The sequence below is a fragment of the Rhinolophus sinicus genome, linkage group LG09 (assembly GCF_036562045.2).
Source record: "Rhinolophus sinicus isolate RSC01 linkage group LG09, ASM3656204v1, whole genome shotgun sequence".
Taxonomy (NCBI): domain Eukaryota; kingdom Metazoa; phylum Chordata; class Mammalia; order Chiroptera; family Rhinolophidae; genus Rhinolophus; species Rhinolophus sinicus.
Window position 1 is genome coordinate 93039343 of NC_133758.1, and position 830235 is coordinate 93869577.

Sequence of the window (830235 nt, forward strand, 5' to 3'; positions counted from 1 at the left end):
TCCTTCTCCTTCCCCTTCCTCTTCCCCCTCCCTTGCCCCTCCTCCCCCTCCTCCCCTTCCTCCAATTCATTCATTCAACACACATTTAATGAAGGCCATCTTTGTGCCAGGTACTGGGAACCTAGCAGTGAATACAGTGGATGTTATGGAGTTTACAGAGGGAAGTTAAGCTATATTAGTAATTAATTTACGCTATAATATGAAGAACTTAGAGTGATTAAGCATGTTAACATTGTAGCAAGTAGAAAGGCCCTCTGCATTTAATCTCTTTGTCTGTGCTACTCAAAAGTATTTGTCCATGAAGCGGTCCATGAGTGTGTCTGAATGGAAATCAACACACTGCTACCTTCATTGAAAAAGTCTTAATGAGGAAAAAAAATAGCAGCTGCAGTTTAGTGCGCCTCATGATGTAGGTCATTTACATTCTGGCACAATGCAGTTTCCTGCATTGTGCAGTTTATCGCATTATGCAGTTTCTACCAAAGTCCTTACACTTCACAGACTAGTGAGAAGCAATTTGCAGATGGGTAGCCAGGCTTCTGACCTCAGTTTGGATTCCATTGCTCTATACTATTATATATTAGTGCCTTGTTGAGAGTTATCAAGCATAGATTCAGTTCACAAAGGCTATAATTTGGGTGCATGCATAGAAAAGTCTAAATCTTAGTATGAAGAATCCCCGTTCAGAGTAGACATGGGGGGGTATACTGCTTGTTTATGTCACACCTGCCACATGTGGTGGATAAAGTATATGATGCTACTACTATAATTTTTAGAGAACTGGTTTCAGGTTTTTTTTAAATTTATTTAATCTTATACATTTTTTCTTTCATCTATATCATCTCTTATTCTTTTTATCATTCTATTCTAAGATTTACATTGGTTAAATATTAATAGGAAATCAATTTTAATGCTGATTATTAAATATCATGAGAATGGTTAGGGAGAGAAATATCTAGGAAAATGCTATCCTTTGCCTGGGGCTGTGGAAATAATAATAAATTTTATCATTATTTTTGTTTTCTATAGGCATTTATTTTATGTCATTCTTTCATTTTTTCTTTCTAAAAGAAAAATATTTAATATTATTTATTGAGTGTTTCAATATTCTACTACACAAAGAAACAATTTTCAAATGATTTAAAGCAGACTGAATATAAAGGAAAGTTATATTAAATTAAAAAAAAAAATTTACCTTGTCAGTAAGTTATTAGAATTTTAGAGTCAGGACCTTAGGATTTATCTGGCTAACCCTCTCCGTTTATATACAGGAAAAATCAAAGGCCAGTGCAAATGGGCAAATAGTGGGGGAAATAACAGTGGGACACAAGTTCATAGTGTGTCCTTGCCACTTTATCATCTTGCTGTCTGTTTTGGATATATTTTTCTTAGTTGCCAAATTTACCTTTGATTCCAAAGTTACTATTTTATTCTCAAAATCTTATACCATTTTCTTACATCTCATTGGACTAGGCTAAGGTAACATAAGTTTTTTTCTACCACAAAAAACACGATGGAGCTATAGAAGCAAACATGGTCCATCATGGTCAAACATGTCCTGAGGCTGTTCTGTGCCCTGGAATCCATTATCTGGGTCACTAGTCTCAGGTGAATCACTGAGACAGTTGAACTGTGCTCTTGGTCAGTAGTGCCTGCATGTGTACAGGTTATTTTTCCTCTATACCTATTTTCTTGGATATGTAATCAAATTACTACAAAAGCAGAATATGAAAGTATTTAATTGATATTTCACCCAGTAGCTTATCAGCGAAATTGCTCGCAATCTTCACTTTGTTGCTCTAAGTTGAAATCTACCTCTTCCCTGTGGATACTGCTTACCTTGTCGTCTCAAGGAACACAGATTTGCTTCTTCACGCACTGCATATTCCTCTCCCAGAGAGGTAATAGACCCCCTTTCTTGTCCTTACTCTTTTAAAACATCTGATTTTACTTCCATGAATCCATGTCATGAAACTATCTAGTATTCCTCCTTAGTGCAGTTTGTAACCTGGATCTCTTATCACTTCCTTTTGTCCCTTGAGAATTCTAATAACTAGTTAGTAGTCACTCTCTCTGCCACTACTCCTACCATAATTCTAAAGAATTTCAATATCCATTAGATGATTCTTTCAATATCTTTACCAAAGGTTTTTTTGACCTCCTTCCATCCAATGCCTGTGGCCCCAGTTACTCTCAAGGTCACTCCCTAGAACTTGTTATTACCAAAAACTGATGTCCATCCAAATTTCATTTGCAAGCATCCTGTTCTTCCCAACAATCAATCACATCTTATCTTTCTAGTGCACTTGGTCTAAAATCTCATCTCCAACAATCTCTTTAACTCATGGGGTCTGTCATCCTTTTACCCACCACCTTTTATTATCCCTCACTCGTCCTCATATTTCTATTCTCCTTGTCATGCTTCAATTCCATGTTCAGTCATTACAACCACTCCCTGGTCTCTACCCTTTAGTTGTCCTGCCTTTCACTGACTTTGCTCTACTTTTTTTGGCAAGGCTTGTGTCATCCTGTTTACATCCAACTTGTCTCCCTTTCCACTCCTACCCAGAGAATGCCGCTAAACATGCTGGAGAAAAACACACTGCATCACTTTAAATATGACCACAAATGTCAAGTGAGTTTTTAATGATGCATGGAATTCATTGCATTTTCCCAATCCAGTCTCTGTCCCATTTTCCTTGATGACTATTTCAAACTGTCTTCTCCCCTCAAATCTTCAACATCTATTCCTTTATGTCATTCTCAGGCCATGACCCAGCATGTTATTTTTTGAGAATACTGAAGCAATCAAAGAGAATTTCAAAATGCCCTGGCAAATACATCTACCCACTTATACGCAGCTGTGCCTGTGAACTGTGTCTGTTGTTATAAATTATTTGTACTCAGCAATGGCCAACTCTTTCACTTGTGTGCCAGTTTCTAATTAACCACTCAAGCACACTGCTTCCATAAATTTCCCACTGCCACTTCATCATTGTTTCTTTCCTCTCTACTGAGTTCTTTTTTTCATAAACATAACATATTCTGTAGTATTTCCCACCTTACAATTCTCCTTGGATCCCTCTTTTTTCCCTAGTATCTACACCAAATATTTTCCATCACGTATTTTTTTTTTTATTTAAAAAAGACCAGGCTTTTATTATTTATTTATTTTTTCAATTACAGTTGACATTCAATATTATTTTATATAAGTTTCAGGTGTACAGTATAGTGATTAGACATTTATGTAATTTTCGAAGTGATCCCTCAATAAGTCTAGTACCCACCTGGCATTATACATAGTTATTAAAATATTATTGACTATATTTCCTATGCTATACTTTACATCCCTGTGACTGTTTTGTAACTACTAACTTGTACTTCTTAATCCCGTCACGTTTTTCACCCAGTCCCCAAACCATCAGTTTGTTCTCTGTATCTATGATTCTGTTTCTGTTTTGTTTATTTATTTATTTTGTTCTTTAGATTCCACATATAAGTGAGATCATATGATATTTGTGTTGTTCTGTCTGACTTAGTTCACTTAGCATAATACCCTCCATCACTTTAAAGAAAAAATTCTCAAAATCAGTGTCCTCACTAGCACTCTCTAATTTCTCTTCCTTTATTCTGCCTTGACCTCACCACATTCAGGTTTTCATGCTTTCCACTCCACTGAAATTACTCCTGTCAATGTCAACAATGATCTCTTTATTGCTCCTATTCTTAGTCAGCCTCTACTGACCTCTCAATAGCCTTTGACAGAGTTAATGGGTCTCTCATCCTTAAAACACTGCCTTCACTTGGCTCCCAGAATGCCTCACTATCATGGTTTTTCTCCTGAATAACAAGTTGCTCATCACCTCTACTTGCCTATCTCTAAAATTGGAGTGTTCCAGTGCTCAAACTTTAGAACTCTTCTATTTGTTTAACCCATACTTTTAAAAAATAAAATCTTTAAAGATTATTTGGATTGAGAAACTCTAAATGAACATCTTCAGTCCAAACCTGAATCCTAAACTCCCAGCTGGAATAAGTAACAGTCTACTTGAGATTTTCACCTGGACATCTGATGGTTTAGTGGGCATCTTAAAGTTAGCATATTACAAAATGAACTCCTGATGGTCTATGTTTCAAAGCTGTTTTCCTTGCAACCTTTTTCATCACTTAAAGGCAGTCCCATTCACCTAGTTGCTCATGCTAAAAATCTTTGAGTCATCTTTTTTCTCTAACACCCTAGTTCAATCTGTCAGTATATCCTTTTGACTGTACCTTCAAAATACAGAGGGTGCCAAAAAAAAGTATACACATTTTAAGAAAGGAAAAAACTGTATTAAAATTGTAATACTCAATGTATGCTGATAACAAAAGATGAATACAAGTCACATTTGACTTCTGCAATTACAAGAGATGCTCAAAGTGGTTACCATCAGAGTTCAGACACTTTTGATTATGGTGAACTACTGCTTGAGCAATTTTGAGTGAGGCCTCCAGGATCTTCCCTTGTGCACATCACACACACAGTACCATGCATCTCAAACTTATCACAAATGTGTGCAATTGTTAGATGTGTGGAGGTTCTGTTGCATACTCACACCTCCACCATTGTTATTGTACTTCCACAATGTTCTGGAATTTCAAATACCATTTCAGAAAGGTCTTGCACTCCTCCCACAACAATCTTGCTTGTGCCATTTTCTTTGACTGCCCTGCCTATTGCATGGTGACGCTAGCATTCATTTGATTAATGCCATCTTTGGAGCGCATGTCGTACTATACATTGCTACTGTAATTCAATTCAACTTCGAAAAGTAATACATAGATAACATCTCTTAAAATGTGTATATATATGTTTTGGCAGCTCGGTATATTCAGAATCTGGCCATTTCTCATCATCTCTTATTTATTTATTTATTTATTTATTTATTTATCACCACACTGGGTTAAGCCTCCATCATTATTCACTTGAATTAATGCTCAAACTTTCTCACCAATCACACAGCATCAGCCATGGGCCCATTTACTCTGTTATTATCACAACTGTTAGAGTGCTTCATATAATACGTAAATCCTGTCAGAGCAACCCTCTACTCATGATTCCTCAGTGGCGTCCCATCTCATTTGATGTACAAGCCAAGTTATTGGAAACGATCTAAACTCCTGTTAAAACTTATGGCTTCATCTGTTACGATCCCCCGTTTCTCACTTTGTTTCAGCCACTTTGAACTCCTTTCTCACTCCTAAACAAATCAGACATGCTCCCATCTGAGGGCCTTTGATCTGGCTATTTCCTCTGATGGAAACGCTCTTCCTTTGGAGACCCCTGCATCACTTTTTACCTTCACCAGATCTTTGCTCAAATGTTACCTTCTCCACAAAGATTTTGGCAACTCTATTTCATCTTCCGTGCACTCCCTATAATCCTTCCCTTCTTTGTTTTTCTTAATAGCAATATGTAATATGCTATGTATTTTATACAGTTTGTTTATGTTCTGCATTCATTCACTACTAAACTAAAAACCCCATGAAAGTAGGGGTTTTTCTTTGTTTGCAGCTATATTTCTGCATCTAGAATAGAGCCTGATGCAAAGTATACATATTAATGATATTCATATCAGTTATATTACCCAAAGTAATAATGAGCTAAATTAATGTTGTAAAATGTTATATTTCTTTTACTTTCATGATGATACATATGAAAAAGTATGTTTCTTTTATTCCTTTAGAGGTGTTTAACATTAGGTGGTTCATAGCACAGGGCACAGAGATGAATAAGAGTGGAAGATGCCGGTTCTACTCACACTGATAGATATGGCAGGCCAGCGTGAAAATGGTTAGGAGGGAAAACATGAGGACAACTACTCTAGGAAAGGAAGACCCTTTTTATGGTTTCAGACTCAAAGCTGAAATTGAATAAATTCATGTACCCACAGAGTGGGAAACATCAAAATATAGAAGACAATTTTATAAGCGACACATAGGTCTAGTAATTCAGACCAAGAAAAGTGAGAAGAGTCTCAACAACATTTATAAATAAAGGAGCATGAGCCAGCATTCACCTTTGAAAATAGGTGCCAAAGACTAGCAATCCTTGACCCAGGCATGGCCCTCCACTATTTTCAGCCATTATCATATGTGTTCCGTTATTTAACCCTCACAACACACAGAAAAAGGCAAATATTCACTTCAATTTTATAGAAATGAAGTTTAGAAGTCATGTACCATATCCAATGTCACATGGCTTCAAATGAGTATAGTATGTTTGCCCGGCTCTCAGTTCAAAACATTGTCCTGGCAATAAGCCAGAAACTCTGACTGGGCTGAAACTACCCAGGTAGGGGGCCTTTATCTATGTTACATGAAACTGCTGTGTGGACATTGGGATGGGACCTTCTGTTCCAAGTTGTCAAGGGTTCTTTAGTGTGGATAGATCCTTTCAATGAGTCAGGGCTCCACAAGTATTCAAGATGGGGTATGGCTGCTATATTAGTCATCTATTGTATATAACAATTTGTCCCAAAACTTAATGGCTTGAAACAAGAAGCATTTATCTTTCCATTTCGGTGTTTCATGGATTTGGGAGAAGCATAATTGGGAGATTCTGGCTTGGAGTCTTTCATGAGGTTACAGTCAAGATATCTGCAATCATCTGAAGGCTGGATTGGGCTGGAAGACCTCCTAATGTTGCTCTCCCATGTAGCTGGCAAGTTGTTGTTGACTCTTGGTCAGAAGCCTCATTTCCTTTCATACAAATTCTCCATAGGGCTGCTTGAGTATCCTTATGGAATAACTGCTGGCTCCCTTCCCTAAGTGAGTGATCCAAGAGAACAAGGTGGGATTCTCAACGTCTTTATTACCTATCATTAGATACCACATTCCATCATTTCTGCAGTATCCTGTTGATTAAGCAAGTCAGCCCTACTCAATATGAAAGGGCACAGCACAAAGATGTGAACACCAGTAGATGAGGATGGTCCTGGCCCATTTGGGAAGCTGGCTGCCACAGCTGCTCTTGACAGAACCAGGTCTCACATTTCTAGCAAGAGCATTATATTTTTGAGAGAATGAGTATGAATGTTGAGACCTGGATAAACGGACATCTCTAATGTAAAAATAATTATTTTATCACAGTTGTTTACGTTTAAAAAATAGTTTCCATTTTATACTTCCACGTCTGTATTCAAAATATACCTCAGCATTCAATTTTTCAGGAAGCTTGGCCAGATCAATCAGTGTAAGAGCAAAATAGTGAGAAGACGGAATCTCTGCACTGACATAATAATAAAACATCTATTACTGGCACTCTAAGAGTAGTAATGGTTGCATAATTCTCATTAATTTAACATTAAATATCCAGCAAGCATTACCTCATCATATAGGTCCTGTTGCTATAGCACTATCAGTTCAACTGTTTTCTAATCAATTTAAATGTATTTTTGAGCGGAAATAGTGGTAAAACCCAAGTAATCTGTAGATTTATAATGTAATTTTAAGGTTGGAAGAGAAAACATACATGATGCAATTGAATTTGATTGATCACACTGAATTTTATCACTCTCAGGGAGTTAGTATTAATTTTTACTTGTTAACAGATAAGAACATAATCTACATTTGTAAAACAATTTGCTCAAGATTGAACACAAAAAATGCAAAATAATCATAATTTTAAAGTATCATATAAAGTTGAAAATAACCTAGTCCAATATTTAGCGTAATAATGCCGTCTTCTACATGATTAACAGGTGATCATCTAGACCAGCAAATTTTTCTGTAAAAACCCCAATAGTAAATATTTTAGATCTGAGAGCCAGAGGCTCTTCCGCAACTACTCAAATTTTGCTCTGCTTGTGTGAAGACAGTCATAGGTGATACATAAGGGAATGAGCATGGCTGTGTTCTGATATATAACTTTATTTATGAAAACAGGCAGCTTCCTGCATTTGACTCACAAGCCATAGTTTTCCAACCTCTGATTTACCTTATGGGTCAAATGCTGGTAACCCAGGCCTACTATAAACAAAATAATAGTTTTTTTTATTTCTATTGAGTCCATGTTTTTTAGGATAAAATGCGTTAAACATTTTCTTGGAAATATAACCATTTTACACTTTGTTTCAAACTCAGTCAGCTTTCAAACAATTGTGTTTGTTATCCACATTGAAATGCTTTTGAGTCCAACGCATATTTGGCTCCAATGTCTTCTGTGTTTGGGAATCTCAGTATCTACCTCTCAAGGTAACACATTAACTGATTGACTGTACTGAAATGAGCTAATCACCACTTCCGCTGTACTCCCTTAGCATATTTTATTACTTTATAACATTTTATTTATTTTCATTTTATAGATATTGGTCTCTTAGAAGCTTCCAAGTATATAATACAGTTTTGTTGACTATAATCATCATTCTGTACATTAGATCCCCAGAACTTATCTTATAACAGGAAGTTTGTATCTTTTGACCAACAAGAGATAAAACTTCTTAAAATAGTCAGTGCCCTCTTTTAGGGTCCTTATCTATTTTTGACTGAAATTCAGCCTGAAAAATGAACAGTTTGTCAGATGCTACTAAGACTCATTTGGAATACTAATGAAGTAAGACTCCTTCATCTGTAACACATAACTGACAGAAGATTACTTTTCAGGATATGTAAAAATAATGTCTACAGATCCATAGGAAAGAATTAACCATCAGATTGACTACAAGAGTATAATGTCAAAGACTACAAAATCCACTAAAGAGGAAATCTGCATGGCCAGTAAATCTTCTTAGTGACCAGGAAAGCCCTGTAACCCTTATGTGGACACACAGTTATTTGCAGTAATTTTTCATGTTTATCTTATTTCTCATTCCTTAGGTATTTGTGTACAAGAATCTGATACTAAAATTTGTGTTGCTGAAACTCTTCTCCGTTGCTTCTGTACTGGTTATTCTGTTTTTTTAAGTGTATTTCTTTTTCTGTGAATTTTTACCCCACCATCAAATTTTATTGAAATCTCTTCTCTCATTCCACATACAGAGACAACGTCTCATTTCAATTTATTTCCTTTCTAAAACACTAATTTTCCCTAACAAAAGTTTGAAAGCATTAACAGTGCCCACATGACTTCCAATTTCTTATCACTAAAAAATATGTTTCATCTCTCTTCTAGAAACATTCCAGCCTTCAGGATTATACAAACTCAATAAATATTTCTTAAATTGAAATGAACTATGTACATTTTATTTTCACATGAAATCACAAAATGATGCAGTGATGAGGGGTTGATATAACTGCAGGGAGAGAGAACACTTTCCTATTAGCTATGTTACACTTGGCCTCTTGAGTACCCTTCACCATTGAGTGTGTTACAAGTTTCTCTAACTGATAGGAGAATTCTTCATCTCTACTATCACTTAGGAGTCATTCTTTTCACATAGGTTGTCCTTCTTCTCAAGGACTAGACCACTGATTTGCAAATGAATACTCATGATTCACAAAATCAATTCCTGACCAGCAATTTTTTAAATCAAGTGAAATACTAGCCTGGGTCCTGCCCCAAAGAAAAGTAGAAGTTGAGAGTAGAGTATATGTGCAAGTGGTTCATTTGTACTTTGGTTCTCAAAAAACAGTAGCCAAGGACTGAGAGTTGTAAAACAGAGAAGAAAGAACCAACCCACAGGTGTGTTATCCTGGTCATTACTGTGGGCATCAGGGGCTAGATGTCACTGATGCAACTCTGAAAAGTGACATGTCATGTGTCTCAGAAACGGAATGGAAGAAAGGATATTTCTTCCACTGGCCTCTGTCCCCTAACTGTCAAGTTTATTTCCAAAATATGGTAACTACCTCACATGTTTAGTTTTATGCTCTCAGAATGGTTGATGGTACAGGAGAAATACTTGATACAGCTGTGGAAAACATTATCATCTGAATATACAACACAGACTACAGTTACCATTTGGAGCATGGAAGTTGCCACAATACAAATGAAAACAAACAGAATAGGATGAGATGAGATGACATGCAATAGGATGTGTTAGAAAACACCAGAATATATCTCATGTAATAATGGCAAATGTTATTTCATGAAAATTATATATTTCATTTCTCTTCATGTGTATGTTACTGGATAATGAAGTAAATCCATATATCTTGGCTCCGGCCTGTGGTCAAATGTTTGAAAGCCACTCGTACATGCTTGCGTAATTTTGCACATGCTGCTCTACTTGCATTGTCCGCTTTAGAAGTCAGATTGTGTTATTTTTTTCTCAGGTCTTCTGAGATCCTTTTACATTGAACCATCATAATCTCTAATAAACAGAACCATATAAAGTAGTTCCTCAACATTGTTCATCTTTCTTCTATCATTTATAACTGAATATTTGTAGTTTGAATATCTTGAATCAGGTACAAATAGCATTTGGATTGGAGTGTGGTTTACCCAGGAAGTTAGGTAAAAGCTATATTCTACTTTGTTTATATCTGAGAAACAATGGCTACACCGTGAATACACTTATGAGAAAAATCAATTAAATAAAATGTGGGCAATGTATTGAATTAAAACAAAGAATTAAACTGGAGTCTGAAACCCATTTCTGTAAAATAAACCCCATTTTAGGGGCCGGCCTGGTGGCTCAGGTGGTTGGAGCTCCATGCTCCTAACTCTGAAGACTGCTGGTTGGATTCCCACATGGGCCAGTGGGCTCTCAACCACAAGGTTGCCGGTTCGACTCCTGCAAGGGATGGTAGGCTGTGCCCCCTGCAACTAACAACGGCAACTGGACCTGGAGCTAAGCTGCACCCTCCACAACTAAGACTTGAAAAGACAACAACTTGACTTGGAAAAAAGTCCTGGAAGTACACACTGTTACCCAATAAAGTTGTGTTCCCCTTCCCCAATAAAATCTTAAAAAAAAAAAAAAAAAAAATCCCATTTTAGGCACTCGCTTGATGCCCAAGATGAAAAGCAAACAAAATAATGTTTAGAGGCCTACATATCAGATGCAATTGTTTGGGGGAAAAAAACAAACAAAAAAAGACATTTAAAAGCATAGAAGTTGATCACATGCTCTTTAACCAGCAAAATTCTATAGTCAAAAGAAATAAAAGCCCAGAGAGATGGAAAAACCAACAACAAACAAACGTCTGAGTTTTGATTACTACATGATCTTCTCTGACTTTTCCTTCCATATAAGGATTTTGGTTACTGTTGGGGTATTTTCCAGAGGTCAAACGTTTGAGCCTGAAGAAAAAGCAAGAAGTTGGATCTTTCACCTATTAGGAGTACTCATATGTCATTCATGTTGAAAGAATACAGTAGGGCATGTGAATTGACAGATTTGGATAAATTATTCAAAACTCCCTCCATTTTTTGGTTGATAAGAAGCAAAGTCTTTTCAGACAGTGTTTGTGGCTTTCTTCAGGGAAATGCTCTAGAGGTCAGAGATGGACACACATCCTCCTGTGTATATTACAGGATGGACATTTCTATTTCTTGTTTAACATATTTGATATTATGGGTAATGCATTCACTGTCAAGCAGGCTAATAAAAGGTCATCTGTGATTTAAGATTTTTCAATCTATAAAGATACATATAAATATTTCAAGTATCACCTCATCTCTGTTAGGTTTAGAGCATTTGCTTTGCTTTGAAAATCTGATTAATAGTGATATCTATGTATGTAAACATTTAAACTACAATTTTAAGCACTAGAAGTCAAGTGTTAAAGTGATTGAATTTTCTGCTTTGAATTTCAATTCATGTGTCATCAGTGTGAGATTAGTAATACTTAGTAATACTTGGGCGTCACCAGATTTTAGAAACACAACTTTTTCACTTTCCATTTTCTATTAGCTTCAACAGAATGAATGCCACTAAAGAGTAGCAGCCACTTCTGTGAAAGGCATGTTTCTGTTCTTAAATAAAATAACTGACAGTATTACTCAGAGAAAGTTAACCAGTAGCATTCTGACTTTGTATGTATAGCTTCTTTACCTGGCATATCATTAGGCCACCTCACCTGGGAAAAGGGCCAGAAGTTTTAATAATGATAAAAATCTCTCTTCTGAGGGAGAAGGGGGGAGAGGAGGGTGGAAAAGAGGAGGGGAGAGGGAGAGAAAAAGAGGGAGAGAAGGGGAGAGAGAGAGAGAGAGAGAGAGAGAGAGAGAGAGAGAATTGAAGTGTTGTTTCTAAGTCAGTAACAGGAACTCCAAACCCGCAATTTTCAGGGGCTTTGTGGTGTTATTGCAGGCTTACAGGCGAATCATATATTAGAGAATGGCACAAATATATCCAATTCTATTTGGTATTTGGCCATTCATCTTAGTGAAATAGGCTGGACCTTGTGTGAGCGGAAAAAAAATTATTTTGCTAATTTAACTTAAGATTCAGGCTGAGTCAAACCAGTCTACCTTGTTCTTTTACCTGATACTATATCTAAAGATTTACTATACTTACATGTTGAAAAAGCATGGAAGATTTAGCTCTTAGAAAAATAATTCTAATCTCCTTCAAAAACTTGGGTGTGCAGCCTGCCATCTCACCTACCCTATGGCTCCAAACCTTTTCAAAGGCAGAAAAGCAGATCTATGCTTATCTTACTCTCCATTTGAGAGGGAACAGAGAGAAGACAGAAAATGCTGTCCAAATTCATAAAATAAATATAACAACAAACATTTTTTTTTGGATCTTGCTATGTATCAGGTACTGTCCTCAGCTTTTTACATTTAATATTTTATTTCTTATAATGTAAGAATATCATTATCCTCATTTTATAGATAAAAAACACACAAGAGGACCGTCCCGGTGGTTCAGGCGGTTGGAGCTCCGAGCTCCTAATGCCGAAGATTGCCAGTTCGATTCCCATATGGGCCAGTTGGCTCTCAACCACAAGGTTGCCGGTTCAATTCCTCGACTCCTGCAAGGGATGGTGGGATGCGCCCCCTGAACAGCTACTAGACTTGGAGCTGAGCTGCGTCCTCCACAACTAAAATTGAAAGGACACAACTTGACTTGGAAGAAGTCCTGGAAGTACACACTGTTCCCCAATAAGTTCTTGTTCCCCATCCCCACTAAAAACTCTTTAAAACAAACAAAGAAAAACAAACAAACAAGAGTTCTAAGAATTTAGAAGTCCAATGTCAAACAGCTAGGACTTAGAAGAGCTGGGGTTCAAAAGAAAAGGGGGAGGATGATAGACATTCAGTTGTGAGGTGATATCTCATTGTGGTTTTGATTTGCATTTCGCTAAGAGCTAGTGAAGTTGAGTATCTTTTCATATGTCTGTTGGCCATTTGTATGTCTTCTTGGGAGAAGTGTCTGTTCTGTTCCTCTGCCCGTTTTTAATTGGATTATTTTTTGTTGTTGTTTTGAGCTGTACCAGTTGTTTATATATTTTAGACATTAGCTCGCTATGGGAGGCTAAGATGTTTGTCACTATCTTCTCTCATTTGGATGTTGCCTCTTTGTCTTGTTGGTTTCTTTGGCTGTGCAGAACCTTTTAAGTTTGATATAGTCCCATTCATTTATCTTTGCTTTTGCTTCCCTTGCCTTTGTGTCAAATTCCTAAAATCCTCTCTGAACCCAAGTTCCATTAGTTTAGTACCTATGCTTTCTTCTATGCAGTTTATTGTTTCAGGTCTCGTATTTTCCCAACACCATTTATTGAAGAGGCTTTCTTTTCTCTATTGTATGCTTTTGACTCCTTTGTCAACAATTATCTGTCCATAAATATTTGGTTTTATTTCTGGGTCATCAATTCTATTCCATTGGTCTGTGTTTCTGTTTTTCTGCCAATACCACATTGTTTTGATTATTATCGCGTTGTAGTAAAAATTGAAGTCAGGGAGTGTAATACCTCCAGCCTTGTTCTTTTTTCTTAGGATTGCTTTGGCTATTTGGGGTCTTTGGTGAATTAACAAGTGTTGGAGAGGCTGCAGAGAAGAAGGAACACTCGTACACTGCAGGTGGGAATGTAAATTGGTATAGCCACAATGGAAAATAGAATGAAGGTTCCTCAAAAAAAATTAAGAATAGAATTACCATACAACTCAGCATTCCTTCTTCTGGGTACCTATTCCAGAAATCTGAAAACATTTATCTGTAAAGATATGTGTAACATGATGTTCATTGAAGCATTATTCAAGGTGATTAAGACATGGAAACAACCAAAGTGTCCTTTGATAGATTGAATAAAGAAGTTGTGGTATGTATACACAATGAAATACTACTCAGCCATAGAAAAGATGAAATACAGCCATTTGCGACAGTATGGGTCTTGAGAGGATCATGCTAAGTGAAATAAGTCAGACAGTCATGAACCATATGACTTCACTCATATGTGGGATATAAAACTGAAAGCAACGAAGGAGCAAGACAAAGAAAGAAAACCTCAGAGACACAGACAACAGTTTAGTGGTTACCAGAAGGTAAGGGGGGAGCAGGAGGGTGGTAGAAGAGGGAAAAGGGTGCCAAATATATGGTGATGGAAGGAGAACTGACTCTGGGTGGGGAACACACAATGTGACATATAGATGATGTTTCATACAAATGTACTCTTGAGGGCTGGCTCGGTGGCTCAGGCGGTTGGAGCTCCGTGCTCCTAACTCCAATGGCTGCCAGTTCAATTCCCACATGGGCCAGTGGGCTCTCAACCACAAGGTTGCCGGTTCGACTCCTTGACTCCCGCAAGGGATGGTGGGCTGTGCCCCCTGCAACTATCAACGGCAACTGGACCTGGAGCTGAGCTGTGCCCTCCACAACAACTTGACTTGGAAAAGTCCCGGAAGTACACATTGTTCCCCAATAAAGTCCTGTTCCCCTTCCCCAATAAAATCTTTTAAAAATAAATAAATAAATGTACACTTAAAACCTATATAATTCTACTAACCAATGACACCCCAACCAATTTAATTAAAAGAAAAATACGAGGATATACCAAAAAAATTAAATCCTTTACTCACCTCACTCTTCACACCTAAAGCCTTGCCCTCCAGCCACAAACGCCATCATGCAGACTATAAAGTCTTCCTCCTTAGGACATAGTGGGCAGTCAGAAAATTTGACCCACAGATGGCAAGTCTTTAAATGACATCATTTATATTTACCTTTTGGGGTCTATTATTATATTTTTTCCAATTACAGTCTCTCTAAATCTCTAAGGAGGGAAAGTCATAGGTTTCTTGAGAATGGAATCTGTTGCATTATGTGTAACTACTGAGGTTGTTTTATAGTTAACTTCTGTTTGATACCAATATAAAAACATCTATGTGTGCTCCCAGAATCACGCACACCTAATCATCTAAAGCATCTATTCAGAGCCTGTGCTATTGAGGGTTAGTGTCCTATGGGACTGTCTCACTTAGGATGCAGTTTTGAAGGGGAGAAATATTTTTACCAACCTCGTTTTTACATTTATTTCACTCTCCTGATGAACTTGCTTTCCCAAATATTCTCTAAGGACAGGAGAAATTAATAGTAATGAGCTCATTTGGAAAGAAATGGACTCGTGATCATTTTGGCTTCATTCACTCTGCAGCTCCTGCCTTTTTATTTTAAGGAATTTTGCTTAGGCAAGGTTGCTGATTACAGCAAGGTGGTGTTCACTAAAATAAACTTATTGAACTTTGGTGAGCCTTTGGGACAAAAAAGGAAAGACAATTGCCTATAAAATGTGGAATTGTTATCTTTTGGAGAAGGAGAACAGTAGGTGTATGCAGCCTCTAAGTGATAAACATGTACATTTCTAGCTTCATTTGTACACCTGCCAAGTCTCCCCAGCAGCTGTCTTCCTTACAGCCATCTGAGTGCTAACAGAACAAGTCCAAAATTTCCCAAACAACATGCATCATAACTAAAATTTAAAAAGCTTTTTATATCATCAGCTGGAAAGTTTCTGACAGTATGTATAGTAAATTTTAGGGTGTAAACTTTGTGGGGATTTTTATCCTTTTGTTTTACATAAACACTATGGTTTTACAAGATAGCACATTTAATAAATGAGAATGAAAATGGCAGTGTTTGTTTCATGTAATGAAGTATTTGTTATTGCTTAGGGTTGGATAGGAAGGCTGTGTTAATCTAACAATCTAAGGAAATGATCCTGTCTTATCACGGTTCCCATTTTTGATACACGTAGTTTTAAGAACCCGATTTACGATTTTCTTATTGGGAAAAGTTGGAGAACATGAAAGGGAGGAAATAGTCCCTGTTTCTTCTGGGGATTTTCCAAGGTGATGATCCTAGGCTCATGTCTGACCTGCTTAGGAGTTTGCTTATCCAATGTAAGCATTATAAGGTAGGATGGGGAAACACCCGTACGTGGGAAGCAATCCTCCTGGTCGGTAATCCTGGATGCTCTCCTATTAACTCTGTTGTTTTGTATATTTTGATTTACCTCTCAGTTTACCCATCTGAAATAGGGATAAGGTCCAGTGATCTACTGCATCTTTCAGTTATGAGAACTGTTAGATAATATTGTATGTCCAAAGTGCTACGCGTATTACCTGGCACATATTGCTAAAGGAAGGCAATTAATCATCTTACTCGTGTGAAAGCTGAAGAAAAATTTTCATGAACTGATTTTCAATATTTGAAAATTAGAACTCGTATGAATAGGGCTTACAAAAGGACTGAGAAAGTGGCCTGAAGGCTAAAGTGCATTCTGCAGTCATCTTTAAAAGGGACTTGTTAGGAGGTCAGGTCACGTCACACAGTGAGGTGTGATTCTTAGCATAGAAAGAATCTCTAGCCTCTCAAGAAGGAAATGGAAGGAACGGGGCAGATGGCTCTGTGTGTGTGTGTGTGTGTGTGTGTGTGTGTGTGTCTGTGTCTGTGTCTGTGTGTTTGAGGTGTTTGTATTTGGCATTTGACTGGGGGAAGGGAGTACAAAAGCATGTGAAGGTATAGCAGACAGAAACTGCAAAGACCTCAGTCCTACCTTATAATTTATAGTGTGGTAGAGTTGCGAACAACATTTAGGAAATGATTCTCAGTCTGTTGTTCACTGATGTTGGATGACATATTGGGATTACGCTGTATGTGAATTAAGCAAAACTTGTTTCCACCAGAAGAGAAGTAAAACAGTTATTTTTTTTATTTTTAAAGTTGCATGGTCTTTCAGATTTTGAAGTCATCTGATAGACTAGAAAACCAATGGGCTCAAAAGTCAGTTTTCTAGTCCATCAGGTGACTTCAAAATCCAAAAGATCATGCAGTTTGAATTGAGCTTCCCTTATATTGCTATGGAGTTTTAGTCAAGTCATCTGCTTTGAACTGAGGTCCACGCTTAGACAATAGGGGATTTTAATACCTCCTTTAGAGGATTCTTGTGAGAATCAAAGTGAATAATATATGACATATCTATGACAGTGCTTGTCTTATTACAGGTGTTAGAGAAATATTACGTTAGTCTCTCTCTGTTTAATTATGATGGAGTTATTAACTAGGGAGACGTAGTAGCTAAAATAGTTTATGGAAGTGAACAAGAAAAGGTGTTTCATGTAAAAGAGTATAATTGAATCAGATAATATTAGGAGACCATGAAAGTTCAATGAAGCTAATCACTTAATAACACTAATTAGAAAACAGTTTATTGAACTCTTACTGTGTGCCAGGCATTGTGTTAATTTCTCATACGCATCTTCATAGCCATTCCTGACAAAAGCCCTATAATATAAGTAATAACCTACATCTTATAAATGAGCAAACAGACATACAGACGTTAGTAGTGGTGCTATGTTCAGTAAGTCCTCAGTTAATGTCATCGATAGGTTCTTGGAAAAGATGACATGAAGCAAAAAGACAAATAATGAAACCAATTTTACCATAGGCTAACTGATGTATACAAAAGTTCCTACAGCATTATTTCTGGTCACAAAGACATCACCAAACTTATAAATGAAAACCACAGACACTTCTAATATTGAACTTGAATGTGAGCTATACATCTATTTAAGAAAGATGAATAAAAACAAGTCAGATAATTCTTTTCCAACCTGCTGATTGCAGTTCAGGGTCACCGGAAGCCAGAGCCTCTCCCAGCAGCTCTGTGCACCAGGCAAGACCCACCCTGGACAGGACACCCTTCCATCGCAGGATCACTCACACCCACACCCACACTCAGTCAGACTGGGACAAGGGAGACACGCCAGTTCACCTCACATGCACGTCTTTGGGATGTGAGAGGAAACCGGAGGCCCTGCAGAACACCCTCGCAGATATGGGATGGATATGCAAACTCCACACAGACAGTGGTCCTGAACCAGGATCATTTTTTTTTTTTCTCATCAATGTTAAAACAAAAGAAATGACATTGAATAGAATGACAATGTTATTTGAGGACCTGCTGCATTGCTTTCACTACATATAGAAGATAAAGAAAAAGCACGTACAATACTATGTACTTAAATAAGAAAACAAGTGCCAGCTCATTTTTAAAAACAAAAACCCTTAATTATTTTTTCTAATCTGACCTAAGACATAAGAGAAACAAGAATTTTCCAAATTTTGGGTTCAACTAAGTAAGACATTTAAATGTACTTTCAAGAAGTTATTCTTTTGAAGTACTGTTTATTTTTCATAATGACACCTTACCAGTGATGTCTTAAGCTTGTCTGTGGTATACAGTTTTCAAAGAGTTTTAGAATTTCACAAACTTATCTCATACGGGGCAGTAGTGGCCAGAACACATCACCAGAATCCTGGCATTTTAATTCCAAATCTGCTGCAATTTCCCTTTGTAAGTTTGGCAAATTAAACACTTTTTGAACCTCTCTTTTTGCTCGTTAAAATGAGAGAATATGGTCTGGATTTTCTGGTACATCTCTGCTCATTTTAAAACTGTTTCAAGGTCATGTAAGTAAAACCGACAACAAAAACAACAAAAAAAACATTTGACATAGCTCCTTTTTGGCGTAAGGAAATCACTACGATAAAGTGGCAAAATATTTCATAGTACTGTAACGAATCTGCCGTGTCATTCTCACAACGTGATGAAGTGAATATTTCAAATTTTTCACGAGACATTCTTATAAAAAATGTTCAGTTAAACTTGTAATTTTATTCTTTCAAGGGTTGCAGGTTGGTTATGCATATGTTGCCTCAAAATACATATAAATTTAAATTATCTTACATTTTAGGTAGATGCCACTGTGGAATGACAGATATCAATAAAACCATGTCCAAATAAATTTATATTGAATTTTCATATTCTGCTTTGTTTTGGTCATGTTAAATATAAATTTTCCTATATGGATTGCATATAGTAAGGAAATTATTTTGTCACTAGTCATAATACATATAAAATGTGTTCTATAATCCATTCATATTGGATATTTAATTTATTCTTATACCCCTTCCCAGAAGAAAGCTTACACTTGGCATTATAAGAAGGCTTTTGTTTCAAATTAGAGGACAAGTGGAATGGTTTCAGATTTTGGTTATATGAGGGAAACATTAGCAAATGAAATAAACGTGATTTGGAGCTTTCTAGCACTTAGTGGCATAATTCATTTTGAACTCTAAATTATTTATGGCATAAAAGGAGACACTTGGTAAATAACAGGAAAGGCATAGAAATCAAATGCAGATTGTGGTATTTGCTAACTCTAACACTTGGGTTACCAAAACCCACACCTGGTGATAATTTATTTATTCTGAATTAGTTCCCAAAGAATAGTTACATTTCTGGTGGAAAAAAAATAAATTAGGCCATTAGCAAATGGCTAAAAAAATTTCACAAGGAAAAAAATAATCCTTCTGATCTGATGTTAAGGCAAATTGTATAAAGCCAGCAAGAATCTGAAAATATTTTTCTTAGAACTGATGAATGTTTGATAAATAGCCAGTCTTATTTCAGTGTAAATTAATAGGACATGTATCTATGAAATGTAATATGTTACCACCAGGGCAGTAAATAAATAAATACTCACAGGAAAGTTGGAAATCTATGTGTCTGTAAAAATTGTTACATATGTAAGTAAATAAGTGTGTGTATATGTATAATTTCAGAAAGCTACTGACTCATAAATAAAAAAAATAATACAAAAAAGAAAACCAAACACTGTTTGTATAAACAACCATGAATTAGAGTTCACTTATTCCAAACCAACTGGACTTAAAGAAAAATTGAACTTTTGAATTATCTTATTTAATACATTTCAATCTCCTTTATGGCATGCAAATAGTTATCCTTATTTTTAAAGCTTTTTTTTTTTTTTTAAGTATTTCTCAAGAGTTTCTCTTTTCTTTATTTGAATTGGTTTCTACTCCTGGATTGCACGTCAGACACTATGGGCTTGAATCCCAAGGACCTGGTCGGTCTCCTTTTTCATGGAAGGAAATAGTCATACATGATGCTTTCTTCTATCAAATTCAGTAGTGAATTCTTTCATGGGCATTCGCTCCATTTGGTTTATTTGTTATATAATACACAGAGTTACTGTATAAAGCGGTAGAAGTCATAATGCTTTTTTCCTGAAATTTCCCTTAAAGTTTCATTATGCATACATTTAAAAAAACTCAGCGTTCATTATTTATACACCCTTTCAATATAAATACCATATTATTTGTTTCAATTTTAAAGTGGTAGAGTCCAAATACAGTAATAACTAGAGCACAAATGCAGTTTTTACTTTTTATTTATCATCACACACTTACTCTGTTCCTTCTTTTCCTTCTTCTTGTTATTTTCTTTTTGTCAGGATTTTGGAATTGAGTCAGACTGACTGGAAATCTAGGGAGCTTTCTGCTACCTTAGGCTGTTTCTCAAAAGAAACATTTTGCAAAAACTAGATCTCTAACTATAAAAGACCTGGTTATAAATATTCTTTGCAATCATGGATTGTATTATCAGTTTCTTGATCCCTGAGATAAGATCTTTTTCAGTGGAAAACATTAAGTGTTTCTGATAGAATGCAACCATTTATAGCATAAGCTTTGTTGAATTTTCAGTTTTGACCAAGGCCAGAGCGGTATACACATACTAGTACAAAAGATAATTAATCACACAGGATGTATGTACTGTATGCATGTATTCTCCAAGAAAAGTTGCAGTTTAGTAGACACATAAACTATGAAATGTGAAGGGAAGATGCTGAGAATGTTTGACAGACCCTCTTGTGACTTCCTCATGATTGATTTCCTGAGACTTTTGCTCTTCCTCACTGGTCACAGGTAATAAGAATGATACAACTGGCAGAAGTACGGGAGATTACACAGAAATCTCAACCCCTTAAAATTTAAAGGTGAAATACCAGAGTAGATCAAGATGTTTTCAAAAAGATCGGCTGGCAAGAAAAGGAAACCTGACTCCTAAAACAAAATATTTTTAAGAAAAGGTAGAGTCTAAACGCTAAAGATAAGATCTAATGAAGGAGAGTTGTTTTGAGCACAACTTTTGCCCATTTCAACAGAGCAAACACAGCATGGTGTTATATTTTGGTGAAAAATGGTCAAACACTGTAAGTGAAGAAAGAGACATGTAACTGTAGAAGCTATGCTTCGGGGGTGGTTACTCTCATAGCATTCTCAGGGATCTACATCAGCATAGCCATCACCACCAGCTTGTCGACAACTTTCAATGGTGTCACCTCACGGCTCTAAAAAACAATGGTACAATTGTATGTGTCAAGATTAATTTTGTCCTCTCTCTGTGCCTTCCCCACACGTGGCCCTTCTCCTCATAATACAGGGTCCTGGTGAGTGATACCTGCATCAGAAGATGATTATCAATTGGTTTCTATGCTAACAGGAAATGTGCAATTATGAGCAATCATTTGTAAAAATAAATATATGACTATATTTAAATCCTGAGTTGATGGAGAAGGTCAAAGATTAAACACATACCCATTTTGTTCTCTATGTGCCAGAATAAAATGCTGTTAATTCACTGCAGCACTAGCAATGATCCAGATGCCATCAGCAGAAGAGAAATACAGTAGGAGGTGAGTGACCATACTAAGCATAGGCAATGGTGTAACAGAAAGATATTTTTTTCCTGTCATTTCCATCCAAAACCAAAGGTTGAAGACAAACCTCATGGATGGCTTTTGACCTTAATTTAAAATCTAGGTTAAGTTGGTAGGGAAAAGCTAACAGTGAGTGAGTGTATTCAAAGTATCTATGAAGTATTTACTCTTAAAAGTGTTGAACTAAGAAGCTCTATATTATTGGTAAAAATTACTTCAAATCAGTTTTTAAATAAAGTGTTTTTCTTATTTAGAGAAGAAAAGTATGCTTTTCTCTATCTAGAATCAAATGATGTTACAAATTTAGTCTTATTTTTTCAGACCAGTATGGCTAGATAACACTATACCTGGCTACCTGGCTGTATAGTGTTCCTTAACAAAGCTTTCTAAACCAATAAATAAATAAATGAATAAATGAATAAATAAATAAATAAGTAAATAATATTTCAATAATTATTATAAGTATGTGCATGACTAGTTTCTTATTATTGCTTTTTTTTAGTTATTTCAATCATACTTTCAATTACCTGCACAGTTTAAGGTTTTGCATTTTATCCAAGACGTGTAGTCTGAAAAAGCTTGCCAACTCCTGCCAACCCCACTTCTCAATTTTCCCTATTATCATCGGGAATTACTTATTCAGGAGAAGCAGAGTAATATTAATATTTGCCTAATAAAACATAACTATGCAAATTGCCTCTAAAATTAAACAATGTTCTCTAAAACCAAATATTTTGGAAATAACTATTCTATCACACATATGCTTTTATTTTATTGGATAATTCAAATTAGACTATAATTCTTTTATTTTAAAAGTCTTAGGGCTTTTTTTTTTTGGCCAATTTTAGCTATTTATGGAGTAGGAGAATTCTGGAGTATGTGGGTGCTCTATTTCTAGTTAACTGTGAGAACATGGCCAAAGAACTGAAGTTAAGTGGGTATAATTAAAAAAAAAAAAGTATATATATACATATATATATATATATATATATGTGTTTAAATATATATTTAAAGTAATATAAAATATATATTTAAAATAAAAATATATATTTAATAAGGGGTTCCTATAGCTCTAAAATGGGCAAAGTGTTATTGAGATTAATTCAGAGAAATTAAAAAGGTGGGAAAATAAATTATACTTTTGTCCAGATAAAGATACCAGAGAATAAGTATCACATTCAGATATTTGAAATCCATGTCCCCAAGACATAGAAAAGGAATGCATATTTGAAAATTAAAATGAGATAATATCGAGGGTGCCCAAAAAATGTATACACATTTAAAGAGATGTTATCTATGTTCAAGCAGTAGTTCGCCATAATCAGAAGTGTCTGGATGCTGATGGTAAACACTTTGAGCACCTCTTGAAATTGCAGAAGTCAAATGTGACTTGTATTCATCTTTTGTAATTGGTGTATATTGAGTATTAAAATTAATACAGTGTTTTTCTTTCTTAAAATATGTAATCTTTCTTTGGCACACTCTCTGTGTGTGTGTGTGTGTATTAATTTGAAAAAGTCAAATTTAAAATAGCTCTAAAATTGAAAGGGAAATTCTAATAATTTAAAAATAACTACAAAATCAGAGGTTATTATGCTTTTCAAAAAACACCTGGACTAGAAACCAATCATAGATAGAGTTCTACGAAGGAATGTTGATTGCTATTATTTTCAATTTTCAAATGCCATTGTCCTTTCTCTAAAGTTGACAGGGCATTTTAGGTTAGGAGCACTTGTAAACTAGGAAAATAACTGAAATCAATATAAGATCAAAGCCCTAAAAGTTTTTCCTTGAATTTACAAATTTCACTGTTCTTAAGTGTTAATACTATGTGTTTGGGAGCAAATATAAAAGTTATTTGAAATCAGTGGATCATTTAGAAACCTTAATGTATACATTTATTAAGCAACAAAACATATTTACCTAAGGGTCATCACTGGTCTTTCAGCTACATGAATAAAAGGGAACCTCTACTTTGCCTATGTGTTGTCTTATATAAAAAAAAAAAAAATGAAAGAAAGAAAAATAAATATGAAATAACAACTGAACGAGAATTTTCCAATAATATTTTAAATTCCTTTCCATAATATAAACTTTAATGCAGCAAAAGTAATATAGGTATATATGACTCTTCTATTCTTCAATTAAGCTTATTTTGCCAAATTGTGTGTAATGTGGCATGTGTATATGTGTGAATAAAAGAATTAGACAAAAATTGTGTCTTTCTCCAAAAAGTGTCTAAAAGGTAGAATACACATATTGAGAATAAGAAAACAAACAAACAAAAAGACAAACATATCTATCACATAACAACTTTAAAATAAATGCCAGATATTTAGAGCTACATGTGTTAAGGTAATCTAAAATATTATAAGCCAAAATACAACTAATTTTTCACGGATGTGAAAATAGAGCTCAACACATATCTTTACCAGACAGCACAGAAAAAGTTAAAATCATGTATAAACATATTGGAAATATTATTTAGTCATCTGCAGATCTTTATAGATCCTAAGTGCTTTAACTCTCATTTTATCCATAGTTTCTTACGCCAATCCATTAAAAGTCACTTTTTGTTTAATGATTGGATGCAGCGAAACAAGCTTTGAATGAACAAGTTCTCTACTAAATTGTGAGCTATTAATTCATGTAGTTACTAAGATTGCAAGGGTATTAGAGAGTTAAGGAAATACAAGGGCATAGGCTTTGGGATTCCTTGGAGCTCTGAGTTTTTCTGGAAGTCTTCTAAGTGAGTATTATTCAATACCTTTATCTACTGATGTGGCGGTTAAGGTCCATGCATCACTACCACACATGTAACTCGATGTCGGCTGTGATAAGATATTGTTGATGCATTATTGCTATTATGCTTGTCCTTTCTTCCCTCACTCCAAATAGCTCATTTTAATGCAGGAGAGTAAAGACCTTATCATAAACATTTTGAAGCCGTTACCAATTATATGAAAAATTAATCATTCACCTTATTCAGTCTATAGTCATTTCCCAGTGTGTAGTAGTCATTTATTCATAATATATTTGGGTTTTAGAAAAAAAATTCTTACATCTTGTGGTAGGATCAATTTAATAGCAGAATCAATTGAAAGCAGATATATCAGTTAGGTTATTATTGAAAAAGTTTAAATGAGAGCTAAGGACCAAAAATTAGACAATAGCATGGAGTAGAAGTAGAAGACGAAAGAAAAGATATGAAATACATTGAATAGAAAAGACTTGGTGACTGATTAGCTGTGAAAGAGTGGGTCATGCTTCTATTACTACATGGAAAGCCAAGGACAGACAGGAGGGCAGTTTGTTATTTGAGACTGTGGATGGGTCAAGTTTCAGGAATGGTAAATCTGTGATGCCTGTGGAAGATCCAAGTAGAGATACCAGCAGTCAGTTAGACACAAGTCTGCAGCTTAGAAATGAGATCCAGGTTGTTGGTGAAGATTTGAGTGTAGGGCAGATCTTTTCCTCAAGTATCTTCCAACTTTCTGCTTGCATAAACCAGGGAGCTTGGGAGAATATTTTAAGATGACCTATTGCAAACCTGAAGTTGCACTTTAATATTGCTTCCATTTTAAACATGCATGTAGATTTGTGTTGGTTTTTGCATAAAATTTATTTACTTTTTCAAAATCCAAGAAGACACTCTGATGGATGGATACCAACCCTACTTCAAGAGACACACAGTGAGTAGTGAAATATTCAATTCTTAGTATTTAGCTGTGTGACCATGAGATTATTCTCAGCTCCAATACAGAATAGCATCATTATATAATGTAAAAATTTACCCATCATGTTGACTTTTTATCCCTTTCCTTTCACGATGTAGAAGTAAAAATCAGGAGTAAAAAAAGTCAATGAAATTTGATGAGGAAAATTGAATAAGTAGAGAGCAAAGAATGAAAACAAAAATCCCAAACCTAATACTATAATATGAAAGTAGTTACTTCTGCTATAAAAAGACTTTCCCATAAGCTTCCCAAGCATAAAACAAACTCACAGAAGTTTTAAATTGTAACTTTTACATATTGCCATTTTAAATGACTTACAGAGATTAATTGTTATGTCAGCTAGAATGTAACCCATGTGAGGACAATGGACTTTGTTTTATTGATGGACATTTTCTGAGCTCATAGGCATTCAAATAACATGTACTAAATTTGGTAGAAGTAGCTATAAGAGATAAGCAATATTTTTGTCTCATCAGTGTTTTGGTACATTCAATCTCAGTTGAAACATTTCACATTAACTATAATCCACTTTTTTTTTTCCAAGTTAAATTGTTGTCCTTTCAATCTTAGTTGTGGAGGGCGCAGCTCAGCTCCAGGTCCAGTTGCCATTGGTAGTTGCAGGGGGCACAGCCCACCATCCCTTGCTGGAGTTGAGGAATCAAACTGGCAACCTTGTGGTTGAGAGCCCACTGGCCCATGTGGGAATCGAACCGGCAGCCTTCGGAATTAGGAGCACGGAGCTTTAACCGCCTGAGCCACTGGGCCAGCCCTAATCCAGACTTTTTAGCAGAGGAATTTGAGGTAAAGAGTACTGAGTCTTATCATTATCAGATAGATAAATAGTTCTGACTACAGAACTGACATTTCACATAGAACAAAGTCCTTAAGTGAAAGATGATGAGAATTTAGAACCAGTGGGCTGAATGCAATATACAGAAGTGTTTTTGCTTGTTCGTTAGACACAACATTTTAAAGTTAAAAGACTTCATATAAAAATCTTAGTTTGCCACTTCTCTTGAAAAAGGGAAGAAATGACAATGTCAGTGTAACTTTCTCATTTTGCAACAATTTGTTTGCTAAGTGATCACAGACCCTTATAAACCAGGTGGTTGTGAGTTTGCTAATTGAACATAGTTCTCACCACTATCAAGTACTCCACTTATCAAGGTCTACCCAGTGGGCTTTGCCCCTTGTGTTACCCTTGTTCAAAACAAAACAAAGCAAAGCAAAGCAAAGCAAAACAAAACACCAAAAACTAATGTTAAAGAAAAAAAAAGTCAATGGCATCATAAGGAAGACTTTATTTAAGGAGGGACTATTGGCATAGATTATAGGGACCCCTGCAGTGGCATTTTGCAGTGGGGGAGAGAGATTTGAAAGGCTTACCTTCAAATATAGCATGGGCAAGTGGGAATTTATAGCTAAGGAGTAGGGTAGGGGTCAGTGGATGCAAAACTACTAAAAGGAAATATCACGGGCAAGGGAGGATTCTTGCTTACAGTAGGCCAGGGTAATCAGACATCATCTGGGAGACGGTGGGAGAAGGCTGATTAGATAACTAGTTATCAGATACGGAAAATGGGGGATTCTGGCTAAACTGACTTAGAACGATCCTTGCTAAAATTGAACAATGCAGAGATACACATGGAAGTCCAAACGTTGAGGCCTAGTTGAAAAAGACTTTGGAGGAGACTGAGTAGAGTTTAGTCAAGGAGAGAATCTGTGTCACCAAATTGTACCAAACAGACTACTGAATTGACTGATTAATTTCTCCCGTGTGTGCAGAAGACAAAAGAGTCTTTGGAAACTACATAAAACTCCGTTACAATCGGGAAAGCTCTGGAATATGAAAAGGACTCAAGTTAAAGACATGCTAAGTTTTCATCTGGCTGGCAACCTTCTTTTGACTCAGAAAATTCTGATCTATGCACAAGATAAGAGGCCCAGAAGGTCTTTTACACTATATAATATCTGCCAAGTACTTTAATTTTCCATTCCAAACACCTAGTAATTTAAACATAAACCAGTTTAAATTCATTAGCATTTGCCAAGCACACTCCTCTTCAAGAGCTTCAAACTGGGCTAGCAATGCAAATGGAAAAGCAGGGCTCTGACCCAGCAGGTAGGGGCGGCTTCATTAGCTGACTGGATTCAGCTATTTCTCCTGCTCAAGCTGAACTTGCGAAATGAATGTGCAGGAAAATGTGGGGCAGACATAACATAAATAATTTAACTTAAAAGGAGAACTCTAAACCTCTCATGTACGGTCACCTTTTATTATTTTTTTATCCCTAAAGACAAACGTAGAGTGTCTTAAGTGTCTCGAGAAGGGAGAATAAGCATTGTTATATTTCAAACTTCCAAATAACTAAAACCAGTATTAAATACATCATCTTAAAAAAAAATTACTGTGATCATTGTCTTCAGTGAAATAGGTCTTCTCACAAGATGCTTATATATATTTTTTTCATTTCGTCCTTCTTAAAGTGATATCAATCAAAAACTAATGAACTAGCACATAACATCCCTCTTCCCTTTTCTGCCTCCCTCCCCCCCTCATCAATTTTTCTACATTAGGGTCCAAGGTGAGAACATGTATACTGGATTCTAGCAATCCAAATGCATTTTAATGAGGATTAAGCAATTGAAATGCATTAAGGTTTAAACAAGAGAACTTTTACTCTATTTTAAAAGGCATCGATGTGTAGCCACAGCTCTCAATGTGGATATTCTATTTTCCTACCTCCCTGTAGTAGTTTCCTGTTGCTGCTCTGTAACAAATTACCACTCATTTAGTGGTTTAAAACAACAGAAATTTAGCTCACAGTGCCACAGGTCATAAGTCCAAAATAGGTCTCACTGGGCTAAGACCAAAATGTTGTATTTCTTCTAGAAGCTCTAGAGAGAATCCGTTTCCTTACCTTTTGCAGCATCGAGAGTCCCCTGCATTCTGTGGCTCGTTAGTCTCCTTTCCCCCATCTTCAAAGACCATAGTGTAGCATTTTCAAATCTCTTATTTACTTTGACTTCCTCTTTTGCCTCCCTCTTCTACTTTAAAGAATCCTTGAGATTACATGAGGCCCACCTGGAAAGTCCAGGCTACTCTAAGTTAAAGTCAGCTGGCTTCATCTCAGGGCTCTCTTTGTTGGTGGTAGTAAAATTTAAGTTGTACTTTGGAAAGTGTTCTGGCAACAACTAGTTTACTTGAAAATTCTTCTACACTAAACCAGCCTCTGGGTCTTACATTCTACAGGAATTCTTGGCACATGCACCTCAAGGAGCTACGTACAGAACATTCACTGCAGTATTGTTTTCAATTGTAAAAACCGGAAACCAATGTCCATTAGAAAATGAAAGAAGTGTGATATGTATTTGCAGTATTTGGCTATTAAAATGAATCAATACAAAGTATGTGTATTAACTTGACTACATCTCAGAAACCAATGATGAGTTAACATGACCAAATGATACGTGCTATGTGATAAAATTTGGTAGTTTTAGAACATGCAAAATAAAGACTGGTGTATATACATATACTAAAAGTGTTAACAGCACATATGAGAATGATAAACACCAAAATCTGGCCTATTTATCTCTGGAGACTTAGGAGGAAAATGGGATTAACATGTGCACAGGGGAGCCTTCAAGTGTGTCTGTAAAGTGTGTCATTAAAAAATATCAAATGTGAGAAAGATTTGGGTTTATTGAAGTTGAGGGATGGTCAGTCACACATTTATATGCTTGATATTTAATAATAAAAAACAATATTTAAAAAAAGAAAAACATCAACGGATTAGTATCATTAATTCTATCTGCAATCTTAATTCCCTCTTTCCATGTCACATAACATATTCACAGGTGCCAAAGATTAGCGTAGATAGATTTTGAGGGCTATTATTCTGCCTACCATCTTACCAGCATTCCTTAGAGAATAAGAAAACAGTTGTCCATGATTTCCACTCACACTGGACATGCAGACCTTGCCCTAGCCCAACAATAGCATTACATTTTAAATAACATCTCTGTGCCTCAATTTTGTAATGAGTGAATTGGGTGTGGTGTTCCTAATTATAGAACTCAGATGAGTGCATTTATGTGTGGAATTGTGTATCAAACAGAGAAGCACTATGGAAGCATTGGTTCCTACTTTTCTTAATAAAATTAACATTGTTAATGACTGATGGGTAAGGTTTTGCTGGGTTTTAACAAACGCATCCTCTTAGATGGAATGGTAACTCATAGGGAAAGTGAAAAGTAGGATATACAATATCCCCCTCATTCCATATACCCTATGGGCCTTTTCTATCTCCTGCAGCCTCCTTTCCATAGCTTGTTGCCTGTGGTTATACCACCTGTGCTTACACCACAGGCAATAAGCGATAGAATGCTTCCCATTATTGTCCACACTCCTGCTTTTCCAGCCTCTCCTTTCTCACACACAAAGATCCATGAAGTCCATAGATTCTGCAGTTTCTACCAGAGTCCTTGAGAGGGTGACTCTGGGGCAAGTCCTGGCCATCAGGGTGAGGTCTACAGCCCCTGCCCCCCAACACACACAGTGTAGTCTGGCCAGAAGCAAGGAGGGTAGGTATCAGTGTGTGAGAGCCATGGAGGTGCACAGGGCTGGTAAATACTAGCTTTACTCACAGTAGTCTTCCCCTAGGGCCTGCCAGACCTGGGTGGTATAGTAGAAACAAGGGGAGTTCTCTGGAGTCCCTGTGGCTGGTTGGCTGTGGGGGCGGGAGGGGGTGGGCTGTCAAAAGTAGTGCTTATTATGAGAGGCTTAGGATCTGACAACCATAAGTATCCATCAACTGTTACAGGTACTGAGGTTCTCTGAAGAGAGATGGGTCAGAGTGGATGCAAGAGGTAAGATGTGCATTGAGTGAAGAATTTGAGTGTCGGCGGTTAAATTTGGATAACATTGATTGGAGTTTGAGGTGTGGTAGGTGGGGTGGAAGGAGAAGCACAGAGAATATAATTAAGAAGTTAATGGAATTTCATGTGAAGTATTTATGACTTTGGACAGTGGCCAAGGATTCTGGTAATGTGTCTGTCTCATGATATTATATTACTTTGATCCTAAAGATGATATGGAGTTGTCCAACTGTTGGCTTCTCTTGGTGGTCTAATGACATTTGCCTGAATTTACAGTTTGTATGTTATTCTGGCACATGTGCAACAGTCCAGATAAGTTTGTGAGAGAATTAGGTTGGGAGAAGTGTAACACCTTATAAATACTGGACATACAGTGACAAGTTATGTTGAACCTGAAGTTAACAATTATTTTTCTAATAGACAAAGTAGCCATTTGTCAACCATTTTTGCAGAACAAAGTAAGGTCCTCTGTACCATGGAATTGTCTTGCCTTTATTAACATGTATGTGCCAGACACTGCTCTGAATTCTTTAATATATTAATTTAATTTTAAGTACATATTCTGCTTTTTCAGTTGAGAAAACTGAGGCTCAAAGATCTTGAATAATTTGGCCGAGATTTCACAGCAAGTAGGTGGCAAATCCAAGATTCGTACTGAGGTCTGGTCTTGGAGCCCTCATGCCTAAATATCTCAACATATTATCCTTTGCTGGGAAGTTGGAAATGCATTGGGAACTTAACACTGGGATGGTCTTCAATATTTTAACACTGTATTGAAGAGCATTTTGTGGGGCTGTGTAGTGTTTAATTTTTCTACCACTTTCAAATATTTGAAATGCAACAGGGACGTAGAAACATTTTTTCTGAATTCTGGGTATTGTTTGACAGTACAAGATTCTAATAATGGGGCTATAGTAGGAAGTCAAAATATACACATACACCCTGAGTAGTCTTCTTTTAGCACAAATATATTTTCTAATTTTCAATATTTTTTCAACAATATGCTATAAAGTGCCTAAAAACTTGAGTATTAACACAATATTAATCACCAATTTTTTTTTCTTTGTTTCCCCCCCCCCAACCCCCCTGAGATAAACTGAATTCAAGGAATGGATACTTGGTTAGAAAAACTAAGTAACAGAGATAGAGCCTTTTGTACCTGTTAGTGACTCTGCCTCCATGTGTAAGATGTTAGACTATTCTATTTTTCTACTAGGAATTTTTCCATTATTCTAGTAATTATTCTATATGAGTTTTAAACTTATTTTTTTATGTATTTTATTTTATTTTTTTTGTAAATTTAGCATTAACACACTTTACACTTAGCATTCTCTATTAGCTTTAGAGGGTCTGTAAAGTTACCTACATTATTACAATATTTTATAATCAAAACTCCCTATAAAAGGTGCGATGGCCAGACATTGCTTTGAGGCATTATATGTCAGAATACCTGAGAATCGTTTATTTTTTTTTCTCTCTTGCAGAATGCAAAATTAATTCTTACAGCCACTTAATCCTAATTTTGAGATTTGCCTTTATTCTCTTACTTTCTCATTATGTCCATTCTTTACTTTTTCCCCTGCCTCTCTCTCTCTCTCTCTCTCTCTCTCTCTCTTCTTCTTCTTCTCTTGCTCCTCTTTTCCTAATAATTTTAGAACAACCATCCAAATGCCTGATTTATAAATTCCCTAACCTTTTTGTGAAATGACGCAAAGAAGCATCCAGGACTTGATTTCCATCCCTTCTCTTATTCCGGAGTTCTTTTTTTCTACTTCTCTCTCCATGTAAAATTCTAGTTACCCTGAAAAGGCAGATTTATGTTCTCTAGAGGCATTTATGAATTTCTCCAACCAAATTATCTTTCCTCGTTTGAATATTTATCACATTTTGCTTACCTTGGTTCTTACCTTACTCCATCATGTAATATGGTCATTCATTTACTTAATTCCTCCAATAGACGAAAGACATTTAGAGAAATGTCATTTAAAACAATTCTGCAATTGCTGCAGCCCCTTTGTAAAATATCTTGTACCTAGTCAGTGCCCATGAGATATTTTTTGAAGTCTGTTACACAAAATAAAATTAGAAATCAGTTTCATCAAGAAAATTCAACATAAGTCTTCCAAGAACCCCTGGCCTAGTCATTTAGTCTTCACTATTTTATCTGGTTTACTGGTGTTCCTGGAATCTCCGAAATTTCTGGAATGATGTTCACAGCAGCAACTCGGGGCCAAATCACCGCACAATAGAATGGTCTGGTTCTTAAAAACACAGAATTCTGTCCCCAACTATTTAGAATCCTTCCTACCCGACAAAAGCCAGGGTTGCTGGCCTGGTACTCTTAGTGGATTTCACCATAGTAGATTGGCTGTCAACTGCTTGAAGAGTTCATTTATGAACAAAATCTGGCCAACACGGCAGTAAGGAATGACACTTATCTGAGTGATCAGCATTTTTATTTCAAAAAACACCCAAAAAACACAGAATACTGTATATAACACTTTCTGAGAAAACATGGTACTTTAAATGCATTCCATGGTTCTAAATGTAATAAGGATGTATAGAATCCTTCAAATGTGATTTTATCCAAACTTTAAATAGATGAAATTTAATTGGGAGATTTGAAGAGCGACTTCTTCCTTTCACAAAATAAAAACTCTTTTGCAGGTTTCTGTTTGTTTTACTTAATTAAATTTTACATCCTCAACATACATTATAAGGGCTTAATCATTTAATTTAAGATCTATGTACTATATTTGAATAATTATTTGGGGTTATATGTGCCATGAAAAGTACATTTTCTAGTTTGTAACTAATAAATAGCAAATTGACTTTGACAGAAAAATGAATGGAGCCATTTAAAAGTTTTGTCTCATTCAAGTAAAATACAGTCTGAGATTCAAAACAGATTCTTCCTTGAAAATTGCAATTGCTTCCCATCTCCCTAAAAAAGAAAAAAAAAGAACAAAATGCAGAAACGTATACATGACTCATTAATTCTCATTGGATTTAAAATTCTGCCTCTAGTAGACCACACTAAACATCTGAAACTTTTACTTTATTCTGGCTATAATTGCATAACCTGTTTAAAAATAAAAACTTGTTTTAAAATGTTACTTTTCCCTCTTCTTCTTCCATGCATTTTTTGAATCAAATACACATGGTATATAGATGTAAGTGGAAAAATACATCCTGTAAAATTTGTAGTTCTACATAGATACTTCCATTCCTATATATGGATATCCAGGTTTATTCTGGAATCTCTTTCTCTGTTTATCAACTAAGTGTATAAAAATGTTTAGCAAAGTACACATCTTCTTTTTCTTTTTCCTCCGACCCCTGTAAACTCAGTGTGAACTTTTACTTAAGAGCTTCAGCCACTTAAAACTTTATACCACTATGTCTAAAAGAGGTTGACTCAATTATTCAAATCGTCATCCACATACATGTAAGAAAAAAATTCTCTTGTAATGCTAACATTTTTTATTCAATATTTTAATATACCATAGAACTTTCAGCTTAGAAATTTTCTTAAAATAAATATTCTTTACTTGAAGCTGTCATAAAAATGGGAAGAATATCTTCTGTGATTTCAAAACCATCAAAGTCTGTTTTTATAAACTACTTTCCAAACCCCAGGAGAAGTGTACTTGAAGGGCAAGCACATCAGTATCTTTAGGAAATGAGTTGGGAAAAGTAAAATTTGATCCATATTTTAACATTTGTTATTGGTACCAATGACTCCAATTGACTGAAAATGTAACTACTTATATAATTATAGTTACATAGCTACATTGAAGTAAAGCTGCATCCTATTATTTCAATTATTGAAGTCTTATAGGCAAGTTGTTTAATTTGTCTCATCCCACCATCTATTCAACAGCTTTGCACTGTACAGATTGTCAAAAATGATTCACAAACTGTTGCTGCCTTCAAACTATATACCCTAAAAGGTAGCCAAGAACTAATTGTATGTTGTACCCAACATAAAATAATTTGTGGAATTCAGAATATGTTTTTGACACAAAGACTGCCTGCCCATTGTAGAAAATTTTATCAGTTTATGTGAGGATATTTATTACCTATAACCAAAGATACACACAAAAAAGCGTGTGTTATGTAACATTATATCAGTAATACATTTGTTACTGTTTTGAGATTTCTTTTGGCCTAGATTACAGTTCTGCCAAATACCATTTTTTAAATTATGCTAGGGCAAGTGACTGCTGTGGTACATTTGCAATTGTAATAATAATTTTCCTGGGAATGCTAGTCTTAATTTTATTCAAAAGCTTTTATTTTCAAAGCAATTAAACTTATTGTTGATTAATATTTACCATCCAATATTCCTGGAACACTAAAAGAATATGCTTTATACATAATCTTCCATTACAGCACATTGCTTGAGAGTAGCTATTTGATATAACAGCATTCAGTTGAGTTTTCAAACCAAAGAACAAAAATTATAGCAATTTTACTTGAAACCCATAAATCCATGCACAGGATTGTGTTCAACAGAATCACTAAATGCTATTTGTTATTCAAAGATGAATGAATCAATAAAAAAACAGAACTGATAAATCATTAGTACTTTAATGCAGAGTGAAGAGAGAAACTAATAAATCATACATTTCAAGCACTTGTTTTCCTTATGGCATGTTTGAAAACATAAAACATGCAATGATGAGATGCATATCAATATGAATGAACAATACCAAAACTGCTCAAAATAGCATTTCATTTTATATCATAAGTTAAATGAAACACTAAGAAAAGTACTATTCCATAATTTCTTTAAACAGAAAGTCCAACCATGCCATGAGCACTTTAAACAATGATCTAGGCCATTATTTCCAAATAAACATTTGAAATGTCAGAGATGGGAGTGAAGTAGGTGAGGGGGCTAATTGCATGCAAGCTTCGCTTCAATGAGCTCAATATTATTACAGGTCTCAATTCATATTGGAAAGGAACTGATACAGTCATTTTCTTTCTCAAGTGTACTTAACTTATCCGTTAAAAATTACAGATACTTATATTTATAAACGACCCCCTAAAAAGCAAGTAATCAGCTTTTTATATATTACCTCTGTTAGGTTAACAATATTGAGCTTTGAATGTGTTGTATGGCCTATTGTCTATGAAAAGTGAGAATTTTAATTATAATTAATGGGTAATTCACTCTCTTCCAGGGTTTTAGTAATCACAAAATTAATCATAAGAACCATACATTTTCTCCACAATTAATTATGCATTAAAACATTTCTCTCAAGTGTCTTTTTACTGAGTCTTTGGTGGGAAACACAGTTTATTAGGCACATAGTTTAAAATATCTATTTGGTTACTGGTGTGGTTATGAATATTCTTCTAGATTCACGTGCAGAAAGGAATAAGGCTTGTCATACGACCACACTTTACTGCCAAGTAGCATGTTTTCACTTATTTCTGGAATTAAAAACAAACTAAACAAAATAAAAACCACTTCCTATTTTTCAGCACACGAAAACGTTGTATCTGATATTTAAATTCCACTCAGAAGCATTAAGATGTCAAAGAAAAACTATTTAGATACAGCAAGGTATCATATACAACTATTTAATAAATTCTTTCAATTAAAAGCTTCTCCTTAAGTCATAGGTCAAAGACTATTGATACACTGATTCTAAGGGAAAAGCATAGCAATCTGCGATTATCATTGTAGCATTACTGATTAGTGCTTATCGATAATGGAATCACACTGAGAATCACATTTCCCAAGGCATTTCCTTTTTTATATTTCATAGGTTTTTCTCCCAGGTTAGGAAATGGAAATTGAGAGAGGAATGGGTGGGAGACATAAAAATCTATGGGGATGCATGCAACAAAAATAGGCAGTATCACTTCATGTAAACTTCTGCTTGCTTCATGCAAAGATGCCTATAAAAACTGAGACAATAAATTTTCTAATAGATGAATTTTACATGAACTCAGTAACAAAAACTGTTAAACCAATTCCATAATTTTGCATGAGCAGGAGACTTGAAATGATTCAAAGACTTCCAGCATAAGTGTTCCATGGCCCAATTATGCTAATTAGATCTCTAAGAAAGAAACTATGCAGGATTATTCCTTGCTTCTGTTTCTTGTTCTTTTGACGAGGGAGCAGAACAACCCAGTTTTTGGAGGAGGGCCCATCAGCATTGGAGCTTGGTTCTTGTGTGTGATTTTTATCTAGGAAAAAAATAAAGAGAATGAGAAAAATCTCCAGATACAATACCACTTTCTGAGAATCTCCGTTAGTTAATTAATATTCCATGAGAAACACCATAAGTATAAGATGTAGTTTCATAGTGTTTATTATTTCGAAAATATTTTTAAGAGAGATAAAGATATACATTTGATATCCCAAATGCTCAGGGTACTAACGAAACATAAAAATTAACTGAAATCACATTTTAATCATCATCTTACCTTAACCTCACTTGTAACAATACCCCCAAACTCCTTGTTTAGGTTACATGATTATCTGATGTAAAATATTGACCATTAGTTATGCATCATTTACTTAATGCAGGAAAGGATGCACTGTTATATATTCTGAATCCCAGTGATAGCCAAACATGAAGATGCACTTGGTATTAAGGCAAGCCTTATTTATCTTGCTAATCAGATTGTTTCTCTCTTTCAACACGAACTGCAAGGCTTAATTTCAAAACAACCATTAGGATTGAAAGTCACAAGTTAACGTGCATAAAAGGTCAGGAATGATGAACTAGATTTCTAATCTGTTAATTAATTGGTAATAGAATAGAATCAAATATTGAAAAGCCTGCTTAAAACACTTTGAGAGACTGTTCTAAAGCTACTCGTTTTGATTTCTTTGATATAAAACCACGAATCACCTTAAATGAGACAAGCTTAAAGTAGATTATGTCTGCAATTTTCTCTAATTCAAGTCTAAATTAGAGAAGACATTTTGTGAATATATGCTATGCTCAAAGCTAATTGAAAGCAATTATCAAAGTGGCATTTTGTCTGTGACTTTAAGATACATTGTAAGATAATAAATGATTCTCATTATGTAATAAAAAGGTCACATCTTGCCTTTGGGCTAGTGACGCTAAGAGTTTTTCAAAAGCAATCTGAGACATTTTCTTTAGAGAACTGTGACTAATACAAGAACCATCGCTTATTAAATATCAGTTGTCACCTGCACAGCACTGCATCAGAGATGAGTATGTCTTTCAAAAAGAAACACCATCTCATTAAAAGCTGAAAAAATATATCTCTTAAAGTGCATACGTGACATTTTCAAGTTAAAATGAATATCCTTCACTTGTCATTCACTAATAGAAGTGAAACAAAAAGAAAATATGTCACGTGGACAGGATCATTAAAATTGGTACTGGGGCTTTTGGGAAATAGAGATTTACTTCACAGTCTAGAAAGACAGAAGTATGTCAAAAACCTGGAAAAACGAACAACTTTGTTTAACTCTGTTGGAATCAGGTTATTCTGGGAAGATTCAGTGTTCTTCTCTTTACTGTAAAAATAAATTGCACCTGTAAAAGGCCACTAGGCTAAACCGGCCCCTAACTCTCTGGATATATTATTTTATTTTATTATTTTATTTTTATTATCTTATGAACTGGGAATTGATAGCCAGATTGTTAAGATTCTAAAATGTACATACACACACACACACACACACACACACGAAAAGATCTTTACCAGATTTTTCTCTCTTAATAATTCAGCGTTAGATTACACTGTACCACATGCTATTGATTTAAACTCCTCTGAATGCTAGCTTTGTACAGTATCTAATAAGGCATTCATTCACTTGTTCATTTCACAAAATTGACTGAGCTCCTACTATGCTTTAGACACTGTACTAGGACCTTAAAAAAAAAAGACAATGCACAGTCTCTGCCTTCAAGAAATTATAGTCAACTAGGAAAGAGAAATATAACAAGCACATATGATAAAGATATTGATGCTGAAATAGGCTAAACGAAAGGCACTACTTTTTAAGGTCGAACATGAAAATGAATCTCTTCACACAAAAATATCATTTTTAAATGAGTATCTGGGGAAGTAGTTATAACATATTACTTATATGATAACCTTAGATTCAAATAGAACACTAGCAGCTGAAGTTAAAAGGTATACATTTCTCATTTACAGTTGCTGGACTCAATCCTTTAGAGAGTACAAAAGTATTCGAACATGTTGGAAAATACAATCATTATTACCAAATTATTGGTGTTAAGACTTTGGAAGAAACATATCATTGTAGTCACTTATATAAGCTTAGCATCAATTTATGACAAAGCATACACAAAATACCACAAATTACTATGTATGAGATTTTGTTTGCTCTTTGTGTTTTTTAGGTAATTGAATTTTGGTCATGGCTATCTTTATATTGGCAATCCATTTGTTTTGTTTTGTTTTTTTGAAAGAAATAACATGTTGGTATGCCTTTGAAAAAATAGCACAGTATCTCCTTCTGTGCTGTTGACACAATGGGACACTTAATCCATGTTACTGAGTTCTAATTTTCAGTTTCTAAGCAGAACAACAGCCAGTCCTATTTTTAAAATTATCTATAACCTGTTCTCTTGGTTGTTTAATCAGTCCTATGGTTAAAGTACACAATTCTTTCTTTAACCTAACATTATTTCTGTAAAAACAAAAAATAAATCCACATATGTTTTGGTTTGTTGTTTATGGAAATGAGAAACAATTGGCTGTGTTTTCCTCTTAGGGGAGATAGCATGGAAGAAACAAGCCTTCATGAAACGTCTGTTAGGTGTCCAGGCTCTTTACATATGTTATTTCATTGTAAAATTACATGTTTTTTAATTTTATTTTTTATTTTTAAGCAGAAGCAAAAACTAGTCCATCAAGGAAGAGAATATTTCTAGTAATGCTGAATTGATGCTGTGGTATTCACAGAGTCCAGGTGTAGGCTTCAAAAAGCTGTAGAGCAAGTGTAACTTTAGATTCAGATTGTCCATGTCAGGGAAACCTGGTTAAGGGCCTGGAATAATGACTCATGTGCCTGTGTTGTAACAAGATTTGGTTCCTACTGTGTGCTGACCATTATACTGAGTGTTTTACACATGTTATTCAGATACTATCTGTTTCATCCATCTCTTTGAGTTGCCCTCAACAAAAGTCTACTCCCACACAATTATTATTATTAAAGAGTGTAGAATTGAAGTAAAATTTCATAAAAGGGATAGAAGACAGGGTTTATGTCTCACAGCAGACAGTAAACAGTGCCTATTCCCATTAGACATTGATATTGTCTCCAATGACCTTCTGTAGCCAAACTAAAATTGAGGGAAGAGGGGAGGGTCTTCCCTGACTTGTTCTCCAGGCAGGTTTAGCGCAACTCATTGGTATTTTCTTCCCTAGTTCCTTGTTTCCCAGCATGGAATATTCCCACCACCCTTTATTAAAGAGGGCAGTGTCTCTCTTTGTCAGGTTATCTGAACACCTTGCTCAACATCCATTCCCTAGAGGCCACCTCTACCCACTTAAGGGCTTATCAAAGCACTCTGATTAAGAAAAGATGATATAGGAACATTTGTGACAACATGGATGGATCTTGAGAGTATGATGCTAAGCGAAATAAGTCAGACAGAAAAAGCAGAGAACCATATGATGTCACTGATATGTGGTATATAAACCAAAAACAACAAAAGAACAAGACAAACAAATGAGAAACAAAAATTCATAGACACAGACAATAGTTTAGTGGTTACCAGAGGGTAAGAGGGGTGGGAGGTGGGAGATGAGGGTAAAGGGATTAAATATATGGTGATGGAAGGAGAACTGACTCTGGGTGGTGAACACACAATGGGATTTATAGATGATGTAATACAGAATTGTACACCTGAAATCTATGTAATTTTACTAACAATTGTCACCCCAATAAATTAAAAAAAAAAAAAAAGATTAAAACAGAGGTGGATCTATTCTCCCTTCAAGGAGTTCTCATACCTGCTTCCTAAAGGATAATTTTTTTCATAACTCTATTTTTATATTATCTAATTTTATCCTCTCAACAACCCTGGGAGGTAGGTTTCAACATCCTTAATTTACAATATAGGACAAAAGCTTAGAGAGGTTCTATAACCTGCATTACACGACTCAAGTTGGTAAGTGCAAGAACTGGGTTTGAGAGCTGACTCAAATCTCCCAAGCACTGCTTGTTAAATCCCACCTTTGTACCTTTGTGCCAGTTACTGCACTGGAGAACCTTCCCTCTATTTTCTGCCAATCAAACTTCGATCCCATCCAGTTCAAATCACACACTATTGTGACATTTCAAAGCACAAGATAAAAAGGAGATTCTAAAATGCCCTCTGAGAGGAACAACAGATCACTTACAGAAAAATAAAAATCAGCCTGGCACCAGGCTTCTCAAAAACATTAGTGCTAAACAACAAAGGAGAAACCCCGTCAAACTCCAGAGGAAAAGTTAATTTTACCCTAGAATTCTATATTTAGTCAATGTATCGATTAAATGCAAGGATACAATGAAGACATTTTCAGTCATAAAAGGATTTAGAGTTTACCTTTCATATGCCCTTTAAAAGATATTTGAGGGCAGCCAGATGGCTCAGTTGGTTAGAGCGCGAGCTCTGAACAACAGGGTTGCTGGTTCTATTCCCACATGGGCCAGTGAGCTGCACCCTCCACAACTAGACTGAAGACAACAAGCTGCCGCTGAGCTGCTGGAGGGGCGGCCAGATGGCTCAGCTGGTTAAAGTGCAAGCTCTCGACAACAAGGTTGCTGGTTCAATTCCTGCATGGGAACTGCAACTAAAGATTGAAAACGGCAACTGGACCTGGAGCTGAGCTGAGCCTTCCACGACTAGATTGAAGGACAACGACTTGGAGCTGATGGGTCCTGGAGAAACACACTGTTCCCCAATAAAAATTTAAAAATATATTAAAAAAATATTTGAGGGTGTTCTCTATCAAAACAAATGAGTGAGCTAAGGAAGAGATTCAAAATACACAAGATCATACTGCCAACGCCAAAGTGTGGTAGGGATGTGGAGCAACAGGAACTCTCCTACATTGCTGGTGGGAACGCAAAATAGTACAGTCACTTTGGAAAACAGTTTGGCAGTTTCTTACAAAAATCATACATACTCTTATCATATGATGATACTCCTCAGTATTTATCCAAAGTTGGAAACTTATGTTTGCACAAAAACCTGCACATGGATGTTTACAGCAGCTTTACTCATAATTGCCCAACCCTGTAGGCAACCAAGATGTCCTTCCGTAGGTGAATAGGTAAATCAGCTATGGTAGATGCAGGCAATGAAATATTATTTGGTGCTGAAAAGAAATGAGCTATTAAGCCATGAAAAGACATGGAAGAAACTTTAACACATACTAGTAAATGAAAAATCTGAAAAGGCTAAATACTGTATGATTTTAACATATTACATTCTGGAAAAGTAAAACTATGTAGACAGTAAGAAGATCAGTGGTTGCCAGAGGTTATAGAGAAAGGAAAGAATGAATAGATAGAGCACAGAGGATTTTTAGGGCAGTGGAAATATTCTGTATACTATTATACTGATGGATATGTCATTATAAATTTGTCCAAACCAAAGCCATAGAATATACAACACCAAGAGTGAACCATGATGTAAACTATGGACTCTGGATGATTATGATTGTATCAATGCACCACTCTGGTAGGGGATATTGATAATGGGGAGGCTCTGTATTTGTAGGGGTAAAGGATATGTGGGAAATCTCTGTACATCCCCTTCAATTTTACTGTGAACCTAATAGTGCTCTAAAAAATTGTCTATTAAAAAATAAAACAAACAGAGGATACAACTAGACCCAAAAAGATAGATTTGCAATAAACTTGCAGGGAAGGGCTTCTGCTATATAAAGGAGGGGAATGAGGATAACAGATAAATTGATATGGTGTAGCTTCAAAAAGTGAGTATTGTAAGTTTTCAAAGTGAAAAAAAATATCTAAAAGCTTTATAGGAGAGAAAATGTGGTTAGTGTCAGTGCTTGGCTCTTCAGTTGATTCATTTTCATAATCTCAATTATTATATATTTCATATTGATTTAAATAAAATTGTTATATCTTTTTTTTTTTAGAAGTAGAATTGGCATAATAGTTAAAAATCAGACTGCCTGTATCCACCACTTCCTATCTGGAGACTTTGAGCAAGTGACTATGATTCATTTCTCTCCTCAATTTTATAGAGATTTTCATATAGGTCTATTTCATTGGTTTCTTGTAAAGACTAACGAATCAACGTACACAAAATGCTTAGAATATTACCTGGTACATAGAAATCATTTAGTACATATTAACTATTAGTAAGAGAGTTATATGGAGTAAGGTAAGAGTGTTAAAAAACATGTTACTATACCATGAAGTAGAACACATCTAAAACAAATGGTTAAAAAAAAAAAAGAATAGCAAAGCATATGTCTACAAATAAGGAGTAAATGATTACCAGAAACAGCCAAATAATTAAAAAGTTGACCTGGTGACATAGAAATGATGGTACAGAGACTGGCCATTTTTCTTGCAAGTCTATACATTCTGTTTTATTTTTTTCCAATAAGCATATGTTATTATGGTATAAATGTTTAAAAATAAATAACAATTACAAAAATCCCTCTGCAGATAATTATCTTGCACTCTAGTGTTTTGGTTTTCCAAGTGTGGTCCACAGACTGGGAGCGCTGCATCACTGATAGAAATGCAGACTGCTGGGTTCTTCCCTAGACCTTCTGAACCAGATTGTACTTTATAACAAGAGCCTCAGATGATCAATACGTACATTTAAATTTGAGAACCCTGATCTATTCGCCATTTCACCTATCTTCCTAAGGCCTAAGGTCATAAGAATCTGTTGACTGACTGATTGACTGAATGAATGAATGACAGCACCTCCTTATGCTCACTCCGAAAACATATGGCTGAGAGCTAATATTAATGGAAACAATCTAATTTACTAAACTGTAATTAGCTTTAATGTTAATCTACAAGTTACCAGTTTACTTCAACTAAATGCTGGGGATTCCAAGTTGAATGTAATTTTTTTAAAAAAATGACTGAGTTACTAATAGTCTAATGATGATAACATACGCGGTAGTAGAATGTGATATGCATTGTGCCACAGAGATAGTCTTAGGCTCAATGGGAGCACAGAACAATGCCATTTAGATCATGTTGGATGAACAGGACATAATTGAACTTGAGTTTTAGCAATATTACTCTGGAAACATCGATTAGGAGTTGGATGCCTTAGGAGAGGCACGGAGATCAGATGGGAGGTTAATATAATAATCCAGAAAAGAAGCAAAATGGGCTTTAGTTATGGCAGTGGCAGATTAGAGAGATATCGCAGATTAGAAAGATATCACGGAGGTGCAATGTACAAGACATGGTACTATTTGATTTGCTGTGTGCAGTATTAGAAAAGGGAAAGATTCTAGTATGACTTCTATGCTTTTAGCTTTGCTTGTTATACATGTGGTGATAATTCTTATAGAAAGATGCATCTTTTTGGCAGGAGTAGGAACCAGGAAGTTGGTCAACTCAGTGTTAGGTGTGACATTCTGAGGAAGATGTTCAGCATCATTCAGATATGTAGTCTGGTGTTCAGAAGATAGAGTAAGTCTCAAGACAGATTTGGGTGTGATGAACTTATAATAAGATTCATCGAGAAGAGATTACTTAAGGACAGTGTGCCAAATCTGACTTGCAGAGGTTAGACTATGTGACTGGGGAACACTGACATTAAAGGGTGAAACAGAAGAATGATATTCTATGAAGGAATCTAAGTACAAGTAGCCAGAGAGGGAGGAGAAAAAACTAGGGAAAAAAAATCATCATATAAACATTTCTAATCAATCTTCAGTGTGGCCTATTCCTCTTCTAGTAATGCGAGTGAAACCATCAAATCGAAAGCATCTAGGCTAGGTATACCTCATTTTGTCACTACGGTTTGCATATAAGTGATGCAAGTTACTAAAATGCTTACACTAATTCTAAACCTAGAAATCATTACATTTGAGAATTATATATTGCAGGATGCTTAAATCACTGTTCATATTACTTACAGGTTGGCAAGCATTTTCTATAAAGGGTTAAATGGTAAATATTTAAGCTCTGTGAGCTATGGGGTCTCTGTAACTATTCAACTTTGCCATTGTGACACAAAAGTATCCATAGACTATATGTAAATAAATGGGTGTGGCTGTGTTCTAGTAAAACTTTATGCATGGAAACTAAAATTTGAATTTCATATAATTTTAACATTATGAAATTTTATTCTTATTTTGATTTTTTCAATCATTTAAAACTGTAAAAAAAAATCCTTTTAATTCTTTGGTCATACAAAAACAGGCACCTGTCCAGATTTGGCCCAAAGGGCATAACTTGCTGACTCCTGATGTAATTACAGTCAAGTACTGAAAATTACATCTATAATTATGAAGCACATGGTGGAAGAAAAAATTTTTTATTTAAAATTATGATTTAATGGGTCAATAGCTGAAAAATGGATGAAAGTGCAAATAATTTCACATGGCATATTTTTTGCTGTACTGAGTGCCACCATTCAGAATTCATTGTGTGAAAATCTGAAATAGGACAAATACGAGCTCTCCCAAATTTGATAATGTATCAACTGATAAAATTTGACTTAAATATATAATATCTTTATTGCTATGCACTAGGGTGGGCTTAATAATATTGTAGTTCTTAGAATGTACCTTGGCAGGTGGCATTTTCCTCTTGAAATATTCTCCCTGTATCTAGCCATTATTTTCTTTCCCTGCATCATCTCTTTAAAAGTTTATTATCACTGGATTTATTCAGCTACCTTAAAAATGAATGGGGTTTTCAGAGAAAAATAAATGCCATAAAATATCTGTGGGGAGAGCTTAATTTAGCAATTATCTGGAACATTAAAAGTTACCTAGCTTGATTCTAGAATAAGACTGCCTCCTTCCAATAATGGAAACCATTTTGAATTCATGCGTGTAGCTGAGCCATATGACAGTGGGAATAAAGAGCATGCTAAATTTTTCAGGTCTGTAACTGCCAAAAAGCAAAGCAATGAAACATAACAATTTTCTGAAATCTCTGTGCCAGCATCTCTATGATTCCAACCATTATTTTCTGGAATGAGAGTAATTTCAAGTTGAATGTTAAAGTGTTTGATTTAACATCAAATCCAGAGAAATCATTGAGAAGAATTTACAATAAATCTTTAAAAAATGGGTTTGAGAGGTTTACTTGCTGATGAAATTCATAGGAATTTTAAATATGTATGATAATGAGAATAGAGAAACTTTTTCCTAAAAGTGATGGGCTATTTGGCAACATTGCAGGGGAAATATTAGTACCTGGATTTGAAATCTTGTTGAAGATATAAATTTGGTTTTTCCTTCCAAAGTATTTTATTGTTGTAGATTGTTTGCCAGGGAAGGTCAACATTAAAAACAACAACAACACCTTGTTATAACTTCCATGTCTGTACACAGAAATTTAACGCACAACTTTAACCCAGTAATTGTTTTTCTTTTCCTAGGGCCTCTGCAGAGCTTTGGTTATATGAAAACAAAACAAAAGAAAACAAAATAATAATAATAAATCTCATCTTTGACTATAACCAGAGAATATTTACATTATTCTCTACTAGTGATTCTACTTTTCTTAAAAAATAGTACTTCATATATTTTTCTTTATATGACCTCTTCATATAGCACAGGGGTATTTCACATTTTGAGTCTCAGTCTCTATTTACTAAAGGAGGATAATAAGACACCTATTTTATAGGACCATTGAAAGTAACAAATGAGACTATGCATGTAACATATGTGCTTATTAATCTTACCTACTATTCTCAGTATAATTATGTTTAGTCTAGTAGGGAACACATTTTGCTAACCCACCTTCTATTTGAGACAACAAGGGTTTCAAGATTCCTTCAGTGACATTGAGAGGTGGCATATTATGGCTATCTGCCTTCTCTGAGATGGCCAGAAGTACCTGGTAGCATTCCAGCCACGTGCCAGTTTCCACTTCGACCCAAAGGAAAGACTAGAAAAAAAAAATCCATGTGGGACATTTACTAACCCACAGAAAGAATGGATTTTTAAACCAAGGGAGACCAATAAGCATATACTGACATATAATGAAAAGAAACTTCTTTAATGACCCGAATTCCTAGACTCAGTTATACCCTTGGCTATTTGGAGCATCATAGCACTGATCTTAAAGAATTTCTATCAATGTTAAACTATTTCAGGGTAATCTAGTAAACATTTTGAAATGCTACCCGTATAAAAAATCGCTATCCCATGGTATAATGATAAATGACATTCTTAAGAATGTGCCTAGGACATTGACTGGGGAGCATAATTTAGTTGAATTAAATTGTAAAGAGAAAATAATCTACAGATTTTCCAAATTCTCCTGTTTTAAGGAATTGTTCTACCATTTATTCAGTTGTTCAAGTCAGAAATCTGGTTCATCCTTGGCACCTTCTCCTTAGATCTCATAACCAATCTATTAATTTTATGCCTCAAATACTTTCTGTATCTCTTGATAATTTTTTGTACTTCTACTACCATCAGTCTAAGGCCAGAACAAATGCAGAAGTCTCGTAACTGGTTGCCTTCCCTTCCAAACCATTCCCCACCCAGAATGATCTTATTACCTGATCACAGCACTCTCCTGTTTCAAATCTGTTTAGTTCCTCATGCTTTTTAAACTAAAACTAAAAATCCTCCCTGTGGGCTTCAAGGCCCTGTATCTCTGATTCACACTAAATCTCCTCCCTTAACCCACGTCTGTCTTCCTTCTGTTCCACATCTATCATGTCATCTTTCAGATCCTTGTACACACCATGCTCCTTCCCACCCCATGCTGTTCCCTCTGCATAGGACACTCTTCCCTACCTAGTTATATGCTCCTATATAGGTTATGCCTAGTTATATGTTCCTCACCCTTTAGTTCTCAGGTCTATTTTGAGTTCTTTTGAAAATCTCAGACCTCCTTTGAGAAGGTCAGATTCTTCTATTATACCCTGTCATAGTACCACAGTACCACAGTATCGCAATACAATGGACCTGTTGCTCCAAGTCTTTATATCATTACTGGAATTTTGTATTTTTATGACTCTGACTAATGTATACATGCACTGCATTCAGAAATTAAGCCTCTTTTTATTCAATTTATTGGGGTGACATTGGTTAATAAAATTATGTAAGTTTTGAGTGTACAATTCCATAATACATCATCTATATAGCTCATCATGTGTTCACCACCCAAAGTGAAATCTCCTTCCGTCACCATATATTTGACCCCTTTTACCCTTTTCTACTGCCTGTCCCTGCCTTTCCCTCTGGTAACCACTAAATTATTGTCTGTGTCTATGCGTTTTTGCTTGCTTGTTTGTCTTGTTCATTTGTTGCTTTCAGTTTTATATCCCACATATCAGTGAAGTCATATGGTTCTTGACTTTTTCTGTATGACTTATTTCACTTGGCATGATAATCTCAAGATCTATTCATGTTGTTGCAAATGGGAGTATTTCACATTTTCTTAGGGCTAAATAGTATTCCATTGTATATATGTACCACATCTTTATCCCATCATCTATCGAAGGACACTTTGGTTGCTTCCATATCTTGGCCACTGTGAATAATGCTGCAATGAACATAAGGGTACATGTATCTTTATGGATAAATATTTTCAGATTTTTTTTGGGTAGATACCCAGAAGAGGGATTACTGAGCTGTATGGTAATCCTATTCTTAACTTTTTGAGGAACCTCCATACTTTTTTCCATAGTAGCTGTATCAATTTACATTCCCACCAGCAGTGTATGATTCTTTATATAGAAAACCCCAAAGACTACACCAAAAAAACTATTAGAAACAATAAACAAATAAAGTAATGATGTAGGATACAAAATCAATTTACAAAAATCCATTGTGTTCCTATATACTAAAAGTGAAATTTCAGAAAAAGAAATGAAACAATTGATTTTGCAATTGCAACAAAAAGAATAAAATACCAAGAGATAAACTTAACGAAGAATGTGAAAGACCTATACACTGAAAACTATAAGACATTATTAAAACAAATTGAGAACACAAAGAAATAGGAAGATATCCATGTTCATGTCTTGTTTTGTTTTGTTTTACCTCCATTATAACACTCTAGGACAAACTGTCAGTACCTTTATCAAGAAAGAATTCAATAAACATTTGTTGAAGGAATGAAGAAATGAATCATTGACATTCTTGACAGCTTGGATGAAATAGTTGTATTCTCTTATTAATTTTTATTTATTGATTTGAAAATCATGTTTAATAATAATTTATTCACCCCACAGAATCATCATGTGAATAAAACAATGTAATATGTCAACTTTTAAAATTTTCTTTGTCTCCTCAAATAAAACATGTGCAACCATGTTCTGACTATTTAAGAAAATAAAAAACAATAATGTATTAAATTCTATTCAGTGTGTTTTTATTAAGAATTTTTTAATTCAAGTTTTTATTTGCAATGTGTAACTCACCCCAGGAATACAACACTATGAAACACTGGATCCTGTTCTCTGTTATTGCATATAGCAACAATACAGCTTGTTGCTCTTTGAGGAAACTCTAAGAATGTGATAGCCATATTTTCTAATTTGAATACACAAAATCAGAGGAAATGAAGAGCTAGATATGTTATGACCACAGGCAAATGTGGGAGGAAAGTCAGGCTTAAGACTTTTGATTCTACAGTTTGTATCCTCAGAAGAAAGACCTATAACTGCTCTGAAAGGAAAGAAATCAAATATACAATTATTAGTCTGATGATGCTCATCAACTAGGAGACTACTTATTCTAGAAGAATATGTTCATTTATGAACTAGATGTAAATATAAAAAAAGAAATTGTCTTCTCGAAAGCTAATGACAAAATTCTGTTAAGTGCATACAATTTTACCACTTTTAGAATGTTTAACAGTCCTGGATTAGATCAATATAAATGCATAAAGTATTACATGCTTGGTAAATTTCTTATTTCAATTTTTGCCCTTTTGTGTTTTTGGACATTGTGTCCAATTTGGGTTAGAAATTTCTATCAAAAAATATGAAAATGAGAGACCCTATTATATTTAAGCATAAATGAAATGAACTTTTCTAAATTGAAACTGACTAGATTAATTCAGGTTTAAAAATGAAGAATAAAGGAACAATTTAGGTTGATTCCACAATATTAAAATAGTATGTATTAAAGAGAAGAACTGTAAAAAAAGGAGGCCTAATTATAAACATAATATGTTTGAAATAAATTTTTAAATATAATATGGTAAGAAAAATTTTAAAAAATATTTTTGTGCAAAATGCAATCAAATCTAATCAGTTTGGCATTAATTAAGCTCTAATAATGTAGTTCAGTATCTCTCCTAAGTAGTGTGATCCATTTCCCCTTCATCTAGGTCGATTTGTGCACATTATGGTGTCATCATAATTTTAAAACATACTGAGAAAATGACAGAGCTGCAAAATTAAAATAAATGATTAATGGTATTTTTTTTCATGTTTTGTACTAATAGGTATTACTGAGCCTTTAAATTAATAGAGCTGTCAAGCTCATGGGTATTACAGATCCAGCAATGAACCAAAATGGAAATTATATATTCCACAGACACCTAAAGATGACACTTTGGAATATTTTAAATTTTAATTAGTAGGTGCAATTGTTTGGTTCCCTGTAACCACAGCAAATTAATTGGAAATTAGTCACAACCAATCCTCTTTTTAACAATCTGAAATGAAGAGATTGGTGCTTTACAACTTAACATTCTTGTTTGGAGGCCAGAAAGCACACATGCAGTAAATTGCATTGTCAATTACAAAAACAACAACTGTTGTGAAATTAGGAAAAATTATGCACAGGTAAACAAAACTAATTAATGCATAAGTAACAGGGGAACACACAAAATAACACCCAACTAAACACTAAAGTGCCAGTCTTTGAAAGAAACTAAAGGCTTTAGAAATGCAAATTTATTCAAAAGCATTTACCAATGAAGTCTTAGGTAAAAGGATGCTTTTAGTTTATGTTTTATTTAAACCGTTTTTTGGAGTCTCACTACCACTCACACATTACAAAATATACCCATCAGAATAGCAGTTGGCTTATTCAAATGTATGTCAAGGTGGCAGAAGACTGTTAGTTAATTTCTATTCTTCAAAATATCAAGATTTAGAATCATTAAATAACAAATAGTGGTATTTCCTTTTTTAGGACTTATCTTTATTCTGTATTTAAATATTGGACAAAATACAATTTCTATGCACATCAGAAAAATATTATCTTTAACTACGTCTTAAGCATTTTCCAATTGAAAATGTATAGGTTATTCTTTTTCTTTCATCACAAAAATACAAATGTTCCCTCCTCGTTTTTTTATCCCCCTCTCCTAAAGTAAGCCATTAGAGCATCTTAAGATTCCCTGATAATGGTGTGTCTACAAAGTCAGCAAGTGTCAAGTTACAACAGCTGTGTAACTTTTAATGAGAAAATAATATTCTCATCAAACTTTCAAAACAACACTAATTTCCAGGATATCAATCTGGTGCATTTAATATTATTTCATGCTATTTAAAGTTAATATATTTAATGAAAGTGTCTTGAGAGATTCAAGAGTTCGGTAAACCTTAGATAACTTTCACAGCACTATTCTATTCTGGATGAGTTTTAATATAATTTTCTATTTAGATAATTAATAAAGATGTTAGATACTATGGTATAATGATGTCCTTTTCCAATATAAGCTTTTCTGTAAATGATCACGGGAAAACAATAAAAGTCATTACTACATTTTCTGTAGCATTTTGGCTAAATCTCAAAAAGATGTCAATTTTTGTCCCACCATAAAAAAAACATGGGTTTGGGCCGGCCCGTGGCTCAGACGGTTAGAGCTCCATGCTCCTAACTCTGAAGGCTGCCGGTTCAATTCCCACATGGGCCAGTGGGCTCTCAACCACAAGGTTACCAGTTCGATTCCTCGAGTCCCGCAAGGGATGGTGGGCAGCGCCCCCTGTAACTAAGATTGAACATGGCACCTTGAGCTGAGCTGCCGCTGAGCTCCCAGATGGCTCAGTTGGTTGGAGAGTGCCCTCTCAACCACAGGGTTGCCGGTTTTGACTCCTGCAAGGGATGGTGGGCTGTGCCCCCTGCAACTGGCTACGGCGACTGGACCTGGAGCTGAGTTGCATCCTCCACAACTAAGATTGAAAGGACAACAACTTGATTTGGAAAAAAGTCCTGGAAGTACACACTGTTCCCCAAATAAAGTCCTGTTCCCCTTCCCCAATAAAAAATAAAACAAAAACAATAACAAAAAAAAACATGGGTTTAACCTTTTTTTGTTGTACGATTAAGGATAACAGGGAAGTTAATCTAAAGAATGGAAAAAAGAGACAATTCAGGTGCATTAATAAATAGAACAATACTTAATATACACCATAAAACAACTGATATTTTCTTAGTGTTATTATAATGTGATGTATAGTAATTTTCACCAAACCTTTAAAACTCCTTTGTGACTTTTAGATAGCTAGTTTTAGGACTAAAGAAACAGTTTCACAAAGATTAAGTAATTCTCTGAAGTCCAGAGGTCACTGACATGAATATGAAGCCCTGGTCTCTGGCCTTTATTTCTGTTTTCTACCTATTGGGATATATTTATTTTGCACAGTACTTTTCCTTAGGAGTATTTTTCTCTCCCTCCTTATGAAAATACCATAAAACATTGTTTTCAAGGAGTGAAACACATTTTTAACCTCAGACTATATTGGATTTCTGCAAGAGTGCTAGAAAAGTTGACTATTTCAAGTTGTAGATGTCAGCTTGCTCAAAATAACATTTAAAATATTAAAACCTAGAATGGATTTTAAATAAAAAAGCTGATATACAGAAGTTTTAATAAAATGGTTGAGATTCTATAATAAAACAGTGGTAAGGCTGGATAATTTCTAATATATTATCAGTTCTTATGTCTGTGATCTGTTCATTTAGGTAGTAGGTCTAAGGAGACACACTTACCATAAAGATAAGCAAATTCTAGTTATTTTCCTACTTCTCAAATTCACCCCATTCTCCCCATAAATCTTTCCATGTGCTGTAGTAGGCTTTAGTAGTTTCTTCTCACGAAGCAGTTCTACCCACTATTTGCCTTTAAAAATATTTATTTTATCTTTAGCAATCAAGAGACATATAAGCACATAAACTGAAAACAAACAAACAAAAAGCAATCCATCTAATACCATTATATTTTCTAATGTTATGTAAAATGCTCATTTAAATGGTATTCCCAACTAGAAAGGATTTTCATGGTATTCAGCTTTATAAGTGGTTTGAAAGTTCCATTAAAAGAATCCCTGCTTATTTTTCTTCTCAGTTGTGTCTTATCCTATGCTGGGTGTGCTGTGGTTACAGCTGCTGGTTAGAGTGTCAAGGAGTCTCACTGGCCTGAGTGCCCCCTTTACACTTGTGCTTTTTTACTCAATACTATGCATTTCAGAAAACTTTATAGAGTCTTTGTATTTCTTTTTCTAAACTTTTTCATCCTTAGGCAAACAAACTGATGAAGTGAGGGCATGTTTGGATGTAGAAAAACAAGTTAGGAACAGTCTCAGTCGTATAACTCTTTGCTTCGTGACCTTGGACATTCACTTAACTTCACTTTCACAGTCTAAAAGCCTCCCATATGATCACAAAACTTATTTGCAAAGCCTTAAAATATGTTTACCGACAGACAAAGTAGTCTGAAAAACATAGACGTATGTGGTGATCTATACCATTACTGCTCTAGAGAAATAACTAAAACTTAACTTTATCCTTATAGGTGAGTAGAAGAGCTGTGTCTTTTTGGTCAATTATTTTCACTCAAATTGAAAAGGTAAATACTGACTCAAATGATTACATGCTGGACAAAAGAATGGAAAAAAATAATGAAGTTTTCTCAAAATGGAGAAGATTAAGGATTCAAGGGTTAAGGGCATTTCTTAGACTTATTTAGTACTTTTGTAAGGTATATGAAAATGGGGACTATATCATGGGATCTTAAAGTTGGAAGATAAGCAGTTCTGGCAAATAATATGCCAAACCGATGGAGACAATTCAGGCAGCTATCCAAACAGCCATACACGATAAAAACCTAAGGAAAGTGGTGGCATTTTCAGTTCTAGTTAAAAAGAAGTAAATATATTTTACTTCCCCACTGAAGGCGACTCCAAATCCTGCACAGAACACATGGAACAGCTATCTGAGGATGCTGGAAAGCAAATGATAGCAGGCGACTGGAGAACAAAACCAGAGTATGAAGTGCCACTGATCCAGTGATGAGTTTCTTGATTTTTCTTCCTCTCCCGCATTTCTGACTCTGGACTTAAAGACAGTCAAAAACCTCAAATTGTACACCAAGTAAAGATAGAGAGCACTAAGAAAAGCCCTGTCTTTCTGTTTCCAGGAGTATAAAATTAGGGCCCCACAGGTCAGAGAGAGTGGGGAAAATATCTTGTCCTATTTAAGCCCCGAATCTCTCCCATACTATTTCATAGCAGTGCTCGGTGTCTACAACCACAGTGAGAAAAGCCCTTCTCTGACTAGTGAAACCATGATCTTAAAAGCATGGGTTAATACCTGATTTTTGTTTCTCTCTCTATCCCCTTACTAGATGGTCCTGGAGTCAGATGCTATATCAGGAAGTACATGGCAGAGCAGGGAAATTAAGACCTTTGATTTCTAGCAGAAGAACAATATGAGGGCCCTGGGAGGAAAAAAAATTCAGAGAGTTCCTGGAGTAGATGGGGGCATAAGAAAACTATTCTTTAAAGTTGTATATGATCTCTTCATTACATCCCTGAGCTGTTTATGCATAGATTTGACCTTGAGAAGCATACTGACAATTTAGAGAACTGAGTTAGGGGTTAGCCCACCACCCAGGTTCCAGACAGTCCTATGGATCTTAAATTTAGGATAAATCAGAAGAAAATTGCAAAGATTTTGAAAATTGAACTGACATGGGAACCGCAACTCTCAGGAAGTAGACTAGAATTTGTGATCTGAGCCTAACTGGGTTACCTGCTAAAATAACAACAACAACAACAACAGCAACAACAAATCGACATTCTCCACAAGAATTGAATAACACCCAGAATTAACATGATATCTAAAATATTCAGGATACAAACTAAAATTTCTCAACAAATGGTGATCCAGGAAAGTCTCAAAAAGCTCCTAAGGAGAAAGATAGCCAGTGATGAAACCCTTGAAATAATACAAGTGCTGAAATTATCAGATAAGAACTTTACTATAACCATGTTCCAAGAAGTAATGGCAGACCTTCTTGAAATGAAAGGAAAGATAGAGACTATTGGCTGAGAAATAGAGGCTGTTTTTTTAAAAATGGAACCAACTGGAACTTTAACAACTGAAAAATACAATGACCGAAAAAAAATAATTGGATGGGTTCAAGAACAGAATGGAGATAAGAGGAAAAAGTCAGTGAACTTAAATATAGATGAAGATATTATCCAATATGAACAATAGAAAGAAGAAAAAGGAAAAAAGAACAAAAAACATAAAAACATTAACAGACTCAGAGATCAATGAGATAACACACAAAGAATCACTGGAATTACAGAAGGAAAGGAGAAAGAGTGTGGATCTTAAATAAATATTTGAAGACATAATGGCTAGAAATTTCACAGTTTGGCAAAAGACAAACCAACAGATTCATGAAGCTCAGAGAAACTAAAACAGAACAAGCTCAAAGAAATCCATGCCCAGACTCATCAAAATCAAATGACTGGAAATTAAAGACAAATAAAATAATCTTGAAAGCAGCCTGAGAAAAACGATTATTACACACTGTGGGGCAATGATTCAACTGACTATGGATTTCTCACCAGAAACCATATTATGTAAAAGACACTATGCGAGGTATGAAGTGGAATTAAGGATGGGTTTTAAAATGCTTACAATTATGTCAGAAGAGCCGGACGCATACATGTATAGCCAAAATACAGGACCATGCATTGGGATGCCATTAAGAAGATATCAACAGACAGTCACAGGAGTACAAAGGATCAGGCAAATATTTTAGACAGATGGGGAGTTAAAAAGGCTTCATGAGGAAATTGCTGCTAAGCTTGGCATTGAAGGAGGGATTTTATTTTATTTTTAGTGTACATGTATTTATATCCCATTGCCTTTCAGAAAGATTTTGATGTAACTTATAAAAATATATATATCCCAACAGGATATGATCATTAATTCAGGCAATCGAAGTAACAGGAAAAAAAAAAAAAAAAAAAAAAACTACAGGTAATACTAGATGAAAGAAATGAAAGCCATGGGTCCTAGAGAATTGCTGGAAGAAACTACAGATTTTCTGGTAGCCTTGGAGGCCAGAAGATGAGTCTATTTCTAAACAACAACATAGGGAATGGGAATTTTAGGCACAAAGTTAAGCAGCATGAGTAGAAAGCCTCTGGAAAGTGGTCACTATATACCATGGCAGGCTGATGTGAGCCTTGAGAGAGAGGATAATTTCATGTCATGACAAGGATTCTGGGCTTTATTCTGTGCGAAATGAGGAGACATGGAATTTTGAGATCAGGGAGTGCTGATCACAGTTCCGCTGTTCAGTAGTGATTCTGGCAGTAATGCTATGGGTGGTTGTGGGTATACTGGCATTCAATCGATAATGTATTAAAGGGAAAAAGATGTAAATAAGCTGAAAAAGTATTGAATTCTGTTATAAATTATAGAGTTGTGATTGACTGGTAATATTAGCGCTACATTAAGGCCCTGAGAAGTGACTAAGTGCGGCAGCATAGCATCATAGGTAAGAGGAAAGGCATTAGAGCCAGTTGCCTAGTCTACCTCTGACTGAGTGGCCCTGGGGAAGTTGCTTGACTTACCTGGTTTCAAATTTATCTATTTATTTTTTTAAATTTATGATGTGGAGACAATAATAACTTTACTGATCTCTTAGGGGTGTTGTGAGGATTAAATAAATAATGAATATGACTAAACAGAACAGAAACTAGTACATGGTAAACATGCAATAAATATTAGGCATCATTACCATGTCTTTGTTACATATATATATATATATATATATATATATATATATATTTAATTTTCTATCTTAATGACCTGAGATTAATTTGTTCTCAGCAAATTATTCAAGATTAACACTTTAAAATCATGATTATTTTCAAAACATACAACAACAAATGCATAAATACAAATTTTAATTGTGCTGGAAATATTCTCTTTGTGAAAACAAGTGTCAAAATGAAGATTAACTCCAGATAATGGCATTAGGACAATGGAGAAAAAAATCCAGTCTTCCTAAGAGATGGTGCAAGCAGAAGCTAGGCAAGTAGCCAGTGTCTGAGTCAAATAGATGATAGTGCCAAGGAAAGAAACTGACACTGAAGTCAGAAAATAACATATTATAGAATGGCCTACACCATGGAAATGGGTACAGCAGGAGGCAGGTCCTCTTATCGCTGAAATGACCAAGTATTTGCCCCAGGAATTCCAGGGACCAAGCCTAAGGCAACAAGACAACCAGACTTGGCAAGGATTAGGTCTGTACCAGGTCAGGCCTGAGTTGCATGTTGAAGGTATGTAACACTGGAAGCTAAGATTGGGTAAGTAGTTTCAGGGTCTTGACAGGTATTATACCAATAGAGGTATAAGAAAAGTAAAACCCATGTAAATGCTTTCCAGAAGTTGCCTTGACTTCAGCTCTAACTTTGATGAGTTTTTCTACTTTATCTGTAGTCATTTTACCATTTAGCTTATGATCTGTTCATGACTTCCTTCCCATTCTCTACCACATAAAAAAAAGTTTCAGGAATTCTCTCTGTCTTAATTGTAGACAAAACATCCAGAGTGATATTACATTATAACCTCTTTGGCATTACTTTTCATAAGACAATCACAAGTAATAACTAATATATGACTTCAAATTATTAACAGAATGCAGCCTATGTAATATGTAAAAGAAATACATAGTTGCTAAGGCAGAGGAAAGTGACCTAAATAAGTTTAATCCTACCATATCAGAAAACATAAAGATTAAATATTTTAAGGTTGAGAAAGAATTTCTTCTCTGATACATTCAAATTTCTTGCTTTGAGAATGTAACGAATAAAGATAACTCAAAATAACGTGTATGTGTATTTATGCATAAAAAATAGGTGAACGAATTGCTAGCCAACCTACATTATGTTCGGAAAAAGAATTAGTAGAAAACATTTCTTCAAGTTGTTTCATTACCTCAAAAACATTTAGGAAACTCACAAATTTAACATGCTTTTCAAATTGTAAGCCTAATGAGGTGTGAGGCAGAGTGCTATGCTCTGGGGATACAAAGATAACTAAAATCATGGTGTCAGACCTCAATGACTTTATGCCTACCAAGAAGCTAGCCAGATTAAGTTGATAACTTTCTTTTCTTGAAATTTATTTTTATTAAGTATAGTTGACATACAATATTATATTAGTTTCAGATGTACAACATAGTAATTTGACATTTATATGCCTTATGATGTAATCACCATGATAAGTATAGTGACTATCTGTCATCATACAAAGTTATTATATTATTGACTATATTCCCTGTACTGTAAATTATATCTTGTGACTTGTTTATTTTATAATGGGAAGTTTGTACCTCTTATTTCCCTTTACATTTTTCACTCATCCACCCACACCCCTCCCCTCTGGCAACTAGCAATTTCTTATCTGCATCTATGAGTCTGTTTCTGTTTTGTTTTTTACATTCCACATGTAAGTGAAATTGTATGGTATTTGTATTTCTCTGATTTATTTCACTTAGCATACTTTCTAGGTCCATCCATGCCATCACAAATACAAGATTTCATTATTATTTATTGATGAGCAATATTCTATTTTATGGCTGAATTATATATGTATACATTGCATCTTCTTTATCCATTCATCTATCAGTGAACATCTAGGTTGCTTCCATATATTGGCTATTGTAAATAATGCTGGAATGAACATAGAGGTGCATATATCTTTTTGAATTTGTTTTTGTTTTCTTCAGACAAATACTCAAAAGTGGAACTGAGCGTGTATAGTAGTTCTAGTTTTAGATTTTTGAGGAATCTCCATCCTGTTTTCCATAGTGGCTGCAAATTTACAATCCCACCAAGCATGCAGAAGGATTCCCTTTTCTCCACATCCTCGCCAAAACTTGGTATTTGTTGACTTTTTCATAATAGCTATTCTGACAGGTGTGAAATGATATCTCATTGTGGTTTTGATTTGTATTTTCCTTATGATTAGTGATGTTGAACATATTTTCAGAGGACTGTGGCTATATGTATTTCTTCTTTGAAGAAATATCTACTCAGGTCCTCTGCCCTTTTTTAATCAGATTTTTTTTGATGTTCAGTTTTATGAATTCTTTATATATTTTGGATATTATACCATTATTGGATATGTCATTTGAAAATATCTTCTCTCATTCAGTGGGTAGTCCTTTGTTTTGTTGAGGGTTTCCTTCACTGTGAAAAAACTGTTTAGTTTCATGTAGTCTCATTTATTTATTTTTGTTTTTGTTGCCCTTACCTGAGGAGATATATCCAAAAAATATACCTAAGATCAATGTCAAAGAGTTTACTGACTATGTTTTCTTCTAGGAGTTTTATGGTTTCAGGTCTCACATTTAAGTCTTTAATATATTTTGAGTTTATTTTTGTATATGATGTAATAAAGTGGTCCAGTTTCATTTTTTTATGTATCTGTCCAGCTTTCCAAACACTATTTATTAAAGAAACTGTCATTTACCTATTGTATATTCTTGACTCCTTTGTCATAGATTAATTGACCATATACGTGTAGGTTTATTTCTGGACTCTATTTTGTTTCATTGATAGATGTGTCATTTTTGTGCCTATACTATACTGTTTTGATTACTCTTGTGTTATACTAGAGTTTGAAATCAGGGAGCATGATGCCTCCAACTTTAATCTTTCTCAAGATTGCTTTGGCTATTCAGGGTCTTTTGTAGTTCCATATAAATTTTAGGATTATTTGTTCTAGCTCTGTGAAACATGCTATTGTTATTCTGATAGGAATTTCATTGAATCTGTAGATTGCTTTCTTTTCATTTTCATTTGCACCAAAATAATTTTTCCATCCCTTAACTTTCAGTCTGTGTGAGTCTTTTGATTTGAAGTGAGTCTCTTGCAGGCAGTACATAGATGGGTCTTACTTTTTTATCCATTCAGCCACCCTATCCTTTAGATTGGAGCATTTGGTACATTTACATTTAACATCATTATAGACAAGCATGTATTTATTGCCATTTTGTTAATTGTTTTTGGTTGTTTTTCTAGTTCTCTCTTTCTTCTTCTCTTGTTCTTTTTCCTTGTGGTTTGCTGTTTTTCTTTAATGTTATGTTTGGGTTCATTTCTCTTTACTTCTTGAGTATCTTTCCTAGGTTTTTGGTTTGTGGTTACCATGAGATTCACATATAATGATATATATGTATCTATATATACCTCTCTCTCTCTCTCTCTCTCTCTCTCTCTCTCTCTCTCTATATATATATATATATATATATATATATATATATATATTTACACACACACATATAGAGAGATAGATAGATAGATCTATATATCAGTCTATTTTAAGTTGATAGGTATTTAAGTGCAAATGCATTCTAAAAGTGCTACATTTTTACTGCCCTCCACGATTTATGTCTTTGATGTCATATTTTAGAACTTTTTGTTTTATGTATATAGTCGATTTTGCTACTTTTGTCTTTTAACCTTCATACGAACTTTTCAAGTGGCTGATTCACACTGCTTTTATTATATATTTGCTTTTACCAGTGAGATTTTTTTTTTCTTCCATATGTTTTCTTACTTATGGTTATGGCCTTTTCTTTTAGCTTAAAGAAAACTCTTTAACATATCTTTTAAAGCTGGTTTAGTGGTGATGAACTCTAGTGTTTGCTTCTCTATGCAATTATCATTCCTTCAATTGTGAGTAACTTTACTGAGTAGAGTGTTCTAGGTTTTAAGTTCTTTCCTTTCAGTGCTTTAAATATATCCTGCCACTCCCATATAGCCTGCAAAGTTTCTGCTGAGAAATCTGCTGATATACTTAAGGGTTTCCCTTGTATGTGACTATGTATTTTCCTTTTGATGCCTTCAAGATTCTCTTTATTTTTAACTTTTGTCATTTTAATTACAATGTGTCTTCGTGTGGATCTGTTTGTGTTCATCTTGTTTGGGAATCTCTGCTTTGTGGACCTGGATGTCTGTTTCCTTCCCCAGGTTAGGAAAGTTTTCAGCCATTATTTCTTCAAATAAGTTTTCTCCTCATTTCTCTTTCTTCTCCTTCTAGGAGCTATATAATGCAAATGTTAGGATGCTTGATGTTGTCCCAGCATCCCTTAAACTATCCTTTAACCCCCTCCCCCTTTTGCTGCTCTGATTGGGTGATTTCCACTATTCTGTTTTCCGGGTCACTATTCTGTTCTTCTGTATTACCTAATCTGTTATTGATTCCCTCTAGTGTCATTTTCAGTTCATTTATTGTATTCTTCAGCTCTGATAAGATCTTTCTTATGTTTTCTAACTCTGTTAAAATTCTCACTGTATTCTCTATTTTCTCCCAAGTTTGGTGAGCCTACTTATGACCATTACTTTGAATTCTTATGCAGGCAAATTATTTTCATAATACTTAGTTTCATTAGCTTTTTTTTTTTCTTTCTTTCTGTTTTTCTTTCATTTGGAACATATTTCTCTACCTCTTCATTTTGTTGGACTCTCTGTCAATTAGATGAAGCCGCTACCTCTCCCACTCTTGAAGGAATGGACTTGTGTTGGAAAAACTTCTGTATAGATGTGTGTTTTAGTGGCTTTGGCAAGCTGGCTAGAGCTGAAGTGGGCCCATGTGACTCTGGGCAGGACACCTTGACAGACTGGCTTGCCATGTCTGGAGTAAGTGCGGGGTAAGGTATCCAGGATCTCGCTATGGCAGCTTTGCAGGCTGGCTAGAGTGCCTGGATTGAACTCCCACCTGTGTTACCTAGGTGGAAGGGGAATATTAACAATGGTGCTACCTGGCACCTCTGATCCTGCAGAGTTCCAGCAGATCCTTGTGAGTTCCTGCAATGCCCCACCTGTTTGGCAGGTTACTTTTGGTTGGTAAATTGATTTTTTATGTCTAGTCTAGATGACATCTAAATTGTTGTTTTATCACTGTGCCCCAGGGCAGGTGAATCTGTGACAGGCCCAATGATATCCCACCCTACAGCAGGTTGCCTTTTCAGAGTAATGTTCCCTTGGTTACCACATTTCCTATCCTTCTCTGTGTGGTCCCTCTCTCGTTTGTTTTGCAGAAGTTGTTCAATCAGTGATTCTTCGGCAGGAATTGCTCTATCTGTAGGTATATAGTTTGTGTGTCTGTGGGAGGAGGTCGGTTCAGGGTCTTCCTCCACCACCATGTTGGACCCCAATAAGATGTTAATTTCAATGTAATATAATCACATAAAGCTATGAAGCACTGAGGCTGAACTTTTGGATTAGTTCAGGTCAGGGACAATATGGAGGAGTGGAGAAAATGGCAACATCCAGAAAAGGCTTTATGGAGAAGGGGCAGTATGAAATAAGTCTCAAAAGATGAGTTGTGTTACTCAACTAAAGAAAAAGAAAAGTTTATTTGGACAAGAGGGAAGTGTATGAGGAGATGAAAAATGAAGAAATGATATTGGTGAAACAGAAAACCTGATTCAAATCACATGAGGTGTGATAAAAAAATACAGTGAATGTTTAAATTAAAAAAAATACATATTACACTAAAAGACATTGCCATTAATCCCTCAAAATACTTTTCCTCACTTTGAACACACTTATCCCATCATTCTTGCCACTTTTTGAAGCAGTTCTGGAAGTCCTCTTTTGTGAGTGTCTTTAGTTGCACTATTGTGGCTACTTTGGTGTCCTGAATTGATTCAAAACATTTACCATTCATGGTCATTTTGACTTTGGGGAAGAGCCAAAAGTCACGTGGTGCCCTCAGATCCAGTGAATAAGATGGATGAGGACACACCATAATGTTTTTATTTGACAGAAATTGCCGTAGCAGAAGTGATGTGTGACAGAGAACATTGTCATGATGGAGGATGAAGTAAAGACACTCATGAAAGAGGACTTCCAGAACTCCTTCAGAAAGTGGTAAGAATAATGGGATAAGTATGTATAAAGTGAGTTGGAGTATTTTCAGGGGGATTAATGGCAATGCATCTTTTACTGTAATATATATTTTTAATTTAAACATTCACTGTATTGTTTAATCACACCTCATATTTTATCAGATAGAAAATAATTAAATCATTTTAAGTAGAAGAATGTTATGGTGCGATTAATGTTTTATAGTGATCATTATGGTAGAAAAGTGAAGGGTGGATTTAAATAGAAAATATGGTGATCGGGAAAGATTGCCTTTCTTATTGCTGGGAATGAGAGAGAAATAAAATGGCCAAATCTAAGACAGTGGTAGTAGGTATGGAAAGAAAGGAACATATTTCAGAAATATGTCATATCATTAGGCGGGCATGACAATTGAATTTGAGGGTATGAAGAAGTATAGGATGACTCTCAGATCTCTAGCTTAGAAAACACTGGATGCATAATGGTAACTAACTCAATATTGTAAAGGGAGGAGCAGAAGTTTTGGAATATAACAAGAAGTCAGTATTTGGTGGCTAGGAAGGAGAAGGAGGGAAGCAGATGATGAGTTCACATTGATTATATTGAATTTAAGGTTCAGTATGGTCACTCTTCGTTTAACAAAACTTTACTGGGCACCCATCACTTGTAATAATTAGGTGTGGGAGGGCTGTGTGTGCAGATACAAAATGAAATCTGACCTAGTCTATGATCTCCTGTATCTTACTGTTTTCACTCTCTGTCCTCCTGAAGTTGCTCTTTTTTTCTCCCTTTGATAGGAACATATTGAAAAGAGAGTCAGGATGTTTGACATCCTCAGGAGGAAGGATTGGGGAGAAAGAAGATAGAGAGAGGAAAGCAGGCTCTGGAGTCCAGCCTAAAGAAAGGCTTTTTGTGAACTATTTCAATATGAAGTTTTCTAGAATTATCTTTTTAGTTTGATATGCCTATTAAGATGGCTAATAGTTAAATAATCCATTATCTGTTAACTCAGTAACTATTACAAAACTGTAAACACAAGAGTACTTAATAAACATCTGTTAACTACTTTAGTGTGAGGTAATTTAAAGGGTCATAAAACTAACTGCAAAGTATATATTCGAAGAGTTAATTTTAAGCTCTTTGGTTTTTGCTTTTCCTTATATTTGAACTCAGGATTGGTCAAATTTGTAAATAAAGATTATCTTATTTTTTTATTGTGGTAAAATATATATATCAAAATTTACCATTTTAGTTATTTTTAAGGATGCAGTTCAACAGCATTAAGTACATTCACACTGTTGTGCAAACATCACTGCCATCTATTTCCAAAACTTATTATTGCTTTGATTTTTTAAAAGTACTAATTGATGTAAGAATCAAGACCCACTTATCACCTGCCTTTCCATTTTATGTATTCCACTTAAAGAAAAGCAGAACTTCTGCTGTGCTCTAAAATTATATCTAGAGCAATTCCTGCATAAATTGAAGATCAGCTTATGGATATTTAAATTCGGCAAAGAATTTTAACATTCTACCAATTCTTATGTTCTGTAAGAAAAACATTTTGTTATTCAATTGAAGCAAAGAGCACTTTTTAGTGAAACCATACCAATGCTATGAATTTAAGTGAAATTTAAAGTTCAGAACTCCATGTGGTTCTAGGAAAAGTAGAGAATGCCAAAATGTGAAATAACAATAATAAGCCATAACCTAGTACAGTTCTTGGCCCACTATAGACAGTAATAAATGTTTTAAATGAATAAGAGAGTTTACACAGAGAGCAAATTAAACATGAGTTATATAAAGTGTATTATTAATTTAACAATTGTATAGATCATGATATTTAATAGATGAAATAAACGTCCAATTACTAATCGAAACAAAACAATAAATGTATAATATCATTAGAAGTCCTGTGTGAAATAAGCTAAAATTACTCTAAAGCATTAGATTTTAATAGATGTATACTTTTAAATGCTGGAGAAAGGCAATAAGTGATTTACCAAAGGCCACACTCATCCTGCCACAAGTATGGCCAAGGGCCTTTTCAGGTTGAGATCTACAGTGGGGGATAGCCACGAAGAGTGCAAACAGTAGAGCTAAGACACCTACATTTCAGTTTCTACTCTGCCACTTATTATCTGTGTGGAATTAGGCAAGTTATTTAATCTTTACCTGCCTCAGTTTTATCCATATATGAAGGTCATTACAGGGTTTTTTGGTGAGAATTAAATGTCTCAATACAGGTCAAGTGTCTCAACTGTACATGGCACAGACTAAAAGCTTAATAAATGTTAGATATTATTATTGCCATTAATCCTTCCTGATTTAGCACAGAAACTAAATTCACCTTCTCCCTGAGAAGAATGCAAAAGAATATAAAGTACTAATGGAAGATATTTGGTTTCATTGTCTTTAATTTATTTTCTTGTGACCCAGGCTGATGAAAAGTGGTCTTTTATAAAAGACAAGAATAGTGCTACTATCACCGCCATCACAACCATCACAAACACCATCACCACCAGCACTGCAACTACCATAGCTCTCATCACTGATAGCACCTCCACTAGTTCATCATGACCACCATTATTGCCATCACCACCGCCATCACCACCATCACAACCATCATCACCATAAACACAGATTCACCACTATTTTCACCATCAGGATCATGACCACTGTTGTCCCCAGCACCATAATCTTAAATACCATCATCACCACCACCACTCACAACAACAACAACAAGAACAACAACACCTTTAACTTCCCTAAGAGTATAAATGTGAACCTCGAGGTGTCATTGGGAGAGTGAACAATAATAGACAAGATGCAATTGTATACATGCTGGTAAAGAGAGGAACAGGAAAAATTGTAAAGGGTATTTTGAAGCACATACAGAGATAACAAAAAGCATTAAGAAGTAGCCAGTCTAAAGTAATTTTTAGACCAGTTTGTTTTACATTATTATTATAGAATTAATGGATTTCACAAACTTGGGATTTGAGTAGCTAAAAGGACTATACCAGGAATAAACAAAAAGTCATACGTATATGCTATACACAAAGACTGAGCCAACAGCTTCGAAGTAAAATCACTGGAAAGGCATAATTAAAACTTTCCTCTTATATGCTAAGCTGTGCTGTTTGGAAGACATAGCTAAAGTTGTTTAAACTAGTGGTTAAGAGAATGGGCTTTAATCAAAGAGTCGTAGGTTTGAGTTCCATATCTGCTACATATATGATCTTGAGTAAATTATTTCACCTTCCAAAGCCTCAGCTTCCTCCATCTGAAAATTGGTGATAACCATTATTTAGAGTTTGTGAAAATATATAATAAATACTAATATCATGCAGCATGTCAATTATACCTCAATGAAAAAAATACATGTTACATCAGCACTTAGCACAATGATTGTACTTTAAAATTAAGACCTCCCCTGTCACTCCCTAACCAGTTTCCCGCCCAGTCTTAACTACACAGTAAATGGCACCATCAGTCACAAGTAAGAGCTAACATTGATTGTCTCTTTCTCTCTTCCCCTACCCTCCTTCCCAAGGGAACTCATTAGCAAATTCTTTTTGTTCCAGCTCCAGTATATAGCTCAGATCCATCCATTTCCCTGCCACTATCCTTCCCAAGCCCAACCTAGTCTGATAGATCCTGTCTCCCAGCTACCTGCTAGTCAGTATATCCATTTTCCATCTAGCAGCCAAGGTGAACTTTAAACGTGTAAATCAGATGATGCCTAGAGCCTTCCATAGCTTCCTGTTATACTTAGAATCAGATGCTAAGTCTCTACCATCATTTTACACACATGATCTGACTCCATTTTTTCTATTTTATCTCTTACCACGTTCCCCCTACCTACCTCTAGAAACTTCAGTCACACCCTCCTCCTTACTGTTTCTTTAACACACTGAGTTTTTGACTCTTCTTTCAAAGAGGCCTCCCAGATCCACTTATCTACAGTAATACTCTCCATATCCCACCCAGTGACTCTTCATTGTTTTGCCTTATTTTTTTATGATTCTTGTAACCTGTAGTTATATTTACTATTTATATATTTATTTAAACTCCTATTATCAAAACGTAAGTTGCTTGAAGATAGTTATGTTATTGACCATGGTGTATTTATTGCTGCTGTCTCAGTGTTCCATTATTGATCATGAGCTATATTAAGAAGTATATTTCTATTCACAGTGCCAAGAGCAGTGTCTAGCATGTTTTTGAAGTGTAATAAAATATTCACTATACAAATGGAAAAATAAATTTGGGGGGTATAAATGCCTGACTCAAATAATATCTCATTATGGAGAAAATAATTATAAGAGGAGTTTTTTCTATAGAGAACGAAGCCCTCAAATCCCCAAATGGAGGGAAAAGAACAGATGGGTAATAAATTCAGGGAGACTTGTATCTGAAGGTACCATAAATAATTTTCTCATAAGGTATTCTGAAATAAGTACAAGAAAGGTTAAGAGAAACTATCAATTTTGTTCAGTTCCAGAGTTTATAATCACTCTATAGTATTTAAAGGTTACACTTAGGCTAAAACAAACATTCCAAAGCTAAATCATTGCCAAGGGCATATAATGCCTAACTCCTGAATGCAATGGCTCTGCCACATAAATAACAAACAAACAAACATAATAATAGGTCCAAAGCTTAGATATTATGATTATTTAGTGATATGAGTATGTGATTAATTAGTTATAGGGAAGCAAATATATCTGATATCTGGGAAGCAAAAATGAAACTGACATAGCATTTCAAATCCTCTGTACTCACTGTGCATGGGGTCTGCATCCATGGTTCCCCATCAATCTGCATTGGCAGAGACTTGTTAGTCCTGGAAGAAAACATTTCATTTTAAATATAACACAACAGACTATATGTAAGATATAAGATAGGAACAGGAAATGCAAATATGGTAATAGCTGGGCTCTAAAGTTATCTTTTCTGAAAAGGACTTCAACTCTTAATTATTAATGAATAAATACCCTAAAAGGTACCTCAGTCACAGGAATGTTAAGAGCTTCCTGGTAGATGTAGTAATATAAACAAAAATTCTGATGCCAAATGAAAAATGTAGGGTTCATGTTTAATGATAAAAATCAATTTTCTTACAGCCAAAAGAGGCTGCTTGCTTTCATGTAAACCCACGTTGCAAATCACAAACCTGGAAAAATGGTGTTTGTTGTCTTAGACTTTCCAGTATGAATACTTTTATATAAATAAAAAGCAATTATATCTGTGCTATAATCCATGTTTGCACCTTAGGGGCAAATACACCTTTTCTTTTCTTTTTTTTTTTTTAAAGGTAAAATTATGGGAGAATGTTTCTTGACAAGGTTCAAATTTAATACATATAAATACTTAATTCACAGAAATTCATTATTTAATTTTTATAGAAACACTGATGCACTTCAGTCCATGAAAGAATTTAATAATGCTTCAACAGTGTTTTCATTGGGTAATTTGCCCAGCAGATACTCTGAGGCTTCAGTAAACTAAATTGAGTGTGAACCAGATGAGAGGGGATAAAATCTGTATGTTAGAATTGTATCATTTGTCTTAGTAAGAGAGAAGCTAATTTTTTTTTGGTTTTGAGAAGGAGATGCTTTTTATTAATGAGGTCAGAGAAACTAATACTAAAAGTAAACAAAGTCAGAAAAACAACAACAACAAAAACAGATCAAAACAAAATAAACAACTGTAGGACAGAATCCCTCCTGAATATAGACATAAACATCTATAACAGAATATAACAAATCAAATTCACTAGTGTATTCTTTAAATGCAGCACCACAGCCAAGTGGGGCTTATCCCAGAAATGCAAGGCTGGTTTGACATTAAAAAAAAATCAAACAACCATGTTGATAGTTCAAAGAACTGAAACCATATGATCCCAACAATAGATACAGAAAAAATATTTGGCAAAATCCAACAAAAATCCAGGCTCACTAGAAACTGAAGGGAACTTCCTCAACCTGATAATGGGACCTCTACAAAATCCTGCAGTGACCATAGTATTTAATGGTGGAAAACTAAATGTAGGTGGAAAACATGGAGGAGGTAGTGGGAGACATGGACATGAGGCTTTTCTGGGGAATGCCCTAGGTCTTGAAAGGCACTTGTCTTCCAGCAGAGAGTCATCCTCCCTGTGGCCATCCAAGGGCACATGAGAGACACCATAGAGCCTGTCCTTCTTTGCATGAGACACAGCCTAGAACTACTTATTCAGCAGGGGAAATGGTTCACCCAAATGAGTGTCTTGCCCTTAGGAAAAGGCCCACGTGCATCCAGCTGGCCCAGCAGAGGATTTTAAAACCCTTCAGCACAGCAGAGCCCTCACACTCGGTCTTCCCCTGAAACTCCTTGCTGGTTAAATGTACCCCACACATTAACCATTAGCTCCCACAGCCCTGCCATCTCATAGTGTGTGAGACGTCAAGGTGACAGACGTGGGTTAGAAAAGCAGTGGAGTGGGAGTTTGAACCACCCAGTTCTATCTAAGAGTATCACATGTTGGTAGGATGAATGTGGACAAATCATATGACCTTTCTTAGGCACAGTGTCTGTCTCTGTTTAAAACTAAAATAACTATTAATCCACAAAATGGTTGCGAGACTCACATGAAATGCCATATAGGCTATAGAATGCCTAATATAATTACTACTACGAACTATTTGCATCTCTTGGGATAGTATCCCCCCAAAGCTCACCAAGAGCAAGGAACATCAATGTATGTCTGTCTCCTCTCCTTGTTCATAGGTCCTCAAAGGACTAAACCTTCCTGGGAAAACCAAGTGGAAATAAATGTGCCCTGACTAAACGCTGAGGGAGGATCTTTGTGGACCGAATGTCTCAGAGACGGTGTTTTCTTGGTTTGTTGGCTGGGTACCCTGGGAGCTCTGGTGAGAAAGTGAGACCCAACTCCCTGGGGCCAAGCAGGATCAGGCTTGCCAGGGCCTGTGCCCAGCTCTCTGGTGGGGGCTGGAGGGCAGGCAGTAATGTTGTGGTCTCCGGCTTGGGCTTATGTGCAGTTGGAGAAAATCTAATTCTAATGAACCTGATAGGTAGTAGCTAACCAAAACTTTGTAAAATCTGCATTACTTTGAAAGGTATCAGTACTAATCATTGATAATTTGATGCACAGATAAGATAAATGGTATCATAGTCCTGCATTCTTTTAATTAGTTTGTAGTGATGCCATGTCAGCTCCCTTTGTCAATCATAGAGAAAGAGTTACCTGATGACCACAGAGGAGCATTGAGCTAGCCGCCTCCCAGCACTTTTCAGGCCTGTGTATATTTGCCCCATCTCCATGGCTCCTTCTAAGCCAACCACCTCCAGCAGCTGATCACTCAGATCTGAAAGAAAAAAGAAAGAAAGAAAGAAAGAAAGAAAGAAAGAAAGAAAGAAAGAAAGAAAGAAAGAAAGAAAGAAAGAAAGTGTTGTACGTTATAGTACATATGCACATGTGTACAATTTAATGTCTTTAGATATTATGGATGTGAAAAATAAAGGCTACTTCATAAAAGCTTCTATTTCTTGGATGCTGAAAGGAATGAAAAGATGGCCTACTTATGAAGCTCTCAGTTTAACTAAACCTTGAGGTGCTGTGGGAAAAGATTTGCTGTCAGCTTATTCTAAAACAAAAGATTCTGAGCCAAATAATGCCAAAAAATATACCAGTAGTTTTTAACATCAACAAACTTAATGTTATTCCACATGTATATATGGAACATTTATATATCCCACATCAGACATTTGGCAGCAAATAGACATTTCAGCACTATAAATAAAGTATGAGGATATGCTGTCAAACATGATTTTGTTACATTACTCGAATAAAAGACCTAAGAGATAATGAATTAAAGTTTCTCATTTTAGGGATATGAAGACAGAGTCTCTAAATCACTGAGTGGCTTATCCAGAGTAACTTCACGCCAAAATTCAAGAAGCAATATTAATTTCTTGAAATGTTTTTCTGATGATAAGGAATCTGCTATCAAAATACTATTTGGAATAGACTAGATAATTATCACAGTACAATCATTACTTATTTTCTTAACAAAGGACAGTAGAAAGAGGCTAATAGTAATAGGCAGTGCTCGTTGAGTATTTACTAAGTACCTGTCAGTGGACTAATCACTTCCTACCTATCATCTCATTCGCTCCCTTTAAAAACCATATTACGACAAATATGATGACTCCCATTTATAGACAGAAAAGCTGAAAATTAAAGAAGTTAATGAATTTATTTATATGTACATACTTAGGAAGTGACAGTGACAAAACTTAAACACAACGACTCTGATGCATAACCACAAACTATGCTATATTTGATACATCAGCCATATCAAAAAGAGAGACTTTGAAAAACAATAGAAACATTTCTTACAGAGAAGGAGTGGTTGCACTGTGTGAGCTTCAAGGTCCCTTCCCAACCTGAAGGTTTTCACTCAGCCAGAAAGCAAAGGTTGCACTCACATCGGTCAAATCCCATACAAACTAGGCCTGACACAGAGCCCATCCACTGACCTACTGAGCTCAGAGTGCCTGGACCCTTAATTTGAAGGCAAAACTCTCAGTGCACACATATGGTCCTTTCTATTTTAACGTTCTCATGAATTTTCAAATGTAAATAAGTAGTTTAATATTGTTTTAGTAGCAGAAAAACCTGGAGGTTGTGGCATAGAGTGGGAGGGTATGATGGTTAAACAAGGTAATCATGTAATTGCTGGTCATAGCTGAGGTTCTACTTGAAGAAAAACAAGCAAATATGTTTTGTATGGTTTCCATTTTGTACAGAAATCCTTCATTCTCAGCTAATAAATCCATTGTTGTCTGGAGTTCAGGGATGTAGATGATACATTTTCAGTGTAGTTCAAGTGTGCGGCAAATAGCACTTTGAAATCCCAAAGTTTGTTAGGCTCATGACCACTGGGAAATTTAAGATAAGCCCTTAGAAAGTCCTTTAATAGAAAGTGTGACCAAGTCTCTGTATTTTTTTAAGTGAACTGATAATATATATATATATATATATATATATATATATATATATATATATATATATATATTTAAACTTTAAGCTATAGTGGCAGCATAAAATTTTCCCAAGTAAACACAATCTTCTAGCGATAAAATCAAATGTTAACAAGTCGTAACAAGTTAGACCACTCACCTTGCTGTTCTAAAGCCTATTTAGACTTATTTCTCATGAAACTTATTCTGTGTTTCTAGTTTAAATTTATGTTGCCAAGAACAGATGGACAAGGAATGGAAACATATTCTTTCAGCTGTAGCTTGGCTCTATAGCCTGGGTGTTAATATACGCATTTCTTAGATATATGTCAACCAGAAAACTACACTGTGGCAAGCACTAAAATCCCAGATGTGTGTCTTGTGGTATTTATAAAACAACAACAAGGTTGAAGTTCATATTTAGTGTTATATATTGTGCACTTCCTGATTCTTAAATAGGTGAAATTTTATACCAATTTTTGTAATGATCCAGTTGATATGAACTGTTCTACAAGAAATTAAACACTTTCTCACCACAGAGTTAATCTGTGAGCCCTAACTTTTCAATGAATCACAGGGATTGTCTATACCCACATCATATTGCTAGTGTCTACCATCCTCCATCTATTTTTTTTTTCCTGCCTTTTTATTTATCTTTGTTTTTCTCCTGGCAAAAATGCCCTGCAACTCAATTCTACCATTAATAATCAGTAGTGAAAATATTTCTTATGCATTTAGAATACCCAGGCTTTCAAACTTTCATGTTGTTGCTAATCCAAAGAACTATATAGAAAGAGTGGAATATTTACTAACTCTGGTAAAGGTAAATAAATACCATATTCCTTCAAATTATGTGTTCAGAAAAAAAAGAAATAAAAAAGAAACTCTAAAGTTGTGCTATATTTTTTTGCTCCATAAAACTTGCACATTTTTGATATAACAGTCTGCAATATCTGTTTACAACTAATGCTTCTTTCATATTGTCTTTGAGATCAAGGTCCTGATTGATTTTAGACAAAGCTAGTTTCTATCTATAAAACTTTGAACTCTGTTTCTATATGTGGCATCACCTAAAAATATCAAAGACTTTCTCAAACTTCACATTCTAGCTAAAATTTATTTTAAGTGCAGGCCCCCTTGGGATGTCATAACCAACCAGATGAACCTACTTAATTGGTTTGCTACCCGGCTATTGATCTCATACTTAAGAGTAGGAGTAGCAAACTACAATCCATAGACTTAATCTGGGCCATCGCGTGTTTTTGTATGGCTTGTGAGATAAAAATGGTATTCACAAGCTTACAAAATGGAAAAATAAATAAAAAAAGAATAATATATCTTGACATTTTAAGGCTTATATAAAATTCAAATTTCAGTGTTCATCCATTTAGGTTTTGTCTATGTCTCCTTTCATATTACAATAGCAGAGTAGTGGAAACAGAGACCACGTGTCCCACCCACAAAGCCTAAAATATTGACTATCTGACCTTTAGAGAAAAAGTGTCAATCTCTCCTTAAGAGAAATATTAACTCTTTCAGGTCACTGTAGTTTTCACTTTAGCACTGCCACTGTAACTATTAAATGGCATCACGGTGGACTGAAAGACATAATGTCCGAGCACTCATTCCTCAGCATCTGTATCTCTGTGTAGAACAGCTGTCTCAACCATGGAGTCTCACCACACTGGTGTACTATGAGTTTTCTCACAATCAATTTGTTATTAATCACAAAATACCCAAGTTTCCAAATAACTTTATTACAAAAGAAGCTAGAGCAGTTTAATGTTCAACATTATACTAGGTCATTGCATCCCGTTTGCCTTTCTTGAGCGTGAGGAAAAGAAGTGGAGTCATAGATAGGAAGGCACAAGTTGCATCCGGACCTGGAGATCCAGGTGAGACTCAGTCCATCTGTGAAAGTCACCTGCCAACTATTGAGAAATCTCGACATCCTGATATTTGGAAGTGTTTGCCTATCCCAAGGAAGATGTTGCTTTTATTCAGGGGAAAAACTACATTTCTGAAAGAGATAATATGTCTTTCCAAATGGATCCATGGGGGTAACAAGGCAAGAGAATCCACCAAATTTAGTATTTTCATATTTAAAATAAAAAGTCTAGAAGAGGTGCTTTAGAAGGAAGAAACAATGAATTAACCCAAATCGGGTCATATTAGAGCAAGATTCTCAACACAAAATCAGTGATGCTGAATGCAGAAAAACACAACTTTATTTTCACTAACATGAAAGTGAAATTAAGCACTTTTTAAAAATATAAATTTAGGTGAGAAACCATAGTTGTGTAAAAATACCTGTGATTTGTCACTGACAAATATCACATATTTAACATTATATTGTTGCAGTGTTTCATAATGCTGTTTGTACTAATTATTACTTTTAAATCTTAATACTTATTGATCCTGTTACATTTTGAAGTGAATTTATTAATAAAGAAGGGCATATATTGCTAAATCAAAATTTTAACAGTATTTCAATATAATTTGTTTCCATTGTTAGCCTATCAATATTTTTTTATGAATTTTGAAACATTGCTCTGAGAGGAGTCTGAAGATGTCACCAGACTTGCAAAAATGACTATAGCACAAAAATGGTAAGAAACCCTACTTTAGAGTTTAATTTGCCTTTGATTTTGTAAATCATTTCCTGAAATTTGTTAGTGCTGCATTACTCTGTTACACAGGTAACCAGGGGCTATGAATGTAAAATCTGAAAGTAGGGGTAAAGTGCAGATTTGTGAGCACAGGAGCAGCACAGCTAATAAGTGGGTAATATTTATTCATAGCTTAGTTTCATCATTTTTGACAGTTATGCCCTGTTAATATGTCTCATTATGTAATTGTTTCAGACTGCCATATGTGAGGGAACAGAAGAGGATGCATTACAAACACAGACTGAATGTGGGTTGCAGCATTTCAATGTTTCATAGAATATAGTGTATACTGAAGTGAGAGGAAGGGGGCAGTGCAGGGTATACTCCTTTTGCATGGTGTCCAGAAACATGTTGCAACACTGTGGGAGGCCATATTCTGGGGTACACTTATTGACTCAGCATAGACATTTTGTAATCAGATCACCATAAATTGCTAATTATATCACCATCAGCTAAATCCTTATTTGGCCAGGGTGAGACCAGACTAGCTATGGAATAGAGTTGTACCTTCTGAGAGTGGGTATATTTTATGTCTACCTGTGATGGTTCATTTATCTAGGAACTATTGGAACCATACCTGAGGATCCAGAATAAACTTTTGAAAAACCAAGGTATGTATAAAATTCATCCACCAAAGTAAGTGCTTTGAGGATCCTTCCTTAACATGTCCATCTATTACCCCTTGATTCTTAACTTAGATGACTTCTCACAAGAATAAATAGCTGTTTTCCCAGACCTCCATAAATTAAAACAATGCAAATTAGAAAAGGGGGTGAATGGAGAGAGCTGAAGAAAAATTATTAATATGGACTCTGTGTTTCACAGTACAAGTCTACAAACATTAGAGCAGACTTTTAGCATCTCAGGGAACATAGTACCTAATTATAAATCTATAAAGAAAATGGGAAGGATATAAATATACGTATAAATATACATATAAATACACACACACACACACACACACACACTATATGTCTTCTATGGGCAGCTCTCTGTTCCGGGATTTACAGGTATTTTTCCATGCAAGACTCATAAAAATCATTTGAGGCTGTATCATCTCCTCATTTTATTGATGAAAAAACTATATTACTTGTCCAAGTTTTTTTATACAGTTGAAAAATCTGGTTTTCCAAGTAGGTATGCTTGACTCCAAATTCCATGCAACGGTATATATGGACAACAGTAAGACCTAATCAATTGAATGTTATTAGTAATGGAAGAAGACAGAAAAATCTACAAAGAAATATAGGTATATAAGACCTTGAAATGGTACCACTAGTAATCATACCACTAAATAGTTTCAGATGTTATCACCAAATGAAAATACAGTATAAAACTCTCATTTACAATTACTACTGAGGTCACAAATAAGTTAGACTCTGACGAATCTCTATAGGAAGGTTAAGAAATGCAAAATACTTTTTGGAATGGTTTCCATCCAAAATGGTTAAAATGTAAAAACTAAAAAGGTTAGAGTCTCATATGTAAATAGATTAACTAGAGTTATCTGGAAAATCTAGCAGTGTGAAATATCCCATTTCCTGTTGAAATTTAAAAAAAAAAGGGGGGGTTAAGGTATATATACAGAAACTATATATATATAAAATGTAATCACAAGCCTGCCTTTAAAAATGACTTTTAAAGAATGGATTTGATCATCTCCTTTAAAGCCATCTGTTTTTTGAAAACAAGCAGCTAAAGCTGACTAAAACTGTATTTTCATTCTAAAATTCTGAACTTCACTAAAAGAATTCAAAAAAAAGTAAAGACCAGAAATCACAGTGTGACATACTGTCAGCACTCTCCCTTATTGTGACCAAAGTGGTTCAGGGCCTTCAAATCACTTTGTTATTTGAAGGTGTATTTTAAAAGTGATCTTCATCTCAGGACATACAAGAAATCATGAGCGTTTCATTCACAAGGCCCATTGAGAACTAGCGTAAGGAATTCCCACAGCAATCTATTCCTGAAACTGACAATGTGTATTAAGTAGATGAAAGTAGAGAGCATACAAGCCCAAGCTAGCAGTGAATCTCAACATTGCTGCTTTTGGATTCTTAAGTCAGTTTGTTCTCATAAAGCTTTGTGGAGGGACTGAAGTCTGTGGCTCCTTTTCTGTGTGAATGAGCCATTAAATTGTGTAGGAACATTTTCACAGCACCATGCCTCTCCTGTCCTCTTCCATAAAGCAAGTTACTTCACTTGTCTCCTCACATCAATTCTATCACTAAACAAAGCAAGTGCTCATGAATGATGGCTGATGTCAGCAAATTTGGAATAGCTTCTAGAGGGGCATCCTGCACCCTAACACTGATGCTTGCTAAAGGGGTGAAGTTACCAAAGAGATCACCCACCCTTATTCTCCAAAAAATTAAAAAGTTCTGACAAGTAAAAAAAAAAGAAATTAAAATCCAGTTTATTAGCGGGGCAGTGTCGTATTACTTTACATATGGCTATATGGTTTTTACATTCAATTTCCAGAAGCACTGTGAAAATCAATTATTTTCTTGAAATATAATATAGAGTATAAAGGCATGTTTTATTGTCCCTTTATTTTAGTTTCAATGAAATATGAAAAATACTTGTGAAAAACAATAAAATTTAAAAAAACACCCACAAAAACCATGGTAATGCATTTAAACTCATTTATAAAGTTAATGCTGAAAATTAAAATAAGGACAACATAATGATGAAGGACAGTGATTTACACTAAAAATTATCCCTGTATAACCGATGTAGTTTTCATACCCAGTTTATCCTGGTAACACAAATATTGTACTCCTACCAAGAGACTAGAAGATTGTTACCCTGGGGTTATTGTGCTTTCACAGACCATTTGCATAAAAACCCTCCTGGTCAGAAGTCAATCTTACTCCCCTGGCAGTACGTCTTCAGAAAAGAGGTTACATGCCCAAATAGAATTAAATCCTGTAACCGTCATTAAGCACTTTTTTGATATCGGTAAAATATAGGATTATATCCTGAAATCTGGCTTCCTGCCAGAGAACCCTTGAAAACCTGCTGAGTTCAACGCGTTGTACAACAGGAATGCCAACGTTTCTGGTTAGAACCATGTGTGCATTTAAGTAGTTTTGCTGTAATGTCGGACCGAGGACCCCCAAGTCTATGGAGGCCAGGGTATGAGAACAGAACTGAGACAGGATCTGTCAGTGTCTCAAGCACTAAACAACACACTTTACATCATCATCGCCTCCCCCTTTAAAAATGAGTGTTTTTTGAATCATCAATGCTTTAGGAAAATAAAATTACTCAAGGCAAAGAAGACTCTGCCTATTTTGTTTTTTTCTTTTTCTTCTGCTTTTTATACATTGTAAACAGATGGCCCATCATACCTGATAGGCTACCTGCTAACAAGTTACTACAGCTTACAATATACCTGAATTCTTCTGTTTTGTATATATCCTCCCTTGTTTCTTTTTTCTGCAGTAACATAATTTTATGACTTTATGGCTACAGAAAAAGGATTATATTACATTTTGGATTACTAAATCGAATTAATGTTGACATAAGTGGTTTTATTTGGATGGGATTTTAAATTAATCCCATTTGTAAATATAAGAAATACAATATCCTTTGTCATGTCAATTACAAAGTTAGCAGAGAAATCCGTTCAACACATGCAATCACTTAGAAGACAGAACTTGCAACCTACTAAGTATAGGAGATTTTCAGGGTCTCTTCACTTCAGGACACTTATTAATCATGCAGTGACAAGTTTCCAAAGAGCTTGAATTTTTAAAAAAATAAAGAATAAGCCCTTGTATATAGACATATTGAGGGATTCAGATAAATACAAAAGATCTCTGTGAAAAGTTTTCCTTTACATTTTAAAAAGCATGTCATTTTAATCTCTATAAAAGAACTGCACTGATATTATTCCAGCTTTTAGAAAATACAGAAACATTCATAACTAACAGTAATGTGAAATGTAGAAATGGAACATTCAAAGTTCCATCATCCCTAACAACATTTGAGAACATAAGAGAAGTTTGAATGCAAACTTTCAGGTTTCCAACACTGAGAAACTAAGGACTTTATCGCCCCTTTCAAGAAGTTGCTTTGGGGGTGGGGGAAGACAAAACCTCTTTTATAATATAAATTTTACTAATATAACTCATTCTTCTCCTACCTCCACTTAGAAGAGATAAACTATTTTTAAAAATAGTTTAAAATACGTTCACATCGATACTCCTGGTACAAAGAAAAATTATTCTATTTAGTCGTATTCTTTTAAAACTTATTTGTTTAAAAGGGCTTCACTGTATTGGTCTTGTAGCCCTTCATACAACAGAACAAAAGCAGTTCTTTGAAAGAAGTCTAAACTTGGACAAACCGTAAAAAAAAAGCAAAGTTCCTCTCTGTTTTTATCAAATTTGATTGCTGCAGCTGTTCCCAGTTTCTGTATTTTAAAAATAGCCTTATTCAGTGCCTTGTTGGCTAAAGGCCAGAGTGCCATTAGAACATGCTGTACGGAAAACCTCTATTCAGTTACAGATACAGAAATATATTTAAGATCAGTGGGGGTCATCTGCAGCAAACACTTGTAAAGGAAAATAGAATTTTAATGTGTTTGGACTGATCGGCACTGTTACCAGATAGTTTAAAGCTCCTGAACAAAGCATTTCTATTATTATTTTTTTCCTCTTAGGTAAAAATGCAGACTGAATATCAATTTCATTGGAAAAATATTACTACAGAGGTCTATTTCTCCAATAGCAGTTGTATAACAGAGATAATGCATTTCAAAAAATACCTTCTAGTGGTTTGTTTGACACGTTCACAGGAACGTGAAAAGGGGGTATTATAGAACAAATGCTACAAATGAAATCACTTCTCTCTGATATAGGCCACCTAACTAAGGTTATCAGGTGTGAAATAGACCAATGTGCCCAAGGAAAATGAGGCGAAGGACTCATTTTGGTCCCTATATATCCTTTGAAATGTGCATCTCAGCTATACAACTGCTATTTGAGAAACACACTGATAAATTAATACCTTTGAGATTGAAGTGTGTGGGGATAGGTCAAAGAATTGAATTATTCTGTAGAGTCTTAGAGTTGTACCCCACATCTATTCAGTTCTTTCCTTTTTCCTCAACAAAGGATTAAAATGACTATTTGGAACTAAACAGATTTATAAAGAAATGCTAATTTGAGTTGCAAGTAAAAGAAAAAAAAATCTGTCCCGCATGGATTATTAATTAAAGAAAAAATAACAATTTTTGAAGCCAGAGAAATAGTAGTGAGAAAGAATCAGAAAGCAGGGATTTTGGGAGAACCTAGGTGAGAAGAGAAGATTACTTTACAGAAAGGTACACTGTTGTCAAGAAGTGAAGCATCTGAGATTTCACTGTTTTTGAAAGCCACCATGTTAGCCTTCCACAGTTTTGGGGAGGCTGGCAGAAGACGTGAATCTCTGGAGTCAGAGACCCAAGATTTTATTACCTGCAGCAATATGTCAGTCCACCAAACCTCAGTTTCTATAGAATGAAGCAAAGAGCATTTGCACCGTGGAATAAAAGGGAGATACAGCAACTAGGCCAGCACTCTGCAGGCTTCTTGGGGCAGCACTAGGCTTACTGTGAACCTGAAGACAGACCTATGACCCAGTATGGTCTTATTGCCACAAGGAATAAGGATGAAGAGACGATGCCCAGGTGTTCTACAGTAGGCACAAGGCATAGTAGAACCAGAAGTTCAGTGGGATTGAGTTGATAAATAGAACAAAACTGCACTATAACAGGGCTGGCGGCAGTCCATTGTAATGAAGCTATTTATTACGCTGTTAAATTAGTACAATTAATTTACTATTATTACTTAATGATTTCAGAAATAAAAGTAGTAGAGATGACAATATGTACAATTTCTTAGATTTCTGGAGAGCAGTATTACAAAACGAGATATTTGTTATTGACCCCATGCTGATTATTCTCTCAGAAATAATTTTTAAAAAAATGTCGAAACAAAAATTAAAGAAAAATATTAATATCAGATGTATCAGTTGTCAGGCTAGGTGCTGAGTATACAATGGTCAGGAACACATAAACAGTCACTTAATGTAAGCATTAAGAGAAAGGAGAAATTTACCTGTCACTGTAGGTTCAGAACTGGACTTAAATCTGGAACTCCTGAAGGGTGACTTGCTATCACACAGGAGAAGCCATTCTGGTTACTACATGGTTTGAGCCTGTGTATTCGGCTATTCCTGAAGCTGGTCATGGATCTTTCAAGCATATAAGCAATATATCCATTTTGTATCTTTTAAAATCATTTAAGATTTAAATATAGAAAATAAAAATGGTCTACTTTTGTTTAGCCAGTTGAATTGGGTTTCTTTCACTTGTGAGGAAATGACACCTGAGTGACACGACTTGCGGCTCTTACTACTGCCAGATTCATTGTCCTCATTATACTTTGGTGGTGTCATTCTCCTTCACTGACACTTTTAACTGATTTGTATTGCTTAATGAGTAAGAATCTTGACATTCAGCTATCTATAATCTTAATTCTATTTCCAGTATTACTCTATGTAAATTTTTACACTTTGTCTAAACTACTATTTTCTGTTCCCTAATTAGGCCTCATTGCCACTACTATGCTACCCAATAATTTGGAAGCTTTTTCCTCCTTTCCTATTTAAACTCTGTTAGTCCTTTCAGGCTTAGTTTAATAATATATTTTCTGCAATGCTTTCTTTTACGCACCAACCCACCACTAACTTTTATAAAAACACAGTATCTTTATGACTCTTTTGGCACTGAACCTACCCTGTGAGGCGACAATCACAGAATCAAAGATTCAGATAGGGTGGCCCCCAGAGTGCAAGACCCAGCAGTTAAAAAATGACACATAACACTTTGCATTTTGGTCATCTCATGGCCTAACGGAGCACATGAGAGCTCTTTGCTGTTGAGTATGATTATTATCAACATTTTAGTCCAACTCTGATTTGGCCCCTACACTACTGACAAAAGTAGTTCCGGATTTTACATACCTATTATGAAGTTCTAATTATCTCATTTTGTCCTATCTTGATTAGAAATTTGGCTAGAATTTTTATTTTCCTAGTTTAAATTTGATCTCTCTGTTTACCTTGCTATGTCATACTTATTGTTTCATAATACTACTTAACATTCATTTGTTCATTTACCCATTTATTTCATACAACAAAGTTACATTGAGCACAAAATAGATGCTCTGTAGACCAATTCAATTGTCCCTCAGTATCCACTGGGCACTGGTTCCAGGACCCCCTTGGATAACAAAATTTATGGATGCCCAAGTCCCTTATATAAAATGGCATAGTATTTGCATATAACCTGCACACATACCCTGTATACTTTAAATCACCTCTAGATTACTTAGAATACCTTATACAATATAAATGCTGTGTATATAGTTGCCATACTGTATTGCTTAGGGATCAATTTTCTGGTATTTTACTTTTTGAATATTTCTGATCCATGGTTGGTTGAATCCATGGATATGAAGCCCTCAGATATGGAGGGGTACAACTGTATATGCCAGGTACTGTGGAAGGTGACTGAGATGGATGTGAATGAAGTTACATTTCCTAACCTCAAAGAGGTTAGTATCCTTAAGAGAACTGACAGGTAAAAAAAAAAAAAAAAAGTAGTATAGTTTAATTAATGCGACAATAGATACACATACAAAGCTTATGTTGCCAAAAATGGAGAGTGTTTAACTCTGTGAATGGTGGCTGGGAGTGGGAAAAGTTGGGATGGGAGAAGTTTAGGGAAAGTCTTTCTGTAACTGATGATATTGAAGGTAAACTTCAGTTTTCTAATGTTGGGTTGAGTAAAGGTTTTCCAGGATAAGAAAAGCGTATGTAAATAGAATAATGTTTAAAATCACATGGCATGTTCAATGAATTAGTAAAACCTCGATTTTTCTGCATTATAAATAGCAAGGGCAAGAGTTGTGAGAAATGAGGTAACGAGACTCAGTCATAAAGGGTCCTATAAACCTTGCTTGGGAGTTTGGATTTCCCTGTAGTTGACTGGGAGCTCGTTAGAATTTCTAAGCTAAGTAGAGAAGTGATTAGATTACATTTTAGAAAGAACATTTTGGGAGTCATGTGGAAGATGGATTGTAAGGAAATGAGTTAAGAAGTAGGGTGATCAATTAGAGAAGCACAGAAATAATCCTAGTGAGAAATGACAAGGAGTTAAAGTAATGCTGTGCCCAGGTACTTGAAAGAAAGAACTGTTTAGGAGGTAGAACTGACAGTTATCATTACCTGGAAGGTGGGGTGTGTTAGAAGCATTGTGATGACCAGGGTCAGGCTTATGAGAAAAGCCAGTGGCAATGCCACCAACCCAGATAAGGAAAAGAAGAGGAAAAGCAAATGGGGAAGAGGACGTGAGAGAGTTTGGTTTAGGATATGCTGACAAGAACTCTGTGGGACATTCTCATAGAGTTCTCTGAAACTCCACCCAGAGGACAGCTTGGAGAAATCTATAGATACAAACACTATTTTCAAATTAACATAAATCTTTTAAGGGTGAGAAACATATACTGTTTTGCTTTGGAGTTTGTTGTTTTGTTTTTAGATTTCCCAAATGCACCACCTGGCACAGAACAGACAATCGATAAGCATATGTTGAATTAGTAATAGTGTACTGTATTAAGTACACTTGAAGCTTGCCTCACAGTCTTATGTAAGTGTCTCTGAAAGAAAGATAGACTCACCTTTGAATTTGTTTAACAATGAGTATTAGCTGGAAAAAACAAAATGGCTCGTGATTTGAGAGAAATTTTCTGGAAGAGACAAACATATTCCTTTTGATTAAACATAAACATTGATAGATGATCTTTTATGTAGTAATTATTTATTACATTTATTTGGCTTCTTTATTTAGTTTTCCATAGTTTCTTTCATGATTTAATATAACCATAGTACTTAGGAACTATGCTTAAGCCATTGCTAGATGGATTTTTTTTTTCTTCCTTGTTTAACTTGCAACCAAAAGCATTCTTTACTGATACAATTTTACAGGTGGGGAAAAGAAGTCAGAGCAGATAAATTATGTGCCCACAGTTATACAGGGAGTGTCTAGAGTTATGCTCATAATATCACAATTCTTCTTTGCACCTCAATGATACTGATGGAAAGATTATTTAGATAACTATTATTAATTAATATCTGATCAAGGTGAATTTCAAAGGCAAAGCTGTTGTTATCTAGTCATATTTTTGTTGGAAACTTCTTTGTCATTATTAATTCTTCTCAATCTCATCATGATTCAAGGATATTGATAACTTCCTTATTTTTACTGACTGCTCTAAAGATTGAAATCAATTTGCCATATTTGTTGATATCTTTTCAATAATATAAATAAGTATAACAATATAATAAAGTGCTATATAGCTGTCTACTAAAAGCTTTGTTTTCAAATATTTCCAAAACTAATTACAATCTCATAGAATTTTAAAATTTAAAAATTATTTTCTTTATTTCCCCCATCCGTCCAACCCTCTCGGTTTTTTCCTTTTTTTTTAAAGCCATTGTTTTTCAGTCTTGTTGTAGGGCGCTCCCTGGCCCATGCTGGTATTATGAGCCTTGCGCTCCACCCGGTTGAGGCAATCAGTCACTGGTCATTAGTTGGACGCTCACAGCTCTCGTGGACTGCCTGAGCCATCGGGCCGCCCCCCAAATTCTTTTTTTTTTTTTTAAATCAGAAATCGCCAGGTACTTATTTGTCATTATAGGATCCTAATCATATCATTACATTGTTAGTTGTTAGAAGTATTTTATAAATCTTAAATTCTATTAAATGATGATTTATTTTTTCTAGATAAGTCATCATGCAAGAGGCACTTACTTATTACACATGTTTTTCAGCATATGTTGCAAGTTTATTTTAATGCTGAAAAGGCACATTATGATCAAAGCAGAAATCTGCCCAATTTAAACTGTTCCAAGCTATTTTCATACATTCACTCATGTAATATTGTAAGATTTACATTAAAATGAAGGCTCCTCTACAATTAAGTGATTCAGTCAACATTAAAAAAAAGGTGCAAATGTGTGCAACATGAAAAAAAAAATCAACAGATGTGCGAATAATCTCTGATTGGGGGCCAGTCTCAAAAAGAACAGTAGAAAAAAAAAATCAACTTTTATTCTTTCTATGCTTTAAGGTTTTTCTGCACCCACGTTAAAGGACATACACAAAACAAACACAAGATTTTCACTTATGATGACAACTGGATTAGCCAATAATAAATTGGAGTAAGGAGCAAATAGTAACTACAAAATCAACAATAGTACTTAGAGATGGATATATATTTTGATTTTGCCTCATTCTTACACTTCTCTATTCTAACAATGAACACATTCCAAGGGCATCAAATTTTCACCCATATTCAGAGAAGGTTCATATGTACAAACCAGAATATTAAGCACTAAAGCATTTAAATAGAATTTAGCCAGCTAGTGTACAATCACAAAAAGAAAAGGTTGTGATCCTGGAGGTCGTCAAACCTGCAGGCCAGCGCATGCAGTTGTACAGGTTGTATACCACACATCTATGGTCATGATCACATCCTAGTGAAATGAATGGCATCGCCTCAAAGTTTACAGAGCACTTCCTGCACAATCATATACACTGAAGCCCTGGAAAATACCATTAGGCTGTGGGAAATGTGAAGAACTTTGCATAGATGGGATAAATGAAATCAAAGTACTTCATAAAGCATCATTTCTGTTTCCGTCAGGCATATCATGTGATTATGGGAAAATGTCCATTATTATCTACTTCAGTAGGTGTGGATCAAAGAAAAACTTGATGTGACAACTGACAATCTGAAATATTTAGACAATCTGAAGCCCATGAAAGACACGTGTCATTCCTATTCTCTCTTCCCTGAGGTCACTGCAGACATGTATCCCTGTCATTTTAACTGAGTTTCCCAGTGCCATCTATTTGAGAAAATATAAAACTGGAAATGACACTCACTGACAAGCACATTCCTAAATGGGAGGAAAATGAGCTGATGTGATTGTACTTAAAAGTATCCATTCATGTTTTTTCAACTAATTAACATTTATAGAAGTTATTGATAAACATTATATTAAACCACACACTTTTAAATGAAGAGGGTACTTTTGTTTACAAAATTCAACATGCTCTACTATTGTAGATGAAATTTTACTACATGGAAACTTGTATATCGAGGCTTAATATTAATATATACATCCATGTACAACTCTGACATGACCCAAAGCTTCAGTAGTTCTGATATATTGCAGCTCTTCTACACATTTCTACAAGTAGCCTTGGTGAGCTGAGCCTTCTAAATGTGTCTATGTATGTGTTTATCTATATAAATACGAGTGAGGAAATGATTAGCCTGAGGTCTCTGGTTAAGTCACTGATCATACTTCAATCCATTACATGAGACCGCCTCTCCACACACATTTTAAATTGGGAAATATAAAACTGCTGAGAAAACATAGGGTTTATGATTTGGTGAGAAGTTAATATGACCTAAATTGTCTCATAAAAGTCTTTGTTGGCTCTTTGCCCATGAGAATGAAAAAGTTCAGTTTAGTCAACTGGCTAAAAAGAAGTTCAGAGTGTTTTGGTACATTATGAAACAGATAAGACCCCTGTTGTAACAACAGAGCAGCAATTGTTTTCCGCAAAAAATAGAGGATATAAAAGCAGTGTCATGAGGATGGGAGAAAATGTAGGTTCAGGTGGATGAATTCAAGGAGAAAAAAAAAATGTTACTATGGATTGTTTCTGTTCTTTATCTCTGGTAGTTATTTTCATGCAATTCTTTGAAATAACAGCATGTGCTTTTATTTGGAGAAACTTTAGGCATTTGAATAAGCTTAGTGTGCATGCGTGTGTACATGTGCTCACACACATACACAACAGTTTGCGTTCAACAAAATTACCATAATTTTTATTTTCTGTTAATCAACTTAATTCTGCCTCCATGTTCCGATTACTCTACCCTATCAGTAAATTAGATCTATGTTGTTTTAAAGGCTAATTTCCTCTCTAAATATCATATAATAGCCAAGAAAATTTGAAAGCAGCCTCTCATTCGCAGTAATTGCCACTGTTTTCGTGTTATGTAAGCTGGCAGTCTGACGCCATGCACAGGTGGGACTGAGGAAACTTGCTGAGACTTGTCCTGGGGCTGCCTCTCAGCTCCTCCATCTCAGATGGAACATGCCTTCATAGCTCTTCCATTTGTGGATCTTACCACCTCATCAAGAACCTTCCAGGGAACCACTTGGTTCTACACTGTTCTTGGGAGCCACCCTCAGTAATCCTTTCCCCTATATGGCCCAGCAGAACCTCTTCTTTTTCTGTCTTTACTCCTACATGCTTTTCTTTCTTTGGAACAGTTCATATAATCACTGCAGAGAGCAAAAGTCACAGTTTTTTGTTCAGAAAGCTGAATCTGGTCCACAGAACTCTTTGACTCATACCATACTATGTCATAAAATTGTTGCTACCTATTTTTTAATGTCATTTTTTAAAATTACTTTATTGAGGCATAATTGACACACAAAGTCATATATATTTAATGTATAGAATTTGATGACTTTGGAGATAAGTATATAACTGTGGAACCATCACCACAATCTATGCCATAAACATATCCATTACCTCCAAAGTTTCCTCCCCTCTTTTTTGGTGATAAGAACACTTAGCATGAGATTCACTCTCTTAACAAAGTTTTCAGTAAATAATACAGTGTTATTAACTATGGCTCTATGCTATTCACTAGATCTCTAGTATTTATTTTTTAGGGCATAAATGAAAATTTATACCTTTTGACAAACACCTCCCTGTTTCCTTCTCCCCCATCACTGGTAACCACCATTCTATTCTTTGCTTCTATGAGTTTGACTATTTCAGATTCCTCATATACATGGGATCATATAGTATTTGTTTTTCTACATCTGGCTTAGTTCCCTTAGCATAAATTCCCTCCAAGTCCATCATGTTGTCACAAAGGGGCAGGATTTCCTTCTTTTTAAAGGCTGAATAATATCCCATTGTATGTGTACACCACATTTCTTTATCCATTCATCCATCAATGGATATTTAGGTTGCTTCCACGTCATGGGTATTGTAAATAATGCTGCGATGAACATGGGAATACAGATATCTCTTCAAGATCCTGATTTCAATTCCTTTGAACATATATCCAGAGGCGGGATTGTTGGATCATAGGGTGATTTCATTTTTAACTTTTTGAGGAACCTCTACAGTTTCCACTGTAGCTGCACCAATTTGTAATTCCACCAACAGTGCACGAAGGTTCCCTTTTCTCAACATCTTTGTTAACATTTACTTTTTTTTTTCAATAATAGCCAGGTATGAAGGTGTGAAGATGTGAAGTAATATTTTATTGGTTTTGATTTGCATTTCCTTGACGATTACAAATGTTTAGCACCTTTTTATACACCTATTTGTCATTGCTTGTCTTCTTTGGAGAACTGTTCATTCAAGTCCTTTGCTCATTTTTTAATCAGGTTATTTGTTTTTGGTTTGTCTTTGCTAATGATGTGTAGGAGATTCTTATACATTTTGTATATAAACTCTATTTTTAATTAAATTTATTGGGGTGACAATGGTTAGTAAAATTACAGCTTTCAAATGTACAATTCTATAATACATCATTTATATATCACATGGTGTACTCACCACCCAGAATCAGTTCTCTTTCCATCACCATATATTTGACTCCCTTTACCCTCTTCTATCATGGTCCCTCCCCATGTCCCCCCGGTAACCACTAAACTGTTTTCTGTGTCTATGAGTTTTTGTTTATTTATTTCTCATGTTCATTTGTTGCTTTCAGTTTTATATTCCACATATGAGTGAAGTCATATGGTTCTCAACATTTTCTGTCTGACTTATTCCGCTTAGCACAATAATCTCAAGATCTGTCCATGTTGTCACAAATGGCAGTATTTCATCTGTGCTTATGGAAGAATAGTATTCCATTGTGTATATATACCACATCACCTTTACCTAGTCATTCATCAAAGGACACTTTGGTAGTTTCCATGTCTTGGTCACCATAAATAAAGCTGCAGTGAACATTGGAGTACCTATATCTCTACAGATAAATGTTTTCAGATTTTTTTGGTAGATAACTAGGAGATGGATTGCTGGGTCATATGATCACATCACTAGATGCATAAATGCATTTGACAAGATACAACATCCATGTATGATTAAAACACTTAATAAAATGTGTATAGAAGGAAAATACCTTAACATAATAAAGGCCATATATGACAAACCTTCAGCTAGTATCATAATTAATGGTGAAAAACTGAAGCCCTTTGCTGTACGTTCAGGAACAAGACAGGGTTATCCCCTATCACCCCTGCTTTTCAACATAGTATTGGAAGTCCTAGCCAGAGCAATCAGCAAGAGAAAGAAATAAAAGGCATTTGAATTGGGAATGAAGAAGTTAAAGTGTTATTTTTTGCAGGTGACATAGTTCCTTACCCAGAAAACCCTACAAACTCCACCAAAAAGCTATTAGAAACAATAAACGAATACAGTAAAGTTGCCAGCTACAAAATCAATGTACAAAAATCCATTTCATTCCTATATACTAACAATGAAATTTCAGAAAAATAAATGGAAAAAAAAATCCTTTTGCAATTGCAACAAAAAGAATAAAATACCTGGGAATAAACTTAATAAAGGATGTGAAGGACCTATACACTGAAAACTTTAAGACAGTTTTAAAAGAAATTAGAGAAGACACAAGGAAATGGAAAAAACATTCCATGTTCATGGATTGGATATTAACTCTGTATCAGCTATGTAATTTACAAATATTTTCAACCATTCTGTTTAACATTAAAAAAAAAATAAGTACACTCCACATAAGCAGGTAACTCTAAGACTCTTGAAAGCCTGGAGGATCTGACAATATTGAGCCAACTTGCCCTCCTTGAAAATCTCATCTTTAGGAGAAATCATGCCCTTTCCAATTCAACCAAAGCCCTGCCTGCAGTGCTTCACTTCTAGCCCTACAAAGCATTTATGATTTTGTCTTTTGAGCTTAGAATAGTAACTGGAAAAACTCCAAGGGCCAGAATGTGGAAGAGCCTTACTACATCCATAAAACTGGGAATGGAAGAATACAGGCAGACAAATCAAATAATAATGCATGTATACATTATGTATACATATTATTTTAGATAGCGATGCAGACAGACAGATGGAGAAATAGATAAACGTAAGCAAGAAAAACTATCGACTTTGAATAAGATAATTTCTGATATATAGCACTAACCAGGTGATAATTTAGTTATGTACACATTAAAAACAAAAAACAAAAAAACCCACAAAAACAAAAAAACAATGGGTGTGCTAACTACAAGTTGTCAATTTCTTAATGAGTTGCATTACTGAGATGAATTAGAAAGACATACGACCTCACAGGGGTTCAAGTCTAATAAAGAGAGGAGGTGGTGTATGGAATCCACATAGACAAATAATTCATTAAAGCATCAATTGAAAAAAGTGATAAAGGTTATAATAGGGCTAAGTTCAAGGTACTAGATCATTTGTAGGAAGGGAAATTAACCAACCTTATGGGAAAATTTCTCAGAGGAAGTCATGTATCTGCAACAACCTAAGGAATATGAGTCTCAGTCAGGTGAATAGGTAATCAATGGTGGTTTTAGGCAGAGGAACAGAATATGCAAAGGCACAATGAAAGGTGAGATAAATCCTGATACTTAAAATGACTTAGAAATTGTTCAATATGACTGGAGCATGGAATTTCAATGGGTATAAGGAAAAGGCAGATTAGGCTCAAAAAAGTGACCAAGTGAATAGAGACGTAATTTTATAAACTACGTTAAAGAGTTTGGATTTATGTCAAAGGCTGTTGGGTCCCCATTGAATTATTTATTGTGGAGAACATAATCAGATTTTTGGTGATGAGAAATCACATGACTCTTATTAAATCCAGTTTCTTTATCTGTGAAGTATAATAATGTCATATATCCCCCTTGCCTCTTTGGATTATTGTGGCGATCAAATAATATAATATATGCTAAAGGTAAACACTAAGATTTACCTGAGTAAATCTTATATTGGAAAATTCATTTAATGTTTTAACTGTTTTGTAGATAAGTGAGAAGGATTTTTGATAGGTAAATACATTTTATTATGTAAGACAATAGTAGTAAAGAACAATATATGTTAGTTACTAGCAAATATTCAATCAAGAGAAAGACAGATATGATACAAAAAATAAGTATTAGGGTAAAAACTATGAGATTAGTGACTACAGGTGTTGAGAATAACTTTAGTTAACCTTTTCTCTTATTATATTGTTTCTCTTTTGGGGTGTTAAAGACATTTGTCAGGTTTCCTTGCTGTCTAGTACTATTTAAACAATCACCCTAAGCTTCAGGAAGATAAATTATGACTTGAGCAGAAAGCAAAAACCCACTCCCCCTGCCTCCTTTGGGGTCAGCATTCGATCTTTCAGTATATAATCCACCTGCGTGTGACCTATAACATGTGACACATCAGCATATGATTGATCAGAGGTGATCCATCTACACGGGATCTATCAGCATATGACCCAGCAGAGTGTGACCCACCAGCATGCGACTAGGCGTTATCAATCAGGTTTACCAATGTGAGACTTTAGTTTGGAAAGCAGTGGCTTGAAGAAGGAGGTGCCAGGCAGAAACAATTCTCACCAGAATGGCATGGATACATTCTGTTCCCTAAAGAAGCAGTGTCAGATGTGTCCAGCATCTCTAAGGTAAGGTGTTGTACTCGTGAACAGTGACAAAGTTGCTCATGATCAAGTCAGGTGACATACTTTACATGTGGTTCCTGGTTGTGTGGCTTTTCAGCCTGATTCTCTGTCCTCTGGAGAGACTCTGAGGCTACTGATATCATTAAATAAATTACTTTTTCTTAAACAAGGGAAACTGGATTTTGTTGTTTGAAACTAAAATTCCTGACTGATATATGTGTCAAAATAAAACTATGATGTTTATCCTGAGGTGGCAAACTTTATAGGGCCATTCCTTTAATGTACTTGGGAAGTAGGGCATGAAAACAGTGAGAGTGAGAGTGTAAATGAGGAGAAAGAAATGAATTCTGATACTATATCCTCAAAATAAAGTAGACTTTTTAAAATTAACAACTTCAAAACTGAAATATGAGTTAACACAATTTCTTATGTGATCCTTGAATACTTCTACAAAATTTTGTTGGTAACGCTTTATTCTATGATCTTGATAGTTTTATAGTTTTAAAAAGTTGTAAAGTTTTAAAGTTTTATAAATGCATACTTTATAATATTCTGGGTCCAGATGGTTGTTCCCTAAATAATTAAATGTGTGACCTTGAAAAAATATTTAATCTTTGCATTCAACTATCTCTTGTATACAAATGCCTACTGAGAGAATATATTCCATACCCTTAGCATAATGCTCGGTAAAGGACACTCAATAATTGCTGTCAATATCATAAAAAGTAAAACATTTTGTTGAACTAGAAAAGTATTCCAAGGATGGGAAATGGAACAGTGTGTACTGGTACTCTGGCTTCTTGGGCTGTCGTGGGAGTGCAGTATTAGAAGCCTCAAAGTTCTCAAAGAGAACAAAGACTAGTCTAGGATAAAGAAGTATATTCTATTTAATCCTCACGTTTGAAGCAGGAGGCAGGAAGGGTGAATGGGGGGTTCAAGTTCTACTTCAAACCATTTTACTGGAAGCCAGTGATGGCCAAACAGTTCCAACTTCTCTTTCTTTACACATACTCTCCTTCCCTCTTTCTTACAAGACATGGATTGATGTTTCTTTGTGCCTCTGTGTACACATATACCAGCATTTATACGTTGAACAAAAGAATTCAAAATGAAAATAATTGCATTAATTCTAAAATATTTGAGGAAACTGGCTTTTATTGATTCCTTTCTTCATTTTTCTGTGTTCTAGCTTTATGTCTTTAATTTTGGAATAGAGGAGTACATACTAGGTAGCCTCTGCAGCTAGCTTTATTCTCTAACTGTCCACTGAATACACTGCTAGTGTCTGTTCAATCCTATCCTAGTGTTCCAAGAGTTGTCAGAAATAAACAAAAGGACATTCATAGCCTCCTGGATATGGCTAGTTTTTACTTTTTTATTTATCCTTTTTGTGCCTTCATTCTTCCTTTTGGGTTTTCTTTTCATGCCATCCCTTAATTAGCTGGCTTCTTGGTGGCCTCTAATTCTACACAATGAATGACTCAATTACTGGAGTAATATTGATATAATGACGTATATCATTTCTTTTTCCTCTGTGGGATGCACGTATAAGTCTCAAACAATATAATTGTGGCTATATGCAGAGTGGGAAATAAGCAAGACATGAGTGTAAACCTGGGAAACTATTACTACTGATGAAAAAAAACAAAACCTAACAACTTTAAAACCATCACCACTCATCAATTTTTAAAATATTGCTCATGTTTAAACATTTATTTGTTTCAAATGAATAATGAAAGGCTGCTCTATCTCCCCCAAACCAAAATTAAGTAGCACTGAAATTCCTTTTCATAGAGAGCTATATTTCAAAATTAGGTATTTGGAAAGATACAGACAAAGCTTCCAACTATAAAAACAAGATCAAAACATTTGATGCCCTTTCCTCATTTCAGTAGGACAGCAGCTACACAAGGCTATTCTCTAGAGTAATGATCTTGCCTCCCTACAAAGGTTCTTTTTTTAAAAAATCCCATATTCAGGAGGTCACATCCAGTCTTCAGCTGCACAGAGCTCCACTCCTATTAATTTAAAATGGGGGCTTCAGAGGTTCACATTCAGGAAAATGTGCTCCTTTAGAGGTAAGCTCTACCAAAATCCCATTTGGAAAAAAAAAAAAAGAGGAGACTATTGAGAAAAACAATCTATAGAATCTATCTTCTTCACCAACAAAATATAAAGAAAAGCTTAGAATAGAACTTAATAAAATATCTTTTGCTTACCCTTATTTCAGCTTACCTTCATGTTTTAGTAACATTTTTTTTTTAAATCTAGTATTGTTATTTTTATCATCATCATCACGATTATCATCGTTTTGTTAAGCTATCCAGCAGAATCAAACGGTTATTCACCCTGTGGCTGACTCGTGTTTAGGAAAATGTTGAGCTTCCATCGAAAAGAATGAAAGACATCTGGTTAAAGATGCAGGTGCACTAATAAATAGGTGGTCTTTGGATTACAGTATTTATGTGTGCAAAGCTGAACAGAAACCTAAATGTTATACATACAAAGTGGTACAACAAGAACATCTGTGTTGGGGGGATTGAACTGGCATGGCTAACACCTCCAGTGCCAGGTGCAAAGGAAATTTCAATACAGCTTGAGTAATCTTGACTGCTAGCATCTGCCTGCATCAGATTATCCCCTATGTTCCTAGGCCGCCACTATCCATTAGAGTATTTATATGATACATCTGGTGGTGCAATGTCCAAGCGAGACATAGCAATGCCTCCATTACTGGGGGCTCATGCCTGTCTCTTACTCAATATGAAGGCACACAGGAATTCTTTTCAGGTTCAAGAGCAGCCAGCCAGTTCTATGAGACTGATTAGCAGATAGTTCTCCAGAATAATGGCCGCTATGTCCTTTCAGATTATTTAGATACATATCCATGTGCATAATCTGGAGAAGGTTAACACTTTAGTTTAAAATTCTGTCTCTAGATAGTATTGCCAGGAAAGGAACAGAGTGTTAAAGTGTTGTAAAAATCATAATAGAGTTTTAATGTGATATGGATCAATCAAAAGTCTCAATATGCATCTGATTTTGGAATCAGCCAGTGTGGCAGGATGACAATGGTGGAGATTCTCCACCCAATCGTCTCCATGATGTGAAGCTTCACATAATCAACAACTTGTTCAACACAATGACTATGTACCTCTCTTCAAATTTCCCTTACCCTCAAGAGATGGCAATGCCACCTGTTGCAGAGAAACTAGAAGTCTCCATATGGGTACCTCTTCAACTTTCCACAATCTTGGATTCTACACAAACTAGCACCCACCGTTTCCCCTTTGCTTCTGCTTCCTGTCAAAATAGACTTGTGGGCTCTTTATAAAGCAAGCCCATCTCCTTCTGCTTTATGTGTTCACATTTTCTGGATTTTCCATGTACTCTCCCTCTTTATTGGACCCTAACCATTCAAATCTTAACCTGTTCAGGATTCCCTCCATAAAAGAAAACCTCGATAGGTGCTCAGTTCACCTGCAATCATTATCTTCAAGATTGCTCTCCTTTTTCTCAATCAAACATCTTTACAAGTTGCTTACCTTGTTCCCCTCCTACTTACCTCTCAAACCACTCAAATCGGGCTTCTCTCCTTAACATTCAGAATTCATCATATTAATTTCATAAGTCCCTTCATGCAGCTAATATCAATGGACTTCATCATTCTAATAGATATTTCTGTATCAGTTGACATGTGTGAGCACTACTTCTACGTTCAGTCTCTTTCCTTAGCCTCTGCTTTGTGACACTCACTCATTTTTATTTTATTTTATTTTTTTTTTTGCTTTATCTCTGGCCACTTATTCCTAGTTTCCTTTACGCTCCCCTTTTCCTCCAACTAATAATTAAAGAACGGAATTCTGCAGAGTTTTGTCTTGGGTCCTCTTTTCCATTATACTCTTTCATTACCAACATGGCTTCAGTTACCACCCACAATTTTGCAGCTGACTTATAGAGTTTTAATCTGCAGTCTTCTAAAATTCAGGCCCTAACAACTGTTCATCCAACACCTGCATTTGAATGACTCACAAGTACTTCAAACCTAACTCTTCTGAAGTTAACTTATTCATACCCATTCCCCCAAATACCTACCCCTTTTCTAAAGTTCTCTATCCTTCCAAATTTCATTACTATCCACCCAATTAATTAAGCCTGATAACTTCAGTCATCTTTGACAGCTGTCTTTCCCATTTCCCAAATCTATCAATAACCAAGGCTTGCCAATTTACTTTTAGAGACTAAGTCATACATGAATATGAACTTTATAAAAGATGGCAAATGTGGTCTTTCACCATGGCTTTTAATCCTTGTCCATCTTTGTATTTCTCTATCCAAAAGTAAAATTAATTATGAATTTGGTGTGTATTTACCTAAAGCTTTTGTCTATTCTTATATGCACTAGTATATGTACCAGTTCAATTTCAAATATATGGATTAGTATGTATGTCAGTTTTTACCAAAAAAAGAAAAGAAAAGAAAGAAAGAAAGAAAGGAAAGAGAAAGAAAGAAAGAAAGAAAGAAAGAAAGAAAGAAAGAAAGAAAGAAAGAAAGAAAGAAAGAAAAGAAAGAAAGAAAAGGTAACATATTTTGCAATTAGGTTTATTCAGACAAAAAATATTCTGGAGAATTATTTTTGTATATAGTTGACACTTGAACGACATGGGTTTGAACTGCAAGGATCCACTTATGCACAGATTTTTTTTCAATAAATACCTGTACTGTTTTCCATCTGTGGTTGGGAGTCCACAAATGTGAACGGTTGACACCATTCATTGGTCTACACTATTTTATATAGGGGACTTGAGCATCCATGGAATTTGGTATCTGATGGGGGTCCCAGAAGCAATCTCCTGTGGATACCAACGGTAATTAAATTCGGGGTGAATCAAAAGTTATATGTGGATTTTTGATTGGGTGGGGTTGGCGCCACTAATCCCCATGTTGTACAAGGGTCAGGTGTATATAGATTAGTCTCATTTTATTAAATGCACAAAATACCACAGTATAAATATCCCAATGTAAGAGTGTTCTCTATTTAAAGCTAGGATTCTTTTTTCTATTACAATGTTGTAATGAGTATACAGCCACAGTTTGTAAATATTGCAGGTTCAGTTCCAGACTACCCAATAAAGCAAGTATTACAACGAAGTCAGTAGTGACATTTTTGTTGGTGGAGGGTCTTGTCTTCAATTTGTAAAAAAAATGCAACAACTGTGAAGTGCAATAAAGTGAAGTGCTCTAAAACAAGGTATGCCTGTACTCATCTCTTTATGTGTTTCTCAAGACTGAAAAATAGAGTTTTAGAAGATACTATGAGATTATACTCCCAAGTAGTATTGGAAGACCATTCTCCATGGATTTTTTCCCCTAATTTCTGTATATCTGACAAGTAAACTTTTGGCTATCTGTGTTCTGCCCTATCATTTCAATGATGCATAGTGAACAGTCTTGGAAGACAGTATGTCTCCCTCCAGAGCAAAAGGAAGACATACTTACTGTACAATATAATAACAATCCCCTAAACTCAGAGTTCTTCACCTACAATACAACACATTTCATGGACAGATGTTATCTGGCTCTCTTTGTGTTGTCCTGTGGGAATTAGGGCTTGGGGAACCAGTGTAAAAAGGCTGATTTTTTGGCTACTGTTACTATGTTGACTAATAAACTATACATCATCTCCAGTCAGGATTCTTATGTCTTCTGCCAGCATTCATGAAAGTATAGTGATAGCCATACAATTTAGAGTTTATATTCTTACCATAAGACTATGGAGAATATAACCTTCCCCACATTATAGCCAATGATTGGTAGTAACAACTTTTGTGTGTGCGAGTTTGTGCATGTGTGTGTGTTTATTTCTAATAAAATAGGAGAAAAATGATATCTAATTGTTTTAGTTTCATTTCCCTGGTTATCAGTATAGTGGTTGTACATGTTTCCCACTACCCCCAGCCTCTACTATTGGCTTCTTCTCAAGTACTCCTCATACTTTTTGTTTTGTTTTTGTTTTTGTTTTGTTCATCTCTGATACCACCATCCTAGTCCAACATAACTGTAATAGCGTCCTAACTGGTTGCCCCACATATACTCACTCTCTCAAATGCAGATCTGATCACATCACTTCCCTGTCTAAAAACACTTAATCTTTCTGATTATTCTTAGGATGAAACTCCAGATCCTTGACAGGGCTAACGTGGCCCCATGTTATCTTGTCCCTGCTCACCTCTCTAGCTCTGTCTGTTGCCATTCTTGCCTTAATTTTCTACAATAAACAGAGCTGTTCACTCTCTTGAATACATCATATACTTGTTTTGGGGATGTTCATCTATTTATGAAAGTGAATTCCATATACTATTTCAAATTCATGTTTTTAAAGAAGTTTATTATGATTTCATATTTTGGAAATAAATTTTGAAAAACTCATGCGTTTTGATTGTACATTGAAACACAAATAAAAGGAAAAGTATAGGATATATATATATATATATATATATATATATATATATACACACACACGGAAATATTACATGGCACTTATTTCTGGGTGGTGGGATACATACATATTCATCATTAGAGTTACTTTAATTATCCATATTATTCCTTTTTCTGTAACATTTTACTCCATTAGTTAGAAAATTCATTTCTAAAAAAGTTGCGTGTTTATCTCTATTCCGCTCTCTTCTTTCATATAATTATAACAAAACAAATAATAAAGTTTCAAATGTAGTGCCTGATTCTACTTACAGGAAGGTATCACAATTTTGGAAATACCAAGAGAAGATTAAGTGTATTAACTGCTTCTTTATCCTCACCTAAATGAACTTCAAATTAGTAAGAGCTAAGAAAATACAGCACTGAGTTGAGAGGACATTTTATTGACTCACAGGTTTTAGAGTCTGACTGTTTCACAGGTTTTACAGTACTGTCTTGGATTCCATTTACATCTCCATTCCTCTTGCAATCCTTCGCTCCTCTTTTCACTCAACATTTAATAAGCACTATCCGTATGCCAGGATACTGCTAAGGAAGTGGGGGAATGGAGGTCATCGGGGAATGGAGAAGTTTATCTCTAAAGTCCTATTCTCATCAAAAGCGCACATGGTAAGACCAAAACATGAAGGCAATGATTATGATTGAAGGTAGCATTTGAGTAGTGTCTTGAGGAAAACGTGAACATCTGCTTGGTGGCTGAGGGATGCAGTGAGAGGTTTTTTTTCATGCAGGCAAAATAAGAAGAATCTTGCAAGTTAAGGCAAACATAAACAATTCTATAAAAGAGGATGAGTAGCATAGGTATGCATGCGTGACAAATGGTTAATGATAAACCTGGGAGAAAATTAGTTTTGGGGACACATTCTTCTCAAGGGTAAAAAGGGGCAGTATACTAAAAGTACCTCACAAAGTACAGGATCCCATAGTAAGCATAAATATTAGTCACTTTCCTTCTTCCATCGTTTATATGCACAGTCCCTTTCTCTCAAATTTCATAACAGTCTATGCATGTAGTTCAGCCCATAATGACAATGGCAATAGTAATAATCACTAATACTTTGAGCGCTTAATAAGAGCAGTTAGTGTACAACTGTCTTATATGTTTTATTTCATTTAGTCCTCAAATAGTCCCATAAAATAGGTGCTAATTATCTCAGGAAACTGAGACACAGAGTTAGCTAACTGGGCTAATTAATTAGTGGTGAAGATAGGATTTGCAAGCAAACGTTATTATTTTGGATTTGAGCTTTTATCTAATGCAATTACTTCCAATGTTACTTCTCCATGTACTGAAATCATATGCATATGGAAAAAGAATGACTTAAAAGGCATACACTTCATTCACAAAAGTCAAACATTTTGAAACATATCTGTTATACAATGTTAAGCTTGTTTTCCTCTATATGTGTCCCAGTGTGTACAAGCCATAGCCTGTGTATCATTTCTTTAAGCAGATTCATTTGCAGATTCACTGACAAATAGTTACCGGGTCCTTAAAGTCAAGTCTTATGCTAGGGCTTTAAAGGGTTGAAAGCAAATGGATGCCATTCTTGCCTTCCTGAGTTTACTGTCTAATGAGTACAACAGAGTTAAAACAAAAACTAAGATCCATAATTGCACATTATAATACATACTATGAAGGAAATGGAAAATATGCCATGATAAAAAGAATAATAAGGGGACATAATTTTTATTTATGTTTTTTAGCTTTTTAACTTCTTAAGGCCATGCTAGCATATTGCTCTGTCATGAATAGTACATTTGGTTTTAAAATATTATTACAAACCCAAATTATAAATTAAAAACAAAAAAAAGGTATGGCCCATGATAGCAAGCTATGTTCCTCTCAAAGTACCTGATTCTCCACCATTTTCTCTTTTTCCCCCCCACTTCCTTTTTCCTCCCTTAATCTATTAAGGTCTATGTGGCAACAACTCCATTGATATGAACCCGTGGTCCTGACCCTATTTTTGTAAACAAGTCTCTTTGTAAATAAACCTTTCTCTATCCTAACTCGAATGTGTAATCTGTTTCTTATTAGGACTCTTACTTAAATGTTAAATTTCATTTGGCTTTGAAATAAACTGTTTTATTTGGTAAGGTAGATTCATATATATACATAGATATACCTACCAGACATAGCTCTGTGCTCATAAGACTGCAGTCTTCCAAAAAAAATTTGAATGAAAAGAATAATCATTTAAAAAAAGAGTTATAAATCTTGATAAATATTACCCTATGTGGCTTAACACTGAAAACATCTTGCAAAAGCACTCAATAGTTAAATAAAACTATCACTGTAATAAAAACAAATAATAAAAACCATAATGGTATTTGTTCAACTTCATAGGTGAATTTGTTGGTGGTCTAAGATGTCTGCCAACAAAAACTCTTTTTTGTGCTGGAAAGTGACCAAAGGCCAAATGTTAATGGGAATGAAGACCTGATCTGCTTTGGAAGAGGCTCTAGTCTATAATGAATAAAAGATGGCTTGAAGGAATATAAGGGAAATCTGATCATACTTTTGTCCATTTATGGACTTTCTAGACTAAAATATTATAATATTTGAGGAAAAAGCTAAACCACCATTCCTAGGGCAAACATTTGTTTTACAGCTTTATCAAAACATAATTCATGTGATATAATTCACCCAAAGTGTACAATTCAATGTTTTTCATAGATACATGCACCATCACCACAGTAAATCTTAGGACATTTTTTCATTCCCTCTAAAAGATATTCCATATCCTTTAGATAGTGCCCCCTTATTATTTCTCAAACCTCTAATCCCCCAGTCCTACCAACTCCTCAGCAACTACTAATCTACTTTCCATTCCTATAAATTTACCTATTCAAGATATTTCATATAAAAGTAATCATATAATATGTGACGTGCTTCTTTCACTTATTAAGAGTGTAATGCTTTTAACGTTTATGTATGTTGTAGGATGTTATCAATATTTCATTCCTTTTTATGGGTGAATATTCCACTGTATAAATATACTATATTTTGTTGGTCTATTCACCCATTTAGAAACATTTTGATTCACACCTTTTTGCTGAATAAATAATATTGCTATAAACATTAATGTACAAGTCTTTGTGTGGACATATACTTTCATTTCTCTTGGACATTTACCTACAAGTAGAATTGCTAGGTCATATTCAAACTATGTTTAACCACGTGAGGAACTGCCAGACTGTTTTCAAAAGTGGCAGCACCATTTTACAGTTCAACCAGAAAGGTATAGGTGTTATTATGATTTCTCCATATCCTCGTCAACACTTATTATTATCTGACTTTTTGAATCTAACTATCTTATTGGGTATTTTGGTACTATGCTGTTAGGTACATATATGTTTATAATACTTTATATCCTCCTGATCCTACTGATGGACCAACAATTTATCATTATAGGATGTCTCTCTTTGTCTCTAATAACATTATTTGTTTGAAAGTCTTTTTTTGTGTGTGTGTGTGATACTACTTCAGCCACTCCAGCTTTCTGTGATTGTGATTGCTGTTTGCATGATATATTAGGTTGGTGTAAAAGTAATTGTGGTCTTTGCAATTATTTTTAACCTTCTAAACCACAATTACTTTTGCACCAACCTAATATCTTTCCCTGTCTTTTACTTTCAATATAATTTTATTTTTGAATCTAAAGTATGTCTCCTGTAGAGAGCATATAATTGGATCTTATTTTGCTATTTGTTTTCTATTCTAAATATCTCTGCCTTTTGATTGGGTTGTTTCATGTATTTAGATTTAGAGCCATTTTTATACAGTAGGACTTATGTTGGCAATTTTACTTTTTGTTTTCTGTATGTGTCATATCTTTTCTGCCTATCTCTTTGCTGATTTTTTTGCAAGTGACTATTTTTTAATATAGCACTTTCAATACTTTAATGCTTTTTTTCAGTATATTTGTTGAGCAATGTCAACAAATTGCTCAAGGTCTATTATTTAAATCTTAATTTGTCAGAGTCAACTGAAAATTTAAACTAACTTAATTCCAGTGAGATATAGAATTGTTACTCCTATAACTCTATTCTCTTTTCTTTCTTATGTGATATTTTTTTATAATTACTGTATCTATAAATGTTAAAAATATTTTAACATTAGATTTATAATTATTATATTATATAGTTTCATGTCTTTCAAAGAAGCTGAAAGAAAAAAGAGAGGAAATAAATATAGCTTTTGCTGAGTAATCTTCTTAATTATAATTTCTGGATTTCTTCATTTTTTCCTGTGGATCTATTTGGAATCAATTCCTTAGCCAAAACAACTTTGATTTCACTCACCTCTTTTGAAATACCATTGCTAAATGTATCACATATCTATATGTTATAGGTCAAATACACCATATGCATAATATTTAATAGCTTTTTAAATCAGTAAAGTGAAGGGGAAGAAATATGCATTTATACTATATTTCATAGTTACATTATTATCTTTATCATTGCTTTTCATATTTTTGTATAGATTCAATTTACCATTTGGGGTCAATTGCTTTCAGCCTGAAGATTTTCCTTTAGCATTTTATGGAAACTGGTTTTGTTAGCAATGAATACCTTGTTTTTCTTGGGGGGGTGGGGTGGGGAGAAGGATGTTCATTTTGCCTTAATTTATACAACATAGAGTTGCTCAATATAGAATTTTTGGTTTACATTTTTTGAGCACTTTTAGTGTCTATCTCACTTCTTTCTGGCCTCCATTCTTTCTGATGGGGAGTCATCTGTTAATCTTACTGGAATTCCTTTGTAAATTAGAGTGTTTTTTTCTTCTTGCTTCCTGAAAGATTTTTCTTGTTGTCTTTGGCTTTCAACAATTTTACTGGATGTGTCTGATTGTGAATCTCTGTGTTATCCTACTTGGAGTTTTTTGAGCTTCCTGGATGTGCAGATTAATGTTTCCAATAAATTCAGGGAGTTTTTAGCCACTATTTTTTGAGTAGTTTTCCTGCTCCTTTATCTTTCTCCTCTCCTTCTGGCATTGCCATTAAGCACATGTTGGTGCACTTGATAATGTCTATATTTCTCTGCGTTGCAGTTTTGATTCTTTATTCCTCCTTATTTCTCTGATTGCATAATCTTTATCAATCTATTTTCAAATCACTAATTCAGTTCAAATATACCGAATTTCCCCCCTCAGTTATTGTACTTTTCTATCCCACAATTTGTTTTTTAAAACTAATTTTTTTGTTGATGTTGTTTCGCTATTGTCTAGATGATGTGATCATACATTCCTTTATTTCGTTAATCATGATTTCTTTACTTCTCTGAACATATTTACAATAGTTATTTTGAAGGTTTTGTCTGTTGAATGCCACATCTGGTTGCAATCACAGGCAGTTTTTGTTATCTATCTTTTTTCCCTTGTGTGCAGATCATGCTTTCTTGTTTCTGTGCAGTTCTCGTTTTTAAATTTTTATTCTTACGTTTTTATTGGAAGCTTGACACTTTCGATTATGGTTTAGCAATTCTGGGTACTACTTCCTCCTCTTGAGGCTTATTATTGGTATTTGCTTATTTATTAGGTTGGTGCAAAAGTAACTGTGGTTTAAAAGGTTAAAAATAATGGCAAAAACCGCAATTACTTTTTCACCAACCTAGTATTTGTTTAGCGATTGTCTCAGTAAAGTCTATTCCACTACTACTACTAATGCCCACTAGCACAAAGCCTCTGATGTTACTGCTCAGAGAACACAGTTAGATATGCCCACCGTCACTCTGGGATGACAATGATTTTTACAGGGTACTCGTTGTCTGTCTCCTTCCCTTACCACACCCAGGCCCACTACTTGCAGGCTTATGGTGCTCTTATTATCAACAGTGCTCTTGGGGATAGATTGCTTGACAGATTCATTCAACACTTTTTGGATCATTTGAAGGGGTAACTCCTGAAATCTGTGTTTGAAATTTGTTCTAACCCCAGGAGGGTACTTCCCTGCTACAACTATGCCTGGTCCTCTCCAGCAAAGCAGACAACTTGCAGTCGAGCCTAAGTCTCCAATAAATCTACCAATCTCTTCCCAATTGCCTTTTACCATAAAAACTATTTTTGAGAACACAATTCAGCTTGAACTTCTGTACATTCTATTGTACATGAAGTTAGTTCCTATGGGAAGAGATATGGAGCTCTTAATTTTACAGCCTGTTTTTATTTTGTTTTGCTTTGTTTTCCATTGCAAAATCTCCAAGGTACTGCTCTGGAGCTAGGTGTGAGGAAAATAATACACTTCTCTCTGAGTAAACCACCACTTTGGGAGCCGAGTGTTCAATTAATGGGGAGGGCAAAATAGTTGTAGCAGATTTTCTCAACTATTTCTTAATATATACATTATATGACTCATGTTTACCTACCTTAGAACCATTTCCAGAGATTTACAATTTTTTCAAACAATTTTTACCAGTTTTATTAGCAAGTAGGTCTGCAGAGCTCTGTGTAGTATCATGCTGAAAGTGACACTTCAACATTTTTTTCTTTCTTTAGCTGGGAGTTGGGGGCTAGATTTATATAATTCAGTCATACGTATTACTTAAAACTCTGTACTCTATTTTATAAGTACAGCTGCTATGAACAACAGTATGGAGGTTCCTCAAAAAATTAAGAATAAAATTACCATATGACCCAGCATTTCCTCTCCTGCGTATCTATCCAAAATATCTGAAAACATTTATTCATATAAAGATATATGTACCCCAATGTTCACTGCAGCATTATTTACAGTGACCAAGACATGGAAACAACCAGAGTCCTTCGATAGATGATTGGATAAAGATGTGGTATATATACACAATGGAATACTAGTTGGCCATAAGAAAAGATGAAATAGTGCCGTTTGTGACAACGTGGATGGATCTTGAGATTATTATGCCAAGCAAAATAAGTCAGATAGAAAAAGTCGAGAACCATGTGACTTCACTCATATGTGGGATATAAAACTGAAAGCAACAAAGGGACAAGACAAACAAAAAAACAAAAACTCATAGAGGCAAACAATTTAGTGGTTACCAGAGGGTAAGGGAGGACAGGGGTGGTAGAAGAGGGGAAGGGAGATCAACTATATAGTGATGGAAGGAGAACTGACTCTGGGTGGTGAACACACAATGCAATATACAGACGATGCATTATAGTATGTACACTTGAAACCTACATAATTTTACTAACCAATGTTACCCCAATAAACTTAATTAAAATAAGTGGATTAAAAAAGAGTACAATTTTTTGCTTTTCCTACACTACAAAGGACTAAATTTATTCTTTAAAGTCACCAAGGTTTACGCATATGCAATGTGCTTTTTTTATATAAATTTATTTATGTTCTATTTTAGCAGAAGAATTCAGGCCATTTAATCTTATGATTAGTTCCTTTAAAATGAATTAGAAAAATATTACTTTTCTTCATACTTAATATAATTTGTATTTATGTTTCCCACCCCATGAGTCATTGCTTTTATAGTTTCTAGACTAGTTACTAAATTTCAGTTTGAAATATCCAAAGGTCAAATTATTACTTGGCTATAGGGGTCCAAGGATTGAGAAAATGTCTAATCACATCATAAATAACCTTTCAGAATCCCGACACGGTATAATAGAAATGAAATACATAAAAATAAATCCACATGCACAGACAGAAACATATCAAAAATTATTACAAATGGCTGAATTTCAGAGAAAAATGCTATTATAAATATGTAACCCCTACTCATTTTTCCCAAATTCTTAGATTTAAAGCTCAATTTCTTCATTATTTCTGACCTGATATGAAACACCATCTGGCATGTGCATGTTAATAGGATTATATGTAAGCAAAATAGACATTTTCTCTCTTTCTAACTTTAAGACTTTTTAAAGGCGTATACATTATTTACATTTGTAATGTGAATTAAAACAAAACTGACAAAGAGAAAAGATTGTTTTTAGTATCTATTTTTTAAATTAAAGCAATTATACATTTAAGTACTTTAAATTTTAGCCTCATGACTATTCATTGAAGAAAGATTTTAAATTGAGATTTCATGGAGCAAATGATAAAGAAAATGCTTTTATAATTATGATATATACATATGTCAAACTGCATCACGTAGTTCACTAAATCTATATTGGACAAATTTTTCAGATAATTAGCAAATATTTATCAATATCCAGTATAAGTTGTTTTATTTATATTATATGAAATGAATTGTATGTGGAAATATAAAATGGTATTGGAATATATATATATATATATATATATATATATATATATATATATATGCACACACACATATATATTTTTGGATGACAACTTTCTGCTGTTTTTAACATTTACTTAGAATCATAAGCTTTAAAGAGAATAGCTAACAGGTCATGTGGTTAATTATTTTTTGTTTTTTATTTTAAAAATAAGAAAGCTGAGGCTTAAAATATTATTTATTATATATATGGGGCTATAACTATTTAGTGAGAAGTCCAGGCTCAGACTACAGATTGCCAAAATCTTGGTCCATTCTACTTTGGACCCTGCTGTACTTCTTTCATAATCCTGATGAATTTCTGTCCAGAGAAATCTCATTCTGGAGGGTCTGAGATCTATATAGTTACTCTAGCCTCATGCACACCGCACTGGACATTCAAACTAGATTCATACTTTGGGAAGTTCTCTTTACTTAATTTTTTACTTAAATAATCATAGTGGCTAAGTGTTTGAGTTTTAAAACATTTCACAAATGTGCAAGCTAGTAGAGAAATCTGTGAGAAAGTAGCCAAGTACATCTAGCCAAGCCCATCTAGCCAATACAAATAAAAAAAGTATAGACCATAATAAATGTAACCAAGAAGGATTCTCTAAGGTCAATTACCAGGAAATAAGATTCAACTAAATTTCTATTTCAAATATGGAATAACCAAGGCTCATTGGGTTCTAGCTTGATAAAACTACACAAGAAGGCAGAGCAAGTAGGAGGCATAGAGGAAAAAGAGAATCAGTGATCTTGTTTATTAGTCCAATCTTTATGCCAGATTATACAAAAAAAGAAAATTATGCAAATACTAAAAGCATGGAACAAAGGTATATAATTATATATACATTTCACATATACCTATGTTACATTTATCCATCATTTCATTAAAACAGAAAACAACAGGAAAAATAATAAGACACTGAAAACTTGACGTTCTGTTAAAGTTGGATCTACTCTCTTTCATCTCTTGCATACAAGATTGTATCTGTCTTCACAATTCTGGAGGATTATGTATGCCGGAAAATATGAAATAAAATGTTTTAGCAAAGGTCACTTGTTGTTGTTAGGTTGTGTCTGCCAAGAATATGATCAATTAAGCATTTATTAAGCCATTGTTTATGCTGAACTAGCTACTGTACAAGTGGTTTAACCACTTTTCTTTAGGCTCAGAGAACCATTTCAGCATCATAGAGAATTTCTGGCTTTGAGGACAAAGGTTGTTATGTCATTAGCTTCTGTGGCTCATTAATTCCAGTGAAGACAGGGTTCTTTGCAACTTATTTTTATTTTGTTGTCCAACTGATGCCTGTTTGCCTTGTAGACGGACCACAGGATAGAAACACCTGCAAATGGTGCTATTGATTATTTTTTTCTCAATTTGAAGGAAATAGAGGCTGACGACACAGAAGGACAAACACTTAGTTGTTGTTGGACATACTCTGGCACAGAGATCACTTCCCATTGCAATATGCTCTACATTAATGCAGAAAATACACTCACTGTTATTTTAATACTGTAACCGTCTGAAGTAGTCTGTCTGTTGTGGTAAAGAATTTCACCTCATTATTGCTTTTGTAAAAACAAAGACTCTAATCAGAAAAATCACCAATTTAGTATGAGTAGTCTGAAAACATCTAGGGTTATGTAGATAGCACATGTGTGTAGACACCACACACACACACACACACTCACACACACATACAGTGTAATACCACACTGTGTGTGTCATGATGATGACACACAGACACAGTTACACACAGAGCAAAGTGGCTTTGCCCAAAACAGTGCATATGAGCTAATGTGAAACTGGCACATGATTTTGCCCTTTCATCAGAAAAACCATAAGAAAAAAACATAGGTTTTCAGGGATAAGTAAGCACTAAACCTCTGTCGCTGTATGTAATATATTAAACATTTTCTTAAAAACTTATTTTGTGTTTCAAAAATCATTATTTCTGTAATGGACAAAGAGGACTAAAACTTAAGACTACCTGGAGTCAGTTTTTTAATCATTTGTTTGTTTTCTGTGTGTGTGTGTGTGTGTGTGTGTGTTTTAAAATATTTTCCTATGAATGATGACAATTGAAAAAAAAAACATTTAGAATTACTTATAGTAAATTTGATCAAGTATGTATATACATGTAAATCACATGGGGTCATGCTTCTCCTGTACTAAAACTGAACTTAAAATAAAGTTATAGAGCTTGGGGAATTTTGGTTTCATATGTAAGGAGTTTGGAAGTAGCAACCCTGTCCTCAAAAGTAGAAAGCTAAACAGACTGAAAGATAAACAACTCCTTTTGGATCCATAAGAAACAGGAGGACACAGGGCAAACTGTGGAAAGACAGATAGTTAAATACAGGGAGCCCAGGCTTACCAGGCAGAGACTCAGTTCACAAGCAAAAACTGCTGTGGGCACTAGTGCTTGAGCAGGAAAACCTAAACTGTAATTGATGAATTTCTGGAGGCTCAGTGTAGACAACTCTGATAGTCAAAAACTCCAGGGGGATCCAGTTATTGGGGGCTCCCACAATATTGTAAGATTTAACTCTAGGAGCTTGAGAAAATTTCCACAGTAAATTAGAGAGAAAAATCCCCTTAGTCTTCTTGCAAGGGTAAGGATAAAGGAACAATTTTTAAAATATGCCAGAGTACTCTGTTCTTTTAAGCAAGGCCTGTCTGTGGGGGAAACTAACCACAGCCTAACCTGTTGCAGTATTATCAGACTCTAAGGGAAGGGAAATAACCAACTCTAGTCCATTCTAACCATGCTGACCCACCTAAGGAGGGAGAAAAAAACCCTGAAAAATGCTTGTAAACTTCACAGACAAGAGGCATAAGATCACTAAAAGACTGAGACTCACTTATAGGACTATAGACCTAATTATAGGACTATACGCTCCCTTTACCTAACACCTCACCAACACATTACTAAAGGCCTATCTACAGTAATTACTTTTACTTGGTATATCATGTCCTGCTATCAAGAAAAAAAATGATAAGGCATAGAAAAAGGCTAAAAACAAAATTTTAAGAGACAGAGCAAGCATCAGAACCACATATGGCAGGGATGTTAGAATTATCAGACCAGGAATGTAAAACAACTATGCTTAATATGCTAGTGCTCTAATATAGACAATATATTGAGAATAGAGAATGCAAACAGAGAGATGGAAATCCTAATGAAGAACCAAAAAGAAATGTAAGAGATAAAAAACAAACAAACAAACAAAAAAAACACACTGTAACAAAAATGAAGAATGCCATTTATGGGTTTGTTAGTAAACAGGACATGGTTGAGAAAAGAATCTCTGAACAAAACTGAAAAACATGTAACAGATTATCCAAGGACTGTGGGAAAACAACAAAAGGTGTAACACATGTGTAATGGGACTATCAGAAGGAGAAAAATAGGAAAAAGGAACAGAAGAAATACTTGAAACAATAATGACTGAGAATTTTCCTAAATTAATGTCAGACACCATCCCACAGATCCAGGAAGCTCAGAGAACAGCAAGTAGAATAAATGCCACAAACAAACAAGCAAACAAAAACTATACCTAGGCATATCATTTTTTAAATTATAGAAAATCAAAGAGAAATAAAAAAAAAAATCCTAAAACAAGGCAGGTAAAGAGAACACGTCACCTATTGAGTAACAAATATTAAAAATTATATTCAATTTACCCTCGGAAACCACGCAACCAAAAGATAGTGGATGAAATATTTAAATTATTGACAGAAGAAAACCATTAACCTAGAATTTGTACCCTGCAAAATTAACATTAAAAAGTGAAGAGGAATCAAAGATTTACATAGACAAACAAAATTGAAGAAGTTTGTTGCCAATACACCTGCCTTGCAAGAGATATTAAAAGATGTTCCTTAGAGAGAAAGAAAATAATATAGATCAGAAACTCAGACATACAAAAAGAAAGATAATCAAGGAAGGAATAAGGAAGGTGAAAGAAAATTTTTAGTTTTCTTATTCTTAATTGATCTAACAGATAATAGTCTACTCAAAATAATAGCAACAATGTATTTGATTATGTATGCTTATGCATATATGATATATACATCCGTACACATGTATACATATCTCACACACACACACACACACACACACACACACACACAGTTACTCACACTACCTGTGAAGTGCTATGGTGTCATTTGAAGTGGACTTTTAGCGACCACTAAATATATTCAAAAAGAAATATAACTAATATGCTAAGAGAGAAAAGAAAATGGAGTAAGATAAAAGGCAAGAAAAAGGCAGGAAAAAAGAGTGGAACACAAAATTAGAAATGAAGAACAAGGGCGAAAAATAGAAAAGACTAATAAATATGGCAGATGTTAATCCAACTACGTCAATAATCACTTTAAATGTCAAGGATCTAATTAAAAGGCAGAGATTGTCAGAGTGGAACAAAAACCACGACCTAATTATATGTTGTCAACAAGAAACCCACTTTATGGAAATGTAATGGCTGTATGCGATGTCAGAGGGGTAGTAGATTGTGGGAGGGGGATTATCACTTTGTGAGGGGTATAAATGATAAATGTCTAACTATTGCATTGTTTTGTACACCTGAAACTAATAAAAAAGAAAAATAACATGAGTTCAACGCCCTCCACAAAAAAGTTATGAAAAATGTTATATTTTAAATGTATAAATGAGTAAATTCAAAAAATTTGAATAAGTTATTTTGAGTTTTAATTACACATAACATCATGGCCATAGCTTGATAATAGAAAGAGTCAAATAAATTTTGATATTTAATTGTTGAAGAGCGGTTAGAGATTTATGAAAGATTTTTAACCCAGAACTTTGGGAACAATAAGAAGTCAATACTTTTCTGATGATGGTAATAGGCAGGTTGACTATATAATTTATCATCAGCCAGCAAAATTTTGAAAATCTAACAGGTTTTAAAAATAAAATATTAGTATGAAATAAAAAAAAAGAAAAGAAGCTCACTTTAAATATAAAGACACATGTAGATTGAAAGTAAAGGAAGGAGAAGAAAATACCATGCAAACACTACTCAAAAAAATAAAAAATAAAAAGGTAAGAGTAGTTATATTGATATCATACAAAGCCAACTTCAAAAGCCTGATGCTATGCAACTTCAGGATATTATGAATCTACAGTGTTCAAGACAGTGTGATATTAGTAAAATAATAGACAAACAAAAAATATCAGTGGAACAGAATAGAGAGCCCAGAAACAGACCATCATAATTATAGTCACCTGACCATTGACAAAGGAGCAAAGGAAATACAATGGAGCAAAGATAGACTTTTGAGCAAATGGTGCTGACACAACTGTACATCCACATGTAACAAAAGAATGAATCTAGACAGAGACTTTGCACTCTTCAAAAAAATTAACTCATGGATCATGGACTTAAATGTGAAACACAAAACTATAAAACCCCTAGTAGACAACATAGGAAAAAATCTAGATGACCGTGGGAATGATGATGCCTTTTTAGACACAGCATCAAAGGCATGATCCATGGAAAAGAATAATTGATAGACTGGACTTCATTAAAAACTTTTGTTCTGCAAAAGAAAATATCAGAATTATGAGACAACCGCAGACTGAAAGAAAAAATTTGTAAAAGACACATCTGATAAAGGACTGTCACTCAAAATGTATGAATGACTCTTAGAAACTCAACAATAAGAAAATAAACAACCCCATTGAAAAATGGGCCAAAGACCTTCATAGACAGCTCACTAATAAAAGATATACAGATGACAAATAAGCCTATGAAAAGATATTTCATCACATGTCATCAGACAAATGCAAATTAAAACAACAATGAGATACCACTACAAACCTATTAAAATGGCCAATGTCCGGAACGCTGACAATACTAAAAGCAGATAAGGATGTAGAAAAACAAGGACTCACCTATATTGCTGGTGGGAATACAAAGTGGTACAGCTATGTTGGAACACAATTTGGCAATTTCTTGCAAAAATAAACATACTCTTGCCATATGTCCAGCAATCATGATCCTTGGTACTTATCCAAAGGAACTACAATCTTATGTCAACATAAAAACCTACACATGGATGTTTATAGCAGCTTTTTACATAATTGCCAAAACTTGGAAGCAACCAAGATATCTTTCAGGGAGTGAATGGATGAATAAACTGTGCTACATCCAGACAATAGAATACTATTCAGTGCTAAAAACAAGTGGAATATCAAGCTACAAAAAGACATGGAGGAATCTAAATGCATATTCCTAAGTAAAAGAAACTGATCTGCAAAGGCTATATACTATATGATTCCAACAGTATGACATTCGGAAAAGGCAAAACTATGGAGGCAGTAAAATGATCACTCGTTGCCAGGGGTTGGAGGGGATGGAAGGATAAGTAGGTAGAGCACAGGATATTTTATCATACTCTGTATGATACTAGAATGGTCCATACACGTCATTATACATTTGTCCAAACCCATAGAATATACAACACCAAGATGAAACCTAATGTAAACTATGGATTTTGAGTGATTTTGACGTATCAATGTAGGCTCATGGCTTGTATCAAATGTACCACTCTGGTAAGGGATATTGATAATGGGCGAGGTTCTAGAAGTGTGGAGGGCAGGAGGAGATATGAGAAATCTCTGTATTTCCCCTCAATTTTGTTGTAAACATAAAGCACATTAATAATGCAAAATAAATAAATAAATAGACTAGGAGCCAAAAAAAAAAAATTACTAGGACACAACAAATATTTAACATAGGATTACCTCAAAACAGGAGGATTAGATTGAAGTGGTGTAAACGATGCTTCCTCTTTAATCCTTCACTTGGTAAATTCACACAATTAAAACTTATTTCATATGACTTATTTTATTAGGAGATGTGACTTTCCATAACTTGGTGACTGTAATTTTTCTTGAAACAGTAATGTCAATATAATACTGCTTATGGTCTAGTCAGTGTAGTTTTGGGGGAAAAAAGTCATTTCACTGGGAAAAAAGAAATCTTGTCTAAAAAAATGGTATATATTTTCAAAAACTGTTATGGTGAAAAGTCATTACATGAGAATTATTATGTGAGGTAATCTGCAATGTCAAAAATCCTTCACAAATTAAGAAAAAAGAGTAGAAATTAATGATATCAAGATAAGATAGAGCAATAACTAAACTATTTTGAATGAAAAAAATGGTATAAGCAGTGAATTATTGTAACATTAACAACTTGGCCACATTTTATTACAGCAACATAGATATAAAAGTATTTTAAAATGTTAGACTTCAGATAACACTTGCTAGATCAGTAGATTACCCTTGCTAATCTTACCTCTTTTTATTCTCTTTGATGTTTACTTTCCTTATTTGAGTTACTATAAAAGAACAAACCTACTATATGCAGTGCAGCTTTCACACATGCTATTATATCTGTCTGGAAAATGACCCTCTCCTCATTTCCTGCTAAGTCCAAATACCTCAGCATAGTCTTTCTTCCCTTCTTATCAGATGAGACAGGTCCCTAACAGCTAGGTCTATTACAAATATCTTTATAGCAATTAAATGATTACTATGTAATTGTCTGTATCTTCATTATTATGCTGTAATCCTCCTGGAGGACAAGTGTGGAGTCTCTATTGTTCATTTTTAGTTGACAGATTGGATTACACAAGAATCTACTTTTTAATGACTATTCAGGTGATGCTATTTTTTTGATAATATTCTATAAAAGAAAACTGCATAATATTAAAGTGATATATTAGTAATTGAAGAACTGAGTATATCAGAAATTCATGAAAGAACTGGAAAAAAATAGTTGGGTATACTGGAAAATTAATTGAATTTTGTTATGTGTTTATGTTTGTGTGCATATTATTGCATTCTCTCTCTCTCTCTCTCTAATATATATATAGTCTATATACATATATATGATTATATATATATATATATATATATATACATATATATATATAGTCATTTTCTGCTATCAAGAAAAGAAAAGCATTGCTTAAAACTAATTTCTGTATTATATTCCCTCATAATGCCTGAAGGTTCACTATCATATGGTGATTCTGATTAAACACAATCATGTTTATAATTTTCAAAGAGAAAAAAGAAAAGGTCTAGTTGATGTCCAATTTTGTCATTTATAAGGGAAACACAGTGTTGGAGGCATATCAACAAAATTTTTCAAATATCCCAAGTTATCAAGACTTTGACTATGTTCAACTTTGCCTAAGCCCCATTCTATGGGTTTGAGAGAAGTTGTTGAGTTCTACTGAAATTTCCTATTAGGACTTCTGATAATTCCTAGGAATGAATTCATAGCATACAAATCTGCCAAGTGCTTCTCTCCTGTCGACCAGATTGTTCTACTGGTTCACTGCAGCTAGCTCAGGACCACGTCTTCTAATTGCTGTACTCCTTCTGCAACCTTTGCCTCTCCTTTAATTCTCCGCCCATATGTAACAAAATTAAATAAAGATTTAAGAGGATGGAATTAAATGAAAAAAAGTAATAGGCTAAAGTAGATATTGGATACCCCTCTAGAATCCATCAGTGTGGCCTTCCCAGGAACCTACTGCCTCTTGTTATCTCAGTCCTTCAATGCTTTGGCGTGTCAGGAGCCATATGACTTCTACAGACATACAACTGCTCAACATTTCTTCCCTTCAAAGTCCAGAGAAATTTTGAGAACGAGAAAACAAACGAACAAACAAACAACAATTTAATTCCCATCAGGAACCCAGGGTTGACTAATTTTTACTTGAACTTGGAATAATTGGCAGTGTGATCATGCATTTTCTTCGGGAGAAAATTCCCATCCCATCATATAGAGTGATGCAGACCCTGAAGACAAAGAAAAGGGATCTTTAAAGTAGACCAGTGCTTCTTCTCATAATCTGTGTGATTTAATCTTACCCTATCTGGCATGTAGCACACATCAACAGGACCGGCTCAAATTCCTAATTTGGAAAGCAAAAAACTAACTTCTTTAAGGGCATAGTCTTGCTAAGAAAGGAACCAAAATGCTAATTAGAAAACTTAATGTTTATTGTAGATTGTCTGATTAATTTATGAGTTCAAGGTTTGTCTCAAAGCCAGGAAAGGTACTTTTAAGACAAAAGTGACAACTCCCAGAATAACGGGGATGCCTGATTTAAGGACAGATTCCAGGTTCCACCTTATACGCAAAAATTCTTTACAAGCCGTGAAGTGTCCATTTCTAAGCTCCAACAATTTTGAGATGTAGACTACATCCAGAGCAACAACAGGAAGAATCTGCTGGCCACTTTAAAATAGCATTTTGTCCTTGCTACACAAAGACCACTCAAACTTATTATCCACGCTTGATATTTTCCCTTTATGGTTTCAAAAAGGAAGACTAATTTCTTGAGGTGTCTTGGCTAGAGTCGGAAGACAGAGAGAAACACATGAAGGCCTCAAGACAATGCAAGCCTATGTATAAAAAAAATAAATAAGTAAATAAAAAAAGCTTGCCTTGAGCTATGTACAGGCAAAGCAAAAAGAAAAGGGACATAGAAAGGAAGTAGTGGGGAAATGATTTTTCAGACAATTCTCCACCCTAGTCTGGCTAGCCAGTGACAATTGGGGCTATCTGAAGTGACTGTGTGAAGAGGAGCAGTCTGAAAGTCTCTTTCTTTTGCTTTGTACTTCATATCTTAGCCAAGGGAGGATGTTCACATTTGCTATTTTGTAAAGCAAAAATTCATGCCAATGCCCTCTCTTCTTAGCCCCATTAATTGAGTCCTAGAATTTTCTTTTTGATGTTCCTTTGAGCCCCAGGCCCTGGTCTTCAGTACTGAGTGGCAAACTTAGTGAGATAAATGCTGGTATTTGCTCCTTTTGTTTCCTTAGCAACTGTGAGAAGGTGTGATTAGAGAAAAACCCAACCCTATCAGAGGCCCGTACTGCTCAGTAATAACTCTTCTCTTAGAGGTACTGTGACTGAATCCCTGAGGTAATAAAGTAAGGATGCATTTATATCCATTGAAATGAATATTCTATGCACCTCTATAAATCACTTAAAGATGATGATCATTATGTAAGAATATTAAGTACAAGCTATATAGAGGTGAGGGAGGAGGTCAGGTAGTTCCAGAGGAAAAAAAAATCTATATAATTAAGAACTAAATGTCAAGACTTAGGAACCAGAGTATAGTGAGTGGGGGTACATCCAAAGATAGATGGAAAGAAGAGTGACTCTCCCACTCCTCTCCCTGACCTCCACACTCCTACCCCCTCAAAAGGGAAAGGAAACTAGAAATAAAGCTTTGTTTGTCACTCCCCGCATTACAATTTAACTCAGTTGAGCAAAGGACTAGCAAGGAAAATTTTGTAACTGCAAGTATTTTAGGTTCCACACAAGAAACGCAAAATGCCTGAAAAGCCCGGTATCTTCATGATACTCCTTGCCAGGCAACTAACAACTTTTGTTACCAAATTGCCTATGTAGCTGTCCTTCTATCTCTCCTGGGGGTGACACTGTCCAATGGAGAAAAAGTAGGGAACCTTTTGATACAATTTGAAATTCAACATTCTATTTAAATATTAAGGGAAAAAAGAGTCTCCATTTCCTCTCAGAAACACAGTTACACACATCCTGTCATTGCTAGTTGGTGAATGAAGGATACAATAACAAATAAAGATTTAAAAGAAAACTAAATTTCATATAGTAGTCTCCAAAAGTAAGTGTGGTTTCTGAAATTTACAAATACACGTATGTATTTTTACGGTTCTCAAACTTCTCGGCGCTATCTTAGGAATATTTTCCCAATGAAATATTCCTCTTCTTCTGGAAAACATGAACCACACAATGTTAAGTGAAATACTTATTACAAATATTTTTTTTCAGTGATATAAGTGCTCTAAATGCCAAATAAATTGCTAGGAATAAAGATAATAATTTTGAGAATGGTTTCATGTGAATGTTTATGCAAACATTGATTTAATCATCTGAATTCAAACAATAAAAATCAGTCCAAGATATACTCATTATATTATACCGTCCTATCCAGTTTTCATCGAACTTATGCCCTTGAAAAGTTACTTCCTATTGATATTTTTGCACTGGCAACAGTAAAATCCCAAGGGATTTAGAAAAGGTGATGAAGTGGGGTGTATTACAAATCTTATATCACTGCAGTATTCACTTTAAAGCAGAATAATCCTTTTCTGTTTCTGCCCCAACATTTCATAATTATGTCATTTTACAAGAATTGTGTAATTTACATAACCACCTAAATTGTCATAATTGCTAGAAAGTGCTGAAAAAGCATACGTTAAGCATTTCAGATTCATTTCTGCTCTCTGTTTTAAACTCATTTGAAATGCCTTTTGCATAAAAATTGTTTTGGTCAACAAAAAAGTAACTTGGATTTGATTTTGAAGGAACCCTCTCTTCTTCCACTCAAGCTGACTTCTCCTCTTTTCAGGAAGCCTCTCCCAGGTGAATGCTGAGGTTCTACCTCAGTACTGGAAGGCCATCAAGGTAAACTAGCCCCTTATTTTGATTTTTCAGAAGAGGAAACTGAGACTCTGACTTGATCTGTGTTACACAGGTCATCTCCACTGAGTCAAGTGTAGAACTCACTTGGTTGACTTACATATTTTGTTAATTGTCCCACACCTTTATCCACTGTATTTAGAAAGAGGAAAAAGGCAAGATAAAAGAATGGAATGGTCTCTCCAGTTTTCTCAGTATGCCATTTCCATTATAATTATCTTAACCATCTGTTTTGCTTGGAACAGGAAAAATAATTTGATATTAAGAAATGAAACTGTCATTCTGCACAACAGAGAAGGGCTTCAGAAACGGGACCCTATTTCAGGATACAGGAGTGGATATCAATTTTCTCAGGTTTCATCAGCATTATTCTTTGGGAAATTAGTGGCTCATGTAATTTTATAAATAAAATTTATAACTAAAAATCAATGAAGCATATTATATACGATAATTGCTAAGAGTGTAATCGGAAAACATGACGTAAAACGCAACTAAACATTTAAGCATATTTGAAAATGTCAACTAATTTTCTTTATCTAACACTGCTTCAAATTTTCTAAAAAGCTAATCTAACTTGCATACTTAAAAGATAATATATATATATATATATGTAGCTAACTTGGCTGTTATGTGATGCTATAAAATTTTGTGGCAATATAAGTGATATGTATAGATAGCAAATCACGTTTCTGGAGTGTTTACCTCTTGCATGTATACACATATATGGTCATAGACTGCATACAACACACATACGCACAATTTATGATACTACTAATTCAGACTGAGCTTTGAAATGAAGTAAATAAAAAATGAGCTTATTCACTTATTTGATGTTTTGTTAAAAATTACTGCAAAATATGCACTTAATTCTGATTTAAAGATAGAATTTAGTGATACACATATTTTGCAGTTAGTCTTTTAAAATTATAAATATTATTCGAAAGAACCAATAATACTTCATATTCATCATTTTAAATGAATTATAATTGTTTAACTTAAACCAAGCATCGTAATAACTAATTATCAACAGAAAAAGAAGCTTATCATTTCCCAAATAAGCAGGGAAGGCACAGCAATTTTCTTAAGGAAATGAAGAGTATTCAATTAAGGAAAAAAAAAAATAAATAAATGATGATTTCTGCCAAAAAACTGGGAAAATATTAGCAAAACTAAGAGGAAACAGAGACCCCTTCAATGATAACTTCTTCCAGAACTTAAAATTTGTAATAATCACATTGAAGAAGAAAAAAGGAAAAAAATGAGATATATTTTGATCAAAGAACAATTTTGGGCTTTCAATAAAAATCAAACTGAGAATCAAATTTTATAAAGCTGATATATGTAACATAGTCCAGTAAATTTAGTCAAATAATTTTATATATGATGGCAAATTTCATCTGAAAGGAACACAATAAAGTTCATAAAATTTTCTAAAACTCAAAGCAATGAAACTTTTCCCAACTATAAATTATATATGAGAAAGAAATTATTTAATGCCAAATTTATGTTTTCTGTGATAGTTACCAAAATGTTTATTAACAAATAACTCAACACACTTAAGGCAATTCAGCTCTTATACTAGCACTATTAATTGCATGATCAAATCTCCAAAAAATTAAAATTACATGGAAAAAAATTAGTGAAAATAAGCATGTAGAACACTAAAAATTTTCAAAATTTAATATTAAGCCTTTTTTTTCTTCTCCTGGCCTCTTTTCTTTTTATCCTTTCTTAAGTCTTAATGTACTATATTTACCTTCCTTTTTCTTAAAGTTTTTGCAGTGTGGTAGAAGACCAACAAATCTACAGTACTAAATCTAGCAATCAGTTTAGAATATAAGAAACGTATTTCTGAGATGTTTTCCGTTTATTCTCTTCTAGTAAATAAAGTTCATTTTAAAGCCACAGGTAACACCCTGTAGTCCATCATTACATTTGCCTAATACTTTTCTACAGTAATCACTCATAATAACCTGTTACTCTGTTAAATAAATATGTATATATATACACACACAGGGTTCCAAAACATGTATACACATTTTAAGAAAGGAAAAAACTGTATTAAACTTGTAATACAATGAATGACGCTAGCGTTCATTTGATTAACACCATCTTTGAGCGAATGTCATACTATACACATTGCTACCGTAATTCAATTCAACTTTGAAAAGTAATACATAGATAGCATCTCTTAAAATGTGTACATTATATGTATACACATATTTACTTATACAGTATATGCATATATATATTGCTTATGTATAAATATAAAAATAAAGTTGAAATTGACTCCACTGAAACAAACAACACAGATATGAATGATATGTTCAATTCATGCTTTCCTCGTCCCTCCCTCTTTCCTGTAGTCGTTTTTTGCTTTTTTTTTTTTTTTTCCCCAATTACTTTCTGGTTTATGTATTGCCTTCCTTGCCCCCTTCAAGTGACCAGTTGTGACAGTGATAATAAATGAGGCATTTATTCTTCACTGTAGTATGTTCAATCCATTAATGTGCCTGTGTAGCCACTAATGTGAGACTATATTGTCCCAGTAAATGCAAATAATATATACTTCATTTTTCCTAATATTTCACAATTATTCAAGATAATTTTAATTACATCTGAATTTTAATTCATAGAGCATTTATGCAATTTACCCAAGACATTTCAATAAGAATCAGAAATAGGTCTGATAACAACAAAATAGTTTCTGTGGAGAAATCAACAATGTAATTATCTGAGATATGGATCAAGCCATCAAAACGCATCATTAACTTGGCAACAAAGATTAGAAGTTATCATTTTAAGTTTATCTCTTTAACATAATATAAAGAACCAGTTACTTTTTTCCTTTCGTGTATATATTTTTCTTGATAATCTTTGTAGTGTTCCATGAATGTTACTCATTTAACATTAATTTTGACACAAAACATAATCAATAATTTTCTGGTACCCAGTAGAGTTTGTAATTATGAAAGGCACTTTTATTACTATACATGTCACTGAAATCTAACAAAGTCATTTTCATGTTAAAACATTTTGGATATATCTATTAAATTGGTCGGTAATTTTTCTATATCTCTCAGAGGTCGTTTGGTGAAAGAAAAAAGATTCTCTTAAACCTAAGAACTTCCTTTTATCCAAAATAAGAATCAGTGAAAACTGTTACTTTTGCCTTAGTTTCCAGGAATCCCAGGGTTAAATTTTGGGCTCAACTGTAATAACCTTTCTTGGAGTATATTTTCTGATTTAATAAGATTGAAACTCAACAATGTGCTTAACAAATAATCATTCTCAAAATAGTATCAGTCAAAGGGTTATAGTTTTTTCTTCTGTGGAGAGCAGAGAAGTAGAGGTGAAACTTCTAGGCAGGGAGGTTTCAGACAATATTCTTGATGTTGGAAGCCTGGGCAGTGGTGGTACCTCCAGCTTCCTAACCCAATTTCCCTGGATTAGGCTGGCAGACAGGAACATTCTTGGCATCATGGCTACTGGCCACAAAGTCCCAGTGAGTCACAAGACCTGTGCCAACCCTACTACCATTTAAACCAGATTAGACCACTGTTTCCACATGCGAAACTCAACTGAGACACACGAATGTGGGTGGTATATCCACACCCGTGTGTCTCCTAGACGGGTAGACGTACAGAAGTACCCAAAGTCACTTACTTACCTCCACAGCAATACAACCCTGAATTTTATGGAACTGGATTCATCACATTATCGTGCGAGTTTACAGAACTTATCCTTCTTCTCAACTCTACCATTTTAACTTTCATTTTGATCTCTTTACTCCTACTTTAAAGATTTTAAATTGTATTGCATCTGTACCTTTTATTATAAAGCTTGAAAATCTTACGTAAATAAGTAAGTATGGTCTAAATTCAGGTATGATAATTTTAACAACTCTTGAACTATTAAACTAGTCAAAGATATTATAGGAGATGAAAAGGAGGAAAATCTATGTTAAGTGCAGACAGGCATTCAATCAATTATAAATATAGTATCTATTATCACTCAGAATAAAATCAGAATTATACAGATTTATGAACAATTACATATCGACAAGGTGAATTTGGTTAACCAAGACAGGTAATTCCTAGTATGAACATATATCAAAGAAGCAGTTGGGTACTATTTGAAGAATATATTAGTTGATATACTACCTATTACACGTATGTACACATGGCTATTAATTTTCAGGTGCTTGTTGAAGTATCATAGGAACATAGCCTATGAAAGTTAGCATGCTTTAGCTAAAGTCTTAATTTTTCTTAATTTATTTCTTTCTTAACTTGTCAAAAGGAGATAGTGACATTCAGCAATGATTATATTACAGTGAAGAGGGATTTTGTATTGTCAGCAACAGAGCATCTTCCAAAGGAGATAGATGAATGCCCACTCCCAATGCCTAACTCCGTAACTGCTTTTGCTGTTTGTTTCCTCTCATTCATTTTGCATCCATGTTAGGCTTGCATCTGTTTATGTACTTGTCTATTATTCATCTACAGGATAACTGCTCAGCAGTCGTTACTTCCTTTCATATCTTTTCTGCATCTTTTTTCCCCCCATGGGTTGTTTTGGCAATAAAACCAAGAAAAGGGTACAAAGCTTATAAAAAAGTGCAGTTGGAACATCATGTTTTTATAGCTCTAGGAACATTATTGCTGATTTCAAAAAGTTTTAAAAAAATGTTAAAATGTATTCAGCAAAGTTTAAAGCTCATAGGTATGATAAACTTGAAAATTTGAGAAAATGGAATTTAAAAAGTGTTTTCTAAAACAGCTCACTACTGTTTGATCTTTACATGGCAGACTGCCTCGTGCAATTTTCTGTAGACTGTACATTTTTATACCAAAACTCAAGCAATGTAGTCACAGTAATTCCTTACATTTATATAGCACTTCATAATTATATTATGTGTTTACTCATTCATTATGTCCTATGATCTTTCTAGGCAGATAATTAGCACCATCATTTCAAGAATGAAAAAAAGGAGAGTTACTATGTTAAATGATGTGCTAAGGTCAAAAGGTCAATGAATCTGGGAACCTAGACTAGAATCTATATTTACCTGACATCCATCCAGCCTGATGTGGGCCAGAAGATGTAGGCCAAAGAGGTAAAATATAATTTGGGAATCTTAGATTATGTAAGCATAGCCCTGTATGTGATTTCAAATTATTTTTGTGTTTCTAAATCCAATAAAACTGTATTTGTAAATAAAGACCATAAGGACACACAATACAAAAATGTTGCTTTCTGTGTTAGAGGGTTCATGAATTCCCTGAAGTCCTTTCATTTACCCCAGAATAAAAACTTCAATTTTGTATGATTAATTTGGTTGCCTCAAACTACATTATTTCTTAACTATCTGATTCAACATACTAGGTTGGGCCCAAAATATAATTTTAAGGTTATTTTCAGCAAAAATATTGAAGGTACATAAAACCAATTCAAAGGATCAAAAGCAAGACATCCATATAAGCTTTATGGATTCAGAATATACTTGCACTTGTTTCTTTACAGAATCTTCATATACACATATTTACATGCGATGCTTTGTAGATTATTAGAAATAATTGCTATTTTCCTTATGTAGACACTTGTTAATTTGTTCCATGTCTTCACAACTATGAAGAACATGAAGTATTACAAGGCAACCACAATGTCATTCCTTCAAATGCAAGGCCCATTAATCATGAAAATATAAAATCTCTTAAAGTTTGACAAAGAATGAAACAAACAAAGAAACAATGAAAATCATGATAAAGTCCTTGTGCACTATTTAGGCTTGGTTGAGTTTAAAATGTAAAAAAGGGATGCAAACATGACATTTGGTTCTGTCTAGGATAGCAAATTTTATGTGAATGATGAAAAATATTCCATGGTTTTGAAAGCCTGAAGGACTTCTCAGATTTAAGCACTAATTCTTTCATTAAATGCCAAAGACTTCTGCTTGAGCCCATGAATTAGGTTATGACTTCCAAAATAATACTGAGTTGGGGTCATTGGTTAAGCTACCTGATTATTCTGAGTTGGAGATTAGTTGGTATAGGGGATTAATATGGGGGTGGCGTTTAAAGATAAATCTATAAAGATATTTGTATTTTATCATATTAGTATTTATAGATCCTCCAGGAAAACATTTTGGGTCTCAATGTTGACATGTAGATATAATTAAAAAATAACTTTATCCTGTTACCTTACCAGCCACATATATAAGTTTTGTTTAAAATAAAAATGGAACGGTCATAGCACAGGTACACATATGTCCTATATCTTTCCTCACCAATGATATATTGCCATTAACAAGAAAACACTTTTCTGCTAAAGAGATTTTATTATTATGTCTCCTTGTTAAATTATTTTAACATCCTATATCCTACAATAGTAAAAGAAAAATAAAGCAATCCTCTAAAACCTAGGTTCCATTGAAGAGAAATTGTATTTGGTAACAGTGTAATTGTATTTGGTAACAGTGTATATTGTGAAATATGGTAGAATTTTAACAAGCCATCTGTATTGTGCCCCAAAAAACAAAGTGGCAATGTTTGAATAATTGCTTAATTATTTTAAAAGTTACTATCTTTGGAGTGGTTAAGCTATCATTAAGTAATAAGTGGCAAAATTATTTTATTTTGTCCCGTGACATCCAGGATTCTCCTAAGAAACCTAGGAGATGCTTCCGTATCATTATAAGAGCTGTCACTGTATCAATAAACGACTCATAAAGAAAAATAAACTACTCCCTCTTTCAATCTCCTCAATCAGAAATGTCAGAAAGTGCCCCCTTACCTTTTGTTCCCTCCCCAAAGAAAGATCCTTGGTGAAAAGGCTTAAATCCTGCCATTTGGGTCTCCTATTTACTTATAGCAATCAAGAAAGTAAGACCATGTAGCTAGAAGAAGCATCCTTTCTGCTCTGACACCTTGTTCTTCACTGTTGTCTTTCAGTCACTGAATAAATAACTCTTAATAAGCTAAGTGACATACTCAGTAAATGGTTAGGGTTTAGCAGGATTAACAGAAGGTGCTGTTAAAAAAACACTCTTAATAAGCCACAGAGGTCACTGAAAATTTTTGTATGTGCACCTTGTTGAGTCTGCAGAATCTGTGAGTAAATCATTTCATAAATGTTTTTGAGGAGGTCTCTCTGTTTCTTCCAAGTAGTTGTGGTCATAGATGTGGCCTTTAATCCTTTGTCCTCCTTTTAGACTCTCAATCATAAATGCCTACTAGTGGTTAGAAATTCAAGCACCATCAGGAAATGGTCCCAAGTGACTTAACTGTTCTGATTTAGATTTAGTCTTTCAGAGCATTAATTAAATGCATGGAGTTTTCTTCTTCTAACCTAGCTTTACAGGCATCTAAGCAAATGTTCATTATTATTATCATTATTGTTAAAAATTATAATATTAATAACCACTATGCATGATGTACATCAGTATAAAACATAATTATATTATAAATACATAATTATAAAAACAAGATACATATTACATATAATATAAATATCAAAACAATCAGTAGCCTGATTTTCATTTAGTAGTTCAAACATACAATTTCTCCTACCTAATAATACCTTAGCATTTTCTTCCATGGTGATCCATAATTCTATAAATGTTATCAAAATTCTGAGTATCATGACCATGTGAAGAAGGGTCTTAAATAAATCTTAACATATTAAATATGTGAACGTTGTGTTCAAACCCAACTCATACAGCTTCTGAAAAATGACATAAGTAATATCCTATAGCACTTATACATGCCCTAAAACCGTCCTGATAAGCTGATTTTTTAGGCAACTTATACACATTTAACAAGAAATACTGCAAATTAAGTATTTTAAAAATTTAATTGAATTTGAAAATGTTTTATCTTAACTAGTTGGCTTTTCCCTGAAAGGAGGGAAGCAAAGTAAAATGAATGAGTAAAATTGATTTACCTGAACTCCAGGGGACGTATAAACACATCATGAAAACATTTATGTAGACATACGAACAGAAAGGAGGAGAACATTAGAGATACCATATGCAAAGTTCAGGGGAAAATATTCCGAACAAATAAGCAACTTTACAAACATTATAAAAGTACTGCAAATTAATGATTAAATAATAAAGTATAAAGAAAATTACTTGTAACAAATTACTTTTAGAAGCAATAGATAGAAAATAATTAATTGGGACAATAGGACCAATTGCATTAGGGTACTGACCTGCAGTAATTTCTATACTTCAACACATCTATATAACAAGGCAAATGTGAAATAAACAAACATTTTCTGGTCCATATTTATTAGGCACATGATGACGAATGAATGTGAAAACCTAAGCCAATTTCACTTGACGCTGCCTGTCCCTGACCTGCCTGCAGGCTGACATAATTTTCCTTCCCAGAAACCAGTCTCTGGTGGCTACCAGTCTTGATCTCATCCAGTGTAGGATGAGTTCTCTTTGAATTACTGGAGCAGGGCGTGTGCTAAGATGGATAAATCAGCCAAACAGAAAGGCCTAATAGGGCAAAGAAGCAGTCGGGCACACGTCCTCACATTGTCCTGAAAGTGACCTCAAGAGTGACTTTCCACGAGGTTAAGAGGTAATTCCGTCCCTACTGTGGCTTAGTTTATATCACTCACAGTAAAGGTCACAAATTGTGACAGTTTTCTGTGCTGGAGAATCCGATTACTGTTTGTCTGAGAGGGAGCAGAGAGCCGGGAGGCCCGCTTCTCTTAGGAATCTAGGTCAGGATTCATCCAAGAAATGCCACCCATGCCTTTCAAAGCAATATCTTACATTGTGGAAATGCTTTGAGCAAAACCTGACCGTTGTTCATAAATTATATTACAACCTGAAGGGAGAAAAAGTGATTCTGTCCTTTTTTTGACTCCAGCTTTTCATAAGGTAAGTCATAAAATTTAATTGGTGACCTCAGAGAAAGGTCATAGTTCTTAAATTCAACTATATCCTTCATAACTTCCAAGTCAATAATGATAACTGAAGATGATGTTAGTGCTTCTAAATTCAATAGAACTGTCAGCAGCAGTAAATATACAAGAATTACATCCAAATATATGGGAGCTTAAAAAAACAAAACAAAACAAAAAAACTCTATCAAGTGTTCTGAGTGTCCTGGAGATACTGCAAATAATTTGTACTTCATGCAAATAGGAAGCACATGCACATATCTTAGTAGAGGTGATAATATAAAGATTGGAGATTGGAAGAGGATATGATAGTGGAAAAGAATTACAGAAATAGAATAATCTTTTTTTTAAAGCAGTTTTACGAGTAGACATTTGATGTAAATAAATGAGAAAGTCCATAAGCAAATGCATTAAGCCTATTTTTTTTATGATTTACCTTTTCTTATACAAAAAGAAAGACAGGAAAAGAAAAAAAAATAAAATGGAAAAGGAAAGACTTAAGGGGAGATTTGCTTATTGCTCTGAGCTTGAATAAATAATGTTGCCTAAACTATGCCCAGTGCCTACTAAAGTGTGGGAAACAGAACTGACATTTAAGTTTTGTGCAAATATGACTTCCAAGTCTGGAAGCCTGTTGCTGGTGTGAATGGAAGTGAACTTCTAGTTCCTTCAAGGGCCAGGCAAATCAAAGAAGATGAATAAGTGATGAAAACTGGTGGTGAGAATTAGCAATACGGAGATATTTTTAAATTCCTAGAACCAGATGGACACTAATATATTAGCTTTTAATACAAGTAACTAACTCAAATATCCTGATTTTTTTTATCTTTAAAAGTCAAGGTCATATGCTGAAATCACCAACATTTCATCCACCTTCGAACAGGAATCACATTTTTAGACCCTGATCTGGCATTTCAGTTTCCAAAATAAATATATCAAGGAATGTCTTTTGAAGCATTAGTATATCAAAGCACACTGCTTTTCAAATACTTTATTCAGAGAAAAAATACTCAATTTGAATTATTTCCTTAGCATGTCTCATCTGATAAATAAAAACTTCCCCTCTTAATGTTACCATTCTTCTCCCGATGAAGCTGAGACTACAATCACTTTAGAATGTAGCCTTTTCCTCAAATTAGTCTACAATATTGTCAATTCTTCCTTCAAAATGACTCTCACCTTGTCCTTTTTTTATTTTTATAGACATATCCATAATTTGAAACTAACCTGGGATTCATGATAACTGATTTCTGTCCCATCTTTGCTGTTTGATATTGTTCAAATTTCCTATCTTTATTTATGAAATGAAAAAGACTGCTTAATCTAAATTTCTGTTATTGCTATTTCCCTCTAAGTGCATAAGGTACTATGAGAAACTGTGTGTGTGTGTGTGTGTGAGAGAGAGAGAAAGAGAGAGAGAGAGAGAGAGAGAGAGAGAGAGAGAGAGATATTGATATAATTTCCAGGTGCTCATCACCATATAAGAAGAGAATAAAGTGACTTCTGGGAAAATGAGAAAGATGGGGAACACATAAAAAGGAGGTAGAACATGACCCAGGCCTTGAGTAATGAGAAGAATGTTAAATAGTTAGAAAGGGGAGCAAAAATGAATTAATCTACCACCATAATTCTTGGTAACAATTTTCTCAAAATTAATTATTTTTATAATGTCTTCTAGCACAATTTCACTAAATACCAGCCATTTTTATTACTTCACAACTCTTATTGCTTTTACCAATTGTGTCTAATTTGTGGAGAGAGAGAGACATGTATGGAGTAGTTTTTGAATGGAAGGAGGAATGAGATTCATGGAGACGTCATAGAGGAGTCTCCCCAAATTTGAATCTAATTTAGTCTTCAGATTTATTTATACTGGGGAAACACAGTGACTCACTTATTCACTCACTCACTCATTCACTTACTCACTCACCATGATAAACTTTTGGAATCATAAAAGAAATGGCTATCTGCTGCAGTTAATACCCTACTAAAAAGTTTGCTAAAGCCCCAAACTCTAATTATGATTACTTACAGGTAAGGCTGGGTAACAAAGATAGGAAATGGACTGAAAGAAACATAGAAAATGTGACATGTTCAATTACATTATACTCTGTTGGGAAAAAGACCCCACAAATAAATAAAAGGGAGTTGGGTAGCCAGAAATGCACAGAAAAAGGGAAATCCTAGAAGTAGGTGCTGGTCAAAAGGTAAGGAGCCTGTCCAAGTGGCCTCTAAGTTCCAACATCGTGGTTTCCATGGTAATACACATTGTTTAATAGTAAAGAGTGCCTCAAGTTATATTAACTAAGGGACAACTTTACCAACAAAAATTATAATAATTTTACCCTCCATTTAACACGTCTTCATGGAGAGTATGTGCTAGCCAGAGCAAAGTGAAAACTGATTTATTTGACAGTTGTGTTTTGTAAATAAGAAGTGACATTGTAGTTATAAATTGGCTTTCTATAAAGAAAGTCTTCTTAAGTGACAATTCTTAGCTAGTTTGTCTGCAATGTTCATGAAGGCTTCAGTTAGTTCAGGCATCTGTATGTCATGCTACCTGAATGGTTTTTTGATTTTTTTTTACTAAATCAGTATATTATAAAATATTAAATCTAAATCTAATGCTAACATTTATTGGGTGCTGCTTATTTGTTAGATGCTGCTCTAAATGCTTCACATCTAATCTTGACAATAATTTTATGCTATGCATTTAAAAAATCAATCCCATTTTATAGATGAGGGAACTAAGGAACAGAAATATTAAGTACCGTACTTAATATCACACATTTGGTAAGTGGAGGGGCCAGAATTCAGAAGCAGATAATCTAGCTTCTGCTGCCACATTCTTAAAGAGTGTGCCAAACTGCCTGTTGGATTGTGTGAAAAATGCTACATCAATTTCCATGCTAAGAATGGCATATAATTCATTTAAACACTGTACAGCAAATTAAAATTGAAAAGAATATATCCAGTAGCTTTTGAAAAGCCAAGTTCTATGTGTTACTATTATTGGTATTATTATTATTATTATTATTTTGGCTAAGTAATTGGTAGTAACTTTAAGAAATGTGGCTCAGAGATCGGTCCCCTGAGTTTCTGTCATTTCCTCCTCTGAGTCTCCAGCAATCTGGCCCCAGGCTATCAGCACTGGATCCTCTAACATTTCCCTGAGGACCCTTATTACCACCTCCCCTCAATAACTGATTATTAACCACTGAAATAGCTACTGTTCCCTATTTCTCCATCCTTAATATTCTTATGTCTGAAGTCTCTGGCAACCAATTTGTTCCCCCTCTTCTGGGAATAGAGTTTTGAATACTGTGGCAAGGGTAAAATTTTTAAGCATCGTCAATAAAATATTTTTCAGCTTAGAGACGGAAATTTAAACGACTCTTCCCTCTGTTCTCTCACAAGTATGTATCCACTCTATGAATGCAATCTGACTCTACCATACTCATGACTCAAATTCTCTCACTCTCTACTGTTTGCCTTTCCTCCTTTCCCTTCCTCCCTCTCTTTCAAACTCCGTAAGAGAAAAGATCCACTTGGGTAAAGTAGTCACCTTCTGAAGTGGACACCTGTGTTAGACACTATTCTTGTGTTAGGCTGCTTCTGTGGCCCATCGGTCTCTCAAATACACAGTGTACAGAAATTTGCCTTTGGTTTAAGGACTAATGCTTGTCCCATATCAACTATGACCAATTTAACGGGATCACATGAAAAAAAAAAAAGGTGTTTTATATTCAGAAAACAAAATGTGACTGCTAAACTCATGAGGATTATGGATAAAAAGTTCTTGCGTCATTTATGGTCTATTCTGTATAACAAGTAAACACTTCCCTAACATTAAGCTGTTTAAACTCAATAACATGTGGGTTTCACTTTCATGTATGTAAACTCTTAAAGAAGGAGGAGGAGGAGGAGAAGAAGTGAGTGGGGGAAGGAGAAGGAGAAGAAAAAGAATATCACCAACTACATTTTATAGATATAAAATCTGAAATATAGAGGGGATGAGTAACTTTTCTGAGGAAATGAAAATAAGGGGCAGAACCAAAATTTGAATTGAAATCATGATTCCTGTCTTATTGTATTACGCTGAATCCCAAATAGATCCCAGGTTCTTTATAAGAGGTCTTTTCCACAGTCTTGTGCTTCTCTATATGCTTGCATGCTCTCTCTCTTTGTAGTTCCTACGCATATATTTCAATTATTATCACTGTAAGCTACTTCTCGATATTTTAAAACTTTTTTCTAAATGTCCCAAATTGTATCTTTTTCCCCCTGCTTTTCCTCCAGAGCAAACACAACACTATGTTATGAAATTTATCCTAAAAGTAAATAAGAAATCAAAAATAGAACCCAACTGAGTTTTTTCTTTTTCTCTTTTTTTTTTTTTTTGACCCTATCTCAAACCCTTCCCTCAAACGCCATGAAGAATTCTTACCACGGGTATTCAGAAATACTGATGATTTCCGTAGAATGAACAATGATACTTAGCACTGAGAAGTGTAAGCAATGGGGCTTTTGTCTTCTACTTGGCAGGGCAGCCAATAGAAGCTGGAGGAAGTTTCACATTCAATTCATTATATTAACTTAACATGAAAAATTCAGACTTTTTTTTCATGTAAAGAATGAGTTATAGCACGAAAGAGAGTTACAAAAGAAAAGACAGATGTAGAGGTCAATGTGATGAAGTCTAAGTGTAGTACAACCCTGTTAAATTAACCTTCTCTTAAAAACTGTTCCCCATTGCCTACCCAACAATTATTTGCAATCCACAAACCTGAAAATTCTTATTCAGGAATGTTTTTATTTTTGTTGCAACATTTGCATTAGACAGATGCAAATGTTGCAACAAAAATGAAAACATTCCCATATTAAGCCTTGGAAAAAATAAAATAATTTGGTTAGAGGCATTTTAATGATTACAATATTTTAATATTAATCACCCTCCTATTGCTATCACACATAATGCAATCAGCAGAGTCAATATGTGTATACTTCCATGATGATAAAGGCCAGGACGCAGAACTCAATTAAAGACATTTCACTCTACTCGAAACATCTCTTTTGGCCCCTAATTAAGTAGGAAGAAAGAAAAAATGTATAAAGACTTCGTGAAAGATTATCAGAGAACTCTAAACCAGGAAGCATACCTAGAGGTTACTTGGAGACCTGTGTGCCACAGCAAAGGTAAGAGTGAAAACCAAGGCTAACATAATGTCCTTGCCAAAGACTTTCACACACACCAAAGAATACTATGGGTACCTACTCCTAGATCCAGAACTTACCTTCTACTGAGTCCTTCACTGTAGTTTGCGAAAAAACCTTTCATCATTATTATACTCTCCTCCCAGGCTTTTCCCCCTTCTCTTCCTTTCATAGCTAAGCTTTTAGTACAGGTATTTGCACTTTCTTTTCCACACTTCCTCACCTGTCATTGACTCATTTGTAAAGTGCATTTAAGCTTCGTCCATGTGGTCTGACCCCACTGAACCCATGCCGACAAAGATCACCGAGTTCTTACCAAGTGTGAGACATATGCACATATATATTTCAGCTCTGCTTCTCTTGACCTTTTGGGTGTTTGTGGAACACCTCTATATTCCAGAAAGTCTCTTATTTCCATATTTTTATCATAATGTTCTCTCTGATTATCCTTATTCCTTACTGATCATTCTTTTTAAATTTTAGCAGAGTTTTGTCCATTTTATTAGATTTTTAAAGAACCAGTTTGTTTGATTTGATTAGCTATTGAATATTATCTACTAAATATTTTTTTTACCTTTACCTTTTATATTACTTCCTCCTTTTATGTTTTTTGCTTTCACTCCATGATTTTTCTATTTTCTAAGTTGATTGCTTAGCTCATTAATTTTCAATCTTTCTTCTTTCCTAGTACTTACATTATAGCTATATAATTTTACTATTAAACACAATTTGAGCTGACATTCCTAAAGTTAATCTATAGTATTTTATATTTAATTCCTTTGTAATATTTTCTTACTTACATTTTGCTGTTTTAAACTTTCCAAATGTATAGACATTTGAAGTACGATATTTTTTGTATTTTATAACAGCAATTTTCAGTGAGAGAATAAAATAATTTGCTTTATGTGTTTTAAAAGATTACTTAAGCTTTTGTGGTGATAGTGGATGGAATGTGGCTAGAGTGGATGTTAGAAAATAAGTTGGAGGTTATTGAAGTAGTTGTTTGGGAGAGAACAATGGTTTTATTAGGATATTCATAGCGAAGATAGAGATAGAGTGGACAGATAACAAACTATTCATTGAAGGTACAATGAACAAGGTAAGTAGTAGCGTCATGAACAACATTATGAAAAAAGTGAGTAAAGGATAAGCAAGGGCCAGGAGCAAGTAGTTTCTCCCTGATTTTTCAATATGTGTCCCTTCTAATTAAATAATGAGAATAACTGATGTTGGTGCTAGACTTTAAGTTATCTGAACCTGACTGCACTCATTATTTCCATTTTTAACAAAAACATAGATATGTTTTTTTTTAAATTCACTTAGTAAACAGACTTTAAATGACGCAAATACAAAATAATAGCGTTCTTCATTTGGAAGAGTCTCTGAGTTGGATAACAAAATGAACCAAAGGACTGTGATGAGTAAAAGTTGACATACATAACAGCAAAAAATGTTCTTTTAACTGTGAAAAGGCTTAATAATAAATCATTTTCAATATTTATTTATTTACTTATTTTTGCAATCCAATACGATTCTGTGATACCATTTACTCAATATATTGGATCGAACTGAATTTTTAATGGGCACACACAATAAGAAGACTGTGTGTTAGGGGTAGGAAGAATTGTGCTTGGGAAAGGTACTTTGAATAAGAACTAGGATACAGATTTTTTTTGGTGGTGCATTTAGATTTTTTTTTTAAACAGTCAAGAATCAATCAATAGTCTGAATTAAATACATTTTGGATTTGTTGCCTAGAGGAATAATGAAAGATACATTTTTCAAAGACTACGGACAAAATTTATAGACAGCTGAAATCAGAGTGAAATACAGGACGTTCTCTCCTACTTTGTCCTATAGCTTCCTTGCATAATCCAAGAACACTTAATCAGTTCAAATTTGCCTGAATAGAAGAGAACAAAAATTGCTGGAGGGTGAAAGGGATGGGAGGGAATAACCCAGAGATGGCAACTGCAGCTGTAGCTCTCCAATGGCAACAAGTGTTATGGAAATACCCATCAGCACAATCAAGTCTCTGCATAGCAAGAACGTGGTGTTCGGTGCAAAGAGGAACAGACTTTTCACAGTTGATTTAATTTGCCCATGTTGCAAAGTGGAGTAATGGCCATATAAAGGAATTTTAAAAAGAACCCATAGTTCTAGGATAAGTGTGTTGCTTTAATAGGGCCCACTCCTCTAAAAAAAAAATAATAATAATACAATTAGCCCCAGGAAAATCTACAGCTTTTGAATTATTATCAAAGGTATTTATTTTAAACCAAGAAAATTTTGATTCTTCAAGCCTGGTTTAAGTCATACTTTAATTTGTAATGTACATGTCTGATGTATTAATCTAGGAAATCTGTTCAACAAGTTTGAAGCAATTATCCTATAGCACAACTTGGTTTCTTTTTGTTTTGTTTTGTTTGTTTTTTAACTCTACACAATTCCCTGTTGAACATGGTTTTTAAAAAAAATCCCTTGAACACCTACCTCTTTTCTAACTGGTGTAGAGTACAGATTCACTAATATGAATTGACTGTCTCTGTTCTACCTAATGAAATTTTTTGCAGAAACACAAAGTTAAATACAAACTCCAAAAAAAAGGAAGTACAGCTATGTGCAGTAATCTTTGACATATAAAGGTCATTTTATATATTTATCAACAAGATATTTTTTTTAAATGCAATACTGGTAATGTAACAAGGTATGTTAAGTTAATTAACTTCAATGAGATTTTCTGCATTTGTTCAAAATGCAGTAAATGTTTATATAGTGAAGTGAATATATTTTGATTGTTCATTTTAATTGCACTTGTCTTACAATTATGGAGCGTGTGAGATTGCCAGTTGATAGCTATGGATTTCTCTTTTTGGTAAATAATAGGGATTTCTCACATAGTCATTGAAACATTAAAATTACAGAAATTTTTCACCACGTTTCCTATTTTTCTTTTCACCTTTTATCTAATGTTAAATGGTGTTTCTTAATTTTACAATCAACTTACTATATAAAGCAAACACATTTTAAATTGTGGAGCACTTTTATCTTCTCGATTTGCAATTATGTGTGTCCTGACTTTGAAAGTTTATTGCAGATTAAAAATAGATTAAAACACACGCACCCCCACCCGCAAACACACACACACCTTGAATTTGCTTAGGAAAGAAATCCATCAAAATAAATAATTCATGTAGGGATGGACTGAAATCTAGTCTTTTAGGAGGTGGCAACAGATGGTTTACATTTATAGAATGCACACTTGCTGACTTCCAAACAGAAATTAAAATTCATAAAGTATATCATTAGTACTCCTTATAAGCAGCATTATGTTTATAATATGAATCTGGATTTTCCCAGGTGAACAGTTTTCCATCATAATTTTACTAAAATAGAAAAGTGAAACAAATTGCTTTCCAGTTACAATTTTGTGTTAGCAAGCTTAAAATTAAACCCTGCTGGGGATCATCCAGCAACATAAATCAATGGTCTCAGAGCTAGATGAGGTTTTGTTTTCACAATATTCAAGATTTTATAAGAACCTTTAGACACTTATAATCATTAAAACAATGGGTATTATTGCAACTAATAAAATAAGATAGTCTCTCTAGCATTCATTTCTTATTACATCAGTTAGGTTAGGAACGTCCAACCAATATAATTAAGAGTAAGACTTCAGCTTAGTAAAGGTCAGGAAACTAGGGCCTGTTAGTTAATTTTAGCAACTCTTTGGCCTAAGTGTGGCCACTTAATACCATGGAATTACAGTAACATTTCATTTTCAGTGAACCTTGCTACTAACTAAAATGTTAACATTTAACTCAGGTAAGGTTATGATTAAAACTTGCTTTAAACCCACAAAAAGAGATAATTTATTGCTCATTAAGATTTAATCTACATAGTATAAAGGGTAATATTGTCAATTATGCATTCAATGCGATCAAAAATCAAGAAAATCATTAAAAAAAAAATTCTGGGACCTTATTCACTAAGTATAAATAATGGCTTACTTGATCAAATTAACTAAATAAATGGCAAAGCCTCTACAGAATGGCTGTATTTACATGCAGGCTATAAGAAAATTAACTAAATGAACTGACCAATTGCTAGATCATCTTAACTATGTTTTAACTGCTTTAAGTTATGCAGGCAATTGTTTTCATTTTCTTCTTCAACATGTTGGGTTGCCCAATGCCAAAATAATTTAGACAAATATTACAGCAGCAGCAAAAATTTGTCATTTCAGAAAAACAAACAAACAAAAAGTCAAATATAAATGTTTTGGCATCATAGAAATAAAACAACTGGCACTGAAGCTGGATTTGTTGCTTTTCAAGCAATACTTTTAATAATGTGTAGATAGTTCTCCCACATTTTTATGCAGAAATACCTCAGTGCTGTCATAAATCATTCCAGGGCAAACATAATATTCTCCCCTTGTAAACTTTACATATCATATACCCTATGGTGAAGGATGAGAGACAAATGTTTTGGAAACATCTATTCACAAACACCTACAGTTGAGTTGATATGTTTGCCTTTTCAGTGATTAACTTGATATGCTAAATTAAGGATAAAAATAAACATTATATTTAGATTCAATTAATCCATAATCAGTTTAATATGTGGTTAAACATGACCAAATATAAAATAAGATTGAGCAAGTTCCTCTTCCTTAACATGGGTTTAGGAAAAAACAAAACATATTTAATGCAACTATATTTTATTCTTAGAAATAAAGTATAGAATATAATTTTTGATGTTTTAAAAGGGATACAATGATCTGGTGGTATTTTTGAAATTTATGCCCCAGTATTCAATATTATTATATGCCAGTCTGGTTATTTTTCAACTAGACACATAGTATTCCAAAAGCTTACATTCTATATTCTTTTCTGAAAAGCAATTGTCATTAAATGTCCTTAGGAACACAAACTAGAAATAAATTCTTCCATATAAAGCTTCCTAATTAAACAACTAAAGAATAAACTGTGAGCATAAGATTATGCTTAGTGAAATATACTTTGTACATCATTGAAGACCTTGAATAAATCCTGGGTTGTGTGGTGAATAATTAATAATATGGATTTATCCTCTCTAGCCTTACATTAGGAGAAGGTATGGTGAGGACAGAGGGAGCCCTCTGGAGATTAAGAACTCCCCAGATAATAATACAGTAGTTAAATTTTCAGCCTAGCGAGGGAAACCCAATAGTACAATGGTGGTAAAAAATAATTTACATTTTTGAGCCATCTCTTTTACCTTGTAGCATGGATGGAATACACATATACTCAACTGTCCCTGGTAGAATGGCTTGAAATACTTCTGGGCTCACAGTCAGGGACCTGCCACCATTGTGGACATTGCAAAGGATAGTTTGACTGGATAAAGGTGAAACACCCAGATGGGGAGTGGATGTGGGATGACAGACCCAGAGTTTTGGTCAAAGGAGCTCCTGTCAGACAGACCGTGTTAAACTACAGCAGACTACAGCTTACAAGAACACCTGGGCTAGCTGCAATTATCTTGACAAAGGTTACTGCCCTGGGAACCAAGGGAGCCAGAGGACAGTTTATCCAACAAGTTGAATTTTCCCTTCCCATCATGAGATGACGTAGGCCATACCCCTCCCATCATACATCAAGATGACATTTTGGAAGAAATCTGAGGAGGGGGACAGGTGGCTAAGAACACTGAAGAGCGGGACGTTTTACCTTAGATTGACTGAGATTATGTAAAGAGATTCATTAACTATCAGAACAAGCCCATTTTAAAATAGGTAAGACTATACTTTGTTTTGCTTTCCTGCTATTCAGCAGATGGTGGTAAATTAGACTCAATTAATTATTGATAAATAAACTAAGTGTTTTCTACATATCTGAGTAAACTGTGAGTTTGCAACCCTACAAAAGCAGGTAGTATTACTATGATTATTTATGTTCTTTATTTTGTGATATCATATCCTACATCCAAGGGAAGGAGGGAACCATAAAATGTCCGACTTTTTAGTTTTCACACATTTTATCAGAAATCTCTCTGAAATAGCCATACCACGTTCTTTAGAGTTGACCTAGGTTTCTACATTAAATAAACCCAAAGATAAAAGGAAAAAACCTGCCTCTAGGGACCTCAGTGTCCTGATTGTGAGACACCTAGAAATGCTCTGGTTGTTTTCAAGGCAGGGGTCCTAAAGGAATAGTCCTAAATCTTGATCATAAATAAGTCTCTCACTCAGAGTATAGGCTCAAGTTTCATGAGTAGTAGAGACTGTCAATGAACTGAACCTAAATCTTAAGAAAGCCAAGGAGCTACTGTTTTTGTACTTTTTGGAACCCTGAGTCACGATATAAAAAATATGGTTATTCTTTTGAAGTGACCTTCAGAGAGGTCGTGTGGCGTGTCTGAGTCTCTGAGACTACATGGGAAGAGAGGGCAAGCTGCCCAAGTGTCCCAGCACAGACGCTGCCATGTGAGTGAGCCGTCTGGTACATGTCAGCCCATTGTGCTCTCTGATGGTCAGAGGCCTAGTGATATCAATAGGAGCAGAACAACTGCTAGGCTGAGCTCAGTGAATGCACATGATCATGAGGAAAAATGGTTGTCGCTGTTTAATGCCACTACAACTTGGAATGGGTTTTTACTCAGTAATAAGTAACTAAAACTGCAACTTTACCAGAAACAGGGTTTTCCTGTAACACAAACTGGAAATATGTGGCGTTGGCATTGTGACACAGACTAGGGAGAATCTGGAAGGACTCTGAGGAGACTGTTAGTGAAAATCAGAAAGGCTCCTTTTTCCAATTTTCCACCCCACACTCAGATTTATGCAACAGTCTCTTGATATTCCCATTTCCAATCCATTTATTCCAAGTCAGAGATGATTCTAAAACCAAATCTGATTTTGTGAGATTAAAACAAACAAAAAAACCCTTCAAAGACACTCCACTAATACTTTGTCTTCATTTTCATATTGAGGGCTTCATGATCTAGTTCATGCTTACCTCTCTGGTCCTAATAGTTAGCACATATGTTTTGGCTTTAGGAATGTTTCTCTCTGTTTGGAATGTTTTCTTTTCTCTTGTATTTTTTTTTTTTTTCTTAGCAGTGTCAGTTCCGATGTTATTCACCTTACTTATGAAATCTCCACACTCCTATGCTACCCTCCCCATACTGTGCTAATTGCTTCAACTAACACATTTTTTCTATTCTTCTGTCATTTTCATATTCCTTTCTCTCTTTTGTGCTTTCCACATCCTTTCTTAGCTAAGCTAATTCCCAAATGTCTTTCTCACATTTATTTTGGGAAATCTCTATCCCACTTTTCGAAGACTGAGTTAGATGCTGTGCCTCTGGATCCCATAGCATCTGATCCTTACCCTAGAAATTGTGTTTTTCAAACTGCAAGTTACCTGTGTGTTTATGTCTCTCTTTCCCCTTAGATTTTCAGTATACTCATATTGAAAGCAAGAGCTGTGTCTATGTTTCTCTATCCCTGGGGTTGAGAATAGTACCTGGCACACAGTAGGCTCTTTATAAATATATTCTGAATAAATAAATTAATGAAAAATGAATACATGATTGGGCTAGGTACTTTCCCCCAAAATATAATTTTCATTCTGGCAAAGTAAACATGCAAAAGACCATGTCCCAGTTGGTGGTATTTATGTGAGTTTTAATTTACTTGCTTTTAGTGTCAGGGGATTATATAGTGGAATGATGGTAAAAAGGGGGAGTTTAGGTTATTTTGAAGTACTCTCTTACCCTTGTCTTAGACTAAATAGGTAAACGCTATTGAGTACATGTTAGTACTACATAAAAGGCAACCTTTTCTATGGTCGCTTGTTCTCTGTGCTCATTCAATTGTTATTTTTACAAGGCAAATAGCTATCAGTGTATATAGAAGCCATCAGGCTCTTATAAATGGTTTTAAAATACTGTTTTTAGTTTGTATGCCTTCAAATTGCATCTAAATAACATAGTTATTTTTGACTGATTGATTCTAAGAATTTTGCTTTTACAGCCAAACTATGACATTTTGCATCATATATTTTTAGCATTTTTAAAGAATGAAACGCTTTTCTATTTTTTTAAATGATTTTTCATTTTGAGTTTCAGCCAAATATCTCAAAAATCCATAGCTCCTAGAACTCAGAGAAAATTAGCAAGGCCAAATAAAATATATGTGGCTTGCTGCTGCAGCTGTATGTTTTAAAGAAAGCTAATATATTGACTAATTCTTAGAAGAGCATCCATAAATTGCTGTCTTTGAAAAATGTTTGTAGCTATAAATGCTAGAGATGAAGTCATTTTGCTGCTACAGGTAAAGAGGCTTCTGTGTGTTTGACCTTTTAAGTATTTCTATTGAGATTCTAAATACAAATGTACCAAAATATATCCACCAGTATTTATCTAACAAGGCTCAAAATAAAACATTTCACTATATCAATTTATATCCTTATATTATTTTTATCCTCTGATTATTTTAATGGTGCAGTAGCCTTTTAATACACAAAGGAATATACCTTGGTTTAACTAAATGGACAATACTGTTCATTTTAATACTACCTCATAATTTAAAATGACCATTGTCTACTCAATTTACTTGATATAAATGATCATCACCAGCATTAAAATACATGAATACTTAAGCAAGATGATATGCTTCAGTATAACTGAAGTTTTTTGTTTTGTTTTTTAAATTTCCTGGTCATATTTACATTACCTTATTTATTTATTTAGCTAGTCAATTTTGTGTTTTCTTTAATTAAATTATTGTAACCCTTTTCAATTCAGATACTTTCTCAGACATATGTAAAAATACAGTTTTTACCAACTCATGATAGCATCTAATAAATTACTAATAACACATCTTTGTTGTTACAAATGTAAACATCTGTCTCATACTACAGACTATTCGATATAGTAAAATACTAATAATCACAGTAATAAGAATCATCAAAGTAATATCTAACTGCGACTGAGTACCTAATATTTGCTAAGTACTTTTATGAATTGTTTCATAGATGCCTCCCCACAACCTCATGAGAGAGATAAAAGGATTTGCTAATTCCTCTTTTCGTGAATGGCTATGATTTGTATTGAGAACCTACTGTGTACCAGGCACTGTGCTCAGAGCTGTACATGCACTAACTCATTCATTCTTCACAACTGCCCACACAGCAGCTGCTCTCATGATGCCCATTTTAGGGAGGAGGAAACAGGAACAGAGTGGAAGTGACCTGCCCAAGGCCTTGTAGCTATAACTGACATCGCCAACACTCACACTCTGGCAGGCTGTCTACAAGCTCCGTCTCTTCCTTACTAAGCAGCTGCTCAACACTAGCTATGTTTTCTTTGAGCCTTTTGTGTGCCAGGCACTGTGTCAAATGATCATCATGTGTTCATGATCCCTCCTTGAGGAGCCCCTTGTTGTCCTATTTTTCAGATGAGGAAAGTAAGGCAGAGGCCATCTGCTCAGGGTTCAAAACATGGTCTTGGCCGATTCCCATGCTTCCCATATTCTTTCCATTTGATTACACAGGAAAAGTAGGTATAGTTTTGAAAGGTGCACAGTGACTCTGAGGGAAAAGTATAGGCAGTGTGAGAAGACAATTAATCAGATCCCGAAATCCCATCAACATATGAGACACATAGGAGTTAAGAATGAGACGGCACACTCTCCATTTATCTCCCTGCACCTTTCAGGTTGCTGGTCCCAGAAACAGAGATAAAGAAGCTGCCATCCTCAGAAAGCAGTCCTAGAGGGTGAGTCAGTCTCGTGGCAAGCTTGACTTTTATGGCCTTGCCCAGGCTCGAAGACACAGGATCAGACTCTACCTCATGGGTCCCGATTCCATCTGTTTCTCAGATTTTGGAGTCATTGATTTAATATTACCTTATATTTTAAAGCCAACTTTATTTCAAATATAGATGATGAAGAAGTTTGCTTCCTTCTAGAGATATGTGTGTTACGTGAAACATATTTGTGTACACATGTGTGACTTTATGTCTTCCAGAGTGTGGAAGATTAAAGATGCCTCGCTGTTCCTATCAAGTCTTAGAAGGTTCAACGATTGTTTTAATCAATACACAATGGCAGAAGTGATACTGTGATAATTCCTGGGCCAGCCCGTAAGAGACGTAGCAGATTCCACCTCCTGTCTCTTCAGACTATAGGGAGAAAGAAGTGAATCCAGATTAACCCAGCCTTTCAGCCTTCCATGCTAAGGTGCTGAGCTAAACACCACTAAGTGACCCAGTCAGACCACATGGAGCAGAAATACTTACCAAATTACCGACCTATAGAACCAGGAGTTGTCATAATCAGTTGCTGTTTTAAGCCACTGAGGTTTGCATGGTTCGTTATACATCAGATAACAGAATATAGGGGACACGGTGTGATGCTCCTGGCTGACACTATTTTGTGATTTTCTTTTATCAAACTATGATCAACAGAACCATTCTAATGAGGCTACAATAGGACATATAGCTAAATATCAGAAAATGACTCACAGGTATATAGAAATATTGAAATCATTTGGCCTGTAATTCAGAGCTAAAGAAAAAAAAAATCAGGCTTGCCAGCCATGTATTACCTGATTTTTATAATTGTTTCGGAGGTAAGTCAGCTCTGTTAGCTTCTAGCCCACTGATCTAACCACTGAGTAGAACTATCTGACTTAGATTTTAAACATGTATCTTACATATTAAAATAACACACACACACACACACACACACACAATCTTGAATCACCAGATTATAAAGCACTTTACAAGTTATCTTATAAAGATTCTGTGAGATAAGCAGTGCCTTCACCCACCACCCATAGGCAGCTGCTTTGGGGTAGGAATTAATCTACAACAGCAATAAATAAATAAATAAATGGAATGAAAAACAACATACACATTTTAGTATTCCTATGTACGTATATAACCTGGTGAAGAAAATAGAAACACAAGCCCAGGAAGCACAGAGAGTCCCAAACAAGATGAACCCAAACAGGCCCACACCAAGACACATCATAACTAAAATAGCAAAGGTTAAAGACAAAGAAAGAATCCTAAAAGCAGCAAAAGAAAGCCAACTAGTTACTTACAAGTGAGCTCCTATAAGGCTAACAGATGATTTCTCAACAGAAATTTTGCAGGCCAGAAGGGAGTGGCAAGAAATATTAAAAGTGATGAAAAACAAGGGCCTATAATCAAGACTATTCTCTCCAGCAAGGCTATCATTTAAAATTGAAGAAGAGATAAAGAAATGCACAGATAAGAAAAAGATAAAGGAATTCATTACCACCAAGCCAATATTACAAAAAATGTTAAAAGGACTCCTTTAAGCAGAAGCATGAAGAAAACAAACAATTATCAAAATATGAATAATAAAATGGCAATGACTATGTACCTGTCAATAATCACTTTAAATCGAAATGGATTAAATATTCCAATCAAAAGACATAGTGAAGCTGAATGGATAAGAAAGAAAGACACATGCATATGCTGTCTACAAGAGACTCACCTAAAATTGAAAGACATACTTAGACTGAAAGTAAAATGATGGAAAAATATTTCATGCAAATGGAAATGAGGAAAAAGCTGGTGTACCAATACTTATATCAGAAAATAATAGACTTTAAAATGAAGATTTTATTGAGACAAAGAAGGACATAACATAATAAAGGGATTGATCAAACAAGAGGACATAACCCTAATAAACATCTACGCACCCAACATAGAAGCACCTAAATATATAAAACCAACATTGAATGACATAAAGGCAGATATCAACACCAACACAATCATAGTAGGGGACTTAAACACCACACTGACACCAATGGACAGATCTTCCAGACAGAAAATCAACAGACTAAATGACACACTAGATCAGGTGGCTTTAATTGATATTTTTAGAGCATTTCATCCCGAAGCAGCAGAATATACATTCTTTTCAAGTGCACATGGAACCTCTTCCAAGATAGACTACATGTTAGGCCACAAAACAAGTCTCAGAAAATTTAAGGAGATTGAAATCATGTCAAGTGTCTTCTCTGAACACAATGGCATAAAACTAGAAATCAATTACAAGAAAAAAAATGAAAACCACACAAACACATGGACACTAAATAACACACTACTAAATAATGAATGGATCAACAATGAGATCAAGGAATAAATCAAAAGCTACCTGAGATAAACAAAAATGAAAACACAATGGCCTAAAACGTATGGAACACAGCAAAAGCAGTCCTAAGAGGTATGCCTTCATAGCAATTTAGTCATACCTCCAGAAACAACAACAAGAACAACAACAAAAGTCTAACTATGCACCTAAGGGAACTGGAAAAAGAACAGCAAACAAAGCCCAAAGTGAGTACAGGGAAGGAAATAATAAAATTCAGAGCAAAAACAGAGGCTAAAAAAGCAATACAGAGCCAGCCCGGTGGCTCAGTCGGTTGGAGCTCCATGCTTCTAACTCCAAAGGCTGCTGGTTCAATTCCTACATGGGCCAGTAGGCTCTCAACCACAAGGTTGCCAGTTCAACTCCTTGAGTTCCGCAAGGGATGGTGCACTCCACCCCCTGCAACTAAGATTGAACACGGCATCTTCAGCTGAGCTGCCTCCTGGATGGCTCAGTTGGTTGGAGCACGGGCTCTCAACCACAAGGTTGCCAGTTCAATTCCTCAAGTTCTGAAAGGGATGTTGGGCAGTGCCCCTGCAACTAAAGATTGAACAAGGCACCTTGAGCTGAGCTGCCACTGAGCTCCCGGATGACTCAGTTGGTTGGAGCATGTCCTCTCAACCACAAAGCTGCCGGTTCGACTCCCGCAAGGGATGGTGGGCTGAGCCTCCTGCCACTAGCAATGGCAACTGGACCAGGAGCTGAGCTGCGCCCTCCACAACTAAGACTGAAGGGACAACAACTTGAAGCTGGACAGCACCCTCCACAACTAAGACTGAAAAGACAACAACTTGACTTGGAAAAAAGTCCTGGAAGTACACACTGTTCCCCAATAAAGTCCTGTTCCCATTCCCCAATAAAATCTAAAAAAAGAAAGAAAGAAAGAGAGAAAGAAAAAGCAATACAAATAATCAATGAAAGCAAGAAATGTTTTTTTGAAAAGAAAAAAAAAAGACAAACCTTTAACAAAACTTACCAAGAAAAAAAGAGAGGACCCAAATAAATAAAATCTGAAATGAAAGAGAAGTAACAAACGATACCACAGAAATACAAAAAAGTTTTAAGAAAATACTATGAGCAACTGTACACCAAACAAATTGGACAATCTGGAAGCAATGCATAAATTCCTAGAATCATAAATTTTACAAGACTGAATCAAGAAGCAAGAGAAAAACTGAACTGACTGATTACTACCAATGAAACTGAATCAGTAATCAACAAGCTCCCAAAACTCAGAAGCCCTGGACTAGATGGCTTCAAAGATGAATTTTACCAAACATTCGAAAGAGAAAGAAAGAAAAGAAAGAAAGAAAAGAAAAGAAAGAAAGAAAGAAAGAAAGAAAGAAAGAAAGAAAGAAAGAAAGAAAGAAAGAAATTTAACATCTATTCTTCTCAAACTATTTGAAAAAAATCAAGAGAAGAGAAGGCTCCCAAGCTCATTTTACAAGGGCACCATTACCCTGATTCCAAAACCAGACAGAGCTATTACAAACAAACAAACAAACAAAAAAACTATAGGCCGATATCCCTGATGAACATAGATGCAAAAACCGTTAACAAAATATTAACAAATTGAATCAGCAACACATTAAAAAGATCACACAAAATGATCAAGTGGGATTCATGACCAGAATGCAAGGTTGGGTCAATATCTGCCAGTCAATTAACAAAATGAAAAATCATAATCATATGGTTATGTCAATAGATGCAGAAAAAGCATCTGACAAAATCCATCATCCATTTATGATAAAAACTCTCAGCAAAGTGGAAATAGAGGGACAATATCTCAACATAATAAAGGCCATATATGACAAATCCACAACTAATATACTCAATGGGGAAAAGCTGAAAGCATTCTCCTTAAGATCAAGAACAAGACAAGAATGCCCACTTTCACCACTTTTATTCAATATAGTTCTGGAAGTCCAAACCAGAAAAATTGAACAAGAAAAATAAATAAAAGGAATCCAAATGGGAAAGGAAGAAATAAAACTGCCATTATTTGCAGATGACATTATACTATATATAGAACCCCAAAGATTCCACCAAACTATTAGAACTGACAACTGAATTTAGTAAAGTAACAGGATATAAAATTAATATTCAGAAATTAATTGCATTTTTATACACCTATAATGAACTATCAGAAAGAGAAATTAAGAAAACAATCCCACTTACAATTATATATGTATAATACTTAGGAATAAATTTAACCAAGGAAGTAAAAGACCTGTATTCAGAAAATTATAGGACGTTGAAGAGAGAAACTTAAGAAGATAAAAATACCATGTTTCCCCGAAAATAAGACCTAGTCTGACCATCAGCTCTAATGTGCCTTTTGGAGCAAAAATTAATAGAATACATGGTCTTATTTTAATATAATATAAGACTGGGTCTATAATATAACATAATTAATATAATATAATACTGGGTCTTATATTAATTTTTGCTCCAAAAGACACACTAGAACTGATGGTCCAGCTAGGTCTTATTTTCAGGGAAACACGGTAAATGGAAACATATACCATGCTCATGGATAGGAAAAATTAATATGGTTAAAATGCCCATACTACGCAAAGCAATCTATAGATTCAATGCAATACCTAGCAAAATACCAATGACATTTTTTTTCTTATAGAACTAGAACAAATAATACTAAAATTTATATGGACCCATAAAAGACTGTGAATAGCCATGGTAATACTGAGAAAGAGGAACAAAGCTGGAGGTATCAGGCTACCTGATATAAAATTATACTACAAGGCCATAGTAATAAAAACAGCATAGCATTGGCATAAAAACACATAGATCAATGGAACAGAATAAAGAGCCCAGAATTAAATCCATCCCTGGATGGTAATTTAATCTGTGACAAAGGAAGCAAGAATTTGCATTGGGGTAAATACAGTTTATTCAATAAATGGTGCTGGGAAAACTAGCCAGATACATGGAAAAAAGAAACTGGACCACCTTACACAATATAAAAGAATATACTAAAAATGGATTAAAGACTTAAATGTAAAACCTGAAACCATAAAATTCCTAGAAGAAAATATAGTAAGTAAACTCTCCGATATTACCCTTAGTAATATTTTTACTGATATGTCTCCTCAGGCAAGGGAAACAAAAGAAACAATAAACAAGTGGGACTACATTGAACTGAAAAGGTTTTACACAACAAAGGAAACTATCAACAACATGAAAAGATGTCCTACTGAATGGAAGAAGATATTTACCAATGATACATCTGCTAAGGGGTTAAGATACAACATTTATAAAAATCTCATACAACAACTAAACACTAAAAAAAAAAAAAAAAAATCCAATTAAAAAATAGTCAGAGGACCTGAACAGATATTTCTCCAAAGAAGACATTCAGATAGCCAATAGACATATGAAGAAATGCTCAATGTCACTAATCATCAGAGAAATGCAAATAAAACCCACAATGAGATACCACCTCACTCTTAACAAAATGGCTATCATCAATAAATCAACAAACAACAAGTGCCGGCAAGGATGGGAGAAAAAGAATCCTTACTATTAGCGGGACTGCAAATTGATGTAGCAACTGTGGAAAACAGTATGGTGGTTTGTCAAAAATTTAAAAAATAGAATTATCTTATGACCCAGCAATTCTGTTCCTGGGTATTTATCCAAAGAAATACAAAATATTAGTTAAAAAAATATGCAATCCTATGTTTACTGAAGCACTATTCACAATAGCCAAGATATAGAAACAACCGGAATGCCCATCGATAGATGATTGGATAAAGAAATTGTGGAGCCTTTTTACAATGGAGTATTACTCTGCCATAAAAAAGAATGTAATCTTACTATTTGCAACAGCATGGCTGGATCTAGAAGATATTATGCTAAGTGGATTAATGCAACTCCATATTCTGGCAATATGGGAGCAATCCAGGTCAAGGTGTTAGCTAGATTGGAAAAAAAACTGTGCAAGGCTGAAAACCACCAGCACTGAATTGCAGTTCATGGATTTAGAAACTTCCTATTTAGATGCAATCCATTTGTCTTCTCAGTTTTATTTGTTAGGGGAAATTTTGTTTTCACTCCTGAGAAATAGTGTAACATAATTTGAATCCAAAATAAATCTTAAAATCAGCTACACAGAGAAGACTTCATAACACCTCTTTAAATAGATGGCAAATATTTAATCATCTGAACTAAAAGTCCTATAACACTACATAAGATAGAGAATTAATAGGTAGGCATTGAGGAAAGGTGGAAATATATTGACCTTTCTGAACCAGGAGTCATGGATTTCTATGGTTTTCACCAAATTCATTATAAGGCCTCTATTGTTACAAGAGAAGGATTTTCCTCAATTTACCTCAAGAGAAAGGGGTTTTATTTTCCAGATGAATGCAGATAGTAGTGAAACAGAAAAGTAAAACTCAAAAATGATGCAGCTCCAGTTTCAGACTACATATTGTTTCTCTCTCATAGGCTGCATACTCCGTCTCTCATGTCATTTCCACTTTTTACTGTCTATGCTACATATCCCTCCTAACCAGGTTGCTGTGCATACTCCTAGTTTCTACTCTGTCACAACTTTTGCTGGCATTTGGCCCATTGGAGCCTCCCCCAGCCCTCTGCCTATCATGTCTTTCAGCTCTATATCATGTCTGGTCAGCCTGTATTCTGTCCCACGTAATTGGGGGAGGGGAGGCACACCCATCCTTTCAACCAATCAGCTCTGGTTGAGGCAAAGAGGCTGCAAAATACTTTCTCTTCAGTAAGGGCTGTGGGAAATTTGTTCCTCTCAGAAGGGGAGTACATGTCTTTAGTCGTTGTCCAAGTAGCCAAGTGTTAAATAAATAGATGATTAATTGAATTCAGTATTTCAGTTCTATCTTTTACTAACGTCCTACATGACCTGATGAAAATATGTTTATGGGTGTACATTTTCTTATCTGTCAAAGAGAAATTCATGTGTTTATTTACTAAATAATCATATTGAAGACTTATTTCTGTGAAGACATGTGCTAGAGTTTGTGGGGTTGTGAAAGATGCTTAAGCAGTTCCTTTACTTAAAAGCTTTTAGTGATTAATAGGAGGTATGAAGCATACAATAAGTAAAATATGAAGTAGAAAGCGATTTTTAAAAATAGAGTTCAAACATATAGCTATTGGGGTTCACATTAGGACTAGGTAAATCAGAGATAATATCTTCCTTAACTACCTTACAGAAGTAATAATGCATTAACTGATGTAATATGGTTACAAGCATTCAAGGAAAAGTTTGTAGGAACAAGTTATGAAAAGAATAAAGTCCTGCAGAAACAGGCTCTGTAATGAGAAAGCAATAATTTAGCAATTGATGACCAAATTTTTTAAAGCTGCCTGGAATTATTTAAAATATTTTTATTAGATGCTCAGACTTTTTCCCAAAAAGCCTGTGGCCAAATATAAATTCATTTTCTTTACTATTTTAATATATAACAAAATTTGATTCGAAGATCAATAATATGAGAAACAGATTATGCCATGGTCCCCGCTTTTTTGTTTGCTATTTTTTATGTTCTGGTGCAAGTCTTAGTATTCCTTGAAAACATAAAATCACTAAAGAATTTGAAGATCCTTGTAGCTCTGTGAGTCTACTGAATCTGGTCCAAGAAGTCAAACAGTTACCTGCCATTATAAAGGCTGCGGTGTATACATTTTAGCACCAAACCACAATTTAACAGGGCACAGGAGCCACAAAGCCTCCTATTCTGTTCCATTACTTATTTATCAGGGGCTAAAAGCAACCAAATTGAGGATCCCAGGCAGACAACGGTGGCCTTGAGGGGCAAGGGAAGCATCATTTAAAGGGAAAGCATTATCATTCTAAAATAATGGCAGAGCACATGACTTGAGTGCTTGGAAACAGAGCACCACAAAAAAGGTATTCTGGGCTTAAAGGACCCAAACATAAAAGCTTTTAGTTGGGACTTTTAAGGATAAAAGAAAACAGCTCCCAATAAATTGGTTTCACCAGTATCCTTTTGTGTATGTGCTGGTGCTGAGGGGGCTAGAAGCGGGGGTAGGGAAAAGGCAAATGACCAGCTTCCAAAAATCTATTATATTTCTTATTTAGAACAAAAATTGCTCATGAGAATAAAGAGAGCAGAAGAGATATTCCTGTGCATTTGACTATTTTCGTTTTTGAAAGATCATGCAGAGAACCATACTTGTTCAGTGTGTTAGCCAATATAGTTACATATCTTTTGTCCTCTGCTCTCCTGATACTCTGATTTAAAACAAGTAAATAAGCATACAGGACTATATGTGCATATCTGATTTCATTTAATCTGATTTGCAGGGCAGGAATGAGACTAAAAAAATAATTTGCTAATTAATTATGTCACTTATCTCTCATAAGGACATATGATGATAGTATGTTTTAGTTGGAGAATTAGATGACTTAGTGGTTATCGACTTAACGAAATACAAAAGTAACCTTTCAGTATCTCCATCAGGTTGCCACAGCATTTGTTGACAGATTTTCAGTACTATAGATTTTTAAGTGTGAAAAATTGTACTAAAATGCCAGGAATTATTATTACCGTATACATACATATAAACTTATAAATTGGAAGAATAATCTCATATGATAAAAAAGGAATGTGTTTTCTAAATCTGTTTAGATGACCATAAAGTATGAACAAATATTTAGATATTTAGATCAGAAAAGCCTATTTTTGAATCAGGATCATTTTTCTATTGAGATTCCTGTCTTTGAAGAAGCTATGCACATAATTACTTGACAATTGCATCATGCAATAGTTATCTTTATCTCCCATATCTTTAGCACCTCCTTAACTATGTGTAATGTCACTCTACTTTTGTTGTTTAAACCAGATGTCATTCATGACTGAAAACATTTTCTCTCTGACCCATTATTGTCCTTATATAAAAAAATAAATCCCATAAGAACCAGGAGATGTTTGTAGTGCACTCTGGAGTTTTACCTATTAACTTATCACACAGAAATGGCTATTGCCCTTGTATCTTTAAGTGAAAGATAGATTCTAACCTCAACGCCCTCCTGAATAATCAAAGATTTAAAAGGGAAAGAAGAATATAAAGTTTGTAGGTTATAGTATTGAGAATAAGAAACCTATTTTGGGGGGCAGACGGAATAGTTGAATAAAGGATGTTTCTGATAATAGTCAGGATATCTGGTATAGCAGAACCAGGAAATGACGGTAATGTAACCCAATATGTTTGTCTCCCTATGAGTTCTAAATTCACAAGAAGGATCACAATTTGCCTCAATAGGACATGTGATGATGTGTTTGACAATCTCATTTCAGATGTAACAATATATCAAGGACATGAAACTGAGTGCACATAGCTTATGGATTCAGGTTGATCGCTTTATACTCATAGCCATTATATTAATATTAGGCACTGTGGGCTCTCTGGTTTAGACTATTGTTGTAATGACAGCGCAGCAGGGGTGCTGAGTTTAGGGATGATTGACTGTTCTGGTTAGGATAATTTAATGGTGGATATTCATGTGATATTGTTCAGAGAACAGATTTTAATTGACTGACAACTCTACAATTGAATGCTGTGAGCATCTCCACTGGCTAAGCTTATTTCTCTTGTTTTGAAAAGGCATGTTCTAAAACTGTACAGACATGATATCACTCAGTTGTTACTAGTAAGTGGCTCTAATTTAATTTTCCTTCTTCCTTTCTCCTTTCCTTCCTTCATTTCTTCTTCCCTCCCTTCTTTCCTCGTCTGTTCACAATTGAGGTGAGCGTATGTTGTATCTAAAAATATATCTGCATATTAGTCATTTCTCATTTTACCCACCAATAATCAATATATGAGTATCTAGAATGAATTATTCTAACAGTTAACTCGAAGAATGATTTTCAGAGGGATCAAAATTCTTGGACACGTTTATATATCTCATTGTGTTATGGAAGAATGTCCTAGACTTGAGTTGCCATGTCCTTTTTTGATGGGCTTGAGAAATGTACTTTGGAGGGGGTGCTAGGGCTAATATCAGAATATGGTGACTTGTATGCTCAGCCCAGCATTTGAAGTAGAAGGTAATTGCCTCTGTAGACACTGACTGCCTGCTTGCTCCACAAAAGCTTCTCGACAATAAATGATCTTGCCTTCATATACCTAGCCAGAGTTTTAGTACTAAAATTTAAGTCACTTCCTACAAACAGTATTTAATGATTTCTAGTTGTCCAAAATTCTAATTTGAGAATATGGTACTAAAGATCCTTTTTGTCATGACTTTCTCCTACCACCTGCCTTTATATTGTCTTTATCATTTGACAATTTGTTCACTGACATCATACTTACGGTTTTTCACTCTATACTGTTTCTATGAATGTGTTACAAATGAAATGTCTTCTATTTTGAATGTCCTCCACTGGCCTAAATTCTTTTTCATTGTTTAAAATTCAGATTAAACACCACATCTGAAGAATCCTTTTATCACCTTTGGGCAGAAGTAATTTACACTTTTTGTGTTACCATTACTTTGAATATACTTAACTTTTGTGTTTATCTTCATTGCACTCTGGTTTTGCTTTGTTTCGTTCTGTTTGTAAATGTGTGCTTCTCCTAGAATCTTGAGGCAGATTCCATATCATATACATATGCCGACTCCTACCGCAGGTACGGACATAGGGTTGTCACTCAATAAAAAGTTTTTGCATGAAAACTTGTTTAACTAATATTTATGAACATTTTTTCCCCAACATAGAACACAAGGTTCTTGTTCACAATTCACTATGAACCTATTTCTTCAGCTAAACCAAGCTTATGTTTAAATCTTTCCACATTTTTTCCCCTCTCTTTGCTTTTCATTCAAGAGAGGAAAGCAACATTTAGCAAGCACTTAATTGCAGCACGTGTAGAATGAGTCAAATGGCATCCATGTGTGGAAATTTTAATAGTTTCAATTCACACAGGGTCTCTGCCTGCTGAAACGGCCATGCTTCCTAGGCCTTGGACATTTGACAAAAGACAAGAAACACCTAAAACAAATAATGTCTCTTAACAAAATCAACTAGTAATGCTTAAAAGGCCTTAACAAATCAAATTCACAATGTTGATGATGTCCTGTCAGTAACAGATTAGAAGAATCCCTTAAGTTTGGAAACACACCTCTAAAATGGGTCATAATAATGATGAGGATAACCAAATTTTAGGAAAATGAGAAATGTAAGTAACGAAATAAGTTGTCATTTAATCATGTCTTTTCCAGCACATGAATATTTATCTAATTTGTAATTCATAAAGAATCAGTTCTTTATGCTCTATAAATATATATGCAAAAGGTTCTGAAATCTCATTCACAATTTTAGTTACTAGCCTCATATGCTGTAGTGCTAGACCTATTAGTATACAGAAAATACTATTTTGTTCTTTTTAATATTCAAAAATTAGATGATGTAAAATTGATATTACTGTGATGTCCATAGTTGGCATTTTATTGTTTCTTAAGTTAGCATAGTTATATGTAATCTGCCCCTGCTAAGAACCACAGCCTCAATATTTAGTGAAACAAATTGTTTTGATCAATGATAATACACAGTTCCCCATTCCCTAAAAAAGGCAAGTAAACCAGTTATCATTCTTGCTGAATAGTAGAACTACACATTTTCTTACTTTCTTTCTACTATCCTCAAACAAGCATCTTTTAATAGGTAAATATTTCTTGACATTCTACTTATTGTTTTAGTTAGCTAATAAAGACATAATAAATGATAATAAATAAAAAGACATAATAAATTAACTAAAGACATATGTCTTTAATAAAGACATAAAACATGAGTTAGATCAATTACATTAGATCCATATAATCATATGATAGAATATTAAATACCATTAAAGTCATATATATATACATATATATGTATACATACATATATATATATGTGTATGTGTATATATATATATATATATATATATATATATATATATATATATATATTATGAGGTAAATACCCTTTAGAGTACACTCTAAGTGAAAGCTTTACTTTGCAATATTATATGCACAGCCCCATTCCAACTTCATGATATATATATATCATCTACATATTGAAAACTACACATTAAATTATTAGAGGAATTTTACCTAGATCACACTATGATGTGTTTTTTTTGTTTTGTTTTGGTGCTATTCAGTATTATAAAAATAATAACCATTAATAATTAGGGAATATTATATGCTGGCCACTTTGCTAAAATCTTTCCTATGGATTATATCAGTTAATACAACAACCAAATGGTATAGACACTATTATAATCTTTATTTTATTGATGAATGGAAATTTTTAATTAAAAAAAGCTTATTAGTTTGAGAAAAATAAGCAATGTTCTACTCTTAATCATTACTTAACCACACTTTCTCACTCTTCATCTGTAGAGACCATTTTTGCTTTACACTGAATGAAAAATAACTTGATTTAATCCTAGTTCGTAATTATATCTTTTATTTATTGGACCATATATGTACACCATGCCCTAACTGAGCCACGAAAATGTACTGCCATTGCATGGTAACTGCCATCAAAGTTGCTACGAAGTTGAACGAGACATGAAACTTAGCTAGCTTGTCCAGCTGCTACTCAATGATCGATTGCAACACAATTGCTGCTGCAATAGAGGGGCTACAGAGTGCTAATGGAGCAAAATTATGGGAGAGATGTAGACAGTAAACGTCTCATAGAGAAAATGCCCTTTCTACTGGGTGTTTAAGCTGCTTACTCTCTTCATCTTTCTTGAAGGCATGCCAAGTATAGTAAAGTAAATAAGAACAAAGAACTAAAATTAAATATACAGTGGTTTAGCAGACATTGGGGCAATGTTATTGTCAGACAAGTTTCACAGACCACTGTGCATGACCCATCAGTTGGGTTGAGCTCACTGGTGGTTGTATCAAACTGCATCTGATAATTCCCATAGTGTATTAGTTGGATATTCATATATACCAAAGGACATATATAAAATCTTCTTTTTTTTTTAATTTTTGAAATTAGTTATGATACATACTTTTGGAAGGTACATTTATTTTTGTGGGAAGATGTTATATAAATAATTTAGAAAAACAAAGAATACATTTATGAGTCAAATTCACATTTAGCATATTTGAGAAATCTTTGACCTAATGGCAGCCAGCATTACTGGAGTAGCTTCAAATACTTAAATATCACATCTTCTTTGAGTTTAAAATTTTTTTGAAAAGGAGACTTATCTTTGGAACTGACTTTTCTGTATTACTAGAAACCGTAAGCATTCAAAAGGCTATTGTAGGCTTTTGCTGTTGTTGTTTTTTTAAGTGCCTTTAGAAAGTGACAGCAATTAGATGCTGGAGACCTCCTTGCCTACTGATCCACAAATTTTCAATGTCAGAAATCACTTATAATTAGTACCAGTATACTGCCAAGCATTCTCTACAACCGCTGTGGGAAGCTCTTCATGAACTCTATCTTGTAAAACACACAACACCTGTGAGCCAGCTTTGCCCCGAGTTGTGTGGTATCACTTGCTATCTATCCAAAAAGGGTGCATCACTAAGCACTGAGGCATAATACTTTGGAAGGGCAGAGTACATGTAAGTAGGCAAATTTAAGGAACAATAAGGCTTCCCATGTTAGCATGGTGACAATATGAACCTCATGGCACCCAGACTTTGAAAAGTGAAAGAATAACAGGAAAATATTACTTGAGCACTAATGTCTTCCACTAAAGGATATGAGAGCAACCAAAATTTGGATTTGGATTTTAGTATCTCCTATGGTAACTACTGATCTTCAAAAAGGGGTAAGATGCCTAAATTGGGAATTGGGTAAATGTTCATATAATGGAAAAGGTTGCTTACAACTGACTTAGTCATTTAGATGTTTCATTACCCTACATGCTCATTTTTGCAGTCCTTTAAGTATGTTTTAAAACACTTTTTCCCCCCCAGATCTTTCTGGATAGGAAACATTCATAAGTTAACTGAACATTAAATGCCTGGATAATTTCTGAAATTCCAGACTGTGTTTCAATAACTGCAGTTATAAGTACATAAGCATATTATAACTGAACATTTTAGTTATTATTAGAATTATAAAATATGTGCCCAAAACATGAGACACTATTGGCAAAATGTTTCAATAGACAAAAAAGTCACCAACAACACAAAATTTTCATTACCTGCAACTGATATATCAGCCACTTAGAGACATGTTACTTTTCCCACTGGTCACATCTTCACATATATAGTGACATATACACATATGGACATTTACAAAACATGCTTATTTTTGGTGTGTGTGGGGGTGGGAGAAAAGTAGGACCATGTGATATCTACCATCTCTTTTAGCATTATAATTATGTGACTGTAATTTAAAATATACTATGGTGGCCCATTACAAAAACAGATTTGCTAACTTATTATGGTGGCATGTATTACGCAGAAACTACAGACTCTAAAATTCCAATATGGCATAGAATAAAAGTTAGGTTTTGAGTAGGTTGAATATATCGGACAAAATTAAAAAGGAAACTATAGGTTTTAAGACTATATTGGTTCCTCTACCATGTGTCATTTTAAGATGTTTTAATGGTTTCTTGTGTTCTACATTTTAGCATATCTCTTCTGTTAAGGTTAGGTTTAACTCAAAGAAGTAGGATTTGTGATGCCACTTTTTCTTATGTCCAGAATTTTTAAGGGAAACTTATAGGATCTTCTAAATGTCTGTCACTATGTTTGGCATTCAGTAGATGCACAATAAAGATTTGTTGACTTAATACTCATTTATTTAACTATTGTTTTGTACCTACCTCTACTGTATGATTCATGTGACTGGTAAAGAAACTGAGTCACTGTAAATACAGGGTGCATGTCCTTGGTTAACGTGGTATTAGAGCTTCGACAGGAATACATTGACAACTGCTAGACTGCAATTAAAGCTTTTAAGTGAAGGATTTTTCAAAAATTAGAAGGTGGAGTACTGAGACTGGAACAGAGAAAAGTGAGTGTAGAGATCTTTGAAGACATGATCTAGATATAGAACTTGGTGTTAAAATGTTGCTTAATATTTCATTAACATGCTTAGATCTAAGGCATCTTAATGATTTTAATTTAATAAGAGGGCATCTGGCCTCACAGAAGCTACTATGAAATATATCTGAAGGGTGAGGATCTCAGACATCATTTTATCCCATGGCATTGTGGCTTTGCCTCATTTCCACATGGATCTCATTGGGATACACTGGAGCATATGATGGAAAAGAAATGGAAGACAGCTGAGGCTATGACACTTTGGGAATAATAGGTTTCTTTGCAAGAAGTTTTCTTATGATTCTTGTGTTATTATGATCAGAAATAGAAGACATGGAACCAAGACGATCATGTTTGTTAGAGCCAAGAAGATCATGTTTGCAAGCATGTAAGAAATCGTATTTTGAATTTCCTGAACTGGTTGGGAAGAATTTGAGGGTGCCAGAATTCCTGTCATTTTGTAAGTGAGGCCTGTCTCTGAGTTTTTACTGTGATAGCCCTAGACTGCTATGGTCTGGGAGAGATAGATTATGATATATTTATTTTGTAGTAATTTTTAGTGCCATGCCTATGGTACATTTCATACACTGAGTTAATATACTGAATTCAAATTCCTAATTTGAAAAGTAAATGGCAGTAATTCTTAATTAGGCCTAACTACTAAAATATATCCTTGTAATGAAGGCAAAGATATATTTTAGTAGTTAGGCCTAATTGTTGCCATTTACTTCTGGCCAATTATATATTCTCAGGAATAAAATACCCCTTGCAACTTTTAGCCATGACTCACTCTTATTTTCTTCCTTGCAACTTTTTTTCCCTGCTTTCCTGTTTCCCTTTTAGCCATCTACCTTATTCACACCCTTTTTTTCTACTCCCTTTTGCTTTCATCAGTTTGTCCTTGTACAGTAGCCAAAGTCAGCTTTCGGTTGTTAGTCAGACTCCATGGGCAATTCCCTCAATGTTTTCATTGTTTACATGAGAGCATCCAAATGTATAGCAAATAGACCAGCTGGAAACCTCCCCACAGACGGACGTATCCAAACAGGAGGTTCCTTGATGTGCTGTGGTGGGTCAGTCTGGTTCTGCTACCAGAAAGAACAGCCCACACCCATATGCACTGTTGCTCCTGAATGCAAAGCTTGTGGTAGCATCCACATGGGCTGGGCCTCAGCCAAAACTTAGCCCTTAGTACATACAGTGATACAGAAGGATGTGACAACGGCAGCATTTTGGAATATTATTTGTAGCACACTGTTCTTTGGCATAGTTCTTCAGAATCTAAGAACAGATTTCTCCTAATTTTCCCAAGACACATTATTTATTATAGAATCAGGCTTTTAGATTTGAAGGCGATTGATTGATTTAATCAATCAATAGATTTGAAGGTGATTGATTGATTTAATATTAAACTCAATATTTATCGTAGATATTTTGGAATTTGTTTTGAAATGTTGCAACAGAGACTCATGCTTGAAAAAAAAACACACCTAATTTTTAGTATTTTTTTTCAGGGGAAAAGAGGAACACTAGTAATGATCCTTGACTCTACCTGGAGAAATGCAGTAAGTAGATACCAATAAAACAAAACTGTTTAAAAACGGAAGCAAATATATTTGAATAAACTTCACAAACATAGACAGTTTCTGAACAAAAATAACATGTCTGTATAAGTATGCATTTATATGATACCACACTAAAACCCTGCTTAAAAATTAAACACTGCCTGTCATTTATACACTGTATTTTGAAGATGATGGATAGTGGTGAATAACATGTTAAATCAGTAAATATTTTTGTTGTGATTTGAAACAGTAATCAGTTACAAATTTCTATCTAAGTTATGGCAATACGCTTAACAAAGAAGGATGATACCATTAAGAAATCACTGTCTTAGTTTTAGTTTTTAAAATTATCTTCTTCCTTTATCGCTGTACTTTAAAAATAAAATAAAGCAAAAAAAAAAAAAGATCAAATAAAATGAATGAAAGCCATTCTGTAAGGATAGTGTGGTGAGAGAAGCATATTTTTGGTGTCTTCTAAGCAAATGCCTTGATGAAAGCCAAGTGGGACTTTGCAAATCTGATATAATTATTATCAAGGAAAACACAGGAACATTCTTCTGCCCTTTATGTTTGTTATGCTAGGATGGTCAAACACATTAACTGACACTCAAAAATGTACAAAATCAAATGTTATATCCCAATCCAAAAATGTATGTAGAACTTTTATAAATTTGGCATATGTCACAACCAACATGGAATCACACACAGAGAAGGGAGGCCGAACCTGACGCCAAAACCCAACATGGGCTCTGGGTGAAAAGCTGTCGGCCTTCTTCCAAGCAGCCTCAGATTTTCAATGCATTGCATTCCAAGAAAGAGCTTTGGAACACAGGAGAGTGAAAATTATATCTCTTATCCCTCTCTGCGAAAGACATGCGCTTGAATTCCGGAGACTGACTGATTGACAGTTACTTAATCTTTTGCAATTTGAACATCTAGGATAAGGGTGACTTCTTGGACTTTACTTTTTGCCTCAAAAAACCTATAAACAGTGAGAGATATATGTTGTATCAGTCACGGACGGCTAGGTTATCCTGTTTCACAAAGAATGTAGCATCTTGTGGGCTTACAAACATAAAGTTTAAGTTTTCATTCATGCTACATGTCCAAAATGAGTTGTAAGTGGTTGCATATTTCCTTCAATCCATCTGAAACATTGCTAGTTGTGTCAGCGAGGTTGGGGTGGGGGGGAGGGACACCCCAACTACACACTGGCTCTTAAAGGTTCTTCCCAGAGGAGACGCCAACTACTTCTGCTCACATGCTATTGGGCAAAAAGACCCTCATGCCACACTGGAGGTTAACAGATTAAAGACAAAAGATAACCCTTTCTCCTATGAGGAGAAAGTGTTTGTGAACAACAGGACAGTTTACCACAGATAGTATCAGGAGCAAGGTAGAGTAATTGTCCTCTGCTACAAATAGACTAAAGTAGAAAATGCTAGACTAATAGGCACTTGAGTGGACTGTAACTTTATGGTCAACCAAAATGACCACAAATACCAGATCCATTTTGCCACTCCTAAAGTATTAGGTAGGAAGTGCCAAAATATCACCCCCATACACTTTAATTAAAAAAAAAGAAAATCACGCTATATAAACGTAGACAAATATTGTTCATTGTTAAGCATAGGGTATGAAATATTAAGCAACTTCCTAACTTGTAAACTGAACAAATTTTTTTACTACTGGCCCAGAGAGGACGGAAAAAAAATCATTTATGTCTCAAGGAGATACAAACAAGAAGTGAAATGGATCCTAAAATGTCTTCTCAGATTTTGGCCCTTTCCCTGATAATCTCAAAATTTTTTGGTCAGGAATCTGCAGTCCTTCTCAGAGTGAGTTCCCCAATCAATCTTATAAGAATTCTACAGTTTTAGAGACCTGAACACCCAGGCCTAATTGCTTTGATGGGGAAAAAATATTCATTGTAATCACGTTTATGGGACCCAGTAAAAGCCTCAAATAAAAAATATTCTCAGAATTTTTTTTATAGATTTTTACATAGTAAATATCAGGAATACATCCAGGTGAATTATTCAATGTAAGCAGAAAATTCTGCCATTACTAGTGAAAATCACATATGCATGCAACAAATGTCTTGTTGCCTTAAACATACCGCTTCTCTAAGCAGCAGACCATAATGTAATTTTGGACAACAAAGCAAACATTGGTATAGAGAGCCAAGAGCTAATCTCAGGATTCTCAGATACAGTAACTTCTGGAAATTGTTAGTAGCATCTACTATTTATCTCCTTTTCAATTTCTTGAAAAAAGAGGCACAATCTCTGAGGGACAAATGCTCACTTTTGAAGTTTGGATGCTATGTTTATCAATGTTATGGAAAGCAGTGGAAATTATGACAACTTATTTTGTTTGTGGAATGTCATTTTTGGTTTTAAAGGAACAATTGTTAATGTGTTTTGGGATGATATTAACTACAATGCTTAAATCAAGAGTCCCTCTCTGTGACAAGTACTCTTATTCACTGCATTTTCATCCATGGTGGATATAACAGGATTCATTTGTGCTGCCTTTTCTACCTCCTGCTGGGTCTTCTTGCCTAGCAAAATGTCACTACTGCACCCTCAGCACTGACTCAGAATGTGGAATGTGGTGGGCATGCCTTTTTCACAGTATTTTATGGACAATCAAACTGTGAAAAGTGTCACAGCAATACTCCCATTCTGTGTCAGCTGAACTCTGTTTGCTCATATTCAAATCTTAGATTGACTACCATTCAAACCTGGTTATGTTTTAAAAAATAATTTTCTTCATATTTTGATTAGAGATATTGCTATTTGTTGAATAGGCACATACTTAGTTTAATATGTACATTATGCTTAGTAAAGTACCAATTATTATATAGTTTAAAAATAAAATTTCTTTTATAAATTCTCTCACATAAAAATAAGAAAATTCCTCAGAAAACACGTCAAGAAAAACAGTTTACCTGAGTGTGCAGGTGCATGATAAAAATACCTCAGTGCCCAGCTTCTATTTGTATCTGCCAAGATGAAGGCAAACGGGTATAACTGTGTAATCTCCCCATGGTTTCTGTATTTCATTCCATCGTGGGTCACCCAATGTCTTCTTTCTTCCCAGCATAGGAAATAATATCTTATACCTGTAGCTGATTTATTCTCCATATGGTACACCATTTATTGTTAATATATGTTTTAATCACCATGTAAAATGTGCTCAATAAAAAAAAAAGAAAAAAGAAAAATAAAACTTGTAAAACAGAAAGAAAAAAAAGAAAACACAAAAATCATCTGTCACCCAAAATAGCTAGTGGTAACATATGGTTTGGCCTTCCGGTATTTTTTTCTATGTCTATTCCTCGTCTCTTCCTGGGCTCCCTTCCTTTTTCTATCTGCATACTTTTTCTAGGTGACATCCTCCAGGCATGCCTATAATCCATCCTCCACAGAGCAGACTGAGTTTACTTTTCAAACTCTCCAGTTTAAAACTATCCATGCCTTCCTACTGCACTTTGAATAAATTTCAAAGTCCTTATGCTGTTCTTGCTAAGTCTTTACAACTTGCCTCTCTGACTCTGTATAGTCAGGGTTTCCTACTCTCATCCCCTCTGTAGGTTTTCTGTTGCTGAAACAAATTAACACAACCTTAGTGACTTAAAACAACATAAATTTTTAATCGTTTCATTCTGGAGGGCAAAAGTCCAAAACAGGTCTCACTAAGCTCAAATCGAAGTGTTGGCTGGGTTCCTTTCTGGAGGCTCTAGGGGAGAATCCATTCCCTTGTCTTTTCCAGTTTCTAGACACCATCTGCATTGCTTGGCTCATGGCCCCCTTCAAAGCCAGCAATGTTGGGTTGAGTCTTTTTCAGGCTATCATCTCTCTGTTTTTTCCTTTTCTACCTCCCTCTTCTGATTACAGGGACCCTTGTGATTACATTGAGCCCCCCTAGATAACACAGGATAATTCCTTTAAAGTCAATTGATTAGCAACTTAAATTCTATTTGTAACCCTAATTTCCCCTTGCTATCTAAGAACGTATTCATAAATTCCAAAGATTAGGATGTAGACATCTTGGGTACAGGGGGCCTTGTTCTGTTTACCACACTCCCAAGCATTCCTTGGAAGGTTAAAAGTAGGTATCCACAACCTCCAACAGCACTTAGTACGCAGACCCTGTGCAGGCCCATCCATAACCAGCACGACATGAAGAGAGCCATACATGCCTAATGAATAAATTGAAAGGTTTCAAATGTTGGGATATTGCAAATGGAAAAGTATAAGAGGTGAGAAGGGCATCTGGATGGAATATAAGTTTATTCAGCCAAAGTGTATAAGGGATACTAAAAATATTTATTTCATTGTATTCACATCCATTTATGGAGCCTGTTTTTCTTTTATTTTTTTAAATATAATTTCTTCAGAAACAGGTAATACAAATTTACTGCAACTTGTGAAGTATTTTGATGGCTATTATTCAATCAGTCAAAAATTATTGAAAACCTATTATGGCATTATCTTGGGGATAGAGTATTGAATAGGAATCAAGTGACTTTCAAGTGAATCATCAGTTTGATGAGAGAATCAGACAGGTGATCACACAGTAAGAACTTTAGCAGAGGTTTCAGAGAATGGAGTTGCATAAACTCTAGACCAGAGACATTCCAGAAATCTTTCCAAATGAAGGTGACCAGCTGTTGGGGGAGGGCATCTGTCAATGGGTATCAAATTTCTTTCTGTATTGTCTTTTTCCTCCCAAGAGTTTCATGAGAGAAAAGAAATCTTATTTTTCTAGATCATCACTATTTCCTTAGCAGGCAGACTACTTTCTGGCACAGACTAGGTTCTATGTAAATATCTAATGAATATAAGAGTGGTTATATGCATATAAATTATGTTTCCATTAAAAAAATGGCATCACATTGAATGAACTATTTGGTAACATGCTTTACTTTTAGTTAGCAATATGTCACCATCATTGTCCGATCACACTGTGACTGAAATTCAATCCCAAATAAATGTTTCTTCAACCAGGCTTTTCTGTATTAGCTTCCTTTTTTATATAACTATGAATGATATTATTTCCTTTTACTTCTTAAAGGAGCTTCAGGAACTAAAAGTGTGTTTGATTATAATTTTTCAAAGCCTGAAACTTACATTTGTCCAACATGTGTCTGTTAAAAGGCCTTTGTGCTTTAGATCTTATCTCCATTTTCCTACCTAAGTTCAGGGCTATGAGACCAGCAATTTCACTTATTTATTTATTTTTTTTCCTGGACAAGGTTTTCTGGGATAGTTTACTTTCAATACTCTGTCAAACTTTAGAGCCAACTCTACCTTCCCAAGTAGAAAAGTATTCCAATCTTCAGTCATCTCTCTACCTTGTTTCAAGATCTTTATGTTACTTTCTATAATACTAACTAATCCTCATAACATTTCATATCTATCCAATTATAGTGGAGGAGTGGCGGTGGAAAGTGGGAAAGGTAGGTAATAGCAGATAGAAAAAAGTAAAAATACGTTCATAATAATTCCAGGCTGGCTACAACATACAGTTTACACGGAGAAAAGTAAATGAAAAAAAATGCCTATTTAGAAAAGTTTGTACAATATGTTGAATTATATTTCTATAACTAGTCATCTCACCAATATCACACTTTTCTAGAATAGTTTTTGATACATTTTGAAGACTCAATGTTAAAGGGGTGAATGGATAAATTATAGAATATATTAACAAGAGTTTTTTGGGAAAAGAGAGGTTTGTTATAATACAGAAAGCAAAATAAAGTTAGCAACACTACAGAAGTGCTCCATTTAGATCAACTACTACAATATATTACCCACATTTGAGCCTCATAGTTCTTTTTCTCTCCTCCCTTAGCTTCCCCTTCTCTCTCTCTCTCTCTCTCTCTCTCTCCACACACACACACACACACACACACACACACACCCATGGTGATAACATTTTATGAATAAAAAATTGAGTCACATGGTTTGAGTGAATGGATAGAAAAGCATTTGAGAGGGAGGGTTTTGGAAAAGAGGAAAATCGGCCTCAGACTACCAGCTCACTTGGGGGATGCTTTTACACCTACCACTTCCCTTATGCTTTGTTACACATCTCCTTGGGTTATGCCCTCCACTCCTCATCATTGAGTACTTTATATTGAACTACTGTCAATAATTTCTGTTACATTTGTGAAGATTATTGACCCAAAACAAAAACAAAACACTAAAAAAAGTTATAATCGTTAGAAAAACAGGAACAAAATATTTGAAAATGAAATAATTCCCTAAAATACAGGGTATATGGTCACCATATTCGTATAGCAACTACTTCTGAAAACACATAGAAGAATGTGTAATCACACTTCTATGATTGCTAAAAGAAAGCTACTATGAGTTATGAAATAGCTCTAGTGTAATTTCCAAAGTCCACCAACATGTTCAAATACTATGTGATATCAATATTTCCTAACCAAATTAGTTCAACAAATGTTTGTTTGTCTTTTAAGGAGGGCAAAGCTCCTAGTAGCCCATGCGGGGACTGAACGGTAACCTTGGTGTTACTAGCACCGCACTCTAACCAACTGAGCTAACTGGCCACCACCTTCAACAAATGTCTTCTTTTTCCTATTTTAGATGTCATCATTGTTTTAAATGTTGCCATATAATAGCACCTCATTCTTTCTATTTCACTTCTTTCTCCACTAAGTATCATTATGACATTTCTTAAATGGTCAATGATATGATTCATGGATTGGTGCATAAAATAATGCTGTTACAATCACCAATAAGAACTTACCCTACATTTGAAAGCCTTGTGTGAAAATGATCACTTATTTTTTTAAGATTTTATTGGGGCAGGGGAACAGGACTTTATTGGGGGAACAGTGTGTACTTCCAGGACTTTTTTTCCAAGTGAATTTGTTGTCCTTTCAATCTTAGTTGTGGAGGGTGCAATTCAGTTTCAATTTGTTGTCCTTTCAGTCTTAGTTGTGGAGGGCAGAACTCAGCTCCAGGTCCAGTTGCTGTTGCTAGTTGCAGGAGGCTCAGCCCACCATCCCTTGCGGGACTTGAGGAATCGAACTGGCAACCTTGTGGTTGAGAGGACATGCTCCAACCAACTGAGCCATCTGGGAGCTCAGCAGCAGCTCAGCTCAGGGTGTCGTGTTCAATCTTAGTTGCAGGGGGTGGGGCCCATCATCCTTTGCGGGACTCGAGGAATTGAACTGGCAACCTTGTGGTTGAGAGCCCACTGGCTCATGTGGGAATCGAACCGGCAGCCTTCGGAGTTAGGAGCACAGAGCTCTAACCACTTGAGCCACCGGGCCAGACCCTGATCACTTATTTTTATCAGTAATAATTGCAAACCTACTTAATAAAGTTTACTATTCTATAAATCTCTGAATACTTTCAAATATATAATAATCTCTTTATATTCCTTCTTATTTCGGATCTTGTTTCTTGACTTGCCATTCTTGATTTTAATTTTAAACAGATCAACTTTCTTAGAGCATCCAGAATCCAGTTTTAATAAATGCATCATTCATAAAAATGTATCCTCTATAGCTCTACTCATTTTTAGTTTCCTAGTTTTGAATAGTCTTATTTCTATGATCAAAAATGAACTTCGAGGTACCTCATTTCAACTATAGCAAATGGTTGTTGAATCCAGTGACTCACTCAGCAGACAAATGCATTCAATATCAGTTTATCAGTCAAAGATGGCATTTGCTTTGAGCCAGATGGATTTTCTTGAGGAAATCCTTTAACTAGATGCAGATTTGATTGGATTTTAACTTCCCTATAGTATTAGGCATCAAAACTTCATGTGGCGCACACCGTCTGCAATATATTTGTGTATGTTTGACATGATTTTAATAGGCAAGATTTTAAAAATAGAAGATTGTACTTTTTCTTTAGTTTACCTATTTATGGTATTTGACATCTTATTTGTTTTAATACATGCATCATCTTATACATATATTGCTCGAACTTCAAATCTGAGAATGTATTTTAAAATTGAATGTTACACAGTAACACCAAAGAACAAAATCACATTTGACTAGGGTACCTAGTAACAGCAGGATAGGAATAGTTGATCCTAGACATAATTTTCTCTCGGAACAAAACTCCCTAAACTCCTCTACTTCCTGTGTCCTACATATCCTAACAATTGGCAACTCCTAAGATTTCTATCAAAAGAAAAAGAAAATTATCTTTTCACAGCTATTGTACCCAAAGATATCTTCCTATATTGTGCAGACAATTAACAGTATCGATCTAATTTACATCCGGCTTTAACTCTTACCACTTAATTCCATTCTCCTCAAGATTAAATACAGGCATACACAAATTTATATACTTATACATACACACATACACATGCACGGATAGGTGTTTATTTGTGTGTGTCTGTACATATCCATCTATTTGAAGATTTAGAAAGCTGATAAGAGAGTAAAGAAACTGGGCCATCATCTGACTAAGGACAGAGTTCCCCAGGGAGGTGGACTACTTTTGCCCTGTGGGCTTTCATTCATTGGGTGACTGACTGAGAGAGTGAAGAGTGCTTCTGTCAGACTCATGGGATTGAAATCGAGGCCTCCAAAGTAGGTGACTTGGGAAACATCCCTTGCCTTGTGTTGGGACCCCAAATGGCAGTACCCTAGCAGTAAGAGCCGATCAGAATTAGGCAGACTCTCACCAGGACTCTAGTGCTGTTTTGATTCTTTCAGTCTCTACAATACTACATAGCAACAAATGAACAAACTAAAGCCAAAGACAACAAAATGAGCTATTTTCACAAACAATATAGTAAGTACAGGAATGCAGGAATGCGGACAGAAAATAAATACTAAATCACTGTTTATTTTAATACGCAAATTTAACTATAACATCTAAGGATTCATTCTTAAGTGTTAAAATTAGTTGGAAAATCAAGAAAGCATTTATAATCAAAGTTAGAATAATGGTTCCTATGATAGGGGGTAGAGGCTTGCAGGTGAAGAGAGGACATGAGGACATTTTCTGAGGTGCAGCCAGTGTTCTATTTGGGGTAATGTAAACATAGGTGATCACCACGAAATGTAATTTTTTTTCCAGACATTTGTGTACCTGTGAGCTATAGTCTGTTTTAAAACTATTATTTATTAAATCATGTTGCTCCTTTCTAAAAAGCATCCAATAACCTGCCATTGTCTCTCTCTTACGCTCATCTAGAAATAGGCTGCTTTCCTTCTGCTCATTTCAAACTAGGCACACAGAGTTCCTTGCTCTTGCTCAAATAGAAAAACAGAACAAAACAAAACAGAAAAAACATGTTCACGTCTGCATTTGAATTTATTTATCTTCCTGCAATATACTTTCAATGGCCTGCCACATAACTGTTTCTTTATTCTTCAGCTTCAAATTAATTGTAGCTTTCTCAGAGACAAATGCCGTAACCACTGATTCTAAACTGAAAGCCACCCAATGTCTACATCACCTTGTTTATATCCTTCATATTGGAAATCTTCACATGATGAAATTATACTTGTAAGTTTTTTTGTACATATGTACAAAATATGTGCATATAGATGTACATGTGCATGTATATACATGTATATGCACACATTTTGTACATATGTACAAAAAACTTACAAATTTATTCTGTACATATACACATAAATGTGTATATATTTATATGTATATATACACATATATGTATATATGTATATATATATTACTTAATTTCTTTGCTATAATGGAAGATCTATCATAGTAGGTACACTTTTGATCTTTCTTAGCACTGAATGAATCATCAACAAAGAAAAATTATTTCAGAAGAGACTTTGCAAATTCTAAAGATGATACACTGTGGATTGTATGAGAAGCCTAACATCTAATTATATAATTTGGTTATCATAACTCTGTTGTTAGTCAAGAAGGATGCTTATTTACTCCAAATATCTAGAATTAGATCAATTTTCATATATATGATATATCCAGTGCCAATTTTAAAAATGATTTTTTTTCCACAAACACCTGAGTAAAGTATTTCTTCCAGAAACATAATTAAACAAGGAAAGGAAATGCCTTATTTTAGGTTATAGTGGCAAAGTGTTTTTTTTTTTGTAAGTGACAAAGTTTATTTGTAATGTAATGTAATATAATGTACTATAATGGCAAACATTATTGTATTTCTTTTCTTTCTTTTTTGTTTTTTAGGAATCGCATATGTCCTTTAAGGACATTTGCTTTCGCTGTTATGACTATTTCCCCACTAAGTTTAGCTTTTTATTTTAGGGAGAATGTTTCCTATTAAAGCATATTTACCCTTCCACAATAATAAATGGGTATTAGACTTGACTTGGGAAACTGTTTTCTTCCTGATTATTGACCTTTTTTGACACTGTGCCTAGTTCCACTTCATTAAATAAAATAACTTACCTGACACATGTACTTCATGAACACTGGTTTACTTTTCCACTTAATATTTTCTTCCTTTGCTGTTTGATGTTTCTTTGCTCATACCAAACCTGACCTTGATTCGGCTGCACTGTGCTTGTGTCCAAGTTTAAATACATCCACTGAATCATGGTGGCACTCTCTATTAACTTACAAGCATCAAAGAAAGTCAGCCAAAACAGGGATAGAAATCCAAAGGTCAACTGCCACTTACACAGGAACACTGGCTCCAGGTAAACACTTAGTCATTTCTTTAGTTATAAAGAGTTATGGGGCCCAGAAGACTTCACAGGGCAGGTGGCTTGGTGGTTGCTGCAAAATTTTCATGCACCTTGGGAATGTAATCATATACACAAATAATTTAATGTTTTATTTGGATTGGAAAATGAGTTTCTTCACTCTTATTTTATTTTTTTATGTTACCTATCTTCTAGTCTACACAGATTCATGTTGAAGAACTAATATCCCACATGCACATACAACACTTCATATACACATGCACCTCAAGCAAAGAAGGAGGCTGCAGATTTTTTTTTTCAGAAATAACAAATCAATCTGTAATTATTCATGCTAACGGTAAAGTGTATGTATCTGCCTCAAATTAAAATGACTACCTTTCAGATGAATTCTTGTTTTATTTTTATTTTGTGAGACCTGCCTAGGCTGTCAGGGTTCTACATTTAGCATCATTAAACTCAGCTAATATAAGCAGCTTATTTTTATAGTGCAGTGTTTATAGATTTTTCTTTTATTGCACCATTAAGAGCATTTTGATTTCTGCAATATTGCCAGATTTTCTTATCATAATACACAACATTCCACAGTTCCACTTTGTGCATTCTTGAGAGCATTCACTTACGTCCATGTTTCTGCCTCAGAAGGCCAGGTGATGAGTTTCGGAAAAATAAATCGCTGGTTTAGTTTTGTTGTTGTTGTTGTTTTTGATTGTTTGTTTTTTTACACTAGAATTCCAAGCAGATTCTTTTCTCTTCAATTGCTAGCCAAAGCTCAGTTCACAGATATTCCCCTTGCAAGGGATCACTGGCAGTTTAATATCTAGTAGTGAGTTTACTGTTCGTAAATGTCATTTGATTTTTAATTTTTATACTGAGAAATAAAATGTCTATTTCAATATTCTGTGAATTTTAATGAACATTTGGTAGAATTGTTAATTTCTTTGATAAAATAGAAATTTGTCCATTTATGACACAGTAGGCCCATTTATTTATTTATTTATTAGTTTTTATATTAGATTTTATTAGATTTGGTTTTTATTGTAGAGCACACATATCAGGGCAAAGTGCTGCACACACACACACACACACACACACACACACACACACACACATAACTGCAAATCATTTTTGGGATAAAAGCTGTGAAAAAAATAAAACTGCCTATATAGTCCCAACTTGAGGGGCAAAGGAGTCCTGGTCCCTGAGAGGGGCTTCTGGTTGTGGGCTGCCCAGATTTCTGCAGCCTCAGGCCTGGGCCTCTGTAAGACAAGGTCCCCTTGGGGTGGTGGCAGCCTGGGGATTGGAAGTGCCTCTGCTCTCAGTAAGCCTGGGTCTTGGTTCTGGCTAGCAAGGCGACATTTCTAATAAATCTAGATCAGCAAAACCTTGCAGACTTTGAGGATGTGAACGGGTGGTAACTGCCAAAGATTTCACTTTTTTCTCCTTTCATTACTATTATTTAAAAGCCCCCTCCCCAGCTCCCACACCCCTGAGACAGAAGAGAAACACAGCCTGCGGGCCTGAGCTCTGGCCTTGGGTTTGCGCTGCAGGTAGACACAGGAGGCAGACCCCTATGGGGATGACATGGGGAGAAGGCCCAAATTGGCCAATGTAGGAGAAAGAAATGGGAAAGGAAAAACACCAAGAGACCAAAGGAAAAAATAAAAACTCAAAACAAAACAAAAACCCTACCACACACCACAATTTTCCATACCCCAAATGTTAGATTTGGAAGGACGCAAGTCCCTCTAGCTAGAAACAATTCTTAAAACTGCCTCAACATGGCAAGTCTAACGGCTCCATAGAATCACATGCATAGGCCTGAGAGGTGCAACCCAGCAAAGAGGCATGCTCTTGGCAAGAGAGGTCAGGACCAACTGCAGCCAGACCCTCCGCAGCCCCAGGCCTGTGAACAGAGGAGGCCACTAGGCGTGGAAGAAGCCCAGGGCTCAGCCCACAGCTCTGAGGTAAGGGGCTGCCACTGTTTAAGCCCCTGCCCAGTCATCCTGAATAAGTCTGCCACAGGAGGAAGAGGGTGTTTGGGTGAGTTTCCGGGGCCTGGAGAGCAAGTGAGAGGTGGGAGGACAGTAGAACTCCTGCAAAGCAGGCAAGAGCCAAGAGACCTCAACCCTGGGGGGAGTGGGGGGCAGGAGACAGAACTTCATTTACAACACTGAGAAGATTTACATTTAGAGCAAAACAAGAATTTTCTTAACCAAAACATTTTGTTGCTTTCAAATAAAACCAGCCTGACACAGCCCCACTTGTGAACGCCACCTCCCCCACCCCCCAGCCCCAATGCCTCTGCTGGCCACTCCAGCATTAGCTTTTGTCAGCCTTTCCACCCAGGAGGAAAACCACACAGTAGGCCTATTTAAAGCCTAATGATATCTAGTAATAGATTTATAGTATTGACATCAATTAGTTTTTATCACACAACTAATTCAATGGTAGAGGCGGCCTCTGGTTTTGAAGTTTACAATTTATGACTGCATTATTTCACTCCCTCAAAATACATATGTTGCTCATAAAAATACCACTGAAGAGTTACCTCATTTCTTTTTCTGTTAGCCATTATTATTTATTAGCTAACTTAATCTACTTAAGCTCTATGTTTCCTTTTCTTGCCCCATTTCTGATAATAGTGAGTAGAAGTCTAATTTCTGGTAGTTAGGCTTGACAATAAGGCAGGCATGATTAGAAAGAACTGATTTTAAAGAGAGCAACCTCTTTCATGTACATAGATATATGTTTGAAATTATTGTTCAAAAGCTAAAATTCAAAGTTTCCTGAAGATGTTTAATAGCAGCATCTATTTACAGGTCTAGCAGTTTGTGATCTATCAGATGTCACAATTGCCACTAGCTTCAGGGACGAGGTCTCCTTGGCAGTGGTCCAACATATTTCATCAGTATAATTGTAAGGCCTTGATTTGCCAATGATCCAATCATAGTAGTGTTCAATATTTCTCAAGGTTTCTCATCTTATAAGACAAACATTAGAAAGTAGAAGGTTCTACAGTAATTGCTATAACTTGACCAGTTCTTGACAGAGGAGATTGTCTGCCTGTTTGACTTCATTTTTTGAAATGGTCTATATTTAAATGTTTACCCAAATGATTAATGCTATTTTGCATAAACATAGCAGAGAAAAAAAAGCAGATGAACTTCCAAGGGTTAAAACATAGTGGATGAGATCTAGTTGACCTCGAGGACTTAATATTGAAGATTAGATTTGTGCATCTGGTTGGCCTGCAATGTAAGCGATATTTCTCTTATTTCTTAGAGCTGATCTTTCCAGGTAGGATTTTAAAATTCATTCTAAAGCAGTCAAACTTCTGGAAAAATTATTTACCTATTTGGAATCACTCAGTTTTATGTTAGCGTCATTGAGTCCGTGTGTGTGTGTGTGTGTGTGTGTGTGTGTGTGTGTGTGTTTAAATTGATATTGTCAGTAAAGCAAGGTGAAGAAGTTGAACAGACTGGAACCAGCAAAAGGTTTAATAAAGAATACAACTAAAGTAAAGTGAGCAAGAAGGGCATAAAACAGATATTAGGGGAAAAGCAGAAGAATAGGAATTAATGATTCTACATTTGATTTCTGAGAAGGAGCTGCTAATTAATGTTGTAAGAATTTGGCTGGGATTTTGAACACGGATTGGTTTTTACTGACCGATACTAATATCGAAAAAATAGACACAGGCAGGATATTAGCTATTATAGGTTTATGTCACGTACATGTTTGGGGTTTCATCAGGTGATGTGAGTCTTTCCTCAGCATTTTTGGATAGCTTGGTTGATAGAGTACAGCATGAAGCTAAATGTTCCCTGATCTGTTGGCTTCATGCTTCAGGACTAGGCCTATGTTTTTAAGAGTCATCACGTATATTGCAAACCACACTGTCTTTGGAGAGAAGTGAGTTGTTACCCTCACTTTACCATATGCCCTCTTTCTGAGTTTTAGCACTATTTCTAAAGCTGAGTCAGTTTCCTCAACGGTAAAATGTTGGTTTTTATGAATATTAGCCTTGATGTATCCCTGTGATGTGCACAGTTTTTCCTCATCCTCAGGTCTTTCCTGTGCTCTTCTATTTCTTTTTTCCCCCACAAATAATCATTTGGTTACTGCTCTGTGCCAGGAACCCAGCTCAACCTTTGGAATACAAGAGAAAACAAAATAGGTATGTTCCCGGCCCTCATGGTGTTTACAGTTCAGTAGGAGAGAAAGACCCAAAAGCCAAGTAATCAGGCCAATAATTAGTTAATTCCATTGTGATTTTTACACTGAGATGCCTTTGGCTATCCAAATCTGTCCAGTTACCCCACCAGAAACCTGGAGTAATGTGAACACGTCTCTCCCTCTTTGCATACATAAGTCATTCTCATTCTTCAAGTCTCAGCTTAATATCATGTGTTTTCTAACTTCTCTAATATCTTCAGAAAGATTTGGTGCTCTTAGTATGTATTTCTATATCACCAGTACTTCCTTCCCATAATGGCACTGCCCATACTTGATTAAATTTACTGGATTAATTTTCTTTTTCACTTTCTTTCTATTTAAATCTAGCACATTGCTTGGCACATAGTATCAGTACAATAGTATTAATGGGAAAAAATGGATAAATAATTGAGTAATATGCTTAATTCTATGTTTGGAGTATAGTAGGAATCCAATAAGTAATGACTATTATCACTATCTCAAACTCTCTCTCTCTCTCTCTCATTTCTAAAACAGGAGAATTTTAATGTAAAAAATGCTTATAGTCATTAAATATTTTCAGACTTCAATTAATTAAAGTCTTCCATAGAAAATGATATGGTGTTATAAGCTTTCATCCAAGACATTTAATTCTAGTTTTAACGTATTTCTAATGTATGACTGGGCATATTAATTGAATAGTCAAATAACAGTAAAGGTTAAAGACTAGAGGATATTCTAAATGAAAGATGAGCAGTTGGCTGCTATATATATGTGTAGAAAAGAACAGCTGGAACTTTCTTACGATTAAAGAAATATGCCCATATGTGTATAAATAAAATACAATTCTTTACCATATACAGTATTGAATGCCAACTTATAAATCATCTAATCTGTGGAGGAAAACTCAATATCAGTAGTTGATATGATAACAGTAATGTTAGCAGATTTAAAGCAAGTGATTTGCTTCACTTATACATTGCTAACTATATCTACTGTGTTTTTCCCTGAATATCAGATTGTATCATTGTCTTTGTTTTTCTTTTGAAATCATTCTCACAATTTTATATAAGATCGTATCTTTGTTCTAAGTCATTCAAATATTCCCATGTTGATGCGCTGAAATTAATTGAAAGTTTCCTTAACTTCAGCTTCTATGTATCAATACATTTATCTAATGATTCTACTAGCTTAGGGTTTTCGGGATAAATATCAGTAAGAATTTATTTTTCTAATAAAATAGTTTTGAAATGACACATTTTCCTAATTTGAAAAGTAATATAAACTAATTTTAGAAAAATTGGGGAAACAATGTAAAAAAGATTTATTTTATTTTTGAGATTATCACTTTTTATATATCTCATATACATGTATATACAAAAATGAAATAACAATGATACTATTTATGTACTTTTATACCACTTTCTTCATGTAATTTCACATCACAAACATTCTCAAATGTTATTAAAATTCTTCAGTCATCTTGCAGTATATAAATGCATCAAATGAACATGCACACTTAAAGCTTATAGTGTTATATGTCAATGATATCTCAATAAATAAATAAATACCATAAATGTAAACAATACTTCAACCAATAATTTTAATAACTATGCCATGATAAATTTAACCATTTACCTAAACTTGGACATTTACATAATTTATCTTTATGTAATGAATATATTTAGATATAAATCATTTCTATGCTCGTTAACTTATAATAGATTTCTTTAATAATAATTATTAAAGGATGTAAACTTTCTAATAGGCTATTTCTAATATTATCATACTATCTAATGGTATGAAACTATGTGCTCAAAAGGATAGCCAAACTGCAAATATAATTCCTCTTTTAATCACAAATATCTGTGCTAAATCGTATAGCCACTGAGAAAGTAATATTGAGGCATAATCATCTTGTTTAACATGTTGTATGACTAGGTGCGAATATGGAATTACTTATAAGACCACAAATGTTAAACAATAGTTAAAAAGCTATGAGGTATACCTAGAAACAAATGTGAAACTGAAAGTCTTAAAGTACAAATGTATGGGCTACGTTAGGGATGTGAGAGAGGGATCGGGCACTACTAACCCTGTGGGAAACTTCAGGGAAGAAAGCCCTTAGATACTGTTTTAGGGTAGAATAAGGTCTTATCTCTAAAATAAACTAAAAATATGGCACACATTTTTTTCTCAGTTCCGCAAGTAGGTCTCTAGCCATCTATGTACTTTGTTCTACCCTTTGAGATAAATAGTCTGAGATTCTTCAGCTTAAAATTTAATGACAATCTGATCAAGGCAGAGCACTCTCTCTCTTGTTCCCCATGTATCTTTAGGGGCTAGCACACAGTAGATCTTCAATACAGTTGCTGTTGTTGTTGTTGTTTTTTAATGGCTCTACCTGAAAGCAAGTACCACAATGATTAATCACCAATTCCAGGCAAAAAGTGAAAGCCAGAGGGCTTATATTGTAAGATTTAAGGAGATCTAATCTTCTGCTGCCAGAGAACCAGGACAGCACAGGATCAGGCCTGGCGCTTACTCACAAAAGCAGCAGACTTCAGAGAAGTCTGGTCTCCTAGTCCATGGTCAGAACCCTGAGAGTTGTGATTGAGCTATCTGGATATCAGGATAGAAGCGATTCAGAAATGAGATTTCCTAGATTCTCTCTGGGCCTGTAGAACTGGCCCAATCACTCTTTCCACAAGGTAGCACCCTTCACACCCCCACTTGAAGATCATGTAGAAACCTGAAAAGAGGTAGGTTTCTTATAAATAACATTTGCCCTTCCTCAGGATTTGCTGTCATCATTCCCCTTGACAGCCAAATATTAAGGGTCAAATACCAGCACATCCAGAACAGGGATGCTGTGGGACTACTAAGAGAGGAGAGGAGCTATCACAGAAGTTGCTGAAGGAGCTGGGAGTGCATGGAAGCATGGCTCCTGAGGGTCCATGATGATAGATAACAGAACGTACATTTAGATACAGTAGTTAGCTGATTTGGAAGCACTCTCCTGTGATATAGAATTTAAAATCCTGGTACATATTCTAAGGAGACGGTGTTAACACCTGCAAGGATGGTCCTTGAAAGCTTGGGAAAATATATGACCCATGTTAAGTGAAGTAGAAATTCCAGAACTGCCATGGAAGATGGAGGAAGAGATCAAATGACTCAGTATATTAGGCATGCTTGAGAAAAAATATATACATAGGCTAGAAACACCAGCAGCTAACTATAATCTACTGGATAGCCCACTGGACACTCCATCTATCAAACAATAAGGAACGTGCTCTGAAGAGGGACATCAGTATCATCAAGAATCTCAGTAATAGTTGACTTCTGTAGGCAGGATGGGAGATGACATTACAGAAGTGGGATTGCTGATAAAAATGATAATGATATAATCTCTAAATATTAGATATCAAGAGGTAGTACGTAGTAGCTGGAAGAAAGCTAGGTCTAATTATTTCAATAAGCAGGAAGATAGGAGAGACAAACATGGGGCATAACCTTAAGAAAAAAGAAAGAGTAAATAAATAGAATATGGAGTTCCTAAAACAAGATAAATGGGCACCCAGCCACCAAGGGTGTTGCACAATTCATACAACTAAATTAAATACAAAATGAATGATCAGGAGGCTAAGGGCAACTTTCCATCCTCTCCCTCTTACAAACCCCATTCTCCATCCAAATCACCATCTCTTACCCAGATTCTAGACCTGAGTTGATCTTCAGACTTCTGTTTGAAGACTATGTATTGAAGTACAGGGCAGATCTATTAAGATAATGCACTAAGCATCACTATGAGACTATCATGTACTAATTCCTCTAGTCCTTTTCTGAAGGGACTTAAGGCCATTTACTCAAGTGATTATGCATCAGGTAAAGAGGACTATCTAGAACTTTTGAAGTTTGTTGAATTCAGAGTCAAAACTAAAATTGACAGCCTGAGGCCCAAACTGATCCAACAGTTCCCCTAATAGAATGAAGTCATATGAGATCCAGATAATAAATAAAGTTTTGGCCTGCATCTGACCCATAGGAGTCCACAGATCTACCAAGTTGTCTTTTCCAAGACCTCCCAAGGTATTATCAGATTACACAACCTTGGTAATTGGCAGATCATCACACTGGTTTCTTGTCCTGTATGTAAGTGCTATCAATGACTACCACCCACAAAGACTTAAAGAATGCAGAGGAGGTCATTTCTGGCATATCCCCATTAATGACAGCAGTCTAGCACCTATAAAAAAGGGAAGGACCATGATATGCTTTACCAAACAGTAACCACAGATGTATTTGTTTTACCAGATGTGTTTTTTTGGGTTTTTTTTGGTTTTGTTTTGGAGCAGATCAACGTAGTCTTCAGTCTGAGGCATGCAGTCACTGAAATGGAGAATGGATTCATTTCTGTCACTTTCAGACAGAATCAAAATCAGTTTAAATCCATATGCAGTAAACATCAGCAAAACATAGAGTCTTAGTTTGGGGCTCTGTTAACTTCCTTAACCTCTTTCATAATATATTTGGAAGAACCGGCCAAGGCATAAGCTCAGAAATCCATTGTAAGATGAAAGGAGTGTACCTGGATCAGACATGAGTAGAACTATAAATAAAAATATATGAAGACACCATCATAGTGAGAAAATACCTCAATCTACAACTGACAGGAATACTAGACGAAAGTCATTATGATGAAAAAAGCTTTGATGAACAGAGTTACATGAAATATGTGCCAAAAGTTGATCATGTGCTGGGCCATAAAGCAAACCTTATAACATTTCAAAGAACTGAAATTATTCACTGTATATTCATGACAACAGCGATATTAAGCTAGAAATAAATAACAAACAGCAACAAATTCTCAAAACTATTGGAAATAAAGCAATGTGGCACTAAGTAATCCACGGGTCAAACAAGAAATAAAATTAGAATTAAATGACACAACAATAATAGAAAAATATATCAATTTATAGGATCCCACAAAAACCATGCTTAGACGCAATGCAGAGCCATCAATGCATGTATTTGAAAACAAGATTGGATACAGAAGATGTAGTACATATATACAAAGGAATATTACTCAGCCATAAGAAAAGATGAAATACTGCCATTTACGACAACATGGATGGATCTTGAGATTATCATGCTAAGGGAAATAAGTCAGACAGAAAAAGTAGAAAACCACATGATTTCACTCATGTGTGGGATATAAAACTGAAAGCAACAAACAAATAAAAACTCATAGACACAGACAACAGTTTAGTGGACACCAGAGGGTAAGAGGGGAGGCAGGGAAGTAGAAGAGAGTTAAGGGGGTCAAATATATAGTGACAGAAGGAGATTTGAATTTGGGTGGTGAACACACAATGCAATATATAGATGATGCATTATAGAATTGTACACTTGAAACCTCTATAATTTTATTAACCAACGTCACCCAATAAATTTAATTTAAAAAATTTAATAAAAAAGATAATATTGATATTAAAAGAAAATAAGAGTGTATCTGGAACAACTTTGTGGCAGCAGATTTGTAAGTGCAGATGGTATGGACACATTGCAAGCGGAAATAAAACCCAAAAGACTTCTCAAAACTTACACAAGAGGAAATGTGAAAAATGTATATAATATTATATGTATTTTTATGATATCTGAACTTTTCAAACCTTCTCATAAGGGTTTAAAGCCATGGGTACACATGTCTTCAGAGAATACAGTAAGATAGCAGACTCTCTAACTTGTATTGTGAGGCTGGCACAGTAACCATACTTAACCTTGTTAACTCAACCTAATCATGCCATTGTAAGAAAATAATTAGTGATGGTTCTCATGAAAATAGATGCAAAAATTATATTATTAATAAAAACATAAAAACCTATTATTAGTAAATTAAATCCTGTGCTGTCTAAATAAGATATCATGCCAAGTTAAATTTATTTAAGGAATACAAGGTTGCTTTAAAATTTGAAAATTAAGTAAGGTAATTCACTACATTCACACAAAGAAAAATAAAATTTGTATGATTTTCTCAATAGATACAGAAGAAGAATGTGATAATGTTCAATATCCATGTATAACAGAAACTTAGCAAACTTGAAATAAAAATGTACTCTTTAGTCTAAGATGTATCTATAAAAGTATACAGCAAACATCATATAAATGGTGAAATAATGAAATCCTCCCCAATATCAATGTCCACTATTACCACTTGGATTCAATGCTGTATAGGAAACCTTAACTAGGAAAATAAGAAAATGAAAATGAAAAAGTATAGGGTATTAAAAGAAGAAATAAAACTGTCATCACTCATGTGTGACATGATTACATATTTCTGAAATCTAACAAAATAAATAGATACATTATTAGAACTGATAAAAGGCTTTGGGAAGTTTGGTATTTTGTATAATAGCAAAGACAATTAGAAAGTAAATGTTAGAAAAGATACCATTTTGAACAGCATACCAAAACATCAATATCTAGGATTAACAGTACTACGTAGAAAATTATAAACCATTATTATAAGAAATTAAAGAAGACCCAAATCAATGAAAAGATCCACCACGTTCATGCATTGGAAGATATATATTGTAAAGATGTCAATTTTCCCCAAATTCACCTATGCGATTTCAATCAAGATCCCTGAAGTTGTTTTCTTGTAAGAGGGGAGGAATTAACAAGCTGATTCTAAAATGTGTAAGAAAAATGTGAAGGGTATGTTCTTCTTGAAGACTAAAACATTAATTAGGATGGTGAAGAACTGACATAAGGATTGAGAAATAGACCAGTGATACAGAACAGGTGTCAGCAAACTGCACCCTTGAGCCAAATCTGGCCCACTCACTGTTTTTGTCAGTAAAGTTTTATTGAAACACTGCCATTCCCATTCATTAGAAATTATCTCAGACTGCTTTCGTGCTGCTGTGACAGAGCCAAATAGGTGTGACAGAGCATACGACCCACAAAACCTAAAATATTTACTATGTGACACCAGAGAAAAGCTGCCTACTTTTTTTTGCATGGAATATGGAGTCCAGATATAAATCAACACATTAAAGGACACTTGAATTAAGATTATGTTAACACCAATGGGGAGAAGCCTTTTCAATAAATAGTGCTGTGTAAATTGAATAGTGATATGAAAAAAGAAATCATTCCTGATCTTGACCTTAAACCATACACAAAAATCAATACCATTTAAAAGTTAAAGTTAAACAAATGAATCTTCTCAAAAATAACATAGGGGATATGAAAAAGATTTCTAAAAAAACTAACCACAGATAAACATCAATAATCAAAAAGGAATACATTGACACACTGGACTTCAATAAAATTAAGATGTTCTGATTATCAAAAGACATCATTAATAAAGAGGCAAGCCACACAGTGGGAGCATATATTTGCCACCTATCTAAAAAAATACTCTAGTTCTTTCAGATACAGATAGATTAGATTAGATTGGATAGATTGATTGATCCAATAAAAATATACAAAGAGACTTTCAGAAAAGAAGATATCCAAATACCCTGGTCATACAAAATGGTGCTCCACAACATTAGTCGTCAGTAACATGTGTATTTAAAACAAAATAAATTAGAATGGCTAAATTAAAAAGACTCATATACCAAGTGTTGGTGAGGACATGGAGCAGCTGGAAGCCTCATTAGCTGATTGGAGTATAAATCAGTACAAACACTTTTAGCAGTACATAGTAAAGCTGAACAGACACATACCCTATGACCCAGCAATTTTCATTCCTCAGTCTAGACCCAGAAGAAAAACAACAACAATATACACACACACATATATATACATATATACACAAACATACATCAAAACACCTGAACAATAATGTTCATAGCTCCACACACACAAAAACAACAACAACAAAAAACCCCAAAACTATATACTAATATAATGTATAATATTGAGTAATGAAAATATGAAATTAAAGCTAGACATGAACGAATATATGCTATGTAATTCTACTTATATAAAATTTTAAATACAACAAAACTTATCCACATAATGGAAGTCAGGATATTGAGTAGGGTGTGTGTTTGGGGGGCTCCTGTGGGGTTGGTAAAGTTCTATTTCTTGATCTGAGAGAGTGGTTATATAGATGTGCTCACTCTGTCAAAATTCCTCAATTATACATCTAAGATGTGTGCACTTTTCTGTACAAATTCATTAAAGGGACCACATATAGTGGAACAGGGAGTAGGACATGGGAGGAGATGGCATGATATTTTTAGAAATATGGTCAGGGAAGTCTTCTCCCAGGAGAGCATATTTTAACAGTGACCTGAAAGAAGCAAGATAGAAGCCATGTGAAACTCTGAGAAGATGTGAGGTGAGAATATTCCAGGTAGAGGGAATATCAGTTCAAAAGCTCAGAGATGCTATTGTGCTTGGTATATTTGAGGAGAATCAAAAAGGTAAACTGGGCATGAGTGGAGTGAGTGAGAAGGAAAGTGGTCACAGATTCGATTGGCACATATTAAGCCATTCAATGCATGACTTATATGTACATTGACATTTTTGGACCTAATATGATTGCTCTTTGTTTGTTATTTTCCCGTTACATATACATAGCACATTAAAAACAGCCTTTAAAAACCCTATCTACTAGCCTTGGGGGGGGCGGGGGGAAGAAATAGATTAAAAATGAAGGTAATCAATTTGCTCAATTTAAGAGCTCAGTCCTGTTTCATTTAATCTTTAAAGTTTTGTCCATCCTACACAATATCTGATAAAGACAGAAACCATCAGTTAATCAAGAAAATAGTTTTAAAAAGTGTTAATAAAAGCGTAATCTGTTCATTCACTGATCATTTATGGAAAAAGAGTTATGTGCATATTTTATACATACATATGAAAGGCCTATATAGAGATAATGCTAGATTTAAGACATGATACCAGCAACGATGAAAACAGGACAATAGAAAATCATGCTTTAAAAGAACATATTACTCTTAAAAACCTAGTGAGTCCATCAAGAGCAGGCAATGAGATTTGAGACAATTGAAACTTATTCTCAGGTGGGAAAAGAATATGAACAATGATTACACTTCCTACACTTTATGAGAACCTAGATATCTCATACTCTGATAATTTCTCCTTTTTAATTTAAGCATAGTAGCATCAACATTACCAACAATAAAACAACGCATTGTAAGAACAATAAAATATAAAAATTCAACGTCTCGAATCCATGCAAAAGCTTCCCTGAGACTTGTGAATAACTGACATCCCTTCTGCCTAGAAAGAGTTGTTCAAAAGCAGGAGACACTTGTCTTCAAATAAAATCATACAACGCCTCCCACCTTCTCTTCCTTACTGAGTCTATGTTAAAGGGCTGTACATCTCGCTGACAGTTATTGCCACATCTACTGGCACACAGTCAGCACCAGTTTGAAAAGAGTTTTGCAGCCTGGCTAGGACCCATTACCTGTCCCTTGTCTTCTCTTATATGTGTTTTCATCCGAGCAGGCAGCACCTCGCAATGTCATTACTTGTCTGGCAGCTTATACTTTCCTGTACAACCTACTTTAGAAAGGGCTGTTATAAACATCTCTGTGAGTCACAAGTAATGTATTGTACCATCAAGAAAGAAACAGAAATTTAAGAGCAGTGGGTACAACCTGAATTGGTTGCTGAGGTGACTTGGTCTCTGCAGTAAAACAAATGGTGTGTGCAGTGGGGAGAGTGAAAGGTCATGGGCAATTTGCTTACATGGCTCCGAGGCAGTCAGTGCTGTTGCCACCACAATCTTACCATCTTTTAAAGAAAGTGAGAGATGGAAGGTGTGCAACCAAAGGGAGTACAGAGAGCAAATATTGTATTTTCCATGATTCACCAAAGGAAGAATAACAAATGAGTAGTGGAGATACCAAGAAACTAACTGGCATAAACAAAATATTTCAATCATTCCAACACCAAGAAAGAGTCAACTGTATTGTATTGTAATCAACTTTTATTGGTACATACATCCTAATGAAATTTGTCTCTTTTTTGGGAAGGAATGATAGATAACTTTTAATTGAAAGATAGATCAGAATGAATTCAAAACCTAATTCCTCATCAGGCCTCATTTAAAGATTTCAAGTCTTGAGAGCTCCACGACTTCATACATAATCTGAAATATGGATTCTGTTTTTATAATTCTCTGGTGTCTGGATTAATTCTTAGAAGGGCTCCTGGTTGCACAGCTGGAGAACGGCCTCTTAATTTTTGCCTCCTCTCTCACAAATGTGGGCCAAATTTGGAAGTATTTCACATATTCTAGATAGCCTTGTGCATAGTTTTAGGTTGATGGAATAATAATAAAACCATGTTACATTTCTATAGTTAATTACTATTTTTAATGTTTTGAGATGTACAAAATAACCTATGAGGTGAAAAAAAAAATCAGAAATGATTATTTCCATTTATATAGGTTAGGAAACAGACTTGGTCAACTTAATTGGTCTGAGGTCAGAGATTTCTTTTTAACATAGAATGTATTATAGTCATATACTTATAGTCTAGAAAACTAAAACTAAAGCCTATCTGTAAGAAATTCACTGGTCTTCAATGTCCATGTCAAAAATCTTTCCTCTCAGAGCTTGCTGACTTGACAAGAGTGACGAGGAAACAGCTTGGATTGAGATAAGAATTCTGTGTGAAATAAGAAATTGGTATCATACTAATTTCCTCATTTTTTTATTGCCCATGAAATAACTTCCTTTTATAATACAACTCATAGAAAGATGCAAAACCAAAAAAGATCAATACAGTATAGTCAACAATACTGCATTATAAACTTCAAAGTTATTAAGATACGAGACCTGAATTGTTCGCACAATTATGAAATTCTAATTATGTGAGGTAATAGAGGTGCTGGCTAACATGATTGTGGTAATCATATTGCAACATATAACGGTATCAAAGCAACACCTGTACACCTTAAACTTACACAATGTTATATAAGTGTATCTCAATTAAAATGCAAAATAAAATAAGTATCTCGCACACATAAAGTCAATACTGTATTGGGAAACATTTTTTCTACAGACCTTCCGAAGCTATTGTCTACTGAGTCATAAGTAGGTGTAAATGTGCTAAAATGGCCAGTCAAGAGAGTGAGTTGTTCAGCCACTGTGGCGGGCTCTCTCTATAGGAAGGGCCTTCTCATCTGGAGGAGGAAGAGTGATGAAATGTGAAGAATGCAATATTTTCAAAGGATGACATATAGAGGAAGAAAAGGAAAGGAAGTCAGAAAAGAAGAAATTCCCTTCTTTACCTATTTTCTTCCTCCTTCTCCCTTGGGATAATGCTTTGTAGTTAGTTTAGAGAACACTTTGTTCTCTCACACTCTCTTCTGCTATTAAAACAAAAGCTAAAGCCCCCTTCCTTCCTACTAAAGCAATGCTTTACTTTCCCTGGTTTTCTGATTGGGAATTCCAAAAGAATTTTTGTTCAAGTGATTTTTTTCTTCCATGCATCATTTAAATATCTGCATGGCCATTAACCTTTCTCCATGAATGAAGTCAGTATATATGCACACAGACACATAGACGCACACAGACACATAGCCACACACAGACAGACACACTCATGCACACCAACTGTCACTACATGATCAAAGTGTTTGAGTACTTAGTAGTAAATATCATGATTTGTTAAAGTCCACCAGAGGAATTTAAAATGTCAGATTTTTAAAAAGTTAGATCAACCTTAATGCCTAAATTAATGCATTTGTTTCACTTTGTTTGTTGGCACTATTTGGGATAACTGAATGGCTTCTTGACTACCAAAGGAAGCTGCATTTCAGCATCTACCGTAGACAGCACATTCAATTCCCTTCCTCAAGAATGAAAACACTGTTATAGTTCCTTGTAAATTGCTAACTTTTGTATGAACATTTGGATGAAAAGCAATGCTTGCAAAGCTAACATATAAAACATTCAGAAAACAAAGAGCAAAAATGAAAAACCAAAGAAAAAGCAATGGAAATCTAAAATAGTCTATTGTAAGACAATTGAGATAAAGACATTATAGAATCCTGTTCAAGAAATGGTTTTATTAATACAAAGGACAAAATATATTAATAAAGAATTTAAAAATAATTCCTAACTACAAAAATGTGCAAAACCTCAGATTCAACATCCCACTCAAAATAGCATGGTTAATATGCCAGTATATTTTAGTTGCATACTTTTAAAATAAGACATGCAGGTTAATTCATTTTATCTGCAAATCCTACACACATTTAAAATTCCTATTTAAATTTGATATAATTCCTTGTCTTTTAAAAATGAAATAGCATCTTTTGTAGTTTTATACTGGGTAAAAGATGCACTGACTTCTTGCTTCCCTCTAGGCTCACTAGATACCCTGGTACCTCGGTCTTAGTGAGCTGGCCAGGGTAATCTTAAGACTACACTATAAGGGCTCAGTGAAGAAAGTGCTCACCAAATATAAAAAGTGTGGCAAAATCATCAGTGATTAACATATTATTTCATTATTGCTCAATTACTTACAAGAGATTTAAGAGTTAAGGTATTCACTTACATGTGACTATGGATAGCTTATTTCACAGCATCAACATGTTCAAATATGAAGTGAAGGTCTCAGACCTATTTTCCGAAGACACATTTTTATGCACATGACTATTTAATTTTGAAAAGACATTTAATCACAAATCCCGTGAACCTTTCTTGCAGTAAATCTAAAAATGAGATGTCCTTGATGTTGGTTGATTTTCTATGTCTCATTATTCTTCTAAGAAGATACTTGGAAAATTTGAGTGCCATACTTAGTAAGAAAATATGCTTTATGTAGTTTTTTGGATGCAAATGTCCATGTTCTAAAGCGTCAGTAGGAAAAAAATCAGTATTCGAATGGCTTTAACTATCAGAAGATACATGAATTTAAATCATTGTGCATGAAAAGATTCTTAAATACTGCTATTCAATATTTTTGAAAATATTGTTACATTTGTGTTTCACACACAGAAATTAAGTTCTACAAATAGCAGCTGATTTTTTCATTAAATCAGAACCAAATTACTAATTTCAGTAATAATGGTTAGCTTTAACATGTTTTAAAAGGGTAGAAGGTACTTAATAGACCTGTCTTCAACACTGAAATGAACAACTGTTCAGGGAAATGAAATTGTTCGAAGATACATTTTCTTTCTGCCAATCTGTGAAATATAATATAATTATTCTCTTTTAATGAATCTCTCAATGAGGAACAATCTTTCAGAGCTTGAACAGGTAAAATATAATGATTATGGGAGCAGCTTTGTAAATAAAAGGATGGGATGAGATTGTTATTTTGTGCCATGTTATGAGATAATTAGAATAACAGTGTGACATTCATCAGGCATTTGCACTTTCTCAAAAAACTCCCTAGGGCTCATTTAAATTAGTCATGTTTATCCATGGAGATTTTTAGTCTTATTTCAAATGACTGTCACCTTGTAACAGTCAGGTCTCAATCTTTACCTTATTCTGATTAATAGCTGTACTTTACAGCAGCCAATAGACACTGCCTAAAATAGATACCAAAATCCTCCTGAGTTTACAAATCCGCAGTTTGTCAAAGAAAGAGCTAAACAGATGTTTTTATTATGCCAAGAAAATAATTATTCAGTGTGGAGAGCATGGTGATCTTTATAAATGTCTATCAATTTCCACAGAAACAGAGCTGGCTGGATACTGTCCAAGGAGCTACCATTTATATGTTAACTAGCTCTATGTAATAAAAGAGTATACTCATGAAAATTACATTCATGGCAATGGGATTCCGAGTGGTTAGTTGCCTTGGTTAACGCAAATTCATACTGCTCAAAACTAATTTAGTAGATGGTGGTATTTTAATAAAAAACAACAACAACAAAAAACAGCTCTCTGCTCTACTGGACCCACTGGCACCCTGTTAGTTAGACAAATGTGTACAAGGAGAACCAGGCACTAGATTACAGTGGTTTCATCATATCCATTAAGGTAATCAGAAAAACAAACACTTACAAATAAAGACAGGTAAAGTCTACTCTCTCATCTGGTATGGCTTCAAATCTCTAAATAAGATATCATTCCACAAAACGGTGCAATCGAAATTTAATTCTCAATGAGATTATAGTTTTGCTTGGTTACTATTTTCGATCTTGATGGAAAAGAAAACATAGTGTTTAATACCAAAAGAAGAAAAAAAAAAAAGAAACATGTCTTATGCTTAACAATTTGTGTATGTGATTTCATGTTTTTTTATAGTTCTTTATGTTTAGTGTTTTTAAAAAATCCTCCCTAATGTATTATAATATGTTCTGATTACAGGAAAAATTATTGTGAGTTCACTGGGATACATCTATTACATGAGATTTAAATCATTACCCTCAAATGGCAAGATTATTATAGGGTTTTATATTTAGCAAACGTCTATGAATAGTCTCATATTTGGAAACTTTATGTGACTACTATTTGAAGCATTCTTACAAGTATTATTTAATTAGTTGAAGCTTATATAACCAACCAATATTTACTTAACTTGAAAAATAATTTTTTTTATTTCCCCTACTGCATAAGTTTAACTTAAAATTGTAATGCAGTTTTTATAATGCAGCCTTAGCCTAAATTTGTAATAAGAACCTGCTATTATTTTCAACAAACTTCTGGATTGGATACTATGTCACAGAAACAATAAAGGTATCATTTTATCATTGATAGTAGATGTTAACATTATAGAGAAAATGACCCAATAAAGCACTTATACTTTTCACCTTTCTCTGAAGTTATAATTAAAATCAATAGCTAGAAATATAGAGGGTTTCAGCACAGCATTAGCATTTTGAAAATAAGAAGGTATTTTATGGATGTCAACTACAATTTTATATATATATATATATATATATATATATATATATATATATAAAAATAAATATATATATATATATATATATATATATAATATATATATTTAAAAGAAGAGGAGTATAGCATTAGGAATAGAGACAGTTGAAATGTAATGGCTGAGTGCGATGTCAGAGAGGTAGTGGATGGGGGAGGGGGCTTGTCACTGTGCTAGGGATATAAATGATAAATGTCTAACTATTACAGTGTTTTGTGCACCTGAAACTAATAAAAAAGTGTTATAAAACAAACAAACAAACAAACGAAAAAGAAGGTATTTTGCCAGCTGAGCCTTAACTTTAAAGCTCAAGTAAACAAATTCCCTTTCTTTTTCCCTTGCAGCTATTAAATTTATTCCCAAGTCACATATTTTTTTCAAAAAGTGACTGCTACTAAAAACTCATTTTTCTCAAATTTTCCCAGGTTCATCAGGTGAAAGCAAGTTGCTCCTTGTTCTAACATCCCTACCCACCTGTGCTTTGGATTGTCTCCATTTTTCTCATTTCAATTTGTTTTCAAGAATAAGCCCTTAATAGCAATGATCTCATTTATGTATCAGAAAATACCATTATTCTGTTTCAGTGATTTCTTCTCTTTTGTATTATATCCAAAATGATTATGTGGCCCTACGAATTTTACCAATCCTTTTAAAATAATTTCTAGAATTATACTGCATGTCAAATTTTCTTTGGAAAATTATAACGCATGTCAGATTTTGAAAATTTGAACATGGGGATAAAGGGCAGTAATGCCAGCCACAAAAAGGTATGTCATATAGCTCCAGAAGTGATACAGGAATATCCTGAAGATTATCACATATAGTTTCAATTGTTCCTAAAATATTAACTTATTCAATGCATGATTCCTGCTTTCCAAATTTCTAGGAGACTAGTAGTTTCGGTGAAGCTTCTATAGGGCCATGGCAAATAAATTTCATAAATGCTTCTTCATAATATATATGCTTTTATAGGCCAAAAATAAAGAGTGCAGAGTCTTATATTTTGAAATACATTTCTATTTTTATACACAAGATATATGTCTTATATGCTCTAATTTCTTTTCATTTCTATTTTATAAACTTTGGAAGCATGAGTTTTGTAAAAACAAAACAAATAAAGTCACCACATTAAGATATCCAGGTATAGGATGCAATCTTAAATTGCAAACAGAAATTTTTGTATTTAGATAGCTCTATTAAGTATGTCCTATTCTATGCATTATCCATTGCTGGAGAAATTCAAGGGAGGTAGTTTAAAAACACACAATTAGAAACTCATTTTGCAATATGTCCTTAAAGGTCACTAGGTAGCAAATGTGTGGACCTATATCTATTTTCAACCAATGAAATTATCATAGTATTAATATATGCATATATTTTTGTGAAATGCTACATCTCAAATACCTTGATTTTTTTCCAACAATTTTAATATCCAGGTATAATAATAATGCAGCATGAAATCCTTTTCTTGTTTCTAAATTTAATTGATTTAATCACCGAATCTAAATGCTTGGAAATTGTTCTGCTTGCCGGTGTTTGAATGCCAAACACATCATCTACAGTTCTAAAATGAATGTTGCAGTTATATTTAGACAACTTAAAACACTGCATTCTAAATTACCCTAAATAACCCATAGAAATATCTAGAAACAATGATAATAATGGATGACATATGTTCATTACCATCAAATTTCAGATAAGTATAACTTCTATGAGGTATAGAAAATATTACAGTCTTACTATTTAAATGCTCTTTGTGAAATTATCTAGTAGGCAATGCAATGCACAGCACACATGCATTAATCTCAACTCTTCCAGAACTCACTATTCCCAATTTAAAGATGAAGACATCAGAGCTAATAACCTTATTTATCTTCAGAGACAAAATAAATTCAAGTTTTGCCAAGGTTTCACAGACATCAACTCATTTATTTTCTTTGATCAATTTGGCTTGAATTGACTTTTTATCCCTGCTTCTTGAGAGTTTTCAAAAAACAATATTAATAAAGTCATTTGATATAGAGAGATTCCTTGACAGCCAATCAGATAAATAGTCTCTCATGTCTGGCTCCTAAAAAGAATCAGGGTTTTAGTCTTTCCTAGCAGAGTGCACAGACATAAAATAAGTAGGGTAGGTGCATGTGCAGTGTAAAGTACACAGGAAAAGCTTATTCTTGGGGACCTGGTACATAGTAAATTTTATGCAAGATGATGTATAATAAAAATATTGCTTACAGGAAGTGTTCAAAATTGGGTCTATGAAAATGATGTGAAGTGGTGAAAGCTGAAATATTAGCCTGGTGAAGTTGTCTATACCTTAGTTTTTCCTGTCCCATCATCATAATTTTTGCCATATGCATGTACCTCCTGTATTATTATTTAGTTTTGTGTTTTCTTTTGAACTCTAGTTTTACTTAAATTGATTTATTAAAAACAAAACAAAATTTAGATTACAATGATAAAATTAAAAAGCATCCCTTTAAAGAAAAAATTAACTGTAACTGCAAATATGAACACTATTAAATTTAAAAATATTCATCTGTATACTGCTTACACTATCTCAGCAGAGTACATGATTCACTTCGGGAAATTGTGTCCAAATAAAAGAATCAGCATTGGTAAACGGGGATGAAATCATCAAAAAATCCATGGATGACATCATAGGCTAGTTTTTAAAATACACTTTTGTATGACGGGTACCTGGCTAGCTATATCCATATGTGGGGTAGAGAGTCACCTAGTTATTGAGATTATAAGCAGGAGGCCCAGATGCTTCTGACAGTACCTCCCTTAACTTCTGACAAAAGTTTGAAACTCTATGGCTTGAATATAATTACTTTTGCTCAGTGGATTTCAAACTTTTTAAAGCAGTCAATTTTTTTTTTCAAATGAAGCAGTATTTTTTAAAACAGTAAATAAAGGAGAAAATAAGAATTTTATTTGTATAAACATATTTTAAAGCTTTAAATTGTTAACACTCTCCATACAATCAGTCTATGATAGTAATGGGTTATTTTGATGAAGACAGTTGCAGTGTCACAGGCATCCTATTTTTCATTGATTTCTTCATTTTGTTTTGTGTACCATTGGGAATATTCTGATCCAGACAAATAAGTAATTGTAAATGGTATGAACGTTTTATGGTCGTCTTGTACCATTTTGATTTCATTAATGGAAAGTGGAATAGTTGGACTTGTAACTTCAAAGTTAAAACCTTTAGGTTAACTATCGTGTTCCCCCCAAAATAAGACCTAGCCGGACCATCAGCTCTAATGTGTCTTTTGGAGCAAAAATTAATATAAGACCCAGTCTTATTTTAATATAAGACAGGTATAATATAATATAGTATAGTATAGTATAGTATAATATAATATAATATAATATAATATAATATAATAAATACTGGATATAATATAATACAATACAATACAGGGTCTTATATTAATTTCTGCTCCAAAAGACGCATTAGAGCTGATGGTCCGGCTAGATCTTATTTTCAGGGAAACACGGTAAAAACTGCTCACATTACTACTTGAGAGGCCCTCACTGGTTAAAAAATACTTCCCAAAGGAGTCTTTTTAATAGTTCTTCATTTTTTTCAATACAAATGTATGATACAATGTTACTTGCTGTCTAGTTCAGATGTTCATTTGAAGTTTCAATTAATCAAATTTCTCTTAATCTGAATACCTAGCTGAACCATTGTTTCAATTTCGTTGCTGGCTCTTTATCTGCATTTTGAGAAGGTTTATAATCCGTGATAAACATGCACTTGCTATATAAACTAGTACAGGCCTTTTATTTTTGGGAGCTCGTTTACTTATACAATTTCTTTATAAGCAAAACATTTTCTAAAAAGTGATTTCCATGTTGATTTAAAATATTAGTATTGTCATTTCCTTTTATTTCCACTGGTTATTATGCTATGTTTGTGTTTTGTGCCAAACAAAAGTACCTGAGTTTATGGGACTTTTAATTACATGTGATTCACATGTGCTGTGGTGGCAATGTACCCATTTGCACAATTATTTTCATTAAATATGCAAATATATATATATATATATATATATATATATATATATATATATATATATATATGACCATTGCACAGCAACATACTCCAGTTAATGTCACAGTTATTTATTTATTTATTTATTTGTATATAAATGTGGACATGTGTATATGTAAATCTATCTTTTAAATCTATCTCTCTATCGATCCATGGAGAAGGAAGAGGAGCAGGGGAAGAAGAGGAAGTTGCTGTTTTTTGTTTGTTTTTTGTTTTGGTCTGGTAACACAATGTGATGATTTGAGAATCGTTAATAGGAGAAAACGATTTTATAGAACACACTTTAACGTTTTTTTATTATAGTTTTTCTATATCGTTCCAAAATACAGCAATAATGAATTTGAACCAAGTTTTTTACAGAACCTCTGAAGAATTGCAGTTATAACTCATTCGAACAGTTTGAAAAATAATGGTTTAGCTGAAGGCCTTTATTTCTTTTAAAATGCAAATATCTCTACTTTTATCTGCAATCAGTCATTTATACATTAATGTGAATCAATTTATTAGACATCTTTCTGAGGCTTAGATTTAATTCAGAAGAGGGGGAAGCAAAGATGACCTCAGCAACTGAAAGAAAGGGGAGAGACTGACTATTAAAGCTAAGACCTATTTGGTCTACCTCACAATTTCCTAAAGACCACGTTGTCCATATACAATACACTCATTTGTTTTTCAAAAAGAAAAAAACAAAACACCAAAAGACAAACCCACTAAGAAAGTGTCTACTGAATTAGGTGAATGTGAGTGTGACTATGTTTCAGAATCACATCTAACTGTTTTAGACTATTTTGCTGGAACAATAAAGTAATTAAATTAATGACTTATAATTTTGGTCAACTCAAATTAAATCAACCATAAAATTTCCAACTAGTGAATTTATTAATTGGAGGTACTCTGACCTTATGCTGTGAGTATACTCAAATGTTGGGAGCAATTTTATTGTGCAAGAGTCCCAGATCATGTACAGCATAATACAAATGAGAAGAATGCTCCAAATCTAATTTTGTACCTTGTGTTGATACCTTTTTTATTTAAAAAAAAAGAAAGAAAAAGAAAAAAACAACAACCTGTAAACTTTTTAATTTAAATCCTACAACTAAATAAAATAATTTATCTTTATTACAAAACTTAAGTTATGTCTGTTTCCTCCATTCTTTCCCCCAGCCCCCATCAAAAGCTTTCTAAAGTTTATGGAAATAAGCATCCATTGCAGTATAGTAAAAATTTAGAATAAATTTCAAGTTTTTATGAAGGCATATCAGAAAAATTGTTAATTAATATTTTGAGAAAGTGCTTTCTGAAAAAGAAGAAAGTTACACTATTCAATTTTTCATTTCTTTACTTAAATATTTTCTAAGAGTGAAAGACATTAATTTGAATCTGGGTTAAAGAAAAGTGTTGGACTAGAATTATGTTTCCCATATTTCATTCTAAAGGCAATACTAGCGATCATTTTGTGTAAATTTGAAAATATAGATCTAAAATATTGATCAACCCGCACAGTAATATGATTGTTGTTTTTGTGTCAAAAAATTGAAACCAAAATCAAATGATAGAAATATTTACCATTTAGGATTGAGATACATGAAGATATTTTAAGTAGTAAATTTCACTTTTTACTATCATGTACGACATTCAATAATTAACCAAATAAATTTGAAATCAAAACTTAGAAGCATTTTGAGACACTTTTGGCTATTCTGTTGCAAAATATATCCAATTAGAAACATTTCCTTTATAAATTTAATTAAAAGGAAAAACTGATTATTATATAATAGTCTAATTTTTTATACTCAGCTGATAATGTCCCTTGTAGCAATGAAATTACACTTAACTTGAAATAAAACTAAATCCAAACTACAAACATAGTCGGGTGACAGAAGGAACACCAAGTAGAGCCAAATCAGTTAGAAAGACGCTTCTGCTATTGCTCACACAAGACCTTCAAAAACTCTAGCTTCTACCATTTTTCTCCATCCTTGTATTGAAAAATAAGTATTCCTAAGTCACAAGCCCTGTAGGTTCCCTACAGCAGAAAGCAAGAAGATAGAATGGGAAGAGAAACCATATCCTATAGTTATGAGCACTAACAGTCTATATGACAGCACTTCTGTATGAATTGTCTGTGCTTTATTCCAAATGTGTATTCCTGAAAAAAGCATACAAAGGGGAATAGTGAGGCCAATAAATGGCATGTCTGCTGTATCTCCATACAGGGTGTATACACACTTGTCCTGGTGGGCCGAAGCTATGAGTCTTAGAAACTTTAACAGCTCAGTGGGTGAACACAGGTGACAGTTGAGCATTGAGAATCAATTCAGATACATATGTGTAATATCTACATGCAAAAGAACAGGTTATATATTGGTATGTAATGACCAAACAGAAAAATAATCCTGGAAGTTCTTATATATACTATATATAAAACTTAAAAAAAATTATATGGACTATGTTACTATATAATAGATATGTACTCATTGCTTTCCTAGAGAGAACAGAGATTTTTAAGTTTGATCTTAGTATGGTCCTTGAACTAATTTTCATATTTAGACATTTTCATTAATTTTCTAGAAATCTACTAATGTTACATTTAAACATACACACAATATTCATGACAATGACTCCTATAAATAAATGATTACACCTAATTCCCCTCCTTTTCAAATTTACAGAGCACAAACCTACTCATTTTTTAATGTACTTCTCTTTCAACAAAACATTTCCTCCAATGTTTTCATACAATTAGATTCATTCTGAGTATAAAACATTTTAATTAGTTTTATGTAAACTTGCTTATATTAAATTGCATGACACTTTAGGATTTACCTCTATTAGAGTTACACATTTAAGGTCCATCAAAGCCTTCTATCATTGGCAAGTTGTAACAAGCGCTTCTTTGAAGAGGATACCTAATATTTTCTCCATCAATATTTGTCACCCTTATAGTCAGCAAATTCCATATAACAGAAGTCACTGCCTGCTACTGAAACTTAAATCAGATACTGGAAGACATCAAAACATAAAGCTATTTCCTACCACAATCAAGCCTGCCAACCATCCTTACATTTTATTTCTTTTAAAAATATATACATTCATTTATTTTATCGGGCTATAACACCTTCATATTTCATCTTTGATATGTTGAGCTCAGCCAATATGTTTTCTTAGATATGTGAATGCCATCAATGGTATTAGGTAGATTCGGGAAGGTAAATAAATATTATAGATAATATCATAAATTATTAGGGCATGATCAATTATCAGAATATTATCAATTTGATATCTTTGTTTTAGCAACAAGGATTAGTTGTCATGCCCCAATGTGAAATACATTACAATGGAGTTGAAAATTGTGATTCACAACTATTCTGTCCTATTTTGTTAGTTCTTTGACCTCTGTTTCCCAGGTTTCCTACTTGTTATTAAATTTCTGGAAAAATAGCAGCATACAACTCAAATTTGTTGTGGGATATTTGAACATTCCATTACATATGGTAGATAGAAAAATAGCTCAATGGACGATAGCCTCAATGTCATAGCTGACTGAGAAAAACCAAGAACAAACAAATCTCGCAACACAATCTTAGAAAAGCCTTAATTAGGCCCTTGTTACAGCAGCTCAAATATCCTGATAAAGATAATCACATTCCAGAATTTAATGTACAATACATACTATATTTTTATCCACAAAATATCCACATGTATTTATTTTCAGTGGGAAGATATATATCCAAAGAAGGAGAATAAAGGAGGAATAGCCAGTTTACACACATGATTTTAGATTGTATAATTTAATCACACATGCATATCTATTATGAAAAATACAACTGTATAAGTATATAGACTTATACAATGGAAAACTTTAATGTTAACATAGCCTTCAAAAGCAGATTAAGATCAATTTAACAAATAAATGTTAGAAAACCTACCTTGACTTGCAAACTTCAACTCTTTGGCATCTGTGAGTGTGGTCCTTTTGTCAGACACTTTTTTCTCTATCCGGCGATGGCTTCGTCGTTTCTTAGACTCTCCCCAAAGATTGGATCCTCCATGCATGCTTGGTATATTCAAAATAGCAATTCCTTCCAGAGAGATGTTTATTAAATCTATCTGTACTCCATCACACTGATCAGTAAAAACAACAACAACAAAAAGACAGAAACAGTAAGATATTTTATCTTTTTTTTTCTTGATTTCTTCTTTAGGCATTATATCTTTATCTCTTAATAAGAGCTTTTGAATACATAATCTTGTTATTTCTAAATAAATTTTTCAAGAACACTTAGTTACTTTAAAAGTCAATATGAAAGATAAAGCAGCCCCTAACATTAACTAGTTATCAAGCATAGGCATTAAAAATGATCAAATTAAATCATTAGTGTCTCTTTGTTCACAGAAAACCTTTGGGAGGGAGATATGTTAGTGTCTGAATATATAACCAGTTATAAATTTCCAATGTGTGTAAAAGATGTTGATTCTGGGAAGTTTGTTCAGATTTTAGGCATAACTTTTAATGATTGCATCCTATTTAGAACACACTGCAAGGCACTATTGGGGGAAAGTGAAAAAAACAGAATTCATAATTCATGGTCTCACTTTTTCGGGCAGAGAAAGAAGTAGCGTAGGGGACTCTTGAAAAAAAGAGAAACAACGTAGAAAACAGCAATTGCAAGAGCTCTGGAGTGGCTAAGGATGGTTTCTTGGCCTAGAATAATTTCCAACACAGTGTCAAAGGCAATGGGAGGCACAGTTGTCAAAATGAATATGGAGGACCAGGCAGGCTGAGTGAGGAAAATGCCAGGAGTAGCACTACACAGAGTCTCAGCCCATCATTACCTTATAGCTGCTGTGACGATAAATTGGGAAATAGAAACCATCAGGCAGGCAGATCTGTTTTGTTTTGTTTTGTTTGCCTGGTGACAAAGCACTGTCTTGATTTTGAAATATGTGGAACTTGCTAACAGACTATGCTTTGCAACATTCAGAATGGTCACTTTAAAAAAAAAAAAAAATGTTCTGTTCAGGGATCCCACTGATGGCCATATATGGAGAGTGACAAGGCCATACTGTTTTTTTTTTAACTATTTATGTATTCATTTGCTTTGAGTTTTCTAAATGGTAGTAATTTTAAGTCTATCCCAGATATTGTTCTCCCATGTTCAGTTTATAAGTCAGTACAAGAAGAGATGTAAATATACAACATTTTGTTTTACAAAGAACTTTGCTACGGATACGCATTTCATAACGTGAGGTATGTCTGCAGTGGGATTGTTTTATTTGCCATGTCTTGTTACAGAAAAAAAAAAAAAAGGTAATAACTTCATCATTCTTTCTCAAGGCAATCAGGATTTCTGAACCTAGAAGAGATAATGTTCCACCAAAATGATAAAAACAGAAAACATAAAAAATCTCTTTTTCCACATTTGCCTCATCACACTAAATCTAATACTGTAACTTGTTCACTAAAATATAAAAACTGTGAAATAAAGAAACACATCTTGAGCCTACTTGGCAGGGCTAGAAACCAATTCTAGAGAAGGTGCCAAGTTCTCATTCAATTTGTTTCAATGAGGGTGAAACCAAGGTCTGGGTAATGCCTTCCCCCCCCTTCTAAACAAGTGTTTTTGTTTTTGGTTTTTTTTCTTTCCTCCTTTTCGTGTATTAAATTAAGATGATTTCTTTTTACTAAAGAATTCTGCTCATGTGTATACTCACTTACCACTACATATTCTAGATAAACAGATATTAATTTCATAATTAAAAGTAATCTTGTGTAAATACCCTGCAGGCCTCAATGAATCAAACACATACTGTGTGTCAGGCCTCCCACTGTCTTCAAGTGGAATGTACTGGCTGGATAATTAGATAGTACATATTTTTTAACCTTATTTGCATGCATATTATATCTTTTGCACACTGACAAGCAGCAGTAACAACAAAAGTCAGATTACCACAGGGAATTCCCACAAAGAAGTCTTCATTCCTTATAATTTGCAGCCTAAATTAAAATAATTTGATCTTTGACAAGGATGAAATGTCAAGCAGAAGGGGGTCCTCTACAAGCCATGGCCTGTGGCTTCTGAAATCTGCCTAATTTATGTCAGTCACTTCTTAATACATATTTAAGTATTACACGAAAAATATGATAAATATGCAACCTGACACCTTTGGTATTTCCCTGCTGTTAATTTATAAAGGTCTGGTTTCCCCCAAACTGACTAAAATCATTTAAATAACAGAAGAATTGCGAAATAAGCTGGAGTTGGGGCCTGGCTTCCATTTTCACTCGATATTGAACACAGCAGGTAGTATACTAAGACAATTATTTGACGAGTCCTTAGAACCCCACTGTGACAAGTTACTTTCAGAATTAGGGAAGTATTCCTTTGTTCATCTTCAGAAAAGGAGAGCATGTTGCAAATAGGATTTTTTTTTTAAAATTGAACTAGGAAAGTTACATGTGACTATTGAGAAATATCATTGTATACTCTTATTCATGTTTTCACTCTTCAGAGTCTTGTCAGGTGTAGTTTTAAGGAAACAGAGTAAGTAGCTCTCTGAAAAAATGAAAAAAAAAAAAAATGGTCAAGGAGTGCCAACGAAGAAGGAATGAAGAACACGGAGGTTACTGTGAGAGCAGGACAGTTAATGTCCTTACATAAATTGCTATTTATTAATGATTTGTTTCCACTAGTTCTTGACCCCAGGCTACCTTCCTCTGTTTGCTTTAACATTATGTTCATTAGTCTGGAAAATTTCAGGGCTAGTTCTGATAGAGACCAGGAATTGTAGCACACCGGTTGAGTGCATAGAAATAAAAGCTGAGGTGAAGGCTATGAAATATAAACAAGTTATAACACTGTGTCAGATAATATTTTCATCCGCTTTGAAGATTTATGATTTTTAAAAAGGTAGCTACGGAGGAAGAGAATATAAAAGCTTAAAAGCTAACAGCCTCGGTTAGTCAATAAATCCTGAATATTTTTATTATGGAGAAAAAAGGTCGTTAACATATAGTACTACGGGAGCTATTTGCAGAGTGCAAAACTGTGATGCCATTGTCCATTCTTTCAGTTTTAAAATAGAAGGTTTCATTACAGACACAAATTTACCTAAAAGAAAAGATGTTTTAAAAAAATTTGCCAATGTATTTTAATCTTAGTTTACAAATATACCCTGAACGATACCATATGGATGTTAAGGTCAAGCTTTTATATGTAAATTTAGTGTTTCAGATTCATTTAACATGTCATTTGATATGAAAATTCAAACATGTGAAGAACCCTGGAGAGCTATAAATGCGGACAATAAATTTGATGAGATAAAATTAATGATAAACTAATTTTTTTTCATAGTGAGCCTAATTCTATGACAAGGTTAGATAAAAATTATTTTAAATTTTACTCCACGAAACAAAAAAAAAACATTGCTTTGTTCATTGTATAAAATAGAGTAAAATAGATTACTGTAAGCTTACTTTTAGGAGAGTTTCTGCAAACTCACACTAATTTATAAGACAAACTTATTTGTGTTTTTGCTGAAAACCACAGCAGCAAACCTAGAAATTAAAACAGACATATACAAATGGCTTAAAAGTATCTCTTCTGATATGTGATGTCTGAGGTACTCTATATTTTCCCAATGAATAAAATGCATTTTTCTGGAAATATGTTTCATAAGTTTTATCTATAAAACACAGTATGATGTTAGAGCTCAGAACAAGCCTTTTAGGTAATTTTAGTAATATTGCTCGTTCAAGATATCAAGCATTAGCCACAGTATCAGCAGAAAACCAGTTTAGTTTTATGTTTTTCATTTTTGGTAGATTCTGTGAAAGCTAGAAATTATTGCTGGAATATTAGCATTCTTACCAAAAATACTTTATTAAAAATAACTTCTGGTAAACACAGAACAGAATTTTCATCTTTTGGTCATTCACTCCCCTTTTACCTGTCACAGTTCTTCCTCACTCTCTCCACTATGAAAAACTATGATGTATTTACCTTGATGAAATTATAATGCTATGCTTCACCCTCAGCACATTTCTTATTCTTTTCTGGAATAAGGAGTTATTTTTTGTTTTGGACTTAATGAGTCCATAGGAAACTTTGGTTTCCTATGACTGTCTTTGTTGAGGTCCACATTGTACTCCTTCAACATTGCTTCTAGAATTTCATTACCAAAAAAAAAAAAAAAAAATCACCTGGGAATCTTTAGACGAGACAGTAGTTGTTTTAAGTATTCTTTTAAGTATTCTTATATATTAAATATCCTTATATCACATACACACACACACACACACACACACAGAGCAGGAAGAAACTTTTGGAAGTGATGGATGTTGATGGCATTAAGTTTGGTGGTAGTTTCACAATTATATACTTGTCTCCAAACTCATGAATGTGCATATATTAAATATGCACAGCTTTTTGTATGTCAGCCATGCCTCTATAAAGTGGGTAAAAAAAAAAAGAGAGAGAAAGAATGTCCTTTTACAAGTTTCATTTCCCATACCCCAAGATAGTGTTTCGATAAGGCTAGGGCTAGACAAAGGTCCTCTTGGTACATGTTGAAAGAGGATGGTTTTGATACAGGTGAGGCACAGACTAAATTGGGAAACTGCCTTATTGCCTTGAAGAGCTCTGGGCTTTCCAGTTACTGGGAGTAAAATCTTAACTTTTGAATCCTGTCAATTTATTTTGTGTCCTTGACACGCTTATTGCTGTTTTTTAATTCTTGAGATCACTTCAGGTTTTATAGAAGTACTTAATCATTAAGAAAAATCTCAGTATTTTGGGATGAAAATTCTTGGCCTTAAAACTTACCATCTTTCCCAGCCTCACTGACAACCACAAAACTGGAGAATGGGCTATTTTATTCTCCAAATGAATTTGCCTGGTACATGAAGCAAATAAAAAAATCTATGAGCTTCATAGTTTCAATGACAGATGTTGACCTGAGATTCTTAGGTGCATGCTCCAAATAGTTTAAAACAAACTTTGCTTTTAATATATTATGTTGTAATTATAAAACTTTATATTTTATGTTTTATTTTTTATCTTCTGTAACAATGTTAGAGGATAAATGAAACTCTGAAAATTAAAAATGTCAACTTTGTTTAGCTCTCTATTGCCATAAATATTACATATGTACTGCCATTACACACATGTATATGTGTACAACCTACAATTGACTTGTTCCCTTAGATTTAAACTTTTTGGAGCAACACAATTCTTATTTCTCTTAAATTATTCAAGAAAATGTTCATCTGCTCACCTTTGCAATGGAAATATAATAGAATCTCTTTAATGCATAGGATTTCGAAGAAGGCTAAATCAAATAATGTATGGACACTGCTTAGCACCAAGCATGAGGTATAATTAATAATAGATAAATCTTAACTATATCATTATCAACTATTGCCCCATGATATTCATATTATTCCAAACATTCAACCCCTTTTGGAAACAGCTTCCTATATGGAAGAAAAATGTGAAACAAAGGATCACACAGTAAAATGCTTTGTTTTGAAGGTGCTACTGATAAAACATATACCTATTACTTGAGGTACTCTTGTCTTGAAGTGATTTTATTTTCTGTTATATATTTTCAAACCATAGTTGGTATAATTTTAGGCCAAATAGGAAGCAACAGGAAACAAAATCAAATCTCCAAATTGCTGTTTTTGTTATATTTAATTATGAAGTAACCTTGAGGGTAGAAAGGCGCATTCTGCTAATATGATAGACTGGATTCATTAAAAAGTGAGTAGAGAAGCAGATTTTGTATTATCATCCATACACACAAACATACACACACACACACGCACCAAGTTTTAGAATTAAGATAAATACCTAAAATTAACAGTATTTCAAGATGTACAACAATAGAATGGGGAGTGTGCAGCCCTGGTTCTGATTTATAAATGCTATTGCTAAGCCAGTAAATGCAGAGCTGGCAAACCAGACTTGAAGGGCATGTAGAAACATGACCCTTAGAAGAATCACTTAGAGCTAGTTGTCCAGGTTTCTTGGAGAATACTCTAAATAACTTTCTGTGTATAAGGCTCTGTGGAACAAAATCACTAACTTCATCATTTATTAACTTTAAAATCAATGTTTCCCACATTTATTTTTATTCAAATGTCTTTCGCTATGTGATACAACATGTCCTTGAGTAGTTTTTACTTTGTGACACATATAACACTACACTACATAGATCAGTGTTTCCTTTTTAATGAACACTTTATTTTTTTAGAGCAGTTTCAGGTTCATAGCAACGTTGAGAGGAAGGTACAGAGATTTCTCACACGTACACCTCTGCCCCCACACATGCACAGACTCTCCCTTTATCAACATCCTCACCAGAGTGGTACATTTGTTACAACTGATGTCCTACATTGACACATCATTATCACCCAAAGTCCATAGTTTATATTAAGGTTCACTGTTGGTGTACATTCTATGGGTTTGAAAAATGTATAATGACACTTACTACCACCATCATATCATACAGTTGTTGTTTTTTTTCACTGCCTTAAAAATCACTTTTTACTGTTTCCACAGTTTCACCTTTTCCAGAATGTGATATGTTGGCATTATTCATTATGTAGTATGTTCAGATTGTCATCTTTCACTTAGGAAAAGCATCATGTTCCTCCATGCCTTTTCATGACTTGATAGCTCATTTCTTTTTAGCACTGAATAATATTTGTCTGGATGTACCACAGTTTATTTCCCCGTTCACCTACTAAAGGACCTCTTGTTTGCTTCCAAGTTTTGGCAATCATTAATTAAACTGTTAGAAATATCCATAGGCAGGTTTTTGCGTTGACATTAAGGTTTCAACACCTTTGGGTTTTCAAATCCAGGGAGCATGATTGATGGATTGTATGGTAAGAATATGTTTAGTTTTGTAAGAAACTGCCAAAGTGTCTTCCAAAGTGACTGTATCATTTTACATTCCCACCAGCAATGCCAGTTCCTATTGCTCCACATTCTCGCCTGCATTTGGTGCTGTCAGTATTCTAATACTGTAGGTGTGTAGTGGTATCTCACTATTGTTTTTAATTTGCATTTCCTTGATGACATATGATGTGGAGTAACATTTCATATGTTTATTTGTCCTCTGTGTATATATTTTTTGATAAGATGTCTGTTAAAGTCTTTGGTCCATTTTTCAATGAGATTATGTTCTTATTGTTGAATTTTAAGAGTTCGGTGTATATTTTGAATAACAGTCCTTTATCAGATGTGTCTTTTACAAGTATTTTCTCTCTATCTGTGGATTGTTTTCTCATGCTCTTGACATGGTCTTCCACAGAGTGAAGTCTTTAATTTCAATGAAATCCAGGTTATCAATTTGTTATTTCATGGATTGTTCCTTTGAATCATAGGTAAAAAGGCATTGCCACATCCAAAAGCATCTAGGTTTTCTCCTGTGTTATCTTCTAGACGTCTTACAATTTTGCATTTTACATTTAGGTCTATGATCCATTTTCATCAAGGGTGAAGGTCTATGTCTAGATGTTGTTTTTCTTTTTTGCCTGTAGATGTCCAGTTTTTCCAGAACCACTTGTAAAAAGACTGTCTTTACTCCATTACATTGCCTTTCCTCCTTTGTCAAAGATCAGTCAAATACAACTATTTTGGGATCTTTATTCTGTTCCATGATTTATTTGACCATTCCTTCACCAATATCGCACTGTTTTGAGTACTGTAGCTTTATATTATAGTAAGTCTTTAAGTCAGATCCTCCAGTTTTGTTCTCCTTCAACATTGTGTTTGTTACTCTGGATTTTTTAACTCTTCAAATAAACTTTGGAATCATTGCTGAAACTACAAAATAATGTTGAGATTTTGATTGGGATAGTATTGAATATATGGATTAATTCATGAAGAAATAACATCTTGACAATGAGTTTTCCTAACTATGAACTTGGACTATCTCTTCTTGATCCTTTTTTTTTCAATGTGTGTTCAGTGGTAGGATAAGGTAAACAGAGGTGCAAGAGGCTTCAGAGTATCCACCTTACGTTCAACCAGAAGACATACATATATATATATTTTTTTTTTCTTTTTTTTTTTTTTTTCATTTTGGCCTTATTCTACAAATTTTCTTTGAGAATTCTGAATGTAAGATATGCTCAAAATCCACTATATAAATAAATGTTAAAAAGATTTCTGAAAGTAAAGGGATATTGTAGATGTTTTTCATAAATATCTATGCACATATGCAACTATATAAATTATAACACCACACACACACACACACACACACACACACACACAGGAACAGGAATCCTTCATGAACAGTAATCACTGAAAATCCATGCGGACCCCAAATCCTTCATCTTTTGTGATTCTATTCCTTTTCAGGGTTATGATCTGCTTCAGTCATGAAAGGCTTTTTCCATTCCATGACCACCAATTTATACTTCTAATACTTTGATTTATCCACCAATCATAATGAAAAAAACAAAACACATTACATTCTGAGATAGTAGCACTTCTCCTGTTATTATCATTAACAGTAAATTAGAAACATACGATAATGAAGAAGCAAGCCAGGCCATTACGATTCTATGTGTTCCATAAATACTTTTGTTTATCAAACTTATTACCTGAATATGTGACACAAATGATTTAGGTCTCAGAAGACGCATTATGCATTTATTCAAAATGGAAAATGTTGAAGGTAATATTTCTCAATTCACATCAGTCATTAGGTTTTCTTGTTTTATAATTTGGGTCCTTCGGTTTATCTTTACCACTTATCAAAAAATAATGTTTCCGTTTTCTTTAACCCCTAATATCTCCCAATAAAACTAAGTTATTTTCTATTATAACTCATCTCCAAAACTTTTAATTCTATAGCGTCTGTATTTTTTCCCAGACCTATTTGCTTCAAATCTTTTGAAAATGTATTTTTCTTGCTATCTTTGCTCTCTATCTTGGCTTTTCCACGTCCTATAAAAATGTAATGGGGAAATGGCAACCTCGGGAAGTGAGAAAATCTAGTTAATGAATGGGAATGGAATGGAAAAGTATACTCTCTAACCTTTATTCATGAAAGTAAGTACAATTTTAGTGAACTGTGTTTTAAAGGTTATAAGATATTGAGACCTGAAAATACTAAGTTTTTTAAAAAAATGTATCTTGCAACTTTTCTCTTTCTGTTCAAGTACTTACTTTTATCTTACATTTTTCTATCCACACTATGCCCAGTAACTTTTCCATTGATTTCTAAAATTGTGTTTCACCTTTCATTCTTTTATACTATATTAAAATAACTCATACTCAAACTTAACTTTATACTAACATTTCAGATAGTGCTAGATTCCCAATGAGTGATAGAAATGAAATTTTAGAATCATGGGTAAAGATATGTGGATTTCTCAAAATATAACTCTTTCCATGTGCTACCATAAACATATTGATAATCAAAGATAATTTATTTTTCTTACTTCTATTTCTACAGATTCATGTAGTTTCTTGCAGGTGGCTGAGAAAGTTTCAGATGTGCCAAATTCAAAATACCAAAATTTGTTCTTCATTCTGAAAAGGAAAGAAAGAAGCAGCTTAGGAAATTATCAATAACAGGAAAAAAAAATTAATGGATTAGCCCTGTCTTGTGCTATAAGTCATAGAAAAGGTTTGAGGACATGTACCTTCCATAATGTAACAGATGTTCACATAATTTTCAAAGCTTAAATGTTGGTGTCAAATTGTATGATTGTCCCTGAGGGGATTACAGGAATGTATTGGTCTGACAGATTCAAGTATATCTTTGACTTTTCTATACATTGGTTGCTCAGATTTTAAAATATGATTGTAGTGCTTATTATTTTTAGCACATTCGTAGACAACTTCATTTTTGACCTGCTACTCTATAATCATAAAGAGAAAAAAAAACAAAAAAACTCTGGACTTTTTTGAGAAAATAAATAAATAAATAAATAAATAAAACTAAATATGCTAAAATTTTCTAGATGACTATGTATTCATTAGAAATTGGCATGATTGAATAGCATATTAAAAATAAATTTAAAAATGAGGTTATCCATAAAGATAAGATTTAGTAATTTGAGGATAAACATGGATTATTTCATTAAGACATTGTCCTATATTATATAAATACTGAAAAATTATGATACAGCATAGAAAAACTAAAGAATACTGTTTTATTAATATAACAAAAGTTGCAAAGAAAAAATAGTTTAAATCATTTAAGGATTTAATCTGGAAGTAAGATGTTCAAAATGTATTTTCTCTCATGACCCATTGACCATACATTTATTTCTTCATGAGTTAATTAAATTTATGATCATTTAATGTAATTTTACAAAAGTTGACTAGATTTTTATATTACCCAGTACTGAATTTAAAAATTTGTTCTATGAAAAAAGTGGTTTTTAATTATATATATTCAAATAAGGTATCATGCCTTCAACTAGAAGAAAATAGGTAAAAAGAGACACATGTATTCACAAACAAAGGTAAGACAGAAAGATATTTTTGTTATGCTCAAATATGCCTCTCATATCAAATTATTCTTTTTGACATAAATATTGCTATGTGCTTTTCACATTAGCATATAAAACATTTCAACCATTAAAAAGGCATTTGGCAAGGACCTCATTACTTAATTAAACTCTAGTTTAGGAAAATGATATGGAACCTAATACAGTGCTTATTATTATGCTGTACTGAATAGAGTTCTCTGATATGACATTACAAATTATAAAAGTAATCGCATCTATCTAGACATATCCAATAATATTTAGCCTCATACAAGGTTTTATTCAGTTAACAAACTTTTCATTAGATCTCCTTGTATTCATGCTAGTAATCTGAAGACCAACACAGGTTTCACAGAATTGTAGCACCATGAATCCTTATTCTTTTCTAGAGAATATTTTCTATGGGTTGTAGCCTATTTTCATATATCTGAGTACATAAAAATAGATGGTAGCAGTTAGAACAGGGGCAAACATTTAACACCTAGATCCATGGGCCTGAACCTCCATGCAAGTTTATGTTAAATATATGCAAATATCTATTTAATAGATGTACTTTTACAAATGTATACACTGGCTGAAGTTACGTGAAATGAAAAACATTTCCCTAATGATTCATCATTCTGATGAAAAATCTATCATTCAGTTTACTGAGGGGAAAATATTGCTCTGTTTGAGGTGGTCTCAAGACCACATTAGAATAATCAGTAGGTATTTCATGACAGTTTAGAATTATTTTCCACATTCAGCAAGTTTTCTGATAACATTTTTGTGTTGGCCTTTTATCCAGACCTTTCTGGATTCATTTATTCATCATTCATTCATTCAACAAATATTTGGAGAGAACATTTATTTCAATACACTAAAGATACAAATATGAATGTAATTATCTTTGTCTACATGGAGCTCAGGATGTTATAAGGCTATGGGCATATTCAATAATTAAAAAGTTAATCTCTAAATGAAATATGAGCAAAGTATTGTGAAAAAACGTTTTAATGAATCAGTTACTTTTACCTCGAGGAGTCCAGAGAGCTTTAGAAGAGAAGGTGACATTTTAATAGGTAAGTAGGGGAAGACAAATGGGAGGAAGTTGAGACAACTTCTGAGCGTTCTCAGGAGGGCAGTACAACTGAAGAGAATGCTGACTGCAAGCTAACAAGGGTTTGCTTCAGGACATGTATGTCAAGTTATGGGGTTTGAACTTGAAATGATTGATTAATAGGATACTGACAGAAGTTTGTTAGTAGTGGAATGACATGACTAGCTTAATTATATGGGCAAATAATGTGGAAATGCTGGTATTGGGACAGAAATGTGGCTATTGGAATACTACAAATGAAATATAATTAGAGGCCTAAAACAAGTGGCAAGGGAGATGGATAACAGAGGCTCAATTCAAAAAGACATAAATGAGGTAGAGTCAATAGGAACTGGTGATATTAGGTTATGGGAATTTCTGCCATAACTAGGTTATCTCTGGCAGCATACGTGGGAATACCAGAGCATTACTCCAGCAAAGGAAGGGCTTGTGAGCTTATATTTTGACACATTCTGAGATCTAATGTATATCATATTGCAGTTTGAAAATTTAATATATATGAGGCTTCTGATTTAATATAAATGATTACTCCCTATTTTTTTTTCATTCTGTCGATCAAAGTTCTTTATAGCTTAATTAAGATGATGAGGAGCTCGGATCAGCTAACCAAGATATACCTTAGCAAACAAAAGAAATAGAAATTCTGAGAATTTACATTCAGCCTTTATTCACCCTATTAGTTAGCATTACTGCTCATGTGCAAAAGCTGCTTTAAATTCTCCATTATTACAACCATTTTATGCTTCACTTAGATAAATATATGGAGGTCATAAAAAGCACATAGAATCAGATTCCACATGACAAATTAAAAGCTGTTAAATTTTATTTTTTTCAACCAAACTGGTCTTTAGGTTGTAGAAATGAAAAAAAAACCCAAAAAACAAAACACATTTAAACATATATGCTATATACTTTTATGGCTCACATTAGAAAATGACCCAAATAATTCAAACTCAAATTTGTCAGAGAAAACATATAAGGTAACTGGACATTTAGCCCAGTATGAAATGTTCACACCAAAGTCTTATTTATTGTATTCTTAGACAGGTTTTGTGATTGCAGGTATGATGACAACTGTCCGACCAAAAAAGTTATTTATAGCAGTATAATTTTAAGTCATTAACATATTAAACCCTATTTCAACTAATTTAATTGTAAGTTTACAGGTTTCAATTTAATATTTAAAGTGTTTGGCTACCAGATGTTCAGGTAAAAATGAATAAATTAGCTCATATTTATCAGGCATTTTCTTACTGACAGTAACTTTGCTTCTTTTACATATCCTCAGGGAACTATGACCTATCAGCGTTCTTGCTCAAGCAAAAAATAATTCTTGTCATTATGAAATTTACTTAATATGGAGTTCTCCAAGTTCTGAACTTTCAAATAGGTAATTTAATATCTAGCAATGTATTTTCTGTGGAATTTTTCTTCCTGGTTTACATGTTTTTTGCTTGTTTGTTTGTTTTGGCATTTGTGTGCTAAGTAATTTTAATGCAGCAAACATAAAACAAACAGAATGTGAAATGGTCGTGCAGTTCCCCCCCAAAATACCAAAGAACCTAATTAGGTATGAAGCTCATTTCTAACAAAGATACAATATACAGAGATGTGAAATTACCTCATTTATCTTACTGTAGAAAGCACATAGGTCATAAACACTCAAAGTTTTAATTCAGTGAAATTACTCTTAAATTAAAGGTCAACTTTCTCTCTCATAGGTGTCTTTCTTTTATTATTTTATGTACTTAGTGGTGATATAGGAGATACAGGAAGACCATTTAATATGTATAAAGCTAAATAATCTATTAGATACTTGAATTTGTTTTACAGAATACTTAACTAAACCATTTCAATGTCATATAAATAACATGATCATCAAATGAGAAAATGAAACTCTGTTTAATCTTTGTTTTTGAAATGAAAGCAAAAATATAATGTCCTAAGTAGCTTAGTTAAAACGGATTTAAAATTAATATTTTTCTTACTCATTAAAGATGTTTTGAAAATTTCATATTTTTCATTAGCTTTCTCTCACTTTTGCTGTGTTATGAAAGTATTTCAATAGTGATTTCAAATCTGGTTTAAACTTATTTTCTCATGGAGACAATGTTTCTAACAATTCAGTAACTTTATCTTAATAATAAAATTCAGTCTCACAATTTCACAGAATAGCCTTGAAACATAGACAGAATTTTGAACGTGGCTAACAATGTTGGTGATGAGAGATGCAATACTATTGACTTAGTGATAGGGTGAGTGTTAAAAGTGGTACATTTATGTCACAGAATCAATTCAGTTTTATTTGTTTGTCATTGCCAAGAGACATTACACCAAATGTTACTTATAGGGTTATTCATTTATTCCTAAACATAGTGAGGTATTACTCTTAAAAAATGTACCAGGCATCAAATGCAAGGACCCGGGTGAGACCCGATTTCACCAGTGGATGAGCAGTGTCTGAAAGCTGTAGTTCAAGGAAGAAGCTTTCATGGGGTAGCGGCATGTTGGCAGGGCAGCGGGTCCTTGTCAGTACAACAGCCAGAGGTTAGCATAGGGGTAAAGGTGGGGGACACCTGTAGTTTGCATTGTTTGTCACCTACTGAAGTCTCCTATAAACTAATGTCATCTGAATGGACTACAGTAATGTACATGTTTCAAGAACCAATCCATACCCAATTCAAATGAAATCAACAATTTAATTTTTTCTTTTGATTGGTAAATATAAATTCACCAATAAATGGTGATGAAAAAGATTGTTCAAAGTTTGAGATATTGGAATAAATGAGAACTTCTACTATAAATTATAAAAATTATAGTAGCAAGCATCTAAGTATGTAAAAAGTTATATATTGGCTTGTAGAAATCTGAAACTACAGTGTTATGGCAATTACCATCCATATGAACATTCTAGTGGCAGAAGTAACCCAAATTACATATCATTATATGTTATAAAAAGAACTACATTTTATTGAAACCTTCTAACCTATGTTTTTTGGGTTTTTTTAAATAGCAATTTACACTTCTCTCATAGCGAGAGAATAATGTTAATATTATTCCATAAGAAAGAAACATGGCTGTAATTACTACAGTGGGGATATTTTATATTCACACCAAAGAGAGCAAACATTTTTCATGTCTCCAAACAAGATATAATTTTTTTTAAATGACATAAAAATGCTTATATCTAATGCTCATTTGTAAGTCCCCAGGAGACAATGAAACAAGCCATGGAAACTTCAGACACAATCATATAATACTCCATCTTTTCAGAAAAAAAAGATGGATATTCTAAAAATACAATTTTTAACCTGAATTACTTTTACAAGAGTAAAGAAAGTTTCTCATATGTAAGTATATAAAAAGGCTGCTACCAAATTAAAATAGTTTAGTACATTTTTTCAATTCTCTTAAAAAATAATATGTGGTTATATGACTATTGTTTTGGCTATAAAAACTTTCTATCATAATACTAATCAATTATTCCTTTTCTAGATGTTCTTTTTCTCTGCTTGCTATGCACATTAGAAATAATTAGGAGAATTAGAATGGATAAGTGTAAAAGCAGTAGTAATGCCAATTGCAGTGTCCATATTAAAGAAATATATACACATAGTAAGCCACCAAAGAACGATAATAAATTAATAATTATATAAAGTGTAAAATTAAACCTAAAAAATATTTAAACAATGCCCAAACATGTTTAGAACTGGATCTTTCCATAATAATGCGATCTTTAGTATTAAAAGAAATATTTTGTAATCATAAAAGTTTCCCTAAGAAAATTGTTAGGGAAAATGAATGAAATGTGTGATAGCAACGATTGCTTTTGTTACTGAGCATGCTACTGTGATAGGCAAACCCAATGAGGCTTAGAAGTCACTCTCCCCATGGGAAGACTGGGAAGTAGCAAATATAACTGAAGAAATTCTAGCTTTCCCCCACCCCACCCCATACTCTTTTATTAAATGTAACAATGAATTTAGCAGCATGCACTGAAACATTTTTCTAAGCCATAAGGAAAATGTTATAAGTCATATGAGCCATCATAAGGTGGCACCTTTGTTCATATTGATATTTTAGAATATCTTTTATTCCCCTCCCTTGAAATTAGCTAACTGAAGATGATAATGTAATCTGGAGTTGACCAATGAGACCTGAGGGAAGTATAGTGTGGTCTTTTAGGAAATATTTTCAACTCTGATAAAGAGACACATGCAAAGTGAAAGCTCTGCCCCTACTTCCTGTTTTTGCATGTTGTCAAAAAAGTATATTATAATTGGAAATGGAATACCCATCTTACCACCATGAAGGGAAAGGCAAGGAGGCGGACCCAGATCCCTGACAGAGTTGAACTTCATAATCAGTCAACTCTGAAACAGTTTGTCTCTGGATTTCTAGTCAGGTGAGATTTATAAATACACTCTTAGTATTTATTTTGTATATTTTGTTACTGGCATCCAAAAATCACACTGACAAGCCCATTGTAGTTTAAAGAGAATTTTCACATATATTATAATCAATGAGATATTTAGAAAATTTAAACTAGGTGCTGTATTTGTCATATAATACTATTTTTCTAGACATGAAATTTGGTAGCAATTGAAATAAAGGAGTTAGGGTGCAGAATTTCTGTTCAGCACAATTCCCTGTGCTTATCTTTTGACTAGATGTGCATATATCACTAAATATGCTTTCCTCATTTGACTTGCTAGCCCTCTGAATTTTTAAAGAATTATTTCCACATTAACATACTTGAAATATTCTTGGAGGGGGGGACCTCATAAAATATCCCGTTTAGAAGTGTCCTCAATTTACATCTTATGCTTTTATCACAGTCAATCACATTTGTATAGACTAGTAAGCATCTATTAAAAGCAAGTTTATACTTCTCATCTTCTCTATCCTATATCCAATAGCTTAGAAATAGTCACCTGGTGACATCTGAATTAATGAAATACACCATGATATCAGATTTTCTGCAGAAATATTTAAGGTACCTTATTTCTTACTAATACAAATAGGAACAGGTAGCACCTAGCCAAAACTAATAGTGAAAATGCAGTTAAGGTTTGTATGTCTCAATATAAAAAGAAAACTCTAGCATATTTCAATGGTTTTGGTATTCTTAAATCGAAACTGTCCAGCACACAAAAACTGTCTTTAGTATGTTTAAAAATAAAGAGAAGGCACTACAAATTCGGGAATTAGCTTGTCTCCATACGTAACTCTGGACATCCAGGGAAGCTACCATGCTCTCCTCTCAGGTGGCACAGGAATTCATTTATTCAACATTCTGAATCTTGGGCACTGCCATCACATCAGTGCCCTGTCGAAGCCTCTACTTGCATAACACGTAATTTCTAGTCAAGAAAAATATATTAAACTATGAAACATTAATTGTGATAAGTGCTAGAAAGGAGCTTTACAGGATGGTGTAAGAGTATATACAATAAAAAGGAGGAGGAAGAAAAGGAGTAGGAAGATTTTCTTAAGGAAGGAAATTGGTCCAAAGACAAGGTAACGGTTTCTCAACCCATTCCCTTTCCTTTGCTTTAAGTCCATAGTTAACCAAGCAGCTGGGGAGTCAATTTGTCTTTCCATGGATTTTGATATCATGAAAATTATGTCTTGAATCCTGGAATTGTGTATTTTAATCCCTAGAAAGGAATTACCACCAACTTCCCCTGTATTTTAAGTGGTCTATAAATTGTGTTACCTGGTAAACTTGAGCAAGTGAAAAGGGACAGATCACTTTTGGGTGCCATGATACAACTGTGTTTTTGCATTTATCAAAATGAGGATATACTGGACTGTAACACAATCAAGATAGTGCCCACTAGGGGGCCTGCTGAAAGTCCAATTAGCCTTTACAGACAATAGCGACAACTAGCTGCATGACACAAATTTAATATGTAGAGCTAGACAGTGAGAGAATTGCTTGCTACATCCTCTCTCATTCTGCCATTACCCAGTTGACTTTCTTGGTTCTTTTCTTTCTTTCCTTCCTTCCTTCCTTCCTTCCTTCCTTCCTTCCTTCCTTCCTTCCTTCCTTCCTTCCTTCCTTCCTTTCCTCTCTCCTTCTTTCCCTCCCTCCTTCCCTTGCTCCCTCCCTCCCTGCCTTCCTTCCTTTGTGTCCTATTTATTTGCTTTTAATGAATGTACTAAGCCAATCAATTATTTAAGCCCCAAGTATAAGAATATAAAGATTCTTTAGTATTAATGCAGTATTAAACACATATTAAGGAGCACCAACTTAAGTTTCAGGGAAGTTAATTAAAAGGGAGGTTAATTAAAAGCAGTTGTTTCAGTAGACTTAATATCACAGACAGCTCTGGTTTTCTGTTCTGACTCACGGACAATTCTTCACAACTAGAAAAAAAATAAGTTTGGTAACTTGGTATATCTAATAACTATGAGAAGGGGGTCAAAGTTATAAACTAATTAACCCTGTTTAATGACATTTGCTTTGCATATTAAAATATGAATGATATCTGTAATCACTAGACAATGCAGTTTCAAAGTACAACACAAGGAGTTCAAAATGTTTAGAAAATATATTACACAAATATTTTGGAAAAATGTATTTCTTTCATCACTAAAGGCCAATTGACTTTTATATTACTGACCTCAGTATCACTGGATAATTTTAAATCAATAATTATGTATCATTAGAACATATTATACCTTGCTAAATTTTCATCTATTTCTCCTAACAACTTTAGATGTTATATTTTTTTAAAACTTGTAAAAATAAGGAAAAAAAATGACACCTCTCTAGTTCTTTCACACATTATTTCCCTTACCTATACTCTGTGATGACTACCACAGTTTCACAACTTAAAACATATATATCACGTTTCTAGTCTCTGAAAATTATCTAAATGTTTTACCTTTTGTTTTTCTTCACACATCAGCAGTTCTTTCCAATTCTGTAACAATAAGCACAACTTTGCATTGTGAAAATGTCGTTCACCTTAAAACTTCTCTCATACTAGACCTAAAAAAATAGGGTAATGCTCCTTTTTTTCCAATCTTATAGAGTGGTTGTATAAACACATTAATTATCTTGTATAAAAATGATAATGAAAGGTATCAGCTACTTGAGCGATATTGAAAATGTTGATATTTTTAATCAAATTGAAGAATTATATAGTCTAACACATGAATCAGTAAACCTATTATTATTTAGATTGCATTTTTTGACACTGATCTATATCTTGAGGGACTCAGATGACTCCCTGAAATATCATGATCTGTTTTTGTTTCCAGCCAAGATGCTATAACTTACATAAAATATTCAGGCTGACTTGTATATAAACTAATTGACAGATGTAAGCATTATCATTTGGGAATTAATCATTGTGCTGGTACACTCAAGTATATGTTGGATAATTCTATGATTAATGTGCAAACCCATTTCCCCTTTTTCTCTCTAGTATTATTACTGTTCTATTTTTAAAATATGCCTAGCCGATATACTATTTTCTCTTGTTTGAAATTATGTCCATGTAAGCAGATAATAAATGGAAATGAATTCTACTGGAAATTTTTTTTTATAAAACTATTTTCAATTTGCAATACTGTCAACAAATCACCAATCCAGTTTTTTTTTCTTCTATGTAAAAATAGTTAGCAACATGTTTCATTGGTTTCCAGAATTTAAATAGTAAGTCAGCCGTGTTTTTCAATTGAGACAAAACAGAGTGACACCTTGTCCACAAAGATAGTACTATAATCTGAACCTAGATAAAACATTGAAATCATCATAGCCTGAATATTATTGGATTTTTGTAGTCACTCATTTAGGTTAATAACTCAATTAAAGACGTTTCCTATTCTGAGCAGACTATAGAGATTGGAGAGACTATCTCATTTTCATTTTGTATCTATCAATATGAAAACAAAATCTCCTGGAGGCTTGTTCTTACTGAGTGATGAAATATTCATAAAATAATCATAAGATTGTTCCTTATATGTTTTTGTGTCACTTAATCTTGCCAGAATTCATTATTATGGATTCATGGAATCATATATGTGAGCAGGAACACTATTTTCCATTCAGCTATTTCTCTAAAAATTTAGAATGTAATCATTTGAGACAGATGAAAACAAAAAGCTACTTTCTTAGGAACGTAGGGAAGACCAAAGAAAGGGCTGTCTATTCTTTTTTGTTTATTCACTCAACAAACACTTATTGAACACCTATTATGTGTCAGGCTCTGTTCTAGCTACTGGGAATTCATCAATGATTAAGACATAAAGTTCCTGCTGTCATATTGCTCATGGACATGATTTGTCTAAATAATGTTTAGATTGCCTATTATCAGTTAGAATTAATGAACAACTCTCTTTCTCTTCTCATTTAAGAGCAGAGTGTATACAAAGTAAAAACACAAAGACAACAAAACAAAACATAGAACATTTAATTCAGCCAACTCCTTGATTAGTCTTTACAATTAAATTGGGATTTTATCCATAAGTAATTAAAGTATTATTGAATACAGTGGCAGATTGTCTAATGGGCCCAACTTCTTCCCAATCCTATATGCATGGCCCTATGCAGTGAGGCTAGATCACTTCTCCCTTCCAGAGGTAAATCCCTCTCTTTACCCTCTTACATCTGAACTAAGTCTCGGTGGCTTACTTGGACAAACAGCTCGTAGCAGACGTGTTGATGTGTACGTTTCAGAGTCTAGGCCTCGAGGGACTTGTAAATGCCACTTTCTCCCTTTTGCAACATTGTCCTGTACCTTCATGTTGTGAAGAAGCTCAAAATGGAAATGACATGAAGAGGAAGATCCGATATCCTATCTGAGCCCAGCCCCTAGCTCACCCACTTGCTTACTGCAGCTGAAGCCAATCCACAGAAATACGAAAAATAATAAACTGCTGCTGTTTTAAGCCACTATGTTTTGCTGCGAAGCACTATGTATAAATGGATAAAAGACACAAAAATTTATTTTACACATTATATTGTGCTAAGCAGAGCATATACAAAAGTTAGCAAAAAGCTCTGCCTATAATTTCTGTCCTACAATTTAGTAGGAAAGATAGTAATTCCTCAAACATTCACCCTAACATTGTGAAATTGCTATGGTAATATGTGAAAGAAGAAAAAGTAAAAATATTTCCTGAGAGGTTATAATTATTAGGAGGGAGGTACATTTCTGGCACAGATGACTAATCACAAAGGCCCGTGGCAGAAAGCAGACTCCCAGAACAACTGAGAGAAGGCCAAAGAGCCTAGAATAGAGTGTCAGCTCGTTGGAAGGTCGTGCTGTCAGGGTAGGGCGAGATACTCAGCTTCACAGCATATTTGTCTTATGATGAATACTATTAGTAACAGTACTTACATGGTATTTGTATTTCTTTGTGTATGTGTTATATCATTTTAATGTAATTATTTGCTGCATGAGCATTCAGGAAATGGCAGCAAAACATGTTCCTACTAGATCAGAAGAGCGGGGCTTGAATTTCATTGTTAAAGCTCCTTGCATATTCAAACCCTCGGAGTTGAAACTAAGTAACCTAAATAAATTTAATAATGGAAATGAATTAGAGAGAAAGGGCTCTGGTAATTGTGGTTGTATCTGTCTTTCAATTGAACTATTAGACTTTTACATAGAAGGAGTATGATAGGGCAATTGAATACACTAATAACTAGGCAAATCAACGAGTTACTGCTGTACAGGTTGACTCTGAACTATGTGGTCAACTTCATCAATCAGCATAATATAAAGAGTATGTAAAAATCTGAAAGGGTGGTGAAATTTCTCAAGCTCTTCTATTGTTCACATAAAAGTGCCAAGTAAAAAAAAAAAAAGTCAATTATTTCTAATCAGATAATACTAGTGAAATATTTCTGTTGGAAACTAAGTCTTGCTTTCCTCTCAGATCAAAATCATATATAAATATAGCAATTAATATCCTGGAGCTACCTTCCTTTGCCTACTAGACTGGGAAATAATATCATTTCCCAGAAGTACTGGCAAGTGACCAGGATGAGGAGGCATTTGGGGGGATTATTGTTTTAAACAATAACCCCTTAAAACAATGAAGCAAAAGGAAAAATGGAAAAAAAGTTATGAATTCTTTTTGTTACATTCAATTGTCACAATAGAGTAATTTTCTCTCGCCATAAATCTATCATCTTGCTAATACTTTGGTAAAATCATTTCATTGTAGCACATAATATATATTAATAAGCTACTAGAATTTTTCTAATAATCTACTTTCCTTTCCACTTTAGGTTTAACAATCATGTAATAATCACCGTTCTGCTTGTGAATGAATCATATGCAAAAGTAAGGAAATAGCTCAGAGGGAGATACAGCCCATAAGAGATTTAATCATAGGAAATGTCTGACGTTTTTAGTTCCAATAGCCATCTGCACTCCTGGTAAATCAGGTGCTGATGAAGCTCCAGCCCAGACTGCACAGGAACATAAATCTCAAGAACCGAAAGTCATGGAGCAACAGACTCAGAAAAACAGAACTTTTTTAAGGAAATGCACCAAGATTATCATATAGAAGGTCACCATCTGCAAATGTGTCACAAAAATGAATATATTTGGTCGTCCTAATACCACTTTATGACACTGGTTGTAAACATCAAATTATGTACCTTTCTTTTGAAACTTATTTAAAAATATTCTCATCATTTATCGTTTCCTCCAGGACGTGTCCAAGCTGCGGCCCACGGGCCAACTGCGGCCCGCGATCCATTGTTCATTGGCCCGCAGCAAATTCCAAAAATATATTTAGTTTACTTAAATAAATGAGATGTGGCAATATGTACTTCACCTCGAGTGAGTGGCCCAGCTGTTTGTATATTTTACCACATATGGCCCTTGGTGAAAACCGTTGAAAAATGTTTGGACACCCCTGTGACCTAGACAGTCAGTATCTTGAGGGTAGTGGCTCTCCATGCCAGTTTTATTTGTAACTCCTTCATAGTGCCTTCAACGTGTAAGTACTCAATAGTTGGAGAATAATTGATATAATAAAATTATAAATGGTGGAATCCCACTTTGTGAGCAGAAAAGTACTGCAGATTTTTCTTCATTTTTTTTCCAGTGGATGAGACAGCCAAGACTACATTGGGTAGAATTTGTGCCAGACATGGGATTAGATTCAAGTCATCTGAGAATCAATCAATGTATGTGTCTACGACTTTTTGTCTCTGCCATGATAATCTCTAACTTCTGCCTCACCATCATTATTGGGGTGATATCCATGTTATGAATCAGGACAGAAGAGAAGGACAAGGGACAACGCAGAACCTAAGTATAATTTAAATTCTGTGTCACAAAAAAAGAAAAGATTGAAGTCTGAGGACTTGACAAAATAGTGACCTTTTTCTATATGCTAATATAAAACATGGATCATATCGATCTCTGTAATTAAGAATGATTATATTCTTAACCATTTGCAAATAATACAAAAGCAAGGACCTGTAATCACAGGAAAAGATGAAGTGTAGGGTTTCTATTAATACTTGAGTCAACCTGAATTCCCCAGTCTCCCCAGGTCAATGTGGCTTCATCATTTTCCACTTATTACAATATACTCAAACGCAGAAATCCAACTGCAGTGCTAAGAAGGCTTTTCTCTCACCTTTGTAAAAATAAATCTAGAAAGCACTAAAAAGAAATCTAGATGCTAGAGCCAGTTAGTCTGTAAACAGATGTATGAATTATATGAGGTGGCTACTTAGAGCAGTCATTCTTAATTTACTGTGTGTGATGGATACTTTGAGATGTTGATGAGAGTCATGAATCTTCTTTCCTAAACATACACATGACCATATGTAAAGAATTATGCCTAAAATTTCAGGAGTTTTACAGTCTTCTTGAAATCTATTCATAGTGCCCAGAACTATGTAAATCCATGTTAAAAGTCCCTACTATGATTCCATTTGCAAACTGGATAATTAATAAAAATCCTAAGTGTTATGCATCATATATGACAGACCTTGAACATAAATTATGTTTGATTTCTTGTTCTGTTATTTGGGACCAGCATTTGTCATGTTAAATCACAAATATAATTTTCAAACTGTTTACATATATCCATGTGAAATTCACGTAAAAAAATGATAATTGCTTTCATTTAAAATTGAGAAGACAGACATATATTACCATTTAATTGATATTGAGGGCATGATATATAAAGATGTAGTCATGTGATGTTTATTGTAACAAGAATTCACAAAATTGAAGTTGATTACATTTTATAAGTGGATTTTAGTCCTCAGTTCATACTCCTTCCTCCAAAATTGCATTGCTATATTTACATTGCTCTATCCCAAATACATTGGAATTTGGCTTATTAGAACCTAATTTACTGTTAGGGAGAAGAGGATTTGTATACATATCCTACCATATATTATTTTCACCTTTACTATTTTTTTCCTCTAATTTATTCTCAACACATTGCAAAAAATTGACTAATCTTTGTTCATAATACAGATTATCGTACCTGAGGCCAGCTCCTACTCTACTCTCAATTCCACAAATAATATGAATGGAAAATAGATTTTATTACATCTAATATTGCATTATAATCAGGCATATTTAAAAAAATAATGAACTATTAAAGTTAGATGCTAATAAAAGCTAAATACAAAGTTTGAACTTAAAATTTTCTTCAAAGATTTCCTCTAGAAAAGAATATACTTTCATAATTATGTTAAAATAATAGAAATTATTTTAAAATGAATGTGAAGGAAATACAGTGGTGATATAGACTATAATGCAAGCATATCATAATTTGTGGCAACAGTTAGCAAATTATTTGAAAAAAATACATGACAATGCAATGCGTACATAAGTACCTGCATCTTGTGATTTGGCTTCTGCTTGTTTTGTGATATATTTACCATTATGAGAAATGTGTGTAATAAGGAAGAATTATGAAAATGAAAATATTGTAGAGCATTTTGTAGAGCATTGAGCACGTACCAAATATAAATTATGTTTATATTTATTAATCTATTACTTTACATAATCACATTATTTGAAGTGCTCACATACTTTCTGAGTAAACATAAATGGTGAATATTTTTTTAAAAATTATGACTCTAGAAGGATTTATTCAAGTACATCCTTTGAATCTTCCCATTTAACTTGTCCATATCTATTTCTACTACTTTAATCTAAGACGTTATCATCACTTTCCCTGAATATTGCATCAGCAAAATTAGATAAATATTTTCACTTTCTCTATTTTAGGAACAGGATGGGATAATGCCCTTTGGCTTCCTTATGGTGGTATGGGGCCATGTGGCTACTTCTGACCAATGAGATGTTAGCAACACAATGTGGGTTATTTAAAGACTGGAATATAATTGCCAAAGTGAGCTCCTCTGGAATTCTCTTTCCTTCTTGCATACTGAATGGCAAAGTTGAAGTATGCGGCTGTGCTAATCAACTTGGACACTTGACTTAATAAACAATCATCACTGCTCTTGCAAAAATCTTGAACCATGATGGAAAAGAATCTTTTGTAGTTTTCAGTCACCCTTGTTTTGGGGTTGTTTATTACTTTGCATAACACTTTGTATCATGTTCAAAACATACTCTAACATATCTTTTCAAATATTGGTGCTCCACTCCCAAACAATTCTCCAAAAAGAAGCCACATTTTTTTTTTTTTTTAAGATTTTTTTTTTTTTCCAAGTCAAGTTGTTGTCCTTTCAATCTCAGTTATGGAGGGTGCCATTTCAGCTTCAAGTTGTTGTCCTTTCAGTCTTAGTTGTGGAGGGCGCAGCTCAGCTCCAGGCCCAGTTGCCGTTGGTAGAACTGGCAACCTTGTGGTTGAGAGGACGCGCTCCAACCAACTGAGCCATCTGGGAGTTCAGCGGCAGCTCAGCTCAGCTCAGCGTGCGGTGTTCAATCTTAGCTGCAGGGGGCGCTGCCCACCATCCCTTGCGGGACTCAAGGAGTCTAACCTGGCAACCTTATGGTTGAGAGCCCACTGGCCCATGTGGGAATCGAACCGGCAGCCTTCTGAGTTAGGAGCATGGAACTCTAACCGCCTGAGCCACTGGGCCGGCCCAAGAAGCCACATTTTTGTACATTTGTTTCCATTTGTGAAATAGTAACTTTTTTTATTGAATTAAAATGATTGAAGTGATGTTATCATAAATTAATTTTTCAAATTTGTCTTTAGATTTATTCTAAATAGTTAATTAGTTCTTTGCTCAAAATAAAGTTTCAGTTCATTAAAATGCTAGTTTCATCAAAACTCCTAACCTAATTTAAAGCTGAAATTTCTTTCCTGCCCTAGCTAATGGCTGATGCATGAAGAAAGCCTATGATAAGGAAAGGGAAGGGTAGACAAATCTTCATTCATTTTTTACCCAAGATTTCTCTTCCTGTTCCATCTTACTATCCATGTTCTCTGACCTTTCTGATTTGGAGCCCGGGGTAGAAGAGGTACAGAGAGTAAAATAGTTCTTACTTGATTTGCATCACCGTAGAAAACTTCCAGTAGTACTTTCTAGTTTGGTCATATTTTAAAAACTTCTTTCATTCTTCAGAGATTCCTCCTTACACTTTATCCCCTCCTTTCCACGCTTTACCCTCAACATTGGAGATGTTCCAGCTACAGTCCTCTGACATGGTCAAGCACATTGCCACTCCACCTGGTCCATTTTGACCTCATCCGCGTACCGTGGATGGCTGCCAGTTTGACTTCCATTTCCTTCTGCTGTGTCCTCTGAATGATCTAAAACAATCTCAAAGCAGCTCATGTTCTCCAGTCCCACCCCCCCCCAGCCCCCGGGCAGTTCTCCTATATCCAGCCCTCTGGCTGCATGCTTTGCCATGGCAAACTCAGAGAATACAGTCCTTCCCAGATTGCAGTCCTCTGCTCTGCTGTCAAGGGCACTTCAGTCAACGTCCTGCCCTTTACCTTCCTCAGGTGGGACTCAGACACGATGTCCTACAGAGTAACGCACAGATATAAAGATCTGCTAGTGAGCTCCTTACAGCTCCTCTCCCAGCTGTGGGCTAGGTGGCTGAGTGTACTACTGGCAGGCATGAAGTGGACCTGACAACATAGCTCCTCAGAGAAATCCTCTTCTAAACCTTCCAATCTCCACCAGTTGGCGGTTTTATACCTGCGGTGCAGTAGAGTGCTTTCACAGTTGGCAAATTGTTTTTCTGCATTAGCACCTCTCTTTGCATTGTGCCTTGGCTGAAACTCCTGTTCTACCATGTTTCCCCGAAAATAAGACCTAGCTGGACCATCAGCTCTAATGAGTCTTTTGGAGCAAAAATTAATATAAGACCTGGTATTATATTATATTATAATTATATCATATTACATTATATTATACCCAGTCTTATATTATATTATATTATACCTGGTATATTATATTATATTATATTATATTATATTATATTATATTATATTATATTATATTAATGTTATATTTAGACCCAGTCTTATATTATATAAGACCCGGTATTATATTATATTATATTATATTATATTATATTATATTATATTATATTATTATATTATAGACCAGATCTTATATTATCTTAAAATAAGACAGGGTTGTATATTAACTTTTGCTCCAAAAGATGCATTAGAGCTGATGGTCTGGCTGGGTCTTATTTTCAGGGAAACACGGTAATAATCGGTTCCATTTATAAATCAAGTTTGCCAACCCCACCTGTCCCCATGCCCACCCACAGACATCCTATTTAAGATCCTTCAGTGCCTTGGTTTGAATTTAGGACACAATATAGTTAAACCTACAAAGTCCAGTATGATTTAGACCCTGCTTGTCTTAACCACTCTGTGATAATAAGAGCTAGTCACAGAGGTCTTCTTTAATTCTTATATGAAGCACTTTCTTATCTTAGAACAGATGTCTGAATTTCAGCATTACTGATATTTCAGGATCAGACAATTCTTTGTTGTGGGGACTGTCCTGTGCATTGTAGGATGGTTAGCAGCATCCCTGTCCTCTACTTACTATATGCCAGTAGCACTTCCCTATTGTGACAATCAAAAATGTTTCCAGATATTTCCAAATGTCCCCTGTGGAAGGGATACATTGTCTGCCTATTGCCTTAGAAACCTTAAATGTGATAGATACTTCCTCTGCCTAGAAAGTTTGTTTTCTCATTTTTCACCTAGAAAAATCTTACTCACCTTTAGCCCTGGATGACCAAAACTAAATAATCAGTTCTAGTTATAAAGTATCCCATATTTCCCTTTTCCTATGTGAGGAAACAGGTTTTTAAAATTTGCCTCCCCATGCTCTCCAAAGAGATACTTTTGGAGAATTGATACATAAAACACTCCACACACCAAGGCCAAAACAACAAAATGAAACCATTGGTAATGAAAGTGAAGGCTGAGGAAAATCCAAGACTTTGTTGGAAGAGACTTCCACGCAGTGTAATAGTTTTAATTTTTATCTAAATATGCAGCATGCTGAATCCAAAATCTTTACTGATGTTTCATTTGAAAGTGGAATAGATGAAACTGAATGAGTGATAATAAAAGCTAACATTTATTGGACATATATCGTGTTTCCCCAAAAATAAGGCCTACCTGGACAATCAGCTCTAATAAGTCTTTTAGAGCAAAAATTAATATAAAACCCAGTCTTATTTTACTATAAGATCGGGTATAAGATGATATGATATGATATCATATGATATGACATGATATGATATAATATAGTATAATATATTATATAATATAATACCAGGTCTTATTTTATTATAAGACCGGGTCTGTAATATAATATAATATAATATAATATAATATAATATAATATAATATAATACCGGGTCTTACATTAATTTTTGCTCCAACAGATGCATTAGAACTGCTGGTCCAGCTAGGTTTTATTTTCAGGGAAACACAGTATTATGTGCCTCACATAGATGACACATTCAATCCTCACAATGAATTCGCTACTGGTACTACCTTCATTAGGTAAGACAAAACACAAAACTGAGACACAGAAAGAATTATTAGTTCAAGGTCAGTTTGTTTCATTGCTGAGCTTGTGCTCAAACCAAGCACAGACCTGTATTCGCTCTTTATTACCTTCCATTCTTTCTGTCTGGAATTTTCTTCCCCCAAATAACCACATGTCTTTCAGGTCTCTATTCAAATGTCAGCTTCTACTGTCATTCCCTGCCTTGCTTTCTTCTGTAGAACTTCCTACCTTCTTAAGTACTGATGTCTCATTTGTCAATTGTCTCCCCCAAGAGACTAGCAGGTCCTCCAGGACAATGATTTTGTTTCATGGCTATATCCTCAATGCTTACAATACAATATGCCTCACATTTTGTAACTTCTCTGCAATTATTTGTTGAATAAAGGAACAAATACATTTCTAGCTTCAACACAAGGGGCTTAGTATTTGAACCGGACTGGACAGCACAGAGACCTGGGTTGAAATGTTGGCTCAAACTTGTTTCAAGAATGATTTCATGTCAGTTGTCTACAGATCGTGATGCTGCTGTACAAATGTTATACAGATGATCCAAGATATAAGAGGATAGAAGTGGCTCTCTCTTGCCTCTCTAGTTTCTGCCCAGAGAGCAAGGCCCTGAGGCAGAAAGCAAGAGGACACCCAGCTTGCACGAGTGGAAGGCTGCCAGCTTGAGGTGAGTCCAAGGTAATTGCGGCTGAAATCAGAGCGGGATGAGGCACCGACGTCGTCTGTTATAAGCCACCATTGTAAACTTACATTTCTCAAAACTCCCTTGAATTTCATAAGTAACCTAATCCATTATGCGATATTTTAAATATTATTTTCTATCCTTTTTGTCACAAAAATCATGAAAACAGATGCACACTCTCATCACAAAAATAACCTTATATCAGATGAAGGTTTTACCAGCCCTTCCAAAAATATTAACAAAATCACTAACTATGCTATTTTTCATTTTAAATTAAATCATACGAATAATTTTCCTCTCTCCCTAAACCCATTAAAAGTCCAGTACTTCATAGCAGAGATGACATTGAGTGATTCACAAATTAATGAAACCACTGTTACAATGCTCTAAACTTTAGGGAATAGTAGTATAAGAGTCTTACAAAATCTGCCCCCACTCCCTGCTCCTTCAGCAGTATGTGTCTTGCTTATTTAAATACTAAATCTACGTAAAGCCATGTTATGAACACTTTTGTGCTAAATAATTTTCTAAGGTAAGTAAGAAGTACTCAGATATTTCCATGCAGGCCGACTGGTGAAAGGTTGATCAAGCAATCAAACTGTAATCTTGTTCCTTGAAGCAGAAGTGAGCTTTTTATAATGACTGAACTTGGAAGCAAAATTTTGCAGGTGCTGTGAGAGTTTGGGTCCCCAAAGCCATGGGAAATTTCCTAAGAGACCCATGGCACTTTGTAACTTCAGCCAATATTTAGGAAATTTAAGTACATGATCTCTACATTTTGCAGGTTCAGGTAATGCTGTTACAGCACCCAGGTTACAGGATAAGGGGTGTAAACCACAAGAACCCTAAATTTGAGACAATTTTATGTCATGATATTCTGAGGTCTATCCCAATGGATTTTATCTTTTGACCCATTGTGCAGGACTGTTTCCTGATTAGGCTGTTTCAAAGCTACAAGAGACAAAAATAGGGCTGAACAGCCAGCCAGCCAAATGTACCTTTTATAAATCTATCTCTAAACTTGTAGAGAACTCTAACAATGGTTTCATTAATTTAGCAATCACTCAATGTCATACCTATTATAATGTACTAAGCTCTTAAGAGAGAAAGAAAAAAAGAAAATTGTTTTATTCCCATGATTTAATTTAAAATGAAAAATTGCATCGATGGTAGTCTTGTTAAACTTTTTTGATTTGCTTTATGATTTAAAGTATGGACTTTCTTTTCTCAAAGGCCATGCTTTTGTCTTCTGTTTTAAAACTCCTCAGTGAGCATTTTTATCTTTCTAGGACAGTTATGAAAGCACTTAAGTCATATTAATAAAAACTGGTAATATGTACTTAAAACTCAGTAACACATGCAGCCCCAAAAGATGCATATTAAAATAGTATAGAGCTAAAAATATATACCTAAGTCAGGACCCCAAGTTCTCTGTGACAACAATGAAGCACCCTGTCCCCTTAAATCATCATATACCTTGCATTGGCTGGGACCCTCTCCTGGATTTCTGGGACCTTCTGGGGATACTTACTAAATACAGTTCTCAGCTTTGGGGTAGGGGGTTAGGGGGTGGGGGAGGAGCAGTGTGCTCCACTTGGCTATAGGCAGAATTGTTCAGCCAGCGATTAGGATTTTCCCTCTGAAGTATCTTTGCAGACAGTACAGAAATGCCCTTTCCTCAGAGTGCTCCTTTGATGGTGGCCTAAAATCTCTGTCTTGCCAATTTATAAAGCGTTTTCCTAGACTGGGAATTTCAGGAGTCTGCCAGCCTTCTAAGTGCCCCTTATAATTCGGAGGTCAGATGAAGTATCTCAATCATGCCCAATCAGACATCCTTGAGACAGTTCAGACTTCACCCAGGATGGGCCAGCCAAAATTGTGTACATTGCATGGCTGCACAGGAGAAAGGCTTCTATTGAAAGCAGAACATAACGAAAGGCAAATGAATTTAACTCTAGGCTCATGAGGCCGTTTAACTACCTACTGATTTGGAAGCTGGCCTCTTTATGAACATTGATTCTCTTTGGAGATTCGGTCATTTTTAGGGTCAGAAATGACATTCTAACCCATTTGCCCATATAAACAGTAAAAAATACAGTAATGGTAATTTCTTTGTTTTGAATGTTCACTTCTTCATTTGGGAAATGGGCCATGATTATGTGTAAGATGTCAACTTTAGAGGGAACTGGGTAGAAGGTATATGTAGAAATTCTCTATACCATCTTTGCAACCTTTCCATAAATTTTAAATTATTCCAAAATAAAAATTTTATTTAAAAATTAGTTAGTAGTTGAGAGGAATCTCTAGTAATTCAAAAAGTCAAATACACCTGAGGGTATGATATAATCAGTCTTTATAAAGGACTGAAAATTATCTAATACCTATCCTAGATACACCGACTATTTTCATTAGTGACTAAACATCAAATGTCTTAACCTATGTTTTTTCTATGTAAAACACTCACAGATTTAGAAGAATGCTTGTTGTAGGATATAGACTGAAAACTAAGTAACACAAAGGACCAGAAAGATCCCCTATTTTAAATAAACTGTATACTGGAAAGCATTTACATACTTATTTTCTTCTGACCTCATTTTTACTAAGTGATTATGCAAATAGAATTAAGAAGGGGGAAAAAACAACAACAACACAATCTGCTTTTTCCTCTTGTCCATTATAAATATTTACACATTTCGGTGAAGTAGGAAAGTGGTTCTTAGCAAAACTGATTTGGAAGGATAGGAGGAAATTTTGATTAAAAATAAAGTAAGGCATAATGAGATTGGGGAACATGTCATCTGAGGAAAAAAAATATTATTATTTTTCTTAGTTTTTACCAACATCCTTTTTTGAGAGTACTGTACACAATTAAGCTACACAGACATTTTAAGACTTTTTCCCATTACACTAGATCTCTTCATTTTCTAAATTTGTTATTTGCAAGTGGAATTCATTTCTCTGGCTTCATTTTCTTATCTTATTATGCTGCATTCAGCAAGTGTTTGTTTTGAAACCCTCTTTAAATAAGAGCTCTTTTTTTTTCATCATCTGTAAGTCTTTAACTACGCACAAAATCATTTTTGTTGAATCAACTTTCCAGTTTACTCACCACTGCTACCATGATGACACTCATCATTACGTACCTCATAGAAATCATGGAGTTACGGTTTTTTCACCCCACTTTCTGTTTTTTGCCTGCACTTGAGAAATTTGATGATTTGGGGAAAACGAAACAAGTGTGGGTGGAGTCCTGATGGATGTCGTGTCAGGTTACTTGATGATTTCAGCTGGCTTTAAGCAATTACGTTTGATGTAATGATTCCTCTTCTAATCTCTGCCCAAATGGACTCACGCCCATTTCGAGAACCTGGACAGTCCTCTTTCCTGATGTTAGAATGTGCTGGTGTGCACCCTTAGGCTTAAGGGTTGGCCAAGGGGCTGTTATGTGCAGGAGATATGTGCAGACAGGGGTGTCCTGCAGGTGAAACTGAAGCTCCTCACAGTGCCAGCGCATGATGGAGCTGGGAGCGGGAAAAGAAAAGACCATTGCTGAGAGCTGGGGACAGAGGCTCATTCCCTCTGTGCTGTCATCTCAGGTGAGAAACTCCAGAGTTGGAACTTGGCTTTTTATGTTATTGTGCCCAGATTATCAGATAGAGCCTATGCTATTTAACATCAATAAGTAAGTAGGATAGATTTGTCTAAAACTTTAAATATTTAGATATATGGTATGTGGACCTCCATTTATACTTTTGCTCCAGGTCGTGATGACCTCAGGTGCAGCCCTGAGGGTAATAACTCCAGTGACTAGGATTTACTGAGGGGCTTCCATATGTCAGATACTATGTAAAAAGCTTTGCATGTACTATTTTGTTTAATTCAGATACCAACCCTTCAAGGTAGGAAACATTCATACACACATTTTAGATATGAAATTATGGAAATTACAGGGATAGTAAGTGATTTTAGTAATAGATTTTCTTTTCAGTTACACAGAATTTTCAGAAATGTTTCCTTCTTTGGCATTCAGAAAGTGGGCATGCTCCCCCATTTCTTTCTATTTTTAGCAATGGCCTAATCACAAACCTTTTCCTAAATTATATTGGTCTTAGGGGAATGGTGATGATGTTTGCCACAATTTCAGTTTCCATCTATGTTTAAAGTGGAATAGCATCCAAATTAAGCAACCCTTAGCTTTGGTTATTGATTCTACAAACTGTTTTCAATAATGCAATCTTTTCATTTTGTGAGTGTGATTTCTTTCTTCACCCTGTGGTAGGCTTTTCTCATGGTTCAAGTTCAGCTATCTTCTCCATATTTCTTATGAGAAAATTTGGTCTTGGGACTGCAGATAGTTTTCATCTCAGACTTTACCTCTGAAAGGCTGGCAGCAGCTGCCTCAATGGTTCTACTGAGAAAGAACATGGGGCTGTGTGTGGATGCAGCGAGAAAGCAGCACAGAAATGGTGAATGGGAGGATATTCCTTCTATGAATTTCCTATCCACAATTAATAGAGTTCTTGTACACAGATACAGAAAAGGTAGCATTTTTGTGCACCACAGTATTATTCAAGGAGGCATATACAAGTACAAAGGAAGATGCCTCTTTATTCACTCAAATATACTCTCCTTTTGCATCGCTCCTCACCCATTTCCAATGATCTTTTTTTTAGTATTTGCATACATGTGCATATACGCACTCACACACACACATACACATACATCCCAAAGTGTTTAAAACATAAAGTATAGGTGGCTTTATAGAAGGAAAAGACTTGATCCTACTCACAAGTGTAATTCCTATACATCCTCTGACAGGTATAACCAGTTAGGAAAACTAAGGGAGTATTAAAAGCCAGAGTAGCAACTCTTAGGAATTCAGCATTTCAGAGGACCCAATAGATGTCTTTTAAAAGAGTGTTCAAAATATGAAGGACCATAAAGCTTACAAGTTTTTATTGCCATGGTCTTTCCCCTGTAGCTACAGATCTAGAAGAAATAACAGAAGGTGCTGGGGGTTAAAATGAAGACTTGTCGGGGACAACGTCTCTGAGACTTTAAATAGCCAATGGTGGCGACTCTCAATGAGGTGGACTCTGTAGTAGCAACAGGGTCCAGTGGGCAGTGACAGTGGAATAGAGAGTGAGGAGGAGCCAAGAGGGGATCCTTTAAGAAACTGAATTTTTGAGGAATAGGTAAGAGATGGGATAATCTTACTTCTGTTCTGATCTCTAATTTGGTAATATTTTGATAGTTCTGAGCAAAACAGACTTCCTTCTCCTTTTCTTTTGGAGTAGAATGAAAAGAAAGATCTGTGGTAAAAAACAAGATTCAACAGTAACATTTTCCCCCCAGTAACAGTTTCTACTTATAATGGCTTGTCTCACTTTCAGAGAAGAACATCTGAAGAAAACACAGGGTCCCTACAGACCACTGCTTATCTCCTCATCTCTTGCCTTTTGGGACTGACACCTTGGTTCTTTGCTTGAGGTATACCAGTTCCTAAAGCTCTACTTATGAAGTCAGGGTTTCATAAGATCATCAAATGGGTATTATAATTATTTTCAAACCAACATAATCAATTATGATTATGTCTTACAGCACATAACATAAATTCCAAAACCACATTGGCTAAAAACAGAAGACAGGAGTTCATTCATTTTTCATTTAGAAGGCTATCAGGAGTTACGCCGTCCTACGTGTTGGCTTCTCCATGTCATCAAGAGACCCAGCTTCCTACCTTTCTGCTCTGCCATCCACAATGTGTGGTTCCTATATTCATGTTTAAAAATTGTTTCTGTTGCTCCAGCCCTCATATCCATGTACCAGGCCAGCGGAAAGAAGAAGCCAAGAGAGCAAAAGTAGGCTCCTTCCTGAGTCAACATTTTTAAGCATCCTTCTTGGATATCCCACACACCACTTTTGCATGTCTCATAGTCCATAATCACACGGCCACATGAAATTGGAGAAGAGGCTGGGAAGTGCAGTATTTTAGCCGAATGCATTAGCACCTGAATTAAAGTCGGCCTTCAAATTCTAAGGAAGATGGGGAGCAAGACTATGGAATGGTGTCATTTAACATAGACTGTCTATAGAGGACATGTTAACTGGTATTCACACTGGTGTTTTAATAATAAGCGTATCGTTTGTTTATAAAAACCAACATTGACTACACTTTGTGGCTGTCTTTGGCCATCATTAATCATGAACTGAGAAGCTTTTAAAGAGGAGGCAGGCATTGCCTAGCATTTCTGTAACAACCCACTTAGTCATTTCCACCTTAATTTCAAGCACAAGATACCAAAATGTAAACAAATCTATGAGGAATAGGCCAAGCTGATTAATTAATTTATGTAAACAAACTTTTAGATAAGATAATGCCAAGTTAGAATATTAGTGTGGTTTAAGAATTAGTTAAATGTATATTAAATACATGAAATATTTTCTTACAAAGCCTCTTTCTACATTGTAGACCTAAAATTATTACATAGCATTTAAGGCAAGGGCTGGCAAAAACAGGATGCTGGTCAAATTTGGCTTGCCATGTTTTTGTGTAAATAAAGTTTTATTGAAACAAGACACTCTCACATGTTTATATACCACCAGTGGCTACTTTCAAACTGTACTGGCAGAATCGAGTAGCTATGTGGCCCACAAAGCCTAAAATATTTACTGTCTGCATTCATGTAGAAAAAGCTTGCTGATTCTTGAAATAAGGTACAACAAAATACATACAAGACATATTGAGTTTCCTTCACAATTAGAAGTAAGAGTGCATAGAACTCTCCTGAAAAATTGCTTTTATAGTTATATTATTTAATTGTATAGTAGATTAATCAGTTTTTATCTCAAGTCTGACTCATTCCTAGAGAATGGCAAATTTCTTCCTCTTATAAATGAAACATTTACGTCAGTGGTTCTCAAGTGGGGGCAATTTTGCCTGTCAAGGGACATCTGGCAGTATCTGGAGACATTTTTAGTTGTCACAACTGGAGCAGGTGGCGGCAGCGGAGAGGCAGCTGCCACTGACATCTAGTGGGTAGAGGTCGGGGTGCTGCTACGCATCCTATAATGCACAGGACAGCTGCCTGTCACAAAGAACTGTCTCACCCAAAACGTCAGCACTGCTAAGCTTGAGAAAACCTGTGGCAAGTGAGAACCCCCTCAGGACTGAACAGGAGGTAGCCAATAACCAATCACTTTCCTCAAAAGGGAAATGTCTTACGGTAGTCTATCTTGGTGGTAGAAGCTTTGTCATATCTCCTCATCGTTTTTTCTATAAACAAAAATAACATTTTTATCTGTACTTACTTAGTAGCTTGAAGTTTCCCATTAATCACTTAAAGTGGACTGACACAATGTTTCACGTACATGTGTCATGCTCAGTGCTAGCTCCTGAGTTCTGTTCTGAACGAGAAACGGATTTCATGGCCAAAAGCACAGGAGAAGGACGCTTATAATGTCACCATCTTTGAAGTTCATGGTGTACAAGGATAGTAATGCTTCTAAGAAGTCTAGTGGTAAAGAAACCTGTAAACTCTGGACAAGTTGATCCATCCTACTGAGGCAGCTGATTATAGACAGAGTTCTAGGGAAAATGCAGTAGGTCAGGGAAGCAAAGATCGTGCCAGAATTTTCTAAATAGGGTTCCCTAAATGACTCATTGAAATGTGGTCATCAGTGGGAAAAGTATTTAGGAATCCTAAATAAATAAGTTTGGAGATTATTAGGTTAGATAGAATTTAAAGAGTTTATTTATAGCAAGGGTTTTAAACCACTTTTTGTGTGACAGACTCTTTTGACAGTCGTACATCCTTTCTCAGAATAATGCTATTAAATACATTAAAAAATAAAGTATAGGATTTCCAGGGGAAAGAAACTATAAAAATAAATTTATGGAATATTAATGCAAGTATTTATTTATTAATACCTTAAATAATAAGATCTACCGTGTTTCCCTGAAAATAAGACCTACCCCAAAAATAAGCCCCAGTTATGATCATCAGCCAGATGAGCGCATTTAGTACGTTATGACAATGTTCCAGAAGAAGATGACATGACTGTATTTGAATAAATGTAGATTGTTGCACATGAAAAAATAAGACTCCCCCTGAAAATATGCCCTGATGCATCTTTTGGAGCAAAAATTAATACAAGACCCGGTCTTATTTTCGGGGAAACACGGTAGTAGTGGTCTAATGACTACAATAATTTTAATATAGTAATGATTATAAACAATATTTCATGATATGAAAATATCTGTGATTTTTATTGGGGGCATATTGTCAGGTACTGCTAATATAACTGGAGCTTGCTTTCCTTCAAAATGAAAGAAATAATTTTAGTGAGGGGTTAGTAAAAACTAAGATGGAAAACATCACAGAGCCTTTTAAATGTTATGTTGATTGTGAATTTCCAAGAGTGAGGTTGCGAAACTTATTTGAACTTGTTTGAATATGGAAACTATTAATTTATTTCAAAATTACAGTTCCACATGTCATGTGGGAAATTCTACTCTGAACCAGTGCTTTAAGCCTGGAAGCTTCTAATGTCATGATGCAGTGTTGCATTTATAATCATTGTTTTAAGCTAGCGTTTTCAAATCCAGTTCAGCTCCATGATAACAGCTGTTGTTTTCTTCACTGATCTATTTCACTCAGAAATGATTTTTTAAAAACTTATTTAGGCTTTGGACTTGTTCTTAGCAAGTAACTCCATTTAAATTCCCAGGATGAAAGGAAAAATGACTTGTCCCACACCTCTATACTTAGAGAATCAAGGCTGACTGCAACTTTGCCCTAACATGTGACTCTGTATCAAGTATAATCCCCTTCTAATTAAGTAACCTCATTCATCAAGAAAGATCTGTGGTGATAAGATAATTTTTTTCTTTTTCCTTTTTTGCCATAGGAACCATGACACAGCCATATGCCAGATGCTGAAATAGTTGCACAGATTTTAGTTAAAAACGAGATAAGTGAGGAAGAAAGTGTAAATTGTCAGCCCATAAATTATTGCTGCCCTTGGTCTAGAGTAATTACAGCAAAGCCCTAGCTAGCTGTCCCTCTGGTGAACTCAGGCTTATCAGCACATACATGTACAGCTCCTCTCCCTGGACACATGACCTCCTCTAAATGATCAAATGTTTTGATGTGAAAAATAAAGGCCAGAAGAGGTAGAAAAAAGAAAAACAAAAAAGATTATTAACATTAATTAGATTAATTTTTACATTTATTATTTTTAAAAGGTCTAGCAAATATGACCTTTCATTTTTTTTTGGTTTCTCTACGTGGTGCTTGCCATTTTAATGACAATGAATAGACATGACAGAAAACAGGCAGGTTGCTAAATTTTATACAGTGAAAATAAAATACATGAAAGACTCGTGTAAATCAGTTTTTGAGCTATAAATGCAAATGATTGTTTCTTTCATTTATGTATGTATGTATGTATGTATGTATTTATTTTACGTCTTTATACTCTCAAAAATCTCATGAGGTAGGAGTTCTTCTATTATTCCCATTTAATATGTTAGTATTGTCAGTAGGATAAGTGCCCTTTTTAAGCTGCCCCTGCTAGGAAACAGTGGTACCACAATTTGAAGGAAAAGTCTCTCTTGTAAAATGCTCCTGAAATAATGTTAAGTGCAACAATATGCAATTGTTCTGATTTTTTTAATATTAAGCAAATGTACATACACACCTAAACAACAATAACAACAAAAAACTGAACAGAAACAGTGCTTATTCTAGGTGGAAGGGATTATGGGTGATCTTTCTAATATTTAATACAATTTTATGTATTATCTAAATTTTCTACAATATGTAACTGGTTTTATAGACAGGAAAAGGAAATATTATAAAACAAAGATGACTGTTTATCTTCGAGAATTGTAAGAATTAGAAAGTTGATGAATGCAAAGGTTCACCATTGATTTTAATTGATACCATAAAGTTTAAAATGTTTTCACTAATGTGGAGGAGAAAAAAAAGAACACTGACCACTTTCTCAAACAGCACCATTTAAAAAAATGTGATAAGACGGTAGATGTGGTGATAACACTGAGAAAAGAGCACACGGATGAACTGAGAAGCTTCTTGAACTCCCTTCTCCTTCTCCTGCCAACACAGAATAGAGAGCTTTTATATAGAATTTCAAATGCTGTCCTTTACCCCTTTGTTAACTCGTTCTGAACATGAAGGCAAGCACTCTTGGAAAGATCATTTAAAACACTAACTGCCCTCTCATTATAGCCTCCTCACACCTTGCCAGCTGCGCGGTAAATCACCAATCATTTTTTGTTGTTATTGTTGAAGGATATCTTTCAATATAATCACTGATTTAAGAGTTGATGTCTTTTTAAAAGTCAGGCTACCATGGTAGCATTTGGGATGAGCCCTCTTTTGTGTGTCTGCTTCATTCCTTTGTTGAAGTTCCACATTTTCTGTGTGTGGGATTGAGGAATCATGGAAAATTGCCACTTGTGTGATAAATTACTGTTTTCACCCATCAAACATCGAAAATGCTCCATATGAGTCTTGCATACCATTATGTTGTCCCATCTAGGACCCTTTGAAAGTCAGCAGGGTGCATCTGGCTGAAATTCAGTCAGGCGATTCAATTTATTCAAGCTTGGTGAACTTGAGAGCTTTCAAAAGGAGGGTAGCTGAAGGGATGAGATTATAGTCCTGACAGGGCTCTGGAAAGGTGTCTGACATCTAACTGCTCATAGTGAGGCATGATACCTGTTCCCATTGATTTGCAACAAAGTCTTTCTCAATAAGTATTTCCACTTAACATTTCCTCTCAGGGAACCTGTGCAGTTGAAGATATTTACGAGTTGCTTTCAGCTTAAAAATAAATCACCTCTAATTCCTCTAAGCGAAATCAATCAAAAACCTGTAAAAAATGGACTGGTTGTTTGATCGATTCTGGCAGAAAAGTAAACAGCACTTCAGCTTTTCTCCGCCATTAAGGCCTAAATGGCCTAGAAAGTAAATCAATATTTCTAGTCAGCCTTCTGGCTATTGTTTAGCCAGTAGATATGGATTTGCTCTGGCTTACTGCACTCCTTCGGGACTAACCTATAATCCTCTGAGAGGAATAATAAGTTCGTTATCTAGTTCAGCTCTCTGTTGTACATTTAAATGGACCACATCCATCAGTGGCCCTTGTTAAAGTTAAAGGATGAGGGCATCCCATTCAAGCCCCTTTATAGTGAAACCCTTCTAACACAGTGAGGGGGCCATTACAACTTAAAGTGGTACAGGTTGGCAAATGACCCAAAAACCATCAGTGGGGTCCAGGCAGTAATTTAAGTATGAGGAGGCATATAGTACTGCTGTTTCAAGATAATAAGTATTATTTACTCATTTCTGAGTAAATTGTGATGTATTCATAAAGCTATATGCTACAGAATCTTTCATTATTCCTATTAACCCTTCTCTAATATTTCTATTTCAATACTGGTGTGATTCCAAACAGTAAAAGCTAGTCAGATCTCCTGTGTCTTCTGCTGCTGCAAACCAAAATGCCTCCTTGTGTCCAATTCAGCAAATGGAAATCTCTCGTACTCTCATTTATTTCACTTTAATAATTTGCTGTCATAACATGATCAGAAAGTTCTTGAGGATTTCAGAAAGAGAGAATCTTGGGAAAAGATAATTCCTTAAAATAGTGAATTTCTGCTTTGCCTTTTCAATATGAACTGAAATTCTCTTTTTAGGTGTCATACATGTTTCCTGGCTTAATATGAGGAAGTTATGATGAAGAAATAATTCATCTTTGAACTATTTTATATACTTAATTCTCATGTCACTTTATTGATTTCTTGATAAGAGCCACAAAGAGATGAATTATGATCATTTGAAACTTTCAAATGTAGATATTTGTAGTGCACAGTACATTGTTTCACCAAAACAACAACCACAACAACAAAAGGAAGAAATATTGTTAGACACTTATAGTGTAAATGAGAATTATGCAGAAATAGTTGAATTTATTTACAGAAGTGAGTTGATTTTCATCTTTGATTATACTTGAACATCCTTGTTAAAATAAACTTTTAGTAAATTGTTTGAAAATGTACGTAAGAGCAATAACTCCTAGTACATTTGTAATATGAATTCATATATTTCCCAAATGAATATGTTACAAATAGCCTGACAGGACAACAAACAGTGCCTGACAATTTATTGTTGTCAAGAAACTATTATCCTAAACTTTTGATACTGCCTGATTATTTTTGCCTCTGTTTTCTTGTTATGTAATAATCTATATAAATCCTTAATTTTGCATCTTGGCCTAAAAAAACCTAAATATTTACTATTTGGCCTTTACAGAAAGTTTGCCCCACCTACTCCCCCTTTCCAGGATTTTGCATTAATTTCTAAAGATCATAAAAGATCTACATTGCTAATTTAGCTGATACAACATCTTTGAGCCTTTATCTTTTCTTCCTTCCCCTCACCATTTATTTAACTATCTTAATGGTCCACCAGTTGCTTATGGGGCAGCCAAGGATAATGTTTTTACAGTTTCTAATGACATACTTGTTTTTGAATTAGGACAAAAAACTCTGTGTCTACTGTTTGGTTTTAGAAAAACTGTAAGCAAACTCTCTGAACTGATTTTTAATATGAAGATTGTGAACACCACCTTAGAGCATATGACTAAGAACAATGAGTCTGATGACACAGGCAAATAGAGAGAAGAGACTGTAGACACAGCTGTATGATGAATAATAAAAAGACTACTTGAAAGTTCAGTTCATTTCTTTTTATCTTAAATAGCAAAAAAATTGACTTTTTTTATTTTATTTAACTCATAGTAGTATCTAGAAATCAGTGATGGCAAAAAAGATCAATTAGGTCATTTAGTTCCTTTCCAAGGTTCCAATTTTCTCATTCAGAATAATAACTTTGGCCTGTCTAAATTTAAGTGACTGAAGAGATGGGTTTCTACAACTTAACTTGGGATATATTTCTAAATCAAATTCATCTGTACCAAAGCATCATTAAAGGCTTTGCTATTAGAATTATACTAAATTGTTCTCTGCTTTAATTGCATCTCATTTGTCCTTTATTCCCCTTGGCTAGCCAAAGCAAATTTTTTTTTTCTTTGACTAGATTTATATCATAGATCAGCTAGTCCACATATATTATTGACAAAGAATATATCATTAATGGTTTCTGTTTATTGGTTGTACTGTTGCTTAAATATTTGTTTTCCTTTGCTCAAACGACTTGTAGAAAGAAGACTCCTCTGTAATAAATATTACCATATTTTAAAAACAATTTCTGAGATTCTGCAAGGAATCCAGTGGCTTATGTACAACCCATTCTAGCTTCATTTATCAACATGTTGAACAATGAACACCCATATAACTTGCTATAATATGTGCACTTTCTTCCTGTGTTGTCCATTTCCCCATCAATGCTCACATTTTGATTTTCTGAAACCTCAATCACATTAAGCTCTTCTTTTTCTGCAATAAAGCATGGCTCCCATGCCCCTCATTGATTAAGTCTAACTCGAGAAATTCTGAGGATGCTAGGTTCAACAGCATATCATTCTCTTCTTCCTGCCCATTTGATGGATATCCTATAACACAATCTTGAATCCCAAAATGAGCTGATTAAAGAAGTATTAAGAAAAATCCATATATATGACTAAGTCAATCCATCAGTGTTTTGCTCAGTAGGGTCAACTTTTTCTGTATGTAGAAAATACCACTGCAAGGAGATAGTAATGAACTATGATCTCTGAGAGTATTGCAACAGGAACTAGCGAGAAGAAAACATTTGCTATTAGAGCAAATAGACTCCTAATCAACATATTATCGATCCTTCATTTTGTCAAGGTCATTTTGTTCTTTAAAAAATGATCCTACAGTAAGGCTTTAATAGGAAAAGTGGACTAATTTGATTTAAAGAGTAAATGCTATTAATTATGAAAGACAGTCAATAAAAAGCTTGTTCTTCCAAACATAAAGGCAAATTTTACAGTGCCTTTTGATTTATGGTAATGAATACGATGATAAAATATTTTCACTAGTATCTCTTACTCACTCTCATCCCATCTTTTGCTCTTTTTCTTGTTCACACATTAGAAAAAATCCTTAACATAATCTTTGTAATTCAAAGCAAGTTACGGTACAAAATATTTCTTTATGATTTTTTTCTACACTTTTAATTTTCAGTAGATAAATAATATCTCAACATTATGCCTAGAATAAATGTAAGAAAACAAGAAAAAAAATCCCATTGTATACTTACAGATCTAGGTAAAATTTTAAAATAGCTTATTAGAAATTATTTATAGTCAAACAATATATAGTGATGATTTAAAAAAATGATTTTAGCATTCTGAAATCGGATAAGTAAAAACATTTTAGAGAATCACCATGTCCAAATAATATTCTACCACATGTACAAATATATACCTTACTATCTGTATAAATATGCACACATACCAAACATACATTATTTTAGATTCTGGGATCTATTAAGGTCATTTTTATGTTAAATTAATTTATAATTTATATTAATTTATCTGAAATACACAAAGACATACATTATTTAACTTATAATAAAATAAGCTCAGTGAATTTAAGATAAGTAAAATCCTTGAATACATATGCATAACCTATGAATTCTTACTTTGTCCAAGGAAAGGGTAATTATTTTTCTTCTAAATAATGACTTCATCATAAGCAATGCAGGCTACTCTATATCCCACTTCAATAACATAAAATTTCTTGGTTATAAAATATGCATTTGAAGAACTACCTTCAATATAAGTTTTCCCATTGTGAGCCATCAATATGTGAATTGAAGTTTGCTTTCCTGGACTATAATTATGTGACTATGTCACTGGAGAATGACAGAGCAGGTTAACCTCACATGTCTGTAAGGATGCTGTTTTCTTGTTCTTTTTATGGAAGAGTAAGTTTATTGGTGAGGAAATAATATATTTTCAATATAATAACTAGATGTAAATAAATGCAAAGTCCCAAAGTCTAGTTTGCTGACAAACTGTTACCAGACGAATATTATTTGTTTAGTAACAAAATATTATTCCCAAATATTCTAAATTTTACTGAAGATTTATTTATTTTGAAGAGCAATTAATGGCAAGGTGAAAATACATGAGTATATCTTGTAGGAAACAAGGGATATAGAAGTTTCGCTCTGCACGGTGATTAAGTGATCAGAACCTTACACAGAACAGACATTTGAGGCCATTTACCTAAATTATGAAATGATTATTTTTTCGAGAAAAAGAAAGCATGTTAACTTATCATAGGAATTCCATTAATTACGGATTTGTGGGCATTCTTAGTTAAACCTGATGTATTGGGATTTAATGCTAAGATATCCAAGCTCAACCCAAAGCAGGAAGAACCCCAGCTCCCCGTGACCATGGACCAAAAGGTCGTTATGAACTTTTGTTTTTTGATGAAGCTTCTTCAAATAGCATTATAACATCAACAGCCTGGATGACACGTAGATCAAAGAAGATAACATATTTAAACAGAATCAGTATTTTATTTTAAAAATGCTCTAAGCACTGTGTTTTAAATTACTTCTGGTTGCATTTCATACTAGGGTGAGAGCATGCTTCAGTCCACACCCAGTTCTCCCACAGGTGAAGCTGCCATGCTATGCAAATATCTATAAAGTGGAGATAAAGTGGAATAAAATTCTAAAAGCCAGAATGAAAATGTACAGGTTTTTACCGAATGAAAGAGGCAGAATATGTTGCTCTAGTCTTTACTTCTGACTGATTGAGAGGAGGGAGAATTCCCACATCTCTACTGGGCTGAAAAGTTATCTACCAGTTAATGTATATCTTTTATTACAAAAATTACATTAAATAGAAATACCGAAGGGATAAAATATTCCGGACAAGGAACTCTTCAAGTTTTCTGAGATAGTTTTTTTCTAATTATTTACATAAACTGGGGTTGGAAATTTCCATAAGAGTTATGTTTTCTTGCAATCTTTACATAGATAGACATGACGTGATTTAACTCGCTTGACGAGAGAAGATTGCACTATTATTAGCATTAATAGTCATGCTGTACTATACAAACAGGTGACATTACAAATGTCATTTTTATTGGTACAGAACTGAACAGTGGACAAGAATGGTCAGGGCACTGAGCTGTGGATGTTTGCTGCCCTCAGATTGTTTTAATCATAGTGTTTGGCTTACTTTTAACATGCAGACTCTTTGTGGGTATACAAGTATCAATACGCATATTTACACCTTTTCCCCTTTCCATTATCTAGTCCTTAGAAATATTCCAGGAGTGTGTCTTCAGGTTCTATTGTGGGTAGTTGGCTCTTTACTTCTTTTCTCCTTTTAAAGTAGTGACAATCACCTCTATTTCCATGTTCCACAAGTTGTGGAGTCCAGAACCACTGTGTCCTTCAACCAACAAAATTGTTTTTCCTATTATTCCTCCTCATTATTCACTGCCTTTCGCATTACAGTCTCATTCACCACTTCTGTCACTGCTGTTGACTTTCATCATTACTGCCATGGTCCAATGGACCCTTCTCTGCTGTGTGTTCTCTCTTTTCATTACACATTTTCACTTTTGTTTGGCTATGTTTAATGTGGCTTCTCTTGTGCTTCTTAGCTTTTATGTGAAAAAAGTGCCTTGTTCTTATCAGCTAATCAGAGTATTTATTAGGCTGCTTTCTTGTATCAAATGTAATCTTTGGGTCTTCCAGTTCTTTTAGATAAATTAATTATTCCTGGCTCCCCCCAAATAAGACTTTGTTTTCTAGGAATTAATTGTGAGTCTTTTTTTGTGTTTATTTTCTTTTAAGATGAATGAGAGTGCAAGAAGCTTGATTTCAGATACCCAAAATTTTACTGCAATCTCCGAACACTTAGCATTGATATAAACATTGGATTCACTTCAAAGAATGTTTTACGCATTGGAGAAAATGTGACATAGGCACCACAAATGCTCACCTACTGCAACTACCTAAATGTCTACTTTGATCTCATTCTCTTGAATGATTTTGATCAATGATAATGACCAGTTGAAAAGATTAAAGATGGGAAAAATGAAGAAATGCCAAGTTTTATAGTACCCATTGTGAAACATTATGCTAGACCACATTTACCAACAGATAAGTGTCTCCTATGTTTTCTATGAACTGAACCATTTTAAATGTCCTTGTGAATACAAAATGAGTAATTAGGAACACAGAAAGACACCTTATCATAGGCATCAGTATGATTGGTGTATGGTACTGAAGGCATAACTCATTCAAACAGCGGAGCAGCTGACAATCAATGTTTTGAGCACAGATTCACATTATGATTTTGACAAACACACTATCATTTTGAAAATAAATAATGATGCAAAGCAACACGTACTTTTATAACAAGGAAAACTAGCAGGTGTGAGGGCAAAATCTTGAACCCCGTTTTTATTATTATTTCGTTCTTCTCAAATGAGCAAATCATCTACACAAGTAAAGAATTTAGTAGCAATTTATCTCTGATGAACTGAAATGAGGCTGTCACCAGAACAGTGGCTAGAAACACACCATGGGAATAGAATCAGAGTGAACGTCGTTGACATTTATTATCTGGAGTCACCTATGAAGTAATGTGATCTCAGATTCTAACTCATAGTCTATGACTGAAAAAATTGCAGGAAAAAAATGAAGCCAAATATTGGTCTGCAGAAGAGCATGATGTTCAAAGTCCTTAAGGTTTTCAAGTTGGTTGTCAGTGGTGGGCCTGGTCTGATGCTAGGGAAGAAGTTCTAGGGGCGACTTGAGTTCATCTTCAGCAAGTCATCTTGAGATGGACATGCCTATACATTCTGCACGTATGGGGCGCCTACTCCCATTAACACCTGATGGACATGAGGATAGGTATGGTGAAATTAGTAAGAAATTTGCAATCAAGTCATAGGAGTCTATAAGTTTGCTCTGTGACTTATAAAACATACAAATCTGAATAAATCTTTGAACTTTTCTAAGCCTCATTTTCTCACTGGCAAAAAGGGAGTGCCACTATTATTATTACCATCTTTACTTGCTCTAAAACAAAAGGGGCCTCAAGCTTTTGAGACTATAGAGGCTATATTTGAAAGCACTTTAGTAAAAAAAGCATATATTATTAATAGTGTCTATTCCCTTATAAATAAATAAGAATAATTAAATATCCACAACATTTGTGGATATGGATCTAATTATGGAATGAAACACAAGAATTTACCATTTGTACCTGAGTGTTCAGTTCCTCAATTGTTATCTATAGCTCTATTTCGTGTCAGAAACCTACATAATGGAATAAGTATTTAATTTATCTGATATTAAATTCAAAATAATTATATTTTATTATCAATTCAAGATTACTCTTAGTACCTTCAATTCTGCAAATAGATATTTCCAAAATAGAAACAAAGATGAGACTTAGAATCCACACTGAAACACATTAGGACTTTTAAACTAATTCTATAACCAAGCACGAGGTTTGAGAAAAAAAGAGTATTGATTATCATGTACAATGATTGTCCTATATATTTACTTTCATGAAAAAGTGAGGTTTGATTTTGGCCCAAGAAAAAGGGAAAATTTAGAGTCGATCGTGCTTTAATTGAGTCAGACTGTGGGAAGACATCCAAGTTATGTGTTTCTAGAATGGCAAAGAAAATCTACTTCAACAGGGTGTTCTTTGAAAAGGCATTTCTCTTGAAGTTCTCAAAAAGAAACAGAACAGGGAACAGACTATTCTGAAACCTTTGAATCTGATAAAATGAATTTTTTGAAATCATCCTCATAGACTGCCAGATTTTTCCCCCTTTGGTAGGAGAGCTACATCAAGACAATACTAACAAAAAAATTTAGATTATTATGAAAACCACCATGAATTTTGGCAAGAATAATAGAATTTATTTTCAAAGTGTTTTAAGGGAAGTTCTACACAAGTATTTAACAGGCTATCAAAAAGAAAGAAAAAACATTTGTACACTGAAATGTGTGTAAAAATAGTTTTCTAAGAATCCATTTTGAAGTATTTTATAAATCTCTTCAATTAAATTGTGAGTCTAAGATGAAAACACCCTTTTTGGTTTCCCTTAGAGTCAGGACCATGATTTGACTTCGTTCCGATTCTCAGTAATGCAAAACATAATGCATATTCAGTAAATAGAATAACCCAGACATTGCCTTGCATTATGTTTAATAATTTGTAACTCTTAGAGAAGTTAAGCAGTGATACCTTACAGAAATCACCCAACTAATCCAATCAAAATTAGAATATTTCAGGCCTCTTCTGCTGTTTCTGCACTGGCCAAGTACAAGCATATACTCTGGCATTTGGACAAATACTGGTGCCTGTACAGAAAGCACCATATTCTCCAGAGATCTGGCAAGTAACAGACTTCATCTTGCCAGTGTAGAAATAGCATTAGAGCAAGACTAATTGCTGGAAAGCCTGTTCAGAAAGATTTGTCATTCAGGATGGTAAAAATAATCTCACTTTTCAGAGTACATTCAAACTTTGTATTTCTTAATTTCCAGTATTTAATAGAGATCAAAACATTTCCACTTCCACAAGTGAATGCATTTTATGTAATACAGCTATTTCCTTTGATTTGAGTTCAAGCAGGGAAGATAAAACGAAAAAAAAAAATCTGTCTAGACGTACCATGTTTGTCCCTTGTGTAAAATGAAATTTATTATGCCTGAAATGTGGCTTAAAGAAGTATTCATGTGTTCCATAAATATCTCATTGAAAAGTAGCAATGCCAAGAGGAAGAGTCCTCTTAGATATGCACTTGACAATACAGTAAAGAAGACGCAGGTTAGATTGCCATGATGAGTCTAGAGATTTATAGTGAAGGGAAAGAGTTTTAGAGAACCTACGTGCCAAGCTATCTTTGACTACTTCCTAGCTCAGTTTGCTACCCTGTACTAGATGTGACGTCTTTTTAATGCACAAACATTACCGCCAAATATGCCTGCTTATAGCAGGAGCAGCCAGTACCTCTCATGTCCTTGATAACTTGATTCTGCCAGTGTCAATGTCGCTAATAAAATCTATTGCCTCTGATTATTTTAACTTTTGGTTCAAGCCTCTGATTTATAAAAGAATGTTCTCCCCTAGAGTTGCAATCATATCCAAAATGTCTTCCATTGTGCAGGGCTAAACTGCCATAGTCTTATCCAAACAAAGTCCAGATTAAGCCAATTTCTTTACTGTCAAGTATTAATGGTATTGTGAACAGAGTTGTTGGATTTCTATCATCTACTTTCCTTATCTACCATCCCATGAGCCCAAAAAAGCATATCTGTCATTTTCAACACAAGAAAGCCGACATAACCACAGTAAATAAAAGAGAAACATGTTATGATGTTAAGCCATGTGCACTGCTTGGCATTCATTCAGTTCACTGTAGCTGAAAAAATAACTGTGAGACTCCATATCCCATTAACACAGTGTTAATTATTGTCATTGTCTCATCAGTGGTTTGTTTATGACAGCTCTGGGTGACAGGAATAGTGGGATGTTCTGTCAAGGCCATCACCTGATGAGATTTTTATTGGCAAAAGGTCTTTCTTTCTCCTTTACTCAACTTTGTTAGGGGAATCAGTGCTTCATTAACTCCAAACATAATCACTTTCATGAGGCTAGTTTTTAAATAATTGGTATAACAGTCCCTTTATAGCATTATTGTTAACCAATTCACTCTCTAAAAATGAGAGAGATGCTTCAATCTTTGTTAGCTCAAATGAATTCCACTCAATGGCAGTGAAAGAGAAATAATGCCTTACTCAGGGATGCTTTGCAAACATTGATAAAATTTTTAATCCCCTTATGTATGACACCTGTGAATAAGAGTGATTCCATTGGGAGGATATCTATGTCAAGGAAAAGAAACAACAGAATAATGACACACACACACGCACACATCCTAGTCAACTAATATGAACCATTGCCCTTTTTTCTTTTAAGGTATGGGGAAAAGACTTTTAAATCTCCTTTAATGGGAGGGGGTACTTCAGATTTTTTGGTAGGGACTGAAAATTATTGTTCTGTCTTTAATTCTCTCTTTTTCTCTCTACATATAGGTATAGATTACATGAGAGAAGTAGATCTATTTAATTTCTTGTATGATTTTAATGTTTATTTTTCAAAAGAGAAAAAAAAAGGAAGACAGTATCATCTTTACCGGTAAAATTGTCAGAGTTTACCTATTTCTGTACGTGAAAATATTTCAAGTTAAAGTTGCCTATAATTTCACATTTATAGAATAACTAATTTAATGATAAAGATGACACTCCTACCCAAATCAAGTAATGGCTAATTTGAACTCCAAGAATATATTTTCTTTCTAAATTATTTTCTTTCTTATTTATTGATAATAAAATTCTTTATGACATCGAATGTGGATGTCAATCTACAATTTAATAATTGTATGTTTTTAATCATTCTGTCTCCTCATTTGTCATTGGAGTGAAATTTGATGCCCTGCTTAACTTGCAATACTGTTGTTAGAATATGAAATTTCTGACTATGATACTATATAAAAACAGATACCAAAATGTGAGGGTTTATCATCCATAGCACAGACCTGGGTTATAAGTAAGTACAGTAAGTGTGATGGTTAATTATATGTGTCAATTTGGCTGGTCTGTGATGCCCAGCTGTAGGTCAAACACCAGCCTACATGCTGCTGTGATGGTATTTTTTAGGTGGGATTAACACTTAAACACTTAAATTGGTAGACTTTGAAAAAGCAGATAACCCTCCCTGCATTAATGGATGGGCTTCATCCAATCAGTTGAAGGCCTTAAGAAAAGAGACAGAGGTCCCTGCAGAGGAAGGAATTCTTTTCTCCAGATTGTAACATAGAAATTCTGCCGAGTGCCTGGCCTTTGGACTTCTAACTGCCACACCAGCTGTAGCCAAAATTTCCAGCCTGCCAGCTTGTCCTATGGATTTCAGTTGTGCCAGCCCTCAAAATCCAATTGCATGAGCCAATTCCTTAAAATAAATTTATATCTCTCCATACAAAATATACATATACACATATGTAACAGATATATGTTTTATGTATATATATATAAACATATATGTGTGTGGTGTGTGTGTGTGTGTGTGTATCCACTCTATCAGTTATGCTTCTCTGCAGAATCCTGACTAATACAGTAAGCGTTTTTTAGGAAGAAATTATATACATTTACATATCCTTCTATAAATTGAATTCAAATCTCTTCCTTAATAACAGAATGCCTGACATTCTGGAGGTCTCTCATTGTGTCATAATTATTTTCTGCTCCTAGAGAGCATTAAGTTTCTGCCAATTGATACCACCTCCTCCTTCCTCTAGCCTTATGCAAGCATGAAAGTAATTAATTCTCATGCTTGCTTGAGTTTGGTTTGGCTTTGGCACAGCATGCTTTCCCTAGCAAACCATAATTGATTCTGAATAATTGATCAGTGACGAACATTCAATTTTCTTTATCTTCTCTTCCTCTCATTCTCCTATGATATATGTTTTCATTGGGGAACCATTTTCCACTTCAGAAAAAAAGCCTCAAATGCAAGGCCTTTTAGTGATCAAATCAATTTATGCTGCTTTCAGCCAATTCACATCAACTCCAATGCGACTCCTCTTGGAGAACTCTTAGGGATGCTAATTAGTGTCCCATTGTATCCATTAGTTTTCAATAAGGAAGTAAACTTCTCATGTAAAGACCTGGAAACTATTTACATATGACTGCTTTGCTATCTATCTAACCACCATGTGGACTTGCTCTTTTCAAAGATCGTTTGATAAGGATTGTTAATGAAACCACTAAACCCTATATGAATCATGGAATGTGGCAGAATAAAGACACTTAAAATCATGACCTGTGATACTCATTTAAGCTTTTTTAATTTGCCTAATGATTATGTTCTTTACTTTTCTCTTATGTAAAAGATTGCATTATAATAGCACCCCACCTTATCTAATTATTACAATTCCTTAGCTACTAGAATGAAACTTCCTTCTTAGATACAAGTAGAATAATCCTTTTAGAAAGGTAGTTTGCAGAAAGTCCATACATTTTATCATATCAGAGAGAAGTGGGTGGGTTTTGGCCAAAGGCACACTTAGAGTAATACTCCTGTGCAAGTTGATTTAGAAAGTTGCATATTTAGTTTCCCCTTATAGTCAAGCACAGATATTAAATCACAGGTATGAGTTAAGAGACGCATCACACATACTCGCATATGTCTCCATTTAACCTACCGTTTCCTACAGATGCAATAATCTTCCTTTCTCCTCAAACTTCTGAAACAAGAACGTTATCATTAACTTCTCTCTATTGAATGCTATATGTTATGTTGTCCACACCTTTCCAATCTTCTGAAACCAAATGTTTAAAAAGGCAAACCTACAAATGGACTTTTTTCATTGTTCTTTCTCCCTAAGAGCATATTCAATTCAGTCCTGGTGTGTGATATTAACATTTACAGGCGAGTCACAATGAGCCCAGTGACGGAAATAGAGCTGCTGTCTCATTTTGTAACAAAATTTCCCAGTGCAGTGGTCTCTATTCACTTTTTCGATTACCTCATCCTGTATTCTCTCTCAGCCCAATCCCTTCAGTCTTCTCCAATACACCAAAAGTGCTCTTTTCTGTTCTGCTCTTATGTTACTCTGCCTTCACCAGAATTTATTTTTCTTGAATCGCTTTCCTGCTCATGTCTGTGGATCTCTACTTCCCTGCTTTTCTCTTACTTTGCTGGCTGCTCCCTCTCAGTCTCCCTTGTTCATTGCCCCTTCTTACCTCAGCCATTAAATCTTGCTGTGACCCAAGCTTCAACCCAGTGCCCTGGGCCACATTCTCTCCCTGTATAGTCTCATATAGCTCTGAAGCTGAAATCATCACATAGAACTTGATCATTATTAAATTCATATCTAAATCTCCAAACTCCAACAGGTTACTTGACATCACCATTTATATCTCTTATCTAATGTATCAAAGCCAAATTCTTGACTTCCACATTCTAAAAACTCCATTTCTAGTTTCTCAAAACTAGTAACCCTATTCATTATTGCACACCTGAGTAGCTAAGGCATTATATACGCAAGAAAATAAAGAATTCTTACATGGCTTTGTCAATATCTTTTATTTCAGATGGATGATATTTAAAAAAATAAATTCTGGTGAAGAGTATGAATTATAAAAACACAAAACCTGCTTCTTTAATACAGATTCTACCATTTTTAAGATCTTTTGAATAAGTTATTTAATCTTATGACTTCTGAAATAACTCATGACAAGCTACTTAATCTCTAAATGTCAAGGTCCTCACCTGTTAAATTGGTTAATAATAATAATTATGGCATTGGCTTATACTAAGAATTAAATAAAACAGGATTCCTGACGTTCACAATCAGATTTTATTCATTCATTTGTACTTTGACTCATCCAAGAAATGCATTATAAATCTAATATGTTCCATTCTAGGTTTTGAGGTTAGGGAGATAATCAAGACTGAGAAGGTTTCAGACATCATGGAGCTATAATCCAGTTGGAGAAGTCAACATGCAAGGAAAACAATAATCACGTAAACTACACAGACTGCGACACATAGAATGAAAGGATTCCATGTGACAGAGAATAATGGAAGCCAGGTATAGCTTTGCAAGGAGATGATACTGGGAAGGAGACCTAAAGGAAAAGGGGCTCTCTCTGCACAAAGTGAGAAAACACCATTTTACATCAGAAGCACGAGAAAAACAAAGAGACAATGGCAGGAAAGAGGTTTGTGTCTTAGGAACAGATGCGCCTCCAAACTAGGGCTGGTGGGGCAACACAAGATTAACAAGAGTAGGAAACCACTACTACCTGTAACCTGTAGGGACAAAAATGGAAGTGATATCACCAGAGAGCAGGGGAAGGGTCACCCAGCATAAGATAGAATCTTAGGTTGATGGAGACAAGGGAAGTTGAAGCCAATGAGGAGATATAGATACTGCTACATGTGTGGACCAGAAAGAGGGAAGGAGAAAAACCTTTAAAATTCCTGTTCACTCTTTCCTCCATTATCCCATTATCAATGAAAGACTCCATTATCAATGACTTTCAATGCTAAACCAAAGCAGATGGCAGATGACATAATAGGCTGCCAAATGCAACCTAAGAATCCAGTCCCCTGTCTACCAATAGAAAAAACAAAGGATAAGGAATTGATCTCAGAGAAAGTTAGCTCACAACTAACAGAAGATCCTTCGGGTCATTGGGGTTACCATCTTTAATATTGTGGGCAACAAACCCCACTGAAGGGGAAAAGGGGATGAATTCAGAAACGTTATGTTTTTAGGGACATAAAGAAAAAAATACCTCCTTGCCCTGATACAAACACATGAAAAACTTAGACAAAAAACTTGGATCGATGAGTTGGTATACTCGTCAAGACCACCCTTACAGGCCATGTCTGGTTGACCTTCAGAAAGATGGCTGTGTAGGGGAAACCAGAAAGAGATTGTGATGGTGACCCTTATTTCTCTAGACAACAAAATCTCTTAAGATAAAGAGGACTGGCCCAATTTGGGACTATCTAAACCCAGGGATCTTGGAAAATACACAGAGTGAGAAACCTCTAGGAGATCCTAAATTTTTTATTATTATACTAAGTGGCATTTTGAACAATTAATGTGTATGATATGAGATATGACCATATTTGTACCTAATTTTGTGGAGTTATTCAAGTTATATACAATTTTCCCAATTGGTATTAGTAATCTGAATTAAGGCATGAAGATGATAAATTGTGTGCTTGATCTATGTTTGGGGTTTCTGGGGAAGATATAGCAAATGAAAGAGAAACAGATTGGTTGAATATATAATAAAGTGAGTAACCATGGGTTTTGTGTTAAGCAGAAAATTTAGTTCAAGACACTAATAGTTATGGGAGAAAGTGCAGGGGACAAGTGCATGAGGTCAAAGAATAGTTTAGTACTGAAGGAAAGAGTTAAAAGGATATAAAATTTCAGAGAGTGAGGGAAATGATTCTAGTTTATGACTATGATAGGGGATAGATGAACAGAATGGAAATGATAATTCTTCTAGTTCTTAAGTTCCAGGAGCTATGAATACAATCTTAGGTAGCTAAAAAGTTGCCCCAATAGATTTAGAATTTATCTTCAATTCATTCATTAAATATATTAAGTGCTTATAATATCCACTAGCTTTGCTGATAAACAATCTCAAATATCTCACTGTTTTACAATAACAAACATTTTGTCTTATGCTTGCGTGTCTTTAATTTGGCTGTATTCAGTTGATCTGGGCTAGGCTTACCTGGACGACCCTTCTCCAAGTTATTGGTTTGGGTGCTGTGCTCTCATATGTGGGTCTCATCTATGTGTTCATTCTAGAGATCAGGTTGATGGAAAATAAGTTATGGGTGCATGGTCTTCTCATTTTGGGTGACAGAAGCACAAGAGGCAAGGCTAACCTCAACTCAATTCATACATGCTAACACTCCATTGGCCAAAATAAAAATAAATTGCATGACAAAATGAAATTAATGAGCTAGAGAAAAATCCCCCACCTTTTCTAATACATTGTATTACAAAATCACATGACAAAAATCTGTGGTTAAAGACATAGAGTGAAGGATTCAAAGGATGAGGCAATAAGAATGAAGACAAATGTTATAAATTAAGTGCCTCAATGGTCCTTTGAGACTATGGGGAAGTGAATGGGATGTCAGCAGATACTGGAAACAAGGAGACACAGAATAAGTAGAATTATGTATCAAACTTCACAGATTCCCCCATTTCCTAAGGAAACAGAAGAAGAACAGTCTAGATAGGACAGTAAGGCAGTATAAGAATAGAAGCTCCTATACCCTGGAGATGGGTGGGTGGGAGTGGGGAGCAGACGTGGAGAGCACAGTTAATTTTGTGTTAACTTTGTCCTCTTTATACTCTCAGCAGTGTATAAACGGTATATGATCAATAACATAAACTTATTGGAAAGTATGGGTATTGACACAGATGTTAGAGGCAAGACAATCACCAACTCTAAAGTAGTTTTATATTGAACGGAAATTCCAACAACTCTGGAAGACATCACTTTTCAATTCTTGGAATCCATATTGGTAACTATTAGTCATCAGGAGCTAACACTGCATGACACATACTGTATCTAAGAAGAAAGAAACTATTTTAGCAAATATAGGTATGAAGAAAAAACATGGTAGCTCTTGACAAAGTAGTTATCCCAGAGATTAGTTATCAGTTACGCAGTTGATGTTGCGGTCCCTGAAGGCATAACAGTCAGAGTAACAATTATTGGGAGTTTGTAGAGCTTGGTATTAAGCTGCAGGTGCCAGAACCATCCAGGGACCAGACTATTATCCTGGAAGTACTCAAGGTTTTTTGTTTGTTTGTTTTTTATCTTGGGTGGAGTAGGTACAGAAATAAAGAATTTTGTTTTAAATCAATAAGCAAACTATTATGTTTACTTCCTACTGTATGTCCAGTATGTTTTAGTTACAATGTGGAATATGAAGGATTACAGGACAAAGCATTCATTTTCACATGGTACATCAGAATGAAACTGACCACATTATTAATGTTACCAAGCTTTTGGGTGAACAGGAAATGTTTGAATAATTTATTATATTGAGGTGAGGGCAAAATACCTTTGGGAGGTACATCTAATTACCTTTCAAATTTATGGAACAATTACCATTTTATAATTCTATTCTTCTAGTTCACTGATTTTATTTTATTTTTTATTTTTTTAAATTTCATATTTTTCTTGTTCATTATAGAAATGATCATAGGAATTTCAACAAAGCACTGCAAAACCACAATTAACAAAACCCCTATTGAAACTCAAAATTCTTAGATACTCTTCCATCAATTTCTCTGAACTTTTTAATCACACCAAGCTTGCATATATATATATATATGCACTCTTTAAAAATAATCTTTCAGCAGAAGCTTTACCATATTTTAAAATTTATAATATAGCTGTATACTTTATATAAAGTCTGATTCTGAGTAAATTTCTATTCTTTTTGCTCCAAATTCATCTCATGTGTACATTCATTCTATTTCCAAAATCTTTTGCTATTCCTATCTTCAAGACATTTTTATTCAGCAAGACACATCTAAAATAGATTTCATCTACATTCACTTATATAACCAACCATATTTATAATTTATATTTCCAAGCACATTTCTTTCAAGAATTATTTAACCTTTATTCGTCATTAACATGTTTTCGAAAAGTCAAATCTCGAATATGTAAAAGCTTATGGCCTTGAATTATTTGGCTATATGAAATTTAAAATGACTACATCAAAGTAAACACACAAATGCACATACACACACCATAAACAAAATTAAAAGAAAATTGACAAAATGGCAAAATATTTGTAATATATGAAGTACACAGTTAATGTCCTTAATATGGAAAGAGCTCTGATGACTCAATTATATTAAAAAATATATACCAATAAAAACAATAAAATGATAAGTCTAGATAACTGACAGAAAAATACAAATGTATTGAAGCTTACTTGTATTCAAACATACAATAAATCAATTCCTATATCTTAAAGTGGCAAAGCATTTCTTCCCTAGTAACAGTACTACTAATAATGATGGCAAAGATATGGAAATACAGAAATATACATTAATATAAAAATCTCTGGAGGGCATTAGAAATAAACATCAAGACACTGGAAATGAATACAGTCTATTCTTAACACATCTTATTGTAATGAGACAGTCCAGCACTCAAACTGTTAGTCTGCCACTTGTTTCTTATATAATCTCAGTAACTTACTTTATGCCATGAATATTAGCTTACCTTTCTGCATAATGGGAATCATAATGACCATCTAACAGGGTGGTTGTACACTTGTAGATTTTAGCACATTTTCTGACAAATGATAATTCTCTTCATATAAAAACTGCCAGTATCTCATTATCCTCTTCTATCTCCTTAATTTCCTCTATATTAAGCACAGCTTAATATAAAAATATGTTAACCAAAGTATATCTATCTCTAACAGTAAAGTAAGAGGGCACTGATTTAATACATCTTGTCACATTCATATAGTGGAATAATATGTGGCCACTTAAGCACTGGTATAGAAAAAAAGAATTATTTGGTGAAAATATTCAGGCTATATTGGTATAACGATAAAATCAGATTGTAACAATTTATGTGTTTTATTATCACCAATTGTTTATGTGTGTATGGAAAGTATAAGGGCAGGTATTTATGTCAAGGTTATGTGTAACAATGATATGATGTATATGCACGTGTAATGGTATGCATGTATGTGTATGCATAGAGAAAGAGCAGAAGTATATAAAGCAGACCATTCTAACTTCTGGTGATAAAATTCTCAAAAAAAGACACAGACACAAACTTGTATAGCAAACAATTTTGGGGAGACAGATATTGTTAGACTATTCTCACAAATAGCTTTCAAATTGCAACTAGAATAACGCTACAAAGGGAAGATGTATGGGAAAGCATGTAACAGAAACATTTGACTTCTAAAAGAAGTCAGATCAGGCTTTCCTACTAAAGGCATAACAACTGAAATGTGAAGGAAGAGCAGTAAAATGTGGAGGAAATATAGCTCAGTGAGACTGTGCAGTCAGGTGCGTGACGGATAATGTAAGGCATTATTAAGCAGATTTAAGGAGGTGAAATGATCAGAGATATGGTCAAAAAATGTCACTCTGGCTACAAATTGAAGGTGAGCAAAAGTCAGTAAAGAGAATTGCAGTTATTTGCAAGTGAGAGATTATATGAGCTTACATTAGAAAGGAGTTGGGAGAAATGGAATGAAGTGATGGATCTATGGGCTACTTACAGGGCAAAACTGAAATGACATGATAATGGGTTGAATATAAAGAATACAATGTAGAATAGTAATATCTACCTCATGTGTAATAAGAATTAAAAAAAGAAACAAAACAAAACAAAAAACAAGTCACTTAAGTACTCAGTACAGGACCACGCCCAGAAAGGAACTAATTGAGTGAGGAGCCAATGAAGGTGGGTTGGGGACCCTAACTTGCCTAATGAGATGGACAGTGTTGCTATTCATGAAACAGGAATTGATGAACAGCATCAAGTTTGAGGAGGAAAATCATAAATTCACTTTTACATGTCCTGATCTTGAATTACCTTCAAAATAAGAGGAGATGCCAGTGAGACAGTTGGATAAATTAGCCTGGATTTGAGAAGAGTCCTGGATTATATATAAAATTTAGCAGTTACATAGAGGGTGAATAAAGATAATGGTAAAAGGGCCTAGTAATGAATCTTGAACTATTCCAGATAAATGAGAATAATCCTGGAGGGGAGGCTCGAGAAGGAACACTTAGATATATGGTATCATAGAAACCAAGAGAAAAATAAGTTGTTTTTTTTTTTTTTTTCAAGAAGTATCCAACTATAATGAATCCCGCAGAGAGCACATGTAAGATGTTAAAAGAAGTCTCACTAAAGAAAGTGAGATGGAGGTTATTGGTGCCTACAGCAAGAATGATTGATGTGCAGACACGATTAAGTCAGACTTCAGCAGTGAACATAGAAAATATAGAAAATAGCTTTAGTAGTGTGGCTACTAAGAAGAGTGGCAATTAAGGGTACTGATTAAAAGGGTATGAGTGAGGTAAATGAGAGCAGAATTTGTTTTATCGGAGAGATTTAAGCACATGAAGAGTAAGGATATGCTCGTAAAAGTTAAAGGCTAAATCTATATTAAAACTTTTTATTTAATATTTAAAAAATCTACTGTTCATTTTCAACAATATTCATACTGTTTTTCAGATTGTGCCTATTTTAAGTTTACAGGATTACAATCTCCCATAGGTAACTCAAGAAAAATAAAGAGTAAATAGATTCTAATAAAAGATGGGAAGTTTCAGTTTATAGAATTAAGAGTTGAAGTAGATTGTGGACGAAAAAGGGTGCTCTAATAAATCTAATGGGAAGTACTGTCATAGTGATCTGATTATAAATTCCTAACCGAGCAAGTTAAAGAGGATAGTCATGCCCCAGGCATATCTTTCATTAATCTTTACCTTATGCAGCCACTATGGAAGGCAGTGTGGAGATTCCTCAAAAATTAAGAATAGAATTACCACATGACCCAGCAATCCCTCTCCATGGTATCTACCCAAAAAACCTGAAAACATTTATCCATAAAGACATATGTGTTCCAATGTTCATTGCAGCTTTATTTATAGTGGCCAAGACATGGAAACAACCAAAGTGTCCTTCCATAGATGAGTGGATAAAGAAGTTGTGGTATATATACACAATGGAATACCATTCGGCCATAGAAGAGATGAAATAGTACCACGTGGGACAACATGGATGGATCTTGAGATCATAATGCTAAGCTAAATAAATCAGACAGAAAAAGTAGAAAACCACATGATTTTACTGATATGTGGGAAATAAAACTGAAAACAACAAAAGAACAAGACAAACAAACGAAGAAACAAAAACTCATAGACGTAGACAATAATTTAATGGTTACCAGAGAGTAAGGGGTGACGGGGGCTCTAGAAGAGGGTAAACGTGGTCTAATATATGGTGATAGAAGGAGCACTGACTCTGGGTGGTGAACACACAATGTGAGATATAGATGATGTATTACAGAATTGTACACCTGAAATCTATGTACCTTTACCAACAATTGTCACCCTAATAAACTTTAATTTAAAAAAAAAATTGCCTTATGCCAGGCCTGTCTATTGTTTTTGTGTATTTAGGTTAACACACCTTTGAAATGTGTCTTTTTCAGACTCCTCAGAGGAGTAACCACCCTCAAGAGAGCACATAGTCTTGTTAACTATCCTGTAATCCAATACCCACCTTGCTTTCTCCTACCTTCAGGTAATCTTCCATACGTTTTCTCCTTAATTCCAAATGCATAAAAGAATTGCAAACTGTCAGTTCTGGAAAACATTTTTCTCAGTCTGTTGAGATCTTGATTCCAGGCATATCCTGTTTGGCTCAAATAAACTCTAATATACTCTTATAAAAATTCTCTACAGGTTTGAACATGTCTTATATTGACAAGATGAATTAGCGACTAATGTGTGTCCTCTGCAAATGTTGGAATTTGGAAAGTGAAAACTCATTGTAAGACTGGGACAGGACAAGTTAGAGATAAGTGGTATGAGAAATCTGGAGGTGGTTAAGCAAAGTTTACCTTCTAAAAGCAGAACAGAGCAGACTTTGGGAAGATTTAAAAACACATTTGAACAATTAAAAATAAAAGAGAGATGAAAAGAATTCTGTGATATCATCAGGCCGTTTCACTACTATGTAACACACAAATTGTTCCGGAGATGGTACAATTGAAAAATTCCCTCCCTAGAAGTCAGGTACAAGGGTTTGCCCTTGTCTCTACCAATAACAAAGAGGGGTGACTTGGACAAGTAATTTAGTGAACCCAAACTTTTTTACTTAACATACATAATTTACTAACTTATTTACTTAACATGTGGAATTCCCTATATTATTTGTAGGTCTCTTACAAATGTTATTATTATTATTTTTATTTCTGTTACCAAAAGAAGAGAAAAAAAATATTCTGCAAAGACAACAGAAATCATTGATGGAAACTTAAATATCTGTATAGCATAATATTATCAAAAATGTTTACTGTATGCCCCCACGTAAATGGAGATAAAAGCTCCACACATTCCTTGACTTAATTTTAAATAGGTTGGCAAGGGTGTGAAATGACATTCTCCAGTCTTAGGGATGTGTGAAGGGCACTTAACATTTCTGACAAGTTGAGTCATTTGACATTATTCCCTGTGTAACTTATCCATTAAAATCCTATATCTTGTGCACATAATTTTTAACAACTACATAAAATTTAAATACTCTGAATAATGCAGCTAGTCATTTTCAGAGGTTTTGATGTGATCTATGCTTAAAAAACAATAAAATTTACAATAGAGTATCAATAGAGAATAAATTTTAAAGTTGACACATATATTTATAGAAGTAAACATTTAAAAGCATATAAATTAATGAGCATATAACATGTTATATAACATGACTATCTATCTATCTATCTATCTATCTATCTATCTATCTATCTTTATTTATTTATTCCTTTTTGGAATTTGTATTTTCTACTGAATGTTAATTTTGGTTTAGTTTTATGCATCAATTCAATGATTAACTTTGAGTCAACTGATACTTGTGTATTTTTAAATAGGGTTTTGCTTTGATTTCATTATATCTAAATGAATAAAATTCTACGGTGTTTCTCCTCAGCTATGTTTTATAGACTACGGATAACTTCTGAAATTTTGGAAGATATGAGGAACGCACTTCCATTATTAAACATTGCCTCTGAACTCCGCCCCCCTCCCGCCAAAAGATACTGTTTAAATATACATACATTTAAATTTTCTCTATATTATGGATCCCTTCAAGTAAATTTACTCAACATCTCCTTTGTCTGGTGACACAGTGAAAACGTTTTGAAATTGCAATCCATGCCTTCAATGGACAGGGCTGCACTTTGCTTCAGCAGGCATCGCTCATTGGATGATTTTCTTCCTTTGCGTAAGTATTCTGATAAAGTCACACTCTAACAGTTACTATACCTATCATTGATTTTAAGGATACACCTAATGGAAAGAACTAGGATCACAGGAACAGCTATTATATGTTACACTCTGTTCAATAAATTACACTTTGACCTTGGGAAGACACTGAAGTTCTGCGATCCCCTATTGGTTTTAGTGTAGATTAAGTGTTTTCTGAAATTCCTCCCCGGCTAAAGTTCTAGAAGTCTACATCCATGGGTTGCTAAAGAGAAATATGTTTGGCTAGAACAAAAGCAAAACAGGCATTGTATCTTGTATTTGGGAATTGGGGAGGGGGAAAGGGAAAAGGAATAGACCGTAAGCTTCTTAAATGTCAACTGTACTTCACCACTTTTAATTAGCAGATACATTTGGCACTTTGAATATATCTAACCTGAAACTTCAAAGGACAAATATCAATATTTTTATTTATCTTAATATATTTTTAAAATACCAATTAAAATGCAGCCCTAGATAGAGAAAATTGGGTTTTTAAAAGAAGTTCATACTTTAAACTTGCTAAATTTTCATTAAAGACTCTAAAAATGATTTCACGGGGGAAAATTAAATATTATCTAGTCTATATGAAAGATAAATTTAGGTGGCAATATTCTCATTGTGATATGGCCGAAAACTACATTTTGAATCTTGTGAGGAATCCTTTTCTTATTGATCTTCAGTCTTTTAACGATAACCTGCAGGAGGGTTTTTGAATTTGTTTCAATTCATTTGCAAATATAACTTCTAGAAAATTATAGAAAATCTGGGTAAAATATTTCTCTGCTTACTATAAATTCAGTGAAAAGATTTTTTTGGGTCGCAATCCTGAAGAAAAATAAGGGGTTCTATGGAAAGTAATCTCACAGGGTGATCTGATCACAAATTCCTAAATGGGCAGGTCCTGGTGGATAGTCACACCCAGTCACACAACTTCTTGAGTAAAAGGTTTATCTTTGCCTTTGGCAAGCCATGTCCATTGTTCTTGTGCATCTAGGTTAATATACCTTGGAAATGCCAGAATAATCCTGTTTTTCAGACCTCTGGGAGGCATAACCACCCTCGAGGAAGCACATAATTTTGTTAACTATCCTATATTCCAATCCCAAACTTGTTTTCTCCCACCTTCATTGAATCTTCTTTACTTTACCTCCTTAATTGAAAAATGCATACAAGAAGCTAAAAACTGTCATTCTAGGATGTATTGTTTTTAGTCTGTTGAGATCTTGCTTCCAGGCATATCTTGTTTGGCTCAAATACATTTTTATAAAATTTTCTACAGGTTTGGATGTACTTACATCTACATTTATTGGTGTAGTTGGCAGAATTCTGAAGAGGCCCACCCAGAACTACCTAATGGACATGGGTCTGGTGCTCGGTACCAGTAGAAACCCACAGTGATCCACTGGCTCCCCGAATCACCTCTGGTGAACTTGGGTGATCCTTCTCTTGGAATCCTGGACCTACCTGCTTTAGGTAATAAGTCTTGAGTTTATTTGAGCTGTTCTTATGTGGCCTCTTTTAATTTTAGCTTTTCAAAATTGGCTCAAAAGAAAATTTAAAATTAGCATAGGAAATCATGCCTCTGAGGCTGACACACCCACAAAAGTCAGCCTCCCATTGCTAACTAACCTGGCAGGTATTATGTACAACTCATACAGAGCCTCAATTTGCAAGAATCTACAGAAATGGGGAGATTTAACTACTAGTGTTATCAGTTTAAGAGTTATAAAATGAGTTGTTTTTTTCCAACACCTCCGAATTAAATTTTTTGTGCACTCAACTTGAAAAATCAAGCTCTAAAACTGAACTGAATAATTCTGATGCTCACTTTGATTGGAAAATAGAAGTCTCTAAAAGGAGCACAGAAAAATTTTTTTTTCTCTTCAGGAAATTAATACAAACATTTTAAAGACTGTCTCTGAACTCAGGTAAAATTTCTTTACTTCACGAAGTTAATAAGATTCCTTTATAGACTCTCTCAGAACTAAAGAAGGCTTCCAAAACTGTTCAATGCAAACACCCCCCTTTCCGCCTTTCTCCAACTACCTCACTACTTTCTGAGCTTCCTTTTCCAGACTGTCCTTCCTTTCTCTTCCTCCTTTTCTCTCTTCTACACCCTTCCCATACCACTTGGGGGAAACTAAGAGGAGAAAACCAGATTAGGATAGGTTAGAAAAAACAAAAATTCTGGCAGCTCTCTTTAGAGAAAAGCGAGTCTCAACACCAGGGGAACCAGCAATCGTTTACTCTCTTTGGATTAAAACAGAATTAAACAATCTAATTAAAGATTTTTCCCAATCCTCTCCAAGACCCTGTTGGGTTTGCAAAGGAATTTGTTAGAATATATGATTGTGGCTATTCTGACTTATTCCAACTAATATACCTATTTGTTTCAGAGAACAAAGTAGCATAATGAATAAGTAAGGTCTGCTGGAACACTCTTGTAGATATATATATTTTTTTCCCTTAACAAAGATTAAGAGACTGGGGAAAATGCAGGATATTAGCCCATAGCTTCACATCCCTGAGATTTCCCCCCAGAAAATAGACCGTATGAAAATCAAACAATATAGATGAAAACCTGATGAAACCATACTTGATTTCTTTGAAAATTTTGAATACATTTTCAAACAATATTCAGGATTGTCTCCAGAAAGTTTTAAGGATCATCAAAATGATCCAATGTTCAATCCGGCACTTTTGGAAGGATTCAATAAGGAGCTTGTAACTCTGATTAAATAACATGAATTAATCTGGCCAACCACACATACTGATAAACTAGCAATTCTGTCTGATCAATTATTTAAAACTGTTCAAAAGGAATAAAAAAATAAAGCTACTAAAATTATGAATTTACAGTTCCAGCAACTAAGCAATCAATTCAGACCTCCCCGAAGGCCTTTTCAATTAGGGGAAAGGAAAGTGTACTTTTACTGTAAAAAAAAAAGAACAGACCATCTTAAGAAGGACTGTAGAAAACTGAAATGGAATTTAGAAAAGGAAAGAAGATAACAGCAAGCATAGGGCTGCTCCGAGGATTGTAAAAGGGTACCCCCCTTCTCCTTACCAATACTTTAGGAGAAATTGAAATTCCAATAAAAGGGGCAACTACAAATGTCCTTGTAGATGCTGGGCCTACTTTCTCTATTCTTAACCCTACCCACTTAAGTTGCCCTCTCTTTCAGAGTGAAAAGTCTGTACAAATAGTAGGGATAGCTGATCCACTAATGTCCATTTTCAAATCACAATCTAATCCCTTCCATCTAGGAAATGTGGTAGAGCGACATATATTTTCGCTAGTCAAATCTGCCCAAATTCACCTGGTAGAGCAAGACTTTCTTGAAACCAACTGACACCCACATATTCTTTTCTAGAAGGGCAAAATGTATTTAGAACTAAATAAATCAAATGTTGAACCAACTGAGAAAATAATGGTTTTAAAGGGATTTCCACAAGAGAAAACTAATCTTGAGATTTAACGTTGGCTGCAGGACATTCCTATGGAGTTCTGAGCACCTTCTAGAATATTTATTGACAAGAGCAATTTAACCACTCCTATCAAAATAACTACTGACAATATTTTGCCTCTACGTAATATTTACCAATATCTTTTTAAGACCTGATGTGCTAGCTGGAATTAAGTTAATTATACACGATTACTTAAACAGGGGGCTTATAATTCCATGTATGAGCCCCTGTAATTCTCTTATCCTTCCAGTAAAGAAACTTAATGGAAAAGGATAGAGATTTGTACAGGCTCTCAGAGTTATAAATAAAATAGTTATTCCCAGACATCCTGTGGTTCCAAATTTACATACCTTATTATCAGCCATTGCTGTGGACTGCCAATATTTTTCAGTAATAGATTTATGTAGTACCTTTTTAGCATTCCTGTAGAAAACAACAGTCAATATGCCTTCAACTGGGATGATCACCAGCTTCCTATGAAGGACTCCAGTTTTCAGAGTTCAATATTACTTTAGATTGATGGAACAGTCTTAACCGAGCAACTTTACTACCTTCTTTAGAATAAAGACACTGATGATTGCATTTTGCTTACTGACCACCTTCTTGCTCCTTTGACTGATTTATAGGAAATTCCTATTAGTAATTTTGACTCAATTTGATTCACAGATGGATTTTATCTCAAAGACGAAGATGGACATTATAGAGCTGGATATGCAGTAACCTCCATGGTGGATGTAATTGACAGTTCTTATTTACCTGAAATAAGATCTACCCAACAAGCTGAATTAATTACTCTAACTTGAGCTTGTCAGTTGGCCAAAGAGCAAATAACCAATATTTACAATAATAGTCACTATGCCTTTGGTGTAGTTCATGACTTTTGAGTATTACGGAAGCAACGTGGCTTCTTAACTTTCTCAAGGCAGTCTGAAAATTATGGAAAATAGGTTGTAGAATTATTAGATGCCATAGAGCAACTGAGACAAGTGGTGATTATCAAAAGTCCAGGACATTCTAAAACTACCACCATGGAAACCAAAGAAAATCATCTAGCTGGTGCTGCAGCTAAGAAAAGCAGCACTAAGCAATCACATTATCCAGACCCAAGAATGTTCTTTTCTTCTTGCTAAGTCAATAAGACATTCTCTTTTACATTCTAAAACAGAGCTACAGAAGAAGAAAAAAAAAAAAGAAGAAGAAGAAGATCAATCAACAAAAGGGGGAACCTTTGACAGAGATAAATATTGGGCTTGGACCCAATGGGAAACCAATCTTATCTATAGGGGCTCAATTGCCTATACTTCAACACGTACATGAGTGAACATATTGGGGCGCTGAAAAAATGATTTTGTTGAGTAACCAACATTACTGGAAAGATTCTCCCACTGCAGTTCATAAAGTGTATAGTAGAAGTTCTATTTGTCTAAAATACAACCCTGGAAAATCCTTCCACATATCCCACGGACATTTTCAACTCTCTTTGGGTCCATTTGAGGAATGTCAATTGTATTTTACCCAAATGACACCATTTCAAGGATAAAAATATGTGTTAGTTATTATTTGTAAGTTCTCCCATTGGGTTGAGGCATTCTCTTGCAACAGCCATAATGGTAAGTACGTTTGTATTGGAAAGAATAATTCCCAATTGGGGAATTCCTTGAGTTACATAGTGACCAAGGGACTCATTTCATTGGGCAAATAATGCAATCCATTTGTAATATTTGGCTTATCATACAGCATTTTCATTGTGCTTATCACCCACTGTTCTCTGGATTAGTGGAATGTACTAATGGCATAATTAAAACTCAACTAAAATTTTAGAAGCTTTTCATCTCCCTTGGCCAAAAGCTCTCCCTATAGTGCTCCTCATCCTGCGATTTATCCCCTTTGGTAAACATAGCCTTCCTTTTTATCAAGGAGTCACTGGTTGCCCTATGCATCAGGATGAAGGGGTATATGAACCAATGTCATTAAAAAGGTGACATTCTGTATTATTGTCAAGAACTTATTAATGAGCTTAAATAAACTGATAAATCAGTAACTGATTCAATTCATAGTGCACTCCCAGGAGACAAACACTTCAAAGACTATGGCTAACAACCATGAGATTTTGTCTATGGGAAGAGATATTTAAAAAGAAGGCTCTCTCCATCCTCATTGTAAGGGACCTTATCAAATGTTACTAACTAATCCATGTGGAGCTATACTTAAAGGGGTTAAATCATGGACCCACATTTCTCTTTTAAAAAATGAATGGGCATCTACCTCTGTCTCTGACACTCACCTCTGCCTACAGAAGAATCATAGACTCCGCTAGGATGAGAAGCCACTGACATTAGAAGTAGACAGTTAGCTCAAGACATCCACAAAGCCTGTATATCTATGGATTGATGTTGAACTCAGAAACCATTTTGTCTGATTGCCTTTACTTGTTTGCTAATGATATTAGTCATAATAATAGTTATGTTTTGCTTTTTTTCTATGTAGTCCAACTGTTTATGATTACTGAAGATGTACAAGATAAATGTTAATATTCTTTTTATGACATATGTAAATGTTATACTAAATGCCAAGTAAAGAAAAATCAGACAGAAGGCAAAACTCGAATTGCGATAATTCACAGGACAGAAACAATACAACGTTTTCTGGCAATGAAGGCCATGAGATGTGACTGCCTTCCATTTACCTACCCTTCCTTTTTGGGAAAATTCAACCTTAACTCACATCTCATGATTACAGTATTGCCCTATCCTCAGTGGTCTACCATTTCAACAAGATGGCGTCTATGCTGAGACTTTCTAGGAATGAATCTTCTTAGTGCTGTGACTATACTGTCTGACCAAAAGGTTGATTACCCATGCATTCTTCGGATTGATTTATGACTGAAAGGGGGAACTGTGGACAAAACAGTGGTTCTAAGATAAGTAATCTCACAGGGTGATCTGATCATAAATTCCTAAATGGAGAGGTAATGGAGGGTAGTCCCACCCCAGGCATATAACTTCTTTAGTAAAAGATTTACCTCTGTCTTAAGCAAGCCCTGTTCATTGTTCTTGTGCATCTAGGTTAACACACCTTGGAAAAGCCAGAGTAATCCTTTTTTTCAGGCATAACCACCAAAGGAATATATAATCTTGTTAATTATCCTGTAATCCAATCTCTACCTTGCTTCCTTCCACCTTCATTTAATCTTCCTAACAGTCCCTCCTTAATTTTAAGTGCATAAAAGAAACTGCAAACTACCATTCCAGAAAGCATTTTTTCTCAGTCTGTTGAGATCTTACTTCCACACATATCTGTGTTTGGCTCAAATAAATTAAAAAAAACAACTTTTTTCTACGGGTTTGGACGTTCTTACATTGACAATCCCATTTATATCAATATAGCTTTCAGAATCTGTTTTTTCTCTCTATACTTCTGAAATAAAACATGAATCATAACAGTAGCTTTAAATGTGAAAGTACACTATGTTGGCCTTAATCTTGTACCCCATAGATGATATAGATTCAAAAGCCTCAGTTCACCTGGAAATTCTTAAAGACAGTGACTACTGCACTTAGTTTCATTTACCTAAAACTTGAAATTTAAGTTTGAATTATATATGGCTGAGATGCTAATGTCGACATAACATCCAAACCTGTAGAGAATTTTTATAGTTTATTTGAGCCAAACTGACGACATATGTTGGGGAGCAAGTTCTCAAATGCTTCCCAGAATAACAGTTTTACAGCTTCTTTTATGCATTTGAAATTAAGGAGGGGACTTAAAGATTGGATTACAGGATAGTTAACAAGGTTATGTACTATCTTGAGGGTTACTTCTGGAATTTCAAAGGTGTTAACCTAGATGTATAAGAACAATGGACAGGGTTGGCTTAAAACCTTTCACTAAAGAAGATATAGGCCTGGGGCAGGACTACCCACCATTACCTACCCACTTAGCAATTTATGATCAGATCACCCTGTGAGGTTACTTTCCACAGAACCCCTTTTTTTTCCCTCCACACTAATTTATTTTCATATTCAAATACTAAATAAATTCTGATCTAGCTGATGAGAAAGAAACAAATTGCTCACACTTTACAAATGTATATGCTCATTTTAATTTTCAATGTAATTTCTTGGAATATATTTGTTCAGTCATCCAAAAGTACTATAGGATTTTGGAAAAATTAATGCAACTCTAAAGAACAAAGCTTTTAATGTTCAAAAGATTTCAAATAGTAGAGCATTGCATCTCTACTATTTACTCTCTACTATTTACTACCCTTTTGATGATAAATAACTTTCATCAACAGAGAAAAGGATAGAAAGATAGACAGGGATAATGATAAAGACCACTTATCTCAAAAGATTTTGCTCAGCAGGCTTAAATAAAATAATTTCTTTTAAAAGTACTTAGTAAACTGTAAACTATTACATAATATATTAGTAGTTATTATGTGTTTATTTTTTTTTCCAAAGTACAAAGTAGATACTATTTATTCTAAAATAAGTTATCGAAAGGCCTTAGGTCAACTGCCTCTAGAATTTTTGATTAAAAAAGGAAACATTTGGCCTTTCGACCTTTATCAATGGAAAACATTTCACTCAATCTGAAAATACAATTTCCACAGATATTTTATTGGGTAGAGTACATTTTAAAAGCTCTAAAATAAGAATATGTTGGTAATGGAAAACATATTTAGTATCAACAGTGAATGGGCACAAAGAGCACTCCTGTAATTAGACATACTTAGATATGTAGCTAAAGAAAATATACCTCTGGGAGAAACCCTAACTGCTGTTACTATTTTCAAACAAATATGTGACTCAAAAGTACCTATTTCAGTGCTGAAATTTAATGTCTCACCATGTTTCCATTATAAATCCTGTTTTTAGGGGTTTATAACGGCCATAAAAATTCACTTCAAGCACTTCCTAGTATCCAAAAAAGTTATTACAGCCTCCCAGGAAAATAATAAGCATATTTATAGAATGTATATATAAAAATATTGATATATCATGTTTACCTATTTTTAAAAACGTATTTGTGACAACTAATCTCCTTTATCAATTTGCTGAATCATATTACCTTCTTCAGTTCCATTAATGTAAAAGGAAAAATAAAATTAAATTCAGTGTCCTTTCAATTGTTTCTAAATATGATTAATCTAGTGTCTACAAAGTTTCACTGCATTTTAGAGTTTACTTGCTGGCATCTAAAAAAATTGAGAAGAGCCAATACTCTTCAGTAGAATAAACTCATATTTATTTTTCTGAAGTTCTTTTATTTGTTTATTTGCAAGTGTGTGTTGTTATTGTTGGGAATTACTGTTGCTAAAATTGTGTGCATTCTATTATCTTAAAGAAATAAAGAGACTTAATAAGAAATACATCTTTGGATAATTTCTTTAGAATCAGGAAGGCTTGAAATCAATGAACATTTATTTTATTCAGGTAAAAGATCATCCAATTTTTCCAGTTATTCATATACAACACCAAGGGAACACAAAGACTCCCCAGGCTTTATTTATTTCAAATCACAAAGGACACTCTTGAAAAGAAAATGCCTTTGTTGTAATTTATTAGACAGTTTAGTCTTAAGGTTCTATTTCTCTCATAGGATATTTTTACTCTTAACTGCTGAAAAGTTCTCCCCATTAAGGCATTGTAGGTGCTTAATCCTGGGGTATTCATGCATGAGTTTTGTTCATTAAAAATGCTATAGATAGACTAGCTTCTTCAACACGTAATAATAATAATAGTAATAATAATAATAATTTAGTAATAGCAATACAAGGAACACTAATAGCAAGCACCCTTGTTGAATACTTTCTATATCTCTGTTACGGTGTTAAGTTCCTTATGTACATTATCTCATTAAATTCCCAAAATAACACTATGAGATCAATGCATGTTTCAATGGGAAAACTGACCTCTAAGGAAAAAAATAAATGACTGATAAAGTATTATATAGCTAATCACTGGCAATGCTATAATTTTATATTAACAGACTAAATTTCATTCTGAAGATAAAGACTATATTTAATGATCCTGCTCTACTTACCTCTACTTTAGAAGAATACCATTATGGTAAATTAAATGTTCTAAAAATAGGAGCAGTATAACTGATCCAAGTAATAGATAAATAACTAGTTGGCAAAATAGCCAGATGGCTAGACCATAAATGAAACCATAGAATATCTCCAGTTTTTTTTTGTTTTGTTTTTTCAAATGAAGACTATTCTTGTAATAATAGAAACTAGTCTTTAAACTTATTACATACATTGGTATTCCAGTCTGAAATGAAAGATTAGAAAAAAATCACCTATCTTTAAAATAACTGTCAAAAAGAATAATGCTATTTACCTTTTGAAATCAGCAATGGAATATTAATTACATGAAAACTAATAAATTATCTGACATTTAAGAAATTTTAAATGGCTTCATAACTCATATACTTTAGTCTTTACCAAATTGGTATTCAAATATCATCTAGCCCATAATTAGTATATAAAAGCTAATGAATTTAGCTATGCATAAATTTTTTATTTAACTGTGTAATTACTTCTTAGTTGTTCATAAAATTGGTTTGGAAATATTTTGAAAGGCTTAGCAATAGCTTTGCTTCTTTTAACTCATGGGACTGTAATTCCATATCAAGTTAGACTAAGAAAGGAGCATTTCTCAAAAAAAGTTAACTGAAATCATTGACATTTCACACAATGATGATTACATTAAAACCATTGACATACACTTAACATTAATAACTGCTCCAATCTTTGAATTTGGTACGTGGACATATATTGAAAATAAAATTCTTGGTCTCCTATTCATCAATCTGCCTCTCTCTCCTATAATAGTCTCCTCTTAAAAAATGGTATCTCTACTCTTCTAGTTGCTCAGGCCCAAATTTCAAATTTATCATCTATTTCTCTTTCCCACCCATCCCCTTCACTCACCACCATTACCTTAGTCCAACCAATATCACTCCCTGCCTGAAGTTGGCAATCGTCCCCTAAACAGTCTTGTCACTTAAATCCTCACTCCTATCAGTCAGTCTTCCATGCAGAAATCAGACTTGCCCCTGTGCAGCTTGCCAAACTCAATCATTCAGTAAAACCTAATCCTTATGACTATCTGTCTATTAGGCCATATGTGGCCTGGATCTTTGCTATTCTGTCCTCATTCTTCACATCCCCATGTTTTTCCTTTTGTTCACTCTGACCTACCATGTTGCATCCTTGCCTTGAACATACCAACCCTGGATTTGTTTTGGGCCTTCATACCAATTTTCTTCCCTGATCAAAATACTCTCCCTCCAGATTTCTGCACATCACATTCCCCCCTTAAGTCTCGGCTCAAATGTCATTTAGCAAAAAGCCTTTTATTGCCTCCCTTTATATGAAAGAGGTAGCTCCATCATTCTCTATCTGGAAGCTTTATTATATTAATATTCCAAGCACTGTGTTAAATGTATTACATATGCTAGCTCATAATCTTCAAAACAATTCTAGGAAGTAGGTTTCATTTTTTCCCTTTTATAATGAAGGACAGATAACTTAAATAACTTACTATAACTTACATAAAACCCTAGACACACAGCTAAGATTCAAACTGTCTCCAGAGTCTTCAGCCCTTGTACTTTATCAAATAAGTCGCAATTATTCTTCAAAATTCTCCCAGTTTTACAAGCAGGGATGTGAGAGTCCAGAATTAAAGATAATTGTTCAAGATTACACAGCAAGTAAATGGTATAACAGGGATTCAAACTCAGAGTCATCAAATCTGGTGATTATTCCTTTCAACCACACTGCCTTATTAAGGGATGCTGTAACTGTTGCTAAAGGACAGTTAAATATAAGGCATTTGTTCACTCTGCATGTATCCTGCGCTTTATTTTTGCTCACTTACCCGTCTCATGTGAGTCTCATTTTAAATTGATTATCTGGTTGGTGTAGAAATAACCAGCAAAGCATATGTATGATATAGAACATCACAGATATTGACACTACCGCAGAAATTATTTAGAGTCAAGATTTATGATCCCCACTGATTTTTATTTTCTTTTATTTGCTAATATCCTATTTTCTTAACAGCAGAACTGCTAGACTTCCTATTTTCCAATGTCCATACTGGAACATCCTTTAAACATACACTTAACCATAATATAAAGCATATTGTTTAAGAATCTTTTTAATGTATTATTGCTCCCAGGCCATAATAAAATTCCCCTTCCATTGTCTGTATATTTAGTGGAAGATAAAGATCAATTGCACTATACATTTGCTTTATATGTAAATCAGCCTTCACATACTTAATTTCATTTAATGATTGTCATAGGTGAAAAATGCCATTTACATACTAGAATCAAATATAATCTAACAGGGGGCATAAATTTATATAAAGATATGATGCATTAGTCTGATACATCTACATCCAACAAATAGAACCAACCAACTACAAGCAATAATCTAATATTATTAGACATAAAGTCACTGAAATAGAAATTGATTACAAGATCAATGCTTTGAGAATAAACATTTCAGTTTTAGCTCAGCATTTATCCAATAACAGGAGAAAGAAAACAGGCTATCTTGTTTCTTTTCTTTTCTTTTCTTTTCTTTTCTTTTCTTTTCTTTTCTTTTCTTTTCTTTTCTTTTCTTTTCTTTTCTTTTCTTTTTTTTTCTTGTTTTTAAAATATTTTAAGAGGTTTCCTTGTGAGAATATTCTATGGTATGCATTGACTTGTAATCAGACTTGCATTAAAGATGATTAGGAGTGTCTTTGGTACCTAATCAGTGTAGTCCTATATCAGTATATACAAAAAAGGATATTTTACATCATTTTAAGTCAGAATTAGTAATAATAGTTTTATTCCATTCCGATCAAAGCCATCTCAAAACCAATAACAAACATTTTCATCTAATTTTTTTTTGCATTAGTTTGAAAGGAAATACTATCACAAACAAGAATTAGAATTATTGAAATTCAACTTTTATCAAATTAACCTTAAACTTTTTTAAAAAAATCCATATTTAAGTTACTATTGTGGCAATAGCTATTATTTATGTAAACTAATAGAAAAAAGAAAATTTCTTCCAGAGGAATACACCACAGACTAGGTTCACATAGAGTCAATATATAGTTTCATGAATTACCTAATCTGAATTATCTGTAGGAATGGGAGAAGGTATTTCAGTCTACTATCAGCAATATAAGCTCATTGCGACAGAAATTTGTTATTTGTGCATTAAAGAGTAAAAATGGATTTAGAAATCTGTAAACCAAGTTAAGGTGATTTGAAGCCATACAATCTATGTGTTAGATATATGAAATCAAAACCTGATGCTTTATTGTAACGTAAACATTGATGAGGATGGAACAGTCAAGTGTGCCTAGCATACAGTGGGAGATCAATAAATGTTTGTTGAATAAATGCATGAATGGATGCAGTGGCTTCATTGCATAAGAAATCCATGCATCACAATATTTACAGGGCACAGAGGGAAATAACAAGCCTTTGCAAAGTGACTGGACTGAAAGATCTTGAACCTTACTCCACAATCCCTCAGCCCTTTCTCAGATTTAAGTGATTTCTTGGTAATAAGTATTCCAGCCATCTCTGCTAAATTTATGAGTAGAGGAAACTATTAAGGAGGTTACAGATCCTCATGAAAATTATCATCAAGCCTTGAGATTAAAATTTGTTCATTCTAGTATAATTAGTTCTGCTAACTTTATATTAAGCATTACTATTATGAAACTTTATTTTTATTTACTAAAGACAGTCGTATCTCTAAATCTATTTGCTTCATAAGTGGTGTATTGCTTAATATGCAAAAATTTAACTGTCATTGTTTTGTCTAAGTGATTTGAAACAAGTCAATCTACAGGTAAAAAATATAAGGATTCAAAGACTGAAATAATTTAATTTTTCTTATATCAGTAAAGAGTATCATTTAAAAGTCTCCCCAACTTAAAGTATTGAAGCTCTTTCCTTATTCTCCTTGTTTATTTTACTTCATGGTAAAAAATTTTAATAGGTTTAAATTTCAATTAACTTGCATTTGTTTTCCCTTTAATTCAGTTTTATATTTTATTTGTGTTTGACTGTTCAGTTTGAATAACTCACATTTCCCCCATGTGAAAATTAAAACTGACTATAATGTTCATATAAATGCTAAAACAATGATAATACAAATGGATGACCACTTTGCTATTTCTAATGATAAAGCTGTCCTTATAAACTATTTTATTATGCATATTTATGTAAATCTTGATGTCCTAGATCCAATTCCTCTCAAATAAAGATTTATTAAATGCAGCTGGATAAGACAAAGGGGCTTAGTGCTCTGGTTTCCCAAAGACACTATTCGAACAACTTTCTTGAAAACTCTGTACAAAAATTTTTCTGGCTTATGATTTCAAGTAAAATCCTAACTGAGATAAACTAAAATAGGTATGGTTATAATAAATGCATTTAATATATATTAAATATATTGATACCTTTATTGCTTTATTATTAAATTAAATCCATTAACCTTTCAGTTTCTATTTGTTTTTATTTGTTTTGTAAACAATGTTTACAAAATTTCATAAGAATTTTTTATTCTTTATCTATAATAATTAGTATGCAACTTGCAGTTCTCTCATTGTAGCATCTCCAGTAATCTTTTTTCCTTGCATGCTCAAAAATATTTGTTTAATATTAATATGTTTGTGTCCAAATGACATTTTGGCTGGTTATAAATTTTTGGGTTCACTCTTTACATAGTCAAGAATTTTGTAGGTAATTTTTCGTACTATATTCAAAAATTGATTTCTGTTTGTGAGAAGTCTAAGACAAACCAGAAACATTTTCTTTGCAGTCAACTTGAATCTTTTTGCCCAGATACTCTAGAGATTATTATTATTTTTTATATCTCAAATCCACTTAATGTAATATTAAATGTTTTTTTGTTGATCGTTTCATTTTAATTTGCCTTGGAACACATTTGGCCCTATAAAACTGTAAATTCAAATCTACATTCATATCTGGAAAGTTTTCTTAAAGGATATCTTTGTATACTATTATTATTATTATTATTACTTTTTTTTCCAGGTGTTTCTTCCTGAACATCAATTTTGTATAGGTTTATTCATTTGTTCAACTGGCAATTATCAATAACAGGCATTGTTTAATGCCATTATATACTAGGCACTGTTCTAGTCTCTTTGTTTTATAACTTTTTCTGCCTTACACGTCTTTTTTTTTTTTCTCTGTATGATTTTTGTTTCCACTTTTGTTCCATTTCAATTCACTTTGCTTACTTTATCAATTCTGTTTTCTGCATCCCTTACTCTTTCCATCTGTGCCTCCCATTTTGTCTTTCATGTCTGTAATTATTTTATATTTATCTTCCACATCTTTCTTAATCTCTCTCTTCTGGTTCAAGTTTTATCTTTGTCTCATTACACATTCTGAGGTATTGAATTTTTGCTTTGCTCTGTTGCAAGAGATTTTTGGGAGGCCTGGGGAAGTGGGTGGTTCATGATAAGACTGTTGTGATTACCTTCTGCTCATGGCAATATTTTTCTGGTGGTTTTTCTCTGCCTCTCTCTGTTTACTCCTCTCTGTTCCCCTGTATCATTGTATAGAGTCTGTACTGATTCATTGTTTTTTTTCATTAGTACTCAAATGAAGTTAGGTATTTCTTGGACCATGGAAATGAGTTAGGAATAGTATAGATTTTTCCTGATTTAGAGAATGCTTGTTAGGAAAGAAATAGATGTTTGTGTGAGTGTGTGCACGTGTGTTTGTGTATTACACTGTAAACCCCTCCTTTAGTCTTGACAGTTACTGATTCAGCATAAGGCAAGACAGGAGAGGAAGGGAAATTAAGCCCTGCAGCCAGAAGCCTTCTTAGAATTACTAACTAGGGCAGTTATCTTGGGAAGAAAAAATTCTGTTTTGAGGGAAGAAAGAAAAATGCTTGTGTTATAGATAATACAATGCTCATTATGAATGCTTTTGGATGTCTTTAATCCTTGTAATCACATGTAAAATATACCTTAAAGAGTCCGAGCTCCACTTCACCTTGTGCCATTTTTGATGGGTTCCAGAGTACATACGAACATTTATTTGGGGGGACTTCCTGCAAGCCTACTAGTTTTAACACATATCAATCCGGCTTCACTTGGTAAATCATTGTTTTTACTCATTTTTTATCTTTTCTAGACTTCTTACTTCTACTCTTTAATAGGAACTTTGTTGGGTTAGATGAGACAGTCTCTTGTTTTTAATTAATGTATGCAATGTCCTTTTTAGGGCCCATTTTGGGCTCCGGCGGGATAATGGTTGCCTTGTACTTTCACACATTAATCACACTTTTCTGAGCACAATGAAGTAAGACTTGGGTAAGATCTATGATTTTATAATCTACAATAAATTTGTTTTCTTAAAAATTTCTTAACAATTTTCAAATTATAATGTTTTGTCTATTTTTATAATTTATATTTTATAATGCTTTGTCTATTAGACATAAAAATATTATGACAAATTATAATGCTTTGTCTTAAATGTCTTTTTTTAAATTAATTTTTGGTTCATTTTTCGAGATTCATGTAACTTGTGTGTATATTTCGGAATTGTTAGAATAAATTGTGCATATTTAGACATGGAATATATCTGATCTGTCAATTCATCTTTCATTTCAAGTACACCCAAAAACAAAATCCATGATTGCTTCCCATGTGATTCTATTAGTCTTATTCAGCATAAATTATCAAAAGCCACATCCACAGTTTTAAGATCTAAAATTTCACATTTCTATGACAAATAATTTATAAAACACTCCAAGCCAAGGTTCTAGCCTAAAATATTCATTTGAAACAGAAACTTTCTCCTTTTGTAGGTGAAAAAGTAGTTGAATAATAACAATTTAGTTGGATCAATCTAATCTTAAGGTTCTCCTGAAAATGTTTTGCAGTTCAAACTACTCTACTTCAAAGCTCTGATACCATGTCATGAACCAAAGGTTCAATTTGGTAGCTCTTACGTGGTAGACTTTTAAATTCTCATCAAAGAATATTAAGTGCCTATTTTCTTTAAGGCAATGTTTGGAGGTCTTAATTATTAAGCTTTATCTGTACTTATTAATTAAAAATTTCCTGACAATATTTTAAATCGTTTTGTATTTAATCCAATAATTAAATTGATTAAGTTATATCTATATTAAATGATTGATGAATTATTGAGAAGAACAGACATACATACAAATTTTCTCATAAAAATTATACTAAAGCAAAATAATATTCATATAATCACAGGAAAGCCACATGGATACAGAGTATAGCTTGGTTTTAAAGATCATGCCCTTATTATGATCTTCACTTGCACATTTATAAATGTCCATTTTGCAATGTCTTGACATTTGCTAGTTTTAAAAGGCTATGCCAGATATGCTTCAGTGGAAAATGAAAGTTCTTGCCCAGAAATACAAAAATGATGATATGTCTTCTCCTACTATACATATAGTCTTATTTCTATCGATAAAATAGACTTTAGTATGCCCTCATCAACACATGCAAAATTCCTGACTTACAAAATCCCCTACAAACAATTATTCTTTCTGGTTGGTAAGTACAGAAATGTCTACCATCAAATTAGAAATATTTCCCTTTGTGACTTTCTGTACTTGCTGTTGCCCTATCACCCCAATAAAGGGTTCTCTTTCTCATTTTCATTAAGAACTGATTCAATTTTCAGAACTAAAAGTAATGAGAGGTAGAGAGCATAACCCTTCCTAGAGCCATGCATTCATGTACCACCATTACCACCACCACCAGTGGCAAAAAAAATTGGCTGCAAATCCTACCAATTGCCTATAGCAGTCTTTTACAAACACCTTCATTCTTTCAGGTTGTATTCCTTAATCAGTTTATTTCCAAATTGTTGCCAATTCTTCTCTGTTTCTTATTCATAATCCTACTTCCATTCCCCCAGGTTTGGACTGTGGCTCTTATCTCTCTAAATAGTCACTTTCAATTCCCCTTCATGACCTTTGGCTTATATTATACCTATTAGATTTCCTGGCTTGCCACAACTTTTTAAAATTTACACACAGAAATTGACCTCTTCTTACAGGTCAATTAAACATAATCCCCAAAAGAAGGAAATTTGAGGAGTGGTTCCCACGTGTATCTCCATCCTCTGCCTGAGTTCTTATTTCTTTAGCCTTGTTCCGGTCTTCATTTCATTTCCTCCATTTTCCTCACTTCATGCTACTTTTTCTATTCCTCCTCCATCTTCCTTTTTTTCAAGAGGTCCTAGAGCTTTTTTTTTTTTTCTCCTCTCAATTGACACATTCTAGATATGTTGTCAGGGGATGAATAAATAAGTGTGAAACCCAGGAAAGAGCAGAGGTGTAGTGGATATTTTGCTGATCTTCCCAGTTCCCCCCTTGAAGACTAAAGTATTCATTCCTCTAGCTCCTGGAAATACTGAACACTGACACTAGCTGGTCAGGGGAGAGCCAACTTTGCCCTGGGTAGCAGCTTCACCCAGGGAGCAGCTCACATCCATTAACTGGTCAATCAAAATAAAAGATTTGGCTCTTTGCTTCAAGAATTACTCTTAATGGCCACGCCAGTTCTAGAGCTCCCCATGAGATCCACTGAAACCTTTCTTCTAAACATTTCATTAAAAGTCAATTCTTCTCAGTTGAATTTCCTTTGCACCCTCACTGGTGTTGATACCAATAAACCTCTTGCATGCAAACATCTATCTCAGAATCTTTTTCTCCAGGCAACTTGACCTGAAACAACAGGCTTTGTGGTCAGTCTGATCTAGGTTTGAATCGAACATTTTAACTTGCTGTGAGACCTTGGGGGCTTTAATCTCCTCAGCGTCAGTCAGCAAACAATGGTAATGCGAGGTCAACAGCATTATATTTTATGAGAATAGTATCATTGGAGTTGTACTACATGACTCCCTGAAAATAATTACTTAAGTGAAAGATTAAATAACATATATGAAACATTTTGCAGAGTAGACACTCAACAAATTGTCTTTATTTTTCCTTTTTAAACTTTGGATATAGATTGAGAAAACTTAGAAAGTAATAAGCACAAATACCTTAGTTAATTTAAAAATCTAAATAGCATGTTTGGAATACAATGTAAGATCGCCATCTCAGAATCAAAGAGATCTTCAGTTAGTTTAATTGAACCAAAAAATGAAAGCTGGACAAGCTAACAGTTTGACACTGCTGAATTACCTTTATTTTGACCTGGAAATCTTAAACTCTGTGTTAGGCAGACTAATTCCTACCTCCCCCAAAGAAGATTAATCTGTTTTTCTCCTAACCCCTCAGAATCTATGAATGTGTTATTCTACCAAGTAAAAGGAGCTTTGCAAAAGTGATTTAATTCTTCCAGATGGGGAGATTATTCTGGATATCTGGGTGAGCCCAATGTGACGATAAAGTCCTTAAAAATGGGAGGCTGACAAGAATCTGAGGGAGATGTAACTACGAAAGAGGTTAGGGTGATGTGATGTGATGTGATGCAAGTGACGTGACATAATGAGATGTGAGAAGAATGAAGCCTCTCATTGCTGGATGTGAAGATGGAGAAAAGAGACTATGATAGAAAAGGCATGGAAATGGATTCTCCCCTACAGCCTACAGAAAGAAACACAGCCCTGTCAATACCATTTTTTTAACCCAGCGTTTTAAATTTCTGATCTAAAGAACTGTAAGATAATATGTTTAACAAATGTTGGATTGTTTTAAGCCACTAGACTTGAGGTAATTTGTTACAGCAGCAAAAGAAAACATGTCCACATACTCTTCTGATTTATAGTCTTCCATGCAGGCAAGAAAAGAGTAAAATAGGTTGCTTTTATTAATATGAAAATTTAATTATATTTGCAAATAATACTTATTTAATTTTCTATTACAAGTCAGGACAGAAAACAAGTTTTGTGAGTTTATTTATGAAAGTTATCTCTGGAAATGTGTTCTCAGCTACCAACAACCATATACAGTTGTTGAATTTCGGTACCTATTATACTAATTTTTCTTTTCTGGAAACATAGGGTAAATAGTTACTCTATTAGATTATGATTTAAAACAACAGCAAAGGAGAGATCAACAGGAACCATCACTGTTCTTTAGGAACAAAATATTTCAAATGGAATGTCTAATTTTTCCCATTATATGTATTAGCATATTAATTTAGAATTACAGAATTTACAAAATTAATTCCCAACACCAGTGGTTGTTTCCTATTTACTTTTAATAGTATTGAATATTTAGCTCTTTGAGCAAAGCACATAATTAAATACCGGGGTGCCAAAAAATGTATATACATGACTTGTATTCATCTTTTGTTACTGGTATATATTGAGTACTACAATTTTAATACAGTTTTTTCCTTTCTTAAAATGTATATACCTTTTTTTGGCACACTCTGTACATATAAGCTAAATTTTAAACTCACCAAAATAATATCTATTCCAAGAGTTGGATTCATTTACCAATACGATGGACATTGCTCTGTAGCCATGACTGAGGACTGAAACTTCCTGCTCCCTCTCTTCATAAGCATTTCTGGACAGCTGTCTTGGCATGCTGTTTACTTGGAGACAGGTTGCTACAGCCCTGATCACTCTCTGGCCTCCTGAGAGAGAGGCTGCTCTCCTTTTAAAATGTGGTGTTTTGTTTTTAACCTAAATTCAGTAATTAGACACATAAATGCTATTAGATGCTCCTTTGATTTTTCATTTCCCTTTTAGTGAATTCCCAGTGATTCCTTTACCAGTTGTAATGTACCTATTTCTATCATAAAATTCATTCAAGATAGTCTAGCCTTAGCTCAAATTCTAGGAACCTGACTTTTGTTTTAAGTAGAGAGTTTGCAGTATTACAGAAGTACTGGGCTCACCAAAATAGGCATCTTACTAGGAAATATTTTAATGGATCTCAGAGTGAAATTACATAAATGGACAATTAAAAAGTATATCACAGTTAAAATGCTTCCATAGTATTTACTAACTACGACAACTGATTTCATCTTTCTTAATAAACTTAACTCAATTAGCATTTGGTCTTTTCTTTCTCTTTTTTTGGTTTTCCTTTGCTTACTTGTATATTTCCGCACTAAAGAATTGCAACCTCAGCAAACCATAAATTTTATTTTTAATACACAAAACATTATTCTGGAAACCGAGACTTAATGATTTATGGAGACACATTTCATTTCCAAATATATAAGGAGCTGGGAGAACGACAACAACAGGGGGAAAAAAAACAAAAAACAAAAAACCTTATACCAGAACCAGAAAAAGTATTATAATTAAAAATTAAGCCAGAGTTGATTAACTCAGTAACCAAGTCCAAGAGAGCAGAGATTCAATTTTTACATTACTCATTAATATAAAAGTAGCATAAAATGACTTTAATAATTATAAAGCTACTCATGCCTTTGTATTTATTTTGAGTTTCCTACACATTTGGTTTTTGGTTTATTGGTTTCTGGATTAGAAAAATAAAATTTAATGTAAGTTGACTCCACAGAAATGGAACATATTCCATTCTTAAATGTTATGCTAAACTTATTCCTTAAAGTTTTTCATTAGAAATTATTTACTAACCAAATGTGATTGCATGTGCCAGCTTTATTCAACTGATGTATTATTTTGACTCCATACTTCCTAAATGTTTTCAACTATGATAATTGTGTTGATTTGCATCTTTAAAGGGACACTTTGAATACAGAACTATTTTTTTTTCTTCAGAACTATTTTTAAGGTAATTTCTGGAGAGTTACACAATAAAATAAAATAAAAATATGTTCAATAACTTATAATAAGATTTAAAAAGTTAATTCCCCATTTACTCAATAACCCTCAAATTTTCCCTTAGGGTTCTCTTTGAAGTCCTTCTTGGGACATAACTGTAAGACTGTGCCTTACAAAATTCTAGGGGAAGCATTTTAAGGGCAGAAATTATTTTATTCTTTAAATAACTGAAAAATAAGACAAATAAATAAAAGCCAAGAGTTTAGTATTTCCCCCTCAACATAAGGTACAATTATTTAAAAAATAAGCATTTTAATGCAAGATTATAAAATGACAAAATCCAGTAATATGTCATACATAGAACCTAAGTGACAAAGCCTTATAATCAAGCTTGAAGTTCAGGAAGTTTTGAAGTTTCCAAACATTTTTTTCCCCCTCCTACAAGTATCTATCTAAATCAAATAGACACTCAGGGGTTCCAGGACAAATTAATTCAAAGTTGACAAAGTGCTGATCCAACTTGTCAGTGTAACAGGAGAACAGCCAGGATTAAGAAAACGTGGCTCAAGCTCTCTGCCTTGTTACCAGGTTGTATGCTGTCACTGCTTCTTAGTGAAGTTGATGGAATCACATTAGGAGGTCAAGAGAACAAGCTAGTTAGTCATTAAAACAACAACAACAACAAAAAAATTCAAGTCTAAATCAAACATGTGACTTTTGGAGGAGGACTTAGGAGAGAAACTATGAAAAACATTATTTTTGTACTTAAGTTCTAAAAAGTAAAAAAAAAAGTAAATGCAGACTCTTTTTAAAGGGATATTGTCTAGCTAGACTTTCATTACTCGTCTGAGAACAATTTACTGCCTAAACCCGCTATACAATTAACATGATTAATTTAGATAAAAACAGAGAAAAGTGCAGTGAATCTTGCTTCGTGGAATGACAGAGGTTGGAGTATGGGTGAGATTTCAATGAACTACACTTATGAGTGGCCATGAATTATAGATAACAGCATAGTTAGATGCATTATTTTATCTCAAATTAGAGCCGGCATTGTGAAGCAAGATGTTCTTCTAGCAATCTTAGTAAATGTTGGCAGCAAGAATAGGTTTCAATCTAGCAATATATTCCTTAAAGAAACAGACAATTAAGTATCACCTAATTATCTTCCCTATACCTTTTGAAAGGTTAACACTCCAATGTTTCAAAATCTAAGTAACAACTATATAGTGATTGAATATAGTCTCTAACCTTTAGCAATTTCTAAGATATTTTTTAACATTTCAAATCCTATAATAATGGAGAAATTATATAATAATGGGAAAGCCTTATTATTATTATTTTAAATCCAGGCTCATTTGAAGACAAGAGTATTTCATAATGATATAAGCTGATGTATTGTCATTATTCTATCTCAGTAGAGAAGAAAATGAGGCTTCTTAAGGCATTTGTAATGTTTGTTTAAGAATTTCAATATAAAAGAAATAAAACATTTTTATTTCTTTTGAAATAATATTACCAAAGATTTTAGATATGCCATGATTAATACAAGACATACAAGAAAAAACCTCTGTTCCATTCACTTATTGAAGAAATCAAATTTAAGTGCAGCTCCCGGTGTCATGCTCTTCATTCACTCTCCCATCCTTTCTCTACACTGCTAAACACTTTCTTCAGTTTGACATTGGTTGTCATGAATTTATGATTTGTCTATGTATGTATGTATCTAAAACACATGAACATTTTTGCAAGTTTTAAAGCTTAATGAAAATACTATCAGAGATATGTATCTTCTTCATTTCGCTCTTTTAAATTCTACCATTTGGGTTTGTGAGATATAATGAGATTGACAGATGTAACCGATTCCTTCATTATTGCTGCTGAATCATATTCCATTGACTGGATTTGCTACTACACTTTATTTATTGACCCACTGTTGATGGTGTGGTAGGTTGATTTGAATTTATTTTGTAAGCATAAACAACGTGAAGAATGTTTAACATTCTTAAACAAGTCTCATGATATACATATGTTAGAACTTCTCTAGAATACATACCTAGGAATGCAAGTGCTGGGTCTTAGCATATGCACATCTTTAAATGTATTTAATAAGTTGCTTTCAAATGTTTCTGTTAACATATACATGACAGGCTCCTCATGCATGTCAACACTTGGTATTATCAGATTTTAATTTTTCTCATTGATGTGAAATAGTAGTCTTTTTAAAATTTGCCTTTTCCTGTTTGAAATTAGTTGAATAGCTTTTCTTGTTTTTATTGGGCATTCATTTTTCCTATTTTAAAATTGCTTTTTTTCATATAGTTTGCCAATTTTAATACAAAATGGCTCACTTTTCTCTTTATGTCACAGAAGTCCATTAGATATTCTAAATAATAATCCTTTGTAAGTTATTGACATTGCACTTATTTTATCCCTGAGGGGAGTTTATCTTTTGTTCTGCTATTGTTTGATAAACAGAAGTTACCAATTTTTATGCAATCAGTTTTTTTTTAAACTTTTAAAAACATTTTAAAATTTATTAGATTTACATGCAGTAAGAATTATTCTGTATATGTTTATGGTACAAAATAGAGATCTGATTTTAATCTTTTTTTTCCAAATGGATAACTAATCTCACAATACAATTTTAATAATCTCGTCTTTGATTTGCAATGCTCCTTCTGTGCAGGGACATGTTTCCAGACCCTCCTTTCTAAAGGTAGTTTTTTGTACTTATGCTAATACCATATTACATGTTATTATACCTTCATAATAAATATTGATATTTGGTAAGGTAAACTCCTGCTTTCTTTTGATTGTTACTAAACATTTGATTCTCATATCATACATTTTCAAGATAAGCTTGTTTAGTTCCTCTAAACAATATTCTTTTAAAATTATGAATGAATTTAGAAATTGAGAAGAATTGATATCTTAGGACACGTAGGCTATTTACTAATGAATATGATTTTGCTCTTCACTTATTTAATTCTGCTTTAATGCTTTCTGTAAATGGATCATTTTTGTCCTTGAAGTTCTTGTGCAACTTTGTTAGATATATTCCAAGGTAATTTGTATTTTCTGACATATTTGTAAATAGGATCTAGTTTCTTTGTCTTTTCAATTATATTTTATAACTATATATTAAATATAAGATGGCTCGTATTAGTTCTAATAATTTGAACGTAGACTAGTGTTTTCCATGTAATCATGTAAATGACAAATAAATGCAATCTGGTTACTTGCTTTCTAATCATTATGAATTTCACTTTATTTTATTACATTTCATGTTTTCGATTTACTGATCTGGTGATAACTTCCAGTACAGTGTTTTGCAGAAATGATGATTGTGACCATTTTTGTATCATTCCTGAATCAAAAGCAAATACTTCCATCATTGTGCATCAGGTTTGTTAAAAGTTTTCTTTGTTGTTGTTTTTTAAAATTTTTAAATTTGTATTCTTTGCTTTTCATTCCCAGCATAATGGGACCTTCTCACTTTCCCTCCTTTCTCTCTGGTACTCTGTAGTTTTATAAAGATGAATCTAGAAGTTTTGTTTCTTTATTTATGCATTTTTGTGTCATTATTCTGCATAGGATTTATTATAATTCCTAGATTCAGAATTTATGTTAATTAAGCAAAACTATTATGCACTATTATTTCCAGTATTAGTTCTTGTACCTTTTCTTTAGTGTCTACTTCTGGAATCAAATCACTGCTTCTTTCCTTAATATTTCTTTTCCTCTCATTTTAAAAATCTCTTTTCCTCATGTGTTGCTCTATCTTCCATTTCACCAATATACTCTTCAACTGTATTCTAATAATTACTCCAACAGTGATGAATTTTTTTTCAATTTTTAATAATATTTTATATTTATGGACATTGGACTTGCACAAACTGACTGGTGCTTTTAAAAAGTCATGTTGTCTTTTCAAGTTTTGAACTTTTTTATTGTTAACCTTTTAAAAATATTTAACATCTCTGTTAATTTTAACATATGCTTTCTTTTAAATTTTGGTATAAATCTGCTTTGTTCTGTTTTTACTGCCTTTTGTTCACCGCAACTTATATTCTCATCTATTTTTAAATTTTCAACTGTAACTTCTTTATTTGGGTTTGTTTTTTTTCCAGATTTTATGGATGGGAAGTGTACAAGCCCTTGATTGAGAGTGAATGTCTCCAGGTAGAATTTCCTTTTGATTCTGCTAGATAAACAGTGCTGATATCAACTCAGAATTACTTTAAATTCTTATCTTGGGTTTTTTCAGATGTCCAAGATAGTAGAGATTATAATCCCAAACTTTCATGAAGTTCAGTGTATGGTTTTTTACTTCCACATGAATTTGTATTGTATCAATTTTGCAACCAGGCTGAAATGGGTATGAGTCATTTTTACTTGTGGAGGATGATTTTCCCTCCACTCTCCTTTTCATTAAGCATTTCAAATGTTGAGTTTTGTATGAAGATAACCTTCTAACACCAAACTGAAGAAGCTAATAATCCTGTTTTATGACTTTAGTGGAATAGGTATTCTGCAGACATGCCCAAGGTAACTTTGCATTCAGTGAAACTAAGATCTTTAATTTTCTTCTTGTTTTGAGCACTGGGGAACTCCCTCTTACTTGCCACATAGTCAAGACTTATATTTTATATTTCCTAATTTTATCACAGCCATGCATTTATATTTTATCCAGTTGTTGAGTGTTTGGTATGAAGTTTTTTCCAGTATCCACCATAATGCCAACAAGTAAAATATTACATTTAATTATTTGCATTTTCAACATTGGAAAAGAAATTTCTAAATAAACATTGGATAATATATGAAAATAATTATCCTTTATACATCTTAAAATTAGTCACTTTCATTTCAAATATTCCATGCATACATATACATGCTAGATGAGACTGTCCAAAATTTTGGTATTGTCTGAATTTTATAAATCTTCTTTACATCTACAACTGTAGCAATTTAATATTAATGGTTTTCAAAAATATTAATAATGATCAGTCATCTATAACATGTAATGAAGTAACATGAGGATGTCTTATTTTCCTTCTCTATTAATTCTAATTTTTTGGTCAAATTTTTATATTGTATTTGATAGCTATTATTTTTAGTATTATTCATTGGTATATATTAGCATTTTATGCTATTGATAGCTGCATGTTATTTTTCTTAGCAAATTTAAATTTAATGTTGTAGCAATATCATGTGTGACAAAAAGATAAGCTATGTGTTTATTATCAACATTCTAGTATGGTTGTCAAATACATGGACTTTGAAGGGGGATGGAAAATGCAAATGTAGCCTCGAACAATTACACATTTTATAACTTATTTGACCTTGCTTATCCTTCAGCTCTTAATCTGAAAAATTTGGATAGTAAATACTGCAGCATTAAGTTCTAAAATAATAATAGCCAAAACCAAAATAGATAATATCAGACATTTAGAAAACACTGCTCTAAACACTTGATATCTTGATGTATATATATTTCCAATGTCCCAATAAAACTTCATTTACAAGAACAGGTGATGGGCCGCCACATTTGGTCCATGGACCATAGTTTACCAATCTCTGCAAAGTATTTGATATTAATCAGACATTTTCTTCTTCATAGGAGACTATGAAGAAGCTACTATTAATATCCCCACTTGACAAATATATATGATGCATGTAAAGGTCTTAGCATAGTATGTATTATATTGTGTATGCCCCAACAAACAATGATTATTATTCTGATGTTTAAAACTCTACAATTTCAAGATGAACTCATGAATATTGTAGTCTTAACAGTGGTGTAAAAAAAAAAGCATAGAAAATAATAAATGGTGTACTGTCACAGCTGAAATGTCCTAAGCACTAATGAATATCTGATTATTCCCTGTAGCAAGTTCATTTGAGAAGTATTATAATTACAGTTGAAATGCTTCTTTAACAATTAATTAGTAATAGAGGAATGGCATTAATTCTTAGCATATTTCAGTTTGTCTACCAGCATCACTATTGTCCCCAGCTCTGTCACTTGTATACTTTTAATTGTTCTTTTTGTAATCAACATGGTTCCTTTATGTGCATACAAGATCCAAGATTGAATATTTTCTGATCCTTATGGTTACCTGGATACCAAATCTGTTTTCACTACTCTATTAAAAAATGCATAGGAAAGTATATTTTTAAGGTTAAAAATAATAAAAATCAAGAAGAAAAGTTAACTTTTCTTTTTCTAAATCACAGGTTCTATAAATTATAATGATTTTTTATAAAAGATCTAGTTCCATATTGTTTATGTTATACATGGAAAAATAATACATTTATCTCTTTTTACCTCTACTGAATGAATAAGTTGAAAATATTTTTAAAAATATCAAACACATACATATCGGTTGCAAAATACAGGCATAGAAGTAACAAAATACGAAAACTAAAGAAAATAAAATTTTAATTTGAAAGATTGATCTATGGAATCACACATCTCAATAAATTAAATATTAAAAGATTAGTATCATAGAAAATAAAAGCAGGTACCAACAGTTGTTCATAATGTCAGTCCCTGAATTATCCCTTACTTTAAGCTCATACAACTATACAAGCCACATTGAATTTTAATCAAGAGGATTATTTGCAAGGAATTGTTCAAAGATAAATGAGCATTTAAAGGTTATTATGACCAAGTTAATAAAAAAATTGATTAGACATTCATATGAAAAAATTGTGAGGGCAGATTTTAGCAACATCTCTGAACACATGACTATCTTGCAAAGACAGTTAATGGAAACTAAATTTGATAAAAAGTGCTAAGCCCAGTTGCACTCGCAACTCTGTTAAAGGTCAAACCAACTCATTAAATACTTTAAAAACATTTCAGAGAAAATAGTTGTAAAAATTGAACTAATATTTTCCCTAGCTTTTTTTTTAAAATTATTATTCTTGCTGTTTCTTTTCCTTGTGGCTCCTTGTTATGATATATACTTCAAAAACTTGCATGTCTTCTAAGATGACAAACATTGAAGGGAAGTAAGGGATAAAGCCTCTGATCTTATTTTCTTTACTTCCACTATACGTTTTAGATGTATCTTTTCAAAGACTGCCCACTTTCCTTTGCATTATAGAGAGCAAGATGAAACTAGCAATTAATATGAAGCAAAAGTTGACCGAGACTGAGAAAAAAATCCAAACAGAAATACATCCCAGTTTGCAAAAGGCTATTTTTAATTTATCAACTGTATTTTTTTCATTTCCCTAAATCATTTAAAAATATTTCATTAGGACACATAAAATTCAGAATATACTTACATAAGTAGAACAAACAAAGGGAAGATAATGAAGAGAAAGCAGTAACAATGGAGCCCAAAATGAAGCTAAAATGCAGAACATGAACTCTGATTTTAATTGCAATTCTAAGATTCATCAAACCATTTCTGAGTGTAACAGGTAGAATCTGTTTCCAAGGATCACAAAGAGAACCTTACATACTAAAAGGTAAAGTGGCCCTAGTAATGTATTAATACATACATTAAACACAGCCACAAGTTTCATGTTTCTTATAAACCAGGGCATCTATCAGAATGTTATTTATTTTTTTCCAGAATTATGATTTTTATAAAAGCAACTTTTTTGATACTGCGTTCTGTGAACTCAACTCCTTTTTGCTGTAGGATTTTCCCAGAATTCAGAGTCCTACCCGAAGAGGATGTTTACACTGAGTGTCTTCAGAGGCTTTTTTTTACTTGTAAGTTAAATTTCCATCACTATAATTTGTAAAATAAGGAAAAGCCATGTTTCATTGACTTCCTTGGCTGCTTAGCCTCTCTTATACACAGATCACAACTAAAATTTTCTCCAAACACTCCTTGCAATTTTCTGTTTAGTCAATGTATAGGGTCTCCCCATACTTCATGAAAGAATTCCCTATGATGTCAATTTGTGCTTTACAAGGCATGGAGAAAATTCTAATAGTAGACTCAAGAGTCATACAAACTTTTTGTGTTTTGAAAAGCAGCTACTTAACCAATGTTCTATTCAAACAGAATGTGTTCTTTTCTAGGATAGTTATTTGCACATGCTTAAAAACCTCTTCTGAGATCCTTATTAAACCTTCCTGAGAACTTAGGTAAATTGGTTTATTTAATTTCTTTTTTAATCAATTGCTCTATTAACTCCTTGAGAATGATACAATAGGGTAAAGAGGTTTAGTTTTCTTTAATAGAAACTTGCTTTCTTGGCTTTTACGTACTCCACATATTACTTTCAGACATGGCATTTAGCCAGAAACATGAATGGCAATCTCAAAAACAATTCAACGAAACACTGACAAATGGTCATATCTTTGAATAATATTATAATCAACAAAATATGATAAAACACCGATTCTATTTTGTATGTTCTGAGAAGTCTCTGAATTGCTCCCTTATCGAGTTCACTATTTGCTGACTTTGTATTTAAAGACATGTTTAAAGTACCTGGTACAGGATTCTAGGTAAGAGTTTTGTCCATGGACATATAGAGGCTCATAAAAACCAGTTCAAAAATTTGGTCTCATTAACACCATGCTCTATTCCAATAGCTTCCAAAATATGGATCATGGGTAGGGTACATCAGTATATTACAATAGGTCTATAAATTCACATATGCAGAAAAACAACAACAGAAATATTGTTTTCTATTTGTATACACTGATGATTTTCAAAGATATTTGTTTTTTAAATAGATTATAGAATGTACTTATTTTAAAGCACTGGTACATGTACGTTACATTGTACCATTTTATGAGGTTGGTGCAAAAGTAATTGCGGTTTAAAGGGTTAGAAATAATTGCAAAAACCTCAATTACTTTTGCACCAAAATATATTTTTTCAGTCACTGGGTACTAAAAGTACAACAACACACTCCAGATCTCAGATGTGAAATATTAAGAACCCTTCTATATACCAGCACACTTACTTGTCAGGCAGTTATAACCCATCAGCTGTTTCTAAGCTCCTATGTATATTAGAACAGTTCCCTGACTTTGGCAGAATCAAGAAACACTAATTATGTGCTTTCACTGGGGATCTCAAACTATTTAGGGATCCCTATGCACTGGGGAATCTCAGACTACTTGATTTTTAGAGGGCTCTTGGCTAAACTGTAACGACCTAAAACCTGACAGAGTGATACTGAAATTCCAAGAACCTTAGACTTTTCAATCTCATTAAACAATCCCGTTGTTGAATACTCCAGTTAATGCATGCATTCACTTGTCTGCTCTTTCATTTTCTCATTCAACATATACTTATTAAGCTCCTTCTGTGTGCAAAGCCATATGCTGACTGCTGGTGCTATGATCTCTAAGAATTTAGCAACTTATTTGGAGAAATAAAAAATCTTAGAAACAACATAATGTTATTATATTGTTATACAAGTGGCTTAGGTTATTAGTGTTGGAGGAATTCAGAAGAGGAAGATACTTAGAAAGAGGGTGAAAAAGGAATATATTATTCAGAAGGTGGGATATTAAAGAAGGACTCTGAAAGTTATGCATGGTCTAATAAAACTTGGAGGATGGAGATGAGTGTGGTATTGGAATGTTGACCATCATCTTAGTTTGAGGAAAGCTAGAGGTTAAATGATGCAAGCAAGAAAAGGCAAAGAAATGGAATACTGTATGAGTAGAATGCTTGCTTCTGGAAAAAGGTTGGTTAAGACTGGAAAGTGGGAGGCAGATGGTGGAAAAGACCTTGAAAACCTGATTAAGAATTCTGAACTTTCTCTTATGCAACGGGGAGTCCTAAAGTTTTGGGAGCACAACAATGACCTTTATTAAACACTTACAGTATACTTGCAATGTGCCCTGCATTGTTTAAAATGTTTTGCATATAATAACTAATCTACTCTTCGTAAAAAGTTTCTAACGTAGGTCATTTTATTATCCAAATATTTTGTATTTGGAGAGCTAAGCAACTGACAAGTAAGTTGCCCAAGGTCACAATTAGAAAGTGACAAGGCTGAAATTCAAACAGGTCTGTTCTGTTTCCAGATTCTGTGTTCCTATTCATGAAATTATCAAGTGAATGAGCAAAGTCAATTTTTAAGAAAATCAATCTGAAAGCAACATATAGATGTGTTTAAAAAAAACTAGAAGACTGGAAATGGAATTCAATTAGGAGAATCTTCAGCAGTATGAGCATGAGGTAATGTCGTTTATGCTGGAGTGGTGACTAAGAAATGGATGGATGGGGTAGATTCAAGAGTCCTTATGAAGGTAAAACTGAACATAATGACCACACGTAAGTTAAACCATGTCATTTCTCAAAGACTCTATGCTTGTCAAATATGAATAGAAAATATTAGAGGTTGATAATCGTATCTTTTAAATGCTTGATAAAATGTGTTCTTTTAAAACACAAACTTACAAGTAGTTTTAAATATGATTTTTCCTAAGTAGAAATTTATATTTTTGTTGACGAGCAATAGCTAAGTGTTACATGTAAGAATTGACCATGTTGGTTAAGTTCTATTTTACACAGTGTTACTTTCTGCTTGTATAAATACATTTTACTGATTCCTTACAGACAAAACTGTGTCTTTGTGAATTGTCTGTAAGCTTTCTGAGATATAAATTCCAGGTTATTTTCAAGTTATGTCTGTTTGTATCATTCGCCCACTCAAGACATCACACATTCTTCCAACCACCCCCTACACTTGGAACAGATACTCAATTAATATACGCCAGGCAGGCCACCTTGCTCTTCTCCTTCAAAAACTCCTAAAAAACCATCTGCTCTGGGAGGCGTTCCAGCTACAATAACCACCTACTACTTTCAATTGCCTATAATATCTACATCCACTTTCTTGGGCATTGCTGACACATTTTTACCATTAAAAAGTCCATAAGACAAGATACTTTCCAAATACCTTCTAGTGGTATTTAACCTCTCCTCAAACATCTACATTCACTCAATGTAACAGTATAGACTTGCAGGCTTTTCTTTCATGACAGATTAGGAAATATCAGCTTCAAAAGAGTAAGAGAATTAACATTTAATTTGTATGTGACTCTTGGATCAAAATGTTTAGCCAACCCAGTTAGTTATTCTGATTTGGGTTCTGTGCCAAACTCTCATGGGAGAATGTTCAGTGAAACTATCTAATTGAATACTCTATAAACATACTATAGTATGGAAAGTAAACAATGTACTGAATTGCTTTTAAATGAGTGGACTTTGATTTTCAAAGTTCATTACAGATTATTTTCTAGGTAACAATAACTAATTCTGATCTTGCAATATTCTTGATAAGCTGTTTCATGGAGTAAAAAAGAAATATGACAAGAACACATTGTATCATTATGCAAAATAGATATAACAGAGACTTTTTAATTTTGAGATATTAAATCCATTCATTGTTGTGCTGTTTAATACCAAAATCATGCATGCCTCTGAATCCCCTACTAATTATGCCAATATTGTGTACATCTTCTTTGGGATGTCACTATCCAGGGAATAATCTGAAGACACGCATTTTTGACTTTTGCAAAAGTCAGGTTGCACTGAAAGATAAAGGGCCTTTCTGTGCATTTCCACAGCAAAGATTTACTAATCAAGTGACAGGTACCAGAAGACAAAGGATAGAAGAATTAATACACTGAAGCTATAGAACAAGGAGGTTCAGTGGGGTCTTTCTGCCTAACCAATAGGGCAAAACCCTGCTGTTGATGGGTGGAGGTGGTGGATGGCAAGATGGGAGCCAAAATGTTGGGAATAGAAACATAAGAGATTAGATGTATGTGTTGGCACCTTCATTCTTCAGGTCAACCCCTCAGAGTGGAAAAGAAAAATATCCACATAAGGCAAGGCAATCAAAGAATCCCACATGTAGCCTTGGGAGACCCTATCTGTGACTGAGAAATAGAATGGTGTTTTGAAAATTCTATGCCTTACATGGCATTGAGGCAGAGAAGCAGTAATAGCTGAAAGAGGTGTTCTGTCAAGCAGAGCTGAAGAAAGCTCTTGCAAGGTAACACAGACCTTATTAAGGTGAAAAATTCACCTTAAAATTATAAGACTTTCCCACAATGTGGACTCAAAAGTGCTAAGAGGAGAGAATAGAAGGAAGTATAGGTTGAGGACAAGTAGTTGGTAAGTGTGGGACATTGAAGATGAAGGTAATTACATTATTCTGGGAAGGAGGAAAGGAAGGACAAAGTCAGTGAGTGAGTAGAGAAAGATACCTAGAAAAACTGGGCAGTTACATGGAAAGGACAAAGTTTTAAATCAGAAAAGTGAAGTATTTTAATTGACAAAATCCATTATTAAATTCCATCAATGAGAATGCTGATTCAAGAACAAGATAAGATTAATTATAAAAATTAAAGGCACTCTTTTGAACAATTTAACTTGTGATCGCTTTATATTTTACTGTTGTATTGATGTGCTTATTGCAAGACTAGTAATTTTTATGTAATGATGTAAAATGAACCTAGGTACTCTTATCATTAACTCTATCCCACAAAAATTTAGATATAAACAGAAAGACATCATTAAAACTTCCATTAAAAAATAACAAAAGAAGTTTAAAATTTATAGTATTTAATTATACAGAATTGTACACTTGAAGCCTATATAATTTTACTAACCAATGTCATCTCAATAAATTTAATAAAAATTAAATTTTTTTTCAATTGATTAATTCTTAAATAAAAATAATAAAGTATATTGAATGCCTACTGTGTGTTAGGCACTTGATAATCACTGAAGATACAAAAAGGAATAAAGCATGTGTCTTATCTTTAAAAATTTAACTTCATAACTATTTCTAACAATATTCTTAACTTGAAACTTAAGACAATTTCTACTTTACTTTTTGAATCCTTTTTGTAGTCATTGAACAAGTTTGTTTTGACTTTTATTTGGATTTATTTGGAAAGGTACACCTGTTTTTTGACTGTTTAGAAAATATTAATTATCACCGTCAATATGCTTGCAATATTTCCTGCCAGAAAGAAAAAAACATACATGGCATACATCTCTGTGCTTAAACATCTCAATATCACATAAAATATACAGAGGAAAGCAAACTTTAAACTGTAAACCAGTATGCATATGTGTTTTATTATTTAAACAATAATGATGAGTATCAAAAATCTTCTTAGAATATAAAAACAACCAGGTAATGACCTAGGATCTGTTAAGAACTTTGATTTTCATGTGAATTCCAAACTATTCAACTATGTATTTTAAAACAATATTTATTTTGAAGTTAAGGAAAAACCTGTGACTATGGGATTGCAAATTTTATCCTTTAGTACAAAAATATTTATGTTTCATTTCATCTATTCAGGACCCAAAGAAATATTTATATAGCAACTAACATTTCGATAACTGTTGTTTGCGAATCATTTTGTAATACAATTTCTTGCCTGAAATTTCAGATAAGATTCCATTTGTCCAAACAGATATATCTATGTGAAGGCAAATTTAAATCAGAGCCCTATAAAGCTATAAAACAAAAGGATTAAATGAGATTGAGTGAATTCACACTGTGTGATGAAAATCATCAACGGTATATATAAATGTAATGTCTAATATATGCATGTACTGGAAATGGAAGTGGCAATGTCTTACACATATAGTGATAACTATAGTGATCTTTGAGTTTTACACATATCAGCTGATATACTCCTCTCTATAGGTAGGAATAATGCTGTGCCTTTTTACAGAGGAGGAAACTGAGGAACAGAGAGGGTTAATCTACTGGTAAGCAAAAGAGCCTGCCTGGATTTGGATTTAGGCTATAAAATTTCAGAGTGTGTACACACCACCACTAAAGTCATTTCAAAGATCAAATGCGTAATATGGCTCTGGGATGTCTTGCCTTTCCTACCAAAGACATAAGCAAAACTGACATATATATGGGACTGCCTAATTCTCTACTTCATGTATCGCCTTAGTTCCCTATTAATGTAGCATATATGGAATTGAACTAGAATGTACTACATTTCAGAGAATCTCAGTGTCTCCACAATTGCTCAAAGTTCGCACACTACTTAAGATTAGGAGTCTACTTAAACCCCTTATCCACCGTATTTCTCAATTGTATCTATTGTACAGGTCCTTACATTTCAGAACTTGAGTTTCCCACTCCTTTCCTATGCTCTGAAAACTATCCAAACTCTTTTGAATATTTTTTCTCATATTTCCAGTTTTTCATCTATTGTAGGGGTGGGCAGTAAATTTGTTCTGTAAGGACCAGATAGTAAATATTTTAGGCAATGGTCTAGGTCACAACTCAACTCTGCCCTTGTGGTTCAAACACAGCCATAGACAGCAGAAAAAACAATAAATTTGGCTATGTTTCAAAAAAACTTTTTTTCCTTTTTTTTAAAGCAAGCAGAGGTCTGAAACTGGTATGTGTGCCATAGTTTTCTGATGCTTGATCTACCTTGTTATGAAACACTAGGAAGCATTTATATCTTGCTCCACCTTTGGAGAGGGAAGCATAATGTAAAAATGCTCTCCCTTTTAGAGAAACCACTTAATTCTATGGCACCGCTGTATGTCTCTGTCAAACTTGTATTCTCTTCTCGACCACAATTTTAACTGAAAAATCATTTTGAGCCAATGCTTGTGTAGCCCATGTTTTTACAAACATTATTTCTCTTGATAGCCACAAAAAACCTGTGAGTTGTCTACCCAAATAATTTCAACTTACAGAGATAATTTTCACAACAGGAACTATGATATGGCTCCTTCATCCAAAGCCTGCTCTTTTTACCATATAACACAATTTTTGTATCACATGTGTAATTATTAGATGCATATTACCTATTAAATAGTATTTTTTTCAAAAACTTCCAAGTCCATTTTCTACATTCCACAAATCACTTAATATTTCTGACCTGCCTTCCTAAATTCCATAGAATTATTGGAACTCTGTATTATGACATCAATATGCCTCATGCACTAGATTCAGATGATAGTTTTGATAGTAAATTCTAATGGGGATGAAAAGGAAATGAAATGGTATTACACTACTTACATTAAATGTATTATTCAATCTAATTTAACCTGACAAAAACCCTGAGAGCTAGAAATCACTAGGCTGTTGTTACAGTTGATGAAATGGAGGATCCTAAATTCTAAATAATTTACCCAAGGTTTCAGAGCTGATAAGAAGTAGAAGCAGAATCAGAATTCATACACAGACAGAATAGAAGGTTTGTGCATTTGTGAGACATCACGACATTTCTCACAGCTGAGTTACCTATGGAACCCAATACCAGGTCCAAACTTCCAAATCACAAACATACTTTTTTCTTATGTAAATTATCCTTAGAATTGTCCATATTTCTTAATAAGGACCAAGAAAACTTGTTTGTGTCATTTGAACAGTGAAGTTAAAAATCTCAGAAATAACTTCAATATAAGTTTTATTACTGTTTATGTTCTAGAGAGCTTGGAACACTCTGAATGAAATTAAAATGCATTTCCTTGGTGTGGAATTATGAACATTTGTCAAAATTGTTTTGTACAAAACTCCCTAGGTTTTCACAGCTGTATAAATTCTACCCCAAAGAAATAAGTGCAGACTGAATAAAAACTGATGTGCATTTTTGCATATAATAAACAAAAATCTCTTTATTTTATCTTGCCAATGTCCTACAATAACTTCATTTACGTTGTAACTGTGTTAAACATGTGCAAAGAAAGTACATGACATTTGCGGTGCATTTAATGGTCTTCAATAAGTTTTTCTGGTTAGTTATATTTCTCTAGAGATTACCTTTCCACAGGAACTAATTTTATGTTTTCTAACTAAAACCCAACCTTTCATGCTGTGCATTCAAAGTTACACCAAACATTCTCCACTCTATTAAAAGTAATTGAGTCAGAACATAAAGGTTTTTTAAATGAATGTGCACTGAACATTGTCCAACTTGGTTCAGGAAATAGATTTAGGGAAGTTTTTAATACTCTGCAAACTTTAAGAAGAGGAAATTACCTTTGGTTATTTAAAGCTAGACAAGATTGGACTTTAGAACTTTTAAGACAATGTGCTATCATCAACCCCAAGGCAGTGAAAGAGGGCCCTTATTTTTTCTCTTTTTTTTCTTTTTTTAAGTTACTTAGTGTTTTATTTTTATAAATTGTGTTTTCACTCTTGGAAATTCAAACACCGTATAGTACTGGTTTAGGCACTTAAGATGTAAGATCTAGTTGGTTTTGTGTAATAGGATGCTAAAATTGAAATAGAATCACTTGTAATATCAAACAATAATTTGAGCCCTCAACAACATCAGAAGTTGGGGGTGTTAATGCACATGCACAAAATGATTCTTTGTGACTTTTCAAAGATTAAATTGCACACTCTGTATGGACAAAGGAGGAAATTAAATCAGGATATGAATGAGTCCTATTTTATTACGTAGATGTTCTACAAAGCCTAATACCATTGCTTTACCTGAAAAGTTAATCACTTCTTAAATTATTTTTTCCAATTGTTAACCTTCCAAAGAGACATGCTAGCTTAAAATTAACATGGCCTATTAGTTGCATTCGCTTAAAAGTTCACAGAAATATTTTACAGCTTTTAATTGTTTCAAGTTTATATAAAGGATTAAATATATTTTAAGCATCTACATTAAGTAACGTGATTATTTTATTCTAATCTGAAAACCTAATTATCACCTTCTTATGGAGGACAAGAAACAGCTTTAGAGGCAAATTAATATATCCTATCAGTGGGGCAGTTTGTCACTTTATTAAATAATCATCTTGGCAAATAAGATTGTTATAAGGTTCATAAAATGAAGAAAATAGACAGGAACCCCTCACACGATTACACATTGAAATTAACTTCCCACAGGTCTTTAAACAGTTTACTGCTCTTTCACTGTGTTGGATCATAAAGTAGAAACGACAGCATTAACTTCTCTTTAAAACATAAGAAGCAAATATATGCATATTTCATATTATCTTTTAAATGTAAACAGATTTCAGACACTACTCAGATCTAGCATATATTTCACTATAGACAAGCTTTAAGAAGCATGCTGTGTGTGTTACGGCAACAAGAAATCATGGTGTACTAGTAAAGAGAGTATGTAAAAGAGCTTAAATTATTAAAACTAAGTAATTGCCTAAAATATACAGTTGCCACTAATTTCTGTACATTAAAGAGCTTCTATGTGCTTAAAAATGTGCTATTTGCTTATCTAAATAAGAAGTACATGGAAAAAATATAAAAATAAATGTAAAATATGAGATTCATGAAAAAGACTTTTGAAAGAAACATAATATTACTTGTATTTTTGGAATAATTATAAAATATTTTAAAAAGATCATTAAATACTTCTAAACCAAAGAGGTATGTGGAAAAAAGTTTTATAAATACTATAATCTATGTATTATACAAGAGTAATGCTACTATTCCTAAACCTAATATTCTATGATTTTGGTTTTAAATAAGAATTTCATGTTAGAATGCCCTCAGTTCCAATTAGAAAAGTGTTTAAGACATTTTGGCATTTATTTGGTTAGCAATGCTACAGTTAAGAAAGAGTATCAACACTTTGACTTTTAGTTTGAAGTACAGTCCTTTGCACATCAGATTAAAACTAGTCTTGTTCATCAAATATAATCAAAAGCTACTTAATTAGCAGGACTAAGGTACACAGATGGCCTTTGACCTATCACAGATTGCTCAGATTTTGGCATTTTATAACAAATTCTTAAGTCGGCTGGCGGGCATTCAAAGACAACTCAGATTACACTTTACTAAAAGAGATACATACTTCCACAAGTGAAGGACTACTGGTATAAAGATCTAAGATCTGGAATTAACACAACACTCAGCAAAACAATTTATTTGCCAGTGCGCTTAAGAAAGGACTCTATTTCTGTGTTTTCTTGATCACAAGGATTGCTGCAATGACTGAGTGTGTGTGAGCCAGCGCCCTCTGCTGGCTGGATTCTTCAACTTCTTTAAAGTACTTAGCATCTCTTCAAATTTCACTAATAAGGATGTCCTAAAGCTTAATTGTTTTTGGAAGTAAGAAACTATGGAATGTTTATGTAAAAATTTCAATTTTAAATTGAATTCCAGGCATTCTAACAAAATTAGATTTTCCATGAGAGGCACAATAAAGTTAGACTCTTAAATTGCTTATCCTAAAAACTGAAGAAACACTTCAATAAGCTTTATGCCTAAATAATAAATAAATGCTTCTGAAAAAATGGTATAAATAAGCAAACAAAATAATTTAAATAAATGTCTCTGATAAAACTAGTAACTAATAATAATGCCTAATTACATATTAGTATACTTACGAAAACATATGAAAATATAATTCACCAATGATTTTAGGTCAGTCTCTTCAAAAAACCTAACTACCATTTATTATAGCAAGTATAGTTCAAAATAACGAAACCCAGTCAGATAACTCAATTATCACTACCCTGGATTTTAGCAATGCTCCAGTTTACAGATGATGGAGCAAGAATGACTCCTTTATTACAATGGTTTTTCATCTCCATTCCAGACATTCCATCTAATTCCTGGCCAGTAAAATGATGTGTTGTCTATGGAATTGACCTGCATATCCCAGAGATACCTCACATTCAACAAGCACAGAACAAAATTAATACTCTTCCTCTCACACACCAGCTCTTCTTCCTACATTTACCTCTTGGTTGGTATCGTTACCACCCTGCCTTCATTCACCATTTCCTTTACGTACATAAACATACCTCTAGCAATTATCAAGTTTGGTAACAGTAAACACTTTTTAGTTCTAAAAATCCATTTCTTTAGGCTTATGTCCTTGTTTAAAACCCTATAATTGTTTCATGTTATTTCAAGGATAAAGTCCAAGTTTCCAGTGGGACCAGCAAATTCTTTGTGATCTGAGTAGGATGAACAAACCTCCTTTAATCTTAACGTTTATTATCTAGCTATGTGTCCATCTATGTATCTACATATCTCTGTATCTATCTAGAACTATTTATACTCTCCACCACACCTTGCTATGTTTTATGTTACTTTACCTTAACACATGATATTTCTTCTATTGACTCCACAGTTACTTGTAAAGTGTCTATTCATTTTTTAGAACCATGTGTGAACATTGTGTTTTCTATAAAGCCTTCCTAGCACCATACGACACCACTATCACATTAGAATAATTTTCCTTTTTATTCTTATGCGTGATACTTTGATTACTGCATTCATCTCATAGTACTATACGTTTGCATGTATCTTTCCCCAAATAAACCATAAATGCTAAGAGGCTGGAATGGTATCAAACTCATCTTTTATCCTGAGCAATAGAAGTATTTTATTTTTTATACATACGCATTAAATGATTACTTATCTGGACAAAATGGTTAGTAACTTGCTAAACATGTACACTACAGCAATTTACTTATAACAGTAACTCAGTTATATGTAAATGTCTACAGTGAGAATAATAATAGTAAATATCTCATAGGATTTTGTGTGCATTAAACAAAACAATCCAGGAAAACCATTTGGTAGAGTATATGAAATAGTCCAGCCTTTAAGAACTATCAGTGTTGAGATTTATTATAGTACATTGGTACAACAAAAGACAACTATTAGATCTGAATTCTGGGTATTAGGCTATAAGAACTCACAATGAAAATAAGATGGCCACTATTACACAATTATTTTACATTTTCATGGTAACCCGTCATTTCCTTTTCTGATATAATTTTTCTAATAAAGAAAGGTTAATAGATACAAAGAAAGTAGTAGAATGTTTTCCTTAAACTTTGCATTCTTTTATGTCATATAATAGTTTTTGTTTAGTTTAGATGTAAATATGGTTTAGATCATTAGGTAAATACAAAACAGGATAAAACATCTATTTTGAAATGCAAAAAAGCCAATAAAATTAAAGTTATTGAATATGAATATAAATGGATTTCATACTGATAAATTCACAGATTACATGAATCATGGTGCATGAATGTTTCTATACCATAGAAGGTATTATCAAAATTCCAGATGACCTTTCTAATTTGAGTATACCTTAAAAATTAAAAGACAATGAAGTAAATAAGAAAAAAAGTTAATGATAGATGACAATAAATAAGTAAAACAATACATGTAAAGAACTGAATATGTCTATGCGTAAAAACAAAAAAATTATGCCATCACAGTGAGTAATAAACCTATCAAATTAGAAGTGTGGCATAGGTGGCATGTGGCTTGCTTAGAGATACAAGGACCTGTAAAGATTTAAACTTACAAAGCAGATAAATGTAGGGTTGGTTTCCTGAACGAGTTTTATTATATACAGTTTTCTACATACTACTTATAAGTATTTTTATTACATCACTAAACAGATGAAATAGAAGATGAGTACCATAGAAATTTAGATATAAGCTACTTCCCAAAGCTTGTAAATGAATTTAGAAATGTGAAGTCTGTAAAAAGCCCAACTTATTTTTACATTGTCCTAAGATTTTGACAGAGACTGCTGATTGGCCCCTATTGTCTATTTTCCTTTCTTTCTCTGTGTATCAGAAACTCCCATGCTTTAGGTGGGCACATGAACCCCCAGCAGGAGACCACATTTTCGTGAGCTTTTGCCTTTCACAGTGGATGCTTCCCTAAGTCATAACGTGAGCAGAAGTGACAAGTGCGACTTTCAGTGGAAGAACATGGTGAAGATGCTATGAGCAGGGGACATGGAGATGAGAAGAACACCTTTTGGGGGGATGTCCTCTCTCCTTACCTCAGACAAAAATAGACACTTCCTCCTGGCAGCACTTTGCACTCAATTTTGCACTTAACTTCTGTGATAATCTTTACCACATTTTATTTTGGTTTGTCTTCCCCACTGACCTGCAGGCTTTTGAAGGGCAGGGAGGATATTTAATTATTAACCTTACTTATTTTCCAAGCACTTTCATATTATAGAAATATTTATTACTATAAATGTTTTTTGTTACACATTAAAAATGGAAAGAAAATATGAAATTATGTCAAAGGGGTTTGTGTTAAAGTGGTAAAGATTTTTCTTTGGTTTTCTTCAAAATTTAGTAGTTTTCATAATGAAAACTATAAATGTATTAATCTTTAATTCTTTACTGAGTAAATGATATATAAATGAGTATTCTTAAAATATGAGAAAAAAATATGAGAACATTAGGCCATAAAATGAGAAGGAATTTCCTATGAATCAATATTTGCTTAAGAAAATTATATATATATTTGATGTATATACATAAAACATTTATATTTCAATTAGAGGATAAGTCTCTTTGGTGATTAGTTAGTTTTTTGAACATACTTAGTTTTCTCTCAGCACTTAGAAAGCTTTTCAGAGAGCAGAGACCTAGGTTTTAAAACCTTTAAAGACATGTTACATAGCAAATCAAAGAAACACTAAAATAAAATAAGAAGGCTCATACACAACACAAAAAAGAAAAATCAGTTTTGAACAAATATTGCTCATTCTGTTCCACACCAAAGATGTGAGAGACAGAGAGAGAGGGGTGGGGCGGGGGCGCGAAGGAGGTTGGGAAACAAAATGAAACTCAGGGGATACACTTTTAATTAATTATTTGAAGATAAAGGTACTAGGCCCTATCAAATGCCTTTTATAGAATAAAATTATTCTAATACAGCTTTTAAGTCCTTTTAAAGTTGATTTGCAGAAAGTTTAAAGTACCTTTAAAAACTAGCTTAGGACTTGAATATATCTATACACCAATGTAATCAGCAGCATTATTTACAACAGCCAAAATAACCCAAATGTCCATCACAAGATGAGTGAATAAACAAAATGTGGTATATGCATATGATGAATTATTCAGCCTTAAAGAGAAAGGAATTTCTGACACATGTTATAATAGAGACTAGTCTTGAAGACATTATGCTAAGTAAAAGAAGCCAGTCACAAAAGGACAAATATTTTGTGGTTCTACTTACATGAGGTACATAGAGTAGTCATATTCATAGAAACAGAAAGAAGAATGGTCATTATCAGAAGCTGGAGGGAGGGGAGGGAAGGGAGTTATTGTTTAATGGGTACAGACTTTAGTTTGGGAAGAAAAAAATAGTTCTGGATATGGATGGTGTTAATGGCTGCACAATAATGTAAATGCACCTAATGCCATGAACTATACACATAAAATAGTTAAAATGGTACACTTTTCATTACATATATTTTACTATAATGAAAAATTAAAAAAGTAGTTTGAAATATAGCATATGACTCAAATTTTGAAAAATTTTTCAAACAATATAAACACCTAGCTTCATTCCTATGACTTTAATAAAAACCACACAAATGCATCTGTATAAACAAAAATAACCTTTATTCAGCATAAAGAATTCTACAAGTTTGTTAGTTTTGGTATGTAATAAAGACTATATTAAAGGGGGAGGGGAGTTGTAGAAGAGGGTAAAAGGGGTCAAATATAGGGTGATGAAAGGAGAACTGACTCTGGGTGGTGAACACACAATGTGAGAAATTGATGATGTATTACAGAATTGTACACCTGGAATCTATGTAACTTTACGAACAACTGTCACCCCAATAAACTTTAATTTAAAAAAATTAAGAAATAATAACTAACAACTAAGAAGAATATTGAAAACAGCAATCAGGAAGATCTTCCTTTATTTTAAATGTTTTCATAGCCTAGTGCAACTGTCATTTTGTCACCCTTTCCTGTGAACAACCAATTCCAAGATTAATTTCCTGACTATGTACTTAGCTCTTTATTGCCAAACTCCCTTGAGGTATAAAAATACAAATACCATACGGTTTCATTTATATGTGGAATCTAAAACAAAACAAAACAAACAAACAAACACACAAACATAACAAATCAAAACAGACTTATAGAAAAAGAGACCAAAGGAGAGGTTGCCAGAGGGGAGAAGGATGGGGGGATGGGTGAAAAAGATAAAGGGGAATATAGTCAATAATATTGTCATAAGTTTGCATGGTGACAGATGATCTAGAATTAGTGGGGTGAGCACAATGTGAGGTATAAACACGTCAAATCACTACATCGTATACCTGAAATTAATATAACTAATATATTATATACCAACTACACTTAAGTTTAAAAAAAATAGCTTAAAACATAAGATCATGGATGAAAACAAACATATTTTTAAAACAATTAAAAAAAAAATCATTTCAGATCCCTTCAGAGACTATATTACCAGAATCATGATTTAACATACATCTCATGCCCTGAGTCCTTTGGGCCTCAACTTTTGATATTCAAAAGCCAGAATTATAAAATTTCAAATCTACTCTCAAACTTTTGTCTCTATAATACATTTCAAGTCTGTTGACATTTAATAACTGAGAACTGTGATCCCTTCCTTCCCAACCCTTTCATGAAGTAGTAGACACATTAGAGTTTGGAAAAAAGAAAGGCCAGATAGTTAAATCAAAATACATCAAGAAATTATAAACACAATAAGTAGTATTTCAAATTATTAATCCTCTACAAATTCTGCAAGAAGGGAGTGCAGGGTGGTTTGGGAGCCAAACCTAGCCTGATGGAACAAGGGAGGAGTAGCCTCAGGACGAGGCAACTAAGCAGATATCAGTCTAATAAACAGCAAAGGCCAAAATAAAAGGAAGGAAGGGCAGGTACAGAAAAGGGGAAAGGAAAGATCCAAAGTCAGGCTAGGTCCCAGATCGTGGAAGGCCTTATACATTAATAAGGACCTGAGAAATCAGTCAGTTTGATAAAGGAAGGTAAGTTAGCATTTTTCAAAGATCACTCTCAAAGACATTTCAAGAGATTAGAGAAAAGAATATATGCTGAGGAAAAAGTATATCTCAGAATTCTGAGAACGGTTAACAATTATGGCTTGGTTAGACAGCAGAAGAAGCCATAAATAAAACTCAAAGCTTAGTATAAGCAGTTAAGATGGTGTGTTTAATGGACTAAGAAAGAGAAATTGACAAATTCAATTTCTGTAGAGGTAAAAAAACATATATATAACCTAGGAACTTAGAGATGTTTTGTGACCTCAATGAGAACAGCTGCACATTAGTGGAATGGAATACAGATTAGATTGTTTTTTCATAAAGGAATGAATGAGTAATGAAAAAGTGTAGAAAATTTATTCAAAGAGTGGCTGGGAATGTCACTGTAGTCCTTTCTATAAAGATGAAGCCGTATTCTGTTATTGATACACTCTATCTAAAGAAAGCTATATATAAAATATACCATACCATTTATCACCCTCACCAATTCTCAGCAAATAAGAGGTACCTTTACCCTTAGGTCTAGCATGATAAAAATATGGGTGCCCAGTATAAGGTCTCAAGGTCAGTGTCAGTGATTAGCAGTAAGTGGTATTAGTGAAATGCAACCAGCATTAAGACTGCTCAAATATTACTAGAAGCAGAGGACCCAGAAAATGAGGTAAAAAGAAGGGAATTGGAAATTCCAACATAAGTTATAACTCAAGAACCAAAAGAGAGTAAGTTCCATGGGAAGAAGGGACATAGAGAGACAAGGAGCTATTTCAGAGGGACAGTTTATTCCTGACTGTGTGTACATGTCTTAAAAGCATGAGCTTTGGTTCTGCTACCATGTTTTCCTGAAAATAAGACCTAGCCGGACAACCAGCTCTAATGCATCTTTTGGAGCAAAAATTAATATAAGACTTGGTCTTATTTTACTATAAGACTGGGTATGATATGATATGATATAATATGATTAATATAATACTGGGTCTCATAGTAAGTTTTGCTTCAAAAGATGCATTAGAGCTGATTGTCCATCTAGGTCTTATTTTCGGGGAAATACGCTACTATGAATCGTCATGTAGTCAGTATCAACGTCTGTAAAATGAAAACAGCAATAGTTACAGAGGAGATTTACTCTGAGGAACAAAGAAAATATTGTATGATAAAAAACACTTAATGACTTGGAAGAGTTATTCCTAAATAAATAGTAGACTTTATTATAATTCTATGTTGTGATTATCATTCCCATTAAACTCTAAGCTCTTTTGAAAGAAGAACCTGGTATTATTCATCATTGAAAACCCTTGTGTGGAGTATTAAAATATGTTTTGATACTCCTCTGATTGAAAGGTGTTATTGATGTCCCCTTTCTTTGAATCTGAGTGAGTTTTTGACCACGTCAATCGAAATAAATGCAGTGAACATGAAATCATGTGACTTTCGAAAGTAAGTCAAAAAAAGGCCAAAACAGCTTCTCATTGTCCTTTTGAAACATTCACTTTTGGAGGACTGAGCGTCCATGTCGGAAGTTTGGCTATCCCAGGCCACCACACTGTGAGAAAGCCCAGGCCGCATGGAGAAACCTATGCAGGTACTTGTGATGGTTCATTTTACGTGACAACTTGAGGAGTTACAAAGTGCCCAGATTAAACATTGCTTCTGGGTGTGTTTTGAGAGTGTTTCTGGATGAGATTAGCATTTGACTTGGTGGACTCAGTATATTACCTTTCCCAATGGGGGGTAGGCATCATCCAAACTGTTAAGTGCCTGAATAGAATAAAAGGCAAAGGATGGAGGAATTCCCCCTTTTTCCACTGCCTCATTGATTGAACTGGGATAGCTCATCTTCTCTGATCCCCTGGATTGACACGATCATCTCCCCTGGTTCTCAGGCCCTCAGACTCAGATGGAATTACACCACCACTTTCCTGGGTCTCCAGATCGCAGAAGGCAGATTGCAAAACTTCTTAGTCCCCGTAACCATGTGAGCATGTTGGTTCTGTTTCTCTGAAGATCCCTGACTAATATAGTGCTCCAGGTAAGGTCTCAACCAACAAACAGCATCAGCTACCAGACATGAGAGTAACCAAGCCTCAGGTGATTCCATCCCTTAGATGTCAATTCACTTTCAACCATTGAGTCTTCCCAGTTGAAGGCCCAGATGTGAAGAAGCAGAGACTCCATCCCTGCTTTGCCCTGATTCAATTGCTGACCTCCAGAGGCTATGTACATACTAAAATGGTTGCTTCATACAGTTAAGCTTTCAAGTAGTTTGTTATCTAGTAATAGTTAACAGAAGAGATTTTGATAATGTGGAAGTGCTGTGCAGCCATTACAAAAACAAAAACATAAAAAATGTGACATTTGCTTTGAACCTGAATGGTGAGCAGAACCTGGAAGGGACAGGACACTCACAAGACTTAGGAAATTGTTAGTGAGGGTTTAGACAATATAGGAACAGTGTTATTGGAAAGGGGAGGAAATTGATCCCATATTATTATGGTGGCTAAAAGTTTGTTATGAAGCAGTAGTAACTAGGATAACTTGGCAAATCCTACCAAATGTTGACACAGTGTGTTTGACAAATAAAATCTTTTAAAAATACCATAAAGTTGTAGCATTTCTGGTATTTTTCTTGCTAGAAACTTAGGTGGGAAGAGAGAGACTTCTGAGAAATTAGAATAAAAATATTCCTATATTAATAAATCAAGATTTTGTGCTTACACTTCCTAACTCTCCTCAAGAGTTTTGCATTATATTAAGGAAACATTTTCTTTATATTTTAAAGCTAGTCCAGGTGAGTATGAACATATAGGATGAGAGCTGCTTAAGTAAGAGTCCCTATAGTGTAAAAACACTGGTCATGTAGAAACACAAAGTATAACATACAAACTTCAAAATGCTGCATATGTGAGAATATTATTTTTTTCTCTTCAAAGAAAAATTAATGTGAGGGAAATCTTTTTTAAGAAAAGTAAATCAGCCATTCAAGGTTAACATTTTAGAACTAATTATGTTCAGTCAGAAAATAATGCTGAACATATCCACATAAGAACATGTATTCCAAAAGAAAAGGCATTAGTGATTAATGCTTGGGTGGAGCAAGAAGCAATGGATAGTATCTAATTAGTTCCAATTAGCCATGCCAGGGGATTATTTTCTAGGTAAAATTACCTTATAATGAGGTGATTAACCTCTTTGGAAAGAGTTCAAGATAGACTAACTTTATACTGAATATGCCCTATGAAGAAGTGCTATAACAAGGGTCCTCAAATTTGTTGCCAGGGATAATTCCTACTAAGAATCAATTGATTTCATTCTAGAACAACCAAAGACTTTTATTATATTATTGATAGAGTGAACTCTAAAGCATCTAGATGTTATAAATTAGGTATTTAAACTTCATATGAAATTAACTAACCTAGGTGGCACTAACTTTTTCTAAAGGCTATAACATTCAAACTCTTATCAATTCCAAATTCTAGCCTATAGGTTATCTACAAACATCAAAAAAAAAAAAAAAAAGAAAAGTCTGCCATTGACATTGATCAATGTCACAGGCTTATTCCCCAAAGTCAGCTGTCCATTGTCTAATTAGTTTAGTGGATCCCCTCAGTCCCCGGAGCACAACTGGTTCTTGTTATAGTTATAGAGACTAATGCTTGAGGGGAGTGGGTCTGAGCACACAGGAAACAGAGCTTCAATGTTTTAAACACAAAAACACTTGGTAAATTGGGAATAGGGTGCTTAGAAACTGTAGCTTTTACTGCTGGCTAAACTTACATTTGCTTTTTTCCTTAAAATTGATAATTTATTTATATGGACTGGTTGAAATTTTATACACATAAATTTGCATATAATCTAATGCATATATAGTTGGTGTCAACTTGAAAAGAACAAAAAATAATTTAATTTTGTGTTCTAATTTGAAAAATATTTCCTGAAAGATTCCATGTAGGCATAGAAACTGTAATCATTAGATTTTTTTTCTTAAACTACTTTCTTACTGTTCAGTACTCTTCCCTATAAGAAAATACTCTATCATGCGTGTTTCACCTGTGATTTTGTGCACATGTCTGAATCAACTACTGTTACTTCATAAATCTTGTTTCTCAATTTGGTATCCTAGAAAGTGAATGTGTGCATCTGTGTGTATATAAAATTTTTGCATAAAACACATGCAAATTCATGTAAAGCAAAAACACAAATCCTAGGACGAGACAAGCAAAATCAAGGAGGAAAATATTGGGAAGATTTGCATGGAATGATACTCATAAAATGTAAGAATCTTATAAACAGAAACTAGAAATAAATGTTTCTTTTTCAGCTAAATCAGAGAGTATACAAGCAACCTTATATACTTGAACATATATTCTTTAGAGCTCAATGGTCACCTGAATTGGGGAGCCCCAGAAAACATCCTTAGGTCTGTACTATTACAATGTAGACTTTTTTTTCTAGTTTATATTCTTCTACAGAAACTATCACTATCTAAGGTTTCTATGTAACTCCAAATTCATTTTCCTCTTATGCCACAGAGATTGGAAAGATTCAGTGTCTAGATGGCTACCTGTCATATAAAAGGGGCTGCATATTAAACATCTATAGAATAAATAATTAACTAATCAATGGCAGATAAGCAGTATTTTATCCAAACTTTAGGGCCCTGATTGGAAGACAAATATACCACTGAATAATAAATAATTTAGTGAATAAATTTAGCAAATATCTACTGAGTGCTAATTATGGTTCATGTACTGTATAGATACTAAAATCCCAGAGAGAGTTTCATTTCATGATCTCGCAAGGCCTATTGTCAAAAACATCAAGAATCACTCCACAGGATGAGTGCAATTTTAAAGGCATAGCAAATTTTCTAAATTCATTTATGATATTAATTTGGTAATTTGGAAAACATAGACTATTTTTAAAATTAGGGTTACTAATACAGTAATATCACATTGTCAGCCTATTATACGCATTTGTCAGTTTTGTTTCTTTTCTTCACACATTTGGAAGGCAAAACTTTCCGACATACCTAATATCACTATGTAGAATCTGAGTTAAATTGCCTTATTTAAATTCACACACCAATTTTAGTTTTCTAGTTGTAGATTTCATCATAAAAAGCAGAAAGTAGTACAGAAATGAAGAACATACATCTGAATCAGGTGGGGATGAGGGTGGGGGTGGCTAAGAAAAGGATCTTTATGTCATTAAAGGAGTTAGAGACCAGATACTTTTAAATAACCATTGTGGATTTAATGAAATAGTATCTTTGTAGAGTGTTGTTGGCCTTCAGTGTTTGTTAGCAAATGGTACTATGCACTGTATATTAAGAATTTGAATTGGTTCTCTGAACACAAGCTATGACTACACTATTAAAAACTCCTTGTAAAACCGCCAATACTTTTTCTATACCTAGTTCCTATTTTGCATATTACTTTAAGTCCTTGTCAAAGTTACATGGTTTTATTCATGGAATTAAATAGTTCTGCATTTCCCCCCAAATTATTATAAACCTTTATACTTGTCATTTTAATTGGTGCATACTTTTGTGTTTTAGTTTATAGTTATTAATGTCATTATTTTTTTAAAGCAAGAATTTAAATTGCTCCACCTATATAGAACCAGGAGAGGCATAATGTACATGAATTATAAAAATGGAAATAAGATTGTACATATTAATAGGCAAGTTATATAATTATTTTAAATACCAATATTATGTAATAAATAGTTTTAAATAATAGTAGCATAAATACTTTAAGGATGATTTTGTTTTAAGTCTAAAAGAACAGAAATATGTATTAAAATTCACTTTGAAGAAAATCTTAAAGTTTAGACAGTTGAACAGCATGCTACCTTTTAACAGTTGACTTAGATTTACATAGAAAATTTGAAAAGAATATGATATAAACCTCTCAAGTAGCACTCTTTTAAGCACCGGAAAAATCATTATCTTTCCCAGTTCTTTCAATTTCTGTCATAAGAAGCATAGAGAGCAGGACTATATATTTTGGTAATTAATTTCCTTAAGATAATGTTGGAAACATCATGTTCTTTAAAATATAAATGAATTTCAAGGTGAGCATTCTAGAGGATAGTATTAATGGCATATGATTTATTGTGACAAGAAATCTGATCTGAAACACCATTATTAGGAGTACCAAAAAAAAATCCATTTGCAAATTCCTGAAAATATGAAAGAGTGCTATGGCTGAACCTGTCTCAATGTTGAAATCTGAAAATCTGTCCTTTTAAGCATGAAATTGCTTGTGCACAATATCTGGCATAGAAATTTATTAGAAAACGTTCATATGCTAAATATGTTGCATTATAGTTCAGGGAATTACTTAAATGCTTATAATCCTGAGTGAGAAGGCTTAATCTATAAAAGTGCAGGCAGAAATGTATATGCCTAATTGACAGTAAAATGTATAATTTTGGGTGGATTGTTATCTTAAAAAATAGTTGGTCAATAATACAATGAGCATCTACTCTACACCTGGCATTCTTTGAACTCACAATAGAAACAGATAGATATGTGTCAGTCTAGAAGGTGTTTTGTAGTTATTACTGCTCCAAGTGAAATATTACTAATTTATAACATTAAACTATGCAATCAAGATTTACTCGTGCCTCAAATTTGTACACTGGGGTGTACAAACACATTGCTGTAAATGGCATCTTACCACAATGAACAGCAGGGAATGTTATAAATTAGTACTGTAATTGATAATAAAATAAGTAGATATATGTGGATAATAAACACCTGTATTATTAAAAAAATAAAATATTCTAGAGAACAGAATTCATTGGCCACTGACACTTGAAGGAGGGTTACAAATACTGGCATTCTTATACGTAGGCTGTCAAATTTTTGAGGATCACATAAATTTATTGATACACCACTGTATACTTTTAATTTTCCTTTCTTCCTCCCATCTCGCCCATCTCTATCTGTCTCTGTCTTTCTTTGTCTCTCTCTCTCTCTCTCTCACCCTCTCTCTGCAGAATAATTTTGGGACAAACATGACAAACATCATTAAACTTTTTTTAACCTTTAGATTTCTTAAAGCCACTAATGGGCTTTCAAATTGTGAAACTACTGAAGGGGTACACTGCATGCCGCATTTTCCAAACAGCATTTTTTAAAACCAATTTTAATACAGGAATATCGACACATGAATGCTTAATAGAATGGCATGAGGGTAAGCACAGGCTAGTCGATTCTACAATATGGTTTTATGTATATTAATAAATATGTTCATTTCTAGGACACTCAAGGTATATTATCAAATGCTAAATCTATAAAGTGAATATAATTTCATTGTTACATCGATTTACGTTTACATATTTCATGAAATAAAATTAAATCTTGTAAAATGAAATGTCTTTTTATTCTAGATGTAAAGAAAACTTATAGGTGCAAATTTTTAATTAGATTATTTTTGACTTAATTTTTTAATATACATGGCACAAAATTCAAACAGTACAAAATTCAAACAGTGAAGTAAAAATTCAGTCTCCACCCAAACCACTTGGTTCCCTTTTTCCAAACAGAACCAGGGTTAAAAGATTTTTGTGAATCCTTCTACAGATTTATGTGCAATATATGTATTCATAGATACACTTTTTTCTTTAAAATGAAACTTATAGCTGCCTGAACTATGAGAGAAAAAGCAAACCATAACACAATGATTTATCATTTGTAAGGTAAGAAAGAACACAAGGCAAAAACCTACGGAAGGTATTAGAAATAGTTTTCATATGTTTTGATAAACATTTAAATAGGTAAATTTGATGAAAAATCAGATAGGACCTCACTAATCATGAAACTGTTTACTAGGATGATTCTTGTATAAAGTAACACACAAAAGTCTAGAGTTAAGAAAAATCTATAATAATTCTGCAAATACATTTAACAGCACTTTTTTTATGAACAAACATGGAAGAAAAGTATGTCAATGTACTAGTGTGAGTCAAAATTGAAATAAATATAAGAATTTCCAGAGGCAGGCAGTTGTCTAAAATGTGTTTTGTAACATTCATGACACAATTTCAACCTAGACAAACAGAGATCACAGAACCTTTGGCTTTGAACATTAATATATAAATCGCTGAAATAAATATATATATATATATATATATATATATATATATATATATACATGTATATATCATCTATATAAATGCTGATTATGATTTTGAAACTTCATGAAGTGAACAGAGTAGAAATTGGTATAATTGAGGCAAAACATGATTTACTTCTTCTGCCCATTTTTCCAAGGGAGTGGGTGAAGATAGCCATATTTCTTTCGAGAAACGGGGGAGATACAAAGCCAAAGCTTTCCCTATTTCCCTGAATATCAGAAAAAGTCAATGTCTACGTTATGAAGGGAAAACTGTTCATGTATTGCTATGGTGGCAAAATTTTGGTTATCAAGAATTTTCTCCTTGAAGAAACAGTCTCTAAAAGAAGTTTACATTAGCATTGCTAGGTCTCTGGTCTATTTGCCATTTAGTTGAGGTCAATAATGGACAAATAGTACAAAGACTAGAGGACTTTGATGAGACCTTTGTAATATAAAGTTAGTTAGCATTACCAAATTAGAGCCCCATGTTTTTTTTCTTTGGGATTTGGGGTGATCAACCCTTCACATATTAGCCATGTAAACACTTCAGCATGTCTTAATAAACTATTATTTTCACTTTACATTTGAAATCTTTCTTTTCAGCACATGAGAATGGACTAGAGATGACCACATTGCATTTCCCATTGTAATTGCAGTAAAACCTAAAAGGAACATTTGAATTCATTCACACTCTTGTCTTAATACTTACACACCAAGCCTTATTCAGTGATCATATGTGAAACATATTACAGCACATAGTGATCCTTTTAATGATATATTTATCAATAGCAACCAACATTAAAATTTCATCATTTATCTTACCTGCTGTTGAATTTCTCTGGGTGTTTTTCTCTCATGATGTGGAATCTGTGTGCAATGGAGGCATCCTAAGGAGAGAAACAGAAAGGAAAAATGGGACAGTTTATGATCCAATTGTCTTGTGGAAATAAAGATTAAAAGAGAAAATATTAGTTAATAATATTTCAAAATTAACTTTTTTTTAAAACAACAGCATTGCCAAGAAGATGTTCTGAAATTATGCAAAAATATGTATTCCACATAACTCCTGTGCAAGTCTGATTTATGCCACCGTTTCACCATTGGTAACTTGTCATATGGACTTCTAGGAATTGATTTTTCCTTAATTTATATATCTCCTTTAATAAATTGTTTTGGTCTCATGCTCAAGGTTTAAGATAGTGCATGTGAGCATATATGTTAAAAGTCGTTGAGAATATTGTTACACAGAGCTGGAATGATGGACTAAGTGGAGAAAAGCTCAGGAAGAGAAGCTCCTAGTCCTTTGAAATTAATCATGGTAAAAAAGACAGTGGGAGGATACATATCTAGTAAAGCTAAGTATAGTACATGACTTTAAAGTTTGCTAACAGTGTCTTGGATGTGTAATTATTAACTGTTTTTTCCATAAGCAACTTTCTGACACAGGTATCTTAACTTGTTTAATGAAGAAAAACAACAAATAGAAACTTTTAATTTTGGATTATTGGTGACAAATATAACTAGGCTCTGAGACCCCAAATGCTGGTGTTCAGGACCCTAATGGATATTTGTTCTTTTTAGGAAATCCATTCAGAGTTCCTGTAAGACAGGATCGCACTGAATGTGTGAGATTCGTGGAATACTGTGATTCTTAGCTTTTCAAGCACAAAATTTCTGTTGACTTTAAACAGTTGCCCCTGTTATTCCAAGAAAGGAGATATTTTCCCATTCCTCATCTACACTTGATTAATCATTCCAATGAGAAACTAATATATTTACCAATCATCTCAACAGAAACAGGGCGATTGTGATTAACTGCTAATTCTGTTTCATAGTGGAGATAAAGGACAAAGAAAAACCAAGCACAAAGGAAATAAAGAAGTTGTGTAATTGAGAGAATCTCCAAAACACTAATCAAGGACTAAAAGTCTAATGAATGAAATGAAAAGACTAATGTGCTTACTCATGCATAACAAAACATGAGGCACAACAAGAGAGGGACCAATGCCCACTGCAGATGGCAAACAGAGAGTGGCTTTTTCCTACAAGATAGAGCTGTGACAGACGTGTAATTTTTTCTGTACACTTTGTCCTAAAAAAATTGTCAAGTACTTGAATTAATCCATAAATAAAAAGAACACAGGTGTATAGAGAGGTATGTATAGAAACAGCATTTATAAAAGAGTTACCAAAAACAAAACAAAACAAAACAAAACAAAACCACCTCTATGGTTTGATATTCTAAGATATAACTGTTATATATACATGGTCAACTTCCTGGTTTGCTAAGAAGCAGGGAAGTCAGGATGGTTCACTTTTATTGCTACAATAGTTCTCAAACCCAGTCACAGAGTTTCTTTTTTTCAATTTTCACTAATAAGTCATAAATATATTCTATTTTAGAATGTGAAGTTGTCCTATTGTGTTGTGAAATTACAGGAAAAATCTGAGTTGGCCTATTTATGATAAATTATGCAGCATGACCATTAATTAATTTTTAAAAATCATTTATTTTAACTCTAATCTGTTTCAAAATCAATTTATAATACCTTATAATTAAATGCATACAGCCAGCAGACCTGTACAACAAAAGCAAAGAAATATGAATCAAGTACTAAGAAAGAATGATCAATATTGGTTATCCATAGGGAGATTATCATTGAATTTACTTCTGCTTGAATTATTTGTTTCTACTAATTTAGAGAACTGAGACTTTAAAAAATAGATTGTGTAGTATAATTTGCTTTATAAGCAGATACTTTTGCAGTAACAAATCTCTTCCTTTCCCAAGGAACAGAAACAGGGGTGGGGGGTGGTGAGGAGAGAAGAGGAGAGGATCAGAAGAAGACTATTTAAATAGACTGGACTATAACTGAGTAAACTCCTAGAAATATAGAATGGAAAATAGCCAAAGATAAACTTAATGTTAGCTCTACCTCCAGGCTACTTGGGTAATGGATCATAAAGAGAGGGGGAAAAATAAAAACTACCAAGTAACACTGGCATGCCTTTCCTGTGTTGAATGGGTTCCACCACAAAGAGAGTTAGCTTTGCTGACTATGGGATTGATAAGGAACAATGACAGCAGGTGTTCATTTGGATGAGAATTCACACTAAATTCCCATGGGACCCTGTCCCTTTGGCATAACCCCAAAAGGCCTGAAAGAGAACTGCCAAATGCTGTAAACTTATCCAGCAGCCTTATTTTAGGATTCTCTAAAAAGAGACCAAATAAGAAAAAGCTAAAATAGTATTGTTTTCTTTCTTTTTTTCCTTTTTTTTTTTTTTTAATATAAATGTTGTTCTCCTCAATGTATTGCAAGTTTTAGGAAAGAGAAATTAAATCAGCATCACTTCCATAACCTGGAATACGCAACTTTGAATTCAGACAGATTTCACTTCCAAGACTAGTGACTTTCAACAAATTATTTATTTATTGTGAGTCACAGCTTCCTTATCTTTAAAAAAGGATAGTGATACTCCTTTACAGTAGTCTGGTGGAGCTATTTTGAGATTTTTCTAAATAGCAATTGTAAGAGTATTCTCTACAGCTGGGTTGTTCATTATTTTATATTCACACCAGTATTTTATTGAAAGTAAGAAGGGTTGCTATTGCTAAAACATAAATTTCATAATTTTGAAATGTGTATTTCCTGACTCTCAAATTGTTTTTTTATTATTTTCTAAACTTATAAAATACTTTTGTTTTGAATTAATTTTAAGAATAAATTCTAAGAAATAAAAATAAAATACATCCATCTTTATTAAAGCAAAACAAATTTAAATCTCAATATATTGATTTTCTAAGAAGCAAAAAGTAATTTTTCTTTTCTTTTCTTTTCTTTCTTTCTTTTTTTTTAAGGAGGGCACAGCTCATAGTTGCCCACGCAGGGATTGAACCAGCAACCTTGGTGTTATTAGCCCCACGCTCTAACCAACTGAGCTAACCAGCTGCCCCCAAAGTAACTATATATATACATATATGTACATATATATACACCGTGTTTCCCCAAAAATAAGACCTAACCGAAAAATAAGCCCTAGCATGATTTTTCAGGATGACATTCCCTGCACGTAAGTCTTGATGTGTCTTTTGGAGCAAAAATTAATATAAGACCCGGTCTTATTTTCGGGGAAACACGCTATATATATCTCAGAAAATCAGCTTCTTAGCTCCATCTGTATTTAATACTTTGTCACTGGTATTTTTCTGAAGAATGATTTTTTCTTTTCCTGTAAGGGCTGTTTGTTATAATTATTTTTTAATAAAGTTACCCTAATTCTCCAAAGTTGCATTTTAAATGATTAATTTGAAAAATCTGATTATTTTGTGAGGATCTTAACATTTTACATTGAGAAAATACTCTATTAAGTGCTGAGATACCGGAGCTTATAGCAAATTCTACTAAGAGAAGGACAGTTTGAACACTAATATTTTTCTTGAAATGTAAAATATATCTGCCCAAATACTGTAATAGGTACTATCTTTTTGTTCCATTTAAAGAAATTTCTCTGAAAAATGTTTTCACAAAATATGCCAAATAAGTTTTTTTATTTTTATTTTGGATTATTGTATTATGATTATACCAAATTAAATACAGTCTTAGTTTCTTTCCATTTCAGCATAGAATATAAAATTAGTCAATTCCAAAAGAGGATCATCAGAACAGTTATTCCAAATGAAATTATGGAATTTAAAGTTAAACTTTGCATACTAGATGAGTTTTCATTGTTAAAATAGTTAAGTTCCTCTTTAATTTTGGATGGATAAATTGCAATATCCCCCTCTGTGTGACCATTATTTACTTTTTTTTATAACTGTAATTTCATAAAAACCTTCAAAAGCTGTATTTGTTGAATATCTTAAATATTTCCGACTCACTTTCTTTTCTTCAAGGTATTATTTACATGCAATAAAATTCACCAATTTTAAGTATACAATTCATTAAGTTTTGACAAAGGTATATAACCTTTGTCGAATAATCACTTTTACAATCATGATATAGAAAATTTCTATCATCCTGAAAAGACCCATAACCCCTTTATACTTATATATTTTAATACTTATATACATCCCCCCTTCTACCCAGAAAAAACATTGATCTGCTTTCTGTCACTGTAGTTTACCTTTTCTAAAATTTCCTATAAATTGAATTTAAGAGTATTCTTTTGTCTGGCTTCTTTCCTTTACTATCATGCTTTTGAGATTCAGCCATTTGTCCCAGTATTAGTTGTTTCTCCCATTTCATCGCTACGTAGTATTCTATTGAATAGATATACCACTATTGGTTTGCTTATTCAATAGTCGCTGACTTCATGAATTTATGAATAAAGCTACTGTGAACTTTTGAGCACAATTCTTTTTGTAGACATGTGTGATTATATCTTTTGGGTAAATACCTAGGAATGAAATTGAAGGGTTGTATGGGAAGTGTATATTTAACTTTATAAGAAACTGCCACATTATTTTTCAAAGTACTTGTACCATTCTGCATTTCTACCAGTAATACATGAGAGTTCCAGCTATTCCACATCTTTACCAACACTCCACATATACACCAACTTTTGGCAGTCCTTTAAATTTGGTTTTTCAGACCTTTATCAGATTTTGAAATTTTAGATAAGAGATCATAGTCCTACAATGTATTTCCCATCTGCAAAAAATAATCCTTGCTCTCCTGACAATCTTTACCTGAATGTACTAATTATATAATGTTACTATTTGTTAAGATTTTAATTTAAGAAAATTACACCAAAAACTACAAGTGAGATTGCCTCATCAGCACATTTTATCATATGTTGATATCTGTTGTCCTGACTTAATAAAGAGAGTAGTTTCTGGAGGAAACATTATTGCAATTTTCTGGTTTCTCTTCACATCCCATAAATCTTTCACTAGTTACAATATTTTAATCTTGTCTGAATCCATATTATTTGCATTCTTTCAAGTCCAATTGCATTATTTTTTTTTTTTCTATTAGTTTCAGGTGCACAAAACAATCCAATAGTCAGACATTTCATTCCCTACAAAGTGACAACCTCCTTCCCCAATCTACTGCCCCCCTGACATCATACATATCTATAACAATTTCATTGACTCTATTCCCTATGCTGAACTCCATATCTAATGACTATATGTAGATACTAAATAATAGTTGGCATACAATATTATTGCCATGGGGATATGAAAGACAGTTTGGGGAATATAGTCAATAACGTAAAAATTTTGTAGGGTGTCAGATGGGCATGTGTCCAATATATATTATTATTTGTATTTAGCATGATGTTTAGAATCCATAACTAAGCTAAAGTTACATATGAGAAGATAAGAATAGGCATCATAAATTCTGTATGGTAACTACATGAAGTGGGCATGAAACATTCAAACAGCAAAACTTTAGAAAGGTAGAATTTCTTGCTTTGACAACAAAGCCTTAATTCAACCCAAGATACCCCTGATGAGTATCTATTAAAATTGCACTAGAGGTCTTTAGAAATGCAATAGACCAAGAAAAAATAAGAAGGGGTTTATGTATTATAAAACAAGTGAAAGCAATCCTTATTTATAGATAGCATAATGTTCTGTATAGAAAATCCAGAGGAATCAACTAAAATGTACATAAATTAGGAAGAGTTTAATGAGTTGTCCAGATATATGGATCATGAATAGCAAAAAATTAGTAGAATTGACTACATTAAAACAAAGAAGTAAAAAATTACCTCATTCACAATGACAATAACTACAAATAATAAGGGGGAAGAAAACTACCCATGTGAGTCCTATAGAAAAACAAAATAATAATTATGAAAGGGCACAGAAGAAGAATGAAGCAATGGAGATGCATACCATCCTGAGTTACAATGATTTATGGAATTGGGATTAGAGAATGTGAGGGGGTGTGTACAGTTTCTTCTGCTCTTAAAAATGAACCTGAACCTGAACCTTTCTGTATTAGACCACGTTTACTGTCTCATGAAATTGTTTTTTGTTGTGTGTGTGTGTGTGTGTGTGTGTGTGTGTGTGTGTGTGTGTGTTTCCACAGGAACTCAGAAGCATCGAGTTGCACATCTGCAACTTATCCTGCTGTGAATCCATCAGACATAACACATTGTATACCTCTGTTAGTTAGCTTTGAATTACACTCCTGGGACAACCAGGGCATTTTCTAAAATTAAACATTCGGACTTAGAAAAAACCATGGCTGGGAGTAAGACAACAGGTCTCAGAATAAAGCCAGTCCCTGAGGTAGGATATGGGATTTCCTGAATGGTACATACAGATTCAATAACAGGTTTCAATAGGTTGACTTTTACCAAGAGGCGGCTTCACAATTTGGGATGATGGGCATCGAGTCAGAAACTTATTCTGCGATGGTTCCAGAAAAAGAGTTCTTAAGAGTACTACATCTATAAATATTCTATAAGTTTGCAATTATCTCAAAACTTTAGAAATCATGAATATAAAACCAAAATAAATGACAAAATAATTAAAAAAAAAGAAAAAAAGTGGCGTGGCTTCCCTATGGGCACATCTCTTGTAAATCATTTAATTTCTTTAAGGACTTTCTATACATTACTTTTGCTTGGAAAGCTATAATTTGCATTCAGTTTAAACTATTGCTCTCATATTTTACAATTATCTTTATTATTTTTTCCCAATTATTCAGGAAAGTTAGACAGAACCATGCCACTCTATGTCACCACACTGCTGAGGGAAGACAGACTTGAGGCTATATGTGAGACGAGGCTTCTTCCCACTTCAGCACCTTCCTATTCTCCCTTCCATTCTTTGGGAAACAAGATCATGCAGAATCCTGGGATAATTACTACACCTACCTCCTTTGGGACAAAGTGAGGAAACAACCAGACCCAGAAAGAGAGAGCTACATTGAGAAAATGGCCTTGAGAGTAAAAGATGTCCAGTCACAGGTGACTTTTCATTGAGGAAGCCAGAGATTAGGTACCCTACCCAAAGACCGTGCAGACTGACAAACTAAATCCTCAATGTGTGTAAGGCTGTTTGCTCTACACTGAATGACTCCAGGCTGTTATGTTGTGGTTTGTTTTAGTTTTCTTAGGGTTTTCTTATTCCTAAGAAAACAGTTTCCTCATTTGAAAAAGGGAAATAGTCCACATTTACCTCCTCAGGTTACTACTAATTAAATAAGATCATTCTTGTGAGGATCTTTATTCCTTAGCATAAAGCCTAACAGTAAACAAAACAAGAAAGCTATTATTACATTGTTTGGGTACTAGGCAAATTAATACTAGCCTATAAGTAACAGCACAAAACAAATTGGTGTCATCATAACACAAAACCAATCCACTTCCTTATGTACCAACTGACTAGAAAATATTTGTAAAAATGGTTAGCTAAGATGATCACAGGCCTAGAATATTTTACAAATTCTGCCAATATCCACTAAATGGTGTAGGGTTCTAATGTGTTTTTTATTTTTTTATCTCTCTGTAGTAGAATTCTTATCTCATAGCTTGCATCCTTCTTTCCCAATTTTTAAAAAAAGACAAGTATATGAACTTAAATACTAAAATATTTACTTATTACAATCACTAAACTTGCCTGAGATTTTGACTTCAGAAAAATCAAGTCAACATTATATATCTTTAACTGCTCTTTTCATAGCAAATTAGATTTTAACTGTTTTAGTTTTTGGAAACCTTAAGCATTTTACTAATATCTTAAAATGCTTAGTATCTTAAATGATTATTTCCAATACTCAAGCTATCTTTTTTAGTTAAAAGAGAAAGATTGGATCCACCAATTACACTTATGTCTGAGGTTAATTTGGTCATTACAATTCATTCAATCTGATAAAAGCCGCAAATACATACAGTGCTTTGATGTAATTTTCAGCAAATCTGCAAGGAAAGTCCTGTCATCTTTGAATAGCCAGGTGGTTGAAATGTGATAGCATTTGCGATAATATCTAGGCATAATCTCAAAGTAGGCATAATTCTTGCATTTGCAAAATAAATCTAAGTCAACAAACACTTGGTGTGACATTACCAGTGATTAAACTGGGATTGGGAATGGCCAAAGTAGTACAAGTGCAACCAGTAAATTGGAGTGAGATGGGGTGGAGGAAGAAATAGTGAAACAGGTAGGAGTGGGGTTAAGGTGGATGCAAAGGAGCATGGGAACTGAGACTTAGACAATAAAACAATTTCTATGTACTGTCTATAAGTCGAAACGGGAGTAGATTTCCTAGGTAAGGGTGGAAATAAGCCTGCATGTGAGACTGGGGTGGGGTGGGGTTCCCTGGAGGACATTGGGGCAGGGAAAGGAATCGTTTATTAAAACCAAAACCAAAAATAATTTTCAGGTGAAAACTTTGAATGTAAGGCTGTCCATAAAATATTCATAAAGTCCACAAATGCCAGTAGTGCTGATCATGTACCAAGCTAAAATATAAATCAGAATATATGCATCTATATGTAAATAGTTCATAGTCATGCAGTCCACTGTTTATAAAGGCCAGATCTTAAGAATTGCATCCAAAACAACTCTAGTTTTATTACAGGAATGGCTTTCAAATACAACTCGACTTGAAAAACAATTGATACTAATAGTTTGGTTGACTTCATTAAGGTATTTCAAAGTGACACCATACGTTCTATTTTTATGCTCCATCTTAAATGAGAAATTCACTGAAGAGTATTACACTACACTTCATTTTCCTGTCTGCTTTCCTATTCCTCTCCCTCCACTTTCTCCTTCTCTATCCTCTTAAAGACACATAAGAAAGACCCTCAGGAAGATTTCATACTTTTTCTACAAAATATACCTACCAAAGGCATTTTGGCTCTAACAGGGGAAAACTGGGATGTGGCAGACATTGCTTGTTGCCTTCCTAATATCTATTTCCCTTCTGTTTTTAACCAACAGAACTTTCATTTCATCTGGGCAGCCATGTATCCCCAGCTAACAAGCAAGCAGGCAAGCAAGCAAGCAAATAAATCCTAAATTCCCTGGTTTCCTTTGTAGCTAGGAATGATGATCCAGATATAGTTCCTTCCCACCTTCCACCACCACCACCGTCACCACCACCACCACCACCACCACTTGACCACCTTAGTCACAGGAATGTGGATGTAATTCCTAAGAAGTATAGCAGATAACTTGAAAACATGAGGATAAAAGCCATTACTGAGAAATGAATGAGGAGAAGAAAAGGAACCTGGTCCTTTAAAATATTGTGATGGCCATAACAGCTTTGAACTGTCTTCCTCTAGATGTCTTATTAACTGAAAAAGAAGCCCCTGACTTGTAACCTTGTTATTGTTCCACGCAGCCAAACATAATCTTAACTGAAACATAGGTGATCATTTCCAAGTATCTTATTCCTCTGAAAACATAAAGATTGGGAGTTTGCAAATTCTATAATAGTGATTTCTTAAATATATTTCACTCAATTATTTGTTTTTATGGTTAATATTACAAAACCTTATATTTGTGTGATTTCTAGAGGGTTTTCTGGCAAATTACATATTTTGACCTCATTACTTTTCCTACATTAGATATTTGACCTTTTTTTTGTTGCTGTTGACAAAAACAGGGAAGATATTAATATCTTTATTTTAGAAAGGGAATATCTATGTGGGTTTCAGGAACTTTCCTAAGGTTATGCAGCTCACCAGGAGGGTAGTTGACTAGAGTCTTTTGTCTCCCAATGCATGACTAAGTGTGTGACTTCCTTATTTATCCCAGGAATATGGATAGTTGACTTGATGTTCATTTTGATGATGATCTTGCCAATAAGGTATCCCAACATTAGTTGTTGTTAATGCCATCAGCATCCCATATTTCCTAAAACTAATATTCCTAATATTATTCAGAAAATCAGGGGAAGCTGCTTGTGTCCATAATTCTATTCATACTATAATGGTAGGTTTCATTTAATTAATGATGGATTTGCTAGGTTATGTTAGAAAATAAAATGATGTTGCTCGATTCTCGTTAAATAATAAATAACATTTGTGCTTATTCTTTGTACTCAAGTTAGAACACGAGTCCAAAATCCCTCAGCGAAAACACCTCATGCCTCAATGCTACAAAGAACATCATATAAAGTGACCACAGAAGTCCCACATCAGTAAACTAGTACTTTCAAGAGGGAAAGGGCTATGACATCATCTTCATGAATGAATAATATCGGTAAATAAATTTGCAAAAGAATTCAGAGATAAAATTGCTGTGTTTCTGATGTAATATAAAACTTAGTATCTATTCAGCATATAAAACAAAACCAAAACCAAAAACTTATAAGGGAAAAGTGCTCCTGTTAGTCTCCTTTGAATATGCACAAACAAGGCCGTAACTAGTACTTTAATAAAGTACTTTCCTATGGGCAGGAGAGAAAAGAGCAATCCTGTCAAAAGGTTCTGTGTACAGCAGACCCGCTGGGGAGTGAGGAAGGAGCTACAGTCTGGGGCAGAGGTGATGGTTCTGGTGGAAAGCCTTGAGGGAAAACCCATAAATAGCAATGAAACACTATGCATCAAACATTGCTTCAGTAACACTTAAAATATTTGGCCATATTTTTCTAACAGAAAAGTAAAGGCCTAATCCTTATGCAAGGAAAAGTATCTCACCTTTTGTCTTGTTTGAAACTAAGTAAATACAGTAATCACATTTATAGTGCAATAGAGATTACACAGATGCACAGACATAATGGATATTAGAAACATTACTTTAATCTCTGCCTCCCCCAAGTCATGAACTCCTGTGAAATGATCCTGGGAAATCCATAACAAGAGTGGCAATGAAATCTTAAACACCTGAATATTATCCACATGCCTTTTTGGGGCAGTTATTACACATAACTCAGTACTGCGTGTTCTACAAAAAATTTATCACAGTGGCAAATTGTTAGTGCATATAACCCGTAAATGTCATAACATATAATAATGTATAGAACTCTATTTGTGATAGAACACAAACTATTAACACACAAGGACTTTCACCTTCCTTCTCCTCTGTGTGCCCCTTAATTTCTTTCTCTTCTCCTGTGTGCTGCAAAAAGAAAGTTCAGATGACTTTTGGACTGATTTTCTGGAGAAAAGCTCTATAAGAAAAATAATTACACTTCTAATATGATGAAGTTTCTATAAGAGTCAAATTCATAGAATCAAAGAGTGGAATGGTAATTGCCAGAGGCTATGGAGAGGGAGAAATGGGGAGTTACTAATCAAAGGGCATAAAGTTTCAGTCAAATAAGATGAATAAATTCTAGAGATATGCTCTACAACATTATACCTATAATCAATAATATTTTGTACTCTTAAAATTTTAAGAGGGTAGACCTCATGTTAGTGTTCTTTCCACAGTAAAATAATATAAAAATAAAATTACAATCCTCAAAGGGCTACTTACTGAAACATAATTTATGTGAGGCATACCTCATGGGGCTGTGTCATCAAAAAGAGAAAAGATCAAGATGGCAACATAATAATAGGGAAACAAGTGAGATCTGTTGAAATTGGAGAGTTTAGAGAGGCTAGAAATTGAAAATGGACTGACAGTATTAATATAAGTTGTTGTGTCCAAGGGAAATATGAGTACAGATGAAAGGTTCTATTTGGGTCATCCTTTAAATTTAACTTTGCTCCAAAATAGGACCTCAAAGGTTATTTCTTTATAAGTAGTTCAGTCATTTTATTTTTATTTTTAAAGTAATTTTGAAATACTTAAAACTGTTACTCTGTGAAACCTTCCTTCTTTGAACATTTATTTTTCATGATGAAATTTCCTAGAAGAAATGAATATAAGAAGACTCTCCTTAGAATAGAATTCAGTATTTATAACTTTATGGTTTTGGAAGTGCTAATCAAACCTGTCTTGACAAATACGCAGACCAACTGCTTTGGCTGAAAGTAGTTTTCTATAGCTGTTCTAGATTTGATGTCTCTCCAGGTCTGATCTTTGATTGATGGCATCATACTGGGTTCTAATTTGGAATCTGCTCAAACCCTCACCATGTTAGTTGGTCGATAGCATTTCACACACACACACACACACACACACACACACACACACACACACACACACACACAGCTAACCAAAGGAACTTTTCAACAACCTACCCCCAAATCTAACACATAACTGTTTCCAAACATACCATTTTCCCCTGTTACAACAAAAGTATCTTCCCTCCATTCTACGACCATTCCCGAGACCTGTGCTTGGTTGAACGGTTCCTATCCCTTCTCAATCTCTTAGGAACCACAATATATCAGGAATTTATAACTTTCCTCCTTTGTACTTCATCTTCTTACTCTATTGGGCTCTTTTTCCTTAACATCAAAATTGCTTAGGTATCAATAATGTAAAAAAAAAATAAAAAAAATCCCTTAACATCCTGTACCTGCAAAATACTGACACTTTTCTTTCCACCTTTCACCCAGACAGACCTCTTATAGAAACTAATGTCTAATTTCACTTCCTCGCTCCCTCTGACTCTTTTTACTGCCGTCTGCCTTTCTACTTCAGCACTTAAGATTATTGACTATGATCGCTCTCTTTGCTTCCTCTACTAACACTCACTCCCTATCCTACTGCAGTCTGGAGTGTAATTTATCACTCCATTATATTGTTACATCTTTGGCCTCTTGGCAAGTTTGATACAATTTCCCCTTCCTTCTTTCCTTTCCTTCCCTCCCTCCCTCCCTCCCTCCCTCCCTCCCTCCCTCCCTCCCTCCCTCCTTCCCTCCCTCCATTCCTTCCTATATACTTTCCTTCCTTGACTTGGATCAGACCAATTCTTGGTTTTCCTCCTACTAGGCAGGTCACTCTATCTCAGTTTACTTGGCAAGCTACTGCCCCTCTGCCTGTGTCTTCAGTATGACCTTTCTTGGGATTCTGTTCTCGTAGTTCTTTTTCCTAACTCTACACAAGTGGGTCTGAAAAGGCAAGGTCTTTACACATGTTAGGGAGATGAGACTTGATTCTAAAAACAAGATACCACAGAAATATTTTTAAAGGAGCATCTTATTTGTATTTTTTAGACCAGTCACTTGGATACTGTATAGATGATTCATTTGGTAGGCTCAATATTGGAGATATATAAAATAACTGCTGAGTTAGAACAGAAGTAGTATGTATGTATGGAAAAGAAGGTACTTGTTCATGAAATATTTAAAAGGTAAATACTGGCCTTGATGAAAGATTAGGCATTGATTGATTGAATGGAAAAAAGAAGGAAAGGATCAGAAATGACTTGCTAGTTTTTGGATCGAGTAACCGTATTATGATAATTGGGTAATGGTGCCTCCAACTAAAATAGAAAAATAGTAGGAAATTCAGCAGAGAAGTCTTTTTTTGGTCACATTGAAGCTTTTTGCTTAATTTTTTATTGAAATGCAATGTCTACTTTTAAAAGGTGCACACAATGAATAAACGGACACAACTGTGTCATTCACATTTATATTAAAAAAAAAAAAGAAAAAGCACATCTTGTTGTCTCCATAAGTCCAGTCCCCATAGTGAGAAGTTGAGTTTTATCCCTTTAACATTTCCTAGTGAGCCTTGACTTGGACTCAAATATAGATCATTTATAAAAGTATACACACACATATAGAAAATAAAAGCCTTCACTAAAATAATATGGTAAAATGTGTCATTTGACTACAGCCATTGCCTATGTCTTTGAAAGGCTGAATGGCTAAAAGCCTATTAAAGTTATTTCTGGAATAACTTTATTCCATGAACTTATATGCATACATAATTATGTGATGGTGTATGTTAATAACTTTCAAATAATTAAGCAAATAGTAGAATTGATTGATGGTTAATGAGAATGTTAGGAGAAACTGTGTTAACTAGAAAATATTAAGAAGAATACTGGAATCTTAAATAAAAACTTACATGATACGTTGCTATAACACAAAGGCATTTCTTTCCAGAATTTATCTTCCCTTTGAAAACGGCCAATAATTATCAACATTTAGGTAAAAATTTTAAATGAAATATATGAACAGATTTATGGAATGTTTACATGTGATTAATAATTCAGATTTTGGAAGTGCATTATTTCAACAATGTTGATTCTTATTTTATTTGATATAGGTTAAACTAAAAACTATTCAGTATTTCACAGGAAAAAAATCAAGTGAAGTAGCAATTTAGAATCAAATAGTCCTTATTTGAATCCTTTCTCTGTCACTTGCTAGCAGTGGGATCTTGGGGAAACCTTTTCCTCTCTTTGAGGTTATGGTCAGAAAACAGCTTGGTGAAAAAGTCAACTTAGTACCTGCAATGAAAACATACTCAATATCAATGATGATGATGATTTTTTCATTATATTTGGATCTGCTAAGGTAAAACTTGTCACTGGAAATGTATTATACTAAAAGTGTCAGATTTATGACTTTATAAGTTATGAGATTTTTAAATACTTAAATGTGTTATCTTTTAAACATATCAATTGAAAATAGTCTTCACTTGCAAGTTACATATAATATATTGACCTAAGTAAAAAAAAAAAAAAGAATATTTTCTTTAATAGTCACTTCATACATGAAAATTATTGGTGTTGTCCCTGGATTTCCCTTATCTTTCCAGCAAGTCTTAAAAATAAATATTTAAAAATATGCCATATATTTGTTTGAAGACCTTTGAGTGATACGGGGACCTATTTCATTGACAGTTTTGATGTGAGATCAAAGTTATTAAAAATTTCACAGCATGAGAAAATGACCCCAATCACTGAACTCCAAAGTCTTTGTCAGGATTGTTCTCTTGGTCCCTGAAATATTCAGCACTGCTCTCTATTTCTTTCAAACTCATAATCTTAAATCTTCCTATCTTTGCTTACACTCTTCCATAGCTTTCAACTATCCTGATAAAATCTAGTTCAATATCTGGAGCCTTGACCAATCTCTTCATATTCAGCTCCATGTTTCCAAACCCATGTTTTATATTGTCATGTAGGGGTCATGCTGAAAATTCAAATTCAATATCCATCTTTTCCTCCAGAGTGGATCCTCTTCTCAAAATTATTTCCATCACTGATGCCATCCTCCTACTCCTAGATCCACTGTTTCAGAGGTCAAGTTTTCTCTTTTTTCTCTTTTTTCACACATATAGTCAATAACCAGTCCTATCAATCTACTTGTAGCTTTTTATTTCTATAGCCCTTGCCTTACTCCAGGTTTGATCACATCCCCCCTAAACTATGATAAGAGCACACCAAATAGTTTTTCATTCTAATTATGTGACATATTAATACAATCCAGCTTATGTATCATTATCCATTTAAACGTGATCATTACTTGGCACTGTCAAAGTTCCAAATCTGAGGCTTAGCTTTCAAAGCCTTCTATCCTCTGCCCTCTCTATCATTTAAAACTTATTTGCCTCTAGGACTTTATCCAAATATTTGCAAATATCTAAACATAGTTGGTATACTTCTCCTTCCACAATTCACCTGTTTCCAATTAACAAATATTTAAATGTACTATCATATTATAAATTAATGTCACAAACAAAAACTGTTCTGAGTACCATGCAATTATTGAACCTGTAAAATTAACATAGATGGGTCACCTCAAAAAGTAACAGGTGCCAAGAAATTTAAATAAATTTGATATTTAACATTCAATAGAAAGAAAAACCATAACAATAAAGTTGCATACTTATAGTATACGGAAATAAAATAGTTAAACTTGAAGAGTTAAATTTTTTTAAAAAATATTTTAATTATACTGTTTGTATGTTTTAATGAATAGTAACAACTGAAGTCATACATTGCAAAAAAATATTCATATATACTTATGTAGACATAACTAACTTCCAATACCTCTATTTTGAATGCTTAACTGATACAAACTTAACAGGCATATTTGCCTAGTGTTACTATTTCTGATAAAATATTTTTATGTTAATATTCTTAGCAAAATGGTTCCAGGATTAGGAACAAAATATATATTCAGTTATGTGCATTGAAATAAACTATGGGTTAAAAATAGAGTTTTATGTTCCACATTGTTATCTGAAGACTTAAAAAGAAAATATAGTAACTCTTAATAAATAAATGGATAGAAATATTATAAAGCCTTCTAGGACTCTGGATTTACCAAGAAAAATTCTCACATAAAAAACTTACTTTTAACTCAAAGAAGCGAAAAAAATCATCACAGAATTACATATTATGGCAATGTATACATCGGAACAATTAAACAGAAATGTGATCTTAATCAAATGCCATAAACCAATATAAGATGTATAAATACATGAATGGACAAAATAGTTCATGTTATTGTGGCACCAACATATTAGTTTCAATCTTTTAAGGATTTTGAAGCTTTAAAAGGTATGAAAATGTTCAACTAAAATTCTAAAGTCCCTTTGCTTAGAGCAGATGTATTAACTAAAATACGGAAATTTTCCTTCAAAGAGTGTATGTTCTACTAAATTAATTTAACATGTTATATCATTTAGTATTTACCATTTTATCTTATGCATTAATGTAGGATTTTAATTTACTTAATTTTTATAAAATGATCAGATTTTAGAAGTCTAACTCAATTGTGTCAACAGCTTGAGACAATCCATATTTAATACTGTGAATAGGATACTATTTTTCTCTCCTTTGTGAGGTTTTTAACTGACGATTCCACTACTCAAAGGTGGTATAAAATTACTCAGTTTTTACAAATATAAAAATATAAATTTAATCTAAACTTTGGCTTACATCTCTTTTCAAATAAATGACATTTTTACTTAAGAATTACAACCACCTTAAATTAGTCTCATAAACAAAATATTATGAGGCACCTTGGATTGAAATGTTTTGCTAGGCAAAACATCACTGACTCTGCCATCAAATATGCAAAGTGAATAAATAGATGAAAGTACCTATGACTTTTTAAAGATATTCAAAATTATACATTTGTAAAATACTACTTTGCTTCCATGATTTAGTTAAATCATTTTATCTTTGTCAAATTATATGCCATTCTTTTGCTGTAATGTGAAAAACCAAAAATTAGACACTAAATTAGTATCTAGTACTATCAGTGTTTTCAAGCCTAATGGATGTCTGTGATATAGCCTCATGATAAACAGCTACCTTACTGGTTAAAAAAATAAACCAAACAAATAAGCAAACAAAGACCTCTTGAGAAAGTCAATAGTATTAAGGGGTAGTTTAAGTCAAATCTGATAGTATTATTGATATCTATCATAATTAAATTATTTGTTTTTGTCATTTAAATGAAAAGACCAAATATATATTTTTTTCATATTTCAAGTTGACCTGTAAGTCTCTAAACATAGTCACCACTAATTAGTGGCACCATGGAACTCAGAGACAAATCCTTCCTGATACACACAATGGAAAATACTTTAATAAGCGAATACCTAACCTAAGAATCTATAATACCATTACACAAAGAGAACTATAATAATGGTCAACAAATGGCTTTTTAAAAATGCACTATTTGTCACTAAATACACTGCCATTATAACCAGAAACCTTTTGTGCTTTAAAAGGGTATGTTTCTCTCAGTAAAATATTTATGCTTTTTAGAAATTACCAGACTATATAGCTCATCCACAACAATTTCACTGTTATTGCATAAAATTGTAAATTATTTCTTTTAAATTATTAATGCAATGGAAAAAAGAATTTTTTAGGCTTATAGTCTTTTGAAAGGACAGCAAAATAGATGAAACAAAACCAAGATGACAATTTCAGCATTTAAAAATCTACAGATGATAATTCAAACAAATGTTATGACATTTAAGATAATGAAACCCTTCATTTATTCGACTATCTGGTATGAGTTTTATTTCACATATAAGGAGTCAGAACAGATGTCCAAATATTGTAATGCCAAAAGAAAGTTGGGGCATATCTTGATTAATACCCTCAGAGCAGCCTGTAGTGTCTCTTTAAAACTGGCATGCATTACCTCAAAACACTATTCAAAATCAATTCTAGAAAATATAGCTAGACAAAGCATTCCTGAGACAAAAAGAAAACAATAAAGCTCAGTATAACCCTTTTAGCAATGTGAGTTTCATATTATTGACAGACCGTTCATTGCAATCAGCAAATGATTAATTGCAAATTTGTTGCTAAATTGACCACAAATTTTAAAAAAAAAAAAAAAAAAAAGGAAAAGCTTCAGGCTACAGAGGAAAAACTTATGTTAAAAATGATTGGAGACTTTTTGTAGTGAATTAATTCAAATCAATATCCTTGTTGACTACACATTGGAATAATGACTTCCTTAAATAGCAAAGGTCCCCATTATTGTAGACATTCAAATTAATATTTAACCTACTGACTTGCATTTTAAAAATTATTGAACTAGCATTTTTGTCTTACCTTTAATAAATAAATAGTCTATGTTTTATCAAACATGTGCATAAGATTTGTTTTTCAATTTCAAATGTAGATTCCAGAAATAAAGCCCATATGGCCAAATTTATAAAAACAGCCTGAAGCAATTTGTTCTTGGATTTTTAAAGATAAACCTCAGTGGCATATTAAAAATATTAAAGGTGATAAGATAGTAACATGGATGACTATTTGTTTCTTGGTTAAAAATGGCTGTTATTTTTTTGCAAACTTTTAGGGCTTCCTTTACTTGGATCCCAGTGATTCAAGCAATAAAAGCATGGGGCCGTGGTACATTAAAATAAATACTTTGTTCAAAATGACCACTTTCATCAAACTGACTTTTAAAGTCATTTCCAGAATACTTATTGAGCACCTTGCTATATGCCAAACATTGTGCTGGTTCCAAGTTGGCAAACTTAAATAAACTATAACACTTGCACTTAAGGAAAATCATAGTATTTGTAAATCTCTTCTGCCCTGTCTTTGTTTTCCTTGAAACTCACTGGGGATGCATCAGTGATAAAGAGGCAGGGACAATATTCTAAAGTTCTTGAAAATAGCAGAAGCAACATTTTTTGCAATAAAACTGAAATCAGTGAGAGTAGAATTTCTTCAGATTTTATAGTAATTTAATTACTACTAAAATATGTTGGTAATTATGCAGTCTTACTTTCAATTAGGGTATCAAAACTCAATAACCTATTAGAAATGTATTTCTGAAAATATGTGACGGTGCTTCAAGATGTAGATTGTATTAAGGCAGGAGAGTTGTAAGAAAAGTGAACATGTTTAGTTTTCAACACTAGCTCTTCATATTGACACTGCATTGTACTTGTGGGAAAACTATACAGAACTCAGAACTCCAATCTCCACATCACAGAGAATGTCTTCTTTGGTCAACTGAATGCTTCTGGGATCTTCAAACAGGGCATGTAGTAGAATGTGTCACTGTATTCCTCAGTACACAACCAATAAAGCACACATGAGCCTAAAGAGCCTCTGCTACATAATCTAGAGAACACCAAATGACCTAGAGCTAGTAGACAAGAATTGAAACCTGACTGGACACCAGAAGAATAAGTAACTTACTGAAGCTATTGAAGGTTGAATATTACTATACATATGGTTGAGCTAACCAAGCTTCAACAATGTTGGATAAATTATGCAATACTACAAAACCAATATCCTGTTTCAACTGATATGCAAATCCAGTTCAGGTGCCTTCCTCTGCTCTAGATGTCTGGTTATCTTATTTCTGCAATATCACTGAATGTTGAAAGAATTGCTGTACATCACTGGGGGCCATTCAAGGAAGGACAACTGATATTCTAACACTTACTAAAATGCTATACATTTAACTTTATTAATAGAAACATATATTTAATGTCTTTATTTATTTTAGATTTTTATGTCCCATTTGTATTGAGTGAAATTCTTGAGTTAAGTTTTAAAATACATGGGGAAATAATCACATTTTATTCTATTTGAAGGGTTTAAACCCAGTTTAGTATATGTTCCGCTTCAAAAATATGTAATTTATATCTACTCCTCCTTAATTTGTGAAAGTATCTTTTAAAGCAAGCATTGTCTTACTGAAGCAAATTTGCCACTTTACACATTCTCCTTAATAGCATTTGTTAAAGATGCTTACCTTGCTTAAATGTCTTTAAATCTCATTAAAAGATATTCACAAACTTAAGTGCTCCGTTTAAAAAAATTGCTCCCCTAAGGATACATTAATATAACCAACTTAATTAACACACAGTATTATAAAATCATAGCACTACAAATTTAAAAAAAACAGCACAAGTAACAAGCCATGGAATTTTTAAAACATGAGCAGTTTTTAGAGATTCAAGCTCAGAGATTCAGAGAAATATCTGTCTAAATATTAGTGCTGATCCAGGAACAAAAGTCTTCTAAATTAAAATGCAGGCATCCTTCTAATTTTAAGATAAATCATACATATTTAGGTCTATTGAAAGTAATTTCATAGAATCGTAATTTTTGTTGCTCTTTTTGCCTGAAAATATGTACTACTGTTTCCCCAAAAATAAGACCTACCCCAAAAATAAGCCCCCGTTAAGATCATCAGCAAGACGGACACATTTACTGTGTTATGACGATGTTCCAGAAGAAGATGACATGACAGTATTTGAATAAATGTAGATTGTTGTACATGAAAAAATAAGACAATCCCTGAAAACAAGCCCTGATGCATCTTTTGGAGCAAAAATTAATATAAGACCCAGTCTTATTTTCAGGGAAATATGGTAGTCAGTGATTACTAGGATTTATCCATAAGCACTTGTCAGCTTTTTTGCTAGCAAGGACAAAAGGAATCCAACTAATTTGGATTGCGCAGTGAGAAAATATTCATTCCAACAGACTGAAAATGTCAGATACACTAATTACTTTATATAGCAATATAGTAGTTTACTTACTTGCGTTAAAGTTACTAATTGCTCACATGTGGGAAGTACATTATAATTGATAGGAAAGGGGAGGAATCACTTGGAAATGGACGTAGAAGAAAACTGGGTTTTGAAGAAAAGCTTGTGTTTAAACATGAAGGATTCTGAGACTGTGCAGATAAAGAGTTTTAATTTGTTTTGATTGACAATTCAGTATTCATCATAAGTTTTCGAACAGAGGGAGTAAAAGCCTTACTTTTTAGGGCCTCATTGTAAAAAGCTGTGATTCTGTTTTGGAGCACTTACATTCTTATTACATAAATGAAGGTTTTTACACAGGTTTCTGAAGTGGTAAGATGCAGCAAATAATGCCCCAAATATGTTTATGCTCAAAATTATTTTCTGTCCTTTCTACTGATTTTTGCCCAGAAATGTAACTCAGTTTGTTCTGAGTTGGCTTCTAGGAGTTATTTGAGGTAGAGAATTACCAAGGTTGGTGGGAAGCAAGGGATGGATTGATATATGTATGTATATATATATATATATATATATATATATATATATATATATATATATATTTCTATTTATCAGTATGTTTTGCTCATTTGGAACTCTGCCAAAGAAAGATGGGTGGACTTTTTGTTACCATAATCTATATATAGATGCTATTCTTATTGGCCATCAATATCACTCCCAAAAGACCCATTTTGGTTTGACTCCTGTCTTCCGGTTCTGTAACTATGCCCCAACAGCCAAGCCCTCTCTTTTAATTGCCGCCACACCCCCTTTTTAGGACTAGTTGAACCTAGTTTCTTTCATCTGTTTGTTCTGTTTTAATCACAAATTGCTTAAGGTCCTAACCATAAGACTCAATAAGTTTGCAACACGTTCTCAAATCAATAACCTGTGACCTGTCTGTCACTCTAAGGAAACTATAGATAACATCTTAATGTAATGTCTTTGTTTTTCCTCATAGAAAAAAGTAAGGAGAAAAAGATCATGGGGTAATGATTTACAGGTATGCTTTGCAGAAAAGAATGAGAACCAAGACCACCCCAGGAAGCATGCAATGGCACAACCAAGTCTGCACATTGAGATCTTATCAAGGAACTGGAAACCATAGAAATTTACCCTGACCCCCCTCCCATTCCCCTTTTGGTGCTGAAAAACCCTTAACTTAGTCCAATGACCGAGATGGATTTGAGGCATCTAAGTCTCCCACCTTCTTGGTTGGCAACTTCTTGATCAACAAACCTTTCTTTGCCCCAAATTTTAATGTTTTGGATTCTGACTTTGTGAAGCATTGGGCACATGAATCAGAGTTCAATAACAGTTCAAGTTACTCTGAACACCAAAAAAGAAAATGAGGGTATCCCAATCAGGGAAAGATTAACATAATTACAAAACCATAAATTTAGAATCTCACAATCTTGTTTGAAAATTCCTTTCACAAGAAAACAAATAAGGAAAACACCATATATGGAATGATTTGCAAATAATTAATGAGCTGGTGGCAGAGCTGTGTCTTTTGATTCTTGGTGTACACCCTTCATACCACATACTCTAACTTTTATCCCAAGTAGTAAAGACATCAAATACCTTCTGGAAAGTGAATGGCAGAAGGTGTTCAAAGAATGCCCAGTGTAGTATGATAAAAGATAGAACAATTAAAATTTCCCACATCCTAACAACCACTACCACAACAAAAAACTTAAAAACTGTCGTAGGGATCAGACACACAGCTCATCCCAGGATTTTCTCTCTGGCAGTGGCAATGTGAAGAAGGCACATTTCTTCTCCCACAGGTCAACCTCAAGTTAGAAAATAAAATAAGTTGAATCAAGACTATAACTCAACAGCCTGTTTACCTTTGTGGAATTATTATTCATAAATTTGTTGTAGCTTTTGGAATATTTTATATATCTTTCTGTTGCCCAATTGTTTATGCTCCATAAAAAATATCCTTGACTGAGTTTTTATTTGCTGCGAATCAATGTTAACTGTTAGGAATCAAACAATGGTCTTATTATTGTATTTTTAATTTGATTAACATATTTGCCCTTTATAACTTTATTGGCCAAGACTATCTTTTTGGATAAAAAAGTTCATGAATTTTTCATATTATTTTTTATTTTTTCATCTTTTTGGATATAAAAGTTTACAAATTTTTCATATTACAGTGGTACCTCGGTTTTCGAATGTAATCCACGAGTTCTGAAACATTCAAAAACAGCCGACAGCTAGGCCTCAGGATCTTGCACTCAGTGGAAGCCGAAAGACATATTCAACTTCTGAGTCGTGTTCGAAAACCGAAGTATTTACTTCCGGGTTTACGGCATTCATAAACCAAAATGTTCATCAATAGAGACATTCAAAAACCGAGGTACTACTGTATTTTTATTTATCAGCCTTTCACATGAAATTATTTTACCTTTCTTCGAATTTAAAAATTGCTCAATTTTACTATTAACTAATTTATTTATCATTGAATCTTTAATATTTATTTGATACTGGAGTCAGGGCTTGAGATAAGAAAACAGAAAGGATTAAAAAGTCCCCTGCTTTCCTATTGCTATCATAAGTTTCCTAAAGGGGAAGAATAATCAGAAGAAGTAGTAACTCTAGCAGCATTTCCATACACTTTGTAAAATCTCCTCACTTTCATCCTTTTAATTTCACTATCATTGTTGACATTAATAAAAAATAAAAAGAAAATGATATATACTACTCCTAAACATAGCAACCTAGTGGTATTGTGAACATGGTGTCTGGAAGTGTTGTTTTGGGGACTGGCTGATGCGCAGAAGCTCAAAGGACTTCAGGGAGTCTATTAGTGAGAATGTGAAGTACAGTGAGGAAAGTATATTGGGAGCTAGAGAAAAGGTGACCCTTGTTGTGTACTGGTGAATTGTTTAGAACATTGTTCCTGCTTGCTGCATGGAAGATAGAAATGGTGCCTAATAAACTCAAGAATATAGCTGCAAAAATTCTTAGGCAAAAATGTAGAGAAGTACCCACTCACATCTTCCACCTGCTCATAATAAAATGGGGGGGGGGGAGAGAGAGAGAGAGAGAGAGAGAGAGATTAAATAAGAAAATTAAATTTTGAAGCAAAATTTAGAGAATAAATCAATGAGCTAGGACTCGATGGGTTTCGAAATAAAACTGTTTTTCATACTCAGTCCTCCTATAAAAATTCTCAAGAACTGGCTTTAGGGAGAAGATCAAACCCAGGCACCACCAATAACTCATAGACTCAGACTTAAGATCACAAGGTGACTAAGATTTTTGTAAAACCTTTAAAAATGTTTAAGATTCCACCTACAAGGCCTTTTTAAGGTGATTAAGAGTATGCTTTATAGACTCTCCCAATTAACAAGGGTGTTTAAGAATCTTAACGGCCTTGTCCCATAACAGCCTCTTAGGCAACTCAAGTTAGAGAAAAGTCTATTAGGAATAGAAGTATGGGTAGGCCGTTGTCTAATGGAGCAGATTTATAATTTGACCCATCGGAAGCACACACTGTTTTTAAAGGAACTCTTCCAGTTGGGCGGAGGGAGAGACACAGTACAAAATGAGTTTCTTCAAGCCCCAACATACTATAGGAAGGTAGCAGCCTGAGAAAACTGTTTAACAGAAAACGTAGGCTATCTTTTCCTTCCGGAAAACAAAACAAACAAATAAAGATAGAGTTGACTCAGACAGCAGAAACAAGAGCTCAGGAAATCATCACCAGGAAGCTGAACTGGGTACAATGAGACAAAAAAACTGGCAATATATGCGCTGCTGGATTTCAGAAGTGCTATGAACCATTGGTGGCTATGTACTTCGCATTTACTCACTTCCTGAATGGCAATGTCTATTGCTGTTACTCTAAGCCGTTTTAGGTTGTGCATATGACATGTAGATAACTTGTCTCTTTAGTTACTATTAACAGATCTTTAGTTCAAGATGAATCATATTCAAGGAGCAATACCTGAGGAACTGCGTTTAGGACACTCTTCTATACCTGGACCTGATTGAAATAACGATGTTCTGGATTTTGAGCTGATGCCATAATGGGATAAGACTACTGGTGGTCTTGGGAGATGGTTAGTATATTTTGCATATGGGATGGCCATAAATTTGGGGGGCAAGAGGGTAGATGTTGCAGCTTGTCACCATAGTGGCTGTCATTAATTCTCTATCTGATCATACATGTCATGCCTCAGGGAAAGGTACAGTCTTTTACTCTTTTCTTGAATCTGGGCTTGACTAACAGAACACAGTGAAAGTGACATTCTAGGCTTTGCAGTTTCCATCTGTTTCTTAGAAAACTTGCTTTTGAAATGTTTGCTTTGGGGCGAGTCAGCCTCCATGTAAGAAACCCAAGTAACCTAAGACCTCCTTTCTGTGAGAACAGAGAAAGGTCTTCCCATCATAGAGGGAAAGAGACAAGACAAGCAGAACCAAGGTACTAGACATGCGAGTGAAGAAACTATTTTGGAATTTGCTCTTCCAGGCCCAGCTGCCATAGCTAATGTCCATGAATCAAAGATAAATCACCCTCTGATCATGTTCCAAATTCCTGCCCTACAGAATTGTGAGCAAACTAAAATGTTTTTTTTAAGATATCACATTTTGAAACAGTTTGTTACACAGCCATAGATAACTCTTAAGTAAGCCACACACACCTATACTATCATTTCAGTATTCATTTATGATTCTGAAATATTTTGGGTAATAGTTATTTTTCTGGTACTAAAATGTAATTTATAAAAGTTAGAGCTTTAAATATAGTTGACAGAAATATACACATCACACATTTTGACATTAGATAGAAAAGTTAGATCTACATTATCTTGGTTTTTTAATAATTCCAGTTAAAATGTTGATATATAGTCCTTGAAAATATGATACAATCTATATAGCACCTTGAAAATATGATATAATCTATGCCATCACAGTGCATTCCAACTGCAAAATCCCTCTTGCTTCTTGCACTAGTCATTCAAAGCCCGACACAATTCTACTGACTTTGGAAAACCTTACCCAGTATTCTGACTCTCAGACATCCTTTTTCCTTCACCTAAGAGCTTTCTACTACCCTCAGCTTGAACTCTTTCCAAAATTCCCTTCAAAGATCAGTTTACTTATAGAAAACTGGAATCAATGAAAGCATCACTAGACAGCTTAACATTTGAAAAGCCTTGCTCTGTCCTTCTTTGACTTTTTAACTTTCACTCCAGTAATTATGTTCTTGTCTTTTTTCTTCCTCTTATGATTACATGCCTTTCCAGGATCTAATTATATAAGTGACTATATGTTGTTTGGTAAGTTCTAGCTTTAGATACATCTGCATGTCTGTACCTCCGCCACTTTTTTGCTCTCAATTTCACACACACACACACACACACACACACACACCTCATATACTTCAACATTTGCATAAGACATATTGCTGAACCTATCTAATATTAATCGTTCATATAGAGAGACATGTTTGGTGAGACATGCTTCTTAAAATTCTTTCAAAAAATTAGCTCTGTATTTGTGTGACTATCTTCTCCAGGAACAGGTCAATGCTTGTCTAGTATGTTGTCCTGAAAAGGAGATAGTGGCTTTAACAAACTGCTTTCTCTCTTCTATCACACTGCATGGATTATTTATATAATCTGACTTTTCACATATTTTGAATTTATAATCTATACTTTTACTCACTTTTATTTAATTAAGAGTGTTAATCATTTGATTGAATTGGTAATACTCTCAAGGCAAGCACTAGATTACTACCTGTGGTATTGTTATTATAGAATTCCTTTTCAAAGATTAGTATTAATAAGATTAACTCAGATTTATTCGGTAAATCTGGAATGGGGCTAAAACCTGCATTCCAGTTGATTCTGGTGAAGATGGCCAGAGACGATACTACAAAATACTGCTATAGTTGTATGCATGAGGATGAGATTCAAGACAATTTTCCAATAGTAATTCTAAGGCAGTCAAAGTAGAGGGCCAAGTTGAGTTAGAAAACCTTCACAAAAGTGCAAATCGGAGCTAACGGAGGTCTATCTAGGTAGTAGCATTGGGGTTAGAAAGGAGGGGACAGATGGAAGGTAAACTAGCTGTTAACAAGTTCCTGAAACTGTTTTCTATTAAAGCTGACTTAGAAAAAAAAAAGAAAATGAAAATGCACTGTTGTAAGCACTAAAACAAACACAGCCAAAAAGATGTTTTCTTAACTGGGAAATTATGATATGCAGTTTTGTTTGATATCTAAATGCAAATTTTGCATGTGGGTTGCATTTATGGAAGAACTGAAAACAACCATAATATACTGTATCATGGTAGAAACAAAACAAACTAGCTGTACTTGGCATAGTAATGATAAGCCCTTTAAATTAAATCTTTATGCAGATTCTATTTTATACTCCCAACTTTTCCTGAAGCTTGTGTAATTCTGATGTGTAAACCAGCAAATGGATATGCTCTGTGAATTGAGTAGCCTGTTTGGGTACCAGCTGGCTTGGCTGTATGCCTTTCTAATGGTAATGAAGTCACACAGCTGCTAGGACAATCAGCTGGAGTTCAGATTATCACTAGCTAAATGGATATCCATTGACTAGCTTCTTATCCGGACTTATTAAAGTTCAGTATTGACAAATGAAGAGTGGCTAGGGGTTTACAGCTAAGATGCATGTAGAAATGAACTTGTTGCCTTTTTTTTGTTGTTGTTTGTTTTTTACAGCTATTCTTGTGATTCACAGAGTATCATTCATCTATTTAAGATGTGATTACTAAGGTACTGTAAAAGTTTAAGCAGGCCTCCATTTACTGTTTTTAAGTGAATGCTCTGAAACAAGTAGTCACATGCATCAATAAGTTGTCTATATAAATCAAAATAAATAAATAAAAAATCCCAAAGTATTGTTTTTTCTTTGAACCAAACAGAAGAACACATAATTCCTCAAAAAGTTTATAGTTAACTTGAAATTGATATTTTAGTGACTCTTACTTGCAGGTATCTTGGTGGATAATTTCCAAGATTTGATTCTATCTACACTAGTCAATATGTCACTAAAAATGATTTGATTTCTCTCAACCTAACAAATTAGGTAAAATGTGATCAGTGTAACTTAGTTAATTCTATAACCATCCCTTGAAGTCTTGTAAATCCTCAAGCTAACAAACACTAAACTTAACAGTTCTTGTGCTCTAAATGTCAGAAGCGGAGAACAGGCTTTCACGGAATGGTAAAGCTGTTTGTCCAATGCGCCTCCTTCCTTTACCACATGCTGCAATCGGGGCACAGAGCTCAGATATAACATCCCATTTCCTTTACTCATATCCTGTTCATTTCATGTATTTAAATTTGTTTCATTTTGTTTCAAGATCGCCTAACCTGATGTCCCACAGTCATCCTCATCTTTCCTTATCTCAAAAACTACCTTCTACTTACAGCCTTGTGAAAATTTTGAAAATGCTTGGTCCATGTTTTCCAATTTTTGCCCCACAAATTCAATTTAAAATTGCCTCCTAACCATATATGTATATAATTATTTGCCTTAGACTTTGAAGAAATATCCTTTAGACTTTCTTGTATCCAAACAAAAACCACATTTCCGCCGGCTTGCCTCAAGAAGATATGGAAGTAGAAAGTGTTGAGGCAGAACAAATGTGAATGATGCTCATACACCCAGTTTATTTGCGTCAACTCTCTGTCCCCATTTTTAATCTGCAGTATACTTACTTAATCTCCAGGTCTCTTTACTGCTGATTCTAAAGACAGAGCAACATTGTTCCCCTGCCCATCCTGGGATTTAAAATGCTTTCACTTTTAGCTATGTCCAGATATTTCTATAGGTCTTGCCTAATATTCTCAAGTGTAAGTGCTACAAAGCAGAACTTACGGCATTATAAATGTGTATTCTCTGGCTCAAAGCGTGCGCTACACTATGACTAACCACACTTCCTGGTAACTCAGAATTAAGATTTTGGCAGGATCCTCTTACTAGAAAAGGACAAAATTCCAGGCCTCCTACAAACCAATAAATGTAAACTCACCCACAGGAAGGATGCTATCCTGACTCCAGAGAACATGCCCAGATCAAGTCCAGACCTTCATGTAGAGTACATTTTATTGGAGGCAAAACGGCATACGCCTACAGTCAAAAACTACTTCTTAATCATTTTTTTTAAACTTATGAAAAGGAATAATTAAATGGTCTAGCTTCAAAATATTTACACTGAAAAGCTAGACTATACCCCCTAGATTGGCAGAGTTGCACCAGAAGACAGAAGATCTAGCTATCTCTGGGAATTTCTGAGTCATTGAATCTCTTTTGATTTGATAAGTAAAATAGGAGTTTAGGTTTCATTCAGTCACTCATTCATTTATTCACCAAACACAGATGTGCTGCTCTACACTGTGTAATGCACTTGGAACACAGAATGAGAAAGCCATACACAAACCTCAGAAGAGATCTGGGATCCCTGAGGTTCCTGACAAATCAAAATTGTGTAAGTACTGTAGGTGAATGGGATATTATTACTCCCTTGGGTTTTCCATACACAACAAAAAAAAGTTACCGCTGATATCATCTTCTATAGCTGAGGCTGTTGATACTCCTCGATACTCTGTTCAATGCTGACCATTGACTAGCTCTGGCCAGTAGATTTTAAGTGGAGGTAATAGGGGCACCAGGTAGCACTTCTAGCCAAGACTAGTTATGTGTCCAGGATTCTTCTTGCCCTCTTTCCCATTCCATCTGTAAGCTGGATGATGCCAAGGTGACATTGTACTTATAATACGGCAGAGGTACTAGCAAAAAGTGCCTGGTGCCTGGGTTCATTAAAGGATAGCTGCCTGATCCATGGACAACATATAACTTCTATCGTGTTAACCCATAAAGATTTGGAGGCTTGTTTGTTGTTGCAGCATAGCCTAGCACAGTGTGCTTAATTCAAACAACGATACATATTATAAGTCTCACTCACTGACATAAAACAATTAAGACCAATATATTTTTCAGTGCTTTTCATGACAATTACAACACCTAACATCTCAGTCCCTGACCCTCAAAACTGAGACTATTTAATCACTGATATTAATATTTTCTCCAAGGAATATTGCCAATTTTAATCAATTACTTAACTCCCCTGAGCATACTGTCAGGAATGCTCCTGAAATATTAAATGTGTCATATAAAAATCTTAATGATCTCTTACTGATCAATATTTTCATGGAGAATCCACATATGACTTCATGTTAAATATGTCAAGCCATAAGGTATGTGAGGATGTTTTCATTATGTACTTTGAACAGAGATTTTCATAGTGTTCTTATTTTTGTTGCCATTTGGGAGTATCTGTGGATTCCATGTCTTTGTTCACCCTTTCTCTTCAGGTATCCAGGGAAGGCCATATGTTGAACCAATGTGGTGTTCCCTGAAGCAGGTTTTCCTCTTTAAAATGCTACATTTTGCAGCATTATATGTACCATCCATCGACAGTCCATTATGTTGGCTCAGGTATAACCAACTTGCAAGCAGGCACAATGCCAAATACACAGATGGCATGAGGAGAAAGAGCCAAAAAAAACATGTGAATCAACTGTGGGTATTGATGGCATAATTCCCAGACATGGAAGTCCAAACACTTGTCCATCCTAAACTTATAGTACATACTTAGAGAAACACAGGTTTGTCAATGATAATCTAGCACTGACATATTAATTTAAAAATAATTTAAAGCCACCTTTGACTGCTGAGGATAGCTACAAAGCGATAATTCTACAAAGGCTGGTGTTCAGTCTTTTGTCTTTACCCAGGTGACTCTTCAAAAGACAATTGGGCAGCACATTTCAAAAAACAAAAAAAAAGTATCTAATTACATCAGTTATAAATAAAGGGAAAAATGTATCTTGGCTTAATTCATATAATCAGTACAATAAAAACAGAAGACAAATGTCAATGAACTATGTGCAAGGACCAAAGATTGTTTGCACAGTAGGCTTCAAATTGTGCTTCTATTAAATATTCATATTTGACCCTCCTGCCTGTGGGATCAAAAATGTATTATTTTATAAAGTAGTAAACTTCATTGTTAGGATTGGACCTGTGAGCACATAAAATGGACAGTACATGATTTGAGGATCTTTAAATAGAACATCCACTTAATAAATCCTTTCCCTGCTATTTTGGCATTTTGCCTAAAATTTCCTAATTCATTGTGAGTTAGGTTAACTTATTGTATCTCTTGAAGGTACCAGTTCGAAGGAATGTATTTTATTAGAGACAGAAGAACAAGTAAATTTTAAATTCTTGGAAAATGTAGGATGGAATTTTTACAGCAAAGGCCCTTTGGACCTATTGTGAAAGACCCTCAGAATCTCTTACCTTACTCATAAGCTTAATAAGGACAATTCCGATTAAATTGGCTCTAGGGACAGTGTCTATTAGAGAAGTTGACAGTGAACTTCTCAAGGTTGAAAATACTTAGAAGATTAATCTGGAACCTACATAGCCTATTAATATGTTCAAAGTGACTCAGTGAGTCATATATTTGACCCCAAATCCAGTGCTATTATTATTATATCACCCCGCCATTGTACAGAGTTGAACTAGTTAATTTACATAATTTTTACAGTTTAAGATAGGAGTAGGAATATTACAATTTTCAAGAAAGCATTTATTATATGATCACTAGCATGTAAGCATGGGATTTCAATATAACATGGAGAAAAACACTTGCTCTTTGCAAGTAGGTAGTTAAATCCCGTTAAATTTCTATACTGTAACTTACTTAAATTCTGTACTAGTGTTTAGTACACACAAAATTTAGTCACTTCTATGATCATTACCACTTTAGTTTTGATTCTTGGTCAATTTATGTCCATTACCTATCATTTACCAAGTGTTCATACATACTTCCAAAACAGCATATTCATGTTTGCAGAACATCAAACATAGTCACAGAATCTGGTGTTTGAGAAGTCCACTTTATCCTTATATTTTTTACAACATATAATTATTTGATTTTATTTGACTGCCAAGGAGGATTTTAATAAGTGACATATATTCAAAGACTACCCAGAGAGTAAAGTTTTCTCCATAATAACTCTGTTTTTCTTGAAAGATATTAAAATGTTAAGAATAGGTTTACTCTTAAAGTTTAACTTAAACATGAGGTAAGATTAGAATGCTTTTCACATGATCAAAACTTCTTTCTAAAATTTCATCCTAAAAATCCCAGTCTCTTTAATTGTTAAATTGTCTTAAAACATTCCTATAGATAGCTCAGGTTTTGGAGAATGGCTTCCAGCCATTCCCATAACAAAGAAGCTACTAGAGTACATGGTTTTCTCAGATTATAATTAAGATACACAACTGCTAAAAATTTAGTTTTATCAATTTTCCCTATTAAATGTAATTAAGAAAATGCTTATTAATATAGTATAGAAATGCATTATAACAAGCTCATAAATACACAGGTTTTGAAACGCCACAAAACCTAAAATCTCCCTGAGAGCAGAAGTTTATACACGAAAATCTGAAATAACATATTTGAACTAAACAGAGTTTTCGCTTTGTGGCAACTTATTTTCTTTTTTAGTCTTCCCTTCATTCAATCATGTGTTCCTTTATTCATTTACCAAATAATTGTTGAGCATTTACTGTAAGTCAAGAAATGGGGCAGATACAAAGAAGACATGGCATGTAGTCAAAAGAAAATTCCTTTGGTACAGGGTTCAGAATTGAAAAGATTATATAACTTCTGCTATGAATACATGAAAGGAGATGAGGTTTTCATTCAAGGTAGAAAATGACATCCATTATAAAAGTGCTATTAATAACAGCCCTTTAATATTTAACAGAGCAGAGTGATTAAGACAGAACCCATACTTTATTATTCTATCTTCTACATGTATTAAGTAGGTATGACCACATTTGGGAGTATTAGGTATAATTAAAATACAACTGTGTTTTTTTTTAAATCCATATGGGACATAGTAGATAGTTGTGAGTATTTAAAGCAATTATATTTATGTCAACAGCTATTCTGCTTTTGCCGAATGAGAATTTGTAATTCCCAATATGTCACCCAATAAAATAATAAATTAAAATGAATTACCTATGTGAGCATGATGAGGGAATGATCTTTGAGTTTATTCACTTGACTTTAAGACAGAGTCAAACTTAATCTAATTCTGGAAGCAATTAAGACTAAATTATTCCCTATATTTTCATATTATAGGAACACAACAATTTTAATAAAATGAAAATTTTTTTCAATACATCTACTGAATTTTAAGCATTCTGGTTGAAAGCCAATTGTTTTTATTATGTGTGCTTTCAAAATTTTGTATCGAAATACAGTTGACTCTTCAACAACACAAGTTTGAATTATGCAAGTCCTCTTATATGTGGATTTTTTAATACACACTATAAATGTATTTTCTCTTCCTTATGATTTTCTTAATAACATTTTGTTTTCTCCAGCTTACTTTATTGTGAGAGTACAGTATAGAATACATATAGCATACAAAATGTGTCACTCCATTGTTTATGTTATTGGTAAGGCTTCTAGTAAACATTAAGCTATTAATTCAGTTTTGGGGGAGTGAAAAATTATACACAGATTTTGACTGCACAGGGGGTTTCAGCTCCCATAACCCCCGCATTGCTCAAGCGTCAACTTTTTACTAGATTGTAAATATTTTTACAGGTACAACTACACGTTGCTTATCTTTGTATACTCCCCAGGACCTAGCATAATATTTCACTTAATTAAAGGGTATTATAATGAAATGAAAATGAAAAACATAGGGGTAGTTTTCTAAATAAGTACAAAAATATTCTATGTAGTTAATATGTTCTCTTGTTTACTAGTGCTTAAATGTTCTACCTGCTATTTTGAACCTAAATTTGCTGGTATTGCTTTTGGTCTTCAGACATTTTTAGGCAACTAATTACCAAAAACATAATCTGAATCTCTTTAAAGTTCCATTTCTTTTCAATGCAAGTTAAAATCTGTAAATCTATGAGATAAATGACAAATGTTAAACATGTATAAAATGTCAATGAAATCCCTACTAATTAACTTGTGAACTAATCATATTCGGAGTGCTTTTTAAATCACAAGACTTTTGTAGTCATAGCCAATGAAATTCTTTCTATAATACCTTTCTAGATTGTGATGCAAATAATAAACCAAACTTTGATCTTCTTACTAAATCCTGCAGATACTCCACCCACCATGTACAAAAAAAAATGAATAAAAGTTGTTTTCCAAAATTGTAAAATTTCAGTTCAGAATTGACAAATGAAAATATATATATGAGGATCATATACACACCTAACAATAACTTTTAAAAAATAGGATAACTTGACTTTGTTAAAAGCTATACATTTTGTTAAAAGCTTGAATTCGTTAAATGCAGTTGATCGGTCTAGACCGATCAACAGCATTAGTTGGACATTTCCAACTATTACTTGCATGCCATAACTTTTGATTATAACTGCAAAATATCTTTTACTTCAATGTTTGAATATAAAATTTATCATGGATTTTTAACGTAATTATGAAACAAGCGATTAAATATTTCTGTTATTAGCAAAATAGATGCTTATCAGACTCACAAAGATATTACTTAACATATATTGAGATCTTATTTTGTATCAAATGAACACATTTTTTATTTTACCCTGTATCAAATATAGTAATAAAATGAATGTTCTCAATTAATTTTTACCACAATTTTACAAGAAAGGTACTATTATTTTCCCATTTACAAGATAAATAGACTGATGGTTAGTGGCCTCAAGATCTCCTAGTCAGAGAAGGGACATTCTTTCCACAATACATAGTTCTTAAATAATAATTTTCATGTTTGAGTGTCAGAAAGTCAGTTAACAGATATTAAAATCAAAATAAATATACAAATGGAAACACTCATCAATATATGGTTACACTATTTCTATTCCACTGGCAATGACAGGAAACTTCCTCAACATCTTTGAGGAAACAGATGATAGCAGGTTCTGTGATTATTTGTCTAGAAAATAATGAAATAACTGATGGCACTGTTCAGAGTCCCATAGTAAAGAAAGAAGTTGTTTGCTTTGAGATGGATTGTCTCTTAGGTGTTCCTGACAGGCAGACCAAACACTTTCCCCCCCTATTATTATGAATAAATCAGACACTGATTCAAACAATTTAACATATTTAATAATTAAAATGTATTAAACTATCTCTTCATTTATCTATTAACTTGCACATCAACTTGTTTCAAAAATAATTTAGCCACCTAATCCAAAAATGTACAAGACACAGAGAGGGAAAAATCAACAAATTTCACATTTCAAATACTAATATCAAAGTAGTCACACAGCATTGCTGCAATCTGGATAATATACTCAACCTTATACCTTTTCATCTGAAAATAACACATTATCACTAAATTACTTAAATAATCACTTTGGCTATTTTTTCTTAACACTACTTGGATTATGAATAAATGACATGGTTACTACAGAAATGTAAGAAGACTATTCATTCCAAATTGCTAGCGTAGAAGTTAGAACTTCTTAAAGAAGAAAACAATTGTCTTACAACACAAGTAAACATAGCAGTCTATCACTCTTAGGAATGAGTAAACTATTGTTGGGACTCCCAACACATGAAACAGAAAAGTAAACCAAATAGAAGCACATAATTTGAACAAAGTCACTGAACTAGTTAAAAAAATATGGCTATAAAATTAAAGTCTGCACACACTATCCCAAAACCATTACAACCATACTACCTTAAAACTACTTTCTTGCATCCTTGAACAATTCAAAGTACTTTCGAAAGTCTGTACTTTCCACTCAAGTAGTTTGGGGGTATATTGGAAATCAAGAGTAAGCAAATCAGACCTGGAAGACCATATAGAGAATCAAGATGAATGAAGAAAGTCGTGTGAGACAGAAGCACGCTGACCAGCCATGCTGTCTCAAGGGATACTCAGAGTCTCCTCAATCTCAATACTGCCGTGTCAGCAAGACAAGAAGACTATTGTCTCATCTTGGGATTTTTCAAGAAAGATATGAAATTTAGAATTTTATACTTCTATTTATATATCTGCCCATTCAACATTTAAAAATAAATTTTAAAAAAAGCATTTGGCTTATGGGGACTTAGTCAATAGGAGCCTTTTCTCAAGACAAGTGAGAATTATACAACTAAAGAAATTTGAACATATGTTGTCTCTCAAATTTTAGCATGTACCAGAATCACCTAGAATGCTTGTTAAAATACAGATGGCTCTTTCCCAGACTTTGTGATTCAGTAGGTCTGGGGTAGGGTCTGAGAATTTGCATTTCCAACAAGTTTCCAGGTGATGCTGCTGCTGTTACTGCACTGATCTAAACCGTGATATTATGTCTTCTGTTTTAAGGAAAAGGAACAAATCATGAGTCTCCATTAACTTCTTAAGCATTACTGAAGTATAATAAACATACATGTATTTGCATGGATACAAATTTTCAATTTTCTTGAGTACATTTCCTGGTGTGGAATTAATTTTTAAAGAAACTACCAAACTGTTACCTAAAGTGGCTGTTTCACTTGACCTTCCAGAAATTACTGAGGGTTCTGGGATTTGTATACCCTCTCCATCATGTAGTATTACCTGGCTCTTGATTATAGCCTTCCTATTGGGTATGTAGTGGTATCTTATTGTAAATTTAATTTCCATTCCCTAATGATTAATAAATAACTTTGTGTTTTTCATGTGCTTACTTACATTTTTACAATATCTTCTTTGGTGAAATGTCTGTTCAAATCACTTGTCCATTTAAAAAAAAACCTGTTGTATTATTATTCTTAAATAATAAAATTGATGTAATTTGGAAAAAGTCATTTATTGCATACATGATTTGAAAATATTTTCCCCACTCAAGCTTATCTTTTCAATTTCTAATGGTGTCTTCTAAAGGGCAAACATTTTTAATTTTATTGGAGTCCAATTTATCAATTTTTAATTTATGGGTCATGCTTTCACCATTGTGTCTAAGCACATTTTGCCTAATGCGAATTCACAAAGATTTACTCCAGTTTTCTCCTTTAAGGTTATAGTTTTAGTAAATATTATTCTGAATTTTGGTAACTTGTACTTTTTTTCATATTTTCTTGGCTAGTCTAGGTTGGCTTTGTCAGTTTTGTTCAACTTATCAAAAAACAAATCTTTGATCGGTTGCACTGATTTTCTCTATTACTTTTCCACTTTATATTTCATTGATTTATGCTTTAATATTTATTATTTCATTCCTTCTGTTTGCTTTGGATTTAGCTTGCTTTTCTTGTCCTGGATCTTAAGGTTTAAACTTAAGTTATTGATTTTTTCTTTTTCTTTTCTGATATGGACACTTAAATGTTTAAATTTCCCTCTAAACACTGCTTTAGCTGCATCCCTCATTCTTTCTTTCTTTTTTTTTTTTTATGTTGGGGTATCATTTTCATTCAGTTGAAAATATTTACAATTAACTTTGTGATTTTTTTCTTTGACCATGGTTTATTAGAAGTCTTGTTTAATTTTCACTCTTTGGGGTTTCCCATAATTTTGATTTCTATGTGTTATTTTTAATATAATTTTGTTGTGGTCAAAGCAACACCTTGTATGATGTCAATACGTTTATATTCACTGAGACTTGTTCTATGGAAGAGAAAATGGTTTCTACTGGAAAATGTTCCATGAGTGTGAGTGTTTGAACACAATGTGTATCCTGCAGTCATTAGGTGGAGATATATGCCAATTACATCTATACATGCCAATTAAATCTAGTTCATTGACAGTGTTGTTCAGTACTTCTGTATCCTTGCTATTTTCAGTCTAGTTTTCTTATAAATTACTAAGAGTGGAATATTGAAACATCCCGGCCAGACAGTTAAATTTTTCATTTATTTTTCATTCTTTCAGATCTTGCTTTGTGTATATAGGGGATCTATAAATGTGTAAGTGCATATACATTTATGACCTGCACTCTATAGGTATACATATATTTATAACTGTTAACATCTTTCTGATGTATTGTTATCTGTCATTTTGAAATCCTCTTTGCAACAGTTCTCGTCTTTAAGACTCCAGTTCTCTTATGGTAACAATTTACATGGTATTTCTTTTACCATTCTTGTACTTTTAGCCCATTTATACATTTAATGAGAGCTGAGAAACTGATTATCTACTAAATGTTTGCATTTTATATTTACTACGTTATACCCAAAGTACAAGAAGTATTTCATATTCTAAAACAGTTTCTTAGAAAGTAAAGTTAAACTTGAAAAAAAAAACCCAATGTTCCTGGAAAACAGGATTCCCAGTGAACTGGTTATAGTTCCCTTCTCTGAGTTTAGGTAACTGCTCTCACTCCTTGTTGAACAAGGAGAAGAGTGTAGAAAACACAACACTCTTTCCCCAGATTCAAACCAAGTTACTGAACTATCCTTTGTTACCTATGTTATCCCCCTACTTCTCCCAAAATAGTTTATTTATTAAACTTTACCTTAAATGATCCCAATTTGACTGTACCATGTGTTTCCTATTGGAATTATACAAATATTAAGGAATTATTGTTAATTTTGCTAGATATGATAATACATGGTAGCTATATAACAAATAAAATGCCCTGAACAGTTAGAGACACATACTGCAATATTTGTAGGTAAAATGAAGATTGGCAAAATGTTGATAATTATTGAAGCTGCTTGATAAGTACATCTCCTTTATTGTATGGTTCTCTTCATTTTGTGGTATATTTGAAGATTTCCCTAAGAAAATAAGGTTTTTTTGCTTTTCGTTTTTTTACTGTCGCTACTTTGAAGCACTTTGGTAACTTATTTTTCATTATAATCTCTGCTTTGGTGGCCCTGCCATGAATACAAATAGAACAACCATTTCTAAGGCAAGTAGGTCAATTGTTTCATCTTTTGTCCATTCTGCAGCCCTGAATTTGGTAACATTCTCACACTTCAGTTAAAAACTTCTTTATGCATGATTCTAAACTCCATCTTCATTTGTTTCAGGGCAGCTCTGAGGTGTATATGTGACCTTAGTCCCAGATGAAAAAAGAAGACATTTTCAGAGGTTTGAGTTAAATTGTTCTAGAAACACAAACGACTGTTCTGGAAATTACACTCTTTTGCTACATTTGTATCATGTCCTGAAAAGTGTTATCAAGTTGTCTCCATTAAGCAGCAGAGGAAAAATCATTCTGCCCAACAAGGAGTTCTGTCCCATTCAGCTAATGATTGGGTACGTGTCCTTGGCAGGTCACTTAAATGACTTGGTCTATGACCTTTAAATTAGAGTCATAACATTGTTGATAGTGGGCAAGATGTGAGATCCAGTTGCTATAATGGACGTAGAGACATTGAGAATTCAAAAGAAACAATCACTAGGCACCTTAAAATAGTTGTGGAAAAAGAAAAATATTTTAGCTTTTAAAAAAATTATTTACTAAGCTAACTACTTATCTCAACGTATTTTCCATGACATATTAATCTGTAATAACAGCATCGTAACAACTAGGTGCACACTTAAGTTATAAAGTAAAGGAACAATATTTGAAGAAAAATAACATTCCAAAAGGGAAATTTTAAGTCATTAGTATATTGATTTAGTATAGCATTTTTACATATGCTGAAAAGTAGGTGCCATTTCCCCAAAGCTAGGCAAACAGATTTTTATTTTATGTTTTATTGTAGTGTTATTTTCGAACTCAATTATATAAGTATTTTTCTTCATTTGTGTATATTTTAAATAATTTTGAGGAAAAACATTCTCCTAAAATTATGTGTCATTTCTTATAAACTATTAAGATGAACGTATGCTGATTGCTTTAAAGCAGAGTTTTCTAACCTCAGCACTATGGAATTTGGACTGAGTAATGGAGGGCTGCACTGTGTACTGCAGGATTTCTAGCAACGTATCCCTAGTCTCTACTTAATAGAAGTCAGTGATACCTCCCTACCAAGTTGTGACAAACAAAAATGCCTCCAGACACTGCCAGATGTCACTGGAGAGGCAAAATCACCCCCATCAAGAACTAAAACTTTAAAGTGAGTTTTGCTTTATGTCTGCCTAAATTCCAATTACTCCCAAAAGATTATAACTCAAATACTGGGGAGAGTCAAACAAAACAGAAGAAATGATGTTTGAGGACGGTATTGAGATAAGAAATAGCTTTTCAATTAAAAAACATTTTTAAACTAAATAATTGCAAGTAATGTGTGTTGAATGTGAGGATGTGTAAGAGAGTGCCGCAATGAGCTTATGCTGCTGTCTAAAAACTCGAGTTGCTTCTATAGCCCAGGGAAATGGCAAAATGGCAAGCAACGCATTTTTCATCAAATTGCTTTGAACTTTCTTCATGTAGAGCAATTCATCATGGAAAAATAATGAATTTTAAACCTTCATACTCCAAACCCAAATTGGTCAGAGGTAAACACACACACACACATACACACACACACACACACACACACACACACAATGATATGAGTAAACACTACTTTTTACTTAACAGTTTACCTATTCCACCCTTTCAAAAAAAAAAATCAAATGATAATGTGAAATATGGTTGCTTAAAGAGCTAATTGACCTTAGTCTTTATGTACTTACAAAGCCTACAAGTAATAATACATTTAATTCATTTATTTAGTTTTCAAGGATCTTTATTTTATTCTAAATGTCCTCAGCATTTATGTTCAAAGATGTTCTTTGAACTACCTTGAATTCACTTGCATATCTTAGCATTGATCTCTGGGTTGATTTATTTCAACTCTACAACTACATAGGAAGTTCATTTGCTTTGCATCACCCACTGGATACAGAAAGGCATTGGGCATAGACTAAAACCTGAATAAACACTTGAAGGCTTAAATTGAGGATTTTTTTTTTCTACCGTGTTTCCCCAAAAATAAGACCTAACTGGAAAATAAGCCCTAGAATGAGTTTTCAGGATGACATCCCTGGAACATAAGCCCTAATGAGTTTTTTGGGGCAAAAATTAATATAAGACCCGGTCTTATTTTCAGAGAAACACAGCATTCTGTGGTCATCTTAGCTTGTAGCATCTTCATCAAAGAAAAACTAACATTTGAACATTTTAAAAGTAAACAGGCACATTGCTGGTAAACTAGCAACTTTGCAAATTTTGGCACTAGAGAATGCACTGAGAAAATTAAGTTTAAAATGGATCTCAACTCAAACTTTTCCTGGGATTCTTTTACATACTTGACTCTGTCTAAATTACTTTTAGGAGTTTCAAAGAAAGTATAGGACAATATTACCATAAAGTGTTATAAGTTTGGATGGATTAAGATATATATTTTTCCTTAGTAACACAAAAAATGCCAATTTCTATTGATGAAATATGATTGTAATGAATATAAACATGTAAGAAATAAAACATAGAGTTAAATGAATTACATAGTTCAGTATGAAAATGCAACCATGTAAAACTATTTTTAAAGCAGCATTTTTTTTTTTTTAACTCTCAGAGTGGAAAATTATCAATTCTTGCCATGCAACAACTCAATAAAAAGAAAATGTGCTAACTATGATCTTTTGCCGAGGTGCCAGGTGCTGGCACTTAAAATTTCTTGCTATATGGAAGTGAGATGGAAATTTTTAGTCTGTGAACCTTGTACTATATAATTTAAAATGGTCTATGAGGAAAAAGAAAACATTTCTGGGTAAAGTGTAGAGAGGTATCTTAACAAAAATGACTTGCTGAAAAGAACAAGTTTATGGACTTCATAAAAATTGCAACAGTCATTACAAACTATGGATTTTCTCATTCTGTTCATATTTTGTATTTACTAGTTATGTATCCAATCTTGAAAAAATCAGTCACTATTCTTTTCCTTTACTAGGCCTTTCCATTGCAGTGTCACCTGCTCCCACCTTTACAAAACGGTCCCTCTCTTTCAGACAATTTTTACCCAATACAGCCCCCAGTGACCTTTCTATGCCTGAGTCATAAATCCCTAAACATAGGGGATGGAATCACTGACAGTGCCTTACATATGGTGGTGTGAATGCACTACAATAATTGCTCTGTAATTACATGGTAATTATTGACCATTTAAGTACATTTAAGAACAGGGTGAGTACCATGTAATCAAAGACTAATTATCTGATTATTTCTGTCTTTTAAACTGCAGGCTTACAAGATATAAAAATTGCAAGTAACATGGTGATTAGTCATTGAACTACATGGTAACTTGAAGTATAATTATAAAGTAATCCATGGAAATTGTATTTGTATTATGATTCTCCTGAACAGTAATTGTAGTGTAGATATTGTAATACACATCCTATGAAAGGATAACAGAAAAAAAAACAAAAAAACATCGTTACATTATACCAATACAGCATGAATATGTTAACCAAAATATTACACACTTCATTAAAAAATTATGACTAGGGATATGTATTTTGTAAGACAGGTTAGCATTATCTGAAATAAGGATTGTTATGGTTTACCTATAAAATAGAGAAGTGCCATTATATCTTTTAATAGTCTTGCATAATTTCCTTGCATGTTCCTTTAAAAAAAACAGATAGGGTAAATAACTGAGACAGGGATAGAGAAATAGAATTAATACTTTAAGGTCAAAAGAAATGGAGTTCAGAAATAGATCAATCACACTGGGATTTAGTGGCTGGGACCCAAGTTGAAGTTATTTACACACCCTCACTGTCTTCTTCCTGAAATTACTAAGTGACAGGAGAATTGTCTGGGTGACTATTTACAACGATATTGAAACACATTAAAGATATTTACTTAAATTTATTTCCAAAGTGTCTACTTTAAGTTTGAAAAGGGAATAAAATATTCTCTCCTAAAAATATATCTGATATACACTGAATCTAGAAACTTCGTAAACAAGTACAGAATTGTGGAGTGGTAAGGATGGGCACCAGGAGAAAGATGTGGGGAACCTATGGGATACACATGTGTTTATTATAAAAGGTGATCGATGATAATAAAAATTAATAACCTATAGCATCTACATAAATAACCGTTTCTTCTTTGGTTACATGATTGAAAACACCAATAATATGAGTCTGCAATAATGATCATATTGATCCAATGATAAAGTAATTATGATGATACTTTGTATCTAATATTGGCATGGAGCTCTGCAAAATGTCAATATTGTCCCTCTCCATGAAAAATATCTTTGAGCAATAAATATTCCTTACCTGACAGATAAGGGTGATCTGATAGCATTTAAAGAAATGATAATGCTATCAAAATAGAACTTGGTTACTTTCAAATTGGTTGCTATATTTTTCAACATAGTCTTAATGTTACTTTTTAGTGTTTGTCTATTTTCTCCCATGAAACACAATTATACCTTTAAGTATTTTTGTATGGTTCATTTTAGATTAAGACTTGATTTATGTTGTTTTGCTGCTATGTTCCTTCTCCAAGGAATTCTACACTACAATAAATTGCAATCTGAAGTGCTTTCAAATATTGTCTTGTACAATTAGCTAGATGCAAATGCATAGTCGAGTGAAATGCTATTAGAAGTCACTTATGAACTTGTTAATCTTTTGACCTGAGCAGCTACTCATAAAGTGGACTGGACTAGATTTATTTGATCACCATTGATTAATTCATGTATCATTACTGAAGTATTTCCTTTGATTGAGATCTCATTAAAAGTCTCTGCCTTACCTAATAATGTCAATAATCCTGCTAAGGCAGGAATGCTATTTTATTAAGACTATGCTTTTTAATGTAACTAAAAATTATTTACAATTTCTTTTCCAAAATAGAATGTTTGCACTCTTAATTTTTTAAATAAATGACTACGCATTGTTTTATGAAGCATAAAAAAAAAATGGGATGTAATGAAGACCGTGTGTTGAATAATGCCTGTGGTCAGCCTGAGGAAAGGAGTTGGTAATTAACATGGCTTGTCATTTTGTGTCTACAATAACTTATCTCAAGTTGCCTCCTCCCTTGATCACTTCTTAACTGATATAGCCTACAATTTAAAATTCCTATCTTCTTTATAGAAGGGTGAGAGTTGAAAAGAGGATGGCATATATAAAACATGAAAAGATGCTTTAAGTGAGTTTACCATACAATATTGGGTGCCCCGTGAAAACACAGAGGAAATCAAGCCAGCCATTATATTAAGTTCCTGAGGAGAAATATGCCTTCATACAAGATATACCAAGGTGGTTCAAACTGACTTCTTAACAATCTTACCATGAATCATTTATGTAATTTACCATTAGACTAAACCTCTCCTTTGTCTTCCTTTCCCCCTACTAATTCATTGCTCTTGTATAGGATGACATTTCTCATAAAATAAAGAAGCTAGCAGAAAATGTCATGAATGTAAACAAACTAAGCTTCCCAGTTCATTCTATCTAAGCTGTTTTGTTTACAAAGTAATGGTAAGAAAATATATAGTATAGCTAAATAATCTAAATCTAGAGCAAAATATGAAAAAAAATCTGTATATAATAAGGAGTAAAAAGAAAGTAATTTTTGTCTGTTTAGTAACATTACTAAATATTGTCACAAATATTTTACAATTATTTATACATTTCTATATTGGCAAACACAAAGAGAGAAGCTTGTAATTCCAAATGTACTTGAATCTATCCCTTGAAAAGTTGCTACACCAGATGAAATATGCACTTTGACCATTTATATTCAACATTTCATGGGCAGTTATAGCTAGAAAAATAAAGGGGAGAAAAAAAAGAAGAAGCAAAAGCTCCCAAATTGAAGGATGAATAAAAAAAAATAATGTCTTGTGTGCAGACAAGTTTGGTCTTGTACGTAGAAAATGCCAACCCAAGCTCAACAAAAATATTACTACTAATAATAAATGAGTTTAGTATGGTCTCAGGATACAAAAACAAATCTAGAAAAATGAACTGAATTTCTATATACTAGCAACAAACAATCTTAAAGTAAAATCAAGAAAATAATTTCATTTGTAATAGTAAGAATAAAATACCTAGGAATGCATTTAACAAAAAAGTGGAAGACTGGTAAAATGAAAATTACAACATATTGCTGAGAAAATGGAAGAAAGTCTAAATAAAGTTAGACATATTTTATGTTCATGGATTGGAAAACTGAGTATTGCCAAGAGAGCAATTCTACAGAAATGACCTACAGATTTAATGAAATCTTTACCAAAATGTCAGCAGAATATTTTGGAGAAATTCACAAGATGACCCTGTAATATATGTGGAAATAGAAAGGACTCAAAACAGCCAAAACAATTTTGAAAAACAGAAACTAAATTGAAGGATTTACACTACGATCTAAAAGTTAGTATAACTCCATAGTAATTGTGAGTGTGGTATTGGCATGTAGACCAATAGAACAAATTTCAGATTCCCCAAACAGACCTTCATATTTATTGTCAATTGATTTTTGACAAAGAAATCAAATTAATTCAATGGGGAGAGGGTAGAATTTTAAGCAAATGGCAGTGAGATAAACGGATATCAATAAGCAAAAAAAACAAACAAACAAAAAACAAAACAGAGACCCTTCTTGCAGACCATACACAAAAATTAATTCAAATGGATTCTATAGCTAAATAGATAGGTTAAAACTATAGAACTTCTATAAGAAAATATAGGAGAAAATCTTCATGACCTTTGGGTTGGACAAAAAGTTCTTAAATATGACACCAAAACAAAACAAAACAAAACATGAGCAACCAAAAACAAACTGGACTTCATTAAAATTAAAACTATTGTACAGCACAAAAACACCAAGAGGAAATGGAAAAGACAAGTCACAGATTTTAGGAAAATATTTACAAATATACGTCATATATCTGATAATGAGATTGCTTCCAGAATATATAAAGAACTCTAATAAGAAGACACAATTGTTTTAAAAATGGGCCAAATTTTGAATCGATATTTCATCAAAGGAAATGTATCAGTATCAGACTAAATGAACACCATCATTAGTCATTAGGGAAGTACAAATTAAAATCATAAGGAGATATCACTACACATCTGCTACAATGACCACAATAAAGAAGACAGACTCTATCCAGAGCTGGTGATGATGAGAAGGAGCAGGAATGTTCACGTAATGCTGGTAGGAAAGTACAATGATACAACCCCTTAGAAAAAGAGTTTTGCAGTTTCTTAAACTGTTAATCAGACACTTTCCAAACAACTAAGCAACTCTACTCTTACGAGTCTATCAAAGAGAAATGAAGATGCATGTCCACAAAAAGATATATATGTGAATGCAGCATTGTTTTTAATAGCCTAAGCTGAGAATAATTCAAATACACATTAATTAACGAAAGGATATACAATATTTGATTTAGCCATATAGTGGAACACCATTTAACATTTTGTTTTTTAAAAAATGAACTAGTAATGCATGCTCTAATTTTAATGAACTTAAACATTATGCTAAGTTAAAAAGAAATCAATGCAAAAGACTGCCTATTGTATGGTCCATTTATATGAAATGTCTAAAAAAGGTAAATTATAGACACAGAAAGTATATCAGTAGTTGTCTGCGACTGAAGACAGGGATTGATATTAACTGTAAATGAACACAAAGAAACCACTGAATTATACACTTAAAGTATAGAACATATAAATTATACCTCAATTGCTGTCAAAATAAATCAGACGAATAAAAATGGTACAGAACAAAAATATGTTAAATGCCAAAAAAAAAGCAATAAATGAGGAAGAAAGGAACACATTTTATGAGACCTATAGAAAAGAAATACAAAAATCACAGATGTGTATACAACCATATAAACAACTACAGAAACATGAAAATACAATCACTTGCACTAAATAGCAGATAGTCATCCTGATGCAAAATTAGATCAATTATATTCTGTCTATAAAAAACATGCTTTACATTCAAAGACAAATAAGATGAAAAAACATTTACCATGCAAACAGTAATCATAAGAGAATTGGAATAGGTATAGGAAGATATGAGGAAATAAACTTTAAAATATGAAATATTGTTAGAGACAAAGAATGATGTTTCATATTGATAAAATTCCCAATATCTAAGGCAGGTATAATAATCCTAAAGGTATACACACATAATAATAAATCCCAAAATATATGAAGTAATGAGTAACAAAACTGAAAAAAAAATTGAAATATTTAACAATTATATTTGGATATTTATATACCCCACTCTTAATATTTGATAAAACAATTAGAAAATCAGTAAAGACAAAGATGATTAAAACGACACTATCGACCAAATGGACTAAACTGACATATCCTGAACACTACATCCAACAGGAGCTATAGATTCTTTTCAAGTACACATGGAATATTACCCAGGAAACAAGTAGACTACCAAAGAGTATCAATAATTTTAAATTTACTGTAATCATTCAAAGTCTGTACTTCAACCACAACAAAATGAAACGAGTAATCCAACACAGTGATAAAAACAAAAACAAAAATACTAAGAAACTCCAAAATATTTGTTTAAATACCACACTTCTAAATATCTAATGATCAAAGAGAAAATCATGAAAGAAATCAGAAAATCTCTGACCGAATACCTATAAAATCATACAACAAAATGTATGGGTTGCAGCTAAAACAGTGATGAATAGAAAAGTGATATTTTTAAAATGTTACCATTTCAATGGATAACCCAAAAAATCATTTGATAAAATTTAGTAAAACTCGTCATTAAAAAAATATACATATATCCATAATCTACCATTAAAAGAGAACTTCCTCATCTTTACATCAAACACTCATGATAATCAAAACCTCAAATTTAATGGTGAAAGATTGAATACCTTCTCCCTAAAGCTGTGAACAAGGAAAGTATACCTGTTTACTGGTAATTGTAGCCAGTGCAATAAGGTAAGGAAATGAAAGAGAAAGATCTGGTGGCTGCCTAATGTTGGCGGTAGGAGCAGGAAATGACGGCAGAGGAGCATGAGGGAATTTTTGGGGAGGTCAGAAATGTTCTAGAACTGCTATAGAGATGGGTGCACAATTTATAAATTTACTGAAAATAATTGAATTAACCCTTATAATGGGTTAATTTTATGGTATGTAAAATATATATCCTAAAACAAATTTCAAAATATTGATCAGATATGAAACTTGAACAAGTTACTTACAACTTTTATCAGCAATAATTTTTAAAATTTTAATTTATAATTTCAAAAACTCATACAAGGCACATTCATCTTGACAGCCATAGCAATTCAGTAATAAAAAAAAAAAAAATCCTAGAGTTGCTATCTGATCCCTGAAACAGCACGTTAAAAAGGTTTAGACTTAGTACCTGTCCTCTGTTCAACTTCATATTATTGACTTTTAAATATTTAATTTAGATCCAGAGGTGTATATATGACCACTAACTAGTCACAGTATGTGGATGATTTTCAGGGGTAACCACTTCAGGGTGTAATAGTCAGGCATTTTCATGGCCAATTATAATATACCTTTTGAATTCTCCATAACAGTTTGTAAAATAATTTTGATTACTCTCCAGTTGCACAAATTTCCATGTGATAAGCAGAGAAAAGTCATCAAGCCTGTTTTCCTCATTTATGTACAGCCATTTTAGACTATGTCACATCAGTGGTTTTACTTCAGTGAAGTATTTGTTAGCATACACAGACCTTATATGTGCTCATCAAAGTTGTAAGCCAACGATATTAGGCCAGAATCAACAGTATCATTTGATAAAGGTATTTCCTTCTACATCATTATCGGGATATAATATTTATTATTAACCTTGCAGTAGTTATAATACTCTCAGAAACCATGTGACAAATTTACTATGAAAATGTAACTTTAATGATGCCTTTGAAGTGCTAATCTCTTCCTTGCCTTTAGCAAAAATAACAGTAACCAATTTTGTAAACATTATGACTGCACTGAAATAACTCAAATTAGTTTACCAGAGAGGTTATTGCGCTTTGCTTGAAAATTAAGCAAAAGTTCATGCCCCAAATTGGCAGATGTATCTAACTCAAAAAGCTCTAGGGTGAGGTTGAAAAAAAAAAAAAATCATCAATCCAATAAAATCTAATTTTAAAAGATTTTTATCTTCATAATTCCTATCATATCATTTTCTATTTTGGCTGCAAAGTTATCACACTTATTAATTCACTTCTCTGAGAATATATAGCTTTACCTTCTGTACTTGTAATACAGCATGGTCACATTTTGGGTTACATCATGACTGATTTTATCATTACATTTATATTCAAATGGTTTATTTCAAGGTTTTGGCTCATTTGTAATGACTGTGGATAAAACTCAAAATAATAGTAACAATGGAAAATGCATATTTAAAACACACAGGCAATAAATGCAAGACATATGAACACATTAAGTGAGGGAAATTTAGACTGTTTTCTGAATGTGTTCTGAGACAAATGGATCAACACTGTCTTTTTAGCATGGATATAATCTTTAAAATGCAATGATTTTGATAGTTTAATAGAGTGTCTATGAAAATAGTAATTAGTCTTGCTTTTCCAGTTTGTGCAATATATGTGAACAAAACGACTTCATTATGGTTTCATCTAAAGCCACCAAACAAACAGCTTGTTGATATTTGACAGACAATATACTTCCACCAGTGGCCCATGGTTTCCGTGTTGAGAAACACTATATTTAAAATGTTGTCCTTTCTAAACTATTTTTTTCCAATATTCATAGGACAAGTGATGCTTTGTCCAAAGATCTGTGCGATCCCTTCCCTCATGGGAGCAGAGAATAACTCAACTGTATGTTAGCTGTAGTATTATGATGATATAACTCTGAGTCTTTGCTAATAAAAATTAAAATGAAAAACATTCACAAACATAGGTCAGTTATCATACCATTTCACTTGCGAGGCACACTGAAGTGCTACTAAATTGGATGAGAAAGGTTGGCAACACCTTAGAGTCCAAATGGAAAAACAGTGCTGTGGGCATATGTCCTGCTACTTGTGAAACATGACAAATGCAGCAGGAATGAACTGAGCCCACTTGAGATAAACCAGTAAAAAACACAAAATATCACAGAGATGCCCCCCACACATAAATGTATAGAACAACATTTTTTAAAGTAATTATTTGTGTTTTAGAGGTCTTAAAAAGCAATAAACTGATTGATATTTGTAGAGAGCTATTCAGGAGCCATGTACTATCCCAAAGCACATAATTGACTTTATTTCTTATTCAGTCCTAGACTTTCTGTCCATTCTAAAGGAATTTCCTAGCAATCATATCCACATCAATATACTCTAGAATTTTTATCACCGTACTCTCTTTTCTGTTACAGAAATTTACAACTTGGCATCAATCAGCTTGTCAGGGAATGTGTTTGAAGTCATATCTTTAATAGACACGACAACTTCAATTCAAATCTACTTCCAAATTGTATTAATTGTTCTTTTGTCCTTAGCACATTTAGATATTTAATATCCCCATCAAATAATCCTATTCTATTTCATTACATCATCTATCTTATCACCTGGAAACTATACTAACTTCTGAACTTGTTATTGGCCTCCCTGCCTCCATTTTTAATACATTTTCTTGGCGGCAGTCTGGTTATTCTTCCTAAAACACTATCCCTTTCAAATGATCTATTGTTTTTTCCCAAATGTTCCAATGGTTCCTTACAGGTTACATCATAACCTCCAAACTCTTTATTAATTTTTTCAAGGTGCACTATATTTCTAACTCTCTTAGAATCATCTACTTCTCCCCTGTCAGAACCTCTGTCAAACCAATCATGGTCACTCTTCCCTAACCATGGTTTCTACTACCTGGATTTTCCACATCATTCTTCTTATCTAGAAAACTCATGCATACGTTAGTTTCCTATTTAATTCCTACACTCCTTAAACAATCCTGGAGAGAAAGAAGTTCTGTATAATTTTTCCAGTTTTGCATTTCACTAATTTGCCTGGTTGTCTGAACCAACCGGCAGCTGCCTCTCTATTGAAGAGGCAAAAGATTCAGACATTCAAATATGGATATAACACTTCTGCCTGCCAGGAGTCCAAGTACACAATTCAAGGGCTCTCTGTTGGAGAGGATTCTGCATGGGAATATCTTCCTAAGACTTAACCATGCCTCGTCCCTCCCAGCAGACTGCCAGCTCAGTTACCATTGTCACCAGAGGACTTCAGGGTACTGTGGTGCATGGAGAAAATGCCCTATTTCTATTGCCACATTGCTCCCAAATCTATGTTTACAGAGACACTACAAAGCTGTGTGTTAGCTGACTTTGCTGCAATGCCTTTGAAAAAGAGTGAATAGGTCCACTGGGAGTATTTAAGCATTTTTTCATAAAAATTTATTTGCAGTTTCACATTATGGGCTGCAATGCATTACTAGTTTAAGCCATGTTTTATTGTCTTAAAAATGTTAGAAAATACACAATGATGGACAAATTTCCATTTTATTAACGCTAAACTATGTAAAATACATATTTGTAAAGAAACAGCTAATTATAATAGAGTTAGAAGACCTACCTGAAAAAAAGAAAAACAAACAAACAAAAAACTGAATTTTGATATCGCCCGCTCCCTTACTAGCTGCAAAAACATGGGAAAATTTACCTCCTGAACATCAGTTATCTCATCAGTGAAATGAGACAATAGGTGTGTCTAGCTCACTGTAATGTGGAGACAACTAAATGAAATAACATTTTTAAAGCATCTAGTACAAAATAATTCTCATACATGGTAGCATCTCAATAAATAAGAGCTCTTTGTTATGGCCATGAATTTATAATTCAAGACGTTGCTAGCTCAGAAGGTACTCATTGGTTATAAACGCTAGACAGGGAGCCTCACAAATCCTTTCTAGACATCTGCATACACCTCAGGGAATTCTAAAGAATGAAAAGGAAAATTTTAAATTGTCGGATAGCATGTGCATTTATAGAAAATAATTTTACTTTGATCCAAATGAATATATTAACTAAAATTTAGTTTTCATGTATTATTAAATATATTGCTTTTCAGGTGTCATTTTTGTTTTTCTATATTCCAGTCATTAATTCTGAAATTTCAAATAATCTTGAAATAATTCAAAATTTCCTTGAATTACAGTTATAAGACAATCATCAGATATGCAAAAATCACATATATTTAGGAAGAGTCAGCAGAAGATCAGAAGAGAGTTTTGGAGATGCTGCAGATTATAACAATGAAACAACAACAACAAAATCACTATTTAAGTTTCTGAAACCTGAATTAGGTACAGTCACTGAGTATTAATTGAACAAAGTCAGCTAATAAAAATTACACAATATATATATATATTTTATGGATTATATTTATAAATATTTAGTTTGTGGGAATGTAAATTGATACAGACAGTATGGAAAACCAAATGGAGTTTCCTCCAGAAATTAAAAATAAAGCTACCATATGATCCAACAATACTATTTGTAGGTATTTATGAAAATACCTACAGGAATTGAAAACAGGACCTCAAAGCGATATCTGTACTCCCTAGCTCATTATAGCATTATTCACAATAGCCAAGATATAGAACAACCTAAATGTCCATCTATAGATGAGTAGATAAAAGATGTGGTATATGAGTATGTGTCAGTGCGTGTGTGTTTGTTTGTGTGTGTATAAAATAGGTATAGTTCAGCCATGAGAAATAAGAACATTCGGCTGTTTGTGACAATATGGATGGACTTTGAGGGCATTATGCTGAGTGAAATAAACCAGACAGAGGAAGACAAAATACAGAGTGATATCATTTACACGTGGAATCCAAAAAAAGTCAAACATATAGAAACAGAGACTAGAATGGTTGTTATCAGGGCCTGGGGATGGGGAAAATGGGAAGATCTTTATTAAAAAGTGCAAACTTCAAGTTCTAAGAGGAATAAATTCTGGGGACTAATATAAAGATTGTAGTTAACAATACTGTATTATATGTTTGAAAGTGGCTAACAGTAGAGATCATAAATGTTCTTACCACAAAAAAAGAAACGGTAATTTTGTGACATGTGCAGGTGTCAGCTAATGCTATGGTGATAACCATTTTGTTATATATGTTTATCAAATAAATACTCTGTATACCTTATACTTATACAATGTTATACATCAATTATATCTTAATAAACATGGAAAAATTTCTATGATTTTGTATTTGTAAATGTTTAGTAAAATAGTAATATTTTCATCAGCCTTAAAGATATTTATCAAGAGATACATGCATGTAGAACAAAGAGAATAAACATAAAATACAGAACCATTAAAGTAATAGAAAATCTGCATAACAGGCATTTAGAATGAACACATATTTGGAGATTCACTCATTTTTGCATATAAAACGCCAATAACATTTTTCATTCTCATGGTTCTCTAACATTGCTGACATGCATGTCAAAATATGGTGTCTAATGGAAAAAAATTCAGCTTATTGTTTTTCAAAGAAAAAATATATAAATTAAATATGCCACACTGATTTTATGGATTATATGGATAGTCAAAAATACTGGGGCCTGAATAATAGTAACAATATAAACTTCACATTTTGCTTTTTGACAGGAAAATTATTCTAGCACAGGGTGTTAAATTCCTTAGTAGTGTTTTATCTTGTACAGAAATTCATTTTTGCTTTTCAGGGCCATCGCACTGTCTTTTTTTTTGTTTTCTTTTTTCCCATATAAGTCAGTTTTTTCTCTTTTTCCACTTTCTAGGCTTGCTCCCAAATGTCAATTTTCCCTCTCATTCACTCCCACTTGTATTTCTACTGTCAGATGCTTTTTCATGTTAATGCCAAAATATGTATTTTTTTAATTCAGTTTTTGAAAATTCTCCCACTTCCTTTATACCTGCTACTATTTCATCCTTTCTATCACCATCCTTTCCAACCTCCCGCTATTGCTAAATGTTTTATCTCTGTCAGATTTTTCTAAAATGTTGTTTACTTTCTCTACTCCTCTCTCTGCATCCAGGCTAGAACAGTAGTTAGGGCTATTTGCCCATATTTCAGATCTCCTCTTTCTGGGCACTATCAGAAATTAGGAGTGGCCGTGTGACTTGCTTCCGAAAAGAAAAAGGTGAACCAAAGTGATAAATGTCATTATCAGTGAAACACTTTCAAGAACCAGCGTATCATATACTATATCTCTTTTTCTACTGGCAAAACAACCATCAACTTTCCAAGTCGTGGAGACAAACCACATCGAATTGTGTGTCCATAAATGAGGATGATATGGATCAGAGAATCCCAGCAACAAATGCTGGACATAGCCTGAATGAAAAATATACTTTTAAAAAGAGATTTGTAGTGCTCTTTGTTACCACACTCTTGCAGACATTGATACGTTACAAAGAACACTGTTATGATTTAGAAAGAAAGCATATGACATTGGCTTAGCAGTTAGGCCTAGGATGGTGCGCAGTGAGGGAACAATTATCAGAGGCAGTAGGAAAGAAAGTGATGATCCCTGTGATGCATGAGAGAAACAGATGTAAATCGTGTGCTTAAATATTTGGAGCTCTAGGAGGAAAGATGTGGAAAATTGTAAGTAATCTGTGTTGGCTGCTATTGGTGCTTTTGTAAGAAAAAAGTGAGCACAGGAAAGAACTGGAGAGTTTGTGATCAGGAATAAAATTGGAAGAAACTTCTCAACCCATACAGCATAAGATAAAACTGAGACTGCTTTGGAGAACAAATGTAGATTAAAACTCAGCTTTTGTAAAGAAAAGAAAAAAAAATGTAGTCATATCTATTTTTAAAAACTTTCAATTTATTAAATTGCCTAAGGGCAAGGATATGATTAAAGTAATGCCTTCATTCCCATCGTTAGAATCTCTGAAAGATTGAGATGCATTGGGGGGAAAAGGCTAATGTATGCGGTACACAGTAAATTTTTCAATTGCAAAAGATGGCTCAGAGGGAAAAAAAAAATTTAAGGGTGTCTCCCACTGAAGTATATATAATTAAAGTATCTTAGACTAAAAGGAATTATGGGTGTAGGTTTTGAACCATATTGCTGACTGGAATTAAACAGTTAACAAGCCAATGAAGCAGTTGGAAATACTTCCAAAAGCATGTACTGTGAATCTACACGATTTGAGATGACCCCAACAATCCATAAGCATAAAGTGCCCTGAGAAAACCTAACATTTTTCAAAAAAGACATAGGACCAAACATCTACATCAGATATGGCCAAAGAGGGTAATAAAGAAAGACTAGAGAAAAGGAACTATAATAAACAGTGGACCATGCAGCCTCTGCAAAACAGATAAAATGCTTAATTTGATCCCATCACTTATTGTCAGAGCTGGAACACTCCACTATATGCTCAGCAGCATTTAAGAATTGCTACAAACCAGAGCCAGCTGGTAGATTCCCGTTCTTTCCCTTTTGGGGGTATGTATTGTGGTTATCCTGTTCCTAGTCTGTCATTATATATACGGTGAGAAATAAGGCAGAAAATGTGTTATTTTCAATTTTTAATTCTAGGTCTCTGTCTCACGGTTGGCCACACACAGAACTGAGGTGGGCTACTTTTATCACATCCTAAATAACGGACAAGAACGACTAAAGGAAGAGAGTCTGAACTTTGTCCTGTCTGGATGTCACTGGTTAGGACAATATAAGTTCAACCTCCTTGATCAGGGCATGGATGTACTGGATGTGGGGCTGAGATAGAAATGAAAATTGTCTAACCAAAAGAGCCAATTCTGATAATCATTGGACATGGCTCCCAATATTCTGGTTCTTCTAATGGGTATTTGGCCAAAATAAAAAGATTGTCTCCTTGAAGTTATCTGTGGCCTCCAACTTCTTTAGTAATACAAATGTAGGTAGAAGTGATCTATGTCAACTTTGGCTAAAAGCCTTTAAAATCCCCATCTGCTTAAGTCATTGATCCATTTTGAATTAATTTTGGTACATGGTGACAGACTGCCATCCAGTTTCATTCTTTTGTACGTGGCTAGCCAATTCTCCCAGCACCATTTATTGAAGAGGCTGTCTTTCCTCCATTGTATGTTTTTAGCTTCTTTGTTAAAAATTATCTGTCCATATTTATGTGGTTTTATTTCTGGGTTCTCAATTCTATTCCATTGGTAAGCATAAGACCTGACACAATGAACTGTATAGAAGAAAACATAGGTACTAAACTTATTGACCTTGGGTTCAAAGAGCATTTTATGAATTTGACTCCAAAGGCAATGGAAGTAAAAGCTAAAATAAATGAACGGGACTATATGAAACTTAAAAGCTTCTGCACAGCAAAAGAAACCATCGACAAAATAAAGAGGCAACCAAATGAATGGGAGAAGATTTTTGCAAACAATGCCTCCGATAAGGGGCTAATATCCAAAATATACAAGGAACTCATGAAACTCAACAACAAAAAAACAAACAACCCAATTGAAAAATGGGCAGAGGACCTGAAGAGGCATTTCTCCAAAGAGGACATACAAATGGCAAATAGACATATGAAAAAATGCTCAGCCTCACTAATCATCAGAGAAATGCAAATAAAAACCACAATGAGATATCACCTCACCCCAGTCAGAATGGCCATCATCAACAAGACAAATAGTAACAAGTGTTGGAGAGGCTGTGGAGAAAAAGGAACCCTCATACACTGTTGGTAGGAATGCAGACTGGTGCAGCCGTTATGGAAGGCGGTGTGGAGGTTCCTCAAAAAATTACGAATAGAATTGCCATATGACCCAGCAATCCCTCTCCTGGGTATCTACCCAAAAAATCTGAAAACATTTAGAGATAAAGACACGTGTGCTCCAATGTTCATTGCAGCTTTGTTTACGGTGGCCAAGACATGGAAACAACCAAAATGTCCTTTGATAGATGAATGGATAAAGAAGTTGTGGTATATATATACACAATGGAATACTATTCAGTGGTAAGAAAAGATGATATAGGAACATTTGTGACAACATGGATGGATCTTGAGAGTATGATGCTAAGCAAAATAAGTCAGACAGAAAAAGCAGAGAACCATATGATTTCACTGATATGTGGTATATAAACCAAAAATAACAAGACAAACAAATGAGAAACAAAAACTCATAGACACAGACAATAGTTTAGTGGTCACCAGAGGGTAATGGGGGAGGGGGATGGGAGATGAGGGTAAGGGGGATCAAATATATGGTGATGGAAGGAGAACTGACTCTGGGAGATGAACACACAATGGGATTTATAGATGATGTAATACAAAATTGTACACCTGAAATCCATGTAATTTTACTAACAATTGTCACCCCAATAAATTAAAAAAAAAAATAAAAAAATCCCCATCTGCCTGCCATAGTGAAAGGAGATGTTCCAGAGAGGAGGCTGTATTAGCCGGTGCCCCTGAATCAGGGCAACTAAAATATAGTCTCTTCTAGACTGCAATGGAATACATAACATTAACAAGAAGCAAAGTTGAGTTTGTTTGTTTGTTTGTTTGTTTAAGTCCTAGAAGTAAGATTTTGAGGGTTTGCTTCCTTAGCAAACCTAGTCTATCTTAGCAAATACACATATTACTTTCGTTTAACTTGTTACTCTGCTTTTAATGTAGTAACTGTATCTGCAAAAATATTAACCAGTCAAAAATAATAACTCAATATTTTTCATAGTGTCTCAAATCTTTACAGCTACATCACAAGCACTTTAGAGAAAGTATCATTTATTATAGTACTTAAGTAATAGTCACACCAACAAGGACAATTACTTGTATGTGGAACCTAACAATTTGAATTAAGGTTTGTTTTCATTAATCTTTCAGTTTCTTTCTTGACTTCTGATGGGCATTTTGTTTTGCTTTGCCTATCAGGCACTCTCTCTCTCTCCCTTCTCATAATGGAATCTCTTTTTACAATGGAAAACTCATTCCTTGGGACTCAAGTAGAAATACAATCATCACCATCTGCATTATCATGCTTTGTTATGGTAGTAATTCAGGAAACAGTGATTGCCTCTGGAATGATTCCATGTAGGACTGGCTTCAGAGCCAAAGGATTTATGTAGTCAAAAAGGCCCCACCCTCATGAGAGCCTTTCAATTAGTTTAATGTTCTACTGTTGCTGTGTTCTTGAAATTCTTAATAACTTTGTAAGTAGAGGCTCTGCCTCTAGTTTGCACATTGTACTGGGTCCTGCAAATTATGTGGTCCATTCTGAGTACATGTCCCCAAATTTTTCAATCAAATATCTCCCTTGGTTTGCTGCTGGGACTATGAGTTAAAACTGTATCTTTCCACTATGAATCTAGATTTCAGGTAGCATTTTTTTTTTCTTTTTTCACTTCATAGGGCGATTCTGAGGTAAGCAGAATCCAAAAATGGAGAGAGGAATTGAATCGAAACAATACCGTTTAAACCCAGATAGAAAAGAAGTCAAACATCAACTGAACCGAGAGATAGAAGAAGTAATATGAATGGCATTGATGATGACGTGGAGTCTCTAAACCCAGCCTGAAGCCTGAAACACTCCTAGGTTAGTTATGTGAGTTCATACACGTGTATTCCCATTTGAGCTTAAACTTGGATGAGTGGTGTTTTGGTAATGTGAATCCCAAGCACTTCTAACCAAAACATGTTTTATTTCTGTGCTGAGTCTCTTACTACTTTAATATATTCCTGGAAATGTCTGGAAAGGCACCATACTTAGCATAAAATACACTCTGTCCTTGTTAACTAATATCCATAGTGATCGTGGAATGTCTGAACCTGTTATGGATTCAGTGTTTAATATGGAATGATCAGTATGGAATAAAAATCTGGTTCTGGGTTTGAAAGATAAAAAATTCCTTACTCTATTGCTTGAATTTTTCTTACTAACAGCTGCTCAATGTACATTGAATGCTACGCCTCTGCTTTGAATTAATATTTACTATATACACCTCCACATTCTCAAAGAATCCAAAATAAACCTGCTGCACTGAGTTCTAGTGAGAACCAATCTAATCACAAGAAATCAGGCTTTATCTTTAAATTATCCATTTCTGTATATACAATGTAAAGAATATACATTTACTTCTGCTGCTCAAATAATAAGGGTAAATGGAACAAAATGAAACGCATGACAATTATATTGTAACAATACAAGTAAAATATTAACATGAATTGTAAATCATTACTTAACAAATTACAAGTTTCATATGGAGAAAATAATACCTTACATATATAATGAGTGATATTACACTTGGAGTAATATGGTTGTAAGTTAATTATGCACTACACAGCTGATTTAGTTTCATTTACCCAAGGAGCTGTTCTGACCCTGTTGCAGATTAATTACATATTCAGGAATACACTCTCATTTATCAATGTCACTTGCAGCATTATGGCTCTTAGCAATAGTGTAGGGCTTTTTTTAATGTTAAAAAAATTTTTTAGCTATGATACATTTTGTAAGTTTAGTCATTAAGAACACATGACAGCTAAAACTAGGTAAGATTAAATTAGCTATGGAACATTAGGAAAGTTCATGTCCCAAAAGTTAAATGACTGTAGAAACTCAAAATTCTGTTAAAACCATTCAAGTCAGACAGAGGCCTCTCTCCTTTATTATATAGCATTTTTGAGAAAATCCCATGTTTTGAAATGTATAGAAAATGTATGGCACAATATGAATTCTTTTGTGTACAGTAGGCAGCTTTTTAATATCCCTGTTTTCTAAAATTGTTAGAAATATGCAAAATAATATATATGTATATATAGATATATACACATATATATACGTATATATGTATGTATATATCTATATATACATATATATATACATATACATATACAAACATACATATATATACATATACATATACAAACATACATATATATATATGTTTTATTTCAATTATGATGGAAATTTTATACTATTGGCTTTCCTCTAACAGTGAGCATGTTTTTAATTAAATAAGAGCAAGAGAAAGAACCAAAGAGTTCTGTCTGTAGCTTGGAACAGAGTAGAATGTTTATTCATTCACAGCTTACTGATCATTTAATATCTACTGAGAACTGCTGTATGCTAATGTATGTGCAAGAGTAGGCATACTCGAATAACTTACATGACTGATCTCAAGGAGCTCAGATTCCAGGAGAAGAAAAACAAACAGATGACTAAAAACAACATGGGAATGAGATTAACATTCAATATATACGAAGGATAATACGTGGTACAAAAAAGAAATGGAAAACCCCGTCTGATAGTTTAGGAAAGGCTTTTTGAGGGAAGAAGTGCTTGAATTGATGATTCAAAAAATGGACAGGAGCTAACCTTATTATTTGCAAATGAGGTAAGAGTGGATATATTTGGAGGATATTAGAGGAAGGGGAATGAGGGTAGTCAGTTTCATCCAGAGGTGACGACATGAACAAAGCAACAGAGTCAAGAAAAAGAATTTTAGAAACTATAGGCTATTATTCTCAAAAGGAAGCTGCCGCTGAAGATGAGGTAGGGCCCGAACAAAAGGGGCTTGGAATTCATCTGTATGCAATAGTGGACCACTGGAGGCACAGCTGGCTAGGTGAAACAACGATCTGAGCAATCAAGATTGGAGGCAGAGAGAGACATTGCAATAGAAAAACTAAAAGGTGATGAGAATCTGAGCTACCTTGGGGCTAGGAAAAAATATTTAGAGAATAATCAAACATATAATCAACAGGATTCCTTGACTAGTTGTGAGGATTTGTGAAACTCCAAAATCTAGATGAGTGAAACAGAGAATGCTGTCATCTGCACAGATGATGATTCAAACCATGAGGAGGAATGAAACAACCCAGGCATATGTGGAAAGAGCAAAACAGGAAAACAATACTGATAATCATCAGCAATTAAAGGCCAGATGAACTTAGTAAAGCCCATGAAAGGTGATACAAATCCATCAAGGTGATCAGTTAATAATTATATGACTCAAGAGGGTATGGGGTTGGGTAAGCCCAAAGAAGTAAGAAAAGCATTTCAAGGAAAAAAAAAAAATCACAGTGAAGTGCAGCAAAATACTGAGAAAGATAATGCTATTAGATGGGTGAATTTGGACATAAAGGTGAAAATAATCACAGAAGTTTTACAAAAAATGGCATGGTAGAACCAGGTTGCACTGTTTCAGCAAATGGATGAATAAGTGGTGATAATTAAAAATAATTGATTTAGACTTTTAAATTACCTAGGAATAAAGATTGCTTTTTTTAGTTTATTTTGTTTTTTCCATTTTCTTCTTTCCCCAAATATGTTACACACTTATTTTACAATATTATGTTTAATATTTTGTACTTTAATTATTTAAAACTAAATATTATCTTCTTCAGAGATCAGAATTTGTCAATAATCAAAACCCACTGTAAACTTTCTTGGGTGATAAAGAAAACGCAGGAAAAATAACCCATAAAAGTATTTAAGTTGAACATTTTTTAAAAAACTGAATCTTTCTCTGGTTGGGAAAAAAACTGAAAAAATACAGTAATCAGTTGCTCAATGTAAGAGCAATTTTTGCAAATTTATTAATAAAATATGAACAATAATTTTGTTTCAGCTTCTGATTCACTGTTCTAGTTGAGGTTTTAGTTTTAGCGCTGAAATCAAATTATAGTATCCATTATTAGTTTTTATGTTATGTGATGGATCTGTTTTTGAAAAAAAATCCCATTATTTTCTATTTGATGTTTAATAAATTATTAATCATTCATTAAAGAATAAGTTCCTTATTCACTTTTTCTAAAAATAATTTACAAAAGAATATAATGTGGCCTAGTCAATAAAAGAAACATTGCATAATTATAAGGAAATGATTTCAATTAAATTTGCCATGAAATTTTGTAAGTAAAATAAACTGCTTTGAGATAAAATTGTCAAGTATTTGAGATTAGTGATCTTTTTGTGATTGACAATTTACTCAAATAATGTAAATCTTGTGTGAAATAAGTAACCATTTCAGTAACTAAAGTCCTAAGAAAGAGTATCTTCCAACCAAAAATATGAAGTTGACTTTCCCAGAACATTTTACACCAGTATAAGATTAATGTCATTATAACATTTGTCTTGTCATAAAATAGGAAAAAATACATTTCGAAACAATGTATTTCTATAATGAGAATTATATCTTCATTTGATTAATTTTTCAATTTATCAAATGTATAATCACAATTACTCATTTAGGAATCACATAACAATTATTGTTGTCAGTATAACAATAGAATTGTCTTTAGACTAGTAGAGTTTGGCAAAAATAAATGTAAGAAATAACAAGGTGATTGCTTAAAAATTACATAATAGTTATAATAAACAGGTGAAATAGACACATCAAAGAAAATGAAATTCTGATCATGTTCAGAACCTAATTTTGTTGACTTCAAGAACCAGACAAGAAAACTGCACAGTCTTAATCAGTCTGTGATCATAACTCAATTCCTAGTTAAGATAGTTCCTTTGTATTTTTGGAAAAGGCATAGGAAAATACGAAACGTATGAAAGGGCTGAGGACTAAAGGAATTCTTACTGGTAACGATACCACTAACTTGAAATTTATGGCTATGAGAATTCAGCAGTCATATTTTTCCTGCACTGGCGGAATAAGAGGCTCTCAGTGACTGACTGAGGCTGAAGGACATTAAATCACAACCATGCAAATATCTATTTGATAGGACATTTGGGCGGTAATATATATGGTGCACTAAAAGTCCACTTGTCTTTGTCAGATTTTTCCTAGACTCGGAGAATAATTCCACAGTGAGCAAAGACCCATGTCCAATGTCAGAAATACTAACGCAGATAAGGTTTGCTGTTTCATATTGGCTTTTGCTTTTTCCATGGTGTGAGATACTAATTTGTTTCTGGATATGTTCTACAAAAATTGGAAGCCCTTTCCAGATGCCTTTGAAATTTTTCTTGCCTTGCTTGTCTCTGCTCACAGTGCTGACTTCTGCGTTGAAGAGGGTCCAAATTGGAACTTACTGGGATGATTAACAGCTGCTACAAAATCAATACTCCATGTAGGGAAAACAGAATTGGGCTAAGATGGTCTTACATGAGCACTATTCTGTGGCTGAATATCTTTCGATGTCAGCAAGCCAAACGTAATTTATGTTGTTGGAAGCATTTCCATGGATATAATCCATGGGCTTTTCAGCTTCGGCCTCAGAGACATAGGGGGTAGCGATGACAATTCATAGGTTTCAATTATGCATAATTATTCATATTCTTAGTTGCAAAGATGATAACTGTTAAACTTAGTAAGAAATGGGCTTGCTTAAATCTTCTATTATTTTAACATTTATTATGGTTGAAACACTATGTCATATTATTATTGTTACTGCAATCTACCTCAAAGAGTCTTAAAATTTGTTCTCCAAATATTTAATGGAAAGGTAATGCAGATGTTTGTGTATTTGGTTTTTATACACTGATGCTCCAATTACAGAACACTGAGGTAGTTGCTGACATACGTCCTAAATATCCTTTATATCTATTTTTGTAGTGCTACATACAGTAACTTAGAATGTTTAAAATAATTTATTATAACAACTTTACAATAACAAGGATAAATATGCTAACAGTTTAAAAGGACATAAATTAATTCCCTGAACCATTACTTATTTGTATCTCTTCTTGCCACATTAAAGGGAAGTTGCATATGTGTAATGTTTTATCTCCAATATACTGGAATTCACACTTCTTTCTGGAATAATGTTCACCTTTGTATCCACTAGAATGCTTATCCCAGAAATTAGAGGAGACACTCAAAAGGTATTTCTGCAATGAACTTATAAGCTCTTTTGTGTCTAAAATGCTAATTAGCACGAGGGCACTAAATGGTCACGGCAACTCAATATTTTAGATTTTTATACTAAGTATGGCTTTACACCATCAGAAAATGTTAAGAAATGTTTTTCAACAATGCCATTTATAAATCCTAGTAAATGGCTCATAAAAGTAATATTTTGCTGATCTGTATACCTGGATCCCCCTCTGGGAAAACCTGTCATAGGAACATTCCCCCCACCCTGATATTGCATGCAATACTCTCATTCTTGCAATACAGCTTATGTTGCTTCAGTGAATGATATGTCACAGGGGAGAAAAAAAAAATGTTTGAAGGGACTTAAAATGAGTTTTTGTGTATGAGATAGCTGCCATTAATTTGAACTACACCCTTTGTATATTAAGTATGTAATCTCTCGTCCTTTCGGTGTTGTTGGGAAAATGGAATGTTGTGGAACAGGAAGCTATCATGGAGGATGGATTCTATAGTCCCCAGATGTGTGGGGGTCCTATTAGCATTTTATCCAGAAATTAACTCTCCAGCTCAAAGCCACAAGGAAAAAACATGAGAAGGCAGGATCAGTACTGTAATGGACTGGGAAAGTCACAGCTATCGACAAAATCAGAAATCTGGAAAAGAAAGTTAACGAGCCAGTGGTTTTAAGACTAATACTGAGGGCCTTGAAACCTTTAGAATACATAAAGCCTAATCCCCAAAGAGGAGACAGCATAAGAGAAAGGGGAGTTTTAAGATGCAAATGGAAAGAAGAACATACGAAATAGAACAATTTACCGTGCTCTGGCATAGGCAGCTCAGCAGAGATATAGTCATTATGCAAACTGTATCAAATAACGTGGAACAGAACAAAAAGTATTTCCCATACAACAGTGAAATGAAGACCCTATGCAACATGCATACTTTTAATCACTTTCATAGAACAGTAGCCCCCTCTTACTCATGTGGTATATGTATACAAGTCATGTCTGACTTCTGCAATTACAAGAGGTGCTCAAAGTGGTTACCATCAGTGTCCAGACACTTCTGATTACGGCAAACTAGTGCTTGAGTAACATTGACCAAAGTGTCTACTTGTATACATTTTTTTGGACACCCCCGGTATATAGTGCTTTTTCCTATACACTTTGTGGCTTCTCTTTAGCATATCTGAATTCCCAACATCACTATTCCTTTACACTGGGGCCATTATTAAGTAAAATAAGGGTTACTTGTACACAAGCACTGTGATACCAATCCTATAACCCAGAAAGCTACTAAATGACTAATGTGCTTGGTAGCATGTACAGAGTAGATATGCTGGAAAAGGGATGATTCATGTCCCAGGCAAGACAGCGTGAGATTTCATCACATTACTCACAACAGCACCAAATTTAAAACTTATGAATTGTTTTATTCTGGAATTTCTCATTTAAAATTTTCAGATCACATTTGACCATGAGCAACTCAAACTGTGGAAAGCAAACCATGGATAAGGGGGGATTACTGTACCCTATATACAGCTATTCCTTCATAATATTTATCACTATTTGAAATTCACTTTTTTTTTTTTTTGTCTCACCTCCATGAAAATGTACACTGAATGAGAAACGAAGTATTGTCTGCCCTATATTCTCCAATGCTCATTTCCACTGTACCAGCCAACATTTAGAAGAATTTCCAGCACATAGTGGTCATTCATATAAACAAAATAAAATTGTGTATAAATGAATAAAAGGAAACAACACAAGAATACCTAAAACCAAAAGAAAATCAACAGAATAGCAACTATATTAGTAAAGCCTATCCACTTAAAACATGATCTAAGCAAATAAAACTATATTGTCTCAAATCATTATTAAAACAATTCTGTAAGAGTCAAGGACACAGAGCAGGTTAGAAGGTAATATTTGAATGAGAACTTAAGCATCAAGTAGGTTTAGAAGCATTTAAATATATTTGAATAATCCTGTGGAATTTTAAGGATTATCCATGATCCTAGCACATTTTTGAGTTACATTAACAAGAGAAGGTTTCATTTCCCTGTCCGTGTCCGAGCTTATCAGAAGGTAATATTGTTAACATATATTATTTGTTGACTTTTTTATATGTTCTTAGAGACAGAGATATATAAAACTATTCATATTTTATCATCACCATCATCCTAACATTTATTAAGCACTAGTGCTAGGTATTGTTGTAAGAGCTTTAGGATTCCCTAACTCAGTTCCCACAACCTCCTTGAGATAGTTTCTACAGAGGGTGCCAAAAAAAATGCACATATATTTGAGCCTTTTTACCCTCTTCCACAAACCTCCATATCCCTTTACTCTCTGGTAACCACTAAACTGTTATCTGTGTCTGTGAGTTTTTGCTTGTTGGTCTGCTCATTTCTTGTTTTGAATTTTATATCCCACATGAGTGAAATCATATGGTTCTCGACTTTTTTTATCTGACTTATTTCCCTTAGCATGATAATCTCAAGATCCATCCATGCTGTCACAAATGGCTGCATTTCATCTTTTCTGATGGCTGAGTAATATTCCATTAGATCTATGTACCACATCTTTATCCAATCATCTATCGAATGACACTTCAATTTCCATTTCTTGGCCACCGTGGATAATGCTGCAACGAACATAGGGTTACATATATCTTTAAGGATAAATATTTTCAGTTTTTTGGGGTAGACATCCAGGAGACGGATTGCTGGGTAATATGGTAATTTTACTCTTAATTTTTTGAGGAATCTTCATATTGTTTTCCATAGTGGCTGCACTAGAGTCCCACCAGTAATGTATGAGGATTTATTTTTCTCTACAACCTCCCTTTGCTATTATTTGTCTTGTTGGTAATAGTCATTCTAACAGGCGTGAGGTGGTATCTCATTGTGGTTTTGATTTGCATTTCCATAATAGCTCATGAAGTTGACCATTTTTTCATATGTCTGATGGCCATTTGTATGTCTTCTTGGGAGAAGTGTCTGTTCAAGCCCTCTGCCCATTTTTTTTTAATAGGATTGTTTGTTTTTTGTTGTTGAGTTGCATAAGTTCTTTATATATTTCAGACATTAGCCCCTTATAGGAGGTATTGTTTGCAAATATCTTCTCCCATTCAGTTGACTGCCTCTTTGTTTTGTTGACAGTTTCTTTTGCTGTACAGAAGTTTTTAGGTTTGATATAATAGTCCCATTCATTTATTTTTGTTTTTACTTCCCCTGCCTTTGAGGTCAAATTCATAAAATCCTCTCTAATCCCCAGGTCCTTAAGTTTAGAAAAAGAGCAAATAAAACCAAAAGTCATCAGAAGGAAATAATAAAAATTAGAGCAGAATTAAATAAAATAGAGAACAAAAAGACAATAGAAAAAAATTAATCAACAAAGAGCTGGTTCTTTGAAAAACTAATAAAATGGACAAACCCCTGACTAGACTTACTAAGGAAAAAGGGGAAAAGACACAGATAAACAAAATCTAAAATGAAAGAAGTGCAAAGGATCATACAATACTAGTATGGAGGACATAAAGTCACCAAATTCAGTCACCTACAAGAAATGGACAATTTCTTAGAAATATATAACTTTCCAAGAATGAATCACAAAGAACTGGAAAATCTAAATAAATACACTGATCAACAGTAAAGAAATTTAAACAATCATCCAAAACCTTCCCAAAGCAAAAGTCCAGGGCCAGATGGTCTCATTAGTGAATTCTATCAAATATTAAAAGATGATTTAATACCTGGCCTTCTCTTTTGAAGAAGAGGCAATCCTTTCTAATTCATTTTATGAGGCCAACTTTATCCTGACACAAACCTGGTAAGAATAGCACACACACACACACACACACGTATGTGCACATGTGCACGCGCGCGCACACGAGAATTACAGACCAATTATCTCTGATGAATACAGATGCAAAAATCCTACATGAAATACTAGAAAACTGAACACAAAAATATATTAAAAATATTGCACATCATGATCAAGTGTGGTTCATTCCAGGGGCGCAAGGATCATTCAACGTATGCAAATCAATCAATGTGATATACCACATAAACAAAATAAAAATCGTATTATTATATCAAAAGATGCAGAAACATCATTTGACAAGACACATCTATTTATGATTACAACACTTAAAAAAATGAATATAGAAGGAAAGTACCTCAACATAATAAAGGCCATATATGACAAGCCCTCAGCTAATACCATACTAAATGGTGAACAACTGAAAGCTTTCCTCTAAGATCAGAAACAGGACAACATTGCCCCCTGTCACCACTGTTATTCAGCATAGTATTGGAAGTCCTAGCCAGAACAATTAGGAGAGAGAAAGAATTAAAAGGCCTCCAAACCGGAAATGAAGAAGTAAAAACATGTCACTTTTTGCAGACAATATGATTCTTTATATAGAAAACCGTAAAGACTCCATAAAGGAACTATTAGCAACAACAGACAAATACAGTAATGATGCTGGATATAAATCAATGTAAAATAATCATTGATACAAAAAAATCAATAAAGAAATCAATTTTGTTCCTATATACTTACAACGAAATTTCAGAAAAAGAGATAAAAACAATTATTCCTTTGTAATTGCAACAAAAATAAAATACCTAGGAATAACCTTAACAAAGGATGTGAAGGACTATACACTGAAAATTATAAGACATTATTTTAAAAAAATTGAAGAAGACATAAAGAAATGGAAAGATATTCCGTGTTCATGGATTGGAAAAATCAACATAGTTAAAATGGCCATATTACCCAAAGCAATATACAGAATTACTGCCATCCCCATCAAAATTCCAATGGCATGTTTTCAAGAAATACAACAAAAAAATTATCAGATTTGTATCTAATCACAAAAGATGCCAAATAGCCAAAGCAATCCTGGGGATAAAAAGAACAAGTCTGGAAGTATCACACTCCCTGTCTTCAATTTATACTACAAAACAACAATAATCAAAACAGCATAATGTTGGCAGAAACACAGACACACAGACTAGTGGAATAGAAAGGAGAACCCAGAAATAAACCCATTATAGAATATTTGTTATTTCAAAAAATTACAAAGGTATTTTTTTCCAACTGCAAATCACCCTTTATCAAAACAACTACCAGTAATCCCATTAGAACTCTCAGTAGCAATGGACTAATTGTATAAATTAATTTAAGGAAACTTAATCTATTAATATGATTAAATATTCCCATATAGGAACATGAAATTACTTATTATTCAGTTCTTATTTTATAACCTCGCATAAAATTATTTCATTTTTTTCCATATAGGCTCGGTGTCCTTCTCATTGAATATATACCTTGGTACTTTACAGTTTTTTTTTTTGTTTGTTTTTTTTTAACTAAATTATATTCATATTCAAATATTAACTGGTAATTTTACAAATGAAAGCTACAGGGTCCTTCTTTTTAATCTATTTTGGCAGGCCATGTTAATTTACTAGTTTATTTTTAGTTGTTGTGTATTTGTATTATATGTAATCATATCAATTTCAGATAATTATCTTTTTTCAATATTTATATGACTTACTAAAATTTTTACTTTTAAATCACCTTACTTTTCTAAAAGTGTTAACTGAACTGATGATACAAAAATACCTGCATTTTTATTTTATTTGGAATACCTCTAGTATGCCAATATTATTATGATGCTAACTATTGATTTGCAGAAAATATTTAACATATTTTTACATTAGTTTTTAATTATAAAAATGGCAAACCTGGTTTTCATTTAAGTTAAATAATTATGCTAACATTGACCCATTTTGATTTTCTTGAAGTAAACTCTACTTGATCAACAGGTTTTAGTCTTTAAATATAATCCTTGAATTTATTTGCTAATTTTGTTGTTTGTAACTTGCATTTATGGTCACATGTGTATTTCCTTTTTAGGTAATGTGTATTGATTTTGAGGTTTGTTAGCTATGCAAAATGAATGGAAAAAACATTCCATTTTAATATCTATATTCCGGAATAATTTTTAAAATACAAGAATTATTTGTGCTGTGAAAGATCTTTTGAAATGACACCAGTTTTAGTAGCGGTGGGGACACAGCCAGGAGTGCAGTTTCCAGGCTGTAGGCCTCACATGAAAAGGTGTTGGCTCAGGTAGTAAATGGCCATCAACTGTGATTGGATGGCCATCAGCTGTGGCTAGTTGGCCGTTAGCTGTAACCAGTGAGCCATTGGCCACTAATAAACTGCTGTGGCTACGCTAGCAGAAAAATGGGGGCTTAGCAAGAAAATGGTAGCTGAGCTAGCAAACGGCGGAGTGAGGGCTGTGGATCGTATGGCTCCTGTTTCCTGTGTCTCCAACCCAGCCGCCAACGAGAATATAGTGGTATGACTCCCCTACCTATGGCTCGGTGGGTGTTCCTTTTTGGCCTCACCATGTCCTGCATTGTTATGTGGGGAGCGGGAGCAGAGACCCTGCCTGATGTCCCGCGTGACAGTAGTTCTTTTACTACATTTTCACTTTTTCCTCTTTGGCTATAGGCTTAGAACTATTCTCAAAGTATGATCCTGGATACGCAATATTGCGGTTGCCTGGGAGGTTGTTAGAAGTATAAATTCTTGGCCTTCATCTCAGACTACTGAAATAGAACATCTGAGTTTGAGAGTCATCAATTTGCTTTTTAACAAGCCATTCAGATTATGATACAAGCTTAACTTTGAGAACTACTAGCTTAGATTTGCTACTCCTTTCTCATGAGCAAATTTCAGCTATTTATACTTGGATTAAATAAAATACTCCACTTCTACATTATAAAGTTTATTGGCATAAAGAGGCAAATTATATACTCATAATTATTTAAATGTTTCCCATAGCTGTGGTTATGTATCTTCAAGTTGATTGCCCGTGTGTTTATTTCTTCCTGTTCAAAAAATATTCTTGGAGAGTGACATCAACAAGATGACAAAATAGGAATTCTCCGCCATTAGCCTTCCAATAGAACATCCATTTTAACAACCACTCACCAACGAGAGTACCTCTGTGGGAATGAAGGAGTCCAGCAGAGAAGTTCCAGCATACCATTGGAGCAAAAAATTTGCAAATAGATGCATTGAAGAGGGTAAGATGAACACTTTCACTTTGTGCGACTCACTCCTTCCCGAGGGAAGCACAGCTCAGTGCCAGGAGAGAACCCCTCAGCCTGAGGTGCCTCTGACCAAGAGAGTGAGTGAGCACCCAGCTTCCCAAGCCTTGCAGGACACGCCCAAGAGGCCGCTTCTTTCTTGCCTCACCCAGAATACTGATTATCACATATCTGAGTGGTTAGGAGAAAAGTGGGAGCAGGTGAGAGAGGCGAGAACTCATAGCAGGAAGGGGTTGGAGCTCAATGAAGGGGAGTGGATCCTGCAAACCACTTCATGGACTTCATCAGGAGGCCTGTCCATAAGCTGCTTGGGACACTTCACCTGAGAACCCTGCCTCAACTGGCCCAAAAGCCAATGTTTTGTGTGCCTCACCTCTCCCCCACAGCAAGACTGGCTCCCAGTGCGAGCTCCCAAAATTGTCCCCCCACCTCACCCCACCCCAGCCCCATGTAGACTGCATTCCTTCCTGCATGGGCAGGCAAGCCTTTGATGACACTTCCTGAGCCTTGCAGCCAGCCAGCTCAACTTTGCAAGATTGGAGGAAGGCACACAAATTTGAGTACTTCAGGCACTGTGCTAGGCAAAACACTCAGGAGGCAATCAGTACCTAATCAGGCTTTGCAGGATGTAGAGAAAGAATGAAGCTGAACAATAATGAATGTCAACTATTATTTTATATACATATATGTGTGTGTGTGTACGTATATATGTATATACACACATATATGTATATATACACACACACTATATATGTAGGTATATATACACATACATATATAATTAACCTGGATATAGAAAATATAAATTTATTTTGTTTAAAGAGTAACCAATTCTGTCATTAAATTTATTTGCACTTCATCCTTACCCAATGGTTTGAAATTTCAATATCTAACAAATGTTAAATTCTGTCTCTGTATATTTCTTAATCTAATTTTATAATGTGTTCTGTTAATCTATTTTTGTGTATATATATATCTATATACATATATATGTATATAGATATACATATATATCTATATACATATATATGTGTGTGTGTGTATATATATATATATATATATATGGTTACAAGAAGTGGAGTACAGCATTAGGAATAGACAGTGGAAATGTAACTGTATGCGATGTCAGAGGGTTAGTAGATTGGGGGAGGGAGGTTATCACTTTGTGAAGGATATAAATGATAAATGTCTAACTATTACATTGGTTTGTACACCTGAAACTAAAAATAAAACAAAACAAAATGCAATCTTAATAAATTCTCAGCCCTCACTTTCCCGCAGGATGTACCGCCTGCCCCCCCAAGAGGGAAGAAGAGTTGCGGAGTGGGTACATCTATGGAGAAGTTCTGAGAGAATCTGAGGATCCCTAGCTGGCTGACTGATAGGATATTTCTCTACTGTAAACAGTCAGTGAAGACTGGAAGGGGCATTGCCTCTTCAAATGCGGTGTGACTCTGAATCTTGAAGATGCCCTGTAACCTCATTCCAGTCCCTTTCAGCAATGGTCAGGGAGTGGTCTTGCCTGCTCAGGGACCAGAGGGAGACATGCCCACCCTTGCCCTTGCAGGAGGCCCACCAACATCCGGACTGGATACTGAAGCAACCCTGTGACTCAGTTCCAGCCCCTCTCTACTACCGTCTAGTAAACCAGCACATTTGTATTATACTTCTACAATTTGAGGTGTATTTGTGTGGTTTCCAAACACTGTTTATGCCACTTTTACTTTATGTTACAATTCTATAATTTAATTGCATATTATGTAAATGGAGAACTATGATTACAAAAATAAAGAGTCTATGTTTTATATGGAAATAAAGATTTGGGAATATTTGATATAAATGTAATGCTGAAACTGCTATGGAATTATATATTCTTTGCTATAGAATTAGATGTAAGAGAGATCATTATAAAAGAATTTTTTAAAACTATTGTAAAAAAAGAATGATTTCATACTCAGATTGCTTCACAAGTGTCTTTTGAGTTTTTATTCCACTTAAAAGAAACTAAAAATGGAAATCATAGATGGTTTATTATGGAATGTGATTTACACAAGACTTTGCAGAACCCCAGTTGGTGACCCACATTCAAAGAAATGACATTAGCTGGGCCTATAAGAGAAGATTGGCCAATTCAATTGTAGTTATAGGTTTTAGGTTAAAATGAAATATTCAAAGTTGCATGTATCATTTTTATGACACTTGTTTTATCTTTCAATTAATGTTCAACTATCACATCTGATAGAAGAGCTCCTGCTGTACATAAATTGAACTACTTCATTTGACTATAGTTACTGACTCATTCAATTGCTTCTCTTAAAAGATAAGCACCACACCTTGGCTTCCAAGAGTCTTTAAGATATGACATGAGCCACCTCCACAACTGCTTTCCGTCATTCATCCCACCTTCTTTATGTTCTAGACACACTGATCTAGCAGGTCTTTGAACACACCATGCTTTTTTCCACCTCAAGCTTTTCACATACTATTAGACCTACTTAGTATGCTCTTTCCATCTCTTTGGTGTCTATCTCACATATATTCTTTTTTAAAATTTTTTTAGACATTCAATATTATTTTATATTAATATCAGGTGTACAGCATAGTGAATAGACATTTATATAATTTAAGAAGTGACCTCCCTTACTAGTACCCACCTGGCACTGTGCATAGTTAATACCATATTATTGACTATATTTCCTATGCTTTACTTTACATTCCCATGATTTTTAACTACCAATTTCTACTTAATGCCTTCACCTTTTTCACCCTGTCCTCCAACTCCCCTCCCATCTATCACCCCAATAAATTAGTTCCCATCTGACACCATACAGTTATTACAATATTATTGACTATATTCCTCATGGTATGCCCTATATCCCCATAACTACTACCCTGTTTCCCCGAAAATAAGACCTAGCTGGACCATCAGTTCTAATTCATTTTGGAGCAAAAATGAATATAAGCCCGGGTCTTATTTTACTATAATATGACATTACTATAATATGATATATGATATTATATAAGACCCGGTCTTATATTCATTTTTGCTCCAAAAGACCCATTAAAGCTGATGATCTGGTTATGTCTTATTTTCGGGGAAATGGTATGTAGCAACCAATTTATACATGTGAATCCCTACTGCTTTCTCACTCACCCCCAACCCCTCTCCCATCTGGCAACCATCAAAATGTTAACTGTATGTATAAGTTTCTTTCTGTTTTATTTGTTAATTTATTTCATTCTTTAGATTCCACCTATAAGTGAAACCACATAAAATCTGTCTTTCTCTGTCTGACATACTCCACTCAGCACAATACCCTCCAGGTCCATCCGTGCTGCTCCAGATGGCAAGAAGTCAATTCCATCATGGCTGAACAATATTTCATTGTATTTATGTACCACCTCCTCTTTATCCATTTTTCCATTGATGGAAACCTAGGCTTCCTCCACATCTTGGCCATTGTAAACAATGCTGCAGTGAACATAGGGAAGCATAGGTTCACCTTGAAGTTGTGTTTGTGGTTTCTTTGGATAAACATCCAGAAATGGGATCACTGGGTCCTTCTTTGTTTCTTGATATAGCCTTTGATTTAAAGTCTATTTTGACTAGTATATGTATTTCTACCTCAGCTATTTTTCTTTTTCTCCGTGAAATATTTTTTCGCCATCCCTTTACTTTCAGTTTGTGTGTGCCTTTCCATCTGAAGAGGGTTTCTTGTAGGCAACATATGTAAGGAACTTCTTATCCATTCAGTCACTCTATCTTTTGAATGGAGTATTTAATCCATTTACACTTCAAGTACTTATTGATAGATATGTAATTATTGCTATTTTATTATTCAAATGCTTGATCTTCTTTGTTTTCTTCTTCATATTCTTCTTAAAGAAGTCCCTCTAACATTTCTTATAATACTGGTTTGATTGTGATGAACTCCTTTAGTTTTTTCTTGTATGGGAAGCTCATTATTTGTCCTTTGATTCTAAATGATAGCTTTGTTGGGTAGAGTAATTTTGGTTGTAGGTCCTTGCTTTTCATTGCTTTGAATATTTCCTGCCAATCCCTTCTGGCCTGAAAAGTTTCTGTTGAGAAATCAGCTGACAGTCTTATGGGAGATCCCTTATAGGCAACTAAGTGCTTTTCTCTTGCTGATTTTAAGATTATCTCTTTGTCTTTAATCTTTGGCATGTTAATTATGATGTGTCTTGGCATGAGCCTCTTTTTATTCTATTACATACATCTTCTTACATAGGCCTTCCCTGACTAAGAGATCTTGTCGCTTATTCTACCTCATGGTAACTTTTGCTTTCTTTCACAGCACTTATCGTAATTGAAAAAAAAAAAAAAAAATACTTGTGCCTGTTTTTTAATGCTTCGCTCTCCCACTAAACTCCAAGCTCTAATAATGAGGTGATCTATCTCTTAATTCATTCTTTTAATTCTAGCGTATGACCAAAAAGAAGAAAAAAAGTACTAAGTTTTTTTCTGTTTGTTAAACATATGAATGAAGAATCAACTACTAGAATAAACTTAATGGAGTATGTGGTGACAATGCAGTGGGTGGAGAGTTTTCTTCCTAGAATTTTTGAGATTATCTAATGTTATCTTAAAGCTCAAAATCAGAATAAAAGGTAAGATGTACCATTTTTAAAAATTAATTTCTATAATCTATGCTTCTAAAGTCCAGTCATTCTGCCTCTCATGACAATACTCTCTCAACTCACTATAACAGAAGCTTACTGATTAGAGAGACTTCTTCTATCTTGTTCACTGCCAATCCTCAAACAAATCTGGCACATAGGGTAGTAGGTGTTTAATATGCTTTTATTGAAGGGCCACCACTGCAGAAAAATATCTGTTTTCAGAGTTAATTATGATTTCAGGATCACTTCCAATTGTTTTGGCTATAATTGAAAAGGATTGCAAAGAAGGAATTAGAAGAATCTGGCTAGTTATTTACCAATTAACCCTTGCTTCTTGGGCAGATAGAATTCCTTTTCCAACTTCCTTAAAATTAAGTATAGCCAAGTGATCAAGATACGGCCAATGGGTGAGAGGTGAACATCTTTCAGACCTGGTCCATAAAAGAAACCTCACTCCAATACTCCACTTTTTTTTTGTCACTCAATTGTTGAATTGAGAGGGCTCTGTATATCTGCAGGAGGGTGAATTCACAGGATGAAGAGATCCTGCATCACTGACCGATAATGCAGAGCAGAGCTTCTCGTCAATGTCAACCCATGCTGTCTGATCCTGCGAGGGAAGAACTAATTTTTAATTGTTGCCAGACCACCGATATTTTGGGGTCATTTGTTCCAGCAGTCAACACACTCTGACTAATACAAGGAGTACATCATAATGTATAGAAGATGATATTTATCTATATATTTCTGATCAACGCAGGTTTTCTAAAAAATTGAAGTAAGATCTATGTAAAGTATAGAGCACTTACAGTCAATATATGAATGACAACTTAAAATAATAAAAACTATACTGGTAATAGTCAAACTTTGAGATCATCTTGTAACTAGTTGGCAATTGGGTCCCTAGAGATAATTTTAACTACAAATTATGTGTTATTTTAAGCTTTCTCATTCTGGTGACAACAAAATGTTGAAATGTTTTCCTCATCCTTCCAATGTTCCAACTCTACTACTTCTTATATATTCAGGAATAGCTTGACATAGATGATTCATCCTATTTCATTATTTTCTGTATTCACTGACTGGAGTAGAGGAATACAAGTTGCTGAGTAGATAGTGGACTTGCTGAGTGACAGACAAAGCTTGAAATCTCTATAAGGTCTATTGCTCTGATTGTGACCCAGAGTGTGGAGCCTTTGTCTTGCTGAAACACATGGAAAAATTTCAGAGAAAAGGCTGTCTTCTCTTCACATCTCTATTTCCCATGTTACTAGGTGAAAGAGGTTCCAAATCAAATGAAATAGGACCTTTAGAAAGAAAACTTCTGTTTTACCTCAAAATCATAAATGTATTCTACTACATATTATTTTATTATGCCGTAAGCTTTTTATTTCAAATTTAGTACGTAAATATATATAGTAATTACCTATATAATGTAAGGTAGAGTTCTAACAAAATTTTCTTCTAAGAAATCTGTCATTTCTCTAATGAGTATTTTTGCCACCCCTATACTGAGTTTCAATATGTGTCTCTCTACTTCTCCACTGATTCTTTCATCTGTTCTTTCATAGCACCATCCTATTATAGTTATCCAATTTACTTACTGTTAGCATGTCTAATTTGGTAAGACAATTCTTCTATTATTTTATTAAAATTAACTTACCTATTTAGTTATATCTATTTTTCAATAAGTTTTTCAAGTTTGCCATAAAATCCAATTCTAATTTTGATTATAAGTTAAATATATAAATTAATTTGCAAATATTAAGCTATCCCACAAAAATAGAAAATGTCTCAATTTATTCTGATATTTTATGTCTTTGTAGACAGTTTTGACATTTCCTATATATAGATCTTGTTTATTCTTTATTAATTCCTAGATACTTTTAATTTTTTTTTTAAATAAATTCATTGATTATCACTCAAATAATGAAATAGTATGGAATTTTAAGTTTATTTTATATTTCTTAATTTTGCTACACTCCCATATTAAGTTCTCATATATTTGCAGTTGAGATATTACTTTTTGTGTTTATGGGTTGTTGTTTTTCTTTGTCTTTTTCACTCTATATTGTTTATTTGGAATTCTCTGAAAAATATTTTTTAAAATTAGTTTTGTAATATATTTGATTAACTTTTCAGTAATCCAGCTTTTGTTTTCACTAACATTCTCTATTTTGTTGTTATTCTCTTCTGTATTTCCTGTTTTATTTCTATTACAAGTTCCCTTCTCATGTCTTTGGGGTTTTGCTGTTTCTCCTCTTCTAACATGTTGAATTTTATGTGTAATATTTCTGTTAATTGATGTCAGGGTTTCTCAATCTCAGTGTTATGTTGAGCTGTGCAATTCTTTCTCATTTGTTTGGGGAGTTGTTTTATGCACTGGGATTATTCAGTAGCATCCTTACTTTCTATCCATTAATTTTCAGTAGCCATACCCTCTCAGCCACCAAATGTTTGTCCAAACATTGCCAAGTGTCTCTTGTGATGGGAAAGGAATTATCCTCTACTGAGGAACACAACAGAAATTTGGAAATTGATCAACGGTATCTAACAAATTGGGGAGTGTTTATTAAAGAAAAACTACTAAACTTCAGATAAGAACAGTACAAATCTGTAATGTTTCAGCCTTGAGCTCTCCTTTACCCTCCAACTCTATTAGTCCTGTAGTTCTACCAAGGTGGGGCAAGCTATGAAAGCAAGCAAGTTTATTATCAGTGGAGTTGACTTGATTTGGAAGAGAAGCAAGAAAAATTCTATGGCTCAGAGAGTTATCTAAAACAGTAGTGATCTCTGTGGCAAATCAATAAGGAAGACCAGTGTAAGAGCTCACCAGTGTTTGCAAAACTGATTACGGGAAGTAACTTACCAGCCAATTAGCCAGAAATTCAACAGGAGATCTTGGAATGAGACAGCCATAATAGGCCTTGATAAGTTTCCACATATCCCTGGTTGTCTGAAAGGCCATATGCATGTTTAAGGCTGCACACATGTTCAGAAGAGACCAAAAAGGGCCTTTATTATTTATGCATCCTTGGCTAAAGGAGAGGACTTATATATGGCCAGAAGAGACAAAAGAAGGGCTACAGATACTAAAAGCTACATCAATTAATGATTGCCTAAAGTTTGCATGTGCTCCCCAGTGAACACACAGATCCAAGAGCAGAGGGCTGAAGACTTACTGGCTAAAGGTGTTTGAACACAATCTCTGAAAATCATACTAAGAAAATGATGCTCTCTAGGAAGCCAGAATTAAAATAAATACAAGAATTAAAACAAAACAAAACTGAGACATCAGTATTCATATACCAGAGGGGAGAAAGGCTCTACATAATTAGGGTAGGCAAGTCACTAAACAAACAGAAGATCAACCATAACCCCTATGGGAGGACCTTGAGTTGTTATAATAGAGTACATAAAATAAAATCTCTAGTTTCCAACTAAATATTGTCAGACATGCAGGTGAATAGGAAAGTGTGGCATGTACTTTGGAAGAAAGAAACAATACCTCTGATGGGGCCCAAATGTTGTCAAATTCTCTGATCGTCTCCAGATGTAGGACTTACCAGACAAGTACTTCAAAACAGCTATTATAAACATGTAAAAAGAACTAAAGTAAACCGTGTTTAAATAAAAAAAGGAACTTCAAATAGAAAATAGTGATTAAAGATAAGAAATTATAAAAAGAGAATCAAATAGAAATTCTGAGTTAAAAAGTATAGTAACCAAAACAAACGAAATCACTAAAATGACTCAAAATAGTGGCACTATTCATAATATCCAAAGGCTAGAAATACTTTAAATGTTCCTCAATTGGTGAATAGATGAAAATATGTGACATATTCATACAATGGGATACTAGTCAGCAATGAAAAGGAATACAGTATTCTCACAGTTCATATGGGTGAACCTCAGAAACATGTGAAGTGAAAGATACCAGATGTGAAAGACTATTATATAATTTCTTTTACATGAAACATCCATCAAAGGCAAACCTTAGAGGCAGAAAGATTAGATACTGCTTGGAGCTGAGGAAAGGAGCAAGAATTGACTACAAATCAGCATGAAGTTTCACATTTTGGTAATGAAAATGCTCTAAAATTGAATATTTATTAAAATCCTTAAAAGGTTCACTTAAAATGAGTGAGTTAGGTTGTATATAAGTTATACGCCAATAAAGCTGTTTAAAATAGTGTTCATATTCATATCAAATATAAATAGGAGGACTTTTATGGATCAAGATGCCTTACATTTTTCTTGCAAATAATAATAATGGTCATAGTATTAGTAATGATTATATATTTAGCCTTCATTATACACCATTATTTGAGGTTCTTTAAATGTATAATCACATTATTTATAACTATGAGGGAGAAAAAAATAACTATCATGGTACAGATAAAGGAATGATCAGAATATAAAATTTGCTAAAGGACTCTGACTTACCTAAAGTAGCTTGATTCCTAAGTTCATAGACTCAACCAATGATTTTTATAGTCTATGAGTGGTGTGTGTGTGTGTGTGCGTGCGCGTGTATGTGCACAGGTGCACGTGATAGAATATGAAATGACAAGAAAATATTGAGTGGCATATAAAATGGAATGCAATGCTGTAGATAATATACATTTTAGACTTCAAAATTCTCTGGTTAGATACGTTATAACCATATATATATATACATACATATATATATATATATATATATATATATATATATATATATATATATATATGGTTATATTCCTTAAGGATTAAAATTCTATTAACTCTCAATTGCCAAGTGATATTTTACTTTCAGTCTAAGATTTTCAAGAACTTAAATGAAAAGTTAGCTTTTTGACTTATTAACCACTTGAGAATAGTAGCAGTATTTTTCTTAGACTTGAGACTTAACCATAAATTTAAACATGTCTATATGTAAAAACCTAATAGATTATGATGATTTTATAATATAGATCTCAAAATAAGGTAAATTTGATTAATTGTTTTCACATTTTTACTAATGTGGAACTTTAGCTTATACTCTAAACTTGTAATTAAACCATTATCATAAACCATTCTAACTTTCATTTTAGTAACACAAATAGTCAAACCAATTACAAAAAAAATATAGTTTCTTTCCTTTGTTTAACACATAAAAATTATTTATTGCTGATACTCAGACTTTAAATTCATAAGCTTTATCTTTGCCCATTTAAAGAGATGTTTTGCTGACACAAAGATAAAATGAATTATTTGTAATCAGTAAACCTTCATAATGTAAGAGTTGACAGACAGTGACTATTCAGAACTGGTAAAAAAAAGAACATTTACTGGAATATCTTACCACGCCAATGGAAAAGTAATTATTGATGATACTGTAAGGCACTGGGTCTCCCTTCTCATCTTTATCATTAGGTATAACTTCAAACTTCCACCTGTCCAACATGATTTCTGTGCTGTTTTCAATGTCTTTTAGGATTTTCATCAGGTTCTCACCTTCATAACCTAATGGAAAAAAAATATCTTTAGAAAAATGTATAACCAAATGCAAAAGCTGTACTTACATGTGTTTGAGTTTGTGTATGCATGTGTATCATTCTAAAACTAATTAATGCATTTAAAGCAAATTATAATATAAGAAGTGAATTATTCACTCATATCAATATTTTACTTTTAGCTTTAATTTGCAACTCATATTTCTCTCTTGTGGTACAGATTTTCAGTACAGCCAACTGTCAAACAAACCTCCACTGCAAACCCCCACAAACTTTATATCAACATATTCAAAATGTAATTAATTATCTGCTACTATATCTTTCTCCTGTGAACCATCTCTTAGAAAGGCAACACCCTATACCCAGGTGCTGAGGTAAAACTCCTGCATGCCATTTTAGATTTGTCTCTTTCCATCACTCTCTTATTCTCATGCTCTCCTTCTAGTTATAAAGAACAACTTTCAATTTAGGTAGAAAGTTCTTCACTCTCTAACTTTGTGCCATATCATTTCTTATTCTATCTATCCAGAGTATCCCCTTTATTTTGGCTGGTTTGCTTCTATTCCCTCTGCAGCTTTTATATTTGATAGCACTTATGTCCGGAACCTTCACCCTCAAAACAATGGATTCCATGCAGTACCACAGAACATAGTTCTCACAACCAGCTCTATCTTAGAATTAGTACACTGCATATAGTTATTTGCATCTTTCTCATTATAAGATCTTTTATACTAGATCTGCCTTAGAGTAAATGCAAATCCACGTTTTAATGAATCTATTACAGATAATCAACATAGCCTGAAAAGACTTTATTTTTTTAATATACTTTTTCTTAAAGGTTTCTATAGGTATATAACATTATATTTAAGACTGTAGCCTAATCCTGACTATATTACTTTCTTAAGCATTTGCCTTTAATCTCCCTCAACAGTTTTTTCCTCTATAAAACTTAGTTTTGTTGTGAGAATTAAAGGAGAATAAAAGAGAAAATGCATAAAATGTCTTAGTACCTGAGGCATAAGAATAGAAAATTTTCAATATGATACTGGATAACAATTACATCAGAATTTGAAATATTGAACTAACTTAAATAATATATCTCTCTATACACTCATACACACTCTCTCTTGAAATTATACTTTGAGTTGGAACAATATTTTCATAGAGTTTTTCTATGTTCAACTTTAGTCTACATTTTAATAATATATTTGTTGAACAAGTAAATGCCAGAGGCTATGAGTCCTCATTAGCTGTGTTAGCACACATAACATTGGGAAAACTAACTGGGTTAAAAGAAAACAGAATAGACACTGTAATATGCAAAAATTCTCTAAAGACTAATAAATCACATTTATGGTATATTTGCTCAATGAATTAATAGAGGGTATATAAAGCCATAATCTAGGGATACCTATTTTGGAGACTACCCTCACTTCTCATCATACATAGGTTTAAAAAAATAATTATGCACTATTTAACTCATACAGCAAAGAGTAAACAATGATTACACAGATGTAAATAGTAAAAGTATCAAATATTTCAATGGCTGTCATCATACTTATAGCATAAGTAAAAAACTATGAACATACATAATTGCATATAATTGCATTCAATGACAAAACATTGAATTTTTTAAACTACAAGACTATGATTACTAAAGTTACTTATCTTTGAGATATTTCTTAATTCAACCTTTATTCTCAATTTTTAAACTCTTAATTTTTAAATTATTTTTAAACAGAAAAAATAATAACCTCCCAAATAAATTTCATATCTATTTCTCTAGTGAATTGAATAAAAAATGTTAAATATATTCACTTATTTTCTAAACTCTACTCATTTGAAAATAAATGAGTTTTTAGACATAAATGAATTTACATGTATTTATATAATACAGTATAGTATGATATAATATGAAAGTACAGTCATATATATATATATATATATATATATACACATACATACACACTCAACAGAAATATAAGTAAATAATAGTGATTTAAATCAAATATTGAGTTTGTCCTCACCTACAGTTTACGTTAATTATAGCAAGTTTCAACCAAACACTAGAAAAATGTGGGAACAGCAACTGACCAGCAAAGAACAAAATAGAAATGAATTTGGTAAAAAATTAATGACCGTAGCTAGATTCTACTAAGGTCATTTAACTTCAAATCTTTACCACTATGTAGATTCTCAAACTTTTCATGAATAAATATGAGAAAGACTGGTATCAATCAGACTGCTAGGCAAGTAAAAATGTGAAGATGGGCAGTAAATAGACCTATTTTGAGCATCACAACATCTGTATTTTAGAGCTAGGTGAACTTTTCACAAAGATAAAGAATTCCAAACTATAATCCCCTACCTTACAAATATCTATGCTCTACTTTTCTATATTTATCTATGCTTGAGCTTGTTAAATAATGATCCATAACTATAAATAGGATTCCTGCACTGAAGAATATCATATTAAACAAAAAAGAAAAACAAATTAAATCACTAACTATGCAAGCAAAAGCTTCTTTCCAGAAAAGAATGGTGCTATTTTGCTTTCATTATTTTTATTTAAAGTCTATAATCACTCTAGGCTAAAAAATAAAATGAAAATATAATTAATATTTATATTCTATTTAATGCTATGATGTTATTATAATGACTGAATTTACCTAGAATTAGAGAAATTTTTACAAATGAAAATAACATACAGAAAAGCAAAAACAAGCACTTGTAAGAATTTTCTATCTACAATTCTGTCTCTTACCCCCTTACTCTTTACAACATGTTTTTTCTTGTAATGATCTTCCAATTTTTGTTATACTAATAATTGCCAGAAAAATTACAGAGAATATAAATTACATATTTTTCAAATGCCCTAGGACAGCCTATCATCCTACAGTGTTACATTTTCCAAAATACGGAAATGTATTATTATAAAAAAAGAGCTTCAAGTCAATATATTATATGAACTTAAGTGAATCAAATGATTTTTGGTTAAATAAAGCACTTTTCTGAATGTTTCACATAATGATAATTACTACAGCTATATAAAGTGCTCACCACAGACACTGGGAAAACAATTTAATAGTTCGGCATAAGAACCTGTGAGTCAGGCACTATTATGATCTTCAAATTCTAATGAGGAATCTGAAGCACACATTTGTTAAACAACTTGCTCAGTTTCTCAACTTTCAAGAAATAATCTCACTCCAGTGCTTTTTAAATTAGTAAACTCTGTCCCATCTCCATTTTCCTAATTGCTGAACATTGGCGTCTTTCAGTCCCCCTTGCTGCCTTGCTTTCTCTAAAACGCCTATCCAATCCACTGTGAAGTTCTCTCAGTCTATCCCCCAAAATGTACTCGTCTGCCTACTTGTCTCATTCGCATAACCACCACCCTAGACCAATCCTTTCATTCTTTAATAAAGTTCTCATTTGGAACACTGTAATTCTCTACATTTCTGCATTTTCTTAACAGTTAATTTTACAACCCCAAATTCATCTATTTTTGAAAATATAAATGTCATTGTGTCATGCTGTTTTTGCAACTCTTTCAAAGTTTCTTTAGGTTCAGTTAAATAAAATTCTTATCATGACCACCAAGCCCCTGTATCGTCTGGCTCATGATTATCTCCTTAATCTCCTAGTATTCACCCCCCTCAATCTTTACCCATCTACTAGCCCATGACAACTTCAATAGTCACATCAGCCTTCATTCAGTCATTTTGATACAGGAGCTATCTCTCCCTTCTCATGGTCTAAATCCAGCTTAAATGTTACTTCCTCAGAGAGGCCTTCTTGACCATCTAGCCGTCTCCCTTCTGTTTTTCTCCAAAAAATACTCTTTTTGGTTCATAGCCTTGATCTTATTTTGCAATTGCGTATTTCATTGTTCATTGATTTATTGCTTCGGTAATCAATGAAAATGTAATCTCCAAAAGGGTAGGAAACATTTTTTTTTCTTTCCTCACACAGTATCTAGCACTTAGAACAGTGCCAACACATGCTAAGCACTCATAGTTTGTCATTAATATATACTTTGACATACACTATAATTCACGTGTCTTTTGGCCACTGATATCTTTAAAACATTTTAATAAGAAAATCATTAACTATGCTCAAAATGGAAATTATGTGTGGATTTTTAGATTTAAGCCATTTGTTAGTTTGAAACAAAAATAAATTCCTTAATTTTCAAATATCAAAAATATTTTCCTGAGGAATACAACTAGTAGCCACATGCATGATTCCCTTCCTTAGAATCCATACACAAATATAAGCCCTGGCAAATACAAGCATCTCATAAGCAATGTTCTATCCATGCACCTATCTATGCATCTTCCTATCTATTTATCTGTCATCTCACTTTTGATTCTAAAATTTAACTTAATATTTTATAATATTATTTTACTAAATTATATCCTTACTGAAAATCACAAATAAAGCATATGCCAAATTTTTAATTTAGTCTTCAACGCTGTTACACACATACACATATATACAGCTCAGGTTTCACCAGTTGGCCAGAGACTCGTGAAACAATTCTTCTTAAATTTTGTTGTAAATTAGAGTTACTTAGGGAGTTTTTTTTTTTTTTTTTTAAATCATCTGCCCAGGTCCCACCCCCAGAGATTTCCGTTTGGCATATTTGGAGTCTTCACAGGTCACTATATTTTTAACAAGCTCCCCAAGGGCTTCTGTTTCGCTCGCACTCAGTAGACACTTTGCAAACATTTCAAGTGAGTTTAGATGCTAAAAATATTTAGGATTCAATTCTTGCTGCTTTAGCAAAATCTGGTATTCTTTCCTTTGGTATTTTCAATTAAGTATATTAATGATACTTCAAAATATTTTAAGACCTCATCTTGAAATATTCTCCCCAATTCATACTGTTCCATCCACACTGTTCCATTTTGAGTTCCTTGAGTGTATCAAGTGCCATCGTATCTCTGAACCTTTGAACTTGCTGTTCCCTCTGCATATAAAGTCCACTCCTAGTTCTATAAGGCTCTCATTATCCATCCATTAGGGATTTCACTACGTCATCTTGTAATTTCCTCGGTGAGGCCTTTCAGTATGTTAGTTATCTGCTTACTTGTTAGTAGGAAGTCTCACAATTTAATATGTGACTTTATGTGCCACTAGAATTTAAAACCCTTTTGCATACAAGCCTATATTTTCTATTCTTAGCCCTGCATCCCAAGTGCAGAAAACACTGTCTGATGTAAAGTGGGTCTCAAAATATGTGTGCATTCCTGGACAAGTCATTCATTAGCACTTACATTTTTCTTTTGTTTTTGATTTTACCACACAGCTCAGAGATTAAAAACCTGAACATTAGAGTTAATCCATGGTCATGTCATTTCTCACATTAGAAACCCCCAAACCAGAAAGGTCTGGAAGCTTGCCTGCCCCATCAAGTCTATAATTAGTATCAGATTAAAGCCCAACACTCACAGTCTAACTATTGGTCCACTATTTGTTTCTCTACCCCATGTTTGTCTTCAAAATTATATACTACATATTTGCCAACAATTATGTTTGCTAAAAGCTCATGGCAGTAGCCATTTAGTAAAAAAAAATGCTGGGTCTATGGTGCGCAGGGTGTTCTGCACTGTATTTTGTTTTGTGTTTTTGTTTTTTCGTTTGTTTATTGTTTTTTTTTAGATTTTCATTATTGTTGAGGCTGTTTTACCTCCTCCCCATCGCAGGCATCTTGCTAGATCATTACCGGTCCCAAGAGGCAGAATGGCAACTGGAGGATGCTTGACTAGGTTAGCCTTTTCTGTGGAATTGAAAAAGTAAAACAAAAATTTGATCACAGGTAGAACAATAGTAAGAAGACAGCTTAGCATGAAATGAAGACATTCCACTAGGTACTTATAAACAGAAAATTTATATTTCATAGATATATATAATTATAAATTATGATTCATCTGTATGTATTTGTAGCAAATTCTAAAACACAAACAAATGCACAAATTCACAAAGTGACTGGCATTCTCAAGACTCATGCATGAGGAAAGTCTTGTAAATATATTGACCCAGTTAAAAACTGTGGTGAGTTTGATTTAACGCCACTAAAATTCTCAGGGATGTAGGAATATGTAGCATAGGAATATAGATCCAGGGGCGTCACCAGAGTGCAGGGATAGGTTCCTGTATAAAGTCCTTTTGCAACATCAACTTGAGGCACATTTTACTTTAAGGAATATTTTAAAAACAATCAAATTCCAAAAGCTAGTAAAGTGCTCAAAATATCGTTGTGTTGTCCCCACCACGGTGCTGCTTTGTGTTAAACAACATAGGAGCTAGGTAACCATGAGGTCAGCAGGATTTCTTACACATTCAACTTTCCATAACATAATGATTTGAGCTCAGAGCAGTAAAAATCTCTACCATTGGACTTCCTTATGCTTTTGTTTGAATCATGATGTGCCTTGAATGACTCTCACAAACATATGTTACTTTTCTCTATTTTTTCTCTCTTCTTAGATGCATGCTTAGAGACTATGCATCTACATGTAAACATGGGAAGGGAATAGATTAATTAGGGTTGTACCACAGTTTTTAACAGGCAAGGCTAACTTAGATTTTGGGGGTTAAAACAAACCAATAATATCCTACTATTTTCACTGTAAAATTCTCACAAGTCCTCAGAAATTGTTCAAGAAACTCTTTAATTTTTGCAATTACTGAATTCTGGTATTCTCCTTAAATGTAACATATTAATATTAAGTACATCTTTCATTAGAAAGCCAAGGAATACAATTTTCAGTTTCTTTCTTTAACAAAAATGTTAGTACAGTTTTTAGATGCTTACCAAAAGTGTGCTGACAACTTGTATTCACTTTTAATTTGAATATTTTCACATATAAAATATTCACTAAATAAAAGTTTACTTCAATATACATAGTAATATTTCTTTTGAATCAAGAATTTCCTTTTTTTCTTTTTAAGGAGGGCGCAGCTCACAGTGGCCCATGTGGGCATCAAACCCACAACCTTGGTGCTACCAGAACCTCATTCTAACCAACTGAGCTAACTGGCCACCCCAAAAATTTCTTTTTTGTGAAAGGGTCTATTTTTAACAAAGAATTGGTCATGTAGTAACTGAAATGAGAACTTAAGAAGTGAATATTTGTTTTGGATTTAAGTCCTCATAAAGGCAAATTCGTGATCTAGTTTACTGACCAGTAATTCCTTCTGACAGCTGGCTGTCTGAAACACCAGATAATTTTTCTGAACATATCAAGCTTTTGTTGTGACAAGTCTCCCTTTCATCTTTAGTTGTACACCAGTTTTGTTTGCTTATAAAAATCAAGCCTTTAAAATTTGCACAAAGAGGCGATATAGAAAAAGTTTAAAGCATGGGTTCCAATCCCAGCTCTGTCAGTTCACAATTATAGGACTTTGGTCTAATCATTTAACCTCTTGAAGCCTTAGATTCCCTGTCTCTAAAATAGGATTGTTAACAATGTCATAGATTTGCGAGAATTAAGATGACTGGGGTGAAAATCTTAGCACAAGGGCTATTAGTACATAGTAAATGAAAATTAGCTATGAGGATGATAATAGTGATTGCTGATGATATGAATATATACAGAGGGTAAGGTTTCTAGGCCGCATGCTTAAACAAAATAAGTACATCAATGAGACAGACTTTATCACAAATGCTAAAATCCTCTTTGGCTCCATCTCTAGGGCAAAGAGACAAATGGAATTTGTTGAACCTGATTTCAAAATAACTGAGGATTTACTAAATTACATGAGAAATTGATGAGAAAAGAACGCTATCTAGACACTTGTCAATTATTTTGTTAATTGAAATTTTGAAATATAGAAGAATTAAACCAGTAAATAGTGTGCAATGCCAGATTTCCAAATATACTACTGTGGCATCCACAGATATCAATGCATTAATAAAATAAATAAGTAAAATATACAGAATTGAAGGTTACCACTCTCACCAGAACCACATTAAATAGTGTCTTCATTACCTATGCAATCCAAAATCCACCCCACTGTTCCATCTCCACCGCAGGCTAACACTTTGAAGTCAGAAACATCCCGGAAAAAGTTTAACCTGAAAAATAAGCATGTTGTGACACATGATTGATGTTTTTAAAATTAGGACTTTTTTGGTTTCTCATTCTTAGAATTTTATTGAATGAAAGATATTGTTATTTTATAAAAACTGTAAAATCTCAAATATTTTGTTGAAAAATATTAAATTCTTATCAAGAATAAAACTATAAAATAGAAATATTAACATCTTAATGTAAACATATTTTAATTATATATTCCAGAGTCTATAATATAGATTTCTTATTTTTATTTTATCAACTCTGAGCTACAAAAAGCAAAAACTGTAAATTATAACTTTTATTAAAATATTCTCCCAGATGTGATCTGCAGTTAATATAATCCAGAGTGCCATGAACTATATCAATTAAACATTTTTATTAATCAAAACTTCTCTTTTGAGTAATTAGATAAACATACTTTGTCAGTAAATGAGTCTGAGAGTTTTCCGCCTTCTCCTTTACTAGGAGATGTTGATCAGGCTGTTTTTGAGGTTCTACCAAGAGTTTCTATGTTTCTCTCTGATTTAACAATCTGCAAATATGAGCCAGGCTCCCCCTGTCTTCTGACTTGAGCCACAGTGTTTGCTACCCAGGAACACTCATGCCTAATTGCTGGGTCAGCTGAAATAAATGCCCACTGCTTCTGAGGCTACTGCATGAAGTGTGCACATTAATGCAATCTACCGTGGGGAAAGTTACAAAGGCAAGTAATGCAGCCAGTTACATAAGCATGCACGCCTATTTATATGCAATGAAAGAACTGAAACAGAACATACATATTTGGAATATGTCTCTTCACCCCCCTTGCTCCAGAGGTAAGAACTGCTAATAAGATATAATATGCAATCATCGAAGATTTTTTTCCTGTATATTTACACATAGGAATATACACATATGAATTTTATTACACACATTTTTAACATGAATGGGATTGTTGTACATCCTGTTAATTTATTTGTGTGCATTTTTAGATTTAAAAATGTCTAAGGGATCTTTCTGTGTCAGCACATAGAATGTCGTGGCATAATTTATAAGAGAATGCATTACATAAGGTGTACATTCCATGATTTAATAAACCACTTATCTTCATGTACTTTAAAACTATTTCTAGTGTCACTATTACAAAAGTATAAGTATCATAGTGCATCATTTCAAGAGCATTTATGTGAACATGTGCATGTTTTGAAGGCTACTCTTCTAGAAGGGAAAAAATTCGCTATAGCATCGTATTACTCTCTGAATGGTTTCCATTATAGAAGATGTAAGTGTTCATTTATTTGCAAATCCAAAAACTTTATGATATTTCTTTAATAATAATGAAAAACCGCATCATGCTATTATTGTAAAATCACATCCCTGTTTACTAGTGGGTTGAATGTATTTCTGTAGGATTATAGCAGAAGTGTAACCTCTTCTGTGAACTGTGTCTTCAATGTCTTGTCCCTCTTTTCCCTTGGGTTGTCTTTTATTATTATCTTATAAACTCTTCACATAGTATAAGTGATACTTTCACTTAAATGAGTATTAGAAAAAAATTCTTAAAGTAATACAATGCATATAGTAGAAACGTATAAAAAAAAATGAAACCCCACCATCTTATAAAAACCATGATTAGTTAGAACATGAAATTTTCATGTATTTCCTTATATATTATACAATGAATATTTACTTTTTGTTAGATATGTTGCAATATTTTCTTCCAGTCTATTACCAGTTGGTTTGCTAATGTTATGTAATACATAGTATTATGTATAATACAACACCTGTGTACCAACTGGCGACTCCGAAGGGTAGAGTATTTTCAATCACTTACATATGCCTCTGTGCTCTTTTCCTAGAGCATCCCACTTTCTCATTCACAAAGCTGAGCACTATTCTGAATCCTGGGTTACCATGCGCATGACATAAACAACATTTTGTTTGCGTTTTGCTTTTTCAGCTTAACATTTTTACTATAATTTAGTCATATGGTAGCAGAAGTTCTTTTTATGTGTAGTTGAAGTTATTTAATTTCTACTGCTAAATATTATTTATGTGAGCATGCCATTTTAAATCAATGTTAATGGACATTTGGGATGATTAGTTTTATGTTCTTTTAAAATGGACATGCTTGCTACGGGTCATTGGCAGTGGCTACATTTGGAGCAGGATTTCCTTATATGCAATTTTTGTTTCCCAAAGTTGTACCAATGCATACATTCACTAGCAATGTAGATAAGATTTGGCAGAGCCTGTCATCTTTAACACTAATAATATCACACTGTTTAATGTCATGTGTTTCCTCTTTTGTGAAATGCCAGTTCAAGCCTTTTGGCTCTTTTCTTTACTCTTTTCTTATTGATTTGTAAAAATTATTTATTTGTTCTTAATTTAAATCATTTTTGCAAATATCTTCTAAATTTGAAAGATTTTTGTTAGTTTAATGAACGTGCATTTTAATAAACAAGATTTTGTTTTAATGTATTCAAATTTATCAACACTTTCTTAAGTGGCTAGGTATCATAAGTAGCTAGTCGTAGGCTTGTTTTGTGTAAGAAGTTTGCTTACTCAAAAGTCAAAAAAAATTCAGCTATACTCTTTTAAATTTCAGTTTGACTTTTGACAGAAATTCTAAGTGGTGGTGTGTGATAGGGATTATGGTCTATTATCAATATATAGACTATAATCCCTATCTCACATCACCATATAAAAAATATATATATAATATACATTATGTTGCAAATATTACATATACATTTTATATATAAATATTATATACATATATTATTTACTATATTCTATTGTGTTGGTGTGAAGTAGGGATACCCGTATTCTCTTACCCCTCCCTCTGTTCTCTTTTTCTCACATTTTTTCTCTTTCTCCCTTTTTACCTTACTTCTTTCCTTTTGGCTGTTGTGCACAAAATTTCCTTTTTATTTTTTAATTCATCTCTTTTTTTTGTTTGTTTTTTTAGTGTGTAATTCAATTTCTACCATGCAAGTTCCATCATAAGTCAAATTTTCACATATGGGAACATGTCTTTTCGGACTGTTTTATTTTATTCCTGAATTTGTCCATATCTGTACCAGTACTATACTTTATCATTATTATAGCTTTATAGGAATTCTATATCTCATAGAGCATGAATAATCTAATTTATTTTCCCTTCTTTGCTTTGCTAGACACACTTTAAAGTTAACTTGTCATATTCCACAAAAATAAAAATAAGAACAAAGAAAAACCAATCATAATTTTGACTGTAGTTACATTAAGCCTATAGACCAATTTTGGGCAAAATAACATCTGTATAATGTCAAGTTTACTCATCCATAAATACAGGCGTGTTCAACTTATTTACATATTGTTTAATGACCTTCAATAAAGTTTCAATTTTCTGCTTACAGGTCTTGCATGTATGTTTTATTATATTTATTTTTGGTTGATTTACAATTTGTGTATTTCAAATATTTTTAAAATTATTAATTTTAATGTTTTGTTGCTGATATATATACATATATTTGATTTTTATATATTGATCTTATAAACAAACACATTACTCATATTTTTTCTGTTGCCTATATTTTGTTTGAAGATTAATTAGGATTTCTATGCAAACAACAGTATCATATGCTAATAATAATGGTTTTATTAGTTATCTCCAATTCTTATAATTATTATTTATTTCCTTGTCTTATTATGCTGGCTGGAGCACATGCCTGATTTGGAGTATTCATCCAGAACTTTCACATCTTCTTCTTGAATTTAAATGGAATACTCCCCAAATTTCCCTCTTTAGGTTGATATTTGTTGTAGGGATTTTTTTCTTCTTGTCTTTTTCGAGTGACACATTTTTAAAGGTTAAGTAGGTTTTCTTCTATTCCTGTTATAGTAATAATTTTTATTTTGACTCAATGGTAACTTTTTTCTGCATCTTTTCAGATGTTGATATGGTTGATCCCATTTAATCAGGAATATGGGAAAGCATCTTTATATATTTCTACATCATTAAACCATTCTTACAACCATTTCATGTACTTAAATTGGACATTTTTTTAATTAATATTTTTATAGAGAATTGGATTTGAGTTTATAACTTATTTAGGAGTTATATATTTAATTTCATGAAAAAAATGGACTTCCTATTTTCCTTCCTGATACCATCTCTAATTTTTTTAATTAAAATTATTCCGTCTCATAAAATGAAATACAGAATATGCCCTCATTTTCTATTTTTTAGGAAGGATTTGTATAATTTTTTAAGTTCCTTAAAATTGGTTTGCTCTTGTACATAAACTATACAATCTCTAGTAAGTCTTTGATTTCTTTTCTTTTTTTTAATACTAAGGTCTTATATAATCATTTCAATTCCTTTAATAATTATTGAAAAAAATGCTATTTTCTAATTCTTGCTAAATCAATTTTGCCAGTTATATTTCTGTATGAATTTGTCTGTTTTAATAATTACTAAAAAATTCCTAGTTTCTAATTCTTCCTAAATCAGTTTTTGCCAGTTATACTTCTGTATCAACTTGTTTACCACCTAAGTTTTCAAAGATTTTTGTCACTGAAGCCTACAAAAGCTTTTCAAAATATGCCAGTAGCTGAAAAGTTTGCCATAGAGCTAATTGTTTCTGGTGAAAACCTAACCACCCATTTGACTCACCATTGCTCTTCTACTCCATGATGATGTTTCATCTGTTATTCATTCTTGTTTTCTTTAAAATTTGTCATCATTGGTTCTTCAGCAGCATCCTACCCCCAAACATAAACCCCATGTGACTGTCAGACCAGCTTACTCTCTGTAAATTGATTGCTCAATGGATTGAAAAATTGGTCTAGCTCAGCCTTTTAATCCACTCAATCCATGTTGTTTTCCCTTGAGATTCATCCATTCCTTATTTCATTCATTCATTGAATAGGAGCCTTGGACAATTATTTAATCATTCTGAGTATCAGTTTCCTTATTTATAAATTGGAATTAACAATGTCTGCTTCACTGGTCATTTTTAAAATATAAACAAATTGTGTATGTAAAAACTTACATTGTACTATCCATAGGTTATTAATTTAATTATTTTCCCTTCATTCAAAGTAGTATATAGTTTTATAGGTTAGAGTGCCACTCCTCTATTTTTCTACCTCCTTCAACCCCAGTATTCAGGCAAAATCTTCACAAAGGTAATTTTCTAGCAAGCAAAGCTGGATGGACAGTGAAGAGGTAGTTCTCCTACCTCCAATCTGAAACTGTAGCCACAGAACTATTGGGAGAACTGCTTATGGCACTGGGGACAGAAAGTGGAGAGGAACACAGCTCTGATTGAAAAGAAACAAATCCAAGAAACTTGGCAAAAGTCAAAATGCAAGACTCTAAGCGGGCATTCACTTTTTGTACATTAAGCTGTAAAGACCAGCAGGTATGATGCTCCCACTTCACACATCTGTCATCCTACCAATGGGGAGGGAATGAGGAGTGTCTAGACAGATACCCATTTGTGGAAACTTTAGTACTATATACTCTTCATCTATAAATTTTAGAGGTTCACTTGCAGAATTTGTACGTATAAACATTTTGCAATGAAGTAATCATGCATGGCTCCAGAATTTATTTATACTGTTTTTATGGAAATGTATTGAAATTAAAACTTAAAAAGATTTATGAAGTGAATTAATGATTTTTGAGGTTTCAGTGTTGGTCATTCAATATTTCATAGAGCATTTTCTATTTATTCACAGTAGCTAAACTTAAAAGAGACTCTCCACGGTTAATGTATGGGTTTAGTAGCTCTGTGTCAAATGCTTTCTTATCACATTTGTTCAACAGGTATCACAATATTACACAGTTAAAAAAAAAAAAAAGTGGGTGGTGATATTATGATGCTTAATACCACAAAGCAAATCAAGATATTTCATCTAAGATTCAGAAGTCTTGTTTCCATTTTTAATAACTGTTAAGATAAAACTGATGTATAAAATTAGGAAGTTTTCATTTGTTCCCGACAATAGTATTTTAAAAGCACACCAGAAAAACTTCTTAAGAAAAAAGAGAAACTGCAGTACCGATTCCATAATCTTGGAAAGTGTCTTACTTTCTTAAATGACAATATGTAGGAATTTCTTTCCGTCCTAATCTCGCATATTCTAAGAAAATAAATGATACTGCCATTTATATATAATTTGGATGTATCAGTTAGAAATGAGGTTGAATATATAAAAATAAAAATATGTATGGATATTAAACAATATACATACTATATATTATATGTTATAAAATTATATTGCTTGATACTGAAGGGCAACTAATGTGAGATTCATAATTATCAGCACAATAATACAGAGTGAATGGTCATTTAATTGTACATATTTATATTCCTTCATATTAAAGCAATACAGGTTGAAGGACCAAAAATGACTTTTTCATATATCAATTCCTCTCTTCTTCCTTTTCTTCTTTGTTTAGAAAAAAAAATAGGTTACCTCAAGAGCATGCCTTAAGAAACGTATGTATTCTGATTTAAGCATTCAGAGCAGAACCAAGCATACTTATCTCCTATTATTCAGCTCAATTCATATTCATACTTGCATGTACATGGTTACATATTATTCTTACATGTAGAAGATTAGATGGCTTCACATTCACTTCACTAAAATCAGGCTGATTTTTTTTTGTTGTTTTTTGGTTTGTGATGTTACTACAGTTTTTGTTTTTGAAACTATATTTATAGTTTATAAAACGAAATTTTAATACCTTCTACCTTGCTTTCTAATACCTCGGCTGCATCTATCTATACATCTCTTGGTATTATTGATAGTATTATTGTTGCTGTAGCAACTTTTGAAAAAGGTATGCATAAAGAAATTATGAAAAAAGTTTTCTCTATATTTTGTAGTACAAAATGGGGGGAGGGTTAGAATCATCTTTTTCTGTGTATATTGATAATGTCATCTTCAAAGTGATGATTCATCAACTGGAATCTGCCTCCCCCATCATTTCAGCTTAAAGCATAACTAATTATAACCATGTCCTATGATCTCATATCTTCTGTACTCTGTTTTATCAATACATGATAAACTTTAGGAAAACTAGGAAATGCACCTGTTTCAAAAAATTCAGCAAGTCTTTTCAGGATATTTTATAGACAGTGAACTTACAGGTTTTTTTGGAGGGGCATTTTATGTAGTATAATTCAATGCTGTTACCATCATAGCTAGAAAGAACTTGCAGAGTATTTGAGAAAATAAATATCCCAGTGAACTATTAATAATTGAAACATTAATGCCATTATCTCCTAAAATCTCAAAAACATTATGCATATGTTTTATTTTAGAAGAGAAGGAGAGAGAAATAGAGAAAGGGAAAGAGGCAGAGTGAAATGACAGAAATTAGAGATAGAAAACAAGAGAATATTTACTCCTTGGACACCTATGTTATCTCATTGAATAACTTTAAAATTCTCGCGAGTATAATATGAGTTAGAGAGCAGTCAGTAAATAATAGGCTCTGTAATGTGGTCCAAATATGTGTTCCTTTTTTGACTAGTGTATATTATTCTTGGAAAATTATGTGTTAAAAGGAATATCAAATTTTCTTAAGTCATTTTTGAATGAATAAAAGCAAAATAATACTTAGCTAAAATACCTTTGATCGTTTATTGAAACTGTTCATGATTTCATCAACATAAGCAAAACACGTCTATAAAGTTATCACTTTAAAATATACATTTATTCTGGTACATGGAAAACAGTAACCCTTTTAGGATGTTTTAAATATACAAATATAAATTAGTATTTAAGGGACAAGTTAACTGAAGAATATAAAACAGCCATTTTTTTTTCCTTTTAGTCATTTTCTCTCATCTGCTTGGACGGGAGTTAAATCAACTCAGTATTTACATAGTATATTTAGAGCTACAAATATGCACTCAAGTTTGTGGTCATGTACATGTGTCTCCATCGCTCAAAGCACTAATGCATATGTATCTGTTATGTGTTTACTGACATATGCATACATTTGTAAATATAATTCTTTCTTTTAAGTTTGTAGTTACATGACTACCACATAAGCAGAACTGATTGACTATTTTGGAGTGAAGGATTAAGTGAAAAATATGATCAAGTATTTTAATTTAACTATAAATTATACATACTTTCTGATCTTTCAAAGAAGTTAACTTGGAAGACTTCATTCTTAAAACTTCGAATTAGAAAGCAGAGAGATATGACTGTGGTCCAAAGGACAGTCTAAAATTAACCCCTGAGATGTAACAGCAGAAGTGATTAGGTTTCTTGGATCTGTTTGGCAAATCTATGCAAATCCATTCTGTCAACCTAATGCTTTTATTATTAATAACTGGGATGATTTCATTTTATATGAATCAGATCACTTCACCAAGTTAACTTTAGAATGTGAAGGAAGAAGGGTTTATGAGCTAGGAAGTAACTCTAGACTTCCATAGAGAAAGAAAAAATGTTACTTTGACTAGGATCTAATACAAAAGTATAGTTACAAATGCCTGAAAAAAGAGAGAGAGAGATTGAATGGAAAATTCACATATAGGTTTCACTCTGAATTTCTATGAAACCTTTCATTAACTGAAATCGCGTAAAGCAAAGAGTATTCCCCACCTTATGAAAGTTCAGTAGTAGGTTTACGATGGGCATGGCGGTTTTTTGTAAAAGCGATAATCCTTTTTGTATTTCTTTCAGTTAGGGAAAACAGGTACTAATGTAGGTCTTTCCTAAAAACAAAGCGGTGTAATACAAAGTTTTGGAAAGTGGGAGATACCTTTATATAGAAAAGTAACTTTATATATCATCGGCCTCAATTCCCTGACTTAATACGTATTGAAAAGCTACAGCTGTGTACCAGGAAACGGGGTTAGATAGCAGAGATTCAAAAGCAAGACAGAGAGAGTCCTTGCCTTCAAGTATCTCACTGACTTAATTGAGAAGGCAGACAAGAAAACAGAATTCTGGTCACCAGGGGATGTTCTTTAAAAGCAGTTAATGTAGATTTGGTAGAGGAGGATATCAGAGTTAGCCTAATAAAAGTGGAGACATCTGAGTTGAATTTTGAAGCTTTTGTAAAAGTTAATTCACTGACAGATTGGGAGACAGGCATGAGGAAGAACTCAGTGAAGGGTTAATATATAAGAATGAGAGGAAATATAGAATACTAGGAAAGTGATTCGATGAGACATGCTGGATAGTGTGAAACAATGCATTTTCAGGGAGGACAGAAAAGTGAATGGTCTTTCCATTCATCAAGTTAGAGAATAAAGTCAATGAACAAGTTTGGGAAAGAATGAGAAAATGAGTTTAATACTAGACACGCAACATTTGAGATACATATATGACATTGACATGGAAATGTTGAGTAAGTAGTTAAATAAATTTATATGGTGCTTTGTAGAGAAATCTGAGATGGAAGGAGCAATCCATTTACACTTGATCAAAATCATGAAAGGGAGTTGGAAGAGAGACCATAAAGGAGAGGTTTAAAGTATCTTGTTGGTGTACAACACACATGGATCTGCTGTTTTATGAGATTAAAACCTTCAGCAATTTATTTAAGCCCTCTGATCATGTATCCCCATCTACAAATGGAAAAAGGCATAACTCATAAGGTTGTGTACATCTACATATTCCCAGGCCTACATCCAACAAATTACTTTTATTCTAGTATTATAAAATTAAGAAGCATATGTATATGAAATTAATGGAGTTCTAGGTATGAAATTCTAGGAGAAAGTGACATTAAAAGAATGGTCTGAGGAGAATGTATCCAAATATAAAAGAAGAAGTACCTCAGAGATTACAGACATTGGTTTCCTAATATTAAGGGAGAAGAGACTTTCAGGAAAGGTGAAACAGCCAAGGCTATTTGATTTAACAGCTACAAGTTTATTAGCAACAAATAGCAATCTCAATGGAGACTAAGTCAAAACCCTAACTGCACTGAAGAAGAGATGAAGAAGTGGGAAAACGGTCTATTTTATTCTGCATCTAGTTGTGAAGAAAACAGAGTTGAGAAGGTAAGTAACTTTACATTTGCAGATATATATATATATCTGCAAATGTATACGTGTATATATATATATAGTTTTATTTTATTTTTAATTCAAAATGAGAGCTTTGTCAATTTCACATGTTGCTCATTCTTTTTTTTTGCACCTCTGCAATAAATAACTTGGCAATTGTGTTTTCTTTGGTCTTGAATATTTATCCATTTCTGTGCTGGTAACACTTTAATCATTGTGTATGTTTTCATCATCAACTTTTTAAAAAAATAGAAATTCAGAATTAATTTTTTCATTTAATATGCACTTTAATTTTGAGCTAATTTTTGCTGTAAAGTTTTATTACAAAATGAAAGTGTTACAAAACCTAAATATAGATATATATTGCATGTCTAATTTTAAAAAAAAAGAACACAGGCAATATTTTAAACTATTCACTAAACATTCTTGGCAGGACTGATCACCTTTTCTTTCTCACACATATTTTATGTCATCTAATCTATGATTTCCCACAATCTCCACTGCCATTGATGATTGTTATATCTGTTCTCCTTCACTTTCCACCGGGGACACGTGAGGCACCAGCCACAACACAGTGGGCTGGCATAACAGGTGTAACAATTGTTCGACAGTTTCTTTCACTGCACATTTCATTTCAACTTTGAACTTTCTGCAAACTGTACTTTGGAGGGTGTTGCGTGTCTTTCTGTGTGGGAAGACTTGGGGAAAGAGAGTTGTTTTCCTGGAAACGTTTCAGATATAATGACTGTGTTAAAGTGAGAACTCTTAATTGAACATACACGTGTCTTCATTCTACTAGAAGATAACATAGTAAAGGCTGGGTGTACAAATTAGAGAGCTAACAAACTCATAATCTTAAGAGTTTAGTAATGTACTCAATAATAAAACTTAAATTAAAATTAGAAAATCCTGGACAAATGCTAAATCGGGAGGGATGCTAGAACACCAGAAATAGACCAAAAGAGTTCTGGGTAAACTTTAATATTGTGCTCACAGTAACCGTATGACACTATATGATCTGACCCCTCAGTACCGCTTTCATATGCTGCAGCTATCTATCCATCCTTCTCCAGCTACCTGGCCTTCTTTCTAATGTTCCCCAATCATGTCAAATATTCTCCCACCATGATTCTTTTCCTGTCTTAAAGGCTCTTCTATGAAATGGCCGAATGGCTTGCTCCCTCATCTCCTTCAGGTCTATACTCAGTGAGTTCTTCCCTGCTGAGCCTATTTTTAAAAAGCAACCACAGAACACTCACTACACATACACATTCTGTTCAATTTCTCTGCTGACATAATGTATATTTATTAGTTTAATTTGTCTTCCTCCACTAAAACATAAGGTCTTGAGGGCAGGAAGCATTGTCTGTTTTGTTCAAAATGCACGGGCAGTGCTAAGACTCGTTCCTGGCATCTGGTAGTCACTGAATAAATATATGCTGAATCAATTTATATCATTGTTGTTATTATTGTTAAGCTACCATTTCACTTTTTACTTAGTTGTTGCATCAATATTCTGTTTGAGTATGGAGTACACTCTTCATTATTATTCTTTATAATTAAATTATGGGAATAGCTCACTACATCCTCATTTTTAAAGGATTCTGAGATAATCATCTACTATGAGTTTATGTATTTTGACTCATTGTCATTTAACTGCCTGGAGCTGATGGCAAAGTTGTGTCAGGGAACTTGCCGGGTAACCTGGGATTACAGAAAACTGGACATTCAAGTATAATAGTTTAGGTTGTTTCTTAGAAATTTGACTTTTGTAGAATAAAATAAGAAATAGGTTAAAAGATATACATAAATCAATTAGTTTTTTCTTTCTTTTTTTCTTTTTTTTCTATAGCCAGTACAAGAGAAATTGTTCTTTTTAGTGTACAGAGAATTTAGGTAATGACCACTAAATAATGACACATGGATGTCCGGTTTAACTGCTATTCAGCCAACTACTATCCCTTTATTTGTGAGATGAATAATAAAAATTCAGATTTTCAACACCTTTTGAAGTCATAATGCATTTGTTAATATATACGAGAAGTTCCTACAGAGCTGTAATACCCTAAATGGGAGAATTCTTCCGTAAGACAATTATATAACTTTGTTAATTGTAGCCTTATGTTATATTTTTTGCTACTTTTACTAACCTATGGATTTTTAATACAGAAGCATAAGTCAGTTGTCTAACTCAATCACTCTGGTAGTCAAGGTGAGGACAGAATTATGCTCACACATTTAATTGACGGGCTTACAAAATCATCGGCACGATATTTTATGACTAATCATAAGTATTAAAAGGGTAACTGGAGTGCTTCATTTTTACATTGGCAAAGCAACAATATTTTCTGGAAATTTCCAGTAGAGCTGGATTGAATTTTGAGAAACATTTTCTTAGCCGTTTGAGGATTTTGTCAAGCAATCTGACATAACAAGAGAGATATGTAATAGGTCATAAATTATGATTCAGGAGGGATTTCATTTAAATAAAATATGGTAGAAACTTTGTTATATAAATGATATTTTGAATGAAGAAAGTTATGAAATCTGAGGAATCTGTTATGCCTTTTCTAAATTACATATTTATTTTAATAGGAGAATATATTCCAAGGCTTCAATATGCAAATATATAAACTTGGAAAATGTGAATCTGAAGGTTAACTGTTAAATTTTATTTTTAAAATTATATATGATTTACATTTAATTCAGGTAAATAAAACCAAAGATGTCAATAAAGCACCTATCTCCAAATAATTCATTAAGCTTAGTTATGCTGAACAATCTGGGAAATAATTTAGAATTCCAAAAGATTCATCTTATATTTTATTTCGTCAATAAATACTTATTTTTACTTAAATATTTTAGAGATAATATGAGAATAAACTACCTGTAATTTCATGAAGCTTAGAATCAGAAGGAAACAAGCAATGTCACAAGTATACAAAACAACTGGATATTAACTTTTCATAAATAGTATTAGCATATGCAGTTGGTATAACAGCTGGAGATGTTCAGAATTATATGAATGTTGTGAAAGAAAATAAAACTCATTCTATGAAGACCAGACAGCAGTATATATTTTATAATTTCATTTTTCCAACTAATATATACCTATAAATTTATTAAATTATATCACAATATGCATCATTAAGAAACAACTTTTATTATATAGAATCTAGTATCAGGCATTTTAAAACAGAATAGTCAGAATCAGACTGAAATAATTTAAATTAGGAGATATAATGGAAACAAATAAACACCAATTTCTGTCTTAAAACACAATTAGAGATAAAAAGGGAGATGATCAGAGAGTTTTGGTATTTAATAGATAATTCACTATAGGAATTAGCATAGCTTCAGTATATCAAGAAAAGCTTCTACTCTATAAACAAATAGGTAGTAAAATAATATAAAGGAAAAATAATATAAAGATAAGATGAGAGAAGGAATGCATAAAAAAGTTTTCAAAATTTGGTGAGGTAAAGAAGATAAATTGGCGTAAAAAGGAAATTAAAAGAACAGCTGCAGGTTCAAGGTGGCAGATAAAATATAGACTTTTAAAAAGTATATCTATTATAGCGTTGGAATAGTGATAAGGCAGAAAAAGTGATGAAATTAAATCACAATGGGTAGTAGATTAGTACAGACACCTTATGGAGTAGAGAAATTTATAAAGCAATACATAAAAGGGAACCACTGCAAAAGGAACTCTCCTAGACAACTAAGGATCAGGGACAGCAGAGCTCGAACAGGAATGAGAGGAGTTACAGGAAGTGAGCAGGTCAGCCATGGGATTAAGAGAATGGTTACAGCATAGCCTGGCCAGAGCCCCCATTCAGAGCAGCTCCCAGTGGCATTTTGTCACCAGGCTAACAACAGGGGAAGGACTCTCTAATAGAAGAGCTGCTGGGACACTGAGTACACAGTGTGGGCATTAGTAATGGAGGCAAACGGCATTCTCATAGTGACCAAGATGAAACTAGAAATTCAATGCAATTTTATTTAAACTCACATTTTAAAAATGTGAGTCATTACTTAACACACAGCAGAGAAAAAATGTCACTAAATTTGGACAGGATAACTAGGGAGTCATAGTATATAAGAATTTATCATAAGAATCAACAAATAGATGAATGTAGCAAAGGAAAAGACAGCAATACTCTACAATCTATCATTTTATCTTAGATGAAGTACGTCAAATCAGGGGAGAAATGCTGGACGAATCAACAGCTTTTGTTGGGACCATTAGATTTCAATCTGATGGAAAGAAAGTGTTCCATTCCCACTTCATCCTAATCTGTCAATGCATTAATGAGAAAAATGCCAATTTTAGAGATTGAAGGTTATAAATTTAAAACAAAATGTAAAATTAATAAAAAGAAGATACAGAAGAACATTTCAGTAATCTTGGCTTGTGGAAAGGCTTTTCTAAAGTATAAAATTGAGATATCATTCAGCATAGAAGTAGTAGATGACAATTTTAAACGTTTATACGGCTAGAAAAAGTATTTAAATTGAAAGCGAGCTGAACAACCTAGAAGAAAACATTTGCAACATATATAAAATGATAACATTAATATGTATGCACTAGGATCTTAATATGGACATGAAAAAGACAAATCAAAAAGAACATGGGCAAATAAAAGAGCATATGTTTTATATTAAAAACACAAAAGTTTGTTACACATAAGAAAACAATGCTTGTTTTGAGCATCTGTAGTTTGGGCCTTATTTCATTGTGGGGAAACATACTGCTGAACCCCAAGTTTTGGTAGGTCTATCTAACAAGCAAACCAACTACACTGACCCAAACAATGGGGTCGGCATATGGCCAACCAGACAAATGAGACACTTTTTCTCTGGAATTTGAATCTGAATTGTGATCTTTGAGACACAAAGATCCAAATGGATTGCTGATTCTTCCCTATGTGGCAACTTGCAAGGAAGGTAGTGCAAAAAATAAATGTTTGTTTAAGAATTTACAGTGATGTACATTTAAATGGGAAGTTACTCCAATTGTAGCATATTGATATGGCTTATAACATCTTATTTACATGACAATTGATGTACTAAATCAGTTGTTCTCCATGCTGCTTGCACATAATCAGCAGGGGTGCATTTAAAAAATTCAAGTATCTGGGCCCAACCCTCAGATATTCTGATTCTGGCTACAGTTTCCATATCTCCTTCAACCCACAAGTATATCCTTATAGAGATTTGTCCACCCAAACTTTATATATGATGAAAAAACTGGTTTACCAATGACTCACCATGATATATCAGAAGCAGTAAGAAATAGATAGTTGCGGCAATACAACTACCTTGGGAGTAATTTGAGGACAGAAAAGAATGCCATTTGACAAGTGGGCAGTATTTCAAACACTAAGGTTTTCTGTCTACCTTTTTTGGACAGAATGATGACCAGAGTTTAGTAAACACACCAATTCAGCAATACTTGCTAATCCTATATCACACACTATGAAAGACTTGAAAAAAGTAAGAATGGAGAATTAGTAATGAAAGGAAAATTTACACAACTGAATTTCTCAGAATGAACCCATAATTGGGACTAGAAATGCTCCTTAACAATGCCAGTCAGCATTTTTGCTTAGTCACTCCCAGTGAGTGTTCGAAAATCTCATGTTCATGTTGGTTGGAGGCTGTAGAAGAGGTAGAGAACATTGATTTATCTTCAGCAAGGAGGGGAGTTACTGGCTGTGGAATACTCAGTTGTCACCAAAGGAACCAATGAGTGAATTCTAACATGTTACTGTACCTCAACGGAATCGGCCAGCTACTGAGGGAAAGCCTAAATCCACAGGACCCTTTCTATAACAGAACTGCAGGGTTTGCCTTGCTGAACTAGACATTTATTCTAGCAATTAGATTTACTTTTCCTTCCCATTATACCTTTGTCAATGGTCATAGCAATTGACTTACTGGATGCCTTATATACTGTTACAGTGTCTCATATATTGCTGGCTCTTTTCAAGGACTTTCTTTCACAGGGAAGGAAGAAAAGCAGTGGGTTGATGCCCAAGGGACTTAAAGGCCTTCACATATATTTTTTTATCAGGGAAAAGCAGTTGGTTAATAGAACATTGACCGAGCCTATTGAAGACTCAGTCTCTGAATAAGCAGGAGCACTTAAATGGTGTAGCATGTGCACTGAACTATGTGATGCCGTTTACCCATGTCAGAAAGCATGCTTCTGGGGCCAAAAGGTAAAGCTTGGGTGATGAAATTTACAATTACACTTAAGACTTTCTGTGATGGCTAATTTTATGTGTCAACCTGGTTGGGCCAGGGAGTATCCAGACAGTTGATCAAACATTATTATGGGTATTTCAGTGAAGATATTTTTGGATGGGATTAACATTTAAGCTGATAGACTGTGTGTAACATATTGCTGAACCCCTCCATGCTTGTGTGTAAAGCAGGTTACCCTCCATAATGTAGGTGGACCTTATCTAATCAGTTGAAGATCTAAGTAGCACAAAAGGCTGTCGGTACTGCAGAAAGAACTGGGACATTGGCCCTTCTTGATTATACAATAGCTTGCCAGTCTTTAGATTAAAACTGGAACATTAACTCTAAAGATTTTGGACTTATCAGACTCCATTAATATGTGAGCCAAATCCTCATACTAAATATTTTCCTATTTACCCTATTGTTTCTGTTTCTCTGAAAATCACTTACTAATACACCCACTTTCAAATATTTGCTTCCCATCCCTATGGTTTTGAAAGCTATGGTTTACCTGTTTTAACACCAAAGCAAGGAATGCTGCCATATGAGACAATGATGTTTTCATTGAATTAGAAGCTAAAACTAACACCTGGATATTTTGAGACTCATCATACCACTAGACAAACAGGCCAATAGAAAAATATGATGTTAACTGGTATAATTGACTCTGATTCCCAAGAAGAATTAGGTTTGCTGCTATACAATGGGAATTTGGAGTACTGCCTAATGGGATCTCTGCTCCTACCATGGGTTTAGTCATTAAAGGCTAAGTTACATACAGTAACAAACGCACAATCTTACTGGCATAACTTGAAAGGCTTATTGGTCACTCATTCTATGAGGATCACGGGTAAGCAGGGGTCAGGAGGAGCTCTCTCTCTTCCTGTCTTCACTCTGATATGCAAGCTAACAAAAGAGCCAATTCTGGAATACTGCTGATTACTGTAGGAAAGGAAAAGAACGTGTGGAAACTCTACTTTCTTCCGCAGTTATTATGAGAGAAAGCCATATGGCTACTCAATACCTAAGGTTAAAAGAAATGAAATAAAATCAAGGGCCTGGGAGAAGGCCAGGAAATATTTGATAGATAACACTAGAACTGTCATGTGCCACCATGTCTATCAGTACTGGTAAGTGAGAGACTAACTCAGCCCTGTACAAACAAGACTACCAAAGTCTGAGGCCTAGCAGGTAAAAATACTTAGGTCACTCCGCTGAGTAAACATTTTTGATCAGTTGACATATCAGCAGGAAAATATTTTGTATTTTAGCTACAACTCTCAACCATTTGCAAAAGCAGGACTATAGACTTTACGTGTGTTTCATTCTTTATATTATTAAAAATATAATTTCATTAAACTCATATTTTACTTTATTTTATTTTGTCCTTATATTTCTGTATTTTAGACCAAATGAAGAGAGAGGAGAAGTAGTCATCTACAGACTTGAAGCTTGATATAGTAACTACATGAGAATTTAGGTTGTCTATATTTTAGGAGGGGAGTGTGTTTTCAGTTATATATTTAGTAGTAGCAATATGTTGACTGATATAATTATTTTTCAATTTGTGTGTTCAGAAAAGAAGGGATATTGGACAGCCCAATGGTTGGGCTGTAGGTAACACTTATTGTTTATTCCTACCAAGAATTCATCTTTTGTTCTTAGGTTATAGCATCATCATTTGTCTTTGAGGAAACAAACCACTTAGATATAGTCTTGACAGGACTCTCAGTCAAGACGCCCCCTCCCAAACTAGCCAAGGCTATGACATGAGAAATAAGATATACCAATGGATGTGCTTCTCCCTGGGCTTTGAATCCTGAGCAGAGAAATAAGAATACCAAAAGCAATCGAAAGAAATTATTTTCAGCAGTAACTACCATGGGACCATGTCCTCTATTCCAGCTACTCTGTTGCCTCAAATTGTCCTGATTCCTATCGTTTCTGTAACGGTTCTTCATTTGTCTATTAACTCTATGAACAACTTCCTAATGTTCCAGGAAACTTTATTTTGGATAAGTTGGAGTGTATTTCTGGTGTTTACAGAAAAGTAAATCTAATTACTTTTCATCACAGACATGCAAGTTCAAATGACAAGAATATATTTTTATCTGTTACTTTGGACAAAAATAGAAATTGCTAAAAGTAGCTAATTTCAGGGAGTTTGTGGAAAATAAGCATTATACACTGCTGTTGAGATTGGAACTCAGTACAGACTTTTTGTAAAGCACTTTGGCAAAACCTTACAAAATTAAAAATGAAAATATTTGCAACCAAGCAATTCTACCTATATCAATCTATTTAATGAAAATATTTGAATATGCTATTTTTTAAAAAAATACATAAATTGTTAATAGCATATTGGGTGATAATTTTAAAGCATAGGTATGCTAAATGTTTATTGATAATGGAATAGTTGACAAGCTATGGAATATTGTACAGCTCTTAAAAATAATGAAACTGACCAATATGCACTGAATTCTAAAAATATCCATCATATGCTTTTGAGTATAATGAAAGAACTATATGTAAAAAAATCTATTTATCTATACAACATATATGTGTGTGTCTGTATATGAGTGCATGATGCACATATGAATACATTATATATGTAAATGAATTACATACATACATTAGTTTTAAGTTTATAGAAAAGTTCTGGGAGGAAACACGCAAACAATTTGTAATAGAAATACTTGAGGAATGATATTGCTTGAAGTAGGGCCTTTACTTTACTTCTCAAATAATATTCATTGCAGTGTGTATTTTCACACACACACAAAATATATATATATATATAACTTTTTTTTACTATATTAAAGTATGGTAGATGATAATAGGATGCCTACAATTGAAAAAGTGAAAGGAAACATAGTAGTATATATTTAAAATAGAGTAGGGGAAAAAATGAAATGAGAAACAAGGCTAAACTCAATGTTATTGCAGCATTTAGATAGAACTGAAGTGGTCATGTTATTTGTAATTATTAATATTGCTATATTAGTACTGATAATAAATAACATTAATTGAGCACATATTATGTGATAAGTGCATTTTCACATGCTTCATAGGCATCAATCAACCAATTTAACTTCAGAACTGTCCTATAAGAAAGCTAATACTTTGTCGTTTTACGGAGAAGACCATGAAGACACGGAGAGGTTAAGTTATAAGGCTTCTAATTAGCACATTCAGTAGGCATTGCATTCAACTATGAAAAACAGGCAAATCCTAGATTTACTTCTTTGAGTCAAACTACAGAGATCTTGGAATAGCGAAACTTTTGAATGCACATTTTCTTAATCCTGCATACTAAACACTACTGCTTGGAAGTTCAGACTATTAAAGAACAAGAAAAAGAACCATTTTGCCTGAGTTTCTGTGTTAATATAAAGACTTTACTTTTGTTTGGCTTTATCTAGATAGGGACTCCCTGTGTGGCTGACATAGCCAATAATTTGATCATAATCCTTTAGATTCAGGAGTCTGAAGCTTGACAAAGGCATTGTTCTGAACTAAATTCCTGTGGTGAGCCTGCCTTTTACAGCAAGAAGGTTTCACAGACCACTGCTCAGTATTTGAAAACTGACACTGCACAGCAGGTAGCAGGGAGTGGAAGAAAGAGATGAATGTAATTGTGGGAGCCTGTGCTAATAATTGCATTGTATTTAAATTTATTTAACATAGACACATTGGTATATATTTTATTCTGAGCATTTAAAAGAGTACGGAGAAGTTCAATATTTAATTTCCAGTTTCTGAGAATAACCCAGGAGACTTATTTTAATCATACTGACTTATTATATTTTTTAACAGGAAGCATGTGTAAGTTTTATAGGCCTCTCTCCACTCATTGGCCTAATGTTTACTCTCACGGTGAAGGAGAGAAAACAGGTCAGTAGAAGAAGATGACATTGATTAGTTAACTAGGTCAAATTATTGATGACTGATTTATGACATCAAAAGTATATGGTTTCTGGTGAAAAATACTTTTATTTTACTGCATATTATCTATTAACAATAAAGTATCTTATAAGAGAGTGATATTCATTAGATTTTTTGTAGTAATTAAAAAATTATGTGATTTGAATCTTTTTTAACTAGCTTTTCCTTTATTCTGTAGATTTATATCCCATATTTAACAAATAAAGAGTAGTAGTTTTTCAGATAGTTTAGAAATTTAACCACCCAGCTAGTGTGCGTGCATTTATGTGTGTGATTATTATTAGTATTAGTATTACTATTACTTCACAATATTTAAAAGAGAGGAAAATGTACTTGAAACAGGTTTTTTGAAAAATAGCATTTGCATTGATTTATCTTATGTAGTTGATATTCAATGTGTTTTTCTTGCTGTTCTGGCTTCTGTACTCAAATAATATTATTTTTAGGCATGTCAGGCTGCTTAATTAAATAATAGTATTAAATAAGTTAGTGGTTATGATATTTCCTTGGACTTACCCTGGCATTGGTCCATTTCCAGCAAGACTGTAAACCTGACGAGGATTTAGTAGATATTGGAATTTTCTGTAAATCCTATCAAATGAAAACATTAAAGAAAAAAACAGAAATTTAGTAATACCCCAAATTTTAAAATAAATAGCACCCCTTAATGTTATAATTATATATATATATATGGTTATAACTACATACATTTAATAAATTTTGCGTTAATAATATTAGAAGTATAAAAGCTCAATAGGAACTGCAGTTTCTTTTTAAAACAAAGCCTTAGTGGTAATTATAAAGGCAATAGAGCTTATAAATTAGAAATAATGATATTTGCATTTTAAATATGCATATGCATTTAGAACATTAGCCTTCTTTTAAAATCTTTTAACAAATTAGATTTCAAATAAATATTTTTAAAATATCGCTATAAAATTACTAAAATGTCTTCTCTTAATAGATCTGTTTGAAATTTATAGGTTATTGAACCAGCCTAACACAGATGAAAACTATCTATCCCACAAATAAATGTAGAATATGCACTTTGTATGCATGTGTACATATGTAAGAAAAGACTGTGACTTCATTTGCCTATTTATTTCACATAAACAATCATCATGATCAGCTGGCTTATAAAATGGCTAAACTGTTTCAACTGTACATATTAAATAATTCATTTTTTTCTGAAAGAAATCAATCTTTGTACAACAAATGCAACAGAAACGTTTCTAAGTACACATATAGCCCACATCATTAGAAGTCTTAGACAAGAAAAAATAAAAGCTAAGGAATATATTTATATTTTTAAATTCATTTTTACATTCATGTACAAATATGACTACATATTTTACAAACACATCCTACTATGTTTACTGATAGAAACTCTACAAATTAATTATGTAATATCTGCTTATACTCCCCTCACGCCCAAATCTGCAATAACCCTCACATTCTAGATCTTGATTAATTGAATCACCTGGTTACTCAAGAAAGATCTTAACACGTTGTGTATGGCGGGGTTTAAATCCCTCATAACCCTCTGTTCCGGCAGGTTTTTAAAAGAAACTACTTTAAAATGCACTCTTCTCTTTAAAGCGTAAATGCTTCTATGTCATTTATTATTTTTCTATGGAATTTTTTAGGATTTACTCACCTATGATGTTAGTAATCCCTCCTGGTGTGATACTGCAGAAAGCAGCTTCCTTTGTTATTAACGAAACACAAATAATTCAATAAAATGTGCAAAGTAAAAAGAATCAACAGTAAAAACGAGAATTCTCGTTATCTGTCCTTAACGCATGGCTCAGAAAAAAAAGAAGATTCTCGTGATCCGTACGCAACGTGTTAAGAGTCATTCTAGTACCTCGTTTTTCTCAACACATGACCTGATTGTGGATAATCCTGTACCTTCTACTGAATAATCTCTATCAAACCTGGCTACGCCATCTTACTGCCTTCATTTAGGCCAGGGGTGTACAAACTGCGGCCCGTGGGCCAACTGCGGCCCATGATCCATTGTTAATTGGCCTGTAGCAAATTCCAAAAATATATTTAGTTTACTTAAATAAACCAGGTGAGGCAATACATACTTCACCTTGAGTGAGTGGCCCGGCTTTGTGTATTTTACCACATATGGCCCTTGGTGAAAAACGTTGAAAAGAATTTGGACACCCCTGATTTAGGCTTTCAAGTTTTCTCACCAGTTCCATAAAAATCTTGCCTATCTAGCACTCTTTCTACACTGCTATTTAAGTACAGCCATTCTAATATAAAATATTTTACTATATTTAGAATCGTTTGCGTCTCAATGTTTCCCCTGCCCCTTAAAATTTAACCTTAGTGAATATCTCCCATTTCCCCCACAAACACAACACCCTTTCGCAAATCTGTCTTTCTTCTTTCCCTGGGCTAACATTGACTTATATCAGAACCAACTCAAAGCTACTTCCTTGACAAAGACTTCTCAGTCTTAACAAACAGTCATTTCTTCCTCTGAATTTCTGTAGCACCTTTATTTAAGACATATCCAGTTTAGCATTTATCACGTGGTATTGCAATATATCTGTCATGCAAGGCATCAGGCGGGGTCTCAGCTCCTGCTCCCCACATAAGAATGCAGGACATGGTGAGGCCAAAAAGGAACACCCACGGAGCCATAGATAGGAGAGTCATACATACCACTATATTCTCACTGGCAGCTGAGTTGGAGACACAGGCAGCAAGAGCCACTGCCTGCCATCCACTACTCTGCAATCCGCAACCCGCACTCCATGCTAACTGCAATCCATGCTTGCCAGCCACCATCTTCTTGCTACACCCTTTTCTGTTAGCGTAGCCACAACAGTTATATTAGTGACCAATGGCTCACTGGTTACAGCTGACGGCCAACTAGCCACAGCTGATGGCCATCCAATCACAGTTGATGGCCATTTACTACCTGAGCCAGCCCCTTTCCACATGAGGCCGAGAGACTGGAAACTGCACTCCTGGCTCTGTCCTCACAATATCTGTTTATGTGCCTGCTTCTGTGCATGACTGTGTTATATGTCTTTTATCCCCAGTACCAAGTAGAGTTTGCATTACACTCAGGCACTGGTATCTAAAAGACCATGTGTGGTCCACTTTCACACATGTTGACTGATACGGGAAACATTGTATGAGTATGTGATTCTGTGACCTTCTGCTAGCTATCTAACATATCAAAGTCAAAAAAGCCAAAGTATTTTGAAAGGAAAACTCTGAATGGAATCCGATTGTTTGCGAAAATTTATGTTTGCATTTGTAATAGATCTTTCTGAAAACATATTTACATTTCCTGTGACTTTGAACGGTCCCTGTTAGTATATAAAGGACAAGAAATAAGTGAGTGTGCATATGGAAAGACTCGAATATCCTACCACTCCTCTATTATGTTTAGTTTAATTATGACTTCATGTATCTATATTTTGTTGTATTTTTCCCTTAATTTAAAGAAAATTATTTTTATGTACTGGGAAAAGGAAAAGGCATACATTCAAAGGAAGGGTATTCTATATGATTAATGTTATCTTAATTTGAGGAAATGGTTTATCCTTTGAAATATATTCTTTATTTTTTTCTGTTGAGATTTCATTTCTGTGTAATTCCAAATATGAATTTAAGTCTTACCTAATTCTTTAAGAATTTACTGTTTTTCAGGATATCAATAATATATACAGCAGACAGACTGTTAGTGCTGGAGGAAATAATTTAGTGTTATTATTTAATTATTTATATCTCTGTAAGTAAGGCAACTATTCTCTTTGTAAAAAAACATTATAAATATTTTAATTATTAAGCCACTATTTATTGAACATAGTTTATATCATGATAGCAGAGTTAAAATATAAGTTACATTTTGCAAAACAATACCTTTAAGCAGAAATAATATTTTCTTGATTAGAAAATGAAGAATGTATTTCATTTTATTGAAATACAGCTGGAAAATTAAATGGCAAGAAATTACAAAAGTTTTATTCATGGAAACATTTCAACTTCACTATTTGATAAGTCACAAATGTAATTTTTGATTTATTATTACACTGTTAGTGCTTTTATCTGATTGCTAGTTTATTGGTTAAAATTAGTAAAAACCTCTAGAAATTATTAAGTATCATCACATTTTTATCCTTTTTAGAAGAGTATAAGAAATACTTAATTTGTTTATCTTCAGATTTTTTCTTAAATATTATGAATGAATTATTAATTAATTACAAAAATGAACAATTTGTGATCTCGGCCAGAATATTGAGATACCTGATAATGCAGCTCCTTGTTATTCAGATTAAATGTATTATGTTCCTCAGGAATTATACCATCATGTTCTCCAAAATGCACATGCAGACAATCATTCTAATATGTTTTGCCTAGAAGTTGAGTATAAATTCTGTTCCTTAATACTTGATTAGATTTACCTGAAGTCATGTTATAGACAATTTAGAGAAACAAATTGTCTTAATCTGTATTTTTTAACTTTCCCTAAATTTTTGGAAAGTGAAATGAGAAAGATTCACTGCCAAAGAATTTTGGGAAAGTTTAAAAATAATAAAGGCCATATATGACAAACCCTCAGCTAATATCATACTTAATGCTGAAAAACTGAAAGCTTTTTCATTTCTAAGATCAGGAACAAGACAAGGAAGTCCACTCTCACCACTGTTATTCAGAATAATATTGGAAGTCCTAGCCAGAGCAATCAGGCAAAAGAAAGAAATAAAAGGCATCCAAATTAGGAATGAAGAAGTCAAATTGTTATTTTTTGCAAATAATATGACTATAAAGAAAATCCTAAAGACTCCACCGAAAAACTATTAGAAACAATAAACAAATACAGTAAAGTTTCAGGATACAAAATCAATGTACAAAAATCCATTGGTTCCTATATACCAAATATGAAATTTCAGAAAAAGAAATAATAATAATAATAAAAGATTCCTTTTGCAATTGCAACAAAAAGAGTAAAATATCTAGGAATAAACTTAACAAAAAACATGAAGGACATACAAACTGAAAATTACAAGACATTATTAAAAGAAATCAAAGAAGACACAAGACACATGGTCATGGATTAGAAGACTCAACATAGTTGAAATGGCCATATTACCCAAAGCAATATGCAGATTTAATATAATCCCCATCAAAATCGCAATGGCATTTTTAAAAGAAATAAAACAAAAAAATCAATAGATTTTTATGGAATCACAAACACCCCAAATAGCCAAACCAATCCTGAGAAAAAAAGAACAAGTCTGGAGGCATCACACTCCCTGACTTCAAATTATACTACAAAGCAACAATAATCAAAACAGCATGTTAGTAGCAGAAAAGCAGACACCCAGACTAATGGAACAGAATTAAGAACCAAGATATAAACCCACATATAGATGGGCAAATAATTTTTGACAAAGGAGCCAAAAACATACAATGAAGAAAAGAAAGCCTCTTCAATAAATGGTGCTGAGAAAATTGGAAGGACATGTGCAAAAGAATGAAACTACACTGTGAGAGAACCAATTTTCATTCAACAGTATTTGTGGAGCCACACTGTATGCAAAGCTCTTTGATAGGACTAGGATAGAAAGGCAGGATGGACAGAATCCAGATACCTGAGCTATGATAATAAGAATATTTATAAAAGTCTATTATTATTTTAAAATTTCAACTGGGAAAAAAAGAAGAGATCATATCAATATGTTACATATAGATACTAGAATCATTTATTTCATATTAAAATCAGTAGACCATGAGAAATAATTTTTCCAAATATTTTTTACACCATGATTTCAGTTAATATATATGTATATATGTAGCATAGAAAATAAAAAAAAATGACTCAAAAAAACATACCTTTCTCCTTGCTTTCCTCCACTTTTGGGGTTGACAAAAACTAAAAGCGGATGAGTACCAGGAACAGGAGTGATCTAGAAGAAAAGTTGAATATGTAACCAAATTATTTATCACAATGTATATGAAGAGGACTCCTTAGTTATTTCTAAGTCATGAAGTATCGATCAGTAAATTCAAGAATATGGCTCTTTTGTTCTGAAATGTGTATAGATAGATAAATAGATCTATTTAGCAACTCAGTTGTATGTGTATGTGTGTGTGTATATATATCTATATCTAGATATATATCTATATCTAGAGATATATATATATATGTGTATATCTATACATATATATGTGTGTATATATATATATATATGTATACACATATACATATACATATACATACATATATATAGATTCACTCCACAAAGAGAGGAAAGATCTAGCTGGATATAGGGCAGAGAGGAAGACTGCTGAGAATGGAATAAATTTGAACAGCTATGAGATGAAAACAAAGGGTATCATCTATGGGGCAGTGAGTAAACCAGCCAGAATAAAGCAGCATATAGTGGGGAAAAAATATTAGAAGAAAAGAATCAAATTATAGAGAGCCCTACTTACATAGAGGACCCCGACTTAAGAGCTCTGTGACATGGGTAGAATGCATCTTTCCAACCACTTGTGAATAAGATGACTTAAGGCCCATTTCTGCCTAAAAGTCTCTTTCCACAGAATGTCTTCCCAGTGCTTTATTTTTCTTCTTCAAGAGTAGAGGGCCAGTTAATTAAATCTATTTGCAAAATGGGAGTCCATTAAATTGACTGTGTCCTTACTATATGTTATGCACTGGTTTCATCACTACTCATTTCTTGGTTGAACAAGAAAAAAAAGGGCCTGCCCTAGTAGAGCTTATATTCTAGCGGAGAAACAGGCAATAAACAAATATACAGACAAACATTAATTAGTAGTAAAACATTTCAGGAAGAGAAGTAAGGCAGGTAAGGAGATAGCACTTTGTTGGTGGGGGTGGAGTTCTTTTTGATAGGTTGGTAAGGAAGAACTCTTGTAGTCTACATGACTTCAATGTTAAGAAAATAAGGAAGAAAATGAGGACATGATAAAAAACTCTTTATAAAAGTATTCTGATTCAATATACCTCTATACAACTCTCATCTAAACAGTATGACAAAACAATATTTAGTAACAAAAATATGCAAGTAATGGAGTGTTCTAAATATTAAGGTGAAAAATTTTAGATCAATTTACTTTCTCAAAATATTCAATGTGTCCTTTATTGCTATATTTCTTTCCTAGAAAGTACCCTTAAATATTTAATATGATAATTAAAAACAACCATGTTACCATATCATGTCCTCATTTTCTTCCTTTTTAAACAAGGTAAGATAAATTATTTTACCAACACATTTCCTGTCAATTCTTAAATGAAATGACAACTTTCTAATGACTATAGGCAAGGGGCCAATGCTAAATTCTTCGCATTAGCTATATGAGAAGTTTCTGTACAATAGTCTTTATTTTTCTACCCTTATCCAACTTGTTCTCGTTTTAGAATTTTGCATCTCTGCCTCTGATTTACTTTCCTTTGAAAAGAGGATACAGGTTGTTTCTGATTTGTCTCTAATTCAGTTGGGAGATGGAACGAATGAGATGGATCTGTGGTAAATTTTCAGTTGTTCTCCCTGAACCAAATGTGCTCAATCAATTAATGTACAGAAGTGTCTACTAGGTTAAGTCATTGTGCCCCTGACTTGCCACATATGCCCTTCTCCCCCGCCCCTCACCCCCACCCCTTGGAAGCTAAAATGAAGACAACCCAAACACACCTTTATGTGAATAACAGTATTGAATTTCCTGTATTTCTCATCCTATTAAAAAATCAGATCAACTCTTAAAGTTTCCACATGTAGAAAAGCAATGGTAACAGATGTGGATTTCAGTTGATTTTTGCACTTAATTTGAATTATCACTCGTTAGTTTTGTTTTTGAGCAAATCACTAAATCTGAACCCAAATACACATTAGGATGATCCTCCCCAAATAAAACATTCAGCTTATCATAATATGAGATTACATTAAATTCACACTGGGTTCAATATTTAGAATTCATTTGTAAACATCTTTTGGAATGCCTTTCAGAAATATTTATTTATTGAAATATTTAAAGGCATCATTATTATTTATCAAATAAAGATCAATGCTATAATACATAACAGTTGTGTTCTAAGCTGCACATTACTGTAAACAAATAAATATCCCACTAGAAAATTACAGTCTGTAGAGGATTTCAAAATACAAAAATCCTGATCTCATTCTTACAGGTAGTTAAATGGATAAATGGGTCAAGTAGATTAGAAAAAAATAGAAGATAATTTAGATAAAGAAAGAATTTAGAAGAATGATGATACTCTACAAGAGATAAAAATCAAACACCCAAAATGGAAGTACAGGAATAATAAAACAAATTTAACAATCTTTTCCACATATCCCCTTATCAAAAATTAGGCTTGAAAGACAAGACTATAAAAAATAAACCATTAAAAATTTTAGATATCTATTTGTAAGTTATAAGACTCTGTGGAATAGTGCCCCTTTGACAACGATGTAAACAGATTAAAAACCTGACCTAACATAACCTATATTTAAGGGGTGAAATGTTAGATTAAACATAAGCATCACAAAGACTCTTGTGTTAAGGGCTCAATTAATGGTGTTATACTAGATATGTCAAGATTCCAGGCAAATCTGGGAACTTTTGAATGTGCATTCAAAAAGCTTTAAAAATCTGCTAAACTTTATTATTATAAAAAGAAGTCTAATCTAGTAAATTTGGGTGTTAGAAGACAGAAAATGCGGAGTTCATACTTTGGAAAGCCGAAGACCTATAGTACTGCATAGCCATTTTCAAGTCTGAAAAGTTAAAGATAAACAACTACTGTGTTCATTAATAGTCCTGAAAAAAAAAAAAGCAGCATCTCAGTGTCAGAGTATCTGCTATTGTCACTTAATTCTCATATTATTCTCCATCCTTAATGTAAAAACCTTGACCAAGGGGCAATTTTGTAAGATTGTCCCCTATATTCACACCTGTGTATTGGAAGCTGTTGCTACTGCTTGCATGTATGTGTGTGTGTGTACACATATATTTCTTTTAAAGAGCTTTAAAAAATTATAACTTTTGGTGCCTTGTCATGTAAGAACACAAATAAATATCGCAAGTAGAAACAAATGTGTTTCTTTTTTTTTCTGATGTGACATACATTGAAAATTGCTATGAACTGAATTGTGTCTCCATAAATTCACATGTTGAAGCCCTACCCACACCTTGTGATAGTAATTGGAAATTGGCATTTGGGAGGCAATTGAGGCTAGATGAGATCATGAGGGTGAGAGTTTCATGATGGAGTGAATATCATTATAAGAAGAGATCTCTCTTTCTCTTTCTCCACAAACAAACACAAGGACATGTGGGTACACAGAGAGATGGCTGCCACCTACAAGCCAAGAGAAGAGGTCTCAGAATATAATCTATCTTGCTAGCACTTTGACCTTAAACTTTCCAGCCTCTAGAACTGGGAGAAATAAATGTCTGTTGTTTGAGCCACCCAGTCTATGATATTGTGTTGTAGTAGCCCAAGCTGACTAATATAGATGTATCCTACGGAAACTCAAGAATGCTCCTTAAAAAGGAAGAATGTACCAATCTTTGATCATAAGGTGACCTTGAAGATGCCACAGATGGTTGATGGAAAAGGTAGTATCATGCCTGATGAAAACATGGAGCTTATTAACTGAGATCCCACTTATGGACTATATTTATGAAAGAAAAATTTATTGCTCTCTTATCTGAACCACTGTTGTGTTTTATTTATTTCTTATTTCTGTTTTTTTTTCCCTGTTAAACTCTGCAGAACCTAATTGTAATTGATGTGAAACACAAGATCCATAGAGAAAAAGATTTGGATACAGTTGAAACTAGGCATAGACACTTTATTCTTCATCAAACTTGTTAATAGTTCCAGCTCGTGACTGAAAAACAACAGAAAAGTGATATCAAAATCTATGAATGTCCTCTATATTTCATTTCATTTTATATTGTTATTCTCATTATTGAATATGGGCATAATCATTTTCAGTCAATCCTTTTGTGACCTAAGTAGTCTAAAATAAGGGGGAAAAGTAGGTATTATTAGATATGATATTTCTATTAGTTAATTCAATATATTTGATTCCAGATCCTATTTTACAGAGTTCTAAATTGTGTAAGAACTTAAAAACAAAATTCAAAGTTCAGTCCAAGGGAAGTAATTTATATTATAATGTAAATCATATATACTTAAAGGAATTTAAGTAGGTTAAAGGAATACAAGCAAATTTCTTGGTTTCTGAAACTCAGTGTATCTGATTTTAACAAATAAAGTTATATGGAACTACCTTACAACATATTTTGTTGTTTTACAGTAATATTTTAATTTTTATGTTTGAAATACTTCCAAATTTAGAAACATTGCAAACACTGTACAAACTCTTTCCTGAACAACTTCGGAGTAAGTTGCCATAATTATACCTCATCATTTCCATTTACTTTAAGATTACCTACACACAAGAATATTCTCTTTCATAAATACAACACAACTGTCCAAGTCAGATGTTAACATGATTCTGGACTAGCTTCTTTTGCTATAAAAGCCATTATTGAGACAACTGGTGAAACTGGAATGGAATCTGAAGATTGGATATCACTAATGTATCAATTATATGTAAGTTCACTAATTCGAACTGTATCTAATGTAGTCTTCAACATGACACATTTTGAATTTTTACATCTATATAACAATTCTGAAATAAGATGTACAACTCATTTGTTTTGAAAACTGTTTTATTGTCATCCTAAAATATTGTATTTGTTTTGTTAAAAATTTGGTGGGATGGAAGAAAGAAGACCAACACATGAATATAAATAACTCTGTTAGCCTAAAACTATTTGTTCTTAGAGGTAAATACATATACAGCACTTGAAAGAATTATAAGTGGAACAGTATGTAAAACATATGAAGGACAAGTTGTTCTGTTTAAAGCTTAAAAAACAAACAAACAAACAAACAAACAAACAAACAAAAACCCTGAACCTGTTCTCAGCCTCACATCACCCCAGCATTGTGCTTGAGGCATCTCTACATAACTCTGGGCTTCTCAAAAACTGTTTTAAGTAACATTAAGATAGGGTAACAATATATAACCCGGAAAATATTAATAAAGGGAGAAAATTTTTAAGCAAGATTTTATAGCATGTGTAGTACTTGAAATCTTAAAGAATGGTTATAAACTTGGTGTTAAGGGCATTCCAGAAAAAGATGTTCATTCAAGGTTCTCCTCTACAGAGAATAGAGCTAGACCTATGTAATCTTATTTACTCATATAAAGGGACAATTTCATACATTAAATATTAAAGAACATGACTTTACAGACAGACAGATATGGATCCCAGTTCAACTACAGCTTTCTATATATACTCTTCCCCTTAGTAATTTCATTTTATATGATGGTTTTAAGTTCCATCGATATGCCTTTTACTTTGAAATCCTTATTTGTCCTCCTGCCTAAATTCTAGATCCACAAATCTGTCTTCCTACTTGGCATTTCCATTTGGATGTCTCACAGCATCATAAATTTGTCTCCAAACCTTATTCACCTAGACCTTTCTCCATGTCAGTCAATGACCACTCCACCATTTCAGCTACATGTGCCACCCATCTTTGAGATGTACCTGACTCTTCATTTCTAATCTGGCAATCTTAAAATTACAGAGAACTCCAACTCTCTGCCCTGGCAGTTATCTTACACAGCTCCATTTTCCCCCCATATCTTTTATAATTTAGCCATTATTTGTATGGAAACTTGGACTCATTTTAAAGGTTGTAATATTCAAAGTATAAAGTAATAATTCTGGACTTACAGAGGGAGTTGAAATGACAATGAACAGATGATTATGAAAGAATCAACAGGCTTGAGGATCCCAAAGTAGGGAAAGGACACACACACACACGCACACACACACACACACACACACACACGCACACGCACGCATCAAATAAAGGGAATTAATTTGATACACACACACTATATAGTTGGGTATACCGCATGTGTGATGTATGGTTTTCAGTCTTGGTGATTACAAGAATGAGACACTGCAAATAAGAAAGATAGCAGGGATAAGGAGAAGCAGAGAGGTGGTTTAGTTTTAGGTATTTCATTATAAAGGTCTTCCTTTTTTCCTTATGTTAAGAACATTACAAACTGGACTTTTCAGTGTTCAAGTGATCCTTTTATTTGGAAAATTTTCTCAAAGAATAATTAGGGACAAGGTACCTTTAGTTTACTACAGTTTAAACAATTCTTCTGTTGTTCTACTTATTTATTCACGTGTGGACAGTCATCTTGTTACATCTCCTGTATGTTAAGATATCGTAGTTTCAATTACATTTGATCATATGTATTAAGTGTAAACCTATGGTGTGAGCGATGACAGAGACAGAGTGCCGAACCACCTCTATTTGAAGTCCCCTAGGATTCGGGTTAATTAATGAGACTCATCCTAAGGTTATACATGATCTATTACTTCCTCTAATTAGAAATAATAATCCTGATCATTATGCTGGTTAGCTGGAAAGAAGTAAGATGAATGTGCTTAACTATGATTAATAGTCTTCTTTAAGCAGTGTAGATCTCTTCTGTCACTGAGGTATATGCAAACTGGGCTGCAACTCAATGCTTTTTTATGATATATATTTTTTAAAACTTCACAAAAAATTAACTTTCTGGTAGATCATTTTACCTTTCCTGACAAAGAACCACCATTTTATTATTTTAAAATTAATTACCACAACAAAAATTACTTACATTTCCACTTTACAAGAAATAGCTATCCAAGAATTTAATCTTTTACCTTTTAAAATATTTTCCCCAAAATACTTTCAATATCTATGTGTATCATATATTACTCCATTCTGCTGAAGTGAAAGAGACCATTTCACATGATTATATACTAATTTTTTTTTAAATTAAAATATATGATGATGATCATTTATCAATATTTATCCATTGCTGTTTTTTAAGAGCTGATGTCTATACTTTGCTTACTGACAACTTTATCTGACATTTTGTATGCGAAAGAAAGCATGGAACATCGTTATCTGGTTAGAGAGATGAATCACATCCACATAAAAAGTTAATTACCTATTGTTTTCAATGTGACTAATTTAGTTGGGATAAGATTAAATATTTCCGATTCTTTTTGATAAAAAAAGAAAATGCAACTTATATTGATGTAAGTTTAAAGTTTGTAAAACAGTCTGCATGCACATGTAATTTTAATTTTGGTTTTATTTGGTTTAATTTGGGTAAAGTCAGGTATAATTATCCAAATCTTAGGAAACTGAGACCAGAGAAGTTATAATTCTGATGCATGCATAATTTTTATTTCAAACTCTGCAACAATATAAAAGTACATGGGAAAATAAGGTGGTCAGAAATTTAGCATTTATAGACTATAAATGCTAAATTATTGTATAAAATGTATTAGCCAAGGAGAAGGGATATATTAGAAGTAAAACACATAAATCCAAGCCAGATGATGCTCATTCAAACCTGGATTTACCAATGACTAACTAACTGCAAGGCCCTGAGAATAATTTTCCTTTTGAACATCAATAGGGTCATTTTGAAAGTAGTGAAGAATGATAATATCTATAATACACTTATTGAGAAAACTAAGAATTAATATTTATCTCATAGGTTTACAGAGAAATCATTTAATATGCATAAAATATTACCATATTGCCTAGCATCTACGGTTTAACAAATGATGAAGTTTTCCTTTCATGTTGAGAAGTGCCTAGTCAAGTATGAAATGTACTTGAATTTTAAAATTAGGTTTCCCTTTCATTATTTTTATTTCAGGAACACAGAGTGACTAAAGATTTAAAGTAATCAATATTTGCAATTGACATATTAAATTTAATTTTTTTTCACTAAAAATGTTATGGGATCACTCAATTACATTTTTTGCTATCAAAATTGTGAATAGATTTCATATTTGGGACTTTAACTAAGATTGCTAAACACACAGATATGACTTCAAAAAGTAAAGATTCTGATTTCCTCTTTTGATAATTCACTTCTATATGGTCTACCTAATGTAATAATTTTATCATTCAGAATTTTCTCTTTTTATATTTGAGTTTAATAATTCATAGTAGATTTTCTATTCACAATGCATGTTATTACATCAAAACAAAGTAATCTAGTTATCAATGTTTAAGCAAGTATTAAATGTTCCACGAGATGTTCTATACAATGAAGAAGCTAGCATTTAGGCAACTACACTGTGCTCTATACTGTGCTTTCAAATTAAAGAATATAAAAGACATAATCTATAGTATCACAGATAAAATAATAAATGAAAAAGAAGACATAAAATCATGTATATTGAATGAATGTGACATTATATAACTTTATGTGGTAAATGGTAAATTTTCCTGGAGAATATGAAACTTGTAGCATATTCTTAAGGAAAGGAATTGGAAACTGGAAGAGAGAAACATATAGGTAGGAAAATTTAAACAAAAATAAAAAAGAAATTCATAATTTCATAGAGTATTGCTTCAATGATTGTTTTCATGATGGAGTGAGAAACAGAGGCAAATAAAATACATTCACTCTATAGGACATTTTAAAATGCAGATGGAAAGAAATCTTGTTTTCAATGTCAGAGACACTAGGGGTAATTCACAGCTTTATAAAGTACTGAAAACATGATTGTGAGCTACCTATTTTTACTTAAACGAGAAATACAAGTATATACACAGTTTCAATTTTGACTTAAAAACTTAGGAAGGCATAAAGAAGTTATAATAGATTCCTTAGTTTTATTATTTATTTACAAACAAAAGTTTCCATGCAAATAGAATTAATTTTATTCTTTCCTAAAGAAATGTTTTGCCACCAAAATGACTCTTTAAATTATATACAATAATATATTTGGAGAAAATATACTTGTAAACAAATAATATGTATGTTTATAGTAAATGTGTGTAGTTAGTAATAATTTGCAAAAACATCAGCTTGAGAGAAGATCTCTTAAATTTAAGTTCAAATGGACATAACATTATAAATGATGAATCTAATCAGAATGTCACTCTGTCAATCAACTTTTAAGTGACATCCTGATAAATTAATAAAGATTTTTCTGAAGTCATTTACTGAGCTAATCTGCACATTAAATAAGTGGACTGATATCTTGACATATGCCTGTCTACGAGCACAGAAGTAATATGGAAGCTACGACAATTTGGATTTTAAAAATCATACCTGCAGGCCTTGTCCATCCACAGTAACAGAGTTGGCTCTTTGCATTTTGTTCTTGTCAGCCACTTTGTTTGGCTGTTGGGAACCACCTTTTTCCTTTTTCACTGTTGCTTGTCTTTCCTATAAGGGGGGGCAGGGGAAAAAAACCTTTTACAAATGTTGAATTGTTTTTAAAAGGGGAAACGTATAAGAGTTTCATGGCTACAAATTTGGGACCAATTCCTAGTGAATAATATGAAAGCTACTGCTTTCAACTGATTCAATATATATATGATAGATGCATGGTCAATGTATCAGTTAAAGAAAGGATATAAAAGGAAACCAAATTGTATAATCCCTACATGCCCAACTGTGACTCTATCAAAAGTTATTAAGGTATACTACGCTGATTTTTTAAATAAATAATGGTAAAGACAATATAGGATTTTAAATTTAAATATTTGATACTAAACACTAAAAGCAATGTTTATCAATACATGCAATATTGAAAATGAATACATGGTGAACTTTTAAGCTACTATTTATATTAAGAATTACCTAAACCTTAAAACTCACATTGCATCCCAGCTAATTCCTTTGTTCACCATAATGGACAAAAGTGTTGTAGTTGTCTGCTCCCTGTTTCTACATCCTCCCCTCCACTCTCTCTTCTTTCTATCCAGTAAACATTTATTATCATTCATTCATCAAACCAGATTTTGTTAAAGCATCAGTGGCCTTCTCATTGGAACACCTGTTGGTCAGTCTTCATATTGTCAAGTTTTAAGCAACAATGAACAGAATTGGCACCTCTTCCCTCTTGAGAACTTGCCTCGCTGGGCTTGCAGACACTTCTTTCTCTTCTTTCTCTTAGAGTTCTTCTGACTTCACTAACTCCCTCATAGTCTCCTGTGTTGGTTCCTCCTCCAGCTTTATAGTTCTTAACACGTAACCTCTTCCTGGGACTTCTCATCTCATGTTCACCGCTTATACTTGCTCCCTAGGTCACTTCATTTAATCCAAGGCTTTCCATTTCAATTTGATGATGAAGACTTTCAAATTTATATTTCCTGTTCAGGTTTCTCCCTTGAGCCTTAGCTCCTGTACACAAATGCCCTTGCTATCTGTCCACATGAGTGTCTAAAATGTGGATATCAATCCTTAAAGGATCTAAAATTTATTTCTTTTCCTGCCTACCACACTTGAAAATAAATCCCAAACTAAACAATTACCACCTCCATCATTACATGGCTTAAGCCATCATTATGTTATTATAGTTGCCCGAATTATAACTATCACTATACAAATCAATCTCATTCCATCTTTGTCTCCCTGCAGTCAAGTCTTTATGCAACAGCCACACTCATCCCTTTCACTCCACTCCAATGACACCCACCTCCTGGTTGTTCCTTGATCACAACAATCATGCTCCTAATTCAGGATCGTTGCAATCACTGCAGTTTACTAGAAAGCTCTTCCTCTGTATATTTGTTGGGCTTGCTCTTCACTTACTTCAGGTTTCTGGTCAAATGTCAGACAGGCTTCTCTATTCTCTTTAGCCTCCTTTTGAATGTGCGTAATATATTACAACATGAAATGTTTACAATTTAGTTTGTTTAATGCTGGTCTTCCTCCACTTTAATCAAAGCTCCATAACAGAACGGTCTCGGTTTGCTTAATTGTTCTATCAGATCCCAGATCAGTGACTGATAAAAGTCAGGATAAATGAATGGAAAAATATATGAATCTTAACATTAAAAAAACAAACAAACAAAAAATTAAAGTGCCTTAACCACTACATTGATGATGATTCTTGGGCCAGCTCTAGGCTCAGTATGAAAAAGTGTCCTGATCAGTTAGCAATGTCTTCCATATGTGTTTAAATGCTTGAGTGTCACCTTCCTATACTATCACGTATTCATATATACATTCCCTAGTTCTTATATTTGCTTTTTAGAGTATCATTTTAATTTCTGTCATTTAGGAAAATGACAGAAGTGTACTTAGTAAAACTTCTAAAATTTATTAGGGACAGACAGGTCAGAAAACTTTTCAGACCAAAATAAATGCTAATCAGGATAGCATTTACCTTGCAATTTCATGGAGCAAAAACACTACATATATATTTGATGTGGCTGAAAATGGATGATACAATAGGACTCCTGAAATTCAAATTCTTCAGAAAATGATGTACTTACATATAACCATAATTTCTGGCAAAAATATGGACATTTTTTAGACAGATCATTCTTTCTAAGCTTGTAAATTCCAATCTTGTCCATAGATGGTTAAGAATATAATGCACAAACAGAATGAATTATAAAATGAGGTTTAGAGTTAAAAAGCGTGAGCTAAATCCCATCTCTGCTACTTAAATATTATGTAATTTTATAGAAGTCACTCTTATTCAAAATGGAGATAGTAATACCTATTTCTCAGAGTATGTAAGGTTTAATAGAAATGTATAATCCTAACATTGTACCTGTATTAGAGTACGAGCTCAATAAATGAAAGTTATTAATAATATAAAACAGGTGTGATTCACAAATCAAGGTGCTCATCAATATTACCATTACGCATAGTGTTTGTCACATGTCCACAAGAATATATATATACATATACATACACATACATACACATATACATATGCATATACACATACATATATATATTCTACTAGTTACACTTGGCATATGTTTAAATAAGTTCAATGTTTATATTTGAAAAAACATAGCTTATGTTAAAAGTTCAAAAATGTAATCCTGTTGGTGAGTATGGAAATAATTTCTTTCTAGTTTCTTACATGCAAGTAAATAAAATACGGTAACAGTATTCTGCAAAACTCTACAATGTGAAAATTTTAACTTATCTATATACCTTACATTATTCCATACAACCCGGCGATTGTTATCTAGCACTTAATTCCTAAAATACTTAGATTACAAGAACCAAATGAAATTTAAGTTGGTAGTCACATTCTGGAACTAGCTATTTGTGACCAGACTATTTATATATGTAATTCTGGAAAGTTAAGACATGTAAGTATATGTCTGCAAAGAGCTACCATATCATCTATTAACATTATTTTATTCTTGGCTGTGCATATAATTTGGGAAATTTCTGTGTAGTATGACTTCATAACTAACACTAAAGTTTTAACTAAAACTAAAGTTTTAACACTTTGGGTTTTCAATTGCTATTCTATTTTTGAAATGTATAATTATAAGAAAGACATATGTAACAAGTTAATAAAAAATCCTCAGATATCCATACATGAATTTTATTATATAATCTGGATAACACTACTAAGACAGTAAACATTTGTTTACACACACACATTCGAGCACACATATGCTAAGGAAACCAAGTGGTTTCTTTGTTTGAGGAAAATATACGTAGTAGGTAGAATTTATGGAATTAATTCAAACTGAAAATTTTACAACAGGAGAGACTGCTAAGTATTGAATTTTTCCCAGGGCTTTCTTTTGTTATACTCATTTGTTTTATCTTTATTTCCAAATTTTATAGGCGTGTCCCTGAGATATTTACTATATTTTATTTAAGCAGCATAAGTTAACAAGAGGGTATCTGAATCCTTTTTTTCTATTTCCACTGAGAAAATCTTTATTTCTTTCTTATTTTAAATGAGGGGCAGGAAGGGGGAGGCTATTGCATCTTTGAAAATCTGTCCACAAAATTTTCATGAGTCTGTTTTGGAAGTCAATTAACCCCGACTGTCAGAGCTCTATTATGATATTTGAGAGTTATTCCCAATGCTGAAGTTATTGAAGTTTCAGGTAGAGCTCCCCAACTTTATTTTCCATCTTTATTTCAGATAAAAATTGCTCTCTGACAATCAGGTGTAGTGCTCATCACTTCACCTTCAGTTTTTCTTTTTCTTTTTCTTTTTTTTTTTCTCTCATTGTTTTGGACTCTAACTCACAAAATAAATTCCTTATAATTAAGACAAAGTTTGTTCTGCCAGGTAAATTATCCCAGACATAAAGAGTTGGAAAATCATTGCCTTAATCAATAGAAATTATTCAAACAATAACAAGAATCACTCTAACCAAAAAAAAAAGAAAGAAAAATCATGAAAGACCATAGAACTAAAACATACAAAATACAGTTATTGATATTTCAGCATTTTCAAATGTCAACTATTTGTGTTTGCTACGCAGACATTTTTAAATATAGAATTAAATGTTTTGTCATCGTTAGACTACAAGTAGCACACCAGATCTTAACTGGGGGATATATTGTATTAGAATTCCAGAAGAATAATCACCATAATAAACACAGAAAAAAAGCTGAAAAGACCATTCACAGAAAACAGAAAGATGAAATAAATGAAATAAAAAGACCACACTTTAAATATGTGCTCTAAAAAAAATCTTTTTCTATTTCATGCTGATTCTCAGAGGTATTTAGTATTTGTACATGGCTGTAAACTGCTTTCACAAAAGGGCTGTTTACCACAATACTTAAGCCTGCTGTTATCGGATCACTCACAAACTATAAGCAGCAAGTGATGATTACCTCAAGCACGGGGTTTTCTTCTCTTTGTCCAATCTCAGCATGAGAGACAGGCAGCAAGAAAGCACCTCAATTGGTAGAAAGCCACAAAGAAGGGGAGAGGGATGCTTTGCTGCCAACGACATCCTTCAAAGGAATCCTGGAACCTGCTTTCTCTGGTACTGCACCACTTGCCTCCATGGAGACTTAAGACCTTCCCTGCCACTAGAGCTAGGCCACGAGAATTTCCCAGAAACTCTAGAATTGTAACCCAAGGGAACACTTGGGTATTCACATATAAAAAAATCTCCCTGAAGCAGAAGTGTCACCATATTCACTGGGGCTTGTAAGGGTTATGAGCTCTGAGAAACCATTTACTGAGAGACACAAAGCTGTGCCTTTAATTATTGTGACCTTACTGTGGGATTTGAACCTTTTACTGCCAGAGAAACCAATTCATTTCAAAAATGGCAAAGGCTCTAAATCCTTGGGCAATGTATTTACTACCTCTAAGCCACCACTGAACTCATCCATAAAATGAGAAGGCGCGTAATGATAAATTGATAACACATGAAGTACTGGCATAAAATTGACAGTCAGTAAATGGCATTAATTTTTAAAACAGAAAAAATATAATACTATATTTAATCATTAAATTTAACACAGTAGGCTGCTTAGATTGTAGTAGTTAAAGATGGGTGCTGTGAAGTTCCATGCCCAAATTATCTAATTTGGGCTATTTACTAGCAAATGGTAGCGCCATTATAAAAATTACGTGTGTATACATGTACCTCAACTTTGCTCACTCTCCATTCCTTTTGTAAATCATACTAATTGATGGCCATGGTTAAAAGCAAGGAGGCAGCTCTCCTGTATATGCACCTTCATCATCTCTTTCTATTAGTTAAATGATGAACATACTGATTTCTGTATAATCCCCAATCTGGTTATGCCAGTTCCAAGTAGAATTTATCTTACTAATGTAACTGTGTAATTCAAGCCATTGAATTGTGTGTGTAAAATGAGTTATTTCTATGTAAAACAGCTTGCACGCTTTGGTAAGACATAATAATACAAGATAATGTGTGTGTGTGTGTGTGTGTGTGTGTGTGTGTGTGTAGGAGAACTTGTCAAGTTGGGTTTGGATCTAATGACTATAAAAGTAGGGAGAATTAATAATAAATATCGGAGTTTCTTTTTTACACCAATTGCTTCACAGATATCCTTGAGTTTGCTTTGTTTTTTAATTAAAGTTTATTGAGGTGACAATTATCAGGATGGCAGAGTGGTCTAAGGCGCCAGACTCAAGCTTTGCTTGAGTTCTTTTTATACTTTAAAACAACTGAAAATAATTGAAAACAATTGCTTTCATTAGCATTTGAATGTCTTTAAACGAGATGATAGGAATGCTTTTGTTTTACTTTAAAACAGTTGATAATTGAAATTTATGATGAGTGACAAGACCATGATATATGCAAGAAAGGCTTTGTGCGATTTACAAATAGTAATTATGTCCTCATAGAAAAGCTGTTTATCCTGTCAAAAGTATAGCCAATTAATAAATATATATTTTAAGAAAAATGTTTAAGGTATGTATACGTCATTCTGTAAGATTCCTCACATAACTTTAACCACCTTTTCAATTAACCAACAAGCAATTGTTCTCATGGTAGAACATTAGGATTCTCGTCTGTGTGTGTATATATGTGTGTCATGTGTGTGTGTATGTGTGTGTGTGTGTGTGTATGCATTCACACACTCATTCATTTGTATCTCCATACATGGGCTTAAGAAAATTTTTGGAACAACATAGTTAAAATAATCTTATATAATTATTTTGGAAGATGGTGGAACATTTAAGTTAATGCAAATCAGTATGTTACAAGAAAAAAAAAAGGCAGTGTGTGAAAACCTTTAAAAGTTTAAAGCAGAAAAAAATATTTAACAAATAAAAAATCTATTATGAAAACAGTAATTTTGGTCCATTTGTTCAATCTACATAATATAAATTATATGGCTCAATATGGGAGATCTTTGGAGGTTTGTAAGTGTAAAGAAAAAAACTTTAAATCTTAAATACAGTGCCTATATTCACTTAATGGGCTATGATAGGGGCAAAAATAAACTCAAGGACCTTAACATATAAAATTAATTCTTTTACACATAAATAATTAGACTAAATGATACACTTTCCTAATACCTTTGTCACTTGACTGTGTAATATAACATCTCTATTTTATAATAATTATCATAATGGTATCAACTGACTTAAATAGTATAAAAGCAGCTTAATATTTCCCTTAGATTAGAAACATTATATTTCAAGCATATCTCCGAGTACTTTTTAAAGTAATTTCTAGTTACAAAAGGAATTTTTTTAAATATTCAATGAGACATTCTACTCCGATTAGAAAACTTCTTAGTGGGGAGTAGAGAGGTTATTACATTTTTTTTGTTCAATTACGTTATCCTCTAAATAAATTCATCCTCATATGTTATATATATTATAAATAATATTTTCCTAAGAAGCCAATTCCAATTGTAATTTTAAGGAAAAAATACCATTTGAGCATATCCTTTAAAGATAATAACAATTGAGTAATATATGGTCACAGAACAAAGTGGGGGTTTTGCTTCATTAATGCAAAGGTAAAGCTAACACTTTACTGAAAATAAATATTGTGACAACGCCTACATTTATTTTCAAAATAAGTCACTTATTCTGTGACTACATTTTTTGAATGACTTTCCATAAATAGCGTATCATATGCTAAATGATTCAGACATAATCTTTAACAAATGATGGGCATTTCAAAGAGAGGAAGAGTATCTTGGTGTACTATCACTGAAAGCTACATTTTACTGTCTCAGAAGATTGACTTCTTTTGGGTTTTCTGCAAGGTATTTATATTTTAACTTAACAAATAGGAACGATGGCTATTCTTATACCCTCGTCAAAACTCTTTGCAAAGTAAGTTTTATGTTTTCTCTGTAACTTTGTTTCACAACACTTCTTGCTTCCTTAATGTTTATCACAAACGTAGGTTGGAAATGCTTCAAGTCTATTCCATCATGAAAATATAAAAATCCCCCAGAATATGAGAAAAAAATAAAACATGCAAATTAATATTAGTAGTTCAGTGAGACAACCCCAAATGTCCTTCATAATGATTAAAGATGCATAATGACCTATAATTCCAAGTGTGAAAACCTGTTTGGCTTACGCACCTCAGGGACTGAAACTCCTGAAGTGGGCAGATTCTGTTGAAAAAGAGAAGTTCATGTTAAAGCTGAAAAAAAAAGGCATACTGAAAACAAACACCAATGACAGTTCTTACACCACTGTTCTCCTGTGAAATAAATGAATAAACATCAAGTGTGTTTTCTTGTCATAATTTTTCTTCTTACTTTCATTAAATACATATTAATTCACAAAATAAGGAATGTTCTAACGCACAGTGGGTTAGGCTGTGGAATTATAATACTTATCCAAGATACAATTTTATCTACCTAAAGCAGACTGATCAACGTCTTTGGTCAGCTTCACAGACCTCACTACAACACTTATGTCTTACATTTATATTTTGGAATAAGAACTCATCTCCAACTTCTATAATCTTTCATAAAATGTCCCTACTAATTTTTGAAGTTGCCTGTTTACCAGCCCACTTTTTCATTTTCCAGTCCAACTCTCCTTCCTTCCTAAAAATACTCAGTGTCTTTTTGATGTAGATCTAGCTTATGGTGCTGATTTTATTTTGTGATTTCTGGAAATAAGAAAAAAATGCATTAATACCAGTAAAACATAAAAATATAATTAAATAAGATTTTACTTGAGAGTAACTTTTATTTTTATTTATTTTATTAGTTTCAGATGTACAAACATAATAATTTACACCACTCACAAAGTGATAACCCCCCTCCCTAAAACAGCAGTTTTCTGTTTTTTTAAGATGAGATTAAATATACTAAGGCTGGTTTTCATGACAGTGTATCTTCCATTACCCACCACTCCTACTTTGCTGAGTCACACTGGGAAGGTTTTCTTTTGGCAAGAAACAGAGAATAGATTACTGAATTCCAAAACTCTGTGTCCTATGGGACCTAGAATAAATTTGGAAGAATTATTGACACTCCTAAAACTAGATAAAGGTTTCCCATGGTGGGGGGTGGAGGAGATTAGGAAAGTTGGATGGGAAGCTAGGAGATTTTAGACAATTGTGTGTCTCTTAAAAGGAGGGAATTTCTTCCCCGGGACCAAGTTATGTGAGAGGGACTGTGGGAGAATCCCTAAGATGAGTCTGAAAAACCTGAGAGCACAGATATTAGTTTACATCCTTACAAAGTAGAACTTCAAGAAGGCAGCAAGAACCAAATGAATAAATAGCCTCCTCTGAGGTAAATGAGGCTTCATATGGCATCACAGTGGCTCAACATAGAGATGGACTAGAAGGATCCAATGCACTCAAAAGTGGGACAGAAAGAGAAGGGGTCTAGGACCACTCTAGAGGATATTAAGGTGTCCAGGAACACAACTTTGTTTATAAGACTATAAAAGTAAAAAATACTGTAGCTGCAAATTTTTAGTCAAAAAATGTAATGAAGTCTGGGAAGATGCACTAGGGTTAACAATCCCACAAGCATAAGAAGCCTATGGAAATAATTGCTGTTGATCCTCAGATGAATTGACAAAAGGTTTGGTAGAACTTTCATTGAAAGCTTCCTGATTTCAGTAATATGCTTGACTTCTTGCATCTAAGTCAGTCTACATACACCTAGGCAATGGGTTGTGGGAAAAATGTTAGTGTGAGCTTCAATATGGGCTAGCTCAAAGCTTTTTGTTAGCCTACTATTTTTCTTCCTCAGCTCTTGGTTGAAGCTTAGATTGAGTAAACATTTTTAAGACATGAATGTAGCCCTTCCATCTTTATTGTAATATATACGTATTTCCTTATGTTCCCTCAAATTCATATTAAGTAATTTATCCTATGATTTCTTATCCTAATCTATGCCTGGACCCAAGAGAGTCCCAGAGACTCAAGAACGAAAACAAGATGCCCATGAAGCAGCCTCTAGGGCGTAAGTCTACTTTGGGAAGAGTTTATATTCACTGTACATATGTCAGCCAAGAAAAGGCAATGAAAAGGCAAGGGAAGTAATTATAGTTGTTAAATGATTCAGAATAATAACCCAGTGCAATGCAAGATTCTCAGATGGATCCTGTCTATCCACCTCTACCACCAAAACAAAAAACTATTAAAAAAAAACAAAAAAACACTTTTAATTGTGGGCACTTGACTATAAACAGGAAAATGACTCATATTTTGGAATTATTGATAATATTCTTAAGTCTGATGATAGAATTATAATTGTATAGAAAATTGTCCTTAATCTTATAAAATGCCTGCTGAAATATTTACAGATTTAGTGTCATACTACCTATAATTTATTCTCAAAAGATTCAACTTCACAAAATATATGGTAAGTGTATATTGTTGTAAATATGTATATACACGTATACATAGTGATCTACATATAAAGAACAATGGCAAAATAATAACAATTTTTTTTTTCATATAAGTTGGGGATTTCAGGATTCATGTAGGCCAGTGCCACAAAGAACAAAGACTATGCGAAGTTGGATAATAAAAATCCCATTTTAAAAGACACTGTGGGTTGAAATTGAACCCTGGCTGCCACTTTGCTACCACTTGTGCAGAGAACTTCTAATTTGTGGATAGTCGTGTTAGCAGGCTTCTTCCTTCTTAGGGTGGTGGGGATATGGGTTATCTCCTGAGAGCAAATGAGTTTGGCGGAGAAAGTGATATGAAGAAAGTGAGGAAATGGTAAAGATTTTGTGAGTACTTCTTCGAGAATGGGAAAGCAGTTGACTAAAGGTTAGTAACAGAATCAAGTAAAACTGAGAGCTCAGATGGGCTAGAAGTCATGAATATATAAGACAGAAAGCCACCAGCTCTGAGAATTTTCTCTAGCAACACCCAGATGTCTGAGAGATACACTACAAATTCACTCTAGGAACAAGAGTAATGAGACAACTTTTATATGAGATCACTTATAATCAAGATGTATAGGCAAAGAGTGTATTAAATATCATGTCCATCAGTATCTCATCACTGAGTTATAATAAGAAAACTATGGTATCTAGTAAATGAAAAAGAAGCAACTTTTAGAAAATAAATTGAGATATTACTTCATTTTTACTCTTATGTATATGATTTTTAAATATCAGGGAGGAGCAGAAGAAATGTTTTATTTTTTTAAAAATTATCATGAGTGTATAATTCTAAATGTAATATATTTTTAATCAGAATTAATACAGGAACTGTATATTTGTATTTAATCAAATGTGAGGTGTGACTACAGAGGAATGTGATTGATTTTTTTAATCAGTATAATTTTAATATTAAATAGAATACACAGTACAGATAATTAGTTTAAAAGATGCATTTGCCTTCAGGGCACTTATTAAGTTCAACCTAGTATCAAAGAATTTTTTAAAATCCTATTATTCTAAAGTATTGAGATATCTCTTGTCTTCGTATTTTCTAACATGTAATCATTTTAAATTGACAATTTAATCCAAATTGTCATAGGACAAAGAAAAATCTTTGGTGGAGAGATTATTAGAGCTTCGACTTAGTTAAAAATATAATAAGAGAATAGTACTCACATTAAAAGGGTCATCAGTTATTTTAAGAACGAAGTAAAATTAACAGAATTATACCTTATACCTATATAAGAATGTTCATATTTTTGAAAAATTGCTTCCATATTTATTGTTTCATTTAATCCTCCCACTAAACCAAGATTATATACTCCATTTTTCAGATTGGGAAAGTAAAAATCAGAAAGATTAGCTAACTAAACTAAGAAACTAAAGTTAACGACAGAATCCATATACAGTCCTTTTTTTTTTTTTTTTTTTTTTGTCCCAGGCTTTATTTATTCAAATAGAAGGTTCAACAATACTTTTTTTTTTTTTTTTTCCAGCCAGGTCTCTATTTTTTAAGTGATTTTGAAATCAAATTATTTTAAAATGTGGCTGAACACAGCAAAGTATTTTGTAACCACAGTGTATATTCTGTTCTGCCTGAAAGAACTGGCTTGGATATCATTGTGGGTTCATTTAACATAACTTCCAGTGCAGTGGTAAATTAAAGAGGCCAAATAAAACCATTTTCAATAGCTGTTTTCCTTACATACAATTGGATATTTCTGGTATCAAAAGAGAAGTGAGAGACAGAGAAAGGCAGGTTTAGTAAAAGAACAATTGTCTGCCGAAAATGGTACAGTGCCTCATCCTAAGAGGAAAAGCTGCTCTTCCCTCACAGAGGATACAAAATGCATCCAGGGCAACTCTAAGGTATAGAAATGAAGCATATGTTTCGTTTCCATGAATTTTACTTTCACATTTGAGCTTCAATTTGTTTAACCCTTTATGATTTTGCAGGTCCTTAACTACGTACACTCACACATACGAATACAATACAAATTTCGATAAGGAAGCGGGATTGTAATAATTTTAATACTGCTGCTGCTTTATTAACATCTTTAATCAAAGATTAATTCAATGTAAGACAAATAGGTCAAATAGAAGAATTAAAAATTGTTTTCTTTTCCGGTGGCACTTTGAAATATCTAATGAAAACATAACTATCGATATATTTTAGAATATACCCATATGATAAACTTATCCTGGATCCCTTGCCTAACCATTCTCCCTACAGCCAAATTTTTAAGCTTGCATCAACATAAATTTAATGGTAACAAACATTTTTAACTGAGATGATTTCACTACCTTTATAATTATAATTGCTCAAAAAAGATCCTATTTTTACTCTTGTAAATGTAACCATTTATACGTATTTGCAGAGTTTTGGTGTGGAGATATTAAAGAGAAGGGAGTATGAGGCTCCCTCCTTAACAGCTCCATCAATGTGTGTGCATTTCTGTGATCAGAAGGGAAACACACTGAACCTTCAGGGAAAGGGCACCTAGTACAATGGATATTTGGAAACATAAGGGGCACCAAATGTTTTGTTTGAAAATGTTAAAACTATTTCTTTATGGATATATTCAAATTATTTCCAACACAGATTTCTATATATAAAAACTAAGCGAGAACAACTAAAACCCTATCTAATATGATTACTTTTGTCCTGCCTACGTGATTAGCTAATGAAATTAAATCATTAGAAATGTTATCCTACTTGGGTACATCTCATAAAATCATCAAAAGCCAATATGGTTGAAGAAAGTTACTTCAATTTCTTTTTAGCTCTGCTCCACAGTAAGAATATTTGTATATTTAAATGCTTGGAAAATAATTTCAGAGAACACTGTACCTGTGTGTCCCACTCTCTAATATATTCTATAATTCTCTCTCTTCACTTCTATTCTAATCTTCTTTATTGTTTTTCTCTACATTTCGTTTTGAAATGCTAGTCTAGATCCCCTAAATTTATTTCATGTCTCACCAATTGCTAAGGACTGCACCATAAACATTAAAAATAGGTTTAGAACGTGAGATTTGGGGTAAGGCAGATATTGCTTCTGCTACTTGAATGTTGTACAACTACAGGTAAATTTCTTAATCTCGCTAAGTGTCACGTTTCTCAAATGTACAGTGGGCATTATAACTAGTCTCAAAAAATGGTAACTTTTGGGTGGATGGATGGCTCAGTTGGTTAGAGTGTGACCTCTGAACAACAAGGTTGCCTGTTCAATTCCCGCATGGGATGGTGGGCTATGCCCCCTGCTACTAAAGATTGAAAATGATGTCTGGACTTGGAGCTGGGCTGTGCCCTCCACAGCTGGATTGAAGGACAATGACTTGACTTGGAGCTGATGGGCCCTGGAAAAACACACTGTTCCCCAATACTCCCCAATAAAATCTTTAAAAAAAAAAGGTAACTTCTATTAACCTTAGAACCCACGATTCCCTGAGTTACCACTGCCTGCTTGGACCTCAGCAAGAAAGGACAGATTGTGCTTCATCTGAAAATATTTTTTAGTTGCTAATAACTAGATGGCAATCAACAGTTTTATTTATGTTTTTACTGAAATATCTATGTTAGGGCTATTACAATAGAGAGAAAGAAAGAAAGATACAGGAGGGAAAGAGAAAAGAGCAAATGGAGAAAAAGGGAGAGAGGAGAGGCTTAGAAGAATAATAGTGAAAATCCTCCCTGCTATCCTCCTCAATCCTAGAGACTGTCCTTTCCAAAATCTAAACAAAGAAAACAATGAAATTGAGAAAGGGAAGGATGGGAGAGCATAACCTTAGTTTTTTTGTTTGAAGTATTGCAAAATTCTTAAACATAAGATTCAACCATCTCCAAAGCATGTCAAAATGAAACATACATGTGTTAGTATTTGTTTCTTCACATTATTCTTTAGCATTCTGACTTTATATAGGTAATTAATATTAAGAGATACCAATATATATGTACGTATGATTATATTTGTGAATGTTTGGGACTGAAGTCTGATCTGAGTGCAGTTGGTGGTTTGAAGTAAAAACAAAGCAAAACAAAATGAAACAAAGGAAAAACCCAGGAGAAACGCACCTAATATAATAGGTTAATAGCTGCTGAATTTCATATTCATAAAATTAATCAATAATGCTTCCTGTTATGGCTATTCTTTCTCTCAACAAGTACATGAACCCATTCTAGAAATGTATCATTGTATCATTAGTGTAATGCTGCTTTCCAAAATATGGAAAAATCACTGTACATAATAAAATAATATTGATAATAATATTTAGAATTAAAGCATTAGGCTGCTAAGTTTTCCTTTTCAACAATCTTGGTGAAGACCTTGAATTAAAAAACAAATAAGTTATAATGAAATTTGTTCTCATCCTTTGCCCCTCTAAGTATCCACTGATCTTACACCAAAGCATTTTCTAACCAGGTTAAAGTCCAATTCTGTACTTACATTAGGCAAAGATTCAATTGAGTTAAAATTTTACACTAACTGCCAGTCAACCTTATCATGATCTTTCATTATGTGCATGTAATTAATTGGGTCCAATGAACAATATCAGTACTGTGTTATAGAATCTTTTCCCCCGACCATATAATTAGAATATAATTACCCACAGGATATCAGAATGATGCAAAACCTTTCCTCTAAATGTGCCCTCATTAGGAAACAAGTCTCAATGTACATTTATTCAATCAGTGTGAATTAATTAAAATGTTACTGGAATAAAAGAGGGCAACAATAAAGAGTATCTGACATCTATTAAGAGACTATCGCTTGAGATCTGCATGCACAGTTTATGTTTAAATCCATTTAACTCAAGTAGGAACTTTGCCATGCAAAGTTATATACATCCTCTATACTAAAATATCTGCGTAAAAGAATTATCGTGCATCATTGTTTTTGAAAAGAGTACAGTATGCAATGCATGCAAAACCTTAAAGAATCTGCATAGGACTTCAGAGGTCCCATTGTTTAGTGATGAATCCAAAAAGATGTTATCATCACACAGTGGTGGGAAGAAATCATTTTTAATTTGAAGTATCCAGAGAATTAGTTGTTCACCCCACACCTTTCTATTACAAATCTGACATGTGTATTCTGATATGGTTTAAGAGATATTGGTTGGGCAAGCCTAGATTTACCAAAGCACTATTTTTAATTAAAAAAAACAAAACACCTAAAGTATTTAAGCTAGATCTAGTTATTTCAATAACATCGTTTCTTTAAGCAGAACATTTATGTATGCCTAATAATATATTCTTTTTAACAGGATGCATAATAGATGCCACATATTCAGATTATGTAAAACATGGAAAATAATAGTAAATACATAAAGAAGCTGAGGGACACGTGATGCATATCCCACAAGAAGCTGCAGATTCATGTAAAAACATTCTTCCTAAAAGCTATTTATGTTGGTTTCTCTAGTACCTGGAATATTGTCATGTGCAATAAAATGTTATTAAATAAATGAATGAATGAATAAATAAATAAATAATCCTAATACAGAGGAATGTTCAGCATTATTCAACAATATCATAAATAGTAACTTTTTTTTTAAAAAAAAGCTGTATGTGATATTTAATATATTCAGAAAATTTTAAGCTTTCTATGTTATAATTCCTTAGACATTTTTAGATTTAGATAGATTTTATAAAACTTAGTTCTGGTAATCAAAATTTGGTATTCATTTTTACAAATAGACATGCACCACTTTATAATGGAAATTCCAAATGAGCACTAAGATAAATTAGGTCATCTAGAAATGTGACTTATTATATGCTCTTTAGGAGCAAATCTAATTAGTTTCAAAATTGTTGCTTGTTAAAAAAAAGAAATTGTAATAACATAATATTATACATTTTTTAAATGTTCTGAATGTGTGTTATATTTACCAATGGTGTATGTTTCATTCAGACATTATACTGGTCATGGTAAAGATCAAAGAATGAAAGTAATAATGCACTAGTCTTGCTAAACAAGAATGGAGATTGCTTCACACAGGTTTGCTTTATTTTTAACATGAAAGTTTCTGTAGAATTTCAGTAACAAAGACATGTAGCTATAGTTGCCTGATGAAAATGCTGCATTAACTAAAACACTACATTAACTAAGGGTAATCACCACACACACACACAAACAAATCCTACTAATAGAATATGAACAATTTTAAAGTTCCATTTAGTAGTAAACATCAATTTCCACTTTCTGAACTACACTAAGAGTGAATATATGTTACATGGATGACTGTATTGTTTAAACTATATTTTTTAAAAAGTCAGATTTAAGTATGATTTACTACCTAGAGGAAAATGTTTGATTTGCCTCAGAATTCTGAAATATTCCCTTTAAGCTCTCTACCTGCAATATTGCTTTATTTTAAATATTAGGCATTTCACAGTACCACCTATTGGATATTTTATACAACTACAACAACATAATCACTAGTTTTTCAAAATTTAATAATAACTACAAAATACTTCAAGAGCCACTCCAGAAACTAAACACAATGCTAATTAGAAATCCATTAATATTACCTCACTATCACATACTTCAAACTCAATTTTATTAGCTTATAACAATAAAATTCTATTATCATATGTTATCAATAAAGAAAATAAGCCTCTCTTTCACTTATTCATTGTATTATAAATTTTATTGGATACTTATGTTACTCTTTGATACATGCTTCCTTAACTCAGGAAAAAGAATGATGACTGATGGGAGTAAAAAGAGCTGACTGTTACATTAACTCAGTAGATATCTGCTGACAATCTACTACACATCAAATTGAACGAGGTACTAGAGATAAAGAGATTAAACCCTTTTAGTGTGGTGGTGTTATTCAATGAGCACAGAGAACAGTTTCACAAGAAACAATTTAAGTTTAATTCCTAGCATGCATGTGGACTTTGAGGAGTCTGGGACATTCAAGAGGAAATTTACAACTTAAAGCTGAATGTTTGGATCTAGAGGGGTAATGGAGATCAGAATTACACAGACATTCTCAAAAAGGGTAGTTGTAGTCGTGGAACTGGATGAGATCCTTTATGTAGAGGATTACAACATGAGCATATAATTAAAAATGGAAGTCCACACATACGTATTTTCGAATAAAAGGAGGACGAGGAATTTAGTGATAACAATAAAGTGTGACTAGAGAGGTAGAAGAAAAACTAGTAGAAATGTGTTAGATGAGTGTTACAGAATATGAGAACAAAGCATTTCAAATACTGTCAAATGTTGCAGGAAATTCCAAAAATATCCTTCTGGAGAAGGGTGTCTAGCAATCCTGTTGGTAGGCCAAGACAGATCCTTTATTACCTGACCAGAGCACCTATTCCTAACTGCTATGAGTGCTGATTGCCAAGACCTCCCAGCTGTCCCATTTTCTGAAGAATTATCCTTTGCTCACAGAAGCACGGTCTCCTGAGAGCACCTTCTATCTGGAGAAGGTCATAGATAATGGATGATTGATTTGGGTTAGAAAAAAGCCACCCCTTTTGCCTTTGCCTTAAGATATGGGTTAAGAAAAGCCAGTCTTTTTGCCCTAAGTTAATAATCGTATGGTATGATTTCTGTCCCAGATTCCGCAATGTCCGAAGTTTAAACTCTCCCTATGACCACTTCCTTGCTCAAAATATACACCTTCCCTCTCCTGTTTCCTGCCTCCCTTAAAGATTTTATTAATCACACACAGCTAAATCCCTGATTCATCCTCTACTCTTTGGAAAACCAACCAAAAAGAATAGCACTGGATTTAGGATTGAGGGCAAGAGCAGTTTTAGACCACTTTACAGTAAGAAATTAAAACAATGTGTGTTGAAGAGGAAGGAGAAGGGAAATTTGACACAGCGAGTGTATCTTCACACCTGCACATACTTGTGACTACTTTAAGAAGCAGACAGAGATCACATCCATATAGAAACATAAAACAGTAACATTGCACAGGACAAAGAATAGCTCTTTCTCTGGTACAGGTTCTATGACAGACACACAGCTAAGGGTGAAAATACAGAAATTTGAGTCCTGGTCCCAAATCATGGTGCTGTTGAGTGCTACCTAACATAAGCATGTTGGATTACCCCTTGTATGTTTATTTTTCAATTGTACATTAGCAAATCAATAGTATGTTATATATTATTACAGGTTGTGACAAATGCTATAAAAGGAGAAAAGTGTAGAGTTCTAAGAGAGAAGGGCAGAAAATGGAAGAATGAAAGAAATTGGAGGAATATAGTCATGGATGACTCAAGGATGTTGGAGAAATGGTATCCACATTAAACTATATGTGGTTGGGATGAAATTGAAATAAGAGTAATATAATACGGAAGAGAAAAGTAGGCGGCCCGCTGTATTCCTCCAGGATTTGAGTTTCCTTGGGCGAATGAGGCCAAATTGGTCAAAACACCAGTGAGTATTAGCAGCAGAATTTGAAATGATGGGTTTTTATCATTTTAGACTGGATAGCAAGGAGTGGGCATGGAGGTCTCAACAGAACTAAACTATCCTTATTCTGTATAAGGGGAAACATAGGTTTAACTAAGGAACAAAATCAGGAGTGAGTCAAAAATCATTGCACATATGCAAGAAATTGATGTACAGTCAGAGCCTCATTTTATTGCACTTTGCTTTATGTTGTGTTTTTACAAATGGAAGGCAAGACCTTCCACCAGCAAACATAACGACTTGCTTTATTGACACTCGTTTTATTATGGTAATATGGAACTGAGACCACAATATCTCTGAGGCATGCCCGTAACTCTCTTTATTGCAGTGGTCTGGAACTGAACCAGCGACATATCTGAGGTATGACTGTATGGACCAAAAGTTATACGTGAATCAATTCTTGCTTTGGCTTCAAGTGAAAGTTGAAAGATAAGTTATATTTAACGGCCAAACAGAGGAAAGGACATACATAAATACTTTATGATCACCACCATTTCATCTGGAATCCTAAAACCACAGAATACCTTTGCAAGGTGAAATTTATTCTTAAACGTCTAATGGTAAAGGGATTCTGATTTTTACTGCTCTCTCACAATTTAAGTTAGAAGATGGGAATGATATAAAGCATTTATTTCTATTTTAATGCAATTAGACCTGGATATTTGCCCTGCCCTAACCTCAGTCTTCCTAGGGAGGGAACAAGCAGAAATACCAGCACAGAGGTTCACATATTTGAGAGATTTTATGCCACAGTTTGTGACTGTTTATTGTAACCAATGTTTAATGAGAATAGCTAGTTTCTCACATTCTTGTCAACACTATTATCATTTTTAAAATATTTGCCAAAATTGATAGAAAAAGTATATCACTTTATTTTAATTTGCATTTCTTGATTATTTATAAGGTTTAAATTATTATTATTATTTAGTTATTTGCATTAATTTTACAAAACAGAGGTTTTTTTATTATACTGCCTCTGTTTACGGTGATTTGTTAAGTTTTGGTCTTTACCGTTTTGTTTTTTTTAATTTATTGGGTTGACAATTGTTAGTAAAATTACAGATTTCAGGTGTACAATTCTGTATTACATCATCTATAAACCCCATTGTGTGTTCACCACCCAGAGTCAGTTCTCCTTCCATCACCATATATTTGCTCCCCCTTACGCTCATCTCTCACCCCCCACCCCCTTTACCCTCTGGTACCAACTAAACTATTGTCTGTGTCTATGAGTTTTTGTTTCTCATTTGTTTGTCTTGTTCTTCTATTGTTTTTAGTTTATATACCACATATCAGTGAAATCATATGGTTCTGTGCTTTTTCTGTCTGACTTATTTCGCTCAGCATTATACTCTTAAGATCCATCCAGGTTCTCTGCCCATTTTTCAATTGGGTTGTTTGTTTTTTTGTTGTTGAGTTTCATGAGTTCCTTGTATATTTTGGATATTAGCCCCTTATTGATGGCACTGTTTGCAAAAATCTTCTCCCATTCAGTTGGTTGCCTCTTTATTTTGTCGATTGTTTCTTTTGCTGTGCAGAAGCTTTTAAGTTTGATTTAGTCCCATTCGTTTATTTAAGCTTTTACTTCCCTTGCCTTTGGAGTCAAATTCATAAAATGCTCTTTGAACCCAAGGTCCATACATTTAGTACCTATGTTTTCTTCTATGCAGTTTACTGTGTCAGGTCTTATGCTTAAGTCTTTGATCCATTTTGAATTAATTTTGGTACATGGTGACAGATAGCAGTCCAGTTTCATTCTTTTGCATGTGGCTATCCAATTCTCCCAGCACCATTTATTGAAGAGGCTGTCTTTTCTCCATTTTATGTTTTTTGCTTCTTTGTCAAAAATTATCTGTCCATATTTATGTGGTTTTATTTGAGTTCTCAATTCTATTCCATTGGTCTCTGTGTGCTTTTCTGCCAATACCATGCTGTTTTGATTATTGTAGCCTTGCAGTACAAGCTAAAGTCAAGGAGTATGATACCTTCAGTATTGTTCTTTTTTCTTAAGATTGCTTTGGCTAATCGGGGTCTTTTGTGGTTCCAAACAAATATGATGATTTTTAGTTCTATTTCTTAAAAAAATGCCATTGGGATTTTGATGGGGATTGCATTAAATCTGTATATTGCTTTGGGTAATATGACCATTTTAACTATGTTGATTCTTCCAATCCATTAGCACGGAATGTCTTTCCATTTCTTTGTGTCTTCTTCAATTTCTTTGAAAAATGTCTTATAGTTTTCAGCATATAGGTCTTTCACATCCTTGGTTAAGTTTATTCCTAGGTAGTAAGGGTCTTTACCATATTTTAAAGAAAAGAAAATTTTGATTCGTCAATTCTCTTAACATTTTTCTTTTTCATCTTTCCATTTTTAGGAAAAGGCAAAAAGGCATTGTACAGGCAAAAATTAAATCTTGAATCCATGTGTGATTTACTTTGGAATAGGTATATAGTAGAATATATCTTAATTTAGTTTCTCAGATGTGTATACATTAATCTCAGCACCATTAATCCTCACGATCCCCTGCCAGATTTGATATGGACCAGCATCATATATTAACTACATTATTAAATACATATAGATCAATACGCTTTAGACTTTCTACCAGTTCTTCATATCTTCTATAGCCACTATTACATTATTTTTATTGCTGCAATGTTAATAAACATTCTTAAGATTTGTTAAACCAGATCTTTCCTTATTTCTCGTCTATCTCAGAATTTATAATGTGTTTATGTAACATTCATTCTTCCAGGCACACTTTGGAATTATTTTGTCATGCAAAAAATATTGCATGGAAATTGAACAAAGTAAATGAGTGAATTTGAAGAAATGTAGGTTCTTTTTAGTTCAATTTGATTTCCTTTAGTATACGGTAATTAGACTTAAGAGAATAGTTTTAATTTTTTGTTTAGGGATAGCATGATCTCTTTCCACCTTGTTGCAGTTCTCTTTGCACTATAGATTTTCTCAATCCTCTCCTCCAATTACTGATTCAGGTGTCCTGAATGTTGACTTTCCCTTATGCCGATATTCATATATTTTAGTTTCTGATAAGGCATTATTTTTTTTTGTCTACATCTTTTCTTAACCTTCTAGTTATCCCTTTCAAATTATATTGTAAAGCAGATATTTTCTTTAGTACTCTTGATCACGTAAAACAATTGCTATTAACATTTTCCTCTGATTGATGCAATAAATCTTCATGCATGACATCCACGTAACTTTTAACTGTTACACCTGTTCCTTTGTCTTCGTGTTGTAGAATTATCACTATTTTATTTTGGCAACAGGTAGACTTATTTATACTAAAATGCACTTTGGCCATAAGCCATCAGTCTGTAGTAACAATTGTTACCAAAAAGTACAACCAAAGATAACAAACACCATTACATAGGTTATAGCAATATTGTTGAGGTATAGTCCCCTACCAACACAATTTCAAATGGAAGACATTAATCTTGGTTCTCAGTAACAACAGTAAGAAGGAAAAGTGTTTTCTCTACATGAATAGTTTGTTTTCATGCTGTGAATACTGTCAAAGCTTTATTTCCCCCTTTTTGCTAAGGCTATTAAGAAACTCGCACAAATTTGCAAACTACCTCTAATTTCAGAATCAACTTTTTAGGATATTGGAACATGTATTTCTAAGTCTAACAATGTTGGCACAAAATTATGGTTTCATATTGCTGTTTACTGCAGATTTACATAAGCTGCCTTGAATATTGTTGGTAACATATTGTAGAATAACTCAATTATTAATACATAATTGCATAGCTTCACTTTTAAATCAGACATATGAATAATATTCTTTGTTTTGTTTGAACCTATTTCATAGATCATAAATTTTGAATATTTTTGATCCTTCTTTAGATAATGCTCATTTCTGGGTAAACATTTTAGATTTCCATTAAGATTTTCAACTAATTGAACTTTCAGTTATGTCATATCAGCCTTTTGTTTCTGCTATTCTATAAATTATGACAAAACCAACAAGGTACAAGTTTGTTTCTTGAAAAAATATATATGACTTACTCAAGATACAGCTATATCTTAGGCATAAAATATAATAGAAATGTGCAGGAATATTTTGAAGCCCTATTATAAAATAAACTAAAAACAATATTTTAAAAGTCTTAAAAATAGAACTCTAACATATTCCTTTAGGTAGAAACAAATATAATTAGCCATAATATACGAATTTTTCCCTCTAGATTAGATCCTGTTTATAGGTATGCATACTCTACATAATAAAACCTAGGTTAACATAAAAATGGGTTCTTCAGGAACCAATAACACCAATCTAACTAAGACAATGTAACAGATAAATGGTTCTTCTTATAACTGTGGGATAGAAGCATCAATTAGCGAGGCTGGGTTCTTCTCCCATTTCTTATACCATGCCCCTTTAGATTATCTGTACATAAGGACTGTGACCAACCAAAATAGATGTAAACATGTTTTAAAAACATTATAGCTTTCTAGTACTTAATGTGCTCCTCATTGGGATTTAAATCAGAAAACCATTGGTAAATAAAAAAATAGAGACATACAGAAATTAATTCTACACATTAAAAAAAAATAGAAAGCAACTATCCTTATGAATAATATCATGAAATTGAGTCTGAGTTAGATTTTCAAAATATGAAAAAAAATGAGATTCCTTTTTGCCTATCATTACTGTGATGACAATAATGAATTGATATATAATGAATATTAATTAAATGAATATTAAGTAATGACATTGATGAAACATTTATTGAGCACTGACAATGTGCTTTGTCCAACTCTTTAGACAAAAAAGAAAATTGCATAGGCACAAACCCATGGTACATTACATAAAGAATTTCAAGAAAATATATGACTTCAGTAACTATAGTTAAAGGTTAAAGAGGTAAATGGAAAAGAAGGGTGAAGCAGCTGAAATGATGTTAAAAACTGAAGCTCAACGCAGCAAGTCACATCCTTAACCAACTGTTCACACCTTTTCTCCAGACTCTACATTTCTGGGAGCTCTGTGACTAGCATAGTAAATAAGGTTACAGAGACTTCAAAATCCAAATTTCAGAGAATCACAGAGAATTCAAAATCTCCCTTCCTCCTTTAATTGGATGATGTTTTGTATTGAAGTTGTCATTAACTGTTGCTGTTTTGAGATAGATGACAGATAGAAGAGACAGAACCCATGCTATTTGGACACTATGCTTCCACACCCTAACAGACCTTCTGACATTGTTGAGGAGTAGTGACTTGGGTAAGCACATGTTCTAAGGAAAGATTTAACATACTCTATGCTATTTAAGACTTAATCGCCATATGTACAATGCATACTTTGGTAGAATTCTTATCATTGTGGAAGTGTAACCAAGATCGGAAGAAGACAATTTCATATAGACGTATGGTTCTCTGAGGGTGTTATACATAGAGATAGGTAGATCGCTATTTCAGCAACACTGCAATGTGGCCAAGTATGCAAAGTTACAATGAAGAAGAGGAAAAATCGGAACCATTTGAATCAAATCTAAAAAGTATGTTTAAGATTTATATTTTCCAAAATCTTTTGCTTTTCTCTCTGAGTTAACATTCTTTATTATTTATCTTATTGGCATTCTTAAAAGTTAAAGTAATATAAGACATTATTACAAGAGAAAAGTATTCCAGGAAGCACATACCACGCACAATTGGTCTAAAAAGGCACCATACTGAACATATTCTTTGTTTTACATTGTATCACTTCCTGTCAATAAGAACTACTTTTACTGTATATTCTGAGATTACTTCTATTTTTAAAAAAGATAATCAGCTAACTTTAAATGTTTAAATAATTAATATTTTATTCTAAAACTAACTTTTGGTTTTAGAAAACAATCCAATCATTATGTTCCTAATTTGAAAATGTGTTTATAGTACAAAAATAACTAAACTGTGACATCTGACTCATCTGTAGAACAAAAATAATACAGTATAGAAAAAAATGGAATATTGATTAGAGACTAATCAGGAGAAGCCATTCTTCATAAAGATGTTCACTAAGATATTATTTATAACAAAATAAGGAATTGGAAACATGCTGGATATACTGTTTTAACTACACTATGATATCTTCAGTTAATGATATGATGCAGCCATTAACAGTAATGTTCCATAGTATATGAATATAAACATTTAATTATATTAGTTTAAGTCTAAAAATAGGATTCATATAATATATTGTTTAATTACAAAAATGGACATCTAAAAACCAAGAGGAAAATTTTAATAGTAGTTCTATTTATATACTAATGGCTCTTCTGATATAATTGATTATAGATTTTTTTTTCTAATTTTTACATTGTATTTACAATTTCCATTTAATATATACACAGTTCTTTTATAATAAAAGGTTAAATTTTATTTTTTAAATTCCAACATTATACTTATAATAACAGTATTATCAGATGACACAAAGTGAATAATTACTATTTACCAGGCATGGTTTTAAGCAATATTCATCAATTAATTTATTTAATTCCACTTATGTGTGGAATAAAGAGGTACAAAATATTAATAATTTGCCTCATGTCACAAAACTAGTGAAAAAACAAGATTAAAATGCAGAGAGTATACTGCCAAACAGTATTCTAACACAGTGAACCAATTTACTCTCCCACTTGCAGTGCATGAACAATCCAATTGCTTCACATTCTTTCCTAAAATTAGGATTTTCAGTTTTCTTAATCATTCTGATAGGTGTATAATGATACCTATTGAGATTTAAATATGCATTTTCCTGATGAATAATGATCATGAATATATATTTATATATTCATACTTATAGGTGACATGTATATACTAGTATACATTTTGTTGTTGTTGTTCAAATGCTTGTTTAGGTCTTTTGCCTTTTTGAATTAGATTGTTTGATTTACATAAATTATTTTTATGGTCTGGATCCAAGTCATTTGTCACCAGTCTGTAACCATTTGAAGAAAACAACTTGCCCACAGATCCACAGTTCGTATTAGAAACTTAAGTTTCTAGCCTTTTATCCTTTCTGGTTATCACTATCCCATGCTTATTTTCTTGCTTCCTTTCTCCTCAATTGATCTTCCATAACTCATCTCAGTTCTAAAACTTTTCACTGAGCTCTCTGGAACTTTTGCTTAAAATAAACGTTATAATTTTCCTTTCTAAGTCACTGCCATTTTCCCTATAACACTTCTGAAAAAAGACTGCCCATTCTCTCAACCATTACTAGTTGTGTAGTTTTATGAAAATCGTTTGGCTTTCCATCAAAATCATTATTCCTCCAGCCCCAAAGTAGAATCTCATCATTTGAGGCTCATGGAATCTAATAGGTCAGCTGTCTACCTTTCTTCATTACTGTCAATCTACTACTAGCAATCACTTCATCAAGACCCTGCAATTTTCCTGGGTGGTTTTAAGGACAATGTACAATAAACTATCCCCAAAGCTTCTTAACTTCCTAATATCTGGACACACACATTGAGCTACTCAGATCCATGACTGCGTATTGGAGTTTACCATCCTCTGAAACTAGCCTACTATAAAATCAAACTCTCATATTCCACTCTCTGCTGCAATCTTCTGTCCTGATTCCCTCATTTTCTTACTCAGTGTTTTTTATTATTATTGATACAACACTCCCATAATTCTACTCTCATATATCCTCTGCCCTCAGCTTAAAATTTATTTTAAATCACATTGCTAGCAGAATTATCTTTCTAAAACACAAACCTGATCATGTAGTTCCCAATTTATTCTAGAGACATCCAGTTCCCTCATAAGATACATCAAACTTTTCATTATCTCAGGCCTTGTCTTGTCCATCTTTCCAAGCCTCACCTTTACTCATAACTCTTAATAAACATTTTGCAATTTCAAGATCTTCACCTACTTTTTTGTTGCTGAAAATATGTATATGGAGCTCACTTTACATTTGACAGCTAAATCCCTATTTATTCTTCAAAGATTTAGCTCAGGCATCATATCCTCAAGAAAGTTTTCATTTACTCTTTGAATTGTCCTCAGGATGAATGAAGCTTTTCTCCTCTAGAGCCCCTGTAAGTTAATATTTATCACACCATAATGTGTAATCTGCTAGTCTGTCTTCACCAATAGAATCTAATTTACAAGAAATAACAGAACTGTTTAATCTGAATTTTCAGCTCCAGTGACTTTAGGAAAAAGACAATAAAAATAAGGAAGAAGATGAAAAACCAGAAAGAATCTAGCACTACAAATATTGCACATAAAATAATGTACATTGATTATCAGTAATGATCTTCAAAATACTTTAAAGATATAACATAAATTAGTATATAAACAGTTGATACTTAGTTGTAATATAAACTCAAGTTTAAAGTAATCAACATTATGTCATCCCTCTATTTTAATTTATAAGCTTTACTAAGATATATTGATATAAAAAATGACTAAATAATTACCTCCTTATTTAGAGAATAAAAACTTAGCTTTTAAATCGTAATATCCAAAACTCATTTTACATATAGAGAAATTAATTCAATCATGGAGATAAATATAATAAAAATGATTTTTATGATAATCTACTTCATTTTACTGTTCAAACATAAAGTTCAAAATCCTACTCCTCATGAAACATTAAAGTCTTCTTTTGTTCATAGTAGCAGAAGGAATTGAAGAAAAACCTGCTTTAAAGTAAAGAATCATTATAAAAACGTGGATTCTTAGAAAACTACTTTGACTGATCATAAATAATAATAATAATAAAAAAACTTGGAAGGCACGTAAGACTATAGCATAGTTCTATAGAAGCTAATCAAATTTAAAGCTTCCTCTGTGCAATTACTCTAAGAATCAAAAGGACTTTATCGAGCCTATACCATTAATTTCTGTGACATAACAAATTTATATACTATCAAAAATAATTTTAAAAGTACCATTATAGTGAAGGGAATTTTATGGATAGGATAGTAATAAACTTGTAGATTAGCATATAGAAGTAAGTAATATATATACTAACATCAGTGTCAAATGTGGCATATATTTAACTCTATGCTTTCTAAGTATATTTAGATAAAACATGACAGTAATAAGACTCATAGGATCCAAAAGATAACAAACTATGATAAAACGAGCTGATAGGGATTTCTGTTATTAATAGTAAGGAAAGTATCTCCAACATCATATCTTTCTTTCTTAAAATAGGAGGCTTCATGTGATTTTTAAAAATGTCCTTCAATGCAGGTTAATGACATAAATGGTGAGAACAAATTTAATTAAAGCAAATCTGTAAGGGACTAAAACAACTTGGACGAAATCTGTTTTGGGTTAGGGGTAAACTTTAGAACATAAAATAGTGAGTGGACTGCATGCTCATCAAGCTGTGTTCCATGTGAAATGATTACAGGTTTTCTGTTGTTTTTGTTTTGTTTGTGTTGTCAATTGTCACTGTGATTGAGATTGGACAGCAGAGATTCCTGGGTGCGATCTAAAACAAGAACCAAGAATTCATTTTTTAATGAAGTCCATCTGTTTTGACAATCAGTTGGGAAGGGTTAACGGCCTTTATAGAAATTAAGCTGTCTACCAAGAACTTAACTGAACACATTGGATTTACTTTGTATTTGTTTGGAGATGGGATGAGGGAAAACCTTTAAGAAATGTACTTTTGTAAACAGTTCTGAATTTGCTTCAATATGGCAGTAAATGGACTGTGGTTATAATAACTTTTGCTGGAAAACTTTTCAAAGAAAGCATTATAAGTACCTGCACACATAAAAATGTCATGAAAAATCTTGATAAAATTCCTACACTACATAAATTTTAAGCAATGTAGTTTTTTTGATAGTATCCTCAAAATATTCTAGATGTCAGTTGCAACCCCAGAAAACAGTGTTATAGCTGATGTATGGAATCATTGATGATTACATTTTGATTTTAATTTCAAAGTAGTTTGTTTTAATTCATTTTTGTGGCAACAGGCACTATCAAGAGAAATTGTCTGTGGAAGCCATTTGTAGTGCATGCTTATAAAAGCATGTCATCAATGAAAAAAACATGCTTACCTTAATAATTTCCATAACAGGTGAGTACATACCTATTGAAACAACTTAAAATTAATAACAAGTTTGGGGGAATGACTGGGAGGCTGAGAAAGGTGTAACAGACATTTTTTAAGTATATAAATATCATCTGAAAAGATGTTCTTCTGACTGTAGAAGACTGCTGCTATGGACTTTGACCTTATAATATGTCATTAAGATGCCTCAACAAGGAATTAGGGATATATGCTAAAGCTTGTATCACTCATTCAATAACCAATTCCTGACCACAGAGTCAAAGCAAAGCAAAGCCAAAGGAGAAAAAAAAAAGCCAGCTCAATAAAACTAAATATCTTAAGTCTTCATTTTACATTTTCTCAAATATGATAGATATGATATTCATGGTCATTTTGCAATAACTGAGCCTCAACCTCACCTGGTTTTTTTTAGAGGACATTAGCATGAGTAACCGGGACTTATAATATTTTAAGAAAGAAATTGTTATTAAAGAATAAGGAACAAAACAACTTACATTATCCATGAGTACTAACAAATTTTTGTAAAAAAAGGGTAAACACTTACAGCAGTGATGTAGTGTGAATCATCCCTGGAATGTTAACGAGTATTCACAAATTAAAATGTCTCAGAGTCCATCAGTAAGAGCACATTAGGCAATTTTGTGGACAGCACAACGTCATTAATTTGTTTAAAATATAAGTATTTAAACAGTTAATGGTTTTAAAAGTCAATGTACTTATTCCATGATAAGAGAGTAACCTTTAATTTCTATTTAGCAAGGTGGGGGGATTTTTTAAAGCCAAATGATTTAGGCTGATCTAGTAACATATATGAAATCCCAGAGGCTTTAGAGAGCAGGTTTCCTTAGAGAATTACAAGTAGTTCAAATTATTCTTGATACCTAGGTGGTAAGGTGATGCGTGAGGGACTAGGTAGTTTCATCTAGTTAGAGCCATGTTTACCGTTCTAGAGAGTTTGGAATTCAAATAAGGAATCACTGAAAATATTTAAGCAGGATAACATTTTACTGTATTTTTTAATGTAGATCCAGGAAGCAGAATGGTGTATGCATGAAAAGGAGGCAATGTAGTAAGCATGCTACTAGGACAATCCTGGGGAATAATTTGTAAGAGTGACATATAAGGCAGTTACAGTTGGGCTGAAGAAAAAAGAAAAGGACTAACAACTTTAGAATGGGCTGCCTAATTATTAATTTGATATGTAAGATGAGGCAGCAACAGTGATCCTTAGGTTTCTGGCTTGGGAAAGTTGCGGCATTAAGGTTTTAGTCACAGAGATAAAGACAAATGGGAAAGGATCCTTTTGGGATTTGGAGAAAGGGCGAACATGATGAGCTCCGTGCACAAGTTCTAGAGTGATGCTTCTTGGGTTCCTATCCCAAATTGCTACTTCATAGCCAAGTGACACAGGAAAGTTATTTAACCTCTTTGTTTCTCAGTTTGCTCAGATGTAAAACAGGGATTGTTATAATGTTAACCTTATGATGTCACTGTGAGCATTAAATACATTCACACAATCATTACTGACAATGGCATTCTCTTCATAATTTTAATTGCTACTTCATTCACTCTCATAATCTGACACCAATAACCTTTATCCCAACAATCTTTGATTCAACTGTAATCTGCAATGTATTATCCCTAACATCCATTTACTGTATCTCACTTTTCATGTCCTTACTTCCCTCATCTCCAGGCTTAAATTCCATGGTCAATTCCTTATAATCACTCTTTCGCATACACTCTCAACTCCCTGGCTACTCTCTCATTTTATCATATTTGGCAAAACACAGTCTCATTAAAGCTGTCCTATGCCTAGTCTCCTCCTGGAGCTAGAATGTAATGGGAGAAATATGACTGAATGTGACCAGAGAAATATATTCAACCAATAAATTCGAAATTACTAACAAGTGACTTCTCATTACTCCCTGCTAATCAAATGGGATTCCTTGATCCATTAAGCTCCCAATATCCTAGACTTATGTTGAGGAGCAATGATGGAAAAATATGACACTTCTGTTTTTGCAGAGATATAGGGAGCTGGGTTCTTAGATGACTGTTGTGTACCTTCTTCCCAATCCTCAAATTTTTCATGTCTTACATCATTCTTGCTCTCATCAATGACCAAACTCCCTATATCGCTGCAAAAATAGAAGCGTCATATATTTTTCCATCATTGCTCCTCAACACAATAGCAGATTATCCATTTTAAAATGTAAGTCAAAATCCTCTAATGGCTTCCATTCAGAGTAAAATCAATTGATCTTACAATGGACTAAGTTGCCCTAAACAATATGAAAATCTTGTGATATCCTTGACTTTCTCTTTTACTGTTCTTCCCCTGCTCAATCAGGCCCAGCCACTAATCTTTATCAGTTTTGTCCTACCTCTAAGTCTTGTTTTGGTGACTTCTCTTCTGTGAAGTTCTGTCCCCAGATAACTACATGGGTGACCCCCTCACATTATTTAACTATCTCCTCGGTGAATGCTTTCTTGACCATCTCTTTTATAATGCAGCCCCAGCATTTCTTCTCTTCTTTTTCTGCTTTAATTCTGTTCTTCACACTTAAAATACAAACAGTATTTTAATATAAACAGTACTAAATAATTTATTACTTTTTTCTTTTCTTTTTTTTAATCTTTCACTCCACTAGAATAAAGCTCTATGAAGATAAAGTTTGGATTTAGCATTTTACTGTACCCACACCCCCATTTATAATACTATTTGGCACAGACTAGATAATAAATACCTATTGAATGAATGAACGAATGAATGTTTAGCAAAGTAGCTGGGATAGTATATATGCTCAATAAATAAGAGTTATCATTATTACATTAAATAATAATAATAAAACAACATGGGACTTCCAGATTGTAGCTTTATAGGTTTGATATTCGGAAGGGGAGTATGAACTGAAGATAAATTAACAGGGTAATGAAATCCACTAAATAAACAAGATCTCGCTGGCAAGAAGTTAAGGATAGAAAGTTATGAGGGTGGACCACAGGGATCCACTAATGGGCAAGCTGAAGGCATGAAAGCCAGGAAAGATGCTTCTAGAGAAATAGAAGAAGGACAAGGAGAGTGCGGTACAATGGGAGTCAACGAAACGTAGAAATTCATGAAGGTGGTCAATCGTCCCTAATACTTCAGAGTAGACAGTACCAAGAAAATGACAAAATAGCAAATATTGAGATACATATGATGATTAAACCCGCAGTAATATTTAAGTATTGAAAATAAAGCTTAGGAATCCAAAGTGTGTAAAAAAAGCAATGAAAGGGTTTGCAAGATTGTTAGAAGACAAGAATATTCACATCACACATGTTCTTTACCTTTGATTTTCTCAAAGGAAGAAAGGATAGGGGAAGAAAAAGAATCCATCTCCTGTTGGACTTTATGTGACAAGCAGCTGACCGAAGGGGGCCGAAGAAGTTGTCTCCTGACTCACAGAATTGAGTAGAACTTACAAAGGCAGCTGGATGACAGGATGACATAATACATTTCTTCTCAGAGATAAAATTTGAGATCAAGAATGCATCTACACCAGTAAAATCACTTCACTTTTTCAAAAGAATGAAAACATGTAAAAAATCCACAATTCCTTTCTCTTTAAGAAAATACTATAAAAGTCTAAAAATAACACCAAAATTCATCTGAAATGTAAAGCATTTTTACATGGCTCTCATTAATTTTAATTACTCTTATTTGCTACAAGATGTCTAATAAATTTTACATGAAGAAAGGAAAGTTGAATTAGTTATTGCTATCCTCAGCAATGTGGGGTATTTTCTTTTGCTCTATATTTGCAGTTTGAGAAAATGAAGTTTTTAATAATTTTTAAATAAAGACATTTAAAATACAACCAGTATTTTACAGATAATTACAAAATGAATCATAAGTGGGTGCAAATTGAGTAATTTGATTAATTTCTAAGTTGACCTTTAGAAAAGTATTTGTCTAACATTTCTTAGTTGTATTTTTATTATATCAAACTGAAGTACCAGCCACTTAATTTCCATGTTGTTTTCTAAAAAATGAGAACTGTACTATGGATATAAAATAGTTTGTTTTGCAAAATAAGTTTCACTTTAGAAATAATTTGGATTTTTTTGAAATGTAATATGAACATTATCTTTGAATATCTGCTGCTCTTTCTACCAAGTTTGTTCTTTACTATTACCTTACTTCTGCATTTTTCACTTGTATATTTAATGAATTATGTAATTTCTTTCATGTTAGTTCAATTTATTGTTCACTAATAAAAAATAAAATACTCCTACTGGCAGTGCATAGAATTCTTCAAGGTATGTGTCCTCATTCTAGGTAGCCTCTGACCTAGATGAGACCTCAACATTGAAAATATATAATGTGCATCCCCAGCAGAATTGCCCATAAGAATAACTTCATTATTCTGGGAAGCCAGATCTATAAAACATATAAAATGTGGAAGTGTTCTGCCTATACAACTTCTGGTAAGCACAGCATGACTAAGTGATAAAACCTGAGTCAGCTTCAGTTAGAACATACCTTACTAAAACGCTTATTGTGTCATGAAGGAAAAAGGAAATATAGTGGGCAAAGGTGTCTTCTCCGAAGTAAAGAGGTATTTTACATCTATTTAATTCTGTCTTGATCAATGGACAATTAGTTCTGGAAGCATTTAGTGGTAGAGTGTACCAGTTTAGTCATAGGAACCCCAAGTTAGCGCAGCATGATGAAAAGGGAAAACTCACCAGTACCACTGGACAAATTGCTGTGGGTGGTAAAATATGGTCTTTCAAAGGTCCGCAGTCACATTCAGGTTTCAGATGAGAAGCACATTTGTTGTGCAGCTAAGAAAGGAGAAAGAGGACACCATCAAATTTTGCATGACAACAGCAAACATGGGGCCGATTATACTTCAAAGGAGAGAGATAGCAAATACATTCAAAGTATGTTAAAAGAATTACAAGAACAAACAGGATCATAAAGAGATTCATATAGCACTTGCCCATATATATATATATATATATATATATATCTCTTAAATAAACCATTTAGCAAATTTTGTGACCCAACCTATATATTTTCTAATTCTTAGGAATGCTTATATTAGAAATGTACTTTAGGTTTTACATAAAAAAAAGCCTGGTTTCTTTGACAAACACACATTATGGTTCATTTCAGTCCTTCTTTTTCTAATTATTTGTTAGCATAATCTTGAAACCACTATGCTGTGCACTGTGGATGCTAATTTTTTTTTGACCCTCCTGTTTTCTCAAAGTCATTCCAAAGTGCACAGCTCAGTATGGGGCATAATTGATCCCATCATTAGTTTTAACATTGTAATTCAATATGTAAATGTAACCAGAGATTCATCTCAGTAGGAGCAGGATATAAATATAAGAAGATGATTACCATTATAAAAATGTATCTTTATATTGTATTTATCAGCTCTACGTTAAGTGAGCGTATAATCATATAATGTATTACTTACTTTTCTACACATAGAACCTTAAACCGATATTTTTTCAACCTTAGTCACAAGTTTAAATTAAGATATTACAACATAGTGCATTAAACAGTGATTTTTAAAAAATTGAGGTTGTAATTTTTATTGGAATAATACAGATTTGCTAAAGTAACAGTTGTTTGAAGGCATCTAGGGATTTCTCCCTCTCCCAGTCCATATCAATTCAATTGAAATATCATACTTCAGAAAAATTATACATACTAAAGTGACATGTCTTGTTCAAAACAAAAAAGGAGCTGCCTCATTTTTCAGTTTTGAACCAAAAGGCAGTGTGTTTAAGTCACGGTTACATTAATTTTCACAACAAATTTACCTTTGTAACGGTTAATTACTAACCACATATAGGAGTCCAATGAGTGTTGATTTACTGTTGGTGATAGAACTCTATTTAAGGGGGTATTTCTGTTGTCCTTGAATCTAAAATATCTGTCAAGCTAACTCCCTGCCTTGTAGTAAGTCTACTTGTATTGCAACTAATGCACAATAGGTCAGATTAGATGAAATAAAAGTACCTTTAAGACTTTCATCCATAATTAGCAGTTCTGCTTCTCAGTGCCCTGTAAACTCTTTGAAAGAAGTGTTTTAATGTAATCAGTCACTGGTAATCTTTGTCAACCCGCAAGAGGTGTTGAAGATAAAGAAATAGTTGAAGCCACATGAAAACCAGAACTAAATAAATGGGCACTCTGAATGGCACATGCATAGTTTCTTCAAAATAAAATTAGTGACTGATTTAAATATATGAGATTTAATCAATTTTATTACAAGAAATCATAGACTTGGAATATTGGAATTAGAGATAATGGACTACCAAGCGTTGTGGGTTGAACTGTGTTCCCCAAAAGATATGTTGAAGTCCTAACTCCTGGTGCTTATCAATACAACTTTATTTGTAAATACGATCTTTGTAGATGTATTCAAGTTCAGGTGAACTTATACTGGATTGTTTGGAGCCTAATCCAATGACTGATGTCCTTATAAAGAAGAGAGGAATCTGGACATAGAGAGACAGACATGGAGGGAAGAAGGCCATGTGACAGCAGAGGCAGAGCTTTGGTGATACAGCTGCAAGCCAAGGAATACCAAGGATTGCAATCGACCACCAGAAACTACAAGAGAGAGACCCAGAAGAATTCTTCTCTCCAGCCTCAGAGGGAGCATGGTCCACCTGCCATCCTGATATCAGATTTCCAACCTCCCAAACAATGAGGATAAATTTCTGTTATTTACACCACTCATTTTGTAATATTTTGCCATGGCAGTGCTAGGAAACAAACACACTGATAACTATGAAAACTGGACCAAAAACAAAGACGGACTATGTGTCTGAAGGATCTTCTGCACCATTGTGTCACAAAGAAAAAGCTTTTGTTTTCTGATCCTGCACAACCACTTTAAAATTGGGAATGTAGGCTCTAAGAAACCCCAACAAATAGCAAAATAGAAGACAAAAATTATTGTGTGTGCAGAGTGAGTGTACTGAATTTTTAATCTTAACCATAGTTTGTAAAGCCTCACATGTGACTCTGAAGGACAGAGTGGCGGGGCCCTCTAAACCTCTTTCCAGAGCTGACCACAGATGTGCAGTCTGAGGGCCTCGGCCTCCTCCATGCGTCCATTCCATGAGTTCCTAACAATTTGCAACTGATATGACTAGCCTCTCTCTATAGTTATTTGAGGGTTATCAGATGTAAGAAGAGATAGCAGAAATAAAATAAACTTAGTAACAGATTTTGGCATTTAGACTAGTTTCCCAGCCCAAAAGATAAAATAAAGGACTCAGGTAGAATGGCATGGTTGACAAGCCGAAGAGAGTGTGTGTGTAAGGAGTAACTCTTCATACTGAGGTGTGAGGGTTTCAGAGTATAGGTGCTAGCAATTGGTCCCTCCCATGAAGTACTGATCTCTGTAGAGCTAAGTAAAACTGGCATGGAGTTTTCTAGTTTGACTATCGTTTAGCTCACATCCGTGAGTTTTTTCAAGGCAGCTGGGAGGTAGTCTTGCAGGTACATAAGCATGTAGCAGGTTCTATAAGAAGGTCGGTAACCATATCATCATCAGTGAAACAGGCACACACATGCATGAAAGTCTATACTCCTACCAGGAAGTCTACATTGCTTAATAATGAGCAAGGATACTTTACACCTTTGTTAAGACTAAAACTGGCAGCTGCTAAATATATCTGAGTGGCCATCTACTCATGACATTGTTCGTAAACAGAAGTGTCAAAGTTGAGGGCACCACGTTGGAGCTACTGATCGTTCAACAAGCTGTGAGTCAAATTTGTATAGCAATACTGATCTAGTTTATTCACCGTATTGTTCAGAAATATAGTTGAAGACAAAATATAAAATATGAAAGGCAAGGAAAACTTAGTTCCCAGGACTATTTAACCAAGATGAAAAGTGAATAGTATTTTTTCTGTGAACTTAAAACTGTTCTATAAAATAAAGTCTATTTAAAAAAAAGAGATCAAATATCAACAATATAGAAACCATATAATAGAATTGAAAAGCCCTTTCCCCCAAAAATATCTTAGGTTACTGGTAAAGTTCTGTTTCTTGATGGGGTGCTAGTTAACATGGAATGTTCATTAGTGCAAAATTCTTCCAACTATACCCTTAGGATAATTACATGTTTCTGCATGAATGTTATTTTTCAATACAATTTGAAAAAGGAAAAAAAAAATGCTTAAACTTGTCACCATGATATTATGCAGACAAGCATATAAGAAAAAGACACATTTGAGTCCTTCTGGGTGTCAATCACATGCTGAAGACTGATAATTGTCTTAAAGATAACCCAGATCCTAAATCAGCAAAAGCGTAAACACAGAGGTCCTCGTCAAGAATAGAAATAAACTAGAGCATTACAAATCCTCCCCCTTCAATAAAATGGCCAATGGAGTCCCAGAAAAAAAAGAACTATTATCTTTTTAAAAATGTTTTTATTTTTGTCCATGGTTCTCATAGCTAAGAGTAAGGCATAGAAATCCTGAGGTCATTATTTTATTATATGTACAGAAATTCCCATTCATGTTAAGTGAATCAATTCCATATCTAGGAAGTCCATAAAGTATAAACCAGCTTTTCCTGGAAGTAAATTAAACAGTTGGAAATAACTTCATAATTTATGGAAATTTCGAATAGCACCTTATTTAGAGCCAGATCTATGTTTATTGAAGAAAGCTGTCTCAAGTTAGGGAGAAAAAGAAAGTGTGTGTGTGTGTGTATTTATGGGATGGAGTTGAGAAAAGAGAGGTGGTGTTGTGCTGATAAAAAAGCAGTGTAATCTAAGAAGTAAAAAAAAAGGGAAAATAAAAAAACAAATTTTCATAAGAATTTGGAGGAAAACAAGAGAAATAAGTCATTCTTCTAAAAAAACAAAACTAAGTGATTTAGAGGAACATTTGTTGGTTTATTTTGGTTTATTTATACATTATTTTATCCCTAATGTTTTGCAATTTCAGGGTGCTGCCTTAACACAGGTATTTACTAAGGCATAATAAACCCTTCTTTTGGAAAAGCACTGGAAATCTTTAAACCTATTGTTAGCAGCTTAATATTGTGATAAATGTAGTAGCCCTGCATGTTACCAAAAGTAAATAATTCATAGCCATAATACAGGCTTTCTTTTGTTAAGCTCAAATAAAATGTATCACCCTCCTATCCTGGTAAATCCTGCCTGACCAGAGACAATTTACTACAACCAGGAGCAAATTACAACATGTTTTAAATAGAAAGTCAAGGAAATACACTCACAGAAGAAATAGACAGGTAAAAAACAGTGGGGTCTTGAGGATCAGGGGATGTAAGCAAGAGAAGAAATAGAAAATCAATGAGGACATTTAGCCCAGATGATTGAATTATTAAGCACAGGAAAATGAATGCCTAAAGGTTAGAAGATAGTTTCTCCACTATTCTTCCTTGGGATTTTCCTGTTTTTATTTTTTAAATGGTTAGTTTTGCTAAAGAAGGTAGAACTTAGTTCTAAGTGCCTATGTTGCTGGCTACAACATGGCAAAATAATACGATATCAAGAAGCCAAAGGTAAGAACTAGAAAAGGGGTGTTAAAATGGGTTTATAACTTTAAGAATTTGTCTAAACTTGCTTGTGTATCAGATGCGGATTTGAATGTTACAGGTTAAATAAAAAAAAAAAAAAACACAGAATTTAACTCATTCACTTAAAATTCGTATTAACAGTAAGAAGAACAGTATCAGCAGTCATTAAAGTGAACTTATTGAGGACCTCCTCTAAACTTAGCACTCAGTCAAGAACATTGAGGGGTTAGGAAAAAATATTGGACCAGAGATGGATCAAATTGTGATCTAGCAGTGAAGACCATGCTAGTAGCAGATGTACAACCACTGGAGACCATTTCAGTCTTTCTTTCTGGAGTGGATTAAAAGCACAGAAAGTATTCAGAAAAAGGAAATATTAGTGTCAAGAAAAATTTCAGGAAAGGTAATGAACTTAATTTGGTTCTTGAGGTATAGTTAGAATTTAAGGTGGGTGCATTCAAGGAAATTGTGTAAGAAAAATAACAAGTAGGGGGAAGCATGGCCTTCTCAAAGGACTGCCAACAATTATACATAGCTACAGAGGGGCTGTGAATAGAAGGGAGTATCATATATATCATGTGCCTTAGGAGTGGGTCTGATATTTCAATAACTGAAATGAGTTCAGGGTAAGAGGAATTGAGGGCTGCATATATTATCACAGAACTATTATAGTTGCTGAAGGTGACATATGATAACAAACTAGTACATTCAGAAGATGATTCTGGAGGTGGTTTGCAGCCTGCATTATAGGAAAAGTACCTTCTGTTAGAGAGATAAGCCAAGAGATTCTGATCTAATCTAGTTAAGAGGTGCTAAGAGCTTGCACTTGGGCTGTGAAAGATGGAGACAAAAACTCAAATCTGAGAGAGATATTTTAAGGAGGTAATTTCAAGGCTCAGTGATAGGTTGTCTAAGATAAAGGTGAAAGACAAGAATAAATTGTCTTCTAACTCTATTTCCAATGACTACAAACATGATGATACCATGTCTGATTGAAAAGAGTTGGAATACTTTCCATTTGTGAACATAAATATTCAGTTTAGTCTAGGATTTAGTGAGAATCAGGTACACATTGTTCTTGATGCTGTTAGAACGTACAGGTACAATTGTGACTTTGACTGGGCAACTACAAAATCTTCCAGAGGTGAGAGAGAAATGGTGTGAGTAATATTGATGGGGTTAGCTTTTGAGAGCGTGGGGTTGGCTTTCATTCCAGCACATGATATTTCACCTAGTTTTCATTATGATAATAATGATCAGTTACTGAGTACTCCTTATGTATGATGTCCTGCCTTAAATACATTGTACATACTTTTACTCATTTAATTCTGTAACAATCCTACAATATAGATATCATTAACTCTATTTTACAGATTAGAAAACTGCCCAAAACCTTTACATACCTGGCCCAATATTACACAATGATTATTTTAGTTATTGGACAGAGACCATCTTCAGAATCTGGTCAGTCTGACTTACAAGAATCAAACCATTCCCAAAAGTAGTATCTAAAAGGAAGTAATGGCATTTGGAAAACACTGAAATGAAGTCAAGTCTCACTGTCTTTGTTTCTCTCCACAATCTACTACTCTCAGACTTTATTCAGACAGGCTTTCCTATAGCTGCACATTGATGGTGCCATAATCCATCACTTTCACAACTTCTGCTAGATCTTTGCTATGTTAACCGCACTTTCTGGGAAGCATAAGAACGTAAGAAAATAGATTCAGTGTGTTTAAAGGCAATCAGTAGTAGTAGGTAAGCGTCAGTCAAGAGCAAATAAACCTTACACTAAAATCATCATACAATGGTTAAATAAGAAACTATAGATTACAATAAATGTTCTGAGGAAATTACTCTGTTTAACCCAGACAAAAAACTAATAAGTTAGTTTTATTAATAGTCCTTATAATTGCTTAAAAAAACACACAAAAAAACCCTGAAAGTGTACCGAGGCTAAAGTTACTTTTAAGAAGGCTATATATTTTTCTGAATATATACGGCCTTTTTTAATTTTTTTTTAATTGTAGAAGTTTTGTTTCATTAAATGAATACCCACGGGACCCCTGGAAACCATGGTTTACAGCAAATAAGGGTGAAGTGGCCTGAAGCCTCAGGACTTGGGACAGCTTACTAAGAGGGCAGCCATTTTTTTTATTTTTTTTTCTAACTGCACCTTAAAACTCAGAGCTCCCTGGCTGGCCTTGTTTCCTAAGTAGGACTCAGGGATTTAAAGACACCTATAGTTTATATTGTGCACCACCATAGTAAACAAATAGAATCATCTTCACGTACACAAAGTTCTTTAGTTAAGAATAAGATGTTAGAGCATGTTGTCTGAATTGATTTGGACAAAAAATCCTTAGATTTTAAAAAGTATAGTAACAACCTCTTTTCTTTTCTTTTCTTTTCTTTTCTTTTCAATTCCCCATTCTATTTATTTAATAGAATATTCTGCTTCCATATTAGCTCACAGCATGCTAATCACTGTAATTTAATAAAACATTTAAATACTTGATAGGCCTATTTCCCTTTATAATACCCTCTTTCTTATAAAAAGGAAGGGACTAATTTCTTACAAAGCTAGAGCCAGGATCAAGATCAAATATAAACGTAAGTGGTAAGTGGTTGGGCTAGAAATGTAGATTTTTGGAATCACAGATTAGAGGGATTGTTAAAACAAAAGAAATAAAATGAGGACAACAAGATGGAGTATAAAACAAGAAAAGAATTGCAAGGTGCCTTGAGTACCAGTAAGACCACTAGCAATGGTAACTTTGAAGAGAGTGATTCCCATACAATGCAGATGTAGAAGACATACTTCATAAAGATTAAATGGGGAAAGGAAGTAAGAAGTAAACAAAGAAAATTCTGAAAGCTCTAAAAGCTTTTATATTAGGAGAGGTAGCATATTTTTAGAGTGTTCAAGGTGAGCACGTATTTAAAATACTGATTTTTTTTTAAGAAATAAAGAAAAATAATAAACCTAAGACATCACATTTGAAATTTAAGACTAGAAAAATAACTTGAAATACAAAGAAAATTTCTAATATCCTCTAATTTCAGTTTATGTTAAAGATATAACTAGTAAATGAAACCCTCTACGCAGAAAATAAGGAACAGACTCCTATCAGATCTGAAATAAAAACTACATATTATTATATATGCTTAGCAAACAAATTAAATAACCACAACTTTTTTAATGGGCATGGATTTAAAAAGAAATAAAATAGTTGTGGTTTTCTTAAAACTGAGAACTCAATATGTTTGAGTAATTCATATTTGTAATTTAAATCATTGTTAGACATTATAATAAATAAACACTTCAAAAAACAAAACTGTCTTTCATAATTAAGGAAATTTCTAATGTAAATATAATTTAACTGAGTAATAGCTGAAAATGATTGAAGAAAATGTGTTCATTTAAATAAGGTATTTAATTTTATATTTGAAATGCAAGGCACAGTTGGTTTTTCTCATTATCTTGGGTGTATGTGTGTGTTTAAGAAAAAATAAATTAAATGGTGAGGGGGGTTTCGGGAGCATGACAGAAGAACTTAATTCCTTAACTGAAACAGTGATCCATACTATTTTATTCCCACAAAAGCAAGAATAATTTGTCCTATAACAAGAGGATTCAAACATTAACTGGAAAAACAAAATCAATGGAGAAAATGCACAAAATCTCAGTCCCATGAATGCTTTTTCACTGTTTGGCAAACAAATTAAATCAAATCAAATTAAATAAAAAACGGTTATTCTTAAATATGAACATTCTAATTAATCTCCAGAAATTAAATATGAAACACAAAAAGTACCATCTAACAAGTGAACTTATTCCAGAAGTGGGGTATAACCATCATGGAAACCAGGTAAAGTCCTCAAATTTCCCAGGAAAGAAGATTTACCTCTTCTTTCTCAATTGTCAATATGGTGAATGAGTTTACTTCTATCTCTTCTCCCTCAATTCATGATTCAATTGAAGGAACAAGGCAACAAAATGCTGTGAGAAGGGTAAAGTGAGTTCTTAGAAGCATCAAGAACTAAAATGCGAACCAACTTGCATCTCTACCTAGCCATGCGGTCAAAGACAATTTGCTTAGCTTTCTTTGATCTTAGTACCTTCACTATATAATTAAATCTTTGGAGCACATTGTTCTTTCTTCTGCCCTGTAATTAAAATACACCTACAATATATAAAACAGAAAACTACCAAAATAGGGTTGTGGAGTAGATGAAGATCTGAGCTCTACCCAGTCAGAATCTCACGTTCATTGCCCACCCCTTGCCATGGTTCCTGATTACATTCCTGGCAAACTCCTAGGGCTCCAGGGAGCTTGGTTTGAAAACTGCAGGAAAGTATCATCTCTGAGGTTGTCACTAGCTCTAAAATTCTGGATTCTATGAGGAAAAAATCTGACTTCGACCCTTATCCCTTTTGGAGCCAGATAAAATAAGAAATGTTTCTGGTTTTATGCTGACTTAGACTGAAATTCAGGATGATCTTTGAGGGTAGGACTCTCAGAAAGTACGAGATACGCAGTCTTCAGTGTGAGTGAATACTAGAGATATGTGTTCCAATGTTACTCACTGTGATCTGACACCAAACACAATGCAGTCCTGTCAGGCCCTGGTAACACTTAACGGTTTTGTGGCACTTATCACACTTGGTTGGGCAGTTGCCTTCAACCCAGTAATGGTGCATGACCTAGAACAGAAGGAGAGCATTGCGGTAAGAGGAGACATCTATAAACGCCACCCTCAGGAAGCCGGCACTGCCATACACTTACATCAGTGTTCTTCTTGGACTTCACATAGGTCTTGATGCAAGAAGGAGGTGCCCTGGCCACACAGCGCTCATGGACTGTGTACTTGCAAACTGTAAGGAAACACAAATTCAGAACTCACTCATCCTGGTCCTGATTGCAATTTTATAGGGAAAGAATAACATTAACAGAACCTCATTTCATAGCCACTGCTCCCTAATCAATCCAATCAGCCACATCAAGGAAAAGCCCAAGTCGACTGTTTTTACCATAGAATACAAAAGGCCAATTAGTACAGGAAATATTATGCATGTGAAAAACCAAGACTCGTCTATCATGGCATAGCAGGAAATGCTTAATTAAATCAGACCTCCCTCAAATTTTTCACAATAATTTCCAGATGACAAAAATATTAAAGACAAATTGATGACTGCCAAATGGGTTGGTGTCATTTGCTAGAAGAAAGACATCTATATTTTACGAAGTATAGGCATGAGAGCAGCTGGAGGGCATGGTAATAAAAGCCCATGAGTTTATGCTATTTTGTCTATTGATTTATCTAAACCATAAATGGTTGATTAGTCTATTTCCAGAGAATAGATTTCATCATACATGCCAGGCCTGTAGTAACAGTTCATCCCTCATCTGCCATCATCGAACTATTTGTCCAAAAGAACAACTTTTGCTAGAAAGCATATGATATAAATACATATGCAATTTTTTAAAATTTATGAGTATATACAAATATGTATCAATACATATAGGTACATATATAGATATACGTAAATTGTGATGTAAAACCAAGACACACATTTTATTGGTATCGTCAAATTATTTCATGGCTTGATTCTGAATACCAGTTAGGGTCATATACAGATGTTCTTTTAATAAAACACTGGTTCAAAATTAAGAGTTCTAAGTGCATAAATACATAGAATAAAAATTAAATAAAAAAAAGACCATGTAGCTCTCTTAATAAAACAATAACTAACCACTGTATAAAATTAGAATGAAAAATACTAAATCCACATAATATTTATATAGTAAAAAAATTCCAAAATATACACATCTGTGATTTATTTTGTCAACATTGTGGAAGAAAACATTTTGTTCTCTGCCATATTGACAATAAAGAGTACTACATTTGCCACACCAGGCAGTTAAAATTTGTGAGCAAAATTCTCGCTCTTTATATTACATCTCACCTTATTTGAGAGTTATCATTTTGTTTCCTATGGTCCCATCAATAGACTCTACCATGAAAATTTATTTTCTTAAAAATAATACAAATTTAAAAACATTGTTTCCTTTATACATGGAGAATGTTTTAGTGTAACTAGCCTTTCATATGTAGCCACCAGAAACTGCCCTCTGAAGCCAACACCTGGCAATTTCATGTCACTTTATTAAAATCCGTAAGAACTTATCACTTAAATGTAGCACTGAGACATGTGTTGTTGTTTTTTTAAATAACTTTCATTGAATTTATTGGGGTGACATTGGTTAGTAAAATTATATAGCATTCAAGTGTACAATTCTATAAAACATCATCTGTTTATTGCCACCCAGAAGTGTTCACCACCCAGAAGTGGAGAACCACATGACGTCATTAACTCGAGTATGTGGGATATAAAACTGAAAGCTACAAATGAATAAGACAAACAAACAAACAAACAAAAATCATAGACATGGGCAACAATTTAGTGGTTATCAGAGGGTAAGGGAAGAGGGAGTGGTAGAAAAGGTTAAAGGGGGTTAAACATATGAGACATGTGTTTTAATGTCAAATAATAAATCTGAAAGTCAATTCCCAAATATACTACCAAAGAAACTAAAACTAATATCTGAAAAGACGTATTGTATGGAAGTCAAGTGAGAACTTAGATTTAATGTAAATACACAAAATTGGGATGTGTTTAATAAACTTGAAAGTTTCATAGCAGAAAAGGGTAAAGATAGACATACTGCTGGACCAAGACAACTTCACTCCTCACTGAGGAGGACACAATATACGTTCTGTTTTAACAGGGGCATCAGGGAATGTAAAAGTTTCTCAGGCATATATGGTGTTGATTTAAAAATACTTAGGTGATTTACAAATTAATTTCAATTTAAACTATTAGAAAAGTCTAATGGGCAGTCCTCACTTAGTAGAATACAATGGAAATTGCAAAAATAAGTAACTGAAATGAAAATATTGGCCACAACTCCTGAACCAGCAATGCTTTGGGTTCCAGTATCCATTAATCACTTATGAAGGTTTTCTTCATGACAGAATTTTTTAAAAATGTGCCTAAGGTGGAAGATTAGTTCCTATTTCTTATGATTTCTTAATTTGAATGCAAATTGACAATCAGCTGGTTTAACTGTTGTTGTTATTATTTGGGTTTGTTTTGTTTTGTTTTTTTCAGACCTGAAGGAACTGACTCATTAAGAGAAGTCATTGTGAATAAGTGAGTAACTTAGGGGGAAAACAGGATAAATATGAGAAACTGGTGGAAATTTGTATAGTAATACCAGTAGAAACGGGAATAATAACTACATTAAACTACAGCAGAAAGAAAATGGCTAACAAATTGGAAAATATCCTTAGCTTTTTTCCAAGGGAGCGTTTCCCCAAACGGAAGAAAGTTAAAAGTAGAGTGACCTAAACATTCAGAAACCACAGGGAAGCATAAATCATAATTACAGGAAGGGTCAGGATTATTCCTTTGCTCTCCATCTACAAATAGGGCTACTCCATAAAAATCTATCTTTCCTCACTAGAGGTGATGATGTCCAGACAGAAAAAGACATACTCACAGGAGCAGCAAAGACCCTGCTTCCCCACACCAATCAGCATGTTCAGGCAGAGATTGCAGTAGGCAGGTTTGTTAAAGTGCTTGAGTCGCCACACATGCTGTCCATCATCTTTCACGTTCTGCACGGGACGTAAGAGAAACAGATTTCACTTAATGAAATAAACAGTGGAATATGTAAGTGCCAATAAAAATCAGAGCTGGACTGAAGCATTTGAAGACAATCTGTTATTTCATCCTAACGTTCTCCAAGATCGCCACAGAGTCTAGAAAAACACATGTGCTCTAGTGGAATGAGATCCTGCTAACAAATCTTGGATGCTATAGCAACCCGCAAATTCTTGCCTAATGTCAACAGTTCAACAGCATGTCCCAAACCATCATAATGACCTGCCAAACGGAGGGAACGTGTCTGCCTCAATTCTGAATCCTTTATCCTTTAGCACAATTCCATAAACAAATGAACAAAGAAAGAAAAAATGAGTGGAAGGGACTTACAAAGGAACACTCGGAAAGAATATTTTAACCCTTGCTTAGTAGCTAGAAAATGCAAATGTTATGATGGTCATTAGGTCTTGTGAGAAAGCAGAAGAAGGGGTTGAGAAGGAATAATACTTAAAGTCAGTTATGGGTGATATTCTAAGGCATCAGTTGGGAATTCCCTATGTTATAGCTTATATCAATATATTTCTGTATATATCTCAAAAGCTGATTTTAAAATATAAACATTTTTAAAGATCTAAATTACATTATCATGTTTCCTCCTTTTTAATAAAATATAAATGATTTAAATTGCATAGAAATATAATCAAAATATTAAAACTGTATTACTGTATTTACTTATAACAATCATTACTCATATATTTATTTGCCACAATAAACCTTGAGTTTAATTCACATTTTAGCAAAACCACTGTAAGTAGTACTTCTTCTTCCAAGGAAAGCTCTCTATATAATAATATCATAATAGCTACTTCACTACCAAGCATTTGATTACATCTGCAGTGTTCAAGATTAAAATAAAATGAAATAATATAATGTTTATGAATGCCTTGAACTCCTTACGATAAGTTTAAATGTATTATGTGAAGTTACGATACATCACTACTTTTGTTACCATCATTTCCTCATTAACATCTAGTCCTTGTATATCGTTTACCACATTGTACCAAATTCAATTAATTCTGGACATCATTTATTTGATATCCTATAGAAACCATTATAGATCACAAGTATTTAGGTTAGCTAAGTTGTTGTATTTCTTAGAACACATTCACCCAATAACTTTTTGAGCACCTACTATGTGCTGGGTCCCAAATACTAATTCTGTTGTAGTGGAACAAAATAAACATGCCCAGATTGTCTTGTTTCTTTTGATATATATATATATATATATATATATATATATATATATATATATATATATGTAATGTTTCATAACCACGTTTTCTTATTCCAAGAGATAAACCACCGAATTTGTAGTACCAGATTAGATCCACAGCAACTAATTCTCCCATTAGAACCATGAATGTCAAATTTGCATCATTCTATGAAATAATAATGAAAATGCTTCCTGGGAGATAATTCTCCATGGATCTCTTGAATTTCTGCATATTTTGTAAGCAGAACTGTCTTTTTTTTCACCTGGGTTATCTTCTTAGAAATGTTTGAATAACAAGCAGCCTATTATCTCTCCAGGGCAGAGGGTAGGTTTACTTAATGTCCAGTAAAATAAATCTCAGCAAAGGTTAAGCAGGTTTGTTTACTGCACATTATTTATTAAAAAAAAAAAAAAAATTAGTTTCCCTAAGCCAGGGTTCCAAGCTCTAATGGTGCACACAGCAATTACTTGGGTTGTACTGTCACCCTTATGATACTGAGGGCGAGCAGAACTGGCTTACACATAAAGTTCCTACTGCTTGTTTTACTGTGAATTAAAAAGTCCTTGGTCTCTGACCCAGGAGTCTCATGTCCTCTGTCAGCATCCAGAATGAAACTGTGCCAAGCTAACTTGTTAACATGTAAGTAGACTAAATTTTAGACTCTTCACAGTTCTTGAAAATGTTCAGATTCATTTTTCTGACAAAGAACTAACATGCTCTCAACAAAAGCAGTTATGAAGATGTCATAGAGAGGACTTCAGAAGACTTCAGTTTTAATTTTCTTCCAAAACTTATGAAATAGGCTTTGTGGTAATTTCTGGATCCAGCTCTAATGTTCTCGAGTCATAAGATTTCTAGTATGTTCATTATATGAATAGAAATCTTTAAATACTTGTTTAACTTTGCTGTATTTTCCAAACTGTCTATATTTTTAACTTTCTATTCCTACAAATAACAATAAAACATCCTGATGTGAGAAGTTTGAGTAATTGGGTTGTTAATATTTTTAAAATATATTGAAAAAGTTTACAGTTTAATGCTTAAAAAACATTTTAAATGAAAAGGAGGAAGGAAAAATCCAATTTTCATATGTATTACTGTTCTTATAATCCTTGTCATTTTATTTTTAAATGATTGTCCATTACATGCGAATAAGTCTCATCCTGTTGAAGAGCACATATGGACTAAGCTAGCTGGCATTTTCCTTATCAAAAAATAAACAAGTCTGAACGTGGGTGTTCTGTCAATCAGAACACTTAGCCATGTTACAGGCTGCAACTAATGTACAAATCCATTACCCAGACATAAAATGCTTTACCAAAAAACAAATTAAATAGCTTTATAGCTCTTAGTTGGATATATTGCCAAAATATGCAAAAGATGAAATATGTATGTGACTTCAAGAGAAGAAATTGAAACCAGGAGCCAACTACTTCTGGGCAGTGCGAATTATAGTCGAACTCTCTGTATTTTCTTGTCTTGTCTTGTTTGTCTTATTTAGATTGTAAACTTAGTGGAGGAGGGGGAGAATCTGTTCCTTGCTATATTCTATCAGCCAGTTGAGCATATGCCTATCAGTATTTCTATTGCAAATAAATATTTATTGTCATAGAAAGGAATTCATTTTTATAAGAAAGAAATGAAGAGGAAATCTGGAAGGCTTGATTCCTGCCTACTCTGAAAATGTGGATAAGCCATTTCACCTTTCTTCTTATTTTCCTCTCTAATAATATGAAAGTACCCACTTTCCTCTCCCAAGCCGTGGTGTGTGTTTTCATTATGCAATACCTGTGAAGTCAATTTAGCTTCTCAGAAAACTACTGTTATATAAATAGCAAATATTACCATCATTGGGTTGAGTTGTGTAACATCCCGAAGTTTCAGCCTAAAGATTTTTAGAAGGATGTTTGTAGGTTTACCATACTTTATTGCATAAAAAAATGTGTTCTCGTGATTTTTTTTCATTATCAGACATTATTCTTAATAGAAATCTTTCTTGGTATTTAGAAAAGATCATATTTTATAATACAGTAGTTTACTTCTGTGCTTGTGACAAAGGAATGCTTAACGAAACTTAGGCAAGTTCATACAGAAAAGGAGCTCCAGGTTCCCCCTCTCCTTTTTATCCTCTAGAAGCCAAAAGGAGGTTTCAAAGGGAAAAAGTCCTTTGGAACTTTTGACACCTATTTCATTATCAATATTGATTTCTAAAGTTTTAATTTTTTCCCCTGAATACATTTAAGATCACGTATAGTATTCAACTGAACTAGGGCTATTAGAAATAATATCTTTTTGTTTTTTCAAAAGACCTCAAGGAGGAATTTCACTGATGTCACGGCCAAAATGCTCCTACCATGATACCTAGCCATGTCCCCATTTCCGTTGATATCACTTATAACACACAGAAGAGCTAATGTTGCACATTAATTCCAAGTCATTAAATAATAAGCACCATTAAATTACCTTACTTTTCTGTTCAAGGTCTCCAAAAAGTTATAACAGTATGAAAGAAAGTGCTTTTAGACAAAATGATGAGTTATATCAGGGCTGGGCAAAGGAAGGAAGGGAGAAGTTTTAAAATTCTAAGTAGATTTGAAATCAACTGCTATCTCCAGGTAATACTTTCTGAAATCTGTCTCAGACCCGGCCATTCATTCCTTAAGGTTCAAATGCGAATTCAACTGTGCCTAACACCACATAGGCATTCTCCTTGAATGACCTAATCTGGAATCTCAAGAATTGTTTCATTTATCCAGCTTCATAACTCCTTTGTAGATTGAGCAATGTATAAACAGCAGAAAAACAACTTAACAAAATTAAGTTTTAGAAAACCATGCAGAACATTAGTTTTCCAAATATAGCTTCGTCTATTAACAATACACCATCTTCTGCTCTTTATCAGACCCAGAAATTTCATCATGGAACACATTTCATCAGAAATCAGGAGGCAAACCAAAAGATTACTTTTATTTTATTTCGTTAGGCCAAAAAAACAAGAAAAACAAGTGTCCTAAAATATTTCAGTCAATGGCCAAGTTTAAACGACCTGGATTAAAGACCAGGATTCTGTGAGTACATAAAGTGAAATCAAAATATATATCCATTCAAAAATCATACAGGCCAGACGTAGGCACAACCATCCGAGACTAAGAAGTTCAAGTATCCTTATTTCAAGCAAGGCTCCTACTTAAATGTGTATCCCTTTTTATATAGTAATATGAGCTTAGAAATTCTCCTTGAAAGATCTAATAATGATCTAAGATTATAGACTTTCGGAACTGAAGTATTATTAATTATATTGTTAATTATATTGTTATTCTAGGAAATATTAATATATTATTAATATTAATTAATACTAATATATTATTAATTATATTGTTCTTCTAGGAAAAGAAATGTCACTGGAAGACTATTAGAAAAAGGAAGGAATATTCTTCACTAACTTCTCTTTGTATGTCCAGAAAGGATGACTGAAAGGCACAAAATGACCTAGTTAGTTCATTTAACAGTACCCGGTTAAGATCATTATGATGCAGTTCACAGTTACTCTACTATCTTCACTAGTCTTCATGTCTTGCTTGGGTTGTCTAATTGAGCTAAAACAGAAGGTATTAGATTCCTTTCTCCTAAATGACTAAAAGTACATTAAAAATTTTGTTTGTAGTGTGACAGATAGAATAAATCAGGGGTCAACAACTATGGTCCTTGGGTCAAATCTGGCCATCAACCTGTTTCTGTAAGTAAAGTTTTACTGGAACACAGCCTTGCTCTTTCATTTACGTAGTATCTGTGATTGGTTTTGCTCTTAAATTTAGAGTAGAGTAGCTGCAACAGAGACCTTACGTCTCTCAAAGCCTAAAACGATTAACTATCTGTCTCTTTACAAAGTTTGCCAATTACTGCAGCAGAGTTTCTTATTAGATACAGTTATTTTTAAAATTCATTCAAAATTGAGATTTTTAAAAAAAACAATTCTTCAATGAGATAAATGTTGAAGGAAAAATGAGTAAGTCTCAGGTATAAAATTTTTATTATAATCAAAATCACATATGGAACCTGAACGCTCAATTGTCCTTTAGATATAAGCGACTGTACTTTTTCTTTTCACATGGGGTACCATGAAGTTTGAAGGACTTCTTGTAAGAGAAAGGAAATGACTCTTACTCGATCATTTGCTAGAGAATCAGGTTCTGATAAACTACTTTTCTGATTTGGGCACTGAAACAGGTAGTATTGAAAATAGATTAGCTTTTAAAATTCTGTTAAGGGAGAAAAATAAACTATAATAAAGTCACAGCTGCTCTGCCTTACATTAGTGAGGATTCCTCTCCCTGGACAATATTCTTATCTGTGTAATTTGGCGAGTAGACCACAGTCACTTTCAAATACACTGTGGTATTCAACATGCACTGTCAATTAGAATCTACTCCCCAAGCTCATAATTGACAACAGACAAGAGCACATACAACAACATAACAAGACTGTCCCAGCAATAAATAGCTGCGTTCAACCTAAAGCTTCTAGATTTCCAATTTGATAAGCAAAGGGGGGTGGGGGTGGCCCAAGGGGAATGGCACCATGAATCAAATTCTCTACAGGTAATAACATAACACATTAACTGCCTACATAAAAGGAAATAAATCTCAATTAATAATAATAATAAAAAAAAAGGCCTTCATCATTCAGTTGTCATTGTGTCATTCCTGCTTTGTAAAACACTTACCATGCCTTGGGATTAAAAAGCTGTTTCTCACAAATTGATGCTGTTTTGTGATCATAATTACATAGCCTATGCATTTTATTAAAAGACAATTTAAAATATTACTGGCTTATTCTTTTTGAAAAAGTGAAGGAAAATGATATTATTCTTTACAGGGGAAAAAATCCAAACTCCGTTGTTCACCTATAAACTTTAAACAATGTAGTCCTGCCATCTAGTGGCCTTCGCTGGAACCACAACTTTGGAACACAGTTCTGGTTACTACTTTGAAACCCTAAGTTGATATCCCTTATTAAGCTCAAAAAATATACTTTTTACTAAAAACACAAATTAAGTTTAAGAATATGATTATAAAGTAAGTCATGCATCATTAACTTGATGGACATTAATGGCAAAGAATTGTCATTCAGTTGAAATAAATTTACTGCTACACTAAAAAATGATGAAGTATTGGGTTTGTTTAAAATATTTTGAGTTAAATACATCTAGATGGCTTATTTTTACCCGTGATATTTTTATTTTATATGAATAAAATAATTGACAATAGACAAAATAACTGACAATAAAATAAAACAATTGACAATAATTGACAAATTTATAATAAAATTGTAAAAAATACTTTCCAAAGAAAACCATAATTTCAAAATCTTTCAGTGATATTTAAAATATAGGTGACTTAGTCTCCATTTCTGCACTTTCCTATCCGATTCACCAATGACCAAATGGTTCAGTGACTGATTTCTGCATCTTCTTTCATTGTCTCATACTAGAATTTCCATAAATGTTTATAATAAACAAAATTTCACTTTAAAAATACAAAATTCCCTTCCATTATTAGTATTAACACTTTTTGACATCATTTGACAACTATTTTTGTATGCTTGATTTAGTATACTGAGTATACGCTAAGCCTTAAAATGTTCACATTTTGTCAGTTTCCTTGTATTTTCTCCTAATAGTTTGATTTACACATTCTTTTTTGTCAGAAGATATATTAAATGATTAAGTAAACATTTACAATACAGAGGTACAGGATAAATTATTACAAAAAGATACTAGGTTATCTATAGTATAAGAAAAGTCAGATATAAGGAAAGATGACTTCATTAATTTTCAAAATGTAGACATATATACCAGAGATGCCAAAAAATGTATACAAGTGGACACTTTGGTCAGCGTTGCTCAAGCAGTAGTTCACCGTAATCAGAAGTGTCTGGACACTGATAGTAACCACGTTGAGCACCTCTTGTAACTGCAGAAGTCAAACGTGACTTGTATTCAATTTTGTTATTAGTATCTATTAAGTATTACAATTTTAATACAGTTTTCCTTTCTTAAAATGTGTATAAATTTTTTGCACCCTCTGTATATCTATTAACAATAAGATCTATATATTCAGTTTTTGTTTTAAGAATTTTTTATGTTAAGGGCAATTTCCTATATATCATCTATTAGTAATTTTTCTTTACTTCCTCTGGCCATGTCTAAAATCTCATACATACACCTCATGAAGGGTAAGATTAACCTCAATGTAAGAGAATTTGAAGATCCAAGTGAAAAAGAGACAAATGCTAAAGAAGCCCATTTATATATTTCCCCAACCCATATGTAAATATGTAGAAACATGTTTGTATGTACTCTCACATGTTTTACAAACACAGACTGTAAGATTTTTTAAGAGGTGACTTTTAAAAAATCAGTATCTTGAGTAACTGTGGTAAAGCCTTAAATCTGCAAAATTGGTATTGCTGGTAATAAGCATGAAACGTGTTGGGGTCAGCAGAAAGTGATGAGTACTGAGGTTCTCGTATCTCAAAATTCTAACTATTATATGTGCTTTCCATTAGAAATGCTCTTTGAATCTAAGTACACATTTTCCTACATGCATGATGCAGTTAATTCTTGCTTAATTATTAACGCTAAAAACAAAAATTTTGTACTGACTCATTGAATTTTTTAAATTAACTGTTACTGAAATTAACATCAAGATGGAGGCAGCAAGATTTGGTGTCAAAGTCAATATTATATCACATCTGAAAATAAATTCATCCATTTTATTCCCCTAAACCAGTTATTTAATTACCACCAGAGGCACTGATACAAGAAAGTGTTTGATAGACTTAGAATGAATGGCTGATCTGATCTGCTGATATGTAAGGGGGAAAAAAACACACACACACACACACACACACACACACACACTCAACCACTTCAATATATAATTGGCTCCTCCGAGTATTAGTTATCAATTAAATAGATCATCTTCATAGGGAGGGGGGATGTGGAATGGGAGGAAGAACCACAGAAAGCAATAATATTGGGGAGTTTCCTGTATTAGATAAAATGAGAAGGTCAATCACTTTTTAAACTAGATTACACTTTAAATCCAGGAAACAAGAGAGAAATTATGTATTAAATAGTAAGTTAATACCTAAAATGAATCAGTATGTTTGTGACAACTATTACTACATAAGTAGTTATTGTTAAATTGCACTGTGACATCCTTATTAAAAGTTCCAGGCACTCACTACATGCTTAATGGGAGAAAATGGCCAGATCAATTTACAACTGAAATGTACAGCAGAGAACCCACTGACTACCCCCACGGCACCCCCTCTGTGTAAGTGCTTACATTTTCCAAGCCCAGGAGCACAAGAAGTGGAATTGTTGTCATTCCCCCTTGGATCCATTCCTCCAGAGAGACCGTTCCATCATGATCATAGTCAATTTCTTCCATCATTTCATGGAGGATCTGAAGTAGAGGAAGAGAGGAAAAACTTACAATAAATCAATAAAATCAATTTCATATGATATAACAAAGCATTGCATTGAATTGGTCATAACTGTGACTAGCAGCTAAGTGGAGAGTTGAGATAAATATCTACGTAACTTTGTACAATGATAATCCTATTACTGAGGATACAGTTTTAGGCTTTGCTGTGATTTCCAGAACCTAACTACTTTCACAGGTCGTTTAGAAATAATTGCTGAACTTTTCAATATGTTGTCACTGAATGATACAGGTAAAACAAGAAGGGATCTTTAATGTAAGAGTACAAATGGTCTTTAATTGCTTCCTCCAGATTATTTTTTTAATTCAAATATATGCCAGATAATGTCTGAACAAATTAACTTCACGGCAAAGAGCTGAAATAATTCTTTGCTAAATGGTAAGAGGAGGGGGAATTATGTTGCTTTTAATTGCTTATTACAACTTAATAGAGACAAGAAGTTAAACAATCAAGTCATTTTTCACTAGATTTATTTTCTAAAGATGAGTTGCACAGTGTCCCAAAATGTTGTCCACAGTGTGTGCTGGTAATACATTTATCTCTTGGTTTTATAGCCCTTGTATCAGTATTCAATTCAAAGTGTAGTGGTGAGGGTTAAATGTGTTAATATCAGTATCCTCGAAAAGCATCTAGCATATATAGAAAGTGTGATATAGGTGATCTTAGTGTTATATTAGCAAAAATTATAGATGAGCTCTAAATATACTACCCTTGGCCACTGGGAATGCAAACTACTTGCCATCTGATTGCATCTAAATGGCAAACATGGTAGAACTTCAGTGAAGAAAGTGGCCACTGTTCTCTAATATGGACATTTCAATCAATTTGGAAAAAGAAAGAAGTGTAGAGAGCATTGGGACAAAAATTTGAAAAGGTGCAATAAAACGAAATACTTAATATGTTGATAGAAGTGTTGTTTGCCTACAATTCCCTGAACTTGGTGGATGACTATCTTACTTCAGAAAGTGTTTGAAAATCAGATTATTTTCCTTTGGAACAAATAGGTATTGGAAAGAAAGAGACTTTTTGGAACAAAATGGTGGTGAAATAATTACTCCATTATTCTCAAACTGAAACACAGTGGGAAATTATTTAAAATTTGGCAAATGGCATAAGCTTTCATTAAAATGTCCTGCCCCTTGAAGGCAACCTGGTGAACTATGAGAAAGGAATAAATGAGATGATAACTAAAACACAGAGCATTTGTTTCAGATGCCTGATGCTTTCATTTTGTACCTAATAAATCTAATGCTAGAGCTTGGGTAAGTTTTTTTTGCTTGTTTTTTTTTTTTAATCCCTTCCAAGAACATCTTCCCTACCAATTGCCATCAACCTCAAATGCTCAATTCTCTTAGTTCACGTATGCCAAGTTTATCAGGGTCTGACAGTGTGTACAAATTCACACACTTGTTTCAAATGGGGAGAGCTGTTGAATCATCAGGCAGGTTGAGGCAGTTATTTGACAGCAAACACAATCACAAGGGAAGTCTTTTACTTGACTTTCTACTATTTATATCACTTAATAGAAGTGGCAGACTTACCTGTGTGTGCCACAAAAAGACAAATAATGCTACATAGTTTATTATGTATTTCCCATCAATTATTTATCATAATTAGACTGCCTGGCCACCGACTGGTCCCTTCCTTAGAGAATCTAGAACACCTTTTCTCAAATCCAAGCCACACACCTCCCAAATATTTTTAGGGGGAAGTGGTGGTGTCCACTTCTGCTTTGAAAGCTGGTGATAACAAGATCCCCCTTCCTTCCTTCACTCCAGTGAGGAGAAGAGGTTTTATGGATAGATGAATAATATTCACAGGTATTAAGGTGAGCAGGATGGAGAAAGTTGTGTTAGATTAACATAACCAAAAAGGGCAACCTTATTTATAGGAAGTCCCTCGATTTCAGCAAAAATAGTATTAAGATGAACCAAGCAGTATTCCTCTAATTAAATACATGTTACCATAAACTTTATCATTCCATAGACAAACTGCAACATTGTTAACATCTGCCACGCATATGCACAGCACAGCCTGTGCATTTTCACATCCAAAAAAAGAAAAAAACAACAAAAAACAGTTGAGCTAAAACTTGGAAAAGCCATTTCCCAGTAAGAATGGTGTCCTCCTTTGTACATGACAATGCACATTACTTTGTTGTACTCTCCTGGCAATGATTTCCAAAGCAAGGGAAATGCCATCAGAACTCTTACATCACATATTCATGCCTATTCATGCCATTATCACGCTGATAACTGTGTAATTGTGAACAGTGCTTAAAGAACAGGCTTTTTTGAATTCATATAAAATATAAACCATTTGAATAAAATTGATTTGTATTTATTTGATTCATGTACAATTCGCTAAACTTAGTCCTTTTCAAAAATAAACTGAAATTACTAACACTTATTATCTTTCCCCCGAAACTGTGGCTAAAGTAAAAATTCCTAGTAAGCTACGTTTTAATATACATCTGAATTATGTTGTATCTTTGGTATAATTCTATTAAAAATAAGAAGTTTTTATGTTTTTATATGCATTGTTAGGTACTTCTTTAGTTGATTTGATTAAAATTTCCTTGCTCTATCTTTATTTAGCTGAAGAGATTTGGACGATTTTGGAGTCTCAATTTTCTCATGTGTAAAATGAATAAAATAGTAGTATCTACCTCAGAGAGCTGCGAGCATTAAATAACACACATACAAAAGCTAGCACAATGAACTATACACAGTAAAGTATCATTCATCATCTTCTTAATCACCTTCATCCTCTTTTAGAATGATTATTTTAGCAATTCCCATATAAGGAAAATCATAGAGATCAAAAACATATACCAATTCTGACTTTTTTGATGGCATGGTGACAATGTGACAGTGTCCATGAGCAGCTTCTGTTAATTTACATGTATGGAGGACCACCACTCAAATTAATTTCCATGAGGAAGAAAAGCAAAAGCCACTGCTAAGAGCTTCAGAACACCACACACACCGTTACTTGTTCAGAATCCACTTTGGCTACTGATTAGAAAGAGTAATTTAAAAGTTATCAAAAAGAAAAAAAAAATCAAATGACAGTAATAAATTAGCGTTCCAAAAAAGACAAAAGACAAAGGGGCCTTCTAGAATTTAGCCAACAGTTAGTCATTCATATACCTACTGGATTAAGTTCAGTGACATCCCACTCAAGGTACTCTGCAACATGCATCATCTGACTGATAATATTTTCTAGCTCCTGGAGAAGAGAGAGAGACAGAGAGGAAGGGAGAGGAGAGAAAATGAATACAAAGTCTTAGTAAATACTCTAGCTTTGACTTGCAATAATTATTTTATTCAAACTGTAGCTCAAAAATTATATATATATATATATATATATAATATATATATTTATATAATTAAATATAAATATATCTTTTTAAAAGGTTTGGTAAACTATACATGAAGAGTCCAAAAATAAATTTACTTTTTACTTTGTTTAGAAATCTTCACCAGGAGAGGGCACACTAGACAAAGAAAGAGTTTCTTCCAGTAGAAGATTTTAAGGAAGAAACTCTTTCTTTGGAAAGGAACAGCTGATAAAAGTGGGAGCAGGCATATTTTCACAAGATGTGATTTTTAAATCATGGCGTCTCCTGACCTTTTGGCTTGAAAGCAGGTGTGGAAGGGTGGAAGAAAATGTTTGAGGGCAACTGAGAGGTTTATTTTTATTTCTGATACACTGAGAACGTATATCCACTGTGGCAGCCATACATTAGGATAATAGGGAGTGTTCAGGGTCATGATTGCAAGGCTAAATACATGTAGAGTTTATTTTTGAGGGGATAGAATTTTAATTTGAATTTTCACATTATTCTGCTCAAATATCAACTCTTGAAGAGCTGCTAGTAAATACATACGGCTTGGCTAAATAAATTAAAACATTTTTTTCAAACCTCGTTATTTAATGCTTTAATTTTTCCCTCTCTCCAGAAAAAAATTAGATACATTGTAAATATTAGTAATTTTAAACGTAGTAAATGATATAATTAAAAGTGGTGTTTAATACTATGATAATTTAAAATATAAGTATAAAATAACAAGGCTTCAAAATATATTAATCAAAGATTATTCTACTCAAATCTCTGATCTAATAAATGTAGTTAACATTTATAGTATGAAAATAGATTATGGTAAAGTGCTTTTTTGGGGGAAGTCATGGATCCCTCTGAAAAACTATTATAATAAAAGCTATTTTCACACTCTTCAGAAAAGATCTAATCATGAAAATGTCATTTATGTAACAAAGGTTGCTCCAGAAACAATAAAATATAAATATGTTTATTTATTACAGATAAGAAAAAATTTAAACACAAATCCCTTGAAATAATAGGTGTGTGTGTGTTACTAATCCTACACCTACTCCATTTTTGCTTACACCTTAATGGTTTGGAATAATTAAAGTCCCTGGATTTAGGGACTTTATGATTTCAGGAGCGGATACTAATTTTTGTGGCTCATTATGAAGGCATGCAAAATTAGATAAGTCTCTTAACCTCTCTAAAACTCAGTTTCTTCATCAGTAAAAGTATTATTTTTAATATTCTAATCTTGCTTAGTTTGTAGAGTTGCTGCAAAGATTAAACATGCTATTATATAAAATTCATTCATCTTGTCTGGCATATTGCAAATGATCTATAAACATTAACTAGTATTAATAGACATAGTGGTCATTTTTCAAAGTATCAATTTTCCTCTGTTTTGCCTCTAATATGTGAATGGCTGCACCTTTCAATTTCTAAGACAAATAACATTAGAAGGTGCAATTTCAACTTCATATTGAAGGATTTATACTGGGCAGTAAGTTCTGTGGAAGAAAACATAGATAGAAATTAAATCCAGAGCTTTAATTATAAAAAAGACTAGCTTAATAAAAAACAAATGTATTTATCCCCAATTTATTGTTTAATATTGTGAATATAGTCACAGATATTACTAGTAATATACTATATGTTAACAAAAAAATGGAAAAGACCAAAAAAGGCATTTGACTGAATTTTCAAATCAGCTGCCAACCCATGGCTAAAAGCCTAGTACTAAAGAAACACCCTTTTAATTTAATTAAAAAGAAACATTAAATAAAACAAATTTGCAGTAAAAATATAATTTGCATTAGTGTAGTCAGAAGTGCTACAATAAGCATATTGAAAGACCTAGGAGAAATTTAAACTCCTAGCTGTCAAATGCCACCAGAAAATGAGCAAATGTATCATGCAGCTTAATATTCCTAAACAGAAAACTGAACACTACTAGGCACTTAAAAATAATACCATTTGAAAAGATAGAGACTTAAACATAACAACTCCCACAATCAGATCATCAATTCAGACTGGTGTTCATTTTCCTGAGTGGGAATTATATGTTTTTCTTGCTCTCCGGAGAAGTTAATGCATCATTATCCTCCTCAGTATTACAAAAGTATGTCCCAACTCCATTGCGTTGCTTGTAAAAGTCTGTTGGAGTTCTGCCGTAGGGAGGGACATCAGGTGATGGAGAAACTCATTACCAGAAATAATGTTTATTTTAATCAACATTAAATATATCAAAACTTTTGTTTTGAGATACCTGTGCACTTCAAAATTTCTATAATCTGACACTTGCTTTTTTATTAATAGCCTTATATTTCCTTTATAGAACAGGAAGTAATATGCAAAATGTTATTAGCAAGTATGAAATACATTATTGGATGGAGCCTGAGACAGATTTACAGGAGGCACTAATTTGTTCAGTAGAACTGAGTCTAACTACTCTTCTGAAAACTGTTAATGATTTGCATACATTAGAAATAAAATAAACCTTTAATTATTCCTTTCAGTTAAATCATACAGAGATGGTATTTTTCCTCTATTGCTTTCTCCAACTAAAACTATAGCATGAACAAGTTGCATTTAAAATTGGATGAGAAATTTTAAAAAGGGAAGTTTGTCAAAGCAATTTGTAGATGTATTTAGCTATTTCAAAAGCATATATGATTAAGAATACTTTCAAAAAGTGGGAAAATAATGAAATGATTAAGTTGATTATATAATTTCTTTAAATTCTACTTTCATTCTTGTTATTTTCTGTAGTGTCAAATCTCATAATTTTATTTTTCTTTTTAGATCAATGGCCTCAACCGTCTCATGTTTTATTCAGACAAGGTTGGAGTCCTTTTTATCTTTCAGTGTATAAAAAGTCACTTTTTTTGTAGTAAAATTATTCAATACAACAACTGTAATCCTGTTTCTTCAGATCACACTCTTTTAAAAAGTCAGATGATAAAAATGCCGTGTGAGTGCATGAAAACTATATTAAGTGCATCTTCTGTGGTAATAGCTATAAATTTATTCATTGCATTTTTCAGAACAAACTACTTTGAAATTTTCTGTGAAAATCTGAAGAAAAAAATTACCGAGCTGTCCAGGAAGCCATTCCCATCCGTGTCATAGAGACGAAACATAACTAGAAATAAAAGAGATGTTGAAAAAAAAGATTATAGGTGAGTAAGATCAGTGTTATGATAAAGCATATTCTTTACATTTTATTTTCTGTTGAAAACAAATACTAAATCCCTCCCTTACTCAAAGCAAGTGATTAGTGAGATCATTCTCAAGCTAAACTGAAAAGGAATTAATCAGTTAATAAAAATACTGGCTACCAGATATAAAGTCTATCAATTTTTGTTACATATCTATGAAACACTAAAATGTACTGTTGCTTTTAAAATTCTTTATTACAAGAGCAGTAAATGGCAATTTAAAAATAGTAGAGGAGAAGATAGACTGGATATTAAAGGGCAGAGCGAATAAGAAAAAAACAAGTGACTCAGAGGTTTGGAAATCAATTATAATTTGGAATCCACCATCCACTATTGCATGAGCTTAGTCAAACACTGTTTCCTTCTCTGTAAAATGAGAATAATCACCCTATCATAAGATATACATTTGTTGTGAAAATTAAGTGAGGTGATACACACAAATGCATATCAAAAGCCATAGTTCACTACACAAATACAAGCCATTGTTTGATTGATCCCCAAGCAGTATGGGAAAGAAAAGCTTAGTGTCAAAGGAGGGAATTTTTCTGATAGAGGATGACAAGATATAAACTGCATAATTATCATGGTTATAATGGTGCAGTTGTTTAAATCTGAGATGTAGTTTCATAGGGAAACCGCTCTTTAATCAAGTAAAGAAAAGGAGTGTTGGCTTTGTGGCACTGAGCTCAGGAATGCAGATGACAGAGGTCCACGACAGGCCTGGGGATTCCCTTGTATAATTCCCACACCACCAGGAGTCTATTGCAGAGACTGCAGGTGTCGATTTGAGATAAACAGAGAAGAACGACACAGCTGTAAAAATAGAGGAGTGGAAGTGAGGGTTTGTGTTGGGTTTGTATTAACTTCCTGGAGAATCTTGATGTCTGCAGTCTTAATATTAGATAAAGACACTGATAACTAGGAGATACAACTATGTAATGAACTTGAACATATATTTGTAACTAATTTTTGTATTTCTATTTAAAAAGTATTATAATATTTCACCAATTCTAAGATACGACTCTTTATAAGATACTGAATGTGTCTGCACATCACTAAAAGGAAAAAATATGCTGCCAATCTATCCTGCTCTATGATTGAAAATGCAAACATACTTTAAAGATGTTAAAATGTAACGGGGAAATGTGTACCTATTGAATTAAGGGAAATACTAGGCTGGCTAATAGACATAAATGTCTTTATTTGCAACCCATGATGATTGTTCTGTCTCACATACTCAATAAATGAGAGTAAAATCCAAAAAGGGAAACAAGGGAAAAAAAAAAAAAACTATCACAACATGGATACTAACCATTTCAAGATTTTCTAGTATAGCAGAAAATGGCAAAAATATGTTTGTCAATGGCAAGGACTCACACACCACTCAGAGAACAGGTTAAGTACCAGGAACAAGGCAAAGACTTATGAAAGCCTAACTGTATGTTAGAAGGAGGGACACTTGTAATTCTGTGAATCCTTATGAAAGTAAAAGACTGCTAAACCATTTCATGCCGCTCAGATGTATGGGAACTTTATACCTATTGGTAAACCCTGCTAGAAACATGAGCTTGAAGACATACACACAAGTGGGGTGTGCGTGTGAGTAACTATCGTTCATTTCTGGCAATATCTGAAACTTCTTACTATGTTGTGAAAGCCACATTTTACAAAGCACAGTCATAGATGAAACACCAGATACCTTTCCTTTACTAGCCTGACTTGAAGGTAGACTTGTAACATGACCCAGGCTCTACCAATCAGAAGCAAAAGTCCAGATGATCAATCAGATGCTAGTGACCCAAGAAACAAGGACCTACACAGAATCCATTCTGGTGACAGCAGGCAGCAGCAGCAGCAGTAGCTGTGACTGGAGGTACAGCATCCAGGGTCCTGGACGTGTCAGGGGTGTTGGCATTGAGAGGGGCTCTGTGCTCAGAGAGGCAGCAATGGTGTTTTGTTTTGTTTTATTTTTTCCCCAGTACAATTTATTCTTAATTTTGCTTTGTTTCTGGAGAAGTAGCCTCCAAATCTGGTTCTCCGCCTAATGATTCTGTGTGTTCCTTAATATCATTTAAGAAATAGTAATAACCTGCTTTATTAAAAATAATGAAACACTAACCTGCTTCTCTGTTTCCCATGACATGATACACTAAACATTAGCTTTTAAAAATGAACATATTATTGAAGCATTACACTTATGGAGAAGTTCAACATTCAACAAATCATCAGAGTGAACACACCAATGAAACTAATTATCCAAGTCGAGGAATACAAGATTGCTAATACAACTGAACCCCTCTCATAATACAAATGTTCCCCCATCGTTATTTCCACTCCCCTTTCCAAAGTTAAGCACTCTTCTGACTTCTATATGCACTCTTTTGATTTTAACATCATTTATTGTATATTATGTTTCTGATCTTCATCTGTACTAGTGTAACATTCACTCACCTATTTTCTGCATATTATTCTAAGGTATAAAAATATCACAATGTATTCATTCTAAACTTGAGCAATGTTTAGGTTGTCTCCAATTTGCTATTTCTATAAACTTTATTGTAAATGGAGTTTATGCTCAGATGAACATTTGCCAGTTGGTTATCAACGGGTAAAAGGAATGTCTGGGTCAAGGAATTTGCAAATGTTTACCTTTAGTAATATTGCCAAACATTTCAAAGTGGTTTTACCAACTAGATTCTCAGTAGCAGCCTATTAGAGTTTGACTTGCTCTACATCCTCACCAACACTGGGTAATGCCCATCGAATTTAAGCTAATTTGCTGAAGGTGTAGTGGTATGTCACTAAGGTTTTAATTTTCATTTCCCTGATTACTAGTGAGATTGAGCTAATGTCCATATGTTCATTGTCCAGATAGGCTTGCATGTTCCCAGCATAATCCAGAACCCCACTGTTCCAGTTCTAGCCTGTCTCACTGCAGTTACATGAGAGACCTATAGTCAGAAATGCCCAATTAAGCTTTTTCCAGACATAAAAATGAGAGATAATAAAATGAATTCTGTTGTCTTAAACCACTACGCTTTAGGGGTGATTTGTTACAATAGGAAAAGGAATAGTATGGATACCCAATTACTGAAAAGATAATCTTCACTGTTCTGCAGTGCCAACTTTGTCACAATCAAGTATCCATATAGGTTGAGGTCAATCTCTGGATTCTCCATTCTGTTCCATTGACTTGTCTATTACTGCATCAATACCACACTGTCTTAATTACTACAGATTTTTTTTTTAAATATCTTGTTATGCAATGAAACATACCCTCTAACTTTGTTCAACTTCAGCTTTGTTTTAGAAATTGACATGCCAATTTTAAAATTTATACAGAAATAAAAAAGGCTAAGACTTCCCAAAACAACCTCAAAAAGGGAAAACAAATTTGGAAGGTTTACATTACCTGACTTCTCAAGGGTTGCTAAAAGTCAAGGGTAATCAAGAAAGTGAAGTTCTGGCTTAAGGGCAGACAAATACAACAACAGGAGAGAATAGAGTCCAGATAGAGATCCACAGACACATGGTGAACAAGAATCCCCAAATAATTAAATGAGATAAGGGAAATCCTATTAAAAATGGCAATGGAACTAGATGGATATTCATATAGAAAAAATAACCTTGACTCTTACTTCATGCTAAACATAAATATTATGTCAAAATGATTTTGAACTTTAGAACAAGCTATGACTTAAAAAAACAACTCTGTAACACTAAAACTAATCTATAAAGCTTCTAGAAGAAAATATAGAAAAACACCTTCACAACATTAAGGTAATCCAACAAGAATCATCAATGACAAAACAATAATTAAAAAAATTGAATGTCATCAAAATTAGAACTTTTGCTCACACACACACACACGCAAAAAAAAAAAAAATAGAAGAAGACAAAGAAAAAAGAAAGAAAATAATATAAGCCTGCTACACACTTGAAAATTTTTCAGAACACACATCTGACACAGAACCAGAATATATGAACAAATCCCAAAGCTCAGTAATAAAATGACAAACAATCCAATAAACAAAGAGGCAAAAAAAAAGCAAATATTTCAAAAAGGAAAATATATTAATGGCCAATCATAACGAAGTGCTGAACATCATGAATCATAAAGAAAATGAAAATTTAAACCACAATTAGACACCATTACATACCTATTAGAAAGACCCTGAAATTCAAATGTTTTTCCCCAAGACCAATCTTTCAAAACTGTTCAGCTGCTCAGCCTCTCTCAGTTGTAATTGTAAGAATTTACAATTTAAAAACAGTGTCAAAATCCAGCCTTTGCCCTCAGTAATTTGACCCACAAGTGCAACTTGTCTTAATAATTCCCTGAAAATTTCAGATTACATATATATGTATATATATAATCTGAAATATATATATATATATATATATATATATATATATATATATATATACACGTTCTTGTGTCCAAATTTTCTAGATGTTTCCAGTAGAGAAAGCTGGTCTGAAAACAATTAGTTCACTATTGCCTGAAGGAAAACCCCAAATACGTTTCACATAATTATTTTCTAAACACATTAATAGGAGTTAATGGCTGTCTATGAATTCTGACTAATGTATCAAGGAAGAAAGTTGGAAAACTTTAATCAACAATAATAGCAATAATAAAAATAGCAAACATATATTGAGCCTTATGTATCATTTACTCTAAGGCTCCCCAGTCTAAATCAAGAATAAAAGTTTTATTTGGTGCTGGATAATAGAGACAAATTCTAGGATTTTAATTTTTAGAGATAAGTAGTTTTCCTAATTTAAAATTGTAGTGGGGTCATGTAAAATATGAAGTATTGAACACACATACTTATCTTGGCTTTCCATTGAAGTGCCACAATAGTAACAGTAAGGGATGAAATAAGCATTAATCTACAAGCACAAAAAAAATCTGAGAAGAAAAGAATAACCAAATTGTAGAAGCTCAAAAATACATGGTGACTAACAGAAATAGAGAAATATAAGCTTAAGCTGGTAGTGAAAGGAGGCAAAGATGTGTACAGAAAGGCTGATGAGTTTGAAAACTGATCATCTTCATGAAAAAAAGATTAGACATTCAAATACTAGCCCTCACACCTTGCAACTGAGTATGCCAACTCTCCACTCAAGTAGAAGATTGGACCTTTGAGCTCTAAAGCAGTCCAACCACAAGAATTCTGAACTCAAGGTACTTAGGAATTCTGATAGTAGGGTTTACTATACACCAAGGACAGGGTAATTTTGTGAGTCTATACATTGAATATGAAGAGTATAAATCCCCTTCCTCATCTCTAATGAATCTTGACACCAGGCAAGACTGAGAGACATAGTAGCCCTACCTAATACATAGAAGCAAACACAGAGAGACAGCCAAAATGAGAAAACAAAGAGATACTTCCCCAATGAAAGAACAGGCAAAAACTCCAGAAAAATAACTAAACAAAATGGAGGCAAGCAAGCTACCAGAGATAGTTCAAAACAACAGTTATAAGGATGCTCAAGGAACTGAGGGAGAACTTTAACAAAGACATAGCAAGCATAAAAAATGACACAGAAACCATGAAAAAGAACCAGTCAGAAGAAAAGAATCCAGAAACTGAAATGAAGAATTCATTAGAAGGAATCACCAGCAGACTAGATTAAGCAAAGGATTGAAAAAGTGATTTAGGAGACAAGGTAGTAGAAAACACCCAATCGGAACAGCAAAAAGTAAAAAAAAAAAAAATACGAAAAAAAAATGAGGATAATTTAAGAGATCTCAGGGACAACATCAAACATAACAACATTTGCATCATTGGGGTACCAGAAGAAGAGAGAAAGCAAGGGATTGAGAATCTATTTGAAGAAATAGTGACTGAAACCTTTCCTAACCTGGTGGCGGAAATAGACATACACACCCAGTAGTGAAGAGAGTCCCAGAAAGATGAAACCAAACAGGCCCACCCCAAGACACATTATAATTAAAACAGCAAAGCATAAAGGCTAAGAGAGAATCCTGAAAGCAGAAAGAGGAAAACCGTTAGTGACACAAAATGGAGCTCCCATTAAGGCTGTCAGCTGCTTTCTCAACAGAAACTTTCCAGCCAGAAGAGATTGGCCCAAATATTCAAAGTGATAAAAACAAACAAACAAACAAAAAACAAAAAACCAAGGACCTAAAACAGAGTACTCTACTCAACAAAGCTATGATTTAGAATCGAAAGACAGATAGTTTCCTAGACAAGAAAAAGCTAAAGGAGTTCATCACCACAAAACCAGTATTAACAAGGAATGCTAAAGAGACTTCTTTAAGATGGGGAAAAAAAAAAAAATCAAACTATGAACAGTAAAATGGCAATAACTACATATCTATCAACAATTGCTCTCAATGAAAGTGGATTAACTGCTTCAATCAAAACCTAGGGTGGCTGACTGGATAAGAAAACAAAACCCTTACATACGCTGCCACAAGAGACTCACTTCAATTGAAAGACATACACAGACTGAAAGTAAAGGGATGGAAAAAGTTATTTCATGGAAGAAAACAACAACAAAAACAACAAAAAGGCTGGGGTAGCATACTTATACCAGACAAAATAGACTTTAAAACAAAAGCGGTAACAAAAGACAAAGAGGGGATCCAGTAATCCCACTTCCTGATATTTACCCAAAGATACCCAAAACACTGCAAGGGGACGTATGCATCCATATGTTGATTGCAGCATTGTTTACAATGGCCAAGATGTGGAGGCAGCCTGGATGTTTATCAATGGATGAATGGATAAAGTGGTATATAAATATACAATGGAATATTGCTCGGCCATGGAAGGGAATGGGTTTTTGCCATCTGCAGCAGCATGGATTGACTTGTTGGGTATTGTATTGAGTGGAGTATGTCAGACACAGAAAGAAAGATGTAATGTGATTTCACTTATATGTGGAATCTGAAGAACTAAATAAACAAACAAAACAAACTCATAGATACAGAGAACATTTTGATGGTTGCAAGATGGGAGGGGTCTTGCGGGGGTGGGTGAAAAAGGGAAAGGGATTAGGAAGTAAAAATTGGTTGTTACAAAGTAGTCATGGGGATATAAGGTATAGAATAAGGAATAGTCAATAATATCATAATAACTATGTATGGTGTTAGATGTATGTATACAAATGTCTAACCATATGTTGTACACCTGACATTAATATAAAATAATATTTACTGTCAACTTTAATTGAAAAATTTAAATGAGGAGGGAAAGTGAAGGGCAGTAAGTGGCCCAAATTTCCAGGTATAAAACAAGTCAGTCATTGGGAAGCAATGTACAAGAAGTCAATATAATGTGATAAAATGGCACAGTATCAGATGGTTGCTGGACTTATCATGGTAACCAATTCTTTAGGTATATAAATGTTGAGTAACTACTGTGTATACCTGAAACTAATATAACATATGCTAACTATATTTTTAGTAAAAATCTTTAAAAATGCAAAAAAAAACCACACAAAAAACTGTATCTGAATAACATTGTTAAAATTAACACCTATCTTCAAATGTTATAATAAGACTATTTTTTCTTAAACTTTAAAAGTAAAGTTAGGCCCCACAGTCAAGTTACTATTAAGCAAATAGATTTTATTTTTTAAACCAACATAATAATGATATAAATATTTAGGTGCAAAAATAATTTAAGACCAAAATTAAAATCATTCTGTCAACAGGATAGCTTCCAAAGTTGGGCACCTGTTACAAAGTTACAAGCTAGTTTAACCCACATTTTTCCTATTTTTATGCTCATGCAATTACACTTTATATAGAAACAATTATGTGCCCACACATGAATATGGTTAAAAGATCACAGCAAAGGCATATTATGCAATATAAAGGAAATTCTTTTTTCTCTTCCAAAAGATGTGCAAGTTTTTGTTTTTATATTTTCTCCTTGAACATCTTATTACATATGCCCTGGTGTTTTCGTATCTTGTATAATATGTTATCAATATAAAAACATGAATACGGACTTTGTTATTGAACATCAGAATATATATTTTAAAAGGCATTTAAGCTGGTATTTATTTAATTCACAATAATTTTTTTACCATTTTATATATTTCAATAGCTACTTAATAAATATTCAAGGAAGAGGTAGAAATATTAGCTGCTTGGAGTTGGTAACATCTAACATAATACAGTATTATTTTCTCCTTTTTTCACAAGACAAACAATAAAAACAATGAGAGGACGTTTTTCAAAATAAAAAGAGCATTTATACAGTAGGTCAAAATTGTGAGTTTTAGTCACAAATAGATAAACTGATGGTATAATTAATAACCAGTCTTTCTGGGCTTAAACTTTTTAATTGACACTATAGTGAGGTTGACTGCATGATCTTTAGGGTCTCTTCACATTAAATTTCAGTGATTCTGAGATTAATACTGTACATAGCAGTAACTAACATACAGGTTAGTCTTCATTATTTGCACATCAATTATCTATTGTCTGGTTATTTTCCTACTGATTTCTCTTTAGTGATATATTTTCAGTGAATTTAATGTAAGCTAACTTAAATATCATTCTAGTTAAGTCATTAATAATTTATAAACACTAATCCAAATGTGGATATCATGCTTTTTAAAGTCACAGTATAAATGAAATTATTGGGTTAGTGCAAAAGTAATTGAGGTTTTTGCAATTATTTTTAACCTTTTCAACCGCAATTACTTTTGCACCAAACTAATAGTATTATTTCATGCTTTAAATAATTGAATTACTGTCCTCAAGTACCCATTACCTTCAGTACAATTCCATTTAACTATCATTTATTGAGCATCTATCTGTGGAAACAGCCATACAAATACAGACACACTCACCACACAAGTGGTAGGTGCCCATGCAAGGGTACGAGGAGGGAGAGCAAAATCAATCTGATTTGGACATGGCAAGAAGATTCATGATATGAGCTAGGCCTCAAGTGTACCTTTAATATACATTGGGAATGAACACCCCCAGCAAATGCACATTATTAGCAAAGGCACGAAGTTGAGAAAGTTCAGGATTTGTCGGATGATTGAAAAGTAGATCCATGTGACTGGGACGTCGTTTGTGCACAAGTCAAGCCGAATGCAAGACTGGCAAGGTAGGTTGGGGTCAAACTGTGAAGAAACAAAGCATCTAGAATAACTTTTAACTAGAAGCTGATGACCAGAGACATACTGAAGCCCAGTTGGGGTTGTTCCATAGACTTACACTTTAATTTCAGTAAATCTCTACCACCTCAGTATATAAGCAAATCAATTGAGTGCCTGAAATGAAGTGTGAAAGAATGATTGGCATCGTGGACTATAGTGTCAGTCTATATTTGAAGGGAGAGGAGGCCAATGAGCCGCAGGCAAATTCAGGAAGAAGTGAAGTGGTTAAGGGACAGGATTCTTAACTTTTATTTCACTTCACAGACACATAAACTAATAAACGTGAAGGAATTTACGTGAGCAAATATTGGTTCATTCAATCCGGATAGCAATCATATGACATAGACATTGGTATGATCCCAATTTTACAGATGGGAAAACAGACGTGTGAAGAGGATTTTTGTTTGTTTGTTTGTTTGTTTGTTTTAAATATGCCCATGTCACTTAGATAGGAGGTGTCAATTAGGGAAATCCAAATCCAAATTCAGTATTCACATACAAAGTTAATTATACTAGGTGTATGGACATATCAATTTCTGTGTTAATTGTAATTATTTTTCTTCTTTTCGTTCCTCTAGCTTATATTGTGTTTAATAAGTTATAATTGCTTTGGAAATAAGTATATATTAAATTAACAAGTATATATTAAATAAAATTTCTTTAAAGTCTCATTCAAAAAAAGTTTAAATCTATAACTATGAAAGAACACATGAATGTTAGGAATTCGTAAATTTTCAATTGCAGAAGGGGAAAGTCTATAGTACTGTATATTGCTCAGGAAGTGGGTGAGGGGAATGAATTCTGACTTAACTGACGTCAGAAAGGGCCAGGCATTGGCATTTAAAAACAGATAAACAAACAAATACAAGTTCCAGGTGACTAAGGGCAGCTTCAGGTCCTTCAAATTAGAGGACAGTTGAGAAGAGAACTAGAGCATATCTGGAACACAGGTATATTTCAGTGTGCTTCTGAAATTGAACTGCATTTACTTTGAAGAGTCCGGGGGAAATCACAGTAATAATACCATGCCATGACAAGTCTGCCTATGAGAAGAGTCCGAAGAAATAGTTAAGGAAAAAAAGGATAATACACATGAATCTGGCATAAGCTTGAAAGAGAGCTGGAAAATTCAAAAAAAGAACAGAGCGAAGGGGGTTGATAACACTGAAGAGAGCAAAGTGGAAGGTCAGGTTTGACTTCATTCATCAAGTGGTTGTGAAGATTTGTGTGTCAACCTTCTACCTGCAATTGTGGATGAAAACTGTTAATACATAGGCTCAAATTGAGAACCTAAAAGCAGGTCTCTTAGGAATTCTACCTTAAAAACAAAATTCTTCCAGTTGGCCTACAAAAAGAATTAGACTGCAACACAAAGACTATGTCGGGGAGGGGTGACAGTGCCTTTATTCAGTCTCAGACCTGGAAAAAAATATTTGCCTTTGTATTTCTAAAATCATCACAAATATGGTCCTGATAACACCTGAGCAAACTTTCTCTCTGGCTGTCACTTCAATAGAAATTCACTGAACATTAATATTTATTTTGGAATGAGAGAGACTTCTGTAGGTTCTTAGGAATACAAATAAATTTTGAAATGCAAATATTCAACATTTAGGAATAATAAATATTTATTTAAAGAATAATGTTAATATAGCCTACTCAAAAGCAGGTGTGACTCAAGCATATTATAGTAATTTTTTTATTAGTAAGATACATATTATCAACAGTTACTATTAAATTTAAATAAACATACTTCCTAATCATAATTCTGAAATGTCACAATGTTCTATATTTGCTTTAGAAATGACAAATTTAGGATTCATTATCTCCACTATCACTTCAGTAGCAAGAATTTTTAATTCATTTTAATAATATCCAATGTAATTAAGTTAACCAGATTACTGAAGACACCACCAGCTCTGTATTTAGCAAGAGCTTTGGAGACAGAATAGATTACTAAACAAATGATCAGGCTTAGAGTAAATGCTTGAAAAAGTATTTTTCTTGCATTGCAATGAGTACAGTCTGCCACCAGAGAGAGCCCAGTCACTATATTTTCTTAAAGAGAGCAACTGATAGCCTTGCAACTAGATAGAAATTTTCTATCTGAAATACTTGCTTGTATTGCAGAAGAAACAAACAGAGCTATTGTTTAATTATTGAAACTATCCAAGACATCTTCTATAAATGAGACTCTCATGGTTAGTACTTGAGAAATGATTTGTTCGGGGCACAGAAAGTGTTAGGGCTGAAGGTTTCAAGAAAGATTTCCAAGGGAGATAGACTCAGGCTGCATGTGGACAGTGAACCCTCTTGCTGCCTAAAGGGAAGACCTCCTCATATACTAGAAATGAATGTTGTTGTTGTTGTTTTTTCTTTCTTTCTTTTTTTTAAACAGTGCAAAGGATACTTTCCAATATCATCTTGTTACCAAACTGAGCAACATTTAAAAAAATAGTCCTTTGACAGAGAAATATGCTCAAGAAATACTTGGTTATACATGAAACTTGACAAAGAACCTGTAAATGATAGATTCTTGATATCCTTTAATTGTCTGGTTCTCAATTGGAGGAATTTTTTTCAAAATTATTAATCAAGGTCACTTTATTTAACAAAAATCTCGACAACCATAGTAGATGTCATTTTAAGTTCCCAACGGTAATAAGTAAACTAAATGAAGAACTACATACATTCGAGTTTATCCTCAGGTCTTCCTCTTTCAAGGAGAGACAGGTAACAGACAATGTCCTTCAGATGGATGACTTCGGGGGAACACGTATTTGAAGGAGAAGTACGGGGAGGGGTGATGGCACCTTTATTCATTCTCAGACCTGGAAAAGAAATGTTGTTTTTACATTCTTCAAAATATCCACAGCTTTCTAACACAAAAATACCAACAAAGAAATAGAGAGTTTAAAGCATAGACCACGTAGAGAGCTACATATTTCTAGGCATAGGATAACGAAACTCTCTGGAACTCCACTGTAGCAGAGTCAGACATATCCTATGACTGCTGTAAACCATGGAGAATTTGGGGGGTTTGGGGGACACTAAGAATGCTCTGGTCACCCACTGGAGGATGTTAAGGTCAGGATGCTATTGTCCAGGGTGAGATGTAGACAGATTTGACTGCATCAGGAACCATTTTCAATTCTAGTTTTTTCTGCTTTAAGCAGTGACAGCTATACAGCTGGTAAGATATATAAAATTGGCCTCATTATCAAGGAGAGGGTGAGGGGATTAGAAAGCACAATTGCTAACCCCAAGATGGCCATAGGGATACGAAAGACACTTTGGGGAATATAATCGATAATGTTGTAAAGATTTTGTAGGGTATCCTATGGACATTTGTCTTATTAGGGAGACCACTTCATGGACTGTGTAGATGTCTGACCACTGTGCTGTACACCTAAAGCTGAAGCTGAATAATATTGAATGCCAACTATATAATTATATACATATACATATATATATATATATATATATATATATATATATATATTTCCACAGGATGTGGAATATAGCATAAGGAATAGAGTCAGTTGGAACTGTAACCACTATATACAATGTCAGAGGGGTAGTAGATTGGGGGCAGGAGGGTATCACTTAGTGAGGGGTATAAATGTCTATTACATTGTTTTGTACACCTGAAACTAATAATAATAAAAAAAGTTAAAGAAGAAATGTAAGTCTGTCACAATATGATTTATATGTTGATAATAAGGAATCATTCATTCATAGAAACATGTATTTGTGTCAAATATTTGCCAGTACCATGAACAAGACATCCTTTTGGCCATCAAAGAATTTGCCCATGAGTAAGAGAGAAAAAGAACATAAACAAAAATCTGGATAAACATGACAGACATTTAATTAGAAAGGTAAGAAAACATGACTGTAGTTTGGTTTGAATACGGGTCATACTTAATTTCTGAAACCCATTCACAGTGGCTAAGACAAGGCTAGAGAACTTTAAGGCCTGTTCCCAACAGCTGATGCTTGCAGATTACCTGGCCAACGATAATCAAACTGAAACTTATTCCCACTAAATAGTTATTTCCATCTTACAGAGATGTCTCTGCAACCAGATTACATGTACCCGATAAGACCTGAACGTAAACCCCAAATATCCTTTGAGGTACATTTGGCAACAAAAGAGGTGTTTGGATGAGATGGCTAATGGGCTGAACTGTGTTCCTAACCAACCAGGAGTTACTAGACTAGAGGGAATAATCCCAACCAAATACAGTTCTACCGGTGTGTACAAGCCTGTAATTCCTTAGTGCACCTCTACTTGATCATATCTTGTCCTCTATTCTACTTCCTTTGATGAATATCTGTCATCTCCTGCAGCCATCTCAAGCTAACCAGCATATAATGTAATGCGTTATGAAAAGTCATAAATTAGTTTTATCATTTACACTGTCACTACTAATACAAGGAACCATTTGTGGCATGGCAAATACATGGCAGGAACCATGCTAGGAGCTTTAAAATGTGTCATCTCACTTAATTCTCACATTAATCCTGTGAAGTAGATTGTGTTATTCCCATTTTATAGATGAGTAAGAGGCTTATAGAGATTAACTTCCCAGAGTTTCATAGCGAGCAAATCCATCCTCTTTATTCCATACTAATAGTTTACAGACTATCGTTGGTTCAAGGCCAATAGTAAGAAGAAAAACAATATACATCTTAATACAGCGTGATCCTTTTGCACCCACTAAGTATCATAACTGCCCTAACATTTTCTTTACTATGTTAACTTATTCTTTTTACTATTCCATTTCATTCTCAAAATTCTGTCAAAGACCCTCTAAATTGAATTCATTACCAAATAATATGTCCTTACCCAGTTTGAAAAACACTACTTCACATCCTTCCTTCATTTTCTTTACCAAAGTCTTATTTATTTCAAAAACATCTCTATGCTTCACGTTAATTCTACTTTTATTTATAGTTATTGAAAAAATATAATAAACTGATTTTCCTTCTTAACAGAAGCATCACTAATATATATCTAATGCAAACTAATATAGTTATTTTTAAAGCCAACAAAAGGCAGAATTTAAAACAACCTTAAGCTTTAAAAAAAAACAAAACTATTTCTAACTCACCAACTAAAACATAGTCTATAAGAATAAGCAGATTCAACTTATGATAAAAGTCATTTTGGGGGTGACCCTTGACATGACCATAGCTTCCAGCCATGGAGAACAGAGCCCTTGAATTATGGTTGGGTAAACCATGACCTAACTCATCCTGCCTGATGAGATAATCTTGTCCTCTCTGCTTCCCTCTTATGGTACTGGAATGATTTAATCAGCTTGTTTTAAATCTTTTACACAAGAACTCAGAACAAAATAAGAAAGAATGAAAAGAATATGCTGTGACATTTATTTGAAAGAACGCCAAACTTATTATACATTTGCACTTATTTGGAATACTTTTGATCATCCGTTTATATTCATAAAAACTAAGGTGCATGGTCTTTCACTAGCAGCTTTCATAATACTGAATATAAACAGTTAGAGAATGTGAGGACCACATGATTTTGTTTGTCTTTCCTGTATGTATTGTATATATTGTATATGTATATATGTATGTATATGTATATATTGAACATGAACATACACATATAATTTATATTTAGCCCCAACCTTTCTGAAAAACCGTATTAGTGTCCTAAAATTCTTTTTGTTTGACAAAATGAATAAATACTTCCCTTCCCATTTGCTGTTCATGACATGTTGTAAACTAAAAGCTGTATTATGTGTTTAATTGTGTCATAATTTTGCATTCAAAAGGATTTAAAGTTTACAAAAAAAAAATAAATCATGGGCATACATGACAACACACATTGAGGAACTATTTAACTCTTCGCCAACTCCAATTACAGCCAAATTTGAGGTAAAACATACACTTTTTTTTTTGCAATGAATTATAGAGTGCATTAAAGAAAAAGAAGCAATGTCAAAGACCTTTTTCACAATTACTTTATAACAAAAAAATTTGTAGAGCTGGACTTTCCTAAATCTTGAGGTGTTGAATTGATGAAAAAGCTCACAGGTTTGTTCCTACTCCTCTCCCTCCTAGAGATCAGCCCACTTTCTCTTTTGTGGTGAAAATGCTTCTTTATATTTTCATTTTGTTCTTTGAAAGCAGACCCTGAGCCTCAATCTGTCTAGAGATGGATATTCTACTCTACCATTTATAATTCATTTTCCTTTCCCTAACCCTGGCTAAAGGTCTTTCATGCTACTTATCTCCCTCTATGACAGTCCATTGCCCTAAAGTCAAGTCCTTTTCCTTTCAGACAGATTATGCTAGTGGTTAACTGGAACACCCAGAAAACAATACAAATGGAAAACAAGAAGTTGCAAGCCTGGTTTCTTGACTATAGCTCCTCAGTGAGATGGTAAATCGGATCCTCCATTCCTCTTTAGCTCCAATAACCTCTGGGGAAGAGGCTCAAAATTCCACTTCCCGTTAACAAAGTCTATTTTAACCCATCCAAACTTGGTGAAACTCTCTTGAGAACTAGAGATGAACACGAAGCCAGGCAAAACAGAAGGTGTGTCTTTGGATTCAAGGGGCCAATATTTAGCTCTGTCGTGTACTTGATTGACACGCATTTTGCAGGTTCTCTGACTTTCCTGAGGTTATCTTCTTTAAATATATCTTCACAAAAGTGAAGTGTCTGCATATACACACCTTTTATGTCCACATACCCATATGTAACTATACATGTATACATATATATGTAACAGTGCACAACAAGATACTAAGTGAAAAATAAGCATTGTAGTTATAGTATATTAACTTCATTAGGAAAATTATCTTGTATTTTGAGAGCAATTTTCTGTTTTTATGATGATTTTGGCATACTACACACACACACACACATATATTAAATATACATACATATATATAAACATTCACATATATAAACATTCTCTTCAAAGTTTTAACTACAAAAATAGTTAGCACTTGTCAAATTGAACATTGCCTACTGTTATCATATTCTCCAAGCACATAATTTTCATTTTACTAAAATCTAGATACTCTATTTCTGGAAAGAATAACCTGAAAAGTTTTGTTCTAATAAGCTACTTTAATTCCAGTTTCAAGGTTCAATTATTAGCAAATAAGCTTGGGGTACATGTCAATTACTGAAAATAAAACTGCCTCTGCCAGTTTTATTTTCAAACACTTGCATTTCAGATACTGAAAACATTAGCATTATCTCCAGTTTCCCTTCATCTATTCAAATGAAATATTCAAAACTAATAACATGAATTGCATGTCTAAACTTCTAAGGCAATAAATCACTGGCAATCTGGCTTTTCAATTTTTGTTAATACTGGTTCAATATGCAGAACTTTATCAGGCTTATGAAGCAATTTGTCACATAGTATAATCCTACTTCTCATATCCATTTTAATGGTTATGATGAGTAGCATAGATAATCAAGAGCAGAAGCAATTGTTTAGTTTTATCATATATTTCATGATTTTTACCCTTCCAACTATGTTTGTCTTAGATAGGATTAGAATTATCTTTTTATGCTTACAAACTGGCAACACAATGAGATAGACTGAGGTGCCAATCAACAAGGAATGTAAAATAGATGGTGATTCCTCATAAGTCAGGAGAGGCAGTAGGATTCTGTCACTGACAAGAAACCAAGGTCAGCCAAGTCCCTCTAAGAACATACTCTGAGTTTCATGTTTGAACTTTGGCAAAAACTCAAACAAACAATTACAAGGAACAGGGTTTGAAGTACAGGTCTTTGGGGGTAATGTTCTAAGGCCACTTCTGTGAGGAAGGAATAACAACACTGTGGCTGTGTGTCAACAACACTTAAACACAATGGTCTTATTTTTCTCTATAAGTTTATTTTACAGACAAGAGGGTGAAAAATCAGAGAGCAAAGTAAACTGCTGATGGTCACATAATAATCTGAGGAATCAATGGCTAAAGACAGGTCATCTAATTTCAAGCTGTAGGCTCTTTTCAAAAGCAGTTAAAACAAGATCTGTCCATATCAGTCCTATCCAATACAGTATTTTGCACTGATAGAAATGTTATACATATATATGCTCTGTCAGTATAGTAGTATAAACCACATGTCTGTTGAGGACATGAAATGAGGCTGATGTGAATGAGGAATTCTTGTCTTATTTGTCAACTAATTTAAATAAAATAGCTGCACTGGACGAGTGGCTGCCATGTTGGACAATGCAAGCTACGTAATGTCTTCAGGTAAAGAATTGAAAAGTTGGTTGAATTACTCTCAGTTCTTTAAATGTACCTAAGTATGTGGGGGAGGAAACACATTAGGTCATGATACCAAAATTTCTATTTTTGTCACATTATAAAGAAATCCCAATAATGCTCCTTAAATTTTACTGTACTCTTTCAGAGTATATGACATCTTAGGAAAACAAATAACAAAACAAAACAAAACAAAAAAACCCTACATTAAATTTGACCATTATCCTATGTCTGCAAACTAAAACTCTGGAAAACAACCTGTTTAATGAATAATGGTAATAGCTGGTATGCATTGAAAATTTATAATGCACCTAATACATTATGCTTTTGAGCCCTACAATACCAAGTAAGATAGATGCACTTATTTCCATTTACATTTGGCCAAACAGAGACAAAGACAAGTAATGCAGCCACAATTCAAAAGAAAGTCTGAATTGGGATTTCATGCTTTGAGGATAATTCCATGGGGTAAGAGAGAAGAAAATAAATCAGAGGAAATCTGTCTCCTGCCTTTCAATAAATGACCTTTTGTTTTAGGAGTCTAGTTTCCAAGACTCGTAAGAGTGCATACATTGATTATTTCATAAACCTTTGGAAGGAAATTACAAATCCTAGCCATGTCTGCAAGCTCCAAATGTTCATCTTACATTCAGTCCATTTATTGACCATCCATTATAATACATGTTTGTGAGAAGTGTGTGTACATGTGTGCCTGCATGTGTAAATATACACCTACATGCATACATATTTACCAAAATTTTACCAGCATTTTCTTACACAGATATGGATTACGAGTGATTTTCTTTTTGCTTATCTGTTTTTTTCTAATGAGTATGAAACTAGCATGCCCTTTATAAACATAAAGCCAAATAAATATTAAGGACCTTTAATTGTTAGTCATGTAAAATCAGGTTCTAGGCATTAGGGAAAAAGAATTGAACAAAGCAGGGTGAAAAGTCCCATTTTTACAAGGCTTTCATTCTAGTGGATCAAAGCAAATGCTCAATACCACTGAATGTTTTCTGGCTATTACTAGGCATTTTTAGATCGTATCACATATTAAATAATGTTATGATTGCATTAGAACTCTGCAAGGTACTGAATGCCATATTTGTCTTTATTAGCATCTCAAAAATGGTAAAAAATATTTGTGAACATGACAGTGCAATAATCTTAAGATAACACTATCATGTAATATGTAATTATTAAGATGTAACTGAAACTACAAAAATCCCTTTATTTTGGGTGAATACACCTAATAGTAAAGATGGAAAATTTGAACACCAAAATTTGATTTAGAATATTCAGAAAGAATAAGAAACCTATATAATTAAGTCCAATGTATTCAAACCCATTTAATAATGAAAGGGTAGAGATAATAGGGAAATTTTTCCTTAACTGACAGTAATTTTATCATGAATGGGTACTTAAAGTTATGGGGTTTTCTCTGGTTTCAGTGAAGGGTTTTCACAATAGAAGATTTATTGGAGTAAAATAATGTGTGGATTACTACTACTACTACTAATAGTTAGAAGTGTGGATTTGGTACTATGGAGGCATAAGAAATGTAATGGTTGATATAAATAAATGCTAATTTGCCAGTGGATGGAAACTATTTTATCTTTATTCCAAGAGCATTTGTATGTAGATATGTAAGCTGCACAGACTGTATAGAATCATTATTATACAGTAAACGTGAATCAACATTAATAAATGTACAAATATATTTTAAATGCCTACTATGTGCCAAGAATCTCCCTATTTCACTTAAGCCTTTACTCTGTTTAGTTTGTGTTTCTCAGGAAATTGTCTGCCCGTTTTAGCATTCTGGAAACTGAAGTAGCTTATTAGACACAAAAGACCTATAAAGCTACCTACAGAAAAGAGTGTATACACACACACACACACACACACACACACACACACACACACTTTTAATATCCTCAAGATAGTCCTGATAAGAGTCCTGTATAGTTTCTTCTCAGCACAATTAATGAAGTGTGTCTTTTGGCAAGAACATTCAGTAAAGTCACTTGGCAAAAGAATGTTTTCCCAAAGGTTCAAGTACTTCATTTTCATTGTGCAGCTTTCTGTTCTTAATTTGATTAACTTCCTTATGGACAAAAAGGGATTGTTTCTCCTTTTCTACCTAAAAAATGTACTTGTGTTGTGATTCTCTGATTACATAGAAAGCATGAGAAAAGTTGTATTCCACTAATAACATTATAGCTTAACAGCACAAATCAATTAACCATCGAAACATGGGATAGGCAGTGAGAAGGGGCCAAAGAAAAAGGAACTTAACTTTTTCAGAGACAGTTGTTATTTTTTTCAATCCTAAATATCTTCTGGATTCTTTTATACACCTTCAGCCTCAATCCCCTTCATGATAGCCTCCACACCACTGGCAATGTGATTATTCTCTGGCTTAAAACCTTATAATGGCTTTCCAATTTCTTCTGGATAAAATTCAAAACTTAGCATGACAGACAAAACTCTTTACCATATGGCCTTGGCTACCTCTCTTCCATCTTTTCCAGCCATTCGCCTCTAGTAATTTGATCTACTTCAGCCCCACTGAGCCAAGGCATAGACTAAGATCTCTCAGTGATCCCAGTAATTCTACCTCCCTCCAACCTCCTAAGGCCATCAAGACTCTGATCCTGCCAGGACTACTCCTGCAAACCCACCTCCAGGCTGCGTCCAACACTTCTAAAGTCCAATACATCTGTTCTGGGACCATCGAATATGATTTTCATATGACCCTTATCTCAGTTTCACTCAGTCATGAGAAGCCCAGGATTCCCAGTCATCCTGAGCTTCAACCTGTGCTGTCTGTATGATTCATTTTCCCCAGTAGCACGAATATCATCTGGCATGCTATACGTTCTTACTTACTTATTAGTCTTTCTCTCCCCACAGATTGTAAATATCTATGGGGTGGGGAGAGTTCCATTTTGCTCACTGATGTATCCCTAGCACTTTGCATAGGACGTGGTACATTGTAAGTATAAATACATATTTTTGAATGAGTAACTACTGAATGTCTTACATTTAGTGTATTGTCCTTTGATGGGACATGTTGTTTATAGGTGAAAAGAAATGTACATGTTACTTTCTCTTCTTGGAACCCCCTTTCTATTCTGTCCCAAACTGTATCTGCCCTTACCTCTACTTAACCTGGATAATTTCAATTTATGGTTAAAATCTCAGTCACGTGATCCTGATAAGTAGATCATTGCATTTATTTTATTGTAATATACTTGATCACCTAATTGTCTGTCTTTTGCTTGGCTCTAAAGGATCCTCAGCTCTCCTACAGAATGCCTGGCATATAACATGTATTAAAAAATGGATGGTTGGATGCATGAAGTAATGAATTAATGAAATGGATAATTAAATGGGAAAACAGGTCAATTTGCTGCATGATCTGAGTTAAAGCGTGCTAGGAAAATCTTTTCTCTTTTTGCCTTATAAAGCAACTAATAAAAAAGAATAAAACTTTCTTACACCTACCCATGATTAACAAAGTACATTTACTACTATTATGGAGTCAATGTTTTGGACATCGTGAAGCCTGATAGGAATATACAGTATGAGTGTCTGTACCAGTTAATAAATCATATTATATTCTCTTTTAATTACTATATTCTTAGGTATAGTAGGTTATTAATAACTACTATCAATTGTTATCCTACACAAAAACAAAGATAATTTACCTAAAGGTAGCTCATTCCAGGAGTTTGTGCTGAGTTGGCATATGGGGGAGTTGGGACTGGGTGCGGGGGGGGCAAGAATGAACCAGAGGTACATGGTGTGACTTTCACAAGGGTTCCACGGTTGCTTCCCAGTTGCACACTCATCTTATCGATCATTGCATTCCTAGCACGGATCATAGCATGTGCTATTGAATTAGAGTGAAGCATTACCTGAGGCTTGAAGAAGTCAGATTTTGCGATGAGATAAGGGCAGAGGAAACATCGTGTAGGAAAGCACAGAATTCTAAGTAACCAGAGCATTTTAAAGTCACAGACAAGAGTTGGATATGAAAAGGGTCTGGAGTACATGGAGCAATGAGACATAGAGAATTTTGAACTACAGGCATGGCTGCATGGCACTGCGCTTAATGCTGTGGAACTCAGCTTTTATCATTTTAATAGCATTTTCCAGGCCCTGTGGTCTCATTAAGGGTATTTCAGAAGGAGTGTCTGAAATAGAGGGGGAAAGGAAGAGTGACTAGGACTCTCTGTGCTCATGTCCCCTGCACCCCCTTCACCAAAAAAAAACTCTGCTTTAATTGACTTTAAATATCAAGGATTTAAGTTCTCCTGGAAAATAAAAGTTTAAAAAAACACTCCATGAGGTGATAGTGAAGACCTAAACCTTGGAAACCCAGGAGAAAATAGTAAAACTTCTGTGTTAGAAAGAACATTTTGGAGATGAGAAGTCAGGGCCTATTGGGAGCCATGTTAATTGATGGACTATCATACAAGCAATAATGGATCAAAATGCCCCAGGGAGAATGAGAAGAAGAAATTGTCATGAGTAACATAAAGCATTTTGTAATTAACTAAACATGATCCAGTGGAGGGTAGGAAGGGTCCAAGATTTTAGAATTGGAAAATTGATAGATATGTGGATTCCATTTACCAAGAGAGAAGATAGGAATAGAAGCAGGTTTGGGAAGAATATAATTATTTGATTTTCAGACACATCTAGTTTGACTCCTTATGGGACATCCAGATGAAGATCTCCATTTGGAGTACAGCTAATACATATTCTCCGTGAGGTGAAGAAAAAGTTCTGGGTTGTGTAGGAAATAATAGGAGCATGTTTGTATTATGTAAAAAAAAAAAAAAATGTCACGTAATTGTTGAGAATGAGGGGGAAGATTTGAGAAAACTGAAAAAGGTTTGAAGAGTTTAACCAAATTGATCTAGCAGAAAATATCAAGAATAAACACATTTTACAATAGACTTTTTTTTTTTTTTTTTTTTTAAACTGAAGAGGTGTTAAGGCCAGGATAATACTGGGTGTTAGGAACTTGCAGTGGCAGCAATCTGCATTTTTACGAAATTTCTCTCTGGTCATGCTCAGTGTTCAAGCTGTAGGAACTGAGCTATGAGATCATAAGTGATTCATAGTTAAGGGTTTACGAGCCACTTGCAGAAAAACAAAGGTTTTCAATGCTTGAACAATACTGTAAACAGAGCAGTTCAAGTGACAGATTTTAGGGATGAAGGTAAAATAACAAGTGGATCACCGGACTCGCCAAGAGGTCAGGGATAAAGGGAATGGTGTTTGCAACGAAGCACAAGAGGTTATGAGAAAGCTGGAAAGACCGTGCCTTAGGGATACCTTCAAAAACTAAAAGTCCAACATGGGAACACTAGAAGTAATCATCTTACACATAAATAGGTGATAAGAACCACTTACATCGCAATAAAATGTTCCAAAAATGAAATCATCCACTATACAAAATGCCAGATGGATCATTAGGTATTACAAATTCAACAAAACACAGCTACCCACACAACATTCATACCCGTTCATAATTATTTTAAACATTTTTAGTCTATAAAAACTATTTTTTTTACTGCACTTATGTTTTAAAATATGGAAGGCAAGCTTTGAAAAGGAATCACAGTTTATTATTGCTGCATAAGGGTTACACAGCCCAGCCGTTGTCGCAATCACTTTCAAGCAGGTCTGTGACTGTCCCAAAATGAAGTACAAGCTATAATTCCCTTTTTTTTTTTTTCATTTTGAAACCTCATTTGATTTCTATTCCTTTTAAATTTGGCATCTGCTATGTAGTACTTGCTATAAGCTATTTGATAAAAAGGGTGTGAGATTCAAATTTCTGGCAACACTACCTAAGTAATTTATGTTCTCTATCCTGTCTGACACAATTACTCAGACAACATATCAAAGAATGTTCCCCCTTCTCCTTTCTCAAAACCCAAGACCGTAACGCTTCACGTAATATTAAATAAGGAACAACATTTTTATTTTATTCAGTCTAAGGTATGTGCAATCCACTGAAAGCATGACATGGAAAAGGGGGACGTTTTCATTTCTAGATCAAAGTAAGCACTTGTCCCATTTTAAAATGACCAGCCCAGGACACTGGTGAGCTCTGCCATGATACTCTAAGGACAGACCTCATTGGAACTCAAATGGAACTCATTCAGAGAAAACCAGCAAGTGTGGGGACTCCTCTCAATTCTTGACATTATTTTAATGTCAAGGGGGATTATTTTAGGAACTAAAAATATTGTACAGGTAGTTAAAGGTTAGGATAAATGTATTAATTGTTATATAATTAGAAGGGATCAAAATATATCACGTGAAGATCTACACTTGATTTTCTAAAGCATGGACCAACATGTGATTGTTCTAGGAAACATGTTATTTCGTTAACAGAAGGTGAAGAAGCACAGCATGAGGGTTAAGAGTGTGGACACTTCATCCGATTGCCCAGGTTTTCTTTGTGGCTGAACCACCTCTGTCTTAATGATAGGTTTTTAAATTTTTAGTAATCCATGTGCCAGTTATTAAACTTCTCCTCATCTCTTTACCCACACTTCAATAAATCTACTTTGTGATGCTAAGGCTGGAAGTCTCTGGCTCAGCTCGGATTCCCCAGGCCCTTCTCAGCAGATTGTAAGACCAAAACACTTTGAATGACGATTCTGAGATAGCATTTGCTTTTTTTGCCCTCATTCTCTTATGAGTATACGGTGGTGTTTCCAAGAGGCTATATGATACATGATATGGAAACACAGATGCAGGTGTGGTTGGTTATTCAGCTGTCTTCTATGAAGTCAGACATTACACTGTAACAAAGTAAAACTATGCCACTCTTCTCAGTATATTTTTAAATAGTCACTTTCATAAAGACATGTTATTTTTGTTAACATTCAATGGGTTGCTCATTGCTATTCTTCGAATATCTCACTTTTAATATGGTAAATAGCAATAGATATCAGCCACATAAACAAAAGCTCTTTGAGGCCCTCAATAATGTTTAAGGTATCAAAAGACTGTTGAGATCAAGGAATTAGAGAAATGTTTCTCTAGACTACGTTTCTCCATTGCCAGCTAGAAACCTGTGAGATTCACAGGGGATACTACAGAGACATTAGAAGGAAGGGAAGACAAGGGGATGGGTCCTGCTAGTCTACCTGCACTTCCTAGTAGATCTTTCCAGCATTTCACCCTCACAACACAGAGTTCCAATAGCAATAAACTCTAATTTCCAGCTTACTTCCACACCAAGAAAGGTATAGCAAGTTCCCATTACAGGGTCCTGCACAGACCATGGTGATACTTCTGAGAGGTCTGACATCAGGGCTATAGGTCCCTCCTTGAGCTCCTGAGTTACCAAAGCCAGCCAGGAAGTATCCTCTTCACAGAAGATCTGCCGGACAACCCCTCCCCTCAGAACTCTGCATCTCAGCTCAGAGTTCCTTCCTTCAGGCTTCTGGGTTTTGATTACTCCACCCTAGGGGGCAGCATGTGCTTCTGCCTCTGCATGACCTCAGTGTCCACCTTTGCTTTTTTTCCAACTCTCCAACACTGTTGAACCGATTTCCTATTTCACATTCTCTAGATTTACACCGTGAGGTTTGTTTGTTTCTGACTGGATGGTGATTGATACAATTAGCAACAGGTTTTAACGTATTAGACATCTCTAAAAAGCTACACATAATGAAAGAACTAATCATCTTGATGTGACAAAAATTTAATTAAGTATCTAAGAGAAAAATCAAAACTCTTTTCTGAACTTACAAATACAAAAATGTGAAAGTATGTTAGTAATTTCCACAACTGATATTAAATATTATGCTTTCTAGACATAACTGCTTTGTGACTACATTTATATATATATATATATATATATATATATATATATATATATATATATATACATACATTTGATTCAAGTATCTCATAGACTTCTCAGGCGATGAATGACAACTGATGAAGAGAAGGCATATTTTCTCTAATGTTTAGCATTTATTATTTTGGAGACATTTTAAATACTTTGCACAACCTTAGTATGAAACTATAAATCCTGCGACAAAGGTGAATTTTAAGCAAATTATCTCTTCTCTTATAGAGAACTTATACTGATTTTCACTTTGAGGTTTCTACTGTATATAAATTTTTAAAGTAAATAATTAAACTTACCACCTGAAAGGAGAGCAGGCTTGCTTTTTACCATTGGACTAGAATGAGGAAACTTGTTGCTAAATGACATGAAAAGATGTGCTGTGAAATCATCGGGAAGCTCGGCTTCCAGGAATGTCTTCATAAATAGCTTGAAACCTTCAAAATCTATTGTCTGAAAAAAAAATTATGTATTTTAAAACTCAGCTAATGTTAAGATTTTATGCTATATTTTAAATTACTAGCAATACAAATGACCTCATTTTTATACCCAAGTCTACAAAAGGTAAGTAACTATTTGAGAAACAGACTGGGCAGTCCTAGGCTAACATTGGTGACCAGATGCACGTCTTACCTGTGGTGGTGTAGCAGGAAAAGCAGGAGCATTCCATCAGACATTTCTATTTCCACGATATTTGTATGATTTTTAAAAACTTACTCTTTGAAACTTAGTTTCCTCCTCTATTAATGGAGAATAATGTTCTCAATCCCACAGAGTTGTGTAATGACTAAATCAGGCACTTAAAGTGAACATGCCAATGCAGAGTCATAAATACTCCAATGAAAAGAAATTTCTCTTACCTTCTTTCCCTGTCTTTAATGGCAAGTATTGTTTTCAACAGTTGGGGAAAAAATGGATAACACTAAAGTTCCACCCTAACACCAAGATCAACAGATATAAAATTCCAAAGTAAATTCTAAAACTTCCTATGCAGACTTTCGAAGAAACCTATTTCAACCTCACTAGACAGGACTATAAAAGAGTAGACATTTCTTTGGAGAGAACCACTGCTGCATGGAGGGTCTCCCTGTTCACTTGGGGAAACGGTAATGGAAGCCACCTCAATTCTCATGTTAATAAGAGGATTTCACAGGAGCTACCCAGAGAGCTTGCTTTCTCCAAGGAGAGTGACAGTGGGCCAGGAGCTGACTCTCGCCTATGAAACGGAGGGCAAAGACAAGTAAGTGGTACTGTATTAGGCTTGGCCAACACTATCCATGACTGTAGGGACAATGGAGCAGAACTAGATGTAGACTCCATGGAAAAGACCAGTGAAGTTGTGCTGGGTCCCATCCAGTAGCCCCTTTGAAGCAACAAGGAGACCCACAAAGAAGCAGCTGGAATAAAGCCACATCTACCCAGATCAAGAGAGTGCAAGGACAATAGGTCACGTAGGAAGCCCTTAAAGAATATTTTTGTTTTACTTTTCCTTATCCAGTTTAAGGTAAATGAGATGAAACTAAAAATAGGGCGACAATAAAATTTGGCAGACTGACGCTCTTAATTTTGCTCAAACTCCTGGCAGATGAGAATAAAAGCAATTCTTTTAGACAGAATATGTCTCTTTTTCCTATATAATAATATTGGGGTGAAGTGGTAGATAATGACCAATTACATCATTGTATTATTTTGAATAAACCAGAAATGGAATATGATATACAGGGATATCATTGAAGAAAGTAAGTTTTATTGATCAGATCACATGCCAATTAAGTATCCATGCTATGTATGCTTTTGTATCTAATATAATCTCAAGCCAATAAGAAAACAAAGCCAAAAACTGCACTTTATTTATTAATAGTTCCAAGACTCTGCCTACACCTTAATGTGGCATTTTTAGTTTAGTTCAGTTTAGTCTGCTTTGCTTATTCATTCTCAGAAGGGCACTTCAGGCATTTACATTTGTGACAATAAAAAAGACTTCATTTTCTTCTATATTTAATAAATCACCTCTATAACAGATCATTGTAAATCCAACTAATAGGTGGAACCACAAAACTAAAAACTTTAAATAATGTAAAAATATAAGAACAGCCTCAAATAACATAAGTACTTTCAAAAAGCAATTTGGCCCAATGAAGGAAGCCAAGATTTTAAAATATGTAGATGAGGCCAACAGCCTGAGCACTATACACAGAAACAGTTTCTTGAGCAGGGGCTCCTATTCTTACTAATATGGTTCCTTTGAGGTGGCCTATTGAAAGAGCACTCCACTTTCAGTTGTATGAGTGACCGACTCTGAGAGCTAGCCCTCCACATTCACAACCCATGGGAAACCAGGAGTTAATTGCATTGCACTATTGTAGGAAATCTGCGTAAGGAACATATCCATAGGCATTGTGGTTAGAAGCAAGATTGTTTACATTGGCTCTTCTCCTGCACCCTAAGTTGTTTGTAGTCAGCACTGTGTTGGTAACTACAGATGTAAAGAGCAGAGTTTTGAAGTCATACTACTACCTGGATCAACTCTGGGCTCCAGCACCTTCAAGCTGTATGATGGTGAGCAACGCATGGCACCCCTCTTAATAAGGAATACCCCTTAGTTCTTGTTTTCAGTTATCAGGAAAATTCTGAACTTTCTCAAGTGTTGCAGCTCTCCCTTGATCAGCAAGCAAATAACAGCTTAGTTTTATTCTCGGGCAGCTCTAGGCCTTAATTTTCTCCATATAAAAATCAACCATTTAGGCTTGTTTCCTAAATGTAATAACAAATTGATATAAATCAATATAAAAGATACTTAATGTATGCTTGGGCACATAGTACTAAAATAAAATTAAATAAATAAAAGGAAGCAATTGTTTATAGTGAGATAGATTTCTTTCTATGATCTTAATTTGCCTTTTATTTTTTTATTGTTCCAGAAAATTGGAAAATTTGCTGCATTTTCACAAATTAAACCTGAAGTTTTTGTATCTTAGATATTTTGCTGTAATTGTTCTGTATCAGGTAATATTGGCAAATTACTGCTCTCAGAAAGCAAGCATTTAAAAACAGATTATCTACTTTAAAAAATAAAAGCCTATTACAGACAAAAGAATGGAATAAAAACGCCCTCATTCTAAGATGATTTCTCTTAGATGATGTCATCCCATTTATTACTGAAGTTTTATTGATGATGTAAATTTCTTTCTTCAAAATCTTTACAGGGTTAATGGGAACAAATTTCCTTTCTCTTACATTTCCTGTCATTACACACAACTTACAATGTTGCAAAACCCAACTTCCTTAAAGCCAAAAATATTAGCTGCTTCAGTGTGTCCAAAGCATTGGAGAATTATTCTACAATGCCTTGCCTGGTTAATCCATCTCCTCCTTTTCTTATTAGTAAAAGATTTTCAAATCTCTTGTAAAATTGTATGCTGTCCAAAATATCAAACATTTCTGTAAGGACAGATAAGGTCCTCAATCTACACAGTTTCCTAATCTCATGATTTAGCAGACAATTTCTAAATTTAGGTATTGTATTTTTTACTGTCATGTAGCAGCATTAGAATTACTTTTTGAAGATCGTGACTTTTAAATAGAATGAGATCATTTATATGCATATCAGTGGAAACACTAATGAAAAAAATTGGGTCACACTTAATTGAACTGGATGTAAGCTCAGAGACACCCACACCAAACAATGTTTAAATTTTTGAAAACTTCTTTTTATTTATCTTTCTTTTTTCCCCCCATAAGGAACATCCACTGTCTATTTAGGGAGATACACAGAATCTGTAAAGAATATAGGCTGATGAAGCTGCTCAGATGTTACTGCCAAATTGGCACCAATTCAAAACACATTTCTATATGCCTTTCATTATGATATCTGACCATCTGGACCCTTTGTTTTTAAATCCCTGTTAATACTAAAGAAATAACACCAGTACTCATCCAAGTAGATTCAAAGTGAATGAAAATAAATGTCGTCATTCTATCACTAATTTATTTTGGCAGTTTCAGGATGAAGATTTTCTCATATTCAGCAAATGTTCACTGTACACCCACTTGGCACTGGGTTTTGCTCCAGGTGTTGGGATAAAGACGTTACTGGAACATGCAAAAAATCTTTCCATCAGGGGCTTATCTTCTAATGAAGGAAATAAGAAAATAAAAAAATAAATCAGTTAAATGTACAATGTCTGAGGGTACTGTGTTGTAGGAAAAAAAATGAAGACAAAGGTGTATATATGTGGGAGGGCAGTTCTTACTGTTTTAAATCTGATGACCAGAAAATGAGAATCTGTTCTCTGAATAAAGATTTACAGGAGGTGAGGGAGAGAGCTTTGCACATATTTGGAGAAAGAACATTCCAGATAAACAAAAGAGGTAGTGCAAATGCCCTGAGGTGTAAAGATGCTCCTGTTTTAGAGGAATTTCTGTTTGAGCCAGTGAGGAGGAGCAGCAGACTGCAGCAGGTGTGAGAGAGGACTGGAGTAGTAAGAGATATGGTCAAAGACATGACCTTTGGTGGTGTGTGGACTGGGGCAGATTGTGAGGAATATCAGACCATCAATACAGAGTTATAGCTTCAAGTTTGAGTGAGAGGAACAGTCATTGGAGGGTTTGCAGCAGAAAATCCCAGGATTCAAAACACTTATTAATCAGTTGTGTGTACAAGTTTGTTAGAAAATGTGAAAACTGAACGTGAACTATGTTGTCAGATAAAAAGGAGTGTTATCATGGTCATATATGGTCCTGTTCATTAATAAATGGTCTTTAAAAGACAGAAATGAATCACTAAACCATTATAGATTATATAACTAACAAAAATCATGAACAAAGAATTGATTTTAACTCATTTATCAAGTTTTGATCGCGTGCCTACTATGTGTACAATACTATGTTAGTTAATGGGCAAAAGAACTCTGATCATATGAGGTAGGCAATAATGTAACTTAGCCAGAGGTTTTCTTTCATCGTTTCAATTTTGCTTTCTAATGTACATCATTAGTAATTATTAAATAAAAAAATAATGTAAAGTCCGGTGAACTAAAGCATATAAACTAATATGAAGCATAGCTACATTTCTGAGATTTCAAATACACCTTTTTGATATTGAAATACCTTCAGAAAAAAAATTATTTTTTTTAAATGTCTCATGTCTTTTGCATAGCTTGTACTGCAATTGATTGTTCATTACTTAACAAACCAGAAAGCTGCTTAAGAGACCCCTAAAATTGCAGTGGAGAAACTTCCTTTATAGAGAAAGAGTGAAATCTGAAATTTTAAAAATTATTCTTGGCAAATAATTTTTTTTTCCACATAAGAGGCACATAATCCATCATTGTAGCTTTACCTAAGACTGACAATTATTAAGACTCAGTAGACAGAAAATTATAAATTTATTTTTGAGTAAAAGATAGTAAATAGCAAGAAAAACAAACAGTGCTACTCTAAGTTATTTCCGTGCATAATTACAAAATGCAAATGATGGATTGGAAGAATTTTAAGCAGAATGTTTTAATCATGATTTTCAGTACATCTTGTAATGAAGAGTCTGCCTCCAACTAAGCTTTATACTTCAGTTGGCATCCATTTTAATCTAGTATGACACTGTTTTGTCTATTTTTCAGCAGTATCACTGGGGCAGATATGAGCTGTTGTTGAAGCACACATGCAAATACTCTAACGTTATTTTGTCCTCAGAAATAAAACCCAACAAAACTTTCTTGAACTATGCATATATATTTTTCATTAATAGTGTCAGCTCTTAATTATCACTTGTGCGTTCAGTTTTAAAGAACATTTCAAAAAGGAGTTCTTTTAATGTAGGTATGTGTGCACACAGATTTTCAAGTCTATCTTCTTCTTCCCAGCTAGACTATAAGATCCAACATGACTTTGCATCACAGAGCATTTAACATAGTGTCTTTTACATTATAGAAACTCATTATATATTCGATGTATGGACACTGGAATAGTAAAAATAGCAAAATTTCATCAGATATCTCTTTTAAAGGCAAACTAGTAAGATAAAAAGATGATTCAGGCAGGGTGATAATAATTTGCAAAATAGATTATTACAGAAAGATTCTCAGCAGGAATATATTTTTTTACTAAGTTAACGTCAAATGAGATTAAAGTATAAGTGTATAGCCATATAGTTAAAACAAAACTAAAAATAATAAAATAACCAAGAATTTGAAAGGATTTCAAATATATACTATCTAACAAATTCTGTTATTTTTAATCATCAAGGCCCAAATCTACCAGTATTGGTGCTGTGAGATATAGAAGACCAGGAAATACTCAGCCAGCACGAGGGACTGAGATTTTCCAACTGGGTCAGGAAATCCACTAATTATTGTCAAGGCTTAAGACTTCCCTGAGTTGAAGCATTTTGTCAGCATTTTATAAAATAGATTAATTTGATACTCTTTGATAGCAAACATCATCTTGACCATTTCTGTTTCTCCCACAGGACCAGACACAATATCGAGTATATATTATATACACAGTAAATGCATTTGGGATGCAACCCAACAGCTTCTTTCTGTTCCAGATGTTTTTCTCACTTTCTGCATATTTCTCTCTCATAGGTGGATGTTTTATGTCAAACTCCTCCTTAAAGCTTCCAATCTCTCCTTATAATCTTTATAGTCAGTGATATGCTCTATCATCCGTAAATGGAAAGATAATAGATATCAGACATTTGATTAATATGTTTGTTGCATATAATGGAAACACTATATAAATGTTACTGTGCTCCAGGAACTGTGCTAAGTATGTTATGTGTATTCTATACTGTAATCCTCACAATTAACCAGTGAAAATTCTATTATCACTCCTATTTTTATGGACAAGGAAACAGACTCAGAAAGTTAAATAAATTGCCCATGGTCTAAAGACACTTAGTTAGTATCAAGGACCTAAATATTTTCAATTTCAAAGTTCACTATGTTATAGTTAATCTAACTGTAATTTTATAGACGTATTTTCCAATAGTCACTGGTTAATCACTAGCAACTATATTCATGAACCTATCGATAATCTTGCCACTTTAGAAAACAATGATATGAAGTATAAAAATGAAAAGCAATGATCACTTCTTAAGGTATATAAATGTCTAATCACTATGTTCTACACCTGAAACTAAGATGTAAACCATAATTGCAAAATTAAAAAAAATAATAATATAAAAATAATTCATAAATAAAAAGTAATGATATAACTATCCACTCAGTTGTCCAATCTTGAAAAATCTGAGTTAACTATAATTCTGTTTATATCCTTTGACATTCCAAGCATAATCTATTACTTTTGACCATATATCTCAAAGGTGTTCTAAATCTGCTCTCAGCTTCCCCACTCCACTGCCATCCCAGTTTTTATCAGCTGACTGTATTGTTTTAATAATTCAGACCTCTGAAGTCTACTGTCCACATTGCCTTTGGAGGTATTTTTCTAAGTGAAAATTTTAACTTGTTGATCTTAAAAAAATATTATGATTTTCTTTATCTATTAAAAATCCTTTAAATACTTAGGCATTCTAATCATTTCTAACCAAATCTCTAGATTTATTTCCCTGGGATCTTTCACTACGCTGCTCAATAAAACCATTCCTGATTGTGAGAACACACAAACAAAAACAATAGATAAACACTAAAAATAAACATTAGGTACAGCAAATACCTAAAGTGTTTGTTCTACTAATCCTTGGAAAAGTGCAAAAAGATCACGTGAAGATCCCAGCATCACATTTTTTCTCTAACCTGATTTTTAACTCTTACATAAATTATGTAATAAATGTTATGAAAGAATGATATACATAGTGTTTAAATTCCACATTTCAAAGTTGTCTGTTATTATTAAACTATGGAGAATTATTAATTTATTTTCCAAATAATTTAAGCTTGTTTTTAACTCATTTGTAGAGAAAACAATTGGAAGCAATTGTTAGTATACAGTATATATCTTAAATAACTTAGTTTAAATTTCTGTATTTTTTTTTTTTTATAGAAGGTTAGGGGAGAAATAGATCAACTGTGACAGATATCACCTAGCTACTTGAAGCAGTCAAATTATTAATTTAAGCTTTCAATTGAGGATAAGATATAGCAGATGGTTCATTCTTAAATTCTAAACATTTTCATAGGTATAAGATAGTGTCTTTTATTTTATAAATGATGAGATATGCAATTTACTAGAAACTTGCAAGAAGCTTTTCAAATTAATTTGTTTAATTATGATAAAATATAATTAATGAATCTCAAATATTTATGTAAATATCTTCTCAAATTGTTGAAATTGATTTCATTCTGTACTACAGTAATTCTCTGAATATCAAGGCATGAAAACTGAAGCCACATATTGAAATGCAAGCTACTATATAATTATTATATAGTCAGTATCAGGTTAATAACAGAACTGTAGTAGGCACTTTATTATTTAATTTGTTGTTGTGTTTTCAAAACTGTGTTCTGGTTGTAGGTTTGATAAGAAAAGGGAGAAGACTCAAATTGTGTTTTTAGTAATAGGGGAGAGAAGCAGAAATACTGGTGAGCATGTTACTTCCATTCCTTGCTAACTGTCTGGCCTGCATTTATGCAGTTGTGGGAGGTGGGGCAAATACCACAGATACATTAACTCCACTATAGGGACAGCATACTGGATTGTGGCCAGGCTGGGCAGGGAAGCAAATCACATGTCATGTCCTCCATTCACATCTCATAGCAGAAGGAAACTGAAGTTGGAAGAGGTATCAGTGTTATACTTCCTCACTTTATACATGAGAAAAGTGAGACTCTGAGAAAATCAAGGTCACGGAATTGGTTAGGGGTGTATCTTAGATGTTCTCACTTCCACTTTTCAAGCATGTTCCAGAACTTTTGTATGAAACCGATTGGTTGCTAAAGCGTGACAACAGCCACTGTCTCCAAACATCAATGGAATACCTATACGTCACAGATAGAGCTCATTATTTTATATAGAATTTAACCCTTTTAACAACTCAGTGAGGCCGGTACTGTCTTCATTTTATAGGTGAATAAACTGAGGCTAGGAGAAATTAAATAACTTGTCCAAGACCTGTTAATATGTGGCAGATGTGGAATTTGAACTCAGTTCAGTTGGACTCCTAAGACCACGTTTTCTCTGTTATTCTTTCCAGATGCTTCCCTTAATGGGAAAGGTTTAAATTTGCTTCTGGAAGGACAATTATAGCTTACAATAAAAGGGTGTTTATATCATTGCTAATAATTATATCAGTGTCAGTATCCTCGTTAAAGGCATTTAACATATTACAGTAGGCCACAGCAGTACAAAATGTAGGTTGTGAACTCCCAGGTTACTTACTAAGGAATTGAAGCAACTTACTTGTCTGGATGTAAAGGGTATGCACATTAACAAAAACTACAGTACATAATACAAAGTGCAAAGATAAGGAAAGCCCAGGGAGCTAAGAAAACACAACTCAGCCTGGGGCTAAGAATCACATCTAGAGACAGGAAATGTAAAAAGAAAATCCTACACTCACAGACTACTAATAGACAAAGAACACAGAGTGCGCAACAAATATGGAAGCCCTCATTCTTTTTTTCCTTTGGCTACACTCAGCTTTCCCTGTTCTATTCTGCAACTGAAATTGCTTCCCTAAGAAATAACTGTATGTGGAATAAAGACTGAGCAATGGGTGTGGGGAGGAAGAAACTCATCCTGCTGACTCCAGGGCTAACCTTGACACCATTTTCAGACAGTCTCTAGTGGGGACTCAGGTTATGCAGAAAGGTATGTTTGTTGACCAAAGTGTTAAACAAATGACCTTTAATAGCTAAGGCTGTTTCATAAAAGCAATCATGTTACGCTGAGGAGTTACCTCCTAACATCAAAAAGTCTATCTAGTCCCTCTTTGGGGGTCTAATAGGTTTCCACGCTCTGAAGGAGGCTAGTAAAAGTCATCACAGTCAATGAGTTGCCATTTCCGTCTGCCTCATACTAGGAGATTGTAATATGGAAGGCCTCTATCTAGGTCAGTCAAGATCATCATGATGCAATCAGTCAGACTGTAACATGTTGGGGATGAAATTACAGTGCCAGCTGTCATTGAAACCACAGGGAACCTTGTGAATAAGAAGCTGCTAGTACACATCCAGTATTGTCCAAGGGGCCAGCATGATGGTTTTAGACAACTCGTGTACTAGTAAGATATACTCCTAGGGTGAAAGAAAATTCCACTTAGAGAACCCCCAAAATGTGTTGTAATTCTTTACATCCAATTGAACGATGGACCTAAAACTTTCTTTGCAAAAGAAACTACCAGGAAAGAGTGGCTGAAGTAACAGGTTACTCTTTTTTTTCCCTCAGAAAGGCAAAATTCAATAGCTTTTTAGTTATATTTCCCTCACAGATTCTAATAGCATTGTAGATCAAGTTTTAAAAGTCCTTATCAATTGCATTTGAATGCAATCTTTAACCTCCCATTGTAAACTAGTAAATAATTTTATTAAATAAATTATTTTATCCGAACCTCACTAAGTTTAGTGAAATTAGAAAATGAAATTCAAGAGTCTATAAAACTAAAGCCCACACTCTGGACACTTTTTGGTTCCATTATTGCATCAGGTCCTCCATCTAAGATGTTGATTTGAACAAATATCAGTCAATTATAACTCTGTAAGTATTATAGGGAATCTTGCATATTACATGTAACTTACTGGTACAGAAGTATATAGCCCAGTGATAAAGATAAGAAATTCATAGCTTATATCAGAATAAAGAAAGAAAAAACAGATTTTAATAGAAAAGAAAATGTCTTACTTGGTTAAGAATGTCTTGTTTCTGTGCATGCAAGGAAAGAAAGAATACATGTATTAATGTAAGACAATTTACGCTCATTATCTCATTATCGCTGATAATTTAACTAAAAAAGGTCAAGTTTACAGATTGATTTTAAAACACACCCTAGATCCATGGGACTCAAAATGTAGTTCCAAACACCGGCATCAGTCAACTGGGAAATGTACAGAAATACAAATTTTTGAGCCTCACCTCAGAAACAGAGAAACAAAGGGGAGAGGTGGGGGAGAAATCTGTGTTTTAAGAAAACCTCCAGGTGATTCTGACACAAGCTAAAATTTGAGAATCACTAACTAAATAAGTCTTTGAATGTAATAAGCAAACAGTTCTAATTAATACATGCTTAATATAATGAATAACACATACAGTATGATTAAAACATTCTAGAGAAGATTATGGAATATAACAGTATATATAAAGACATATTAGATTATAAATACTTAATCCCTACTCCTAATGTTTCATTCTATTAGAACATGCCTAGCCTCTCTTCATGCCTTTAAAGATAAATATATTTCCATACATAAACCACTACTTAAGTTCTTCCCATCACTTTAGATGTAAATGGAACAATTTAGAGTTGAACTTGAAATTCAGGGCAGAAACAAAAATATATATGTATGTACATTCAATGCCAAACTGGTTCTCTCTCATTATCAAATACTACTACACTAATGAATTATTTATATCTGAATGTCCTGACTCTGTTTTACTGTGGACCCTCTCACTAAGACTGGATAGCTACTACAAACTAGTTCTAATCATACTCTTAACATTATATTATTCACATTAAGATTGGATGGAGACTAATAGAAATCTTATACCTTGTTAGGCATGAGTCGGTAATAATTATGGGCACTAATATGCCATACTCGTTACATAGGCAATGGCATTCAATGTACTATTCCACATACTACTAGGTGTGATAAAAAAAAAATATGGTAAATGTTTAAATTTTTAAAAAATATTACAGTAAAAGACATCCTGCTCAAAATACCTCCCCCAGTTCCACACCATCTTCGAACACACTTATCCCATCGTTCTTGACACTTTCTGAAGCAGTTCTTTCATGGTTATTTTGATTTTGTGGAAGAGCCAGAAGTCGCACAGTGCTAGATCTGGTGAATAAGGTGGATGAGGACACACCACGATGTTTTTATTTGACAGAAATTGCCATACCAGAAGCAATGTGTGACATGGAGGATGGTCATGATAGAGGATCAACTAAAGATGCTCATGAAAAGGGACTTCCTGAATTGCTTCAGAAAGAGGTAAGAATGATGGGATAAGCGAGTGGGAGTATTTTGAGGGGGATTCATGGCAATGTGTCTTTTACCGTAATAATTTTTTTTTTAAAACATGCACTGTATCTTTTGATCACACCTCATACATTGAATAATTGGAATTGCCTATCTGAAACATCTTTCCATTCTCCTATTCTCATCTCTCAAGACCTTCCTTCTCATTGCATGGCCTAATCAATGAAGTGAAGAGGAAGGGTATCAGTCTTAAACTGGGATTCCAGATAACTAGGTTTTAATTACGGTTATTGTCATGAACTTAGCTAGTTAATATTGGAAGTCATTTTATTTTTCTTAAAATGAGTTCTTTTTTAAAAAGACTATAATCTTATTTATTTAGGAATCTCAAGACCTTTTAAAATTCTTAAAGAATCTTTAAAGCCATTTGTTTAGATTTATATTTTATGATTCTTTTGTTTCTTCAAAGAATGATTATCAAATGATTGTTAAAAGACAGGAATTAAAAATAAATGAATCGCTCATACATTACACTTCATATATCTTCTCAATTAAAATAAACTTAAACAGGGCACATTATCATCGGATTAAGTTTTTATATATAGTACTTCCAAATTCACTAATTCAATTGAATGATAAGAAAAATAATGCATCTACATTTAAGCAGCTATATTTTATAAGGGGAAAGTGAATTAAGAGATATTTAGATGGTTCTCTCTTTGTAAATATGGATAATTATATGTATAATACAAGCCATGTTCATTTGAGAAAACAAAAGATTAGTTATTCATTCTAAAGGCAGATTGAATCAATTATTTTAATAATAATATTTATTATAATAATATTTATAACATTTATATATAAGATATATAATGTATTATAATATTTATAATATTCATAATGATAAAAGTTAATTATTTTTAATTGAGCATTATTAAGTAGTCATCAATACCAAACAACTTTGGGCTCAACTTGACCAGTCAATAGAGAGTGAGAATTTCACATGTGAGTTGACAGTATGATTCTTTACAATTTTTTTTAATGAATTCTTTATGAATTCTTTCATACTATTAGAGTAACCTTTTATAAATTGGATGAAGTCATGTACTAAAGAGGACTTAAAGGTCTTTAAGATTTTTTTCTCCCAACCTTGAACATTCCTAATTATTTCCTATTGTCTTTTATGAAACAGAAACTGGTATTTAAAAGAGTCGTATAAACTTAATTTTTTTCTCCTGAAGGGAAAATACATACTACCATTAACAGTAGAGAGTGGTTTCATTCTTAAATTAGAATTACTTTTCGGTCATAATGAGATTTCCTTTCTTCTTTTTTTTGTTTTTCAACTGTTTTGTTGTTGTTGTTGTTTTGTTTGTTTGTTTGTTTTAATATGCATTTCAAGAGCAGATCTGTGCATTTGTGGGGAGATGTTTCATTATTGAAAAGGCTGACATCATATGTGTGTCTAACAATGAATCTAGTAATTACCTCAATAAATCCAATAAACAGTGACAGATAATCCTCATCAAATATGTAACATCAGTAAGACTAAGTCTTGAGAGTCCTTTAAATAAGAAATCATTGAACCAAAAAGGCTACTATGCAAACAACATCACATTCCAACTGAATTTATAGCCAGCAGGTATCTTTAGGGAAAAAAAGCTGTTTTTGTCTCTGTATATAGATTAGAAGACATGCATATTTTCAAGTATGGTTGGGAATGCAAATATTAATTCCGTTTTGGGGTCTTTATAGCAATTCAGTAAAGTTGACATATTTAACTTTCCCATTCTGCTTTCCTGATCTTTGAGATTTTCAGTTCTAAAAATTTATCTGCCAATGTTTTTTTTCTCTCACTCTATAGCATCTAGGAAAATAAAATGTGAAGAAAATGTAGGCCAGATATCTGTTCCCCCCCCCCAATATCCTAACATAGGAAAATGGGAATGGCTCTAAATTGCCTTATTTTCTCCATAATTTGCAGGCCCTAAATATTAACTTAATTAAAAAGATAAATCTAGATTAAAGAGTTTTAAAAGGTACAGTAAAGCATCATAACCTAGATATAATAAAAAATATGACACGAAAATAGCTAATTATTAGAAATACTGAAAGGAAATTATAAAACAATATGAACATTTCAAGACTGGAAATTAGAGATTGGGTTTAGACTAAAATGTATGTTTTAAAAATCCCAGGAAAGTAAAATACTGAAGGATAACTAAGAACTGTGCTCCTTTAAACACTCAAAACCACAATGACATGACAACAAAAACAAATCACATTTTAATCAGCAAACAAATCTATGTAGATGGCTAGATAATACATTCAGACAAAAGGGTCTTTTGCAAGGGGCAGTTTGTGTTAATTCTTGTAAACCTAGCTTTGGTGAAGCAGCAAAAAGACTCACAGTAATAATGATCAAACATTTAAAATGTAACGTCTCTCTGCTGACATTAAACAAGAGGTTATTTAACAAATAATTAGGAAAGGAAAAGCATTCATTCAAGCAAGGTCTTCAAAAGCAACTGAGAGGACATGACATTTTTTATAGGGGCAGAATTTCAGGGACTCTTTTACTAACCAGGAAGTGGCAAAAACAAGACAGGGAGAAGAAATCCCTCTCTTTTTGTCCAAGCTGGCTCTTTAAATTAATAGTTCAGTTATAGCCATCACCAAATCTTCCTTCTGTCAAGGGAATAATTCCCTGAAAGTAGTAACCCCCCGGTCCCACATCAATGTTCATTTGGGGTTTAAATTTGTAGGTCATAGAGTGAGACTAAGGCACACTTTCTCGCCCCTTCTATCTAGTCCTTTTTCTTAACATCTAGCAAAAGAACCAAAAACTATATAGTAGATAATCAATACTCTTCAAGCACAGAACATAGAAATGTTATTTTCATTAACAAAATGTTTTTAGATTAAAAAAAGGTAAGTACAACATTTAATATATCTTCCAGAATATAATTTCATTATGAATTTAATTTTGTTTATATTGCCGTATACAGTTTAACATATATGTATTCATTCCCCCAAGAACAATTGATTAAGAAATCCCTCCCTCAGGCACTTACAGGAAACTGATATAAAGAAAAAAGATTTACCCCTTCGGGATTATACTTTGCAAGCACACCATTGCCATGGAATTCTTCAAGAACGTCCTTTAATTTCTTTGTAGAATCTGTAAGAAGTAGAAAACACACAAATTATTTATATATGCCTGCTGTGGTTATGTATCCCAGTCCAGAAACAAAGACCTCTTAAAATATAATCACCAACAGATATTAAGTTTTCAAATGAACATGTAAAGTGTTCTTTGACAGTTTTAAAAGACTATTTAATTGCAAAAAAGACAATCACATAAAAAAGACAGGAACAGAAAAAAAAGTATATTTTGCCCAAGTGTATTGTCCAAGAATAGGACCATTGTCTATGTATTACATGAATTGAGGAGCCAATAAATGAATAGGTAGTGTGTTTTCTTCCCTTTATCTTGATAACATCTAAGTGAATGAAATAAGTTTAGCTTAAGAAGAAAAAAATAAAACTGGCACTTTTTTTTAACTTTATAATTTATACAGTGCATTTTTCATATATTGCTCCATTCACTAAATAAGAACCCTACTGAATAAACAAGAAAATTAAAATGTGTAGCTAAGCCTCAGTGGTGAATCCACTCAGAGAAAAGCTGTACATTTTACTATTTTGCTTGTAGTACTTTAAGAGAGCATTTTCTAAATACAGAGAGGGTGCCATAAAAACATGTACACATTTGGGCCGGACCGGTGGCTCAGGCGGTTAGAGCCCCGTGCTCCTGACTCTGAAGGCTGCCGGTTCGATTCCCACATGGGCCAGTGGGCTCTCAACCAGGTTGCCAGTTCAATTCCTCGAGTCCCGCAAGGGATGGTGGGCTCTGCCCCCTGCAGCTAGGATTGAGCGCAGCACCTTGAGCTGAGCTGCCGCTGAGCTCCCGGATGGCTCAGTTGGTTGGAGCCTGTCCTCTCAACCACAAGGTTGCCGGTTCGACTCCCACAAGGGATGGTGGGCTGTGCCCCCTGCAACTAGCAACGGCGGCTGGACCTGGGGCTGAGCTGCGCCCTCCACAACTAGGACTGAGGGGGCAACAACTTGAAGCTGAACAGAGCCCCCCACAACTAGGATTGAAAGGACAACAATTTGACCATTGTTCCCCAATAAAGTCCTGTTCCCCTTCCCCAATAAAATCTTTAAAAAAAAAAAAAAAAAAAAACATGTACACATTTTAATGAAGGCAAAAACTGTGTTAAAATTGTAATACTAATTATATACTAATAACAAAAGATGAACACAAGTCACATTTGACTTCTGCATTTACAAGAAGTGCTCAAAGTGGTTACCATCAGTGTACTTTTAATATAGTTTTTTCCTTTCTTAAAATGCATACACATTTTTTGGTACCCTCTGCATACATAAATCTTAAACTAAAGCTTATTTTAATTCAATTAAGAAACAAAGTTTAGATATATTACCAAAAGTATTTTTTTTCAAATTTTAAATAAATTTTAGGACCTTCATCATATTAACAAAAGAATTTTGAGTTAATATGGGAAATAATGTCATGAGAGAACATAAATATTATTAAACTTTAAAAAATTATACATAAATATAAATATATGTACTTAATTTACTAAAATAATGCTCTCGTAATTGTCAAAATATAACTTTTTAACCAAGAAGTCTCAGAATTATAATATAATTAAGTTAGAGGAAACCTATAGCTAACCAATATTTATACGTCATCTAAATAGTCAAGCTTGAATAACAGTGATAAAACATGCTTGAAATTAAAATGTGAGAAATAAGCAAAAGAGTCTCAGCTTTCCATTAAGGAACAGGGCATAGATATTGATTCCTAGAATTTGAATATAATCCTTCCTGTCTTTCCCCAAGATTTAATGATATTTTAATCACCATGAACTATTTCCCAGTTCCAAAAAAAACTAATTTACAAATGACGCTTTGAAACACCCTTTAGAAAATTCACTCTTAGATGCCCATCGAATGCATCATGACAACCTATATTTTGTGAATTGTACTTTCATTTGAATTAAAAATTTTGTTTGTTTATTGTAAATTCTGTGGGGTTTTATACATGTGACTGTATTTTTTTACTGTGACAAAATTCATTCTACATAAATTCACCACTTTAACCATTTTAAAGCGCACAATTCTCTGTCTTTTTAGTATATTCACAATGCTGTACAACCATCACCATTATCTAATTCCAGAACATTATTATCACACACAATCCCCCCCACCCCCAAAAAACCCTATATTCTTGTCATGTCACACAAATAGAATCATACAAAGTGTTGCCTTTGTGTTTGGTTTCTTTCACTTAGTGCAGTGCACTTAAAGGTTCCAGTTTTCCCCACTATCCCAAAGTAAAGTGTTCCTACCTTACAAAATCTTTTGTAAGTCAAAATGGTTGTAAAACAAAGAAACAGTTACTATGCATTTAAAAGTGAAAATCCTCTTCAGATCTTTTCTGGTTAGCAAAAGCAGGTACTAATGTAGGTCTTTCATAACATGAACTTTGTAAAGCATGAATTCCTATGCTATGTTGCAGCATGTATCAGTACTTCATTTTACTTTTCATAGTAAAAAAAAAAAAATATTACATTTTATGGATATACCACATTTTTTTATCCATTCAATAGCTGAAATAAATTTAACTTGTTTCCATATTTTGGCCATTATGTAAACTGCTGCTATGAACATTCAAGTGTACATATTTCTATGCAAATATATTTATTGATATATCTGAGAATTGCTATGTCATATGGTAAATATTTTTAACAATTTGAATACCTGCCAAACAGATTTTCATGGGGCTGTACTAGCTTATATTCCTACTGGCAATGTATGAGGGTTTCAATTTCTCCATAATTTTGCGGACACTTGTTATTTTCTAGTTTGTTTTTATTATTATTATTATTATTATTACTATTACTATTATTATTATTATTATTATTGCCATCCTAGTGGATATGAATGGTTTTAATTGGCATTTGATTAGTCATTTGCTAATGACAAATGATGTTGTGAATCTCTCCATGTGTTCACTGACCATTTGTGTATCTTCTATGAAGAAATGTCTATTCAAATTTGTTGGTCATTTTTTAATTGGGTGTTTGTCTTGTTATTGAGATCCTCATGTGTGTGTGTGTGTGTACACACTTGTGTGCATGCTATAACATGCTTGAAGCCTGTACCGTTTCTGATATATTTCTTTTTAAAAATATTTTGCTAACACTTTCAATACTGTGATTATTGTTAATATGTTATGCTGTGTCCCTTGCAGGTTGCCTTAGAGAGGAAAATGTACATTTTCATTGTTGCACAGCATTCAAATTTATTACAAAGCTGAAACAACAGAACTGCAATAAATATTGAGATGGAATTGATCAGAGGTATCCTTACATTACAACACATTAAAGTAATAGCTTCAACATGTACCTTGGCTTGGCAGAAACTCTCACCACTTCAGAGACCTGGTTGCATGTTAAAAAAGAAATGGGGGCCGGCCCGGTGGCTCAGGAGGTTAGAGCTCCATGCTCCTAACTCCGAAGGCTGCCGGTTCGATTCCCACATGGGCCAGTGGGCTCTCAACCACAAGGTTGCCAGTTCGGTTCCTCAAGTCCCGCAAGGGATGGTGGGCTGTGCCCCTGCAACTAGCAACGGCAGCAGCAACTGGACCTGGAGCTGAGCTGCGCCCTCCACAGCTAAGACTGAAAGGACAACAACTTGACTTGGAAAAAAAGCCTGGAAGTACACACTGTTCCCCAATAAAGTCCTGTTCCCCTTCCGCAATAAAATCTTTAAAAAAAAAAAAAAAAAGAAAAACAAATGAAGCTGGTCCCTATTCCCAAATCCTTCTTTGTGGATGATAAGGCACCACTCTACGTTGGCAGAATACCTTTTACTTTCTCTTGTTGATAGATGTAGATGCAGACTATTTTGTATATACCTCCCAATACATGAACATATATAGATGCATAAATTCTGGGATAATGTATCCGAATAGACTATGATTATTTTAACCGTATGTTAGACCCATGATAAAATGGAAGGAGGAAGGGGAAAAAAAGGTTCTTTTACATAGGACTTCCATAGAACTTTAGAGACACTGCCTGAAGATGGGCTTTTCATTTCAGGTTTCTATAGGAGTAAAAAATACATTCAGTCATCATTTATAAATGCCCAGAGAAGACAGCAACCCATAAAATTGATATTCATGTCATTTTTAGTGGTTTATTGGTTATAGTTATATTGGCATATTCTTAGTGTGGTGACTACTAGGAACAAATAAATAAAGAGCCAAAATCTCTCTGTGTGACTGCCATTTCCCTGAACTCAGGCGCAATGATGATCTTCGTCTGAGACAATTTAAGGATTACTAATTCATATTCAGATGAATCACCTTCAAGCCAACTTGCTCCTTTTCCAGTCTCAAGTTCCATTTTTAATATTTTGACATCTGAAGTTTATACATGATGCAATCCCCACTTTACAATACAGTTTAGAAACTGTAACATTACCTTGTTACTCTATTCCCATCCCAATAACCTTTCTAAAGTAGGGCCCAGTCTCTCTAATATTGACGCCTTGACTTGTCCAGTTAATCATCTATAGATGGATATTTTGGAATGGAACACCAGAGGGTCTCCTATATCCTGTCTGGGGCTCATAGCCTTTAAACAGAATCCCCATATGTGAACTGCTTACAGATCTGCTTAGATTCCCAACTTGCACTCAATTATGAAATTCTTTCTGCTGTGTTCTACTTATCTTCATAGGAGGACACTCATTTACTTATTTTGTAACTCAGCTGCTTATCTGGATTTGTCCCTATTACCTATCACCATAAACATTCCTATCTTTTTGACTGCTGTGTCAACTCTAAGTCATGTTAGTTCAAAACAACACTGCAGCAGTGGAGAGGACCAAGCATGCATGACTAGATCTGACCTGTCCTCTAGTACAAGACAGATACCAAGGAAGTGACGCCCGGATGAATAGGCAGTAGGTCAGAGAAAGACATAGTCTCAGTCACATTTCAGCTACTATTGGAGCCTCAAGTATAAGAGCACAGTGACAGATTCTGGGCTGAGCGATGCTGAGAAATCCGGGCAAGTAGCCAGACAGGCAGGCAGGCAGCTGTGAGCTGGGAGATCAATTCACAGTTAATACATATCTGTAATGGAACAAAGGTCTGGCATCCAAAAAGATTGACAACTTAAGTGCTGGGCAGCCAGGTTCAAACAGCTGGTTTAATCCTTGGGATAAGGGATCAGGACAGATGCTTAGCACAAAATATTGGATCTCCTAGAAAGCAAAGGAGGGTTGTGACTTGAGGCAATTATGAAATACAGGGCTAATTCCAGAGGCACTGATGTTTGGCTTGGCTAATAGGGCAGAGGACTTGGAGAACAGTGGATACCAATCGTTGCCCTCTGACTAGTGTATTAGTCTCACCAAGAAGTAGTTTAATTTTAATAACCTCAACAGAGAAGACGGGGTCATTTTAGGCTGTGTTTTCCGTCACCGTAAGAATCATCTAAGAACTAAGGTGGTACTGAACCTAAAAGTGGAAGTCATTTTGTTCATCAAACACCTTTTTATATGCTAGGATGAAGGAAATGTATATGGGGACTAATACAGTAGATTTTCGCTCATGGCTTGTCTTTCTAGCACCTGCTCTAGTGCATGAGTCATTCCGGAGGGCCCCTAAAAAGTCTATTCCCTGTGAATCCTTTCATGTTTGGTTGAGTCACATAATATACAATGCCATGAGAGTTAAATTAGGTACATTTTAGGAATGTACCATTAGGAATGTTCTGATTTTCACATGATATTCAAGGGAAACTTAATTATTTTTACATAATTCTGAAATTTAAAAATAATCGGTAAGTATATTTGACAATGTTTAGAAAATAGAAAACTCAAACTAATGGGTCCTAAAAATGCTACATGAAAAATGAAACACTTTTAGTTTACGTCATATCTCTTTGGGTGTCTGCTGCATCGTAAATGAGCTAGCTTCCTTTGTGATTTCACTGTCTCTTTATTCCAAAAATTCAACACACACTTGTCAGATTAATCAAAAAGGTCCCGTGGAGTAATGGAAAGATTTAAAGCCAGATAGATTTGGATTTGAGTCATGGCTCCAAAATTCTTGGCTGAATATCCCTGGGCATATTTTTAACCTCTTTGTGGCTCAGTTTTCTAATACCTAAAATTGGAATAATGATATGGACCATCCAACGGCATCTTGCAAAATGTCTGGTACCCAATAAATTCCTGGTCCTTTCTTTCATCCTAAACATGACTTCAAACATATCATCATTCAACAGTTTTCTGTTGTCTTTGGATTAAAGCACAAAATCCTCCTCTTCCCATCATGGGTGTGTCAGAATATGATCCAAACCTACCTACCAATAATTGTTTTCTATGCCTTCCTTATTTACATTTCAGTATCCAGCCATCCAGTTCCCAAGGTATCTCACGATTTTATAGCCCCTCCTTTGCTCATGATGTTCTTTTTTGACCAGGATTCCCTTTATTGTCAAATGAAGTTCAAGCATAATGTATGTCATAGCTGACCTGACATTCTGTCCACCTTCAGGATTTCCTTCAACCATAGTACATAACAACTTACTCTACTTACTCTCCATGGAGCTCCCCATAATAATTCTTTCTTGGAATCCACACGTGATTTATGCACTGAGTATTATTAACACTATTAATTAAAGTTTGCAAATGTCAAGTGATTTAGAGTTTGCAAAGTGTTTTCTCTTATCATTTAATTTAAAATTCACAATCACCTGTGACTTTATCAAACTTCCTCTCCATCTAACACAAGAAGAAATCAAGGTTAAAGTAATCACTGATTAAAAATCAGCTAAAAGGGGTTGAAGTAGTGACCAAACTCTTGCATATGATTTAAACCTGTTCTCATTACTTGGAACCAGTGTAAGTTTCCATTACAGCCTAGGCATCTACTTTGGAGTCCATGACTTTGTTAATTTAGTTCACGGAATTTTACTACCTATTTTTCTAGTACATGGAAATACTTTATTTCTTTTTCACCAACTTAAATTAACAGATAAAAACATATCCTCTATATACACAAGAAATATAACCAAAAATTCATATGGATATTATTTAAAGTTTTTAATGCACTTTATTTTATTTTTGTTCAGGGTTATGTTTTTCTTTGATAATGGAATTAGAATACACGTATGTACATGTGCTGCTCTTTTTGAAAACTTTAAAATATATCCAAATTTTATATAACATATGTTTCATACAGTTATTATAAGAATGCATCTTCAATAAACATTAAAATTGTTCATGCTGTATTGTAAGGGAAAAGCATATAGAAAAGACAGGACTATCGAACATTAAAAAAAAACAATTCTGCAAATAGTACATTCTCACTATGCCTCATGAGAAAACCTTTTTTGTTTGTTCCAAAGTAAATATATTTTTAAAATCAAGGCCAGTAGTTTTACTGTCCAAATAGTAGTCATAACTGCTGTGAGAAGATGATCATATCCCACTGTTAACACCAAGACTGTCTAACTTATAAAAAATATTTGTCATTTTTATAAATGACAAGTTTTTGAAGAATGGACTGTAGGTTAATAATCTAGTCCTTTATTTGCCAAAGTAGACAGTGCCATGATTCCCTGTTTCAGTGAGGATTTCCAGGGAGAAATGAAGGCTCTGACACTGTGAAAGAGGCCGCCAATGTCTTAAATCCTTAAATCTTAATATTACATCGTTGGAAAAGTCATCTTTGGAAAAGTTCTCTCAACACAGTGCTTACAAAAGTTTCCTTCACAATGCAGGCTTCCCCCTAGTTTTTTACCCTTATCACAAAGGATATTAGTGGCATAGAAATATTTCCCTGTGTCCAGCCAAAGCATGTTTTCAGTGGCTGTTTTAACTCTGCAGTAAATAGGGTTCTGTAGCTATTACTGTTTAAAGAGAATAATTTTCAAATTTAAATATTGAGCTAGCAATATAAAATAGTATTGAATGTCAACTATAAATTAAAAAATATACAGTCACAGGATGTCAAGTACAGCATAGAGAACATAGTCAATGGTATTGTAATAGCTGTGTATGAAGTCAGATGGGTAGTAGACTTGTTGGGGTTATCACTCTGTGAGGGGTGTAAATGTCTAATCACTATGTTGTTTTGTACACCTGAAACTTATGACATTCATTAATTCATTAATTAATATTGAGCTACCATTAATGTGCATATGACATATTAGTATTCGGTACTAAGTTAAATTTTATCATTAAAGTTTCCATTAGAAAGATAGTATTTAAAATTAGCAAAAGAGCTTTACCTTTGTCTAACCCAAACTGTTTTGTGTCTAACCCAGTGGTACTCAAACCTGGATCCATTGTAGGATTATCTGGGTAGCTGTGATGAAGATTTCATCACTGTGGGTGCAATCCAGGCTGGGGATTGTTAAAAAGCTCCTTGACTGATTAATATATGTAGCTAAGGTTGAAGTTTTCACTTCTCTAATCCTTAAAGAGAGGCACAAAGAAATTGGGAGTTAATCAGCATTTTTTTCCTGCTACATTGTGTGTGTGTGTGTGTGTGTGTGTGTGTGTGTGTGTGTGTGTGTGTTTGGTTGTTGTTCAAGGGGCTTATTAGGGGGAAAAAACCTGTTTAGAACATTTTATTCAAAAATATATTTACCCTGAACTCAGGTCACAATAGCAAAAAAAAACAGTATTTTGGAAATTCAGAATATCCAGAAACTGATATAGCTATTAATACAATTCCCCAGGTGATATTAAAATATGTTCTATTTAAATTTTAGTCAGCAGCAGAAAAGAAACACGTTCAGCACGATAGAATATTTGGAGAACTAGTCACCAAGAGTCAGAAGTTCATATCTACTTGTGTGAAAATTATAATAAAAGTACAAAGGGATTGTAAGAGAAATATAGAACTCTTGTTAAAAATAATAAGAGTCATCTTGTAGCAATTTATATGCTCACTGAAATCTATACAGCTGGATTTTTAAATATTTTAAAAAGAATAGTCTAATGGTAGAGCCACATTAGAAAGCTTGGGGGTGGGGGGGGACCTCTTGCCTCTCTACACTTTCCTGTGATGCTCTTGGGGTCATAGTTAACTTGAAAAGATGATGGTCATAGTATGTTAGAGAAATGTGCATAGCAATACACATCGCACTGACTGTTTCTATTTATCTGGAAAGACAACCATTTAATTTAAATTTTAGTCAGCAGCAGAAACTATGAAAAAAGTTTTCCTTTTTCCTTTTGATATTATTTGCTAATAACTCTCTTAAACAAGCATTCCTTAAAATGCTTTCCTGCATTTGCTGTTACGACTTTTTGATGTGCACATCTAGTCCAATAATTACAAATACTTATTCGGAAGAGTGATTGTTTAGAGAGACAAAATATCTGATAACTTTCTTAGCAAACCTATGCCCGCCAGACACTGTCCTAGGAACTAATTTACATTTTATACAGATTTGATTGTGTAGAAAATTTATTAAGAAAACATACACTTGCATCTGAGGCACTAATCTATCTAATAACTAAACATGGATATTGAAAACATAATTTTAATTAAAAAATATAATCGGTGACTAAAATGATGGGTGTGATGCAGTGGTGTACTGGTAAATGTTTAAAGGTTGAGGGTGCGGAGTGCTGACTTGCAGTGTTTGCTGAATGACCAATTGTAAATTTTCTCATCATGTTTATTTCAAGCCTCCAGCATGACATCAAGAATGTGGAGTTGGGAAAAGATGCTAACATTTGACTCACAGGCGCAGTAATTAATGAATTAATCAACATAGAATTTTATGTGCCTTAGGGAGAATGAACAGGTCTTACAAAACAACTAAAGAGCAGAAACAAAATTCCCCAGTTGTGACTGACAATCATTCTTTCAAATACTTGAGAGTATTAACTTTAGAACAAATACTGTTCCAAGTACTTGGAATACATGATTGCACAAAAGAGAAAATATTCTTGAGCATGTGTTTTGTAGTCTAGTGAAAGAGAAAATAAACATAATAAATAAATGTAATATATTAGAAGATTTCAACTGCTATGGAAAAATATAGTACAAGGTAAAGGGGATTATTAACTTGCAGGCCAATTTGCAATTTTAAATAACAAGGTTAAACTAGACTTCTATAAAAAAGTGACATTTGGGCAAAACTTTGAATCTGATTTACGTTTTAAAAGAAGCACTCTGTTCATATAAATCTGATGAAATCTGAATAAACTCTGTGGATTATACCAATGCCTGTGCTCTGGTTTCAATAGTGTTTTATAAACTGTAGTTATGCAAGATGTAACCATCTGTAACTGGTACATGGGGCCTCCCTGGTCATATTTTTTTTAAATAAATTCCTGTGAATATCATTGTTTCAAAAGAGTTTTAAAAGGAATAATTGGACTATTGTAATGAAAATAGACTGTAGAAGACAAAGGTAAAAGCAGGGAAATAATTATGGAATTATTACATTAATTCAGTCTAGAGATTTGACGACTTTTCATGACGGTGTTAGTGTTTGAGCACAAAAGATGGATCATTTTGAAAGTGGAGCCAAATGTTTTCCCGATGGATTGGATACAGGCTGTGAAAGTGACGAGTCAAGAATGATCCCAAAATTCTATGTTTGAGCAATTAGAGAGATGAAGTTGCCACAAGAGGAACAGGGAACACTGCAGATGGAGCAAGTTTGGGATGGAGAGTTCTCAGTTTTCATTTTAGGCATTTTATATTTGAGAAATCTATTAGACGTCCAAGTGTATCCTGAGGAGAGCAATTATGTATGAGTGTGGAATTTAGGAGAGGCACTGGGTTAAAGAATTCAATTTGAGTGTTATTGGTATAAATGATGTTTAAAGCCATAGAACTATGTAATATCACGTGGAGCGTGAACTTAGAAAAGATACCAAGCCCTGAGACACCACAGGCACTTATTTGGAAATTCAGATGCTGGGAAAAGAGGAGGAATCTGCAAGGAGACAAAGGATGAGAAACTGGCATAAAAGAAAGAAAACCAGGAGAAGCAATGTGTCATGAGAGCAGAGTGTCATGTAAGCTGAGGAGCAGAACTTGACTGTTGGAGCTAGCAAGAAGAAAGTCATTCACATCCCTGGTTAACACTGTTTCACTTCAGTAGTTGGGAGAAAAGCCCAATCAGAGTGAGGTAGATAAGACAGGAGGAATGGGAAGCAGCAAATACAGACAACTCATTCAAAAAGATTTACTGCAACAGAAGCAAAGAATTTGAGCAGTAGCTGGACGGAAGGAAGTGGATTTAAGTTGTTTTTTGTTTGTTTGTTTGTTTGTTTGTTTTTATAAGAGGAGAGAAAAGAAAACCAGCATGCTAATAAATGATCCAGTGGAACAAGAACATTGAAAATGTAGAAAGAAGAAGGGGAAGCCATAGAGTGGTATCCTTAAGTGAGTGAGGAAGAATGTGGTCTCATTCACAGCAGGCCTGGCTTAGGATGGGGACACGGACAGTTCCCCTAACTGAGAAGACAGAGTGTATGGGTTCATATACTGTGGGGAGGTAGATGTCCATTTGGTACATGTAAGGTTCTGGTGCCATTACTTTAGTCATTGAAGGAGGAAGAAAGGGCATCAGTTGAGAAAAGAGGATAAGGGAAGATTTGACATTTGAGAAAAGTACTGAGGGTATTGAAAAATGATCCAACAGATAGGAAAAGTTCAGTGACAAGGGAGGTGTGGTTACGTTTACCAGGCCACACTGAAGGCCTAGGTTATAAAGAAAGTTAAAATTCATTAGGGTTATGGTTTGTCCATCCAAGTGCTATGGAGAAGGGGGAATGGAAATTGAGGAAGGAAGCAAGGAGAAGATTTTAATGACTTTTCATAGAAGACTGCACTTAAATTTTGGATCATTACTTCACTTTAGAAAGAGTCCACTGTGTGACTTTGCGGAGCATTCTCTTTAGTTTGAGAGAAAACAATTTCCAGTAGTTATTGAGCTTTTCAGAGTTTTGTGCCCTCTACTCAAATGTCAACTTCCTCTATACCAGCCATAAGGGGATGTGCAAAAGAGAGATTTATAATTCAGGTTGTCTTCTTGGTGTGTACCTCAGTGGTTCTTGCCTTTCTTTATTTTTTGTTTTCTTTTTCCTTCATTTTTCTCTCCATTTTTTTAAGTGGCTAACTATACTTGGACATATTTAGTTCTGGTTAATTAATTGTCTTTTCAGCCTTCTTTCTTGTCCACAAAATGAAAAAAATAGAGAACCTGAGATCAGCTCTGTGTGGATCCAGCATTATCAGTGGTGAAAAAAGGTGATTTCTCTAGAGACACATCCAGAGCCTCATGTCCCCCCCACTCCCCGCCCCTGCTTCTCCCTTCCCGTTTGATGATGCTGCAACATCCCCACTCACTCAATTCATTTTGAAGAAGTTGAAAAATAACAGGGAGATAATGCTAGAGAATCTCTGCTCCTTGGTGATACTTTCCAACTTGTATATTTGAAGTTACATACTTTTTTTTCTGCTTCTTTCACTTAAAGTCTGCTTATTTATTCTCTACATTTTTTTCTTTTATTTTTAAAAGTGATTTAAGGTCATTTATTAGATTTGGTGGAGAGAGGTTTTGCAAATTGCATTCATTTTATTTCCCCAGAAAGATAGGCTAGATTTTAAAATATTTATAATTGCAAGAAATGATGATTTCATGCAATGTTTGTTCAAGTAGTTTATCCACAAATACCACATGGTATTCTCCAAACTAATGAACCCATTTTCAACTCAGTATCCAGAGTTTAAGATTAACAAGTGCTGCTTAACTCCCATTCACTATTTGTGCTAACGTTACTGCTATTGGTAAATGGGGATAATACAAATATCTCCCTCATACTTCTGCTGGGATTAGTACTTGGCACATAATAAATATTCATGACTCTGAGCCCTTACCATTATCTGTGCTGTCATATTTACACTGAGGTCTGGGAATTTTTTTCTAATAATCTAATTTTAGATTATTCTCGGGTGTCTTTATTTTCTTTTGCATTTTCACAAGATACTTTAAACTTCCTATGTGAACCAATAACCAGAATATAATGCAAAATGTGTTGAAGTTAAATTATCAATTGTAATTTTTTTGTTATGGGAAACACACTTTTATAAACAATAGAATTAAGTGCAGTCATGCATTTCAATCAAAATATAACAAAATGCAACTCTGAGTTAGAATCTGTATATTATTAAACATTTGAATCTGTATATTATTAAACATTTTTAAGCCCACACCAATTCAAAAGATGAAAGTTTCATTCATTAAAGTTTCCATGTGGATTGCAAAACACTTACTAAGAAATCAGACATTGTAGCAACAATAGTGTACTTTCTAGTTGCAATGCTAATAACATCCTGTTTTAAGACAATACAAAATGACCAAAGTTTCCAATTCATTTCTGACCATAAAATTTTCAACTCCCTGTACATTTACCAACAAACACAGTATTAGGCAACCTGGGAAAACCAAAATCTATTTTGTTGGCATACACAATTCAAAAAATATAATTTGCGTACATACAAATTTTTTTAAAAAACACAAAACATAAATCCCAAAAATAATGTCCTGAAATTTTAATTTCAAAACATAACTCAGGGACATGTGCCATATTTGCTTTGTGGCTTTAGTATCTACTCATCTTTACCATGCCTCTGAAGACTATAAAAGCTTTAATGTGAAAAGGAGGGCTATAACTATACATGGAATTAGAAGTAGTTGAATTTTTCTTCCAGGCCTTGGCTCTTAGATGTCCTATAGGGTATTTTCTCATAGTATTCATAGTATTATGAATACTATGAATATTAGTAGAAGGGCCCTATCCTAGTATCAGAGGGCTCTCCATTTTATCCCTCTAATACTGAGGAAATCAGAAGAAACAATATCTGAGAACTATTCCCACCACAACATTCTATGATTATGCAAGAATATCTTCAGAGAATCTAGAAAGATACTCAGTCCCACACCCCCTAAATATTGCCCTCCTAATATTATCATCTCTAAATTTTACTTTCCTTAATTCTTATCCAACTTTTGAACAGAAATTTTAAGTTGGGGAACATGGAAATTTGTACTCCCACTACCAGATAAACTGAAAAAAGGGGGAGAGCAGTGAACATTTCAGTTCATAAAGGAATATGTTTTTCTGACTTGTCAAATTCTCCAGTAATATTAGAACCTTTAGTAAGTCTAGTATAGGTATTATATTTGAGAAATATATTTAGAATTATACTTATTCTGAAAAGACACCTGCTTTGATCAAGCTCCCTTTAAGCTAAAATTGGAGATTTTAAACAGAGACCCTTTACCTATAATGTGACAATTTTTATATTTTTTAAAAAATGATTGGGCGGATAAAACACTAAGTATATGGATATTGTGACTTAGTTCTTCTGAATATCCCTGTCATGCAGTGTTCAGCAGGGAAATCTATGTTTGTTTTTTGTTGTTTTTTTTATTAAATGGTTCTCTCTCACAGTCTATGTTATCACATTGGAATATTTGCTATAACTATTTCCAACAGACTTTACCATAATTTGCTATCAAATATATATATATATATTTATTTGTTTATTTTTTATTTATTTATTTTTTAACTGCTAAAATGCTAGCTAAATGTTCTGGCCATTCTGAGTGGGAGGATTTTTACACCTCACCTGTATTTCAGCCATTCATTGAATAGAATAAAGGCTAGCCACATATTCTTTAAATCTTTATAAAGAACTAAAAAAGAAGTAAATGATTAAGGGTGATGATTTTGTAAAAAAGTAATTACAAAGCCAGTCTGAGTTGGTTTGAGAGGTTTAAGGACTGTGCAACATTGAACAATTTAAAAATCAACACCGTAAAGACTTCAATGTGAGAGGCTGCCTGCAGCAGCCTCCCCAGTGAATTGCAGGAACCCATTAATTAATGTGCTTTCACTACAGAGGAAATTCTCAGTCACGTTGGGGGGATAAAAAAAACTGCCCGAAAATAAAAGCTGCCAACACCGTTTATTAGTTTCTTAAGGTTAATGTAAAAATTATCACAAACTTGATGGCTTAAAAAAAACAGACATTTATTTTCTCTTAGTTCTAGAGGCTAGAGGTCTGAAGGCAAGGTATCCTTGGGATTGTTCCTTCTGAAGGCTTTGAGGAAGAATCCATTTCATGCCTCTCCTTCAGTTTCTGGTAGCTGAGGGAAATTGACAATCCTTGCCTTTTTCACCCACCACACTAATCTCTCATCCTGTTGTCACATTGCCTCCTCTCCTTTTTCTCTGTTTGTTTGTCTTTTATGTATTTCGCCAGAACATTCATCATTGGACGTGGAACCCACCCTATATCCAGGATTGAGCTCATCTTGAGATACTTAATTACATTTGCAATGTCCCAAATAAGGTCACCTTCACAGGTTGTTTGGATTTAGACATACCTTCTTTTTTTGGTGGGGGGGGGGGAGTGTCAGAGGGGAAGGTGGAGGGCACTATTCAACCCACTACATATTGTCTTTAGGTAGAAATGTTAAAATTGATGTTCAGCCAAAACTTTCATTGTGGCATTGCTATGAAAACCTCAGGGACCTTAATGGAAATTTGTGAATTTGTTATTTTGTTAAATAATATGTAAGTTCCGGTCCTCTGAGAAACACATGCAAATCATTGTAGATACATCTACAAAGGATAAAGGGGAGCAGGAGCAGGAGTGAGCAGGGAGAACCTTCAGACTGTGCAGGAGGTCTCACACTTGGGAAAGGGGACAAGAAGGAAAAAGACTGGGTAGCACGGCCGCAGGCATAGTGCTGCTCTGAGAAAGTCTCCCCCGGGCCAATGGTTAGCTCCTAAGCAAACACTGCCCACTGGAAGAGTGCTGTGTTTGGAACCTGAATTTATCATCAGCACTGTCCCTGGTCATTGCCCAGAAGCAGTCTCAGGAGAGCAGGGCCCCAGCACCCACACTGTAGTAAGTTCAAAGTGTGATGCCTAAATGATGAGGGGTATTCTAAGCTCAGGTAAAAAGCTTCCTGTCCCCATTCATCAAAGTTCCAAGAAGAATTCAAGAAGAAGGAACATTTTACAAAATTAGCTCTTTTGATATCTCTAGGGCATGTCCTGTTCCAGGACACCCTTTGGGGATTGTTGATTATGAGATAATGTTTCCCAACTTCACTATTAGTATTACAGCCAAGGGGACTGACAAACTTGGAGGCACGTGACATAGTGTTGGTGGTACATTCTGCAGTGGATGAAGGATCAATTAAACAGTCCCAAGAGCACGAGATACTCCTGCCTAATAGATCTCCTGCCTCACAAAAAAAGTGTGGGGAAAAAAGTCACTGTTCTACAGTTTGGTAATCTTCAAAATTTTTATGAAGAGAGCTAACCAAACAAACTTCTTAGACCTAGTATAGAGGCCAGATTTCCCACTGAGGACAGTGTTGGAGAACAGTTTGTACGCTAACAGCGAGGAATTATAGCAAGGAATTTGTTCAACTTTATTATTGCTGTGGATTGGAACAAGAGGATTCATTAATACTTGATACAAATCTTTGAATAAATTTTAGATCATGCAGATAAAAATCTGGCAAGTGGACGTGATCATGACACGAATATAATTATCATGTATCTTTATGTTACCACCAGTTACAATGACACAAACAAATTCCACAAACACATGTGGAATTTGAGTTTTTAACCTCCTATTATTGTTATCCATGGCAGCAGTTGACAGTTCTCAGCCATTTGTCCTCAGAGTCAAAAGAGCTAACAGCAAAAACTGTCACTGGTTCCATGTACTTGGGCATGGTCTTCTTGTACTTAGACACGGCCAAACCTCAGGCATTTTCTTCCTGCCTCTCTCACACCCCCTTCACCAGCTCCCCACCTTCACCAAGTAGCAGCTTTTACTACATCTTCCACGTCTCTCTTCAGTAAACTTCAATCAGTAAGTCTACAAAAGTTTGACTTTAAAAATTACCTTGTCTCTGTTGTTTTTGTTTTGTTTAAGGGTTATTTTTACTCACTATGTCTTTAACATATTATTAATTCTTCAAGTTTCTGCTTAGAATGAAATTTATACCTAATACTTTACACAGCAATATCATCGTATACTGCATACATGTGCACTAATAAGCTCATAAAGTGCTAGATAATTAGACGTGAAATGATTAACTGGTGCTTTAGAGTTGTATATTATGCAAAAGTCTCTGTTGAGTTTTACATAGATTTTTCAGTATTTATTTTTACTTGGAAAACTTTGGTTGGATATTTTAATAGGCTGGATATGCATTTTTTGTATTTTTTCAAATATTTTTATTAAAATATAGCTAGCATACAATATATTAATTTCAGGTGTACATCATATTTATTCAATAATACCCGCCTACCACTATAGAGTTATTACCACATTAATTTTAGTCTCTATACTAAATAAGTGATCACCATGATGAGTCCAGCAACCATCTGACACTGTACCACGTTATCATAATATTATTGTTCTTCTCCCCTTTTTAAATTTTTCAATTAGAGTTGACATTCAATATTATTTTATATGAGTTTCAAGTGTATAGCATAGTGATTAAATATTTATGTAATTTAGGAAATGATCCCCTGACTAGTATTACCTGGAACTATATATACATAGTTATGACCATATTATTGATTATATTCCCTATATTTTAAATCCCATGACTATTTTGTAACTACCAATTTGTATTTGTTAATCCTTTCACCTTTTTCACTCTGGCCCCAACCCCCCTCCTTTCTATTACCACAATAGATCTAGTATCTATCTGACACCATACGTAGTTTTACAATATTATTGACTATATTCCTCATGCTATAGCCTACATTCCCATGACTGCTACGTAATAAACAATTTACACTTCTTATTCCTTTTTTTAAGGGACCTCTGTGACACCATCAAGCATACCAATATTTACATTATAGGGGTACCAGAAGAAGAAAACAAGGAATTGAAAACCTATTTGAAGAAATAATGACAGAAAACTTCCCTAATCTGGCAGAAAAAATAGATATGCAAATCCAAGAAGCACAGACAGTCCTAAACAAGATGAACCCAAAGAGGCCAACACCGAAACACACATTACGTCAAAGACAAAGAGAGGATCTTTAAAGCAGCAAGAGAAAAGCAGTTGTTGTCTATAAGGGAGCCCCCATAAGACCATCAGCTGATTTCTCCACCGAAACTTTGCAGACCAGAAGGGATCGGTAGGGAATATTCAAAGTGATGCAAAACGAGGACCTACAACCAAGATTACTCTACACCACACAGCTAGCTATCATTTAGAATCCAAGTACAGATAAAGTGCTTCCCAGACAAGAAAAGGCTAATGGATATGCATTCTTATTTTCCCTATTTAAAAAATAATGGCATAGAGGCCCTATTATTATAAAAATCAATAGTCAACACATTTTCTATAATGGATTAGATTCAGATAAGGAGGGCAGCAAATGTTACACTTATTAAGGAGAAATAGAATGAATATAGTCAGTAAATTCAAAGTAACTGAATAGCAAAGGATATAATGAAGAGACTACAAGAAATCAGAAAAGCCAAGAACAGCACTGAAATTTAACCAAGCAGATTGGAGGGTCAAATAAACCTGAACAGCACAATCCCCAATATCAGCTGCTCTAAATATGGGGTTCTCTATCCTCAAGTTTATAATAAAAAATGTAAAGTAATCAATAATGAAGGCCAGAGAAACAATAATTAAACCACCTCCACCCATAGAAAAAGTTCTGATAGGGATTATGGGAGAATGGTTGCCGTGAACAGGAGACGAAATCACCAAAACCTGTAAATGGACCATAAAAACACTAATTATCCTGGCCTACATCTGTGGAATATTCTTTTGTATTGCAACCTGTCAAACATCGTGATAAAATAATGTTAATATTAGAGTTACATTTTCATGAACATGTTACCTAATAAATTTTTTATACTGTCCACTGCAAAGGGAAGAAAAAATAAAAAAAGATAAAAACAGACAATAAGCTCATTTCCCAGACGTTCTGACATTTGTAAATTGGCTTCAAATACTAGAAAATTTGTGACAGCCAGCTGCCTTGTTTGCTGTTTGGCCCTTACTTGCATTAGTGTTACTTGCTTTCATCTACAGAATTGGGAAGAGTCTAATGATGAGTGAAAGTCTATCTGAGTTACTGGGCATAACAGATTTACTGTGAAGAAATCACCTTGATGTTTTTGTGATGAGAACAGGAGAAAGAATGGGGAAAGCATCCCCTTCAAAGTTAGTGCTGGTCTGGAGAAAAACCATTTAAATTGGAAGAATTCCAAAAACAATTAAACTCCTAATTATTACCTAGCAAGAGTTGTGTCTAAAGTAAATTACACAAACACATGCAAAATTATAAAGAAGATTCTAAATTGTTCCACTTAAAATCTGACATTACAGAAAAGCCGAGAAGCAATGTAAATGGAAAATGTCAAAGATCTTAGACTTCCTTTTATTCATGTTATCATAATTGTTATTTAGCTACAGCATATTGGTTTTCCTTGAATGTTGCTCTGAAAGAGGTTATCGGATTAATAACTTTTTAGCAACTGGCCTTTTGTAAATGTTATTTAAGTCTTAATCAGATTGTAATTGGATATCATCCTTTTCTTCAATCTAAAAATATGTATAGTTATATGCAACAGTCTTCTCCAACTTATTCAATTTTTTATGAAAGTCCAAATTAATAAAGACAGGTGGCCAACTTAGTAAAATTGACAGCAAATTTATCCAAATTCACGAGATTTTTTTCAAAAATAGTTTGTTACTGTCTTAAAATTCTCTCCTCCCTTTCCTATGTCTTCTTTCTATCACAGATTGCTTTACATGCCTTGGTCCTCACTGTCCAGAGTGACATCATATTAAATAGCATGCATCCCTTGGCTGTTAAGATGGAAGTGACTATAATGTTTAAAGACAAGATCATTGCATTTTTATGATTATATAATATATAATGTTCATTACAACAAAAGAAAACCAGAAAGCACTTAAATACAAACAGATATAACCATCCATAGGTTTTCTAACTGGAAATGACTACTATTATCATTGTAGTGATATCCTTCCGGAATATTCCCAGTATGCATGGATACATATTTATATAACTGGGATTAAAAATTACAAAAATGGGATTAAAGATTACATGGCATTTGTTATCTGTTTTTACACATATTTTAACTAATTTTATGTGAATAAACATACATCCAACTATCATTAGTATTAGTTGATTAGTGTGTTCTTGTGTGGCTGTAGCATACTTTCATTTACTAGTCTTTTATATTTGAGCATTTAAACTACTGTTAAAATTACATTAATATTAAAGTATAATAAATGTGATATACATACATCTTTGGAACATATTTGATTATGTTCTTAAGATAAATTCCTAAAAGGAAGCATAAATGAGTCCAAAATTTTATACATTTTAAGGAATTTTTATATCATGCTAATTTGCTATTCAGCAATTTTGAACCCATTTATTTTGTGGTATGAGTGTATAATTGGAATGTATGTGTTATTGTGTAGAGAATCTGAACATAATTCAAATGTGATGTAAATCTACTTGCATTCTAGCTACCAAAATCATACGCTCAAGTAAAATGCTACATTAATTCAGATTCCATATCACTACCGATAACTTACTAAACATAGGTTTATGCGTAAATTCTGTTTCTCTTGCCTTGCAGCAGAGTACTTACTGAGCATCGTGCTCTGAAAGACTGTGGGCGGAAAAAGGGAAACATATTAAACCTGACAATCTCAGGAGACTGAAAAGAACCACATAAGATGGCATAAGCAAAATTTCATAACTAAGTGGGCCATGCCGAGAAGTCACATCTTTAGCTTCCTTCATAAAGTTAACCTGTGTCTTTAAGTGGGCTTGTTTATTGTCTTTTTGCACCTAAGATGACATCCATGGAATGTCAGTAATCTCTTTTTCTGGACCAGAGCAGGAAAGAACAAAATCCCTCATTATTATTCTTGTCCCTTGATTAACAACTCTGTGAGCTACAAGTTGGTGCAAAAGTAAATTGCGGTTCAAAAGGTTAAAAAACTGCAATTACTTTTGCACCAACCTAATATTAACTATCCTGTACCCACCTATGTGAAAGACATAACCTGTCTCTCCAATTTACTTTTATCCAATCCCAGAGATTTCCCCGCTTTGCTTTCTCCCACCGCCTTAATTGATCACCAATGGATTTCATGTAAACTTCGCCCTTTGATTCTATGTATAAAATAAGCTGCAAACTGCCATTTCTTGGAGCATTTTCTCAATGCGTTGAAATTTTGCTTCCTGGCAATTGTCGTCAGCTTGGCTCAAATAAACTCTTATAAGCTTTCTCTGAGGCTGGTTGTTTTTCATCAACAAGACTATCAACATAAAGTGACTAAAGAAGAGCAGTGCTTTGAAGTGGAAAGAGCACAAGATTCAGAGTTAGGAGACCTGCGCTAGTAGGGCAAATATATTCCTTGCACCTAATTTATTTTCTTATCTGTAAATAAAGATGATAAATTGGGCAATTTCTAAGTCTTTTTCAGTTATAAAACACTTTACACATGTTATATTGCAACCTCCATTAAGCTAATGACCATGACTTACATTCTTATTTTTTTCCATAACACATAGTGGATAAAGTACTTTGCATAAAATTGTCATTTTTGTGTACTACTTAGATCATATTAACATCTATTTTTAAATAAGTATGCTAAATTCTTAATTAAATCTCATTTTATAGGATTGTATAAAAATAAAATAAGAATTAATTTTCCAGCGTTACTCTATAACACTTTGCAGATGGAGTCAGTCTTCAGTTGCTTGATTTTTTAGAAAGTAAAAATGTTGAGGTATTATACAATATTCACAAATATGAACTATTCAGCCAAATAAGAAAGCACTGCTTTTATATTTATTGTCTTCAGATAAAAGAAGCGAAGGAGTTGAATTTTAACTTACAGTGTTATATAGATAGCACTATATTTTAAATGTGCATATTCATTTTTGTAACTTTTAAGTATAATATGAATTGCTTAGTAGAAAGAAGAAAACATTTGTTCTTATTTTTATTCCAGTTGCTTCAGTTAACAGGAAATTTTGAAAGATTTGTCATTTTTAAGAGTAACAGCTGCCCTGTATTTACATTATTTATTTTTAATTATAAAAGTGCTGTGATTATAAATAAAGTGGCAGAATACAAAATCAATGTACAAAGATCCATTGCGTTCCTATATACTAACAGTGAAATTTGAGAAAAAGAAACAAAAAAGTAATTCCTTTTGAAATTGCAACAAAACAAATAAAATACCTAGGAATAAATTTAACAAAGGATGTGAAGGACCTATACACTGAAAACTATATATCATTAAAATAAACTGAAGAAGACACAGAAATGGGATGATGTGCCATGTTCATGGACTGGAAGAATCAAAATAGTTAAAATGGCCATATTACCCAAAGCAATATACATATTTAATGCAATCCCCATCAAGATCCCGATGGCATTTTTTTTCAAGAAATAGAACAACAACAAAAAAAAATCATCAGATTTGTATAGAATCAAAAAAGACTTCCAATAGCCAAAGCAATCCTAAAAAAGAACAAGGCGAGAGGTATCACACTCCCTGACTTCAATCTACACTACAAAACAACAGTAATCAAAACAGCATGGTATTGGGGGGGAGGGGGCAAAAAATCAAACCAGACACAGAGACCAATGGAATATAATTGAAAACCCAGAAATAAAACCATCTACATATATATGGACAGGTAATTTTTCGACAAGCTAAAAACATACAGTTGGGAGAAGATAGCCTCTTCAATGAATAGGAAAATTGGAAAGCCATGTGCAAAAGAATGAAACTAGACAGCTATCTGCAACCATATACCAAAATTAACACAAAATAGATCAAAGACCTAAAACAATAAAACTTGAAACAATAAATACCTTAGGAGTCAACATAGGTACTAAACTTACGTACTTGGGTGCAGAGAGGATTTTATGACTTTGATCTGAAAAGCAAGGGACGTAAAAGCAAATATATAGTGGGACTACATAGAACTAAAAAGCGTATGCACGGCAAAAAATACCATTAACAACAACAACAACAAAAAACAAAAACAGGCAACCAACCAAATGGGAGAAGATATTTGCAAACAACACCTCTGGTAAGAGGTTAATATCTACACTATGTACAGAACTCATACAACAAAAACAAAAAACAAACAATCCAATTTAAAAATGGGCAGAGGACCTGAACAGATACTTCTTCCAAGAAGACATACAAACGGCCAACAGATATATGAAAAAATGCTCAACTTCACGATTAGAAAAATGCTAATCAAAACCACAATGAGATACGACCTCACACCTGTTCAAATAGCTATTGCCATCAAGACAGATAATAACAAGTGTTGGAGAGACCTGGAGAAAATGGAACCCTCATACACGCCTGGTGGGAATGTAAATTGGTACAGCCACTATGGAAAACACTATAGAGGTTCCTCAAAAATTTAAGAATATAATTACCATATGACCCAGCAATCCCTCTTCTGGGTCTCAACCCAAAAACCCTGAAAACATTTATTCAAAAAGATATATGTACCCCTATGTTCGTTGCAGTGTTATTCACAGTGGTCAAGACATGGAAACAAAGTGTCCTTCAACCAAAGTTGAAGAAGGTTTGGGCATTTTGGATTACATCAGATTTTGCTAGATGTTTGGATAAAGAAGATGTAACACAATGGACTATTACATGGCCATAAGAAGAGATAAAATACTGCCATTTGTGACAACAGGGATGGATCTTGAGATTATCATGCTAAAGGAAACAGACAGAAAAAGTCAAAAACTATATTACTTCACTCAAATGTGAGATATAAAACAAAGCAACAAAGGAACAAGACCAACAAAGAAACCAAACTCACAGACACAAAGTTTAGTGGTTACCAGTGGGTAAGGAGGGGTGGTAGAAGAGGGAAAAGGGGGTGGGATATATGGTGATGGAAGGAAAACTAACTTTGAGTGGTGAACACATAATGCAATATATAGATGATATATTATAGAATTGTACACTTGAAACCTATGTAATTTTACTAATTAATTCTGTCCTACCAATTTTATTAAAGTACTGTGATTAAAATGATGATTTAGGAGTAATATGGCTAAAATAACAATTAAAATATCTAATCAATGACAAAGTACATAAAAATAAAATAAAAAGTAAACGCTCCCACAGATCTCAGAATAACACTTTTATCCAATTCTATTCTGTTTAACCATGTCTGTTTTCTGTCACAATACTATATATTTCTTACCTGATATAAAAGAAAAAAATATGTTGTATATACACCCGGTGACAATACACACAGAGATATTGAAAATTATACTGGTTATATTACTAGTGTCAGTTCTTCTGATTGACACTTTATAACTGTAAATGTTTTACTAAAAGCTCTATTTCTTGATATATCAATTTCAGAGTGTCAGTTGTCTCTTCTCTATGGAATAAGGGAATAACGTTTGACTACACTCTCTTCACTACCCCTTTTTACACTTTTCCTAACGACACCTTTATTTGTACATTTTTACTCTGCAATGGAGCGTCTTTTTCTAAAGTTAATGCGGCAGAAAGATGTATGACCAGCTTAGATATAAAAACAAGGCATGGAATGGAAGGAAGTGATCTATGTTAATTATAAGTTGGGACACTTTGATAACGATATGCCTTCCTGATGCTTTCTCTTCCCTCCTTTTGCCAGCTGAAAAATTAACCAAGAGTGTGTAGGAAATGGCAAGGCCACAAGATAAATGAAAGCTGAGACTAACCATGACCCTGTGATATAGAGCCGTCCACAGATCTGGAACACTTCCCAGCTACTATTTATTGGGGAGACAGGGGGAACGAGAATATGATATAGACTACTTTGTTCTTTAAATCTCAGAAACTTTGGTCTCTCTGTTTTAGCATCTTAGCCCATCTTAACAAACACACTTAAGTATTTCACCTATTTTGTTGCTTCTAAAATTTTAAAAACTACTTAGTAGCACTTATAGCAATAGGTATATAATAGTATCATTTACTTCTTTAAAAAAACAGTATGATTGATCCCTGAGGAAAAGAGCTGTAAAGCTAGATTAATCCTGGGTAATTTGAAAAAAAAAAATATTCTAAGCATCAAGTACATTCCATTTTCTTATATTTAATCAACAACTCAAACCATGTTATATTTTAGCTAGCATTGTACTTTGAGCTTTGTAGTCTTATATATACATATATTTTTTTTCTAAACTTCTAAATGTCTTTCTATATTCTTTCTGAGATGTTTACTAAATAAATACTAGATCTTATATCTATTATTTTGTCCTATGTTCAAACTGGATCTATCATTGACAACGGCAAATATTTTACTAAAAATTCTATTTCTTGATCTATTTATTGTTAGTATTTAAGGTTATCTTCAACTTTACAGATTGTATTACTCAACATTTTTTACATTGCCATCATAATTTTACTTTTGGAGAACTTGTTCCTATTCACAGACTTTTCTTATTTTACGTTGGAGCACTCACTAACATAAATGACTTTTTCATTATAATATAATGAAGTCTGTAGCTTAATTTGTGCACAATTGATTTTTTTTTTCAAGATCAGTTCTTCCTGGTCATAAAGATGAAATATCATTCTTTTTATTCATATTTTAACGAGTTTTCATAGGTTTATACTTTCTCCTTTAGGTTTTTGTACATATAGATTTTTAGGTACAGTAAATTTTGTTGTCCTTTTGAATAACAATTTTTACTCTTTTAATTATGTGGTTTCGTTGCTAGTTTTAGAATATAAAACTTTCTGTATTGATCTTGCATTCAGCAACTGGTTAATTCAATTATTAATTCTCAAAATGTATCCATAAAATCTCTGAATTTTAAAAATAAAAGATAACATCGATGGACTACCAAATTTGTTTTTTTCTATTCCAATCCTCGTATCTTTTGCTTCTTTTCTTACTTTACTGTTAGGAACCTTCATTTTAATGTTCAGTACAAGTAGTGACAATGGGTATTGTCCTTGAGTTCCTGATGTTAGAGGGAATACCTGTACCAAGGCCAGCTGTTGCTAGTGCCAGGCTTAGGGCTGCACATCTAGAGGTTCTGGATACACCAAAGTCAGATGCTGCTTGTTCTGGTTTTGTGATCATTTGAGATATTGTAAGAAAATCTGCAGCATGAGTTAAAACTGGTTGTTTGTATGGAAAAGTTACTGGTAGAGGCTTGAGTATACCTGCAAGTTGAGTGGGGCAGGGTCTCATATAATCAATAGGGCAGGACAAATGAAAAGGTGATAGCCAATTTGATGGAGACTCAGATAGGGTCCCTGCCTGTGTCTGCGTGCAGTAAGTGGGAGGGCTAAATGAAGAAACAGTGCCTTCTACCAGCTCTTCCTCCAGGAGAAAGCAGCCTCTCCAGCCCTCACCCTGAAGTTTCTCCCCGTATGTCTCTGGTGCCTTTCAAGTTGCTGTCCTAGCACTGGAGCTCAGAGCAAGTGAGTCCATCAGCAAGTAAGTTCATGCATGGGCCCTTTAAGATAAGCCCCCAGGATCCCAGCTGCCCTCCATCTAACTTGGCCACAAATCTCTGCTGGTTTTCACAGATAGAAGTTATGGGGACTTGTTTCCCAACACTAGAATCCTGGGCTGGAAAGCCTGGTGTGGGGCTGGGATACCTCACTCCTTCAGGAGGGACCTCCACAGCCATGCTATCCCTCCCAATTTTCAATGGTCACACGTGGGTATGGGACCAGCCTGTTGCATGCATCTGTCCCTCCTGCCAGTCGCGATGTGGCTTCTTCTGTATGTTCATAGTTGTAGGGCTTTTGTTCAGCAAGACGGCAGTTAATTCTAATTGATGGTTGTTCTGTTGTTTACTTTTAATTGGTGTGGTCCTGAGAGGAGGTGAGCACAACATTTACCTACTCTGCCATTTTGACCAGAAAACCTCAATTATATGCTATTTTTTCTTAGAATTGTATTTATTTATCTATTTGTTTGTTTGTTTTTAGTGTTCACAAGAAATTATTACAGTTATTTATATACTTAAGATTGCTTTAATTTCCTGATATTAGCCTTTTCACCAGGGCAACCTAGTTTCTTCATTCTATTACCCCTCTCTCAGAGCTTTTTTTCTTTTTTGGCCTTGGGGAATTTTTCATTCTTCTTATGAGTTCAACAACAAAATATTTTAGTGTAGGTTTGTTGCTGAAAGTCTTTTCAATATGGCTAGTCTGCCGCACTGCTAGAAAGGAAAGTCTCTCATTCTTTTCCCAGAACAAAGTTATCATAAACTAAAGTTCTGGTTATATCCCCATGAAATGTAATATGAAGATAACAATGTACTTTCTATGGAAAAAGAAAGAGTCAGCTAAGTATTTTGAGTGGCTTTATCTATATTTTTCATCCTCCCTTGGCAGTCTACACTTATTTTATCATATGACTTTCAAAGTCTCAGAAAAAAAGTAAAAAAAGAAAGTAATACAACATAAAAATAAGACACTTCAAAGGTTTAGAAATAGCTAATTTACTTGTTTAAAATAATTTTCAGGTATTTTATTATAAATATCTCAGGAAAAGTATAGAAAATGACTGACAAACTCACTAACTCTAGAAATGGTCTCAGTCTTTCCTTTGGTAAATTCCTTGCCTTGTCATTTATTTTTTTTTTTTTTTAAGTAAAGTATTTTGGCTTTAAATACTGACTCCTTCCATCCAGTTAATTAAAGATGATAGATAGATAGATGATAGATAGATAGATAGATAGATAGATAGATAGATAGATAGATAATAGACAGACAGACAGCTAGAGATATATAAAATCATGCATATAAATGTCATAAACCTTATTGTAATTCACCATTAAACCCATTCACTGCTGTGCTTTTGTCAACAGAATGGAAAGAGGATAGAGGTCTCATTAGAACTGAATGAGAAATCCAAGGCCACCTGCATCAAAAACATGTGGGAGAGAGCACATAACAGGAAGAGTATGGCACAAAGAAACTTAGGTCAGCTTTTTCCAGCTGAAATTATGAAACAGATAATCAAATATTAAATTATAACTTTAAAATATACAGTTTGTACATTCAGAAGTCATGAATAAGATTATTTATGAAACACCAGAGTGAGTTATTCATTTCATATCCCAAAATTTAGAATAGCTCACCTATCTGAATATTATTCAAAAATATATTTGTCAGATATGAGAGAAAGAAGAATTTGTTTTTTCTTTTTTCTATCACCTGAATGATCTATTAGTCAATGAAAGCTGTATTACAACTTTTTTTTTTTTTATCCCATAAGCTCAAATGATTATTTACAAAATGTTTTTAACTCTTTGGCAGAAATTCATTTGCAAAAGTCATGTGGCTTTCCTTCTTTAGCTCTTCCTGACATCTCTAAGTAATTGTACAGAGATCGCCTATATTACAAACATCATAAGAAGCAAAAGTAAAAAAAAACAAAAAAAAACAGAAAATAATCCAAGGAAGACAGACACATACATACCAATATTTACCCTTTTAATATTACAGATTCTGGGGGGAAAAAAAACTGATGGGTAAGACTAAGGCTGGATCAGGGGAATGAGGACATGCTCTGGGGACCTAGGAGCATTGCACAGAGTAACAAGCCACAGTGATACACTGTTGGGAAATGGACAGAAAACACCCTGGGACCCTGATGCCAGAAAAAAGCCTGAGAAGAAAAAACTCTAATATTCAGGTTATTGCCCTCATGTAAAGTAGAGGTCTATTGCCTCTGGAGGATGGTTAGAAATACTGAAAACCTTACCCATGAGAATCAGGTATACAGAACCTTTCAAGTCTGAGAATGTAGCAGATGATATGAAACCCTCCACTGACATCTCCGTCCCACCGAAATCCATGTATATTAACCAGGCCTTTAATTTTGTGCATTCTAATGCTTTGACCTCTTGGGGCCTTGCTAACCCCAGAGGGACTGGCCCTTTTAGGGTTACACATTACTTAGGGTTAACTAGTTTCTAGAGATAGCAAATATGTACCTGTGAGTACAACTTTTGTATACAAATCCAGAAGTTATATCCCAACCACCTTCCTTATGGAGTGTGGCTCATACTCTGGGCCTAGATCCATCTACTCTAATTGCTCCAGACTTGGTACCAGACAAGTAAGGACAGCCCTATGAACCAAAGCCTGCTTGAATTATTCAGATTAACCAATGCTAAACTTGCTTTCCCTGTCTCACCTATTGCTGTCCACAAAAACCACAACAATGGCTCTTGCCATGTTTTTTCCTCTCACCTTCTATCTTCTGACCAACCCTGGTGCTTCCTCATGTGACCCCCGGTGGTAGAGTATGCCGTCTTTTCTTAGGATCTGTCAGTACAACAGTACAACAAACTATCTCCTCAACTGTAATCATCCCCTAATCTGTTGGCCTAAATAATGATAAAACCTATTTTTCAAAACACCGTACACACCAAGTAACATGAAACAGCAGTCAACTTCTAAAGGATGGGAAGAAGGACAGATACAGTCTCCTCTGAGGGCCTGTTGAAAGATGGCCGTGCAGCAGGCACACTAAGAAAAATCCTTCAGTATTCCAGACCAGAACTTGAGCACCATGAAGCTACAGGTTAGCGCTGGAGGACTTCTTTTTAATTCAACATTTAAATTTGAGATAACTGCAAATTCACATGTAGTTCCAAGAAATACGACAGAGATCTGATGTGTCCTTTTCTTAGTTTTCCTCAATGGTAATATCTTGCAAAAATATAGTACATCATCACAACCAGAATGCTGACATTGATACATTCAAGATGGCGAACATTCCTTCACTGCAAGGATCCCTCACACTGCCCTTGTATAGTATACCCAATTTCCTGCAGTTCCCACCTCCTCCTTAGTGCCTGACAAGCATTAATTTGTTAATTTCTATAATTTTGTCATTTCAAAAATATTATATACATGGAATCCTGCATTTTTGGACTGACTTTCCTGTCAGCATAACATGTAGATATAAAATTGGCATGGGATGCTTATCTTGTATCATGACAACATTGTAAATTCCATTAATAATTTGAAGAATTTCTTTTTAATTACAGTTTATTGGGGTGACCATTGTTAGTAAAGTTACTTAGATTTCAGGTGTACAACTGTGTAATTCATCATCTATATATCACATTTTGTGTTCACCACCCATAGTCAGTTCTCTCTCCATCACCATATATTGGACCCCTTTACCCTCATCTACCGCCCTTCTCCCCCCTTACCCTCTGGTAACCACTAAACTATTGTCTCTGTTTATGAGTTTTTGTTTATGAAGAGGTGTTTTTGGAGGGAGGGAGTAATATTCCTAAAGATTTCAACATAGACAATTATGTCATCTGCAAATCGTGACATTGGTAATCTATATATTTATTCTTTCCTTTTCTTCCCTTATTTCATGGGCTAGAAATTCACATTACTGACACATGCAACAAGGATGCATGCAAAAGCATTATGCTAAATGAAAGGAGACAAAGGAGCCAGAAAACAGGAAAACATAATAACAATAAAAAATACATTCTTTATGACTCCATTTTTATGATATTCTTGAAGAGACAAACTACAATGACAAAATCACACCAGTGGTTGCCATGGGTGAGGTATGATAGGAGTGAATTGACTTAAAATGGGCTGGAGGGAATTCTTTGGAAATGATGGAAATTATAAATTAAAACTTTTAAAGACGTTAAATACAATACTACATGTCTAAAACACTTTGCATAATGCTTCCGTACATTATCTCATTTTATCACCGTATGAACTCTTCCATGTAGCTCATCCTATTTTTTTGTTATTGTTATTTACACTTAATGAGACTGAGCAAGAACCCATAGTTTTCTCAAGCCTCATAGGAAAATGAGTTGAGACAGTAAAGTTGCAATTAGACTATTCCATATGTTTTCTGTACATCATTTGTTATTTTGTACTAGTATGCTATGTTATGCTATGCTAGTCTATGATTTTTAAAGCTTTACAACTCAGGTAGAGTAGGTGCTAACATTAAGTAGAAAAAAATAATATCCAACAATTTATTTTAAAGGATTGTTATGGAAGCAGGGGCGTGAAAGAATAGCACCGAGGGTCCTAATAAGGTACAAACCAATCCTTGAAGAGAGAAAACAGAAACACAGTAAAGGCAGCACAATCCGCATTGTTTTGCTGATAATATATATGCTCGTATTTTAAATAAATAGAAACACTATTTGGTGCATCTTCAAAATTAAGCCTTCAATCTGCTTTTCTAAAAGGTTCACTGAGGTTGTTTTCAGCTTTAACATAAAGCATCTAATTATTTGCATTAGAAATTAAATATAAGTACATCTGTCTTCTTATTGGCGATTCCTTTGTCAAGTGTTCCAAAGCAATCAAAACAGACAATATGATGAATCACAGGATCAAAGGGCTCCTTGCCAGCTGAAACTGTCTAAAGAATATTCTGACAGGTTTCAGAACTGTATTACTTAAAATAGCCAACTAGGTGGGTGGGGTTGTTATTACTGTTCTAGGAATAGATTTGCTTACAAATGGCAGGAAGCCTTGACAGAATTCTGACTGACAGTTGTACAGTCATTTACCTTGTTTCAGACCTATGATTTGCTTTGCCTTCCCAGAGCAATATGTTCTAACAGTCACCAAATATGAGAATGAAAAAGTACTGCCACTTATTCATTCCACTCTAATCCCCAAATCCAATTAGCATTCAGCCTTGTCATGGAGTTACCCTTCTAATGCTTTTTCAGCTACATGCAGCTCTGCGGCTCTGATTAAAAACAGTGGGGGCCCTTGATCACTTAAGATGCTTCTTACAAAATCATTGGGAGCCTAACAGTGAAAGAGAATGAGATCCAACAGAAGGATTAAAACTACATAATAGTCCAAAAGAAAACTACATTGACATGCACCAAGAAAGGTATTTTCATCTTAAACCATCCATTGACAAGATTAGTGAAGAAGATAGAAAATCAGACAATACTCATATTTTTGCAATATTAATTTGAACAATACAATATAGAAAAAAAGGAAAACATAATGATTGTGGTTACTATATCCCACATACTCTTCATATTTATATTAATTATCTCATTCATCCTCACAATGATTTTCTGAGGTACATGTTATTTTCCCCATTTTACAAAGGAGGTAACAAACATCAGAGATGCTAAACATCTATGTTCATGGATCTAGTAAGTAGCAATGAATAATTCAAATTCAGGTCACTTTGATCCTAATGGCCAAGATATATTTTGGGATTTTTGCTTTTTTTTTTATCTCCCAAAGCTTTCATTATATAATTCTTGTTTCTAATTTATCAATTAACCTCCTAGCTTCTCAATAGCTATACTTTCTTTTAATCACCCTGCTATACCTTAAAACACACACACACACATATATATATATATAGTTTTGGGAATGGTCGACAAAGGACTAACAGAGGAAATTTCAGTAGGTAATAATGAATACAATATAGCTATAAAGAAATAATGAGAAAAGTCTTTATATACTGCTGTGGAAATGTTTCCAGTATTTAAATAAAAACAAACAAACAAACAAACAGAGTGAAGAGAATACATATATACCATAACTCAGAGAAATTTTGTTTAAAAGGAAGACAAATAATAATATATATTAGATTTTACTTGTATTTGCAAAAAGAAACACTAGAAAGGTAAATAAGAAACTAATAAAAAGAGCTACCAAGAGAACCAGAGGTAAGGAAAAAGATTAATGGGAATAGCCCCTCACTGTTATGGAAATGAAACTTTTCAAGTTGTTTACATTTTTTTATGGCTTTAACTTTTAGCATACGTGCATGTTTAACCTAGTCAAAAATAATGTTAAAAAATGTGAAGGATATAGTTGGATAGTCAGAAGAGTTGATCCAGTAGTTGACAAGCGGTATCTTGAGGTGTATCTAGCATAGGGTCTCAATAATTTACTGTTCTATTCAAGCAAGGGTCAGAAGGCTTAGTTCAAACTTTAGTTGGGACAAGATTGGACACACAGTCAAACAATCCTGAGTTTAAATACTAGCTTTCTTTTTGCTAGCTATGTGATATTTGCAGGTTCCTTAACAACTTTGAGTTTCAAATGTATTATCTGCAATAATAATGGTATAAATTTCAAAAGAATACAATGAAAAATGAATAAAATAATGAATGTAACGTACTTGGCACACAGAAAGTATTTGACTAAAGAATTGCCCTCACACTCATCATAGAAGTGGAATGGAAATAGATAGCACACCTTGGAAGCCAGCCAAAGGACTGGGACTAGGAAAATCTCACCTCAAGTAGATGGATGGAACTATAGTAGGTAGAACTAAAGGAAGGCTCTCATATGTTCTGAGCAAAACAAACCTCTTTTCCTAATGTTTCTATAAATAACAACATTGGTAGCTTTTGATATCTTAATATTTACAGCAAAAAATAGACTGGTGCACTCAAGTCAAAAGATAAACACTAAGCCAAACTCCAAAAACAAAAAAAGTTGAGCAAAGTTTGGAACTCACTTTGTAAATATAACATTTAGAATCGTTTTTTCTAAAACCTCATCGTTTTGCAAACCGGCATTGAAGAAAAGGCACCATATCTACAGTATTACCCTTAATTTCTTTATACTTTTTTTATCCCAATACTTTCATTAGAATCCAATAAAGAATTTTCCCCCAATGGGAATATGACTGATCTTATTAAAATAAATTCTATAGGAAATTATTTCTACTTTAAGCTAAATGTGTTGAATTTATCAATTAAGAATATATACTCATTAAATCTAAAAAAAAAAAAGTTCTTTCAGCAGAAGCACTATCATTCTAATTAAGGAGAAAAGACAGGTATGTGAAAATATACAGAGATACAGAGTTATATATTACAAAACTCATTAGTTGAAATCCTTGAAAAAAGACTGCACATACTAAGCACACTTATATAACATACATTTTATAGGAAAGAGGAAGGTGAAAACAGGAGAAAGGAGCTAGAGAAGCTTCTTAGAATTTTTGGAGGAAAAAGGTGCATTGGTTATTCTGTATAAATATTATGGGAAATATTAAGAAAAAATGATGGCATTCATTCTGGCAAAAGGCTACTGGAAATACATTCTATAAGAAATGTTACATGAAACTTATTGAGACTCAGAAAAGAGAACTATTGGAATGCGACTCGTCTCATCCTGCTCTATCAGGACTGAGCATTCCACCACTACTGTCCCAAAAGAACATTTCTACGTTTTCTCCCAATACCTCTTACTTGTGATACTCAAATACTCTATTTCCACTTTGTTTCCTAGATGCAGTGACTCTGCTTTGCTTTCTCTGTGTGGGTTTCTGAACCTCAGCTTTTAGAAATCAGAGAACATTTATCACTCAAATATTTTATGTAGTTAGCTCTTAGAGTTTTTATAAAGATGATTAATATTGCTTGCCAGAAGCAGAGAAATGCACAAACATTTCAGTTATTACAAAGAGTGTATACATAAGTTTACTTTAAATGATAAAAACATATGATAAGATTAACTATCGCCATGAGAAATTCTTGTATTCCACCTAAAGTTACAATTACTGTCGAAGTCTGGGATCTTGCCACTAAATTATGGTCCTTTTAAATCAAGAGTTTGCTATTGTATTATAAATTAAAGACTACTAAGATGATTTTAATCATTTCTACAGGTGATTTAAATCCCAATTTAAAAAATCACTGCCACCATAACTGCAACATAATTTTAAAGGAGCAATCAAGTCTGTAATTCTTTTTTGCCTGTCTTTTTTTTTTAAATTAATGTTGCAAATGCAATTATTTTTCTGAAAATTGTTCCCATTGCAGTGTCCACTGCGATAAGTAGGAATGTGATGGTTATAGCATTTAAGTGGGTAGACCCATTAAAATCTAGCCAGTTTTATATATTAGTATATTTGATAGGATGTATTTGGCTATTCTCAGCCTACTTTGTGAATTGAAGGTTTTGCAAAATATTATTTTTAATTACAGTGAATTTCCCAGAATACTTAAAAATCTTTACTTGTTAACATTCTTGATACAATTATTTATAAAATAATATTGAAGTTGTACCAAATTATAGTTGATGAAATTATCATTCTCTTAGAAATATTTCAACTATTCAGAGAAGTTTAGAGAATAAAATGAACATCTGTGCACTCATCACATAGATTTAACAAATGTTAAAATGTAGTATTTGTCTTTGGTTCATTTATAAAAATCACGATTAGATTTACATATTCATGAAAAACTGTATAGGGTTTCTAGTTAGCACAATTGGTTAGAGCGTGGTGCCAATAACACTAAGGTTGCCAGTTTGTTCCCCACACGGGCCACTGTGAGCCACGCCCTCCTTAAAACAAAACAAAACAAAAAACTGTATATATATTTCTCTCAATCCTACCTGGAAATAACTGCAATCTTAAAACTGGAGTAGATCTTCACCATCCGGACTTTTTATACATCTGCTGACTATGTATGATTCATAGGCATATAGAGAGACTTATTTTTCTAATATTTGCATAAAAGTTTTCGTTTTCTTAAAAGTTTTCAGCAATTTACCTTCATTCATAAAATAAAAAATAAACTGCAACATAATGAAAAACGATCATAAAAGTGATAGTGCTAAAAAAAAAAAAAAGGCAAATAAGGAAGGTTTGAGTGTGTCAATTTGGGATAGGTTGCAATTTAAATAAAAGAATAAATATTGGCCTCTTGAAAAAGGTGACATTTGAGCAAACATTTTAAGAAAACAGAAAATGATTTTTTAAAATCTATTATTACCTCTAGACATTACTCTATCTATTATTATTATGTCTATTATTGGTTTCCTTTCAATGCAGGATATAGCCCTCCGTATCCTTATTAATGGTTTTACGTTTAATCCTTGTATCTAATATTGCTATACTAGCAAATTGTGTGTGTGTATATATTTTGTCTACCAAGGTCTTTCTTTGCTCGTTTAGTTTTCCTTTCTGGCTTCTAAGGATAGATATATTTGTCTATATTTTTTATCATTTACTATGATTTTTGAGAAGTATAGATACCACTTTTTAAATTGATTACTCTTACATGTTAAATATGAATAATATAACTTCTCTAACAATGTCTAAAATAGTTCAATACTCATTAGGGCTTCAAGTGAATCTTTGCATATTTTAGCCACAAGTGAACACCTCCCTCATTTTCCTTGTAATTAGTGTCTACAATTTTCGTTCTATCTTTCGAAACATAAAAAAATTACTTATTTTTATTATTAACTCCACTCAATAATGCATTATATTTACCACATTGTTCCTTGTATTGCTTCCTTACATTGAGTTCATTTTTTTGGGGTTTTTGCTTTTAGTAGTTCTTTCATTTAGGGACATTTTGTGCTAAAATTTAACACTGTATTACTTGTTTGCCTCTACTCTTCAATAAATTATTATCAATTTATAGGATTATACTTATACACCTAATTTTCTTGAGCATTCTGGGTTATTTTTTCATTGTCTTTTAATATCTCTTATTGAAGAGGATGTCTGCATTGGGCTTTTAAAACATTAATTCAGGTAATATGTCTTTTTTCTCTAATTGCTTATATAATCTTTCTCCTTATTTCATATGTTCTGCAGTTTTAATATTAGAGTCTAAATATACACTTTGTATATTTCTCCTTTTATCTATTCTTTCTCTCTCTTCCTGGGGGTGTGTGTGTGTGTGTGTGTGTGTGTGTGTGTGTGTGTTTGTGTGTATACCTCTCTATTTCTATCCATTCATCTGTCCACCCACCTATCCATCCAGGCACCCATCTATCTTTCCCAGTCAGCACTGGGTATTCACTTTCAATTAGAAGACTGTGCCTTCTTTCAATTCTAGATAATTCATGAAAATTACTTTTAAATATCACCTCTCAACTTCCAATTCTCTTTTGCCAGCATTGCTAATATTTGTTACATAGTCTCAATCTAATTTCGGTGCCTCTGAAATGTCCCTTTATTACTTTAATTTCATCTGTGCTACTTTTGGGAAATAATCCTTCATTGTCTTCAATTAGCTAACCTCTTTGATTCTTCACCATGTAGGTATTTTTCCACCTATTGCGTTTACAGCTCCTCATTAACTATATTTTCTTTCCCAGATATTCTTCGGCTCTTTCCAGGCACGCCTGTTACTGTTTCACTTCTATTTATTTTAATTCATTATGTCTTGTTACTGGTGTTGTCTATTTATATTCTATTTCTTTATCTCTTTGAGAATTTTCAGTCATTATAGAGTTATTATATTTCTTCTCTAAGAGATTATTTTCATTGGTTTCTATTGGTTTTCCTTGTTGGTTATCACACTTCGATTTTTTTAGGCAGATTTTAAGTGGAAGATTCTTCCCCCTTGTTTTATTCTCACTTATTCCTTTATAGAAATTATACAGCTCCCTCCATGCAGTCCTAAATCCCACTACCTAATAACAAGATTTAGGTTGGTGAATTGTTATTCTCAAAACCGCAAAATAGAGCTATTAGTACACAAATGCAATGGACCCATTTATTTGGACACTATGTGATACCCCTGAGAATTGTGTAATACATCATCTACACTATAGGCTGCTGCCCTACGGAATGATATACATCAGTGAAAATGGGAATACCACAGAGTAAGTTATAAGCTAGTAGGTGAAATTACTGTAAGATTCTAACTGCTTTGTTCTCCTTCCTTGTATTTGGCTGCAGACAGCAAGTACGTCATTTCTAAGATTCTGTTCAATAACTGATTAGACTCACCATAGCATTGGGTATCTAACTTCGAACATGTTTCTGGTATCTCACTTTTTGTGGGGTTATTTATTTGCCATTGATACACGGAAACTGTAGCCTCAGCCTCTTATGTTTGAGTCTAAAAGCAGAGCCCAACATACCTGCATATTTAGTTACATATACTATTTTATGTTTCTCTTCAGTTTAATTCATAGAAATGTATATCTTCTTTTTTAGATAAACAATGATTTGGATTTTAATTTTTAGAATGTCTAACTTATCAATACTTTTAGTATTTGTAACAAAAGGGTATGAACTTAAAGTTTCATCTTGATAAGAATTCCAAGGAAACAATCCATATTCTTATTTTTGATTCTCAAAATTTTAGGCCTATAACTCTTCCCCAGAGTAATTTTACCAAGAATTCATAGAATTTGAATCTAAAGTATATTTATACATTTTTAATTAAAATATATTCTATAGTTGTAATTATGTTTTAGAAAATATCTTTATACCATTTCAAGTTACTTCAGCCTATTGTAGTTCAGTCTTTCCAAAAATTTTCATACAATAATTTTACTATGATTTTATATACACTAGAATATCAACATTTCCTCATAATTTAATGCAAACACAGCTGAAATGATTTATTTTCTTTTACAAATTCATACTACAAAGTGACCTTGCAGTCTTTTTCCTCCATCATAAGTTCAGGTAACAGCTTCTAAGTTTCATTCTAGCTTAATCTGCAGTCTTCATGAAGAGTTACCTTTAACTCAGTGTGCTATATTATGAGATTCAGAAAGATCAAGGAATATTCTTCATCCAATTTATACTTGGATAATTTTAACTATTATTCACTCATGTTTATGTAAAGGATTATTGCCTAGCACTGTACTACAATCACTGATTATATGGCTATAGAACCTACACTATTCCTGAAAATAATGTAGTATTCATACATGTGCAAATTAAAATGTAGTTAAGATCGTGACACAATACCTAGTTCTTTATTATTAGTTATGTAAATATGTCATTCCAAATAAAGACAAATGGGCAAGTGATAACTGCTGTCTGCTTTACAGAAAACATATGAATGACAACGATATTGCTCTAGTTTTTAAGATGAAAACAATAAAACATGTCATTGTGCTCATGTTTACACTTCACATGGCATCTCCTTGGCTGGTGGATAGTGTCCCTCCTACGCTTCTACAGTACCTTGTAATTGTCGCATCTTATTTTCCATAATGAATATCTGTTCTATATGCCTACTTGGTATTTATGAGCTGCCCTCTTTTTGATAACGTATCAATTTCCTTTAAGAATCTACTTTGTTCCTACTCTCAGACAGTATTGTTCCAGAGGTCCTCCCTATTCCATGGCTACAGGAATGACAGAGTACGCTAGATCCAGATCATCAGAGCTACCACATTGTCACAGCAATGAGCAAGTGAGCTGAGCCACCATTTAGCATCATCAGCTCTAGGGTTTGCCCTGAACAGCTGGAAACAATGACAGCTCTTTCTGCCAGGTTTGTAAACTGGTAAGGTATTCATCTATTACTGCTGGTGTCACCCTGCTACCAGAAGGAAAGACAATGAAGCTATTGGAGCAAAAAACTCAGAGCTGAGAGATGGAGACAAATTCCTGAGGGCATGAAGCTATGCCTAAAGCTAGAACAGTCCTGGAAATTTTCCATTGTCAGTAAATCCCTTCTCTCTCTTCCCTCCCTCAGTATTCAATGAAGCTGAGTTTCTCTCTACCTGAAGTTTTACCCCACAGATCATATATTATAATTGCCTGTCCTCTCCTCTGTATCACACATTATGTTTCTTCAGAGATGAAAATAAAATATTTTGGGGGGATGAATGTAGCACAAAAGATTTCAAGAAGGAAGTAAAACATGGATAGAGGCTGTTACAATACCCCAGGTAAAAACTGATGAGGGTAGAATGTTTGCTTTTAATTCATAGGTTTCGTTTTTTTTTCCAGAAAAGGCCAAGGGGCACTTTACGAAACAGTGAAAATAACCTCACTAAGATACAGGTACTTCACGTCCTTACCCCGGCCCTGTCACTAATCAGCTGTGTGACCTTGTCGACCTCAAGAAACACACGTAGCCCACAAAGTCCTAACTGAAGTGTGTGTGTGTGTGTGGGGGGCGAATTAGGTGACAACTAAGCTACAGCTCCACGTTCCTCTTAACTAAGGAAAGGATTTGTTATCCCAGCCATCCTCCATTTACACTTTAAGTTGCTTGAAGTTTTTGAATGTGAATATAAAAGCATTAATTTATAAAAAGGTTAAGAACTTCAGAAACAAAACTTGAGAAAGTGATAGCTTTAATGTAGGCCAAGTTTTCTCTTAACATTTTTTTCATAGCTTCTGTAGAATAGTGTAATAAAACTACTTTTAAAAGACAAGTGTATGATCAGAATATTGTACAAGAAAGTCTACCAGGATGCCCGATGGCTCAGGTGATTAGAGCATGAGCTTTTAACAAGATTGCTGGTTCAATTCCCGCTTGGGACAGTGGGCTGCGCCCATGCAACAATGATTGAAAAACAGCAACTGAAAAAAAGAAAGTCTACCTAGAAATATAAGAATTCTGACTCTATTTCTTATATTAGGCATTTAAGTTTTATATTTTTTTCATGTATATGATTTTACTTGTATTTTAATTTGAAACAATATTAACTACTCACCTGTCAGTACTAGGCCTGTGATAAGCCCAGATCTCAAGCTCTGATTTTTCAGGTCAAAGACTAACTAATAGAGTCCATGTTTTCAAGGTCACATCATCAGGAATAAGTAAAACATCAAGTTTAAGACTTCAAGTTCAATTGAAACTAGGGCCAAAAATTTTACAGGAGGTATCACCATCTCCAAGAACAAGGTCATATTTTAACTTCTACCCATTTAAGAAATGTAGAGTTCTTTAACCAACTTTTATAACACATATGGGATCCTTTAATAAGTGTTCATTAGTAAAGAATGCATAAAACTTTACAATTTTTTATTGCTCAAAAGTATTTTATTAGGCTTTAATTAATAGTTTTTATAAAATCAACTTGAATCAATGTCTGACAAACAGATCTTGAATCAAATTTATACACTATTTCAGTGAACATAACAGAGCAATGTTTTAGGCAATAAGAGGGCAGGGAGTAAGGAAATAAGGGTCATTCATGAAAAGTAGTAAATGTAGTTATTTTCTCAAAAAAAAATTAAGGTCTTGTTGCTTTTGATTACGTGTGTGAAAGTGAGCATTTGATCCTTTATTCAGTATCCCCTGGCACATTTCAAGGATATCAGGGCACTGCATTTACATGAAAAATCTATCTCTAGATTTCCAGTCTGAAACTTCTAGATTTGCGTTTACTTCCCTGTTTTCTCCCAAATTGGGTGCACAAGCAAATCCGTGTTAAACATGTTTGGATCTTTTATTGTTAACATGCGTTAACTCATTTAGATCACTAAGGTTTCACTTCCTTTATCCTTTGTTTTATTGAAGCTTTTCCTTGAGGCATGAAATAATACATGCATACTGTAAACATAAATGACTTTTTATATTTAGAAACTGGCCTAAAAACAGGAAATATGATTCCCACAGGCTGCACTCAGAGATCAGTGACAGAAGCACCTATGCTGCCACTCTCAAGATACTACAATGAATTGGGAACAAAACAAGTGAGTTATGGTATGGTTTCTGGTTATCCAGTGAACCCCAGTCACTCCTGGAAATTAGTCTATATCCTGAGTGAATGTATCCTATCCTGAATTTATATTCTCATTAGTATCCTCAGTTATATTTAGCTTATGGCATTCTTGGATAGCCCTTGCTGTCATTTACATAAACTGCAAGCCACAAACGTGTACCACAAACGTTAATTAAAATTCTATAGTAGTATCACTGAAAAAAGTAAAAATAAGTAAAATTAATTTTAATAATTTATTTTAATTCAATATTTCCAAATGTTAACATTTCAATATGTTAAATGTAAAAAAATAATACCAATGTGTATGGTATTTTAAAATACTTATGAATATCTTTATCTTACTAAGTCTTTGAAATTTGTTTCCCCTTTTTATTTATGGCACATCTCAATTTGAAGTAACCACATTTCAAATGCTTAACAGATACGGTAGCTAATGTATCAGACAATGTAACTCAAGAATAGTAAGGTTTCAAATACTTTAAACAGTGCCAAGCAGAGTACCATGAGCTTGAAGATTATTAAAATGCCCTTCGATTATAATGGTATAACTAAAAGGTGGAGTCTACAAGCCCAGAAGAGCTCTAACTGAAATATGTCCGACTTCTCATTCTCTATCAATACAATCCTTGTAAGGTTGTGTTGCTTCAAAACCGAAAAGTAATGGTGATTTTAATAATATTCAAATTGTTCTCAGTATTTAATTGTAAAGCATTATAACTAAGACATAAAATAAGGAAGAGTAAACACTTTTACACATTGGCTCTTCGAGATAAAAACCCATGATCTTCATAAAATTCTTATTCAAAATATTAGGTACTATTAATATTTTTCTTATTTATTCCAAATTAATAATACTACAAATGGAAAATGAATAAATCAATATCAACTTTGAGTTAAAGAATATTTAACTTATTTACGTAAGTGATTAAAATACCCTAAAATTAAAAATCTCTGAGTTGATTATTTTCATCCTGTCAGCATAGTTTTTAAGATTTGAAATTTACTTTTTTTTATTGTGGTAAAATATGCATAATATAAAATTTACTGTTTTAAAGCAATGTTTAAGTGTGCAGTTCAGTGGCATTAAGTACATTCACGATGTTTGGAACCATCTCCAGCATCCATTCTGCAGAACTTTTTCATTCCCCCCACTGACACATTGTACCCATTGAATATTAACTCCCCATTCCCCTCACCTCCCAGCTCCTACTATTATATTTTTTGTGCCTATGAAATTGACTATTTCAGATACCTCATATAATTGGAATCATACAATATGTATCCATTTGAGTTGGCATATTTCACTTAGCATAATGTTCTAAGGTTCATCCAAGTAGAGGCAAGTGTAACATCTTCTTTTCAAGGCTATCATTTAGTTGTGTGTAAAAACTACAATTTTCTTAAATATGCATCCTTTGATGGACACTTGGGTTACTTCGATTTTTGGCTACTGTGAATAATGCTGCTATGAACATGGGTATTCAAATATTGGTTTGAGTCGGGTTTTCACTTTTATTACCTGTCCTGAGTTTGAGGACCACTTATCTTTCTTGTTTTTCTTTCATTAAAATAGTGTCAGATTTTTCTTCACTTTTAAAATGAAGTAAAATCTTTCCTCTTGGTTTGGTATATAGTCTTTCTTCCTAATAGAACAGATAAATGTATTTCCCTGAACACTTTAGTATTTTCTGCCCCTTATTTCCTAGTTCTTATTCCAGTATATTCTTTGAAGGTCATAATTCTTTAATATTAAACTATTTCACATGTAGAAATATTAGTAGACTGAATACTGAAAACTAAAAATATCTGCAGAATATTCTAAGTTACAGCTCCCTGGGACCCAGATAAATTATCCTGGTTTCACACTTCTGTTGGAATTTATCTTGTCACATACTTCAATCTTTCAACCTCCTTTGCTCTATTAGTTCTTCTCCCAGCTCCCACATGTGAACTATTCTTGGTATTAAAAACTCATTTTTAAAGCAATGTGATTTCAACAACTAAAATACCATGTGTGCTTGGTTATATCAAATTTCACCTTGTGAAATTGTGCCTTAGCAATTTTGCAGCATCAGTAAGTGCTTCCCCTATCTCCAATTCCTTTTCATCCTCAATCCACAAGTGACATTCAATTGTAATCTCTTCACCTCTAGTAAATATGATTTTGAGAACACATGATTCAAACCAAGGAGAAAAATAAACACAGTGATATGCGACATGTGATCTAAAAATAAGAAAACAAAACTCTTGAAATCTTGAGAAAGGATGGTCTTAGCAAAAGGAGACTGTTCTCTAACTTTCTCAATGGCATATTTTGAGTGATGAGAGACTTGTGAGAAGCATATGATAATTTTATTAATAATGAGAACTATTCCAAGGACCTTCACTCTCTGACTTCCTAACACATTCTATGTCCCTTACTTTCAGCTGTTTCCTTTAGTAAGTCTTGGCAGGGAAGGATGAGAAATACAGATGAGCAATTGTAAATAATGCAACATTTAATGTTTGCCTCAATCGCAATAGAGTAACTACTCTCATTTTAGATACACCCATCAGACATATTTCCAGAACTTTCCTCAACTAGGATTGATCTTGGAAATATCAAACTATATAATACAAATAAACAACAGAGAAAGACAGGTGGCATGGGAAAAAATATGCACATACATGCATTGTAGCCACTTTGAGAGAGGAAATCAATATTGTGGCTGAAAATACACTCTACAATAAGAATTTCTTCAAATAACGTTTTTTTATTAATAAAATTCAAAGTGTTCAAAAAACTGAAGAAGAGGCAATTCTTCCTAACTCACTTTATCAGGCAAACATTACCCTGATTCCAAAATTTGGCAAGCAAACAAAAAAAAACAAACAAACAAAAAAAAGAAATAAAGAAAACTACAGACGAATATCTCTGATTAACCGAAATGCAAAAATCCTGAACAAATACACAAATACTAGCAAATTGAAAACAACAATACATTAAAAAAATTATACATCACAATCTAGAGGGGTTCATTCCAGGGACACAAAGGTGGTTCAATATGTGCAAATAGATCAATGTAAACACCAAATAAACAAAACAAAGGATAAAATCATATGAGCATATCAATAGACGCAGAAAAATCCCTTGACAAGATACAACATCCATTTATGATTAAAACACTCAGTAAAATGGGTATAGAAGGAAAGTACTTCAACATAATAAAGGCCATATATGACAAACTCTCAGCTAATATTATATTTAATGGTGAAAAACTGAAAGCTTTTCCTCTAAGGTCAGGAACAAGACAAGGATGCCTCCCCTCATGGTTTTGATTTCCATTTGGAGTTATTTTCTACTTAACATTTAACTAACATCATCCTCTTCTAAAAACTGGTTCTGAAGAGCTAAATTCTGAAACTAGGCCAAATTTCCTTACTTTAGAGATTACCTGCGTAAGTGTGTGTAAATGTTTTCTTTAGCCTTTAAGTTTAACTATATTTTAAGAACATTCTACATGTTTTGATTTTAATTAAGCCCTATGGTCAGCAGACTTATGTCTACTTCAGTTCAGAAAGGCTTATTTTAACAAATAATTAATGTTTATAAGTGATTCCTCTGCTCTCTTATTCTGACATTTCAATTACAATATTTTGTAGTTTCTCTAATCTTCATGTTTACTATACTTTCTCTCCTATTTAATTATTTTCCTATATTTCTAACATTATTATAAATGAAACATTATGAATTACAAAAGAAACATTATAAACTCCAATGAATACACTGAATATTAACAGAAAATGGAGGAATAAGAAAGAAGGGATACCTTTTTCTTTTTTTGCTTTGTTTCTTTGCTTCTTTGTTGTTTCCTTGTTTCCATGTTGAATGTGTCTGCCTGTCTGACAACCAAGACTGCTGGTTGTCATTATTCACTGCTGGGCAGGTATCGAATGCCAGTGTTCTCAGGTGCAGGTATGAAATTTTCCCTCACAGCCTGCATTGCACATTCTTCTGACACTGAAAATGTACCTGTAGCTCATCCTTTCTTCCCAAACCTAAGCTCGTGCAGCTCTTGCTTCCATGTCCCCTCATTAGCAGGCCTCCTCTGGACTACGACACTGGCAAAACAGCTCAAGCCTGGCCAGCCTTCAGTGAATCCATTTAATCATGGCAAACTCACACTTCCTTGCCATGTCAAAAGATGAGGTACAGGTTGTCCCATGCTTGCCCCTCTTTTCCCAGCTTCACATGTCACATGATTGTTTCTTCTCTTGCTTAGGTAGGAGTATGGCACATTACCAAGCCATATGCCTAAGCCAAGATCACCACTGAGAGAGACATACCATGTTTTCTTCTACCAGCCATCCTAATATCTTAGAGTGGTTCTTTTGGAGACCCAGTACCCTGACTTTAGTGTTTGGGGTTGGAGGACTTCAAACCAGAGAATTACCCACCAGGCAGGCTCAACACTCCCTTTTCCTCCCTTGTTTCTTTCCCTATATGATCAACAGCACAAAAAGAAGTCATGAAATTACAAACTGCAAGCAGTCATGAGAAGGAAGGAAGCAGTTGGTAACATATTGTGAGACACAATCCCCTCGACCGGACTTGTTGGGCACCAGATGAATAAAATATAACTTCAGGTTACACATAAGGAGGAAAATGCAGATTTTAAATATAAAAAAAGCTTACGTTGCAGGGTGTTATAATATGCTTATAGTGTATATCTTCTAAAACAGCCATAAAGTCCCTCTGCATGCATATTAGGAATTGTCTGTATGTTCCTTTTTAGTGTTCACCAGATTGTCATTTTGCCCTAAGAGCTCTTATACATGTTGATGGTTAGAAGTTATTGAAACAATCATTGATCATTGTTTTTAGTCTCTAGTTGTTAGGAAGAGGAATGGTAGCCACTCATCAGAATAGCAAATGAATAAAGAACATGGAATATGGAATCAGACAAATCCAAGTTCTATTTCCAACTCTATATTATAGCTGTGCCACTTGTCTAAATCTTGATTTTATTGATCTGAAAAATAGTGAAATAATATTGTCTCATAAGTTCAATGTAATGATTAAATGGGACAATGCAAACAAAGGATATGGCATAATGCTTTACTTGTGGATAAATATCTATTATATTACTATTGTAGGATTATACCTACATTCTCTATCAATGTTTTTATTGTCATAAAAAAACAAGCAAACAATAAATAAAAATCTCTGACCAAAATACGCAAATAATAACAATGACTTGCTTAAGGTATCCAATATATTTATGCAAATGTCATTCAGGGATGAACTCCTGCTAAAAAGTTTGACTTTATATTCGTTGCTGCTGATGAAACACGCTTAACACAAAAGCTCACAGAATACTAACATAGCTGGTGAACACTAAAAAGGTACATAAAGATAATACCTAATAAGCATGCAGAGGGAGTTTGTGGTTATTTTCTAAGATATACACCATATACAGATCAAGGAGAGGTTAAGTAGTAATTTAAAAAACTGAGTAAACATTACATTTTTATTTGCAGAATTTTTAATTTTTTTTTTTGAGGGGGCTAATATCTATGCTTCTGCAGTCATTTACCCATTTTTAGAATTTGAATCAGAATTATATATTTTAATTAACATACATGTTTCCTTCTTATCAGGGAAATGCATGCTTTCATCTAAAATGAGCACAAATGATACAATGTTTAATTACATTGTCAAAACCAGTGGTGTACTTGGTATCTACTCCCATATCCCTGTCACAGGTATTGACAATAATGGTACAGTACAAAGTAAAGTCTATTTTTAATCACTTCTCACTGAACTGTAATATAAAAATGTACATGTGCCCGCAGCAGCATACAAATCATGGCATGATTCTGATAGCAAGAATCATTTCTGGTAACAACAGCAATAAAAATCAGTAGGTGTCTCATGTATCTGCCAGGTCTAATTGTGAATTTCTACTATCTGCTAATATAAGAGAGAGCAACCCAGATACCAACTGGGAAAAACTCCAGATTTTTCTCTTGGGTACACAAATCGTGACTTCTGCTAGGAAACTGTGATAATACCAATGTTCCAGAAGATTAGAACATGAATTCTTAAGATCCTTAAACCTCCACAGGCTCATGGAGGGGGCTTAACTACTAAGCACATTTGTTTCAAAAATATCAAGGGGAATTAGGCCATTGTCAGAATACTCCTACAACGGACTATTGAAAGTAGTTTAAAGGTATTTTCCAAAAATATAAATAAAATGGTTAAATCAGAGGTAGTCTAATTTCTATTCTTATTAATTCAAACACTTAACTCTGCCCCCTCTAATGCATGCTGTTCTAGAATCTTTAACCAGCAGGCTATGATGAGAATGCCAACCTGCATACATAAAAGAAGAGCAATAAATAGGCAAGCAGGGTGATTGCTATGCTCCCAGGTGGCATGGAAAAACAGCCCATTAGACTCCTGCAGGTACCCCTTTCTCTGTGCTTCCTGCCATCTTGCCAGTATCAGAAAACTTCTGGGTGAGGTTCTGAGTAAAGGACATGAAGACAGGAACTATAAAATAGTTACAACATAAAGGAATCAGAAGCAGAGACAATGACTCTTTGGAGCAAAAAAAAACAAGAGCTAAAGAAGATAGTTGCCTCTAGTCAAAACATTTCATTTGTCAAGATTCAAAATTAAACTTTTAGTTGTCAAATGTAAGTTTCCATTTTGCAAATGAGGAGAAGGGAATGATGATAAAGACAATAACCCAACAGTTTTTTGTTGAAACTATATTTGGACTACTGTATGCTCAAAAATCCTTATATTAAGGGTGATAATATTTGAGGAAAAGAGAAAATAATTAGAGATGATGGCGTTGTAAGAACGTGCAAGAGACAAAAAATCAGACATAAGTGCCAACTACAAAAACAGGCATAGCTCTGAAATTAAAAAATGAATATAAAGTCGCAAATATTTAATTCTTCATTAAGAGAACTGATTGCATCTAATATTTAGGCTATTTGCTCTTTCCTTTATGCTACAACTTGGTCCACTTTTCTCTTCTTCTTGGTTTCCCTTAGTCTATGCCCCATCATTTCCAGATGCCAAGGAGTAATTCACTTTCCATACTCTATTTCTTTTTCCCAATGTCTTGTATTTTTCTAACACTTACAGAGTACCTAGTGTGTATGATACTGGAGGATAAATGGACATAGAGGCTGTGCCTTCAAGTTATATGGATTCTATTTGAACAAATCAATCGTTTTATTGACCATTAACAATAAGTGCTAATAATAATAATTACGAGCATTATGTCTCTACAACATATATACTATAATTATCAATGTTTTACAGATGAGGAAACTGAGGCACAGATATGAAGTAACTTGCCCGAAGTTCCATAGTTTATAACAGGCAAAATTCAAACCTAGGCAGTTTAGTTCTAAACCCATGTTCTTAACCACTATATCATGTGTCTAAAGAGTTATAAAAGTACATGAACTAAACGTATTAGGTTAAGTCATAAAAGTAAATTAAGAGTAAAATGAATATTATAACCAATAAATGTTATAAATTCTGAAAAGATAGAGATAAGCTGAAATAGTCAAAGATCTTTATAATACTGAACCCCTTCACCCTATACAATGTTTTTTGGATCTTGTGGGGAAGAGAGATTCAGGAAGAAAGAGAAGGTAGAAAGAAGAGCGGAAGAAGATACCAAAGTTTTTTTTTGTTTGTTTTATTTCATTCTTTCAATAATTTGTCTGATGTCAGCTCATTATAGGAATTAACTAGTAACATTCAATCATCTATAATCTAATGATTCTCAATGCTTTAAGGCATGCTTAGTCACCTTTTACATAAACAATAAAGATTCTGGATCAATAAGAAACCTTCTAAACCCCATTTAAATTCACTTTTTTAAAAAAAATACCATCTAGAAAATCCTATTTTCTTTATGTAATAATTTGTAGGCAATCTTGTATTATTTTGTCACCCCAAAATATGTGTCTTTGGCATAAGGATTATTTTAGGTTGATTGAGAAACAAAAGACTCAGAAAGGGCTTTTTAACTCCCCCTTAAGTGCCTAAAAAAATAATCAGATAAAAGAACTGGCCCAGGAAAAGCATTATTGTCAGAGATATCTATAAAGATTATGTGTTAGGTGCAGTGGGGGGAGTCAACTGGGCTTGGAGACCAAAGCCCTCTTTGTGTATCCCTGTGTCTGCATGGCATAGCAAATATTGGTTTACCAAACATTTGTTTTTCCATCATCATATGAATTGCCTTCTTCCTGTTTGAAGCCCCAGATCTCTACCCCTTCTTCTTAGGTCAGAATGGCATATAAGCCACAATTGCCTGACTGCCTGTGGGGCCACATATTCTTATTGAGCCCCTGTACACACAAAATTAAATTTGGTTTATCTGCTGTTAATCTAGCTAATGTTAATTTGATTATTAGACCAGAGAGAAGAACCTAGAAGGGCAGAGGATAAAACTTTCTTCCCCAACATTTTCATTGTTTCCTAATTTCTTATACCACACTTTATTTCAACATAAAGTTGACTATTTCTATCATCTAATTCAGTAAGTGCTAAAATCCTAAAAAACAACGTTGGCAATGGGATTCTGCCGTGCCTGATATTATAACACTTGCAAAGGTTCCCCTTGGGTTGGGCATTTTAAAGCACTTCAAATAAATAAATAAACAAACAAATAAATAAAATCTGAAAATGGTATCTATGGTTTATTGCTTCTAATTAACTAAAATTTTACATTAAATAAGTTTGTTGAAAAATTCAAATCATTTCAATTGAACAAAGATAAGTACAAAAAGGGAGCAAACGTTCTTAATTAACTTCCAGTTGATCACTGCATAGATAGTTGGAGAATGCATTGTGTATGAAATGGAGAATTGTGTTTCTTCCTTGATGTGAATTTCTATTGGGTTTAAGAAAAGAAACACAAATAAAATTAAACAAAAATTATCAGAAATTTATTTCAGAGCTAGAAATTTGAAAAGCCTGGAGCAAAATTTGGCTCTGTTAAATTAAGCTAGAACTGGAGTACTTCAGTAGGTCCACTGCAAATTTTTTTGATCCAAAGTCCATACTTTTAATCTCAGACCAGGCTTTTTAGAAACCAGAATTTTACAGTAAATATTCCCATCTAAGTCAATAACATAGTGAGTCATAACATCTAAGTCAATAACATTCCCCTGCTAACCAACCAGTGCCTTTGAGAATAGGCCCTGATACCCAAGCCTGCACCCCTCAACTCTGAGCCAGACACCACACCTAGGTCCACCCTGTCACCACATTGTCATCCCCACCCCAGCTCCCTCAAACCCCTTCTGGCAGCTCACACTCATGTCTGGGTGGAGCTATGGCTCAGAGGTGGGGGGAGAAAGGGGGCATCTGAGTGGAAGGTCCGGTCTCCTATCTGTATCCAGTCTGGCCCCCTCCCTCTGGCCCCTCTGTGGAGAATATATTGGAGAGGGATATGGGGGCAGGGTCATAAAGAAAGACCAAGAAGGAGGATACTGTGGTAATGGAGGAGAGAAACACTGATGACAGGGTTCATAGTGGAAGCAGCATAATTTAAGATAAATTGAGATTTTCATTCTAAAGCACTGACTTGTTGACAGTTTATGTGTTGAGAATGAGAAAAAGATGAGCATCGAGTTTGAAGTCTTAGCTTTTTTTCAAAAGTTATGGAATGGTAATATCACAAATTCAAAATGTAATAACCTAAGGTAGGAACAGAGTTGTGTTTTAATTCTTTCATTTTTATGGAGAAGGGAATCAATAATTCAATTTTGAATCTGTTAAATGTGAAATGTCAATGAGACATCTAATTGAAGATGTCAGCTAGACAGCTGCATATTTATAGCTGAAATTGAGAGGAGAAGATTGGGTTAGAAATATACACTTGAAAATCATTCTCACATATATAGTATTTAAAACCTTGGAACAGATGATTACAAAGGATATGAAAGCTGAGTTTTAGAAGGGAACATAATACAGGAACCAGCCAACATTTAGAGGACAGTTTTAGAGGGCGCTACAGAGGAGGTTGAGAATAATAGTCCAGAGACTGGCTAAGAAAGAGGAAATTACGGATCTGTAAGCAAGGAACATAAGTGTTTTAGGAAGGAATGATTGGTTATCTAATTCAATCCATTTAAAGAGCTCAGGTAAAATAAAGAATGGATATTGACAACGAAAATCTTAGTTTTAATGGTTTCCCAAATTGTTGAGAGCAGAAGCCAGACAGATAAGTAAAAAAATAAAATAAAAAGTAGAGATGTTTAATCAAACTCTTGTAGGATGAGTAATTCTAGAGAATATTTGTAGGTTGATAGGTTGATCGCAAGAGTTGTAGGAGAGAAAAATAATAATTTTTCCTCCTTTTTCTAGGTTTTTGGCTGAGATCCCTGTAATAAAAGACAGATTAACAGAAAAAAAAAACAAAAAAAAACAAATAGAAGTTCAATAACATATATACTTTCTGTATATATGGGAGAACTGATTAACTCTCAGAAATGACTTAAGCCACCACCTTAAATATAACATTTCTAGATCAAGACAAAGGAAAGATTTTGGGGGAGAGGAGCCTAGTCAGGGGAGGTTATCAGGAAAAGCACAGTAAACAAGGGTATGGTAATTATACAGATTTACTTAGGTACCTGCCTTCCCCATTGGGAAGAGCTTCTACAGATTTGGTTGTCCTCTTCCTGGCACAGAGAGGGAGACATCCTTACAAATGGAGATTGTCCTTATAAATGTAAATGTCTCTTACAAAACGGTTACTTTTAATCTGTTTTCAGAGCTTCTCCAGTGTCTGCAGTTTCTTTAAAATAATCAGGTCAAAGTAATCCTTATGCCAAAAAGGCATATTTTTGGGTGGTAAATTCTGCTCCCCTTCTGAGTAAAGAAGAATTAGTAAGACAACAGAATGGGGATCCTTGAGATCAATGAAAATCTAACTAGTGGCTTATAAAACTGCATGTCCTTATGACTTGCATTAAGTTTATCTTTGAATCCTAGCTCTAGAAATCATCTCTCTCTCTGTCTCTCTCTCTGACTCTGTCTCTCTCTCTGTCTCTCTCTCTCTCTCTCTCTCTCTCTCTCTCTCTCTCTCTCCCCCTCCGTCCCACCCCCCCACCCCTCCTCCCCACCACTAGTCTTTCTCCTGGATAATTAGTAACCCCAGGCAGCAAAAGACAATAGCCTGGACCTGGCTAATTTTCACAAAGTCTGCACCTCTGGTAGGCTCAGGAAAATATCTTGACCTAAGTTATACATCAGATCCTGAGACCTAAGGTGGAACGACACCCTGAAACTTTACCATGAAACTTTTCCATGAAACTACACGGAGGGAAACAAGAGACAGCAGAGCAATCCTCAAGACCTGAAGAAACAATTTAATTACCCTTATCTCACCTCCAACCAATCAGTTCCCAACATGACCCCGAACCTCTAACCAATGGTGCCTTGTGATTTTACCCTATATAATCTGTAACTTACGTGGGTCAGAGTCAGATCTTCAGAGCACTGGCTTCTAACACTCTGAATTGGAGAATTCAATATTAAACTATTTTCCTTTCTCCACTGTAAACTCCTGATCATGCATTTCTTTTGGCCAGTGCACACAGGAAGAGTGACTCACTTATTGGGATCTGGTAACACTTGTGAAAGGATAAATATAAATTACCAAATAAGAAATAAAAGTGTTGGATCCTTCCACAACTGTTCTAACAAGCACAAAATAAAGACTTCAAGTTCTGATTATGAATACCTATTTCTAGGAAGACTTTTTCTTTCATCTCAAAATCAAGGATTTCTTCAACTATAATTTTTTTTTTATTCAATATCTTAAGTACAATTGGACAATGCAACCTATTTTTCAACCGAATTCACCAAGGATTTAAGGAATAAATATTTAAAATATATATATTTATGTTTTATAATTTAAGAATTGAATTTGTATCTACTTTTGTCACTTCATACAATTATTGAGTCCAAGATATTTTAGTACATTAAAAAAAAATGTTTTTAAACTGTTCAAAAACTATAATTGAGGAAGCAGTGAGATCTTGGTAGGAGAAAATAACTAAATTAATAGAATACTAAAATATGTAGATAATCTACAACACATAATTTTTAATTCTGATTTCTTATCTTCAATTATTACGTTTTATTCCTGCAGCCAGAAGATCTTAAAAATATTTTCTCATTTTTTAAAATGTATCTCTGTAGTATACTAAATATAGCATTTTTTTGCTGTATCAAATATTAGCTTTTGGGAGAAAACAGTTATTAAAGCATCTTATTAAAGGTAAAAATCACAGGAACATAGAGGATTTTATATTTTACTTAATTTTAACAGAGAAAACTTAAAGTTGACTATGCTTAACAATATCAGATTTAAAATTTATCTCTGCACTAAATATATTATTTGTTTCTTATCTGAGAAAAACATGCAATGTTTAAAGTCAATTACCCCCAAGTAAATAACTCTAAACAAAATAATTAGAATAACAAAAACAATAAAGCAATGATTAAGACCTAAGAAGGATGTGAAACTAAGAGTATTATCCCCTTCCCCCTCTGGTTCTTATTTTGCAGATTACCTGCAACAAATACATATATGTTTTTGTTTTTTAAAGACTTTTATTGAAAATACAGCTAACATACAGTATTATATTAGTTTCAGATGTACACATATTATTCAACATGTATATATCTAAAGAAGTGATCACCATAATTCCAGCAAACATCTGACATTGCACCATGCTATCATATTATCGACTATATTCCCTATTCTGTACATTTCATCCCCATGATATTTTTTAATTTTATACCTGCAAATTTGGACCTCTTACTCCCCTTCACATTTCCCCCCCTTTATAAATTTTTCAATTAGAGTTGACATTCAATATTATTTTATATTAATTTCAGGAGTACAGCATAGTGGTTACACATTTATATAATACAAGAAGTGATCCCTCTAACTAGTCTAGTAACCACCTGTCACTATACATAGTTATTACCATATTATTGACTATACTCCCTATGTTTTACTTGGCATCCCCATTACTATTTTGTAACTACCAATTTGTACTGCTTAATCCTTTCACCTTGTTCACCCTGACTCCTAACCCCCCTCCCATCTATCACCCAGATAAAGCTAGTACCCATTTGACACCATACATAGTTATTACAATATTATTTATTATATTCCTTATACTGTACCCTACATCTCCGTGAATACTTTGGAACAACCAATTTGAACTTCTGATCCTTTCCCCTTTTTCACTCACCATAACTCCTTTCCCACCTGGCAACTGTCAAAATGTTTTCTGTGTCTATGAGTTTGATTCTGATTGTTTGTTTACTTTATTCTTTAGATTCTACATATAAGTGAAATCACAATGCATGTGTCTTTCTCTGTCTGACATGGTCTTCTCAGCACGATACCTTCCAGGTCCATCCATGCCACTGCAGATGCTAAGAACCCATCCCCTCCCATGGCCAAGCAATACTCCATTGTATATATGTACCACCTCTTCTTTAACCACTTATCCATTGATTAACACCCAGTTTGTCTCCATGTCTTTGCCATTGTAAATAATGCTGCAATGGACATATGGATGCACACGTCTCCACGAAGTAGCATTTTGTTTTTTGTTTTTTGTTTTTCAGATAAATACCCGGAAGTGGGGTTACTGGGTCTTTCCTTGTCTCTCGTTACAACACTTGTTGTAAAATCTATTTTGTCTGGTATAAGTGTTGTTACCCAATTTTTTCTTTTTTAAATTTCCATTTTCATGAAATATATTTTTCTATTCTATGTGTCTTTTGATCTGAAGTTAGTCTGTTGTAGGCAGCATATGTAAGGGTTTTGTCTTTTGATTGAAGCATTTAATTATTTTAATAGATGTGTAGTTATTGCCATCTTGTTCTTCATATATGTTTTTTTTAAATCATTTTTCTTTTTCTTCTTAAAGTAATCCCTTTAACATTTCTTGTAATACTCATTTGGTGGTGGTGAACTCCTTTAGCTTTTTCTTGTGTGGGAAGCTCATTATTTGCCCTTCAATTTTAAATGATAATCTTGCTGGGTAGAGTAATGTTGATTGTAGGTCCTTGGTTTTCATCACTTTCAATGTTTCATGCCAATCCTTTCTGGCCTGAAGAGTTTCTGTTGAGAAATCAGCTGACAATGTTATGGGAGCTCCCTTATAAGTCATGAGTTGCCTTTCTCTTGCTGCTTTTAGGAGTCTCTCTTTGTTTTAACCTTTGTCATTTTAATTATAATCTGTCTTGGTGTGGGCCTGTTTGGGTTCTTCTTGTTTGGAGTTCTCTGTGTTTCCTGGGCTTGTATGTCTACTTCCTTTTGCCAAGTTAGGAAAGTTTTCAGTTATTATTTCTTCAAATAGATTCGCAATTCCTTGTTTTCTCTCTTCTCCTTCTGGTACCCCTATGATGTGAACTTTGTTACACTTGATGTTGTATCAGAGGTGTCTTAAACAATCCTTTGGGGGGGGGGATTCTTTTTGTCTTTTGTCTTTTTTGCTGTTCTGATTGGGTGTTTACTGCTACCTTCTCTTCCAAATCGCTAATTTGATCCTCTGCTTCATGTAATCAGCCGATGATTCCGTCTAATGTATTTTTTATTTCAGTTATTGCACTGTTCACTTTTGATTGGTGTTCTTTTATGGTTTCTATGTCATTTTTTAAGCTTGCTACCTCTTTGTTAAAGTTCTCACTAAGTTCTTTGAGCATCCTCATAACCATTGTTTTGAATCCAGTATCTGGTAGGTTGCTTGCTTCCATTTTGTTTAGTTCGTCTTCTGGAGTTTTCTCCTGTTCTATCATTTGCGACATATTTCTTTGTTTCCACATTTTGGCTAACTCTCTGTGTTTATTTCTATGTAGTTGGTAGATGTGCTATGTTTCCCAATCTTAGCTGGGTGGTCTTTATGTAGTAGGTGCCCTATGGGGCCAAGTGGCACATCCTCCTTGTTCATGTGTGCCAGGTGCTCCAGGAGGGTCCCTTGTATGGGTTGTGTGTGCCCTCCTATTACAGTTGAGCCTTGATTGTTATTGGCACATCAGTTGGTGAGACTGACCCTCAGATTGACTGGCTGTGGGGTTTAGCCAAGTCTATAGCTTACAGGATGCTGTGTGTGGGGCTTATCCAACTGAGTGGAATTTGCCCCAGTGGGCTCTGGTGTCTGTTGAGACTGCCCTTTGTATGTGCTGCACGTGAGTCTAATTGGACAGTTTTCTGCTGTGGTCTGAAGCTAACCTCCAAGTATGTTGGTTCTGGGCCTCTTGGGAGGGGCTACTGTGCAGTTCCAAAGGTATCCACGGTCTGTGACAAGTCAGAAACTACCTGGTAGGAGCTATAAAGCAATGCGCAATTGTTTGCTCCCTGTGGTAAACCTGGAGGTGCGTGAAGAGACCACACTGTGATCTGAGGATGGCTGCCACCAGGACTGGGCCTGGGGGAGTTCCACAAAAAACCAGGACACCCTGAGGCCTGCTGCCATCTACCAGCTACCTCAAATTTCAGCTTCTGATAAAGCCTCCTGCTTGATAAGAAAGTTGGGTGGGGTAGGGTCTCAGGGAGTCACTAGAGTGGGAAGAATTTTGGTCAACAAGTAGACTGATTTGGTGCCAGTGCTGAGCCTGGAGCTATTAAGCAAGTTTCAGAGCACACCAAGGCCAGTTGCTGCCTGCTTGAGGCCTGTGGAGTCTCCCAAGAAAGGGTGCAATGCAGGCAGGGCTGTCTTCTCACTAAGAAAGTGCCTCCGTCATTCAAATATGTATGGTTTTTTAAAAGTAAAATTTAATTTCCTTAATGGTTTTTACTCACCAATCTATATTAGTATAATCTAATCACTATTCACTTTTCTTTTAGATGAATATTTTTTCTCCTCATTGAATTTTTTTACTCTCTAAATAGTGTGATAATTAAGCTAGTTTTCATGTTACAAAATACAATAATTTTGTTTTTGTCAATTAAAATATGGATTTTTAAATTATCTCATGATTTTGTTAATGTAGGGGAACAAAATTTGCCACCCTGAAATGTGTCTCTTGGGCATAGGCTGATTACTTTCAGGAAAAAAATACACTCAGTATAAAACTCTTCCCCTTCCCCTTATCTGCCTAAAATATTTAGACATAGGACCTGCTCTAAGAAAAAACCTATCATCCTAGATAAGTACATTATAATATGAACTAGGTGTGACAGACAGGGAGGATCCTAGCAAGGCCCCTTTGATCAAAGTTCTCTCTGTGATCCATGGTTTCTGTATGACTCAGCGAACATTTGTTTGTCAAACATTAATGTTTTTCATTTTTCTGTGAAATGTCTTACTTCCCTTTGAAGTTCCAGACCTTTACCTCATTTTTGTTAATGAAGAATAGCATATATGCCTCATTTTGCCTAACTTTTATTGGAATCTCTCATGTTTGTGTGGATTCCCTACACATACACGGTAAATTTGATTTTTCCCCATTAATCTGTCTTATGTCATTTTAATTATTGACCAGCCAAAAGAACCAGAGGAGGAAAAGGGGAAACTAATAGCAATGTATCTTCATTCTTGATCAGAATTCAGAAAGTTACATTATATTATACAGCTAAAAAGTTACTAAGAGCCTCAAATTTTTCATTGTTCTAGACTTGGAGAAATTTTTCAATATGGTTTGCTCTGCCAAAAGGTGAGCTACCTCAGAGATTACACAGCATATTGAGTTTATTTATACTTACCTTTTTAAAAAAAAATTTTAATTGACCTTGTCCTTGTCATTTACGATCATATTACAAAGTTATATAAAACATAATTTAGGGGGTTATTTTTATTGTTAATAAAATCGTAGAATTTCAGCCTTTTTGATTCTTATTATAAGTGACCTCTTCCATACTGTCTAGTCCAACAGAAACAGTCTATTTAATGGGCACATTAATTGGAGATAAACTAAGAAAATTATATAGCAAGTAAGCAGATATACAACAGAGCATTCATTTAGGTATTGTTCTGGATGTGTTCCTGAGGGGTGTGCAATGGGTGGCACCCTACGGGCTTGCACCTAGGAGGTCCTCTATAGAACAAGATTGTGCTTCAGATGGACTAAGCTGTTCAGCTGGCAAGGCAATGCCATCACACTCCAAAAATACATTTCTAAAGGTTCACAATTTAAAGGAATGATCTGGGAAATTTCCCCTTTCCTTAAAATTAACTCTCTATTCTAAACAAAAGCATAACTGAATTCTCACCTCTTGAAAACAAAAACATAATTGAACACTTACCTCTATACCAGGGGTGTCCAAATTGCGGCCTGCGGGCCAACTGCAGCCCGCGATTCATTTTTTATTGGCCCGCAGCAAATTCCAAAAATATATTTAGTTTACTTAAATAAACCAGGTGAGGCAATACGTACTTCACCTCGAGTGAGTGGCCTGGCTGTTTGTGTATTTTACAGCATATGGCCCTTGGTGAAAAACGTTGAAAAAAGTTTGGACACCCCTGCTCTATACCAACAAAGGATATACTGTGAGGAGAACTGAACAGAAACAAATATAGAGGTATCTTGGACTTTCTGAATAATTTCATTTTTTTTTTCAATTACATAAAGTCTTCCTTTTGCCCACTTACTGGATTATACCTTCAGCATTTTTTATTACTGCTGCTGCCTGAGGCATCCTATTTGATTTTGCCTACACTGCTCAGGAGCTTGCACACCACAGCAGTGTTAAATTTGCTGTAAAAATGAGATAAGCCTTTAAATGCTTTACTCAAACAACTTGGCTGACCTCATCGTGCTTCTTCCTACTAAAGCTTCGAAATGGATTCTGCTTGAGAGAAATGTATCTCTTTATCAAAGTTTCTGCCCATATTATCTCTCTCTCTCTCTCTCTCTCTCTCTCTCTCTCTCTTTTTATGAGTCTCTCGCTGCTTTCAAAGTGATTCTAAACTCCCTGCCCATCAGAACTAACTCAAGGCTGTTTTAAAGGATATACACAAAACACATGAAAAAGTATTTCTCATCCCAGGAATTTTTTAAGAAATATCACACTATATTTTTGTCTTCTTGTTCACTGCAAACATTTTCAGCCTTAATGAAAAATTTGAACATATGGAAGAATGGAGTTTCCTGATCGCTTTATTCATTTCTTCCTTTCTAGTATCATTCCTGTTAAGGTGCAATTTTGACTTGTTTATGCTTTGTTTTTAAGCTAATTATCACCCAAGGGTAATAATTTTAAGCTAATTATCACCCAACATTAAAAGAGTCAGTATAGCAGTACGTAAGTGCATGGATTCTAGATACAGTCCACCTGATTTGAATCATAGCTCTCAATTTAGTATCTCTATGAACTTAGGCAAGTTATTTAACTTTTCTGGCCTTCAATTTCATTTGTAAAATGGTAATAATAACAATAATTACTGGCCCCGTAGTTTTGCTATAGGGGTTGAATGTGTCAACATACATAAAGCATAGGTTCTTAGAAAAATCTGACCAAAATAAACTCATGATAAGCTCTTTATAAGTATTAGATATTATATTATTATATTATATTATATTATATTATATTATATTATATTAGCCATCCCAGATATGTTCTGGGAGATAATAAATATCAGCATGCAAACATTTGGCTTACCTTAAAAGTGCACCACTCTGAATATTCTAAAACAGAACCATGGCATGCAATAAGCCATCTTTTGCCCTCATGGAATGAAGCCATGAATAATAAATAGCTGACCCTGACTACCCAGGACACCAAAATAATGGCCTTTCCAGCTGTGACTTTGCTGGATTCAGTCAGGACAGAGCCAAATACTGCAAAGGCGTACAAAAATAAAGAGAAATGGAAAAGGGGAAAGAAAGGGCTTGGGAAAAAAAATGAACCAATGTTTTGCCCCATCGTTTGTACCCTAGGTATGTTTTTGATCAGACATCCATAGTATTACATTCTTGGTGAAATATGGACTGTACGTGGACACGTTTTAAAACATTATATGGAGTAATAGCCTGGGGACAACTAGATAAGGCATTACCTAAGATTTTTGACCTATGAAATGGCCACAACTAAATACAAGCATATCATTGAAAGTTCCAAAAGCTTCCACTATGGCATTTAAGTTGACAATAGAAAGGTGTAAAACATTTTGAGAGAGAGAGACAGTAACAACATAGAAACGTCTTGCACTCCGCAGTGGACTGACTAAAGGAATATAAGCTTTGAGAATCCTATTTCTCCTCCAAAGTCATAACCAAGGTATTCTATGTGTGTTTATCAAGATGATCCCTCAAAGACAGTCCCTGTAGGAAATACTGTGTAAGGAAACCTGCTATGGAATGAATTATCACTATTTATTATACAATGTTTATAAAGAAATTTAGGGATTCTTTATGAAAAAGAAAGACCCAGGAAGGATATTTTGTAAGTTCCAGGAAAGGATAATTTAAAACATCTACTGAAGAATTCATAGTTATACAACAAAAATGTGTATTCTGAAATATAAGTGAAATATGAGGAGGTTAGAATGACATCTGCAAGGTGGCTTATGGAGGAGAATTTGGAGAAACCGGGAGAAAGTGGTGGTATTTCAGTGTACTGAGTTCTGGGCTATTAACAATTTAAAAAGCAACCCTTCATTAAGTTAGGAAAGCCAAGATATACATGATAAGATCTTGACCACCTAGACCAAAGAAGTCTATATATAATATTTTGTGATACACTAGAAAGTTTTTACAAAGGACACTAGAGAGGAGGGCTTAGGGGGAAAAAAGCCAGTTGAGACTAACAAGACTTACTAGGAGCAATATATGGCCCAGCGCCAAGCTCTTCCAGCCATCACTTTCCCCAAGATATCTGAGTATCCCTGTGTTTTTTTTTCATTTGTTTTTTTTTAATTAATTCAAGGGGGATCAAGAGAAATCAGAGGCTATGGAGAACCAGGAAGAAAAATAGAAATAGTTGAAGGGCAAGGATCATTTATAAACTCAGAAGATATGTCTGACTGAAAACTGAGATGTTGGTGGACAATTTAGATGATTGGAATGAGAAACTCCAAATCTCGTGAGTGGAGGTGGTGCCGTGGGAAAGCTATGGAATCCACATCAAAGGGTGTCCCACTTACTGCTACCCGTGTAGCCTGAGGGAGTGTACAGCACAAGCTGGCAAATGATATTTCCAATTGATTCTCTCCTAAAGATGGACAAAACATCATTCTGTTAGATTCAGTTGGGCTATACAATAGAGGCCCATTGGAACTGCTATCTTACAATACTCTGAGAAAAATGTAAGCATTCCAAAGTATATGCACTAACAAAGGAAGAATAATTCTGGACAGAGTCTCAGGGACGATTATTATTTAGCCTATCTCTGGGCATTACTGTCCACATTTCTCCAGAAAGAATATTGACATAACTCTCTCTGCTCTGAATATACAAGTTATCTGCAGCTGGGCTGAGTGTGCCGAGAAGCCCCTGATGTTGCCAGAAGAGAACAAGGAGGTCAGAGAAATGGTGCATGTGGACCCAGCACTTATAATCAGACTAAGATTGCTAACTAGGGTCAATTCCAACTTCTTTTAGGTATTAACCTATTCTTTAACTCTTACAGGAGAGATTGACTGGCATCTTATCATGCTTCCTTTACATGCCTGTGTGCCAACTTGTATGATAGGTAGAAGTCAAACGTATGATGAGAACATTCCCAAAAGTCTCAGCCTACAGGCTGTAATGAAAAGGACCTGAACACAAAATATAAACCTTTTTGACACTGGATGTTTTCAGATTCCCAAGGACCCAAAAGAGCGCATGGAAGGAAAACTACAAGGTAGGAGGAAGACCTCTCTCATTTGATGTGTAATGTGGACTCAGGAACACTAGAGCGATATACAATTATAGGACATGTGGAATTTTATCAGTGATTATTTTAGGAATATCTGTTATGCTGCGATGAATTATTTGAGGGATTGTATTAAGGAACGCTTAAATTAATGGAATATATATATTTTTTTACTTCTAAACTCTATGCTCTTTTGATAACACTAGGAGATAAGGTAACAAACAGAAAATTAGCACAGAACTCAATATAATGATGATGGCAGCCAACAGTGGAAGAAGGAAGAGTTCTGCAAGGTGTTTTCACCAGAGAAATTATCATAAACGAAAGGATACAGTAGTGCCTCATCAATAGCCTGGGGAGTACTTATTGTTGCTTCATAAATACCTCCCAGAGATGCTGAGAGCCATGCCTGATATCTTAGACACCTGGGAGAAAAAAAGAGACTAGAGATCTTAGGGTTCAGTTTTTCTGACCCAAAAGAGCTCAACATGTTTAAGATGTTAATTTGCTTCTTTAATTCTGGCATCTGTAAAGTATGAAAGTGGTGAAAGGGAAAATGTGTCCTTCTAGAAAAGTTTATTTAGAATGATTCTGGCAAATAGGTTTCAAAAACTGTATGCATTGATTCATTTCCATCACAACCACCTAACGTGATATTGGTAATCAATTATTTCAGTAGTCACACCAAATCACATGCCAGCAATAATCAGAATATGTCTTCTGTTCCATAAATGCTGTGGTATTCCTTTCATTACAGAATAACTTCTTTAATACCTTATAACCAAAAGCTTTTAAGAGCCAATTTCTAGAGACAGACTTTTCGCATGGGAGAAATAACATGTATATTTACTAATCTATGCTATACATACAGAAAGTGTAAACAACAAATATTTCACAGAATTTTCTAAACATCTGGGGATTCTCCTGTCCAAGTCAAAAATGCAGCTACCAGCATTTTACTATTTTCTTGATTTTTCATGTAAGAGTTTTGGCTTCCCACTGACTTCAGTTTGGGGATAGGTTTCAAGGGGAAGTGGAATATCATTGCAATTTAGAAGTCACTTATCATTTGACAGCTGTAGCAGCTCAAACAGTACCACATTCTGCCCCCAAAATACTTATAACATTGGTCAGGAAGTCAGCAGCATCCTCGACATTCATTCAGCTGCAAGTTCTCGAAGCATTCTACAAATGGGAACTCTCCCTGGATTGATGCTATTTGTCTCCTTCTCCAAAATTCTTCCTTTCTGTGTTTATTCTATCATAAAGCACTGAAAAATAAGTTAACAGTGATCAGTACTTGTAATGTGTGTGTGTGTGTGTGTGTGTCTGTGTGTGTAAATATCTGTGTTTTAAGACACTTTGAATAAAATGGAAAAGTTAAGCCTACTTTTTCATGGGTAGATTCTAAAATACCAGACAACTAAATTAATTATCCTTAATCCTCCCTAGACAAATATAGAAAATTGGCTGAGTCTCATTCTACCTAAAAAACGTAGGGCACAAATCGGATGACCTGAACACTAGTGATAGGACAAAGAGAAAGAAAAGGGTCAGAGACTAAGACAAGAAACTTCTAAGCACAAATCTGAGGCTACTTTTGTATGAACTGTAGAGCAACCTGACAGGAAAATATGTGCTTTCATCAACCTCCAGACTACTGATTATGGTGGTAATATCATAAGTTTATGTTTATTTGGAGACAATTCTCAGTGTGTCTGCAGATTTTACAAGCAGAGGGACAGACTACTTTTATTCTAGACTATCACTTCAAGGATGCTTTTGTAGTGAAAAACCTTAAGAGGCACAGATCATGACCCCTCTTGAGCAAAGGGCAGGTTTGTTCACTATCCATTGTAAAAGATTCAGGTTCCCTAAACTTGAGGTTCTTCTCCTATAACTCAATTCACTGCTTGTATAGAGGTCACCTGGATCTTTTCATGTTTCCCTACGGAGACTGAAGTAAGGAAGCCAATGAAAACATGAGGAATATGCCGTTTGCTATGACATGATTAATAAAGTCCTTGTTCTCTGATGTAGAAGTTTCATGTCTTCTATCATCAGTCGTGGCAATGTTCTTCCATTTAAAATACATTTTTGTATATGAGAAAATATTTCTTGCACCTGAAGATGCCTTGAAAATGATTGAAAGAGGCTGTAGGATTTAAAAATAAACTGTGACCTAAAAGATTAAAGAGGAAAATTGGGCAACAGGAAACAAGAGGGTACTTCTCATGGCCCCACACAAGCAAATTGTAAAATTCAACAAGTAATGAAATTATAAATGAGTATTTAGGAGAAACAGAGATATTGAACCTCATAAAAGAAATACTGTAAAGCTAAATCTGAACATTCTACAGATAACAACAATGAAAGCAATAATTAACTTAGGTGTGATGGTTAGCAGCTTATAAAGGATTTCCACACGCTTTATTTTTATTTGAGTCTTAACAACAATCTTGTGAGATCGGCCTTACTATTGTGTTAAATGCACAGTCAGAAAATTAAAGTTCAGAAGGTTATATAACTTGCTAAAGGCCCAAACTAACATGAGAGAAAATCAACAAGAGAGATTGACTTAAGACGACGGAATAAAACCAAAACAAAAATCAACATTTGACCATGAGTTCAAAATCTTTCATCACAACTAATTCCCTCTATTAAGAGTCCCCACTTGCCCCTTATAAACATGTCTTTCTCTCCTATATGGAAAAAACAAAATCCTTCTTTTTACCTTAGTCACTTTAGCTTTGATACTTTCTCTTTCTTTTTATGGCTAAGATTTTATAAAGAAGAGCTTATATATATTCTCTTTGCCTTTCTTCTTTTCCACTCAATTAATATCTTTAATGTTTCCTAAAGACTGTATGTTGAAAGGCAATTTTTTTAATAATGACATTTATAAATCCATCTTTTATGACTATTGCTGAATTCTTTAGGATGGTCCTCAATGTTTATACACATGCTCGTGGACACACATACATTCTCATACTCAAATGTGTACATACACCAAAACAGACTTCCAAGTTTTCCCTAATGACTCACATTCTTTTATGCCTCAGCACATGCTCTGATAACTGTTTGGAGTTTCTCTACTTTTCTTAACCTTTTCAATCCTTTCAAGTAAAATAAAAATCAATTCCCCTTGCAAGTCCTGGTCACATGATGAAAGAGTTCTCCAAGAGTTTTGCATAGGTCCCAGTTCAAAATGGTGGCATAGAAGGCTTCTGAACTCACTTCCTCCCATGGACATGCCAAATCTACAGCGTCATATAGAAAAATTCCCTCTGAAAAAAGTTTATAAACTAGCTGAACACATGAGAAGAATGAGAAGAAACCCACATCGAAACATATAGAAGAGGCTGAGACACAATCTTACCACAAAGTGAACTCCCACCATGGAGACACAGAAGTGGAAAGGAACTCATAGGTTCCAATTTCTTCCTGAGGAGTGAAAGGTTTGGACCCTACACCAAGTGCTCCAACTTTTAATATTTCTAGTTGAGAGACTGGCCCCCAAAACATCTAGTTTTGAAAGCCACTGGGGCTTGTGTCCAGGAGACCAACAGGCTACAGGGATGGGCAGTGTTCTTTAACAGACTTTGTGCAGACTCATCAGTGGCTAATCCACCAGGTCCTGAGCACAGAGGCAGCAGCAGGGTAAAGCACCCAGTCTTTCGCGGCAGCAGGCAGAGGGGCCTATTTGCAGCCTGAGGAGAAGTCTTACAATTTAACACACATCTAGAGACCAACTGCAGTACTCTCCAGAAATGGGAGGTGGGCAGATGCCATCTTTGTGCCCTCCCTCTGCCTCACTCCATGTTGCCCAAATCTACCACAAAAGAGCTTGTGCCCAGGTCTGGTGCCATGGCTTTTGCGGCTGTATCCATAAGACACACTCCTTGATCTCCTGGCACTAGTGGCCAGCAGGGCTTATGTTCATGGGTCCCACAGGTCTGTAACTAAAGAATATCGGTCCTTAACCACCTAAACCCCAGGACACAACATAGAGGCTACAGATTAAAAGGCCCAGTCTCTCAGAGAAAGATGCCTATTTGCCCATCACGTACCAACATTTACCTGAAAAGATGTACAACGTCACTAATCATTAGGGAAATGCAAATCAAAACCACAATGAGATAACATCTCATACCTGTTAGAATGACTACCATCAAAAAGACAAGAGGTAACAAGGGTTAGTGAGGATATGGAGGAAAGGAAACCCTTGTGTACTGTTGGTGGGAATATAAATTGGTTCAGCCACTATGGAAAACAGTATGAAGGTTCCTCAAAAAATTAAAAATAGAACTACCATATTATCCAACAATCCTCCTTCTGAATATACCCAAAGAGAACAAAAACGCTACCTTAAAATGTATCTCCACCCCACATTCATTGCTGCATTATTTACAATAGCCAAGGCATGGAAACAATCTAAATGTCCACATGTCCACAGGCAAATGAATACATAAAAGAATTAGATAGATAGATGATAGATAGATAGATAGATAGATAGATAGATAGATAGATAGATAGATAGAATTTATATAAATTAGTACATTATTCAGTCATGCGAAAGGGCCTCCTGCCCATTTGTGACATGAATGGAACTTGAGGACATTATGCTAAGAAAATAAGTCAGAAAAGGGAAAGACAAATACTGTATGTATGATTCATTTATATGTAGAATCTTTACAAACAAACAAACAACAACACACACACACACACACAAAAAAAATCTTACAGGTACAGAAAACAGACTGGTGGTTACACAAGGCTCAAGTCAGGAAAGGGGGGATGAAATGGTTGAAGGTGGTCAAAAGGTACAAACTTCCAGTTACAGATAAATAAGTCTGGGGATATAACGTATAGCATGGTGATTATAGTTAACAATACTGTTTTGTATATTTGAAAGTTGCTAAGAGAGTACATCTTAAAATTCACATCACAAGAAAAAAAAATATAGCTATGTATGTTAACTAAATTTATTTTGCTAATAATTTCGCAATACATATCAAATCATTATGTTGTACACCTAAAACTAATACATCATTATATGTCAATTGTACCATAATTTTTTAAGAAAAAGTATTGCATATATAACATTTAAAGAATGTATTTCATTGCTTTATCATCATTTGCCACCATAGTTGTCTCTTTGAATAAACCAAGCTCTTTGATTAAAAGCACCACAATATTCATTTCTGTATTACCTAGAACCAATCATAACGCCAAACAGTAAAAGACACTAAATATTGTTGGTGAAATTATGGCCAATGAGTAAAATTAAGTTCTTCTAGTCTGCATACTCATATTTTGTGTGTATATGTGGGGGCCACTTCCTGCTGTAATTGAGAGAGGGGGAGAGGCAACCATAGAAACTTCCAGTGAATAACAACCTTTAATCTATAACTGATTTAAGGATATAATTTAATGTAATAGTAAATGAATATACTAACAACTTTTGTTATAATTTGTCATACTAACATTAGTAATAAAAATAAGAGTTATTGTTTATAGATAGGGAGCATTATCCTCATTTTATAAATGAAGAAACAGAAGTTTAAAGAGATTGCAGTGACTTGCTTAATGTTCCAAAGTAAATCGCAGGTTATATTTTACTTTTGTGATACTGGCCATATTAGTAGTTTTCACCAAATATTTCAGTTCTCCCCTGATACTCAGCAGATGGAAGGAATGCATTTGCCTCCTCTCTTGAAGTTATATGTTGTCATGAGGATTACTTACGTCAATGAAATGTAAGCATATCATTACCAGGGAGAAGCCTTAAGAGCCAGCACCCAATTCACAAGCTTTCCATTTTTCACTACCACAGCATCTGCCAATTTTTACAGTTGAAGACTGCTCCATCTGACTGGGACTTGATCAAGGACAATGTGAAATGAAACCATTTACTGGCTATGATTTGGAAAAGTAATATGAGAAATAAATAAATGTTTATTTTGTTAAGTCATTGAGATTTTGTGAATTTCTCAATCATAGCCTTACTTAGCTCACCTTTACCAATATTTCACAGAAATCCTAACCATAAATTTTAACAAAACTGTTTCTTTTTTTTTTTTTTGGCAAGTTGACAAGAAATAGATGCTTAAAAATCATTGAAAAGTATGTCTTTTTAGGATACTAACATAATGCAAATTTAGACAATCATAGTTATTACTTTCTTTATTATTACAAGATTTAGACATTGAAAATTTAAGACATATGGACCTACAGAAGCCACCAATGGGAAATTCAGACTGAAGCAGTACAACAAATAGAAAACAGAGCCAGAGATGAGACAAAAGAGATTATTCAGCCAACATACATTCCAGAAATAAAATCTGGGTCAGAGCCAGGAACTGCTGTGTTAATCAATGTGAATCAGAAGAAACAGTGTCGGAAATGAGAGACAGATATTATCTAAAATAGACTCACAGATTCCAGTTTCAGACCAAGTGTCCATGCAAAGTAGTATAAGTGAGTAGGCCTAAATCAAAGGCAGAAACAAAAAGTTCTCATTTGATATTAAACTACCTTAGTCACCACCATAATGGTCCTCATCGTAGCAATAATACGCTTATATAGAGTTCTGAGCACTTCACATGCAATCATCATTGCATCTTAGGACAGAGGTGAGGAAACTGAGGGGTACATCACAGCACTAGAACTCAAACCCTGTTTTATCTGACCAAATAATGTGTCCCCAGCTGTACACCAAATTACTCTGTACCATATATTCTTTTGTCTTGTACAGAGAGAGCAATTATCAGTAAGTGGCTTGGTCTCCCAAAATAGAGCCAATGTATCATTGGCAAGGACCAAAAATAAAAGTTAATCCCAGTAAAAAAAAAAAAAATTAGAAAGAGGGCTAGCATGTGATCTAAATTTGCTTAACAACCAAGTGAATATAGGCATATAGGAGGAGGTCAAGTCTCTCTCCCTCCACTCCCTTTATCCCGTCTTGTAAGGGTCAAGTACAAAATATATCTAAAAGACAGAATTGGACCATCATTTGAGAGAGTGGAATTTCTCAGGAGAGTAAGGCTACTTAAAATGGAAAAGAACTTTACCATATTTTATTACAATTGCTTCATGATCTCCTTCTCATCGCTTTCACCTCCCATGTTTTTTATAAAGGAAGGTTGAGAGAGGTTCCAGGCATAGGAAGAATGAGTGTGGGTAGAATGAAGGAATATGTCTCTACTGTAGGCAGAGCATCACTGAAGTTAATACAAAATCAGGTCCAATCTACAAGGGTAAGAGACCAGAAACACAATTTGGGATCAAAATCATAGTTGGCAGCTTTGCTTCTTTGTTTTGCCCTGTATGCAAAAATCTTTTGTCGGAAAGTTGTGGCTGATGGCGGTAAGAGGACCTGAATCCCAGATTCCAGATTTCCCTATTTTGGAAGCATGATTAATAACATGTTTATTACCATATCAAACTATCAAACTTCATTAAGAGACATAAATGAATTATTACTGTTTTGATCTTTATCACTTATTGAGCCACAGCAATAGACCAGGTAATCTGCCTGAGAGAGGTCAATTGCCTTTTTCTAAGGCTTACCATGAGTACTAAATTAATTAATACTTGTATGCTGTTTAGAGTAGGGCACTAAAAATATATGATTTATTATGATGATAATTGTGTTGTTAAATACAACAACAATGTGAGGTGGGATTCTACTCTTCCCAGTGAGGAAGTTGAGGCACAGGTAGTTTATGTAACATTTTCAAGGTCACATCACTAATAATTAGAAAACAGGGCTGTGGTATAACACTGTCGAATATTAGTTTGCTTACAAAGCCTGCGCACTTTCCACTAAGCCACGCTGCCTGCTTCTCTCCGATGGAAGAAATTGTACAGCAGGTCCAAAATTAGGCACACTGGTCCTTACTGAAAAGAACAAGTTCATCATAATTTTGCAATGCTCTACAATGCCAGCTGCTATAAAAAGTATGAAATGTATGAAAGTTTGGAAGTGTTCCAGCCATAATAACACAGTATTTTCCAAAAAGCAATTTGCATGCTATAGAACACACTTTATATATAGCAAATAAAAAGCTAACCCTAAGTAACAATATGTGGGCACATCATGCATCACTTGGAAATACTGTGTAGAGTTTCATAGAAAACAGCGTTATCCATGAAAAGAATGGAGTTTCTTAACCCTTCACTGTGCCATGAAACCACAGCAGGAAGCACTGTCAAACTAATAATGTGAAAAGCTCAATTCTCTACACAGTAGGAGTGAGAGCTATCTTATAACTACAGTTTGGATGACTTTATATAAAGTGTGGAATAGAAAATTATACTCCTCCCCCACATGTCAATGGAAATCTTTCCCATGGAGTGACTCAGCCTGAAACCCTAAACTGGAGAATAGTCTCAGCATGCTGTAGGCAGCAACAGCTGGTTTCATATTAGATGCATTCAGCATTTGTGAGGACAACACAGAACCAAGGATGCCAATAGTACCAGAAGCTTCTATCTTGTTGAAAGAATCTAGTCTTGTAACAGAAAATAAGATATCAACTCAAGGCTCCAAAATGTGGCATTTTTCTACTAGATCAATGATCAAACAGCCAACATAAGCAACTTACTCCCTCTCTATTAAAATAATAATTATAAACAGTTATATCATTCAGAACTTGCAATGCACTGTTCTCATTACTTGACATATATTAACTCATTCAATTTTATACTTACAACACTTGACATATTTGTTTTCTCCATTTTATAAGCTCAAAAACTGGGACACACAGATGTTAAGTAACTTTGCCAAATTGGAAATCTAAAATATGTTAGGACCAGAGGATCTGATATGCCATAGTAGATAAATGCTGTCATCCTCCCATGACCACAATTAAATTATAGAAGAATAAATCTGGAGAACCATCTGAAGTCTAGCTGAACAGAAATCCTATATCTAAGGATATAAAGAAGAATCCACATGGAGACTGGTAGGAGGCGTGGAAATGCAAAATGGTCTGACCCCACAGCTGGTGTAGCAATTGAAAATTGGGAGGAATAGCTCAGCAGCAGAGGTATTCTCTTGGGAAGAGGAGCCCCACAACAGCTGGCTGTCAAAAACAGTAGAGATTCTGACTGGGTGAGACAGAGGACTGCAGAAAACCCAGACATACTATTAAAGGGCCCACAAACAGATTCACTCACTTGTGGGCTCCAGTCAAGAGACACTGACTCAAGAGGCACAACGAGTGACTCAGTTGTGTGGCTTCAGGACAAGGACTGGTGAGATACTCTCCATATTTCCTGTGTAGAATCCTCCTCCCACACAGCTGGCAAGCAGGCACCATCTTTCCTGTGTTGAGGACTCCCACACACAGCCAAATGTAAATCTGCATTGGCCTGGTGAAATCTGCTAGCTCGACCCAGGTGAAACCCTGGAACCCCACCCCACCCAACTCATGCAACATTGGAGCACTACTTTGGCCAGGAGCCAGCCCCACCCATGCTGCATTCTTTATTGGACAACTCTCAGGCAGTCTACAGGCCCTAAGTGGGTGGCATCTGGCCTTAGTGTTCTCTGAGACTTTTGCTGAGTAGCTCCAGGAAAAGCACTGGCATCAAACCAGAATGTACATTAAATTAACCTGGTGACCACCATTTGCCCCACCCTGGTGAGTCTCTGATACCCTGCCCCACACAACTCATGTACCACTCGAGGTTGGCAGGTGGTACAGAGCTATGGGGTGCCCTGGGATTTTTGCAGAGCTACCCTAGGCACCAGTAATTAGGATTAGATGAGGTAATGAAGGTGGTAAATTGGATTAGTGCCCTTTTAGAGTCCATGTAGAGCTTGCAGCTCCTCTTTTTCTCTCCCCACCATGTAATGATACAGAATAAGTTGACAATTTGCAACCCAGAAGAAGGATCTTATCAGGTCCTAAACATGCTGGCACCCTGAATTTGGATTTCCAGACTCTGGAACTGTGTGAAATAAGTTTGGGTTGTTTATAAGTCACCCAGTCTATGGTACCTTGTTATGGCATCCCAAATGAAATAAGACAAGGTATATTGTGGCAATTGTGGAGAGAATCCAAAATCAGATAACTTTAGGAAATGATACTCTCTAGGTTCAACATTCAATGATTTCGTTTTGCTGGGGTGGGGGGGTTCCATGAACTCCTTCCAGAGTTCCATAGCCCTGTCCCCTCCCCCAAAAGCATAGAAAACACTTATTTGATATATACTACATATAATATTAATAAGTTGCAAGTTTCAACTTAAATCAATAACTTGCTCTTTTAATTATTCATTTAATACACATAAACAATTTCTTATTGAAAAATACAAAACAACTAAAATCCAGAAATCTTACCCACATAAGACTTTTATAATAAGACTGTGGAGGAGTGCCACTTCGTCCGTATTGCCCAGCAACACTAAAAGTCTGATCCTTAAATGCTGTGATGAACTGCTCACATCTATTAATAGCATGGAAAACGTACTACTTTTATAATGTTTAGGATGATGTGTTTCCAGCTATATTTTGACAATGGCAATTTATGACATGAGGATACATTCTAATCATGATACCTTTGGCTCCTTAATCATATAGGAACATCTCCGAGGATTAAATCAAGCACTTTTCCTGTTGTCTTTGTTATTTAAAAAAAGAGTAGCAAGTCTAATTTGAAATCAGCACTATTTTTTTTTCCATTTACAGTTAATCGGTTAATTTGTCTTCTCATAAAATCCATTTTAATAATGTTCTGAAAACCAGGCCACTTCTTCCTACCAATTTATTGAATGCTCGTTAATCTTTGTCTCAATGTTACAACTTTTACATTATGACGATTTTTATTACAACTCGTCAGGCATTTACACAAATTGAGTACTAAATCAAGCATTCTTGTGATATAATTTAATGCACCCCTATATTCCTTAGCCAATAAAATAAAGCAGCAGCCTACAATTATATTTAAAATTTTAGTATTAAATTCTGTTTCCCAATTCAAATGGACTTTGAATATCTGAGCAATGGTCATTAAAAATGATATTTTAGCTATCATAGCAACAATTTACCTATTTTGTATTAATGCTTCCTGTAAGACACTTTTCCTGTAAGTACCCAAACACGGGAAAATATATTTTAATAAGCAAGCCAAATTCAAAATAACCTAAATCAAACTCATTATTTTCTTTGCTTGGGACATTATGTTACCAAAATCCCCCATCCTCCAAGTCAAATCTTTAGAGCTAAATTTTAGATATCTCTCTTTAACTATCTCTATCTCTAGATTCTCATACTTTATTATTCCCCAGCTCTATTCTGTTAGTTTTAACCTGAATTTCCACTTAGTTTTAATCTGATTTTCCACTTTTCTGGTCAGCTTTCATCATCCACATTGTTTAGTCTATTCCAATAGCCCACAGGCCTGACAATAGTCTCTTTTCATTATCACATACTATTTTCATAGTTGTCCAATTAAACTTCTTGAAGCATAGCAGTCTGTGGTGTGGCTAAATATGGCTCATCTCTCCTCAAATATATGTTGAATTTCCCTTTTTATCTATAACATTTTCTTCACCATTTACCTTAAACCTATATTGCAAAATTCATCTCAAATTCTACTTTTCATAAAGGCTTCCCTTTTCCCATCTTCAACTGAATACTAAAGCAGTACAGAACCCCAAACTTTGCTTGTGGCACTTACACTATTCTGCCTAGAAAAAGAGTCATTTATCCATTTGTTTTTAGCCTCATTAAGCTGTAAATTCCTGTAAAGGGAGCTGTAAAGGGAGGCTGTAAAGGGAGGGTCCGTACCTGTTCATATTTGCATTTCTTTCAGTGTTAAGATCCCTAAAGATGCTCAGAAATATTTACTTAATTTTTAGCTATAACACTTACAGCGTATAGAAATTGAAAACCATAAGTGAATTGTTTTTAGTCAATTTAGAAATTACTGAGTATAAGGTTGACAACAACTCAGCCATTCTGGGTTAAATTTTACTTATATGATAAATGGATGAATTGTACTTTCAGTGGTTCAAAAAAGTGTTTTAATATGAGGACCACATTTTTTTTTAAATTTTATCGGGGAAGGGGAACAGGACTTTATTGGGGAACAGTGTGCACTTCCAGGCCTTTTTTCCAAGTCAAGTTGTTGTCCTTTCAATCTTAGTTGTGGAGGGTGCCGTTCAGCTTCAAGTTGTTGTCCTTTCAGTCTTAGTTGTGGAGGGCGCAGCTCAGCTCCAGGTCCAGTTGCCGTTTTCTAGTTGCAGGGGGCACAGCCCACCATCCCTTGTGGGAGTCGAACCAGCAACCTTGTGGTTGAGAGGACACATTCCAACCAACTGAGCCATCCGGGAGCTCAGCGGCAGCTCAGCTCAGCTCAAGGTGCCATGTTCAATTATAGTTGCAGGGGGCGCTACCCACCATCCCTTGCAGGACTCGAGGAATTGAACTGGCAACCTTGTGGTTGAGAGGGTGCACTCCAACCAACTGAGCCATCCGGGAGCTCAGTGGCAGCTCAACTCAAGGTGCCGTGTTCAATCTTAATTGCAGGGGGCGCTGCCCACCATCCCTTGCGGGACTCGAGGAATTGAACTGGCAACCTTGTGGTTGAGAGCCTGTGCTCCAACCACCTGAGCCACCGGGCCGGCCCAAGGACCACATTTTGATGGGACAAAAAAATTTCTGACCCTTCCCCCATATGATGGTTGTATTTTTACTATTATTCACTAAGAAAATGCACTTGTTCTTGTGGATTTGTGACTTCCTTGTGAATACTCAGCAGCACTCTTACACTGTCACCCAGAATACTGCAGCCATCTAGTTAGGAAGGCTCTAAATAACCTGTGAAGTTGGCCTTTTCAGATAATATGCCTTAAGAGTTTATTAATGTTCCTGACTTATAATATGTACCTTACAAATGTGTTATTATTCATCGGTATCATCACACCTATTTCTTATTATTCCAAATCCCTCTTCTGTTTAACCTTTCTCTCTGTCTCTCCTTCATATTATTCAATTTATTCCAGACACTTACCTCCTGTATGTCACACATCCTCTCTGCTTTAGCATCACCAGCTGCTTTGGTGCTTGCCTCTTTCACTATTATGTGCTATTGGTTCTTTGTCCACTTCTTGCATTTTATTCTCCCAGTACCATGTTACTCCCTCCACTCTCACCATTCTTACTACATTCTCTCTGGATTATTTTTTCTCTACTCATCGTCTTCCAAACATTTCAGTGTCTCCTATGTATTAGTTGCTTCCTTTATTCTCTTCAGTACTTTGACCCAATTACTGTTTATATATAGAAAATGCACATACATGTATATACACATACATATATAGAGAGAGAGCTGAAACTCATTTTGTAAAACAGACACATTCCTGAAAATCTATGGTAATAAGAAATTTCTTGTAAACAAAACCTTATTGTGTACATACTGCAAAACAATATTTTAAAATACCTTACGATGAGGCAAATTACCATAGTCTATCTTTTGTCTAAATGCACAAACTGAGCAAGTTGGCCAAAGGTCCTGGCAAACCTTTCCCCCGCCCCATAACCGCTAATACCAACTCCACAATATGTCAATGACTCCCTACACCTAGTCCTTTTTGAAATGTTAGGCTGACAAAGAGAGGAAAAACCCTCACATTTCCCCTTCCTCCTGATCTCTATGAGTCAGGTCCTAATGATTCAAGTATGACACCATTTTTTTCTCCTCCTTTTACTTTCTTATTACTGTCGTTATGCTCCTGGTGTCCTCCTTCTGCTTGGTTACAATCTCAACAGTCTCCATTTTCGCAGACTGTCTTATCCTTTGCTTAACTTCTCTTACAGCTGGAGTGTTTCCAAGTTTAGTCTTGCATCTGACATCCTAGTTTCTTTCCTTCTAGATTTGATGTTTGATTCAAATTTATTATTTTTTTTTTCTTATGGCAAAAGGGTAGTCTCCAGTCAACCTACTGGCTAATACAAAAGATACACCTAAATCTTTCGTGATGCTGAGCAGAATCTGTATTCTGTTTGTTTAAATCATTCATAACTTATGTAGCACAAGTGCATCCAAACATCATATTATTGATATGAATACTTACATTCAGCATATTTCTGAAGTTGGGAAAATTCTGAGGGGCTGAGATGGGCCCACTTTTCCTGATTCGTCATGGTGGTGGTGAGAACGTCTCTTACATACCAGATGAGGACTTCTTTATTCAGGTGTTTGACAGAATTCTATGCTTCAAACTTTCCACCGAGCATGTTTTATGATAAAATACCTCAAGCTTTAAAATATGAAATTTGTCAGCATGAATCCACTGTGAAAATGAGTTTGTTGTTTCAATACTGTAATAAAGCACTGCAAAAAAGGAAACAAAGATAAAACAAAAAAATTAGTATTATTGCCAAAAGAAAAAAAAATCAACAAGTTATAAAATGTTAAGTATTTTCAATTCTTAAATAATGGATTTTAAAGTTTGTCTACTTTGCATAATACTCACACTTTAATTACCCATTCAGTCTTTAATGGAATATTTACATACATTTCCCAATGTAAAAATCATAGAAATAAATATGATAAAGAATACAAGATGTAAAAAAAAAAAATCGTTAAAGTCTAGTTTCATACAAGTACTTTTTTTGTTCAACTTTATACACTCCATATTCCAAGAGTTGGTAAGGATATCATTTTCATTAATCTGAATTCATCAGGTCTTTAATATCTAAATAAACATAATGTAAAAATATCTAGACCCAAATTATTAAAGGAGGTTACATAAGCTCTATAGCTCCCTGCACATACAATCTGCTAATGTACCAAATTTACATCAATGGCTTGGAATGGTCCTTGGTAGCTGCACACATATTCACAATCATGCAAATCAATTTTGGGGAACATATAATTTTTTTCTCTAGCAATAACATAGAATACTTTTACAATTTTTAAAAATTCCAATAAAAGTTGCTAACTTAAAGCAATTCCAAATGTCTGACAGACTTGCATAATAATAGTAGATGATACTATTGTGAATCATGCTTAAAAATAAATCCCTAGGTTGTCATGGATCTACATTCAGTGCAACATCTATGAAGACAAACAAAGAAAAAGCCCATATGGTTTCAACTTTTAATCAGAGATGATAATCAATTGCTCAGTAATCCACCAGACCAGCAGTGTGATTGTTATAGCAAATAAAGCACTTAGGAACAATGAGATTTTATACAGTTGTATGTTTGGAAGAAAGGTTATACAGACATCATTACCTAAAGCCACAATAACTTTATTTGGCCTTAATGCCTAACCTTTCGTCAGCATCTCTTTACTGTTTTCAATTATCAAGCCCAGTACCTCATTGTCATATCCTCTCATCTTTGCCTAAAAAACAAACAACAACAAAACATCTATTTTTGTTAGTTTCTGCACTTAGTTCTACAAGGTGATGGTTTTCTATTTAATTGGAAAAAATGAAGATGCTGATGTGTTAACAGAGTCCAAATTGCTAGAACTCTTTGTCCTTCCAGGGGGTATTCTTATATCACAGCCACGATTTTGTGGAAGCAATGCAAACTAAAAAGAATAGGCATGTGTCATGAACATTCCTTGGGTTGTCTGCCTACTTTCTTCTTGCTGATTTTATCTTCCACATTGACTTCATCCTAATTTTTTCTTCTCTCCAGTTACATGCAGTTTCGGTGGAACTATAAAACAAGGTATCCTGTTCTCTCCTATCCAAATGGAGACAGATGATTCAGTCACATTTGGCACATTAGACTGTCTCATGGGGCTTTAAATGTTGAGTGGAGTGATTCAGGAACGGGTGAAAATAGTTGTGCCTAACTTATTACAGCAATAATTGGATACCTGTTCTTGTCTGAGACTGACTCTCCAGCTATCTTGTCATTTTTGGAAGCAAGTAATATTCTTTTAATAAATTATGAAATAGACCAGAAACAGTTTTTTTGTTTCTTACAACCCCAAAATCTTAACTGATGGTAATGACAGTTTATTAATTTAAAAAAAAATGTTTATTTGAGCCCCTCTGTATGCCAGAAAGCATTCTAGGCACTGAGGATGCAACAAAGACTAAAACACACAAAAGATGAAAATAATGCTAATTTCAACGATGTGTTAGCTGTATTAAGAGATCACAGTATGCATGGCACTCTCCTAGCAGTGTGTTAGCTCATTAAGTCTTCACAAAACAACTCTCTGAGGTACTCAGACTCCCATTTCAACAAATTAGAAAACTGACACTGGGTGATGGGAATCTGGTATATCTGACAGAAACTTCTAGAAGCCCACCCAACATCCATTCTCTCTTACTTCCTTGGTTACACAATCCTAATTTTATTGAATGAAAATATATCCATCAAAACAACTACATTCCTCTGGTTCTTTGCACGAAAAAATGGCCAGATGTTGGGTGAGGTATAGGGGAAGGTTCTATTTGAGGAAACCGGTGGTAAGTGTTCTTTTAACTATTTTTCTTTTCCTACAACTTCCTACCTGGAATGTTGATAGATTGGCTGCAAATTCAGCAGTTTCTTACACAATTGATACAACTTTCAAAATGTAAGCTATGTGCTAAGAATGGTAGAGTTACATAAAATAGACCAGGAGAAGGAAAATAGGTAACTGCAAAAATATTTGGCCAACCATCCATTTTTGTAAATCAAGTTTTATTGGAACACAAACACATCTATTAGAGAAACAAGCAAGAGGCCAATTTTTGAAGGATTTTAATGTGAAATCAGAAGGTTGAGGCATTATCCTAAAGGTAGTAAAGAACAATGAAAGGACTACAGAAAAAAGTCCAGATACCTGATCACTTTAGAACAAAAATGACATTTTGGAAAAATGTCTTCATTTACTTTCTCCCTTGTAGTGCTGTGGTAGTTCCTAATTGCCTCTCTTAGTGCTCTCCTTTCCTTAACATGGCCTAATTCCTTGATGTCCATCAACAGTCACAAACTATCAGTAAGTTGATTTTAGAGGGCTGTCTGACAAATTACCAACAATAAGTTAATTAACAAATTAGAACCATAATTAGTTAATTAATTATAGCTTTCCACATGTTTTGAAATTTATTAAAATTCTCCAGTTAATTAAGCATAAGAAACTCAAATTTAAAATGACTGGTTATCTGTCATCCTTCAGATATTTACATGAATGTTGTCTTCTTAGCAAGGTCTCACCTGGTCATTCACTTTAAAATTGCACACTCATACACACCATCTTTCTACCATGCTTTTATTTGTTTTGAATATAACATTGAATCAAATATTTTACTTATTTATATTATTTAATATCTGTCTCCTCACACTAGAATTAGGAACAACATGAATAGTTTTGAGCCCTAATAGTATTCTACAAAAAGGACAAAGCAATTAAAAATATTTACTGGATTTGCCCTTGATAATCATCTGAATGTCTGCATTATATTCGGTGTCACCATTCTCGCATGTGCTATAGGACATAAGTCACATAAGATCAGGGATTTTTGTCTGTGGACTGCTATTTCCCAAGTGCTTAGAAGAGAGGTTGATATTCAGTAGATAGTCAATAAGTATTTGTAAAATAAATTCACTTATATGCTTTTTTCATAAAGAAAAACTTGGGCAGGAGAGTTCAAAGGAGGCCCTAAATTTGAGAAAGAGAAAAGGTGCATAAAGAAGACGCCAGGAACAGAAGTCACTATGGGTTCACTTCTAATAGGGGCCACACCCCTTTCCTTAAACTAATGGAACAGAAGAAGTTGTACTTAGAAATACAAAGCATTTACAGTTGTCTGCCAAAAAAGGATTTCACACAGTTTGTAAGTATTTTATTTTCGTTGTTGTTAAATATAACAAACTCCACATAAATGGGCATCATTCCCAAGGAATGCCTTAATCAAGATGTCAGTTATCCAATTTATAAAAATGATAATTATACATGAACATCAAGACTATCTTTTTTTAAAGACATTTTTCAATACCTAACAAAAATTTTTTCGTTTTCTATGCTCTAGCATGATCTTATCAACTTAGGTCTTCACTTTATGTACCAAGAACAGCTTCTCTGAATTGAGCTAATCCAATTTGCATTTTAACAAGCAATATTTAGAGAGTAATGGCAGCCCTGAAAGTAAATTCTCTTTGGTTCTTGATTTGGTTTATTTTAACATCAGTATGCTTAGAATAAAACCTGTCTTTTTCATCTTTCTGCTAATGATAAAAGCGTTTGGATTCTCACAATTCTGGTGGTTCCAATTCTTATTATATGATGTAATTTGTAACCAAAAAAGAAAAGATATGGGTGGTGTACAGATGGAGGTTTCCTAGTCAAATCTTTTAAACTAGTTGAACTGACATATCAGAAGTCTATGTCATGAGAAATGTTGCATGTGTAATAAAAAATCATGAGGCACAGCTATTCTTTATGACTCAGAAAGACATGGACATGATGGCAGTACTTTCTTTTAGTCTCTGCCCCTTCATAACTGTGCAGAAAGAGTATGACAATATTTAGCTAGGGTTCCCTATGGCGCATTCACAGACTTCACATCCTCCCGCAAGGGGCTTTCTTTAGACACATGAATACCAGGAGGGATCCACTTTGCTGGCTGTTGGAAAGCAGTCTAATTCTGGCATTCTCATCTAGTCAATGAATGTGCTACTTTGTTTAGTTGGTGACAGGAAATAACTATGTTGAAGGAATTGGAAGGCTCTTCAGCCTATTGCACCTTGGCTAAATCACATGCTCCATAATTAGGGAAGGAAACCAATCTCTTCATGAAGAACAGGCAATGTCTAGATAAATGGATCTGGTGGCTGAAAGCATTATTTGTTAGTCATATTAAGTGTAGATTTTAAAATAATTATTAAAAGTCAGCATCCAATCATTGAATAAAGTTAATATACATTAAGGCACATTGAAGACTACATGTATACAAATTTAAGGCATTTTTCAGGACTGAAAATATTTACTGGGTCACAAGGATCATGAACTCCAAATTATAAGGTAACCAATGGAAAAATCACAGGACTGAAAAAGGATGGGAGACAAAATATCATAGACTTTCTGAAAGAAAAGTAGGATAAAATTAAATGGGCTATTGATGCTATCACTTGATTTATAATTATTTGTTCATTTATTCATGAACATAAGTCTAAACCGAGACCTGATGGCATGCTGGGCATTATACCAGTCAGTGGATATATAGTCATAAGCAAAAAAGATATTATATCTGAGCTCCTGGATCTTGTTTAAGCAGAAAGACCTACATTAAACAAACAGCTACATAAATAAATAACTGCAAACTATAAGTTATGGGAGGGAAAAAAAGGCAATGGGATTCTATTAGAAAGTGTAATAGGAGACTTGATTTATATTGAGAGATTCAGAGAGTAACCCATAAAATTGTATTTAAACTAAATGATGAAAGTTGAATAACAGTTGCATACCTGAGTGAGACGAAAAACATTCTGATCAGAAATCTGGAAGTAAAAGAGAGAAAAAAGTTCTAGAAATATTAGAAGATCTTTTAAAAAGACAAGTGTGACTGAAGCCTGGTGAGCAAGAAGGAAACTAGCACAAGATTAAACAGATATGAGCTACATCCTGAAGATTCTAAATAAATTATGAAACCATTAAAGTATTCTGAGCAGGAAATAAACACGATCCAAACTTATATTTTAGAGGTGCATCCTGATCAATGGATTGGAGGAGGACAAGAATAAAAGTGGGAAGATAGCCAAATAGGAAGCTATTCCAGTCCAGTACTGGAGGAAAGCTGGAAGGGGCTTTAACTAGGGAAATGGCAGTAAAGATGAAGGTGAAATGCCAAACTCAAGATATATTTTTGAAGCAGGATTTCATAATAAATAGGATACATTATGTACAGAATGAAGTGATCAAGAATGACTCCTTTAATTCTGGCTTGAGCACAGCATACAGAAAGGTGGAGTTTAGAGAAATCTAAATACTGGAATAGTACCAGGTTTGAGAAGAAGACAAAAATCAAGATTTTGTTTTGGGATGTATTAAATTTGAGAAAACATCTGAAATGAAAAGACTAGTAGACAGTGAGATAAGCCTAGGGCTAAAAACAAGAAATAGAAGTATGATGTTTTGGCCTGGTATAGATAGTATTTGAAGATATAGGAATGCAGAAGTTTGCCTGATGTGGCAGCCACGAAGCTGAGCCACTAAGGTCTGCCTTCAAGAAAGAACTCATATTCAGTTGCAAAGACTGCAGTTAGCTTACAGCCTCCCTCTTAGAGCTTTCAGAATCCAATCAGCTTTTTTTTTTTTTTTTAATTTGCTTTTTAAATTTATTGGGGTGACAATTGTTAGTAAAATTACATAGATTTCAGGTGTACAATTATGTATTACATCATCTATAAATCCCATTGTGTGTTTACCACCCAGAGTCAGTTCTCCTTCCATCACCATATATTTGATCCCCCTTACCCTCATCTCCCACCCCCCACCCCCCACCCCCCTTCAGCTTTTGAACCAAGGTCACAGGCAGAGGTCAATGACTGAAGATGATGTATATGCTAAGGCTATGCCATTTTTATCCAATAGAGGGCTCCTTTCACGAACTGTATTTGCTCCAGAAATTCCCCCATGGGACTGAAACTATTAGATCTGCATTGTCATCTGAAGCTATTCATACCAACCCTGCACTCCCCACCTCCTTTCTTTTCTTGTGTATCAGATCTGCATTATTGTCTGAAGGCTCTCTCTGCCCAATCCTCCCTTTTATCTTTCACCTGAATAATTTCCTGATAAGCCTTTATATCCTTAACACCATCTTGGTGAAGGATCTCCTATGTCAGGATCCCAATAGCAAACAGATGATGCACTTAAAATGTAGGTCTTTAATAAAAGGAATATTTAGGAAGTGTGGACAGAGGTTAGGAAAACTAAAAGGCTGGTGCAGGATCCTGGTCTAGCAAAAATTGGGGATTTATTGATCCTAAGCCTGAAGAGCTGAAGAGACTAGGGATACTGTGGTTAACAGACCCCAGAATATATATATATATATATATATATATAACAATTTGATAGGAGCCATGGTCTTAGGTAACAGGGCACATCCCTATTTGAATGACTTAGCTGGCCGGACATGGGGAAATAACTTCCCTGACCTCTGACCTTGTCCACCTCCAAATCTGCCATATCCTCCAGTGCCTCACTGATCAAACCCCATCATAAGTCAGAAGGCAAAGGCGACCCCTGCAGGGTATATAAAATAGCCTCAAGAAGCACACAAGAAAATGGGAAGAGGATAAAGGGGGAGTCTGAAAGGACAAATATGAAATATCAAGTACATTTGGGGAGTGTGGTATGAGCAAGAGGACCTGTAAGAGTGAAAGTCGGGAAATTAATGACTTAGTTAGATTAATTCAGTCATCTCATAGCTTGCTATTCAGCTGTTTTCTCTTTGTTTTTCCCTTTCAGTGCTTGATTTGATGACTGCTTGATTTCCTTCCTTAAGACTATACATACCTTATTGATCTAACTAATCAGCAGAGCATTAACCTGGAAAGAACAATTTCTTAATTCTCAGGTTCCTGTACACCAGGTTCCATGGCTAAAACTCCTCTGCAGCTTTTGCTGATGACGTATGACACAGTCCAGCCACAACTGCTGAGTTCCAGATAACATTATGAAGCTGACCAGGCCCTGGGAGGCAATTTCTCAACTGGCAGCCCTGAAAATTACATGACCAATTCCTACTTTTCTTTGTTCTTTCCCCCACCTACCTGTCTGACTATAAAATCTCTTGATTATTCTCAGTTTGGGGAAGGTGGTTTTTTTCTAGACATTGGTCTGCCATCTTCCCTCAGTGCTGGCATCTAGAATAAAGTATGTTCTACTCCTCACAAACCCTTGTTACTCCTGTTCTGCAGCCCCGGGCAACAAGCAACACCAGAACAGAGTCCAGTAATAGGCCCAGGATAAAGGTCCAAGGAGTTGCCATATTTAGAGAGCAGAAGCGTGTAATCATACAAAAACTTCACTTCTTTAAAATGACGTTTTATATTTTCTTACTCCTTGATTTAAATTGGCCTTCTCTAATTTAATAGCACCATGACTCACTTGCTTCTTTTCTTTCCTTATCCTGCTACATTTGCACATACCATGATTCCCTGAAAATAAGACTGGGTCTTATATTAAAGTTTGTTCCAAAAGATGCATTAAGGCTTATATTCAGGGGGTATGATTTTGAAAAATCATGTTAGGGCTTATGTTCCGATTAGGTCTTATTTTTTGGAAAACGTGGTACTGCACAACCACTCCCTTAATCATTAAGCGTTTAGGTCAGAATCAAACAGTCTTAGGAACAAAGCCTCAGATATGTTGACCACAGAAACAGAGTTTCTATCAAACTAAAAATAACATCTGGACCTCAGTTGTGTTTCAGCTCCACACCCATGAAGGTGGACCCAGCCTATTGGCCACATCCCCTCCAGACCAGATAGAAGGATGCATGCCTGACATCAGGACTTGATGCAATGATCAACTGCCTCCTACCGTTGCCCTGATCAATCAGTAGAGTCTATGACTCCAACTCTTTAGCTACCATGACTAATGATCTTTTCCCTATGTAACCTATTCCCTAGAGACCATTGGAGAACCAGGTCTTTGAGGCTTAGCATCATTTCCCTAAATAAACCTTTACTTTTTTTGCTGTAAACCCCTGGTCCTATCTCTTTCAGCTTTGATGTGCACAGACAAATGAACCACCTTTTATTTCAGTAACAAGTACAAAAAGATTTCCCACCACACTCTCCACCCAAAACAAAATAAAACACAAAACCTAGATGAATAGTGTGCCAAACAGACAACAGAAGAGGAAGAAAAGAGTCCTTCAAGGAGAGAATAGAAGCACTTTTCAAAAGTTGCCAGGTAGTTAAATAAGATTAGGATGGAAACATCCAAAGGCAACATGCTGATCACCAGTGACCTTATTGTAATAATTTCTCTGAGGTTGAGCAAGTCAAACTGGAATAGGTTGCATAACAGAACTGAGTTTGAGAAGACTGTGAATGTCATTAACTCTTTGAGAAGTGTGATTTTAAGGAGGAGTGGAGAGCTAAAAGTAGCTACTGAGAAAGGAATGTAGAATCAAGGAATTGTTTGTAGGAATCACTGGAACACATTTTACAATTGAAGAGAACAGTTTATAGTGAAAATTGTTCAAGCTTCTGAAGAGAAAGAAACAGATTAGTGTTTCTAAATCCCTAAAAGGGACGGATGTTAAAGGTTTTAAAAAGTCCTTAAAAGTAGGAAGAGATAAGTTCCAGAAAACATGTGAGGGCCAAAATTAATCTTAACAATGAGTACAGATGCAAGTAGTTTTGTAGGTTTGGTGTTTAGAGAATGGAAAATTTCTGGTTGATGACTTTTGTTTTCTCAATGACATGGAAATCTCACTTATTACCTGAGAGTTTAGTTAGGCAATGATGGGGGAGGAAGAAAGTAGCAGTGGGGAAACAGGAAATAATTCTGCACAAAAGTGATAAAGTGAGCTCACTGAAAGCATGTAGTAAGAACAACAGAGAGTAAAAAGCCAATGGTACATTGCTACTTACTGTCTTAGACCTGCAACAGCCTAATTTTAAATTATTGACTTACAGACTAAGAAATCAAAAGGATAATTAGTCATATTCTTAATCTACCACTTTTGAATCAGGTTGATCTATATTCTCATTCAAGTTCTTATCTGTCTGTCTTCCCTATGTAAAGTGAATCACTTAACCTATCAGTTTCAATTCCTTTCTCATAAAAACTGGATAATACCATCCACCTCCCAGAGGTATTAGCATTTATGAAATAACACGTGCATAATACATAACAGATAAAAGATTCTCAATAAAGGTTATTTTCTCCTTGCTTTTGTAAATAAGGATTTAAAACATATTTGCAATATTAAACATGAATATATATAGGCTACACATAGGGGAAATAAATTGGAAGTCTACAAACCTTTCAGATTTATGTGGGTGGCTTAATATAAGAATCATAATTGTGTTATTCTGGAACTCCAGTGATACATAAAAAATCTAAATGCAAAAATTCAAGGGAAATATTTGGTAATGTAAAACAGGGAACTATATCAAGTTTTATATTTTCTTCACTTTGTAGTCATGGTTTTGAACTCGATTTATTTTATCCTTCTTAAGAAAATTAAGTGAATTTTCAATTCTCTTTATGTCCACACATGATTTTAAGGAGAATGACTCTTAGAATAAAGAATTGAGGGTTGGGTGACAATGGTGACCATGTACGGGGTAGAACATTCATCAATATAAAATACTAAATGCAAAGTTCTCTGGTAGCTTCCACTTTTCAGTGATATTTCTCATCCCACATGCCCTTCTAGAAATCTGCTATACCCCTTCAACAGGTGAAGTCTATGTCTCCTCCCCTTGCATGTGTGAGAACCATTGTGAAGTACGGTTGTGACTACCTTAACAAAGAGATTACACCAGAAGTGATACTATATAACTTATATGATTAGATCATAACAATATCACACTTCAGTCTTGCTTTCTGTCTTGGGACATTTGCTCTTGGAATCTAATTAAACATATTCTAAGAAAGCCCAAACTAGACTATCTAAAGAGAACAGTTGTAGACAACACACATAGGTGCAACAGCCAACAACCCAGCTGAAGTCCTAGTCAACAGCCCGCATCTACACCCAAATGAGTAAAACAACACAGCAAGAGCAGTCCTAAGTAGCAGTGCAGGCCTACCTCAAGAAACAGAAAAATCTCAAATAAACAGTCTAACTATACACCTACAGGAACTTGAAAAAGAATAGCAAACAAATCCCAAAGTGGGTACAAGGCAGGAAATAATAAAGATCAGAGTGGAAACAAATAAAATAGAGGCTAACAAAACCCACAAAGGGTCAATGAAACCAAGAGCTGGTTTTTTTAAAAGATAAACAAAATTGATGAAACTTTAACCATACTTATCAAGAAAGAGAGAGAAAGAGAGAGAGAGAGAACCCAAATAAATCAAATCAGAAGAGTAAAGGGAAAAGTAACAATAGACACCACAGGAATATAAAAAAATAAAATAGTATGAGCAACTGTACACCAACAAATTGGTCAATCTAGAAGAAATGGATAAATTACTAGAAGCATACAGTCTTCCAAGGCTGAATTAAGTAGAAACAGAAAATCTGAACAGCTTGAACAAACAAAATCAAATCAGTAATCAACAAGCTTCCAACAAGCAGAAGTCCTGGACCAGATGGCTTCAAAGGTGAATTTTAACTAACATTCAAAAAGGAATTAACACCGATTCTTCTCAAACTATTCCAAAAAAAATTCAAGAGGAGGGGAGACTCCCAACTTCATTTTACAAAGCCACCATTACCCTGATTCCAAAACCAAAGACATTCCAAATAAACAAACAAATGAATGAACAAACAAACAAACTATAGGCCAATATTCCTAATGAACATAGATGTAAAAGGCAAATGTTAGCAAACTGAATTCAGAAATACATTAAAAAGATCATACACCACGACCAAGTGGTCTTAATTCTTGGTATGCAAGAATGGTTCAATATCCGTCAATCAATACGTTATGTGATACACCACATAAACAAAATGAAAAATTAAACTTATATGCTCATATCAGTAGACGCAGAAAAACTGTTTAACAAAATCCAGCACTGATTTATGATAAAAAAAAAAAAAACTCAGAAAAGTGGGAAAGGAGGGAATATAGCTTAACATAATAAAGGTTATACATGACACACCCATAGGTAATATCATACTCAATAGAAAAAGCTTTTTAAAACCATTCTCCTTAAGATCAAGAATAAGACAAGGATGTCCACTTTCACCACTTTTATTCAACATAGCACTGGAAGTCCTAGCCATAGCAATTAGACATGTAATAAATAAATGAATAAATAAATAAATAGCATCCAAATGGGAAAGAAGTAGTAAAATTGTCATTATTTCACATGATATGATACTATATAGAGAGACGTGACATATACAAAGAAACCGAAGGATTCCACCAAAAAATACTGTTAGGGCTGATAAATGAGGTTAGTAAAGTATCATGATACAAAATTAATACTCAGAAATTGGTTACATTTTTATACCCCAATAATGAACATTCAGAAAACGAAATATAGAAAACAATCCCATTTACAATTGCATCGATAAAATAAAATAATTTGGAATAAATTTAACCAAGGAAGTAAAAGACTTGCATTAAGAAAATTATAAGACATTGAAGAGAGAAATTAAAGAAGATACAAATAAATCAAAACATGCCATGCTCATGGATAGGAAGAATTAATATAAAATGCCCATACTACCCAAAGCAATATAAAGATTCAATGCAATCCCTATCAAGACACCAATGGCACTTTCTACAGAACTAGAACAATCCAAAAATTTATATGGAACCAAAAAAGACCCTGATAGAAATGACAATCCTGAGAATGAAGAACAAAGCTCGTGGTATCACACTACCTGATATCAAATTATACTACAAGGACATAATAATCAAAACAGCATGGTGTTAGTATACAAACAGACACATGGGGGCAGCCAGTTAGCTCAGTTGGTTACAGCACAATGTTGTGGGTTACAGCATTGTTGGTTACAACACCAGGGTTGCCAGTTTGATCCCCACATGGACCACTGTGAGCTGTATCATCCACAACTATATTGAAACAACTAATTGACTTAGAGCTGATGGGTCCTGGAAAAACACACTTAATATAAATAAAAGTTTTAAAAAAATTGAAAAAACAAAAAACAGACACATAGATCAATGAAACAGAATAGAAAGCCCTGAAATAAATACATGCCTATATGGTCATTCAATCTATGACAAAAAAAAAGCAATAATTTATATTTGGGCAAAGACAGTCAGTTCAATAAATGGTGCTGGAAAAACTAGACAGATACATGCAAAAAAAAAAAAAAAAAAATTACACTGGGACCACCTTCTTAGGCCATATACAAGAATAAACTCAAAATGAATTAAAGACTTAAATGTAAGACCCGAAACCACAAAACTCCTAGAAGAAAATATACACAGTAAACTCTCAGACATCAACTTTAGTAATGTTTTTACTAATATATCCCCTCAGTAAAGGGAAACAAAAGAAAAAATAAACAAATGGGACTAATTGAAACTAAAGTTATTACACAACAAAGGAAACTACCAATAAAATGAAAAGACCTCCTGAATAAAAATATTTGCCAATGATACAGCTGATAAGGGGTTAATATCCAAAATTTATAAAAATCTCATAACTCAACACACACACACACACACACACACACACAACAACAACAACAACAACAATCAATTTAAAAATGGACAGAGGATCCAAATAGACATTGCTCCAAGGAGGACACACAGATGGCCAATAGACATATAAAAAGATGCTCAACAACACTAATCACTAGAGAAATGCAAAGGAAAACCACAATGAGATACAACTTCACTTCAGTCAGAATGGCTATCATCAAGATATCAACAAAAAAACAAGTGTTGGTGAGGATGTGAAGAAAAGGGAACCCTTGTGCACTGTTAGTGGGACTGCAAATTGGTGCAGCCACTACGGAAAACAATATAGTGGTTCCTCAAAAATTTAAAAGTAGAACTACCTTGTGACCCAGCAATTCCACTTCTGGGTATTTTTCCAAATAAACCCAAAATACTAATTTTAATATATATATATATATACTGCAGTGCTATTCACAGTAGTCAAGATATTGAAGCAACCAAAATGCCCATCAATAGATGACTGGATAAAGAAATTGTGATACATTTTTATAATGCAGTATTACTCTACCATAAATAAGAATGAAATCTTAACCATTTGCAACAATGTGGATGGACCTAGCAGATATTACCCTAAGTGAAATAGACTGAGAAAGACAAATACCATATGGTCTTGCTTATATGTGGAATCTAAAGATCAGAATAAGTAGACAAACAAAACAGACATAGACTCACAGATACAGAGAACAAACTGATGGTTGCAGATTAGAGAGGGGTTGGGGGGATGAGTGAGAAAGGTGAAGGGATTAGGAAGCACAAATTTGTCATCACAAAATGGTCACAGAAATGTGAAATACAGTTTCAGGATACAGTCAATAATGTTGTAAAAATTATGTATGGTGTCAGATGGATACTAGACTTATCGGGGGGATCACTTCTTAAATTATATAAATGCCTAACCACTGTGCTGTACACCTGAAATCAACATAAAATAACACAGAATGACAACTACAATTAAAATTATAGAAGATAGATAGATAGATAGATAGATAGATAGATAGATAGATAGATAGATATTCACGGGATGTAAAGTATAGCATAAGGAATACAGTCAATGGTTTTGTAATAGCTATGTATGGCACCAGATGGGTAGTAGACTTGTTGGGGGGTTCACCACTTTGTGAGGTTGTAAATGTCTAATCATTATGTTGTTATGTACACCTGAAACTAATAATAAAAAAATAAGAAAAAGAATAAACATTAACCCGTTCCTTCCAGGATGGACTACTGATTAAGGAAGAAGCCATTGAATGCATTTTTCCAATCTATCTGACCTGGGATTTTTCAACAGAAAGAGATTATTTCCTAGGATGCTGATTATTTTAAGTTGACAAATTTCTCTCTACTCTTTTTCACGGCCACTTTAAGAAAGCAGAAATTCACTAAAAATAATTCTCCAACCATTAATTCCTTTCCAGAAGAGTCCCTGATAAAATACATGCAGACTTTATATTGAATTAAGAATGCCTGTGCTTATAATTTTCTTCTATTAATTAAAAAATAATTAATTCAGTACTATGCTCTTCCTGGAAATTGATGATTGCTGGTAAGGCACTAATATTTTTCAACCCTTTAATCCCTAGAAAATAATCAACTATCATGCTGTTATTCAAGTTAGAATACAAAACAGCCTAAGGAAAATCATTATTGAAGTACACTGGGGACCTTTTTACCAAATGAAATTTGATGTCTGCTCTGGGAAACAAGCAAAGCTTGCAGTAAATCCACAGTATAAAAACAGAGAGCTGCATTTAATTTGCAGATAGAGATAGATGTCAGCAATAAAAATAAAAGTAAAAAAATACATATTTTAGCTATATATAGGTTTGTTTTCTTCTAAAAAAGAAACTCTCTTAAAACTTTCCACGTACATCATGGTTCACCAAAAACACCACTGGAAACCACAATTTAATGTTCTCATTTGAATTCTCTTTTGTTGCTAGTACTGAAATATAAAATGTTGCCTTTCCCTGCTTGATAAAAAAAAAATATTAAACTTTTAATTACCAAAGGGTCAGGATGTTTTAACGTTAACCATAAATTGCAGAAACTTTTAGAAGTGAGCTCGAAAAACCTTTGGAACAGAACCATTTTTCTTTAAAATTTATCAAAAAAACAAAACAAAAAAAGATGATTAGTTTAAATTCCATATGACATGCTACCGTGTTTCCTCCAAAATAAGACCTAGCCGGACAGTGAGCTCTAATGCACCTTTTGGAGCAAAAATTAATATAAGACCCGGTCTTATTTTACCATAATATAAGACCGGGTCTATAACGTAATGTAATGTAATGTAATGTAATGTAATGTAATAAATACAATATAATAAATATAATATAACAATAATATAACAATAATATAACAATAATATAATATAATATAATATAATATAATATAATATAATATAATATAATATAATAAATATAATACCGGGTCTTATATTAATTTTTACTCCAAAAGACGCAATAGAGCTGATTGTCCAGCTAGGTCTTATTTTCTGGAAAACACGATATAAGCAAAATATACATTGACTCCATTCCTCTGGTCATTATGTTACTAAACACCTTTACAACATCTTCCCTCCCTCATTAGTAGTAAGCCCTCTTTATTCCATTGCAATCAAGGTACCCTTTCTAAAAGTCCATCTGCATTTGTGACTTTCACATCGGATACCCTTTAATAGTTCTTTATTACATACAGGATGTCCAATTTGCATATTTAAACCTATGAAATTCACCCATAAACTCTAAATTAATTTAGAGCGTGCCATTTTAAGAAGTTAATTTTGGATCTATATGGATCCCAGAACTGTCACTTTGAACAATATTTAACTTGTTCATATCCTATTTGCATCTGGCACAAAATGATAACACAAACGATCTCAGGAAGTCTAAATCTACTATGTAAAGCACCTAGTGCCTGTCACATAATCCATGTATATTATAGTGCATGACTAAACTGAAAGGATTTTTTTTTACAAGTTTCTTAACCTATAGAAGTTTATGTACAGAATTACAAAATAATTACAAATTGATTAATGAAATTAGTCTACTTCCCATGTTACTTGGACTAAAAAAAAAAAAAATTTAAAGGTTTTGTAACCCACCCCCCAAAAAAACAACTTTAGAAAAAGTGAACCTAATTCCAAACTGGAATAATTGCTGGGTAGATACACAATGAGGTGTAATGCATTCAGGAGAATGCACTGCAGGACATGCTTCAAAAACCAGCAACACTGACAAAACTGAACCATATTACAAAGGTTTTAATGTAGGTTTTTAAAAAATGGTATTAAAGTTAAATTACACTTTTTGAGAAGAATCCAAGGTGTGAAACGAGACTGTAATATTTTAAATCAGGTCTATCTCAAAAAAGGTTGGTGAGCAACATCAGCTGTTTGGCGATCGGTGTAGAAATAGCACACCTCAGCCTCTTTTGGTTTGAATGGCCTAAATTTAGCAGCACTTGGAAATCCAGGGAGAGCCTAAATCACGGTGAGATCTACTTTCAACAAAGACTCCTTCTTCAAATTTCTTTCAGAGAGAGAATATATATCCATTCCACTTAGGTATTTAGTTTTAATCTTGAGAAATTTGTTACAAATATGTGTCTATGACACATTGGAAAAAGATAAAGAACTGAAGATTTGATTATGTAAATCTTAATTTGCACAGACCAACAGACATAGCTGACCCCAACACAAATAAACACACCCACATGCACACATGTATACAAGCACACACATCCATCTCAACAGTTACATGCACACATTCATTTTGTCAGAGATTGAGCATTTTGCCTTCCTAGGTAATAAGTGATTAAACTCTTTAAGTAAAGTCTCAGATATTTAGCAAAATATTTTTTTAATCCAATGTTTGTGGAAAACTCAAATTATGTCCACAGTTAATTTTTTATTCTCATTTTTGTTTCTAAATATTAACACCCTATTTGTTATTCATTAAATAGGACTTTTGATATAATTTCCTTTCTGTTGTTTTGAAGAGTGGCTCACATGTACTTCCAATTTATTTTTCAATCCTGAGAATAAGGCATAAATAATAAAAAAAACATAAAATTCAATATAAAATATGCAGAAGACAATATATAAAAAAATATCATTCTCATAGTAATACTAATGGTTTTAGTGTCAATATACTTATTTAGATGATATATATGAATACTGGTAATTAACACTTTCCTAAAATTGATCAAATATAAAATCTAAGAGCATTCAAGGTACATATTATAGGGGAACTCCTAAGTGAAAATCTTTCAATTTATACATTTTTCCTATTATCCTTCTGAGACTTTTTTCTAAGAACTGAAAATTCCCAGGTTAAAATTTGAAAACTGTCTCAGCAGAACGTAACACAAAGATCCCAAACTATCCTTTGAAAAAAGATTCCCAATGAAATGAAGACATAAAGTATACAGTCAATTGATCTTTTTCCAATGGGTAGCATATATTTTTTTCACTCACACAAATTCACATTTTTTAAACTCCAGATGTTAACGATGCTGTTTATTATTTCTATGCTACCTTTATTCTTTTACCTCATGTTATATACATATGTAAAATGAACACTATAGTACTTTTACATGTTTTAAAACTTTATGTAAGTTGGATCACATTGCCTTTTTCTGCAGCTTGCACTTTTTCACCCATTTTTCTCAGATGTATACTTATTAGTGTATGTGGCTCTGATTCATTCATTGTCACTGCTGAGCTGTAAAAGTATTTATTTTATTAATATGTCAGTTATTCATCTAGTCTTCTATCCATGGAATAGGTTTTTACGTCTAATTTTTCATTATTAAAATAATAAAGCAACTGACATTTCTGCATGTCTGTTGGGCACATAACTACATGGAACTGCTGGACTTGAGAGAACCGATGCTCTACTATATGCCGCCAAATTCCTCTCCACAATGGAGTTATTTTAGTCATCTTACTAAGTTCTTGCCGATAAGATGAGAGTGAGAGACACACTCTAGGGTGAAACCCAATGAGTCACACCCTTAGGTCGTCCCTTCCCCTTGAATGTGGGTAGAACCAGTGACTTGCTTTTAAACAACAGATTATGGCAATGGTCACTCCTTTGATTAGATTATGTTATATTACATTATATGGCGAGATTAGATTATATTACATGGCAAAAATAAAGGGATTTTACATAACGAAAATCCCAAATCAGCTGACTTTAAATTCATCAAAAGGAACATTATCCTGGGTGCACTTGATCTAGTCAGGTGAGGGAGCCCTTTAGAACAGGGTCGAGAAGCCAGACTTGAAGCAGCTCTCATTCCTCCCCTCCCCTCTCCTCCCCTTCCCTCTCCTCTCTCTATCTCTTCCTCTCTCTTTCTTGCAAGCTTCCATGAATTCTACAGCCTCAAAAAAAAAAAAAAAAGAAAAAGAAAAAAGAAAATTCTGCCAATAACCTGAGGGCACTCAAAGTAGATTCTTTCCTAGTCAAATCTCCATGTGAGGAGGCAGCCCAGCAGACACCTTGATTTCAGCCTTATAAGAACAATCTTGAGAAGAGAATTCAGCTAAGCCAAGCCCAGATTCTTGATCTATAGAAACTAAGAGGAAATAAATGGATGCTGTTTCAAGCTATAAAATTTGTGGTTTTGTTAAAAAAAAAAAAAAGCTGTTTAAGTGGTATGGAGAACTAATACAAATAGCTATGATAGCACATTATTTGTTTAATTTGCATATTTCACATTCTAGGACACTGAGCACCTTTTCATGTGTCCTTTGGCCATTCACATATCCCTTCCAAAACACTGCCCATTTATGTCCTTTTACCATGTTTCTTTCTATTGGGTTATTTTTTTTCTTTTGCATATACAGAAGTTTTTCATAGGTAAATGTATTACTTTAAGCATATTTCAGTTGTTGATGGTATCTTTGTTGTGAGGATTTTAGATTTTACTATGTTTAAATGTGCCAACTTTATTTTATAATTTGTTACATATTTTTAATAGTACATGAAATTCGATGTATCTCAAGAGACAGGAAGTCTATAAAACAGATGTCCAAAGTGAATGACTCTTCTGCTATATGAATAATTTCTTACTTGACCTGTGACCTTTTAGAATTAATACTCAAAGAATACTAGTTCTCAGCTTTAATTAAAGTTCATATTCCAGACACCTATAACAGTGTTTTTCAATGTAATTAAAAAGTGAATATTCAAGATTGTGGTGATGAATAGGATGTGAAGGTAAAACTGTTTTCCAATAACGGCAGACAACACTTTAAAACCATACCCAGGAACCTCGCTTTGGGATTTATCTTTTGTTTTCAATCGCCTCAGTAAAATGCTGCTTCACCGGAAATAACCAGGACTTCAGTATGTTTATGTTCTTGAGTCTAATTGCTACCACAAGATTGTTCACAGCAGATCTCTATGTTCAAAAATGATTAGAGTAAAAGAACTTTGAAGACCACCGGTAATATATATCAAAGAACCAGCACAATTACATTCTTCTCATATTCACTTTAGAATATGAATGCATTTCTTCTGAAATAAATAAAAATAGAAAATATGGGAGACAAATATAAAAGGAAATAAAGTAAACTACATTAGCTTTAGATCCTGCCATGTGGAGCAAGATGTGTTAAATGAAGTGGCACCTTCAAAGGGAGTATAATTACTTGGCAATCAAAATGTGTATTATCATTAGGTGGCAGAGCACCCTGAGGAATATTAAGTTGTCATGGTGTCAAATGGCAACAGATGAAGGAGTAAGGGGAAAGAGAAAGAAACACTAGAATGGCAGAAAGCTAAGAGATAAGAACAGAAATCTTAGTAATTGATCAAGACATAGAGACCAAGTAGATCAGCAAGGCAGTTAATAAAAACTAGCCAGAGTAGTTAAGGAACGAATATTAAAATCAGTCATCAAGTGACAAGTGCATGTCACTATCAAGGGTTCTGGGGGAAAAAATACATGATTAGGCAGTGGTCTAGGAACTCACTGATCTCATAGTATATCTGGAAAGACAGAGTTAAGTGCATTCATCTTTATATGAGGCAGCTTGGTGAATAACAGAGTGCTTCAGAAGCACAGAGCTGGAAGTGTGATTCTGACGGGGAAAATTAGAGAAAGCTGAAAACAGAGAAGATACACATATAATTCAAGTTTTGATCTTGAATTATATGTTCATTGGGAGAGAGTACATGAAAGAGGGCACTCCAGGCAGCAGATATATTGTGATTAGCCATCAAGAAATGATTCAGGCAGACAGTAGGGTTTGTGGGTGGATATCAGGAACAGAACCCAAAGTCTGAGAAAAAAGAGGTTACTGTAGTATATCTATCTGGATAAGAAATCAGAGTATCAAGGAAAGAGAAAAACAAAGGGAAACAGGGTCAGAGTCCAGTCTCCTTGTTAGCCTTGGTTATGAGATTTGATTCCTCAGTTACATGTGAAAATATAATATGTTGTCATTAACTTCATTAAATACATACTGATTTAGAGTCAGAAACCAACTCTTTAAATGAGCCAGAAAGAAGATAGGAAAGCTTGACTTCAAAAGATGAGCCAAGCGAGCTGAAGTACGGATCACTTCTTTTAATCCTTGGAGACTGTGCGAGAGTAGAGAAAGAGGTAACTAGTAAGTAGTAGAATAGACTGTTAGAAAATACATTCTGAATATATATCTTTGTTTAATTATTGTTTTAACAATTTGCAAATTTTCTTCTCTATTTTCCTCCTAACAAACCATTGAAGATTACTGCTGTATACTCTTGATGAAATTCTTACTTTGGTCCTTTAATTATGGAATATCCATGTTGTTTAATAAATACTTTCCTTTCTCCCCTCACCTCCTCTCAGGAAAAGAGGCAAGTATCTGGTGCATAAATGCACATCTCACACGGTTGTATTAGATTCAAGTATCCTACCTACATCATCATGTCCCTTAAAATACACACTAAAGGAACACACTTAGATACAGCATATAGCCAAAATTGTAACAAAGGTGAGTTAGGTTATTTCAATGAATGGTCATATGACCAGAATATTGTACCAAGAAAAAAAAAAAACAATTTGATGATATTTACTCACTTGTTTTCACTGTCACAAACAAGATGAATAGAAACAATTTCATTAACTATAGAAACTATGAAAAAAGCAGTTCTGTATTTTCATCATTAAACGTATATTCTAATTTGCCAAGTATTTTCTTTATTAAATACCTTCTTTTTCTAAAAAGAGGAGCATAACATGCATTTAAACTATCATCTATTATTTTTGTCATTTTAAAAATTGTGAAATTTCCTAACATAAAGCACTTATTTAAAAAATGTTTTACACTTAAAAGCTGAATTTTCCTACGAAAGACAAATGTCATTCATTCTTGATAATTCATTGCTTCTCTTGTAACAAAGTGCTTCTTGGATGAAATCTGAATTCTGATGACAATCATGTACATTTATATTTGTCTCCCATTGTTTATTTTATATATGTATATAAGGCCTAATAACTTGGTTTTCAGGAAATTATTTATGAAGGAGAAACAAAAACTGAGATAATTTAGGAAGAAAAAAGACAATTTTAAACAGTATGTTGGTGACATTTTCCAAAGACAGATATTCCATTCTCTTTTTAAAACAATTAACTTTGGATGACATATAAATCATAAGAGATGAGTATTTCAGTTGCAAAATATTAATATAGAAAAAAATTAATGAAATGTTTTACTGTTAGTTATTTATTTTATAGTTTCAAATGCCACAGTTATATGTTATTTATAATTAGAGATTATGTAAAACAATCTCCTGTCCTGAGTTTTTCTCCCAAGATATTGAATGGTTCATGGACAGTGTCAGGTATCTTTGAATTCCATTATTATGTGCAAAATTATATGAATATGTGTACACACTTAGAGAAAATTCATGGAATTTGTGACATCCTTTAAAGGTTCTATGATTCTAAATACTGAGATCATAGATTTTCCTGGGAATTTAAAATGATGCATGTACTTCTTTCATAAACAGTAAAGGACCCATTATATCTCTATAATACTTAAATCCTGGCAAGAAAATGATTATTAGTGGTAATACAATATTCTTAAAATGCAAGGAGATAAATAAAAATAGAGTATGTGTTCAGGCATAGTTATGGGAAAACCACTGAATCTCGATAAAAGATTTCTGAAGAAAGGTTTCACATACAATGGGATATTTGAGCAGAATTCCATAGAAGCATTAGAAATTATCCAGAAGAAACAATATATGTATAGACAGAGAACTGTGTAACAGCCAAGGGTGTTAGGAGCCATTTAATAGCAGAAAGCAAAGGCAATGGATAAAGGGATGATAGATGATGGGGGGCGGGGAATGGAGTCATATCATGCCTTGAGGTTTTGTTCTTTTCGTAATGGGTAATGTTTTAAAAATATGTATAACTAGAAAAAAATCTCATGGTTTCATGAGATTATATTCCAGACAATATTCTACTGGCATGTAAGGAAAGACTAGAGGCAGAGCTGCTAGTTTGGAGGCTTCACAAAGATGCAAGTAGAGATATATTACAGATAGGCACAAAATCATAGCAGTGGGTATAAAGAGGAAATGGCAAATTCTAGATATATTCCAGAGTTAAAATAGTAAAGAACTGATGATCTATTGATGAAATAAGGGATAATAAACAATGGCCCTAGTAAATGGTAATTCTATTCATGGGACTCTGGAAGGACAAGGAATTGGCATTAGAGGTAAGGAAAATGAATGCAATTATGTTGGGAGCTCTAATTCTTGCTTGTTTACACAGGTCTGTCCCCTTTTTCCTACTACATCTCGCTGGCTCCCTTGCTAGCTGGCTTTAGCAAACCATCACATAGGAATGGAGAGTAGGAAGAGGAATTTCTTTCTCTTGGTCTGCCGGTATGTGGAGGGTTTATTTTCAGGCAATGGTTGTCACGTCATCTTTAGTTCCACCTTCTCACTGCCCATCCCTCTATGGTCTGAGCTCTCCCAGAAAGGTCTGGACTTTAGGATTCCTGTTAAACATTCCCTTTAATAAGTTTCTTCAGCCCCAACATAGTAGTGGCTTCCTGCCGTTGCCGCTTCCTGTTTGGCTTCTCTTTCTTCCATCATCTTTGCTATCAAATGTCTGAAATGTTTCCTGTCTCTTCGCTGATAATCTGAAATACTCAATGTGTACAAGGAAGGGATAAAAGCAGGGTGGAATCGAAGGCAGAGTTCTGGGTTGAATTTAAAGACTTGGGAGTCATGGTGTATATGGATGATAATTACTCAGCGAGTGTTTGAAGTGAAAAGAGGGTCAAAGAATGAGCTAAACTGGAATGAGAGAGAACACACTAGCAGAAGGCAGTGTATGGCTCAGAATAATTTGAAATTAAATGAGAAAGAGTGAAATTTAAAGAGAGCACTGAAATTACTATAATTTTCATGAGTCTAAGGTAGAAATGTAAGGCATTCTTGGTGACATAAATTGTATAAACAAAAACACAGAGATGAACACAAAAATGTAGATAATGATGGAAGGGGTTGGGAGGTAGTGATGGACAAAGGTTATTTCCCAGAACAAAGAGCCCTGACTTAGAGGCATAAACTTAAAATAGATAAATAAATAAATAAATAAATAAATAAGTGTATGCATGTTTGATATGGATCAGTATTTAGCAGATATTTTTTGGCCATCTTTATCAAGATCTTAATTCCCATGCAGACACAAGCTCACCCAAGAAAGTAAGAAAAAATATTCTGGTTTTAAATTTTTGAAATAGTTTCAACTAAGTTTGAAATACAGATGACCCCTAATTTTTTAGTTATATTTGAATTTATTGAGCTCTTTCTTAGTTATAATAATTCCATTTCTAAAGGGTAAAATGATAGTAGTTGTCAATGAATGTGACAGTCATTAACAAAATAAATCCATTTCCACACAGAATATTCTACAAATACAACCAGCAAAGACCATGCAGAGCTCCATACTGAAACACCTAGATTTTAATCTCAAGAATCAATTTACTCTCTTTCCATTACTTTTAAAAATGTGGTCCCTGTATGGAATCTGCCAAAGGGATGGTAATCAGTGTCAAATATGCGTGTTTTCAACCAAATCAGGCTTCCCAACTTCTCATTATTTTAAATCTTCTAAAGAGTTTCCCAAAATAAAGCAACTTTTATTTACCCGTTGATTAGTAATAAATAATCTTTTTGATTGACAGAGATGGAGAGTGTTGTGTACTACTAGTACTAATTTTTTTAGCTACAACATTATATAAGGCTTTTGGAAAGCAAGCATAAGGAGGACATCTAAATGATTTATAACAATTATGAATAACATCAGTAAATATTAGGGCTTAAAATAATGTATGAAGGTAGCTCGGATGGAGTTAAGTGATGATTTTTATAGAGCAGTTGTTCTCAATATGAGACAATTTTGTCCCCCAGGAGACATTTGGCAATGTCTGGAGAGAGTTTTGATTGCGAAGACTGTGGGGTGGGTGTGGGAAGGCTACTGACATCTGGTGGGCAGAGGCCATGGATAGTTCTACACACCCAGCAATGCACAGGACAAGTCCCAAAGAATTCTCTGGCCCAAAATGGTAATAGTGCCAAGATTACGAAATTCTGCTATATAGCATTGCAATGTAAGCTGGTGCTTTTAAGATACTGATATGCATAAACTTAGGGGATTATATTTTTATGATACTGGTAACTTTCATAGGTCATTTAATTATCTGAAGATAGTAGTAGTCCTGTTTCCTAATACATTCACATATATGATTAATAGTGTTTCAGAAAATACCCATTTTCTATTTAAAATGTTTTCCTGAAATGTCATACATTTTATATTTCAAGTGCTTTAAGAATTAATAAATGATATGTCTAACTATTACATTGTTTTGTACACCTGAAACTAATTTTTAAAAACCCATACAAATAAATAAATAAATAAAAAGTAATAAAAAAGAACTAATGTCTTAATGCATCATATAAAATACATTAAGTCAAACTTTTTTTTTCATTTACACATTTTTATAACCATAAATTCTTGAAACATATATTTACATTTCTTTTTGTACTGAGCTGGCAATTGTTAAATCATTCTTTAAATTTAAAAACTGTGTTTTCTGAAATTGGAACACTAACTTTTCAAAGTTATTTGCTTAACAGTGTTTGTGAAAAACAAAAAGCCCTAAATATTTATAAATTATTAAAAGCAAATTTAATTAACCTATTTAAATATCTCAAATGAATTACATTTCCTCCTTTACTCTTAATAGAATGTGAAACTGATGTAGGCTTCTGTTTACTCCTTTGAGAATCGTCTTTATAAATAATACTAGCAGAGCAGAGGAAACACAGTTCCTTAGGATATGACTGCCAGAACTGCTTAGCATTGATTCCTTGACTGATGTATAATTCTGAGATATCTGCCCAAACAATCAAATCAGCTCTCCATTCAGACATCCCTACCAGAATACGAAGGTATGTCAATAAAGGATACAGCCGAGTTCTTGAGGTGTTTCCCCTTTGGTTTATTGCTGATTTCAAATTGTGTGCAAGGTGAGACAGTAACAGAACTATGAGATTTGGAGTCAGATGGACCTACACTGAATGACACTTTTAATTCGAATTAACATCACTGTGTCTCCATTTGATCATCAACATGTTCTCTCCATTAACTGGACCTTGTTCTGGTTCTGATCAGACCAAGAATCTCCCTCGAGTCCTTGTTTCACTGACAATAAGGTGGATTATATGGAAGGCTTTGTGGTAAAACACAGAAGAAGGAGCTATTGCATACATTTTCCAAAGCAAAGCATCCCCTTAATCATCTCCTTGGTCACTGCTCGCTTCTGCATCTGCCCCTCATGCTTTCCTGTCTCCCCTCTTCTACAGATTCTTACTTCAGAGACCTTCCATGCACATTAGCTCAGGCTCTGCTCCCCCGTCTCATTCTTTCTCACCATCTGCCCTTTAACTTTCCCACCATTTTACCTTTAATGAACAATTTCTCTCTTAACCCTCTAATTTCCCATTTTCCAGTCCTGCTTTTTACAAATGCAAAAATAGTGTATTTTCCCTCATAAATGTAATAATGTGAAAACAGTACCTCAAGGGGCTGTTGTGAAATTAAAGTCCTGAAAATCAAGCAGTCTCTATTCCATATTTATGCACCCAATCAACATTAGCAAATTGTTAGTTCCTTGCTTTCTTGCATAAAGGCAAATTCCAAATTTCTAAGGGAAGATGAAGACGTAAAATAGCTCCATGAAGACATTTAAAAAGAAATAATCTTCACCACTGTTTGTCTTAGAAGTAAAGATAGAACATTTTTTTTTAATCAAACTGCAAGGACAGTCCCTCTGGATATTATAATCTAAACATTGTCAGAATTCTTCTTAATGAAATATTTTAAAGCCTACCTTGGGATGGCAATCACTAAAATAACCAAACCCATAGAGATGAACAACGGCATCCTGCCAAAGGGAGCATTATATACAAAGAAAAAAGTCATGTCACTCATTAAAATGAGTAACGAATAGCTGAAAACAACCTGGGTAATTTTTGGGAAATGAAATTTAGTTCAGAATTTAGCACTGGTTTTTACTTCACATTGGGGTCCACCTTGAAGACTTTGAGACTCTTTCATGTTTGATAGGATTAAACATTTAACATTAACTGGGCCCATATTTTCCTGTACATTTTAAAATGTAAATGTTTCTCTTTTTTTGCTAATGCATTTTATTACAACTTTGTAATTGTACATATATTCCTCCAGAAAGGGAATATTCTTTCCATTTTTAGAAAAATGGTGAAAATGCCATGCTATATTATTATTATTATTAATGATCTTTTTAAAATAAATTCATATCAAACACTTAAGTACTTCATTTCTAAAAAGAAATGTGATCAATCTTACCTCAACAAAAGTTTTCTAAAACTTTATTCTTATTGAATTATATAAAAGTATTTCATTTATACGAAAGAATATATTATAAGCATTTACTGTGCATGGGCATTTCTCTGTTCTACACTAAATATACCATTTGAAACAATTTTCTATACTACATATTCATACTTTTAAATTAATTCTATTTGCATTTATAGTAATGTACTCACATCTAGTCAGTCTGCATGGATCATGACATAATAATAAACAAACAAGAGATTACCTACTAAAGTTCATGACATACCAGATGACCTAGTTTATGATTGTGAAGACAATATTAAATAATGTTTTATAATGCAACACATTTTTTTAAATTATACTCTTTCTTGACTATTCTTCCACCTCTCTACTTTCTAATTCCCTTTATCAAATTTTCTTCTTTTATCCAACACCTTGACCCAGTGTTGTATTTGGGGCATCTTGGCTCTACATGCTTTTCCCCGAGAAATCTCACTCACATCTTTGGATTCCACTGCTACCCATATGAAAAGGCCTTGTAACATTATCTCAGTCCATAATTCTCACCTGCCTTCTAAGCCCACACTAGGGATCTTCATCTAGGTATCCTACAGATGCCTTAAATGAAGTATTCTCTCCACATCTTTGTTTAACCTACCTGTAGCTTCCTATAACCCGCACTATAGGTGTACAAGCAATTATTATCTAATATTGAATGAGTGAAATGAAATAAACACATGAATTAACGAGTTAATTCTTTAGAAAATACCTTAACCTTCTGCTCAAAATATTTTCCCTACTGTCTTTGAAAAAACCTTTTTCCATTTCCTCTAAATATGGAAATCCTGATAAAAACTAATTTAAGTCTGACCTTCTTGAGAAAAGTTGTCTCACACTACCATTAATTCATGCTACTCTGATTTACTATCCTTAAGATCAGTCTCATATAGCTTATCACTTATTTATAAAACGCATGTTGTTCTCATCTTTTAGTAATGTTAATATGTCTAGATGTTTGGCATGTTACCTAGAATTTGGAGTAAGAAGGATTAGGACTCTTTTTTTCTCATAAAATATACATAGCACAGTGCTGAAAAAAAATTCTAAGAACACACAGATCAATCTTTTATCAAATCATTAACAAGCGTTTATTGAGACTTTACTAACTGCCCAGCACTGTTTAAATTTTACAACAGTATTCACATATTTATTATGTTATTGTTGTGTATGGGGAGATATAAAGATGGAGGGCACGGTGCAGATATTAGCTATTAATTATCAAAATGAATTTTAATGTTTACACACTTGGTTTTTGTACTTTTATCTCAAACAACCTTATAAGTTTGAAATGTAAGCATTCTCTAATGCTTTTTGCTAAAACTTCAATCATCGATATGGCACTTTGCCCAAAATAAAGCTATTGTCAAGACAGGACTGGGGTTTTCAAGAACATTAACCTCCCTAAGTTCTTTGTGAAGCAAAGGGCAGATGGTGATTCATTGGATCTAAAAATAAAATGAGTTTATAAAGGATGAGAAATCGAGCAACGTAAGTCATTTCTGCAGTTTAATATAAGAACCTTTTGCATATTAATCTGCTCATATTATTCATTATATAAATATGCTGCCTGTGATGTAAAAATAGTGCACCTATTTTTCTAATGAAATGCTGATTCTAAATAAGAAAACGGAAGAGCAGGGATAACAAATATATGACATAAATATATATATATATATATATATATATATATATATATATATATATATAACAAATATAAATCTACTACCACTACACATTCCCCTCCCCAATACTCAAACAGCCACAGTCGTTAATGAATAATTAAAATGGAATCCTTCTCTACACAGCACTAGAAGCAAATACTACTAGTTGATTAATTTTGGCATATGTAATTTTTCATCTTCTCTAGACTCACAGAATTCATACAAAGTAGCCTCACAAAATATTTGTCTTATATCGTAGTACACTCCAAATGCCTAGCACAGCTCCTGATTTAGGATACTAGATAAATTGCCCCAATGAACTTCGTATGTATATATTCTTTATATATACATACAAATGTGTGCACATGCTTTTCAATGATATGTACATGCTCAACAATTTATAGTTCGTTTTGGGCTCTACTATTCCTAGGCAAAGTTATTCTTCCACTCCAAAACTATAGATTCATTATTATGTAAGTCTCTGAAATGAGTGAAAATTATGTAAAAGTCAGTCAGTTTCTTAAAATAAATATAAGCAGAATTTAGTAATGGCACTACATGAATTCTACAAGTAACTTATGTGCAAAATATTACATAGGTAGTACAAAACTATGGAATAATTTTATTAATTTATCAAAGTATGAAGAAATAGAATGCTTTTACTAAAAATAAAATGAAAATATATAGCATTGACTTTAAAACATTTTTAGTAACAGCATTCTTTCTATGAATAAAATTTTCTAGTATAGCCAATGCATCAATCAGAGGTTGAATTTCTCTAGTTGAAGATGAAGAAGAGATGTACCCAGTTATCCTGCATTACCACTTACTGTCTCTCTCTCTTTTCTGTCGTATCCTTCTCAAAGAATGTGTTATGAAAATGCTCAAAAAGCAGGACCTGAGTTTCTCTGCTCTATCTCACACTCTTTATTTGCCTCACCCACTTCTCACTAATCAGGATTTATTTTATCACAATTGAACTCATGATGGTTTCAGGAGACATGCATTTACTGGAATGCAACGTTTGTGGAGACAAGTTAGTTGATACAGCTTAGCACTGGAACTGTATATATATATATATATATATATTCCACATTTCAAATTAAACAAATTAAGGTAAATAATACAAATGTATTGTTTTTGTTTATTTATATTAATATATCAGATGTATTTCATGTATGAGAATCCCAGTTGACTTATCTACAAATTCTCACCATGAGATTGTAATGAGGAAAAATACAATACTACTGTATAATACATTTAGTAATATAACACTATAAACATATAATGCCAAATCAATATATAATACTACCTACCTATATATGATTTAAAGGTGGGGAGTATTACAAAATATCAAAGTCATCTGATATATTGCTTTTTTCAGTAACAACTGAAAAAAGTAACAATTGCAACAAAATTCATTGTATCCTGAGCTTCAAGGCATATTCAACATCTATCCCCTAAGATTGATTTATTATTAGATACAATATAAAGTCTTCAGATCCCACAGTTCCCTATATGTACATTTTTAAGTTGTTTCTCCAAACTAAGTAGAAGGAAAAAATAGCTTTGCAATATTTTCCTTCCAAAAATCTTTTTTCATCTTGTTAGCTTAAGGAAAAAACAGATTTTTCTTCCATGCTAGAATATAATACCAATTTTCTAAAAAGGAGCTTGGTGTGTCGTTAAGTAGTTAAGCAAATATGATGGAGTTAAGATGAACTCCTTGAAAGCTATGGACAGCATACAGATAATAGGATAATTTAATAACAGTTTGCTCAACGCTACATAAAAGAAGTATTTATGAACAAACGACGCTGTCTCAATAAGTGAACAAAATAAGTTTCATTCTTCTAAAGCTATTTGCTATCAAGGACCTTCCATTATTTTCAAACACCCTTATTGAATGCCAAATGCTATTTCTTTCATTTCAGAAGGAAAATCCTGCTTCCTGTACCTGCTTGTAGCTTAAAATACAGGAATACTTCAACTGTTCACTTTTTAGAAGTCATCATGCTTTTTTCGTGTATATCTGAAATACATTAATTAGCAGCACTCTGTAAAATAAAAATGCTTTTGCTAACTCTAAGTTTACATAATATCGTGTTTGCAAATTATTTACTTAGTTATTTGTAAAAATCAATTACTGGTCAACTATCAGTAAAGATCATCATGGAATTTGTGAATACATGCATACAAGCTAAAATTGTTAGATGTGTGTGTGTGTGTGTGTGTGAGTGTGTGTGTGTGTGTTTATACACATGTGATATCCTTCTCTCAAAATTACCAGTATTAAGGTGAAACGGAATTATCTTTCCTAACACACTATTAAGCATTGTTTGAGTAAATAAGAACTTTATAACTATCATGTCTACATCTTTGCCTTGATTACTAAATAGAGTCAAACTATAATTCAACCAACAATCCTAACTTGCTTTTCTTATATACGAGTATCTTAGGTTTTCACGATTTTTTAATTCAGTGCTACCTTATCCGCTTTGTATTATTTTTATTTGTATTGTAAGTTGCAACAAGTTAGTCTCAATATAACTAAACTGCCTTTCTTGACTTATTTTTTCTGTACAATATTTGACTAAATTATATAAGCCTCTACATTGTTATTTAATGACATATACATGCCTCCTCAAATAGCTACAGTAGATATTCTGTACTTTTTTAAAGTCCTCTGTGCCTAGCACTATTATAACATAGTCAGTGTAAACAATTGGAATCAATTGAATCAAAACTTAAATAAAAATTTAACCCATATTTCAAACAATTTTTTATATACTGTATGTTGTTTATTGGCTAAGATCAGTAACACCCACCAAATTCTGCTTTCAGAAAATTTAGTCAATGTTTGAGATTTGAGTATCTCTATGCTTTTTATGTGCTAAGAACTGTGCTTAATGCTGGGAAGGCAATTATGAAGGCAATATTTTTAGACTAGTATGTGGAAAAAAATAAAAGGACTTATATGACTACAGTTAATTAAGAGTTTTTTTCATCACGTAATAATGCTGGGATCTAGGGGAAGTTTTGTAACTATATACTAAATGTTGTCACTGCAGTCTCTGAAAATTTGTATATATAATTTAAACTCTACAATATTATTGCTGAAATCCTGCCAAAGTTCTGGTCTCATTCCTTACCAAATATTCCTTGGAAAAATTCTGTTTTGGGTGATCACACTGACATTGCATTTCCATCACCCTTGGGCACAGCTCATGCTGGTTTGCATATGTCAGTGGTTTATAACTTACGTATATAAGTTATATATATTCTTTTGTTTTGGAATGTTCTCCAGAAAACCAAGCTTGTAATAGATGCTTAATGTTGATTTACTAAGGTAACTTTAAATTTTAAACTTTTCTCAGAAGATAATTAAATAACTCTCCAAAGTGCAGAGTTCTACAAACAATAGGCCCTTCAAGCTTTTGAAAATAGGTTGATTTGTTGTGGGGGAAAATCATATACAGGAGAATTAAATCAAACCCCTTGCTTTGAGACACTGATTATCATTTTATGACGTTTTGTTCCTCTAGCACCTAGTTTATATAAGTATGTGTTCAAAAAAGAATTCATAATCGTGCCAACTCTTACAGAACAGCAAAAATAGGTTTTCCATTCTGTCTAACTTGGGGTGACTTTGGGATTGCCCAATGAGGGAGGGGAATCCAGTAATATATTATCCATGAATTATATACATATACAAATAAAGTTTATTGAGAAAAATTCTTTATGTCTGACCTTTACACATACAAATCCATAAATCAAGCTAACCAAAAAAAAAAAAAAGTCATGACAATCATACTTCAGAAGTTAACACTTCCACCTTTTTCTTCATTCCATTTGCATTCATAAATAGTAATGTAGAGTAAAACTTTTACCAATTGCTTTCTCTTTCTCTTTTGCTATTACTTCAATATTCCTGCATTGAAGCTTTAAGACTATCAAAACTAAGGTAGCTATGACTATGCATTTTAATGCATAATTTGAAAGTTGGTGAAAAGTCCACATAAACTACACTTCTATTGGGTATAAAATATAGTGATAGGTATTTATTATTTATATCATGTCATTAAAATATCTTACAAACTAATTTTGCTTTCCTCCTATTGAATTTGTTACGTATTGCATACATTTTAGATTATGGGCTATAGGTCATAAGAGGTCTCCGACCATTCAACTTGGTGTCAAAAGCCAGCAACATCTAGTATTTAAACATCACCAAGAAAATAAATGCTGTAACTCTACATCATTATATGTCAGTGCTCAAAAATCCATGCTTTTATTTGATAGTAATAAATGATATACTCGTGGTCTCATGTTACCAGACAGAACTAAATGTCATACAGATTTCTGATATATTTGTTTTATTAAAGAAGTAATATCTATCAAGATAAGGGCTCATGGTTCAAAGTAATATAGCTCTTCCCAAATAATGACAAACAAAAATGATCTATATTAATGTTTTAAAATATTCATGACCTGAGGTAAAGAGTATCCTGTTTAGATGCCTGATTTATCTATATTACCTACCTAAGAGTACCGAACGAAAAAATTTAATATGGTAAACTTCCACAGTTTGCATTCAGTAAATGGTCAGATATACCACTTGAAAAAGAGAGACTGTTCCTATCATTTCAAATCAGAGTTTGCTCCCTAAATATAAAACACTTAACTCTTCTTCCAAGTTACTTAGGTATTTCATACTTTGTCTTGTCAGGACCTCTTAAATTAATACTTGTATTCTATCTAAATATTTATGTCTTTAGAAGGTTCTAATCCAAGTGGCCAAAACTTTTTTTTTTTTTTTTTAACATCCGAGATTACCTAGGGCTATAATGCAAAGAATACACCTATGATCCTAAATATTTATGTTAGTAAACAAACTGGTAAAACTCCTTTGTTTCAACAAAAATATCCATAGTAACAGCCTCTATGGCTGAGAAAAAAAACTCAAAAAAGGGCATTCATTCTCCATGGTAAATTAAACCAATGTGGAAATAATCCTGCCACATGAAACTTTTGTATGACAAGTTGAAATTCTTTTTAAATGAAATAATCCAGGAGATGTCAATGTAATAAATGACAAATGTATGTGTGATCCTTATTTTTCTCTCATAATAGGATTCTCATTTTTAAAAATTACATTTAATGAGTATTTATCTCGTTCACCTTGTATAGCATACTGAAAAATCTTTGTCTTAGCAATTCTCAGCTTCCTAGGATGTCAATTTGGTTTCTATTTAAAAACTAAATTCCTCAGAATCCTTACGAGAAATAATAACTGAGGGACATGATTTTTATTGAAGGATTCAAATGGCAATTTTACGGAAGTGACATTTAAACTGAATCATCCAAACAGACTACGGAAAAGGTGGTTCCAGCCGGAGGGTATGGTAGTGAGTGCGAAGACTTTAAGGTAAGAAAAAAACTGCACATTTTCAAAATAAACTGAAAATTGGATATTGTTTCTAGATGACTCTAAGAAGCGCTGGAATTGCTTAAGGTCAAGTTGGAGAAAAACTGAGTCATAAGAAACTTACAGATGAGGGTGAAAGGTTTTGGTTATATTCTATATTTGGATTTTGAGCATGGGGGAAGAGTTATAATATGGAATCATTTAGAATTATATGTATAATAATAACATTCATAGTCTTTTTAACAAAATGCTAAATATCAAAGTTAACAATGTCCTTAGAAACGTCATACCAATCTTACAATCTAAACACCAGTAAAGATTGTGTATAACTTTACTTTGCTTATACAATTCATCCTACATAGGGAACATTGTTTTGCCATTAGTTGTTTTTATTTTTAAAGGTATGATCATCCGAGGTTGGACAATTAAGTTCAAGAACTCATCCTAGAAGAAGTGCTACATACCTCATTGCTGAATATCACTACCATAACCTTCGAAGTACTCTGCTTGGGAATCTATGCACCGATGCCAGTGCCTAGTCCACACCTCAGAGCAATTTTGGAACTCTTTTTCTGGAATGGCCATCAGAGTTGTCATCATGTTACACTTGATGCCCCGAATGTCATCAAAATGTCTTCCTTTCAATATTTCCTTTATTTCCGGGTAAAGAAAGAAGTCATTGGGGGCCAGATCAGGAGAGTATGGAAGGTGTTCTAATACAGTTATTTGTTTACTGGCTAAAAACTCCCTCACAGACAGTACTGTGTGAGCTGGTGCATTGTCGTGATGCAAGAGCCATGAATTGTTGGAGAAAAGTTCAGGTCATCTAACTTTTTCACACAGGTGTTTCAGCACTTCCAAATAGGAAACTTGGTTAACTGTTTGTCCAGGTAGTACAAATTCATAATGAATAATCCCTCTGATATCAAAAAAGGTTAGCAACATCACTGCAACAAATTAGTGAACTTAATTGTCAGACCTCACATGCTACACATTCTCTAAGATACCACTTTTAATTTAAAAATAGAATGGATGGAGATATCCAAGATGGTGGAGTAGACACATCTTGTGCTTGCCTCATCCTGTGAACACATCAAAATTACAACTAAATTACAGACAATGAACCTGGAGAACCATCTGAAGTCAAGCTGAACAGAAGTCCTGTAAGTAAGGATATAAAAAAGAAAGCCACATCGAGACTGGCAGGAGGGGTGGCCCCAAACCTTCCTGTGGCAGAAGAAAATTGGGAGGGATATCTGAGCCCCAGAAGTTCCCCATGGGGGAGCAACAGACCCCATCACCTCCCTAGCCTGGAGTACTGGTGCCAGGAAGAGGAGCTGTCACAACATTTGGCTCTGAAAACCAGTGGGGATTCCAGGCATCTAGGTGGGATGGAAGACTGTGAGAAACCCAGATATCCACTTAAAGGGCCCCACAAAGACTCACTCACAGGCACTCACCCCAGGCTCTGGTGGTGATACGGTGACTCAGGGTACATCAGAGACATACGAAGGTAGGAACAGACTAAAATGTGTAACTTTGGGGGAGAGCTGGAAGATAGTTACCATTTTCCCTGTGTAGAGTTCTTCTCCCATACAGTTGGCAGACAGGCTTTGCTTTCCTGTGTTAAGCCCTCTCACAAAAGGCCAAATCTGAATCTGATTGGCCTGGTGAACTCTGCTGCTCCACCCTGCTGACTCCCTGATATGCTGCCACACCCAACTCCCTACCACATGAGGCTTTGTCACCAGTTGAACCTTATGGGAGCCTGCAACTAGCAGCAGGCGTCAGAGTATCCTGGGTTTTTGAGGAGCTACCCTAGACCCGGTTATGGTGGCAGCCATTCTCAGTTCACACCATGGCTTCTCCCAGGTGCCTCCAAGTCCAGCACAGGCAGCAACCAACTGTGGATTGCTTTGTAACTTGTAGCTCCTACCACATAGTTCCTGACCTGTCCCAGGCAGTGAATGATCTGGGCCTGCACTGAAGGCCCCAGAACCAACGTACTTGGAAGTTAGCTTTATACCACAGCAGAGCACCACCCAAATAGCCCCACAAGTGGCACACCAAAAGGGAAGTCTCAACAGTCACCAGAGCCCACTGTGGGGAAGCCCGCTTTATGTGGTAAGCCTTCCGCACAGTCGCCCGTAAGCTGTGGAAGTGGCCAAACCCTACAGCCAGTCAGCCTGAGGGTCAATCCCACCCACTCATGTGCCAATAGAAACCAAGGCTCAAATATAAGAGGAGGGCACGCACAAAGGACACTCCTGAAACATCCACTGTGGGTGACCAGGAGACTGTGCCACTGGGCCCCACAGAGCATCTCTCACATAAAGCACCCAGAAAGACTGGGAGATATAGCATATCTACTTACTACATAGAAACAAACACAGAGAGGCAGCCAAAATGAGGAAACTAAGAAATGCACCCCAAATGAAAGAACAGGAGAAAACTCCAGGGAAAGAATTAAATGAAATGGAGTCAAGGAACATACCAGAGACAGAGTTCAAAACACTGGTTATAACGATGCTCAAGGAACTTAGTGAGAACTTCAACAAAGAGATAGAAAGCATAGAAAAGACTTAGAAACTATAAAAAAGAACAAGTCGGAAATGCACTAGAAAGGAATCATCAGCAGACCAGATGAAGCAGACAATTGAATCAGAGATTTGGAAGAGAAAGTAGCAGAAAACACCGAACTGTAACAGCAAAAGGAAAAAATGAATTAAAAAAAAATGAGAATAGTTTAAGAGACCTCTGAAACAACAGCAAGCATAACAACATTTGCATCATAGAGTTACCAGAAGGAAAAAAGAGAAAGCAAGGGATTGAGAACCTATTTGAAGAAATAATGGCTGAAAACTTTCCTAACCTGGCTAAGAAAAGACATACAAGGCAAGTAAGTGCAGAGTCCAAAACAGGATGAATTCAAGACACATTATAATTAAAATGGCAAACATTAAAGACAAAGAGAGAATCCTAAAAGCAGCAAGAGAAAGGCAACTAGTAACTTATAAGAGAGTTCCCATAAGATTGTCAGCTGATTTCTTAACAGAAACATTGCAGGCCAGAAGGATTGGCAGGAAACATTCAAAGTGATGAAAAGCAAGGACCTACAACCATGACTACTCTACCCCGCAAGGCTATCATTTAGAATTAAAGGGCAGATAAAAGTGTCCCTGACAAGAAAAAACTAAAGGAGTTCATCACCACCAAACCAGGATTACAAGGAATGTTAGAGGAACTTCTTTAAGATGGGGGGAAAAAAATCAAAAACAGGAAAAATGAAATGGCAATAACTACATATCTATCAACAATGACTTTCAATGTAAATGGATCAAATGCTCCAATCAAAGTCATAGGGTGGCTGAATGGATAAGAAAACAAAACTCTTACATATGCTGCCTACAAGAGACTCATTTCCGATCAAAAGACACACATAGACTTAAAGTAAAAATATGGAAAAAGTTATTTCATGAAAATGGAGAAAAAATAAACAGAAAGCTGGGTAGCAATACTTATGCCAGACAAAACAGACTTTAAAACAAAGAATATAACAAGAGACAAAAAACATGACCCAGTAATCCCACTTTTGGGTATTTAAAAAAAATTGCTACTTCGGGGGTATGTGTGCATCTATATGTTTACTGCAGAATTATTTACAATAGCCAAGATGTGGAGGCAGCCTAGGTATCCCTGAATGGATTAATGGAGAAGAGCGGTGGTACATATATACAATGGAATATTGCTCAGCCATGGAAGGGAATGGATTCTTGCCATCTGCAGCAGCATAGATGGACCTGGAGGGTATTGTGCTGAATGGAGTGTCAGACAGAGAAAGGTGAAATGTGATTTTATTTATATGTGGAATCTAAAGAACAAAATAAACAAACAAAATAGAAACAAACTCACAGATACAGAGACTATTTTGATGGTTGCCAGATGGGAGAGGGGTTGAGAAGGTGGGTAAAAAAAGGAAGGGATTAAGAAATACAAATTGGTTGTTCCAAAGTTTCCATGGGGATGTTGGGTATAGCAGAGGAATATAGTCAATAATGCAATAACTACATTATTGGTATCAGATGGGCTCTAGATTTATTGGGGTTGCAGACGGAAAGGGGGTTGAGGGACAAAGTAAAAAAGGTGAAGGGATTAAGAAGTTCAAACCAGTAAGCACAAAGTAGACATGAGGAGGTAAAGCAAAGCATAGGGAATATAGTCAATAATATGGTAATAATCATGTGTAGTGCCATGTGAGTACCAGTCAGGGGGATCACGTCTTAAATTATAGTAGGTTGGTGCAAACGTAATTGCGGTTTAAAAGGTTAAAAATAATTGCAAAAACTGCAATTATTTTTGCACCAACCTAATACAAATGTCTAACCACTATGCTGTACACCTGAAATTAATATAAAATAACATTGAATGTTAACTGTAAATAAAAAGTTTAAAAGGAAGGGGAAGTTGAAGGGGAATAAGAGGTTCAAATTTTCAGGTATAAAACAAATAAGTTACGGGAATGTAACGTACAGCATGGGAAATATGGTCAATAATATTGTGATAGCGTGGAATAGTGTCAGATGGTTGCTGGACTTATGGTGATCACTTCCTTAGGTATATACATGTTGAACAGCTGTGGTGCACAACTGAAACTGATGTAATGTTGTATTTTAGCTATATTTTTTAATAAAAATCTTAAAAATAATGATAATAGAATGGACACACAAGCAATTATAACCCATTCTTTATGATAGCCAAAGAGCATTACACAGTAGGGAAGTATAACTTTCTCAACCACATCTATACTGATGTTTATTTGCTATGTCCAGTTTTATGCTATAATAAAACTGCAATCCCTGACATATGTCATTATATTCTAGTAGGTTAACTTTATGAATAAATAAATAACAATGGATCTGTTAAGTCAAAAAGGTTCGAGAATGTGAAATATAAATGTTATAGCAAAGTGCTTTCTGAATATTCCACAGCATTTACAGAATTGCTGATGCTTTATCAGAGAACAATTTTTCTACACACTTGTCATACTAGATGTTATTAAATGTTTTTAAATTTTACCTATCTGATGGGTGGAATTTGGATTATATTGCTACTGGTGGTGGTGGTGGTGGTGGTGGTGTGATCATCATTTCATTTCTATAATAACAATTGAGATTTGACATCTTTTCACAGGTTTGGTCATTAGAATCACTTCTATAAATTAATTGTTCTTATTCTGTTTAATTACTTCTATGGCTCTGTCACCCTCTTTTAAATAGTTTTTTTGTACATCCTTGAACATTAGAAAAACTAACCCTTTGCCTATTATATGAGTAAAAAATATTTTCTCCCAACATATCACTCACTTTTGATTTTGATTAAGATATTTTTTCCATAAAGGTGTTTTAAATTTGTATATAATAAAACTGACAATGGAATATTCATGCAGTTTTTAGAGACTATATTAGGAGTTAAGAGTATATCCAGAACAATTAAGTCAAAAACATGTGTCTGCATTTGGGAATAGGCATGATGATGAATAGGTATCATTGCAGCATAATTTCTGGGTGTTGTTTACCAGATATACCCTAACTAGAGATGTTCTGATTTTCTAGGGTTGTGTACCTTTGTTCAACTTCCTAGCTACTACTGATCAGGATATGGTGCAACTACCAGTAAAGGTTAACTTGTAGAAATGATTGACATGACAATACTCCTTCTCTGAGAAACTTGTAATTGATTTTTGTCTAAAAGAAATTCAAATGACTTCTATACTATAACCCAAATAGCCCCTTGTATGACTTTAACCACTTTTGTGTCTTTTGGTAAATTAATTTCTTCCTTCCTTTAACGCCCTCCCTAAGGAACAGCTGTTCCTGTTTCAGCAAGTCACTGCCTCAAGAGTACACACACCTGGGATTACCAGATCTGATTTCTCAAAGGATGGAAGAAATGGGGATTTCCTGATTTATAAATATCAGAAACTCAGTTTTAGAAACTTCAAATTTAAATCTCTAAGGTTAGAAGTCAGGTGGTGTTTTTTCTTGAAGGGTGGGAATAACCAAGAGGGGTCACTAGGGGTATTGCAGGAAATGTTCTTTCTTGATCTAGGCTGGTTACATGGGTGTGTACAGTTTGTGAACATTTCATGTAGCCCTACCCTTATGATTTGTGCCTTTCCTATCAGATAAAAAGGTAAAAAGAGAAACACACAAATAATTTGTTGGCGATGTACTAAATGTCTATCCTTCCTAAACATGAAGGGTGGAGGAAGTTAGGAACCAGACCTTTTTACTCCCCTTTAGCACCTAGCACATTGCCAATATTTAATTATATGCATATTAATGAGTGCTAGTGAACAACAAACAAATGCATAACTGAAATACAAACTATGTCGATACTTGAAATATTTAATGAGTTCAAATTCTCTAGTTTCTACAAATAAATATTTAAGGTAGAAGAATGCACAAACACATACACAAAGAGATAGAGGTGACAGAGGTAGACAGAATCTGCAAGGTTTTTACTAGGAGTCTACACTGAAAGCCATGTGGTTTTTATACTAACTACTGTGACCATTCGTACTTTTGAAGAAATTGGAGAGTCACGTTTTGGAAACCTCTTATAAGAAGAGGGCACTTGAACTTAGTCATTGTGCTCACATATGTAGACTCAGTAACTGCAAACAATACCTTACTCTGTATTATCTAATTAAGCCCCTCATAAACGCTTTAGCTGGGTGAGGCAGCTATAAATTTATTATCTTTTCACCGTTAGCCCTCTTCTAAACTCAATTATACCCAACAAACAAATGAATCAGTAGAACAAGACTACCAACTAAAAAATAGGTGCTCTCATCACAATTCTGTCATGTATCACAATTAGAGCAAGCTTCTTATTAATGTTATTATAGAAAACAGAGTAGAAATTTCCTTTTATGATACAATTTCCTTTTCAGCCAGGGGAAAACAGGCTATTTTCTTAAAGGACAAGATAATAATTATTTTAGACTTTGCGGGCCAAAAAGTTTCTGTTGTCATAGTACAAAGCAGCCATAAGCACATTGCAAACAGATAAATTCAGCCATGTTACAATAATATTTTATTTACAAAATTAGGTAGACCTCTACTTTAGGCAAATTTGGGAGGATATTTTTAATATAATCATTTATTTCTCTGACATGATACCTATTTTTAAAACAGATTGAAATAAAACCTTTAACAAAGAAGTTTTCCTCAGTACTATACTACTACAGAAAAAAAAAAAAAAAAAACATTCACTTTGAATGAGTGATCTTGGATTTCAGGTTATTTTTTATGCGTTGGCAGCTCATAAATTATAAATAAAATGGATGCAATATCATGTCATATTGATCTTCTCCCTTACCTTAGAGAGTTTTCACACAGTTTTTTAAAAGGTCTGTTCTTATCCTGCTCTGCTTCCCAAATGTGGAGATAAACGCCTGATTTTCTGAGTCAGCATTCAGTTTATCACTGCTCCTCGAGCACATTTTCCAAAACCTGACATAAAACATCCCTGAAACCTTCAGAGGGGAAAAATAAACCCTCATCTCAGGCCATGTAAATTATCACCAAGGATAGCCATGAATAAAATAAGAATCAATCCTGATTCATGCTTTTGGAACATCCTAAAAAATGGCAGCTCAAATATGCTCCAAAGGCCGTTGCTTGGCAAAAGGTATACCACAGGAAATTAGGCAGGAAACCGAAAAGATATTAAATATTCTTTTTCTATGCCAATTTTTGTTAAAGAAGCCAATTATTGGAGATCTCTGAGTGGAACCGTATTAAGCTGGTGCTTGGCTACCTCTCCTAAAACTGCGGCCTTCAAATTATATATACCTGGGGGAAAAAAGTGAAGGGCTGTGGAACATAAAAGCAGGGCCATTGTTGCCAGAAAGGTTTAGTTAAATGCACGTAGAGTTCCTGAGAGCACAGGAAAACTCATTAGCCGTCATTGGTTTAGCCCTGACTGCTGGCTTGAAAGCTCCTGTTCTCAAGGAAAAAGATCTTTGACAGGTAACTTTATGTTTCTTGATGGGGAGTAGAGCCAAAACTAATCTGTATGGGAAGGAAAAGAGAAAATCTACAGTTGACCAAAGGAACTGCCTACTTACATTGCAATCATTTGTTCACAAAGACTAGAAGAACTATGGACACTATACAAATAAATGTGCGATACTCAACCACCACCATGTAGTAAACATAAGAAAGCTATTAGGTGGTGCAAAAGTAATTGCAGTTTTTGCAATTAACCTTTCAAATCACAACTACTTTTGCACCAACCTAACACATATTATATACACACCAGGGGAGACAAAAAAATGTATACAAGTGGACACTTTGGTCAGTGTTGCTCAAGCAGTAGTTCGCCGTAATCAGAAGTGCCTGGACGCTGATGGTAACCACTTTGAGCACCTCTTGTAATTGCAGAAGTCAATTGTGACTTGTATTCATCTTTTGTTATCAGTATATATTGAGTATTATAATTTTGATATTTTTCATATATATATATATATATATATATATATATATATATATTTGGCACCCTGTGTGTGTGCATGTGTGTGTATACAAGGAGCTGATAAGATATATGTTAAATACATAAAAATGTAACGTAACAGAACCTGTGATTAGAGAGGCGGATAAGCTGGGGAAAATGTAATATTTCCTGAGAATCGAGCAGGTCCTCGAAGAGATGAAAGAATTAAGACAGGAAGAAATCATGTTCTGGGGAGAGGTTGTCAAGAGAGGAAGAATAAAGACTTCTAGGCAAAATTCAAGAAGTAGAAAACGGCACATAAGAGATATAAAAGGCATGCTCATGAAGTAGTTAATTGTGCCTGCATACATAGAGGGGGTATAGTGGGAGGCTGCCCAGAATAACAATAGAAGCTGCATTAACTGAGAGCTAGCTTTGTGCCAGGGACTGTGCTAAGAGAAGTTCATCAATTTAGACTTTAAAATGCCCATGTAAATGAGTTGCTATTATTAATCCCATTTGAAAAACAAAAAATTGTGATTAAATAACTCAACCAAAATCACACAACTAGTAAGTGCTGAAGTAAAAAATTAAAACCAGGCAGTTCCTAATCACCTTGTTATTCAATGTGGCACATTAAGGAAAATCCACAGAATTTTTTCTGTTTTTTTTTTTTTTTTTTTTTTTTTTGCCTGAATGCCAGGCCAAGGTGAATCTATAGCTCATTTGGAAAGAAAAGGAGAGACACTGAATTATTTTGAGCAAGGATATTGGAAAATCCAAATCTTAGATAGGAATATTGATACTGAGAATTTTCTTTAAAAAGTATCAAGCAAGAAATTAATTGAAAATGAAGAGACTACATAGCAAGTTAGAAGTACAGTCGAGTGAAAGTTAAGAGTTTGAGATTGCTTGGTAGGGGGTTAAAATGGGGAAAAAAAGTATAAATGTGAGTAAGAACAGAGACAGGAAAGATCAAGAGACAAAATTTGAGTCAGCTAATAGGAAAGCTTGAGGATACTCGGAAGAGGAGATTTTTCAAGATGACTGGATTGGGTCTTGGGATCATGGGAAGGAGAATATTTGAAGGGATGAAGATTAAGTCAGTATTAATAATGTTCTTGAGGAGGCAATAGGATATTTAGACAGAAAAGTTTAGTAGGGAGATAAGAACCACTCAAAAGTCTCTCAAATTCAAAATGTTTAAACTGAATTCATTAAGGTTCATAAAAATAACAGCAAACCGATGGAATGCTGCTCTAATTTTCTCAATTGGTACGAAGGCACTGCATCTCTACTCTGTAAATGTCAGAAGCTTTAGAGATCAGGCTTCACTTCTCTACCTCATTTCCTTATATACTCATAGCCAGACTGTCAAAAAACACTACCAATTCCACTTCATAAATACTACTCAGAATTATCTTTCTCTCCATTTACATTGTTACAGCTGTAATACAGGCTAAAATAATCACTCACCTTTATTTCTACAAAGGCTTGCTAATGGGCTACCCAATTTCCATCTGGTCTACCTACAACTCACCCTATACACATTACAGCTAGAGTAATCACATCAAAACATAGATATGTCCACATATCCTCCCTTCCTTTAAATCATCAATTATGTCCAATGCTCTAAGGTTAAAGACAAAACAGCTCCTGCCATCTGACTCCTCTTCAAACTCATACATACTCCAACCTGTATTGACTTCATTCACATTTGCTTTGCAATAAAGTCTTTATATGCTTTTCTACTTTTGCTTCCTTATTATCTCGTTATACCAACTCGTCTTTCAGATCTCAGTTTATAATCACTTCTTCATAAAGCCTTTAAAACTCTCTAGACTAGGTCAAATAATACTGTTATATTTGGACCATTAATTTCAGGTCAACTTCCAATGTATTTGTATTCTTAGTTGATTTGTGTTTTCCTCCACATCAACACTAACAACTCACACTTTAATCTGCTTCAGTCTGACATATGCTCTACCACTTCAAGGTCAAAAAAGACCTATCTTTCTCAATCCTGTGGTCAACCCAAAGTCATCTTTTTAGCTTTCTCAGTTGTAATGGTCACAATTGAACAGCCTTTTCTTATTGAAACACTTTGCTACTTGGTATCCAGGGAAGTACCTTGTCCTGTTGCTCCTTCTTACTTACTTTTTTCAGATTCCTCCACATTTTCTCTACCCCATGAAATGTCTGTTTACCCGAAGGCTCATCACTGACTTTTTCTCTATCTACACTCAATCCCTAGGTGATCTCTACTGGTTCCAGGCGTATACACAACTCTCACATTTTGCCTCCAACCACTTCCCTTCAGCTTCATGTATTCAATTGACTTACTTAAACAGCACCTCTTAGATATCTTAAAGGCATCTTAAATGTAATATGTCCAGAAAAGAATGGGATGCATTTTTTAAATACATCTAAAATAGTACATTATTTAAAATAGCACCCACTTTCTATCACTTTCCTCTTGCCCTGACTTACTCTTCTTCACGGCACTCATATATAACATTATATTACATACTTGTTGCTGTCTATCTCCAAGATAATGTAACTTTTTGAATGTATTGTTTTTACATTACATTTGTGATGCCTAGAACAGAACCTGGCACCAAGTAGATGCTCAAACTGTATTTGTTAAATAAAATAATAAATCATTGATATCAATCACACTCACTAAACTATACAGTTACTGGGAACAGAAACTTACATGTTTGATTAGCATTGTTTTCCAAGTGAGTGGCAAATGGTAGTCATTAAATGCTTTCTGACTGCTTGAAAAAAATAAAAATAATATTTTAGCAGTGTAGTCTTACCAACAGCAAAGAAGGATCGAGTTGCAACAATGAGTGAAGCCATCAAAAATGGCAAATGCTAATAAGAAGCTGAAGACGACAAGAATGGTAAAAGGTAAACTAATTTAGTAATTAGGACACTATTAATAAATATCAAGGCTAACTTAAGTACAGGTGTATATTGATTGCAAATTATAATTGGCTAAAGAATGAGTGGGAGGCACAGAGATGAGTCACCAAGGGTAAACATGATTTAGTAGTTATTATTCCTAACACCTGTTTTGCTTTTATTCCATATGCCAGTGTTGAAATGTCCTGCACCATTATATCACCAAGGACTCCAATACCTCTCCACCGTGCCCTGAAAGACTTATTTTCACCATTGGGTATCTTAAATCTGAAAGTACTGGCCCTCTTCATTTTCATCTTTTGTGAAAAAGAAACCATACATCTGAAAGTTAGGAACATAGGTCATTGCTTAGAATGTAGGCCATTGCTATGAAGTTTCAGATTTGGTTTCATGTATGTAGTGTTTGAGCCCTCTTATTTAAATATTGAAATTGGAAAGTATAAGTAAATAAGGGCTGGTTACTATAATGTTTACTGGTCTGTCAGAATTTTTCTAAGGTTAATGATTTTTAAAACATCAACAAGACAGTGTAGCATGCACCCTAGTGGGTATGATGAGGATAAAGAGGGACCCCATGGAATTGTAGGAGCCAGGAAGGGTTGATGTTGTGCAGGAAGTGGTAAGAAATCTATCCAGTCCAGTAAGATGTTTTTTATCCTTGACGCTAAACTGTTCAAAATGAAAAAAGCTAATTCAGGTTCTAACAAGAGCAAGAATTAGGACCATGACTCAGCTATGATGGGCTTTCACTTTGATTTATAATTAACTAGAAAATAATCCTTGCAAAGAACAAACACAGAATTAAGAATGCAAGTGAGTAGATGCTTCTGGAGGCTCTGTTTTATTCCACCCAAAGACATAGCCAAAGTTCAATACGACCAGAATCCCACGCAGCGAGAGAAGTTCTCCCAGGCAGCACACACAGCAGGATGTGGGATTTTGGTCTTCTACAACCATCAGAGTGGGGGCCCATGTCAGCTCTAAAAGGGCAGCCCTCTTCATTCTTGTGACATTCTTGCTGCACCACAGATACATACTTCTGTAATCTATTTCTTTTGCTTCATCAGGCCAATCAAACGGCCAGTGCAACAGGCCTGTCTATGGCCTACCACAAACCTCACTTGGAAAACCGCCCCCAGCCCCAAAGTAAATGGGAGAGAAAGTTCATCTTTCACAGATCAAGGATTCAGTTTAAGAAATAGAACTGAGTAATAGATAACAGAGAATGAACATTCCTTGTGTAGTAAAAGACAGGCAATGTTTTACTCATCACATAAGAAAGAACAAGTCTTCATCACTTAATAGTTTAGAGTTAATCTCTAAAGTAGAAAGTGAAAGGAAAACATTGCTAAAATGAGACCGTGAAATTCCACCCTCAACCTACAAAAACAAAAACTAAAACTGTGAAATGACTGGAATCTAAGCAACATAAGACAGAGGGAAACTTGACCTCCATTATTGTCAATTCAGATATATCCAGGAAGTTATTTCTCAAAACTGAAAATTAGTTTTTCAATTTGTTTTTTTCTGTTTGGCCTGGATTAAATATCATATAGAAATACATCAACCTCTTTCAGTGCTGTTTAAAACCAATAAAATGCAGACAAAAACAAACATATGTGCATTAAAAATATATCTGCTTATTAGAATTTAACCAATCATAAAATCTAATAGTTTCCCAGCCTGAAAATTTTCTCTTTTCTCTTTCCCAGCCTGAAAGTTTTCTCTTCTCAGTTTTCATTTCCTTGTAAAGCTATACTTTTTAAAATCTGACAAAATCAATGAGGGCACAAACTACATTGTGTTGTAAGCAAAATTACAGCATATATATATATATATATATATATATATATATATATATGCATAATGCTAATGTTATTTATATCACTTATGTAACATTACATAGCAAAGAAATATTAGAAATTCAAAAGCTATTCCAGGGATAACCTCATTCTGTGATTTCTGAAGCTACTTATAAGTGAAAATGTCCCCTTGCAAAGTAGGCTAGTGTATCACCGTGGATAAATCCACTTGAAGCTAAGTTTGATATAAATTATGTTTCTCCCTTAAAGTGCCTTCATTTATCTCCTTTAGTTGATATGTGTTTATATGGAAAGAATGGAGGAAGGATACGGCTAGGGGAAAGCAAGAATCTAAACAAGTGACCACTGGTGAATCACACCTGGATATCATGATAGAACACTTCTATAAGCATTTTTTTCCCCATTTCTTTTGATAAGTATTTGATGTGTCTGGGAGAAATATCTTCTTTTTGTTGTCATTGGCAGATCATCATTTACATGAGACTGATAAAGTGACATCGCTCTGGATAAAACAGACAGGTTATTTTCTATTCTCTCCACATGTGTGACATCTTAGTATTCTGTTTACTTCCTATAAAGCCCTCAAAGTCTTCATGTTTGTTTTTGTCAAATACTGAAAGTACCCCTGATCCTTCCACTTCTTTATACCCAGGTTCACAAGTGAATTCCAATAATCAATTCACAGAATGTGTCACAAATAAAACAAATGCCTAAATCTAACTTAAGCAGCTAATACTGGAGAAATAAAGCTCCAATAATTACTACACTTGGTCAAATTAAGAATAAAGTCATTCTCTTAAAGCAGAATAACATGGTTGAATATTATCTCCAGAATGAGCAGATATATTCACTGTTATGTACCAAGGGAAAAACATATGCTAAAGGACAGGCACTTGTTCAGAATCAGTACAAACCATATTGAAAAATGGACAAAGAGGAGGCAAGAAACAGTTTATTTCAGAGAATAAAGGAGATGGTCATTTACCTCTCTAACAGAGTAGATTGAAAGATAAAAACATTGTTGACCCAAGGAGGTGCTTTATGAGACAACTCATCACCCTCAATCAAGAAAGTGGCATTTTCAAAGTTCATTATTTATTTAGATTTTTTTTTTTTGTACCTGATTTATAACAGGTGCTGTTCTAAGCACTGAACAAATAAAGAACCTGAGACACAATGGGAGTGCAAGTAAGGTGAGAAAGAAGTGCTGACAGAAGTTAATATCAAAGACACATAAAATTGGAAGAGAATAGAGTAGCAATAGACATTCTTGAAGAGATAAAGAGGGGCTGTATTTTGCAGCTTTGTCTAAAAGCATGGGAATAGAGAGGGTGGGGGAATGGTTGGGAATAGGGTTGAAGTAACTGTGGATATTAATAAATGTTTAATTAAAATCAAAATTTAATTAAGACCATTAAATGCCAATACCAAACATAAAGATAAATGATACAAAGAGGTACAGTTCAAAAGTACTCAAATCTTTCTTTTCTTAAGGAAATATGAAGTACATGTGGCAAGGCTTTATGAGAAAGCTGCTGAGGAGAATGGAAAGGAAAAGAAAACATGGGCACTCAGAATAATTACCAGGGTCAGACTGAGGCAAGAAATCACAAATTTATTATGACACCAGTTTTCATGGTTTTGTGATTTTCAATAGCATTCAGCACCCCAAGTAAAAAAGAAAAGCCAGACTGCTCAATTGAGAAAGGGTAAGGGTTTTGCCAGATGTAAAATGGAAGGAACAGAGTACAAAGATATAAAGACTTGGGCAAAAGAGTTATTTAAGTTTTATACTGGGTCTTGCCTGGATAGTAAGGAGAGGGTGAATGAGAATATAACTATTAGGACGAAATGAGGTGTGTCAGGGTATTGGAGACTGGTGGGAGGTAGAGAAAACAAGACAATTATTGTTTTGTAATTCATTATTTCAAAGATGAGAATTCCGAGGTGATACCAAGATCCAAAATGGAGTCATTGGCCAATGGTTAACATGGAAGGGAGTGTAACATCAATGAAGATAACGTCATTCAGGCATTTTTGTAGGGTATTGATTTGTCAACCTATATACTTTGACCAATCATCATGATGACAGGAGATATAAAGGAAAACTGTCATCCAAATTTCTAAATCTGGGGTGTAATACAATGACAGATGATACTGAGGGGGTAGGTGATGATATTGTAAAAAGCTAAACAAGCTAAAACAACAAATCTTGGATAAACTCTATGTTTTCTATGCCACATCCCAAGCAGCTGAATGGAGTCACACATTGAGGTAAACTGTTATCATTGTAAATTCATGGCCATCTACTACTGGGCTACCTACTATTGTCCAGATCCTTGTAAGTCAGTAATTTCTCCAAACTTGTCCAAAACTTTAAACATTCTTCACTTTATTCAAATTCTTCAAAGAAAAATTAAATTCCATAAATACCCACAGTTTAGCACTGCAAAATCTACACACCTCCTCAGATTGCTCCTTTCTCTCCTTCCTCTCCTTTCTTTATGAAGCATGTTGTTTCTGGTCAAGGTCAACTCATAACCCATGTCATCATTCCTATTCAATTTCACATTCTGAGGTATCAATTAAGTATTTATTTTCTCTTCTATATGTTTAATCCCTTCAACTTCTCACAGATATTTAAACATGCTCAAAAAACTCCTATCTCAGAAAAGTAAAACCTCCTTCAAACTTCTCCAGAAACAGTTCTATCTTCCTTCTAACCTTCACAGAGAAACTTTTAGAATGAGTCACTCTCTTCATTTCCTGAGCTCCTATTCACTCCTTAATACATTTACATCTAGGTTACAGCAATGAATCTTTAGCTAAGATCACCAATGGTATCCCTGTGTTGAAATCCAATGGCTAATTTTCATTTCCTTATCTCAACTTCTCAGCAGCCTCTGGCAGCAATGATTACTGTCTTTCTTATATAGGATGTGTTTCTCTGCTTTTTGGAATGCCACAAATTTCTGTGACTGTTTCCCTCTTCTGAGACAACTCATTTTCATTCTTTACAATCCCATCTACTCCCATATACTCTAAAAATATTAGAATTCATCAAGATGCGCTACTAAAATTATTTTCTTTCTCACTCTACATTCTTTACCTAGGGATTCTTATCCACTTCAGAAGAATCAATTACTATCTGTACCACCAAAGTTATATATCTCTTTCCCAGTTTGCAGCTGTCATCTTGTGATTCATGTACCATCTGTGCACTCACGAGTTATGCTTTGATGAATGAAAGTACTGGTTTTCATGGGGGTAAAAGAATAATAATATCTGGAGAGAGCTTTGTAAGTTATTTTATCTTTATTTGGTAAATTCCTACTTTCCCTTAAGACCCAACTCAAATTCTAAATTATCTGTGGTGAATTTCTTAGTCTCATACGCTCCTCATTTCCAATTAACAACCTACTGTGTACCTCCTGTGTGCTACTTCTATGGCTCACCGTAGCCCACGGTGTTATAACAACTACCTTTATGTATCTTCCTCAAACCCCCAATTAGGAGCAGTTTAATATCAGGGTCAGGTTCTAGTCATACCTTTTTTCTAGAACCTACTACTCTGATATATAGTAGGTGCTCAAAATATTTTAAATGAATAATTGAATGTCAATAGACCAGTAAATTCTGGTCTAGTGTTTTCAAAGAGATATTAATAGATGTTCCCAGAAGAAGGAACTCTGCGATTAAATTAACATCAGGGAAGTTTGTACTAAACCCCCCTCCTGGATATTCCAACACACACTTACATCTGAGGAACTATAAGAAGTCCTTAAAATAGAAAACTATTTAAGTTTGTTTAATATTTACATAAGGAAAGCTTTCTTTCCCTTTGCTTCTTTTAACACAGATGTTAGCATCCCTCAAAAAATATTTCCATATGTCTTAACATATTAGATTGGTGTAAAAGTAATTGCAGTTTAAAAGGTTAAAAATGATTGCAAAAACCGCAATTACTTTTGCACCAACCTAATAGTTTGGATCTTAACTCATTAGGATCAGCAAAACAGATGTTAAAGAGCCAGAGTATGTACATTCTCTTTATCCAGGATGCTTCCCCAATGGTAACATGTAGCTGCTAATTCCTTGCATATAGCTTTGCTACTTCGTGGAGAAGAAATTTTGGTCAATGTAGTACTGCCACCTTTGATATATACATCAAATCTAACAGTCTTACCGTTTCATTTTTACAGAGTTACTAATTTCCAGAACTAAAGAACATTACCTAACCACAAATAATAGCAACATTATTACAGCCACATTGAAACCATTGTTTTGATTTGGTTTGGTTTGGTTGAAAGTGCTGTTAGGATGATAATATAGTTACCTAAACACCAAATGTGCCACCAAGCTGTTATGCAGGTAGCTTGAATAAAGCTCAAAAACCTTACCACTTTAACTTTCACAGTACGTTGTATAGTAGAATTTAGAGTTCATTAAAAACCAGGGACACAAATCAAAAGCCCTACCCTGAATGGCTTTCATGCTTTGCTTTCTTTAATGTGTGATAGCAAAGGGACCTCTATTTGACAAATAGAAAGTTCTGGTGTGGCAAATAACATTATATAACAATAAAGCACCCATCCTGGTCATCAGAACGCTTATTAAGAATAAGATAGCAAAGTGACTCATCAGCTGTGTGCTCTTTCTCTAGTAATTTGGGACAAGAGGGGGAAAGTTACAAGTTGTTTATATGCAGCCCCAAATGATAGTCACTAAGCAAAAATAGAAGTTACTAAGCAACATTAAGTACTTGCATTTCACTAATCTTTAAAAGTTGCCACAAGCAAAATAATCTTATAATATAAAGGTAAAGGAAAAAGCAATGTGGGAGTCATGTTTTTGACTGAATAAAACTGTGTTGCTCAGTAATTCTAAAATTCTGATTCAACATGAGTTCATCTGTCTTGGTTTTAAGAATTACTTCAGGTGTATAATCCTCTTCTACTCACTAGCAACACCAGACACCCATTCTTTAATAATAATTTTTAAAAGGATAATAGGAGAGTGGTTAAGAATTGTTCCTTATACGTCTTAAAACCAGTTTGTACCCCAGTAAATAACAGGACCTCTGTTCTCTATTTCAGCTGTTTTTTTTTTTTTTTTTCTTTCAGAGCACTTATTACAATAGCAATAGATCATGTACTTGCTTTCTCATTTAGGTTTGTTTGTTTCTTTCTTTCTCTTTCACTGAAGTTTGGTTCATACTGTAGGCACCTGTCTATTATTTTACTCTTCTTTCCCTGAGTCTGGCACAGTACCTGACACAACGTATTCCATCAATACTTGAAGGATAGAACAGGATACAGTATCATAGTGTTATTAGTATGGTTTCTTAAGGTGATAGTTTTGAAATAACAATATATATTTATATAAACCTTAAATTTCCCAGAAGTAGCTGAGTGTTACTGACAATCTCCAAAATACCTGCTACAAAAGTCAGGCAAGCAAGAATCCCCCAGGCCTTTTTTCTTTTCACTAAGGGCCCAGAAAAGAAATTCCTTGGTCAAAAGCCCAGAAAGAAACATTTCCTAACATCCTCTGTCTCAGCAAAACAAGTTGCTGAATAAACTACACCTCATCTCTTGTGCTTAAAGTTCTGTTCTCAGGTCAAGGATCCTCTAAAGCTTTTCCACAGCACCTCCATTTCTTTCTCCTTTCCAATACATGGAATTCAAAAGGAATCGATCTGGGTAAAATACTTCCTCACATACGAGGTCACATTTTCCCAGTCTGCTTAGGTACAAATAGCAGAGTAGTCAATATAGATAGAGCATCATTTTGTAATATTAAATGGATGATAGCTGTGATTATATTTTAAGAATGTCAGGGGAAGAAAAATGAAAGGTTTTAGGTAAGGGGAAGGGAATTCAAATTTCTGAGGGTTGATTGTATGCCAGCCATTCTCTTGTGGATGTTCACATGTGTTATCTAATTTCTCTTTATTAAAAGTTATCAATAAAAACCTTTTGGGCAAAGTAATTAGTAAAAAGGGTGTTTATTATAACATTTAATAGATTTTATGAGTCTCATTTTTTATTAATAAAACTAAAATAAAAACGGCTTTTAGATTTAGATTTAGATTTTATTTAGAACATTTTCGCTGCTATTGATACTTTACTCTTTACCTGAGACAACATCCCAAGTAAATAGAAAATAATAAATAACTATTTTTTTGCATTATTTATTATGTGCCTTCTGTTCTAAGCCACTTACATGCTGATTCAATCATGTAATTTTGTGACTTGGATATCATTTTTATTATCCCTGTTTTACAAAGAGAAATCTAAAGCATAGAATGTAAGTTATTAACTCAAGTCCATCCTAGTAGTAAAAATTTGAGATCAGGCAACTTGAACGCAAAGAATAACTTTTAACCTCTATGTCACAGTGCCTAAGAAAAGAATGATGAAATTCAAATAAGCATCTTTGCATATTGAGAAATTATACATGGAATCAATTTCTCCACACCTTTACCCACAATTCCATCATCAAGAATAATCAAAACATTATATAAGCCAAACTCTTTAAAAGAAAATTGTATTATAAAGGAAGGTCCAGCTACATCACTGGGTTAACCATGTCTTGAGATTATTCGTTTGATGGAACCCCAAAGAGATTTTAAATAACTATTGCACTTCTCATCCCATTTGTCCTTTCCCTGGTTAAAAATGAATATTTGATAACTGATTCATGTGGATTAGAAAGACAATAACAACAAATTATTCTACTACCCAAGCTGATATTTTTAATAAAAACATTATGCTTGGAAACCCATATGTGATGTCAACCAAGTTCATTGTTATAATATTTAAATATTGAATGAAATAAATTTACAAAATCATCAATAAGTAAATCTAAATTATCCCATAATCTGAAAATGTTTCTTTGGGGGAGGGGGAGAGAGGATTGATTTCCCACCATTATCCATTTCTTCATTTTTCTAGTGGTAGTCAAGTTTCTAATGTCTGCTCACAGATATGACTCAATATTTGTCAGCTAAGACTGAATAAAAATCTTCTCAGGCTTCTCCTCAAAGGAAATAAGAGTTCAAAAAACAATTTTTAAAAAGCACCATTTCCCAACTTCACTCTATTTTCTTACAAGGGCAAAACATCTTTGATAAACCAGTTATTCTAATATTTGCTCACCCCCACCAAAGATACATTAGTAACAGAAATTAGCTATCATTAAAAATGCCAATATTGTGATCTGGAAATAAATATGCCACCTGTCATATTCCAAAATATTTCCCCTATATTCTAAATATTCAATACAACAGAGAACAGTAAATGTTTTCTGAGTAATTTTATACTAATTATGAGTTCGATTTACTAAAATAAACTATCTTTCTCAGACTTTGTAACTTGCAACTGAGAGACCATTCTCTAGTCTTTTTGTGGGGTAAAGACTGTGGAAATGGAACTACCGATCCCTTCAGGGAATTGAATTAGAGCTTCAAATCCAGTTGACAAAAGAAATATTTATTGATCTCAAATATTACATTAGAAACTATGCCCAGCACTAAAGTTCCAAAGATCAAGTTTGGCTTCCTTCCCAAATACAGAAAACAGATTGCTTCAACCCTCTGTGGCATATTCAATAATATAGACAAGCACGCATTTCAGTGGAACCACAGAGAAAGACAATTGGGCCAGTGGTAGATTCCAAATAGAATCCCAGGTCATGATGCTAGAGTGGATGCTTAAGGGATAAAGACGCATTATAAAGTGAAACACAGATGAGGTGATGGCAGAGGAAACTGGTGTAAAGAAAGAAATTACAGACAGAGCAGCTGTAAGTGGAGACCAAACAAGTGAACAAATATAATAGCATGAACTATTGAGAGTTATAAAAAGCCAGAGACAGTTAATAGTGGACTTTGAACCTTTTGGTTAAAAGCATGGGTTGTATAGCCAGACTGTCTGGTTTATACCTCTATTCCTACTCATAGGAATACCTTTATTCCTACTCATTTCTAACTGTAAGTAAGTCATTCATTTAACTCTCTTTCCCCTTTTATAAAATGGGGTTAAGGATGATAAAAGGATTATCCCATAAAAGTATTATTAAGATTAAATGTGCAAGATGCTTATACAAGCAACTTATGCAAGTATCAAGAGCTTAATAAAAGTTCCTGTCATTATTTTTAAACTATAAGGAGAAGAAAGCCAAAGTATCACATTAAAAAATCATCTCGAGGGCGGCTGGTTAGCTCAGTTGGTTAGAGCGCGGTGCTCATAACACCAAGGTTGCCGGCTGGATCCCCACATGGGCCACTGTGAGCTGCGCCCTCCACAACTAGATTGAAACAACTACTTGACTTGGAGCTCATGGGTTCTGGAAAAACATACTTAAAAAAAAAAAGCAACTTGAGACTCTATTCCTAACCTCAACCTGTAGCGTCACAAATGGCAAGAAACAAGAGAAAGACCAGAGATAACAATGTGAATGCATTGGCAAATCTCCATCATATATATACACACACACACACACACACACACACAGAGGGTGCCAAAAAAATGTATATACATTTTAAGAAAGGAAGAAAACTGTATTAAAATTGTAATAATATATACTGATAACAAAAGATGAATACAAGTCACGTTTGACTTCTGCAATTACAAGAGGTGCTCAAAGTGGTTCCCATCAGCGTAATTTTTGCCCCTAAGACAGTTTTGTGCTTCTTAAAATGTGTATACATTTTTTTGGCAATCTCTGTATATACCAGGGGTGCCAAAAAATTGTATACAAGTGGACACTTTGGTCAATGTTGCTCAAGCAGTAGTTCGTCGTAATCAGGAGTGTCTGGATGCTGATGGTAACCACTTTGAGCACTTCTTGCAATTGCAGAAGTCAAACATGACTTGTATTGATTGTTTGTTACTGGTATATACAGAGCATTAGAATTAATACAGTTTTTTCCTTTCGTAAAATGTGTCTACATTTTTTTGGCACTGTGTGCGTGTGTGTGTGTGTGTGTGTGTGTGTGTGTGTGTGTGTCAATAGGTCAGTAACAACTTCCTTTATGGAGCATATACATTTATCCTCTGGTCTTGAAGGTAGCAGCTTTTGTGCTGCTTGATCTGTAATGATTGGTATTTTGCCAATACAAAATAACTGAGTCAAGGACATCGTGTTTTAAACTTACAATACAGATTCTCTATTAAAAGGCAAATCGTTCATTTCAAATTGTTGACTCAGATAATACTTTAAAAAGAATTTCAGCTGTTTAAATTTAGTATGCTGAGAAAGACCAATCTTAAAATATTGTTTGGCTTTATGCCCGTAACGTTTTCATTTTATTCCTTGTTAGTGTTGTCTTCTGTGAGAAGGAGACAAGTGACAGTAATCATGTTATTCTCCTTAATACTTCAAATTTTACCTCCATGAAACATTTTGTTTTTTATCCTCACCAGTTAAAGATGTCTTTTTATTTCCTGGCAAATTTTCAGGAAGTGATTATGCAAGAACCAGTGATATTTCCATGGACTGTTTTTCCTCTTCAGTCATCATCTGGCCCTTCTCCCCCACTTTCCTTTGAATCATCATTTTTTACTCTTTAAAAAAAATATGTGAAGGAGATTATCCGAAGACTAGACTATTCTAAATTCTATAATCAGACCTTACAACTATTTAAAGAGATGCTTTGGTCTGTGTTTGTCTGTGACTTTGAACATCTCCAACCCACATACAGCCCAAATAGTTTGTTTTTTAGAGTCCCACAGGACACAGAATCTAGACAAGAACTCATACCAGCCTCCCACCATGTGATCCCTTATTTTCCTTTCATCCTCCTTGGTGTTTAGATCTCCCAACCCCTCCCCTCCCATATGAACTCCATCATCTTCCTTCCTGGCAAAGATGTCTCTAGCTTCATTTCCACAGTTCATGAAGCCAGAGAAGAGCACTGAAAGCGTAATGGTTGAGTATGCCAAGTTTAGATTGGGGATCAATTTAGGTAGATCCAACCTTGGGTATCAGTAGGGCAAGGAATTATTTCCTGATTTACAGTTCGATTTCTCAAGCCCTCTCAACTCACTCCATCTGCAAAACAATAAACTCACCCCACTTGATCCAATGTAGAGTACCATTTTACTAAAATAAGGTGGCAAATTGATAAAGAGTTAGCCCTAGTCACACCTGGGGGCCAATCCTATCCCACCATTTACCAAATATGTTGCTTTAGGGAATTTACTTATTCCCTCTGGGACTGAGTTTCATATGAATGGGAACAAATGCCACCTCCCTCCAGCAGATGTTAATTCATAAATGACAACACGTATTCAAAGTGCTTAACCTAGTACCTGCCATGAGTGCACTTACAGTAACTGCTAACTATCCATGCTTTGCATGATGAGTAAATCACACATGCGAATAATCCAAAGAGCTATCAAGGAGTTGAACCTACTTCATAGTCAATGCCTAAGGGTGAAGAAGTACATAGCATTCTTACTTGAGGTAAGATTCTGTGATGAGGTTTCATAAGAGAGAGGAAATGACAGAGATGGGAAATGGGTAGTAAGAGGCTTTTTCAAAATTTTGCCTAGAGTTTCCTCCAGGCACATGCTCCTAGGCTAGAAGTATAACTCTAAAAATAGGATATTTAAACAGTATCATGCATACATAGTACAGTTGCGTTCCTTGACGCCAGCCAGGACGAGACACATTTAGGAAAGAATATTTTTAAAATGTCTTTTCAAGCCTACAAATCAACATCATAGTCATTATTAGCAGGGAGAATTAGATTGAGGGGCCAGCAGCTATCTTTTTCTGGTTTGTCTGGCTACAACTCTTCCTTCTTTCAATAGTGTGCAAGGAAAAGCAGGAGTCAGAAGATACTTGTCAGGTTCAAACATTGCCTCAGCAAACCTTACCAACGGTTTAAACCTTAAAATAAGTGTTCTACTTTAAAAATGATTTTGAAAATCTTCAAAAACAACCAAAATATGAAGCAAAGGTATTCCCAAAACTCAAACTCCACGTGACTAAGTTTCTATCTTAAAGAAGTTCTGACAAATTCCTATTCAATCCAAATTCCTATCAATTCCAACCAGGCTCTCATCCTGATGTTTCTCCTTTTTAGCTAAATACTCAAGGTTCAGGTAATGATTTATTCTAGAGTGTCAGGGAGCTGTTTGCAAACTCATTCCAACCATACACTTTTTGGTCTTTACATAGATGTTTTCTTTTATTATTGCTAATTTTTTTTAACCACGCTCATGCATGATAGTGTCATAACAAGTATATCCCCTGGATTATATTTTACTCAGTAATTTACAGAGTCATATGGGGAGTTTTTGCAGCAAGAAATTATGTGTGTGTGTGGAATGAGTTACCTCTAACAAATTGTGTATTTGAATACTTACAAAATATTATATTTGAGGTTTTCTGAGAATAGGCATAATTCATTATTCAGAATGTTTTACTTTAATACAATAATGAAAATTAGTGGATTAGAACAAAGAATAACACAATTTAAAATGGAAATGGGTACGAGTGATCCGGAGTTTCCTCGTTTCTAATGACAGAGAATTTCAGAATTAAGTACTTTGCATTTCACAAAGTTATTTCATAAGTTTTGATACCCCTTTATCCTATAAAATTTATGGCAGCATATTGCATCCAGCTTAAAATCTTGGGTTCTGTTTTAAGGTAACCTCTCCTTTTTTCTTAATTATTTTGAGATGACTATAGTAATACAGTAACTTCTCCAATGATCCTGCAACTAAGTCTAATAGTTTTGTGTCACACTTCCCTTCTGCTTGAGAGATTCCTTTTCTTTTTCTTTTTTTCTTTCATGTCATTATTAAAATGTAGTCAGTGTAAAAGAGGACCTAGTTAGATACTCCAAGATTTTTAAATTAATTATTTCTGGTTTCCCTTCTAAAAAATCCCTTTAGTATTCTTGTGGCATTCACATTCATTTGGTCATTTGCTTTAAAATGGGCTGGCCTTGCTGACCTATTTTTACCTCCTTTTAAAGGAGTTGGTTATCTGCAATTTGAGCAACCGGTTGAAGTTGTTTTTAAAAAGTTTTTTAAGCCTTTTTTTTTTTTTTTTTGCAAGTGAATACAGTGTTGCTTGGTTCTAAATATACAGTCATCAGTTAAAACTACCACTTTGAAATCACAAGGAAGGGACCATTTAGAAACCAGAGGAAATTATTGCACTAGTAAGAAATTGAGGGAATCCTGCACATTCCACCCACTAAAGAGTATTTGAATGTTTATCATATCATCAGTATTGGCTAGGCTGTTGCCTAGCAGTTATCTAGAGACCTACTTTACGTTTTATTTTGATTTAATAAAGCAAATCAAAGGCTTTTGTTTTGTTTTGTTCAATTGCTTCTTTATTTTACACATTAGGGATAAGTCTGGAATGAAACTTTTAACAACTGGGTATTTGAAAAATCTAAGCCAGCCTCTTTACAAATTTTCTTTTGAAAAAGCAAGCTGCCATCCATTAGTAACTTTCAGAGGACGACTCATAATTCAATCGAGAGCACAATGACCAGTTTTTTTTTGCCTAAAATCACAATGGATAGGGGGTCTTTCTGCAAACCTAAGTAACCAGCGGTATCCGTGTGGAAAAACTGAGAGTAGCCAACTATAGCATAACTAGAACAAGAGTCAGCGAGGCAAACCGATATAACATCTCATGGAGAATTCAAAGCTGTGCTTTTCTAACTTTCCTCGCCATGTCTCCTCAGCTCCCCTTCCCCCGCACGACATACCCAGAAGCCACTCAAATTGCTAACCATGTCGAGTTTAACTTACTGCAGTGTGATGCAGGCGAAGGCTAGGCGCATCTCTGAAGCGAGAGCAACTGCTTTTCCGGAGAGGAACTGGGACTAGCCAGCCACCACGAGCCTTTCCGATTCACACGCTCTCCGCTCAGTAAGAAGGATCCCTCACAGCTCGACTTCCCCTGAGGAGTGAAGCTTCAAGAACTCAGATCACAGCATCTCCTCCTCCCTGCTCCCCCGTTCCTCCCTCCCAGAACACACGGCCCATTCAAACTAGTCTGAAAGATGGAAATCGACTTCCAGTCAACAACACTGGCTGCCTGCAGCTACTAGTCCCTGAAAATTTGCAACTCAAAAACAGCGGAGGCTGAAAGATGTAGGTTTCCGGAGTCTGAAAGTCATCTTTGGCATCCCCCTCCCCACCTCTCACTCCTCCCACTCCCCCGCCTTCACCGCGGCCACCTCCAGTCTCCCACGCAAGCTCGTTATCACAGATGACTATTTTATTATCCACCAATAAGCACCGGAAAGAAATTGAATTTGTCAGAGATGAAATACCTGTTGTCCATGCCTAGTGCTCGTCTATCATCGCTTTGAGTCCTTGATTTATATAGCAAGACGCGTTGATATTGAAATCTGTGAAGTGTGTGTGCATGAGCGTGTGTGTGCGCGTGTGTATGTGTATGCGTGTGTGTAGGCGGCAATCTGCGTGGCTGCAAGCAACAGCCCTGCCTATCTCTGGCTGCCGTTTCTACAGCGGCTGTTGCTACTACTGCTGTAGGAGCTCAGGGAATAATGAAACAGGGAGACAGTGCTTTACAGCTATTTAGCTGCTGGACCAGTTATAAGACAAGGGAGGAGACTGTGCAGGTATGAGTGGCTTTGTTGAGACATTAAGCGTGATGCAATGCAATTACTACCATTCAGCATACATTTCCCCTCCAACAGGAAACCTGATACCTGTCTGCCCTCTCCTTTTTACCAAGGATAGTCCTTGATGGGTCATTGGTTTTTCATCAATCACCTGCCTAACCTACTGCTAGCAACTGTAACAGCTGCACACTCTATTTCCACATTCAAACTTGCTAACCTGGGAAGAGGCTACTGGAGGATGAATGAAAATAAAGAAGGAAGGGGAAAGCAGTGAATGTTAAAAGCAATTTGTATGCATGCCTAACCAATCAGGCAACAGATTAAAATGATAATTTTGAGCCACGTGTGTAAAATAATAAAAATGAAACCCAGTAAATACTCATGCCTATTTTACAGAATGTGTGCAAAACTGTTATTAAGAAGTGAGTTTACCAGCTTAAATTGCAGGGTATCTTGATACATACGTCTCTTGGTGGCTCTCAGCTTCCCCACATAATATCCACTATGATTTCTGTCATCTCTGTCAGCTACACATTCTGTTGAAACTTACTGGTTACTGCTGTCTATAGACTCTCCCTTTTTCTCCCTATTAATTGCCAACTCTCTGCCCTGATTTATCTCCAGTATATTTTCACATAACGTGATTTTCATCAGAACTTAAAAGTTAAAGAATTTCTCAAAACCCTCAAAGACTAGAATACTTCTTAATAACTAACTTAACTTGCTCTAGCAACAGTTTGTCTTCACGTTCTTGTTCTGTAATAGATTGGGTAACCATGTACTCCTCCTAAATACACACACACTCACACCTCTTAATAAATAGTAGTATTAGTTGATTTTCAGCGTTCAGTTGTCTGAGCTAAAAATAAACTTAATTCCTTTTTATTCTATTTGTAATGTGCACCTTTAATTATTTGTCTTGCTTTAAGCAATTTTCATGTTTGCTATCTATTTCCCAGTTGTTAGGGATTATGTGATCCCCAGTTGTTAAGGATTGTGTAAAATTGAACAAATGTTAATGCAGAAAAAATAAAGCCCCTGGAAATATAAATGAGAACCCAGAAGGAGAAAATAAACCCAAAATAATCAAATAATACATCTTCTCCTGAACTGTTCATATTTTTAAAAAAAAATCACTGTCTTTAGCTAAACAAATGCTAGTTACTGTGCAAAGCATTTATTAATTATCTAATAAATATCAACTTACCAAAACCAAATTAACCACAATTGTTACAGAAATTGCAAAGGCTAATATTTTGTCTTAAAATTATGCAATTCAAAAAGTATCCAGATTTTTTTAAATGTCAAAATCCTAATAAAACATGATGCCAAACAGCCACATATTTTCACCTCTTCATTTTTTTTGTCTTTTAAATAGCTACTATGCAATACACTGTTAATATTATTAAAACTCTGAAGAGTAACTTCATATTTTCATACTTACATACAATGCAATGTAAGGAAGTAAGAAAAAGTAGTCTTGACCACTTTAGAAATACAGTTGATACAGATGGCTGACTTTATCCATAGCTGATGTTATTTAATGCTTATGTTGTCCCTCATACTCATCTGTTACTAAAATTATCAGAATCTAAAATTCCATAGTTTTACCATTTTTGTTTGTTTTACCTTTACTCATTTTAAAATTCAAACATATTCAGGAAGACTATTTATAAATTAAAGATTCTTGAGAGATTATTAGACATCTTTATTAGAGACAAGTGGGAAGCTAAATATACAGTCGAGGTAGAGACGAAAGCACTAGGAAGTACTGAAATAATTGGTAATGGGCATTTAACACCAATTTGGTCGACTTTTGAAAAATTGTTTATTGCATTACTGACATTTAAGAACAAACAGCATTCTTAACAAAACAACCACACAATCCACATGGTTTGGTTTGGTAATGGAGGAAGAAAATCTTCAGTTGGGGATTGATGGCTGACTCTTAATCTCTGACTGTTTTAACTCAAGAGTTTCCATTTTGTGGGAAAACCTACAAATTGCTGTGTTATAACCCTGTGCCCATTTCTCTAAGATGCCTCTCTGCTCCCATCACTGGATTTTCAGAAACTTTATAGGGATCTTTTTACAATTAATCAATCTCAAAAGAAATTGTTTTTAGAAAAAGAAACTTGTTCTATAAACCCCCATTAATCAACTTAATCAACAATTTATGAGACCATAGAAAGAAATAATATCTTAGTTTTCAACTAAATCTCTTTTATCATCAAAACATGTATTCCCAAATTAAATTGTGCATATTAATGATATTTATTTACTGGAGAAGACCCAAGACTAAGTAAACTCTGCAAAGGTAAAAGCCATGTTTCTTCACTTCACACATGTGTCTCTAGCATCCATCAAAGATGCTTAGAATGTGGTTATGTTCACAGTAAAGAGTTTTTAAATAAATGAGTGAATGAGGAAATGAATTCATCTCTAAAGACAAGGCATTGGATAGATAAGTGAGCTGGAAATAAGGATGTTTAAATTCTTCCAGTCTACTCGGCTGATAAATAACTGTGGCACTTCAGGGAAGTGATTCATATATTATGCTCTCAAAATATCCTTTCTTAGATCTATCAGTCAGAGACTACACAAAGCTTTGTAATAAATGTCAGTCCTAATACTCCTCCTCAATGGTTTTAAACTATATAAACTCAACCAATAAAATTCCCTAGAATCTCATTTCCTGAGCATTTTGCAAAGAGGTAATATCAGGACCTATTAATCCCTAAGAAATGCGTGGTTTCCCCTACTTTTGACATGCAACTCTGCACTAGTGAGTGAGTACTGGACTAGATGGTTAAAAAAAAATAGCTTGTCATACATTTATGTGTGTGTGTATTCCTAAAATTTCACTTCTGTATCAAGGATAACAGTAAAGATAACCTTCATTGACCTTTTATGAACTAAACATGGTAAATCTTTAAAAAAATAGAAGAAACAGAGCTTAAAGAGTGAAATATCACAGATTGCTTATAATAAATATAAGTTCATATTTAACCTCAGCATTTTATGTAAATCTGTCCTTAAAAACACCTTGTCATTTAATTTTATTCAACAAACATTTATTGAGCATCTATTATGTGCAAAGCATTGAGAAGAGAAACATAGTCCAATCAGTCATAGCAGCTATTTTTAAAGGACATATGGTCCAACAAATAAATATGTTCTTAGTTTATAATTTAAATTTTTTCTTTGATTTAAGTACGTTAAGTTTCAGAAAAATCAAATAGTGAAAATTTACATCAGACATGATTAAAATATTCACCACCTTTGAAATGATGAGAGGAAAGCTACTTCCTCACTTGAGCCAACTGTCACATGGCTACAGGCTTAGATATTAGGAGAGATCCAGAAAAGACATGATTTTATGTCACTATCTTTAAAGGAGTAATAATAATAAAATACTGGGTTTAGATAGGCCTTTAGAAATTCTCATATTTCATAGGAAGGGAAACAGTAGGTCATCAGAACTTATTTGTTGCTGTTAAGGCCATTTACCAGTCTGTCTGTGGACTATCTGGTTATGAATAGCACAGTGTTAGACATGTAAGCTTTGGCATATATATATATATATATATATATATATATATATATATATATATATATAATCAGCTCTTCGTTTTGCTGATGTCTTCTATTGTGTTCTTAGTCTCCATTTTATTTATTACCCTGTGATTTTTGTTGTTTCCTTTCTTCTACTCATTTTGGGCTTACTTTGTATTTTTGTTTGTTTGTTTGTTTGTTTTTTGAGGTCTAATGTTAGGTTGTCTTGTTTAATATCTTTCTTTTTGTCTTAATATAAGCATTTACCACTACAAACTTCCCTCTTATAGCTACTTTAACTGCAACCCATAAGTTTAGTGCTTTGTGTTTCCATTTTCATTTGTCTCAAGATATATATTTAATTTGTCTTTTGATTTCTTTTTTCACTCATTTGTTGTTCAGGAGCATACAGTTTAATCTCTACTTATTTGTGAATTTTCCAGTTTTCTTCCTGTAATTGATTTCTAGTTTTATACCATTGTGTTGGAAAAGATCCTTGATATGACTTTAATCTTCTTAAATTTATTAAGATTTGTTTTGTGATGTAATATATGATCTATTCTGGATAATGTTCCATGTGCACTTGTGAAGAATGTGTATTCTGCTGTTGTTGGATACAATGCCCTATGTATGTCGGTTAGATCTGTCTGGTCTAACATATAGTTTAAATCTACTGTTTCCTTAATGATTTTCTCTTGGATAATCTAACCATTGTTGAAAGTGGGATAATCAAGTCCCCTATTATTATAGAATTGCTGTCTATATTTCCCTAAGATGTGTTAATATTTGCTTTATATATTTAGGCACTCTGATGTTGGTTGTGTAAATATTTACAATTGTTATGGACTCTTGATGAATTGATGCTTTCATCATTATATAATAACCTTTTTGGTTTCTTGGTGCTACCTTTGGCTTAAAGTCTATTTTCTTTAACATAAGTATAGCTACCTCTGCTTTCTTTGTTTTCCATTTGCATAAACTCTCTATCTGGTAAATCACTTATCTTTGTTTCATTAAGAGGGTTTCTGAAGATTTACCTTTTTTTCTTGTTTGAAACATAGTTCCTTGCTTCTTCATTTTCCTTGACCTTCTGTGTTGGTTTCTGAACATTAGATAAGACAGCCACCTCCCTCAATCTTGACAGATTTGTCTACTATAAAAGGGAACCTTGTTAATCAGCCAGACATGAGCTCCTCATTGTCTCTCATCCTTCTGTGACTGTCCAAGCCATAGTCTTGCTCCTTAGTGGCTCCCAGGATTTGTGGGTGTGCTAAGACCCAGCATTGTCCCAAAAGGGATAACTGCAGTCAGCACCTAGATGCAGTATAATTACAAGTTGGATTGTCAGAAAGCAGCTAGAAAGTATGCAGTTAAGCCCCTTTCGGTGAGAAACTGGGAGATGGGCGTTTTTGCCTACTTTTTCTGTGCTAAGTATGGATGTATAACTACCGTGATGGGTAAGGGTCAGGGGGAGTACTCCTGCTCCCATTTAAAAACTGCTATTGTAGAAGACATAAATAAATGGAAAAATATACTGTGCTCATGGATTCAAAGAATGTATATTGTCAAAATGTCCATAGTACCCAAAGCAGTCTACAGATTCAATAAAATCTCTATCAAAGATACAATAGTACTTGTCATAGAAATAGAAAAAACAATCCTAAAAATTCATATGGAACCACAAAAGACTCCCAATAGCTTAAGCAATATTGAGAAAGAAGGACAAAACTGACATCACACTTCCTGATTGCATACTATATTATAAAGCCATAGTAATCAAAACAGAATGGCACTGGCATAAAATCACACACATAGACCTATGAAACAGAATCGAGAGCCCAGAAATAAACCCACACATATAGGTCAATTAATTTAAAACAGATAAGATAATAATATACAGTGCAAAAAGGATAGTGTCTTCAGTAAATGGGGCTAGGAAAACTGGCTGGCCACATTATAAAACAATGAGGCCAGAACACTATCTTACTCCACATACACAAATCAACTCAAAACAGATCAAAGACTTGAATGTAAGACCTGAAACCCTAAAACTCATAGAAGAGAACATAGACAGTAAGTTCCTGGACATTGGTCTTGGCATTTTTTTTTTTTTTAATTTGACACCAAAAGCAAAAGTAACAAAAGCAAAAGTAACAAGACTACATTAAACTAAAAAGCTTCCTTACAGCAAAGAAAACCATAAAAAATGAAAAGGTAACCTACAATATGGTAAAAAATATTTGCAAGTTATATGTACAATAAGAAGCTAACATCCAAAATATACAAGGACCACACAGAACTTAATAGCAAAATTCCAAACATTCCAATTAAAAAATGAGTTAAGGATATGAATAGAGATATTTTCCAAAGAAGACATATAAACGGCCATACACGAAAAAATGCTCAACATTACTAATCATAAGGTAAATGCAAATCAAAACTAATGTGGTATTATCTCACACCTGTTAGAATGGAGAGCATCAAAAACAGAAGGCAAGTGTTGGTCAGGATGTAGAGAAAAGGGAACCCTTATATGCTATTGGTGAAATGTAAATGGGTTCAGTGACTATGGAAAAAAATATAAAGGTTCCTCAAAAAAATTAAAAATATAGTTATATATACCATATAATCCAGCATTCCCACTTTTGCATATATATCCAAAGGAGGCAAAACATGATCTCAAACAAATGTCTGTATTCCTATTTTCATGGCATCATTATTCATAATAGCCCAGATGTGGAAACAACCTAAGTGTCTATGATCCAATGAATAGATAAAGAAAATGTGAGACACACACACACACACACACACACACACACACACACACACACAGGAATATTATTCAGCCTAAAAACGGGGGGTGGGGGGGGCAACATGTATGAACCTGGAGGGCATTATGCTAAGTGAAATAAGCCAGATGAAGAAAGACAAATACTGCATGGTAGCACTTGTATGTGGAATTTACAAAAAAAAAGTCAAACTCATAGAAGCAGAGAGTAGAAAGCGGTTGTCAGGGGCTGAGGCAGGGTTGGGGGAATTAAGGAGAGGCTGGTAAAGAGTACAAAATTTCATCTGTAAGATGCGTAAGTCCTGAGGATCTAATGTAAACATGGTGACTCCAGTTAATAACACAAATTATACAATTAAAATTTGAAAGGGAGTAAAACTTAAATGTCCTAAATAAATACATAAATAAGGTGATGGGTGTGTTAATGAACACGTTGCGTACGGCAGGGTTTAAATCCCTCGTGAAGATTCTCATGATCCATACGCAACGTGTTAACTACATGGGAAACCCTTTTACAATGTATATGTGTGTGTGTATATATATATGTATATATATACATGTATGTGTGTATATATATATATATATATATATATATATATATTCACCACAACATATACTTTAAATATCTCACAATTTTACATGTCAATTATCTCAATAAAAATTACATTTAAAAATTAAAATTGTTTCTCTGTTACATCCTATTGGAGTTGAGAATGCAAGCCTCAATGCTATCAGAGTCAGGTAATCCGGGGTTATATCCCTCAGGCAGCAGGCATAAAAGCTGAGGCACCAGGTGTCTGCATAATTTCTTTCGAGAGAGATGAGGATTTTATTGTTGAAGCACTATTGGGAGAAGGTGGCAGAAATGTCCTTTGGCTCCCCTTGGACCTTGGAAGATCACAGCCAGCTCCTAGATGCATGAAAATTAGAAGCCAGACTCTGAGCAGCAGCTTGTAAAGTATGTAATCAAATTCCTTCCAAGAAAAGACAGGGACATGGGCATTTTGCCTGTCCCCTCTGCACTGAGTCCTGGGGTGATACTTGTGGCTAGTGCTTATGTGTCCATTAAGAAATGCTTCTTTGTTTTCTATAGACCCACAGGTCTTGTGGACAAGTCCCTTTGGCTTTCAGAGCTAGGTGTTTTGGGAGCCCATCCCTTGAGTGGGAGCCTCAAAAGTTGGGGCACCCGATATGTGTTTCAAACCTTTCACTCATCAGAGAAAAGCAAGAATTTAGGGGTTCCATTCCAATTGTACGGCACTGTGCCAAGGGTGAGGTTTAAGGTGAGAGCATTTCTCAGCCTTTCCTACATGTTTAGATGCGGGTATTTTCTCATTCACCCAGGATATGGAAGTCACTCAGGTTAGTTTCTGGCTTCTCTCAGCTATATGTAGCTGTACATTTGGTGCATCCATGCGAGGAGGCAAATTCAGGAACCTCGTATGTCACCATCTGGGTTCCTCTCAAAGGGAGGGTAATAGCACCTACCCCATAGAGTGGTTTAGAGAATAAAAATATTTAGCACATGTAAAGTGCACAGCACACTGCCTGGCAGAGTTCTGCATGAGACACACATACATACACACAGATATGTGCAGGCATGCACTTGCACACACCTCGACTAGCAGTTTTTATGACTATTACCTCTCCTCTTTATTGGAATCATACTTTTTGAGGTTAATGTTTAAGTACATGACTTTCCATTTACTTGTTTAAACTGCATGATGATGGCAGACACTGCATGATTCACTTAGGGGAGGCAAGCACATTGCTGCCCTAACAGACAATTTTTAAAGTCAGGGAGAATTGCCCTGCTACTTCAAAGAATGTAACTGGTATTGTAAAAAGGTTTTGCTACACAATGAGTGATAAATAACATGAATTACTGAAGAAGCCATTCAGTCAGACTTTCTTAAGCACCCATAATATGTGATGTCCTAAACTACAAACACTTAAAGAACCATAGAAAATGCGGCAAAACACAATTTAAAGCAGAAAATAGAATGCCTATGAAAGAGAAATTAGAGTTTGGAAATGGAAGTTTTATGTGGGAAATTAGCAACTCTAATATAGCCTGGCAATTTATTTGGCTGTCTCCATGATGAATGTGGATTACAGTATAATTGATTTAGCAATGGTCATCCACACAGAGTCCCTAAAACTGGACATATTTTATATTGCATGACCTCATTTTATTATTTAGACCACCAATGGTTTAAAAAAAGACAAAGTGTACATATTCTGTCATGACATTTTCTTCTGTGCCTTCTCTAACCCTAGAATGACATCCCATCATTCTTTGTAACACCCTGGAAGCCATCAATTTGTCTCTTCACTGAACTGCTGGCTAAATTAAAGTTATATTTGCAAAGAGCCATGCAAACAAAAGCTACTCTAAGATTTTCAGTTGCATTGATATGGCGTTCTAGCAAATAATCATTTTAAATGTTATATTTTGAAAGAGAACAGATAGACTTTATCTACCAGCTAAATATATAAAACAGCATGCTGTAAACAGATACTTTAGCTTTAAGCTATTTAACTCGTTTAATACAGTTTATATTGTCTGCACTTTAGAAAAGACTGCTTAAAATAAAATGCAGGGTTTTTGTTTTTGGTGATTGAATAGTTTTCCATTGTATTTTATATGTGATTTAATCTTAAAGAACATTTTTTTATTAAATTGAAACTTAGATTTCAATAACTTCTAGAATGACAAGTAACCTGAAAGGAAGAGTCTGTATTAAAATTTATAACAGTAATTATACTCATCTGCATCTGCATTCAAAATGCATATAGATAGATAGACAGACAGACAGACAGACAGACAGACATAGATAGATAGATAGGTTTGGTGTGGATTTGACAAAGCACTTTGTTGAAAAGAGAGGTGCTACATCATTGTAGAAATTTGATAACAAGATTCATTATCCTCACTGCTGTGAAATTAGGCAACTCTGTGGTATTTGTTCTTCAAGTTAGTTTGAGAAACTGAGGATGCATTTCTTCAATTAACCTCAGTTTATACTGGCTGAGACATAAATGTAAATATTAACATAATAAAATATGTTTGCTAAGACATTAAAAGAAAATGAATAAGATACAGTAAATGGAAAGATATTCCATGCTCAGGGATTGGAAGAATTAATATTGTTAAAATGTCCATACTGCCTAAAGCAATATACATATTCAAGTCAATCCCTAGTAAAATTCAAATGGTATTTTTCATAGATATAAAACAAATAACCCTAAAATTTGTATGAAACCACAAAAGATCCGAAATAGCCAAAGCAATACTGAGAAAGAAAAACAATGCTGGAGGCATCTTGCTACCTGATTTCAAACTATGTTATAAATCTATAGTAATCAAAACAGTATGGTATTGACATAAAAACAGACACATAGACCAATAGAACAGAATAGAGAGACCAGAATAAATCCACATATATATAGTCAATTAATTTACAACAAAGGAGTCAAAAATACACAATGAGAAAAAGATAGTCTCTTAAATAATATTGCTGGGAAAATGGATAGCCACATGCAAATGAATAAACTGAACCACTATTTTATACCACACACAAAATTAACTATAAATTGATTAAAAACTTAAATGTAATACCTGAAAACATAAAACTCCTAGAAGAAAACATAGGTGGTAAGCTTTTTGACATGAGTTTACTGATGATTTTTGGATTTAATTCCAAAAGCAAAACAACAAAAGGAAAATAAACAAGAGGGACTACATCAAACTGAAAAACTTCTGTACAGCAAATTAAAAAAAAAAAAAAAAAAAAAAAAAAAAAGCAAGTGATCTGCTTAAAAAATGAGCAAAAGATGTGAACAGACATTTTTCAAAAGAAGAATAAAAATGGCCAACAGGTACTTGAAGAGGTGTTCAATATCACTAATCACCAAGGAAATATAAATAAAAACTACAATGAGATATGATCTCACATCTGTTAGAATGGCTATTATCAAAAAGATAAGAAATAAGTTTTGGTAAGGATGTGAAGAAAAGGGTACCCTTGTGCCCTGTGGATGGGAATATAAATTGGTTCAGCCACTATGGAAAACAGTATGGATGTTCCACAAAAAATTAAAACTAGAACTAACATATGATTCAGCATTTTCACTTTGGGATATTAATCCAAAGAAAATAAAAATAATAATTTGAAAAGATATATGCACACCATCCCTTGTTCACTGCAGTACTATTTATAATACCCAAGCCATGGAAACAACTTAAATGTCAGTAAATGAATTAATAAAGAAAATGCTATCTATATACACCATAGAATAGCAATTGGCCATTAAAAAAAAAAAAGAAAGAAAAAAAGAAAAAAAAGAAATCCTGCCATTTGCAACAACATGGATGGATTTTGAGGGCATCATGCTAAGTGAAATAAGTCAGATAAAGACAAATGGTTCATGATCTCACTTATATGTGGAATCTAAAAAAACAACAACAAACAAACAAGCAAACAAAATAAAACAATTCACAGACACAGATAACTGATTGGTAGTTGCCAGAGGTGGGGGTTTTGGGGTGAGTGAAATGAGTAAAGGGGGTCAAAAGGTACAAATATCTGTTTATAGAATAAATAAGTCCTGGGTCCGCACCGGATGGCTCAGTTTGTTAGAGCACAAGCTTTGAACAACAGCGTTACCAGTTCAATTCCCACATGGGCTAGTGAGCTGTGCCCTCCACAGCAAGATTGAAAACAATGAGCTGCCACTGAACTCAGTTCTCGAGCTTGGAGGGGTGGCCGGATGGCTCAGTTGGTTAGAACATGAGCTCTTAACAAGGTTGCTGGTTCAATTCCTGCATGGGATTGTGGGCTGTGCCCATGCAACTAAGATTGAAAAGCAGCAACTGGACTTGGAGCTGAGCTGTGCCCTCCACTAATACATTGAAGGACAATGACTTGGAGCTGATGAGCCCTGGAGAAACACACTGTTCCCCAATATCAGCCCCCACCCCCAAAAAAAGTTTTAAAAATAAATAAATAAATAAATAAACAAATAAGTCCTAGTGTACAGCATGGTGACTATAGTTAATAATACTGTATTGTATATTTGAAAGTTACTAAGAGAGTACATCTTAAATGTTCTTTTCACAAGAAAAAAATATTTATAACTATGTATGGTGACATATGTTAAGAAGACTTATTGTGGTGATCATTTTGGTATATATGTAAATATAGAAATATAAATGTATACACACACACACACATCAAATCATTATATTGAACAACTAAAGCTAATATAACGATATATGTCAATTATACCTTAACAAAAATTTTAGAAAACTCCTTGCATTCCAAAAACAAAACAAAAAACAAAACATGTTTATAAGATAGAGCTCATTTTAATCCATTAAATGTTTCTTAAAAATTAACCTTTTGGATTTTCCAGTCAAGATGGCAGAGTAGGTAAATGCTGTGCTTACCTTCTCTCATGACCACATCAAAATTACAACTAAACTACAGAATAAACATCACTTAAAATTGTCTGAAGTCTAACTGAACTGAAGTTCTACAATGAAGGGCATATAGAAGAAGTCACCTGGAGATTTGGTAGGAAGGACAGAGAAGCGTAACAGGCTGGTCCCACTGTCATGTGTGACTGTTAAAAACTGGAAGGTATATCTCTGCTGGGGAGGTTGCCCCCTAGAGGAGTAAGGGGTCCCAGCCCCACACCAGGCTCCCCAGCCCAGGGTTCCAGAACTGGGGAGAGAATGCTCTGTAACTTCTGGCTATGAAAGCCAGTGGAGATTCTGGCTGGACATGAGGGACAGCAGCTGCAGTCTCAGGCATTCCTCTTAAAGGGCCTATGCATGGACTCACTTATTGATGGGCTCACTCTCTCTGAGCTCCCATGCTGGAGCAGCAGTTTGGAAGGTGCCAGGGACATATGAGGAGGAACTGAGTTATCTAGCTTCAGGGCAAGGGCTGGGGGAGTACCTTTATCCCAGACAGAAATGCTGGTAGGAATCATTGTTTCTTTGTTGATCCTTCTACCCTTCCAGCAATGCAGACTCAGGCCAGACTCTACTTCATCCTGGTGATTCCCTGAGGCCCTGCCCCACCCAACTTGTAGACTCACCCTGGTTGCTTCCAGTGTCTTTTCCATACAAATGGCCTGTCTTGGCTCATGCTGTAAATTCTCCTAAAATCTCTCAAAGATTCCAAAACCCAAACAAGTAGCATCTGGCCTCAGCATGTTCCATACCTCTTGCTGAGCAGCTCCAATCACAGTACTAGTGGCAGCTGGCCTCAGATCAAACCTTGGCCTCTCAAGGCAACTCCATGCCCAGCATGGGTGGTGGTCATCTGCAGTTTGCTTAGTGTCTCAATGCCAGGTGGACCTGGCCAGGGCACAGGGTGTGGCTGAACTTGGCCAGTCAAGCACCCAGTGGCCAGCTTTGAACAAGATGTAGACTCACCCAACCACCTCTAAGGACAACACACACAAAGAGCAAACTGGACAAGCACCAGAGTCCTGCTAAAGCAAATCCTGCTCCGTAGGGTCAATCTCTGTACAGCAGCTCCTTCAGTGTAGTCATAGCCTGTCCTCAAAAACATTCAGCCTGAGAGTCAATCCATCCACTGACATGCAAACAGCAACCAAGGTTCAACTACAACAGGAGGGCATGCACAACCCATATAAGGGACACACATGGCTCACCTGGCACAGGTGACCAGGGAGACTGTGCCACTGGGCCCCACAGGACACCTACTACATAAGGCCACTCAACAACAGGGAGACATAGCAGCCCTATAGGCTACAAAGAAACAAACACAGGGAGGCAGCCAGAATGGGGAAACAAAAAACAGGTTCCAAATGAAAGAACAGAACAAAGATCCATTAAAAGAATTAAACAAAATGGAGATAAGCAATTTACCAGACACAGAGTTCAAAACTCTGGTTATAAGGGTGCTCAATATCTCAGGGAGAACTTCGACAGATAGGTAACATAAAAATGGAGACAGAAAAAATAAAAGGAAACAGTCATAAATAAAGAATCCAATAACTGAAATGAAGAATACATTAGAAGTAATCAACAATAGATTAGAGGAAACAAAGGAATGAATCAGTGATTTGCAAGATAAGGTAGCAGAAAATACCCAATCAGAACAGCAAAAGAGAAAAAAAAAAGAAAAATACAAAACCAAGGAGAGTTTAAGGAGCCTCTGGGACAACATCAAGTGTACCAACATTTGCATCATAGGGGTACCAGAAGGAGAAGAGATAGAGTGAGGAATTAAAAACCTATTTGAAGAAATAATGATAGAAAACTTCCCTAACCTGGCAAAGGAAATAGATATACAAGCTCAGGAAGTGCATAGAGTTCCAAACAAGATAAATGCAAAAAGGCCCATTCTAAGACATATCATAATTAAAATGCCAAAGGTTAAAGGCAAAGAGAGAATCTTGAATGCAGCAAAAGAAAAGCAGTTGCCTACAAGGGAGTTCCCATAAGATTGTCAGCTGATTTCTTAACAGAAACTTTGCAGGCCAGAAGGGATTGGAACCAAATATTGACAGTGATGAAAAGCAAGGACCTACAACCTAGATACTGTACCAAGAAAAACTATCATTTAGAATTATAAGACAGGTAAAGAGCTTCCTAGCCAAGAAATATCTAAAGGAGTTGCTCACCACCAGGCCAGTATTAAAAAAAATGTTAGATGGACTTCTTTAAGTTGAAGAAAAAAATTAGATCAATGAACAAACATTAAATTTCTTGTTAAACTTGGCAAGAGTGGAAATGAAATCAGGGACATGTCAGTTCAAGTGTACAGGAATAATGCCGTGCAGAAAATGGCAGTGTATAAATGTATTAAATGTATTTAATTAAATGTATTAAATGTGAGGGAAGAGAATGTGTCGCTGAGGAAGAGAGTTCATGTCAGCCAGTAAAAAGCAGAACTGAGAAAAACATTGAAAAATTTGTGGAATTGTGCGTCAAAATCGTAGGCTCACTGTGAGAAGCATAGCAGACCAAGTAAACATCAATAGAGAAACAGTTAGGAAAATCTTAACTGAAAATCTTGGCATGAGAAAGGTATGTGCAGAAATGGTCCCAAAAGGAGCTCTTGCATCACGACAATGCCCCAGCTCACACAGCACTGTGTGTGGGGTAGTTTTTAGCCAGTAAACAATAACTGTATTGGAACACCCTCCCTACTCACCTGATCTGGCCCCCAATGACTTCTTTCTTTTCCCAAAGATAAAGGAAATATTGAAAGAAAGACATTTTGATGACATTCACAACATCAAGTGTAATATGAAGACAGCTCTGATGACCATTCCAGACAAAGAGTTCCAAAATTGCTTTGCAGGGTGGACTGAGAGCTGGTGTCAGTGCATAGCTTCCCAAGGGGAGTACTTCAAAGGTGACCATAATGATATTCAGCAGTGAGGTATGTAGCACTTTTTCTAGGATGAGTTCGTTAACTTAATCATCAGATCTCACAAGCTGTACACCCAACATTATTATAAAATTTACCAAATGTCAACTGTCATTGAAAAAATTTTAAAAGGGCAGAAAAGATGAAGGGGATAACAGATTTAAGTTTCCATGTATAAAACAAATAAGTCATGGGGATGAAATGTACAACAGAGAGAATACTGTCAATAATATTGTGATAGCGTGGTACAGTGTCAGATGGTTGCTGGACTTATCATGGTGATCACTTCTTTAGATATATAAATGTTGAATAAGTATGGTATACACCTGAAACTAATATAATATTGTATGTTAACTACACTTTAATAAAAATATTTTAAAAATGCAGTCTTTCTTTTGTGATGGCTTTCTATTATATGATTGCCTACCATTCAGCTTGAAGAGTTTGGAAAAGGAAAAGTTTGAACATCTATTGACCTGCACAATTCCCAACAGCTATGACCATTAAAACAATTAATTTCATCATACAGTGAATCATTTCCTATCTTTATATTGTAACCATATTTTAAATGTCACATTCTCAAAAAAACTCAGCATAAAACTCTTCTGAAAGAGGTGCATTGCTGCCTTTTATGATCATTCTTATATATTATTCTTACATGCTTTTAACAGCCCATTTATTCTACATTATTGACACTCAGTTTTGTAGTTCTTTTTAGAATGTTCTGAAGAGAAACTTTAGTAACTTGTAAATAGAAAGAAAAATAATTGTCTTTTTAACTTTATGTAATTATAAGATTATTTTTTTAAAAATATTTTCAATTACCATTGACATTCAATATTCAATTAATTTCAAGTGTAAGGCATAATGGCTGGACATCTATACAATTTACGAAATGATCCCCCTGATTAGTCCAGTAATTTTCATTGGATATTTTTCTAAACAGTTATACATATACCAAGCCCAATATTTAAAACTAAGGTTTCTTGGCCAGTATCAGAAAATTAAATTTGTAAGTGGTCTTCATTACATGTCAGCTTACAAATTAAAAATAAAGTTCAGAGCAGGCCCGGTGGTTGGAGCACCCTGTTCCTAACGCCGAGGTCGCGGGTTCAATTCCCACATGGGCCAGTGAGCTGCACCTTCTACAGCTAAGATTGTGAACAATGGCTCTCCCTGGAGCTGGGCTGCTGTGAGCAGCCGAAGGTAGGTGTGAACTGCCATGTTGCACAATTAAAACAGAATGATTTAATATGTTTTTTAAAAATCAGTCAGTTTTTCCTCAGTTTATATGACCTGAATTCAGAGGCCATATTTGCCCTGAATGTTTTACCTAAAAATAGATTTTGAGGTTGAATAGTTCCATGAAACACTAGCACGTAAGAGCTTTTATGTCAATAGAAAATGACGTCCAAACTGTTCAGGAAAAATTGTCACCCATTGTGATAATCCTTAGGAGATATGATGTCATGATACCTTATTCAAACAAAATATATGATATTATTTTTAAAAGGAGAAAAAACTAACACCTAAGTGAGTAAGCATTGTTTTTCTTCGAAAAATTCATTCCAAAATATTTTTTAAAAACTTGGAAGAGCATGTATCCTTACATTAACTTTTTTTCCTATTTTGTTCACCAAAACATGTTCACTTTTAGTAAGAACAAACACTTTTAGACTAGGCACTAATCTAAGAGATATATAGTATACAATGGCACCGTATTTAGCTATCACAACTATGCTATTAATCAGATACTGTTGTTACATACAATTATTGTGCTCAATGAAGTAATTCAGACAGAGAAAGACAAATGCAACATGATTTCACCTATAAGTGGAATCTAAAGAACAAAATAAATAAACAAACAGAAACAAACTCATAGATACAGAGAACATTTTGATGGTTGCCAGATGGGAGTGGGGTTGGGAGTGTGGGTGAAAAAGGGGAAAGGGTTAAGAAGTACAAATTGGTTGTTACAAAATAATCATGGGAATGTAGGGTATAGCATAAGGAATATAGTCAATAATATTGTAATAAGTACGTATGGTGTCAGATGGATACTATATTGGGGTGGTATATGGGAGGGGGGTTGGTGGCAGGGTGAAAAAGGTGAAGGGATCATGAAGTACAAATTGATAGTTACAAAAGTCATGGGGATGTAAAGTAAAGCATAGGGATATGCTCAGTAATATGGTAATAACTATGTATAGTGTCAGATGGGTACTAGTCAGGGGGATCACTTAAATTACATAAATATCTAACCACTATGCTATACACCCAAAATTAATATAAAATATTAAATATCAAGTGCAATTGAAAAATTAGAAAAGGAGGGGAGAAGAGAAGAGAAGAGAAGAGAAGAGAAGAGAAGAGAAGAGAAGAGAAGAGAAGAGAAGAGAAGAAAAGAAAAGAAAAGAAAAAGAAAGTGTTTGGAATAAGAAACATTACCAAAATTATCACAGTATCAATAAATGTTTTTGTGTCAGGATCTGTCCAAATGCTGAAAATACTTTAAACAGTTGATATTACATTATGTGAACATTATAGTCTGGCATTGATGCATTTGTATTTTCCTTTCATAGGGCTTAGAATAATTATTAATTATACAGTATATTTGTTATTTATATGCTTAATAATTGTCTGTCTCACTAATTTGTAAAATCTATTAAGTGGCAGAATTGTGAAAGTTTTTTCAACACAATAGGTCCTACACTAAGCCCAATGCTGGGCAGGTGGTCGTACAAGTTATATGATTTATTAATTGCCCATATCTAAATAAAATTAGTAAGTGCAGGAAGAGTTGGTAAATCTCTTTGTTTCCCTTCAAAGAACATACCAGCTTTTTCAAGTATAAATCATCTGAGAAGGATATGCATGCTTACCTGAGGCTGTCACGAGAGTCTTAAGCATCTCAGTACATGACTTAGAGAAGCCAAATAGTAGCAACACTATGTTTCATTTAACATAATATAGGAGATGAAAGATGTAAAAGAAAGCCAATTAATTAAATTAACGGACCATTCTGTTATGCATGTTCTGCCTTTGTTTATACAAAAATATGTTGAAATATTGTATGACACTAAAACAATATGTAGAAGCCGGAAAAAAAGAAAAGGTTGAACATCAGGTTAAGATGTTTGGACTATGTTCAGACACATCTGAGTATTGATTATTTTGAATGTGTTTTAGTTTCTGTTTATTGCTACTCAGTGTCCAGTTCCCTCCCCTTATTCTGGTAAAAATGAAACAACAGTGAAAAAAACAAACAAACAAACAAAAAATACCTCTGATTTTTCTTTGGATTTTTCTTTCTTGGAATGTAAATAAAGGCTCCCTGTTCCCAGGGTCAAGAGGACCTAAATTATATTTATTATTTCTGGTTCTTGCCGGTACTGCCTGTTTCTTTTTGTGTTGTATAGAAAATCTGCTCATTTTCCCTTAAAATTTGCAATGGGGATTGTTTGACACTGTACCAAATATGATTCTTCACATAATATTTGCATTTGCTTCCATCTGTTTGGAAGGGGGCTAGAGATTCTTTCAATCCCAGCCACTTTGAATATAAATTCTGAGCTTTAGGTTTAAACCGCCCAGTTCGTGAAAATTTAGGCTACATACTCATGAAGGAGCCTGTTCACCATTACAAATTCACGGGAGAGTGTTTTTTTGTTTGTTTTGTTTTATTTATTTATTTGTTTGTTTGTTTGTTTATTTTTCACACCAAACATCCAGTTTTAAGAGAGGCATTTTTTCTTAGAGTTTCCTGTTAGTGGAGTTATTAGAAGGTGGATATTTCTACCTACCTGTTTCAATGATGATTTAGATTGTGTGGGTTCTGATTTTATGCAGGGATATGGAGGAGAGTAGTCTCCTATTAGAGTGGTCCCCCCTGAAACGAAGAGGCCATGGACCTTTTTTCATCTCCCCTCCTATCCCTGTGAAACTGAAAATCAGGTTTATCTGTTTTGGTAAATGCTGTCAAGATAGAGAAAGCTGGTTTCAGTATTCTGCTCATTAGCTGGTTCCTTTGTTTCATTAGTTTGAGCCTCTAAGTGTTGATTTTATTTCCAGTTAATTGATGCCTTTAAACAAAAATTTTAAACATTCTTCTCATGTTTTTTTTGTTTGTCTTCATAAGATGAGTATTGCAGGACAAATGTTCCACCACACACTGTTCTTCTTTTTTTAAAACTATCTATGCTGACCTAGGAGGAGGCGTGCTAGGTTTTGTTTTGTTTTATATTGTCTCTGTAATTGAGAAGTTTTAAAATCATAAAAACAAGAATGCAAACTCCTACACAAATCCTGCAGTATTAAACACAGAAATCATGGTCAAGAAATATTAAGATAAAGGTTAATATAACAACAGGATTATATTTACTTTGAGAAAATGTTTTGCTTCTTGTTTTTTATGAAGAAAAACAACACCTCTTTCAATTATAATTCCCCCCATTTTGTCTTTCAGCTATAGTCTGTGTTCACAGAGAAAAGTCAGAGAACAAACTTAGAAAAATAAAAATAATTTTTCAAAAAAAAACTTAACCAGTTTAATTCAGTAACAACATTTTGCATCTATCTCTTTCCCAAATAGCAATATGCAAAATCAACTGTAAAATCCCTGATTCTGAGATCTTGGTACAGATTCAATTTACAACATTACATTATTGACTAGTTTATTTAGGTGGTAATTCATAGTCAATTCTGAGTCAGTCTATAAAAAGGCAAGAATGCTACTACAAATATATCCATCATAGTAGCATATCTAGATAATATACCAAGAGTCACTAATGGAATGGCTTGGAGATTTGAGAAACCTAAATAATTAAATTTTCTTGCAGAAATTCTTTCAATCTGTGAACAAAAATCTATTTAAAAATCACATTTCATAAAAAATAAAAATACATGTACTAAAATATAGATTAATTCTTTAAAAAAATACTTAGTGAGCAACTATTATTTTTCCAGGCACTGGCAAATCAGAAGAGGACAGCAGGAACCTCATGGACCTTGCATCTTAGTGATAAGTTTATAGAAATTTATTTGGTAGCAATTATGGCAACATAAAAATTTGTAAAATATATAAAAATGTTAATAATGTAAATACGTAGTTATCCTAGCAATACTCGAATTAAATTAAAAATTTCTCAGAATTCTATTTAAGACATCAACATCTCAAAATAATAAATAAATGAGTATGCTCTTTTCTGTCATATTAAAAAAATCTCTTGATTCCTTCAGATGTTACGGAATGTTTCTGTTGTTTTCCAGCCAAGTATTGTTTTTTTAATAGTGTTTGGTATATGTTATATGCTGGATTAACTTCCTCAGTGGTTCCACACAATTATTTCTGTATTCTGTATTCAATATATCACTGAAACTGTTCTTCACAATGTCAGTGGTGACCTCTCTGTTGTCAAAACCAAGTCACACATTTTTCTCTTTACCTGAATAACTAATACTAATTTTTCCAAGTAAAGTAACTACTTTACTTTCAGATTAATATACATTCTACTAATCCTGAACTGTAAAATTACACGTTTTAAAGTGCATGACCTGTGATGGTCACATCTATGAGCAAAATCACTCAATGCTTTTCTTATTACTTAAGGTACATTCAAGAAATAGAAAATAAGCTAAGTATTTCAAAAACTGACAATTTAATATAGGTAATTGGTTACTCAGATAGTAAAAGGCTAAAGCAAACATTGAATCTACAAGAAGCAGTTATGGCCACTAAGGCCTGAGAAAAAAGGACCTAAAATGTAATTAAAAACTACAAATTCAACAAAGCGACTGTGCTGACTATCCAGGGGCTTCCAAATGGGACCTAGCTGGAGGCTCTGGGGAAGAAAGAGGAGGTGGGGAAGGGTGGCTGGGAACTTCATGGGTAATTCTTGGACCACCTTGGAAAGTGCTATCAAATGACACTGGAGCTGCTATTGTCTAGTGATGCTGAAAGGATGCTGACAGAAGCTGGACACAGAGAGTCCCCTATCCTCTCCTCGGACCTTCCAGTCACACACCACTGCGTCCCAGATAGTAAAGAAATCATATAAATTAAGTTTATAGATTCCTATCCCCAATATCACAGAACATATTATAAAACTGGCAGCCTGGCACTGAGACAATAACCACCACAGTCTATTCCACTTATGATAAATCTTTGCTTCCAGATTAATTTACTTCTGAAGTATATCACTGCTTATTCTCAATTAGGTTATTCGCTATCACCTGTACACACTTAAACTTGTCGTCAAGCACATTATATCATAACAATTTTATATCCCCAGAGTATACTTCTTCTTCTTTCTCCACCGCTGGAAATTGCATCTATCAATCCTTTAGTTCCTGTCTTAAATTTGATTTGCCTATAATTTTTTTTCTTATCGTTAATGGTTTATTTTTAGCATAATATTTGGCACATAGTCTATGGGAACTTTGTGTGTGGCATAAATGCAGTGTATTTTCCATCTACTTTTGTATTTCTTTTAAGGATAATATATTCTGCCTTTTTCATTAAATAATTATTGTTTTGCTATTCACATTACTTTACAAGTTTCTTCAAAGTAGAAATAATGTCTTACTCTATCTGCAGTTCCCAGTTGTTTTCAATTGATGGAATTTCCAAATCTGATGTATACAAAGATACAAAAGCAATCAAGATCTTATGAATATGTGAACCTTAATTTTAGGAAAGCAAGAAGTTTAGCTAGCTTGTCCAGAACACAAATTTCTTTCCTTTTTCTTCTTTATGCTTGCTGCTCTTTAGTTATGATTAATATTTAAGAGATAAAATAAGTCTAATTTTCAATAGCCCCAGAATTCTCTCTATTAGGTTGACACTTGAAAATTATGAGATCACATTATTATTATTTTTTTCTTTATCAATTATGGCACATACATCAAGAACTGTGAAAGGTTGCCTACCTAACTATGTGACATCTCAAAGTGTTCCACTCTGGATATCTACTCTCAATTATGTCGAAAAACGATATGCTGTCAGTAGTAATTTTTCTTCGTGATACAACAAAAAACAATACCCTTTTTGAATACCCTTTCATTGTTTTATACCTGCAGATTATTAATGTCCTCTGGAAAAAGTGAGCATTTGAACTACCTGTCAGCTCTGGATTCTATAAATAAGGCTTTAGAGTCTTAACCTCATGAATAAATTCAACTTTCATTTGATCAGCAGAGAAATAATTTAAATTATTTTTCCCTTTTGACATTACTAACATTCAAAATTACTATTTTAATAAATTACTCACAGGAGAGGAACATCACTTTTTAAATTTCAATGACAAACCTTATTTATTTGTATGCCAATGTTCTAAATAAGCATTTGTAATAGGAATAAACATTATGCTACATTAAAAAAACAGACAAGCAATTACCTTATAATCACCTGGATTATCAATCCTTTGAATGCAGGAGTGCTTGGCATGCTATAAACTATAAATCTATGATCTCATTGAATTACAAGTTCATTTTCATTTATTAATTTTCCAGTCATCATTGTAAGATTAAGCTATTGCTTTTTGAATATACTGATTGAGGACCCCAAAGTAGAGAAGAGATAAGGAATAAGAAATCATTACATGCTAATTTTAAGAATAATTAAGAGTGAATCTTTTCATATATAGTCTACCATAGTTTCTGTTTATATCTCTAAAATATATTCTGCCTAATATAATACATTTTATGTAAAAATAACATGGAAAGATGGATATATTTCAGCATGAATACTCACTAAGCAGATGAAAAACAGACAAAGCCAAATAATTACAATAAGCAATGTCTGCTTCACTCAGTCCCGTAACTTGATTTAAAACTTCATGTGGTATATTGATCATGTGGTACTTGACATTTCCCAAACTTTTTTTTAATTCAATGATGTTTATCAGTGACTAAAGCAAACAAAAGAAGTAAACCCACCTAACTGAATTTCTTTGCAGTCATAAATTTAACCTACAGCTGAATGTTACATTTGAAGTCTGGTGGTTTTAAAAGTACGTTATTAAGGCTGAGACAAGCCTTAGAGCCAATTTGAGTATTATTGGACAAGAAAACATTCAAGTGCCTGTTTTATTCTGAGCATATCAGCTGACAAATCAGCAGTGACCAGGTCCTGTCTCTTTGTGGGCTTTAATGAGCCTGCAAATGAGATTTCAATTTAAAGTGGCTTTGGCAGCCTTACTGATCTGTGAATACTCGATGTTTTTATGGAGAATCTCCAAAAAGGAAGACAGCGTTTATTGTGAAAATGTGTAAGAGAAGTGGGTGTATCACTTTGAGGTATCTTTTTATCAAGGAGAAAAATAATATTCCTCTCATAGCAATAGCAGGATGAATTCTGTAGGTTTTGGATGGATCACGATTGTCTCACCAAGAAGCAGTAACACACCTCAATCATCAGAATATCTATCAAGTATTTTTTTTTTTCTAAAATCATTTCACCAGACAATTCCTGACAAAAAAAGTTTATATAAAAATAATTTAATGAAGCTATTACATGCATTATTTACTAAAAGCATTCAGATAAATCTTCCAATAGATTGTTTGCAGGTGGGTTATGGCAATCATGAATAATAGCAGTAATTCATATAAAAAATAGAAAATGAGGAAATCAATGCATGTAGAACAGTTGCTATGTGTATAATACTCTTTACAAGCTCTCTAATGTATATTACATGCAGAATTTTATTTCTTTAATATAAGGCGTTACACAGACTAATATACTGTGAATATCCAAGGGGAGAAACATGTTCTCTCTCTTCTCTTGCCCTCTTCTGCCTTCTGCCCTCTCCTCTTCTCTCCTCCCTTCCCCTCCCTTCTCCTCTCTTCCCTCCTTAAAATATATTATGCTGGTGCAAAAGTAATTGCGGTTTAAAAGGTTAAAAATAATTGCAAAAACCACAATTACTTTTGCACCAACCTAATATGTACACATACGATTATAAAAGCTTATATATAATACTTCAAAAGTGAAAATGACCTAAATGTTCAGAACAGGAGAATGGGAAAACAAATTGTCTAACCACATAATGGATACAATGCAGCAATAAAATTAATGAACTATAACTATATGAAACAGCAGCAATAAATCCTCATAAACATAATGTTGAAAATGATGCAATAATGTTTGTATCATATAATTCCATTTATGTATAATAAAAAAACAGGAAAAAGTCACCTATAGAAGTCAGGAGTTCGAAGAAGGGGAGCATATGAAGAACTTCTGGAATATTGGTTATGTTCTAGATCTTGAACTCCGTTCTGGTTATGTGTGTGTTCAATTTGCAAAAATATTTTTACCTGTGCACTTAAGATTTGTCCACTTTTTTCTTTGTGTGTTATCAATTAAATAATTACTTACAAAACTAAAAACAGTTGTCATTACAAATATGAGTACACATACCAAAACTAGATATTTTATAAATAACTGTAGTGGTTATTAATTATAGAGGTTGTTGTCTTATACACTCACAAACAAGTGCACATACAAACACAAATATGTACATCCCCCAAGGAACTAAATCTGAACACATTTCACTAAACCTCATATACAAATACAGGCAATACAAATATTCTACTGCGAGAAGTCCAACCATTTTAGTTACAGTAGGTGAAGACAAATGAGAAAGCAAGGCAGTGTCAAACATCAGTATTCCAAATACTAATGTTTATTGTATTTTGTCATCATTAAGAATTAACAAAATTCTTCGTTTTTGATGGCTTATAGATATCACACAAGAAGAATATCTATATCAGGCAAATGAGCAAATTACAGTAGCCTACTTATAACATTTTCCTGCAATTTTTCACATCCATAACTAACTAAAAGAAAACAATTTAATTCCAAGGAGAACTATTTTAGTTTTACTATTAATGTGGTACTGCGGAATTAAATATTTTTCTTTTCAATGTATCAGCATGAAGATGTAAAAGCATTGAATATAAGATTGTGCTATTCATAGATAAAATATAATTAATACATGGGTATTCTTACTCTTCTAATTTTGACTTATTGAAAATTTGTATACTCTCTATTATTAATATATGTCTTGCTAAGTTTTTCAATATGTTAGCCACTTGATTTTTTAGTTTAATTCCATACAGGTTCTATAGCATTTGTGCTTTTGATTTTTCATGACCTGCTTAACACCTCCAGTAAAATTTTAGCTTCACTTTTGACACAGAGTTTCAAGAAGAAACAAAAAACACTCATGGACCAATTCCTGGGGAGAAAAATCAATAAACCCTCAATTTCCTTGACTACCATCTTTATTTAGGCCAAACTGACACATGCTTTACAGTGCTTTCTTAATACATTTCCCTCCATGCTGATCATGGTAACCTTTGGTTCAAACTAATTTCCCTGCCCTTCTAACACACACACATACTGCATGTAAAATAAAATCTACATTTCATAGGTTGGTATGTAATCCTACATCTTTTTTTATGTGATATAGCTGAACGACAGTATCCTCACTCCTACTTCAAAACTATACACATACACACAACTTTCAGGCCTTCATGTTTCTGGATGTCTGGCACCCAAAGGACTCAGTGTCATTATATAAGTGGGGAAACTGAGAAGTCTCTGGACACATGACTTGCCCACAATCTTACAGCCATTGAATAATCAGAAAAGGAATAATACTTAGTCTTCTGAAGTTCAGTTCTAAGCTCCTTCTTCAATATTATTTACTATTGCATATACACTGCTTGGCAAGATTCTAACATTTTGCATCAAGTACTTTAAAGTTAACCTATTTTTATTATACTTGGTTGATTGTATATTCATCAGAACCATCCACCTTATGAGATAGAAATATATTTCTTTAATATTTCAAAATAAAATAGCTTGTTTATAACAACCTGAAAATAATAAGCTATAATCTAAGGCAATATTTAAGGAATATTGTATTTTTAAAGAGATTAATTTACATAGCTAGATTGCTGTTAAGACAAGGATTAAAAGAAAGGCAGGAAATCTAAAAGAGAAATTAATATCTGTTGTACACAATGCAAAGGATTTCTAGTAGGAAACAGAAATTTTAATTTTTGTGATGAGTCACCTTCTATCTGATGAAACATCTACAATGTTTCAGTTTGTTATGTTTAAACCTAAAAAATATAAGGTCCATTTAGGTATCTAAGAGCTTAGCAACAAGAAGATTGTTTTAAGTCATTTGTTACTTTGCTTGTAAAACAAACTCCTTTATATAGAAATGAAAAACAAAACTGTTCTATTATAAATCATTTAATTTATGCTTCGTACATTCCATTTGTTTCTGGATAAAGTATTGTTCAAATGTAAATTTTTACTTAATAATATTTAGTCCTACCTTCTTAACTTTTTGAAACATACATAGAAATTATGTATCTACAGAGGGTGCCAAAAAATGTGTAAACATTTTAATAAAGAAAAACACTGTATTAAAATTAAAATTGTAATACTCAATATATACCAATAACAAAAGATGACTACAAGTCATGTGTATACATTTTTTTGGCAACCCCCAGCATTTAACTGGAATTCTTACATTAAAGTAATGAAATTATACTGAGCACAAGGGAGTCAAGTTAATGTAATTATATGATCATACAACAGTGTGTACTGAATAATACCCATAGAAGTAAAACACTCTTCTAGGTTTGTATATGTGAAGAGCGTTAAAAACGAACAAACTGAAAATGTCTGCACATAGGTGTGTTAATTTGGAGCATACATATTTTATCATGTATGTTCAAAGAGAAGTTTGGGAAGAACAAACGTTGAAATAGTTATACTAAATATAGCAGTATGTACTCAGTTCCCCGGAATCTTTTTTTTTTTCTTTAATTGAAGCATATGTTATTTTCCCCCCGCATCAATTGGTTCAGTAACCCCACTCAACCTATTATCATTAATCTACCAGTTTCATTGAAAGACTTGTCTTCATATTCATTCTTACTCTTCCCCACTCATTGGCTTCCACATAAAACCAGTTTATTATGAGGCTTGAAAGGGAAAAATAAAATTCCAGCCCCACACTGGTCAAACGAATAAAGCATGGGAAGCCAACTGCTCAACAAAGACACCTGAAGCAAGACTCTTTAAGTAGACAGTTTAAGGGAAATGCCTATATTATCACAAGTCTAAGTATACTATATTGGCAATTGTATTTTTTCTTATCTGAAGAAGAACGTGTCAACAGAAGAGGAAAAATAAGTATGAGGCCTAGAAAACGAGGCCCAGAGCATCTGAAATAGAATCACAAAACTGAGATTACAAACACTCTAATTGTACCCCTTTTTGTCTTCACTATTTTCTTTTTTTAATCCGGACTAAAAGATCACTTATTTTAAATTTATTGTGAAAATCCTTTACAACTTTTCCACCTTATGTTTCTACTGAAATTTTCTGGTAAAATTTCAAACTTAGCAGTGCGGTATTTAAAATAGTGGATTGACATGCCAATCCTTAGAGCTCCCCTTCCCCTGCTAAAATATATTAAGCTTCTATGTTACTATAACATACAAGAAGTTTAATACACCACCGGGTTTACTAAAACGTAAAGGGAATTTCCAAAGCGTAAAACAACAATATGGAGTTTAGATTTTAGCAGCGATAACAGACAAGGAAAATACAAACCATAAAAGTTTTACCTTGAGATATCAGCAATCCAAGATGAGTTCACTAATCATAGATCCCCCAGGAATCTGAAGAAGCTGAGGATAAAACTCCCACATAAATGTAAGGACCGATAGAAAGGTTCCATTGGCTTAGGGTGTGGTACAGGCAGCAGAGTGCTTAAAAACGCCCTCAGGTGATTTACGACGGTGCCGCTAAGGCTGATAACTACTTACTAGGGCAATGACTCTTAAAGTGTGGACCGGGGACCTACAGCATCAGTTTCACATGGAACTTATTAAAGATGTAAATTCCAGCCCTCCACACCAGCGCTGGCGAATGAGAAACGCTGGGGGTGGGATCCAGCGATTTGTGATTTACTAAGCGCCCCGGATAATTCTGATGCTGCTCTAATTTGAGAATCACTTTATTAGGTGATCCAAGAAGACCCTCCTGAAGAAGTTTTATCTATTTGGGGAACCTCCAATTTAAGTAGGTGTGGAAAGGGAAGATCATGCAGGTCTGTTTGCTCGGGTCAGGAACCCCACAGTCAGTCATCTCTGACATGCCAACCTCCCACGTGCTGAGACGCTACATTTGTAACAAGCTGGCAATTGATGTCGGTGGTGCTGGCGGTGAGGAGAGGGTATTAGTAGTCGGTGGGGAGCGTTTCCGGCAGATAAGCGCGGAGGATGAATGAGTTTGGAGAAATACATTAAATGCCAGGTACAGAGGTGTGAGATGAGGCTAAAAAGCCCCCCCCCCCCAAAAAAAAAGGGTGAAATTATCCGAGCCTTGTAAGGAACACCAAGGTTTTGAATTTTATCCTTAGTTTTTAAAGGAAGTCATTCATAGATTTAAGCAGTGTAGAGGTATGATTAGATTTGCATTTTAAAGAATCACTGAGTTAAGAATAAACTGCAAAGAAAGCCAAAGTGCAAGTTAGACTATTAATAGGAAGCCATTAGAGTGATCCAGGTAAGAGCAGCGATATTTTTTGGGTTACAGATATGGGGGCGAGATAAACAAAAAAATTTGAGATATGGTACGTTCTGGAGAAAAAAACTATAACCTTTACATGTCAGATATGAGATAAAAGCAAAATAAAATATGAATAAGAGGTGTGTATAATCAAATACACGAAATTTTAGATGCCTACTAGATAACCAAGAGGAGATAAGTAAATAGTTGGCTATATAGGTCTGGAGCTCTTAAGACAAGTTTAGGTTCACGTGCAAATGTGAGTGTCCCTGGTATGTAGATATTTTTCCAAGTTCATGACAAGCTGTGGAGAGGGTTGCAAAGAGAAGCTGGTCTACAATTGACCTGCAGAAACTTGGAGAGATTTGGCAGAGGAAGATTAGCCAACCAAGAGCCTTCAGAGAATCAGCTAAAGAGGAAGAGCTCCCAGAAGATTGGAGGGATACAAAAGGCAAGAAGAGAAAGTTTAATAAGGAATAAGGGTGAGACCAACACTGAAAAGTTGCTGAGATGTCAAATAAAATTAGGACTTGGAAATGCACATTTGACTTAACAATGAAGATCATTTACAAGAGCAAGTCCAGTGGACAAGTGAGAGCAGAAACCAGATTTTTTTTTTTCAGTTGCAGAGTGCATAAGTGAAACAGAGAAAATATGCGTGAACAATTCTTCTCAAAAGTTAGTGCTTCTTAATCTCTTTTGTAAGCATCACATTTTGTTTAAATTTCTTAAATTTTGACATTCCTCTCTTTTAACTCTCATTCCACATATTTTTCTTAAATTACCTAAACTATACCCTTTCTTTTAAGCAAAACTTTATTTTCAGAGCTAGTTCTTTATACTCTTCTTTCTTTTGGAAATAAATTTCTATTTTGAAATTCTCAGTGGTATTTCAACCCCAACTTCTCACCCCAAATAAACACATATTCCTAATCGTTTTCCCATTTTCCTTTTCCTTGTTATGGTATGAGCATTAGGGAAGTGAAGTATTGGCTCAAGCCAGAAACTTGGGATTTATCTTTGATGTTCTAGTCTTTTCCATGGCCAAATCAAATTGTTCACGAATCCTGTTGATTTTTGCCTCCCCTACCGCTCTGCTAAATATTCTATTCCTATGCCAGTATATATCTCCCCCCACCCAGTATATAAGATTGTGTAGTTTCTTACTGAATTTTGTTTTTCTAATCTCACAGCCCTCTTCCTCTCACAATCGATTCTCCACATTCAATGCATTTCCTGAATCAAATGTGATCATTTTACTTCCCCTTCTTGAAAGATTTCAGGGTCTCTCATTGTAACCTGTAGGGAAGCCGCAATTCCCTAGTAAAATGTGCAATTTTTACAAAATACTACTGCCCCTTGACAATCTGTTCAGATGATATCCTACCATTTCCAATGCCATGCCCAATTCTTAAACCATAGTGTCCAATTTCCCACAGCAAAGTGTTATTTCTCTCTGCTTTTACATGGATTCTTTACTTCACTTTAAATATATATATATATATATATATATTTTTTTTTTTTTTCTTTTGGTCACACCATCAAAAATTAACTAACTTCAAACTCATCTTTCAAAACTCACTTAAGCTATAATTCCCCATATTAACTGAACTTTTGGTCCATCTCTATCCTCTAAGCCCTGCTGGTTAGGTGTGCTTCCTAAGCTTGTTAGGCTTCTATCATAGCACTTTTTGCAACATGTTGTAATTGTGTGTTTTACTTGTCTGTCTCCTTGATCAGACAGTGAACTTTTCTTTTTTTGCACTAGTACTTGTCACATAAAAGTAATTTTGTACGTGCTTGTTAAGTGAATGGGTGAATAACACACGTGACAAAAATGATTGCTTTGCTATTTTATTAAGTGTCAAAGTAACAGTAAAACCAGTGGAGGTCAAAGGTTGTGAGACCACTACTTGTACCTGTCTCCTCTTGATCTGAGGAAAGTTGATCATCAGAGTGCACAGCAGGGATTTCATGAAGATTCCTGCCACGTGCAAGACACACAGCTGGATGTTGTGACCACATACCATATTATGCTGTGGCCTCTCCCTCCGCAGGAGCCTCTCTTAAGAAGTTTCTTTTAGTGGGTTAAAATGCTAGGCATAAGGAAATGTCCTAGTTCATACCTGAATAAATCATCTAGTTCTTATGTCAGAAGACAAACACAACAAAACAAAAACCCAAAAAACCTAACCCCATAATCTAAAAGTTTCATTCTAGATCATGTTTCTGGAATTCATCTCTATTATTTGACTGAAAATCACTGATGTTGATTTGGTATTTTATTTGGTACTTTGTTTGGGATTGAGTTATAGATCAGTAGCAGAAGGAGTTGTATAAAATCTAGCATCTTTACAAAAGTGTCTTCACATTTACAAATACTGCATATGTTTCTACTTGCTCAGATTTTTATATTCTTTAGTAAAATATTGTAAGTTTCTTCACAGAATTGGTGCACATTTACTGATGGGATTATTTCTAAGTATTTATAGCTTTTTTACATTTTCTAATTGGTTATAGCTGGCTTATCTGAACGCTATTGATCTTGACAAACTGATTGTACATCTGGCAGCTCAGGGCTGTCATTTGGCAGTGCAGTAGAGAGTTTTTGTTTTTGTTTTTTTAAATATATATATATATATATATATATATATATATATATATATTCATCCTTTTAGGGTATTTTAGGTGGTAAAGAAGTTATGACTTTATTTATTCAATCTGCCATCATGATCCAGTTTCTCAAATTTAATATTTTTAAATTTGGAGGAGGAAACTAATTTGGGTATTCACAGCTCTGCAGTTCACTAAGGACAGCATAACTCATTTGTAACCTAGTAACCACTTTTGTCACTAAATTACATATTGCCATGCAAGCTAAGTAACTGCTCCAATGTGTCAACCTAAAAGAGGTTACTGGAAATCTCAGTAATTTAAACATTTTAAGTTTGCTGTGGTAAATGTAATTCTTCCACATCATCACTGTGAGGAGAAATGGAAAACTCTATAATATAAAATTAGATTTTGTCACCGAAAGTAAAAAAGAAAAATATATTAGTTTTGTCTAGTAGTTCTCCTTTATGTTAAATCAATTTATCCAGAGATTTTCTTCACCTCAATGAAAATAGCTATATGAATAGAAATATAAATCTATACACACATATACTTATTATGTGCCTAAGATATATCTATATTTTTCTTTAGGGAAAAATGGTTTTCATATATAATCCTAAGTGAAAATACAACATTTTCCTTCATAGCTTCTCCACAAAGTGGTCATGTTTTCAACTGTATTTTCCAAGTGAAGACAAACTTCATCATCAGTCATTTGCGACACAGCCATGAAACACAAGTTAGAAATCTACCTCAGGGTGTATTCTGGAGTCTAATTTATTTATAAATAGACGTAGGGAGTGTATGTGTGTGTGTGTGTGTGTGTGTGTGTGTGTGTGTGTGTCTGTATGTTTATATATGTGTGTACACACAAAACAAGATAGCATGTGCAAAGCAAGATAGTACACATAAAACAAGGCTAATAAATGTTCCTACGATTATTTCAAGTAATATTTTAAGTTTTCATTTTCCATTTTATCATTTTCATCAAACATATAAATCTCATAGCTGCTAAGTATATGCTATTATTTAGGATTCTATTGGTTACAAGTGACAGAAAAGCAAGTAAAACGAGCTGAGTTAAGATGTGGACCATATGGAATATATTGGCTTATTAATCAAACTATAGGTCTCAGGGCAACAAAGAACCCAAAACTTGTGAACCACTTGCCTCTCTGTCTCTCTGTCTCTCTCTCTCTCTCTCTCTCTCTCTCTCTCTCTCTGTCTCTCTCCCTCTCCCTCTTATTTGCATCTCTAGGTCTGCTTGCTTGTTTCATGGATTCACATTTGAGTGGGGGCTGGTGGGGGTGGTATGGCTACCACTGGAGAATCAATTACCTTCATAAAATTCAAAGCAAGTTGTTTGACAACGTTTGATATGCTAGGGAGTGATGGAGCAAGACTTGGTTGACAAATAGTCTTGTTCTAGAGCTCCCCATGTTAAGCATGTTATATTTCCATTCCACAAAATAATGTATTGAAATTATTTTTTTGGTCTTCTTTCTATTAGGTGGGAAATTTATGCTAATTAGACCAATATTAATAAAGATTTAATGCTGCAAGCACTATGTTTGGCAGTGGCATTAGATGGAAAAATAGAGTATAGACTTTACTTTGTAGTAGTAGCACATAGTCCAATAAGGAAGACCAAAAGGTAAAAGTAACAGAAAATTATATAACTGTGTACACATATATGATATTTACTATAACAAAGTTATATACGAAACTTTACGTTACTAAAAGTTGATTATCTCTGCAGAAAAGGATGGAAATTTGGGCGTAGGGAGAGATTTTTACATTGGAGCTGATGCTGGATAAAGATTAGGAAGAATTAATGTGTCTAACAATTGAGTTATAAATAAAAATATAAATTGTCAAAGCATAGAGTCACAGAATAACATGGTGCTTTGAAGAATTATAAGTATTTCAGATAAATGGAGAATACATTACGTGAGTAAATTTTACAGACAAAGAGCTAGATAGATAGCCAAGACTGAAAAAGAAAGATTTTGTAGATTATGTAAAGGATATTGGAATTTGTTCTAACATAATTTAAAGTTTTTATACCGGATTTGGGTGAGCTAAGGGGCAGTGACAAGATCAAATTTTCATTTTAAAGAGATCTTGCTGGCAACGGTGTGGGAGAAAGACTGACAAAAAATTGACTGTTGGCCATTACATGAGATAGGAGACAAGAGGTATAATGTCTTGAACCAAGTCACTGACATTTAAGATTAAAAACAGCTGATAGAAACCTGAGCATCATTTAAAGCATGGTTTCTAAGAAAAATATGAACCAAATTTTAGGACAGATATTAAATAAAACAAACAAAACGAAACACCTGTCTCTTAATTGTTGATTAGGGGTGGTTTGTATTTATCATATACATGTACCACTTAGTTATCAACACAAGATTACCAAACTTACATACATCTGTTAGTAAATTTATAATTTGGTTTAACACGTAGAACAATGAAACAGAATTGAGTGACAATGACATTTTAACAATACCATCCATGCCCTGTTAAATTTATATAGGCCTAATATCAAAAGAATAAAACATAATGAAAAAAAACCTTCTTATCAATTCTAAAATTATATATTTGACCTTTCAGTGCTCTCCTTTATTTGGCAGCACTGCTATATTTCCAACTCAGACATATCAGGGACACTCCAAAATGGCCTTTCCCTTCTCACTCTTTAATACTCGATTTTCTTCCTGACTCCATACTTTTAATTATATTTTCTCCCATATTGACACGCCTTTTATTTCTCTGTCAACAAAAGTATATCTTCCCAAATTCTTAGGGCCTGGCTCAAGTCTTTTTCTTTCACGGCAATTTTACTATAACAGCCTGATTATTTTCTTGTCTTATTTCCTTCAAGTGAATGAGTAGATACAATTTAGCTGTTAAATATGTCTCCCTAATTAGATATATAATGCCTTGATGGAAGTACTAAATTTTAAAAGGTTTTTTTGTTTTTGTTTTTGTTTTTAATCTTACATAGGACAGCACTAAAGACATAGTAAAAGTTTGCTAAATAAGTTTTAAGTGATTCTTGCTGGTAATATCAGAATGGATTGTCATCATTTTTCTTACTCAAGGAAAAGTCCTAATTAGACAGAAATGGTAGAAGTTTTTAAGAGGATGTTCAATCAATGTTGTTTACTGCCTGAGCTGGTGACACTTCTATTACAACAGCCTGACCAGATAAGAGAGTTAGCTTGATTTTGAACTTGGCCCCATTCCACAATAACCTCAGGCAGTCTAATTAATTTTTGATTTTCTTTATTTGTCAATTCAAGTACAAAGACAAATGTTGTAAAGACAAACAACTGAGAATTGGAGAAGGAAATACCTTCACCATTTGATTACTAACAGTTTTGTCAAAGCATACCATATAAAATCCACATCACAGAAAGTTAAATAAAAATAAAATGATGGGAGATTCTGTATAAAACTTTTTAAAATTCTGACTTATGGAGGTAATATGTATAAATTGTACATTTAAAATAGATCGTGACATGTTTTACTCATTCTACATAAAATGCAAACCTTTGCAATGCATCAGTTATTTGAAAGGAACCAATGTACTGATATGCCTGATGACAGTTATTGGTTCGGTTAAATTACTGAATTAATATTAACTTTTATTATCAGACTGAAACAACTAGTTAGCTGCAGAGTATTTTTTAAATAGAAAATGAAACAACTTTTTATTTACTTTGTTTTTTATTAAATTTATTGAAATGACACTGGTTAATAAAATTATATAGGTTTCAGATGTACAATTCCATAACACATCATCCAGATTAAGCATCATGTGTTCACCAACCAAAGTCAAATCTTTTGTCACCATATATTTGACCACGTTTACACTTTCCTATCTCACCACGCTCCTTGCCTCTGGTAATCATTAAACTGTTGTCTGTGTCTATGAGTTTTTATTTGTCTTGTTCCTTTATCTCTTTCAGTTTTATATCTCACATATGAGTGAAATTATATGTTTCTCGACATTTACTGTCTAACATATTTCACTTAGCATTATAATCTCAAGATCTATCCATGTTGTTGCAAATGGCAGTATTTCCTCTTTTCTTATGGGTGAGTAATATTCCATTGTATGTATGTACCATGTCTTCTTTATCCAATCATCATTTATCGAAGGACACTTCAGTTGTTTCTATGTCTTCAGCATTGTCAGTAATGTACAGTGAACATAGGGGTACATATATCTTTACAGATAAATGTTTTCAGATGTTTTGGGTAGATAACCAGAAAAGGGATTGCTATATCATATAATATTTCTTAATTTTTGAGGAACCTCCATACTGTTTACCATAGTGGCTGTATCTGTTTACATTCCCACCAATAGTTTATGAGGGTTCCTTTTTCTCTACAACCTCTCCAGCAGTTATTACCTGTCTTGTTGATAATAGCCAATCTAACAGGTGTGAGGTAGTATCTCATTGTGGTTTTGACTTCCTTTTCCCTAATACCTCATAAAGTTGACTATCTTTTCATATATCTGTTGTTCATTTGTATTCTTTTTGGGAGAAGTGTCTGTTCAGGTCCCCTGCCCATTTTTTTAATTGGATTGTGTGGGTTTTGTTGTTGTTGTTGTTTTGTTTTGTTTTTGAGTTGTTTAAGTTCTTTATATATTTTGGATATTAGTCCCTTATTAGAGGCATTGTTTGCAAATATCTTCTCCTTTTCAGTTGGTTGACCATTTGTTTTGTTGACAGTTCCTTTTGTTCTGCAGAAGCTTTTAAGTTTGATATAGTCCCATTCATTTATTTTTGCTTTTACTACCCTTGCCTTTGAGGTCAAATTCATAGAATCCTCTCTAAGACCAAGGTCTGTACGTTTAGCACCTGTGTTTTCTTCTATGCATTTTATTGTTTCAGGTCTTATATTTAAATCGTTGATCTGTTTTGAGTTAATTTTGGTATATAGTGGCAGATAGCAGTCTAGTTTCTTTCTTTTGCATGTGGCTTTCCAATTTTCCTAGCACCATTTATTGAAAAGGCTTCCTTTTCTCCAAGTATGTTTTTGGCTTCTTTGTCAAAAATTATCTGCTCATATATATGTGGGTTTATTTCTGGGTTCTCAGTTATGTTCCATTGGTCTGTGTTTCTGTTTTTTCTGCCAATACCATGCTGTTTTGATTATTGTAGATTTATAGTATAAATCGAAGTTAGGGAGTGTGATATGTCTCATCTTGTTCTTTTCCTCAGGGTTGCTTTGACTATTTGAGGCTTGTTTTTTTTTTTTTTTTGATTCCATACAAATCTGATGACTTTTTGTTCTATTTCTTTAAAAAGAATGCCATTGGGATTAAATCAGTATATTGCTTTGAGTAATATGCCATTTTATTTTATTTTATTTTATTTTATTTTATTTTATTTTGAAACTTTGTGGGTTTTTTTGTTTTGTTTTTGAATTTGTGTTTGTTTTGTTTTGTTTTGTTTTGTTTTTAAAGAGGGCGCAGCTCACAGTGGCCCATGCGGGGATCAAACTGGCAACCTTGGTGTTATTAGCACTGTGCTCTCACCAACTAATCTAACTGGCCACGCCAATATGGCCATTTTAAACTATGCTGAGTCTTCTAATCCATGACCACAGAATACCTTTCCATTTCCTTGTGTCTTCTTCAATTTCTTTTAATAATGTCTCATAGTTTACAGTGTATAGGTCTTTCACAATGTTAAGTTTATTCCTAGGTATTTTATTATTTTTGTTGCAATTGCAAAAATACTTTTTTCTTTCATTTCTTTTTCTGAAATTTCCTTGTTAGTACATAGGAATGTAACAGATATTTGTACGTTGGTTTCATATCCTGCAACTTTACTGAATTTGTTTATTGTTTCTAATAGTTTTTTGGTGGTGTCTTTAGGGTTTGCAATATAAAGAATCATGTCTGGGCCAGCCCAGTGGCTCAGGCGGTTAGAGCTCCATGCTCCTAACTCCAAAGGTTGTTGGTTCAATTCCCACATGGGCCAATGGGCTCTCAACCACAAGGTTGCCAGTTCAATTCCTCGAGTTCCGCAAGGGATGGTGGGCTCAGCCCCCCCTGCAACTAAGGTTGAACACGGCACCTTGAGCTGAGAAACAAACAAAAAATGCCCACCATTTTGTCAATCACAACAAGAAAGCAAGCATAATTGCCCCTCAGGTTTTCATGCCCATTTCCCAGAGTTCCATAATTGCCTTTTTGTGATAACCCCTGCAACTGAAAGTCTATGGTTTTATTTTATCTTGTTTTAACAGGAATACAAATCTTGTTAAGAACATATGTATAGTATTCCTTAACTCTCTTTTTTTCAAAGGTTAGCCTTGAACTTCTGCCCTGGAATGGAAAGCATTAATGATAGCAGTCTGTAGTGCAGATCAACCTTGTCTTATCCATGGGGGCGGTGGCAGTCAGAGGTATTGGGCGGGGGCGGTGGAGGTGTCCCTGGGCTCTTGAACCATTTCTGTGGAAATCCTAAAGTGAAGGTTCTAATGCAAATCTGAATGAAAAATAATTAGCATTTTCTTTCCTTATCCCAAGGAGTCCGATAAGGTAAATTATTATATCACAATGAAAAGAAAGATAAACTCATGCTCCTAAATGATGAGTTCAACTGTTTGGATTAATTTCTCAATTGAACAGCATCCACAGGTGGGATTATTTTGTTGTTGTTGTTGCTTCTGTCCAACTCAAAATGTATTCTGACAGATGGTGATAGCAAATAAATAAGACCTGTGTATTTCAAAGGCTGGAGAATGCCTGAGCTCATGAAAAGAAAAACATAATAATAAATAAATATATTTCAAGGTGTTTCTATGTTTACTTAGCTTTGAGATAGAAGAAAGTAAAATTGAGATTTGCAGAAAGTAAATTTCATACCTCCTTTCTTCTGAATAATACTATCAAAATGCTTGTGCTGTATTCTTAGGGGAAACCTCTGTCTATCAGTTACTTCTTTGTGGACAATAATATAGTACTTTTTAAATGGCCATTTGGCTTAATATGTGTAGGTCAATAAAAATATTTAGCATTTTCCATATCCTAACTGCTAGACAGAATCAACTGAACTTAAGACAAACATTTGTGAAAATAATTAGGTTTATTTGAGAAAAAGAAAGGAGAAAATAATTAGTACACTAGCATTAAGCTTATCGAATTCAATCCTGTTTGCAGGAAAATTCCTAGATAAATGAAAGTCATTTATTTATTTATTTATTTATTTATTTATTTATTTATTTACTTACTTACTTACTTACTTACTTATAAATCACAGCAATGCCTAAAGTTGCTTATGAAAGAATACTGACTGTAATTTTAAGGCAAATCAATATGATGTTCCTCTAGTAAAATAACAACAGGCCACTTTGCCTTAAGATCTGCATGTGACAAAAAACAGCATCTAAATCCCAAATGCCATTCTTACCATGCATCACAAATCAACTAAATCTTGATATATATTCTGATTTTAACATATATACTAGAAAAAAGTTTTTGTTTTAGATTTAATATCTTTCTAAACAGCAGGACTCCTTATACACTATAAAAGCTATTTGATGTAAATTAGGCTGGCAAGGTGGAATAAATCAATCTGTATATAACATTGAGATTTTGCTGTCTTTTTGTCCTAAATTTATAAATGGCAATTTTTATCTACCTCTAGAACAATGAACATTGGCTTTTTGAATCCAAAAGAAAGAAAAAGAAACAATTTCCTTGCTTCCTTCTATTTCTTACTTACTATAAAATCAATGAACTTAAAGTTCTAACACTACATGAGGGAATAGTCATCACATTAAAGTGATTTAATTTATGTATAATATTCTATTAGATCTTAACTTATTTCTTAAGAATTGAATTCCTTTTGTAAGGCTATGATTTTGATGTCCTAGTTCCTTCAAAGATTATTGTTGCTTAAATCTTTAAAAAAACAACAACACCAGTTCTTAGGAAATTGGGTTTTAAATTTGTTTACTTCTGCAAGAATTTTAAGGGAGAGGCATAAAAAAATAAACTTACGGTGAAACATCATTTGGATGACAGAGAAGAATAAACACAAAGGCATGTGTCTGTGTGTGTATGGGAAGAGGCTGCAGAAAGTAGGTGAACAATATAGGATGTAGGGAATCTAATGCTTGCATTATTGTGATAAAGTAGGTTAGACGGAGGGTGTCAAACAGGTTTTTTCAGTCATATACAATATGGTCTACTAAAAGCTTATTTTGAAATAGAAAGTACAATTTGTAAGGGAAGCATGCCTCATGAAAACAAACCTCTCAAAGCAATCAATTTTGAAGTTTTCCCCTAAAAGTAGAAGTCTGAAATCCTCTCCCCTTGAAGTTTCTACATATCCAATAGATTTTTAATTGCATTTCTTCCCTTTACATCTATGCTTATCTATGTTTAATTTTTGTTTAAAATGCTATTGAGGCATATTCAAAATGTCTTCTATTGAAACAAAATTTTCTTTCTTGTTTCTTATACTGACTATCCATGTCACTATAATTTTGAAAACAAAAGTGTTTTAGTTAAAAATAGTATAATCAGAATATGTACATCTGAGTTCTAAGAGATCGATACAACAAAATATAGATCGAATATTAAGTTAATCATATCACTTCTCAGAGAAACCTCAGGCTGCTTATAGGTATTATCCATGTTCATTTTTTTGTAATTATTTTTCTCAACTGTTCTACATAGGTACTTGAGTGACACACAAAAAAATACCTGAGTTTTTCATCAGATAATATACTTGGACTAGCCACCCTTCACCAAGAATGTTTCTGCTTTTCTTTCAGTGTCAAACGATGCATTACAAAAAAAAACAAAAAACATATAAACAAACAAACAAAAAACAAAACAAAAAACAACCAACAAACAAAAAACAACAGCCTCCAATCATGTTCATCAAGAATCTCATAATTAAGAATTTATAAAAGAACAGAGCATCCATCTGTATAATCGCAGCCCATATTTATATATGATGTCAGACAGTTATATTCTCTGAATTGCTCAAAATGAAAAGAAAACTTTTAAAATCAAGATAGGCTTTACCTTTGTTTTTCTTTTTTCAGTCAACCAAGTTTTACAAGGAAGGAATTCCTTTTAAAGAGTTTCAGATTTGGCTCAGATCAAATAAAAAGGCAAACATTACTGGGAAAACTGCCATTTGTCAACTGTTCCATGTCATATCATGTGGTGATACAGTTCTCTAAAAAGCAAATGTCAGAATGCTGACACTCTACTGTACAAAACTAAAACAAGTACAAAATTGAGCATAAACGACCCAAAACTATTGGCAGCAGTGTATTTCTAGATGAATGAGATTTGTGATGTCTAATATTTTCTTCCTAAGGTTTTAATATGCCTTCATTTGCTTTCTATAGGACATTCCTGGGGGGCGGGGGGAAGGACAGACAACACGTGAGAGTCAAGTTATTTTTAAAGTTAACAAAGAAAAAATGATTTTGAATTCTCGCTTAATTAAAAATGGAACAGTACAAGAGGGTGGTGACTCACTTCTATCATAACAAGCAAATTTTTTAAAAAATTGTGCAATGTCTTAAAAATATAAAGACTGATTCAAACATGGCTTCACATAAAAACCTTCAAATAGATTCCAAAGCTCACCTATTTAGACTATTTGTTCATATCACTGCATTGTGCTTTCTTTAATGCAAAATATAAACAAACAGGTAAAAAGGCCATCTATTACACCAAATAAATCCTTATGTTATAATAAAACAATTGCTTCCTTTCTAACTGACTGAAAAATTAAAGTATACATTCTTCAAATATTCAAATCTTACCTTTAGAGAAATATTAACATGAATTGTTTCTTCATCCAATTGTGATTCAACCCTCACCATTAAGGTACTATTTTACGTAAGAAAGCAGAGGTTCTAATATGTGTTACATTTTATTCAGAAATATAGATGACAATTCCTTTTACTAGGTAGCTTAGAGTGACTAGTTCTTGTCACAATGTTGTCATAGTGATAGTGACATCAGTCAGTGTACTTCACGGTAATCAGTGCAGCGATTTATCTAAGAAAAATATCATTGCTGATTCCTGGTGCATTTTACATTTCAAAATGCTGTGAAATATACTATTTAACATCTCACAGGAAAATAGGCTTTACTTAAGTCAAGCACTCAAAACTGTAGAGTAATTCATGGATATATGTATTTGTGAAATGTAGATAAAACACAAGTGTCTGAATGGATGATGGGGATATTGGTGAACACAGCCAAGAGATCATGATTAACCGGTTGCTAAGGAAAATTCTGTTCTCAAGTGCCTTTGCCAAATACAAAAGCTCCTCAAATCATGAGCTCAGTTTAATTATTTTGTTAAATCCTTTTTAATTTTTTTTTGGACTCCAAGAGTGATATGGCAGTAGTAGTCTTGAATTCTGGATTCCATCCCTCACTCTCTTGGCAAAACACGTCCAGTCTCCACCTTTCATGCCAAAGGGTTGTTATTGAAACTTCTAATGTTACACTCGATGGTTTGGTTAGCTCTCACTGCAGTGGTCGCTCTGCAGATTGTCATCACAATAAGCAGTGAGAACATTAGCTGAGCCTCTCAGAGGTGGGAAGAGAACCCCAAGTTTTAGGTCAACAGCATATTAAAAATGAAAATAACATATATGAAAAAGAGTTGTGTTTTTTTGTATATTGAAAATGTCTTTTTTAAATAAGCTGTTTTAATATCAAACTATTATACAGTATAGTTGAGCTTTTCACACAATAATTACAGGATTTATTTTTAAAATAAAAATTCATCATCAGCCATGGGTGTTAACCAGGAAGGAATCCCATGCTAAAATTTGGAAGAAAATTACTTCCTCTTCCAATCTGGGAGGCTGGTCTCTGTACCTGACTGTGCAGCCTCATTTTGAGAATACCTAACGCCCTTACTGAGTGCCTGTGCCAAGAGTCTAGTTTCATGTATTCTAAGTGAAACGTGTGCCTTGGTCACTGTCACTAATGTCTGGAACTCCAAAGGGTATGATAAGGAGTGTCCTGAGAGGGCCTTATGTGGTGGCCTTAGTATATCTAGAGATATGTGTGACCTTGATTTATATTTTGGGTATGTGGGATAAGAGGTCCACAGTGTTCTTTACCCTGAATAGAGCGGACAACTCTTAGGCAATGACTCAAGAATTTGTAAAACAAAAAATGTGTACATGGGATAATTTGCTGACTAGGGCATCCAGTGCTAAGATGACTGTCTGAAGTTTTCTGCCAGATCTCCTGCCTCTTGGACACTGTTCTTTATAGAGACATACCAGTTAAGAGATGGAAAGCAGCACCATTTTCATCACGTATGATGGTGGTAATATCATCCATACAATGTGCCAATTTCCACTACTGTTCATTCAGTTGATTCCAAGGAACTCCCCAGATAGCTAAGGTGTCTGGGAGAATGGGCGACCTTATCCAGCATCCTGGCATTTGGCAAGGCAGGGGAGACCTCCCATCCTCCATGTGATATATGCCAGATGGCCCAGGTTTGGCTCTATTCTGTATCAAGGGGGCCTCAGTAGAGGCTCTTAGTTTGAGGGTTGTTGCATTTATGACCTGAGTCATAATGAGCGACTAGGGGTAGAGGGGCACAGTCCCATGGACCTCTGAAAGCTCCTATTACTAGCAAAGGCCAGTATTTGGCCACTTACTTTTGCTCTAATGGTGTATAGCACAGTCAAGGTCAGTCTCTACCATCAGGATCCCAATGGCAATTTATGGCCATCATAGGTGTCCAGAGACTCCTGGAGGCATGAGAAGAGGTTATAAAGCCCATACCATGAAGGAGTCTCTGAAGATAAAAATGGAAGTGCTTGCCATTTTTTTTTTTTTTCCTAACTCAGTGATTTTAATACAGGGAAAATGTGCTTTCTGAAAGAAAATAACTGAGCTTGGCAGTTTGTACTTCTGTAAACAGTACAGTCTGATAGTTAGCTGAGAGTTAATATTTCGAACGTTGAGATTAATACCATTCAGTGACTCTTTTTCAGGCAAGAGAAGTTGCTGTTTCCTTTTAGGAGAAATGTATATTCACTGAGATGAGAGGCCAAACTCCATTTTTCATGGGATGGTGTTACTTTGATCTTAATTTTCTTTCTGTCAGGATCATGCATAACTACATGACTTGTGAGACTTTGTTTCACTGCAAACCTTTTGCCACAGCCAGCATGTTTACATATAAGTGGGTGTTTTCCCTCATGAACAGAGAGAATATGACTCTGGAGACTAAGCACAGCTGTGGTAGCTTCTACCACAGTCTTCTCTTGGACATCGACACACATCCCTTTCTGGGGCAAGAATTTTCATATATTGCTTGTTTTTATATTTGCCTTTGAATGTTTCCTAGCACACTTCACATATTTCCTTTTTATAGATTTCTCTCACATGATTTTGCCACAAAGGAACATCTCTTTGGATAGATAGCCCTTGTGGAACTTCCCGTGTCCTTTCAGACTGGCTGTGAAGCAGTGTTTTCCACATCTCTCATGGTTTCACTTGCATTCATTTTTCTGCTGGCACTGGATGGGGTTTCAGCTGCTGAAGTTTCTTGCAGGTCTTCTTACAGCTTTCAAAATTCTATCCGTATTGTTTTTGCTGACTATCTTTTTTGCATTCAAACGTTTCTTCAAGTTTGGTTTTGTGTTGAATTTTTAATCACAGCCACTAGCTGTACAATTAAACTTTTTATCTAGTGTGGATCAGCATGTAGTTTTTCAAACAGTGGTCCCTGATGAAGGCTGTACCACACTCTTCAGCGTCACAAACAAATGACCTGCCATCCATATGCATGCACAGGTGCATATCTGGCTTCCAGGCCTTGTTGTAATTGCCTCTGCAGTCTCCTACAGAACAGAAGGACCTTCTGGGGATCCAAGGAAGTGGGTGAGGGAGTGAGGACAGCTGGGGCATGGCTGGGCTGGGCTATCGCCTAGTCAGTGAATGTGTCTCTGATAACACAGCCTCAGCGACTGAGGCCAGGCATCCAGGGAGTCCCCTTGCAGAACCAGAAAGGTATTCTCATGTGTGGCTACTTGTGGTGACCAGGTATAGGCTGCCAAGTTTCTGCCATTGCAAACCATTCTGGATGGACACCATGTGTGACCCAGGTACACTTTCTGGAGTGGTGTTCTGTGGGGCCTGTCGATTTTAATTTGGACAGATTTTAGAGCCTTTTGTTGGAGGGGGACTCCATTTAAGGTGGGCTTTTGTAAGTAGCAGCAACAGGGAGATTAAGTTGAATCTGTAAATGAGAAATACGCTGCCTCCAGAATAAAGAAAGAATGAAAGAAGTTGGACTCTTATTCCCTTAAAAGTGTGTTAAACAAAACTCCTTGGAGGAGGATGTCATCACTGTAATGTCATACCTGTGTTAATGGAGAAAGGTGGATGAAGTTAAGGTCTTGTCTGCAAAGACTGTGTGTAGTGACAAAGCTGCTGAGGTACTCTAGCAGGTAACCTGGAAAAAGTGTATTGCTTCTCTTGCAGAAGATGGCAAACTGCTGCTGAGTGTCTGCTGAAATAGTCACTAAAGAGGATATTTTAACCAAATCTCTACTAACAAAATAATCACTCGTTGATTGGATGAGGTTGGTAATTATAATATTATTGGGTATTAGGTAGAGGACTTTAATGGATGCCACCACAGCACATCACTTTGTGAGGGGTATAAAAGTCTAACTATTACATTGCTTTGTATACCTGAAACTAATAAAAAAATAATAATAAAATCATGAAATTAAAAAAACACACAAAAAAAACACAGTTACACAAGTAATCCACTGTGAGCAGTATTCCTGTTTTTCTTTTTCTTTTCTTTAGTGTTTAAAGGTTTAAGAGCAAGCATTTGACTGTTAAGTGTAGGAGCAGTGGGCACAGTCACTCCTTTATTAATTAGGTCTTATATAATAAGTTTGAATTCTTAAAGGGCCTGTTTTAACTTACATTGGGTCATCTTAACTATTTTAACTGGAAGGTTCATGGGGTCCCATTTCATCAAGACAATTTGTAAATGCCAAAGGCTTTATTTAACTTCAATTTATTACTCATTGTTTCAGAGCGCCTATGTCCAATATGGAATATTTTAGGGCAATAAATATTATGACTATAGAAAATTTAGGCAAGGCTATAATTAAAGTGAGGAATACCTATTTATTGTTTTTCTATTTTCTATTTAGTTACTCTCCTAAGGTTATAGGGGTATTGTGTTTAAATTTAGTGGAATCCTCTGATATAAGTGTAATTTGAGACCCCGTGTAATTAATGCCATGAGGCTTTGTCAATTGGTACATTTTAGCAAATGTTAAAGCTAATTTAGAACCTATGATGTGGAGACAAAAAAGACAACCAGCACCCTTTTAATGTCTTTGTTTTAAAAATTATTTTAATAAATTTTGGATTTCTAATTGGGTCAAATTATGAGCCTTTGTTTGAAATATATCTATATCTATATCTATATATAATTATATATATATGTTATATAATATATATAATTTTTAATTCCCCTCCATATCTAGGTTCCCCCCCCCTTCTTTTTATTATTTTCCCAGTTTGGGGTTCTGGCCACCTAAAGCTGTGATTTTATTTTCTCTTTCTGTGGGTAACTGCAGCAGCAAGGGGCTACGTTTTAAGTGGCCACAGAATTTGGGTGTCCAATATGCATTCACCATGCACACTGAGACGGAGTTGAGGCAGCAAAACACTATTTATTAAGTGAGGCAATAAGATAGACAGAATAAAGCAAAGTAAGACAGAGAGTAACAGCGAGTTCTCACCACCTGAAGAGTGTTTCCAAGGCGCTGTGGTAATGAGACAGCATCTTGGCTTCAGGTGTGTCCAGCCATCGTCCCTGTCCGAGAGTTCCGACTAGGGCTCCCCCGGGACACTAATTTTATAGGTTTTTTTCCCAATAGATTACCAGTCTGGAAAGAATGCTAGGCCATAACGATTCCAATCAGCAAGCATGGGGACAATGAATCACAAGTTTCAGGGTAATTATCTAGGGTAGAAGGCAGGGGACATAATTTTGGCAGTTTCACAATGTACACGAGGTTACTATGGCCACAGGGCAACCTGCGTGATCCTATTCATGCGCTCCACTGGCGGGTCAGCTATTGTTCAACCAGGGAGTCTGGCGAGGCCTTCCCGAGTTTACTCCAGCTGACCGGGGAATCAATGTCCGAGTGCCACCCGGACAGAGCGTTCCCCTGACGCAACAAGTGGAAGGCACAAAGGGGCACCTAACTCACGTTATACTTACTTTACAGTAACTCAGTGTGAAACTTCCAGGTGTTTACAGGAAAGGAGGGAGTAGGACGCTAGCATCCTGCCTCGTAGGGAGCCAGTTCGTGCTCCAAGCCTTCCCAGTCAACCTCTAAAGGATTGGGGTTTGCACTTGCGATCTATAGCAGCTTCTGCTTGGGAAAGTGTGGTTAACCCATTGTTAGAAGCATCAGTCTCTTCACCTGTTATGTTGAGGCGCTTACTAAAGCCCAAGCACACTGGCTGAGGGTCTTGCATTATTTCAGTAATTGGGTAACTGGCAGGTGTTCTGAAGAAAGTTGCTGGGATGAGTTTTAGTTTCCTTGCCCCAGAAGTTCCCTTTGGATTATACATCGTGTGTCTGGTCTCCAGGGTGCAGCCCATGATGTTCCTGAGGGCCCCGGGAGCCCTAGTGACAACAACAAGGTATGCAGCAAAGAAAACATGTAGCTTCTACCTCCACCTGAGAAGCATTAACAACAAAACCCAGGTACCATTTCTCCATCATCGGGGAACCCAACCAACACCTTCCTGCACAGGAGCCTCCTGAAACACATAGACAAACCCCAGAGTTCTGCCCCATATAATAATAATAATGAAACACCAACATCTAAAAGTGACAGTCCCCTGAAACAGGTCTCTGCCAAACACAGACTGTGACTGGTGCACACCATATCACCCAATCCCAGAAAGCTCAGCTCAAGTGACCCATCCATTACTCCTATGGGCATAAGGTGGACCCCCACCTGGCCTATTATCTAGCCTCCAGAACTGGGCCAATTTGTACTGTTTGCTTTGAATATTCTGAGAAACACGGCAACCATGAGCAGACGCAGCAGCAGGCAACAAGACTAAAGCACCAGCTCAAGTTCCATCCCAAACCGCTCTCACTGTGGTCTGGAACCAATTAGGAAGCCAAGAGCAGTCTCCCAAGAAGTTTTCCAAGAGTCAGTGGTTATGGCTACGGTGCCAATTGTTTTATAAGACTTTAAGAATTCTTTTGATGGTAGGATACAACACACTGACATTCATGGAGATGAAAGGCTGACTTTTCTGTTACTTGCAAGCTATTAAGGAGAGATGAGGGCTAGGCAGGGCCACACAGGAAATTGCACCTAGGGATGAATGGGTAACGGCAAACTCGCTTTAGGGGGCAGCTATATAGGGTATGGCTATGGCAAAAAGGTGGGTTTGTTAGGTTTTGTAGCCTCCCTGAGGGTTAGCTAATTTGAATAGTTGTATAGGGCTATCCTGGTACTATCCTTAGTTCTTTGGTACTTGAGGCCTTTAGAGTGGTAACTAGTCGCCTGGGTGTGAGAACCTGATAAGGGAAAGCAGCTTTTGAGCCCAATATGGTGGGCTGTAGCCATGCGCATACTTTACCCTGAAGTCTCCAGCAGCCAGATTACAAGAGTGAAAGTACAACACTGGATAACTATCCAGGTCACCTCACCATTTATAGGCACCTAGAGATCTCATTAAAAAATAATGTTTAATAATTGAGAAATGCTTATTTTTTGTTACTCATTGGCACATAAACTGAACGTTAAATTATACACTCAATTTTTCTTAATTATTTTGTTATGAGGCATTTGTTCCTTTCATATGGTTCTTTTCAGAATTTTCTATAATTCCAATAAAATACAGAGAAATGATGTCACTTGTTTGAACTTCCCATGTGAATGTTCATTTTGAAGCCTTAAGAGAGTTACTGAATTTCACGAAGTTCCTTATTTGTTATAAACCTACTGACTGGGGAATTCCTAACACAGATTAATTAAGCAGGGTTAGGCAAAAATAAAATCACATAGTTTCCCTACTCCTAGCTAGTATAGTATTTCAAATAATAAAATTAACAGAGAAACTCTAATAATGTAATTTATTAACATCCAAATTAATATAGCCACCCAATGTCACATTGACGTGCTATTACAATGATTTAATGTAGATTTGTGCAAAGTGATTTCAAATAGGTCTTTAATACTACTCAGCAATCCATCTATATTACTCTAGAAACATCCTTTTTCAATTTCTTCCTCCCTTTATGTCTCTTTCTTTGCTGTTACATTAGAGACAATTTTTTTGTTTGTTTGTTTTCCTTTTTCTATCTAACTTCCCTACTTCAGTCTGTGTGTTTGGACCCCATTATACTTTCTCAGGAGTATCACCCAACTTTTCTTTCCTGATCATTCAACCAATCTTCTTAGCTAGGTCTTTTCCATCAACATATAATAATTCCTAGGCCTCTATCCCATAGCATGCTCTGCTTCTACACCTATCTCACCACCACTCCACAGTTGATTTTTTTAAGAAACTGTATTTTGGTGTCTTCATTTCCTCATCTCCTATGCACTTACTAACATACTCTATGCCAACACAGCTTATATATTATCATTTTATGGAACAATCCTTCCTAACAAAATGTCCTCCATTTGGCCAAATCTAGGGGACAATTTTAGTGCTCCTTTCATTGAGTTCTCAGTAGGATCTAACAGTTAACTGTATTCTTTCTTAAATTACCCTCTTATCTCAGCTCCCATAATGCAATTATTGTACAATGCCAGAAAGTACCTTACTGAAAGCAACATCAATAGGAATGTAAGAAAAAAGAGATAAAACACATCACCAGTAAATCTTATTGTCCAAAAATAATTATGTAATTACAGTTACGGACTATCAACTGTCCACCAAATCCCTCTACCTTCTTTTGTAGTAAGTGGTTTGTCATTTTCCTACAGGTTGTCCTATTTCTCTTAAAACTGACCCCCAGCTCCCAGGCCACAATATCCTGTCCAAAGATGCTCAAATATGTCAATAATTAGGGGATCAGACTAGAAGAAATAAGGAGACAAAAAAATGGAGTGGGAAAGGCACTTCACAAAGAAACATGATTTTGGATTTTGAAAATAAAACATAGAAAAATAAAATTTTGTTCCAAAATTTATCTTTTATTTTCGGGTGGGGGTTGGGGAGGAAGGAAAGGGGGCGGGGAATGTGTGTGGTTCTGTAGCCAGGATACAAATGACAAATGCTGTTCAGAGAGAGTGGATGCATTGGATAGGAGTCAGAAGAAATGGTCACTGATTCAAATTCTGTAACTGATTAGATGAGAAACTTTGGACAACTGACTTCAACCATGAGGGGAGTGACCTAAATGAAGTCTGAGATCCCAACCAGATTTGATAATCTGCGACTCTGTTACTGAACTGCTTATTTTATAATAGGGCAAAAGTTAAGACCTTTCTTTTCCTGTAATGACCCGTACACAGTAGGCTCAAAACATTTTTGATGAACATATGTATTTTTATGAATTTTAACTAGAGTAGAGAGAGGCTGCCAGCCTTAAACTTGATATATTTCAGGTTATATGCATTGACTATTTTCTTAACTATAATTTAAGGCATGAAATGGGAAATGGAAAAATGTTGTCTATTAGCAATTTCCAAGTAGTAAAGGACAAGAACAGAGCTTTCACTCTTCTAAATACAATTTTGTATAACAGCTCTACTAATATTTAGTGTTTCAATTTGACTCATGTTTAGGAGATGTTTTTATTTAATTATCTTTTAAATGTCTTTAGGTCATTTAATGACTAAACACAGGTTTTTTTTCCTTTCCCATTACAATTCTTCATCCATTCCCTATAAGCAAGTCTGAGTTATTAAAAATGAAAGTCTCTTTATTGGTTGACATTCAAGAAACCTTGAATTTTTCAAGAAACCATTTAGATAAAGTAATTATCTCCTTTCCTTTGATTCAAATCATAAACCCTAAAGACCACACAAATATTATCTCTAGGCTATCAAAGTTACCCTGAATTTGCTCCTGAAAGCATATCTTTTAATTTCTGATCTTCTGACTTATCTATTACATGGAAAAAAAAAAAAAAAAAAAAAGGGAGAAAAGTTCCAAGCAAGAACAAAGTGTGGCAAGTTAGGCAAATGAGAAATTAAAAAGAATAAATTGAAAAATACCCACTAAGAAAGTCTAAACATAATCCGATTTTGTAAGGCAGGAGAAGAACTGATGGATGACTACTAAAACCAATGCATTGTGAAAAGTATTACAAAGGCATATTTACTGGCAATAAAAGACACAAAAGACTAAATTCTAATGTAGGGAGATTTCTAAGGGTATTGGAGATCTGATATGCTGTAATATGTGGAAAACTTGACATTAATATAGGAGGTCTGATCTCCTGCCCCAGCTGTTCCATTCCCCATATTACAAGGTTAACGGCTTCACTGAGTGGACTGAATTTGATGATGTTTTCTGGAAGCCCCTTTGTTTTTCACCAGCTATTCCCCTTAAACGTTCCTTTTTGATCAACCTTCCTTTCCCCCTGGTAGCACATTATGCAAATCTCATAATTTCCAAGTCACTTCTAATTCTTTTTTTAGTCATTATGACTCACTGTCAGTTGTACAAAAGTTCAATCCAGTCTAAATCAGAACTTCATTCTCTAATTCCATTCAAATCATCTTTCTTCTCCACAACTCAAGACTGACATGGCTCAAAGGCCTCTTGGGAGAAAGGGCGTTTTGACTTCTCTTTCACTTTCCTTCATCCTTCTCTTCCTTTCTCTTGGAGTCAGGTAAGAAAGGGAAAATTGGTAGAAGAGGTACACAGACTTTTTTCCGTCCTATTTGTGGTCTGGCCTTTTTGTCTTTGTATGATTGCATTCATTATTTTGGTTAAGACACCTGATCACTAAAGGGACTTTGCTGCCTCATCTGTTAAACTAGATATAACACAACCTCTATGATATAATGATAAGCAAAATTGACTTATTCTCCACCATACTTAAGCCCGTAAGTATATACAGTGACAAATCTACCCACCAGTCTCTTTTTCCTTGAATTAAATTTGTATGGCATTAATATCTAACTCATATTTATTTATTTTACTCACTACATCATTGTCTGCTCCCCCCTAATAAAATGGAAACTTCAGGATGATGGGGGTTTAGTCAGTTTTATTCATCACTATATACCTGGAAGAGTCCGCCAAAAGGAGGAGCTCAATTAATATTTATTGAGGAAGTAAAGGGCTATATAAATCATATTAAATACTACTAACAAAATTCTATATATTGATTTTAAGAAACAGTGGTAGATACAGAGTTGTTTCATATCTAATGGGTAAAACATAAATAAATTATTGAGTATACATATATATCATCTACCCAAAAATTGTAGTAATACTCAATGGCAAACTTATGTGACTATCATAAATATATATATACTTATATATATATTTTACAACTCTATGCCAGAGGACAAACTGAAAGACACTTCAATCCATAAATAAAATGTGAGAAGAAATTCTGTATACATAAAATTTATTTTAAAGACCTCATACACATAACTTATCTATACTTAAAAAAAGTTGTTGAAAATGTTTCTGTCAAAGTTTTTTTCTGAAGATTGAATAACAATAGAATGTATGCAGGAGAGAGAGTACTTTACCATACAGAGAGTAGAAAGAATACAGTATTACAAACAAGTATGTAGACCTATAATAATTATGAAAATAGGAAAGTATTTCAATTTTAGTTAGACTGAATATTTTAATCTGTGACATTTTATATCCAATTAACATAGATAATTAATAAAGCACAAGTTTATTGAAATGAAAGCAAATGACAGCCTTTACATTAAAAAAAAGTCTTCTAGTTGTAATTACTCTAATTATACAGGTTTTAATTGAGATTTTAACTTGGCATCATATTTACAAACCAGTGACTCTTAATTTATGGTTTTCAAAATGTTGGCATTTAAAAATTAATGTCCTTGTTAATGAATTGTTGATTGAAAATAAGAACATTGAATTTACATGTTAGTTCAATAAGTCATCTAATATATATATATATATATATATATATATATATATATATATATATATTTTCCAGCAATGGGATTCTGGATTTGGAAATATCTTGAAGCAAATAATATTCAACAGAAAAATACTGTTTTGTTTTTTTTTAAATCTCATTCAAATATCCAATTTATTTTTAAAATTGAGGTTGCTATTCGTTATCTAAATAAAATTCAAGTAGTTTTTAAAAAAAAATATATATAGGCTATCTGATCTACAAAAATTTAAAGTAGAATCCACGTATTATGTAAGTGATATTCTCAGACAATTCCTCTAGTTTCAACTGTCTATGTTATAACGCAACTTGGCTGATTCGAGAATTGGTGAATGTGAGCACTCCAAATTGTTTACAAGCTGCATTTTTTCATGTTCAGCAAAAGATACTAAAGGAAAAAAGGATGGGTGATGCTCCTTGAGTACAGCCTTTCAAGCATCACTTGATTTTTTAGGGTTGATGTGCTTAGAAGGTGATAAGCAGATTCTGCTTGTGCAGGGAGGTGTCCTTGACGACTTTGACCAATAAAGTTTGGCACAAGTGAAACTATTCTAGTTTTGTGCTCAGTTTTTACAAGTACAGGCAGCTTTTACTTTCATCTCTGAGAGCCCTGAGCTTCCACATAAGTAGTCTAACTACCTTGCTAGAGATATCACATAGTGAGGCATTGAGACTATGTATGTGAAAAAAGAAAGAGAAAAAAAAACCCAGCTGAGCCCAGCCTTCCAGCAACACCCACCAAAGCACAAGACATGCAAGCGAAGCAGTCTCAGACCATCCAGTTCAGCTCAGCCTTCCAGCTGAATACTACCTAGTGATCCTAATAATTGCACATAGAGCATAATAATTGCTCAGGTGAGCCCTGCCGCAATGCCTGACCCTAAAAAATATCACATGATATATTAAAGTATAGTTGACCTTGGAACAACATGGAGGTGAAGGGCACTGACCCCCTATGCTAAAATATCCACATATAACTTTTGACTCCCCCAAAACTTAACTACTAATAGCCTGCTGTTAATAGGAAGCCTTACCGATAACCGTTTGATAAACATATTTTGTATGTTATAGGTATTACATATTGTATTCTTATAATAAAGTAAGTTACAGAAAAGAAAATGTTAAGAAAAATCATAAAGAAGAAAGAATACATTTACAGTCTTTATTGAAAAAAGTCTGCATGTAACTGGACCAGTACAAGTCAAACCAGTGCTCGAGGGTCAACTGTAGTTGTTTTAATTCATTAACTTGTGGGGGAGTTAGGCAGCAATAAGTAACCAGAACACCTAAATAACTCATCCTGACTTAGCATAAATTACCTTATGGGTTTGAAAACAGTTTTTGCCAAATCATATCAACAAATTCAACTCCAGATCTGGATATAGTGTTTTTATATTACTTATGTCATCCTTCTACAGTGGCCATGATGATGAATTGTGGAGTTGAATGTTTCACATTTGCACAGTAAATCAAAACTATGTAATGTTATAATGAGCATGCAAAATCACTCATGTTCTGCTTTACAAGGTCTGGGAGAAACTGAGAAGGACAGACTTGTCAGGGTATCATATTTTAAATCAGTTGGTCTAAAGCAGATCAACTTGACTTTCCTCTTTAGGAAAGAGCTGACATTGACTGCTCAGTCACATTCAAGACATTAGAACCATGTACAACTATTGCTCAAATAAAACTAATATCAGAGCTCTATAATATCTGCCATTTCTTGAATCAATTACAGTATCTTTGCCTTGCCCCTGTTTAGTGATTTGAGGTCCTCATTATCTTTCACATAGTTTCCCAGATTTATCCCACTAATATTTTCATGAAAATGTCCACCTTAAAACCTTTCAATGATTCCTAATGATGTATGACATTAAAAATCAACTCCTCAATTTTGTTTTCAAGTCCTCCCAAAGTACTGTAGTGTTTTCTACTGTCTGCTCCCAAATTCACTTAAAAAAGAGTATTTTTCAGTAGATATAACTGTGGTCAATAGTATCCAATCCTGAAGAGGGAAAAAGGGAGAAAAAAGTACATTCTTATCTAGCTAAAGAAAAACTAATGGTAAGGCTCATACCAACAGACATTATAAATTATTCTAAGTAATTTTGAATGTAGAAGAAAACATTTTAATCTATCCATGTTCCAGAATTTTTGCCTAGGTTGAAGGTAGCATGATAAAGTTGAATAAGTAAAATCAGCCCATGTCCACATATTTGGAGGCTTTCAAATCATGGCAGTGGGGTTTAAGTCAATTGAGAAACTGCTTGATGAGCCCCCTATTAAAGGCAGTAACTCATACATTGCAATAATAGACTTACTGACCAGGGAAAATGACAAAACAACATTTCTTCTTGGTTAAAATATCCCTGTAAGAATCCATAACCAATCAGCAAATACCCTCTGCTTCTTTCTGATACTGATTTGCATAACCCTTCTTATACCAACTCAAAACAACCCCTAAATACCCTATAAAAGCCTGTCATAATTTCCTAGATTGAGAAACTCCTAAGACATGCCTTTGGAGTTCTTTCTTGCTACAGCAAGAAAATGATCTTGGCATTCTAATACTACAGGTGTGTTCCTGGTAACCTTTAGGCATTAGTCCTCAAAACTACAAGTAACAAAACATGTAGTCTTGGCCTAGTTAATTATTAGTCATGAACCTCATTTATCTTTCCTTGTATAATACCGATAATATTTATCTTGTAGTATGTGGTGACATTTAGGCACAATTGTGAAAAGTATCTAGTGTGATATATATTATATAGTAAGCATTACTATGTAATAAAAAACTCTCTAAATAGTAGACATTTTATTAGTATATTTAATTGTAGCTAACAGAATTGTCCGTGTTCCTGATATAACTCCTGGTGTCTTTCTTTTAAATTTAATTTTTATAGTAGCCCATGTCTGGGAAAATACATCTAAATGAACTGTCAGACAGGGATGTCTTCAATAAGGATGACTAATGCTAACTTGGATTAGCAAATTCTATTTTGATTAGAACATTCCATGAATGTTCAGAGCCTATTGGCTTTTGGAAACTATAAAACTGGGTTCAATGACCTTTAAAAATTTTCTGTCCTTATTAAATCATGCATCTAGAAAAGAAAAAAGAAATAAGTGTCTTGTATTCTTGATGTGATCAGAATTTGATTAAGAATGTGGGAAAAGAAAAAAGAGAGAAGCATTATAAGTTTTTTTTTTTGAGACAATAAGCACAGGATTTTAATAAAATGATGGTAATGAAAAAGATGCAGAGCTTTTCCCATTTCCTTTCATAGTGCATACAGTTTCAAAATATAATTAATTAGGAAGAGGGACGATGCCAAGGTTCCCCAGAAGTCACATTCTGAGATGTGACATTTGCATGCACATGGGTTATTGGATAGAGCTGTTTAGGACAATGCCTGAGAAAGAAAGTTCAGGAAGCAAAATTGGGTAGAGGTAGAAGACGAACTGTAATATTGTTAACACGGAGGACTTAGCTGATCCCTTAGGTAGCTCTGGAGTTGGTGTTCCCCTTCAGAGGTTTCCCAAATTGAGTCAAGGGATTTTGGCCTTTTACTCTTTCACCTCTTGACCAGTCAGTGGAGAGAGAGCTCCCTTAGGCGAAAAACAATCATTAGGAGGGGCTCAGCTGTGAGCCAGGCAACCGTCTGCAGCTTCTGCGGGAACATGTGTATTGGTCCTAAAGGGGGATCGATGCACTGTACCTCAGCATCCACTGCAGTGAATTCACAACTTCATCTACTTTTGAGTGTTAGAGCAAATTATCTGATTATCTTCTATTTGACCTTTGAGAAAATAAACAAAGTAAATACTCATTTAAGACTTATTTAGGAAAGGAGTTTTAATAAATCTGTATTATCAGATCCAATATTAATTTTCCTAAAATAATTATCTCCTCACCTTGTGTGCATGTAGATTGTTGTGCTGTGATTTGACCACTATTCTCACCTTATTTATCTTGTCTGTATTTACTCTTTGAAATGTTAACTAGGTTTATGTGTGGTGGAGATGAACGTCTTCAGTACTGAGTTGCTTATCCCTTTGTTCCATCACTATATTTTTGGGGTGCCTACTTATTATTTTGTCAATGTCATAACAGTTTGTTCTAATTTTGCTTTTTTTCATACTCAAAATTGGTGGGAAGCTGCATGAGACAAGTGCAGCGAGTGCAGCATAGCTATTAAATTATTTGCATGGAATATTCAAATGCTATTGCATGGAAGACAGGAATAGCTTTAGAGGTATTTATGTAGAGGTATACATCACATACCAATTTATGAGCTGAAGCTTACGCCAAATGCATTTGTTTTACATATGAGACTGTTACTTCTTGATTGATTTTTAAAAATAGTATTATAATATAATATAAAACAATCAATTGTGATATTTATATGTTTTTGTTTTTCCTTTATTCCATTTCTGAATGCCACCTAAATGTTGATCACTGTTAGTTTATTTCCTGCGGCAATTCCCAGATCCATAAAGGCTAGCTCTAGTACTTCATCAAGCAAACTTCATCATGGGGATTTAATAAGTTATTTTCTGATGTGGATCACATGCCCAGGCACCAAATTCTTTTTTAATAAGAAATGCTAGTTGATAAGGTACTCCATCACATTTAGATTTTTTTTTTTCTTTTTTCAGGCATTGGCTTTTGTGATATCATCTTGAAGTCTTGTACCTTTTATGAGTAATGCTAAATTGGTAAAAATGCTACCATGCAAGTAATTAAAGTATGTATTTTAAAATATAACACTTTCCTTAGCAAGGCACTAGAACTAGGGTGTTCTTGGAGAGACAGAGAATAAAATAGCAGTCTAACATTCAGCCAAAAAGGATGGCTGTTCTGCCTGAGATGAGTGATATGCACTTAGTATATAACCTATGCTTCATTCCACACTGGGCATTGCCATTATTTATTCTGCCCATTGGAGTCTTTAAATTGATTGTGGAAGGTTAAAAGACCGTTTTAACTTATCTGTAGGGATAGAATTTTGGTTAGTGCTGTTCATTTTCCATTATCTGTTGAGACTCTAAAATCTCTCAGTGGGTATTTTATTTCATTGTCTCTTTAAGCCTAATAAATCCTGATCAGTTAATCAATAGTAGGTTTGCACCACCTTCGTCACCTTTTAGTAAATCTCTGAAGGGTAATGCGGAGCTAGAAATCAGAAAGATGTGCTCATTAGTCATTTGTGCTGTTGGGGATGCATAAAACTCTCATTTTAAAATGAATTATCCCTTTTGAGATAAGCAGAGGTAAACACATTTTCTTTTCTGTCACTCTCTATTTTGAGTGCGCTATTCCGATTTGCCGGTACCAAGTTAAAGAAAACAGAAATGAACAGATACATTTGTATGATTTCTCTCACCTGATATATTTGATGAATGAAGTGATGTGATTAAAATATTTAAGTTAATTGAAAGCTGTTTATCTTTTTTATTCTTTTTAATATATATGTATTATAAGCCTTCAAGAAATATGGTTGCTATTTTTAAAACGAAGAATTTGTGTTATAGACTTTAACCCGATGGGATGCACTTTTACAGTTTAGAATAGTAGTTCACTGTCTTAGGAGAGCCATTGGCAACATTTTACATAGAATGCCTCACCTCAGGCAGTTAAACAACTTGCTTGAATATGCAACACAGGACAGGCTTGGAGCTTAAGCTTTTGATTTGAAACCTAATTTATTTACTCCAAACCGTGTCACCTCTTTTTATTGAAGCACGCAAGTAAAGTCCAGTCATCTAGTTGAAAAATCCTTTGTCTGTGAAAAACGAATTCAAAATTATCTCTTACTCACAGTGCTAGACAAGGTTACTCACAGCTAAACGTGAAAAATGTCAAGTGGTATTTAATGATTGGATTTAAACCTATGAGGCAGTGACATTTGTTTTAGAATTACATTTCTAAGCACCTTTAGACAATATATCATACCCTAGTATCTTCTAAGGGAGTAAATTTGACAGCTAGAAGGCAAACATGAAATAGACGATAAGCAAGGGACTAGGTTTGTAGTTCTATCCCCAACACATAAAATAACGCTGGGCAAATGGAGGCCCGTCATATGAATATTGAGTGAATGAAAGAATGAATAGCATTTAAACAGCTAACCTATAAGAATGATTTATACAAAATCTCAGTTCCTTAGCAAATGAACTCTGCTATTTGGAAATGACTCATTGAGAGCTGATTTTCACCAGAGGATGTACTCTTTGTGTTCAAATAATTTAAATCTCTCATTAATTAAAAAAAATTACAAAATGGAATTAATGGATGATGCAAACTGGGGGATCTACCAATAATGCATTTATTTGATATGATGCCTATTTTTAACCCTTAGACATACTGAGAAAAATTAATACATTTGATTTTAATTGACATTTCTTCTTGATGGTTTACAATTAGGCTAAAAAAACAACAAGAAACTCTTTCCTTACTGGGAGCAAAAATTGTAATTCATTCAAACTTACAAGAACACATTATTGATATTCTCTTATTTGTAAACACATATTTCTGTGGCTCTATATCTAGATGTTTAGAAATTTCTACAATTGATGGATTGGACATGTTTTAAAATAATTCTGCTTTTGTTTCTGAAGTAAAATGGTTTCCAAATGCATTTTGACAAAAAGCTATTGACAATCTGCTGTGACATTTTTATTCTCAATTAGATATGAAGAGGGAGTTGTTTGCCTTGTGGGGAAAGAAGAACTTTTTCTCTACCTTTCCAGGTTCTTCTGGCTGGTCTAATAATTTAATCAACATGAGAGATTAACAAGAGAAAATAACAAAACTTAATTACATACATACATAAAGGAACCCCATATACATGAGGGTCAAAGAGCCCATATGCATGAAAAGCTCAGACACAGAATGATAAAATGAGATATATATGGCATCCTGAACCAAGGAATGAGGTAAGATGTTTTGGGGATTTAAAGGGGAAGAACGTCATTCACGGGATGAAAAGAAAAGCAGCTGTTCAGTAATTAGAAGTTTTCCTGTTCTATAGAGAGGTCATAAAAGTTTATCTCGGGTAATAACTCTCATTATGGGCAAGGCGGCCAACTTAGATTCTTCTATGTAGTTAAGGGAGGGGCAGAAGTTTCCCTTGAACCCACAGAGCCTCAATTGCCTTCTGCTTAAAATAAGCCACACGCCAGAGTGGCACATCTTGGGGAAGCCTGTTCTGAGTCCCTGAAGCCTCATCATATAATAGACACAAAGAATTATAGAATGTTGAATCTGAAATAGACCTCAGATAATCCGGTAAAGCCACTTCACTTTTACAAATGAAACAGAATGAGATCCAAAAAGATGATGTGACTTGCCCAAGATACAAAATTAGACACTAACAGAGCCAAAATTAGAAGGCAAAATTCTGCTTCATTTTGCATTAGACAACTCAATCACTATAGATACATAGCCCTTAAAAATTATACAGTACTTGTTTTATATATATATATTTTACTTCTTAAAAGAGTTTTATTAAAATTCACCTAATGCATAATATTATATTAGTTTCAGGTGTACACCATAGTTATTCAACATTTATATACCTAAAGAAGTGATCACCATGGAAGTGGTCCAGCAACCATCTGACACCATACCATACTATCACAATATTAGTTACTATATTTCCTATGCTTCATATTCTATCCCCATGACTTGTTTTATACCTGGAAATTTGAACCATTTATCCCCCTTCACCTTCCCCCCTTTTTAAATTGTTCAATTACAGTTGACACTCAATGTTATTTTACATTATTTTATATTAATTTCAGGGGTACAGCATAGTGGTTAGACATTTATATAACTTAAGTGATACTCCTGACTAGTCTAGTGCTTTCCTGATACTATACATAGTTATTACCATATGATTGACTACATACCCTATGATTTACTTTACATCCCCATGACTGTTTTGTGACTACCAATTTGTATTTCTTAATTGCTTCACCTTTTTCACCCTGCCACACAACCCACCTCCCACCTATCACTCCCATAAATCTAGTACCCATCTGACACATACATAGCTGTTACAATATTATTGACTATATTCCTTATGCTATACCCTATGTTTCCCCATGACTACTTTGTAACAACAAATTTGAACTTTTTAATTCCTACCCCTTTTTTACCCACCCCCCAACCTCCATCTGTGTGTCAACCATCAAAATATTCTCCTTATCTATGCATTTGTTTCTGTTTTGTTTGTTTATTTTGTTCTTTAGATTCCACATATAAGTGAAATGACATTGCATTTGTCTTTCTGTCTGACATACTTCACTCAGCATAATACCCTCAAGGTTCAACCATGCCACCACAGATGACAAGAACCCATTCCCTGGCCTGGCCAAGCAATATATCTATTGCTTATATGTACCATCTTCTCTTTATCCACTTATTCATTGACAGAAACCAAGCCTGCCTCTACATCATGGCCATTGTAAACAATGCTGCAATGAACATATGGATGCATGCATCCCCTCAAAGTAGTGTTTTGGGTTTCTCTGGATAAATACCTAGAAGTGGAAATACTGGGTCTTTCTTTGTCTCCTATTATAGCCTTTGTCTTAAAGTCTATTTTGTCTAGTATAAGTATTGCTTCCCCAGCTTTTTTTGTTTGTTTTAATTTTTATGAAATATAGTTTCCCCATCCCTTTACTTTCAATCTGTGTGTGTGTGTGTGTGTGTGTGTGTGTGTGTCTGTGTCTGTGTCTTTCGATCTGAAGTGAGTCTTTTATAGGCAGCATATGTAAGGGTCATGCTTTCTTATCCAATCAGCCACACTATCTTTTGATTGGAGCATTAAATCCATTTACATTTAAAGTAACTGTTGATAGATATGTAGTTATTGCCATTTTTATTCATATTTTTGATTTTTTTTTTCTTCTTAAAGAAATGCCTATAAGATTCCTTCTAATTCTGGTTTGGTGTTGATGAACTCCTTTAGCTTTTTCTTGTCTGGGAAGCTCTTTATCTGTCCTTCGATTCTAAATGCTGGGAATAGTAATCTTGGTTGTAGGTCCTTTCTTTTCATCACTTTGAATATTTCCTGCTAATCCCTTCTGTCCTTTCAAGTTTCTGTTGAGAAATCAGCTGCTAATCTTATGGGACCTCCCTTTTAAAATAATTATCTGCTTTACTCTTTACTGATTTTTAAGATTCTCTCCTCACCTACTCAATCATGTTGACTGGATGTCACTTTTTTTCTATATTTAATCCTTGTTTGACACTGTATAGATAGCGCCATGCTACTAAGTGCTGTCTAATCATAATCAAGGAAGCATGAAACCATGTTTTCTCTCTTAATAAAAGCATACTTCATATTCTGCAGTTATCTCTGGCTTTCTTTCAACTGCGTTGTTCACCCTGGCATTGGTTCCTCTGGGGTTACTTATACATGTCCACCCATAGTCCATAATTTTTCCCTCTTTTATAGAAAATACCTTGTTCCAAACTAAGCCATCATTCATCTGTTTATTGCCAAAGGCTTCCTGTACCTAGTCTCCCTGCATCTACTTCTGTAAAACAAGATAAGTCAAAAAAGTTTTCTACTATGCTGAAAACCTTCCAGCGATTCCTTATTTCTCTCTGACTCTAAACCAAAGTCCCTACTATGACCTCCGAGTTCAAACCCCTCATTGTCTTATCTAACTTGTTCTCTTCCCTTCCCTGCTCAGTTAGTCTACTCTGGCCTCACTGACTTCCCTTCTGTCACCGGGATACACCAGCTTCATCACATGGCATAGTCTGTGCATTGATTCCTTCTCTCTGGAATGCTCTTCCCACACATACATTTTCAAGACACACTCCCTCACCTCTTTCAAGTCTTTTCTCAAATGCTATTTCTCAGTGAGGTTATTCCTGGCCACCCTGTTTAGGTTGCTAACTTCCTAGTCCTCCTTACCCTCTTCTTTGTTTTATTTTTGATAGGACTATGATGTTTTAACATACTAAATGACTTACTTACATATTTTGATTTTTGTTGTTTCTTTCTCCACTAACTAAACTAAACAAAGGTGCCATGACACAAATTTGTGTCTGTTCTGTTCACTGATGTATCCATAGTACCTAGAAGAATGTCTGACTACATCCTCAAGACTCATGAAACATTTATTGAATGAACAAATGAATCCTCCAAGAAGAGTGGAGAGGAAATATCCATTTGTGGAAGGGTAGATGTATCTCACAGACACAGCTAGTTCAGATTCTTCTTTCCCTTATGGATATATATTACTAAGTACAGCTGCCATGACGTCCAGCTGTGACCACAGACTTATCCATAAGGCCCATAGCAAAATGAAACCAGGTTGTCAAGACATCATTCAAAGTTCAGGGATAATAGGCAGGGTTACATAAAGGAGATACTTTATAATTAGCTTCCTAGGTTTTCTTTTCAATTGTTCACTGGGCCTTGCTCAGAAAAAATTGGCTGCCATTCCCCTGCTACTTCCTTGCTAATAGAATCTCTTTGGTGGCTATAGTCTCAGACTAAACCAGGCATTTATATTGATTATTTTATTTCAATTACGATACTAGCATTTTCCTTGCCAGTGACTGATTCACAAGCAGCAATGAAACACTGGTTGATGGAAGATGAAAGTTGAGTCAGTAGAGACAGCATCCAGGAATAGTCTCCAGCTATTTAAAAAGTATGCAAGGAGGTTACATGCTCTTCCCCAAACTGCTCACTGCCCCTACTTTATGAAATTAAGTGTTGTGATTTTTGCAAGTACAGTTAATCCTTGAATAATATGGGTTTGAACTGTGCAGATCCACTTATACACAGATTTTTTTTTTTTTCCCCGGTAAATACCTGTGCTGTTTTCAATCCATGGTTGGGGGTCCACACATGCCGAATGCTAACTGTATGCATTGATTTAGCACCTTTTTCTACAGGAGACTTTGGTGTCTGCAAAGGACGTGAAACCAATCTCCCATGGTTTCCAAGAGACAACATAAGTTTTGGGGGACTCAAAAGATATACCCTAATTTTTGACTGTTCAGGAGGAGGTCGGCATCTCTAACCTTTTCATTGTTCAAGGATCAACCATACAGGATCATATTGCATTCATAAAGGGAAAAACCAAGGACCTAAGCCAACCTTGTGAGGATGACAGAGGGAATGACAATGATCACAGTAAGAAACGTTGTCCTTGATTACGTTGTCAATCCCCTGATTCAGCCTGCAATTGACTTATCTCCAGGCTTCTCATATTGTGAAGTAATACATTTTGTCAATTGTTTGAGACATTTGAATTGATTTTTTTCTTTTAGTTAAAACCAAAATCATTCTCATTGACAGGAAATGATCTAGGGACTCCCAAAATCCCCACACTATTCCACTGCTCTTTCCTAATAGCAGAGATATTCTTCCCTTACGCATATTAGTATATTCCCTGAAAATTCAAGCCAAAGAGATAAAGTTCGGTGTGTGTGTGTGCGTGTGTGTGTGTGTGTGTGTGTGTGTGTACGCGCTGTAGGGGCAGTGATCTCTTCCAAATTCAAACTTTCACTTCCCAGAATCTGACTGTCCTCATGGCATCGCCAAACCCTATGGCCCCAACAAGGCAGCCGGGACATATATCCAAATTCACTATATACAGAAGAAGCACCACCCAGTTTTTCTTTCTTTCTTTTTTTTCCCCCTGGTGTTTAACAAGTTGTAGCCTGACTATTGCTCAAGGAAATTTTTAGGTCCTTCGAGTCTGAAAGCATATATTCAAGCCAATGAACTGATATGGGTACATTCTGAACTAACATTTGTTTACCACTCAAGGCCAGAGTCTGCAATGAAGGCAGGAGGTTTTCCTGTGAGATAAAACATTTAACTATCACATTCAAGAATGCTATCTAAAATTAAGTGGGTAAAAGGCAGCCTACAGAATGGGAGAAAATATTTATGTATCATATATTTGATTAAGGGTTAATATTCAAAATATATTAAAAAAACTCATACATCTCAAGAGACAAAAAGCAAAAAATTCATTTTAAATATGGACAAAGGAACTGAATAAATATTTTTCCAAAGAAGACATACAGATAGCCAAAAAGTACATGATAATGTGCTTAACATCACTAATCATCAGGGAAATGCAAATCAAAACTACAACGAGATGTCATTTCACACCTGTCACAATGGCTATCATCAAAAAGACAAGAGGTAACAAGTGTTGCAGAGGCTGTAGAGAGAGGGGAATCCTTGTGCCCTGTTTGGGAATGTAAATTGGTGCAACCACTATGGGAAACAGTATGGAGGTTCCTGAAAAAATTAAAAGTAGAATCACAGTATGATTCAGGAATCCCACTCTGGGTCTACACACAAAGAAAATGAAAATCCTATCTTGAAGATATACCTGCAGCCCCCAGTTCATTGAAGCACTATTCATAGTTGCCAAAATATGGAAACAGTCAAAGTGTCTGTCAATGACTGAATGAAGGACATGCAAAGGAAGGACATCTTGACATTCTGACAACATAGAATGGACCTTGAGGGTATTATGCCAAGTGAAGTAAATTGGAGAAAAATATATACTGTATGATATCACTTATATGTGGAATCTAAAAAGCAAAACTCACAGAAATAGAGACTAGAATGGTGGTTGCCAGGGCTGTGGTGTGGGGAAAAAGGGGAGATATTGGTCAAAGAGTACAAACTTCCAATTATAAGATGAATCAATTCTGGTGATCTAATGTGCAGCATGGTGATTATGGTTAATAATGTTGTAATATATACTCAAAAGTTACTAATAGAGTAGATCTTAAATAGTCTCACTATAAAAAATAAGTTATGTGAGGTAAGGCAGGTGTTAGCTAGTGCTATGGGAACAATCAGTTTGTAATATTTAACTATATGAAATTATCACATTGTACACCTTAAACCTACACAACATTATTATGTCAATTATATCGCAGTAAAGCTGGAAAAAAATAAAATGGACGGCCTTTATTATTTTTTTCCCAAAAAGAAGTCTATGGAGGGAAAAAACAGTTGAGAAAGTTGATAGGCCTGATTTGGGGTTATATCACCCATGTTAAGCAAGACAGCATATTTATGGGGAGGACGTGCGGGTATGTGAAGTGATCTACAAAGTCTCTCACTATTTCTTTGTATCTGTATGTGCTAGATCTATGACTAATGTGGAAAAAAACTATAGTTGACACTTAGGTAGAACATGCAAATGATAAAGAAAGTGCAAATCAGAGGACAGCTGCAATCAGGATCTCATACCCATAATACTTCATAACGGAACCAGGCTTTTATTGTAAGCATTTTCATATAAAGTTGGGTTTTTTTTTAAAGTGCCAATTTCCCTAAGAAAAGCACTGTGCAACTACAATGGAACCTGAATGAGTTTATCAATTCCTTTCTTCTCTATCAAGAAGAAAGAAGACTGAATCCAAAATCTGGGAGTAGGGCTGGTAGTAGGGGGGACATTGGCTGGGTTGGCTGAAAACTTAAAGGAAAGTGGGCAGGTTGGAAGAGAGCTAGCTATGATTACATTCATTTTATACATGTGGTTACTGATCTGAGACGTTATCCTGCGAGGCTCTGAGTGACAGAGCCTAGATATGCACTTACCTCTAGTCAAAATCAAAATCCATTAGATTAGTTCCTATACCAAAGTCAAATTGACATGAAGGTTAATTATATTCAATGTTGTTGAACTGCCTACCTTCCTTTTGTTTTTTGTCTCTTAAAGAAGAAATGAACAAGAGATTAACAAATCATAGTAAATAATTTTTAAAAAAGCAGTATAGCATGGAGGTTTATAATACTAAGTGATTTGGGACAGCTTGTCTCTGTTCCTCAGTTTCCCCATCTAAGAAAACAAAAGAGCTACAAATGTTTGCATCCTAGGGTTGTTGTGAGAATCAAATGAGGGCTTAGAACACTGCCTGGCATGCAGAAAGCATTCAGTAAAGGTTTTGCCATTGTTGGAGTTATTTGCTTGATTCAGATTCTGTGTCCTATTTTTCTTCAACTCATCAAAACGTGTTTATTTTTAAGTAAATTTTATTTTAATTTTGGGGGATAGTTTTGAATTTTTAAAAAATATTATACATATGTTAAATACAATAAAAAGCAAAACTTCAAGAAAATTAAAGTTCCCATTTTCTGAACTTCCAGTCAAGATGGTGGAGTATGTAAACCCTGTGCTCCTCTCCTCCCACAGCCACATCAAAATTACAACTAAACTACAGAACGACCATCATTGAGAACCATCTGAAGTCTGACTGAACAGAAGTCCTATAACTAGGGATACACAGAAGAAACCATGGAGAGACTGGTAGGGGGGCAGAGACCCAGAATAGGCTGGTTCCACACCTACATACAGTGGTTAAAAATAGGGATATTTCCACTGCACTGGTTTTCCCTGAGGAGTGAGAGGTCCCAGACCCACACCAGACTCCTCAACCCAGGGTTTCAGTGCCAGGGAGATAAGTGGCTGAAAGAACAGAACAAAACTCCAGAAAAAGAATGAAATGAAATGGAAATAAGCAATCTACCAGATGCAAAGTTCAAAACACTAGGTGTAAGAATGTTCAATGATCTCAGCGAAAACTTCAACAAAGAGATACGAAACATAAAAATGGAAATCAAAAACATAAAAAAGAACCAGTCCGAAGTGAAGAATACAGTAACTGAAATGAAGAACACATTAGAGGGAAATAACAGTAGATTAGATGAAGCAGAGGATTGAGTCAGTGATTTGGAAGACGACATAGCAGAAAACACCCAATCAGAACAGCAAAAAGAAAAATGAATCCAAAAAAAATGAGGACAGTTTAAGGAGCCTCTGTGGCAACATCAAATGTACCAATATTTACATTATAATGGTACCAGAAAGAGAAAAGAGAAAGCAAGGAATTGAAAACCTATTTGAAAAAATAATGATGGAAAACTTCCTTGACCTGGTGAAGGAAATAGACATATAAGCCCAGGGAGCGCAGAGAGTCCCAAACAAGATGAATCCAAAAAGGTCCACATTAAGTCACATCATAATTAAAATGCCAAAGTTAAAGAAAAAGAGAGAATCTTAAAAGCAGTAGGAGAATGGCAGCTAGTTATTTAAAAGGGAGCTCCCACAAGGTTGTCAGCTGATTTTTTCAAAGAAATTTTGCAGGCCAGAAGGGATCGGCACAAAATATTCAAAGTGATAGAAAGCAAGGAACTGCAACCAAGATTACTCAACCCAGCAAGGCTATCATTTAAAATTGAAGGAGAGATAAAGAGCTTCCCAGACAAGTGAAAACTAAAGGAATTCATCACCACCAAACCAGTATTACAAGAAATGTTAAAGGGACTACTTTTAGTAGAAGAAGCAAAATATTTTTAAAAATATAAAGAATAATATGGCAATAACTACGCATCTATCAACAACTACTTGAAGTGTAAATGGACTGAGAGCTCCAATCAAAAGACAAAGGGCAGCTGGATGAATAACAAAACAAGACCCTTACATACACTGTCGATAAAGAGACACACTTCAGATTGAAAGACACACACAGACTGAAAGTTAAGGGATGGAAAAAGATATTTCATGAAAACCGAAACTGAAAAAAGAAAAGTTGTGGTAGCAATACTTATACTAGACAAGATAGACTATAAAACAAGGGCCATAACAAGAGACAAATAAAAACCCAGTAATTTAACTTCCAAAGAAACCCAAAACACTAATTTGAAGAGACGTGTGCATCCATATGTTCATTGAAGCATTGTTTGCAATGGCCAAGAGATGAAAACAACCTAAGGATCCATCAGTGAATGAATGGATAGAGAAGTGGAACATATATACAATGGAATATTACTCAGCCATAAAAAAGTGTTAAATCTTGCCATCTGCAAAAATGCGAATGGACCTAGAGAGTTATGTGCTGAGTGAAATAGGTCAGACAGAGAAAGACAAGTGCCATGCTGTTTCACTTATGTGTGGAATCTAAAAAAACAAAATAAAGGAAGACACGAAACAGAAACAGACTCATAGATACGGAGAATATTGTGATGGTTGCCAGATGGTACAGGGGCTGATGTGAAAGGTGAAGAGGGGAAGGGATTAAGGGGGAGGGATTAAGAGGTACAAATTGGTAGTTACGAAAGAGTCTCGGGGATGTAAAGTACAGCATAGAGAATAGTCAGTAATATTGTAATAACTATGCATGGTGTCAAATGGATACTAGAGTTACCAGGGTGATCCATTCATAAATTATATAAATGTCTAACCACTATGTTGCACACCTAAAACTAATATAATACTGTATGTCAACTGTAATTGAAAAAAAAATAAAGTGCCCATCTTCTTTGTTCAATATCACTTCTCACTACTTAGAAGTGGTTGTGTGTGTGTATTTATATTTATATTTAACTACTATATGTATATATAAATATATAATTTTAGTCACCTCCATTTCTTTTCCTGAATTGTTACTTTGCTCTTCATAATATGTGGCTACCAATGACCATGAAAATGACTTGACACATTGCTTATCTTACAACAAACTAGCTCTAAGGACAGATTTAAATGTGTCAAAGGTACACTCTGAGCATATAGTATGAAGTGCCTGGGTACATATCTCTCCATCTGCAAACTTCCATGCTAAGGTGCAAAGAAAAGCATTTTTCATGCTAGCTGATGGTCACAAGTGGGAATAAAATTATCCCAAACTGGCACCGGCTATGTCCTGAAAAGAGTGAACCAACAACAAAAAGTCTGTACTGCAAATCCTAGGTCCTCACTCTCCCTATCCGTTTTTTTTCCCCCTTTCTCCACCCCCACACACATGTTGTTAATCCAGGGCAATCTACTTAAAATCAACTCCAAGGGCAGAGACAATAAGTGAGAAGATGAGGGAGAATGGGGTTGTTGCAAAGAAGGAAGTGGGAAATGTGGAGGCTGCCTGGGTTGCCTTGGTAATACAAAGGAGACAGTCAAGGGGGAAGGAGTTATATGCTGATGCTAATTGGTTTCCTAATTACATCTATTGTGCTGAACTGCCTGCTTCTGGTAGTTCACCATTCTGAGTCCTTAAGGTGTTCTTGAGTTTCCCTTACCGTGCGTCCCCACCCCATCTAATTGTATCCCCTCTTCCAGTCCCCAGGCTCAGTTATCAGAGTGCTAGTTTGGCAAGGCACTGAGGAAGGCTCTGTTGTAACTGACTGTGTAAGGTTTTAGAAATCCTGTAGGAAAATATTTCCCTGCTGGAGTTTGCTGGAATGTTGCTTTGCTGCTCAACCATGGATTTACAGCTAAAAAAAGCAGCTGAAAAACCAGAGAAAGTAAATCTGAACGAAAGTTCCCACAGTAAAATTCAGGCTGCAAATGATTCACCAGGAAAAAATAAAATACTGAGCTGTTCCCTCTGGAATTTAGTGTACCTTCATTTGGAAATTTGCCTGGATTTAGGGCTTTGAGATTTGCTCCCTTGCTCCCCCTGGTGGGCATTTCATTCAATTACAACAAAAATCACAGTTTAAGTGCATCCAAGTATTACAAAAGGACCTACTGGTGAATTATGGTTCTTTATATCCCCTCATCACTGACATGAAGTATTAGCTTCCATCACTCTTGCATGTGGGAAAAATTAACAAAGACATTACATAGCATGCAGTTTCAAATGATATGTGGACATATTCATAAATCATGCAACGTATTTAAATATTTCAAAAGTGATATATATGAGATCTATGTTTAAGTTAAGTTGCTCACGGTAATTTTTTTTTATTTATTTCTAGTCATATTATCTCTTTCCCTTTCATCTTTTTACAAACAGGGTCTATGAAATGGCAGTCTTTCTTCAGTCTATTTTTGTTTCCCTTAATTATTTTTATTCCCTTGATTTAAACATTTACTGTCCCCGGTTGTTCCATCTCTACTAGTTTTCTAAGAGTTAGAGTTCTATTTTGTTCCAACTCTTGCATTTTAGCAACAGACCTCTTCTGAATTCTCACCTGGTGTTTCTGTATTTCTTAAGCACTGACACATTTCACTGTTCAGAGCTCAAATTGGCTCCTGGAAAGCAGTAGAAGGCAGGCCAGGCTGTCTCTAGGCTGCTCAGTGTCTGTCCTGCTTTGTATTTGGTCATAAAGTATGGCAGATTTCTCTCAGTGGAATTTTTTTCCCCCTATGGAAAAGTTTAATCACTGTACACACTGAAAAAAACATTCCCTGCAAAAGAGCAGACTCCACACCATTCCTAGTCTTTGGTCTCCCATCAGTGTTTTCCCCTTTTGTAAGCATATGAAATTCCTTGCAATCATCAGTGACGGTAATGGGAAAGGGAGAAAGGAGAAGGCTTTGGCTTGGATCCCTGATGATTATGACGGACTAGCTATAAATATATCTGAAACCTAGACCCATTGCAGGCTCTGTGATGTCAACACAATATTAATTTTGCCTTTGTATCTTGTCACAATACATAACAATACAGGGTGATTCATAATGTGAGAATTGTGAAGGGGAGCAGAATTTCTCACCCCAAAATATGCTCTGTTGGCATAAAGATTATTTTAAAAACTGCAGACATAGGAAAACCTCTGAAAACTGAGTAAAAGTTATCCTTTTGTAAGAGACATTTACATTTATAAGGAAGATCTCCATTTGTAAGGATGTCTTCCTCTCTGTACTATGAAGAGGGGGATGGCTTTAAGTTTCTAGAAACTCTTTTTTATGGACTAAGCACCTGACTTAAATTTGCATAACAATTTTACCCTTGTTTATTGTTCTTTTCCTGGTACCCTCGCATAACTGACCTCTCCCCATCTCAACACCTTTTGTCTTTAGCTGGAGTTGTTATTTAAGGTGATAACTGGTCATTTTGGGGGAGTTACTCAGTTTTCCTGGGTCTCTCCCATGTATATAGGAGATATACCTGTTATTAAACACGTGTTTGTTTTTCTCCTGTTCATATGTCTTGTATTATAGTGGGGGGTAGGGGAGTGTCTCAGACAAGAGCATGGAAGGGTAGAGGTAAAATTATTTTCCCTCCCCTAAAATTGCAAAGCAGTATCCATTACACTTCAACACAGGTGTGAAAAGTCCTGGCTGCCATGTTTGTTTGCTTTTTTAATAAAACAAAATTGGAGAGGGATGTGAGGCTCCTCAATTGTATTCCAAGTCTGGGATGAATGAGAGATGTTCTCCCATCTCTATGTGTATGAGTGATATAAGTAAGAAGACCCTCCTGGGAGAGAGATGTGTTTGAACCATTTCAAAGCTTCAGTTATCAGAAGGGTAAAATGATTCTGAGAAAAACATGAAAGAGTCACTGAATTTGTATCTCACTCAGGGTTTCATAGATTTGTGCTGAATCCTAAGAGAGATGGCTAGGAATTTAAAAAGTATAAAAAAATAAATAATCAAAAATACTCTGAAAAATCTTCAGAGCAGTGGAATACAAGACATCATTGTTGCTATGAAGGTAACTGAGGAGAGAGCAAGGCGCATTTTCTCTTTTACTGGTTATTACTTAGAGGAGAAGATCCACACAGAAGATTTCAAAGCACTCAACAGAGTAGCACATATGGTGGCAGAGACTGGCAGTGGTACAAAAAAATTTAAAAAATCAAAGTCTAACTTGCTGAGAGCTTGGGGGACAGTGGAAGAGCCATCACATAATTCCTCTGGTGGCAAACATTAATAGAACAGTGGGTCAGGGTGGAGAAAAGGAAACAGCAGACTTCATGGTGGCTGACAGGAATGGCTCATGAGCATACATGCAAACACCTCAAGAGTTCCCAAAAATCATGGAGAGGAACACTTTTTAGGGAATGAAGACCTTGTATTAATAGGTTAGGATTTTGTGTTAAGCAATTTCTGTTCATGGTAATTAATTTGTACTCTGGGAGAATAGGGATGGCAAAAAAAGTGAGTTCTATATTTCCATTTGTCACTCATCTACAAATGTTTGTCGATGAATATTTATTTAGTCTCAACTCTGCTCCAGGAAGGTTGTGAGAAGCTGCAATATTGTAGTAAATGAAACAGGCGTGGCCCTTACAAATGGTAAACAAATAATGAAAAGAAAATAAGTTAATTACAATTGGGCTAAGGGATACAGATTTTGCTCAAACCAAATAGGGGGAAATAGATAACCTGAAGACCTTGTTTTATTGTATCCAGTCTGAATTACTCATTGTGTTCATCTATGTTTCCTTTGAAGCACTTACAGGCATTTGAGGTTGTGATCTCCCTCATATAAGTCAGTTTTCACAGCATAGAAGAGGATGGAAATGTACACAGAGGGATGAGAGGGCCCCATAACAGAGTTCAAAGTCTTGATATTTTCAGATGATATGAATCTTACTGAGGTGTATTTTATTGTGCTACATGGTCAGACCCTATCAGGAAGGGAGCCAGCAGAAGATGAGAAGAGAAAGCTAGAGAAACAGACATCAAGAAGGCAAGACACAGAATAGCAGAAAAAAAAAAAAGATGTTGGAATTTCTCCAGAATGAATGGAAAAGGATGAGAACACACACACACACACACACACACACACACACACACACTCACACACACACACACATACACACTCACATACACATAATGGTCCCCCAATAATATCTATTTAAGAATATTGAAAAATGGTCACTGCAATATTTTTGCCATGTTTACTAAGCTCATTGTAGAGCTCATGCTATTATAGTTGTAATCACTAACAAGAAAACTTATGACAGTTTTCAAAAAATAAACCCTCTCTTTTCTGACACAATGAAGGAAAGGGGTGTTCTGGTTAGTTAACTATTTTAAGAAATAAAGAATCACTATCACCCACATTAATATATCATATATACCATAAATGTATTTCCACACTTCAAACTTGTGAAAAAGATGCCGAGTCTTTTGCAGAGGAGGTAGCTGCTTCCACTGTACCCACGTTTTAAAATATTTTTATTCTCAGGCTGCCTCAGGCATTAAACTTCTCTTATTCCTTAGGCTTAGAGTAGCACAGCAAATATAAAGTATAAATATCCTACCTTGACATCCCATATACTTTCAACACCTGAGGGTGATTATACAACTATCAATTACCAAAAGCAAGTGCAAGTGTCAAGGGAATGTATACATCGAGATGATAAAATAACAGGTAATAGCTGCCTTGACTATAATGTTTGTGTGCATATATTCGTGTATCATGTAAGAAGCTGTAAGTATTCACTTATTTAATGTATTTCAAAGAAAAATAAATAGTAGAAGGTCATGAGGTAGATTCAAAACCTAGCTGACCTGGCTACTACACTATTGTGAGAGAGGAAGAAACTTTCCTCTACCCTTCTAGTTTCTTCTGGCAAGTCTAACAATTCAATCGACATGAAACAGACGGACAATAGAAAATCAACTTTAAATACATGTGTCTGTATGGTAATCCCCCATACATGAGAGGTTCTAAAACAGAAAGGGAAAATAGGGTGTATGTGTATTCTGAGCAAAGGATGCCATAAGGCACCTGGGTGCTTCAAAGAGGATGACAGTCACTTGCAGGACAATAAGAACAGATATTCAGTAATTAAATGGTTGTCCTGACCTACAGATAGGTCTTTAAAAGTTATCTCTGATAATAACTCTTATCATGGGCAAGGCCCCAAGTTTAAATTCTTTCAGGTTAAGGTGAAAATTCCTTGTGAGTCTGTAGGTTCTTGATTGCCTTCAGCTCAAAATAATTCACATGTTGAAGTGGCACATCTTGCAAAGGCCTCTTCCGAACCCCTTCCCTATCAAGAGATATAATCTGTTTTTCCTCCTCTGTGTACCTGTGCAGTCCTTATGATTGGTTTGGCTAACAGAATATTGTGGGGATGACGCTGTGCCAAGTCTGGGTATAGCCATGGACTCAGCTTGACAGCTCCTCTCTCTTAGAAGCCAGCAACTACATGAGAAGAGTGAGCGCCCTGATATCATCATGCTGTGTGTGAGAAGTCAAAGCCACATGGAAAGGCCCTAAAGAATGTGAGGTATAGAGAGAGATAAGCCAAGGGGCACCAAGACACCAGACCATGAGTGAAGAAGCCATATTAGAAGTGTATCCTCTGGTCCCAGCTGACACCAGTGGATCAGAAACACACCTCTCAGCTAAGACTTTCCAAATTCTTGATGCACACAATTGTGTGCTAAGGTTTTTAGCCTTTCATTTGGAATGGTTTGCTATGCATCACTTGATAATGAGAACACTCTCTAATAGGCTTGTTTAGAAAAGAAAACAAAATAAGATATGTGGAATGCTACGTATTTGATACTTTATACATCCTTGGTAAACTGTAAAAAAAAATTGTATTGTAAAAGTTGAAATAAATAGAGCATTTCAAAAAGGAGTCAGAGCTACCATATCAGAAAAAACTACCTTGCATATCTTGATCCTTAAACCTTTGGAATATTTGAACTGGGAAAAACAACCTTTGGACTGGGCCAAACCAATATCATGTTATAAACAATTATTTATAAAGCCAGCAGTATGGCAGATGTCCTGACCACAAGGACTGATGATTGTGGAGTCTATCTGAAGATAGACAGTAACCAACCATGTACAGCTAAAGAGTAACTCAGTTTTACAGCATCAATAGAAATGCTTTTTTTTAAACATGTAATTAGTCTTTCCCTATTATCATAAAAACCCCTTGCCTTCACCCTGTAATCGGGACACAATTTTGGTTTCTGCCTGAATCGTGCTCTCTGAATTGCAATTCTTTGATCCCATATGAATGCTTATTGCCTCTCATTTTGGTTTCTTTTAAATTTTAGATGAACAGTAACATAATTATTTGCATATTTCACTACAGTTTACAAAGGATTTTAAAAAATGCAATCCTTAAAATTTCTCTATGAGGCAAAATTATCACCTTCACTTTATGAATGAGAATTTAGACAGAGAAGATAAATGATGGGTCCAAGCTACCACTTGCTGTGCCAGAAATAACACCCGGTCTTCTAATTCTCAGCCAGAAGCCCACCCATAGCTGTCCTCTAGAAAAAATTAATTTTGTCTTCCAGGCTTTGAGTAGACTATGGGATTTCCACACTAAGTAAACAGCAGCTAATCTTTTCTCTTTTCTTTTACCCAGTACCTTATTTTACATTGCAGGGAAAAGATTTATAAGGAACATCTCTACGATGAATCCACGAAACCCCTGAATTAGGATCTATTTCCAAAATAAATAGAAGGCAAATCAAGGATATTTCTATGTTGCAGTAAAGTACTTGTGGCACAAGAAATGTGATTTAAACCAAGTTAATTTTCCAGTTAGGACTTATAATGCCTACATTACAGTAAGAGTAAATGGATTTATAAACGTGCACGTATTCACATGTATATCTATTTAAGTTTTTTTTTAAAGAACAAATTATAGTTTTTTTCTCATTGTGCATTTATTAAACTGCAGCATTCAGTCTGATTCTATAACTTCTTGAAAAATTTGCTCGGCAATCATTTGAGATTCAAATAACATGGAGGTGAGCAGTGGCAGTCCCTCACCAAGCACTTCACCCAAAGATACTCAAATGCATAGTCATCAATGACATCTGCTAGGATTTACTGTCAGTATGATGTATGTGATACTCTCATTACTGAATAATAGTAACCACTTTCCAGCTCCTCTCTAGTTTCATGCCATTTCCTCCAGATGCTACGTGACAGCAGCACCAAACCTGATATAACCCATGCCCTTGTGAACTTGTTATCATTCATGGGGAGGAGGACATCAAGAGAGAATCATGAAGAAACATGCATACATACTTATGAAATATATATGAAGCTTTCTAGTTCACGCATAAAAACTATATACCTACTAGTCAAACTTCTCTAAAATTGTATTTCAAGAAGAGACAAGTATTGCAAATCATCACATATTTCTTTTATTTTTCCTTTAAGTCATCTTTAAGTGACTGAAAGGTATTACTCCTTTCAAATACCAAAAGGAGCTTCAGCATCTCTTGGCATGAAGTATCATGCAATTACGGAAAGAAGACGGAGGGAGGAGAGGTTTAGCATTAGTACCCCCTCAAAATAATCTCGATTTGAAAAGAATGCAATACTTCGTTCTAAGCATACATGAGCTACAGTTACTTGATCATTTTATTTAACTAAACAAAATTATATATTTTAGAACCCTGTTGATTTAAAAAAGGACTAATACAACTCACATGCTGCCCTCTAAATTATTATAATTTACATAATACTTGTAAAAAGTGTATTACCACTTTAACAAAATACTTTCCTTCTTTGGGAAAGTTTTCTTTATCCACTCCTCCCTCGTTCCTAACCTACACACAGACACATCCCAAACGAGAACTGAGCTATTTTACCACTCCTTGGCTTTCCAACTCCTTTCTTACCCTTTGATGCCTTTTCCATTCTTCCAGTTTCTAGTTCTTTAAATCTCAAAACCCCAGATTTGTATGCTCAGTTTGTGAGCTCATTCTCTAGAACTTAATGTAAGTGCAGGCATACCTCGTTTTATTGAGTTTTACTTTAATGTGCTTCACAGATATTGTGCTTTTTATAAATCGAAGTTTTGTGGCAACCCTGTGTCAAGTAAGTTGATCAGTACCATTTCTGTTTTGATACTTTTTAACAACATTTCAAACCTTTTATTATTGTTACATTTGTTACAGTGATCTGTGATCAGTATTTTTGATGTTACTGTTGTAATTGTTTTGGAGCACCACAAACCATACCCACATAAGACAGCAAACTTAATTGATAAATGTATCTGTTCTGACTTATCCACCTACTGGTTATTTCCCCCATCTCTCTCCTTTTCCTGGGGCCTTCCTATTTCCTGAGACACAACAATACTACAATTAGGACAGTGAATAACCATATAATGGTCTCTAAGTGTTCAAGTGAAAGGAAGAATCAAATGTCTCTCAACTTTAAATAAAAAGATAAAAATAATTAAGCTTAGTGAGGAAGGTGTGTCAAAAGCCAAGACAGGCCCAAAGCTAAACAGCTAAGTTGTGAATGCAAAGGAAAAGCCTTCAAAGGAAATTAGAAGTGCTACTCTAGTGAACACAAACATGATAAGAAAGTGAAATAGACTTACAGCTGATATGGAGGAAGTTTGAGTGGTCTGGATAGAAGATCAAACCAATCACAACATTCCTTTAACCCAAAGCCTAATTCAGAGCAAGGTCCTTACTCTCTTTGATTCTATGAAGCTGCGAGATGTCAGGGAGCTGCAGAAGAAAAGTTTGAAGCTAGCAGAAGTAGTTGGTTCATGAGGTTTAAGGAAAGAAGCCATCTCTATAACATAAAAATGCAAGGTGAAGCAGCAAGTGCTAATGGAAGAACTGCAGCAAGTTATCCAGAAAATCTAGTTAAGATAATTAATGAAGGTAGCCACACTAAACAACAGATTTTCAATGTAGACAAAACTGCCTTATGTTGGAAGAAGATGTCATCTAGGACTTGTATAGCTGAAGAGGAGAAGTCAATGCCTGGCTTCAAAGCTTCAAAGGACAGGCTGACTCTCTAGTTAGGGATTAATGCAAATGGTAACTTGAAGTTGAAACAAATGATCATTTACCATTCCAAAAATCCTAGGACCTTTAAGAATTATGATAAATATATTCTGCCCGTGCTCTATAAATGGAAAAGCAAAGACTAGATGCCAGCATGTTTATTTACATCATGATTTACTGATCTTTTATGCCCATTGGTGAGACCTACTGCTCAGAAAACACACACACACACACACACAAACAAAACAAAAAACAAACAAACATTAATTCAAATATTATTGCTCATGGACAATGTACTTGGTCACATAGCTCTGATGGAGATGTATAACAAAATTAATGTTGTTTTCATGCTTGCTAGCACAATACTCATTCTACAGATCATGGATCAATATTTGATTTCAAATTTCAAGTCTTATTATTTAGGAAATATATTTTGTAAGTCTATAGCTGCCATAAATAGTGATGGATGTGGGTCAAGTAAATTGGAAAGTTTTCACCATTCTAGATGCCATTAAGAACATTTGTGATGCATAAGAAGAGGACAAACTATCAGCATTAAAAGGAATTTGGAAGAAGTTGATTCCAACACTTATGGATGACTTTGAGGGGTTAAAGAATTCAGTGGAGGAAGTAATTGCAGACATGGTGAATACAGAAAGAGAACTAGAATTAGAAGTAAAACCTGATGATGTGAATGAATTGCTGCAATCTCAAGATAAAACTTTAACAGGTGAGGAGTTGCTTCTTATGAATGAACAAAGAAAGCAGTTTCCTCAAGTGGAATCTACTCCTGGTAAAGCTGTGCTGTGAAAATTGTTGAAAACAAAGAATTTAGAATATTATATAGACTTAGATGATTAAGCAGTGGCAGGGTTTGAGAAGACTGACTCCAGTATTGAAATAAGTTCTACTGTGGATCAAAAGCTGTCAAACAGCATAGCATGCTACAGAGAAATCATTTGTGAAAGAGTCAATTGATGCAGCAAACTTCGTTGTTGTCTTATTTAAGAAATTGCCAGTTACCACAAATGTGAGCAACCACTACCCTGATTAATCAGCAACCAGCAACATTGAGGTAAGACCGTCCACCATCAAAAAATTACAACTTGCTGAAGGTTCAGATGATGGTTACCATTTTTTTTTTTTTTTAGCAAAAAGTACTTTTAAATTAAGGCATTACATTGTTTTTTAGACATAATATTGTTGCACAGTAAATAGGCTACAGTATAGTGTAAACGTAACTTTTATATGCACTGGGAAACCAAAAAAAAAAAAAAAGAAGAAATTGTGTGACTAGCTTTATTGCAATAATTGCTTTATTGTAGTGGGCTGGAACAGAACCTACAATATCTCCAAGATATGCCTGTATAGGTGCTTCTTTAAAAAAAAAACCTATATGAAAGTCATCATGCACCATATATATATATATATATATATATATATATATATACCTATATATCTATCTATATATATAGATATATATATATATATATATATATATATATAGATATATCTATATAAAATATCCAAACTAAGTAACTAAGTTTCTCATGCCCTAAGTGCCTAAACTCACATTAGTGGGTATCAGCACTATCCTAAAAACAAATGAGGACAGGAATAGTTGACATATTATATCTGTATTCCTGTTCCTGTCATTGGTGTAGTGAAATACTAGAGACCAAGTCACTAAACCCAACCTATTTATCTATAGATAAACAAGCCAAATCCTGGTTATGTAAATGGAGTGAATACATATCCTATTTGGAGGTTAAAGATAACAAAAGAGAAGTAATTCTAAGTCAAATAATTAGTGTCAATTTTTTTCCCTAATATTTGTAGATACAATGGTTATGAGATTTACCTTATCTTCTGTGTACTTTACTATGACTTTGTTCAAAGGAGAAAGTAAGTGGGTCATAGCTTAGAGCACCACTTGGCATCCTGTCTCCTACTCAGTTATTAAACATCTATAATCACTGAGGCTGTATCAGTGGGCATTAATCCTGGCTGGACAAGAGAGACACCCAAGGATCATTTAACATTTATCAATGCCTGAGTTCCACCCTAGATCAGTGAAATCAGAAACATTGGTGGTGAGATCTGAGCCTCAGTATAGTGGAAAACGTTCCCAGACGAATCAGGGCTAGATCTACTAAAACATCCTCATTTCATTATTAAAAAAAAAAAAAAATGTGGCCAAGGCTACACATTCAATATATAAAACCTGGTGATTTGTCTTTTAGCTGCTATAGTGAATGGTCTATAGTTTTGTATGATTATAAACCTGAAACCAAACCACGGTGTGAAGATAATCCTTTTGAGTCTATTACACTATGAAACCTAAGTCTAGGTTTCAGCTGGCAATCTATTTCAAAACAGGTATGGAGGTACCGAAGGTTAAGCAGCCATGAGGAACCACTCTAACCTCACATATCAGTTCAACACAGCAAACACAATGAACAGCATTCAAGAGAAAAATAAATTATGTCTATCAATAGAGGCCATTTTCATATAAATCAACATCATATTTGAGAATAATAATTGGCCTTAAGGGATTTTGAAGTGTAGCCAGACAAAAAATGTAGAGGTCCTGGAATATGTAAAGAGCTAAGCAAGGGAACCAAGAAAAGGGAGATTGGGGTTCCATTAAAATTATTTCCCTACATCAACAATTTTTCTAAGCCTATTTTTATATTCCAGAATGACAAATCATTAATCACTGGGAGTTAAGAATAAGCATCAGTGATTTGCCAGGTTATGGACGCTTAAACTATTCAGCTTTTAACCTAATTATAAGTCTCTAAAATTAGTGTCTTAGCTCAGGAAGAAAAATATAGCCTTATATAAAAATGTAGCCAATTAAACTTAAGATACTTAATTTGCCTACCCCCAATTCTTTTTCTAGCAGTCATTATAATATTTGGTTCCATTAAGAATCAATGGTGAAAAAAAATTTGCACCTAGTTACAAATGTTCTAAATGGCATGGAACAACTTATTCTTCTATTTTTGGTTCAGTTAATGAGCTTTCTCAAAGGAAATGACTATAATGAATTAAAATAAATCAAGTAAAATGTCTTTCCTGAGTTATATGAACTATATTCTGTTGGAGTCTGAATAAATTTGTGATAGCATTAATAGTTCATATATACTAAAACGCAATAAATAATGTTCTCTCTGTACTTTCCTATGAATTTATTACTACTTGCATTGTCACTGGTAATAGCAGTCAAAGTATATATATTGATGTAGTAGAGAATATTCTGCTATAGAAACCAGGACAGTTGGTTCTTAGTCTGGTTGTGCTAAAATCCATTCTATGACTTCCGGTAAAACATTAAACTGCTACCCTTTAAATTCCTCCATCTTTTGAAAGGGAGTAATATACCTTATCTCCTTCTGAAGAATTTTTGTGAGATTAGTAAGCTTTAATGAAATAAAAGACACAAAACACTTGAAATTTTACAAAACTGCATAGTATGTAGTATCTGGCTCTTTTGGGTATAGGGCTGACATACAATTTGTGAAAGTTAACATATAGGTATACAAATGCATTACTTCCTTCACGTGCAAATTATCAGTCTTTGGAGAGTTATACAATCTTAACCAGTAAGTAATTGTTACGCTGTGAATGAAGAAGAAAGTTAAAGGAGGTTATAAACCCTTGTCAAGTGGTAGCTTCTGGTTCAGAAAGAGAAAATAGATCAAGGAGCAATAATGATGTCCTTGTTGTCCAACAGTAAGCATAATAATAAACAGACTGATAAAGACCCACCAATAAGGTCAGGCTCCTAGCAAAAGTGATACCAGAGAGGGCATGAAGGTGGCTACTGAAACGGAATAGCAATTAAGGTTGTTTCTAAGGACAAGATTTTCCTTTTTCCCAGTTATGGAGTGTCAACCCTATGCTAATGTTTTCTTCTTAATTGGTGTTACTGATGACTTGTAAACAATATCTACTGTTGTCAAATAAGCAATTATAACAGATTTTTTTTCACTCAGTTGGGAAATTATTTTTAAGCTCTGAACTATGTTTTCTCCTTTTGTTTGAAAAAGACTTAAGAAATTAAACTTCACCAAGAGAGGAAAAATACATTTCTTATTTAAAAACTATTTATTTATATGTTGCATTCAAATGGCATATGCAATCCAAATTTTATTAAAAAGTTTTCATCTATGTATTTCTAGCTATGTATTTATGTATTCTTGTATTAGCATGTCTGATAGAGATATCTGGAATGATGTTAATCTCATTTTTAACAGCATGTACTTGTATATATATCAGGTGATCTTTTACTTTTGTCCTATGATGTACTTTTTAAAAAATAGCATGTATTGTTTCCAGGAAATAATAAATTCATTTTGGAAACACTATTCCAATATTTAAATATAGACATAACACTTACAGTGGAAATTCTTAAAGACCTACTAATGTGTGATAGTTTTATTTGTTTTATTTACAGTGAGAAAAATTTAAAAACTGAGACATTATCATTGACAATAATATATGGTTTCTGTCATGGTAGTCTACACATTTGTAAGCAAATTTATTATCTGTGACAGTTTTGGAGACTTTGAATGGATCACATTCACACAGAAGAACGTGGCTGGGTAACAAATTCAAGATAGCAGAACAAATTCTGTTGATGCTATACTTATCTTTTTCCTTATTTCAGTTGGCATTAACAATAATTGGCATTATTATCATTACACTATCCAGTTGTTAAAGCAGTGTTTTTCCAGTTTTTGCAAATCACTCTGCCTTAAGATATTTCAAGTGCAAAAAGATTAAACTATAAGGTACTTGAGAGTTATGTCTCATTCAACTTTATGTTTTCTTTTCATAAAGAACTGTGGCCTTTTAAAGTATAGTAGTAAAGCAATAACTGTTTAAAAAAGGAATGAATGAATGCATGCATGAATGAATGAATGAATGGGAAAAGCATGGCTCCTGCTTCCTTGAGTTTCTGGTAGGATGAGATAAAGCAATAATGGACTCTACTTACCTTCTATGTGATAGAGAGAGTGTGGTCTTTGAATCAGATAATCCTGGACATGAATATTGATTTTGTTGTTTAATAATATCCAGTTTCTTTATGCCAGTGTTTTCTAGCCTACCAAGGGCCCAAAACATTTTGTGTGCATAGGATTGTTGTGAAGAAAAAAATGACTTGAGTTATAAATCCCAAATAGCTCCTGGCACAAAAATAGCCAGGTGGAATCTTTTTTGTTTCGTCGTTTTTATAAGCCAGAGGAATAAAGAATGATTACATGATCTGCTTTTCAAAACTACATGAATGGGAACAGCATGACTAAATATAGGGGCTACAGAAAGATTCAGGTTTGAATATAGAGATGGGGAAGGGGAGAAATGGTAGACACATAGTAAGTCCAGATGAGTTGAACTTAACATGCATGCAAGATTTCTGAATTGTCTCTTTCTGGAGATAAGTCTTTATCAAAGATCATTTATCAAGTGTCATTTGCATCTTGATGATTACTGAAGTCTTAAAAGTGACGTGCTTACTTAAAGAAAGACTTAATGATGCTAAACTTTTCTGTGTTTTTCACCAGTTTGATAGACAGGTAAAGTCTATGAAATTCTCCTTGGTTAAATCATTTAAATGTGTAGAATTAAATACGTACATATATACGGCCACAGAGAAAACCTAGTATTACAATACAATTATCAAAATATTTCTAAAACACATTAGAGTTATGGGTACACATCTGCTTCTTTACTGCCAAATCAATATCAAGCTCTGGTGGAAAATGCAATAGCTACTGTAATTTCAAACTAGTGGTGGGTATAAATGATATACTGAGTATCTGCAACAACTTTCATGTAACATAAAAATACTCCATTTCTATTGGTCACAGAGATACAGGTACCATCACTACTCTTGTGGTTTCTTGCCTACATTCAAAAGTTAAAGGTTAATGAAAATATAATTACAATCATTTTTCTTGTCCTAATTCATAGATCCTGCTGAATTCTAAGAACAACTTTGATGTCTATGAGACTCAAGTAAAGAATACCTGACTTGGACAGACAGAACCCTGGGGAGAACTAATCCTTAATGAGGCACATGGGAAAAGAAGTTGCCTGCTACGCTAAATAACTTAAGGGGAAAAAAACAAAAACAAAAACAAAAAAACAAAAAAGAGTTAGGAGAAAGAAAAAAAAGCAGTCATCTTGAAGTCAAGGTAGAATATAGTACCTACTGGTAAGTGGTGGCCAAAGCAATATAATTCTTAAAGGAGATCAAATAGAATAAAATTTGAAAAGCAAACAAGTTTAGCAATTAAGAAGTTATTAGTATTCTAATGTTTCGGTTTCTATTAAATACTGTAGAAGAACCCAATGCTCATTCTAAACACAAAATAGAACTTGAAATATTTAACAATTACTAGGCAATTTTGACCACATACTGTAGACATTGGGGATATTTCAGAGTAAATTAAAACAACTCAAAGTTAACAGATGGACACATAGATTACTGTGGTCTACAGTAGGTCATGCTTCTTTGAGAGGATCATATTTTGTATTTTAACTAAATCAACTGAATGTGTAATACATGCACATGAAAAAAGAAAAAATCCAGCACTGCAAAAAAGAGATCATAAAGCTCTCTCCTGAGGTAAGAAATTCTTCTCACAAAGGCTAGATCTGTTAAGCATTGTGTACGCTTCAAGAATTTTTTATGCATATAAAATCATACATACATAGGTATTATATATATATGTGTTATATATATGTGTATGTGTATGTATATAAAATCCTTTTTACACAAAATCATATATTATAAACATTTTTCTACCTTTCTCTTTTTACTTAAGAATATATCTTAAAGTAAATTATATACCTTTTAAAAGTTATTGTATGATATTGTATTAAATAATGTACACAGAAAGGGTGAATGATTTATTCATCCAACGATCTATGGGCAGTTAGGTCACTTTCAGTGTTTTGTTATTATATTAAAAAAAACTATAATATATATTTGTGAAACATATTTTAAAAACTGTCTGTGGGCTAAATTTTGAGCAGTGGAACTCTGGTTAAAAGCTAGATATCAATTTCTAATTTTCATAGATACTGCCATGTTACCACCCTCATGGTCCTACCAAGTTGCTCTCCCATATTTATACTGTGCATGAAAATTCCTGCCTTCCCACACTCTTACCACTCTCTGTACTATCAAACTTTGTGCTTTTGCCAAAATGATAGGAGAAAGAAACCTCCTTGTTGCTTTAATTGTATTTCTCTAACTTTGAGTGAGATCGAGCACCCTTTCAATAGTTTAACACAGTATTACCCCATATGTAGATGGTCAGAACAATCTGACTGAATGCAGTTGATCTATTACTTTGGCTATTTCTACAACAGGTTCACACATACAATCCTTTTAAAGCTGTTTCAATAGAGTGTTCAAGAAATGTGAAATGACAAGATTAGAGTCAATCTTGATTTCCCTTTTCTCTCATACCCAACATCTTTTCCATCAACAGATCCTTTATCCAGCATCCAAACTCTTCTCATTAGCTCCGTAGCTAAACTTTAGTCCAATGATCAACTGTTGCCTGCATTATCACAATAAAGCCTACTAATAAATCCCACTTACTTCACCTTTTCACTCTGTGTTCTCTTGTCAATACTCATGCAGAGGCATCCTGTCAAAATGTAAACCACATCAAATCAATTCAAGTGAAAGCCAGAATCCTTATAATGGCCACAAAATCCTACACGAGCAAGGCCTCTACAGGCTGTATCTGATGCTCTTCTACTAAGGCTAACACCAGATGCACTGACCTTTCTGTATGGTAAACATGCCCACTATGCTCAGAAATTTAACATTTCTCAAAATTTATTTATAGGGATAACTAAAAACAATACAAGTTGTGATCAATTTGGTGAATGTTTAAATTTAAAAAATATTACAATAAAATATACATTGCCATTAAGCTCTAAAAATACCCCCCCTCACTTCAAACACACTTATCCCATTAGAACACACTTTCTGAAGCAGTTCTGGAAGTCCTCTTTCATGAGTGTCTTTAGGTGCACTGTCATGGCTGCCTTGATGTTCTGAATCATTTTGACTATGGGGAAGAGCCAGAAGTTGCTTGCGGTCAGATCTGGTGAATAAGGTGGATAAGGACATGCCATAATTTTTCATTTGACAGAAATTGCCATATACCAGAAGTGATGTGTGACACACAGAATTGTCATGATGGAGGATGCTTTACAGCATGCTTTAAAACACACCTTCTCTCAACCATAGCTCACACCTGACTGCACCGAACATGTGGCAACTTGCCACACACTGTTGCTGTTTCGATGCTCTGCTTCCCGTATTGAAGAGCCCTGCCTTTCTGTTGGATGACACTCAAGACTTCCAGAACTGCTTCAGAAAGTGGCAAGAACGATGGGATAAGTGTATTCAGAGTGTGTGTGTGTGTGTGTGGGTGTATATTGAGGGGGCTTAATGGCAATTTGTCTTTTACTATAATAAATTGTTTTTTTAAATTTAAACATTCACCATATTTTTTGATCACACCTCGTAGACTATGCATGGAAAAGACTGAGAGAGCAACAGCTTGTTGTTGGTGGAGATGTCATTTAGAAGTTTGATTTTGAAATCAGGAGTTAGAAATACCTAATTCATGGTAACACCGTATTTGTATACTGATAGAAATGGAAATCTCATCCTGATTTTATAACATACAGTCAAAGAATAAATAAATAAAAGGTTATCTTATTTCTAATGGTAGTATAGGTTTTCATTAAGGAATTTTAGCCACATCATCAGATTCTCAGCTCGAGCCCCTTAAAAAGGAAGTGTTAACCAAGTACTCTGATAGATATTAGACAGAGACAGCCTGTTAGATGTACACCAAAGAGTGTCATGAGAATCCATAAACAATTAACATTTTCTTTGATGACTCATGGAGCTGACTCAAAGGCAGAACACTTTTATAGGCCTCTTTGCTGGCTACCGTGTTTCCCTGAAAATAAGGACTAACCAGACCATCAGCTCTTAATGTGTCTTTTGGAGCAAAAATTAATATAAGACCCGGTCTTATTTTAATATAATATAAAACCAGGTATAATATAATATAATATAATATAATATAATATAATATAATATAATATAATGTAATACAGGATCTTATATTAATTTTTGCTCCAAAAGACACATTACAGCTGATGGTCTGGCTAGGTCTTACTTTAGGGGAAACACAGTACTATCATAATAGCTAATCTGAAAGGAAAAAAAAAATACCAAAAAAATCTGTATTTTTTTCTTCTCTCTCTCACCTTTCACATAAATCTGTAGATAGTTTTCATTCAACAAAGGCATAAAAAAAAACATGATTTATATAAAAGATGAGAGAGAGAAGAAAAAATAGATGTTTTTAGTAATTTTTTTAAATTCTTAAATGAAGTAGCCATATAACCATGCAGTTAAAATAAGACAATAATCATGTGAATAATCACAACTTTCTGAAAGCTTAACTGTTAAATTACAAAATATTCTCTCACTTATATTTTCAATGCTCACTAGGAGGTAATTACTTTTCCATTTATGTTTCTTTAATGAGTAGTGGCCTCAGAATTTTTATAAACAGTTAAAAAGTTATTGAATAAATTTGAAATGTAACATTATGTAAAAGTAAGGTGTATAGCATGTTAATTTGACAAATATATTGTAATATAATAGTCGACGTAGCTATATCTACCACATTTTGAGGTCTAGATTAAATCTCCCATTTCAATCTAGGAAAATAAAGAAAAAAAGAGATGGAATTTCAATATACTTTCAAATATCTCTCTAACCTTGTTTTTTTTTAATGTATTCTACCATTTTTTTTTCTTTCTGTTACAAATCTTTTTAATAAATGACATATTCCCAAAGCAATACATTTTGAAATGAATTATTCAGCAGTGTGTTTGGAAATGTCCTATTTACTGTCCATTCTCATTTCAATTATTGCACATTCCTAAAAAAATGTTGGAATAAGTGTCATTGAGAGACTTGTTATAATATGCCATCAAGGAAAAACATCCTCATAATAAAAAGTTCTAGAGTGTATCAGAGAGTTATTTTCCACATGAAATGGAAGGTTTCTATCCCTTGAATATGTTCACCTATGACTGACATAGCCAAGGAATCATAACAATAAGCAAATGAATAATAGCAAAAGAATTAAGATCTTACAGAGTATGACATGGTTTTCAACAATACATGCTACGAAGAAAGTATGATATCCACAGCTGAGAGTTAAGAAAGATTTACATGTCTACATATTTCAGTATTTCTTTACTATTTTTATAGATTGCTTTGCACATGTTGGTGAGAGAACTAAATTAATTCTTAGTGGTAAATTTATGGAAGACTAGAGAACAAAAGAAAATGAAAAAGAAGATTGAGTTTGATAGATGGATTCAGGGATAGTTTGAAGATATAAAATAAGATTGCATTGGAGTATTTTAGAATTGATAGGTACAATCAATAGATAAATATGCAGAAATCACAATAGGTCTCACTTTCCCTTCTCAATTTTTACTTTAAGAGGATAAAGACAAAATAATATAAAATTTTAAACCCCTTCTTTCCCTTATGTCATCTATTTTCAATCTGCATATCTTACACATTTTCTATATCTTCAAAATTTTCTGATTAATTTCTGAAACTACCAGCTAATGCACTGAGGTTTCGATTCCTTTAACACAATGTCACCAATGAATGATAAAACTGTCATTTCCCCTGCTATCCATTCTAAGACTGCTCGATCATTTTTCTTCCTATGTATGATTGAATTTTAAATTTAAATACTAAGTTTTAAACTGTATAAAAGCACATTAGAGAAAAGTGAACAGGCTAAGAAAAAATGATCAAAAATGTACATTGTAAGACAGTTGGAAAAGAGGAAATATGACAAACACATTCACAATTCTATCTATAGTTGGCAACTTAGTAAAATTATTCTGATTACCTTTAAAGATATGATTGATGTCAAATTAATTATTATTATTTTTCTTTTCTAACTATATCAGCCTTTACTAACCAGTCATTGTTCAAAGGATAGCACTTACTTCTGGTGTTATTGCAAGCAGTTTTAGAAACAAAGCACTAGATGTCATCTAAAATTGATTGGAAAAACAAACCTATGGAAGAATAGTTTCCTTCCACAGGAAGGAATAGAGAGTAAGGTATATCATACAGGAAATCACAAGTTAATTCTATTGTGAGAATCATGGAAGTAGACAGAGGGCCAGAGGGAACGAAGGAGTTTGTGTCATCTACTCAATGGATGGTAAAACATAATAATCTAAAAAAATGAAAATGAAACTAATTATAGTTTTAGCATAATTTCTTTCCTAATATATGTGTTCTTGGAAAATCTGTACATATATTTATACTCTCCTGGGCAATATTCTGGATATTTTTAAGACATCTACAAGGGTAAGTATAGAAAATAGTATCAACAACTCATCAAATCCCAAAACACCATTGTTTGGCATTCCATAAGCGCTTTGTATATGAAAAGAACAAGCGTGTGTGTGTGTGTGTGTGTGTGTGTGTGTGTGTGTGTGTGTCGGTCTTTAAGTTCCTGAAAATATCACAAATTTGAAGATATTTTTTAGCTTTGAAGAAGTTGTAAATAGTCCCTGGTGACAATCTTTTTTCTTTTTCTTTTTTTTTTTTTTGGCATGAACAGATGCAAAAATTAAGCATTCTGTTAGCCTGTTAAAGAGACAGATTTGGCTGGATAAAATTAGGTGTTACTGATCTTTCAGAACTTATACAAGTCCCACTTTCCTGAAAAGCTGCTTTCCATTATTTTAACTTTCTGTCTTTAAAACTCTATGTCACTGTAGTTGAAACTGTATAGTGTAACATCTGTCATTCATTTGCTCAATGTAAGGTAGGTATTTTCCAACAGCAATATTCATATCATGCAGAACAAGTCATTGATTTATCTTAAATTATGTTTTTTGTTTGCTTTCCTTCTTCTCTATAGAGCCTTTCAGAATTCTGTTTAAAAAAGGTATTCAACTAAAACTTGTTGGTAAATTAGGTGCTTCTAGAAGGCAAAAAATATTTAGGTATAATGTTTGTATCAAGCTATTTAAAGTTATTAAAGCATTAATAAAAATAGAATGTAAAAAGCAGTTATACACATAGAGCATGTAGAAATCTATTTGCATTGAAATGAGTTTAGTTATGGCACCATGAAAAATTTATAGTTGAAGAAAAGACATAATGGATGCTTTTGCACAGTTTTCAGGTATTCATTGAAATATATATATATATATATATATATATATATATATATATACACATTTTCAATAAACTTTAAAACATGAGATATAATTACATATAGTGAAAAGTACAGTACAGTAGGGTTTGGTGAGGTTTAATGAATACGCACACCGGTGTATGCCACACCCCTCTCAAGATATAGAAAATTGTATCACCCCAGAAATATCCCTCATTTCTCTTCCCAGAAATCTCCACCTATCTCTCCCACTCCTACATCCCCTTTGTCCTAAAGCAACTGTTGCATTTTTGTCAGTTCTAAAATTTCATGTAAATGAAATTAGTATGTATGCATTAGATCTAATGCCCATTTTATCCAGTATGACCTGATCTTAACACATTTGCAAAGAACCTCTTTACAAATAAGGTGACATTGTGAGGTTCCACTTGGACATAAATTTTGGGGAAACACTATTCACACCAATATACACTCTACGCTTCCTGGTCCAGAAAAGCCTCCAGGCAGAAACGAAGGTGACTATGGGTACACTATATTTGCTTCCCCTCTATAAGAAATACTCTCGCTTTGCCTATTATACAACCTTAAAATATCTTTTTAAATATATATCTTACCCAGGTTTTTATTTGTTTAGTACAGAAGCACTAGTCTGATACCAGTTACTACATCATAGGCAGAATTGGAAATTCATCTAAATATATAAAGTTCTAAAATTTTTAAGTAACAATTCCAAAAATAATTGATTTTGATTTTTAATATAAATTTTTCCTAGATTCTGGCTGTAGAACCAACCTGAACTCAAAACGACATTGAATCTTGATTTCCTTTCTTAGATATTTTGGTTGCTTTACATATATGTGCGTGTGTGTGTGTGTGTTGCTTTACGTAAATGTGTGTGTGTCTGTGTATATGTGTATATATATATGTATATATATACACTTTACATATATATGTATAATACATATTTGCTTTATATACATTTGCATATATACACACACACATATATGCTTTACATTATTTACATAATATACATATTTGCACTGGGTCCTTTGTGAAGCAGATTCTGAGACAGAGTTAGGAGTGAAAATGGTTTACTGGAGAGTGATACAAATGAAAGGAAACAGGTACAAGCAGGGTTGGGGAAGGGGGAGCCAGTGGATCTTAATGCAGAGTTGACAAATCCTGACAGCCAATAAGGACGAAGGACTAGCTCTTGGAGAAGTCCTGCTTTGGACAGAAATGACTGGACTCTTGTACCACAGTGTTTGTCAGTCAGTGACTGGGGCCACCAGAAGAGTGTGATCTTAGCTCAAAAGTGGTGGCAGACCTAAGGGAATCAGCAGCCAAGGCAGTCAGCTAACCAGAGTCCTCGCAACTAGTCAACAAGCCCTTTCTTAAAGAAGATTAAGTGGCATATCTCTTTACTGCCACTGCCCTTTCCTTGTGTCACATGAATCCACTTTTCCATACACATTTGGGGAACCTTTCTCCAGAATTCAAGTGTGCCTGCCTTAGTGAGAAGACACTCAGAGGAATGATGTAAATGTGGACAAAATATAGTCCCTCTTACAGTTATGGCTACAGACTGCTATTTGTCTTCTTCTTCTTCCTCTTGCAATCTAAATTCTCTTAAGTCTCAACTATCACCTCTGCTGGCCTTGGGTGCTTATGTGGAGGTGGAAGAAACCTTCGTTACTAAAGAGTTTTGAGCCAATGATAACATACCCTTCTCAGTAGCTGCACAGTGTTATTCTATGTGAATAAACTGATTCTCTCTCTTGATTAGCATAGGAAATAACATTCACCAAATCAATGATTACACACCACCTACCGGAAGCCCAATTATTCTGCTCTAGTAATGTTTCCACATGAGCATGGTAGGTACAGGTCTACTACTTAGAGGAACTCTGGTAGTCTAGTCAGACTTCTGGATCCATCTACTTTCTTCAAGAGCCATACTTGCTAATGTAATATGACAGAGACAACCACAGTATTGCTTATATCTCTGCTGTTATATCAAAAGAGATACTGGCTGGAGGGATAATTCACACTTCTACTTGACCTTTTGGCTTTCACACTTAGTTTTCAGTTATTTGTTAATAACTTTTAGGCTTTTGGTATCTTTCAGTTAGGATATCAATAAAATTCAATTTCAACCAACAGATTCTACTGATTTTGTATGTGTTGTTTTCACTGTATTTGCACCAGTGATATGGTAAAATATTGGACTGCTAGCTTGAACTAGGGACTATCCATGCCCCATAGTCCTCTCAATATGTGTGGTTCTCATTTCCAGCTGGGCAGTAAATGATCCAGTTCTAAAACTCCAGTTCTGGTATCAACAAGCCCTCTGAGAAGCATATAATGACATAAAGTTAGGAGTACAATAGATATATTGGTGAGGTACACCTGGAAAAGGAAGCGGGAGGAAGCAGGACTGGGAAGGGACAGTCATCAGGCCACTTTGTAGATCTGACAGTCTGCACACCTGGAATGAACACTGCTTACTGGAGAAGTCCTCATACCCTACACCCTTGTACCACAGTCTTGCTCAGTCACTGGCTGAGGTGATTCTGTAGGAAGCATATCCTCAGCGTGAAAGCTGAGATGTCGTATTTGATCTAGTTAAAGCTGTAAGGCACTACTCAATCCTTGTATCTAGGCAATGAGACCTTGAGAAAGGGGACCCTAGTGGTGCAGCTCTACGTCTACTACGCGTAAGTAAACAACCAACAAACTGGATGAACAAATGAAAAAACAAATAAAATGAAGAAATATTCCAGCAGTAGCAATGATTTCATTAGTAAAAGATCATGTTGTGGGTAAGTCCATGACATACCAATAACCAAAGGTCAATTCAGGTTTCTCTTCCTGGCTATGTTATAAAGACTTTGGTCAATGGAGTAGCAAATGTCTTAAATGTTAATGTCACAAGCCTGGGTTGTTTTGTGAACCAAAAGCCATTCTGAGTGATCCATTAAGGACCAGCGCACCATTGGTTTTGTTGTATATGAATTATCCAAATGTAATTTCACATCACAAAACCTTTTCTAATGTTGCAGTTCGTTAAAAGCACCACCTTTTGCCTAAATGTCATTGTATTTTGTGGGAGCACTTATTATGTTATGTATATAAACCAGACTCACTGTAACTCCTCATACATAGGACATAGTAATTGAGGAGATTAGTAAAGAAGGTAATGCAGTCATCTGTAGAGAATACACCAGGAACGTGCAAGAAGATCAGTTTTAAAGTAGAGTTGACGGTGAGCAGACTGTTGAGACTTTCGTAAAACAAAAACATGTGGTGGGTGGAGAAAAAGTGAGGAGTATCATTAAGACTACAAAATCCACCTTCGGAGAATAAACCCAGAAATACAAAAAGTGCCACAGATTAGGAGCATACCATTTAGAAAAAAAAAAGGCAATTAGCTATTAGAGGACATTAATTGGATATTTATAGGAACAACATAAGGTTCCAGATTGAAAACCTGTGTTACATTTGCTAAAGGTCAACTGGGAAGTAATGAAGATCATGCAATTAATTAAAGCAGAAACAAGCACATTGTGTGCACCTTTTTCCTTTTCTTTTCCCAGGTAGGTGGATCTGAGAGAAGAGCAATAATGTTGTGATATAATATTGAGCAATAGTAGAGCAATAATATTGTGATAAAAAGTGCTCCTTTTAGAATGAGCCACAGAGAAGTAAGCATATTTGTGTTTGTTTATGTGTGTGTATATCTTAGAAAAATAATTTGCAGAAAAATTTGGAACTAAGCCCTTTATAGAAAGCTGATATTAGCAGATTTTTTTAAAAATCTGATATTGCAAACATTTGAAACCTGTCATTAACTCCCATGTTATAATTTTATACTGTTGGCTTTCTTAGATTATGTCCATAGAGGAAGAATGCATATAGGTGCCTAGTCCCTGTATAGCAGCCTTTGTAATTTTTAATGTAAACCAGTAAATCAGTATTTTCGGTAGAGAGACACTAGTGTTGGTGAACTCAGTTAATTTGAATTCCACCTGTGAGAGATGAAGCACTGCTTAGTATACTCAAACACATTTCTGTTGCTATGCAGTGGAAAGCCTTACCTATGCTATCAGCTGATTTCCCCATGGTGAAGGCCAGTTTGTAGAAGCCTGTCTAATGGTCATGCTATCCCAGGTCCCTTACTCATTTTGAGATATCTTTGAAATCTTCACATAAGTATGAATATAAATAACTATTAGAATCTTGCAGAACATAAATTCTGCAAGTATAGGCAACTCCGCTTTATTCACTTATGTATTCCAAGTACTTAGAACAGTGCCAAGCATAGAGTAAGCACCCAATATATGTGTTGTAAAAATGTTCTCTCATTAAATGAAATTGTTGCTATGTACAGTTTTAGCATGAGTTTAGGTAAAATTATATTACTGTAGATAATTGGGGATTATGGATTTATTTTCTTTGTACCTTGAATGAGTCCTATGGATCCTGAAGGATAAAGCAAAACACATTTTTTCTATCACTTATACGATAAGCAACATAGATTGGCAGTTGTTAAAATAACACAGTTAACATTCCAATTTTTCTAAACTTATCTAGTTTACTACAAACTGCTTATTTTCGTCATTTGTATTTTCATCCATATAAATTTTGTTGCATATGGTGAGATATTTCCATATTTGACATATAATTTTCCCGAAGGAGGTTTGCAAGGTGTTGAGAGATTTCATAGGTGAAACTATGATTTTAAGTATAAATGGAAAAGTTAGTACAACCAATTCTTCTCTTCTGAGTGAGTACAGAAAAAGGTTCACTGCTTAAAAAAGCTGGCTAACAATTTTGTTTTTCTTGCACTTATAAAATGCTCTTGAATTCTAAGGTGTAATAGGATTTCAGGTATACATGCTTGAGAGTAAATAAAAATGTTTATAATAGTCACATTGAAAACAGATTCTTAGAGTGTCTTTAAGTGTGATGTGTTTCTAAAGATTTAAGGACAACTGAGCCACCTTTCAATGTGAAGCACTCGCAAAGAAGTGAGTAAAGGAGAATGTTAAACAGTGGTTGAACATAGTGCTAGACTGTCGCAGTGATGGCTTCGGACCGCCCAGCATGGTTTTTCTCCCATGCTCCTTCTTCTGGTAACAGACCCTGACCCTGGACACAGAGAAAGACAGTCCCCAGGCATATTCCACAGTAATGCCAAGGCACATGATCCAGCAAGGCCAATCAGTACCTTTCTCCGGAATTTTTATATGGGTGTTGGGGACGGAAAGGGAAATTTATTCCTGTCCTGGATGTTAATCTGCAAAAAGTAAACTGGAACTTGGAGCAGCCATTTTCCCAAACCATGAGGTAGAAGTCAATGGAAGGAATCAAGACAAAGAGAAAACTGAACTGAGAAACAGAAAAGGAGATCAAGAGAAGGGTGTGTTTCCATCATTTATAGAGGCACAGCAATGTGTCGGAGGCCATTCAGCAATCATTAGTCTGCACAGGCTGCCATAACAAAAGACCATACACTGGGTGGCTTGAAGAACAGAAATTTATTTCTCACAGTTCTAGAAGCTGGGAAGACCAAGATCAAGATGCTGGCAGATTTGATTTTTGATGAAAGCTCTCTTCATGGTTTGCAAACAACCACCTTCTTGCTCTGTCCTCTCTGGCCTTCCTATTCCTCTTCTTATAAGGCCACCAGTTCTATCAGATTTGGACCCCATGCTTATGACTTCATAAAACCTTAATTATCTCGTAAAAGCTCCATCTCCAAATACAATTACACTGGAGGTTAGACCTTCAACACATATATTTTAGGGGGACACAGGTCAGTGCATAGCAATCAGGAAGTAAAATTAATTTCTTCACTCTCCCTTGATCTCTTCCACATTAGTGCCTTTATGCTGCTCTGTTTTGCTTAGTTATCTGTTACTCATTCACAGCTCAGATAATCATCATTTTGTGGTAACTATCTCTGACCTCTATGATTAGGTGAACCCTCTTTATTATACTCTTATTATAGGTTTCATACTGCCACATGCTTTTTTTTTTTAGAGCACTTGCATAATTGTCAGGTTATTGGTGCAAATATTTGCTCTAGGTCTGTTTTCCTATTTTGACTCTAATATCCTTGGGGTTAATGACTATGTCTGCTGTTGCTCATCAGTAAGTCTGCAATATCATCATAGTGCCTGGTACATCGTAGGTAGTAAACAGAAGCTTCTTGAATGAATAAGAGGATAAAATATTAATATGAGAGTAATCCGGTTATAAAAGACCAAGCATTTTTTTAAGCAGAGATAACACCATAGGCAAAGACTCTGAATAGGTCTGAATCTTATCTCAATGAAGGAGTTATTTAAAACCACAGTGAGTAGAACGGGGAATGTGAGGAGGGTGTAAAGCTTGGGAAGGATCTGATTCTGTAGGTTCTTATCTGTCATGTTCAGGAATTGTGTCTTTTTTCCTAAGAGCAATGAACGAATATTGAATTTTGTCTTTTTTCCTATGAAAAATGAGCAAATATTGAAGAATTTGTAATCAGGAAAAATACCTGATTTGTTTTGCACATTATTCAGATCTCTCTGGTTCCTATGTGGAAAATGATTAGACAAGAGCAAGACGGATATAAGTAGAACAGATGGGAGGCCTTATAAGAATCTAGCAAGAAGATAACTAGAACTGAACTAAGGTAGTGACAATGGAGAAGGGGAAACAAGAATATTAAAAGGTGTGAGGACATATACAATAGTTTAAATGTACCAATAGTGAGGCAGAGTCCAATAGTTTTATTATAACTGGCTAATGCTCTCTTTTTGCAAACAATTTGTCAGTTTTCCATTTATGTTAATACTACTCAATATAGGCTGTTATGGTCAAGATTATTTAGTACCAAGAAAATAGAAATGAGGAGTAGTAATAATAAATGAACGGAAAGTCAATGATTTCCTATTAAAATCCTTCAGGCATTCACTTTTATGGAGGCTCTGCGACCAGCTAAGAAAGAGACCAGTTCATAAAAATGCATAAATGCACTTCATAATATTCAGGATATGTTTGCTTATATTTGGCTGTGTTTAATAATGAAGCCCAGAGATTAAATCTATAGGTATACAAATTTGGAGTACTTTATTGAAGGCTTTGTTTCATACAACCTTTTTGTAAAGTGTGGGGTGATTAATTCCCTAAAACATGAAAAAAATATTCAGTGTAAAGCTTATAGAAACTCTCATAATTAGAAAATATTAGTAAAGTTTTTGAAGCCACAAACTATTTTGCTCTTTCTTTTGTTCTTCCATTGAATTTTAGTCAAAAGTTGGGTGTCAGGAATTTGCTTATTATTTTAAAATTAATTTGAGCAATGGTTAAAATACTGGTAGAAAACACTTGCATAGTATTGAAATATCTGGGTTAAAATGGGTGGTTGAATATTCAGGTTTCTCCACTCCTTTTGAAAAACCTATTGAAATGCCAAAAAGAAATACTAATAAAATGAAACCTATGCTAATGACCTCAAGAGATTGAGAGGATTTAGCAAACATGAAGATTAAGGAGTTAATGGAATTGACTGAGTTAAACAGGCCCAGTATAATTGTGAAACTTAAGACAACTGACGAGTTGATAATTCTATGCCACTCAAAAGAAGTAGCTTCAAAAATGTTCATAATAGAATCTGGGAATCAATATCAGAAGGGGACTGAGGATAATTGCCTTAGGTGGTCGGCCAAAGGGTGGCAGAACAACTATTTTTATTTTCTTTCTCTAAGAACTGCTGGCTCCAGTGTTTGCCATGGCTTCAGTAGTGAAGTATAGCTCTCCAAATGAAAGATGGGTGTTCTGACATGGGAAAGTCTAAAAGAGTATGGGGACTGTAGAAGTGGGGTACTGCCATAAAAGGAATAGGACCCCAAAATAAGAAAAGAGACAATGAAAAAAAAAATTCACTTGGTCATGGTCTTAACAGTCTCATTTTACAATTCCAGGTCCATTTTAGACAAATTTTGTTAATTTCCACAAAAATAATCTGCTAAGATTTTGATATGGATTATATTGAATATATAGAGAAATTAGGAGAGAAATCACATCTTTACATTATAAACCTTCTAATTATGATTATGGTACATCCTGCCATCTATTTAGGCTTCGAGTTCTCTCTATAATGTTTTGTAGATTTCTACTGGAAAGTTCTTGCACATATTTTTTCACATTTATTCCCAAGCATTGCCTAATTTTTATGTTGATTTAAATACTGTCATTTAAAATATTTTCTATTACTTGCTGTTACTTGGAAATGCAGTAGGATTTTGTATATTGATCATTTGTCTAGTAATCTTGGTAAATTTTTTTTAAATGTACTTTTTAAATTATTTGTTTATTTATTTATTTTTATTAATTTTGGGTGTAGAAAACAACATAGTGACTAGACATTTATATACCTCACAAAGTAATAACCCCAATAAGTCTATTACCCATCTGACACTGTACATAGTTATTAGAATATTATTGACTATACTCTCTATAATGTACTATATATCCTCATGACTAACTTTTAAAAAATTATAGTTAATATTCAACATTATTTTATATTAGTTTCAGGTGTACAGCATAGTGGTTAGACATTTATACAATTTATGAAGTGATCCCCCTGAGAACTCTAATAGTACCCATCCGGTGTGATACATAGTTTTTACAATATCATTGACTGCATTCCCTATACTGTACTTCCATCCCCATGATTCTTTTGTGGCTACAAATTTATACTTTTTAGACTTAATCTTAGTAAATAAACAGATTAATTATATTACCTGCAGATCATTTTGGATTTTCTATATACACATTTCCCACATATAACGAGAGCTTTTTTTCTCTTTTATTTCCTCTCATATTTTACTTTATTTTCTGGCTTGTTGAATGAATTAGGACCATCAGAAAAATGATCGATAAAAAGAAAGTGACTATCTTTGTACCCCTCTATATCTAGAAGGGAAATTTTTTTGTTGTTTTAATTTAATTTCCCTAGTACATATAAGTTTTAGAAATTTGTGGGTATGCAATATTGATTGAGAAACTTCCCCTCCCCCCGCCTCTGTCTGCTTAAGAGAATAAAGAAGTCATGTTTCACTGTTGAATTTTACCAAGTGCTTGTTTTATATCTATTAATAGAAGCATAGAATAACTCATTCTATGAGGTCAGAATTACCCTAATATGCAAACTATGCCAACCCATCACAAGAAAGCAAAACTACAGACCAATATCTTTCATGAACATAGATGAAAAAATTTTCAGCAAAACATTAGCAAATCAAATCCAGCAATGTACAAAGCATTTATACACCATGGTCAAATGGAATTTATTTCAAATACTCATGTTTGACTCATAATTTGAAAATAGTTATATACTTTGAGACTATTTTCTATAGTCTCATATACATCTAAAATAGTTACAAATTCCTTTTTATCATTATGAAGTATTCCTCTTATTATGGATCCACAAATGCCTTAAATAGAATACATGGGGTGGCAAAAATATTTTTTCCACTGAAACTATACATCCAATTCTAGGAATTTTAAATTGACAGAGTGGTTATATAATATTTTCTATATACTGGCATCATTTATAAAAGACAAAATCTAATCAGAGGTAATTTCTTAGTGAGACAAACTAGAAATTTGGCCAAATAAATGGTAATTATGTCTAAATCTTTTGGGAATGCAAGCTTGTACATTTTTTCATTAGCTTCATATGGAACTGCTCTGTACTGGAAGAGGCAGATAGGATTAACTTGCTGTCAAGCAGGAATGAAAACTAATCCTTGTTGACAACATATATCTGTTGTGAATGAAGCTGATGACGCTTACTTCTAAACACTCAATTTTCCAAATGTTCCTTACCAAAACTCTTGTACTTTCCAAGAAAAATATTTTATACAGACAATTTCTCATTTAAGTAATGGTTTAAAAAGTCTGATGAAGATATGCTAATATGATTCCTTAATTTATATATGATCTTATAAAATTATGGCATACTGAAATTTTCTCTTTAGTGAAAAAAATGAAGGTGGGAAAATTTAAGATATGAACATTTATATCTTTTAAAAGAGATTCTTTTTTTCTAAGCTTTGAAAAAGTACTACTCTAAAATGTGTACCTTTCTAAGTATGTTTTCTTACATGATGTAACTCAATTTGACATGTCATAGTAAACATATGTCAGGCTGAAGATATTTTGAAAAGAAACATTCTTGTTCAAAAGACTAGCAATTCAAGATGTTGAAAATATAAACCTTGCAAGATATGGGGACATTTTAATCTCAAATTTGTAACACAAGTGATAAAAGTCAGCAACTTTGATACATTAGCTATTCAAAGACAATTTATCCTGTTTGTTTGGGAGATCATAGTTCTGGAGAAGAAGAATATTGATTTTCAGACTAATTACACATGTTTCAAGCTATTCTCCAGCATGTTTAAGTGCTATAATTATACCAATGGTTTTTCTCCCCTTGAGTCCTCCCATCTAAAATGAAGATTTATCATTTTACTAAGTACACCTTACACATTTATCTGCATAGTGAAATATAAAGAAATAAAGAGTTTACTGTAATGGACCATGACTAGGAAACCTCTTTTTTGACAAATAAGATCCATCATTTTGCCAAATCAGTCATACAACTTGAGGAATGCTTAATACTATTAATAATACTGTATACTGTTCATACTCTATATATCTCAAAGAGTTTTCAAATTCAGTATCCTCCTTACTTCTTGCAACCTTAGGAAGGAAGGTAGGCAGAAAAAGGAACAGATTTGGGGTTGTAAAACGACTTGCTTGGGGCAAAAATGGAGTAAAATATACACATAAAAATGCTTTTAACTTTGACTCCAAGTCAAATGTAGACCCAGAAAGCCTGTCTAGCAATTTATCTCAATTTCAATGTATAAAATATGTATAAATAAAAATAATATAAATATTTAATTTAATGTATGTCATATATTGTAAAGAAATTTTATTTTCTCCCTTAATCACCTTAAAACCTCTCACAATGACTCACACATAGCAGGCTCACAAAAATATTTTAGTTATATAACATATTCATACATAAATAAATTTGAACACTGTTATACATGTGTTTTATAGAATCACTTTGAGCAGAAAAATGAAACAAACTATGCAGCATAAAGGAGAAAATTAAAATCTAGAAAGTTTATTTTAGGCTCCCAAAGGAAATAACTATAGGTACTATACGGGTATTAAAAGTCATCTCTTTGTGTTTATTTATCTGTGTATACCATGATACCGTCTAAAACTCAAAGTATCTCTATTTTAATAGTTGTAGTTTTTGCCTTTTAAAAACTAAGGTATCTTTAAAACTTAAACACATAAAAATAAAATAATATATTTACATTATAACATAAAACATAGAAAATTGTATTAATAACGCTTAGTAAAGCACTATGAAGCTTCAGTTCAAAATATATTGCTCAAATTAAAAAATAAACTATTTTATTTTAATGTGTCAGTGATAAATTGTTCAGTTAATTTGCATATTGAGTCAATGAGCATATTGATGTTCATCAAATATTTAATAATCAGTTCTAGGCACCCAGATATCACTGATTTGGGTCCTTTTTTGTGTGTCTGAATTGTGTCAAGTTGTAAATTTGTGACACTCTATGCAAAACATTGTGAGGAAGTTGATTTTTTATTTCAACAGGGAATAGGGGAACTTTTATACATTTCTGTTTTTACTAACAAAATATTAAGGTATAATATCCTAGAATATATCATGTAAAGTTAATAATACTGAAATTCAAAAAAGCTTGAATTATAAATGTGTTTTATTTACATGTAGCTATGTGCCCAGTTTAGGTAAGATCTGACAGGAACATGTACCTCACAGGTGAACTTAGAAGTACTGAGTAGTGTATACTAATTCATAAGGAGACCTCTGGGGAGCTCCTTGGGGGAAATTTTTAATCAAATCCATAATTGGCATTAGGACATATACAGATATATTTGATAGATTTGGGGTAAGAAATGGAAACCAAATTGTAAAAGACAATGAGGTGTATGATCGATTTCACCATAATTGAAAATATCTGGCATAGAAACTCCAACTTTGCATCAGGATACATGTTTTAGATGAGATTGGGGGTTTTGAGAACCAGAATCAGCCCAAGCCATCAATTCAGTGGGTATAAACATGTCTAGGAAAAAAGTATGTTTCATTTAAATTGAAAGAATAACTATCAATTAAACTCTCAACATGAAACAAAAACGTGCATATTTTAGGAGAAGAGATTATAAAAATCTCAGTGATTCCACAGCCCACAAATTTTAAGAATATTAGGAGATAAGGTTTATAAACATAAGTTTAAAGTAATTTTGGCAATTTAAATCTTTAAGCAACATTTGAACATAAAACCATGATTTTATTTGTAAGAAATGTTTTCTTTTGTAGATGAAAAGGGCAGAATAAAAGATTGTCATTTTCGATAAAGTTTTTTCCTCCATATTAAAATTATTTGTGGAGATCACAAATGAGAACTCTACAATTAATCTATAATGAATTTACTGTGGTAGGGATGAGAGTATATGTAGTTTGCTTCTTCCTGAGGTTTTACAATATAAAAAGTATGTGTTTTTTCCCTTTTCTCTCTTTTCACTTTCCATTCTCTTTCCACTTTATCCCACATCCTTTTCTAACATTCAAAACTTCCTATTCATCCCAGGAATCTCTAATTAAATCAGAAAACTGTCTTCAGGGTTTCCCTAAGGGAAGCTAGATGAAATGCACAGAATCTTTGTAGAGAATAACATAATCTCACCAGATATACTTCTCTTGTTTGTTCAAGCAAACAATCTAAAAAAAAAGTAAGCGAATATATGCAATCACTGAGAAATCAGTTGAACGCAAATATTTTTCATTTTCATACAAAATGGTAAATAGAATGTACATAGCTCAAAGACTCATGTATTAACAAATCATTTACTCATTGACCACTGAGACAGGTGTCTTGGCTAAAAATAGCACGAAAAGATTGAGAAAAATATCTCTCCATCACTTTACCACTAATAAAAATCTAGAAATATTTAGGTTCTAAACTTAGTCACTTTAAGCTAAGATTAAAAGTATTAAGAATTTAAATTTGTACTGTGTATATTTGATGTCATAATTTAATATAATGAATGGAGGCATACATTAAAATAAAATAAAAAGTATGTAAAATCATTAGGAAACTTTAATGAATAAGGAGATCTAAATTGATATAGGCAATTTATACCCCACCATGAAAAATGTGACGCTAATAAGATGCATATTATAAAATCCCATATAAAATTCCCAAGTATAAGTAGATACATAGAAAAAAATAATCTTTACACTGAACAGTTAAAATTATCTTTGGCAACTCAAAGTATAAGGTATTAAAGAATACAAACTTGTAAGAAGAAAAGAAACAAAAACAACCATAATACATCATGCCCTTTTAATATCATTGTGAGCCTTTTCTAGTATGGATCATTTCATTTTCTAGGTCCCAGCAGAATGCATGTTTTTGACTTTCCTAGTTATTATTTAATTGTAGTCCACACGCTGTGATGTTATTTCTGTCTGTGAGACAAGACTATCCCTAAAGTACAGATCTATTGCCATGTAGGACATTATGATAGTACCTAATTAACAGTCTTATCCTTACATCATTCTTCTACTCTTCCTCCTGCCCCTCCTTCTCCTTCTATACTTATAAATGCCCAGTTTTTCAAATGCTCTTGGAATCAGCTTTAGCATTTTAGTGAATTCCTCATTAATAGGTGATAAATCTTTGACATTTATTGTGGGTGAATCCTTAGATCAATTTCCAAGTGCCAATAGTAGTCTCTCTCTCTCTCTCTCTCTCTCTCTCTAGATTCTGTTTTGGTTTGGTTTCATGTTCTTGATAAAGTTTAGCATGTAATGTAATACGTACAACTTTGCTTACTTTATTACGTTACTTTGCGTCATGTTAATGAGCATACCCAGTTAGAAATTTTAAGAATGAGTAACAGGGATGTGGGTATCAGTGAGTGATCATTGCTTTGGTTGTGAGCCTTTTCTGTCTGTCAACATTCTTGGCATTCACCTTCCGTTATCAATCACTACCTTCCAGACTTTTCCTTGCAATATAACTTATACTGATTAAAATTTATAATTAATATTGATGTTTGAGAGTATACTAGGAATAATATTGTCATGGAAAAAACAACTTTGTATGTATAAGTTCTTGATTTTAAGTAAAAGAAATGAAAGTAGCTTTGTCATAAAGTAAACTTGTCAGGTAGTTTCAAAATACACAAAAGTCAAGTAAAGGGAAAAACTTGAGTGTGTACGGCAAGTTTTTAGGAGGTTTGAGAGAATTTCATTTTTATTTACCTTGCAAAGAATCTATCTGCAAATAATGAATATATAAAGAAGAAAATAAATATGTAAAAAATTTGGCATAATTTTAGTATTGATAGCCTATCCATAATATATTTTAAAGGGATCTTTTGAATTATTTTGTTGACACATATTATATTATTTCAAAACTGAATTTAGTTATCTATTAAAATGATGATTGAAGTATTTAGTTTTATCTTAACAAGGGTTATTACAATGGTACGCCCCAAATTTTGAGTTTTCACGCCTTATCAGAATAACTGTGCTTTGTATTGACTATATCATGTCCTTGAGTTTTAAACAATGAAAATATATTATCCATATCTGAAGGAGCTGAGGTTTCTTCTCTCATGTATATTTAAAATATTACATTGACACATTGATTAATTGTTCTTAAGTACCCACGATCCTACTTTAATCAAATGACCAAATCATCCCAGCTAATTTTTTTATTATTATTATTTTTTTATTTTGCCTTCCTCCAAATCAGACCCTAAATCTTGTGGGGGGAAAATTGCATGTCTTTTATACGTAAAACGAAAGCTTTGAGATCTCAGAGGGCTTGCGGGAATCACAAAGGCTTGTTCTTTGACCTTATAAAATGGGGAATACAAGAAAAAAATAGATTCATGTGATGTGCTCCATATTTCCTGACTATGTTAACGCTATTATAAAAGACGCATGGAATGAGATTTCAAACAAAAAGGATGATTTTATACAAGTAAACTGGAAATAATATAAATATTTTAGAGTTTCTACAATGTACAAAATTATAATTAAAGGCCCTGATGATTTGTCAATGTCTTCACTGTCCTTAATATGTTCTCACTGATACAATACTTATGAAAGTTATTTATTGTACGCCAATAAATAACTTTATTCCTCTTCAAACTGATGTCATTGCTTTAGTAATAAATTACGTAGAGATATGCAGTCTCATTTACAGATGTTTTCTGCTTTTATCCCATGCTTAGCTATACAGTTTTTGTCTTCAACAAAGAAAGGTATGCTCTCAGTCTCATGGGAAGCAATACAACAGGTTCATACTTCAAGGAATGGACTCACACTTATAGGCTTTAGGGTTTTAAAGCTGACATCATTTAGACACCTATCAGGCTATATCAGAAGACTCAATCAGGGCATCTAGGTTTTTGTTTGTTTATTTGTTCCTTTACCCCGGAAGCAGAGAACTTCATAAATATAGACAGCTAGCCTAAGATTCAGTAAAATAATTAATCCCATTGGTCTGAATGAAGTAATGAGAGAAATTTAAACATGGTTATTTGTTTGCAGTCTTGCTGATTTAATTTTATTTGTGTTTACTGGCAGATACATAGGCGAGCTCATTCTCTTCCTCTTAATCTCTGTCTAATCTCAATTTACTTACCTCTTTTACCTCTCATACTTCAAAAACAAATACTTCTACTGAGACTCTGCACTTTTGATGAAAATATAGTTATTTGCAAAGGTTAAATAAAAATCTCTTTTTCTTTAACTAAGATATAATTGGAGACAGCAATGGTGAATTCAAGATCATATCTCGTGTGTCATATTAAGAGTGCTACTCATTTAATCAGAATATGTGAAGCCATCTCTTAAGGAACAAGTTTCCATGTGGAGCCTTCGGTAACAGAGCACTTTCAGGGTAAACTGGCGGCTACCCTATTACATATTTCTAGCCTTACCAGTAAGAAAGGCACTTCCTGACAGACCAGAGACCATAACAAATTTTACACACCTCAAAGAAAGTACAATTCCCCAAATTTAGAGAAGAGACTTTCTTAGTCTCTTGTGTCCTGGTCTTGTTAAAAAAGAACAAATAAAATAAGCTTATAAAAATCAAACTGGGTTTCTTTCTGAAAATTTGTAGACAGACTTACTTCCCTGGTAGATGCTTAGTAGTTGCTCAAAATGTTTGCTCAAAGAAACTTATTTGTTAATCAATACCCCTTACTTAACTATACAAATAAGTAGTCCAACCATAATGCGGTCAGTCTTTGTTTGTGATCAAGAATATTTTGGGGAGTTTTTTTTTATCAAAATGGGGGACTGTTAAATAATGTCCAAAATTTGGACAAAAGATAAAAGAAAATACATGATGTTTTTTCAATGTCATACAGGAGCACTGTTTTCGTATTTCAGTCAAGGGTTATTCAATTCTCTAGAAGGATGTAACTGTGTTTGACTTTGTGATTTACTATTTAATTAGAGCTTACAAACTATAAATTGACATAGTAACTTGCAGATTTCTGTCTGGGAGAAAAGGTAAGCCCAATTTGATTTTATTTCCCTCTAAAACATTAACAAGTTTTATGTCTAAACCAGAAAAATTATTGTAACATTCCATTCTAAAAAAATAGTTATAAAGATCCAGTTGAACTGGCAACCAACATTTAACATCCCAGTAATTCCTTCATTAATTAGTTAAAAATTCTTTGACATATTCCTTGTATATATGTGCAAGCATCACATTTTTATAGTTTTGAAAAATATTCTTTGAGGTAAATTTGACATTCTAATTTCTATTTTTTTAAATGTTTACATCGATTTTATACTATTTTGTTATCAGGAAAAAAGTAACAAAGAATTGAAATAGGTTGTATTGTGTCAGATACAGCAAATCTATTTTTGGTGGGGATACATTAAGTGATCTCTTGTCATAATATATTAAGACAAGGCAATTCATTTTTTGTTCTCTAATGTCAAAAAATAGACACAGCTATTTGATATTTAGCACCAAGTTCACTCCAAATGTCTGAAATATATGATACAGAGCCAAAATGCAGTGTTAGTAATCTCCCAGATACAGCTCAAGGTCACTACTACTTTCTTGCATTGCTCAGAAGTATTTTACCTCCCTGACACTTTTGATCATGCCCTCTTACTAAGTTATGAGGACTGGTTCTATCAGATAGTGGCAGTCTGCAAGTGAGTGATAGAGAAGAACAGACAGGCTAATGCTATATCCTAAACATTCTGAAAACAGAAACTCAGCACTACTATTTCACCGTTTCCTATCCACAACCTGAAAACTCCCTTGAAGGAAAGGGCTACATAATCTTGTCCTGCAAAATATCACAATATTACAATGGAAGCCCAATTGTATAGAAGTGATCAAAATGTGCCTAAGTTTCTGGAGTTTCTTTTGATGTTATTTGGGTGAAGCAAAAAGAAAGTAAAACTATGACAAAAATGGATTTATCAGGATTTCACTTCAAGTAATAGATTTACTAAATGGAGAAAATTAACTCATCTTTTGCTATATTCATGTTGAGTTTGTGAATGCAAGACTGCAGAAAACTATATATATATATATATATATATATATATATATATATATATATATATATAAATTCTCTGTGGCAATGAATTTTATCACTTAAAATCAAGAGAATTTAATATTTAGACTAAGAGACTATCCCAGCTTTCTTTTGGTTTTGAAGAGTTTGTAATTTTTTCCAGTGATTTTTTTTTTTCCTTGATGGCATTTGCTGTTCGTGCAAGTTGTAGAGAAATGTTAAGGATTCACAAATGAGTAGTTCTAGGCTCAGCAGTCTTTTATAGAAAGGTCTTTATGTAGCATTTTAAAAAGTTGAAGTAAAATATAAGATACCTATACATCATACCTTCAAACGATAGACTTATGAAAGAAAAGTAGGCTGTGTTGAACAATCAGATCAGGATATATTGATGCAGTTTTTGGAATTGTAAATGTGTTCTGATATTTCAAAGAGGCTGGTATCATCTGAAAGCTTAGCCTGTTTCCAAAAGGCTCTAAGTTTCTGAAGGACATCTTCGGATGTAGAAATTCTTGTTTAGAACTTGAGAATGAAGCTATTCAACTATAAGAAGATTAATTTAAATATGTGATTCATTAGCTAAATGAATAAAACCACCTAAATTTATTCTAACAGAATTACAAAAATGAAGTATCTCAAAAATATTTTATGTATGAAAATATCAAGATTGGTATAGGCATTTGGACAGTTATACTTTTGCTTTTAGCAGGACATTATCACAGACATTCTTATATCACAGGGACAGGAAATATCCCACCCCCCCCAAACAATCAAGCACAATTGAATGGATGGAAGCCCAGTTGTTTATAAGCTAGTGGGTAACAACTGCCCTTACCAACCTCCAGAGGGAGCGCCCCCCCATTAGACCTCCGTCACTTCCCTTACATAACATTTCTCTGTTGGCTACAGAATAATCTGTAGATATTTCTCTCACTTCACTTACCTCCCTTCCATTTGATTTGACTGAATTTGACAACCAATAAGCTGCATATTTTCTACAATCCATTTATTTTCCAACTGGATTTTATATTTTCTGAAATAAAACACTAAAAAAAAAAAGGTGCCTTGCGACTTACTTAGCTGATTTTTATTTATGAGAATATGTATGTGTGTATATACAGAGAGAGTTTTATTTGGAGGACTACTTCAAGTTAGAGAAGGAGCTATAAGTTACACAATGCTGAAAAACAGCTTATGTCTCCATTCTTTCATGACTTTATCTTAAATATTTAGGCAAATTCAAAAAATATGTTTCTAATGCATCAGAGACCATATTTGGCTCTAGAATAAAGATTTCCAATTTAAGCAATAAAGAAAAAAAAGATGTCTTTTAAGGAATGGATTGAAATTGAAAATTAATTCAAAGAAATATTCACTTTTTGTTCTAAGTAAATCACTAAGTCATAAGAAAAAAGAAGTCAAAGTAGAAGAAAATAATGATGTACAATGACTTCAATGCAACCTGTAGGAAACCTTAGGCTATTTTGAAAGGCTTCAGAATTTTAAAGTTGTAAAATCAAAATAATACTGGTATTACTATTTCCCTATTCTGTTTTATCCTTACTCCTACTTATGGGCAAATGATTTATTTTAATAACGTTTGTTTTAAAGGCATACTTTAAAAATATTAGTGCTTTAAATATTTAATAACAAATAACGCTAGTTGGCCCTTCCACATTTTTACAATCCATTTTGTCAAGGGGAAAATATTTATATGTGTATATGTATAAGAAGTTAAATGTCTTAAGATAAATGCCTTTGCCAAGGGCAAATTAATGTCATTATATTTTAATCTTACATGCTTATTGTAAATCACGGTAATAAATGCTGTCAAACTCATACCTGTAACTAAATATTATTTCCGTCGTTTCTTCTAGTAAATCACTATTTTTAATTATATGTATGTATGTGTGTCATTATATGATACAAATACTTACGAACATGCATTCATCCATACAAAAGAGAGAATTATCAACTCATCTACTGAAAAAAAAAGGTAGGACGAAATAATTATAATAACTTGCTTATCCCTTAGGAAAGCTGAACTTAATGAAAATGAAATCATTTGCTTAAAGTATTGGCATTTATTTCACAGAACTAGAACGCATCATCCTAAAATTTATACGGAACCATAAAAGACCCTCAAAATAGCCATGGACATCCTGAGAAAGAAGAACAAAGCTGAAGGTGTCATGCTACCTGATAGCAAATTATATCGCAAGGCTGTGGTAATCAAACCAGCATGGCACTGGTATAAACATAGACACATAGATCAATGAAACAGAATAGAGAGCCCAGAAATAAATCCACTGCTATATAGTCATTTAATCGATGACAAAGGGAGCAAGAATTTAAGAATTTACATTGGGGAAAGAAAGTTGATTCAATAAATCATGCTAGGAAAACTGGACAGATACATGCAAAATAAAAAAAGAGAAACTGGACTACCTTCATACACCACATATAAGAATAAACTCAAAATGGATTAAAGACTTAAATGTAAGACATGAAACCATAAAATTCCTAGAAAAAAATATAGGAAGTAATCTCTTAGACATTACCCTTAGTACTATTTTCACTGATATATCTCCTCATTGAAGGGAAACAAAAGAAAAAATAAACAAATGGGACTATAGCGAACTAAAAAGTGTTTTCACAGCAAAGGAAACCATCGACAATACAAAAAAACAACCGACTGAATGGGAGAAGATATTTGTCAATAATATATTTGATAAGGGGTTAATAACCAAAATGTATACAAATCTCATAAAACTTAACACACACACAAAAAAACAAACAATCCAATTTTAAAAATGGGCAGAGGTCTTGGATAGACTTTTCTCCAAAGAGGACATACAGACGGCCAATAAACATATGAAAAGGTGCTCAATCAGAGAAACGTAAATAAAAACCACAATGAGATACCAGCTCACTCCTGTCAGAATTACTATCATCAATAAATCAACAAGCAAGTGTTGGCCAGGATGTGAAGAAAGGGGAACCCTTGTTCAGTGTTGGTGGAAATGCAAATTGGTGCAGCCACTATGGAAAACACTATGGAGATACCTCAAAAAATAAAAAATAGAACTACCTTGTGGTCCAGCAGTTTCACTCTTGGGTATTTATCCAAAGAAATCCAAAACACTAATTTGAAAAAAATATATGCACTCCTATATTTATTGCAGTGCTATTCACAATAGCCAAGATATTGAAACAACTGAAATGCCCATCAATAGACGATTGGATAAAGAATTTGTGGTACATTTATACAATGGAGTATTTACTCTGCCATAAAAAAAGAATGAAATCTTACCACTTGCAACAACATGGATGAACCTAGAAGACATTATGCTAAATGAAATAAGTCAGACTGAGAAAGACAAATACCATATGATCTCATTTATATGTGGAATCTCAAAACAGAATAAATGAACAAACAAAACAGAAATAGACACATAGATACAGAGATCAAATTGATGATTGCTAGATGGGAGGGGTGTTGGAGGGATGGGTGAGAAAGGTGAAGGGATTAGGAAGTACTAATTGATAGTTAGGAAATAGTCATGGGGATGTGAAATACAGCATGGGGAATATAGTCAATAATGTTGTAAAAACTATGTATAGTGCCAGGTGGGTACTAGACTTATCGGGGGATCACTTCATAAATTATATAAATACCTAACCACTGCACAGTATACCTGAAATTAATATAAAATAATATTGAGTGTCAACATTAAAATATATAATATATAACATATACATATATGTGTGTGTGTGTATATATATATATATGTGTGTGTGTATATATATAGTGCCAGAAAATATACACATATTTAAGAAAGGAAAACTGTATTAAAATTGTTGTATTCAATATATATGTATAAGAAAAGATGAATAAAAGTAACATTTGACTTCTGCAATTACAAGAGGTGCTCAAAGTGGTTACCATCAGCGTCCAGACACTTCTGATTATGGTGAACTACTGCTTAAGCAATGTTGACCAAAGTGTCCACTTGTATACATTTGTTGTGGCACCACCAATATATATAGACACAGGATATAAAGTACAGCATAGGGAATATAGTTAATGTTGTAATAGTTATGTATGGTGTCAGATGTGTAGTGGACTTATTGGGGTTATCACTTTGTGAGGTGTGTAAATGTTTAGTTATTACGTTGTTTTGTACTCCTGAAACTAATAATAAAACAACAACAAACAATATGTATTGGCATTTAGAAATTAGTTGGTACCATTACTGATTACAATAACAATATGCTGATTTACTAAAAATGGATATACCTGAACTTTTAATCATTTGGTAAAAAACTGTAGTAAACCAATGGCTTCCCTTCAAAAAAACAGCCTGTTGATTCACATAATGGAAAAACCAATGGTGAAAAAGCTCTTTCTTTAGAAATTGGTATAAAGAACATGTTCATCCTTGAATACATCAAGGGATAAAATCAGTTCTTTAAGAAAGTAAATGGGGTAGGATAGAATACATGCAAATGCAATTGTTTTTTAGAGCTGCTCTTTTAATTAAACTTTTAACACCATCTTAATAGTTGGCAAAAGACCCCAACAAGAGAATATAAAAGCAACCCACAGAATGGAGATCATATTTGTAGTACATACATCTAACAAATGATGTGCAAAATAAATGTATTATAAGAGAAAGACAGAAAATCAAACAGAAGAATCTGCAAAAGGCTTGAACAGACATTTCACAAAAGATGCTAGCTATTTAAAAAGCCAGTAAGTACTTGAAAAAATATTCAACTTCCTTATTGTCATTTATAAATCACTAGAGTGACTAAAATGGAATAGCTTCACAATGGGATACTATACAGTAAGAGGAAGGATTAATGTGCAACTATATGCAACGGCATGTATAAATATCACAAGTAAAATGTTGAGACAAAGAAGGCAGATACAAAAGTTCACATAATGTATGAATCCATTTATATTAATAACAAAGGAAGGCCAAACTAATCTATGCTTTTAGAGGCCAGGATTGCAGTTATGGGGTCATTAAGTGTAATGGGGAACTCAATGGAGTTTTCTGGTATTTTGGTGATGTCCTGTCTCTTAACCAGAGTGCTAGTTCCATTATTGTGTTCAATTTTGTGAATACTCATTGAGTTTGACACTTGAGATATGTTCTTTGTTGATATATATTATCCTGGAGAAAGGTTTTTTTTAAAAAAATCGAAGTTTATCTTCTGAATACTTCCAAGAGAATGATGAAAGATGCAATATTTTGGAAACTACATTTATGAACAATTAATATATAAAACAATTTGCTTATAACTCTTCATATTTTAAAGATATCTGCTTTAGAAACTACCTTGAACCATAGATTTTTTCCAATAATTTCCATTCATAATTAAAGTAAAAATCAGAGTTTTATTGTATCTGTACGTGGTTTTACTTTTAAAATATGTCAACATAAACTATAGCAACGAGTAGTGTACCTACATATAAAAATTTTTTTTTTGAAGGATTCGGTGTGGTAGTCTCCATTATATTCTCTTCAGTTCACATATATGGCCTTTGGTTAAAACCATATGGATCATGATGGATGATGGTGGTCTGCTGTAAACTTATCAAAATGGTAATCTTAATTGAAACTGCTGTGACAGTTTGGAATGACTCAGATAAGCACAGTCTCTGGCACTTAGCATGCAACATTTGATTTAGCAAAAAGTTTCTTCTTGAGCTCCATGATGGAGAGGCCAAAAGCAATTTGCCTTTACATATTAAGACGAGCGGTACAACTTCAATGTAGAACTCAGGTTTATTGCAGTCTTCTATCATGATATATTCATACAGACTTTGATTTTCCTTGATATGCAACAAAACATCACACATGATACATGTATGCTCAGTCTACAGAATATCACATACCATCTCCTATCGATAACACCATATTTATTCTAATGAGCAGAATGCCACAAGTACCCTAGATACCCAACTAATTAACTGTCAGAATAGAAAATATATTTATTGAAGCTGGCTTGCAATGGCATGTGAGATCCAAATGTACATAACTTTTCCTAAGTATACATTTAGGAATACACCTTTGACAGTTTAACAACATCCATGGTGGGAGTATTTACATGAAAAACAAATAGACAAAGCTAAAGATTAGTACTGATTTTTTCTTCCTAGAGAGCTGACTGTTAAACATTTATTAGCATGTCACATTGAAAATAAAGTCCCGCCTCATCACAAGTTGTGGAAAGTTGCTAGCTGTGAATAGATACCAAAGGAAAAGAGAACTATGAAACAAATCTAAACTATGAGTTAAATTAGTTTCCCTGACAACTGATCTCGTTATCCAGAACCTTTAACAAGACTGGAGTTTTCGTTGGTGAACAGGGACATTCAATGGAGTCTCTGGTAAGCCCCAAGAGATGAGTTGCAATGCAGATTCCTAGGAATCTGGAGCAAAATCAGGTCTTGCATAATAAAGAAAAGATTATACTTAGAAAAATAAAAAGATATCTCAGTGCACCACTGGGTTTTTCTAGAGAGATATAATTTGACCATGGAGTCTAAACTGCTATCTATGAGCTGCGTGGTATTGAGTTACTGTGTCATGACATTATGAGTATTTCAGAAATTCATTATGCTTTGGAAATCACATGATTAGGACTGAAGAATTTCCAAAAAGCATGAATAAATTACAGAAACAGCCACTCAGAAAGAGATACATCCATTAACTCAGACAATCTGGACAGTTCTAGGGAAACGATGTAAATATTTTCAGAAAAGCATATTGGGAAGTATGGAAAGGGTAGTTTATCTCATCTTATTTGCATTTCTGCCCAGCTTCCCTTGCCGCTGGTCAAATTTCACAACATGGGGAGTTAGAATCTCTGACTTTCAAGTTATATTAGCTGGTCCTTGGACAGCCATTGATGAAGTTGATTCTTTGGTGTGGGATTTCATATGGAAGTGGTGAGAGCAACAAGAAACTCGGGGCATCAGCCTCAGATAGGCAGAAGAGCATGGCTGCATGGAGTCGTTGCTATGGTAGCAGCTGATGGAGAAAGCAGCTAAAAGACCAGGAGGCAGATTAGGTTGAAGGAATCTGACACTTACCATGCTTGAGATATGTCCAGCTCACATCCATAACAAAATCAATAGTCTCACAACCAACATCAAAAATCTCATTACCTTTGGTTTACTTGAAATAACATAGAGCACTTATTATGGCTCAGACACTTTTCTAAGTAACCTCTCATGTATTAAATATTTAATTCCAACAGATTTTATGAAATAGGTGCTATGACCTAGAAAGTTTTAAAATAAAAGGAGAGCAAAAGCTATATAGGAAAATCATGAAAATAAAGATGGTGAATTACAAATACCAGGCAAAGTAGAATTTAAAGCAAAAAACAGTAAATGTGAAGAGAAGTCATATTATAATATCAACAGTATTCACATCACAAAACATAAGGACTAAAAAGAAGTGCGACCAATGAAGCAATAACATGATATACCTCATGAAAATGAGCTCAAATTCATTCTATGCATCTATTTAGCAATAATCAACTAGCAATAAACCCAAATGGAAAATTACACTCTACACAAATTACACCCTTATTATAATTTGGTGACTGAGAATGCTGAGCCTTTAAAATAACTTGAGTAAACAAGAAAAATAATTCACTAAATAGCAGCATATGATCTCTCACACTATCACACCACCTCCTCCCCTTAACAGGCTTATGGGTACGAAAGCAAATGAGTAAAAAACTGAAGGGAAGACAGACGAAGGAGCCTAAGTTATTGGCATTATACTCACTTTCTTAAACAAATTTGAAAGTTTTTGCTTGTTTTCATGGCTTTGGAATGATTCCTAGAACAATGAGACTACCTGGTTTTTGAAGGTTTGGTAGGATTCCTCTGTGCAACCATTGAGCCTGGTGCTTCTCTGCAGTTCCTTAATAATTTACTTTATTAGGAGATTGGCCTGTTGAAGCTGTCTAACTCTATTGGGGTTATGTTTTGTAATATCTATTTCCCCAGAAATTATTCATTTCATTTAGGTTTTCAAATGTATTTGCATAGAGTTATGCAAAGCAGCCTCTTTAAACATCTTATGATTCCACTGTTATGTCCCATTGTTATTTCTTATTTTTAATATCTATGCCTTTTCCTGTTTTCTCTCCATTAACTTAGTGAATGGTTGGTGTGCTTTGTATTGTGAGTAGTATAAAAAGGCATGAAAGCTAATCCTTTGCTGATACCATAGTTCTATCATGAATGAAAAAATTGTGTGCTTGCCTAGTGATGATTCTTTTGCTTCCTTAATCTAGAAATTCATAAATATCTATTAGAAAATCTATTAATATTAATTTATTGTTTACAGTATTCAAAGGGGAAAATAATGAATTAAAGAAATGTCAAAAATTTTATAATATAAATCACCATCTATTCCTGATTACAAAACAAAATTCTTAGTAAAACATCAATAGAAGAATAGTAATATAATTTATAATCAGATGATAAAATCATGCTAAATGGTGAAAAACACATTTCTATTAATTGAAAAACAATGCAATAACTACTGCTAGGAGTACTTTTATTTACCTGAAAATGTTAGCTAATATAAGAGAACAAAATAAGAGCTAAAATATTTAAGCAGTATGGAGATTATCAAAGGCTCACAAAGTAAATCAGTGATTCTAAAGCTTTTTGTGTGTCAGTATCCTTTGAAGAACTGATAATTTTTATTCTCCCCCAGGGGAAAAAATGCTATATACTTCTGAGGAACAGAATTTTCCATGAAACATATGTTGTCCCTTTGAAATTCAGTTATCATTTAAGTATAATATAGAAACAGTTACAAAGACATAGTTCTCCTACACTTTTATTTTATCAAGAACTTCACTATTTCAGAAAAAGGTAATAACAAATTAATACAATAAAGCAAAAACAAATTTTAATAACGCTCAAAAGTGATTTTCAAAATGAACATGCAAAATGAAGTTTAAGAAGTATTTGGAAACATAGAAGAGTTTGAGAAATGACAATGCACATGGAATTGTTTCTATTTAACCAATTTAATTTTTATTTTTGTGGCCACATGTGATGAAAATTTAGACTCACAAATGTATGTGGAAACAAAAATAACCAAGTCCCTCTTAGCTCACATTGCCATACAGGTCTAAGCTGTGTTGAGAAAATGTGTTCAGAATTTTCCAATGATCTTCAAGGTAAATTAAGGCTGTAATTGCCTCTGTATTTATGCCAATTAAATAATATCTGTCTCGGTTTTGGTCAAAAGTGACATTTACATCTGCAAAGAAACATCTGAGAAACTACCTTCAAGTTTGAGGTAATCTGAGCAAGTAAGACTTGTGAGCAAAAAGACTTTAGCAATGTAACCAGATGACCGAATATTTTAACTTTCAGAAACAATAAAAACCACTGCCATCTTTGATTCCCACTTCTTAATAACGCTTCTTCAGCTTTAAAGAGTATACATGGTGGAACATTTCTAACATATGTAAAGGAGATTCAGAATATTTTAAGGAAATACTATGCCCACATATAGGTTAATTAGCTTGAAATCTCAATAAGTTAATGATTTTTCTAAACATATATAAAGACAAAATTGACTCAAGAAAGATAAAATATGAATATATCCATTATTGTAGAAAACATAAAAAATTTTACAAACTATATCCAAATAAAGCTTCAGGATAATATATAAAGTTCCTTCAAGCTTTCAAGGAACAAATAATTGCACATTATATGTGGGTGCATTTTAAAGTTGTTTTGTTTTCTATGTTGTCAAGATATCGAAAACCTAATTCAGGTAATGAAAATTTATTATATAGATATATTAAAAAGTTAAAAAAATTAAAACAGCTGAACAATCAAACCTCACAAAATAAGAACTGGTAGATTACTCAGCATAATATAGCTCTTTTGGCTAATATATCTTAATTCATCCATGACAAATGTTTATTGTTATCTAAATTAGAACTTTCTATTTATACCAACCACTTTTGGTTTTTTGAAATCTACTTTTACATTAATGATTTCCTCTCTTTTGATAAGCTTTGAATTCAACTGCCTCATGGGGAGAGAGGAAAAAAACAAAACAATAACTAATTTGGTAAGAAATATTATTGTTGGCCACACAGATTGAGTAGAGTTAATGTTGTTTCATATAGGCACCATATGCACAAAGCATAGATATAATCAATCATCAAAAATTTGGTCATATATATCTATCCATATAGATATACACGTGTTTTTCAAAGATTGTGTGAGAACAATAAGTTATAATCCTACATAAATTCTAGTCAACTGAAATCAAACACCATGATGAACCTAGATTTAGCCTATCAATTAAATATTAGTTTAATGTTATAAAATCACTACATTATATCCCATGTGACTAGGGAAAAAAAATGCTCACAATTACATTATAGATTCCTGTCTGTATGGAATTCAATTAAACTCTTCTCAAAGTTAAAACTACTAGGGAAAAAAAATCCCCTTGAACTAAAAGTTGATAGGATACTAGATTCCTTCACATTAAAATTAGAAGGTTGCTGTCAATAGTATTATTTAGTCCTTCATTTGGAACATAAGGAAAAAAAATTAAAAAGAGTGTTGTACTAATGAAAAGAAAGAATCTATATTTTTATTTTGTTTTGTTCATGCAATTAATATATCTGAATTGTTTTGCTTAGAAAATGCAAAGAAGTGATTTCAGAAACTATAAAAATTAATTATTGCTTTCAGCAAAGTAAATTGGATCAAGATTGGGGTTGATAAACTACCTTGTAGAGCAAATCAGTCCACTGACTATATATGTAAATAAAGTTTTATTGGCACACAGCCATGCTTATTCCTTTAGGTATTATTTATGGCTGCTTATGTGGGCAGAGTTCAATAGTCATGCCAGAGACCCTATGACCTGCCAAAGCCTAAAATATTTAATACCTACCCCTTTACAGAAATGTTTGTTAAACCCTGATCAAGATAAATATTTAACAATCACTTTTTTAACCAGCAATTAAGAGTCCCAGAAAGAGATAACAAAGAAAGATATGGGGAGGAAAAATTTTCAGACCTGAAGATATGGATTTTCAGAATGTAAGGGCTCACTGATTACTCTGTAAAACACAAGAAAAAAATAAACAACAACAACAAAACACCAAAGCAAGCTAGGCATGATCACAGTGACACTTCAGATCAACATTCAAATCCTAAAAGCTACCAGAGGAGGAAAAAGATCACATGTAAAATTTATATCATATACCTCAAAACCAACCTAGGAAACTAAAAGCTAATAAAATAACTGCAACCTACAAGTCTATATATTCAATGTAAAGTCAAGTCATGCTTAGATAGATAAGGTCTTTAAGTGTTTTACTCCTCATCTCTTAGAGAATATACTCCATCACGACTCGGGAGTAAACAACAAAAAGTAAGACACAAGATCAAGATAAAGTGGATCCAACAGAAAAGAGAGAGGAAAAAAATCCCAGGATAATGAAAAAAATAGTATTTTTTTCCAAAGCCAGATGTGAAGCAGGCTTAGTAAATAAACAGGTCATTTGGGAGCAGGGGGACAGAGAGGTCTAGGAGGAATATATCAGAGAAAAATAATGACTTAAAGATGTAAAATGCTACCTACCTCAGTGCTGAATATCACTATGGTCACCTTTGAAATACTCCCCTGTCAGCATCTAGTCCACCTCTCAATGCAATTTTGGAACTCTTTTCTCTGGAATGTCCATCAGAGCTGTCGTTCTACTAGACTTGATGTCCTGAATGTCATCAAAATGTCTTCTTTTCAATATTTCCTTTATCTTCAGGTAAAGAAAAGTCACTGGGGGCCAGATCAGGTGAGTAGGGAGGGTGTTCCAATACGGTTATTTGTTTATTTACTAAATACTCCCTCACAGACAGTGCTGTGTGAGCTGGTGCATTGTTGTGATACAGAGCCATGAATTGTTGGTGAAAAGTTCAGGTTGTTTAACTTTTTCACGCAGCCTTTTCAGCACTTCCAAATAGTAATCTTGGTTAACTGTTTGTCTAATTGGTACACATTCATAATGAATAATCCCTCTGATAGCAAAAAAGGTTAGCAACAGCGTTGCAGCAAGTTCCCGAACTTAATTGTCAGACCTTTGTATATGAAATAATTGACCATATTGAAAACAAGTTTACAGTTCTGCCAGAGTGTTTGGGTTCTGACTTAGCAATAAGTATGTAGAGAAAAAGCAATTGAAGAGAATGAGGTAACTCCAGGATAAAGAAAAACTCACAGGAGAAATGAAGTGTTAGTGTCTTTAGCACAGAAATTAAGTGTGAGAGTTCTGTCAATGGCTCAATTGAGAGTAATTTTGCAAAACCATACCAATGTAAAGGTTGAAATTTGAGTTAACCAGGAAGTTGGTTATCAGTATTTTAGGAGAATGCCTATGTAAGTGGAGTCCCAAAGGAAAGAACTCTGAGCTAAATCCTCCTCTTGTGTAATGAAAGTCAATAACTTAAAAAGTTAATGTCTGACAGTGAAAAATAAAGAAATAGCTCTACAAACTATATTAGTTAGAAATGTGGAGATTTTTTTTTTTAAAGAGGAAGATGAAGGATATAAGGAAGTAGTAATTGGTGATGGCAAAAAAGGGAGGCATTTTAATTATGAGTTTTGTAATACTATTAGATAATCTAAAAATAAGTGGAATTTGTCAAGTATACCTCAATAAACCTGAAGGAAAAATAATAAAATCAAACAAACTATTGCTTAAAAATATAGGTTTTATAAAGGGCCTATGTATAACCCAAACTTGGCCACTTACTAACTGTAATTCTGGGTAACTAAATAAACCTCTATGTTTCTCAGTATTTTTGTTTGTTTGTTTGTTTTTTTCCCCTTTTTAAAATAGGGATAATGGAAGTATATAAGAGAAACATAACAGAGTATAAATGAACTACTACATGAAAGGCATTTATTATAAAAGCATCCCTTGATAAAGTAGAAATTGGCGTTTTTAAAGTAATATGAAATACAAGTGAGAAAATGGTCTCTTCACAAAAATAATTTTACAAAGTAAAAATCTGTGTTAGTAATGTATTAGATGTATACAGTGTCAGTAACCTGAGAGAGATAAAAGTTTTGAAAATCCTGATTATGAAATCAGTGCATTTAAAATTGTTTTTAATTCTAATAATAAAATATACTTTTCATGCTGCTTAATCAGATTATTGTATTGGAGATAAATGCGTACAAGGTATTTATGAAGATAAATTAATCACAATAAATTTATAGACATTTAGGACCCCACTGGCCCTTAAATATTCTCCCTCAGGTTGAATATTTTAAACTTACATATAAAGGGAAAAGGTGCTGTAAATGGCAGTATTTTGAGTAATTTTAGAAATTTTTCTGAGGACCTAGTTTTTTTCCAATTTAGCCTCTTAAATAGACTTCATAATTTCTTTGTTGTATCATTATATTTACAAATGTATGTTTACAGCCCTTTTGAAACTATCAAAATATAATTCCCATTGTACCACGAGTATTTATGAATAACTGTTGGTTTTTCAAACACTAATATATAAAATTTTTTGATGAAATGGGGAGGGAGTCTATGGAGCAGTGCTTTTAAAATGTGTGTATACACTCAAAAGTTTGGCACAGAAATAAACACTTAAAAGTGTATAAAACAGTCCTAAACTCCAAGGAAAATGAAATAGTTCATAGACCTCCTCTTTCCATCTCCCCCCGAAAATGATTATTATGAACAGAGACTAACCTCATAGTAACCATTCACTTTGATTGTAAATTGAGGAATTTAACCCCACAATGTGTGACATCAGTGGAATTTACAGTCTCAAAGTAATTTGCCTGAATGCAGCCCCCCAAACCATTTACACTTATGAAAACATCCTGGTATTGTGGATACAAAGTCTGGAAGAACACAACACTCTGCTTTGCCATTTCAATCTCTCTCCATCCACACTTTGTGCACAACCCGTTAGTCATGACCCACCCCGCCATCCCCCCGCTCCCAGCTTAACTGCAAAACCTTCCTACTTTTCCAAAGATTCTGATAATTTTAGAATCTTCTAGAAAAAAACAGTGATATGGAATTCACATTGTTCTATATAGGTGGTCCCTTAAAAGGGACACAGTATGCATCTACTTATATGGTATTTTAAAAGAATTTCCAAAGGTTTTTCTTTCAGAATACTTCAGTGAACAAATAGAGGCACGATCATAAGAATAATTTGGTTGTTCCCTACCAGAAAAATGACAGCGAGTAACTGGACATAAAACAAGCTTTGTTGGGGACACTTGGCAGAAATGTGTATTACAGGTAATTGCTGGGGTAAACAAGATAAGGTGGAATGATCATGGGCAAAAATGGGGCAACAGAGGCACCACAAGGAAGTACAGGTGGCATATTATAGTGGTTGCAAGCCTAGTCTGGAGCCCTGCTGAATAGAGTCTTTGAGACCCCTCTTGAATAGCCATTTTTCTACAAGACTAATATTCAACTTCCTGGTTACTTACTAGCTCTGCAGTAGACAACTGATTTACCCATGTGTACCTTAGTTTCCTCATTTGTGTAATAGAGACAATAACAGTACCCACTTCTCAGGATTGTAGTGAAGATTAAATTGACTTCTGTCTGTGTTTAGAATAGTATCTATAATATAATGAGCAATATCATGTTTTTATTAGTAGAAACACTTTTATTAGGAGAAAGAGCATCCAGGTGGGCAAGCAAAGGTATTAATTTCTAGCCCTTTAATTTTGCCCAGGTCTGTCTCTGATTATTTTCTTTATCCCAGATCTGCCGCCCTGTGGCCTTTTAGAGGTTATTTCACATCTGTGTGAAATACTTCATGTGAAAATTCAAACAGAGGGCTGACCTCCCTCAAAGGAGGATTAACTGGTAAATGATTGCCAAGACCTTGTAACACTTGAAGAGTTCCAACAATGTTGCTTGCTAATTCTCCTCATCCTGAGAAGGGCCAGCTGATGACAATTCTAGGCTGAGGTGTCTCATGTCATATAAATACTCACTCCAAAATTGTTGTGAGATTTCCAATTTGTTAAGTGGCCAGAGGGCACACTAACAAGATAATCATTGAAGAACAGCACATTCTGCACCTGGCATAAGATTAGTGGCTGTTTAAGGAAATGTTATTTCCGGCATCCGGTTTTCAGTTTGGTTTATTTTTTCACATTTTCACGTCTGACTAGTTAAGTGAGCTTCACATAGCAATCTTCCTTTCACATATAATAAGATTTTATGGTGAAAGACAATATTATCTGAGAAAATCTGCTAAATTGAGACTATGGAAATAAATTAGGTTTTTTACGTGTTGTATAAGGTCTGCAGATGACATTATATTCACAATTTTTATTGTATCATAATCCTCTAGAAAAGATACTTAATGGTCCCAAAGGCATCTTCAGCAAAAGTACACCATGAAATCTAAAAGGAAAGTTTTTGTGGAATTGTGAATTGCACAGGAGTACCATCTAGAGATAAATATTCATGTCATTAACAAATTCCAGATCAGTCCATGATTATTCATCATTAGAGCACATGTATTCGATTTTATATGAATTATTCATTGACTTTGTTTATGAACATCTTTAACTGATTAATGGCAAATCTTGATGAATATTCCTGAATTGCTCAAACTGAAGCATAGATCATAATGAATGAAGTCATGCATTGCTTTTCAGGACTGTGAGATGAATAGCTGATACAGGAAGAAAAATAAGAAATTGCAATGGTTTTTGCAAATATGTCTGGTTTGGAAATCTGAGGGCTTAAATTTTTATTAGTAACACATTGACAATCAACATCCCACTCTTTAAGCTATGAGTCGGCTTTAGAGTCAGAAAAGGTGATGCAAGACAGTGCCAGGAAACATGCCGCAAGCAGTTCAGAGAGTTCCTCTGGCGGAACTTTCTGAAACCAGACTCCAACTCTTAAATAGGTATATCGTATATTTAAATAGTTTCCTAAAATATAGTATTTAATTCTAATTTATCCAGTAATATTTATTTTATTGTATTGTATTTTATTTTATTTATTTTATTGTGATACCATTTAATAAGAAATTTATTCTTATTTTAAATATTTGTATTAAATTTATTGGGGTGACATTGGATAGTAAAATTATATAGGTTTCAAGTGTACATTTCTATAATACATCACCAGTCAGTTCTCCTTCCATCACCATATATTTGACCCCTTTATCCTCTTCTACCACCCCCCCTTAACTTCTGTTAACCACTACACTGTTGTCTGTGTCTATAATTTTTGTTTTTTGTTTGCCTTGTTTATTTGTTGCTTTCAGTTTATATCCCACATATGAGTGAAGTCATACGGTTCTTGACATTTTCTGTCTGGCTTATTTCACTTAGCATGATAATCTTAAGATTCATCCATGTTGCAAACAGCAGTATTTCATCTTTTCTTATGGCTGAGTAATAGTTCAGTGTATATACGTACCACTTTTTTTTTATCCAATCATCTATTGAAGAACACTTTGGTTGTTTCCATGTCTTGGCCACCATGAATAATGTTGCAAGTAACATATGGGTACATATATCTTTATGGATAAATGTTTTTGGATATTTTGGGTAGATACCCAGAAGAGAAATTGCTGGGTCATATGGTAATTCTATTTTAAATTTTATCCTCAATATGTTTTTAAGTGTATATTACAGTATTGTTAACTCTAGGCCTAATAGTGTACAGTAGATCTCTAGAATTTATTCATCTTGAATTACTAAAACTTTATACCCATTGATTAGCAGCACCTCATTGTCTCTTATTTCCTGCCACTTGCAACCACTGTTCTCCTCTCTATTTCTATGAATTTGACTACTTCAGATACCTCATATAAGAAGAATCATGCCGTATCTGTCCTGTGAATGGCTTATTTCATTTAACTTAATGTGCTTAAAGTTCATCCATGTTTTCACATATTACAGGATTTCCTTATTTTTAAGGGATGAATAATATTCCATTGTGTGTACATATCACATTTTCTTTATCTATTTCTCCATTGATGAATATTTATATTGTTCCACATCTAGCTATTGTGAATAGTGTTGCAGTGAACATGGAGTGCTAATATTTCTTTGAGATCTTAATTTCAATTATTTTGGATAAATACCTAGAAGTGAGATTGCTGGCTAATATGGTAGTGTGAGTTTTAATTTTTTTGAGAAAACTCCATACTGTTTGTCGTAGTAACCTTATCATTTTTATATTCCTGCCAACAGTATAAAAGGGTTAAAATTTCTCTTCATCCTCAATAATACTTACTTTTTAAAATAATATCCATTCTAATAGGTATGAGGTGATAACTCACTGTAGTTATGATTTTCATTTCCCCGAAGATTAGTGATTTTGGGCATCTTTTTATTAACCTGTGGTCCGTTTGTGTGTCTCTATATATTCAAATCCTTCACCTTTTTTTTGTTTTTAATGGGGTTGTTAGTTTTTTTGTTTTGTTTTGTTGTTGTTTTTGCTACTGAGTATAGGAGTTCCTTATATAGTCTGGAAATGAATCCCTTATCTGATACATGTTTTGCAAATATTTTGTTCCATTTTGCAAGTTGTCCTTTCATTTTGTTGATTATTTGCTTTGCAACGGAGAAGATTTTTAGTTTGATTGGAAGACTTCATATTGTTAAAATATCCATGCCAACCAAAGTGATCTACAGATTCAGTGAAATCCTTATCAAAACCCTAATAGCATTTTTACAAATGTAAAAAAAAAAAATCTAAAATTCACAACACCCTGAATAGCCAAAACAATCTTGAGAAAGAAGGACAAAGGTGGAGGCATCACACTTCCTAATTTTAAAATATATTACTAAGCTACAGTTATTATAACAATATGTCATTAGCATAAAGAAAGACATATAGACCAATGGAACAGAATATATACAGTCCAGAAATCCACACTTATATGGTCAACTGATCTTCTATAATGGTGTCAAGAATGCTCAATAGGGAAAAGATAGTCTCTTTAACAAATGGTGCTGAGTAAAATGATTATGCCTATACAAAAAGTATGAAATTGAACACTCATCTTACACCATACATAGAAATCAACTCAAAATGGATTAAAGATTTAAATGTAAAACTTAAAACTTCTAGGCGGAAACAGGGGAAAAGCTTCATGACATTGGTCTTGACAATGATTCATAAACATCAAATGCCCAGGCAACAAAAGCAAAGACAGACAAATAGGACTACACCAATAATATTCTTGGTCACTAAAAATAACCTTGTTTTTCAAAGTTTCTTAATGAGGAATTATTTTAAAACCCAGTCAATGAGGTATATTAAAAATGGAAAAAAATAAAATAAAACGATAGTTTATATTTTTGCCTATGTTAAACATAGTAAGTAAAGCCTTGGTATGTACTGGGAGTGCCAATGTATACACATGACTTGCATTCATCTTTTGTTATCGTTATATATTATCACAATTTTAATACAGTTTTCCTTTCTTAAAATGTGTATACATTTTTTGGCATCCCCTGTATTTATGTCTGTTCATGAGTCTATTTTCATACATATATTTTCTTATTTTTGCATTTTAACCTGATTTGTGGTATACCAAGATATGTATATGCTAATTGATCACAACTGTTCCAAGTTTTTTTAAAATTAATATGTCATGACTCTGTTTGGATACAATCAAATATTTCTTTTATACAATAATATTTTAATGACTAATACACTATCATGAATGTAGAAAAGATATGTGTGTAAAAATGCAATAAACACATGCATTATGTGTAAAGAGAGGATCCATTATATCTAAAGAGAAAACATATTATTGTGCATACATTATTTCTTACGTAGAAAAGAGAAAAATCCAAAACATAGACAAATATGTTCCATATTTAGATGAGAAGGTAAAATGAGAAACAGGTATCAGCAAAGGAAATTGAGAAGGAAAAATCAGAGAAGAAGAAAATCAGGTAAGAGTGATGCCCTGTAATTAGAGAAGTCACTGTTCCAAAACTATGAAGGACAGGTCAACTGTGCCAGTTGTTGCAAGTCATTAGCCTTAGTCAGAGCAACACCTAGGAAGAGGTGTGGCTTCTCCACTTCTCCACTATGGGAAACAGAGCATAAAAGCCAAGTGAGGGGATGACAGGAGAGTGAAACACAAAACACAGTGGAACAGATGGAAAGCTGCCCTAGGTAATCCTCTCTGTATCCCATCTATCATTCAAATATCTACGATGTCTTGGACTAAAGTGAGATTATTGAAGAATGGGCACTGAATGGTTGGCAGTCACACATGGATTTAAAGTGCTGTGAGATTCCAGAAATCTGGGATGACTGGGGACAGCAGAATGTGTAGACATTGTCAAAAAGAAGGGGAAAAGAGATCTTAAATATCAGAAATATTACTCTGTCTTCCAACTTAAAGATTCTAGATGACCATTAATAATGCATCATGTTATATTGATAGAAAGCAGGGGAGATATTGGGGGTAACTGAGTAAGATCTCCAAAATTTGCTCAGAAGTTTTGTGTGTTTGAGTAAAATTTGAAATTGAATCTTACCTACCTCTATAATTTCATTCTTTGGATAGCAAACATCAATTTTGTAGGGATCATTTGTGGCAACAAGGGAAGGTAGATGGTGAAAGTGATAAAAACATGCTTTACAAAAAGGAGATAATTCAATTACAGGTACATATCTAGACTGCACTCCTCTATAGAAATTATAAAACCCATGCCTCAAACTTGATTTCCTGAACTTTGGTTTCAAATCTTTCAAATACAACATTCAGTTGTATAGCCTTTCTTTTCCATACTTATTTCTGCAAGCTCCTTTATTTAAGGGCTTAAGTGATCTCAGCTTTCTCTCACAACAACGCAAAAGTATAAAAAGAAAAGAACAGAAAAGCATTATTTTGTAACTAGGTCTGAGTGGTATTAAGGAATTTCTAAAATATCAGTTGACATTCAACAACAATCCCATACTCACCTACACCACTGTAGTAATGCTGAGAAATCCTGGGGATATCATTCAGTGTTAGTAGATAAAAAATAACTGAAACATCAATTTGAGCCACATGTTGTCTAGATCAAAGACAAGGTCATTTTGTCCTCAGTGCAAAATAGACTGAGACCATGTCTTGGGCAACATTTTCCGTCCAGTATCTTATTAGAATAATTAAACTGCTTCTCCCTTTATGGCCAGTTTAATGCAGGTGCTTAAAATTTCTAAAAATATTTTAAGATAAGCTGCAATCTTCATTACATATAAACGGAGGCAATTCAAACATTAGAAGTCTGATTTACTTGACAGCATCCTGATCCTTGTTTTTAAATTTCATTTCAGGGTTGTCTCCTCAGGGCTGGACAGTTTAGATATCAACCACTATCTCAAATTGAAGCAGAAAGGTAAAGAAGCAGCAGAAAAATAGAAGGGTAAAATGAAGTGTAAAAAAAATCTAGCAGGGAAATTATACCCAAGCCATCAAGTTCATGGTTAGGAAACTGTTTGACTTATTTAAAAGGCCATGTATCAAAGTAGGTAAATAAGACTTGTTTGCTCCTCAACAATTCTTTGTATGCAAATCCTCACCATTCCCCTTTTTATTTTCCTTCTTGCCCTAGTATCGTGATAACACATATTCTTTTAAATTCCGTTTTATACTTTCATCTTCATTTTGATTTATTTAAATGTTCATTTCAGTATTAGTAAATAACAATGATTCCAACACTATTTATATTTATGGGCAAACAGAGTACTTACTCTGGGACTAATGTAAGTCATTTTAACAAAAAAAGTTGAATTATCACTCTATAAATTTGTCATATTTTAATGAAGTCAGTTGATTCACTAGATTTGAAGTTTCTAAATTGGCTGAGCTGATACTACTTTGTGTATGATATACAGAATGACTCAAAAGTTCTCGTTGCCATAATTTTTTTTTCTTGAATCCACTGGGATAACACCCAACCATGATCTTCATAATTTACTTAATTTCTCTTTCATAATTATTAGAAATCATTGCTGCTTAGTCTCTTTTAAATAATTGTCTTGTTTAAATCCTTTACAAAATATAGAGCTATATCTGAAATTGAGTTGGCGTGTAGGATCAGGGGAGAACTATAGTGTTTGTGGGACTCAAGAATGCTGGCTTAATTTCTATAGATTTTAATAGATCTGGATGATATAAAATTCTAAATTTTTAAGGCAAGTTATAATTTACTGACTTTTGCAAATGAGTAGATAAAAATTTGTCTGTCTTGAAAATAATTTAAGGGAAAAAAGGAAAAGAATTTTTAGCAAAATAACATACACTGTCTTTGAAAAGCTGTGGAAAACTCTTGCAAGAAAAAGCTTAAAGTTTGTTGAAGAGAAGGGGAGCTCAATCATTATTTTTATGAGTATTTTAAGTGAATACTGTACTTCTTAGATATTTGAAAAATGTGTTATCTAAAAACGTGCACTTTCCCAGTTCTATGACTCACAAGCCAGGTACTTTGGGAAAGTTTCTTGGTCCTTTTCTTCATCTCCAAAGTAGGGAAAATATTAGTCTTATGTCAAGTTGTACAAATGAAAACCTATATTTAAAGTTCTTAGTACAGTGCATGAGCAAAATAAATAACTACAAAGGGAGCTGTTCTGTGCTATTAGGGTCAAAAAAATTTATGGTACATCTATTATCAATGATATGAAAACAATTTGGGAGGTTTATGAACATGGTTGATTTAGTTTCTTAGGAAATGACTTATCATGTCAACATTTTAACCAATTTTTCTACCCCATCCATTCAGAGAAAGTGACATTTTAATCAATATTGGAAGGAGGTGAGTGAGTCCCTGCATACCTGGAGAAAAGAGCTATCTAGGGAGGAGGAACAAGTAGAGCTAAGACTGTAAACTGAAGCATGCTTGGGATGTTCCAGGACCGGCAACAAGGCAATTGTTACTGGAACAAGTGAAAGAGGGAGAGCTTAGCATGACATGGGCGAGGTTGGAGGACCAGATCATGGAGCGCCTCACAGGCACTGGCTTGGACATTGCTGTATTTTGGGGAAAGTGCCTCTCTTCTTTACAACTTAACCTGGATAATCATGAATTACAGCACTACGAGATACCAGATATATGTGGAGAACATAAAGAAAATACATTAAATCCCCAGTTCTAAACCAGGGGACCTTCTAAGAGAAATCAATCACATACAGTTAATTACTATATTATCCTGTTGTATTTTAAAACCATTCTACTACAGACCATGTAGGATCCAATGGATTAAGAAGGTATTCATCTAAACTATTACCAGACCACTAAGGAAATAAGGACAATTTCAGAATCTTAATTTTGAGGCAAATAAAGTGAATATGTTTTAAATGGGCAATATTCAGTATAAATTTCATTTAAGTGATATCATGGTAATACAGCCATGATATCTCCTATCAGAAAGTAAGTGTCAAACAATAATTAGAAATGTATTTTCTTCTTTCCACTACTATAGCACCATGGACAGTGACTCACCAACACCCATAGTTAAACCCAGTCTGTTGGTTAATCTGGAAAATGCATAAATATCACAAATTTTATAGAGAAGAGCCAACTACATAAAAAGGCTTTGAGGAAATAATTAAAATTATATACTTCATTTAGTTTCTATGCTTCCAGTGAAAGTATAGTATAAAGGAAAGAAAATTGGACTACAAATAAAAACAAGTGTTTTAAATATAGCTCTAAATAAAGCTCTTTTAAATATAGAAAGCTAGGCTATCTTTAGGAATATAATTAATATTTATGGAATTCATTGTATTCTTTGTAAAATGATGAGGTGGAAAGAAACTGTGGAAAAAGTTATCTAAGATCTTCTCCTGCTCTAAATTATGAATAATATTACCTAAAAGTTGTCCTACAAATTTAGATGAATGCAATCCTAATTCATATACCAGTTCCATGGACATTGACTGTCAATGCTCTCAAATTCTATCAGATAGAATGTCTTACATAAATATTTTCATGGATTGAATACCAAGCATCAACTATGGTGCACGTAAGAGAAGAACCAAACAAAAATAACTTGTCAATATAGAAATTTAACATTGCCTACAAAAAGAAGTTCAGAGGCAGAATGATTGGTTAATTTAGTGAATTAATTACATCATAATGATTCATTCTTACTATGAGTTTTCTCTGCTTATATGTATGCTGACTAATTCTCTTAATGCTGGCTCTATTCATGTTCTCAAAATGACTGCCAAATTTTCAGGGGTCAGAAAAGAATCCAACAAAGAAAAGACTTGTATTTTGCATCTACTTTTCCTTTTTATCAGTGAGAAAAGTGGTTTATTCCAGAATATCCCTTGCAGATTTTCCCCTATGTTTTTGGGCCATAATTCAATTATACGTTTACACTTATTCCAGGCATTGGCATGAAATCTGAATCACAATCATAGGTTTAACTGAGTAAAATTAGCCATTGGTATGTACATTTTGAAATTTATGAACTTTTCTTTAGCATACGGCTGTCCAATCCCTGTGCAGAACTGGGATTCTCTTAAGAAAAATGAGAAATGGTTGTCAGATCTACCTTATCTAACTTAAAAAGAAAGGTAGATTCTACCCAATTTTGCATTATTATTAGATTGGTATGAAAGTAATTGCAGTTTAAGAGATTAAAAATAATTGCAAAAACTGCAGTTATTTTTGCACCAACCTAATATATTTATGCAAGTTGACATTGACAGACATGTGCAACTGCTTTGCAATTAGATACAATTTAGGAAATTGACCATATCTTAGTAGGAAGACACTTCATATGTGGCCTTTTAAACTCTTTGGAGTTTTACCAGTTATGATCAACACTATGATATGATTTTAAATGAACAAATATGTACTAACATCTTATTAGTGCAGTGCTTATAACTTCAGTTCAACTGATAGTTTGTTGACAATGAGTATTCCTTCCACCCTGTTTTATACATTCATCCCATCAAATTTATCCCAAAGGCTTATAATGAACCCTAACATTTCCACTCACTATCATTTCCAATTCAATTCTAAATTATATCCAAAACATTTACTAAATTATCTTTTGCCAGGTGTAATGTCATATTACTTTAACTAAAACCAGATCCTGTCTTTAAAATACCATATTATTGTTTCCCTCCAATCTTAATACCCCTGATATCTATGTTTTAATTTTTACTTACGTCTAATAATCCTAAATCCTACAATATAAGGATGATATTCAATTTACTAATAATAGTAATGTAATTATTTAAAGTCCTCTTCCATTCATCCTATTAGAGCTTGCCTTAGTTTTCTTTGCCAAGGTAAACCATTAGCACTTGAGTAGTCTAAATATTTTCAAATAACACACAAAGTGTGAAATCACTTTCCAAAGTCTTAAGCCAATGAGAAGATATTATACGTTATTATCCTTACTTTACCAATGACACATGGTGCAGAGAGGTCAAAAGACTTGCCACACCAAAGACAGAGACTGAGAACAACGTCATCATGAGTCTGATAACTGACTCTTATTCTTAATTCTCTTAGTCACTAAAATATGATTAATGAAGCAAATGTAGGCTTGTTACCTGATTATTATCCCCTCTGGGTATGACATAATTTTGTCTGTCTCTTCACAAATACATTCCATGTGTGATGTTGATCCAGTGCTCTGCAAAACACACCAGGAAGGCATTAAAGTCCCTTTGCTCTGGAGAAAAAAACAAAGAAAAAGAAAACATCAGATTTATGCAAGCACTGAAAATGGAGATTTATACTTTTATGCCATATGACATTTTAGAGAGGGCTCTGGTTTTCCCATGTGCGACATCATAATTGCCCTGTGAGGGAGACAGAGAATGGGAAAGTAGTTAGTATTTGATCCTTCAAAGATCAATGTCTCTTGGATCTGAAAATGGATTACTCCAATATTAATTCTCTGATGATACAGTTTGGGTTTATTTAGTTGAACATAAATGATATGAAAGGTCATATTTAGTTCCGCAAGCATTGAGCAGAGTTTCATCCTTAGTATCAAAGTCTAAAGCCAGTGAGTAATGGTTGTGAGAATGCTCCTCATAATCTCTCCATGTTAGAATGCATTTAATACATCGCAGTTACTGAAAATGGGGATAAAGGCAAAGACAGAGGTAATGAAAACAATCTGAAGGCCCTCTAGGTCAGTGGGGATGCATTATATTTTCATTTATACCACTTAATATATAGTGATTAAGTTTTTAAGAAGCTCAACTGTCTCAAAAAAGGTAAACTTGTCATAGACAGTAGCATCCTTAGAACTTAGTGCTTGAAGACAAATGATATGCATTGATGGAATGATATGCATGGGTGGACTATTTTCACTTGGAACCATTTCTCAGAGTTTCATGGACAGGTTGTCTTGTTTTTGAAATCTGCACTTATGGAACAACTGCCCATAATACTTTTCTGTATGCAAACAATGATTTATTACAATCCTGAAAGTAAGTTACTTAATAAAACGATGGAATAAAATAACACTATAATGAGTAAAGCCTTAATGTTATATGATTAAAAAGAAATAAATTAGTTTCAATAAAAAATATTTACAGACAACTGTAAATATGGATATAAAGTGATATTTATATTTCCACAATGGATTAAAGTTACAGGTCCACAGGTTCACAGCGACACTAAAAAAGGCAAATCAACTTCAACAAAAACTATGAAAATTTCACGGTAGTTGTCCTTCTGAATTGATTTAGCAAATCACTAGGTGGATACTGTCAGAATATCAGATTGATTTGTTGATATATACAAGTGAGAAGACAAAAAAAGTAAAAATTCAAAGTGGAAAAATGAATAATGGATGAACACAATTCCTATGAACATTGAAATAACAGAGGAGGTTTATTTATAGAATATTTGTTACCAAGTTCATGAAAATTGTGTATTGATATTTCTATGTGCCAGTAAATCAAATATTCTAATTTTTAAGAATACTTTTCCTGTAGAAACAGTTTTAAATTAATTTTGCTTTTGTTTTAAAAATATTTTCTATTCATTCTTCAAATGTAAAAGTTACAAGTAAATTTAAGGAAGAAAACCTGAACTATCCATAGTCAGTGGATGAAAACATGCTTTTTTCTCTGATGATCCTTATAGAAAACTAACAAGTACACTAAGAAAAATGTAACGTAATTAAACATTACTACTTTTGTTTAGGCACAAGACTGGTCTGTCAAACATTTTTTTCTTCAGTATTTTCTTTGGTAGATGTTGAAGTGTTATGAAGATCTCAATAGTCAATAGACACAGTTAATTTAATTTACATTACTCAAGTCATGTATTTAATCTCTTCATCTATCAAATTACAATCCCAGGTTTCTCTCACCAAAAGAGATATGAGAAAATTGATCACCAAAGAAGAAAAGCTGAAACACATATATATCCAAAAGACACACTGTCAATGTTTTTGTCTCTAAATTAAATATATATAAATTTTTGAGATTTTTAATTGAAATTATCGTGCTAAATGAAAAAGAAACACAATAAATGAGAAACAATAGGGATAAACATTAAAAAGAACTGAAAATTAAAGAATTGTTGACCCTCTAATGTAAAATGAGATTTAGTTGAAGTATTCCAGACTTAATATATTAAGAAAGCATATGGATATTAGCCCCTTATTGGAGGTGTTATTTGCAAATATCTCCTCCCATTCGGCTGGTTGTTTTTTTGTTTTGTTGATGGTTTCTTTTGCTGTGCAGAAACCTTTTAGTTTAATATATTCTCATTCATTTATTTTAGCTTTTAAATCGCTTGCCTTTGAGGTCAAATTCAGAAAATCCTCTTTGATCCCAAAGTCCATAAGTTTAGTACCTATGCTTCCTTCTATGCAGTTTATTGTTTTAGGCCTTATTTTTAGGTCTTTGTTCCATTTTGAGTTAATTTTGGTACATGTTGACAGATAGCAGTCTAGTTTCATTCTTTTGCATGTGGCTTTACAATTTTCCCAGCACGATTTATTGGCTAATATCCAAAATATATAAAGAACTTGTACAACTCAACAACAAAACACCAAACAATCCAATTAAAAAAAATGGGCAGAGGACTTGAAAAGACACTTCTCCCAAGAATATATACAAATGGCCAACAGATATATGAAAAAATGCTCAACTTCACTAGCAAATCAAAACCACAATGAGATATCACCTCACACCTATAAGAATGGCTATCATCAAGACAGTAACAAGTCTTGGATGGGATGGGCTGTGGAGAAAAAGGAACCCTCATACACTGTTGGTGGGAATGTGAATCGGTACAGCTGCTATGAAAAACAGTATGGAGTTTTCTCAAAAAATTAAGAATAGAATTATCATACCAATCCTCTCCTGAGTTTCGACCCAAAAAATCTGAAAACATTTATCTGTAAAGATAATGTATTCTAATGTTTATTGAAGGATTATTTATGGTGGTCAAGACATGGAAATAACCAGTGTCCTTCTATAGATGATTGGATAAAGAAGATGTGGTGTATATACACAATGGAATACTAGTCTGCCATAAGAACAGATAAAATACTGCCATTTGTGACAACATGGATGGATCTTGAGATTATCATGCTAAGAGAAATAAGTCAGAAAGAAACAGTTGAGAGCCATATGACTTCACTCATATGTGGGATGTAAAACTTAAAGTAACAAAGGAACAACAAACAAAGAAACAGATGTTCACAGACTCAGACAACAGTTTAGTGGTTACCAGAGCATAAGGACGGGAGAAGGGATGGTAGAAGAGGGTAAAGGTGGACAAATATATGGTGCTGGAAGCATAATTGACTCTGGGTGGTGAGCACACAATGTGATATATAGATGATGTATTATAGAAATATATACTTGAAAGCTATGTAACTTTCCTCACCATTGCCACACCAATAAATTTATTTTAAAAAAGAAAGCATATGGAAAATATTTTACACACTCATTTTGTTTTTAGATCCTTGAAATTTTCAAAAAATTATTTTTCATATCTTACTATGTAAGATATAGTTAGTTGTATAACTCTATGTTTTCTTTTTTGTTTTTAATTTATGGCAAAACCACGTACAGTGTCACTTTACACTTTTATTGAAATTAAGCAAAACACTAAAATATTAACTATTCATGATAACAACTATATATTGAGCACACTCTTTGACAGACTATACCAAGTACTTCACACACTATTGAAGTTACAACTCAAAAACGTAGATAATATAAAAAGAAATTAGAGCTCTGAGAGGTAAAGTGATATGAGTTACTCAGTTACGTAGTAATGGAACCACCATTGAACCCAAGTCTATTTGACTCAATTTTGAACTCTCCATAGTAATTAAAAATTACCTCGATATTTTCAGATCCAGCAATGAGACTGATTATAAAACAAAAATAAGTTAGAAATCTGTTTTAGCACTGCGTGTAAATTTCATTCAAAATATTTGTTTGGCATAACTGAAGCCGTACTCTCAAACTATTGATAAAGATTTAATATGGGAGAAGCAGTTATGCAGAGCTAACATTTCTATCATTTATTATTTACATGTTACTTGTTCCCAAAATGATTTGAAGCATTTCCAGAATTGAGAATGTTAAAACATTTATAATACTTTCTGAATTTCTAAGCTCCTAATAAAGGGGCATGATAAAGACAGGCTGTCCATGAAATTTCCAATCTTAAAAACTAACAAAGTTAATTAATAAGGATATCTGAACTGTGTTTTCCAGAAGCTAACTGATCCAAGTGCACTGGGGAAAAAATCAGAGCTCAAGAACATCTCAAATAAGGATACAATATATCCCATCCAGGTGGTGTAGACACTGTGATAGAACTACTGACCAATTTCCAGTTGCTAAATTGAAACATAGTTCTAGCTTAGCACTTTTGACCCTAACATGCTCCCATCTTTCCCCCACACCAATACAAATACAAGCATATGCTCAGTCTCTTAGAAAACCAAAAACAAGGGCTGGCCCCATGTCTCAGGCAGTTGGAGCTCCATGCTCCTAACTCTGAAGCCTGCCGGTTCGATTCCCACATGGGCCAGTGGGCTTTCAACCACAAGGTTGCTGGTTCAATTCCTCGAGTTCCAAGTCCTGCAAGGGATGGTGGGCGCCGCCCCCGTAACTAAGATTGAATACCACACCTTGAGCTGAGCTGCCACTGAGCTCCCAGATGGCTCAGTTGGTTGGAGCACTTCCTCTCAACCTCAAGGTTGCGGGTTCGACTCCCAGAAGGGATGGTGGGTTGCGTCCCCTGAAACTAGCAACGGCAACTGGACCTGGAGCTGAGCTACGCACAACTAAGACTGAAAGGACAACGACTTGGAAAAAAGGCCTGGAAGTATGCACTGTTCCCCAATAAAGTCCTGTTCCCCTTCCCCAATAAAATCTAAAAAAACATTTCTTAAAAATCTATTAAAAAAGAAAAGAAAACCAAAAACAACATGTAATTCATATCTCTCAAATAATATCTTAGATGTCAAGACAAGTCTTAGATAATGTAGTAAAAGAATTAAGGAGACGTTAACCATGCTATACCAAAATAAACAAAAAATATTTCTAAAATTGTTTGAGTTAATAATGAGTGAAATGAAAATAATCAGAAAGTTATGCATGTACAACTCTATAAGAAAGTAAACTAAAGATGTAAAATCACAAAATGAAGAAGTATTCAATTTTCACATTAAATAAAACCCAAGACACAGAAGAATAACCCTACTAAAGCTTTGATTGTTTTTACGAAGGATTTAAGGAGAACATATATTTAATAAAATGAGATATTAAACATGAGATGATAAAAGTGCAAAATTACATGAATAGGAAGTTTGCAGACTTAGTAGAACAAAATCATCAACTGAACAACAATGGTATAAAAACAATGAATTTCAACCAAGAAAGAGGATAAAATGGCTGAAATAAACTAATGGGGTAGGGAAAGGGCTTAAAAAACTACCATGAATACCAAATACTGGAAAAAGAACTGATTAAGACAAAAAATATATATAGTAGATAAGGAGACCAATGATGATCAAACATCAGGATAATTTGTGTCTTTTAGGTGGACCACCCAACACATGGAATAGAAATATATATATATGGACAAAATTGAATATTTTCTTCCAATGGAGGAAGAATTAAATCAGTATAGTAAAATGGCATATTATGTTACTGAAAAACTGATGGGATTATTCTGGAAAAAAGTGCACACTGAGACATACCTGATTAAAATATTATATTTTCAAGATAAGAAACTGATTTTTAAGGGTATCAAGTACAAAAGTAAGAAGGAGAGAAACTTGGGAGGAGGGGAACGAAAATCAGACTGGCCTCAGATTTCTTCACTTCAATAACCAATATAATAAAAAATTACTGTGAATACCAAATACAGTAAAAAGAAGTGATTAAAACAATTAAAAAGAATATAGTAGCTAAGGAGAATAATAGAAGCTAATCTCCTCTAGAAACACCCTCAGAGATACACCTGGAAACAATCTGGATACTGTGTGGTGCAGTCAACACATAAAATTAACCATCACAATCTTTCTGTCGAAAATAGCTAAGATATAGGATAAAATATTTTTAAAATCATCTTTTTCAAATATGTTCTTTGACTGATCCAATAGTAAGGAGAACTCAGAGATGCTAAAAATGAAATAAGAATAACATGATTGATATAGGCATACTGTCATTCTTTTAGTTATTGTAAGTGGCCCAATTTTTTTTCTTCAATATATGCTGATTGAGTCTGGAATAGAGATCAAATATATTTTAATGTTTTTGTTATTCTCTGTAATATTCAGCTATAAACTAAAAAGTATTATAATATTTAGCCTTCTGGCCTAAGGTATAGCACTTTGATAGTTACATTATAAGATGTTGTACTGAAAAAAATTTGAAATCATTGACATTTTCATGTATTCTGTCATTAATAAATTTTCACTGCATTGGAATATGTATGATGTGGTGAATATAGTAGATATTCTCCTTTACTAACTAGTTAGGACACACTGTAGTGTACTTAAATGTGTGTGTGTATGTGTATGTGTATGTGTATGTGTGTGTTGCTTTTACAGGCTCTGTAATTAACTTGGGGTTGTTGTTTTTTTGTCATTGGTTTTGTATGATTCTGATAAATCTTCATCTTAGTACTTCAAAAATTATATTGACAATATCTATTTAACTGTCAGTCATTTCTCAGTTGATTATTAAACTCCTCCAGGACCAGGGAGTGTCAATTACCTATTTATACCATTCAGTTTTTCTCACAGTTCTCCGTTTAAAAGACATCTGTGTATTGAACTGTACTGACGCCCCTCTAGGAGTGTCGATTTCATTGTCTATTCTATCTTAATCACCTCTCTGCTGAAACATAAGATTACACATTGTATAAACAGGTGTGTTAGTTTTAATTTGCATTTTAACTCATAAAAAACGGAAGTGGAGAATCGATTCTATTATTGAAAAATGTGGACAAAAATATTGTGGTTAGTGGAAAACAAATTCCCTCTATAATTGCCTAATTCTTCACTTACTTTGTTTATACACAGCTAGATTACATAAAAATGAGATGGACAGTCATACAAATATTAAGAACATGTGGTTTTGTTTGTTTCTTCAAGGGAAATTACTGATATACAGATACGGTTGCAATGTAAACAATATTAGAGAACCAATTACTATTTAATTATTATTTTTTTTACATCAAGCAGAAGACACTGAAATATTATTGATGAGGCTGCTAATTCTGATACTCCCTCTGGGAAGCACCAAATAAAATGTGCTCAATATGCCTTTAATCCATATGCAATAACAGTAGTGAAAGACATATGAATGTAAGACATCTCTATAAACAAATCAATGAACTGAAGGCCTCAAAAAAATTTGTATAGACCCTGTTCTAGTAACACATTTTACTGGCTGTAGTTTTTTTTTTCTTTTTTTCCTTTCTTGCTTTTAAGTATCTCATTAGCTGTCCATTTAGAATAATACATTCTCTGCTAGTTGTAGGGAATTGGGAAGATGGATGAGAAAGGCGAAGACGTTAGGAAGTACAAATTGGTAGTTACAAAATAGTCATGGGGATGTGAAATACAGTATGGGGAACATAGACAACAATGCTATAAAAACTATGTATGTTGTCAGATGGGTACTAGACTTATTGGGGGATCACTTCATAAATATATAAATGCCTAACCATTGTGCTGTATTTATATTAGTTTCAGCACATTGTCCTAACCATTGTGCTGAAACTAGTATAAAATAATACTGAACATTAAATATATATATAGTCATGGATGTAAAGTACAGCATAGGGAATATAGTCAATGGTATTGTGATACCTGTGTACAGTGTCACATGGGTAATAGATTTGTTGGGGTTGTCACTTTGTGAGGTGCATAGATATTAAATTATTATGTTGTTTTGTACACCTGAAACTAATTAAAAAAATAAAGAAAGAAAGAAGAGAGAGTGAGGAGGAGGACAGAAGGCTAGAGAAGAAAGACCAGGATGGGTGGGGGTGGAGGAATTGTTATTTTGTTTTACTTTTTTCTTGTCATCGTCTGAGATTTTTATTGAGTCATAACAGTATCAAGTTACAACATTGATTGTAAACTCCTAAAGAATAAAGCAATAAGCAATCAATTAAAAAAAAAAAAAAGGAAGAACACATTCTCTTTCCCTCCACCCCCTCCCGCCCCCCGGGTGTCAATCCTGGGTGTTCTCTGGTGACAGAATGTCATTAACAAGCTTGCAGGGATGCACACAGTTCTTTACCCACACTGACAAAAATGAACAATTCCTGAGAGTGCAAGATGTTCAAGAAAAACTTCAGAATTACTGGTTTTTCTATGGAAATTTTAATCATAATTATCAGTCTCCCTAAATTTGCAATATGATGGGAAGATTATCTGATAAAGCATTGGCTTTTTTTTTCATAATCACCATAAATTTTAATAAAAATTATCTTAACTTATGCATGTGTTAACAAAAATACTATATATATTCTACGTAGAGTTTCCAGGCGGCAATTCCCACACATTCTCGGGAATTTTTTTACTTTTCCATTCCTGAATCCCGAAAAAACTTGGTCAGGAAATCAGGAAAATCGGCTCCTTAAACCCAGGTGGTTGGTAGTATTGTCCATCACTTTGTGGGAATGATTCATCATGGAGAACAGGAAACAGTTGATATCTCGGGATTCGGGAACAGGACAGCAAAAAAAAAAATTCCTGAGAACGGGCGGGAATTCCCACCTGGAAACCCTAACTCTAGGTATTTTTCAAGGAATGTTCTCAGTGCTGTTTTGCTTTAATCATGAAGAGATGCCCATGAAAGAAACAATAGAATAGTAATTACCAAACCAGATGCTTTCACATGAAAGTTCGTAAAGATGTAAAAATTAGAGATGGCACAATTATTACAATATGTCAGTACAAGAGCAGGGGTGAACATCCAAATTAGAGGAGAAGGGACAGATGAAATTGTGGAATGAGCAGATATTATTTTCATTATACTGGCAACATCTTTCTTCAGAATATGTATCCTTTGAGGAGAGATGTCTGTGTGATTTGGATTACATTTTGTTCTTAATTCTGCAGCTACTCATAACACTATTCATAAAACAATGTTAAGTTTCTTCAGATTATTTTAAAAATAAATGAAGTTACCAATCAATAGAATAAGAAAGGACAATTATGAGGCATTGGAAAAAAGGAAGAACAGGAAAACCCCAAAAAACATTGAGTCAGTACAATAATGGTTAATTCTTTGTCCCATTGTGCACATCTGCAAGATACTTTCTATTGCCCTACAATCTCTCTTTAGAAATTTTGTATGGAGCAGCCGGATGTCTCAGTTGGTTAGAGTGCAGTACTCATGACACCAAAGTCGCAGTTTCTATTCCCACATAGGCCAGTGAGCTGTACCCTCCACAGCTAGATTGAAAAAATGACTTGACTTGGAGCTGATGGGTCCAGGAAAAATACATTGTTCCCCAATATCCCCCAATTAAATAAAAAGAAAAAGAAAAACAATTTGTAGTTTGGTTATCTCTCTAGGCAGATTAATCCATATATATATATATATATATATATATATATATATATATATATATATATATGCATTTAGCTTAGATCTCACTAGATTGTCCTTCCCTAAACTAATACCATTCTAGTAAATCTGGTACTTTTATCAGCATGCTCAGTCTCATAAAAAAGGACTACCACTATCCTATTTACTTAAGTTAGAATGTTGGGGGAAATCCCAGATATTTCTCTAGTTCAAATTATCCTCTACTATCCAGTTAACCATCCATTTAACTCCTAAAAGAATAAAGTGGCCCTACAGCAGTGATTCTAGATCACTGGTAAAAATCCGTCTCCAATTTTTTGTACAGTAGTAGCCCCCTCATATGGAGGATGCATTCCAAGACCCCTGTGGATATCTGAAACCTGGATAGTACCGAACCTGGATAGTACTGGATAATATATATATATATATATATATATATATATATATATATATATATATATATATATCTATGTTTTTTCCGATTCATACATACATATGATAAAGTTCAATTTGTAAGTTATGCACAATATGAAACTAGTAGCAATAGCTAATAAAATAGAACAAGTATAACAAATACCGTAGTGAAAGTTATACTGAATGTGGTCTCTCTCTCAAAATATCTTATTGTACTATGCTCACCTTTTCACTTGAAAGACGCAATTTATGGCTTCTCTTTGGCATATCCAAGTTGTCAGTATTACTACTCTGGAGCTTTGGGTACATTATTATTCAAGTGTTTCTTAACCACAAGTCCTGTGGTACCCCAACAGTTGATCTGAAAACCCAGATGGCTAAGTGACTAACAGGCAGGTAGCATATACAGTATGGATCCGATGGACAGAGGGATGATTCATGTCCTAGGCAGACTAGGACAGTATGAGATTTCATCATGCTACTCAGAAAGTGCACAGTTTAAAACTTATGAATTGTGTTTTTTGTTTTTTCCGGTCAAGATGGCAGAGCAGGTAAATGCTATGCTCTACTCCTCTCAGGACCACATCAATTACAACTAAACAACAGAACAACCATTATTGGGAATACTTGAAGTCAAGCTGAACCAAAGCTCTACTGCTAAAGACACACAGAAGATGCTACCACGAGGTTAGTATGAGGGGCAGAGATGCAAGACGAGCTGGTCTCACACACCCATTAAAAATCAGGAGGGATCTCTCAGCTCCAGAGTCTCCCCGCACCTGAGGAGTGAGTGGTCCCAGCCACTCCCTGTAACTTCTGGCTGTGAAAACCAGCACAGATTGTGACTGAGATAGAGGGTGGCTGCACTCCCAGGCGTTCCTCTTAAAGAGACCGCACATGAGCTTACCCACTGAGGGACTTACCTGCTCTGAAATCCAGTGCTGGGGCAGAGGCTCAAAAGATGCCAGGGAGGAACTGAGTTATCTTGCTGCATGGTGAGGGCTGCAGGGGCAGCTTTCTCCCTGATGGAGGAGCTGGTGAAAGCCATTGTTTCTTTGTTGAGCCCACCCCCTTCCTGCATGCACATGGATGCAGATGCTATATCTGAGTCTCCATTGAACTTGCTATTACCTTTCATCTGCTCCTCCCTACTGATTCCCTGACACCACACTTGCTCCACCCAACTTTCCAGCACAGCCAAGCGACTCCCACAGGCTTTTCCATATTAACAGCCTGCCTTGGCTCACGATGCAGACATTCCTAAAATCTCTCAAAGGTTCACAAAACCCAAAAAAGGGCATCTGACTTCAGTGTGTCCTGTACCTCTGGCTGAGCAGCCCTAAGACAGACACTAGCAACAGCCAGCCTTGGTTCATGGCTTGGCTTCTCAAGGCACCTCCAAGCACAACACAGGTGGTGGCCATCTCTGGATTGCTTTGTAGCTCATGCCATGTGGACCTGCACAGAGCACAGACAGGGGCTGAACTCCTGCAGCTGGTCCCCTACCAGGTGGCCCTGAGTCTGGCAGGCCCTGTGACCAGCTTCAGAGTGGGCCAAAACATCACGCGGCTACCTCCAGGGATGACACACACAAAGGAAAGTCTGGGCAGGCACCAGAACCCAACTAACGTGAACCCAGCTGTGTAGGGTCAGCTCCTACACAACAGCTCCTCCAGTGTAGTCACAGCCAGTCCTCACAACCTGAGGGTCAATCCATCCTATTGATGTGCAGATGGCAATCAAGGCTCAACTGCAACACGTGGGCACACACAACCCACACAAGGAACATTCCTGGAGCATCTGGCTCTTGTTACCAGATAGAATGCACCACTTGACCCCACAGGACACCTACTACATAAGGCCTCACCTACTCTATAAAGACCAGGAGACATATCAGCCCTAACTAAAAAACAAACACAGGGAGGCAAACAAAATGGGAAGACAGAGAAACATTTCCCAAATAAAAGAAAAGAACAAAGCTACAGAAAAAGAACTAAACAGAATGGAGATCAGCGATCTACCAGATGCAGAGTTACAAACACTAGGTATTATGATGCTCAGTGATCTCACCGAGAACTTCAACAAAGAGATAGGAAAGATAAAAACGGAGACAGAAAACATAAAAAAGAACCAGCTAGAAATAAAGAATATAATAACTAAAATGAAGAATATATTAGAGGGAATCAACAGTAGATCAGATGAAGCAGAGGATCAAAGCAGCGATTTAGAAGATAAGGTAGCAGAAAACACCCAAACAAAACAGCCAAAAGAAAAATGAATTAAAAAATATGAGGATAGTTTAAGGGGCCTCTGGGAGAACATCCACCTCTCAATTTAAACACAGAACCATTTAATTTGTATTACATTGTATATTAAATTATTTTAAATATAATATGAAGAAATAAATAAAATAAAGGAGGATGATATGTGTTTCTCATCACATTTAAATGAAGTAATCTCTTACTGTGAAAATGGGGAAAAGCAATCCATTCTGACCAACTGAAGATTTCCCACTGTGGTGACTTATAATCACTGATATATTATTAGTGTTTCAAAGGTAAAGTCTGTACTACAAAAAAAAAAACCCAACAGTGCTTTAAAAACGTATTATTTGAAGAGATCAGTCCTCAGAGGAATATGAACAGAGTATGAACAGAGAGTGGCTCACCACCTGGGGCCAGGATGAAGTGTTTTCCCTCAGGGGTATAGAATTGCATATCCATCCAATTGCATTATGGGTGGTTTTGCCCTTCTTTGGAAGCATCTGGTAGAGGCTGCTTTCCAGACAGGATATTGAACAAGAGTTCTGTTCTGGTATGACAATAACCACAGGCCGGTCCTGCAAATATTCATTTAGTGATAGTGTCTGAGCTTAGCTCAATATAGCCTTGTTGTCGCTTGTCAGATAAATCAAAGGCACATAGTGTGTATTGAGTGCCTGATAGTATCTAAGTGTATCAGTCATGCTTGAGTAATCCCAAAGGTTTAATTTAAAGAGAGAATTGAAAAACCTGCATTATATAAAAGTTGGATGTATGGACATATGTTCTAGAAATAGGAAATCATAAAATGCTACATACAATTCCTTCCCTTTTTACAATTTTAATATGTTATTTTATTTGGTACATGAATTAAATTAGAAATATAGTTTTATTTTAAATAGCATAAATACATATTTAATTTTGTCTCTGATCACTTTGGTTGGTTTAGGGCAATGGTTCTCAAATTTATCATAATTACACTTTGGAAACTTAATTTAGTATTTATGTTCTTTTCTCATATTTAAAATGAGATTGCTTTTATACTCAAAATACCCTACTTTTAATTTTTTTACTGCATATGGTCAAATCTTTTTTAAAATAATTGTTGTTATTATTTTGTTTTCCTCTCCTACAACTAAAAATAATATTCTAAAAAAAAGGAATATTTTCGTGAATGTTGGTATCTTATTTTCCATATCTTTTTTCTACTCCTTCCTTCCCACCCTTTTAAAACAATATAACTAGGCCTGGAAATCATTAAAAATTGCTGTAATATGAAAAATAAAAACAGGGGTGTTTCTCTAATTGCTATGAAGTATGATCAAGGAGACTATAACACAAGGAGTGAACAAGGAAAGAAATACTTGAGAAGAAAGGAATATGTTAGGATATTCATATTCCAGTTATGTAATCTTTGTAATTGTTAGAATTAATATATTGGCCATTGGTTTCATGGTGAAGGAAATTTTGTGTTTGTTTGAGATATTGCTTTAAGGAATAGAGAAATGAAAGAAACACAGTATTAAAAATGATGACATCACTTTAACCTCAATGATATGACATTTATCATATGTGTGTTGTGAATCTATATATATATATATATATATATATATATATATATTTCTCAGGTGTGATCAATGAGTGAGCTATGCTTTCCATTCTTATCTTGAATATCACATATATTGTGCTTAAAATAATTAACTTCCTTAAACATAGAAGCTTGGTTTATGCAAAATTATTTTATTTTTTAATTAATTAATACAAATAATTTACTAAGTTTTAAAAACTCTTATACTTCTCAATGCTAATAGTTATAGCATTCTATTTCAAATCTTTTTGCTTATAATTTTTTTTGGTGGATGAATGAAAACACTTTGTAAAAAAGTAGTCAACTTCAGAAAGACATATCAAAAAGGAGGAGGTTCTTTATATAGCCTCCTGAGAGTCTTGGCTTAAACACTGGTTCCATCAACACATGGGGACTCATTTATCTGTACAAAATTTTCTGTCATTGGTGAATAAAACAGTGTTTTCAGAAGGATAGGAAATTGCTTAATTACTGGCAAAACGAAGTTAGAGCTCTGCCATGTACTGGATAACATGATATAATGCTGTGTAGTCATTCCCTGGGCTCTAGACTAGGTTAAGTTTACTCATGATTGATAACTATTTACTTATTTACATACCCCAATTGGTTCATACTTTTCTGGGTATTGACTCCTACATTGAAAATTAGTTTCTCTTAGAATTTGAAGGCCTTCTTCTACTGCCTTTCAGTATGCAGGGTTTCTGGTCACTTTTGCCCATTTGTCAGTAACTTGTATCTCTAGAAAATTTCATAATATGCTTTTGTCCATGCTGTTCAGAAATTTTAAAATGATGCATACTGGAGAAATTTTTTGTACATTCTACTTGAAAAACAGTAGATACTTTCAATCTGAAAACTTATGTTGTTTAACCCTAAAGATTTCTCTTTTGTTTTCATTTATGATTTTTTCCCCTTTCCCTATTCTCTGTTTTCTGTTACTTAAATGGTAATAGTTTAGCGTTGCGCTTTTTGTACTGTAGAGAATTTTGAAGAGGAAATAATTTCTCAGGGATGTGAGGAATGTTTTGGAGGAAGTAGGACTGGATATGTTTTGAAACAGGTGGCAAAGGGTGTGGTGTAGTGGTGGAAATAGACATGTAAAATCACATGCAGACCAGCATAGAAAGCAGAGAAGATGGAAGATAGTGGAAAGATTCATTTTTGATGAAATAGTTTTACAGTAGGAGACTAGTAGGAATCCTGATTGAAAAGAATCAGTTTTCAATCTATTATGATCATACTGAGGAGATGTTTGAGTTCAAGCCCCGAAAACATTTTACCATGTGGAAGGGGAGGTCAGTGAACATTTTTACTGGGGACTGACGTGATTGAAAGTATTTTTAAAAGAGCGATCTGATTGTGTTTAGGAGAAGTGATAGTAGAGAAAGGAGGTAAGTGGCAGTGAAACAATACAGAAGGCTTTAACTTGGAAAACTGCTTTTTTTATGTCACTGTTTTCTGAGAACTACAATCTCTTCATCATTTTTGATTGTCCAACCTTTTTCTTTCCTTTGCCTAAGTCATACCCTGGCCCTCTCAGGCTTTTATTCTTTTACTCATCGATGTCATTTTACATCCACTTCCAATCTAGGTCAGTTCTCCATTTGCTACCTCCTCAGCCCTCTGACCTAGTTAGAATGACCTTTTACCATTTGATCACTTTTCTCCTTTTTAGTACACCTATTATTAGTACCTTGATCGTGCATATTATTACTTAATTCAGAACCTGTTCCCCTAGACAGCCCTGCTTATGAGGCACTCTGTTTTATTGACTCATATGCTCAGAAAACTGTGAAATGTAAGTCATATGGTAATGGCAAGGTTATATGTCTGATGACTTTACTTACTCCAGGATGATTTAAGCAGAGTAAAAGACACAACATGTAATTAGATTCCACAGCACCCCCTAGACAAGGTGAACCATAATCATGACATCCTAAATATTGTATACATTCTAAGTTGCAATGAGCTGTGGAATCAGTATTCTTCAAGCTTAGTTGTATGAAATTAAATTCCATTTATCTATGTGAGAAATATATCCTAGGCAAAAATGAAGAGACATTAATTAACCTGAAAGCATTTAAAACAACTTGGTTGTCTGGGTGAAACATTACAGCACGTAGAACCAGAGTTAGTTAAGTAGAGAGAAGTGGAAAAAAACTGTTGCTCAAATGCCAATATTTTAATACCTATCTTTTCACAAATAATGCCTGAGATGGTAAAGTATCAATTCACTTTAATGAAATTGATCAACAGAAAAGGGAACCCTTTTTAATAGAGATTAAAATGTCCATGAAGCCATAATTAGAACTTTGTTTCTGAGTTCTCCAAAATGTTATAATGCATATTGTCATCATGACTTTCTTTTTCCACTTACAATTCTTTCTAAATTTCATGTTTATTTGGGTCCTCTCTTTTCTTTTCTGATGAGTATGGTTAAAGGAGTATCAATTTTGTTTATCTTTTCAAAGAACCAGCTCTTGGTTTCATTGATATTTTGTATTGTTTTCTTAAGACTCTATTTTGTTTTATTTTTCCACTCTGATCTTTATTATTTCCTTCCTTCTTCTCACTTTGCACTTTGTTTGCTGTTCTTTTTCTAGTTCTTTTAAGTGTAAGGTTAGATTTTTTATTTGACTTTTCTTGTTTTTTAATAGACCTATATTGCTATGAATTTCTCTCTTAGGACTGTTTTCACTGTGTTCCATAGATGTTGAGTTGTTGTGTGTTCATTTTCATTTATCTCATATTTAATATTTCTTGAATGCCAGAAATGAAGCTATGAAATTTACTTTATAGTCGTTATCTCACTTAAACCTTACAATGACTTTATGAATTATGTATATTATTATATCCATTTTACAAAAGGCTGAAAAGAGTTAAAATAGCCATGATTTAAATTTCAATAGTCCAACTATAAATTGTATTGCTTTAGGTCATTTATTAATCTAAAAGCTTATCTGTTTCCTAGTTCCTATTTTAGTAACTACTTAAATTGTTAATCTAGTAATTCCAATTAGCATTAGATGTCCATATTTCTTCTGACAGCTTTTTCCAAGGCTGTGGTCTCCCTATTATTGCATCTCAGATTGTTGAATGGAAATCTATCTGTTGACAGACTTCTCTAAGTCCAACTTCTAATCACAGCCAGCCATTCCATATAATTCCCTAAAATCATGCTCTGTAAATGTGCTGCAACAACTAGCTGCTCTTCTCCTTAACCCACATGTGATAATGTTGAAGTGGTAGCATGTGCTGCTCAGCTTTTCTCTCCCATTCGTATAACTATATTTTGTTTCTGCCTTGTCTACATTCCTTCCCTTTACCGAATGCCTGACATAACCCAAAGGATGCCAAGGTATGACTAACTGAACATACAGACTATAGTAAACTTGAGAAATACTTTAATAGCAAAAGCCATTTTGGTCAATGAATAAATATTTATACAATATAAATATTTGGTCTTTGGTGTCATATGTATAATCAGAAGTAACTTAAAAATATCCTTCTACTTAGTCAAGCAAAGTTTACAGGGGGAGTTGGCATGGAAAACTTTTACTTAAAAAACTTGTAAAACATATACAGTAAGTATTTTTGACAGTGTAGACCAGCTTGCTCATTAAAACTTCATGTTTCCTTAGAAAGGACGGAGTGATAAAAAGATTTTGAGAATGAATAATCACCCTGCAGAACTCTAACCCAGTACTATTCATTTGTGAATTCTCAAACTGGATAAATTACACAGGAATTAGAAAGCAAGAACATTCTACATTTAAAAAAATAATAATAAGTGGCTATTTTAAATTATACATTACAACAAGCAATTTTATGGTATAATCAAATTATGATAGAATATGCATTTGTTGTATCATTGACCTATTGAACAATCATACATTTTTTTACTACTTGGCCTATATAAAAAGATTAGTATCAGTGTTAAATTTTAATATCATGTTTATAAATATTTCTCATTCATATGCATAATCTGCTGTCAGATTCAGAAAGGCAATCGTATACTGATTTTTTAAAATAAGGAAATTTTGGCTAAAATTTATGTTACTAGGCAGATGAGTATGTCACAAATATCCAGTCAAATATTTTGTATGATAATCCAAAGGAACTAGTATCTGTCTGACATTTTTGTAGTTTTCTATATCTTTGATTTATTAGGAAAAATATATTTTAATTACTTAAATTACATTAGAGTATAGTTTTTCACAAATATCTTTCACAGACTAGAAACTAAAGTTTTAAAAAAAGTGAATTAAAAACTCAAAAAGTTATTTACCTGTTACCCAGAAAACCATAAGAAAATACAAACATGAAAAACAGAAAGGGATTTCCAGTCAAGATGACAGAGTAAATGTTGTACTCACCTCCTCTCAGACCTGCATCAATTACAACTAAACTACAGAACAACCATCATTGAGAATCAACTGAAATCTAGCTGAACCAAAGCCCTACAGCTACGAACATACAGAAGAAGCCAACTCCAGACTGGTAGGAGGATCAGAGACATGAACAGGCTGGTGCCAAACTTGCATGTGATCATTAAAATTAGGGAATGATATCTCCACTGCAGAGGTAACCCCCGGAGAAGAGAGGGGTACTAGGCCCAGACCAGGCTCCCCAGCCCAGGGTTCTAGCGCTGGGGAGAGAAGTCCCCATGACTTCTGGCTGTGAAACACAGCAGAGATTGTAGCTTCTTAAAGGGCCTGTGCATTGACTTACTCACTGAGGGACTCACTTGCCCTGAGCTCCAGCTCTTGGGACAGCAGCTTGAAAGGCACCAGAGATACATGGGGAGGAACTGAATTGTCTAACTTCAGGCACACTCAAGCTGTTTTCAGTGGTTTTTATATACAACCTGTTTTGGCTCATGCTGCAGATTTTCATAAAATCTCTCAAAGGTTCTCAAAACCCAAACAAGCAGTATCTGGCTTGAGCATGTCCCATATCTCTCGCTGAGAAGCCCTAAGCCTGGCACTAGTGACAGATGGCCTTGGTTTGCAGGTTGTCCTCTCAAGGCACATCCAAGCCTAGTGTGGCCATCTGCAGATGGTGGCCATCTGCAAATTGCTTTGTGGCTCATATAAGGTGGCCACAGGCAGGGCATGGTTGAAAATAAACTTGGCCTGCAGTGGGGCCCTTCCCAGGAGGCCCCAGGCCCGGTATGCCTGGTGGTCAGTTTGGACCAAGCCAGAGCATCACCTGGCCACATCCAAGGATGACACACAAAGGGAAGACTGGGCGGGCACCAGAGCCCCACTAAAGCAAACCCTGCTCTGTAGGGTCAGCCATTTCACCACAGTTCCTCCACTGTAGTCACAGCCAGTCCCCACAATTAATCAACTTGAGGGCCAATACCTCCCATTGATGTACAAACAGCAACCAAAACTCACTATAACAGGAGGGCACACACAACCCACACAAAGTACATACCTGGAGCACCCAGCCCTGGTTGCCAGGGAGACTGCACCACTGGGCCCCACAGGACACCTACTACATAAGGCCATTCTACTAAGACCGGGAGGCATAGCAGCCCTAAATAGAAACAAATACAGGGAGGCAGCCAAAATGGGGAAGACTAAGAACCATTTCTCAAATAAAAGAACAGAACAAAGTTACAGAAAAAGAACTAAACAAAATGGAGATCAGCAATCTACCAGATGCAGAGCTCCAAACACTGGTTATAAGGATGCTCAATGATCTCAGTGAGAACTTCAACACAGAGATAGGAAACATAATAAAGAATCAGTCATAAACAAACGCTACAATAACTAAAATGAAGAATACATTAGAGGGAATCAACAGCAGATTAGATGAAGCATAAGTCTGAATCATCAATTTAGAAGAGAAGGTAGCAGAAAACACCCAATCAGAACAACAGAAAGAAGAAAAAAAAATCCAAAAAAATGAGGAAAGTTTAAGAGGCCTTTGGGGCAACATCAAGAGTACCAACATTCCCATCATAGAGGTACTGGAAGGAGAAGAGAGAGAACAAGAAATTGAAAACCTATTTGAAGAAATAATGACTGAAAACTTTTCTCACCTGGAAAAGGAAAAAGATATACAAGCCCAGGAAGTGCAGAATCCCAAATAAGATGAACCCAAAGAGACCCACATCAAAACATATCACAATTAAAATAACAAAAGTTAAAGACAAAGAGAGAATCTTAAAAGCAGCAAGAGAAAAGTAGTTGGTTATCTACAAGGGAGCTCCCATAAGATTGTCTGCTGATTTCTCAACAGAAAAACTTTGCAGGCCAGGAGGGATTGGTAGGGTATCCCTCCTGCAAAACCAAAGACCTAAGACAAAGATTACTCTTCCCAGAAAAGCTATCATTTAGAATGGAAAGACAGATCAAAAGCTTCCCAGACAAGAGAAAGCTAAAAGAATTTATCACCACCCAACCATTATTACAAAGAATCATAGGACTTCTTTTAAGGAAATAATAAATAAATAAATAAATAAATAAATAAATAAATAAATCATTAATAAAATGGCAAAAACTACATATCTATCGACAATTACATTCAATGTAAATAGATTAAATGCTTCAATCAAAATATAGGGTGGCAGAATGGATAAGAAAACATATGCTGCCTATAGGAGACTCACTTTAGATCGAAAGACACACACAGACTGAAATTAAAGGGATGGGAAAAAGGTATTTCATGAAAATGGACACAATTTAAAAAAAAAAAATCTGAGGTAGCAATACTTATACCAGACAAAATAGACTTTAAAACAAAGTCTATAACAAGAGACAAAGAAGGACCCAGTAATCCCACTTCTAGGTATTTATCTGAAGAAACCCAAAACATTACCTTGAGAGGATGTGTGCATCCCTATGTTCACTGCAACATTGTTTGCAATAGCCAAGATGTGGTGGCAGCCTCAATGGATGAATGGATAAAGAGCGGGTGGTACATACAAACAATGGAATATTTATTGGCCATGTAAGGGAAATAATTCTTGCCATCTGTGGTGATAAGGATGGACCTGAAGGGTATTGTGCTGAGTGGAGTACATCAGACAGAGAAAGACATATGCAATGTGATTTCACATATATGTGAAATCTAAAAAGCAAAATAAACAAACAAAACAGAAACAAACTCATAGATACAGAGAACATTTTGATAGTTGCCAAATAGGAGGGGGTGTGGGAGGTGAGTGAAAAATAGTAAG

At 34.0% G+C, this 830235-nt stretch overlaps 1 protein-coding gene and 1 pseudogene across 4 annotated transcripts; both read right to left on the minus strand.

Annotated features, from left to right (window-relative positions):
- Nucleotides 1-34839: 34839 nt before the first annotated feature.
- Nucleotides 34840-676962, minus strand: DGKB (diacylglycerol kinase beta). Of its 4 annotated transcripts, XM_019727049.2 has the most exons (27): nucleotides 676719-676962; nucleotides 676192-676342; nucleotides 615872-616131; nucleotides 539364-539440; nucleotides 534962-534982; nucleotides 524461-524614; nucleotides 510678-510818; nucleotides 498700-498749; nucleotides 495433-495507; nucleotides 492117-492236; nucleotides 483387-483504; nucleotides 480609-480697; nucleotides 480410-480526; nucleotides 470976-471074; nucleotides 445439-445471; nucleotides 437720-437836; nucleotides 428352-428425; nucleotides 423000-423074; nucleotides 402187-402272; nucleotides 399882-399971; nucleotides 394036-394196; nucleotides 313245-313309; nucleotides 205850-205940; nucleotides 196314-196509; nucleotides 70114-70234; nucleotides 67650-67710; nucleotides 34840-36774 (listed from the first exon to the last, which is right to left on the minus strand). In XM_019727049.2, the coding sequence occupies exons 3-27, from the start codon at nucleotides 615939-615941 to the stop codon at nucleotides 36667-36669; spliced, it is 2409 nt and encodes an 802-aa protein (XP_019582608.1). In that variant the 5' UTR covers nucleotides 615942-616131; nucleotides 676192-676342; nucleotides 676719-676962; the 3' UTR covers nucleotides 34840-36666. The 4 variants fall into 4 exon arrangements, with proteins under 4 accessions (XP_019582608.1, XP_074196901.1, XP_074196903.1 ...); XM_074340800.1 differs by lacking the exons at nucleotides 534962-534982; nucleotides 676719-676962 and having other exon boundaries at nucleotides 35139-36774; XM_074340802.1 differs by lacking the exons at nucleotides 445439-445471; nucleotides 676192-676342; nucleotides 676719-676962 and having other exon boundaries at nucleotides 35139-36774; nucleotides 615872-616082.
- Nucleotides 676963-720021: 43059 nt separating this feature from the next.
- LOC109444850 (transcription factor IIIA) lies at nucleotides 720022-720958 on the minus strand (annotated as a pseudogene).
- Between the last annotated feature and the right edge of the window lie 109277 nt (nucleotides 720959-830235).

Excerpts from the sequence above, each read along its gene's own strand:
- DGKB (XM_019727049.2), bottom strand. The coding sequence starts at position 615,941 with ATGACGAATCAGGAAAAGTGGGCCCATCTCAGCCCCTCAGAATTTTCC. Across the intron at positions 498,750-510,677 it reads ACCTGAGGATAAACTCGAAT|TTATGTTTCGTCTCTATGAC; the intron begins GTATGTAGTTCT and ends TTTTATTTCTAG. Across the intron at positions 402,273-422,999 it reads GGAAATGGACCAATGCCAGG|GTTAAACTTTTTCCGGGATG; the intron begins GTAAGTCCAAGG and ends CTTATTTTTCAG.